This window comes from Ovis canadensis, chromosome 9 (genome assembly GCF_042477335.2).
Source record: "Ovis canadensis isolate MfBH-ARS-UI-01 breed Bighorn chromosome 9, ARS-UI_OviCan_v2, whole genome shotgun sequence".
Lineage (NCBI taxonomy): Eukaryota > Metazoa > Chordata > Mammalia > Artiodactyla > Bovidae > Ovis > Ovis canadensis.
Genome location: NC_091253.1, coordinates 98,149,972 through 99,141,365, shown reverse-complemented (window position 1 = coordinate 99,141,365; position 991,394 = coordinate 98,149,972). Strand labels below are relative to the sequence as shown.

The following is a 991,394-nucleotide window of genomic DNA, read 5'->3' as shown; positions in this document are numbered from 1 at the left end:
AGATGGTAAAGCCACTGCCTGCAGTGTGGGAGACCCGGGTTTGATCCCTGGGTTGGGAAGATCTCCTGGAGAAGGAAATGGCAACCCACTCCAGTACTCTTGCCTGGAGAATCCCATGGACAGAGGAGCCTGGTAGTCTACAGTCCGTGGGGTCGCAAAGAGTCGGGACACGACTGAGCAGCTTCACTTTCATTTCATTTGATCTTCCCAACTACCTTGTGAAGTGGTATCCAAAATTAATAAACAGGTGAACTATAGCTTAAAGATTTTTATTATTCAAGGATACATAGCTGGTAAATATTGGTTGGTCGTTGCTCATTCCTGTCCAACTCTTTGCAACCCCATGGACTGTAAGTCACCAGGCTCCCCTGTCCATGAGATTTTTCAGGCAAGAATACTGGAGTGGGTTGCCATTTCCCCCTTCTAGGGGATTTTCCCAACCCAGGGATCTAACTCCCATCTCCTGTGTCTCCTGCATTGTCAGGCAGATTGTTTATCATGGAGCCATCAGGAAAGACTAGCAAATATTGCTAGAAGAGTTGAATTCATGTCTTCTAACAACAAGTTCAAAGCTTCTTCTATGTAATTTCTCCTTCCACCATTTGATCAACCACATTTCTTCAGGATTATATCAGTGACATCCCTATTGTGTTTATTTTTAAAGTATTTTGTAAAAGATATACAGGTCCTCTTCACAATTTACTTTCTTTAAAAAAAAAAAGTTTTCTACTGGTAGCTTTCTCAATATTGCTGAACAATAGGCTTTTACCACTGAATGCCATCATAATCCTGAGATTGACTTTCTGATATTTAAACCAGAGTTAAAATTTTAACTAGATTTTTTATTTTGAAAAAAAAAAAACAAACAGAACTCTAGATCATTAGAAAAGTTGCAAGAAATCTCATATTTTCTTCACCTAAATTCATCCATTATTAACATTTTGTTACATTATCTTTGTTTAAATCTTACATATAACATGCATATTATATTCCTGTTATTATTTTCTATTATTGAACTTGTTAAGAGTAGATTACACATATCATGACTCTTCAAACCCAGAAATAAGGACATTCTCTTATTTAGTCCTAGTGAAGTGAAGTGAAGGTCGCTCGGTTGTTTCCAACTCTTTACAACCCCATGGACTATACAGTCCATGGAATTTCCCAGGCCAGAATACTTGAGTGGGTAGCCTTTCCCTTCTCCAGGGGAGCTTCTCAACCCAGGGATCAAACCCAGGTCTCCCACATTGCAGGCAGATTCTTTACCATCTGAGCTACCAGGGAAGCTCAATAATACTGGAGTGGGTAACCTATCCCTTCTCCAGCAGATCTTCCCCACCCAGGAATCAAACCAGTGTCTCCTGCATTGCAGTTTAGTCCCAGTACAATGATCAAATTCAGGAAATCAAAGTAGACAGAATATTATTGTTTACTATACAAGATCTGCTTACTGTCCCAATGCTGTCCTTCATAGTAACAATTTTTCCCCAACTCAGATCAAATCCTGATTACTTGTATTTAATTTGTTTCTTTAGTCTCCTCAAGTCTGGGATATTTCCCTCTTGGCTCCAGGGACAGTATCTTTGCTTACCTCCCTTGAGCCTCAGATTTCCCTCTGTGATATTTTTTTCTGTCAGGATTCCTTCCCAGTCCACTTACTTCCTTGTAACCCTCCCCCGTCCCCTGATCACACTCCACTATTCCTTACCTAGGTAATTCTTATTCATCTTTCAATTCTCAGTCCAAATGTTACTTCCTCAGAGAAAATTTTCTTGATTCCCCTTAGTATATTTTCATTTTCTTTATGACTCTAAACACATTTCATAATTTCTTTTATATATTTGTGATTATTTGTCAATCTGGAGTAAATTTTAAAGATAGCAATGATAAGATTCAATAATATGTGCCTTCATTATACTGTAAACTCAATGATGTGTTAGATTTTTGCATATAACTGGGCCTGGAACAATTTCTTCACTCATTAAACAAATATATTTTGCTCTTCTATAATATGCCTGATATTCTTCTAGCCTGAATGAATAATTCTTAGTGGAGTATATATTTCAGCTGGGAAGAGATAGTAAGCAAGATAAACAATATGATAGATAATAAATGATATATAATGTGTGTGTTAGTCGCTCAGTCGTGTCTGACTCTTTGCAACCCCATGGATTATAGCCCACCTGGCTCCTCTGACCATGGGATTCTCCAGGCAAGAATACTGGAGTGGGTGGCCATTGCCTTCTCCAAATATATGAGACAGTGCTAAATGCTGAAAAGGAAGATAAGCAGGAAGGGGTATAGAGTATACTTCTTTGTAGGCATTACAGTTTTAAATAGGGTGGTGGCCACAGAAGAAATCACTGAGTGAGAAGTGGGAATGAGTCACTGAAGATATTTGGGGGCAAAGCATATCATGTGAGGGGGAATGAAAGTGCAAAGGCCTGAATTTGGAAGTCAAGTGACATTTTCTCTGAACACAAGGGCTTCCCTGGTGGCTCAGATGGTAAAGAGTGTGCCTGCAATTCAGGAGACCCAGGTTTGATCCCTGGGTCAGGAAGATCCCCTGGAGTAGGAAATGGCAACCTGCTCCAGTATTATTGCCTGGAAAACGCCATGGACAGAGGACCCCTTGTGGGCTACAGTTCATTGGGTTGCAAAGAGTTGGACATGACTGAGGACACACACACACATGACACAGTCTAATTTACATTTTAATTAGATTCTTATGACAGTTTTGAAAACAGACTCGGGGAGCTGGTAAGGAAGCAGTTACTAGGATGATACTGTAATCTAGAAAGAAATTGTGGTGACTTGGACTAGGGTGGAAAATAGAATCCAGCCGTAATTTGAAGGCAGGGTTGATGAAATTAGCCAACACCCTGGACCAGATGAGGCAGGATCTGAGAAAGGCAAAGATTTCTCCAAATGTTTTGGCCCAAACAGCTGGAAGGAAGCTTTGCCATTGCTTGAGACAGAGAAGACTCTGGGAGATACAGATTTGGGAAGGAAGATCGAGGGTATATTTGTACATTAAGATTTGAAATGATTATTAGACATATGTGTTAGCCAGTCTTCAAGATGGCCCTCAATGGTTCTTACCTCCTGAATACACTCCTTTGTGGTATTCCCTCTCAAATTAGATATAGTTAGTTAGATATAGTTAGTTCAGTTCTCTCAGTCATGTCCAACTCTTTCCGACCCCATGAATCACAGCACGCCAGGCCTCCTTGTCCACCAATTCCCAGAGTTCACTCAAACTCATCTCCATGGAGTTGGTGATGCCATCCAGCCATCTCATCCTCTATTATCCCCTTCTCCTCCTGCCCCTAATCCCTCCCAGCATCAGGGTCTTTTCCAATGAGTCGTTTCTTTGCATCAGGTGGCCAAAGGATTGGAGCTTCAGCTTCAACATCAGTCCTTTCAATGAACACCCAGGACTGATCTCCTTTAGCATGGATTGGTTGGATCTCCTTGCAGTCCAAGGGACTCTCAAGAGTCTTCTCCAACACCACAGTTCAAAAGCATCAATTCTTCAGCACTCAGCTTTCTTCACAGTCCAGATATCACATCCATACATGACCACTGGAAACACCATAGCCTTGACTAAACGGACCTTTGTTGACCAAGTAATAGCTCTGTTTTTCACTATGCTGTCTAGGTTGGTCATAACTTTCCTTCCAAGGAGTAAGCATCTTTTAATTTCATGGCTGCAATCACCATTTGAAGTGATTTGGGGGCCCCCAAAAAATAAAGTCTGACACTGTTTCCATTGTTTCCCCATCCGTTTCCCATGAAGTGATAGGACCGGATGCCATGATCTTCGTTTTCTGAATGTTGAGCTTTAAGCCAACTTTTTCACTCTCCTCTTTCACTTTCATCAAGAGGCTTTTTAATGTTAAGTTCCTCTTCACATTTTTCCATAAAGGTGGTGTCATCTGCATATCTGAGGTTATTGATATTTCTCCTGGCAATCTTGATTCCAGCTTGTGCTTCTTCCAGCCCAGTATTTCTCATGATGTACTCTGCATAGAAGTTAAATAAGCAGGGTGACAATATACAGCTTTGACGTACTCCTCCTGCTATTTGGAACCAGTCTATTGTTCCATGTCCAGTTCTAACTGTTGCTTCCTGACCTGCATACAGGTTTTTCAAGAGGCAGGTCAGGTGGTCTGGTATTTCCATCTCTTTCAGAATTTTCCACAGTTTATTGTGATCCGTACAGCCAAAGGCTTTGGAATAGTCAATAAAGCAGAAATAGATGTTTTTTTTTCTGGAACTCTCTTCCTTTTTCCATGATCTAGCGGATGTTGGCAATTTGATCTCTGGTTCCTCTGCCTTTTCTAAAACCAGCTTGAACATCTGGAAGTTCACAGTTCACGTATTGCTGAAGCCTGGCTTGGAGAATCTTGAGCATTACTTTACTGGCATGTGAGATTAGTGCAATTGTGTGGTAGTTTGAGCATTCTTTGGCATTGCCTTTCTGTGGGATTGGAATGAAAACTGACTTTTTCCAATCCTGTGGCCACTGCTGAGTTTTCCAAATTTGCTGGCATATTCAGGGCAGCATAGCACTTTCATAGCATCATCTTTCAGGATTTGAAATAGCTCAACTGGAATTCCATCACCTCCACTAGCTTTGTTCATAGTGATGCTTTCCAAGGCCCACTTGACTTCACATTCAAAGATGTCTGGCTCTAGGTGAGTGATCACAGCATCGTGATTATCTGTGTTGTGAAGATCTTTTTTGTACAGTTCTTCTGTGTATTCTTGCCACCTCTTCTTAATATCTTCTGCTTCTGTTAGGTCCATACCATTTCTGTCCTTTATTGAGCCCATCTTTGCATGAAATGTTCCCTTCGTTATCTTTAATTTTCCTGAAGAGATCTCTAGTCTTTCCCATTCTGTTCTTTTCCTCTATTTCTTTGCACTGATCACTGAAGAAGGCTTTCTTATCTCTCCTTGCTATTCTTTGGAACTCTGCATTCAAATGCTTATATCTTTCCTTTTCTCCATCTTTGGCTGCAGAATATAATCAATCTGATTTCGGTGTTGACCATCTGGTGATGTCCATGTGTAGAGTCTTCTCTTGTGTTGTTGGAAGAGGGTGTTTGCTATGACCAGTGCGTTCTCTTGGCAAAACTCTATTAGCCTTTGCCCTGCTTCATTACGTACTCCAATGCCAAATTTGCCTGTTACTCCAGGTGTTTCTTGACTTCCTACTCTTGCATTCCAGTCCCCTATAATAAAAAGGACATCCTTTTTGGGTGTTAGTTCTAAAAGGTCTTGTAGGTCTTCATAGAACCATTCAACTTCAGCTTCTTCAGCATTACTGGTTGGGGTGTGGGCTTGGATTACTGTGATATTGAATGATTGCCTTGGAAATGAACAGAGATCATTTTTTGATATTGTATCCAAGTACTGCATTTCGGACTCTTTTGTTGACCATGATGGCTACTCCATTTCTTCTAAGGGATTCCTGCCCACAGTAGTAGATATAATGGTCATCTGAGTTAAATTTTCAAATTAGATATAGACTGGTTTATTTGACCACTGGAATATGGCAAAAGTGATTGTATATGACTTCTGAGGCTAAATTGTAAGTCTCATTAAGCTTCTGCTGTGGTCTTTTAGATTGTTTGCCCCGGGGCAACCCAGGAGCCTTAGGATACTCAAGCAGCCCTGTTGAGAGGTGCCCGTTGGAAAGGAACTGAGGTCTCCTACCAGCAAAGTGCACCACTGTTACATGTAAGCAAGCCGTCTTGGAAGTGGATCCTCCAGCCCCAGAAGATGGCTGCAACCATGAAGAATACCTGCCTGCAATTCTCATGAGAGATGATGAGCCAGAACCACAAAGCCAAGCCACTCTGAAATTCCTGAGACTCAGAATCTATACAGTAAATGACTACTTTATTTTAGTTGTCAGTCAGTTCAGTCTCTCAGTAGTGTCCGACTCTTTGCAACCCCATGGACTGCAGCATGCCAGGCCTTCCTGTCCATCACCAACTCCCGGAGTTCACTCAAACTCATGTCCATCAAGTCGGTGATGCCATCCAACCATCTCATCCTCTGTCGTCCCCTTCTCCTCCTGCCTTCAATCTTTCCCAGCATCAGGGTCTTTTCCAGTGAGTCAGTTCTTCATATCAGGTGGCCAAAGTATTGAAGTTTCAGCTTCAACATCAGTCCACCCAATAAACACCCAGGACTGATCTCCTTTAGGATGGACTGGGTGGATCTCCTTGCAGTCCAAGGGACTCTCAAGAGTCACACACCACAGTTCAAAAGCATCAGTTCTTTGGCACTCAGCTTTCTTTATAGTCCAACTCTCATATCCACACATGACCACTGGAAAAACCATAGCTTTGATGAGATGGACCTTTGTTGGCAAAGTAATGTCTCTGTCTATGCTGTCTAGGTGGGTTATCACTTTTTCCTTTCCTTAGTTGTATCTCACTGAATTTAATTTTTTATTGGAGTATAATTGCTTTACAATGTTGTGTTAGTTTGTGCTGTACAACAAGGGGAATCAGCTATACGGATACATATATCCTCTCCCGCTCAGACCTTCCTCGCTCCTTCCTGCCCATCCCACCCCCCCTGGCGTCACAAAGCACCACGCTGAGCTCCCTGTGCTGCTCAACAATCCGTTTTACACACGATTGGGTATGTATGTCAATGCTACTCTCTCGATTCATTTTACCCTCCCTTTCCCTGTTGTGTCCACAAGCCCTTGTTCTAGGTCTGCATCTCTATTCCTGCCCTGCAAATAGCGTCATCAACACTATTTTTCTAGATTCCATGTATATTGTTTTTCCTTTTCTGACTTACTTCATTTTGTATGACAGAGTCTGGGTTCATCCACATCATGGCAAATGACCCAGTTTCATTCCTTTTTATGGCTGAGTAATATTCTGCTCTCAAAGAGTCGGACACGACTGAGCAACTGAACTGAACTGAACTGAGCTGAATATTCCATTGTATGTATATACCACATCTTCTTTGTGCATTCATCTATTGATGTACATTTAGGTTGCTTCCATGTCCTGACTATTATAAATAGTGCTGCAGTGAACACTGGAGTACATGTATCTTTTTCAGTTATGATTTTCTCAGGGTATATGCCCAGTAGCAGGATAATAAATGATTACTTAATTGTAAGCCCCTAAACTTGGTGTAATCTGTTATGGAGTAGTAGATAACTAATACACCCCCAAAGCAGAAAGCTGGAATCTAGAGTTTGGAAGTTTGGTAACCTTCACAATATAGATGAGGGGCCTCCCTGGTGGCCCAGTGGTTAAGAATCTGCCTGCCAAGGCAGTGGACTTGGGTTCAATCCCACAAGCCTTGGAGCAACTAAGCTCATGTGCCACAACTACTAAACACTCATTCTAGATCCTGCAAGTCTCAACTACTGAGCCAAGTGCTGCAACTACTGAAGTTCCTGTGCCCTAGAGCCTGTGTTCTGAAACAAGAGAAGTCACCATAATGAGAAGCCCGCGTTCTACAACGAAGAGTTGCACCCACTCACGGCAACTAAAGAAAGCCCATGCACACAAAATACATAATAAATAAATAATTTTTAAAAAGAATATAGATGAATTTCAAAGCTGTAAGGCTAGATGGGATAGCTAAAGGTATGGATGAAGATAGAAAAAAGAAAAGTCAAGATCTAAACCCTGGGGCACTCCAGTGTAAGAACTGGGAATGGGAGGATCAAAAATCAAAGGCTATAAGAAGGAATAACCAGTGAAGCAGAAGAACACCAAAAGAATATATATATATATATATATATATATATATATATATATTTGTATTTCTCATTCATTTTAGCATCCCTTTCATCCCTTTAATTCTCCGGCAGGTGTTTAGTCCCATGGCTATTTGTTCTTTGTTTTTAGAACCTTGTTATGCCCGATACATAATAATCATTCAATACATGTTGAATAAGTGAGCACATAAATAAGTACAAAAGTAGAATGGAATTAAGACTATAGTTTGAGAAGAATAAATAAGTTAATCAGCAATGGCACTGTCCATTTAAATGAGAGAATGCTTATTGGATACTAAAAGTACAAAACCATTTCATTGTCTCTGCTCCCAATGGTAGTGGAGACAGAGGTCATCAAAGTTAGGTATTGATATTACGTATTCTGGAAATTTTGAAACTTGCAACAAAATTAAGGTACCCAAGGACCTTCACTTTACTGTTAAAACAGAATAAAAACCAAAACAGAAAGGTTGTTTTTACCAATCTTTTAGTAAAAACAAAATAAGATACTTCTCTTTCATTTCTGCTATGTTCCAACCACAAAGATATTGCTTCTGTTCCTGCAGTTTGCCAAGTCTAGACTTGCCTGTGTCCCTGCTGTCTTTCCTCTGCCTTCAGATCTTCTTTACATGACTGGCTCTTTAAATAAAATATCATAACCTTACCGAGGACTTCCCTGTCTGAATAGGCTCTCATTATCCTCAAGTCCCTTTCTATCACATTGTGTTGTTGTTCATTCACCCAGTCGTGTCTGAATCTTTGTGACCCCATGGACTGCAGCACGCCAGGGCTCCTTGTCTCTCACCATCTCCTGGAGTTTGCGCAAGTTCATGTCCATTGCATCAGTGATACCATCCAGCCATCTCATCCTCTGAAGCCCTCTTTACCTCCTGCCCTCAATTTCTTCCCAGCATCAGGGACTTTTCCAATGAGATGGCTCTTCACATCAGGTGACCAAAATACTAGTGCTTCATCTTCAGGATCTGTCCTTCCAGTGACTATTCAGGGTTGATCTCCCTTAAGAATGACTTGTTTGATCACCTTGCTGTCCAAGGGACTCGCATGAGTCTTCTCCAGCATCACAGTTCAAAGGCATCCATTATTTGGCCTTCTGTCTTCTTTATGGTCCAGCTCTCACAACTGTACATGACCACTGGGAAGACCAGAGCCTTGACTGTATAGAACTTTGTCAGCCGAGTAATGTCTCTGCTTTTCAACACACTGTCTAGGTTTGCCATAGCTTCTACCACATTACTCTGTATTATTTTCCTCATAGTACAATAATGTGAACAATAATCCATGTCAAGGTTGCAACAATGAGCTTTACTGAAGGGCCTTGGGAATTGCAATTTGGGAGACAGGGACTTGGGTAAAAACCAGAAGAGTGCTTCTGGAAAGAGTCAGGGGGTTATAAAGGCAGATACTACGAGGCTGTTAAAGCCGTCTGGTGAGAATTATGGCTGTTTCTGATGCAGAAAAGAAGATATTCGTTCTTAATGGGGAGCTGTTACTAGGGTCAGATAAATATCTTGAGTCTCATGGCCTTTGGGCAGATGGCCTGGATGCTCCTCCTAAGAGTCCACCTGAGCTAAGATGTGCCTGTCTCACTCCCTCCAGGGTTCCTGGCTCCATTTTAGGACGCTCTTTTAGCAATACTGACTCCATTTCGATTTTTCTTTCACAGCACTTATGGTTATCTGAAATCATTTTGGTTCTTTTTAATAACTTATTATTTGTTCTCCCTCTAGAATCGAAGCTTCTGGTTTATCACATCTCTACAGAACAATGGTTGGCACGAAACAAGGATCCAGGAGGTGTTAAATAAATGAAGGAATCTTCACTTGCTTTGGTATGATTATACTTTGCATATTTTTGGATTAAAAGAAAAGCTTGGTTTAGAAGTCTGTATTTCTTCATTTACTTTCCCATATCTTCTGTAATTAAAAAAAATCATCCTTTGCCCATTTTTCTATTTTTTTGAAAGCAATTTATACTTAAGATACTAGCCCTTTCTTTGAAAGTCAGGTTTGTAGCAAATATTTTTTTCTCATGTTTGCCTATTGATCTTTGCCCCGTTTTTTGGGGTGGAAGTTCAAATTTCAAGTAGTCAAATGTAGCAATGTTTTCCATAATACTGATAATTTGTTTTATCTCAGGCAGCAAGTCACAGTTAGGTGGGATGCTTAGAGAGTACTTTGAATCTGTGAATTCCGGCAGTAGGCCAACTACTTAGCTATCAAATCTCAAGTTAGTCGTATTTTTCTCATTTTCAAAATGGGGATAATGGCACTAAATACGTCACAAAATTGTGAGGACTGAATGAAATTAAGAATATCAAATAATTCCGACAGTGCGCACACTGAAAGCACTCTAACAGTGGTTCAGTTCAGTTCAGTCGCTCAGTCGTGCCCAACTCTTTGCAACCCCATGGACTGCAGCATGCCAGGCCTGCCTGTCCATCACCAACTCCTGGAGTTCACCCAACTCATGTCCACTGAGTCAGTGATGCTATCCAATCATCTTATCCCCTATCGTCCCCTTCTCCTCCTGCCTTCAATCTTTCCCAGCATCAGGGTCTTTTCCAATGAGTCAGTTCTTCATATCAGATGGCCAAAGTATTGGAGTTTCAGCTTCAGTATCAGTCCTTCCAATGAATATTCAGGACTGATTTCCTTTAGGATTGACTGGCTTGATCTTGCAGTCCAAGGGACTCTCAAGAGTCTTCTCAACGTAACAGAGGGTAGGAGATAGCACTTGTCTACTTTCATGCTGAACCTGATTCTTTCCTGGTTCACAATGCAGTCTAAATTTTCTCAAATGTAAATTCTTATATTTTCAGGAATTTATTTTGGTGTACCGGATAACTTACTTAAAAAGCCTGAAGTCTACTAGGGGTTTTCAGTAAGAAACCAATCAGAGTTTCCGGCAGCAGTGGCCGAGGTGGGCGGAGCCGGGCTCAGCCCCGCCCGCTCCGCCCCTCAACCGGGCCTCGCCCTCCCCCTCGTCCGGTCCCTCCCTCATCCCCTCCTAGTCCCTCGGCCGGCCCCAGCCTCTCCTCGCCCCTCAGCCCCGCCCCGCCAACCAGCCCCGCCCCTCTCCCCGCCCCGCCACCCCTTCCCTCTACTGGGCCCCGCCCACCAGCCCTGGCCTGGCCCGCCGCTCGGCCCCGCCCCGCCCCTCGGCCCCGCCCCGCCCTTCGGCCGATCCCCGGGGTTTGCTTGGACTCGAGGCTACTGGGAGACTGTGCGGTGTCCGCCTGCCGGGTCCTTACGGAGTGATTCCCATCCCTGTGGCCGAGTCGTGAGTGAGGACTCTCCTCTGCTTCGGGCCCGGCGTGGCGGGGCACCCGAACCCAGCGGTCCCCTGGGGAGGAGAAGGGGCCAGGTCGGGAGAGCCGAGCCCGCGGGATCCGCGCGACTGGGCCGGGCCGCCCTCGCGCTGCGGGCGCATCCTGGGCTCCGCGCGGCCCGGACTCGGCTGGGCGCATCGGGCCTCTGCAGCCGCTGGACGCGCGATCGGCGACCAGCCCAGGCCCAGAGTTGCCCAACGTCTCCCGGGGGAGCCCGAGCTCCGGGCTCAGCTCCGGGCTACGAGGCGCCGCCTGCGCGTGGCGTCTGGTGCCCGGGACCCCCCAGCCTCCTCCGGCGGGGTGGCGGGCTTGCGGCCCGGGGAGAGACGCGGACTCGTGGTCCGCTCTGTGTTTCGCTAGTACCGGGGGGAGCGGGGCGCGCCTCGGTAGCGGGGGACCCCAGGGGAGCTGTCAGATCGTGGGGTGGACAAAAGTGACTCCGTCTGGGGGTAACGCAGGAGGCTGCGGGAAGGCGTATCCTAGAGGCTTCAGTTCCGGCTCCAGCTTCGAATAAGGTTTAGTGTTTTGGGCTCACTACCACCGAGGGCGTGGAGGAAGTGCGGTAAGGTTTGTTTTGCATTACCAGAACCTCTAGGAGACCGAGCAAACCTATCACTGGCGTTGCCTGTGATGGTGATCCACACTTTCTGTTTGTCTTCGGTATTATCTTTTCGTGGCTGCCTCTATAACTGCTAATCAGGTAGGAGGAAGAGTGGCACTGAGTGTACCGAGTACTGGTTACAGGATGGCACAAACCCTGCTAGACAACTTTCCTATATGTTAGCTCATTTAGTGCTCACAATCATCAGCTTAAGTGGTATTGCTATTTCATTTCATACTCGAGGAAACTCAGATTGCATAAATTTCCAAATTGCACAAGGGTTAAGTCGTAGTAGCATTAGAGCTGAAATTCAGATCTGTATGATTTCTGCACCCATGCTTTATGGCCTTATGTTAAAAAACATTATTGGGGCTTTCCTGATGACTCAGTGGTAGAGAATCCAGCTGCTAATGCAGGAGAGAAGGGTTTGATCCCTGGGTTGGGAAGATCCCCTGGAAAAGGAAATGGCAACCCACTCCAGTATTCTTGCCAGGAAAAATCCTATGGACGGAGGAGTCTGGCTGGCTACAGTCCGTGGGGTCGCAAAGAGTTAGACATGACTTTGCGACTAAACAACAACGAAGAATATTATTACTCTTTGGGATAAGATAGATACCGAGGTTTGAGATCTAGTCTTTGAGATTTGTTAGCTGTATGACCTTGGGCGGGTTGCTTAGCCTTTTAGGGCCTGTTTCTGCACTTGTAAAATAGAGATAAAATACCTCCTATGTCATAGGGTTGTTATGAAGATTGAATAAGATCATTTTTGGACCACACTTAGCCAAGTGTCTGGCACATAGTGGTGAACTATATATAGCAACATATATCCTGCTGTTGTCATTAATTGGGAACAGCAAACTGCACCTCTGACCGCTGCCAGCCAGAGCCAGACACAGCTTGTGCAGACCTAGAGCACAGGTAGAAGGAGATAGGAGAGAGTCAGAGCAGAAAACTGAGGACAGATGACACGGGCGGTGGCAACTATAGGCATGCCAATGGAGCAATCTGTGGTGCCGAGGGCCACTCTTTTGCTTTCACGAGAATTTTTTAAAAGGCAATTCGTTATAGCTGATGAACTGGAAAAACACATCCCACTCTGGGCTGAAAACATTCTGAGAGGTGTCTGGGACAGGACTGTGCTGAGGCTCCCCGCCTGTGAGGGGGAACGCCTTTCCACAGGGCCTGGCACAACCTTTCAGGATTTCTTCTCCCAGATCAAGCCACCTGAAGGAAGGAGAAAGATAGGAGATTTCAGGTTGGGGAAAATAAAGCACCTCTTTGCCTTTTCAGTTCAGTTCAGCTCAGTTCAGTCGCTCAGTCGTGTCCGACTCTGCGACCCCATGAATGCAGCATGCCAGGCCTCCCTGTCTATCACCAACTCCCAGAGTTCACCCAGACTCACGTCCATCGAGTCGGTGATGCCATCCAGCCATCTCATCCTCTGTCGTCCCTTTCTCCTCCTGCCCCCAATCCCTCCCAGCATCAAAGTCTTTTCCAATGAGTCAGCTCTTCATATCAGGTGGCCAAAGTATTGGAGTTTCAGCTTTAGCATCATTCCTTCCAAAGAACACCCAGGACTGATCTCCTTTAGGATGGACTGGCTTGATCTCCTTGCAGTCCAAGGGACTCTCAAGAGTCTTCTCCAATATCACAGTTCAAAAGCGTCAATTCTTTGGTGCTCAGCTTTGCCTTTTAAGGGTTGCTAAATGGCTGGACACCTTTTCTAATTTTACCTATAGCTGTGGACACTTTATAGACAATGATCTTCATTTTCACTCAAAGTGAAGGCAGCCAAGTGTTGTGAATTTGTATAGCCTCTTTACAGGGCTCTCACTATTGCCCTGAGCATTCCCTTTGTACCATGGGTTCAGACACCCTGTTCATACCGCATCCTAGCTCCTGTTGGTTCTCATGTGGCTTCAGACACAGTTGACTTGCCCTCTTTTGTTTCCGGTGATTCCTGTGATTTCTTTTTTCTCCTACTATTATTATAATTTACTTTTCTGTTTCTTTTTTCAAAACTTTATTTAGCCAGTGATTTACTATACTGGAAAATATGCCTGTCAGCAAAACTTAGAGAGTTAATGTAGGATGTGAAATTCGATTCAATAACACTTGACCTTCAAGGATTTGTGATTGGCTACTCTTGTGCATCAAAAGCATGATCTTTCAGGTAGCTCTCTCAGCAAGGATTAATACGACTTCCATTGGTGGCATTCAACAAGTTGAAGAGTCCTACTCTGGCCATTCCTTTAATTTACCCATTATTACCTTCACCATATAGGCCAGCTTCCTTCTCACCAATATTTTCCCTTCCTGTTCTTTCTTACGTTATAAGGATTGCTAATTGGTTAAAGTCCAGACAATTAAATAGAATATTTGGTAGAAGATTTAGTAAAAGATCGGCTGAGAAGAAGGTTTAATTTAACTCCTAAAAGTAAAGTATCATAGATTTAATTTGACTACATTATTTGAGTTTCTAATATGATGATCAAAGGCAGACATATATACATTTTATTTATTTAGTTGAAGTATAACTGATCTACAGTACTACGTTAATTTCAGGTGCACCAGTGATTCAATATTTTTATACATTACATTACAAAATGATCACCACTATATATATTTAGGTAAGATTATACCTACAATTCAGCCAGTTATTCTAGTTTAAATCTATTTAGAAGTTGAAACGGGGAGAAAACGGGATTCTTTTGGAGAGACCGTTTACTCTTTTAATATATAACAGCTCATGAGTATGCAGTCATAATTTTTAAAAAGACCTTAAAATTAGTCTATGTGATAGTCAAATTTACCAATATAAATTAGATGGCTAGCATACTAACACAGTTTCCCCATGGAAATAGCAGGAAATTACTACATATTCATTTTAGCAAACAATTTTGAAACGGATGTATTTCAGTTTTGAAATGGACGGTACACTGGGATGTACCAAGTCGCTGTATTATGTCTGGTTCCCGTGAAAATTACCAAAGCAAGAGTGTGGTTGCAACATGTGTTGTCACCAGGCTACCGCAACATGCTGAGCATGTAGTTTACCGTGTCTCTAGATCCTCAGGTGATAGATGGGACATGTTAAGATAGATATCTGAGACTGTAAGGAGAAACTTGTCTTCCCTCCCTCCCCCCCTTTCATGGTATTTGACTTATTTTATATTAAAAAAAAATAAGCGGGCTTCCCTGGTGGCTCAGTAGTAAAAAAAAAAATCCACCTGGCAATGCAGGAGATGCGGCTTTGATCCCTGAATTGGGAAGATCCCCTGGTAAAGGAATGGCAACCCGCTCCAGTATTCTCACCTGAGAAATCCCCTGGACAGAGGAGCCTGGCGGGCTACAGTCCATGAGGTCACCAAAGAGTCGGACAGGACTTAGCAACTAAACAACAACAGCAGTAAAAATACACAACCTAAATATATGTGACACTATATATAAGACAAAAACAACTGTCAGATTTAACATTTTCAGTTATTTCAACAGAAAGCAAATATGTAAATGACCTTATAAGAACTAAGTGTTTTCTTTAGAGACTCTGCATTCCAGGTCTAAGGGAAGAACACCCGTTGAGTGAGCCGTGTTGGAAGTAATCCACGTCTCCAACTCTCCAGCATGTTATTGCACCAGCAGGACCTTTATCACAGGCTTTCATAACGCACTGCTTGTTAGATATAACCTAACATCCACACTCCAAGTTTAAGGTTTCATCTTCCCTAAAAACCTTTAACAAAAAATACAGTGTACAATCTGCTTAGCGGTCAGGATTTTTTTAAAAAGAAGGGAAAATTAAAAAAGTTTTTTTCAATGATGTTATCAAAATAAGTTGATAAAAATATATGAATATTACTCCCATCTGCAATACTTCTTGCTCCCCTTCTGTGCTTTATTTCTCTCTTTGGCACTTACTGTCACCTAGCATACTGTATATCTCCCTACAGTGTAATCACATGAAGGTAGGGATATTTGCCTGCTCTGTTCATCGCCTAATCCCTTAGAATAGTGTCTGACACACAGGCATTCTGTATTTGTTGAATGAGTATGGAGTGAATGAACTATTAAACTGTTCATCATTGGGAAATAGAAAGTGGTTGGCCAGAAAGTTAAAATCGATGAAATGTGTGCACTCAGCATGCAGAAAACGGATATTCTTGAAATCAGGAAATGTATAACATTCCAGGCCCTTTCTCAGCATTACAGACTTTTAAACCTTGAGGACCAAGGAAAGTTTTACACTCTGTAGTTGTTGCAGCTCTAAAAGGAAAGAATTTTCATTATCGAAAGTGTCAAAATGTGAAAACGCCTGTCTTGCCCAGTTAAATAGTACATGTGCCCACCTAAATAAGAGAAATAAGGGAGCCAGGTTTTAGAAAGCACGCTTTCAGAATTGGGCATCGTTGGGTAATACAGAGGGTGAATGAGACCTTCTGATGGCTGGTCCAGCCTCTGGTAGATTGGAGAAGGTAGGCAGTTCTTAAAACGCTCGGAAGGAAGTGAGAACCCCAAAGAACACCAGTAGGTTGCTGTGCCTTAATATAACATCCAACCAGTGCTGAATATCTGGCCAGCAGCTTTACTGTGTCTTTGTTGCTTTTTAGTCGCTAAGTCATGTCTGACTCTTTTGCAACCCCTTGGACTGTAGCCTACCAGGTTCCTCTGTCCATGGATTCTCCAGGTAAGAATATTGGAATGGGTTGTCATTTTCTTCTCCGGGGGATCTTCCCGACCCAGGGATCAAACCCACGTCTCCTGCATTGGCAGGCGAACTCTTTACAATGGAGTCACCAGGGAACCTTAAATTTTCGGTTGAGCACCCTGGAATTTTCTGCTAGGTGATGCAGCTCTAATTTTTATCAAAGCAGGTTTGGTAACAGATGATTCACTTAGTAGGTCAGGTATGTATAAGTGAAAGTGAAAGTCGCTCAGTTGTGTTTGACTCTTTGCGACCCCATGGACTATACAGTCCATGGAATTCTTCAGGCCAGAATACTGGAGTGAGTAGCCTTTCCCATCTCCAGGGGATCTTCCCAACCCAGGGATCGAACCCAGGTCTCCTGCATTGCAGGCGGATTCTTTACCAGCTGAGCCGCAAGGGAAGCCGAAGAATACTGGAGTGGGTAGCCTATCCCTTCTCCAAGGGATCTCCCCAACCCAGGAATCAAACCGGGGTCTCCTGCATTGCAGGCGGATTCTTTACCAACTGAACTATCAGAAAGATCCACTGGAGATAGGGAAAGGTATGTATACTCTGTAGCTAACTTTGCCAAGATGCATATTTCATAAGGTGAGGCAATATGATGTTATCATTACTTCTTTTATTAACACTTCACTCACTACTTATGGTGAACTGTTCATTTGATATGCTTGAAAGTATAATAATCAGTGACATTTCTAAAGTGTATGTACAGCAACCAGGGGCTTAGTAACTCAGGACAACCTGAAGCACATGGTAAGTAAACTGAATGATAGACCAGGCCAGTGTATCTCAGAAATTTCCTAGAGAAATCAAGGAAGGGGCCTTGATTGATTCCGCACTTTGTGGTGGGTAGGATAGGGTAAACTGCACTAACTCCTTGAGTTTAAAGAAAGAGGGGTCAAGTGACAACTCTTTCATATTAACCTCTGCTGACCCCAGTTCTGCATGGCCAAGTATCAGCAATAGTGTTGGTTTAGATTTTATTCAGGATAATTGAAGAATCTGGAAGTTCAATGAAAAAACAAACAGTGGCCAAAAGCTGATTCCTTCACTCCTGCCATGATATGAACTGAGAGTTAATAATGTGAGATTCTGTGGACGGTTGTAAAATTCTCTTCCTTGCTATGCTGCCTGTGCCTAATAGACTGAGCCCTCTGTTTTGTTTGTTGATGTGGATTATTTTTCAAGTCATCTTGGGATGGAGAATTGAATAACAATTTTAAGTGAAGGTGCCTCCTTCAGTGGGAAAGTATCTGAATATATATATTTTTTCAGATATACCTTTTTCAGTGGAGGGAAACACAGTTTGGAAACCTGTATCTTTTTTCTTTTATTTCTCTTCTTGGTTCTTAAAATTTTCTGTTCCCCTTAAAAAAAATTAAGAAAAAATATTTTTAAAGGAGTAGGAACTCCTTTAGTTCAGTTCAGTCTCTCAGTCGTGTCCAACTCTTTGCGACGCCATGTTCTGCAAGCGCGCCAGGCCTCCCTGTCCATCACCAACTCCCGGAGTTTACCCAAACTCATGTCCATTGAGTCGGTGATGCCATCCAACCATTTCATCCTCTGTCGTCCCCTTCTCTTCCGCGCCTTCAATCTTTCCCAGCATCAGGGTCTTTTCCAGTGACTCAGTTCTTTGAATCAGGTGGCGAAAGAATTGGAGTTCAGCTTCAACATCAGTCCTTCTAACGAATATTCAGGACTGATTTCCTTTAGGATGGACTGGTTGGATCTCCTTGCAGTCCAAGGGACTCTCAAGAGTCTTCTCCAACACCACAGTTCAAAAGCGTCAATTCATTGGCGCTTAGCTTTCTTCACAATCCAACTCTCACATCCATACATGACCACTGGAGAAACCATAGCCTTGACTAGACGGACCTTTGGTGGCAAAGTAATGTCTCTGCTTTTGAATATGCCATCTAGGTTGGTCATAACTTACCTTCCTACCAGCAAGCTGGTACCCCTTCAGTACTAGTTCCTAAACAAGTGCTTTATTCACTGTCATTAAACTGGGATCACAGAACATTAACGGGAAGAAGCCTTAGGAGTTAAGGCAATTGACTCCACTCTTGGCTTTCCCGACTGAAAGAACCCCGAGGCCTACAGAAACTGCAGCGCTTGCCCTCCTGTGGTGTGACTGACACTGAACTGCTTCCTGTCTGTCCCGGTGAGCTCCTGCCGGTTCCTTTTGCACACTGAAAAGAACACGTGCCCTTCTCTCTGTTTTTATGCATCTGTACTTCATTCCCTATCCCCATGTGTAGTATCCCACGGCCAGGATAAAAAAAAAAAAAAAATTGTGGGCATCCCTATCTTCTGAATACTGGGCAAACTCAGTGGACTTTTGTTACTGTGAGGTTTTTGATCTCAGAGTCTCAGCTGTTAAATGCAGTGTGTTCTGAGGATAGTTTTGCCACCTTAAGCTGGTCCAGCAGTGCCCTCTGAGAACACTGAGATCCCGTGACCCTGTGTAGATCTGTGTGTGTGGGGACTTCACAGAGAAAATACTTTCTTAGCCCGAAGTAGTTTACAATCTCATGGGCTGTCTTGAAGAGAAACTGCTGCGATGTAAATATAAACCTTTCAGCTCTTCCCAGTCTTTGGCAAGTTACTGTTATCCTGCTTACATTTGTTTCAGAATATAGTAATAGTTATAGTATAAATATTAATCTTTAATTTTGTACAATCCTATTCATTAAGTTGTGCTGGGCTGAATATTAATTTGACGCACTAACTGAAAGGTCATAAGGAAATTAATTAGAAAATATTGCTGCAGTATTAAATAATGATTAATTAGAAGCTTTAGTGCCCTCAGGGCATTCTGGCAAGAGGGGGGAATAATCTAAGTGCTTTCTTTGGCCTTGCTACTTATTTATCTAGGGTAATTAACCTTTTTGGATAAATTCATTTTTTAAAATGGATACTATGCATTGTTTTGAAAACGTAACAATGTGCTAAAAATTATCAATATATTCAGAGGCAATCTAGTTATTTGCAGGCTTACTATTATAGTTATAGCTATGATGTATTGACCTCTCACCATATAGTAGTGCTCCTTGTCCTGGCCAATTCACTAGGATTTTTTTTGGAGAGCACAGAATAAAATATATTATTTGGAAGCGCTTTGAAAACTGCAGAAGGCAAACCCGCAGATTATCCAGATGAATGGAATTGTTAACTTTTTCCTTTCCCTCTGTCCTTCCGTTCTCCGCTCCCCCAGTCTCTACTTAAAGGGGCAAAATAATCCAGTAGCAAGTGACAGTAGGAATGCGAATGCTTTTATAGTGGAGTATAGTTTTAATCCTCAGTTTTGAGGATTAAAAACCTCCGAGGTGTCCTGTTGCTCTGTCTGAGCCACGGTTTGGATATCTCTGTACACAGAGAGAGCCAGGGGTTTATGCTGCCTTCTGTTTGCGTCCCTCCTTCCTCGGCATTCACAGCACATGGAAGATACTGTGTTGAGTGACTGGGTGGCCCAGTGTGCTCATCATGAGCTCCAAGATCTTCTATTGTTGCAGCACCCCTCCCCCCAGCCCCCTGTCCTTAGCGCAGTGATTGGTATATAGTTGGAGAAGGCAATGGCACCCCACTCCAGCGTTCTTGCCTGGAGAATCCCATGGACGGGGGAGCCTGGTGGGCTGCAGTCCATGGGGTCACAAAGAGTCGAACACGACTGAGCGACTTCACTTTCACTTTTCACTTTCCTGCATTGGAGAAGGAAATGGCACCCCACTCCAGTGTTCTTGCCTGGAGAATCCCAGGGACGGGAGAGCCTCATGGGCTGCCGTCTATGGGGTTGCACAGAGTTGGACACGACTGAAGCGACTTAGCAGCAGCAACAGCAGGTATATAGTACCCTCTTAGAATATACATCTGTTGGTTTGACCTGGGGCTTCCAGGTAGGGTGGCGGCTCCTGGATTTACTGCCATCTGACCCTTTTCCCACTTTGTTTGGAGGGGGATCCTTGTTGCCTTTGGGAGTCATGCAGTCTGAGAGCCCTTGTCTAGGCATGCACTGCTGATGCTGCTGGGCCGCCTTCCAGCCGCCCCAGGGCGGCCCCGGTTCCCTTTCAGAGGAGGTCGTGCAGGACACGCTGTGGCTATCAGTTAGTGAGTCATGATGCTGGAACCAGGAGAAACCTTTGTGGGCATTTTAATATTGCCAGACTCCTCATTTTGTTGGAGAAGGGAATGGAAACCTACTCCAGGATTCTTGCCTGGAGAATGCCATGGACAGAGGAGCCTGGCGGGCTACAGTCCATGGGGTCACAAAGAGTCGGACCCGACTCAGCTACTTTCACTCACTCATCATTTTGTAGCCAAAGACTGAAGTGTACTAAAGGCACTGGAGGATGGGCACCGACTTTTCCCTCCCGATTGCTTTAGGGCAAATAATGTTAGTGTCGCTGGGCCCCATGCAACTGTTGTAGTTGCTCAGATGAATAAACTCTACCGAGAGGATCTGGGAAAATTAGCACTACTTACCCCACTCCAGTACTCTTGCCTGGAAAATCCCATGGACGGAGGAGCCTGGTGGGCTGCAGTCCATGGGGTTGCTGAGAGTTGGACATGACTCAGTGACTTCACTTTCACTTTTCACTTTCATGCATTGGAGAAGGAAATGGCAACCCACTCCAGTGCTCTTGCCTGGAGAATCCCAGGGACAGCGGAGCCTGGTGGGCTGCCGTCTATGGAGTCGCACAGAGTCGGACACGACTGAAGCAACTTAGCAGCAGCAGCAGCACTTGCCTGTAGTCAAGGCTGACTCCTTTGGCAAATTCATTTTGTGTAAATTCCAGAGGTTATTGTGCCATCATTCCAAGATGTTCTTTATAAGCAAGGATGAAAAAGGTGCTTTATGTCTTACTATTTAATAATAAGCCACCAATGCTGAGATAACCAACTGAAATACTTGAGTACTTAATAAAATAATAATCACTACACTTTGTAGTGTGTCTAATATATGCTGAGCATGCTGCAAACCCACTACCATCAGAAACAGCTGTTTGGATAGGATGCAACAGCTGTAAAAAGAGCCGTGAATTCCAGGCAGAGCTGAGTGGACTAGGGTACGCCCTGGACAGCCAGTAATGGTTATTATTATTATTTTTTTTCATCAGAATTGATAAAATCGTGATGTGAGTTGAGGGAAGATGGGTGGGAAGACTTTTAGGAGACTATTACAGTAGGCAAAGGAGTGCTATGGAATACCTGAAGTTGTGACTGTGGGTGAAGGAAGATTCTTGCCTCCACCTTGGAGAGGTTTGGGGCTATCGCAGGCGGCCTCTGCTGCTGAGGGATGATGGAAACGCGGGAGCAGACGAGACTGAAGGATTTTCAGCGAGGGCGTGGGGAAAACCATATGCCTTAAATTTCACACCTCGGGTCCTACTTAAGATATTAGGCCTTAATTTTCAATTCCTTTGATGGATCTGTGTTATATAGTGTTGATTCAGGAAAGTTCGGGTGACTCGGAGAATGACCGAGATGCTTTCTAGGAGTTATTTGCATTTAGAAACCAGATGACTCCCCATTAAGCGGTCTGTACCATCAGAGAAGCCATTGTCTGATCCTGGGGACCCTTCCTATCTTCCCTGTCACCCTGCTCTTTTGAGGAGTGAAAGACGTAAGCCTGCTCTTTAGTTGTACATGGCTTCCTCTGCCCAACTGCTTGTCCCAGCCACGTCTCCTATTTTCCATACTAAAGGATACAAAACAGTTGCTTCATTTTCTTCCATCATGAACGAAGGCCTATTGCTCTTTAAAAAGCTGAACATTTTAATATAATTGAATAAAAATTATTCTGTGCTCGATAATTACTTAGAAAGGAAATGAAAATAACATCTTCATGTTAAATATTCAGAATGTTTCAGACCAGTGTGTTTATGTAATTTCTTCCATTTGCCATTCAGTCATAATGGCTTTCTAGATAAAAATGGTGCTGCATTTAGAGTCATTTTCAGGCGGGGCGAGGAGCGCTGCTAATGGGGGAAACTCGGGTCCTGGCTACCATGCAGTAGTGTAGCTGTCAGCAGTTTAATACTACTAAATAATCAGGTGTGCCTGCCACATTGTTTTTGTACCTCTTGGGTGAGCACTGTTGGGGAAAAATAACGCTCTTCTGATATGTGATGTCTCTTTCCTATGAGACTGACTTTACATGGAAGGATTATCTTCACTGGGCTCCGCCAGCGGCTCAGCGGTAAAAGAATCCACCCACCATGCAGGAGATGCGGGTTTGGTCCCCGGGTCAAGAAAATCCCCTGGAGGAGGGCAAGGCGACCGACTCCAGGATTCTTGCCTGGAGAATCCCATGGACAAAAGAGGCCTATGGGCTACGGTCCATAGGGTCACAAAGAGCTGGATACGACTGAGGCAGCTGGATACGACGCGTGCCACTTCCTGTTCCAGGGGAGCTTCCTGACCCAGGGGTCCAACCCACATCTCTTGTGTCTCCTGCACTGGCAGGAGGATTCTTGACCATTAGGGCCACCTAGGAAGCCCCTTCTAATAGTAGTCCTAATTATTTCAGACCTGACCACACGTTTTGTAGAGCCCAGAAATTGTTTGACTGTAACAAGATGATGAGTAGATTTATTCTACTGTATTTTCAGAATTTCAGCTCAAAGTGGAGATCAGAGGGCACTAACCACTCCACATTCTAAGGATGTTGCCAGCAGCTCTAAGGGATGGGGTACCTTTCTACCGCCAGGACCCGAAAGCTTCACTTTCCTTTAGACTGCCAGCTAGGTGGACTTCCAGCTGGGGAGTGCAATGCCCGCTTCCTCTTCTGATACCTGCAGGCCCTTTCTTTCCCCTGGTTCAGGGAAGAAAGGGCTCACCCTCAACCCCGTCTGCGTCTCAGGGCCAGTGCCCACCTCTCCACCCGCTCCCGGGTCCTCTCCGTATCCTGACAGGGAGTTGGGGCAAGCAGGGTGAGTGAACGTGAGGCCAGCTCCAGCGTTTATCAGCAAGTCTCGAGGAAAGGGAAGCCATGCTCGCTTGCTGGACACACTGTAGGTTGAGCTTCCCCTGTGGCTCAGCAGTAAAGAAATCACCTGTCAGGCAGGCTGTAATGACCCAGCCTTCCCTGGTGGCTCAAACTGTAAAGAGTCTGCCCGCAATGCGGGAGACCCAGGTTCAATGGCTGGCTGGGGAAGATCTCCCAGAGAAGGAAATGGCAAGCCACCCCTAGTATCCTTGCCTGGAGAATCCTACGGGTGGAGAAGCTTGGCGGGCTACAGTGCACGGGTTGCCAAGAGTCAGACACATGACTGAGCGACGGACACACACTGTCATGCAGGAGACACTGGAGACTGGTTCGATCCCTAGGTCGGAAAGATCCCCTGGAGGAGGAGGGACAACCCTCTCCAGTATCCTTGCCTGAAAAATCCCATGGACAGGGAAGCCTGGTGGGCTACAGTCCATCGTGCCGTGAAGAGCTAGACACGACTGAAGCAGCTGAGCATGTTGTGTAGATGGTAGCTTGTCAGCCTTGTCTGCACATGGAAATTATCCAAGGAGCAACACCCAGGCTGCACCCTAAACCAGTTAGGTCACATCTCATTGTGCGGGCCACCAGCCTCAGGGGCTTTGAAAGCGCCCCGGGTGATTCTAAGAGCAGTCAGGCTTGAGGACCACTGCTGGAAAACGTGCAGGGAGGGGCAGAGGGGTGTATGTGAGGGTCTTTTATTCCCCAGGTCTGGGTCTTAGCCAAAATTCCTTGAAAACAGCAAGTATCTCACTCAGTATTTTGTCAAATAAATAAAGATAAAATTAAGGTTGAGGTTTAATCTGTCTCATTTTGTAGCAGAAGGCTATGTTTGCCTTTAAGTGAAAGGTCACGATTATACTTGGACTTTTTCTGAAGGGTAAAACGTACAGGGAAATGATAAGATTAATATATCTTATTTGCCATCTTGAAAGCTGCATTTTATTGTCACACTGTAAAATGAGTTTTATCCCAGCAAGATAATCTGGCGGAAGCAGTATGATTGGCATGGGGTAATGAGACATCTGAGTCCCCTGGAGACACATACAACAAAGTCTTTTCCAGCAAGCTCACTCTGCTCTCCTGTTCTGACTGTGTGTCCTAAGAATTTAGGTGTTTCATTAAGAACGCGTGTGCCTTTTTCTTTGTCCTTTTTTTGGCTGCTTCACGTAGCTTTCAGGGTCTGAGTTCCCTGACCAGGATCAAACCCGGGCTTGAAGTGAACACGGAGTTGTAGCTGCTGAACCTTGAGGGAAATCCCAAGGAAGGCGTGTGCTTGTTAAAGGCACCGCTTCACTGGCTTACTCATTTCTTTCTTTTTCTCACAGCTCAAGAGATGGCTGCCCAGTGCGTCACAAAGGTGGAGCTGAATATTTCCTGTGACAATCTTTTGGATAAAGACATAGGGTCAAAGTCAGACCCTCTATGTGTGTTATTTTTGAATACGAGCGGTCAACAGTGGTATGAGGTAATATTAAATACTTGCAGCTGAAAAGCCGCCTGAGTTGCTTTTTTCACAATATGAAGAGTTTGTTTAAAAAGTTAAAAAATAAAAGCATCTCATCTGTTAGTGCAGTTTTTCAGGCAAATTAGTCCTTGATTGTGAAATATTTCATATACATATAGATGCTTCCTTTAGCTATCATACCAATATTTAGACACATGTAGTATATAAAGATAATAAACAAATACACCTTTGATCTGAAGAAACTTTTTTTGTTTTGGTGGGTTGAATTTAGGTTGAGCGCACAGAAAGGATTAAGAATTGCCTGAACCCCAAATTCTCCAAGACATTTATTATTGATTACTACTTTGAAGTGGTTCAGAAATTGAAATTTGGGATCTATGACATCGATAACAAAACTATCGAGCTGAGCGATGATGACTTCTTAGGAGAATGTGAATGTACCCTTGGACAAGTGAGTACGAATGGTACAGGTGTTTTCTACAGTTGAGCCAAAGCATCAGGTGTTTTTGATAAATTCTCTTTAGTTTAATTGTTGGGCTTTCCAGGTGGCACTAGTGGTAAAGAATCTGCCTGGCAATGCAGAGACTTGGGTTTGATCCCTGGCTTGGGAAGATCCCCTGGAGTAGGAAGTGGCAAGCCACTCCGGTATTGTTGCCTGGAAAATCCCATGGACAGAGGAGCTTGGAGGGATACAGTCCATGGGGCCACAAAGAGTCGGACATGACTGAGCAACTGAGCTTATGTTTGCCTTAAACATTATGGAATTTATCTTACTTTTTATGAGGTAGGGACCATGGTTCTTTTGCAAAGTGTGTATTAGTTCTCATGAGTTAAAGATGTTCCGTTTGCCATTTCAATGAATAGTACCATTACTCTAGCTGCTTGTCTGCTCTTTACAGATTTCAGTACAGTGTTGTTCTTACGTTGAGGTCGTAAATGCTGTCAAGGCGATGGCAACTTCTCTGACTTTCTAACTTGCATGACCGATGCCTCTTGACCCCTTGATAGCCCAGCACAGTCCCTTTTCCTGGCTTGCTCCTCCTTTTGCCTTGGGCATGAACCCAACTCCCCCTCGCAAGCCTTCTCTGACACCCTAGAGTCGTTTGGGTCACCGTGCTGTGCTCACTTGGTGGTCTTCTCCACTCCTTCTACCTAAATGTTTACCATATTTTATTGTAGTCGCTTAATTTTCTGTCTTTCTAGGATATCACAGGTTGGGTCGGAGCACGGGTGTATCTGTGGGCTCACCATTGTGCTCCCAGCTCGGTTTGACTTCTAAGGAGAGACAGTGGCCGTGTTTATGGGATTTTCGGAGGGAGGAGTTATTTTTTTTCAGTGGGTGATATCTAAGATTTGTCTTTTATGAGTTTAATCTTTAAGTCTTGAATTTTTTGGAGATCATTGTATTTCCTATGTCTCAAGGACAACATGGAGCTGGTCAGATTTCTAAAACTTTGATACTTGTATCAAAAAGAAAATTAAAGAAGTACTTATTTTTTGGGAAAAAAATCACAGTATATCTAAAGTTATAGCAAATTTGAGAAACATACCTGTGAAAGTATGTGTGCTTACTGTATTATTTTAATCAAAATGATATCTTATGAGGATTATACATTGAAGTTATGTGTCAGTTGAAAAATTGACAGGAAACCCTTGTTACCTATAGGGGTTTTGTTTCAGCTTAGTGATTTGTATATGTCATGAGGATCTTGCCCTCTTTTTTCTTTACAAGGAAGAATTTGAAGTGGTTGATAAAGAAACTAGTGGTTTGGGGAGATTTTATCCGCCAGGATTGGCTCCTTGGAAGTTTTTTCCATTTGGGTGCAGATGCATTTTGTAATCTCCAAATCTTTAAGGAATGAACTTAATGTTTCCATTTCTAATAACTTTGTATACTTTATTCTCAACCGTCTTTTGAAAACTGTTTAGTTTAAGCATTCACATGTTGAAGTGAAATAGCTCTTTGTATCACTTTCCGGTTTTAACAGATTGTTTCCAGTAAGAAGCTAACCCGACCACTGGTGCTTAAAAATGGCAGACCTGCAGGAAAAGGGAGCATTACGGTAAAATAAGATCCTTTAAAATACAAGTCTTTTGCCTCCTGAGATTTAGCACAAGTGGACAAGCTGAGACTGTGTATATCAGACAGAGATTCTACAGTAGGCGTTATCGTTTGATCCTGAATGTCGCCCTCCACCCTCCCTTGACTTGCCTTAGAGTGATCGCAAATGGAAACTGTGCTGTGCCTAAAAGAAAGTCACACACACCGTGGTAATGCTTGCTTCTTCCTGATGGAAGCATCAATTCCCAGAGTAGGAAGAAATTACTTAATAATGTGAATGGATCAATTTGGCTCTCAGCAAATCAAACATAGGCCCCTCGGCATGACAGAAACTTTCCATAGTGGTTTTGATTCCTGAATGATCTTGTAGTATGACGTGGCCATTGAACCGCTCAGTTCTTAACTGTGTTTTTGTGTGTGTGCGTGTGCACTTTGCTATCCGTCCTCTTAGCTAAATTTTTCCTTGCTGATTGCTGGACCTGGGCAAGTGAATATATGCATTATCTTATTTTAGATTTCAAATTATATAGTGCCATGCTTTTAAATGTTCTAAATGTTCTAGAGTTGCTGTCCAGGTAGTCACAGCTGTCTGAAGAGACAGCTGTCTTGCTTTAGCTCTGCCTGGGAATGGGAGGCTGAGAGAGTCGTGTTTCAGGATTATTGCAGTTATCAAACACATTTCTCTGAGTAGTTGTTTGCTCTAGTTTAGATGCCAAAGAATGTCCAGTCTGTTGGGGGTGTTGACTTCTATGTGGGGAACAGAGATCATTGCAAGTAGGTAGCGTTATGGCTTTTGAGGCCATCACAGCCTAGAATTTGTTTTTGAGTAGAGTGAGTCTTTCAGTTACCTTGGATGAAAAATATGGAGCTGATATTTGAATGTGTAATGTTCTCTAGGTGTAACTTACCCATGCTTCTCCATCTCTGGAGAACTCTCACCAGTGCTGTGCAGGGCTTTGATTTTTTCCATCAGAAGAAGGAAGATCCAGTTTCGGCAACAACATTAAAAAGACAGTTGCATAATGTAAATTAGGCATATTTTGGAAATATATTTATTTCACATGCATAAAGGAAATAATGACAATTCTTTCTTAATAGTACCATTTTGTTACTTATTTTAGACTATACAATGTTAGTGTAGACTTTGTATACTATTAGATAACAGACTAAATCAGTACTTCGTGACTGTATCAGAATCCCCAAAACATTTTCTTTTACTTACCTTGTCTACTCATAGATTTCAGCTGAAGAAATAAAGGATAACAGAATTGTCTTGTTTGAAATGGAAGCAAGAAAACTGGATAATAAGGTAGGTGGGTGATGCAGATTTCAACAAGGATATCATCTTTTTTCCCCCCTCACATTGGTTACTTTTTGAGAAAATAATAATGCAATTAATATTATGAACTCTATCATCTAAACATCAGTTGGAGTATTAGTTCCAAACTCTATTTTCTATATGGATGCATATTTAAGAAGAAGATATTTCTCTTTACCTCTTTCCCCTGGATGTAACCAAAGAGTTTGTATAGCTTAAAAGAAGAGTTAATACAAACATTAACGTTATTGTAAGAGATATTTTAGAGTGTATTTGAATTACTTAAAGAAAAAAGCTAAAATTCCATGCTTTATTGATTAGATTTTCCTCTTTGGGGCTTCTCAGGTGGCGCTAGTGGTAAAGAACCTGCCTGCCAGTGCAGGAGACATAAGAGTCATGGGTTCGATCCTTGGGTCTGGAAGATTCCCTTGGAAGAGGGCTTGGCAATCCACTCCAGTATTCTTGCCTGGAGAATTCCCATGGACAGAGGAGCCTGGCAGGCTTCAGTCCATAGAGTCTCAAAGAATTGGACTGACTGAAGCACAGATATTGAATCAAAATTCAGCAAAGCCTTTTCTTTTGGAGAAGAGAAAGGCTACTCAATCCGGGTATTCTGGCCTGGAGAATTCCATGGACTGCATGGTCCACGGGGTCGCAAAGAGTTGGACACGACTGAGCAACTTTCACTTTCACTTTCCTCTCTGCATTCAAAATTTAGGATGAATACTAATAAGAACACTTAAGTGTAGTGTATACCTTGGATTGGAATAATTCTTTGAGTGACTTTTGTTTGTAATTCTATAATGCAATCAATATTCTTTATCATTTTCATCTACCTTACAATGCAGTTTGCAAATATCTTAGACCAGCCAGATATCCTTAGACCTAGCTAGTTATCTTTAAAAAAATATTTTGGAAAAATGTAAACATACACAAAAATAGATATAGAAATATCTATCTAAAATATCTAAAAAATCTATCAAAAATAGATAGTATTTCTAAAAAATTCCGTGTTCCCACCACCTATCTTTAAAAATGTTACAACTCATGACCAATTTTATCTCATCCCTACCCTGTCTACTTTCTCTCCTCCCAGACAGCATATCATTGCATCCGTAAATGTAGATGTATCTCTAAAGACTTTTAAAATAATACAGTTGCTTAATGTGTCTCTTACATTTTTTTAACCTTTACGTTCTCCCCTTCCCTTTCTGTCTCTATTGCTCTCTTGTTTCCTCTCTCTCCCTCTGTCCTATCCATCCATCCATGGATTTATTCAATAAATTGACTCCTTTGTCCTATAGAAGTTTTCACACACAGTATACGCTAGTTAAATCCCTGTGATGTCATGTAATATGTTTGTTTCTCCATATTTTATTTCCTGATTTCTATCAGCTGAAATTGAATCTAGAGGTATGATCTCGTGGCATTTTGAATTGGTATGAGTTTCATAGGTGGTGACACTAATTCCATCAAGAGGCTCACATTGTCAAGTTCTGTTTTTTGGGGTATTAGTGACCATTGATGATAACTACCTAAACATACTATTTTATTAAGAGCCTTCCTGCTGCTGCTGCTAAGTCACTTCAGTCATGTCCGACTCTGTGCGACCCCATAGACGGCAGCCCACCAGGCTCCCCCGTCCCTGGGATTCTCCAGGCAAGAACACTGGAGTGGGTTGCCGTTTCCTTCTCCAATGCATGAAAGTGAAAAGTGAAAGTGAAGTCGCTCAGTCGTATCCGACTCTTAGCGATCCCCATGGACTGCAGCCTACCAGGCTCCTCCGTCCATGGGATTTTCCAGGCAAGGGTACTGGAGTGGGCTGCCATTGCCTTCTCTGATTAAGGGCCTTAAAATATTGTTATTCTCATGCTGTCATTGCTGCTTCTTTTATTACCGAGAATACTTCTCTAGAGAGAAGTATCTTTCTTCACATTAGGCATTTATTTATTCCAAGATAGTTTGTCCAGAAAAGGCAAGCTGAAGTGTTTGATTTTTTTTTTATATTTACTATTTTTTAGAAGAATAAATTTCTGTAAACTTGACTTTTACAGAAGAGCTTAAATTTTTTTTTTTTTTAGTATTTCTAGGAACTCTATTAATCTTATTGATGCTTAAAGTGTCCCAAGTTTGACCTATGGGAGGGAACCTATTTAAGTTTGTTCCTGAGCCATTTGGCACAGTCTCAGAAGTCTTTGGCTAGCTTCTTGCTTTGTGGCATGACAGATGTTCCATGCTTATTTTATCTAATTTCTGCCCCAGATTGGCAGGTTAAAGGGAGCCTTTCTATGGTGAGTCCACGATGTGGTACTAGGGGTGTTTAATGTTTATTGATTGCTGTTGCTCATTCTTTCTAGGACTTTTCAGTAGATAGCTATAGGAAAGTCTTTTCTTTTTTAAGGAAAACTAAATCGTAAACTTGTATAACAAATTCCAATTCAAATGTAAAATTACAAGGCTGTTATTTCTTTAATTCTGTAGTTGCACCTCTTTTTACATATGTCAAATGTTGATTCATAAGGAAACTAACATAACTGCTTATGTTTTGCCCTATATAATATCTAACAGTTTAAAAATACAAATATACATGTTACAGCAAAAATATTTTTACTGACAATAGCTTGAACTTTCTTTGAAGTGTTTTTTTTGCCTTTAGGGTTATATATTCCACTTGAATTATACGAATTTAATTCCTGGGTTTTAAAGGAATAATTGTTCTCTGAGTGGTTATGCTGTAACATTAACACATAATCAGATTTTGCTTTTGATATTTAGAGATTGCTTTAAATTTTTTTTGGTTTAATTTTGCTTTATAGTCATGTATAAGATGGTTCCAAAGCTAACAGAAAACAAGGTATATTCAAGAAATTTAGCTTCTTTCCCTGTCCACGCTGCAGTATTTTCTCTTGCTGTATTTTATTCATTTGTAAAACTTACATTTAATGGCTTAATCCTTCATTTTCCAAAAAACTAAGGGGTTTTTTTGGTGTGTATGTACACGTGTGTCTCTCTGTGTCTCTCTGTGTATATATAAATGTACAAATAGATAGATATGGATGTATATGTCATATAGGTAGATATGAGTGTGCACGCCTATGTGTATGTATATATTTACATTTCCATACCCTAGCCCAGCCCCAGTCTTTGATTAAGTGAAGCATGATATATTAACATCACGCATGCATTTCTCTGCCTTGCTCTTTTGACTTAACTCATCCTGGAGGTCAGAGTCAGGGACTTCTACTTCTTATTTTAGCTCTTCTGTTGACAGCTTCATGAACTGTCAAGCAGGGTCTGTTTTTTGACCTTCAATATGGTAGTAATGATATTCTCCCTTTCTCAAAAGATTATCTCCAAGATAAAAAAGACAGAGGATGTTCATGTGCTTTTGGGAAAGTTAGCTTCTCTGGGTATAATATTGTTCCTAGTTTTATAAAATGGAGCATAGAGAGGCTTATTACATTGCTTAAATTCTTCTTAGAGAGAAGGTTAAATTTTAAAAGTTCTGTGTAGTCTTTGTGTTTTTATTTTTGACTATGAGGGATGTGTTCCTTTCCTAACATTAAAGTATGCCGAGGAGGGAAATAATATCTTAGTTCTTAATTTAATATTGAAGTAAATTCAGTACTGAAACAAATCTTCAGTTTAGGAACATATGTGCATGCATTCCTGTGGGCTTAACAGATGTCCTTTCACTTTCACAAATAATAAGTAATATATGCTAAGGCAGATAGAAGTTTCAAAATGAAGATAAATAAAAATGAGAAGGTAAAGTCATCTGCAATCTTACTATCTGAGTTTTACCTTTGTACATCTTTCCAGAATTTTATGTCCCTGTGGAAGAGCATCTGTGTGTGTATGTGGGTAAGATGGCGCTAAGGAGACGTTTGGACACTCACTGTGCTCGCGTGTTGCACAGGAGAGCTGTGCCTGGTGAATCACAGAGGAAATAGAGCACATCTTGTGCCCTCCCAGCACTTCTGTTGTGCGCTTCATGTGTCTCCTTGTCTGTGCTCCCTTGCGTTTGTGCAAAGAAACGTGTGGGATTGCCAAACGGGTATTGGACATAGCAGGGTAAGATGTGAAATCAAGGCTCAGATCCATCAGTTCATTAGCTGTGTGATTTTGGCAAAGTCTTTAACTCCTCTGAATCCAGTTTGTCCTGCCTCTCGTGGAGCTAGTACGACTACTGTACGGGATCATTTAGATAAAATTACTTAGTGCTGTGTGAATGAGTGAATGATACTAATAATGAAAATAAGCTAAAAGCGTCCTGGGTTGATAATGGGTTCTGTTGATCATTGTATTCTAAAGCCATCATGTGTTTTGAGATGTAAGGGTGTAAGGATAATGAGCATTTATCAGGAATGCCTTAAAAGTTCTCCTCGTAGACTTCAGCAGGTTTATGTTTGTGAGGAATGTATTGGGATTTGTATTTATTGCTGTATTGTACTATCTCTCTCTATATATGTTTATCTGTTTATATGTCTATCTGTTTATATGTTTATAGAATTAAACTTCAGGTACTAAAGACATGTAACATGTATAAAGTGTGGTTTTGCATGTTTTAGGAGGAGAATAATTGCTTTGCTTTTTATTTTAATGTAGGATCTATTTGGAAAGTCAGATCCTTACCTAGAATTCCACAAGCAGACATCTGATGGAAACTGGCTAATGGTTCATCGAACGGAGGTGAATATCTGAGTTTGAAAAGTAGGGTTGAAGTTTCCTTTGGAATTGTGATAATCTGAATTTTAAAAGTTTATGTACTTATAAAACTATTCATCTAAATTCAGACGTATATAACTGCCAGAGACACAAGGCCAGCATGCTCGTTTCTTTTTTTTTAATGAGAAAGTGCTGCTATGCTTAGTTGTTTTTTTCAATTACTTACTTTTGGCTCAGCTGGCTCTTTGCTGCTGCCCCCGGGCTTTCCGCGGTTGCAGTGAGTGGGCTCTGCTCTCTAGTGTGGTGCCCGGGCTTCTCATACTGCTGGCTTCTCCTGTGGGCTGAGGGCTCCAGGCGTGCGGGTTCAGCGGTCACGGCACTCACGGGCTTAGTTGCCCCAAGGCCTGTGGGGTGCTGCAGGAACTGAACCTGTGTCTCCTGCTCTGGCGGATGGGTTCTTCACCTCTGGGCCCCAGGGAAGTCCCTCCGCCTTATTTCCAAAATCCTGTAAAGGACACTGAAATGTATGCCAGTGTGTCCTTCCTTAGATCTACCAAATGGCCACACCAGCGCACGGGAGTGTGTTCTCTCTTGTTCACGCCCACGTCCATGACCTTTTGCCAAACTATCCTAATGTAGGCAACAGACATCGTGGCTCTTCACCTTTAACTGCTACAGGTATTTCTCAAGAACGAAGGCATTTCTCTACACCTCCATAACTGAGAGAGTTAGCGCTGATTTAGTAACGTGATTTACTATCCCGTTCATCTTCAGATCCTCCCAATTTCCCCAAACACGTTTTTTGTGTGTTTTGTATTGTTTAATGCAGGGTCCGTTCCAGGTTCACATTTTGCATTTGGCTATTATGTTCCCTAGGTGACTCAGTGGTAAAGAACCCTCCTGCCAGCGCAGGAGACACGGCTTCGATCTCTGGGTTGGGAAGATCCCCTGGAGAAGGAAATGGCAACCCGCTTCTGTATTGCCTGGGAAATCGCATAGACAGAGGTGGACTGGCTATGGTCCATGGGGTCCCAAAAGAGTTGGACACAGCTTAGTGACTAAACAACAACAAATTAGTCTTTAAGCACTAACTTATTTTATGTGAAATTGTGTTGTCAGTTGACCTTGTACTTACCCTATCCCATCTGGAATGAGCTATTTGTCTTAGGAAGCCTGATTTTTCCTTTAAGAGGGTAGGATTTGCACAGCAGGGTATGAGTGCTCATTACTGCTGAGCACTTCTAGACCTTTTCAGTGGAAATGAGAAATACGTTTGTGTGTATATGTTTATATATTACACATTAAAAAAACCTAAAATCATAAATGTATACCATTTTTCTCGTTATCAAATATAGCAAGATCCTTTCCCAACCTTTCTTATTCCATATTTGAATCTTGTGTCCTGCAGTGAAAACTCTGGTTTCCAACAAAACCAATAATCTTCTGAAATTTTTAAGTGCGTCTTGTAATGGTTGGATGTATTTCCCAGTTTTTTTTCTTTCTCAGAATGTACCTTGACTAGACAGTCCCTCACATTCTGCATATAACAGGTGTATAATATGGTCCTAGCTAGATTTTCACTGATGAAGTTGGGTGGGTGAAGAGGTGAAGAATGAACGGTGCAGTTGGTAGGAACCTGGGAAAGGCAAGAGCAGAACATTAACGATGAATGGAATGTTTTTCTAACTGGTTTTTGTTATTATTATTATTTAATAGGTTGTTAAAAACAACTTGAATCCTGTTTGGAAGCCTTTTAAGATCTCTCTTAACTCTTTGTGCTATGGAGATATGGATAAAACTATTAAGGTAATTTGAAATTTTATATATATATATCATGTACACACATACACACTCACTGCTTTTATAAATTAATTCATTGGCTAGTACTTAAAGAAAGTAAATGATGTAAGTTTGAATTTTATTTATATTTAGGAATGCTAAAATAGAAATGTTTCTGATAAGCAGTCAGTCTAAAGGAGAAGAGCCATTTTAGTGATCTGTTGACCTGTTGAATGCTTAATCAAACATTGTGGGTTTTATTTTATTCTTCATTTTTTAAAATAAAATATTTAAGTCTTCCCTACTTTTTAATAAGATTCTTTTGCTCTGTGAATAGAAATAGTTAACTGCACTCTTTGGCTTTGGTGTGTCCCTTGCAATAAAAATAGGTATTATTTTAACTGAGAACCCAGAGCTTCCTTCTGCCTTCAGCGCAGAGCGCAATAGTGGTGACATTTCCCGTCACTGATTTTCAGTTCAGTTCAGTCGCTCAGTCATGTCTGACTCTTTGCGACCCATGGACTGCAGCATGCCAGGCCTCCCTGTCCATCACCAGCTCCCGGAGCTCAGAGGAAGGTATAATTTATTATTTATATTATATTATATTATATTTATATTATATTATTTGTATTTATTTGGATGGCTTTAGTTGTAGAGTTTTTAAAGGAAAGCAAAGTAGATGCAGGGAGCTGCAGCAGATAGCTAAGAATTTTTTTAATGTTTTCACGTATAGCCAATATAGATGTATTATTTTAAAGACACTTTTATATTAGTCACTTCTTTACGTAAGATTCCCTATAAGAGCCTTTTCATGTATTGCAGAGGTCAGCAAACTGGGGTGAGTTTTTTGTTTATTTTTTTTTTCTTTTGATAATTAGCATAGTGAAAGCAGGCACGGTGATGAAGGGATCTGAGTCAAACCACAGTCCAAGGCTTGACTTAGACCTTTAACCAGCTAAGGGATCTTGAACAGGTTTTCCAACTTCCTTACTTAACTTCCTTACTTATATAATGGAGAACATAATGTCTACATAGCAAAATAAAATCAGGAATAAATTAATGTATGTGAAAAGTTTCATAAACTGTTAAACACAGTAGAAATGCTATTATTATTGAAAAACATTTCATTTCTTAGATCCATAAATTTTTTCCTCATTTTTCAGAGAATTTTAAAGATCAATATGATTTGTGTGATATTTCAAACAGCAGTGAAAATTTTGGTACAAAATAAATAGAAAAGTAGCCTTGCACATTACTTTGGTCAACTAGAAAAAATGCACAGCGTGAGAGTTTTGAGTCAAGTTTTATTGGGGACAATCTGAGGGCTGCAGAGACAGCACCTCGGAGAGCTCTGAGAAACTGTTCCAGAGAGGCAGGGGAAAGGTCAGTGTTTATGTGATTTTGGTAAAGGGGGGAATACATGCAACCAAGCACAGGTTCTCCCTAAAGGTTTCTACGAGTCTTGTGAAGCTTCTGCTGGTCATGAGAAACCATCGTGACCGTGAAGGATTTTAGTGCTTTTCTAGATATGCGGAAATGCAAGAATTGGCTTCATAAAATCAGCTCCTGAGAATATTTAACTGTCTGAAGACCTGTCCTGCCAGTTTTTCCCTGAACGTAGAGTGCCTCACTTCTGCTCTCCACCATGAACTCCTTCAGGGGCCACTGAAGGTCTGCAGCTGCAGCGTCACTTGATTTAATCCCTGTAGAGGTGATGGCAAGCCCCCACAGAGCGGGCCAATCTGTAGTTGACACTTTTTACTGTTATATTAAATCTAGACCTTTTGCTTTTCACATTAAAAGTAATAAGGCTTCATTAGATCTAAGAAGTAAGAAAGGCTAGGAAAAAAATGCTTAAACTCTGTTTGATTGTTTGTAATAATATATTAACAATGAAACAATATTTCTTAAACTTCTTTTTTTTGTGCACAGTGTCATGCTCACAGGGCTATTTTGTTATAGTAAGTAAACCGATTTTTTGAGCTTTCTGTGATGAATGTCTTCATTCTTGAAAGATTCTCCACTTGTTTTCACTATACGCCAGTTGGTTCGCCACCCCATCTCTGTCTTTCTTTCTTGAGTTCTGTATTTCTTTGCAGTCATCAGAGAGTCATCCATCACTGATTCTCTTGGTGTTTGGAAATTGCTTAGAGGTGTAGTAAAGAGTTATAGAGCAGAGAGTAGAGTCGGAATCATTGGTAATTTCTTTGCTGCAGTGTGAATGTCCCAGTGTTGCCATTCTAGCATGGATTATTATTTTCATAAAATTGTGCAAATAAGAAAAATAACCATGCATGTCTAAACTGAGAATGCATTAGTGAATGTAGTATTGTGTGATGTGTGCAGTCTTTTGCATATATACATATGCAATATGTATATATGTGTACATTTCAGGTTCACAGACTATTGAAGCTGTTGTTTAAAACAGCTAATAGTATTGGTTTTCGAATTTTTGAGAAGGGAAATTAAATGACATAAATCGTTACACCTTTTGCCTCAAACTGTATCCGAACACATGTCAGCATAATAAATGTCACATTTTCCTTTAACATCTAACATTTGTCTTTAATGGGACAACAGTGAAATTTTCTTACAAGTTTATTATAGTGAGTTATCAGGAATTACATTTTAAAAATGTTTTTGCATTCCCAGAAGTTTTGGACAGTCTAAACATGAACTGTTTTAGCTCTTCCGTAAGTTTTGTTTGAATAAAATCTTGGTCTTATCAAAGCCTGATCTTGTTGTCTTTAGGTATAAATTGGAGTTGCCTGAATGCAAATCTAAAATGCAATGTTCTGTTTTCTGTAATTTTAAAAAAAACCTCTTAAAAATGAAATTATTAAAATATTATTTTAACTTTAATTTTAATTCCTCTAGAAAATTATTGATGTCATTCATTTTCTGTCAGATAAAGGGCTTTCGGTTTAAAAATTGAGTATGAAAAAATAAAAATGAGTATCAGATATATAGATCAAGAGTTACTGACTGAAGTGCTGGAAACAAATAAAAGCACTTACTGTTACTCAGAATTGCCATTCTAGATCTAGCTTGTTTTCATTTATTGACTGTTTGATTTTTAGTCTTGAAAAATAATGAAAATATATGGAGTGAAAGACTTCCTGTTTTGATAAGCACTCAACTCACTTTTCATAGAACTGAGGAAAAAAAATCACTTTGCTTGGTGAATATATATAAATCCTGAGTGTTTTAGCTTGATGATTAATATAACTTGGTAAAGGATTATAGCATAGGGCAAATGCAAATTGCTTTTCAATTATAGGCCTTTTATCTTAAATCATAGGCTCTAGAAGTATTCAAAAGTTTCCTTGGCACAGATTTACTTTGTCGGTTACCACGCAAGATAGGTCCTTTTCTAAGACCATTAAATTCTTCTGTCTGCCTGGCATCCTCAGCAGATGCTGTGTGTAGCGCATGTAATGGATGTTTGCAGGAAGAAATGTTTGTAATTATAAAGCAGTGTAAAAGCTTAAGTTCTTTATGATCACAGTGAACACTTCCGCTTGCTAAGAGTTCACACCATGTTAATTTTCTCACTGCAATGATTATTCTGATATTCTTGTGAATATTTACACTTTGACAGCATCTGCCAACATGGAAATCAGATACTCTCAGCTCTATTCCATGTGTTTTAAGAAATAGTGAACATTTAATGGAAGGCATAGCTCAGACTGGACTTGGCCTTGTCTTATATGGAAACAGCATTGTGATGACCCAGTGTAGACACTTCCTCAGTGGGCTAAATACTGTTTTCCTGGAATTTTCCTTTTCATTGTGGGAGTTGTGATCCTCAGACTGATGCAAATCCAACTTCATTGAATCTAATTCCTAAAAGAAGCCAAGCCTCACCAGATTTCAGCTAGTGAAATACATTTTCCATAGTTATAAATCATCTAGAATTTAATTATATGATTTTTAGCTGCTTAGAATACTGACTTCCTTTCTTCCTTCAGATAGATAATGGCTTTTAGCCACTGTAAAATAGCAAAGTGAAAAGTGGATGAGAGAGAAGGTCTAATTCCGTTTCGATTTTATTAGAACTTGTAAAGGGCATATACGAGAACTGGAAACTGCTCAACATGGAATTTCAACAGTATGTGTGTTTTTCATGTGCCTGCAATCTGTCTTAGAATCTTATCCCAAGAATAGCCAGGGCTTGAAAGGGTTTCAGTATTATTCCTCTAGAAACTTGGTTCCTACTTCTCCAAGTAGGACTGTGTATTAAACATTTTCACTTATTTTAATTAAAAGTGCACTTCTTGGCAAGTCCCATTTATTGCAACCAATTCTTTTAAACAAAGTGATTTTTATATATTTTTATTATGCTTCCTTATAGGTAGAGTGTTATGATTATGACAATGATGGGTCACATGATCTCATTGGAACATTTCAAACCACAATGACAAAACTGAAAGAAGCCTCCAGAAACTCACCTGTAAGTTGCACCTTTGTTATTTTCGTATACCTTATATTTGGCCCTGTATTTGTTGCTTCATTTTTTCCTCTTGAAATAGCAAATAGCTTTCCTTGCTTTTACTCTATAATATGTAATATTCTGAAATCTGTGAATTTTGTTTAAGTAGTCAGATGATTCAAAATTCTTACTTAGGGTGAATTTACATTTATGTTTAGAAGTTTGGTTTCCTTTCACTATGGACAAATATATGTGGTTTGATTGAAAAGCCTTCGTTTTAAAGATCTTGGCATTTCATTGGCCACAATAATTAATATCTACATGAGACAAATACCAAGGCTTAAATTGTGGACATTTATTCTCCTTTTGGATCCTTTAGAAATTTGGCTTTTACCTTCTGTCCCTCTTTGACGTGTCCTTGCCCAAAGGAAGGATAAAAGCATAGTTATACTACTTCAAATTATGTAGTATTAAGTTGCCAGCTAATGGACTGATTTTGTTAGGATCGTTTGTTTGCCTTAATTACATTCAGTTTGTTAGTATCCCACATATTTCTAAGATTGCTTCTGAAACTTTCCTGTCTCTATGGCAAAGTGCCTAAAAACTATTCCAGAGTGTTTTTTATATAAAACTTATAAACTGCTTCCCTCTTACTTAACTTTCTAGTTTGAATGAAATAAGTTAATTCTCTTTTTAGCTTACCTAGAATATGCTCTTATATAGCATTTGCTTTTGAAAATCCAAACATGAAGTTTAAAAGGTAAGAGATTATGGTCAGAATGGAAGGTCTTTTTTTTTACCAAGTTATGTAAGTGAAGTGACCCAAAAGAAGATACTGATAGTTTTAGATCAAAACTTAAATACTAAATGAATAAATAAAACTTAATAGCTTTTTGATTGACATAATTGGGAGAAATGAGCTTTGAGCTAACAGAGTGGGACTAGAATTCTCAGTAGGTCATACAGAGATCTCTAGTCCTATCTCTACGGGCTTGCCAAGTGGCTCAGTGGTAAGGAATCCGTCTGCCAGTGCAGAAGATGTGGATTTGATCCCAGGGTCAGGAAGATCCCCCGGAGTAAGAAATGGCAACCCACTCCAGTGTTCTTGTCTGGAGAATTCCATGGACAGAGGGGCCTGGTGGGCTACAGTCCATGGGGCTGTAACGAGTCAGACACGACTGAGTGACTGAGCACAGAGTCCTGTCCTTACCTCCTGGTCACAAAGCCCAGGTCCTTGCGTAGCAGAAGTGCTTGTGTGAAGTAAAAAGGGCTTTTCCAATCACACCTAATGGTTCAAATGCAAAGGTTGAATTAACAATTTAAATTAAAACAACAGTAAAATTCAGCTGTAAATATTCTGCTGAAAGATATATATATATATATTTTTTAAGGGCAGAAATAATGGAAAACTGTGACAATCTGAACATTTCTATACAGCAAGCTTCCTAAAAGAACTAAATATGAGGAGCGATGTGTATCGTCGTTTCTCTGGTTTCAGTTTGTTGTTATTTTGCAGAACCAGTAAATGACCTGCTTTTAGAAGAGAATGAACCAGAAACTAACCGCGTAATACTTTACAGAGCACGTAGGTGGTGGTGGTTTAGTCGCCAAGTTGTGTCTGACTCTTGCGACCCCATGAATCGTAACTCGCCAGGCTCCTCTGTCCAGGGAATGTTCCAGGCAAGAATCCTGGAGCAAGTTGCCCTTCCCTTCTCCAGGGGATCTTCCTGACCCAGGAATCAAACCCGGGTCTCCTGCACTGCAGGCAGGTGATTTACCAACCGAGCTATGAGGGAAGCCTCTTCAGTTCCGAAAAGGGGACATTAATCCTATCTCGCAAGGTTGTTGGCAGAATTACATGAGATAATTGATGGAATAATAAAGTGTTTGGGGTCTAGGAATTCACTCCTTTGATGCAGTTGGGGAGAGGATACCAGTCTTAGCATGTGGAACTCTCCTAAATCCAGCTAACTTGGTCCTTCCCTCCCCCATGATAGAATGTGGCTTTTAATACTCATTAAAAGTTGCAGTGATAAGGTTTATCCACTCAGTCATCAAAGGCAGGACTCTATCTTATCAACTCTGTGTTCAGTACCTGGAAGGTGCTTGTGGCTTGGGTGGATACTGTGAAAATGTGGATAAATGAAGTGAAGTAATGTAGCCTTTCGGTTTAGGGCATTTCTGCATCTCTAATATTCAATAATTAGTGTGTATGATAATGACTGAAACTCTGAACCATCAAGAGATTTTTTTATTTTAACATCATTTTATTTGGTATCATTGTTTCAAAGGTATTTTTAAATGTTTGATTCTTAGAAAATTAGTAATGCCTCTGGCTAAAGTATGTAAGTTGCTTTCTATTGACCAGAAGAGGTGACTTATCCAGTATTCACTGAGTGTTTCTTATTACTAGGCAAGACAGTGAGAATTTCAGGGTATAACTTGGAAGTGACTGTACCCTAGCTATGAAAAAAATTAATGAAATGAAACAGTTGAGATTAATGCCAAGTATGTAAGTTTTATGTAGCTGTGGAAGCTTAATGAGAGAGACGGTGATCAGAGGAGACTAGAACAGGAGCTGATGCTACGGAGCAGGATGACTTGAGCCAAGCCTCCAGAGGCATAGTGGGTAGGAGTTGGAAGGGAAGATGGTCTGTTTGTGGGAAGAAGACATTAGATCTGTTTCTGTGCATATTCCCAGTGGAAAGGGATGATCTTTGCTGCGTATTTTACCATGGAATTGGGCTTCATATATTTCTCTTTTCTGATGGTTGTTTTTTTTTTCTTTTCTAAGCAATGTGTTTTTGTGCTTTGTGTGGGTGACAGCTAAAAATAATATTTTGTTTCTTTTGTTATAAAGAAGAAAGATGATTACTTGGAGCATTTAGAAGGAAATGATCTACAAAGGAAACATTTATACTTAGAAACTATTTTAAAAGGTACAAAGTTTTAGAAGTGCTTTTAGTAAATGTGACTGATAAATATTTCATATATATATAATATAGTGTGCAATCATTTCACAGTTGTATTTTGTAACAGACTTATATCAGTAGATGGTTTGATTCTAAGAGAAAAAAGTCATTCACTTAAATTTACATGAGCACTTTCTAATATCACTAATAATATTGAACATTTTGTCTTTTCTTCCTGTAGGTTGAATTTGAATGCATAAATGAAAAAAAGAGGCAAAAGAAGAAAAGCTACAAGAATTCAGGGGTTATCAGCGTGAAGCAGTGTGAGGTCAGTTGCTCTTGACAGCTTATAGTGTAATGAGATCACATTTTAAGTTCTTCTATGAATATAGTATATATCACACAAGCACTTTGAACAGTTGAAAATTACATGAGCATCTGGGCCCCTTTAGAGAAGAAAATAGGAAATAGTAGAGAAATCTTTCAAGTAACTTTGCTTCCAAGGTTTGACAGCTCTCTAACAAAGGACAAATTAAAGTTTTTCATTATCTTAGGAAGTACCGGGCTCCATTGGTGTTTTTCTGGTGCATCAGTGGAAATGACTTAACTCAGTGCATCAGTCCTGGTTATAATTTCAAGATGAGATGTTATGAGTGAAGGGGAAAAATCCAAGAGATTTCTTGGGTGGGAGTTTTTGCTTTTGTTTTTGAATGTATTAAAGTCTCAACATATTAAACTCATTACTAGTTTCTGAAAACCAGTGCATTTCATCTTTGGCTATTGATATTCTAATCTTAACATGCTATAATTATCTTGAATCTTACAGATTCATGACATGTAGGGGTAGGTTGCTTTAAATTCAAATGTAGGGGTGGGTTCTATGTATTTATATCTTGTGCTTTTATATCAGTTTATAAATGATTAAAAATGAATGCCAGGGAGCTCTTTGCTTCTCTTAAAAAAGTAGGAAAGTTTTAATTTTGTTTACTATTTATTTCTAGATTACAGTGGAATGTACATTCCTCGACTATATCATGGGAGGCTGCCAGCTGAATTTTACTGTGAGTAACACGCTGGATTTTTCACAGTAGACTGTAGTGTGTGGCTTTTTCCTTCTATTTTACAGTGTTCTTTCTTTTACTGCCAAACTGACTTTGTGATGAAATGTACACAGTCTGTTGAATATGGTCTCTGCAGAGAGTTTGTCTAGGTTCATCCAGAAGCTTTTGGCCTTGTCGATAATACCTTTTCCACCTGCAAAAAAAGCATGTGTGTATAAATCAGTGATTATCCTGCAGTAATTTAATTAACAAAAAACATTAATCAAACGTACCAAAAAGTCCGCTATGTCTAAAGTCATAGATATAATAATCTATGATTTAAGACATCTAGAAAATTAGGAATAGCAGGTTGCTTCAGGCTGAGGCTGTAATTGTTTAATTGTCGTGAAAATACCTGTTGGCTCACAGCCTTGTTGGCAAATCCGAGCAGCGGGCTCAGGGATGAGTGTTTCTGTGTCAGCAGTCAGTGCATGTTTCCTGGACATCAAGCGAGGATGCCCCTGCCTTCCCCTTAGTAAGGACCGCAATTGTCATTTGGCAGGTGGGAGTGGACTTCACTGGCTCCAATGGTGATCCGCGTTCTCCCAACTCCCTTCACTACATCAGCCCCAACGGTGTGAATGAGTATCTGACTGCAATCTGGTCTGTGGGGCTGGTCATTCAAGACTACGATGCGTGAGTATGACTCCAGTGCACATCTCCCCGCAAACGGCAGTGTCTGTGCCTTCTGCTGGTCCTCTGAAGTAGTTGATGGGATAACGGTGCTGGGGAGAAGTAACTTTCTCCTTAAAATTTCTCTTGTCTTATCTTTCCTATTTTTCCCTTTGTGAACAGTCAGTGTTTACCTTTGACCTTTAATCTCTGGCTGTGATTAGTTATAATGTATTATGTGTAGAGTCCTTCTCTAACAGCTGATTGTTGGCAAGGCTTTTGTTTCTTTGATCTAGTTTTCTTGGGGCTTACTCATTAGGGATAAGTTATTTCTGTGGTTGAAGTCCAGAAGACACATTTTGGAAACACTCATAGACACTAATTTTTAATATGTCTATTTTCTAGGCAGTTGTTGTCAAATTAGTTTCTTAATGGTGATTTTCAACAAGCGCTACAGGATAACTTGATATAATTGCTATGAAATATTTTGAATTGATTCTCAATGGATAGATTTTGAATAGATTGAAGTAGGTCCTTCTGAAGGTGTCCTAAACAATAGAAAAAAAAATCCACATTATCAATTTTTTGTTTTGTATCTGTTAGGGTACAGTATACATTTTCACTTGGTTTTGTCTATCATTTTATGATAAAAGTCCAACATATTGATGGAGTTTTTCATTACTCTATTATGCCATTTAGATGAAATTCTTAGACAAACAAATTTAAGGCAAGGGTAGCAGTTCCAATACCAGCCTAGTAGAATTTAAGACAAAACTCATTAAATGCAATTAAAAAATTACTTTATAGATACTTTGTTATATAATCCAAAATGAAAGTATAAGTATGGATATGGTTAGTAACAGAGTATCAATGTATTTCAATCAAAAATGGCTAGAAATATGATAAAAGTTTCAAAGAAACACAGTTGTAATGGGACTTAGATTAAAAAAGTAGTAAATTTACAGGGTTACTTTTTCAGAGTGCTTCCTGGAAGTTAAAAGAAAAAGTTAACTAAGAAAAGCTTACCACATGAAAATTAAAAAAACTCTTACATAGTTCTTAGATCAAAGAGGAAATCAAAGTGTAAAAGCAGACTGTCTAGAAATAAAGGGTGTTGAGAAGACTATACATGGTCTCCAGCAACTTAGTTCCCCAGCCCACAGCAGTGGAAGCATCAAGTCCTAAATGCTGGACCACCAGGGAACTCCTTTTCTTTCATTTTTTTCAAGCATCTCCAGGGACTTGAACCTAGGCCCTCCAGTTAAAAGTCTGATTACTCTACCAACTGAGGTACCCAGGCAGTACCCAGGCATCTTTATAAAGGAAGATTTCTGACACTTTTATTTTTAAAAAAGAATTGAATATAAATGGACTAGCTTTTCAACAAAGTAAAATTCAAGGATAGAAAGAAAAATATACATACAGTAATAGTAGGGGATTCCATATACATGTTAGCTGTTATATGTCAAGGAAAATTTTAAATCCTTTCTATATGATATTCATCTAATCCTCATGCTTGGTTCTGAGATAGGTGGTATCATCATCTTCATTTTATGGATGAGAAGCCTGAGGCAGGAAGGCTAAAGTCACGTGTCCAGGGTCCCTCAGCGGGTAACGGCAGACACAGAACCGCACCTGGGCTGTCTGGCTCCGGAGACTTGTCCTCACCACTCTGCTGTGCTCTGCTTTCTCCAGACACACAAAGTGATGACTTACACACACCAAGTTAATAAATTAAATGACAAGATGATTCTTCGCAAGTTCAACAAAATTTAAGAGAATCTTTGGTGATACTGATCCCCAAGAAAAAGAGAAAACGTGTAGAATATTAGTAATGAGACAGAGATCATAAGCATAAATTCAGAAGAAAAATCATTAAACATTGTATGTTAATGTTTGGTAAAATGTTATACTATTTCAGTGAAAAAATCTAGGTTGAAGGATGATTCTTTTAGAAAGCTACAAATTACCAAACTTGGCTCAAAGAGGCAGAGAACCTCGTCAGACCAGGAACTGGTCAAAGAGCTCTTCTCACAAAGGCACCAGCCAAGACAGCTTCATGCATAAATGAGAAATGAATTCAAACCTGAGAGAATCAAGGGAAAAATGTTAGAAAGTAGTGAAAATTCAAAAGGTGGTGACATACAACATAAAATAAAAAATCAGCAATTTTTCATGAACCAGCAAAAACCAATTGAAGAAACTATAGTGAATAAAAGATCACAGTTCATAACGCAATAAAAAAATGACAATAAATTTAGGCAAAGGTCTAGGATATTTAGTGAGAGAAAACTACAGAATTATACCCAGGGGCAAAGAAGGAAAGATATGTCACGATTCTAGATAGGCAGATGTCACAATGATGAAAATATAATGTTTCTCTCTGGATTAGTCAGTTTTAATCAAAATTCCAATGGAACCTTGAAAAAATGATTCTTATAATTTTCTAGAGGGTAAAATGAATCAGAATAGCCAAGTTTTTCAGGGAAAAAAAAGGGGAAATTTGTGCTTGCAGATATTAAAACTTGATACGTATATATATATATATATATACATATATATATATGACTTATTTCCCTAGTGGTTCAAATGGTAAAGAATCTGCCCACAATGTGGGAGACCCAGGTTCGATCCCTGAGTCAGGAAGATCCCCTGGAGAAGGGAATGGCACCCCACTCTAGTACTCTTGCCTGGAGAATTCCATGGACAGCGGAGCCTGGCACTACAGTCCATGGGGTCACAGAGTCAGATGTGAATGAGTGACTAACACTTTCACTTTGGGCTTCTCTGGTGGCTCAGCTGTAAAGAATCCGCCTGCAATGCGGGAGACGTGGGTTCCATCCGTGGGTGGGGAGATCCCTTGGAGGAGGGCGTGGCAACCTGCCGGGGTCCAGCCCCGGTGGATCCAGGGTGATTCGAAGGTGGGGACGGAGTCGGCGTCTTTGGAAAAATACATATTTAATCACAGATATAGAGAGATTGGAAATGGATAGTGCAGTAGGAAGATGAGTGGAGAAAAAGAGGCTGAATAACTTGGATTATGTGGAATAGCATCCATGCTCCAGATGGGAATTCAGCCAGAAAAACGGGAGCAAGAAAGAAGCGACATGGGGGAATCAGTCTTTCCGAAAACTGATCCGATTTCTTTATTTTTGGGTTTGCTTATATACTTTTTGTTACACATAGGGATGAATACAGAGTCACGTGGGGGTCAGCAGTCCTGACCTTTATCAAAATCAGGTGCTTCACATAAATGTATAAAAAAAAGGTCTTAGGGATATTACATCATCTTCTGGCCATGAGTGAGACCTGCTGACATTTTATGATCCTTTCTTTCTGATAACCAAAACAGTTATTTCTTCCAAGGGTGTTTTTTCTTAAACCAGGCACCACCCTCCAAATAAAGTTGCATTCCTATAGGGTGAGGGTGTAGTGAGTTACAATCAAGAAAGGAATTTATTTAACCCAAGGTTAACATGATTAATCTTAAAGTTAATACTTATTTCTCCTATATGCTTAAAGGTTAATACTTATTTCTCCTATATGTTAGTTATATTCATTATAAGGGCAGGGAACATGGAGATTTAGCAGCAAACATCAGCCCAACAAGTGAAAATCCTTTCACCAATGCTCCCCTTAAGATCTATTTAGTCTTAAGATATGATAAAGTTACATTCTTACATAGCAAGGACACAGTGATTTATAACAAAGTACAGTGATCTATTACAAAAGAGAAAATCCATTAACTCAAAAAGTCTAGTATTGCTAACATCAAAAACTACTGTATTTCCTTTTCTATATTCCAGATACATTGATTAATATATTCCCAGGTGCCTAAGGATATGGAGGCCTGGTGGCAATCATTGACTCAACAAGAAGAAAAAGCCCTATGCTAATTAAGACTCAAAATACTCCAAAACTCTCTGTGCTGTTTATGGTTGAGAGGTAGTAAACAATCATGTGGCAGGAGTATGGATAATCCTGTCACACAAGCTAGTCTGTCAGCAGAGAGGTTTGACCTGAAACATCCTTGTCCCACCCAGAGCAGGGAATTAGCAGCAATTATTGACACAACAAATGAAGAACCCTTCACCAATATAATCCCTAACCAACACACTATATTAATAATTTCTAACTCCCCAAAATAATTTGCCTTTAGTAAGTCTAAAACATCTCATGCCTCTCAGATTGGGAGGCTGTAAACAATCACATGTGGCCGGACAAACCTATACAGGTGGGCTAGATAACTTTCAGAGGAGTCCACAAGCTGAAACACTCTTGTCACGCCCAGGAATTTTTATGCCTTGGAGCTGCGCGTTTACTCCTTCTCCGAGAGAAACGGTTATGGGGGAGAGCCCCCCGTAAAGTCAGAGGTGTAGGTGAGAGCATAAAACAGACTCTGGTTTTGGGGTTAGATGCTCGGGAACAGGGGGTTTCCTGAGGCTTGATCACGCCTTTGCGTATGCCAAGCCTCCTTCCTCATGACCTTTGCCATGGGTGGAGTTCCTCACGCTGGCCCCCGGCAGCAACCCAATCCAGTATTCCGGCCTGGAGAATCCCATGGACAGAGGAGCCTGGCAGACTACAGTCCATGGGGTTGCAAAGAGTCAGGCACAACTGAGCGACTAAGCACAGCACAGCAACACTATAAATGTTTCGTGTGTACAATATGAAGTATACATTAAGAGTATGGGACTACGACATGACCAGTAGAAACACACAGTCTTGAAACAGACCCAAGAATGTCTGTGAATTTAAGTATATGATAGAGATGGCATTTTGAGGGAAAGGGGTTGTAACAACTGTCAAACTTAACATGAACTGGATTTGAATCCCTGACTTGTGCTTGTATATGTTAGGATACTTGTACAGACTATGGACAGAACTGCTGAAATAGATACCCCAACACACCGTGATTTTGACAAAATAGAGATTTGTATCTCGTTCCTCTTGCACGTCTAGAGATAAGCAGTTCAGGGCCGAGAGGGCCGTGATGCCCCAGAGCGTCCGCCCTGGGTCCGAGTTCTCGTCCTCTCCAGCCAGTGGGAGGAGGACAAAGGGACTGAGGAGGTGTGTGCTTTCCCCGAGGGTGTGATTCAGAAGTGGCTGCAAACCCCTCCTCTCACACATCCGGCCAGAACCTCGCCCCTGACCACTGCCAGCCCAGAGAGGTTGGGGTCGGGCGAATGTCACCAGGGGCCCAGGGGATCCAGGGCTAAAGGGGGAGAGGTGGAACCTGGTGGATCCTCATGAGCAGTTTCTGCTTCACGTGCCACTCCTGATGAATTACACATTTAATATCAAGATCAAGGCTTGGAAGTTCTGAGAGAACATATACGTGAATTGTCTATAATATTGCAGTGAGGACAGCCTTTAAGCAAGACCGAGAAGGCAACACTCATGGAAGAAGTTTTGGGTGTTCACAGTCGTTAACGTTAATAACTAGGAAGGGGAAGCTCTTTTAAAGTTAAAGGCAGACTGTCAACTGGGAAGAACATTGTGCCATCGGTGACACAGGCTCTATCCTCAGCACAAACAGAACCATGGAGAATTAATATAAAAAGGAATCCTGCGAGAAGAAATGGTAGTATCATCACTACAGGGTTCTGCTGGGGCAAGCCGCTGGTGTCTGTCCGTTGGGGGAGAATCTCCATACAGTGGAACGCCTGGCGGCCACTCTCATGATGCTGTATATTCTGTCCAAATTATCTCTAAACCCTTGGGCCAAATATTCATACATTTTGCTGCAGAAATGGAGAGTTTTATGATGTATAGCATTTGTACCATATTTCTGTGGCCAAACGTACGATATCTTATTCATATTAAGTGGTATAAATACAGGCTAAAAATAACCTCTTGTCAGTTGAGGTCACGCTTTGCTGCCAAATGACAAATGAAACACTTGTGCTTTCTAAAGCTTTATTAATTTATTTACATATTTATTTAGTGAAATGATAAACGATACATAAGTAGAGGTGTGTTAAGTGTTAGTTGCTCAGTTGTGTCCGACTCTTTGCCACCCCGTGGACAGTAGCCTGCCAGGCTCCTCTGTCCATGGCATTTTCCAGGCAAGAGTACTGGAGTGGATCGCCATTTCCTCCTCTAGAGGATCTTCCCCACCCAGTGATGGAACCCAGGTCTCCTGCATTGCAGGCAGATTCTTTACTGTCTGAGTCATAAGGTCCATATTAATAAATACATATAGAAAGACTTTAAATTCCTTCAGTGCGCAGAAAAATATTTAGGATGGGAGTTTCCAAATATTAACGTTAGTTCTAGTCTTTGTTTTATTTTTATATTTTTCTAAGATTTTGAATGTTTTAAAAGTAAGCTCATATTGTCTTATTATGACTAAAGATACAAATAACCTTTTGCTTTTTTCAAATTTTCATTTTAGTGATAAGATGTTTCCAGCTTTTGGCTTTGGAGCGCAGGTCCCACCTCAGTGGCAGGTAGGAAGAACTCTTATTGCGAAGGTTTGCCTCCTAGCAAAGCGAAACAAGCCTCATCAGTCCTTTCATCTTTTGACAGGTTTCTCATGAATTTCCAATAAACTTTAATCCATCCAATCCCTACTGTAATGGTAAGTTAAAAATCAACATGAATTTTTAAACTGAAAGCCTTGCTCAGTCTTTGTCAGTTGTTTTTTCTCTATGATTGAAAGCTACTCAGATTTCCTTTCTAGGTTTCTTTTTGTGACATATTGAATTTCCTATCATGTAAAGTAGAATTTTACACCAAGTTGCTGGTTAATGTGGTAAGAAGGCAAATCACTATGATAATGATGAAGACTGCAGGCTAAATTCTTCTACCTTAAGAGGTCTAATAGAATAAAAGATTTCTCAGTCTTGATGGGAGATCAATAAGAGTAATCATTTTATATTCAGATATAAGTTGATTTAAAAGTGAATCTTCAGTAAAATGAAGCATTTAATGTGCAGGTGTTTTCCTCAGATTAACAGTTAACTTTCTATGAAGAAAGTGTCCAGCATCTAATTACTTGTTACATAGGTTCTGTAAGGAGGTGGAGGCAGGCTAAAGAAACACAGAATTAAGCTCCAGGAGTAGCTTTCCTTTGTGTAGAAAACAGGCACAAATATTGCTGTCATTCCACTTTTCTGTTTATCCCTCAAATATCCCAATGCCTCTTCCTTTTCAGTATATTGCTGCTGCTGCTGCTAAGTCGCTTCAGTCATGTCTGACTCTGTGCGACCCCATAGATGGCAGCCAACCAGGCTCCTCCGTCCCTGGGATTTTCCAGGCAAGACTACTGGAGTCGGTTGTCATTTCTTTCTCCATTTTACCATATTGAGCAATGCCAAATCTCCCACAAAATTAAGATAAAACTGAACAGTTTGGAGGAGGGAAAGAGGTAGGGGCAGAGGCATAAAAGTGTAGACCCTATGCTAATTTTCTGCAAAGGGTCCTTTAACCGTTGCAAGATACATAGATTTCTAATAGAAGAGGATGTCCTTCCCTCCTCTTCTTAAATGATATTCATACAGTAGAAGAGCATGAATATTTTGTTGGGAGTGGTTTGTATTAGGATTTTCTCCTTTTTTGCAAAACTCTTTTCTCATACTAATTCAGTGTCCCTTTATGCACGTTCAGCGGCTGTGGTTGTGACCTTTCATATCCCTAGCCATATGAAACTGGGGATATTTTTCTTTTTTTTTTTTGGATTTGGCAATGATTTATTGGATATGATACCAAAAGCACAGGCAACAAAAGAAAAAATAGATACATTAGACTAATTAAAATTTAAAACTTCTGTAAATCAAAGGACACCGTCAAAAGAGTGCAAAGTCAGCCCATAGAATGGGCATGGGCACCTCATACCCACAATAAATAGCCATTATTTCTTTTTTTTTTAGTCATTTTTTCTTTTTAAAAAATGTGCTTCATGCTTATGATGAAATTGGAACAGTTTTTAGAATTTGTTGTAATTAGATTTTATGTTTTGCAAGTAAATATGGATGACAGATCATGGGATGATTCGTTTTAGAAGTTCATCCGCTCTGAGTAATAAGAGCCCGTCTGTGGCCTGTCACGAAGTGCAGCTTTTCTGCTTTCGGTTTAGTCTGGACAAAGGAAAGAATCATTTTGGTTTCAGACAAAGGAAATGTCACAGAGAAAACAATACAACTTTATTTTAAGACAAGGAAGTTTAATCCCCTTCTCTTAATTAGTCACTGAATTTAGTTGCCCATAAAAAAAAATGTCTCAGTTGTTCCTGTAATGCAATGGAAAGATACTAGCATAATTCAGTTTTAGTTGAGGAACTGAAGGCTGTTGATATTTACGAAAACATTTAATAGCTTCGTATACCTTATTGAAAAGCAAGCTAGATGATAGAAATGGAAGAAAATATTACTGATGCTTTGGTTATGGGTTCAATTTTTCTATAGCATATATCATTACAGAAAGATCCTGCTGCTGGCTTATGTTAATATTATTTTTGTTACTACTGGACTGACTGACCACTAGTTACAGCCTCACCTTATGCATATAAAATCATCTCTATGTATGAATTAGTTACATTTTCAAAGGTAGTTCATAAGACCACTTATTCTCAAATTCAAAGTGCCTAAGGAGTTTATTGGCTCTCAAATTCTAAGTGGAGAGAGTTGATCTTGTTAAGCTTTTAAACCAAATATACGCTGCTCCTCTTTATTAATCTATGTTCTATGGGAAATTTTAAAAGCAGGGCACTTGTTTTGGTTGACGTTAAAAAGTCTTTTAAGATTTTCTTGATACTCTCAGCAAAGGACTGTGGGGGAGTTTCTATAGGCTTTCTAGGCCCTTACCTACATCCCAGACACTCTGTTGTGTATTAAGGGCAGACTCCTCAGCAGTGCCTTAATCAGGGATGCTGTTCAGCTCTTGATAAGCTGTGCTGCAGGAATCAACAGTCTCCAAGTCTCAGTAATTTGTAATGACAGTGATCTGTCTCGCTCACTTGACAAATCACTCGACTCTTGGCTAGACCGCTGCCCTCCCCTGTTCCTTCTCCTTCTGGGCCTCAGGCAGTCTGGAATACGCTGTTCCCATAGCAGGGGGGGAAAGCAAGAGAGCTGGCAAAAACCAGCAGCGATTCTTGAAACATCTGCTTAGACTTGGCTGTCGTGTCTGTTCACTTGCATTGGGTGAAGCTACGCCTCAGGCCTAAGCTGCAGCCCACAAACACGCTCGAGTGTTTCTGCAGCAAAATGTGATAAACAACCCGGAAGTGAATACTTGCAATTAGTACAGTCTACTATACCATGCTTAATCTTTAAGTTATCGAATAAACCCTTGGCTAGAATTGGCATTAAGTTTATAGCTATCTGACATTTTTTTAGAACCTCTGGTCATATATGCAGAGGTTTCCATTTTTATCAGTTACTATTTCTTAACTTGGCATCAGTGGTAATTTGCAGCATCTTTTGCATAGTTCTTTTTTCATCAGAGTCTCATTCTCAAAACATATCAAAATTAAACAGTGTAACAGCCCTACTGAAGACTAATGAATAATTTGGCTGAGGTGAAAGCAAATGCCTTCTACTGGGGGAGAGTAAAGTTTATAGGTTTTTTCTGTGTGTGTGCTGGAGCATCGCTATGGAGCTTTGTAATATATACGTTAGAGAACTCCTAAATGTGGAACTTTTGACTCTTTAAAGCACTGTATGTTAGTATATAAATTAAACCAGCCACTATGGTGAATAGTAGACAAATAAATTGTGCTTGAGAATTTTTAATCCTGCTTTTTTTTTAAATCTAGGAGTCCAAGGCATTATAGAGGCATATCGGGCCTGCCTTCCTCAGATAAAACTCTATGGACCGACTAATTTTTCTCCAATCATAAATCACGTGGCCAGGTTTGCTGCTGCAGCCACACAGCAACGGACAGCTTCTGTGAGTGTGCTGTTGCCAGGGGGCAGGGAGGACGTGGGCTGGTAGTTGCTCCCAGTGCCATTTTCCTGTTTATTTGGTCTGTCGAGAGGCAAACACAGGGCATGAAGCAATGATGTGTCCTCCTTGGGTTGGGAGTAACATCTGTTAAATTGGTGAGCATTAAAAACAAGAGAACAGCAAAACAACCTTTATACTTAATGAGTTTGTTCTCTATCTTTTGAAATAATTTTCCTGGGTAGGTTCTGAAAAAAAATTTTTTTTTGAGGAGATTTAGCAAGTTAAGGCTTGAGGAAACTTACCACTTCAGTTGCTGTTGCAAAATACCTGTTTGACCCTGGAGAACGAACCTCATTCAGCTTCAGTATCTTCAGAAATAAGGCAGGGATAACTGCCTCATACAGTTATTGAAAGAGTGTGAGGAGATAAACCATAAACACTCAGCACATAATTGCTACTATTATAATTCTTCTTTCCATTCTAGACGTAAATGACCCAAAAGATGGAGTCACAACTTCATGTCACATTTTATCACTCTCTAAAATGATTTAGCAGAGATGGCAGGATTGAGAGAAAGATTCCCCTCTGCCCCTCCCTGAACCATATCCATTTATTCAAAAGTGTATTTTAGCTTGATAAACAATTCTACTTCCATATTTGATCTTTTAAGAATGTAGTTGTTGCCAGTTGCTCCCTTGACAGGTACTTTGACATATCCAATCCTCCAGTTCAATCAAAATGTTTCTGTGCTAACTTTCATCTTGCTTCTGTGCATTTTTGCCAGCCTTCTTCTGTGGTCTGTTGCACTTTTAATTAACCTACGTTTTTGTATCAGTTAATTTCCTTGTCATCAGAGAATCTTAGAAGATTTCATATAGATGGTATCCTGGGTAGAGACTGACAAGGAAAATGAGCGACGAAATGACTCATCAGGAGGGAGATGCCATTAACGGTTGCTTTTATTCTTGGGGAGCTCAGCTTGCTCAGCGGACATTACTGTCATTTTTTGGCAGCAATATTTTGTGCTCTTGATCATTACCGATGGCGTGATCACAGACCTCGATGAGACCAGACAGGCGATTGTTAACGCTGCCAAGCTGCCTATGTCCATCATCATTGTCGGGGTTGGAGGCGCGGACTTTGGCGCCATGGAGTTCCTAGATGGTGACGGCGGAAGCCTCCGCTCCCCAACCGGCGAAGTAGCCGTCAGGGATATTGTCCAGTTTGTGCCTTTCAGGCAGTTCCAGAACGTGAGTACCACGCCTCCCTGCCCCTCACGTGCTCTAAGGCTTTTGAACAGAGACTCTGCCTGTTCATAGCCAGGCAGTTAAGAGTAGATGTCTGGAGTCGCCATGCATATATGCTGAGTTGTGTCTCGCTCTTGGCAGCCCCGTGGTCTGCAGCTCACCAAGCTTTTCTGTCCATGAGATTCTTCAGGCAAGAAGACTGGAGTGGGTTGCCTTTTCCTCCTCCAGGGGATCTTCCTGACCCAGGGATCAAACCCAGGTCTCCTGCAGATTCTTTAACACTGACCTAGTAGAGTGTGTGAATTTTCCATCTGAAGAACCTTGATTAGATTTGGCTTTTTTTTTTTTCAGGTTGTATTCTTGTGTGCCTCTTATAGTCCTTATGATAAAGTATTAAAAATGATGTTGCTGTGACTGCTGTTTTAAAATATATTTTATCTTTACAAATGTAACAAGAGAAAAACTATGTAAGTATATGATGAATTTACCAAACTAGAAGTTGATTCGATGAAAAACCTCTGAGGAGATTGTTTTATCCAGATTACTCTAGTGTAGCATCTTGTAAAACTATGGTCCAGAATCATAGCCAGGATATTGACGTTGATACAATCAAGGTCCATCACAGCAGGCTTCCTCATGTAGCCCTTTTACAATCACACCACTTCCCAGCCACCTTCACTCCCTCCTTAACCCCTGGCAACCACCAGTCTGGCTTTATTTCTATGTTTTTGCCATTTCAAGAATGTTATATAAATGAAATCGCATAGTATATAACCTCAACATTGGCATTGTTTCACTCAGCTTAATTCTCTTAAGAGTCTTCGCACTTGTTGAATATATTCCTTTTTTATTGCTGAGTAGTACTCTGTGGTATGGGTATACCAGTTTAACCATTCACCCATTAAAGGACATCTTGAGTTGTTTCCAGTTGTCATCTGTCAAACACAAAGCTGCTGTAAACATTCATGTACAGGTTGTTGTGTGCACGTAAGTTTTTATTTTTCTGGGATAAATACCCATAAGTTCAGTTGCTGAGTTGTATGATTGTTGCATTTTAGTCATTAAAGAAACTTCTAAACTTTTCTGGCATAATTATGTCCTGTCACACGCCCACCAGCCGCGGTGTGCATGGGAATGGATGGAGGGGAATGAGGCGGGTGTGTATGCAGAAGGTGGCAATGTTAGGGATCTTTGTGATGATGAAGCTGTTCTCTATCTTGATTGTGATGGTGGTTATACTGATAGACCCTGATGATAAAATGACATATAACTGTGCACACACAGACTGGTGAAATCTGAATATGACAAAAATGTCCTGTAATATAAATCATGTCATTTACATAATTATGTAAAATTGTGTCATAGCTTTACATTCCCACCAGCCAGTGTATGAGTGGGAGTGGGTGGAGGGGAATGAGGTGGGTGTATATTAAAAAAGGTGGCAGTGTTAGGGATCTTTGTGATGGTGAAACTGTTCTGTATCTTGATTGTGTTGGTGGTTATACAGATATGCTGCTGCTGCTGCTAAGTCGCTTCAGTCGTGTCCGACTCTGTGCGACCCCATAGACGGCAGCCCACCAGGCTCCCCCGTCCCTGGGATTCTCCAGGCAAGAACACTGGAGTGGTTTTCCATTTCTTTCTCCAGTGCAGGAAAGTGAAAAGTGAAAGTGAAGTCGTGTCCGACTCTTAGCGACCCCATGGACTGCAGCCTACCAGGCTCCTCTGTCCGTGGGATTTTCCAGGCAAGAGTACTGGAGTGGGGTCCCTTGCCTTCTCCCTATACAGATATACCCCCATGATAAAATCACATGTGACTGTATACACACAGGCACATACACACACACACAAATGAGCGCATGTGAAACTGGTGAAATCTGAATAAGTTCTGGGAGCCGTTCCTAGTTTTTTTATTGTACTATAGTTATATAAGATGCTACCTTTGGAGGAAACTGGGTAATGGGTACATGGGACCTCTCTGCACTGTTTGTAATTATTTCAAAATAAAAAGTTAAAAAAAATTAATACCCAGAGAATGAAAGATCCACATTTAAAAGTTGAAAAGCAAAAGAACCAACGTCATTAAATGCCAAAATGCAGGCACCAAAAAAGGACTTGTTAAATGTGAGCATACTAAAGCATTCCTGAGTAACGGTTTGTTGTGTTTTTGTGGCCTATTCTCGAGACAAGATACAAGTCTAGAAATTGGAAACTAACTGCTTTTTCCTGGTGGGTGAGGAATTCTTAGTCTTTTATCAAAATCCCAGTTAAAAACTTGGTTGCTAATAAAATTGCTTTGATTTTATCTGTTCACAGGCTCCAAAAGAAGCACTTGCTCAGAGCGTCTTGGCGGAGGTCCCCCAGCAGGTGGTGGGCTACTTCAACACATACAAACTCCTTCCTCCCAAGAACCCGGCTACGAAATGAGAGGAGCTCTGGTCGTCCGAGCAGAATTCTTTGTGTGTGTGGAGCAACAGATTTCTCTTCATCCCAAATCGTGAATCTGTCATTTTACACCCTTCTCACAAACCCTACGATTTACGATGCAAACCTAGCTCTATGGAGTATGTCTATTTAAAGCATTCTTTTTATACTTGTTTTGGAGGAAAGTGCTAACTTAGTCTTTGCCCAATCAACTCAGTGATTGCCAGTGATTTACAGTAATTGTGGTGAGGCCATTTGGATTAGAAACCGGTGTGAGAAGAGGACACGTTCTTGTGGTTGCTTACTTTCATATGATGAAAATGCTATTTTTGAATGTTTGTCAATAGAAAGAATGGGAAATTGTTGGAATGATGCGATTTGCAGGTTGCTGTGCTTTGCTCTAGGCGATGTATGTCTTAGAAGCCGATGTCCACACGAGATGGCCAGAGTTTCTTAAATTAGATGATACTGCATTTGTATCTAGAACTATAGTTTGTGCTTTTCTGTGGGATAAAACTACCTTCACTTGCGCTTGAGTTTGGCTGCAACTTAGACATGCACAGTTCAAAACAGAATGCATCCTCATAAGACTTCATGAAAGGTCCCAAATTAGAAAGGAAGACACATACATATTCAGTTCTTAAAGCTGTAAAATCAACAAGTAAAAGGAGCTTCCTGTAAGCCATTTTATTTGCCTTCCTAGATCTTTCATTTTCACTATTTAATACTGTAAACATGGTCAGATTTGACCTTTTCATTGATTGTACGTGACACTCGGGATTCTGTACGTGCATTAATGATAGCTTGTCCTAGACTCAGCATTATTAGATGATTTCAACTGGAGTTTGTTAAAATGGGTAGGACTGGGTTTGTCCAGGAAAGCTATAAGGACCAAACATATAAGGGGAAATTTGGAATTCCACTTTCTGTTAGTTAATGAAAGACTTTACTTATTAAAAAAGGCAAGCTTTATATTTTCCTTGCAAAGGTCGCATATATTGATTTCTACATTTATATAGATTCATTTAGATATTTTCTCCTTTTTTTGTTAAAGTGATTTTTTACTCTGATTTTTTAAAACTCATGATAATGGTTATTAGTCAAAATCCTATTTTACATTTTAGTAACATGCTGCTTCCTAAGCCCAGAATGTATGGTATTAAGTAAAAACGTATTATAACTTAAAAAAAAAAATCCAACTGCTGCATAGGATAGAGTGGACTTTCCACGCTTTTTTTTTTTTTTAGTATGTTTTTTTCCTGATGTTTACACTTTGGAATATAATCCTTAGCAAACATTACCTTTTCAGAATAGATTAAGGTTTTACTGAGGATCTGTGTGCCAGGTACTATGCATGTCTGTGTGCTGGCGGTCATGAAGTAACATCTGGTTACTGAGGATTGCATGTCGGTCACGGATCCCTAAGTGGATGCATGCTGTGCTGTGCTGAGGTGCCTTCCAGGCTTACTGAAAATACGCCGCTGCGTGGGTTCTTTGTCCCCTGAAATATTTGAAGGAAGCAAACCCTCAGCCATGAACAGCTTTTGGCTTCTCGGAAGCCGCTCATTGCCGAGGTCAGGCTGAGAGGGCGTCTGCTGACCATCTTGGGTGCCTGCCCCCGGCGAGTGGTTAACACTTTCCCGCTCAGCCAGCTGGCCTCTGGATGTGCGTTGTTAACCTGAAGGTACTTATTAACTAGTCGTCTGTTACCCTATAGTATGACTCATGAGATAACAAGTCATCTCGACGGCAGTCAGGAGAGGAATAAACTGCTGATTCTTCCAGGAGTTTGCAGCCTTTGTGTCTAAGATGTCCTGCTTTTAGTTCTCTTTGTGTGTTGGGGAACAGCATATCTATTTTGCTTTGGTTTTCAGAATTTTCTTTTTTAAACATACATGGCCTTTAAAAGAAATGATTTACATGTGATCTTGGTATACTGCAAGACAGAAGTAGAGGTTCTTGTGTGACGCTGGGGCGGGGTCCAGGGCTCACCTGAACCCCATCCTGGTGGCACTGGGACCGCCTGCGCAGGGTACCTAGGGACCGCTGGTCAGAAGCATTCATTGTTTCATCGGCCAAATCAGTGTCCAGTCACCACTGTCATTGATTTGGTCTTCATAATTTTATACTGTGATTTTAACCAGAATTGTTCCCTGTTGAAGATTAATTTTATATTATGCATTTTTTATTTGATTCATCAGTAAGTGCTATTATTCATAAGACCTGTGATTCCAGTAGATTAGGGGAACTGATACCTTTTTGCAGTTTTGAATAAAAGGATATATAATTTCTAAATTAACATTTATAAAATTCTTATAGCTTCAACATTTTGCGTCATCACAGGCTGGTTTAGTATTGTTTTATATTAAAATAGCTCTTTTCCCTTTAGTGCCACCATTCATTCAAGTGCCATTAGTCCTTAAAATGCATTTAAAGAAAAAATAGCCAGATTGACTTTCACACCTCATACAAACAGATACATCACATACATATACGAGGGTGACAGTGCCTTGGATGGATGTGATATTTCTCACGTCTGCCTGTACTGAGAGAATAGCAATTAGCATGGTCATGTCACCTTGTGCTTGAAATTGAAAATTTTGAGATCAGAAAAATTTAAAGTCAGATCAGGGATTTACAGCTGTCTACTTCGGTAGTGCCTTAGGCAGCCTTTCCAGAGTAAATTCAGGGCCCCCTTGTTGCCCATGCCTTATTTAACATACTTTGCCTTATTGTGTAAATTTTCTGGAAAATCATCTCCAATAAGATTTCTCCTAGTCTCTTTATATGTGTGGTTGGTAGTCATGGAAGTAACACGTATGGTAAACCAGAAGCTTGGTTGAGATTTCGAGAGACTATTTCATGGTTTTATGTCATATTTGATAATAAGTGTGTAAGTTACTAATATATGAATTGATGTTAAGTATATCTTCCATTTGGATAAAGTCATTTCTTGATGTGTTACAATAGTACCTTGTTTTTATTTTTGTTCTTTCTTCAAATGATATTGGTCGAAAAGTTAGAAATAAAGTTAGTGCTTTAATCAGCCTGTATTCTGTGTTTTTCTGAATTAAACAGTTTGTGGGGTTTATGCTTTTATGGGATGTAATCACTTAAAGATATTAGATGTATTCAAGGTATTTTTCAGGGTACAGTAAGGGAAAGGTTCTCAGCTTAACTAGAGTGCTCACATGAGAATTATGGCACTCATATTTTATTGGTTGTGTTAGGCAGGACAGTATATTCATCTAACTTTTTTTTTTAAGTTGCTTCTATCAAGTTGCAGTCATGGGGCAAGGTCTTGGGGGAACAGTGGTGACCTTGGTAGCCAAAGATGCCACCTTCGTGGAAATAATGGACTGGAAGAGAGAGAAAAGATTGAGTGAGTAATTGTAGAGACATGAGATCAGTGTGGCCGAACCCTGTCGGGGGAGACCTGACCCATCTAGCTGTCGAGGAGCACCTTTCCCAGGATGTGCACCCTGTTCAGGTTGAGACCTGGCCTTCACTGGATGCCGAACGTTCAAAGCGTTTATGAAGGTGTCGTATCAACAGCAACTATGGGGTTGGATGTTTGGGGAATGGGACGAATTTAAGTTTGGTGGAATACAAAGTGTGAGAGGGAGAGTGTGAGAGAAGAGGGGAGAGAGGAGACAGGGTGGCAGGTGGCTTTGCATCCTGTCCAGGCCCCGGGGGCATTCAAGGGCATCCCTGCTTAGGCTAAATGGACTTAGCAGCTCTGATGTGATCCTAGTCGGGTTTTTGAAAAACAGAAGGGCTTACATTAGGGCAGATAGGAGGGACCCCATTGCCAAAGTTGCTGTGGCCACAGTGGTCTTGGTGAAGGCCTGATGAGGGAGTAGGTGGTGGTCGCCTTATGGCAAAGACTGCTGTTTGGTTACCCACTTGCCAAGTTCTGATTCTAGGTCAGTTTCTGATTTCTACACTTTTCCTGCCACAGCCCTGCCTCCACACTGGATCGTCTATTGATTAGCCCCGTGTCAGTTCCTTCATGGCTGCAGTGCTGACTCATGCCTGATAATGCACAGAGTCCCAGCACTGCCAAAGCCTTCTCATCTGTCACCCTTGTAGCAAGACCAGCACCCTCGTCATTTGTCATTGAGTGTTCCCAGGTGGCTCAGTGGTGAAAGAATCTGCCTGCCAATGCAGGAGATGCAGGTTCAGTCCCGAGGTCCAGCAGACCCCTTGGGGGAGGAAATGGCAACCTGTTTCAGGATTCTTGCTTGGAGAATCCCATGGACAGAGGAGCCTGGTGGGCCACAGTCTATGGGGCCGCAAAGAGCAGGACAGGACTGAGTGACTGAGCACACAGCTGTTTGGCCAACTTCTCCAGAATACTCTCAAGAGGTTGCAGTGTCCTTGAAGAATTATACTTTGTCTTGGCTATTGATCTTCTTCTCTCTAAAAGGAAATGATCGGGAAGCAAATATTATAAGCAGAATTGTAACCTCTTACAATAGGTAAATGAGAGCCCTAGTATCTGATTTTTTCATAAACTCACAGCATGCCAGGTTTCACAATAGCACTTGATCATCTAGGACTGGATGCAAGAATCTCGGGTTGGGGAGATCCAGAGAGTTCTCAGAGAGAAGACCGAGCGTGATAGGATTAGTCTTCAGCCACGTCTTCCAGCCAGTGTTTTTGAATAAATATTGAATAGTTTAGTGAAACTTGCTCAGTCATGTCCGACTCTTTGGGATCCCATGGACTATACTGTCCATAGAATTCTCCAGTCTAGAAAGTCTAGAATATTGGAGTGGGTAGCCTTTCTCTTCTCCAGGGGATTTTCTCAACCCAGGGATTGAAGCCAGGTCTCCCGCAGGGCAGGCAGATTCTTTACCAGCTAAACCACCAGGGAAGCCCAAGAATACTGGGGTGGGTAGCCTTTCCCTTCTCCAGGGGATCTTCCCAACCCAGGAATCAAACTGGGGACTCCTGCATTGCAGGCGGATTTTACCAACTGAGCTGTCAGTTCAGTCGCTCAGTCGTGTCCAACTCTTTGCGACCCCATGAATCGCAGCACACCAGGCCTCCCTGTCCATCACCATCTCCCGGAGTTCACTCAGACTCCCGTCCATCGAGTCAGTGATGCCATCCAGCCATCTCATCCTCTGTCGTCCCCTTCTCCTCCTGCCCTCAATCCCTCCCAGCATCAGAGTCTTTTCCAATGAGTCAACTCTTCACATGAGGTGGCCAAAGTACTGGAGTTTGAGCTTTAGCATCATTCCTTCCAAAGAAATCCCAGGGCTGATCTCCTTCAGAATGGACTGGTTGGATCTCCTTGCAGTCCAAAGGACTCTCAAGAGTCTTCTCCAACACCACAGTTCAAAACCATCAATTCTTTGGTGCTCAGCCTTCTTCACAATCCAACTCTCATATCCATACATGACCACTGGAAAAACCATAGCCTTGTCAGGGAAGCCCAGATCATTTAGTACTAGCAATCAACAGGTGAAGTCAAGTGAATAAAATTTCTTGGTAACCTCAAAGAGTTTATGATCTAATATGAGAAAGGAGACAGTACATGATGCTGAAACAAGAAAGGAGTAAGGTGAGGCAGGCTTTTTGTGAGACTTTACCTATTCCCCCCACCGCCCCCCCACTCAGTTTCCACACTGTTTCTCGGTCTCAGGCGGTGGGGTCGCTGGGGGCGGGGCAACAGGACCTTGCTCCCGGGCCACGGAGTCCGGGCTCTTTCAAGTCCTAGCAGCTGATGAAGGGCCTGTCCCAGCGGGTTCATGGGTACAGCGGTTGACCAGGTGGCTGCCCAGCAGCTCACTGTAGGAGTGGGTCCTCCTGCGGACCTTATGGATACGGTGCAGCCGGCAGAGCACAGGACCCTGTGCACCGCGGTGTGCTATGCCTGCTTGCCCGCAACCTGCGACAGCTGCTGCCTGGGCTCAGAGAGGAGCCCTCCAGCTCGGAGGCACAGGGCCCTTTGATGGTCTCTACAAACATCCTCTGTATGATGCACAGGGACCTCGGTGACCTGCAGAGACACGGACAGACTCTTGCCGATACCGTTCCTTACTTGCCGGGGTCCAGCCCCGGTGGATCCAGGGAATTTGAAGCGGGGACAGAGTTGGCGAGAAGAGCCTTATTTATTGAGAAATATAAAGAGAGATTAGGAAAGAATAGTGTAATAGGAAAATTAGTGGGGAAAAGAGGCTGAATAACTTAGTTTACGTGGAGAACCAATAAAACTCCGAAACAAGGAGTTTGCACCGTCTACGTAGGCCACCGGCGCCCGCTTGAATAGCAGACAGTGCCCTGCCTTGGGCTCTCTCTCACGTGGGTCTTAGAAGCCAGGGCAAATAAGTAGACACGGAGAGCCTCCATGCTCCAGATGGGAATTCAGCCAGAAAAGGGAGAAAAGAACGACATAGGGGAGCCAAGCATTGGTACCAGACCCACAACTTTCTTTTCAAAAGCAGCTTATATACCCCAAGTTGTACGTAAAGAAATAATGGAATATGCAGAGTTATGCAGGGGCAGCAGTCCTGACCCTTATTGAGACCAGACTTTCTTTTTGCATACCTTCCCGTATACAAAAGGTCTTAGGTGGTTTTACATCATCTTCTGGCCAGGGGGCCTGTTAACATTTTTATGGCTCTTTTCCTAGATAAATGTCTATCAACCAGAAAACTCTTTTTCTCTTGAAGTGTTTTTTCTTTAATCTGCATCATCCTCAAAGTACTAAATAAAGTTACATCCCTGTAGAACAAAGGTGCAGTGGGTTATAACAAAGAAAGTACTTAACTCAAAGATCTAATGTTGCTAATGCCAGGGCTACTACCTGTTTTTTTCTATATACCAACTATACCTACAAATAAAAGATATGAAAATTTGGCAGCAAGTATTGGCTCAACAAAAGAAACCCTTAATCAGTCCTATTCTAAATAGCTTTGACTCCTCGGAAGCCCCTACATTCCTAGGATGTTTTAAGCCTCCTGTGCCTCTCACGGTCAGCTGTAAGAGTCTGGCAGGCAGGCTAGAAAGCCATCAGAGGGGTTTTTGGATTGAAACACTCTTATTATGCCCAGGAGACTTATTATCTAAAAGCTCTAAGTTAACTTATCCCAGAAAAAGGTGGTGGGGGGACAGCCCCCTGTTAATGTCAGAAGAGTAGGTGGAAAGCATAACACAGTAAAGCAGGCAGACTCTGGTTTTGGGGGTAGATGCATGAGCAGATACAGCGAGGCTCCCTTATGGCCCGACTTGCCTTTGCCTGTTGGGCCCCTTAACCTCATGACCTTTGCCACAGGCGGGACTCCTCGGGCTGGCTCCCGGCAGTTCCTTATCCCTTCAGTCATCTTGGTCAACAGTACAGTTGTTCAGTCGCTCAGTAGTGTCTGATTCTATGACCCCATGGACCACAGCATGCCAGGCCTCCCTGTCCATCACCAACTCCCGGGGTTTACTCAAACTCTTGTCCATTGAGTCGGTGATGCCATCCAGCCATCTCATCCTCTGTCATCTGCTTTTCCTTTTGCCTTCAACCTTTCCCAGCATCAGGGTCTTTTCCAATGAGTCAGTTCTTTGCATCAGGTCGCCCAAGTATTGGAGGTTCAGCAACAGACCTTTCAATGAATATTCAGGGTTGATTTCCTTCAGATTGACTGGTTTGAGCTCCTTGCAGTCCAAGGGACTCTCAAGAGTCTTCTCCAGCACCACAGTTCAAAACCATCAATTCTTTGGTGCTCAGCCTTCTTTATGGTCCAACTCTCGCATCTGTACATGACTACTGGAAAAACCATAGCCTTGACTATTTGGACTTTTGCTGGCAAAATGATGTCTCTGCTTTTTAATACACTATGTTTGCCATAGCTTTCCTTCCAAGGAGGAAATGTCCCATCACTTCGTGGGAAACAGAAGGGGGAAAGGGGGCAGCAGTGACGGATATTATTTTCTTGGGTTCCAAAATTGCTGGGGACAGTGACTGCAGCCATGCAAGGAAAAGGTGCTTGCTCCTCGGGAGGCAAGCTATGACAAGAGTCCAGAAGAGACCCTGCACACTGCTTCTGGCAAGATGCCCCTCTCTCCTGGCCTCCAGCGCCCATTGTGCCAACCACGACCTTAAGAGCAGGGTGGGTCCTGCTCTTCCTCACCAGCTTGGTCTTGATGCCTCTCACTCTAGTCTCCACATGGCTTCTCTGTGAACCCATATTCTGATCACACCCATCTTCTCTCAGATGCCTCTGTCCTTGGGAACTGAGTCATTCATTTGCATCTTCTGAACAATTCCTTCATGTTTCTATTCTAATGAAACCTTGCTGTCTTTAAGAATCTTACCTCCTCTGCAGCCCTCTCAAATGGTTCTTTTCTCTTCCTGATCCACCACTGGGCTTGGAAGCAGGTGAAATGTACCCCCAAGTCCTCCTTTCTGCTTTCAGATGACATTTTCCTACACTTTAATACAACCAGCTCTGAATATCAGATACTTAGACCAGACCACACTGTCCCTCATCCTAGTAATTGTTTTCTCCCCCTTACCTCAGCCCTTACTCCTAAGTTCATACCTTGTCATTATCAATTACAACACCCTCCCTAATCTCAATTTCAGGTACCCCATTTTCTAGCAACAACCCACTTTCCAACTTACTCCCTCTAGTAGTAAAACTCCAACAAATCATTCTCCATCAGTACCTTCAATACACTAAACCTTCCAAGTGTTCAATGACTTTCATGGCGTGAACCCCTCCTCCTTCTTTTGTAGACGTCTTTCCTACTGGTCTTTGCCTTGGCCATCCTGCCCCACCATGTGAGCGTTCTTGCTCTTACTTAAGTATGCCTGGCATCCTCCTTCCTCAGGGCTTTCACACGTGCTGTTCCCCTTCCTGTAGAACCCTTCCTGGTCACTTGTGAGCCTTGCTCCCTCACCTCTTTCAAATCTTCATTCCAGCATCAGTCAGTGAGACTTTTGCTGACCATCCTATTTAAAATTGTACCTCTTTCCCGAGGATATTCTGTCTCCTTTCCGTGCTTAGGTTTTTTTTTTTCCATAAATTTAATTTTTATTTTATATTGGGCTGCAGTTGATTTACAATATTGTGTTAGTTTTGGGTGTACAGAAAGTGACACAGTTATACATATGCATACATTCATTCTTTTACAAATTCTTTTCCCATATAGGTCATTAGAGAATACTGAATAGAGTTCCCTGTGCTATACAGAAGGTCCTTGTTGATGATCTGTTTTATATATAGTAGTGTGTATATACGAATCCCAAACTCCTCCTATCCAGGTTTCCTTCCTCCCTGCAACTTTCATCTTTGGGAACCATAAATTTGTTTTCAAAGCCTGTAAGTCTGTTTTGTAAATAAATTCATTTTGTATCATTTTCTTTAGATTCCGTGTGTAAGTGATATCATATGATATTTGTCTTTCTCTGTCTGATTTATTTCACTTCGTATGATAATCTCTAGTTGCAACTATGTTGGTACAAATGGCATTGTTTTATTCTTTTTTCATGCCTGAGTAATATTCCATCATATATATATATATATATATATATATATATATCACATCTTCTTTATCCATTCCTCTGTGGAAAGACATTTAGGTTGCTTCCATTTCCTGGTTATTATAAACCATGCTGCAATGAACACTGGGGTGCATGTATCTTTTTGAATTGTGGTTTTCCCTGTATGGATGCCCAGGAGAGGGATTGCAGGATCATATGGTAGTTCTTTTTCAGTTTCTTAAGGAACCTCCTTACTGTTCTCCATAGTGGCTGTACCGATCTACATTCCCACTGACAGTTTGGGGAGTTTCTTTTCTCCACACCCTCTCCGTGATCATCATTTTGACTGGTGTGAGGTGTTACCTCTTTGAAGTTTTGATTTGCGTTTCTCTAGTAATTTGTGATTTGAGAATCTTTTCATGTGCCTCTTGGCCATCTGTATGTCTTCTTTGGATAAATGTCTGCTTAGATCTTCTGCCCATTTCTTGATTGGTTTGCTTGTTTTTTAAATACTGAACTGCAAGAGCTGTTTGTATATTTTGGAGATTAGTTCCTTGTCAGTCACATCATTTGCAAATAATTTCTTCCATTCTGTGGCTTGTCTTTCTGTTTTGTTTAATGATTTTCTTTGCTTTGCAGAAGCTTTTAAGTTTAATTAAGTCCCACTTGTTTATATTTGTTTTTATTTTGCCTATGTTTTTCTCTAAGAGTTTTATAGTATTTGTCTTACATTTAGATCTTTAATTCATTTTGAGTTTACTTTTGTGTATGATGTTAGAGAATATTCTAATTTTATTCTCTTATATGTAGCTGTCCAGTTTTCACGGCACCACTTATTGAAGAGACTTTTTTTCTATTGTATATTTTTCCTTCTTTTGTTATTGTTTAATATGCCATAGGTTCATGGGTTTATTTCTGGGCTTTCTGACCTGTTCCATGGATCTACATTGTTGTTTTTGTACCAGAACCATACTATATTGATGACTGTAGCTTTATAGTATAGTCTGAAGTCAGAGAACCTGATTCCTCCAGCTCTGTTCCCACCCCACCCCCAACCCCTCAGGATTGCTTTGAACCTGTAGATTGCCTTGGGTAGTATAGTAATTTTGGTAGTATTGATTCTTCCAATCCAAGAACATCTATTGGCATTATCTTTGATTTCTTTCATCAACATCTTATAGTTTTCAGAATACAAGTCTTTTGATTCCTTAGGAATGTATATTCCTAGGCCTTTTATTTTCCCTGTTTGGGTTTTATTTATTTTCTTTCTTGTTATTTCCACCCACTGACATGTTAGTTTCAGGAAATCAGGGATTTTTGTTTATTTTGTTCACTGTCTGGAAAAGAACTTGGCATTAACTAGGCCCTCCCTACTAATCACCAAAAGAATGAATGAATCTGGTATGTATTAGAGCACATAGAGGGGTAGAAGTTAATGCATATGAGAAAATATTGAAGTTTAGAGTGGGGAGATTTTCTTCTAAATCTGGGTAGCAGTTAGAACAATGGAGAGGTCTGGAAGAACTTCATGGGTGGGTTGGCATTCCATCTGTGATTTGATGGTTACATAGAGTTTTGTCATGTAAAGAAGAGACGCCAGACCAAAAAATAGACATTGTCCATGGGTTGAAGTCAGAAAGTAGGGTCAGATGGGACCATTATTGGTACAGGGAAATGAACATGTGCTTGTAATAATCCTTTTATTTCATAATTGAATCTTTTTACTCACTTTTACAAATGGCATATCAAAATTGCAACAGTATTCATCTTTCACATTCCTAGTTTAGTGAAATCTGTGGTTAATCCATTTCTGAAGGACAAGATAAATTCAAAAGTTTCCTGTCAAATTTGGACTATAAATATGGTCCTAAAATGGCAGACTTAACCACCGTTTTGCTCTATGAAATCTTAGGAAATGCACTTGTTTATTTCAAAAAGTCCTTCTTTGGGTGGATGCTACTTTTATCAAGCTTGTCCATCATCTTCCTGTTTGAAAAACAATGTATCATCTTTTTTCTTGGATTTTGCCATCACACACACATCTGATGTGATCCTGGATTTTGTTTTGTGTTTTGTATTTCCTCATCTGAGAGAGTTATTGTCTAGAAATGTCAGCTTGTATTTCTTAATGATTTATGTTTATTTGACCTTTGCAATGTCACCATTCTAGTCACAAAAGTTATAGTAGGAAAAATACTGCCAGTTGTAAAAACTCATAGAGGAAAGCATCAAATTTTACTATAGTGTATATGGGTAAAGTGCTTAAAACATGAGCTTCAAGTATCTTTTGTCTGATTAGATATAATCAATTTCAGGACAGCATAATGATTAATATCTTCTGAAGATTTTTAAAAATTCCTCCTAGGTAGGTAAAATAATTATTTTTAGTATAGAATAGGTCCAAATTACAGAAAGTATAGATGCTTCTCTTGTTAGCATCCTATGTGGCATTTTTCATGTAATGCATAACTGAAATGAAACATAGTATGTTATATTTTATTTTAGGGTTAATTAATACCAGTTAAGCCAAGATGTTCCCTAGACTATGGAGAGGGACCAAGTTACTCCTCTCCTGTGGGTGTACTTGGAGATTTTAGCTCATTTTAATACAACATGTGGTATAGTTGTACATTTTAAAAATGATTTCAAGTTCAAAGTTCTCGTCCTATTTTAAATAAAGGTTTTATTTATCTTTGACATGGTCTGTGTGTAGGGTTTCCAGATTTGGAAAACACAAGTTTAATTTGACATCAAGTTTAATTTGAATTTCAGATAAACAAAGCATAATTTTTTTAGTATAGACATTTCCTAAATATGTCATGGGACACACCTATACTAAAAAATTAGTCATTAACTGGGTGTTCTGTATTTTTTTTGGCAATCTACCTGGATGATAAATTGCAAAAATGGCCCAAATCCTTCCCTCCTCTGTATCTACCCCCTTTTACAGTAACAGTTGTTATTTTAAGACCTTAAGTTTTAATTAGCAAAGGAAACTGATCTAGTCTGACAATGCAAAGGGGAGCTAGGCATTTTTTTAAAACTAGAGGAAAGCTCATAGGTTGTGCTGAGTTTTAAAGGCCACAGATGAAAGTAAGGTAAGAGGTATTTTTTGTAATTAATTTTGAGCAAATAACTCTTGAGGATGACTTCAAGAAATCAGAGGAAATTGCTTGTTGAATACACTTGGGCCCACAGGGAAAAAATTCACTTTTGTAGAAAGACATTGCGTGTTTGGCCATGTAATGTTCATAAAGGGTAGAATGCCTGCTGAGGGCTTTCCACTTCCTAGTTCCTTCTCTGAAGACCTTTTCAGGATACCTTCCTTTTAACCAGCGTTTTGCGTACACCTTTGGTGACTGATTACTGAGGTTAAGATTCTGGTGGGGGTGGGGAAAGAACTTTCATATATCTCTGCATCACCAATTAGCCAGTTAGTCAACCACTGCTTGTCAACTAGTCAAATGATTAATGATCATGGGCTCTCAAGGCTCCAGAGAAGAGAGATGGATGGCTTAGCAGTAGTAGAAGAGAGAATAAACAGGGGAAAGCTCAGTTTTTATCTCTGGGGACCACCGGATGTCTGGGTTTTGACTCTTGATCAAGAAAAGGGTGGTGGGATTTATAAGCTGGTGTTTAAAGTGCCAAACTCCATGGGTGACCGCCAGAATCAGTTTTCACTGAAAGTTTTCTAGTGATCTCACTGGTTAGTCAGCCTGCCTCGTACACGTGGCTCCAGGAATATACGATCCCCATTGGGAACCTCAACTTTGAACTCTCCTGAAGCTTAGATTCCTTACATAGTTGTGGGTAGTTCAGTCCTAAAACAGATGTGATCAGGTCCTTGTGGGACTAAGGACACTGGGAGTGTGTTCATGGGAGGTTAGGCAGACCTTCTTGTGCTTGCCTAGGCAACTTTTCTCTTTCTCCATGGTATCCATTACCTTTCAATAAAATCCCTGTGAAGTGTGTGCATGCTCTGTGGAGTGTGGTGAGCCCTTTCCAATATCCTAACACAGGAAATCTTTGTGCTCATAACGATCAAGGGCAAGTGAGTGAGGAGGGCATGGCATCCCACTCTGGTATTCTTGCCTGGAGAATCCCATGGACAGAGGAGCCTGGAGGGCTACAGTCCATAGGGCTGCAAAGAGTGGGACACAACTGAAGTGACTTAGCATGCACTCATGCAATGCTAGATTTAGTTTGCATTGCCTGGAGAGCACACTGTGAAGGCAAGGAGACGGTGGAAGAAGAAAGTCCTGCAGGGAGACGTGTCAGTGCTGACTTGTAGTACTGAGCAAGTGGAACCAGGGCTGCAGCATGAGTCTGGAGAATTGGCAGGAGACAGCATGTCTGTGGGGAGTTTGGGGACCAGGTTGGGGGCTCTTCTATGCCTGTAGCACTTGGAAACCTTTGTCAGCAGCAGTGAGACTTAATGTTACTTGAAATCGAGTATAGAATATTAGAAGATACATCCTACTTCTTGAGGGGATCTGTGTAAGAAAGAGAAAGCCTGAATGAGCACTTCCTGGGTATTGATGAATTCTCAGCTGAGAGAAATGAAAAGAGTATAGAAGAATGAGACCTGGAGGGCTCCATGCCTTGAAAAGCCAGATATTTTTCAGCAGAAACTCCAAGGCTTGGCAGAGTGATAATGGTAGACTTGAAGAGTCTGGTCCTGGTCTCAGCACTGGGTGGAGGAACACCACACTTCATTTGGGGATTTCATTTACTTTCAGCTCAGTCACTGAGTTGTGTCTGACTCTTTGTGACCCCATGGACTGCAGCATGCCAGGCCTCCCTGTCCATCACCAACTCCCGGAGTTTACTCAAACTCACGTCCATTGAATTGGTGATGCCATCCAACCATCTCATCCTCTGTCGTCCCCTTCTCCTCCTGCCCTCAATCTTTCCCAGCATCAAGGTCTTTTCCAATGAGTCAGTTCTTCATCAGGTGGTCAAAGGACTGGAGTTTCAGCTTCAGCATCAGTCCTTCCAACGAACATTCAGGACTGATTTCCTTTAGGATGGACTGGTTGGATCTCCTTGCTGTCCATGGGACTCTCAACAGTCTTCTCACAGTTCCAAAGCATCAGTTCTTTGGCACTCAGCTTTCTTTATGGTCCAACTCTCACATCCACACATGACGACTGGAAAAACCATAGCTTTGACTAGATGGGCCTTTGTTGGCAAAGTCATGTCTCCTGCTTTTTAATATGCTGTCTAGGTTGGTCATAACTTTTCTTCCATTCACTTAGCTACCTTTTAATGAACACACGCTATTAGTTATGCTATCCTGGGGTGGGGGCAACCCCACCTTATACAAATTTTTTGTTTTTAATCGGAAATTTTTTTTTGAAATTCATAAGGGAAAATGTCTCCCTCATCTATGTTTTTTTAACCAATTTCTCACTGTCCTCTTCACATTTTTCACATGTTTAAGCAAAGTATGGAATTGTTATCAACATTGGGTTGTGGGCTTGGTGTCTGCTAGGAACTAGGAGATGATAAGACCCTGTGGTTTTATATAGAATGAATGAATGTATCAGAGTTTGTTGAGAGAAGTGTGGTCAACATCTGTGGAGGTTGTGTGTGTGTGTGTGTGTGTGTGTGCGCACGCGCTCAGTTGCTAAGACATGTCCGACTCTTTGTGATCACATGGACGGTAGCCCGCCAGGGTCCTCTATCCATGGGATTCTCAGACAAGAATACTGGAGTGGGTTGCCATTTCCTCTTCCAAGGCATCTTCTGGATCCAGGGATCAAACCTGCATCTCTTGCATCTCCTGCATTGGCAAGCAGATTCTTTACCACTGAGCCACCTGGGAAGCCCCGTGGAAGTTACAAATCCAGTTTTCAACTACTATTCTTCTCTGTAACTAAGATGCTGGGAACTCTGTTTGCCATGTACCCAAAAAATGAGCTGATATAATTTAAGGTGGGCATTCCACACATTCACTCGCAGCTGTGGCTCCCCTAGTATGGTTATTTCACACCTCCACAGACCTGTCTTAATCAGGTCTGCTTCTTGAATCGCCATGAGATACTTCTCATTCTTGTTTCCTGCTTCTCCAACCAACAGCTATCTCCTGCCATAGTTCATGAAACTAAGTATGCTAGTCTCCTGGTGCTGCCATATAGAATAGTATAGTATAGAATAGGGATTTAACAACAGACGGTTATCTTCTCACAGTCTGGAGGCTGGAAGTCCAAACTCAGGATGCCTGAAATTTTGGTTTCTCCTAAGGCTACTCAGTGATCAATGCAAAGAAATAGAGGAAAACAACAGAATGGGAAAGACTAGAGATCTCTATAGGAAAATTAGAGATACCAAGGGAACATTTCATTCAAAGATGAGCACAATAAAGGACAAAAATGGACTTCACTGAACAGAAGCAGAAGATATTAGGAAGACGTGACAAGAATACACAAAAGAACTATACAAAAAAGATCCTTAAGACCCAGATAATCACGATGGTATGATCACTCACTTAGAGCCAGACACCCTGGAATGCTAAGTCAAGTGGGCCTTAGGAAGAATTACTACGAACAAAGCTAGTGGATGTGATGGAATTTCAGTTGAGTTATTTCAAATACTAAAAGATGATGCTGTGAAAGTGCTGCACTCAATATGTCAGCAAATTTGGAAAAGGCAGCAGTGGCTACAAGATCACAACAAACTGTGGAAAATTCTTCAAGAGATGGCAATACCAGACCACCTGCCTTTTGAGAAATCTGTATGCATGTCAGGAAGCAACAGTTAGAACTGGACATGGAACAATAGACTGGTTCCAAATCAGGAAAAGAGTAAGTCAAGGCTGTAAATTGTCACCCTGCTTATTTAACTTATATGCAGAGTATGTTATGAGCAATGCTGGGCTGGATGAAGCACAAGCTGGAATCAAGTTTGCCGGGAGAAATATCAATAACCTCAGATATGCAGATGACACCACCCTTATGGCAGAAAGTGAGGAGGAGCTAAAAAGCTTCTTGATGAAAGTAAAAGAGGAGAGTGAAAAAGTTGGCTTAAAGCTCAACATTCAGAAAACTAAAACTAATATCATGGCATCTGGTCTCATCACGTCATGGAAATAGATGGGGAAACAATGGAAACAGTGACAGACTGTTTTTTTGGGGGGCTCCAAAATCACTGCAGATGGTGACTGCAGCCATGAAATTAAAAGATGCTTACTCCTTGGAAGGAAAGTTATGACCAACTTAGATAGCATATTAAAAAGCAGAGACATTACCAACATTAAAAAGCAGAGACTTTGCCAACAAAGGCCCATCTAGTCAAAGCTATTTTTTTCTAGTAGTCATGTATGGATGTGAGAGTTGGACCAGAAAGAAAGCTGAGTGCTTTGACTCTACTGACCTTTGTTGGCAGAGTAATACCTCTGCTTTTTAATACACTGCCTAGATTTTTCATAGCTTTTCTGCCAAGGAGCAAGCATCTTTTAATTTCAGGGCTGCAGTCACCATCTGCAGTGATTTTAGAGCCCCCAAAAGAAAGTCTGTCGTTGTTTCCCCATCTATTTGCCAAGAAGTGATGGGACCAGATGCCACGATCTTAGTTTTTTGAATGTTGAGTATTAAGGCAACTTTTTCACTTTCCTCTTTCACTTTCATCAAGAGGCTCTTTAGTTCCTCTTCACTTTCTGCCATATGGATGGTGTCATCTGCATATCTGAGATTATTGATATTTCTCCTGGGAATCTTGATTCCAGCTTGTGATTCATCCAGCCAGGCATTTTGCATGATGTACTCTGCATATAATTTAAATAAGCAGGGTGACAGTACACAGCTTTGACGTACTCCTTTCCCAATTTTTAACCAGCTTGCTGTTCCACGTTCAGTTCTAACTGTTGCTTCTTGACCTGCATACAGGTTTCCACCAGGTAAGGTGGTCTGATATTCCCATCTCTTTAACAGCTTCCCACAGTTTGTTGTGATCCACACAGCCAAAGGCTTTACCATAATTAATGAAGCAGAAGTAGATGTTTTTCTGGAATTCTCTTGTTTTTTCTATGATCCAATGGATATTGGCAATTTGATCTCTGGTTCCTCTGCCTTTTCTCAATCCCGTTTGAACATCTGGAAGTTCTCAGTTTATGAACTGTTGAAGCCTAGCTTGGAGGATTTTGAGCATTACCTTGTTAGCATGTGAAATGAGTGTAATTGTGTGGTAGTTTGAACATTCTTTGGCATTGCCCTTCTTTGGGACTGGAATGAAAACAGACTTTTCCAGTCCTATGGCCACTGCTGAGTTTTCCAAATTTGCTGGCATAATGAGTGCAGCACTTTCACAGCATCAACTTTTAGGATCTGAAATAGCTCAGCTGGAATTCCATCACTTCCACTAGCTTTGTTCGTAGTGATACTTCCTAAAGCCCATTTGACTTGGCACTCCAGGATGTCTGGCTCTAGGTGAGTGATCACACCGTCATGGTTATCTGGGTCATGAAGATCTTTTTTGTGTAATTCTTCTGTGTATTCTTGCCACCTCTTCTTAATATCTTCTGCTTCTGATAAGTCCATACCATTTCTGTCCTTTATTGTGCCCATCTTTGCATGAAATGTTCCCTTGGTATCTCTAATTTCTTTGAAAAGATATCCAGTCTTTCCCATTCTATTGTTTTCCTCCGTTTCTTTGCATTGATCACTGAGGAAGGCTTTTTTATCTCTCCTTGCTATTCTTTGGAATTCTGCATTCAAATGGGTATATCTTTCCTTTTCTCCTTTGCCTTTTGCTTCTCTTCTCTTCTCAACTGTTTGTAAGGCCTCCTGAGACAACCATTTTGCCTTTTTGCAATTCTTTTTCTTGGGGATGGTTTTGATCACTGTCTCCTGTACAATGTTATGAACCTCCATCCATAATTCTTCGGATCTAATGTGTTGAAAGTATTTGTCACGTCCACTAATCCTATGAGTAGGATTAGTGCCTTCATAAAAGAGAGTCTGGAGGGATCCCTTGCCCATTCAACCCTGTGAAGACACAGTGAGAATGAGCCTTCTAAGAACCATGTTGGGCTTTGATCCTGCACTTCCCAGCCTCCAGACCTGTGAGAAATACACTGTGTTGTTCATAAGCTACCCTGTAAGTGGTGCTTTTATTACAGCAGCCCAAATGGTCTGAGATAGTTGTATTTGAGACAGGCCTGACTTTAGCCATGGCAGAAGGACTGAGAAAATGTGATTAAAGTGGATAGTGGGTAAAAAGTGATTATTTATTTGGATTGAACAGAAAATATGAACTGGATGGTTAGCATTGAAGTTGAAAAGGAAAGGGAAATTAGCAAGATTTAAGAAGGAGACAGGATTTGGTGCACTATATAAGCAATGTAAGAACTGCTAATTATTCTTAGATTTGAGTCCGAGAGTCTGGTAGAATGAAGATATTATCTAAAAAAGGATAGTTTGGGAGAGAAAATAAATGACAGAGGAAGAGCATAATGGAGGTTAATTTTACTTTCTTTATAGACTTTAAGTGGAGAACATATTATTCATAAGCTCAGGATTTTTCTCATTTATTTTTTTCCCTATTATTAGACTTTTTAGAGGTCCTATTTTTACCTTTTCTTTCTGGTGCTTGTAATCACTCTCCACAACAAACTCCCGTTTATCAAATAAGCACTATTTAACAATTTCTCTCTGTTTGCTTAACTCTGGAAAAACACCACCCAACCTTTTGTAAAATTTGTCATGTCTCTGTGATACTCTTAATATTTTTTTATATAAAAATGATGAGAAACAAATGATACATTTTATTCTAGTGATTAATTTATACATGGTTTGCTGAATGTGTCTGTGTTGTAGGCTTTTTGGCTAATATAATTTGTTAAAACACTCTCAGCAAAGTGCTGTTACAGTGACCACCTTCTGAGACTTGGAAATAGCCTTATTATACCGAACTGAATGTTATACAGTAATGGCATTTATTAGAATGGAATTCTATATGTATTATTACTTCCGACAGCAGCCTGGCTTTTTTAGCCTCCTCACAGCATGAGACTTTGGTAATTATGCTAATGCTAGCTGATTCATGAGGACAACTTCCTAAAGTGCACTTAATTAACTCGGAGATTTTGTAAACAGCTGTACATGTAGTTTCCGGAAATTGTGGGGATATGTCAATCTGACATGTGTACAGTCTGCCTTCCTAACCTCATCAGTTTTTACTAAAGCTGAAAACAAGAAGCTCAAATTTGGCACCTTCTGAAGCAAATGCCTACAATTTTCTGAGAAACGTCGCTTTAGCCTCCTGGAAGATGGGGACAATCTAATTTCTCCTGTTTAAGTCTGTTGAGCTAGATGAGACTTTTAAGTTGATATGAATGAAAATATTAAAGCTTGTGTCTTTAGTAAAGGGTATAGCTTTTCCAACATGTTGCTGCAATGTGATTTTGCTTGTGGGTTTGGGCTGCCCTCTTGGCTCAGACAGTAAAGAATCTGCTTGCAATGCAGGAGACCTGGGTTCGATTCCTGGGTCAGGAAGATACCCTGGAGAAGGGAATGGCAGCCCACTTCAGTATTCTTTCCTGGAGACTCCCACAGACAGAGCAACCTGGGGGGCTACAGTCCATGGGGTTGGAAAGAGTCTACTCAACTAACACTTTCACTTTCACTATTGTTCCTATTGCTGACCAGCAGTGCTCTTCAGAGGACTTCTCTGCAAGGTGGGTTTTATATCCACTGAGTTCATAACGATTGCTTCCTTTAATCCCACCTGGTGGGTTGATCTGATACTTGACCGACTTATAAACCTGGCTTGGACAAAAATCACTTGATGTTTGACATTTTATTAAAATCTCATACTCCCCAAGTAAGAGGTAATAGTCATATACATAGAACATTTAACCAAGACTAACCGTGCAATGCAAGACTTTAACACGCACACACAATTAAGAGAAAAACTTAGTGAATCATTTCAGAGCCAAGACCAACCTAATCAAAACGGAGGGAAGAAACATCATCAAGAAAGTACAGAAGAAAAATAACCTTCTAGGTACCATTAGGAGAATACCAATTGCACAAAGCTGATGACAACGGAGAATAGGGATTTTTTCCTTAATAATCTTATTGCCACTGCAGAAGATCAGACTCTAAGCTATGCCCTAGAAACTAAGCTAGAGATTTGCCTGTGGTTTCTCAAGGGTGCCGTCAAGGTCTTTTCCTGTCATTAGTTAAACTCTCATCCTGGCTATAATCTCTCGGGGAACTAGCTAGAGACTATCTTAAGATCATCACGTATTTATTGCTTAGCCTTTTCCTTGACTTCGATCGTCAGAACCTCTTCCCCGGCCTCGGCAGAAGGAGCCATGCTGATGATGAGTGATTGACGGGTAGTTCCTCTGGGTAAAACTGCCTTTCTAATTGCCTGGGGCGCTTCCTCCGCTGTAATGGGACTCGTTTGACATTTGGATGCTTCAAGTGGTTTCTCTGCTGTTGCTCTTCCTTTATCTTCAGATTCTTTTCCTTTATCCTCTTCTTCCTGGTTTTCATCTTTTCTCTAGAAGAAAGTTATTGAAAAGAGTTGATTGGTACTGAAATCATAATCAAGGATGTTGGAGTCTTTTGATTAATACGCAATACCTAAGGATCACGGTCAAAAGATTGACGTAATATGGGAATTGTGTCTGCCTTTGACTATCCTTTAACTAAGTTTCCTGATGTACTAGAGAATGGGGTTGAGCTGTCGTCACCTTTGAATTCAGGGTTAGTGTGCGTTACATTTCTGTTCCTGCCAGGGAATTTGCTCCCAATTGGCCCCCATGGTCTCTGAATTATTAGACTTAGTGCTCAAGATGCTTTGCTTTTCAAATATTTACTTATTTATTTTATAAAGATAAAATTTTAAATATTTATCGTTTAATAAAAAGGTATTAGCCCAATACCAGATAATGCTCTAAAAACACTCTAGAAGTATAGTTGCCCTCCTGCATAAGCTCATGGGAGCGTCTCAGGAGAAATTCCTGTCTCCTTCCTGGTACAGTCTCTCCATTTGCCCCATAGGTATTTGATATACTTTAAGAACCTTTGGCTTTTAGTGTCATCTGTAGAAATTTCACATTAAGACACATACCATGCTCTTTGCTGGTGACGCTTGAGATCAGTTTGACAGAGGCTTGTACAGGGTATGAAGGTGCATATACAGAGTTGAGAACCTTACTTAACACACTGACTTACAGAGCTGTTTTCCCCATAAGTCTTCTACACAAATTATTATTTGCCTGCCAATTAAATGAGGCATCTGGTGTACCCTGACCTGCATCACAGTGTTGTGTGTGTGGAAAAGGAAGAGGCAAGTTTGAATCTCTTGAGTGTGATTGACTTTATAATATTTGCTTTGCCAATTTTCGGAAAAAGTCACAGATACTCATTTCTTACTGTTTTAGAGACAACATAATAACTAGATTCAGAAAACTTGAATCTCTGCTCTGTTTTTCAGGATCTGCCCTCATAAACTTATCATGAGAATCAAAGAAATATGAAAAAAAAGAGAAAAACTAAAACATTTCAGTTTCATGACATTTCTAGGAATTAGGAGACAGTTTGGTGTAGGTGTTGAAGTCTGAATTTTCGACTAATAACTTTTGCTCTGTCATTGATGGTGATCTTATCTAAACAATTGATCTGGATCTCAGTTTATTCAGCTGTAACATGAAAGCTGTGATGTCCTCTGTGAGGTTACTTCTGACATAGTGATAGTAATTGAATGAATACTGGTGAAAATGTTTAATGGCTGGTAAAATGTCTTACACATTTTGTGTAAACATATATATATGTTGATGTATATACAGCTGATCCTCATTATTCATGGCAGTTTTGTTCTACAAACCTGCCATGAGCACTGAACTAGCAAACCCTGCTCTTTGGGGTAATGCAGGTTTAGGATCCTACAAGCCTCTGGTTTTAACATTTTTGTCAACTGCTCAATACATAACCTTGTTTTACATGCATTTCTATTTAGAAACACCTTATTTAATATGTATGGTTTATTCATTTCATTGAACTCACAGCCAGTAGCACTCTGACTCATGCCCGGATGAAGCTTGTCTAATACACGTGTTTCTCTGTAGGGCACATCACTGCATTTTTGCCCTTTGGAACACAGTACTTTGGCACTATGTTTGAGGGCCATTTTTAATAGTGGGAGGGGGGAAATGCACAAAAATACAAAAAACACGACAATAAATAGACCTTGAAAAGTTCATTCATTCACAGTGTGAGAGCTGAAACAAGAAGGCAAAGTGTCTCCTTGTTCAAATTCAGCTGAAAATATGTGCCCCCAGCAACTTAAATTTTTGCTACTCTGTACATGTATGCCTGAGAATGACCCCTAAACCCCTTAAATATTGGTTTTGAGGTTACAGACACACTTTAGTGAGTAAGCAGTTTCACAAACACAGAAAACACAAATTGAGCCATCAGTGATGCCATATATACTGGTGCTGGCTTTAGTCGCTCAGTCATGTCCAACTTTTTGTGACCCCATGGACTGTAGCCCGCCAGACTCCTCTGTCCATGGGGGTTCTCCAGGCAAGAATACGGGAGTAGATTGCCATTCCTTTCTCCAGGGTATCTTCCTGACCCAGGGATCGAACCTGGGTCTCCTGCATTGCAGGCAGATTCTTTACCTTCTGAGGAATATAGAATCACACAGAAATCAGTCCAGATTAAAATGGCTACCCACTCCAGTATTCTTGCCTGGAGAATTCCTTGGACGGAGGAGCCTGGCGGGCTATAGTCCATGGGGTCACAAAGACTCAGACACTGCTGAGCGACTAACCCTTTCACCTTTCCTCATATATATATCTATATATATCATCACAAAACGCTAAAACTGTCATAATAAACCCAGGGGGGTTAACTGTGATGATACATGGGTATATAGTAAATAATAATAAGTGCTGTGTATAATGTAGCAACTATATGCATTAGATGAATCCAGATTATCCCAGTGTCTGGCACGGGATTAAAGTAGGAGCTTGTCTGAGTGTATTTCATCTGGAGGTCTCTGTTATAGCCCTCCTTTCCCTCTGTCCTATTACCTGACCAGTTTGTTCTCTCTTCAACGTGAGTAGTCTTGCAAGACCTGCTTTTCCAGAGCTTCCCAGAAGAGCTTTAAACATTTTGGGTGTTTCTTGTTTCGGTGGGAAGAGAAAGGCAAGTCCTTTGTTTGGGGGGGTTGCCCCTGTGCCTGGAGCCTTGTTCTTTAGAAGCACTCTGTGGGCAGGAGAGAAAGGCCATTTTAGATAGCATTGTGAGGATTCTGGAAAAACTTCCCAGAAATACTATCTTTTCGCCTAGTCTGTGAAGTTTTCAGTGCATGACCACATAAACAATAGTATGTTAGGTGGCTCTCCTGGAAACTGTTGACTGCAGCCATGAGCACAGGGTCACGTGAAGCCAACTCCTCTCTAATGGTTTTTTTTTTTTCTCTAATGAGATGTCAAAGGTGGTACCTGGCTTTCTTCATGAGCAGCTTTTCAGAATCTGGATAATGCACTAGAATTTCTTGGAGGGTCTTTTTGTCCAGAGTTAAAAGGTTGGCAAAGCCATGGGCCACCACGTTGGCTGTTCTCCGGTTCCCTCCTCTTGCTGCTAGAAGGCTGTAAGAGAGAAAAGCAAATCTTTGCCACCATTTTCTATCTCCCTCCACCAAAATCTTTTAAAAAATAAATATCACATGTTAGAGCCATTTATACTGCTTCAGGGTCATTCCCTGGAGGTGAGAGTTCAGGTGATTCTGTGGAGAGAGTCAGGATGTGGCGGCAATAGAAGTGGCAATAGCTTTTAACATGTTTGGCATCTAACTCCCGCCTCAAATCAAGGCTTTGTAGCCATCAGAGCCTGGGAGGCTCTTCCTCCCAGATTCCAGAAGTGCCACCTCTCTTTGGTGAGAATCCTCTATTTGCTCTTCCAGACTCACCTTTTATCCCTCCTGACATCTTTGCCTTCCAGGAAGCTGAACTGTGGGTTTGCTTTCTGATTTGGGGTGAGCCAATGGGAAATTAAATTAAAAGACGCTTCTCCTTGGAAGAAAAGTTATGACCAACCAAGATAGCATATTCAAAAGCAGAGATATTACTTTGCCGACTAAGGTCTGTCTAGTCAAGGCTATGGTTTTTCCTGTGGTCATGTATGGATGTGAGAGTTGGACAGTGAAGAAGGCTGAGCGCCAAAGAATTGATGGTTTTGAACTGTGGTATTGGAAAAGACTCCTGAGAGTCCCTTGGACTGCAAGGAAATCCAACCTGTCCATTCTGAAGGAGATCAGTCCTGGGATTTCTTTGGAAGGAATGATGCTAAAGCTGAAACTCCAGTACTTTGGCCACCTCATGCGAAGAGTTGCCTCATTGGAAAAGACTTTGATGCTGGGAGGGATTGGGGGCAGGAGGAGAAGGGGATGACGGAGGATGAGATGGCTGGATGGCATCACTGACTCGATGGATGTGAGTCTGAGTGAACTCTGGGAGTTGGTGATGGACAGGGAGGCCTGGTGTGCTGCGATTCATGGGGTCGCAAAGAGTCGGACACAACTGAGTGACTAAACTGAACTGAACTGAATGGGAAATATGAGGAGGAAGTCAGAAAGCAGGTAGAGAGTGGTTTTGGAGCATTTATTCCCCCATTCTTGCCCTGCCAGGACTTAGGTTAGCAAAGGCTGCAGTTGCTACCAAAAATCCACAGCCCCTGACATGTGGCCATCTCCTAGAAGAACAACTCCTGCAGATTTCTTTCTGGGCCCTGATAACATGCCCTGCCCTTGTCCCCTTTAGGCTTGGCTGTGAAAACAGCTCCCTTGTAGCTAGCTTTGAGATGTATCAGCATCTCTTGTTGGGTACTCTTAGATTTGTCTTTTAATTTTCTTTGACTGACTTCTGTCAATAATCCCTTTATTAAAGTCTTCTTAGTTAATTTCCTTAAGTGTACATTCTGTTTCGCCTGTACTCTGAATAATAAAGCTCTGACAGCAAATCTTAATGATACTTTGGTAACACTAGGTGGATTCAGTCTCTTCCTATAAGTAATTTCCAGATCAAATTATTTCTCAGAATCATAAATTGCTCTGTAGTACGGTCATTAGGGCTTCCCAGGTGGCTCAGTAGTAAAGAATCTGCCTGCCAAGCAGGAGACATAGGTTTGATACCTGGGTTGGGAAGATCCCCTGGAGAAGGAAATGGCAACCCTTTCTAGTATTCTTGTCTGGAAAACTCCATGGGCAGAGGAACCTTGGCAGGCTACAGTCCATAGGGTTGCAAAGAGTTGAACATGGCTTAGTGAAACAATGGCAATAGTCATTCACTTCCCACTTCCCACTTGGAATGTTTGAGAATTGTGGGTTTTATATCTCTCAGGGTATAGCTGGGGCATTTTGCCTTTTGGAAGTAGCCAATAGATAGTTACCAAATAAATGAACAATTGAGTGAATGAAACAAATGAATATAACTTCTATCATTCAGCAGTAATCTAGAAAATAAGGGTTGGTCTTTAAAAACAAGACAATAAAAAGCACATTTCAAATGTCAAAAAAACCAAAAAACAAAAAACAAAAAAACCCACTACAGGCTCTGCAGTGAGATGGTAACACTCACTGAGATTCAGCCTCTTGGAGTCAACCATTTAGAAATGGAGAAAGAAGTCTCACATTAATGAAAACAATCTCCAGGGGTGGGAAGGACTGAGCAAGCAGTCTGGCAATAGAAATGCTCATGCTTTCACAGCCCTGCCTTTGGGGGCAATGAGATGTGAGAAGCTGCCTGGATCTTGGGCCTGAAGATTGATATCAGACCATGTGTATTTCTCCAGCTGTTGTTGCAGAAAATGGAACATTCTGACTGGCCGTAAATCATTAGAAAACTAACACAGAGTTTCAGCTGTGACATGTAAAGAGCGTGGAAGTTGTCATTCCTGTCTTTACCACTTGAAAAAGTTGAACACACTGAAAAACCAATGACTTTTCTCAGACCTGTCAGAAAACTGAGGTTGCAAGGTCAACTCCTGCCCCAGTCTGGAGAATCAGATGATTTCAGAGGTCATGGCCAGACCTGCTTATCTGGGCAGAAGCCCTTGGAGCTGTAACTGGTAGGGAACACTTAAATGGTAATTTTGACAAATTGCTATAGGTTGAGAGTAAATTATCAAGAGAATGAGAAACTCAGAGGGCCACAATTAGGGGGAAACTGATACTTTTATGGGTTTGACGTTGAGAAATTCCAGCAAATTCTCATGGTTAGAGCCAAGAAAGATCTGCTTGTTGCTCCGGCAGTAAAAGGGGATAATTAATCATTGTTGAAAAACAAAACAAAACAAAACTCCCAAGGTGTATTTTTTTCTCCATCACAAAGGCCTACATCCAGGGAAAAAGATTACCAGAGTCTTATCCACCCTTAGGAAGGGCATTTCTCTCACTCTAGGCACTTCTAGCCTTCCTGTCTTATGTAATAGGATAAGAAGGACCTGTGAAGATCGCACCCCAGGGACATAAGTGCCCTAAAAGGCTGAGATTTAATCCTAAAGTCTGAGCTCTCCCCCATACCTTAGCACCATGTCAAAGGGGCTTCTGTATATAAAGAGTGGATAATAGTTGCAAAATGCAGACTTGCTCTGAGGAGGAGTATTTAAGGAAGGCCAAAGGCAACAGAGGAGATGGAAACAAGGGAGCTAGAGACATTTAGAAGCTCTAGCACCCACAGCTGCAGCAAATGGTAAACACAGCTCAGCTCCTAATGAGAGGAATACATCTCATTCTAAAACTTTTGCCTCAGTTCCCATTACATCATATAAAACTTTTAACAAAAATTACAAAGCACACTAAAAAACAAGTGAAATACAGCTGGAAGAGCCAAAGAAAGCATCAGAACCAGACTGAGATATAAAACAGATGTTGGAATTATCAGATAGAGAATTTAAAATAACCATGATTAATATGTTAAAGGATCTATTGGAAAAAGTAGGCGTCATTCAAGAACAGATGGGTAATGTAAGCAGAGAGACAAAAATTCTAAGACAGGTTCTAAAGGAAATTTTAGAAATCAAAAATACTGTAGCAGAAATGAATAGTGACTTTGACGGGCTCATCAGGAGACTGAGTATGGCCAAGAAAAGATTACATGAGATGTGTAGAAAGTTCCTGAACTGAAATGCAAAGAGAGAAAAAGAAAATAAAAACAGAACACCGAGAACTGTGAGACATTCTAAAAAAGTATTACACACACACACCCACACACACACACCCACACACACACAGAAGCACCTACCAATCTCTAATACTAAAAAAAGAACTTGAAGTAATTATGGCAAGAACTTTCACAAATTAATGACGGACAACACACCACAGTTCCAGGAAGCTCAGAGAATACCAAACAGAATAAATTCCTACCCCCATTCCTTAGCATATCATATTTGAATTGCAGTAAACCAAAGACAATCTTGAAAAGAGATAAGAGGGGAAAACATTACTTATAAAGGAATGATAATAAAAATTATGGTGAATTTTTCATCAGAAACTATGCAGGTAAGAAGAGAATGGAGTGAAATATTGTGCCTGAGAGGAACAAAATCATCAACCTAGAATTCTATGCATAGTAAAATTATTCTTCAAAAGTGAAGGAGAGACAAAGATTTTCTCAGAAAACCAAAAACTGAGGGACTTTGACATTAGCAGAACTACTTTTTAAAAATGTTGAAAGAATTTCTTTGGGAAGAAGTAAAATCATACAGATTAAAAAAAAACAAAAACAAAACAAAAACAAAAAAACCATATATACAATACTTAACTAAGGATTACTTTTGAAAGAAAAAAACACAAAAAACAAACAAAACTTAGGTCTATAAAGAGAATGAAAGACATGGGAGAAGGAATAAGCAGAGGTAAATAAAAGTTTTATTTTTCTTAGTTTTAATTGATCTAAAGTACAACTTTAAATAAAGTAGCTGTGTATTGGGTGACTGAGCATAGGGATAAGTGAAATGACTGACATTAATGTCTTCAGGGCTGGTACGGAAGGCCGTTATAAGACTTCCGGATTACCTGTTAAGTCAGTCAGTTCAGTCCCTCAGTTGTGTCTGACTCTTTGTGGCTTCATGGACCACAGCACGCCAGGCCTGCCTGTCCATCACCAACTCCCGGAGTTTACCCAAACTCATGTCCATTGAGTCGGTGATGCCATCCAACCATCTCATCCTCTGTTGACCCCTTCTCTTCCTGCTTCCAATCTTTCCCAACATCAGGGTCTTTTCAAATAAGTCAGTTCTCCCCATCAGGTGGCCAAAGTATTGGAACTTCAGCTTCAGTATCAGTCCTTCCAATGAATATTCAAGACTGATTTCCTTTAGGATGGACTGGTTGGATCTCCTTGCAGTTCAAGGGACTCGCAAGAGTCTTCTCCAACACCACAGTTCAAAAGCATCAGTGCTTCGGTGCTCAGCTTTCTTTATGATCCAACTCTCACATCCATACATGACTACTGAAAAAATCATAGCTTTGACTATACAGAACTTTGTTGGCAAAGTAATGTCTCTGCTTTTTAATATGCTGTCTAGGTTGGTCATAGCTTTTCTTCCAAGGAGCAAACATCTTTTAATTTCATGGCTGCAGTCACCATCTGCAGTGATTTTGGAGCCCTAGAAAATAAAGTCTGTCACTCTTTCCATTGTTTCCCCATATATTTGCCATGAAGTGATCTGCCATGAAGTAATGTGTGATAGTGGTGTAGTGTAAATGTGAAGGTAAACTTTTTTTAAAATGTGTATTTAAAACACTGAAATTTTTTGCAATGAATCATAATAGATATGTTAAGAGAAAAACAGAATTATATAAAATGCTCAATTAAAACCAGAGAAGGCAATAAATAAATAAATAAAATAGAAGGAAGAAAAGCTTACTATTAGGCCACTGTAAGGCATGAGACTTCTACCTGAACTTCATGTTAAATTTGAGTCCAAGACTATTCAGGTCACTTAAGACTGGATTTACTCCTCCTAGATGGAAACTATTTCTTTGGAATCCACACATGCTGACCATGTTAATGCCCACTTATTTTGTTCAAGATTTCACATTAAAAACTTAAAAGTTTGTTCCTCCATGGCCAAAAAAACCCTATTTACTTTTTAGTCCTTTCCTGAAGTTCTCCCCAAGACAAGCTCTGCCTTCAATTTTTTTTCTTTTTTGAGGAAGAAAAAGAAATTTTACTGTACCATTCATCTATTTATCGTCTATCTTCTTGCCTGTCTAGAAATGGATGTTAACATTTGAAGGACAGTGATTGGATGAGTCTATTTCATTCACAGTTCCATCTCCTTGGAATAGAGTAATCCACTGGCTAGGCAGGGCTAGATGGCATTGAGGGGCTTAATTTGGACCTGAGATTGTCTGTGTGTGTGTCAGACTATGAGAGCAGAAGAGAAAATAACATATTTAAATGTCAAGTTATTTTGAGATTTCTTAAGCTTTAATTAAAGTTGCCTACAGGTTACACATTTGGAGCGCTTGATGAGTTTTTGAATGGAAGAGATTGTCTGCCAGATGGATTTTGCCCAAACTCTCTCAGCAATGTTTAAAATAGCATCTTTCTTTCCTTCTGTCCACAAAATGCTTCTCCAGCATTCCACCAATGGAAAGTTTCAATCACTAAATAGCTTAGTAAGAAGATCTCTAAATATTTCCAAGCTCACAGAGTTTCAGAAATAGCACGTGCTGGAGGGTGAACAGCTGAGGTTAATGATAAGTGTCCCCAGGTCAAAAATAGTGAATAGAGCAACAGCTCGGAAAACGATGGAATGGATTCTAATTCCAGGTCTGCCTCTGTTTGCTGGGACCTTAAACAAGAACTTAAGGACCTTTTAGATGTTTACTCCAATCACATAAGTAATTATTGAGTACCTATCATGTTTTCAGCAGGCCTAAAGGAAAAACATTAAAGCCTGATATGGTTTTATGCAAAGAGTACAGATTTTGAAACCAGATAACTCTACCGTTTATTTATTTATAATGATTAATTAAAATTTTAAAAATAGAACTATAGTTGAACTTTGCTATTTATTAAGTGTATTTCTGGGCAAGATACTTAATCTCTCTTTTGGGAAGCAAGACCATTTTTTAGCACCTACTATAGGTATTATTATCTTTAGGGAGAAATAGGTGTTTGTAGACTCTTGACATTCAATTATGAAGGTGTAATTAGGTAAAACTCCTGGCTGAGTAGTTTTAAACCCTAATTTGGGGTATGTAATTGTAACAAGTATCAATAAATATAATAAAGTTTATTACTCAAGGTTTTCCAGAGAAACAGAAAAAACTAGGGTGTGTGTGCGTGTGCACGTGCGTGTGCGCGTGCGCGCACACACACACACGCTTACGTATGTATATATAAAAGGAGATTTATTGTGGGTATTGGCTCACGTGGTTATGGAGACTGAGAAATCCCACCGTCTGCCATATACAAGCTGGAGACCAGCAAGCTGGTGGTACAATTCAGTCTGGGTCCAAAAGCCTGAGAAAGCAGAAAGAGGAGCCTCTGGTGCAAGTCCAAATCTGGGTCTGAATGTTCAGAACCAGAAGCTCTGATGCCTGAGGGCAGAATGCGGATACGCTAGCTCAAGCTGAGAGGGTGAATTTGCCCCTTTTTTGCCTTGTTGTTCTATTCAGGCCCTCAGTGGATTGGGTGATTCCTCCTACATTGCTGAGGGTGATCTTCCTTACTCCATCTCTAATTCAAATGCTAATTTCTTCCTCAAACACCCTCGCAAACACACCCAGAAACAATGCTTTATCAACTATCTGGACATCGTTTAGCTTCATCAAGTTGACATACAAAATTAACCATCATATTACCAGCATGAGAAAGGTGAATAAGTGAATGAAATTGGTGATGGGAATGTCAGAGGGAAAAGGTATAAATATATTTAGTGTGAGATGACCTGCATGTGCACAACTTGATAAATGTCAGGAATCAGTAGCAATATGGAGGTTATATATGTACATATATAGCATATTTACACATATATCTATTATACATGTATAATATACACATATATTATACATGTATGTAATACACATACATCATGTACATATAATATGTAATATGCACATATACAATAAACAATTATGTCTATATATGTGTCTATGTATACATTGATGCATGTTGGGTGCATACACCAGAAAGAGCTAGAATATTCAGATGGTCCCTTGTCAGTCATTCATTCCCAGTTGTTTTCCAAGTGTGCCACGTATGGCATCATAAATTGTGCACAGCACACACCAACTATAATATGAATGGAACACACCCTCACAGCCCTTTTTAGCAGAGCTGGTTTATGCAGAAAGCATTCACAAGGAAAAGTAGAATACAAAAGAGCCTAAGAACAAAAGAAAAACAAGAATGGAAACATAAAATGAGGTTTACACAAGATTGCAAACTCTGCCACCAGAAGGCTTCTTACATCATAGAAAGCGATCAATTCTTAGTTTTAAGACAAAAATACCTCTGGAAGGGCTTTAGTAGAGAGGCCACTACGTAAACTGGTGGACAACATGTTCATATTCTTATTACAGATGCAAAACTAAGTTAGCCGGCACTGTTTGTGATGTGGTCCTCAGTAAATGCCGTGTGTCATTCCAAAGTCTAGTTCCATCAGAGCAATTCTGTGGGCGGGAAAGGCAGTCAGTATAGTGCATATCAGATACTCCTCTCTCTTTGTTTTCAGTGGTACCCAGACTATCTAGAAAAAAATAATCCTCCTAAACAATGCCTTTCTCAACTGTTCTCTTGATTAGTAGTTTTTTTGAAGAGTTTGAGATTGTACGGACCATTACACTTTGGAGGCCAATCATGCAGAAGCATATAAGAAATCCACTGTATGAACTGAAAAGGAAAGGAAAAAAAGAAATTAGAGATGAATTAGGAGTGTGTAGAAATAGCATACTCTGTAATGACCTAGATACTGTGCTAAGTTCTGGGGTTATAAAGATGATTAATATCTGCCCTCAAACCAATAGGGTACCCACCTACACTGTTGGTGGGAATGTAAATTTGTGTAGCCACTGTGGAGAACAGTGTGGAGGTTCCTTAAAAAAACTACCATATGATTCCTCAATTACAGGAGAAAAACTATTAAAAATTCCAACATATGGAGGATGAACAACACTTTGCTGAATAACCAACAAATCACAGAAGAAATCAAAAAATAAATCAAAATGGGCATAGAAATGAATCAAAATGAAAACACAAGAACCCCAAACCTGTGGGACACTGTAAAAGCAGTGCTAAGGGGAAAGTTCATAGCACTACAGGCATACCTCAAGAAATAAGAAAAAAGTCAAATAAATAACCTAACTCTACACCTAAAGCAACTAGAAAAGGAAGAAATGAAGAACCCCAGGGTTAGTAGAAGGAAAGAAATCTTAAAAATTAGGGCAGAAATAAATGCAAAATAAACAAAAGGGACCAGAGCAAAAATCAACAAAGCCAAAAGCTGGTTCTTTGAAAGGATAAATAAAATTGACAAACCATTAGCCAGACTCATCAAGAAACAAAGGGAGAAAAATCAAATCAATAAAATTAGAAATGAAAATGGAGAGAGCACAACAGACAACACAGAAATACAAAGGATCATAAGAGACTACTACCAGCAATTATAAGCCAATAAAATGGATAACGAGGAAGAAATGGACAAATTCTTAGAAAAGTACAGCTTTCTAAAACTGAACCAGGAAGAAAATGGACAATCTTAACAGACCCATCACAAGCACAGAAATTGAAACTGTAATCAGAAATCTTTCAGCAAACAAAAGTCCAGGTCCAGACGGCTTCACAGCTGAATTCTACCAAAAATTTAGAGAAGAGTTAACACCTATCCTACTCAAACTCTTCCAGAAAATTGCAGAGGGAGGTAAACTTCCAAACTCATTCTATGAGTCCACCATCACCCTAACACCAAAACCTGAAAAAGATGTCACAAAAAAAGAAAACTACAGGCCAATATCACTGATGAACATAGATGCAAAAATCCTTAACAAAATTCTAGCAATCAGAATCCAACAACACATTAAAAAGATCATACACCATGACCAAGTGGGCTTTATCCCAGGGATGCAAGGATTCTTCAATATCCACAAATCAATCAATGTAATTCACCACATTAACAAATTGAAAAATAAAAGCCATATGATTATCTCAACAGATGCAGAGAAAGCCTTTGACAAAATTCAACATCATTTATGATTCAAAACTCTCCAGAAAGCAAGAGTAGAAAGAACATACCTCAACATAATAAAAGCTATATATAACAAACCCACAGTAAACATTATCTGTAATGGTGAAAAATTGAAAGAATTTCCCCTAAAGTCAAGAACAAGACAAGGGTGCCCAGTCTCACCACTACTATTCAACATAGTTTTGGAAGTTTTGGGCACAGCAATGAGAGCAGAAAAAGAAATAAAGGGAATCCAAATTGGAAAAGAAGAAATAAAACTCTCACTGTTTGCACATGACATGATCCTCTACATAGAAAACCGCAAAGACTCCACCAGAAAATTACTAGAGCCAATCAATGAATATAGTAAAGTTGTAGGATATAAAATCAACACACAGAAATCCCTTGCATTCCTATATAATAATAATGAGAAAATAGAGAAATTAAGGAAACAATTCCATTCACCATTGCAATGAAAAGGATAAAATACTTAGGAATATATCTACCTAAAGAAACTAAAGACCTATATATAAAAAATTATAAAACACTGGTTAAAGAAATCAAAGAGGACACTAATAGATGGAGAAATATACCATGTTCATGGATCGGAAGAATCAATATAGTGAAAATGAGTATACTACCCAAAGCAATCTATAGATTCAGTGCAATTCCTATCAAGCTACCAGTGGTATTTTTCACAGAGCTAGAACAAATAATTTCACAATTTGTATGGAAATACAAACAACCTCGAATAGCCAAAAGCAATCGTGAGAAAGAAGAATGGAACTGGAGGAATCAACCTGCCTGACTTCAGGCTCTACTACAAAGCCACAGTCATCAAGACAGTATGGTACTGGCACAAAGACAGAAATATAGATCAATGGAACAAGATAGAAAGCCCAGAGATAAATCCAAGCACCTATGGACACCTTATCTTTGACAAAGGAGGCAAGAACATACAATGGAGAAAAGACAATCTCTTTAACAAGTGGTGCTGGGAAAACTGGTCAACCACTTGTAAAAGAATGAAACTTCTTGCCTGGAAAATCCCATGGATGGAGGAGCCTGGTGGGCTGCAGTCCATGGTGTCACTAAGAGTCGGACACAACTGAGCGACTTCACTTTCATTTTCACTTTCATGCATTGGAGAAGGAAATGGCAACCCACTCCAGTGTTCTTGCCTGGAGAATCCCAGGGATGGGGGAGCCTGGTGGGCTGTCATCTATGGGGTTACACAGAGTCGGACACAACTGAAGTGACTTAGCAGCAGAAGCAGAACACTTTCTAACACCATACACAAAAATAAACTCAAAATGGATTAAAGATCTAAACGTAAGACCAGAAACTATAAAACTCCTAGAGGAGAACATAGGCAAAACACTCTCCGACATAATTCACAGCAGGATCCTCTATGGCCCACCTCCTAGAATACTGGAAATAAAAGCAAAAATAAACAAATGGAACCTAATTCAAATTAAAAGCTTCTGCACAACAAATGAAACTATAAGCAAGGTGAAAAGACAGCCTTCAGAACGGGAGAAAATAATAGCAAATGAAGCAACTGACAAACAGCTAATATCAAAAATATACAAGCAACTCCCACAGCTCAATTCCAGAAAAATAAATGAGCCAATCAAAAAATGGGCCAAAGAACTAAACAGACATTTCTCCAGAGAAGACATACGGATGGCTAACAAACACAGGAAAAGATGCTCAACATCACTCATTATCAAAGAAATGTAAATCTAAACCACAATGAGGTACCATTTCACGCCAGTCAGAATGGCTGTGATCCAAAAGTCTACAAGCAAAAATGCTGGAGAGGGTGTGGAGAAAAGGGAACCCTCCTACACTGTTGGTGGGAATGCAAACTAGTACAGCCACTATGGAGAACAGTGTGGAGATTCCTTAAAAAACTGGAAGTAGAACTGCCTTATGACCCAGCAATCCCACTGCTGGGCATACACACCGAGGAAACCAGAATTGAAAGAGACACGTGTACCCCAATGTTCATCGCAGCACTGTTTATAATAGCCAGGACATGGAAACAACCTAGATGTCCATCAGCAGATGAATGGATAAGAAAGCCGTGGTACATATACACAATGTAGTATTACTCAGCCATTAAAAAGAATACATTTGAATCAGTTCTAATGAGGTGGATGAAACCAGAGTCTATTATACAGAGTGAAGTAAGCCAGAAAGCAAAACACCAATACAGTATACTAACGCATATATATGGAATTTAGAAAGATGGTAATGATAACCCTGTATGCGAGGGAGCAAAAGAGACATAGATGTATAGAACAGTCTTTTGAACTCTGTGGGAGAGGGAGAGTGTGGGATGGTTTGGGAGAATGGCATTGAAACATGTATAATATTATATAAGAAACGAATTGCCAGTCTATGTCAGACACAGGATACAGCATGCTTGGGGCTGGTGCACTGGGATGACCCAGAGGGATGGTACAGGAGGGAGGTGGGAGGGGGGTCCAGGATGGGGAACACCTGTACACCCATGGTGGATTCATGTTGATGTATGGCAAAACCAATACAATATTGTAAAATTTAAAAAATAATAATAATAAAAAAAAGGTATTAAAAGCTAAAAAAACCCAACCTACCATATGATTCAATAATTCCACTCTTGGGTATGTACCCAGAAAAGACAGAAGCTCTAAAAGAGATACACGCACCCCAGTGTTATAGCATCACTATTTACAATAGCCAAGACGTGAAAGCAAGTATCCATTAACAGATGAATGGATGAAGATGTGTTATACACATCTTTGTGTATGTGTTACACACACATATACACAATGAAATACTAGTCATAAAAAAGAATGAAATAATGTCATTTGCAGCACCATAGATGGACGTAGACATTATCGTATAAAATGAAGTAAGTCAGATAAAGACAAATATTATATTATGTATATGTGGAATCTAAAAATTAGTGCAAATAAACTTATTTGTAAAACAGAAACGGACTCACAGACATAGAACACAAACTTACGGTTTCCAAACAAGAAGGGACAAGAGGTAAATCAGGAGTATGGGATTAACAGATGCACACTACCATATATAAAATAGATAAAATTATTTACTGTAGAGCATGGGGAATTATATTTAATATCTTATATAAACTATAATGGAAAAGGATAAAGACAGAATATAGATAGATGTGTATATACGTATAACTGAGTCTCTCTGCTGTGTATCTGAAACTAACACAATATGGTAAATCAGCCATATTTCAATTAAAAAAAAAACTGACCTCAAGTTTCTTGCGATTCAGGAGTGGGAAAAGCATGAGTGAGGTTATCTGACTTTTTCTAGTTGTCTAGTCAACCAGAAAATATTGATAATGATATTAGTAATAGTGACAGTTTTATAGTAATAGTAATAGCTAATATTTTGGGGTATTTTTCTAAGTTCATTTTGTATATTAATACATATAATGCTTTTCAATCCTATGAGGTAATTATGTATTATTATTACTCCATTTAACTTTCATTTCATGAAGAAATGAAACCTCAGTTTGGAACCTTGCCCAGAGTCATACAGTTCATTGTTGATGAGTTGGATGCAAACCCAGACAGATTTCTTAAACAGAGACGCACAGTTCAGAATGATTAATGCGTTGATAACTGTAAGAAATGAGAATGCTTTCTAAAATGTAGAAGTTTCTTGACTAAAAGCATTTTCTCACATAGAATTATTCCCTATAGTAGAAATAAATCCAACTCTAAATACTGTCTATGGAAAGAATAGCAATCATATCCCATGCCGAGTGAGAGATCACAACTTCAAATATCTACTCTCATTAAGCAAATTTCCAACTGGTTATATTTGGAAGGTAGGAGGTTAGGTCACCTAAGTAGGCTTTTTTTGAGATATTCTTTAAATATTTTCAGTGTTATTGGAAAATACTTCATTGCTTGAATATTTTTACCATTTCACTAGAAATAAATTCTAATGAAACTTTAGTGGGTTAGCAAATATCAGAGGATGTTCTTATGTCACCTCTGCCCAGGCTGCTTGCTCTTTGCCATGACTTTGATATTCATAAAATTACTGCAAGGCAAACACATGTTAACCTAGATGTTTGAGAAAAATCTCTGGGTATGGAGTTTCATCAGGGTTAGAGGATTCAGATTTCACAGATACAAAACATGTATCCCTCTTTCCCCCAAGAGGTCTTGATTTCAGAGTTGAATTGGCCTTAGAAGTGGATGATCAATGAAGAATCCAGGTAAAAATTCTAAGAAAGGAAAACGGAAAAAAAAGAATATCATACACTTTTTACTCCATGCTTCGTTTATATCCCTTCAACTACCCAGGAAGATATATGATACTCTGCTAGAAAATAGCTAATGATGTCATACATTAATGACCACATCAACCTGGTGAGGTAGGTTCTCAGCCTACACTTATTGACATGGAAATTGAGGTTCAGAGTCCAGTGAAGTGACTTATTCCAGAATGGACACTTATGCTTTCCACTGTTGAAATCCAAGACCAGAGCTGACCTCAAGTCATGAGGTCTTTTCTTTGTACCCTAACTCTAGCATTGCTAATGACGCCACTGTTATTGTTCTAATGATACAGATTTGCCTATGGATGCCAAAAAAAAAAAAAAAAAAAAGTCAGGGAGGAAGCCTGCTAGGCTGGCCAGGATAAGCTCTGCCAAATTCTGAGCATTAGATTTTTTACTCCCTCTCTGCTCTTCCAAACAATGGTAAATATCCTTGGTTTTCATAGAATTAGAGTTAGCAGATGGTCACTTTATGAGGAGTTCTGAGAACATCTGAATACAGGTTTAAACTGGTACCAAGTATCAGTGTTCTCCAAGCCAGGCTTCAACAGTATGTAAACCTTGAACTTTCAGATGTTCAAGCTGGATTTAGAAAGGCAGAGGAACCAGAGATCAAATGGCCAACATCCATTGGATCATTAAAAAACCAACAGAGTTCCAGAAAGATATCTACTTCTGCTTTATTGACTATGCCAAAGCCTTTGACTGTGTGGATTACAACAAACTGTGGAAAATTCTTCAAGAGATGGGAATACTAGACCAACTGACCTGCCTCTTGAGAAATCTGTATGCAGGTCAGGAAGCAACAGTTAGAACTGGACATGGAACAACAGACTGGTTCCAAATAGAGAAAAGAGTATGTCATGGCTGTGCATTGTCACCCTGCTTATTTAACTTCTATGCAGATTACATCATGAGAAATGCTGGGGTGGAAGAAGCACAAGCTGGAATCAAGATTGCTGGGAGAAATACCAATAACCTCAGATATGTAGATGACACCACTCTTATGGCAGAAAGTGAAGAGGAACTAAAAAGCCTCTTGATGAAAGTGAAAGAGGAGAGTGAAAAAGTTGGCTTAAAACTCAACATTCAGATAACTAAGATCATGGAATCTGATCCCATCACTTCATGGCAAACAGATGGGGAAACAATGGAAACAGTGACAGACTTTATTTTGAGGGACTCCAAAATCACTGCAGATGGTGACTGCAGCCATGAAATTAAAAGACGCTTACTCCTTGGAAGAAAAGTTATGGCCAACCTAGACAGCATATTAAAAAGTAGAGACTTGGCCAACAAAGTTCAGTCTAGTCAAAGCTATGGTTTTGCAGTATTCATGTATGGATGTGAGAGTTGGACTATAAAGAAAGCTGAGTGCCAAATAATTGATGGTTTTGAACTGTGGTGTTGGAGAGGACTCTTGAGAGTTCCTAGGACTGCAAGGAGATCCAATCAGTCCATCCTAAAGGAAATCAGTCCTGAATATTCATTCACTGGAAGGGTTGATGCTGAAGCTGAAACTCTAATTTTTTGGCCACCTGATGTGAAGAACTGACTCATAGGAAAAGACCCTGATTCTGGAAAAATTTGAAGGTGGGAGAAGGGGACGACAGAGGATGAGATGGTTGGATGGCATCACCGACTCAATGGACATGAGTTTGAGTAAACTCTGGGAGTTGGTGATGGATGGGGAGTCCTGGCGTGTTGCAGTCCATGGGGTCACAAGGAGTCAGACACAACTGAGCGACTGAACTGAACTGAACTGATAACAAAGTTGTTCATAGGAATATTGTGAAACTTAGGTGAGGGTTGCTCTTTGCTCTGAGGAAAAAGATGTTACACAGTCAAAGACACTGCCTCTTGAAAAATGTGGTGAAAATACAAACACATCTTTAAAAACATGGTAGTATTCACAGTATTGAGCTAGAAAAAGATGGAAGTAAAATTTTTCTCCTTCAATATTAATCAATCCTCTTACCGCTTTCAACCCTGGGATTTCTTTGGAAGGAATGATGCTGAAGCTGAAACTCTAGTACTTTGGCCACCTCATGAGAAGAGTTGACTCATTGGAAAAGACTCTGATGCTGGGGGGGATTGGGGGCAGGAGGAGAAGGGGATGACAGAGGATGAGATGGCTAGATGGCATCACGGACTCGATGGACGTGAGTCTGAGTGAACTCCGGGAGATGGTGATGAACAGGGAGGCCTGGAGTGCTGTGATTCATGGGGTCGCAAAGAGTCCGACACGACTGAGCAACTGGACTGAACTGAACTGAAGTGAACCCCTTTCATACTTCCAATGTATCTATTATTTCTGTATTTTAGGAAAAGCAGTGTGATGGAGGAAAGGATAACAGAGTTATTCCAATGAAGAATAAAAGTATGGAATTAAAATAGTTCAAAATAACTAAAACTCTACCTTATGTGCTTCTGTGTGCTAAGTCGCTTCGGTCATGTCTGGTTTTGAGACAGTATGGACTGTAGCTCGCCAGGCTCCTCTGTCCATGGGGATTCTCCAGGCAAGAATACTGAAGCCGGTGCCATGTCCTCTTCCAGGGAATATTCCTGACCCAAGGATCGAACTTGCATCTCTTTTGTCTCCTGCATTGGCAGGTGAGTTCTTTACCACTAGCGCCACCTGGGAAGCCCAGAACTCTATCTTGGTACTCGCACTTTGAAAACTGAGTGTTTAGGAGAAACGGGCACACATTGTTTGAAGGGAACAAAGTTTAAAATTATTTTGCAAAATATTTGCCCTTTTCACAATGGCTTAGAGTAAATATTTGTTAAATATTCTGCTAAATATGCAGAATATGTGATTTGACCAATATAGCTGGTGGAAATCAGAACTTAAATACTTTAAATGAAATCCAGAGTACATAAAATATCAGTTCAGTTCAGCCACTCAGTCGTGTCTGACTCTTCGTGACCCTATGGACTGCAGCACACCAGGCTTCCCTGTCCATCACCAACTCCTGGAGCTCACTCAAATTCATGTCCATTGAGCTGGTGATGCCATCCAGCCATCTCATCCTCTGTCGTCCCCTTCTCCTACCATCTTCAATCATTCCCAACATCAGAGTCTTTTCAAATGAGTCAGTTCCTAAAACATATCGCTGCCTAAATTCTACTCAATATCTTGTTCTGTGTGATGAGAAAAGAATGTTGTACAATGAAAGAAATGTGGAAAGTAAATGATTGCATTTATGAAAATAAATAGGCCCAGAGGAAATTAATTCATTTAGAAAATATTTATTAAGGACCTATTACTTTCCAGGCACTATTTAGAGAAATGGAAATTAAAACAACCTATTAAAATGCAAAACCAGTGAGAGTAATGAGGTAATATCACTGACGCTAGGGAAAAATAGCTTTATATTGCATGTTGTATCATAAATTGGTTCAATTTTTCTAGAAAATCATCTGCCCATATATTCCAAAATTTATAGAAATGTTTCTACTTTTCGACCTAGTTATTTCACTTTGGGGAATAAACTTCAAAGAAATAAAAGAAAAGCAAAATGACTTTATAAGGACAAACATAGCAGTCTTATTCTTAATAAAAGCTGACAAAAAGGGCACAAGGCTGAATATGCATGTTCGTGACAAAATGAATGTGTATTAGTACATTTACAAAGATAGAAAGATAATGATGTTAGCTTATTTATTCATTAGCTATTTATTAGACGTTTATGTGGGCCAGGCATAGCCCTAAGGGCTGGGGATCAAGAGCAGATTGAGTGTGGTGTCTGCTAGGGCCTGTGTCTTTGTGCACAGTGGAAAAATAGAGCCTCTCTGGGCAAATGCAGTCCTGTAGGTCAAGCTTGGCCAGAAAAATGCCCCCTTTTGCAAAGTAAAGGGCACCTGTGCTTGAGGGAAGTGCAACAGCAGGGCTCACACTCAGGAGCGGAGTACAGGCTGCATTGCAGACCTCCCAGGCCTGCCCTGGACATCCTGACGCAGAGGGTGACTGGCACAACCATACAGAGTAGTCCTGGTGCTTACAGTTTAGTGAGGAAGGAAGAAAGATGCTGAGGAAATAAATGCACCAGTGAGTGTGTGATTACAAAGGTAAGTGCCCTGAAAGAAAGGAATGTAGCCTAACCAGAGCATATAGCAAGGAGACCAGGGAGGTCCCTACAGTGGAGAATAAAAGAAGTCCCGAAAGAACCTGAGGTTAGGTTAACGGGGTGGGCAATGCATTTGGGCAGAGGTTAAAAACTCCCCATGGTTGCTATGGAAAAATAGCATGGATATTTATCCAAAAAATTAAGACTAGAATCGCCATATGATCCAGTTGTTCCGCTTCTGTATGTTCATCCAAAGAAAACAAAGACTAATTTGAAAAGATATATGCACCCCTATTTGCAGCCATGAAATTAAAAGATGCTTACTCCTTGGAAGAAAAGTTATGACCAACCTAGATAGTATATTCAAAAGCAGAGACATTATTTTGTTGACTAAGGTCCGTCTAGTCAAGGCTATGGTTTTTCCAGTGGTCATGTATGGATGTGAGAGTTAGACTGTGAAGAAGGCTGAGCACTGAAGAATTGATGCTTTTGAACTGTGGTGTTGGAGAAGACTCTTGAGAGTCCCTTGGACTGCAAGGAGATCCAACCAGTCCATTCTGAAGGAGATCAGCCCTGGGATTTCTTTGGAAGGAATGATGCTGAAGCTGAAACTCCAGTACTTTGGCTACCTCATGCGCAGAGTTGACTCATTGGGAAAGACTCTGATGCTGGGAGGGATTGGGGGCAGGAGGAGAAGGGGACGACAGAGGATGAGATGGTTGGATGGCATCATGGACTCGATGGACGTGAGTCTGAGTGAACTCTGGGAATTGGTGATGGACAGGAAGGCTTGGCATGCTGCGATTCATGGGGTCGCAAAGAGTCGGACACAACTGAGCGACTGAACTGAACTGAACTGATGCTTGTTCATTGCACCTCTATTTACAATAGCCGTGATATGGAAACAGCCTAAGTGTCCATCAGTGAAAGAATGAAGATGTGGTATACATATGCAAAATACATAACCAGTGGGAATTTGCTGTAAGATTCTGGGAGCTTACCCTGGTGCTCTGTTACAACCTAGAGACGTGGGATGGGGTGGAAGGTGAGAGAGAGATTCAAGAGGGGGGACCTATGTATACCTATGGCTGATTCATGTTAATGTATGGCGGAAACCAACAAACCAACACAGTGTTGTAAACAACTATTCTCCAATTAAAAATATATAAATTAAAAAGAAAAGACGTGGTAGATACATCCAAAGGAACTCTACTCGGCCATAGAAAGATGAAATCTTGCCATTTGCAACAAAGATGGACCTTGAGGGTATTGTACTGGGTGAAATAGACAGAGGAAGACAAATACTATATGTTTTTACTCATATGTGGAATATAAAAAACAAAAACAGCGCAAAATAAATGAATAAACCAAACCAAAACAAAAACATAGATACAGAGAACAGAATAGTAGTTACCATAAGGGGTTTGGAGAACAGTGAAATGGATAAAAGGGGTCAACTATATAGACAGATGAAAACCCCACTTTCAGTGGTAAGCTCTCAGCAGTATAAGTCAAAATGTAATTCAGAAAACGAAGATCATGGCATCTGGTCCTATCACTTCATGGGAAATAGATGAGGAAATAGTGTTAGACTTTATTTTTTTGGGCTCCAAAATCACTGCAGATGGTAGTTGCAGCCATGAAATTAAAAGATGCTTACTTCTTGGAAGGAAAGTTCTGACAGACCTAGAGAGCATATTTGAAAGCAGAGACATTACTTTGCCAACAAAGGTCTGTCTGGTCAAGGCTATGGTTTTTCCAGTGGTCATGTATGGTTATGAGAGTTGGACTGTGAGGAAAGCTGAGCACCGAAGAATTGATACTTTTGAACTGTGGTGTTGAAGAAGACTCTTGAGAGTCCCTTGGACTGCAAGGAGATCCAACCAGTCCATCCTAAAGGAGATCAGTCCTGGGTGTTCATTGGAAGGACTAATGTTGAAGCTGAAACTCCAATCCTTTGGCCACCTCATGCAGAGTTGACTCATTGGAAGAGACCCTGATGCTAGGAGGGATTGGAGGCAGGAGGAGAAGGGGATGACAGAGGATGAGATGGCTGGATGGCATCCCTGACTTGATGGACATGAGTTTGAGTAAACTCCGGGAGTTGGCGATCGACAGGGAGGCCTGGCGTGCTGTGATTCACGGGGTCTCGAAGAGTCAGACTCGACTGAGCGTCTGAACTGAACTGAATGTATAGATGAACCATATCTAATGTTATAAACCAATATTACGTCATTTTTAAAATTGAAAATTAAGAAAAAATAAACCAGCCCTCCACGATTGGCTGGCATGAGGCACATTCAAGGAATTGAAGTACGGATTAAAGCAGGCAAGGGGAGTGTGGTGCACCCTGCAATGGAGAGGTAGGCAGGAGCTGGACTCTGCAGGGTCTTGGAGGTCAGGCAAGAGCTGTGATCTTATTGTCTAATCTTATTTCTAAGAAAGCACTGACAGCATTGAGTGTTTGAGTGGTTTTAAGCAGGAGGGCAATGGCACGATCATCCCTGTTTCTGAAAGACCCCCCCACAGCCTATGAGTGGGGCCTGGGTTACAGAGGGTGTGGTGGTTGGGGTGGGAGACTTGAAGCAGCCACTGCAGTTGTCCAGTGAGAGAGGGAGGTGGTGTGGACGAAGCATGGGTGGCGGAGAAGGAAAGGTACAAATGATAGAGACAAACTTTGGAGGTGAAACTGATAGGTGTCAGGAGTGGACCGGCCACGTGGGGTGAGTTGAAGGGGTGCCATGCAAACCCTTTTTGTTCCCTAGTAAATTTCAAAAGTTAACAGTGTAAAGAGCTTAGTTTTATATTAGTTTCCTGGGGCTGCTGTAACAAATTCCTGCAAAACCAGTGACTACCAACAACAGATATTTACTCTCTCACAGTTCTGGAGGCCAGAAGTCCAAAATCAAGATGCTGGCAGGGCTGGCTCTCTCCAATTTCTGCCTCCGTCTTCACATGGCCTTCCCCTCTCCTTCCTGTGTTTGTGTGTCTTCTCTTCTGTCTCATGTGAGGACACTTGTCATTGGATTTAGGGCCCATCCGAGAAAATCCAGAATGATTTCACCCTGAGATCCTTAGCTTAACTACATCTGCAAACTCTTCTCCCCACCTCCCCCCACTGCCAACTCACAGGTTCTGGGGATTAGGGCACGGTTATATCTTTGTGGGGGCCAATGTTCAACCCACTACAAGCATTATGTGAACAATCTTTTATTTACTGCTTGACTTCCCTGGTGGCTCAGATGGTAAAGCATCTGCCTACAAGGTGGGAGACCCGGGTTCCATCCCTGGGCTGGGAAGATCCCCTGGAGATGGAAATGGTGACCCACTCCAGTATTCTTGCCTGGAAAATCCTATGGATGGAGGAGCCTGGCAGGCTACAGTCCATGGGGTCGCAAAGAGTTGGACATGACTAAGCGACTTCACTTTCTTTCTTTCTTTTTTCGCTTTGTATGGGCTACCAGGACTGACCTTTATGCATACATATTGTCTTCACAAGTCATTTGAGAAGCTCTGAGAGGTCTGCCCTCACCTCCCAAAACAACTGCTAAATCTAGAGGATTGATCCTTGTGAAACCTTTGTAGTCTGTAACCTCCTGTGTATGCGCCATCATTGAGTACAATTCAAGCATTTTATCACCTGCTATTGGAATCTTGCTGTTTCCTTGTCTCTTATTTGTAAGGCCCTTGGAGGAGGTGATGGTTTACCATTCTTGTTCACCAGGCCAGGTGTGGCCCTTCCATGAGGTACTTCACATTATGCTCTAAGGTGCCTCAAATATAATTTTTTAAGTCAAATCACAATTAACTACTTAATTAATTAGAGATTTCTGAATAGCACCTGCAAACTATTTTGGATGGCAGAGTATCAGTGAAAATCAACACATTGTATAGTCTCTCTATAGCTGCTGGTGACTTAAAGATGGAAAGTTTTAGTTCTTATATTTTAATTGTTTAGTCTATTAAGATCTATTTGAGCAAATTAATTATAAATTAGTGGGAATTCCTGTTGTAAAGTCATGCATGAAATGCTAAGGAACAACAGGGAGCAAGCAGCTGGTTATTTTGGTGGAGGTTAGAGGTGGCTTCCCCTGGAGAAGGGCATGGCAACCCACTTCAGTATTCTTGCCTGGAGATCCCACAGACAGAGGAGCCTGGCAGGCTAAAGTCCATGGGGTCGCAAAGAGCTGGACCCAACTGAGCGATTAAACAGCAGCTGTAGAGATGGCTTCAGAGAGGTGACATGTGAATTGAAGTCTTGAGAGGAGAACAGATATTTTCTAGGGGGAGGTTATCCAAAGAAAGATGAAACCAGTAGGGATTCCTATTGAAATAATAAGAGCACTAGCAAGAGAAAAATTTCAGATGCATTTTCAGGAAAAGTGAGATTTTTAACAGATGCAGAAGAAGGAGAGGAAGCAGTTAAATATATTCAAGGAATAAGACTCGGCAATAAATGTATTTGTGAAAAAAAAATAACGACAGTGGAGTCAGAAGAACTACAAGGCCATCGCCCAGCAGACCCCGGGTCTCTCTATTAAAAATGGGGTGTGTGAACTCTTCAGATGTTAATTGGAAATGTGGTCTGGGTTTTCTCCATGACAGGCTGTAAATCTATATTTTAGTCAGGGCTTTGCTCTTTTGGATTAGTATGTAATGTCCTTGAAAGCCCTCAGTTCTTTCCTTTCTTTCTTTCTTTTTTTTTCTTTCAAAGAAAAAAGAACCTTCTTCAAAAAGTTACATGATGGTGTTGGACTTAGCTCGTTTTTACAAAGGTCACAGCATTTTTGAGTAGAAAACACGATTGCTAGATCTTTCCAGTATCTAGATATTTGGCAGGCAAGCCTCCATTGCTGGAATAAATAACTAGAGTGCCAGGGGCATATGACAGCTGTGGGCCTGCGAAGCCTGGGAGTATCTGGGAAAAAGCAGACACATCCTATCTCTCCTCAACCACAGCCAAGAAGACAATCGAGGCAGAAATCTCCCTGTTGCTTGAATTAACCAGATTATTGAGCAAAGTTAGAGCTTGTCTGGTCTACTGGTTTCAATTTGGGTTTACAAGCCCAGTGAGTAACAGGAGATTTATTTGAGAAATTGCTGTCAAAAATCTAACAGTCCTTTCAATAGCAACTCAGCAGCACCTGGATTGTATTTTTAGAGTATTTCCTCCCGTGATGATAATATCAGCAATTAATGTTCTTGTATTTATAAAGCCTTATTCTTCAGGGAGTACTCGACCCTTGAGAGAGGTCACCTAATTAATTTCTGCAATGTTTTAGATTAGACTGTTGCTTGTTTTGTGACCTTGAAGATTGCAGTGATTATTAAGTCACTAAAATATTAAATCACTTTTGCAAGGACTCCCAGTAAGGAAGCAATAGGAAACAGGCAAAGAACACACAAAGACCTGGGCATTCTGGGAAGCATTTTCACTCCTGCCACAGAGCAGGACCCCCACAGGCGTGCCCACCCTGTTTTAAGCAAGGAGGAAAAGTTAAAAAAGAGAATCCACATTTTCATCGGAGAAATAACATGCTTCAATATTCTAAGGAAACCTTAGTCATGCTCATATAAACTCATCTGAAATTAGTCATATCTCTGGAACCTTGAAGATAACTTTTTAGCAGCTCTGAAATAAAAGGCTGAATGAGCACCTTTCTTCCTGGTATGGTAGAAAGATCACTTGACCGTGATCCATGAAACTTATGTTTGAATATTGTCGCTTTCACTTATTAGCTATATTATCCTGGGCAAGATAATTGATGCCTTGGAATTTTCCCAATTGTGAAATGGATATGTTAATAACTGCTTGACAGTGCACTCTACCTTAAGGGCCAAAATCCTAGTTCAAGACTCCATCATCTTTCACTTGAACCACTGCAACTGACTTCTAACTGATCTGCATTTCATTCTTGTTCCGCTGCTGCCTTTTCTCCGCATAGCTGTTAGAGTGATCTTTTAACATTACAATTCAAATTGTATCATTCTTTTGCTTAAAATTCTTCACTGGCATCCATTGGTATTTCGAATAAAATGCAAGTCCCTTACCATGGCCTAAAAGATCTGTACAGTCTGGTCCTTGCCTACCTCTTTGTCCCTGTCACCCCACAGGGCCCCGCATTCACTGAGCTCCAGTCATGCTGACCTCTGTGACATTCAACCAGACATGGCCGCCTTCCCTTTAGCCTTCCACACTTGCAGTTGCATCATCCAGGAGGCTCTTCTGCCACGTCTGGATGCTTGCTCCATTTACTCTCTCAAGGCCCAGTTGGAATACTATCCGTCCAGAGAGGTGTCCCTGGACACTGTATGTGAAGTGGCATCCCTAGTCACTTTCCAACAATTTTTACCTCTATAGCAGTTATCACAATGGGAGTTTATCTTATCTAGTTAGTTGTTTATTTATTGTGAGCTTTATCCCATAAGACTGTAAGCTCTTGTTCACTGTTTACACAGTACATTCCCAGAGTTTAGAGCAATATCTGACAGTCTAGCATGTACTAGGCACTCAAAATAAGGGTTTATCAGATGAATCCATGAGTATAATAATATATATGAAAAGTTTAGCCCATAAAATGCTTAAATTTGCTGTCTGTAGTGTCAGACCTTTGTATCCACAGGCTGTGCATTTGCACACAAGGTTGTGCAGGCTGGTCTGTTGAATCCTGGGGTGTGGAACCCTCACACAAGGGACCCACAGACACAAATGGCTGATTCTACTATGCTATTTTACGTAAGGAACTTGAGCACTGGTGAAATTTGATATCGGTGGGGGTCCCGGAACCAATATCCTGGTAGATATTAAGGGTCAACTATTCTTACTCTTGGGGACTCACTTTTAGGACAAACTATTCCTGGCCAATAGCAAATAATAATAACAATAGCTAATATCTATTGAGCTCCTAATAGATGCTGAACATTGCTCTAAGTGCCTTTAATGAATTAACTCACTTATCGACCCTCTGAGATATGTGTTATTATTATCCAAATTATAAAGATGAGGGACAGGTGGTTCAAGTAACAAAGAAACAAAGATTTTTGTTCCTAAGTAGAGGGATGGGGATTTGGACTCAGGTAATTTGGTCCCACAGCGATAATCATTATCACTCACCTACTCAAACTGTCTTATCCTGGCATTCAAGCTTTCCAACAATCTGATGTCTGGCTCTCCCAATCTCTTCTTTCATCATCCATTCATTCATGCACACATCCATTGTTCAACATATATTGAGTAAATACCTTATGCCAGGCCCTGACCTAAGTCTTGGGTTTAAATGGTCTTTGGAGGAAGGGAAGGATAAATAGAAATGTGAAAATCTTTATTTTATCCATGTTGTCAGCACAATAAAGCCATTGATGAATTTGAGCAGGAACTTTACTTATTTTACGACTTAAGACTTCTCTTTTATGAAAAATGACAGTCTTCAACATTTACAGGGTGTCTTTCGGATACCTGATTTCTCCAAACACTGCCCCCGCTTTCAGCGTAACCAGAACTTGAGTGCCATCAGCACCTCCAAGAACTTGGACTTCTCCTTGCTTAATGATATACATTTCCTTGCCAATTTCTCCCTGTATGCCAAATAAAAAGAGGAAATGATCGTCACTTTATTCTTGACAATTATGCCCCAAATTAAAGAAATATAAACTCCTCTAGATGAATAAACATAAACGAAGGAAGTGTAAAAGTAATTATTTGAAGACTTGAGAGAGGTATGGACATTAGTTTGACACATCATGTGAAAAGAAATGGTAGGAAAAGTGGTACTCTTCAAAATGAGAGCACTGTGCGCCATCACTGGATAGGCAAAGATATTTTAGCTGGCACGTTGTTTCAGGAATGGGATTGGAGAGAGGAAATTAGAGATTGTAAGAATAGCAACCTTTTCTTTTTTATTTTTTAGCGACCACTGCTTTGCTTTGAAGAAGTTGCTTAATTTATCCAGAGAGTATGGGTTACAGTCATTCAAAGATGAACTCTACTCTTCTGCCTATAGCACTGAGATCTCATTTTAGTAACTGGGGCATAGGAGACCTTTAAGCTATTATTCTTGTTCCACATTGAAAGTGTTAATGCAGCCAGTTGTTTTTATTCAGTTCTTGTTTATCTCTGGGGACCCTGGAACCAGGGCAATGACCCTTGTTCAAAGCCCCGAGAACTAAACTCTTGGAGTGTTCACATAGCCACTGGTTAATGATGCTATTCTGTATGCCTCAGGCAGCGTGGCGGGATGTACCAGGCTGTCAACACTGTTTAATGTAAACACAAAGATTTATGATGTGTACTTGGTGTCTAGTTTGTAGTCTGAACCATGGCTGGTCATGGAGCTATGTGACCAGACCCTTTTAAAAACTCTAGACTCCAAGACTTTGTTGAGTTTTCCTAGGCAGAGATATTTTGTTCTTGTCCACAGCGAGTGATAAAGATGAATTTCACGTGACCCTCATGGAAGGAGGACCTAGTAAATCTGCACCTTATTTTTCTAGTCTTTGCCTGTGAGTGTCTTTTTCTTGCTTTTCCTGCACTGTGTGCTTTACTCTAATAAATCTCAAGTGATAAATACCACTTTATATTGAGTCATGCAAATCACCAAACTAGCGGGTGATAGTGGGACCCTTGGAATACATCTCACTCCAGGATCCAAAAAGAATAAACATGCTTTACAAGAGACCTGAATGGCACTTGGGTCAAGAAAAGCTGTTCAGCTTTAAATAAGACAGTTGTCATAATACTAGGCAAACTGGATAATAGTACCTATATGTCTTAATGAGTTGAGTCTTGATCAATCTGAGCGATTAAAAATAGCATAAATACAATTAATTCTATTATACTTGGCTTAGGAGGGGACTAGATTATTTGAGTTCATCAAATATTCTTGTTAATCATATTTTCAGAAGATTAGAACACACTGAAATTAATTTAGGATTAAACAATGTTGATTATAGTTTCTGCTCTGCAAAGACTGAGACAGTATCTACCTTGTTCCAGGGCTGAGCACAGGAATTAAGACAAAGACAACTCATTTATGAATAATTTATAATGTCACCATTCTCTGGGAAGTTCTTTAATACCAAGCATTATTTTCCTGATCATTACTTACTGTCACATTCTAACTGTTAGGTTAAGTTTAAAGTTTTTAGGTTCTACCTCTTAGCTGACATCTGTGACATTCTCGTTTTATCTCCCTATGACTTTTATGAGGAAGTTAGTGTAGGTATTATTATTTTCATTTTGCAGAAAGAAAATAAAGGCACAGATTGACTTACTGGCAAATATTTGGCTGAGTAACCAACGCTCCATGACAGTAATTAGAAGCAAAAGGAAGCCTAGAATGCATATCTCTGGATGAAGCAATGCAAAAAAGTATATTTAAATTCTGCATTGTGGAGAATATTAAGCATATATTTATTCCCAAGTGTAGATCTAAGTAGAAATTCCAATACAGATGGATTTAATTATAGTTATTTTCATAATATCAATACTAATAATACAGCTTGCATTTTGCAAAGTATTTTTAAACTCACAATGTCAGATTTTACATTGTTCATTATTTTATGCCTGTGTTTGTCGATCAGAACATGCTACTTTATAGCTGCAAAATATTTTCATAGATATTAACTTATTTAATTCTTGCAAAAATCTCAGTGAGGTCATGTAGGAAAGATATCATTAGTTTTATTTAAATTTGGTAGTGTGTAAGTCACTCAGTCATGTCTGACTCTTTGCAACCCCATGGACTATATAGCCTGCCAGGTTCCTCTGTCTATGGAAGTCTCCTGGCAAGAATATTGGAGTGGTAGCCATTCCTTTTGCCAGGAGATCTTCCTGACCCAGAGATCGAACTCAGGTCTCCTGCTTTGCAGATCAGATTCATTACCATCTGAGCCACCAGTAGAGACTTGAAAATTTAAGTGCCTTGGGCAAATTTGTGAGGCTGGCAGATGGCAGCATTAGAGCTGGCAACACCTATGTCACCTGACCATATAATATGCATATTAAATATGATACAATATATCTGTACAGATAGACCACATTTAATGATGAATCCAATATCAAGACTGATCTCTTTAAAACCAACAAAATAGCTATGAATTATTTTTAAAATGAAGGCAAGTGTCTGCAAATTAGTTTTTCAAGAGATACTCCAAGAAGTAATGATTAGAACATGGCCATATTCCTTCATTTTTTGCATGAAGTCATTCTCAAGGAACTGGAATGATTTTTCAAAGGCAGTTTTTACAGCTGACTGGAGGTAGAAGTACATAATGGGTACTGAAATATAGTTCAGCACTTTTAATTATTTTTTAATGATCATTTCAATAATCTTCCAAGGAGATCTGGCATAATCACCGAACCAAAACTTCCACTATTTCCTGCATATTTCTAGGCTAATTTAAGACTTTTCTGCAAGTTAATTAGCATTCAAATGAAGTAGACATTCCTTAGAGAAGAAGATTCTAACAGCAAGTGCAAAATAAGACCAAACTAAGCTTTTGTGGTTGGTTTACGTGCTAATCTGGAGAAAGTATAGAAATGCAAGCGCTTCATATACAATAGGGTAACCCTTCCCGAGAGAGCATTTAAAATTGTCTATGTCTGACGCAGGATGCAGCATGCTTGGGGCTGGTGCATGGGGATGACCCAGAGAGATGTTATGGGGAGGGAGGTGGGAGGGGGTTCATGTTTGGGAACGCATGTAAGAATTAAAGATTTTAAAATTTAAAAAATAAAAAACTAAAAAAAAAAATAAATAAAATTTTCAGAGTTCCCCTGTGAAAGGCTATTCCAAGGCTGGCAGGGGTATTATGACACTCAAATTAATTCTTGCAAATTAATCCTGGGAAAACTCCCAAACACTCTTTGAAGCAGTCCAAGCTAGCCACTCAGTAAGCTTAGGAGCCATCCAGAGGATTAGGGCTTCTCTGGTGGTTCAGACAGTAAAGAACCTGCTTGCAATGCAGGAGACTCAGGTTCAATCCTTGGGTTGGGAAGAGGGGAATGGCTACCAGCTCCAGTATTCTTGCCTGGAAAATTCCATTGACAGAGGAGCCCGGCTGGCTACAGTCTATGGGGTCACAAAGAGTCAGACACGATGGAGTGACTAACACTTTCACACATTCAAGCATATGTATCTAACTCCTTTGGGGAAACTTGGGAATGCCAACCCAGTGTTAGGAGCTGCTTAGAGGATTAGGGAGGTCAGCAGACTCAGTCCTGAGCCCTGCATTTCTTCAATTATTTAAACGACCTCTAATGAGCATGTTTGTTGTTTGTGTTTCTTCCCTTTCCTACAGTGATTTGTGGAAATGATAAAGCAGAAGCAAAGCTGAATTCAGCTGTCTAAAATCTGGTCAAGTAACAACTTTTCATCTCTGTCTATGTCTCAGTTCAGTTCCGTCACTCAGTCGTGTCTGACTCTTTGCGACCCCATGAATCGCAGCATGCCAGGCCTCCCTGTCCATCACCAACTCCCGGAGTTCACTCAGACTCACGTCCATCGAGTCACTGATGCCATCCAGCCATCTCATCCTCTGTCGTCCCCTTCTCCTGCCCCCAATCCTTCCCAGCATCAGAGTTTTTCCCAATGAGTCAACTCTTCGCATGAGGTGGCCAAAGTACTGGAATTTCAGCTTTAGCATCATTCCCTCCAAAGAAATCCCAAGGCTGATTTCCTTCAGAATGGACTGGTTGGATCTCCTTGGCAGTCCAAGGGACTCTCAAGAGTCTTCTCCAACACCACAGTTCAAAAGCAGCAATTCTTCAGTGCTCAGCTTTCTTCACAGTCCAACTCTCACATCCATACATGACCAGTGGAAAAACCAAATCCTTGACTAGATGGACCTTTGCTGGCAAAGTAATGTCTCTGCTTTTGAATATGCTATCTAGGTTGGTCATCACTTTTCTTCCAAGGAGTAAGCGTCTTTTAATTTCATGGCTGCAGTCACCATCTGAAGTGATTTTGAAGCCCCCCAAAATAAAGTCTGACACTGTTTCCACTTTTCCCCATCTATTTCCCATGAAGTGATGGGACCAGATGCCATGATCTACTATTAATTAAACCCCTTCTTTAAAACAGAAACGGAAGCAGAGAAATGTGGCTTGGGTCTCATGTCTTTTCATTTCTGCTCTTCTCCCTGCTTACTTTTTTCGCTTCCTTCGTTTGTGTTCAGCTGATCTGTTTTTATTACTTAGTGATGGATGTGATGTAAGGAAGAAATTAGAAATGAGAAGGCTGCCTCTACTCTGCATTTCACACTTTGTTAAGCAAGTTTTCACTGCTTAGGGGCATGAGTGCTAAAGTTTCTATGAGCTGTCTCAATATTCAGTCCCTGCTGCTATTGGCACAAATTGAAAGGCTATTTGGGTGCATTAAGGCCATGCCATCCTAAACGCATCATTGATCGAAAGGAGTCCTTTAATCGAGCTGTGGTTTGCATTTCCCATTTTAATGAAAATGATTTCATATCATCAGTATGCCCACTTTTAATCTGGGCTTATTTGTGTGGGCTTATATACTCTTACCTGGAAAATCCCATGAATGGAAGAGCCTGGTGGGCTGCAGTCCATGGGGTCGCTAAGAGTCGGACACGACTGAGTGACTTCACTTTCACTTTTCACTTTCATGCACTGGAGAAGGAAATGGCAACCCACTCTGGTGTTCTTGCCTGGAGAATCCCAGGGACGGGGGAGCCTGGTGGGCTGCCGTCTATGGGGTCGCACAGAGTTGGACACGACTGAAGTGACTTAGCAGCAGCATATATTCCTCAGATGGTAAAGAATCTGCCTGCAATGTAGGAGACCCAGATTTGATCCCTGGGTCAGGAAGACTTCCTTGGAGAAGGGAATGGCAACCCACTCCAGTATTCTTGCCTGGAGAAATCCTGACAAGAGAAGCCTGGCGGGCTACAGTCCCTGGGGTCGCAAAGAGTCGGACATGACTGAGCGACTAACGCTTTCACACTGTATTCCTGGTTTCATTAATATCACAATGTCTCATCCACATTTTCCTCTTTTACTACTAGAAGAGAGCTCCTTCTCAGTCGCCCTCTGTTATTCTTCTCCAGTGACTTCTTCCATAAATACTGTTTTTCTTCAAAGTTACAACCTTGGTCTTTTTCACGTCCCTTATGTTGAGCTTCTTATGATAGCAATTCTGTTATATGCTGGTCCCTAAAGATTTACCTCCAGTTGTATCCTCTCTCGCAGACTACATTATTTTCACCTCTGCACCTGGGGGCCTTAAAGTACCTTCCCTCCATTTGACTTTGTCTTTAGCCATAATCCTAGTTGATTATGTGCTTTAATTCCTTAAGTTTGTCAAGTTCTGTCTTGCCTCATGTCCCCAAGTCTTCATCTAAAAAACTGTCCTCTCTAGTTTGTTTTTCTTTTTTTTTAAACTAGAAAACTATTTCTGCTTAGATTTTCACAAAGATCATGTCTGATAATCTGACAATCTCCCCACCTCTGAGTCCTCCAATCTAAATTAAGTACCTTTGCCACCACACAAATTCTGTGTTCCCTTCATAGAAGTTAGCACGTTTTGGAGTTACACATTTACTTAATTTGTTTATTGTTTGTCTCTTCCATCAGGCTGGTGATATTCAACTTTGGCTGCACGTGAGAATCACCTGGGAGGCCTAAAAAGTATTGATATGTGGGCTCTACCAGACCAGTTGAATTGCTGGGGATGGAGCCCAGACTTCTAAATTCTGGTGATTCTGATGCAGACTGTGAACTGAATACCCCAGCATCAGACAGCAGGCCTCTGAAGGACAAGAACCACCCTTTTCTGACATATACTGAATATATCCAGTTAGCACAGTGCCTGGCCCATAGCATTTCAGAATTATTTATTGAGTTTCACTGAATAGATGACACTAAAATTTCCCAGCTTTTGACGTGTAGTTCCATACATTCTCTCCATAGACAGTTCCTTCCTTCTGCCTGAGCTCACGTGAACTTTTTTTCCTTCATCTGGAATGCCTGCTTCTTCTTTCTCCTAGTTCATGCCGATTCACTTTTCAGGACTTTGCTTGACCAATATCTTCTCCAGGAGCTCTTACCAGTGCCCCAGGGAGAAACATTCTCGATCTCTGTCCAACCACAGCTTGTGCTTCCTTCTCCCACCACATTTAACGTGTTATTCGGGGATATAAGTGCCTCCTACCCCCACTTGTCTGTAAACTCCCTGGGGTTTTGGATCCTCTTGCATTCCTTTGAATCACTCATCATTCTCTATGTTTAATTTTGATTGTTGCCTTCACAACTGATTTAATGTCTCAAGATAAAAAACCCAAGGTCATCATTCCTTCTCTCTCCCTTAAGTTAGTAATCAGAGATGTGCAAAAATACTCATTTTGGAGTTATTTGTAATAGCAAACACTTGGAAATTGATTATGATACATTCATAGACTGGAATACTATGCAGCTTTAAAAAGGAGGTTGTAGATTACTTCCTATGGTATATTGTGACGTGACAGAGCAAGTTTCACCCATAAGGGAGGTATGATGCTAATTTTATGAAACAAGCTGTAACTGTCCATCAATCGATTTATAAAAGAGATAGGTTGAAATATATTAATAGCGGTTATTTATGGATGGTGGAGCTTTTGGCTTTGTGCTTTTATGTGTTTCCCATGTTAAAAATAATGACCATGTATTGCTTTGTAATTACAGCAAAATTTAAAAAATATGGCATTGATTATCCATTAACTGTGTGAGCTAAATGGAGGTAACTGATAGTTTGCTGAAGACATAAAAGGGGCAGAATCACCTTTCACTTCTTAAGGGAAAAGGTAGAATTAAGGGAAGGTATTTGGAATTAATGGGGTATGACAGTTGATGACTTCTGTATACACAAACCAACTTTTCAGACCACCCACACTCATATGCTACAAGTAATGAAATCCATATTGTCTTATTCTGTTTTGAACTCTGAAAGCACATTATTGTTTTACAGAATTGCATCTCATAATTATTTTCATACTTTGGAACTCACCCTAGGCAGATTTTGTTTAAACTGTTCTCCTGACTTATATCTGAACTCCTCAAATATATTTATTTATGAGCCATGCATTTGAAAAATTGCAGGCACTCACCTTTTTGCAGACAAAGTCGCCAGGTAAATAGACAATGGACTTCAATCTTAGCAGCATGTCATAAATCATCTGTGTGTCACAGCCCTAAAGAAAAAAATAATAAAGAGAAAAATGATCCTTATGGATACAGCTAAGAGGCAAATATTCCAAGAGATTTTAAAAGGCAGTGAAAATAAACAGTGATAGATTTTTGTCTGTGTTGATGCTAAAATATTAGTTGCCAGTAGATATGGACTTGTATTAGAAAAAAATATAGAAAAAAAACCCCTACAGTATAATAGAATTTAGATGCTGGTCAGATATATTGGATCCCCCTGGAGAAGGGACTAGCTACCCACTCCAGTATTCTTGCCTGGAAAATCTCATGGAGAGAGGAGCCTGGCAGGCTTAAGTCCATAGGGTCACAAAGAGTTAGATACAGCTGAGTAACTAAGCATGTACTCCTGCAGATATATTTGGGTTTTAATCCTGTTTCCACTACTTATTGCTATGTATCTACATATCTCATGGCCTCATTTTCCTAGTCTGTTAAATGGGAGTTAAATGGTACTAATTTTGTAATAGTAAAATTTTACTCATGTAAAACTTAACATTAGCTGAATAAATGATAAGTATTAAAGACTACGGTAATGTAATGGTAATAGCAATTGATTATTAATATATTAACACTGACAAATAAAATATTTCCACATCTTTTTCTTTTTAATAACATCTTTCATACTATTTGAGATATTACATTTGCAAACTTGTATGTTTTTCTTCCCCAACTTGTCATCTTCTTTAACTGTACTTAAGAAATACAAAAACAATATCTGTTAAATAAGTGACTGTTCATATTCACTTCAGTAGTGTAAGAAATAAATTTGATTTGTTTGAAAATCTGTCTATATTTGTTCTTTGTCTAAATAATTATAATTTATCTATGTGTGTGTGTGTGCTTAGTCACTGAGTCGAGTCCAACTCTTGGCGACCCCATGAAATGTAACCTGCAGGCTCCTCTGTCCCTGCGGATTCTTCAGGCTGGAATACTGGAGTGAGTGGCCATTTCCTTCTCCAGGGGATCTTCCAGACCCAGGGAACTAACCCAGGTCTCCCACATTGCAGGCAGATGCTTTACCATCTGAGCCACCAGGGAAACCAATAATTTATCTACAAATTAGGTTAAAGAAAAATCTGTAGATGTTCCAAAAATCTCACCTCACATAGTGATTTTGAATTTTCTACTTTCATTAGACTTTCCACTCCCCATAGTCAACAAAAGAGTCCAAAGTGCAGTACTTGGGTGCAATCTCAAAAATGACAAAATGATCTCTGTTCATTTCCAAGGCAAACCATTCGATATCATAGTAATCCAAGTCTATGCCCCAACCAGTAATGCTGAAGAAGCTGAAGTCGAACCATTCTATGAAGACCTACAAGACCTTATAGAACTAAGACTCAAAAAAGAAGTCCTCTTCATTAGAAGGGACTGGAATGCAAAAGTAGGAAGTCAAGAGGTACCTGGAAGAACAGGCAAATTTGCGCTTGGAGTACAAATGAAGCAGGGCAAGACTAACAGTTTTGCCAAGAGAACACACTGATCATAGGAAACACCTTCTTCCAACAACACAAGAGAAGACTCTACACATGGACATCACCAGATGGTCAACACTGAAATCAGATTGATTATATTGTTTGCAGCCAAAGATGGAGAAGTTCTATGCAGTCAACAAAAACAAGACCAGGAGCTGACTGTGGCTCAGATCATGAACTCCTTATTACCAAATTCAGACTCAAATTGAAGAGAGTAGGGAAAACCACTAGACCATTCAGGTACGACTTAAATCAAATCCCTTACATTGCATTACAGTGGAAGTGACAAATAGATTCAAGGGATTTGATCTGATAGGCAGAGTGCCTGAAGAACTATGGATGGAGGTTTGTGACATTGTGCAGTAGGCAGTGATCAAGATGGTCCCCAAGAAAAATAAATGAAAAATGATTGTTTGATGAGGCCTTACAAATAGCTGAGAAAAGAAGAGAAGCTAAAGGCAAAGGTGAAAAGGAAAGATATACCCATTTGAATGCAGAGTTCCAAAGAATAGCAAGGAGAGATAGAAAGCCTTCCTCAGTGATCAATGCAAAGAGATAGAGGAAAACAATAGAATGGGAAAGAATAGAGATCTCTTCAAGAAAATTAGAGATACCAAGAGAACATTTCATGCAAAGATGGGCTTAATAAAGGACAGAAATGGTATGGACCTAACAGAAGCTATTAAGATATTAAGAAGAGGTGGCAAGAATACACAGAAGAACTGTACAAAAAAGATCTTCACGACCCAGATAACAACGATGGTGTGATCATTCAGCTACAGCCAGACATCCTGGAATGCGAAGTCAAGTGGCCCTTAGGAAGCATCATACGAATAAAGCTAGTAGAGGTAATGGAATTCCAGTTGAGCTATTTCAAATCCTGAAAGATGATGCTGTGAAAGTGCTGCACTCAATATGCCAACAAACAGGGAAAACTCAGCCGTGGCCACTGGACTGGAAAAGTTCAGTTTTCATTCCAATCCAAAAGAAAGGCAATGCCAAAGAATGCTCAAACTACCACACAATTGCACTCATCTCACACACTAGCAAAGTAATGCTCAAAATTCTCCAAGCTAGGCTTCAACAGTTTGTGAACCATGAACTTCCAGATGTTCAAGCTGGATTTAGAAAAGGCAGAAGAACCAGAGATCAAATTGCCAACATCCACTGGATCATCGAAAAAGCAAGAGAGTTCCAGAAAAACATCTATTTCTGCTTTATTGACTATGCCAAAGCCTTTTACTATGTGGATCACAATAAACTGTGGAAAATTCTTGCAAAGATGGCAATACAAGACCACCTGACCTGCTTCCTGAGAAATCTGTGTGCAGGTCAGGAAGCAACAGTTAGAACTGGACATGGAACAACAGACTGATTCTAAATAGGAAAAGGAGTATGTCAAGGCTATATATTGTTACCCTGCTTATTTAACTTATATGCAGAGTACATCATGAGAAACACTGGGCTGGATGAAGCACAAGCTGGAATCAAGATTGCCGGGAAAAATATCAATAACCTCAGATATGTAGATGACACCATCCTTATGGCAGAAAGTGAAGAACTAAAGAGCCTCTTGATGAAAGTGAAAAAGGAGAGTGAAAAAGTTGGTTTAAAGCTCAACATTCAGAAAACGAAGATCATGGCATCAGGTTCCATCACTGCATGGCAAATAGATGGGCAAACAGTGGAAATAGTGAGAGAGTTTATTTTTTGGGGCTCCAAAATCACTGCAGATGGTGACTGCAGCCATGAAAAGACGCTTGCTCCTTGAAAGAAAATCTATGACCAACCTAGACAGCATATTATAAAGCAGAGACATTACTTTGCCAACAAATGTCTGTCTAGTCAAAGCTACATACATGACTTTTCCAACAGTCATGTATGAATGTGAGAGTTGGACTACAAAGAAAGCTGAGCACCAAAGAATTGATGCTTTTGAACTGTGGTGTTGGAGAGGACTCTTGAGAGTCCCTTGGACTGCAAGGAGATTCAACCAGTCCATTCTAAAGGAGATCAGTCCTGGGTGTTCATTGGAAGGACTGATGCTGAAGCTGAAGCTCCAATACTTTGGCCACCTCATGCGAAGAACTGACTCATTTGAAAAGATCCAGATGCTGGGAAAGATTGAAGGCAGGAGGAGAAGAGGATGAAAGAGGATGAGATGGTTGGATGGCATCACCGACTCGATGGACATGAGTTTGAGCAAGCTCCGGGAGTTGGTGATGGGCATCGAAGCCTGGCGTGCTGCAGTCAGTGGCATCACAAAGAGTCGGACAAGACTGAGTGACTGAACTGAACTGCCTTTCATCAAATATTTTTAGTTTTCCCTCCCAGAACTGTTAGCATGTAGCTGTTTTCTAGCTGTTTTCTTTTTGTGCTTGTCCCTGTCCATTTTTTAGGAACATTATTATTTTCAGATAATTAATCCCATGTAGAAAAGCAAAGTATCTACCCCCAATTCATGGATTGGATAAAAATTTCTTTAGCAATCATGCTGCTGCTGCTAAGTCGCTTTAACCATGTCTGACTCTGTGCGACTCCATAGACAGCAGCCCACCTGGGTCCCCCATCCCTGGGATTCTCCAGGCAAGAACACTGGAGTGGGTTGCCGTTTCCTTCTCCAATGCATGAAAGTGAAAAGTGAAAGTGAAGTCAGTCAGTTGTGTCTGACTCTTGACCCCATGGACTGTAGCCTACCAGGCTCCTCCATCCATGGGATTTCCCAGGCAAGAGTACTGGAGTAGGGTGCCATTGCCTTCTCCAATAGCAATCATAGGTTTCCATAATAATTTCAGTAGGAAACACTTGACCTAGATCCATATAAAATTTACACCTCAGGCTTGCTTGACTGATAAGGAAAGTTAATGATTTATGATTGAAGTATTTTCAAATAGCCATGGGTGAGAAGCATTCAGATGAACTTGAAGCTAGGATTTAACAATTTATTTGAGAAGCTATAGCTTTTGGTTCTCTTGAACAGAGAGAAAGGCTTCTTAACACAGTCCAACACGTAATGACGAGAAGCTGCTATGAGCCATGCCCTTGGTCCAATCAGAGGTGAAAGAGAGTGAGTCTAGTTGGGAATAATGTTTTAAGTAAACAGAAAAACAGTAATTTGTGGTAAAAGTTAATCATGCTGTAAGTTATGTCATATAAATACCCACAAAACTTTTCAGAGGCGGGGGCGCTTACTTCTGCCTGGGAGTGCAGACAGGAGACGGGAGATGGGAAGAAGGTGCTCATGTGGGCCACAAAGCCAAGTCATTTGATGAGTGTGATTTATATCTGCATTTATTTTGATGTGCAAAGGTCCTTTGAGGAAGAGAGAAGTGTGCTGCTTCTTTCTTTGTTATATACTTGCTTAGTGCAAAATGTATAATTTTTACTTATACTGACTTTATCTCTACCATGTCTCATAGGTTATCGTATTTGTTAAGGCAAATTACAAACATTAACTTCTTCCTAAAATTTATCATTCTGCTTTTAGTAAAGCTTCTCTAACTCTATGGCTCAAGTGTTCTATTCCTTTCAATGCTTTCACTGATTCAGAGAAATTTCATTTCAGAAATTGGTGTTCTGATCACTCAGAACTCTGTTAGGGAAAAAACACTTTATTTTAAGATCTCCCCCGCTAAAAGAAGTTCGTGTTTTCAATATTTCAGAGGAAATTCATTAGAAATATATTTGGAAGTTCTTAAAGCTTAAGCGTGACTAGAATATCACTGCAATGAAGGTGACTCTCAATTTTTTGTGATTATGGAGAATAATGGGTCTCCCTAGTGGCTCAGATGGTAAAGAACCTGCCTGTAATGCAGGAGACCTGAGTTTGATCCCTGGATTGGGAAGATTCCCTGGAGGAGGGCATGGCAACACACTTCAGTGTCCTTGCCTGGAGAATCCCCTGGACAGAGGAGCCTGGACAGGAAGAGTCAGACATGAATGACACAACTTACCATGCACGGAGAATAATAGCATTGCAAACGATCAGAAAGAAAAGATTAAAAAAAAATCTACTTACATTTATTTTGATGTGCATAATTTGAAATTTGATGTTTTTGGCTTTAACTTTTACACTTCTTGCAGTCCCTTGGACTGCAAAGAGATCCAATGGGTCCATCCTAAAGGAAATCAGTCCTGAATATTCACTGGAAGGACTGATGCTGAAGCTGAAACTCCAATACTTTGGCCACCTGATGCGAAGAACCGACTCATTGGAAAAGACCCTGATGCTGGTGAAGATTGAAGGCGGGAGGAGAAGGGGATGACAGAGGATGAGATGGTTGGATGGCATTACCGACTTGATGGACATGAGTTTGAGTAGGCTCTGGGAGTTGGTGATGGACAGGGAGGTCTGGAGTGCTGCAGTCCATGGGGTCGCAAAGAGTCGGACACGACTGAGCGACTGAAGTGAACTGAACTGAACTGAGGCCAAAATAAAGTTTTTATTCCTGAAACAATTCCTGCTGGAATGAACTTTGATGAAAATTCCCAACTGTGTTACGTTAATAGGAATGATTAATTATTTGAAGTGTTGTTTTCCTATGGCAACAATCCCATAAATGTAAAGATGTATGCGGCAGTATCATTTTCAGTACTGAACAGACTGGAAACAAGAAAAGCACGATCTGAGGGCAGAGAAAAGTGTTGACGATGTATGTGTGGGTTGCAATAGCATACAGCGGTTAAAATCAATACCCCGGTTCTCTCTCTCTCTACGTATGGTTGAATTCAACAACTCGTGTGTTCTGCATAAAAACAAGCCACAGAATATGTTCACTATGACTCCAACTGTGAAAAAAACTGAACAAAATAATACTGCCGGTCACTGATGTTTATAGATAAAAGGTAAGATAAAAACGAGGATTGGAAGGCTATTCTTAAAATTATCTTAGTGGCCACCTCTGGGGAGGGAGAAAGGAGAATGGAACTGGATTGAAGAACTGATTAGACCTCAACTGTAACTTTTATTAATAATAGTAAAAATAAAGTAAAACACACATCCTAGGATTTCTTGTAGGAACAAAATCCTCTTCGAGAAGGACCACATTTCATGTTGTCTTTTCTACCTTTCAGGTTAACTCACTGGCAGAAAGCACTATAAAGAAACCTAATTAACGGAAAGTATTGGACCAAACTAGGAGATAAACCTTAAAGTAACTTAGCAAACAATTAGTGCTTTCTTCAGTAGAAATGCCCAAATACTTAAAAGGAGAGCTTTTAGCTTATGTCTTGGATTTCCTCAGAGAAAAATATATGAACTATTACAAATATATATTTTTATCAACATACTTGCATAAAATAAGTATTAATTCATGTAAATAAGCCATAGCGATTGTATGTTAGAAAAAAAAATCTACAACTTAAACCTCATCAATTGATTCTGGACCCTAATGATTGCTTTGTGGACAGGTTGCCACTGGCCTTGAAGGCAATTGTGATTTAGGACTAGGTCTTTCCTTTCTCTCTTAGTGAAATAAAATTTGTGTTAGGAAGCCGTTATATCTTATGATGTATTTGAGAATACTTATCTCCTCCCCCTCCCCTGCCAAATGATTATTTTCTTGAGATACAGTTTGCTCCATTATTATATGATTTAAAAGAATCACATCCCAGGGTCGGCATTTTTTTCTTTATAATGCAGCTCCATTTCCTTTATAGAAGTAATTAGGAAAAATTTCTGATTCTCAGAAAGTCAGCACACAGCCATTGTTTCATAAATGTTCCTTTTTCTATAAAGCGAGCGTACCTGTGAGAGTGTCAATATTCACTTTTGTATGTATTCATCACACATTTGCATTACATTTTATCTTCTTATATTTCTTGTTTAATTTTTTTTTTTTGTATCTGTTTAATTCTCTCAACCTCCCTTGTGAGGCCTGACATTCATTAACACATTGTCAACACTCTTGGATTTTAGATGAGGGAACAGAGGCTCAGGACGTCTATTGACTCTTCAGCTGAGGTCACGTGTGGAAGATATGTCGGAGGAAGACTCACCAGGGCCTGTGCAGGGGGAGCACGCTGTTTAATCTGCACTCTGAGCAACAGGGCAAGACAGTGGCTTCCATCTCCCCAGTGTCTTGCCAGGGCAGGGGGCATGCCAGGTACTAAATAAATAAGGCCTGACATCCGTCATGAAGTTGTTAGAAAGCATTCTCTTTTTAACAATGGGAAGTTTAGTGCCGTATAAAGTTGGATTTATATTTGAATAAGGCTACTGGAGATTTGAATGAAGTTGGGAGAAATTCTATTTTTATTCAACACATGAGCTATATGTTAGATGAATGTTCCCATAGGCAGGAAGTCCTTTTAATACCGGCTAACTCTGAACACAATTGTCAAGTTGGTAAAATTTATCTCTGGGTGCTAACCTTCTCAGTCTTGAAGGATTTCTCCATTTCTAAGCTCATTCTCCCTAAGTTATTTGAAAAGAACTCAAGATATTATCAGTACTATATAACTCACTGGGACTTTCAGTCACCCTCAAGTATAAGCAAGAATCTTCAAGGCTTTTCTCAACTCAGCCCTGTTTGTTATAAGAGGCCTTGCTCTGTCCCATCTGAAACTGCGCTCACACTACACCAGGGATGGGTGATACGTCTAGACAGGAATTCTGAACCCAGTTGCCCATACTATCGACTATGCCAGTCATGTTATTGATTGGTAGCTTTGGGAGCAGCAAAGTCAAATGTGATAAATAATTTGCAAGGTATTATGACGGCATAACTTATTGAGTTCTAAGTGATCTTACATAGAACCCTATACTTCATATTTGCAAACACGAAGAGAGTCATTTCCATCAGGCTTTCCCTGAGAACTAACAATAATTCTCTTTTTCTAGGAGCCTCAGTATCACAGTCAAAATGAGAAGTCACAAGCTGGATGCAACCCCGAGGATGAATCTAACCAATCTTCCTAGGATCAAGCATGGCCACACACTGGTTTTACCTGCGTGAAAGCTCCTCTGTGGCTGAATCAGTTTTATTCCTAAGGGACAGTAATAATAATCACAATATATGAATAATGTACTTATACCTGATGTATTGATATAAGCGCTTTGTATGTTTTGAGTTACTGAATTATCACACAACAGCCAACGATGTCATCTTGTTTATGTAAAGTTTGCCTACCTTCTGGGAGGCACTGGGGAGAAGTGACCACGGGGCACAGGGTCTGAGGCACCGCACTGGTGCTTTAGAGAGAGTGACTGCTCAGCAGGTTTCGCTGAGTGGAGTTCATCTGGGTTAAAAGCTCAATGTCAGAATACTTTCAACAGGTCTAGCAACAGTATCTGGAGAAGGCAATGGCACCCCACTCCAGTACTCTTACCTGGAAAATCCCATGGACGGAGGAGCCTGCAGGCTGCAGTCCATGGGGTCGATGAGAGTCGGACACGACTGAGCGACTTCCCTTTCACTTTTCACTTTCATGCATTGGAAAAGGAAACGGCAACCTACTCCAGTGTTCTTGCCTGGAGAATCCCAGGGACAGCGGAGCCTGGTGGGCTGCCTTCTATGGGGTCGCAGACTCGGACACAACTAGAGCGACTTCGCAGCAGCAGCAGCTGCAGCAGCCGCCGCCGCAACAGTATTACTAATACCACCGTGGTTAAACATAAAGTTAAAAATGAAAAGTAGTAAGCCTCCTGCAATGCTCTGATTTCAGGCCCCTGGGAAGAAATATGTGAACAGGTGGACCCTTGGGTGAAGGGAAGAAATAACAGTGACTTTCCCACCCCACCCCTGGCGCAGTCTTTCACTCAAGGACCAAACCCGTCTCCGCGTGCTTCCTGCCTCTGACGTCACAGCCTTTCCAGGCTCTGCTTGCCGCACCAGGACGAGTCCCAGCCGCCCCTGAGGGGTCCTGTTTGGGAAGCGGTCCGCATTGTTGCCGGAGCAGCAGACGGTGAGACGCTTCGCGCTTCCCTTGACAGGCCCGTGGCACCTCCGTTTCCAGTTTGGTGTCTTTCCTTTCCTACCTTGGAGCTGGGGCTCTGTGTGCTCAGCCGTGTCCAGCTCTTTGCGAACCCCTGGACGCCCATGGAATTTTCCAGGCGAGAATTCTGGAGTGGGTTGCCATTTCCTACTCCCGGGTCTTCCCACCCCAGGGATGGAGCTCACGTGTCTGTGTCTCTTGCATTGACAGATGGACGCCACCGCTCCATCTGGGAAAGCGAAAGTCTCTCAATCGTGTCCGACTCTCTGCGACCCCATGGGCTATACAGTCCATGGAATTCTCCAGGCCAGAACACTGGAGTGGGCAGCCTTTCCCTTCTCCAGGGGATCTTCCCGACCCAAGAATCCAACAGGGGTCTCTTGCATTGCAGGTGGATTCTTTACCAGCTGAGCTATCAGGGAAGCCGATCCAGTAAGTCCTACCAATAAGCTGCTGCTGCTGCTAAGTCGCTTCAGTCGTGTCCGGCTCTGTGCGACCCCATAGACAGCAGCCCACCAGGGTCCCCCGTCCCTGAAATTCTCCAGGCAAGAACACTGGAGTGGGTTGCCGTTTCCTTCTCCAATGCATGAAAGTGAAAAGTGAAAGGAAAGTCGCTCAGTTGTGTTCGACTCTTAGCGACCCCATGGACTGTAGCCCACCCGGCTCCGCCGTCCATGGGATTTTCCAGGCAAGAGTCCTGGAGTGGGGCGCCATTGCCTTCTCCGTACCAATAAGCAGGGGGCTCTTTTTCAGTTTCTAAAGAATGCAATCTTAATTCTACACACTAGGTGGCGCAACAGAACTTTCACTAAATTTTCTCCCATTTTTGGTAATTTAGTGGTGGACACGAAATGTGATTTCCTTAGCATTTAATTTGATAAAACATATTTTAAAATCAATACAAAAGTAATAAATCAACAGATAGGAAGGGAAATTGTCCAACCTCATAGGAATGAATCATTCCTTATTAGCTTAATACTTGAGTTTGGGCTGGAAAAAGAGACCCATTTTTGTGGGAAAAAAAAAAGTCAAAAAATGACTATTCATCTCCAAGCTCTTTGGAAACTCTGATCATCCCATGTAGAAGGAGCAAATCTTACTAATTCACCACAATTGACTGAAGCAACGTTTTAGTGAAAGTCTGTGACTTTAGGTCTACCTGCTTTGAACAAGAGGGGGAAAACCATATGAGCTACAAGGTCTTAGTAGGAGAGTAGCAAAGAGTGTGTAAATTTAGGTGTCTGGTGTGAAACTAATCGACGTGCTGAGTCTAAGTCTATGACGTTCACCGCAGGGTGCTATGTTGCTGTTTTTTGACTCTGGGGACAATTCTCAGCATCTTACCACTTATTTAGACAGGGCTGGTGGGGAGCTGAAAGGTCTCATCACCGAGCTGCTAAGACTGTAGCCTGTGCAGTAAAAATTTGCTTCCCGCTCTTTGGCCTCAGTCAGGTAAATAGTTTCTGCTTTCTGTAAAATGAGGGGTCATAAAACTTTTCTCAGAGACTTGCTGTGAGAATTAACTGGGAGAAGATAGCAAGGAAGATGATATAGTACAATCAGAACCCAATAAACAGCAGCTATGATTTTTGAGAAGTAAAGAACCCATCTGACAATGCAGGAGACATAAGAGATAAGAGTTTGATCCCTGGGTGGGGAAGATCCCCTGGAGGAGGGCATGGCAACCCACTCCAGGACTCTTGCCTGGAGAATCCCATGAGCAGAGGAGCCTGGTGGGCCACAGTTCATGGGGTCACAAAGAGTTGGACACGACTGAGCAACGTAGCACGCATACACACAAAGCAAGGTCCACTCCATTATGTGCGTTGGCCTCATCCAATAAACTGAAGGCCTTCAGAGAAAAAAGTCTTAAGTTCCCCGAGGAGCAGGGCAATCTGCCTCCAGATTGCCTTTGGATTTGAGCTGCAACAGTAACACTTTCCAGGGTTTCCAACAAGCTGACCTGTCCTGAAGGTTTTGGATCTGTCGGTCCTCATGATTACATGAGCCCTTCTTTAAAATAAATCCCCCATCCAGTCGTGCCCAACTCTGAGACACCCTGGACTGCAGCCTGCCATGGGATTCTCCAGGCAAGAGTGCTGGAGTGTGCTGTCATTTCCTTCTCCAGGGGATCTTCCCATCCCAGGGACCACCTGAATCTCCTGCATCTCCACCGTTGGCAGGCTGATTCTCGGGAGTACCCTAATACAGGGGCCATAAGACAGTCGGGTCCAGCAAGGTATGCGGTGACAGCCCCGGGAATGAAAGATCCGGGGCAGCATGGACCACTCTCATGGAACATTGTCCGTATTATAATTTGTGATGCTCCAGCATGACTTACATTACTTTCATTAAAGCATTAGGACACTCACTGTTTCCCTAGTAAATAAACAAGTTTCACAAGGTTAAAAGGAAAGAAATACAAGCACGTTGTTCTTTGGAATGGAAAAGGTCAGTTTTCATTTGAATCCCAAAGAAAGGCAATGCCAAAGAATGTTCAAACTACCGCACAGGTGCACTCATCTCACATGCTAGCAAAGTAATGCTCAAAATTCTCCTAGTCAGACTTCAATAATATGTGAACTGTGAACTTCCAGATGTTCAAGCTGGATTTAGACAAGGCAGAGGAACCAGAGATCAAATTGCTGACATTGGTTGGATCATCGAAAAAGCAAGAGAGTTCCAGAAAAACATCTACTTCTGCTTTATTGACTATGCCAAAGCCTTTGACTGTGTGGGTCACCACAAACTGTGGAAAATTCTTCAGTGGGCATACCAGACCACCTGACCTGCCTCTTGAGAAACCTGTATGCAGGTCAGGAAGCAAAAGTTAGAAGTGGACTTGGAACAACAGACTGGTTCCAAATGGGGAAAGGAGTACGTTAAGGCTGTATAACATCACCCTGCTTATTTAACTTACATGCAGAGTACATCATGGGAAATGCCTGGCTGGATGAAGCACAAGCTGGAATCAAGATTGCCGGGAGAAATATCAATAACCTCAGATATGCAGATGACACCACCCTTATGGTAGAAAGTGAAGAAGAGCTAAAGAGCCTCTTGATGAAAGTGCAAGAGGAGAGTGAAAAAGTTGGCTTAAAACTCAACATTCAGAAAACTAAGATTATGACATCCGGTCCCATCACTTCATGGGAAATAGATGCAGAAACAATGGAAACAGTGACACACTTTATTTTTGGGGGCTCCCAAATCACTGCAGATGGTGGCTGCAGCCATGAAATTAAAAGACGCTTACTCCTTGGAAGGAAAGTTATGATCAATCTAGACAGCATATTAAAAAGCAGAGACGTGACTGCCAACAAAGGTCGGTCTAGTCAAGGCTATGGGTTTCCCAGGAGTCATGTATGGATATGAGCATTGGAATATAAAGAAAACTGAGTGCTGATGAATTGATGCTTTTGAACTATGGGGTTGGAGAAGACTCTTGAGAGTCCCTTGGACTGTAAGAAGATCCAACCAGTCCATCCTAAAGGAAATCAGTCCTGAATATTCATTGGAAGGACTGATGTTGAAGCTGAAACTCCAATCCTTTGGCCACCTGATGCAAAGAAATGACTCATTTGAAGAGACTCTGATGCTGGGAAAGATTGAAGGTGGGAGGAGAAGGGGACGACAGAGGATGAGATGATTGGATGGCATCACCAACTCGATGGACATGAGTTTCAGTAAACTCCGGGAGTTGGTAATGGACAGCGAGGCCTGGCGTGCTGCAGTCCATGGGGCTGCAGAGTTGGACACGACTGAGTGGCTGAACTGAACTGAACTGTCCTTTTAAAAATTGAATACAATGCACAATTAGAGCAACAGACACATATCTTTGGAAAAGCTGAAATGAGTTTATTCTAATTTGTTAGTTTATTCTAATTTATTTAGCATAGACTCATTTTCTGGTGCTGCATTGCAAACAAATTCTCCCACATCTGCATCCCTTCACACATTTACAAAGTGGAGAAAAGTCCTTGTGAAATTTCTGATTGAAGATTCAAGATACAAACTTAAAAGTATTCTTTCAGTTCAGTCGCTCAGTCATGTCCAGCTCTTGGCATAAAGTATTCTTTAGGGCATCTTACACTAGGTATTTGTGAATTAAGTGATTTTCAAGTACTTTTAATTTACCCTAATCCTGAAGATTGGAAAGACACAAAGCATGCCCGCCAGCTCCCAGTCCTGGTGTCCTTCTGTGTGTGTGTACGTGTGTGTGCGTGCGTGTGTGTGTGTGTGTGTGCACGAACTCTCTCTCTTTTTCTCTCTGTTCCTGCCTGCTGGCCTTTAAAAGATATGGAAAATCCATTTTCAGGGAGAATTCAAGATATGGAGGTTGTTAACAGTTGCCAGTCACTATTTTTTTGTTATCCCTGGATGTTCTGTTCTATTCCAAGTATCCCCATTTCTTGTCTTTGTAAAACTGAAATCTGTGATGTTGGTTTCCTCCTTTCCAGCTTCCTTGGCCTGCAGGATCGGGCCCACATGCCTTGGCCTGGCTTCAGCTGACCTTTCTAGACTGCCTAGCTGTTGCCACATGCTCTGGTCCTAACGAGTGACAACAAGGCTGCTGCCTGGGAGCCACCCTCTTTTCACTCCGAAGCTGCCCCCTTTTCACTCCGAAGCCGCCTGGTGGACACAATGGTTTTCTCTTGTGCCTCTGACCCTCGAGGGCAGAGGTGACTCTCTGTGAACTCTGACTGAATGAGAAGCGACGCGTCAACTGGGTATAATTCATGAGCTAAGGGTGTAGGATTCCCTAGTCAGTCTATTTCCTCCCTAGGAAAATAACAAATTTGTGTCAACTACAAAGATTGTCTTTGTAAGATTTAGAAAAGAAAAAAATTTAGGAATTTTTCCATACCTGCTTATTTTCTACTTCACTGGCTTTAGGGAAAAAGATAACTTTTTTCATTTAACAGAAATATAAATGGAAATGGGTTCTTTCTGGAAGGAACTACATCTTTAATGGAAATGTCAGGGAAGAATGAATCTATGTTTATGAATAATGGTGGCAACATGTGATGATCTAACCTTTTTTTCTCAATCAGATATTGTTGATTTTATGGATTTCCAAAAATATATGCAAAAACAAAAGAAAAATAACTTCGAGGCTGGAAAACTGATAACTTCCCAAGTCAGAGATAATTCTGTAAAAGTCATTGGTGTATCAGTTAAAGGTTTTGTTTTCTTAAACATAGCTCTGGTTGTTCTCACTTAGTCTCAATTAAGCCAGTCATTGATGTGCAAGTCACTCATTGGTGTCTGACTCTTTGCGACCCCATGGACCATAGCCGCCAGGCTCCTCTGTCCATGGGATTCTCTAGGCAGGAATACGGAGTGGGTTGCCTTGCCCTCCTCCATGGGATCTTCCCGACCCAGGGATCGAACGTGCGTCTCTAACATCTCCTGCTTTGGCAGGCAGATTCTTTACCACTAGCGCTATCTGGAAAGCCCATAGATATGCACATGTATATTTAAAAGAATAAATAACTTCCCTGGTGGCTCAGAGGTTAAAGCGTCTGCCTGCAATGCGGGAGACCTGAGTTCAATCCCTGGATCAGGAAGATCCCTGGAGAAGGAAATAGCAACCCACTCCAGTACAGCAACAAAAATTTTGTAGTATAATGCTTACCCTTATTTATGTGTGCAGTGCTCTGATATTTTCTTGTCTATTTTATATGTTGGTTATGACCCATTTAATTGAATTCATGATCCCCGAATGAATTGCAAGCTGCAGCTTGAAAACGATTTATTTACAGGCACCTGTTAACCAAGGTAGAAATCCCTTTCCTAGTCTCCCTGATAGAAAATCAGAAAACTGAACGCATTCCATGATGCTTCTACTTCACCAGAGCTTCCACTGTGGCGCTTGTACTAGAAATTGGAAACTGCTTTCCAATTAGGAAACTACATTCTAAAATCTCCGGGAATTGACTCCAGGGCACCTTCCCTCCTGTCCTCTCTCTTTCCTCCTAAAACCCCTCCTGTGGGGATCAAGACCATTAGGACCAAGCCTTTTTCTCCAAGAATGTTTATTCCAGTAGATGTATCTGCAGCTTAGAAATGGGGTTTACAGTTGAGTGTTATTTTGCCAAAATAGGGAGAGTAAACGTTATTCCTTGTTCATTTAACAAACATTACTCTATGTAACCACTGCTGCTCTTGAATTAATTTTCCCAATAACTAAATATACTCAGCATCTATACATTTTCTTTCGAAGCCATTCTTTTTTAACTGAAGAATAATTTATATGCTGCGAAATATATAAATTTTAAAGGACAGATAAATTTTGACAAATGACATTGTGGCACTTCCCTCGTAAGACAAAAAATTTCTATCACTCCATAAAATTCCCTCATGTCTTCTCATAGTTAATATCGTCTTACCCACTCCCAATTTTAAGCAGTCATTGGTCTGATTTGTACCATTATAGAACAATTTTGTTTCTAAAATCATTCTTTTGCTATCTTCTTGGTTCTCTTCTACTCAATCCATACTTCTTATCCCCTGAAAGATACTCTAATTTGTCAGAGTCCTTCTTAAAACTGAGCTTCCCTTTTGGCTCAGCTGGTAAAGAATCTGCCTGCATTACAGGAGACGTGGGTTTGATCCCTGGGTTGGGAAGATCCCCTGGAGAAGGGAAAGGCTACCCACTCTAGTGTTCTGGCCTGAAGAATTCCATGGACTGTGTAGTCCATGGGGTCGCAAAAAGTCAGACAAAACTGAGTGACTTTCACTTCACTTCTTAAAACTGGTTATTTACCATATATGTTAAAAGAAATGTAGTTGCAATAAACAAGAAAACTCTTATTAGGTTAAATTTTAGGGCAATATTGTATATAACTCTATTGACTCACATGTAGCTTGAGGTCAACTAAAACTCCCAAGGTATTAAAAAAATTGTTATAAAACTACTGCTCTTTTATAATTTTAGGACTAAATTCAGGATTTTTCTTTTATGCCTATGGAAGTTAATCTTGGTTTTGCTCATTGTTTCAAAGTATTCAGTTCATTTTAAGTTTAGTCATCTAACACATTTATAACTATTCCTCTTGCTTTGTTTCATCTGCCAATTTGAAAATCACATGGTTTATATCTTCATTCAAATCCTTATGGAAATTTAGAACAGGACATATCACCCAAGAGAAGGGTCTAGGATACCGATCTATCTCTAGTTTCATGCAGCCCTGGGTTAAGCTAATATCGAGAGTGACCCTGCCTAACCATTTCAGGATAGTGTCTGATTCTTCATCTTTTATGCAAAAGTGTCTTTCACCTATTTTCAAGTCATATCTTTCTGTGTGGATTACATAATAGGGGATCATATCTAGTCCTGAGCTTAAAATCCATCAGTATATTGATTTGCCCAAATTTATGGCTCCAGCTTGGACCTCTCCTCTGAACTCAGATTTATTTATCAAACTGCCTAGATGACATTCCATCTGAATTCTGGTTCTCACCTCACATTAACACATCTCCAAACAGTCTATTTCCATCTTTCTCCCTCTATGCTTGCTTTAAAATCTCCTATTTTGCAAATGGCATCTTTGTTCTTACTGTTCCTCAGCTTAAATCCTAAATTATCTTTGATTTTTTTTTCTCTCTTCACACAATCAAACAGCAAAAAACTATAGGCTCTTTCTTTGAATGCATCCAATATTGGGCCACTTCTTAACTCTGCTGCATGGGATCACAAAGAGTTGGACGACTGAGCGACTGATCACACACACACACACACACACACACACACACACACACACACACACAAACTGCTCCAACTACTCTGGGTCTGAGCACCATTATCCCTATAGATGGTGATCCTTCCTTGGCTTCCCTGACGTCCGTATTTGCTTCTGTGGTCTATTCTCCAGACAGCAGGAAAAAAATCCCTTTCAAAAAGATCTCAAGTAGGTCACCTTCTGCTCAAGATCTTCAGTGGTTTCTGCATCTCAGAGGACAACTCGAAGTTTACGCCGCAGCCTCCAAAGCCCTCCATTAACTCGCCCTGGCTGATCATTCTGGGTTTTCCTCTCCTCTGCCTCCTCCTGCTGCACATCACTCTGCCTTTAGCCTCGCAGACCAGAGCTTCATCTCATCCTCCTGCCGGGCACCCTCTCCGTCTGTCCCTCCTTCCCTGCTCGCAGTGCCTGCTCTCTCATGCCCTTGCTTCCTGCAGTCCTCTGCCCCAGTACTCAGTTGCACTTCCCTAGAGCAAACCTTTCACGGCCAGTACCATCCTCACTCTCCTTAACCTGCTTAATTCTGTCCCTGGCATTATCACCTCCACACATGCTCTATATTGCTTTTTCACCCCTCTCTTTCGAAATTTAAGCTCCATTTGTGCAAGTATTTTTTTTTTTTTAACCACCGAATTCCTAGTAGCTAAAATGGTGCCGGGAACATTTAAGCAAGAATTGACTAAATGTTTGTTGAATGAGTTAATTAAACAGATGAATCAGTGAGTGCCCGACACAGAATAAGTGTCAGGTGAAAGACACTTACATGTAATATAATGCATTAAGAAAAGGAAAATTAGAAACATTCAAAACATTAACATTTCTTTGCTGTACACTTTTTTCTTTACAAAAAAGACCTCTAAATTTGAATTTGGCCATGTAAAACGTTTGAATCCAAATCATTTGTATTAGAGACATAATTAGGCGCTGATTCTCTGATTGTCAGGCCAATCCAGAGCTAATCTGGGGCCTGATTGTCGTGCATTGCCAAGGCATATTCGTAAATGGGAAATGACGTGCTTAGTAGCAAAGACATAGAGCTGTAGAATTTAATTATATTTAAATTAATGCCAGAAGAGCCCTTCTTCTTTGACACCAATTAGGAGAGAGGCTGCTAAAGAATAAGTCATCTGCTGAAGAGAGACTCAGTTTATTTGACTCTAATTTCACATAAAGTCTCCAGATAACTTTCATTTTATTAAAAATAGGGCAAAAAATCATAAATGCTGTATTCAGGGAGAGCTTTGATATTTATCGGGAGATTGATGTGTTGCCTTCCTACGCACTGGAGAAGCACTTGCCTTGAACAAGTCGACTTTGCTGATGACGCCGAAGTTGGCGTCAACAGTGAGGGCGAGCTGCATGGTGGTCGGCAGCGTCTCAAGGAGATCGGACTCATCTTCATAGAGATAAACACATCGACCCACAAAGAAGAGTCATTAATAAACAACACCAAAGTTCAGGAAACATTAAAACAATAACAGAAGCAAAATGCCAACTCCTGTTTTGTAAATAAACAGCTGCACCACTGTCTATATTTTTGCATACCCATCACAATGGAAAAGAAACGTATTTTCACTATTGGCGATAGGACTGTTCTGACTAATTCTGGAACTTTGCGCTCTCTGAAACTTTAGATATAAAGTTTAGAGAAGATGGGGCCAAGGCAAGTGAACAAACGGGGTGGGAAAAGGATCTGGTTCCCATCTTCTGATCCCACAGCCCTAACATCCTAGGGATGGCAAAGAAAAATGAGTATAACGAGTACCACGTGGCTTACAGAGGTCTGTCATGATCTTATTGGACACTTGGGACAACCCTAAGTATGTTCATTCCTGCCTTCTGGAAAGAAGAAAGGGCAAGTGAAACTCAGAGCAAAAGAGTGTTAAGTGACTTGTTTCTGCGTAAGTGGTGAGTGGCTGAGCTGGGAGCGGAATCTAAAGAAGAAATGCATTAAGCGAGCAAATTCAAACGATTGTTATTTCCTTGCTTATTTACTCAATGAACTGTGTGAATACATTAAAGATTTCTCTACCTGTGAATTAAATGATGGGCCTTTAGGCTGATAAAATGGTCCATGAACAAGACTACCCATTCTTAGTCGATAGTATAGTACTGGTTTCTGAGAGTTCATTATGTGTGATGTTTTCTTACATCCATTTAGAGAAAAAAAAAACCATGCTGTCTAATTTTGATTCAAATATTGAAATTTGAATATTTTTAAATATTCAAATCAATATTCAGATATTGATTCATATTCTAAATATGAAAATCCTTCCTATAAAAACACAGCTCTTTGTTTCCAAGGGCTGCTTATCTCTAGGTCCTTCCTAAGCCGAAGGTTTGGAGCAGGGTCCACAGGAAAAGAAGGGGTCTGCTACCCTTTCTCTCCCTGTTCCTCCCCCTGCATGAGACGCCCTCTGGAATATTTGTGGGTGCTTAGGCAAAGACTTAGCAGCAGCAGGAAAAGGTTTGATTTTTGTCGTTTAGATTCAGGAAGATGTGGTTGGCATCTTTTAAGACCAGCAGAGAGGAGAAGAAAACCATCAACAACCAGTGGTTCTTACCTGCTTTTTGGGAACTTTCGTGATTTGGGAATCACACTGCAATTTGCATTCTGAAGGCAGTAGCCTTTTTGACTTCTCAGGAGCACCAGTTCTTATTTTTATAGGGTGAGGTGCAAACTAAAAGTTGAATCTGGTTATTGTTAAGTAGCACATTATCTTTAACTTACTTTATATCTTTTAGTAAATGTTATTTTTACCTCCAGTGCTGTGGTACTAACAGTAGACACCATGAATGATTAAGGGGCTCCTGGTAGAGACCTGTAGCTGAGTGTGGCCTAAAAGATCACTGATGTGAGCGCTGAGCTCTGGGAAGAGGATGATATTGCAGAGAGAGCAAGGGTTTGGAGAGCAGGTGCACGTCTGAGCTCAGTTTAGGCCATTTGCTGGCTCTGTGCCCTTGGCCATTTTTTTTTTTTTTTCAGTTAGGAGCCTCCATTTCCTTGTCTCCTAAAAGGGGGTTGGTAACACCTAATTTTCCCCATTTTTCTGGGTGAAGATTAGATGAGGTAATGTGTGTAATATCTAGCATCTGTTGGACACTAAAGAAAATTTAGCAAACCTTCCAGGATTTGCATAATCAGTAAGTTATGTCTGATTTGAGAAAAAAATCCCATGGAATTAAGTGAGTGCTTTAAAGATTATTTAGTTGTTTCCCAATCTTTTGTTCAGATCCAATTAGTCTCTGCTGCTGCCTTATAGGATTTTCATTATGGGACACGGTTTACAGGGACTTAATCAGTAATTTGCAATGCTTACCTAGCATTCTTTGAGAGGCCCACGTATATTCATACCAAGTCCGGACCCGATTCTGCACAATCTTAGGAATGGAATAAGTATTCATATAGGCAATGGTATGATCCATGCAGATGCGGAAGTTGTTCTGATTGGCTGTAGCTGCTCCAATTACATCTTGCATCTAAAACCACAAATACGGTTACTCCACATCCAGCAGAGGAGGTGGAAGAGTTACTATAAGCCTAGTTGAATTGAGAGTTCTCACATGACACAGTCCATTCTAATGCTGACTACCTGATCTTTTAACACACCGATACTGGGTCCTGCTGATAAGACATTGGACAAATCATATCCTTTCTGACCCAGTTAGGACAACAGAACCTGTTTTACCTACCATGTGAGACTCTTGTGAGGATTCAGTCTCACAATGCATGCGATGGCACATGTTCTTCTTTGCAAGCTTGTATACTCCTGCAGAGATGTTAGTTGATATTTTAAAAATATATAGCTTGTGCTTATGCAAGAAATGTGTGAAGAAAGTTAAGCAATTAATTGCATGGCAGAATGGCTAGTCCATTTCGGCGAATCTCGTTTTGTAAGCATCCTTCACAGATTTTGCAGTGTGGCTGGCTATATGGACTCAATTCATCATGAAACTGCAACCTCCGTACCTCCCTTTGTGTTGTTTAGACAGATGAAATCAAATCTCATCATGCTTCAGGCAGAGTATTCAGCAGAAGCTGAAATGCGCTGAAATGACTGAAGCATCATCTACAGACGTGACAATACTTAAGGAACTGTCAGGTTTTAGTTCTTGGATGTTTATAACTCAGCCATAAAAACCCACTCTAGGTTAAAAGCTGATCTTTAAGGTCTCAGCACAAAAAAGATATATAGCCCGACTCTTCCTCTCACATAGAGAGAAGCGAGTGGTTGTAAATTTGCTTTGACTGTGGGTTTATAATAGGGAGGAAAACCTGGGCCTCACTTTCACACTCTTAAGACTTCGCTCATTCATTCTAGTAGCTGAGCCTTTTCTGCTTATGGAAAAAAACACTCATTCTTTGAGGTCTAGATAAAAAATGGCTCTTTTGTTGCGATGCCCTCCTCAGTTTCCATTTTTAGAGTTAACAGGTTCTTCTACTTGTTGTGAGCATCTATTGAGGAGCTATGCAGAGAGTCAACTGGACACACCTTTTCCAGTTCCTAACTTACCCCTTGAGGGCTATTCAGCAACCTCAATTCCTAGACCCCCTTTTCCCAAGCCATTTTAGACAAATGATGGACATTACCCACTCACCTAAGGCCTTGAGAATTGGGATATTAGAGGCTGGGTTGGGAGATTTAATAGAGTTTTAAATTGGGACCCAAGGACAATTAAAAGCTGTATTGATTGGTGTTGGGGGCAGAGGATCTGTAGTGACAGGAATCTGAATGCTTTATGTGCAAGGCTGGATCTTGGTGGTGCAGGTGAAGAAGACATATATTCTATGATGTGTGTTCCAGATTGGAGGAGGAAAATGTCAGTCTCTATGAGCTGTATGCGAGAATAGAATATTGTAGTTAAAATGTGATGTGATTATTGGGGTGTAGTTCTTGGTATGGTTATATGTGGGAATTCTGAATCAGAGGAGATTTTGTTCAGGACTTCCTGACTTTTGTTTCTGTTCTTCTCAGCATCTTTTATTCACTGTGAGAGTCAAGGCGCGAATCTCCATCTCCTTTCTCAAGCTTTCTTTTCGGCTCTACTCCTACATTTCTTTGTGGCTTGGTGGTTCTCATTGATCCTGTTGGAACCTCACAGTCAATATACAGGCAGGTGTGGTGTGGGGTAAAAAGCAGCTCTTTCAAACTTTCATGTGCATATGAATCTTCTGAAGATACTATTAAAATGCAAATTCTGACCCAGTAGGTTTGGGGTTACGCCTGAATTCCGAATTTCTCAGTTGAGGCTTCTACTCTTAGTCCAAAGACCACTTTGAATGGAATTTTAACTGGAGCTGGACATAGTCTTTTAATCTTGTAAGAATTGCCTTGAACATAGTAACTGCTAAATAGGCCAGATTTTACTATTTTTATTGATATTATATGGTCTTACCTTAGGATTTCTGAATTACATGTATGAATTTGGGGTACTTTTTAATCTCCTCAAACTAGAGTTGTCTCAACTGCAAAACTGAGAAAATACTGAAGGAGATCTGTCTACTTCACATAGATTTTAGAAGTTATAAAATAATATGATCTTTGCCATTTATATTCAAATTAGTTGCATTTATATTCAAATTAATTGCCTTTCTCTATAAACAAACTTCCTATTTTCAATCACTGTTAATGTGTCTCCCCAAGCATTAAGATTCTGATAATTTATACTCATAGTTTTTAACTGCATAGTGTTCATCTTCCAAACTGAAATATTTTCTAAATAGAGTTTCCTTTACAATCTCTCTGTCTACTCAATTACCACGTTCATGTTGAAGTGGCATATATTCACTGTATTTTTTTATTTTTTGTATTTTGATGCTTTGATTTCTTGGACTATCCCTCCCAGAGTTAGCTAAGCCAGGTGGCACAGTGGTAAAGAACCTGCCTGCCAATGCAGGAGACACAAGAGATGTGGGTTCCATCCCTGGATTGGGAAGATCCCCTGGAGCTGGAAATGGCAACTCACTCGAGCATTTCCTGCCTGGAAAATTCCATGGACAGAGGAGCCTGGTGGGCTACAGTCCATGGGGTTGAAAAGAGTAGGACACACTGAGCACACAAAGATTGCAAACAACTCTCCTGGGAGAGCTCCTTTCACATGCAGAATAGCCAACCCTGAGCCCTGACTTCAGAGCCTTCTTCACTGGCTCTCATATTCCAGGCTACTCTCCACCTGCCCCAGTTGCCTCAGGGTCAAGCGCCAGGCCACTGAGAGAGTCGCTATACTCCAGAGGCTGTTGAAACGACACAAACATGCCGATCTCAAGAGCCGTTACCTGCTTGACCAGTTCCTTTCCTGGTTCCCTCCTAAGTAGCCCTCTAGGCAAGGAGTGGCCATCCACTCCTGGGTCTACTTGTATAACAGGCTATCTTTTCAGTGTCGACAGTCTCCTGATCTGCTGCCCTCACCATCTGTAAATGATAATAAAACCTATATTTTAAAACAGTATGCATGCCTGCATGCTAAGCGGCTTCAGTTGTGCCTGACTCTTTGCAACACTGTTGATTCTAGCCCACCAGGCTCCTCTTGGAGGATTCTCCAGGCAAGAATACTGGAGTGGCTTGCCATGCCCTCCTCCAGGGGATCTTCCTGACCCAGGGATCAAACCTGTGTCTCTTTCTCCTACATTGGCAGGCAGATTTTTTTTTTTTAAACCACTAGAGCCACCTGGTAAGCCCTTAAAACAGTATAACCTTTCCAACTTACATTTTGATTGATCTTCAATAAATCTCTTTGTTCCAAATTCTTCGCTGGCTGACTGCCCATTGCCCTTAAGATGAAGTTCAACATCTGCAACATTCAGAGTCCTTAAACTATCTGGTCCTTCAGTTCAGTTCATTTCAGTCGCTCAGTCATGTCCGACTCTTTGCGACCCCATGAATCACACCACACCAGGCCTCCTTGTCCATCACCAACTCCCGGAGTTCACTCAGATTCACGTCCATTGAGTCAGTGATGCCATCCAGCCATCTCATCCTCTGTCGTCCCCTTCTCCTCCTGCCCCCAGTCTCTCCCAGCATCAAAGTCTTTTCCAATGAGTCAACTCTGCGCATGAGGTAGCCAAAGTATTGGAGTTTCAGCTTTAGCATCATTCCTTCCAAAGAACACCCAGGGCTGATCTCCTTCAGAATGGACTGGTTGGATCTCCTTGCAGTCCAAGGGACTCTCAAGAATCTTCTCCAACACCACAGTTCAAAAGCATCAATTCTTCAGCACTCAGCCTTCTTCACAGTCCAACTCTCACATCCATACATGACTACTGGAAAAACAATAGCCTTGACTGGAGGGACCTTAGTTGGCAAAGTAATGTCTCTGCTTTTCAATATGCTATCTAGGTTGGTCATAACTTTTCTTCCAAGGAGTAAGCGTCTTTTAATTTCATGGCTGCAGTCACCATCTGCAGTGATTTTGGAGCCCCCCAAAATAAAGCCTGACACTGTTTCCACTGTTTCCCCATCTATTTCGCATGAAGTGATGATCTTCGTTTTCTGAATGTTGAGCTTTAAGCCAACTTTTTCCCTCTCCACTTTCACTTTCATCAGGAGGCTTTTTAGCTCCTCTTCACTTTCTGCCATAATGGTGGTGTCATCTGCATATCTGAGGTTATTGATATATCTCCCGGTGATCTTGATTCCAGCTTGTGTTTCTTCCAGTCCAGCGTTTCTCATGATGTACTCTGCATGTCCTTACTACGTTTCTAACCTTATTTACAGGTGTCTTTTACTCTAGCTGTTCTGGTACTCTTCCATTTCGTCAAACGTATATGGTGCTTTATTATTGCTATCTTTCACACATAGTTTCTGATTGGTTGAACTATCTCTCTGTAACTACAGAATCCTATTTGTTTTTTTAAGATGTTGCAAAGACATTTTCTCCTCCATGAAACCTCCTGGGAAGCTTCCTTTTTCTGATCTAATACAGAGCTTTCAAACTCCCCTCTGGAACTTATCATGGTTAGCAGCCCCTTCACATTCATGGAAGTAGGATTTGAGTTTTGACTATTTGTGATCAGCTTTTTGTTGTTGTTTAGTCACTTCAGTCGTGTCTGATTCTTTGCGACCCCATGGACTATAGCCTGCTGGGCTCCTCTGTCCATGAGATTTCCCAGGCAAGAATACTGGAGTGGGTTGCCATTTCTTTAAATGTTATAAAAAATAATTTTCATTGCTAAATTTTGTTGAAGCATGGGTTATATTCATAACACTGTTAGTGTAGTGAATGGGAATCAATCGCTTATCTGGTGGTAATAATCATTTTCTGATTTTTGTCTAACTATTTACCTAGTGTACAAATCTCAAGATGGCTTTTTGCTTTCAGACATATGGTATGTAAAGTGCCTTACAAGGAATATAATTCTAAAGACACTGTGCTGTTGAGCTTTTTATTTCTTGTGATCTGAGAAATCACAAAGGTGCTGGGCTCTAAACTTTGCAAATGCCAATTATCTTGCAATAAAGTTATTTGGGTATTTGATTTACTTTCTCACAAGACTGATTCCTTGAGAATAAGGACAAATAGATACCATAATAAACATTTATGAACCAATGGTTTTTTAATTAATTTAGATGACATTTGGTAATCTCTGATTTAAATGACCTCTGAAGTTGACTTTAACCCATATTTGAAGTTTAAGTAAAAAAAAAAAAAAGAGAGCTTCTAAAGGTTTTCAGAAAAACTTAGAAATGTGACTCTCTGAGAGTCTAACAGATACTCATTGTGTAAAGTTTTCTTATAGAAGCCCCCTTCAATTCATTAAAAGAGATGGAAGTTAGTAAAATTAAAAAAACACCATGTAGATTTTGATTTTTCCTATGTAAATTTTATAAAAAATTGTTAGGCTTTCAAAAATGACAGCCTCATGTATCTAGGGATTTACATCTCAATTTACCTGGCCAATTAAGCTGGAGAACACAAAAACTCCAGAAAAGAAGTTCAGCAGCTGGAAAACAATTTCAAATAAAGTTTGTGGTTCTGGAAGGCCCCCGATGGTAATCAAAGTTCGAACTGCCCAATAATAACATCTCAGATACCTGTGAAAAGAGAAGATATACACTTTGCTTTTTACCATAGCAGTAAAATGCCATTATGCTTGGGAATATATTGCTATAATACTAGATTTTAACACATTCCCTCGTAATTAAGATTTTCTGTCTTTAAGCAGCATTAGTGACTACCGTGTGTACTAATGTAAACTTCCCTTTCAAGGTAAAGTGAAAGTGAAAGTGAAGTCTCTCAGTCATGTCCGACTCTTTGCGACCCTGTGGACTGTAGCCCTCCAGGCTCCTCCATCCATGGGATTCTCCAGGCAAGAATACTGGAGTGGGTTGCCATTTCTTTCTCCAGGGTAAGGTAAACTTCTTGATAAACATTGTGAAATGACTAAACAAAGCCAAAGAAGGTGTTTATTAGTCACTCCACTTATTTCTCCCTGCAAAACAAATCACCCTAGAGTTGAGTGGTATGAAGCAGAGACTGTTTTACTGGGCTTGTCATGCTGAGGGTCAGGTGTTTGTGGAAGACCCCCAAGACGGCTCCTCTATACTCTGTGAGGAGTGAACCCTCAGGAGACTTGAATGCCAGGAGACAGCTAGGAGGACGTGATTGAGGCCAGAGTCCTGAGGCCTTGGTTCTAACCGCTGGCTGAGTCTTCTGTCGTGCATGTCTGTTTGGAACACCTAGGCTGTCTGCTGTCACCGTCTGAGCCGGGATGGTTGCATCCGCTGGGGCTGGCTGTGTATTTTCATTCAGCCTGTTGTATGGATAGCTGGGACTTCCTTACAGCATGGAAGTCTTGGTGTAGATGGACTTCTTGCCTGGCTGGCTTCCCCCCGAGTGGTAGAAGCTCAGGCAGTAGCTTGTAAGGCTTCTTGCAACTCAGAAGCCCTATAATCTCTTAATCTCTTGCCATATATATTTGCCAAGCAAGTCTCTTAGACCAGCCAGATTCAAGGGAAGGGATATTTGAATCTACCTTTCAATGAGAGGAGCAGCGAGAAGTGTGAGGCTACCTTTAAACTACCTTGTAGTGACTAGTGAGGGATATCATAGATATCAAGGGGGTTTATGGAGATTGAAAAGAACTTTATAGTTTAGAATCAGCTGTTTTTTACTGATGGAAGATAGAGCAGGTGGGTATATACCTCCTCTCTCTTTTCTACTCATATCTTACTATATGATTGAATTTATAAACCATGACAGAGACAGAGAACTGAGTTCTATCTTAAAAGGGAAATTACTCTTAAGTGTAATAGCTAATTTATCTAGAAATTTAGTATTGAAGAAAATCAAGTACGCTCAGAAATAGACTTTATAAAGATTCTGTACTAAACTCTAGCAATTACAAATGGAGAGACAGATCATGATAGCCCAGATGGGAAGAAAATCTGGGACCAGGGCAACAACAAAGAATATGATAAAGATGAGGACAGAACATGTGAGGTTCACTTGGCTATATGTGGCTAAGGGTTTCATGGAGTCCCGATTGACGTGGGAATAGAAATTAGTATAACAACCCATTGTATATATATTATCATTTTGGTCCATAATTAGATACTGTTGTTGTTTATCGTTAAGTTGTGTCTGATTCTCTGTAACTCCGTGGACTGTAGCCAGCCAGGTGCCTCTGTCTATGGGATTTCCCTGGCAGGAATATTAGAATGGGTTGCCATTTTCTTCTCCAGGGGATCTTCCTGACCCAGGGATTAAACCCATGTCTCTCGCTGGCCTGTGGATTCATTACCACTGACCCCCCTGGGAAGCTCACATAATTAGGTGCCTACTTGGTATATTCCATATAGCTCTGATAACATGGTCTGGATCAGCTATTTCTACTGAATCCTTAAAGAAAAATGTCCTATATATAGAGGCCATTTTCAGATATTGTTGCAGACAGGCATTCAGATTTAGTGGGTTCCAGCTCGCTATCTTAGTTTCCAGAGTAAACAGAAAAGCAGCAGTTATAGAATCCTGCCCTAGTCAGTCTTTTATTTCTTACCTGGGTGTGCCACATAAACGTTTGCACTTTAAGTAAACGTGCATTTGTCTTTGAACAAGGATGGCCTTTTGTGTGTGTGTGTGTGTGTGTGTGTGTGTGTGAGAATAGGTTATAATTTTCAGATCTTCAAACAGTAAGAAGTTGAGGTTTACAAAGAAAGAATCAAACTACAGTTAAAGTCAGTATTCAAATAAAAATAGATCTAGAGAGAAATCACTTGTTTTGAAATTCAATACCTTTAGAAGGACATGAGTCTTTTTGTTTGTTTTGTCTGGTAGATACAGGAACGGACAAATAGTTAACTCTTTGGTAGGATCTGAAACCACTGCCAAGAGAATGAAAGTATCACTGGTCTGCAACATATTCCCTAACAAGCTTCCTTGGACTTACAGATACTACAGTGAACTGGATGTCAAAGAGAACTACCTTGAAGAAGCATGGAATTAATTTTATGGATTGCGTTTAATTTTCAACTCCAGTTTATAATTTCTCATTACCTGACTTAGTGTGATCACAAGTCCTGGACCTGTGGGTCTCTGAATTAAGGAAATTTATTGACCCCAGTGCAACCCACGAGTGGGGCACAGACCAGATTCTCTCCCTGCATAGCCAACTCCAACTGTTGGGATTACTATGTCCTACAAAGTCCCTCTAGTATTGAGAGGAACAAACACAGGAATTGCTTTGTCTTATTTTCTTATTTACAGATGTTAGAAAATAGCAAGTGTAAAATTTAGGCATTGATTTTCCAAATCTGAAGGGTCAGCTTTGAACCATTTTTTTCATGATGAAAAAGTCTGCTATGTTAATTGGAAGTTTTCTGCCCTGATGCTTTGTGGTTTACCTTGGAATTCTTTTCTCAGTCATGTCTTATATCCAGGCATGCACAACCAGAGGTAAGATTTGTAATTTAATTAGATGGCATCACATTGATCTTCCAGGATTAGCTTAATTAGTCAAGTGTGTCCACCTTTAATATTTACACCCTGGGCAGATAGATCTTTTCAAGGAGATTCTGTCTGGCTGATTTAATACATGAGCTATCTTATAGGCTATATATATATATATATACACACATATATAGCCTCAAGTTAAAGCACTAAGGCAGAATTTGACATAAAACCATAAAAGATCATTTTGTATGAAAATAGAACTTCTTCCTCTGTGAAACAAATGCAACATGAAACTTCCCCCCAACATTTTGTTTTGAAATATTTTAAACAAGCAGAAAAAACTGAATTTCACCCATGTATTCACAGCATAGATTCTATTAATATTATGAACATTTTACTTTACCTTCTTTGTCAGATGTTTCTCCACTTTCCATCCATCAACCCATCTTATTTTGGGGTGCATTTCAAAGTAATTTGCAGACAGACACTTCCTCCTAAATACAGCACTTCAGAATATATATGTGTGTATATATATGTATTACTACAGTTCTATACTGATATAGTTATTTAAAAAAACTTGTACATCGAAAGCACAAATCTTAAGTGTACCATTTGACACTATTTGATGGATTCTGAGAAATCCATACATCTGTGTAACTCAGAAACCTATCAAGACAGAGGACATTTCCGTCGCTCCAAAAATTTCTCTCATTCGTTTTCCCCAGTCCATTCTTGCCCCCGCCCAGGGGCAGCTGTTGTTTCAGATGAGCTTTGCCTGCTTTAGAATTTCACACAAATGAAATCACACACGTGTACACGGTTGTGTAAGATGTCTTACACTCAGAATAATGTTTCTGAGATTTAGCTAGATTTTTGTGTGTTTATTCATTTTTATTGCTAAGCAATATCCCTTGCATGACTATGGCATAGTATGTTTATCCATCTTCCTGTGGATGAAAACCTAGACTGTTTCAAGCTTTTGGTTCTCATGAATAGACATCCTATGAATATACTTATACACGTTCTTTCATAGACATATATTTTTAAGTTCTCTTGGGCAAATATTTAGGGTTGGAATTTTTGTTTTTAAGATAGGTGCTATATATAGTTGTAAAACAAACTGTCAGATTTTATCCCTCCAACAGTGTATGAGATTTCCAGTTGCTTTATATGTTTAACCCAAGAATATGAAGTTTTAAAAAATTTTAGCCAATGTGGTGGATGTGTAGTGGGACATGCAACTTTTAAAAGTACCCAATTCAATACTTTATGAGTGGACGTTTTAACTACCTCCACCTATCTTAGTTCCAGTTCCAGGTTTCTGTAAATTTATCACTGAAGACACTGAATCTGGAGGAGAACGTTAGGAGTCTAGTCTCATTAGAAGATAAACTCCTCAAAAACAGGTATGACAAATAGGAGCTTAATAATATTTGTTAAAGGCTGTGAAAGAATAAGTGAAAGATCATGCAAACCCAAGACTGAAGAACATGGGAAGGCTGTATCTGTGATTATGTCCATGTAATCCCCATGCAGACTCCTCCCTGTCATGCCACCAGCTGCCTTTCATCTCCCTTCTGGTCTGCCCATCTGCTGTTCTGGAGCGGCTCTGATGCATTTAAGGGAGTCTAAATTTCTGGTGTAAAGACCACGCTTTCTTTTCCTGCTAGTGTCTGAACTGAAGTATCTAGGGGACCCTGTCTTAATAACTTCATTTACCCTCGTCTCATCTTCCTCGTGTACAAAGGGAAGGGAGTAAGTAATCCTAAATTTCCCGAGCACTAAAGTATGGGCATTCCGACTCCTTCTTCACTCCATCTAGAGTTATGATTCCCATGACAAGCTTGCTTGCTCATTTACTCATTCATTTGATGACTTATGTGTCCAGGATTGAGGTTAGGGATTTGTTAAGACATTTTTGTACATTGGGAAATTTGTATCAGAAAATAAATAAATTGAGGTATATATGGATAAGAGAGACTGGGAACATTTCTGTATATCAAATAACTGGGGGAAGGAATGGCAATCCACTCTATTATTCTTGCCTAGAGAACCCCATGGACAGTATGAAAAGGCAAAAGATATGACATCAGAAGATGAGCCCCCCCCCCCAGATTGGAAGGTGTCCAGTATGCTGCAGAGGAAGAGTGGGGGGCAACTGCTAACAGCTCCAGAAAAAATGAAACAGCTGAGCCAAGGTTGAAACGATGTTCAGTGGTGGATGTGTCTTGTGGTGAAAGTAAAGTCCGATGCTATAAAGAGCATTGCATAACAACCCGAGATGTTAAGTCCATGAAGCAAGGTAATTGGACATGGTCAAGCAAGAGATGACAAGAGTGAACACTGACATCTTAAGAATCAGTGAACTAAAATGGACAGGAGTGGGCAAATTTAATTCAGATGACCAAGATATCTACTACTGTGGGCAAGAATCCCTTAGAAGAAATGGAGTAGCTATCATAGTCAACAAAAGAGTCCAAAATGCAGTACTTGGGTGCATCCTCAAAAATGACAGAAAGATGTTGGCTCATTTCCAAGGCAAACAATTCAACATCACTGTAATCCAAATCTATGCCCCAACCATAAATGCCAAAAAGCTGAAGTTGACTGATTTATGCAGACCAACAAGACCTAACACTAAAAAAGATGTCCTTTTCATCATAGAGGATTGGAATGCAAAACTAGGAAGTTAAGAAATACCTGGAGTAATAAGCAAATTTGGCCTTGGAATACAAAATGAAGCAGGGCAAAGGCTTTAACAGTTTTGCCAAGAGAACACATTGGTTATAACAAATACCCTCTTCCAACAACACAAGAGATGACTCTACACAGAGACATCACCAAGTGGTCAATACCCAAATCAGACTGATTATATTCCTTGCAGCCAAAGATGGAGAAGCTCTATACCGGCAGCAAAAATAAGATCTGGAGCTGACTGTGGCTCAGATCATGAACTCCTTATTGCAAAATTCAAGCTTAAATTGAAGAAAGTAAGGCCATTTAGGTATGACCTAAATCAAATATCTTATGATTATACAGTGGAGGTGATGAATAAACTTAAGGGATTAGATCTGGTAGACAGCATGTCTGAAGAACTACAGAGGTTAATAACACAGTATAGGAGGCATTGATCAAAACCATCCCCAAGGAAAAGAAATGCAAGAAGGCAGAGTGGTTGTCTGAGGAGGCTTTACAAACAGATGAGAAAAGAAGAGAAGCAAAAGGCAAGGGAGAAAGGCAAGATATATCCAACTGAATGCAGGGTTCCAGAGAATGGCAAAGAGAGATAAGAAAGCCTTCTCAAGTTAACAGTGCAAAGAAATAGAGGAAAACAGTAGAATGGGAAGGACTAGAGATTTCTTCAAGAAAACTGGAGATATCTAGGGAACATTCTATTTAAGAGTGGGCATGATAAAAGTTAGTAAGGCCCTAACAGAAGCAGAAGAGATTAAGAAGAGGTGGCAAGAAATACACAGAACTATACAAAAAAGGTCTTAATGACCTGGATAACCATGATGGTGTGATCATTTACCTAGAGCGAGACATCCTGGAGTGTGAAGTCAAGTGGGCCTTAGGAAGCATTACTACAAACAAAGCTAGTGGAGGTGACGGAATTCCAGCTGAGCTATTTAAAATTCTAAAAGATCATGCTGTTAAAGTGCTGCATTCAAATATGCAAGCAAATTGGGAAAACTCAGCAGGGGTCATAGGACTGGAAAAGGTCAGTTTTCATTTTAATCCCAAAGAAGGGCAATGCCAAAGAATGTTCAAACTACTGGGTAATTGTGCTCATTCCACACGCTAGCAAGATAATGCTCAAAATCCTTCAAACTAGGCTTCAACTGTACATGAACTGAGAACTTCCAGGTGTACAAACTGAGTTTAGAAAAAGCAGAGGAACCAGAGGTCAAATTGCCAACATTCACTGGATCATAGAGAAAGCAAGGAAATTTCAGAAAAACATCTACTTCTGCTTTATTGATGATATTAAAGCCTTTGACTGTGTGGATCACAAATAATTGTGGAAAATTCTTAAAGAGACGGGAGTATCAGATCACCTTACGGGTTTGCTGAGGAACGTGCATGCCGATAAGAACAGTTAGACCTGGACATGGAGCAACAGAGTAGTTCAAAATTGAGAAAGGAGTAAGTCAAGGCTGTATTTTGCCCTTCTGCTTGTTTAACTTCTATGCAGAGTACATCATGTGAAATACCAGGTTGGAGGAATCACAAGCTGGAATCAAGATTGCCAGCAGAGATATCAACAACCTCAGATATGCAGATGACACTGCTCTAATGGCAGAAAATGAAGAGGAACTAAAGAATCTCTAGATGAGGATGAAGGAGAGTGAAAAAACTGGCTTAAAGATCATGGTGTCTGGTGCCATCACTTCATGGTAAATAAAAGGGAAAAAAGTGGAAATGGTGACAAATTTTATTTTCTTGGGCACCAAAATCACTGTGGATGTTGACTGCAGCGTGAAATTAAAACATACGTGCTCCTTGGAAGGAAAGCTATGACAAATCTTGACAGCATGTTAAAAAGCAGGGACATCATTTTGCTGACAAAGATCCTTACAATTAAAGGTGTGGTTTTTCCAGTAGTTATGTACAGATGTGAGAGTTGGACCACAAAGAAGGCTGAACACCGAAGAATTAATGCTTCTGAACTGTGGTGCTGGAGAAGACTCTTGAGAGTCCCTTGGACTGCAAGGAGATCCAACCAGTCAATCCTAAAGGAAATCAACCCTGAATATTTTGCTTAAGCTCCAATACTTTGACCACCTGAGGTGAAGTGCCACGTCATTGGAAAAGACCCCGATGCTGGGAAAGATTGAAGGCAGGAGAAGAAGGGGAAGACAGAGGATGAGGTGCTTGGATAACATCACTCCAATCAAACTCCAGGAGACAGTGAAGGATAGGGAAGCCTGGCGTGCTGCAGTCTATGTGGTCAGAGTCGGGCATGATTTAGGAACAGCAACAACTTATGCTCTGGTTTTGAGCTAAGTAAGCCCATTCCTGCTTTGTCATATTTCACAGTCAGATGAAGGCTGCCATGTACTTAGTATAAATGAAAATAACCTCTTGTCTTCTACTGAAATGAACAGACATTGTTATTTTGATGAAGATTAATAGAATAGTAATAAATGCCTCTTATTTTAAATGTTCACAGTGCTTCACTTGCACCCTACAGTTGGTGCATTATTCTAACTAGGACAAGGTTCACATGTCCAGTGATCTCATAAGCAACCTCCAAATTATATGTCATCAGGAGCCATCACAAGGGTTAACTAAAAAAAGACTTTACACTTTTGAGGTCAAAGAGTCATATGAAGTAAGAGAAGAGGCAGGTGTTGCTTTAAAACTGTGGGAAATGTAAGTGTATTAACAACTGCCATTTACAAATTATTTATTATTGTTTTATTTGCCTGTGCCGAGTCTCAGTTGGGGCATGTGGGATTTAGTTTCCCTACTAGGGGTCTAATCCAGGCCCCCTGCATTCGAGTGCAGAGTCTTAGCCACTGGGTAATCTCTGGGAGATGGCGAGGGACAGGGAGGCCTGGCATGCTGCAGACCATGGGGTCATAAAGAGTCGGACACGACTGGGCGGCTAAACAATAACAAGAACAATTATTTATATGTTTTATATATATATATATAAAACAGCACACACACATCTGCTGCTTTTAAAGGCATTTTCTTGGTAAGGATGTGTCCCTGACACTTGGTAAGAGGATTATTGGACTTCCTTGGTGGCTCAGCTGGTAAAGAATCCGCCTGCGATGCTAGAGACCTGGGTTTGATCCCTGGGTTGGGAAGATCCCCTGGAGAAGGGAAAGGCTACCCACTCCAGTATTCTGGCCTGGAGAATTCCATGGACGTCCATGGGGTTGCAAAGAGTTGGACACGACTGAGCAACTTTCACTTTCACTTTCAAGAGGATTATTAGAGCTCTGGTTTTGGGTGAGAACCCTCCTGTCTAAAGGACTAGAGAATGCGAGCTGTTTGACAGCAATGCTGAAAAATGCATCAAAACTTGCTCCTTGGGCTAGAAAATGACCACTTTTTTGTAATCTATCATGAATGATTAAGAAGAATGAATGGCTTCTTTTTCCAAAGAGAAAATACAGATGGCCTATAGACATATGAAAAGATGCTCAACATTGCTAACCATCAGGGAAATGTAAATCAAAATCACAATGAGATATCACCTCAACCTCTTAGAATTTCTATCATCAAAAAGAACAAAAATAACAAATGTTGGCAAGGATGTGGAGAAAAGGGAGCCTTTGTACACTATTGGTAGTAATGTAAATTGGCATAGCTGCGCTGGAAAATAGTATAGAGGTTTCTCAAAAAAACTAAAAATAGAATTATCACATGACCCAGCAATTCCATTCCTGGGCATATATCCAAAAACCCACTAATCTGAGATGCACCCCAATGTTCGTGGCAGTGTTGTTTACAATTGTCAAGATATGGAAGAAGCCTAAGTGCCGCACACAGATTATTGGTTAAAGAAGACGGACACATCTTTTCCATACAGACACAATGGAATACCACCCAGCTACGACAAAGAACGAAATCCTGCCGTTTGCAGCAACATGGATGGACTTGGAGGGTATTATACTGAGTGAAATGGATCAAAGACAAATATTGCCTGATATCACTTCTATGAGGAATTGAAAAAAATACAATAAACTAGTGAATATAACAAAAAAGAAGCAGACTCACAGACATAGAGAACAAACTAAGGGCTACCAGTGGAGTGAGGGAGGGAAGGAGGGGCAGGGTGGGGACAGGGAATTTTGAGAAGTACAAACTATTACGTATAAAATAAGCTAGAAGCATATATTGGTACAATGTGGGGAATATAGTCAATATTTTACAAAGTATAAATGGAACACAACATTTAAAAATTATGACTCACTGTACTGTACATCTATAACTTACATAATATTGTACAGCAACTATAACAATAAAAATTTTTGTAAAATGATGAGTAGCTTCTAATTCTTTGGTACAAGGCTCCATTTGCATCTGCTAAGTCAAGCTTATTAGAGAGGTTCTCAAATCTTTTATCTTTACTGTCTTTGGCGCTTGACTGGTTAATAGTTGTGTGTTGATGTCTCAGACTTTGACGGTGTGTTTGCCAGTTTCTCTTCCTTCTAGTAATTTTTGCTCTGCAAGTTTCTTTGACTCATCGTAACTATTTTGCATTAGGTGCATTACACATTTAGAACCGGAAAATACTGATGGTGAATCGAAACCATTCCCATTATACAGTGACTTAATTTTTCCCTAAAATAATTTTTGTTTTGAAGTCTATTTTGACTGATATAATTTGACAATCTCTTTCAGCTGGTGAATTTAGTCCATACTAATGTATTCTGCTTACTGATATATTTTAAATTGTTTTAGCAGCTCACCATTTTTTTTCTTCTAATGATTAAGAATTTATCCTCTCTCTTTCTGTTCTTTACTGATAATCTTACCACTCAACTCCAGTTTCAGGACACATAATTTTTTTTTAGATTTCAAAGATTCCTTTTACTTTCTAAAAGAATTTAGCAATCATTGGGAACTGTTGTAATATAATTTATATAGAAATGTGTCTTATAACAAGTAATTACAATAACTAATACAACAAACCTTTCAAGTAGGTTATCTTCTTCTATTTTGGTGAGAGGGCACTTTGAATATCTGGTCTACACTCTAGCTAGAATTAGATGTCTAAAATATTAGCACACTTTAGCTTTAGCTTCTTATGGGTCAAAGCTGAGGTTTCTTTCTTCTTCTTATAATAATACAAATTTAATCACTCCTTCGTTTTTCCTTTCCTTTCTCTCTCTTTCATACACTCAGTATGTGTTAGGGATTTAAAGAAGGCGAAAGAATCGAATCGCCAGTCTATGTCCGACGCAGGATACAGCATGCTTGGGGCTGGTACATGGTGATGACCCAGAGAGATGTTATGGGGAGGGAGGTGGGAGGGGGGTTCATGTTTGGGAACGCATATACACCCGTGCTGGATTCATGTCAATGTATGGCAAAACCTATACAGTATTGTAAAGTAAAATAAAGTAAAAATTAAAAAAAAAAAGTTAAACTCTATTTGAGACATGCAGGCCTAGTTGCTCACTGGCATGTGGGATCTTAGTTCTCTGGCAAAGGAACAAAACTTTTCCATTTGCAAATGCTTTGCATTGCAAAGCAGATCTGTAACCACTGGACCACCAAGGAAATCCCTGTATTTACATTTTAATACATATTACATGTTTATCATTTTGGGTACTGTTCATTCCCCCTGTAGATCCAGATTTTCATTTTGTTTTAAAATCCTTCTGACTTGGGACCTTTTAAAAGAACATTTATTACATTGGTCTGGTGGTGGTGATGTAATCTTGTAGTTGTTGGAAAAAAAACAAAAAAAAAAAATAAAGAAGGCGAGAAGGAAGAGAGAGAAAGAGTGAAGAAACTCCCTTCTTGTCTTCTCTAAGACCTAACATGTACTGAGTGTGTGTTGTACACTTAATATTCTAAGCACTGGGAACAAGACATTCTCTAAAATATGCGGCAGGGAGGCAACCAGGTATGAAGAGAGAAATAGCTCTCCTCTTTCTAGATGGCAGAAATTTTTCTAATTTGAGTAAAACAATAATCAGACTCATGCATCTGATGATATTGAATTATATACTTCTAGACAATATTTAATATAGTTGGTATCTTACTCTGTTTTCTATATAGTTATATTAAGCTGAATACATAAATAGTTTCTAAAGGAAATTACTTATAGATTTGGTTATAAACTTTCTTCTGTGGCTGTGTGTGGGTGTGTGTGTGTATGTGTGTGTGTGTGTGTGTGTGTGTGTAGTTTCCCAGTCAGTGGACCCTATGACTTTAAATTTTTAAAATTAGTTCTGGCTAAAAGTTCAAAAAATGTTGTTACAATCCCTCATTCAGATCCTGCTCACTCTACCTAGTGTGTAATTCCATGAGGTATCTTTCCTCCCTCCTGTAATTGCTTTCCTTCCCAAGGCTGCTGTGAGTTGCCCTTCAAAGTCATGCTGGGACCCACTATTTTCCAGTAAGGACATTGCCTTACAATATGCTCAAACTCATTTCACTGGAGCAGAAAGTCAGTGGCGGTGTACTTTATGCCAGGCCTTTATATCTACCAAAATTTCACTATTAAATAACTCAGCTGCCATTATTGAGTCGTGATTCTACTGCACTAAACTTCTCAGATAATCTTTTTTAATCTTGGAGTACTTGCACGTCTAATTATCAAGTTTAGTTTATGATCCTTGTTTAAACTTTATCCTAAGTTTAGTTTATGATCTGTGAGTGTTTAATTGAGTTAATGGTTATAGCTGACTCATAACTCATAAAACCTTTCAGTGGTAAACTAATTAGTCATTGCACCTGCCCTCCAAATAATTAACATTGTTCATTACCAACATTGGCATTGGGGTTATTAAAAGTTACCTTACCGCTCCGTTATCTATAGCAGAGGCTTTCCAACTTTTCTGATCTTGATCCAGAGTAATAAGTGAATTTTACAGGTCAACTCAGGACACACACACACACACACACACACACGTGCACACACCCACACGCACGTGCACACACAACACACCGCTACTAGGAATGACAGGCTGATATTTTCTACTCTGTCATCTACTATCCTACCCTCTCTCACTCAAAAGCATACTGACTGACTAAAGAGTTTTTACTGTCTACTAATGGACCGTGCTTTACAGTTTCAAAAACACTGGCTTACGAAAACTCCCACTGGAACAGAAGTTAAGAAGAGTCAGGAAGTTTCCTTCAAAAGGAACACTTACCCTGCACCAGACGTAGAGCACAGACTTGTGGACGAGGGAGGGAAGAGGAGGGCGGGGTGAGTTGAGCGCAGGAGTGAAATCTACACGCCACCATGTGCGCAATAGATGCTACCAAATCCTGGAAAGTGGCTGTGTCACAAAGGCGCTCAGCCTGGTGCTCTGTGATGACCCGGGGGTGGGATGAGGCTGAATGGGAGGTTCAAGAGGGAGGGGTTAGAGGTACACTTGTGGCTGATTCACACTGCTGTACAGCAGAACCGACCCAACATTGTAAAGCAATCATCCTCCAATCAAAAATAAATTAAAAAATTAAAACTCACTTGTTTCCCTCACCATCATACACCCATCTGGTGCTTCCAATCCCTTCATAGCTTGAAGCCCAATAATACATACAAGCATTAATGTGCAGCGTGAACAACAAGTATCCAGTCGTTCGAATTACTCTGTCAACGAGAAGAAGTGTGAAGTGAGGCTCGAGCTGTTTCTGGAATACAGCCTATTTTAACATTTTCTTTTTCTTAAGGTCTCTGCTGAATCTCCTTGCTTTAAATGTGTGAACTGTTAGCTCTCATTAGTACAGTATGAAATGATGCTGCCACCACAGGTCTCCAGACTTCAGTCTCCTGACTGGGACTGACAGAGGGGGAAAAAAGCTCTTCTCTTCTCACAGATGGCACGAGTCAGTTCCCTGAAAGACATGTCTCCAGGGTCACCTCTCCAGTTTGAGTTCCATAAAATACACCATGCTGATTTCACTGGATATCTCCGGAGAGCTCATGGGACTTCATGCTACAGTTGACTGACTAGAGGTCTCTGGGCAAGTTAAGTTCAGAACAGCGAATGAATGAAAATTCAGATTGGAATGAATTGTCGTGAGAGAGATGCAAAGTCAGCTTGCAAAAGGACACATTTCTCTGTCCTTGTTCTGATGGAAGCAAGTAATACGCCCTCTTTTTTTTTGTCAGGTATTCTTCTAAATCTAATATAATTTTCATACTTTCATCTCACTTTGAAATGTTCAGATCTGTTTTAGAACGTAGCTCAATATTCTCCATAGCCCCAAATCTGAGATTATTCCTTACTCTCTTGCAGGGAGGCCATATTCTTCCCCAGTTTTGTCTACAATGTCATAGCATTGCGCTCTCTCCCACCCCAAAGTACCCTGAGTTATAATTTACCTGTAGATGTATGCCTTGTTCATTATAGACTCTAGGTGATGGTTAAACTCGAAAAATGAAGTGTACTGTGTAGGAAACAAGCAAAAGAATCCCAAAGTGTGTTAGTCTTAAATACATCTCTCATATTTAAATAAAACAGTATTAAATAGACTTTATTTGCTACTGAAAATAATTATATTCATGTCTTAAACAAAAACTGAGATCTGTTTAGTGGCATTTTCCTCTGGGCAGTGCATTTTAGCAAGGTGCCAAACTTATAGAGCTTCTCACTTTTTTTCCATTTCTACTCCAGTTATGTCTTATTTGTAATGCTTTTAGAAAATCAAGCTTAAAAACATTTCTTTCCTTTTTTCTTTTTAAAGCATATAGTGGAACTTTGTTTCACAATCATTAAAAATCACACCTCCCCTCAAAACATAAGTAAAATAGGAGAAGAATAATAAAATACATTGAAGTCAAAAACAGGTGTTATGTCCTGTTGCTCAACACTAGCATTACATAAAAGCAAGTTGCATTAAATGTGTATTTATTTCAACAAAATTTAAAGTCCAGTAAATGTTAGCATTGGTTATCTATTCTTGACATTGTTCAAAGATACAGTGAGATTAGATGCATCTGCTAAGTCGCTTCAGGCATGTCCGACTCTGTGCGACCCCATAGACGGCAGCCCACCAGGCTCCCCCGTCCCTGGGATGCTCCAGGCAAGAACACTGGAGAACAGTTGCTATTTGCCTCAGGTTTTCTTCTGCTTATACCCACTTCTCTCTCAGCAGATACTCCCTACATGCACCTACTTCCTCTTTCTTTTCTCCCTACTTTCTCTTTTTAATTTATAGGCTGTAAAATGCAAGAGCGTAAAATCCAGAGCTGAGCACCAATCTCCTCTCTTCCATTTATTAACTGTGTGACCTTGGAAAAGTCACTTAATATTTCTGTATTTCAGCTTCCTCATCTGTAAAATGAGGACATCAGAGAACATGACTTCAAAAGAGGTTGCATGCTTACATGAGTTCATGCATTTAATCATATAATACGCTTAGACTCATAGGACCTTACAGATTGGAAGGGCTATGAGGGATTACTAAATTCAAAGAGTATCTGGTTCAAAATTTCATCCAGTGCAGGTATGACTATAATAGAACATTTGGGAATTAAAAAACAGGTGTAATAGCAATGACTACTAGTCTAGGAATATGCACAAATGATTTGTTTTTCTAGAATTCCTGAGTCGGAAACATCCATTCAGTACTCAGATTAAGATAATTTCCGTTTGTGGTTATTTTTTTATTGTACTCTTGATAGAAGCTTGCACAAAGACACATTTTGAAAGTTTGCTTAAGTGTTCACTGTAGAAAAAATGTATATTCTTAATTTGTTTTTTCATATATACTTTGGAGGTAGATAAACGATATTTTCCCTAGAGAACTGCACATTAAAATGATACACTTCTGTGGAAATGGCTGGCCTGTGGGGCTATGATAAGAAGATTCATGTTGACTTTCAGGACTGCCTAGATTTTAAAAATCTAAAGATAGTGAGCTTTTGGACACCATAGGGACACAAAGATGGCGTGTGAAGAGCTAGCATTTTATAAGATTTTATTACGATACCCAACTCCCCAAACCATAGGAACCCAAGACTCTCTGAAAGTTGGTCATCTGAGAAGTGGGCTCCTGAAATGTCCATTCGACACTAGAAATTTGACGATGGATGGCCAGCCCACCAAGCTGCTAGGGATGTTAAATTCTACTCAGTCTAGACCCACACCCCGTGGTCAAAACCGAAGTCCCTAGAGTAGTCTTGAGTGTGTGAGAGAATATAGAGTAACGTCCCTCTTAATGCGGAAAAATCATGGACATGGAAAGAGAGCCTTTCAGCCTGAAGTTCACTTGCTCATCTGATGATAGTAAAGAATTTGGAGTCAAAAAATATGCGATAGGCTCCAGATATTGCCACTCACCAGCTGCGTGTCTGGACAGATTTTTTTTTTAACTTTGCTTATTCTCATTTTCATCTCCAGAAAGAGCTTGTTTGGAGGAATAAATGAGACAATGAATAAAAGTTGAACAGAGTAAGTAGGACCGAGTATGGATCCAGCAAACAGCAGCTGCTGCTGTGTCAGGATGCACTTGAGTCTCCAGGTCACACCATCTTGTCTTCCCAAAGTGTCAAAGAGATAACTGCCTAAAATGGAAAGAATCTGCGGTATTCCTTTTAAGAGGGCTGTCTTTGGGAATGCAAGCTGCTATTGCTAACATTAAAGATTTCTACAAAATTCCACATGCTGACTCCCCTCAGACTCATTTTAGGTACCTGATAAAGCTTTGAGTTATAAAATATTTATAGTTTAGAATCTTTATCAATAGGTAATTTATTAATACAGTTCAAGAACAGTAAGAAATGTATACCTTCAAAGTCTTTTTTCCTATTCTGGCCCTGTGCCTGCCTGCTAAGTCATTTCAGTATTGCTGGACTCTTTGTGGCCCCATGGACTATGGCCCGCCTGGCTCCTCTGTCCGCGGGATTCTCCAGGCAGGAACACTGGAGCGGGCTTCTGTGGCCTGTTCCAGGGGATCTTCCTGACCCAGGGATCGAACCCGAGTCTCTTACGTCTCCTGCACTGGGAGGTGGGTTCTTCACCGCTAGGAAAGGAAGCCCCATTCCTGCCCCTATACATCCTGATTTCCTCTCCAGCCTCAGTTAACCATTTTTATTATTATTATTATTTTTTCAGTAGCCATCCACTGTTTACATAATACAGAAACATAGAATATATTCTCTTTCTGTTGCAAGACTTAACATTGTTCTATAAACTGTTTTGTAACTAACTTCCCCCCTCATTTTGTTGTTTTATCTTGGAGGTTGTCCTCTGCCAGTTCACAGAAAACTCTTTTTATTTTTGCATTACAAAGTTTTCTACTGTATAGATGTACTGCGATTTAACTAGTTCCCTCTCGATGAACATTTGAGCTATAAGTACATAAATACTTTTGTTATGCAAGGGTGTTTGCATTTTTCTATTATTATAGAATTTTAGATGAGTAAGATAGCTTAGCGGTCATCTCATCTGGCACTCTCATTTTAAACCTGGTGTTCCAAGCATTCAGTGACGATGTAATGGAAAGTGACAAGTGGAAAAGCATAGATTTATAAAATATTCATTCGTAATTATAGCTGTATTTAGAAGCACAAAAGCATTCCTATTTTAAAAATACCTGTTATGAGACACAGACTCAAAACAACCAAGAACAAGCAACTTCTATCAGTAGAAATAATGATGTTTTCCCTTCATTGAGATTTTAAAATTCATAGCATTGATGAGGGCAGAAAAAGGGAGGACAGGTTTTTGGGAAACAACTGGGATATTTTAAATTACTTGAAGATTTCCATTATTATACGAAGCAGACAATTAAATATAGTTATCTTACCTTTAGCATCCTATTTGTCCTAAATATTGGATTAAACCCAAAGAAGAGGTAGAAAACATCAAAGGGCATTATTGATGCCATATCCAGCTGTTGGAAGAACATACTCATAATTATGATGTGATTACATAAGTTTTTGGACGTACATTAACACATCAATGTATGTAAAAGTTAACTAGTCACTGTGGATCATTTTTTGTTTAATACAAAATTGTTTTCAGTTAGATATGCATGGTGTCCCTGAAAGGTAGATCAACACCATGAAAACATGAACACTATTTCATAGCTTATGTCCAGTGAATTTCATTTCCAGCTTCATGCATCTGATCTTGCTAAGCTTAGGCACTGCATTTTTCTGGAATTTTGTTGTGCTGTCACATGTATTTCAGAGATGGCATGGTTGCTACTTTTAGAACATATTTTATTTTCAGCTTGGGGTTTTTGGACTGAAGCTCAAGCTCATTCTTGATTTTATTTGAAACTATTGGACATTCATTGTAGTGATTGATTTTTATGTTTCAGCCAGTTCTCCAGCGGTCAGGCTGATTATATTGTTGGTGGTTCATCCAGACACTTCGGTTCTTTCTACTGCTCTCTACTTTGGATCATATTGTTGACAACAAATAGCAGTGAGCATATCTGTCAGAGACTGTACAGGTTAACAGAGATGAGAGGAAAGAAATCGGTCCCATTTACAATTAATTATCAGTTCTGACGGGAGAAGGTATTGAAAGTACCATTATAGCTAAAAACATTTTACATATGTGATGTATTTAAATTATACTGGCTTTATATTACCTTGGTAATTGTGAAATGACACCATCATACTTGCATACTTTCTTGATTTCAATGATAACAATAAAAATTTTTATGTAAGATAATGATTAATTTTCATTCATCTTTATGTTATCTTGAAAAATAGGGTACATTAAAGAAACATTTAATTTATTTACGATAATTAAGAGCAGTTAAGAATTTTCTGTAAGGCCATACATACGAAATGAAAAGTTGAAGTAATTAATTGTGTACTAGAATTTCAAAGCCTAGTGATATTGAAAAGAAATGGGACTCTCAGTTTGACTCAACCAGATTGGTTACCATAAACAAATGATTTACTAGAAGTATTGGCTTAAAAATGCATAATATCACCAAGCCTTACTGATTTTATCCTACGGATACTGGGTCTCATGACAAGTTGAGAGGTGTTCAAAGAGTTACTATAATAATGTCTTATAAATGAGGAAGCGGGAGCGTGGAATCACTGATTCTGTCTAGTGCTATTTCAATGTCCAATCGCTTGAAGGCCCATTCGACTTTTCCATGCAGCCAGTCAATAAGTTGTGCTTGATATTAACATGTTAGCATGGATTTGGTAGATATGATTTACTTCTTACTGAATTGTAGAAAAGTGAATTAATGACCAACACTGTACTCTGTACAAGGAACTTTGCAAAGCACGTTGGAGATAAGATACTGTTTCTGTCCACAAGAAATTAACAGTCCAATGATAGGATAGCCAAGCACAAAAATAGGTATAACACAGTGGCATAAGACATGTCCACCTGCAATGCAGGAGACCCTGGGTTGATTCCTAGGTCAGGGAGATCCGCTGGAGAAGGGATAGGCTACCCACTCCAGTATTCTTGGGCTTCCCTGGTAGCTCAGCTGGTAAAGAATCTGGCTGCAATGTCGGAGATCTGGGTTCGATCCCTGGGTTGGGAAGATCCCCTGGAGAAGGGAAAGGCTACCCACTCCAGGATTCTGGCCTGGAGAATTCTGTGGACTGTATGGTCCCTGGGGTCGCAAAGAGTTGGATTGGCTTTCACTTCACACATGACCTGTGGGATGTGCTAAGGAAATTCAAAAGAAGTGACCTCAATTAAATGTGAAAGTTTACATTTAGAAACCCAAATTAAATATGTGAGTTAATTTGCATTTATTCAAATTCAAGAAAGTGATTAAGAGTTTGAAATAAGCTTTGTAGCACTCACAAAGAATATTAGTTCTGTTTGTAGAGTTCATCAGAGTAGTTTAGACCTTTTATGACTATGTCTAAGTGTGTGGGAAAGTTTTACAAAGAAAATTAGTTGGAGATGAAAACAGATTGAAAGAAATTGCAATCACCATAGATTGCCAACAGGGACAATCTGGCACCTAAACCTAGATCTGAATATTTTACAAAATTTGAGGCCACTATAGTGTCCTTGAAATGGGAAGCTGGAGTTCAATCATACAGATTGGGTAAACTTGGATCACCCTCAACTCTCTGCCTATTTCTCAGAGTTAGGATAAACAATAAAAGATAATAAACTACCTGGTAAATAATTAGTCGAAGAGGCAGAGGAATCAGAGGTCATATTGCCAGCATTGGTTGGATCATGGAGAAAGCAAGGGAGTTTCAGAAAAACATCTATTTCTGCCTCGTTGACTATGCTAAAGCCTTTGGCTGTGTGGGTCACAGCAAACTGTGGAAAATTCTGAAAGAGATGGGAGTGCCAGGCCACCTTACAGCCTGCTGAAAAATGTGTACATGGGTCAAGAAACAACGGTTAGAACTGGGCATGGAACAAATGACTAGTTCAAATTGGGAAAGGAGTACAGCAAGGCTGTATATTGCCACCCTGCTTATTTAACTTAGCAGTGTTTCTGTTTAGTTGCTAAGTCGTGACTGACTCTTTTGTGACCCCATGGACTGTAGCCTGCTCCTCTGCCCATGGGATTTCCCAGGCAAGAATATTTGAGTGGGTTGCCATTTCCTTCTCCACGGGATTTTCTGACCCAGTGATCAAACCCGTGTCTCCTGCATCGGCTGGCAGACTCTTTACTGCTGAGTCACCAGGGAAACGCTGGTGTTGGAAACGCTGGTATTGTATCTTGAAAAGCAAAGACGTTACTCTGCTGACAAAGGTCATATGGTCAAAGCTATGGTCTTCCCAGTGGTCACAAACGGTTGTGAGAGCTGGACTGCAGAGAAGGTTGCGCACCAAAGCATTGATGCCTTTGAACTGCGGTGCTGGAGAAGACTCCTGAGAGTCCCTTGGACTGCAAGGAGATCAAACCACTCAATCTTAAGGGAAATTAACCCTGAATATTCACTGGAAGGACTGACGCTGAAACTGAAGCTCCAGTGTTTTGGCCACCTGATGCAAACAGCTGACTCATTGGAAAAGTCCCTGATGTTGGGAAAGATTGAGGGCAGAGGAGAAGAGGGCATCAGCGGATGAGAGGCTGGATGGCACGACTGATGCAATGGACATGAACTTGGGCAAACTTCGCGAGATGCAGCCTGGCATGCTGCAATCCATGGGGTCACAAAGAGTTGGACATGACTGTGCGTCTGAACAGCAGCAGCAGTGTATATATTTGTGTATGTATACTTGTTAGTTGTTTAGTCGTGTCTGACTCTCTGAGACCCCAGGACCGTAGCCTCTGTCTATGGAATTCTCCAGGCAAGAATACTGGAGTGGGTAGCCACTTCCCTGTCCAGGGGACCTTCCCAACCCCGGGACTGAACTTGGGTCTCCAGCACTGCAGACAGATTCCTTCCTTCCTTCAGAGGACCTTCCTGAGCCAGGGATCGAAGCCGGGTCTCCTGCATTGCAGGCAGATTCTTTGCCATCTGAGCCCCCAGGGAAGCCTATGGATACGTATATTCTTTTTCAAATTCTTTTTCCCATTTAAGTTATTGCAGAATATTGAGTGGAGTTCCTTATGTTATTTCATACCGTATTTTATGTTATATCAACAAGAATTAAATAGGAGTAGAGACAATTTTGTTGACTTTTACATCATCTTGCTACATGAATTGGAGGCTAAAACTCTGTATGGACAAGACAAAATACACTCCTTATTCCTTTACTGGCATTTATTAGAATTTAAATATGGCCACTCTGTTTCATTTTGCTTAATAAAGACCCATATTTTGAAATACACACTTGCACATACATGGAAGTATACTGTATAATTATTGAGAAGAAGAAACTCAGCCTAATACAACTGTATGAACTTTGTTAAACAGGCTGCAGTTTTGAAAGGAAGCAGTTATTTTTGGTAGAAATTTGTGGATGGGTTTAAACTCAAAATGATATTGGATTTTGGAATTGTAAGTCACCTACCTGAAATTTTGTAGAATTCCTGTAGTGTCTCTTTAGTTCATTTGAATCCACCTGAAATATATTATAATTAATATTAATTTTATGCAATTTCATTAAATATGTTCTCACTTAAAAATATTTATAGCTATTTCTTTCCATTAGGCCCTTCCAATTTCAGCCTATAAATGTGCTTCCTCTTCACACATCTTATATCTATAAACTCTCCCTGGCTTTGTCTTCTTTTTGTATGGTTTCCAATTATTTGTCACACTCAAGCTTTTTAGAGAGTTGCCTACCTTGTTTTGTTCTACGCCCTTCCCTCATATTTATTCCTCAACACACAGTAATTTGATGGTGATTTGACTTTTGCTTACTTCTTCAATTCCACCAAGGCTACAGTTTTGAAAGCCACCAATGATTCCCTAATGAGTACACCCAGGGAGTCCTTTATAATACTATCCTTCTTCTATGGTGGGGCTTCCCTGATAGCTCAGCTGGTAAAGAACCTGCCTGCAATGCAGGAGACCTCGGTTCGATTCCTGAGCTGGGAAGATCTGCTGGAGAAGGGAAAGGCTACCCACTCCAGTATTCTGGCCTGGAGAATTCCATGGACACAGTCCCTGGGGTTGCAAAGAGTTGGACAGGACTGAGCGACTTTCACTTTCACTTTTCTTTTATGGCACTCACTGTGTTTTGAAATCACACATACCTTTAGTTCCCATTTGTTTAAAATCGGTCTACTCTGTGAATGATAATGTACTTCTGGACAGGGTTGATTTTGTTTAGCAACTGTGTATAACTAGTGACTATAAATATTAAAAGCTGAATAAATATTTGAGTGGATGAACAGGTAAAGGAACAAAGAGATGAATAAAACCTTTGAAGCAGTTGACTTTTTGGGGACAATTTTATCTTTGAAGCTTTCTTTTTCCCAAGAATCTGTAATGCCATTCTTAATTTACTTCTTCAGTTTCAACTCTTCAATGTCTGCTTGCATTCTTTGACTAACCATTTAAAAGCCAATATTTCCCAGGATTCAGCCTTCTTCTCTTTTCTCTTCATATTAATTATACTTCCTGCGAAATTTCATCCACTTGCAGAGTTTCAAAGTCACTAGGTATATTGATGCTACCAAATCTCTACCTCCATTTAATATCACTTTCTGGAGCTGTTAACCTGTCCAGCAATTGCCTCCTCACTTACCAGTTTTGCTAATCGAAAAGTTAGCCTACAAAAACATGAATGCATCATCATCTCCATTTTCCCGGAAGCCTGACCACACTCCTTCTCCTGCTGAGTAGCCTACGTGCCTTTTCATCTCCCTAGGCAATGAGCCCACACCACGCACTCTCGCTCAGCTCTCATCCAACCGGCAACCACGTTCTACTGGTTCTCCTACCTAAAATTTTCTCATGCCCAGGGATCAAACCCACATCTCGTAGGTCTCCAGCAATGGCAGGTGGGTTCCATCATGCCACCTGGGCAGCCCTGTGCTCAAGCCTGTTTTCTCCTCTGGCTTTGGTTTCCTTGCCTTGAGTCATGCTCTCTTTGATCAGTTCTACAGTGGCAGTGAGATGATCTCTCTAGATCACTAACAATTCTGTTGGTTCATGACGTCACATGACCTAAAGGAAGAAAATATCTGCTCCCTTTCATGTACACAAAGCTCTACTCTCTCTGTCCACTCGCCGCCTGCAGCATGTCAGACTCTGTTTAGCAGTGCCTCACCAAATTTCCTACCTTGATGCCTTGACTTATGCTGTTCCCAGAGCTTGGGACATAGTTTTTCCTTTTTCTTAGTGGAACAAAGGTGTGCAGATAATTTCAACTTATTCCTTAAAATTTGGACCAAGCGTTCCCTCCTTTGTATGGTTTTCTCTGTATCAAATAGCACCCAGGGCTCAGCTATGTCATGACTCACATCACAAAACGCCACTGTTTTTCTTCTGTTTATTTCTCCGTCATCCTCTGAGCTACTTAAAAAGGTAAGGACCATATCTTTGTCCTCCACTTCTCAGTTCCCAGCACAATGTCTAACACAGAATGGGTGTGCAATAAATGTGTGATAAGAGGTAGAGGAATAGAAAGACATTCATTAATATTCAGACCTAAAGGAATTAATGCTAATATTGGACTGATGGGGTTCCCAGGTGGACTTAGTGGTAAAGAATCTGCCTGTCACTGCAAGAGACTCAAGAAACTTGGGTTTGATCCCTGGGTTGAGAAGATCCCCTGGAGAAGGGCATGGCAACCCACTCCAGTATTCTTGCCTGGTAAATCCCACAGACAGAGGAGCCTGGCGGGCTACAGTCCATGGGTTGCAAAGAGCAGACACAGCTGAGTGACTACTATTACTACTACTACTATTGACTTTATATTTTTTGATTTTAGCTATAGGTAGGAAGAAACTATAGGTAGGTATTATTAATTATTCAACCAAAGTATTATAACTTGGACACATGGAAGCAGCATCCTCTAACATTATTATCCAGGCTGTCCATGTTCAGAAGTTTTAAGCTGCTCTTGAACAGTGTTGAAAATTGGTTAGCTAACTTTCCAATTCCTGTTCCACCACCTCATTTTTTTAAAGTAATAATTTCTATCCACATGCACTTACCAAATTTTACAGAAGTGTATTAGAAAATAAATGACCAACTTATTTAACAATTGTTTTCTCTGAAACAAAATGGCATCCTAGCTACAGGTAGACATAGACATGTATATATAAGTTTATGTTGAATCATGTACCAAGCTTGAGTAAGATGAGTCAGTGGCTTCAAAGCGTATATGGAACAAGCAGACATTTCAAGTGCTAAGAAGTTAAGTTAAAGTGTGACCATATCCTTCAACTCTGGAAGAATTTTCTTAGCATATTCATACCTTTGCTTTCAGGGTTGTCTCTGATCCTATGATGGAATAAATGGAAGTGTGCTAAAACTTGCTAGATTATATGAAAATGCTGTCTGGGGTTTCTAAAACCTCTCTTCTTGTCACACTAAATGTATTTGGCATCGTTAGCCTTCTGAAGATCAGTATGCTAACTGAGGACTATTAAGCACTTATTTTTTAAAACGTGAAAAGTGAAAGTGCTAGTCACTTAGTCGTGTCTGACTCTTTGCAACCCCATGGACTGTAACTCACCAGGCTCCTCTGTCCATGGGATTCATCAGGCAAGAGTATTGGAGTGGGTTGCCATGCCCTTTATTGTTTACCTCTTCCTTTAAATAATTTAGAGAAACTCCATAATTTCACATAAAACATGTATAAATGTTTCAAAAATAATACTCTCATATAAAATAACTCTTTTTATGAGTTTTTTGAGTCATGTCTGATTCTTTGCGACCCCATAAGCTGTAGCCCACCAGGCTCCTCTATCCATGGGATTCTCAAGGCAAGAACACTGGGGTGAGTTGCCATGCCCTCCTCCAGGGAATCTTACCGACCCAGGAATCAAACCCAGTTCTCCTGTGTTGTAGATGGATTCTTTACCATCTGAGCTATCAGGGAAGCCCATAAAATAACTACGATGTAGATTAAATAGTTATTCAAGGGGAAAAAAAAGATCCTTGAGCCAAGACTGCCATTCACGCACTCCTTCAAATGTATCTGGAATACATCCTCTGATTTCCTAAGGTAAATAGGGAAATGAACTGAATGCTGTCCCTACTCTCAGGAAACTTATCAGGTGAGAAAGGAGACCACATATACGAATAGGAGACGAAAGGAAGTTACTGTGTGGACATTGATTCATTTGATTCAGTCAGCACTTTACTGCACGTCTTCTAGAAGCCAGACCGTGGGCTAGGTGTTCACGCTGTCTTATCTCATCTTCACAATAAGTTTATGATGTGGGTGTAATAGTTCTATTTTATGGATGACAAAGATAGTATACAATGAAAGGGTGAATTAATTTTCTTCAAGTATTACTCTAAGTTAATTTCAGAGGTGAAACTTGATCTTAGCCTATTACTATTTATTTCTACTACATCATAGTGAGCTTAATGGTTATATACCAATTAAATAACAGAAGTATGAGCAAAATCTGCAGAGCAAGGAGAAGAGAGTGGTTAATTTTCTTCAGATCAGTTTATAAATAACAACCAAATTACCAAAGGCAGTTGACTCTAAGGGCAGGCCCGATAGACAGGGTCACTAGAAGGTGTTCCCTGGTGGCTCAGAAGTAAAGAATTTGTCTGCAATGCAGGACACCTGGGTTCAATCCCTGGGTTGGGAAGATGCCCTGGAGAAGGAAATGGCTATTCTTGCCTGGAGAATTCCACGGACAGAGGAGCCTGGTGGGCGATGGTCCACGGGTCACAGAGTCAGGCAGGACTGAGCGACTAAGGCTTTCACCTCTTTCACAAAGGTGCTGAGGGTTTCCATGGATCTTTGTGATTGGCAGGCTCAGTAAAGTGTTGTGAGCACAAATCTCATATCTAAATAACCCCCACGGTCATTCCCAGCTCTACTCCTGCTGTCTATGAAGGACATTTTAAATGAGGGTTTTTTTTTTTGTCCTTGAATTAAAATTCTGCTCTCTATGCAGCACCATTTTCAGAAGAAAGATATTGCACACAAATACTGTGGAAAATTTGTAAACACTCACCATTCCCTCTATTGCGGCCTCCAGGACTCAATCTGGTATCGATTTTTCCTTAAGCCTTTCAGGAATTAATATTTCCGTACTCTGCCCTAAAATATCTGGTAACTGTAGGTACTTAGTAAATGTTTGTTGAATGAATGAATAATTTGGTGGTGTAAAATAAAGGTCACATAGATAGCTCAACTGCAGTGAGACTTTCAGGTTGGGTACTCAACTTGGATTGTCCTCTTAGCCACATGTAATCAAAGTTTCAAAGTCTAAAACTACCTACTCTGAGTTAAAGAAACCATTAAACTTCATTTGAACAAACAAAGCAATTAGTTCCCACTCTATATTTGTGGCTTGTGATAATGAGTTTTAAATGGAGCCCATTAAGTGTATTTTTATTGGTTATTTTTCTTGGTTTTAACACTCCATTATGTGGAAAGATGTCTTCGAAAATTGAAAATAAAGTTTATCCTTGCTGATTTTGTCATTTTCCATTTGTCAAACATTGATTTTTCTCCCCTTCTTGTGCATCTAATGGAGGTTGAAATTAGTGCTCACTTTCTCGCGTGGTGTTTCTTTCTTATTTGTGTGCGGTCATCACCGTTCATCAACCTGCCAGTGCGCTTAGAGGAGTGCCGACTTAACTGATGCTCTGAAGTCCGCACAAGGAATGGTTTGAATAGATTTTTGCGATAACTTTAGCTCTGGCCTTTAGAATTCTTCCTAGGAAAGATTTCAATTGCAGAAGGCATTCCCCATCAAATGGTGCTTTTAGAGGAAAAAAAAAAAAGGCAAAACTACTCCTTTCAGCTTTTTGATAACTTGAAATCATCTAAGGATTCAAAAGAGAATATTCAGGAGATCAAGGAACCAACCTCTTTTCTTCAAAAACATGTACGAACCCAGGGCGCCCTGCACTCGGTTGCTGTGCTCACCCCAGCGTGGACCTGGAAGGTCTGTTTCTGTGCAGCCCTCGGCAGGACTGTGACGAAGACATCACAGGGCACGTGGGTTGGGAAGGAAGCATCCTTTCAGTGAACTGGGGAGGGGCCCTGGGGGGCAGCGGAGTATAAGAGATTTGGGTGTGTCCTTGTGAAAACTTATTCTTCTCTTTCTGTCTTAGATTGATTGGACTGACTGAAATTCCCTCAACAGTGAGAATGAATCCAGGAGAAGATGAGGGTGAGAATGCTCTTTCCGAGGTGGATCAAAGAGGGCACTTGATGCTGAGGAATGAGGTGTGATGAATCTGGAAAGTGGAGTGCGGAAAGAAGACACAGTTGCAGGCACCCTACGGGCGTCAGTTCGCCCAGTCTCCCCATCAATATTATGAAGGCACTACTGTTGCTATTTTTAAAATGAGGAAACTGGGGCGCAGGGACGTGCACGGTCCCCAGCACTCAGGGGAGGGCTCAGCGCTTGTTTGGTTATCGTCGTTACTATTCTGATGGTTCCAGTGGTTAAAGAGCCATGCGTGCAGTCCCTCAGACATGAACTGGTTTTTTGTAGTTCAGTCTTTGATATTCCTTGTCAGTCTCTGCTGCTCCCGAGCCCCTACTTACTATTATATCTCCTCCCCTCATGAACTGGAGCCTGGGCTGGATTAACAGCAGATCGAAGAGGTAGATGGTATCGCATACGAGGTCGGTAATAAGCCAGTAGTGCGTGTTGTGTGGTGTCTGGTACGGGAAGACCATTCGCAGGGGTATAAACCAGCAGTTCCAGTTAAAGGCGATGGTGACAAGCAAGAGCCACAGGAGATAGAATCGATCTGGAATAAAAGCGACAGGAGCAATCCACATGGCATGTACAGAACATTAAAATAATTCTGTTGCTTAGTTTGGTAAAGTTGGGGCACTCCCCTCCGGAGATAAGGAATTTGTGTAGGAGGCTCTATTTACAACAATCAGGAGGTTCTGCCCCTAGAGCAGAGGCACCAGGCTTTAGGAGGGGTGTTAGATGATCTTAGCAGCTTTCCTAACTTTGGAGGGTGTCCTTCCTGTTTCCTAGAGAAGTAACCAGTGTGTCTCTCTTCTGGAGTAACTGCACAATTAGCATCAGGGGAGGGAACCCGAGGAAAAGTGCAGGCCTCACGGTGTCTGGAACTGCAGCTGGAGGCCTCCAGCGGGTCCTTAAGGACGCTGCAGGGTCACGCAGGGCTTGTGAACCAAGACCCACATCTTGCTCACCGGCGGTGACCGAGGTGGAGATGGGATGAGTCAGCGGTGCCCGCAGTCCACGACTGCACCCAGGGATCTCCTCGGCCCCAGGGAGGCCGGGGACGGGACTTGTCCAATTAAATGAACAATGTGAACCCATGGAAGAAGACAGATTTTATAAGGATTTTTTTGTTTTTTGGTGGGGAGAGTGTTCAATGAACATATTGCTGAATGCTTCTTTTCAAAGATTATTAGGAACTGGGTCCGCTTTGGACTGTTTAAAAACAGACAGGAATATTTTCATATCTTCTTTTCACTAGAAAGGGACAAATGATCCATCTCCGACCATACAGTTTAAATACTGGTTTCTAGACAGGCTCAGAATACTGGCTAGAGAACATGGAAGCCATCTGTGAGCTTGGGTTTCAGGGGTTCTTGGGAACAGCCAGCCCTCCCACTGAGACAGTCCACTCCTTGACGGTACCTGTGTAGGAATCTATGCTTTTTGGAAGTCTGAGTCGCTTTAGGTACTCGATCAGGGGCACCTTCTGGGAATGCTCTTCTTTTAGCTTAGCACTACTTTCTTGTGTTGATGACACAGCTGTGGGCTTTGCTTTATAGGAGAAAAAAGATGAAAAGATTTTTCAGAGGTTAAGTTAGCTTGGGGAGGAAAAAGTTTAGATTGTTTGGAATGAAAACATTTTATAATCTTCCTTCATGCAGGCAGATGAGGCGTTTTATGACGTTTACAACATTGTTGCTTGTGAAAATACCTAAGTAACAAAAACATTGAAATTTGGAGAAGTAGCAGGTTTAAAGTTTAACTTAAATGTCCTAAAGGTGTTGCAAATAGGATATTTTAAATACAAGCCTCATTCCCACGTATTTTGGAGCATAAGTAGTTAGTACTTTAGACTGACGTTGAACAGAAACTTTACAAATATGCACCATTCCGCAGGTTTTAGTTTTGTGGTTCTTTAGCTTTATTCATGTCCTTCCAGTATGGGCAAGTAAAGCTCAAAACACTCTTTTTGGTATATCTTTATAAAGCTATAATGACTGTATTCTAGACCCTTCCCTTTAAAAAGAAACTATTATATAATAGTTCATCTCCCTGCCAGGGCATTGTCTCCCAGCTGGCTTGCTTAAAGTGCTGGAGTATTAGGAAATGGCAACCCTCTCCAGTGTTCTTGCCTGGAAATCCCACGGACAGAGGAGCCTGGTGGGCTAGAGTCCAGAGGGTCACAAAGAGCCGGGCACATCTGAGTGACTAGGCACAGCATAACGCTTTAGCAGCTTGCCCCAGCAGCAGACCTCAGCTGACGAAGGACAGGAGTGGGTGGACTGATCTCCCAGCTTCCTCCTCCTCCAGGATGATTCTTCTGTGTCGTCCACACAGATGTTTAGCTGACTCAAGCCCCAGTGGCCCTGCCATTAGCACACCTTTATTGTGTTAACTCCCTACCCTGTCTCTCTTGCTGTCTCACCTCCTGCACCACCCTCAATATAAAATATTCCTAGCTAAGCCATTGTCTTGGGGAAACTGCTTTTGGGGAATCCCAAGCTAAACCATTTGCAAAATATTGATACATACCACTCATCACCTTCGTCCCAGAACTTTGAGGTAACACCACTCACCAGTTTGGGGACTGCTCTCAGGGGAGGACATGTCAGCCTCCACTAACTTTCTTTTGTAGAAATCTGTTCTTTGACGCAGTCTTCTCACCAGGCTGTGTAGCTGGGCATCCGCGTACTCATTAATAACAGGTGATTTGCTTTTTGGATGAAATGGAAAAAATAAAAGGTGAGAGTCAGATCTATAAAGGAGATACACACAGGGGAGGGATTAAGTTTCTTCCTCTTCCCCATACACCCAAGATAATGTATTAACTTCTCCTTTCTACAATTGAATAGAACAACCCAAGAATAAAATTTAATGGATTTTGGATATGGTGCTCATGCAATACAAATTTCCCACTGAAAAACTAGCAAATGACTATTCTGTGATGCAGTCCATAGGGTCGCCAAGAGTAAGACACGACTGAGTGACTGAACTGAACTGATTCTGTGATTCTGTCATCAGACTGGATCATGAGAAGAAAAAATGCTATAGTTGACATGGTAGGCAGAGTTCTAAGATGTCTCCTTGGCTTGCATGTCCTAGGTAATCCCAGGGACAATGAATACGGTGGAGTTTACTTCCATAATTGGTTACGTCATGTGGCTCAGCTGACTTTAAGATAAGGAAATTATATCGATGTGTCTGATGTAATCAAATGAGTCCTTTAAAAGCAGACAGTTTCTCCAACTAGTGACAGACAGAAAGTCAGAGGTTTGAAGCACACGGGGAGTTTCACTGGAGGGAAATTCTCCATTGTTGGCTTTGAAGGAGAAAGCAGTCCCCTGATAAGAATTGCATGAAGCCTCTAGGAGCTGAGAATGATCCCTGGCTTGTAGATAAAAAGGAAGCAAGGACTTCAGTCCCACAGCTGTAAGAAACTGCATTCTGCCAATAATTGAATAAGCTTAGAAGTGGATTCTTCTTTGGTGCCTCCAGATAAGAGCCCAGCCAGGCCTGGCTGGTACCTTAATTTCAACTGTGTGATGTCTAAAGCAGAGAACCCAGCCAAGCCCACCCAAACTTCTGAGCTATGCAAATGTGAGCTAGTAACTGGTTGCTGTTTCAAGTCTCTTGAATTGCCATAATGTGTCAAGCTATAGTAGAAAACTAATAGATCAGCATGCTTTAATAAACTTGCCTTCTAAGAAAACATACAAAATAAAGCATACAGTAAGTCCCCTGCCTAAAAACGAGTTCCACTCTTGTTTCTTTTTGTTCTTTCTCTGAGCCTCCAGTTCCATCAGGCCTCCATTAGTAAGCTTCTTGTGTTGCACAGCAAGGAGTTCAGTGAAGCCGCCCTCTTGCAGACCTAGCTCCAGCTTCTCAGTGAAGGTCATTAAGTTGCTGAAGACCTCTTTGGACTCCTCACCCGCCTTCTTAAATCCACGAAAGTTGTGAACAAACTGCAGACAAAGGTTCTCCCAAATACCATTCTTGGTGACAGCTGTAACCTCGTGCCAAGCATAATCAGTGTTTTCATGGTCTTGTAAATCAGAATACTGGAGTGGGTTGCCATGCCCTCCTCTAGGGAGTCTTCCCAACCTGGGGATCAAGCCCAGGTCTCCTGCGTTGCATGTGGAGTCTTTACTGTCTGAGCCACCAGAGAAACCCTGTAGTTGTTATAGTCCTTCCAATGTTGTCACAAGGTTGTTCCTGATTCATTCCTTGTCTTTGCTGCCTGACCAAGTGTGATGTAAATAATATTTCTTGAAAGTCACTATAATTCCCTGGTCCATAGGTTGGATGAATGAGCTAGGTACTACTTTGATCCTAGGATGAAAGTTGTCCATGAATTGGGGGTTGGTGGTGGTGACCCAAGCATTGTCAAGCAGCAAAAGAATATTGAATGGGATGTCCTTCTCTGAGCAATATTTCTCCACCTCCAGGACAAAGTGGTGGAAAAAACCAGTTCTGGAAAATCGCCTCTGTAACTCAAGCTTTGGGGTTACAGTACCCTTCCACACAATAGGAAGAGAGTCCCTGGCATGTTTATAAAGGCTCTTGTGTCAGGGAGTGTTTAACAGGAGGAATCCTACGTGCTGTTTCTCTCAAGTCCTGTGTTTCTTTTTAAGCAGAACAGCAGGCTGCTCCCAGGAACTGAGGTCATTGTGTGAGACAGGCTGGAATCTCCTTTAGTAAACATTCTCTTTATGACAAACTCAATTCATCAAGACCCTTTGTACAAGTATAATAAATAAGGGGGAATTGTCAGGGAACATTTAACAGGAGGATTCCTGCATGCTGTTTTCTATTTCTCAAGGATTCTCTGCTCTTTATCAGTTCCTATGCCAAGAATGAGTAAAGCTTCATGCAGTTCTCAGGACTGAGGTCATGGGATGAGGCAGGCAGTGACTCTTCAGCATCAGTGACCTTGTATGTATTAGACTATCCATATTGTGGCTATTGATAACATTTCATCCTGTGTAATAGCTGAGCAATCATCTTACTAAAGATTTATAAGCCTGCATTTCTGCTAATAAAGCACCTTTGCTCCATCAGAGCTTGGGTCCCCGTGTCTGTCTGTCTGTCTGTCTGTCTTTCTGTCTCTTTCTCTCCTCGGCTAATTCTCTGGAATGCAGAAACCCGTCTAGCCCACTCCTCTGCCCAGGCTTCTAAGACTCTCTCGAGAAGGCATCCCGTGCCTTCACCCCCGCCTCGAGAGCGTGCCCTGTGCTTTCCTGAGAGACGCAAGTCCTGTGTCAAGGACTTTATTGGTTCTCTGCGTAAACCAGGGAGTATCATCCTCTTTCTCTCTTTCACTTTACTTATCGTCACCTCCGGACTGCCAGGTCCCGGTCCATTAAAGGACCCCAACACTCTTGAATTCTCAGAATGATTAAGAGATTTCAGCTTCATATCACCAGAAGCATTGCCACCAAACAAGAGTTAGCCTGTCCGTTGCTGCTTCATAGCCCGGCATCACTTTTCCTCCTTACTGATGCAACTTCAGTCTGGCACCCTCTGTAGTACAGTCCGGTCTCATCCACATTAAAATCCTGATGGGACAAAAATGTGATTTCATCAATAATTTCTCAAAAAATATTTCTCAAAGTATTTCAGGAAATTTCCAGCCACCATATCTGCATTTGTTGCCTTGCCACTTACTTTTACATTGTAAAGGTCGGCTCTAGCCTTGGACTGATGAAATCAGACACAGCTGGCATTAAAAGGTGTGCTGCCTGATTCTTCACTATGGTTCTTCTTCAGGTCTTCACAAAGGCTTTCAGCTCTCTCTTGAGGCAGCATTAAGCTGAGTGGGACTCAACACTGATCCTGATCCTGCATCTACACTCTGAGAAGTTTCTCCACCTCCTCCATCACTCTTCCTTGCTTCTTCGGTTTTATCGTTGACGTCATTGGCACAGCAGACTTCACATGTCCCATGAGTTCGTCCTTCTTCAGAACCATGTTGATGGTTGAACAATTCATGTTGTAAGAACAAGTGGTGTCTACCATCTTTTTGCCTCACTCTACTCTCTCAGGTATTTTCTTCCTGTTTCCGTTGTTATTGCTTGGCACTTCCTAGCAGTGCCAGCTATATCACTGCTGCTTTTACACTTGCTTCTGGACATCTCGGGCTTGAAATAAAGATGCTGTACTACTGTATGCTATACAGTACTGTACAATAAATTGCACAAAAGTACAACCACTTGTAGAGGATGCCTGCATGTGACAGTGTATGTCAGATGTCTGAGTAACTTACACTACTGGACATGTGAACACGTTTGCATCCTTGAAACTGTGCAGCTTGAAGGCTTGTATGGAGTGGACTTACTTTATAAACTAGTATATTTTATAAAGATCTGAGTTTCCTCATAGTTTATCCTCAAAGCTCTAACTTACTCTTGACCCTCCTTCTGAGTCTAACACTGGGTCTGCTGCCGGGGGCCAGCGTGAGGAACTCCGCCCATGGCAAAGGTCATGAGGAAGGAGGCTTGGCATACGCAAAGGCATGATCAAGCCTCAGGAAACCCCCTGTTCCCGAGCATCTAACCCCAAAACCAGAGTCTGTTTTATGCTCTCACCTACACCTCTGACTTTACGGGGGGCTCTCCCCCATAGCCGTTTCTCTCGGAGAAGGAGTTAACTTGCAGCTCCAAGGCAATAAAAATTCCTGGGCGTGACAAGAGTGTTTCAGCTTACGGACTGCTCTGAAGGTTATCTAGCCTGCCCGTTTAGGTTCGTCCGGCCACATGTGATTGTTTACAGCCTCCCAACCTGAGAGGCACGAGATGTTTTAGACTTATTAAAGGCAAATTCTTTTGGGGAGTTAGAAATTATTAGTATAGTGGGTTGGTTAGGAATTATATTGGTGAAGGGTTTTTCATTTGTTGTGCCAATAATTGCTGCTAATTCCCTCCCCTGGGTGGGACAAGGATGTCTCAGGTCAAACCTCTCTGCTGACAGACTAGCTTGTGTGACAGGATTATCCATACTCCTGCCACATGATTGTTTACTACCTCAACCATAAACAGCACAGAGAGTTTTGGAGTATTTTGAAAGTCTTAATTAGCATAGGGCTTTTTCTTCTTGTTGAGTCAGTGATTGCCGCCAGGCCTCCGTATCCTTAGGCACCTCGGAATATATTAATCAATGTATTGGGAATATAGAAAAGGAAATATAGTAGTTTTTAAGGTTAGCAATACTAAACTTTTTGAGTTAATGAATTTTCTTTTTTGTAATAGATCACTGTACTTTGTTATAAATCACTGTGTCCTTGCTATGTAAAAACGTAACTTTATCACTATCTTAAGACTAAATAGATCTTAAGGGGAGCATTGGTGAAAGGATTTTCATTTGTTGGGCTGATGTTTGCTGCTAAATCTCCATGTTCCCTACCCTTATAATGAATATAACTAGCATATAGGAGAAATAAGTATTAACCTTTAAGATTAATCATGTTAACCTTGGGTTAAATAAATTCCTTTCTTGATTGTAACTCACTACACCCTCACCCTATAGGAATGTAACTTTATTTGGAGGGTGGTGCCTGGTTTAAGAAAAAAAACCCTTGGAAAAAATAAGTTTTTTGGTTATCAGAAAGAAAGGATCATAAAATGTCAGCAGGTCTCACTCATGGCCAGAAGATGATGTAATATCCCTAAGACCTTTTTTTTTATACATTTATGTGAAGCACCTGATTTTGATAAAGGTCAGGACTGCTGACCCCCACGTGACTCTGTATTCATCCCTATGTGTAACAAAAGGTATATAAGCAAACCCCAAAATAAAGAAATCGGATCAGTTTCCAGAAAGACTGATTCCCCCATGTCGCTTCTTTCTTGCTCCCGTTTTTCTGGCTGAATTCCCATCTGGAGCATGGATGCTATTCCACGTAATCCAAGTTATTCAGCCTCTTTTTCTACACTATCTCCTACTACACTATCCGTTTCTAATCTCTCTCTATATCTGTGATTAAATATGTATTTTTCCAAAGACGCCGACGCTGTCCCCACCTTCGAATTCCCTGGATCCACCGGGGCTGGACCCCGGCAGTCTACATGGACCCACATAAGTTCCAGCCATTCTCACCTTTTCACATCCATATCTGCCTTTTCCATCTCCTTTCCAAATGGGAACCCATGGGGTTCACAGTGGAACTGGGTAAACTGTGCATTCTATTTAAAGAGGACTCTAATATGAGCCCCTCTCCACTAATATCCATTTTCCACCAGGTCCATAAATATATCATGTCTACCTGTTTACAAATTCCCTGACCATTGGTGTCTTTCTTTCTCCCCTTATAATTATCATAGGATAATTTGCACCTCTTTCAAATGTCTAAAGCCCTGCTTGAGCAACAGGATTTTTCAGGAGTGTCTGTGTCCCACTAAGACCTTTATAAACCATTCAAGGATTGAGCAGCAGTGGAAGAACATCTGATACACAAAACAGACACAGGAGGGCATTCAGTCCACAAAACCAAGAAGCATTTTTATTTTCTGATGAGAACTTGCTGCCATTTATATCATGTCATAAATTTCTGCTTAGAATCTTAGTATGCCTAGAAGCTTATTCATTCATCAAACAGTTATTGAGTTTCTACTTTTCACACTGGGAGTAAAAAGATATGTTGAACAGACACTAGCCCTTTGGATGTTCACAGCTTAATGGGGGAAGCAAGGATGTAAATAAGTAGCTAATTAGAAGTAATAAAAATACACAGAGAATGCTGTGCTCACACTGAACTTGGCCTGGGGATCAGAGTGGCCTCATAGGGAGAGCATCACAAGTCTGGAAGGGTTAGAATGTCTTTGACAGAAAAATGAAATGAGGCCCCTCCTAGCCTTGAGAAGAACATGTTAAAAATATGAAATAAATATGATATGTTAAACAGGTGTTTTGGCGTGACTGGAAGGCATTGTGTACATGTAGGGGGCCAGGTGTCGGTGGGGTGGCAGAAGTAGTGGTTAGGTCTGGAAAGGTGAGTGGGGTCAGGTTATGACAGTTCCTGTTTAATCTGCTTACAGTTTAAACACTGACCTATAGGCCAATGGGAACCAATGGAGAATATTAAGCAAATGAGGTGTATGAGCTGATAACATTTTGGAAAGGTAGCAATAACGGGAGAATTGAAGAGGAGCAGTGTAAATGCATATAGGCAAGGAAGGAAGCTAATAGGTTAGGTGAGAATTGATGGAGGAAAAATGGACTAAAGGAGTATTGTAGAGGCAGAAATCAAAGAATTTGAACTTTCTGGATCTTTTGGATAAATCCAAATAAAGAATCAAGAATAATTTCTAAGTTTTTATTGCGAGAGAATAAATTTACAAAGATTACTATTACAGGAGACTAGATTTATGAAAACATTAATAAAAATTTGAATTCAGAAAGAGATGCTTGTATGTAGTGGGTATATGAAATGATTAATTGTGTCTATAAGTATATGTGTGTGTGTTCAATTCATGCTGTTTGTAGGACTTTGTGCGATAGGACCTTGCTTGTGACACTCAGGAAGCATTTGGGAATATAATTCTTACAACAAGATCTTGATGACCTAGTGTATCTGGGATTTTTGAAGCTATGTTTGTTTTTGATATTATCATAAACTGACAGTTTCAAGATCAGGAACTGTATGTTTTCTTTATATTTTGCAAGATCTAAGACAAGGTATATTTTAAATAAACATTTGTTGAATAAATAAACCCACTAATTTCAACCTTTTTCTTTGACCTTATTTGATATTCTTCAGTGCACTAAAAAAAAATCCATAAAAAGTAAGGTTGAGGCTTGGTGGATTACTGACTGTAAAGTCAGGTGTTCACACTGTCAAAATGTCTAATTCAAGCACTAAGACTTAAAGAGAATACTTTTCTTTCCCTGAATTATCTATGTCTTACTTGATCATATAATTGGCCCTTAAAGGCTATGGTTTTTCCTGTGGTCATGTATGGATATGAGAGTTGGACTGTGAAGAAATCTGAGTGCCGAAGAATTGATGCTTTTGAACTGTGGTGTTGGAGAAGACTCTTGAGAGTCCCTTGGACTGCAAGGAGATCCAACCAGTCCATTTTGAAGGAGATCAGCCCTGGGTGTTCTTTGGAAGGAATGATGCTGAAGCTGAAACTCCAGTACTTTGGCCACCTCATGTGAAGAGTTGACTCATTGGAAAAGACTCTGATGCTGGGAGGGATTGGGGGCAAGAGGAGAAGGGGACGACTGAGGCTGAGATGGCTGGATGGCATCACTGACTCGATGGCCGTGAGTCTGAGTGAACTCCGGGAGTTGGTGATGGACAGGGAGGCCTGGCGTGCTGCGATTCATGGGGTCGCAAAGTGTCGGACACAACTGAGTGACTGATCTGATCTGAACTGAAGTTTGTACTGTGTAAACATATCTCTCAGTTACATGTTTACAATTGTATTATAAAGCATGTCACTATTTCTAATCCATAGCTATATTTCACATACTCTGTATTTTTCTTTTTGTGTTAGCTGAACATCAATATGCTGATCTATTCCACCTTTTCTGTTTTTTCCAGCTGTTTTCCACAGTAATCCTTGCCTATCTTCTTCTCCACCAATGTACATATAGAAGTTATAAATGTATTTCTCCTTAGGTAATTTTGTGAATGAATGAAAAAATGGAGGTGAAGAAACAATATTCCATAAAATAAACAAAAAATTGTATGGTAGCATGACGGAACCAATGAAATAAGCTTTATATAACAAAGGTTCTTTTGACTTATACTTGATAATTCTAGTTCATATTGTAGATTTTTAAAAGAATTACTCCTCATAACGCCTTGGTGAAGAATTTAGGAAATGGTAAATATATTTTATAAACTTTGATAAACAAACATGAGAGTAAAGCTTTATTGAGAGTCATCTCTGACTGACATGGATAAGCCTTTTAGATTTTGTGTGAGAGGCGGACTATAAAAAAAGCTGAATCACAAAGAATTGATGCTTTTAAACTGTGGTTTTGGAGAAGACTCTTGAGAGTCCCTTGGACTGCAAAGAGATAAAACCAGTCAATCCTAAAGGAACTCAGTCCTGAATATTCATTGGAAGGACTGATGCTGAAGCTGAAACTCCAGTCCACTGGCCACCTGATACGAAGAACCGATGCATTGGGAAAGATCCTGATGGTGGGACAGATTGAAGGTAGGAGGAGAAGGGGATGACAGAGGATGAGATGGTTGGATGGCATCACCGCAAGCTCTGGGAATTGGTGATGAACAGGGAAGCCTGGAGTGGTGCAGTCTATGTGGTTGCAAAGAGTCGGACATGACTGAGCAACTGAACTGAACTGAAGTGCACTGAATATGTACTTATGGAGGAATAAAGAATTAGTTATGTCAAAATACAATTTATTTCTCTTTTTGATAAGGATTCAGAGGAAACTCATTTCTAAAATCAATTGATAGCAAATAAGAGAATTATAACAGTATTCCTTACTTCCTAAATTCAATCAGATAGAGGCAAAAAATTTACACAATTAACAATTGTCCCTGTGTTTGGGATTGCAAAAATTTTTGCACTCGAGGACAATGTATCACAGTAGTATTGGGATGGGTTAGAAGTAGGCTTTTTTTTTGTCCACTGAGAGAAAAGTCAATGCGAGAGGAAAGGAAGGAAAGAAAAGCTCATCTGCAGGTGACTTAGGAATACCAGTGTCACGAAAGAGTAGGTATGTAAATTATAGAGTTTGAACTTGATTCTTTAAAAACTATTGGTGTTTATAGGGCTCTAGGAAAGTTTTCATGTGCACCCTGTGATACATATACTCTAGTTTAAGACTGAAGCTTTAACGTAACACAAACGGATGGCAAATTTTGATGGGGCAAAATAAACAGATAGTAATCAGGGATGAGTCTACAGAGAAGGAGGAATGGTACTTTAATGATGTAAAGGGAAGATACTCAAAACCCTGAGGAAAGAAGTGTTAGTTGCTGCCTTGTTGAGGACAATAAAGCCTGAAACATTTCAATATAGGATCTCCAATCACCTGTAATTTAGCTTGAAAGGTCCATTGAGACCACTGAAGAACCATAACAGAATTCTAAACCGAAGAGGGACATTATTAGCTATGTTGTAGAATGTTATTGTGAAAAGAAAGATGGTAATTACTTGTGATGAGGAAAAAGTATGATTTGAAGAGGGAAGAGAGTTGAGGTAAAATCTGTGGACTAGTGTAACGGTAGGAAATGTCAAATTTGGTCAACATAAGACACTGATAGTGTTCTGCCAAAATTATGTCCGTCCAGAGCCTCAGAATGTGGCTGTGCTTGCAAACAGTCTTTACAGATATAACTGTTTATGATGCGGTCACATCGGGGAACAGTGGGCTCTTAATCTAATGACTGGAGTCCTCCCTATAAGAAGGCCAAGTGAGAGCATGGAAGAAATGCATGGAGAAAGACATGTGACCACAGAGCAGAGGCTGATGTGTCCATAGTCCAAGAAACACCAAGGATTGCTGGCAATGACCAGAGGCTAGGAGAAAACCTGGAGCAGATTCTCCCTCAGAATCTCCCGAAGGGCCGACCTTGCCAATAGCTTGATTTCAGACTTTTGGTCCTCAGAACGGAGAGAGTAAATTCCTGTTTCTTGAACCCACTCAGTTTGTGGAAATTTGTTATGGCAGCCTTAGGAAACTAATAGAATTAGCAAAGTAGGTAATTGTGATACCACATGGACAACTCAGATGGAGATACAAAAAGCTGCAAGACAAATTGAAATATATTAAATTTAGCATATGCTAAACTTGAGGTGTGAATGGATAATCAAGATCTTTTAACATACACTCAATATTTCAGGCAGTTGAAAATTTGGATCTGGAAGTCAGTTGGAGGCTGAACAGAGAATCACCTGTCTAGAGGAAATGGTACAAATTATACAGAACAACATAAGACTGGGAGGTCACAATCTTGGAATTTGCTGACATTTAAAGAGCAGCAAAAGTGAAGGAGCGGAGAAGCAACAATTAGAGAGGGGGAACTGGAAGAAAAATGTCACAAAAGTTGGGGAAGCTGAGAGTTTGAAAAAAGAAATCAGTGCTATACCCAAAGCAAGAAGGGGACTAGACTAAGGAGGACTCTATGTATTTAGCAAGTAAGATTTCATTGGTAATTTTTAAGAAAATTGATTGGGGAAAAATGTAATGTGATCAAATTTTGTCATTTTTCTCCTCAATTGTCTCAAGTATTTTGTAAAATCAATACTTAGAATCGACTTTTGTTCTCTAAATAATACTTTAGATTTCCATTCATTAGTTCTTAAATTCATTTAAATGTAGTATTTATTTCCTATGATAAAATCTTCTTGAATGATTTTTGGCATTTGCAAACTTTGCTAGATTCTTCTTAATGCTTAATTAAATGACAACTCACTTAAAAAAATTCCAGTTGGTTAAAGTCTTTAAAACCCAACGATTTCTGTCTTGAAAAACAGATAGGAATTAGGTAATAAATTCCAGGGAAGGTGTGGTCAAAATGGAGGAGTAATAGTCCCTGAATTCACCTAAATTACAACTATTAATGAGCAACTATCTAACAGAGAAACGCTCTATGAGAAAGACAGGAAGACCAGCAGAAAATAATTTTACAGCTAAAGATATAAGGAAGGAACCACAAGAAGATGCACAGGTGAAATGGAGACACGATGCAGTCAGGACCCACATCCCTCCATCTGTGACCCACAGTCACAGAGGTCCTCCCCGAGAATTGAGGGATCTCAGCTCCAAATTGGGCTCCTTAGACTGGGGGTCTTGCACTGGGGAGATGAGCCCCTAGAGTGTCCAGCTTTGAAAATCAGTGGGGCTTCTGCGTGGGAGAGCCAGAAGACTATGGAAACAAAGTCTCTGTTCCAAAAGGGTGGATGTAAAATCTCACACTCTGTAAGTCTCAGCACAAAGGCAATAGTTTTAGAGAAGCCTGGATCAGATCCCCTTGCTCATCTTGAAAAGCCTCCTGAAGAGGCAGGGGCGACTGGGACTCCCTCTAGGGTTGGAGATGCTGGCTGCAGCCAGTTTGGGGAGCTTGTTTCACTGTGTGGACCCTGGTGCTGGAAAGTGCCTTTTAGGAGCCCTCTCTTTAGCCTATTAGAACTGCAGGCTTACCTGCCTATCTACCAGTGGACTGACACCAGGTCCACTGCCCTCTATCCTGTACAGCCAGCCATGAAGGGATCTTTCTGTGACCACTGGCAGACTGGTATCAGTGTTGTGGCTCCTTGGACCTCAGTCTTGGGGGCCAGGCATTTGGGACTCAGCTTCCCCCACCACTGGGCCACAGTCACTGCATGAGGCAGGCCCTTGCAGTCAAGTGGGCTGGGAAAAGCCTTGCTTACCAGCATGCCCACGGAAGTCAGGCCTACCGCAACAGAGGAGGGCTCCCAGATTATATGGGGGCACCCCTAGGGCATATATCTGATGGCTGCAACAGTATGAGACTAGAAATCAACCATATATTTGTTTCAACTACAGTTGTTAAAAAATACAAAACACACAAACGTGTAGCCAAAACAATATGCTACTAAACAACCAGTGGGTCACTAAGAATATCAAAGGGAAAATTAAAAAAAAAAATCCGAAGACAAATGGAAATACAACATTTCAAAATCAGTGAGAGACAGCAGAAACAATTCTAAGAAAGAAGTGGATAATGATACAGACCTACCTCAAAAAGCAAGAAAAGTCTCAAGCACTCTATCCTCAAACCTAAAAACTAAGAAACAAACAAGCAAACACATCTCAAAGTTAGAAGAAAGGAAATAATCAAGATCAGAGCAGAAATGAATGAAATAGGGGAGTCTCTCTCCCCACCCACCAGGAAGAACCAATACAAGAGATCAATGAAACTAAGAGCTATTTCTTTGAAAAGATACACAAAATTGACAAACCTTTAACCAAACTAATCAAGACATAAAGAGAAAGAACCCAAATAAATAAAATCAGAAATGAAAGAAGTTGTCTCTGACACTACAGAAATACAAAGAATTATGAGTCTACCATGAAAAATTATACACCAATAAAATGGACAATATGGATGAAATGGATAAATTCCTAGAAATGTACAATTTTCCAATACTGAATCAAGGAGAAATAGACACTATGAACAGACCAATTATCAATAATGAAAGTGAATCAATACTACTACTAATAATAATTTTAAAAAACAAGTCCAGGACAAGATGGCTTCACAGGTGAATTTTACCAACTGTTTAAAAAAACTACTACTTACCCTTTCCAACTATTCAAAAAAACTTGAACAAGAAGGAATGCTTCTAAACTCATTCAATGAGATCAATATTATTCTGTTACGAAGACCAGACAAAAACATCAAAAAACGATTACAGGCTTATATCCTTAATAAACATAAATGCAAAGATTCTCAACAAAGTCTCAGCAAACTGAATTCAATAATACATTAAAAGGATCATGCACCATGATCACAAGGAATTTATTCCAGGGATGAAAGAATGAGTCAATATCTGCAAATTGACCATGTTAACAAACTGAAGAGCAAATAGCATGATCGTTTGGATATATGCAGAAAAAGCTTTTGACAAAGTTCAATATTCATTTATGGCAAAACTCACAACAAAGTGGGTAAAGAAGGAACGTCTCAGCATGATAACGGCTGTATGTGACAAGTCCGCTGTCAGCATCATACTCGATTGTGAAAGCTGAAAGCCTCTGCTATGATTTCAGGAACAAGATAAGTGGACTCATGCTAGTCTTATTCAGCATAGTTTTGGAAGTCCTAGCCACAGCAGCCAGACAAGAAAAAAATTAAAATCTTCAAATTTGAAAGGAAGAAGTAAACCTGTCACTGTTTGAAAATGATGTGTTAGTATATGTAGAGAATCTTTGACACTAGCAAAAAAATGTTAGAACTAATAAATTCAGTAAAGGTGAAGGATACCTAATTAATATAAAAATATGTTGCATTTCTATATGCTAATAATGAACTATCAGAAATAAAAATTAAAAAATTCATTTACAAGTGCATCCAGAAAAAAGGTACGAAAAAAACCTAATGGAGGCAAACATTTTGTTCTCAAAATATCAATGTCATTTTTCATAGAACTAGAAGAAATAATTTTAAAGTTTGTATGGAAACACAAATGATGTTAAAAAGTTAAAATAATCCTGGAAAAGAAAAATGTGAGTTTATTGTGTTCCCTGATTTCAAACTTTATTGCAATGCTAATGTAATAAAAACAGTATGGTACTGGCCAAAAACAGACACATAGGTCAATGGAACAAAATAAAGACCACAGAAATAAATCCACATTTATATGGTCAATTAAGAATGATGACAGAAACAAGAATATACAATGGAGGGAGACAGACTTTTCAATAAATGCTGTTGGGAAAACTGGATAGCTACATGCAAAAGTATCAACCTGGATTATTTTCTAACACCATATACACAAATAAACTCATAATGTATTAAAGAATTAAATGTAAGGCCTGAAACCACAAAACTCCATACATGTCATGTCCTTTATTTTTTGGATCTGTCTCCTCAGGCAAGGAAAACAAAAGCAAAAGTAAACAGTTTCAACTACATTAAACTATAAAGCTTTTGCATAGTAAAGGAAACTAGCAATGAAATAAAAATTCGGCTCACTGAATGAGAGAATATATTTGCAAACAATATATTCAATAAGAGATTAATATCCAAATTGTAAAATGAATTTAGAGAACTCAACATTAAAAAAAAAACAGTTTAAAATTAGGTACAGGATCTGAATAGAGATTTTTCCAAAGAAGACATCAGTCAATTCAGTTCAGTCGCTCACTTGTACTCGACTATTTGCAACCCCATACAAATAGTCTGCAGCAAGCTAGGCTTCCCTGTCCATCACCAACTCTCAGAGCTTGTGATGGCAGAATAGAAGGATGTGTTCATCTTCTTCTGAGAGAACTTCAAAATTGCAACTTGATATTGAACAACCATTGACAGGAGAACATTGGATGCCACCAAAAAAAGATACCCCACATCCAAGAGCAAAGGAGAAGCCTCAACAAGACGGTAGGAGGGGTGAAATTGTATTTAGAATCAAACCCCATACCCACCAGAGACACACAGATAGCTCAGACAAAACTTTGTGCACACCAGGACCCAGAGGCTCCACATAGACTGAGCGAGACCTGCCTTTGAATGTTTGAGTGTCTCCTGCAGAGGCACAGGTCAGCAGTGGCCTGCCGTGGGGACAGGGGCTCTGGCTGCAGCAGACCTGGGACACGCCAGCATGTGGCACAAACCCTCTTGGAGGAGGTTGCCATCAGCTCCACCATAGATTTGCTGAGCAGATGCCCACAAACTGCAGAACAATTATACTACCAAAGAAATTCTCACGCTGTTAAGAAAGTTCTAGGACCCACAACAGATTTCCCAACCTGGGGATCTGGCAAACGGACTGAGAACCTCCAGGGAATCTGACTTTGGAGACCAGTGAGATTTGTTATAGAACTTCTGCAGGACTGGGGAAACAGACTCTTGGAGGGCACAAACAAAATCTTGTGTGCACCAGGAGCCAGGAGAAAGGAGCAGTGGCCCCACAAGACTTGCCTGTGAGTGTCTGGGAGTCTCTGGCAGAGGTGTGGATTGACAGTGGCCTGCCACTGGGGTCAGGGGCACTGAATCCAACAGTGTGGGCATAAGTCCTTTTGAAGGAGGTCTCCATTATCGACATTATCCCTACAATAATTTGGCCTCAAGCCAAACACCAGGGAGGGAAAGCAACTCCCCCCATCAATAGAAAATTGGGTTAAAGGTTTACTGAGCATGGCCCCACCCGTCAGAAGAAGACCCATATTCCCCCACAGTCAGTCTCTCCCATCAGGAAGCTTCCACAAGGCTCTTATCCTCATCCATCAGAGGGCAGAAAGACTGAAAACCACAAACACAGAAAACTAACCAAACTGATCTCATGGACCACAGCCTTGTCTAACTCAATGAAACTATGAGCCAAGCTGTAGGGCCACCCAAGACAGACGGATCATGGTGAAGAGTTCTGACAAAATGTGGTTCATTGGAGAAGGGAATGGCAAACCATTTCAGTATTCTTTCTGTGAGAACCCCATGAACTGTATGAAAAGGCAAAAAGAAGACCTGGAGATGGCCAAAAGACTTGAAAATATGCCCAAGGTTAGTAATCATCAGTGAACTCCCATCAAAATCACAGCGAGATCTCACCTCACACACATCAGAATGGCTATTAAAAAGTTGCAAGTGTTGGTGAGGATGTGGAGAAAGGGAACCCTCGAGACTGTCAGTGAAAGTGTAGGTTGGTGCAGTCACTATGGGAAACAGTATGGAGGTTTCTCAAAAAATTAAAAATAGAACTAAGGTATGATCCAGACATTCCACTTCTGGGTATTTGTCCCCAAATATAAAACACTAATTGGAAAATGTATATGCACCCCAATGTATATTGTAGCACTATTTACAGTAGCCAAGATGTTGAAGCAACCTAAGCGTACACGACGGACAAATGGATAAAGGAGATATTGTGTGTGTGTGTGTGTGTGTGGTATAATATTATTCAGCCATAAGAATAAGTGATATATTAACATTTTTACAACATTGATGGATCTAGAAAGCTAAGCTTTAGTGAGATAAATCAGCTAGTAAAAGACAAATAATGTATGATCTCAATTATATGTGGAGTCTGAAAACAAACAAATAAAACAAAAGTGTAACTGGCCCATAGAGATAACAAATGGGTGGTTGCCAGAGGAGAGAAAGTGGGGGTGAGTAACACTGATAAAAGGGATTAAGAGGTATAAAATTCTAGTTATAAAATAAATAACACACAAGGAAAACATACATTGAATAAAAATCAGTAATATTTAATAACTTTATTCAGGAAAAGATGGTTATCAGACTTCCAGTGGTTATCATTTCATATCTTTTGAAAATGTCAAATCTCTGTGTAGTATACTTGAAAATAACATAATATCATATATCAACTATATTTCAATACAAGGAATATTATATTCTAATTTGGGAGGTTTGGGAGGAAGAGAGTAGCAGGTCATTTTTCTAGTCTTGAGAGCAAAAAAAAAAACAGGCTTAAAATTCAACATTCAAGAAAGCTAACATCAAGGCATCCAGCCCCATCACTTCATGGCAAACAGAAGGGGAAAATGTGAAAACAGTGACAGATTTTACATTCTTGGTCTCCAAAAGCACCGTGGACCATGACATGCAGCCACACAATTAAAAGATGCTTGCTCCTTGGAAGGAAAGCTATCGTAAACCTAGAAAGTGTGCTAAAAAGAAAAGACATCATTTTGCTGACAAAGTTTCATATAGTCAGAACTATAGCTTTTCCAGTAGTCACGTGCAGATGTGAGGATTGGACAGTAAAAAGGCTGAATGCCAAGAATTGATGCTTCTGTATTGCGGTGCTGGAGAAGACTCTGGAGAGCGCTTGCCCTACATCATACATCAAACCAGCCAGTCCTAAAAGAAATCAAACCTGAAAATTGATTGGTAGGATTGATGCTGAAGCTGAAGCTCCAACACTCTGGCCAGCTGATATGAAGAGCCGACTCAATGGAAAAGACCCTGATGCTGGGAAAGAGTGAAAGAAAAAGGAGAAGTGGGTGACAGAGGATGAGATGGTTGGATGGCATCACCGACTCAATGGACATGAATTTGAGCAAACTTTTGGGCATAGTGAAAGATAGGGAAGCCTAAAGGGTTGGACATGACTTAGCAACTGAAAGATATTAATTAATGATAAATTCATAGAGCTGTCCTCTAACTTTACATCTGAAGAAAAGAAATCTCATTTGAATAAGTGAAAATTTTTGTAGGATTAAATATCTAAGTACCAATATTTGAAATTTATGCACAATTCTGATTTTAAGCAATGTATCTTTTGTTCTATCATAAAAACAAGTTGTAAGCAAACTTGGGTCATTAAGAAAAAGCTTAACCAATTCTTACTTTGCTGTCTTCTCACATTTACCTCTAAATACTGAGAAAAGTTTGAGTTGCTTGTCACATTTCACTTCTACATATGGTATTGTTTGTACACATTAATTTGTACATATGGTAGTATACATATGGATATTATGATCCACAACTTCCTAACCTAAATTATTTTTGATCTGTGTAGAAGAGCTTATGATGTATTTGTGGCTCCAAATCTTGTTTGCAAACCTATTCCAACAGTCTGCTCTCTAGACCTATTCTTCTGCTAACCTGTAAGTGCTAGAGATGGTGTACATAGCACTTATCTTTATTTTTAGTGAATCACATTCTAATAGTCTATAAATATGGTGGTGCCTAACTTTGTTAGAACTTGTGACTAGTTAAGACTAAAGTCACAAAAGCGTTACAGAAATATTGCCACACAGATTTAAAATTTATAAGCCCCATATGTACACTTATATGCACAGATATCTGCAAACACATCATCAGACATAAGAACAACAACCCTTTCCAAATTTTAGCCCAGTTGGAAAGAGAATTTTTTAATAGCATATCAATATCAAAATTTATTAGTCTTTAACACTAATATATTTCATTTAATAAACATCTCAAATTCCCTAACGAATTTCAGGTTTGAAAGTAAAGTAAGGAACAGTTGTGTTTTTATTATTCTTTTTATACAAATCCAACCTAAATGAATCAAAGAATATATTCACAAATGTTCCTGAAAATTGGTGTCTTGGAGAAGCTGAGGTGCATTTTGAATGTCTCATTCATTTATCCTACAGATATTTTTGCACACTACTTTTCACCAGGAAAGACAGCGTGTTCTATATTCACTTTGAAGATTCTTCAGTTAATATCCCTGTCTCACTTTACATGTGCCCTTAGGTTTGTTCTTGCTTATCAGCTTCTTCTGCGTAAATTGCTGTTTTCTTTAAGAATCAATCCATTAAAATTGCTATTGACTGCATGCTATTCCTCGAAATTCATATGTTGACTATTGAATGTGACTATTAATGTGACTATTTGGGAGATAAGATTTTAGAAAGGTAGCTGAAGTTAAATAAAGTCATAAGAGTGAGATCCTAATCCAACAGGATTTGTGTTCTAAGAAGTGGAAGAGACCCCGGAGAACTCTCTCTCTGTCTGTTTACAGAAGAAAGACCATCGGAGGAGATTGTGAGAAGGCAGCTCCCTACATGCCAGGAAAACGGGTCTTAACAAATCAGCCATGACAGCCCTCTGATCTGGACTCCTGTCTTCCAGAACCGTGAGAAAATTAAGTTTCAGTTGTTTAAGCTGCCCAGTCTGTGGTATGTTGCTATGGCACTCTGAGCAGACTACTCCAGAATGAATGTACGTCTAGAAAAAGAAAAGGGCAAAGCTATTTTAAGAAGCAGATAAAAAAATTAGATCAAGATAATAAGCCGAATGCCATAAATCTCTAGAAATGACAAAAAAGATGGTTAAGAAAATCTTCAGTGCTGGAAAACAGGAAATTGCTAGCTGGGAAATAGAAAGCTTGAGAAGTTTCTTAATGAGAAGTCACATGGGTTCATTTCATTTAATTTGCACAAATTGTGAAGTGCTTAGAATAGGCTACTGTTGTTACTATTAATGAAGAATACCAATACCCAAAACACTCATAGGAAACATTTCTTGCAAAGTGAAAAGGATTCTGGAAATACTCTACCCTTGAAGAGGGCAGATTCAAGTGCCATGGTTAACCACTAAGCTGATTACATGGGGTTAGTAAGTGAAGTAGGTTGACTTCTTTCTCACCAAATCTGCATGGAATGGATGAAAGCAGAAGCAATTGTCTCCAGGGTGGGGAATAAGATTGGGTAAGACTGGGAATTTGATCTGGAGAAGCAAAGTTGTATCCCAGGTGGATGGCAAAAATCAGAGGGTGTTGGGGACTCTATGCCCAGACAATGAGTTAGTGTTATACCCTTCTTAGGAGTTTTTCAAATTAATGTAGATCCCCTGGAGTAGGATATGGCAACCCACCCCAATATTCTTGGCTGGGAAATCTCATGGACCGAGGAGCCTGGTGGATTACAGTCCTTGGGATCACAAAGAGTCAGATATGACTTAGTGACTCAACAACAACACAGTATAGCTTATTTACAATATTGTGTTAATTTCAGGTATACAGAACAGTGATTCAGCTTTTTGGCTGATAAAATTTCAGATATTCCATTATAGGTCATTATAATATATTAGGTATAATTAGCTGTGCTTTACCATAAAGCCTTGTTGCGTACTTATTTTTTCTTAGCAATGTTTCCCCCACAATCACTGTAGGAAGAAGACATTAAATGCAACAGAATCTATAGCACTAGCTTATCATGTGGTGGGATGAATTGAGAAGGTGAAGTAAGAAGGGGTGTAGTGGGACTGATCTTCCCCAGGTGATGGCAATTAACAGGGGTAATGTCTGCAGGGAAATAATAAAAAAAACTATACATAATTCAAAGCCAGTCCTTATATTGTCACTGTGTGCTGATATCAAATGATGCTGATGATAAAACACCCCTAAGGAGTTGGTGATGGACAGGGAGGCCTGGCATGCTGCGATTCATGGGGTCGCAAAGAGTCGGACATGACTGAGCGACTGAACTGAACTGAAGGTAGACCATGCCTATTATCACTCTTTGTATACTACTAATCTACCTAAATTACAAAGAATTTCAGTACAAAGATAATCACACAAGACAAAGACTGTCAAACAATGCGCAAAATGAGCACTATGAGAAGCATTAAGACAAACACCTGAGGAATTAAAATGAACAAAACAGACAACAATTTTTGTAAAAGATTAATGTCCTCGTGGAGATAAGAGAGAGTATCTATTTCATGTTAATTAGAATGTTTATTGTGAAAGGATCAGAGACTTGGAGATAAAAAATTTTAATCATCCAGAAAGCAAAAAAAGCAATAACAATAAAAACAGAAAAGATATGAGATTGATTAAATTTCAGAATGGACACAACTGAAGAGAGATTTAATAAGCTGAATAATTCTCCCCGAATATAACACAGAAAGACAGGAGGTGTACAAACATGCAAGAAAGGTAAGAGAGAACTGATGGTAAGAGAGGAAAAATAGACATGAAAGATAGAACTAGAAGTTCTAACATAAGTTAGGTAAGTCCCCGAAGGAGAGAGTATAAAGAAAAATTAATAAACTATAGAGAAACATTTTTATATAGAGCTGAAGAAATGCACAAATCTTTAGATTTAAAAAGGTCACCAAATGTGAGTGAGGAGTAAAACTCAAACATAGCAAACTGTTTTAAATCTCAAAACATTAAGATAAAAGTCCTAAAAGTTTCCAGAGATGGAAAAAATGTCTATAAATAAACATAAGATCGGCATGAGATTTCTCATTGGTACTGCTGGATGCTGGAAATTTCTAGAAATTACAAGAAGACTTAGACATTTCTGCTGCTGCTGCTGTTTGAAAAGTGAAAGTGAAGTCACTCAGTCGTGTCCGACTCTTCACAACCCCATGGACTGTAGCCTGCCAGGTTCCTCTGTCCATGGGATTCTCCAGGTGAAAATACCAGAGTGGACAGACATTGCCTTCTCCACGGAATCTTCTCAACCTAGAAATTGAACTTGGCTCTCCTGCATTACATGTGGATTCTTTACCATCTGAGCCACCGGGGAAGCCCTTAGACATTTCTAAGGGAAAATACATTTTTCTTGAACTCCCTGGTGTCAAAACTTTTGTAAGACCACCTCTTGGCTTTGCTCAGGAAGACAACTTTCTAAGCAATCTCTGACTTGATTCAGTTCAGTTCAGTTCAGTCGCTCAGTCGTGTCCGACTCTTTGTGACCCCATGAATCGCAGCACACCAGGCCTCCCTGTCCATCACCAACTCCCGGAGTTCACTCAGACTCACGTCCATCGAGTTGGTGATGCCATCCAGCCATCTCATCCTCTGTCGTCCCCTTCTCCTCCTGCCCCCAATCCCTCCCAGCATCAGAGTCTTTTCCAATGAGTCAACTCTGCGCATGAGGTGGCCAAGTACTGGAGCTTCAGCTTTAGCATCATTACTTCCAAAGAAATCCCAGGGCTGATCGCCTTCAGAATGGACTGTTTGGATCTCCTTGCAGTCCAAGGGACTCTCAAGATTCTTCTCCAACACCACAGTTCAAACGCATCAATTCTTCAGCGCTCACCCTTCTTCACAGTCCAACTCTTACATCCATACATGATCACAGGAAAAACCATAGCCTTGACTAGATGGACATTAGTCGGCAAAGCAATGTCTCTGCTTTTGAATATGCTATCTAGGTTGGTCATAACTTTCCTTCCAAGGAGTAAGCGTCTTTTAATTTCATGGCTGCAGTCACCATCTGCAGTGATTTTGGAGCCCCCCCAAATAAAGTCTGACACTGTTTCCACTGTTTCCCCATCTATTTCCCATGACGTGATGGGACCAGATGCCATGATCTTCGTTTTCTGAATGTTGAGCTTTAAGCCAACCTATTCACTCTCCTCTTTCACTTTCAAGAGGGTTTTTAGTTCCTCTTCACTTTCTGCCATAAGGGTGGTGTCATCTGCATATCTGAGGTTATTGATATTTCTCCCGGTGATCTTGATTCCAGCTTGTGTTTCTTCTAGTGCAGCGTTTCTCATGATGTACCCTGCATAGAAGTTAAATAAGCAGGGTGACAAGATACAGCCTTGACATACTCCTTTTCCTATTTGGAGGCAGTCTGTTGTTCCATGTCCAGATCTCAATGTTGCTTCCTCACCTGCATACAGGTTTCTCAGGAGGCAGGCCAGGTGGTCTGGTATTCCCATCTCTTTCAGAATTTTCCACAGTTTATTGTGATCCACACAGTCAAAGGCTTTGGCATAGCTGTGTCTACTCACCCACCTACTAACTTTAAAGGAAAATCTTCTGTAAGTAGAAGTCTGTACCCAGGTAGTTTACTGCATCATAAAGGAAAAAGTCAAGAAAAAGGACCAAAATTGATTTCCTTTCTTTAAGGCACAGTCATCCCAATCATTACTAAACCATGGAAGAAGATTGTTTTGGGTTCCAACTTCTCCTACCAGGAGCAAATTGGGAATGAGACGGTGGAGAGCAAAAGGTTGATGTGACCTAGGCAGAGTAGAAATATTTCAACTCCGCTCCCTCCACGACCAAATGTCAATTACCTTGAGGCAGACTTGTAATTGTCTGAGCAGCAGTATTTGTTGCTGGGGCCTGAGGATGGAGCAGAAGCTCATAAAGCAGAGATCAGCTTCCCTCATAAGAATGACAATGGAGAGCTCCTGCCAGGAAGGGATTCCTCTTGAAACAAATCAGTAATTTAAATGCGAAGAAAGGCAATTTGTAGAAAACCACAAACCGATACTGTCTGAAGCAATGAAGCAAAATCATAAGAGAGCCTCAGAGAAACTGGAAAGAGCACAGAAATAAATCAGACTAGGGAATGGAGGAGGATTCAGGGTGCTTGTCATCAGACGAGCGAATTTATATCATGATTCTGCACAGTGTACAAGACTGCTGAACAGAAGTCTAAACTCAGGTGGTTTGTGTGTAGTTGTGATCAGCTTTTTAAAAATTGAAGTGCAACTGACATACAGTGTTATGTTAGTTTCATACAGCATAGCGATTCAACATTTATATATATATTTTAGATGATCATCATGATAAGTCTAGTAACCAGATGTGACCATTTAAAATTAATACCATATTATTGTATATTATAACTAAGGATGGTGGCTCAGATGGTAAAGCATCTGCCTACAATGCAGGAGACCTGGGTTCAATCCCTGGGACAGGAAGATCCTCTGGAGAAGGTAATGGTAACCCATTCTAGTATTCTTGCCTGGAGAATCCCATGGATGGAGGAGCCTGGTAGGCTACAGTCCATGGGATCGCAAAGAGTTAGACACGACTGAGTGACTTCACTTTCACTTTATTGTATATTATTAATACAATATGTTCCTTGCTCTGTGTATTGCATCTCCACGACTTATTTTATAACTGAAAGTTTCTATCTCTTAATCTCCTTCACTTATTTTGCCATCTGCTTGCCTGCCTCTTCCCTGGAAACCATCTCTTTATTCTCAGTTTTAAATTTCATATATAGTTGAGATCATAAGATAGTTGTCTTTCTCTATCTGACTTACTTCACTTAAGCATATTACCCTCTAGGTTCACCTAGTTTGCCCCAAATGCCAGGACTTCTTTCTTTCTTATGGTTGAACAATATTCCACTATATATCTAGTCATCTATTAATATCAACAGACACTGAGGTTTCTGCTACATCTTAGCTACTGTAAATACTGCTTCTATACACACTGGGGTGCATCTTTCTTTTTCAATTAGAGGCTTTGTTTTCTTTGGGTAAATATCCAGAAGTGGAGTTGCTGGGTCATATTTTTTAAAATGTATTTGAGAAACCTCTATATTGTTTTACATAGCAACTGAACCAACTTACACTCCCACCAAGAGTGAATCAGGGTTTCTCTTTCTCCACATCCTCATCAACACTTGTTATCGTTTGTCTGTTTGATGAAAGCCTTTCTGAACCATCATTGTTTCCCTGGAGTAAATCTCACCTGATTATAGTGTATGATTGTTTTAACGTATTGACTTTGGTTTGCTAATATTTCACTGAGGACTTTTGCATCTATCTTCATCAAGAATATTAGCTGTAGTTTTCTCTTTTTGTGTGATATTTTTATCTAGTTTTGTTATCAGGATGATGCTGATCTTGTTGAAAGGGTTTGGAAGTATTCCTTCTTCTTCAGTTTTTTTTTGGTAATATTTTGAGAAGTTCAGGTGTTAACTTTTCTTTGAATAATTGATAAAATTCATTTGTGCAGCTGTCTTGTTCTGGATTATTGTTTGTTGAGCTTTTTATTTCTTTTAGTACTGATTCACTTGGCTATTGATAATTAGTTTTTCTTATCTACTTCTTCTTGATTCAGTCCTGGCGGATTGCAGGAATTAATAGAAATAAGTTAATAGAATAAATTAAATAATATAATAAATTTTTAGAAATTTATTCATCTAGATTGTCCATTTTGGTAGTTTCTTATGATTGTTTGTATTTCCTTGGTGACAGAGGCAACTTCTCCTGTGTCATTTCTGATTCTGTTTATTTGGGTTCTTTAATCAATTTTATTTATGTTTTCAAAGAACTAGCTCTTAGATTCATTGATTTTTTTTTTCTTTTTTGGTCTCTGTTTCATTTATTTCTGTTTTTATTTCCTTTCATCTAACTTTGAGCTTTGTTTGCTTTTCTTTATAATTCCTTCAGGTTTAATTGGGGCTTCCCTGATGGCTCAGTTGGTAAAGAATCCATCTGCAATGCCGGAGACCCTGGTTTGATTCCTGGGTAGGGAAGATCTGCTGGAGAAGGGATAGGCTACCCTCTCCAGTATTCTGGCTTAGAGAATTCCATGGACTGTATAGTTCATGGGGTCCCAATGAGTTTGACATGACTGACTTTCACACTAGGTTTAAGAACAGAATGAGATTTTTCTTGCCTCTTAAAGTAGGTTTGTACCACAATTAACTTACCTCTTAGAACTGCTTTTGCTGCCTCCCATTGATTTTGGAATGTGGTGTTTCAATTTTCATTTGTCCCCAGGTAATTTTTTATTTCCTTTTTGATATTTTAGTAGCTCATTGGTCATTTTAGAGCACAGTGTTTAGACTGCATGTGGGTTTTTTTTTTTTAACAGCTTTTAAAATTTGTAGTTGATTTCTCTGTTCAGTTCAGTTCAGTTCAGTCGCTCAGTCGTGTCCGACTCTTTGCGACCCCATGAATCGCAGCACACCAGGCCTCCCTGTCCATCACCAACTCCCAGAGTTCACTTAAACTCATGTTCATTGAGTTGGTGATGCCATCCAGCCATCTCATCCTCTGTCGTCCCCTTCTCCTCCTGCCCCCAATTCCTCCCAGCATCAGAGTCTTATTTCTAGTCTCACACTATTGTCAGAAATTATGTTTCACATGAATCCAATCTTCTTCAAACTATTGAGACTTGTTCTGCAGCCTAACATGTGTTCTGTTCTGGAGAATGTTCTATATGCACTTCAAAAGAATGCATACTTTATTATTTTGGATGGAGTGTTCTATATATATCTATTAAATCTATTTGTCTAATATATCTTTTAAGACCAGTGTTTCTTTGTTGATTTTCTGTCCGAATGATCTATTCTTTGCTATAAGTGGTGTATTAGAGTCCCTTACTATATAGTATTACTGTCAATTTCTCTTTTTATGTCTGTTAATATTGTTTTATGTATTTAGGTGCTTCTATTATGAATTCACTAGTATTTCCTCTTGTTGTATTGAGCCCTGTATCATTACACAAGGTATTTAAAGTATTAAAAAATACTTTAAAAAGATCTCTTTTAAAACCTTTGTTTTCATGTCTATTTGCAGATATAAATACTGCTACCCTAGCTTTCTTTTCGTTTCTGTTTCTGTATAATACTTCTTTTCTATGCCTTCAATTTCAGTCTTTGTGTATCTTTAGATCTGAAGTATGTCTCCTGTAGACATTATATAGATGGTCTTGTTTTGTATTCATTCAGCCACTCTGTGTCTTTTGATTGCAGCAGTTAGTTCATTCACACTTATAGCAATGACGGGTATATACTTACTGTCATTTTGTTGATCATTTTCGTAATTCTCGGTTCCTTTCTTCTTATCTTGTTCTCTCCTTTTGTGATTTGATGACTATCTTTAGTGTTATGCTTGGATGAGTCTTTCTTCAATCTTGTGATCTCATAAGTTTTTGAGATTTCATGGCATAGTTTGTGTCTTTTTAATTTGCGCATCCCTTTGCTAATTACTGTAGCTATAGTTTATTTTACTACCTTTGATTTTTAACCTTCATACTAGATTTGTAAGTATTGATCCAGTACCTTTTCTTTATTTTCATGTTTGTAAGTGAGATTATTTCATGTATTTTCTTATTTGTAGCTATGGCCTTTTTTTTTTTTTTCACTTAAATAAGTTCTTTAAACCTTTTGTCTACATGCAAGTTAGGAGTGATGAACTTCTTTAGCTTTTGTCTCAGTGGAAAACTCTTTATATCTCCAAATCTGAATAATAACTTTGCTGTCAGCGTATTCTTGCTTTTTTCTTTTAGTACTTTAAATATATTGTTCCAGTTCTTAGTGGCCTGCAATGCTTCTGGAGAAAATTTCCTTATACATTACTAGTTGTTTCTCTCTTTCTGCCTTTAATATTCTGTCTTTAACTTCTGACATTGTCATTATAATGTGTCTTGGAGTGTATCTCTTTGGTTCATCTTATTTGGGACTCTCTGTGCTTCCTGTACCTGGACATCTGTTTCTTTCTTCGGATTAGGAAAGTTTTCAGCCGTTATTTCTTCATATGTTTTTCGGCCCTTTCTGTCTCTTTTCTCCTTATGGGGCCCATATGATGTGGGTGATAGTATGCTTTAAGGTGTCCCAGATTTGTCTTAAACTATACTTTCTAAATTAATTACTTATTTTTCACTTCTGATTAGGGGATATCCACTACTCGGTCTTCCGGTTCATTGATCTGGAAGTTCACCTGCTGCTGATCCCATCTGGTGTATTTTTCATTCCAGTTATTGTATTCTTCAGCTCTGAGTGGTTTTTGTATTTTCTGTCTCAGTGTCAAAGTTCTCACTGTATTCATCTAGTTTCTCCTGATTTCTGTGAGCATCTTTATGACCATAACTTTTAACTCTTTAGTAGATAACTTATGCATACTTGGTCTCATCCTTTTTCTGAAGTTCTGTCCTGTCCTTTCATTTTGATCGTATTCCCCTATCTTCTTGTTTATCCTAAGGTTATGTGTTTGATTCTAGGTGTCGGGTAGACCAGCTGTGTCTCCTGGTCTTAAAGGAGTTGCCTTATGTAAAAAGTTGGGGCCTGGAAAAGCAGGCCCTCCTGGTTACTAGCTCCTGGTGCTCCACATGTGTCCCCCATGTGGGCTGCGTGCCCTTTATTTTGTGGTGCTGCAGGTGGATGCACTGGTGGGTGGAGTATGCTCCTGGTGTGGGAGCCACTTTGGAGAGGTGCCTGTCTGGTCCAAGGCTGCCAACTGGGTGTGGTAAGTAGGGAGCCACTCTGCAGGGTGGGGGACACCTGTCCTGGTGGAGCCCACCCACTCAGTGTGGAGGGGCAGTAGCTAATTTGTGGGGTGCTAGTCTGGTCCTAGGAGAAGTGTTAGTTGCCCAATCATATCAAACTCTTTGTGATCCCATGGACTGTATCCTGCCAAGCTCCTCCTTCTGTCCATGGCATTCTCCAGGCAAGGAGTGTGTTGCCATTCCCTTCTCCAGGGGATCTTCCCAATCCAGGGGCTGAACCCTGGTCTCCTGCATTGCAGGCAGGTTCTTTACTCTCTGAGCTACAGGGAAGTCTTGTCCTAGGCCACCAGAAAGATGCGGCAATGTGGGAGCTGCGTTGAGGGGTGCTTACTAGGGCAGGTTGATTGTGTGGGGAAGTGCGGGAGAGGATTGCCACATGGACAGGGGGTGTTAGCGATACAGACGGTGAGTGTCACAGACGGAGCACGCCGGTGTCAGGCCAACCAGGAGAAAGAAAATGGCATCCACCCGCACTTTGAACCCCAGAGAAAGTTCCAGCGCCTTTTTGCTACTTGTCTTAAAGTTAGTCAACACATCTCCTTCACTTAGGGTTCAGGTGCTTCTCAAACTGCTGCCTCTCTGCTTGGACTTGGAGTGAGTTTGCATGTGAGCCCTTTTAGAGTTAAAGTTTTCATTTTCCATCACCCTCTGGCTCTTCTAGATGAAAGGCCTGCTGGTTTTCAAAGCCAGATATTATGGAAGCTTGTCTCCCTGGTGAAGGTCCCCAGAACTGGCCTGCCCACGGTGGGGCTCAAACGCCTTCTCCTGAAGGAGAGCCTTTGCATTTGTGATTCCTCTCCTTCTTGTAGGCCATCTCCCTGGAGATGTGAGTCCTGCTCCTGCCTATCTCAGTGAGTTTTTTTCTTTATATCCATAGCTGTAGAAGAGCTGTTCTGCTAGTGTTCAGGTCCTTCTCATAGGGTAGTTATTCTATATCTAATTGGAGTTTTGGTGTGTCCACTTGTGGAGGGAGTGCAGGATCTCTTTACTCCCGTATCTTGATCCTTGTCTGGTAGTCAGCTTTTAAAGCCCAGGAGCACCAGGATGCCCCTCCCTGCCCATTTAGAAATTTGGCAGTTCAGTGTCTGATTGGGCAAAGTGCTCAGGTAGAGTTTGCTTTAAGAGTGAGTGAACAGTAAATGGTTATTAGAGATACATATCTTTGACTTGAAAATATTTGCCCAACTTCTTTCTTCTGAAAGTACAGATATATCAATCATATCCCAGGTATATAACTAATAGTATAAAAAATAATGTTCAGCTTAATGTTGAAATAAATGAGAAAACAGGGGATATATTTAAGAGATCCTCTGAATGCCTAATTCATGGTTTTCTCCCCGGCTTCTTCTAAATGCTGAACAGACATCAAGTTGAACTGAAGCACGAAGGAGCCAAACTAAACATGGTCAAGCAGGCATCTGGGCATGTGGATAAAGTCTGAATGATTTCTGACCGTTAAACCACTCAATGAAAAGAACAACGAACAGAGCTAGATAAATAAAGAGCAAGATGAAACGCAACACGTTTCTGATAACTGCTGAAATTCAGTGAATGAACTCTGCTGGCAGGCTGCCTCTATGTTGGAGCTTTCCTTAGGATGGAGCAGCCTGTAATAATTTTCTTTCTCTTCTAGAAATTATATTTTCATGAGGAAGTTTGTACTGACTCTTTCACCAACATAGTCCCTCTCTCTTTCTTCGCCTGCACTGCATGGCTTGTGGCAACTTAGTTTCCCGACCAGAGATGGAATCTGATCTCATGGCAGTGAAAGCTTTGAGTCCTAACCACTGGACCACCAGGGAATTCTCACTGCTGTAGTCTTGACTGCTGCCAGTTATTGCAAGGGACAGACCTTCGTGTCTGAAGACAAAACATGAACACCACCATTAAAAAGGCACCAACTGACTTTTGACAAAGGTGCGAAAGCAATTTAGAGGAGGAAGAAGCCCTTTTAACAAATCACGCTGGCACGACTGGACATCCCAGGCAAAAATATGAACTCAATCCTAAGCCTCATGCTTCGTATAAAACTAACTCAAAATGGATCATAAACTTATGTGTTGAGTATAAAACTTTAAAACTCTTAGAAAAAAAGGGAAAACTCCTCTATGCCTAGGACTAGGCAAAGAATTCTTAACTTTGACACCAAAAGCATAGTCCATAAAAGAAACAAATTGATAAATTGTGCCAGGTTAAAACCAAAAACTTTTGTTCTGTGAAAGATTCTGTTAGAAGGATGAAAACAGGCAACAGAATGGGAGAAAATATTTTCAAGCAACATATCTGACCAAAGTCTAACATCTAGAATATATAGAAAACTCTCAAAACTTATTACTAAACATTAAGACTCCAAGTATAAATTGAACAAAAGACTTGAACAGACATTTCAAAAAATAAGATATAAAAGTGGCAAATAAGCACATGAAAAGGCTTAGAATATCATTGGCCATTACAAATGAAAGCTGCAGTGATGTATCACTACACGTCTATCAGAATGGCTAAAATAATAAAAAAAAATGACATTATCAAATGCTGGCAAGAATGTGGAGAAACTGCATCATTTCTTATAAATCTAAACCTGATTACTGTATGACCCAACCATTTCACACTTGGACATTTATCCCCAAGAACTAAAAACTTGTGTTTACACAAAAGCCTGTACACAGATGCGCAAAAGCAGATTTTTTTTTTTTCATAAACCCAAACAGGAAACAACTTAGATGCTCTTCAGGGACTGAACGGTTAGATTATGGTACAGCCACATCATGGGGCTTTGTATGAATCTCCAGGGAATTATAATGATTAAAAACCAATCTCCAAAGGTTAGAAGCAGATGATTCCATTTGTATAACCTTTTTAAAGGACTTCCCTGGTGGCTTAGACGGTAAAGTGTCTGTCTACAATGCGGGAGACCTGGGTTTGATCCCTGGGTTGGGAAGATCCGCTGGAGAAGGAAATGGCAACCCACTCCAGTGTTATTGCCTGGAAAATCCCATGGACAGAAGAGCTTGATAGGTTACAGTCCATGGGGTAGCAAAGAGTCGGACACGACTGAGCGACTTTACTTTCACTCCACTAACCTTTTTAAACATGGGAAAATTATAGAGTTGGAAAACAGATTAGTGATTGTCAGGGCCAGGGAAGGGACAGGGTGCTGGGTAGGGAGAAAAATGCGTGTGGCTATAAAAAGCAACAGGAGAGATCCCGGATGGAACTGTTTTGTGTTTTGACTGGTGATGGATTCATGAACTTACATGTGATAAAATTTCATAAAACACAAACACACACACGAGCACAAGGAAAATCTGAGTGAGATCAGTGGATTATCTATCTTACTATACCAGTTGTGCTATTGTTCCATAGCTTGCAAGGTGTTATCATTGGATCAAAGGCATATGGGAAATTTCTATATTATTTCTTATATAAATTTACCGTTATCCCAAATTGAAAGTTTCATTAAACAAAAAAACAGTGAGCTACCTGCTTAGTTACCTTTTGCATACTCAGGTAGAAGCATGGGTCTGTAACCTTGCCACTCAAAGAGTGGTCTGTGGACCCGTATTGGCATCGCCTGAGAACTTTTCAGAAACCCAGAATATCAGGCCCCACCCCAGACCTATGGAAACAGAATCTGCATTTCGACTAGCTCCTCAGATAATTTGCACAGTAACGTTTGAGAAATATTGTTCTGTAAGAGTGGTTTTACAAGCTTAAATCTGTAAATGTTGGCAGAATTCATACTTTTTCATTTACTTAAGCACCCATTAAGTAAGGGGAACAGGGACACACTATAACTTTTATTGGATGCTAGCTGCGTCAATAGCACGCATTTCCCACGAAGCTCAATGAGACGGGCTTGACTGTATCCCTTTTCTGATGGGCTGAGACTCAGCCTGTATGATGAAAAACCATGTAGGGATGAAAATAGGTGATAGAAGGTTATTAACAGATTACGACAGAACTATAGAAGGGAAAATGGAAATACTTAGAACTCAATATTTTGAGATCTGTGAAAGGTGAGTATTTTGATTTTAAGAGGCCAAGCTAGGTTTATAGCGAATTACTTCTCTTAAAAAATGGAGAATATTCTGAGTACATGAAACAGAACCGAGCAAGAGTCTAGTCATTTAGTCCCATTTTAGCAATATGAACTGGAAGGTGAACTTGTTAAAATTGAATGACACTAACTTAAACTTAGTTTGCTCATATGTAAGGTAAAGCGAATATTTTACAGGGTAGAATAACATGATGAACTATGGGAATACGCTTGAATCTTTAAGAGGAAAATGTGGAAAGCAAAGAACAGCATATGGGTTGATAACATAAATCGCCAAGGTTTCTGGAGCTGCAGGCCACCCTCCTGATGAACACTGTCATCAAGCTTTACAGTCAAAATTGCTTACCATGTCGTGTGCAAATAATTTGCATTGTCTGTCACATACTGGATTACACTGAACATTCAGTTCAAATAACCCAGTTTCTGAAGGGCATAACGGCACATAGAGTAAAGCTTAGCCATAAATCATATAAGCATGGTTGAGAGAGCTTGCCATCTGATCTATTTGTAGGCAGTACAGATCTTGGATGTGCACCACAGATTTTTATGTAAATCAGGGACATCAATAGTCATATAAATTTGCATCTGCAACTCGATTCCTCTCAGTGAATGTGACAGAATCATCTTATAGGCTACAAGCAAAATGCAGAAATAATGTAAAAGAGATTACAGCTTTAAAATATTGCAGACACCCTATGGCTCTGTTCTTTTTAATCTGATATTTGAGAAGAAGAGGTAATTGTCAGCAGAACTGTGTATGTATCCTTTTGAAAACAAAAATTTATGCTTGGCTTTCTAACCATAAGCTGGATTCAGGTTGTCCTGCAATTGATAAGTGGCAGGGATTATTACGATTCCTGTCATGCCATCTGTAATACTAGGTTCTTAAACATCTTACTCAGGAGGTAAGATCATTTGTCATAAAGGCTTTAAGTCAAATATGGTGACTCTGCAAGCAAAAGAATGCACCACCACAGCTGGAGATAGGGATATTATTGTTGTATTTTTGAACACTAGATATTTTTATTTGGTTGTGTGCAGGGAAACTTCAAGTTTTGGGGAACTGGAAACTATATAATTTATAGGGCCCTTTTAATGAAAAAGAATAGAAAATTGAGTCCTAATTTCAATGCCAAATCTTTAGTGAGGGGCTCTAAAACATAAGACTTATTAGCTTTACAGTAAATTCACCCCTACTGATGTTAAAGATGTATTCAAAACAGTGTACTGTTTTAAAGTTATCATCCAGGAGGATCACCTCAAACCCAATAAAATGAAAAATGAAAAATTAGTGTTGACAAGGTTTTAGAGAAATTGGAACCCTTGTACCTCATATATTATTGGGAAAATAAATGGTTCAGCTGCTGTGGAAAATAATTTGACAGTTCCTCAGAAAGTTAACCACATAATTATTACATGAGCTCACACATCCACCCTTAAGTTTATGCTCCAAATAGTGGAAAACAGGTAGTTAAACAGGCACGTGCACAAGCACGTGTAACAGGCTTATTCATAACAGCCAAGAGATGGGAACAGCCCGAATGTCCATCAGTGAGTGAGTGGATAAACAAATTCTAGTATCCACATGTAACGGAATGTTATTTGGCCACGAGAAAGAATGAATTAGAGATGCATACCACGACGAGGATGAACCTTGAGGACATTATGCCAAGTGAGAGAAGCCAGGAACACGATGTCACGAGTTATCAGACCGCATTTAGACAAAATACCCAGAACTGATAGATACATGGAGGCAGAACACAGATTGGTGGATGTTGGAAGCTGGAGGGGGAAAAAATGGAGAGAAACTGTTTGACGGATACAAGATTTACTTTAACGTGATGGAAATGTTTTGAAACTAGACAGAGGTCGTGGTCGAACCACACTGTGAATGTACTAACTACTACTCAATAGCTCATTTTAAGATGGTTAATTTTATGTTGTATGAATCTCACCACAGTCATTTTTTTAAATCCACAATCCATTCATTCACTCGGAAGCTAATTGCTACTAGTGTTGTAACATTATAATGTCACCTTATATTATAGTATGCTAAGCTTCAAGGAGAAGTGATCAAGTGTTTACAGAGGACTTATAGGTATCTCAGCATGCTAAAAAGGTAGGTCACATGATTTGTTCTTAAATAATTTAGTATAAAAATGAAAAAAAAAAAAACTCTGTAATTGTCAATGCATTTTCAGAGTTATGTGATTTCCACAGTTCTTAATAAAGGGAAAGAATCCGCCGGCAATGAGGGAGACCTGGGTTCAATCCCTGGGTCAGGAAGATCCCCTGGAGGAGGGATGGCAACCCACTCCAACATTCTTGCCTGGAGAATCCCCACGGTGAGGAGCTTGGCAGGCTATAGTCCATGGGGTCACAGAGTTGGACACGACTGTGTGTCTAAGCACAACAAGGGCTTATCAGACAAATCTTCAAAAAGTAGACAGCTTTGAGACGATTGTGTAAATCATCTCACTTGATATGTGAGTTCAAGTAATGGAGGAAGCTGACGGGGTAAGAGAGTGAGCAGAAGCGTGGAGATATTAACAAGCGCAGAACTCCTGGGAGCTAGAGAGAACCAGCAGAGAAATGTTTTGGGTAAAGCAGGTTAGTTATTGTGGGGCTAGATAATAGAATTAGTGACCTAGCAGGAGGCGGGTGGGAGGGCATGTTAGTGGAAGAAATAACATGAGCAAAATATACGCGTGGGAATTACCAAGTACTCGGTATGCTGTTGCGGGAGTTCTTAACTTAGGCTTCATTGATTATTTAAAGGTTCTTTTGGTTTCAAAAATTCTTTGAAATCCTGAAATTGCATACCCTTTAAAACTGTACACGAATATTTTTTCTCTGGGGAAAAAAATCTATATATTTTCAGTAGTTTTTGAAAGGGTAGCACCTCAACTGTTAGGATTTAGCAAAGCTCACATATTTCTAAAAGTTGCTAGCAAACACTATTCTTCTTTTCACGTTTTAGGAACTCTTGTTCTTCACAGAGCCAGAATCTTAACCTTGGGTCTGAAATAGCAAAGAAATGTCTAATTTAGGAGTCAACATTTAAAGTTATCTTTCCCTGCAGTAAAGAGGCGTGGCATCCTAATGAAACTAATCAATCTCCGTGGAATATGACGGGTCTCACGCTTGCGGCAGCAGACAATGGCAGTTTGCAATATGCCTGGAAGGGAGCTTAGTTTTGTCCTTATAGACACACTGCCGCACCTCCCTCCCACTACGGATTGTGGTGGAAATACAGGCATTCCTGGTGGCCTCAGAAGCAGCAAGAAGCAAAGGGAGCAATTTGATGAGAGCTGCACTTTGATCATTTCTTTTCTAATGGATTAAAGGGGGAGTGATAGGGCTCTTCGGGATCAAGCAGTTTAACCTTCCTTTCAAAGAGAGAATTCTCTCTCCCCTACTCGGGACAGATGGCCATTTGATCTCTCTGTGAACTTTCTTGATGATAGCAACTGCCTGTCACTGTAAGTTGTACATTCCATGTGTAACTAGCCATCATTACTGGCAAGATTTTTTTAAATTAATAGACTTTAAAAAGTCTATCATTATCATTACTTTAGTTATCGTTACTTTTTAAACAAAGACTTTATATTTTAGAACAGTTGTAGGCTTACATTTGAGTAGGAAGCACAGAGAGCTCCTGCCTTATAGGCCTCTTCTCACCCTCCATTTCCCGTATTATTAACCTCTTGCATTCATGTGATATATGGGACTTCTCTGGTGGCTCAGACAGTCAAAAAATCTGCCTGCAATGCAGGAGACCCGGTTTAGAGCCCTGGGTTGGGAAGAGTCTCTGAAGAAGGGCATGGAAACCCACTCCAGTGTTCTTGCCTGGAGAATCCCATGGACAGAGGAGCCTGGTGGGCTACAGTCTATGGGACAGCAAAGAGTGGAACGTGACTGAGCGACTAACACTACTACTTTGTTGCAATCATGAAAAAATATGATTATGAACTCAAGCCTATAGTTTGCATTGGGATTTGCTCTTTGTGCTATACAGTTATGTGGATTTTGGCAAGTGTATAATGATATGAATCCATTACAGTATCATACAGGATAGCCTCATTGTCCTAAAACTTACCTATATTCCACCTATTTATCCATATAAAATCCCTCCCTCCCCCAAATCCTTGGAAATCACTGATCTTGTGTCTCTACAGCTTGCCTTGCAGAATGTTTGGCATTACATAGTGTGTAGCTTTTCAGACTGGCTTCTTTTACTTAGCATTATGCATTAAAGAGTCCTCTATAAATTTTAGTGACTTGATACTTATTTGTTTTTATCACTGAGTGATATTCTACTGTGTAGAATAAACAGTTTTTTTTTAATCCATTAACCTACTGAAAGGCATCTTTTGTTTGCTTCTCAATTTGGCAATTATGAATAAAATTGCCATTAGCCTCATATGCAGGTTTTGTGTGGACAAAAGCTGGGTAGACTTGGGTAAGAAGTGTGCTTGTTGGATTGTGTATTCAGACTAAGATTATCTTCGTAAGAGACTACTGAGCTGTATTCCACAGTGACCTCACTGCTTCTCTTTCCCACTAGCAGTGAATGAGAGTTCCAGTTGCTCCACGACATTATCAGCATTTGATGTTTCGATTTTTTGAATTCTAGACAGTCCCACAGGGGTATTGTGATACCTCTTTGTTTTAATTTGCATTTTCTTAAAGACAAATGATGTTGAGCATATTTTCATATATCATTTTCCATTTGTCTATCTTTGATGAGGCGTCTGTTCAGACCTTTTGCTCATTTTTTTTTCTTTTTTGATAATTGGGTTGTTTGTTCTGTTATTTTCTTTTTCAATTAAAGCATATTTGATTTACAATATAATATTAGCTTCAAGTGTACTTAATAGTGATATAATATTTTTATAGATTATACTCCATATAAAATTATTATAAACTGTTGACTATATTTTCTGTGCTAAGCATTATATCCTTGTATCTTATTTCTTTTCTGCCTAATAGTTTTCAGATTCTTAATCTTTACCTATCTTGCCTCTTCTCTCACCCTAAGTGGCTTTCCCTCAGTCAGTATTCAAATAGTTGAATATTTAAAACTTCTACTAGGATTTCTACATTTGTTTCTTACACATAAAAAAATTTTTTTTTAAATGGCACTCATGATTTTAGAAGGGTTTTTACCATTCTTGCCTTATTTGAATCTCTCAACAGTCCCATGAATAAAACCACTTGAGATTAGTCTCCTTTTTAAATGAGGAAATGAGGTTCTACCAAATTAAAAGGTTTGTCCCAGTCTGTAAGAACAGTAAGTGGAAGCTTAAAGAGAAGAATCAAGTTTTTTAGTTTCATTTATTTTAATCTATTATTCCAATCTGTTATTTCTTTTTTATCCACCACAAATATATTTGCTGTCTTATCTTATTTTTTTTTAAGTTTAGACTTGGCACTTGGATCATCTGTGGCTTTCTCCTAGTCACTGAAAAAGATGTTGAGCTGCACAATATAGCATACGGAGTCTGGAGTTCCGACATTGCAGATGATCAGGTTTACACTGGTTCATTTATTAAAATTCAGTAGGTCTATGTTTTCAGAGAACTGTGAATTTACTGAACACATTTCCCCATCTTGTTTGAGAATATACAACAAAAAACTATGAAATTCTTTCCTAAAATGACGTTATTGGGACAATTTTTAGCAACTCCCATTTGCTATTTAAGGAGTACCATTTTGTTTTCTAAGTGCTCAAAAGTCATATTTAACAATCCATTTTAGAGTTCTGCATGGGATCAAGCATAGAACTGTGTGGTCTATAGTTTCTAGATGTTATATCATACTCTTCTTTGAAAATTAATACATGGGCATATTTTTATATAGTAGATTCAAATCAGTTGTAGTTGAAGATTCTTCTAAATGTTATTTGTTATTTAGATGTTCCTTGGAAATTAAATATAATTTTCATCAGGACAAAATGATGCTTCTGAATCTACCTGTGTGTGAGCACTATTATGACCTTACAGTCAAGGAGAAGTAATTCTCTTTAATGAATGGAATAGAAATGATATTTCAAGCTTGTACTGTGTGGAGGCTTTGACTGAGTCAAGGACACCTTTATAGAAAGAGAGAAAAAAATTGCCTAGTGTTTGATTCCTTTGCTCTGCTCCCTTCCTAGAACTGTCCCACATTTTTGATGATATTCAAGATTTCTTCATAGGGGAAAAGCTTTCCATTCCATAATTAGAATTAGGCTCAACTTGCTTTTGAGAGAGGCATAATTTATGTTAAGATATAAATTACCAAGATTCTTGTATTTCCTGAAGTAGCCTTAGGAGTGGGGTGTAGATGGTGAAGTGAGTGGTAGTGGTGCTGCTGAGGATCGGGTGTGAGATGGAGAGAGTTCTGTGAAGAGTCCGGGATCTTCGCTGTGGTGTAGAGAGCGAACATAAGTTGAAAAGTGTTACTAGGATGAAGTCAGGGCTCTCTGGGTCGCAGTAAGGCATTGTAGCTGCTTCACGGTTTATCGCTGGATCACTCTGGACCACAGCAAGTTTACAAGCAACATGATGAGGGGAGTCTGTCTTTGAAAGTATTTCTCTCTTCTGTCAACCTTTCTCATTCTGGACTCTTCTCTGTTCTCTGACCCCTGCCCCACAGTTCTTATTTATTGTCCCCTCTTCTGAGATGGCTGGATGGCATCACGGACTCGATGGACGCGAGTCTGAGTGAACTCCGGGAGTTGGTGATGGACAGGGAGGCCTGGCGTGCTGCGGTTCATGGGGTCGCAAAGAGACAGGACTGAGCGACTGAACTGAACTGAACTTCTACTTCAGCATGCAATTTACTGTCCTGGGTGCTGGATTTATTTTCTCAGTTTTCTCAGCTAATATTATCTTCTTAAAATTAGTGATCAATGACAAGGCAAGTAATCATCTGGTTACAGCTTTACATTTTGAAAGCTAGTGAAGTAGAATACTCCCATAATTTATTTTTCAACTGAAAACATATATTTAAAATTCCTCTCAAGTTGAACCTCTTTTCCTATTCCAAATATTGCACACCAGTGTCATGTTAAAAATCCTCTTCATTAAGATTTCATTGTGTTAATAGCCCAATTATAAATTAATTGGCTCTTATTAAAAAAATAACAGAATTAAGACTATTGCATGTCAAAATGTTGCATACGCGTACCATTTCCAATAGACCACTTTTTAGCACTTGTGGTTTCTTGTTAAATACTGTATATGATTCTGGCCTAAGAAAAATAATGTCCTGACATCTACAATAACTAATAAAAAGAAAAAAAAAAAACAAACTCCTGAAACTTTCAAGTCTTTTATTGCTTGAAAAATTGAGGTTAGTTTGGATAGTTAAATTTCCCCTATATCAATCGCATTGTGTTAGATTGTTTTTGCTAAATTTATAGGGTTGTCAGAATATTTTTTTTTTGCACAATGCTCATAATCTTCCCACCTTAGCAGGTGGTAAATCCTTTAATCTTTCCTCTCAGGCTCTCTGAGAGGAGGCTCAATTAGAATCGAGATACAGTTTCTCCTTTTTCCCCCCCTTCTTCCTCACCACCCCATCTTTCCCCCACTTACTCTCCCCCTTTTCCCTGCCTCCTTCCCTCCCTCCCTCCTCTCTTTGTTCCTACCCTCTTTCCTTCCTTCCTTCTCTGTTTCTCTTTTAATCCAAATCAAGTCAAATAAAATAGCAAGACCCCCACAAAATTTTAACATGCTCAATTTCTTTTTTGTGTTTACAAAAGCACTTTATTGCTGTAGATTTTTATTTCAAAAAAAAGGAGGCTTAAGGATTTCCAAACTAATTACTATAGAGTAAGAGCCGCACACTATGAGAAGCAATATTTTAATAGGGATATTTCACTTTAACATAAATATCTGAAACTTCTTGTGATATTAAAAAACAAAACAAAACAAAACAAACCTAGTCAGTGATTAACTCAGCTCTGACAAGGGCTTTTGTATACATCTTAGAGATTATTACAGTGTTTTGCCTGCCATTTTCAAGCACTTGCATACTCAGCATAATTTAGTTGACCACATGGAAATTTACCTCCAGGAAATTTCCATGAATGGATATTTTCAACTAGTTGTATTTAAAACGTAGCTAAAGAGACTTCTCTAATGGTCCAATGGTTAAGAATCCATCTTGCAATGAAGGGATACAGGTTCAACTCCTGACTGGGAAACTAGGATCCTACAGGCCACAAGGCAGCCAAGTCCAAACCCAAACTACTGAGCCTGTGTGCCACAGCCAGAGTCTGCACGCCTCAGTGAAAGATCCCACGTGGTGCAGGGAAGTCCTGAGGCAGCCAGATAAACAAAGAAATGATTAAAAATGGGAGCTATAGTAAAAATTCCGGAAAATTTTCTTAATAAAGAATATACATCTCTTTCATGTTATTTTCTATTTGCAAAATGTCTTCCAGTTACAGTGAATAAGATTAAACTGTTTAAATTCTAACCCCTTACCTCCAGTGCCTTCTGGTTATGATATGAATCAAAACCAGAACAGCCCCAAAGCAGATAAATTGGTAGAGCAAAGGGAAAGAATGTTTTGGATGTTTCTAAATCATGTTTTCTAGCTTCTCGGTAATTACCATTTCAATATAATTTAAAATATAAACAATATTATAACTATTGAATCCTAACTCTACTAAAACCTTTACCTTCTTAGCCTGGAAAGAATGCCTTATGCTTTTACACTTTAATAGTCTATGAAAATAAATTATTTTTATATTTTAATAGCTATGAGCGCATAGACTTCCCTGGTGGCTCAGATAGCAAAGAATTTGCCTGCAATGTGGGAGACCTAGGTTAGACCCCTGGGTTCGACCCCTGGAGAAGGCCTGGAGAATCCCATGGACAGAGGAGCCTGGTGAGTTACAGTCTATGGGGTCACAAAGAGCTGGACATGATTAAGTGATTAACACTGTCAACACTTTCATAATTTTCCAAATCACAATTTATGCATATAGTATTTATTGCTCTTTTCTTTAAGATTCAGATGTTTCTTAGTTGTAAAAAAATCTCTTTGGCAAGCAAAAGAAAACATATTATGAGCTGGAACTTCAAATTTTCAAGTCTAAGATGGTAAAATATGTCAACATTAGTAATATTACAGATTTCATGGGATTTAGTTTCTTTCAGTGTTGAAAGAGGCCCACATTCCCCGAAATGCGGCCTCTAGCACCCACTAATGATCCATACTATTGGTGGATTGGGGTGCAGAAGGCAAGCTTTGAAGGACATCTCAGAAGACCTTTAATCTGATTCTTCTGAAGCAAGAATCCTTTCCACATTATATCTAGAGAGGTAATTACTCACTCTTTCTAGGTGTGTCCATAGCTAACTTGAGGAAGTAATTTAAAAGATTAGAAAAACAGGCAAGATTACTAAAACAGCTTTCTTATTGGACAAACACTACCATGCTATCTCATGATATATCAAAAAAAAAAAAATTCAATAGCTAACCCTTGGAAATGGCTACTTTCCCTGGAGTATATTTGTACTCTTTTGTTATGGATTTTACAATTAAAGACTTAAACATTTTTTTTAATGCTTAAAAATGGGTAATCATTTTTGAGAACTTGGAAAATACAAAAAAGTGAAGGAAAAAAAATAATATGAATTTTAGGTTTACTAGCCAAAGAAAATCATTATTAATATTTTGGTCTATATTGTGAATAGATTTGAAAAATGTATTTGAGATTATATGATACGTACGACTTTGTGCTCTCTTTTTTGTTATTAATAATCTGATTTTTTACATTAGAATTTGTAAACATTTTAATGGTTAGTAATAACCACATTTAATGTTTATACTATAAAATGCTTCCTAATCTTTTTCATATCATGGCACACCTAGAAAATGACTATTTTTAAGGCCCTCTAAGGTGAATAGATGAAGATGGCTTGAGGATCAGAGACAGACCCTGTGATCATCTTTGGGAACAGGGAGGATAAGTCACTGTATGATCCATTTTGCAGTGTGACAGGAGCCGCCAGTGGGCAATTCTTAAGGCTCTTCTCTATCGTTCTATCGTTGAACATTTAAAATATGCCTGTAAGTTTGAATCTTTATAGATAATGTTGCAATATCATCTTTGACCATAAAGCTTCTTACACATTTAAGAATTCTTAAATATTTCCTTAAAATAAATTATCTGAAATAGTATTTTTTGAGCATGAATATCTCTGATACATGCCAATTATTTTTCTAAAGGTATGCAACCAGTATTTGAGAATGTCTCTTTTACCTCCTCTTCTTCAGCACTGGATATTCTTATAAAAGCATTTCTGTTAATGTGTAGGCTGAAAAATGGCTTATAATTTTAATTAGCATTTTTTGGTTACTCTCAAGGTAAATGCTTTCACATTTTCTTGTAAGCCATATTTTACTTGTAATTGCTGGTTTAGAAATCGTATTGTTTCATATATATATATATATATATATATATTTGTATGAGCTTTTCATAGGCTATGTAAGTGTAGACATTTTCTCAGCCTATTGTGTTCCTGCTCAGTTTTTTAAATAATGAAGTTTTTATTTTGATATAAATTATCCACATTTTCCTTTGTCATTTCTTCCAGCTTAGAAAGTTCTCCATATATGTAACAAATGTTCACTTCGATATTCTTATTTTTTTTTTGCAAATCTCTTTTTGGTCTAAATTTTAAGCATCTGAAATGTACTTGGCTCTTTGGACTTATGTGAAGACCTAACTACACTCCCCTTTCTTCAAACTAGCTCACCACCTAACATTATTCTTTGAATAGTCTTTTCATTTTTCTTGTGATTTATGATGTCATCTTCATTCTCCATTAATATACTATTGTTTTTCTATCAATCAGATTTCTGTTTTAACAAGGCTACTTAATCCTTCAGATACACCCCAATGTTTATAAATAATATTTAAGTTTTAATTCACAGCTTTATTGCAGGATCCTTTTCATTCCACCCACAGACATGGCCAGAATGAAAAACAGCACGTGTATTGTACTGGTAAAGAGAGAGGGGGGTGGGGCTGGGGTGGGGAAGAGGAGAAAAGGAGAGCTTTTTGATAATTTATTTTTCCATAATAGAAGTTCGCTGAGTGCACGCGATCTAATTTCTTTTCTAATCATTTCCTCTACCCCGTAGTCACTGCTTTCCTTTGATCTGCTTGCAGCTTTGTGGTTAGTCCGATAACGCAGGTCGCTGCATTGCATCCGATGAGTGGGCACTAGGGGGCAGTGTATATGCACTTATGTATATGCAGTTATGGGCGCAAGCCCTGACGCTGCTCCAAGGCAGTTCTGAGCAAAGTTCAAGCTTTGTTGTGACTGATTGCCGCTGGGCCTCTTTTTCTTAACTTAATCCATGATTTGGTTCAGCAGTCCACAGCACAGCAGGAGCCAGGGCTAGGCAGACTATTGCAGACTGCCACAGAGCTTGTACGAGCGAGTCAAACCTCCTTTTGGTCTTACGCTGTGAACTTGCTCATTCAATCATTCTTTCGTTTGTACTTTTCAACAAGGAATATTATAACGCGTATTATATTCAGCTATTGAGATCATGAATGGTTTTTACTTTCAATATGTGCTATTTATCAAGTTTCCTAGTGGCAACGTGTTAAATTATTACATAAAAGAATACATGCCGTACAAATTAATACTCCTTATTGTCCCCAGGGACTTCCTGGTGGCTTAGAGGGTAAAGAATCTGCCTGCAATGCCAGAGACCCAGTTTTGATCCCTGGGTCAGGACGATCCTCTGGAGGAGGGCATGGTGACCCACTCCAGTACTCTTGCCCGGAAAAGCCCATGGACGGAAGAGCCTGGTGGGTTATAGTCCATGGGGTCGCCCAGAGTCACACACCCACTGTTCCTAGCAGTCAAAACTGACCATAAATCTACTAAAGGACTGTGCTTTAATGATGGAGATAGAGGGGAAGAGAGATCCGTGGAGTCACATTTTCCTATTTTGTACACCAGGGATACTGAAAACGTCGCCATCAAGCACTGATGGGACAAGCAACGTGTGAGTCACAGAAATTAGACATTTGAGGCTGCCTGGGTGGGAAGTTCTGTCTCACTTCTGAAAGCCAAAACCCTTGTTGCTTTTGCCACTTTCTTGCAGACGGTGCTCTGAAGGACTTTCTGCCTGGGCTTTGGAACCACATCAGAGGCTACTCTCTAGGTCAGAGGTCCCCAGTCTTTCTGGCGCCAGGGATCGGTTTCGTGGAAGACAGTTTTTCCATGGACCAGGGGAGAGGATGGTTTGGGGGTGATTCAAGTGGATTATATTTATTGCGCACTTTATTTTGTGGCCATCTCAGATATTCCGTCTTGACTTTAGAGTCAGGGTTCTTGCTCCTGTAAGAATCTAATGCAACCGCTGCTCTGATAAGAGGCAGAGAGCTCAGGCCATGATGCGAGTGACAGGGAGTGGCTGTCAACACAGATGAAGGAAGCTTTGCTCACCTCCTGCTGTGCAGCCCCTTGCCTAATGGACCATGGAGCGGTTCCAGTCTGAGGCCTAGGGGTTGGGGACCTCTGCTCTCAGGGGTTTGATCCACCTCAGGAGCTGAGATAGGAGCTGTGTGTGAAGGGCAGTGATGGGTTCCAAGCTGAAACTTGGAATACAGTTTCTCACAATTAGCTCTTATAGTCCTTTCAAATAGCACTGGCCTTAAGGAAATTATAATCTAAACTGAATTTTATAGATCTACCTTGGCATCTGTTGCTTTTAACATTGTTACAATGAAAAAATGCATTAGGACTTCCAAAGCACCATCTTTTTTTTTAATCTGGGGGATTATCTGTATGAGCAAATGACAGAGGGTCGTTGATCTCCTTCAATCAGGGGTCACTAGCATCCTAGGAACTGGAAATGTGGTATCAGCAGCTACATTTAAGGACAGATTAGAGTTAAAATTAGATCTGTAATTTAAATTAGCCCATGTCTAAGTATTTAAAGCTATCCAGAGATGATAAACCCCTCCCCACACCTCTCAAAAAGCATCTTGGAAGAAGGAAATTGCCTAGGAATTCTAATTATCTTCTGAAGCTGTTTGCCAGTATTTCACTTTGAGTGGAATTCTCATATGTATTTCTGTCAGCGAGTAGGCAGCTTTTTTCTTTGGCCAATTAAAACTCAAGTCTTGGAAACTTTTCATTGTCATTGTTTAATTTTTGCTCAGTCTTCTACTGTATTTACCTGTCAAAATTATGCTTGGGCCTGTAAATCTGAATAAAAGAAAAGGTGACCCTTCCAAAGATGTCCATGCTCTCATCTCTGGAACCTGGGAAGTTGTTTTGTTAGCAGCAAAAGGAACTTTGCAGTTTGTAGACTTTAAAACGGGAGATTACTTGGGTGGGCCCAGTCTAATCACATGAGCCCCTGAACGTGGAAAACTCCCTCTGGTTGCAAGCAGAAGAGAGCATCAGATCCAAATACAAGGACATACCTGACATGGCCATATGTGGATCCAGAGAAGACATAGAGCCTGAGCTTCTGGGATGCTGCTGCTGCTGGTTCATAAATGGCACCAGAGGCTTCGCCTGCAGTGGGTGGTGAGATGCTTCAGTACGAGGCCTGCTAAATTTATGTTTGCCCCAGTGCAGGGTGCTGATCCCAAGGAACTAAAGAGCCTCTTGATGAAGGTGAAAGAGGAGAGGGGAAAAGCTGGCTTAAAACTCAACATTCAAAAAACCAAGATCTTGACATCCAGTCCCATCACTTCATGGCAAATAGATGGGGAAACATTGGAAACAGTGAGAGACTTTCTTTTCTTGGGCTCCAAAATCACTGCAGGTGGTGACTGTAGCCATGAAATTAAAAGATGCTTGCTCCTTGGAAGAAAAGCTATGACAAACCTAGAAAGCAGATTCAAAAGCAGAGACATTACTTTGTCAACAAAGGTCTGTCCAGTTAAGGCTATGGTTTTTCCAGTGGTCATGTACGGATGTGAGAGTTGGACTATAAAGAAAGCTGAGCGCTGAAGAATTGATGCTTTTGAACTGTGGTGTTGGAGAAGACTCTTGAGAGTCCCTTGGACTGCAAGGAGATCCACCCAGTCCATCCTAAATGAAATCAGTCCTGAATATTCATTGGAAGGACTGATGCTGAAACTGAAACTCCAATACTTTGACCACCTGATGTGAAGAACTAACTCATTGAAAAAGACCCTGATGTTGGAAAGGATTGAAGGCGAGAGGAGAAGGGGATGACAGAGGATGAGATGGCTGGATGGCATCACCAACTGGATGGACATGAGTTTGAGCAAGCTCTAGGAACTGGTGAAGGACAGGGAGGCCTGGCGTGCTGTGATTCATGGGGTCACAAAGTTGCACACGACTGAGCAACTGAACAGCAACAATGGTGTTGGCCCAAACGCTGTAGACGTAGTGAGGTGTAGAATAGGAACAGCGATGAGGCAGGACCAGATGCGGATCTGAAGAGACCAAGGCAGAAGCTTATTACACCTGACTAAATGTTTCACAGAGCTACTGATGGGCAAGGGTTGTTGATTTCAGAACTTTCTTTATTGAGGTCCTCTAGCAGGAGTGAGCTAAGTATGGTAATTTAATGGTAGTTGCTTATATAAACTGCCTGTTAATCAGAACATAGTTTCTTCCATATTGTAGTTTACATTCCTCAGTAAGTCTTTTCAAAATTGTCTTTAAAAGTTGAGGGTGAAGTACTTTGTCAGGTCCCATTAAAACCAAATATCTGATCTAAGGAAAATCGCTGATGATTGAGTAGAGATTGCTGTGCCCAAGGGGGACGGCTAGGCAAACAGCCCCTCTTCCCCTCAGATTAATGTCTCAACAAGGCCTATTTCCATCTACGTGAGCCATATGTTACATTTCCAGTTCCTTTCAAAACACATGTTGCTACGGTTTAAGCAAAACATTCATTACTTTAAAAAAAAAAACCCTCTGATTCTAATTTTAAAAACATGTGAGTAAATGCATTGCTCATTAGTGCGGGGAAAACACCATGTTGAGCTCCAAGTGGGGAAAAGTGCAACAGGCTTGAGAGCTCTTCTATGTGGCCACTATGCTTCTCTCCGGTTCGCTTTGCCTTTCTCTAATTGGCTTTGCCCTGAGCAGGAAACCTCCTCTGTCTGAGAGCTTGGTGCTTTTGCTATGTGGACAGATGCCTACTGAAGTCCAGACTGTAACCACTGTTTTCCTTTCACTGGAGTCTTAACTCATGTCCTAGACTCTGGAGGTGAATATCGAAAGCAGTCACCTCCTGATTACAGTGCTTTCTCCAAATCTGAGTCACATGAGTCATTATAATGATTGTAGTTGAAACCAACAATTGTAGAGAGGAAATCAAATGCATAGCTCCTGCTTATACTTGTGGAAGCAGTTAAAGCATGAGTCCAATTTTGTTTTTGACCCCAAATAGCTTAAAAGCACATTAAACTGTGAATTTGCTCTGAGCCATTGGAAAAGACTCGGTGGTATTTTGTATAAAAATGTTGTGAAGTCAAACATGGAGCTTGATCAAATGTGTTAATGGAGGAAAATGTTCAGTTGTTTAAGAGAAATTAACTTGGCAATAGTTTAAATTTCAAATGAAGTAAATATTGATGGGGAAAACATCATTATCCCTCCAGAATTATATAATTTGGGGATCTCATTCAATCATTCAGTTAGTCATCCATTGGTTTATTGTAGGCTTACTATGTGCCAGGAGTCTTCTGGACATTGAGAATACAGGAATATAGAAATAAGCTTAATGAAATCCTTCCCTCAGGGATCTTACTTTCTAGTAGGGAGAGACTGACAATATAGACATTTAAAAAATACAGACTATGTGAGGTGATGATAAATGCTACAAAGCAAAATAAGTCAGGGTAAGGGCATGGGAGGAGTGAAAGGGACTGCTATTTCCTATCAGGTGGCCAGGGAAGGTCCCTTCAATGAATGAGGTGACATTTGAGCCAAGACTTGGAAAACAGTGAGGGAGGAATTACAGAGACGTGAGGGAAGCCTCTTCCAGCATGGCTGGGTCAGAGTGAGGCAGTGAACGTGCTGGGGGCTAAGGGCAGAGAAGCGGGGGTGAGGTTGGGGGACAGGGAATCTAGGGCCCTCTGGACCATCGTGAGGATGCAGCTTTCATTCGGAATGAAATGAGAAGCCGCTGGAGAATCGGGAGGAGAAAGGGGTGATTTGCATTTCAACTTGATCGGTCCGGTTTTCTGTTGAACATAGATTACAGGGATGAACAGTGAAAGCCAGGTAATGGTTAGGATGATATTGCAACAGCTACATGTGGGATGCTGAGATGTGGCAAGATTCTGACGAGGTCCCAAAGGACTAGCCAACAGAAGTTGTTATTGCCTCGGCTGGACTTTATGAGAGAAAAAATAGGGTGATTTTTTGACTTGAGGAAAGGGAAGGACAAAGGTGCCTTGTACCAAGAAGGGGAAGACTGTAAGAGGAAAAGATTTGCAGGAAGACAGGGAAATTAAAAGTTGGTTTTGGACATGTCTAATAGACACCATAGTGGAGATATTAAGTAGGAAATTGGTATGTGAAACTGAGGTCTCATGGAGAGAGACAGATTGGAGATACAAATTTTGGACTCATCAGGTATCAATGTTGGTTAAAACAATAGAACCAGATAAAATAATGCACTCAAAGAATTTAGTAAGGGCAGAGGAGGGGTCTGCAGATTATGCCTGGGGCCTTCCAAGTTTAGGGAGACCCTAATCACCAATGAACAGTGGTGAGAATGTCCAAGGAGGTCAGGCATCAGTCAGAGCGAGGCATCTGGGATGAAGAGAGTGTTTCAAGGACAAGAGAGAGCTCAACCCTGGGCTGCTGCTGATGAGCGGAAAGGAACAAAAGTGAGCCTGCCCATTGGCTCCGGGAGTGTAGGGGGGCATTCTTGACTTTGATAAAAGTGGACAAAACCAGTAAAAACATCCCTAAAAGTAGAAAAAAAAAAAAGCCTGGTGGAATGAAGGAATAAAATCCTGGTTGAAACAGATTTAGGAAGACAGGAGAGGTTGGGAAGTAGAAAAAGTGAACACAGAAAATTGGTTTGAGGAGACTTACTTTAAGGAGGAGCAGACAAATAGGACCAGAGCTGATGCTCATTTGGAATTAAAGGAGGCATTCCGTTGCTGTTGTTTAAATGTGAGAAATGCTGCAACATGATTATATGCTTACAGAAATGTACAAAAGTGATCCAACAGGGAAAGGAGAGATTAGATGTTGCAGGAGAGAAAGGGAACACTGCCTGCATGATGTCCTGAGTGGGGGGGCGGGGGGGGGGAAGCACTCCTGAAGGAGTCACCTTGAGACATGGTATGCTCAGCCCATTCACTGTAATAGGAGCAAAGACTGATTAAAAGGGTGCAGACCTAGACGTGTGTTACATTGGATGATGGATGCATGTGGAACGTCTCTCCTGATTGCTCCTGTGTTGTTCACTTGTCCCGTTGCTGCCTTTCCCTTTTTGTGTAGCTGTTTCTGTACGGTCTGTCAATGTCTTCATAGCCAGGGCTTGGCTGGGCTATGACACGCCTCTTGTGAGCTGGATGCCCAGATAAGACCTCTGGTGAACAATTGCATGGGGACACTTAGGATGAAATGAACCAGCAGGCTAGGTGGAAGTGAATTACCTAGCTGGTGGTTGGCGCATAAACTGGTTGAGAGACTCTCTCTTATCTCAACAGAAATAGGGTAAACGTTATTGATATGGGCTTCTCTGGTAGCTCAGATGGTAAAGAATCTGCCTGCAGTGCAGGAGACTCAGGTTCGATCCCTGGGTTGGGAAGATCCCTGGAGAAGGGAATGGCTACCCACTCCAGTATTCTTGCCTGGAGAACTCCATGGACAGAGGAGCCTGGCAGGCTACAGTCCATGGGGTTGCAAAGAGTTAGACATGACTGAACTACTAACCCTAGCACACTTTTATTGGTGTAAGATTGTGAGAGATTTAAGCTTTCAGATTTGTCTCACCAGATTTGTCTCACCATATTATATAACAAATTGACCAGGTACAATGGGATGCTGGAAGACAGTAACGATAAATGGAAACATTACCTGCTGCATAAAAGAAAAACTGTTGAGACATATCATGACTGGTGAAAATAGCCATAGTTGAAAAGATTCCTGTACTTAAAATGACAACAGTATTTAAGCCTTAAGTTATATGTATTCATAAAATTTCCATCAGAATCTTTAAAAATACATGTTTTATGGTTCATTTTGGGCTTCCCAGGTGGCACTAGTGGTAAAGAACCTGCCTGCCAATGCAGATGGGTAAGAGACACAGGTTCAGTCCCTGGGCTGGGAAGATCCCCTGGAGGAGAGCATGGCAACCCACTCCAGTATTCTTGCCTGGAGAATCCCATGGACAGAGGAGCCTGGTGGGTTATGGTCCATGGGGTCGCCAAGAGTAGGACACGACTGAAACAACTTAGGACACCATGCACATGGTTCACTTTGTGATTTCTGGGCTTCCCTGGTGGCTCAGATGGTAAGGAATCTGCCTGTATTGCAGGGGACCCAGGTTTGATCCCTAGACCGGGAAGATCCCCTGGAGAATGGAATGGCTACCCACTCCAGGCCTGGAGAATTCAACGGACAAAGGTATAGTTCATGGGGTCACAAAGAGTCAGATACCACTGAGCAACGAACACTTTCATGTTCTTTCTTTCTTTTTTTTTTTTTTTAAGATTTAGATTTCTGGAAATCTACTTGGAGTAGAATAAATACATGATGTCTTATTCACAAAGCAATTATCTCTAAGTGCCTATGAAAGTGTTAGTCGCTCAGTCATGTCTGACTCTTTGTGATCCCCTGGACTATAGCCTGCCAAGCTCCTCTGCATATAGGTAGGTGCCAGACCCTGGGCTAAACATCTGAGATAAAATCGTCAACCCCTCTGATAACTGCCTCACTCAAACAGCTAAGTAATTCCGCTTACCTTTGCTGACTTGCTGAAACATTCAAGTTCCTTCCTTGCTCAAAAAGGTAGGAAAAAGTATAGGAGCCTCTGATAGCCTCCATTTCCCATCCTGACGCCCACAGGCTAACTTACTTATCTTTTAGGTTGCTTATGGGGTTGCTCCCTCAGCTTATCTGTATAGCGTTTTTGCTGCTGTTTGAGACTCTGCATGCTGCAAGTCACTGTGCCCGTTTTTCTGCTCCCCGTGACGGTGGAAATCTCTTTTTTTCTTTCTCGGGTCATTCCTCTCTTTCGTCTGCCACTGTGACAGGTGGGGAGGCACTCCCTTCCCCATCTCTAGCCCTTGGTCTCAGCATTTTCTTGTCTCCTGCTAATGCCAGTCCTTGGCAGATCCATCATTTTCTTCTTCCCAAGGAGATAAAGATTTTAAAAAAACTCGATGAGTCATCTAGTTACTCTCTCACATTAGGGAGCTTCCATTTTACCTGTTTTTTACCAGGTCTTCCAACTTCCATCCATCAGTGAACTTTCAAATAAATCAACAAAACCTTTTTTCTAGACTCTTGCCATTAGTGCACATTTGGACTGTTACAAATGCATTAAAGAGAATGTGTTTGGCTACAAAAACATGCTATTCACATGGAAGACTGCTTATTAAATAATATCAGACAAAAGCTATCCCAAATATCTAAAATACAATATCTAAAAATACTACAATATAAATCCAAATCCTAAAAATAGCAAAAGAACACTGAAAGGAAACACACACATTTATTAATTATAATCCACAAAATGTTCTTACCATTTTGACTCTTTCTTCTATATGGGCTTCACATTGGGAAGAGCATTAATGAATGTTTTCCCTGTGGACCACATCTCTATCTTTATAGTGGAATTATATTTTTTAACAGTGAACTTGTTTAGAACTTGCCTACCCTTTTAAAGCAGAGATGGTAGCTGTGTTCTGTTTGGACTGGAGCTGAAAAGAATTTCAATTTATTTTGGTAGTGTTCATTTTGGGCTCTTTTTGAAAAAGTCAGATGATATTCACAACCCTGGCCTCACTTTTCCATATGGCAGCGCGCAGCTTGATTGTCTCTTGGTGGGAAGGAGGAGCACGTGGGTACACTCGAGTTCACTTCCGTGTCCCCTCCTCTCGTCTCTTACCACCCTGCCCCCTCCTTTGTTTCCACACTCTCTGCTTTATTCATGGGTATTGTTCTCCTGCCTCATAGTAATCTGAATTTGTCCACTTGCATAATTTTTGAAAAACTTTCAATCAATCCACTAATTATCCTATGTTTTCCTTCACTGTACCAGGTAAGTAAGAAGACTCATTTTTTTTTAAAAATCATAATTTTGGTGAAAAAATTATTATAAAATTTGTCTAATTTCCTTAGTTCTAAGGCAAATAAAAAAAGAAGGTAGACAAGTTCTGTCTGCTCTGGTATTCTATGGCAACAGGCAGCGGATTTGCCTGATAATGAGTGATATTAATCCATGATAAAGACTGAAGTGATTTAAATAGGACCACAAACCATGTCTGTAGGCTTGTACCACTCTCAAGACAACTATGTATGTTCTTAAATTTGTCTCTTGTGTGCTGACTCATGTCTGACTGCCTACCAGTATGTCGCTCTTGCTGTTTCTGATACTGGTCTGTTCCATCTTCAAATGCCGCATCTAATTTCTGGCAGCAGTATTTTTGACTTTTAAGAGTAGAGAGCACAGATGTAGACTCTAGCAGGTAATATGTCACCAAATAAACATATTTATTTGGAGAAGGAAATGGCAACCCATGTCAGTATTCTTGCCTGGAGAATCCCATGGACAGAGAAGTTTGGACACGACTGAAGCAACCTAGTACACACATACACATTTATTATATGAATATGAATCAGTTCAGTTCAGTTGCTCAGTCGTGTCTGACTCTCTGTGACCCCATGGACTGCAGCATGCCAGGCCTCCCGTCCATCACCAACTCCTGGAGTTTACTCACACTCATGTCCATCAAGGCAATGATGCCATCCAACTATCTCATTCTCTGTCGTCCCCTTCTCTTCCTGCCTTCAATCTTTCACAGCATCAGGGTCTTTTCAAGTGAGTCAGTTCTTCCCATCAGGTGGCCAAAGTATTGGAGTTTCAGCTTTAGCATCAGTTCTTCCAAGGAACACCCAGGACTGATCTCCTTTAGAATGGGCTGGTTGGATCTACTTGCAGTCCAAGGGACTCTCAAGAGTCCTCTCCAACGCCACAGTTCAAAAGCATCAATTCTTCAGCGCTCAGCTTTCTTTATAGTCCAACTCTCACATCCATACGTGACCACTGGAAAAACCATAGCCTTGATTAGATGGACCTTTGTTGGCAAAGTAATGTCTCTGCTTTTTAATATATTGTCTAGGTTGGTCATAACTTTTCTTCCAAGGAGTAAGCGTCTTTCAATTTCATGGCTGCAATCACCATCTGCAGTGATTTTGGAGCCCCCCCTCCCCCCCCCAAAAAAAGTCTGACACTGTTTCCACTGTTTCCCCATCTATTTCCCATGAAGGGATGGGACCAGATCCCATGATCTTAGTTTTCTGAATGTTGATTTGAATAATGTATACATAATAAATGGATATTATATTACATATGTATATATCAGTTCAGTTCAGTCGCTCAGTTGTGTCTGACTCTCTGCGACCCCATGAATCTCAGCACGCCAGGCCTCCCTGTCCATCACCAACTCCCGGAGTTCACTCAGATCCATGTCCATTGAGTCAGTGATGCCATCCAGCCATCTCATCCCCTGTTATCCCCTTCTCCTCCTGCCCCCAATCCCTCCCAGCATCAGAGTCTTTTCCAATGAGTCAACTCTTCGCATGAGGTGGCCAAAGTACTGGAGTTTCAGCTTTAGCATCATTCCTTCCAAAGAAATCCCAGGGCTGATCTCCTTCAGAATGGACTGGTTGGATCTCCTTGCAGTCCAAGGGACTCTCAAGAGCTTTCTCCAACACCACAGTTCAAAAGCATCAATTCTTCAGTGCTCAGCTTTCTTCACAGTCCAACTCTCACATCCATACATGACTACTGGAAAAACCATAGCCTTGACTGGACGGACCTTAGTCGGCAAAGTAATGTCTCTGCTTTTGAATATGCTATCTAGGTTGGTCATCACTTTTCTTCCAAGGAGTAAGCGTCTCTTAATTTCATGGCTGCAGTCACCATCTGCAGTGATTTTGGAGCCAAAAAAAAAAAAAAAGTTTGATACTGTTTCCACTGTTTTCCCATCTGTTTCCCATGAAGTGATGGGACCAGATGCTATGATCTTCATTTTCTGAGTGTTGAGCTTTAAGCCAACTTTTTCACTCTCCTCTTGCCCTTTCATCAAGAGGCTTTTTAGCTCCTCTTCACTTTCTGCCATAAGGGTGGTGTCATCTGCATATCTGAGGTTATTGATATTTCTCCTAGCAATCTTGATTCCAGCTTGTGCTTCTTCCAGCCCAGCATTTCTCATGATGTACTCTGCATAGAAGTTAAATAAGTAGGGTGACAATATACCGCCTTGACGTACTCCTTTTCCTATTTGGAACCAGTCTGTTGTTCCATGTCCAGTTCTAACTGTTGCTTCCTGACCTGCATACAGATTTCTCAATATATATTACTACTAATAATTATTTGAGGTCAAGATGGAGTTTTAAATTGAACCATATTGAGGGTCAGAATTATTGTTTTACTTCTGGGATTACATGATATAATGGTTTTACTCTATGCTAGTTAATTACCTGATGGCTTTGTGGTAACAAATTCACCTGCCAAGCAGATGTTGGTTGGATCCCTGAGTCAGGAAGATCCACTGGAGAAGGAAATGGCAACCCACTTCACTAGTCTTGCCAGGATAATCTCATAGACAGGGAAGCCTGGTGGTCATAAAATAGTTGGATATGATTTAGCAACTAAATAACAACTTCTGGAGTGTGTGTCTGTGTGTGTTTGTTGCTCAGTTGTATTCAACTCTTTGTGATCTTTTGGACTATTGTCCTCTGGGCTCCTCTGTCCATGGGATATTTCAGGCAAGAATACTGGATTGGCTTTCCATTTCCTTCTCCAGGAGATCTTCCTGACCCAGGGATGAAACTTGTGTCTCCTGTGTCTCCTGCATTGAAGGTTGATTCTCTATCATCTGATCCACTGGGGACAGTGTCTTTATTATTCTGTAAGTTTGGTGTGCCATATTTTCATTGTTCCTCTCTACATATTTTCTAGTTTCACTCATGATTTATTTGTTGACCCAAGGGTCACTTAAAAGTGTGTTTTAAATTTCTTTTATTATGTGACACTTTTTCAAAATTTTAGTTTCTTACCCTTGGTGGATTCATGTCAATGTATGGCAAAACCAATACAGTATTGTAAAGTAAAATAAAGTAAAAATAAAAATTTAATGAAAAAAAAATTAACATCTAACTTTACTGCATAGTCGTTAGAAATATATTCAATGTGAAATCGTTAACATTAATTAAGACTCACCTTAAGTCTCAACTTGAGAAATGGTCACTCCTAGTGAAATGGTTCTTTGCCCTGGATGGATGGTGGAATTACCCGAGGAGGTTTTTAGACATGTTAAAGACCCACTCCAGACCAGTAAAATCAGTATCATTGGGAGTAGTAGCACACAGATATTTGTATTTTTAAGGAGCTCCTGGGAGATTTTATGGTGTACCTCGGCAATATATTGTGAATTTTTGTAATGTTCTATTTCAGCTTGAATTAAGTATTTATCCTTCAGTTACTGGATATAAGGGTTCTCTAAATTTCTTTTATGTTTAATTTGTCAGTTGTGTCGTTCAAATATACTATATACTTAATGAATTACAAAAAACTATTAATAAACAAAAAGTCATATTTTAAACTCAGCCATCAAGGAGCTGGAATCATCAGTTTCATTTGTAATTGACGTAATTACTCAGTGTTCTCTCTGTCTCTTGTCTATCATCTCACAATATAAAAATCATATAGATTTAGTGTAGGTTTTAATTAAATTAGTGTTTTTCAAATATATTTTAACATGTGTGTTTCATTAGGAAGTTCTAAAATTGATTGAATTCTTAATTCTTTGTATGTAATCACCTTACTCTAGAGGGAATAGTTCAGTTCTACCTCATTTTTTACCTTCAGCCTACCAGGCTCCTCTGTCCATGGGATTTTCAGGCAAGAGTACTGGAGTGGGTTGCCATTGCCTTCTCCTTCAGTTTAGACATTATTGTAATTATTTCGCTGGTGGCTCAGATGGTCAAGAATCCGCCTGCAGTGCAGGAGACCCAGGTTCAGTTCTTGGGTTGGGAAGATCCCCTGAGAAGGGCATGGCGACCGACTCCGGTATTCTTGCCTGGAGAATCCCATGGATGGAGGAGCCTGGCGGGCTACAGTCCATGTGGTCGCAAAGCGTTGAACATGGCTGAGCGACTAACATTTCACTTTCATGATTATTTCACGGTGTCAGTGTTTGCTTCTGTTTGTCTACATGTTTTCCTTCATTCATTTTTTATTGAATCTCTGTGCTGAATTGTCTATTTGCAATCAGTAGCATTTCTGCTCCTTATACACTCTTCCATGTTATTGCAGTGTCTGAAGGCCTGGGAACCTTATTTTTAAGACTCCTCTGCCTGAAGGGTTCTGATTTAAATTCCACCAATGAGAGACTTTTGTAGGCAATTTGAAAGTTAAAAGGAAGTTGTCGTCTGGCAGAAGACCAGAGCATGTTTCCTCAGAATCAGCAGATCTTCTTAAGCCTCCTTCAGAATCTATATTCTACTGCCAGTCTGCACCTTTGAAATTAAGGGGCAGCTGTGGCATTGGGAGCTAATTTCTGCACCTTTCTAATTTCTGGATTGCAATTTCCACCCTTGAACTTACAGGCAGCTCTCCTACCTCTTACAACAATTCTTAAACTGCAGAATTCTTTGTATAATATTTAGAATAATAATGTAGAATTAAGTATAATAAATTAATGTTAAATTAACTATTTATTAGTTAAATGAATAGTTGGTATTTTTATTGAAATATTTGCAATAAATTCTTTTTCTTGTCTGATCTCTGACTACCCCAGTGTGAGTATTTCTTCCTCAGATAGTTTTTTTTTTCCCTAAAGTATACATTAAAACATTTCTAAGCTCTCTTCTTTTTGCTTGACTGAAAGTATCTCAGTTTAATGATCATTTTTGATCATTTTGAATTTCACCAGGTAGACAACTCTAGACTATTACTTTTTGAAACATGATAATGTTATTCTCCTGTCTACTAGTTTCCACTGTTACAGTTAAGTCAGATATTAGTTTATTTTTCCTATTTTATGTGGCCTGTATTTTTTTAATTAAAATCTTTTTTGTTTTGTCTTTTGTACTTTTAAGTTTTACTAGAATATATTTAGGATTTGTTGCTGTTCAGTATCTAAGTTATGTCTGACTCTTTGTGACTCCATGAACTGCAGCATGCCAGGCATCCTTGTCCTTCACTATACCTTGAGTTTGCTCAGTCTCATGTTCTTTGAGTCAGTGATGCCATCCAACCATCTCATCCTCTGTTGTCTCCTTCTCCTCCTGCCCTCAATCTTTCCCAGCATCAGGGTCTTTTCCAATGAGTTGGCTGTTGGCATCAGGTGGCCAGAGTATTGGAGCTTCAGATTCAGCATCAGTTTTTCCAGTGAATATTCAGGACTGATTTCCTTTAGGATGGACTGGTTTGATCTCCTTGCTGTCCAAGGGACTCTCAACAGTCTTCTCCAGAACCACAGCTCAAAAGCGTCAATTCTTCAGTGCTCAGCCTTCTTTATAGTCCAACTCTCACAACTGTACCTGACCACTGGAAAAATGATAGCTTATATGGATCTTTGTTGGCCAAGTGATGTCTCTGCTTTTTAATATGTTGTCTAGGTTTGTTATAGCTTTTCTTCCAAGGGAGCAAGTGTCTTTTAATTTCATAACTGCAGTCACCATCCACAATGACTTTGGAAGCCAAAAAGATAAAATCTGTAACAGCTTCCACTTTTTCTGCATCTATTTGCCATAATCTTTGCGTTTTGAATGTTGACTTCTAAGCCAGCTTTTCTACTTTTCTCTTTCACCTTCATCAAGAGGCTCTTTAGTTCCTCCTCACTTTCTACCATTAAAGCAGTATCATCTGCATATCTGAGGTTGTCGATATTACTTCCGGGAATCTTGATTCTAGCTCGTGAGTCATCAAGCACGGCATTTCACATAATGTACTCTGCATGTACATTCTGACTTCCCTGGTGGTGCAGACAGTAAAGAATCTGCCTGCAATGCAGGTGACTGGGATTTGATCTCTGGGTCTGGAAGATCCCCTGGAGAAGGGAATGGCAACCCATTCCAGTACTCTTAACTTGGAGAATCCTATGGACAAAGGAGGGTGACAATATACATCCTTGTTGTACTCCATTACCAAATGGGAACTAGTCACTTCCATATCCAGTTCTACGGATAGAACTTAACCCACATATAGGTTTCTCAGAAGACAGGTAAGGTGGTCTGGTATTTCCATATCTTTAAGAATTTTCCACATTTGTTGTGATTCATAGTCAAAGGCTAGCATAGTCAGAGAAGCAGAGGTAGAATTTTTTTTGGAATTCCCTTGTTTTTTTCTGTGATCCAGTGGATGTTAGCAATTTGATCTCTGGTTCCTCCGCCTTTTCTAAATCCAGCTTGTACGTCTGAAAGTTGTTCATGTATACTGAAGCCTAGCTTGAAGGATTTTGAGCATCATATTGTTAGAATGTGAAATGAGTGCAATTGTACGGTAATTTGAACATTCTTAGGCATTGCCTTTCTTTGGGATTGGAATAAAAACTCTTTGAATATCTCTTTGAATGTTTATTCTCCACCATTCTAGTTATTATCTTTTTTTTCTGGAATTCTGATTATATGCATTTTCTATCTTTTCATGCTTGCCTCCACACTTCTTAATTTTAATCTATTGCTCATAGCTTTTATCCTTTTTCTTTCTGGTGGAAGTTTGGGTGATTTCTTCCAATTTGTCATCCACTTTGCTAGCTCTTCAACTCTCTAATCTGTGGTCTAGCTCACTAACTTGCTAATTTTAGAGGTTATATTTTTTGTTTCTAGATGTTTTTCTCAGTTAATTTGCAAAAATACCTTGTCAGTTCTGACAAATTCTTGTTTGATGTTTCTTGTCTTATTTTCAATCTTTTCTAGCTCCCTGTCCTAGGGATTCTCCAGGCAAGAACACTGGAGTGGGTTGCCATTTCCTTCTCCAATGCATGAAAGTGAAAAGTGAAAGTGAAGTCACTCAGTCGTGTCCGACCCTCAGCGACCCCATGGACTGCAGCCTACCAGGCTCCTCCATCCATGGGATTTTCCAGGCAAGAGTACTGGAGTGGGTTGCCATTTCCTTCTCCATTTAATATATATAGCATACTTATTTTATGCAATATACTATTTTGGATAATTTCATCCTCTGTAGGTTTTTAAGGGTCTGATTCTGCAGTTTGTTGCTTCTGCAATGTTGTTCATAGTTATTTATTTCCTCATATGTTTAGTAATTTTTGAATAAATTGGACTAATATTGGACTTTTATCAATAGGGATATTTTGAGATGTGGTTTTAAGGTTTACTATCTTCCAAATTTTGTTGGATTTTTGAAGATATCTGGGCTTTCAAACTTAATTATTTAAAATGTTTTTTAGCTTCAATTTTTTTTTTAGGATACAGATAGTATAAGAATCTTGGTTCCAGGCTTATATGAATACTGACTTGTGGCTAATAATTTTTTTTCTCCCTTTTCCTTTTCTTCCTTTCCCTTTCATCTCCTCCCTTTTCTTTCCTCTTTGCTTCCCCATCCCCTGCCTCCCTCCCCAGTTTTAAATTTCTTCCATTTTTCCCACTCAAAATCAGGACAAGGGCCAAGTATTACTCAAGCTTTTTCTCTCTGAGAAATAGTTTACTCTTCAGTGGGTTACCTGGTGGAATTCTAGTTTTATGAAAGAATTTCCAATCTGTATTTACATCCAGTTTAATCCCAGGTTTTATTTCACTAGTGATATATTTCAACTCAGATCTAGGTTGTAGAGTTTTGAAAAATCCTCAAGGCAAACACCCAGTTTCTAACACTTTCTACGAGAAGAATTTATTTTTCACTAGCTGGGGAATGCTTTCAAATGTAGGTTTTGCATTTTACCTAGTAGATTTAATTACATTCTCCTCAAAGAGTTTTCTATTAATATAAATATTTAGTCTGCCATATTGCTAGAAATATAGTCAGCAATCATTATTAATATGAGTTGCCAATCTGTTGTTAAAAGTGTCTGCAATGCCTAATTATAAAAGTATTGCTTACCGTAGAGGCAAATTTTAATAGGGGTTAAAATGGCAACCCACTCCAGTGTTCTTGCCTGGAGAATCCCAGGGATGGTGGAACCTGGTGGGCTGCCGGCTATGGGGTCGCACAGAGTTGGACACAACTGAAGCGACTTAGCAGTAGCAGCAAGTGTAATGGTGCATCATTCTTTATTATTCATCTCATAAAATCAGCAAATGGGTAGCTGATTTTATGGTTTCTACGATCTCATACATTTTTACAGTATCAATTGTATTTTATTTTGTAAACTTGATAGCTGCCATTCTTTTTCTACTTCAATAATAAAGTCACATATGGATTTTTAAGTGTCTTTCTGGCAGTGATTCTTGCCTTTTCTAGCTACAAGACAATGAATATCAGTGTTTATGAGTGCTGATAAGACTCTGGATTCTGTTCTGTTCTCATTGTCCCTGCTGTGAAGTACTGCCTATTTGAAAACCACCCAAATAGAGACTGATTGCTGTTACGAACAAAGAAGACTATTCAAAGAAATAACCTTCCTTCTTGGCATGATGGGTAGTGGCAGTGATGAAAAGCCATATACTAGATGGTAAAAGCCAGTCTTGCAGTGCACCCCGCCACGGGCACTGAACTTTTCACTCACTTGCTTGTTCGTCATTCAACCACTTAACCTATCAGGCATTCAACGTTGTCTCCTTTTCAGACATAGCTATTTGACATATCCAGGCAAAACACATCTTCTTTTGCTTGCTATTCATTAGCGTCCATCAAAATACACTTTTTTATATTAAAAAATAAGACTGTGCTGAGATGGAATGCCAGAAACAGGCTGTTTTTCTTAGTAATGGACAAACGGCATCACTGGGACTTTCCAGGGGTGAACCCCATGTCTTTTAGAAGCTAAATGATTCATCTGACAAGTTAATCAGTTTGTTGCTTTTTTTTTTCTGGGAATATTTGCAAAGAACATTTTCCCCTTGGCTAAACAGTTCACAAAAATTCTGAAATGATATAAAAAATAATAAATATAAAAAGAAATAAACTAGTTTACCACAAATGGATTCAGAATGGAGTCAGAAAGTAGACATGTAATACTTGGATATCTTGAAAAGAAATCTCCTGCTGGGCTGACATGTATCTGAGATAAGTATTATTACTATGGCTAGAAAATTAATTTTAGGCTGTATTTAGAAACTTCTTGGGAGTTGGATAAAAAAATCATAGGATCACAATAGTGATTTTATTTTATGAATTCACATCTTTATAATAATAATATAAACTTTACTCACCTTTTTGTGTTTGTATAAAGAGCTAATAGACATAAATAATATGTCAGTTTGGCTTCAGCATATATTCATACTCCTCTGTCCTCACAAAACTATATTTGAGAAAAGAGAATATTTTTTAAACATTTAGCCTAACTTTGTAAATAGTTAACATTAGGATTTCTCTTCTGTGGCATAATGAGGAAGGTCATTGTTGTGTATGTCTAAGCATACTGAGGCTGTAAGTTAAAGAGTTGGGTGATGTCTTTCTCAGTTTAGATTGCTGTAACAAATACAGTGGACTGGTAGCATGTAAACAACTGAAATTCATTTCTCACAGTTCTGGAGGTTGGGAGTCTGAGATCACTGTGCCAGCATAGTTGGGTCCTGGTGAGAGCTCTCTTCTGTTTTATAGGATTCTTGTATTCTCTCACGGTGGAAAGAGGACAAGAGGGCTCTCAAGGGCCTCTTTATAAGGGCAAGAATTTCATTTATGATGGAGTCCACCTCCTAAAGACCCAATCTTCTAACACTATCACATTGGGGGTTAGAGTTTGAGCACGTGAATTTTGAAGGAGCACAAACATTCAGTCTATTGCAGGTAAGAGAGGGCTTTGAAATGGTGAGAAAAGACCATATTTTAGCATCAGAAAAACAAGGACTTTTATAGTTTCAACTACTTTATGTGAGTAATGGAGATGGTGTGATAATTAATAGTATGTGTCACCTACCCTGGGCCACAGGGTCCCAGGTATTTGCACATGCGAGCCAGGTCACGACAGTTAAGGCCAACTCTTTGCAATCCTATGGACCATGTCCTGCCAGGCTCCTCTGTCCATGAGATTCTCCAGGCAAGAATATTGGAGTGGATTGCCAAGCCCTCCTCCAGAGGATCTTCTCAGGGATCGAATCTGCACCTCTTACGTCTCCTGCTTTGGGAGGTGGGTTCTTTACCACTAGGACCACCTAGAGACCCAGGAGAGCCAATGACATAGTTCAGGTCTAAATCTGAAAGTCTCAGGATTGATGGCATAATTCCAGTTTGAAAGCTGGCAAGCTCAAGACCCCAGGAGGCACAGTGTCTGAAGGCAGGAAGAGCTCCTGTCCCTGCCAGGAGGAGTCTCTCATTCACAGGAGGGTCAGCCGTTTTGTTCTACTTATGCAGGCCCTCAACTGATCTGATGAGGGCCACTTACGTTAGAGAGGGCACTCTGCTTTACTTAGTCTACATATTCAAATGTTAAAGTCATTCAAAGCACCCTCACAGCCATAGCCAGAGCACACAGCTGTGTGTCCAATCAGCTGAGGGCCTGCATGACCAGAACAAACAGGCGGACCCTCCTGTGAGTGAGAGGGGCTCCTCCTGGCAGGGACAGGAGCTCTTCCTGCCTTCAGACTCTTTGTGCCTTCTGGAGTCTTGAGCTTGCCTGCTTTCGAACTGGAATTGTACCATCAATCCTGAGACTTTCAGATTTAGACCCGAACTATGTCATTGGCTCTCCTGGGTCTCTAGCTCACTGATTGGTGATGTTGGGACTTCCCAGCCTCCATTATTATGGGAGACAATTCCTTAAAATAAATCTCTTTATATACATAAAGTCTTGTTTATACACAAGACTGGAAAAGGTATGTTAACTACCACACTATTGCACTCATTTCACATGCTAGCAAAGTAATGCTCAAAATTCTCCATGCCAGGCTTCAACAGTATGTGAACATGAACTTTCAGATGTACAAGCTGAATTTAGAAAGGGCAGAGGAACCAGAGATCAAATTGCCAGCATCCATTGGATCATAGACAAAGCAAGAGAATTCCAGAAATCATCTACTTCTGCTTCATTGACTACACTAAAGCCTTTGATGGTGTGGATCACAACAAACTGGACGATTCTTAGAGACGGTAATACCAGACCACCTTAACTGCTTCCTGTGAAAGCTGTATGCAGGTTAAGAAGCAACAGTTAGAACTAGACATGGAACAACAGACTAGTTCCAAATTGGGAAAGGAGTATGTCAAGGCTGTATATTGTCACCCTGCTTATTTAACTTTTATGCCGAGTACATCATGCAAAATGCTGGGCTGGATGAAGCACAAGCTGGAATCAAGATTGCTGGGAGAAATATCAATAACCTCAGATGTGCAGATGACACCAGCCTTATGGCAGAGAGCAAAGAGGAACTAAAGAGCTTTTTGATGAAGGTAAGAGAGTGAAAAATTTGGCTTAAAACTCAATATTCAGAAAACGAAGATCATGGCATCCGGTCCCATCACTTCATGACAAATAGATGGGGAAACAGTCACTCACTTTCTTTTCTTTGACTCCAAAATCACTGCAGATGGTGACTGCAGTCATGAGATTAAAAGACACTTGCTCCTTGGAAGAAAGCTATGACAAAACTGGACAGCATATTCAAAAGCAGAGACATTATTTTGCCAACAAAGATGCATCTAGTCAAAGCTATGGTTTTTCCAGCAGTCATGTATGGATGTGAGAGTTGGGCTCTAAAGAAGGCGGAGCATTGAAGAACTGATTCTTTTTAACTGTGGTGTTGGAAAAAATTCTTCAGTGTCCCTTGGACTGCAAGGAGATCAAACCTATCAATGCTAAAGGAAATCAAACCTGAATATACCTTGGAAGGACTGATACTGAAGCTGAAGCTCCAATACTTTGGCCTCCTGATGTGAAGAACTAACTGGCTCACTGGAAAAGACCCCGATGCTGGGAAAGATTGAAGGCAGGAGGAGAAGGGGATGACAGAGAATGAGATGGTTGGATGGCATCACCGACTTGATGGACATGAGTTTGTTCAAGCTCCAGGAGATGGTGAAGGACAGGGAAGCCTGGCATGCTGCAGTCCATGGGGTCACAAATAGATGGGCATGATTGATTGACTGAACAACAACAATCTTGTTGTTAAAAATATATTTATATCTATATCCTGTTGGTTCTTTTGTTATCTACCTCTGGCATATCTTTTGCTAAGTGTGACAGAAACTAAAGGCATAATCAATACTATCACAGTGCACTTTACACACAAAGTCAGAAAAATTTACAACAAGCATTCTCCCCAATACTAATCAATCAGCTTAGACACATAATTCCTATTCAACCCATGGCTTAGGTCAGAGGATAAAATAGATGCACTTAGAGTAAAAAACCTGGCTTTAAGTTTTATTTATTAATAATCTAACTTTTTTAAGTTCAGAAAGTTAAGGTGAGAGTGTCATTCACACAGCTTCTATATTTAGCACCTGCAATCAATCAAATCCTTGATGTTTTTCAAGGAGAGGAAGCTTTTTAAAACCTGACCTTGCCCAGGTTTAAAGTTGTTGAATTTTTTAAATATAAATTTATTTATTTTAATTGGAGGTTAATTACTTTACACTATTGTATTGGTTTTGCCATACATCAACATGAATCCGCCACGGGTGTATATGTGTTCCCCATCCTGAACTCTCCTCCCTCCTCCCTCCCCATACCATCTCTCTGGGTCGTCCCAGTGTACCAGCCCCAAGCATCCAGTATCAGCATCAAACCTGGACTGGCGATTCGTTTCATATATGATATTATACATGTTTCAATGCCATTCTCCCAAATCATCCCACCCTTTCCCTCTCCCACAGAGTCCAAAAGCCTGTTCTATACACCTGTGTCTCTTTAGCTGTCTCGCATACAGGGTTATTGTTACCATCTTTCTAAATTTTATATATATGCGTTAGTATACCTAATTAAACTTAAAAGCTTCTGCACAACAAAGGAAACTATAAGCAAGGTGAAAAGACAGCCTTCAGAATGGAAGAAAATAATAGCAAATGAAGCAACTGACAAACAACTAATCTCAAAAATATACAAGCAACTCTTGCAGATCAATTCCAGAAAAATAAACGACCCAATCAAAAAATGGGCCAAAGAACTAAACAGACATGTCTCCAAAGAAGACATACAGATGGCTAACAAACACATGAAAAGATGCTCAACATCACTCATTATCAGAGAAATGCAAATCAAGACCACAATGAGGTACCATTTCACATCAGTCAGAATGGCTGCGATCCAAAAGTCTACAAGCAATAAATGCTGGAGAGGGTGTGGAGAAAAGGGCACCCTCTTACACTGTTGGTGGGAATGCAAACTAGTACAGCCACTATGGAGAACAGTGTGGAGAGTCCTTAAAAAACTGGAAATAGAACTGCCTTATGACCCAGCAATCTCACTACTGGGCATACACACCGAGGAAACCAAAATTGAAAGAGACACGTGTACCCCAATGTTCATCACAGCACTGTTTATAATAGCCAGGACATGGAAACAACCTAGATGTCCATCAGCAGATGAATGGATAAGAAAGCTGTGGTACATATACACAATGGAGTATTACTCAGCCATTAAAAAGAATTCATTTGAATCAGGTCTAACGAGGTGGATGAAACTGGAGCCTATTATACAGAGTGAAGTGAAGTTGTTGATTTTTAATAACTGAAGATATCAAAATCATTTTTACTCATTGAGAGTGTTGTGAAATAATACTTTTAATAGAAATTTATTTTACCATTGATATTTTCTAGTTATGTACAAAACCTCTGCTCTCTAGGACTCAAGATGTGGTACCATTGAAGCCTGTGAAATCAAAAGAGGAAGGCTTTGGTAAGTCCTCCACGGGATTTAAAATTAAGATTTCTAGTCATATTAGTCAAAAGTGACACTGGAATTTCCAGGTACCCTTTTAAGCTGCTCCTTCAATGTAACTGGTTCTCCCGCCATCCTGAGGAAAAGTGTGTTTGGCTATAAAGCCAGAGCTTTAAACTAACATGGGTCTACTCAGTTTGTCAGTAATTCTCAAGAGATTATGCTGCTTATATTGCAAAGTGAAAGTGTTAGTCACTCAGTTGTGTCTGACTCCTTGTGACCCCGTGGGATGTCGCCTGCCAGGGTCCTCTGCCCATGGGATTCTTCAGGCAAGAAAACTGGAGTGGATTGCCCTTCCCTTCTCTGGGGCCTCTTCCTGACCCAGGGATTGAACCCAGGTTTTCAGCATTGCAGGTAAATTGTTTACTGTCTGAGTCACCTGGGAAGCCCATATTACCAAATGAATAATCGAACATTCCAGAGAGTAATCAGTTCATGAGAACAAGAGTCTGAAATGGGACTGGTGCAGAGAGATAGGAAGAAGGGGAGGAAACTATGCACTGGGGTAACAGACAAGGCCATGTCCAGGAGTTTTGTGTGTTTAAGATATGACCCATTTTCTGAGTAACTGAAATGTCTGCATTTTCATACTTCAGAAAAGTGAAAGTACTCTGTTAGGTGAAGAAGAATGCATCCCTAAAAATGTTGGTTACGGCTTTCACTTCAGTCCTTTGAAAAACTACCTATCATCCTGGTTGTTACAAAAAATAAAATATACTAAAATAAATGCTCGAAAGAGAGATCAGTTCAAAAAGTTAAGCTGTTGATTAACAGCGTGTGTACTGGTGGGAGGCAGGGACAGTTCCACTCCGGGATCTGACTCTTCCGCTGTCTGGTCTTGGCGGAGCTGACCCTACGACTAGAGGCGAACTAATTAACCTCTTTGTGCCTTGGCGGCTTGTCTTTGCAGTAAAGACAACAGTGGCTCACCAAAAGGACTGTAAACCGTCTATAAACGCCAACTGTTACAGGTATAATATAAATACTTATCCCAGTTTTGAGAGTCTAATATTTACTTCAGAGTTTAAGTATCTTCTCTCTGCCTAAATAAAATGTCATGTTTAATTTTTGTCAAGCTATTTTTTGTATGTGTGGTAGAGTAAGCTTGAATTTATTTTCTTATACCGTCAAATCTACACTTATTGAAAATGCACTCTTTCTGATGCCTGTTGTTCAACCCAATACACTGGGTCCCAGATTATCATTGTAACACCTCTTGGCAGCTCACAGTTTAATACAGTAGGGCTGCTGGGAGAGAAGTGGGAATAGGGGGTGGAGGAGAAGCAAAGGTACTTTTCACTTTTTTATAAATGACAGCTCTTCTTGCCTCTTAAATAAGAAGGGTACGCTTATTTCAATTACATTGACTATAGTCAAGCAATTCAAATTGGATCAGCAGACACATAATAACATGTCAAGTGGTGGCCAAGTGAAGGAGCTTCAGATTGGGTTTTATTGTGGATTCGCTGATTCACATGGAAATTGCCATTTCCTTTGTGATATTTCCAGTAATTTTGTGGGAAGTATTTATATAACTGTATTCCTTCAGTGGCATAAAGATTATCTCTTTCTGTAATTATTCTTGGTTATCATATCACACTTTATCTAGCAGATGAAAGGAAATAATAATCTTCTGGAACAATAAAATGTTTGCAGTATTGAAGTAGCTATTTCTTTGTGAATTCAGAGAAGAATCATACATTCTCTTCAAGTCCTTTAAAAAGACTCAAGTCTCGTAAATATGTAGGCTGTTGGCAAGATGATATTAATGACTCAGACACGTGACTACAATGTTTTTGTTGGTGTGCTATGGACTATGGCCAACTGGCTGCCTAAAGATCCTGGTTCGCGGCCTTGGCGGGCTGCTAAGGAACAGTGAGCTGGACAGACAGAAACCATGCTGTAGCTCCGGCCCGGGTCCCCTGCGCCCTGTGACTGCTGTAGTTCTCCCGGCCTGTGCTCAGCTAGAGTGAGGACCGGGCAAGTGTGAAAGTCGCTCAGTCATTTCCGTGAGGACTAGCTGTTTGAACTTCAGAGTGCAGAATTAGGTGTTTTATTGAGTTCTTACCTGACCGGGTCTTCTTTCCCTGTCCCCATTTCCTTCTGCTCTGGTTTTGCTCCAGTTGATGCTGTTGGATTTTGAGAGTCAGGGTTTGTGGTCTTATCTTCATGTGTATTTTTCTCAGAGACTTTATCTGTGGAAAAGAAACAACATATAAATAGAAGAATATATGCCACTCTTAATACAGCTGTGTTGGACAGCAGATGATGCTTGTTTTTTTTTTTCAGGATAGTCTTCTCCAGAACACCTCCTCTCAGATTCCTCTGAACAAAGTAGGATCTTATTCAGGAGATGTTAATAACATGCAGAACCTTCAGAATGATTAAAAAGTACACTTAAATGTGGTGCATTATGCAACAAAAATTTCACATGGTATAATTTCTTTTTGATATTAGCAAAGCTGAGATTAATAAGGATTAATATTCAATATAATTAACATTCAAAAGGCATTTTCAGTTTGCTAAAGTATTCATAATTTATGGCTGAAATTGATTCATCAGAAATTCAGAAAAATAAAATAGGCAGAAAGGATGGCATTGGTATTTAGAATTTTGCATTCTAATTTTGCTTTTTGATAAAAATGATTTTTGATTTGATCATTTTAGCTATGACCTCTTTTTTGAAGAAGCAATGCAAGCTAATCATGTGTTTGATTCATTTTTTATTTTTTCATTCAAACCTACAAATACAATTTCCAATTAATATAGTTTAAATTGTAATTTACCCAGAGAATAATCAATTCATGGGTAAATATTTGAATTTTAGAGAAGATTTTAATGAAGTAAATTGTTTAATATAAAAAGAAAATATAGAGGAAGCAAAGAATTACAGTGAATACAATTTAATTCATTATTCAGTTTCTAATTTATTTTTAATTGGATGTACTATGTTTAGGAAATGAAATCAAAGCACAAATAATGATTCTTATTTTATTATAGTACATTTTAATTTTAAAGACTTAAGCCAACACAGTATTGAAAATTTGGGTTTGCAAAACTGATAAATGAGGAGATGATCACTTACTTTACAAAAGTTTTCAGCATACAACTCCTTTAATATCAAAATTGCTATGATCCATCTAAAAGTTTTCAATATACTAAGCTTTTCAAGAACGTTTCAAGAATAAAGTCATTACTTGCAATTAAAAAAAATTATCTGCTGACTCAGTAAAAAATCTGCCTGCAATGCGGCCAGATCAGGGTTTGATTCCTGGGTTGGGAAGATCCCCTGGAGAAGAGAATAGCAACCCACCGCAGTATTCTTGCCTGGAGAATTCCATGGACAGAGGATCCTAGCGAGTCATAGTCCATGGGATTGCAAAGAGTCAGACATGGCTGAGTGACTAACACAATATAAAACAAACTCCTGGATTTTCCAAGATGATTTTTTTTTTCATTTTGCATCTATTTACCTTTGTTTTGAAATTAAAGTAATTTTGGCTGGAAGATAGGAAACACACACTTTCCACATGTCGTTTTGTACTAAAAAACTTGAATAGAAATAAAGAGAAGAATTTTCCTTATGTATTTGGATCAAGTCATATCTATTTTTTATCCACCTCCCACAATCATTTTCCAGATCTTTGACACTGTGCCATGTATTGCTGCCTAAGAAAGTGGATGGCCAACTCTTTTTCCTATGTCTACAGATATTGGGGGCAATCACTGTATGGTATTTTAAAGCAGAGTTCTTAACCTCTGGCTGTGGATGTCCAGTACATTCCTGGACTGGAACTCTTGAGACTATATGTTGTGTATACATTTTTTTCCATGGGGAGGATCTAGCGTTAATGTGAGCTCATCAAAGGAGTCTGGATCGAAAAAGGGCTATGAGCTATTTTGTGCACATATGAATTTCTAGGAACACCTGTCCCCCAAAGAATATTAGGATTGAAGTAGAACATGAAAAATGATAAAAGAATTCAGATAAAGACCTCCTGAATATAAAAGAGGCAGAATCTGTAAAACAGAATATTCCTTAGGAGATTTTTAGTGACGACTTCTTATAGAGGCACATGGGTATAAGTTATATTATCCTTTTCCTCCTCTTCCATTGCTAAGTCAATCCACAGCATATGTATTTCTGCTGTGTTACTTTTCTGCTAGTACCAGTTACATGACCAATCATTTTGTAGCAGTTATTTTCTTCCATTCTAATAAAGAATATTTCTTTATTCCACAACATTTGGATTAAACTAAGTCAGCAGATCTTCACATCTTACCAGGTCTCCTCTAGACATTACCAAGCCTTTCTAAAACGATGCTCCATTATGACGAATCTGGGCTATTTAGAAATTAATTATAGCCTAATTTGCTTTGTGGATAAGCATTTCAATTATAAAATAAATCCTCAATCATAGCTTATTGATGAAGATGAGAAACCAGTTATTTTCCATTCTTGGATTCAAAGCAGAACAACTGAAAAAAAATACCTCTGAGAACTGAAAACAAAAGGATCTCCATCAACCACAGTCAGTGTGGGTGTCGTTTCATCTCTGCAGCATGTTATTTGTTTGTGGGAACAGATGGTCACATTGTTTGCATCATCTTCGTCATGAAAGAGAAATCCAAAATACATGGCAAACCGTGCACTGGCATCTGGGTAAAGTTTTGTGAGCTGGGCATTGTACTTGTTCCCAGCTTCACACAGGGACAGCAGGATTCCCTCTTTTGTAGCTGCACAAATGAACGGAATGAGCCTTCCTGCCAACTGTGCTCTTTGCACATTGTCTAACCATTGCCAGATCTCATCAGGATACTTGGTCAAATTTGGCCCTGGAATGTGTACCCATGGAAGATATCAGAGTGTTCTGATATGGCTGCTTTTACTGAATATGCAAGGGTGAGAACTGAGCGCTTTCCAAAAACCTGGAGGATTCTGTCTCCAGCCGGGCCTCAGTAATACACCTCGAGACTGTCTGACCCCCTTGTAGCAGGGCTTGGTGATGACCTGTGTAGGTGTGAAACACCTGCTTTCCTCTTCAAGAGAGGAAACGATTGATGACATTTATCAACCTTCTGTATTTTATCAGTGGCACTAAATAACTGGTGCAAAAGGAAGGATTTAAATAAAGAAACTAATTTGGGAATAAGGTTCTTAATTAGGCATTGGTTCAAGTGGCTTTTTTTGGATGAATGTAAAAAGAAGACTTGAAAATGCTTTCATTGGTTGGAATATTTGATGCAGCTGACCTTATTACTTAGTTAAATTTCTAACTCTTAAAACACCAAATACATTATGGATTCTGTTCCAAAAACAAACCTCTTTTTATTCAGTTCAGTTCAGTTCAGTCCTTCAGTCATGTCTGATGCTTTGCGACCCCATGGACTACAGCGAGCCAGGCTTCCCTGTCCATCACCAACTCTGGGAGCTTGCTCAAACTCCATCGAGTCTGTGATGCCATCCAACCATCTCATCTTCTGTCATCCCCTACTCCTCTTGCCTTCAATCTTCCCCAGCATCAGGGTCTTTTGCAATGAGTCAGTTCTTCCCATCAGGTGGCCCAAGTATTGGAGTTTCAGCTTCAACATCAGTCCTTCCAATGTATATTCAGGACTGATTTCCTTTAGGATGGACTGGTTGGATCTCCTTGAAGTCCAGGGGACTCTCAGCAATCTTCTCCAACACCACAGTTCAAAAGCATCAATTCTTCAGCACTCAGCTTTCTTTATAGTCCAACTCTCACACCCACACCTGACTACTGGAAAAACCATAGCTATGAGTAGATGAACCTTTGTCAGCAAAGTAATATCTCTGCCTTTTAATATTCTGTCTAGGTTGATTATAGCTTTTCTTCCAAGGAGCAAGCATCTTTTAATTTCATGGCTGCAGTCACCATCTGCAGTGATTTGGGAGTCCAAGAAAATAAAGTCAGTCACTGTTTCCATTGTTTCCCCATCTATTTGCCATGAAGTGATGGGACCAGATGCCATGATCTTTGTTTTTTGAATGTTGAGTTTTTTTTTTTTTTGAGAAGAAGAGTTTATTTTTTTTTAAATTTATTTATTTTTAAAATTTTAAAATCTTTAATTCTTACATGCGTTCCCAAACATGACCCCCCCCCCCCACCTCCCTCCCCACAACATCTCTCTGGGTCATCCCCATGCACCAGCCCCAAGCATGCTGCATCCTGCGTCAGACATGGACTGGCGATTCAATTCTTACATGATAGTATACATGTTAGAATTCCCATTCTCCCAAATCATCCCACCCTCTCCCTCTCCCTCTGAGTCCAAAAGTCCGTTATACACATCTGTGACTTTTTTCCTGACTTGCATACAGGGTCGTCATTGCCATCTTCCTAAATTCCATATATATGTGTTAGTATACTGTATTGGTGTTTTTCTTTCTGGCTTACTTCACTCTGTATAATTGGCTCCAGTTTCATCCACCTCATTAGAACTGATTCAAATGAATTCTTTTTAATGGCTGAGTAATACTCCATTGTGTATATGTACCACAGCTTTCTTATCCATTCATCTGCTGATGGACATCTAGGTTGTTTCCATGTCCTGGCTATTATAAACAGTGCTGCGATGAACATTGGGGTACATGTGTCTCTTTCAATTCTGGTTTCCTCGGTGTGTATGCCCAGCAGTGGGATTGCTGAATGTTGAGTTTTAAGCCAATTTTTTCACTCTCCTCTTTCACTTTCATCAAGAAGCTCTTCAGTTCCTCCTCACTTTCTGCCATAAGGGTGGTGTCATCTCCATATCTGAGGTTATTGATGTTTCTCCCGGCAATCTTGATTCCAGCTTGTGCTTCATCCAGCCTGACATTTTGCATGATGTACTCTGCATACAAGTTAAATAAGCAGGGTGACAACATACAGCCTTGACATACTCCTTTCCAAATTTGGAACCAGTCTGTTGTTTCATGTCTGGTTCTACTGTTGCTTCTTGATCTGCATACAGATTTCTCAGGGGGCAGGTCATGTGGTCTGGTATTCCCATCTCTTTGAGAATTTTCCAGAGTTTGTGGTGATCCACATAGTCAAAGGCTTTGGTGTAATCAATAAAGCAGAAGTAGATGTCTTTCTGGAATTCTCTTGCTTTTTTGATGATCTAACAGACATTGGCAATTTGATCTCTGGCTCCTCTGGCTTTTCTAAATCCAGCTTAAACATCTGGAAGTTCTTGTTTCATGTACTGTTGAGGCCTGGCTTGGAGAATTTTGAACATTACTCTGCTAGAATGTGAGATGAGTACAATTGTGCAGTATTTTGAACATTCTTTGGCATTGCCCTTCTTTGGGACTGGAATGAAAACTGACTTTTTCCAGTCCTGTGACCACTGCTGAGTTTTCCAAATTTGCTGGCATATTGAGTGCAGCACTTTCACAGCATCTCTTTTAGGATTTGAAATAGCTCAATTGGAATTCCATCACCTCCATTAACTTTGTTCATAGTGATGCTTCCTAAGACCCACTTGATTTCACATTCCAGGGTGTCTGGTTCTAGGTGAGTGATCACATCTTCAATGGGTTTCTGGGTCATGAAGATATTTTTTGTAAAATTCTTCTGTGTATTGTTGCCACCTCTTAATATCTTCTGCTTCTGTTCTTTTTATTAGACACCAACAATACCTGAGTGCTAGTTGCTGGATGAATTAATAAAGGCTAAATCTGAGTACTCTGATTAGATGCATGAATGATACTGTTATTTTCCTCTTAATGAACGAACATTTGGCATTAAAAAGTGAATAACACAATTTATGAAGCATATGATTAATGGGCACCCAAGATTATTTTATGACTCAGCTTGTGATTAAATTTATAGTTGCTAGACTATAAGTGTCCTTAGAATAATTTTAATTATAACATAGCACTTTGATCACACTTGAAATTTCATTACATCTTTGCAGATTGTCAAATGACATGGAGGAAGTGGACAAACATTATAGCAAGGCATATACAATGGAATCTGATGGAGTGCCCTAAAATGTCACAGAATAGAAAAAGGGAGTACTTTATATTAAGTGCTCATGCAATTTTTCAAAATATAAGGGAGAAGGAATCAGAGTAGGTGAGAGTTCTGGAAACCTTCTTATTAGAGGTATGGTTGAGGAACTTAAGTTCTTTGGCTAAGGTACTGAAGATTAACTAGCAACCTAGCCATTATTTCCAATTCTTTGAAGGGCAATTAAATAGACAAGAAAATAAAATTATTTCACACAGTCCAGAAGGCACAGGAGGAATCTATCCATGGAATTTATAAAACACACAAACAAACCTCAAGCATTCTTAAACTTGTCTAACAGTGAAACACACACATTTTTGTGAGGCGGTGACAGCCCCATTGCTGGAGGTGCACAGGCAGAAGCCTGTGCCAAGAATGTCGATGAGGTCCTTGACTCTGGTCAGAGGTTGGAGTTCCTCCAGGCAGCCATAACATGCTAAAAAGTCCTGAAGGGATTTTTACATTTAGGCAGATTTTGCTTTAACATGCAGCTTCATAAGTAAAAAAAGGAATAATACCAAACAAAAAAGAATACAGATTCATATAAGGTAGCTTTGGTACTGTGTCAGAATCAGCTCTGGTACTTTCTCAACATCATGCTTGATTTCCAGAACATTTTGTTGGGAATAATTCATCTAGAAAATACATTTTATGTGTAGGTATTAAGGAAAGTGGTGATTTACTGGTGCTAGGTACCAAATAGAGAGCTCTAATCCTTACATCACTAATTCTCTGGGTGACTCTAGATAAGTCACTTTTCTATAATAGTTTCCTCATCCATAAAATGAGAAATACTTTTGTCATGGGGATTTCTGTGAGGATTAGATAAAAACTGCATTTGAGAAAAATGCAATATAAATACAAAGTGTTCCACCAGTCAGACTACAATAAATTAAAATTATCTTTAAAAAAACTATATTAACTCCTTCGTGCCTGCACAGCATTAATGTGTGTGGGGTATACAGGAGCTTTCTTTTACTAGAAAGGATTCCAGGGATTTGGAAAGCAGAATGCGATTTCCTATATTTTTTTAGTAGAAAGAAGCCTAAAAACAGTTCGCTGTAACTGAATTATGCAAATATATTTAAATCATTCAAGCTACAAAAAATGGCATTTTGTCCAAAAAATAATAAAGGAGGAAAAACACCCATCTAACTCACATTGGTTACAGTCTCAGGTTTTTAGTTAAAAAAAAAAAAAAAAAAGATGGAAACTGAGGTATTTGATCCCAGTCTGCTCTTCTGTTTGATATTTGAAACAGAGTATGATTTTTCTGCCTAACTTCTCCTTTTAGGCAACACAGCCCCCCACTTCCGCTACGTCACATGCGGGAACGGTTCCTGAGGGCGCCCAGAGCTCTGCGCGCGAGAGAAGGTGGCGGTCCGCAGCTGCCGGGTGACCGCCATGCTGTAATGGAGGCTGCGCGCTGAGAACAATGGCTGTTATCTGAGTCAGGCAGGCCACTCTCTCTGGACTACGGACCAGGAAATGAATAGATGGTGGGAGAGCAGTCCAGAGGAGCTACGCAGACAGGAACACAGCCATCTCGAGAACTGAAGCCATGTTGACAGTGAACAAGAGGCAGAGAAGGCAATTAGCCCCTGAGACAGCTTCTGTCCCCAGAGCGCTTTTTCAGTTCCAGTTATCCACACGTTTTCTTACAGTGAGCCCCTGCCACCCAGGGTGCCCTGATTACGCCTCTGTCCCTTGCCAACCCAGCATGGTTGGGACTTTTCTTCCTCGTTTCAAACCATAAAAGACACCGTTTTGTTTTGTTTTTCTAGACTACATTTTCAGAAATTTCACATGCCAAGTTTATTCATTTCTCGTTTCTTTTGTCCATCGCTACCTTAGGTATCATTTTTGAAAGAATATTCCTTAGTGAGCTCTATAATTCTAGTTATATACTATGTAAGACTATTTCTTTTCAGATGAAGCAGAGAAACATGCTTGGAGCAATTTTGATAAAAATTTCATTCATTTGTTGTTGTTGTAGCTTCTATATTCCCACCTTGCCTTTAGCTGGTGAATAGGACTGACAGTCACAGAGAATGGGCTATAATGCTAAAATTAACCATAGTGGTTCCTCTTCTGGATGCCAGTCAAGCCGTTTGCTCTTACATGGGGAATTTACTGATATTTATAAATTAGATTTCAGTAGATAGTCTGTCTATTTTTCTATCCCTATAAGGCAAGTTAAATTGTACAAGTTAATTGTTACTGCCAACGACTAAAGAGTGGTGTAGTTGCTCAGTGGTGTCTGACTCTTTGCAACCCCGCGGCAGGCTCCTCTGTCCATGGAATTCTCCAGGCAAGAATATTGGCGAGGATAACGATTCTTTTCTCCAGCGGATCTTCTGGATCCAGGTATCGAACCCAGGGCTCCTGCATTGCAGGTAGATTCTTTTCTGTCTGAGCCACCCAGGAAGCCCAAAGAAGGGTCTCTTGTTTAAATAAGCTAGGATTGTCCCTCTTTATTTGGTTTATATTTTTAAAAATTAACGTTTTATTTTTTAGAGTAGTTTAAGCTCTAGAGCTGTTTTTGTCTCTCTGGATCTCTGTTTAAACTGTTAAGAATCAGCTGAGATGCAGGCTACGTCAGTTTGGATAGATGGAGGGAGCTGGCGAGGCCTGGGATGCTCTGCAGACCTGCACTGTGCTGGACCTGGAGCACGGGGATCTTGCTTGTGGAGAGCTGTTTGGCCCAGAGGGTTTGGGGGGATCCCACAGCTGTAGTCTGTTCACAGCACAAAGTCTGGGCTGAAAGGCACGAGTGGAGAGGAAGGGAAGGCTAAGAGGAGAACTAAAAGCATCTTGTTGAGGGCTGTCAATGGCCACAGGTTTGAGCAACATGGAGAATCTACACGTGGTGGGTTAGAGGCCACGGGATGGTAATATGGTTACATTTGACAAGAATTCAGTTTTTCCTTCAGTGACTTAAAAAAGGGGAATCCATGAACCTTTACAAAGTCAACGTTTGAAAACTGGGACACTTCAAGCTAAGATTTGTCTTTGCAGTCTCTCTAGACTGGAGATGGAATGTCTGGAAGCATGTGACCCATATCCCCAAGTGGCAGCAGCTGGTAGGAGCCGCGTGGCCTCGGGGCTCTTTGGATCAGGCATGTGCAATCCTCACATGCCCTAACTTCTGTCAACACTGGAATTTACAAACCTCAATGCTCAATGCTTTACCTATACTACTTAAATTCATACCCACAACCTAGTCGTGACAGTATTATCCTTATTTCATATATGAGCAAGCTCTGAGTCAGATATTTAATATCTTGACTAAGGTCACAGAAAAACTAGTAAGTAGTGGAATTATAATTTGAATTCAGGAGTGTCAAACTCTAAAATCAATGCCCTTTTTAGAAAACACTGCCTTTAGTACTGATTGCATGATTGTCTGGACAGAAAAAAATCTTTTTAATTGTGACCTTTAAAAGTATGGAGTGTTTTGAAGCCATATTCGTCAGTTTTCTATTGCTATAGCAAATGATCACAAATATAGTGGCTTAAAACAACAGAAATTTTGTAAGTCAGAAATTTTAGGACAGACTGTGTTCTTTCTGGAGGTTTTAGGAGAGAATCTGCTTCCTCATCTTTCCCAGCTTGTAGAGGCTGCCTGTATACCTTGGCTCAGGGTCCCTTCCCCCATGTTCAGAATACATCAATGCAACCTCTGCTTTCCTCATCCCAGCCCCTTCTTCAGCCTTTGGCCCTCTTGCTTTCTACTTGTAAAGACCCTTTGACCATACTGACGTCCCCTGGATAACCCAGACTAATATTCTGATTCTCAAGATCCTTAATGTAATCACATTAGCAATTTTTTTCCATGTAAGGTAAGAAATTCATAGGTTTTGGGGGTTGGGGTGTGGACATCTTTGAGGGGGGTGTTATTCAACCTACCACATCATGCTGGCAATGGGCACCTAATTTTGATCCACTTCCACACAACAGAGTCACTCTACAGCATCAGGAATCACTAGGTAAGTTATTTACATATTCCCTCCTGGTACCAAAACATTTATTTAAAGAAGCATTTAATGTAACATAAATGAAGTGCAATCCGAAGAAAGATGATTGTAATCAAAAGAGGACTTTAGTAAGTTATCTTTATTTGAATCCAAAATATATTGCATTCTTCATTTCCATGGCAGATATAAATTAAACCATGCTCGGCAGAAGATAAGAGTTCTATAATCAGAAATCAACATCTGCAGATATTATGACATTGCACCTGCATGTTTCGAAGTGAAGAACACAAAAATACCAACCATGTGTAAGATGCTATCTTTAAGCAGTAATAATTTTGCTTTTACTTTTTCAAAACAAAGTATCTGTTATTCCTATTAAAAATGTTGAAGACATGCTTAGTTTACAAATTTAAATGATGCTGCTTTTCTCCTTCCTACTCAAATAGCTCCTCTGTTAAATGAAGCTTCCACAAAGAGTTTTTATTACCAATCATGAAAATTAAGCTTACAAATACACTTTGAATAAAATATAAAAAGAGTAAACTTATAATCCTGAAGATGTGATCCTTGGTTTCATGCCATTAAGTTTATATTTTTATGTGAGAACCACAGATTTGAGACCATTACTATTATAAAATAACTCATACTATTAAGATCTCATCAAAAAACAAAGTACTTAGAAATGCACCTGACCAAGGAGGTGAAAAACTTATATGCTGAAAACTATAAAACATTGATAAAGGAAACAGAGTGATTTAAAGAAATGGAAAGATATCTCATACTGTTTGATTTGAAGAATTAACGTTATTAAAGTGGTCATGCTACCCAAAGCAATCTATAAATTTAATGTGATTCCTATCAAATTACTCATGAATTTTTCACAGAACTGGAATGAATAATCCTAAAATTTATACGGAATCATATAAATATAAGAGAGGCAGAATTACCAAAGCAATCAGGAGGAAAAAAACAAACCAAGAGGCATAACTCTCCCAGGTTTTAGACAATGTTACAAAACTACAGCAATCAAAATAGCATGATATTGGCAGAAAAACAGTCATGCAGATCAACAGGACAGGAGAGAGCCCAGAAATAAACCCACATACCTATGGTCAATTAATCCTTCCACAAAGGAGGCAAGAATGTACAGTGAAAAAAGACAGTCTCTTTAGCAAGTGGTGCTGGGAAAGTTGGACAGCTGTGTGTAAATCAATGAAGTCAGAATACCTCTTCACATCATACTCAAAACTAAACTCAAAGTGGCTTAAAGACTCAAACATAACAGCATGACAATATAAAACTCCTAGAAGAGAACCTAGGCAAAACATTCTCTGACATAAATCATGCTAGTGTTTTCTTAGGGCTCCCAAGGAAATAGAAATAAAAGCAAAAAGAAACAAATGAGACTAAATCAAATTTATAAACCTTTCCATAGCAAAGGAAACCATAAAAGATGAAAAGATAACCCACAGACCAGGAGAAAATACTTGCAAACGATGTGACTGACAAGGACTTAATTTCTGAAATATACAAATAACTCATAGAACTCATAAGAAAAAACGAGCAACCCAGACAAAAAATAGACAGAAGGCCTAAATAAACATCTTCAAAGATGACATACAGATAGCCAGTGAAAGTGAAAATCTCTCAGTCATGTCTGACTCTTTGCGATCCCATAGACTATATAGTTCATGCAATTCTCCAGGCAAGAATACTGAAGTGGTAGCCTTTCCCTTCTCCAGGTCCAAACAGAAATAGACATGGAAAACAAACTCAAGTTTATGAGAGGGGTAAGGAGGTGGAGGAGGGATAAATCAGGAGTTTGGGATTAGTAGATACAAGGTACAATACATAAAGTAGGTAACAAACAAAGTCCTACAGTATAGAATAGGGAACTATCTTCAATATTCTGTGATAAATCATAATGGAAAAGAATATGAAAAAGAATGTGTATGTATATATGTGTATATATATGTGTATATATATATATATGTATGTATGTATGCTGCTGCTAAGTCACGTCAGTCATGTCCGACTCTGTGCGACCCCATAGACGGCAGCCCACCAGGCCCTCCCGTCCCTGGGATTCTCCAGGCAAGAACGCTGGAGTGGGTTGCCATTTCCTTCTCCAATGCATGAAAGTGAGAAGTGAAAGTGAAGTCGCTCAGTTGTGTCCGACTCAGCGACCCCATGGACTGCAGCCTACCAGGCTCCTCCGTCCCTGGGATTTTCCAGGCAAGAGTACTGGAGTGGGGTGCCATTACCTTCTCCGATATATATGTATGTATGTATATATATATATGTATGTATATATATGTGTGTGTATATATATGTATATATATGTGTGTGTATATATGTATATATATACAATCTATGTATAACTGAATCACTGTTCTGCAAACCAGAGACTAACACAACATTGTATATCAAGTATACTTCAATGAAAACTAAAAAAGGTGATAATAAAACAGGATTATAGTTGAATCATCTTGAATTAATTGAGTCATGCTGACAGTTTTGTGGGTTTTTTCTTCCTTTGGCTTATGTAGATTTGATTTCTCCTGTAGGGTGTTTCTTCCTCAATATCTCCCTTTGTTAACCACAGTTCATTGTATGCAGTGAAAATTCTTATATGATCTACAGAAAAACCTTCTATTCCTTTTGAAAAAAATGGAAGATTAAATAATGTTCTTAAATCGTTGCTAAGAAGATGTCAAGAGATGGAGTGGGTGTGGAGAAAGGGGAGCCCTCCTACATTGTGGGTGGGGATGTAAGTTGATGTAGCCACTGTGGAAAAGAGAATGGAGGTTACTCAGAAAGCTAAAAATAGAATTAACAAATGATTCAGCAATCCCTCTCCTGGGCATATATCCAGACGTAACTATAATTCAAAAAGATACACGCACCTCCATTTTCATAGCAGCATTATTCACAATAGCCAAGATATGGAAAAATCCTAAATGTCTACTGGCAGATGAATGTGTAAAGCAGATGTGATACATATATGCAATGAAATACTATGCAGCCATGAAAATGAAAGACACCATTGGAAGTGACATGGATGCAGCTCTGGGAGTTGGTGATGGACAGGGAGGCCTGGCGTGCTACAGTCCATGGGGTTGCAGAGTCGGACAGGACTGAGCGACTGAACTGAACTGAACTAGATGCAACTACAGATTATCATACTAAGTGAGATAAGTGAGAAAGAGAAAGACAAACCCCATATGGTATCGCTTACAACCAGTCCATTCTGAAGGAGATCAACCCTGAGATTTCTTTGGAAGGAATGATGCTAAAGCTGAAACTCCAGTATTTGGCCACCTCATGCGAAGAGTTGACTAATTGGAGAAGACTTTGGTGCTGGGAGGGATTGGGGGCAGGAGGAGAAGGGGACGACAGAGGATGAGATGGCTGAATGGTATCACTGACTCGATGGACGTGAGTCTGAGTGAACTCCGGGAGTTGGTGATGGACAGGGAAGCCTGGCGTGCTGCAGTCCATGGGGTCACAAAGAGTCGGACATGACTGAGCGACTGAACTGAACTGAACTGAACTGAGCTGATATGTGGAATCTAAATTACAGCACAAATAAACCTATCTATGAAACAAACTGAATCAGGGACACAGAGAATAGGCTGGTGCTTGCCAAGGGGGAGAGAGTGGGAGAGGGCTGGTGAGAGCCTGGGATCAGCAGATGCAGACTAGTCCATGTGGAATGGACAAGCAGTAAGGCCCAGCCGTAGGGTGGCTTTGTAGAAAGGATGTGCAGGGACTTCCCTGGCTGTCCAGTGGCTAAGACTCCGTGTTCCCAAAGCAGGGGGCCTCGGTTTGATCTCTGGTCAGGGAAGTAGTTCCCACGTGCTGCAGATAGACCAGGTGCAGTCAAATTAAAAAAAAAAAAAATTAAAAAGAAAGAGAAAGGTCCAGCTGTATAGTGCAGGGAATGATATTCAATATCCTATAATAAACCATAATGGAAAATAATATGGAAAAGAATGTATGTATAACTGAGTATGTGTAACTGGGTCACTGTTGTACAGCAGTAATTAAGAGAACATTAAAGCAACTATATTTCAATAAAAAAGAAAGGGACCACAGGAATCCGAGACTACAAGTATATATAACTATTTCAAGCAGTTTTACTCTAAAGGAGGACGTGGGAATGAGGCAAGATTGAGAGAGGTGTCTTTCGGTTGAAGTTTTGTTTTCATTAAGGTGTTAGGGAAATTAAATAAATAGTCTTGTTTAGGCTTCAGAGACAAAGCCGAGTGGGCCTCTGACCTTGCTTCTAACCTGCCTGGACACTGCCCAGACTGGGAGTGACTGTTTGCTGGGAGTGCAAGACCTGCAGTGCCTTAGATAAGATGGGGGCGGGGGGTGGTGGAGTCTTGAGATTGTTGAGACCCGGAGGGGGCCAGGGCAACCAGGTCCCAGCCTTAGCAACAGTCCAAGTGTTACACGCTAAAACTAACGTGAATCCAGAGATTCAAACTGGTCACAGATGGATGCTGAAATCAGTGTCCGTCCTGGGATCATAAGCGGGGACCCCGAACTGCAGTCTTTGAAGTCCCACCCAGGGTGCAGCCTCGCTGCCTGGGACCCTTTCCCAGCTGGGAGTCCAGATGCTGGGATTCGGGACTTCCCAGTGCTGACTGTTGGTCAAAACCCAGTTTGGTGATGTATCTTCTGCTTTCTGTTTCTCCTTTTAAAATAAGCTAGATAATTCTCTAACAAATGTTTGCATTATTTATTTGTAGATGAGTGGCTTATTTTGTTAACTCTGAACCTGAGATGAAAGTGAAAACTTTCAGCAAAACAAAAAATGGGAGGGAAAAAAATGTCAAGGACACATTTTTTTTTTTTAATTATATCCTCTTGGTATAGGAGTCTTACTATCTGTGGAAATTTATATATGTGAACTTTTATCAGAAATAGAGTCTTATGCTTATTAAATGTTTTCCTTTCAATGACACATCATAGTAAATATTTTAAATCAAATAATCTAACAATTGAAGAGCCTAGCTTTAGCAATGAGTTAGGAGGTGATATTAAACTACATTCATGTTGAAAAACATTGCCGAACATTCACTTTTTTTTTTTTTTCCTTTCTTCTTAGGTAAGTTAATGGTAAATGCTGGCTGTTTGAGAAACACTGCTTTGTTTTGTTTTTTTTTTTTTTGTTATCTTGGAGGAGATGAAAATGCAAAAGAATGATAGCAGACAAAATAGCTGATTTCTATAGAGAAAAGTAAATATTCTCTTCATTCTAATAAGAACAATAAAAATCTAGAACTATATTTCAAAATAAATAAATAAAGAAAATCAATAAAACTAGAACAATAATAAAAATAGAAATGACTTAATTATAAAAATAGATTTTTATTTCCACAGTGTTATCTTTCAAACTGGGAACATATTATTTTCCTCCAGTCATTCAAGATTATTCTACATTTTTCTGTTACATTGTTATTTTCTTCACATAGACCCTTTGTCTTTCTCTTAAGTAAAAGCAGTCAGATATAATGGCAATGGGACCATTTCTTCAGCTTTTGAGTGTGTTGATATTACTTTGGAGTAATTTGTTTACTTACAACCTTTCTTGTGATTGTTTATTTACAATCTTGTTTGTAATTTTCATATTCTTCTTATTTTTCCTCTTTATAGACAGGAATTTTGGCTAGTGAAAACTCAATTGTGCCTCAGCCCCAAGATTTATTCTAGTAAAACTAGAGAACCATTAAAAATGATCATAGATAGACCTTTGTCTAATATATGAAAAGCTAAGACATTTACCCTAGTTTTATAACAATAATTATGTTATTTTTTAACAATAGCATATTTTGTTCTAGTGATTCCTCTATCATTTTTGTGTTTTCCTGGTGATTGTGTTCCTACTCAGGAGAAATAGGAGAGAAGGGCTAGAAAGAGGGACTGGGAATAGATTTCATTAGATCCTACAAAGTCAGGTGAAGTAATTTAGATTTTGTCCTGCAGGCAATATTGAGGCACTCAAAGTTCTTTAGAAGAGACGAGCAGGGATGGGAGATGAAAATAGTGATTAATTTTGAAAAAGTAACCTGCTAATGCTGTTGAGGCTGGACAAAAAGGAGAAAGATTGGGTGAAATAGAGCTCTAATCAGAAGAGATCACTTAGGGCCTGGGAGTCATGCAGGCATGAGTTACTAACAAGGATGGTACTGGTGTTGGGATTGGAAAGGGATGCAGTGTGTTTGAGAGCCCTTATGAAAGAAGATTTGGTGGCTAATTTTCTCTGTAGGGCAGCCTAGACAGAGGAATAAAACATCGATTAGGTTTTGAGCCCAGGAGACTGAAAAAGAAAAAAAAAGATAGAAACAGGAATAGAAATAAATCAGGAGAGGGAGCTTATTTGAAGGAGAAGATAAGGAATTCAATTTTAGTCATGTTTTCTTTGAGATGGCAGTAGAACATTCGGGTATATTTGTCAAGTGGTTACTTGGAAAATATTGAACAGGGTCTTAAAAAAGAAATTGGTCTGATATGAAATTAGAATCATCAATATAGTAATGAATGTGTTAGCCTTAGGAATAGATAAGACTTCTGGAGGAGAGTTGGCAGAGGAACACAGAACTTTAACACATACACAAGCCATGTCTATTTTATTGTTTCCATAACACTTATCTGAAAAGTATATGCTATATTAACATAAACTTGACCCAAATTATTCATCATTGTATCTCTAATTCACAGGCCAGTGCCTGGCATGTGATAAGTGAAAAAGAAGACATCTATTGAATAAATGACTGAATGAAGAAATAATTTTTATAAATACCCATATCTTCACATTGTCTCAAACATCACCCTAGGTAATATCTAGTCAAGGAATATTGTGCTTCATCAGACAATACATTTCAGGGAAATATATTTTTTACTTTTTTTCCTACAAATTTGAGTCTTACCTTGGATTTTGGTCTGTGACTCTTCTGCTGAGACTGGTGGCATCTGGGTTTTGAGAGATTTCTTTTCATTTTTGTTTTCTCCCTTTGAGAAAAAAAAAATAGAGACTGTATATATGATTTTGAACTGTGATGTTGGAGGACTCTTGAGAGTCCCTTGGACTGCAAGAAGATCCAACCAGTTCATCCTAAAGGAAATCAGTCCTGAATATTCATTGGAAGGACTGATGCTAAATCTGAAACTCCAATACTCTGGCACCTGATGCAAAGAACTGACTCATTTGAAAAGACCCTGATGCTGGGAAAGATTGAAGGTGGGAGAAGGGGACCACAGAGGATGAGATGGTAGGATGGCATCACCAACTTGATGGACATGAGTTTGAGTAAACTCCAGGAACTGATGGACAGGGAGGCCTGGCGTGCTGCAGTCCATGGGGTCGCAAAGAGTTGGACACGACTGAGCGACTGAACTAAACTGAACATGTGATTTTGCATAAGAATGAAGTTGAATGTAAATATAAGAGTTTTTCATTTCATTATCAAGCCAGTCATCAAAACTTATCATTTGTTTATGATATACTAAAAATGATGGTTCTTGCACTCAGATGAATATTCCTGGCTCTCCTATTGGATAATCAGCTTCAACGTCAGCAGCTTGTTGGCCACAGTCTGTTTTTGCCAGTGTGATTGCTGCTTCTCTCTGACACTTGTTTCTCATGATTCTGGTTCTCACTTCCCGTAGCCTGAACATTGGTTCTGAGCTAAGTCTTTAGTGACAGAAGGCAAAATGATGGAGAGAAGAAAGCACTTTGGTGTCTTTACTCATAGCTCTCTTTTTTATTCCCTCCATGATTTCATTTGCCTCTACCTCATCATTTATCTGAACACTTAAGCTTTCCTCAAAATGTAAGTATATCTTGCTGGATGTGGCCAGTGTGTACCTGAAGATTTTTCTATGGGGACAGAGTGAATCAAGAGATAAGGTTAAAGCACAGAAAAACTGGCTCCGAGGCTGCTCCCAGTCTTGCGCGGGGAATAAACACACACAAATGTAACTGACTCGAAATGTTATAGGTGATGAGAAAATGTTTGTGGATCCTAGAGTAGGGCTAAAGGTGGAGTGGTCAGTTCTATTGTAGTGGAAGGGAAAGGATGGACACTGTTAGAGAGAAAGTGACTCTTGAATTTACAAATCCAGATGAGATTTTAGTTTTCCAGATGGACAAGGCATGGAAAATACTCCAGAGGATGGATGTTTAGCAAAAGCCTAAGGTGTGTATAGGAGAAGGGAGACCACAGAAGTGCTCAGAAGGGGAAAAATGTGAGGATATGAGGCCAATGAAGAAGGAAGGGGTCTTGAGAGTCTTATAAGCCTTGATATGAATCTTGACATTACTTTTAGACACTGTATGTCAGACACATTTTAAACTGGAAAGCAAATGAATTAGATGATTTAATTTCAGCCTTGTAACATCATATGTGTTAGGCAAGGCAGCTATTATTATTCTTATATTATTGAATAAGGAATTGATTAACTGCCTAGAAAGTAGATCTCTGGATAGATTATGAAATAGTGACAAAGCCTTCTGACTTCAACCAAGTACTTTTACGTCATATTATTCATTAACATTTTCATCATAGTTTTATGTGTACATAAATATAAATTTATGTGAATAATGCCTTACTCTGGAGTATGAGAGAGAGTTTGGACAAGTGTGAATTTTCAATTTTTGATTTAGTGGCTATTTACAAATCTGAATTACCTATGATATTTTGGTTTGAGAATTACCTGTTTAAATGACAGTTAAAATACAATGCAAATTGATTTATTCATTCCTAGATCTTTCCTTATAGGACTCAAATAATCTATTTGTATTTCAGAAACGTGTTGTTTAAATGTCATTTTAAAAGGTTATATTCTGTAGAGGAAAATAGAGGTTTAACTTTGTGTCAATTTTAACATTTAGCACCGTTGAAACTGGAGAAAAAACTATTTTCCTTTTACTGACATATTATTGGAAAGAGTAGACACAAATAATTCCCTAATATGACTTTTAAGATATGTGATGCTGGCAGACTTCCTGATGAGTGAGCATCCATAAATTATGGCCGTCAGACTGGCACAGAATGTGTAAGAACGCTTCTGCCGGGTTCTACTCTGACTAGCTCTCCAGTATTAATGATACTGAAGGAAAGACAACTCCTGAATTTTTGTTTTTGTTTTTTTGCCTTGTCTCTAGCATCCCCGCCCCCCCACTTTTTTTTCTCTGTAGGTTAAGCATTTCGAAAAGTTGATTCAACTACTATTTCTCCTGTTCTGTAGCAACATAACCTAAATGATTTAGCTCTCAGGCACTAAAATCAGACAGAACAGGGTTCCAATTCAGTCTGCAATTTGTCAGTTGTGGGTAAATAGCAAATTACAACAGGGCCTGTGGGTATTGTGAGTGTTCAATACAATAGTGCTTGAAAAGGCATAACACTTTGTTTGGCACATAGTAATTCCTGTTAGCTATTATGTTCTCCATGAGAATAATGTATTAGCTATTTTTTGTGTGCTCTGTGGGAAAATAATCATGATAGTTGGCAAGCTGGCAAACATCGCTGTAGTGACTTTCCCAGAGAGAAACACAACAAGGCTAGCAGAAGGGAAGTACCCAGCTCAACATTTGTGACAGTCTATAAGTTTTTAAACATATAAATAACTCTTAAAGTGTGAGATTTAAGAGTTAGTTATTATTATATATTTAAGAGTTATTTATTTTGACACAAGAATTAGAAAGAAGTCAAGGACACTCTCGTAAAGCCATGCTAAGCACATTCTCTCCAATTCTCTCCACTGCAAAAACGGTCAGTGTTAATCAGAAAAGGAAGGCAAATTTTCCAGGGCAAACATTAGGTAATCTTGATATTTTATGTACTGTAGAAATGGCAACCCACTTCAGTGTTCTTGCCTGGAGAATCCCAGGGATGGGGGAGCCTGGTGGGCTGCTGTCTCTGGGTTGCACAGAGTTGGACACGACTGAAGCAATTTAGCAGCAGCAGCAGCACCAGGCTCATTTAAACCTGAATCATTAGACCATGCTATGCCAGTCCCTGAGGTACCTTCTTGTTTGTACTTGACATCCGTCATCCAGTTCTCTTAGATGAGAAAATAATTCTTGTTTTAAAAATCTTATGTTGTGATTTTTAGGTAAATCTAGTGAGTAATTCATGAAAATTGTTTTATAGATAGCTGTAAGTGAATGTTGATCATATGATTATCATTTGGACTTAAATCTGTCATAAAGATACAAATGATTAATAATGGTAATAAGAATTGCCCTACTATATGCTTTATCTGTACCGTCTCTAGTTTGTATACCAAGGCTACAAAGCAGGTATTATCTTTATTTTAAAGGTGAACAGACTTAAAACTTAAGAAAATATATTTTCCAGAGCATGGTTTCTCCACTTTAGTAATATTAAAGTGTTAACCTGGATAATTCTATGTTGTAAAGGGCTCTCCTGCACATTCTAGGATTTATAGCAGCATCTCTGGCCTTTCCCCTTTAGATCCCAGTAACTTCCTACCCTTGAACCGTGACAACAAAAAATATCTTCAAATACTGATAGTTGTCCTCAGTGCAAACTCCTCCTCATTGAGCTTCTGGTCTAGAGAAACCACCGTTAAAATATAGCTTACTAAGACCAGGATGTTTGACCTTCTCTGTTGGAACTAGATCATATAACATGCTTAATACTTGAGAAATGATTTCATTTTGGATGATGGCAGAAGTGAAAATCAACAAGTCTTACTTGGTTTTTCCAAACTGTAACAGAGTCTTCTACGCATTAGTCCATTTTAAAGCCAATATATGCAGTATATATAAAATGATGGGGATAAACCCCAAAGACGAACAGTCCATGACTTAGTTGGGAGCAGGTAAAACTTCAGAGAAATCACATATCCCAGTGTTTATGAAAATCCCTCTCCCGCCCAGGAAATGATGTGAATCAGGAGTGATTTAGGGCCATGGGGCACATACCTGTCCTGTGGCTTGCCGCGACTCACTGCTTGGATCAGGATCTTGTATATTCTCATTGCTTCCTTCGCTAGGCTTCACCTTGTTAAATTTTATTGTCAGTGATTTAAGCATCTCTGAGGTGGTTCTGAAAACTTCTGTTTTACGACTCTGTATCTTGAGGTAGAGAAATGTGCTTCGATTTTCTTTTCATTAGCAGACAAGCCAATTAGTTGTTTAATCAGGATTTTGTTCTGGTTAATTCCTAGAGGCAACTCTCTAGCTAGTCAGGGCTTTGGCTTAAAAGCAGCAAATTACTTCTGCTTGGGTGATTTAAATTCTGTTTATGAACTTCAGAGAGTCAAAATACCCTTGTGAATACTTTAGAAGTGAGAATTAAAACTTCATTGTTGATTTAAATTGTTTAAATGGTTATTTAAATGTGGGCACATTGCCCATTGGTTTATTTTTTCTTTCTTTCTTTGTAATTACCCACCTACCTATCTCCATCTATTGAATTTTCATTAAAATAATACATGCAAATGATTAAAGACTCTTGAGAGTCCCTTGGACTGCAAGGAGATCAAACCAGTGAATCCTAAAGGAAACAAACCCTGAATATTTATTGGAAGGGCTGATGCTGAAGCTCCAATACTTTGGCCACCTGATGTAAAGAGCTGATTCACCGGAAAACATCCTGATGCTGGGAAACATTGAAGGCAGGAGGAGAAGGGGATGACAGAGGACGAGATGATTGGATGGCATCACTGACACAGTGGAGATGAGTTTGAGCAAGCTCTGGGTGATGGCGAAGGACAGGGAAGCCTGGGGTGCTGCAGTCCATGGGGTCACACAGTCGGACATGACTGAGTGACTGAACAAAAACGAAGTGCTTATGATATAAAGCGACTTCCCCAAAGCCCTCATTTCTAGTTCCACAATGTGAAAGTGAAAGAAAGTGAAAGTGGAGTCGCTCAGTCGTGTCTGACTCTTTGCGACCCCGTGGACTGTAGCCTATCAGACTCCTCTGTCCGTAGGATTCTCCAGGCAAGAGTACTGGAGTGGGTTGTCATTTCCTTCTCCAGGGGATCTTCCCAACCCAGGGGTCGAACCCAGGTCTCCTGTATTGCAGGCGGATGCTTTATCCTCTGAGCCGCCAGGAAAGCCAAGCTGCACTGTGAGGTAGCTACTTTTTCTCTTTTTTTCTTCCTGTGATTATTTTAATTGGTATTTTATTATTTGATTAATGATTTTTTTTAGAAAATATAATGGAAAGTGAGATAGTATTCCCCATTCCCAGGAGCCTAAACATCCATCCCAGATGCACGATAATGGTTATATTAGAATAAAGCAGAGAGACTGTATCAGCTTGCTGGGGCTGCCATAACAAAGTGCCACAGGCTGGGTTGACTTAAACAACATAAATATATTTTCTCACAGTTCTGGAGGCTAGATGCTTGAGATCAAGATAACAAGGTGGTTCCTTTGAAGGCTGTTGCCAGTCTCTCTCCTTGGCCTGTAGACAGTCATCTTCTCCCTGCGTCTTTCCTTTCTTCCTGTTCGTGTCCAAATTCTGTCTTCTCATAAGGACATCAGTTACATTAGATTAAGGCCTACTTCAATGACCTTATTTTAATTGACCTCTTTAAAGACTCTTATCTCCAAATAAAGTCACGTTTTGAGGTATGGGAGATTAGAACTTCATCACCAATTTTTGAGGGGATACTACTGAGCCCATAACACAGAGGCAGTATTTTTGATGAATATCACTTTAGAAGAAATATAATTTATTGCTAAGAAGCAATCTACTCCAAAATTTCTTACAAGTTTACTATTTTCTTACAAATTGCTGAAATATTATGAATACTATATATGTGATTCTTAGTTTTAGAAGTCTAGATAATTCTGTTGGATTATTAGTTTCTTAAATTATTAAAAATATATCTTTCACTAGTTATTAATTTTTTAATTGAATCAATAAACCTAAACTCCTTGGAGGAGGACACTATGCCCCCAGAGTGCCTCCATTTAAGGTAGAAACTCAACCCCTGCTGAATAGAATTTAACTGAAAGCCCTTGACATGATCTGACAGCTCTAGGCTTCCCCTATATCTCTGCTTTAATTCAAAACTAATTAAACATATTACACTCACAGAATTTAAATTTATGCATTTCTTAACAACACTTGGCACCACAATATGCCATTTCTTTCACTAATGTTTTCCTGCATCTCTCCGTCTCCCTAAATAGCTGGAACGATGATTACTATCAGAACCTTTGCTGCATCACTTCTAGTATCCCCTTGTCATCAAAAATAGTGTTCTTTCATTGTATATGTTCTAGTTTAAACATCTATATAAAATATCTGGATATTTCTTTCACAGTTTGACAGATTAACATTTAGCTGTTAAACAAATTATGAAAGAAATATTACAGTTTTTTAAAAATACTATGTTTTAACCATTTAGCTTTTTAAAAAATATCAAACATTTTTGTAGAAAAAAAAAGATGAAATGAATATTTCAATTGCGAAACTTTGTTCTGCTCTTGTAAAAAAAGAATTGAAGTAATTTAAATAATAGAAAATGTTCTTTTCATAACATGAAAATCCTTTTGAAGTGAGATCTTGCTTACTACATCAAGTTCCAAGGACACCAGAAACATTAAAATACTGATGGATTAATTACATCTTACTTGGTTTTCTGGAGAATAAATATTTTACATAAATGCAAAAAAAAGCTATTTTTATAAAATAAAATCTGGGCCTGTAGTTTGTGAAGCAAAATACTTGCATATTAATAGGTGGACTCTTATTCCTTAACATGCCTTATTTTATTTTATTTTAATTTTAACTTTTACTTAAATTTACTTTACAATACTGTATTGGTTTTGCCACATAAATCCACCACGGGTGTACATGAGTTCCCAAACATGAACCCCCCTCCCATCTCCCACCCCATATCATCTCTTTGGATCATCCCCATGCACCAGCCCCGAGCATCCTGTATCCTGCATCGAACATAGACTGGCGATTCGTTTCTTACATGCCTTATTTTAAAAAGTAAAATTTCCTAGCTTTATTGAACTATGATTGACATATGCCATTATGTAAGTTTCAGGTGTACAATATGATGTTTTGATACACGTACATATTGCAATATGACTTCCACAGTAAAGTTAGACAACACAGCCTTTCCCTGACATATTTACCGTTTCATTGTGTTGTATACTGAGAAACATTTAAGCTTGATTCTTCTCGAGACTTACCGTCTTGTTAGTTAGGGTTACTTCTGGTGGTTATTTCTGCATTACTAAAAAATCTGCCTATTCTGCTCTTTTTGTGTGTTAATTTGAATCCCAAATCAGTGTGAGGGAGATTCAACACTAAGAATTGTTAAGGAGAACTTTATTTTCTTACCCAGAGCCCAAACAAACTTCCTTGATGGTCTATGCTGTTGGACAGATTTTTTTTTTCAGTCCAGCAAGAATGTACTTTTTTAAAGGGTGCTTTGACTTTGTTTTCAATAGAGTTTTTAGTGAATTTCTCTTGTGCACTGCCAATTAAAACCAGAGCTTTTCAGCTCCAAGACCACCCTCCACATTATCTACACCCAGGGCAGCCTGAATTAACACATCTAATACTTCTTCCTTTTGTATTTCTGGAACCTGGGGATTTCCTTGAGATAACAGTTATGTATTTTAAGAAAACAATATGAAAAAAAAATATGCATAACTGAATCACTTTAGTATATAGCAGAAATTAACACAACATTTTAAATCAATTCTACTTCAATAAAACTAAAAAAATAGTTATGCATTTTAAAGTGTATTTGTAAGAGGAAAAATATGCAGGAAAGGTTTTTAAGGAAGAATTTTAATTTAGTTTTTCATATTATCAACATCATGTCTTTTATTGATTTTTGAAAAAGAAACTATAAGTTTTCATTTTAGATTCAGTCATTTCATCAAAAAGAAACATATAAAAACCACCTTTATTGATTATATAATTTGATTTGTATGTCTTGAAAATACAAAATTATCAATATTTATTTTTGTTCAAAAAATGGATGTTCATTGTTTTAAAAGGCAAGATTTTCATTTTTATTACATTTTTGCTTCAGAAACAATTATGAATAAATTGTCAGATATGTATGGGGTCATTTTAGGAGCTTCTCAGTTAATCCTCTATGCCTGTGGTCAGTTAGATTTTTGAACTTAGGATATAAACATGCAAGGAAATGTTAACAACAGATTTGTGACTGATTCTCCCCCTTCCCAGGACCCTCAGAGGAATAAACAGCTTCATCAGACCTCCTTGTAAATCTGACCATGTTATTTACTGGTGGAAAGATACCAGGAAGACCCTACGTATAGGAAATGTACTTAGTAGGACATTTTTGGTCTGTCTAGGTTGCCTAGGAGATCAGTCTTGGGTGTTCATTGGAAGGACTGATGCTGAAGCTGAAACTCCAATACTTTGGACACCTCATGTGAAGAGTTGACTCATTTGAAAAGACCCTGATGCTGGGAGGGATTGGGGGCACGAGGAGAAGGGGATGACAGAGAATGAGATGGCTGGATGGCATCACCGACTCAATGGACATGAGTTTGGGTAAATACCAAATTCCGGGAGTTGGTGATGGACAGGGGGGCCTGGTGTGCTGTGATTCATGGGGTTGCAAAGAGTTGGACACAACTGAGCAACTGAACTGAACTGAACTGAACTGAGGTTGCTTATTACAGAAAAGCCTGTAATTTATGGATTTATGTGGCATGGCTGGCTAGAGATGGGGTAACTTTGTAAGGAAGCTTAAAATGGAGATATCCTCAAATCACCTTGCTTTCTCTTTTTTATTGGCCACATCAATGGGGTTTCCCAAGTGTCTCAGTGGTAATCTGTCTGCCAGTGCAGGGGCTACGGGTTTGATCCCTGATCCTGGAAGATTCCCTGAAGAAGAACATGGCAGCCACTCCAGTATTTTTGTCTGGAAAATCCCATGGACAGAGGAGACTGGTGGGCTACATACAGTCCGTGGTGTCACTAAACAGCCAGACAAGATTGAGTGACTAAAACTAAAAACTGCAGCAAGTGTAATCTTAGTGTCCCGACCAGGAATTGAACCCATGCTCTCTGCAGTGAAAATGCTGAGTCTTAACCACTGGATTTCCAGGAAAGCCCCAAATATTTTATTTCTTTGCTGAGTTGGGTTTTAGGTGCATCATGCGACATCTTTTGTTGTGACGCACACACTAGTTGTGGCCCACGGGCTCCCGGGTGCCTGGGCTCAGTAGTTGTACCTCGTGGGCTGAGCTGCTCAGTGGCATGTGGGATCTTCCCAGACCAGGGATGGAATCCATGTTCCCTGCATTGCAAGGCAGATTCTTAACCACCAGACCACCAGGGAAGTCCCTCCCACTGCCTTCCTCTTGTGAGAAATACTTTTGCACACAGCACTCAAAACCTCCTTGTACATCTGAAATCAAAATGTGTCAAAATGCAGGAGAGAGTGGACAGTTTTAAATGCTGGGTCTGATGGTTATAGCTTTTCCCAAAAAGGATGTTTTATATATGTTTGACAGTGGCCTGTATCCATTGAACCATTAGTGCAGTTTGCTGTGATTTGGGGAAGTCTGATTAGACAATTCACACCTTAGGATTTATCACAGATCATAAGAAAATGATACAGATATTAATTCAAGCATCTTTATCAATAACTTAAAATACTTTCAGTATCTTGATCTTTGTCAGTAGCATGGTGTTCACACAGGCATTACAATTACAGATGAATACTTTCACTCTGTTTAGATCAGTTCAGCCAGTCAGTTCACTCCCTCAGTCGTGTCCAACTCTTTGCTACCCCATGGACTGCAGCATGCCAGGCCTCCCTGTCCATCGCCAACTCCTGGAGTTTACTCAAACTCATGTCTGTTGAGTTGGTGATGCCATCCAACCATCCCATTCTCAGTCTTCCCCTTCTCCTCCTGCCTTCAATCTTTCCCACCATCAGAGTCTTTTCTAATGAGTCAGCTCTTTGCATCAGGAGGCCAAAGTATTGGAGTTTCAACTTCAGCATCAGTCCTTCCAAAGAATATTCAGGACTGATTCCCGGGGATGGACTGGAACTCCTTGCAGTCCAAGGGATTCTCAAGAGTCTTCTCCAACACCACACTTCAAAAGCGTCAATTCTTCAGCGCTCAGCTTTCTTAACAGTCCAACTCTCACATCCAAACATAAATAGCCTTGACTAGACAGACCCTTTTGGGAAAGGAAATGTCTCTGTTTTTTAATATGCTGTTGGTCATAACTGTTCTTCCAAGGAGCAAGCATCTTTTAATTTTATGGCTACAGTCACCATCTGCAGTGATTTTGGAGCCCCCCAAAATAAAGTCTCTCACTGTTTCCACTGTTCCCCAGTCTATTTGCCATGAAGTGATGGGACCGGACACCGTGATCTTAGTTTTCTGAATGTTGAGCTTTAAGCCAACTTTTTCATTCTCCTCTTTCACTTTCAAGAGGCTCTTTAGTTCTTCACTTTCTGCCATAAGTGTGGTGTCATCTGCTTATCTGAGGTTATTGATATTTCTCCCAGCAATCTTGATTCCAGCTTGTGCTTCATCCAGCCCAATGTTTCTTATAATGTACTCTGCATATAAGTTAAATAAGCAGGGTGACAATATACAGCCCTAACGTATGCCTTTTCCAGTCTGTTGTTCCATGTTCAGTTCTAACTGTTGCTTCCTGACCTGCATACAGATTTCCCAAGAGGCAGGTCAGGTGGTCTGGTATTTCCATCTCTTTCAGAATTTTCCACAGTTTGTTTTGGTCCACACAGTCAGAGATTTTGGCATAGTCAATAAAGCAGAAGTAGATGTTTTTCTGGAACTCTCTTGCTTTTCCGATGATCCAATGGATGTTAGCAATTTGATCTCTGCTTCCTCTGCCTTTTCTAAAACCAGCTTGAATGTCTGGAAGTTCATGGTTCAAGTACTGCTGAAGCCTGACTTGGAGAATTTTGAGTACTACTTTGCTAAGCATGTGAGATGAGTGCAATTGTGTGATAGTTTGAGCATTCTTTGGCATTGCCTTTCTTTGGGATTGGAATGAAAAATGACCTTTTCCAGTCCTGTGGCCACAGCTGAGTTTTCCAAATTTGCTGGCATATTGAGTGCAGTGCTTTCACAGCATGATCTTTTAGGATTTGAAATAGCTCAACTGGAATTCTATCATCTCCACTAGCTTTGTTGCTAGTGGTGCTTCTTAAGGCCCACTTGACTTTCCAGGATGTCTGGCTCTAGGTTGGTGATCATGCCATTGTGACTATTTGGGTCATAAAGATCTTTTTTGTATAGTTCTTCTGTGTATTCTTGCCACATCTTCTTAATATCTTCTGCTTCTATTTTGTTGATACCGTTTCTGTCCTTTATTGTGCTCATCTTTGCATGAAATGTCCGCTTGGTATCTCTAATTTTCTTGAAGAGATCTCTAGTCTTTCCCATTGTATTGTTTTCTTCTATTCCTTTGCACTGATCACCGAGGAAGGCTTCCTTATCTCTCCTTGTTATTCTTCGGAACTCTGCATTCAGATGGGTATATCTTTCCTTTTCTCCCTTGCCTTTTGCTTTTCTTCTGTTCACAGCTATTTGTAAGGCTTCCTCAGACAACCATTTTGCCTTTTTACATTTCTTTTCCTTGTAGATGGTCTTGATTCCTGTCTCCTGTACAATGTTCCGAACCTCTGTCCATAGTTCTTCAGGCAGCGCTCTGAAAGTTCAGCAAATGGGAAACTGGAAAGAATTTTAGAATTAGAAATAGGAATTTTGGCTCATTCTTTTTCAGTGGGTAGATGTGTGAGCTGGCTTCCCTGTTGGGTCAGTGGTAAGGAATCCACCTTCCGATGCAGAAGATGTGAGTTTGATCCCTGGGTTAGGAAGATCCTCTGGAGAATGAAATAGCAACCCACCCCAGTATTCTTGCCTGGGAAATCGCAAGGACAGAGAAGCCTCGTGGGCTATGGTCCATGGGGTTGCAAAAGAGTCAGCAAAACTTAGTGACTAAACAACAACAACAAAGATGTGTGAGTTAAATTGAATCTCTTGCCTTAATCTGGAAATGGCACGATGGGGCAAAAGGATATTTACGTTTCCTTCTGACTCTAAATTCTGTGATTTTGTGTCCCACAGAAGAAGACAAGAGAAAGAAGAGGGTTGCTTTTCTGGGTGAATTGGCTATTGGGATTTCACCAAGAGCACTCCGGATTTTTTGCGCAAGGTTGATTGCTGCGGTAGTGACTGCCAGCCCGAGTAAAGACAATCATGCTCCAATATGAATCTGATCAATATGTCTGGATGAAAGCCCTCAGTGGCTCCTGCTGCTTTTGCCGTCAGGTCCAGGCTACCATTCTGACCTTTCTGGCCTTTAAAATCGATCTTTCCCTAACTCTCTGATCTCATGTAGACCCCACTCTTAGCCCTCGCTGAATTATTCGTGGTAACTTGAATCGCACTGCTTTCTCTCACCTCTATCCATGTCTTTGCTCACAGGTCCTCCTCCTGCCTAAAATCCTGCTCCACTTCTTATCTATCTACCTCGCTGGGTATTGTCTTCTCCCAGCTTTTCTCCCAGAAAGTGTCCGTATAATCCTTTCTTTGTTGTTCCGACTGTACCTTGTGCCACAAGTACACCTTCACTTTATCAGTTTTCACTTTACAACCATTTCCAGATCTCTTTTTCCTGTGAGAGAGTAAGCTTGTTCAGGTTGAGGCTGAACATTTGCGTCACCTTCAAATCCCTTTTGTCTGGCTCAATGCTAGTATATTCTAAATACAACATGAGTGTTTGTTGAATTAATGATGAGAAAATGATGGTTTAGACCATCTCTTAGCTAGGAATTAATTATAAAGAGGTTCTCTGCAACAGAAACAGCTTGTAAGAAGTGGAGAAGATGTCTCTGGAGGACAGAGATATTGTTCAGTCGCTAAGTGGTGTCCAGCTCTTTTCAACCCTGTGAACTGCAGTGCGCCCAGCTTCCCTGTCCTTCACTACTTCCTTGAGTTTACCCAAACTCCTGTCCATTGAGTCGGTGATGCCATCCGACCATTTCATCCTCTGTTGGCCCCTTCTCCTCTTGCCTTCAATCTTTCCCAGCATCAGAGTCTTTTCCAATGAGGCAACTCTTCACAGCAGGTGGTCAAAATACTGGAACTTCAGCTTTATATATTATGGTCTTATTAACTTTTATGAGTTGTTATTCATTGTATGCAAGACTTGATTTTAGGCTGGGCATGGTGTAGGTTAAGAGAAGTATACATAAAATAATGACGGGTTTTACAGTGAATCATGTTTTAGATTTGATGAATATGGTTTATAAATGACATGTAGTAATATTTTATATATAATTCTAACTCTAAATTCTATAATTTTTGTATTTTTCTGAACGTGTATATATCTATGCAAATATATGTAATTACACATGTGTACACAGAGATGGTAACAGAGCCATAGTAAAAGAAAAAGAATCATCAGTGGCAAATAGTACCTATTCTTCCTGTTTAGCTTCAGTAGAGCTTTATCCATCATAGCAATGTTGCTTGCATTAATTTGATTTTTGAGTGTTCTGTTAAGTTTACAAATGGATTTTTGCTTTATAGTGATATAAAAGATACAAGCAAATGGAATTTATATCTAGCTCCAGGTTTGAACATATTTATATCTTATTCCTACAAAATTATTCAAATCAATGTTGGAGGATCAACAATAGAGTTTCCACTTTATAGAAATTCAAACTTTCTTTGAGCAAACCTTTATTGACAGAATTTCAACATTCCCACTGAAGTGTGATTAAGAGGAATTCCTAATAGTTTAAAAATCACAGCTTCTGCTTCTGAGAGGGGGATGGGTTGGAATGAACTTTCTTTTTTTCCTTTTGGAAGACTGTTGGACACAACCCTTTCACAGACCACAACCTTGTCATGGCAAAAGGGGCGTGAAGCTATGAGCCATGGCATATGGTCCCATCACTTCACAGCAAATAGAAGGGAAAAATTGGAAATGGTGACAAATTTTATTTTCTTGGGCTCCGAAATCATTGCGGATGGTGACTGTAGTCATGAAATTAAAAGATGCTTGCTCTTTGGAAGAAAAGCTATAACAAACCTAGATAGCATATTAAAAAGCAAAGACATCACTTTGCTGACAAAGGTTTGTATTGTCAAAGCTATAGTTTTCCCAGTAATCATGTATAAATGTGAGAACTGAATGATAAAGAGGCTGAGTGTCAAAGAATTGATGCTTTTGAGAGAAGATTCTTGAGAGTCCTTTCGATTGCAAGGAGATCCAGCCAGTCAGTCCTAAAGGATTTCAACCCTGAATACTCACTGAAAGGACTGATGCTGAAGCTGAAGCTCCAGTACTTTGCCCACTTGATGTGAAGAGCTGACTCTTTGGGGAAGACCCTGATGCTGGGAAAGATTGAGGGCAGAAGAAGAAGGAAGCCACAGAAGATGAGATTGGTGAATGGCATCACTGACTCAATGGACCTGAGTTTGTGCAAACTCTGGGAGACAGTGAAGGACAGGGAAGCCATATGTGCTGTAACCCATGGGGTCACAAAGAGTCAGACATGACTTAGTAACTGAACCACAAATTGGAGACGAACTACAAAATCAGCTAAGATTAAATTTTCCCCTATGTCTACTAAAGATAGCAATATTTAGATAATTTTATGAGATCATTCTGAATTAAATTTAAATAATTTGAATATTATTTCAGTAAAAGAATAGTAGCCACTAAGTTATAAAGGGAATAACTGGTTTATAGTAGATAACCTAAAGCAACAGCTTGAATGGAAACAACCACGAGTTTTCCTTTCTAGGTTTTGAGAGCAGTTTTCATTTTAGGAGAAGATCATTAACTGATAACAAGACTGAAGTGTGACCACATCCTGAAAAATTCACTGCACTGAATACATTATATTTAGTAAGAAGGAAAGCAGATAAAGTATGCATTTTTTTAGTTATAAAAATTCAGAAAAAAACTACTGGATACTCAGGACACCTGAGAAATTGATTTTGGCACTTATCTACAAAATAGAAGGATAAAACAACAATCTCTTAAGGATTTGGGGAAGATTTCTAAAGGTAATGAATAGCATGACTTTAAAAAGTATCTGAATCAAATTCATTCCTTTTTTGTGGTTGAATAATATTCAAAAGCAGAGACATTACTATGCCAACAAAGGTCTGTCTTGTCAAGGCTATGGTTTTTGCGGTAGTCATGTATGGATGTGAGAGTTGGACTGTGAAGAAAGCTGAGCACCGAAGAATTGATGCGTTTGAACTGTGGTGTTGGAGAAGACTCTTGAGAGTCCCTTGGACTGCAAGGAGATCCAGCCAGTCCATTCTAAAGGAGATGAGTCCTGAGTGTTCCATGGAAGGAATGATGCTAAAGCTGAAACTCCAGTACTTTGGCCACCTCATGCAAATAGTTTACTCGTTGGAAAAGACTTTGATTATGGGAGGGATTGAGGGCAGGAGAAGAAGGGGATGACAAAGGATGAGATGGCTTGATGGCATCTCCAATTCAATGGACATGAGTTTGAGTGAACTCCGGGAGTTGGTGATGGACAGGGAGATCTGGCGTACTGAAATTCATGGGGTTGCAAAGAGTCGGACATGACTGAGCAACTGAACTGAATATTCCATTACATACATGTACCACAACTTCTTTATCCATTCCTCTGTTGATGGGCATTTAGGTTGCTTCAACATCGTAGCCATTGTAAATGGTACTGCCATGAACATGTGTCTTTTTGCGTTATGGTTTTCTCAGGGTATATGTCCAGTAGTGGGATTTCTGGGTCATCAGTTCAGTTGAGTTGCTCAGTTGTGCCTGACTTTTTGTGATTCCATGGACTGCAGCACGCCATGCTTCCCTGTCCATCCCCAACTCCTGGAACTTACTTAAACCCGTGTCCATCAAGTCAGTGATGCAATCCGATCATCTCATCCTCTGTCGTCCCTTCTCTTGCACTCAGTCTTTCCCAGCATCAGGGTTTTTTTTCCCAGTGAGTCAGTTCTTCACATCAGATGGCCAAAGTATTGGAATTTCAGCTTCAGCATCAGTCCTTCCAATGAATATTCAGGACTGATTTCCTTTAGGATTGACTGGCTGGATCTCTTTACAGTCCAAGGGACTCTCAAAAGTCTTCTCCAACATCACAGCTTAAAAGCATCAATTCTTTGACACTCAGCTTTCTTTATAGTCCAACTCTCACATACATATATGACTGCTGGAAAAACTGTTGCCTTGACTAGATGGACCTTTATAGGCTAAGTACTAAGATAATTGCATCTGGTCCCATCACTTCATGGCAAATAGATGAGGATAAAGTGGAAACGGTGGGTGACTTTGTTTTTCAGGGCTCCAAAATCACTGCAGATGGTGATTGCAGCCATGAAATTAAAAGACTCTTACCCCTTGGAAGGAAAGTTATGACCAACCTAGACAGCATATTAAAAAGCAGAGACATTACTTTACCAACAAAGGTCTGTCTTGTCAAGGCTATGGTTTTTCCAGTGGTCATGTATGGATGTGAGAGTTGGACTGTGAAGAAAGCTGAGTGCCGAAGAATTGATGGTTTTGAACTGTGGTGTTGGAGAAGACTCTTGAGTCCCTTGGACTGCAAGGAGATCCAGCCAGTCCATTCTAAAGGAGATCAGTCCTGGGTGTTCTTTGGAAGGAATGATGCTGAAGCTGAGACTCCAATACTTTGGCTACCTCATGCGAAGAGTTGATTCATTGGAAAAGGCTCTGATGCTGGGAGGGATTGGGGGCAGGAGGAGAAGGGGACGACCGAGGATGAGATGGCTGGATGGCATCAAGGACTCGATGGACGTGAGTCTGAATGAACTCCGGGAGTTGGTGATGGACAGGGAGATCTGGCGTACTGGAATTCATGGGGTTGCAAAGAGTCGGACATGACTGAGCAACTGAACTGAACTGAAGGTTGGTCGTAAGTTTTATTCCAAGGAGTAAGTGTCTTTTAATTTCATGGTTGCAGTGATTTTGGAGTGATTTGGAGTCCCCCAAAATAAAGTGTCACTGTTTCAATTTTTTCCCCATCTATTTGCCATGAAATGATGGGACTGGAAACCATGATCTTAGTTTTCTTAATGTTGATTTTTAAGCTAACTTTTTGACTCTCCTCTTTCAGCTTTATCAAGAGGCTCTTTGGTTCTTCTTCACTTTCTGTCATAAGGGTAATGTCATCTGCATATCTGAGGTTATTGATATTTCTTCCAGCAATCTTAATTCCAGCTTGTGCTTCATCCAGCCCAGCGTTTCTCATGATGTACTCTGCATAGAAGTTAAATATGCAAGGTGACAATATACAGCCTTGACGTACTCCTTTTTCTATTTGGAACCAGTCTGTTGTTCCACGTCTAGTTCTAACTGTTGCTTCCTGGCCTGCATAGAGATTTCTCAGGAGGCAGGTAAATTGGTCAGGTATTCCAATCTTTTTAAGAATTTTCCACAGTTTATTGTGATCCACACAGTCAAAGGTTTTGGCATAGTCAATAAAGCAGAAGTAGATGTTTTTCTGGAACTCTCTTTCTTTTTTGATTATCCAATGGATATTGACAATTTGATTTCTGGTTTCTCTGCCTTTTCTAAATCCAGCTTGAACATCTTGAAGTTCAGGGTTCACATACTGCTGAAGCCTGGCTTGGAGACTTTTGAGCATTACTTTGTTAGCGTGTAAAATGAGTGCAATTGTGTGGTAGTTTGAACATTCTTAGGCATTGCCTATATTTGGGATTGGAATGAAAACTGACCTTTTCCAGTCCCATGGGCACTGTTGAGTTTTCCAAATTTGCTGGCATACTGAGTGCAGCACTTTCATGGCATCATCTTTAAGGATTTGAAATAGCTCAACTGGAATTCCATCACCTCCACTAGCTTTGTTTGTAGTGATGCTTCCTAAAGCCCTCTTGACTTGGCATTCCAGGATGTCTGCCTCTAGGTGACTGATCACACCATCGTGGTTATCTGGGTCATGAAGATCTTTTTTGTACAGTTCTTCTCTGTTTTCTTGCCACCTCTTCTTAATATCTTCCTCTTCTGTAGGTCCATACCATTTCTGTCCTTTATTGAGCCAATCTTTGCATGAAATGTTCCCTTCCTATCTCTAATTTCCTTGAAGAGATCTCTAGTCTTTCTCATTCTATTGTTTCCTGTATTTCTTTGCACTGATCACTGAGGCAGGCTTTCTTATCTCTCCTTGCTATTCTTTGGAACTCTACATTCAAATTGGCATAGCTTTCCTTTTCTCCTTTGCCTTTAGCTTCTTCTTTTCTCAGCTATTTGTAAGGCCTCCTCAGAGAGCCACTTTGCCTTTTAGCTTTTCTTTTTCTTGGGAGTGATCTCGATCACTGCCTCCTGTACAATGTCATGAACCTCCATCCATAGTTCTTCAGGCACTCTGTCTATCAGATCTAATCCATTGAATCTATTTGTCACTTCCACTGTATAATTGTAAGGGATTTGATTTAGGTCATACCTGAATGATATAGTGGTTTTCCCTACTTTCTTCAATTTAAGCCTGAATTTTGCCATAAGAAGTTCATCATCTGAGCCACAGTGAGCTTCTGGTCCTGTTTTTGCTGACTGTATAGAGCTTCTCCATCTTTGGCTGAAAAGAATATAATAATCTGATTTCTGTATTGACCATCTGGTGATGTCCATGTGTAGAATCTTCTCTTGTGTTGATGGAAGAGGGCGTTTGCTATGACCAGTGTGTTCTCTTGGCAAAACTCTATGAGCCTTTGCCCTGCTTCATTCTGTACTCCAAGGCAACATTTGCCTGTTACTCCAGGTAGCTCTTGATTTCCTACTTTTGCATCCCAGTCTCCTGTCATGAAAAAGACATCTTTTTTGAGCGTTAGTTCTAGAAGGTGTTATAGGTCTTCATAGAACCGTTCAACTTCAGCTTCTTCAGCATTACTGGTCAGGGCATAGACTTGGATTACCGTGATGTTGAATGGGTTGCCTTGGAAACAAATAGAGATCATTCTGTCGTTTTTGAGATTGCATCCAAGTACTGCATTCCGGACTCTTTTGTTGACTATTAAGGCTACTCATTGGAAAAGACTCTGATGCTGGGAGGGATTGGGGGCAGGAGGAGAAGGGGACGACTGAGGATGAGATGGCTGGATGGCATCACTGACTCGATGGACGTGAGTCTGAGTGAACTCCGGGTGATGGTGATGGACAGGGAGGCCTGGTGTGCTGCGATTCAGGGGGTCACAAAGAGTCGGACAAGACTGAGCGACTGAACTGAACTGAACTGAACTGAAGGCTACTCCCTTTCTTCTAAGGGATTCTTGCCCACAGTACTTGATATAATGGTCATCTGAGTTAAATTCACCCATTCCAGTACATTTTAGTTCTCTGATTCCTAAAATGTCAATGTTCACTCTTGCTATCTGTTTGACCACTTCCAATTTACCTTGATTCATGGACCTAACATTCCAGGTTCTTATGCAATATTGTTCTTTACAGCATCGGACTTTACTTCCATCACCAGTCACATTCACAACTGGGTGTTGTTTTTTCTTTGGCTCCATCCCTTCATTCTTTCTGGAGATATTTCTCCACTGATCTCCAGTAGCATATTGGGCACCTACCAACCTGCGGAGTTCATCTTTCAGTGTCCAATCTTTTTGCCTTTTCATACTGTTCATGGGGTTCTCAAGGCAAGAAGTGGTTTGCCATTCCCTTCTCCTGTGGACCACATTCTGTCAGAACTCTTTACCATGATCCATTCATCCTAGGTGGGACTACAGGGCATGGCTCATAGTTTCATTGAGTTAGACAAGGCTGTGGTCCATGGTAGCTTTATTCCTCGTTTCTTAAGCCATCTCCACACTGTTCTCCATAGTGGCTGTATTAATTTGCATTCCCACCAACAGTGCAAGAGGGTTCTCTTTTCTCTGCATCCTATCCATTATTTATTTTTTGTAGATTTTTGGATGATGGCCATTCTGACCAGCGTGAGGTGATACCTTGTTGTAGTTACAAATTTGAATCAGTTGAACTGAGGTAGAAGAACCTAGAACCTGTTATATAGAATGAAGTAAGTCAGAAAGAGAAAAACGAGTATCATGTATTAACACATATCTATGGAATCTAGAAAATGGTACTGATGAACCTACTTGCAGAGCAGGAATAGAGACACAGACATGGAGAATGACTTGTAGACACGCTGGGGAAGAACAGGGCGGGACCGATTGAGAAGAGCGCTGAAATATATACATCACCACGTGTACTATAGATAGTTATTGGAAAGTTGCTGTACAAAACAGGAAGCCCAGCCTGGTGCTCTGTGATGCCCTAGAGGGGTGGGTGAGGGTGTGGGAGAGAGACTCCAGAGGGAGAGGATATGTGTATACCATGGCTGATTCCCTCGTAGCTCAGATGGTGAAGAACTCGCCTGCAGTGCAGGAGATCTAGGTTCGATCTCTGGGTTGGGAAGATCCCCTGGAAAAGGGAACAGCTCTGCACTCCAGTACTCTTGCCTGGAGAATTCCATGGACAGAGGAGCCTGGCGGGCCACACTCCATGTGGTCACAAAGAGTCAGTCATGACTGAGCGACTAACACCCATTGTTGTACAGCAAAAGCCAACACAATATAGTAAAGTAATTATCCTCCAATTAAAAACTTAAACATTTTAAAAAGATGCGAAATAGTCATATAAAAAAGGTATCTGGTAAAAATGAAAGTGCTCAAGAAATACTTGTTAATTAATTGAGTAAAATGAATTGTATTTCCAGAGAGCAATAAGATTTAAAACACTCTGTTTACTAAAGTATGTAACCTTACTGAGCAATAAATATTTGCATTCTTACTGCTAGCTGTTGTAGGGTATGTAGAGATAACCCACATATACCCTGTGACACACTCAGATTCTTCAGAGATGGATAAACAGTCACAATTCACCTTCTCTAATGGACAGCTAGCACAGAAGAGCAGGGGACGGAGTCTGCCTAGGTGTGAGTGAAAGTGAAAATGCTGGTCGCTCAGTTGTGCCTGACTCTTTGCGACCCCATGGACTGTAGCCCACCAGGCTCCTCTGTCCATGGGATTCTCCAGGTAAGAGTACCGAGGTGGATTGCCATGCCCTTCTCCAGGGGATCTTCCAAACGTGGGTCTTCTGCATTGCCAGCAGACTCTCTGCCTTCTGAGCCTCCAGAGTGGGCCGTAAAATGGAGAGTAAATCTTTGCGGAGGAGTTAATGCTCACAGTGGGTTTAAAGGAGGAGGAATTCACTGAGTAGATGTGGAAAAATAGGACATTCCAGACACAGAGACATCATGCAATTAATTAAGGTATTACAGGTAAGTGGCAGTTAATGTGGCCAGCACATTGCCCATAGTAGGCATATAACAAATCTTTATTAAACTAGTGGTGAATATTAACAATAAATATGAATATATACATAATTTTCTTTACATTAAATATTAGTCATAGTCCATATTATTTCCAAAGAGGAACAAAGACACTGATTTTGCATTCTTTTCATTTTATAGGGTTAGCAAAATCATCAAAATCAAAAACCAAATATTCAAATAAAATTCCCAAATATGTTTTTCTTGAGTTGATGACATTGACTATTTACTGATATTACAAAGTAGATTTATAGCAACTTGGAGAAAATGTTCCATCATAAAATATGTAATACACTATTAAAAATATTTGATAGTATGATTTCATGTGATGATAAATTTAGAGTAGATTTTTTTTAAAAAATCACCTGCAGGTGTAATGGCACTGGATGTAAATCAGCTGATATGAAGAATTTCTGAAACTTAAGTGATTTGAAGTATAGTATTTCAGCAACTAGAAATGCTCTCTGTTTCTCTGATTATAATATTTGCATTGCTTTTAATTTATAATTAAAATGCATGAGCAGCAAATGTACCAAATATTAAGGGTAAAAATGCCTTCAGGAAATTGTTAATAACTAGTGGCATCTGTGACTAATGAATTCTATATTGGTTTAGACTGTGACTAATAGAATAAATGTTTTGAAAAAATCCTTATGTTAGTATTTTATAAACAGTAATCAGGTCGTGATGGATTTGTTATGTAGAATATGGATAGGGTAACTCTGTGAAGTTCCCTTAGTCTTTTACAAAGTTGATTAGCCTGTTTCAGCATTTGATTCCAATTATGGACTAGCATTGCTTATTTATTTATTTTTTATCATCAAGTGAGCTAACTGAAAGCACTTCAGTTAATTGAACATCATGATCTACTGTTATGTAAGAAGATTAATAGTGCATTTCGTAAAGAAGATTGTCTATATACAATTAGCTCCCTAACTAAGCTGCTTTCCACTGGATTTTTTGGTTTTCTATATTCTAAATTTGTCGGTGATCTAAACCTAATGTTTTAGACATTTTTGAGTTATGTTAGGATGTTCTTAATCCTAATAATATATCCAGCGCTAGTGAAACTTGGAGCTGGTTTATGACTAATACTGCTGGTTATCTCAATAATAAAAGCAGATGTATCCTTGACCCAACATGAGAATGGTACTAGTTTTCAACATTCAAATTTACCAATAGTGAAAACCTTATTGATTGCCTAGATTTGAAGGATAAATATAATATATAGCAATTTGAAAAAATTTTGAGGAAGATGATCAGTTCTTTATTTAGAAGCCAGAATCGATTTCATGTTTGAGTTTTAGTCTCCTGGTTCTTACAGTCTGCCGGATGTTTAATTTGAAATGTCTTGTGTACTTTATGATCAACCCACTTAAAAAGAAAATTTATCTTCCTTACCATCAAACCAGTAGCGTCTTCTGATTTCTTGTTTAGTTAAAGGTGTTATCATTCCTTTAATTTCCTCCCTTACCCTAGTGATATGAATTATTTACCTGTTTCTTTGATTCTTCTTTACAGTTTCTTCTCTTATCCATCCCATTTTCAGCATTGTCTCTAAGCACATGGAGATGCTTTACTGCTGCTATAGGGTCTGGCTGGCTAGCAGAAGCCATGAATAATGCTCTGAGGCCAGCTGGTTAGCTTGCGTATATGAAGGCTGGAGACGCCCAGCCCTGAAATGTAATGAGAGGAGTCCCACACAGCAGTTGTTGGAGCAGTGTTGCTCATATTCTTCTGTAATTTCAAAGAAATCACTGGTTTCATTAAGTATGAGTTCTAACATTGGTCTATAAATATCTCTCATGTTGACTCTTGCGATGCACTCATTAGAAATTTAAAAATATACTTCTTCTGAAATAATTTAAAATTTAGAGGAAAGTTACAAGGACATGGCAAATAAATCAGTATCTGCTTCATTAAGATTCCCCAACCGGAATACATTTTACTATATTTGTTCCTTCTCTGTCTCACTGTTTCTCTGTATACATGCTAATTACCATAGTATTTTCTTGAATCATTTGAGTGCAAGCTGCAAACATGATACCTCATCACTCTTAAGCATTCAATGTGTGTTTCCCAAAACAAGATTCTCTCCTACATGACCACAGTTCAAACCTCCAAATCAGGGACTCCATACCAGTCCGACATTGTCCAATCCACAGACTGTTTAAATTTTGTAAAACTGTCTCAACCATTTCTCCTTTTCTTCCTGGTCCAGAGTCCACTCAGGATCATGTGTTGCAATTAATTGCTATAACTCCTCAGTCTCCTTAAATCTGGAATGATTCCTCTGTCTTTTCCTGACTTTCCTGACTTTGACAGTTTTAAAACACACTAGCCTATCTTTTTATAGGCTGGCACCATCTATTTCATACAATTTTGTCCAATTAATATTTCTAAAAATTTTAATCAAACCTCTCAGATAGTACCAGTCCAAATCCCACGTTGGTTCTCTTATGTTTACAGTTGAGTTAGGAGGTTAAGGAGTTTTCAAATGTTGCTTTTGTAGCTCATGTCATTTATTAAATTTCTCCACAAGTTATACTCATATTCATCCATTTGCTGATTTGTGGACTCATTTACTCAGTCATTGAAGGCCAGTGGCATTTCGTGTGTTATTTCACTTAAGGCTTGTAATACCTTATCAGATTAAGTTTTTATTATTGGCCCCAATAATCAGATGAAAAATGAAGCTTACAAGAATCAAGCAATTTGTCAAAAGTCAAAATAATAAACAGTATAGCTGGGACTCTAATGCCAAAGCTATAATGCTTTCAAGGGCTTATTTACTGAGCATTGGCGATGCTGAAATTGAGACCCTTGTTCTTAAAAAACTTGCAGCTTAGTGGAGATACAGGCATGCAGATGGAGAGTGTAAATATTTAGATGCAGGGAATATAATTCATTCATTTTGAGTCCTGGCACTGCCTTATAATATGCAATCATCCAATATGCCCTGCCAAATAAATATATGTATTAAGTGGAAGGGGTTAAAAACACCCTGCTTAATTAGTTACTTAATTATACCTAAGATTTGCAAATCCGTTTTAACCTGAAGAATATTTTAATTTGAATAGTCAAAATAGCTTATATTTAAAACTATGTAATTTTAAATCAATTAGTACTTAAATGAGTGGTTACAAGCTATCTGTACACAGACAAATGTATCAGGCTATCAGGCAGACAAATGTAGAGAATTTTTATTGCTACTAGTAAAGTTATATAATAAATTATTAAATGAATCTTGTGGGAATCTATATTGAGCTAAATTATTGCATTTAATTCAAAAGATGCTTTCCAAATTCTATACCTCACTTTATTTTTGTAGGGTATTATCAGTTATGTAATTCCAGATGTAAATTTATGTGAAGTTTCTGTTATGGCCATTTCTGATTTCACAGAATAGTTGTAACTAAAGGGTTTATGAATGTCAACTAGTCTATTTATTTGTTCCTAGGATGTGTCCCCAAAAGAAACTTGTTTGCATTCTAGTGGAAATCTATACCAATGAACTCACTTTCTCTTAACATTTTGATATTTAGTACATTTATTTTTTGCATAAAGTTGAAATGTCATCATGAATCATTAGAAATGGGCAACTTGACCTAGCAGGAAACATAAGAGTATTTGAAACTAGGGAGTGTGGCTTGAAGAGCCAATTCCAACACTTACTGACTTTGGCAACTCACAACTTTTATGAACTGTAATTTTCTTTTCTGTATAAACAAGATAAGCATACTTCTTTTATAATATTTCCATCCATAATTATTTTTATGTTTAATTAAATGGTGTTTGTGACAGTAATCTGTAACACTGAAAATGCTTGATAATAGAAGTTTTAATGGTAATTATAAGTAATAGATTAAAAATAAAAATGAGCACAATATTGAGCACATTATATCAGAGCACTAAAAATAGGTTATCCTGGTTCATTGATATATATATAGATATAGACATATAGTTGGTTAATGGATAACTTTGTTAAACCTTGTTATTGTAATACATCAAGATAACTACTTTAACATCATTTTCTCTAAGATTTCCTCAGTATTTATTGTAGAGGATCAGTAGCTTATTCTACAAGCACATACTGAGACCACAATGAGTTAACACTATCTAGTCACCAAAATTTGTACGGAGTCCTGAAAGTGAAAGTGAAGTCGCTCAGTCATGTCCGGACTCTTTGCGACCCCATGGACTGTAGCCTAACAGGCCCTTCCATCCATGGGATTTTCTAGGCAAGAGTACTGAAGTGGGGTGCCATTTCTTTCTCCAGGAGATCTTCCCGACCCAGGGATTGAACCTGGGTCTCCTGCATTGTAGGCAGACCATCTGAGCCACCAGGGAAGTCCTCATATATTACTGCTGCTGCTGCTGCTAAGTCACTTCAGCCGTGTCCTACTCTATGCGACCCCATAGATGGCAGCCCACCAGGCTCCCCTGTCCCTGGGATTCTCCAGGCAAGAACACTGGAGTGGGTTGCCATTTCCTTCTCCAATGCATGAAAGGGAAAAGTGAAAGTGAAGTCGCTCAGTCGTGTCTGACTCCTAGCGACCCCATGGACCGCAGCCTACCAATGGGTGTATAAATGCTATAACCACTTTAGAAAATTGCCAGTTTCTTTTATTTTTCAATTCAGAAATTGTATTACATTATATTTGTCTTACTGACTCTGTTTTATCACAGCATATCTTGTTATACTAATTACAACCCAACATCCACAATTGTCCTGGGCCATTGGAATCCGCATCTCTCCCTTCAGTGCCTGGGAAATGAACAAAAGATCTCTTTCTCTACGTCTATATTGTACTCCCAAAGCTTAATGAAACTAGAGTGTGTTAGTTCTGAAAACATTTCTTTTGCATTCTTTGACTAATACATTCGCACACACCAGTTTTGGGTTACTGGCCTTTATAGAGACCCCACTGAGATATGTAAAGACTTTTTAAAATATACATTTATTTATTTTAATTGGAGGTTAATTACTTTACAATATTGTATTGGTTTTGCCACACATCAACATGAATCCGCCACAGGTATACACGTGTTCCCCATCCTGAACCCCCTTCCCTCCTCCCTCCCCGTACCATCCTTCTGGGTCATCCCAGGGCACCAGCCCCAAGCATCCAGTATCCTGCATCGAACCTGGACTGGCGATTCGTTTCATATATGATATTATACATGTTTCAATGCCATTCTCCCAAATCATCCCACCTTCTCCCTCTCCCACAGAGTCCAAAAGACTGTTCTATACATCTGTGTCTCACATTTTAGGCAGTGGAAATGGTAGTTTTCACAGCTGAACAAAAAGCATCACTGTTTATTTGCCAATACAGAGAAACATGAATAGCATTATTCTGCAAAGAGTCTAGTGACAACTGGCCCACAAAGTGTCATATAGTTGCTGAGTCCTGAGTTTCCTTAGCATGTGACCTGTTTCTTTTTCATTACTGCAGTTTGAAGCATGTGCTGCGTTGTGTTTCTCAGTTTCTAATGTGGTTAAACTGCGTATTTACTCTATGACTCCTCAATCCTCCTCCTAGAAACTCACCCAACAGAAGTGAGTGCTTCTGTCCACATAAAGACTGGTATGGCAACATTCATTGTTAGCTCGAAACTGGAAATAACTCAAATGTCCAGTTTTGAGAGAATACTTAAAACTGGGGCCTATTCATGCAGAGAAATATTTCAAAGCAGTCCAAAGGAGCAGACAAGTGATGTATACAATAACACTAGCGTATCTTAAAACCACTGTGTTGAAAGAAACCAGACACAAAATAATGCATAATTAAGGATGTAATTTATATGAAGTGAAAGAACAGATTAAGCTCATCTGGACTAACACAAATTCGAATAGCAGTTGCCTCTCGGTGGTGGGTGGGACTGTGGGTGTGGGGGGAAGCTGACTGGAAAGGAGCAGGAGGGAACTTTCTGGGGTGATGGAAATATGCTAAACCTTGATCTGGACGATGCTTACCTGGAATCACTATATGTGTTAAAATTTAGTGGTCTATATTTCATATTTACACATTTTATTGTATATTAATTATAGATCAATAAAGTGCTTATGAGCGACATTACCACATTTATGAGCTCTAGTGTGTGCTTTTTACTTTGAGGGAACATTTGATGTCTGGATTAATCGGGTAAAGTCCTGGAATCAGCTCACATCGTCGTGGAGGTGGAGAGTGAGGGCGCGGCTCTAGATACGCAGTGGCAGTAATCCTTCAGTGGAGGGATATACACAGGCACAGCACAATGGATGGGACAATTTACTTGGCTGCATGATATTTTCAGAAAGCTTCTCAGAAGCTAATTCTAGACTGCTGAATGCAAACTTGTGAAGTCAAGCAGGGGCAAGGAAGAGATATAAAGGTCTCTGGGCTTTTTCATACATCTGTGGTCAGCAGGCAGGTCAGCTGGCCCTGGCAGCTGGTGAATTTAGTCTGATCGTTTGTACGACGTTGATCTGGCTTCCTTGATGCTCTTTCATGTGGCTTGTCATTCTTCATTCCACTTGGGCCCTTTTACATGGTAGGGTCAGAGTACCAAGAGAATCAAGAGATACAACCTTTATATGTAAGTTCTTTTCATGTCTTTTACAGCACTTTGGGTAATAATCTGTTGTCCCAAAGCCCGTCGTATGTTCAACTCAGTTTGAATAGTTAGCAAAGTTAAATTCCATCTTTCAGTGGGAAGGAAAGAATTTAATAACATTTTTGGGTAATCTATATAAAAATCCCCACTCAAGATTTGTTTTATATATTTACTTTCCTTTTTTTTTTTAAGAAAACACCTTTTCTTAGAAGTTTCTAGGCAAGGTAATTTGTAATAGGTAGTTAAATAAGCATCAAGTCATATTACAGAATTTAATCACAGTTTCAACTTTAAAAGCCTAGGGGCAAAAGAGAAGACTGGCTGCAATAAGACTTGTGAAAACTTTTGCAAACTAGAAATAAATTTGTTATGGCTGTATTATGAATGTTATGGGCCTCCTAGGTGGTGTTAGTGGTGAAAAACCTGTCTGCCAATGTAGGGGACGTAAGAGATGCGGAGAGGATCCCTGGGTTGGGAAGATCTCCTGGAGGAGTGGAGGAGGGCATGGCAACCCACTCTAGTGTTCTTGTCTTGAGAATCCCACGGACAGAGGAGCCTGCTGGGCTACAGTCCATGCGGTCACAAACAGTCGGATATAACTGAAGCAATTTAGCATGAATGAATGGGTATTATGGGTATGGGTATATTTTATCATTTTTACTATTTCTTTTGGTTTTATATAAGAAAATGTCAACTTAAACTAGTTTAAGCACAAAAGAAAATTTATTAAGGGGATATGGAAATGACTCATGGATCCCACGGAGAATGCTATCTTGCCCTCAGGGTACTGAAAAACCTCTATCTTCTCTGATTATCATCTCTTCACATCTCATAATTTTTTTCTTTGGCTCATCACTCTGACAGAAAATGACTTTTAACAACACCTGGCAACCAATATGCTACAATTTAGAATCTTAGAGAATGAACTCTGACACAGGTCCAAAATCTGGGGTACTGATGGGCCTACTTGTCCTTGATTAACGCTCATTCCTTGAGTTCAGGTGAAGTCGCTCAGTCATGTCCAACTCTTTGCAACTCCATGGAATGTAAGCTACCACGCTCCTCTGTCCATGGGATTTTCCAGGCAAGAATACTGGAGTGGGTTGCCATTTCCTTCTCCAGAGGATCTTCCTGACCCAGGGATCGAACCCAGGTCTCCCGCATTGTAAGGAGATGCTTTACCGTCTGAGCCACCAGGGAAGTGAAAAGTGACTGTTGCCATGGCTATGACGTATATGGAAAAGCAACGATTTCAAGAAATTTTGGGAGAATATACTAGGAGGAAATGTGTTGAAAATATTCTATGTAGCCTTTATGCTTTACACACAAATAGTTTTTCTTTTTTATATGTGCCTCTGCACCAAAGCATCACTACGAACAAAGCTAGAGGAGGTGATGAAATTCCAGTTGAGCTCTTTCAAATCCTGAAAGATGATGCTGTGAAAGTGCTGCACTCAATATGCCAGCAAATTTGGAAAACTCAGCAGTGGCCACAGAACTGGAAAAGGTCAGTTTTCATTCCAATCCCAAAGAAAGGCAACGCCAAAGAATGCTCAAGCTACTGCACAATTGCACTCATCTCACATGCTAGTAAAGTCATGTTCAAAATTCTCCAAGCCAGATTTCAGCAATACATGAACCGTGAACTTCCTGATGTTCAAGCTGGTTTTAGAAATGGCAGAGGAACCAGAGATCAAATTGCCAACATCCGCTGGATCATAGAGAAAGCAAGAGAGTGCCAGAAAAACATCTATTTCTGCTTTATTGACTATGCCAAAGCCTTTGACTGTGTGGATCACAAGAAACTGTGGAAAATTCTGAAAGAGATGGGAATACCAGACCACCTAACCTGCCTCTTGAGAAATCTGTATGCAGGTCAGGAAGCAACAGTTAGAACTGGACATGGGACAACAGACTGGTTCCAAATAGGAAAAGGTGTATGTCAAGGCTGTATATTGTCACTCTGCTTATTTAACTTCTATGCAGAGTACATCATGAGAAACCCTGGACTGGAAGAAACACAAGCTGGAATCAAGATTGCCGGGAGAAATATCAATCACCTCAGATATGCAGATGACACCACCCTTATGGCAGAAAGTGAAGAGGAGCTAAAAAGCCTCTTGATGAAAGTGAAAGAGGAGAGTGAAAAAGTTGGCTTAAAGCTCAACATTCAGAAAACGAAGATCATGGCATCCGGTCCCACCACTTCATGGGAAATAAATGGGGAAACAGTGGAAACAGTGTCAGACTTTATTTTGGGGGGGGCTCCAAAATCACCACAGATGGTGACTGCAGCCATGAAATTAAAAGACACTTACTCCTTGGAAGGAAAGTTATGACCAACTTAGATAGCATATTCAAAAGCAGGGACATTACTTTGCCGACTAAGGTCCGTCCAGTCAAGGCTATGGTTTTTCCAGTAGTCATGTATGGATGTGAGAGTTGGACTGTGAAGAAGGCTGAGCGCTGAAGAATTGATGCTTTTGAACTGTGGTGTTGGAGAAGACTCTTGAGAGTCCCTTGGACTGCAAGGAGATCCAACCAGTCCATTCTAAAGAAGATCAACCCTGGGATTTCTTTGGAAGGAATGATGCTGAAGTTGAAACTCCAGTGCTTTGGCCACCTCATGCGAAGAGTTGACTCATTGGAAAAGACCCTGATGCTGGGAGGGATTGGGGGCAGGAGGAGAAGGGGATGACCGAGGATGGGATGGCTGGATGGCATCACGGACTTGATGGACTTGAGTCTGAGTGAACTCCGGGAGTTGGTGATGGACAGGGAGGCCTGGCGTGCTGTGATTCATGGGGTCGCAAAGAGTCGGACATGACTGAGCGACTGAACTGAACTGAACCGCACCAAAGTTGTTGAGCTATTTTTTTAAATCACCACTTCAGTTCAGTTCAGTCTCTCAGTCGTGTCCGACTCTTTGTGACCCCATGAATCGCATGCCAGGCCTTCCTGTCCATCACCAATTCCTGGAATTCACTCAAATTCATGTCCATCAAGTCAGGGCCATCCAACCTTCTCATCCTCTGTCATCCCCTTCTCCTCCTGCCCTCAATCCCTCCCAGCATCAGGGTCTTTTCCAATGAGTCAGCTGTTCGCATGAGGTGGCCAAAGTACTGGAGTTTCAGCCTCAGCATCAGTCCTTCCAATGAACACCCAGGACTGATCTCCTTTAGGATGGACTGGTTGGATCTCCTTGCAGTCCAAGGGACTCTTAGGAATCTTCTCCAACACCACAGTTCAAAAGAATCAATTCTTCATCACTCAGCTTTCTTTATAATCCAACTTTCACATCCATACATGACTACTGGAAAAACCGTAGCTATGCTTAGACGGACCTTTTTTTGGCAAAGTAATGTCTGCTTTTTCTATGCTGTCTAGGTTGGTCATAGCTTTTCTTCCAAGGAGTAAGCGTCTTTTAATTTCATGGCTGCAATTACATCTGCAGTGATTTTGGAGCCCAAGAAAATAAAGTCTGTCACTGTTTTCCCATCTATTTGCCATGAATTGATGGGCTGAAGAATTGATGCTTCTGAACTGTGGTGTTGGAGAAGACTCTTGAGAGTCCCTTGGACTGCAAGGAGATCCAACCAGTCCATTCTGAAGGAGATCAGCCCTGGGATTTCTTTGGAAGGAATGATGCTAAAGCTGAAACTCCAGTACTTTGGCCACCTCATGTGAAGAAGTGACTCATTGGAAAAGACTCTGATGCTGGGAGGGATTCGGGGCAGGAAGAGAAGGGAACGACAGAGGATGAGGTGGCTGGATGGCATCACTGACTCGATGGACATGAGTCTGAGTGAACTCTGGGAGCTGGTGATGGACAAGGAGGCCTTCATGGGGTCACAAAGAGTCAGACACAACTAAGCGACTGAACTGACTAACTGACTGATGGGACTGGATGCTATGAGCTTCGTTTTCTGAATGTTGAGCTTTAAGCCAACTTTTTTACTCTCCTCTTTCACTTTCATCAAGAGGCTCTTTAGTTCTTCTTTGTTTTCTGCCATAAGAGTGGTGTCATCTGCATATCTGAGGTTGTTGATATTTCTCCCAGCAATCTTGATTCCAGCTTGTGCTTCATCCAGCCCGGCAGTTTCCTATGCTATACATAAATCTTTATTTCTTGTTGCATATCTATGTTTTAATTAGATATTTAGCATTCTAATTCATAATAAGTCAAACAAGTGGAAGCAAAGTGTCATAATATTTTTAGTTAGGCAAAAATTCGTAAGTTTTCTAAAATACATATTGTACATATTTGTATATCTGTAACAAAAGCTTTTCTACTCCACTTGAAAAAGACTTGGGAAAGAACATCAAAAAAAAAAAAAGGAAGAGATGGAGAAACTGGAGAACATAAACTAAATGAAATGGAAGCTCAGAATATGAAATAGAAAAATTGACACGAAATAGATAAAAGATCATCATAGCTCGACTATAAAGAAAGCTGAGCACCAAAGAATTGATGCTTTTGAACTGTGGTGTTGGAGAAGATTCTTGAGAGCCCCTTGGACTGCAAGGAGATCCAAGTAGTCAATTCTAAAGAAAATCAGTCCTGAATATTCACTGGAAGGACTGATGTTGAAGCTGAAACTCCAATACTTTGGCCACTTGATGAGAAGAAATGACTCATTGGAAAATACCCTGATGCTGGGAAAGATTGAAGGCAGGAGGAGAAGGGGATGACAGAGGATGAGATGGTTGGATGGCATTACTGACTCAATGGACATGAGTTTGAGTAAGCTCCTGGAGTTGGTGATGGACAGGGAAGCCTGGCGTGTTGAAGTCCATGGAGTCACAAAGAGTCAGACACTATTGAGTGACTGAACTGAACTGAAAATAACATCATATAGTCCAGTTGTTTTTAAACATTACTGCCCATTAGAAACACACCTGGAACTCTGGAGAAGAAAAAGAAATATTGAGCATTTGTATTTTTCAAAAAATTTTAAGTTAATTCTGATATGCGTTTGGATTTGCCATGTGATTACAGACTTTTCTATTAGATCTTAGTTTTGGTGATACAGAGTTCTATTATTTTTCTGTTGACCAATCATGATACAGTGGTGTTCAGTGAGTAATAGTTACATAATTACAATAGTAAAAAATGTTTATCAGGTTTCACAATCAATAGGGCTGCCGTCTATGGAGTCGCACAGAATCGTACATGACTGAAGCGACTTAGCAGCAGCAGCAGCGGCAGCCAGACAAAAAATAAAAGGTAGTCACAATTGTAAGCCATAATGGGAACATGATTAACCTAACAATATAAAGTAATAAGTACAATTTAGGGGGGAGGTCGAGCAGAGTGATGTGGTAAGTGAAAGTGCATGAATGCACGCATTTTCATCTACGCAGCCAGTCTGTGTCTTTTAGTCAGTGCATTTTATCCATTTACATTTAAGGTAATGATCGATATGTGTGAACCTATTACCATTTTCTTAATTGTTTAGGGTTTATTTTCTATAGGTGTTTTCCTTCTCTTGTGTTCCCTGCCTAGATAAGTAGTGGCAGCAGTCTGCTCTAGGGATGATGGATTTTTTTATTGTGGATTATTACTTAGTATTGTCAGTATATGATAACAGTAAAATTATTATTTTTTAATTATCTAAGGGTAATACAGCCCTCTTATTATCTATAAGGGACTGTCAACTTGCATTACCCCTTCTTCCTTGATAAAGCCATTTACCTTCTAATATTTTTTAGTAGTATTTTTAAATTAATGTTTTTGCCTCTTTATTTTTTCCACTAATGGCTTGGATAATATCTGTTCAGTTTCTATTTGTTTTATGGTTACCCTGATAATGCCTACATTTATCCTCAACCTATCAAACTCTGTTTTACAATGCCTTCACTCCTATCTAGGACAATACAATGACTTTAGAATATTTAACTACAATTACTCTCTTCATGACATAAACATTATGTATGCTTTATCTCTCATAATCTTACTAAAAATCACATAAAACATTATTCATATTATTATTTTTTATAGTCAAAGGTCTTTCTGATTTACATGCATTATTTATCATGTTTAGCCCTTTAAGTCTTCCTGCATCTTAGACTTTTCATCTGACATAATTTTCTCTTTTCCTGAAGTATATTTATTGACGTTTCTCTCATGAGAGTTTGCTAAAGACAGATTCCTTCATTTCTTTATTTGAAAATGTCTTTTTTTCATCTTCATTTTTGAGAAAATTTCTTTCAAGATATATTCTTTTAGCACATCGACAGATTACTATTTCCTGGCTTCCAGCATTGCATTGGAGAAGTCAACTTTAAAACTTGACCTTTGAAGATAATCTGTAAAGATCTTCTATCTCATGCCGTTATTCTGCAGATTCACCATGCGTTTCTTAGGTGTACCATTTTATTTATTTCTGTAAGATCTTTAATCTATGGATGCGTGTCTGTGACTGAAAGCCTCTAAAATGTCTCCCAGTGGCCCCTGCCCCCTTGCATCCATGCCCTTATTTAGTCCTCTACGCATTTATCTGGTTGGCTTGGGTTGGCTGGTAGAATGTTGCAAGAGCGATGGCATGTTACATCTGAGATTATTCCTCAGATCTCTCTCCCACCCTTTCTCTCTCTCTCGGATAATTTTCCCTCGGGAAGTCAGCTGCCATGTTGTTGCATATTGTTAGCCGCACTTCTGATAGACCCCTGTGATGAGGAGTTGAAGCCTTCCACCAACAGCCACGCTGGTGATTTTGCAATCAGTGCCCTCACCCCAGTCAAGCTTTCAGACGACTGATTAGAACCTCATGTCACGCTTTAAGCCAGACCCATCTAAGTCACTTCTGAATTCCTGATCTTGTCTTTGTAAAATAATACATGTTTGTGGTCTAAGCCACTAAGATTTGGGGTAATTTGTTACATAGCGATAAATAACTAGTAAATTGGTTTTCATCATTTCTGGAAAATCCCCAGCCATCTCTCTTCTCCTGTTGTTCCTGCTTTGCTCTGTTCTCTCTGCTTCTTTTGATCCTCGCATGTAAGAATCTGTTTCATTCCCACTTTATTTTCCGTTTTGTTTCATCACATTGCGTTGCATTCTATGTAATTTATCCTGACTTACTCTGCCTCATGAAATCTGATATAATTGAGAAATGAAGTCTGTCAAACATTTTCTTATCACATTGGTGAAAAGTATATATAATTTTAACTTTGAAGGGGAAAGCATTTGTTTTAAAATCAATTAGCCTGCAGTTCTCTTTTTTTATGAATATAGATGCAAAATTATCAGCAAAATATTAGCAAACCAGATCCAACAACAATAAAAAAATCATATATCATCATCAAATAGGATCCATTCCAAGTTCACATGATGTTTCAACATATGCAAATAAATCAATGTGATACATGACATCAAAAAAGATAAAACCCACTTGATCATCCCAATAAATGCAAAAAAAGCATTTGAGAAAATTCAACATCCATTCATGATAAAAGCTTTTACCAAAATGAGTATAAAGGGAATATATCACAATATAATAAAAGCTATAAAAAAACCCTGCAGTCAATATTATACTAAATGGTGAAAAGCTGGAAATATTCCTGCTACAATCTAAAGCAAGACAAAGATGCCCACTCTTACCACTTCTACTCAACATAGTACTGGAAGTCTGAGTCACAGCAATCAGACAAGAAAGAGAAATAAAAGATATGTAGACTGGAAGAGAAATGGTAAAATTGTCATTATATTCAGATGATATGATACTGTATATAAAAAACCCTAAAGATTCCACCTGAAAACTACTAGAACTGATAAATGAATTCAGCAAGGTAACAGGATATAGTATTAACATATGGAAATTGGTTGCATTTCTTTACATTAACTATGAAATATTAGGAAGGGAATGTAAAAAGAAAATCTTTTAAAATCACACTAAAAAGACCCCCAAAAACCAAAACAAACCAACACTTTAGAAATACATGTGACCAAGGAGGTGAAAGAATCTAGTTTTAGCAAGAATCTTTCTAAGTTTAACCAGAATTCTCCACCATCAATATCTGATTATCTTTCATATTTGATCTTCCTTCTCACCTCTCACTGTCCTCCAGGTAGTATCTCATCACACTGGCCTTCCTTCAGCAAGAATCTTGTTAGATCAGTGAGCAAGAATCATTCTACCTTTTAGTAATTTTCCACCACTGACTCCCCAGCTTGTTCCTTAGCTATAAAATTCTGACTTTCCTTTGTTATACCTGGAACTGAGCCCAATCTTTCCCCTACTGCAAAACAGCCTATCATGAGCGTTCCTTTGAGTAAAGTCTGTTTTAAAATTTTAACAGTTTCATGAGTAATTTTTTCTCTAACAGTTTCATGAGTAATTTTTTCTCTAACAGTTTCATGAGTAATTTTTTCTCTAACTGTTCACACACCAAGGCATGGTCTCTGTCCCAGTTAACTGTGGCTTCTGCTTCACCAGATCCTATATGGTTCCTGGGTTCTGACCTTGACCCCCAGATAAGCCATCCAAGTGAAATTTCAAAATTTCTTGCATAGACAAATGCCTTCAAAGTAAACATATCTTCTGAGTTTGTTTTCCTTTCTAGATTCCCATTTTCTCCTCAGCCTTGGCCGAGAAACTTCCTACCATTTGTCAGCTATTTTTCAGTATTTCCAAGAGAGTACTTTTCACATTCCTGGTCAAATTCATTTGGTAGAGTTTGTTTGCATACCTTCAACTTTCTCTCATATAGAATGAGAACTATAACATCACTTTTACAATCTGGTAACAGTTATTAGATGAGGATGAGATGGTTGGATGGCATCACCAGCTCAATGGACTTGAGTCTGAGTGAAATCTGGGAGTTGATGATGGACAGGGAGGCCTGGTGTGCTGCAGTCCATGGGGTCGCAAAGAGTTGGTCATGACGGAGTGAATGAACAGAAATGAACTCAACAGAGCAGTTATTAGATAACATGTTAACACAAGAGAATAGTTTTCAAGCTCTTGGACTAATTCTTCCTAGCGGTGGTGGTGGTGGTTTTGTCACTAAGTTATATCTGACTTGTGACTTCATGCACTGCAGCCTGCTAGGCTCCTTCTCTGTGGGATTTCCCAGGCAAGAATACTGGAGTGGGTTGCCATTTTCTTTTCCAACTGTAACCCCTGCCATTTGTTAAATTAGCTTCTGCTCAGCTGCATAAGAAGGGGCCTGACAGGCTTTATATCTTAGCTGAAAAGGAGAGGAGAGATTCTTGTTGAGAGAAAGCTCTCCCCCTACCTCCACTCCCCAATTAGAAAAAGGAAAGAAAAAGTACGAGAATATGGAAGGTGTGAAAATGCCTCTTGGTCTGGCCATTTGAAGCAGAGATGATCGTCCGCAGTTGACTGTGCAGGACGGAATCTGCTCTGGGCAGGAGTCTGTGTGAGACCAACACAAGGAGGGCTGTGCTGGGGCCCAGGAACGAGGTCTGTGTGACTCCACATACGCATTCCCTCACTTTGAAAATCCAGAACCCCTCCACATCTGAGGCATGGACAGTGCAGCTGTCATGAACTACAAGGGCAGAGCGAGGAAAAAGAAGAAATAGGCAGTTTTTATTATATATGTAAAATGGGTAAATGACAAGCTTCTACTGTGTAACACAGGGAATTATATTCAATATCCTGAGAAAAACCATAAAAGAACATGAAAAATGTATATATAACTGAATCACTTTGCTGTATAGCTGAAATAAACACAACATTGTAAATCAACTATACCTCAATTAAAAAACAAAAAAGTAAGAGAAATAGGCAGTTTTTGTGGGCAGTGTACATGGATAAGGTAGAGCCAGACCAGGGGATAAGTTATAAGGAATAGGCTGAATTTTCCTGCTGCTGACAGTCTTGATTATGATGTACTGCTCTGGGGACAATCAGGGATCAAGGGAAGGCTTCCGAGAAGAGCTGAGAGACCGCGGTGACCCTAGAGGGGGCGCTTGAGTGTTATGCCATTGAGATGATACTAATAGCAAATGTCTACGTGATACTTACCACATGCAGGGGACTGTCCTAGATGCTGCACATGAACATGAAGAAAAAGTGAAAGTGAAGTTGCTCAGTTGTGTCCAACTCTTTGCGACCCCTTGGACTGTAGCCAACCAGGCTCCTCGATCTATGGGATTTTCCAGGCAAGAATATTGGAGTGGGGTGCCATTTCCTTCTGCAGAGGATCTTCCCAACCCAAAGATCGAACCCAGTTCTCCCACATTGCAGGCAGACGCTTTAACCTCTGAGCCACTAGGGAAGACCCTTTACGTGTAGATGAATCCATTTAATCTCCACACCGCTTTGTGAGGTGGGTGTTATTATTTTACAGACAAAGCGCCCATGAAGCCAAGAGAAGTTGAAGCGGGGTCTGAATCCAGGCAGTGTGGCTCCAGCGTCTGTGCTGTTAATCACCTTGCTGCAGCGAGATTCACAAGTCCACGTGAAGAACTCAGAAACCTCAAGTTCATTTATCAATGCAGCATCCAATGAGGGACTACGTGCAGATATTGAGTAGGGCCCATCACTTTTGGCCAAACTCTGCAAACTGAGCTTTTATTGAAAAAAAAAAAAAATTTAAGAAGTATGAAAGATGGGACGCCACCTCTCAGAAATCATGCTTTAATTAGTTTCAGATACTTCCTAGGAAATCTAGTTTTCAAAATTTCCCCAGATGATTTCATCATGTAGTCCAGTGTTAACAAATATTGTCTTAACAAGACTTTTTCCATTAAGTTAAGCATCCCTTGAATGATTAAGCCACCTGTTCTCAAAGTATGGACCACTCTCTTCCCCTGACTTCATCAACAGTACCTGGAAACTTGCTGTGCTTAGTTGCTCAGTCATGTCCTACTCTTTGCGACCCCACGGGGTATAGCCCACCAGGCTCCTCTGTCCATGGGGATTCTCCAGGCAAGAATACTGGAGTGGGTTGCCATGCTCTCCTCCGGGGGATCTTCCCAACCCAGGGATCAAACCCAGGTCTCCCTCATTGCAGGCAGATTCTTTACCATCTGAGCCACCAGGGAAACTTGCTAGAAATGGAAATTATTTGGTCCCACCCAGACCTATCAAATAAGAAACACTTTTATGGGGCCTAGGAATGTATGTTTTAACTGGTAATTTTCTTGGTAATCTGATGCATGTTAAAGTTTGAGAACCACTGATCTTAAGTAATTACCACAGCTCACTTGTATATATACGTTTTACTTTGAAGTCATCAGTGTTAAATGTTAGGCTGCTTAAATGTTTTTCCTCTGTTTTGAATACTAGATTGTTATGTTACAGTTTGTATTTATTCTGTATTTTACCCATCTAATTTTCGACTTTATTAGATAAGCTCTCAATCTGTCCCTTGTAAATCCACGTTAAGAGATCTGGTTTGGATAAGGCTGCATTGTCTTAAGCTTTATGCTGCATTTTTCCTCGATGAGACACACATGGGAATTATGAATAATTCATTATCTACCAATAGCCTGATAGTGTTTTGGTTAATTAACCTAAAATGTAGAAAAACAGAATAGCTTTTAGTAAGAAAATATCTCTGGGGAATAAGTCGGGAGATAAAAAGCAGTGTACAAAACCTAGTCTCCTGACACTTTTCTAACTTCTTTTGTTATGTGAATTATAGTAATTGTTGCAGTAGGGAAGTAAACACTTGGGAAATCAGCTGGTGGCTTAGACAAGGTTGAAATCATTATTTGATATGGTCACCATGTTACCGCGTCTGGTTCTCGGCTCTGCAGGCTGAGAAATTAATTTCTCAAGCTTGCCCTTAGGTGATATCCTCAGGGCATTCTTACCACACCAAACCCCTAAGAGACTAGTGTGTTGCCCAGAGTTCTAACTTATTAACGTGTTATTTTAAATATTTAACTTTCAGGTAGGGTAGAGGGAATTCTCTTCCCTTTTAGCAAATCTATAAGAAAAGACAAATTGTAATTAAAAGGGTGCTTGGTGAGCATAGAGCCAGTCCAGAGGGAATGAACTGAAGGACAGAAGTCAATTGCGTCTGTCTTTCACTTGAGGTTGTTTATGAGGGGAGAGGGGCTTACTGCTAAAATCAGAATGTGCTGTTCTCTGGGTCCTCCTGGATGCTTTCTTTTTAGAGAATCCTTCCTATTCTTCCTGTTTGATCATTCGCTTTTTCTTGATATACATTCTCTCTTCATTATGGAAACAATGCAATTTATTTGATTATATGTTCTAATTATCCTTCATGACGATGACTTTTAAAGAGAACTATTCTAATTTATTGAATGTTGATTTTTCTATACTTTCATTTTATGTTCGAAGTATGCTTTGAATATGCATGTGCGTGCGTCTACTTGCTTGTGGAAGTGGAGGTGAATAAGTTGACTGCAATTATATTGTGTTTTATTAAATCTAGGACACTATTATTGAGAAAAAATAATTTGTAGTACTAAGGAATAAAACTGCTAATCAATGGCACCTCACTCCAGGACTCTTGCCTGGAGAGTCCCAGGGATGGGGGAGCCTGGTGGGCTGCCGTCTCTGGGGTCGCACAGAGTAGGACACGACTGAAGCAACTTAGCAGCAGCAGCAGCAGCAGCAATCATGACACAATGCTTTAGCAATTAGATGCTTTATTTTGTATTTATAGAAGGAACACTTTTAAGGACATGCACCCATCTCCTCCAGGGAGAGCACCAAAATCACAACTGAGAGTTGAGCAACCATTGAATGGAGGACACTGGAACCTACAAAAAAAAAAGATACCCCATGTCCAAAGACAAAGAAGGAGCCGCAGTGAGATGGTAGGAGGAGCACAATCTGATAAAGTCAAATCCCATGCCTGCTGGGTGGGTGACCCCCAAACTGGAGAACAATAGTACCAAAGCAGTTCTTGCACTGTTGTGAAGGTTCAGAACCCGAAGTCAGGCTATCCAGCCTGGGGACCCGACAAAGGGCCTGGGAATCCCAGGGAATCTGACCTTGAAGGCCAGAGGGATTTGACTACAAGACTTCCACTGGGGGAAACAGGGACTCCAGTCTTGGAGGGCACACACAAAACCTTGCACGCACCAAGACTCAGAGGAAAGGGGCAGAGACCCCACAGGAGACTGAGATAAAACTATCTGCATGTGTTAGAGGGCCTCCTGTGGAGGCATGGGTCAGCAGGGGCTCACCGCAGGGACGGGGGCATGGCAGCAGCTGTCTGGGAAGGTCCCCTTTGGAGTAAACCCTCTTGGAGATCACTGGACCATAGAGCCTGTGGACCAGAGGGCTGGGTCACCTCAGGCCAAAAAGCTACCAGGGAGGGAGCGCAACCCCGCCCATCAGCAGGTAATTGGATGAAAGCTTTACTGAGCAGGCCCTGCCCACAGAGCAAGACTCAGTTTTTCACACCAGCAGTCCCTACACAAGTCTCTTAGCCTCTTCCATCAGAGGGCAGACAAATGAAGCAAGAAGAACAACAATCCCACAGTGACTAAAATAGGAAATACTTGAAGAGATAATAGCTGAAAACTTCCCTAACACAGGAAAAGAAATAATCAACCGAGTCCAGGAAGCACAAAGAGTCCCAGGCAGAATAAACCCCAGGAGGAGCACACTGAGACACACAGTAATCAAATGGACAAAAATTAAAGACAGATAAAATATTAAAAGCAACAAGGGAAAAATGACAACATACAAGTGAACTCCCATCAGGCCATCAGCTGATTTCTCAACAGAAACTCTACAAGCCAGAAGAAAACAGCACGATATCTTTAAAATGACGAAAGGGGAGAACTTGCAACCAAGAGTACTCTACCCAGCCAGACTCTTATTTGATGGAGAACTCAGAAGCTTTCTGGACAAGCAAAAGGTAAGAGAATTTGGCACCACCAAACCAACTCTACAAGAACTACTAAGGGAACTTCTCTAGGCAGAAATCAAGAGACGGAAAAGCCCTAACTGCAGAAAATAAACCACCCCCCCCCCAAAAAAAAAACAAACAAACAATATTAGGATCATGCATATTGATTAAAAGCACCAAAAGACAAAGGCTGGCTGAGCAGATGAAAACGCATGCATGTAGGCGCTTGCACTTAACCCATCACTCTGCTTGATGACCCCCCCCCCCCCACTGCAATTGAATGTAATGATTTTATATTGTTAGGTTAATCATGTTCCCATTATGGCTTGCAATAGTAATTATCTTTTACTTTTGTCTGGCTATTGATTGTGAAAACTGATAAATATCTTTAACTATTGTGATTATATAACTATTACTCACTTAATACCATTGTATCATGATTAGTCAACAGAAAACTAATAGAATTCTATTCTCACCAAACTACCACTTAATAGAAAAACATGTAATAACTTCTAAAAATCCAGATGCAATCAGAATTATCTTGAAATTTCTTGAAAAATACAAATGCCCAGTTTTTTTTCTTTTTTTTGCCAGAGCTTCAGATATGTTTCTAATGAGCAACCATGTTTAAAAACAACTGGACTATATGAGGATCTTTAACTTTTATCTAGTTTATTTCACTTTTTATATCTCATATTCAGTGCTTTCATTTCATTAAGTTTGTCTTTTCCAACTTTTCCATTTCTTCTTCTTCTTTTTTTTTTTCCTTTGATGTTCCTAAGGACCACTTGACTTCACATTCCAGGATGTCTGGCTCTATGTGAGTGATCACACCATCGTGACTCTGTGTCATGAAGATCTTGTTTGCATAGATCTTCTGTGCATTCTTGCCACCTCTTCTTAATATCTTCTGCTTCTGTTAGGTCCATACCATTTCTTCTTTATTGAGCCCATCTTTGCATGAAATGTTCCCTTCCTATCTCTAATTATCTTGAAGAGATCTCTAGTCTTTCCCATCTATTGTTTTCCTCTATTTCTTTGCATTGATCGCTGAGGAAGGGTTTCTTTTCTCTCCTTGCTGTTCTTTGGAACTCTGCATTCAGATGCTTATATCTTTACTTTTCTCCTTCGCTTTTCACTTCTCTTCTTTTCACAACTATTTGTAAGGCCTCCTCAGACAGCCTTACAAAAAAAAAATGCTTTCTTTTCCATTTCTTTTTCTTGGGGATGGTCTTGATTCCTGTTTCCTGTACGATGTCACAAACTTCCATCCATAGTTCATCAAGCACTCTATCAGATCTAGTCCCTTAAATTCATTTCTCACTTCCACTGTAAAATCATAAGGGATTTGATTTAGGTCATACTTGAATGGTCTAGTGGTTTTCCATTCTTTCTTCAATTTAAGTCTGAATTTTGCAATAAGGAGCTCATGATATGAGCCACAGTCAGCTCCTGGTCTTGTTTTTGCTGACTGTATAGAGCTTCTCCATCTTTGGCTGCAAAGAATATAATCAATCTGATTTCGGTGTTGACCATTTGGTGATGTCCATGTGTAAAGTCCTCTCTTGCATTGTTGTAAGAGGGTGTTTGCTATGACCAGTGCATTCTCTTGGCAAAACTCTTATTAGCCTTTGCCCTGCTTCATTCTGTACTCCAAGGCCAAATTTGCCTGTTGCTCCAGGTGTTTCTTGACTTCCTACTTTTGCATCCCAGTCCCCTATAATGAAAAGGACATCTTTTTGGGGTGTTAGTTCTAAAAGTTCTTGTAGACCTTCATAGAACCGTTGAGCTTCTTCAGTGTTATTGGTTGTGGCATAGACTTGGATTACCGTGATATTGAATGGTTTGCCTTGGGAACAAATAGAGATCATTCTGTCATTTTTGAGATTGCACCCAAGTACTGCATTTCAGAATCTTTTGTTGACTATGATGGCTACTCGATTACTTCTAAGGAATTCCTGCCCACAGTAGTAGATATAATGGTCATCTGAGTGAAATTCACCTATTTCGGTACATCTTAGTTCACTGATTCCTAGAATTTTGACTTTCACTCTTGCCATCTCCTATTTGACCACTTCCAATTTGCCTTGATTCATGGACCTAACATTCCAGGTTCCTATGCAATACTGCTCTTTACAGCATTGGACCTTGCTTCTATCACCAGTCACATCCACAACTGAGTGTTGTTTTTGCTCTGGTTTTATCCTATGGTTTGGTTTGGTTCCAACACTATGGGATTTCCAGGCAAGAATATTGGAGTGGGTTTCAATTTCCTTCTCCGGGAGATCTTCCCAACCCAGGGATTGAACCCAGGTCTCCTACATGGTAAGCTTTGTAGGCAGACGCTTTACCCTCTGAGCCACCAGGGAAGATAACACTATGTTAGTTTCTGTTAAATAACATAGTGATTTAATGTTTCTATATATTTCAAAGTGATCATCATGATAAGTCAAGTTATGAGGTGTCACCATACAAAGATATTACATAGTTAAAAACTGTGTTCCCCACACTACATTTTATACCCGCGACAGTTATCTTGAAACTGAAAGTTTATACTTCTTAATCTTTCTCACTTATTTCTTTCCTCCCCCAACCTCCTTCCCTCTGGCAACCATCTATTTGTTCTCAGTATCTAAAACTCTGCTTTATTATGTTCATTTGTTTTGTTTTTTATGATACATATAAGTGAAATCATACAGTTATTTGTCTTTGTCTTAGCAGATTTTTGATTAATGATAGTCCTTATGCAACGTATAAATTGATCACACCACCTTTCTTTAATGACTTTGATTTTTTTCTATTTACTTGGAGGGAATTGGCAGTTTTCTCCATCTTCAGTTGCATTGCATGGTGTGGGGAGGTAATATAGCACCTTGCAACATCAGCAACACCTGAACATTCATTAGCAATGTCGAGTCTCTGGCCCACCCAGACTCACTGAATCAGAATCTGCCTGTTTAACAAAATCCCTAGGTGATTCAAAGCTGTTGACTCTGTGACTCACAACAAACTGGAAAATTTTTAAAGAAATGGGAATACCAGACAATGTGACCTGCCTCCTGAGATTCTATATTCAGGTCAAGAAGCAACAGTTAGAACTGGACATGGAACAACAGACTGGTTCTAAATCTGGAAAAGAGTACGTCAGGCTGTATATTGTCACCCTGCTTATTTAACTTATATGCAGAGTGGTAGTGGTGGTGGTTTAGTTGCTAAATCATGTCCGAGTCTTGCAATCCCATGGACTGTAGCCCATCAGGCTCTTCTGTCCGTGGGATCCTCTAGGCAAGAATATTGGAGTATATGCAAAGTACATCATGAGAAATGCTGGGCTGGAAGAAGCACAAGCCAGAATCTAGACTGCTGGGAGAAATATCAATAACCTCAGATGTGCAGATAACAACACCCTTATGGCAAAAAGTGAAGAAGAACTAAAGAGCCTCTTGATGAAAGTGAAAGAGGAGAGTGAAAAAGTTGGCTTAAAACTCAACTAAGTTGGAAATCTTAGATCTTTGGAAAACTAAGATCATGGCATCTGGTCCCATCACTTCATGGGAAATAGATCGAGAAACAGTGGAAACAGTGAGAGACTTTATTTTGGGTGGCTCCAAAATCACTGCAGGTGGTGATTGCAGCCATGAAATTAAAACACACTTGCTCCTTGGAAGAAAAGTTATTACCAACCTAGACAGCATATTAAAAAGTAGAGATTTACTTTATCAACAAAGATCCTACTAGTCAAGGCTATGGTTTTTCCAGTAGTCATGTATAGATGTGAGAGTTGGACTATAAAGAAAGCTGAGCTCAGAAGAGTTGATGCTTTTGAACTGTGGTGTTGGAGAAGACTCTTGAGAGTCCCTTGGACTGCAAGGAGATCCAACCAGTCCATCCTAAAGGAAATCAGTCCTGAATATTCATTGGAAGGACTGATGCTGAAGATGAAACTCTAACACTTTGGCCACCTGATGCAAAGAGTTGACTCATTTGAAAAGACCCTGATGCTGGGAAAGATTGAAGGAGGGAGGAGAAGGGGACAGAGGATGAGATGGTTGGATGGCATTACTGACTTGATGGACATGAGTTTGAGTAAATTCCAGGAGTTGGTGATGGACAGGGAGGCCTGGCATGCTGCAGTCCATAGGGTTGCAATGAGTCGAACATGACTGAGTGACTGAACTGAGACAGGTGATTCAACTTAGCCAGGCGTCCCAATGCATCACAATTTTATCCATTTGTAGGATTCTTCCTTTCTTAATTACTGTAATGTTTTTGACTGCTCCTTTGCAAGAAAATAAGGATTTGAGGTAATTTCTCCAGCAATGATTATGATTTACTTAATTATTTCTCCACTCCTCTATTTCTATGTCTTTCTGTACACTTACTAAGTTAGTTTTAGTAATAAGTCATGGTCTGGTTTTTTGAAGGCATTTAAAATAATAATTCCACTCCTAATAGCAAGAGTGCATATAATCCAATTGAAACAAAAAGAGTATAGAATGTCAAAATATAAACAAAATATGTGTGCTTTAGGGCTAATGACATGGTAATTATTGAGTTTAATATTAGGCTTTTCTTACCCTTTGCTTCTTCACTCTTTTATCCTGAAAGAAAGGAGATGGCAACGGAGTTGAGATTTTAACTTTAGTCATATGTTTAAAGAATGAGAGCTCCTGGATTTTCTAGACATAGGAATAGGGAATAAAACTGGGCCATTCAGTGGTTCCCTTGTGGCTGCTGCTGCTGATGCTAAGTTGCTTCAGTCATGTCCGACTCTCTGTGACTCCATAGACGGCAGCCCACCAGGCTCCCCTGTCCCTGGGATTCTCCAGGCAAGAACACTGGAGTGGGTTGCCATTTCCTTCTCCAATGCATGAAAGTGAAAAGCGAAAGTGAAGTCGCCCAGTCATGTCCGACTCTTAGCAACCCCATGGACTGCAGCCCACCAGTCTCCTCCATCCATGGGATTTTCCAGGCAGAAGTACTAGAGTGGGGTGCCTCCCTTGTGGCTCAGATGGTAAAGAATCTGTCTGCAATGCCAGAGACCTGGGTTCCATCCCTGGGTCGGGAAGATCCCCTGAAAAAGAATGGCAATCCACTCTAGTATTCTTGCCTGGAGATTTCTATGAATAGAGGAGCCTGGAGGACTACAGTCCATGGGTGGTAAAAAGTGAGTCACGACTGAACACTGACACTTAAAGAGTTGGACACGACTGACGAGACTAAGCGTGCAGGCACACTGGGAGAAGACTTTAGGATGGGAGATCAGGTCTGTGTCTTCGGAGCCAGTTTGTGAAATGACTTTCCTCTTAATATTCACCTTCAACAAGCAATAACAATTTCTCCTCCTATGTTGTGGTCACAGGCCTTACTTCTCCAGGATTTCCAAGGCTCTTTGGATGAGGGTCTTACATTTGATATTTGCACAGCCATGAGTTCCACCAGGTAAGGTCAGTTGCTAGTCCAACAGAGTGACTTAGGGTCTAAGGCCAGAGGTTAAAAACCTGGTTGGATTAATTTGGCTGGGACTTGCGTGCTGGTCCAGCAGTTGAGAATGCAGGGGACACGGTTCCTTCCCCAGCCAGGGAAGATTCCATAATCCGCAGGGAAACCTGTGTGCTGCAGCTCCCGAAGTCAGGCACCCCAGAGCCTGTGCTTTGCAACAAGAGAAGCCACTGCACCGAGAAGCCCGCACACTGCAACTAAAGAGAGCCTTCATGCAGCCATGAGACCAACAGGCAGAATAAGTAAATAGAAATTTAAAAAATTAGTTTGGTTGGAGTAATGCAGCGATATGGATTCAGTTCAGTATAGAACTCTTGGATTGCTCACTTCTGATCTTTTTCTTGGCAGATTCTCAAGTGGCTAGGGCCTAGGGGATATTCAAAACATGAAAGAGTTGGAATATTGAGCGTAGACAATCCAAGTTCATCCACCTGAAAGTTTCTAGGTCTTAAATGTCTCTTTAATTTTTAGGTACTCAGTTTTTTCCTCCTCTGTGTTACCAAATGCCTTGCTCATTGAAATTCTATAACATTTCTGGGCAAATTTGACCTGTAGGTCATGCATTGATGAAAAATATATCTTTCTGAACTTTAGTATGTCTTTCAAAATCTTTAGAGAAAATATATGCTGAAAGGTAGCCCATATAAATATCTACTAGATTTAATTTTCTTAAATTGATTGTATAAACCTTGTTAATTTATTTTTCACTTCAGATATTTTTATATTAAGAATAAGTGATTATTGGGGGGAAAATACACTCCATTTTGTGGACAAGGTCCTGTAAGCCTCAGGGCTCTTACACATCAAAGAAAGTTTTTTTGTTTTTTTGTTTTTTTTTCAGTAGAGGATGAAAATAGGAGACCCATTGCTTGCATTGACCTTTAGTAACCTGAAGCTCCTTGGGAAGCTAAAATGTGCCATGATATCAAAGAGATGTATTCCTTAAAGTTCTCTTGTTCTTCACTGCACCAATACTTCTTTATTCTGCATTGACACTGAGATTCCTGCTCTTTTATCATGAATATTTAAAGCTTGTCACTATAAACATCATACTAGCTAGTTACAGCAGGAACTTGGATATCAAAGGGTGGAACTGAGATAGTCATAAGTGAAAAAACAAAACAAAACCATCAGTTGGTCATTTACACATGAAATTCAAAATTTGAAAGCCATGTGGATTTATTGTACTTACATTATTAAAGTGTTAGGCAGCTTTGCTTTAGCCCAAATCATTATCCTTTTGAAACATTTGGATGGAAACACCAGTGCATCAACTGGGACCCTAACTGGATGTTATTTGCTTACCTTAATGTGTAATGTTACACTACTACAGTCATTTGGTTCTCTTGAAGCTTGTTTATGGCATAATTACAAGGTAACAGGACACTAGGTCTTTTGAGATTTTGGCACAAAGCCAATAATACTTTTATTTCTAACTTTACTACTAACTTTTACTTCTCTTTTCTTGCTGTATTTTGGAACTAAATTCACACAAAAATTGATAGCTACTTACAAGATATGAAGCAAGCAGCTTTGCAATATGGCTTATGAAGTAAACAGCATTTAAAGTGAATTCAAAGGCATGTTTAGTGCATTATTACATGTGAATATTAGAAATACAGGCAATTAGAAAGGGCTATAGTCAAAGCTATGGTTTTTCCAGTAGTCATGTGTACATGTGAGAGCTGGACCATAAAGAAGGCTGAGTGCTGAAAAACTGATGCTTTTGAACTATGATGTTGGAGAAGACTAGAGAGTTCCTTGGACTGCAAGGCGATCCAACCAGTCCATCCTAAAGGAAATCAGTCCTGAATATTCATTGGAAGGACTGATGTTAAAGCTGAAACTACAATATTTTGGCCACCTGATGCAAAGAACTGACTCATTTGAAAAGACCCTGATGCTGGGAAAGATTGAAGGCAAGAGGAGTAGGGGACAGAGGATGAGATGGTTGGATGGCATCACTGACTTGATGGACATGAGTTTGAGTGAACTCTGGGAGTTGGTGATGGACAGGGAGGCCTGGCGTGCTGCGGTTCATGGGGTCACAAAGAGCTGGACATGACTGAGCAACTGAACTGAACTCAACTGAGAAAGGGCTATAACTAACTCAGGCTTCTACTCTTCAGAGATTACTCCTGTTAAAAACCTTACTTTTAATTTCTTTCTCTCCATATGGGTGGGTATGTATATAGATAGTGATTAATAAAAATAGATATAATATTTAAGATTATGTATACCTGCTATATACTTTTTTATTTAGTAATAATACATTATGAATCAAGGAGATCAAACCAGTTAATCCTAAAGGAAATTAACTCTTGATATTCATTGGAAGGATTGTTGCTGAAGCTGAAGCTCCAATACATTGGCCACCTGCCCTAGAGAGCTGACTCATTGGAAAAGACCCTGATGCTGGGAAAGATTGAGGGCAGGAGGAGAAGGCGGTGACAGAGGATGAGATGGTTGGATGGCATCTTCGACTCAATGGACATGAGTTTGAGCAAGCTCCAGGAGATGGTGATGGACAGGGAAGCCTGGCGTGCTGCAGTCCATGGGGTCTCAAAGAGTCGGACACGACTGAGCGACGGAACAACAACATCATGAATAGCATTGTGTCAGTAAATGTTGTGCTACAACCTTGTTTCTCTTGCTGTGTTAATTGCGTGAATTTAACAAATTAATTCCTTAGTGTTGAATACTTTCTGAGGTGAGGTGAGGTGAAGTCGCTCAGTCGTGTCTGACTCTTTGCGACCCGTAGACTGTAGCCCACCAGGGATTCTCCAGGCAAGAATACTGGAGTGGATTGCCATTTCCTTCTCCAGGGGATCTTCCCAACCCAGGGATTGAACCCGGGTCTCCTGCATTGGAGGCAGACTCTTTAACCTCTAAGCCACCAGGGAAAATTTACTAAAGGGGGTCCTACTTACTTTGAACTTTGGTTAATAGACTACATTTACACAAACAGAGTATTAAACATGTGGAAAAGGAAAAGGGTTTCAGGGGTTAACTGTATGTTGCCTGCATGAAAGATATGCTAGAAAATAAAATGTCCTCAACTTTCAGTTTAAGGAATGAGGATGGTAATAGTACAAAATGGAATACAGTTTTCTTCAGCTCTCCTGCAGCTTTAAGGAAAAGAACCCAGACTTGCATTTAGGCAAGACTCTGAAGCACACGCACTATATTTTCCTGTCTTTTGGGAATCTGGAGCTATTAGTCATTCTAGAGAAATTTAGACTTGAGAAGATTGTGTAAGAACAAAAGAATAAAGACCAAATTTCAAAAGTTGTTTAATCTTGAGACTATGTAATCAGATGGAATTGCTGACAAGTGGCTATTTCATAACGTTCCTGAGTTAGAACTAGTTCATACAACCATGGTATGGTATAAGTAGATGATAGAAGGCTTTTTTTCTTTTTCTTTTTAAAAATTGATTCTGGACTTCTACAGTCATTGAAGGAAATAATTTTTCTCCAAATGATAGTTTCTACTTTTAATAAATACTAATTTTTAATCTTAATGCTATGTTTTGAAATGACTATATTTAAATATTCTATGAAAAATTCCTTATTTACAGGTGTATGCCTGCTTCTTTCAAGCTCTTCATGATGATTTTATATATAATTATATATATAATATATTGATATACACGCTTTCTCATGTAGCATCTTGTAAGAACAAAGCTTTCAGGAAGCTGTTCTTTTCAACTGAACATACCCTCCTACCTATTTATTCCCTACTATCTACACATTCTTCATCTTGTTGCTTTAATATAAACATGAGCAGAATATAGTTATTTCCCTGCTGGGCCTTATAATTTTTGCATTAAGTTATGCTTATGTAGATGTAACAAGTGCTAGTTAAAAAGCAGCTTATGATAGGGAAAAAGTTTAAGAAAGTATTCTGGGAGCATTGAGAAGATAAAATAAGTTTAGTTTTAATAAAGAGAGGTTTTGGGGGTAAGTCAAGATTTGAGTTAGATCTTAAAGGAGGAGCAAAGTCCAGTAGGCAGATAAGCGGAGTATCAGAAGAAGAGGTCTTATAGCATAAGGTTAAGTGTGAGGATGTTAACTTTAGACAGACTAGGTTCAAATTTGGGTTTTCTCTGTTCTAACCACGGTTTAAGTTCATAAACTCTGTAAATCTCAATTTCCTTTTCTAAGGGATAGAAAAATACTGTGAATACTATTTAGGCTTTTGAGGAGAGTTAGTGGGATAATATTTGTGCCAAATAGACATTTAATAAATTTCCATGATAATTATTACTACAATGTAAGCCCCAGCATTTGGGATTAAGATTTGGCATATAATGAAGGGCTAAATAAATATTTCTTAAGTGAAAAATTTTTCAACTTGAGTAAAGATATTGAGAAATGTGTGTATGGCAAGGTAGGGGAATGGTGACAAAATTTGGATGATTGTCCATAGGATAAGCATTGATAGTATTGATCTAATGAGTTTGTATGACTGGGTGGCTTTGAGAGAGGTAATGAGGGCATAAACTACGGCTGTCAGTGAAGTCAGACGAGGGAGGTAGACTGAGGCTGTAGAATGTTTAAAGAATCTTATGATGTTTGATGTAATGTGCGTTAGGGAAAGTATGAAAACGACTTTGATATTCATAAGAGAAATATTCCAAAGATAGGCTTGATGCATTCTACTTAGAATAATAGCACAAACACTGGTTTTGAACAGAGAACACTTATGCTTATTATTTTGTTCTTTTACTTAACATATTTTTACTTTCGGGAAGTTACTATACCTGTGAAGACTTCAGTTTCTTAATTTTTAAAATAAGAATGAGAATATCCATATATATACATACTGCTGCTGCTGCTGCTAAGTTGCTTCAGTTGCATCCGACTCTGTGTGACCCCAGAGACAGCAGCCCCCGAGGCTCCCCCGTCCCTGGGATTCTCCAGGCAGGAACACTGGAGTGGGTTGCCAGTTCCTTCTCCACGGCACGAAAGTGAAAAGTGACAGTAAAGTCACTCAGTCATGTCCAACTCCTAGCGACCCCATGGACTGCAGCCTACCAGGCTCCTCCGTCCATGGGATTTTCCAGGCAAGAGTACTGGAGTGGGGTGCCATTGCCCTATACATATGTGTATATGTATATATAGTAAACAGTGAATTGCTTCACAGTATTAATTGATTTTGCTTGATTTTGGTCCACAGATTTTGAAAAAGGTAAAGACTAGAGGCATATTTGGGAATGGTTTTGCAATGGATGTTATTAGAAGAAAAAAGGATGAAAGATCCATGTAGTACATTTACATGTAGATGAAGAAGCAAATCCGGAGACAAAATGGAGAAGAGACCAGATAATTGGAAGAATGTAAAGTCCACCAGGCAAGCCAATATCTGTTTCCTTTGCTGCTATATTTCTAATATCTAGATTAGTCTAGGCATATAGTAGGCCCTCAGTAAACGTTCACTTAGGGTAAATAAACAATAGCCAGGAGATTGTAGATTTGAAATAGCAAAACCAGAATACTTACTTTGTATTCTTAAAAAAGTTGATATAATTGGAGGTAAATAGAAGATAGGTGATCTTCCAATACAACAATGTTGTTTGGCCTAAGGAGGAAGGAAGCACAGAAAATGAGGCAAAATAAACAAGCACTGACTAGTCATCAATTAGGTTTGTAGGAAATAGAAGGCAAGCAGCAAGACTGATGACTCTGGGGGAAGGAGTTAGTGATGGCCCTGTGTGCTTCTCATGTGCACACTCTTCCTGGGAGAAGATATCCACTCACAGGCTTTTAATGAATGTCTACTGGGATGTGACTCTAGAGTCTTTTTCTTCAGCTGAAATCTTTTCCCTGAGGCTAGAGCTATGTATCTAATGACCTACTCTTACATATTTCCATTTGGATTTCAAAAGAAAACACAGACTTTATTATAAGAACCTGAACTAATTTTCTTTCCCTAAATTACTCTTTGTATCTATTTTCTTTTTTAATTAAACTTTTAATTTTGAGATAATTATAGGTTCAAATGCAGTTGTGAGAAATAATGCAGAGAGATTCCATGTACCCTTTACCCAATTTTCCCAAAGGTAACATTTTGCAAATTATAGTACAACCAAGATGTTGAATTGATATATTCCTCCTATATATTTCTTTTATTTTATTAAGAATTATTGTCAAATTAGATGGAAATACTATATACATAGAGCAGTTAAAAGTTCAAAAGACATGCATAAATTATGTAGTAATAACAATTATCATTCAAAATTAAGAGTCATCTCTTAATTTTTCTGATTCACAATTTTTTTTCTTCAGAGAGTAAAAGATGTCCCAGTAAAAGGGAGTGGTTTGCCCATGATTATTCAGTCGTTTAGTAACCTTTCTTAGACCACTTTATCATGTCAAAATTGACTTGACTAAGCACCTTATATATATTTCCTTTTGAAGGGACCAGCACTCTCCTCTACCTACTGCCCAAATCAGAAAATTACCGTTCCTCACTCCAATAAAACATCTATTCATTCACTGTGGTTATGAGAGACAAAATCAATGTAGCTTCAAAACATTATGGGGCTTATCATATGAACAGAAAGCATACTTTTTGAATACAGGAAATTTAAAAGTATTCAAATGTTTTCTTAGAAGTTAAGATAGTTAATGAAAGACGGCCGGCGCTCTTGATGAGATGTTATAGATTTAATGCTAGAGAGCAAGGACTCTGCTTACCTTTTACGCTCTTATGTCCCCAGTTCTGAGCACATGCCTGTTGTATAGTAGTATGTGTTAGTCGCTCAGTCATGTCTGACTCTTCATGACCACATGGACTGTAGCCTTCCAGGCTTCTCCATCCACAGTATTCTCCAGGCAAGATTACTGGAGTGGGTTGTCATTTCTTTGTCCAGGGGATCTTCCCCACCCAGGGATTAAACCCAGGTCTCCCATTGCAGGCAGATTCTTTATGGTTTAAATAGTGTCTCTACTTCATGCTTCCCTGTGCTTAACTGATATTTGGTTGTTGATGATGAAGAGTGTGGAAGCATCCTAACTTTCAGATCCTAACAGCCACATTCTCTGCCCAGAGGCGAGCTCCTCATTGGGCCACATTATACCATTCCCCCCGCCCCCTATATGAAATGGTTAAAGCAACACTAGGGAATGGGTGATTTACCGTCTTACAAATTTTATCAGAAAATGAGAAACATTAAAAGCAAACCAGCTGAGCATTCAACTTATGAAGTTAGAAACAGAGTAAGAGAGCAAACCCAAATAAGTAGGAGGGAAAGACATAATAAAGGGCAGAAAGCTGTGAAATGCAGTACAAAGATAACACCAGAAAAAAACAGAGAAGGTTTCAGAATGGATCTTTGAAATGATTAATAAAATATGGAGACTTCTGGCAAGACTGATTAAAAAAGAAAAGAAATGGCATGCAAATAGACAAAATACAGAGTGAAAAAGGAGAAAGTTATAATAACACAGAGATTAAAACTAAAATAAATCAAGACAACTATACCCTAACCAATTTAAAATTCATCATGAAATTATGTATACATACTTGAAAAAACATAAAATGGCACAAAATTGGAAGAAATGGAAAATTGAATAGACTAATAAACATATAAATAAATCAAAATGGTAGTTAAAGACTCCTCTTTATGAAACTTAGGCCAAAATATTACCAATCTTTCAAGGAGCTGTTAACTCCAAACTTATAAAAAATTTTCCAGAATATAAAAAGTGGCAAAATATGCCAAGCCTATTTTATATAGTTAGCTTAAGTCTTATTCTAAAACTGTGTGATGATAGCACAAGAAAAGATGCCCACTTTACTTACTAACATAGATGTGAAATTCCTTAATAAAAAAATCATTAGCCAACTCAACTCAAAAGTGTATAAAAATAATACATTATGAAATGGGTTTTATCTAGGAATGCACGGATGTCTGAATATATTAAAACATCTAAGAACTTAATTTATCCATTAATTGACCAAAGTAAAAATGTCATAGTTCTCTTAAAATTGCAGAAAGATATATTTGATAAATTCTATGTACTATAAAACCCTTAGGAGACAAGGAATAGAGGTCTTTAATTTGGAGAGGCTATATGTAAATTCTTATTGTAAGCAAACTTGATGGAAAAAATAAACATATTATTTTAAAGATCAGGAACAAGACAAGAATTTCTACTGTCACTGTCACCGATCTGCACAACATTGGACGTTCCGACCAAGCCCATAAACAAGACAAACAGAAACGAATTGTGAGAACTGGTGAGAGAGAAATGCATGCCAGCATTTCCATGTATATGATTGTCTACCGTATCATTTTCCTGGAGCTGGCATAAAAAATTTAACACAAGTTAGTTGACTCAAAGCCACAGAAGCCTATTCCATCACAGATCATCAGGCCAGAAGTTCAAAATCAAGTTCCAAAATGAGCAGAGCTGATTCTATCTGGACATTTTGAGGCAAATCTGTTCCGTGCCTCTCTGCTAGCTTCTTGTGGTTGCCTTGACATCCCGGGGCTTATAGCTGCATTAATCCAAAACCTGCCTCCATCACCACATTTCCTTTTCTTTATCTATGTGTCTTTACATGGCATTTATAGAAGGACACCAGTCACTGGATTTTGGGCACATGACCTCGTCTTAACTGATTACATGTGCACAGATCTTATTTCTAAATGAGGTCGACTTCTGACATTCTAGGTGAATATGAATTTTTTGAGAACACTATTTAATCCAGTCCATTTGAATAGAACAAATAAGCCAAGAGAAACAAAAGATGAATTTAGAATGAATATGAAATTTTAGCACAATCATCAGATACAAAATCAATGTTTAATAACCAATGACACTTTTCTACACCATATCTAGAGACTATCATCACAGATAAGATATTCACAATAACAACAAAATCCATAAAGCTTATAGAAATAAATATATCAAAGAATATGCAAGACATCTATGAAGGAAATTTAAAGTATATTGAAAGATATACTCTTTTTAAAATTATACAAAAAACATCAGAATAAAAAGAAAGACTTCCATATTTTATTTGGATGGATTAATAGTAAAAAGATTTATTTTTTATTAAAGTTTAAATTCAATACAATCATAATCAAAATTCATCCAGTTTTTTTGAGGAACATGATAAGCATAGTCTAAAATGTATGTGGAAGAACAGAGATCTAGGGGTAGAAAAATCAATTATCAAAGAAAAAAAATGGGACATTTTATATTTTACACATACAAATAAAAAGGTATGTATTATTTGAGCATATTAGATTGGATACCTATGTGAAGTTAGGGAAACAGAAATGAATGAAGAGGCACCTTGCTCAGATCAACGTGTAAGTGAACTGAAGCTTAAAATAAGTTACTTTGTGAGCATGGAGTCAGAATAATGGCATTTTAAAAGGGATTTCAGTCTCTAGAGAAGGGATAATACTTTTGCCATCATTTCCATGTATTAGGTAGCTGTACCAAGTCTGTAGGAGTCAGTGAACTAAAATGGATGGGAATGGGCGAATTTAATTCAGATTACCATTATATCTACTACCATGGGTAAGAATCCTGTAGAAGAAATGGAGTAACCCTCATAACCAACAAAAGAGACCGAAATTCAGTACTTGGGTGCAAGGGAGAAAGGGAAAGGCATATCTAACTAAATGCAGAGTTCCAAAGAATAGCAAGGAGAGATAAGAAGGCCTTCTTCAGTGAACAGTGAATAAAAATCGAGGAAAACAACAGAAGAGGAAAGATTAGAGATGGCTTCAGGAAAATTGGAGATATCAACGGAACATTTCACCCAGAGATGGACACAAGAAAGGGCAGAAATAGAAGAGTCCCAGTAAATGCAGAAGAGATCAAGAAGAGATGGAAAGAATACACCGAACTGCACAAAAAAGGTCTTAATGAACCCGATAGCTACGACGGTGTGGTCAGTCACCCAGAGCGAGACATTCTGGAGTGTGAAGTCAAGTGCACCTTAGGAAGCAATACTGCCAGTAAAGCTAATGGATGCGGTGGAGAGAAATAGGGCGGATCAGGGGATCGCAGTGAGGGCAGGGCAGAAGGCTGCTGGCTCAGATGGTAAAGTGGCTGCCTGCAATGTCGGAGACCCAGGTTCGAACCCTCGGTTGGGAAGATCGCCTGGAGAAGGCAATGGCAACCCACTCCAGTACTCTTGCTTGGAGAATCCCATGGACGGAGGAGCCTGGTGGGCTACAGTTCACGGGGTTGCAAAGAGTCGGACACGACTGAGCGACTTCACTATCTATCTAGATGGCAGTAGACTCCTCTGAAGGTAACATCTGAACTGAGACCTGAGTGAAGTGCACTCTGAGGCTCTCAACACAAAGGAGGAATAACCAGTGTGGTAGCAGTGTGCTCGGTGTGTCTGCAGATGGAGAAAGAGGCCAGGGTTACCGGTGGAGAGTGGCTGGAGGACAGTGGTAGAAGATACGTTTGGAGGACTAGCCAGACCAAGCAGTCAATTGCAGGCCTGGTAAGGGCTTTGAACTTAAGCTTCACAGGGAGGGAAAGGCAAGGAGGCACTCACTGTCAGGTGCCTGCACCCTGATGCCTCGCAGCCTCATCCCAGATCTGGCCCTCCTGGATAGACTGTGTCTCTGGACTCATCTGCTGTGCCTTTCCCTTCTGTTCACTCGACCTCAGCCGCTCTGGCCCATCTGTGGCTTCTGCAGCAGGCCAGGCACACTCCAGGAAGACTCGATAGTCCCCTTCATTTCAATCTCTGGTCAAATGTCACCTTCTCGGAACAGCCTTCCTGGAGATTCTATTTGAAATATCAGCCTCCATCACTTTTTATCCTCTTCCCACCCTTATACTGTGTTTTATTTTTTCCTCCTAATGTGTTACACTCTTGACGTCACATTATTGTGCATTTGAGTTCTGGTGTTTTTTTTTTTTTTCCTGCTAAATTTGTAGGGTCTTTGTCTCTGATATGATTCATTACCAGGTATAGAAGGGTCTGGCATATTGAAGATGTTCAATAAGTGTTTGTTAGATGAAAGCGTCCAAGGAAAGATTTAGCAAATTTACTTCTATGAATCCCATGGGAAACATTGATCAAGTACTTCCTATGAGACAGTTATTATTCTAAAGACTCTAGGTGTGGGAGTGCTAAGTTGCTTCCGTCTTGTCCGACTCTTTGTGAGTCTATGGACTGTAGCCCACCAGGCTCCTCTGACCATGGGATTCTTCAGGCAAGGATACTGGAGTGGGTTTCCACGCCTTTCTCCAGGGGATCTTCCCGACCCAGGGATGGAATCTGCCTCTCTTACATCTCCTGCATTGGCAGGCAGGTTCTTTACCACAAGTGCCACCTGGGAAGCTCCAAAGACTCTCAGTATATTAATTTATTTTATCCCCTCTGTACTTCAAGTGAGAAAACTGAGGCAGGGAGAGGCCATGGAACTTGCCAAACTCACACAACTAAGCGGCATTAGACCTGGGACTGAATCTAGATGACAGGGCTCCAGAAGTCGGCACTCATCCATGTTTAATCCCATGTTCTATTTTTATTTTCTTAAGCTTACTGTTGGATGTTAAAAATTAATATATACTCTAGCATGCCATTAACTTTCAAAATTTACTACTGCTCTAAACATGGTAACAAATTGTTTACTTGAACGAACTTTAATATTATTGACAGCTTTATTAGGAGTTTCTGGATAAAATTATGGGAGAGGGAAAAGCGACTGAGCATTTACTAATTTGTTTAGGTCAGGTTGTTAAAGAAGGTAAACGTTCCCATTCAGGTGCATTCATTGGAAATGTATTTTTAACCTGACTACTCTTTTTCCCAATTAATTCTGGAATGAGAGAAAAGAAGGAAGTGACTCGTGGATAAGCTTCATAAGGTGGCACAGGATGAGAAATAGGACAAGGGTCAGTTTTGTAAATTACTAAAAATATGAACTTGGGAAAATTATTCTTAATAAGCAAAAGTGTTGAAATTTAAGGGATGTGTGCTGGATGGTCTGATGGGAACTCAACACCATTTTCCCCTTCCTAGGCTTTCTCCTAAATTCTCGGTAATAACATTTTTCCGAATCTCGGCCAGCAGGGCTCTGGATTAGTCTCCACCCTGTGGATCACCCATTCTGAGGCTTCAGGCAGTTGAGTTCATTGGTGGTAATAAGCCTGCATTTCTTGATTTCCTAAAAACCAGCAGAGGCTTTCCCTGACCTGTGCTGCCCCAACTCTCTTAGCTGTGTTTTATAAGCTCTAACTCATTTCTATTAAATTTATTTCCAGATAAACTACTTTAGGCTGGCTTCTGCTTTTCTGACCTGATTTCTAATTGCTGTACACACATTTTCTCAGGAAGAGTACTTTATCTGATATGTGTTTGTTTCCTTCCACAAGGTACTAACATATATATATATATATATTTTTTTTTTAAGAAAGTGAATGAAGATATTAGTGTCGATTACTGCCTTAAAATATTTCATTTGTGTCATTAAAATGGGTATTTTAATGACAGTTATTCCATAATTTATATTTATATAATATTTATAACTTGTTTAGTACTCCTACAGTTTTTGGAATAAAGTCAGTGGAGATTTCCTTGATAGGTAAGAACTGCCAGATTTTCAGGACAAAGAAGTGGAAGAACCTTTCAAATATTGTTAAAAAATATTTGGATGCAACCAATTTCTTCTTCAAAGGAAGATACTTGCACTATCTCTTGATTCTTCTGACCACTCCTACTATTTTACCACATTCTATGTCATTAAACTAAGGACAGAACAAAATGACTCGTCTTTGTACAGAGCTTTTAGTTTACAAAGCACATTCCATGTATTATATCATTGGGTCCATACACATTTAAGCTCAGTTCCTATGTTTCCTGCATTTTCTCTTATTGAAGCACTTATGAATCACATTTACATTTTCATGTCTCTTTCACTACCTTTGTATTTCAGTTTTTTTGAGAACAGGAATCATGTCTCAATGATCATTGCCTGCCTGACGATTAGCTGGGGATCAAGCTCTGAGTAGATGCTCAGAAGTGGCATATTTAACGGATGGATGAAAGAGGCTGAAGTTGAGTTGATGCCAGGTATTTTAGATTCTGAAATCCATGACCTCTATAGGATGTCACTTTACTTCTCATTCAGAGTCTATTTATGATACCAATTAAGTTGGTAAAATAATTGAAAAGAAAAAAAACCGCTAAACCCCACACCATATTTTAAGGAAAGTACTATAAAGGAAAAGGTGATATTTGGCTTTATTGATCTTTAACTTGTATTAACCCCAATTTACCTTTACAGACACATCTCCCTGATCTCACCAACGTAAATATTCCAGTCTATCCAATAGCTGTGACAAGGAAATGGTTAACAAAAGTAATTCACTTTAGGTGCCTAGAAATCTTGACAAATGCTTCAATGTCTGAGAAATTCAGGAAAGTAGAGAAAAAGCAGTGACAGATGGGGTGGTTTATTTTGAGCCAAGTTTCAGGCAATCTCTGTGTTGATGAAGAAGAGTTATTCATTCTGGAACACTACTATATGCAAAAAATTACATAAGTGCTGAAGACAGCAACATGTGTTAGGCATGGTGTCTATCCTCAAGAAGTGCAATGCCTTGTGGAAGAGTCAGATATTCAACAGGTACCATAAGATGTGATAAGTGCTGGATAAATGACAAAGTAAATGGTGGGGTTTCATATTAAAGGATGCTCTTTATTCTCGAATTATGCTGGAAGAAGTACCCCCTTGATGCTAAGCCATTAGACATAGATCAAGTAGAAAGGACTGATATTACCTGTGCAAATTACCTATTTCCAAGTATAAAGTACAGTCTACCTTAGAGGCGTTTGCCCTGGCTTACAACAATTGATTGGAAACTAAGTGTTTAGAGCACAGAGGGGGAAAAATAAAAAGCTCTTACTAATGCACACACCCAACTACTTTTTAAGGAAAAAAGAAATTAATCTAAGACTTTCTGTCCTTCCTGTTACATGTTAGAGTGAATGAAGTAAAAATTGCTTAGTTGTGTCTGACTCTTTGCAACCCCATGGATGATACAGTCCATGGAATTCTCCAGTCCACAATACTGGAATGGGTTGCCTTTCCCTTCTCCAGGGGATCTTCCCAACCCAGGGATCAAACCTAGGTCTCCTGCATTGCAGGGGGATTCTTGACCAGCTGAGCCACAAGGGAAGCCCATGCATGTCAGAGTAAATGAATATAAAAACTGTGCATTTTTATTTAAATGTTTAATTTGCAGGAACAGTGCCCAAGAACAGGCATTGGAGGGAGTGGGAAATGTAGTTAAAGTGGAAGTGGTCTTGGATTGAGTAACGGGGTTCCTTCATGAACACAAGACAATTAATTTCATGCCTCTATTTTCCCCTGAATGGAATTCTTGCAGAATTCTTACTAATGTTACAGAGTTTTGCCTGTATATCAATACTAGGAAATTTAAAAAAATTATATGTCATTTTAATTATAGTCAAAAGATTCTGCATGATTTAATCCACTATTTTTTTCCCCCCAAAGCAGAGTGACTTTTTATTTTGGTAGACATTTCTTACCAGATAAAGCACATATTCATCAAGAATTGCTGTGATTGCCTAACAGAGAGGAAAAAAAAAAAACCCTACCCTAAATTAAAAATAAAACCCATCTACTTTAATTATAAAATCAGAATGATTACTACTATTACTGATTATTTAAATATTCATGAGAAAAAGGCTCTAAATTTAGACGGCTGTATTTGAAGATAAGGTATGTTCACATTTCTTATAAAGAGATACAGTTAATCCCTTTCCCCATGGTGGAGCTCTGGGAGAACTGTGGAACGTGTCTTTCTTGCTTTCTGTACATACAAAATGTAGTGAGTGGCACTAAGGGAGTTTTTCTACCAAGTCAAATGGAGTGGATCAGGATGCTTTTGCCTTAAATGCACAAAAATAATTTATTTCCTTATTCCTTTTGATTTCACATAATGCTTCAAATATTGACTATCTGAATTTTGAAAATTAACATGTCTATTTTAAAAATATCCACATGAGTGAATGAAATATTGCCTGGTACCCAGGGAAATTCTGTGACTACCTGGAAAATATTGGAAAATCCCATATACCCTGGATAAACTGTTGTTCCAATGCCTAAATGTTAGAACTAAAATTGACTCTAAGGAATAATCCAGTTCAAGTCGTGATTTTAGTGACAATGAGTTGAAGGTTCAGAGAGTTGAAGTGATAAAAAGTCAGATTTAGTAGCAGAAATGAGATGGAAATGTAGGCTTCCAGAGTTCCTGGTTAATACCCTTTCTGATGTTTCGCCATCCTTGGACATTTTTAGATCTCAGAGATAAGCATTTCAGTCCCCACATCTGGTTTTTCCTTCAAGCAAAATTATTTATTAGGAACTGTGTTTCTGCCACGTATCTCTTCCTGTGACTTTTTCCCCCCCCATTCCACTTTCTCACTCTGTCCCTTGTGCTTTCTCTTGTTTCTCTTTGCCTTCAGAAAGTCTGCTACACTATTAAAGGCTTCTCTAAGAGACTGCCATCTAGTAAATTTGCTGGTAAGGTGGGAGGCGGTGAAATGAGATGGATGAATAAAGACATTCCATTTTTTCATTCATTTTTAATGAATATTACTACCTCTTTCCCTACTAGATTTTGTGCATCTGGAGGGCAAAAGCCAAGACATTTTCTCACTCTGTTATTTGGCAGGAAAAGAAGTGTGCAACAGATATAGCAAGTGTCAGCACGTTTGTATTTAAGTGGTACTTCAATCAAAGCAGCAGGAGAACACACACCACCCACAAGCTCAGCATCATTTTGCGATGTAACCAAATGTGATGTGAATGACATAAAGCTAAGGACACATTTCCATTAATGTTTTCTGAACTTACAAAATCTGCTAACAAGCTATATGCCATCTCAGAAAAGAATAGCATGTGTTGTCCAAAATTTGGTCAAGAACAAAAAACATCCCTCAAGATATCTCAAGCAGAAAAGGTTTCAATAAATCGGATGACATGAATTAAACTAGACACATTTAATTCAATAAACTATATAGTGAAGGTAATTAGATGCTTACAAAGCCATTAGCAGAGCTGGGAGTGTGAAGGCCAGAATAGGGCCTTTTACTCTCAGGTGTTGTAGTTTTCAGAAAATCTCTGGAATTACAGGAAACTATTGATTTTGTTCACAGTGGAGGGAAGGGCAACCACTTCACCATTCTTGCCTGAAGACTCCCATGGACAGAGGAACCTGGTGGGCTACAGCCCATGGGGTTGCAAAGAGCTGGATATGACTAAAGTGACTTGGCACACGTACCCTGATTGCATCCATAGCTGCTTCCAAAGCTGAGCTTGGTGATTCCCAGGAAAGTACCTAAAGTGTTTGCCTGCCTCCAGTGCAGAAACAATACCCTGGTTTCTGCTTTTCTTTTGCCTCTCAAATTTTATGCAAGTGCTCCTGGCTGGTGCATTCTAACCTATAATCCCACTCACAGGAATTGTGAAGAAGGTAGCTTCCAGGCTTTAGCTTTGCAACACAAAAGGGAGCCTGGGGCAGGTGGGGAGGAACGGCATCAGGAGTCTAACGACAACCAAACACATAACAGTTTCCACAGCTTTTAATTCTTCTGCTTTTACCAATTATTTTAGATTGTATTAACTAAAAAATCCTCCTGGGTGTTTTGTTCATTTGGTCATTTGACGATTTGAGTATGTAACTCATTTACGCATAATACAGTTCTGATTTTGCCAAGAAGAGTAGCTTGATTAATTATTCATTAGAATATCCTGTAAGAGAGAACATGATATTTGGGCCATTGAAATAATTCTTCAAATGAAAAAATCGTGTGGCTATACTCTGACAAAAGCTTACCTCAGGGAAATATTTTGCCTTGAAAGAGTTCTATTTTTGAAAGGAGAAGTATAGTGAATGCAAATCATAAATATTTTGGCTTGAAAAAGTTTTATTTTTGAAAGGAAAGTAAGATGAAAGCAAATCATTTATGAAATTATTCCTTTTGCTTTGGGGAGAGACTACAACTTTGGGATTGGAATTTTGAAATAGCTTCCTAGTATAACTTAGGGATGAATGATTCTTTGCTTTTACCACATGTACCTCAAAAACTTTCATGTTAACAAGTACACAACTGCTGATACTTGAGGGATAATAAAAGCTCTTTTTATAGAAATGGTACTATTTTCCTGCCACTGATCATCACCTTTCTTTGTGAATATTTAATAATTCATATATTTCAAATCTATCAATATATAGAGGTTAAATATGCTTTATTTCCCAGAGAAAATATTATTTCCTAATGGATTCAGAAAGAGAGTCACACAAAAGAATAAAAACATGCCTGTACAAATAATAGCTATCTACAAATAAGGAAGGGCTTCCCTGGTGGCTCAGTGGTAAAAAATCCATCTGCCAAGCAGGAGACATGGGTTGGATCCCTAGGTCGGGAAGACCCTCTGGAAAAGGAAATGGCAACCCACTCTAGAATTCTTGCCTGGAAAATCCCATAGACAGAGGAGCCTGATGGGCTACAGTCCATGGGATCACAAAAGAGTTGGACATGAGTTAGCAACTAAACAGCAACATATAAACAGGAAGAGAAATTTAAAAATAGTATCTTTCCACTATTGTTCTTAGAGGGAAAATGGTCCTTTCGTGGGTGTGATAGGTTAAAATTTATTAATGTTGTACTGATCGCACTTTATTACCTTTGCTGACCCTGAAATTGTCAGCAATAGGATAGGGAGAAGATATTTGTATACACTACACAGGTGGTCTAACTAGAAGACAGTAAGGAAGTTTTCGGGAAAGAGAGGAATTGACAAATAGGAGAGTGTGTGGGGAGGGTGAAAAATGTTGGAAGAACAAGGATCAGCGAGGGTAATGACCTGTATAACAGAGGATGAGGATGAGACGGTTGGATGGCATCACCAACTCGATGGACATGAGTTTGAGCAAGCTCTAAGAGCTGGTGATGGACAGGGAGGCCTGCCGTGCTGCAGCCCATGGCGTCACAGAGTTGGACACGACTGAGTGACTGAACTGAACTGAATGACCTGTATCCCTTCGCTGCCTTTGGAGAGACATATGGGAGGCTGAAATTCTGCTTTATTAATTGATATGAGTAATATTATTTGCATCTTTGGACTGCATTCTTTAAATGTAATACCGATCCTGAATTGAGCTACATGGGTTATGGCTCAAACAAGTTTTCTGAGCACATGAGGCTTATAATTGGATGACCACAGTAGGGAGTCTAAGGCAGAAGAGAATTTCTGCTCCTTACCCACTGAGCTGGTCAACCACTATGCTCCCTGACTTGGGGAACAGGTTTTGCAATGAACACATCTTCCTTCTGGTATGAGACTTTAGAGGCTGTTCATCTTATATGTCATGGTTGATAGTCCCACAGAGAGGAGACTGACTTTCATAAATATTAGGGTGGTCAGTCAGGTAGCTCAAGAAAGCCCAGCTTTTTGTGCAGCCATCCTCTTTACTTTGTGTGTTTGAGCTTGTGTTTGAATAACCCATGAGTCTGACGTGCTGGATAGGGGCACTCACTGCCTTGTCCTAAAGGGCCAGCCACACTCTTTCCTGACACCTTTCTGTCAGGATTCAGTCATGCACTTTATAAACATGTGAAAGTGAAAGTCGCTCAGTCTTCTCCAACTTTTTGCAAAAGTCCATGGAATTCTCCAGGCCAGAATACTGGAATGGGTAGCCTTTCCCTTCTCCAGGGGATCTTCCCAACCCAGGGATTGAACCCAGGTCTCCCACATGGCAGGTGGATTCTTTACCAGCTGAGCCACAAGGGAAGCCCCATAAACATTTACTGAACATTTAATATGTATCAAGAAGTATGCTCAGTTCTGGAAATACAGTAGAGAAAAAGAAAGGCGAGGTCTCAGCTTTCCTGGAGCTGTCATTCAAGAGAGAGAAATGGACATTTGACAAGTGATAAACCTTAAGATAATCACAGACACTGATAAGAGCACTGTGGATAATGAGTAAGGTGATGAGATACAATAGAATAGGACGCCAGGGGCCGAGAAAGAACTCCTCCTGGAAAGACATTTCTCAACAATGAGAAAGACTCATCTGTGGGGAAAAAAAAACTTGTTGAAGAACGTTATAGACCAAGAGAGGAGCCAGTGAAAAATTCCAGCCGCTAGAGAGAGGGGACCAGAGAGTGCCGATACGGTTCCCAATTTGCAAAGGTTTTCTTTGGTGACTCTCTGCCTCCTAATTCTTCCATTTCATAACTTTGGGAAATTTTGCTTAATTTTTCTAAGCCTCAGTGTGTCTCTATCTTTATTGCAGGATGATAATTTTTTACTGTTTTATTGATTCAATGAGACAATGAAACACCTAGCATGATCTTCCGCACCTAAGAGAAAGTGAAAGTCGCTCAGTCGCGTCCGACTCTTTGCGAACCCAGGGACTATACAGTCAGTCCATGGGATTCTCTAGGCCAGAATACTGGAGTGGGTAGCCTTTCCCTTCTTCAGGGGTCTTCCCAACCCAGGAACTGAACCCAGGTCTCCCACATTGTGGGCGGATTCTTTACCAGCTGAGCCACCAGGGAAGCCCAGCACCGGATAGGTATTATGTAAATGATCACTCATCTTCATCACCATTATTGTTAGAATAGTAAAACTGTAAGCTAAAGGTGATGATGAGCCTTCCAGCATTCTATCTATATCTTTCAGTTTTATGTAGCTTAGAATAGCTTAGGATGCCATTGACGTTAGATCGGAATTGATGTTAGAGCTGTATAATTGGGAAAACATCTGGGCAGAAACAGTGCAGAGATTTCTGCAGACCTCTCAATCATTTTACTCTATCCATTGAAGACGCTTTAGAAATCACTGCATGAGAGGGAAGCACTTTTATCCCAATCCCCTGGCCCCAATCCATATGCCATAAAAAATCAAATTGCCTCTTTACCAATGGTTTGGGAACTTGAGCTCAAGATTTCTAATCAGCTATAGAAAAGTTAATATATCCTATAAATAAGTAATTAACTACCAATATTTTTAGCTTGATTGTCTAGACTGTAATGATTAAACTGAGGACAGGTTTTATATTTGGCATGCTGCCCTGAATATTTCCATGAACTTCAAAACAACTCCCCACTCAAATCAGCTTCATTGGAGTGCGCAGTTCGATAAGCTGATTTCCTCAACTGTGAAGTCTGGATTTCTTCTAGTTCATATCACTCATGAGACACACTTGTGGAACTCTCACTTAATATTTAAGAAGTACTTTGTGAGGAAAGTAACATGTACCAAGTTTATATTTAAAACTACATATGCATTGAAACACATATACTGTCACGTAAGAAACGAATCGCCAGTCTATGTTCGATGCAGGATACAGGATGCTTGGGCCTGGTGCACGGGGATGATCCAGAGAGATGATATGGGGTGGGAGGTGGCAGGGGGGTTCAGGATTGGAAACTCATGTACACCCGTGGCAGATTCATGTCAATGTATGGCATTGACAGTATTGTAATACAGTATTGTAAAGTAAAATAAAGTAAAAATAAAAATTAAAAAAATAAATAAAACTACATATGCAAGCCCTGCCTTACCTGTCTATTCTTCTTGGAATATATCTATTCTTTGCTTTGAAGGAAATAAGCCATGATCCTTCTAAAGATACCGATTGGAGATCCAACCAGTCCATCCTAAAGGAAATCAGTCCTGAATATTCATTGGAAGGACTGATGCTGAAGCTGAAACTCCAATACTTTGGCCACCTGATAGGAAGAACTGACTCCTTTGAAAAGGCCCTAATGCTGGGAAAGACTGAAAATGGGAGAAGGGGACAGAGGATGAGAAGGTTGGATGGCATCACCAACTCTATGGACATGAGTTTGAGTAAACTCTGGGAGTTGGTGATGGACAGGGAGGCCTGGCGTGCTGTAGTCCATGGGGTCACAAAGAGTTGGACATGACTGAGCAACTGAACTGAACTGAAATGTTATTTAAAGGAGAATTTTCCTGAAAAAATACAAGAGTTTCTATATGTTTAATGGAAGTGGTTGCTACAAATACCATTGACTTCTGCATCAGGCAAAAGCTTCAGTCAGTTTTCCTTTGCAAAGGCAAAGGCATTCAGATATAAGCTTGAAATAATAATAGTTTACCTAAATTGCAGGGAGCAATTTAAATGCATGTGAAGGGCTAGCACATAGCAAATCAAACCTTCATGACAGATCTAGAGAGAAGCTATGGAAGAAAAGAAAATACTTTTAATGATACTTTCCCCCCACTTTTCTGGACAAGTGGCCTCACATTTTCCATCTAGCACTGGGACCTCCAGCCCTCCTCATTTCCATGCTTCTTCTTCCATTGCTATTTCCAGTATCTCTCCTCCCCAGGCCTTTACAGTGCCATTCCAGCTGATCTCTCTACCATCATATTAGTTTCCTCTCTCCATCACAGATATCATTTGTCATTAGTATCTTATAACTATCACTAGGACTTCTAATAGTAAGATAAAAGAAGTAACAGTAATAATGTGAACTGATTTCTATAAATTATTGCTTTAATAAAAATAAGTTAAATGTTGTTATGTTAATATACTAATGAGGGGTTTAGAACGAGTGACTTTCCATGCACATTGCATAGTATTTTTTTCTTATTTGGATATAAATTGGTTTGCGTGTGTAAAATCTTTTCTAAACCTCTATTCATTACTTGTTTTGCTTTTAGAAATGTTTGTCTTCACAATTTCAGACACATTAAGACTGCTGACCAAACTATATGAGCGTTTTCTAAAATTTGCAATATTTACAAAAGCTGGATCTTGAAGATATTGCAAAGCAACTTTATAGGCAGAGGCACTTTTAAAATGAGTTGTTTTTATCACATCCTTTAAGGGAGAAAGTTTTAGCTTTTAAATAATTGTTTGAGAGCTTTTCAAACATCTGAAGATTTTCAGTTTATCCCAATTATATTATTTTGACTTTATTTCACATGAAATTAAAATTGTAAAATTAATTTAACATCTAGCTATATTTGGTATCTATTTTAATTCTTATTAGATCGGTCACATAGCATTAATCTTACTTATAACTTTTTTCATTAAAGTAATCCACTTTCATTGTAGAAAGCTTGGAGATAAAGGATACTGAAAAAATAGAAAATGAAAAATTAATAGCAATTAAGGATATTTTAATTGGCTGTTTTAAAGGAAAATGTTTATGCTGGAATTAGGTTTCAGCTTTTGGAGATGAATGAGCATTACCCGGCATAAGAGCACGGGTGGCCTTTCAAACTGTCTTTTGTTTCTCACATGTTCTATTATAATGGAAATTACAAAAATCAAATCACATGCTTCTGCCTTGGTTTAATGCAACTATAATTAAACAGACTTAGTTTGAAAAAAGTTATGTCATGAAAGAAAAGGACTTTTGAAAACCTTTTATTATATTGGCAAAAAAATCATGAATTTTACTTGTTCAAGACATTTGACGTTCTGAAATTAAAGAAACATTTTAATTCTATTATTCACAGAGCATTATGTAAAAGAAAGTAAATCTTGTGAATTAAGTTTTTAGAGAGCAGATTAGGACAAATATTAACAAGAGAAATTCTTTTCTTAAAAATGTTGTTTATAGAATGATAAATGTCACAAGCTTCCTAAGTCCATTAAAGAAAGAATAAGCCATCTCGTGGGTTGTAGATTTTGGAGGATTTGTGCTCAAGATTTAAAATTTCATACAAAAGGCTAATAAACACATGAAAAGATTCTCAACATCGCTTATTATTTGTTTGTGAAGTCGCTCAGTCGTGTCTGACTCTTTGCAACCCCATGGACTGTAGCCAATCAGGCTCCTCTGTCTATGGGATTTTCCAGGCAAGAGTGGTGGAGTGGATTGCCATTTCCTTCTCCAGGGGATCTTCCCGACCCAGGAATTGAACTCAGGTCTCCTGCATTACAGGCAGACGCTTTACCATCTGAGCCACCAGGGAGAAATGCAAATCAAAACTACAACGAGGTATCACCTCACATCAGTTAGAATGGCCATCAAGAAGAAGTCTGCTGCTGCTGCTGCTGCTAAGTCACTTCAGTCGTGTCCGACTCCGTGCGACCCCATAGATGGCAGCCCACAAGGCTCCCCCATCCCTGGGATTCTCTAGGCAAGAACACTGGAGTGGGTTGCCATTTCCTTCTCCAATGCATGAAAGTGAAAAGTGAAAGGTGAAGTCGCTTAGTCATGTCCGACACTCAGCGACCCCATGGGCTGCAGCCTTCCAGGCTCCTCTGTCCATGGGATTTTCCAGGCAGGAGTACTGGGGTGGGCTGTCATTGCCTTCTCTGAAGAAGTCTACAAGCAATAAATGCTGGAGAAGATGTAGAGAAAAGGGCACCCTCTTGCACTGTTGGTGGGATATAGCTGTTCTGGAAAACGTTAGGGAGATTCCTTAAAAAACTAGGAATAAATCTACCATATGACTCAGCAATCCCGCTACTATTCATATACCCTGAGAAAAATCACAATTCTAAAAGACACATATACCTCGTTGTTCACTGTAGCACTATTTAAAGTCCCAGGACATGGAAGCAACCTAGATGTACATCCACAGATGAAAGGATGAAGAAGATGCAGTCCCTATAAACAATGGACTATTACTCAGCCATAAGAAGGAATGAGTTTGAGTCAGTTGTAGTGAGGTGGATGCACTCAGAGCCTCTTATGAAGAGTGAAGTACGGCAGAAAGAGAAAAATGAGTATCATATATTAATACATATATATGGAATCTAGGAAGATGGTAATGATGAACCTATCTGTAGAGCAGAAGTAGACACACAGGCCTAGAAAATAGACTTGTGGACACAGCCGGGGAAGGAGAGTGGGGGGTGAATTGAGAGACTAGCACTGAAACATATATATCCCCATATGTAAAACAGAGATAGGCATGGGGATTTGCTGTATGATGCAGGGAGCTCTAGAGTGGGGTGGGGTGAGAGGTGGGAGGGAGGCTCATTGATTCATGCTGATGAATGGCAGAAACGAATGCAACACTGCAAAGCAATTATCCTCCAACTAAAAATAAACAAATTTTTAAAAATTGCATAATAAATTCTAAGCATTCCTATACACTAATAATGAGAAAGTAGAAAAAGAAATTAAGGAAACAATTCCATTCACCATTGCAACAAAAAGAATAAAATACTTGGGAATATATCTACCTAAAGAAACTGAAGACCTATATATAGGAAACTATAAAACACTGATGAAATAAATCAAAGAGGACACTAATAGATGGAGAAATATACCATGTTCATGGATCAGAAGAATCAATATAGTGAAAATGAGTATACTACCCAAAGCAATCTATAGATTCAATGCAACCCCTATCAAGTTACCAGCGGTATTTTTCACAGAGCTAGAACAAATAATTTCACAATTTGTATGGAAATACAAACAACCTCGAATAGCCAAAGCAATCTTGAGAAAGAAGAATGGAACTGGAGGAATCAACTTGCCTGACTTCAGGCTCTACTACAAAGCCACAGTCATCAAGACAGTACGGAACTGGCACAAAGACGGAAATATAGATCAATGGAACAAAATAGAAAGCCCAGAGATAAATCCACACACCTATGGACACCTTATCTTTGACAAAGGAGGCAAGAATATACAATGGATTAAAGACGAGCTCTTTAACAGGTGGTGCTGGGAAAACTGGTCAACCACTTGTAAAAGAATGAAACTAGAACACTTTCTAACACCATTCACAAAAATAAAGATCTAAATGTAAGACCAGAAACTGTAAAACTCCTAGAGGAGAGCATAGGCAAAACACTCTCCGACATAAATCACAGCAGGATCCTCTACAATCCACCTCCCAGAATACTGGAAATAAAAGCAAAAATAAACAAATGGGATCTAATTAAAATTAAAAGCTTCTGCACAACAAAGGAAACTATAAGCAAGGTGAAAAGAGAGCCTTCAGAATGGGAGAAAATAGCAAATGAAGCAACTGACAAACAACTAATCTCAAAAACATACAAGCAACTTATGCAGCTCAATTCCAGAAAAATAAATGACCCAATCAAAGTATGGGCCAAAGAACTAAATAGACATTTCTCCAAAGAAGACATACGGATGGCTAACAAACACATGAAAAGATGCTCAACATCACTCATTATCAGAGAAATGCAAATCAAGACCACAATGAGGTACCATTTGACACCAGTCAGAATGGCTGCGATCCAAAAGTCTACAAGCAATAAATGCTGGAGAGGGTGTGGAGGAAAGGGAACCCTCTTACACTGTTGGTGGGAATGCTAACTAGTACAGCCACTATGGAGAACAGTATGGAGATTCCTTAAAAAACTGGAACTAGAACTGCCTTATGACCCAGCAATCCCACTGCTGGGCATACACATTGAGGAAACCAGAACTGAAAGAGGCACGTGTACCCCAATGTTCATTGCAGCACTGTTTATAATAGCCAGGACATGGAAGCAACCTGGATGTCCATCAGCAGATGAATGGATAAGAAAGCTGTGGTACATATACACAATTTTGAAAAGGTACATAAGAAAGAAGTTAATTCAAAACCAAATTTAATATTAATAATTAAATATTGTTATCTAAACTCCATCTATTAATATTTTTCAGAATAAAATATTTCTACAAACAAAATGTATATATAGCTAGCAAGATATTTACTAAGTTTTTTAAAGTTGCTTATGAAGATAAGCTATAAAGATTAAACTGATAAGCTCAACAAGTTTTTCCCTGGTAGTAATCGAAGATAATGAATGAAAGACTAAATAATGGTCAGTAACCTATTAGCTAAAGTGTGTTGTAAATGTCCAACATGATGCTAAAGATAATATATTCTATTAAAAACTCAAGAAAAACTGTATAGGCAGAATATGGTTATGCTGTTACCGATGTATACATCTTTCTTGAATTATCTTCAGCATGGAGAGGCAGAAAAAGAATATTTCATTAAGAGGGAAATAAAGAGGAAGTTAAAGAGGATTGACCCCAGGGCAGCAAGCCACAGTGGTGAGGCTGGTTGGGTGGAGGGTGCCCTCTGCTCCTGGGTGTCTTCCAACATCAGCTCCAGCCTCCCCTAAACCCCCTTCCCAGCCACTCCAGCAGGGCCTTTGCTTGACCCCCGGCTGCTCATTGACTGACATCCGACAGCCAGTGAAGATTTATACACTCGATGGGGATCTCAGTGGGACAGCCAGGTCACCAGGTAAGTAATCCCGCTCTGCAGAGTGTCCGAAGAGCACGTCCCTGCTGGATAGGGCCTGACAAAGCGTGGTCCACTGGAGAAGAGAATGGCAAGACACTTCAGTATTCTTGCCTTGAGAACCCCGTAAACAGTGAAGGAAAAACATGGTCATCAATCTACAAAGGGATTAAAGTTGAATTTTTATAAAATTTAAAGAAAATTTCAATAACTTCCAAATATATTTTATTACAGTGGTTGCAGTGGGATATTTCTTGAATTCCCTATACTAGACTTACAAAGGCACTGCATAGGAAATGTCAAGCCAAAGAATTATATAGTAAATGTAAGAATTTTAAATAATATCCCATCTAGGGTCTGAAGTCTTTTATTTCTTTTCCTTTCCCTCTGATTAATGTAGAGTACAGGAGAAATCTGTTGTTTCCCATTATGAATTTTAAAAAAGCAAAGGCTTTATTTTGTAAATAGAGAACATTGACTGTCTATTTTTTTCACATTGTGGTTGTGATATTTTTCTTTGTTTTGATCTATCACTTTACCTTTAAAGATTAGGTTTGGTCTTTTTTTATTGTGTAAATTTCAGATATAAAACATTATAATTTGATATCTGCATACGTTACAAATTGATAATCCCCAAATGTCTAGTTATCATCCATCATAGTTTGGTCTTTTGTTTCTTCAGATTCATCAGAGGAAAATAATTCTATAGTAATCTTCATAGTAAATCACAGATGCATAAATTTTTAGAACTGGATACAGAGGTACTACTAAACTAGCCATCAAATATATACATCCTTTTTAAATGTTCCCATTAAGTCATATAGTTATAACAAAAATATTTACCAAGTACCTCTTCTGACTCAGGGACTGACAAGCCATTAAGATATGATGTGGTCTTCAATGAGCTTACAGTCTAATGAGAGCACAGATATACTTGCATATACAGTAAAATGTGCAGTGTGCAAGGATACTATTAATTTTAGGGTATTATGATAGACTCATCCTCTGTCGTCCCCTTCTCCTCCTGCCTTCAATCTTTCCAAGCATCAGGGTCTTTTCCAATGAGTCAGTTCTTCACTTTGGCCACCTGATGCAAAGAACTGACTCACTGGAAAAAACCCTGATGCTAAGAAAGATTGAAGGCAGGAGGAGAAGGGGACGACAGAGGATGAGATGGTTGGATGGCATCACCGACTCAATGGACATCAGTTGTAAGCTCTGGGAGCTGGTGATGGACAGGGAGGCCTGGCGTGCTGTAGTTCATGGGTTTGCAAAGAGTCGAACATGACTGAGTGACTGAACTGAACTGAACTGATGATAGCACTTAGAAAATTATTTAATTCCCATTCTTCTGGTGATGGAGAGGCCACTTTATTGTATAAAGTTTAATCTTCAGGCAATTCTTGTAACTAGAAATGTCTTCTTAATTTAATTTAATTTTACTAATTTGCTTTTGGTACCTACGTGTTTGTCTTAACTTTTTCCTTTCCTGTCATTCTTGAATTATATGGTCCAATTTCATCAATAGAAGTTACCTCTTTAGTACTCAATGGGAAGAGATAGGAGCATATATTAAATAGATAGTGGGCAGCTTGTGTACTTTGTATCAGGCTACTTTCTCCACTTAACATGAAACCCATAATGTCAGAAAACTTAGGTCTCCTCAATACCAGGAAGAGAAAGAGATCCAGTTTTCAGCCATGACTTGAGACCGTTCAATTGAAGAATGCTAACTGGTGTTCTTACTTTCTACCAGAGAAGATTACAGAGCTCATTATGGGCTGAAGACAACCTATTGCCCGAGTTATAGGTATATGACTTCTCACTCCCATGACAGTATTTCTGATATGCCTTCTAAAAAGTGAGGCTCACTGGCTTACCTATATATGTACCTATGTTAGGTGATACAGAAAAAAAAAAATAAGAATATAAAAATGAAAAAGAGTGAAAAAGCTGGCTTAAAACTCAACATTCAAAAATGAAGATCATGGCATCAGTCCCTTACTTCATGGCAAATATGTGTGGAAAAAGTGGGAACAGTGACAGATTTGATTTTCTCAGGCTCCAAAAGTACCGTGGATGGTGATTGCAGCCACGAAATTAAAAGACACTTGCTCCTTGGAAGAAAAGTCATGAAAAACCTAGACAGCATATTAAAAAGCAGAGACATCACTTGGCCGACAAATGTCCGTATAGTCAAAGCTACGGTTTTTCCAGTAGTCATGTATGGATGTGACAGTTGGGCCATAAAGAAGGATGAGCACTGAAGAACTGATGCTTTTAAACTGTGGAGTTGAAGAAGACTCTTGAGAGTTCCTTGAACTGCAAGGAGATCAAACCAGTTCATCCTAAAGGAAATCAACCCTGAATTTTCATTGGAAGGACTGATGCTGAAGCTCCAATACTTGGGCCACCTGATGCAAAGAGCTAACTCACTAGAAAAGACCCTGATGCTGGGAAACATTGAGGGCAGGAGGAGAAGGGGACGGGAGAGGATGAGGTGGCATCACTGACTCAATAGACATGAGTTTGAGTAAGCTCAGGGAGAAGGTGAAAAACAGGGAGGGCTGGAGTGCTGCAGTTGATGGGATCACAAAGAGTTGGATATGACTTAGTGATTCAACCAAAACAACATAAAAATACCTTTTAAATATTGTAAAGAATATTGAATGCTGTCAATTGTGAGATAACTTGCCGGTGGTTATCGATTGATATTATATAAGTAACGGAATCTCAAATTACTTAAAATATCAGGATAAATTCAACTTCATCCCTGTCATCTCTGCCCTCTCCCTCCCAAATCTTAATCTGTTTTCCTGAGTGGGCGAGAAAGAAATGGAGTGACCAAGCCCGATGATATAGTATTGCACATGTGAACATCACTTGTTTAATTTATTAAGGAATAAAATGATGACAGCCACTGTGAACTGAACTGAACTGTGACAATGAGACAAGACAAAACTGCAGATGAGTATAATTCAAGGCCATGTTTTCCAAGAGACAAGAGTGAAGTAAGAACAGAGGGAAATGAGATTCTTTTTAAGTAGCAGTCACATTGTGTTGAGGAATAAAGGAGTAGAGAGAATCCAGAAGAACTTTAGGAAAGGAAATGAAGGGAAAATATTGAGATTCATCATAAATATTGATGGGACACAGACAGTTGAGGTAGTGCGAGCAAGGTGTAGGAGGGTGAGCCAGTTTGTTGCAGGCACAGACAACATAATACATTGCATGATAAATCTGAAAATGGAAGTTGAAGTCTGATCAGGGTGGAAGAAAGAGTTTAGATTTTATTGTCTTCAGTTCAGTTCAGTTCAGTCCAGTCACTCAGTCTTGTCTGACTCTTTGCGATCCCATGAATCACAGCATGCCAGGCCTCCCTGTCCATCACCAACTCCCGAAGTTCACTCAGACTCGCATCCATCGAGTCAGTGATGCCATCCAGCCATCTCATCCTCTGTTGTCCCCTTCTTCTCCTGCCCCCAATCCCTCCCAGCATCAAAGTCTTTTCCAATGAGTCAACTCTTTGCATGAGGTGGCCAAAGTACTAGAGTTTCAGCTTTAGCATCATTCCTTCCAAAGAAATCCCAGGGTTGATCTCCTTCAGAATGGACTGGTTGGATCTGCTTGCAGTCCAAGGGACTCTCAAGAGTCTTCTCCAACACCACAGTTAACAGTGGATAATCACTGAGGATTTTGGATTTAGGGAGCAGCTTAATTACAACTGGAAACTCCTTAAGTTCAGTCTTATTTCTGCCATCTACTCCTTTCTCATGTTCCAATCTTTATTCTTAAATTCAGTAAATATTTACCAAGGTCCTGCTATACACTGGGTATGTTCTAGGCCTTCTGACGACTCAGCACACAGAACAGACAATTTCTACCTTTCTGAAGCTTGCATTCTTTCCTTTCACGGAGGATCCCTTCTTTCCATTGTTAGCTTTGTTCCCTGACATACCTCACAATTAAAAGCCTCTTTAGGAATTTAGGAATACAAAAGATTTGGGAAGAAAAGAGAAAAGAAATGGCAAGGAAATTGGTTGGATGCTGGAAATTGAGTAGGCGGATGTGTCTGAATGGCACTGTTTTCTTTCTTTTTTAAGAACAGAGGTGTTTCTACTCTTCAGTGGTTCAGGCTGCCATAGCACAAGCCTCTTCCATTTCTGCTGATGTTCAGAAAGGCACATGTGGCAAAGGAGAAGGAAAGAAACAGCTCAACTGCACACCTATGCAGCAGCTGAATTTTCCAGACCCCACCAAAGCTCTAGTGACTGAGGTGGTAGGTTTTAGTTGTCCGAGCCTGACAATTCTATTACCAGGAGCAGTAGAACTGATAAAGTTTTGGATGTACTGGATGTGAAAGAAAGGAACTTCAAATAAGGTTAGGTGACTGAATCTGCTATCACCGTAAATAGAACGCTGTGAGACATCAATATTTCCAATACGACTCTTTGAGAGAAATGGCATTATGGCTAGTAAACATAGCATGGTGAATCTTTATAGTCTAAATTAAACTTCTGCTAAGAGGTTTGCCAGTTGAATTTGAGCTCACGGTCCTTAGATTCTGAACCACTGAGTTAAACTGACTGCAAGCTGCTGTGTCGGTTATGGTCTTCGGCGAAATTCAGCCTGTATCTTGCGCATGTTCAGCATGCGGTAACTGTCTAGGGGTCAGGAATAGGTTAATAGGATGGAAGGTTTCTGTGACATGTACCATAGTAAGTTGTTGAATTTTATAAAAAGTTAGGCATGTTAGTGACTTGATGTTGAGTGGGTTCGACTGCCAATATCCTAAGGGTAACACCCTGAGATGAGTTTCCTTAATTTATATTCTCCTAGAACATCACCTATTTTGTACAGGCGTTTGAATACAGATGAGGCAAGTAGCCTCTAATCTTGTTTTTGAGTCTTTTCCTATTAATGATTTCTCATTTTATTCTTTTCTGTGCTCCTTTTCTTGTTTCTTTTCTCCTTTCTCCTTGATTAGTTCATCTAGTGGTCTATCTGTGGAAAGGGGCTTCCCAGATGACGCTGGTAAAAAAATCTTCCTGCCAGCTCAGGACACATGATGGTCGCAAGTCTGGTCCCTGAATTGGGAAGATCCCCGGAGGAGGGCATGGTGACCCACTCCAATATGATTGCCTGGAGAATCCCATGGACGGTGGAGCTTGGAGGGCTACAGTCCTCAGGGTTGCAAAGAGTCAGACACTAGACTGAAGCAACTTAGCACAGGACAATCATTTATAGGTTTTGACAAAGTGAGAAAATGTTTCTCACTTTGTGAGAGTGAGAAACAAAAATGTTTCTCAGCAAACGTGCGAGTGACAAAATGTTTCTTTCACTTAAACATTTAAAGGCTATTGTATGGCTATTAATTGCCTTGATTTCAGTATTGCTGCATTTCAGGGATTAGAGAGGTTGGAGGAGAGCGAAAGAAATGAACAGCTGGTCAGTGGAGCAGACAGGACGTACATAACCTTTATCGATGAAGCTCAGTGTCTTATTTGAGCACAGTTCAGAGCACACCGAAACAATGACAACAGTAGTATCAAAGATCATTGATCACGGATCACTGATATGTTAATAATAATGATGAAAAGTTTGAAATCTTGTGAGAGTTGACAAAATGTGGCACAGAGACAGGAAGTGACCAAGTGCTCTTGGAAAAGCGGCTCTGATAAACTTCTATGCAGTTACCACAGACCTTCAGCTTGTAAGAAGCGTAGCACAATGAAATGTAGCAAAGCACAGTAAAAGAGTGCAATAAAATACGGTCTGTTGGAGAAGACTCTTGAGAGCCCCTTGGACTGCAAGGAGATCCAACCAGTCCATTCTAAAGGAGATCAGCCCTGGGATTTCTTTGGAAGGAATGATGCTAAAGCTGAAACTCCAGTACTTTGGCCACCTCATGCGAAGAGTTGACTCATCGGAAAAGACTCTGATGCTGGGAGGGATTGGGGGCAGGAGGAGAAGGGGACGACCGAGGATGAGATGGCTGGATGGCATCACTTACTCGATGGACGTGAGTTTGAGTAAACTCCGGGAGTTGGTGGTGGACAGGGAGGCCTGGCATGCTGTGATTCATGGGGTCGCAAAGAGTCAGACACGACTGAACGACTGAACTGAACTGAACTGAACTGATACTTTTAATTTTGTGAGTATTGCTGCTATGTTTTTTGATCATAATTATAATTCTGCATTTTGGATTCTACACTTTGTCTTAGAGAGCATGCTTTTTTGTATAGTTCATCCTCTTTGATATGTGTACTTTGCATCCCTTATGTGTGGAATAGAGAAGAAATGATACAAACAAACTTACAAAACAGAAAAGAGCAAACTTATGGCTGCTCGCTGTGGGGAGGGAGAGTTAGAGAGTTTGGGGTGAACACGTAGACACTACTATATTTAGAATGGATAACAGCAAGAACCTACTGTACAGCACTTGGCCCTCTGCTCAGTGTTATGCGGCAGCTGCACGGGAGAGGGTCTCAGCGAGAATGGGAGCATATATACGCGTGGCTGAGTCCCTTCACTGTTCACCCGAAACTATCACAACAGTGTTAAGAGGCTACACACCAATGCAAAATAGAAGGTTAAGAAGTAATAATAGAGGTAAAATAAAGATATTTCATACAAAGAAAGTGGTCATGGCATCTGTGTTCTTTTCATCTTCATGTGCCTGGTATGTATATGTTCATCTTTTTATTTTTACCTTTCTGCTTTGTTTTAGAAGTCTCTATTGTCAAGCTAATATGTGAATTCAGCCCACTAGTATAAAAGATTTGTTTAGTGTTTTTGTATTTTAGTATGTTACTATGATTTTTTTTACATTTTTATATGTTTGTTTTTGAAACTCGCAATAAAGTTTGAATTTGTTTTGCTAATTCTTGTCTTGAATATAGTTAATTTGTAATATTTATATGCAATTATTCTGATTTTTCCTAATAATTACACTTCTAACTGTAAATTTTTATAATGAATTATTTTTAATAGAAAGTCTATTGACTAGTTACTGTCATTCATAATAAAGTAATGATATTTCAATGCTTTCTCACCTTATATCTTTCCTTTCTATAACTGATTTCAATTAATAGAGACACTTCTCTTAGTTTTTACATTTATTCTTTTTATTATTTTATACCTTCAAGTATCAGCTTTAAATGACTTCTCTTTTCCCTATCCTGCCATAAAAGAAATGAAAATGGGAGCTTAACTTAGAAATACCTTGGACTGGGAGTTTTGGTGCATTTTTTCCTGTGTCCTGTGAACCCATAGACTTATTATTTTTGAATGTATGGATTAAAAAATGTGGACTTTTGAATCATGGATTGATTTCTTCAACCAAATATTTTTTTTAACTTTTATCTACCATTATTTTGCATTTCTTTTTTATCAACATCAATTCTGCATATAATGAATCTCATGTCTCCATATGCATGATTTTCTCTAATCAACTTGCTCATTTTTATCTTATTTTCTTCCTTTTCCCAACCACCTCTTCCATCTTTTACTGTGTTTGCAGCATTATTTACTTTCTGTCTGTTTTCCAAATGGAGCTTATGATAGCGCCCCACCATTTTTTCCCCACCATTTCTTTTCTAAGTTCAACGATGTGATATTTTCCCTTATTCTGTTTTACTACTATTTCTCTCCAGAGCTCACATCCTTTTCTTTTGAGATTTTATTTAATTTTTTGGAGAAATGTATTGATTACATTTTAAAAAATTCATGATAACATTGATGGTCACAGTTTTCATTTGTTTCTTTTTATACTGAAGTGTACTTGATTTACACTGTTATATTAGTTTCAGGTGCACAACATAGTGATTCAATAATTTTATAGATTATATGCCATTTAAAATTATTTGCTCCTTTATCAATATTTTTGTGGTGAGTTACTAACTTTTTTTGATTTTGTTTTTTCTACTCCTCTTATTTTCTTTTGGTGTGTTAGTAAAGACTTGTACGATGTCCTTGCATACTATTATTCATTTGTTTGACGAGATGGGTTCTAGCTGGACCATGCGTTTTCCTTGAGAGAAAGGTCAAGGCAATCTTTTCCGCTGGTAGAAGTTCTCATTATAAGGTAGCATGTATGTGAGTGAGATGTTTATAGTCTACTTCCTCCCAGTCCTCCAAGATTGGCAGTTCTAGGGCTATCAATGATTCAGTCTCTTTCCTCCAACCTGTCTCACCAACAGACTGCTTCCTGACGATGCCGTCTGCCTGCGTGATTCCTCCATCCACCTCTGCTGCCAGCTTCTGTTTAATGACATGCTCCCATGTCTAGCCTGTGCACTCTCTTCTTCTTAGCTTCTGGTTATCTCTGACATTGCGACATAAGTGGGGTTTGTGTTTCAGGGTTTTACCCTCGTATAAAAGGGGTCAGCACTGTTTTAAAATCAGAAGTCTCATTTTCACTGTGGATCTTTGCTTACCTAAATCTCTTGCTTTATTTTCTGTAAATATGGTACCATGATTAGTTGTCTGGCTGGATGGCATCACCGACTCGATGGACGTGAGTCTGAGTGAACTCCAGGAGTTGGTGACGGACAGGGAGGCCTGGCGTGCTGCGATTCATGGGGTCGCAAAGAGTCGGACACGACTGAGCGACTGAACTGAACTGAACTGAATGTATGCACACTGTTGTGTTTTAAAGCAGTTAGTCCTTTTTGTTCAAGGTTGGAGAAATAGTGTGAGAGATTATCTGTTTCCAAGGCAGAAGCAGAAATCAATAATATCATTATTAACATAATGCCCTTAATACATGTTTTGAGACCTCATTACTGGGATGAGAAACTGGGCCCTATTTGTCACTGGCTATGAAATGCAGAAATACATAGGTAACTCAGTGTCCTCATATATAAAATGGTTTAAAAAAACAGCAATATTTTTCATATAATACATTACCTAATATATATAATGTGCTTATAATTGTGTCTGAACATAATAGGTATTTGATAAATGTAGCTCTTATCACATCATTATTTTCACTATTGTTATGCATGCTTTTTTTTTTTTCATTAAAAGTGAAAGTATTAGTAGCTCAGCCAAATCTGACTCTCTGCGACCCCATGGACTGCAGCTCACCAGGCTCCTCTGTCCTGGGGATTCTCCAGGCAAGAATAGTGGAGTGGGTTTCCATGTCTTTCTCCAGGGGATCTTCCTGACCCAGGGATTGAGCCACAAGGGAAGTCCTTTTTCATTCAAAATGAGTTTAAATAATTATAGTAACCTCTGTTCACTAGGAAAACTTTTGAAGCCAGTTAAGATGGCGGTGACCAAATTTTTAATTCATAACATTCTAAATGGTTAATTTTTATGAGTCTTTTTGGGACTATTTCAATCTTCACAAGTCTGCATAAGCAATAATGCAGAGGTCCTGCACTTCATACTTTGCCTAGTTCTAGTGCTTATATCTGAAACCCAGGGCTTCCTTATTATATTCTGTGCAATGTTTTTGCAAAAGGTATAGATACATGTGGACATTTGAGGCAATGAGAAGTATATAATTTAAAAAGTTATATGAAAGCATCTTGTTTTGGAAAATCATTTCATAGCTGCAACAGAAGCTAAGTCTAAACTCACCATATTGCATTTTAAAATCTAACTTTTTTTCAGCAGCTTTCCCTCTTTTCAAAATGCTAACTCACAGGAGCGCTGCAAGATGTAATTGAGAGGTAATTAAAATCAAGTCTTAATGTAAGGTTTTGAAGAAATGATGTGAATACTAATTTGGTATAGACTATGCTGAACATTTAGAAGATGTTTAAGAAAGCCAAATATTTCAAATTTCCCCTTGATATGATAACGTTGAAGTGGAATAATCGACAAAGGAGTTTTCACGTAAGAACTGATAGGGAGAATTTAGGTGTAATATGATCATTGAAAAGACCAACAGCATTAGATGAAAATCCAATTATTTTAGAGTAGAGGTCATATTATTTGTTATCTTTTGGAGTTATTTTATTGCACATATTTTTGTGCAGGGATCTTTTATATTTATTGTTAGTTCAAATATCATAAAACATACAGAGGAAAGTCAAGATTTAATTGCCCAGAAAGTTAAAAGAAATTTAGAGGTTGTCCACCACAACAATGCTCTTCACAATGCTCGATAAAGGCAGTAATTCAGCTTTTGATTAAATTCCACCTGAAGAGCAGGCCAGTCTAATTCGGGACATTTGTAATTGTTATAGAAACTATTGGATCAAAACTTGTGTCTCTGTTACTTAAATCCTTGGAATCACTCTTTCCTCCTCCGTCACATTAAGTACAGTCACTTTTCCACTGTGAACACGAGCTTTGGGTTAACTGGTACTGAATTAATATGCCCTCTGTTCTGTCCACTAGTGGCATGACAGGCTATTAAATTTTCTCTGTCATATGAACTGGAGGGTATCTTTGACTAAATCTGTTACCATCAATTGCAGAGGTGGAAACACAACTATTTTTCTCACAGTTAAATCCTGAGTGATGAAGACAGCACTTGGAAAAAATAGAAGCCTTTATGATGTCTACCTACAATAGATTATCAATTATGACTCATTATTAGTTCATGAGAGTCATTTAAAACTACCTGATGTACAGTTATGTACAGTCCATACAGAAATGGTATGGACCTAACAGAAGCAGAAGATATTAAGAAGAGGTGGCAAGAATACACAGAAGAACTGTACAAAAAAGATCTTCATGACCCAGACAATCACGATGGTGTGATCACTCACCTAGAGCCAGACATTCTGGAATGTGAAGTCAAGTGGGCCTTAGAAAGCATCATTATGAACAAAGCTAGTGGAGATGATGGAATTCCAGTGGAGCTATTTCAAATCCTAAAAGATGATGCTGTAAAAGTGCTGCACTCAATATGCCAGCAAATTTGTAAAACTCAGCAGTGGCCACAGGATTGGAAAAGGTCCGTTTTTATTCTAATCTCTAAGAAAGGCAATGCCAAAGAATGTTCAAACTACCACACAATTGCACTCGTCTCACATGCTAGTAAAGTAATGCTCAAATTCTCCAAGCCAGGCTTCAGCGATACATGAACCGTGAACTTTCAGATGTTCAAGTTGGTTTTAGAAAAGGCAGAGGAACTGGAGATGAAATGGCCAACATCTGCTGGATCATCGAAAAAGCAAGAGAGTTCCAGAAAAACATCTATTTCTGCTTTGCTGACTATGCCAAAGCCTTTGACTGTGTGGATCACAATAAACTGTGGAAAATTCTGAGAGAGGTGGGAATATCAGAGCACCTGACCTGCCTCTTGAGAAATCTGTATACAGGTCAGGAAACAACAGTTAGAACTGGACATGGAACAACAGACTGGTTCCAAACAGGAAAGGAGTACGTCAAGGCTATGTACTGTCACTCTGATTATCTAACTTATATGCAGAATACATCATGAGAAACGCTGGGCTGTAAGAAGCACAAGCTGGAATCAAGATTGCTGGGAGAAATATCAATAACCTCAGATATGCAGATGACACCACCCTTATGGCAGAAAGTGAAGAGGAGCTAAAAAGCCTCTTGATGAAAGTGAAAGTGGAGAGTGAAAAAGTTGGGTTAAAGCTCAACATTCAGAAAACTAAGATCATGGCATCCTGCCCCAATACTTCATGGCAAATAGATGGGAAAATAGTGCAAACAATGGCTGACTTTATTTTTTGGGCTCCAAAATCACTGCAGATGGTGACATGAAATTAAATGATGCCTACTCCTTGGAAGGAAAGTTATGACCAACCTAGACAGCATATTAAAAAACAGAGACATTACTTTGCCAACAAAGGTCCATCTAGTCAAGGCTATAGTTTTTCCATAGTCATGTATGGATGTGAGAGTTGGACTATAAAGAAAGCTGAGCACTGAAGAATTGATGCTTTTGAACTGTGGTGTTGGAGAAGACTCTTGAGAGTCCCTTGGACTGCAAGGAGATCCAACCAGTCCAACCTAAAGCATATCAATTCTGAGTGTTCATTGGAAGGACTGATGTTGAAGGTGAAAATACAATACTTTGGCCACCTGATGGAAAGGGGTGACTTATTTGAAAAGACCCTGATTCTGCGAAAGTTTGAAGGTGGGAGGAGAAGGGGATGACAGAGGATGAGATGGTTGGATGGCATCACCGACTCAATGGATGAGTTTGCATAAACTCCAGGAGTTGGTGATGGATAGGGAGGCCTGGCGTGCTGTTGTCTATGGGGTTGCAAAGAGTCGGACACAACTGAGCGACTGAACTGAAATGATGTACAGTTTGACTTGCAGTCGAAGTCTTTATTGAGAGACGTTTTCGAATATATGCAGTCCACATTCATGATGATCCAACCTTATGCTTACCCTTTCCTAATCATACTAGCCTTTCCTTCCCTCTACCTTCTTCAGATACTATCTATTCTTCAAGACCCAATTTAAATTCCATCATTTTCTTAAGGACATTTTGGCATGCACAGGGTTGGTAAAAACTGAGTAATTGAAATATGGTGACTATTTCTTGGTATATGAGACTCTTCTTGGCAGTGGGTCTTCTTCCTTTTAAGGCAGTTTCTTTGGAATGAGTTCTGTGATTTGTGGTGCCCCACTGACAAAGCCCCCAAACTTACTCCTCTTCTTTTCAGACTCTTTTCCTTACATCTTCTTGATCACTTTATTTCTTCACCCAGTTCCTTGTCACTCCGATCCTTCTATTTCCTTTTTATTTTTTCTTAGTAGGTACTGAAGATCCATTAGTATGGACTATTAGCAAATGAAAACAAGAGGTCAAGAAGGGCGAAAACTTCCAACTGTCAGAAAGCGAGGGGAAATAATTGTATTCTATGAAGTTTCCATTAAAGACAAGATGAATGTTTATATCCCACCATATGGTTTTTGATATGTTTATATATTAAAAAGTTTAAATTCATGAGTGATATATACCTACCTGTTTTTCTATTAAATGATGATTTAATCTTTTACAAATCTAATACAGTTTGTCATCTTTTAGTAGTTATCCTTTGCTTAGGCAACGTAAAATAATTTATTATATACATTTTTGGAATGGAAAATTTAGATGATTTTGAGTAGCATTTTTAGTTTCTGTTTATCAGGAAACCTGGGGATTTTGGAATAGGAAAATATCTTAGGAAGCCCATTATAACATTTTTACATGCATAATCCATGTTGGTAACAACTGTTCCCAACTGCCATCCGGGGTAATTTGGGTCATTTCTGTAAAACTATAATGAATCAGGCCTTGTTTTTAAAGAATGCAGTCTGTTCATATCTTCTTGATTCCATAACACTATGTGATCCAAAGAGGTTTTTTTTTTGTTTCAGTTATGAATCTTGAGCATATATTCAACTCCTAAATAGCAATTCCTGCAAACAACATAAATGCCAAGTTTGAAATTTTGAGTTTGTTGATGGTGGTCTGCTGAAAGCGAGTGACGCTCTTTCATGCTGAAGTCCCTTTCCCCTCCGTATGTGTCTAAGCAAGGAAGACTAGCCCTTATGTAGTCATCAGCTCCACTGACACATTTTAAGAAATTGAAAAGACAGGTTTTCTGTGGTTAGGCCACAGTTTTCAGACTTCTTCTGACTTTAAAATATTCCGTCAAGAACTTCTTCTGAACATGGAAGAAAACACAATAATTATACTCTTTTTCTCACTTTGGCATTTAGCCATGGTTGATTAGAATTCTGTTTGGGATGTAGACCTTCTGATTTCTTTTGTCTTGTATTTTCCTGAGTCTTTAATTAGTGAAGTTTAAAAATAAAGTTTGTATTCAAGCTTAAGCAAAAACTCTGATATACATTTTAAAAAAAAATTTAAATGTCACATTGGAATGAACCAATCTAATTTTTTTTTGGAAAGAGTTTTTTTTAAGAATATCCTTTTGCTTTCTACAAATGAGAGCAGTTTTATTATGTAAGTTTGGTGAATTTGGGGGCATAGACTTCACAATGTACTTCTTTTGGGTAAAGATAAAAAAGCAAGTCTGTTTCTGAAGACATCAAAACTCTGGGAGAAGATTGATAATGTATTGCCAGAAAGCTTTTCTTCTTAAATGTGCTCTATGTGCTCTGCTGGGCAGCAAATCTCTGAGAGTGTCTCCTAATGCTTACTGACACGTTGGTTCTCAACAGTGCACACTGATCTATCAGGTTTTCTGAGTAAAAACTTTCTATTATAATTACCTAAATCTCTGTGTATGTTCGCATGACAGCATGCAGTGGCTTATGAAAAATTATTATAAATTTTTGGTAAAATATATTCTTTTAAAACTTTTACAGAAGGATTTCATTTGCTCATAGATGTTCTTCTTTAGAGATGAAGAAAGTGAGTCTTTGAAGGTTAAGTAACTTGCACAGCGTCCTGCTGTAGAAAGCACAGGAGTCACTGAGCCTTTTTATTCTAGTGACAGGCTCTTTCCACCAAGCCATTGCTAGTGCTTTGGGAAACTGAACCCAGAGGATATTCTAAATCCACCCTCCCTGTGATTGAAAACACTCTTTTCCCTTTTGACTTCTTTTCCCTCTTTTCCAAAGTGAATGTTCTGTTGTGAAGGACTTCTAGCTCCCATGATGATCTCTAAATGCACTGTCTGCAGCATTGATGTGGATGGATGCACACAGTCTAGAGAATGTTATCAAGAGCTCATAAAACCCTTTCTAGGAATAGAGATAAATATATAAGCCTCTGGTAACATCACCAAAATATTCTGCCAGAGCAGGGAATTAAGTCATTGGTGAAGAATAGATTTTTCTAAGACACAGTTTATTCAAAGGGGTACTTATGACAATATTCTAAAAGATTATAAACTCTTTTCCCTAGAAGAGATTTGTATATTTTAACAGATTGGTGGAGCAGATGGAGATTTGACATTCACTCCCATAATTTACATTAACATGCTACAAGACAGACTTGCCTTGATAAGAAAGCCCAAACCACTTCAAAGATTCAGAAACAGCTTTTCATCAGTTCATTTCATCTCATTGAAACCTGATTTGATTTAGTCAACTTTGAAAAGAGGGACATCATAAATTTACACCAGGTATGATGATATATTGTAGCAAAATCCTTTAAAACGTCCCACCTTCAGAAAATGCAATTCATAAAAGTGATGATCTCTTATTGCCAAATGTGTCTATTTCATTATGATATTCCCTGCTCACTGAAATAGAACAGTGAGTGATGCATCTGCTCAAGGAAGCAGAGGAACATTTAAACATCTGTCCAGTATCATAACATATGTTTAAACCTGTACTGAAAATTCCTTTCTGTAATCTTGAAGCCTTATAACTTTAATGGAGTTAAAGTTCTTTGTTTTAGATTTTTCTCTATTTAATCCTTGACACAGATAATGTACTCCTCACTTTGGAGAACTCAGTATAATTCAAGATACTTTGTTATTAACAATATTTCAATTATTGAGAGGATTGTAGGAATAGAAATAGGATAGTCAAACAGATGGGATCTAATCATAACCAAAGTGAGAAATAATGGCTGATCATGAGAGGAAAATTATGTGTGCAAGTCTTAATAGTTTGTTCGGATCATAATTAGATGTTCTATATCAGTGACTTTCTTAAAGTGCATGATCAGTATATGCCAGGGGACTTTGGGTTGCTTCATATTGATTGGACATATTACCTAAGTCTCAGGTAAATTAAAATTTTCTGGGTTTCAAAGTTCAGTTCAAGTTCAGTTGCTCAGTCATGTCCTACTCTTTGTGACCCCATGAATCACAGCACGCCAGGCCTCTCTGTCCATCACCAACTCCCAGAGTTCACTCAGACTCATGTCCATCAAGTCCGTGATGCCATCCAGACATCTCATCCTTGGTCGTCCCCTTCTCCTCCTGCCCCCAATCCCTCCCAGCATCAGAGACTTTTCCAATGAGTCAACTCTTCGCATGAGGTGGCCAAAGTACTGGAGTTTCAGCTTCAGCATCATTCCTTCCAAAGAAATCCCAGGGCTGATCTCCTTTAGAATGGATTGGTTGGATCTCCTTGCAGTCCAAGGGACTCTCAAGAGTCTTCTCCAACACCACAGTTCAAAAGCATCAATTCTTCAGCACTCAGCCTTCTTCACAGTCCAACTCTCACATCCATACATGGACTACTGGAAAAACCATAGCCTTGAATAGATGGACCTTAGTCGACAAAGTAATGTCTCTGCTTTTGAATATGCTATCTAGGTTGGTCATAACTTTTCTTCCAAGGAGTAAGCGTCTTTTAATTTCATGGCTGCAGTCACCATCTGCAGTGATTTTGGAGCCCCCCCAAAATAAAGTCTGACACTGTTTCCACTGTTTCCCCATCTATTTCCCATGAAGTGATGGGACCGGATGCCATGATCTTCGTTTTCTGAATGTTGAGCTTTAAGCCAACCTTTTCACTCTCCTCTTTCACTTTCATCAAGAGGCTTTTTAGTTCCTCTTCACTTTCTGCCATAAGGGTGGTGTTATCTGCATGTCTGAGGTTATTGATATTTCTCCCAGCAATCTTGATTCCAGCTTATGTTTCTTCCAGTCCAGCGTTTCTCATGATATACTCTGCAGGCTGACAATATACAGCCTTGATGTACTTCTTTTCCTGTTTGGAACCAGTCTGTTGTTCCATGTCCAGTTTTAACTGTTGCTTCCTGACCTGCATACAGATTTCTCAAGAGGCAGGTCAGGTGGTCTGGTATTCCCATCTCTCTCAGAATTTTCCACAGTTTATTGTGATCCACACAGTTAAAGGCTTTGGCATAGTCTATAAAGCGGAAATAGATGTTTTTCTGGAACTCTCTTGCTTTTTCCATGATCCAGCGGATGTTGGCCATTTGATCTCTGGTTTTTCTGCCTTTTCTAAAACCAGCTTGAACATCAGGAAATTCACGGGTCACGTATTGCTGAAGCCTAGCTAGGAGAATTTTGAGCATTACTTTACTAGCCTGTGAGATGAGTGCAATTTTGCGGTAGTTTGAACATTCTTTGGCATTGCCTTTTTTGGGGATTGGAATGAAAACTGACCTTTTCCAATCCTGTGGCCACTGCTGAGTATTCCAAATTAGCTGGCACATTGAGTGCAGCACTTTCACAGCATCATCTTTCAGGATTTGAAATAGCTCAACTGGAACTCCATCACCTCCACTAGCTTTGTTCGTAGTGATGCTTTCTAAGGCCCACTTGACTTCACATTCCAGGATGTCTGGCTCTAGATGAGTGATCACACCATCGTGATTATCCGGGTCATGAAGATCTTTTTTGTACAGTTCTTCTGTGTATTCTTGCCACCTCTTCTTAATATCTTCTGCTTCTGTTAGGGTTTCAAAGTTAGAGATAGGCAAATATTACTCTCCTGAATTTAAACTTAATACAAACAATGTTTGGGAGTCTTAAAAATATGGGGTTGTTTCATAGCATAGCCCTAAATTGCTACTTCAGAGTGGCCTTGTTTTAATTCACACAATAATGAGCTACTGGAATTTATTAAGCTGAAACATGAAAATCCATTTGTAGTAGTTTATTGCCATCAAAAAAAAATGTGTATCCCCGAATCATATGCATTTTCATTTTTTCACTCTATTGTATACAAACTAATTTTTCATCCAGTCAGTTGAGACTTTTCTATGAATCATCTTTGCCAAAGTGAAGCAAGATTTATGAATTTTGATGCAAACAACAACATGTGGTGAATCAGAATAAGATCAAGTAAGTTAGTATGTTCAAGTCAGTTTCACATATGGCCTGGGCTTTTATGAAACTGTGCATAACTCTTGGATAATATGCAAGGGCTTTAGCACTCTCTATAAGGAAGCTATTAATTATCACCAACTACAGGAAAAATGTTTTCATGAAACAAAGAATTGTTTGTGAGATGACAAACTCACAACTCTTTCAAGGACTTTGGTAGGAAATAAGGTATACTGTGGATCATCTTTTAGGAAATAAAGAACAGAGAGACTGAATATGGCTTTATGCTGTTGTCTCTTTATTGGCATCTGTGCAGTTTCCCCAGATATCATTTTTACATAGATTCTGACGATGGGTATGATAAAACTTTCCTGTGATATGCTCTCCCTAGAGCTGAAACGCATAATTCTAAACCCGGCATATGTCACTTAGCCAGGAATTGTTTCCAACTCACAACTAAATACAGGCTGATTTAGATACACTGCTACTTTGAAATGTCTGTCACAGCTCTTAAAAGATCTCAATTGTTATTTGTGTTCTATCACATTGATAAGGATTCTGAATTATTAGTCTCTGGCCTGAAATATTCAGCTTAGTCCTCTATAGTGGGATTCTTACCCAAAGCTACTAATATATTCATCAGTTATCAAAGTGATAATCTATTTGTTTGTCTATCTATCACCTGAATGTGAATAAATACATATAAAGATCACTGTAAGGAACTGTGTGATCTGTGTCTGATGAGGAATATTGATGTTGAGTTGCAGAAAAGTGGTAATGAGATATCCTATAGCCAACTAATAGGGAACTTTGTGTCTTTGGGGAAAATCACCTATTTTTTTCAGTCAAGTGGGCCTTAGGGAGCATTACTCTGAACAAAGCTAGTGGAAGTGATGGAATTCCAGTTGAACTATTTCAGATCCTAAAAGATGATGGCATTAAAGTGCTGCACTCAATATGCCAGCAAATTTGGAAAACTCAGCAGTGGCCACAGGACTGGAAAAGATCAGTTTTCATTCCAATCCCAAAGAAGGGCAATGCCAAAGAATGCTCAAACTGCCGCACAATTGCACTCATTTCTCATGCTGGCAAGGTAATGCTCAAAATCCTTCAAGCTAGGCTTCAGTGGAAGAACCTCCATATGTACAGCCTGGATTTAGAAAAGTCACAGAAACCAGAAATCAAATTGCCAACATCCATTGGATCATAAAAAAGCAAAGGAATTCCAGAGAAACATCTACTTCTGCTTCATTGACTACACTAAAGCTTTTGACCTTGTGGATCACAACAAAGTGTGGAAAATTCTTAAAGAGATGGGAATACCAGACCATCTTACTTACCTCCTGAGAAACCTGTATGCTGGTTGAGAAGCAACAGTTAGAGCTGGACATGGAACAACAGACTGGTTCAAAATTGGGAAAGGAGTCTGTATATTGTCATCCTGCTTATTTAAATTATATTCAGAGTACATCATGTGAAATGTGGGCTGGATGAAACACAAGCTGGAATCAAGATTGCCAGGAGAAATATAAATAACCTCAGATATGCAGATGACACCACCCTAATGGCAGAAAGCGAAGAGGAGCTAAATAGCCTCTTGTTGAAGATAAAAGAGGAGAGTGAAAATCCTGGCTTAAAACTCTACATTCATGTTGATGTATGGCAAAACCAATACAATATTGTAAAGTAAAAAACAAAAACAAAAACTCTACATTCAAAAAATGAAGATCATGGCATCTGGTCCCATTACTTCATGGCAAATAAATGGGGAAAAAATGGAAACAGTGACAGACTTTACTTTCTTGGGCTCTAAAATTTCTGGGTATGGTGACTGCAGCCATGAATTTAAAAGACACTTGCTCCTTGGAAGAAAAGGAATGATAAACTTGGACAGCATATTAAAAATCGGAGACATTACTTTGCCAACAAAGGTCTGTATTATCAAAGCTATAGTTTTTCTAGGGCTTGCCCACTAGCTCAGTGGTAAAGAATCTGCCTGCAATTCAGGAGACCCAGGTTCAATCCCTGGGTCAGGAAGATCCCCCAGAGAAAGGCATGGCAACCCACTCTAGTATTTTTGCCTGGAGAATCCCAAGGACAGAGGACCTTGACAAGCTACTGTCCATGGAGTCACAAAGAGTCGGATATGACTGAAGTGATTGGACATGCATTGATGGTTTTTCCAGTAGTCATGTGTGGATGTGAGTGTTGGACCATAGAGAAGGCTGAACACTGAAGAATTGATACTTCAGACTTTGTTGTTGGAGAAGTCTCTTGAGAGTCCCTTGGACTGCAAGGAAATCAAACCAGTCAATCCTAAAGGAGATCAACCCTGAATATTCATTGAAAGGACTGATGTTGAAGCTGAAGCTCCAATACTTTGGCCACCTGACTGAAGAACCGACTCAATGGAAAAGACCCTGATGCTGGGAAAGATTGAGGGTAGGAAGAGAAGGGGGCAACAGAGGACAAAATGTTTGGATAGCATCACTGACTCCATGATCATGAGTTTGAGCTGGGACTCTGGGAGACAGTGATGGACAGGGAAGCCTAGCATGCTGAAGTTCATGGGGTCACAATGATCCAGATGTGACTGACCAGTAGGAACAACAACAAACGGAGAAAAGACGGTCTTTTCAATCAGTGGTGCTGGGCAAATTGGACAGGTATACATAAGAGAAAGAAATTAGAATATTTTCTCACATCATCTGCAAACACAAACTCAAAATGGATTAAAGAGCTAAATGTAGGACCAGAAACTATAAAACTCCTAAAGAAAAAATGTACTTAACACTTTTTAAAATAAATCGTAGCAATATTTTTTGGAATCTGTTTTCTAAGGTATCTTTTAAAGCAAATAAAACAACAGGAAGAAGAAACAAATAGAATCTAATTAAACTTAAAATCTTATGCACATCAAAAGAAACCACTGAAGAAATGAAAAGACAACCTATTGAATGGGAGAAAGTATTTGTAATGATATGATTGACACCTTTATCCAAAGTACATAAACAGCTTATATAACTCAATATTAGAAAAATAACAACTCAATTAAAAAATGGACAGAAGACCTAAAAAATCATTTTCCAAGAAGATATACAGGCAAAAGGAAAGATGCTCAACATCACCAATTATCAGAGAAATGCAATTTAAAACCACCATGAGATATCACCTCATACCTGTCAGAATGATTATGATCAAAATGCTATCAAAATAACAAATGTTGGCAAGGATATGGAGAAAAGCAAAGCCTAGTATACCGTTAGTAGGAACGTAAATTGGTGCAGTTCTTATGGAAACAGTATGGAGAGTCCTCAAATTGAAAAATAAACTACTGTGTGATCCAGCAATTCCCCTCCTTGGTATATGTCCAGAGAAAATCAAAACACTAGTTAAGAAAGACATATGGACCCCAATATTTATTGCTACATTGTTGACAATGAGAACCTAAATATGGAAACAACCTAAGTGTTCATCAACAAATGAATGGATAAAAGCATATATTTACAATGGGATAATCTGTTATTGCAATGGGATAATCTGTTGCTGTTCAGTTGCTAAGTCATGTCTGACTCTTTAAGGCCCCATGGACTGCAGTACTCCAGGCTCCTCTGTTCTCCACTGTCTCCTGGGGTTTGTTCAGATTCATGTCCATTGAGTCAGTGATGCTTATCTAACCTCCTCATCCTCTGCTGCTCCTTTCTCCTTTTGCCTGAAATCTTTCCCAGCATCAGAGTCTTTTCGAATGAGTCAGCTCTTCACTTCAGGTGGCCAAAGTTTTGGGACTTCAGCTTCAGCATCAGTCCTTCCAATGAATATGCAGAGTTGATTTCCTTTAGGATGGACTGGTAGGATCTCCTTGCAGTCCAAGGGACTCTCAAGAGTCTTCTCCAGCACCACAGTTCAAAAACGTCAATTCTTTGGCGCTCAGCTTTCTTTATGGTCCAACTCTCACGTCCACACATGACTACTGGAAAACCACAGCTTTGACTATATGGACCTTTGTCAGCAAAATGATGCCTCTGCTTTGTAATACACTGCCTAGAAATACTCAGCCATAAAAAGGAATAAATTTTTCTCATCTGTAACAACATGGATGGACCTCAAGGGTATTGAAATAGTCAGATAAAGACATAATGTGTGTTATCACTTAAACGTGAAATCTAAAAAAAATAATAATAAAAGAAAGCAATTTATATAACAAAACAAAAACAGATACAGAGAATAAGCTAGAGATTACCAGTGGGGAGAGAAGTGAGGAGGAACAACATAGGAAAAGAGGATTCAGAGGCACAAACTACTTTGTATAAAACACATAAGCTGCAAGGACATATTATACTGAACAAAGAATATAGTCAATATTTTACGACAACTTTAAATGCAGTATAACCTATAAAATATTGAATCTCTACATTGTATGCTTGAAACTAATAAAGTATTGTAAATCATTTCTACTTTAATAAGAAAATTGACCCCTGATTGCCTGGCTTCTGCTCTGTTGATGTCCTGTTAACTTGGCAACCGTCTGCTCCTCAGTCAAGGGAGTTAGGGTTGAGTACACAAGGCTGAGAGGTGCTGTGGGAAATCCAAGATGGCCGCTCAGTGGTTCCTGGCTTCGTGGCAAACCTCATTTTTCACAGCATTCCTTCATGCACCACAGTGCTTTTCCTATACTTCAAGTGGTATATAGACATTATGGGAAGATTTCTATAAAACTGTGAAAATGTTCTACCAGGATGTCTGACATTTCAGCACCACAACCCTGAAGAAAATTGTTTTCTCCTCAGAGGTCTCACTTCTCTCCCTCTGGAGCCTCTGAACACCTGCAAATGACACATGGTAGGGTTACTGAAATAGTCTTTTTATTGTATGTATGTTTTCTGGATGCCTTCCCTTGCTGCAAGACTCGTGCCCTCACAAAGAAAAAGAAACTGTTCAAAATGTGTTTTCTGCTTCAGGGGTATCCTCCACAAAACCTCCAGGGATCAGGGCGGCCATTACACTGGGAAAACTAAAAACTTTTCAAGCTTCTTGAAATTATCACTGTCACAGTCGCTCTCAATCATTAGGCAAGACTGTCAGAGCTACTGGAAAACCTGGACTTAAGCAGATTGAGAATTAATTATAGGGGATTGAATGAACTGATAAATACTAGAATAAGTTTTGTCATTTGTCTAAAACGTTACTGGTTTTTGATCTTTTGTTTTCCAAATATAGGGAACTTTTTTTCCAAAACTTACAGTCATTTGGTAATATCTTTGTAAGCAGAATTGAGACATTCATCTTTTTCTCCCTACATAATCCCTCCAGAATTCAGAAACTCTCAGACTAAAACTGCCCTTTTCCTGAAGCCCTGCGAACTGAAATTAGATGACTTGATATAAACTATGAAGAAGATGCCACAGTTAGGTCATATTTAAACCTCATATTTAATCATGCCTGATTCTGTAGAAGCCATACAGAAAATTTACCTGAACTCCTGAGGACATCATCAGAGACATTTCAAACTGCAAAAGATGCTTCAATGACTGACTGCTGCCTGCGCTAAGAATCTGTTTTATAACCTGGTCCAATCATTAACATGTTTGATTACTTTGTTTGTTTCCACAGAAGTGCCTCTTACTAAACACTGAATTGTTTATATCATAGGCCTAACTTGGGGAACCTACCTGCGTCACCGCGTTCTGCACTGAGACACAGTCTGTTTAACTGAAATGACCAGTTTGTTCTTAGAACTGAGAAAATGGTTCAATGAAATGAAGGACTCTAGTAACCCATTCTCTCTCTCCACAGTTACCAAGTCAGCTTTTAACACACGAAACTTCCAGGTAAGTTTCAGAGGAGGTAACTGTTGAGGTTTAGAGTGGGCCAGTCAAAAATGTGCCTCAATGAGGGGTGTTAATTATTTTGAATTAAAGTTACTTAAAAAGCAATCAATGTGAGAGGAACACGCAGACCCTCCTTTTTGTTTTCCTGAAAACAGGAAGTGAAACTCCCTTGTGAAAGGTACATTCCCTGCAATTTGGGGTAGAAGAACACCTTCATCGCCAATGGTAGAGATTTGGGCCAAGAAGCCTATATAAACAAATCTTGTTACTTTTTTTTTACTATCCTATTCAAGGTTTGTTTCAAGTCTTCATTAATTGAATAACCAAAAACCTAAGTTTCTCTGTCCTCTCAATCCTCATAAATTTATTGTTTCTTCATCTTTAACCACCTAATAAGCAGAAATTTGTGAGTTCTCCTTAGAGAAAAATGTTGTTTTTTAATAAATAAATCATAAAAGTAGTCTAATAATTAGAAATATTAAAGGTAATATTGATATCTTAAAAAAAAAGTCCATGAAATCTCTGGATATTGGATGGACCTATTTAGTTTGTTGCCTTCCAGATTAAGCTACCTTTTAAGACATGGACTATAATTTGAATCACTAATTGTTATCTTAGCCCTATCTGTTAGTTTGATTGTTATGCAAACTAATAGCATTATTATTCCCAAAATATTTGAAATCTTCTGAATCTGCTAGAATGATAGTGAACCAGAGATTGGAGACTATTCATTGAGTCTTTGCCTCATCACTTGCCATTGCATTCCAAAGAGGTCAACTAGGTTCAGAATCTTGATTGAGATGTGTCTGCCTGAGACCTTAACCCTAAGACCCCTTGTTACTCAAACACAACCCAAGCATGAAATGCTCTTCTCTTGCTCCTTTAACCCTAAGGTAAACTTCCCATGACAAGCCCATTTCAGCTCTGTGGGACAAAACATCTAACTGATACAAAGGCTTGTTCATCAATGCTTTCAGGAAGAAAGGTTTTAACCAGAAGGGGAAATGACGAGAATTTGAAATCATAATGGAATGAATAATGCTTATTTAGGCATACGAAATGGAATTGGGCTGCTACCGGGGATCAGGCCACAGGCATGTCCTTGCACCACTGAGAACTTGAACTCTGTGAACTGTACCAAACCCAAGGACCCCAGCCACTTTTAAAACAACATCTGCTACATACAACTTTGTGGCCTTAAGGCAGTTCTCCTTTGTAGTTATTCAGCCATTTTGGACCCCAACCAAGTTCTGCTCAACAAACACCGTTACTCTTTGCCAGCTCCAGTTATAACTCTTGATAAACAGTTCATATAACTAACTCTGACCTTGTGGTTTCTGCCTTTATAAGTTTTCTCCATATTTTTGGAGAAAATTTCCATTGTAGTCTGGTGGAAAACAATTTAAAGGTTTCTTGAATTTGTATCTCCTGGGCTGCAGTCCTAACAACCCTGAAATAAATGCCTCTTTACTTTAATCAGGTTTCTTTTTCTGAAGTTTTGGTTAACAAAGGTATTGTCTAAAATATTAAATACAATCTGCCATCAGAGGCAACCAACTAGTGAATATTGCATTCATATGTCATCCTTTAAAAAGCTTATCAAAGGGACAATGCTACGCACTGTGCATCTTTTCCTTTAATATTTAATCTTGGAAATCTCTCCCATGTTAATTATAGATCAAATTCACTTTTTCTAATGATTTCAGGGAAGTCAATTGCATTCAGATGTTCCATGTATCTACTTTTATTCTTAAAACTACTTTAATACTCAAGAAAATTTAGATTATTCTAATACTTTTGCTACCAGAAAATGACTAGTCTTTTAGATATGTTCATGGAATTTTGTAATATTATCCTTGAGGTAGATCCTTTGAAATGGAATTGGCAAGTCAAATATATGTGCTTTTAAGGTTGTGATATATATTACCTAATTGCCTCTCCAAAGGCTGTGCTAATTTACATTCTTAATAGTGAATGAAAGCGCCTTGGTTCCCACATCTTGGTCTGTAATTGGTATCATAAAACTTTAACAATTTTACCAGTCTAACTGATGAAAAATAGCATCTCATTATTGTTTCAATTTATTTATATATGAGTGAGGCTGAACATTTTTCTCTAAGTGTATTGACCTTTTAAAATTCCTTTTTACTTGAGGGTAGGGAGTGTTATATTCATATTACCTTTTGTTCTTATTAATATGGACCTTTTAAATATTAAAAATTATTTTGTCTATCATATATATTATACATTTTCATCTACTTTTCTTTGGCTAAGGTATTTATTGGCTATAATATTAAAAAACCTGTAATTTAAGTGATTAATTGTATAATTTTAATGCATGGATTATGTCTTATCCTTAGAAAATTCTTCTCATCAAAGTTGTAAATACATGCACTTAAATTTTTTTTCTAAAATTTTAGTGACTTCATTGTTTAAAAAGGTTTCAATCTTTGAAACATCTAAAATGTGTTTCTCATTGCTAATTCAGTTGACTTTCTTTAGTCACACAGCTAGTGAGTGTCAAAGCCTAAACAAAAACTACAGCTTTTTGATACATAGAGTCTGGCACTTCCACTAAAGACTACAAGAGATGGAATCCATTCTGGTCAGTTTTAAGCAGGGAAGGAATTTATTAATAGAGCTTACATAGCTCATGGACTTTCCTGGTGGCTCGGTGGTAAAGAATCTGCCTGCCCAGGCAGAAGACGTGGGTTTCATCCCTAGGTCAGGAAGATTCCCTGGGGAAGGAAATGGCAACCCATTCCAGAATTCTTGCCTGCCTGGGAAATCCTACGGACAGAGGAGCCTGGCGCGCTACAGTTCATGAGGTCACTAAGAGTCGGACATGACTTAGAAACACTTAACAACAACACAGCTCATAGCATCTCTGTGGCTTTCACAGAGGAAAAGGGGTGGCCTGGCAGTCATGAGTGCCCAACCTGCAGATGTCTGTACTGAAGATGCTGCTGCTGCTGCTTGTTACATTTGACGATTGGGACTGCACCCCAGGAGCTCTACTACTGATGCTGTGTTACAGCCTGCCTCCAGGGAAAACCAGCTAGTGAACACTATGCACACACGTCATCCTTTAAGAAGCTTTCCACCTCATTTACCTTTGCCGGCTCACTTGCCAGATCAATTTCCTGGAGTATAGTCTCCATCTTATATTACTAAATTGCAGACTCAACTCCATATGGTGTATTTGATTGGCAAAATTTAGGCTCTGGGTGCATGGGATCCCTGGGAAGGCAGTAACTGGCTTCAAAAAACGTTGATAGCTATGGAGGTCCACTTTCGTTTCCATCCATTCTCTTCAGATTTGTTACTAAGTTCTGTGTGTTGTTGCTTGGGAACAGAGATATCTGTTGCCTACATCATACCTGAGAAAAGTAGAATTTTATGGCACACCATTGAAGTTGGAAAGCTCTCTCGTTTTTATCAAGAGACAAAAAAGAACTTTAATGTATCTTCTGATTTTGCCTCTAGTATTCAGATGAGGCACATATACTCACAGTAGAGAATTTTCCAGCTGAATAATTTGTTTGAAGCTGTGTTTTAGAATTCTGCATAAACAGAGCTAATTCATTTATAATTCAGTTATTTTCACTCAAAACTAAATATTTGAAAACTTAGATCCAACTTAATGCACCCATGTTGAACATCTATTATGAACTAAGGTTTGTACTGCTCTTTACATTCACTGAAGTTGGGAGAATTCTTTTATATCCTGTAATAACATTTTCAAATTGTATAGTTTAGTATTCAGGAAGAGGATGAAAATACACAATTGTTCATATTAAAACCATCTACTTTTGGCAACTTTTTCATAGTTTTTGGAACCAAAGTATATTTACTTGCTACTATGATATAACTGAACAGAGTCATAAAGAAAAAAAAAATACATCAATAAAATTAAATAAAAATGATAAATCTCTTAAAATACCGTACTTGCATATTGAATTATTGAGTGGAAAAATGTATTGACAGTAGATTTGTCAGTTTTAAACTATACTTCTTTTTGTAGAGCTACTAAACATGAAATATTTTGAAGAAGTTTGAGCCTTACTATGTCATAATTTAGATATTCAGTTGGTGCATAAGATTTCTACCTTTATATTTACTACTTTGACTACTCTCATTTATTACTTTGACTACTTTACTATAAAAATGAACAGGTCTTAAAGAGCATCACATTCAAGTACGTGAAGATAGAAATAGTCTGTAACAGAAATGCAGTAAGAAACTCTAATTTTCTTAGAGTTATCCCTTTGGTTTTCCTTACGTTCCATGGGAAATCTATTTTGAAATTGAATATATTTTAATTAAAAAATAATTATCATCAAATCTATTATCAGCTAAAATATAAGGGTTATTTAGGAGTGGGTAAAATAAAAAGCAAATTGAGTCTGTGCATCCATCTAGTCATTTCCCCTATACTTCAGAGAAGTATTGTGGAATGTACTGTATCACAGTGGTAACTAAGATTCCCAGATTACTGATGATTTTCTTGAGCAAGATTGCTGAAATGGCTTTGGATCTTGTCTACAGAACAATGGTTGTGGCTGTGTAGTATTCTGGATAGAGAACATGTATTGGACTTCCCTGGTGGCTCAGATGGCAAAGCGTCTGGCTACAATGAGGGAGACCTGGGTTCAATCTCTGGGTCAGGAAGATCCCCTGGAGAAGGAAACAGCAACCCACTCCAGTATTCTTGCCTGGAAAATCCCATGGGTGGAAGAGCCTGGTAGGCTACAGTCCAAGGGGTCGCAAAGAGTCGGACACGACTGAACGGCTTTCTGTCTTTTCTTTCAAGATTGAAGAAAAGGAAGAAGTCTGCATGTTCATAAAACAATCAATCAGAAGTATAGGCTAGAACCAGATAGTTCAAACTGGGTTCCATTACCTGGCTCTAGTAGCAGCAATAGTATGTAATTATAGTTAAAACTGACTAGTACTTTCTTCATATAATCTTCTATGGCCAGCCTTCATACGAATTACCTTATTCAACCCTCACAGCAACCTTGTGAAAGTGGTGCTTTTATTACTTTTATTTAAGAGATGGAAACAGTATCTTCAAGAGTTTAAAAATATACCCAATGTTATATAAGCAGAAAATGAGCTGGGATTCGCATCCAGTTTTATAAGACTGCAGAGCTCCAGTTCTAAATCACTGAATTTTATGGTTTTTTTTTTCAATAGTATCCTTTTATGCAATAAATATATCATTGCTCTAGATCTTTTAAAGTATGGGGGGAAATCAAAGCAAAATTTGTTCTATTTTCAAAGCTAAAAAGTTAGTTCTTAGAAAAAATAGACTGGTCTAACTAAGATAAATCTAGTACTGGTTATATATTCATTCATTTAATATTTATTAGACATCTACAATAAGTCAAGTCTTCTGCATGTATTAATATTGTTCCTTTTTCCAATAAGATTATTGTCTAATAAGCAGATGTAAAGACAAACATGTATGATTAAATATCAGAGTTTTTATGACACAGATCTAATCAGAAAAAAAGAAGGGTAAAGGTAAAATGTGGCGGCATGTGTCAGAATACATGTGGTGATGGCTGAGGTTGGGGTTAGAGTTTACTGAGAAGAAAGTCTTCTTGAGACAGATGCTTGAAATAGATCTCTGCCAAGCCAACAGAAGGCAGGGCATAGGGTAGGATGGGGACGTTAGGTAGGCTAGTCAGGGCCACACCAGGGTTAGGAGAGTCCTGGGGAGACGAGATTGGGTTAGCAAAGGGGTGGGGGCAAGGAGGAGCACTGACCACGCCAGGCACTGTGAAGTCAGGAAATTGGGTATTTTAAAAGGTGAAAAAAGGAAAAGAGTGAAAGAAAAACCTGAGTTTGGCTTTAATCTGTATGGTGAAAAGAGTCACTGAGGAGTTTTAAACTATGAAAAACATATAATTTAAGTTCTGAAAATATCACTTCATACAAGCATGAATTTGAATTTTGGGGGAAACCATATGGAAATTTAGCCTATAGAGTACAAGACAGGTAAAAGAAGTATTTATGAGGTATGAAAATAAGTTGATAAGTCCCTCTCCCAAATCACGTGACCATTGTAATCCCTTACCTACAGGACTATATTTAATTAATGCAGCACAATGTCTGGCAAGTAAATAATACTCCATACATATCTGGCACAAATTACGGTAATTTGAAGGAAAGAGATAATTTTTCAGTGAAGTGAGTCACTCAGTCCTTTCCAACTCTTGCTGACCCCATGGACTTTACAGTCCATGGAATTTTCCAGGCCACAATACTGGGAGTGGGTAGCCTTTCCCTTCTCCAGGAGATCTTCCAGAGATGGAACCTAGGTCTCCTGTATTACAGGCAGAGTCTTTGTCAACTGAGCCGCTGGGGAAGCCCCAGGAATTTGCAACAGGGGACAAAGAAAGAAACGAAACTTCCAAGGTCCTGTTTTTTTCTTAAAGTACTTTAAAAAGAAAAAAATTGTTTGTAGTTTTAATTTACATGTTATAGTTTTGTACGTATTCTCAGGGGTCAGACATTTTAGTGATCTTGGATGAGCAAACCTTCCTTCCCAGCGTTCTCTGCCTGACTTTACTTGTGGTGTGACCACACTCATTATAGTCTCAAAGAAGGAAGACAACTTTGTGATAAAAGCAGATGACAACCAACCCTATTCCGGGCGTCCCAGTAACTTTTCTGGGTATGTACCTAGCCGTGCTGTTAAGCAGTTGGTTTGTATGAGGTGATTAAAAAGGCCAAAGATAAACATTTTCTTTTTTTTTTGTCTATGAAGTTGTTGTTTCTTTATTTTTTGGCCTGTTTGATGTATGTGTGGAACAATGTTGTCCAATAATAAACCAGAATTTCATTTTGTTGAGTTGTTCTAACAACAGCAATAACAAAACAATCCATGTTTTAAGAATTGTCTTTCTAGCACCTAGAATTAATACCTTTTCTATCTCTCTTTTTCCCTTTATTATAACAATATCTCTTCAAATTGTTGTTCCCCTTACTTATTGTTTCTGGGAGAAACATGGTTTTCTATCATTCAAACATCAAAACAGGGTCATTTGAACGCTTTTACCTTCAAGGTTCTTTTCCAATTAGTCACATAGCCTATATATTTTTATCCATTTTTTTCCCCATATCTGTGTTCTTTGGATTAATCTTGCTCCCAAGAGGAACCTTTCATATCTCTTATCTGAATTATTATAATTGCCTTCAACTGGTTCCTTTACTTTATAACCCCTTCCTTTTAATTCACATTAAACAGAGTAATGCGATTGATCCTCCAAAACTGCAGCCTTGAATGTACACTATTTAGGCTAATAATGATAGCAGTAACAATAGCTACAACAACAAAATTCAGTTGTGTCTCACTTTCTTCTAAATTTCTTTACTTAGCCCCCACCGCCCTTCCAGTTCTTACCCAGCTCTTTACATAGTTGCCTTCCTCACATTTCTCTTTCATGCATCTTACGTCTTTTCTCATTTTATTTCCCCTTCTCATTATCTCAGGCTTTTCCATCCTCGTGCTTTGCTTATTTTTCTTTGTCAGAAATTGTCTTCCCCAATCTATGCCAGTTGAGATCTTGTTTATCTTTTCAGGCTCTTCCAACATCCCATCTTTTTTGTATTTCCTGCTCATATTCCTTAATAAGCCATCTCCCTCCTATGAGCTGAATTTTGAAAACAATTTTTTTTCTTTGTAGAAACAAAGCAAGTTATCAAGAGTTTGGTTCTGATGCAGTTATTTTCTTCTGCATAAGTTTATTAACATACAAAAAAAATTGTAGCAACAGCCTAACTATATTTGGCTAGACTCAGAGACGGTTTGGTTGTAAATGGAATATTTTGGACCTCATAATCTTTGATCCACTCAAGACTCCCTCTTGTTTATCTGCTTCCCTTCTTCCCCATTCCATTTTGTCATTCTCTTACAAAATGTTTGCAGTTTTTTTGTGTGCAAATGTATTTAATTTAAATGATATATCCCATTTTATTTGTTATTTTCTTGATATATATTTCTACGTGGACGTGTAGCACACTTATGCTAACTCATACTTAGTATTCCACATAGGGCTGTTTTTCAATCAGTATGCAAATGTATGGTCACACAAGTTGTTAAAATATGTGCTTAGTCACTCAGTCGTGTCTGACTCTTTGCAGCCCCATGGACTGTAGCTCTCCAGGCTCCTCTTTTTCAGGCAAGAATACTGGAGTGGGTTGCCATTTCCTTCTGCAGGGGATCTTCCTGATCCAGGGATCCAACCCGTGTCTCCTGTTCCTGCTGCTGCTGAGTCACTTCAGTCCTGCCCAACTCTGTGTGACCCCATAGACGGCAGCCCACCAGGCTGCCCCGTCCCTGGGGTTCTCCAGGCAAGAACACTGGAGTGGGTTGCCATTTCCTTCTCCAGTTCCTCCTGCACTGCAGGCAGATTCTTTACTCACTGAGCCATTGGGGAAATCCCTTTTAAAGCACTGAAATGCCTGAACATGGACTGATGAACAGTCTCTACTTAGAGTCTCCTGCGGGCTCCTCTGCTATATCTCTTGATCTCTCCACAGTCCAGCATCTACAGGGATAATACCAAGTGCTTTTTTGGGGGGTAGGGAGATGGGGTCTCTAGGACCCTGTTTCAGTGCCAAGGCTGGTATTCATTTTGACTGACTGGGACTGATGCCACCACCTTTGTTACATATTTTGAGCATTAACCTGATTGGTATGAATTCACCACATTTTGCTTATCTGTTCTTCCATTGATAGACAACTTGATTGCTTCCAAAATGCTGTTGCTACAAGTAATGCTTGATAAACATCTTTGTAAATGTCCCCTTATGACATGTGTGAGAATTTCTTGGGATATGTAGATGCAGAATTTCTGGGTCATAGGTTGAAGCTGAGTTGCATAACCACCATCTTTCCCACAGAATGAGCCAACAAAGGAAGTCCAGGAAAAGCAATTTCCTTTTAAGCAGTGTGCTGTGATTTTCACAGAATCTGTTAGATAGAAGAATTTGGTTACATAGTCATGATTAGCTGAAAGAAAATATGGGAAATGCTGTTTGTCTTGCCATGTGCTTAGATAAGTTATTACAGTATAAGAATAGGAAATAGATTTTATATAATGAGCAATCTGCCATGCATGGAAGGGTTAACATAGAAGGACAGAGTTGCTCGCATCCTGCATACTCCCGAGAAAAGATTATCTTCAGGACTGACCCTTGGCCAGCTCTTGGGAGATGAGCTCTGAGTCCTTGGAATGCCTGCCTGGTAAGAGTGTTTTTGTGTGCCTGAGGCTGTAATCCGTGAGGTACCAGTTTGATCAGATAAATTATGCTCGCAAAAGGATTTATGGTGAACATTTGTTTTTGCTCTGTGAGGGCTAGAGTAGCTGAAGTCAGTTTTGCAAGCAAGCACCGCATACCTGTGTTACTGAGCCCCCACTACAAACCCTGGACTCTGAGGATCTGTGGACATCCCTGGTTGGCAATATTTGGCACATGCTGTCATATATTGTTGCTCAGCGGTTAAATGTGTCCATGCAACTCCACTGATAAGGACATCTAAAAATTTGTATCTTGTTTCTCCTGGAGTTTGCCTCATAAAAACCTTTCCTCTTTGCTGAATTTAATTGGTATCTTTTGTAATAATAAATCATAAATGTGAGTTTAACAGTTTTTGAGTCTGGTGATCTTTCTAGCGGATCATTGAGTCTGGATGTAGTCTTGGGGATTCCTGACATGGACTCAAATTTCACCCTTAAAATATTGAAAAAAAATCAGCACTTTAGTATACTTGCAACCCAATGAATAAATATGTTAAATTTTAATAAACAAGTTATCCTTTCCCTGTTCTCAAAATTTCTGAGAATAAATTGAGTATGTGAGAAGTTGTATTAACTCTTCCAAGTCACAAGGGTACTCTGTAGCTCAGTGACTCTGGCATTGAATCACACTAGAGTTTCACAGAATAGAATATATCCATCCAACTAAATTAGAATCAGACTGATCAGGTCTCAGCAACTGAGGTTGGAGGGGGAGGACAGGCTTTGTCAAGCACCACTTTACCATACTTGATAGGGTTCACTGCATGTGAGAGCTATCTCAAGGAGAGAATTGGAAAAATAACACCCTTTTACTACTCATCATTTGAGTTGTCATGGAAACATTGTTTCAACTGGTCGGCATGGTTACCATGTTATCCATGATCCCAAAGAACCAGAGGGTAGGGCTTAAAATTTTGGTACATAATTCAGAAGGTTGCTGATCTTTGATATAATGCAGTATTTTTCTGATTCGGATTCTCAGATTTTGTCCTATTTATGTACTTTCTTGAAAATAAAATTACCTGCTTACTATTCTGGATATATTAATCCAACTTGAGTACCTAGCACAATCATTTTGTATAATTGCCTTTGAAAACCATTCCGTTTGCTATATAGTAATCATAGAAAATGTTTCCCTTGGGGTAATTCCCATTGCCCAAATAGTCTACTTTCTCTTCTCCATGTTTATTTGCACCCATTAAAAAGTACTCATTTTAATAACATCATATATAAAACATGCAACAAAATTATTTTGTTCTGAGTCTGTAGATGTCACTGAAAAAGGTAAAAGAAATAAAGGTGAATACTTGAAATAAATAGAGGCCAGTGCACCTGCTAGCAAGGTATTGCACAAAATCCTTCAAGCTAGGCTTCAGCAGTATATGAACAAAGAAATTCCAGAGGTACAAACTGGGTTTCAAAGACACAGAGGGGTCAGAGATCAAATTGCCAAGCAAAGGAGTTCCAGAAAAACATTTATTTCTGCTTCATTGACTACACTAAAGCCTTTGACTGTGTGGATCACAACCAACTGAGGAAAATTCTTCAAGAGATGGGGATACCAGACCATCTTACCTGTTTCCTGAGACATGTGTATGTGGGGTCAAGAAGCAACAGTCGAACTGGACATGGATCAGCTGACTGGCTCAAAATTGGGAAAGGAGTGCAATCAAGGCTGTATATTATCACCCTGCTTATTTAACTGCTCTGCAGAATATATGTGAACTTTGCATGTGAAATGCTGGGTTGGATGAATCACAAGCTAGAATCAAGATTGCCAGAAGGAATATCAACAACCTCCAATATGCAGATGACACCACTATAAGGACAGACAGTGAAGAGGAACTAAACCTCTTGATGAGGGTGAAAGAGGAGAGCGAAATGGCTGGCTTGAAACTCAACACGGAACAAACTAAGATCATGGCATCTGGTCCCATCACTTCATGGCAAATAGAAGGGGATAAAAATGGAAGCAGTGACAGAATTTATTTATTTGGGCTCCAAAATCACTGTGGACAGTGGCTGCAGCCATGAAATTAAAAGGCACTTGCTCCTTGGAAGGAAAGTTATAGCACACCGAGACATCATATTGATGTTTGACAGAAAACAACAAAGTTCTGTAAAGCAATTATCCTTCAATTAAAAAATAAATAAGAAGCAGAGATACCACTTTGCTGACAAAGGTCCATAGAATCAAAACTATGGTTTATTCTAGCAGTCATGCACAGATGTGAGAGTTGGATCATAAAGAGAAGTTGTTACCATTTAGTAACTAAGTCATGTCCATCTCTTGTGACCTCATGGACCATAGCCTGTCAGGATCCTCCATTTATGGGATTTCGCAGGCAAGAATACCTGTTTCCATTTCCTTCTCTAGGGGATATTCCTGACCCAGGGGTCAAACCTGTGTCTCCTGCATTGCAGGCAGAGTCTTACTGCTGAGCTACCAGGGAAGCCCCAATAAATGATCAACAAAGAACTGATGCTTTCAAACTGTGGTGCTGGAGAAAACTCTTGAAATTTCCTCGGACTGCAAGGAGATCAAACTGGTCAATTCTAAAGGAAATCAACTCTGAATATTCACTAGAAAGACTGCTGCTGAAGCTGAAGCTCCAATCCTTTGGCCACCTGATGCAAAGAGCTGACTCATTGGAAATGACCCTGATGCTGTGAAAGATTGAAAACGAAAGAAGGGGCTGGTAGAGGATGAGATGCTTAGATAGCATCACTGACTCAATGGATATGAACTTGAGAAAATTCTGGGAGATAGTGAAGAATAGAGGAGTCAGGTGTCCTACAGTTCAAGAGATCAGAGAGTCAGACACTGCTTGGCAACTGAACAACAACAGAGAGCCTAAATTTGAGGTTGAACCATGCGAAGCTGTATTTAGTTCAGTTTCTTCAGGCTATAGTGATACAGCATGATTCCAAAGCAACTAGTTCCTCTGAGACGGTTAGTTTCTTAATGGCAGGATTCACATCTGGCTCATCTTCCACATCCTGACTTTTGTTCGAAGATGGCTTTGCATGTAATATAAAACATATCCATGAGGAATATTTCTAACTTTTCTGGCTGGCTGACACTAATCCTTTCCTAATGGCACCCTGCCATTTTGTGGAGTTGCCTCTCTTCCATCATGCACAGTTTTGGGGGGTGGTGTCAGTGGTAACAACCTCCTCCTGGGAAAGCAGAAGTATTGAAGACCTCCTTTTCCCTGCTAGGTGAGGGGCTCGTGAACTTAAGCCTGGTCCGCTGATCACCGGGCGAACTTGAATGTACTCTTAGCAGTAAGTGAAGCTGGGATGGGAGGCGTGGTTGAATAGTAACAAAGCCATCACCAGAATGTTTACAGTCAAGGTTGGTTGGCTCCTTTGGCTTCTGCAGCCTGTTCTCTGCAGCCCGTTGGCTTCGCCCCTTCTCCCACTGTGAGCCTCCAGACTGTGTAGCAAGTTCTGCGAGCCTCCTAATATTCTCTCCATCAACCCTTTTCATTTTAGATTAAAATTTATTTATATTGCCGATAATGAAGAATCCTGCTGACAGTATATTTGTGGTTTTACTAACTGACATATTAAGAAGTCATGAATGAATAAATATGAGTAAATAAATACCTACATCAGGTTCTATGAAAAGTGAAGAAGATAATGATTATCTAATAAAACTCCAAAAAATACTTAATTTACCTGTAAATTAATCCTTAGAGAAAAAGATTTAGCAGTCTTTACAGGAAAAAATTTAGGGGGATAATGTATTACTCCGATATGGAGAAGAATGATATTTTTCTACAGAATTTCTACAGCTGCTGCCATTCTGCTATTTATTTCTGTCAGCTCAAAATAGACAAGAGAAAGATTAAATTTAATCCAAAGCAGCCAAATGATTAACTTAGACTCCTGCTTCCTAACATTCAATCAATTAATCCATCAGTTGATCATTCAGTAGACATTTATGGAGTTCTTAATATGTCTCAGTCATTACACTTCGCCCTGTAGGTACAAGGTTGAATAAACACTCAATGATGACACCCTCCCAGTTCTGAGGAGGAATAAGTCCAGTAGTGAAAGGATAATATATAAGACGAAATAGCATAAGCTCTGTGTTGGATTTTTGTGCAGATGTCATGAAGGCCTAATGCGGGAGCACCTCTCTGGGAAGGAGGAGAATGAGTATGTCAAAGCAGAGAAGATGATGCTTGGCTCCATATTTAAAGGGAGAAGAGAGTCTTACAGGTGGAAGGAATAAGGGGTAAGGGGACAGTGTTGATTAGCCATAAGAAATGTATCATGGAGGCTTAATACAGGTATTTTGAAATAAATGAGTGGATTGGTGAATAATAGTGGGCATGTTACACCATAATTTTGAATTAAAGTATTTTTAAAAGATTCTTATGGTCTCTTTCATTGATCCACATAAGCAAATTGTGAATTCTAATTCAGGAATTTCCCTGATCACGCTACACAAGAGCAATGTAAATACATCAACCATTTATGGCATAAATCTGCTAATTTTCTGTAACAACTCAGAACTTTATCTGAAAATGGAGTTATCTGCTATGAAGAAAACTGATTTTGAACAATAACCATGTTACATTCTTATTCATTTGTATCCAGCAAAGCACATTCCTTCCCACAATTTTAGTCAATTGGCCAACTAGCACATCAGTTTTATATGGCTTCCATGTCCACTCCCAACTTAAGCCATGCAGATGAAGTTTAAAATGAAATGTGGTAAGTTCTGCGGACTCAGCCTTAAGCACATGTGATTATGGAGTGTGAGGGAGAGACCTGGGAAGCGCTGACCGAGAAACGTTTCTGTGCTGTCATCATAACGCTCCCTGCTAATGATCTTATGTTCACGGTCCATTGGAAAACATTTCTCTCCTCATATGTTTACATTTCCCCTTATTCATTTGTATTAAACTTGTGCAAGGACTCTAATGATATTCTTTGTTATGTACATCACACACTCACTTTCTTTTTCCATGTTCTTTTCTGTCCTGTATCTATGACATGGGAGTTTTCATTTAGCCAAAATCACTTACTATTTTATCAGTCCTACTTAACAAGTGTGTAAAATGTATGCAAATTAAAGTTAACCCTTGAAAAACATTTAGCTTGAAGTGGGTGCCTCAGCTTATACATGTGTTTTTTTTTTTCTTTTTTTTTCAGCAAATACTACGGTACTATACAATTTACAGTTGGTTGAATAAGCAGATATAGAATTTTGGATTTTGAAGACAATTGGCAAAATTTTGCTTCCCTGGTGGCTCAGGCAGGTGTCTGCCTGCAATGTGGGAGATTCGGGTTTGATCCCTGGGTCAGGGAGATCCCCTGGAGAAGGAAATGGCAACCCACTCCAGTACTCTTGCCTGGAAAATCCCATGGACAGAGGAGCCTGGTGGGCTACAATCCTTGGGGTCACAAAGAGTCGAATACATCTGAGCAAGTTCACTTTCTGTAAAATTTTATGGGGACTTTTGATCTCGTAAAAAGTATGCACCCCTGACGCCTTCCTGTTCAAAAGTCAACTGTATATGAAAAGACGGTAAGACTATTAATAGTCACTAGGAGTTGAAGGCTTAGTTACTGTAACTATAATTAAGTATGGCTGCTCACCTTAGAATAGAATAAATTAAATGGGGGTAGTGGTCAAAGGGACAGCTCATGCCGCAATTGCTCAGATTATTTGCACTTATATTCTAGGAATACAGAACAGCTACTCTCTTGATGAATAACACTGAAATAAAGCCACTGACTTGAGTGCTATGAATTTTGCTGATACGACTGGTTGTTATCCCTACCCTTAAGAAGAGTATTGTGGGTCCTGCCTAGAATATGGTAACTGAACTACAAATGTCCAGCCATGGAAAACAGAATGGGATGATTTACACCAACAGTTGGGAGTTGAGGCAATGAAAATACTTAAAAATGAAAGGTCCCTTGCAATTTATTAAGTCCCCAAAAATGTACAGTAACAGCCAGACACACCAGCTTTACTTGGTTGAGTCTGACACCCTGGAATTAGGCTATTCTTCTACCCAAAGGATATGAGTACTAATGACCCTCGCAAAAGGAGGAGCTGCTTATTGTAGACAGGAGCAATGAGAAGAGAACTTCTGTGGGAAGGAAGTAGTCATGGTCTTTTGGGGACAAATCATCTGCGGGATATCTCTCAGCTTCCATATTTGCCTCCAGGGTGGAACTTCATGTCTGTAATAGTACCCAAAGTAGGTGTTTGGTGAACATGTCCTAGTGAAAGTCAGCTGGAGTTTCAGTTGCCCAGAGGACTAAGTCTGAGGCAAAGTCAAGCTGGATCTGTGTTTAAATAGATGCTACTACCCCAGGCAATAACAAAGGCACAGGAGATGTCAAAAGGACTATGTGCTCTGAACTTGACTGTGTTTGGGCAATGGGAGAGAGACTAGAAATTCCTCATTTGGAAGCAGATTTTCTCTGTTTTCCCCTGGAGTCATGGCACACATTTTCACCAAACATCTTCACAGAGGAAAACAGCTTTAAAAAGATCCCTCCCTTATCTGTGAAAAGTTTCGACATGTTTTGAAATTTGCACAACTTGTCTCAGTTTGTTCTGAAATTTAGACAGCCAACTTCTTTTTGAACTCAAAATCAGAAAGAAAGAATCTTATTATAAAAAGTTGTTTTTTAAAACTTCTGGTCAAAACACTCTAACATTCTACTAACAACTGAGTTCTTTAAAAAAGTGATTTTGAGTGCTCTTTTGCTTTTTTCATGTTGTAATGAAGAGTATAACAGCAAGAAATTGAATAGTTTTTGATACGTAGGACTTCCGCACCTTGCTGCTGCTGCTAAGTCACTTCAGTCGTGTCCGACTCTGTGCGACCCCATAGACGGCAGCCCACCAGGCTCCCCCATCCCTGGGATTCTCCAGGCAAGAACACTGGAGTGGGTTGCCATTTCCTTCTCCAATGCATGAAAGTGAAGTTGCTAAGTCATGTCCGACCCTCAGCGACCCCATGGACTGCAGCCTACCTTGCATTAGCAAATAAATGGCCTCTTGTTTGCTTCTCTCTCACTCAGCTTTCTAGAAAACATGTTATATATTTATATCTTAGTTTTTTTTCTGAGACTAAATTCAGGTCTTTTATTTTCCTCTTTGATTCTCTTTAGCAAATGCCTATATCCATTTAACATTTTGCCTCTTTTTTCAATTGAAATATATGTGACATACAATAGTACGGTGTAATTTTCAGGTACACTATGTCTTTCAGAGATGATTTTGCGTACATTATGGGATGATCACTATGATGAGTCTAGCAACCATCTGTCCCTATGCAAAGTTATTGTAAAATTGTTGAGCATGTTTCTTATGCTATATATTATATCCATGTGACTTATTTATTATATAACTGGAAGTTTGTGCCTCTTAATCCCCTTCACATATTTCATGCACCTCCCACCCACTTTCCCTCTGAACTACTCCTATTGTTCTCTCTATAGTCTGCTTTTGTTTTGATTAGTTTGTTTAGATTTCACATGTAAGTGAGACCATACAGTACTTGACTTTCTCTGTCTCACTTATTTCACTTCTCTTTAGATTCATCCATGCTGTCGCAAATGCAAGATTTCATTTTTTATGGCCAAGTAATATTTCATTGAACATTATTTATATATATATGAATAAAGAACATATATGCATATATATACATACACACATCTTCTTTATCCATTCATCTATTAATAGATAGCTAAGTTGCTTTTATATCTCAAAACTATAAATAATACTGAAATAAACATAAGGTTGCATATATCTTGTTAAATTAGTATTGATATTTCCTTTGGGTAAATACCCAGACATGAAATTGCTGGGTTATATGGAAGTTGTATTATTAATTTTTTGAGGAAACTTCATACTATTTTCCTTAATGGTTGAACCAATTTGCATTCATACCAACAGTATATGAGGGTTCTCTTTCCTCTACAGCCTCACCAACACTTTTTATTGGTTGTCATTTTGATGATAACCACTCTCACAGATGTGACATGATATCTCACTGTAGCTTTGATTTGGAGTTCCCTGATGTTTGCTTGATATCAAGCATCTTTTCATGTGCCTGTTGGCCATTTATATCTATTCTTTGGAAAAACAATCATTCATCTCTTCAGGCCATTTTTAAATCAGTCTTCTTTTTGATATTGAGTTGTAAGAGTCCTTTGTATAATTTGGATATTAGCTTATTGTTCCATATATTGTTTGCAAATATCTTCTTCCATTCATTAAGTCTTTTGTTTTTCTGATCATTTCCTTTACTCTGAAAAGCATTTTTACTTTGGTGTAATTCCTTTTGCTTATTTTTGCTTTTGTTTCTCCTGCCTGAAGAAATATCCCTCAAAATATTGCTAAGATCAATGTCAAAGAGTGTATTGCCTATGTTTTTGTATATGAATTTTATGTTTCAGGTCTTTAACACTTTATATTTTTAAGTCTTTAACCCATTTTGAGTTTATTTTTATATATGGTGTGAGAAAGGAGTCGAGTTTTATTCTTTTGAAGGACTAGACAGTTTTCCCAGAATCATCTACTGAAGAAACTCTTTTCCCCATTGCATCCTATGTTGTAGATTAGTTAACTATATACATGTGGGTTTATTTCTTAGCTCTCTATTCTGTTCCAATGATCTGTGTGTTTGCTTGTGCCAGAGATATTCTGTTTTGATTACTGTAGCTTTATAGTATAGTTTGGAATCTGGGAGTGTGACACCTACAGCTTTGTTCGTTTTTCTCAAGATTGTTTTGGTTATTTGGGGTCTTTAGTGTTTCTATACTGGAGAAGGCCATGGCACCCTACTCCAGTACTCTTGCCTGGAAAATCCCATGGATGGAGGAGCCTGATGGGCTGCAGTCCATGGGGTCACTAAGAGTCGGACATGACTGAGCGACTTCACTTTCACTTTTCACTTTCATGCACTGGAGAAGGAAATGGCAACCCACTGCATTGTTCTTGCCTGGAGAATCCCAGGGATGGGAGAGCCTGGTGGGCTACCATCTATGGGGTCACACAGAGTCGGACACAACTGAAGCGACTTAGCAACAGCAGTGTTTCTGTACAAATTTTAGAACCATTTGTAGTACTTCTGTGAAAACATGACTTTGGTATTTTGACAAGGACTGCATTGAATCTGAAGATTGCCTTGGGTGGTGTGATCATTTTAACAATACTAACTCTTCCAACCCATAAGCGCAGTGTATTCTGCTGTCTGTTGTGTCATCTTCCTTTCATCACTATCTTATAATTTTCAAAGTATAAGTCTTTCATCTATTTATTTAGTGTGTTTATGACTTTCTCTGTATAATATAGTATTATGTTATCTGCAGACAATTCAAATGATTATAGTTTAACTTTTTTCTTTACGATTTAGATTCCTTTCATTTATTTTTCTTGTCTAAATGCGGTGGCCACTGCTTCCAATACCATGTGAAATGAAAGTGGTAAGAGTGGGCATCTTTATCTTTTTCCTGTTTTTGGAAGAAATGTTTTCAACTTTCTGCCTCTTTTTGTTAAATATCTTATTTGTGTTCTGCATTATATTTGATACTGGACTGAAGACAGTCCTATATTTGAGAAGAATTTGTAGGAGATTAAATATATATTTTCCCTTCTCAGCCATCAGAAGGGGAAAAAACAAAAATCAATGGGAATTTTTTTTCCTAACTTTGAACATTAGAAGTCTACTGAAAGAGAAAGTGACTGAAGTTCAAGAAATCCAATTTCTAATCCAAATTCCTCTATTTACTGTATAACTCTATTCCTGTATTTATTCTATAATTATCCTTAAAGGATTGGAGATGATTCTCTTGTCCTATAGGAATTCTTCAGCAAAAGAGTGGATTTGTCCAATTAGGCTTAGTCCTCTGAACATAAAGGTCCTTGTCTGTTCTCATTGCTTCACACTGGCTCTTCTCCTGGAAAACAAATCAGCATTTTACATTTTTCCTTTGGCTCTTTTTATACCTGACTTGGAGAAGGAAGGGCTACCAACTCCAGTATTCTGGCCTGGAGAATTCCATGGACTACATAGGCCTTGGAGTTGCAAAGAGTTGGACATGACTGAACAACGTTCATTTTCACTTGCTTTTTTTTGGGGGGGTGGTGTTGCAGTGAAATTTGTTCTCTTGACTTCAATACTAGCTTTTTACCCATTGCTTATCTGCTTTTGACTTTTTTCTGATGTCATTTGTATACTTTTATATCTACCAATTGTCTGATTTCCGTTAATAATTAGGTAAATCATTTGGTCTAATTTATACCACAACTCAATTTCACAGCCATGCCCTACTCTGATAATATCAAGGACTTAGCCTATTTTCAATTTCGAATTAATGCTGTCAAAATACCAAAGTCATGTTTTCACAGAAGTACTACAAATGGTTCTAAAATTTGTACAGAAACACTGCTGTTGCTAAGTCGCTTCAGTCGTGTCCGACTCTGTGTGACCCCATAGACGGCAGCCCACCAGGCTCTCCCATCCCTGGGATTCTCCAGGCAAGAACAATGCAGTGGGTTGCCATTTCCTTCTCCAATGCATGAAAGTGAAAAGTGAAAGTGAAGTCACTCATTCTTGTCTGACTCTTAGCAACCCCATGGACTGCAGCCCATCAGGCTCCTCCATCCATGGGGTTTTCCAGGCAAGAGTACTGGAGTGGGGTTTCATGGCCTTCTCCAGTATAGAAACACTAAAGACCCCAAATAACCAAATTCAAATTTCAACTTTGAATTAATGTAAATTCACTATCACTTCTTCCTTAAGGGTGTTTACTTCAGTAGTTCCATTTTTGACATAAAGAACCAGATCACCTAAACAACTATTGTAATTGTGGGGTTAACATACACTCATGCATTTAAGAAGAAGTAGTTAATGGAGAAGGCAATGGCACCCCACTCCAGTACTCTTGCCTGGAAAATCCCATGGATGGAAGAGCCTGGTGGGCTGCAGTCCATGGGGTTCACTAAGAGTCAGACACAACTGAGCAACTTCACTTTCCTGCATTGGAGAAGGAAATGGCAACCCACTCCAGTGTTCTTGCCTGGAGAATCCCAGGGATGGGGGAGCCTGGTAGGCTGCTGCCTATGGGGTCGCACAGAGTTGGACATGACTGAAGTGACTTAGCAGCAGCAGTTAATGGTTACTTGAATACTCAATCACAGTTTGAATCCCCCCCCCTTTTTTTTTTTGTACAAAAGTTATATCATTATGATTTTTAAAGGCACAAATATTAACAGAGGCCAGGATTATTTGTGGTAAAGAGTAATGTTATATCTTCTATCAAACTGCATTATTCTGAAAACTCAGATACTTATTTATGTATCTTTAAGTTTATATTCACCTGTAAGGAAAATAAATAGAGTATTTGGCTTAAGATTCTTTGGTGACAGGCCTAACCACCCATGAATAATAGCATCTTTATCTTAACAAATTTATTCCTAACCCTTTCTTCCTATGTGAATAATATCATATGGAATTAGAGGACAGCTTTTCTGTCTTCCAGGATCAGAACTATGTGTTGCAAACACTGTCAAAGACACAAAAGGGGAGAGTACACGTAGTTAAAGTGATGGATGTAACTGATACTCAGAGGTAATTAGAACTATCACTCTCATGGAATTTTTCATTTATTCCAGCAGTAGCCATAGATTGTATCATCAAATCAAATATTTTTCAGTATTGCATTTACACAGAGGGTCAGGAATCCTGTCAGTGTGTAGGCCTGCCCTAGCTGGGCTGGCATTAAGTACATACAGACCAGTGCAGACCTGGTTATAAATAAGTTCTTTAAGAAGTTTTGAGTTTAACCTTGGCTTCTGGTGAGCCGTCAGTCAGTCCAGTTGCTCAGTCGTGTCCGACTCTTTGCGACCCCATGAATCGCAGCACGCCAGGCCTCCCTGTCCATCACCAACTCCTGGAGTTCACTCAGATTCACGTCCATCAAGTCAGCAATGCCATCCAGCCATCTCATCCTCGGTCATCCCCTTCTCCTCCTGCCCCCAATCCCTCCCAGCATCAGGGTCTTTTCCAATGAGTCAACTCTTCACATGATGTGGCCAAAGTACTGGAGCTTCAGCTTTAGCATCATTCCTTCCAAAGAAATCCCAGGGCTGATCTCCTTCAGAATGGACTGGTTGGATCTCCTTGCAGTCCAAGGGACTCTCAAGCTGTACTGATTAACAAGTTTCTCTGGCCTGCTTGAATCCTTGTGGTGTAGATTCTTGTCTGGGCCCTCATTCCCTTGTGGCCTGCCTATTTTGCAAGTTTCAGAGTTCCTCTACGTTGCTTAAGAGGTAAGACTTCCAATGACTATTCTCCTTACTTTGGAACTCTTACACTGTACTGCTCCTTGAATTGAACTGAAAAAAGAAAATTATTTGTCAGAGTTGGTATTTTACCCTCTCTGTATAGTTTATATTCAAATTTCATTGCTTCATAGTTACATCTTTATTCTCAAGATATTCTAGGGCTGAAAAGTTTTGCAGTGATTCTTAAATCAATTGATCTGCAAGTAGTAATTCTAAAACTAGAAGTCTGAGGATTTTTTAACTTAAAATAGTTTTTTTTTTTTTGACTTCTTAGTTGTTTCAGATATCCATTCTAATGGTTTGAACTCATTCTGAAATTTGCTTTTATTGTAGAGCATGTAATTCAGGCAATTCCCTAAAAGGTAAATGCTCTTAGAAAAGAAAAAAAAAAAAAGAATAAGAAAAAACACAACAACTTCTCTTTGATGGTAACTCAAATTCAAAGGCCAAAGTTTATTGGTAGTGTTTTGTTTTTTAGCTTTTCATGAATAGGCAGATATGGCTAACAGCAATTCCAGGCAGATTTGACAATTTATCAGGAGACTAAGGAATGACTTTGATGCTTTTGAAAATATAGCTAAGAACGGGCATCTCAACTAGGGTCATCATCAGTCAACTGTTCAGCTTGACAGTCTTTTTCAATGTTTAGTCAAGACTGTACTGGGGTATTTTTTTTCTTTGAAGAATCTTTATGATATTTTCCCTGGAGCATCTGCTTTTAAAACTTAAAAATAGATATGACATTCTAAATTTGGATCTCAAAGCATGTCTTAATTAAACTTGGTATCAGTCCAATAAGTATAATTTAATGTGAAGTTAGTGACTAAAGCACTGAGAATCTTTTTAAGCTTTTTAAATAATCCATGAATTGCTAATATATCCTTAGCAATGACTGATGCAGATATGGCCCTACTTATTTTCTCTTTACTGTGTAGCTCTCTCAAAATAGTTTGGCCATCATTATCATCATCATCATGATCAAGAAACTTTAAGGCCAAATTACAAACATTGTGTGCAGACCTTTTAAAGGAAGTGATCTTTTTCCAGCAGGTGACAACTTAAGAAAAATATTAGCAGCGTAGGTTATTTCAAAATATCTGCATTACAATATGATAATAGTGATGGGTGCCAAGATCCTTCCTTCATTCCATTGTGAAGCCACAATACAGCTAAGTAGAGGTAGCAAGTTCAGTTAACAATGCATTTTAATTGCCCAAGAAGGGATACACTCAGATTTAAAGGTGAACCCATAACCTGAATTACCAGCAGTAAAGATATAATAGAAAATTATCTAAATAAGTTGTGTTTGCTAAGAAACACCTAATACAAAACTCCAATTGTGATGAAATTTCTTTTAATTAAATTACCAGTTAAGTCAACAGTAATTTTAATTATTATTTAATCAAAACCCAATGCATTTATATAATTATAGTAATAATAATTAATAACTAAAAACTTAAGAATAAAATCTGTTAATCAATGTGGTATGTTCAGAACACAAATAGTAATACTTTGAAAAGATAAGGTTCATCATATATAATGAAATACAGCAAGAATTGTGGTGAGATTAGGATATTTAGGCAAATTTTGCTCAAATAACCAATTAATCATCTGAAATGATGATATACCATATATCATCTCTCTCTCACACACACATATAAGTATATATATGAAAAACAAAAGAGTCACTCAGATGTCCAAGTTTTTGCAACCCCAGGGACTGTTGCCTGCCAGGCTCCTTTATCCATGGAATTATCCAGGCAAGAACACTGGAATGAGTAGCCATTCCCTTCTCCAGGAGATCTTCTGGACCCCAGGATTGAACTCTGGTCTCCTGCAGGGTAGGCGGATTCTTTAGCAACTGAATCACCAAGGAAGCCCATATATGTATGGTTTGGTTATTGGGCACAAGCTCCCCTGGGAAGGAGGTGCCTTCTGAATGCAGATTTTTCTTTAGCTGAGACTAACCTGTTGCTGGGGCAAGACATCCTCCCTTGAAGGAAGATTCTGGCAGATCATCTCCATGTTCATAAATACGATTCTATGAACCAATTTAACTGATATCCTTGGACAGTGCTGGTTAGAAGGAACAAATTAGAAGGAGAGACATTGCCACATTAACAGAAGTAACTTGAACCATGTTAAAACTGGGAAGAATTCTCCAAAATTAAAAAAAAACAACCCACAAATATTTAATAGTCTGCCAAACTTAACAACTTAACAAATTCCAAAGGCACTTTTATAGTACTCTAGTATAAAAGTTGACGTTCTTGTTGATAATCCTGAATCACCAAGCCAGAAAATCTATTTATCAGCTTCTGTTACTTTTGTAGAATGTTTTGGTGCTTTAAAGTTTAAGTTCAGTTATCTAGAAATATTTGCACTGGTCTTTCTATCACCTTATGCGAGTATTTTCAAAGTTGGCTGTGAAGCAGGTGAGGGGCAATAAGAAGAGGTGGCGGTGCAGGTGCTGTGGTGCTTACCCGGGACTGTGGACCAGACTCTGTGGCCGGCTCTCGAGAAGGGCAGTGCAAGACAAAGTCCAGACCTGAGCCACCTGTGGGAGGGGCCAAGGAAAGCGAGGGAGGGTGGGAACCAGTTCAGGAATGAAAGAAATAGTGGATAAAATGGATGAACAAGAATTATTAGAGCATATACATACAAGGCAGAGAGGGCAGTGGCGCCCCACTCCAGTACTCCTGCCTGGAAAATCCCATGGACAGAGGAGCCTGGAGGGCTATAGTCCACAGGGTCACAAAGAGTCGGACACGACTGAGCGACTTCGCTTTCCCTTTCCCGTCTGTGAATGTCCAAATTGCCCCCTTTTCATAAAGGCACCCGCCACACTAGAGTAAGGCCCTCTCTAATGACCTCATTTTAACCGGATTATCTCTGTAAAGACATTAACAAATACATCTATATTTTGAGGTACTGGGAATTAAGACTTCTTGAAACAAATTTCTAGGCCCAAGATGGAGCCACTCCTGGTGGGATGCCGCGTCAGCAAGCTGAAACGTAGACTTCATGTTCCTGTAAATACTTCCCTCAACCAGAAACACAGTGTGTCCAGCCAGGCAAACCCCAACTGCCAAGAACCTGTAATGATTTCTTTGTTCTAAATAAGGTCTGATATGCAATTCCAGCCAATCAATTTAAGCCAAATGCCCTTCCCTGATTCCCTGATTGCCTTCCTTTGTAAAAGCTCACAGCCCTATTCCTTGTTTTGTAGTTCTCTGGACTCTGGAGAGGGGAGACTACCTGCTTCAGGAAGCCAAAAAAAAAAAAAAAAAAAAAAGAAAGAAAGAAAGAAAGAAACCTGCTTTGCTCAGTTAAACTGTACTCTTTGAATATTTTAACAGACTTAAACATATCATTTTAGGGAACACATTTCAGCCCATAACAGGAAAAGCCTCATCAATCTTACTCCACGTGCTTTAAATTTTCACAGAGTTTATTCAGGTTGTGTCATCATGCCGTCTGTCCCTTTTAGTTTTTCACTTTATAGATTTTGTCTTTTCTGGAATCTTTATGATGATTTAAATGAAAGCTGGGAAGAGGTTTCCTGGAGTTGGTATCCAGATGCCATTTTTAACCATGTTGCTGTTCTGTTCTTTTGAATGTACTAATGTATTTCATGGCTATTTGGCAGTTTCTCCTAATATTTTTAGGAAAATGTTTAGAGGATAAATGGAAGTCAGATAAGTAAAAGTTGAGAAATGAGTTGGATTTTCATTGTGTCACTGTAGAATCTCAAATCTCTTGATAAATCCCTTACACCATATATTTCCTAGTTGTTCTCCTTCTCATATCAAACCCTGACCGAAGCAGTTTGACAGAGGAAACACCAGTTCAGGCTCTGAAAATCAGCTAGATTTTTTATTTTTATATCCAACCCATCAAAAAAGTGAATCATGTATGATTTTGAAGGACAATTTGATGTATCACAGAAAATGATAAACCATCAAAATTGTTGTATTCCAAAGCTGTGTTTTGGCTGGCTTTTTCTGGGTAGTTATTTCTCTTCTGTATTTGACCTAATAAAGTCAGGGATTTACTTCAACTAATCCATTTGTCATGGCCTATAAATCTGTTCTGTTTTTGTTGCAGATACCATGTAACTAAGTAATGATTAATAAAGATATTCAAATGGACATCAGCTCTCTTAGTGACCTACAGTTTATTAATACGTGAACACATATACATGCTTTTTATTCAAAGACATTGCCTCTATTAAGGACTAAAGTGTAATTTTAAACAATAGCAGCTACCAAACAACAACCAAAAAAACCCAGAAAAATATGACTCCTGCCAGACTTTCTCTGAACAATACAATGTGACTAATAGTTCTCCAGAGAAAAAATGCACAGCAATGGCTATTTACCTAAGTAACATTTTATGCCAAAATATCACAATGATTTATAATATTATAGGCCATTTCAGAAGTTGCTACAGGATACCTCATGCAGATAGTGTAAATTACAGTGATTTGTGGAAGTGTAGAGTGGAAGACTGGAGCAATAAAGAAAGAAGAATAATATTCTTCCTTGAATCACTGGGGAAAAGCACAGCTCAGCACATGTCTCCAGGCAATTTTGAGTAGTACAGTGCATTGAAGTTCAAGTTTCTGAAATGTCAAACCTAAATGACGATGAGATTACATTAGAAAAAAATCAAGATGACAAGTGGCTCATTTGATGCTGTGAATAGTATCTTCATAAAATTCACTTATGGTGTTGTGCACTGGGAAACACTTCAAGCTCTTAGGTGAAGAGGGAAATAATATTGTGAAATGTCTGAGGGGAGGGAAGCAAACCAGGAGAAAGAACTGGGCTGGGCAAAGAATGTTTAATTTAGGCCTCAATCATGAGCCCCTTCCTGATTCATTAGTGACCTTCCAAAAGTTGAAGGTAGGTAGGATGAAGAGGCCAATTTTGTCTGCTGCACAAATGAAAAGCAGAGTCATCTATTCAGGAAGTAGAGAGCACTCAGTAGGCTCACCCCAAGAAAGAGGAAACGCCTCACGCCCTTCACAGGCTCTGTGAGTGCTGGCATGTCTGGGCTTCACTCCTTTAGCCACATAATCCTGCAAATTAGAAAGTAAGGATGTGTAAGGAATGGGCAGGAATCATGGGCCATGCACACATCTATGACCTTTCTAGGTGCTTCTCTAGGCAGTCATGAATATACGCAAGAGAATCTTTAAAATGTCTAAATCATATGAAAGAAAATGCAAGAGAGGAAGAAAAAGAAAGGGACTTTTTTTTCCCCCTTTTAGATTAGGGGGACACGGTTCACATCCTCCTGGGTTTAAAGGGAATGATGCACTTTTAAATTTAAATAAATTTTGAGCACTTGCAGAGCAAAATCTTGGGAATTCAGAGTAATGTATCTGGAGAAAAGTCAGGAGAAAAAATAGATTGTGTGTCTAAGGAGCTCCTGAAAGACAGTATTCAGAGTGTTCAGGAATGATCACTACTCTGTGTCTTGGGGTCTTCCTTCTAACAAGAGGCACTGAGATTTAAAATAAGTTTGGGAAAGTGCTGCTGAAATGTATTTTCCTTTGCTTGAATGGATGATGAACCAACAGGCTGAAGAATCCAGTGGAATTTGAATCCTGGAGGTGAATTTCAATGGCTGGAAGAGGAGAAACTATTTATCATCATCAAGACTGTTTTCAAGTTGTAGAATGGGAACAGTACTAGTTTCTGCCTGGTAGACTTTTGCAAAGATTGAACAAAATAGGGGATAATGCAATAAGAAGTCACTTAGCTTGATAATTAGAATATTGTCCACAGATGTTATCTATCATTCAATTATTCTCATGAGAATAGAAATTCAAACAGAAACGTCATGAATTAGCCTTTTCTCATAAGGTTATGGAAGTAACCTTTGATCAAATAAACTCAAAGAGCTTGGTAGTAAGTGGAGCACAAATGGGTTTGTGACTTTCAGAGTGAATTTTGAACAGGCATTAAAACACTAGGGCACTTCCTAAGCTGGTAAAGTAAATGGCTTAACGTACCACCCTGGTTAAAATTCTTGGTAATGTAAACATTCTGTAGTCTTTCTCTATTTTATTTAGGAAAAATCTATTTTCAACAAGGAGACTCCATCTGTTTGTGAGTGCTTATAAAGGGAAAGAACTTTAAAGTTGGCAAGAGAAGATATTTTTAAAGTTCTGTGATATAAGGAATGTGCTTCAAATAATTTTACCTGAAAGCCATCATGGGAATTGTTAATGCCATCAAGTCTGACAAGGATTTCTGATCTCAGTAGTTTTCAAACTGCATGATTGTTATAATGTTTAATTATTTCCTTGAAGAGTTGATTTCATTTAAGATGTTTTTCATTTATAATCAACAGCTGGTAACATCTTGATTATTTTAAAAAGCCATCTTTCAATGCTCATATGCTCTGCCCTTCCGGCTGAATATTTATATTTCTTATAAGAAGGACTGGCACAAAATCTTACTTTGATCTTTTTGGTTAATATTATTAAGAGTTTGAGTTTTCTAGGTTGCTCAGTGCTAAAGAATCTACCTTCAATGCAGGAGATGTAGGTTCCATCCTGGGGTTAGGAGGATCCCCTGGAGAAGAAAAAGGGAACCAACTCTAGTATTCTTGCCTGTGGACAGAGGAACCTGGCAGGCTACAGTCCATGGGGTCACAAAGAGTCAGACACGATTAAGCAACTAAGCACAGCGCAGCACAGAGTTGATTTACAATGTGGCCTCAGTGTTGCAGAAAAGAATCAAATCTGTGTTGAAGAGAAGCCAATTCTAACTCCGTGTTGGACCCTTGTTTCTTTGACTTCCTTTTTGTTTCTTTTGTTATACATAAAGAGCCTGCCTCAGAGGACCCTGCCCCTCTGCCTCACAGTAAACTGACGTGCCTTTGTTCAGCTCATAGATAGAAAATCTGATGCCTGCCCACCTGTGAATAGCTACAACAAAAAAGAGATTAACACACTGCTTCCAACAGCTGGCCGTTAGGAGAGACGTTTGCAAGACTGAAGACTATTTCACTTCACTTCCCCACTGCCTCTCCATCTCTGTTTTACTTTTAGACCTCAGTCACTGATTGCTGCTCTCTCTGGTTCTGTAAAAGAACCTGGCTTCCAAACCCCCGACAATATGGTTACTCTGAGACATTAGTCTGCCATCTTCTCGGTCAGCTGGCTTTCCAAATACAGTCTTATTCCTTGCCTTACCTCATCTCTCAGATTCACTGACCTGTTGTGGGGCAAACAGAGTAAGCTTGGACTCAGTAACATTAATTTTATGTGCAGAGCAAAGTGATTCAGTTATACATGTACATATATCTACTCTTTTTCAAATTGATTTTCCCATTAGGTTTTTACAGAGTATTGAGCAGAGTTCCCTGTGCTATACAGTAGTCCCTTGTTGGTTATCCATTCTAAAACTCCCAATTTTTCTCCCCACCCCCACCTTGTCCTTTCAGTAACCATAAGTTTGTTTTTTAAGACTGTTTCTGGTTTGTACATCTGTCCACTTGCATCATTTTTTTATGATTCTGCATATAAGTGAGATCATATATTTGTCCTGCTCTATCTGACTTACTTCACTCAGTGCGATGATCTCTGGGTACATTTATGTTCCTGCAAATGACAATGATTTATTGTTGTTTAGTCGCTAAGTTGTGTCCAATTCTTTTGTGACCCCGGGGATGGTATAGCCCACCAGGCTTCTCTGTCCATGGGATTTCCCAAGCAAGAATATTGAAGTGAGTTGCCATTTCCTTCTCCAGGAGATTTTCCTGATGCAGGGATCAAATCTGTGTCTCCTGCTTGGTAGGTGGATTCTTTATCACTAAGCCACCTGGGAAGCTTTATTTATTTCATTCTATATAATGGCTTAACTGAATAATATTCCATTATGTGTGTGTGTATAGAAATGCAACGGATTTCTGTGTATTTATTTTGTTCATTGGTGAACTCTAGTAGTTCTCTGGTAGCATTTAAGAATTTTCTATGTATAGTAGCAGGTCATCAGCAAATATTGACAGTGTTACTTCTTTTTCTTCTCTGTTTGCCATGGTTAGGACTTCCAAACCATGTTGACTAGAAGTGGCAAGAGTGGGCATCCTTGTCTTATTCCTGACCTTAGAGGAAATGCTTTCAGTTTTTCACTGTTGACTTTGATGTTGGCTGTAGGTTTCCCATAAATGGATTTTATTATACTGAACTATGTTCCTTCTATGCTCACGTTTCTGGAGCGTTTTCATCATAAAAGGGTGCTGAACTTTGTCAAAAGCTTTTCTGCATATATTAAGATAATCATATGACTTCTACTCTTAAGTCTGTTAATGTGGTCTATCACACTGATGTAAGATTGGGCTTCCCTGGTGACTCAGACAGTAAAGAATCTTATATTTCTCTAAGCTTCCCTCTTAGAACTTATTTTGCCACAGCCCACTGGTTTAAGATCATTATGCTATCATTTTCACTTGTCTCTATGTATTTTTTGATTTCCTCTTTGATTTCTTCAGTTACCCATTGGTTGTTTAGTAGCATATAGTTCAGCTTCCATGTGTTTGTGTTTTTATGCTTGTAGTTTATTTCTAATCTCATAGTGTTGAGGGTGGAAAAAAAATTGATATGATTTAAATTTTCTTAAATTTACTGAGGTCCATTGTGTGGCCCAGCATGTGGCCAATCCTGAAGAATATTCCATTTGTGCATGAGAAGAAAGTGTATTATGCTGCTTTTGGATGGAGTGTTCCATAAATACCGCCCCCCCACCTCAAAAAAAAATCAATTAAGGCCTGTGTTTTCTCACTGATTTTCTGTCTCGGTGATATGCCCAATGATGAAGGTGTGTGGGGTTAAGGTCCCCCACTGTTATTGTGCTGTGGTTGTTTTTTCCCTTTTATGGCTGTTAGTATTTGCTCTATGGGCTTTCCTGGTGGCTTATGGGTAAAGAATCTGTTTGCTAATGCTGGAGATGCAGGTTTGATTCCTAGGTTGGGAAGATCCCCTGGAGAAGGAAATAACCCACTTCAGTATTCTGGCCTGGGACATCCAAAGGACAGGGAAGCCTGGCAGGCTACATTCTATGGGATCACAATGGAGTCAGACATGACTTAGCAACTAAACAATAGCAACAATATTTGCCTTATATATTGAGCTGCTCCTATATTGGGGATATATACATGTATCATTATTATAACTTCTTGGATTGATCCATTGATCATTGTGTAATTTTTGTTTCTTGTAATAGTCTTTATTTTAAAGTCTGCTTTGTCTGATAGGAGTTTTGGTACTTTTGATTTTCATTTGTATGGAGTGCATTTTTAAAAGATGATTATTGATATCTGTGTTCTTAGTGCCATTTTGTTAATTGGTCTGATTTGTTTCTGTAGGTCTTTTTCCCTTTCCTTCCTCTTTTGTCCTCTTCTCTTGTGCTTTGATGGCTAACTTTACTGCTGTGCTTATTATATTCCTTAATCTTTTGTATATGTATCTATTGTGTTTACCATGAGGTTTAGATATAGCAATCTATATAGAAACAAAATCGTTTGAAGTTTCCAGTCTTTTAATTTCAGAAGCATTTCCAAATCCTGTATTTTTACTCTCGTCTTCTCACAAGTACTGGTTTTAATATATTTTTGTGTGAATGATTTCCTACTGTATGTTTGCCTCTCCTGGTGAGCTTTTCCATTCATAATTTTCTTGTTTCTAGTGGTGGCCTTTTCTTTTCCACCTAGGGAAGCTTGTTTAGTATTTGTTGCAAAGCTGATCTGATGGTGGTGATTTCTCTTAACTTTTGCTTATCTGTAAAGCTCTTGATTTCTCTGCTGAATCTGAATAAGAGCCTTTCTGGTTGTGGGTTCTTCCCTTTCATCACTTTAAATGTGTTTGTGCCACTGCCTTCTGACCTGTAGAGTTTCTGCTGAAAAATCAGTTAATAACCTTATGAGTGTTCCCTTGTATATTATTTGTTGTCAAAGTAAAGTCACTCAGTCATGTCCGACTCTTGGCGACCCCATGAACTGTAGCCTATCAGGCTCTTTCATCCATGGGATTTTCCAGGCAAGAGTGCTGGAGTGGATTGCCATTTCCTTCTCCAGGGGATCTTCCCAACCCAGGAGTCGAACCCAGGTCTCCTGCATTGCAGGCAGACGCTTTACCATCTGAGCCACCGGGGAAGTCCATGATTATTTGTTGTTGTTGCATTTCCCTTATTCCTTTTAATATTTTACCTTTAATTTTTGTCCATTTGATTACTATGTGTCTCTGTGGGTTTCTCCACGTGTTTATTCTACCTGGTATTCTCTGAACTTTCTGGAGTTGGGTGACTATTTTCTTTCCCGTGTTAATAAAATTTTCAGCTGGTAGCTCTTTAAATATTTTCTCTGGTACTTTCTCTCTTCTCCTCTGGAGTCCCTATAAGGTGAATGTTGGTGCATTTAATATTGTCTCAGCAATCTCTTAGACTGTCCTCATTTCTTTTGATTCTTTTTTTCCTCTATTCTATTCTGCAGTAGTGATTTCCACAATTCTCTCTTCCAGCTCACGTATCCATTCTTCGGCCTCATTTGTTCTCCTGCTGATTCCTTCTAATGTGCTTTTCGCTTCAGTTACTGTATTGCTCATCTCTGTTTGCTGTTTGGGCAGCTCTGGTGGCTCAGATGGTAAAGAATCTGCCTGCAATGCAAGAGAGCTGGGTTCAATCCCTGGGCCAGAAAGGTGTCCTAGAGAAGGGGATAGGTGCCCATTCAGTATTCTTGCCTGGAGAATCAGATCTGGGATCTTGGATCATCTTTACTATCGTTTTCTGAATCCCCCCCCGTCCCTGCATGTATATTGCCTACCTCTGTTTCACTCAGCTTTTTCCTGGCATTTTTATTTTGTTCCTTTCTCTGTGATGTATTCTTCTGCTGTCACATTTCATTTAACGATCTGTAATCGTGGTTTCTACTCTACACGGGTGTAGTTCTTGCTTCTGTGGTCTGCATCTTGGTGGACGAGACTGGTCTAATGGGCTTGTGCCAGCTTTCTCGTGGGAGGGACTGGTTTCTGCCCACTGGTGGGGCGAGTTGAGTCTTGTCCCTCTGGCGAGTAGTGCTGTGTCAAGGTCCGTGTTTATTGTGCAGGTGTGGGCTCAGGATGAGTAGGCAGCCTGTCTGCTGATGACTTGGGCTGTGTTCCCATCCTGCTGGGTGTTCGGTCTGAGGCATCTTGGACCAAACAGCACAGAAGCCTACAGGCTGTGGGGTGGGGCCAGGTCTTGGTGAGAAAATGGGGCTCTCTTGGAAAGCTCATGCCAACAAGTACCCCCCGCCAGAACTGCTGCCTCCAGGGTCTTTGTCTCTGCAGTCAGCCACGGCCACAGCTACCTCCACTGGAGTTGCTTCAAAACCAGCAACAAGGTCTGACCCAGGGTCTTATAAGGTCATTGCTTTTTCTCCTGGGTCCTGGAGTATACAAAACCTTGTGTACCCTCCAAGAGTGGAGTTTCTGTTTCCCCCACTCCTATGGAATTCTTGTTATCAAATCCTGCTGACTTTCAAAACCTGATGCTCTGGGACCTCCAGCTCCCAATGTCAGACACCAGGCTAGGGAACCTGACATGGGGCACAGAACTTTCACTCCTTTGGAGAACTTCTGTGGTATAATTATTTTCCAGTTTGTGGGTTGCCTACCTAGTATGGGTATGGGATTTGATTTTATCATGTCTTCACCCTTCTAACCATCTTGCTGTAGATTCTTTTTTTCGTAGGTTCCAGTATCTTTTTTGTTGTTGTTGTTATTGATGGTTATCAGCAGTTAGTTGTAATTTTCATGTTTTTATGGGAAGAGATGAGCTCACTTCACTTAATTATTATAATTATTCTGTAAATCCTATTAATTATTTTGTAAATCCTATAGTTACTTTATAAGTCCTGTAAGACTGAGCTATTATGATCCCTAAACAGGAACATAAATATATGAACATATCAGTTCAGTCCAGTTCAGTCGCTCGGCCGTGTCCAACTCTTTGCGACCCCATGAATTGTAGCAGGCCAGGCCTCCCTGTCCATCACCAACTCCCAGAGTTCACTCAGACTCACATCCATCGAGTCAGTGATGCCATCCAGCCATCTCATCCTTTGTCGTGCCTTTCTTCTCCTGTCCCCAATCCCTCCCAGCATCAGGGTCTTTTCCAATGAGTCAGCTCTTCACATGAAGTGGCCAAAGTACTGGAGTTTCAGCTTTAGCATCAGTCCTTCCAATGAACACCCATATAGAGAAGACTGAAAAGAATGAACTAATATTAACTGGACAACTGTGTTAAGCAAGCTGCATTAAATGATCTCTATTTTTTTTTTCATTCTTCAAAATAATCTTATGGATAGATATCTTTCCATTTTGCCTACAAAGAAACTGAGGCCTGTAAATAACTCAACATATAGGGCCGTGCTTGTTAATGGCTGAGGTGGCATCTGAAACTCTGTCCACCTGGCCTTTCATATGATAATAATATACGTGTAAGAGTACTGTGGTTTACTATAACTGATTCATTTCTTTCCATTGGTTTTTGGTGAAGCCCTTAGCTAGGAGTGGTTTATCATTCTTTGTTCTTATTATCTAGTTTTTGAGTCAAATGCTTCTCCACTTTGTCAGTACCTAGGGTTATTTTCTATGAATGTTAAGCCTTTTGCTTATTGCCTCTCTAGACCTTGTTGTATTTAAGATTGCATGCCTGATCTAAGGGTTACTAAAGGGTTACATTGGGAATGTGACTAGTTAATTTTATTAATCTAATAAAGCTATTTGGATATAATACTTGCAAATCTTTAAACTGACAGGGAAATTGCTTTGGTAAATTTTTTGAAATTCTCTATTAAATCATGCAAGTTTATTTTAAGTTGACATATCTTTCTAATAAATAAAGCTTACAGATATACCAAAATGAAATACTCAAAATAGGTCTTAATTCAAGCAGGAAGTGATTAGTGCAGCTCTAGAGAAACTACTTTAGCTGTGGCACAACAAATTATACAAATGTGTGTAGCCACATCTGTGGAGAAATTTGATCCTCTTTTTCAGGTAAATACATAACCCATTCAAACAGAAGATTATATTTTTCTTATTAAAAATTTCTATTCACTTAAAGAATATATGTGGCAAGGGCTGTGACTATATGTCTGTGAATGTACTATTACTTGGGTCCATATATGGTAAAAGACTGAATCAAAACCAAGATTTTTTTGAACATAGGTAGTATTTTATTTATACATTATAGATAAGTAATAGTCATATGTATATATACCAAAATATCATTGTCAATAGGTCCTGGAAAATGAGTTTATTTCTTTAATAGCATATTTATCAACACATTATCCAACTTATCAGTTGGAGTTTAAATTGCTTATAAATTAATCTTACAGTAAAAATTACTATTTGGAAGGATGTAAAAATTATACCTCAGAGGAATTTGTAATAAATGAAACAATAGAATTTAAGTCAGAAGTTAGTGACAATATTTTTGTACTCTGTACTCATTTTATATTAGCAAATTTGACATAAATTGATGTAGGTGTGCAGAGTACCATATAAGTTTCATTTCTATCCATTTCCATATATGTCTGAATATATAAATAAATATATAAGTACTGTAATTCATTAGTCAGGGTAAGACTATATGTGGATTGTGTATATTTCAGCTAATTTTAATATTACTTTTAATCATTCACATTAAAAATATGTACATGTGTAAATATATTTGTGTATTAATGATTTGCTTTGTTTTGCTATTATTATAAGCAACAGTTCAGTTCAGTTCAGTTCATTTGCTCAGTTGTGTCTGACTCTTTGTGACCCCATAGACTGCAGCACTCCAGGCCTGCCTGTCCATCACCATCTCCCAGACCTTCCTCAAACTCATGTCTATCGAGTTGGTGATGCCATCCAACTATCTCATCCTCTGTCATCCCTTCTCCTCCCACCTTCAATCTTTCCCAGCATCAAAGTTTTTTCCAGTGAGTCAGTTCTTTGCATCAGGTGGCCAAAGAATTGGAGTTTCAGCTTCAGCATCAGTCCTTCCAATGAATATTCAGGACTGATCTCCTTCAGGATGGACTGGTTGGATCTCCTTGCAGTCCAAAGGACTCTCAAGAGTCTTCTCCAACACCACAGCTCAAAAGCATCAATTCTTTGGCACTCAGCTTTCTTTATGGTCCAACTCTCACATCCATACATGACTACTGGAAAAACCATAGCTTTGACTAGATACACCTCTGTTGGTAAAGTAATGTCTCTGCTTTTTAATATGCTGTCTAAGTTGGTCATAACTTTTCTTCCAAGGAGCAAGCATCTTTTCATTTCATGGCTGAAGTCACCATCTGCAATGATTTTGGAATCCCTCAGAATAAAGTCTGTCACTGTTTTCCCCTGTTTCCCCATCTATTTGCCACGAAGTGATTGAATTGGATACCATTGAAAGGTTGTTGCTGAACCATGGAAGATGCCAGGATTCTTGGCCTCCGGAGGGGACGAACTCCATCCAGAGCCAGAGATGAGGCTTGATTGCTCAGAGCTTTTGTGTAATAGAGTTTTATTAAAGTATAAAAGAAATAGAGAAAATTTCTGACACAGACATCAGAAGGGGGCAGAAAGAGTGCCTCACTGGTGTTAACAATGGAGTTATATACTTTTAATTAATTATGACAGTGAATCAAAAGAATGTCTAGAGGTTGTAAAGACCTTACTAGATTCACTCCCATAATTTACATTTTAAGATAACAGGATTAGCCAGAAGGTTTTTTCCAGAAACTCTCCTCAAGCAGGATACTTTATTGTTATATAATCCTAAGGAATGGAGAGGAAAAAAAGTTTGTCTTTTTCTCCTCCTTGAGAATTCCAGACCCCTCTCTCCTTGGGAACCCCTGGACTTCTTATCAAAACTGCCTTGGAATTGACTTTCTCACCATGATCTTAGTTTTCTGAATGTTGAGTTTTAAGCCAACTTTTTCACTCACTTCTTTCACTTTCATCAAGAGGCTCTTTAGTTCTTCTTCACTTTCTGCCATAAAGGTGGTGTCATCTGCATATCTGAGGATATTGATATTTCTCCTGGCAATCTTGATTCCAGTTTGTGCTTTATCCAGCCTGGCATTTCGCATGATATAATCTGCATATAAGCTAAATAAGCAGGTGACAATATACAGCCTTGACGTACTCCTTTCCCAATTTGGAACCAGTCTGTGGTTCCATGTCCAGTTTAAATGTAGCTTCTTTACCTGCATACAGATTCCTCAGGAGGCAGGTCAGGTGGTCTGGTATTCCCATCTCTTTCAGAATTTTCCACAGTTTGTTGTGATCCACACAGTCAAAGGCTTTGATGTTGTCAATAAACCAGTAGTAGATGTTTTTCTGGAACTCTCGCTTTTTCCATGATCCAGCGGATGTTGGCAATTTGATCTCTGGTTCCTCTGCCTTTTCTAAAACCAGCTTGAACATCAGGAAGTTACCAGCTTGAACATCAGGAAGTTCACGGTTCACGTACTGCTGAAGCCTGGCTTGGAGAATTTTGAGCATTACTTAACTAGCATGTGAGATGAGTGCAATTGTGCAGTAGTTTGAACATTTTTTGGCATTGCCTTTCTTTGGGTTTGGAATGAAAACTGACCTTTTCCAGCATGAACAAACGTAATTTATAGACTATCCTTTCCAGGAACAGATTGGCCAATGAGAGGACATGTAACACTTTATTTTATATAAATGTTTTGTATCTCTCCAGTTTTAATTTTTATAAATGTCTTGATAATTATACTTTAAAATATATGTATTGAATTAATTTAATTTTAATTGAAGCATTCTTCTCTCTGGAATTATTTGAAATATTAATAGTCTATAGAAAATTATCATGGTTAATTTCATCATTATTATTATTGGTCTTTGTAATATGGAATGGATACCTAAGGTGTATCTAGAAACACCAACCTATAATATGCTATTGCTGACTATGTAATGGGAAGGGTAGGATGCATATGAAATGTATACTTGAGAAAAAGCTATTATTTAAAACATTTTCAATTCATGTGAATTTCTGAAGGCTTACCTCAGCAATAATAACAAAACTACTAGTAAAAATGACAATTGAGTGATTATTATTCTGTGCTAGGATCTTAATATTTATTTTTAAATTTAATATTCATAATATTTGTATGAGGTATTATTACTTTTATGGTGTAGACTAGGATTATGAAATTAATATTAAGTGACTTGAACAGGATAATTTTACAAGTTAAGTGTTTGAGAAGTGAGTAGACTTCTGAAGAATATCTAGAAACTGAGATAAAGCTCCAAATGTCTGTCCATCAAAGACAAATTAATGATTATGCTATTGTTCTTGGAATGAATTTTAAGATTATTCAGAATATACTGCAAAGACTAATCAAAAACATTTCATGGAAGCTGAATTTGTGATTTCCTGGATTCTCTCTGGACACATACCAGCAGATACTAGCAGATGGTCATGCAAAATCTTGAAGATTACAGAAATATTCCATGGACAGAAGAGCCTGGAAGGCTACAGTCTGTGGGTCTGTGAAGAGTTGGATATGACTGAGTGACTATCACATTCATTTTGTTTTTCAGAGAAAATGAAGTAAGTTTTTAAAATTGCTTATTTTGCTGTTTTTTTCCTTAACATTCTTGTTTACTTGCGTTAGTTGTTTTCAAGCAAGGTCCAATTTGATGTGAAATTATTATAATATTAATTTGCTTTAAGCGCATGGTTTTTTGCAAACAAAATATAGAAAAGATAAAGGAGACAATTTAGAAAAGGGGGAGAAAGAACTAGAAAATAAATAAAAGTTCAGTTCAGTTGCTCAGTCATGTCTGACTCTTTGCGACCCCATGAATCGTAGCACACCAGGCCTCCCTGTCCATCAACATCTCCCAGAGTTCACTCAAACTCACATCCATCGAGTTGGTGATGCCATCCAGCCATCTCACCCTCTGTCGTCCCCTTTTCCGCCTGCCCCCTATCCCTCCCAGCATCAGAGTCTTTTCCAATGAGTCAGCTCTTTGCATGAGGTGGCCAAAGTACTAGAATTTCAGCTTTAGCATCATTCCTTCCAAAGAACACCCAGGCCTGATCTCCTTTAGAATGGGCTGGTTGGATCTCCTTGCAATCCAAGGGACTCTCAAGAGTCTTCTCCAACACCACAGTTCAAAAGCATCAATTATTCAGTGCTCAATTTTCTGCACAGTCCAACTCTCGCATCCATACATGACCACTGGAAAAACCATAGCCTGACTAAACGGACTTTTGTTGGCAAAGTAATGTCTCTGCTTTTCAATATACTATCTAGGTTGGTCATAACTTTTCTTCCAAATGGTATGGACCTAACAGAAGCAGAAGATATTAAGAAGAGGTGGCAAGAATACACAGAAGAACTGTACAAAAAAGATCTTCATGATCAAGATAATCACGATGGTGTGATCACTCACCTAGAGCAAGACATCCTGGAATGTGAAGTCAAGTGGGCCTTAGAAAGCATCACTATGAATGAAGCTAGTGGAGATGATGGAATTCCAGTTGAACTCTTTCAAATCCTGAAAGATGATGCTGCGAAAATGCTGTACTCAATATGCCAGCTAATTTGGAAACCTCAGCAGTGGCCACAGGACTGGAAAAGGTCAGTTTTCATTCCAATCCCAAAGAAAGGCAATGCCAAGGAATGCTCAGACTACCACACAATTGCACTCATCTCACATGCCAGTAAAATAATGCTCAAAATTCTCCAAGCCAGGCTTCAGCAATACGTGAACAGTGAACTCCCAGATGTTCAAGCTGGTTTTAGAAAAGGCAGAGGAACCAGAGATCAAATTGCCAACATCCGCTGGATCATGGAGAAAGCAAGAGAGTTCCAGAAAAACATCTATTGACTATGCCAAAGCCTTTGACTCTGTGGATCACAAATAAAAGTAAGAACTTGACAAAATTGGAATTAGAAAGGAAATTGATCAGTATGAACTTAGGGCCTTAAAAAATTTTTCTTTGATCAAAACTACTTGTGAAAGGAAAAAAAATATTGAATACAGCCCCATCTATTTAAAATCCATGAAAACTTCAGTAGTTTACAATTAACTTTTATAAAGATGTCCTTGGTCTTTGAGTTTTAAATGTAAGATTAGGAAGAGAATGGATCTGGAGAGTCTGTCAAATGAAGGCATATGAATTCCCAAGGGGTTACAGTTGGGATGGCGACGTGGGAGTCATGCAGATGAAGGTAGCTGGCTAGTGTAGAAAAAATACAAGATTAAATGTAATGATAAACCTCAGGAAATTTGAGTCTACAGAGTCTAGAGTTTATAAAACTGGAGACAAGAAAATAGATGCAGTTGAAAAGTTATAGTGCAGTAAAGTTTTTGTAGAGTGGCAATTTGATAAGCACTATTATAAGATAAACATGTTACTTTTGTAATGCACTACAATTTTCAATTCTGGCTAATATTTTCCAGATGAAGTTGATCTATGAATAATTATAACTATATCATGTTCAGGAATCAGTCACAGCCCTTTTGCTTTATGACCCATTATAGTTACGACACTAGAAAATATTTTTAAATGCCTTCAGAGATGATATGCAGAAGTAGAAGATGCATTAAGACTCTAAATCCTAGCTGTTGTTGTGAGCCTTAATTATTGTGAAGCAGAAGAAAACAAGAAAAAACATATATCATACCTTAGCAGAATATGGTGTGTACTGGGGTCTGATCATTACAAGGTATGTAGCCTTGGAGAGCGGTATAAATAATCCTGTTGCTACTGTTACATAAAAGGTTTCCAGTACTAATGCAGACATTTAGTAAGCTGAAAAAAGGGCTCAGGACAGTGAAAGACCAATGACATGCATTTCTCCTTTACCCAACCGAGACTCCTGAGTGCTATGGATTCTGCTGTACCTGCCTGTACGTTATTACTTCCCTCTTCAGTCCTTACTGCTCAGTATAGCTCACAAAGCCTCCTTCATAAGTTCTACTGGACTAAACTATCTCTCCTCCTGGTCTAGGTTTCACTCTTAGAATACGTATACACACATAGAACTGTGAACTTGAAGATTCCATGTTACTTTGCCTATCAGGGCATTCCTTAAGCGTTCCGCTTTGTGATGCCTCAAGGAGAGGAGAAGTCATTTGCCTCTTAAGAAGCCTCTGGTCAGCTGCCTTTGAGCCATCACGATGCCTATGTCTTCTCTTCCGGCAGCCATTTTATCCCATATGATAGCCGTAAGCAATGTGCCGCCTCCTCCACTTCGCAGTATTCCAAGTGAGTGGGGAAAACCTGTAGGGTCTACCATTTTTTTCAGTGGTACTGACCCCAGAGAAAACAAATGGGGCTTTTCAGGGTTGGTAGGCACCCTGGGAGCCTTACTGAGAGCATAGTGGACTGGAAAGAACACAGGTGTGCCGATTCTGCTGTGTCCTTCTGATAACATTCTCCTTCTCTAGGCTTCCAGTGCTTTACTTAGTAAAATGAGCATTTTTATGAGCTCTCAGAGCTTCAAATAACAAATAGTTTAAAAATGAAAACAACGAAGGCTTAGAGAGGTCGCTTGTCTCACCTGTGAACAAGTCCCTTGCTTCTGACAGGTCTCCAGGTGCCTACCGAGAGTTAGGCTTATAGCCTGACCTTTGTGAGTTAATTCATGCATAATTTTTACTAGGAGAATTCCTATTTAAAATTTTCAAGGGGGGAAAAAAGACATAATTCCCATTTTTCTTGCTCTGAAATGTATTCCCATTTTATTTTAATTTTGTAGTCTTTGGTTTACAATATTAAAGGAACTATACGTCTTGAGTTAAACATTTTGAAGTTTATATAATTTACAGTGTTTTCTTATTTTATAGAGTCAGAATAAACCAGAATATTTTTCTCAAGACCTCTCTTCATAGTCATCAAATTCATAGATATATTATTTGATCACTAATACACTGACTAATAATATGTAATAGTCCCAGTGATAGCTGAGATTTAAAAAAATTTTTAGATACCAGCAGTAATTGTGACCTTTTCAAGTTCAATAATGCATTTACCTTATTATTTTAATATTGACTGGGCAAATTTCTAGCGTTGATTTGAAAAAGCTAACCCATCTGTTTTTTTACCTTCCTCTGAGAATTAACTTTTATGTATATATATTTTTTAAATTAATGAACATAGTCACCAGCAAAAAGTTGCCACAGACAGCACTTGATACCATTTGAAAGGCTCTACTTAAGCCTTGAACAGTATTAAATGAAGTCCTTATGTTAAATCAAATTTACTCTTATGTAAGTTACTTCTATATGTTTTTATTATTATTGTGCAAAAATTCTTGTATGTAGTCAAAATCATATTTCAATGTCAGTGAAAATAAATGTCAAATGTAATTTTGTCAAAAAGCGGCAGTCTCTACTGTACAGAAAAAAGTTACTCTAAGATGGTTTCTTTTTTAGCAGCCTAGGAACTACAGTAGCTGGGAGTTAAAAGATCAAATTAATTTAGAATCAATGGGATGAGATATGTGCTACCTTCTGTAGTGTCTCCCAAGGACACTTAACTTGTGTGAAGTGATTAAAAGATGAAAAATCAGCAGCAATTTAGATCTCAGAACTGGATAGAACATAATGGAAAGGCTCGGAGCTCCCGATTGTCCCTTTAGAGTTTCCTGCTTCATGTTCTGTCTGTGACTTCTCTTTAGATACGTGTCTGGCTTGCTTAGTAGCTGTGTCTTTGTGCTAACTCTAACAAGTCAGCAATTTCCCCTATTAAACTCTGCTGAAACAATGATCTCATGAAAGTGTGTGTGAGGATGCTTTCAACCCAAATATGACTGAACCTGAATTATAAAGGAGATATAAAAAGGAGTTACTCAAAATGTGACATAAATAGGAAGGTGCAGATAGGGACCTTAAAGAAGGTCTAGGCATTATCTATATTCTATTTACTTAGGATCAGGTTAGCTATGTTATGTTTAGTGAGTCACGTCTACCTTCCCTATAAATTTCAGATGTGGATAACATTTATTGAGGGCTTTCTATAGGCAGTGTGTAAATATTTTGTTATGCTGTTATTTCATTTATTTTCTACAAGAACCCATGAGCTCTGTGGTAAGCAGAATAATGGCTTGCTTACCACAAAGATGTCCGTGTCCTAATCCCTTGAACTATGAATATGCTGGGTTACTTGGCATGTGGACTTAAGGTTACAGATGAAATTGAGGCTGTTAATCCGCTGACTTTGAGACTAGACAGTGTTCTGGAATATCCGGTGGGCCCATCATAATCTGAAGGGTCCTTATAAGTGGAAGAGGGAAGCCTGTGTGGCAGATGAAAGTGAAGTCGCTCAGTCGTGTCCGACTCTTTGTGACCCCATGGACTGTAGCCCACCAGGCTCCTCCGTCCATGGGATTCTCCAGGCAAGAATACTGGTGTGGGTTGCCATTTCCTTCTCCAGGGGATCTTCCCTGACCCAAGGATCGAACCCAGGTCTCCTGCAGAGAAAGGCTGGCTTGGCTGTTGCTGCCTTTGAAGATAGAAGGAGTAGGTAACGCAAGGAATTCAGGTGGCCCCTATAAGCTGGAAAAGCAATGGATTCTTCTCTAGAGTTTGTGGAAGGAATGCAGCCCTGCTGACAATGATTTTAGCTTCGTGAGACCTGTTTCAGACTTCTGACTTAGAGAACTGTAAGATAACAAAGTTGTGTTGCTTTAAGCCAGGAGATTGGTGGTAATTTGTTACAATGGTAACACAAAACCAACACATGCTATATTTTACAGTTAGGGACAGGGAGGCTTAGGTGTCATGCTAATGTTCATGTAGGTGTCAAGTGGTAGAGATTATTCACAGTATCATCCTTGTTATGAATTTCCTCTACTCATAAACCAGCAACAAAGTCAGCCACACTTCGGCTTCCTCCTTGCCCACTACCCTGAAATCCCTTACACAGTTTACCACTTAAATGATGGTGATGCATTTGTTTGAATTTTGCTATCTACCTCGACACTGCTGATTTAAGGAAGAGAATATATCACACATCTTTAAACACCCCCTACCCTGCCCCACTGCTATCTCCTTGGCTCTGAAATTCAGCCCCACAAACACTCCAGTAGTTAAGCTTCTTGAGTCACTTACAAATATTTTCTTTGAAACTTTCAAGCCTTCTACACTCTCTTTGACTTGTATCTCTGGATTCTTCATAACCCAGGAAAGAGATGATTGTTTTCGAAAACAAAAATATCATACCACTTTTTCCTTTTTATTAAAAAAATCTTACAAGTTAGCTAAACTTGCAGTAGTTTACCACCTATGTGAAACAGCATCCAATCCAGGGACACATTAGATCCGTTATTATTAACAGTTGATTTTCTGAAGAGACGAAGAAAAATGTTTTAATTTTTTTTTTTTTTAAGGAGACAGTGAGCTCTTCTTTAGCATTTGGCTGGAGGAAACCATTTCACACCTATAATTAGTAAGGTCCAGTTAGCTACCTTTGTTTGGGTTAATAAGTTATACCTTTATTTTATTTATACTTATTAGGTTTATCCTTCTGAGAAAGGACAAGTTCAAAAGTGTGCTTTGCATTTTGTATCGGTTAATCTGATAATTTCTGTGCTTTAACAAAAGGGTTTGTTTGTTTGCTTTCCCGGTAACAAATGGCTTTCAGGTTCACAAGATATCAGTGGGTACATTTTGCTTGTTCCAACATATGGGGATGCAGAAGGGAAAAAAGCACTCAAGATAAGATCAGAGACACTTGAAGGAATTTAGGAACAAGATACTACTCCTAAATAAATGCTTTCCTTTGCTCTTTTTCATTTTAAGGGCATATGAAAAAAAATGGTGTCATCGTTACTAACTCTTCAACGGCATTTCCTGTATTTTGAGAGTTGTTATTTCTCTCATAGCAAAAGATGAAAAGACCCTCAGAATGTATATTTATCTGTGAGGGGGGATATTACTTCATTTTAAAGTTCTACACTATTCAAATCCTAGGAGTCCAAATAAGAAAAGAGGGGTTGGGACTCATTTGCAGAGAAGCAGACTTTGTAATGTGTAAAGAAAGCAAAGCTGAAAAACAGAGCTGAGACAGATGAGAATGGGTATTCCAAGAAGGGAGAAAAGATGGAAAAAGAGGGGTTGAGTTATTGTGTGTGTCTCTGTGAGTGTAATCAATCATCGTCCTAATGGAACATAACATCAGATAGTTTAGGAAAAGAAATTTTGGAAAGTTGTTTTCTCTACTTTGTTTCAGTTTAAAAGTCACTGAAATTTTTCTTTAAGTCCCAAAGGAGAAAGGATGAATATTTTAATGAAAAGGTAGAGTTTTTACTTTGGTCCTCAACGTGCTTGTACTTTCTGTTAGAAAATCTTGAATGGCCTTTGGAAATGAAGTTACCTCAATTTAAGTGAAAAAAAGTGAACGTGTTAGTCGCTCAGTCGTGTCTGATTCTTTGCGACCCCGTGGACTGTAGCCCACCAGGTTCCTGGGTCCATGGAATTCTCCAGGCAGGAACACAAGAGTGAGTGGCCTTTCCCTTCTCCATGGGATCCTCCGGACCAGGGATTGAACCCAGGTCTCCTGCATGGCAACTTAAACTTGAGCTTAATCGTGACTGCGGTGTTCAGGCAGGAGACCTTGAAGTAAATTGCAGCTCATCACAGGTCAGGTCTCTGTAGAGGTCACTCTGGGTCACCCCCAGTCTCAGGATATTTTCTGCTCTGCTCCCGGCCGTCGTCTCTGCAATAGCTCCTGCTTTAGTCCTCTGGTGTCGCCCCTCCAGCCATCGGCATCCTCTGTCACCTTCCTCCCAACATACATTGTGGACCACATCTTCTTGGTGATATGGTGATTTAAAATTAGATCATAGTAACTCTCTGCCCAAAAATTATCAGGGCCCTACTCTCCTCCAAAAATTAGACCACAATTCATTTCCCTCAATCTGGCATTTAAACTTTTCATGATTGGGCTTAAGTCTGTCTCTCATGTCGTAAACTTTACACTTGATAAAGGGTAAAATGCAGCTAAAATGATTTGATTGACGTTCTTTAAACCTACCTGCGACACTTCTCAGGAGGATGAGAGAGGTTTCTAGGAGCAAACATTCGTGACCCTATTTGGCAGTTGTGCTCAGAAGGCTGTTAGGGCAAAATCACAGCCTTCCAGAAGGGCAGAATCAGGCGCTTCCCTTTAGCGGAAGCAGTTCTCACAGCTGCCAAGGCAGCAGCCCACAGAGTCCTCTTTGGCCCCCAGGATCAAGGGCCAAAGTCACAAAGGGCAGGTACAAAATAGTACTGACTTAAAAGCCTCATGTGAAGAGGAGCGAAAGAGCCTCTTGAAAGTGAAAGAGGAGAGTGAAAAAGCTGGCTTAAAACTCAACATTCGAAAAACAAGGATCATGGTATCTTGTTCCATTGCTTCATGGCAAATAAATGCCATGTTTCCCCAAATAAATGGGGAAACAATGGAAACAGAGACAGACTTTATTTTTTTGGGCTCCAAAATCACTGCAGATGGTGACTGCAGCCATGAAATTAAAAGACGCCTGCTGCTTGGAAGAAAAGCTATGACCAACTTAGGCAGCATATTAAAAAGCAGAGACATTACTTTGCCAAAAATTTCCGTCTAGTCAAAGCTATGTTTTTTCCAGTAGTCATGTATGGATGTGAGAGTTGGACCTAAAGAAAGCTGAGCGCTGATGAATTGATGCTTTTGAGCTGTGGTGTTGGAGAAGACTCTTGAGAGTCCCTTAGACTGCAAGGAGATCCAACAAGTCCATCCTAAAGGAAATCAGTCCTGAATATTCATTGGAAGAACTGATGTTGAAGCTGAAACTCCAATGCTTTGGCCACCTGATGTGAAGAACTGACTCATTTGAAAAGACCCTGATACTGAGAAAAATTTGTTTGTCTAATGCTTAACATTCAAGTGTTTAGTAAATTGACAGAAGAATGAATAAATCTCAATTTGTGGGAATTTTGGTGAATTTTCTTTTACAAATCATTACATAAATGGTACGTGCATCAGACACAAGGCCAGGTCATACTAGTGGTACCTGCCTACTAATGCAGGAGACCTAAGAGGCCTAAGATTCTATCCCTGAGGGAGGAAGATCCCCTGGAGTAGGAAATAGCAACCCATGCCAGTATTCTGGCCTGGAAAATCCTACGGGCAGAGGAGCCTGGCAGGCTACATACAGTCCATGGGGTTGCAGAGCATCAGACATAACTGAGCACACACACAGAATCACGGGAATATCAAAAGTTGAGTGAGTCTTCCTCCCAACCCATACTCCTGATCTTATCCTCAGAAGTATCATATAAATATTTTTTCTCAGAGTTTTCCAAGCATATTCATGTTTATATGTGTTTGAATACAAGAAAATGCTACTAAAGGATGTTTAAGTTAGTGTGTCTCATCTTCTAATCCACCCTTCTATATTCTGCTTTATGAAACTGGGGCTGGAACTCTGCAAACCAGTTTTTCCCAAGAAGAAATGTGGCCTCCTATCAGGCTCTGTCAAGAGCAGTGTTAGAGGGGGATTGGAAGGCAGGAAGAAAGTTAAGGAAAGTGTTTATTCTTCTGATTTCTGTTTTTGGTTTGTTTCTCCTTGTTAATATCTCACCAGTAATGTGTTTTTCACCGAGGCAGTGGCTGGCTGTTCCAGCAGCAGCAATTAATTCCGTTTGCAGTTTTCCCGACATTCTCAGGAATAGCCCCATCACCTCCCTTCAAAAATCCAGTGCCAGCTGCTTAGGCCCTGTCCCCAGAGGGCCATGTTTCAGCTTTGTAGGGCCATTGATCCAGTTTCTAAGTTTTAGTAATTAAACCTTCATCAGCAGAAATATTGGTGGTAGATGCTTTCTGCGTGGTATGTGATGTTCCTTTTTTTGTCTTTTCATCTCTTTAATCCCTAACAGTCCTTTGTATTATTTTTTTCCATTTAAATACTGATATGGCTTCTGTTCCTTGGTACTGGATCCTAACTAATAGGGTGGGAATTTGTTTCTAGCAAGTTTTGCTGTTAAAATAAAACAAACACCTTGCATGTACCTTTTACAGTTGGTAAGCAAGTGCTTCAATAGAACTGCAAGGACAAAGGATGTGTGCATTGCATGGGGATGAACCAGAGAGATGTTATGGGGAGGGAAGTGGGAGAGGGGTTCATGTTTGGAAATGCATGTAAGAATTAAAGATTTTAAAATTTAAAAAATAAAAAACTTTAAAAAAAATAAATAAATTTTGATCACTGATACTGTCTTCTAAAGAGGCTCTACTAATTTCTAGTCCTACCATCAATGAATGTAAACTTCTGTTTTACAGCATTTCTACTGATGTTATGTATTATAAAACAAATGTTTGTCAATAAATTAATTGGAAACAATTTTAACTGCTCTTTAAGTTTATTTTTCTTAAATAGCGAGGCTTAGAATCTTTTCATATATTTTTGGCACTTTGTATTTATGTGAATAGCTGTTTATGTCCCTTGAGGTTTCTTTTCCCTTTTACTTAAAACAACTCTTTGTTTATAAAAGAAACGAGCCTTTCAGCTTGAGCTTTACAAGTATTTTTCTCAGTTTGTATTTTTCTTTTGTCTTTATGATTTTTGTGTCTGACAAAGATTTTAGGATGTTTGTGTAGCTTTGTCCTCTGTTATTGATTCTTGCTTAGAAGTCATTTTTCATATCAAGATTTAAACACATTTCCTCCATGCGTTCTCTTAGTGTTTGTATAGTTTTATTTTTCAGTGTTAAACTTGTTAAATAAATATTTGGTGCATCTAAAAATCACTTTGAATACATTTACTTTAGAATAGTGATGTAAGGCTACAATACAATATTTTTCCAAGTGACCAACCAACTGTTCTAACACCATTTGTTGAGTAATTCTTACTACTAATCTAAAATGTCAGCTTTTATTAAATACTAAATTTTTACATTTATTCTGGATCTATATTTGTAGTATATTATTACTGTTGACACTAATCTCTTGTTTTCTCTCATCTACTTTGCATTCATGTTGAACTGTTATAATTTTGAAACCTTATATTTCAATACCTGGTAAGATTAATCTTTACTGATTACTCTTTTTTAAAAGACATTTTTCTGGCTATTCTTCCATTTTTATTTTCCTTTGTGAACTTTAGAACTATCTGGGCTTCTTCAACAAATAAACATTTTGGTATTTTATCTGGAAAAAATGTGCTAAATTTAAAATTAACTTAAGGAAAACAGACATCTTTATGGTATTGAGTTTTTCTACTTTGGAACTGATATCTTTATTCAACCTTTCTACTTCCAAGTTATGCAGGTGTCCATTTATGACACTCAATAAAGCTTATTCCTGGGCATTTAATTTTTTCCTTTTTATTATAAAAATCTTTTCCTCATTATGTTTTCTAACTATAAAAGTCATACAAAGAAGCTATTGAATTAAAAGATAAAATAAAAAATTGAAGCCACAATTGTACGGAAATGCTGTAAATTCAACATAAAGAAATATACTTTTCCAGAGCCATTTGACACTCCATCATCCTTAAATATTTTATTATGTATTTCTGAAAAACAAGGACATTCTCTTATTATGTAATCACAGTACATTCATCACAACCAGGAACTTAACACAGATAAATTACTGTAATCTAATCTTTGGACCACATTCAAATTTAGCCAATTGTTCTTATAATCTTCTGTAAGTAAAAGATTCAGTTTAAAATCTCACATTGCATTTCATTGTCTCGTCTCTTTGATCTCCTTTAGTCGGGAATGGTTTCTAAATTTTCCCTGCATTTCATGACCTTGATGCTGGGAGATTACAAACCATTATTAGTAGGTTATGATTCAGTTTGATTTGTCTGATATTTCCTTATGATTAGATTCAAGTCAGATATCTTTGGCAGGAATGTCACAGAAGTGATTCTGTGTTCTCCTTCCGTCTTACCAGGTGGTGCATAATTTTACTTTAATCAGTTGATTTCAGTATGCACAGGGAAATTCGCTGTAAATTTACTCTTTCCTTTTCTGTAATTAATAAGTATTTTGCCAAAAAGTATTTTGAAAGTATATAAATATTCTATTGCTTCTCAAATATTTAATCAATTAATCATTGTAAAATTATGATTTCCTCATTTATTCAAAAGGGCTTCCCTGGTGGCCTGGAGAATCCCATGGATGGAGGAGCCTGGCGGGCTATAGTCTGTGGTGTCACAAAAGAGTGGGACATGATTTAGTGACTAAACAATAACAGCAAGAGTCAACTCAAAGTGTTTTGATGAATTACTATCATTATATGTTTTGATGCCTAAATTGTTTAATTATTCAGTCTGGTCACTGGGAATGCTCTCAAGGTTGTTAAGCATTTCTTTAATTCCTAGAGCAATATGATTTTTTTCAGGTTCATCTTGTACTTTTTCCTACTTGAGCCCATAGACCAGCCATTTTCCCAAAGAACTCTAGTTCATTTTAATGCAGACTTGGATTTAAAAATCAAGATCAAAGTACTCTGGGTGTTTGTTGATGTTAGAGGGTTACTGCTCCCAGCCCCTCTCAGTGGACAGATTTAAGGAATTAGATTTTACAGTTATTTTTGCTTGCATATCAATTTACTTCTAATGAAAAGCCAATATTTCTGTTTCTATTTTGCTTGCATACCAATTTATTTCTATTGCAACTTAGTGTTGCAACTCTGTAAGTCATTTTGGTCTTCTATATTTATAAGTCTCTTCTCTCAAGTGTGAAACCGTGCTCCTATAATCCAAACGCCTTTGACCAGTTCCCCTCTATGTGGCCCGTTTTTCATACCACTGCCCCTCTCCTCATCCCCACTGAGGGTCTTACACTCAACCCTGGCACGTCCTGACCCTTCCCATTTCCGACTTTTGTGGTCCTTACCCCTCTCGGCCTCTAATACTCTTCCCGGGTCCACCCCACGTGTGGGTGCCCACCACCCTGGTATTGTGCCTTGGGACACCCTATTATCACCCCACACCTACAGCTGGAATTGACGCTTACCTTTTCTACTCTCTTAGCAGTTTTGGGACTCATTGGTTCAGGGGAAGGTAAAAGCTATTGAATATCTAGTTAGTCTCATAATTAGCCACTTAAATTGATACCCTAAGGGAATTTCCTTCTATGAAGTTCTGTTTTCTATTTAGATAATTACAATATTATTAAATAATTTTGTCCTCTTTTTTCATTCTTTTTTTAACAGGCATGCCTTGTTTTATTATGTGTTGTAGATATTGCATTTTTTGCAAAATGAAAGTTTGTGGCAGCCTTGCATTGACTAAGTCTATTGGCACCATTTTTCTCTTTTTAAACAATTTATGTATTTTAATTGGAAGATAATTACAATATTGTGTTGGTTTTGCCATACATCAACATGAATCGGCCACAGATGTACATGTGTTCCCTGCAACCTGACCCCTCCGCCACCTCCCTCCCCATCCTATACAGGGTTGTCCCAGGACACCGGCTTTGGGTGACCCAGTTCATGCATCGAACTTGCATCTGGCCATTGATTTTACATATGGTAACATACATATTTCAATGCTATTCTCTCAGATCACCCCACCCTCAAATTGGCATCATTTTGCTAACATTTGTTTACTTCTTGTCTCTGTGTTATATTTTAGTATGTCTTACAGTTTTTCAAACCTTTCCATTATTAGTGTTATATTTGTTATGGTGATCTCTGTTAAGTGATCTGTCTTTGTCTCTTTTTCCCGAATTTTTATAACTTGCGTATTTCTTTGATCAAAGCATGTTTCTTGGCACTTGCACACACGTGTTGCACTAGGGTATGTTTGTATTCTGTTCCCCAATTTTTGCTGTTGCTTTTGGCGTTTCAACATTAAATATGATGCTGTCTTTTGGTTTGATATATTCATCAAGTTAAGAACCTTTTTTCAACTTAAATTATTAAAAAACAGTGTTGAATTTTATTGACGACTTCTGCATCTGTTGAAATTATAATTTTTAAAATGTTCACTTGTGGCAAATTATATCGTTGTAACTTGAAATTTCTTCAAATTACTATGGTAATCTTACATTTTTGTGGGTATGATTATGTTAATATGCTTCTGGACTTAATAAACGTATTCATCTTTATCTATATACGAGATCAGCCTCTGTTTTTCATTTTCACACCATCATTGCTTTACTTGCTTCATCAAAGAAATTTGGAAGGGTTTTTTTTCGGTGGTTTGAAACATTTAACTAACATTAGAGTTACTTCTATAAAAATTTGATAGAATTCACCACGATAACACCTTGCTTTGATACATTTGTCTGTGTGTGTGTGTGTGTGTGTGTGTGTGTGTGTGTGTGTGTGTAAGAGAGAGAGAAATTGAACTGTGAGATTACTTTCTACTTCTTTCAAGGCAAATTATTTATTTGGGTTTTCTCTCCCTTCTAGGGTCAATTTAGGAAATACACATTTTCCTGAAAACTCACTCATTTTTAAATCAGAATTTTAATTATTTTGCATGTAGTTGTAAAAAGTACATTATCTTTATGATATTTCAAGTTAATTACACCCCAGTTATCTTTCCGACATTGAGGACTTATGACTTTTTTTTCCTTGTTTAGATAAGTCAGTTATTTATTTTTTCCCTTCAGGGAACAACCTCTTGAATTTGCTTACTTTTCAACAATTTTTCCTGTTTTATAAGTTCATTAATTTCTACTTTCCCATTTTCTCTCTTCCATTTCTCTTATTATTTTAATTTTCTTTTTCTAACTTCTTGAGTAGAATGCTTAATTCTTTTTCCTTTATTGTAATATATATATTTAGGGGAGTGTATTGTCCCCAAAGAAAGACTAATTACATCCCATTGGTTCATGAAAGCATTCACGGTTTTTACTTTCTTGATATTTTATAATTTCAGTTTTGATATGCTCTTTGATTTAAGGAATATATTTGACATATGATTATATATCTCATTAACTATGTAAAATAATTATATCCTCAGTGATTCAATTTCCACTTAATTTTTGGGTTAAAAGGAAAAGAACTTACTGTGGAAGTTATTTTGTCTCCTGAGTTTTTCTTTCCAATTTGCTTTTTTTAAACAATTTTTAAAATTGAGTTATAGCTAATTTGTTAATACAAAAGCTGTGATTTTTTATTTATATATTTTAATGCCATTTAATCCGGAAAACATTTACTAGTAAGGCCCCATATCTAAACCTATATTGCTTGACTCATTAACTTTAGACAATGGATATTGACAGTCTAGTACAAAATGAGAAAACTTTCTCCATATCCTAATTTGATTATTAATGTCTAATAAATATTAATGTCTAAGTCTTTGGCTAAATTCATACCTTCAAATATTATTAGTACACATCCATTAGTTTTAAATGTTCTTTAGTCTGAACTACTATCTGTTGTGTGAGGAAACTTATACAAATATATTTTATACTTTTGCTTCTCTGAAGAAACTTCCAATTTGCTACTCATTATTATTTACACTGTCTCCACTAGAATCTATGGAGAATCTAAAATTTGCATGAAGGTTTAAGGATTTTACTTAACCTTTGTTAGAATGTGTGCTAAGTTGGTTCAGTTGTGACTCTTTGCAACCCTATGGATGGTAGCCCACCAGGCTCCTCTGTCCATGGGATTCCCCAGGCAAGAATGCTGGAGTGGGTTGCTGTGCCCTCCTCCAGGGGATCTTCCTGACCCAGGAGTCGAACTCACAACTCTTACTACTCCTGTACTGGCAGGCAGGTTCTTTACCACCTGTGCCACCTGGGGAGCCCTTTATTAGCACAGTCCATGCCATTTAAGGCTTAGTCGTATGTCTATCAAATTGTATTTTTCAGAGAGCTCATGGTACATTATATTCTTTGAAGTTTTTGTTAATTTATTTTTATTTACTTATATATACCTTATATATTTATTATATATATTTATAAAATACCTTTATATTTATGTTTAAGAAAAAATTGTCTTACTGTTTGTCAGGGAAAAATTTGTCTTACTGTTTGCCAGGACTTTGCTGCAGAGAAGACTAAGGTCAAATTGAGGTTTGCTTCTTATAGGAGACGCTTCCTCTTTTGGCTGGGTGCTAAAATAATCGTTTACCTTTGAAACAGCAACGTTTAGCTGGTAACCTAGTGCATCTAAAATGTCTAGTCTCTTTATGGATCGTGAACTATGCTTTCTCTTTCCCGTTCTGGGTCATGGTATTTAGTTCTTCAGATTCAAGTCTTTGTATGAGAAAAATGTTCTTGTATTATATATTCGAGCATTCCCCCCTCCCCACCACCCCTAACCTACCAATGTTACTATTTCCTTCTTCAGGAGTAGTTTTCACATGTAGTGTCTCCTGTCTTCATTTATCACTTTCATCTTTTTTTTTTTCTCTATTGATATTAACCTCTATCTTCTGGGACCATATTTTCTTAATACTCTATTGACATTTTTGCTATTTCTAATGTGGATTTTGTTACAATTATTTTTCTTTCCTTTCCTGAATTTAACCTGTTCATTTGTAATTTATTTCTATTGTTTTATTTATATTTAATGCCTTATAGGTCATTTTTCTTCCATCAAGGGTTTGTGTGTGTGTGTGTGTGTGTGTGTGTGTGTGTGTGTGTTGGGACTTTCTTCCCATTTCCTGCTTATTACATCTTCTAATGCATATTATTTTTCATTTGATAAGTTAAGTGTTTTTCACAATTTCTCTTAGAGTATGTTATGCCTAGGTATCAGTATTATTGAATGATGGTTATTTTTTTGAAGGTGGATTACTTGCAAGAAAAATGAATGGACGAGGGTAGCAGACTGGTGGAATTTTCTTGTATGTTAACTGTGGCAACTTTCTCATCACCTCTGTTCTGTACTCTTCCCTAAATTGTATGTCTCTAATTAGTGCTGTCATAATTCAACAGTTATAATTCTGCCAAGCTTTCATGGTAGAGATTTCTCTATTTCTCTTTAATGACTGAGATCAGCTGCTTCTGTGATTGTCATCTAACATTTGCCCTCTATTTTACCATTACAACAACCTGACTCTTAAAAAGAGTATAAGTACAGGTGGAATCCTTGTTCGGCCCTGCATTTCATATATATCATGGGCTTAGGGTTCTTGAGAGTGTCCAGTCTCGAGAACCTGCCATTCCAGGTAAGAGTTCATCGGTTGTATCCTCCAGGACCGTACAGTCTTCCCCTGGAGAATGCTGCTTGTTTCCTCAAACAAGAGAAGTATGCATATGCTTGCTTCTTTTAAGGTTCATTGACATCACATCATTTGGCTGATATTCTTCAAATTTTGTAGTAAGGAAATGTGCTTAATCCTCAGTTTAATGAAGTTCAAAATATTTCCTCCTTTGTACACTTTTTTACTTAGTGAGCTGTTTGTCATGGTGAATAGCTTTTTAATGCCAAAAATGACATTTCCATGATCTTTGATCTCATGTAGAAAAGAAAGTAAAATGATTCATGTACAATACCCTACAAGGGGCAGAGTTGTTTCATTTGTTCATCTATTAGCTTTTGGTGGGTATTCTTTGCCGTATTCTTTTAAAACTTTATATTCATCAGCTATTCCTGCCTTCATTGGTTTTCTTTATTTCCCTTGCATACAACTGACCTTTGTCTGACATATAGAACAATGTTCTAATTTTCCATTATAATTTAACAAACAATATTTATTTAAATTCAAGCATTGTGATAAGTTCTAGAGTTTCATATATGAGTGAAGAACGGATCCTACCTTTAGGGGACAGTGATAAATTGAAATAAACATTAAATACAATTGAAAAAGTCATAACAAAGGATGATGCCTGCTCCACTAGAATTATTTTCAGGTTTAGTAAAACTGCTTTTTTTTTAGTGATGAGAAGTTTAAATGTCACAGACAAGTTAACTTTTGGGGTGGATCTAAAGTTTTTTTTTTTTTTTTAAGTTGAGAAAGAACCAAAGAGAATATCATAATGAAAGGACTAAATATGTTCATGGAGTACATAGAAAATGTGTAGAAAATGTGTTATTGAAACATGGGGAGCAAAGGAGATGAACATGGAGGTGGTGTTTAATGAAGTTCAATGAGGTTAATTTATGATTTAAAAAGGCATTGTATTCCATGCAAAGTTATGTGACTACCACTGGGATTTTCTTTTCTTCTCTTTTTTGTGGTCGCACTGTGTGGCATATGGGATCTTAGTTCCCCCACCAGGGATCAAACCCGTACCTAGTGGAAATGGGGAGTCTTAACCACTGACCGCCAGGGAAGTCCCTACCATCGGAATTTTAGAAAGTACTGTGATACTAGCATGAAGGATGGGTTGGAACAGAAGAGACTGGAGTCAGGGAGACCAGAGAGATTATTGCAATAAGACAGATGTGACGCTAAGAGGGTCTCAAACACGATCCTGACGTGTGGCCTGCATGGGAGTGGCGCTTCTTCACAGCGGCCCTACTTGGCGGCTACACCATTAGGATTGGAGAAGATGTGTTTGAAAGATACTTTAGAGTACATTTCAGAAGAGGCAGAATTGATGGGTTTCATAACACACTGGGCCTGAAAGGGAAACAAAAGAATAGGATACCAAGGTTGGCGATAGAGTTAAGGAGAATAACAGGATTTTCTTAACCCAGGTGGAGGATTCAGGAAGAGGATCAGGCTTTTGAGGGAAAGAAGTATGAGAGGAATTATCACTGAAGTTTTTGCTATCTTGAGTTTGATTTTCCTGGATGACATTCACGTGAATATCAGCAGAGTGAAGGTTAGAATTCTGGGCTAGAGAGTTTGGTGTGAGGATCTGAAGCGTATGTGTGACAGTGGGGATGTGAGTGCTGAGAAGGTCATGCAAGGAGAGGGTCTAAACTGAGAAGAGAAGACAGGGACCCTGAGAATGAATTGGTGGACAGAATGCTCAGAGGAGGAAGATGCGAGTTAGTTCAGTTCAGTTCAGTCGCTCAGTCGTGTCCGACTCTTTGCGACCCCATGAATTGCAGCACGCCAGGTCTCCCTGTCCATCACCAACTCCCAGAGTTCACTCAGACTCAGGTCTATCGAGCCCGTGATGCCATCCAGCCATCTCATCCTCGGTCATCCCCTTCTCCTCCTGCCCCCAATCCCTCCCAGCATCAAAGTCTTCTCCAATGAGTTAACTCTTTCTGTGAGGTGGCCAAAGTACTGGAGTTTCAGCTTTAGCATCATTCCTTCCAAAGAAATCCCAGGGCTGATCTCCTTCAGAATGGACTGGTTGGATCTCCTTGCAGTCCAAGGGACTCTCAAGAGTCTTCTCCAACACCATAGTTCAAAAGCATCAGTTCTTCGGTGCTCAGCCTTCTTCACAGTCCAACTCTCACATCCATACATGACCGCAGGAAAAACCATAGCCTTGACTAGACGGACCTTAGTCAGCAAAGTAATGTCTCTGCTTTTCAATATGCTGTCTAGGTTGGTCATAACTTTTCTTCCAAGGAGTAAGCGTCTTTTAATTTCATGGCTGCAGTCACCATCTGCAATGATTTTGGAGCCCCCCAAAATAAAGTCTGACACTGTTTCCACTGTTTCCCCATCTATTTCTGAACATGAAGTGATGGGACCAGATGCCATGATCTTCGTTTTCTGAATGTTGAGCTTTAAGCCAACTTTTTCACTCTCCTCTTTCACTTTCATCAAGAGGCTTTTTAGTTCCTCTTCACTTTCTGCCATAAGGGTGGTGTCATCTGCATATCTGAGGTTACTGATATTTCTCCCTGCAATCTCGATTCCAGCTTGTAGGGCAGCAAGGAAGAGGCAAGCTAGGAAGGCATGTTGTCACAGAGGTCTCACAGGCAGAAACTTCACCAGACTTCAAATGTCAAATGGGTTAGTAAGATGAAGACTGGAAAGAAGTTACTGGGCTAGAAACTACAGGATTTCCTATAATTTTTAATAAATACAATTTTTAACAAATAATGAAGGTGAAAGATAAATTTTAGTGAGTGGAAAAGCGAATGTGAGTTGAGGCCATAAAGATGTAGATGATTGCATTCATCAAGATATAAACAGAAGCTGTGTAAATAATTTGTTGTATAACATTCTCCTCATTTTCCCCTCTTCAGTTAATACGTGTTTATTTTAAGGTCTTAACTGTTCAGACAAGGGGTAGGAACAACAAGGCCTGCTTGTTTAATTGTCCATGTTGGTATGTCAACTTTTATTTTTAGAAGCCCTTCATTGGGCACTATTTCTTTGCCTTTTGATGGTTTATTTAATTGAAAATTTTCAAGTGCCTATGTTTATTGAATGTTATTGGAAGAAGAATTAACTTTGGGATTTTAGAAAACAGCAAAGTTGAAGAGAGAAGAATAAACACAATATTAACCATTGACATAGTGAAAGGTTGCTGCTATGAGCCACGAACAATGCCCAGATTCATGGCCTCCAGAGGAAACGAATTCAATCTGAGCCTTGATCACTTAGAGCTTTTCATGTAGCAAAGTTTTATTAAAGTATAAAAGAGATAGTGAAAACTTCTGACATACACATCAGAAGGAGACAGAAAGAGTGCTCCTTTGCTAGTTTTTAGCAAGGAGTTGTATACCTATTAGCAAGCTGCTAGTTAGAGAAAGGAAACATCTCAAAACGGAGAGAGTTGCACCAGGCCCCTCTCGCACAACAGGCATTTTGAGACAGCAGTGGCATAGGGTGAGTCATCCCGGGCCATAAAACAATGGACATGAACCTTGAAGAAAGGCAGATTTCCAAGCAAATGCATAGTCCATCAACATACCCTAAGAAAGACGTTTCCATGAGAAAAACTGCATTGGTTAGCTCAAGGTTTGGGATAAAGTTAAGTTCAGGTGGAACCAGGTGTCACCGTGACAACACAGAAAAAAGAAACCTCCTTTAATTTTGCGTAGAGAAGGAAAAAAAAAATCCGCCACTTGCAGTTTATTCCCTCCTGTCACTTGGGGGCCTCTGGCCTGCCTACCCAGGCTGTTAACACTCTCAATAGGTATGTTTCAGTTCAGTTCAGTCCAGTTCAGCCGCTCAGTCCTGTCTGATTCTTTGAGACCCCATGCACCGCAGCACGTCAAGCCTCCCTGTCCATCACCAACTTCTGGAGTTCACCCAAACTCATGTCCGTTGAGTCGGTGATGCCATCCAACCATCTCATCCTCTGTTGTCCCCTTCTCCTCCTGCATTTATTATCTATTATTACAGAAATTTAGGCTTATTTATTAATAGAAACATAGAACTAGATCAACTATCCAAGCACATACAGAGAATTAGTTACACTTGTAGCCTCTGATGGAAATTTTCCTTTCTCCTACCCTACTCCTTGTTCTGTACGTTGCTATGCTAGAGTTCACTCCTACGTATTAGTATGAGACTTGCTATTCTTACTAAAACTTTATTGATAATGTTTCTGTTACTACTGGTGCTTAACCATTTGTACTCTGAATACTGTATCAAGCAAATTTCTGCTTATCACTGGATTCATCATTAGAGTATGGTACAGGTAATTACTTTGAAGCAGTCTGTTTCGTAGGCTTCCCAGGTGTTGCTACTGGTAAAGAACACGCTTGCCAAGGCAGAAGATATGTGCAACACAGGTTTGATCTGTGGGTTGGGAAGATCCCCCGGAGAAGCCGATGGCAACCCATTCCAGTATTCTTGCCTGGAGAATCTGACTGACAGAGGAGCCTGGCAGGCTATGGCCCACAGAGTTGCAGAGTCAGATGCGACTGAAGTGACTTGGCATGCACGCGTACTCTGACATTTTCGCATCGTATTCTCACACTTTCTCTTTGGCTCCACTGTCCATCTCCTTTATCTTGCCGTATAAGCCACTCAGATGAGTCTAGTCTCATAGTAAATAGTGGTTATGCATTTATAATATTGTTAAGGCTTCACTTATTCCACCACTTCCTCTTTGCTTTATGCAAAGGATACTTATCTGTTATATTTTTAAGGGAAAGCTTGTTGGAGAAAAATAATTTAGTCTTCAGTTCAGTTCTATTCAGTTGCTTAGTCGTGATTCTTTGCGAGCCCATGGACTGCAGCATGCCAGGCCTCCCTGTCCATCACCAACTCCTGAAGTTTACCCAAACTCATGTCCATTGAGTCAGTGGTGCCATCCAACCATCTCATCTTCTATCGTCCCCTTCTTCTCCCACCTTCAATCTTTCCTATCATCAAGGTCTTTTCAAATGAGTCAGTTCTTTGCATCAGATGGTCAAAGTATTGGAGTTTCAGCTTCAACATCAGTCCTTCCAAAGAATATTCAGGACTGATTTCCTTTAGGATGAACTGGTTGGATCTCCTTGCAGTCCAAGGGACTCTCAAGAGTCTTCTCCAACACCACAGTTCAAAAGTAGCAACTCTTGGCACTCAGCCTTCTCGAGGGTCCAACTCTCACATCCATACATGACTACTGGAAAAACCATAGCCTTGACTAGATAGACCTTTGTTGGCAAAGTAATATGTTTGCTTTTTAATATGCTGTCTAGGTTGGTCACAACTTTTCTTCTAAGGAATAAGCGTCTTTTAATTTCATGGTTGCAATCACCATCTGCAGTGATTTTGGAACCCAGAAAAATAAAGTTTGCCACTGTTTCTTTCCCCGTCTATTTCCCATGAAGTGATGGGACCAGATGCCATGATATTTGTTTTCTGAATGTTGAGCTCTAAACCAACTTTTTCACTCTCCTCTTTCACTTTCTTCAAGAGGCTTTTTAATTTTTCACTTTCTGCCATAAGGGTGGTGTCATCTTCATATCTGAAGTTATTGATATTTCTCCCAGCATGTGCTTCATCCAGCCCAGCGTTTCTCATGATGTACTCTGCATGTAAGTTAAATAAGCAAGGTGACAATATACAGCCTTGACCTACTTCTTTCGCTATTTGGAACCAGTCTGTTGTTCCATGTCCAGTTCTAACTGTTGCTTCCTGACCTGCATACAGATTTCTCAAGAGGCAGGTCAGGTGGTCTGGTATTCCCCTCTCCTTAAGAATTTTCCACAGTATTTATTGTGATCCACACAGTCAAAGGCTTTGGCATAGTCAATAAACCAGAAGTAGATGTTTTCTGGAACTCTCTTGCTTTTTTGATGATACAGCAGATGTTGCCAATTTGATCTCTGGTTCCTCTGCCTTCTAAAACCGGTTTGAACATCTGGAAGTTCACAGTTAACATAATGTTGAATTTAGTCTTATTACTCACAAAATGTATCTTTATGTTTTAACATATCTTTATAACACCCATCACAAACAAACAATTCACCGTACTGCACAAATATGAAAATATATATCTACCCCTGAAGTAATATTAAGACATGTAAGAGATCATCAATGTGTCACTCAGATAAAACACTGGATTTTTCTTTTATTTCAATAACATATAATGGGACACACACACACACACACACACACACACACACATATATATAATGTTTGGGAATGCATGTAAGAATTAAAGATTTTAAAATTAAAAAAATAAAAAACTAAAAAATTAAAAAATATATAATGTATATATATATATATATATGTATATATATGGGCCATATGTATGGGCCGTATTAAAGATGATATTGGCTTCCCTGGTGGCTCAGATGGTAAAGAATCTGCCGGCAATGCAGGAGACATGGGTTCAATCCCTGGGTCAGGAAGATGCCCTGGAGAAGGGAATGGCTACCCACTCTAGTATTGTTGCCTGGAGAATTCCATGGACAGAGGAGGCTGGTGGGCTACAGTCCATGGGATAGCAAAGAGTTGGACAAGATGGAGGAAGTTTAGTTTTTCAATTTAATAATATACAGTGAACTTTTTATATAATTAAAGACATGCTCAGTTGCTAAGTTGTATCTGACTCTGCAACCCCAGAGACTGTAGCCCAGCCCACCAGGCTCCTCTGTACATGGAATTTTCCAGGCAAGAATACTGGAGTGGGTTGCCATTTCCTTCGCCACAGTAAAGATATAGATAAAGATGATTGTTTTTAATTTCACCATGAATTTCAAGTTTAAAATTCTTTATAACCATTCATTTATATCAGCCACTAATCTCTTTTCAAACTTACTCTTCTCAAAATCCTTTATTTTTATCCCCAATATAGGGTTAAGCCTCTTCTACTTTTGCTTAAAGCTCAGATAAGACATATTTATGAAGAGAAAAAAGACTGGAAAATAATATAAGCTTAGTCCTCTTTATACTGTTTAAGCCTTATCCTTCTATTAAATTTCATCACCAGAAATGCTCACCTTTATAATTTTATGGTAAAGTCTTTTGCTTTTTTCCTTTTTAATGAAACTGCAGGAAAGACAAGATCTAAAATATTGTTTAGTGGCCTTTATGTAAAACCTCTGTGACAAATAAATACCTCTTGGGAATGAGGGTTCCCTCATAGTTTAGTCAGTAAAGAATCTGCCTGCAATGCAGGAGACAGGGGTTGGATTCCTGGGCTGGGAAGACTCCCTGGAGAAGGAAATAGCAATCCACTCCAGTACTCTTGCCTGGAGAATCTCATAGACAGAGGAGCCTGGCAGGCTATGGTCCCTGGTGTCACAACAGGCGGACACGACTTAGTGACTAAAACACCAGTATATTGCTCAGTGGTTTTTATGTGAAACCTTTGTGACCAAAACCTCTTGGAAATGAGGATCAGTGGAGACGTTTTTGGTGAATTGTAAAGTATCCTTCTAGGCTGCGAGTACTATCTAGCCTAGTCTAAGTTTGTTAGTTCACTTGGCTGTGCCAAGCCCTGTGCAAAATTGGACCTTCAGATGCTACAGCTTTCCTCAGGCAAGGTGAACTTTCAATTTTTCTGTTCTTTACTGGCAATTCATAGTCTGATAATACCTGTCCTATGGATTTTATATTTTTGCTTTACCTGAAAGATGAATATATTTACTTTTTCAAAGCCCCTTTCAAAGTCAGAATTTCTCAAACCTTGTCCTTTTCCCAAATCTCTATGGCACCATCCACTTTTTATGTCCACACCAGTCCCCAGGGCTATTTCTGACCCTGTTCTTAAACTCAGTTAGGAAGATGGACTAAATCAATACTTAGTGTTAAGTCTTTTTTTAAACTCATGTATATAAATCTACTATAAAATTTTATAGAATATCCTATAATAGAAATATCACTATACTGAAAGTATTTTCATATAATTTAATTGTTATTTGATTCATTTAAAATAGTCATTCCATATAATGCTAAAATGCAATTAATTAATTTTTCCTTAAGCTTTAACTGAATAATTTAAGTAAGAAGATACCTAAAATGTACAATTAGAATTTTCAGGGTTATTAAATGGTGATGATTTATGTGGTAGGTAGCAGCCAGTTTTTTGTTTAAATTTTGCTAATCTCAGTTTTGCATTTAGAAAGTGTTTGTTGTTGATTCATTTTTAGGTCACAAAAGGCTTAAAACATTTTTGAAATTTATGATTCTGTAATCTGGCATTAGAGCAGATACGTTTATTGAAATGCAATCAATGAATACACTTTGACAAAGGGTTAGAAATGCATTAGGCCACTGATTTTCTCAGTACCTGTTCACTAAGGGAAGGAGTAATGTGCACCTCAGTATTTACTACTGCTTTCCTTCTACAGCATTTCCAGCAGTATGCATTCTCCTGGGATACGGAGAGGACCTGTTATGAGAGTGCCCATCTTTGTAATGACGGTTGTCATCAATATTCTATCTTCCTTTTCATCTCCTCTGAAAGATGTCAGTTCTTCCTGGCACTGAAGGGGAATGACAATTAGTTTGCTTCTTGGCTATGATTACCATCTTTCTGCTTGTAAGGGAGTGTGTGGGATTTGCTTACACTTGAACTTTAGAAGGAATATGCAAACTGAATGCAGACCCTGGAAGATGATCTGTAGAGCCCTGATGAGGAGCTCTCCAACGGTGAGGCCCTGCATAGGAATGAACAAAAATGACTAATATTTCAGAGATAGACAGGGTGAAAAAGAGGGAGAGGGAGACTTCAAGAAAGCTCTTCTTTGAAGTTTCAGGTCTGGAGTTCTGGAACCACTTCACGTTTGAAAGGCATAGGATAAAGATTCTGAAAGGCTTGCTTCCAGAGAAGTGATACGATATAAACATTCCATTTACTGGAATTAAACACATAAAATATGCCAGACTAAATCTGACATACATGAAAAACATGAAATTCTTTCCTTTTTTTAATCACCCTATGCAATTCTGCTTGTGTATCAAATAAAGTCTGGTAGTACCTCATTTTCATAGTCACTGAATAACTTTACTATGATGAATGGTTGCAATTAAACTCTGTTTGCAAATTTGGTTAATATGGTTGCAGAAACTAACATTTTTAATTGATTTTTTTTTTACTTTTGCAGACTTGCAAAAATCTAAGAACATTGATTATGGTGAGTTGAATGCATTATGCCACATGAGAGGAAAACAACACAGGTAGGTTATCATGCCTTTCTTTTCCTGTCGCTCAAATGAATATGAATATGTTTGTTCCATGGATAAAATAGAGTAATAAACCATTGCTGACTCTCAGAGGTACCTGATTTACCACACAGATAAAAATATCTGAAAACCTGGAGGTTATTTCTCCAGACTGAAGGGGCAGACTATATATGTCATATTTTAAGGAAACAATTTAGTGTGAAGCACACATAACTCATCCCTAGCTGGACTCTTTCTAGTACTCAAAAAGTAGTCATAAGAGAAAAAAGCTTCAAATGGTCGAAAACACAAATCCTGAGTGAAATAGGCACTTTAGCAGTGCCTAGGAGATGCCTAGTTGAAATATATTCAACAGAAAGAACTAAAAAAATATTGGTTTAAAGCTCAGGATACCTAAGATATGTGATACTTGAAGATACAATTTTTAAAAAATCTATTTTCTTGTCAACTCCTTGTCCCAAGTTGGATTTTTGAAATTATAAAACTAGCTAGTTTCTTTCCTATCCATCAGCGTCTATCTATCCTCCTACTTTTCTTTACTGGGAGAGGCCCTTGCCTCATCTTAAGTCATATCTGCTTAATCACTTCAGATTATTTACATCTCCTCTTAACCACTTCAAATTATTTACATCTTCATTGATGTAAATTATTTACATAATTATCTACAAATTATTACATAATTATTTACAAGTTATTTACAAATTATTTACCTCTTCACTGATGTAAAGTATTTACATAATTATTTACAAATTATCACATAATTTTTTATAAATTATTTGCATCTTACATCTCTCTACTCCTCCTTTCTTGGAGAAAGAGAGGAGGCTATGCTTTTTTTTTTTTTTTAATTTTTCCAAAGCTTACATTTTTTACTATGCCTTCCTGTCCCTTTTGTACACATGGCATGTTTTGCCATAGGGTAAAGAATTAAATAAACTTACTCTGGAGTCAGGCAAATCGCCTGGTTTTAATCCTGGCTCAGCCACTTCCCAGCTGTATGGCTTTGGATTGGTTACATATAATTTCTTTTTACCTCAGTTTTCTCATTAGTAAAATGGGGTAACAGTCATATCCATTTCAAAGAATTATTAGGATGATTAAATGAGCTAATGCATATGTAAAGAGTATCTGGTACATGGCAAGAGCTATATAAGTATTTTTATTATTGTTTAAAAAAGCTCACCCAGGCTTTTGACTGTTGAATTTATATGCGGCTCCCCTTAGCCCTTTTATTTTTTCCACATGAAAGATTTTATGTGAGGCTTTTGGAGCAGAACACTTCCTTTACCCTTATTTTCCTTTTGCTTTCTAGGCCAGATATTTTATTTTAAAATTTATTTCTAGATTCTACCTCCTTACCCTTGAGGAACCATAATAAGAGAGATTAAATCATGTAGATCTGGGTCTGCCAAAGAATCCATTCTACAAAAACTTTGCCAGCCTTCATCTTCCTGGCTTGAGAACCCTCGCAGGCAGTGTTGCCTCATCAGACAGTCACCGGGTCCGGGTGCAGTCTGGCGGTCCTGCCTTCCTCCCCTCTATGTAGTCCCCTGTTTTCTGTGCCTTCTATTAGACACTGTCTGTGTGTGCTCACTTGGTCATATCTCTTTGTAGCCTTTTGTACTGTAGCCCACGAGGCTCCTCTGACCATAGGATGTTCCAGCCAACGATACTGGAGCGGGTTGTCATTCCCTCCTCCAGGCCATCTTGCCGACCTAGGGACTGAACTTGCCTCTCCTGCAGATTCTTGACCTCTGAGCCATCAGGGAAGCCCCTCTCTTTCACACTAGCTCCCCTGAATTTCTTGGATGTTTTCCTTTTGTAAACACCAAGGGCCTGGAAAGGGGCACATTTTAGGGGGACTATGTCTAGGTTTTGGCTCATTCTTTTAGAAAACATTTTGCTGCTGCTGTTCACTCACTAAGTTGTGTCTGACTCTCTGTGACCCCATGGACTACAGCACGTGGGCTCCTCTGTCCTCCAGTATCTGCTGGTCTTTGCTCAAATTCATGTCCACTGATTCGGTGATGCTGTCCAAGCATTTCATACTCTGCCACCCTCTTCTCCTTTTGCCTCAGTCCTTCCCAGCATCAGGGTCTTTCCAGTGAGGTGGCTCTTCCCATCAGGTGGCCGAAGTATTGGAGCTTCAGTTTTCGCAGCAGCCCTTCCAATGAATATTCAGGGTTGAGTTCCTTTAAGATTGACTGTTTTGATCTCCTTGCAATCCAAGGGAGGGACTCTCAAGGGTCTTCTCCAACATCACAGTTTGAAAGGATCAATTCTTTGGTGTTCAGCTTTCTTTATGGCTTAACTCTCACATCTGCTTGTGACTACTGGGAAAATCATAGCTTTGACTGTACAGACCTTTGTCAGCAACGTGATGTCTGCTTCTTAATACACTATCTAGTTTTGTCATAGCTTTCCTTCCAAGGAATAAGTGTCTTTTAATTTCATGGCTGCAGTCACCTTCACAAAATTAGATATGGAAATGGGTATTTAAAATGAGAAAATAAACTACAGCAAATTAATGAAGACTTGGCATTCAGGTTTCTTTTCCCTCATGAGACTTCTTAAGGCGATTTATCCAAAATGCATACATAGAAATTACTTAAGTCTTTCAGAGAGATTTAAAGAAAACTTGCTCTTTCATATTTATTTTATATGCATTATATGTTTAAAATGACCAATGAAATATACTTTTTCCTTGTAATATAAACAGAAAGGCTGAGAATTAACTGACTCCAAGGATTAAATATTTTTATACATGTAAACTATGAAAGATCGTAGTTTTTGGAGTCTACTGTTTTCTGGTTGCGGTGGAAGGGTATAGAGGCTTCTCATTGCGGTGGCTTCTCTTGTTTCAGACACGCACTCTAGGTTGCATGGGCTTCATTCAGTAGCTGTGACTCCCAGGCTTCAGAACGCAAGCTCAAAAGTCATGGTGCATGGCTTAGTTGCTCTGCAGCATGTGGGATCCTCCTGGATCAGGGTTCAAACTTTTCTCTCCTGCATTGGCAGGCAGATTCTTTACCAGTGAGCCACTAGGGAAGCTCAGCTCTTTGTTTGATATTATAACATATATATAATGTTATACCATACATATGCATATATATCTTAGGTTGGCCAAAGGGTAGATTTGTTTTTTTCTGTAAAATGACTCTAGTAGTGCTTGTTCTTTTTCACTTCATTTGAAATAATGTTGTGAGACTGCAATGTGACAGCTGTCATGTTCAGTTCAGTTCAGTTCAGTTGCTCAGTTGTGTCCGACTCTTTGTGATCCCATGAATCTCAGCAGGCCAGGCCTCCCTGTGCATCATCAACTCCCAGAGTTCACTCACACTCATGTCCATCGAGTCAGTGATGCCATCCAGCCATCTCATCCTCTGTCGTCCCCTTCTCCTCCTGCCCCCAATACCTCCCAGCAACAGAGTCTTTTCCAATGAGTCAACTCTTTGCATGAGATGGCCAAAGTATTGGAGTTTCAGCTTTAGCATCATTTCTTCCAAAGAACACCCAGGACTGATCTCCTTTAGAATGGACTGGTTGGATCTCCTTGCAGTCCAAGGGACTCTCAAGAGTCTTCTCCAACACCACAGATCAAAACCATCAATTCTTCGGCACTCAGCCTTCTTCGCAGTCCAACTCTCACATCCATACATGGACTACTGGAAAAACCATAGCCTTGATTAGACAGATCTTTGTTGGCAAAGTAATGTCTCTGCTTTTCAATATGTCATTTAGGTTGGCCACAACTTTCCTTCCAAGGAGTAAGTGTCTTTTAATTTCATGGCTGCAATCACCATCTGCAGAGATTTTGGAGCCCCACCCCCCCAAATAAAGTCAGCCGCTGTTTCCACTGTTTCCCCATCTATTTCCCATGAAGTGATGGGACCAGATGCCATGATCTTCGTTTTCTGAATGTTGAGCTTTAAGCCAACTTTTTCACTCTCCTATTTCACTTTCATCAAGAGGCTTTTTAGTTCCTCTTCACTTTCTGCCATAAGAGTGGTATCATCAGCATATCTGAGGTTATTTATATTTCTCCCAGCAATCTTGATTCCAGCTTGTGCTTCCTCCAGCCCAGTGTTTCTCAAGATGTACTCAGCATGTAAGTTAAATAAGCAGGGTGACAATATACAGCCTTGACGTACTCCTTTTGCTATTTGGAACCAGTCTGTTGTTCCATGTCCAGTTCTAACTGTTGCTTCCTGACCCGCACATAGGTTTCTCAAGAGGCAGGTCAGGTGATCTGGCATTCCCATCTCTTTCAGAATTTTCCACAGTTTATTATGATCCACACAGTCAAAGGCTTTGGCATAGTCAATTAAGCAGAAATAGATGTTTTTCTGGAACTCTCTTGCTTTTTCCATGATCCAGCAGATGTTTACAATTTGATCTCTGGTTCCTCTGCCTTTTCTAAAACCAGCTTGAACATCTGGAAGTTCATGGTTCACATATTGCTGAAACTTGGCTCGGAGAATTTTGAGCATTACTTGACTAGCGTGTGAGATGAGTGCAACTGTGCAGTAGTTTGAGCATTCTTTGGCATTGCCTTTCTTCAGGATTGGAATGAAAAATGACTTTTTCCAGTCCTGTGGGCACTGTTGAGTTTTCAAAATTTGCTGTCATATTGAGTGCAGCACTTTCACAGCATCATCTTTCAGGGTTTGAAACAGCTCAGCTGGGATTCCAACACCTCCACTAGCTTTGTTTGTAGTGATTCTTTCTAAGGCCCATTTGACTTCACATTCCAGGATGTCTGGCTCTAGGTGAATGAGCACACCATTGTGATTATCTGGGTCCTGAAGATCTTTTTTGTACAGTTTTTCTGTGTATTCTTGCCACCTCTTCTTAATATCTTCTGCTTCTGTTAGGTCCCTGCCATTTCTGTCCTTTATCGAGCCCATCTTTGCATGAAATGTTCCCTTGGTATCTCTAATTTTCTTGAAGAGATCTCTAGTCTTTCCCATCCTGTTGTTTTTCTCTATTTCTTTGCATTGATCACTGAGGAAGGCTTTCTTATTTCTCCTTGCTATTCTTTGGAACTCTGCATTCAAATGCTTATATCTTTTCTTTTCTCCTTTGCTTTTCATGTCTTTTCTTTTCACAGCTATTTGTAAGGCCTCCTCAGACAGCCATTTTGCTCTTTTGCACTTCTTTTCCATGGGGATGGTTTTGATCCTTGTCTCTTGTACAATGTCATGAACCTCAGTCCATAGTTCATCAGCACTCTATCAGATCTAGTCCCTTAAATCTGTTTCTCACTTCCACTGTATAATCATAGGGATTTGATTTAGGTCTTACCTGAATGGTCTAGTGGTTTTTGCTTCTTTCTTCAATTTAAATCTGAATTTGGCAATAAGGACTTCATGATCTGAGCCACAGTCAGCTCCTGGTCTTGTTTTTGCTGACTGTATAGAGCTTGTCCATCTTTGGCTGCAAAGAACATAATCAACCTGATTTCAGTGTTGACCATCTGGTGATGTCCATATGAAGAGTCTTCTCTTGTGTTGTTGGAAGAGGGTGTTTGCTATGACCAGTGCGTTCTCTTGGCAAAACTCTATTAGCCTTTGCCCTGCTTTATTCCGTAATCCAAGGCCAAATTTGCCTATTATTCCAGGTGTTTCTTGACTTCCTACTTTTGCATTCCAGTCCCCTATAATGAAAAGGACATCTTTTTTTGGTGTTAGTTCTATTAGCGTGCATTTAAAAAAAGAAACATCCAAATTGGTGAATTTTTGTGTTCAGTTCAGTTCAGTTTAGTCTCTCAGTCTTGTCTGACTCTTTGGAATCCCATGAATCTCAGCACACCAGGCCTCCCTGTCCATCACCACTCCTGGAGTTTACCCAAACTCATGTCCATCAAGTTGGTGATGCCATTCAGCCATCTCATCCTCTGTCGTCCCTTTCTTCTTCTGCCCCCAGCATCAGGGTCTTTTCCAATGAGTCAACTGTTCACATCAGGTGGCCAAAATAATTTTTGTGTAGCCATTTTAATATTGAAGGTGGAAGAAAAAATGTAACATTTTCAGCATATTATGCTTTATTATTTCAAGAAAAGTAAAAACACAACTGAAACACACACACGCAAATTTGTACAGTGTATATAGACTCTGTTGTGACTGATCAAATGTATCAAAAGTGGTTTGCAAAGTTTCACATTGAAGATTTCTTGATGGACGATGATCCGTGATTGAGTAGACAAGTTGAAGTTGATAGAGATCAAATCAAGACATTAATTGAGAATCAAGCATTGAAAGTCTGCACCAGCTTGGTTATGTTAATCGCTTTGATGTCTGAATTCCACATAAGTTAAATGAAAAAACCTTCTTGGCCATATTTCCACATGAGATTCCTTACTTAAACACAGCAAAAATGTTCTGTTTTAAAGACAGATTGTGGTAGGCAATGAAAAGTGGATAATAGACAATAACGTTGAATGGAAGAGGTCATGGGATAAGTGAAATGAACCACCACCAACTACACCAAAGTCTGGTCTGCATCCAAAGCAGGTGATGCGTATATTGTCGGACTAGAAAGGAGTTCTCTATTTATGAGCTCCTTCTGGAAAACCAAAAGTTTAATTCCCATAAGTACTGCTCCCAATTAGACCAACTGAAAGCTGCATCTGATGAAAATCATCCAGAATTAGTTAACAGAAAATGCACAATCTTCCATCAGGAGAACACAAGACTGCATGTTTCTTTAATGACCAGGCAAAAACTGTTACAGTTTGGTTGGGAAGTTCTGATTCATTGCCTATATTCATTAGACATTTCAACTTTGTATTCCATTCATTTTGGTCTTTACAACATTCCCATAATGGAAAAAAATATCAATTTCCTGGAAGACTGTAAAAAGCACCTGCAACCGTTCTTTGTTCAAAGAGGTAAAAAGTTTGGGGAAGATGGAATCATGAAGTTTCTTGGAAAATAGCAGATGGTATTGGAATGAAACACTGATCACAGGATTCAATAAAGTTCTTGGTGAAAATGAAAAATGTATGTTTTACTTAAATATCAAAGGAATATTTTTGCCAACCCAATACACACACACATATGTACATATGTGTATTCACTGTCTTTGGATAGCTGTCTTTCCTCCCAGTCCTTCCTGTGGCCCAGGGTGTGATGGGGAAAAAGGGAGGCTGCTACTCCTTACCATTTACCATGTACCTCAACCATGGGCTCAATTCCTGCTGTTAAAGCTGCTCCTGTCTACTATTTAAGTGCATGTGAGTTCTTCTCTGTCCTTCTCACTGAGAATCACACACACACACACACATACACGCAGCATGCACATGTGCTCAGTAGCTCCAGTTGTGGCTGACTCTGCGACCCCATGGACTGTAGCCCCCCAGGCTCCTCTGTCCATGGGATTCTCCAGGCAAGGATACCCAAGTAGGTTGCCATGCCCTCCTCCAGGGGATCTTCCCAACCCAGGGATCAAACCTCATCTCCTGCATATCCTGCATTGCAGAAGACACGGAGACACTAGTTCAATCTTGCCTGAGAAATCTCATGGACAGAGGAGTCTGGCAGGCTACAGTGCATGGAGTCACAAAAGTTGGACATGACGGAGCAATGAAACAATATACATATATCCAGAAGACAACCATTTCTCACCACTTCTACTAAAACCATCTTGGTCCAGAGCACCAATGCTCTTGCCTGGATGACTGCAATAGCCTATTGATTGGATTTCTTACTCCACCCCTTGCCCATTTACAGTCTGTAAGTTGGCACAGTAGCCAGGGTAATATTGTTAAAATGTACATCAGAACATTGTTTGCTCAAAATATTCTAATGCCTTCCATATCACTCAAGGTAGAAGCTAGGATGTTCACGGTGGCCTGCAGGGTCCTACATGATCTCATCCCCCTGCGTCTCTAACCACTTCTTCTGGACAAGGCCCGTCTGTTTCTTTTGCTCTAGCCGCAGTCACCTCCGTGAGCCATTCCTGCCACATCACGTACGCTCCTGCCCCAGGGCCTCTGCATCATGCTTTCTATCCGGGATGCTCTTTCTTCAGATGTTTACTCTGCTTTATCCCTCACTCCCCTCAGTGTCACAGGGAAGGACAAAATCTGACTCCATGCTGGATTGGTTTCTTTACCCTCTGCTTTCCATTTCTTCTTTACCCTCTGCTTTCCATTTCTTTCGTTAATATAATCACTAAAAGGACTCTGTCTATAGCTGTAAGCATACACAATGGTCTGCCTTGGGGAACCCTGCCCATCTACCTGAATGTGAAATAAAAGTGCCTTTGTTCAGCTCACAGGGAGTCGCCTTGCCCCTGTGAATGGCTTCAGGAGAATTAACACATCCACTCCCTGAGGCTGGCTAAACCAGAATATATTTTGCCAGACTTATGGCCTTTTTACTTTATTTCCTCACGTCATTCCCCTCGCTATTCTATAAAATAAACTAGCATTCAGACCCCAATAAAGTGGTACTCTAGGACTCTAGTTAGCCATCTTCTTGGATGCCTGACTTTCTGAATAAAGTTGCTCTTCCTTGTCACAGCACCTAGTCTCTTGATTATTGGACTGTTGTGCAGTGAGCAGACCAAGCTTGCACTTGGTTACATCAGGCTTTCTGTGACCAGCCTATATGAAATAGATACTCTTAGCACATATTATCCTCTGAGTGTTGTTTTCATTTCTTAATAGCATATCTGGCATATAGTTATACAGTTATATTTGTTTCCTCTCTCTACATTGAAAACTTCATAAGGAAAAAATTCATTTTATTTCTGATGTATTCTCAGTGATTAGAATAGTATCTGACATATTATTGGTAAACTTTAAATATTTGTTGAATAATCTCCTTTACCTGGCATGATTGGTTTTCTATAATCTGAATAAATCAATATATTCTTGTTACTACCTGTTGATGTTATTACTCCTGAGTGAGTATCCCCTAAAGTCCCAAACCTTTTTATGAACTCCTTTCCCTTGATACTCTTATTAATCTCCCCTAAAGAATCTACCTGCAATGCAGGAGACCTGGGTTTGATTCCTGGGTCGGGAAGATCCCCTGGAGAAGGCAAAGGCAACCCACTCCAGTATTCTTGCCTGGAGAATCCCATGGACAGAGGAGCCTGGTGGGCCACGATCCACGGTGTCACAACAGTCGGACATGACTTAGTGACTAAAACACACACGCACACCATACTAACTTTAATTTTATTTATCCGTCAAAGTCCAGATTGTCTCTCATCAAATGTCATTGTTTTTATTTTCCTATACATTTGTTTCAGAAAGGCTGTAACCTGGGAGTCTGAATGATTGCTTTCTAGCTCTTGTTCTGCCACTAAGTGTGATGGAGGTATTTGTACTATCAGTTGCATTCTCAGGGTTCAGCGTTCTCATTTGCAAAAGGAATGACATAAATTTGATCTGACAGAAAAAATTTTAGCCATATTACTGTATAAAGGTGAAGCTATATTTCTATCCACACTTTTATCTTAGTGAATGATAAAATTATCTACACACTGTCCAAGCCAGAAACTGTTATATCATAGATTCATATCTCCTCTGCATTTGATAAATAAATTGTAATCACATTACTTATGAGAGCTTTTATAATGGGATGCTTTTGACATCTCCAGTTTTGTCTCCCAGTGACTCTTCCTTTCCTCCCAGTGATGACATGACTGGTGGCTTCTTCACTACACCTGCACAATATTGTTGAGGGTCTTGTACTTTTTACTCATATTGATGTCTCGGTCTGAATTACCATCTTCCCATTCATCCCCAACTTCCAATAAATAGGTGAACTAATCTTCATAGCCAACCTAAAATCTTTTCCAAAAGAGTATTATTCTCCATTTCCACTTGGCTCTGTAATACTTTCTATCAGAGCACTCCTGATAATTATTATGCATTTGTTCAATTCATTGTTTAATTGTTAATAATTAATTGTTTAATTAATTATGCATTGTTTAATTCTCTTTTTCTCTATTATAATAGAGACAGCTCCTTGAAGCCTATATTTATTAGATTAGGGTAACTGCCAGTATAGGTTTATAAGGGAAATAGATTTAAGGGACTAGATCTGATAGACAGAGTGCCTGATGAGCTATGGATGGAGGTTCGTGACATTGTACAGGAGACAGGGAGCAAGACCATTGCCAAGAAAATGAAATGCAAAAAAGAAAAATGGCTGGCTGAGGAGGCCTTACAAATACCTGTGAAAAGAAGAGAAATGAAAAGCAAAGGAGGAAAGGAAAGATATACCCATTTCAATGCAGAATTCCAAAAATTGCAAGGAGAGATAAGAAAGCCTTCCTCAGTGATCAATGTGAAAAATAGAGGGAAACAATGGAATGGGAAAGACTAGAATCTCCTCAATAAAATTAGAGATACCAAGGGAATATTCCATGCAAAGATGGGCTCGATAAAAGACAGAAATGGTAGGGTCCTAACAGAAGCAGAAGATATTAAGAAGAGGTGGTAAGAATACCAGAAGAACTGTACAAAAAAGATATTCATGACCCAGATAAACATGATGGTGTGATCATTCACCTAGAGACAGACATCCTGGAATATAAAGTCAAGTGGGTGTTAGGAAGCATCACTACGAACAAAGCTAGTGGAGTTGATGGAATTCCAGTTGAACTATTCCCAATCCTGAAAGATGATGCTGTGAAAGTGCTGCACTCAATATGCCAGCTAATTTGGAAAACTCAGCAGTGGCCACAGGACTGGAAAAGGTCAGTTTTCATTCCAATCCCAAAGAAAGGCAAAGCCAAACAATGCTCAAACTACCACACAATTGCACTCATCTCACATGCTAGAAAAGTAATGCTCAAAATTCTCCAAGCCAGGCTTCAACAGTATGTGAATTGTGAACTTCCAGGTGTTTAAACTGGAATTAGAAAAGGCAGAGGAACCAGAGATCAAATAGCCAACATCCGTTGGATCATAAAAAAAGAGAGAGTTCCAGAAAAACATCTACTTCTGCTTTATTGACTGTGCAAAGCCTTTGAGTGTGTGGATCACAATAAACTGTGGCAAATTCTGAAAGAGATGGGAATACCAGACCACCTGACCTGCCTTTTCTTACATCAGAAAGCGAAGAAAAACTAAAGAGCCTCTTGATGCAAGTGAAAGAGGAGAGCGAAAATGTTGGCTTAAAGCTCAACATTCAGAAAACTAAGATCATGGCATCTGGTCCCATCACCTTACGGCAAATAGATGGGAAACAATGGAAACAGTGACAGACTTTATTTTTTGGGGGGCAGGGAATCCGAAATCACTGCAGATGGTGACTATAGTCATGAAATTAAAAGATGCTTGCTCCTTGGAAGAAAAGCTATACCCAACCTAGACAGCATATTAAAAAGCAGAGACATTACTTTGCCAACAAGGTCTGTCTAGTAAAAGTTATGGCTTTTCCAGTGGTCATGTATGGATGTGAGAGTTGGACTATAAAGAAAGCTGAGCACTGAAGAATTGATGGTTTTGAACTGTGGTGTTGAAGAAGACTCTTGAGAGTCCCTTGGACTGCAAGGAGATCCAACAAGTCCATCGTAAAGGAAATTAGTCCTGAATTTTCACTTGAAGGACTGATGCTGAAGCTGCAACTCCAGTACTTTGGCCACCTGATGCAAAGAGCTGACTCATTTGAAAAGACCCTGGTGCTGGGAAGATTGAAGGTGGGAGGAGAAGGGGATGACAGAGTGTGAGATGGTTGGATGGCATCACCGACACAATGGACATGGGTTTGGGTAGACTCCAGGAGTTTGTGATAGACAGGGAGGCCTGGTGTGCTGCAGTCTATGGGGTCACAATGAGTTGGACACAACTGAGCAACTGAACTGAACTGAACTGAACATGTGTGATCTGATATCTCCTTGTGGTTTTGATTTGCATTTCCCTGATAATTAGTGGTGTTAAAGATATTTTAGTCTGTTGATGGAAATCTGTATTTCTCTTTGGAAAATGCCTGTTCAGATCCTCTGCTCATTCTTAAATCAGATTTTTTTTTTTTTGTTATTGAGTTGTATGAGTTCTCTATATGGTTTTATATATATATATATACACACACACACATATACATGTCCTTTATATATGGCACAGTGGTAAAGATTCCACCTGCCAGTGCAGGAGACATGGGTTCGATTTCTGAGTTAAGAAGATTCCCCTGGAGGAGGAAATGGCAACCTGCTTCAGCATTCTTGATCCCATGGACAGAGGAGCCTGGTAGACTCCTGGTGGACTACATCCATAGTGTTGCAAATAATCTGACATGTCAGAACCAGACATACATCTTTATAACTGCAACTATACATCTAGCTGATCCCCTGTGAAAGGGATTTGAAAACTGGATGAACAAATTCTCCACAACAAAGAGGAAGATATCAAGATGGGTGGAAGAAACAAAGATACACCTTTGCCAATCAAAAGGCACATCCCTCACCCTTAGATTCTGCACAGAAGAGACAAGTCCCCCCAAACATCTGGTCTTGAGGATCAACAGGGAATAGTAAGTGAAGTGAAGTCGCTCAGTCGTGTCCGACTCTCTGCGACCCCATGGACTGTAGCCTACCAGGCTCCTCCGTCCGTAGGATTTTCCAGGCAAGAGTACTGGAGTGGGGTGCCATTTCCTTCTCCAGGAGATCTGCCCAACCCAGGGATCGAACCCAGGTCTCCCTCATTGTAGGCAGATGCTTAACCATCTGAGCCAGCAGGGGTTCTGATAGTAAAATAGAGAATAGTAAAACTACTCTTAAAAGCCACACACACAGCCTCACTCAAACCCACTTGACCCAAAACTAATTCAAGACATCAGATTGAACAATGCGGGGGCCACAGGTGAAGTGGTCCTTCACCACTTACTAGTCTTTGTTTCTCTCTGATGCACAAGGCTGAGTGAGAGTAATTCTGTCTGCTGATGATTGTATTTCCGTTTTGTTTGTTGTTTGGATGAGGTGTCCTGCACAGGGTGCTATTGGTGGTTGGGTGATGCTGGGCCTTGTGTTCAAGTGGTTTTGCTTGTGTGAGTTCTCACTGTTTGATACCCCCTAGGGTTACTTCTCTGGTCGTCTAGGGTCTTGAAGTCAGTGCCCCCAATCCAGGGGCTCTGGGCTTGATCTCCAGTCAGGAACGAAGATTCCACAAGTGGTTTGTTATGGCATTAAGTGAGATGAAAACAAATACCCCAAAATGAGAAACCAGAGATGAACCCCAGACCAACGGCAGTTACAAAATCAGGCAAATAATAATTAAAATAATGGAATATACACATATACATATACACCCATAAACAAAATCAAAACAGTCCAACAAAAATAAAGTACATTAGATTGACCTGGCAAACAAAGGATACCAAAAATTATGTTTACTAGTTAAGAACAAAACTCACTAAAGCACAAACTGGAAAACAAAACTAAAGCATGGTGCCAACTGTGAAATAAACCAATGAAAACAAAACCAATATTTTGAGAGGAAAGGAAAGAAAGAATAGATAGGCAAAGTTAAATAGAGGTAGATAAAGAAGATTTATATACATTAAAGATTAACTGCAAGGGAAAAAAGAAGAGTTGGAAAAGCAAACAAAGGAATAAATGTAGAAATAATAATAATAGGTTTAAAAATTAAAATTAAAAAAAGGGAAAAGAAAAAAAAATTCCACAGAACTTCTAAAGCCCAATGTAGAGGCTGAGGTTTATAACAACAATAAAAGATGTGATTAAAAAAAAATCCTCAAAAGCTTAATTAGATTTCACAGTGCCAGTAAAATCAACAACTATGACAGAGGGGGGGAAAGGAAAAAAAAATCAAAAGAAACTACAGAACAAGTCAAAACAGAAGAATAATAAATGTTTTTCTTGAGTCACTGCTGTCAGCCCTTTCTCTCACTGGGAGTCACAGTCCACCTCACCTGCCTGGGATGCCCTCCAACGCTGTGCTGGTCTCTGGACCTGCTGTGGGGGCAGCCCAGATTCTAATCTGGTCCTACTCCTGTGTGTTCTTGCCTCCAATGTCCACCGCTCTCAGAACTAGTGCGTTTTCTTCTGTGGGGGCTCTCAATTTCCTTTTATATATTTCATAGACAGAGTCTGCCTAGTTGATCATGTAGATTTAATCTGCAGCTTGTACAGCTGGTGGGGAGGTTTTGGGTCTTCTTCCTTACCTATACTACCCCTGGGTTTCAACTGTGGTTTTTTTTTTTTTTTTTTTCCGCCTTTTCTTTCTTTATGTGGGTTGTCTACCGGGGTTTGCTCCTGCGGTGCCCTGGAGGACTTGGATCTGCCCCAGTGAGGGCCAGGTGTGGAGGTGGTGCAGCTGCTTGGGTCACAGGGGTTCTGGCAGCACCAGGGGAGTTGGCGGCCAGGGCAGCAGGAAATATAGCATTCTAGAAAGATACGGCAACCAGTATTGGCCAATGCACTCCAGTGTTCTTGCCTGGAGAACCCCCTCTGACAGAGAAGCCTAGCAGGCCAGGGTCCACAGGATCATGAAGAATTGGACACAACCGAGCGACTCCGCGTGCACAGATGCAAGACATTTTCACCCGTGGCAGCTCTGCCCCAGTGAGGGCTGAGCGTGAAGGTGGAGCAGCTGCTGGGATCGCGGGGACCCTGGTGGCGTCAAGTGTGCAGGGACACGGACTGTCTCCGTCACAGGAATTATGGCCCTGCTGCTGCTGCTGCTAAGTCGCTTCAGTCGTGTCTGACTCTGTGTGACCACATACACGGCAGCCCACCGGGCTCCCCCGTCCCTGGGATTCTCCAGGCAAGAACACTGGAGTGGGTTACCATTTCCTTCTCCAATGCATGAAACTGAAAAGTGAAAGTGAAGTCACTCAGTTCTGTCCGACTCTTCGCGACCCCATGGACTTGCGGCCCACCAGCCTCCTCCATCCATGGGATTTTCCAGGCAACAGTACTGGAGTGCGGTGCCATCCCCTTCTCCGAGTTATGGCCCTACCAGAGCCTCTTTTGGAACCTCTTGTAGCTGGCGATCAGAAGGCCTTTTTGGGCGGTCTTTTTCCATAGCTCTGCCTGTTCAGGCACTTAGAGGGCTCCCTCTCCTGGGGTCCTTCTCTGTTCAGTGCATTAGGCACATAGAGGGGCCCCCCCAGGCTGGCATCCTACTCTGTAGATCGGTGCGTCAGGCACTTAAAGGGACACCCTGTGTGGGGTCCTACTCTGTAGTGAATCAGGCGTTTGATGGGACAGCCTCTTTATCGTCAGCTGCCAATGCTGGCGTGTGGGAAGAGACAGGCTAGGGTGATGGCTCCACCCCGTATGCATGACTCAGAAGCATCGCCTTGCTTCTTTGGCTGCCTGGCGTTCCTCCGCAGGCATTTCCCATCACAATCTCCTTCCTTAGATACCCTCAACCCGTCTCTCCAAAGTCAACAGCAGCCCTCACCGTGGGGTTGCTCCACAATGCCTAAACTCCGGCTTGCAGCCGCTGCACCTTCTAGGGGACCTGCGTCTCTGTCTGGGGTATGTTTGGCTGCGGTAAGGACTGTCTGATTCTCATTCCATTTAGGCGGCCACAGATCAGCTGTTTCACTCTCAGCTTCAGGTGTTTCTCTGACAATTGCCCTGATGTGAAGATCGGACCCCTGCTTCAGTTCCCCCACCCACTGAGGGCAGGCCCAGTCCTGCTAACACTCCTGTTTTTTCCCCTAATTCCTTCATCCAACCCGGTTTTGCATGGTTCTATATATTCTTTTCCGCTGGTCAGGTACTCCTGTTGGCTCTCAGCTCCTGTTCTGCATGCACTTCTGTGTCTGAAGGTGTATTCCTGATGTATCTGTGGAGAGAGATGTACTCCCCGTCCACCTGCTCCTCCATTATTTTCTCCCCTCCCACTTACTAAGCTTGAATCAGCTGTTAAAGAGGTAGGGGCCAAATTAGAATACCTCCGGGAGCTGAGAGACGTGCACCAGCGCGTGCCAAGTGTCACTAATATCTTAGATGGAGATTTCCAAAATCGTTTCTACTAGTATTGGTATTAGCAAGGCAGCCTGTGATCACAAAAATGGCTCCCACTAGATTTTCATTACTAGTAATGAGAAAATGACTGTACCTTGTAATCCCTCCTGATTGTGGATCGGTGTGAATGGGATGTGATTTTCTGTGTCCATGGGAGGAAGTGAATTAAGGGTTTTTAAACCACCATCTTAAATCTTCCACAAAACTTCAGTTTTATATACAATTTAGATATTTTTTTCTTAAACTAGGGAGATTTTCAGTTATTTTATGGGAAGTATAATTTTATGACAGATTAACATCTCTCTAAAGGCAATGGCAGCCCATTCCAGTACTCTTGCCTGGAGAATCCCATGGACAGAGGAGGCTGATAGGCTGCAGTCCATGGGGTTGCAAAAAGTCGGACATGACTGAGTGACTTCACTTTCATGCACTGGAGAAGAAAATGGCAACCCACTCCAGTGTTCTTGCCTGGAGAATCCCAGGGATGGTGGAGCCTGGTGGGCTGCCATCTATGTGGTTGCACAGAGTCAGACATGACTGAAGTGACTTAGCAGCAGCAACATCTCTCTAAAAAGTTTAGATTCAGTCTTCATATTTTTGCAGTTTAACTTTGTCAAAATAGATCTTTTAAGTTTTCTCCAGGAATTTTATAAAATAAAAACCTTGGACTTATCCTTTTATGATTAACTGCAATAGCATGTGGAACTCCTTTGAAAAAAATATAGTTTTAAAGCCATGATGTCATTGGCTAATGCACTTTATCAAAGAATGATTATTAAATTAATCCATAAAGGGAAGTTAATAATTTCCAAAATTCAAATAATAAGTATAGAGGAAATAATAAAATAACACTTTGTAGTGGTATTCTCTGAAGACTGATGATTAATCTAACTTTTCATTTAAGTCTAGGGTGTGTTAAATACATTGAGCTTACAACAGAGCATTTTTTCCTTCAACTTAATATTGTAAGAAAAGAATCTATATAGTATAATATAAATTAATGGAATATAATATAATACAACATATCTGTTATACCTAGTAAATTATGATATATAAATATACACATATGTCATAAACATTTTATAAATATTGTATCTCCTAATGTGCAAAGATAACATTCATATTTCTTTCAATTTTCATCAAATAAGTGTATAGATGCTACAACATTTATAAGACACATTCAACAAAAAAATCCAAAAGTGGTTGAATAGATTCGGATTTTATGACTTTTTAAATTAATTTGTAATGAAACTGTAAATTGCTTTAGGGCAATCACATAAATATAATTGATAAGTAAACATATTATGGAAAAGCTTATTATCTCCTGAGACTTGTGAGCAGAACTAAATGGGATGCAGAAGACATAGTCTACTATTTAGGATATTCCTAGCTGCTATTTGTTGTTGTTCAGTTGCTCAGTTGTGTCCAGCTCTTTGTGACCCCATGGACTGCAGCTTGCCAGGCCTCCCTGTCCACCACCAACTCCTGGAGCTTGCTCAAACTCATGTCCATTGAGTCGGTGATGCCATCCAACCATCTTGTTCTCTATTGTCCCCTTCTCCTCCTGCCCTCAACCTTTCCCAGCATCGGGGTCTTTTCCAATGAGTTAGTTTTTTGCATCAGGTGGCCAAAGTATTGGAGCTTCAGTTTCAGCATCAGTCCTTCCAATGAATATTCAGGACTGATTTCCTTTGGGATGGACTTTTTTTTTTTTTTTTAAATCTCCTTGCAGGGTGCTGGCTGGGACAGCCTCAGAAAGTGTCATGCCTGCAGCCGCTGAGCTTAGTCGCCCGACGATCGGTGACAGGAGCCTGGAGCGGAGCTGCAGCCCCAGCCTCTCCTGAGAGATAGTCTGTGAAGTCTTCCGCTCCTTGCATAACCTGGCTGGACAACTTAACCTCAGAGATGATGTGGTGAAAATTACAATCGATTGGAACAAGCTCCAGAGCCTCTCGGCATTCCAGCCCGCTTTTCTCTTTAGTGCACTTGAGCAACACGTTTTATATTTACAGCCTTTTTTAGCAAAACTTCAGCCTCTGATTAAAGAGGAGAATACAACTGTTGTTGAAGAAATAGGCAAAACAGAAACAGGGAACAAGAATGGAGTAAATGCCAACTTTCCCACTGGAGACCTGGAAGAGGAAGAAAAGCACAAAGACTGTGATTTAGGAGATGTGAAAAAGACACAGATCCATTTTGATCCAGAAGTAGTTCAGATAAAGGCTGGAAAAGCAGAAATTGACAGACGAATATCTGCATTTATTGAAAGAAAGCAAGCTGAAATCAATGAAAACAACGTCAGGGAATTTTGCAATGTTATTGACTGTAATCAAGTTTCTAGAGTTGTGAATACATACGGACCACAGACTAGATCTGAAGGAATTCAAGGGTCGGGTCATAACCCTAACAGCATGCTCCGAGACTGTGGTGATCAGGCTGTAGAAGAACGGCTACAGAATATCGAGGCTCACTTGCGACTGCAGACGGGTGGTCCAGTGCCAAGAGACATTTATCAGAGAATTAAAAAACTTGAGGACAAAATCCTTGAATTGGAAGGCATCTCTCCTGAATATTTTCAATCTGTGAACTTTTCTGGAAAAAGAAGAAAAGTTCAACCACCTCAACAGAACTATTCACTGGCTGAACTTGATGAGAAAATTAGCGCCCTCAAACAAGCTCTGCTCAGAAAATCAAGAGAAACAGAATCCATGGGGACACGTCACCTTCCATGAAAAACTCCTCTCCTCATTGTCATTTTATTTTTTTAGATATGTGTGTAACTTACATATCTATTTAATTAATTGCAGTGTTTTTATTAATAGTAGACTTACCTCTGAAATCAAGGTTCATTTTCACGTGAGTCCATTTTGTTGCAAGCAGTCTTCAAATATTCCAGTATACTTTAAGATAGTTAATGCGTTGAAAGTAGCATTGTTGGAATTTATTCCCTTCTGTTTTAAAGGAGGTATTTTGAAAATTGAAAACCTTAATTAGAAAGTACATCTTTGTGTGTATGTGTGTTTATCACAGAAAGGAAGATTTATTTTGAATAGTGATGTTTAAGACGACTTTGTATTTTTAACATTGATGTTAACCAGTTTTAGTTTAAAACAGTACTTTGTACATAATAGGCATTCAATAAAAGTTTGAAATGAAAAAAAAAATCTCCTTGCAGTTCAAGGGACTTTCAAGAATCTTCAACACTGTGGTTCAAAACCATCCATTCTTCAGCACTCAGCCTTCTTTAGGGTCCAACTCACATCCGTACATGACTACTGGAAAAAATCACAGCTTTGACTAGACAGACCTTTGTCAGCAAAGTAATGTCCCTACTTTTTAATATGATATCTAGGTTGGTCATAGGTTTTCTTCCAAGGAGCAAGCGTCTTTTAATTTCATGGCTGCAGTCACCATCTGCAGTGACTTTGGAGCCCAAGAAAACGATGTGTGTCGTTGTTTCCCATCTATTTGCTATGAAGTGATGGGACCAAATGCAATGATCTTAGTTTTTTGAATGTTGAGTTTCAAGCCAGCTTTTTCACTCTCCTCTTTCACCTTCATCAAGAGGCTTTTCAGTTCTTCTTTGCTTTCTGCCATAAGGGTGGAGTCATCTGCATATCTGAGGTTATTGATATTTCTCCAGGCAATCTTGATTCCAGCTTGTGCTTCATCCAGCCGAGAATTTTGCATGATGTACTCTGCATTTAAGTTAAATAAGCAGGGTGACAATATACACCCCTAATATACTCCTTTCCCATTTTTGAACCAGCCCATTGTCCCACGTCTGGTTTTAACTGTTGCTTCTTGACCCACGTACAGGTTTCATAGGAGTCAGATAAAGTGGTCTGATATTCCCATCTCTTTAAGAATTTCCCACAGTTTGTTGTGATCCACACAGTTGAAGACTTTAGCATAGTCAATAAAGCAGAAGTAGATGTTTTTCTGGAATTCTCTTGCCTTTTCTATGATCCAGTGGATATTGTCAATTTGATCTCTGGTTCCTCTGCCTTTTCGAAATCCAAATTGTACAGCTGGAAGTTCTTGGTTTATGCGCTGCTGAAGCCTAGCTTGGAGAATTCTGAGCATTACTTGCTAGCATGTGAGATGAGTGCAATTGTGCAATGGTTTGTGCATTCTTTGACATCGCCTTTCAGGACTCAACATAATGGAATCTATTTCTTTTTCACATCAAACCCTATAACGCTGTTTTGATTGGCAGGCTGTTTTTCTGGTTTAGGAACTCAGGCTTTTTCCAATCTTTTGCTCTCTGATCTTTTTCTGTGTGTCTTCCAAGTTCTCCCTAATAATTTGCTTCATGCTGAAAGGAAAAAAGGTAGAGGATCTCACATGGAAAGGATTTTTTTTGAAGTTGGGGAAGGATTTTGATGATCCCAGTCTGAAGTGGTACACATCCTTCACACCTCATCTTCCATATTCCATTGGCTAGAACTCAGCCAGATACTACAAGAGAGGTTAGGAAATGTCTCCTTCTGTGCCCAAGAAGAAGGTATGGTTTAGTGTAGTGTAGAGAAGTCTTTGAGATAAATATATGATATTAAATATTATACCTAGAGATGCTGATATTACTAATTTCTTGCTCTAAGGATAAAGAAATGAGGCATATAAAGTTCAAATGACTGGCAATTTTATATAAAGTATAAAAATTAGTACACAAGTAGGTTATCTTAACCACAAGACTAGGATTCTTCATGGACTTCCCTGATAGCTCAGGCAATAAAGAATCTGCCCTGAGTCAGATTCAATTCCTGAGTCAAGAAGTTCCCCAGGAGAAGGGAATGGCAACCCACTCCAGTATTCTTGCCTGGAGAATTCCATGGACAGACAGGGTGTTGCAGAGTCGGGCACAACTGAGCAGATTCTTAATGTTACACAGTCAAGGAACCCTCCCAAAGCTGTTACTCAGTTGCTGTTCTTCTCTCTGACCTCAGATATATACCACACCCAAAATTACTTTGATTGATCCACACACAGAAATTTAGACAAATTTTAAAGTAAGTTACCATCTTAGTCTGCTTGGGCTGCCTTAACATAGTACTTCTTTTTATTGTTGTTCAGTTGAGATGTCATGTCCAGCTCTTTGCAACCCCATGGATGAAGCACGCCAGGCTCCTCTGTCCTCCACTATCATGTTTCCTAAAATTCATGTCCATCCAGTTGATGATGCTGTCTAACCACCCCATCCTCTGCTTCCATCTTCTTTTCTTGCCTGCAATCCTTTCCAGAACCAGGATCTTTTCCAGTGAGTTGGTTATTCCCATCAGGTGGCTGAAGTAATGGAGCATCAGCTTTAGCATCAGTCCTTCCAATGAATATTCAGTGTTGATTTCCTTTAGGATTGACTGACTTGATCTTCTTTCAGTCCAAGGGACTCTCTTGGGTCTTGTCCAGCACCATAATTCTAAAGCATCGCTTCTTTGGTGCTCAGCTTTCCTTATGATCCAACTCTGACATCTGTACATGACTACTGGAAAAACCATACCTCTGCTTATATGGACGTTTTGGCTAACTGATGTCTCTGTTTTTTTGACACACTGTCTAGGTTTGTCACAGCTTTCCTTCCAAGGAGCAAGCGTCTTTCAGTTTCAAGGCTGCAGTCACTGTCTGCAGTGACTTTGGAGCCCAAGAAAATAGAATTTGACTCTGCTTCCACTGTTTCCCCTTCTTTCTGCCATGAAGTGATGGGACCAGATGCCACAACCTTATTATTGTTATTTTTGAATGTTGATTTTCAAGCCAGCTTTTTCAGTCTCCTCTTTCACCGTCATCAAGAGGCTTTTTAGTTTGTCACATTCTGCCATTAAAATAGTATCATCTACATATCTGAGGTTGTTGATCTTTCTCCCAGTAATCCTGATTCATCCAGCCCAGCGTTTCACATGATGTACTCTGCATAGACGTTAAACAAGCAGGGTGACAACATACAGTGTTGTGGCATTTCTTGCCCAATTTTGAATTAGCCAGCTGTTTCATGCCTGGTTCTAAATGTTGCTTTTTGACCCACATACAGATTTCTCAGGGGGCAGGTAAGGTGCTCTGGTACTCCCAACTCTTTAAGGATTTCCCACAGTTTGTTGTGATCCGCCGAGTCAAAGGCTTTAGTGTTGTCAATGAAGCAAAAGCAGTTATTTTTCTGCAATTCTATTGCCTTCTCCATGATCCAGTGAATGTTGGCAATTTGATCTCTGGTTCATCTTCCTCTTCGGAACCCAGTCTGTGTATCTGGAAATTCTCAGTTCACATAATGCTGAAGCCTCGCTTGAACAATTTTGAGCATAAACTTGCTAGGATGTGAAAGGAGCACAGTTGTATGGTAGTTTGAGCATTCTTTGGCATTGCCCTTCTTTGGGATTGGAATGAAAACTGAACTTTTCCAGTTCTGTGGCCACTGCCGAGTTTTCCAAATTTACTAACATACTGAGTCCAGCACTTTCACAGCATCATCTTTCAGGATTTTAAATAGCTCAGCTGGAATTTCATTTCCTCCTATAGCTTTGTTCATAGCAATTCTTCCTAAGGCCCACGTAACCTGACACTCCAGAATGTCTGACGCTAGTGAGTGACCACACCATCATGCTTATCTGGGTGGTTGAAACCTTTTTTGTATAGTTCTTCTGTTTATTCTTGCTACCTGTTCTTAATCTCTTCTGTGTCTGTATGTGTTTTATCTTGCTCATCCTCGCACGAAATTTCCCTTTGATATCTCTAATTTTCTTGAAGCAATCTCTAGTTTTCCCTATTCTGTTGTTTTCCTCTATTTCTTTGCATTGTTCAACTGAGAAAGCTTTCTTATCTCTCCTTGCTCTTCTCTGGAACTTTTCATTCAATTCGGTATGTCTTTTCCTTTCTCCCTTGCCTTTTGCTTGTTTAATTCCTCTATTAATATTTGTAAAAGTCTTCTCAGACAACCACTCTGCAGTCTTGAATCTCTTTTTCTTTGGAATGCTTTTGGTCACTGCCTCCTGTACAATGTTACAAACCTCCATCCATAGTTCTTTAGGCATTCTGTCTAGCACGTATAATTCCTAGAATCTATTGGTCACCTCCACTGTATAGTATAAGGGATTTGATTTAGGTCATACCTGAATGACTTAGTGGTTTTTCCTTCTTTCTTCAGCATAATACTATTAACTGTTTTAAACATCAGAAACTCTCACAGTTCTGGAGGCCAGGCAGTCTGAGTCCAAGATGCCAGTTGGTTCAGTTTCTGGTGGAGGTGCTCTTCCTTGCTTGCACAGAGGTCCTTCTCTCCGTGTCCTCTCTTGGCCTTTCTTTGGTGTCTGCATGTGGGGAGAGAGAGATCCTTCTTACTCCTCTGCTTTTATGGCCACCAATCTTTTCGAATTGATTAGATATTGATTTGTACAATATAGTTTAGCCTTAGTATCTCCTAAAATTTCTATCTCCAAATACAGATGAAATGGGGAACCAGGGCTTCAAAGTAAATTTTGAAGGGGTCATAATTCAGTCTATAGCAGTTGCTAATATTCAAACATCACAATTTTTCACGTATGTGTTCAGATTTCTGGCTTCCTAAGAAAAAGCCCACAATATCTAAGCACTTTGAACTTCCCTTATTACAAGACAAAAGTGGATTTAAGAGAGGGGCCATGGCTCCCATTTTACGGGCATAATCTCTCCCGTTCACCACAGTCCGCACCCTTTGAAACCTGCTTGGGCCGGGCCAGCATTTAATTTTATGATCGTTGAATATGTAGCATCTTGGACATGGTTTATATTTCTTATGTGTAAAGCTATTGGTTTATTTTTACTGAAGTATAATTGATTTATAATAATTTTATATTGTGTGTATGTGTGTGTGTGTGTGTGTGTGAGCTCAGTCATGCCTGACCCTTTGTGACCCCATGAACTGAAGCCCATCAGGCTCCTCTCTCCATGGAATTTTCCAGGCAAGAATTACTTTCAGGTATACTGCATAGTGATTCAGTATTTTTGCAGACTATATTCCATTAAAAGTTATTAAAAAACAATGGCTATAACTGCCTTGCTATATATATTTGTGGCTAATCTATTTTATGTAAGAGTTTGTATCTATTAATTCCATACCACTATCTTGTCACTGCTTGCTTCTTTCTTCTTGCTGATAACGAAGATATTTACATATATATCTGAATCTGTTGTGCTGAATACATTCTTTTTATGTTTTAGATTCCACAAATACTGTCCAAAATACACAGTATTTGTCTTTGTCTGACATTTCACTAAGCGTAGTATTTTCTAGGTCCATCTACATTGCTGCAAAAAGCAGAATTTTGTTTTCATATTTTTGTTGTTCAGTCATGTTGGATTCTTTCCCCACCGCCCCCCCCCCCCCCACTCCCGCCCCATGGACAGCGACACGCCAGGCTTCCCTGTCCTTCAGTATCTCCTGGAGTTTGCTCAAACTCATATCCATTGAGTCAGTTATGCCATCCAACCATCTCATTCTCTGTCGCCCGCCTTTTCCTCTTGCCCTCATTTTTTCCCAGCATCAGAGGCTTTTTCAATGAATATGCACTTTGCATCAGGTGGTCAAGGTATTGGATTTCCAGCTTCAGCTTCAGTCTTTCCATTGAGTATTCAGGATTGATTTCCTCTAGGATTCACTGGTCTAATACCTTGCTGTTCAAGGGACTCTTAAGAGGCTTCTGATGAGTAATATTCATATATATATATATATATATACCATATCTTTTTAATCCATCCATTTATTGATGGACACTTGGGTTGCTTCCATATATTATTTATTGTAAATAGTGCTATTAACTTTGGGAGGCATGTATCTTTCCAAATTAGTGCTTACATTTTTTTTCCAGATATATTCCCAGCAGTGGAATTGCTGGATAATATGGCAGTTATAGTTCTAACTTTTGGAGGAAATTCTATAGTTTTTTACATAGTTGCCTTATCAATTTATATTCCCACCAACAGTGTACAAGTGTTCCCTTTTCTCGATATCCTCAGTAATATTTATTTTAAAAATTTTTGTGATAACAGCTATTTCAACAGGTATAAGGTGATACTTCATTGTGGTTTGAATTTACATTTCTCTAGAAATTAGATTTTGATCACATTTTCATATGTCTGTTACCCATCTGAATGTCTTCTGTGGAAAAATAACTATTCAGGACTATTGCCCAATATAATTTGGGTTGCTTGTTTGTTTCTTGATACTGAATCTTACAAGCTGTTTACATATTTTGGATTTTATACCTGGGTTGCTCGTGGCATTTGTAAATAGATTCTTCAATTCTGTTTGCTGTCTTCTTGTATTGACAGTATCTTTTGCTCTGCTGAGGATTTTAAGCTTAATTAGGTCCCATTTGTTTATTTTTGCTTTTATTTCTGTTGGCTTAGGAGTTCAGTTCAGTTCAGTTGCTCAGTCATATCTGACTCTTTGTAACCCCATGGACTGCAACATGCCAGGCCTCCCTGTCCATCACTAACTCCTGAAGATCAAACTCATATCCATTGAGTCAGTGACGCCATCCAACTATCTTATCCTCTGTTGTCCCCTTTTCCTCCCACCTGCAAACTTTCCCAGCATTAGGGTCTTTTCAAATGAGTCAGTTCTTCACAGTTTGGTTCAGTTCAGTCACTCAGTCGTGTCTGGCTTTGCGACCCATGAATTGCAGCACACCAGGCCTCCCTGTCTATCACCAACTCCCGGAGCTCACTCAAACTCATGTCAATCAAATTGGTGATGCCATCCAGCCATCTTATCCTCTGTTGTTCCCTTCTCCTCCTGACCCTAATCCCTTCCAGCATCAGGGTCTTTTCCAAAGAGTCAACTCTTCACATGAGGTGGCCAAAGTACTGGAGTTTCAGCTTTAGCATCATTCCTTCAAAAGAACACCCAGGACTGATCTCTTTTAGAATGGACTGGTTGGATCTCCTTGCAGTCCAAGGGACTCTCAAGAGTCTTCTCCAACACCACAGTTCAAAAGCATCAACTCTTTGGCGCTCAGCTTTCTTGACAGTCCAACTCTCACATCCATACATGCACCACTGGAAAAACCATAGACTTGACTAGATGGACCTTAGTAGGCAAAGTAATGTCTTTGCTTTTGAATATGCTATCTAGGTTGGTCATAACTTTCCTTCCAAGGAGTAAGCATCTTTTAATTTCATGGCTGCAATCACCATCTGCAGTGATTTTGGAGCCCAAAAAATAAAGTCTGATACTGTTTCCACTGTTTCCCCATCTATTTCCCATGAAATGATGGGACCAGATGCCATGATCTTCGTTTTCTGAATGTTGAGCTTTAAGCCAACTTTTTCACTCTCCTCTTTCACTTTCATCAAGAGGCTTTTTAGTTCCTCTTCACTTTCTGCCATAAGGGTGGTGTCTGCATATCTGAGATTATTGATATTTCCCTCGGCAATGTTGATTCCAGCTTGCGTTTCTTCCAGCCCAGCGTCTCTCATGATGTACTCTGCATAGAAGTTAAATAAGCAGGGTGACAATATACAGCCATGGTGTACTCCTTTTGCTATTTGGAACCAGTCTGTTGTTCCATGTCCAGTTCCAACTGTTGCTTGCTGACCTGCATATAGGTTTCTCAATGGGGTCGCAAAAAGTTGGACACGACTAAGCGACTGAACTGAACTGAATCTTTTCAGGTTATATACATATAGAACTAGAGAAAAATAATGTAAAGACCTTAGCAAAATTTTTGTCATATAGGAAATAACGATCCATACAAACAGATGATTGCAAAATGTGTGTTCCAGTTAGAAAAAAAGAGAAAGATCTTAGGAAATTTCCCAATGGTTTCAGTGATTCGCATTTAAAAACCAGTAGATTCTTGGTCAGTGCGTCTCTACAGTGTCTGAGTAGGAGTGAAAATTTCTAATGTCATATAAATCACACATTGCATTATTCGAATCAGTTAAATAAGATTCTTAAAGTATATACTCTCTGTTTTGTGTAAAAAATTAACATGGTATTTTATGAACTCAGGGCAAGAGAAAAAAGATGCTATAAATATTTTAAAGTGTGGTGCTGTTGACATTGACATTGACAATGAAACAAGAAAATCTTGAAGATTTTAATATTCAACGTCATGAGGCAAATATTGACTAAGACGTTTGTCAATGTTCAATTTTAAGTATGATTATTTTTGATAATTATTGACACAAGCTGTTGAGATGAGCACTCAACATTCTAAAAACTGACCAAATTTTCATGATGTTGTCGGTTAAAAATTGAATGAAGCAGACTTTTCAGAAACAAGTGTCATTACCTAACACTGACAATTTGCTATATTTCATTAGATCTTGTTATTCACATATTAAAATATTTTCACTGGATTGAAACCTGATTACAAGTAGGAATCACCTGGAGGTTGATATTCAAAATAGAGAAGACTACCCAGACTCTACTTTGCAGATCTTGCTTCATCAGGAAAAGGATCAGAAATCTATATTTAAAAAACACCTGAGGCGAGTCCAGTGATCTGGATTTCAGAAATGCTGAAATATTGCTCGAAAATATCTTTATTCTGATCCTGAAACAATAGCATATGAGATTTTCATAAATAATTGCAAAGATTCAGATAACTACACTTTGAATAATGTGTATGTAAACTATATATGTGGAGAAGGGAACGGCAACCCATTGCAGTTTTCTTGCCTGGAGAATTCTATGGACAGAGGAGCCTTGTGGGCTACAGTCCATGGGGTTACAAAGAGTCAGACATGACTGAGGTGACTAATACTAATACAATACTAAACTATAGATGAATCATCTTGGGGGAATTTTAATTATGTGGTATATTTTATAAGCAGTTTAATAAATTACAGAAATAAAATTTTAAGAAGACTCAGCTAAAATAATTTTTTGACAATTAGCATTACCCTAAATTTGATATTCTTAAAATATTTCTCAGTGAAACACACTACAGACAGTTTTTATAGTGGATATTTTTTAAGCATAAAATGTTTATGCTTCATATTTTTGTCATTTGTTTTTTTTAGACTAAATAGTATAGAATTAGGTTGTATATATTGAGTTTAAAATCTTTCTTTCAGAAGTCTCATGGCACTTATAATAATTTCTCTCTCTTTTAAGCCGAACCAATATTCTATCAGCGCACAATGTGTTTATGAAGCAATATCCTAAAATATTCTTGCAGAAAAAAGTCAGACTGCCTAAACTTTTCAAAGAGGAAGAGAAAAGGTAATGATATCTTCTTTTGAAAGCAAGCCTTTGTGTGTGTGGATGTGTGTGTGTTTGTGCAGATGCGTGTGAATACATGGAAAAACAAGTGGAACTCAAGCACTGAGTGTTTGTTCAGTTCCCAGTGCTACATGTTAGGGATCAGCCAAGGAAACGGATATTGGTAAGGAAGGTTGAATTCCTACCATAATTCTGCAGGCTTTTAATTAGGTTGTAAGATAACTAGGACTAATAAATATGTGTAGCTCCTTGAATTTTTTCATTAAACAACTATCCCTATACAACAAACTTAATAAGATAAAATGCTATTAGGAATGAGAATATAGTAAATGATACAGAGAAAACTAAATAAATTATAATTTGTGAGAGAATATTTCATATAATTGGAGAATAATCTAGATGTTTTTGGTTCATTTTGTAAAAAATTCATACTACTAAAATTATTCAAGATGATATAAATAAAAATAATTATGGTATGAATAAAAACAGTTGTAAAAATAGCTCTTCAAAAGTTTTTTTGAAGCCTAAATAGAACAAAAGCAAAAATTAAAACTCATAGTCTCAGTGATATGACTAGATGTTCTTTTTAAGAAAAGGTGCTTTCTATGCAATTTAATATTTTTGGAGTATAGAAAATGAATATAGGTTGTGTATTTGCCATGCAGGTATAACAAGATTTCACAAGAGTAGTATAAACAAGAAATATCAGTTTTTAGTTATGACTGTAAGACTCTACACATGGACATCACCAGATGCTCAACACCGAAATCAGATTGATTATATTCTTTGCAGTCAAGATGGAGAAACTCTATACAGTCAGCAAAAATAAGACTGGGAGCTAACTGTGGCTTAGATCATAAACTCCTTATTGCCAAATTCAGACTTAAGAAAGTAGGGAAAACCACTAGACCATTCAGGCATGACCTAAATCAAATCCCTTATGATTATACAGTGGAAGTGAGAAATAGATTTCAGGGACTAGATCTGATAGATAGAGTGCCTGATGAACTATGGACTGAGGTTTGTGACATTGTACAGGAGACAGGGATCAAGACCATCCCCATGGAAAAGAAATGCAAAAAAGCAAAATGGCTGTCTGGGGAGGACATACAAATAGCTGTGAAAAGAAGAGAGGTGAAAAGCAAAGGAGAAAAGGAAAGATATAAGCATCTGAATGCAGAGTTCCAAAGAATAACAAGGAGAGATAAGAAAGCCTTCCTCAGGGATCAATGCAAAGAAACAGAGGAAAAAGCAGAATGGGTAAGACTAGAGATCTCTTAAAAAAATTAGAGATACCAAGGGAAACTTTCATGCAAAGATAGGCTTGATAAAGGACAGAAATGGTATGGACCTAACAGAAGCAGAAGATATTAAGAAGAGATGGCAAGAAAACACAGAAGGATTGTACAAAAATGATCTTCACAACCAAGATAATCACGATGGTGTGATCACTCACCTAGAGCTAGACATCCTAGACTGTGAAGTCAAGTGGGCCTTAAAAAGCATCACTATGAACAAAGCTAGTGGAGGTGATGGAATTCCAGTTGAGCTATTTCAAATCCTGAAAGATGATGCTGGGAAAGTGCTGCACTCTATATGCCAGCAAATTTGGAAAACTCAGCAGTGGCCACAGGTCTGGAAGAGGTCAATTTTCATTCCAATCCCAAAGAAAGGCAATGCCAAAGAATGCTCAAACTACCGCACAATGCACTCATCTCACATGCTAGTAATGCTCAAAATTCTCAAGACAGGCTTCAGCAATACGTGAACCGTGACCTTCCAGATGTTCAAGCTGGTTTTATAAACCGTAGAGGAACCAGAGATCAAATTACCAACATCCGCTGGATCATTGAAAAGGCAAGAGAGTTCCAGAAAAAAACATCTGTTTCTGCTTTATTGACTATGCCAAAGCCTTTCACTGTGTGGATCACAAGAAACTGTGGAAAATTCTGAAAGAGATGGGAATACCAGACCACCTGACCTGCCTCTTGAGAAATCTGTATGCAGGTCAGGAAGCAACAGTTAGAACTGGACATGGAACAACAGACTGGTTCCAAATAGCAAAAGGAGCACATCATGGATGTATATTGTCACCCTGTTTATTTAACTTACCTGCAGAGTACATCATGAGAAACCCTGGGCTGTAAGAAGCACAAGCTGGAATCAAGACTGCTGGGAGAAATATCAATAACCTCAGATATGCAGATGACACCACCTTTATGGCAGAAAGTGAAGAGGAACTAAAAAGCCTCTTGATGAAAGTGAAAGAGAAGAGCGAAAAAGTTGGCTTAAAGCTCAACACTCAGAAAATGAAGATCATGGTGTCTGGTCCCATCACTTCATGGGAAATAGATGGGGAAACAGTGTCAGACTTTAATTTTTGGGGCTCCCAAATCACTGCAGATGGTAACTTCAGCCATGAAATTAAAAGACACTTACGCCTTGGAAGAAAAGTTATGACCAACCTTGGTAGCATATTCAAAAGCAGAGACATTACTTTGCCAACAAAAATCCATCTAGTCAAGGCTATGGTTTTTCCTGTGGTCATGTATGGATGTGAGAGTTGGATTGTGAAGAAAGCTGAGAGCCTAAGAATTGATGCTTTTGAACTGTGGTGTTGGAGAAGACTCTTGAGAGTCCCTTGGATTGCAAGGAGATCCAACCAGTCCATGCTAAAGGAGATCAGTCCTGGGTGTTCATTGGAAGGACTGATGCTAAAGCTGAAACTCCAGTCCTTTGGCCACCTCATGGGAAGAGTTGACTCATTGGAAAATACCCTGATTCTGGGAGGGATTGGGGGCAGGAAGAGAAGGAGACAACAGAGGATGAAATGGCTGGATGACGTCACTGACCTGACGGACATGAGTTTGAATAGACTCTGGGAGTTGGTCATGGACAAGTAGGCCTGGCGTGCTGCTGTCCATGGGGTCACAAAGAGTTGGACACGTCTGAGCAACTGAACTGAACTGAACTGATAAGGCATATATGGGCTTCCCTGGTAGCTCAGCTGGTAAAGAATCTGCCTGCAATGCGTGAGACCCTAGGTAGATTCCTCGGTCGGGAGGATACCCTGGAGAAAGGATAGGCTACCCACTTCAGTATTCTTGGGCTTGACTCAGACGGTGAAGAATTCACATGCAACACAGGCAAGCTGGGTTCTAAGCACAGTGGATTCAGGCAGAGTAATAGTGCTAGTTGCTCAGTGGTGTCTGACTCTTCACAACTCCTGGAACTGTAGACTGCTGGGCTCTCTTCTCTCTGGGGATTCTCTAGGCAGGAATACTGGAGTGGGTTGCCATTCTGTTCTGCAGGGGATCTTCCACACCCAGGCATTGAATCCAGATCGCCTGCATTACAGGCTGATTCTTTACTACCTGAGCCACCAGAGAAGTCCACATACAGGCATACATAAAAAATAAAGTGTTAGCCATAGTGAATTAGCATATTAGTACACTATAGTTAAGTTGACTTCATCTCATGAGTACAAAGAAGCTTTGTTATAAAAGCTGTTGTTAAAATTTTATATTAGTAGCTCAAAGAGAAACTATATGATAATATCTACAGATGATGAAAAGGCATTTGATTTAATTCAGTATCCTGTCTCATAGTAAAAGGAAAATCAGGCAAGTAAAAATGTGTAATGAATACAATCATGTGACTGTTAAGAAATACAAAATGTTTCTCTCTCTTTTGGTCATGAAAAATCATCTGCTATAAAGTAACAATAAAATATCTTAAAATGGAATTAAAATAAATTACAGAAAATATATTAAGAAATTATAAATCTCATCTACACTTAGCTTACATTGGTCCCTCATGTAATGTGATAAACTCATATATGCCCAGTTGATGGGAAGAAAGCTGCAGTTAATTCAGAGAACATTTGGCAGGATAAAATCATTCAGGAAACAAGAATCTTAGTAGACACTAAATTCCTGCACTATTAAATTATTAATCAATAACCTTTACCTATTATCATTGTCATATTCAACACTTTATAATTCATTTAATTCAAATGTCCTGTGACAGATACAATAGCCAGACTGAAGTATGACACCTCCTTTGCGGTGGCAGCTCGTGAGAATACTGATGCCAGGGCATTTGCTAAGCAGTGAAGTAAGACAGTCATGTGCAAGGAGAACAGAAGAAATGCTTTATATAACCATGAAAATGACTTGGAGCAAAGCTGCACTAATGAAAATAAATGGAACACATGGCAGAGACATAGGGAAACATTTCTACATGAGCAAAAAATGTGAGCACAGGACGAGAATGAGACAAAGGGCTGTTTGGAACTGTGACCATTACCTAAACTCTTTTTTTTTTTTTTGGTGGATCATCTAGACAGAAGGTGAACTTTTGGTATATTCACAGACATGGGAAATCAAATAGACACATTAAAAAAAAAGCACACTAAATTTTGATCCAGAAGACTTGGATTTGCATTGTTGTTCTACCCAATAGCAAAAATGTGTCTTTGGAATTGTCTTTGAACATTGACTGCACTCCAGATTTTTTTACTCAGAAAAAGAGGATAATGTTATCCTACACAAAGTTATGCATTGAAAGAGTGTTTTAATTTAATAGCTCATTACTGAGCTTCCCTAGTGACTCATATGATAAAGAATCTGCCTACAGTATGGGAGACTTGGGCTTGACCCCTGGGTTGAGAAGATCCTTTGGAGAAGGAAATGGCTACCCAGTACAGTATTCTTTGTTGGGAGAATTCCATGGACAGAGGATTCTGACAGGCTACAACCCATGGGATCACATATTATTACTGTGGACTACAGATTTAAACAATAATGACCTCCACAACAAATCAATAAAAATGCACAACATTGCTTGCTTCAAAAATTTTTAAATAACAAGAAATATATAGACTTTAATCAATGAATTTTTACATTAGCTTATATCCAAGGAAAAAGAAGTTTAAGATAATAATAGTAACAGAAGAAACAAAATACATCCACAGAACTGTAGAAATCTATATTAAAGATACATTTATAAAAAACATAATTTTTTAGGAGAATGGGAATTTAAATATTTGCGAGGATTCCTGGATCCCTGTTAATGTCTTGTCTTTATAAAAATTCCTATTTGACGTTACAGATACTTTAGGGGGACATATGTAATAAAGATAATATTTTATATTATATTTTAATATTAATATATTCTCTTAATAATATAACTTCTGCACTCCATGTATCATCATGGTTTCAGAGAAAAGAGAAGGGTAAATAGTGCATTGAGAAGGAGAAACTTATAAAATGGAGGCATATGAGGAAAAGTAGTGATATAGAAACAGAGGAGGTTAGCTAAGCTTGAAAAGTGTTGATCTTCATTCACTCCCATTGGAGTACAAAATGAAGCTGGGCAAAGGCTAACAGCTTTGCAAGAGAATGCACTGGTCAGAGCAAACACACTCTTCCAACAACACAAGAGAAGACTCTACACATGGACATCACCAGATGGTCCATACCGAATCAGATTGATTATATTCTTTGCAGCTGAAAATGGAGAAGCTCTATACAGTTAGCAAAAACAAGACCAGGAGCTGACTGTGGCTCAGACCATGAACTCCTCATTGCCAAATTCAGACTTAAATTGAAGAAAGTAGGGAAAACCACTAGACCATTCAGGTATAGCTAAATCAAATCCCTTATGATTATACAGTAGAAGTGAGACATAAATTTAAGGGACTAGATCTGATAGAGTGCCTGATCAACTATGGATGGAGGTTCATGACATTGTACAGGAGGTGGTGATCAAACAATCCCCAAGGGAAAAAAAAAATGCAACAAGGCAAAATGGTTGTCTGAGGACGCCTTACAAATAATTGAGAAAAGAGAGGCAAAAGGCAAAGGAGAAAAGGAAAGATATACCATCTGAATGCAGAGTTTCAAAGAATAGCAAGGAAAGGTAAGAAGACTTTCCTAGGTGATCAATGAAAGAAATAAAGGAAAAAAAGAATAGAATGGGAAAGACTAGAGATCTCTTCAAGAAAATTGGAGATACCAAGGGAACATTTCATGCGAAGATGGACACAATAAAGGACAGAAGTGGTATGGACCTAACAGAAGCAGAAGATGTTCAAAGAGGTGGGAAGAATACAGAGAAGAACTATACAAAAAAGATCTTCATGACCCAGGTAACCATGATGGTGTGATCACCCACCTAGAGCCAGACATCCTGGAGTTCAAAGTCAAGTGGGCCTTAGAGGGAATCACTACAAACAAAACTAGTGGAGGTGATGGAATTTCAGTTGAGCTATTTCAAATCCTAAAAGATGATGCTGTGAAAGTGCTGCACTCAGTGCCCCAGCAAATTTGGAATACTCAGCCATGGCCACAGGACTGGAAAAGGTCAGTTTTCATTCCAGTCCCTAAGAAAGGCCATGCCAAAGAATGCTCAGACTACTGCACAGTTGCACTCATCTCACACGCTAGCAAAGTAATGCTCAAATTTCTCCAAGTTAAGCTTCAACAGTGCATGAACCAAGAACTTCCAGATGTTCGAGCTGAATTTAGAAAAGGCAGAGGAATTAGAGATCAGGTTGCTAACATCCGTTGGATCATAAAAAAAGAAGAGAATTCCAGAAAAACTTCTATTTCTGTTTCACTGACTATACTAAAGCTGTCTGTGGAAAATTCTTCAAGAGATGGGAATACCAAACCACTGTCTCCTGAGAAACTTTTATGCAGGTCAAGAAGTAACAGTTAGAACCAGACATGAAACAACAGACTGGTTCCAAATTGGGAAAAGAGTAGGTCAAGGCTGTATATTGTTACCTGCTTATTAAACTTATATGCAGAGTACATCATGTGAAAAGCTAGGTAGATGAATCATAAGCTGGAATCAAGTTTACCGGAAGAAATATCAACAACCTCAGATATACAGGTGTACTGCTTTAATGGCAGAAAGTGAAGAGGAACTAAAGAGCCTCTTGATGAAGGTAAAAGAGAAGAGTAAAAAATCTGGCTTAAGACTCAACATTCAAAAAACTAAGATCATGTCATCCAATCTCACTCAGTTCAGTTCAGTTGCTCAGTCGTGTCCAACTCTTTGCGACCCCATGAACCACAGCACACCAGGCCTCCCTGTCCATCACCAACTCCCGGAGCTCACTCAAACTCACATCCATTGAGTCTGTGATGCCCTCCAGCCATCTCATCCTCTGTCATCCCCTTCTCCTTCTGCCCCCAATCCCTCCCAGCATCAGAGACTTTTCCAATGAGTCAACTCTTCGCATGATGTGGCCAAAGTATTGGAGTTTCAGCTTTATCATCATTCCCTCCAAAGAACACCCAGAGCTGATCTCCTTCAGAATGGACTGGTTGGATCTTCTTGCAGTCCAAGGGACTCTCAGGAGTCTTCTCCAGTCTCATTCAGTTCAGTTCAGTTCATTTCAGTTCAGTTCAGTTCAGTCGCTCAGTCGTGTCCGACTCTTTGCGACCCCATGAATCGCAGCACTTCATGGCAAATAGATGGGGAAACAAGGGAAACCTTGGCAGACTTTACTGGGCTCCACAATCACTGCTGATGGTGATTGCATGCATGAAATTAAAAGATGTTTGCTCCTTGGAAGAAAGGCTATGACAAACCTAGACCGCATATTAAAAAACAGACACTACCTCTCCAACAAAGGTCCTATAGTAAAAGTGATGGTTTTACCAGTAGTTATGTATGGATGTGAGATTTGGAACATAAAGAAGGCTGAGTGCTGAAGAAATTTTGCATGAAACTGTGGTGTTGGAGAAGACTCTTGAGAGTCCCTTGGACTGCAAGGAGATCCAAACAGTCCATCCTAAAGGAAATCAGTCCTGACTATTCATTGGAAGGACTGATGCTGAAGCTGAAACTCTAGTAGTTTGGCCACCTCATGCAAAAAACTGACTGATTCGAAAAGACCCTGATGTTGGGAAAGATTGAATGTGGGAGGAGAAGGGGACAGCAGAGGATGAGATGGTTGGATAGCATCACCGACACATGAGTTTGAGTAAGCTTTGGGAGTTGGTGATGGACAGGTAGGCCTGGTGTACTGTGGTTCATGGGGTCACAAAGAGTCGGACATGACTGAGTGACTGAACTGACTCAACTGAACTTGGGAGCAAAGCCTAAGTATTTAAACAAATATTCCTAGATGACTTTTGATTATAGTAAGACCTAACTTGAGCTTCATTCAACATGAAGTGAGAATAATACTGTAATATTTCTGTGAATTAAGATGCCAAGTGATACACAAAAGCTAAGGCTTTTGGTTCCACTTGGCTTGTGTCTAGCATATACAAGGTCCAGAAATGACTACAAACAGTGTTGAGGAGACAATGAGATACTAACAGCACTGAAGGGCTGTCGGGCAGAGGGGGAGCACAGGTTGCTGAGACAGAAATCTGGATGAACCAGGCGAGAGCTAGCCAGCAGGAATGAATGACATTCCAGAAGTTGCAATCTTTCCTCAATAGATGCCGGGCTAGGGGCTTGCATAGACCTGCAGTCACCATGCAACAGGAACGTGATGATGATCAGCTCACAGTTCACAGGGAAGAGAAGCTTCTTCCTCAAACCATGCTCATATTGGCAACCGGCTGGAAGAAGCACAAGCTGGAATCAAGATTTCCGGGAGAAATATTAATAACCTCAGATATGCAGATGACACCACCCTTATAGCAGAAAGTGAAGAGGAACTAAAAAGCCTCTTGATGAAAGTGAAAGAGAAGAGTGAAAAAGTTGGCTTAAAGCTCAACATTCAGAAAACGAAGATCATGGCGTCTGGTCCCATCACTTCATGGGAAATAGATGGGGAAATAATGGAGACAGTGGCAGACTTTATTTTGGGGGGCTCCAAAATCACTGCAGATGGTGACTGCAGCCATAAAATTAAAAGATGCTTACTCCTTGGAAGGAAAGTTATGACCAACCTAGATAGCATATTCAAAAGCAGAGACATTACTTTGCCAAAAAAGGTCCGTCTAGTCAAGGCTATGATTTTTCCAGTGGTCATGTATGGATGTGAGAGTTGGACTGTGAAGAAATCTGAGTGCCGAAGAATTGATGCTTTTGAACTGTGGTGTTGGAGAAGACTCTTGAGAGTCCCTTGGACTGCAAGGAGATCCAACCAGTCCTTCATAACGGAGATCAGTCCTGGGTGTTCTTTGGAAGTAATGATGCTAAAGCTGAAACTCCACTACTTTGCCTACCTCATGTGAAGAGTTGACTCATTGGAAAAGACTCTGAGGCTGGGAGGGATTGGGGGCAGGAGGAGAAGGGGACGACAGAGGATGAGATGGCTGGATGGCATCACCGACTCGATGGACATGAGTCTGAGTGAACTCCCGGAGTTGGTTGTGGACAGGGAGGCCTGGCGTGCTGCAATTCATGGGGTCGCAAAGAGCCTGACACGACTGAGCGACTGAACTGAACTGAACTGAACTGAACCTCTCCCAACGTATACTCAAACCAAGTTCTGAAAGGAAATGAAATAGAAAATCGACATGACTGAGTCTTCATTTACTTAGCAAGAACAAGATTATCTTACCCTAACTGTTTCAAATTAATGGGACAGACACCATGTGATGGTTCAAGTTAGCTCAGTCACTCAGTCTTGTACAACTCTTTGCGACCCCATGGTCTGCAGCACACCAGGCCTCTCTGTCAATAACCAACTCCCGGAGTTTTTTGAGTCATGTCCATTGAGTCAGTGATGCCATCCAACCATCTTATCCTCTGTTGTCCCCTTCTCCTCCTGCCCTCAGTCTTTCCCAGCATCAGGGTCTTTTCAAATGAGTCAGTTCTTCGCATCAGGTGGCCAAAGGATTGGAGTTTCAGCCTCAGCATCAGTCCGTCCAGTGAATATTTGGGACTGATTTCCTTTAGGATGGACTGGTTGGATCTCCTTGCTGTCCAGGGGACTCTCAAGAGTCTTCTCCAACACCGAAGTTCAAAAGCATCAATATATATACATATATGTATATATATATATAAATAGTCTTCTTTGTATATTGTAGAGTTTAGATAAAATTCAATCCCACTAATCTACTTAGGTATTAAAATACAAAAACTGCATCCATAGAAAAGAGCCAGAGGAAAATGTCCTTTAACAATGTGAAGGGGTTCCTGTCCGTATGAAATATGTTATTCTAAACGTTCACATCTCAGGATGCCTGTTAAGGCACAATTAACATGGATACTGACATAACTTTTCTTTAGTAGAAGAGCAATTGGAAATCTAATTAGGACATTGTAAGAAGGAAATTTCAGAGTAATGATAGCAAAAAGTAACCTCATGTGAATAGATGTCTACATCATGTATCATCAGGAATGCAAATTGAAGCAATAGTAAGACACCACTATAAACTTATTAGAAGATCCAAAATCCAGAACGCTGACAATGCCAAATATCAGCAAGATTGTGGAGCAACAAGGACTCTCATTTATTACTGGTGAAAATGCAAACTGGTACTGGCAGTTTGGTGGTTTCTTACAAAACTCAGCCCACTCTTACCACAAAATTCAACAATAACACTTCTTGTCATTTACCCAAAGAAGTTGAAATACATGACACACAAAAGGTGGCACACAAATACTTATAGCAACTTTATTCATGATTGCCAAAACCTGGATGCAATCAAGATGTCCTTCAGTAGGTGAATGGCTAAATGAAGTGTGCTACATCAGATAATGAAACATTATCTAGTGTTAAAAGAGAGCCACAGAGCCATGAAAAGACATGAAAGAAACTTAATTACATGTTACTAAGTGAAAGAAATTAAAAGCCATGAAATTAAAAGACGCTTACTCCTTGGAAGGAAAGTTATGATCAACCTAGATAGCATATTCAAAAGCAGAGACATTACTTTGCCGACTAAGGTCCGTCTAGTCAAGGCTATGGTTTTTCCAGTGGTCATGTATGGATGTGAGAGTTGGACTGTGAAGAAGGCTGAGCGCCGAAGAATTGATGCTTCTGTACTGTGGTGTTGGGGAAGACTCTTGAGAGTCCCTTGGACTGCAAGGAGATCCAACCAGTCCATCCTAAAGGAGATCAGCCCTGGGATTTCTTTGGAAGGAATGATGCTAAAGTTGAGACTCCAGTACTTTGGCCACCTCATGTGAAGAGCTGACTCATTTGAAAAGACTCTGATGCTGGGAGGGATTGGGGGCAGGAGGAGAAGGGGACGACCGAGGATGAGATGGCTGGATGGCATCACGGACTCGATGGATGCGAGTCTGAGTGAACTCCAGGAGTTGGTGATGGACAGGGAGGCCTGGCATGCTGCGATTCATGGGGTCGCAAAGAGTCGGACACGACTGAGTGACTGAACTGAACTGAAGTGAAAGAAGGCAATATGAAAAGGAAATGTTGTATAATCCCCACTGTATGATATTCTAGAAAATAAAAAACTAGGGAGATGGTAAAAAGAGTAGCAGTTGCCAGGGTTAGGGGGAAGGGAGGGATGAATAGATGGAATCAGACGATTTCAATGAAAATACTCTATATGATACTATAATGGTGGTTATATATAATTATATGTTTATCCACCCCATAGAGTTGCGGGTCAACACCAAGAGTGAGCCCTAATGTAAGCTATAGGTTTTGGCTAATGGTGATTCAATGTAGGTTCAGCAATTGTAAGAAATGTACTAGACTTGCAGAGGATGTTGATAATATGGAAAGCTGTGCATGTGTGTCAGGTGGGGTATATATGGGAAATCTCTGTACTTTCTGCTCATTTTGTATAAACAAATAAATACAAATACATACAGGAGTTATTTATTTTGTGATCCAAAAAGATGTATGGTGGAGGGTTGCAGAATAAACTCTCCTTCACGGTCATTTATTATTAAGCATTTACAGAGGTAGCATTACTTGAGAGTCAAAGACAGAAAGTTGGCATTGCTTTCAAAGCAACTTTCAATAAACTCCAAATCAGTGCTTCTCAGCTTTTCATATGTGCATTAATCTCCAGGGTATTGGGAGTAGTTGTTTTTTAAAATGCAGATTTTGATTCAGAAAGTCTAAGGTGGGGTAGAAAGAGTGTTTCTAATAAGCTGGCAGCTGCTGCCGCTCCCGGTCCATGGGCCACAATTGAACTATTCAATTTTTTTCTTTAAGAAAAGGAAAAAAAAATTCAGAATTGCAACTTTTTAATGGAAAAATTTAATCTCGCTTTTAAACAATTCATTCATTCATTTATGGGCTTATTTCAGTTCGTTAAACGGCATTGCTGTGCATGCTCTTTGGCCATAATGCAGTTGTTTTATTAAATTTATAGCAAATATCATGTTGCAGTTAATATGCAGAGTGTGACATTTTGGAGTTTCTTTGGTAGATTTTTACTCAGTACATTTTAGTGAAATGCAGCAAGTATCTGTTATCTTTAAAATTTCAATTCTAATTGAGTATAGGATCAGATAAGGAAGAAACATAAGTAAATTGCTATGTTCAGAAGGAGATTCCAAGTTTATAATGTATAACAGATTATGACGGATTTGTAATCATAAATTGCAATATTTTGCAGTATCATTTTCTCTCAGCTTGTGTTATGTAACAAACAATTGAATGACTTAAGTTGGGAAGAGTGAAAAGATTTTAGGAGTCTGCAAATGGTGTTCTCCCATCCCACCAGGCCCAGGACTCCACCAAGAGTCCTCTCCAAGTTCCAAAGGCAGCCTGGCCAGAAGCTTCTGCTGGGATCCTCCTCATGGGCTCAGAAGTCTGTATGCTCACTCAGTTGGTCAAATTACCAATCACTCCAAAAGCTTTCAACATGTGTTTTGTGTAAAAACCAATGTTTTAATTTGGACTTTAGATTCTGAAGAGATTAGGTTATCCCAGCTGCTTGAATTAAAGCTCAGAATTTCACTTCTAGATCTAAAAGCAGTAGTAACAAGTGGCTATGATCTGATTAAAATGATGTAGAACTTTGTAATTTGTATATTTTCTCAAACATTTTAAAACAATAATTTGGTATAGTACATAAGCTACCTAGATGGATTATAAATTCTTTCTAAAAGTGTTAAGTTCAGAAAGTGTTGGAAAATGGGAATATTTGGAGATAAAGCAACTGAAAACCTAGGCAAATGAATTCTAATAGATTGATTTTAAAAAAATCTCAGCAAAATTGATTTTTTTGCTTGTGATTTTCTTCTGAAAATCACAGATCTATTTTGAGAAAATCTGTTTTGTTCTCTAGCATTGTCAAAATTACCCTTGGATAACAGCTACATCTAAGTAGTGTTTATTTCATGCTAGCTTGGATCTAGCCTCAAGACATTTAACTATTTGGAAAATATGTATTTAACATTAGAACTAATAAAACTACTCTTGTTATGGTTGTAAAACCCATATTCTCATTGAAGTTTTGAGATCTATTGAATGAGATGCTCCTTGTATTTTTAAAAGTCAGAATTGGAACACTTCTGCTTTACTGAATGTGCATGCTAAGTCGCTTCAGTCATGTCCGACCCTGCCACCCCATGGACCATAGCCTGCCAAGCTTTTCTATCCATGGGATTCTCCAGGCAGGAATACTGGAGCGGATTGCCATGCCCTCCTCCAGGGGATCTTCCTGACCCAGGGATCAAACCCAAGTCTCTTACGTCTCCTGCAATGGCAGGCATGTTCTTCACCGCTAGCATGGTGCTATTGGTAAAGAACCCACCTGTTTCACACTCTTCAGAAAGAAACCTTATGATACCTCAGGAGGCTTGTTTATTTAGTCTTATTCACTTAATACATACCAAGCAGTGACCATGTGCTGAATCAGTCGGGCAGGGTCTCTGTACTTAGAAGGTGCATGTTGGCGTCACCAAGAGGCCCTGAGTAAGAAGGATGAAAGAAATGAAATGAGTGTCAGAGATGATTACAAGTTTGGGAGCTGGTTGCACTGAAAGAGCTTATGCTAGCCACAGATGGTGTCCTGGCAATCAAGGCAAGCATCCCTGAGGGAAGGCAAGTTTAAATTCAAAGATGACTTAACGGTTGGCTAAAAGAAAGGAGAGACTCTCTGAGGCAGAGAGGCCTGAGTGTGATGTTCTTCACACTGCTGATTATCCAAGGACTCATGAAGCTCTCCCTACTGATACTCTGCTTGCCCTGTTTAGCAGCTGTGAACAGAAACGTAAAAATGGTATTTCTTCAAAACTGCCCATGTTCTTTCTCCACCACAGATTCCAAGAGGAAAATGGTGGGTGGGAGGGATGTGAGAGGAAAAAGAAAGAAAAAAGGAAGAAAATAAAAGGGGAAGGAAGAAATACAGGGGAGAAACGAAGGACCATCTTGCCAGCTCAGGAGCAGTAGTGTGACCTTTCAGAGAATTCTATGAAGGAAAGAGAGGGAACTTTATAGAAACCTAACTGGTCGCTTCAGCCATGCTCTGGGGTCATCCTTTGTGTCATCCTGATGTCATCCAGATTAAAGCCTTTAATATGACATAAGCGAAATTCTGTATGGGTTGGGGCGTTATTGTAGCAAAGTGATGGTGATTTGTAAAAATCGTTTGTGTGTGCAGGATTTTCCTGTGTTAAAGTGGACTGATACAGGAAAGTTTCAAGTCTGAGTCTACAAACAAGCATCATTTATGTTTACGACCCCCACTGAGAAGTGATAGATTTTGCTGGAAGGGAGGACCTTCGGTTATGCTTCTTTCTTGATGATTTTGGTTAGAAGTATCTGAGAATAGGTGCTAAGAACGGAATTGCTTGGCCTCATAAAGGTATTCTAATTTGGAGTTGTGGAGCAAGTCTGGAGTGGGGAAAGGCAGACAAAAATGGGGTGAAAAAGAAGCAGGAGTAGCCAGGAAATAACTGAGGGGAGATGTGCACTGAGTGAGGAAAACCCCCTGATCCTGGGCAGGGAGGTGAGGGCATTTAGGAAAAGAGAGGTCGGTTAGTGGATTTCAAGTACCCTGTTTCATAAGTGGTCAGGATCAGTTCAGTCACTCAGCCGTGTCTGATTCTTGGCAACCCCATGGACTGCAGCACGCCAGGCCTCCCTGTCCATCACCAACTCCCAGAATTTATTCAAACTCATGTCCATTGAGTTGGTGATGCCAACCAACTATCTCATCCTCTGTCGTCCCCTTCTCCTCTTGCCTTCAATCTTTCCCAGCATCAGGGTCTTTTCCAATGAGTCAGTTCCTCACATCAGGTGGCCAAAGTCATATGTGATACAAACATCTAAGATAACCCCAGCATTTGATGAAGTCTGCCGTACTTATAAATGCTCTGAATACTTGGTTTAGTTTAGTTTAGTTAAGTTATGTTGAGGAAATACAGAAAAAGTTGGTTTTACCTCTGGATAAACAAGGCGTGGAATAAGGAGAATATTTAAGGAAGAAGCGCAGTGGCAAAGGAGACGTTAGGATGTAAGTATAATCTCCTGGGAAATTGCTGGAAATTTAGGAAGAGCTTTCTACATGCATGAATTTCCACGGGAACTTATTTTAAAAAGATAGCATATGATATTCCTTAGATGCAAAATTTAAAATAAAATGATGCAGACAGGGTCATCGTTGCCATCTTTGTAAAGTAATTAACCTCCAATTAAAATAAATACATTTATATTAAAAAAAGAAAATGATGCAAATGAAATTATTTACAAAACAGAAATGTATTCACAGACTTAGACAACATACTTATGGTTAGGGGAAAAGGGTGGAAGGAAGGGATAGTTAATTTCAGGTTGACATATACACACTGCTATATTTAAAACGGATAACCAACAAGGACCTGTATATAGCACAGCAACTCTGCTCAATGGTGTGTGACAGGCAGCCTGAATGGAAGGGGTGTTTTGGGGGAGAATGGATATATGTAAATATAAATCTGATCTCTCTGCTGTGCACCTGAGACTATTGCAACCTTGATAATTGCTTATCGCCAATATAAAACAAAAAGTTTTTTAAAAAAGAAGTAGTGAACAATGTGAAATTATGAGTTCAGCTGAAGAAGTAATGTGAGTGGTGATGTCTTATTATTCCTGTTCATCAAAGATCATATGTAACTAAGAAAAAAAGTCACCTTTGAGTTATAGGGAGTCAGTCCTAAGGTTCAAAAAGATATGGTTGAAATTTTGGACTTTCTTCCCTATTGTATAATATTGGTGGCAGGAAATTTTGCTCCCTGTCTCCAAATTGATCCTTCCATTTCCGTAAATTAGGGGTTCCACTCATTACTTAGATTAGCCCTATGGGGTTAAGATTTACTCGAAGAGATTAGTATAAAATAAAAAGAGAAATTCTGAAAATTCACAAGCCACATTTTCTTTGCATTTGATTCTTCAAAAATTTAAAATTAGGTTCAGCTTTTGTGACACTGTACCTGAATAACTGGAATGGTGTTTATCATTATTTCTTAAGAGCAAGTAATAATCGTTAGTTCCTATACAGATGTCAAGTAGAGAGCATTAAGTACTGACATAAGACTGTCCATAAAATGTGGAAATGAGAATGGAAAAAGAAACTAAATGGAAGCCACTGAGGGGAATGTGTGAGAGCTTGACAAATAGCTGATTTTAGAATGCTGAGTGAAAGCAAAGATCAGTTAAAATTAGATAATGCAGATTTGTAATCACCCAAGTGTGTGACCAATTCAGCAATGTTCTTTGGGCGGAAAAAGTAGGGTGATTAAATTGGAAATATGGAAATGATTCATACCTGGGAGCTAAGATAATGAACACAAAGAACTCTACTTGGGCTAGAGAGTCAAGAAATGTTTGCTGAATTGAATCATGACTGGAGGGAATTTAGGTTGCAAGTAAAGATAGCACACAGTATTTGATTAGTATTTTCTAAATATATGTTAATATATTGCTATATTAAAAATTATCTTAGATATCCCAACTTTTTAATTTGTTGCCTATTAATATTTGCAATTAACCCTTCGGAGATAAATCTGTTATAATCTTCTCTAAATAACTTTCTTGTATGTCTGTATAGTTTGTCATATAATCTGGAAAATGTATTGCTGCCTTATTCTGTAGAATACATGTAAGTCCAATGTTCATTTTTAAATGTGGATTTTCTATTGCTCCTTGGAAATGAAAGAGAAGACATTGAGTCTGTCAAGGACATTAATTTAATAGAAACCAGGGAAATATTGCTTACCTCTGTCTAATCTTAAAATATTCTTTCTTATATTATAAGAGGTGACAGGATTCCAATGTTGACTGTCAAGAGTTTATAATGGAACTTGTCTTCAACTCTCCTCAAGTTTAACTTTGGATATATTGGCAGCGTGTGGGACAAAGTCAGCACTCTTGCTCAGCACAAAACAAAGTCTGCAACTCACCAACTTTCATCCTGGGGCTGGAGACTTACCCTCTGCTATTTCCCTGTTTTGGCATTAATGATAATTAAGCTAACATCAACAGATAGAGTAAACTTAGTTTCTTGAAATGACTGAACTTAATTTTTATTGTTATAAGTCAGGATTTCAGTTTCCTTAAAAAATGACTGAAGAATCCCAGCAAATATAGAAAAAGGACATATATTTTTCTGGCTTTAACTACTACTTAGTAAAATTTCGGAGAAGGCAATGGCAACCCACTCCAGTACTTTTGCCTGGAAAATCCCGTGGACGGAGGAGCCTGGTGGGCTGCAGTCCATGGGGTCCTAAGAGTCGGACAGGACTGAACGACTTCACTTTCACTTTTTACTCTCATGCATTGGAGAAGGAAATGGTCACCCACTCCAGTGTTTTTGCCTGGAGAATCCCAGGGACAGGGCAGCCTGGTGGGCTGCCATCTGTGGGGTCACACAGAGTTGGACACGACTGAAGCAAATTAGCAGCAGCAGCAGCAGCAGTAAAATTTGTATGGATTTACAAAAAAGTGATGGAGAAGGTTAAAGAAGGATTTTGAGGAATGAGAAAATGTTTATAAGAGGGCTAATGTAAGAACATATGGAAAATAAAGTTCTGTGATGGCCTCTAGACTAGTTAGATCTGGGTTTGAACTTCAGTTTGGTGATTATGGTGCCTTAAGAAGATTACCTTAAACTCTGAATCTTAGGCTCTTTATCTAAAAATGGAGACAAGAATGTACACGCAAGAGTGATATTGGAGGATCAGATGAGATAATGTATGCTAATTTGACTTTATTTTGCTTAGTGGTGCTAATAAATGCTAATCTTAGTGCTAATCTCTACACCTGAGTTTACTGAGGAAAAGAGAAAAATAATTTTTCTATGCAACCACAATGACCAGCAAATAGAACAAAATTTTATTTTAAAAAATCCTAAACACTTTAGATACAGAACTATTATTACATATATACAAGGAACATAATAAACATATACATAATTTGTAACAACATATTACATATCTTGGAACAATCTTATCAGGCAACAAGTAGGACTTATATGAAAGAAAAAAGAATATTTGGAGGCCTTAGACTAACACAGGGCTTCCCTGATAGCTCAGTTGGTAAAGAATCTGCCTGCAGTGCAGGAGATCCTGGTTCAATTCCTGGGTCAGGAAGATCTGCTGGAGAAGGGATAGGCTATCCATTCCAGTATTCTTGGGCTTCCCTGGTGGTTCAGCTGGTAAAGAATCTGTCTGAAAATAAAGAGACCTGGGTTCCATCCCTGGGTCAGGAAGATCCCCTGGAGAAGGGAAAGGCTACCCACTCCAGTATTCTGGCCTGGAGAATCCCATGGGCTGTATAGTCAATGGGGTCACACAGAGTTTGACAAGACTGAGTGGCTTTCATGAACACTTTCAGTCTACCACAAAGGGCTCAGTTATCAAATCAGACTCAAAAGAATCAGAGATTGACCCAGTGTAAAAACTTCACTAAAAATTTAAAGATACATGTATTTGTGAAACACAGAAGCATAAAGTGTGAGATTATAACACAGCTCCCCAGAAAAGTTGTGATTCATGTCTACAACTCATGCATTAGCTTGTCTTGGCAATTTGCACAAGTTAACCACTCATAAACAGATTTTGAATTTTGTATGACTGAACATTTTAGGCTATATATAATATTGAATTGTTGCTAGTTTTGCTACATAAATATAATGATGAGGATTATTTTCTACTGTTGACTAAAAAGACGCACAGTGTGAGAGTTGCAAGTTAATTTTATTTGGGGCAAAATGAGGACTTCAGTCTGGGAGACAGCACCTCTGCTAGCTCTGAGAGACTGCTCCAAAAAGGTTGTAGGGGGAGGTTGATATATAAGATTTTGGTGAAAGGGGAGTTCAGTGCAATCAAAAGATTTTCTGCTAGTCACGAGGAGCTGATGACACCATGAAGGGACTTAATATTTTTCTAGATATGAAGAGACACAAGGATAGGGGTCGTTAAATCAGTTCCTGAAAATATCCAACTACCTGAAGACCCATCCCAGCAGTTTCCCTGGATCACAGAGCTCCTCACTGTCCACCCTGAATTCCCCTCAGAGGGTGATGAAGGTTGAAGTTTGCGGCAGCACAGGGTTTAATCACCACAGAGGCAGATGGCAAATGCCCCTGTTGTCATTCAGCCGCTGGCAAATGTTCTTGGCAAGTGCTCGTTTGTAGTTGACACTACCATTTCCCAGAGAGCACAAGACATAACTTAGTCACTCAGTCAGTCATTGTATATGACCATCTATTTGTTCCTGTTGCTTTTGGTGGTTTGCTATCTGCTGGTTTTCTTCTGGGCTTCCATCATGGCTCAGCTGGTAATGAACTTGCCTGAAACTTCAGGAGACAGAAGAGACTCTGGTTCAATCCCTGGGTCAGGATGATCCCCTGGAGAAGGAAATGGCAACCCACTCCAGTATCCTTTCCTGGAAAATCCCATAGAGAGAGGAGCCCTAGGGGGCTACCGTCCATCAGATTGCAGAGTCAGACATGGCTAAGTGCAAACACAAGCACGCAAGCTGGTAGCAGGTATGACTTCCAGGTTGGCTTCAAATGGCTTAAATATCATTGAGGACTATTCTGAATCCTTTGGCTGCCACTTCCCTGGTGGCGTAGGCGTTAAGGAGTCTGCCTACAATGCAGGAGACCCAGGTTCGATCCCTGGATTGGGAAGATCCCCCTGGAGAAGGAAATGGCAACACATTCCAGTATTCTTGCCTGAAAATTCCCATGGATGGAAGAGCCTGGCAGACTGTGGTCCTTGGGGCCACAAAGAAATGGACAGGACGGAGAGACTTCACTTTCTTTGGCCGGCTTGAGATTTTCAATGTAAAGGCAGGAATTCCAGGAAACCCTTGCCTTGGGCAAATATGATGAACTTGAGCCAGAATAATACTGGGTCAATGGGGACTCACTTTCTAAATTTCCCCGGCAGACTTCAGTCCACAGACCACTCTTCTTTAGAACATAAGAACTTTATTCCATTGGCATTTGAAAATCATAGCTGGGGGAAGGAAAGCTGTCAGTTGTTTTATGTATGAATCTCAAACATTGCTGAGCTTTACTGTACTTACTATTTATAGACGTAACTAGGGATAGAGTATTAAATAGAGTTCTAGGTTTCTGTGGATAGGATGAATGAGGTTCTGTGAAAATGGTAGAAGGGGAAATAAATTTTGACTCTCAGTCTTATCAACCCTAAATTATGGTGCAGTATCTTTCTGTATCTGTCAGACAAGTAAGTTTTGCTATTAAGCATTAATGTTCTGTGAACTTTGGATCACAAAAAGCTCTTTCCAGCTCTACTGGAAAGTGGATATGAGTGATTAGACAAATTATGCAAACTCTTTAAGCTGAAATTTCCTTGTCCCATAAGTGGGGGATAATATTTATTTAACTTAGTTAATGTTAATGATAACTATGTATATCATGTTTAATAGAGTAGCCAGTACCTTTAAAAAGACTCAAATATAAGTTAGATGTTAATGTGATGATTGTTATTCTACATGATGCTTATTTTATATTTAACTTTAAAAAAGTCTCATGTTTATAAGTAGAGGTGACTAATCTGTGATCATTTGGATCTTCATCTTCTCCTGCTCTATTTTTTTTTTCTTAAGGATGACAATATTTGTTAGATTGGTTTTCCTTAGGTTTTTTAGTTACCTCTTAATTGGAAGGCTACAGTCCATGGAGTTGCAAAGAGTCAGACACGACTGAGCGACTTCACCTTCATCTTAATTGGAAAGCTTGGAGCTGGAAGGATAAATGGGAAAATGGTCATTCATTCACACATCTCTTGGGGACTTAAAAGTATATCATCCAGTAACACACGAATAAGTTAGGGTGGCTGCTTCCAAGATGTGCATAATTTACAAGTTGGAAACAGAAGTTTTTTAAAAAGTACTTTTATCATTGGTGAAAAAAAAGTTGCTGGAAAACAACCATGCGAAAATAAAGAAAGTGTGGTAACCATTGTGTTAAAATATTTTTCTAAGTATATGTACCTAATTTATTATGGAAGATGTTTTAATCACTTGGGACAGTCATAACATCTATAATCAACTTCTAGAAAATACTTTATATATGGTGATTTTGAGTGATAATTTTGAGACTTAGAGTGATGTGTTTAATTGCGTTACTAATGACCAGAGAAAACCAGTCACTGAGAAGGAATATATTATTAAAATGCAATGTTATCTTGGAACAGTGCATTTCTACTCTTGACAATAAAGAGTTCACATCAGTAATGTTTTATACAACAAAAATATTATGCTTCCCTGTTTAGAATACGTGCTGAAGACACAGAAGAAAGCAAACCTCCACAACCCGATGATTCTCACAACATAGCTGTCCATGTTAAGAAAGCACGCGGTGGGCGCACGTTATACGGACCAAAAAAGTATGAAGAGACGGTAGTGCAATTCATGGCTATTTTAAAGAAACTGTAAGTATTTTAAATATGTTGCTTATGGTAGTTGAATAATTCTTTTGAATAGCTTTTTAAAAATCATTATTTATTCCTATTCAACATGGATAGTCTATTGGATAGGAACAAATCACTACTCTTGCCTCCATCTCCTAAAACCCAGGGAGAGGTGATTGAGGGTCCCCTTGGGGTGTATTAGTCATATTTGCTAACATCATAAATCTTATCATGACTCCATTAATCACATTGCAGTGGGTCTAAATGCTTTATGTAATTCAAACAAAAATAATGCAACTGAAACCTGTTTAATTGATGGATATGTTGTGGTATCTATAGCCCTCTATTTATCTTTAGCTGAACCACGAGCAGATCCATGGACTACTTGAGTAATGCCATTTAATACATTTTTAAAAATAACTACGTTATACTCTAAAATTTTTTACTTTGTCATACTTGAAATTTTAACAAATTGATTTTGAGTAAGAGTAGCCTCTTTTTAAAGAAATGCAAACATGCCTGACAAGATTAAGAATACTAGGTATTGATAACAGAGCACTTTGGCTTAATCATATTATGATGTCTTAACTTATACTTAAATTCAGCAGCTCTGAGTAAACAATGTTAGATGGGAGGAAGGAAAAAAGAGGTTGAGACATTAAAATGGTTGGAAAGGTCATATATGGGGGATGTCACCAGAAAGGAAGGGTTTAAACAAGTAGAGGACATTGTAATTGTGAAGTGTGTACAGAGAATAGACAATGGGAGGGAGCGGTGAGAGAGAAAAGAGAATTACAAATCTTTCTGTTAAGTTTTGTATTTTGAGGCATATCAGGTTAAATACAACCTTACACGTGTTAGTTAGATTTTGGGTTGTAAGCAACGGAAACTGGCTGGTTAATTAAAACAAACAAACTAGAAGGAATGGGGAAAGGGGAAACTTGTGGAGAAATATTGGATAGCTCCCAAAATAGAGAAAGAAGTATTTGACTCTTCTGGGTGTATAACATTGGACTCAGTCAGCTACAACTATTTTTGATTGGGGGTTATTAGGCTCACACTTTAGTTTCAGAGAAGAGGAGTCAGATTGTTGATTGTTGCAGTTTGCCTTCATATTCATATCTTGGATAAAGGCCGATGGGGATCACAAACGTTAATTTACAGTTGTACTGAATTTACATTCAATTGGTAAGAGATAGGATTTCAAAAGAGAAAATATCAATGTCTCAGAAAGAGAGGGAAATGGATCATGAATAAACAATATTAAAAGCAATGAATTAAACATGATGAAATTTTTATAAGTAATTTTGACTGACTGTATTTTTCACTTATTGATGAATTCAGTATATACTTTTGAATCCCTATAGTTTCTGCAAATATTCTTAATTTTGGGACAGCAGTGGTGAATACAATATTTTTGCCCTTATGGGGAGCTTATATTCTAATGTAAGAGGGATAATACACACACACACACACACACACACACACACACACACACTATATGTATGTATATGTATATATTATGTTAGTGATAGATACTAGAAACTAATGCTGAATAGGTGTATAGGGGATGATGGGAATGATTAGAGAAGTCATATAATTTAATGAAATGAGAGTGCTAGTGAATCAGATATCTTGGAGAAGTTCATTTCAAGGAGAGGAAACACAAGTGCTGGAGCCAGGGATGACACGTGTTTTGTAAATTGGGAAAAAAAAAAAAATCAGCAAGCAGGCCAGTGTTGTGGAAGTACATCGGTAAGGGAAAGAATGGGTAGCAGTGAGTCTTCAGAGTTGGCTGAAGCAGATCATTGCTTTGGATCTTGCAGGCTATGGTAGGTTTTCAATCTTGGTGTGACAGGCAAAATGGGAGTGACATTGTTTTTATTTACATGGTAATGTGTCATGTATGGAGAGTCCACTGTGGGTACCAGGAGGAGATTTGGGATGACCTGTCAGAAGGCTATATGGAACTGGTCTAGGTGTGAGATAACTGTGGTCTGAATTCTGTTTTTAGGGAGTTCAGTTTGACATGTATCAATAGAACTTAGCGTTTAAAAATACATGAGCTGAACAGTTTTCAATTGATATTCCTGGAAGCACATTAGGTTATTAGCTCAACCTGACCCCCAACAAAGATAATGCCGGGCAATTCATCTCCTGCTCTCACATGTTTCTATTTGATGACATTGCCTATAACACCACCGGCTTTAAAAACAGAACTATGGATTTCTTTGGTAAACATAATTGATTTCTTTATAAATGACTAATTTCTGGAAAACAAGTGATGTATATATGTAACTGTGGGGGTTGTAGAAAGGATAGGAGAGGAGACAAACTGATAAATGAGCTGTGAAAAGCAGTTCAAGATCCTCTGAGAAAACTTGGCCCAAATGATTTTTCTCCTACTTTCTCCAATTAAAGATGTTTCCTTTGAGGGAAGGAGGCATCTGAAGATCATTATGTTTCAGTGGAGCAGTGATGCAAAGCCGCTTCTCAGGAATGACTCAGAGAAATTGGTCCCTGAAAAGACATGAGGGTTTGTGTTTTTTAGATTCAGGCTGCTTAAAATCCAAATGCAATATGGTTCTTACAGTACTGTTTGCTAGTGAAATGGGGTATAAGAGGAGGAAATGTAATCTCAAAGTATATTTTAGGGTTACATGCTGATGAGAGAAATAAACTTTGTGGGTTATTAATTCTGTTAAAAATGCAAAGTTGGGTTAAAATCTAAGTGGAATTGGAAAGGCCCTCTTCTTTACATTAAAAAAAAAGTCTTTATTGCGAAGAGTTGACTCATTGGAAAAGACCCTGATGCTGGGAGGGATTGAAGGCAGGAGGAGAAGGGGACAACAGAGGATGAGATGGATGGGTGGCATCACCGACTCGATGGACATAAGTTTGGGTAAACTCTGGGAGTTGGTGATGGACAGGGAGGCTGGCATGCTGCGATTCATGGGGTCACAAAGAGTTGGACACGACTGAGCGACTGAACTGAACAAAACTGACTGGAAGCTAAAAGGAAACATAAGTTAACAAAGAATGATGCAAATGCTAAATGGAATTTAGATTTCTGACAGAAACAGTTTATAAGAATTGTTTATAAGAATGGAAATTGTAAAAGAGAGCTGTTTTTGTTAAAAGAGATGAGTTAGCCAAGGACAGAAACTAAAACTTCCTTGACAGTAGATTGATAGCATAGAAGAGTAAGGCACTTTCTTGGCCCACCAATGACAATGGGAGTTGAATTTACATTTGGGGTGCAGGAATCACAAATGCCTGACTTCAGAGTGAAAAGAAATATGTCCTGACTTGCACTCCACTAGTAATTAGTTGCTTAGTTCCTGCTGCTGCTGCTGCTAAGTCACTTCAGTCGTGTCTGACTCTGTGCGACCCCATAGATGGCAGCCCACAAGGCTCCCCCATCCCTGGGATTCTCTAGGCAAGAATACTGGAGTGGGTTGCCATTTCCTTCTCCAATGCATGAAAGTGAAAAGTGAAAGTGAAGTCGCTCAGTCGTGTCTGACTAAGTAGTGTCCAATTACTTTGTGCCCCTTGGACTGCAGCCTGTCAGTCTCCTGTCCATGGGATTGCCAAGGCAAGTAATGAGTTATATGATCTCGGCCAACTTTCTACCTCTTAATATATAATTCACTAATCTCTAAAATGGGTACAACTGTTAATGTCATAGGATCATTGTTGTCAAAAAGCCTAAATGAAGTTAAAAAATGTAAAGCCCTATGAATATTATTAGTCCATCACAGGTCTTTGCACAAGTCAATCTCCCCTTTCCAAAGGAATCTTCCATGTTATGATAAGAAATTTTTATAGAAGACTTTGCTATATACTTCCTATAGCTGAAGTACAAAGAGGTTTCTAGTATTGCAGAATAACAGTGATCACATATATATTTTTTAATTTAAGAAGGAATATGCAGATTTCTCTTAGTTTGTGAATAAATCTACTGTGCTGTGCTTAATCATTCACTCATGTCCAACTCTTTGTGACCCCATGTAGCCCACCAGGCTCCTCTGTCCATGGGGATTCTCTGGGCAAAAATACTGGAGTGGGTAGCTCTCTTCCAGGGGATCTCCCCAACCCAGGGATCAAACCCAGGTCTCCTGCATTGCAAGAGGATTCTTTACTATCTGAGCCACCAAGGAAGCCCAAGAATATGGAGTGGATAGCCTATCCCTTCTCCAGGGGATCTTCCTGACCCAGGTATTAAACTGGGTCTCCTGCATTGCAGGGGAATTCTCTACCAGCTGAAGTACCAGGGAAACCCTTGTGAATAAGTAATTGCCATTAATTATTTATTATGTATTTATATTAATTTACAAAGGTGCCAGTGATACTTTTATACTAGAGTTTCAGAAGCCACTAGTTGGTCACAAATTAACTAATGTTTAAGAAAATGATATCTTTGTATCATTCTCTTATTGTTTGGAAATGAGTAAACGCTCTCCTTACTTATTTCTAGTCAGATTTTTTTTTTTCACTGTATAGCCTTTTGTGTTGCTATAACAAAAAACCCATAGACTGGATGGCTTAAATAACAGAAGTTTATTTGTCGCAGTCAGTTTGGGAGGCTGGGAGGTCTGAGATCAAGGAGCCTGCACATTCCTTGGGTGGGGCGGGGCCCCTTCCCGCGTCATCGGTGGCCATCTTCTGGCTCTGTGCTGACGTGGCCAAAGTGGAGAGAGGTCCCAGAGTGTCTTCTGAGATACAGTGCCCAGTGTGTGGAGCGGGGTGGGGAGGGGTTCCCTGAACCAATACGCAATTCAACTCAGAGACAGCACCAGGTTTCATAGGTTTGGGGTTCAGATCTGCAAAACTACTGTCTTTTCTCCAACTCATTCTCCCCTTCCAGACAGCAGTTGAAAGCTTGTGCTTCTGACTGACCTACCACAGATTAGAGGTTGCCAAAACCCTTCCATGGACTTCAGATGCCGCTCACAAGTCTAGATTGTTGCCTGTACTTCTGACCAACTGACTGTAAATCACAGGCCCCATGGCCCCTTCCTTAGGTTCAATTAATTTGCTAGAGCAGATCAAAGAACTCAGAGGAACATTTTTCTTACTAGATCACTAGTTTATTATAAAAAGATATAACTCACGAACAGTCAGAAGGAAGAGATGCATAGGACAAGGTGTGTGGGAAGGGATGTGGAGCTTACATGCATTCTTGGAGCGGGAGTGAGTGAAAGTTGCTCAGTTGTGTCTGACTTTGCCACCCCACTGACTGTAGCCCACCAGGCTCCTCTGTCCATGAACTCTCCAGGACAGAATACTGGAGTGGGTAGCCATTTCCTTATCCAGGTGATCTTTCCAACCCAGGGATTGAACCCACATTTCCTGCATTGGCATGAGGATTCTTTATACTGTGCTACATAGGAAGCTCAAAGAAAGACATTATGCATATTATTAATATTATCATTTAATAATACACATACTGCTGCTAAGTCGCTTCGGTCATGTCTGCCTCTGTGCGACCCCATAGATGGCAGCCCACTAGGCTCCTCTGTCCCTGGGATTCTCCAGGCAAGAATACTGGAGTGGGTTGCCATTTCCTTCTCCAATGCATGAAAGTGAAAAGTGAAAGTAAAGTCGCTGAGTGGTGTCTGACTCTTAGCGACCCCATGAACTACAGCCTACCAGGCTCCTCCGTCCATGGGATTTTCCAGGCAAGAGTACTGGAATAGGTTGTCATTTGCCTTCTCCAATACACATACTATTATTATATAATACAGTTAATTAATATATATTAAATATTTTTATTGAAGTATAAGTTAGTTACAATAAAATGCATATTTTAACACATTCAATTTGATGCATCTTGACACAGGTATACATCTATGAAGCCATCATGACTGTATAAATTTGGTATGTCTTGACATGTATATATGTATAAAACCATCACCACAATCAAGATAAAGAACATATTCATCATTCATAAGAGTTTCCCTGTGCACCTTTGTAATCCTTTTCTTTTACTCAAACTTATACCCCATTCCCTTTCCCTAAGCAGCCACTCATTAGCTTTCTGCCACTATAGCTTGTTTTCCAGAATTATGTATACATGGAATCATACAACATATTTCATATTTTAGTCTGGTTGTCTCACTGAACACAGGGATTCTGGAGAGTCATTCATGTTGTTTTGCATACCAGTAGCTCATTTCTTTTTTTCTTGTGTGGTAATACATGATAATATGCAACCATTTCTATCTATTCATCTGTTTATAGACATTTGCTTTGTTTTTAGTTTTTGTCTATTGTATTTATAAAGCTGCTATGAACATTCAAGTACAAGTCTGGACATTTGCCTTCATTTCTGTTATGTAAAAACCTAGAAATGGAGAAACTTCAAATCAGTTTATTTCAGTTCAGTCACTCAGTCGTGTCCAACTCTTTGTGACCCCATGAACCTCAGCATGCCAGGCCTCCCTGTTCATCACCAACTCCCGGAGTTCACCCAAACCCATGTCCATGGAGTTGGTGATGCCATCCAAGCATCTCATCCTCTGTCGTTCCCTTCTCCTCCCAGTCTAAATCTTTCCCAGCATCAGAAGCTTTTCCAATGAGTCAGTTCTTCGCGTCAGGTGGCCAAAGTATTGGAGTTTCAGCTCCAGCATCAGTCCTTCCAATGAACACCCAGGACTGATCTCCTTTAGGATGGACTGGTTGGTCCTCCTTGCAGTCCAAGGGACTCTCAAGAGTCTTCTCCAACACCACAGTTCAAAAGCATCAATTCTTCTGTGCTCAGCTTTCTTTATAGTCCAACTCTCACATCCATACATGGCCATTGGAAAAACCATAGCCTTGACTAGACGAACCATTGTTGACAAACTAGTGTCTCTGCTTTTGAATATGCTCTCTAGGTTGGTCATAACTTTCCTTCCAAGGAGTAAGCATCTTTTAATTTCATAGCTGCAACCATCTGCAGTGATTTTGGAGCCCCTCAAAATAAAGTCAGCCACTGTTTCCACTGTTTCCCCATCTATTTCCCATGAAGTGATGGGACCAGATGCCGTGATTGTAGTTTTCTTAATGTTGAGCTTTTAGCTAACATTTTTACTCTCCTCCTTCACTTTCAAGAGGCTCTTTAGTTCTCCTTCACTTTCTGCCATAAGGGTGGTGTCATCTGCATATCTGAGGTTATTTATATTTCTCCCGGCAATCTTGATTCCAGCTTGTGCTTCCTCCAGCCCACCGTTTCTCATGATGTACTCTGCATAGAAGTTAAATAAGCAAGGCTGACAATATACAGCCTTGACGTACTCCTTTTGCTCTTTGGAACCAGTCTGTTGTTCCATGTCCAGTTCTAACTGTTGCTTCCTGACCTGCATACAGGTTTTTCAAGAGGCAGGTCAGGAGGTCTGGTATTCCCTTCTGTTTCAGAATTTCCACAGTTTCTTGTGATCCACACAGTCGGAGGCTTTGGCATAGTCAATAAAGCAGAAATAGATGTTTTTTTCTGGAACTCTCTTGCTTTTTTGATGATCCAGTGGATGTTGGCCATTTGATCTCTGGTTCCTCTGCCTTTTCGGAAACCAGCTTGAACATCTGGAAGTTCACGGTTCACATATTGCTGAAGCCTGGCTTGGAGAATTTTGAGCATTACTTTACTAGCATGTGAGATGAGTGCAACTGTGCGGTTGTTTGAGCATTCCTTGGCATTGGCTTTCTTTGGGATTGTGGAGAAGGAAATGGCAACACACTCCGGTATTCTTGCCTGGAGAATCCCATGGTCGGAGGAGCCTGGTAGGCTACAGTCCACGGGGTCGCAGAGTCAGACACGATTGAGCGATTTCACTTTCACTTTCTTTTGGATTGGAATGAAAACTGGCCTTTTCCAGTCCTGTGGCCACTGCTGAGTTTTCCAAATTTGCTGGCATATTGAGTGCAGCCCTTTCACACTGTCATCTTTCAGGATTTGAAATAGCTCAACTGGAATTCCATCACCTCCACTAGCTTTGTTCGTAGTGATGCTTTCTAATGCCCACTTGACTTCATATTCCAGGATGTCTGGCTCTAGGTGAGTGATCACACCATCATAATTATCTAGGTCATGAAGATCTTTTTTGTACAGTTCTTTTGGTATTCTTGCCACCTCTTCTTAATATCTTCTGCTTCTGTTAGGTCCCTACCATTTTGGTCCTTTATTGTGCCCATCTTTGCATGAAATGTTACCTTGGTATCTTTGATTTTCTTGAAGAGATTTCTAGTCTTTCCCATTCTGTTGTTTTCCTCTATTTTTTTTTCATTGATCACTGAGGAAAGCTTTCTTACCTTTCCTTGCTATTCTTTGGAACTCTGCATTCAAATGAGTATATCTTTCCTTTTCTCTTTTGCTTTTCACTTCCCTTCTTTTCACAGCTATTTGTAAGGCCTCCTAGGTAAGTATATGTTGAACTTTTAAGAAATTGCCAAACTCTTCCAAAAGTCTTGTACTGCAAACATTGCACTATTAGTTTATGAGTGTTCTATTTCTTTTGCATTCTTGTCAAATCTTGATTTTATCATTTTAAAATATTTAGTTATTCTAATAGGTTTATAGTACCATATCATGATTTTAAATTTATCCTCTCTACTAACTAATGATGTTTAATGTATTTGTCATTCATATATGTTCTTTGATGAAATACTTGTGCATATATTTTGCACAATTTAAAAGTGAAAACTCAATTTTAAAAGAGGGAAATATTTACTCAAATATTGAAGGTAATTTTTATATTCTAAACATATTAAAACATATATCAGATATACACCTAGTAAATATTTTCTTAGTCTTTAGCTTATCTTTTTCACTTGCTAAAGTTTCAAAAAGTAGAAGTGCTTAATTTTTATTAAATCCAATTTAATCATTTTTCTTTTATGAATCACGCTTTCGATATTGTATATGGGAAATTTTGCCCCATTAAAAATCTTGAAGGATTGATTGTATGTTTTCTTTCACCAGTTTTATAGTTTTAGGTTTTGCATTTAAGTCTGTTATTCATTTTGCGTTAATTTTTGCAAATGGTATAAAGTGTTATTAGAAGTTTGGTTGCTTTTTATTTATTTATTTGTTTGTTTTGCTCATTGATATCCATTTATTGAAAATGAAACTCTTTCTGGATTGCGACTCCTTTGTAGTTTTGGTGGAAATTGTCTATTCATGCACAAGTGGTTTTACTTATGGAATTTCTATTTTGTCGATGTATGTCTATCTTAATTTACTTAATTTACATGTGATGATTACTGTAGTTTTTTGATATGTCCTAAAATCAGATGGGTTTCCCAATTGGCAATGGTGGTAAGGAGCCCACTTGTCAATGCAGGAGATATAAGACATGTGGGTTTGATCCCTGGGTGCGAAAGATCCCCTGGAGGAGGGCATGGCAACCCACTCCTATGTTCTTGTGTGAAGAATCCCATGTACAGAGGAGCCTGGCGGGCTCCAGTCCATGGGGTCACTCAGAGTTGGACACGACTGAAGGAACTTAGCATGCATGCCTGTAAAACCAGGTAGTGTGATTTCTTCCGCCTTGTTGCTCTTTTGGATAACCTTCAGTCTTTTGTGTATTCAGATGAATGTTCAGAATCAGTTTGTAAGTTGCTAAAAAAGAAAAGACTACTTGGAATTTTACATATTTATTGCAATATTCATTTGCTTTTTAATTTTATGTTTGTTTTAGGTAACAGAACTTATTGAATCTTCCTAGGTTTTAAAAAGAATCTAGCTGTAGAACTCATTTCAAAATAAACTTTGTACAGATAAATAATGTGTTAAAATCATAACAATATTGACCGAGAGATGGTTGGATCTGGAAAACTTTCTGCTCTGTGTATAAATCCTATAAATCAATATTATTAAGACTTTGAAAGAAACTTTTTCTTTTTTTTAAGTTAGATTTACCCAGTTTTAACCTTTCATCTCTTCATTTTTTTTTTCTGCCTGAAGTATACTGTTTAATATTTTCCTAGTGTGTCTTCTGATGGAAAATTCTTTCAAGTTTCATTTCTTAGAAAAATGACTTTATTTATTCTTCATTTATGGAGATTTTTCGCTGAAAATAGAATGTGAAATTGGCAGTTATTTTATGACTTTTTGGCTTTGTTTCAACCGCAAAGTCAGCTATCTGTCTTGTTGTTACTCCTTTGTTCCTCCTTTGAAAGTAATAAGACTTTTTTTTTTCTGGTTATTTCTAAGATTTTTCTGTTTGTATTTGGTTTTTAAAACTTAAAAGTTTTAAAATCTTGCTTTTATTTTCCTAGTCACCAATTCTCTTTTGCTCATTCATGGAGCTCTTAATTTCAGTTACTTCATTTGTCATTTCTAAAAACTTCAGTGGACTATTTTTTATAGTTTGCAGTTCTTTGCCAAAATCTTCATATTATCATTTGAGTTCTTGGACATTTCAATCATAACATTGATTATGATGCAAATTGGTCACATTTTAAGTTTACTATACACTTGGGCTAGCTATTGTTTTATTGATGTCTAGTCTTGTGCCAAATTCATCTGAATTAAAATTAACTTTAGCTTTATGATGTGTGCTGATATCTAGTAAGACAATTTCTTACTAATTTGTTAATTAATTACATATACAAAGTAGTATCTTTCTCATTCAGGAACATGGTGTATATTTTGCACTTTTTTACATCGTCTTTTGTGACTCTTAGTAGAGTTTCATAGAGATTCTATATTTTTTAAGGGAGTCATTTCCTAGTTCTTATAACTTTTTTGTGAATATTGTAAGTGCATTACTTTCTTATTGCATTTTTTTCAAGACCAGTCTCAAAAAAATTAATGGGCACAGTTGAAGAAGTACTTTTTCCTTTCAGATCTATTGAAGTATAATTGATACATAGCATTCTGTAAGTTTAAATGTATACCATAATAACTTAAATGTATTATGAAGTGGTTACCACAAGTTTAATTAATATCCATAAGCCTATATAGATACAAAAATGCTTTTTTTTCCTTTGAGATGGAAACTTTTAGGATTATTCTCTTATAAACTTTCAAATCACTGTATTTTTTAAATATTGAAAGTATATGGGAAAGCTAGTGATTAAACTAGATCTATATATGTCAGTTTCATTTATTTTTTCAAAACATCAGTTCTAAGTTTTACTGGGCTTCCCTGGTGGCTCAGATGGTAAAGAATCTGCCTGCAATGTGGGAAACCCGGGTTTGATCCCTGGGTGGGGAAGATCTCCTGGAGAAGGAAATGGCAACCCACTCCAGTATTCTTGCCTGGAGAATCCCATAGACAGATGAGCCTGGCGGGCTACAGTCCGCAGGGTCACAGAGTCGAACGTGACTGAGCGAGTAACACGCACGTATATATTGGTAGTTAAACAGCTAGCTTCCCAATATGCTTGCAATACTTAAACAATACGATGATTTGCAAGTTTTCAGGAGAATAGGTCCTAAAAGTTCCCATCTCAAGGGAGAAAAAATTATATATCTTAGTAGGATTCCCCTGGTGGCTCAGACGGTAAAGCGTCTGTCTACAATGTGGGAGACCCGGGTTTGATCCCTAGGTTGGGAAGTTCCCTGGAGAAGAAAAAGGCAACCCATTCCAGTACTCTTGCCTAGAAAATCCCATGGGCAGAGGAGCCTGGTGTCCATGGGGTCGCAAAGAGTCAGACACGACTGAGCCACTTCACTCACTCACTCCCTGGTGACTCAGACAGTAAAGCATCTGCCTCTAATGCCGGGGACCTGGGTTAGAGCTCTGTGTTGGGAACATGCCCTGGAGGAGGGTATGGCAACCCACTCTAGTATTCTTGCCTGCAGAATCCCCATGAACAGAGGAGACCAGTGGGCTACAGTCTATGGGGTTGCAAAGAGTCGGACAGGACTGAGTGACTAACATTCACTTTCACTTTATTTTAAAATGCAAAAACTAAAAATCCATTCAATATAAGTCTAAACATTTTCAGTTCAGTTCAGTCACTCAGTCGTGTCCGACTCTTTGCGACCCCATGAATCGCAGCACGCCAGGCCTCCCTGTCCATCACCAACACCCGGAGTTCGCTCAGAGTCACATTCATCTAGTCCGTGATGCCATCCAGCCATCTCATCCTTGGTCATCCCCTTCTCCTCCTGCCCCCAATCCCTCCCAGCATCAGAGTCTTTTCCAATGGGTCAACTCTTTGCATGATGTGGCCAAAGTACTGGAGCTTCAGCTTTAGCATCATTCCTTCCAAAGAAATCCCAGGGTTAATCTCCTTCAGAATGGTGTGGTTGGATCTCCTTGAAGTCCAAGGGACTCTCAAGAGTCTTCTCCAACACCACACTTCAAAAGCATCAATTCTTTGGCGCTCAGCCTTCTTCACAGTCCAACTCTCACATCCATACATGACCACAGGAAAAACCATAGCCTTGACTAGACGGACCTTAGTTGGCAAAGTAATGTCTCTGCTTTTGAATATGCTATCTAGGTTGGTCATAACTTTTCTTCCAAGGAGTAAGCGTCTTTTAATTTCATGGCTGCAGTCACCATCTGCAGTGATTTTGGAGCCCAAAAAAATAAAGTCTGACACTGTTTCCACTGTTTCCCCATCTATTTCCCATGAAATGATGGGACCGGATGCCATGATCTTCATTTTCTGAATGTTGAGCTTTAAGCCAACTTTTTCGCTCTCCTCTTTCACTTTCATCAAGAGGCTTTTTAGCTCCTCTTCACTTTTTGTCATAACGGTGGTGTAATCTTCATATCTGAAGTTATTGATATTTCTCCTGGCAATCTTGATTCCAACTTGTGTTTCTTCCAGTCCAGCGTTTCTCATGATGTACTCTGCGTATAAGTTAAATAAGCAGGGTAACAATATACAGCCTTGACGTACTCCTTTTCCTATTTGGAACCAGTCTGTTGTTCCATTTCCAGTTCTAACTATTTCTTCCTGACCTGTTTCTCCTAAACATTTTAGGAGAAAACTATTGGGAACACTCTATGATGAGCAAATAAAATGAAAATATTCTCCATGTTTGGAGGCTTCTCTGTCCATGGAATTTTCCAGGCAAGAATATTGGAGTGGGTTACCATTTCCTTCTCCAGGAGATCTTCCTGACCCAGGGATCGAACCTGGGTCTTCCACATTAAAGGCAGACTCTTTAACCTCTGAGCCACCAGGGAAGCCATGTATTACATTAGTGTACATGAATTCTTTATTGAACTAGTCCATTGTTGTTTAGTCACTAATTCTTGTCCAATTCTTTGCAACCCCATTGACTGCAGCCTGCCAGGCTCCTCTGCCCATGGGATTTCCCAGTCAAGAATACGAGAGTAGGTTGTCATTTCCTTCTCCCAGGAATCTTCCTGACCCAGGGATTGAACTCATGTCTCCTGCATTGGCAGGTGGATTCTTTACCACTGAGCCACTAGGGAAGCCCTAAAGTAATCTATACTGCTTGTGAATTGCCTTCTAATGTCTGGTTTTACATCTTGAGATTATACTACTTCATTCTCCCTATTTTCTTGTCATTTGAGCTTATTTTTGTCATTTGCAGTCCCTTTAGTTGTTTAGTAGAAAATTTAGAGAAGAAACTAGCCATCTTTTACTAAAATTTACCTCAAGCCATTTATCTTATTTACAGAAAGCCAATATCCTTATTGACTTTCATTTCTTTAAGTGTCAATGTAGGTAGATGAACTTCCTCTTGAGGAAACATCAATAATATTAATAGCAATAAGAATCAGTTTTAATTGCTATCTTCTAAAAGCATAAATGAGACAGGAAATAATCTAGGCATTGGGTTTGAAAAAATTGTGTCACTGATTCAAAGTTAAATTGACTAGTGTTTTTTACTTGAAATTAGATTTATAGAACATTTTGAATGTAGTGTTATTAATAAATAAGCATCTCTCTTTTTTGTATTTTATAGTATATACACAAAATCCTGGTAACCCATCCTAATTTCATATTTGTAAATGATATGCTTTTTGTTTTAGGAACATATATTCTAAGTATAGCTCTCTATGTAGCAAATACATATTCTTTTATAGAAAAAAGTGCAATCTATACAACAGCCTAGGAATATTTGGAATATGAGTATATACACTGAATATTCCAAATAACATCACACAAACAATGTAACTTTTCATTGTCTTTTTTTTCAGTTATGGAAAGGTTAAGATTACCTCTTTGAATCAGTTCAAGTTTTGAATCTGTCACTGAGTTATTAATTCAGAATAAAGTATCAAGTTACATTTTCCCTCTGTAGTCAACCTTGTCCTTATTAATCACTAAATAACAACAGCATTTGTTTTCTTGTGTATTTGTAATATGGATGATATATTTTTCCTTAGTTTAAAAGAAGAGAATTGTCAGAATGAAAACTATTATAAGAACACTAAATATCCAATTCCAAATGATTGTTCTCCTAAAAATATTTATTAATACACAAACACTTTGGATAAATCAGCTCTTCAGTATAGAAACAGATTTTTATTTAGAAGTAACTGTCTCCTGTAGGAGGTCCCATAGGGCTGTATTTCTAAGGCTACTGCCTGTGCCAGAGGCCGCTCAGCTGACTCACCATCACTTATGAGGTTAACTGCTTATTGTTTACAGAGTTAAAAGGCGATATAAAAGCAAAGTGAGACATGCTAGATTCTTCCAATGTTGTTGAAAAATGTAACAATTAAAGGTCCTTGACAGAAAAATCTTTTTGATTGAATTATTCTACTTATATTAAATAATAGTACTTCCACAAACACATGTAACTCAATTTTTTCTGTTTTCAGTGATTTTGATATTTATAAAACACATATAACTCAATTTTTTCTGTTTTCAGTGATTTTGATACTTAAAAGTTCTAAAAGTCAAATTTATCACCACCTTTCAAGTATTTGCCTTTATTTTTGTCTTCTGACTTCCTTTTTTGATTTTCATACTTGAGACTAGAATTTTTATAACAGTTGAAAATATATTACTTTAAAGAATGAGGCAAATTAAACAATGTTCTAAAGATTGCTTCAGTTATGGTATAGTAAGCGCTGATCCTTAAGGGGCTTATTCCCCTGGTTGTGGGCAATCTTGCCAGCTGCTGGCTCACAGATGCCGGCTCTGAGTGAGGGAGCTATCCAGCCCAAGTTTGTGCCCTTTTGCTGACATTCAGTAACTGAGGTGGATGTTGGAGACTGTTTCATGCCATATTCACATTATGCATTTCTTGACTTTAGCAAATGTCTAGCTCATTGCCCAACTTGTATCTCGATGTGGATTTATGTTCATATTTTAAACACAGTTTGAGAAAGTATAAAAGTTTTGCCAATTTAGATACAAAACCAAAGACATGATCCATGAAAGAAAGAATTAATAAGGAAGAGTTTATTAAAATTAGAAATTTCTGTTTTGAGAAAGACAAATTCAAGAAAATGAGAATGAGTTAAGATACGTCAAAAGACTGGGAGAAAATGCCTGCAAAAAATACATCTGATAAAGAACTGGTATCCAAAATATACAGAGAAATTATAAAACTAAACAATAAGAAAACAAGTTGATTTCAAAAAATAGACAAAAGACTTTAACAGACACTTCACCAAAGTAAATATACTGATAACAAATAAGTGTCTGAAAAGATACATTGCATCACATGTCATCAGGGAAATGCAAGATAAACAAGAAGGTGATACCACTACACACCCATCAGAATGGCTGAAGTGCAGGGCACTGACAGTATCAAATGTTGGCGAGGATGTGGAAAACAGGAACTCTCATTCATTTCTGGTGGGAATGCAAAATGGCAAAGCCGCTTTGGAAGATAATTTGGTTTCTTATAGAACTCAACATCCTCTTTGTACATGTGTGTTAGTTGCTCAGTTGCGTCTGACTCTTTAGGAGCCCATGGACTGTAGCCCACCAGGGATCCGCTATCCATGGAATGCTCCAGGCAAGAATACCAGAGTGAGTAAGCACTCCCTTCTCCAGGGAATCTTCCTGACCCAAGGATTGAATCCAGGTCTCCTGCATTGCTGGTGAATTCTTTACTGTCTGAGCCACCAGGGAAGTTGGCAAGTGATTGTTCTCATTAGCATTTACCCAAAGAAGTTAAAAACTTCTGTCCCCACAGAAATCTGCACATGGATGTTTATAACAACTGTATTCATAACTGCCAAAGCTTGGAAGCAACCAAGGCATCCTTCAATAGGTGAGCAGATAAGTAGACCGTAGTAATGGAGACATCGGGGTATAACCCAGAGTTAAAAGGAAATTAGCCATCACACCATGAAAGATGTGGAGAGAACTTGATTGCATATTAGTAAGTAAAAGAAGCCAATATGAAAAGACAACATATGATGTGATTTCAACTCTATATGGCATTCTAGAAAATGCAAAATGATGGAGGCGGTAAAACATTCATTCATTGCCAGGACTTGGGCAGTGGGAAGGGATGAATCGGTGGAGCACAGACAATTTTTAGGGCAGTAAAAGCACTCTGTAGGATATTGTAATGATGAATACATGTCACTATACATTTGCTCAAGCACATAGTCTGTATACCAAGAGTGAACTCCAATGCAAATCATGGAGTTGGATAATTATGATGTGTCAATGTAGATTTATTAATTTTAATAAATGTCCTTCTCTGGTGGACGATGTTGATAATGGGGGAGGTTGTGCATGTGTAGATTCAGGGAGTACTTGAAAAATCTCTATCTTCTCTTGTTAGTTTTGCTCTGAATCTAAAACTTCTCTAAAAGATAAAGATTATATAAAAAAGTTTACTGACTCAGGCAAATGCACAGTTAATATGCTATATTATATTAAAATTAATGTGGTAGAGTTTATTATAGAGATAAAGTTTATTTTAAACTTTTGAAAATGACTTCAGTCATATGTATTATAGACTCTTAGTCATATGTTCTAAGAGCCTAAAGGGACTACATAAATTTTTTGGTTACACTTTACTGTGTTTTATGGGGCAAATTATTTGCTATTGTATTATTAAGGGATTTGCAAAGATATAGGATAAGAATAATAGTTGATACTTATTGAACTTTATATTTGTTGTTGCTTTTAATGTTCACAGCAATCTAATTAGGTGGGAGATATTATTTCCCATTCCACTCCCTACCATTTTAACAGATGAGGAAACTAGGGTTCATTAGTACTTTCTGGGACTCGAATCTGGGACTGAAACTCAGAATGATATGAAGGTAAAATGTCTGTTTTCAGCCACTGCAGTATACAAATTTGACTATTAATATTCTGCAGAACTTTTGTATGCCTAAACTCACACCCTCTGATACACCCGCACATGGTACTTTCAGAGTATGTTTTTGAGAGGGAGACTAGACGCAGCAGTTTGTTTGGAAAATAAGGTGAGACCTTGAAGCTTTACATAAAATTAAGAAACACGAACAGTCTACATAATAGAACACATTTGGGATGACGCAGGCTGTGGGAAGACTGTGGTATTGCTCTGTGTGTGCACGTGTGTATATGTGTATCTGCTGTACGTTTACACATACTCAAGCCTTCCCAAAGAACGTGAGAGAGATATCTGATTACAAGGGTTTTAGATGCCCTTGCTGGCCTAAGTCTCTTAATTCTGTTAATTTAATCTAAGATTTGTTGATATATATATATATACACACACACACGCACACATGCATATGTGTGTGCTCAGGTGCTTCAGACTCCAAGGACCATAGCATGCCAGGCTCCTCTGTCCATGGGATTTCCCAGGCAAGAATACTGGAATGGCTTCCCACTTCCTCCTCCAGGAGACCTTCCTGACCTAGGGCTTAAACTCATGTTTCCTGTGCCTCCTGCATTACAGGCAGATTCTTTACTGCTGAACCATCAGGGAAGCCTATATATTAATACATAATTAAATTCCCCCTTTAAAATGTTGAGCTTGATGGATTTTGACAATTGTGTACAGTTGTGTAACTGTCATCAAAATCCATCCTTTATGCTGTCCATATTTTCTCATCCCTGAACCAAGATACCCTCTGATCTACCTTCTGAGAGTTTGGCATTTACTAGAATTTCATATAAAAGGAACCTTGGATGGGAGGCAAGTTTGGGGGTGAATCAGTCAGTTCAGTCATTCAGTCATGTCCGACTCCCTGCAACCCCATGAATCCAGCACACCAGGCCTCCCTGTCCATCACCATCTCCCAGAGTTCACTCAAACTCACGTCCATCGAGTCGGTGATGCTATCCAGTCATCTCATCCTCTGTTGTCCCCTTTTCCTCCTGCCCCCAATCCCTCCCAGCATCAGAGTCTTTTCCAATGAGTCAACTCTTCGCATGAGGTGGCCAAAGGACTGGAGTTTCAGCTTCAGCATCATTCCCTTCAAAGAAATCCCAGCGTTGATCTCCTTCAGAATGGCCTGGTTGGATCTCCTTGCAGTCCAAGGGAGGTGAATGGATACATGTATATGTATGGCTGAGTCTCTTTGCTGTTCACCTAAAACTATCACAATATCATCAATTTGCTATTAGTTCAGTTCAGTCACTCAGTCATGTCTGACTCTGCAGTCCCATGGATTGCAGCATGCCAGGCCTCCCAGTCCATCATGAACTCCCAGTGCTTGCTCAAACTCATGTCCATCAAGTCGGTGATGCCATCCAACCATCTCATCCTCTGTCACCCCCTTCTCCTCTTGCCTTCAATCTTTCCCAGCATCAGGGTCTTTTCAAATGAGTCAGTTCTTCACATCAGGTGGCCAAAGTATTGGAGTTTCAGCTTCGACATCAGTCCTTCCAATGAATATACAGAATTGATTTCCTTTAGGATGGACTGATTGGATCTCCTTGCATCCAAGGGACTCTCAAGAGTCTTCTCCAACACCACAGTTCAAAAGCATCAATTCTTCAGCACTCAGCTTTCTTTATAGTCCAACTCTCACATCCATACATGACCACTGGAAAAACCATAGCCTTGATTAGATGGACCTTTGTTGGCAAAGTAATGTCTCTGTGTTTTAATATGTTGTCCAGGTTGGTCATAACTTTCCTTCCAAGGAGCAAGCATCTTTTCATTTCATGGCTGCAGTCACCATCTGCAGTGATTTTGGAGCCCCCCAAAATAAAGTCTGACACTGTTTCCCCATCTATTTACCATGAAGTGATGGGACTGGGAGCCATGATATTAATTTTCTGAATGTTGAGCTTTAAGCCAACTTTTTCACTCTTCTCTTTCACTTTCATCAAGAGGCTCTTTAGTTCTTCTTCTGCTGCTGCTGCTAAGTCACTTCAGTCATGTCTGACTCTGTGCAACCCCATAGACAGCAGCCTACCAGCTCCTCTGTCCCTGGGATTCTCCAGGCAAGAACACTGGAGTGGGTTACCATTTCCTCCTCCAATGCATGAAAGTGAGAGGTGAAATTGAAGTTGCTCAGTTGTGTTTGACTCTTTGTGACTGCATGGACTGCAGCCTACCAGGCTCCTCCATTCATGGGATTTTCCAGGCAAGAGTACTGGAGTGGGGTGCAATCGCCTTCTCTGTAGTTCTTCCTCACTTTCTGTCAAAAGGATATCTGCATATCTGAGGTTATTGATGGTTCTCCCGGCAATCTTGATCCCAGCTTGTGCTTCATCCAGCCCTGCCTTTCTCATGATGTTCTCTGCGTATAAGTGAAATAAGCAGGGTGACAATGTACAGCCTTGATGTACTCCTTCCCCTATTTGGAATCAGTCTGTTGTTCCATGTCTAGTTCTAACTGCTGCTTCCTGACCCGCATACAGGTTTTTCAAGAGGCAGGTAGATTAGATCTTAATTGATTTAACTTTGCAATGCTTTATAATTTTCAGTGTATAAGTTGTTCACAACTTTTGTTGAAGTAATTTCTAAAAATTTTATTTCTAATAGATGTTTTTATAATTGAAAATTTTTAATTTTGGTTTTGAATTTTTAATTTTTTTGATTATTAAAATACCAGTTATTGCTTTTTAAATTGACCTATACTATGACCTTGATAATTTGCTTTTTAATTCTGCTTGTTATTTTGTAGCTTCCTTAGAATTTTTACATATACCATCAAATTATATGAAATAATAGTTTTACTTATTCCTTTCCAATCTTGATGCCCTCAAATATAATTTTAAATAAAATGGAGAGATAAGATATTTCGTGCCTTTTTTCTTGATTTTAGACATAAAGTAATGAGTAATTTACTGCTGAGTATATTGGTTTAATGTTTTTTGTAGATTGTTTAATCAGGTTGAGGCAGTTTTTTCTATTCCTAGATTACTAATATTTTTAAAAGATTGTAAATGGAAGTTGTTTTATAAAATGGCTTTTTCTATATCTACTGAAATTATCTTAAGTTTTCCTACTTTATTTTACCATATTGATTTGAGATATTAAACTTGCTATCCCAGGTAAATTCCAACAGGTCATAGTGTATTATATTTTTAACACATTGCAACAATTTGCTCATATTTTCTTAAGAATTTTTCCTGTTTCTTCATGAGAAGTATGAATCTCCAATTTTATTTTGTGATTACACTCTTCTTTATTTTCTGAAAGGCTTATACAGGATTGGTTTTATTTATTTCTTAAGTGTTTGATAGAATTCACTGTTGAAGGCATCTGTGTATGAAATTTTATTTAGGGATGATTTTAAATTATAATTTCAGTGACTTTAATAAAAACTTATTGAAAATTTGTTTCTTTTTTCAGGTTTGCTAATTTATGATTTTCTAACCTTTGAAACCTATGTTATCAAAGGTGTAGGTATAACTCTATGTGTGTGTTAGTTACTCAGTCTTGTCCAACTCTTTGCAAGATCATGGGCTATAGCTCAACAGGCTACTCTGCTCATGGAATTCTCCAGGCAAGAATACTGGAGTAGGTTGTCACTCCTTTCTCGAGGGGGTCTTCCCAACCCAGGAAGTGAACCCGAGACTCTTGCATTGCAGAGAGTAGCTTCATCTAGTCGTATTCTTTTCATGTCTTTGGGATTTGAAGTGGTATCTTCTCTTAATTTCTGAATTGTTATTTTGTGTCTTTTTTACTTGATCAGTCTACTTAGAGGTCTATCAATTTCAGAACCAGAAACTGTTGTAGTGTTTGAGGTGGAATTATTAGGTAATTTGAGAATATAGTGATGAAAAAGCAGATGTGTTGCTCACTTTCATGGAAATTACAGTGTCACAAAGTAGTTTGAGAAAAAGCAGGTAAAAATGTAGATAGTACCACTTATGTTAAGTGTTATGAATTAAACAAATCAGGTATTTTGATAGAGAATAATAACAGGAGTGAAAGATGGGGGTTGGGGCTACAAATTACAGTCAGGAAGGAGGTCTTTCAGTGGTTGTAATGGTTAAGCTGAAATATGAAACATGACAAAGAGCTTGCTGTGTGAATGACAGTGAACCTTGTTCTGGACAGAGGGGCAACCTGTGTGCGCATCTCCAGGAAAGAATGCTTTTAGAGTGTTGCAGTAGCTGAATAGAGAGGTCAGTAGGACTTGAAGGGGATGCAAGTAAGTCAATAAATTTGAAGAATCAGGGTGGATTCAGCTTAAGCAACAATCTCTGGATCACTGTAGAAACAGATCTTGACTTTATATATGACAAGCATACATAAATAAATATTTATGGAACACCATGGTAAGTTCTGCAGCAGAGGCATAAACCATAAACCAAGGCTGACACGTTTTTACTTTAAATGTCCACATGGTAAATATTTTAGATTTTGGACCATGCAGTCTCTGTTACATGTACTCAACTCTGTATCATGGAACAGAGACAGGCTATAGTTTTACATGAATAAATGAGCAAGACTTTATTCTTTAAAAGAAACCCTGTTTTAGAAAAATAAACAAGCAGACTAACTGAAAAACAGAAAGTGAGCTAGATTAGTCCATAGGCTATAGGTTTCTGGCCTTTGACATAAACATCTTTTCTTTTAACGAAATGAAAATTCATTAGAATGAAAATCATACAATTGGGAATTTAAGTGGAGTGTTTGAGAATGAGCACTGGTTTTTGAAATAAAAACCGATGGGAGTTACTACATCAGGGCAAGAAAAATACAGGTTATTGCTGGAACGGCCTGAAATACGTATTTGAAAGGCAGTCTGTGTATGAGGAGGGGTGTGTGTGTGTGTGATGTGGAGACAGTGGAATGAACAGAAGGGGACTGGGAAGACAGGAAGTCTTAAAAATGTTCTAAGGTGCTTAGAATTGACAGAGATACATTCTTAAAGTATTTTACAGCCATATTTATGTTTAGATAACATTCTTGTGAAAGATGAACTGGAGATGGACAAAGTAGAAATATTTTTGTCAAAAATCCTTGATGGATTTCCTTTTGCTTGTCAAATACGTTCAAACTCCCGTTGTTATTGAGAGCCTCCATGATCTCCATCCATGAGTTCAGTTCAGTTCAGTTGCTCAGTCATGTTCGACTCTTTGTGACCCCATGAACTGCAGCACGCCAGGCCTTCTGGTCCAAGACCAGCTCCCAAAGCTTGCTCAAACTCATGTCCATCTAGTGAGTGATGCCATCCAACCATCTCATCCTCTGTCATCCCCTTCTTCTCCTGCCTTCGATCTTTCCCAGCATCAGGGTCCTTTCCAGTGAGTCGGTTCTTCTCATCAGGTGGCCAAAGTATTGGAGTTTCAGCTTCAGCATCAGTCCTTCCAATGAATATTCAGGACTGATTTCCAAACCAGTCAATCCTCATCCATAATTGCATTCTTATTTAATTTTCCTTAGTCCCTCAAAAAAGTAGCCTCTCTCTCAGGCTTATTTCCTACCTGGTAATTTGGTTTCTATTATCTAAAGGATCATGGGGCTTCCCAGGTGGCCCTGGTGGTAAAGAATCTGCCTGCTAATGCAGGAGGTGCAAGAGACATGGGTTAATCCCTGGGTTGGGAAGATCCCCTGATGAACAGAGTGGCAACTCACTCCAGTATTCTGGCCAATAAAATCCCAGCGACAGAGGAGCCTGGCAGGTTACAGTCCATGGGGCGGCAAAGAGTTGGACATGACCGAGTCATGGAGCATACCTATTTAAAAGACCAACTGTCCTTGTTTTTACTATTATTATTGCTCTTCCAAAATTTTTTATTTGGGAAGAATTTCTAGAGGTTTCCAAAGCCTCTTTTCCTCCCACTCCAACTCTCCTTTGGTGACTGCTGCTCACAATTAGACAAAATCTTACATGCACATTTGTTGCCTTTTTTTAAAATTTATGGTCTCACCAGAAATTATGAACTTTTTGAGCATAGAAACCATGACTTCCTACCAAGCACTGGTCTTAATGCTGAGAATGCTCAAAAGCACAATAAACACATCGATTAATTGATGCACATATCAATAACACTGACAATTTTACCTGAGCACAAGCTAATGCAAAAAACCTGTAAACCGCAAAAATGTTTTCATTGGGGTTTCTAAAAGTTTTTTCATAATGTTGTTATATATATATATACATGAACTATCTGTACTTTAAAATACTGTAGTAGTAGATTGAATATAAAGTTTTACAGCTTCTGTTTTCAGTTTTAGACACCAACATATTTTCTACTTTTGGGCAGAAAGACATGTTCTATCTTAAATAATTAGTTATGAAATTAGACTGGGAGTGGAGAGTAAGCAGAATAGTTGAGTGTCACAAAGTTGACACAGTGAAAGCATAGTGAGGTTAGAGCTTAGACAGTTAGGTATCCTCTGTCTTAAAGACCCAATGTTTTACGGTAATACAGAGTCACAGCTGAAATCTTCATCCTAGGACCATGAGATACTTGCTACCTTTGCTATGGATACACAGTGTATTTAAGAGCCAAGACTCTCACCCCTTTTTGATGATCAACGTGACGTATTTAGAGGAGACTTTGCTTTAAAAATATAATCATGAAAGCTCTTTACAGAAGACACTTTGTATACCTTAGAGGAATTCGGATAATATAGAGCAAGCCTCTCTGCCTGTGGCTGATTCACTTCACTCTTCAGTGTCCTGGAGGAGGCCATTCTCCTCTGCCACTGCCTTGGAAATGTGATTAGATCACATTCAGTTTGTCAACATTCCCAACCCTTTGGTTGGTTTTCCCAAATGTTTAGGCCGCCTTGAAAAGAATCAAGCCAGTTGTTGCTGGTGGGGCTTCGTTATTCTGTGAAAAAGTGGTTAGAGAGACATTAGCTCTGAGGCAGTTTTCCTAGTAGACATGAAACGGGGTCTGTGAAAGCGGTGGGTAGTATGTGACTCCTGACTGGTTCTTCTTAGGTCCGGTGTGACAGGGCTCGTGCGTGCTAGTATGACCTTTATTGCACTCTAGCTCTGAGGTCTCTCAGGAGTCACAGTGAGGAGAGGTTATAGCCGTTCTCCAAGCTTATTTAGCTTCCTGAGTCATAAGTCTTCCTCCAGACCCCAGGGTGTCTCCTCCCTTAGTGAATCCTAATCTTTCTTGTTGGCAAGGTCGTGCCCACCTTATGATATGGCCTCCTCACCACTAGCAGCTCATGGAGCGAAACAGAGAGTAGAGTTCAAGGTTCCTTGGTAAGCCTGTTTCTTTTTCTCAAAGGCTGAGTAAGCCCAGAGTGCACTCAAGATTCCGTGTCTCCACACCCACATTACAACACAAAGGCAAATCTATACCATAAATACTAAGTAGATAGAATTGATTTTCATTTCCTGTGGTTATCGTGGTCTATCAAGTTGCTGACAATTCTGACCATTGTTTTCAGAGGAAATACGGGGTCAGGTCCCTTGTGAGTCTCTAGGTTCTCATATCTTGATTAATATCATATGGTAGTTTCACGTACATTGAGCTCATGGCCAGCAGTTTTTACTCATGCCTAAATGAAGCTTATCTAACATTTTCTCCAGAAGGCACATCGCAGCCCTCTTACAATTTAGGAATACTAGACAGCAAGTGTAATAGGGAAGAACCTTTTACATGTTCATGACTACAGCGATGCTGCCAATAAGCTTAATTATACGTAATGGCCCATTTCTGGGAACCCTGCCTTCCAGGCAATGAGCATTATGCTAAAATATTCTTGTTTAGCTCACAGGAAACATCGTGACCAGGCCCACCTGTGAATGATTGTACTTATATATCAGTATAGGTAGAGATAGGGATACAGATAGAAATCCTCCCTACAGTCATTCACAGGTTTCACTTTAGTGACTATCAGTTAAACTTTTAATTCCTTAAAAAGTCAGGTTCTCTTTTTGTTTTCTCCATTTTAATTCTTATTCCCAGTAGTCACTTATTTTTTAAAAAATAAATTAATTTATTTTAATTGGAGGTTAATTACTTTACAATATTGTATTGGTTTTGCCATTTAGAAAGATGGTAACGATAACCCAGTAGTCACTTATAAGTGTTCTTTGTAAGAAGAGGGAAAAGAAGAAGACATATCTTCAGTTTATTTATCTCAGTATTGAGGGGATGATAGAATTCTCCAGATATTGTCATTTGCTAGCATACCCTTTGGAGAAGGAAACGGCAACCCACTCCAGTATTCTTGCCTAGAGAATCCCACGGACAGAGGAGCGTGGCGGGCTACAGTCCACGAGGTCGCAAAGAGTCGGACAGTTTGCGACTATGAAGGGTGGACTCAGAGGTAAGAGCCTCCAGTGTGTGCCGCTGTGCTTCATTCTGCTATAGAAACTTTACTTGATTTTATGAAAATTCACATATAAATTGTTTAGTTCTCCTTTCACCTTTCATACATTACATCTAATTCAAAACCAAATCTTTCTGAGATAACCCTAGAAATAGAGGATGTCCAGAATTCGATCCACGTTTTTCCTCCAGATCCACTGGAGCAGACCTGGTCAGAGCCACTGTTGTGTCTCTCTAGGTTCATTTCCATGGACTCCTTAACTAGTCTTGGCTTCTATTCGTCATCTGCCACAGCTTGTTCATAACATAGTAGCAAGAGTGGTCCTTCAGAAATTAGATCATGTCTTTCCTCTACTCCAAATCCTGGATGGTTAAAAACTGGAGTTTCATAAACATTCCACAAGGCAGTATATGAGTTTAACTCCCTGCATTTCTTCAAACCCATCATCTTTTAGTAGTAGGTCCAACATTCATTCTATTGCAGCTGCATGGTCTTTTTGCTGTTTTTCAAAAATACCAAATATATTCTCCCATTTGCACTGATGTTTACCTATCCTGAAACCCCTTCCCTCACATATTCTCAGGCTAACTCTTCCCTAAAGTCTTTGCTCAAATGTTAGCTTTTCAATAAAACCTGCCCTGGTCACCCAGTTTAAATCGACAACATATTTCCTTTGCCCTGCTTTCCTCACCCTCCTTACTCTAATGTATTATTCTATATCACTTATTGCCACCTAGCATATTATGTAATTTATTTAATTATGCTTACTATTTGTCTATCTTGTTTCATCTCTAGAATGTAAGTTTCACAGACACAAGCATCTATGTCTGTCACAAGTATCTAGTAAGTGTCTAGTAAGTATCTAGATATGTGCCTGGCATGTATTATGTGTGTAGGAAAATATTTATTGTCTGTTTTAAATAGTCAATCTTCTCTTTCTTAGGACAGATGATAAGAAAGTGAAATCCAATCACCTTTTTCCCTTGAAGAAATTACCAGTTCATGCCCATAAAACTTGGCTGAAACGTTCATTGCTTTATCTTTTTCTGACCTTCATTTTGGAAGGAGTCCAGATTTATTTCAATGTTTGCAAAGAAACGAGGGAGTTAAACATCAAAGGTCAGAAAAACAGTGTAAAAATATTTTGATATTTAATATTGTCTTGTACATAAATGAAAATCTTTTTTGATTGTTCCGTGTTCTGTGGTTCTTGGTGTTTTAGAATATTTGTGTCGGACTTTAAAAAAATAAACAATTAAAAAGAAGGGAGAAATTCCTAATTTTATGATATTCCAAAATACCTAGACCATCAGAATATAAGACTACTTGTTATTGTAACTGGATAATGATAAAAGGAGACCGGTTAGGATGAAAGGAGCAGTTTAGGAGTTGGGTAGATCTTGCTTCATACAAATCATAATTCTGCTGCCACTTAAACTCTATGTGAGTCTGACCTTTCGTAAAGTACTTAAACAGTAAATTGGTGGGGGGAAGTTATTTATCAAGTAGGAGACATCAAAACCTTATCAAAGAGAAAAACACTTTATTAGGGGAAAAGTAATCTCTTTATTAAAAAAGAGAAGGAATTTAACCTATGGAATTGGTAACTAGATGAGATGAAAAGCCCAGCAAGGAAAAGTTAAGCAACTCAGAAATTACTACAACAGGAGGGACAAAGGGAGAAAGAGGAAACAGCAGAGTCCGTGGATTAGGGTATGACACGGCAAAATGATAGGACACTGAAAGAGGAAGTCCCCAGGTGGGTAGGTGCCCAATATGCTACTGGAGATCAGTGGAGAAATAACTCCAGAAAGAGTGAAGGGATTGAGCCAAAGCAAAAACAACACCCAGTGTGGATGGGACTGGTGATAGAAGCAAGGTCCGATGCTGTAAAGAGCAATATTGCATAGGAACCTGGAATGTTAGGTCCATGAATCAAGGCAAATTGGAAGTGGTCAAACAGGAGATGGCAAGGGTAAACGTCAACATTCTAGGAATCAGCAAACTAAAATGGACGGGAACGAGTGAATTTAACACAGATGACCATTATATCTACTACTGCGGGAAGGAATCCCTCAGAAGAAATGCAGTAGCCATCATGGTCACCAAAAGAGTCTGAAATGCAGTATGTGGATGCAGTCTCAAAAACGACAGAATGATCTCTGTTCATTTCCAAGGCAAACCATTCAATATCACGGTAATCCAAGCCTATGCCCCAACCAGTAACGCTGAAGAAGCTGAAGTTGAACGGTTCTATGAAGACCTACAAGACCTCTTAGAACTAACACCCAAAAAAGATGTCCTTTTCATTATAGGGGACTGGAATGCAAAAGTAGGAAGTCAAGAAACACCTGGGGTAACAGGCAAATTTGGCCTTGGAATACGGAATGAAGCATGGCAAAATCTGATAAAGTTTTGCCTAGAAAACACACTTGTCATAGCAAACACCCTCTTCCAACAATACAAGCGAAGACTCTACACATGGACATCAAGATGGTCAACACCCAAATCAGACTGATTATATTCTTTGCAGTCAAAGATGGAGACGCTCTATACAGTCAGCAAAAACAAGACTAGGAGCTGACTGTGGCTCAGATCATGAAGTCCTTATTGCCAAATTCAGACTAAAACTGAAGAAAGAAGGGAAAACCACTAGACCATTCAGGTATGACCTAAATCAAATCCCTTATGATTATACAGTGGAAGTGAGAAATACATTTAAGGGCCTAGATCTGATACATAGAGTGCCTGATGAACTATGGATAGAGGTTCATGACATTGTACAGGAGACAGGGATCAAGACCATCCCCATGGAAAAGAAATGCAAAAAAGCAAAATGGCTGTCTGAGGAGGCCTTACAAATAGCTGTGAAAAGAAGAGAAGCAAAAAGTAAAGGAGAAAATGAAAGATATAAGCATCTGAATGCAGAGTTCCAAAGAATAGTAAGGAGAGATAAGAAAGGCTTCCTCAGTGATCAATGCAATGAAATAGAGGAAAACAACAGAATGGGAATGACTAGAGATCTCTTCAAGAAAATTAGAGATACCAAGGGAATATTTCATGTAAAGATGGGCTCGATAAAGGAAAGAAATGGGATGGACCTAACAGAAGCAGAAGATATTAAGAAGAGGTGGCAAGAATACACAGAAGAACTGTACAAAAAAGATCTTCACGACCCAGATAATCATGATGGTGTGATCACTCACCTAGAGCCAGACATCCTGTAATGCGAAGTCAAGTGGTCCTTAGAAAGCATCACTACGAACAAAGCTAGTGGAGGTGATGGAATTCCAGTTGAGCTATTTCAAATCCTAAAAGATGACACTGTGAAAAGGCTGCACTCAATATGCCAGCAAATTTGGAAAACTTAGCAGTGGCCACAGGACTGGAAAAGGTCAGTTTTCATTCCAATCCCAAAGAAAGGCAATGTCAAAGAATGCTCAAGCTACCGCACAATTGCACTCATCTCACATGCTAATAAAGTAATGCTCAAAATTCTCCAAGCCAGGCTTCAGCAATACATGAACCGTGAACCTTCCTGATGTTCAAGCTGGTTTTAGAAAAGACAGAGGAACCAGAGATCAAATCGCCAACATCTGCTGGATCATGGAAAAAGTAAGAGAGTTCCAGAAAAACATCTACTTCTTCTTTATTGACTATGCCAAAGCCTTTGACTGTGTGGACCACAATAAACTGTGGAAAATTCTGAAAGAGATGGGAATACCAGACCACATGACCTGCCTCTTGAGAAACCTGTATGCAGGTCAGGAAGCAACTGTTAGGACTGGACATGGAACAAGAGACTGGTTCCAAATAGGAAAAGGAGTACATCAAGGCTGTATATTGTCACCCTGCTTATTTAACTGGTATGCAGAGTACATCATGAGAAACGCTGGACTGGAAGAAACACAAGCTGGAATCAAGATTGCCAGGAGAAATATCAATAACCTCAGATATGCAGATGACACCATCCTTGTGGCAGAAAGCGAAGTGGAACTAAAAAGCCTTTTGATGAAAGTGAAAGAGGAGACTGAAAAAGTTGGCTTAAAGCTCAACATTCAAAAAACTAAGATCATGGCATCTGTTCCCATCACTTCACGGCAAATAGATGGGGAAACAGTGTCAGACTTTATTTTTTTGGACTCCAAAATCCCTGCAGATGGTGATTATAGCCATGAAATAAAAGACACTTACTCCTTGGAAGAAAAGTTATGACCAACCTAGATAGCATATTCAAAAACAGAGACATTTCTTTGCCAACAAAGGTCCGTGTAGTCAAGGTTATGGTTTTTCCAGTGTTTATGTATGGATGTGAGAGTTGGACTGTGAATAAAGCTGAGCACCAAAGAATTGATGCTTTTGAACTGTGGTGTTGGAGAAGACTCTTGAGAGTCCCTTGGACTGCAAGGAGATCCAACCAGTCCATCCTAAAGGAGATTAGTCCTGGCTGTTCATTGGAAGGACTGATGCTAAAGCTGAATCTCCAATACTCTGGCCACCTCATGTGAAGAGGTGACTCATTGGAAAAGACTCTGATGCTGGGTGGGATTGGGGGCAGGAGGAGAAGGGGACGACAGAGGATCAGATGGCTGGATAGCATCACCGACTCGATGGACATGAGTTTGAGTGAACTCCAGGAGTTGGTGATGGACAGGGAGGCCTGGTGTGCTGGGATTCATGGGGTTGCAAAGAGTCGGACACAACTGAACGACTGAACTGAACTGATCTGAACTGATTAGAAGTGATAATGATGGATTGGATCATAGGTGCTTGAAGTCAGTTAGGAGGCTAATAGTTGCACAAGATGGTGCCCAAGAAAGAACATGGGGTTTCTATCCATGTTTCTGGTTTCTCCCTCATGCTTGTACTTGAATTCCTCCCCAGTACTTCTTAAAGGCCACACCTTTGGAGACAGAATCAAAACACATGGGAGATCAAAGAATAAATCTAACACCAAATATACTAAGAATTGACACCAAATATTTGTAAATTAAGCACTATACTTAAAGTACTATTTTGTGTTTTGCATAGTAAATCATAATTTTGTATTATTTTTTATCACTGCAACTCCTAGACTTATGTTGTCTTAGTAAATTCAGAAAATTTACCTTGAAAATTATGTTTTTTTTCTCAAAAGATGGATATAGTTTTATTTCTAACACACAGAGCCCCCAAATCTAATCTATATACCACATTCCTTTCCTGTTGAAGAAGCTCTTGTTATTGCTGACTTCTTCAGTGTAAAGTTCAAATTCTTTAGCTGGAAATCAATGTTCTTCTCAACGTAACTACAGCTTACCTCACCTGCCGTTTTCAGCCTACGCCAGAGTTCCCTCTTTCCTCTGAACACAATTTCTCTTTTCGTACTTTTGTGCCTCTTCTCACATGACTCCCCATTCTTCTCCCTGTGGCCGGTTCACCTTCTGTCCATGCCCAGCTCAAACTTCAGCCCCTCTGGGAGAAGAAACTTTCTTCCTCTTCCAAGTTAGACATCAAACAGGGCAAGAGGCATGGTATTTAAATTATGGGTGAGCAACTGTGGAGAACCAAGCTCAAAGGGGCGCCCAGCATTCAGAAATCAGGAAGGGCCCAAGAGGAGAAGCTGAGAAGCCACAAACTAGGCGGTAGCAGGCTCTCCAGTGTGATGTGACCGGAATCAAACAGAGCAGCGTTTCAGCAAGAGGGGAGAGATCCTCGGTGTTGAATGGGTGAAGTGCTCAATGAATAAAGAAGTCGCGTCTGAGGGGGAGTTCCACAATTGGTCAGAAACTAAAATAGATGTGTTGTTTGGAACGCTTAGCCTCTAAAAATGTCCAAGGATACAAAAAAGGATGCAGTTTCATGGCGCAAAGCTTGTCTCAAGTGGCAAAGAAATTCAGGGTAGGATTACTGAGGCAGGAGGGTAGTCTAGGAGAAATTCTATATGAGTTCTGTATTACACTATATGCATTTGAAGACTCAGCATTGAGGCCTCATTTATACAGTCCAACAACGCATGCATAGAATAGATATGCTACCTAATAGACGTTTGGCAATACAAAAGGTATTGTTACAATGCAACATGTAACAGGGGCTCATAGTTAGGAAAATTTCTGTTCAGAGTTCAGATTCACTGAAGGTAAAAGGAGGGTTCTTGTGGGCACGGGATCCTACAGGTCCATTTTGGAGCTGAGATGCTAGGTAAAGTCAAGACTGTGGAACCTGCTCCAGGCAGCTCTTCCCCTAAATTCGGCCTCAGTTCTGACTGACCATTACTCTGAACTGAGGAATAAGGGTGAGCGATCTTCTTCAGTAAGTCTCCCTGTTGTCCAAGTCCTCAATCCCTAACCTTAGTTCTAAGTGAGGTTTCTGGAAGGAAATAATATTTTCCAGACAGAAGACACTACTAGTCCTATTTTCTTTGTATTAATAATTATAGCAAGTGTGAAATGAATGAGCCAAGAAGACAATTAACCTCCTTATTTATTTGCTTTAAATGTTTTACTTCCTAATGTAAGCTGATGAAAGCTAAAAATATGTAACTATTATAACTTTCTTGTTAGCATTTAATTGAACATTGTGAAATAAAAATTCATATTATTACTAATTTTCCTAAATATATTCATCATTTATTATCACGTTTTTATACTATAGAGAATGCAGAAATATTAAACTCTTGGAGACTCAATTCTCAGCAAACTAGAAAATATTTTCTTAAACAATCTTTAAGCTCTTATTATATTTTTCAACTAACTTATGCTTTTAGATTATGTGACAATTTTCCCTTAGTTTATATTTCATATCTTTTGGATATAAAAGTATCTTTTGAGCTTCCAGTCCTAGGTTTCAACAATTGACAGTGACTTTACTCTATCTGAGATTGTAACTTTCCATGTTTGTCCGTTGAGTTATCTTTGTCATTTCCCCATGTTACTTAAGATACTTAGTTACATGAATAAATAGTTTCCATCTTTATGTTAGTTTTCTCTTAGCTTGTGAAATTTAGTTGCCCCTTGTTGTACTTCAGGGGAAATAAAAAGGTTTTTTATTATTGAAAAATACATTTTAGATGACATCTTAATATTTTCCTTAAAAATTTGGAAAAAATGTTTAAATATTCCTATTTTTATGTTTATAGTAAATTGCATTTTTCTACTTATTTTATCTTATTTTGCTTAATTTTTATTTGATGTTGACTAAAAGAGTTTGACTCAGGGTTTGAGTTGCTTTTATTTATTTTATTAATTAAAATTTTTATATAGCTTTTAAAGTTTGTGTTCCATTTACAACTATTATAAAAGATTGGCTGTATTTCTCATCTTTTACAATATACTTCTGAGCATATCTTACAGCCAGAAGTTTATACATCTCATCCCCCAATTGATATATTGTCCCTCCCCATCTCTCCACTGGTAGTCAGTTCAGTTCAGTCCCTCAGTCGTGTCCAACTCCTTGCGACCCCGTGGACTGCAGCATGCCAGGCCTCCCTGTCCATCACCAACTCCCGGAGTTTACTCAAACTCATGTCCACTGAGTTGGTGATGCCATCCAGCCATCTCATCCTCTGTCGTCCCCTTCTCCTCCCGCCTTCAGTCTTTCCCCGTGTCAGGGTCTTTTCCAATGAATCAGTTCTTTGCATCAGGTGGCCAAAGTATTGGAGCTTCAACTTCAACATCAGTCCTTACAATGATAATTCAGGACTGATTTCCTTTAGGATGGACTGGTTGGATCTCCTTGCAGTCCAAGGGACTCTCAAGAGTCTTCTCCAGTACCATAGTTCAAAAGCATCAGTTCTTCAGTGCTCAGCTTTCTTTATAGTCCAAATCTCACATCCATACATGACCACTGGAAAAACCATAGCCTTGACTAGACAGACCTTTGTTGGCAAAGTAATGTCTCTGCTTTTTAATATGCTGTCTAGCTTGGTCATAATTTTCCGTCCAAGGAATAAGTGTCTTTTAATTTCATGGCTTCAGTCACCATCTGCGGTGACTTTGGAGCCCAAAAAAATAAAGTCTCACTGTTTCCACTGTTTTCCCATCTATTTCCCATGAAGCGATGGGACCAGATGCCATGCTTGGTTACTCCACTGGTAACCACTAGTTTAGTCTCCACATCTGTGAGATTGCTTCTCTTTGGGCTATATTAATGAGTTTGTTGTATTTTTCAGATTTCCACATCTAAGTAATACTATCCAGTGCTTGTCTTTCTCTGTCTGACCTATTTCACTTAGCCGCATGTTTACCCTTTCATCTGCTGACGGACACTTAGGTTGCTTCCATATCTTGGTAATTGTAAATAATGCCTATAAATATTGGAGTTCGTGTACCTTTTTGAGTTAGTTTTTTTTTTTTCTTTCTTTTTTGGATATATACCCAAGAGTGAAATTGCTGGGTAATATGGTGTTCTGGAGTATGGCAGTGCTGAAGAAGACTCTTGAAAGTCCCTTGGACTGAAAGGAAATCAAAGCAGTCTGTCATAAAGAAAATCAACTCCAAATATTCAATGGAAAGACTGATGCTGACTCTGAAACTCCAATACTTTGACTACCTGATGCAAAGAGCCAACTCATTGGAAAAGACCCTGATATTGGAAAAGACGGAAGGCAAGGGAGAAGGCAGTGGCAGAGGATGAGATGGTTAGACAGCATCACCGACTCAGTGCACATGGATATGACAAACTCCAGGGGATGGGGAAGGACAGGGAAACCTGGCATGCTGTGGTCCATGGTGTCATCAAAAGTCAGACACGACAGTGACTGAATAAAAATGGTAGTTTTGTTTTTAGTTTTTTAAGGAACCTTCATCCTGTTCTCCATAATGGTTTACCAATTTACATCCCCACAAGCAGTGTATCAAGTTTCCCTTTTCTCCATATCTTGGCCAACATTTGTTATTTGTAGATCTTTTTGATGATGGTCATTCTGACAGGTATGAGGTGATAGCACATTGTGGTTTTGATTTACATTTCCCTATGATTACTGATGTTGAGCATCTTTTCATGTGCTTGTTGGTTATCTGCATTTCCTCTTTGGAAAAATGTCTATTCAGTTCTTCTCCTCACTTTTTAATCAGATCTCTCTCTCTCTCTCTTTTGATGTTCAGTTATATGAGCTGTTGGATAGTAATCCTTTCTTGGCCATATTTGCAAATATTTTCTCTCATTCATTTTTATTTTATCAGCAATTTCCTTAGCTGTGCAAAAGCTTTTAAGTTTAGTGAGGTCCCATTTGTTTACTTTTTATTTTATTTCCTTTTTTGGAGATTAACCCAAAAAAAGTTTACTACAATTTTTACTAAAAAAATTTTTTGACTAATTTTACATTTTGTTCATTAAATTTTCAAATATCTAGATAAGATATTAAGTAAGTCAACATACTACCCTTTTCTCTTAATAACATAGTACTCATATAATAACTGAATAACTTTAAACCACTACTGGTACATGAATATGTTTAAATGATATTTGAGGTGAAGGATAAGAGAAGAACTAATCTAATAAGTTAATATTTTGGTCTACATATTTATTTTCATATAGACTTTAAAAAACACTCAAACCAACCCACTGATGCATTACACTAAGCTTCTGAAATTTTATCTACATAAACTACTTCTGTGAGATGTAGATACTTCTCTTAATGCCTACTAATTTGAAATGCACAATTATTTTCTTTGTGTTTTAAAATATCAGTTTAGGACTAATGTAATGGGTTGGTTCTCCAATCAGTTTTCCCTGTTGTTTTTTGTTCTAAATGTCATCTTTATTTTAATCTATTTACATTTGTTTCTAAGCACATTGCTTGATGTTCTCATAGTTTAATGTATTTTCTATTACATGCTTAATTTTAGAAACCATGAGTGTAGAAATATGGTAATGAAAGTGACTGTACTGGTGTTTCTCACTCACTTTACACAGTAGTTACTTTCCTTGCCACCCCTTTGTACTTTTTCTTTAGTCTTAAAAGTGCTTCCTGAAGAATTTACCCAGTAAGAGTTAATTTTAGATGTGCTGGGGTTTATTTTTAATGTATATCTGAATCCCCAGTGTTGACAACTCAAATGTATCCCTGTCATGTAAGGCCCTGCTGAGTGAAATGTTTTGCCACAGCTAAACGTCTGGAAAGAAAAGCAGAAATCATCAGGGAGTTAGCTTGATGTATGAAAGACCCACAGGAAGCAAAATCGAATTGATGTTAGCCAATAGGAGCAATTAAGGAAGAATGGGCCTGTGCCAAAATGTTCCTTGTAAGCTTATTTGGGGAAATTTTATTTCTTAGCCTTACCAAACCACCTTTATTCATCCTTTTATAAACAAAATGTCCTGTTCATAATTGCAAAAACGTTTCCCTTCAATGCAAAAAAAATTGTGTTCACATTTTCAGTGAATTTATATGGATGATTTTTTGCTGTCTGACAGTCTTGTCTTAATTATGACATCTGTTCTATTTATCAGCTTCCCAGGTGACTCAGTGGTAAAGAGTCTGTCTGGTAAAGCAGGAGACATAAGAGATTTGTGTTCAATCCCTGGGTCAGTAAGATGCCCTGGAGAAGGACATGGCAGCTCACTCCAAATTCTTACCTGGAGAACCCCATGGACAGAGGAGCCTGCAGACTGCAATCCACAGGGTCGCAAAGAGTCAGGCATGACTTAGCAACTGAGCAGACACGTTCTATTTATAATTAAAAGTAATTACATGTTTAAGTTGAAATGTGTCGTTGGTTTTCTATTTTAACTATCCATTATCTTTTCCTATTTTATGCTTTCTTTCTGGTTAGCCATGTATTCTTTCATTTACTTTAATTTACAGTAGTAATGGTTATATATAACCTTGATTTGCTAGTGAAAGTGAAAGTGTTAGTAGCTCAGTCCAGTCTGACTCTTTGACCCCTATGGACTGTAGCCCACTAGGCTCCTCTGCCTGTGGAATTCTCCAGGCAAAAGTACTGGAGAGGGCAAGTTCAGTCAGATCAGTTCAGTCACTCTGTCGTGTCTGACTCTTTGTGACCCCGTGAATTGCAGCATGCCAAGCCTCTCTGTCCATCACCAAGTCCCGGAGTTAACTCAGACTCACATCCATCAAGTCCATGATGCCATCCAGCCATCTCATCCTCTGGTGTCCCCTTCTCCTCCTGCCTCCAATCCCTCCCAGCATCAAAGTCTTTTCCAGTGAGTCAACACTTTGCATGAGATGGCCAAAGTACTGGAGTTTCAGCTTTAGCATCATTCCTTCCAAAGAAATCCCAGGGCTGATCTCCTTCAGAATGGACTGGTTGGATCTCCTTGCAGTCCAAGGGACTCTCAAGAGTCTTCTCCAACACCACAGTTCAAAAGCATCAATTCTTCGGCACTCAGCCTTCTTCACAGTCCAGCTCTCACATCCATACATGACCACAGGAAAAACCATAGCCTTGACTAGATGGACCTTAGTTGGTAAAGTAATGTCTCTGCTTTTGAATATGCTATCTAGGTTGGTCATAACTTTTCTTCCAAGGAGTAAGCGTCTTTTATTTCATGGCTGCAGTCACCATCTCCAGTGATTCTGGAGCCCCCCAAAATAAAGTCTGACACCGTTTCCACTGTTTCCCCATCTATTTCCGAACATGAAGTGATGGGACCAGATGCCATGATCTTCATTTTCTTAATGTTGAGCTTTAGGCCAACTTTTTCCCTCTCCACTTTCACTTTCATCAAGAGGCTTTTTAGCTCCTCTTCACTTTCTGCCATAAGGGTGGTGTCATCTGCATATCTGAGGTTATTGATATTTCTCCCAGCAATCTTGATTCCAGCTTGTGTTTCTTCCAGTCCAGCATTTCTCATGATGTACTCTGCATATAAGTTAAATAAGCAGGGTGACAATATACAGCCTTGACATACTCCTTTTGCTATTTGGAACCAGTCTCATGTTCCATGTCCAATTCTAACAGTTGCTTCCTGACCTGCATACAGATTTCGCAAGAGGCAGGTCATATGGTCTGGTATTCCCATCTCTTTCAGTATTTTCCACAGTTTATTGTGATCTACACAGTCAAAGGCTTTGGCATAGTCAATAAAGCAGAAACAGATGTTTTTCTGGAACTCTCTTGCTTTTTCCATGATCCAGTGAATGTTGGCCATTTGATCTCTGGTTCCACTGCCTTTTCTAAAACCAACTTGAACATCAGAAAGTTCACGGTTCACGTATTGCTGAAGCCTGGCTTGGAGAATTTTGAGCATTACTTTACTAGCATGTGAGATGAGTGCAATTGTGCGGTAGCTTGAGCATTCTTTGGCATTGCCTTTCTTTGGAATTGGAATGAAAACTGACCTTTTCCAGTCCGTGGCCACTGCTGAGTTTTCCAAATTTGCTGGCATATTAAGTGTAGCACTTTCACAGCATCAACTTTCAGGATTTGAAACAGCTCAGCTGGAATCCCATCACGTCCACTAGCTTTGTTCATAGCAATGCTTTCCAAGGCCCACTTGACTTCACATTCCAGGATGTCTGGCTCTAGACTAGTGATAACACCATCATGATTATCTGGGTCATGAAGATCTTTTTCCTACAGTTCTTCTGTGTATTCTTGCCACCTCTTCTTAATATCTTCTGTTTCTGTTAGGTCCATACCATTTCTGTCCTTTATTGAGCCCATCTTTGCATGAAATGTTCCCTTGGTATCTCTAATTTTCTTGAAGAGATCTCTAGTTTTTCCCATTCTTTTCTTTTCATCTATTTCTTTGCACTGATCACTGAGGAAGTCTTTCTTATCTCTTCTTGCTATTCTCTGGAACTCTGCATTCAGATGCTTATATCTTTCCTTTTCTCCTTTGCTTTTCACCTCTCTTCTTTTCAGAGCTATTTGTAAGGCCTCCCCAGACAGCCATTTTGCTTTTTTGCATTTCTTTTCCATGGGGATGGTCTTGATCCCTCTCTCCTGTACAATGTCATGAACCTCAGTCCATAGTTCATCAGGCACTCTATCTATCAGATCTAGGCCCTTAAATCTATTTCTCACTTCCACTGTATAATCATAAGGGCTTTTACTGGAGAGGGTAGTCATTCCCTTCTCCAAGGCATCTTCCTGACCCAAGGGTTGAACTTGAGTTTCCTTCATTGGCAGATTCTTTACCATCTGAGCAACCATGATTTACGAATCTGTGGTAAATTAATGCTCTTCCACTTTCAGAAAATTCAAAATGGTATTAGAACAGTTTAACACCATTTAACTTTCTTTGCCTTTGTTCTTTTTTCATCACTTAATTCTACATATGTTTCCATCTGTCAAACATTATTGGTATCATTTATTATTTAGGCCAATATTCATTCCAACTCATCCACCTATTTATCCTGCTTTGACTCTTCTGTTCTTCCTCTTTCCCATGCTTGATAGCTTATGACGAGCGATGTCAGATTCTAGATCTCTGAAGAAGATTTAGCTTTGGGACCAGGGAGCAGACTTGATCACTCAAGAGCTTCTGTGCAGCAGAGTTTTATTAAACTGAAGAAAGGTCAGGGAAAGTTCCTGACATGGACATCAGAAGGGGGTGGAGAGTGCCCCCCTCGTTAGTCTAAGCAAGGGAGCTATATACTTTTTTAATTGGTTATTACAATAAATCAAAAGAATGTCTCAAGGTTTCAAAGATCTTAGTAGACCCACTCCCACACTTTACATTTTAAAATGATAGGATTAGAACTAGCTATAGAAAGATCTTACCAGACTCACTCCCATAATATACATTTGAAATTAACAGGATTAGTCAGAAGGTTTCCAACAAGAAGAAACTGTCCTCAAGCAGGATACATTGTTGTTACATAATCCCTAGTACAGAGTTTAAACTGAGTTATTTGTTATGTAATCATCCATTCTGGGCTTAAAGAAAACCTCAGTTTTATGTGACTAAGACTCAGGAATATAGAGGAGAAAAGACTTTTGTCCTTTCTTCCTCCTTGGGAATTCCAGACCCCTGTCTCCTCTTCAAGAGCCCCAGACCCCACTCTCCTCCTCGGGGACCCTGGACTTCTTATCAACCTGCCTACAAACTGACTCTCTCAGTCTGATCACTTTTCTTTGTAAGGAAGAATTCCTTTCTAACTTAGGTCCGCTGGTGACAAATACTTTTATTTATTTGAAACACGCTTCTTTTATCTTTGCTTTTAGAGGATATTTTTACAAGTTGGAAAATTTTAGTGTTCACTTAGGTGCATTAAAGTTGCCACAACAGGGTTTTGTCCTCCGCGGCTTCTGTGTCCCCTCTCCTCCCCTCTCCTCATCTCCGTCCTCCTCATCTTCCTTTCTCTCTTCCTTCTTTTTGTTCTTTGACATAAAGTCAACTGAGGGTCTTATTTCTCTGTTTGAAGGGGATATCCTCTCATGACTTGCTGCTTTTAAGTTTTCTTCCTTATCTTTGGATTTTGGAAATTTTTTTCCTTTAACATATTAATTTGTTGTTAGTCGATACAGATCTTCCAGTCACTCAGTTGTGTCCGACTCTTTGTGACCCCATGGACTGCAGCACCCAGGCCTCCCTGTCCATCACCAACTCCCAGAATCTACGCAAACTCATGTCCATTGAGTTGGTGATGCCATCCAACCATCTCATCCTCTGTCATCCCCGTCTCCTCCTGCCTTCCATCTTTCCCAATATCAGGGGCTTTTCCAAAGAGTTGGCTCTTCACACCAGTCCTTCCAATGAATATTCAGGACTGATTTCCCTTAGGATGGGCCAGTTGGATCTCCTTGCAATCCAAGGGACTCTCAAGAGTCTTCTCAAACACCACAGTTTGAAAGCATTAATTCTTTGACTCTCAGCCTTCTTTATGGTCAACCCTCACATCCACAGTATTCATAGGTTTGACTATACAGAACTTTGCCTTTCTCTTCTTTTCTCAGCTATTTGTAAGGCCTCCTTAGATAATCATTTTGACTTTTTGCATTTCTTTTCCTTGGGGATGGTTTTGATCACCACCTCCCATACGGTGTTGTGAACCTTTGCCATAGTTCTTCAGGTACTCTGTCTATCAGATCTAATCTCTTGAAACTATTTATCACTTCCACTGTACTATGGTCTTTATTTTTGGAAAAACTGCACACGGAGTTTTCTCAAATATTACTTCCTCCCTTACCTCCATTTTTCATTCTCTAGCACTTTAAATACATGTTTTAGACCTGTAATCAGTGGCCTATATACTTCTGAAACTATTTTGATTTCTATCTTTTTATTTCTACAAGCCTCACTCTGGCTATTTTCTACTGATCTAACTTCCCGTTTACTAATGCTCTATTTTTTGTCTAAGCTGCTGTTAAATGTACCTACTAGCTTTTATTTCTGCTACAGTATTTTCATTTTTTTGAATTACATTTTTCTTCTTTATAAATTCCAGTTCTGTGGTAATCTTTATACTGTCATGTCTTCTTGAATATATTGAAAACATTTATTTGAAGTCCATGTCTGAAAACTATAATATCTGGATTACTTATAGGTGTGTTTCTGCCTTTTCCCCTCTTTTTCTCTTCTTTGATTTATAAGCATTTGATTTACTCTCATGGCATGTCTAATAATGTTGTTTGTAAGCCAGTCATTGAGTGGAAAACCCTATAGAGACTGAATAATGATATCTTTGATGCGAGAAGATGAATTTTTTTTTTTTTTTTCTGGCAGAGATGATAGGAACAGATCCCCATGTTGCAGTCATAGCTGGAAAGTTTAGGACTGGATTCAGTCTTTCCTAGAGCTGGTTTTGTTTGTTTTGTCTTATTTTCCTAAATAATGGCTCTTCAGGTTTTTCAATCAAAAACATGGGATGTTTACTAGGGTTTTCTCCTTCTTGGCAGTCTCTGAATTTCAGTATTATTTCTCTTCAGCATTGTGAGATTGTAGAAAACTTTGTTTAGATATCCTGTTAAATTTTATATTTTGTTTGGCTTCTTAGCCTCTTGGCTTATGTAGCTTATGAATCATCAAATGCCTTGAGGAAAAAGCAGCAAAAACCATTTTGCTCAACTCTGAGAATTTCCATCTCTGCAGCATTTTGACTTGTTGTCTACTTTAGTTTTCTTTAATACACTAAAAATTATATGTTTCTTTGCTTGCTTTTGCTAAATACTCATAAAAATTTACCCAACTTTTATCATTTTTCCTTTTTTCCTTGTTGGGCAGAAGTTATCTGAGAAGACCTACTTTATCATAGTCAGAGCAGAATAATTTAATTTTCATCTAATATCTTCAAGATAAATCTAAAAAAATAACTTTATTAAATGGGTGAAGTCTTTATTCTCTTTCACTTGAATGGTCATTTTTAGTTAAGAAAAATATTTCATTAAAAATTATGTTTTATCTTCTGCTTTTAGAGTTAATGTTAGGTATAGTCAATTTGTTCCAGGACAAAAACTTAAAGAATAAACATGAAGATCATACTCTTTTCAGAGAAAATTAATAGAAACTCTGGAGAAAATAAACAATATTAGAAGAACAGCTGAGATAGTTGACACTAAGAATAACTGCACATGGAATAATTTATGCTCGAAGGAGAGCAGATTTATTGGAGTGTTAAAGCTAGGGAACATTTGGGATCTTTGGTTTCGTACTTTTTTCCTATGAATTGAAATTAGTATAAATAAAACCATGTAGGTGAAGTTCTCTAGAGGACATCTAAATCTCTTCTGGGACAAGTTCATTGTGGTTTTTAAATTTACAAGCTATAAGGAATTAGAAAGTCACTAAGTGAGCAATGAAAACATGCCATCTCAAACAGCAGATGAATGAGCAGGAAGTTTGTTATCCAACCTTATGGAGAAATTTCTGGTTTCAGAAATGTTAGTGATTTTGTTGGTTCTTATTTTTGCTGATTTTTGTGAAGGCAAGGCTATACACAATAGGTATAGTTTAGCAGACATCCTTTATTCTTTCAAAGTAATTTTATGCAAGTTAGTTTGAGAAGTTTACCTGCAGTTAGGAAATGCTCTTGTAGTAAATGTATTCTTATTCCTATTATATTTCAATGATTTACTCATACTGCATAGACACAAGAAGTACGTGAAGATAATTAAATGTGATTTTGGAGCTGTATTTCTTACATATTTGAGATATTTTCGATTACAGACTTCCTAAACCTTTAGCAATCTACTAGCTACATTTTCTTATCAAAAGTTGAAATTTAGATTCATTGATGTAAACCAGTGGGTCTGAACTGGAGATGTTTCTGCCTCCTATGTGACATTTGGTAGTATCTGGAGATATTCTTGCTTGTCACTCATGTCATGAAGTTCCCATTGGCATCTGTAGGCTAGAGGCCAGGAAAGAGCCTTAATACACCCTTGTGCTGTGCTGTGCTTAGTCGCTGAGTTGTGTCTGACTCTTTGCAACCCCATGGACTGCAGTCCACCAGGTTCCTCAGTCCATGGGATTCTCCAGGCAAGAACGCTGGAGTAGGTTCCCATGCCCTCCTCCAGGGGATCTTCCCGGCCCAGGGAGCAAACCCAGGTCTCCTGCATTGCAGGCAGATTCTCTCCCTTGTTATTGCCAGTATCTTAAAGGCATCTCTAGTCTTTCCTATTCTATTTTTCTCTATTGCTTTGCATTATTCATATAAGAAGGCCTTCTTATCTCTCCTCGCTATTCTCTGGAACTCTGCCTTCAGTTGGCTGTATCTTTTCCTTTCTCTCTTGCCTTTTGCTTCTCTTTATTCAGCTTTTTTGTGAAGCCTCCTCAGACAACCACTTTGCCTTCTCGCATTTCTTTTTCTTTGGTATAGATTTGGTCCCTGACTCCTGACTAATGTTATGAACCTCCATCCGTAGTTCTGGCACTCTGTCAATCAGATCTAATCCCTTGAATCTATTTGTCACCCCTACTGTATTATCATAAGGGATTTGGTTTAGGTCATACCTGAATGGCCTAGTGGTTTTCTGTGCTTTCTTCAATTTAAATCTGAATTTTACAATAAGGAGCCCAGTTCTTTACAATTTAAATCTGAATTTTACAAGAACTGGGCCCAGTTCTTGTTTTTGGTGACTTGTAATTGGAGCAGCACTATTTACAATAGCCGACACATGGAAACAACTCAAGCACCCATCAAAAGACAATTGGTTTAAGAAAATGTAATATATATATGTATCCACACACACGTAAAATGTAATGTTTCTCAGCTACATACAGGAATGAAATTTTGCCATTTGCAGCAAAATGGGTAGACCTGGATAATATCAAACTAACTGAAGTAAGTCAGACTGAGAAAGGCAAATATTATATGATATCATTTTTGTGTGGAATCTAAAAAATAATACAGATGAATTTGTATACAACGCAGTAACAGACTCGCAGACATAGAAAGCAAACTTATGGTAACCAAAGGAGAAAGGGAGAGTGGGAAAGATAAAGAGCGTGGGATTAACAGATACAAACCACCATACGTACATAGAAAACAACAAAGATTTATTGTATTGCACAGGGAGCTATAGTCAGTATCTTGTAATAGCTTATAATGAAAAATTACCTGAAAAAATATGTGTATATAACTGAACCATTTTGCGGTATACCTGAAACTAACACAACCTTGTAATTCAATTATACTTCAATGAAAATAAATTATTTTGGAGAGTTACATCTTTCTCTTGGTGAGAAGAGAAATAATAGGTTCCATCGGATGAGTCACAGTGATGCAAATAAAGTGAAAAATAGAAGTTTATCTTAGATGATTCCAAGTGGGGTAATCTACCATAAGGAAGAAAAAATACTCGGTGCTCTGAGCTTTAATGTTTCAGATGAATTTGATTACATTTTGTTTATTCTGGTCCTTCAGTGTATTAAATTCACAAATCTCCAGTTGAATAAACATTTATGCTACAGGCTTTTGTAGCTGCTATTACTGAGATCATAGTTTTGAAATTATCCTGCCTGTTTTTATACTATACATTGTCAAATATACTGCTTAACCCCCAGAAAAGTGAATATAATTCAAAATTGATTCTCAGTAAATATCTAATAATTGCTAGAAATGTTTTAACAGTCTATATAATGGAGACAATTTGAAATTTAAAGACAACTTACATTTGTTTGCTGGAAGTCAAACAAAATTTGTCTTCTGGATTTGAAAATAGGGAGAGAAGAAAGAAGGCAACTTAAAAACCAAAACTGTGAGCCCAGCCACCTTCAAATATTATAGTATTTAAATCTTGAAGTAAGGCTTCTAAGTGGATATTATTATCACTCTTACACAAAAGGAATCTGAAACTTATGCTGTTAGTATCCCTCATAGTGTCATGGGTAACTTGGCATGTCATATCTCCGAAACAGAGAGATGAGACCTGAATTCAGATCCTTTGACGCAAAGGTCAGGGGTTGTTATAGATGATGGTTTGTGATTCCCCCTTAAGCATATGTTAAAGCTAAATCCCTGAAATAGTGCTAATTGGAGATGGGGCCTTTGGGAGATGACTTGAATATAAGGATGCCACCTTCATGAATGGGATTCAGTTCAGTTCAGTTCAGTCACACAGTCGTGTCCAGCTCTTTGTGACCCAATGGACAGCAGCACGCCAGGCCTCCTTGGAGTCAACTCCTGGAATTTACTCAAACTCAAGTCCATTGAGTCAGTAATACCATCTAACCATCTCATTCTCTGTCTTCCCCTTCTCCCACCTTCAATCTTTCCCAGCATCAGGGTCTTTTACAACGAGTCAGCTCTTCGCATCAGGTGGCCAAAGTATTGGAGTTTCAGCTTCAACATCAGTCCTTCCAATGAATACCCAGGACTCATCTCCTTTCATGGATTTCCCTGGTGGCTCAGACAGTAAAGCGTCTGTTTACAATGTGGGAGACCTGGGTTTGAGCCCTGGGTTGGGAATATCCCCTGGAGAGGGAAATGGCAATCCACTCCGGTACTATTGCCTGGAAAATCCCATGGAGAGAGGAGCCTGGTAGGCTACAGTATATGGGGTTGCAAAGAGTTGGACATGACTGAGTGACTTCACTTTCACTTTCATCTCCTTTAGGATAGACTGATTGGATCTCCTTGCAGTCCGAGGGATTCTCAAGAGTCTTCTCCAACACCATAGTTCAAAAGCATCACTTCTCTGGCGCTCAGCTTTCTTTATGGTCCAACTCTCACAGCCACACATGACTACTGGAAAAACTATAACTCTGACTAGGTAGACCTTTGTTGGCAAAGTAATGTCTCTGCTTTTTAATAGGCTGTTGAGGTTGGTCATAACTTTCCTTCCAAGGAGTAAGCACCTTTTAATTTCATGGCTGCAATCACAATCTGCAGTGACTTTGTAGCCCCTCAAAATAAAGCCTATCACTGTTTCCACTGTTTCCCCATCTATTTGCCATGAAGTAATGGGACTAGATGCCGTGATCTTAGCTTTCTGAATGTTGAGTTTTAAGCCAACTTTTTCACTCTCTTTAACTTTCATCAAGAGGCTCTTTAGTTCTCCTTTGCTTTCTGCCATAAGGGTGGTGTCATCTGCATGTCTGAGGTTATTGATATTTCTCCCAGAAATCTTGATTCCAGCTTCTGCTTCCTCTAGCCTAGTATTTCTCATGATGTATTCTGCATATAAGTTAAATAAGCAAGGTGGCAATATACAGCCTTGACATTCTCCTTTACTGATTTGGAATCAGTCTGTTGTTCCCAGTTCAGTTCTAACTGTTGCTTCCTGACCTGCATATAGGTTTCTCAAGAGGCAGGTCAAGTGGTCTGGTATTCCCATCTCTTTCAGAATTTTCCACAGTTTATGTGGTCCACACAGTCAAAGGCTTTGGCATAGTCAATAAAGCAGAAATAGATGTTTTTCTGGAACTCTCTTGCTTTTCCATGATCCAGCGGATGTTGACAACTTGATCTCTGGTTCCTCTGCCTTTTCTAAAACCAGCTTGAACATCAGGGAGTTCACGGTTCACATATTGCTGAAGCTCGCCTTGGAGAATTTTGAGCATTACTTTACAAGCATGTGAGATGAGTACAATTGTGCGGTAGCTTGAGCATTCTTTGGCATTGCCTTTCTTTGGGATTGGAATGAAAACTGACCTTTTCCATTCCTGTGGCCACTGCTGAGTTTTCCAAATTTGTTGGCATATTGAGTGCAGCACTTTCACAGCATCATCTTTCAGGATTTGAAATAGCTCAACTGGAACTCCATCACCTCCACTAGCTTTGTTTGTAGTGATGCTTCCTAAGGTGCACTTGACTTTGCATTCCAGGGTGTCTGGCTCTAGGTGAGTGATCACACCATCGTGATTATCTGAGTCATGAAGATCTTTTTTGCGTAGTTCTTCTGGGTATTCTTCCCACCTCTTCTTAATATCTTCTGCTTCTGTTAGGTCCAGACCATTTCTGTCCTTTATCAAGCCCATCTTTACATGAAATGTTCCCTTGGTATCTATAATTTTCTTGAAGAGATCTCTAGTCTTTCCCATTCTGTTGTTTTCCTCTATTTCTTTGCATTGATCGCTGAGGAAGGCTTTCTTATCTCTCCTTGCTATTCTTTGGAACTCTGCATTCAAATGGGTATATCTTTCCTTTTCTCCTTTGCCTTTCACTTCTCTTCTTTTCACAGCTATTTGTAAGCCCTCATCAGACAAACATTTTGCCTTTTTGCATTTCTTTTCTTGGAGATTGTCTTGATTCCTACCTCCTGTACAATGTTAGGAACCTCCATCCATACTTCTTCAGGCACTCTGTCTATGCTATCTAATCCCTTGAATCTATTTCTTACATCCACTGTATAATGTAAGGGACTTGATTTAGGTCATACCTGAATGGTCTAGTGGTTTTCCCTAGACCCAGTCAGATCCTGGTCTTGTTTTTGCTGACTCTATAGAGCTTCTCCATCTTTGGCTGAAAAGAATATAATCAACCTGATGTTAGAATTGACCATCTGGTGATGTCCATGTGTAGAGTCTTCTCTTGTGTTGTTGGAAGAGGGTGTTTGCTATAACCAACGCATTCTCTTGGCAAACCTCTATTAGTGTTTGCCCTGTGCTCTTATAGAAGATACCCCTGAGAGCTCTCTAGTCTCTTCCCGCCCAAGTGAGAGCATAGCGGGACAGCTGTGTGTGAAGAAGGAAGTGGGCTCTCTCCAGACCCTGTACGTTCCATTCCAGTTCCTTGTTCTTGGACTTTTCAGTCTCTAGAACTGTAAGAAATAAATGTCTATTGTTTATAAACTACCCAGTTTATGGCTTTTTTTTTTTAAATAGCAGCCCACAAAAACTAAGATGGCGGTCTTTCATCAGTGCATGCTTCCTTCATTTGACAGGATCCTCTGTTTATGTTTAGGTACGGCTTCAGTGACTCTCTTGCATGAGAGATTTTCTGAGGATAAAAAGTGAAAAGATACACAAACATCGTTGATAAGGGGTTCACAATGCAAAGTTTATGGACCTTGTAGATTGAATACTGTGACATGTTAAAAATATAAAAAAGATTACAGTAAAATATACCTTCAAGATGATGTAAAATAATAATCTCTTAAATATAATTATAGAATTTGCAATCTACTGTATTATATATATTTTTTCTTAGTGTGATTTTTTAATCTGAAAATGAATGTCCTAGGCCCAAACACAATTTTTACACTTTGAACTTTTGTACTATTTCCTCACCCTTAGAAAACTGTAATAGTACTTATATATGCAATGCAATTATCAGATCATATATTTCCTTAGAAAAATTTTAATTCAAGTGTTCAATTGCCATTAACCATCTCTTCCTTGTAGTCCTGCATATCAAACAGGCCATATCATACTGAATTAGAATTCCAAACCACTCTCTTGAAAGGAGAAAATGCTTTGTTAGCATGGTTCAGTGTCTTTCTTTCCTGGAAAGCTTAGACTTTATCATTTTAAATATTTATTATGACATTTAAAAGCTTTCTTAGAGTTACTTATTTTGATCATTAATTAGCTAAAAGACATAATCAGATATTTTTTGTCTGAATTGCATATTTTCTTTATGTTGAAAGATAGATTAACCCTGAATAATATTTCACAAAGAAAACTGTTAATGAATTATTACAATACATAAAATATAGAAATATCTTTTTAGAATCAAGTATTTCATAATGATTTCTTAGTGTTGATGTTGTTGTTCAGTCACCAAGTCATGTCTGACTCTTTGAGACCCCATGGACTGCAGCACACCATGCTTCCCTGTTCCTCACCATCTCCTGGAGTTTGCCCAAGTTCATGTCCATTGAATTGGTGATGCCATCCAACCGTCTCATCCTTTGTGCCCTCTTCTCCTTCTGCCTTCAATCTTTCCTAGCATCAGGGTATTTTCCAATGAGTTGACTGTTCTCATGTGTCAATGTATTGGAGCTTCAGTTTCAGCATCAGTCCTTCCAAGGAATATTCAAGGTTTATTTCCTTTAAGACTGTTTTGATCTTTTGGTGTTGAAGGGACTGTCTAGCGTTTTCTCCAGCCCCACAGTTAGAAAGCGTCAATTCTTAGGCTGTCTGCCTTCCTTGAGTACCATCACATCATTACAGGACTACTGGAAAGACCATCCCATTGACTATACAGACAGAGGTTGGCAAAGTGATGTCTTTGCTTTTTAAAATACTGTCTAGGTTTGTCATAGCTTTCCTGCCAAGAAGCAATCGTCTTCTAATTTCATGGCCGCAGTAATCATTCGCAGTGATTTTAGACCCCAAGAAGAGGAAGTCTGCCACAGCTTCCACATTTTCCCTTTCTATTTGCCATGAAGTGATGGGACCAGATGCCATGATCTTAGTTTTTTGAATGTTGAATTTTAAACCAGCTTTTTCATACTCCTCTTCCACTCTCATCAGGAGGTTCTTTAGTTCCTTTTCATTTTCTGCCATTAAAGTGGTATCATCTGCAAGTCTGAGATTGTTGATATTTTTCCCTGCAATCTTGATTCCAGCTTGTAACTCATCCAGCCCAGCTTTTCGCATGATGTGCTCTGTGTATAAGTTGAATAAATGGGCTGACAGTAAGCAGCGTTGCTGTATGTCTTTCTCAATTTTGAACCAGTAAGTTGTTCCATACAGGGTTCTGACTGTTGCTTCTTGACCTGCATACAGGTTTCTCAGAAGACAGGTAAGATGATCTGGTACTCTCATTTCTTTAAGAATTTTCTATGGTTTATTATGATCCACACAGTCAAAGGCTTTAGTGTAGTCAGTGAAACAGGTGGATGGTTTTCTGGAATTCCCTTGCTTTCTCTATGATCCAGCAAATGTTTGCAATTTGATCTCTGGCTCTTCTGCCTTTACTAAATCCAGGTTGAACAACTGGGTGCTCTTGGTTCACATAATGCTGAAGCCCAGCTTGAAGGATTTTGAGCATAACCTTGCTAGCATAGGAAATGAGTGCAATTGCCTGATGGTCTGAACATTCTTTAGTACTGCCATTCTTGGAAATGGGGATGAGGATTGACCTTTTCCAGTCCTGTGTCCACTGCTGGGCTTTCCAAATTTGCTGATACATTGAGTGCAGCGCTTTAATAGCATCATCTTTTAGGATTTTAAATAGATTTACTGGAATTTCATCACCTCTGCTAGCTTTATGAGCAGCAATGCTTCCAAAGGCCCACTTGACTTCACACTTCAGAATGTCTGTCTCTGGATGAGTGACCACACCATCGTGGTTATCCAGGTCTTTGAGGTCTTTTTGTATTTTTGAGGTCTTTTCTGTGTATTTTTGCCATCTCTTCTTGATCTCCTCTGCTTCTGTTAGCGCTTAACAGTTTCTTTCCTTTATTGTGCCCATCTTTGCATGAAATTTTCCTTTGTTATTTCTAGCTTCTTGAAGAGATCTCTACTCTTCCCCCTTCTGTTGTTTCCCTCTGTTTCTTTGCATTGTTCATTGAAGAAGGCTTCTTGTCGCCCCTTGCTGTTCTTTGGAATTCTTCCTTTAATCAGGTCCATTTAGTACCCTTCCCTTTCTCCCTTGCTTTTCACTTCTTTTCTTTCCTCAGCTATTTGTGAAGACTCCCCACACAACCGCTTAGCTAACCTTCTTGCATCTTTTTCTTTGGGATGCTTTTGTTTGCTGCCTCGTGTGCAACATTACAGAACTCTGTAGTTTTTCAAGTCCGCTTTTACTAGATCTTATCCCTTGAATCCCCTCCACTGTATATTCATAGGGGATTTGGTTTAAGTTGTACCTGACTGGCCTAGTGTTTTCTCCCATTTTCTTTAGTTTAAGCCTGAATTTAGCTATGAGGATCTGATGATCTGTGCCACAGTCAGCTCCAGGTCTTGTTTTTTGCTGGCTATGTACAACTTCTTCATTTTCGGCTGCAAAGAATGTAATCAGCCTGATTTTGTTATTGACCATTTGGTGATGTCCATGTGTCAAGTCATCTCTCGTGTTACTATGACCTCTGCAGTCTCTTGGAGAATTGTGTTAACCTTTGCCCTGCTTCATTTTGTATTCCCAGGCCAAACTTGCCTTACTCCAGGTATCTCTTGACTTCTTTCTTTTGCATTCCTGTCCCTTATGATGAATAGGACATCTTTTTTTGGTGTTACTTCTAGAAAGTCCTGTGGGTCTTCATAGAACCTTTCAACTTCAGCTTCTTTGGCATTGCTGGTTGGGTCATAGACTTGGATTGTTGTGATATTGAATGGTATGCCTTGGAAATGAATCAAGATCATTTCGTCATTTTTGAGGTTGCACCCAAGTACTGCATTTCAGACTCTTCAATTGATTATGAGGACTACTCCATTTCTTCTATGGGATTCTTGCCCAGAGCAGTAGATAAAATGGTTATCTGAGTTAAATTCCCCCATTCCAGTCCACTTTAGTTCACTGATTCCTAAAATGTCGATGTTCACTCTTGGCATCTCCTGTTTGACCACTTCCAACTTATCTTCATTCATGTACCTAACATTTCAGGTTCCTATGCAATACTGCTCTTTACGGCATCATATTTTACTTTCATCACCAGACACATTCACAACTGAGCATCATTTCCGAGGCTGAAAGAAAGAAAGGTTTATAAAATCAAATTAAATCATTTTAAATGATTGAATATTAAATTAAATCATTATGTTCAATCATCATCATATTAAATCATTAAATATGAAAAATTTTCTTGAATGCATAGAAAGTGACTAAGAAATTTAAAAAATATGAATTAACATCCTTTTGTGTTTTGAGGGTAACTTTTGGGTGGGATGAATGAAGAGCAAGGTAGGGAAAATGGCAGATGAAAAAAGTGGGAAAGGAGTTAAAGTCTATGATCCCAAATTATACGACTGATATCTTTTCTTTTACAAGAGGCATTTTCTAAGCTTTCTGAGAGGAACATTATTACATTTTAAATAGATTTATGAAGTGTTCATTTTTTCTATAAATCAACTTTTATTTAATTTCAAATGTTTTGCTTTTGTTTTAAATTAAAATAAACTGACGTTATCAAAGCATTCTTTTTGAGACATGTCTTTTCAATGCTCACAAATCAGTAAGACCTACAAACACTGGGAGAATCAAATTTTGTCTTTACGATGATGATTTTCTTGCATTTAATAGAGCTACAGAGTTATATCTGAGAGTTTTCTTTACTTTTCTCTTTTTATTTTTCTTTCTCTCTTCTTTTCCCTTCTCCTCCTTGTCATCTTTTCCTTTCCTTTCCCTTTCTTGCTAAGATTATAAAGTACATATACCTGCAGGGAAAATGTGATCTTTTCCTTAAAATATATGTACATAAAAAATTCTATTCTAAAATGTGGCTAATCTTCAGATAATAAATTTATGTTTAAAATATTTCCTGATTTAGAGAAAAAAAAATCAGGGAGCAGAAGAGTAATACTGGAATATTAAAATAAATCTCATCAAAATGACTATTCTATATATAAATGAGAAGATGCTTACAAAAGAATTCTTTTGTAATATTTCTTTATTCTAATTTGAAATATAAGCAAAATATTTTATTTTAAATAGAAGGTGAAAAAAAAAGGATATATTTGTCCTGCAAAAGTTTTCATGAAGAAGAGAAGAATTGTTCTTATCTGTCTTTCTCAATCTCTTTCTCTTTTTCCCTTTCATTTGAAATCTGCATATGTTTCATTTAAAAATACTCTTTCAGGGGGCTTCCCTTGTGGCCCAGTGGTTAACAATCTGCCTGACAATACAGGAGACACGGTTTCGATCCCTGGTCGGGAAAGATCCCACATGCCACAGGGCAGCTAAGCCTTGCTAACCACAGCTATTCAGGCCACGTGCTGCAGCTGCTAACTCCTGTGTGTCCCGGAGCCCGGGCTCTGCAGTAAGAGACGCCATCGCAATGAGGAGCCTGCACCGCTGCAGCTGGAGAGTAGCCCCCGCTCACTGTGGCTAGGGAAAGCCCACGCACAGCAGCGAAGACTCCGTGCAGTCAAAAACTAATTTCATTCAGATGTACTTGCTTGAAGAGTGAAAATGCAGGAGAGACCAACAAACAAATACACGGCAAAGGGCTCTGAGCATGTATTCTTCAAAGGCACATTAATTCAAACACGAAATACAGGCTCAACCAAAATTATTGCAATTTTTGTATAGTTATATAATTATTAGAAAGTGTGGCAGGTAAATCAGTGTAATTAAGAAAGGTAAAAATAATCAAAAGCGATTGACCTATGTGAGAGAGACAAAGGGAGGGATGAGGAACTGTCTCAAGTACTTTTTTTAGAAGTTTTTAAAAATATTATTTGAAAAAGAAAATTGTGTCATTAGGAATAAAGATTTATGGAAAATAACTTACATATTATTATTTTGCATCGTAATTTGTTTGGCAGTTAATATAGCAAGTATATTTAAATTGTAAGGATATGAGATATGTTTTTAAGATGTATTTTCACTTCAAGGGATTAATTTCCTGAAATATCAAGTCTGAATGTATGTAAAAAATAATTGTAATCTGCCATTAAATTGAAGACCTTGAAAATGTATGTAGATCTGATTTGTAATATACTGTGTCAGGCACTTATATGTGTGTTCAGCATTCCATATACAAATTGAAGTCATGAATATAATAAATTGCAATAAAAGTGAAATAAATTTAGATATTCATTTTCTTATTGAATTCTGTACATTGTTCTTTGAATTTCACACATCTGCTGAGTTTTCAGAATTATTATCAGCATGCAACAGAGATGATTACTAGTCAAGATAAACACTTCCAAAAGTTTTTTGTTTTTTTAAGTGCGTGATGACACTAATTCTTTTAAGCAGCCTGCTAAGTGTTTTATGGCTGCTGGAATTAATAGCAGTAACCATGGAAACTGTCTTACAATGTTTTGTGGTTGAATGGGATTTAAAATATCCATTTAGAAACATAAACACTTTGACAGCTGTGAGAATATTTACATTTCCTCAAATTTTGATTTGATAGCACTGCTTGGAAATGGGAAGAATAAGGATTGAAGCAGAAGCTATTCTAGATATTTTTGGAAATCTTATGAAGTGCTCCAGTACTTTGGTTTATCTGTAAAGATTGGCCCACATTTGGGGAGGTAGTAAAGGAGGAGCAAATCATAAAATTCCAGACATCCTGTTCTGGGGCATGGGAATCGTATTTTCCTTTTTGTTCTCTTGTCTCCATATAGTCTGTTCCTTTTGCTTATTCTTCCCATGTCGGCTCTTTCTAATCTAACTGACTAAACGCATTTTAAATAATGAAAAAAATTTTAAAATAAAATTGTCAGTTCATTTTGATGCTGTAGAATTTATCCATGAATGCAATATATCATTAGAATTCTTAGTGAAAATGCACACCTTTTCATGCTATTTGATGTGGGATGTTCAGTGATTCAGCTAGGACTCAGGATATGATGGAAGGAAACCCAACTCCAGCCATAATCCTAGTGTTCAAGGCAAGAAGAGGGAAAGATGGTGATGAGCATGTCTTCCTCTTCTTATCTGTAAGAAAATGCAACTTTCCCAGAAGCCTCCTTCACTAAACATATTTTTGGTTATATGTGATAGTGGGGTCTTATGGATGCTCCCAACTTTTAAAAAGTTTTGAAAAATATAAATAAGCCTTTCTTTTTAGATTTAAATTTATGTATTTTTAATTAGAGGAAAATTGTTTAACATTGCTGTGTTGATTTCTGTCATAGGTACACATATGTGCCCTCCCTCTTGAACCTCCCTCCCACCTCCCATCCCATCCTACCTCTCTAGGTGGTCACAGAGGGCTAGATTTGAGCTCGCCTTGTCATTCAACAAATTTCCTTGTCTGTCCAGTTAGTTCCACTGTGTATATGTACCACAACTTCTTTATCCATTCATCCATTGATGGACATCTAGATTGCTTACATGACCTCTGTGCTAAGTCACTTCAGTCATGTCTGACTCTGCTACTCTGTGGATTGTAGCCCGCCAGGCTCCTCTGTCCATGGGCTTATCCAGGCAATATCCTTGGAAGGAATGTTATGACCAACCTAGACAGCATATTAAAAGGCAGAGACATTACTTGGCAAAAAAAGGTCCATCTAGTCAAGCCTATGATGTTTCCAGTAGTCATATATGGATGTAAAAGTTGGACTATAAAAGAAAGCTGAGCATCAAAGAATTGATGCTTTTGAACTGTGGTGTTGGAGAAGACTCTTGAGAGTCCCTTGGACTGCAAGGAGATCTAACCAGTCCATTCTAAAGGAGATCAGTCCTGAGTGTTCATTGGAAGGACTGAGGCTGAAGCTGAAACTCCAATACTTTGGCTACCTGATGTGAAGAGTTGACTCATTTGAAAAGACCCTGATGCTGGGAAAGATTGAAGGGAGGAGGAGAAGGGGACGACAGAGGATGAGATAGTTGGATGGCATCACTGACTCAATGGACATGAGTTGGGTGAACTCCAGGAGTTGGTGATGGACAGGGAGGCCTGGCATTCTGTGGTCCATGAGGTTGCAAAGAGTTGGACATGACTGAGCAGCTGAACTGAACTGAACCGAACCATCCAGGCAAGAATACTGGAGTGGGTTGCCATGCCCTCCTTCAGGGGATCTTCCTGACCCAAGGAACGAACCTGGGTCTTCTTCATTGTGGGCAAATTCTTTAGCATCTGAGCCACCAGGGAAGCCCCTTGGCTTCCATGTCCTAGCTATGGTAAATAGTGCTGTGATGAACATTGGGGTACATGTATTTTTTTTCAATTATGTTTTCCTCAGAGTATACGCCCAGTAGTGGGATTGTTTAATGTTTTAGTTTTTTAAGGAATCTCAATATCTGTTTCCATAGTGGCTGCATCAGGTTGCATTCCCACCAGCATTGCAAGAAGGTTCCCTTTTCTCCACACCCTCTCCAGCATTTCCTGTTTGTAGATTTTTTGATGACTGCCATTCTGACCTGTGTGAGGTGATACCTCACTGCAGTTTTGATTTGCACTTCTCATAGTCTGTGATATTGAGTATCTTTTCACATGTTTATTAGCCATCTGTATGTCTTTAGAGAAATGTCTGTTGAGGTCTTCTGCCCATTTTTGATTGGGTTGTTGGTTTTTCTGGTATTGAGCTGAATGAACTACGTTTGCATATTTTGGAGATTAATTCTTTGTTGGTTGTTTGATTTGCTAAATATGCCTTTCTATCATGAATCTGTAATGAAATATGGCAAGGGACCAGGGATTGGAAATAGCAATTTTATTATCAGTTGACAGTGTCTCTCCCTGGGACTTAGTCATGGGAAAAAAATGGAGAAGAAAGATGTTTTAAGTACATATTGACGTTTTAGTAGAAAACTGCCAGTTTATTACCTTGGGATACACTGTGTCATGGAAATATGTTCAAAGATCCCAAGCTAAGGAGACATTTGTGGGTTAGGTAGTCCAGTATCAGGTAACAAGGAATAAAGTTCTAAAATCCACAGTTGCTTCAACATGAAGTATAAGGAAATTTCTTTTATAACCAAAAGGGACAGAGCCAGTCTGTGTTTTCAAAGAAGATACTGGAAAACTGACACTTGACGTATCTACTGGCCAGACCTCAGTCCTGTGACTGTAGCTGGGTGCAAAAGAAGCAGGGAAGTAACCTCTTTTCTGTGCATCTATGTGCCTGAACAACCTTCTGTTATTGCTATGGAGAAGTGTGTGTGTGTGTGTGTGTGTGTTGGGAGGGACAAGTAGTGTCTGGAACACGTCTAACTTTTTGATTTTTCAGTTTTAGACATTCCCTAGTCACTTCTTACTGTAGAAATTAAGGATACCCCATGCATCACTCCCTATCCATACCATTCATGCTTCTTTTTCTTAATTTTTGATTAAATCTCTTTGGTGTTTTCCACTATTTTTACTGTTGGCTCAGTGGTAAAGAATTCAGTGGTAAAGGTACTGCCAGTGCAAGTATGTGGTTTCAACCCCTGGGTTAGGACAATCTCCTGGAGAAGGAAATGGCAACTCACTTCAGTACTCTTGCCCCTACCCATGGACAGAGGAACCTGGTGGGCTACAGTCCATGGAGTTGCAAAAGAGCTGGACATGACTTAAGCATGTCTAATCAGCAACAATTATTTTTGCAGACTAAATATTAGTCACAGTTGTTCCATATAGCATGCCATTTCCTTTCTCATACAACTTTTTGTTTTTCCTGGAGTTAATAAAGTCTTTAATTTTTTATTTACCTACTTGTTTTTATATCTATCATTAATTTACTTCCAAACTGCTCAAAAGGGTAAGGTTCTCTTACTAAGGTCAAATATGTCAAGTCTATATATCTATCTCTCTACAATGTTTTTGAGGCAAGATGCCTGGATACTTTGTTTTCCTGCTTCATTTATGATAAATATCATCCAAGCTTGGTGCACATCTGGCATCCTGGGGCTTACTTCCCCTTCATCCTATGAAGTCCCTTTAACTTCCACTTGTAATAGGTCAACCTGGAAATTACTATTTCTTCCCAGTTCATTTACTTCCTCCTTTGAGGGCAGCCTTTCCTTTGTGAACTTCTAAGAATGTTAACATTTTTTGAGACCTTGGATATAAAAATATGCTTTTTATTAGTATCTTCTCTCACATTTAATTACCAGCTTAGCTTGATTAGAATTGTATAGTTCAAAATAAGTTTACCTCAAAATTTTCTTGCCTTGTCTTTCAAATTCCCAGTTGCTTTTGTGAGGCATTTGATGCTACTGTGATCAACAATTCTTTGAAAATGCCTTAAAAAAAAAAAAACAAAAAACAAATATTTTTTTCTTCCTGGAAGCTTTTAGTATCTTTATTTCTACAGTTCTGAAACTTCACAATAATTTAATTATTATGGACAGTTTTTCATTCATCTTGTTGGTCGTTTGATTGGCATTTTCAGACTCCAAGTTATAACTTTACAAATACAAAAATTGTGCATATTATTTCTATGATAACTACCTCACCTTTTACATTTTATCATTTTTTTGAAAAATATAAATCTTTCAACATTATCCCCCACCCTTTATTGAACTTATAAATCTGATGTTTTTCTGCAAGTTTAGTGTTTTTCAAATATTTCTATTAAAGGCATCCTTTTATTTTAAGAGTTTAGCATTCTCTTGTCTTTCCTGGGTTACTAGTTTTTTTAAAAATATGTTTTCAAATCCTTCAGAGAATACTTCTTGTTGAAAAAGTTTTTTTTTCTTTTGTTATGTATTTGTGACTACATTTCCTGTTGGAAACTTTTCTCATTTGTCTAGTTGCCCATGTTTAAGAGCGAAGCACTGAAGTGATGACTTAAAATTTTGTTTGTAGGCCTTATATAGGATGAAATAGCTTGTTGCTGGGGATTTCAGTCTTTCTACGTGATTTTCTAGACTGTGTTGTTTTGAAGACTAACCCTGTACAGAAAGACAAGGAGAGATTGAAGAAAGATTCAGACCCCTGCAGATTAATGGGTATCAGGCTAAACAAGCCAGAATTTACATACAAGGCTTGTTTGGGGCAGCCTCAAGATAAGTAGGGAGAAGGCAATGGCACCCCATTTCAGTACTCTTGCCTGGAAAATCCCATGGACGGAGGAGCCTGGTAGGCTGCAGTCCATGGGGTCGCTACTAGTTGGACATGACTGAGGGACTTCCCTTTCACTTTTCACTTTCATGCATTGGAGAAGGAAATGGCAACCCACTCCAGTGTTCTTGCCTGGAGAATCCCAGGGACGGGGGAGCCTGGTGGGCTGCCATCTATGGGGTCGCACAGAGTCGGACACGACTGAAGCTACTTAGCAGCAGCAGCACCACCAGCAGCAAGATAAGTAGATCTCTGCATGTGCCTGCTAGAGTCCTATGTGTTTTTAAGAGGCCTTAACTCTTAAGCCACATACACTGTCTGGATGGTCTCAGCAACACATTGTCTTCTGAAGGCTGTGTCCTTTGAAACTAGCTCCCACTGTGGGGCATTCCAAGGACAAGGGAAAGGAGTAAGGAGCCTCCAGTTTCCCTGGTCCAACTTGAGGGTCAGCTGTCGGTCATGCCCTCTAGATGAACTCCTCCTGTAGTCTGGTTAGTTTCACTTGAGCATCATCTTTTAATCTCTGACCTGTTTGTACCATGGATCAGAGTCTTGCTTCCAGTCTTCCTGGGACTTGACGATGGGGAAGCTGCTGAGCTGAGGGGGTCTCATAGTCTGGTGTTTGGACTTAACACTTACATATCCCTCTTCTCAATAACGTGACTCTCTGTCTTCTGTTTCCCAGAGCCTGCACAAATGGTAAACCTCCTGGTGTCACCTGTATGGTGTGAGGGAGGGAATCTAGAGATGTAATACCGAGTATAAGTGCATGTTCAGTCAGGACTCCTTTTTGTAGCAGTCCTGCCTCTACTTCCCATGAATGCCTTTAGTGAAACCAGTTGCCTCTGATTCCTGAGATTTTCCTGGAGTTTGTATAGTAAATCTTTCACCTTTGTGGGCTTCTTCCCAAGTATAAGCCTTTATCAGATCAGAGAAAGTTGAAAATTAACTCAGTTACTGTGGTCTTTTCTTTTTCTAAAATTTTATGACATCTTTTGTCTGCTGTTAACTTTTTTCATTGTTTGTGTATGCCTGAATTTATATATCTTTTTTGGTTCTTCCACTTATATTTTAGTGATAGTTCAGGAAGAGTGAAGATATCTTCAACCTGCCATGTTCAACTGGAAGCTAATTATCTATTGCACATGTGTACATTAATACTCTCTGGTGATTTTTCTGGGTGTATGTCTTTGGAATTAAAAAATGATTTTCCTATTCACATTTCTACCTCTTCCCAAATTTACTTACTAATTTAGTTAGGGGATCACAAATTACTTAAGTATGTTTGTACTTACTAATTTCAACCTTTTCCTTAGCTTTTTTTCTCTTTATTATTTCTGTATACTTATATTGTTGCTGCTGTTCAGTCACTAAGTCGTGTCCGACTCTTTGTGATTCCCGTGGACTGCAGCACACCAGGCTTCCCTGTCCATCTCTATCTCCCAGAATTTTCTCAAACTCATGTCCATTGAGTCAGTGATACTATCTAATCATCTCATTCTCTTTTGCCCACTTTCTTCCTGGCCTCAATCTTTCCCCACATCAGGGTCTTCCAGTGAGTTGGCTATTCACATCAGGTGTTCAAAGTATTGGAGCTTCAGCATCAGTCCTTCCAATGAATATTCAGGGCTTATTTTCATTAGGATTGACTGGTTTGATCTCCTTGCTGTCCAAGGGAGTCTCAACAGTCTTCACCAGCACCTCAGTTTGAAAGCATCAGTTCTTTGGCCCTCAGCCTTCTTTATAGTCCAACTCTCATATCTGTATATGACTACTGGAAAAATCATACTTTTGACTATATCAATCTTTGTTGGAAAAGTATGTCTCTGCTTTCTAATATGCTATTTAGGTTGGTCATAGTTTTTCTTCCAAGGAGCAAGCAACTTTTAATTTCATGGCTGCAGTCACCATCTGCAGTGATTTTGAAGCCAAAGAAAATAAAATCTGCCACTGTTTCCACCTTTCCCCCATCTATTTGCCATGAAGTGATGGGACTGGATACCATGATCTTTGTTTTTTGAATGTTGAATTTTAAAGCAAATTTTTCACTCTCCTCTTTCACATTCATCAAGAGACTCTTTACTTCCTCTTTGCTTTCTGCCATTAGAGTGGTATTATCTGCATATCTGAGGTGGTTGATATTTCTCCTAGCAATCTTTGTTCCAGCTTGTGAGTCATCCAGCCAGGCATTTCACATGATGTACACTGCATAGAAATTCAACAAGCAGGGTGACAATATACAGCTTTGACATACTCCTTACCCAGTTTGGAAGCATTCTATTGTTCCATGTCTGGTTTTAACTGTTGCTTCTTTACCTGCATACAGGAGGCAGGTAAGGTGGTTTAGTATTTCCATCTCTTTAAGAATTTTCCACATTTTGTGCTTTAGCATAGTCAGTGAAGCAGAAGTAGATGTTTTTCTGGAATGCCCTTCCTTTTTCTATGATGGAAAAGATGATGGCAATTCGATCCCTGGTTCTTCTGTCTTTTCTAAATCCAGCTTGTACATCTAGAAGTTCTCATTTCATGTACTGTTGAAACCTAGTTTGATGGTTTTTGTGTATTACCTTGTTAGCATGTGAAATGAGCACAATTATTTGGTAGATTGCACATTCTTTATCATTGCCCTTCTTTTGGTTTGGCATGGAAACTGACATTTTCCAGTCCTGTGGCCACTGCTGACTTATTTGCTGGTATATTGAGTGCAGTACTTTAATGGCATCATTTTAAGAGTTTGAAATAGTTCAACTGGAATTCCATCACCTCCACTAGTTTTACTCATAGGATTCTTCCTAAGGCTCACTAAACTTCACGCTCTAAGATGTCTGGCTCTAGGTGAGCAATGACAACTTTGTGGTTATCCGGGTCATTAAAACCTTGATTTGTAGAGTTCTTCTGTGTATTTTTGCCACTTGTCTTAATCCTTCTGTTAGGTCCTTGTCACTCTGTCCTTTATTGTTTCCATTTTTGCATGAAATCTTCCCTTGGTATCTCCAATTTTCTTGCCGGGATCTCTAGTCTTTACCATTCTGCTGTTTTCCTCTATTTCTTTGCTTTGTTCACTTAAGAAGGCTTTCTTATCTCTTCTTGCTATCCTCTGGAGCTCTGCACTAGGATGGGTATATCTTTTATTTTCTTCATTGCCTTTCATTTCTTTTCACAGTAATTTGTAAGGCCCCTTCAGACAACCATTTTGCCTTTTTGCATTTCTTTTTCTTTGGGATGATTTTGGTCACCACCTCATACACAGTGTTATGAACCTGCCTCCACAGTTTTTCAGGTATTGTCTTCCAGATCTAACCCCTTGAATCTATTTGCCACTTCCACAGTATAAGCATAAAAGATTTAGGTCATGCCTGGATTGCCTAGTGGTTTTCCCTACTTTCTTCAGTTTAAGCATGTATTTTATAAAAAGGAAATCCTGACAATCTCATCCATAGTCAGTTCCAGGTCTTATTTTTGCTGACTGTATAGAGCTTCCCTATCATCAGTTGCACAGAATGTAATCAGTCTGATTTCAGCATTGACCATCTGGTGATGCCCATGTATAGAGTGGTTTCATGTTGTTGGAAAAGGATGTTTGTTATGACCAGTATATTCTTATGACAAAACTCTGTTAGCCTTTGCCCTGCTTCAAATTGTACTCTAAGGCAAACCTGGAGAAGAAATGGAAAACCACTTCAATATCCCTGCCTCAAGAAACTCATGAACAGTATCAGTTCAGTTCAGTTCATTTCAGTCGCTCAGTCGTGTCCGACTCTTTGCGACCCCATGAATCGCAGCACGCCAGGCCTCCCTGTCCATCACCATCTCCCGAAGTTCACTCAGACTCACATCCATTGAGTCCATGATGCCATCCAGCCATCTCATCCTCGGTCGTCCCCTTCTCCTTCTGCCCCCAATCCCTCCCAGCATCAGAGTCTTTTCCAATGAGTCATCTCTTTGCATGAGGTGGCCAAAGTACTGGAGCTTCAGCTTTAGCATCATTCCTTCCAAAGAGATTCCCAGGGTTGATCTCCTTCAGAACGGACTGGCTGGATCTCCTTGCAGTCCAAGGGACTCTCAAGAGTCTTCTCCAGCACCACAGTTCAAAAGCATCAATTCTTCGGTGCTCAGCCTTCTTCACAGTCCAACTCTCACATCCATACATGACCACAGGAAAAACGATAGCCTTGACTAGACGGACCTTAGTAGGCAAAGTAATGTCTCTGCTTTTGAATATACTATCTTGGTTGGTCATAACTTTTCTTCCAAGGAGTAAGCGTCTTTTAATTTCATGGCTGCAATCACCATCTGCATTTTGGAGTGATTTTGGAGCCCCCCAAAATAAAGTCTGACACTGTTTCCACTGTTTCCCCATCTATTTCCCATGAAGTGATGGGACCGGATGCCATGATCTTCGTTTTCTGAATGTTGAGCTTTAAGCCAACTTGTTTACTCTCCTCTTTCACTTTCATCAAGAGGCTCTTTAGCTCCTCTTCACTTTCTGCCATAAGGGTGGTGTCATCTGCATATCTGAGGTTATTGATATTTCTCCCGGCAATCTTGATTCCAGCTTGTGTTTCTTCCAGTCCAGCGTTTCTCATGATGTACTCTGCATAGAAGTTAAGTAAGCAGGGTGACAGTATGAAAAGGCAAAAAACATATGACACCAGAAGATGAATTACCCAGGTTGGAAGGTATCCAGTATGTCACTGGGGAAGAGTGGAGATATAGCTCCAGAAAGAATGAAGAGGCTGGGCTGAAATGGAAATGACACTTAGTTGTAGATGTGTCTGGTGGTGAAAGTAAAGTATAATGTTGTAAAGAACAACATTGCATAGGAATCTGGAATGTTAGGTCGGTGAATCAAGGAAAACTGGAAATGGTCAAGCAAGAGATGGCAAGAGTGAACATTGATGTTATAGGAATGAGTGAACTAAAATGGATGGGGATGGGTGCATTTAATTCAGATGACCATTATATCTACTACTGTGGCAAGAATCCCTTAGTAGAAATGAAGTAGCCCTCATAGTCAACAAAAGTCTGAAATATAGTCATTGGGTATAGTCTCAAAAATGAGAAAATTATCTCTGTTCATTTCCAAGGCAAACCATTCCATATCATAGTAATCCAAGTTTATACCCCAATCCTTAATGCCAACGAAGTTGAAGTTGAGTGGTTCTATGAGGACTTATAAGACCTTTTATTAACACCAAAAAATGATGCCCTTTTTATTGTAGTGGATTGGAATGCAAAGGTAGGACTATTCATGAGTCCTCCCAGTTTGGACATCAGATTTATCAGAGATTTATCTATTTTATTTTCCTTTTCTAAAACAATACTCTTGGTTGTAATTTTCATTTTTACTATTTCTTTTTTAAAAAAAGGATTATAATGGATTAACTTTTTTCTTAATCCACTATATCCATTAATACTTAACATGTAATTTTCTTTCTTCTATTTTATGGCTCCTATTCTCAATTTTTGAGTTGAATGCTTAAATAAGTTATTTTTAATATTTTTCATTTAACAATGAAAAACAAAGCTTTTAAATCTTCTAGTGTGATATGATGAAATATATGTTTTATTTGGAAGTATTCTCCCTATTATTAATTTTCATGTGATACATTATTATGGCTTCTAATTAAAGTAATTTATTGTTTCAGATTGAAAAAGCAACGTACATATTTTAGAATACTCAGACACAGGAAAGAGATTATATTGTTTAGAGAGGTTACAGGCGATAAATGTACAAATGAAAAAGTTACATTTATTACAATTTCAGTGTAGTCTGAAGTTGTAAAAAATGCAGTGAAGAAAAATAGAAAAGGAAAAGGTGCCAGCGGAAGGAGTGGGAAAAACTAGTTTAAATATGGTGTTAAGGAAAGTCTTCTCTAGGAAGATGACATTTGAAAAGATAACTAAATGATGTATAAGAGTGAGCAATGTGCTTTTTTTTTGGGGGGGTGTGCAGAGTAAGGAGTTGCGAGAGTATATCTGAGAGAGGAAACAGCACATATAAAAGTTCGAGTCAGGAATTAAGTTATTTGCAGAAAAGCAAAAATATCAGTATAGGTGAAATGGAATGAGGGAAGAGGAAACTGCCATTATGAGAGATAAAGAGCATATTAGGGTTCTCAAGATAAGCTATCTATCTATCAAGGAGATTTATAGTGAGGAATTGGCTCACACAGGTGGAAGCTGAGAAATTGTATGAATGCCATACACAAGCTGGAGCTCCAGGAACACCTGTGATGCAATCGAGTCAGAGTTCAAAGGCTCATCAGAGAGGTCAGTGACGTGTATATATCCCCGTGTGAGGGAAGAAGAAACTAAGACGAGATGTCCCGCTTTAAGTAGGAATAAAAGAACAAACCAGTCCTTCCATAGCCTCTGATTTATTCAGGCCTTCAGTGGATGGTGTGACGGCACCTGCAATGAGAGGGCCATCTACTGAGTCCATGGGCTCAAACGCTAATCTCACCTGGAAACACTCTCACAGACACCTCTAGAAATAATGTTTCGTACGGTCGCTTGGTGGCCAGAAAACGTAACACATAAGATTGGCCATCACAAAGATGAGAAAGCTCTAGATTATATGATAGTGTACGGAAAAGTGGATTTGAAAGATGTTGAAAGGTGCTAAAGAAGCATGGGAAATGTTCTGATGTAAGCATTACAAGTAATATGACTATTTCTCCAGGGATCACTCTGGAGGAATAAAGAAAGAAAGGATGCCAGGTATAAAGGTATTCCTGGAATCTAGGAGTGCAATGATGACAGTTACTTTATCAAGGTTGAACTAGCAGAAGAGATGATGAGAAAGTGGTCAAATTTATCATATAATTGTAAGCTAAGTTTTTTAGCTCAAATATTTATTTCATTGAAGTATAGTTGATTTGCAAATTTGGAAAACTCAGCAGTGGCCACAGGACTGGAAAAGGTCAGTTTTCATTCCAATCCCAAAGAAAGGCAATGCCAAAGAATGCTCAAACTACCGAACAATTGCACTCATTTCACACGCTAGTAAAGTAATGCTCAAAATTCTCCAAGCCAGGCTTCAACAATATGTGAACTGTGAACTTCCTGATGTTCAAGATGGTTTTAGAAAAGGCAGAGGAACCAGAGATCAAATTGCCAACATCCGCTGGATCATCGAAAAAGCAAGAGTTCCAGAAAAACATCTATTTCTGCTTTATTGACTATGCCAAAGCCTTTGACTGTGTGGATCACAATAAACTGTGGGAAATTCTGAGAGAGATGGGAATACCAGACCACCTGACTTGCCTCTTGAGAAATTTGTATGCAGGTCAGGAAGCAACAGTTAAAACTGGACATGGAACAACAGACTGGTTCCAAATAGGAAAAGGAGTGCATCAAGGCTGTATATTGTCACCCTGCTTATTTAACTTATATGCAGAGTCCATCATGAGAAACTCTGGACTGGAAGAAACACAAGCTGGAATCAAGATTGCTGGGAGAAATATCAATAACCTCAGATATGCAGATGACACCACCCTTATGGCAGAAAGTGAAAAGGAACTAAAAAGCCTCTTGATGAAAATGAAAGAGGAGAGTGAAAAAGTTGGCTTAACGCTCAACATTCAGAAAATGAAGATCATGGCATCTGGTCCCATCACTTCATGGCAAATAGATGGGGAAACAGTGGAAACAGTATCAGACTTTATTTTTGGGGGCTCCAAAATCACTGCAGATGGTGACTGCAGCCATGAAATTAAAAGATGCTTACTTCTTGGAAGAAAAGTTATGAAAACCTAGATAGCATATTCAAAAGCAGAGACATTACTTTGCCGGCTAAGGTCCATCTAGTCAAGGCTATGGTTTTCCCAGTGGTCATGTATGGATGTGAGAGTAGGACTGTGAAGAAGGCTGAGCACTGAAGAATTGATGCTTTTGAACTGTGATGTTGGAGAAGACTCTTGAGAGTCCCTTGGACTGCAAGGAGATCCAACAAGTCCATTCTGAAGGAGATCAACCCTGGGATTTCTTTGGAAGGAATGATGCTAAAGCTGAAGCTCCAGTACTTTGGCCACCTTGTGCAAAGAGTTGACTCATTGGAAAAGACTCTGACACTGGGAGGGATTGGGGGCAGAAGGAGAAGGGGACGACCAAGGGTGAGATGGCTGGATGGCATCACGGACTCAATGGATGTGAGTCTGAGTGAACTTCGGGAGATGGTGATGGACAGGGAGGCCTGGCATGCTGCGATTCATGGGGTCGCAGAGAGTCGGACACGACTGAGCGACTGAACTGAACTGAAGCTAATTTTTTTAGCTCAAATATTTATTTCACTGAAGTACAGTTGATTTGCAATTTTGTACTAGTAATAGTTGGTGCAGTAGTAAAAGAATCTGCCTGCCCATATAGGAGATGTAGGAGAGGCGAGTTTGATCCCTGGGTAGAGAAGATCTTGTGAAGTAGGAAACAGCAACTCACTCCAGTAATCTTGCCTGGAAATTTACATGAACAGAGGAGCCTGGGGGGCTACAGTCTGTGGGATTGCGAAGAGCTGGACATGACTGATCATGCACACATGGACACATTAGTGTTAGTTACACAGAATAGTGATTCAGTATTTTTAAAGGCTAAACTACATTAAAAAGTGTTTCAAATTAATGGCCCTAATTCTGAATGCTATACAATATGTCCCTGTTGCTTATTGCTTTTTTCACACAGTAGTTTATGTATCTTTATCTCCCTTTCCGGTCCCACCTTTCCCTCTCTTTCTTCTCCCCAGTGGCAATCATTTGTTTCCTCAAACTATCTGTGAGTCTGTTTCTGCTTTGTTCTGGATATGTCTGTTTATTTTTTAGATTCCACTTTTAAGTGATATTATATAGTATTTATCTTTATGTGGTCTGATTTATGGTGCCTGAGGGAAAAAAATGAATTAAAGTTATTTCTTAGCCTTTGGCCTGAACTGTGGTTTTTTTTTTTTTTTTTTAAACTGAGGAGAAAGCTCTGGGAAGAGCAAAGTTTTGGGGGGATAGACGAATCAAACGATCCGTCTTCAATATGTTTATTTAGATTACCTATTATTATTATTTATTCAACATATTTCAGTTGAGAAATTGATTTAACAATGGGATATAAGTACCTGGAGCTCAGATAAGGGCCTAGGGCAAGACATGACTCATGAATAGGATTTAAAACCATGGACCTGAATAGAATCTGCTAGAGTGATTCTTTTAGAGTATAAGTAGAGAAAAATATTTCCAGGCAAGAATTTTACATGTCTCCTGAGAAACCTGTATGCGGGTCAAGAATCAACAATCAGAATTCTGTATGGAACAACTGACTGGTTCAGGACTGAGAAAGGAGTATGACAAGGTTGTTTGTTGTCACCGTGCTTATTTAACTTATATACTGAGCACATCATGAGAAATGCTGGGCTGGATGAGTTACAACCTGGAATCAAGATTGGTGGCAGAAACATCAACAACCTCAGATATTTGGATGATACCACTCTAACTGCATAAATGAAGAGGAACTGAAGAACCTCTTGATGAGGGTGAAGGAAGAGAGTGGAAAAGCCACCTTAAAACTAAATATTAAAAAAAAAAAAAACAACTAAGATCATGGCATCCAGCCCGATCACTTCATGACAAATAGAAGGGGAAAAAATGCAAGCAGTAACAGATTTGCTCTTCTTGGGCTCTAAAATCCCTGTGCATGGTGACTGCAGCCATGAAATCAGAAGACAACTGCTTCTTGGCAGGAAAGCCATGACAAGCCTCGACAGTCTGCTGAAAAGCAACGACATCACCTCTCCAACTAAGGTGCATTAGTCAAGGTCATGGTCTTTTCTCATCACATACAGTTGTGAGAGTTGGACTGTAAAAAAGGCAGAGCACCAAGAATTGATGCCTTCAGTCTGTGGTGCTGGGGAAGACTCTTGAGAATCCCTTTGATAGCAAGGAGATCAAACCAGTCAATCTCCAAGGAAATCAACCCTGAAAAATCATGGAAGGACTGATGCTGAAACTGAAGCTCCAATATTTTGGTCAGCTGATGCAAACAGCTAAGTCACTGGAAAAGACCCTGATGCTGGGAAAAATTGAGGACAGAAGGAGAAGAGGGCATCAGAGGATGAGATGGCTGGATGGCATCACCGATGCAATGGGCTTGAACTTGGGCAAACTCAGGGAGATGGTGGGGGACAGGGCATGCTGCAGTCAATGGGGTTGTGAAGAGTCGGACACAACTGGGTAACTGAACAGCAGAGAGAAAAATGCTAAGTAATAAGCTATGTCTAGCAATGCTGTGGAGAATATGAGGTTGTCAGGGGACGTTTAACTTTGAGGAATCCAATATGCTACATTTTTCTTCCTTTGTGTGCCCTTTCTCAAGGATTCTCTGTTCCTTATCAGTTCCTATTTCGGGAACGATCATGAGAAAGGGTATCTCCTTGGATTCCTTTCAGTGACTCCCTTCAGTGACTCTTTCCAGCGTCAGCAATCTTGTATGTATTAGACTATCCATATTGTGGCTATTGATAAAATTTCATCCTGTGTAATAGCTGAGTAATCATCTTACTAAAGATATATAACCCTGCATTTCTGCCAATAAAATACCTTTGCTCCATCAGAGCTTGGGTCCCCATGTCTTTCTTTCTTTCTCTCTCTCTCTTTCACTTTCTTATTGTCGACTCTAGACAGCCAGGTTCCAGTTCATTAAAGGACCGCAACAGTTGGTAATTTCAACAAGACTAAATGATGGAAAAGAAATTTTGATTAAAGTAAATTAAACAGAGATTGGGCAACTAGGAACCAGCAAAACTTGTTTTGGAGAGTTTTATGTGAAATAATGCTTATAAATATTTTATGGCCAACAGAATGTTTTAAGTTAATCTGTTTTTCAGAGAAAAATTTGAATATATGTAGATATGTATACATATACTATGACTAACAATTAAGTTTTATAAATACTAATTATACAGTGACTATTATATAAATTAAACATATATACCCTATAAGATATAATAAAATAGAATTATAAATATACTTGTTATACTTTTATATCTTCATATCCTCAGAAATTATAGATAATCTGACATTTATTAAAATCATTTATTGTAAATTTAGGTTTGCCAGGTTCTTATATTTTTCTATATATAGAATTCAATGCAATATATTTTACCTATAAATTTTATATCTTCATATCCTCAGAAATTATAGATAATCTGACATTTATTAAAATCATTTATTGTAAATTTAGGGTTGCCAGGTTCTTATATTTTTCTATATATAGAATTCAATGCAATATATTTTACCTATAAATTTTATAAATGTGATTCAAAGGTTTCCAATTTTTGACATTTTAGTTTTGTTATCTAAGTCAGCTCATGTTGTATACACAGTGGCCTTTGGGCTCTGATATTAGAATCCAGGTCAGGGCCCTGGAACTCTGAGCCCTTTGGGTTTTTTTGGTAGGTTGGGAATGAACCTTTGGATCTCATGTTCATCACCTGTGGCCATAGGTAAGCAGAACTGTTGCTCAGAAAGCTTACCACCACCTGTGCCCCAACTCAGCTGGAACCAGTGCGTATCCTAGAGGCCTGCAGCCCCCGCTACCACTGCCTGCTGGGGAATAAGTTGCTATTTCTCACATGCTCAGTTTCTCTTCTGTCTCTCCTGATGGTTCTAAAAGCCCCTTCTCTCTTCTCTGCGGGTAACAGTGAGAAACCTCGTGTTTCACTTCACTGATATGACCTCTGCCATCCCTCTGCCAGAAAGGATTTCTCCTCCCTCTTGAAGAGCAAAGTCCCTGTGTTGACGTCTTCTACAAAGAGTTGCACAGTAAGGAAGAGCTCATGAATGAGGCACTCTTGTTCTTAATGTTAACACAAGGTAGATGGTTTTAAAAGGATTTTCATTTTACTTTCAAGATGGCTATTTTTCTTCAAACTCCAATTTTGGTTGTCTATGGAAGCATATTTAGCTCGGACCTAATGAAATTTGAGTCTCAGTGTCCTTCCCTTACACAGTCCTTCTAAGGCCCTGGGAGGGATCCTAACAATGGGCTCACATGGTAGTATATTTTTTTTGGCATTTTGCAAATTAATTTTTTTGTATTATGTTTATTAAAGAGGGACTCAGTATAAGTTTTAGGCTCCATAAAATCTGGATGTGCCCTTTGACATTTTTTTCTTCTAGTTGCATTGATATGGAATTGATGTACAGCATGGAATAAGGTGTATGACATGATCACCATGATCATGAATGATCACAAGAAGTTGAATGAACATCTATGGTCTCATAGATAGAAAAAGAAAGAAAAATTTTTTTTGATGAGATACCTCAGGATTTGCTCTCTTAACAGCTTTCATATATAGTGTGCAGTAGTGGTAATATTTATCATATTGCACAATACATTCTTAATATGTATCTTATAACTAGAAGTCTCTACCTTTTAACTGCCTTCATCCAATTCCTTCTCCTTGCTCCTCTCCCACCTTAAATATTTTAAGTCAAATAGTTTTTCTTCTTTCTTTCCCTCTCTTACACTTTCCCTTTCTCTCTTCCTCTTTTTTCTGATTGCTTTGTTCCTTCTTTTCTTTTTTCTTAAACTCCTGTGCTGACAATTCTAAAACTCCTGAGAAAAAAATGGAAAACTCAGGGAGAATAAAACAATAATAACAATATTGAACAACTAACTAAAATGCTTACTGAGCATTTACTAAGAACCAGGAACTATTAGTTTGCACACATTAATAACCTATGTAGTGCCTGTGTTTGTGCTGCTGTTTCAATCATGTCCGACTCTTTGCGACCCCATGGACTGCAGCACACCAGACCTCCCTGTCCATCACCAACTCCCAGAGCTTCTTCAAACTCATGTCCATTGAGTTGATGATGCCATCCAACCATCTCATTCTCTGTCGTCCCCTTCTCCTCTCACCTTCAATCTTTCCCAGCAACAGAGTCTTTTCCAATGACTCAGTTCTTCGCATCAGGTGGCCAAAGTATTGGAGTTTGAGCTTCAGCATCAGTCCTTTCTATGAATACTCAGGACTGATTTCCTTCAGGATTGACTGGTTTGATCTTGTTGTCCAAGGCACTCTCAAGAGTCTTTTCCAACACCACAGTTCAAAAGCATTAATTCTTCGGTGCTCACCTTTCTTTATAACATAGAAATATGTTCTTTATATTCATAATGATATTAAACAAAATTTTTGAATTAAAAAATGTCTCCAACAAATATTAAAAAGGGTAACATATTTATTGTATGATGAGCTAACAGAATCTGAAAGAGAAAATCGGTAAAAAATATAATTCATAAGAGATAAATACAGTTTGTATACTTAAGATAAAAAAAAATTTTTACACATGAAGGAAGAAGCTTGTCAGCAATAAGTATTTCTCCTTTTGGTTAAAGACTGAAGAGAGCCAGCAGGGGCTATAAAACAGGGCTGTCTGAGAAAGTTTTACATTCTGCCTCTTTTGCCCCTGGATTGCAAGAATTCTTGGCAGAAACAAGATTTCATAAGAGTGAAACTCAAATTCATCTTTCAATGTAAATTTGATTTTGAAAAGCCAATTTCAGGATTTTTAAACTGGTCTTGAGACTCTGTGAATGTTTGCAATGAGTAAATAGCATATTCACATCTCTTGTACTATCGGAAAAAATTGTTCTGCTCAACACCCACCACTCAGTGATGGCTTGCCTGGACTTTGTACCAAACAAGAGGCAAGCAAGACACCGGGAGTTAGGAAGTCACTAAATAGGATCAGTGTCCTTAAACAAGGTTAATCAATCCCTTCAAGTGGAAAATTCATTTGGATTTGGCTGACTCGGGCTGTATTGACAGCAGGTTACAGAATAATGCTGCAAACAGTTTTATTTTTCAGATGCTCTATGAGCCCCACAAATGGCTAATTTACTTCATTTCCTCTTTTCTAATCACAAAGATTTAATCCTCAATCTCCATTCTCATTGGCCTCCAGGAATAGCCTTCATAATTATTTACACTCATGTTGAATGTACTAACTGTTTAAAAACTAGAGCTTCGTTTGCAATTTGAAAAAACTAGTATGAATTCACCAGGTCTGAATATATTTTGTGTGTCCTATTCTGAGATGGGTTTAGGAGTGTGGGAGTGAGCTGATGACATTTCTAGTCGCTTAACATTTGTCTTTGTTTTGTGTGTTCCAAGCAAGTGTATTTCAGAGACTATGAAATTGTGTAAGAAAATATGCCTTTAAAGTGAAATGGACGAGAACATTTCCCCGATAGTTACACAAAAGAAGAAGCGGTAGCTCTGACAGAGGCCACGTGACTCTCCTAATGGCTTCCCTGCAGGCGCCGCCATAATTATCCTACGCTGTGGTCTGTCCTGTCAGCACAGCTAAGCTTGACAGGGAAAATGAAATGATCAATGTTATTCAGAATCTATCTTCAGCTGAGCAGTGATTGCTGAGCAGAGATAGTCAATTATCTATTGGTGAGGGTAGGCCATTAGTGACATTAAGGTATGACACCAGCCGAATGAAAAGTGAACTGAGCTTGTTGCTAGCCAGGGGCTCAACTTCCAGACAAGCGGAAACAATCGTTCAGAAACAATAGCCTACTTCAGAGGTCTGCAGTGACAACCTGGGTTATTTCCAGTTTCCAAGTAGGTGCGTACTATTTTGTTATTCCAGGCAAAGTTAATTTCAATGAATAATCTTTATAACAGCAGCATCTTTCAACACTAATTTTAGGCTTGAGAAAAAATGCCTGTGTGTATCTTTGTGTTGTGTGTTTACGAGTATTAATAAGTGAGATTTTACTGTCATCTTCCTAGAAGGTGCCTAAATTATTAAGGAAGTGCTCACTTTGGCAGCACATACTCTAAGCTATTAAGGAAAATCTGACATTTTCAACAGCTAATATTTTGATTACTTACTATAAATCAGGTACCTCATTAAAGTACTCTACATATTATACATCATTTCCCCTTAAATGTAATAGGATTTAAGGTAAATCTTGGGCCTTAGGTTAAAAGTCTTATGCAACTCCACAATTCAAAAAGGAGAAGATGGGTCTTAATACATGTTAAAAAAAAAGGATTTTGGCTGATTATGATTTTAGTACATGGCATCTACTGATGGGGTTGCCAAGAAAATGAACCAATAGCTGTATTAATAGTATAGCAACTGAAACACAAGAAATCATGGCACAGATCAGATCCACTCAAAGAATGTGTTCACTTTATGTGTTCTGAAGGAGACTGGCAAATTGTGACCTTATGGAGATGAAGGTAAGAGTTACAGAGGGTGGCTTAGAAGTCCTATCACGCATATCAAGCTCCTCTGGCATTCAGCTAGAGCCCAAAGCACATGAGACTGGGAGAACAGTGATAATTGTCTTCAAATTCACTCAGATCTCCTTAACACAGGCGCCATGTTTCTGGAAAAAGAAGTGATTGGACCAGTGTTGTAAGAGTTGTAATGGCAAGTCTATATGGGCCTCATATGGCTATCCAGTTGTCCAAGGACCACTTATTGAAAAGACCATGAATTTTCCAATGCTCTGCAGAACCATCTTTGCTTTAGATGAGGTGTCCACATAGTCAAGTGGTTGGTTCTGGCCTCTGTTCTCTTACAGTCTATTGGTAATCTTAATGCTGAGACTGTATCACCTTAATTACTTAGTTTTATAGTTAGATTTAATGTCTGAAAAGTTCTCAAATCTTGTTCTATAAGAATCACAGCTATTTTTATTCCTGGAATCTCCATTAAAAGTTTAGAATCAAGCCTTTAATTTCCAGAAAAGAGGATTTGGAATACTAACTGAGATTCCATTATCAATATATTGATTTAAGAAAATTCTCTTCCTAGGTAAGGAAAGCCCCTTAAAACACTGCAAATCCACTGTCCTCCACCCTGAAAAACGTGCTATTTTTCATGTCTTTTAATTTCTCTATATTTTAAACTCCAAAATACCCTAGTATTTTCAAAAGCCAGTATATTTTTTGTTGTGTTTTATATCTGCTTTTATCTTTATTTCTACTTTTTTATCTTGAAAAAAAACACCCTTTTAGTATTTTTTTTTAAGCTCAGGTCTTCCAGTGACAGAATTAGTCAATATTCTTTGCATGTCTGAAAGCGTTATTCCTTACCTTCTCTTCCCCCCAGCCTCACCACACTCCCAACCCTTGGCCAGTCACCTGGAGCAGCCCCGCCAGCCTACACGGTCTCCACTTGGCCCAATGCCCTGCGCAAAAGTGACTGCAGGAGGGTTTGTTGGGTGCCTCTTAGCCCCAGGCCCCTTCCTTAGCTTCACTTTTAAAAGACATTTTCTCTAGGAATCTAATCTGAACGCTAGGTTTTTATGACTGAGTTTGTTTTGTCTTCCATGGGGCTTTTAAAATCTGCGGCTTGTTGCCTTTTATTGCTCAGGTGCTATTAAAAATTTGATTCTGTTCCACTTACTCCTCTTCTGCAAACAACTGCACGTGCGCTGCGCCTTCTCAGGGCGTCTTGATAACTCACTCTCTGTGTATTTTTCATTCCGCATACTTCAGTCTGGCTGTTTTCCTCGATCAGTGTTGGTTCATAAATTCTGTATGTCTTTTCTTCTGTTCCCAACATCTATTCAGTTCTTAATTTGACTGTTGTGCTTTTTCAGTTTCATACTTCCATTTGCTTTTTATAGATTTACCAGTTCTCTGCAGAAGTTCTAACATCTCTTTAAAGCATAGTAAGCAAAGTTCATTTTACAGCTGATGCCTGATAACTCCAGCATCTAGAGTTTTGTGTTTATTTCTGTCGGTTTTTCTGCTGTTTTGTTTTGTTTTGTCAATGGTGTCTTTCTACTCCTGGGCCCAATTATTATTATTATTATTTTATGAGCCAGACACTTTTTTTGAAAAATAGTGGAAACACTGTGAGCATTAGTGATGCTACCACTCCCCAGACAGGATTTACAATGCTTCTGGTAGGATTCTAGGAGAAGTATTAATATGGACTTCTTATTCCCATATAAGGAATTGGGATGATTTGAGATTAGGCCATATGTAGTCCCTCTGTGATCCTAATTCTAATTCATTCTTACTCTGAAACTTAACCTTTTCAGCTACCAAAAAATTGGTAGGGTGTTTACTTGGCATACTTTTAGCTGGTCTAGATTCCAATTTTTTTCCTCTATTTTCCACCTCAAAATGTTATTAAGAGGTTTCTAAGGGAAAGGAAACTAAAAATATTGAATGTACTTTTCCTCATGGCAATATCAACCCTCTGAAGTCTTTGTGTAAATATTTTTATGTGTTGTCCAAGCATTAAAGTTGTCCTCCAAAATTTCCACCAAACTTAGGAGTAAATTTGGCCTTGTCAAAAGGCACATGAATGTGTATGCTGAACTCAAACCTGGCTCTCTCAAATTCTAAAGCACATATTCCTAACCAATATGTGACTTTCTCCTACTAACTCTATATTTAAGTTACAAAGAAGAAAAACACAGTGATTCCTAGAGGTCATGAAGGAAGCACAGATTACTGGAGGTTAGGAACTTCAATACGATCCTACAACAAGTTTCGGGAATTCGCCACATCTAGGGTTAGACTTCATCCTTTTATTTTTAGTGACCCAGGGTTGTCAGCATGATGGTGGCAAATCCTTGGACTTAGAGTCACAATACCAAGCTCATAGATGGTCATGTGTAAATCCAAATGCCAACTCAAAATGATCATGAAATATAGGTTTATGCCAGTCAGTTAGTGATCTCTGTTACTCTTGGTAAGGAACTGGAAAAATGATGAACTATAATTAGAAGCTTGTATGTAATTAGAACAAGAGTTATTTGGGTATTATATAGATTACCGTACTCCTAAAACCAGGAGTGCTTAAATCCATGGTTCAGAACATTCTCTTCCCTGAAAGAGTGTTCCTGCCTTATAAACCGGGGGGCTTCCAATTTTTATTCACTAATAGGGTGTCTCCTCTTTCCTCTATTCCAATTCTTTCTCCCTAAAGAAATATCTCAGATACTTTGATCAGAGCTTTAGGTATTCCCAAACTTTTCAACTGAATAATTAGACATTCTTGTTTTATTTCTAGAGTATTCAATTACTTTGATTGAGTAGGTAGGTTTATTGTTTTAACTTAATGTACAGCTTTATGTATCTTAATTTCAGATAGAAATTATACACATTCTATTGCTTGATTTATTGATAAGCCCCTTTTAAAAAGAATTTTACAAATTCTAGAAACTGCTCCTATTAGGTTATAATTTAATATTCTGAAAAATAACAATTCTTTCAAAAAGTATGATTAAATCATGCATCTATATGTTTGTATATGTCCATATAATTGGTAAAATATATTTTATTTTTGCTTCCTATAATCTACTAATTGTGTTATACTTTATAATATAATTACTTCATTTCTTCAAGCTAGGCAGTTTGTCTTTCTGGGTTTTGCTTGTGAAATAAAAGTTTGGGATTAGATAATACTGATGGTTCCTTCCAGATCTAAAATGTCATGACTCTGTGATTCATGTGGGCTTGGAAAAAATCATTCTACTGGCAGCATTTTTCACTTGGGCATAATCCTCTTGTGCGCTGCTGTCATTAGTCAGGGGTATCATCTCTTCTGCATGATCAAGCACGTGAGAGTTGAGCTCATTTCTCTAGAGATGGAATATTAAGCATGTCTACCTCTGGTGCTCATATGTGAACAAAATGCTTAAAAATTGATCCTTTGACTGTATTATGCCAGTGAATAAGCTTGGGGAAAAATGGATAAAGCGTCAAAGAGGAAACATAAACATTTCTCAATGTGTGGCTATTGCATGCCTTAAAAATAAGTCCACTCTAATAACTGCACAGTTTTCATGGAATTACTAATTCTCCTGGTGATATTTTGACTTTGATCTTAAACCCCATGATGTTACCAGAAAACATATGTTGTGTACAATACAACACATCTACTTTGATTTTAGAAAATGCTACTTATGGCAGTTTTAAATGAGGTACAGCTTTCCTTTACACAGTTTAATATTTTTGTAAAACTTTTAAAAAGACCAATAAGGGAAAGCTTAAAGTGAAAACAAGTTGCATTCAGTCACAAATATTTAAATCATTTTTCCACCTTCCTCCAGGGTAACTCTTCAGAGATTTCAGAACATTCCTTTCATTTTTCAGTCATCACAAATTAGAATTATTAAACAGAGGCCATTTGTTTTCACTCAGTATTTAACTACTCATAACCTTGTGTTGTTTAAAATTTGCCTTTTTAAAATGTGACCGATCTCCACCCGTGTATTACTTCTTTTTGTAATTTCTCATGCCTCTTAATACATGTTGGTTTTCACCTGAGGAAAGCTAACCTTTTCATGTATCTCTCCAATAAAGAATTAAAATAATCACTCACAAATAGGAGAGACTAGTTTGGCCTGAGAATAGTTATCAAGTGAGTTTGTCTTGGAAATAATTACCTTCAAAATACTAAATAACAGTTATACTCTAAAAAGATGTATAGCTTTGGCCAATTCGACTTTGATGATACATTAAACATATTTGAGGTATGGACAAGGAATCATCTGTTCTTTCAGTATTTAATTGCTTTTCAAATTGCATCCATGATTTTGACCTCTAGCATAGAGCAAACATGACTTACTGGGTTACTTATGGAGCAGCAGAAGCGTTTATAGATGTGTGTATCTTACTCATCGGTTCAGTTGCTCTGTCGTGTCCGACTCTGCGACCCCATCTTACTCATCACATCCTGACAAAATTTTAAGTTAATTGAAAAATGACTTCCACTTTAAATGTGTTTTCAGTAAATGAATGTGATAATGTTTTAAGTAATATGTTCTGAAGGTGGGAAGAAAAAAATTTTAGTTTTTTTTTTTTCATTTTGAGTAGGTTAAGTGGTCTGAGAAAAAATAATTGCTTTTCCACTTTCACTTAATTTAGTCTTCACAACAAACCTTTGTGCTTATAATTTTGAAAAAATAAGAAAACCAAGGTTACAGGTGATCAGATTATTTATTTATGTGCCAGTGTTTATAAGTGTTCAGTTTTTGTGTGTTTAGACAACATCGTAAGACTGAGCTTGTGTGTTCACTCATGTTTGTGTTTGGATGAGCTAATTTAGAATATTTTATAGAGCAAAGGGGTGTATCAATCAGTAAGTCCATCTGTAAGTTTAATACCTCAGAGGAGAAAGATAATTTGCCAGAATCTCTTCTAGGTTTGATGTTCAATATACGTTGTTCAGTTGCCAAGCTGTGTCTGCCTCTTTGCGACCCCCATGGAGTGCAGCACACCAAGCTTCCCTGTCCCTCACCATCTCCCAGAATTTGCCCCCAGTTCATGTTCATTTAACCGGTGATCTGTCCAACCATCTCATCTGTCACTCTCTTCTTGTGCCTTCAATCTATCCGATCATCAGGGTCTTTTCCAAAGAGTTGGATCTTCCACATCAGTTGGCCTGAGTATTGGAGATTCAGCTTCAGCATCACTCCTTCCAATGAATATTCAGGGCTGACTTCCTTTAGGATGGACTGGTTGAATCTCCTTGTAGTCCAAGGGACTCTCAAGAGTCTTCTCCAACACCATAGTTCAAAAGCATCAATTCTTCAGCACTCTGCTTTGCTTATGGTCCAGTTCTCACATCCATACATGACTACGGGAAAGACCATAGCCTTGACTATACAGAACTTTGTCAGCAAAGTGATGTCTTTGCTTTTTATACAATGTTTAGGTTTGTCATAGCTTTCCTGCTCAGAAGCAATCATCTTCTGAGTTCATGGCTGCAGTCACCATCCGCAGTGATTTTAGAGATTGCAGATTTAGGGGAAATCTGTCATTGCGTCCACATTTTCCCCGTCTATTTGCCATGAAGTGATGGGACTGGGTGCCATCATCTTAGTTTCTTAATATTGAGTTTTAAACTGGCTTTTTCACTTTCTTCTTTCACCCTCAACAAGAGGCTCTTTAGTTCCTCTTTGCTTTCTGCCGTTAGAGTAGTATCATCTGCATATCTGAGGTTGTTGATATTTCTCCTGGCAATCTTGATTCCAGTTTGTAACTAATGCAGCCCAGCATTTCTCATGATCGGCTCTGCGTATAAGTTAAATAAGAGTGACAGTAAACAGCCTTGTCATACTCCTTTCTCAACTTTGAACCAGTCAGTTGTTCCATATAAGGTTCTAATTGTTGCTTCTTGTCCCATATACAGGTTTCTCAGGAGACAGGTAACAGTCTGATATCCCCAGCTCTTTAAGTGTTTCCACAGTTTGTTATTATCCATGTTGTCAAAGGCTTTAGCACAGTCAATGAAACAGTAGATGCTTTTATGGAACTCCCTTATTTTCCTTTATGATCCAGCAAATGTTGGCAATTTGATCTCTGCTTCCTCTGCCTTTTCTAAACCCAGCTTGAACATCTGGAAGTTCAATAATACAGAAGCCTAGCTTGAAGGGTTTTGAGCATAACCTTTCGAGCATTGGGGTGAGCAATTGTTTGGTAGTTTGTACATTCTTCAGTACTGCCCTTCTTGGGAATTTGAATGAAGATTAAACTTTTCCAGTTCTGTGGCCACTGCTGGGTTTTCCAAATTTGCTGACATATTGAGTGCAGCACTTTAAGAGCATTATCTTTTAGGATTTTAAATAGCTCTGCTGGAATTAAAAATGTACTTAAAGCACCTATGAATAAAGTTATTTTCTCTTCCCTTCTCAGCCAGGCTACTTCCTCTCACTTAATTTTTCCCTCCTCTCAAAGTACTTCTCCACAAGGAAGGCAGAGCTCTAAAAGGGCCTAGATATTACACCCATCACGCAGGTAAAGCTATGGATCTCCTAGACTAATGTAAGGCTCTCACAAAGACGGAAAAATAGCAAGCTCCTTTTGGGATTGCCCAGGAATATTGCAGGTGTAGAAACTGTCTTCAACAAAACTGTGTGTTACTTGAGAAATGTGAACCAAAAAAAAAGACCTAGTTGGAAGTGAGGAAAGCAGCCGTGTCTTGTTCTTACAAGTTACACATGCTAATTTGGTGCAAAGATGAAGAATTTTTAAAATGAATAACAAATTTCTGTTTTGTAAACTTACCTGTTTATGTCTTTTGTATCATCTAAATGATTTGGGTGTTATTTCATCATCTATTTGTTGCTATGGCTACTCCTGCTATTGTTGTTGTTTTGAAAAATAATTTTGAATAATTACAACTACAAGGAAGAAATTTTGTGTATGCTTATGTCAGGCAGTAAGAATAGTGAGCAGTGGGAATTGGAATAAACTAGGGCTCTCTTGCCTGGCTAATCCCATGGACGGAGGAGCCTGGTGGGCTGCAGTCCATGGGGTCGCAAAGAGTCAGACGCCACTGAGCGACTTCACTTTCACTTTTCACTTTCATGCACTGGAGAAGGAAATGGCAACCCACTCCAGTGTTCTTGCCTGGAGAATCCCAGGGACGGGGGAGCCTGGTGGGCTGTCATCTATGGGGTCGTACAGAGTCGGATATTACTGAAGCGACTTAGCAGCAGCAGCAGCAGCAGCAGCAGCAGCATACAGTGTATATATAAATACAGGCCAAGAGAGATCAGCCTTTAGTTTTAACCATATTGCTGGCTGTAGTTGCACCTCACTGTTTAGTTAGCATGACTTTATCTGATAACTGGTGAGCTTGAGTGACTTTTCATTTGTTTATTGACAAATGAAATGCAATTTTTCAGGAGATCTGTTCAAATATTTTGCCCTTTTTAAAAATTAGATTGTCACCATCTTATTGAGGATATAAACTCATTGTAGGCTGTATGTGTTACAAATATCTTCTCCCACTGTGAGGCTTTATGTTTCAGTCTCTTAATGCTATCATTTAATAAATGTTATTTTAAATTTTAACATGGTCTAATATATCAATCTTTTCTTTTTTTGTTAATAGTTTTTGTATCTTGTTTGGAAAATTGAAGCTCTACCAGAGCTTTAGAAGATATTCTTTGTTACCTTCCAAAGTTTATGGTTTGTCTTTCACACTTAGATTTATAATTCACTTGAAAATATTTGGCATTTCATTCAATCTGGAGATAAATCAGCAGTGAACTCACAGCTTTATAGGAGTCTTCCCATGTGTGAAAAGAGTTGGTTTCTCCATTTATGAGACCTTTTCTATTTTTTCTCAATAATGTTTTATTTTTCAATTTGAATTTGTTAGATTTATTCTAGATTTATTTATTATTTCAGATACTACTGTGCACAGTAGCTTTTAAAATTTTGTTTGAAATATTAAATATATACAACTGACTCTTACATTGATCTTGTGTTCACCAATGTTAGTACATTATTATATTAAATTTTCTTTAGAGTATTCTGTAATTTCTACATGTGTAACCATGCCATTTGCCAGTGAAAACATTTTTCTCTATTTCCTCTTCATATAACTTTTATTTTCTTATCTTACTACATTGGACCTAAAATCCACTATTATTAAAAGTGATGACAACTGTCAAAAGTCATTATGTCTGTTAGAGGAAAGCTTTCAGCTTTATGTGTGATGATTGTTGTAAAATTGTTTTCCTTATCATACTAAAGATGCTCTCTTATAGTCTTGGTTTCCTAATTTTTTTTTTTGGTTAATATTATTGAATTTAAATGAATTATTTTTTATACATCTATTAAGATGATCACATGGATGTTTTTCTTTATTCAGTGGTGAATAATTGTGTTGGAAAGTTTTTGAAAATTAAAGCATCCTTGATTCTTATTATAAACCCAACTTAGTTTTATGTATTCAGTTCAGTTCAGTTCAGTTCAGTTCCATCACTCAGTCGTGTCAACTCTTTGTGACCCCATGAATCGCAGCACGCCAGGCCTCCCTGTCCATCACCAGCTCCTGGAGTTCACTCAGACTCACGTCCATCAAATCAGTGATGCCATCCAGCCATCTCATCCTCTGTTGTCCCCTTCTCCTCCTGCCTCCAATCCCTCTGAGCATCAGAGTCTTTTCCAATGAGTCAACTCTTTGCATGAGGTGGCCAAGGTACTGGAGTTTCAGCTTAACATCATTTCTTTATCTTTCAGATTATTGCTTGGTTAAGCTTGTTAATATTTCACTTAAGGTTATTTTGACTCATTTTTGTGAGTGAGCTTTGTATTTAATTTTCCTTTCTATGTAGTTTTCTTGTAAGGTTTTATTTTTAAGTTTATGCTTATAAAGTGAACTATGAAAGGTTTCCCCATTTTCTTCTTTCTGGAAGCATCTGCTGAAGTTTTCTTTTTCTTTTTAGCTCTATCTAGGGATGGAGTGGCAGTATAAGTTTAGAGTTAGGAGCATAAGTCTTGGCTCTTCCATTTACTTTATCCCTTTGGAAAAAGTATATAACTTCTGTATGTCTCAGTTGCTCATCTGTACATGAGCAACTGAGATTTTATGAGGATTAAACATATTAAGTTTTTGTAAAACTCTTAGAATACTTAATGATACATAAAAGTACATAATATAAAATTGCTTTCAGCTGTACTTCTCAATTATTCATGAGGTAAAACATATAATATGCCCATATGCCATTTGCATATAATCCTTTGAACTGTGTACACGGGGGTTTTGGAATACTTTCCTGTGTACCTTGTTGTTTTTAGCTTCAATGGCTCTCTGAGGGAGACACCCTTAGCCCATGAGTCTAGCCTCTGTCTTCCAAATTTCCACTGATATAGTGAAGAAGCATAGAGATATGTTTGTAAATGTGGTAAATCAGTATACATTAAACATGCAGATACTTCAAGACATTTCTGAAAGAGTGCAGATGTTTTGAGAAAGAGTAATGCAAAGATTTGCTTCTTGTGTAGAAAAAGCTGTAACATTCCTAGCATGAAGTGAATGGGAACTGCTGAGGAGGCTGAGTGACAGGGCAGGGAGTAGTTTTTAATAAACCTCTGAGAAATGCTCTGATTTCTAGAGTCCACACGGAGTGGTGATTCTATAACAATAATTATACCCTACACTGGGATGGTATGTTAATAGGGCCTGAAACAATTTGTCCCAAAGATATAATTACCTTCCAAAGAGGACTTTTGACTGATATTATTGGGGGTTTGTATTCTCAGCTTAAATTATTAGGCATCCTAATTGTAATAAAATATTAGATAGTGTAGTGTCCGACTCTTTGTGACCCTGTGGACTGTAGTCTACCAGGCTCCTCCGTCCATGGGATTCTCCAGGCAAGAATACTGGAGTGGGTTGCCATTTCCTTCTCCAGAGGATCTTCCCAACCCAGGGATCGAACCCAGGTCTCCTGCATTGCAGGCAGATGCTTTAACCTCTGAGCCAGGTGATGCTTAACCTTAGATAGTGTAAGGAAATATTAATTAGAATTGTAATTGTAATTATTGCTACTCATCCAGTTGAGTACAGTAAAGCTCTGACAGGCTTATATCAGGAAAATCTAACTGAGAGATTTATTTGAGAAATTTATGAACAAATATTCATGGTGAAAACTACAGAGATTTATGAATTAATTTTCTTTGAGACTGTCTTGAATCAGTGTTCATGATTTGAATGAAGAATTGAGCATTCTGAAGTTTCTTAACTTTGCTGATGTCAAAAGTTGTTATTGTTTGTTTCTTGAAAGCATCACCAAAATAGCATGTTGAAACAAATGGCTTACCACATAAAGGGAGGTATCGATCTTAATAGTGTTTAGTGGTGTCTCAGAATGGAGAGAGCAAAGGCAAGGTATTTATGAGGCTTAAGTGACCTGGATTAACAAGGTTTTTTTCAATGTTTGGGCTTGGTTAGGATTGGTCAAGTTTGGGGATATAATATTTTATAAGTGATAGACCCAGAAAGATAAGAATATTAAGGCAAGAATTTCTAAGTAAGTCTGAAGATGGAGAAGCTCTGTATAGTCAGCAAAAATAAGACCTGGAACTGATTGTGGCTCATACTGTGAGATCCTTAATGCAAAATTCAGGCTTAAATTGAAGAAGCTATGGAAAACCACTAGACTATTCAGATATGACCTAAATCAAATCACTCATGTTCATGCAGTAGAGATAACAAATAAATACAAGGCATTATATCTGGTAGACAGAATGCCTGAAGGGAAGTTCAGACCTAAACAAGAAGCAATTACTAAAACCATCCTCAATAAAAAGAAAGGCAATAGGGCAAAGTGGTTGTCTGAGGAGCTTTTACAAATAGCTGAGTAAAGAAGAAAAGTGAAAGGAAAGGGAGAAGTGAAAGATATGTCCAAGCGAATGAAGACTTCCAGAATATAGCAAGGAGAGATAAGAAGGCCTTCTTAAATGAATAATAATCAAAAGAAATAGAGGAAAATAATAGAATGGGAAAGACTAGAGAACTTTCAAGAAAATTGGAGATATCAAGGTAACATTTTATGCACAAGTGGGCGTGAATAAGGACAGAAATGTTAAAAAACAGAACAGACTAAAAAGAGGTGGCAAGAATACACAGAACTATTCAGAAAATGTCTTAATGACCCAGATAACCATGATGTAGTGGCCACTCACCTAGAGCCAGACATCTTGGATTCTGAAGTCAAATGGGCCTTAGGAAGAATTACTTTGAGCAAAGCTAGTGGAGTGGATGAAAGTCCAGCTGACCAATTCAAAGTCCTCGAAGACAGTGCTGTTAAAGTGCTGCAGTCAATGTGTCAGCAAAGTTGTAAAACCTGATGTTAGCCACAGGTCAGTTTTAGTTCCAATCCCAAACAAGGGCAATACGAAAGAATGTTCCAAATACTATACAATTTCACTCATTTTACATGCTAGATTTAGGTAATGCTCAAAATCTTTCAAGCTAGGCTTCAGCAGTACATGAACTGGGAACTTCCAGATACACAGGCTGGGTTTCGGAGAGGCAGAGGAACCAGAAATCAACTTGCCAGTATTTGATGGATCATGGAGAAAGCAAAGGAGTTCCAGAAATATATATACTTCTGATTCACTGACTAGGCTAAAACCTTTGACTGTGTGGATCACATTTGTGAAAATTCTTTAAAGAGATGGGAGGAACAGACCACCTGATTTGTTTCCTGAGAAACCTGTATTCTGGTCAAGAGAGAACAGTAGAACTGGACATGAAACAATGGACTGGTTCCAAGCTGGGAAAGGAGTATATCAAGGCTGTATATTGTCACCTTGCTTATTTAACTTATGTGAAGCGCACATCATGAGAAGTGTTGGGCTGGATGCATCATAAGCTGGATTCAAGATTGCTGGGAGAAATATCAGCAACCCTAGACATGCAGATGATAGCACTCTAATTGCAGAAAGCATAGAAAAACTAAAGAGCCTCTTGAAGATGAAAGAGGAGAGTGATAAAGCTGGCTTAAAACTCAACTTTCAAAAAGCTAAGATCATGGCATCCAGTCCCGTCAGTTCAGTTCAGTTCAGTCACTCAGTCATGTCTGACTCTTTGCGACCCCATGAATTGCAGCACGCCAGGCCTCCCTGTTCATCACCAACTCCTGGAGATCTCCCAAACTCATGTCCATGGGTTGGTGATGCCATCCAGCCATCTCATCCTCTGTCGTCCCCTTCTCCTCCTGCCCCCAATACCTTCCAGCATCAGGGTCTTTTCCAATGAGTCAGCCCTTCACATCAAGTGGCCAAAGTATTGGAGTTTCAGCTTTAGCATCAGTCCTGCCAATGAACACCCAGGACTGATCTCCTTCAGAATGGATTGGTTGGATCTCCTTGTAGTCCAAGGGACTCTCAAGAGTCTTCTCCAACACCGCAGTTCAAAAGCATCAATTCTTTGGCGCTCAGCTTCCTTTACAGTCCAACTCTCACATCCATACATGACCACTGGAAAAACCATAGCCTCTACTAGACGGACCTTTGTTGGCAAAGTAATGTCTCTGCTTTTGAATATGCTATCTAGGTTGGTCATAACTTTCCTTCCAAGGAGTGTCTTTTAATTTCATGGCTGCAATCACCATCTGCAGTGATTTTGGAGCCCAAAAAATAAAGTTTGATACTGTTTCCATCGCTTCATGGCAAATACATGGGGAAAAATTGGAAGCAGTGACAGGTTTGATTTTCTTGGTTTCCAAATCACTGCAGATGGTGATGGTAGCCATGAAGTTAAAAGATACTTGCTCCTAGGAAGAAAAGCTATGACAAACCTAGTTTATTAAAAAGCAGAGACATCACTTTTTCAGCAAAGGTCCATGTAGTCAAAGCTATGGTTTTTCCAGCAGCCATGTATGGATGGGAGGTCGGGCTATAAAGAAAGCTGAGCACTAAGGAACTGATGCTTTTGAACTGTGGTGTTGGAGAAGACTCTTGAGAGTCCCTTGGACTGCAAGGAGATTGAATCAGTCAATCTAAAGGAAATCAACCCTGAATATTCATTGGAAAGACTAATGCTGAAGCTGAAGCTCCAATACTTTGGCCACCTGATGCGAAGAACTGACTCATTTGAAAACACCCTGATGCTGGGAAAGATTGAAAACAAATGCAGAAGGGAGCAGCAGAGAATGAGATGGTTAGATAGCATCACTGACTTGATGGACATGAATCTGAGCAAACTCTGCGAGGTACTGGAGGACAGAGGAGCATGGGGTTGCAGAGAGTTGGACATGACTTAGTGACTGGACAACAACAAGTGATTTCTTATATATTACCATTTGTATTTAATTAAGATGTTTCTCATTTTTCTTATGGATTCTTCTTGACCCATTGGCTATAGAGTGTGTTGCTTAATTTCCAAATATTTGGGATTTTCCAAATATCTTTCTATTTAATTCTGATCTAATTTCCTTGCATGTTTTCTGTTTGATTTTTAAATTGGTTTGTTTTATCACCTAAAATATAGTTTATCCTAATTAACATGCCTTATGGTTTCTGTTGTTATTGCATGGATTATCCTATAAATGTAAACTGGCTCAAGCAGGTTGATAATCTTATTCAGACACACAATCTCTCCTCTAATTCTTTCCATATATTACTCTGAGTATTGATAGAATATTTTTGAGGTTCCTAACAATAATTGTAGGTTTATTTATACCTCCTTTCAGTTGTATCAGTTTTTGCTTCATGCATTTTAAAATTTTGTCATTGGAGGAATGTCCATTTAACATACAAATATGCTCTGGATCCCTTTATAATCCTGCAATGTCCCTCCTGACCCTGGTAATATTTCCTATTTTGTTATTTACTTTGTCTGCTTTATTGTAACCTCTGTAGCTTGCTTTTGTTTAATGTTTAAATGGTATATTTTACCCTTTTATTTTCTATTAAATTCTTTACATCTTTATATTTGAAGTGGGATTCTTATATACTGCATATACCTGAATCATATGTTTGTGTATGTGTATTTAATTCAATCTCTATATTTTAATTAAAACTCAACATTCAAAAATTAAAGATCATGGCATGCGATCCTATCACTTCATGGCAGACGGATGGGGAAACAATGGAAACAGTGACAGATTTTATTTTCTTGGGCTCCAAAATCATTGCTGATGGTGACTGCAGCCATGAAATTAAAAGATGCTTGCTCCTTGGAACAAAGGCTATGACAAACCTAGACAATGTATTAAAAAGCAGAGACATTACCTTACTGACAAAGGTCTGTGTAGTCAAAGCTATGGTTTTTCCAGTAGTCACGTATGGCTGTGAGACTTGGACCATAAAGAAAGCTGAGCGCCGAAGAAATGATGCTTTTGAACTGTGGTGTTGGAGAATACTCTTGAAAGTCCCTTGAACTACAAGCAGATCCAACCAGTCCATCCTAAAGGAAATTAGTCCTGAATATTCATTGGAAGGACTGATGATGAAGTTGAAGTTCCAATACTTTGGCCACCTGATATGAACAGACTCATTGGAAAAGACCCTGATGCTGGGAAAGATTGAAGTCTGGAGTAGAAGGGGACGACAGAGAATGAGATGGTTGGATGGCGTCACCGACTGAATGGACATGAGTTTGAGTAAACTCCAGGGGCTGGTGGAGGACAGGGAAGCCTGGTGTGTTGCAGTCCATGGGGTTGCAGAGAGTCGGACAAGACTGAACTATTGAACAATAGGCCATTACATTTGAGTATGATTGTAATTAGAATAAACCTACCACTTTTCTGGTTTTTCTCTATATGTTCCATCTGTTCTTTTTTTTTTTTCTCATTCATTTAGAATTTTCTTTAGAATTGAGTTTTATAAATGATTCCATTTTATTTCGCCTATTGGTTTATCAATTGTAGATCTTTTTAAAACATTTTAGTGGTTACTTGAGGTTAACAATGTACAATTTTAATTTTTCACAGTCTTTAAATATTATTTATTCCATGTCACATATGGTATTTTAATATTATAACAATATATTTCCATTTTCTTATAATTCTTTATTCTGTTTCATATACTCTATCTTATATGTTTCAAAATTCACAATACACTGACGTTTTAGCCTTAGATAATAAAAGTATCTGTTAAAGCAATTAATAAAAATGTTTATATTTAGCTTTATTTTTGTTATTTCTAGAGCTCCTCATTTGTTTCTATAGATGCCAATTTCCATTTGGTAGTATTATCCTACTGGAAGAAATTGAATTAATATTTCTGGTAGCACAGAACTACTGACTATAAATTATTTCAGCCTTTGTTTGCCCTCAAATATGTTTATTTTACTTTTGCTTTTCATTTGTTTTGAGAGATGTTCTCATTGATATAAAATTCTGAATTAATCACTTATTATGTTATCCTTCTGTCTTCTGGTGTGCATAATTTCAGGTGAAACTCTCACTATTCTTATATGAGATGTACTATTTTCCTCTGGCCAATTTTTAGATTTTTTACTGTTCAAAATTTTTCCCTCTGTTTAGCTAAAATGTGTTAGTTATCGTTAAAAAACTATATTGCCTCATATTTTCTGAGCCTCTTAAATCTGTATTTTGATGCCTTTCATTATTTTTGCAGACTTGCCAATAATTACCTCTTCAGCCAATACTTACTTTATCTGCCTCATTTTCTTATCTTCGTCTTTTGGAATCCTTCCACGGCTCCTGGATGCTCTATTCTGAATTATTTTAAGCCTCTTTTTTTCTCTCTTTGGGTTTTAGTTTGAGCAATTTCATTGACCTGCCATCAAGTTCACTAATTCTTTCCTTAGCTATGGTTAAGTCTCCAGTGACTCAGTTCAAGGTGTTCTCATATGTAGCATGCTTTTTATTTCAGTTGTCGCTTTAGTAACCCGATGGATCATATATGGGTCTGGTTCATTTGATCTCTTTGTCTTCTACCAGTGTTTTGCTTTTCCTTGCTGCCTTCATTTTTCTCAAAACTTGTACTTGGTAAGCAGACATGTATGTAACATAGGAGAGTAACAGTGATTCATGCTGGAAGTAGGGCTCACTTTTTCCTTTGTTCAGTTTTTGGAAAGGAAGATTGAGCAGCATTTGGAGCTTTTATTGCTATGGTTACCCTCAATACGTGGGTTACCCTCAGTTTCTTTATTTGTGCTGCCACTAGAATCTTTTCCAAGGTCCGGGTGAGATCATTGAAAAATCTGTAAATGAATGTGAACTGTCTTTGAGTCTGAAGCTCCTAATGGTTTTATAATCTCACCATAGCCCTCACTCACATCCTTTTAGAAATTTTAAAGTGATTTTTTTTTTCTTAAGAGTATAGAACCCACTTCCTCTTCTCATTCTCTGCCTCATTTATACCCCTCTCTCCTTGGACATAGCTGGTTTTCCTTAGATTTTAGGTGCATTTTTTTGTCCTGCAAAAAATGTCCTCAGCTCTCTAATTTATCTGAAACATATATACCTTTTCTGATTGTTAGAGCATGGGGGAGACATCCAGGCTTTATACTTTCTAAGTAGAATGCAAATTTTGAAAAGTAGAAAAATAGGGTATATCAGCAGGGAAGAGAATATTTTTTGACAAGTATATAAAGATATTTCTGAAGCAATAATTATTATATTCAGTTTTTCAGATGTTACTATACTGAAATATTGTCTCTTGAGCAATACAAATATTATGAATCTGCTTTTAAGGCCAAAGCATCATTTATTTTTAAAATGATGGTTTTATGAAAAATGAAATAATTCACTTTATGGGAGTAGATTTGTTGAAAATACAAATTACAGGATTGATGTTAAACCATAAAACAAAACAAAATAATTTAATAATATATGTCATATAGTCAGTATTTAGCTTTGGGAGTCCTGTGAGGTGTTACTAACAAGATCCTGTAAAAGTTTATTAACTGCTTGTATTTTAATACTTCTGTTGTAAGTAAAAGAAAATCTGACTTAAACCACCTCAAACTGAAAAGTAAATGAGCTTTCTGTAAAACCCCAAATTCAAAGGCAGTAAGAATTCTACACACCAGTTGAGCAAGAAGTTCATAATTATTAACAGTGCCCAGTGACATTGTTTGCAACTGTTCCTCTTGGCCTTCCTTGAGGGTCAGTTTTATCCTTTGTCCAGCTTAGCTATTCAGACCTTACACTTAGAAATGATTCTGTGAAAGGAAGGAAGAGGGCCCAGCATTCAAATAATAACTCAAGAGTCGTTCTGTTCAAATCAGGTTTGGTTCTATGCCTACTCCTGAACCAATCACTGTCCCCAAGGAAATGTAATATGCTTCCTGGATTGGGCTAAATCACGGAATTCTTTCCTGGAAATGTCAGTGAATTAAACATCTTTAATAAAATTAAAGACAAATGAACATCAAGAATACCTGGGAGGCAGAGCACCGGTTGTTAGTAAATTTCTTAGTATCCATTCTATACATATATATATTTATATTTATATATATATTTATATATAAGTTCTTACTAGGTATAAAGAAGTAAAGTAGACACTGTGGAATGCATGGAGAAAATTCACAATCTACTTTCAAAAATGGAGCAAAATATGACAATATGTGGCAAAATATCAGGAAACATATTGTTGGGAGATATTACAAGAGAGAACTTTTGGAAATTCTTCCATCAAAATATATTCCTGAGAGTTATAGATTTTTAGAGCTTAGAGTTACCTGAGAGATCACTGAGTTCACCTTTCTCATTTTACAGATGAGGTAACAGAGACCAGAAATGCTCAATGATTTGACAAAGGTCGTATAGGCAGCAAGCAGTGGAGCCTGAGAGAGGACACAAGTGCTTTGGCTCTGAGTCTGTAGCTCTTTCCATTACGTTGTGTTTATTCTGGAAGAGGAAAAAAAAAAATTTTGATCACATTATGTGCACATAAAGTCATTTGTCACTATATAATAGTCTTTTTCAAGTGATAAATTGATTGCAAAAGTTCTATCCTCCTTTCCAAAGGCTGAGTTGTATATATGCCTGCTTATGAATGTAACTTTCAGGTTGAAAGGCATATTAGCTTTCCCCCTCTGTTTCGAAGACATTTTTAAAATGTTTCACCTTTGACACTGTTACCTACTAACATTTGTGAATATTAAGTAATGTTAGAGGTTAATGCACTGCTAATGATAGGTTGTTGTAACTCAGTTGACCCCTTGGGCATGAAATGTCCAGTTAAAGTATCTTTTTGCAGCAAAACTAAGTAGTCTTAGTCATATTGTAAAGGACAATGGGATGTTTTGTATATCCATATGGCCTAGCTGTCTTTCAAGGTAATCTGAAAAGAGCATTTATGACTTTTATAAATCATTTTTTAAATTTATTGATGAATTTACCTCATTTTCTGTACTATGCCATTCATAGTTATGATTCTTTTTAGGAGTGCTTGTCTTTTAAATGTCACAGTAAATTAACCTTTAATAATATTTAAGTGAAAAAAATTAAAATCATATCTGAAGGAAATTAATTTATTTTATTAAAAGTAGTAGTATTATTTAGTGTGATTAAATTTACTAAGGAGGAGTAAGTTTGACACTGGTTTCACTATCATTTTGTTGACATGCATGCTCAGTTGCCTCAGCCATGTTCAACTGTTTGTGACACTATAGACTGTAGCCTGCCAGGTTCCTCTGTCCTTGGGATTCCCAGGCAAGAATGCTGGAGTGGGGGGCCATTTCCTCCTCCAGGGGGTCTTCCTGACCCAGGGATCGAACCCTTGTCTCTTATGTCTCCTGCATTGGCAGGCAGGTTCCTACCACTAGTGCCACCTTCTTCAACCCCACATCTCTCTATTAAACAGAAAGAGTATTTTTTTAAAAAAATAATAAATTGAGAGAGTAGTACCGCCCTATATATACTACCATGTGGAAAATAGCAGGAAGCTGCTGTATAGCACAAGCAGCTCAGCTCAAAGCTCTGTGGTGACCTAGGGGGTGGGATAGTGGGGTGGGAGTGAGATTTAAAAGGGAGGAGATATATTTATACATATGGCTGATTCACGATGTTATACAGGAGAAACTAACACAACATTGTAAAGCAATTATATTCTAGTAAAAAGTCTATGAACCAAGTGTTCTTGAAAATAAGTTGAAATGTTTAATGCAATATAACAAAAAATGAACACTTATAACTGTCCTAGGTATTTTTGTGGACAGAAGTATAACAGGAGAAGAAATTACTTTCATGGAGGAGATTTAGGAAAGACTCCATAAAGAAGAAAGTAGTTGAGCAAGGTTTTTAAAAGGCTTAGTAGAAACTGGAAAAAAAATAAATATTGAATCATGTAAGCAGGGAGCATCACAGAATCTACAGGGAATGGCGGGGTGTCTTGTCTATGGGAAAGATGGATCAATGAAGTGAAGTCGATGGGATCACAGGTGAAAAAGCAGGTAGAACATAGTGGAACCAGATCCAACAGTGTTGTGAATAGTATTGGACGAACTATAGACTTGATTCCTTAGTCAGTGATAGTCATTAAAAATACAATCTCGAGAGTCACATGGTCAAAGTATCTGAGTATAATAAAAGATATTATATTTCAGCTGTATTAAATAGTCTCAAATGTGTGTGTATACGCACATTTGTGTATGTGTGAATGTGTGTGTGTATGTAGAGATGGGGGGAGAGAACATGGAAAATAATTAAATGATATTATTGCATATTCTTATCCAGAGACATTGGAGAAGGAAATGTTAACCCACTCCAGTATTCTTGCCTGGAGAATCCCAGGGACGGAGCAGCCTGGTGGGCTGCAGTCCACGGGCTCGCTAAGAGTCAGACACGACTGAGCGACTTCACTTTCCCTTTTCACTTTCATGCATTGGAGAAGGAAATGGCAACCCACTCCAGTGTTCTTGCCTGGAGAATCCCAGGGACAGGGGAGCCGGGTGGGCTGCCATCTATGGGGTTGCACAGAGTCGGACACAACTAAAGCGACTTAGCAGCAGCAACAGCAAGAATAAATTTGAGAAAAAAATAAAAGTGTCAGATAATTTATGAAAAGTTGGAAGAATGAAGACTGAAAGTAGTTACTGAATTTGATATTTGCAGACCCTTCATTCTATAAAGATCTGTTTATGAAACAGTCATGAGAGAATATTGCAAAATTTGAAAACAAATGAAGGGTTAAAAAATGGATTTGGAGTTGTAATTTACTCTTGCTTTTTCCCAAAGAATCATTTCTTTCCTTCTATATAAAAACATTTTTATAATATTAGACTTTGACAGTATTGAAAATGTCACTTTTTCATACAAATGTCTTTTATTAATAATGTATAGATATTTGATAACATAGCTAATAAATTCCTCAGACTGGTTATTCAGATATAGTCTGAATAAACCTTTTTAATTTTTAGTCACACAGTTCTTCTGGTATACCCTTTCAAAGAATGTAAATGGATTGAGAATGTACAAGACAGAGCATGTTTTAAAAGATAGCTTCAAAAAGAGTATTTCCTTTCCCTCATTCTCTAATACATCCTCTGGAGAATGTTAATTTGTTGTGAATGACTGCCCTGTGTTGGAGTTAATAACCTTCTAAGATGGTTGACTGATGGCAATGCAGTGTTTACCAACATCTGCTGAAGATCAGGGAGTGATTAAAACTATATTAATTCAACAGAATATATCAGTTTTCAGTATTCTACTGAATTAACAGCTGAGGTGCCATCAAAGTAACAATTATAGTTATATGCAATTGATATAAAATGTCTATAACAGGATTCTTAATTTTTTTATCTTAAAAATCAATTTTTTATTTAAAACATTTTTCAATTTTGTTGAGGAATCATTGAAAAAATATATATATTTAAAATATCCCATGTAATGATTTGATATACATATACACTATGACCAACCTAGACAGCATATTCAAAAGCAGAGACATTACTTTGCTGACTAAGGTCCATCTAGTCAAGACTATGGTTTTTCCTGTGGTCATGTATGGATGTGAGAGTTGGACTGTGAAGAAGGCTGAGTGCCGAAGAATTGATGCTTTTGAACTGTGGTGTTGGAGAAGACTCTTGAGAGTCCCTTGGACTGCAAGGAGATCCAACCAGTCCATCCTAAAGGAGATCAGTCCTGGGATTTCTTTGGAAAGAATGATGCTGAAGCTGAAACTCCAGTACTTTGGGCACCTCATGTGAAGAGTTGACTCATTGGAAAAGACTCTGATGCTGGTAGGGATTGGGGGCAGGAGGAGAAGGGGATGACTGCTGGAGTCCAGCCCCAGCGGATCCAGGGTAATTTGAAGTGGGGATGGCGTGGTGAGGAAATATTTATTTAGAAATATAAGGAGAGATTAGGAAGAAATAGTGTAGTAGGAAAATTTAGTGGAGAAAAGATGTTGAATAACTTGGTTTACGCAGAGAACTAATAAAACCTCAGGACAAGAGGTTTACACCATCTACGTTAGGCCACCAGCGCCCTCTTGAATAGCAGAGGGTGCCCCACCTTAGGCTCCCTCTCACATGGGTCTTAGAAGCCAGGGCAAGTAAGTAGACTTGGCGAGCCTCCATGCCCCAGATGGGAATTCAGCCAGAAAACAGAGTAAGAAAAGACATGGGGGAACCAGTCTTTCCAATGACTAGCCCATCCTCTATTGTCCGGAAAAGCCTTTTATACTTTTGATTGTACATAGAGATCAATGGATAATACAAAATTATGCAGTGTCAGCAGGCCTGACTCTTATCAAGACCAGGCTTTCTCTCTGCATACCTAGTTGTATACACAAGTCTTAGGTGATTTACATAATCTTCTGGCCAGAAGGCCAATTAACATTTTACGGCCCTTTTCTGATAAGGGTCTGTTAACCAGAGAACTTATTTGTGGTGTTCTTCCCAATGCCACTCTCAGAAAGCACTAAATAAGTTACATTCTTACATAGCAAGGACACAACAATTTGTAACAATGAAATAAGTACAGTGATTTATAACAAAGAGAAAAGTAATTAACTCAAAAGTCTAGTGTTGCTAACATCAAAACTACTATATTCCTTTTTCTATATCCCAATTACATTGACTAATATCCTTCAGGTGCCTAAAAGATAAAGAATATGGAGGCCTGGCAGCAGTCATTGACTCAACAGTGAAACCTGTCACCAATATAATTTTTAGCTCTTTAGAAAAGGCTCTGTATCTTTAAGATGATTTAAGCTTTGTGCCTCTCACGGTTGGGGGGTTGTAAACAATTTACAAGTTGTAAAAGTCCGGGCAGACCAGTCAGGTATTTTAGAAAGCCATCAAAGGGGTTTAAACCGAGACATTCTTTTTATGTGCAGGAGACTTTTTATGTGCAGGAGAAAGTTAATTCCTTTTAGAGGAAGGTGATTGAGGATGGCCCCCTGTTATGTCAGAAGAGTGGAAAGCACAGTACAATAAGGCAGGCAGACTCTGGTTTTGGGGGGTAGATGTTCAGGAAAACTCAGGGGGAACCCCTGAAGCCAGATTACGCCTTTGCATATGTCTGGCTTCCTTCCTCATGACCTTTGCCATGGGCGGGATTCCTCATGCTGGCTCCCAGCAGATGACAGAGGATGAGATGGCCGGATGGCATCACCGACTCAATGGACGTGAGTCTGAGTGAACTCCAGGAGTTGGTGATGGACAGGGCAGCCTGGCGTGCTGCGATTCATGGGGTCGCAAAGAGTCGGACACGACTGAGCGACTGAACTGACTGACTGACTGGCACTGTGGAATGTTACCACATTTCAATATGCTATGTTGATACTATATACAGTATTGATTTAATTCTTCCATCTAACAATTGCAGGGAGATATAGTAATTTAACTTTCCTAAAGAGAAAACTAAGACACAGAGAAGTTTTATGCAGGAGCAAAGACATAACAAGATAAATAGTCAGGGTAGGGGTTTAGGTCTATTGATGCTGCCTCTAACTCCACTCAGTCTCCTATCCTATCCAAGAGAAATAATTTGGTTTTTATCTATTCCCAATAATCAGGAAGTTCTTGCATGTACATTTTAAATCTAGAGAAATTTCACAAGTTTTAGGATTAGTGTGTGACCAATATATAACTGCAAATTGGATTCTTATATATATATGTGTGTATGTATATATATATGCTTCCCAGGAGGCAGTAGTGGTAAAGAACCTGCCTGCCAATGCAGGAAACATAAAAGACTTAGATTTGATCTCTGGGTTGGGAAGACCCCCTGGAGGAGGGCATGGCAACCCACTGCAGTATTCTTGCCTGGAGAATCCCCACGGACAGAGGAATCTGGCGGGCTACAGTCCATGGGGCTGCACAGAGTTGGATATGACTGAAGCAACCTAGCACACACACACGTGTATATTATATATATGTATATATATGTATATAATAAAATTCCCTTCCCTCCCACCCACTTTGTTGGCCACCTCCTTTGCTGTGAGAGGCATTTTTATTCACTAACATAGTTATCTAAGACAGAAACCTTGGACTCACCTCTGTTCCTCTTATCCTCATTCATGCCTGCCATTTTGAGTTTATCATGGATCTTTTAACTTTTACCTCCTAAATATCTGCGACAGGGCCTAAGGATTATTAATATATGAATAAAAACAGTATTTTCACCTCTGACTTCTAGGATAAATATATATTATTTCCTTTGTGAACTCTTGGCAATTCTTTTTCTGTAAATAATTCGTTAAAAGGGGTGATTCGTATAAGAAACGCATTAAAGGGGGCTTCCCATTTGTGAGGAACTTGACTTGTTGTTGGGATGAATTCAGTTCAGTTCAGTTCAGTCACTCAGTCGTGTCTGATTCTTTGTGACTCCATGGACTGCAGCATGCCAGGCCTCCCTGTCCATCACCAACTCCTGGAGTTCACCCAAACTCATGGCCATTGAGTCAGTGATGCCATCCAACCATCTCATCCTCTGTCATCCCCTTCTCCTCCCGCCTTCAATCTTTCCCAGCATCAGGGTCTTTTCCAGTGAGTCAGTTCTTCGCATCAGGTGGCCAAAGTACTGGAGCTCCAGCTTCAGCCTCAGTCCTTCCAATGAATATTCAGGACTGATCTCCTTTAGGATGGACTGGTTGGATCTCCTTGCAGTCCAAGGGACTCTCAAGAGTCTTCGCCAACACCACAGTTCAAAAGCATCAATTCTTCGGTGCTCAGTTTTCTTTATAGTCCAACTTTTCATTTTTCTGACCACTTGTGAGCAGTAAAAGGCAGATGAGAACAGAAAGCTGATGACTTCTTCTGGCTGGGAGAAAGGGAGTGAGCAGCCTGGCATTGTGCAGTGCTTAGGAAGTTGGCAGAAAGAAGTGAATGGAACTGTTCTATGGCTGGGAGAGAGCAGCATGCTGACAGGAAAAACTGATTGCAGTGAGCAGAAAAGAGTGCATTCATTTCTCCAGAGAAACTGAAGCAATAGGATGTATGTATATGAGGATAAAGATTTATTTTAAGAGACTCGCTCATGTGATTGTGGTGCTGCCAAGGCAATCACCTGCTGGGAAGACTAGAAACCTGGGGAGACTTGATATTGCAGTTTGAGTCCTAAGGCAGCTGGAGGTAGAATTCCTTCTGAAAGGAGGTATCTCAGGCTTTTTCCTTCATGCTGTCAACTGACTGGATGAGGCCTAATCACATTATGAAGGGTAATCTGTTTTATTCAAAGTCTACTGATATGTAGGGCTTCCCAGGTAGCTCAGTTGGTAAAGAATCTGCCTTCAAGATGCAGGAGACCCTGGTTGGATTCCTGGGTCAGGAAGATCTGCTTGAGAAGGGATAGGCTACTCACTGTGGTATTCTTGGGCTTCCTGTGATGGCTCAGCTGGTAAAGAATCCACCTGCAATGCGGAGACCTGGGTTTGATTCCTGGTTTGGGAAGATCCCCTGGAGAAGGGAACAGCTACCCACTCCAGTATCTGGCCTGGAGAATTCCATGGACTGTATACTCCATGGAGACACATAGAGTCGGACACAACTGAGTGACTTTGGACTTCCGTAGTAGCTTAGATGGTAAAGCAACTGCTTGCAATGCAGGAGACCCAGGTTCAATCCTTGGGTTGGGAGATCCCCTGGAGAAGGAAATGGCAACCCACTCCAGTATTCTTGCCTGGAGAATTTCATGGACAGAGAAGCCTGGCAGGCTACAGTCCATGGGGTTGCAAAGAGTTGAACATGATTGAGCGACTAACGCACTGATTTAAAAGTTAATCTTCTGAAGATAAATAAAGCATGTCTTCACAGCAACATCTAAATTGCTGTTTGCCCAAACACCTGGGTACCATAGCTTAGCCAATGGATACATAAAATGAATTATCACAGAGGATTTTCAAGGATATCTCAGTGAGAAGTAGTGTGCAAAGTCCTCAAAGTGAAGTTGCTCAGTTGTGTCTGACTCTTTGCGACCCCATGAACACCAGGCTCCTCCGTCCATGGGATTTTCTAGGCAAGAGTACTGGAGTGGGTTGCCACTTCCTTCTCCAGGGAACTTTCTGACCCAGGGATCGAACCCAGGTCTCCCACATTGTAGACAGATGCTTTACTGTCTGAGCCACCAGGGAAGTCTGTTACAAAGTCTACAAAGTCCTCAAACCAGTCCTCAAATCCTGAAATGCTGTGAAAAGCACCTTGATTTTCAAAGTGTTGATTGCTATTTAATGCCATCCTAGCTGGGGGGCATCAGCTTCATTTAAACAGCATGTTGAATGCATTCACCTCTTTTCACCATATTGCTGCCATGCTTCTATGTGGAGGGCTGCTTCTTGTCTGAAGGATTGTAACGCGGTTACCCAGTTAGTCTCCCTACAATAACTCTGGTCCTCCTCCCCAATCTTTGTTTCCACTTTCCTCTATGAAGTTGATGTGACTTCTACAAAAAATGAGATTCAAGTGTTTCCCCTTAGTCTGAAGAGCTCAGTACTTAGCACTGACTATAAACTTCTTGAGTACATTTCCATCTTCAGCTTATACCGTTTCCTCCTCCAATCTGTGCTTTAAGTGTTCTAGGCCTGTTCCATTCTGGCCTTCTTCACTGTAACACTTTTACAGTAATTCCCTTTTTAAAAAATTATGCCCAGTGAACTCTGACTCTCCTCCCAGCCACACATATTCTTCTACTGCATTTATGATAAGAAACTATTTCCATTTCTTCAGTTCTCAATTTGAATGTCATTTTTTCAGAGGAATCTATCCTAACTCCAAGAACACGGCCGATTCCTCTTTAAATGCTTCCGTAAAGCCCTATAATAATTTGTTTAAAAATCTCTATCCCTTTCTAGTCATATTAGCACATACTAGGGACGGAATAACTAGTGAATTCGTGGCTGGAGCCACTTCAGAACACACTTCTACACAGCATCTTTCATAATGTTTGTTTTTCTGAAAGTGGCATCTATGACAAGCTCTCTTTCTCACCTCCCCCTTCAACAACAGTGGGAAAATACAACTTGTGGATCATGCAGGTCCACTGATGACTGTGCAAGGAATTTGGATAAGCAGGATGTTAAAGGCTCTGGCTTCCCAGAATAAGATGCTATGGATTCATTTTTTAGCTTTTCTTCTTTCTTCTTTACAAGGCACAGCTTTAATTAGAAGATATGGGGGTTATTGCAGGTAGAAAGGGCCCAAGCTTTGGGAATATTAAGCATAAGCTCTTAGGTGAACCTCTTTTCAGATCTGAGAGCAAATGCTTCCTTTTCCTGTTACTTTCCCTGATGTTTCTTTCTTCTCCAGTGCTTTTAAAACATTTAAATTAATTTTTAATTAAATTTTGCTAGTTAGGCTTACTTTCTTAGAGTGGTTAGAAAAACCATCAAAGAGAAAGAAATGTCATATTTATGCATTCACTTCATAATGAGAATACTAATTTCTTAAATGTTCAAGTTACGTCTCGCCCCCTGAGATGTTAGATGACCTAGTCTCATTGTTATGACTATTCATTGTTTGAGCCTATAAAAGAGCCTGCAGAACCTTAAGACTTTAATCCAGAAGTCAGCTTATCAGGAAATTTTGCCCAGGGCTGTTCTGTTAAACCCACAAAAATAATTTGTGCATTGTGGATAAATATCTAGAACCTACTCAAACATCACATTCACAGAAGCAGAGCCTCTTCACCTAACCTGTGAAATATTCAGATTAAATGAAGGTTAATTACATTTCCTACTGTTTTGTTTTTACAAAGTGAAAAATGCAAAACAAAAAAACCTAGAAGCTGCAAATTAGAATTAACATTTCACTTTCTTTTGGAGGCTAAGAGATTGCTTATGTTGGCTTTGGATTCCTGGAAAACCTAGTTCTTGCTTAAGATCCTACACCTGATGACCTATATTGAACATACTAACTCATTTAGAAGATAAGCCTGTACTATTTTGGATAGCTTCCTATTTGAATATCATCTTTCTTTCTTATTTTCCTTTATTAGATGGCTTTCCTCTCTGCTATATATAACAGTCAATAAATAGGTTTTATTTTTAATCTGTGATTTTGCATCATAAATACTAGATATGTTTATATCCTCTAACTAAATTGCCTATTGATAAGTGCTAATCTTATTGTCTTTTTAACTTGGCCTATGGCAACCACCCCAATTATTATGTTCTGAGCAAATGAGTGAATGAACGGTTATGTATTTGCTTAGTCTTTGAAACAACCCTTCTTTTTTCGTGTTATTGAAGGCACCTTTAGAGGATGTTACGTCAGTCAGTCAGATCACAATTCTTTTTCCGCTCTTAGACTCACCCTTCGGAGAAGGCAATAGCAAGCCACTCCAGTACTCTTGCCTAGAAAATCTCATGGACAGGGGAGCCTGGTAGGCTGTAGTCCATGGGGTCACTACGACTGAGTGACTTCACTTTCATTTTTCACTTTCATGCATTGGAGAAGGACATGGCAACCCACTCCAGCGTTCTTGCCTGGAGAATCCCAGGGACGGGGGAGCCTGGTGGGCTGCTGTTTATGGGGTCGCACAGAATCAGACATGACTGAAGCGACTTAGCAGCAGCAGCAGACTCACCCTTATGCTCTGAAACAATAAGTCCTTTCAGGTGTTTTTAAATACGACAAAAAGGAACTGATTTGTGGGGAATCAAACAGGGGCTGTGTTAGTCACCCAAGCTGTCACAGCAAAGACTGTATAGACCGGATGGCTTAAACAGCAGAAACAATTTCTGACAGTTGTGGAGGCTGAAAAGTCCAAAATCAAAGTGCTGGCGAATTGGATTGGTAATGAGAGGCCTCTTCCTTAATTGCAGATGGCCATCTTCTTCCTGTGTTCTCAGGGGGGTGGGGGGACCCTGGTGTCTCTTCTTATAAGGATGCTCATCCATCAAATCAGAGCCCCACTCTATGACCTCATTTAACCCTAATCACTAACTCCAAATACAAGTCACGTGGGAGTTAGGGTTTCACGTATGGATTTTTGGAGCACACAGTTCTGTCCATTGCAGGGGCATTGGGTAATTTTTAATGTAAAAGTCTACTTTTAATGCTGAAAATTATGATTAAATCAGAAGAATCTGAGAGAGAACTCAGCAGAGCTACAAACATGCAGCAGGTCCCTTTCCTTCCACAAGTTTCCTGCTCTCTAGAATGGAAAAAGAATGGGAAAACCATGCGTCTTACTTCCAGCACAATCAATTAGACTCTGAGTTACAGATCACAGGCCAGAAAGTGGAGTCAAGGAGGTAGAAAAGTTCACAGAGCAGGCTAAGATGAGGGGGCTTTGCTTCTTCTGATTCTATTTATTTCCCCCTTACTCTTCCCTTTATAAACCTTTACTTTACAAAGCTGTGTGCATAGTGGTGAAAATATATTACAAGGAAATTCGAGTGAAAGCAAATGTATGTGTCAAAGAACAGTGTGTGAAGCAGTGGCTGAAGTAGAAATTAAGGTAAGAAGAAGGGGAAGATCCAGGTACACCAGGAAGTAGGCAGAGCTCCCTCAATCGCATGCCTTTCATTTGACATTATTCTTTCCAGAGCACTTCCTGAGCACCAACAGTTCACTTTTAGTGAGGGGAAAAGTTTATAGGTTATGTTGAACTTTTCAGGGATAAAGGAAAGTGTTGTGTTTTCTTTTACTTTCTTATGCAATGAAACTTGTGTATATGAGCTTCATTTTGCTTTTCCATTGTAATTCTGATTTTGATATCATGTAATTTTTTCTCTTAACTCTATACTTCTATTGTTTAAACTAACGTGTGACTTTTGAGTTGGACCTTAAAATCAGTGAGGAGAAAATATTTTTTATAATTTGCAAGAGAAGAAACTGAGGTTCACAGTTTATGTAACACATGAAATCACAGACCTCCCACATGAGGAAGTTGATTCAAACCCAAGAGTGTCTGATTCCAAAGACTGCTGTCTTTTCATGTAAAACACTTCAATGTGTACCAAGAAAAGCATTTATATTTCTTCACTTGACAAGCATGGGCTCTGTCTCTAGAGGCCATTAAAAATAATTACAGTCTTCATAGTGGGGCAGGAAGCAGTGTTCTGCTTTGATGTATGAGAAGAATAACATTTTAACTATGATTTTTGACTTTATTCTTCATTAGTTTACATCATGTTGAGCTTTTTAGGAAGCATTTTAGTACAATACGTGTGACAACGAATTTGATAAGATTAACTGGCGGTTAATTATGCTTTGCCACAAACGTTCCTCCCTGTTGCCTCAGGTGCTTTTTAGCTTAGTGCAATGATCAGCAACTAGAGAGATTTGCACTCTTGACACCTTAGCAGGTAAATTAACTTCACGGTCTGTCAAATTCCACTAGAGTCATCATAATTTTGACCGTGTTGTGACACACAACGCTTGTAAAGTATTTTAAGTGGCTTGAATATTGATGATACATAAATATGTATGTCTAAAGATGAATATAACATAGTTATGTCACCCTTTGCCTATTACTATAGGGAGAAAACTCATTTCATCAATGAAAAATTACCAGGGATGATCAATAACTTATACTGGAAACAAAGGTGTAACACATGATGATAAATTGTTATTTTAACACTCATAGGAAAATTATGAAACTCATGAATATGTCATGTAGAAAGAGTATGGTGTTAGAGAGACTTGGGTTCAGATACTGGTTCGTTCACATCATGGTTTTATAGCCATAAGCAAGCCTTAGTTTGCTGTTCTGTGCTAAGTTGCTTTAGTTGTGTTTGACTCTTTGTGACTCTACGAACCATAGGCTGCTATACTCCTTTGCCCATGGGATTCTCCAGGCGAGAATATTGGAGTGGACTGCCTGGGCCCTCCTCCAGGGGATCCCCTCTACCAAGGGATTGAACCCATGAACCCAAGTCTTTTATGTCTAACCTGCATTGACAGATGGGTTCTTTACCACTAACTTCACCTGGGAAGCTCTAAGCCTTGGTTTACTCACTTCTAAAAACTTCAGGTTAACAATTGTGATATCTTTCAAGCTTTATTTTTGACAAGTATTATATTTGACCATGGGCTCCTCTGGTGGCTCAGATGGTAAAGAATCTTCCTGCAATGCTGAGACCTGGGTTCAGTCCCTGGGTTGGGATGATCCCCTGGAGGAGGGCATGGCAACCCACTCCACTATTCTTGCCTGGAGAATCCCCAAGACAGAAGATCCTGGTGGGCTACAGTCCACGGGGTTGCAAAGAGTCTGACACGACTGAGCAACTAAGCCCAGCCCGTATTTCACCAACTATTTGGAATAAAATAGCCCACAGAAGAGAGGTGATGGTGATCTTGCTATGAACAATGTAATAGTTTTAAGCTTCAGTTGAATAGACAAATACTACAGTGAATAATAGGTATTCTGAGGACAAGAGAAAACTAACCCAGACCGGAGTAAGATGTTTCTAAAAGAGTAAGAGAAAACTTTTTGAAAAATGAAACTTAAAACATGACTGTACATTATCCAGTGGGAAGAAAGACCACATGGAGCTTTTGGGAGGCATATAGCAATAATATTATGCCTAAGAGTATAAAACATATTAGGATTTTGGACTGTTTTCAAAAGTCAGAGAAATCATGTAGGATTTGCTTCATTCATTTAGTTATTCATTGAACAACTATTCATTACCAAACTTGTGTTAGGCACGATTCTGGGTTCTAAGCACATAAAAGTAAAGAAACAGTAAAAATTATTAACCTCATGCTTACATTACAGTGGGAGAAAACAACCTAAATATAATAAGTAAATGGACTATATATGAAGCAAGACTATCAATGCTGTTGGGGAAAAGCAAATTTAAAATATAAGGCAAAGTTAAGGGACTCCATTTTTAGAAAAAATAATCCAGAATGGCAGCCACGTACTGAGCAGATAGGAAGGAAGCTGAAGCACTCAGAGACGGCCCAGACCATAAAGGACTCTGGGTATTGTGACAACTTGGGCTTTTACTAGAAATGAAGCACAAATTCTTGAACAGAGAAATACTATTTCCGTTTTATACTTAAAAAATAAACTTTGGCAAAGACATAATAGTATTTGTTTTATATTTTAAAGGAATAACTTAGCTACTGACTTGAGACAAATAGTGGGATAGCAAGGGTAGAAGCTGAAAATGAATCAGGAGGCAGTTGCAATGTCAGACCAAGCCACAGACCAAGGTAGATTTAACCAATTTCAGAGGTGATTAGTAGACACACTCTTGACTATGTTCTGATGGTTGACCGTTTAATGTTCTCTGCTATTTTGAATGTGAAAGTGAGAAAATAGAATATCTAAGGAAGATCTTTCACATGGAGATAGTAAGCAAGTAGTTAAATATGGATGTCTGGAATTCAGGGAGAAGAGCTATACATTTGGTCACTTTGTGAATCCACTAGATTGGATGACATCACCAAGGAAATTTTTGTAGACATAAAATGGAAGTTGCAAATTGACTCATAGCATACTTTTAAAGTTAAGAAGCCTGGAAGAAGATGAAGAATCAGGAAAACAATTTAAGAAGAAAATGTCAATTAGTTAGGAGGAAAATAGAAAAAAAATATGTATTCCTGGAAGGCAAGTAATGAAAGTGGTTCCAGGAGGAGGACATGTAAAATTCTGCTGAAAGTTTGGGTCAAGTTGAAGACAGAGTTAACCATTAGACCTAATAGTGTGGGGCTATTGGTGATGCTAACAAAAGCAGTTTCTTTAGAGCTGAAGCTATGGCTTTTGGTACTGGAGAAGCTTTGTTATTATTACCAATATGCAGATAACAATATCTTGATAAATTATTTTAAGATGTTTTAAAAGAAAACATCTGTTTGAAAAAACTGGAAAAAAAACAGGCAGAAACTGGAGGGAATTTGACCTTTGAAAATGAAACCAGTATCAGATGATATTTGTGTATTTGCAACTTTTTTTTTCCTGATGGAATTCTTGATCTGAGGGCAGGATAGCAGAAATCCGTCTTAAAGGCTTACTTTGTCAGAGACTAGAGTGCAGAGCTGGCAAAGTAGCTGGAAAATTTAAGTGGAAAACTAGAGTTGGTGAGTCTTAAAGTCTATGTCGTAACTCTACCAAAGGCTTTGTTTTCCCACTGAACTACGCATGTAAGGAAGGTTCCAGTTCTTCTAAAACTAGTAGCTATAAGAAAGAAATGAACAGAAATGTCAGCTTCTGCCTATTGCTGGAGATACATTTTTGCAATCTGAATCTGACTGCCTATTAGAGCAAAACCTCAATACCTTTTAGAGAAAAGTAGATCCCAGAGCATATACAATGTACACAGCACAATGCCAAGCACACAGTAGAATATTGCTAGGCATAAAGCAGCAGGAAAAAGTTACTCAATAAAAGTATCAATGAATAGAAACTCTAAGATGATACAGATGTTGGAAACAATAGACAACAACTTTCAAGCACTTATTATTATGTTCAAAAACAAAAAGCAAAACAGAATCATAATGAATTAACAGATGGAGAATCCAAACAGAGAAAGTGTAAAAAGGAACGAAATTAAAAGACTAGAATTAAAAACAAGTAGTATTGTGACATCAGCCTCGTGGCAGGGTGAAAAGCTCCTTTACTCTCTCCTCTGTAATCTACAACAAGTAAAAATAGCCATAACTCAATACAGGTTCCTCTGCACCAAGCGCTAGGATGCTGGGTAGACCTGCACGTCTGTATGTCTGAAGGTGGTGGAACTAGAACCCAGAGAGGAGGAGGAACAGAGGACGCCAGTGGTGGTACCCATGAGCTCAGACCCGTGGTTGAGACAGCTGAGTTCACAGCCCCAGAGGACACAGTAGCAGCAGCAGATGTGGAATAAATGACTCCAGCCTCCCGGTTGCAGTGGTGTCTGCAGGCACAGGGAACTGGGGAACAATGGCAGCGGGAACTGTGACCCAGGCCCTTCCAGTTTTGGCAGGCCCTTGACACTCAGGGGCCCCAGCCCCCTGCCCTCAACAGTAGCATCTATAAATCTGACAACTCCAGAACGGCAGAGGTGCCCAACAATCCTAACTTCCTCCCCCAAGCTCTTGCTCTCTAAAACGCAATGGCAGTGCCAGGGACACAGACTGCTCTGGGTGCTGCAGAGATGCCCACCATCCTGGTGCCCACATCAGCAACACCATTGACTACAGGGATACCGACAGCAGGGACGTCAGTGATCCCGGAGGCACAACCACCAAGAAGGTGCCTGGCAGAGGTGGTGGAGAGACAGTGCAGGCTCTCAAATATAGACAGAGGCAATATTTGTGCTATAGTGCCACCTACTGAAGAAGAAAAGAAAGGCCTCTAACAGCACCTGTTGACCAGTGAGAATGAAACTTAAAAAAAAAAGTTGTACCCAAATAAGAAAGTTGTTCACTACTACAAATGTGCCAGCAGTAGAAACTCATCAAGCACAGTGATGAAAATGTGGTAACATGGTATCTTTCTCTCTCTCTCACACACACACATCAAAGACTATTCGTCAAGAGCCAAACTTTGAGTTATGGAAGTTTGCAATCTAATAAAGAAATCAGCATAGCTAACAGGAAGAAACTCAATGAGCTACAAGAAAACTCAAGATGGTACATAAACTGTACTTCAATTAAAAAACAAACTATTAAAAAAAGAGAAAATTTTAAAAGGCAATTCAATGAACTAAAAACAGAAGGCAGACTTTACCAAAGATACTGAAACTCTAAACAAATAGAAATACTTGAGCTGAAAAACTCAATAAATAAGATGAAAACTGAAATAGAAATCATCAAATTACAGCAGACTATATGAAAGAGAGAATTAGCAAGCTTGAAGCTATAAATCTAGAAATTATTCAAGTAAGAAAGAACGAGAAGTAAGATTTTAAGAAATGAAGAAATTATGTAAGAAATATTCTGTTCCATCAGGTAAGGAAATATAATGAGTATCCTGGAAGAAGAGAAGTGAGAAGGGAGCTGAGAGTTTATTTAAAGAAATAAAAGCCAGAACTTCCCAAACGTGGGAAAGTAACTGGATATTGAAGTTTATGAAGCTAAAAGAACTCCTAATTATCTCAAAGCAAAAAGACCTTCTCTAAGAAACACTATATTAAAACGGTCAAAAGTCAATGATATAAAATTTAAAAGTAGCAGGGAAAAAGGACAGTGACCTACAAAGGAATCTCTGTGAGGCAGTCAGATTTCTCTGCAGAAATTCTAAGGACCAGGAAAAAGCTGAATGCCATCCAAAAAGTACTGAAAGATAAAAGCTGTCGTCCAAGAAAACTCTACCCAGCAGTGTTATCATTCAGATACGAAGGAGAAACACTTTCCCAGACAAACGTATGAAGATGTTTACAGGAGTTTTTCTGCCTAAAACAAAAAGACAGAGGTACACAAAAGTTTGAATAACACTATGAACAGATGAGCATAATCAGAAATGACAACTTTTTATACCAGAAGAGGTTGCTAAGCATTTAATTAGAGCATACATGTTAAAGAGAAAAATGAGAGAAAAATGACACCTTCAATCTGGCAATGAAAAAAACACAAACAACAAAAAAACACAAAATGAAGAGGACAGTATGGAACCCATAGAGGCAAATGAAAAAAAAAAAAAAAAACTATTATCAGTCAGAGCCCTGATGCACTTTCTTCAGTATCTTGGAAGTCAGACTCAGTGGGACCGTCACATAACGTTCAGTCCTTTAAGGGCCAAGCCCTTCTTCCATCTGCAGTCTTCCCCCCAGGACGAAAGCATGACTGCCTCCCCAGTGATGAGTGTGGATGCGAGGTCTTCATCCTTAAAGACTCTGCATTTAAACTGACCTTTTTAAGGTTGGGTCTTGGACATGGACAATAAAACTTCTGGTCCCATGTATTGGGTGCCAGCGCTAAACCTCACCAAGCTGAGCCCCCTCAAATGAGGTCCTCGTATCTTCACAGCAGGACTCACTGTCAGGGAGCATGCTGTTGTTTGGCCAGCTGGGCACTTTCTTCATTTTGTCCCGTAGGGCTCATCCGCCTGTAACGTCAGCAACAGCGGGAGCAGCTCTCCCTCTGACGTTCCCTTGTCACGCTCTCCGTGAGAGTCAAATGTAAACGCTTTTCTGCTGTTCAAATGTGAGACAAACGGTAGATGTTCCTAGAGAAAAACATATCTAGGTTATAATCAAATAGCAGCTGTTGTTTTTTTCTGATGTGTAAGGGCCATCTTGAACTTTGTAATGTTTTCATTCTGATTCCACGGGTGGTTCTCTGCCCTCTTTCCGTTCCTTCCTTCCTGTCTTCCAGCTCCCAGGACAAGAACGCAAAACCACACTGAACTGTTTCCTTCCCCAGCTTCACTGGATGTGTTGCTTTTTGTTATCTGACACCATGCTCTGAAGATAGATGTTCTGTATCCTGAGAGGTTCCTATTTGTATGCATTTATTGTATATTTTGCTGATATTGTACAAGCGGTGTGTACAAAAGGACGCTCTTGGTTTCATCCCCCAAATCTGAGTTCTGCTGTACTTAGAGGACATCTCCCAACCGTGGCTCACGAGGTCTGTTACCTCTCTGCTGCCACCTTCCCTTCATTTCCTGCCAACCTTCCTTGTGCTCTAGTGTCTAGCAATATTCATTTCTGTTTCTTGTGTATAGAAGGCACATTCACACTGGAGGATGCTGTCCATCCCCGATCTCTTTGCCTGTCATGCTCCTAGCTAAAGTAGTGAATCTTCAGAGAGCCCATTTGCAACTACTCTTCTAAAATTATCATCAACCATGTCCATTATTCTCTATCTCAGCATCTGGGTTGCTTGTTTTTTTTTTTTTTTTTTTAATTTTCAATAGCACTAATATCCTAGTTTTAAATTGTTTTATTTGTAAAAATACAAGCTTCAGGAAGGTAGAAATCATATCAATATGTATTATATATCCTAGTAGCACTATTGGAGAAGGCAATGGCACCCCACTCCAGTACTCTTGCCTGGAAAATCCCATGGATGGAGAAGCCTGGTAGGTTGCAGTCCATGGGGTCACTGAGGGTCGGACACAACTGGGTGACTTCACTTTCACTTTTCACTTTCATGTATTGGAGAAGGAAATGGCAACCCACTCCAGTGTTCTTGCCTGGAGACTCCCAGGGATGGGGGAGCCTGGTGGGCTGCCATCTATGGAGTCGCACAGAGTCGGATGCGACTGAAGCGACTTAGCAGCAGCAGTAGCCCTATTACCTAATTTAGTATCTGGTGAATCAGTTCAGTTCAGTAGCTCAGTATGTCTGACTCTTTACAACCCCATGGACTACAGCATGCCGGGCCTCCCTGTCCATCACCAACTCCCGGAGTTCACTCAAACTCATGTTCATCAAGTTGGTGATGCCATCCTACCATTTCATTCTCTGTCATCCCCTTCTCCTCCCGCCTTCAATCTTTCCCAGCATCAGGCTCTTTTGCAGTGAGTCAGCTCTTTGCATCAGGTGGCTAAAGTATTGGAGTTTCAGCTTCAGCATTAGTCCTTCCAATGAATATTCAAGACTGATTTCTTTTAGGATGGACTGGCGAATATGCAATTAATATTTGAATAATGACTATATCTCAAGAATTTATCTTGCTGGGGCATTCCTTTTAGCCACCTTTTAGCACTGCAGCGTTGGCATCACTGGACTTGGAGCTGGCCTCCTGGGAAGACCCAAACTTCTAAGAAGAGCTTGCTCCAGCCTGTGTTCTGCAACACACCCGCAAGTGCTGAGCAACTGACATGCCCTTCATATCCCTGCTATCTGTTCATTTCTTTGCTATCTGTGTATCTCTTTAAATAGAATACTTGCTGATGCCTCTAGTTACTTGTTTCCTTTAGAAGTGAAATCACATCATCATGTTCATGTAACCAAATAAGAATAATACATACTTTTAAATACTTTTAAATTGATAAAGGAACCCTCTTTCTATTAGTGACATAATAATCTTGTGTATAGGCAGTTCACAGCTGTATTCTAAGAGGCTTGGGGTGAACTGACATCTCAATCATATGTTCTCACAAATGTTATATCCTATATGTGGTTTTTAAACTCCTTGCTTAGTCTTCAAGCTACTTTTAAAAGCATATTGAATATACCTAAAGTAAACTTTTAAGCTATGCTTTCAAACAAAATGTTTCTTAAAATGTCTTGTATTCTATGAAAACTAGGGCTTTGAGGTCAAGGTTGGGTGAACAACTTTACAGTTGTCCAAATGGTAATTATCAGGTAGGGGTATACAGCAGAATCACGTGGGGTGTTCCCCCCCCAACTTTATCAAGGTACAATTAACAAAAATTGTAGTGTATTTAAAATATACAGTGTGATAATTTGGGATTTCCCTGGTGGCTCAGATGGTAAAGAGTCTGCCTGCGATGCAGGAGACCCAGGTTCCATCCCTGGGTTAAGAAAATCTCCTGGAGAAGAGAATGGCAACCCATTCCAGTATTCTTGTCTGCAGAATTCCATGGACAGAGGAGCCTGCTGGGCTGCAGTCCATGGGGTCCCAAAAAGGTGGACATGACTGAGTGACTAACACTTTCACTTTTTATACATTGTGAATGGACTCTTGTAAGGCTTTTAAATTACTCAAATGACTAGGTCCAATATGAGATATTATGAATTAGTGAGTCTGGCTATTGGTGTTTGTGTACTTTTTAAAAGCTTGCAGATGATTCTGACACATACTTCTTAAGAATCAATACTCTAGGTAATTTACTATCCAAATTTTCCATGAATTAAAGGGACATTGGAGAGTGTAGGAGAGGAAAAGTTAGGAGCTTTTGCTGTGTGAACATTAAGACAGTCCTCAATCGAGTTCCGGGATCATTTTTATTTTGTTAATCTGCTTGATATATTTGCAATGTTGGTAACCTCTTCATGTATATGAGACTACTTGCCTTTGGCTTACTTGTAATCTATTACTGTATTTATAATAGTGACTTTCTTCGTTTGTATTAGGATGTTTTATAACTTGTTTTGGTTTCAATGAAATAACTACTTTTCTTGTGTTTCATTGCCTTTAATCTCTTGGTCTGAATGCTAGCCAAACTTTTATGGTTTCTACAGGGACAAATGTATGTCTTTATCTATAACAACAACAAAAAGAAGCATTTGATACAAGTTTTCTATACAGCTGGCAAAAGGTTGCTTTACTTTATCCTCCACCTTGTTCCACTTACATATTTTTGTTTTTAACTGACTGAAAGAGTTCAGGTATTCAGCTTATCTAAGTATATAATCAAAGCTAGACCTAATTGCTGCAAAATCTGGAATTTATGAAGATGGTATTTGATATTGTTTTCTGTTGAGGGGAAAATAAACAAAAGCTGAGATAAGATCCTAAGTATATTGAGCAGTAGGGAGTGATACTTCCAGCCCCTAGGATTACTTCTAATAGACCCCAAAGGACAGTTCACATAGGCACACAGTGACAGAGAATCACTTTGGCTGATCTTTAACTTCAGTATATTTATGCACAGGGTTTGAGAGGTAACACTGGTGTGTGAAGTGTATCTGGCACACTGTGGTTAGGAAATGAGTATTATAATTCGTTAGTATCTACATAGTAAAATATTTGCATAATTCAACTCACATAAATCTTATTATAATATAGAGCTGTGTTAGTGTACCTGAACTGGGCAGAAAACATGTCAGAGTTTACTCTGTACAGAAGACTGAGCTAGATAAGCTTGAAGACAAACGTTAATAGAAAAGAACAAAAGCTGTCCTGGAGATTGTTTACAATATGCCTCGTCCACAGACCTCCTTGTCCATAATATTCCAGTTTTGCTTCTTCCAGCCTTTTGACCAAACAGCTAAATCATTCGTCACTGCTCATGAATCTGTTTATATTTTTATCCACTTTTCTCTTCACACTAAAAGAGTGGATGACCTAACGCCATCTGAAGCTCTGCCCTTTGGGAGAATTTCTTTGCACCGCCGTCTTTAGGGCCCCCCAGGAGTGGGGCTACGGTACAGTAACCAGTGCTCTGAAAACGTGCCTAGTTCTCTGTGGCAGGCACACACTTGCTTTACAACATTAGGTATAGCCCTTTGAGTCCTGTGGGCTTACCAGAGATTCTACACGGATTTTTTCCTAGAAGAATACAAATATTGTTTATTGGTTGAAATACTACCCTTTCATGCTATCTGACATTCTTCTCTCCACCTATCATTTTTTAGAATTTAATTTTTAATTTATGCCAGGAATCTAGTTGATTTAAAATGTCTGTTAGTTCCATGTGTACTGCAAAGTGATTCGTTATACAGATACATTCATCCATTCTTTTACAGCGTCTTTTCCTGTATAGGTTATTGCAGAACATTGAGTAGACTTCCTTGTGCTATACAGTGGGTCCTTATTGATTATCTATTTTACACGTAAGTGTTAAGTGTTAGTTTCCCAGTCGTGCCCGACTCTTTGCGACCCCATGCCCTGCAGCTTACCAGGCTCCTCTGTCCATGAGATTTTCCAGTCAATGATACTGGAGTGGGTTGCCATTTCCTTCTTCAGGACATGTAGTAGTATATATATGTTAATCCCAAATGTCTAATTTACCCCTTCTTCCCTACCCTACTTCCCTTTGGTACCATAGTTTGCTTTGAAGTCTGTGATCTGTTTTTGTTTTGTAAATAAGCTAATTTGTATCATTTAAAAATATTTAAAAATTATTTCCCTTATTTGTTCATTTATTTTTGACCCTGTCATGTGGTTTGCAGAATCCTAGTTCCTTGACCAGAGATTGAACCTGGGCCCTGGCGGTGAAAGCACAGAGTCCTAACGACTGGACCACCAGGGGATTACTGATTGTTTCATTTTTTAAGATTGCACATGTGAGTGATATCATATAGCATTTGTATTTCTCTGACTTATTTCAATTAAAATGATAATATCTAGGTCCATCCTTGTTGCTGCAAATGGCATTATTTCATTCTTTTTCTATGACCGAGTACTTTCCCTTTGTATGTATGTATCACATTTTCCTTATCCAGTCCTCTGTTGATTGGCATATGAGTTGTTTCCATGTCATGGATATTGTGAATAGTACTGAAATGAACACTGGGGTGCATGTACCTTTTCCAATGACTATTTTCTCCAAATACATGCCTAGGAGATGGACTGGTGGGTCATATGGCAGTTCTAGTTTTATTTTTTAAGGAACTTCTGTGTGCATGCGCGTGTGCTGCCTCTGTGTCTGACTCTTTGTGACCCTCTGGACTGTGGTCTGCCAGGTTCCAGAATACTGGAGTAGGCTGCCATGCCCTTCTCCAGGGGATTTTCCTGACCTAGGGATCAAACCTGCATCTCTTACGTCTTCTGTGTTGGCAGGCAGGTTCTTTACTACTAAGGCCACCTGGGAAGCCCAAGGAATTTTTATATTGTTCTCCTTAGTGGCTGCACCAATTTAAATTCCCACCAACAGTGTAGGAGGGTTCACTTTTCTCCACACCTTCTCTAGCATTTATTGTGTGTAGATTTTTTGATGATGTGTGAGGTGATACCTCCCATAGTTGTGATTTGCAGTTCTCTAATAATTTGTGATATTGAGTGTCATTTTTATGTACTTTTTGGTCATCTTTATGTCTTCTTTGGAGAAAAGTCTATTTAGATCTTCTGCCTATTTTTCAATTATGTTGTTTGCTTTTTTTGATATTCAGCTGCATAAATTATTTACAGATTTTGGAGATTGAGCCCCTGTTGGTTGCCTCATTTGCAAATATTTTTTTTCATTCTATAGGTTGTCTTTCCATTTTTCTATGGTTTCTTTTGCTGTGAAAAGTTTTAAGATTAATTAGGTTCCATTTTAAAAATTTTGTTTTTGTTTTCATTACTCTAGATCTTGCTTTGATTTATATTCAGTGTTGTGTCTATATTTTCCTTTGGAAGTTTTACAGTACCCAGTCTTACATTTTGATCTTTAATCTATTTTGAATTGATTTTTTTGTGTGTGTTTGGTCTTGGAAAATGTTCTAATTTTATTCTTTTACATTAAGCTGTCCAATTTTCCCAGTAGCACTTATTAAAGAGACTATCTTTCCTCCATTGTATATCCTTGGTTCCTTTGTCATATAATAACAGAGCAGGTGTGTGGGTTTATCTCTGGACCTTATACTCTGTTTCATTGATCAATATTTCTATTTTTGTGCCATTATATGATATTGTTTTGATGACCATGGCTTTGTAGTACAGTCTGAAGACAAGGTGCTTGATTCCTCCAGCTCCATTTTTCTTTCTCAGGATTTCTTTGGCTATTTGGGGTCTTTTGTGTTTCCATGCACATTGAAAAATTTTGTTCTAGGTCTATGAAAATGCCACTGGTAATTTGATAGGGTTGGCATTGAATGTGTACATTGCCTTGGGTAGTGTATTTATTTTTACAATATTGATTCTTCCAGTCTGAGAACATGTTGTAGCTTTCCATCTGTTTATGTCATTTGATTCCTTTCATCAGCATCTTATAGTTTTCAGAGTATAGGTCTTTTGTCTCCTTAGGTAAGTTTATTTCTATGTATTTAATTCCTTTGATGTGGTGATAAATAAGATTGTTTGATTTCTCTTTCTGATATTTTGTTAGTGAACAGGAAGCAAGAGATTTTTGTGCATCCATTTGCATTCTGCAACTCCACCAAATTGATTGATGAGCTCAGGCAGTCTTCTGGTAGCATCTTTAGGATATTTTATGTATATTATCATGTCATCTGCAGACAGTACCAGTTACTTCTTTCCCAATTTGGATTTCTTTTATTTCTATTTCTTCTCTGATTGCTGTAGCTGGCACTTCCAAAACTACGTTAAATAAAAGTGGTGAGAGTGGTATACTTCTCCTACTCCTAATCTTAGAGGGAATGCTCTCAGTTTTTCACTATTTAGAATGATCTTTGCAGTGCGTTTGTCATATATGGACTTTATTATGATGAATTCACTCATGGTTCAGAAGGTAAAGAATTCACCTGCAATGTGGGAGACCTGGGTTTTATCCCTTGATTGGGAAGACTCCCCTGGAGGAGGGCATGGCAACCCACTCCAGTATTCTTGCCTGGAGAATCCCCATGGACAGAGGAGCCGGTCAGGCTACAGTTCATGGAGTCACAGAGTTGGACATGACTGAGCAACTAAGCTCAACACGCACCTATTTGCTCTATGTCCACTTTCTGGAGAGTTTCTATCAGTAATGAAGGTTGAATTTTTCTCAAAAGCTTTTTCTTCACATATTGAGATAATGATATGATTTTTATTATTCAATTTGTTAATATGGTGTATCACACTGATTGATTGAAAAATTATTGCAGTCCTGGAGCAAATCCCACGTGAACATATTATAAGACCCTTTTAATGTATTGTATTCCGGTTGCTAGTATACTATTGAATAAGTTTGTTTCTATGTCTATTAGTGATATTGGTCTGTAGTTTTCTTTTTTGTGTGGTATCTTTGTCTGGTTTTGGTACCAGAGTGACAATGGCTTCATAGAATGAGCTTGGGAGTGTTGCTTCCTTTGCAATTTTTTGGAAGAGTTTCAGAAAAATCAGTATTAACTCTTCTCTAAAAGGTTGACAAAATTTGTCTGTGAAGCCCTCTGGTTCTGGACTTTTGTTTGCTAAAAGTTTTAAAATCACAGTTTTAATTTTAGTACTTGTGATTCATCTGTTAATATTTTCTATTTCTTTCTTGTTCAATCTTGGAAGATTCAGTCTTTCTAAGAATATGTTCATTTCTTCTAGATTGCTTCCTACTTAGAAATGTTTTTGCTGTATCTCATAGGCTTTGGATCATCTTATATTCATTTTTGTATTTTTTCTTTTTTCTTTCATTTCTTCAGTGATTCATTGGTTGTTTAGTAACAAATTTAGCTTACATGTGTGTTTTTTTATAATGTCTTCACATGTTCCTCTTTATATTTATTCTATATTGGACCCTGCACTTCCTGGACTTGAAAGAATGTTTCCTTTCCTGTATTAAGGGATTTTTTGGTTATTATTGCCTCAATATTTTCTTGGGCTCTATCTCTCTTCATCTTGCTGTTTTTCTAAAATGAGATTTTATCTAGTCTCTTCATATAGAACATATTTCTCTCCTTTTTTGTTTGGTCTAAGTTTCTGTGTTTGTAGTCTCTGTTGTGCAAGGTTAAAGTTCTTCTTTTTTCTGGTGTCTGGCCCTTGTTCCTGGAGATCTTGGGTTGTGCGGTCTTATAGATTGGAGGGACTGTTCTCTGCTTATTGGTGCATGGAGCAGGATCTTGTTCCTCTTGTGAGCAAGGTCATGTCAAGGGGCATATCTGGATGCGACCATGGGCCCTAGTGGCTCAGATAGTAAAGCGTCTGCCTACAATGCAGAAGACCCGGGTTCAATCCCTGGGTTGGGAAGATCTCCTGGAGAAAGAAATGGCAACCCACTCCAGTACTCTTGCCTGGAAAATCCCATGGATGGAAGAACCTGGTAGGCTACAGTCCATGGGGTTGTAAAGAGTCGGACACAACTGAGCAACTTCATTCTTTTTTTTTTTATGGGCTCAGGATGACTTTAGGCTGCTTGTCTGTTGATGGGTGGGGCTGTGTTCCCATCCTCTTGGTTGTTTGACTTGAGGGGTCCTAGCGTTAGAGCCTGCAGGCTAGAGGGTGGGGCCAGGTCTTGGTGCCAAAAGGGCAATCTCCAGGAGAGCTCATGCTTGGGGCTCCTGGTTTTTTTAGAAGAGGTATTTTAGCATGCCCTAGACCAGGAAACTCCTGAAATCTTTACTGATTTAGCAGCTATTTCCTGTCTTCTGGAGAATTTATCTGATCAGGCATCCAGAGTGCATGCCTCTTCTTGCTCATCAAGTACAATTCACATGATGCCATTGACATGATGGGCCAATCTGATGGTCCGTGCAGCATCCAGATACTTCATGTCCTTTGGCACTATTGTGTGACAGAAAGTTAAATTAGCCCTTTCATACAGCAGCCATAGAATGTATATGTTATACATCACATGTGAAAGTAACATTTTCTTCTCTTCCTAATGGATATGGAAAAGGATGCATTTGCTGGATGAATATCTCCACACCTCATAGCAGGGCAATATGAATGCATTCTAGTAAAGATATCACATCTACCATGTCAGCTGCTTTAAGGCTGTCATGAAGCCGAGCTTTTAGCCATCTATTTTTATTCAACGTTATCTATCTCTTCAATTTTTTATTTTTATATCTGTGTGGGACAGACTGATGAAATGAGATATGAAGAGAACCGCTACCCCTTCATCTCAGAGGGTAAAATTAAACTTTTTAACTAATTTCAGGATTTATTGTGTATTTCTTTTTTATTTACTGACTTGGTCTGTTTCAGGAGCTTCCACTTGTCTTTTCCTAAAACAATAATCCTTATACCACTAGACAAGGAGTCAGTGTGAAAGTTCTGAGAGCTGCTAAGTGTGTTCATTTAAAAAACGCATTCGGGGTTTGAGAAATAACCACTAAGTGGACCCATGGGCACAGTAAAAACTGAAATAAACCTCGGTTAGGCCTCCCTTTATTTTCTGAACCTATAATATCACTCTCAGCTCAAATCCTATGTCCACCTGCCCTTGAAAAATATGAGTATTCTCCTTAATCCAAGGTATATTTCCTTGGTTATGGGACCTCTTTGGTCCCATTCTTCAAAGACATCTGGCCTCCCTTTCAGTCAATGTGGTTGTGGTCTGAGAACTAGTTCAGGTTTGAGGACTGGACAGTGGACTGCTTTTCTATCGGGGAAGCTGATCAACCTTCTGTTGATTCATTCTTGATCTCTGTTGATTATATATTAAGCAATATTCTTGGTGACCGCTCATCCATCCTTCCTCTAGGGTCATGCTGTATGAGTCATCTCCATGGAGGCTTAGATGGTCAAGAACCCATCTACAATGCAGGAGACCCAAGTTCGATCCCTGGATAGGGAAGATCCCCTGGAGAAGGAGATGGCAGTCCACTCCTGTATTCCTGCCTGAGAAATCCCATGGACAGAGGAGCCTGGCAGGGTACAGTCCATGGGGTCACAAAGAGTCAGACACGACTGAGTGACTAACACTTTGAGCCGCCTCCATAGTTCTGTGAGTCAGGTCCAGCCTTGGTTCTCATTAAGATCAGATTGTCTATAATGGCAGCTACTCTCACATTATCTCTGACAGTTAAGTGATGTCATATGCTCTCTGATATTCTGGAAAGTTATTGCCTCCATTAATAGCAGAGAGACCAGTTACAACTATCTCTACAATACAGAATTCCCCAAAGCACTGGCACCTCTCTTATGCAGGCATTCCTTGCTGTCCTGATAAACAGAATGTCTTCTGGATGCTCCTGAGAACAGCGTCAGATGTGGGGTCTTTCATTCTTACATGGCAGATTCACTCTTGCACCCCCACTTTTCTGAGACATTTCATTCTTGGTTCCACAATTCTGAAATCATTTCTGCACGTAATATAGGCCATCGGCATCTCTGATCTTTGAGTGGAGATTCTAGTTGTTAAAAAGCCTCTAAGGGCCATGTCAGGCAATTAAATCCAGAGTCACAGGAGAGTGACCTATTTCTGACAGAATTTCTTCTAACTAGTTTAACGTTCTATTCAGCGCTGTAAGATACATTTCTGGGCCAAGCTCCTGGAGAACTAGTTACATCCTATAATCCTTTATCAGAAAATCACTCCCTCCCTTAGTGGCTCAGCAGTTTATCGACAGTCAGTCTATTTGACCCTCAGGAGGTTTGATCCCTACTGCTGGTCTGGCAGACAGAAGAAGAGGCGTAACATTGAAGATGGCAAGTGCTGTCCTGTGAGACAGCTGCTCTGAGGCCCTCTCACAGTTTGGAGGCTCGGGAGATGCTCTTACTTCTGTCAAGTGGAGGCAGGGTATGCTATCATAAAACTCAGGGTAGTCTAAAGTTGCGTGCTTCTTCATTGCTACTGCACAGATATCCATACCTCCAATCTTAAGGCGCCAGTCATTTCCCAGTAAGTCCTAACTTTGGCATGTAAGCATTGCCAAGGTGAAAATTCAGCTTTCTCTGATGTTCTGTTTCTTTTGCAGTTAATTCCTATAATTAATTAGGCCTCAAACAGCACTGGGTGAGAGTCTCTCTGAACCCTGCCAAGGGGGCACTCTGACTCTCAGACTTTGCTTTAAACTGTTGATTGACTGATTGGAGCCTGTCATTTCTCCCTAATAAATTAGTAGCTCTCAGCCATACCCACTCAATTCTCCACTAATTTTAGAGTTACTTTTCCCCTGTATCTATCAAATGCCAAAGACACTAAAGAAGCTAGTACATCTGCAACTAGTCCTGTCCTAGAACACCACGGTGCAATTCTCAGCAATTGTCCTGCTTCATCACACTGCATACACCACTGATGACCAGGGCTGGGGTCTTCACTGGGACTGGCTGATAAGAAAGTCAATTTTAAAATCCTGTCTTCACAGTCTACTCTAGAGACACCCCTGCCTCCTGAGCCAACTGTCTCAGGTCAGGTTTCCTACCGGTGAAACTTCAAAAGGGGGTTCCTGTGTGAGACAAGGTTCTCAGGAAAAGCCTGTAAGTGAAGGAGGGGAGGAAGCCAGGATAGAGGAAGAAGCTAGTTATCAGTTCAGTTCAGTTCAGTTCAGTCACTCAGTCATGTCCGACTCTTTGTGACCTCATGAATTGCAGCACACCAGGCCTCCCTGTCCATCATCAACTCCCGGAGTTCAGCCAAACCCATGTTCATTGGGTCGGTGATGCCATCCAGCCATCTCATCCTCTGTCGTCCCCTTCTCCTCCTGCCCCCAATCCCTCCCAGAATCAGGGTCTTTTCCAGTGAGTCAACTCTTTGTATGAGGTGGCCAAAGTATTGGAGTTTCAGCTTCAGCATCAGTCCTTCCAATGAACACTCAGGACTGATCTCCTTTAGGATGGACTGGTTGGATCTCCTTGCGGTCCAAGGGACTCTCAAGAGTCTTCTCCAACACCACAGTTTGTGGGGAGGGAGGTGGGAAGGGGGTTCATGTTTGGGAACGCATGTACACCCGTGGTGGATTCATGTCAATGTATGGCAAAACCAATACAGTATTGTAAAGTAAAATAAAGTAAAAATAAAAGTTAAAAAAAGAAAAAAGCATCAATTTTTCAGCGCTCAGCTTTCTTCACAGTCCAACTCTCACATCCATACATGACCACAGGAAAAACCATAGCCTTGACTGGATAGACCTTTGTTGGCAAAGTAATGTCTCTGCTTTTCAATATGCTATCTAGGTTGGTCATAACTTTCCTTCCAAGGAGTAAACGTCTTTTAATTTCATGGCTGCAGTCACCATCTGCAGTGATTTTGGAGCCCCCCAAAATAAAATCTGATACTGTTTCCACTGTTTCCCCATCTATTTCCCATGAAGTGATGGGACCGGATGCCATGATCTTCGTTTTCTGAATGTTGAGCTTTAAGGCAACTTTTTCACTCTCCTCTTTCACTTTCAACAATAGGCTTTTTAGTTCCTCTTCACTTTCTGCCATAAGGGTGGTGTAATCTGCATATCTGAGGTTATTGATATTTCTCCCGGCAATCTTGACTCCAGCTTGTGTTTCTTCCAGTCCAGCGTTTCTCATGATGTACTCTACATATAAATTAAATAAGTCAACATTGGTTCAAATTCAATTTGATTTCACAGGGGATTTTTGAAGCAGGGTGGCTCTGATGGAAAAGAATCCACATGCAATGTGGAACACCCAGATTCAATCCTTGGGTCATGAAGATCCTCTGGAGAAGGGTATGGCTGTCCACCTCAGTATTTTTGCCTGGAGAATTCCATGGACAGAGGAGCCTGCTGGTCTACAGTCCATGGGGTGCAAAGACATGGATATGACTGAGCAACTAACATTTCAGAAGCATGATTTGTACTAATGAGATTGCTCTCTCCAGGAGCAAAGGGGATAGGAATTAGCTGAAGGTTACCCCAGGCAGAAGGTAGAGGCGGGATCACCAGGACATCTTCGGGCAAGTTGACTCATGCCTGTCAAGGACAGTTCTTCTGAGAAGAGTTCCAGTGTCAGCCATTGGCAGTAATCAGGGATGGGTGGAGGAGCCAGATAAGAGGAATCCAGTGGGAATATCCACGACATCTGTAACACTTATGATAGAATATTTGAGAGACAATGTAATGTTAATAGGTTGACCTTTGAAGTTTTGTAGATCTGCATTCCTTTGGGCAATAAAATTAACATTTCAGATTTTGTTTCCTCTACTGTAAAATAAGGTAATAACTCGTCTTATATTTGAAAGGATTAAGTGAAGATGAATCTGTAAAGGAGCCAATAGGTGCTAAATTTGTGTTATGTTGACTAAGCAAGTAAAACTTGTCTATTTTACAAGGAAAAATATGTATGTTTATTCATTCTACTTAACATAGAAAGCTAATCTATAACTCTTAATTACCTCGAAAAGAAAATGTGATACTGTACTTGTTAGATCAGTGCAAAATAAATGAATATATCAGAAAAATAAAACATTGACATCACTGGTAAGAATAAAAAAAGTGTATTATTTAGCCAAGATACAGAAGTAGATCTTACCTATGAATTAAACAGTGTGATTAATGTTTAAAGAAAGTGAGCTACTATTAGCATTTCTTTTCAGCATACTACTCAGTACAATTTTTGAAAAGGTTATTGGTGAAAAGGTATGCATGGCGTAAGATTCCTAATGTGCATATAAATTTCTCTTTAAAGTTCAGGATGTCACTTTGTTTCACTAGTGGTTCTTCGAATGTCTTAGTCTGAGTGCCTTAGTTTAGGATCAGGTTTTCAGCCAAGTGATGAGATCTTTTTTCATGGAACACCCAAGCATTATCAACTACCACTATTAGCCCTAGAATTCACTGTACACAAGTGATTCATTACCTTGCAAGACAATCGACAAGTACAAGGACTATGTCCTGGCTCTTTTCTCCTCACCTCTTTTCCTTAATTCAATTTCATCTTTGATTTTTATCTGCAAATTCGCATTTTTTAGTTCCCTTTCGTAGCAGGACCCTTGCAAGTACCCTCTGTACTTGAATTTCTTCATCTGATTATAAAAGTGTTTGCATATCACGAATGAAACAATTTACCCAAGAGCTTTTGGATATCCTTGGTAACTGACACATGTGCTCTTCCAGTACAACAGCAAACATGTTCACATTCACTGTGAATATAACTCTTATTATTAACCACTTCACTTCAGGAGGCTGTCCTCTAGGTAAGTATATTTCTTTCATATCTAAAATAAATATGAAATAACTGTGCAACCAGAATCATATATAAAATGAATATGAAATAAATATGCAACCAATCTCTAATATAAGTTGTAGCATAATATGATGCAACAAAGCAATCATAAAGATAAGCTGCAACATGCAATTATTTTTTAAAAGGGATTGGTCCTTAATTATCATTTAATCTGTATAGCCTACCACAGGTGACATGTAATGACTAATTTATTGAATCCATCAGCAAATGTGGTTAGGAACTATATATATAAACACTAGCTTTTTAAAAATACATTCCTGTCAGGCATATAAATTTTTTTTTTCACTTAAAAGCGCTTTTGATGATATTCTTTAGAAAAATTTCTCAACATAAAAAATATGAGACATACACAGTACACAATATCATGAATTTACCATTATTTATATCAGTTTCTAGAACATTTAAAACTGTAATGTGTTGTATATGTATATATATTACATATATATGTGTGTATATCACATATATGTTGTGTGTGCCTAACCTTGTCTCTGTTAATTGCATACATTAGGATACCCACTGAATTTAATGTAAATATCAACCACTTTGAAATTACTTGCAATCTATTTGATGGTAATGAATGAACATGAAAATATGGAAGGAAATGGGAATATTTTAAATTGCTCCTAGTTCCTGAGGCTTTCTTTCAAAAAGAATCTGAATTTTCCCATACTAGAAAATATTTTCCACTAGATGCAGAAAATAGCTGTGCATGTTTATAGAGTGATATTAAGTGGAAATGCACAAATACATGGTATTTGGACAGGTGAAATAGGTCTTAAGATGGGAGTTCCCACTAGACAGCTTATACATAGGTACCCAGAACTTGAGGTCCAATAAATTTAAGATGATCAGAGTTGTCTTACCTGCTAATTATCTTTTCTCATCTCTCTCAAAGGCCAAAGATATTGTTGAGTCTTTTGGAGACTGTTTCTCTGCAAGTGTCCATAATTCATATTTATTGTTGTTCAGTCGCTCAGTCATGTCCTACTCTTTGCAGCCCCATGGACCGCAGAACACCAGGCTTCCTGTCTTTTACTGTCTCCAAGAGATTGCTCAAACCCATGTCCATTGATTCGATGATGATATTCAACCATCTCATCCTCTGTTGCCCCTTTTTCCTCTTGCCTTCAATCTTTCCCAGCATCAGGGTCTTTTCCAAAGAGTCAGCTCTTTGCATCCGGTGGCCAAAGTATTGGAGTTTCAGCTTCAGCATCAGTCTTTCCAATGAATATTCAGGACTGAATTCCATTAGGATGGACTGGGTGGATCTCCTTGTATTCCAAGGGACTCTCAAGAGTCTTCTTCAACACTACAGTTCAAAAGCATCAGTTCTTCACTGCTCAGCTTTCTTCACAATCCAACTCTCACATCCATACATGATTACTGGAAGAGCAATAGGTTTGACTGACAGATCTTCATTGGCAAAGCAATGTCTCTGCTTTTTAATATGCTGTCTAGCTTGGTCATAGCTTTTCTTTTAAGGTTCAAGCATCTTTTAATTTTGTGGCTATAGTCACCATCTGCAGTGATTTTGGAGCCCAAAAGATAAAGTCTCTCACTGTTTCCATTGTTTCTACATTTCTTTGACATGAAGTGATGGGTCCAGATGCCATGATCTTCATTTTCTGAATGTTGGGTTTTATGCCAACTTTTTCACTCCTCTTTCACTTTCATCAAGAGGCTCTTTAGCTCTTCTTTGCTTTCTGCCATAAGGGTGGTGTCATCTGCATGTCTGAGGTTATTGATATTTCTCCTGGCAATCTTGATTCCAACTTGTGCTTCATTCAACCCGACATTTTGCATGATGTACTCTGCATATAAACTAAATAAGCAGTGTGACAATATACAGGTTTGACGTACTCCTTTTCCTATTTGGAACCAGTCTGTTGTTCCATGTCCAGTTCTAACTGTTGCTTCCTGACCTACATACAGATTTCTTAAGAGGCAGGTCAGGTGGTCTGGTATTCCCATCTCTTGAAGAATTTTTCACATCTTTTTGTGATCCACACAGTCAGAGGCTTTGGCTCATCAATAAAGCAGAAGTAGATGTATTTTCTGGAACTCTCTTGCTTTTTCTATGATCCAACAGATGTTGGCAATTTGATCTCTGGTTCCTCTGGCTTTTCTAAATCCACCTTGAACATCTGGAATTTCATCGTTCATGTACTCGTTAAGCCTGGCTTGGAGAATTTTGAGTATTACTTTGAGGAGGTGTAATATATATTTTACAGGATGATCAGGGTGAGCTTCACTGAGAAAATATTTGAGAATAGCTTTGAAGGAGGTGTAGGAGGGAGCTCTGCCAGTGTATCCGAGAGGTTAGTCCTCCAGGCAGAGGGCACAGTCTGGGTGCAGAGGCACAGAAGCCCTAAGGCAGGAGAGGGCTTAGCATTCCTAGCAGGAGCTAGGAGGCCAGTTGTTGCTGGAATGGAGTGAGACATTAAAGGTGTGATGGCTTTTGCGTTCATGCAATGGGAGGGATTCACGATTCTATATTTAGTGCCCATCTATTGTATGTTCTCATTTCTGTGCTTCTGCTGCCCAGCATCAGGCTTCTTAACTTCAGAAATAGCCATTGCCACTTTTGCCTTCACTTTAATTTTTTTTTCCTTATTTTTAAGCACGCCTGGTAAGAGCATAGTTGTATGCATAACTACTTTTCCTTCCTACACCTTCAGTTTGGCAAAGGCCCTGAATTTTTCTTTGTACTTGCCTTTTTCACAGAAATATTTTTGAACCTTTACTCATAGAAGTGAGTAAAGCCTGATGCACATGTAGCCAGTCTCAGTTTTGTCACTTATACTTAGACAGTTGTCCACAGCTCTATTGCTTATGCACTTTTCATTCAATAGACATAGCCAGCAACTTCTGTGTACCTAGCACTGTTCTGTGTCTATGTAAGGACATAGAACACCTTGAAGGTGTAATAAATCTCCACTGTTCTTGGTTGAGTCCAAAGGCTAGCAATGGTGTTTACACAAGAGGAGAAATATTAAAACATAGATCCAGGAGTTGCAGTTTTAATAGAAAAAAATGGCTTTTAAAATAGAATTTATTTAATTTCTGTCATAACAATTTAAGTTAATGGAGAGTCAGAAGCTATTTTAATGAGTGAAAAATAGTTGTAAAGCTTTTAAAAAAGACATATTAGTAATTGGTGTATATATATATGTGTATACATACATATACAAAAATCTGTTTATATAAAAATCTATATATACACATAGCAATCTTTCAGAATTTCTTAGAGAAAACAAAACTCTCTTTGCTTTGGAAGTCTATTTAATCCACACGTGGCTCTGATTTGTTCTGCTGTTCACAACTTACGAGGTTTTTCTAGTGCTGTCAAAATATTTCTCACATCACACGGACATAATAATGTAGAAACTCCAGTGACTTTTGACAGCTGTGTAATGGTCTCTAATGTTAGTATGGATTATGTTGGAGGTTTAAACTATTATTCAGATCAATAGTACTAATGTTGAGCTGGTATTACTATGTTGAGCACATACGATTTGTATCTTCATAACAACGAAAATTAAAAACAGGCAAAGGAGAGGAAAGAGAACACTGATATTTAACATAAAAATATAGATTTAATTTTCTACACTAAAGATGATAACAGCTATTCATTATGTAACTGTATTTAGGCAGAGTGATTTTCCTATATGGCTTTAACAAAGTTCCATAATTTGTTACTCTTTTTATCATTCAATTTAAAATATTTTAAAGTTTCTTTCTTGAGTTTTCCTTTGACTTGTGGATTTTTTTTAGCAGTGTGATTTTCTTCACTGATACATAATTGATCTTTATTCTAGATACATTATGTTTATTGATTTTTAAATTATTTCATATCACTAAAGAACAGTCTTGCAGGATCTCAGTATTTTGAAATTTATTGAGCCTTGTTTTATGGCTCAGTATATGGTCTATCTTGGTGAATTTTCTTTGTATTCTTAAAAAGAATATATTCTGCAGCCTTTGGGCATCTGTATTATAATTGTCAACTAGTTCAAAGAAGATGATAGTGCTGTTCAGATCTTCCATGTCTTTTCTCAGTTTTTCTCCTTTTTAAAATCTTGAGAAAGGAATGTTAAACTGTGCAACTATAATTGTGAATTTGTCTTTTATTTTAATTTTGTCAAAGTTTTCTCAGATGTTTTGAGGCTCTGTTGAATGCATGAATATTTATGATTTTTACTCCTTTTTAGAATTTACTATTTTCTCATTTTAAAATATTTCATTTATTGTTGCCTCAAAGTATAACGTAAGTAGTACTAATATTAATATGAGAGTCTAGCTTTCTTACATGATACACATGGTTTACTTATCCATTCTTTTACTTTCAGCCTACCTTCATTTTTTATATTTAAAGTATGCCTCTTGTAGAAAGGATGCTATGTCTTGTTTCTGTATACCTTCTGAAAATGTCTATGTTTAAAATTTTGAATCCCCAGTTCTGTGCACTTAATGTGCTTATTCATTATGTAGATTTTTCCTACCATTTAGTTACATCTTTTCCATTTTCCCCACATTTTTGTTTCTGTTGTCATCTTTGTTTCCTCATTTTTTCAAAAAAAGTTAACTCATTTTTGAAAATAAATTTCTTATATAATAGTTTTGTGATTCTGTTTCTTTGCAATCTTAAATGGTTTCTCCAAGGGATACAATGTATGTTTTTATCCTTTTTTATTAGACTACAATAGCTTTGCAATATTGTGTTAGTTTCTGCTGTACAGCATCATGAATCAGCTATATGTATATGCATGTCCTCTTCCTCTTGATTCTCCCTCCCATCCTCCATTCCACCCTGTGAGGTCTTCACAGAGCAGGCGGCTCTGTTTGCATACAGTAGCTTCCCACTGGCTGTCTATTTGACACAGTAGTGTCTGTAAGTCAGTTCTGCTCTCTCAGTTTGTCCGTCCCTCACCTTCCCCCGCCACGTGTCTACAACTCTGTTCTCTACAGACATGCTTTTCTCTTTTCACGGTCTGTTTAGAGTTAAGTATTATATGATTCCATGCAAAAAAATATAAAAGCTTTGCAATCAATATTAGACTCCCTTTCACTTCACTTTGGCTATTGTTGTCACATATACTATATCCGTAAGAGATATAACTATATATGTTGCACTTATACTCTTTTACTTTTATAATTAAACATTTAAAACTGTTACCTATAAGTGTTGCTTTTGTGATCTCTCATAATTTATTTTTTATAATTCAATTTAAAATATTTTAAAATTTCTCGAGCTTTTCTTTGATGCATAGATGAATTATTTTTGTTCTTATGTTAAATATTAGAACACACACACACATGCGTGTATGTTCAAGCCCCATAGTACAATGCTATGTTTTGCTTTAGCTAATCATAAGTTTTATTATTAGTACAGAGAAAAACATTTGTGCTTAATGACTTAAACTCCATTTCCGATAGTCTTCATTCCCTCTATAGGATTTGAGTTTTATTTTATTATTATTTTTTTTCTGTTTTTTTTTTTTTTAGTTTTTTATTTTTTTAATTTTAAAATCTTTAATTCTTACATGTGTTCCCAAACATGAACCCCCCTCCCACCTCCCTCCCCATAACATCTCTGTGGGTCATCCCCATGCACCAGCCCCAAGCATGCTGTATCCTGCATCAGACATAGACTGGCGATTCAATTCTTACATGATAGTATACATGTTAGAATTCCCATTCTCCCAAATCATCCCACCCTCTCCCTCTCCCTCTGAGTCCCAAAGTCCGCTATACACATCTGTGTCTTTTTTCCTGTCTTGCATACAGGGTTGTCATTGCCATCTTTCTAAATTCCATATATATGTCTTAGTATACTGTATTGGTGTTTTTCTTTTTGGCTTACTTCACTCTGTATAATTGGCTCCAGTTTCATCCATCTCATCAGAACTGATTCAAATGAATTCTTTTTAACGGCTGAGTAATACTCCATTGTGTATATGTACCACAGCTTTCTTATCCATTCATCTGCTGATGGACATCTAGGTTGCTTCCATGTCCTGGCTATTATAAACAGTGCTGCGATGAACATTGGGGTACATGTGTATCTTTCAGTTCTGGTTTCCTCGGTGTGTATGCCCAGCAGTGGGATTGCTGGGTCATACGGTAGTTCTATTTGCAATTTTTTTAAGGAATCTCCACACTGTTCTCCATAGTGGCTGTACTAGTTTGCATTCCCACCAACAGTGTAGGAGGGTTCCCTTTTCTCCACACCCTCTCCAGCATTTATTGCTTGCAGATTTTTGGATCGCAGCCATTCTGACTGGTGTGAAGTGGTACCTCATTGTGGTTTTGATTTGCATTTCTCTAATAATGAGTGAGTAACGTTGCAGGATATAAAATCAACACACAGAAATCCCTTGCATTCCTATACACTAATAATGAGAAAGTAGAAAAAGAAATTAAGGAAACAATTCCATTCACCATTGCAATGAAAAGAATAAAATACTTAGGAATATATCTACCTAAAGAAACTAAAGACCTATATATAGAAAACTATAAAACACTGATGAAAGAAATCAAAGAGGACACTAATAGATGGAGAAATATACCATGTTCATGGATCGGAAGAATCAATATAGTGAAAATGAGTATACTACCCAAAGCAATTTACAAATTCAATACAATCCCTATCAAGCTACCAGCCATATTTTTCACAGAACTAGAACAAATAATTTCAAAATTTGTATGGAAATACAAAAAACCTCGAATTGCCAAAGCAATCTTGAGAAAGAAGAATGGAACTGGAGGAATCAACTTGCCTGACTTCAGGCTCTACTACAAAGCCACAGTCATCAAAACAGTATGGTACTGGCACAAAGACAGACATATAGATCAATGGAACAAAATAGAAAGCCCAGAGATAAATCCACACACATACGGACACCTTATCTTTGACAAAGGAGGCAAGAATATACAATGGAGTAAAGACAATCTCTTTAACAAGTGGTGCTGGGAAAACTGGTCAACCACTTGTAAAAGAATGAAACTAGATCACTTTCTAACACTGCACACAAAAATAAACTCAAAATGGATTAAAGATCTAAATGTAAGACCAGAAACTATAAAACTCCTAGAGGAGAACATAGGCAAAACACTCTCCGACATAAATCACAGCAGGATCCTCTATGATCCACCTCCCAGAATTCTGGAAATAAAAGCAAAAATAAACAAATGGGATCTAATTAAAATTAAAAGCTTCTGCACAACAAAGGAAAACATAAGCAAGGTGAAAAGACAGCCTTCTGAATGGGAGAAAATAATAGCAAATGAAGCAACTGACAAACAACTAATCTCAAAAATATACAAGCAACTTATGCAGCTCAATTCCAGAAAAATAAACGACCCAATCAAAAAATGGGCCAAAGAACTAAATAGACATTTCTCCAAAGAAGACATACGGATGGCTAACAAACACATGAAAAGATGCTCAACATCACTCATTATTAGAGAAATGCAAATCAAAACCACAATGAGGATTTGAGTTTTAATTTGATACCATCTTCCTTCATCTAGAGCTTCCTTTATTATTTCTTATAATATTTTAAGCTAAGGATGAATGCTCAAGTTTTATTTATTCATTTTGTTTTCCTATATTTGATTAGGATATTTTCACTGGATTTATAAACCTAGGTTCTCAGTTTTTCTTTTAGCACCTTAAATATTTGTTCCAGTTTCTTATTTTGATTTTTTATAATGAGAAATAGATGTTTGTATTGTTTTTATCTGTAGATAGTGTCTTTGGGGAGAATTGCTTTTAAGATTTTCTTGGCACATTGGAGTTGTGACTGTTTGACTTTAGTGTGCATCATATATATAGATTTGTATATACAGTTTAGGGCTTCTTGAGATTACTGAAAGTATAACTTTTATATCTTCACTATTTCTTCAAGTATTTTTTTCTGCTTATTTTCTCTCTTCTCTCTCTATAGGACTCCAATGCATGAATGTTATGACTTGATGATATTCTGCAAATCACTGAAGTTCTGTTCAATGGTTCTTAATCTATTTTCTCTGCTTTCTTCAAATTAAAAAACTTTATTAATTTATCTTCAAGTTTGATGATTTTATTTTTTTTTCAAATTTCCCAACTGACCACTCCTTAATGGGGATATATTTTTTTTAAAGTGTAGATATTTTTTATTTTCATAATTTTAATATCATTTTTTATATTTTATATTTTTAATTATATTTTATTATTTTTAATTTTTATATTTTCTATTTCTCCACTGAAATTTCTTTTTTATTTATTCACTACAATCATGGTTTCACATACTTTTTGGCAATGATTATACTTGCAAATTTAAAACACTTCTCTGCTAATTTCAACTTGTGATATTTTGTGTCAGACTATATTGTTTTTTAATCTGTGTACTAGTCATCTTTTTCTGTTTTTCATATGTCTAATAATTTTGACTTTTACCTTAAACATTGTGAAGACCCTGGGTTAAGCTGTGTTCCTCTCAAAACTTGATTATTTGCTCTGGCAAGCTGGATCAAAACTCCAAATTCAGCCTTTTCTGCAGTGAGCAGAAGCTGAGAGCTCTGTTTATATTTTTAGCCTTATCTGGGCTGTTTGTATGTGCTTTTGGCCTGGTTAGTTTAGAGTTTAGCTAGACAGGGTGTCAGGTTTATAAAAGAATGAATCAGACAATAATTTGAAGTTATTGAACTCTAAATCTGATACTAAGAACGGGAAGAGAAGGGAGAAGCTATTTGTCATGTGTGATTTAATCTAGATGCAGGTTAACCCAAACTATTCTGATAATAGAGTATTCAGAAGCATTTGTTTAGTGCCTATCTGAAAATTGTTACTTAATAAAGCACTTCACTTTTTGCTTTATACCTCTACTATTTGATGTTAAAAATAGACTAGAAGTTATCAAATATTAGAGTATTTGCCAGACATTAAAAGTATTGATGTTTCCTTTATTTTAAATATAAGTTTGTATTATTGGGAAAGTATATGTGCTTTTAAATTTGTTCATAAAGTACATTAAAAAAGGGCTACTAATAGTGTAAGTCTGTGTTATGATGAATTCATTTAAAATGTGAGTTATTTGGACTGAGACTCAGGTTCTCAGGGAGCCAGCACATTCCTTGACTTTCCAGTTTCCCTGTACCATGTAAACAACGTTTGGTAGCAGGTGAACATACTGATCATTCTGCAAATGATGGCATCGGGAGACAAAGTGCAATGCTGAGACTCCTGCAGCCAAGATGGGTGTGGGAGGGTAGCTATAGTTTCCAATTCTGAGACTAAGTGGAATCAGTTGACAAGCTTCGAGATCACTCCTGACGAAGATGGAAGAAGCAGCCACAGATTCCAGCACAACCAAGCCTGAGGACCAAGAGGAGATGGCTGATGCCAACAAAGGCTAGAAGTTCCTGTTCAGCTCCACCTCTTGATGTTGCATTAATATAAAAATAACAGCCTTCCCTCTCGAGTTGTTGTCATTGTTCAGTCGCTCAGTTGTGTCTGACTCTGTGACCCCATGGGCTGAAGCACACCAGACATCCCTGCCCTTTACCATCTCTGGCAGCTTGCTCAAACTCAAGTCCATTGAGTTGGTGATGCCATCCAATCATCTCATCCTTTGTCATTCCCTTCTCTTCCTGCCTTCAATCTTTCCCAGCATCATGGTCTTTTCCAATGAGTCAGTTCTTCACATCAGGTGGCCAACAAGTATTGGAGCTTCAGCATCCATTCTTCCAGTGAATAATCAGGACTGATTTCCTTTAGGATTGATTGGTTTGATCTCCTTGCAGTCCAAGGACTCTCAAGAGTCTTCACCAACACCACAGTTCAAAAGCATCAATTCCTTGGTGCTCAGCTTTCTTTATAGTCCAACTCTTATATCCATACATGACTACTGGAAAAACCATAGCCTTAACTAGATGAACCTTTGTTGACAAAGTAATGTCTCTCCTTTTTAATATGCTGTCTAGGTTGGTCATAACTTTTCTTCCAAGGAGAAAGTGTCTTTAATTTCATGACTGTACTCATCATCTGCAGTGATTTTGGAGCCCAAAAGATAACATCTGCCACTGTCTCCACTGTTTGCCTATCTCTTTGCCATGAAGTGATGGGACTGGATAACATGATCTTAGTTTTCTGAATGTTGAGATTTAAGCCAACTTTTTCACTATCCCCTTTCTCTTTCATCAAGAGGCTCTTTAATTATTCGCTTTCTGCCATAAGTATGGTGTCATCTGCATATCTGAAGTTATTGATATTTCTCCCGGCAGTCTTGATTACAGCTTGTGCTTCATCCAGCCCACCATTTCTCATGATGTACTCTGAATATAGGTTAAATAAGCAGGGTGACAACATACAGCCTTGACACAGTCCTTTTCCTATTTGGAACCAGTCTCTTGTTTCATGTCCAGTTCTAACTGTTGCTCAAGAGGCAGGTCAGGTGGTCTAGTATTCCCATCTGTTTCAGAATTTTCCACAGTTTAATGTGATTCTATGAAGACCTACAAGACCTTTTAGAACTACTACCCCTCCCCCCAATTTCCTTTTCATTATAGGGGACTAGAATGCAAAAGTAGGAAGTCGGGAAACTCCTGGAGTAACTGGCAAATATGGCCTTGGTGTACACAGTGAAACATGGCAAAAGCTAATAGATTTTTGCCAAGAGAATGCACTGGTCCATAGAAGACACCCTCTTCCAAAAACACAAGAGAAGACTATACATATGGACATCACCAGATGGCAAACACTGAAATCAGATTGATTATATTCTTTGCAGCCAAAGATGGAGAAGCTCTATACACTCAGCAAAATCAAGACCAGGAGCTGACTGTGTCTCAAATCATGAACTCCTTATTGCCAAATTCAGACTTAAATTGAAGAAAGAAGGGAAAACCACTAGACCATTCAGGTATGACCTTAATCAAATCCCTTATGATTATACAGTGGAAGTGAGAAATAGATTTAAGGGACTAGATCTGATAGACGGAGTGCCTGATGAACTATGGACAGAGGTTCGTGACATTGTACAGGAGACAGGGATCGAGACCATCCCCAAGAAAAAGAAATGCAAAAAATCAAAATGGCTGTCTGAGGAGGCCTTACAAATAGTTGTGAAAAGAAGAGAAGTGAAAAGCAAAGGAGAAAAGGAAAGATATACCCATTTGAATGCAGAGTTCCAAAGAATAGCAAAGAGAGATAAGAAAACCTTCCTCAGTGATCAGTGCAAAGAAATAGAGGAAAACAATAGAATGGGAAAGACTAGAGATCTCTTCAAGAAAATGAGAGATACCAAGAGAACATTTCATGCAAAGATGGAACAATAAAGGACAGATGGTATAGACCTAACAGAAGCAGAAGATATTAAGAGGAGGTGGCAAGAATACACAGAAGAACTGTACAAGAAAGATATTCATGACCCAGATAATCACGATGGTATGATCTCTCACCTAGAGCCAGGCATCCTGGAATGTGAAGTCAAGTGGGCCTTAGGAAGCATCACTATGAACAAAGCTAGTGAAGGTGATGGAAATCCAGTTGAGCTATTTCAAATCCTAATGGACGATGCTGTGAAAGTGCTGTACTCAATATGCCAGCAAATGTGGAAATCTCAACAGTGGCCACAGGACTGGAAAAGGTCAGTTTTCATTCCAGTCCCAAAGAAGGGCAATGCCAAAGAATGCTCAAACTACTGCGCATTTGCACTCATCTCACATGCTAGTGAAGTAATGCTAAAAATTCTCCAAGCCAGGCTTTAGCAATACGTGAACCGTGAACTTCCTGATGTTGAAACTGGTTTTAGAAAAGGCAGAGGAACCAGAGATCAAATTGCCAACATCTGCTGTATCATAGAAAAAGCAAGAGAGTTCCAGAAAAACATCTATTTCTGCTGTATTTACTATCCAAAGCCTTTTTAACTGTGTGGATCACAATAAACTGTGGACAATTCTTCAAGAGATGGGAATATATGGTAACTACTCCTTATGTCAACATTTCACACACTTTGTTTTAAATTTCTCTCCCTCTTTCTCTTTCTCAAACATCAACACACATCCTTTACATTTCTATTTAATTAAGAAACAATGATTAAAAAACTGAAAATGTTATGTGACTTAATCTAAAGCACATTATAAATGGTAGAAATAAGATGCAAACTGTAAATTAAAGTCTCTCTCCCTTCAAAGTAATTTGCTTTTTCCATTTATTCTTGTGACTTGAAAATACTGATTATTCCTCACTGTATTTTTCCTCACTTAACTGATGGCAAATGATTATAAAACTTTGAGCTTGAAGAAGACTATCCTATAAAATATTAAATGTAAAAAAGTCTTGATGATTTAGACAATCTGTGAATATTAAACATAATGATTGACTAAAATATTGATATTTATTGAAATCACAGTATGGAATGACAGATTATGAGAGGATTTTTGTCTAGAAGAATAAAGCATTTCCTTGTAAATTTTTTATATTCAATTTTTAAAATTATAGCAATATATCAAAATTCATGCTAGATGTATTAAAAATTCAAAAATTCAGCATTTCAGTTGTCAAGATACCACATTATGCAGAATCAGAAACTTTAATAAGAAAAAAATTACCATGAGATAAAATGAGAAGAAGCCCCAGAGTAGGTGTAACTTGTGGCAATATGTTGGTGGCTATTATCATATTTCATCTGTAGGATCTAAATAATTTCTGGACCTTGTCTTCCTATCATAAATAATACAAAGTTACTGTTTAGGTCTGCTAAACCTTTAGCCATTTTTAGGATATATTAAGTTTTTGAAGAGACTATGGAAGGAACATATCTCCTAAAGTGTTCACTCTAAACATTAAAAAAAATATATTCTGTTAACATTGTTGATTACCTTTAAACATCTACGGGTTGTACAGTTCATAATAGTGTTCACTCTTGGTCTTTTCAAAATCAATGTACTGGAAATGGCTTTAGTTTTTTCAAGCTGCCTAAGTTTCATTTAACAATATGACTACCAAATAAAAATGGATTTTCTGATTACAGATCTTAATGAGACTTATTTCAGCATCAAACTATATTTCCAGTGATAGAAATCTAGAGTGTATTCACTAACATAATGGAAGTGTATGCACTGTATTTTGTGTTGATTTCTTTGTTTCTTGAAAAAGAAGGAACTGCATAAATGCGTATGCTCCTATACTCTTCTTTCTACTAATCATATTATAAAAAATTGGTTCAGTATCTTTCTGTACCTGTGTTCTAAATTTTCAGAAAATCAAAGCACATCACCAATCCTACTTATAGTCAAGCTAATGTATATTTCATTTAGGACAGATGATTTTCCACCCATTTTTAGTATTCAGTTTTAAATATTTTCAAAGTCCTCATAAGTATAACTTATTTCAGTAACTGAACTTGTATTGGTCTTCATGTATAATATTTTCAAATAATGGTGATTTTAAAACATGAAAATATACATAATAGTATTAGATAAATGAAGAGCAGCAGTTGAACTATTAGCCTAATGTGAAAAGGAAGGGCAAGATGAGTTAGTATAAGTCCTATAGGAACAGTCACGAAAGTTTGATTTGACCTTATGTCTAATTACATATTATATTCTAAAAAAAAAAATAGAAACAACTTCTTTTTAAATTTTATAGCACTCAGGGTAGCTCACACTAAATATTTCATATGTTTTTAATACTGATCATGTTCATAAATTGCATTTATAATGTAATTATTTCTTTGAAGTTGAGTAGATTTATCTGGTGGCAAAGATTTTAAAAAAAATTCCTTTAACCATGAAGCATATTTATGTACATAAAGCAAACTAGAACATCTGCATTTTGCCATTGCATCAGTTATCTTTATTTTCCCTTCAATGTCCCTATTTTTTAATATATTTGTCAACATTTATTGAAATCCAACTATTTGGCAAGAGAGAGCAAAAAGAAGAAATGGGGTTACAAATCAGTGAAGTAAGGCCATTGTATCACCTTTAGAAATGACTGTTTTTTTTTTTTCTGAGTTTATTTGTTTTTGAAATATGCTTGACCTACAAAGCTATGTTAGTTCCTGTTACACAACACAGTGATTTGATATTTCTATATATTTCAAGATAATCACCACTAGTCTAGTTACCATCTGTTACTATTAAAAATACCACATAGTCATTGACTACCTTACTCACACTGTACATGAAATGAGTGGTATTGTTGTCTTGAGGAGTAGCTGTTAATGGGCCTACCCAGTATTCTGACCTAGAGAATTCCGTGGACAGTCCGTGGGATCTCAAAGAGTTGGACACAGCTGAGCAACTTTCACTTTCAACATTTCCACCTGGTTTTGTAACTGTGATATAGCCAACTATTAATTCCTAACTTTGTCTTCATACGCCTTTGTCCATTATATGCCCGGTGATGTTGGTATGTCAACTATTCCAAGGATTGGTTCTAGGTTTGTGCTAATTAACCAGCATAGTATTAGGCCAACAGAATATCTATTAATGGCACCCATATCAACACATTTAACTTAAAGACTCTCAAAATTAAATTCACAGATATGTTCTACTGCTTACTATTAAACATGCATATATTTCTATTATTTTCAGAGAAATCAAAATAATTTTCTTTCATTTGTGGCTTTTAAAATACTATTTTAAGGCAATATTGCAGGGCCACAGAATAGATCCTCCCAATAAAATAACTGCTAAAGGGCTCTTCTAATAAAAGTAAAATATGTCATGGGTAAATTACACCAAATATAAATGCTAATGAATTTTAAGAATTGTTGAAATAAGTTAATTCTCATAAAATAAAATAATAAAACAGTAAAACGAGGCAATATCAGAAGAGAGAGATCTAAATATTAAGCTAAGATCTAAATAATAAAGTTGTGAGAAATAAGAAGACACAGTGACTATTCAATGGTGTGATGGAAAGAAAGTCCAAAGACTTCAGAAATGTGGAGAAACTGAACTGAGTTTTCTCCACCAAGCTTAGGATACTTGAAAAGACCAAAGTGTTCCTAGGTTGCTGGTATTCCTTGGAAATCAAGAAAAGAAAATTCACCTTTAAAAGAAAATGTCCTCAATTTATGCCCAAAGCGATCTATCTCACAGATGACATTTGAAAATTTGACTTTCATTAAAACACAAAATCACTCAACATTTAAGGAAACAAGTCACCACTATTAAAATAGATTAAAATAACAAGTAGCAGACTTATTCCTCCAATGAATGAATATTCATTGGAAGGACTGATGCCGAAGCTGAAACTCCAATACTTTGGCCACCTGATGTAAAGAGCTGAGTCATTGAAAAGACCCTGATGCTGGGAAAGGTAGAGAGCAGGAGGAGAAGGGGGAGACAGAGGATGAGATGGTTGGATGGCATCACTGATTCAATGGGCATGAGTCTGAGCAAACTCTGGGAGATAGTGAAGGACAGCAATTCCCAGTGTGCTTCAGTCCATGGGTTGCAAAAAGCCAGACAGGAGTTAGCAACTGAACAACAGCAAATTCTTCCAATGACTTCAAAGACTATAACGTCAGATTCAAGATATAAATTAAAAGAAGGAATAGACATTAGTAAAATATAGGAACCAATAGAAAATGTCTTGCTGAATCTGGAAAAGAAATCCCAGGAGATATTTTAGAAATTAAAACATAATTATAGAAATAAAAACTCACTTTGTTGTTGTTCAGTCACTAAGTCATGTCTGGCTGTTTGCGACCCCAAAAACTGCAGTACACCAGGCTTCCCTGTCCTTCACTATCTCCCACAGTTTGCTCACATTCATATCCATTGAGTTGATGATGCCATCCAACCATCTCATCCTTTGTCATCCCCTTCTTCTCCTGCCTTCAATCTTTCCCAACACCAGGGTCTTTTCCTGAGTCAGCTCTTCACTTCAGGTGGCCAAAATTTTGGAGCTTCAGCTTCAGCATTAATCCTCCCAATATTCAGGACTGATTTCCTTTAGGTTTAAGTGATTTGAACTCCTTGCTGTCCAATGGACTCCCAAGAGTCTTCTCTAAATCTCACTGCTGCTGCTAAGTTGCTTCAGTCGTGTCCAGCTCTGTGCGACCCCATAGACGGCAGCCCACCAGGCTCCCCTGTCCCTGGGATTCTCCAGGCAAGAACACTAGAGTGGGTTGCCATTTCCTTCTCCAATGCATGAAAGTGAAAAGTGGAAGTGAAGTCACTCAGTCGTGTCCGACTCCCAGCAACCCCAAGGACTGCAGCCCACCAGGCTCCTCCATCCATGGGATCCTCCAGGCAAGAGTACTGGAGTGGGGTGCCATTGCCCTAGGTGTAAGAAAAAGAAGACAAATAAATTTTAATAGAAAATAAATTTTATGGTAGAGTTTTAGGAGGTAGTAATTTTAACATGTGTATAAAAACATAAAAGACCCAGTTAGCCAAAACAATTTTGAGAAAGGATAGAGCTGGAAGAACTGTACTCCCTGGCTTCAGACCATACTATTAATGCAAAGCTATAGTAATCAAAGCAGTATGATATTGACACAGAAACAGACACACAAATCAATGGAACAGAATAAACAATCCAGAAATAAACAGGTGGTGCTAGAAAAATTGGACAGTTACATGTAGCACCATATATGAAAATAAACTTGAAATGGCTTAAAGATCTAAATGTAAGACCAGAATTTATAAAACTCCTAAAGGAAAGCATAGACAGAACATTCTGTAACATAAATCATAGCTATATATTTTTTGGATCTATCTTTTAGAACAAAGGAAATAGCAGTAAAAATAAACAAATGGAAACTAATTAAACTTATAAGCTTTTGCACAGCAAAGGAAACCATTGATAAAACCAAAACGCCAGCCTAGTTAATCAGAGAACACATTTGTGAATAATAAGGCCAGTAAGGGGTTAATATCCAAAATATATAAACAGCGCTACAATTCCATGATGGTAAAAAAGCAACCTGATTAAAAACAAGCAGAAGACTTTAAACATTTTTTTTTCAAAGAAGACAACAGATGGCTAATAGGCACATGAAATAACGCTCAACATTGCTGATCATCAGGGAAATACAAATCAAAACCACAGTGAGACATCACTTCATATCTGTCAGAATGGCTATTATGAGAAAGAACACATATAACAAATGCTGACAAGGATGTGGAGAAAAGGACGTGTGCACTTTTGGTGACAATGTAAATTAGGGAAGCCTTTGAGGAAAATGGTATAAAGATTTCTCAGAAAACTAAAAATAGAGCTACCATATGACCCAACAGTTCCATTCTTGGGTATATATCTGAAAAACAGAACAATAGTAATTTGAAAAGATACATGCACCTCAATGTTCATAGCAGCATCATTAACAATTGCCAAGATATGGAAGCAACCTAAGTGTCCATTAACAGATGAGTGGGTAAAGATATGATATATAATATAAATACAATGCAAGACTGCCCTGTCATAGAAAAGAATGGAAAAAAAAAAGCCATCTGCAGCCACATGGATGGATTTGGAGGGCACTATGCTTACTGAAATGTCAGACAGAGAAATGCAAATACTGCATGATATCACCCATAGGTAGAATCTAAAAGTTGTAACAAAGTAATTAATATAACAAAAAAGAAGCAGATTCACAGATATAGAGAGCAAACTAGTGTCATTTGCCGGGAGAAGGAAGTTGTGAGGGAGGCAACATAAGGGGAAGGGATTAAGAAGTACAAACTATTATCTATAAAATAAGATGTAAGGGTATATTTTACAACATAGGGAAAATAGCCAATATATTATAATAACTGTAAATGGACAATAACCTTCAACAATTATGAATCACCTGTACTGTATGCCTGTAACTGACATAATATTGTACATCAACTATACTTTAATTAAAAAGAAAGAGCTGAGGATAGATATAATCATAATGGATACTAAAGGAGAGTAGACTACAAAAACCTCTAAATTCTCCAGAAAACTTAATGTCAATTTTAGAAATTGTGCTTATCAAAAGTATCTTTTATAGATCAGGGCCAAAGACAGACGTTTTCAGATGCACAAAATTCAACACGTGGTCACCAAAGAAAATTTTAAGGATGCATTTTAGGAAGAAGTGAAATAATTCCATAATCCAGGCTTATAATGAAAAAAAAACTCGTAAGCAAATAAACTACATGCAATTCATGTAAACAAAACATCTGTATAAAGTTATAATAATCAGTTGGAATAATAATATGTAATGATACATTTAATTTTGGTCATTTCCTATTGCAGCCCTGTAAAATAGATTTATCAATATTGTTTATTTTACAGAATAGAGATTCAGATAGGTTTATGACCTGTCTAAGATTAATTTAGAAGGGGCAGAATTAGATTTGAACTCAGAATGTCATGTGGCAGCCAAGGAAGAATACTAATCTGGAAGCATGAATAGACAGACTAACATGCTGCAATCTTTAATTTATAGACCGCAGAATCTCAGAGAAGAATGTTGACATATAGCCCAGCATGCTTTTGTGAGTCATATACTGCTGAAATTCTCCAGTCATAATCAAGGGGGATCTGAATCTGACTCAGAATAATAACTGGCGTGTGTCCTTGGTCATACAGTTTCCAGATCTGAGTATAAAGGATAAAAAGAAACAAATTTGAGCCCATATTTTTAGGTATCACCCTGCAGTAGAGTGCTGTGATAGAACAGTTGTTAATTATAAGGGGTCAGTTTCCCTGGGAAACTTAAGACAATCTGACTAAAAATTATTTTCATTGCAAAAGGAATGAGGCCCCAATCTGTTCCTTTCAGTCAGTTCAGTCACTCAGTCATGTCCAACTCTTTGTGACCCCCATGGACTGCAGCACGCCAGGCCTCCCTGTCCTTCACCAACTCCCAGAGTCCACCCAAATTCATGTCCATTGAGTCGGTGATGCCATCCAACCATCTCATTCTCTGTCATCCCCTTCTCCTCCTGCCTTCAATCTTTCCCAGCATCAGGGTCTTTTCCAAGGAGTCAGTTCTTCACATCAGGTGGCCAAAGTATTGGAGCTTCAGCTTTAGCACCAATCCTTCTAATGAATATTCAGGACTGATTTCCTCTAGGATGGACTGGTTGGATCTCTTTTCAGTCCAAGGGACTCTCAAGAGTCTTCTCAAAAGTCACAGTTCAAAGGCATCAATCCTTTGGCACTCAGAGCTTTCTTTCTAATCCAACTCTCACATCATACATGACTACTGGAAAAACCATAGCTCTGAGCAGATGGACTTTTATCGGCAAAGTAATATCTCTGCTTTTTAATATGCTGGCTAGGTTGATCATAGCTTTGCTTCCAAGAAGCAAGCGTCTTTTAATTTCATAGCTGCAGTCACCATCTGCAGTGATTTTAGAGCCCCCCAAAAATAAACTCTGTTACTGTTTTCATTGTTTCCTCATCTATTTGCCATGAAGCAATTGGACCAGATTCCATGATCTTAGTTTTCTGAATGTTGAGTTTTAAAGCCAGCTTTTTCACTCTCCTCTTTCACCTTCATCAAGAGGCTCTTTAGTTCTTCTTCGCTTTCTGCCATAAGGGTGGTGTCATCTGCATATCTGAGGTTATTGGTATTTCTCCCGGCAATCTTGATTCCAGCTTGTGCTTCATCCAGCCTGGCATTTCACACAATATACACTGCCTATAAGTTAAATAGGCAGGGTGACAATATACAGTCTTGATATACTCCTTTCCTGATTTGGAACCAGTCTGTTGTTCCATGTCCAGTTCTAGCTGTTGCTTCTTGACCTGCATACAGATTTCTCAGGAGGCAGGTAAGGTGATCTGGTAGTCCCATCTCTTGGAGAATTTTCCACAGTCTGTTGTGATCTACACAGTCAAAGGCTTTGGCATAATCAATAAAGCAGAAGTAGATGTTTTTCTGGAATTCTCTTGATTTTTCAATGATTCAACAGCTGTTGGCAATTTGATCTCTGGTTCCTCTGGCTTTTCTAAGTATAGCTTGAACATCTGGAAGTTCACAGTTCACATACTGTTGAAGCCTGGCTTGGAGAATTTAATTCAAAAAACCATTATATCTAGTACTGTGGGCAAGAATCCCTTAGAAGAAATGGAGTAACCCTCCTAGTCAAAAAAAGAGTCGGAAATGTAGTGCTTGGATGCAAGTTTAAAAATGACAGAATGATCTGTTCCCTTAACTATTCCCAGTCTCCAGAGTCATGAGACTCCATGTCTCACGTATGTGATACTGTTCTACCAATGTCTTACATGCTTTGAACTAACAGTCTTCCTATTGTACGCACTGTCCACGGCCTGAACTTCTATACTTAGAAATCTAGGGGTAGTTTCTTTTCCTTTCTATACCTAGGTAGAACAGATTATTCATTTGTTGTTGTTGCTACCGAATGTATGGTATGTTTTGTTGGTGATTACATGTAACACTGGGCTCACTGATTCCGTAAAAAATAACATACCATTGTTATTTGGACTGTACTAGAGGAGAAATGCGGAGAAGGCAATAGCAACCCACTCTAGTACTCTAGCCTGGAATCTCAGGGACAGAGGAGCCTGGTAGGCTGCAGTTCATGGGGTCGCTAAGAGTTGGACACGACTGAGTGACTTCACTTTCACTTTTCACTTTCACGCACTGGAGAAGGAAATGGCAACCCGCTCCAGTGTTCTTGCCTGGAGAATCCCAGGGACGGCAGAGCCTGGTGGGCTGCCATCCATGGGGTCGCACAGAGTCGGACACGACTGAAGCAACTTAGCAGCAGCAGCTGCAGAGGAGAAATGGGAGTCCCTTGGATTAGGATCACAAGATTACTGGCATGAACCTTTTTAAGTAGCTTTATGACATTTTCTCTATCTCAAGAAAGCTTGTATGATTTTGCATTATTGCTTGACTGAGAGTGGTAGGGATGTATTTATAGTTGAGCTGTGATAAGAGACCATGTTAGGTAGAGAGTATCTTTGACACTGTATTTGTCTAAAGGAAGTGTATGTACAGCTGGAAATTAGAGGGTGAGGTGAAGTGTACGTGGCCATCACCGTCTCTGCTGTTATCACATGCCACGCACTATCCTGACTGAATAGCTACAGCAAAACAGGTCTTATTTTCATGTGCCTTGACTCCCCTGAGCATAGACCTTGGATTTCCGGGGTAGAACTCAGTCCAAGAGCAGACAATCCCTAGATGAACAGGACATGAGGTGGATTTTTGTGAAGGAATAAAATGGGTCTTTCTCTTGACAGTTCAAACGAGAAAAACAGTGGTGTGAATCAGATAGTAATGGGGATAGAAACTGAAATGATGCAGCAAATTAAGAGTAAATGCACTAAGGGTCACTGATAAGCGAAGATCATGAGGGAACATAATAGACTTAATAAGGAAAAGTAGCAAAATAGAGGTCAGCTATCCAGAATAGAGGGATTCCCTGGTGGCTCAGATGGTAAAGCGTCTGCCTGCAATGCGGGAGACCTGAGTTCAATCTCCGGGTTGGGAAGATCCCCTGGAGAAGGAAATGGCAACCCACTCCAGTACCCTTGCCTAAAAAATTCCATGGATGGAGGAGTCTGGTGGGCTACAGTCCATGGGGTCGCAAAGAGTCAGACACGACTGAGCGACTTCACTATACAGAATAGAACAGTAAATGTATTTTGTTTACAAAGCCCATAGCAATAAGAGTAGAGATGCACTGAGTCAAAAGTGCATAGAATGTGCTATAGAGTGAAGATCTACATGACTTTCTGCTTTTGCTATAGTTCCTAGAGTTCCTTGAATTCTAAATGGGATTTCAGTTCTAGTTCCTTTGAGGCCCAACAATATTCGATTAAGATTCTTGTCTTTTTGTGTGTGAATTGATGTTTCTTTTCTCTCAAGCAAATGAAAGTCTGAATGGCTTAAGCAAAATCCACAGTTCATTTCAAGACTATGCCAAAGCAAAATCTCACTGGACAGAATCAAATAACAAAGGAATACTTTATTCAGCTGTGATAGGGGTCAAGACCACTGAGATAGAAAAGAGATTAAACTTAACATCTCTGAAAAAAGAGGTGGGAGAGTTTTTAAGTGCTGGAGTGAGCTAGTGAAAAAGTGTTGGAGGGCTCCAGTGAGAGGTTGTTAGTTTCATTAGACCATTTGCCTTCGCTAAATGGCACTTACTGAAGTTCAGTTCAGTGCAGTGGCTCAGTCATGTCTGACTCTTTGCGACCCCATGGACTGCGGCATGCCAGGCCTCCATCACCAACTCCTGGAGTTTACCCAAACTCATGTTCACTGAGTCAGTGATGCCATCCAAACATTTACCCTCAGTCGTCCCTTTCTTCTCCTGCCTTCAGTCTTTCCCAGCATGGGGGTCTTTCAAATGACTCAGCTCTACACATCAGGTGGCCATAGGATTGGAGTTTCATCTTCAACATCAGTCCTTCCGATGAACACTCAGGACTGATTTCATTTAGAATGGACTGGTTGGATCTCCTTGCAGTCCAAGGGACTCTCAAGAGTCTTCTCCAACACCACAGTTCAAAAGCATCAATTCTTCGGCGCTCAGCCTTCTTCACAGTCCAACTCTCACATCCATACATGACCACTGGAAAAACCATAGCCTTGACTAGATGGACCTTTGTTGGCAGTTGTCTCTGCTTTTTAATATGCTGTCTAGGTTGGTCATAACTTTCCTGCCAAGGAGTAAGCATCTTTTAATATCATGGCTGCAGTCACCATCTGCAGTGACTTTGGAGCCCCCCAAAATAAAGTCTGCCACAGTTTCCACTGCTTCCCCATCTATTTGCCATGAAGGGATGGCACCAGATGCCATGATCTTCGTTTTCTGAATGTTAAACTTTAAGCCAACTTTTTCATTCTCCTCTTTCACTTTCATCAAGAGGCTCTTTAGTTCTCTTCACTTTCTGTAATAAGGATGGTGTCATCTGCATTTCTGAGGTTATTGATATTTCTCCCGGAAATCTTGATTCCAGCTTGTGCTTCATCCTGCCCAGTGTTTCTCATGATGTACTCTGCATATAAGTTAAATAAGTAGGGTGAAAATATAGAGCCTCAATGTAGCCTTTTTCTCATTTGGAACACGACTAAGTGACTGAACTGAACTGAACTGTTGTTCCATGTCCAGTTCTAACTGTTGCTTCCTGACCTGCATACAGATTTCTCAAGAGGCAGGTCAGGTGGTCTGGTATTCCCATCTCTTTCAGAATTTTCCTCAGTTCATTGTGATCCACACAGTCACAGGCTTTGGCATAGTCAATAAAGCAGAAATAGATGTTTTTCTGGAACTCTCTTGCTTTTTCCATGATCCAGTGGATGTTGGCAATTTGATCTCTGGTTGCTCTGCCTTTTCTAAAACCAGCTTGAACATCTGGAAGTTCACGTTTCACGTATTGCTGAAGCCTGGCTTGGAGAATTTTGAGCATTACTTTACTAGCTTGTGAGATGAGTGCAATTGTGTGGTAGTTTGAGCATTCTTTTGCATTGCCTTTCTTTGGGATTGGAATGAAAACTGACCTTTTCCAGTCCTGTGGCCACTGCTGAGTTTTCCAGAGTTGCTGGCATATTGAGTGCAGCACTTTCACAGCATCATCTTTGAGGATTTAAAACAGCTCAACTGGAATTCTATCACCTCCACTAGCTTTGTTCATAGTGATGCTTTCTAAGGCCCACTTGACTTCACATTCCAGGATGTCTGGCTCTAGATGAGTGATCCCATCATCATGATTATCTGGGTCATGAAGATCTTTTTTGTACAGTTCTTCTGTGTATTCTTGCCACCTCTTCTTAATATCTTCTGCTTCTGTTAGATCCATACCATTTCTGTCCTTTATCGAACCCATCTTTGCATGAAATTTTCCCTTGGTGTCTCTAATTTTCTTGAAGAGATCTCTAGTCTTTCCCATTCTGTTCTTTTCCTCTATTTCTTTGTATTGGTTGCTGAAGAAGGCTTTCTTATCTCTTCTTGCTATTCTTTGGAACTCTGCATTCAGATGTTTATATCTTTCCTTTTCTCCTTTGCTTTTCACTTCTCTTCTTTTCACAGCTATTTGTAAGGCCTCCCCAGACAGCCATTTTGCTTTTTTGCATTTCTTTTCCATGGAGATGGTCTTGATCCCTGTCTCCTGTACAATGTCACGAATCTCTTTCCATAGTTCATCAGGCACTCTATCTATCAGATCTAGTCCCTTAAATCTATTTCTCACTTCCACTGTATAATCATAAGGGGTTTGATTTAGGTCATACCTGAATGGTCTAGCGGTTTTCCCTACTTTCTTCAATTTGAGTCTGAATTTGGCAATAAGGAGTTCATGATCTGAGCCACAGTCAGTTCCTGGTCTTGTTTTTGTTGACTGTATAGAGCTTCTCCATCTTTGGCTGCAAAGAATATAATCAATCTGATTTCGGTGTTGACCATCTGCTGATGTCCATATGCAGAGTCTTCTCTTGTGTTGTTGGAAGAGGGTGTTTGCTATGACCAGTGCATTTTCTTGGCAAAACTCTATTAGCCTTTGTCCTGCTTCATTCCGTATTCCAAGGCCAAATTTGCCTGTTACTCCAGATGTTTCTTGACTTCCTACTTTTGCATTTCAGTCCCCTATAATGAAAAGGACATCTTTTTTGAGTGTTAGTTCTAAAAGGTCTTGTAGGTCTTTATAAAACCGTTCGACTTCAGTCTCTTCAGCGTTACTGGGTGGGGCATAGTCTGGATAACTGTGATACTGAATGGTTTGCCTTGGAGATGAACAGAGATCATTCTGTCATTTTTGAGATTGCATCCAAGTACTGTATCCCATTCTTTTGTTGACTATGATGAAGTTTCTGAAGTTAGACTTCCAATTTCCACAGAGACTGGGAGATAGGTTCTCTGTCTTGATTACACATCAAAGAGATGGCTTTAAGGTCCTTGAGAAAGACATTCCTGGGTTGTAAAACACTGCAAGAGGTTAGGAGATTTACATCTCAAAGGAGCAGTGAATTTACAGTTACAATTTTCTAAAGTGAATGCTCTAAAAAACGGTCAGGGGCTTATCATCAGGAATAAACCTGTCTAAAGTTTAGTCAGATTGAGGGAAATGTTAAGACCTTCTTGGTCAATCACCTGAGAATTCAAAGAGCTGCAATCTTGACAATCAAGCTTTAGGGAGGCAAGGAGCCGAAAAGTTGTAGTGACGTTGGCAGCAAGAGGTCTGTGTTCTCCCAAAACCCCGTTGTAAAGGCAACATAGTTGGGCTTCCCTGGTAGCTCAGAGGTAAAGCGTCTGCCTACAAAGCAGGAGACCTGGGTTTGATCACTGGATTGGGACAATCCCCTGGAGAAGGAAATGGCAGTCCACTCCAGAACTCTTGCCTGGAAAATCCCACGGATGGAGGAGCCTAGTAGGCTACTGCCCATGGGGTTGCAAAGAGTCAGACACAACCCAGCGACTTCACTTTCACTTTCTTTCCAACTATGACTTGGCTGTATCTTTGCAGTTACTTAAAAACTGTCAAAAACATCGTTTTGACCCAGTTTAGATGGGGTGCATATATATTCATTTTTTCATTCATTTAGCAAGTGTTTACTGACTGTTTACAATGTACCAGACACTTTCTAAACATAGAGACTTATTTATTAGTGAAGAAAATATTCAAATTTCTCTGTATTTAAATACATATAAAGTCAACAGATGGGACTAAAATAAGTGAACAAAATATTTAGCAGTGACATCAACCAGATGATGGAGTAGGAATCTTCTTTTACCTTTCTTTAGGATGTTTCTACCACTTTCTTTAGGATGTTTCTACCATCATTTCCCCACAGAAACTTTATTTTGTCAACAGTCTGCGGGTGAGAATACCTTTTTGGGAGTTCATGTTTCTAGCAGCGAAGTTCTAGCATACCATTAGAGCAATATCTATCTCTATATACAATATATCTGAGAATGGGTGTGCTGAAGAGGGGAGGAAGAATGGTTGCCCACCCTCTGCATCATCCCTTTTCCAAGGCAGCAGAGCTCACGACCATGCAGTTTCTCCCATGGAGGAATGCAAGAGCTTAGTGAATGAGTGCCCTCCTGCCAGCTCTTCTGGATGCTGCTAAAGAGGCTCACTTCTTCCTTGCTGTACCTAGAGTACTGAAATTATAAAACTGAGAGGGAGGGGGAAGGGAATGTTTCTCAGAATTCATCACAGGGCAGCAGAAGCTTTATGAACTCCATCAAAAAGTCTACCCATGAGCCACTTGGGGTGCCTCAACTGTGATTATTCCAACTGGCACGTGAGCATCCTTAATATTAATCCTCTGTGTTCCTCACCCGCTACCCCTGTTTTAGATTCTCCATGTAGTCTCATGCACAATGGTAAGACGCTTTTGCAGATGGCTAACATACATGCACAGAAAGCTTGCTGCCTCTGTGGGATTGGAAGAAGCTTGTATTTCAGAATTCCAGGTCCTGCCCTAAGGGAAACAAATGGGAGGCTCTCAATCCCAAGTCTGGCGTTGCAGAATTGAGAGATGGCATGTCAATTTAAATATCCCCTCTCCAGTGTGGAGAAAAGGGAACCCTCTTACACTGTTGGTGGGAATGCAAACTAGTATAGCCACTATGGAGAACAGTGTGGAGATTCCTTAAAAAACTGGAAATAGAACTGCCTTATGACCCAGCAATCCCACTGCTGGGCATACACACCAAGGAAACCAGAATTGAAAGAAACATGTGTACCCCAGTGTTCATTGCAGCACTGTTTATAATAGCCAGGACATGGAAGCAACCTAGATGTCCATCAGCAGATGAATGGATAAGAAAGCTGTGGTACATATACACAATGGAGTATTACTCAGCCATTAAAAAGAATACATTTGAATCAGTTCTAATGAGGTGCATGAAACTGGAGCTGATTATACAAAGTGAAGTAATCTAGAAAGAAAAACACTAATACAGTATACTAATGCATATATATGGAATTTAAAAAGATGGTAATGATAACCCTGTATGCGAGACAGCAAAAAAGACACAGATGTAAAGAATAGTCTTTTGGACTCTGTGGGAGAGGGAGAGGGTGGGATGATTTGGGAGAATGGCATTGAAACATATATAATATCATACAAGAAACAAATCGCCAGTCTAAGTTCAATGCAGGATACAGGAGGCTTGGGGCTGGTACACTGGGATGACCCAGAGAGATGGTATGGGGAGGGAGGTGGGAGGCGGGTTCAGGATTGAGAACACATGTACACCCATGGCAGATTCATGTTGATGTATGGCAAAACCAATACAATATTGTAAAGTAAAATAAATAAATAGTAAAATAAAATATATATATATGTGTGTGTATATATATATATATATATATATATATATATATATATATATATCCCCTCTCCAGAAGGAGCAGGTAGTGTGGAGCAGGTGCATTCAAAGAAAAGTTTTGCGAAAGCCTCAGAATCTCTAGTCAGGCTCACTTGTGAAGGCATTTCTCTATGAAAACTAAAGGTCAGTAAAGACTGGAGGAGGTGAGTGCTGCTTCAGATGTAGACAGTGGTGCAAGACCTTGAGGACCATGGATGACCAAGGACACCTGACCCCACCAAAGGTACACAGGCACACAGTAATTTTTCTGTAACTGGCCCCCTGAAAAGGAAATCTAAAGGTACCTGGCAAAGAATTCAAAAACTATTTTAGGAAGCTCAATGAGTTACAAAAAACAAACAGACCACTCAGTGATATTAGGAATAAATATGTATGTAAAATGAAAAGTTCAACACAGAGGGAGAAATCATTTAAAAACACAAAAATTCAAGACCTGAACAATAAATGGAATGAAAGTGTCAACATCATATTTAAACAAACAGAATAAAAAAATATCTGAGCAAGTCCATGACATGTATGATATACCATCAAATGAACTGATATTTTCACTATGGGAGTTTCAGATATAGAAGAGAGGGAGAAAGAGGCAGAACATTTATTGAAAGAGATAGTGACTGAAAATTTTCCAAATCTGGAGACAAATATGGACAACCAAGTGCATACAGATGAAAGGTCCAAAATGATATTTAGCCCAAAGAGGATTTCACTGACAAATCAAACCTTAAAAAAAGAGAGAGAGAGACAGTTTTGAAAGCAGCAAGAGAAAAAAGAGGGAGATCATAGAAAAGGAAGCGTTAATAAGATTACTAGCTGATTTCTTAGCAGAAAACTTGCAGGGCAGGAGATGTGGCATGGGCCTTCCCAGACAAAAAAGAGCTGATGGAATTCATCCTGACTGGAACTGTTTTAAACGAAATTTGAAAGGGAGTTCTTCATACTGAAATGAAGCTAATTTAGTAACAATAAAACAGACGAAAGTACAAAGTAAAGGCAAATATATAGTCAAATTCAACATACTCTTTTGATGTAATAGCAGTTTGTGAATTACTTTGAATACAAGTATAAACTTTAAAAGACAAAAGTACTAAAAAAAAGGTATAGTTACAATAACTTGATAATGGGTATACACTTTAAAAAGACATAAACTGTCAATCTTGAAAAAAATAGAGCAGAAGTAAAACAGTTTCTTATGCAATTGAAGTTGTCATTGTCAGCTTAAAATAGGCTGTTACAACTATAAGAAATTTATGGAAGCCTCATGTTAAAGTGAAAGTTGCTCAGTCACGTCCGACTCTTTGCGACCCTACGGACTATACAGTCCATGGGATTCTCCAGGCCAGAATACTGGCGTGGGTAGCCTTTCCCTTCTCCAGGGGATCTTCTCAACCCAGGGATTGAACCTAGGTCTCCTGTATTGAAAGGAGATTCTTTACCAGCTGAACCCTAAAGGAAGCCCAAGAATACTGGAGTGGATAGCCTATTCCTTCTCCAGAGGATCTTCCCAATCCAGGAATTGAACGAAGGTCTCCTGCATTGCAGGTGGATTCTTTACCAACTGAGCTATCAGGGAAGTCCAAGCCACATGTCAACCATAAGTCAAAAACCTATAGCAGACATACAAAAGATTGTTGTCATTGTCCTTTTGCTCAGTTGTGTCAGACTCTGTGATCCCACGGACTACAGCACACCAGGCTTCCCTGTCTTTCACCATCTCCCAGAATTTGTTCAAACTCATGTCCATTGATAGTCGGTGATGCCATCCAATCATCTCATCCTCTGTTGTCCCCTTCCCCTCCTGCCTTCCATCTTTCCCAGCATCAGGGTCTTTTCTAATGAATCGGCTCTTTGCATCAGTTGGCCAAAGTATTGGAGCTTCAGCTTCAGCATCAGTCCTTCCAATGAATATTCAGGACTGATTTCCTTCAGGATGGACTGGTTTGAACTCCTTGCTGTTCAAGGGACTCTCAAGAGTCTTCTCCAACACCACAGTTTAAAAGCATCAATTCTTTGGTGCTCGGGTTCTTTATAGTCCAACTCTCACATTCATACGTGACTACTAGAAAAACCATAGCTCTGACTAGATGGACCTTTCTTGACAAAGTAATGTCTCTGCTGTTTAATATGCTGTCTATATTGGTCATAGCTTTTCTTCCACGGAGCAATAAAGAAATCAAGGTATGTCATTAGAGAAAATCATCAAATCACAAGCAAAACAGCAAGCAAGAAATAAACAAGTGAATTAAAAAGAAATAAAAAAGCAATTAGTGAAATGACAACAGAAAGCCCTTACCTAGCAATAATTCTTTATTTTAAATAGATTAACTTCTCCAATTAGAAAATATAGAATGAATAGATTATAAAACACACACACACACACTGTATACTCTTTACAAGAGATTCATTTCAGTTTCAAGAACACATTGGCTTAAAGTGAATGGATGGAAGAATTACTCCAAATATTCCAAGCAAATGGAAACCAAAAAAATAGATAAAAATGATGTGATATACATATGTATATGTACATGTATATACATATATAGAGAATATAATAATTCTATTCTATTATTTAATATAATTCTATTATCTAATATAATTATATTATTCTGTATAATATATATACAGAATAGAGTAATACTCAGGCATTTGCAGCAACATGGATGGGCTTAGAGGGTACTGAAACTGTTAGTCACTCAGTCATGGCTGACTCTTTGTGACCCCAGGGACTGTAGTCTGCCAGGCTCCTCTGTCCATGGAATTCTCCAGGCAAGAATATTGGAATGGGCTACCATTTCCTTCTTTAGGGGATCTTCCCCACCCAGGAATTGAATCCTAATCTCCTGGATTGCAGACAGATTCTTTACCATCTGAGCCACCAGCGAAACTTAGAGGGTACTAGGTTAATTGAAATAAATCAGACCAAGAAAAATGAATCCCATATGGTTTCACTTATTTGTGGAATCTAAAAACCCGAATCAAAAAACCTAACCAAACAAAACAGAGACAGGCCCATCTGTTCAGTTCAGTCGCTTAGTCGTGTCCGACTCATTGCGACCCCATGAACTGCAGCATGCCAGGCCTACCTGTCCATCACCATCTCCCGGAATTCACTCAGACTCATGTCCATCGAGTCCATGATGCCATCCAGCCATCTCATCCTCGGTCGTCCCCTTCTCCTCCTGCCCCCAATCCCTCCCAGCATCAGAGTCTTTTCCAATGAGTCAACTCTTCACATGAGGTGGCCAAAGTACTGAAGTTTCAGCTTTAGCATCATTCCTTCCAAAGAAATCTCAGGGTTGATCTCCTTCAGAATGGAGTGGTTGGATCTCCTTGCAGTCCAAGGGACTCTCAAGAGTCTTCTCCAACACCACAGTTCAAAAGCATCAATTCTTCAGTGCTCAGCCTTCTTCACAGTCCAACTCTCACATCCATACATGACTACCGGAAAAACCATAGCCTTGACTAGACGGACCTTAGTCGGCAAAGTAATGTTTCTGCTTTTGAATATACTATCTAGGTTAGTCATAACTTTTCTTCCAAGGAGTAAGCGTCTTTTAATTTCATGGCTGCAATCACCATCTGCAGTGATTTTGGAGCCCAAAAAACATAAAGTCTGACACTGTTTCTACTGTTTCCCCATCTATTTCCCATGACGTGATGGGACCGGATGCCATGATCTTCATTTTCTGAATGTTGAGCTTTAAGCCAACTTTTTCGCTCTCCTCTTTCACTTTCATCAAGAGGCTTTTTAGCTCCTCTGCACTTTCTGCCATAAGGGTGGTGTCATCTGCATATCTGAGGTTATTGATATTTCTCCCGGAAATCTTGATTCCAGCTTGTGTTTCTTCCAGTCCAGCGTTTCTCATGATGTACTTTGCATAGAAGTTAAATAAGCAGGGTGACAATATACAGCCTTGATGTACTCCTTTTCCTATTTGGAACCAGTCTGTTGTTCCATGTCCAGTTCTAATTGTTGCTTCCTGACTTGCATACAGATTTCTCAAGAGGCAGGTCAGGTGGTCTGGTATTCCCATCTCTTTCAGAATTTTCCACAGTTTATTGTGATCCACACAGTCAGGGGCTTTGGCATAGTCAATAAAGCAGAAATAGATGTTTTTCTGGAACTCTCTTGCTTTTTCCATGATCCAGCGGATGTTGGCAATTTGATCTCTGGTTCCTCTGCCTTTTCTAAAACCAGCTTGAACATCAGGGAGTTCACGGTTCATGTATTGCTGAAGCCTGGCTTGGAGAATTTTGAGCATTACTTTACTAGCATGTGAGATGAGTGCAATTGTGTGGTAGTTTGAGCATTCTTTTGCATTGCCTTTCTTTGTATACAGAATAAACTGGTGGTTGCCAAGGAGAAGGGTTGTTTTTTTTCAGATGCTCTTTGTGACCCCATTGACTCCAACAGATCAGACCTTCCTGACCTTCACTATCTCCTGGAGTTTGTGCAAACTCTTGTCCATTGAGTAGATGATGCCATTCAACCATCTCATTCCTGTCACCAGCTTCTGCTCTCAATCTTTCCCCACATTAGTGTCTTTTCCAATGAGTCAGCTCTTTGCATCAGATGGCTAAAGTATTGGAGCTTCAGCTTTAGCATCAGTCCTTCCAATAAATATTCAGGGTAGATTTCCTTTAGGATTGACTGGGATGTGTCCTGCTGCTGCTAAGTCACTTCAGTCGTGTCTGACTCTGTGCGACCCCATAGAAGGCAGCCCACCAGGCTCCCCTGTCCCTGGGATTCTCCAGGCAAGAATACTGGAGTGGGTTGCCATTGCCTTCTCCAATGCATGAAAGTGAAAAGTGAAAGGGAAGTCTCTCAGTGGTGTCTGACTCTTAGCGACCCCATGGACTGCAGCCTACCAGGCTCCTCCATCCATGGGATTTTCCAGGCAAGAGTACTGGAGTGGGGTGCCATTGCCTTCTCCCAGGATGTGTCCTAGTTGGCCCATATTAGGGCAGGTGGGTTCTTAGCATATGGAGCCTTAGTTCCCTGACCAGGGATTGAACCTGGGCTCCCTGTATTGAAAGTGTGGAGTGTTAACCACTGGACTGCCAGGGAAGTCCCAAGAAGGGTGGTGGGGGGACAGAGAAAATAGGTGAATGGATTAAGAGGTATAAACCTTCAAATCTAAAATAAATGAATTGTTTATTACATTATGTGACATAATGTATACATCAGGAATGGAATTGATGATATTGTAATACTTTATATGTTACAGGATAATAACTGGTCATAGTGTACTGATCATTTCATAATATATAAGTATATTCAATTACTAAGTTGTCCACTTGAAATTAATGTAATAATGTGTGTTAATTATAACTAATGGAAAGAATTAGTTCTAATTCTAATTAAATAAAACACATCACTAAAGACAAATGGATCATAGAAGAAATAAAAAGGGAAATTAAAAAATATCTTGAGACAAACAGAAATGAAAACACAGCATACCAAATCTCATGGGATGCCCCAAAGCAGTTCTGAGATGTGTTTATAAGAAATAATTTCAGCAAGAAAAAGGAAAGATCTCAAATAACCTATTTTTCTTCTCAAGGAACTAGAAAAATAACAAATTAGGCCCAAAGTAAGTAGAAGGGAGGAACTATTAACAAAAGCCAGAGCAGAAATAAGTGAAATAGAGACCAGACAAAAACATGATATATGAAACTAGAGTTTAGCTTTTTTTTTTTTTTTTGAAAAGATGAACAAATAAGAAACCTTTTGGTAGACTAAGACAAAAAGATGTCTCAAATTCAGAAATGTAACAACAGATATTGCAACAGATACCACAAATACTATGGGTCATAAGTGACTATTATGAATAATTATACACCAAAAAATCAGATAACCTAATAGAAATGGATACAATTCTAGAAGCATGCAACCTAACAAGCCTGAATCAGGATGAAATCAAAAATCTGTATAGAGCAATAGTGAGTAAGGAGATTGAGTCAATAATGAGAAACCTCCCAGCAAGAAAAGTCGAGGGCAGGTGATTTCTCTGGAGAATTCTGATAGATTAACACCAATACTTCTCAAACCCTTTTAAAAAATGGAAGAGGAGGGTACATTCCCAAATTCATTTTACACATCCAGCATTACTTTGTAGCAAGACTATATGGATGTCAAATGAAAAGAAAATTACAAGCCAGTGTCTCCGACAAAAAACAGACCACAGAAATCCTCAGCAAAGTACTACTAACTGAATTTGACAGCACACTAAAAGGATCATGCAATGCAATCAAGTGAGATTTATCCCTGGGATGCAGGGATGGCTAATACATGTGAATCAATCAATACATGTACCACAGTAACAAAAACCGTGATAGTGTTAATTACTCAAGTCATGTCTGATTCTTTGCGACCCCATGGACTGTAGTCCACCAGGCTCTTCTATCCATGAAATTCTCCAGGCAACAATGCTGGAGTGGGTAACCATTTGCTTCTCCAGGGGATCTTCCTGAACCAGGAATGGAACCTGGGTCTCCTGTACTGCAGGAAGATTCTTTACTCTCTATGCCACCAGGGGCAACCACCATATTAACAAAATGAAGGATACCACTCATATGATTATCTCAATAGATTGTGGAAAAAACATTTGACAAAATTCAATATAAAAACTTTCTACAAGGTGGGTATAGAAGGGATACATCTTCTATAATCGAGCAAAATTTTAATTTTTTTATTGCTGTGATAAATGTCATGGGAATCCAAATAGGAATTGCATTAAATCTATAGATTGCTTTGACAGTATGGATATTTCAACAATGTTTAATTCTTCCAATCTGTGAACATGGGATGTCTTTCCTTTTATTTGAATCTTCTTTAGTTTCTTTCTTCAAAATATTTTTCAGCATATGGATTTTTCACCTCCTTGATTAAATTCATCCCCAAATATTTTATTATTTTTGATGTAATTTTAAATGATAGAGTTGTATTTCTTTTTCAGATTGTTCTTTGTTAGCGTAGAGAAACACAATCAATTTTGAGGGGTTAAGTTTGTATCTTATAACTGCTGAATTTGCTTATTAGTTCTATCATTTGTGTATGTGTGTGTATGTGTGTGTGTCTATGTATGTGAAATCTTAAGACTTTTTTTTTTTTTTTTTTTGCATAAGATTTACATCCAGCAGAGACTGCTTTACTTCTTTTCTGGCTTGGATCTATTTTATTTCTCTTTTGCCCAATTGTGCTGGTTAAAACATCCAGTATTGTTAATAGGAGTGATGAGAGTGGACATCTTTGTCCTGTTTCTGATCTTAGATGAAAAGCTTCTATTTACTATTAAGCTCAGAGGTTAAAGCATCTGCCTGGAATGCGGGAGACTCAGGTTTGATCCCTGGGTTGGGAAGATCCCCTGGAGAAGGAAATGGCAACCCACTCCAGTACTCTTGCCTGGAGAATCCCATGGAGGGAAAGCCTGGTAGGCTACAGTCCATGGGGTCGCAAAGAGTCAGACACGACTGAGCGACTTTACTTTTCTTTACTTACTATTGCATATGATAGCAGCAATGGGCTTTTCTTATATAATCTCTATTATAGACGGTACCTTCCTTCTATGCCCACCTTGTAGAAAGTTTTTATGTTGAAAAAGAAAAAGTTATGTACAGGGTGGACCAGTGTGGGGAGAATCTGGAGTTGGCTGTAGCATGAGTGGGTGAAGATATAAGTGTAATTATGGAAGGAAAGAATTACTAAACCTCAGCTAAAGAAGAAGACAAGGAGACATTTGGAAAATCGGGGTAACCACAATTTTACTTAATTCACAATTTTGTATAGCTCTGAAATAGATGGGGAAACAGTGGAAACAGTGTCAGACTTTATTTTTTGGTGCTCCAAAATCACTGCAGATGGTGACTGCAGCCATGAAATTAAAAGACGCTTACTCCTTGGAAGAAAAGTTATGACCAACCTAGATAGCATGTTGAAAAGCAGAGACATTACTTTGCCAACAAAGGTCCATCTAGTCAAGGCTATGGTTTTTCCAGTAGTCATGTATGGATGTGAGAGTTGGATTGAGACAAAAGCTGAGCACCAAAGAATTGATGCTTTTGAACTGTGGTGTTGGAGAAGACTCTTGAGAGTCCCTGGGACTGCAAGGAGATTCAACCAGTCCATTCTGAAGGAGATCAGCCCTGGGATTTCTTTGGAGGGAATGATGCTGAAGCTGAAGCTCCAGTACTTTGGGCACCTCATGCGAAGAGTTGACTCATTGGAAAAGACTCTGATGCTGGGAGGGGTTGAGAGCAGGAGGAGAAGGGGACAACCGAGGATGAGAGGTCTGGATGGCATCACTGACACGATGGACGTGAGCCTGAATGAACTCCAGGAGTTGGTGATCGACAGGGAGGCCTGGCGTGCTGCAGTTCATGGGGTCGCAAAGAGTCGGACATGACTGAGTGACTGAACTGAACTGAACTGAATCCTATATTCCTTGTCAAGAGGGCTGTAGATTGATAACTCTCAGCAGCCTCTCCATGCAAAGCTGTTTCGTTGTTGTTTAGTTGCTAACTCATGTCCTACTGTTTTAAGACCCTACGACTGTAGCCCACCAGGCTCTTGTGTCCATGGGATTTCCCAGGCAAGAATACTGGAGTGGGTTGCTATGTCTTCCTCTGGGGGATCGTCCCGACCCACGGACTGAACCTGGGTCTCCTGTATTGCAGGCAGACTGTTTACTGCTGAATCACCAGGGAAGCTCATAAAGCCGCCTATTCTCTACATATTCCAAATATCTACACATAATCCTACTCTTACATGGTTCTAGCATTTCTATAGTGAGTTTTCAGATTATTTCTAGTTTTCCAAATTTTCACTAATGAACATATGCTAGATTTTAGTCCCTTCAGTCATGTCCAACTCTTTGCGACCCTATGGACTACAGCCTACCAAGCTCCTCTGTCCATGGGGATTCTCCAGGCAAGAATACTACAGTGGGTGGCCATGCCCTCCTCCAGGGGATCTTCCTGACCCAGGGATCGAATCCAGGTAACCTGCACTGCAGGCAGATTGTTTACTGCTGAGCCACCATGGAAGTCCTTTTAAAACCAAAGAAAAAACAATAAAAACATAAGTTCTTAAGGTTAAATAAAGCAGTATATTTCTGCTTTGTGGGAGCCATTGTGGTTTCAGGAAATTGTGTCCTATTAATTTTACCTCTTTTAAGTTTTCTAGCCTAACCATGTTCCTCATTTAAAATAATATCAAAACAATTTCCAATAAACACTACATGCAAGGAGAATAGATATAGAAATAGGATTTCCTTTACCTTTGTTAAGAAGGATATTCTATAGCTTTCCTGTTTGTGGTCAGTTTGTTTAAAAGGTGGTTGAGGGTGATATGCTCACACATGTTTCTAACTTGACTGGTTAGCTATTTACTCTTCAGCTTGTTGCAGGTCTCTCTAATTGGATAGAAAATGTTAGTTACTCACCACAACATAAAATAGTGGAAGGTGACATGGGGAAAGCGCTTTACTAGTCTCTTGGGAAAGAAAATTGCTTATCCGTAATTGTTTTGTTAGATGAAGAAGTATATCAGACTGCCATTTCCACATGAGTTTTCTGGATATGATGGGACCTACTACTTTAATGTCAATGGAAAGAAGCCCTTGTAGGTTTTCTCAGCCTTTTGTATGCTCTAGTTAACCTGAGGGACCTTTCAGCTATAATTTGTAGAGAAAGACTGCAGGATGACGTGGAGGAGGTAAGCACTGAATTGTAAGTCATGTGCCAGCAGGCAGGTAACAAATTATGGACAGAAGCATTGGCAATAAGAAAAAAGAAAAGTAAAATATTCACCTATCACCTTTTACCTAAAAGCAGACAGTGTCGCGGGACATTGATGAAGTAAATGTCATAAAATTCCAGAATGTTGTCTGGAGCTTGAGTGAGAAACATAATTAACTGCTCATTCATTTAATGACTGCTTGTGGCTCACCTACATTGTATCAAGTACCGTGTCAGGCAATGGAGACACATCAGTAAGCAAGGTAGACACGGTCCCTGTATTTAGATAGAATATGCAATTAAACAAGCAATAACACGTTGGAGAGAGATAAACTGTATTTCGAGACTTGTACAAAAATCGACATCTTATCTCATTTTGGGAGAACTTAGAAGGACGAAAAGGCATGAATAGTAAATGAGGAGTTCAGTAGACAGAAGCTTTATGGCACTCCAGAAAGAAGAAACAGTCTATGAAAAGACCAGAGAGACAAGAATCCGGGCTGAAGAGAATGAAATTCAGGATGGCTGGTGCAGAGCATCATGTTAAAGCGGAATTGACACCCAAATAAGTCCAAGTGCATTCTTCTTTCTACAATGATTTATCAGATGCCTAACAGTTTTTGATCTCAGATACAAAGATAAAATATTTTCTAAACTTTAGTATCTTCAATTATGGAAAATAAAACCAACAGTAACACAGAGTGAAAAGTGATATAATTGTGAGAGCCTGAAGCTCTAAAGAAACACATAAGTAGGAAAATAAGGAGGAAAGTCTAAGAACTGGGAAAGTTTTAAGAGGTGATTCTTGAATCGAATCTTAAAGGGCCATGAGGAGTTGGTTAAGGAGGGGAAGGGAGTGCATTTAAGCAGTAGGACAGCGTGTCCAGTGGTTTAGAGACAAGAGAGAACAAGATACATTTCGAACTGTGAGTGGGATGTTTTTACTACAGTAGCATTTTCCAAAGCCTCAGGAAACATCCTGTAGGAAGATCTGGAAACAGGTGTATTGTCTGTCCCCTTCTTGGAAAGTCACAATGCCCATTAGCACAGTAAAAGATCTGAAAATATCTACAGTGAATAACATAACACTGTTTGATTCAGCATTTTTTCAAAATTGCTTTATCATAAAACTTCCTCTATTACCTTCTTGTTTTGGTGGTAGAGGGATCAGGGGTTGAAACCAATTAAGAATCTATGAAACACAGTTTGGAATTGAGAGCAGGACCTACCTAAACTGGGTGGCAGGGAGTGTCAGAGGATGAGGCCACAGAAGGAACTGCTACAGGTTAGATCAAAAAGGCCTTGGTCTGCCCGTCTTGTTAGGGAAGAGCATAACAGATCTTTCTTCCAGTTGAAAGGAGCCCCACTTAGTGATATATCAAGTCTTAGCACTCGCTCCACTCTAAGGGTGTTGGGAACCACCTCTCTGAGAGGTAAATTGGGAAATATTTACATGGAAGTTTGGGCATATCGTCATTTTTCCTCTTTTCAACTTAGCTTTTATTCGCTATAGTAAGAACACTTGAAGTGGGATCTATTTTCTTTAGTTTTTGAGCACAGAATACAACATTGTCGATCATAGTATCAGTGCTGTATAGCAGATATATAAAGTCACTTGTCTTCCGTAACTGAAACTTTGTACCTACTGAAAAGCAGCTCCCCATCTCTTCCTCCCCCAGCCCCAGAAATCACCATTCTACTCTCTTTTTTTATATGTCTGACTACTTTAGACTCCTCGTATAAGTAGTATCATGCAGCATGCCCTTCATTGAGTGTTTTGCCTCATTTAGCATAATATCCTCAAAGCTAATCCAAACCGCCACATATGACTGGATTTTCTTCCTTTTCTTCAGAGCTAGTACACATGCTACATATTTTTATTTAATGTATGTACTGCATTTTCTTTATAGACTGCTTCACATCCTGGCCACTGTCATTAGTATTGTAATAAACATAGGAATGCAGATACATCTTTGAGTTAGTGGTTTCGTTAGTTTTGGATAAATGCTCATAATTGACTTTGCTGGATCATATGGAGTCACTATTTTTAATCTTTTGGGGACTCTCCATACTGTTTTCTAATGATACCCCTGTATGCGAGACAGCAAAAGAGACACAGATGTATAAGAACAGTCTTTTGGACTCTGTGGGAGAGGGAGAGGGTGGGATGATTTGGGAGAATGGCATTGAAACATGTATAATATCATATATGACATGAATCACCAGTCCAGGTTCGATGCATGATACTGGATGCTTGGGGCTGGTACACTGAGACGACCCAGAGGGATAGGACAGGGAGGGAGGTGGGATGGGGGTTCAGGGTTAGGAACACGTGTACACCTGTGGAGGATTCATGTTGATGTATGGCAAAACCAATACAATATTGTAAAGTAATTAACCTCCAATTAAAATAAATAAATTTATATTAAAAAAATTGACTGCACCATTTTACATTTCACCAACAGTGTACAATTTCTCTACATCCTCATCAAAGATTGTCATTTATTTTTTGTTGTTTTGTTTCCATAGCAGTCATCTTAACAAGTGTGAGGTGATATCTCATTATGATTTTGATTTGCATTTCTCTGATGATTAGTGATGTTGAATATCTTTACATGCATTGCCCATTTGTATGAGAAATGTCTATTTGAGTCCTTTACCCATTTGGTTTTTTTAATTGGCTCCTTTGGTTTTTTTGCTGTTAAGTTGGAGGAGTTGTTCATATGTTTTGGATATTAATCTTTTATCAGATATATTGTTTGCAAATATTTGATCTCATTCCATAGTTTGCCTTTTCATTGTGTTCACCATTCTTTGCTATGCAAAAGTTTTTTGGTTTGGTGTTATTCCACTAATCCACTTTTGCTTTTGTTGTCTATGCTTTTGGAGCATATTTCATATTCAAGGAGTCATTGTCATAAGGACAGACATATAGACCAATGTAACAGAATAGAGAGCCCCAACATCAACTTAGGTATACATCACAAGTCTTCAAGAGTACACAAAGGGTAATCTCTTCAACATATGCTCTTAGCAAAACTGGATATCCACATCCAAAAGAATGAAATTGCATACTTATCTTAAAACACACACACAAATCAACTCAAAATGGATTAAAGATTTAAATATAAGACCCAAAACTGTAAAACTCCTAGGAGAAACCATTCTTCCACTTGAAATATGCTTTTACAAGGGCACACTCTCTCCAGGTGGAGAAATATACTCTTGTTCAACAATACGTAGGGCTGGGATAGTTTTTCTGATTATAGAAAATGCTTCATTAGTAATAAAGTAATAAAAAATAATAAAAAGTAATAAAATAAATTAAGAACATTTAAAAAGTAATAAAAATAAGCATAGCTTCGTTAGTAATAGAGTGCTTTAGTTATCTATTTCTTATTATCTTCACAATTTGGCAGGTAAGAACGTGCTATTTATTATCTTCCAAGAGATCCAGATATTAAATGATTTGATCTCTATTGTGTAGGTAATTGGGAGCCACTGAAGTATCTTATCAGTGAGCAGCATGGTCAGTCTTGCCTTTGAAGGGTTGATGGCAGTGTAGAAGATATGCTGAAGGGGGCACACGCGGAAGCTGAGAAACCAATTAGAGAGGCGGAATCCAGGCAAGAAATGATCAGAGCTCGAACTACACCAATGGCAGTGGCAATATGAATAAGGACATATGGGTATGCGGTTTAGTTAGAAAGTGAATCAACAGAACTAGGAGCCAAGGGGTGCGATGTAAAATAGAGAAAATCTAGGACAACTCACAGATTTTTGAATGGAGGTGAATTATATTTGGTTTGATGAAAGTGTACAACTTTATTTCCAGCACACTGAGCTGACATGCTTTAGAAATATCCAGGTGGAGGTGTACAGTTGTTACATTATATATATATATATATATATATTTTTTTTTTTTTTTAAAGTTGAGAGACATTTATAGTGCAGAAATGCACACATAGCGGTTTTTCACATTTAGTGATATTTGAAGTGCTGGTCTCAGTCACTCTTGAGAGTGTGTGGGTAGCGGTCCCACTCAGTATCAACACGTAACCCCATTATGTGCCTAATCTGTGCCAGCACTATAGTAAGGACTTTGCACACATGGTCTCATTTACTTCTCTTGATAGTTCTTTAAGGTGAGCACAATCACCATCATTTTACAAATGAAACTGAAGTTTCCACTTGTTTTGGCAACTAATAATTCATTTGGTTCATAATTATTTCCAGGATGGCTTAAATGTATCTGATAAAATATACTTGTAATCAGACACATACATATATATGTCTTTGTGGTTTGTTATTGCAAATAGTTTTTGTAGGGGGTGTATATTCAAAGAATGTTGCTCAGTGATGCCTTTTGACAAATTTAATTTTAATCTTAATTGGGATTTCAGTTTGTTATGGAAATAAAGAACAGAAAATCATGGTGCTGTCATTACCTTTTCATTTCTCTATCAAAGATCAAATTCAGAAGCATTCTTTCTACAGCATTTATGAGTCAGAAACATAGTTCCCTACTAGAATTCTAGTAAAAAAGAAAAAAAAAAAAGGAAGAATACACTTATTTTCCACATGCATTTGGGGTAGGAAGTGGTCCAAGATCTAGAATTTGGTGAAAATCACCTACTTTGAAGTTTAAGGCACAGAGCTAAATGAGTTTGTGACCCCTTGTATGGCGGAGGTATTTGGATAGTCAAGTTTAGAGGAAGCCTCTGCACCCATGAGCTTTAATGGCAGACTGACCAGCAGATGAACATTATCTTAAAAAACAGCCTACTCCAAAAAGCAAGTTAATGTAGATTTATCAGCAATTGTTTATGCACCATCTAATTTCTGAGATTTAAACTTGATTATCAATACTATTTCTTTTCTAATCAGATGTGTTTTTTTTCTTAATCGTTGGTCTGTCTGGCTAACTTTGAATATTCAATAAGATTTGTGTGTGTGTGTGTACATACATATTAGATGGTAAAGAAGCCTCCTGCAATGCACGAGACCTGAGTTCGATCCCTAGGTTGGCAAGATCCCCCAGAGGAAGGCATGGCAACTCACTCCAGTATTCTTGCCTGGAGAATCCCGTGGACAGAGGAGCCTGGCGGGCTACAGTCCATGGGGTCGCGAAGAGTTGGACACGACTGAGTGACTAAGCATAACACATATATATATACATTTCCATAAATCTGAAAATAGAAAATAAATACCGAGGGTGCCTAGTGGGAAAAAACAGGAAAGAAAACCCTTCACTCCAGTGGGAGAGTTGGTGTCCACTGGAATTGCAGAATGCAGGCCGAAGGTAACGGTGATAAGGTGGCCGTCTTGGACAAAGTTAACAGACACATTGGTATCCCACATTATGACCACTCCGCTACCTGGAATAATTGACAACTGACTACATATAGAGATACATTTGATTTCTTTGTACATTCTGCAGAGTGCTGCAGACGGTGCTTTGGCTGACATAAAAGACACTTATTGATGTTCTTCCTTTGCCCTTCCGCATCTACTTTCTCAAGTGCCTACATGCCGGGGGCTTTGCCTGGAGACTTGACTGGATTCCCAGGGCCACTCTTCCTGTTAAACAAGCTCAGGCTGGTCAGAGGGATCTCAGGATCCTTAAGAGTAGAGTTTGGAATTCTGAAGTCTGTATAATTGACATAATTTCATTCCTAGCACATTTGTCTATTTTTCCTTTCACTGTGCAAAACAGTTTGATTTTTTTAAGTTAAAAAAAAATGTTTGGCATGGATAAAGAGCTGTGATTTCTCTCTTTAATACATTCATAAAGTCAGAGTAAATTGAAGTTGGCCATTCATTCTCCTTGTCAATCACATAAGCTTTGAATCACATAGATGAATTTCAGATTCACTGGTTACTGCATTATATTATGATGAACATGTAATTAAACTTATACTTTTGTTTTTTGGATTTTACAATTTGGTTAGCAAGGTGTAATAGGTTTTTATACAAAATGTAATGAGTTATTGTGTATCAAGTGCTTAGGATAGTGTCTGATCCTCAGAAGGTACATAGAGTATATCAAGAGTGTTATTCATTTGGCCCTAGGTTTGATCTCTCTTGGGTCAAACTATGTGGCGTAAAATACGGACTCCACACTTTAGCAGTCTGGACTTTGGATAAGTTATGTAACATCTCTCTGGTTCAATTTCCTGTTTTGCTATGAGGGGTTCATAATAAGATCTAGGCTTTAGGTTCATGAGAAGATTAAGTAAGTAAAGCTCTTAGAATGGCTCTAGATAACACTGAACCTTCAGTAAGTATTTTTGATGAAATGGATTATATAGTATATCAAAATTACTGTCACTATGTGGTGTTGTCAAAGGTATCGTGGGAAACTGTATAAAGCTTATGCTCAATAGCAAGTTATAGCAATTACTAAGATAAATTGGGGAGCTGGAGAATCTGTCCAAAGACAGATGCCTGTTGTTACACAGTAAAGTAATAAATACTCTGGTACTATATGTAAAGACTTTTTGCTCTGAGACTAGTACATAGTCTAATCAGTTCATAGCACTACATAACAATTGTCAGCATAATATCAATTTAAGAGTTTACATTAAATAAACTTTCTGGAGTTAAAGAGAGTGAGCAAGAACTAAAACAGAAGCATTCCTTAGCAAACACCTTCATTGTTATGCAAGTTACATTATGCAGAAAATGACATATCTCATTTCCCACACAATTTAATAGCCTGCCAGTTATCATTTAGCAGGATCAAGCTTTAAATCTTTTATACAATTTAAAGAGGGCTTATGGCACTCATTACTTCTTTCACTTTTAAAAAAGTTTCTAATAATCTTTTTTCCTTTGTAGTTAACAAGATGCTAAACTCTAAGTTTTCTAGTACAAACTGAGTGTATCATATTGCCTGGTTTCATTGGCTGTTTATTTGCATAGATTATGAGAGGTTAGTATTGAATTCCAAGTAAGCATAGAATCAGTTCTAACAGTACTTGCCATAATCCTTTCCAGTGCATGATCCTTCAAACAATATCTTAGAATTCCAAGTGGCCTTTATTAATTTAAATGAAGTAGAAGACTAGTTTTTTTTTTTTCTTAGATTAGTCTAAAAGCTATACTTAAAAAAAACCCCACATATATGTTTTTGGAATTTTCCTAAGATATAAAAAAATGGACCGATTCAGAAATTCTTCCTCTAGCCCCTGTATAAAGCAGAAGTGAAGCATTAAGTGTTGACTGATGAAACGCGGCTTGGTGCAGTGGGAGACAGGGCTCTTGGCTGTAAGCGTTCTGTCCTTGTGGCTCTGTGAGGCAGGAGTGGGATGGTAGCTGAAGGAATGCAAACTTCCATGTTTGCCTTCTACTTGGAGATGGGACAAATTTCTGTCATGCCTTTTAAGGTTGTGTTGCTGGATGACTATCCATTCCATCTGCCATAGGATGAAAATTGCTCTTCTAGACAGCTTCTGATGACCTCTGAAGAGCACCTTCTGCAGTTAACCCATGGCAGTTGGTCCATTTCTTCCAAGAATCATGGCTGTGCCAGAGCCACCACTAACCTGTTTTCTAAACTACTTATGCATTTCTGGCTGTTGGAGCCTTCTGTGCTCAAGCAAGTGAGCTGGACCACTCTTATTACCACCAGTGATATAATAGGACTTACAAATCAACGTGAGTGCTCATACTTTTAATATGTCAGAAAAACTCTATATACATCCCAACACAAGCAACAATAAGATAATTCTTCTCCACGCCTTGGGTTCAATAGAGTAGTGTGCTAAGCAAAATATGTCAGATAGAGAAAGACAAATACTACCCAATCCATCTTATATGTGGAATACAAAGATAACACAACAAATGAAAAGTCAAAAAACAAGCTCATAGATAACAGACAACACATTAGTGGCTGCTGGAGGCAAGAGGTGGGGTTGGAAGAAATGAGTGAAGGGGAATCACAAGGTTAAAAAAAAGAAAAATCAAGACTTATTCACAAGTACATTCACAATTTAAAAAGTGTGCATGTTAAAAAATACATTATAAAAAAGGTCAACCTAACCAGTAATTTAAAAAGGCGAATTTAAAAGTGAGATAGTAGGGGGTCTGGATCAAAATGGCAGAGTAGGACGATCCTGAGCTCATATCGTCCCAAGGACACACTGAAACTGCAACCGCATATAAAACAACCATCTCTGAGACCAACCTGAAGACTAGCAGAACAGATTTCCTACAACTGAGGATATAAAGACAAGGCCACATCTGGAGGGGCAGGAGGGTCAGCGATGTGGTCGAGTCAGAATCCATACCCTAGGTGCAGAGACCCCAAAGCAGGAGGGTTTTGAAAGCTGCAGAGGTCCCCCAAGGAGCGAGACCTCTAACTGACCCCTTGCTGGGATCCTTACCTGGGGAAACTGGCACTGGAAGATGAGTCCCCATCATTCTGCCTTTGAAAATCACAGGGTGTATATCTGGGAGAGCCTGAAAGCTGTAGGAAGCCCAGACTCTGCTCCTGATTAATACATAAACTCTCTTCAAGGCCCAGCACAGGGGCGATAGCTTGGAAAGCATTCAAATGAAGGGGAGATCCATTTGCTAATTTCAGGAAGTGAGCCAGAAAGGCAGAGATGTGGTGGGACTTTCTCCAGGGACAAAAATGCAAGCAGGCTTTTGTTGTTTTGTTTTGATCAGTCCACCCACTTAGCTGGCTTGGTGCTGGTGGGGGCACCTTTTTCTCACTCTCCATCAAGCTAACTAACACCATGTGCTTGGCCCCAGCCCAGAATTCCTCTGAGGACCACCCCACCATACCACTCACACTGGCCTCGAAAGTGACTCCCACACCCCCTCCACCGGGCAGGCCACACTGACCAGGACCAGTGCCCCTTCCAAGTGGCTCCTGCTCCAGGAAGCCAACCTTCCTCCGCTTAGTGGGAGCCTCTGCCAGCATGAATCTCGCCTCAGAGTAGCTCCTGGCTTCTGTGAAGCCAGCCCCCGCACCAGAGTTCCGGTACAGGTGTTATTGGATCTTGCAGCCAGTCCAGGGGCCAGTTCTGTGTTGTCAGCACACCTGTGGCAGCAGAAGCCAGGCCTGACAAACAACCATGTTGGGGGGGGGGGGCAGTCCCCACAGCTGCACAATAGTAGTAGTTCAGGTTAAGCTTTGGAGCCAACCCCACCCATCAGCCTGCCTGAGGCAACCATAGCTAAACCACAACACCCTCAGATTCAGGAAAGCCGCCACCAATAAACAGCAAATACATTGAAATCAGCCAACTACCATGTCAAAGACACAGCAGGCACCAGAGATGGCCTGGATGAAGGTCTCAGGGTCAGTACAGACATTTTCCATGTGGAAGCTGACATCAATGACATCAATCCTTAGCTCTTTTGCACATTCCTAAAGAAGCCTGCTAGTTTTGACTCTGGGGCCAAATTTCACACTGAGGCGGCAGACTGCTTTGGAATCATCGGTGGCAACCCACAAAACCGACTTTTCCTTGGGTATGCCCTGGCAACTGTTATCAACTCAACTTCACTATCAAAAGTCATCATCTGGATTCCATTATTGGCAGCATACTTAATCTGAGATACTTGCTTGTAAGAATTCACATGGATAATCCTTTCTGGAGGCTCTGTGAGACTCTGCACCAATTGTATCCCAGTCATGCTGGCACAGTCATATCTTATTCCAGTGGAAGCTCAGGTCTTCACTGCGGTTCTGCTCTCATTGTACTTGACTGCATTAAAGGGGATGACCAGTGGAAGAGCTTTTAACCATCTCAATTATTTCTTTAGAATGTCTTCCCGGTCTGCCACATGGAAAGCATCCTTATCATCAAACGAAGAAATTTCTTTAATTTTTTTTGGTCCAGAATGTCTTTGCAGTAAAGCCTTTGTTCAGGAAATGGCAGTCAAACTGTTCAGTATCAAAGTTGTTCACAGTTGCTTGATGTCATTCTGAAACACAGCAAGAAGGAAAACTAAGAGATTTTAAAGAAATTATTGCCAGCTTTTCACAAAAGCATTTCTCCAGGAATTTCGAGTCCCACTGAAGATGCATTGCCCTCAGTGCAATGGAGGGAGTGTTCTGACAAACACAGAATTTGGGGTTCATCTTAGAAGGCATGGGTACACCATGCCGGCCCCACAGAGATGCAGGACCACAGGCTGCCCACTGCTCCATCTCTGCTCCCATCAGCTCCCCGTCCAGCCACTGGCCGCCTTGCTCCCGCCTGCAGAGGGCTGCCAGCCAAAGCTGGGGCTGCAGTGCTGGAAGAGAGGTGTTGCTGGTGGACGCTGAGGAGACTGAACATAAAGGGACTTTAGATGGACAAGAAAAAGCCATAACTGGAAATAAGAAAACAAGGAAAGAAGACTATCTCACTGATAAAAGCATATACACAGTACAGGTAGTGGATCAACCATCTATAAATTGAGCATGACATTTAAAAGACAAGTAAAATCATTATACCTAAAATAGTTATGAGATACACAAAACAAAAATGCAAAATAAGACACCAAAAGCATTAATTGATGGGGGAGGGCAGTAGAAAGCTGCTGCTTTGACAGTGCACACAGATTAAATGACTATCAACTTGAAAACAGATTGCTATACACATAGGTTGTTATAAATGACCTTCATGGCAATCAGAAACCAAATCCTATAACAGATGTGCAAAAAGTAAAGGAGAATAAGTGTAACACTAAAGAAAGTCATCAATCACAACAGAAGAGAAAAAGAAACAGAAAGGGAGAGAGGAGAGCTACAAAACCCATCAGACCACAAAGGGCAAGCTGTAAATAATTACATTTGCTGTGCTTGGTCATGTCTGACTCTGGGACCCCATGGACTGAAACCCACCAGGCTCCTCTGTCCATGGGATTCTCCAGGCAAGAACACTGGAGTGGGTTGCTATGCCTTCCTCTAAGCGATCTTCCCGCCAGGGATCGAATCCAGGTCTTTGTATTGCAGGCAGATTCTTTACCATCTTAGCTACCCAGGGAAGCCTGAGAATACAGGAGTGGGTAGCCTCTCTCTTCTCCAGGGAAACTTCCCAACCCAGGAATCGAACTGGTGTCTCTTGCATTGCAGGCAGACTCTTTACCAGCTGAGCCCAAATAATTACATACCTATCAACAATTACTTTAGATGTAAATGGAATAAATATTCCAATCAAAAGACGTAGGGTAGATGAATGGATAAAAAAAAAAAAAAGTAGCTTTTGTTATTTTGAAGTGTTTTTATACTCTGTTGTTTTCATACAAATAGTGTTATAAAACTCATTTCCAAAATTGATTTTATATTTTTCTAAAATATGATACCTAAATACATAAATACATTGTTTATCATAGGTATAAACAACAGAACGATGGAACAAGCACAGAGAACTTTATATAGTACATTTTCTTCAGCTCTAGTTTTATCAAGAAACAGTGCCCATCAACACCATCTGAAAATGAAATACATTATAAAAGGTATATGGATATTCTCCATTACTTCATTTGTAGCAGAGTGACTTTTGTCATGAGGGTCAAAATTGACTATGCTCTTGAATTATCAATATATTCTTCTAGAAAAATGTTGTTAACAACTTAAAGCAGTAGTCATGATGTTTTTAAATTATTAACAAATGTATACTTTATCCAATAGTCAATTTTTACTTAAATCACTTTAAGTCAGAATATAAATCTGTAAAGGTATCTCTGCAGAGTAGAATTAGTAAGACGTTGAGTCAAACAACTAAGTTATGGGAAGACTCCTAAACTAGATGAGGCTTCATTTAAAGTTTTCTCCAAGCAGAAATTTTTAACCAGAGACAAGGTCTTATGACAATGACAAAATCCAGAACGTATTATAATGGAGATCAATATTTGATGATTGAACTACGCGGTGTATTTCCTTAATTCAAGCATCTTGTTTCTAGGAACTGGTTTAGCTGCTCTAACAAAGAGATCCTAAAATACAGTGAATTACATAATCTAAGCTTTATTTTATTTGCTTGTGTAACAGACTAGAGAAGTTTAGGCTGGCAGGAGCCTCAGCTTCAGCAAGATATTCAGGAGCTAAATTTGCTTTCATCATGTTACTTGCCATCTCACATATATATAACCCTCCATATATATCTGCAAGGAGAAATGTAAGAGTGGAAGGGGAGGGAGAACAGTTTCCCCTTTGTATATGTAATCAGGAATTATCCACATCACCTTCTTTCACTATACTTTGGCAAGAGTTTACGCTTGTAGACAGTCAGTTGCAAGGGAGGCAGCTGTCGCACAGCTAAAACTTGCAAGGATTTCTATTACAAAAGGTAGAAGGGCAGGCTGATAGTGACAATCTGCAATCACCCCTGTGCTTTTTCATGACAATATACGGTAGAAGGGCATCAAAAAGGACTCGTTACACGACAAAATACACATGAGCTACTTAAAGGAAAACTTGGAGAATATTGAGCAAACTAATAATTGAATGCACATAAAAGCAGTCTAGAATTCCAAAAACAATAAAAATAGAGAATTTAAAAATTTTTTAGAAACACTATTGAAGAACTGGAAATCCTAAATCAGTTTCTACAGCCCTGAATGTGACTTATTCAGACAATGTATTGTATTTAGCTATGCCTTACCAAGTAACTTGGCAAATCTAACTACATATCCACTTTCAAGTACAGAAAAAAATTTAAAAAATCATATTATTGACACAATAACACTTTCATTAGTTTATCCAGAACATTGTAAAGCTCTGGAATACAAAATTTAAAGGCCAAAATATGATGAAAGCATTTTGTGTATGTGTGTGTGCCCAGTCACTCAGTCATGTCTGACTCTTTGCAACTCATTGACTATAGCCTGCCAGGCTCCACTGTCCATGGAAATTTCCACTCAAAAATACTGCAGTTGGTTGCCATATTTTTCTCCAGGGAATCCTTCTGACCCAGGGACCAAACATGCATCTTTTGTGTCTCCTACATTGGCAGGAGGGTTCTTTAGAACTAGCACTACCTGGGGAGCCGCAGAGCAGCATTTTATTAGATTACAAAACAGTTTCATACTTAGGTCTTGGTGTCGAAGTGTTGCTCTGTAAAAGGTTTCTTTATGGAGTTAATTCAGATATGCTGAGTGTTCAAACATATTGCAGGGTCTTTCTACAACAAAATATTAGACATCCCCCCTCTTTTATTTTTTTGACCTACAACATTATGTTAGTTTGTGTACAAAACATAGTGGTTTTATATCCACATGCATCCAAAAATGGGAATTCCCAGGAGGCACTAGTTCTAAAGAAGACACTTGCCTGTGCAGGAGACATAAGAGCCACAGGTTCAATCGCTGGGTCGGGAAGATCCTCTGGAGAAGGAAATGACAACCTTTCCAGTATTCTTGCCTAGGGAATCCCATGGACAGAGGAGCCTAGAGGGCTACAGTCCACAGGGTCACAAAGAGACACAACTGAAGTGACTTTAGCACACAAAATGATCATCGTGATGAGCCTAGTCGTCTGTCACTACACAAAGATGTTACATAATTATTGACTATATTCTCCGCACTGTACATTTTATACCCGTGGCTTATTTATGTTGTGACAAAGATTGTACCTCTTAATCTCCCTCGCAGATGGATTTCTCTCCTTCCCATACTGATCTCTCTTGACAACCACCTGTTTCTTCCGCGTATCTATGACTTTGTTTCTGTTTGGTTAGGTTTATTCACTTGCTTTGTCTTTTAGGTTCCACATAAAAGTGAAATCACACAAGATTTGCATTTCTTTGACATTTCACTTAGGTCAGTATCTTCTAGGTGCATTCATATTGTCACAAATGGCAGGATTTCATTTTATATGGGTAAGTAATGTGCCATTGCTTGTTTACGTGGACTGTATAGCCCATGGGATCACAGAGTTGGACATGACTGAGTGATTTTCACTCCACTTCATATAAATATTTACACACACACACGTATAGAAATGGGATTTCAAAAAATTTTCAAAAAATTTACTTCTGCTTCACTGACTACACTGAAATCTTTGACTGTGTGGATCACAACAAACTATGGAAAATTCTTAAAGAGATGGGAATACCAGACCACCTTACATGTCTCCTTAGAAACCTGTATACAGGTCTAGAAGCAACAGTTAGAACTGGACATGGAATAATGGACTAGTTCAAAATTGGGAAAGGAGTACATCAAAGCTATATGTTGTCATCCTGATTATTTAAATGCAAAGTACATCATGCAAAATGTCGGACTGGATGAGTCACAAGCCAAAATCAGGGTTGCCAGGGGAAGTACCAACAACCTCAGATATGCAGATGACAACACTTTAATGGCAGAAAGTGAAGAGGAGCTGAAGAGCTTCTTGATGAAAGTGAAAAAGGAGAGTTTTAACTGGCTTAAAACTCAGTATTCAGAAAACTAAGATCATGGCATCTGGTCTACCAATGTCCACATAGTCAAAGCTATCGTTCTTTCAGCAGTCATGTATGGATGTGAGATTTAGACCATAAAGAAGGCTGAAAGCCAAAGAACTGATGCTCTCACACAGTGGTGCTGGAGAAGATTCTTGAGATTCCCTTAGGCAGCAAGGAGATCCAACCAGTCCCTCCTAAAGGAAATCAAAGCTAAATATTCATTGTTGAAAGAACTGTTGCTGAAGCTGAAGATCCAAACTTTGGCCATCTGCTGTGAAGAGCTGACTCACTGGAGAAGACTGTGATGCTGGGAAAGATTGAAGGCGGGAGGAGAAGGGGACGACAGAGGATGAGACGATTGGATGGCATCACCAACTGAATGGACATGGGTTTGAGCAAGCTCCAGAGATAGTGAAGGACAGGGAACCCTGGTGTGATGTAGTCCATGGGGTGGCAGAGAGTCAGACATGACTTTGCAACTGAAGGACAACAACAACAATATAAATATCCCACATCTTCTTTATCTATTCATTTATTGATGGACTAGGTTGTTTACATGTCTTGCAAAAAGTGCTGCAGTGAACACAGAGATGGATATATCTTTTTAATTAGTGTTTTCATTTTCTTCAGATAAATACCCAGAAGTGGAATTTTTGGATTAGATTGTAACTTATTTTTAAAATTTTGAGGATACTTCATACTGCTTTCCATAGTGGCTATACCAGTTTACATCCCCACTAAGAGGGATATGAACATATTTATTCAGGAATAGGATTTTTTTTTTTCTGACTCTAAGCTAAAGTAGATATTCCATAATAGGAAATAAGCCAAGAAAAAACATATACTTACCACGGGAATATTAAAAAAATCCTTAAACATTGACCCACACTGTAGAAACTCAATGAATATTTTAAATTAATTTTTAATGCTTAATATTGTTCAGTATGCTAAAGTTGCAAGGAAATTTAAAAATTATTTAGAAGAATTTGAGTAATCAAATTGATATAGTTAAGTTGCAGGTTTGGAAATTAAAACTTTCTGATTTTTCATAATTTTAAATTTCTCAAATTTTAATCTTGACTCATAGAAGTCCCACAGTTTTAAGACTCTGTGGACAATCTTCACTGGGACTTCAATATTAATGTTTAATAAAAGCAACCCACATTTCTATCAAATTTCTTGTTATTTTTCTGCATAAGTTATTACTCACCCCAGACAGGTTGCAAACCTAAGAATCATTCTGAAATCCTGTTTCCTAGCATGCAAAACTAAAAATTTATCTAAATCCTGTCTGACTTTTCTTTGCAGTATTGTTTCTTATTTATGCACATTCAGCTAGTTTCTTTGCTATTATGTATGATATAATTATTGTAAACAAATTCATAACCACACTTTTATTTCCTAACTATAACTTTCTGCAAGTGAAATTTCTAAGTCAAAGGTTATAAACTTGTAAAATGAAATAAATTTTTAGCCATTGAGAGATTACATAAAGAAATTAACTGTGACCTTTCTTCATGTTCTGCATCCAGGTATTGAACTCTCTTTTTTGACATCTCCTACTTAGCATATTCAAAATAGAACTCTCTGTTTTTACTGCCCACCTGCCTTACTGTCAATGTCTCTAAAGCTATTTTCCATTTCCTTCTCTCACTATACGTCAGATCAAGATTCACTAAAGTGACAAATGTAAGCATATTTAATAATTTCTGTCCATTTTACACCACATGTTGATAAGTCTCTTTAGGTTTGTCTCCAAAATACATCTTGATTTTGTCTGCTTCTTTCCATTCACACTGACATCAGTCTCTGATCAGCGTGCCACCTGGATATTGTGATAGCCTCCTTTGTAGATTCTTGGACTCTGCTACTTCTGTTATACACACAGCTGCTAGAATGCTGTTTCAAAACACAAACTGAACTGCAGTGGCTCTTCAGTTAAATCTGTTTAGTGATGTACCATTTCTCTTCTAATAAAATCTAAACTAAAAACCAGACAAAACGATACAAAGAAAACTAAACAAGTCCACAAGTGACTTGGGGGACCTGGTCCTGCCCATTCTTCTGAAAGTCAGCTCTTCTCATTCTTCTTTGGTGCTCCAATCTCTGGTCAGCTTCTCTTCTCTTCCTCAGGATTTCTGATCTTTGCACGTGTGGTTCTTTCTTCTCTCTCTCTCTCTTTTTTTAAATTAGTGTGTGGTTGCTTTACAAAGTTGTGTTAGTTTCTGCTGGACAAGAGAAGCAGCTATATGTATACATGTATTCCCACCCTCTTGGGTCTCCCTCCCCAAAATCCTTCTTAGTAAGAAAAAATAAAGATTTAATGCATTATTATATACTCTGTTGAAAAAGGAAAAATGCATTTTGTTGGGGGGTGGTGTATGCAGGGCTCCCGACATTGGTTGTTCACTGAAAACTTCTCTCAGAGTCGAATATTTAAGAGTAGACAGAAATATAAGGAAGAGCCAGCCATAAGTTTTTGTGACAAAAATGGTTGGAAAATAAGCTTATTTCCATTTGGGCAGTTCTTTCCCAACTATTCTTGTTGCAAAAATTTATGGGTGGCTCCTCCTCATACTTCTGTTTACCCTTAAATATTCTTCTCTGAGAGAAGTTTCCCATGGACAGCCAGTGTCAGGATCTCTGCATCTCCATCACACACACACACACACACACACACACACACACACACATGCACACACACACTATTTTTCCCTTTTCAACAGAGTATATAATTATGTATTTAATGTTTATGTTTTATTACTAAGAGAATCACAGCCCATGCTCAATCTATCATTTTAAACAAAATCTGTAAAGTCATTTTCTGAAGCTTAAATTCAGTAGCTCTTATGTGATCTTATAAAATATTTTAAATTTTTGGTAGCAGAAATAATGCATGCTCTTTGTGAAAAAATTCAGTATTATTTGGAAACATTATCATAAAACATACTTACCTTAAATCCCACAAATTTGATATTATCACCATTAACATTTCTGTGACCATTCATTGAAGTATGTCTTTAATATCATATTCAAACATATTTATGCTTTTATAAAGTGAAATCAAAACATACATGCTTTGTATGGACATTTATTGTAAACTGTCATTTAGAAATTTGGCTTCTTTCTACCTTTTCTCCTTAAATATGATTTTTTAAAAATATCAACACATTGCTGTATAGATATGTATATGATCAGCAAGATTTATTATTATTTTATAATATTGGGATATTATTGATGCACTTTGGATTGCTTTTCTCAATTACCTTCTACATCATGAGAATGTTCCAAATTTATGGTTATAGAGTTAATGTGTAATGTATCTCTAGTACTTCTAACAGCAATCTCCCAGTTGAGAGGCATATTCTATGAACTAGGCTACAGTAATCATTCTTGTGATGTTGCTTAAGGGTGAAGTTAGAATTTAGATTTGGAAGTCTGAATTAAGAACTCATTAGCCTAATATGTCTGGTGTACTATAACATGCAGTTTTCGTTTTTGAGGAAGATTATTTCAATTTATAGTTACAGCTTTTCGGTCTTTTTTTTTTTTTTTTTTTGGTGATACTCATCAATGTACCTGGAGACAGGGCTGGGATTCAGAGGAAGTGCCAGAGTATGTGCCAAAAATCTCAGTAGTCAAGATAAAATATTTTTAATGCAAACATTTTAAAAAATAAAAACAAATGCAAAAATCTATGATGAACAAAATATTAGAATTTTAAACAGATGTGTTTTCTTGATTTGTTTTATGATTCTGCATTTTTATTCAATGACAAGTACTGTTATTTTCCATCTGCTCGCTGGTGGTCGGGTCCCTACTAGGTGGATTTATGATTGTTGACAATGGTGTGTGAACAGATTAGGCAATGCAGGGTTTTATATTCACTCATGGGTTTTATTATATACCTTTTTTATTAACATTTTCCACTTGGTTCAAAATATGGGAAGTATTTTGGTAAGTCTACATACAGGGGCATTTTTTTTTTTTTTTTTTGCTTCTGTTTCCAAGCTAGCTCCACATGACAGTGCTAGATGAAAATATTGTGATTTACTCACCTAGAAAATATGATTATATTTCTTTATTATGTTCCCTTAGTCGTCAATTATTTGAATATCTAGTTCAGTAATAAGCTTAATTAAATCATGCTTGCACTGAATTCAGTCTGTCAAGGATTAAGTCAGTTTGTTAACTTAGGTTAAAATTTACTTTTTTATAATTCTTGCATTAATATTTACTGACTTTTCAGTTTTAAATGAATATTTGCAGTACAAAATACAGCAGATACTACTGGTTTCTTCTAATTGTTGCATTCCTAAATTATGAAAAATAAAGATAACCATAAGCAATAATCAATTTTAAAAAGTGTTATTTCTCTATTCCCATGTAGAATGGCAGGGCAGAGGAAAATGATATCTGGCTTAAGCTGTATCTGATACTGACACTATCAGTGTTACCTTGAAATCTGAGGCTACTCATGTTCATTCAATAATCAGAAAACCGACTATTTGAATTTACAGTGCTGTTACTATATTACACGAAGCAGTATAAGTGAAACTGCTTTGAAACTGTAAAAATGTTATTCAAATTATTCTTGAATGCTATTAATTATGCTATTCTTGAATGCTAATAATTATTCAAATACTATTATAATTATTCTTCTTATATGCATTCATTTTTTTCCATAGAGGGAGAAGGAAACATTATAGGGATAAAAATGGGAGTAAAAGTGTAAAAGGGCGTATGTAAGAAGTAATTGTCATGACCCAAATTGTAATAGCACAGCTAGTTCTGCTACTTCCTCAGAATATACTCTTGCTATGAAAAAGGTTTGCTCCTAAAAACCTCACAATGTTGAAAATCATTTTATGAAATAATTGTTCCAGTGGAGAGAAAGATTGAGATTTAGAGAATTTTATCCTCAAAATAATGGAGTTTTTTTTTTCCTACAGTAACTTCAATATGGAATGATTTTAAATAGCAAAATTTCATAATTCTAAATCTTACCATGTCACTGAACAAAGCCAGTGCATATAATGAAGAATTTGGCCTTTCTTTTCCTAAAACCATGGTCAAAATATTAACACAGTGTGGCTTATCATTCTTATTATACATTTTGTATAAACACAAGGCACAAAATTTTACTACCCATAAGTCCTAACATCCTTTTTTAATCACATAGTAACCAGTATTAATGAGATAATGCAATTCATATTCCTTAATTAGTTGATGTTATAGTAAATAATATTATAAAGCCTCACACTGTAGTAGAATTACATGTATTATAAAAATTGCTTTCTAGTATATTAGAAAGAAGACAGCTCTGAGAATAATTATAACAAAAAAATGGTTTGGATTTATATTGCATGACTTTGGGTAATTGTTGAAGCAGAGACATTACTTTGCAGACAAAGGTCCATACAGCCAAAGCTATGGTTTTTCCAGCAGTCATGTGCAGATGTGAGAGTTGGACCATAAAGAAACTGAGCTCTTAAGATTTGATGCTTTCAAACTGTGGTTTGGAGAAGACTCGTGAGGGTCCCTTGGACTGCAAGGAGATCCAACCAGTCCATTCTAAAGGAAATCAGTCCTGAATATTCATTGTAAGGACTGATGCTGAAGCTGAAGCTCCAATACTTTGGCCACCTGATGCAAAGAGCTGACTCATTAGAAAAGAACCCTGATGCTGGGAAAGATTGAAGGTGGGAGGAGAAGGGGACAACAGAGGATGAGTTGGTTAGACGGCATCACTGACTCAATGGACATGAGTTTGAGCAAACTTAGGGAGATAGCGAAAGACAGGAAAGCCTGGTGTGCTGCGGTTCGTGGCGTCACAAAGAGTCGGAAATTACTTAGTGACTGAACAACAAATAATACAGAATGTAATAAAACCTCACTTTTATTTGCTTATAGTCTAGTAGGAGATAACTGTGAAGAACAAGAAAAGAAAATACATATATACACACATAAGCATACAATAAGGTCTCTTGCATTGAAGGCAGATTCTTTATTGTTTGAGCCACCAAGGCGTGTGGGCTGCCATTTCCTACTCCAGGGGATCTTCCTTACCTAGGGAAGGAAGATCTTACCAGTGTCTCTTGTGTTTCCTGCCTTGGTAGGCATGTTCTTTATGAGTAGTGCCACCTGGGAAGACAAAATCATGCAGTGCAGTATTATTTTTTCCTCAAAGCCTGACCAAACAGATATGGAGAAATAAAAATATGTCATTTTTATTACCAGCCTTCAAAAAATAACATGTTTTAAAATTGAAATGGTTATATAGTTATATTTCAATAGCTATCTATAGATATGTTTATATAGTCTACAAACAAATATATAGATTTTGATCAAATAAATAGATATAAATTTCAGTATATATTTCAATACTTATATATGTCTTGTCGTGGTGAAGAAGCTTGTGTAACTAATGAAACTATGAGCCATGCCTTTCAGGGCCACTCTAGATGGTTGGGTCATAGAGAAGGGTTCTGACAAAATGTGGTCTGCTGGAGGAGGAAATGGCAAGCCACTTCAGTATTTGTGCTTGGAAAATCCCACTGGTGGTATGAAAAGGGAAAAGATATGACATTAGAAGATGACCACCCCCAGGTCAAGAGATCTCCAAAATGCTACTGAGGAAGAGCAGAGGGCAATTACTAATGGCTTCAGAAAGAATAAAACTGCTGGGTCAAAGTGAAAACGATGCTCAGCTGTGGATGTGTCTAGCGGTGAAAGTAAAGTCTGATGAAGTAAAGAACAATCTTGCATAGGAATCTGCAAGGAAAGTCAGGTCTATGAATCAGGCATTTTGGATGTGCTCACACAGGAGACAGCAAAAGTGAACATCTGAGGAATCAGTGAACTAAACTGCAAGGGAATGGGTGAATTTAATACAGACAACCATTATATCTACTGTGGTGTAAGGCAAGAATCCCTTAGAAGAAACAGAGTAGCCCTCATTGTCAGCAAATGAGTCTGAAATGCAGTACTTGGGTGCAATCTTAATAATCTCAATTCGTTTCCAAGGCAAATCATTCAACATCACAGTAATTCAAGTCTATTCCCCAACCACCAGTGCCGAAGAAGCTGATGTTGGCCAGATCTAGGAAGACCTACAAGACCTTTTAGAACTAGCACCAAGAAAAGATGTCTTTCATAAGAGGAGAATAGAATGCAAAAGGAGGAAGTGAAGAGATACCTGGAGTAACAGGCAACTTCGGCCTTGGAATATAAAATGAAGTAGGGCAAAGGCTAAAAAAGTTTGGTCAAGATAACATACTGATCATAGAAAACACCCTTTTCCAACAACATGAAAGATGATTGTACACATGGACATCACCAAACAATCAACACTGAAATCAGGTTGATAATATTCTTTGCAGCTGAAAATGGAGAAGCTATATACACTCAGCAAAAAAAAAAAAAAGATCTGGAGCTGACTGTGGCTCAGATCATGAGCTCTTTATTGCAAAATTCAGATTATTTTGGGGGTCAAAATCCATTATGATTATAAGGGATCTTATAATCAAGATCCCTTTTGACCTAAATCAAATCCCTTATGATTATACAGTGAAGGTGACAAATAGATTCAAGGGATTAGATCTGGTAGACAGGGTGCCTGAAGACCTATGAACTGAGGTTCATAACATTATACAGCAGTCAGTGACCAAAACCATGCCCAAGAAAAACAAATGCAGGAAAGCAAAATGACAGTGGTCTGAGGAAGCTTTATAAATAGCTGAGGAAAGAAGAGAAGTTAAAGGGAATGGAGAAAGGGATGGATATACCCAACTGAAAGCAGAGTTCCAGAGAACAGCAAGGAAAACAATGGGATGGGAAAGACTAGAAATCTCTTCAAGTAAATTGGAGATATCAAGGGAAAATTTCATGCAAGTTTGGGCATGATAAAGTACAGAAATAATAAGGACAGAAGCAGAAGAGATTGAAAAGAGGTCTCAAGAATAAACAAGAGAATTATACAAAAAAGATCTTAATGACCCAGATAACCACAATGGTGTGGTCACTCACCTAGAGCCAGACATCTTGGAATGTGAAGTTAAGTGGGTCTTAGAAATCATTATCATGGGCTTTCCTTGTGGCTCAGCTGGTAAAGAATCTGCCTGCAATGTGGGAGACCTGGGTTCCGTCCCTAGGTTGAGAAGATCTCCTGGAGAAAGGAAAGGCTCCCCACTCCAGTAGTCTGGCCTGGAGAATTCCATGGACTCAGTCCATGGGGTCACAAAGAGACTGAGCGACTTTCACTTCACTTCACTTCAAGCTAATAGAGCTGATGTAATTCCAGTTGAGCTATTTAAAATCCTAAAAGATGTGGGTTGGAGAGCTGCACTCAATATGTTGGCAAATTTTCCACAGGACTGGAAAAAGTTAGTTTTCATTCTAATCCTGAAGAAGAGTAGTTCCAAAGAATATACAAACTACTATACAACTGTGCTCATTTTGTGTGCTATAAGCTTATGCTCAAAACCGAACAGGCTTCAGCAGTGCATGAGCCAAGAACTTCCAGATGTACAAGCTGGGTTTAGAAAAGGCAGAGGAAGTAGAGATCAAATTGCCAACATCCACTGGATCATAGAAAAAGCAAAGGATTCCAGGAAAACATCTACTTCTGCTACATTGACTATGCTAGTCTTTGTGTGGCTCACAACAAACTGTGGAAAATTCTTAAAGAGGTGCAAATACCAGACCACCTGACCTGTCATCTGGTCCCATCACTTCGTGGCAAGTAAAAGGGGAAAAAGTAGAAACAGTGACAGATTTTATTTCCCTGGGCTCCAAAGACACTGAGGAAGGTGACTGAAATTAAAAGGAAATTGATCCTTGAAAGGAAAGCTATGACAAACCGACAGTGTATTAAAAAGCAGAGACATCACTTTGCCAACAAAGGTACATATAGTCACAGCTATGATTATTTTAGTAGTCATATACAGATGAGACAGCTGGATGATAAAGAAGGCTGAGCACTGAAGAATTGATGCTTTTGAATTGTGGTGTTGGAGAAGACTCTTGAGAGTCCTTTGGGCTGTAAGGAAATCAAATCAATCTTAAAGGTAATGAACCCTGGATATACATTGGAAGGATTGATCCTAAATCTGAAGCTCCCATTCTTTGGCCTCCTGATGCAAAGAGCTGACTCATTGGAAAAGACCCTCATGCTGGGAGAAATTGAAGGAAAAAGGAGAAAGGGGCAGCAGAGGATGAGATGGTTAGATAACATCACTGACTCAATGACTATCAATTGGAGCAAACTCTGGGAAATGGTGGAGAATAGAGGAGCTTGGTGTGCTGGAGTCCTTGAGGTTGCAGTGTTGGACATGACTTAGGGACCAAACAACAAGAGTTTTCATCAGTTTAAAGAAATCAATTCAAAAGAGAAAGCAAAACAAACAAACAAACAAAAAAATTGCAGTGTCAAAGCTTTTTCTTCCATAAAACAAATAAAGAAGTGTATAATTGACAACATCATGCATTTTATTATTTCTTTTATTCAATGCCTAACCTAAAGGATTTTCTCCATATTGTCATTTTTATTACCAGTTTTCAAAAAAATAATGTTTTTAAAAATTAAAATATTTAAAATAGTATATTTCAGTAGCTAACTGCCAGGGGCCAGCGTGAGGAATCCCGCCCGCCCGTGACAAGGTCATGAGGAAGGAAGCCTGACAAAACGCAAGGACGTGATCAGGCTTCAGGAGTTCCCCCTGGAATTTCCTGAGCATCCACCCCCTCCTCCCAAAATAAGAATCCGCCTGCTTTTCCACTTTTCTGATATTCTCTGGAAAAAGTCAAATCAGGGCTTTAGTCTTCTGCATTTGAAAGGGATGTTTCAGTTAAACCCCCTCTGATAACTCTCTAACTTGCCTAACAGGTTCTCCCAGACCTCTTACAGCTTGTGAATTGCTTACAGCCCCCCAACCATGAGAGGCACAAAGCTTAAAGTATCTTAAAGATACGGAGCCTTTTCTAAAGAGCTAAAAATCATATTGGTGATGGGTTTTCACTGTTGACTCAATAATTGCTGCCAGACCTCCATATTCTTTATCTTTTAGGCACCTGGGAGGATGTTAATGTAAACGGGATATGGAAAAGGATATATAATAGTTTTGATGTTAACAACACTAGACTTTTGAGTTAATTACTTTTCTTTTGTTATAAATCACTGTACTCCTTTTACTTGTTATAAATTGCTGTATATTTGCTATGTAAGAATGTAACTTTATTTAGTGCTTTCTTAGAGTGGCGCCAGACTTTGGGAAGAACAACACAAATAAGTCTTCTGGTTGACAAACCCTTATCAGAAAAAGGGCTGTAAAATGTTAATTGGCCCTTTTGGCCGGAAGATGATGTATATCACCTAAGACTTGTGTATACAACTAGGTATGCAGAGAGAAAAGCCTGGTTTTGATAAGAGTCTGGGCTGCTAACGCTGCATAATTTTGTATTACCCATTGATCTCAATGTACAATCAAAAAGGTATAAAAGGCCTTCCTACACAATAGAGGCTGGGCCAGTCCCTGGACTGGTTTCCCCCGTGTCTCCTCTTTACTCTAATTTCAGGCTGAATTCCCATCTGGAGTGGGGCGGCTCACCTAGTCTACTTACTTGTCCTGGCTTCTAAGACCCACGAGGAAGGGAGGCTAAGGCGGGGCACCCTTTGATATTCAAGTGGGCGCCAGTGGCCCAATGCAGATGGTGCAAATCTCTTGTCCTGAGATTTTATTGGTCTTCTCTGTAAGCCAAGTTATTCAGCCTCCTTTCTCCACTTAATTTTCCTACTACACTCTTTCTTCATAATCTAATCTTATATTATAAATAAATAAGTTTTTTTCCCTCGCCAACACCGTCCCCACTTCAAATTCCCTGGATCCACCAGGGCTGGACCCCGGCAGCTAACTACAGATATGTCTGTATTTTTCAAATATATAGATTTCAATTAGACATAGATATAAATTTTGTTATCTATTTCAATATCTATATATACATCTACTTCAGATAAGTAGATATATAAGCTACAGATAGATACTGAAATACAGCTATATAAATATATATATGTCTCAGTTCAGTTCAGTTCAGTTCAGTCACTCAGTCATGTCCGACTCTTTGCAACCCCATGAATTGCAGCATGCCAGGCCTCCCTGTCCATCACCAACTCCCGGAATTCACTCAGACTCACGTCCATCGAGTCAGTGATACCATCCAGCCATCTCATCCTCTGTCATCCCCTTCTCCTCCTGCCCCCAATCCCTCCCAGCATCAGAGTCTTTTCCAGTGAATCAACTCTTCGCATGAGGTGGCCAAAGTACTGGAGTTTCAGCTTCAGCATCATTCCCTCCAAAGAAATCCCAGGGCTGATCTTCAGAATGGACTGGTTGGATCTCCTTGCAGTCCAAGGGACTCTCAAGAGTCTTCTCCAACACCACAGTTCAAAAGCATCAATTTTTTGGCACTCAGCTTCCTTTACAGTCCAACTCTCACATCCATACATGACCACTGGAAAAACCATAGCCTTGACTAGATGGACCTTTGTTGGCAAAGTAATGTCTCTGCTTTTCAACATGCTATCTAGGTTGGTCATAACTTTCCTTCCAAGGAATAAGCGTCTTTTAATTTCACGGCTGCCATCACCATCTGCAGTGATTTTGGAGCCCTATAAAAGAAAGTCTGACACTGTTTCCACTGTTTCCCTCATCTATTTCCCATGAAGTGATGGGACCACCTATGTAAATACCTACTCCTCTATCCACCTGACACATGTAACTGTTTGTGACTTTGCTAAGGATTTATTTCCCCTCAGACCACGGAAATGTTAGAGCTAACCTAATGAAATTTAAGTTTGTCTATTTCCTTGATCCTAACATTAGATAAGGAAAGAGTACACTCTAAAATATATGTTAAAGAGGATAATAGTAGGGCATTTCTTATATCTTATTTTTTTCTGGCTAGCATTTTGACAGTAACTGAAATATAGTCACAATTAGTTTAGACTGGAAAACTTTTAAAGTGGTCTTACTAGTCAGCAATCCTGACAAAAGAAGTCTCTCCTGTTAGGATAGTGATAATACTGGTGGATACCAGTGTTATTCCAAAGGAGGAGTCTTCTTGAGATTGAATTATACTGCTTTTTTCTTGACCTGTAAAACTCAACAAATATATTCCAAACTGATTTTAAAAACCCAACCTGCTAGATGAAATTGTACAATCTCTGTTGTAATAGCCTTCTAACTGATCTCAGTGCATTAGTTTTAATCCATCCTCCTTTGTATGGCCAGAGCGAAAAAAAGGCAAATCCCTGTAGTTATTACTCATAATGAAAGTCTTTGGATGACTTTAACTTTTATTATGGCAAAGTCTAAAATTCTTAAGAGTTTACCGTGCCCCTGGGATTTTACTTTTCTGTCACTTTGGCCTCATTTCATGTCCTATTTCCTCCTTGCTTTCTCTGCTCTGATTTGTCTGGACTCTCTTTACCAGTCTTTCTTGAATACTTGACTCTGGACCTTTGGGCATGAAATTCCTTATACCTTCAACAGTGGTATCCTCCCTTTCCCCATTGCTCAGTTTATTCTTCTGGAATATTTTTGACCAAACTAGACTAGGTAAGCCTCTCTATTACTTTCCATGGAACAGTGCTTTACCCTTCATAGTAGTTTTATAGAAGTTCCACAGCCACGTGTTCCTGCCTGCTAAGTCGCTTCAATCATGTCCGACTCTGTGTGGTGCAATGGACTGTAGTCTGCTAGTCTCCTCTGTCCATGGGATTCTCCAGGCAAGAATATTGGAGTGGGTTGCTGTGCCCTCCTTCAGAGGATCTTCCTGACTCAGGCATCGAACCTGCTTCTCTTATGTCTCCTGCTTGGCAGGCAGGTTCTCTACCATTAGTGTCCCCTGGGAAGCCCCTCCATAGCCGTGTGTTAATCGCTCAGTAATGTCTGAATTTTTTGCAACCCCATGGAGTGTAGACTGCCAGGCTCCTCTGTCCATAAAATTCTCCAGGCAAGAATACTGGAGTGAGTTGCCATTTCCTTCTCCAGGGGATCTTCCCAATCCAGGGATCAAACCAGGGTCTCCCACATTGTGAGTGGATTCTTTACCGTCTGAGCCACTAGGGAAGCCTACAGTCCACAGTCGTGTTTCCTTTAATATCTGACTTCTTCACTGTGTTTTATGTTGTGGAAGATAAGGAACATATTTGTCTTTTTCTTTGTTGTATGATGCCAATATTTGGGCTTCCCAGGCGGCTTAGTGGTGAAGAATATGCCTGCCAATGCAGGAACCATGAGTTCGATCTCTGAATCAAGAAAATCCCCTGAAGAAGGAAATGGCAACCCACTCCAATATTCTTGCCTGGGAAATCCCAAAGACAGAGGAGCCTGTGGGATACAGCCCAGGGAGTCACAAGAGAGTCTGACGTGACGTAGCGACTAATGAACAAAAACGCCAATATTTAGAATAATATCTAAAAATCAACCATTACACAAAACTATTTGGTGAATAGAAAGTGAATGAATGATCAGATAATATAGGCTCTTTTTTAGCTGACCAAAAAAAAAAAAAAAAATTCAAATACGGGTAGAAGCTACTGTTTGCCTTCTGATTTTAACATGTAGTCATTACATTCCTCTGAGCGTAAGAAGAGAAGTAAGGTGATTAAGTTGAGAATGATTAAGATTCCTGACAAAATTGCTTGTCAGTTTCTCTTACAGAGAAATCCATCACATCAATTTTGTTTCTCGGAAGCAGCTCTTTCAAACGTGTAAAGACAAAAGATGTGTGCTAAGTCGATTCAGTCGTGTCTGACTCTGTGTAACCTTATGGGCTATAGTCCCCCAGGCTCCTCTGTCCATGGCATTCTCCAGGCAAGAATACTTGAGTGGGTTTCCATTTCCTTCTCCAGGGAAATGTTCTAAACCTCTGTGCACTTTGGTACTCCATGGTTATCTTATTTATTGAACCTGAGCATGTTTAGGAAGTGAGATTATAGGTGACTTTTGAAATATTTTGAGATCTTACTTATGCCCTTTTTGTGTGGCTATTGTTAACCACTAAGGTCTTAGGAACCAAGTCTGTGAAAGATGTTGAAGAAATGTTCTTTGATGAGGTACCTTTCCTGAAGGGTCTCAAAATTCCCTAATTTGGTGTTGGATTCCTAAAGAAATATAAATTAAGTTCTTTGAAACTTGATTTATGACCTGCTCCTCCTAAAATTTTTCAATCAGCAGGTTAGTTTAGTATGTTCTTTAATCACATCCCTGAGAAATGATAGGAAATCTGTTTTTTTATCTTGGAGGTATGTATCTTTTGATTTTTTTCACACCACAAGGAAAAGCCCTACTCGTCCTCTCCAGACAAAAAGAAGAGACATTTAAAAAAATTGTCAATTTTCTACAATATATACATTCGAAGCTTGAAAAGAAGAGTTAAAGTTGTTGTCACTGATCTTTTCATTTTCAACAGTGTTTAAGAATAGCAAAGAAAGCCCAAACCATCCTGTGACTCTGGTGTCTGCCTTTCATGACTGACCAAACCCAGTTTCTGGAAAAACTGATAATGATCAACACTTGTCACCTGAATTTGGATGATCAAATAAAATAAATTGTTATTCTGTTCATTCATCCTTAACTGATTAGGCAATTCAAATGAGAAGTCAGACAGAAGGTGATGTGCATATTAATAATCAGTGATTCAAGAAAAATTCCGGTACACACTAGATTCCATGAAAATAATTTTATACTGGATTAGTTGAAAGCATAAAGGGGAAATGGAGAAAAATAAATGACATTTGGGGAAAATCACATTTTTAACTGTTTTAAATAATTTTGTTCCTTTGACAAATGATGCCTTTAAAATTAGTAAGGAGGCCCAAGGGTATGAGTGTATGCATCCTTTAATTAAAGTGACCTTTTCAGCTGGAGTTTTTTTTATCCCAATAATCTGTGGTTCACAGAACATTGGATCAAATGTTATATTCTCGCTAAAACCCAGGAATTAGCTGAAAATGTTTTTGTATTTCCAACATAACCGCCATCAAGTTGCAGCACGTTTTGGGGTTCCTTGGTGCACCAGGTGTGGACTCTAGGGACAGATATAACCAAATGGAATAGACTCACTGGTATTCTACTCCCAGATGGTAATCCACACTGTAATGTTGACCTTTGTTTTTCTTTTCCCAAATTGTAAACCTGAGCAAGTTTCACCTTGGTCTTTAATTCAGGCTGATACCTTTATTTTGCTCTGTGTTCCTCCTTCATGCCTTAAGAAAATTTCTACCTCTTTTCACTCCAGATTCAAAGCCTTCAGTTTTTAATCCAGTCTGATTACTGATGCTATTTTCTTCTTATTTTTTCTTTTGCTTAGTAACTAGACCTTAATTCACAGGTAGATTTAGCCTGAAGGTAATGAAGCTTAGGCTTTAGGCCTGTCATTTGATCAGCATGGGTTCCTTCCACAGGCCTGGGAGAGGCCTTAGAAATTTATTCACATGGTCATAAATTTTTGTAAAATTCGCAAAACTAAGATATTTTAACTTTAATCACTTGTTTTCATTTAGCCTGCCAGCTTTTTTTCTTTGCTTGACATTCATGACAGCTGGCATTGGGGTGGCTTCTGGCGCTTTGTGGGTCCAGTTTAGGGAGAACTGAGTTAAAGATACATATCATTTTGGTCTAGTGGGATATAATTTTTGATTCTTAGTCATTGTTGTACATGCACGTTATTACTGCTCACTGTTCTAGTGTATGAATGACTGTCAGAATTAACCCGATCACTCACTGAGAGGACCCAAAACATCTTGACTGGATCAGAATTACCATCACCATATGGCAGCCTGGTAACAGAAGCACGTGAGCAGCCAAATGGTACATACTTTGAAATGTATCAGGAGAGAATAGAATCCATGGAAAAGCTTTTCACATTTTAAGGCTCATGCATGAAACAAATGTGGATTTAGATATTCCCAAATTTGACAGGAATTCTAATGTTTAAAAAAAAATTTAAGTTATTGAGAACAAATTTAAAAATTTTTCTCACCAAGCTCATTTTTGTTCTTTCAATAAAAATGACTTAAAATTGGTGTCATACAAAGAGGTAAAAAAAATGTAAGAAATGCAGTAAAAATTTTAGAATAGCAAATATAGTAGTTGTTACTATTCAGTTGCTAAGTCATGTCTGACTCTTTGTGATCCCATGGACTGCAGCATACCAGGCTCCTCTGTCCTCCACTTATACAACTAGTTGTACTTATACAACTAGTTGTACTTATACAACTAATTTAAAAATTCTGTACTATTTTTCTGGTTTTGATGATGTTTGAAATTGTCTAGCTTTTAAAACTTTTAATTTATTGTCCTTGCTTCCCTTCCTCAGTTCAGTTCAGTTGCTCAGTCATGTGCGACTCTTTGCGACCCCATGGACTGCAGCACACCAGGCTTCCTTGTCCATCATCAACTCTCAGAGTTTATTCAAACTCATGTCCGTTGAGTCAGTGATGGCATCCAGCCATCTCATCCTCTGTCCCCTTCTCCTCCCGCCTTCAATCTTCCCCAGCATCAGGGTCTTTTCTAATGAGTCAGTCATTCGCATCAGGTGGCCAAAGTATTGAAGTTTCAGCTTCAGCATCAGTCCTTCCAATGAACACTCAGGACTGATCTCCTTTAGGAGGGACTGGTTGGATCTCCTTGCAGTACAAGGGACTCTCAAGAGACTTCTCCAACACCATAGTTCAAAAGCATCAATTGTTCCGTGCTCAGCTTTCTTTATGGTCCAACGCTCACATCCATACATGACTACTGGAAAAACCATAGCCTTGACTAGATGGACCTTTGTTAGCAAAATAATGTTTCTGCTTTTTAATATGCTGTCTAGGTTGGTCATAACTTTCCTGCCAAGGAGTATCTTTTAATTTCATGGCTGCAGTCACCATGTACGGTAATTTTAGAGCCCCCCAAAAGATAAAGTCAGCCACTGTTTCCATTGCTTTCCCATCTATTTTCCATGAAGTGGTGGGACCGGATGCCATGATCTTAGTTTAGCCCTTAGTTTATGTCATTTGTTTAAGTCCTTATGGACTAAGGAATCAGCTTCCCTTCCTAAATAAAGACATTTGTTCCAATTTTGTAATTTATAAATTTATGCTTTATAATTTGTCATGCTCACTAAAACCTGGAATAGTCCCTGCCCTAACTCAATTACCCAATAACTCAAAAAAAAAAAAAAAAGAAAACAACTATAGTGAAGGTTTAGCTAAGTGGATGGGAGCCAAGGATCCAGAATGAGGCTACAGGAATAAAATTCTGACCCTACAGTTTCTTATCTATGTGTTCCTGCACAAATTACCTAACATATGTAAGCCTCATTTTTCTTATTTTCAAAAGGAGGAGATTGGGTTTAGGAAATATAATTCCTAGTAATTTATGATAATATAAAGAATTTTAAAATGATGGGCAATCAACTAAATAAAATAATAGAATATTCATGTTGAAAGGAACCTTGGATTCTGTGTAATTTTACACTGGCTCTGTGACTCTCTCACTCCTCCTTCAGATGTGAAGGAGGAGACCTGGGTCTGGTTTGGAAACTCACCTAGCCTCCCACTCACTAAACTAGTGAAGTCTGCTTTCATTTATGCACAAGTCTGTGTAAGATTCAGTTTGAACAAAGTGTTCTGTGATTGTGTGTGTTTGGACACCATCGCTCCTGTCCAGTCCTTGTGTGCACGCTGAGTCGCCTCAGTCGTGTCCGCCTCTGCAGCCCTCTGGACTGCAGCCTGCCAGACTCTCCTGTCCATGGGATCCTCCAGGCAAGGACACTGGAGTGGATTGCTACTTCCTACTCCAGGGGATCTTCCCAACCCACAGATTGCACCAGTGTCTCTACGTCTCCTGCATTGGCAGGAAGGCTCTTTATCACTGGGTCACCACTGGGAAGCCCCATCCCATCCATATATATACATAGATATATAACCACTTGAGAGCATTAGTGAAAATATTAAACACTGCAAACAAGTAGTAATCTGTTCTCCATATGATCTCAATCTCATATGTGGTAATAAGATGTTATTTAGAAGTAAACAAAGAAATACTGACCACAGCAAATTTTGCTGTCCAGACCAGAGTTTAGTATTCAATGAAAATGGGATAATGATAATAAGCCACTTGAGGAAACATAAGCTTCCCCCCAGCTCTCAGGGATGTTGAAGGAATACCGTTTCCCACAGTACAGAAGACTGAACTCTCTGGTGCATTTTGTTTGGTTGGATATTTTTAACCATTATTGAAAGAAAATATGCACTCAAACAGCAGGAGGACTTGATAAGGAGCTAAATATTTGAATTTTTATATACAATCCCAAGGATCTGTTCCATTGTTTTTAATTTTTAATTGTACTTTTAATTAGAAAACATGATTTCTTTATAGCTTTTACTCAAATTGCCTGACAGAATAATCTCAATTCCTCTTTAATTTGACAGGTCTTTAACTATATGAATCAGCTTTATCCAACAAATATCTTCATTTCCAATTAAAAATTAATTTTTTTATGACAGGACCTAAAGATATTTTCTTTGATGTTTATAAGTCACTGAGAAGAAGAAGTTAATCAGCCTCTCTGAAGTTTGCTTTCAATTTTAGAGAACTTCATGGGCCTTCTGGCAACTCTTCCTTAATACATTTTTCTTGCAATTAGCATTCCTCCTGAATTCTGATTCCAAGAAATATTTTGCAAGTTTTGTTGTTGTTATGTGTGTGTGTGTGTGTATGTGTAATTGAGTGTTAGAATGATTTGTTCTTCACTTAGAATATTTGAGTATTTCAATTTATTTCTAATCATCCTTAACTATGTGTCCTTAAGGAAGTAAACCTCTTTTTTAGTTTAAATATTGCTTCTTATAGCATTTTCCACCGCTGCTCTCTCCATTTACTTGCACCTGCATGTTCTGATTTACTACAGTTTTATTGGCAAGCATCCTACTCAAGTTAAATGGCTCTATTTATGTGTCTTTTAATTTAACTTATAATATTTCTTCAACAAAATTTTCTGCACATGGAGTCTAACTGCTTTTTTAGCCACTGCTACAAGGACCCAGTCAATTCTCTTATATGCTTGAATCCCCTCTTGGGGAGAAGAGTTGTGAGTGGATTAGCAATGGAAGACAAGTACTTTCATGAAAGAGTCTAAATCTTTTTTAAAAGCCGTGTGAGTCTGCCAGTGTTGGAAGTTAAGCTTTGTGTAGTCTCAATATTTAAATTGACTAGAAGATGTCGTATTGATAAGAAACAAGTGCAAGAAATTTTGTTTATTTTACTCTTTAACCTAGTAAATTAGGGATTATTAGGAAAGCTAGCTTAATTGAAAAAATTGCAGAAGCTCCATTTCATCTACACATCTAAGTAAATTAGTGTTAGGAGTATAGAGACCATAAGAGAACACTAACCACTTTCCCACAGCCACAGATAGGTTTTCTAAAATGATCAAACTCTCTTCTCACTAAGTATGATGAATTAGTGGAGAGTGAAAAAGTCAACAGGTTAACAGGAGGTTTACACAGTATAGATCATGTGTCCCTATAACTTGAAACAAATAGAGGTTCAGGGAATGATAGTATGAATGCCAATGGCTACACATAACAGAATTCAGCAGATGCCAATGCATGCAGGTGCTAGTGATCAGAAGCCACAGGCCTACTTATCATGGCTCTTTATAAGCTCCTAAGTTTGAGATGATCACCAGGAGAGCAAGGCATGGAAGAGAAATCACATCATTATTTTGCTTGCAACTGTAATGCCTGAAATACTTGGAATATATTAAGATGTTGCTTTTTGTCACCAGCTGGAATCGGGGCTAGAAATAGAAATAAAGATGAGTAAATGAACATGAAAAGGGAATAACCTTTTTTTAACACCACTGCAAGTGGCCTGGTAATTCATAACTATGATAATGATAAGAATGGCAGTATTAAACAACTCCTTATTTAGTGGTACTGTTGAAGCATCTCTCAATATATGAACGTCTTCTTTTTGCTCATCTGGTTTCTTTCACTCAAATTTTTCTACATTCAGAGTAGGTCAGGAAGATGTGGTAAGAAGGAGTGGGTATGATGTGTATAAAAGTTCCTGCCAGATGAGAAACGTAGAGGTTGAAAGAGAAGAGAAGTCCAGTTTAGAGAGAGGAAGTGAAGGTCAGGTTTTCAGAACCAAATCTCTTATTCCAACATTTTGAGGATAGTAAACACAAGGGTGTGTGTTAGACCGCACTGAAAAATGTTGGGGGGATTTCATTGTTTGTCAGGGTGTAGCCTCAGACACCCTAAAGACAAGTGCCCACGGGGGCAGCGCAAGTGAGGCAGGCACGGTGGCAATGGGAGCCTGGGGGCGACTCACAGCCCCTCTCTTGTTGCTCATTTTCCAAGCATGACATTCCAAATATTTGAAAATTCTTGAGTGCTTGAGTATGAAAGACAGAATTAAGCTGAAAAGTAGGAATATATAAATCCTATTTATCAGGAATAGGATTTCCAGAGTAAGATTATGTTAGTTGAAGAAAAGAAATGGTTTTCATTTTCAGGCAGAATGTGGAAATTATAAGCCCATTCTTTTTTTTTTTTTTTAATCAAGAGAATAGCTATAATTTGGGGATGAATTCCAGACTTTTAAACTTTATTTCTTTTAATGCCTTCTGGTAGTAATATTATTTTACAAATGTTTTTGATTGTCCCACACACAAGGGCCACATGTGCTTCCTACTGCTTGTCATTAAGTGAGTTAAATCTATGCTGCCTTTGTGCTGTGGGAGGGAATTAGGGGTGTTGCTATCAATCAGAGAATTTAAGGTTGAGCATGGAGTACAGGTCTCCTAGAAAGGCAAAATGAGGACCTCTGTATATCTGCTCCTCTATACAAGCAATGAAATACTGGCAAAGACTGTCAAAATACATTTTTTTTTCCAGAATTCTGAAATTAATCAAATGCATGCAACAAAATGAGGAGCATTTATTCAAGACAAACAGCAGAGTTTGTAGCTTTTTATCTTGACCTCTTTTAATCCTTCTGTCTCCAATTCTGTGATGGTCTTGAAAACTAGCAGCCTTGCAACTTCAGAAGCACCTTAAAAACCAAGTCCCAGATCACTGCTACACTGGGATTTGTCTAACAGTATCCTGGAAAAGCCACATTCATAGAGTTTTGTTGTTATTTGGCCCTGGGAAGGAGGGGAAAAGTTATTTCCAGATTTGCTACATTATTCAAACTGTTTAATTTTAAACAAAAATTATGAGACATGCAAAGAGATAACAAGTGTCTCCCATTTGTAGGGAAAAAAAGCAGCCAAGAACAAACAATGCCCTTAGATTCAAATGTTAGAATTGGTAGACAAAAATTTTAAATCTACCATTATGAAGAGGTTCAAAGAAATAAAGGAAACTGTATCTAATGAATTAAAGTAGAACATGAAAACAGCCTGCCCACTGGCAAAAGTTGGGTGACTTAATAGTTCAGGCATATAAGAAAATCTCCAAACAAGTATTAGATGAATAAGTGAAATGAACAGAGGGTTAGCTGCACACTATGGCTCTGATGGTAAGGAATTCACCTGCAGTACAGGAGACCTGGGCTCAGTTCCTGGGTTGGGAAGATGCCCTGGAGGAGGGCATGGCAACCCACTCCAGTATTGTTGCCTGGAGAGTCCCATGGACAGAGGAGCCTGGCGGGTTGCAGTCCATGGGGTTGCAGGGATTCAGAAACGACTGAGCAACTAAGCATGCACACACCCTGGTGGCTTAGACATCAAAGGATCCCCCTGCAGTTCAGGAGACCCGGATTCATCCTCTGGGTTGGGAATACTCCCTGGAGGAGGAGATCGCAACTCACTTCAGTATTTTTCCCTGGAGGATTCCATGGACAGAGGAGCAGGCAGGCTACAGTCCAAGGATTGCAAAGAGTTGGACATGACTGAGTGACTAACACTTTCACCCACTTATGAGAATAATAATGTCTCACCACATAGATAATATCACTAAAAGAAATTACAAAAAAGATACAAATAGAGATTATAGAGTTTAAAAGTACAGTAACAAATAAAAACCTCACTATAAGAGTTCAACAATAGATTAGCTCTGGCAGAAGGAAAGTTTGATAAACTTCAAGAAGACGTATATATTAAGATAATCCAGTCAGAAGAACAGAAAAAATAAGAATGCAAAGGATGAACAGAGCCTCAGAGACCCTTGGGACATCACCAAGTATACCAGAATCAACACAGTGAGAATCCCAGAGGGAGAGAACAAATAAAAGAGAGAGAGATTTGAAGAGGGAATAGCCAAATCTTTCCAATTTGATGAAAAACATAAGGCTACTCATCCATATTGGTAGATGTGGCTATTACATATATCTAACAACATGGTTCATTTCCAAATCTTCTCCAATCCTTTTCATTTAGCTTGATAGCTGGTCAATTTTACCCAGGTAATAATTCATGGCTGCATGAATTATTATAATATAAAACTAACTCTGAGCAAACAAAACCCAGTAACTTTCTGGGTTTGCCCAACTATTATCAGAGAAACTACAGGTTTTCTAGGCACTTGGTCTATCTTTCAAATTATTGCAGGCAATTACCATATCAAATGTTTTAACACTAAAAACGTATGTCTGTTTTTAAAATCTGTGACATTATTTCCTTGTCATCCTCTGTTTCATTGCTAATCAATGAAATTTATTTCAGGATTTTGTTATAGTATCACACCATTTCTAAATACTATTTCCTTTTTATTGCATCTGAACTACACAGTTTTAAACGATGTTAAATGGGGTGCTAGTTTACTCAAAACTATTTCTTAAGAATATTTCTTAAAGAGATGGTAATACCAGACCACCTTACTTGCCTCCTGAGAAATCTGTATATAGATCAAGAAGCAACAGTTAGAACTGGACATGGAACAACAGACTGGTTCACAATAGGAAAAGGAGTATGTCAAAGCTGCATATGGTCACCCTGCTTATTTAACTTCTATGCAGAGTACATCATGCGAAACACTGGGCTGGAGGAAGCACAAGCTGGAATCAAGATTGCCGGGAGAAATATCAATAAGCTCAGATATGCAGATGATACCACCCTTATGGCAGAAAGTGAAGAAGAACTAAAGAGCCTTTTGATGAAAGTGAAAGAGGAGAGTGAAAAAGTTGGTTTAAAACTCAACATTCAGAAAGCTAAGATCATGGCATCTGGTCCCATCACTTCATGGCAAATAGATGGGGAAACAATGGAAACAGTGACAGACTTTACTTTCTTTGGCTCCAAAATCACTGCAGATGGTGACTGCAGCCATGAAATTAAAAGATACCTGCTCCTTGGAAGAAAAGCTATCACGAATCTAGACAACATATTAAAAAGCAGAGACATTACTTTACTGACAAAGGTCCATATAGTCAAAGCTGTGGTTTTTCCAGTGGTCATGTATGGATGTGAGAGCTGGACTATAAAGAAAGCTGAGTGCTGAAGAATTGATGCTTTTAAACTGTTGTATTGGAGAAGACTCTTGAGAGCCCCTCAGACAGCAAGGAGAGCAAACCAGTCAATCCTAAAGGAAATCAGTCCTGAGTGTTCATTGGAAGGACTGATGCTGAAGCTGAAGCTCCAATACTTTGACCACCTGATGCAAAGAACTGACTCATTTGAAAAGCCCCTGATGCTGGGAAAGATTGAAGGCAAGAGGAGAAGGGGGTGACAGAGGATGAAATGGTTGGTTGGTATCACTGACTCAAGGGATGTGAATTTGAGCAAACTCAGGGAGACAAAGGACAGGGAGCCTGGAGTACAGCAGTCCATGGGGTTGGAAAGAGTTGGACATGACTGATCAACTGAACTGAATGAAAAGTAAATAAATATCCTCTATCATAGGATAACTGTGTTTTATTTAAAATTACACATGCATCTTTCAACTTAACATTTATATTCTCAAATGTTAAATTACAGATTCATTTGCTCTGACTGTAATAGTATTTTAAAAATATGGAACAAATAATAGCTAAAACATCAATCATTTTACTGTCTAAAAAGTATTATTATTATAATGACTAATAATGAGAGATATAATCTTAAAACTGAAGCATTGAGTTTTCTATTAAATAGGTAAACCCACTATTTAATACCCCTATAGTTTAAAGTTTCATGGAGGTGCATCTTTATCTTGAAAGGAGAACACATTTTAAAGATGTTTAAGATGAAAAAGAACACTGTCACTTATTCTTGAGCAACCATTTTAAAAACAAGAATAAACAAATTTGGAAACTCAAAAGTGAAGGATTTTTTGGCCTGTTTCTTTGTATTTATGCTATAGTCTGTTAATATGCAATCTTTTTTACTTTAAGGCCCATTCACAGGACTCCATTTGAACACAACATTGTGTGGAAGATGCTGAAAACGATTCCAGATTTAACCTCTCAACTACTTGATGAGCATCTGAAAATACTTAGTAAGAATGTCATTTCTGAAACCTGGATAAAAGGCAGCACAGGTAAACTGACTAATCTGGAGGGAAATTTGGCAAAAGACAAAATGTGTATCATTATTTTGAGTTTTCTGTCATAATAATCTGAATTTCACTTGACATGCTAGAGTGTAGTGTTTGGCTGTATATAATTTGTAAAGTTATAACTAGTGAAACAAATAACACTTCACATTTTGGTAATTAGATTTTAAAGGTTAGGGTTAGGGTTAAGGTTTTGAACATGCATCAGAATCCCTCAGAACTCACTGAGATGTGTTGCTGTGCTTAGCACCTAAGGTTTCTGATTCAGTAGATTTAGGATGAAGCTTAATTTGCATTTCCAATAACATTCCAGGGGTTTCTGCTAGTCTGGGAACCACACTTTGAAAACCATTTATTGACACACACATTCAATACCAATCTAGCATTGATTTTCATAGTGAACACAGTAAGTGGTCAGAGTACTTATCTGACTGACCCAGATATTGAGAAAACAAAAACAAAATCTTCAGACAAATTTTAGTTAGGTTTCCCATTTTAATTTCTAGTGCCTTGACCAGGGATATAAAGGGTGCATTAACAGAAGCATTTTATATGTTAATATTTTGGGGTGGTGGCATATAAATAAACACACACACAGAGCCACACACACACACACACCTAAACCAACAGACTTAAACACTATTCTTTTGCATTTGTTTAATACCTATTAGAAAATTATGAAAAGGCAAAAACAGATGACACTGAAAGATGAGCCTCCCAGGTCAGTAGGTATCCAATATGCTACTGGGGACTAGCAAAGAAATAGCTCCAGAAAAAAAAAAAAATGAAGAGGCAGATTCAAAGCAGAAATGACACCCACTTGTGGATGTATCAGGTGGTGAAAGTAAATTCCAAGGCTAAAAGTACAATATTGAATAAATCAAGGTAAACTGGATGTGGTCAAACAGGAGATGGCAAGAGTGAACATCGACATTTTAGGAATCGGTGAACCTAAATGGATGGCAATGGGCGAATTTAACTCACATGACCATCATATCTACTAGGGGAAAACATCCCTTAGAAGGAATGGAGTCAACCTCATAGTCAACAAGAGAGTCCAAAATGCAGTACATGGGTGTAATCTCAAAAGCGACAGAATGGTCTCGGTTTGATTCCAAGGTAACCATTCTATATCACAGTCATCCAAATCTATGCCCCAACGACTCATGCAGACGTCTATGAAGACCTATAAGAACTTTTAGAACCAACACACACACACACACACACACAATGTTCTTTTCCGCCTAGGGGATTAGAATGCAAAAGTAGGAAGTCAAGAGATACCTGGAATAACAGGCGAGTTTGACCTTGGTGTACAAGATGAAGCAGGGCAAAGGCTAACAATTTTTGTCAAGAGAACACACTGGTCATAGCAAACACCCTCTTCCAACAACACAGAGACAATTCTACATATGGGCATCACCAGATGGTCAATCCTGAAATCAGATTGATTATATCCTTTACAGACAGAGATGGAGAAACTGTATACATTCAGCCAAAACAAGACTTGGAGCTGACTGTGACTCAGATCATGAGCTCCTTAGTGCAACTTTCAGACTTAAATTGAAGAAAGTATAACCACTGGGCCATTCAGGTAGGATCTAAATCAAACCCCTTATGATTATACAATAGAAGTGACACATAGATTTAAGTGATTAGATCTGATAGACAGAGTACCTGAAGAACAATGGGCGGAGGTTTGCCACATTGTAAAGGAGGCAGTGATCAAAACCATTCAAGAGAAAAAGAAATCCAAGAAGGCAAAATGGCTGTCTGAGGAGGCCATACAAATAGCTGAGAAAAGAAGCGAAGTGAAAGGCAAAGGAAAAAGGAAAAGAAATGCCCAACTGGTGCAGAGTTCTGGAGAGCAGCGAGAAGAGAAAAGAAAGCCTTCCTAGATGAACTATGAAAAGAAATAGAAGAAAATGATAGAATGGGAAAGACTAGAGATCTCTTCAAGAAAATTAGAGATGCCAAGGGAAAACTTCATATACAGATGGGCACAATAAAGGGTAGAAATGGCAAGGACCTAACAGAAACAGAAGTAATTAAGAAGAGGTGGCAAAGATACACAGAAGAATTGTAGAAAAAGGTTGTAATGGCGTGGATATCCATGATGATGTGATCAGTCACCTAGAGCCAGACACCCTGGAGTATGAAGTCAAGTGGACCTTAGGAAGCACTATTATGAACAAAGCTAGTAGAGATGATGGAATTCCAGCTGAGCTATTTCAAATCCTAAAAGATGATGCTATAAAAGAAGGTGTTGCTGCCCTCAATATGCCAGAAAATTTGGAAATCATCAATAGCCACATGTCTGGAAAAGGTCAGTTTTCATTCCAGTCCCAAGGGAAGGCAATGCCAAAGAGCCTTCAAACTACTGTACAATTGTGCTCATTTCAAGCACTAGTAAAGTAATGCTCAAAATCCTTCAAGCTAGGCTTCAACAGTACATGAACCAAAAACTTCCCAATGTTCAAGCTGGATTTAGAATAGGCAAAGTAATCAGAGTCCAAATTGCCAATATTAAAAAAAAACCCAAAAAACCACATATATTTTGTGTTGAATTTTCCACAATGAATGTATATTTATGTGCTAGTGTTTGTAAGTAGCTATTAGTTTTTTATAAAAGGTTTTAAAACCAAAATTAGAAGCAAATACTGCATTCTCCAGGTATTGTAATGACTTGTGTGATAAACTGATAAAATATGAACTTTCATTACTTAACAAAGACCAACTTTAAAATGTGAAGATTTATGTTAAATAAGACTTTGCAATTCATTTCAATAGTGCATATTTTTAAACACGTCAAACATTTTTATTATCTGTGTTTACACCTACATGTGCTACAACCCTTCTCTTGAGTTTTTAAGACATCTAATTCTGGCAACTCATTTGTGTTTCACTATCAAAGCAGTCAACTCATTAAATATCTGACCTTTGTAAATCTCTTTGTTCATCCAACTCTAAAAAAACAAAACAAAACAGGTCCAACCAGGTGTCTTTCTTTTTCCCCTTTCTTTATTTATGGGTGCATTTCCCTCCCTCTGATGTTATTTAAAGTATTCCCCCTAGTAACCTCTCATCACAGGCTGCTGACTTTCAGTCTGCTGCTAAGGCTTTGGCTTCGTTCTCGAGATTCTGCACAGCTGTTTGCACCTTCTGGTCTCTTCTGGTCATGGGATTTTTTGGAGTTTCGTCATTTAAGGCAGCTTCCTACTCAGCCTCTTATGAACTGTTTTCTTAGACAATAAAACATTAACAGGAGCAGCAATTTTTTTATTTCAAACACTGAATAATACACATACATATTTCTAGCTTAGGTGAAAATGGTACTGAAAACATGAGTACTATATGACGATCATTATATATAAAGATTGTTTATGCTGCTATAATAAAACACTATATATATATACCTATATATATATAGTATGTATGGCAAACTCTATATGTGATATAGATATAGTTTACTTAATTTAATTGATCCCAAGAGTTTCCCACTGGATCTCATTTTATGGCCTGGGCAGAAGGCATTTTTAAGACTGGCAAACTAAAGTTCAGAAAGCTAAGAAAATTAGCTTAGAAGAGAATCCAATTTAATGGCTAATATGGAATTGGATCATAGATAAAAACTTTATTAATATCTACCTTTAAATTAACATTGCAACATTGCTATGAAATTATTGATATAGGGATTTTTGTCTCTTAATATATATATGTCAATTTTGCCCTTTTCTTTACTTGAAGTCCACTAAGTCTTAATGTTATTTCTCTACTATTTGTTTCAGTTTATTCCCTTTTAGTCTTATTTTCTATGAGGTTAGATCTGAAAAACTCCATAGCTCCTCATTTTTAAATATTGTATTTATTTTTAATGCTGAAAAATATGTTTAGATCACTAAACCTTAAACAAATCTTAGCGTGCATAGACTTTATTTTCTGTGGTGGCTTAAATTTCATATAGCATATAAAAACATAGTAGTTACATCTCATGAAAAATCTAATGGGCCCCTTCCCCATATATAAATTAACCATAATTTGAACAATATGCTCTTACAATAGAAGTAATAAAATATTTCACCTTACCGTAAAGACTGTGTCTCTCTTAAAGGCGAATGTGGCCTTGAAGAATATATATTGATTCTAAAGTGTACATGTGTCTTCACTGCAACTAAGGTGTTCTCCATGGGTCATAAAGATTCATCCTTGAAAGTTACATTAATTTTCTCAAAACCTCACAAATGTCTCTTGGATAGGGTATGCATGTGTGCTTAGTTATATCCAACTCTTTGAGATCCCATGGACTATATAGCCCGTGAGGTTCCTCTGTCCATGGAATTTTCCAGGCAAGAATTCTGCAGTGGGTTGCCATTTCCTTCTCCAGGGGATCTGCCCAACCCAGGGATCAAACCTGCATCTCTCCTATCTCCTGCATTGGCAGGTGGATCTCTACCACAATACTGCCTGGGAATCCTCTTGGGTGAGAGGAAGGTAGAAATGAAACTGGAACCCTGAAATGCAGATAAACATTGAAAACAGTTTCTGGAGATTTAATGTGGGATTTTAAGTATGGTTGACTAATTTAAATATTGTAATTAGATAAGTCTTTTCCATCTGTATTTCTAAATGTTTATTAAAGCTATCCAAAATTTTTTAAGTAATCTTTTTATTGGTAAAATTTGGTTATTTATATAGTTTTGAAGTTCTAATTTATTTAAACTTGAATAGTAAGTTCAGCAACATATAAATATATTTCAGTGAATATTGGAAAAATAAGAAAATATAATATGTGTAGATAATTTGACTTAGCATGATGATTTCTGAATTGGAAATTGAACTTAGAAATACATGATTATCCCAAGAATACGTAATGGATGCAAAAATGGGACTAAATACAAATCTCCTAAACCAGTACTTGATCCATCTATAGTATCTTATTTTGAAAAGAAAAAATTATCAGTGTGTAGTAAATCATTTAAAATGATATCTACCGAAAGACCTAAAGGTAAGACTGGATATCATAAAACTCCTAGAAGAGCACATAAGTCAAACAGTCTTTGATATTAATTGTAGCAATATTTTTGAGTGTATTTCCTAAAGCAGAGGAAATAAAAGTAAATATAAGCAAATGGAACTAAAATGTAAAAACACAGAAGAGGAAACCATTGACAAAAAGACAACTTACTTAATGGGAAAAATTTTTTGTAAGTAATGCGATTTTTATATAAATGGAGTTAATATCCAAAATATTTAAAAAACTCATACAGCTCAACATCAAAAATATAATTAACTCAGTTAAAAATGAGCTGAATAGATATTTTTCAAAGAATACATGCAAATGGTCAACAAGCACAGGAAAAGATGCTCAGTCTCAGTGTCAGGGGAATGCAAATTAAAACCAAAGTGGAATACTATGTTTCACCTGTTAGAATGGCTATCATCGAAAAGACCAGAAATGACAAGTGTTGGCAAGGATATGGAGAAAAGGAAACATTTATAAGCTGTTAGTAAGAAGGCAAAATGGTGCAGCCACTGTGGAAAGCAGTATGGAGGTTTCTCAAAATACTAGTATAACACCCTGCAGTCCCATTTCTGGGTATTCATCCAAAGAAACCAAAACCACTAATTTGAAAACACTAATTTGAACACGCACCCAGTATTCATAGCAGCGTTATTTACAACTGCCAAGATATGGAAGGAACACAAGTGTCCATCTACAGATGACTGAATAAAGAACATTCAATACTATTCAGCCATAAAAATAATATTTTGTCATTTGAGGCAACATGGATAGACTTAGAAGTTATTATGTTGAGTGAAATAAGTCAGAGTTGGAAAGACAATTATATGATATCACCTATATATAAATTCTAAAAAATAAACTAGGGATTATAACAAAAAGAAACAGGCTCACATATATAGAGAACAAACTGGTGGTTACCAGTGGGGATAAAAAAGAAGAGAGGGGTAAGATAAGATGGGGTAGGGGATTAAGAAGTACAAACTACCTTGTATAAAATAAATAAGCTGCCGGGATTTATATAGTACAATACATGGAATATAAGCGTGCATGCTTAGTCACTTCAGTCGTGTCCAACTCTCTGCGACCCCATGGACTATGGCCTGTCAGGCTCCTCTGTCCATGGGATTCTCCAGGCAAGAATTTGGAGTGGGTTGCCATTTCCTTCTCCAGTGATAAAGTGTGAAGTGAGTGAAATGAAGTCACTCAGTCGTGTTCGACCCCCTGCAACCCCATGGACTGTAGCCCACCACGTTCCTCCATCCATGGGATTTTCCAGGCAAGAGGACTAGAGTGGGTTGCCATTTTCTTCTCCTGGAATATAACCATATTTTATAGTAAATAGAAATGGAATATAACCTTTAAAGAATGAGTCACTATGTTGTATATCTGAAATTTACATAATGTTGAACATCAGCTATATCTCAACAAAAAGAGAAAGTTATATCTACCTAATATTAATAAAATATTTTCTTTTAAAATAGAGCCCCTCTTTGCCATTTCAAATACAGCTATCATCTTTTATATAAATGGAGTTAGCAGATTCCAGAATGGCTTTGTTTGACTACTTTTTGAATAAGCATAATTTGGGTACTGATGAGATATTTTCTGACCAAAAATATTTTCCATGGATCTCAAAGTCCCTATATTACTTAAACTCCTTAGTTGGGCTTCCCTGGTGGCTCAGATGGTAAAGAATTTGCCTGTAATGTGGGAGACCTGAGTGATCCTTGAGTCAGGAAGATTCCCTGGAGAAGGAAATGGCAACCGACTACAGTATTTTTGCCTGGAGAATCCCATGGACAGAGGAGCCTGGTGGACTACAGCCTATGGGGTCACAAAGAGTAAGGCACAACCAAATTCCTTAGATTGCTTACACTCTTAAGGCCTCCTTAATATCATAGATATTTTTTAAATTTAAATATAAAAATTGATACATTGCAAGCAGAATTTATTTAGTTAGAGTCACTGTCACTGGGCCAAGGCTGAAGGAAAAGGAAAATTTCCTCCAGAGGCCTGAAGAATGACATTCATCAGTACGGTGAACATGTTTTATGAATAGAATTCAGTGAAATTCCAACAATATTCACACAGAAAGTATGTTCAGCTGTGAGTAACAAAGAACTAGAGGACATTAATTTATAACATTTTTCAGCTTTATTTTTATTTATGTTACATAATGAGAAGTCACAGGACAGTAGTTTAAAGACGTGAGGTGAGGCCTCCGAGATTCTCCTTGCATTTTCCTCAGCTCAAATATCCTATACCCATTCTAGTGTGGAAAAAGGGGTGATGTGCATATTTGGAAAGCAAAAATCCTCTCAATGTTGTATTAATCAGAATGATCATGTGACCACACAAGTAAGCATCTCTGGGAAATGCAAGGTGTTTTTTTCTTAAACAGCCCACATGAAAACTATTAAAAAAACAATGTTTCAGACTTCCCTGGTGGTTCACTGGTTAAGAGTCTGCCTACCAATGCAGGGGGCATATGTTTGAACCCTGCTTCAGGAAGATCCCACATGGCACAAGACAACAAAGCTTCCTTAAGGCAGCCACTGAAACCCTCATGCTGCAACCACTGAAGCCCACACACCATAGCACCCAGGTTCTACAGCAAGAGCATTCACTGCAACAAAGAGCCTGTTCAGTGCAGTTCAGTCATTCAGTCGTGTTTGACACTTTGTGACCCCATGGACTGCAGCATGCCAGGCCTCGCTGTCCATCACCAACTCCCAGAGTTTACTCAAACTCATGTCCATTGAGTTGGTGATGCCTTCCAACCATCTCATCCTCTGTCATCCCCTTCTCCTACCACCTTCAATGTTTCTAACCATCAGGGTCTTTTCAAATGAGTCAGTTCTTCGCATCAGGTGGCCAAAGTATTGGAGTTTCAGCTTCAACATCAGTCTTTCCAATGAACACTCAGGACTGATCTCATTTAGTATGGGCTGCTTGGTTCTCCTTGCAGTCCAAGGGACTCTCAAGAGTCTTCTCCAACACCACAGTTCAAAAGCATCAAGTCTTTGGCGCTCAGCCTTCTTCACAGTCCAATTCTCACATCCACACATGACTACTGGATAAACCATGGCCTTGACTAGATGGACCTTTGTTGGCAAAGTAATGTCTCTGCTTTTTAATATGCTGTTTAGGTTGGTCATAATTTTCTTCCAAGGAGTAAGTGTCTTTTATTTTCTTGGCTGCAGTCACCATCTGCAGTGATTTTGGAGCCCCACAAAATAAAGTCTGCCACTGTTTCCACTGTTTCTATTTGCCATGAAGTGATGGGACCGGACGCCATGATCTTAGTTTTCTGAATGTTGAACCTGTGGGCCACAATAAAGATTCAGCTGAGCCAAAAATGAAACATAAGCATTTTTTTTAAAAAAAAGCAATATTTCTACAGTACCTTTGTCACTCAGATTAGATGATTAATAAGAAATGATATTGAGCTCTCTAGGAAGTATTTATTTTAAGCTCAGGCATCCAAAGAAACACAATGTTTGCTTTAGTGAAGATTTAAAAAAATCACTATTTTATAGTCACCGTGTATAGATGGCTTAAAGCTCAACATTCAGAAAACTAAGATTATGGCATCTGGTCCCATCATTTAATGACAAATAGATGAGGAAACAGTGGAAATAGTGGCTGACTTTATTTTTCTGGGCTCCAAAATCACTGAAGATGGGGACTGCAGCCATGAAATTAAAAGATGTGTATTCCTTGGAAGGAAAGTTATGACCAACCTAGACAGCATATTAAAAAGCAGAGACATTTCTCTGATAATGAGTGATGCTGAACATCTTTTCATGTGTTTGTTAGCCATCTGTATGTTTTCTTTGGAGAAATGTCTATTTAGTTCTTTGGCCCATTTTTTGATTGGGTCATTTATTTTTCTGGAATTGAGCTTTAGGAGTTGCTTGTATATTTTTGAGATTAGTTGTTTGTCAGCTGCTTCAATTGCTAATATTTGTTGGGAAAATGGCATTGAAACATGTATAATATCATATAAGAAACAAATCACCAGTCTAGTTTTGATGCAGGCTACAGGATGCTTGGGGCTGGTGCACTGGGATGACCCAGAGAGATGGTATGGGGAAGGAGGTGGGAGGGGAGTTCAGGACTGGGACCGCGTGTACACCTGTGGCGGATTCATGTTGATGTATGACAAAACCAATACAGTATTGTAAAATAAACTAAAGTAAAATTTAAAAAAAAGAAAAAAAGAAAGAAATGCAGGTATCCATTAAAGTCAACTTGTAAAGTTTTTATTTACAAGTTAATAAGCAAATGGTAAGAAAAGCACCCCACTTGATTAATTTCCTCCTTTGGAGCCATTAGTAAGTGATAGAGAAAAGGAGCAACATCATCCAGTTCCCAAGATGTGCTTCTCCAAAATGACGGGCTTCAGACAAACTAAAACTGATTTGTGTTTCGTTCAAACCTTCACTAGTGAATGAGCCTTCCAGACCTTCAGCATATATTTGAACTTTAGGTAGTGGGGTTGGATGACAGATTGTGGAGAGTTGGAAAATGGAATAGAAGAAATGTTGAAAAAATACCCAAAACTTTTTCCTAGTAATGATCCATTTCTCTTTTCATAATATATTCTTTACTCAGTTCTATGAGTGATTCATCCTGCCTAGAGCAAACATAAATGAAAATTATTGGTGATAAACTGCTACTTATATAAAACAAAAAGAATGGCACTTTTGAAGGGGACAGAAACATTTTAAAAAGTTCAAGGGCTTTTCTGGCACTTTTCTCCTCATTTTGCCTGAAATCTATTAATCTTGATTTGTCACCACGATTTTTTCCTAGAATTTATCAGTTCCATAAGGGGATTGATTAAATAGCTGTCAGCAAATAGTACTCTAAGTGTAGATATCTTTGTTATTTTTGTTATTTGTCTAAATTTTTGTGAGGCCTAACTGCTACATTAAAGTCGCTGTCAATGAATAAATAAAAAGAAATCTGCTAAAAGGGAAGCAATTGTAATATGTATTGAAGACACATATACATCAAAGCACCTTTGAAATAAGGTCTATAGTATATCTTGTTTGGTTTTATTTTCTTTCAGTGATTGGAAATGATGGATTTTATATAATACTGAAAGGCCTAGCCCGACCTCAAACACAAATATATAAAAATCTGATTGAAGAACATGACTCTACAACCTCTTTCATACCTCAGAGTTTTCACAGCTTTGTTTTCAGTGAAGACATCAGAAACCCTCTATTGACTGGAGTTGGTCACACAGTAAGAAATGAATATTTGCTCCTTCAATAAGCAATGACGTATCATTGTTATAAACTTTATCTCTTCCAGATATTTAAATTTACATATATCCAGTGTTACCTGAAATATTAAAGCTAATATAGCTTTTAAAAATTAAAAATTATACTGTCATCACAACTGGAGATGTGTTTTAAAAAAATTAATGTGGGATGCCTTCCACAACATACTGCCCACTGACTGGTGTTTTGTGGGGCATTTGATTACTGAGACAAAACCATTGTAATTGGATCACTAAATGAAGAAAGAGGGCTGTTTTGAGATAAGAGAGAGGGAGGGAGTGACTTAAGAAAGGGAACCCAGAGGACAGAGCGTGAAGGGCCTTTTAAGTAAAATTAAGAGTGTGTGCTTGTGCTCTCTGTCTCAAGAGCAATGATAGGTAATCAAAGGGTTGATTCTATTAAATCAGAAAGTCTCAACTGAAGAAAACACTTTGTTCATATGCAATGTTTGAAGACTATCAACTGGCTCAAATAAAGATTCAGATCTTTCTGGATACCTGGATACCCCACATGAGGGTCAGCACTGGTTCAACTAGAACTGCAGCTCTAAAAGCCAGTTTTGGATGTAGGGTGATCAAGATGCCCAGAGGAGTAAATAACTGAAGAAACTAATTAAAATCAAATGATTTAGCACTAAGGATTGAAGTCAGGAAGACCTAGAATATTCTTAGATTCAAGAAGGATAAGCATAGATAAAGACAATAAAGATAGGCATGGATAAAATATTAATTTTTTTTCAGTCATTAAGTCATGTCCAACTTGTTGCAACATTATAGACTGCAGCACAACAGGCTTCCCCATCCCTCACTATCTCCCAGAGTTTGCCCAAGTTAACATCCATTCAATTGGTGATGTTATCCAATCATTTCATTTTCAGCTGCCCTCTTCTCCTTTTGCCTTCAGTCTTTCCCAGCATCAAGGTCTTTCCCAATGAGTCGACTCTTCACATCAGGTGGTGAAGAATATTGGAGCTTAAGCTTCAGAATCAGTTCTTCCAATGAATATTCAGGTTTGTTTTCCTTGGGGATTAACTGGTTTGATCTCCTTTGCTGTCCAAGGGACTTTCATGAGTCTTCCCCAACACCACAATTCGAAAGAATCAATTCTTTGGCACTCAGCCTTCTTTAGGGTCCAGCCTTCACATCCGTTCATGACTGTTGTAAAACCATAGCTTTGACCTTGTGGAACTTTGTCAGTAAAGCAATGTTTCTGCTGTAATATGCTGTCTAGGTTTGCCATAGCTTTCCTTCCAAGAGGCAAGTGTCTTCTAATTTCAAGGCTGCAGTCACCAACTGCAATGACTTTGGAACCCGAAAGAAAAAATGAGACAAAAACATAGAAGTATAAATTGTTGATCACACATGAATGAGTAAGGCTTCTAAACTTCTATCTTGATTGGAATGGAAAAGAATGAACTCACTACTCAATGGCCAACTACCATGTTGTTTTTCAGTCATTCAGTCATGTCCAACTATTGCGACCCCATAGACTGTAGCACGACAGGCTTCTCTATCCTTCATTATTTCCAAGAGTTTGCTCAAAGTCATGTCCATTGAGTTGATGGTACCATCCAGCCATCTCATTCTCTGTCACCCCCTTATCCCCTTGCCTTCAATCTTTCCCAGCATCAGGGTATTTTCAAATGAGTCAGCTCTCTGCACCAGGCCCCAAAGTATTGGAGCTTCAGCTGCAGCATCAGTCCTTTCAATGAGCATTCAGGGTTGATTTTCTCTAGAATTGACTTGTTTGCTCTCCTTGATTTCCAAGGAACTCTAAAGAGTCTTCTCCAGCACCACAGTTCAAAAGCATCAGTTCTTCAGTGTTCAGCCTTCTTTATGGTCCAACTCTCACATCCATACATGACTACTGGACAAACCATAGCTTTGACTATATGGAACTTTGTTAGCAGTGATGTTTCTGCTTTTTAATATGCTGTCTAGGTTTGTCATAGCTTTCCTTCCAAGGAACAAGCGTGTTTTAATTTCATGGCTGCAGTCACCAACTGCAAAGACTTTGGGACCCTCCAAAATAAAATCTGTCATTGTTTCCATTTTTTCCTCATCTATTTGCCATGAAGTGATGGGACCAGATGCCATGATCTTCATTTTTTAAATGTTGAGTTTAAGCCAGCCTTTTCACTCTTCTCTTTCATCTCTATCAAGAGGCTCTTTCATTTCTCTTCACTTTCAGCTGTTAGAGTGGCATTCTTTGCTTATCTGAGGTTATTGACATTTCTCCCAGCAATCTTCATTCTCAGTTCAGTTCAATTCAGTCACTCAGTAGTGTCTGACTCTTTGTGACCCCCATGGACTGCAGCACTCCAGGATTCCCTGTCCATCACCAACTCCTGTAGCTTCCTCAAGCTCATGTCCATTGAGTCAGTGAGGCCATCCAACCATCTCATCCTTTATCGAACACTTCACCCCCTGCCTTCCATCTTTCCCAGCATCAGGGTCTTTTCCAATGAGTCAACTCTTTGCATCAGATAAACAATGTATTGGAGTTTCAGCCTCAGCATCAATCCTTCCAATGAGTATTCAGGACTGATCTCCTTTGAGATGGACTGGTTGGATCTCCTTGGTGTCCAAGGGACTCTCAAGAGTCTTCTCCAACACCACAGTTCAAAGGCATCAGTTCTTCGGCACTCAGCTTTCCTTATGGTCCAACTCTCGTATCCAGACATGACTACAGGAAAAATCATAGCTTTTTCTAGATGGATCTTTGTTGGCAGAATAATGTCTCTTCTTTTTAATATGCTTTCTAGGTTGGTCATAGCTTTTCTTCCAAGGAGTAAGCGTCTTTTAATTTCATGGCTGCAGTCACCATCTGCAGTGATTTTGGATTAGAGTCTTAATTTTAACTTGTGATTTAGCATTTCACATGATATACTCTAGAAAGTTAAATAAGTAGAATGATAATATACAGCCCTGGCATACTCCTTCCCAATTTTGATCCATTCCATTTTTCCATATCCAGTTCTAACTGTTGCTTCTTGACCTGCATACAGGTTTCTCAGGAGACAGGTAAGGTGGTCTGGTATTACCATCTCTCTAAGAATTTCCTGGAGTTTCTTGTGATCCACAGTCAATGCCTTTAGTGTAGTCAACAAAGCAGAGGTAAATATTTTCCTGGAATTCCCCTGCTTTTTCTATGATCTAGTGGATATTGGCAATTTGATTTCTGGTTCCTCTTCCTTTTCTAAATCCAGCTTGTACATCTGGATGTTCTCTGTTCATGCACCGCTGAAGCCTAACTTAAAGGATTTTGAGCATTACCTTGGTAGTTTGTGAAAGGAGCATAATTGTGTGGTAATTTGAACATTCTTTGGCATTGCCCTTCTTTGGGATGTACATGAAAGCTGACCTCTTCCAGTTATGTGGTCACTGCTGAGTTTTCCAAATTTCCTGGTGTATTAAGTGAAGCATTTTAACAGCATTTTCTTTTACAATTAGAAATAGCTTAGCTGGAATTCCATCACCTCCACTGTCTTTTTTAGTAGGAATGCTTCCTAAGGTCGACTAGACTTCACACTCTAAGATGTCTGGCTCTTGGTGAGTGCTTACACCATTGTGGTTACCCAGATCATTAAGACCTTTTGTGTACAGTTCTTCTGTGCAGACCTAATACTTTTTCAATCTGCTTTAGAAAAAAAGAATACCACATTTTTCAGAGCAGCTATAATTAGGGCCATTTCTTTGTAAACTTTATAGTAATCCACTCCAATCTTCTAGGATCAAGTTGTTTGCTTGTTGAGGGAAAAACTCAAGAATTTAATGAAATAAGATGGGACTACCAACTCTGAATCCTGAATTAGGTCTTTGAGGGCAGCAGTAATAGGTGTCATTCTTACATAAATGTGGTAGTGTTTTTGTTCCAGCTTTGTATAATTTTTTTGTTCCAGCTGATGTATAATTTGACAAGAAAATTTGTGTATGTTTAGGGTGTGTATCTTGATATTTTGATATATGTATTGTGATCAGCACAATCAAGCTAATTAACATATCCATCATCTTATATAGTTAAATATTTGTGTGTTTGTAATGAGAACACACTATCTATCCTCCTAGTAAAGTTCAAGCATACACTATTGTGTGTGTGTGTGTGTGTGTGTGTGTGTGCATATGTGCTCATTTGCTCAGTTATCTCTTACTCGTTGTGACTCCATTGATTTCAGCCCAACCAGCTCCTCTGGCCATGGAGTTTTCCCAGCAAGAATACTGGAGTGGGTTGCCATTTCCTATTCCAGGGATGTTCCTGACAGGAATCTAACCTGCATATCCTGCGTCTCCTGCACTGGCAGGCAGATTCGTATTGTTGATTATATTCAGTTCAGATCAGTTCAGTTCAGTTGCTCAGTCATGTCTGACTCTTTGCGACCCCATGAATTGCAGCATGCCAGGCCCCCCGTCCACCACCATCTCCTGGAGTTCACTCAAACTCATGTCCATCGAGTCAGTGATGCCATCCAGCTATCTCATCCTCTGGCATCCCATTCTCCTCATGCCCCCAATCCCTCCCAGCACCAGGGTATTTTCCAGTGAGTCAACTCTTCGCATCAGGTGGCCAAAGTATTGGAGTTTCAGCTTTAGCATCAGTCCTTCCAGTGAACACCCAGGACTGATCTCCTTTAGAATGGACTGGTTGGACCTCCTTATAGTCCAAAGGACTCTCAAGAGTCTTTTCCAACACCACAGTTCAAAAGCATCAATTCTTCGGTGCTCAGCTTTCTTCACAGTCCAACTCTCACATCCACACATAATTATATTACTGTGTTGTATACTAGATCTTTTAAGAGTTACTCATCTTGCATACAGCAAACTTTGTACCCTTTGATCAATATCTGTCCATTTTCCCTAGCCCTTATACCTTGTGGCTTCCCTTGTAGCTCAGCTAGTAAAGAATCTGCCTGCAATGCAGGAGACTTGGGTTTGATCCCTGGGTTGGGAAGATCTCCTGGAGAAGGAAAAGGCTACTCACTCCAGTGTTCTGGCCTGAAGAATTCCATGGACTGTATACTCCATGGGATAGCAAAGAGTCGGACATGATTAAGCAACTTTTACTTTCACTTTATACCTTGTCACCAACATTCTACTGTCTTCTATGAGTTTGATTATTTTAGATAAAATATATATGTGAGATCCTATCTGTCTTTGTTTGGCTTATTTTACTTCAGTTCAGTTCAGTTCAGTTCAGTTCAGTCCCTCAGTCATGTCCGACTCTTTGCGACCCCATGAATTGCAGCACGCCAGGCCTCCATGCCTATCACCAACTCCTGGAGTTCACCCAAACTCATGTGCATCAAGTTGGTGATGCCATCCAGCCATCTCATCCTCTGTTGTCCCCTTCTACTCTCCTCCTGCCCCCAATCCCTCCCAGCATCAGGGTCTTTTCCAGTTAGTCAACTCTTCACATCAGGTGGCCAAAGTATTGGAGTTTCAGTCTCAGCGTCAGTCCTTCCAATGAACACCCAGGACTGATCTCCTCTAGGATGGACTGGTTGGATCTCCTTGGTGTCCAAGGGACTCTCAAGAGTCTTCTCCAACACCACAGTTCAAAAGCATCAGTCCTTCAGTGCTCAGCTTTCTTCACAGTCCAACTTTCACATCCATACATGACCACTGGAAAAGCCATAGCCTTGACTAGATAGACCTTTCTTGGAAAATTAATATCTCTGTTTTTTAATATGCTATCTAGTTTGGTCATACTTTCCTTCCAAGGAGTAAGTGTTTTTTAATTTCATGGCTGCAGTCACCATCTGCAGTGATTTTGGAGCCCCCCAAAATAAAGTCTAACACTATTTCCACCATTTCCCCATCTATTTCCCATGAAGTGATGGGACCAGATGCCATGATCTTCGTTTTCTGAATGTTGAGCTTTAGGCCAACTTTTTCACTCTCCTCTTTCACTTTCATCAAGAGGCTTTTTAGTTCGTTTTCACTTTCTGCCATAAGGGTGGTGTCATCTGCATATCTGAGGTTATTGGTATTTCTCTCGGCTATCTTGATTCCAGCTTGTGCTTCTTCCAGCATGCTGTTTTTCATGATGTACTCTGCATAGAAGTTAAATAAGCAGGGTGACAATATACAGCCTCGATGTACTCCTTTTCCTATTTGGAACCAGTCTGTTGTTCCATGTCCAGTTCTAACTGTTGCTTCCTCACCTGCATACAGGTTTCTTAAGAGGCAGGTCAAGTGGTCTGGTATTCCCATCTCTTTCAGAATTTTCCACAGTTTATTGTGATCCACACAGTCAAAGGCTTTGGCATAGTCAATAAAGCAGAAATAAATGTTTTTCTGAAACTCTCTTGTCTTTTTGATGATCCAGCGGATGTTGGCAATTTGATCTCTTCCGCTTAGCATAATGTCTTTCAGGTTCATTTGTGTTGTCGCAAATGTCAGAATTTCCTTCCCTTTCAAACTTAATAAAATCCCATTGTTTGTGTATACATGGTATTTTCCACCTCCGTTCATCCATGGATAAACAGATTGTTTCCATATTTTAGCTATTGTGAATAATAATTCAATAAACAAGGAAATGCAGCTGTCTCTTCAATATCCTGTTTTCCTGTTTTTTTAGAAGACAGCACAGAAATGAGATTCCTGGATTGTATGGTAGTTCTGTTTCAATTTTTTGAGGGATGATCCATGCATGCGTGCGTGTTTAGTCACTTCAGTCTTGTCCTACTCTTTGCAACCCTGTGGACCATGGCCTGCCAGGCTCCTCTGTCGTGGGATTCTCCAGGCAAGAATACTGGAGCGGGTTGCCATTTCCTTTTCCAGGGAAGCTCCCATACTGTTTCTTAAAGGCTCTACCAATTTACATGTCCACCAACAGTATACAAGGATTCAATTTTCACCACATCTTTTCTTTTTGATAACAGCCATTCTAACAGATGTGAGGTGATATCTCATTATGGTTTTAGTTTCATTTCCTTGATGGTTAGTGATGTTGAACATCTTTTCAAGCACTTGGTCATTTTAATGTATTATTTTAAGAAATATCTATTTAGGTTGTTTTCAGATTTAAAACATTGTGTTATTTGTTTCTTTGCTATTGAATTGTGTGAGTTCCTTATATATTTTGGATAGTAACCCCTTATCTGATATATGGTTGAAAATTTTTCTCCTGTTATATAGGCTACATTTTCATTTGTTTATTTTTATTTTGCTGTGCTGCTGCTGCTGCTAAGTTGCTTCAGTCGTGTCCGACTCTGTGCGACCCCATAGATGGAAGCCCACCAGGCTCCCCCATCCCTGGGATTCTTCAGGCAAGAACACTGGAGTGGGTTGCCATTTCCTTCTCCAATGCATGAAAGTGAAAGGGAAGTCACTCAGTCATGTCCGATCCTTAGTGACCCCATGAACTGCAGCCTACCAGGCTCCTCCATCCATGGGATTTTCCAGGCAAGAGTACTGGAGTGGGGTGCCATTGCCTTCTCTGAAGCTTTTAAGCTTAACATAATTCTGATGGTTGATTTTTACCTTTATTTGTACTTTTGGTATTGTGTCCAAAAAATCATTACCAAGACCAGTTTCAAGGAGCTTCTTTCCTGCCTATTTTTCTAGGAGTTTTGCAATAGAAGATCTTGTGTTTAAGTCTTTAATCCATTTCAAGGTAATTTTTGTAGTGTGCTCTAAGATATGAGTTCGGTTTCAGTATGTGGTTATCTGGTTTTTCAAGCACTATTTATAGAAGAGACTATTCTTTCCCTGTTGAATTTTCCTGAAGTCCTTGTGAAATATATGTTGACTATATGTGACGGCATTTATTTCTGAGCTCTCTTTTCTGCTCCATTGGTATGTCTCTCTTTTTATGCTGATGCCATAGTGTTTAAATTACTATATCCTTGTAGTAAAGCTTAAAATTAGATCCTGTAAGGCCTCTACCTTTGTTCTTTTGTCTCAGAATTGTTTTGGTAATTCAGTCTTTCGTGGTCCCATACAAAGTTTCTGTTCAGTTCAAATTTTAGAATTTCTTTATTTCTGTGAACAATACCACTGGAGTTTTGATAAGGGTCACATCGATTCTATATATGACTTTGTATAGTATAGATATATTTATAATATTAACTGCTCCAGTCCATGAACATGGGATATCTTTCCCTTTGTATCTTCTTCAATTTTCATCATAAAAGTTCTGAAGTTTTCATTGTACAGATCTTTCAGTTCCTTGGCTATATAAATTTTTAATTATTTTATGTTTTTGATATTATTGTGAGTGGGATAGTTTATTTGTTTTTCAGGTGTTCTATTAGTATATAGAAATGCCACTGATTTCTGTACATTGATTTTATATCCTGAAGCTTTATTGAATTTTTAAATTAGTTCCAACAGCTTTTTAAAAACTTTTTCTGCATATAAGATAATTTCACCTAAAAATAATAAAACAATTTACTGTGTCCTTTATGATTTGGATGCCTTTTACTTCTTTGTTTTAACTAATTGGTCTAACTAGGATTTCAGTATCATATGGAATAATAGTGATGAGAGAAGTATCCTTGTCTTTTTCCTGATCTCAGAAAAAAAGCTTTCAATCTTTCACCATTGAGTAGGATGGTAGCGATGGCTTTGTCATAACAGCCTTTATTATGATGAGGCATGTTCCTTCTATACTCAATTTGTTGAAAAGAAAGACTGGTATATTTTGTCAGATTTTTTTCTGTATATATTGAGGTGATCATATGATCTTTATCTTTCATTCTGAGAATGCGGTGCATCACATTTATTGATTGCATATATTGAACTATCCTTGCTTCCCAGGGATAAATTCCACTTGGTCATAGTGTATAATTCTTTTAATATGCTGTTGAATTGGAGTTGATAATATGTACATTTTAACTATGTTAATTTTTCCTATTTGTGAACAAAAAAAGTCTCCATTTATTTGTGCTTTCTTTAATGTCATTACTGTTTTATAATTTTTAGTACATATCTTTAAGTTTATTCCTAAGTATTTTATTATTTTTCTTCTTGTAAATGCTTTCTCAATTTTTTGTATAATTTGTTATTATGTATAGAAAAGACACTGATTTTGTATGTTACTTTTGTATTCTGCAACTTTACTGGATTTATTTATTATTTATAACAAATTTTGGTGGAGTTTTTCAGGCTTTGTACATATAACATCATGTCATGTACAAGCAAGTTATTTTATTTCTTCCTTCCTGATTTTGATATCTTTTCTTTCTTTCTCTCCTTTTGTTTTTTCTTTTCTTCTTCTCTTTCTCTTTGCACCATTTCTCTGCCTAGAATGCTAGTACTATGTTGAAGAGAAGTGGAAAAAGTGGGCATCCTTGCCTTCTACTAAATATTTTTAGGTTTTTATTGGTGGGTTGCTGTTAAATTGCTACTTCTGTGGGGGAATGAGGGCTGGGTGGGAATTCCCAGGCTTCCTTCTTGCTGATGTCTATGATATTGTTTTGGTTTACTGTCTTGGCTAAGGTGGAAGATAGTAGGGAGAGGGAATTTCAGATTTCTACTTGATCTTCCTTACTGATAGCTCTTAGCACAAAGACCAAGAAATCAATATGGGGTCAATATCAAGTATCCATTCAAATTACATATTTAAAGTCCATGGAAGCTGTTGTGTGCTGGTTCTATGAATCCAGTGGCACCACTGTGAACCAGACCTGGGCCAAGCTCAGTTTCTTTATTTTTTATTTTATTTTTTTTCCCATTCTGAGTCTTTGTTGCTACATACATGGACTTTGCCTCTAGTTGCAGAGAGCAGAGGCCACTCTCCAGTAGCAGAGTATGGGCTTCTCATTGCAGTGGTTTTTCTTGTTGAGAAGCAAAGGGCTCTAGGGCATGTGGGCTTCAGTAGTTGCAGCATGTGGACTCAGTAGTTGCGGACCGCAGGCTCTAGAGCACAGGCTCCATAGTTGTGGGGCACAGGCTTCGTTGCTCCACAGCATGGGGGATGCCCCTGGATCAGGGATTGAACCGGTGTTCCCTGCATTGGCAGGGGGACTCTTTGCCACTGAGCCATGAGGGAAGCCCCCAAACTCAATTTTTTCATTGCATTCTCTATATTTTCTCACTGTAAAGATGGCAATTATGCTACTTAATGTACCAGGTTTTAAAGTCTCTACCCTGAGTTTCAGAGTTCAACAGAGTACTTGCTGGGGTTGTATATGCAAGGTTATTTGGAGCTATCGTATCCTTATAATAAAATATTAAGTCAAATTCTTACCTTTTTCTGTTTTCCAACTATAGAAGAATAAGTTTTCCTTATATGCTACCATGGAGTTCTTTGGTTATATCAATTTAAGCTGATGATGAATTTTCCTAAAATATTATTTCCTTTATTCATTGTATTTATTTCCCCCAAAACAGTTACTCTTTTTGAAAATTTATTTTTAATTAAAGTATAGTTGAATTTCAACATTGTGTTAATTACTGCTGTACAGAAACATGACTCAGTTATTCTTTTCTATGGTTCTTAATACTCATCCCCAACATCTCAAAAGTCTAAGATACTGTAGCTTCCTGAGCATTGTCTTCTGACAATACCCTTGCCCTGTTCAACACCATTAAAAGTTTTATCAATTGTACTGCCACAGCAGGCCAGGAACTACCACTACTAAAGTAATGGCTTTTTATTGCAAGCTGGCTGGCAACCAGTTAATAACTCTAAATCATTCTTTTTTCTAGTACTTATAGAATATTTTGAAAAAATAATATAGATAAAACCAGACAATTCTATTGCATGTCAGTAACTCTATCGATTTTGTTCTTAAGTCTGCTGAAGAAAAAGTATGTGACTATTGCCTATAATTTAATTTGGATTGCTAAAAATATAAAGTATCCTTATTGACCCTGTTTCCTATAGAAAATGTGAGTTACATTTTAAAACATGCTATTCTTTGTCTAATATTATTGACTTGCTTTTCTGTGTATTTATTTAAAAATAAGCATTAAATATTATTTATGTTTGTGAGTTTTGTTGTTTTGCACAAAGCGTTATGTTTTATTTTTCCTCCATCTATTTGGCTTCTTTACCACTATTTGCTTTTTTTATTGTGTTGTATCAGAGAAAAGCCTTTCAAAGAAAGTGAAAGTGGAGAGTGAAAAAGTTGGCTTAAAGGTCAACATTCAGAAAACGAAGATCATGGCATCCGGTCCCATCACCTCATGGGAAATAGATGGGGAAACAGTGGAAACAGTGTCAGACTTTATTTTTGGGGGCTCAAAAATCACTGCAGATGGTGACTGCAGCCATGAAATTAAAAGACGTTTACTCCTTGGAAGGAAAGTTATGACCAACCTAGATAGCATATTGAAAAGCAGAGACATTACTTTGCCAACAAAGGTCTGTCTAGTCAAGGCTATGGTTTTTCCAGTGGTTGTGTGTGGATGTGAGAGTTGGACTGTGAAGAAAGCTGAGCGCCAAAGAATTGATGCTTTTGAAATGTGGTGTTGGAGAAGACTCTTGAGAGTCCCTTGGACTGCAAGGAGATCTAACCAGTCCATTCTGAAGGAGATCAAGCCTGGGATTTCTTTGGAAGGAATGATGCTGAAGCTGAAGCTCCAGTACTTTGGCCACCTCATGCGAAGAGTTGACTCATTGGAAAAGACTCTGATGCTGGGAGGGATTGGGGGCAGGAGGAGAAGGGGACGACCGAGGATGAGATGGCTGGATGGCATCGCTGACTTGATGGACATGAGTCTGAGTGAACTCCGGGAGTTGGTGATGGACAGGGAGGCCTGGTGTGCTGCAGTTCATGGGGTCACAAAGAGTTGGATACGACTGAGCGACTGAGCTGAACTGAACTGATCAGAGAATCACATAAAAAAAGAGAAGTAATACTATCTTAACTCTTTAACTTAAAATTTTGTAAACAAGTGGGCATTATCTGAATATAATGAGCATAAAGTGAAAAGCATTCAGTCAAAGAATCAAATACATTTTTTATGAGATGAAAACATATTACACTTATTCCCTGTTACAGATCTAAATTTGACTAAAAGAAATGGTAAAGTACAAATAACAATTTTTGGTTTTGTTTTTCTTGATATTGATTTATATAGTAAGGCAAATTTGTTTTGTGGTGGCTCAGACAGTAAAGAATCTGCCTGCAGCATGGGAGACCTGGGGTCCAATCCCTGGGTTTGGATAATCCCCTGGAGAAGGGAAAGACTACCCATCCAGTATTCTTGCCTGGAGAATTCCCATAGACAGAAGATCCTGGAGAGGGCTACAGTCCACAGGGTTGCAAAGAGTCGGACATGACTGAGCGAGTAAGCACATCACATGTAAGGAAAAGAGAGAAAAAAAACATTCATTTACAAGATCATCAGTAAGGATCCTAAGTAATTTTAAAATCTTTAGTTTGTTTTTAATTAGTTTCACAATTTTTCAAAGAACAATCATAAAGAAAATCAAGTTTCCTTAGAGTCAACTCAGGTATGATATGGTGTATTTTAACACAAACATACACATACACACTTTGCATTTTATACCTTATTTTGTATTTTATACTTTATATGCCCCTAAAATTGATATATATTTGATTACACTGGTATTTTTATTAAGATGTATTTTTAACACGATAACATTTAGCGACATTATACAAGAAAATTTTAAATGGAAGCTCTTTATTACTAAAAATAACTTTATAGTTTATTAGTAGAGCTTTTCTTTGAACAATAAACATTTGAAGACATGTGGAATGAAAATCCTTTGATAAATGTATATTGAACAATTTGGACTGAGTAGGCGGCGCCTGGTGGGCAGCCGTCTATGGGGTTGCACAGAGTCGGATCCGACTGAAGCGACTTAGCAGTAGTAGTAGTAGTAGGGTGAAATTACAAAAGAGCTTTAATATTTTTAATAACAAAGCTTTAAAACAATCTGTGTAGTAGTATTTTTCCATGCTCTCTGGAGGAAATCTCAGTCGGATTCCTAGTTATTAACAAGTAGCCTCATTTTTAGATATGAAAATTTGCAGTCTTGTCTTCATATCGAAATTTCAAACTCTCACGCTTGACAACACAACTTGCATCTTATCAAGCTATACTTCTGCAGTGGGGGAAGGAGTTCACGATAGTTTATTCCCCCTTTCTTACTCTGCATCCTCTTCTATTCACTAACTGCTTTTTCTGCTCCTCTCAGAGGATCGGGAAGGAAGGGAGAATGAGTATCAGAGGTGGATTTATGGTCACCGTCAGTGATTTGGTGTCTAAACACAATCTTTTGCATGTCCTTCCTTCTGTAACTGCCTTGAAAGGTAACGTCTTGTGAACGCATGCTCAGTTTTGTCTGATTCTTTGTGACCCAATGAACTGTAACTTGCCAGGCTCCTCTGTCCCATGGTATTTTTGAGGCAAGAATACTGGAGTGGGTTTTTATTTGGTTGACCCGTGTCTCTGTGTTTCCTGCATTGACAGGCAGATTCTTTACCACTTGAGCCATCTGGGAAGCCCACTGTCTTGTACGGTGAGTTATTTAATACAACTTTTGTCCCTGGCTTCATGCAGTGGAGATCACAGAAGTCTTTTGAATCAACTCGCCACTTCAGGCAGATCCCCAGGTTTGCTCCCTTTGCAGAGAGTTCCACACTCTTTAACTCTGGTGAGTCCACCTAGCTGATGGGAGAGGGAGAGCCACACACTTAGCCCATCAGCCTCCTGTCTTCTTGTGACTGAACTCAAGTTTGGCTGCCCACTGATCAACCAGTCAATACGCACAAGGTAGGTGAACGGTTGCTTTCTCAGAGAAAGGAGAAATTGCTTTCTCAGAGTTCTAGCAACCTGGGGAGAAGGTGGATTTGTGCTCCAGATCAACTCGGAAGAGTCTGCTTGGCTATGACTGCTTTTGGAGTCTCAGTGAATCATCCAGGCAGGAGGTTGGGTTCCATGTCATTTCCCCTTGCATGCAGACTGGCTGACTCCTGCTGATCTTTCTTCAGATGCTATCTTGCCCACGTGATCTGCCTGCAGGATTGCTAATGAGGCTACTGGGAGTAGAGAGCTAGTCATTTTCTTACTACTTAATCCTTCATTCTTATTTCTTTCAATCTGGGAAAAGAATCAACAGGTTAGCAAGGCACTGTGTGTATTCAATGGAGAATAAGTTAGGAGTTAGGTTAAATTATCTAGTGATCTCATTCCTATAATGAAGTTCTTTTAAGGCCAGAGAGGAACAGAAGCAGGCAGACAGGAAAGGGGCAGAAAGAGCTTCTTTCAGTCCTCACTTTGAGCTTTGGGCAAAGGGAAGGAGGAGGATCGGAGATGACTGCAGGACTCTGACAGCTCTCACTACACAGACCTCTCTGTCTTTTCCATCAGTACTGTGATCTCAGTTTACAGTCTCTCAAGGCAGAAAATGAGCTAAAGTTCACAAAATCAATTTTACGATTGATAAATCTCTATGCAAGTTCTACACATTTTGATTTCTAATATTCTGAAGCAACAGGAAGTCACTTTCACTGTAGGGAAACTACCCAGAGCACTCTGTTACATAAATATCCATTCAATCTTTATTATGTGTGCATATATAATCTACTTTATATCACTTAAATTTCTATAAATACAAGTTTAACATCTTAGAATAATTGAAAATATTGCACTTAATATTATATGTGTTTTAGGTATAACACATCTTATGTAATGATATATCCTGTGAGATATTATAGCTTAATATATAATAGAATATATCTATATGAATATAATAGGATGTGTGTACACATAAAAATACATATAACACATAGAATGAAATAGATTATATATATTTCCACATGAAATCTTACATATAAAATTATTTATTAATTTTCTTGAAGCTCCCCAATTTGACAAAAACTGGGATATTAAAATATATCTATATTACTTGTGGATTTTGCCACACAGAAAATTAGTTTCAACAAGATAGTTTCTCAGAGTAAAAAAGTTTTTTCATTGTATGTGTGTTTATGCATGCTAAAAATTCAGTTAAATCAACTAGTTTTATTAAGCAGTTATTATGTAAATATTTTTAAGTGCTGTGTTGAGTATACAATATAATCTTGAAATGGTTAGAGATAAAAAAGTTTTGAAAATGTCTACATAGAAATGTGATATTAAATCCATAAGATAGATAAAATCTTTAGGAAAATAGTATTGAAAAGAAAGAGCTGAACTCAAGGAGCAAATCTTAAGTAAATTTCTCACTTGAGAAAAAGGAAAGTAGTCACTATATAGCCCAGCAACGGAGCTGACTAGAAATATGACAGGGAGAAGAAAATTCCCCTGAAAGTGAGATGATTAAGTAATTATTGGTATTTGGAGACCTTTCCTTTTACAATGAGAACTTTGCATGAACCCCTCATGTTTTCTTGCCTGGTTGTAGGTGGTGACGCTTAGTGAGTATTTTGTTATGTGACTTGGTAACATCCTAAAATGGAGAAAATAGGTTTCCTTTGAGCAATATAATTTAACTAAAAGTTAAAACCTTTATTTTTGTTTAAATTTATTTTTTAATTGGAGGAAGATTGCCTTACAGTGTTGTGTGGGTTTCTGCTGTAGAACAATTGGAATCAGCCATAGTTTTCCATGTATCTCTTCCCTCTTAAGCCTCCTTCCTCTCCCCTCACCCACCCCTCTAGGTCATCACAGAGGGCCAGGCTGGGCTCCCTGTGTTATGTAGCAACTTCCCACCAGCTCTCTACTGTACCCTTGATAGTGTTTATATGTCTACACTACTTTTTCCATTTGTCTCACCCTCTCCTCCCCCCACTGAATCCACGAGCCCATTCTCTCCATATGCATCTCTACCCTCTCCTTGCAAATAGGTTCATTGATACCATTTTTCTAGATTCTGTGTTTATGTATTAATGCACAATATTTGTTTTTCTGTTTCTGACTTACTTAACTGGGTTTAACAGGCTCTAGGTTCATGCAACTCACTATAACAGACTCAGATTTGTTCCTTTTCATGCTTGAGCAATATATATATTACCATACATCTTTATCCATTCATCTGTCAGTAGTCATCGAGTTTGCTTCTATGTCCTAGCTATTGTAAATAGTGCTGCATGAACATTGGGGTACATGTGTCTTTTAGAATTGTGTTTTTTTTTTTTTTAGAGTATATGCCTAGTAGTGGGATTGCTGATCATATGGTATCTATTCCTAGTTTTTTAAGGAATCTGCATACTCTTCTCCATGATAGCTATATCAATTTACATTTCCACCAATAGTGTAGCAGAGTTTCTTTTTCTTCACACTCTCTCCAGCATTTATTGTTTGTAGATTTTTTGATGATGGCCATTCTGACTGGTGCGAGTTGATACATCATTGTAGTTTTCACTTTCTAACAATTAGTAATATTCAATATCTTTTCATGTGTTTGTTGACCACCTGTACGTGTTCTTTGGGGAAAAGTCTGTTTAGGTCTTCTGCCCATTTTTTGACTGGGCTGTTTGTTTTTCTAATTAATATTGAACCATATAAGCTGCTATATCCTTTGTCTCACTTGCAATTATGTTCTCCTATTCTGTTATGGAACTTCCCTGGTGGCTCAGACGGCAAAGCGTCTGACTACAGTGTGGGAGACCTGGGTTCAATCCCTGGGTCAGGAAGATCCCCTGGAGAAGGAAATGTCAACCCACTCCAGTATTCTTGCCTGGAAAATCCCATGGACAGAGGAGCCTGGTGGGCTACAGTCCATGGGGTCACAAAGAGTCATTCTGTTATCTTTTAATCTTGTTTATTATTTCATTTGCTGTGCAAAGACATTTAAGTTTAATTGGGTCTCATTTGTTTATTTCTGTTTTTATTTCCACTACTCCAGTAGATGAGTCAGAGAGGATCTTGCTGTGATTTATTTCAAAGTATGCACTGGCCTATGTTTTGCTCTAAGAGCTTTATTGTTTCTGGCTTTACATTTAAGTCTATAATCCATTTTGAGTTTATTTTTGTGTATGATGTTAGGAAATGTTCTAGCTTCATTCTTTTAAATGTTCAGTTCAGTTCAGTTGCTCAGTCATGTCCAGCTCTTTGTGACCCTATGAACCACAGCATGCCAGGCCTTCTGTCCATCACCAACTCCTGGAGTTTACTCAAACTTATGCCCATGAGTCAGTGATGCCATCTAACCATCTCATCCTCTGTTGTACCCTTCTTCTCCCACCTTCATTCTTTCCCAGCATCAGGGTCTTTTCAAATGAGTCAATTCTTCGTATCAGGTGGCCAAAGCATTTGAGTTTCAGCTTCAGCATTAGTCCTTCCAATGAATATTCAGGACTGATTTCCTTTAGGATGGACTGATTAGATCTCTTTGCTGTCCAAGACTCTCAAGAGTCTTCTCCAACATGGCAGTTCAAAAGCATCAATTCTTTGGCATTCAGCTTTCTTTATGGTCCAACTCTCACATCCATACATGCCTAATGAAAAAACCAGAGCTTTGACTGGATGGACCTTTGTTGGCAAAGTAATGTCTCTGGTTTTTAATAAGTTGTCTAGGTTGGTCCAAACTTTTCTTCCAAGGAACAATCGTCTTTTAATTTCATGGCTTCACTCACCATCTGCAGTGATTTTGGAGCCCAAGAAAATAAACTCTGTCACTGTTTCCATTGTTTCCCCATCTATTTGCCATGAAGTGATGGGATCAGATGCCATGATCTTAGTCTTCTGAATGTAGCTGTAGTTTTCCCAGTACCACTTATTGAAGAGACTGTCTTTTCACCATTGTATATTTTTGCCTCCTTTGTCAAAGGTAAGGTGCCCATAGTGAATGGATGTAGCTCTACTTTGTTGCATTGGTCTATATTTCTGTTTTTATGCCAGTACCATACTGTCTTGACGACTGTCTCTTTGTAGTATGGCCTGAGGTCGGGAAGGTTGATTCTTCCAGCTCCACTCTTCTTTCTCAAGATCGGTTTGGCTATTCAGGGTCTTTTGTGTTTCCATTTGTTCTAGTGCTTTTTGAATGGTGGAAAATACCATTGGTATTTTGATACAGATTGCATTGACTCTGTAGATTGTTTTGAGTAGTATAGTCATTTTCACAATAGTGATTCTTCCAATCCAAGAGTATGATATACCTCTTTATCTGTTTGTGTCATCTTTGATTTCTTTCATCAGTCTCAAATAGATTTCTGCATACAGGTCTTTTCTCTCTTTAGGTGGGTTTATTCCTAGGTATTTTATTCTTTTGCTCCAATGGTGAATGGGATTGTTTCACTAATTTCTCTTTCTGAGTTTTCATTGTTCATGAATAGGAATGCAAGGGATTTCTGTCTATTAATTTTATATCCTGCAGATTTACTATATTTATTGATTTGGGCTAGTAATTTCTTGGTGGCATCTTTAGGGTTTCCTGTGCATAGAATCATGTCATTAGCAAATGAGGGTTTTATTTCTTCTTTTCAGTCTGGATTCCTTTTATTTCTTTTTCTCCTGTGATTTCTGTGGCTAGGACTTCCAAAACTATATTAAATGATAGTGGCATGAGTGGGTACCCTTGTCTTGCTCCTGATCTTGGAGGAAATGCTTCCAGGTTTTCACCACTGAGAATGTTTGCTGTGGGTTTTATTATGTTGAGGTAGGTTCCTTCTGTGCCTGCTTTCTGAAGAAATAGGTGTTGAATTTTGTCAAAAGCTTTTTCTGCATCTATTGAGATGATCGTATATTTATCTTTTATTTTATTAATATAGTTTAACACAATGATTGATTTGTATATATTAAAGAACCCTTATATCCTAGGGATAAACTCCACTTGCTCGATTCCTTTGTGTTGCTGGGTTCTGTTTGCTAGAATTTAGTTAAGGATTTTTGCATCTTTTTTTCATCAGTGATATGGTCTGTGATTTTCTTTTTTTGTGTATAGTTTCTTTGTCTGGTTTTGGTATCAGGAGGATGGTGGCCTCCTAGAATGAGTTTGGGAGTTTTCTTTCCTCTGCAATTTTCTGGAAGAGTTTGAGCAGTATAGGTGTTACCTCTTCTCTAAACATTTAAAATTCACCTGTGAAGCCATCTGGTCTCAAGCTTTTATTTTTTGGAAGGTTTTTGATCACAGATTTGATTTCATTGCCTGTGATTGATATGCTCATATTTTCCATTTCTTCCTGTTTCAGTCTTGGAAGGTTGTACTTTTCTAAGAATTTACCCATTTCTTATAGATTGTCCATTTTATTGGCATATAGTTGCTTGTAATAGTCTTTTATGATCCTTTATATTTCTGTATTGTCTATTGTAACATCTCCTTTTTCATTTCTAATTTTATTGATGAAACTCTTCTCTCCCTTTTCTTCTTGATGGGTCTGGCTAATGGTTTGTCAATTTTATCGTCTCAAAGAACCAGCTTTAAGTTTTATTGATCTTTGCTATTGTCTCCATTTATTTTTTTATTTATAACCAGTCTGATCTTTATGATTTATTTCCTTCTACTAACTTTGTTTTGTTGTTCTTTTTCTAGTTGCTTTAGGTGTAAGGTTAGCTTGTTTGTTTGATGTTTTTCTTGTTTCTCTAGGTAGGCTTGTATTGCTATAAACTTGCGTCTGAGCATTGCTTTTACTGTATCCAATATGTTTTGAATTGTGTTCATCATCCTATTTCTGGCATAGACTATGGTTTAATAAATAATAGTGTATTATTATTATTGGGCTTCCCTTGTGACTCAGCTGATAAAGAATCTTCCTGCAATGAAGGAGACTTGGGTTTGATCCCTGGGTTGAGAAGATCCCTGGAGAAGGGAAAATCTACCCACTCCAGTATTCTGGCCTGGAGAATTCCATGGACTGTATAGTCCATGGGGTCACAAAGAGTTGGCTATGACTGAGCGACTTTCATTTTCATCATTACTCTTAATGTAATTGAATCAGATTAAGAAAAAAATATTAAGAATATTGATTCATACTGCAGGATAAGTAACTCTCTTCCAACTTTTATCATGGCTGTTAGGCTGGAGTCAATCCATATCCTAAACACTTCCTAAAAGTTTTCCACCAAATTAAATCCTACTGAAAGCATCATTTCTCAACTGATGCATTCAGCTGGTCTTCAGCGGCAGTGAGTTTACTGATTGTGTCAGGAACTAAGTATTTTCATTTCCATTCCCACTGGAGAATCTCTGCTTCTTGAGGAACATTTTCAGAAGCTATAATCTTGGGAGGAGAAGCTTATATACATTACGGAGACATTCTGTTTTTCCCTATCCTCTCCTTCCTTGCCTCCAAATCATGTCACAGATCTTCCTTCCTGTGTTCCCATTTGTATTGAGACAGGTTCCTAGCATGTACTACCTCTGTTTAGTAGTCAACTTATTAGGAATTTGCTTCTTATTCATTGGTTAGACCATATGGAAGCTTAATCAGTTTTCTAACAGGGATATCTGGCTAACCCATGATCTTGAAACTCACATTTGTCCTTGTTTGCTATGGTTATTCTGTATTGCTATCATTGCTAGTTAATGTGTGCTTTCTGTCTGCAATTTAGTATTGCTATTTCTAGTTATCTATATATCTAGTTGGAGAAGGCAATGGCAACCCACTCCAGTACTCTTACCTGGAAAATCCCATGGACGGAGGAGCCTGGTAGGCTGTAGGCCCTGGTGTCATGAAGAGTCGGACACTTACTGAGCGACTTCACTTTCACTTTTCACTTTCATGCATTGGAGAAGGAAATGGCAACCCACTCCAGTGTTCTTGCCTGAAGAATCCCAGGGATGGTGGAGCCTGGTGGGCTGCCGTCTCTGGGGTCGCACAGAGTTGGACACGACTGAAGCGACTTAGCAGCATATATCTAGTTACAGCTATCACAATCTCCAAAATTCCATTTCACTACTTACAAAACATAATTATATATCTCAATGCTATAGACTCTTGTATGCCTGCCAGCATGCATCAGCCCTGTCGCTCAGTCACGTCCAGCTCTTTGCAACCCCATGGACTACAGCACACCAAGCCTCCTGTCCATCACCAACTCCTGGAGCTTGCTCAAACTCATGTCCATTGAGTCAGTGATGCATCCAACCATCTTATCCTCTGTCAATCCCTTCTCCTGTCTTCAAACTTTCCAAGCATCAGGATCTTTTCCAATGAGTCAGTTTTTTGCATCAGGTGACCAGAGTGTTGGAAATTCAGCCTCAGCATCAGTCCTTCCAATGAGTATTCAAGACTGGTTTCCTTTAGGATGGACTGGTTTAATAGCCAGATGGATAGGATAGTCTTACACATCCATATTAAGAAGAAAGTGCACAGTTGGAGAAAGAAGATAAAGAATAAGGGGAATTGTAAGTGCAGTTTGAAATAATGAAAATTATGATACAAAAGCACAGAGTTTGATATGAGACAATCGTAGGCTTGAATCCTGACCCTGCTGTTTACTAGTCATTTGACCTTGGACATGTTCCATAATTTTTCTAAAGCTCTATTTCTGCATTTGTAAAATAGATTTAGAGGTAGTCATAGTATTATTAATATCCTCCTCTGACTACTCTTCTGAAGATTAAGTAAGATGATTGATGAAACTGATTTCCACAAAAAAAGGGCTCAGTGCCTTTCTGTTATAACTATTACACAATAGTAAGTGAAGTCGCTCAGTTATGTCTGACCCTTTGCAACCCCATGGACTGTAGCCTACCAGGCTCCTCTGTCCATGGGATTTTCCAGGCAATAGTACTAGAGTGGATTGCCGCTTCCTTCTCCAGGGGTTCTTCCCAACACAGGGATCAGATGGTAAAGCCTCTGTCTACAATGCAGGAGACCTGGGTTCGATCCCTGGGTTGGGAAGATCCCCTGGAGAAGGAAATGGCAATCCATTCCAGTACAATTGCCTGGAAAATTTCATGGACATAGGAGCCTGGTCGGCTACAGTCCATGGGGTCGCAAAGGATCAGAGACGACTGAGCGACCTCACTTAGTAGTATTTGCAGTCAACATATAAAGAAAGTAGATTGAAATGCTTAGATTATAAATGGGTAGAATAAATTAGGGAAGGCATTCTCTGTGTTTATAAGGAGCTGCTAAGAAAATAGAGTCAAAATTCACAAAGTATTTGTGTGTGTGTGTGTGTGAATGAATAAACCTCATGACTAAATAAATTCATCTAAGGGCAAACCATTCAATATCAAAGTAATCCAAGTTGATGCCCTAACTAGTAACACTGAAGAAGCTGAAGTTGAATGGTTCTATGAAGACCAACAAGACCTTTTAGAACTAACACCCAAAAAAGATGTCCTTTTCATTATAGGTGACTGGAATACAAAAGTAGGAAGTCAAGAAACATCTGGAGTAACAGGCAAATTTGGCCTTGGAATATGGAATGAAGCAGGACAAAGACTAATAGAGTTTTGCCAAGAAAATGCACTGGTCATAGCAAACACCCTCCTCCAACAACACAAGAGAAGACTCTACACATGGACATCACCAGACAGTCAACACTGAAATCAGATTGATTATATTCTTTGCAGCCAAAGATGGAGAAGCTCTATACACTCAGCAAAAACAAGACTGGGAGCTGACTGGGGCTCGGATCATGAACTCCTTATTGCCAAATTCAGACTTAAATTGAAGAAAGTAGGGAAAACCACTAGACCATTCAGGTATGACCTAAATCAAATCCCTTATGATTAAACAGTGGAAGTGAGAAATAGATTTAAGGGACTAGATCTGATAGATAGAGTGCCTGATGAATTATGGACTGAGGTTCATGATATTGTACAGGAGACAGGGATCAAGACCATCACCATGAAAAAGAAAGGCAAAAAAGCAAAATGGCTGTCTGAGGAGGCCTTACAAATAGCTGTGAAAAGAAGAGAAGCAAAAAGCAAAGGAAAAAGGAAAGATAAATGCAGAGTTCCAAAGAATAGCAAGAAGAGATAAGAAAGACTTCCTCAGTGATCAATGCAAAGAAAAAGAGGAAAAGAACAGAATGGGAAAGACTAGAGATCTCTTCAAAAAATTAGAGATACCAAGGGAACATTTCATGCAAAAATGGGCTCGATAAAGGACAGAAATGGTATGGACCTAACAGAAGCAGAAGATATTAAGAAGAAGTGGAAAGAATACACAGAAGAACTGTACAAAAAAGATCTTTACAACCAAGATAATCATGATGGTGTGATCACTCACCTAGAGCCAGACATCCTGGAATGTGAATTCAAGTGGACCTTAGAAAGCATCACTACCAAGAAACCTAGTAGAGGTGATGGAATTCCAGTTGAGCTATTTCAAATCCTGAAAGATGATGTGTGAAAGTGCTGCACTCAGTATGCCAGCAAATTTGGAAAACTCAGCAGTGGCCACAGGACTGGAAAAGTTCAGTTTTCATTCCAATCCTAAAGAAAGGCAATGCTAAAGAATGCTCAAACTACCACACAATTGCACTCATCTCACATGTTAGTAAAGTAATACTCAAAATTCTCCAAGCCAGGCTTCAGCAATATGTGAACCGTGAACTCCCTGATGTTCAAGCTGGTTTTAGAAAAGGCAAAGGACCCAGAGATAAAATTGCCAACATCTGCTGGATCTTGGAAAAAGCAAGAGAGTTCGAGAAAAACATCTATTTCTGCTTTATTGACTATGCCAAAGCCTTTGATTGTGTGGATCACAATTAACTGTGGAAAATTCTGGAAGAGATGGGAATACTAGACCATCTGACATGCTTCTTGATAAACCTATATGCAGGTCAGGAAGCAACAGTTAGGACTGGACATGGAACAACAGACTGGTTCCAAATAGGAAAAGGAGTACGTTAAGGCTGTATATTGTCTCCCTTCTTATTTAACTTATATGCAGAGAACATCATGAGAAACGCTGGACTGGAAGAAGCACAAGCTGGAATCAAGATTGCCGGGAGAAATATCAATAGCCTCAGATATGCAGATAACACCACCCTTATGGTAGAAAGTGAAGAAGAACTAAAAAGCCTCTTGATGAAAGTGAAAAGGAGAGTGAAAAAGTTGGCTTAAAGCTCAACATTCAGAAAATGAAGATCATGGCATCCGGTCCCATCACTTCATGGGAAATAGATGGGGAAACAGTGGAAACAGTGTCAGACTTTCTTTTTGGGGGCTCCAAAATCACTGCAGATGGTGATTGCAGCCCTGAAATTAAAAGACGCTTATTCCTTGGAAGGAAAGTTATGACCAAAATAGAGAGCATACTAAGAAGCAGAGACATTACTTTGCCAACAAAGGTCCATCTAATCAAGGCTATGGTTTTCCCAGTAGTTATGTAAGGATGTGAGAGTTGGACTGTGAAGAAAGCTGAGCATTGAAGAACTGACGCTTTTGAACTGTGGTGTTGGAAAAGACTCTTGAGAGTCCCTTGGACTGCCAGGAGATCCAACCAGTCCATTCTGAAGGAGATCAGCCCTGGGTGTTCTTTGGAAGGAATGATGCTAAAGCTGAAACTCCAGTACTTTGGCCATCTAATGCAAAGAGTTGACTCATTGGAAAAGACCCTGATTCTGGGAGGGATTGGGGGCAGGAGGAGAAGGGGACGACCGAGGATGAGATGGCTGGATGGCATCACAGACTTGATGGACATGAGTCTGAATGAACTCCAGGAGTTGGTGATGGACAGGGAGGCCTGGCGTGCTGCAATTCATGGGGTCACAAAGAGTCGGACACAACTGAGCGACTGAACTGAGTTGAACTGAAGTGCATACTTTGGAAATAGTGCTAAAGTTAGTTAGGAGAGCAGAAGATCTTGAATTTTGGCTTTAAGGAGTTTGTATTTACTTGAACACTGCATGAAATTATATACATTTGTTTATACCCACAACAGCATTCAACACAACAATTTAGATATGGTATATGTTTGAAAAAATAACAATAGAAATATTCTTCATGGTGTCTGGTAGATGAAGAAAGAAGGATAATTAAATGATCACTACAATGGTATTAGTATAATATATAATATAGTGATATTATGACAGCTGAAGTACACTGTGATTAAAATTGTATACCTTTGTAATTCAAATACTTTAAATAATGTAATACCAGTACCAGTGCTTGCACACAGGAAACAAAATGATATTTATTTGCAATTATTTCGGGAGCTATAATTATATCATTTATATTCTTGCTAAAATTAGAAAAAGCAATTGATCTGCCTTTTTTTTATTGAATACATTGGGTAACCAGAGGTAATAAGCACATGTATGTAATTTAATTGCTCACTGCATGAATTTAACTATTGATATTTATGTTAAATATTGGATTTCCCTGTAGCTCAGGGTAAAGATTCTGCCTGCAATGGAGGCCACCCAGGTTTGATCCCTGGGTTGGGAAGATCCTCTGAAGAAGGGAATGGCAACCCACTCCAGTATTCTTGTATGGAGAATCCCATGGACAGAGGAGCCTGGCAGGCTACAGTTCATGAGGTTGCAAAGAGTCGGACACAACTGAGTGACTAACACTTCACTTCATTTTAAATATCAATTAAATCCTATGTTTTCTAGGAATATATCCACTCTCAGAGAGCTACTTTCTTGGCCTTTATCAGTTGCTAGCTAGTTAGTCAATAACAAATTGTGCGAGTGAGGATTAAGAGGTAGGGATGGGGACAGAGGTTGGAAATGGTAAAACAAATTTGTTGCTAAAATGTATGCTCAAAATTCTCCAAGCCAGACTTCAGCAGTACATGAACTGTGAACTCCCTGATGTTCAAGCTGGTTTTAGAAAAGGCAGAGGAACCAGAGATCAAATTGCCAACATCTGCTGGATCATGGAAAAAGCAAGAAAGTTGCAGAAAAACATCTATTTCTGCTTTACTGACTATGCCAAAGCCTTTGACTGTGTGGATCACAATAAACTGTGGAAAATTCTGAAAGAGATGGGAATACCAGACCACCTAACCTGCCTCTTGAGAAATCTGTATGCAGGTCAGGAAGCAACAGTTGGAACTGGACATGGAACAACAGACTGGTTCCAAATAAGAAAAGGAGTACGTCAAGGCTGTATATTGTCACCCTGCTTATTTAACTTCTATGCAGAGTACATCATGAGAAACACTGGACTGGAAGAAATACAAGCTGAAATCAAGATTGCCAGGAGAAATATCAATAAGCTCAGATATGCAAATGACACCACCCTTATGGCAGAAAGTGAAGAGGAACTAAAAAGCCTCTTGATGAAAGTGAAAGAGGAGAGTGAAAAAGTTGGCTTAAACCTCAACATCCAGAAAACGAATATCATGGCATCTGGTCCCATCAGTTCATGGGAAATAAATGGGGAAACAGTGGAAACAGTGTCACAATATTTTTTGGGGCTCCAAAATCACTGCAGATGGTGACTGCAGCCATGAAATTAAAAGACGCTTACTCCTTGGAAGAAAAGTTATGACCAACCTAGATAGTATATTCAAAAGCAGAGACATTACTTTGCCGACTAAGGTCCGTCTAGTCAAGGCTATGGTTTTTCCTGTGGTCATGTATGGATATGAGAGTTGGACTGTGAAGAAGGCTGAGCACCGAAGAATTGATGCGTTTGAGGTGTGGTGTTGGAGAAGACTCTTGAGGGTCCCTTGGACTGCCAGGAGATCCAACCAGTCCATTCTGAAGGAGATCAGCCCTGAGATTTCTTTGGAAGGAATGATGCTAAAGCTGAAGCTCCAGTACTTTGGCCACCTCATGCGAAGAGTTGACTCATTGGAAAAGACTCTGATGCTGGAAGAGATTGGGGGCAGGAGGAGAAGGGGACGACCCAGGATGAGATGGCTGGATGGCATCATTGACTCGATGGACGTGAGTCTTTGTGAACTCCGGGAGATGGTGATGGACAGGGAGGCCTGGCGTCCTGCGATTCATGGGTTCGCAAAGAGTCAGACATGACTGAGCGACTGAACTGAACTGAATTGAACTGAAACATATTTTGAGCAAGTTAATCACTTGATGATCATTGAATCCTGAGTTTTCAGTCTCCCAACTACTAAATAGTTCTAATCTGTGTTATCAGCAAAGATTGTGTCTTTCTCATACCTGGGGGTAATTGAGCCATGAGGATCTTACTCATAGTCTCCAAAACATTTCAAGTTTCATCAGATATTTGGATGAATTTGGGGGGACTTCGGAAGCAGTGATAAATGGTTGCTCCCACTGGAGAAATAATACATCATTTTAATATGATAGTTGAATAGCAATTTCATCTCTAGATCCAAAATAAAGCTCAACCAGTATTTACAAATGGTAATTTATTCCAAATAATTTTAAGCTATAGGGCAAGCAGAATATTGGGATATCCTGAAGACTAAAACAAAGTCATGTTTGATAAGCATAAAGAATTTGTCTTTCAGGATATTTAATTTCCAGATCTCCAGATTTCTGAAAGTGCAAGTTGCTTAATCTTCTAGGTATGCTGTTCTCTAAGCTGGTTGTCTTCCTTTTTATTGCCTCTCCATATCAAAATACTTGTCAGGGATGCATTCTTCATCCAGACTTCTGATCCCCTCTGACTCTTATTTCATTCATTTAGGGATTATCTTGGATGATTTTCTGCTATCTTAGACGTTGGTCTTTCTGAACCCCTATCTCAACTCTCCAGGTTAAGGTGACTTCCTTGAGGTTGGGGAGTTTATATTTCTCTGATGCCTAGTATTCCATAAACTTTTAAGGTGTTCAATAAAAATGAATCAAATTTAACTTGTATGTACTGCTGCTGTTTTTATGGACTGCATTTATTTTATCTAAATTTAAAATATGTGCCGTATTTTGTTCTTGAAATGTAAATATTAGATTATTTAAAAGTTAAAAACCAAAAATTCAGTCAAAAAAGATGGGAACTTAACATACAATTGTTTCTCCAGTCGTTTAAAAATTCAAGATAAATAGCTTGTGATGGATTTAAAACATGAAGGTATTTCTTATCATGTAGTGACCGTCTATTTTCACAGTTAAAATATGTGGTATAACTAAAAACTAACCTTAAATCACAGAAAACAAACTATGGTTTGAAAATAAATTAGAAAAAGTAAAAATTATGCAGCCTATATGGTATTTTTAATTATGATAGTATGATGACACATTTATAGGTGATTCACTTGGGAAATACAGAACAAAGTAACATACATTTTTGCTATATATTATAATTACTTTTAGTAGATAGATTAATATTTTTAGAGTTTCAATATCAGACTCTCAAATGTTAGTAATACTGTGTCATGTCCTATTTTGTTTTTAACAGCACAGTATTTCTTTATATCCTCAGAACTGGATTAGAAGTTTCAGACTTCTTTCAAATAGTTTTTTAAATGACTAGGATAATAAGCTTTCTAGATTTTAGCGGTAATACTAGATGCCATAATGAATGGAAATATATCAAAATTTTGAGTAAATATAAGTTAGAAATCTAGCATTCTATTCATACTTGCTCAGACCAGTGGAACCACATGTGGTACATTTTTGTTATGCAAAAATATATGCTAACTAAAAAGTATGTTATTTTAAATATATTAAAAGTTTTTCTACTACACTTGAGAAAAAAACAACAAAAATGAGAAAGAGAACTTGGAAAACATTAACGAAATTAAATGAGAGCGTGGAAAATGAAATTTAAAAGAGTGAGACAATCTAGATAACCAAGATAATTCTTATATGCATCTGGATTTTGAAAAATGATTACCGATTTTTCTATTAAATGTTAGCTTTAGTGATATCTACTGACAAATCATGATACAATGGTATTAAAATGAGTAATAGTTACTTAGTCACAGTAGAAAAATACATTTTATCAGTTTTCACAATCAATAAACAAAAAATAAAAGACAATTACATTTGCAAGTCATATTGGAAACATGATTAACCTAACAATGTAAAATAATTACATAGAATTTGTGAGGTTATGTAGAGTGATGTGTTAGGGAAAGGTGCATACATGCACATGTTTTTGTGCATCCAACCAGTCTTTGTCTTTTGGTTGGTGCATTTAATCAATTTTCATTTAGGTGATTATTGATATGAATGATCCTATTTCCATTTCTTAAAAGTTTTGAGTTTATTTTTCATTGTTTTTTTCCTTCTTTTGTGCTTCCTATCTAGAGAAGTTCCTTTAGCAATTGTTGCAAAGCTGGTTTGATGACACTGAATTCTATTAACTTTTGCTTGCCTGCAAAGCTTTTGGTTTTCTCTATCAAATCGGAATAAAAGTCCTTCTTGGTAAAGTATTCCTGGTTGTAATTTCTTCCTTCTCATCACTTTAAATATATCGTGCCATTTCCTTTTGGCTTGTAGACTTTCCATTGAGAAATCAACTAATACCTTTATGAGAGTTCCCTTGTATATTATTTGTCTATTTTCTCTTGTTGCTTTTAATATTTTAACTGCATTTTGTTATTGTTGTTGAGTCACTAAGTCATGTCCAACTCTTTGTGACCCTATGGACTGTAGTGTCCCAGGCTTCCCTGTCCTTCACTATCTCCTGGAGTTTCCTCAAACTCATGTCCATTGACTAGGTGATGCTATCAAACCATCTCATCCTCTGTCACCCCCTTCTCCTCTTGCCTTCAACCTTTCCCAGCAGCAGGGTCTTTTCTAGTGAGGCAGGTCTTTGCATCAGGTTGCCAAAGGATTGGACCTTCAGCTTTAGCATCAGTCCTTCCAGTGAACATTCAGGGTTGATTTCCTTTAGGATGGACGAGTTTGATCTCCTTGCAGTCCAAGGGACTCTCAAGAGTTCTCCTACAGAGCTTTGTCAACAAAGTGATGACTCTGGACTTTAATACACTGTCTAGGTTTGTCATAGTTTTTCTATCAAGGAGCAAGTGTCTTTTAATTTCATGGCTGCAGTCATCATCCCTAGTGATTTTGGAGCCCTAGGAAATAAAACCTGTCACGGTTTCCACTTTTCTCCCTTTTATTTGCCATAAAATAATGGGACCAGATGCTGTGATCTTAGTTTTTTGATGAATTTCAAGCCAGCTTTTTCACTCTCCTCTTTCACCCTCATGAAAAGGTTCTTAGTTCCTCTTTTCTTTTTGCCATTAGAGTGGTATCATCTGCATATCCATGGTTGTAGCTATTTCTCCCAGCAATCTTGATTCCAGCCTGTGATCCAGTCTGACATTTTGCATGATGTGGCTTCCCTTGTAGCTCAGTCAGTAAAGAATCTGCCTGCAATGCAGGAGACCTGGGTTTGATTCCTGGATTGGGAAGATTCCTTGGAGAAGGAAATGGCAACCCACTCCAGTATTCTTGCCTGGAGAACCCCATAGATAGAGGATCCTGGGAGGCTACAGTCCATGGCGTTGCAAGAGTTGGACATAACTTAGTGACTAAACCACAACCACCACCTCCACTCTGCATATAAGTTAGCTAAGCAGGGTGAAGATATCCAGCCTTAAGGTGCTCCTTTCTCAGCCAAACCAGTCCATTGTTCCATGCCCAGTTCTAACTGCTGTTTCTTGACCTGCATACGGGTTTCTCAGGAGACAGATGAGGTGGGCTTGTATTCCCATCTCTTAAAGAATTTTCCAGTTTGCTGTGATCCATAGTCAGAGGCTTTAGCATAGTCAATGAAATAGAAGTAGATGTTTTCTGGAATTCTCTTGCTTTTTCCATGATCTAATGGATGTTGACAATTTGACCTCTGGTTCTTCGGCCTTTTCTAAATCATCTGGAAGTTTTTAGTTCAAATACTGTTGAAACCTCATTAGAAGGATGTTGAGCATAGCTTTGCTGACATGAAATGAACACAATTGTATGGTAGTTTGAACATTCTTTGGTATTGCCCTTTTTTGCAGTTGAAATAAAAACTGACCTTTTCCAGTCCTGTGGCCACTGCTAGATTTTCCAAATTTTCTGGCATATTGAGTGAAGCATTTTAACAGCATCTTTTTTCTTCTTCTTTTTTTTTAATTTTTATTTTTACTTTATTTTACTTTTAAGATTTGAAATAGCTCAGATGGAACTCTACTGCCTCCACTGTCTTTGTTAATAGTAATGCTTCCTCAGGCTCACTTGGCTTCACAGGATGTGTGGCTCTAGGTGGGTGACCACACCATCATGGCTAGCCAGATCATTGACTTTTTGTACAGGTCTGTGTATTCTTGCCACCTCTTCTTAATCTGCTTCTGTTGGGTCCTTGCCATTTTTGTCCTGCCATTCTTAGAATGCTGCCTTTCTCCCTCAATTGTGTTCACTCTTCCAGACATGGGGTGGCATAGCATGTGTCCTTTCATTGGTGAAGAAAACATTTCCACAAAAAGCCCGGATGGCACAAACCTCCACTCTTATCTCACTGGCAAGACAGGGTCATAAGTCCATGGTCTGAATGTTTGTATTCTCTCAAAATGCATATGCTGAAATATTAACTACCAAGGTGATGATATTAAGAAGTAGGGTCTTTAGGTTATAAGAGTAGAGCACTTTGAATGATACTGAGCCTGCAAAAGTGGCTTGGAGAGACCTCTCAACTGTCTTCTATCATATAAGAATACAAGAATTCTACAACTTAGAAGAAAGCTTTCACTCCCATGCTTGCACCTTGATCTCAGACTTTCAGCTTCCAGAATTATGGGCAATAAATATCTCTTTTTTAAAAGCCACACAATCTATGGCAGTTTGTTACAGCAGCCTGTATGGACTAAGACAGTCCACCTTTCAACTCAGAATTGATAAGGGTGAGTTTATCACCCTATTAGCCTAGAACAATCAGCTTTCAGCACCATGGGCTTCATTCATAATCCCCAGGCACTTTGAAACCTCATGCCTTAAAGAAACCAGGTTTCTGTCAGCAAGCAAGGCAGGAGTGGGGAAGTGCTGTTGAGCAGATGTATATATTTCTGACATGAAATTCTCAGAAATTAGTTTGGCATTATGCAAAACCTTTTAATAATTCTGTTGTTGTTTAGTCACTAAGTTGTGTCCGACTCTTTTGCAACTCGATGTACTGCAGCCCACCAGCCTCCTCTGTCCATGCGATTTCCCAGGCAAGGATGCTAAACAGACATAGATACCATATATAGACAAAGTTCTCCATGAAAACAAGACCCTTGAGACCATCAGTGTAATTTCAGTACCTTCATTTTTGTGGTATTGTCTTCCTAATATTTTGAGCATTGAACATGACTGGTGCCTTTGTAATATGAGATTGTTTTTCTTAGGAGCTGAAATGACCACTTCTGTCTAGGCGCAATTTAGCGTTTATTCTTTCCAAATGCTATGGTGCATCTCTACAGCAGATGGCTGTAAATGTGTTCAATCATGCAATTTTTCTAACTGTACTCTGGTCATTTGAAGACCACCATATACAATCAGAAGTTTGGGATATAACCCTTCATGCTCCGCGTGTGGACTGGTTCCCATCTCTTACATCAAGAACTTCTGTACTTGTCTTTCTAATATTGTACCTCTGAATAAGTTTTCTTTTCAGAAACTATTTTTCAATTGGTGATTTGAAAATGATCCTTGTGGAATCCATTTTGATTAAAACATTTGATGAGCAGATTCATGTATTTTCACATAAATTGATAATAATGTGAGTATATTTTATGGAAGAACAAATACATAAAGGCATTTAAATTAGATTAAATCCCTGGTGTTCCTCCTGACATTCATTTCTAGTTTTTCTATGCTCTTATAACCAGAGTTATTCACTTTTATGACAGCTATGGTGATGGACAGGGAGGCCTGGCATGCTGCAATTCATGGGGTCACAAAGAGTCAAACATGACTGAGCGACTGAACTGAACTGAACTGATGGCTCAACTGTGATTCAAGATATACCAGATTTTACAAAGGAAAAAGCTTTTTTGTGTGTGTTTTTACTTAAACATGAAACAAAGTATACTTTTTCATTTTATCCAATTCTATAAAATTGACTCACTATTTAATATCAAACAATGATAGTTGACTTTCAATATTTTGTTATTATAATGAGTTTTAACATTATTCAAAATCAATTATGTTTTTATTTCAACTATTATATTTACACAAAGAAAGACAATTTCAGAGCTACACTCTGTAAACATCTTATAATCAGAAAAGCAATTAGCTCTTTTACCTAGAGAATAAGTTAATAGAAGCACGTAATTTATTCTTTCATTGGTTATTTTAATACTGCTAATTCAACAAACCTTAATTAAGCCTCCATGTTGTGTGTGTACCGACTGCTGAGTACTGAGAAAATAATGAGTTCAATATTGTTATTGTTCTCAAATTTGAAGTCTAATATGCAATATTTATCAAACTTTTTAGGTGTTATGGAGAAACTTAGAGGAACATGTCTTGCCTCTAAAGGGTTTATAATTTGACTGGGGGCTCAATATATGTACACATACAAATTATATGACAACATGAGATAATCTTTATGAAGTGCTAAATAACTGGGACAAAGAAGTTCTACAGAATTTCAGAGGCAGGTGAGACACTATGGGTTCAGTGTCAAATAATGCTTGTTGAAAAAGGGGAATTTGTGATAACTTTTAAAAGACAAGATTTGATTATAAAGAAAGGGAGAGGACACATATTGTGTGTGTGTGTGTGAAGAATCCTATTTTGAGCACTGATTTAGATATGAAAATACACATATACCTGGCAGCTGTGAAGTTTAGAAAATTCGATGGTAAATGGATAAAGGGCAGCGCTAAAGAAGGAGTAAAGACAAAGTGAAAAGGTAAGACAAAACCAGATGTCCAAGGGCATCTAAACAATAAGCTGAAAAGCTAAGGCAACAAAGTTTGGATAGTCTTCCTTTTCCCTTGCTCCCCAGAGTCACCTTCTATTCTTCTATTCTTTACGCTCCACCCCAAGGCTAGCTCGTAGGGATTAAATCCAAGGGCTCTTTTGCCCACAGGCCTGCAATTGGATTCAATCCATGGAGACCAGAAAGAGCAGGAGAGCAGAGGTCAGAGTGTTTGTTCCCTGATTCCCTCTCTGCAGTGTCACTAGCCGAAGCTCCCACCTGAAGGTCACAGCGCATGTTCAGTGGACCTCTCCACACACCCATTTCAGCTAGTCTTCAAGGGTTCCCTCTTTAGGCCTAGGGAAGATGCCTGTGCACTTCTTTCTTAGCCCCTGGATAATACATGCTCACATTTGATCTCCCTATATCTTAATTAGCTTCTTCATTAAATTCTTTTAATATTACTGTGGTATTTCTCCCCTGACTGATAACAAGGTAAATATGGAAGCAATTGTTTCTGAAATATTAATATTATGGCAGGGAATCAGAAAGAGATCGGCAGACTAGAACTATGGAGAGAATTAATGAACAGAATTAAGTACCCAGGGGGCAAATTCAGGTAATGAAAATACATGAATACTATTAAAGTAGTAATGATGAAAGTTATGGACAATGAGATAATAACAGCATATTAAACATGAATTGAGCAGTCATGAGAATTGCAAGCATATGGAAATTAAAAGGGAATAAGAATTTGCTTAAATAAGGATGTTAACAACTGAAAGATTCTGTGTCATCAGTAAAAACATTTTATCATACATAAAACAAAATAGAGAAAAGATGTCTAAATTAGGGTAGACATTTACTTTATGAATTTTACATGTATTTTATTTATGGAGACATGAGCAGTAGGCACTTTGAGATGTGATTAGTACTACAAATGTAGTCAGAAATGGAGAGTGGTGTAGGAATATTACAAATAGTGATGATATCATGTCATTAGTGTTGAGTTCTAAGATATCAGTTCAGTTTAGTTCAGTTGCTCAATTGTGTCCAACTCTTTGCGACCCCATGAATTGCAGCACGCCAGGCCTCCTTGTCCATCACCAACTCCCGGAGTTCACTCAGACTCACATCCATCGAGTCCGTGATGCCATCCAGCCATCTCATCCTCTGTTGTCCCTGTCTCCTCCTGCCCCCAATCCCTCCCAGCATCAGTCTTTTCCAATGAGTCAACTCTTTGCATGAGGTGGCCAAAGTACTGGAGTTTCAGCTTTAGCATCATTCCTTCCAAAGAACACCAAGGACAGATCTCCTTTAGAATGGACTGGTTGGATCTCCTTGAGTGTTGTCTAATATGCAGAGCAGAGACCTGAGAACTAATCTTGGAAATGCTTCCACTCACCCAGTATGAGCAGAAAGAGGAGGCAGTCAAAAAAACAGAGAAAAAAATTCCTGAGATAGATGGAAAATGACCCAGAGACTAAAATTAAAAATAAATAAATAAGTAAACTCCAATTTCTGTATTCTCTACCTTATCCAGATTATTTAACTAAATTAATTTGTTATAATCAATGGTCAATAACTTATACTATAATAAACTTATTACATGATGTTTTCCTTTAGAGGAAATAAAAATAATTATTTTTCTTCCTGGTTATATTCCAATGACCAGTTTTTAAAAAAATCTCTGCTGCATTGAATAAGCAGATAATTTACTATCTGATCCTATATGTATTAATTATGGCTTAATCAACTACAGTCCAAGCAGGGATTGTAGATTGTATTATAGGTTATAGTGATGCAATAATATTCTGCAGAAGAAAAGGCTCTACTATTTTTTTTTTTCCACCCAGTCCTGTTCGACTCTGACTCCACAGACTGTGGTCTCTGTCCATGGAATTCTCCAGGCACGAGTACTGGAATATGTTGCCATTTCTTTCTTTAAGTTGCTATATAGGTTAACACTGATTTTACCTTTTAATTTCATTCAACCAAGGATTAATAGTCACAAATGTATTTTAAAATCTACAGAGGAGGAGAAATATGTTAAATGTGGAAAGAATTAGTGTCTAAAGACCTGGGGTATAATCCTTGTGTTATTACTTTTGAGCTACAGGAATCTAGGGAAAAGTCACTTAAAACTCTTGAACAGTAGCTAGATAATGTCATCTATTTCACAGAGAGCTAGAAAGCAAGCAAGGGCAGTTCTACATGTGAGCAGCTGGGAAGTCACCACTCTCTCCTGGAAAGTAAAAAAGTGTACAGACTGTAACATCTACACCTCTTCTTGTATCCGTAAAAAAGGGAGGGCCTAGGACAGACGACAGCCTGCAAGACTGAAGACAGATAAATACAGTGAGCCAGGGTTCACCAGAAATGAGGCTCAGGAGTCAAAACTTCTTTGGGAACCAGTGCTAGGGTACAAAAATTTGAACTCTGACGAATTGTTGGAAGCCTCGTACAGACAGCTCAGTTAAAATCTTCAGAGGAACTCAGTCTTAGGGGGGCCTTTATAACATTGTAAGATTTAGCTCCAGGATCTTGCCTAGGTTTTTCACAGTAAATATCAGAGAAACATCTTGGGCTTCTGGGCAGGGGAGAAGCCATTTTTAAATACACCACAGCACTCTGCTCTTCTCAACAAAGCCTGACCTTAGGGAAAACTGGTTAACCAGAGCCTAACGTGATGGAGTTTCATCGGAGTATAACTGAACTGGGAAAAGGGAAATATCCAATCTAGCCCAGTCTAGCCATCCTGTTCCATATAAGTGGGAAGGAAGAAAAACCCTAAGAAACACTTGTGAAATTCACAACCCAAGGGCAGTCTTTTACTAAAAGACTGACATATTCGCAGCCTACAGACTGTAGAATGTCTCCTCTCTCCCAAACCTTGTCTTTTTACATCATTTCCTTTTACCCATTTCATCATGTCCAGGCATCAAGAGAAAAAAAAAATTACAAGGCATACATAAGGGTAAAAATAAAACATAAAGAGACAAAATATAATATAAAAAGCATCAGAACCAGACATGAGAAGAATGGTGAAATTATCAGACCAATAATTTAAAACAGTGTTAAGGGCTCTAATGGATAAAGTAGACAGCATGTAAGAACATATGGACAATGTAAGCAGAGAGATGGAAATCACCAGAAAGAAACAGAAATGTTAGAGGTCAAAACATTGTCATAGAAATCAAGAATGTTCTTTATAAGCTTAACAGACTGGACATGGCTGAGGAAAGAATCTCTGAGTTTGGTGTCTTATTAGAAGGCTACAAAATCGAAAAGCAAAGAGAACAAAGACTCAAAACAAAACAAACAAAAGAACAAAATATTCAAGGACTATGGGACAGCTACAAAGTATGCAAAACATATAGATTGGAAATAATAGGAGAAGAAAAAGAGAAAGGAACAGAAGGAATATTGAAGCAATGAGTGAAACTCACAGATCCGGAATCTCAGAGAACACCAAACAAGATAAATACCCTCCCACACACAAAAAAGACAAGCAAAAGCAAAAAAGCTTACACACTGGCATTCTATTTTCATGCTACAGAAAATGAAAGATAAAAAAATTCTGAAAAGTACCCTGATGTGTGAGGAACCTTATGTATACAGAGGAATAAATAATTTCATCTGACTTTTTGGAAGCCACAGAAGCAAGAGGGGCGTGAAGTGAAATGTTGAAAATGTTGAGAGAAAAAAAACTTACTGATCTATAATTCTGTACCCTGGAAAATTATCCTTTACAAATAAAAGAGAAATAAAGACTTTAGAAGACAAATGAAAACTGAAGGAATTTGTTGCTGGTATACCTACTTTGTAATAAATCTTGAGAAACTTTTCAGAGAGAAAAAAAATAATATGGGTCATAAACCTGAATCAACATAGAAGCAAGGAATATTATTGGGGAAGAAATGAGTGAAAGTTTTCCCACTAAACAGATACAAGGCATGAATTTCTCCTTTCACAATTCCTTTTTAACATTGTATTGATAGCCCTTGCTAATTCAATAAGGCAAGAATAAATAATAAAAATTATACAAGTTGGGATAAAGAAAGTAAAAATGTGCTTATTACAGATGACATGATTATATAAAAAAATCTGAAAGAATAGACAAAAATATCTCCAAGAATTTATAATTCATATAATATAATAATATAACAAGGTCACAGAATACAAGGTTAATTTTAAAAGTCAATCGGTTTCCTATATACCAACAGTGAACAAATGGAAATTGAAATTAAAAACACAAAACCATTTATGTTAGCATTTTCAAAATGAAATATTTAGGTATAAATTTAACAAAATATATACAAGATCTATGGGGAAGGAAATGGCAATCCACTCCAATATTCTTGCCTGAGAAATCCCATAGACAGAAGAGCCTGGAGGGCTACAGTCAACAGGGTTGCAATGAGTTGGGCATGACTTAGCACGTAAACTACCATCATGTACAAAATGTATATGAGCAAATTATAAACTCTGATTAAAATTAAAAGATGATTACTCCTTGGAAGGAAAGTTATGACCAACCTAGACAGCATATTCAAAAGCAGAGACCTTACTTTGCCAACAAAGGTCCGGCTAGTCAAGGCTTTGGTTTTTCCAGTAGTCATGTATGGATGTGAGAGTTGGACTATAGAGAAAGCTGAGCTCCAAAGAATTTATGTTTTGCACTGTGGTGTTGGAGAAGACTCTTGAGAGTCCCTTGGACTGCAAGGAGATCCAACCAGTCCATCCTAAAGGAGATCAGTCCTGGGTGTTCATGGGAAGGACTGCTGTTAAAGCTGAAGCTCCAATCCTTTGGCCACCTGATGTGAAGAGTTGACTCATTTGAAAAGACCCTGATGCTGGGAAAGATTGAGGGCAGGAGGAGAAGGGGATGACAGATGATGAGATGGTTGGATGGCATCACTGACTCAATGGACATGGATTTGGGTGGGCTCCGGGAGTTGGTGATGGACAGGGAGGCCTGGAGTGCTGCAGTCCATGAGGTCACAAAGAGTCAGACACGACTGAATGACTGAACTGAACTGAACTCTGATGAATTAATTCAAAGAACTAAATAAATGGAGAGATAATATGTTCACAATATGAGGTCTCAGTACTATTGAGACATTACTTCTTCTCACTTGATCTGTATATTCAATGCAATCCCGACCAGATTGCTGGGGAGTTATTCTATAGATATAAACAAAATGGGGCTTCCTTTGTGGCTCAGATGGCAAAAAAACCACCTGCCTTGTGGATTCCTGGGTTCAACCCTGGGTTCAGAAGATCCCCCAGAGGAGAGCATGGCAACCACTCAGCATCCTTGCTTGGAGACTCCCCATGGACAGAGGAGCGTGGTGGGCTACAGTCTATGGGACTGCAAAGAGTTGGACACGACCGAAGCAACTAAGCACACATAAAGAAAATGATTCTAAAGTTTATAAAGAGAGGTCAAAACCGAGAGTAGCCAACACAATATTGAAGGAGAAGAAGAAAGCTGGAGAACTGATGTAACCCAACTTCAAGAGTTACTGTAAAGCCATAGTAATAAAGACAGTGTGATGTTGGTGAAAGAAAAGACAAATAGATCAGTGGGAGAAACTAGAGAGGTCAGAAATAGAGCCCCATAAATATGGTCATCTAATCTTTGACAGTGGAGCAAAATCAGTATAAAGCAACAAAGATATCCTCTTCAACAAATGGTGCTGAAACTACAGGATATCCTCTATCAAAACCAGGAATGCAGACACAGACATTGCTGTTGTTCAGTCATTCAGTTCAGCTTAGTCACTCAGTCGTCACTCTATGCAACCCCATGGACTGCTGTCTAGGTAGAGCATAGCTTTTCTTCCAAGGAGGAAGCTTCTTGTAATTTCATTAAAGTCCCCCACTACTGTTGTGTTACTGTTACTTTTTCCATTTATCTTTTTTAGTATTTGCCTTGCATATTGAAGTGCTCCTATGTTGGGTGCATATATATTTATAATTGTTATATCTTCTTTGATAATGCCTTCTTACATACAACAGCAAAGACAAGCTATGAAAGAAATAATTGATACGCTATATTTCAGTAAAATGAAAAACTTCTGCTCTGCAAAAGATAGTATCAAGAGAATGAAAAGACAAACCACATGCAAGAGCTGCATCTGATAATGGTATGGTTCAAAATACAGAAAGAACTCTTCAAACTCAATAACAAGAAAATAACCTGATTAAAAAATATACCAAAGACCTTAACACCTCACTAAAGAAGACAAACAGATAACAAATAAGCATACAGAAAGATATTCCACATCATATGTGAAGAAGGAAAATGCAAATTAAAACAACAATAAGATAGCACTACACACTTATTCAAAGAGCCAAAATCTGGAATGCTGACACTACCAAATATTGGTGAGTGTGTGAATTAACAGGAATTTTCATTCATTGCTGATGGGACTACAAAGTTGTCTAACCACTTTGGAAAGCTCTTTGGTGATTTCTTACAAAACTAAGTATATTCTTACCATATGATTCAGCAATTGTGTCCCTTGGTATTTACCCAAAGGAAATTAAAACATGTAAACACAAAACCCTGGATGCATGTTTATAGTAGTTTTATTGATAATTGCACAAAATTAAAAGGAATAAAATGTGCTTTATAGGTAAATGGTTAAACAAACAGTGGTATATGCAGACAATGGAATATTGTTCAGTGATACAAAGAAATGAGCTATTAAGCCATGATCACACATGGAAGAAGCTTAAATGCAGATTGCTAAGTGAAAGAAGTCAATGTGAGGATTACAACTGTATGCGTTCTGGGAAAGACAAAATTATGGAGACATTTAAAAAAGTCAGTGGTTGCCAGGGATGGTGGTGAGAGGGGAAAAGGTGAATAGGAAGAGCAAAGAGGACTTTTAGGGCAGTAAACATATTCTACGATCTAACGATAGATTTATGGCATTATACGTTTGACCAAACCCTTAGAATGAACAGCCATACTGTACATTTTGGACTTTAGGTGATTATGTGTCAATTCAGGTTCACCTTTGCTGAGCAATATATCCCTTTGGTGAGTGATGTTGATAATGGGGGAGGGTATGCATATATTGGGGCAGAGGTTATATGGTACATATATACCTTCTCAATTGTGCTATAACCTAAAGTGGCTTTAAGAAATAAAGCCTTAGAAAAGATATTTGGGACACAGCAATTGTGACCCACGGAGCCAAGGGACCATCTGAAGTTGGTGAGGAGGATGGGGGAATAGGGATGAGGCATGGAAGGTTTTAAGAGAAGAGTCTATAGGAAATAAGAGTTAGAAGGGATATGGAATAAACTTTGTGCGGGTTCACAGTTTATTGAGTAGCTATAACTTTATTTACTGTTAATGACTTGATCTAATTACACCTTTGCAAGAAAGTCAAGCTGTGCAGTAAAGAGAGAATTAATGATTATATTTATTGAGTGAAAGGATCAGAGAAATAAGTCACTTAGGATGGAATTGGGGATTTTAAATTTTTGAAAAGTCTATAAGTACAATTAGTTATTTAAAAAGTATTAAAATGAATATCTATAGTTACAATTTTTCAGCAATCATTCTCCTAGCCTACTCTGTGCCTGGTCTGTGCATTCACAGGGAGCATAAAGGAGTAATTGGACCAACTCAGGCTCTGGAGCCAACCTGCCTGAGTCCCAGGACTGCCTCTGCCACTTAATAGCTCTGTGATCTTGGGAGGCTTACTCAGCCTTCTTAATCTCACTTTTGTCACTTTGAAAATGAGTATAGTAATAAACTCACATCATGGGGCTATTATGAGGATTCAAAGAGCTAATATTTGTCAGGTCTTGAGTCCACTGTCTTGTATCAGGAAGCAGTTTATGTCCTTATTAAATAGAAAAATCAAAACGGACTGCTATTACAAGATTAATGTACTTAATAACTATCTATTCTCTTATAATATAATCAGTAACTATAAAAATATAGTATAACATTTGAATCCGAGTGATTGAGTAGCCACACTTAGTCCCAGACTGCTGTGCAAGCTGCTAATGGTAAAGTTCCTCACCATTATAGGTGCTGTACATCTGCTGATATTTATTTTCTTTTCAACAAATCCATCCTTCTTGCCCTCTTTGAGCCAAGAGTTTTGACTACTAATATTTTTCCTTTCCATGTCTAAAGATCAGTAATTTTGAAACAAATGAACAAACCAAAACCAACAAAAATGATTTTTATTTGGTTCAGTGCAGCAGACTTTTTTGACACTGGCATCATAAATCTTTAAAGTGTTAGAGATTCTTGACAGCTTGGGAAAGCACACAGTAATACATTTTCTGAAGTTGGCCTTGTGTTTTGCTAAAAGTTCCTCTAGCAGATTGCCTTCTATAGCATGCTGTTTTCCCCAAGATTTGTTTAGTTTTTCCCCTTTTTCCCAGGGCTTCCCTGGTGGCTCACACAATAAAGAATCTGCCTGCAATGCAGGAGACCTGGGTTTGACCCCTCAGTTGGGAAGATCCCCTGGAGAAGGGAATAGCTACCCACTCCAACATTCTTGCCTGGAGAATTCTTTGGACAGTGGAGCCTGGCAGGCTACAGTCCATGCTGGTCACAAAAGACTCAGACATGACTGAGTGACTAACATTTTCACCTTTCCCCTTTGTTCAAGCAAAAACTACCCCAATGTTTTATTCAAATGTACTTTGATATTTCAATTCACCCTTCTTTGTAATATTGTTTTCTTACTATAGTACTTCCTACTATATCACTTGAAAGTATTTGAAATTCAACAACCAACTATTTGAGATTGTTTTGCCAAAAGTTTTAGTTTCACTTTAGGTTTGAAGGTTCATTAACAAAAGAAGCCACAGGTTACACACAAATAAACAATTTATTTTTTTTATAGAAGAGTTATTTGATATAGTTTCAATATATAGTCATTAAAATAAAAGAAATAGAAGCAATAGAGAAAAGTAACAGCATATACATCACCAAATTGAGCCAGCACCTACATCCAGACTTGAACAGTGCTAGGATGTCCCACATTAACAGTAATCTGGAGTCTCAGTTGGAAAAGGGTTCCAGTGCATCCACCCCACGGGCAAGACTTTAAATTCCAGTTTTGGGAGCTCCTTTTATATTCCCAGACCACAAACTGATGGCTACAAGTTGAATGTTGAAAATTACAACTACAGATATTCATTTTCATGCTTATTCTTTTAAAATAACTAATTGCACTTACAGATTTTTCAAACCACCATCAGTCTGCATGCCACAATGCAGCTCTGGTTTTAACTTTATCTTTTACAATGCTGTTTCATCTTGTGAGTCACGAGACTTCTTAGACCCTGGGGGATTGGCCAGACCTCCAGGGGCTCAGAAATTACAAGACTCACTCCCTCTCTTATCTAAAGTGCTGTCTGACTTGCTGGTGACAATTGGTGTGTTCACAAGCAGGCAAGTAGTCCAGGTAATGTCCAGGCAGGTCAGAAGCAGGTCAGAAGCCTGCTCTCCTGCTTCTGAAGCCTGAGCAAGACTACCTCCATTTTAAGTTCCCTATCAGATATGTATCTAAGTACAGATATACTGTGAAGACCAAGAACCCCCACCCTTTTTTTTCCCCCTGTAGGAATAGGTTTGAGCATGAAAAGTATTCCCGTGGTGACTGGTGCATCCCTCATAGATTCATCACTGCCACACGTGTGAGTGCATCACAGGCCTGTAGTTTGTTCTGTCTGTTTTCAGTGCCAAAGACTCAAGTACATTTAGGCACAGTCCAAGAACTATGCTTTATCCCTAATCAATTATTTATTAAGCACAGTAATGAAGATGGCTGAATATTATGTTTTAACTATATTATTAAAAGATAAAAAATTAGAATCAGAAAGTCAAAAGCTTTCTAATTGAGTTCGAGGATAGGCCCCCTCCCCTTTAATAAAATTACTTTTCAATTACGGATTTAATAATTTTACTTTCGTTCCCTGCTTTTAAGAACCACATTAACAGGGTCTTTTCTAGTGAGTCAGTTCTTTGCATCAGGTGGCCAAAGTATTGAAGTTTTAGCTTCAGCATCAGTCCTTCCAATGAATATTCAGGACTGATTTGCTTTAGGATGGACTGGTTGGATCTGCTCGCAGTCTAAGGGACTCTCAAGAGTCTTCTCCAACATCACAGTTCAAAAACATCAATTCTTCAGTGCTCAGCCTTCTTTATGGTCCACCTCTCACATCCACATGTGACTACTGGAAAAATCATAGCTTTGACTATACAGACCTTTGTCAGCAAAGTAATGTCTCTGCTTTTTAATATACTGTCTAGGTTGGTCATAGCTTTTCTTCCAAGGAGAAAGTGTCTTTTCATTTTGGGGTTGCAGTCACCATCTGCAGTGACAGCCACTAAATGACCTGCAAAACTAAAAATATTTATTTTCTAGCACACTATAGAAAAGGTTTGCCCGTCCCTTCTCTAAATCGAAAATGCTAAAGAACTGACTAAACTGCAATAGAACATTATTGTAAATACCTTGTTGATTTGAAAATAAAGAATTCACAGAATTATAGGAAAGAATTAAAAAATACCATTAATTAAAAAAAAAACCAAGAGAAATATAACACAATTTTTGTTGCAGTACATTTTAGAGAATGGTTTACATACTCATTAAAAGATACTAGAGAAATGTTCACAGACAGGACAATTTACTATTTTAAGATGACAAGTCTCCCAAATGATCTATAAATTTCAAGGAATTCCAGTGGGGGAGTAAATCAAGTATCTCTGTGGATAGCGACAAATTGGTTTTAAAAATTATACTAAAGAGCAAAAGGCTAAGAATAGTGTAAAAATGTCCAAAGAAGATACTTTGAAAAGGGGGACTTTTCTTACCAGATAGCAAGATAGCAAGACTTAAAATAAGCTACATAATCAATATAGTGTTTTTATAGCAAAATAGGGGGTCATAGAGGAATACATTGGCAGCCAGACAATTCAAAATTAGGTGCAGATATAGGAGCTCTCATGTGAAACAATGTCACAAAGAGCAGTGGGGATACTTCAAGAATATGACCTAAGATGATTGGTTATCTACGTGGATAGAAAATATAAAACTGCATGTTTGCTTCCCATTATATGTAAAAATAACTTCAGATCACAGGCTTAACTGTGAAAGGGATAATCTCAAATATTTTAGAAGATGGTGTGACAGAATTTTTTTCATGATGCCGTGTTAGCAAATGCTTAAGTATTTTTTAAATGAGCTATTTATAGACTAAACAATAAGAATATATGGTTAAAGTCAAGAACTTTTTATTTATCTCTTGATACCCTAAGTAAATGAAGAGGCAAATATACCTTGAAAGAAGATAATTTCAATATACAGAAAAGGCAAAGAACTAATGTCTGAAATATATAATGATCCACAAATCTAAAAGGAAAATATAATAAAAATACAAAACTTATAAATCAATCTTTTACAGAAGAGAAACTATGAATTAAATGTAAAGCAAAGGACAAGTTGCTTCACCATCTTATCAACCTAGGAAATACACAGTAGATAAATTTTACATTTAAAAATTAATACATCTAAATAACAAAAAATATTACAATCAGTAGTGCGTGCTGAGTCACTTCAGTCATGCCTGCGTCTTTGCGACTCTATGGACAATCACCCACCAGGCTCCTCTGTCCATGGGATTCTTCAGGCAAAAACACCAGAGTGAGTTGTGGTTCCCTTCTCCAGGGGATCCTCCTGACCCAGGGATCAACCCAAGAATCCCTTACGTCTCCTGCATTGTCAGAACGGTTCTTTACCACCAGTGCCACCTGGGTAGCTCGCAGTATTACTACCAAACTGGAAAACATTTTTAAAAACAGGTAATACAAAATGGTTGAGCAGTTTCAGAGAAACAGAATGCATTTACATGGCAGATGGGGTATAAATTAGAACCTGTACTTCAGAAGAGTTTAATATTAGATGTTAAAGTGCCCACGCATATTATTGCATGGAAATTGAATCCTTAGGCATTTATATTAGAGAAATAGTTACATATGATATGAAGTGTCATGCACAATAATGTTTATATCAACATTGCTTATAAATGCAGACTTATAACAACACAAATATTCATTAACATTATTTTGAATTATTTTGAAGAAATAATTTGAGTATTATCATGCAGCAGTGAAAAGTGAAATGTACTAGGTACTAGGTAAACATGGTTGAATTTCAAAACCTTTATGTTTGTCAAAAAAAATAGAATGCCATTTACTCTTATATTTTAAGTAATGTGAAGAAATAGATAAAACCATACTATTCATACTCTGTTTTTAGGGTTATTTTAAAGTTTAAAAAATTAATATCCTGATAATTAGTATAATGACTTTCTACCTAAATAGGAAAACTTGTTTTCTTTAGCCAGATAATCAGCTAACAGAAGTTAATTTTATTACTAATTTAATTTCTATTGAAGTATAATTGACTTACAATCTTATATTAGTTTCAGGTGTAAAACATAATGATTCGATATGTCACCTGAAATTTAGTTTATGGCTGTCCACTGAGCTGTGCGCATGTGCTCGTAGGATCTAGTCTGGGCTGTTCAGGAGAGTTTACATTGTGAGAGTTATAACACATGTCAAGAACACATTTCCTGAATTCTACAGGTACTTCTTTTCTTCGCTGATCCACTTCCTTCCTGAAATCTTAAATGTATCTGTTATGTGAACTAGAAAATATGTAGCTTGTTAAAAGACTTTGAAAAGAAATTCAACTCAAAGAGAGAAATAAAGACATACCCACATATAAAACATACAATCTGCAAAGTGCAATCAATATCAAGTACTCACACACTCATCAGCATATGATGTGAATGGAGAGATGACTAGTTCAGACCTTGTGTATTCTCTATTATTGTTGTTACTGTTCAGTCACTAAGTCACATTCAACTCTTTGTGACCCCATGAACTGCAGCACTCCAGACCTCCCTTTCTTCACTGGCTTCCAGAGTTTGCTCAGGTTCATGTCCATTGAGTCAGTGATGCCATTCAACCATCTCACCCTCTGATGCCCACTTTTCCACCCACAATTACTCTTTCCCAGCATCAGAATCTTTTGTAATGAGTTGACTCTTCACCTTAGGTTATGGAAATTATCAGTTAAGAATATCTGTGATTGTATTTTGAAGAATATAGATGAGGGGAGAATCTCACTATAAAACAAAAATTGTAATACGAAACAAAATTTAAACTTTGTGACTTCAACAATATAAAAAATTAAAACTCAATACATGTGTTTATCAGCAGATTAAATACAAAAGGAGAGAACTACTGAATTAAAACATAGATTAGTAGAAAAAATGACCGATTACAGAAAAGAGTGTAAGATGGATAGTCTGTTCAGTGGTGCAGTCGTGTCTGACTTTTTGTGACCCCATGGACTGAAGCACGCCAGGCCTCCCCTGTCCATCACCAACTCCTGGAACTTACTCAAACTCATGTCCATCGAGTCAGTGATGCCATCCAACCATCTCATCCTCTCTCATCCCCTTCTCCTCCTGCCTTCAATCTTTCCCAGCATCAGGGTCTTTTAAAATGAGTCAGCACTTCGCAGCACGTGGCCAAAGTATTGGAATGTTAGCTTCAGCATCAGTCTTTCCAATGAATATTCAGGACTGATTTCTTTAAAATTGACTGCTTGGTTCTCCTTGCCATCCAAGGGACTCTCAGGAGTCTTCTCTAACACCACAGTTCAAAAGCATGAATTCTTCGGCATTCAACCTTCTTCGCAGTCCAACTGTCACATCCATACATGACCACTGGAAAAACCATAGCTTTGACTAGATGGACCTTTGTTGGCAATCTAATGTCTCTGCTTCTTAATAAGCTGTCTAGTTTGGTCATAGCTTTTCCTCCAAGGAGCAAGCATCTTTTAATTTCATGGCTGCAGTCACCATCTGCAGTGATTTTGGAGCCCAAGAAAAGAAATTCTGTCACTGTTTCCATTGTTTCCCCATATATTTGCCATGAAGTGATGGGACTGCATGCCATGATCTTAGTTTTCTGAATGTTGAATTTTAAGCCATCTTTTCACTCTCCTCTTTCACGTTCATCAAGAGGCTCTTTAGTTTTTCTTCACTTTCTTCCATAAGGATGGTGTCATCTGCATATCGGAGGTTATTGACATTTCTCTTGGCAATCTTGATTCCAGCTTGTGCTTCATCCAGTCTGGCATTTCTCATGATGTACTCTGCATATAAGTTAAATAAGCAGGGTGACAATATGCAGCCTTGATGTACTTCTTTCCCGATTTGGAACCAGTCTGTTATTCCATGTCCAGTTCTGACTGTTACTTCTAGACCTGCATACAGATTTCTCAGGAGGCAGGTCGGGTGATGGATAGAGGTGATGACAAATTCTGACAAGTTAGTAATAAAGTTTAATGAAAAAGAAGAAGAATGGGACAGAAGCAATATTTGGCACTGCCTAAAGTAGTACAAAGAGTCGGACACAACTGAGCGACTGAACTGAACTGAATTGAAAGTAGTACAGGTTGAAAACATGTTCCCGACTGTGAAAAGACATCAGGCAACAGGTTCAAGTTGTATATGAATTACAAGCTAGGCGATGACATCTAGACACATTAGAAACTAATAAAACCAGTCAGAGGAAATCTTGATGTTGAAGCTGATAGGATGGGCACAACCCATTCAAAGGTAAATGTTAATACTCTCTCAATAGATCATTATGTCACAAAACATGGAATGACAGTTATTTAAGTAGTGAGATAAAAGCAGTTGACAATCCATACATCTATAGCCAGAAAAATATCTTTTAAGGCAAAATAAATATGTGTTCACACAAATAGTAAAGAGAGATCTCTGCCAGAAGAACTGTTCAGAAAGGAATCCCAAGGCAAAGAAGTTCTGGAAGAAAAAATATATAAATTTCTCCAAATAAACTACAAGAATTTAGTAAGGATTGAAGAGCAAAAGAAATAACAGGTGAGCAAAAGAAATAACAGGTGAAATAAACTTCAATTAATAAACAAAAGTTATCAGACTAGATAAAATAACACCCTATATGCTAACACATTTTATTACAAATATATAGAATTTGAAAAGAAAAATAATAGAATATAATAAATCAGAACCCACTAAAAAGAAGTCTGGGATAGCTATTCTGATAGTAGGCAACATATGCTTTATTGCATAGCACCATTAAAGATAAAGAAATATTTCATGAATGTGAAATTATATGCCCTAAAGTTATAATCTAAAATATATAAAGTGAAAGCTGATGGAGCACAAAGAAGAAATAAATTCACAACTAGGGTGGGGATTTGAATAGAATCTGATAAAGGCCTAGACCTAAAAAAAGACATCAATAAAGACATAGAAATTCTGAACAACACAGCAAACTTGACCTAGTCGATTTGTATTCAACATTACAAACAGTTACAGAATACACACTCCTTTTAAGAGCACATGAAACATTTTAAAAAGTTGACTTGGTGCTGTCATAAAATGAGTCTCTACAAATTTCAAATGATTGATTCAAGGAATTCAAATTTGAAATCTTCAGTAACCACAATGGAATTAAGCAAGGAAGGCATCAGATAAACTTGATACCGAGTTCAAAATTAACCTATATATATATTTTTTTACAGCAGGACTTTTAAAAATAAAAAATATTTGATTAGAATATTACTGATCTTAAAGAGGCTGCATGTGATGATTATGTAACTCAGGCTCACTTGCTGCTGAAAGTGAAGTCGCTCAGTTGTGTCCGACTCTTTGCGACCCCACAGAGTTTAGCCCGCCAGGCTCCCCTGTCTATGGGATACTCCAGGCAAGAATACTGTAGTGGGTTACCATTTCCTTCTTCCTTGCTGCTGAAACTATCCCTATACTGGAGGGAAGGAAACAAATTTCTTTATCCTCACAATCTAAAGTTAGTAATATAATATTATCATTGAGTTTTTAGAGTGCCCATACTTAAAAGAGCATTGCATGTTATTTAACAGAACAATAAGAATGCATGCTTTATTAGAAATCCAAGGGGTGACGGATGAACCAGGTGATTTTGTGAAAGAGATGAGATTTAAACTGGGCCTTAAAGCTGGGTAAAATCCAGACAAGCATCCAGTGTGCTGCCTGTTTCAGACTAGTGTTTCTTTTGAACAGTTGAAGAGGTGGAAATACCATGAGGGTGTTTGAAAAAAAAAAAACAACAACACTCTTGTTTTAGAGGAAATAAAAAGAACTTCTTCTCTTATTCATTATGATGTCTAGACTCTTCTTGCTAAAATATGTGAGGGAAATAAAAGGACATCCTTTATAGCCAACTTTTAAAAAGGAATTTATTGACCATATCTAAAAGCCAAGTTGATTTGTAAGTTTCACTTGTTGCTGTTCAGTGGCTAAGTTGTGTCTGACTCTTTGCGATCCCATGGACTGCAGTACACTGGGCTTCCTGGTCCTTCAGTATCTCCCGCAGTTTGCTCAAACTCGTATCCATTGTGCCGATGATGCGATTCAACCATATCGTCCTCTGTCGCCCCCTTCTCCTCCTGCCCTCAGTCTTTCCCAGCATCGGGATCTTTTCCAGTGAATTGGCTCTTTGCATTGGTGGCCAAAGTATTGGCATTTCCGCTTCAGTGTCAGTCCTTCCAATGAACAGGCAGGGTTGATTTCCTTCAGGATGGACTGATTTGATCTCCTTGCTGTTCGAGAGACTCTCAAAAGTATTCTCCAGACCACATTTTGAAAGCATCTTTGGTGCTCAGCTTTTTTAATGATGCACCTCTCACATCCATATATGACTACTGGTAAAACTATGCCTTTGACTATATGGACCTTTGTTGGCAAAGTAATATCTCTGCTTTTTAATATTCTGTCTAGGTTTGCCATAGTTTTTCTTCCAAGGAGAAAGCATCTTTTAATATCATGGATGCAGTTTTCACTTAGAGACTGCATAGTTATTAATATAATCTTAAATGATCAATTCTTTTTCTATAGTAAAGAAACATCTTCTTTGACTCAGCATACAAGTTTGGAGCAAATGTACTCAGAGAATTCTTTTAAGTCTCAGGCTATGGGATGACATAGGTCCCAGGCAGATTATCCTTACAAACTTTGTTCCTTCTAGATGTCACAATACAGTCTCAATAAGACCAAAATCCTCCAAAAGATTATAAAAGGCAACACCTTTCCCTGCCTCTTTTATTTATAACATTGTTTAGTTAAGAAGGTATCTTCTATATAAACCTTTTAAATCATAGGGAAAAATAATATTTTTCTGTCTATAGCAATGCTTTTGAACCTTTTTGGAAAAAGAGAGACAACCTTGCAAATCTAATGAAAGCTGCAGAAACTCAAGAAAAATGGAAATTTACAAACAACCGCATATTGGGGTGCAAAATATTAGGAGTTTGAGTTTTAAAAGTCATCCTTAGAGGTCAGTCTTGAACCCCTCCTCTTTCAAGGCTTTGCATTTTCTCTGTCTCTTCAGTCCCTTAAAACAAAGAAAACATGTTTCATAGTGTTAAGAACAATACCTTTCCTTGGTTTAACAATAGCAGCTGTAATTTTAGTTATTGATCTTGTTTAATGTGCTTGGAAGCTAGAATAAATGGAAAAATAGTACAAGGACAAAAATTGTACCTAAGAAATTCTTTTGTTTCTTCAGAAAAGTTTATTCCTGAAAAATGTAGTTTAAAACAAATCTCAACATGAAGCTTTTATTTAAAAAAAATATTGTAATGGATGTGTGTGCACGTGAGCTCAGTTGCTCAGCCATGTCTGACTCTTTGCAACACTATGGACTGTAGCCCACCAGACTCTTCCATCCATGGGATTCTCTAGGCAGGAATACTAGAGTGGGATGTCATTTCCTCCTCCAGGGGCTCTTCCTGATCCAGGGATTGAACGCACATCTCCTGCATCTTCAGCCCTGGCAGGTGGATTCTTTATCACTGAGCCACTTGGGAAGCCCCATAAAGGATATACCAACTCCTAATGTTCAGAGGCAAGTTATTTGGATTATTCATTTTTGGAAAAGTTAATTCTTAAATCATGGGAATACATTGCTTCACAATAAATTTATCTATCAACTTATTTTTCAGTAAAATGACATGAGATTTTGGAAGTGACAGAAAATTTCCTTTTGTGTGCCTCTACTAAGTATCCCCCTAAACAAGATTATATACAAAATCTTAAACATATTTTCCAAAAAATTGATAAAGACTGAGTTTTAAATCATTAAAGTAGCTTCATAATATTATCTAATTTTAAATTATATTTATTGAAAAAATTAGAAAGTGCAGAAAAGGGCTTCCATTCTGGCTCAAATGGTAAAGAATCCGCCTGCAATGAAGGACACCTGGGTTCGATCCCTAAGTTGAGAAGAGCCCTTGGAGGGGGGCCTGTCATCTCACGCCAGTATTCTTGCCTGGAGAATCCTCATGGATAGAGGAGCCTGGCAGGTTACAGTCCATGGGTTCACAAAGAGTTGGACATTACTGAGCAACTAAACATACACACATAATAATAAAGAGAATTCTCTGCAATTTCATCATGTAGAGGTAACCAGACCACCTGACCTGCCTCTTGAGACTCCTATATGCAGGTCAGAAAGCAACAGTTTGGAACAACAGACTGATTCCAAATAGGAAAAGGAGTACGTCAAGGCTGTATATTGTCCCCCTGCTTATTTAACTTCTATGCAGAGTACATCATGAGAAATGCTGGACTGGAAGAAGCACAAGCTGGAATCAAGATTGCTGGGAGAAATATCAATAACCTCAGATATGCAGATGACACCACCCTTATGGCAGAAAGTGAAGAGGAGCTAAAAAGCCTCTTGATGAAAGCAAAAGAGGAGAGTGAAAAAGCTGGCTTAAAGCTCAACATTTAGAAAACAAAGATCATGGCATCTGGTCCCATCACTTCATGGAAAATAGATGGGGAAACATGGAAACAGTATCAGACTTTATTTTGGGGGGGCTCCAAAATCACTGCAGATGATGATTGCAGCCATGAAATTAAAAGACATTTACTCCTTGGAAGAGAAGTTATGACCAACCTAGATAGCATATTGAAAAGCAGAGACATTACTTTGCCAACAAAGGTCCATCTAGTGAAGGCTATGGTTTTTCCAGTGGTCATACATGGATGTGAGAGTTGGACTGTGAGGAAAGCTGAGCGCCCAAGAATTGATGCATTTGAACTGCAGTGTTGGAGAAGACTCTTGAGAGTAACTTGGACTGCAAGGAGATCCATCCAGTCCATTCTGAAGGAGTTCAGCCCTGGGTGTTCTTTGGAAGGAAAACTGAAACTCCAGTATTTTGGCCACCTCATGCGAAGAGTTGACTCATTGGAAAAGACTCTGATGCTGGGAGGGATTGAGGGCAGGAGGAAGAGGGGACGACAGAAGATAAGATGGCTGGATGGCATCACCGACTCAATGACGTGAGTTTGAGTGAACTCTGTGATGGACAGGGAGGCCTGGCATGCTGCAATTCATGGGGTCGCAAAGAGTCGGATACGACTGAGTGACTGAACTGAACTGAAGAGGTAACAGCTATAAATATTTCATGTATATAGTTTAGCATATTTTGTATATCAACATAAAGATATTAACAGATAATAAATACAAGCATGAAAAATATGAGAATCTTTAAAATTTAAATATAGTTGATTTATAATATTGTGTTAGTTTCAGGTATATAGCAAAGTGACTCAACTGTACATTTAGATTTTTTCCATTATAGTTTACTACAAGATATGAAATGTAGTTCCCTGTGCTATATAGTAAATCCTTGTTATTTATCTATTTTTATATGATTCTGAGCATCTGTTAATCCATATTCCCAACTTATCCCTATCTGTACCTTCCTCCCCTTTTGGTAACCTTAAGTGCAATTTATATGTCTGTTAGTCTTTGTAAATAAGTTAATTTATACGATTTTTAAATATTCCGCATATTTCTCTGATTTGCCTCACTTAGTAGGATAATCTCTAAGTCCATCCATCTTGGTGCAAAATGGCATTTTCAATTTTTGAAGGCTGAGTAATATTCCCTGTATATATACACCATGTCTTCCTTATCCATCAATCCTAAGAGTTGATGGACACTTAAGTTGCTTTCATGTCTTGGCTATAGTGAATAGTTCTGCTATAAATGTTGGGTTACTTGTGTCTTTTCAAATTAAAACTTTTGTCTTTTCTGGGTATATGCCCAAGTGTGGGATTTCTGCATCCTGTAACAACTCTCCTTTTTTAGTGCTTTGAGGAATCTCTGTACTCTTCTCTATAGGGGCTGTATAGTGCCAATTTATATTCCCATCAACAGTGTAGGAGGGTTCCCTTTTCTCCACACTTTCTCCAGCATTATTATTTATAGACTTTGAATAATGGCCAATCTGACTGTTGTGAGGTATACCTCATTGGAGTTTTGATTTGCATTTCTCTAGTAATTAGCTACATTGAACATTATGTTATGTGCTTCTTGACCATTTGCATGTTTTCTTTCGAGAAATGTCTATTTAGGTCTTCTGCCTATTCTTTGACTATATCATTTTTGCTTTTTTTGTTGGGTTGTATAGCTCTTTGTATAGTCTGGAATTTAAGCCCTTATTGATCATAAACTTTGCAAATATTTTCTCCCATTGGGTAGGTTGCTTTTTCTTTTTCTATGGTTTCCTTAGTTGTTCAAAAGCTAAAAGTTTGATTAAGTCCCACTTATTTATTTTTTATTTTATATCTGTTGTCTTAGAAGACAGAGAATGTTGTTTTGAACTTGCCAATGTCTAAAATTAAACACAAGCTTCCTATTATCATTGAAAAAATAGAAGGAAGTTTGAAAATAAATACAATAAATCTTCTGTCATTTTCACTTCACCTCTTCTCTGAATAGCCTTGTAATTACATTTGCACAGCTTTTCTTGAACTGACACAAGGATAAACAAATGTATACATTTATACAGAGTACTGTTTTGTAATTGTTCCTTTTAAAAAATATTTTAAAAATAGATTTGCATCTGTTATTTTTTCATCATAAGCAATGTTGAAATGTTTAGATGTAGCTGATTTTTATCCGTTTGTTAGAACTTAAAGTTATATGAATGTATATATATATATAATTTATGTACATATGTATGTGTGTATACATATATACATAGACACACAAGCTACACATAACACACACCCACATGTTGACCTAAGCTGATGACTTACAGGGATACTGCAGTCAGGAGTTGCTATAAAGTGCTGCATTAACTTCTTTAAATATATCTCTAAGAAAGTAGTGAATTCAATTTAGATTCTTAGGAAAGGAGTTTCTGGATAAAGTATTTCATATGTTCTTCAATTATTTTAGTAAATATTGCCAGATTATTTATTTTCCATTTTTAAAGTTTTGGGGGTTTTTTGTCCACGTTTTCACCTTATGTATTAAAGAATCTCCCCAGTCTCATAGGTTATAGTAATTTAATATTTTCAATCTGATAGATGAATAAATATAAAACTGTTTTCTAATGAGGTTGAGCATATTTCTTCCCTTTGAAGTTCATTTGGCTATTTTCTTCTGGAAATTTCTGAAAATATTTTCATCATGTTTTGTAGTTATTTGCTTTATTGTTTTTATTTTTAGGTCAAATTATTAGTGTTGTCAGACATTTTAGGTATATAAAGTTTTATCATTTTTTAATTTTTATTTCATTGCATTTATTTCTCTTTTCCATTTACAAAGTTCTAATTCCTATAATATTAAATTTGTAATTTGAGCTAAGAAAAGCTACATAAATCGTTTTTCTTTCCTAGTTTCAGAGCATAGATATTTTCAAGTATTTTAATTTTATCTTCCTGCACCTCTCCTTGGCATTTCTGCTGTAAATTATTTTAAGTTTATCTTGTTTTAAATGCATTCCATATTAGTTATTTAAAAATTTTTGTATATGAAAAAATGAAATTTACATTTACCAATTTTGTTAACTTTTTGCATTCCTTCTTTTTGAAATTAATGTTTTCCTAGCTAAAATTCAATTTTTAGCAATTTGTTTCACATGCTGTCTGAAATTATCATCTTTTTTTAACTCATTCTGTATTGCTATTTTAAGCAAATACACAATTCTAGTTCTTTGAAAGTTCTTTTTCTTGAGCACTTTGAAGATGGCCAAAGTTATAGAACAGAATGGAAATGTTATAAGCATTAATCACTTAAATTAATTCAATTAAAATAAGTGAGTATATAAAGAGTGTTAGAAGTTGAATACTTGCCTGATATAGAGTGTCTGATATTAAAAACTGAATCAAGAAAGAAAACCTTAAGAATTTTATTCAAGGTCATGGATGATTTATGCTTTTATAAGAATTTATTGGGTAACTCAAAGTGAGTCTTATTAAAAAACAATTAGAATATCAAGAAAAATATGTATAAATCATCTGCTGGAAATTATTGATAGTTAATAAAATTAGGTGGCAAGAAGACACAAAAGAACTACATAAGAATGGTCATAATGACCAAGATAATCATGATAATGTGGGTAATCACCTGGAACTGGACATCCTGGAGCGTGAAGTCAAGTGGTCCTTAGGAAGCATTACTACAAACAAAGCTAGTGAAGGTGACAGAATTCTAGCCGAGCCATTTAAAACCCTACAAGATACTGGCTTTAGAAAGGCAGAGGAACCAGAAATCAAATTGCCAACATCCGCTAGATCATCAAAAAGCAAGAAAATTCCAGAAAAACATCTATTTCTGCTTTACTGACTATGCCAAAGCCTTTGACTGTGTGGATCACAATAAACTGTGGAAAATTCTGAAAGAGATGGGAATACCAGACCACCTGACCTGCCTCTTGAGAAACGTGTATACGGGAAGCAACAGTTAGAACTGGACATGGAACAACAGACTGGTTCCAGATAGAAAAGAAGTACGTCAAGCCTGTATATTGTCACCCTGATTATTTAACTTATATGCAGAGTACATCATGAGAAACGCTGGGCTGGAGGAAGCACAAGTTGGAATCAAGATGGCTGGGAGAAATATCAATAACCTCAGATATGCAGATGACACCACCCTTATGGCAGAAAGCGAAGAGGAACTAAAAAGCCCCTTGATGAAAGTGAAAGGGGAGAGTGAAAAAGTTGGCTTAAAGCTCAACATTCAGAAAACGAAGATCATGGCATCCGGTCCCATCACTTCATGGGAAATAGATAGGAAAACAGTGGAAACAGTGTCAGACTTTATTTTTTGGGGCTCCAAAATCACTGGAGATGGTGACTGCAGCCATGAAATTAAAAGATGCCTACTCCTTGAAAGGAAAGTTATGACCAACCTAGATAGCATATTCAAAAGCAGAGACATTACCTTGCCAACAAAGGTCCGTCTAGTCAAGGCTATGGCTTTTCCAGTAGTCATGTATGGATGTGAGAGTTGGAGCTTAAAGAAAGCTGAGCACTAAAGAATTGATGCTTTTGAACTGTGGTGTTGGAGAAGACCCCTGAGAGTCCCTTGGACTGCAAGGAGTTCCAACGAGTCCACCCTAAAAGAGATCAGTCCTAGGTGTTCATTGGAGGGACTGATGTTGAAGCTGAAACTCCAATACATTTGCCACCTGATGCAGAGAGCTGACTCATTTGAAAAGACCCTGATGCTGGGAAGGATTGAGGGCAGGAGGAGAACAGGATGACAGAGGATGATATGGTTGGATGGCATCACTGAGACCATGGACATGGCTTTGGGTGGACCCCGGGCATTGATGATGGACAAGGAGGCCTGGCATGCTCCAGTTCATGGGGTTACAAAGGGTCAGATACAACCAAGTGACTGATCTTAACTGAACTGAACTGAAAGCCCAGTTTTATTAAAAAATAAAAGCATCCTAAGAACAAACAGTGATATATAAATCCTGTAACACATGTTGAATGAGCTGCTTTCATCCCAAGAATAAATGTCCACTGTGCACTTTAACCACATTAAAAGCTTAATGAAGAGGATCATCTCAGATGCAGAAAATTCAGTATTCATTCATGACAAAATAAAAATTATCACTTAAATATGATAAAAGGCTCACATTCATTTATAATAAAGGAAAATTAACAGTAATTATTGACAAAACAGAAATATTATATATAGCATTACTATAACATGATTTTCTCAGCTATGCAGATGATACCACTCTAATGGCAGAAAGTGAAGAGAAACTAAAGAACCTTTGATGAGGGTGAAAGAAGAGAGTGAAAAAGTTAGTTTGAAACTCAACATTAAAAGCACTAAGATCAAGGCGTCTTGTCACACCATTTCATTGCAAATAGAAGGATAAAACATGGCAAGAATGACAGATTGTATTTTCTTGGGCTCCAAAATCACTGTGAAGTTTGACTCCAGGCATGAAAATAAAAGCTGCTTCTCCTTGTAAGGAAAACTATGACAAAACGAGACAGTGTATTAAAAAGCAGAGACATCAACTTGCTGACAATTGTCCAAATACTCAAAACTATGGTTTTCCAGTAGTCATATACATATGTGAGAGTTGGACCATAAAGAAAGCAAATACCAAAAGATGCTTTTGACCTGTGGTATTGTAGAAGACTCAAGAGTCCCTTGGACCACAGGAGATCAAATTAGTCAATCCTACAAGAAATCAACCCTGAAGAGTCATTGGAGGGACTGATGCTGAAGCTCCAATACTTTGGTCACCTGATGCGAAGAGCTGATCATTGGAAAAGACCTTGGTCCTGGGATAGATTGAAGGCAGGTGGTGAAGGGTGTAGCAGAGGGCAAGATGGTTAAATAGCATCACTGACTCAAGACATGAGTTAGAGAAAACTCCAGGAGATAGTGGAGGACAGAGGAACTTGGCATACTACAGTCCAGGGGGTCACAGAGAATCAGACAGGGCTGAACAACAACCAACCAACAACTTGCTTTTCCCATTTAACATGTCATACAATCCTTTAAGGTCTTAAGCTTTATATAAAATCATTCAGTTCTGGTTCCTCACCTTGTATGGTCTTGAGCTTCTTATTCTAGTATGCGTGACAATTCCTAGACCTCAGACCCTGAGACTCTCATCTAAGTTTGATATTACTCTGGATCACTTTGGTTCCAGCAGTTACTTTAAATTCCTTCTCTATTTTCAAACTGGCAGATTCAATTTCAGCTACTCATTCAACTAAGGACAACATTCAACCTTTCTGTGAATTTGAAGTGGAAGAGTAGAGATTCTCCCACATCAGTGGTAGCCAGCCGTATTGATCTGATGTCTTCTCTGAGGAGTTATCCCTGTTTTCCTAGATGCCCTTCAGTTTTTCACAGGCAAACATGAGCACAAACCTTCTATGTAGCTATACACGTTCTCACTACATCCTAATAACTTACAGTATGTATTCTAAGTGGTAATATTTTTGGTATGCTTAATATCTATTTGTAGCATAGTAAGTTAGGAGACCCTACATGGATACATACCTATGCCAGTGATTTATACCCGCTTAATACTATATTCCCGAAGAAGGAAAATGGCACCCCACTCCAGTACTCTTGCCTGGAGAATCCTATGGAGGGAGGAGCCTGGTAGGCTACAGTCCATGAGGTCGCAAACAGTTGGACATGACTGAGCGACTTCACTTTCACTTAACACTATATTTGTTTTCATTATTACCACCGACAAGAGTATAATAAAATATATAGAAGACCCATGGATATAGGTGCACTATTTTCTCATCCCTTCAACATACATTTATTGAATGGCTGTTATGTACAAAGCACTATTTCAGGCATTTTAAATGAATTAGCAAATAAAACAGAAGATCTATTCTTATGATTTATTTTCCTTATGCTAGTGAAAAAATAAAGTTTTCTTGTTTTGGGCAAGTAATATTGGCCAGAAGAAAAGACATCCATGCCAGACTTCAGACCCTCTTCTTTCACACACCTGGAGCTTGGCCTATGATACTCCCTTTTTTAGACTCTCCTAGACTGATCTTACCATTGATGTTTTTATGTTGATGAATAATGATGAGGTTTAAGTGGTTGGTGTTTTTACAGCTTGGACAATGGAGTACCTTTGGAACCTTGGAAGTTGCAGCTCATATTGAACCAGAAACAAAGGAGTACTCAGTGGTGACAGAAGAAGACTGTGAAATTCTTAAAATTCCAGCAAATAATTATGCAAAGTTAAAAACGGTATGTGTTTCTTGTTGTTGATGGTGGTGGTGTTCAGTCATTAAGTTGTGTCCGACTCTGTGACTCCATGGACTGCAGCACACTGGGCATCCCTGCCCTTCACCATCTCCCAGAGTTTGCTCAAACTCATATCAACAGAGTCAGTGATGCCATGCAACCCTCTCATCCTCTATCACCCCTTTTTATCCTGCCTTCACTCTTTCCCAGCATCAGGGTCTTTTCCAATGAGTTGACTCTTCACGTCAGGTGGCCAAAGTGTTAGAGCTTCAGCTTGAGAATCAGTCCTTTCAATGAATATTCAGAGTTGATTTCTTGTAGGATTGACTGGTTTGATCTCCTTGACTCTCAAGAGTCTTTCCAGCACCACAGTTAAAAAGCATCAATTCTCTGCTGCTCAGTTTTCTTTGTGATCCAACTCTCACATCCACGCATGACTTCTGGAAAATCCATTGCTTTGATTATATAGCCCTTTGTCAGCAAGGTGATATCTCTGCTTTTTAATACACTCTCTAGGCTTGCCATTGCTTTTCTTCCAAGGAGCAACCATCTTTTAATTTCATGGCTGCAGTCACCAGTGTGACCATATCTAATCTATATGTTATTACATTATGAGTGTTTGACTCTCTAGATAGAAGTTATCCATATCTCTTTTAATATTTTAATTTGTTTTGAATTGGAGACCATAAAAAGAAGATTTGATATACATCACTTAAGCTTTTGATGAGTAGTTGAAGTGGAAGGGACTGTCTCCATGGATATAACTTATTACACATGTGCATTGGATGCATTTGGTTCTCCATAAATTTAAGATACATTCATTCACTCTTTTTTAATTCATTCATTCAATGACTGTCAACAATGGCATGTCATCAACTAGGGATACCAGAAAAATCAGACAGAGATCTATAAACCTGTATAATCTGCCTCAGGAATAAGAAAAAAAAATTAAAAAAAACAACTAGGGATTATTGGCACACTATATCATTGGTATAGCGCATGTCAAAATCCAAAACTGCGTGAATAGGTGATCACAACTTAACTCTGACCCCCTAATTCTGCTGCATTAGGAAAACTTATTTTCCTCAATTTTGACAATTTATTCTATTTCATTCAAGTTTCAAAATATACCCATCTTCTATTTCTCCTCCCCTGAAGGGTAGAGGAAGTCTGTATAAATGGTGGATTGAGAGACTACTATGGTTATCCTCTGTCAGAAATTCTTCATAGCATTTAACCCTGGTGTGTGTGCCACAGGCACTTCATAGGATACAGTGAGATCCTCTTTGGGAAGGAGATCAAGAGACATCCATCTTCAGATTAGGTCTTTAATAGTTGGGATTCCTTTTGATGCAGTGGTCTCAGTGTTAGTGATACAGAAGACATTCCCAGGATTCAGTGAAGTGTGAAAGTGCTAGTCGCTCAGTCATGGTCAACTCTTTGCAACCCCATGGACTGACTGTAGTTCACCAAGCTCCTCTGTCCATGGAATTCTCCAGGCAAAATTACTGGCTGCTGCTGCTGCTAAGTTGCTTCAGTCATGTCCGACTCTGCACGACCCCATAGACGGCAGCCCGCCAGGCTCTCCCATCCCTGGGATTCTCTAGGCAAGAACACTGGAGTGAGTTGCCATTTCCTTCTCCAATGCATGAAAGTGAAAAGTCAAAGTGAAATCGTTCAGTCATGTCTGACTCTTACCGACCCCATGGACTGCAGCCCACCAGGCTCCTCTGTCCATGGGATTTTCCAGGCAAGAGTACTGGAGTGGGCTGCCATCACAATTCCCATCTCCAAGGAACCTTCCTGACCAAGAGAATGAAACTGGGTCTTCTGGTAAAGAATTGCAGGCAGATTCTTTACTGTCTAAACCACAAGAGAAGCCCGAGATTCAGCTTCCTTTCAAATCTCTGGTTTCAGAGTGGCTGGCCTAAACAAAGTTTCACACATTTGGTTTTATTTTCAAAATGTCAGTAAGTATCATTTATTTCAAATAAATGTTGCATCAAATACAACATTTGAGTGCAGTCAACTATGATAGAGTTCTTTCAAAAATGCTAAAATATTTATAAGAACTTAAAAATAAATGAAAGGTGGGAAAATATTTTAGTAGCCAATATGAAGATTAAAATTTCAATTATATGGTCTTGCTTTTATAAAAATTCAAATATATTCTATTATAGTTTGCGTTTACATAAACTTTATTTTTCTTTTCACTGCCATTTGCCTATCTTCTATCTTTTCTCTCTCTTTTTTAAAATTGCTTAATACATAAATTTTGATGGTGACTTTTTGTTTCAGGAAAAGACAAAACTGGAAAATCAACATAAGGTTAAATTAATCCATAAGTGCCCGTATTATGTGGAGTGGCCTACTTTATCCATATATGAACTAGTTACATTCACTAAATGGAAAAAATTTCCCCCAGGTCATGGTGAGCTTAATGCAATTTTGGATTACTTTCTTTACATTATATTATTGAAATTTGTAATTTCTCATAATTTTAATATTTTTATAAATATTATATTAAATATATAGAATGTTTTATAATTTAATATTTTATATACTATTTTGTCACATGTGTTTCTCTAATATATTTAATGTTAACTTTCAGTTGGACATTTAGATTGTTGCTTTTTTAATTAAAAATCATTCTGTATTGATTCAAAGGGTGATCTCAGAAGTAGAGTTACTTCCACATCCTCTATTTCTCCCCGTAATCCCTACCCTTCTTGACTTACCCTTGCTGTCAATGTAAGGACCAAAGTATATGCAGTAAGAAATTATAGTCATCTTTTTGTGTGTGTTATCTTGCAAGAACACATATTAAGTTGCACATTTGGTTGTCTGAACCCATGCTGCACATTATCAGGGAAAATATCATCACACAGATTAGTTAAGATTAAAAGCAGGAGCCACAGTAGTGATGTGGACTATATTTCCAATATTTAGACCTGCAATGATGCATGAACATGTCGGATTACATATACGCAAAAAATGTAGGTGCACTGAGTTATTTTTACAATATTTTCATCTATGAGAAGTGTACTAAATAAAAGATGCCAACTGGAATGGGTTGATTTTGGATCCCACAAAACTCATATGTTGAAGCCCTAATCTCTTGTTGTTATTCAGGCGCTAAGTCATGTCCAACTCCTGCCACTCCTTGGACTGTAGCACACCAGGGTCCTGTGTCCTCTGCTATCTCCTGGACTTTGCTGTAATTCATGTCCATAGATTCGGTGATACTATCTAACCATCTCATTCTCTGCTGCTCCCTTCTCCTTTTGCTTTCAGTCTTTCCCAGCATCAGGGTCTTTTCCAATGAGTCGGCTCTTCACATCAGATGACCAAAGTATTGGAGCTTCAATAATAATAGTGAATATTCAGGGTTGATTTCCTTTAGGATTGAAAACTTTGATCTTGCAGTCCAAGGGACTCTCCTAAATCTTCCCCAGTACTGGTTTGAAAGCATCAATTCTTTGGCACTCAGCTTCTTTATGGTCCAACTCTCACATTTATATACATCAGTTCAGCTCAGCTCAGTTTGGTTGCTCAGTCATGTCCAACTCTGCAACCCTTTGGAGCCAGGCTTCCCTGTCCATCACCAACTCCCAGAGTTTACCCAAACTCATGTCCATTGAGTACGTGATGCCATCCAACCATCTCATCCTCTGTCATCTATACATAGCTACTGAAAAAAAGTATAAGGACTATAAGGACTTTTGTCAGCTAAATGATGTCTGTGCCTTTTAGCACATTGTCTAGGTTTGTCATAGCTTTCTTTCAGGGAGCAAGTGTCTTTTGATTTAATAGCTACAATCACCATCCACAGTGATTTTGGAGCCTAAGAAAATAAAATCTGTCACTCTTTCCACTTTTCCCCCTTCTATTTGCCATGTAATGATGGGACCAGATGCTATGATTTTTAACATTGAGTTTCCAGCTAGCTTTTTCACCCTTCTCTTTCACCCTCATTAAGAGGCTCTTTAGTTTCTCTTCATTTTCTGCCATTATAGTGGTATCGTCTGCATATCTGAGGTTGTTGATACTTCTTCTGGCAATCTTGATTCCAGCTTGTGATTCATCCACCTCTATGTATAAGCTAAATAAGCAGGTTGACAATGTACAGTGGCCTTATCATACTCTTTTCCCAGTTTTTGGAAATTTCCCCAAAAGCCAGTCATTTTTCCATGTCTAATTCTAATTGTTGCTTCTTGACCTATAGATAGGTTTCTAAGGAGACAAGTAAAGTGGTCTGGTACTCCCTTCTCTTTAAGAATTTTACACAGTTCATAGTGATCCACAAAGTCAAATGCTTTAGCATAGTCAGTGAAGTGGATGTTTTTCCGGAATGTCTTTGCTTCACCCATGATCCAGTAACTGATAGCAATTTGGTCTCTGGTTCCTCTGCCTCTTCAAAACCCAGCTTGTACATCTGGAATTTCTCAGTTCATGTACTGCTAAATCCTAGCTTGGGGATTTTAATGATGACCTTGATAGCACATGAAATTAGCTCAATTGTATGATAGTTAGAACATTCTTTGGCATTGGCTTTCTTTGGGAATGAAATGCAAACTGACCTTTGCCAGTCTTGTGGCCAATACTGAGTTTTACCCAATTTGCTGATATATTGAGTGAAGCACTTTAACAGCATCATCTTTTAGGATTTTTAAACAGCTCAGCTAGAATTCCATCACCTCCACTAGTTTTGTTCATAGTAATGTTTCCTAAGGCCCACTCGACTTCATATTCTAGAATGTCCGACTCTAGGCGAGTGACTGCACCTTCCTTGTACAGTTATTCAGCGTATTCTTGCCACCTCTTCTTTATCTCTTCTGCTTTTGTTAAGGGCCTTATTGTTTCTGTCCTTTATGGTGCCCATTCTTGCATGTAATGTTCTCATGATACCTCTAATTTTTTTTTTTTGAAGAGACTTTAGTCTTTCCCATTATATTGTTTTCATCCATTTCTTTGTATTGTTCATTTAAAAGGCCTTCTTATCTTTCCTGTGAAACTCGGCATGCAGTTGGATATATCTTTCCCTTTCTCCCTTGCCTTTCACTTCTCTTCTCTTCTCAGCTATTTATAAAGCCTCCTCAAACAGCCCCTTTGCCTTCTTGCAGTTCTTTTTCTTTGGGATGATTTTGGCCACTGTCTCCTGTACATTGCTATCCCCCATCCATAGTTTTTCAGGCACTCTGTCTACTGCATCTAATTCCTTACATCTGTTCGTCACTTCTGCTGTATCATTGAGGGACTTGGATTTAGGTTATCCTGAATTGCCTACTGGTTTTTCCTACTTTCTTCAGTTTAAGCTTGAATTCAAATATGATGCTACTTAGATGCCTTTGGGATACAACTAAGTCATGAGGCTGGAGTCCTTCTGAATGATATTAGTCCCCTGAAAATTAGGAAGTGAAAGAGTTGATCTCTTTTTCTCAGCTATGTGAATATACTTTAAGAAGACAGATATCTGCAAACCAGAAAGAAGGCTGTCATCAGATATTGAATCTGTTGGCACCTCGTTGTCCCAGCCTCCTAAGTTCTAAAGCAAATGTTTACTGTTTAAGCCACTCAGCCAGTACTAATTGTTATCACAGGCAAAACTAAGTCACTAATATAAGAGGAACTATGGTAGGTGGGTCAGAGTCTTGGATCTCATTCAGTCAGGAATCACTGTGGTGCCCGAACTCAAACCTATAGATCCTAATTGCAATGAAGGATGTGATCAGAAGAAGGAGAACACTTCTGAATTAAGTTTAATACTAAAGTTCTAAAAAGAATGAGTCTAATTTATTAATTGCAAAATGTGACTATTCTAATAATAAAAGTATGTTGAAAACGTGGTGGAATCTGGCTACGACATTATTTGAGGAAGTCACTACATAATAGGAAAGTGAGGTTTAGCATAGACCATATAGATGTTTCAATTCTTGAAAAAAAAAAAAAAGTACATTATGCTTCAAACACTGACTCCCTAATAAACCTGTTCAATTTAGTCTGACTCTGCACACTTTGCTGAATTTGTTCCAAGTTTTTTTCTGTGCTTTTTTGTATATTATTTATCAGTTTTTGAAATGCAGCTTTTCACCCACATTTAGCCAAATATTTATTTTTGTCTTGCTTATAAAAGTTGAATACGATATGTTGCATTTTCTTTCATGAAATATTTTTTTCCTAATGATGTATTCATTTTTTGGCCAAAAGTATGTTTAGAAGACAAGTAGTAAACTGATCTGTAAAAAATTGGAATTTAGCATTTGTAGAGTCAGTACATGTATTGTATAGAATTATTTTTAAGTTGAGTGTTTGGATTTACCATAGGGTCTTCCTTTTGTATTAGAAATATCAACTCTTGGCCCATACTTCAGTTCCAGGGCCATCTTATATAAGAATTTCATAGCCTTGACTATTTATCAGGATCTTAATAGTTCTGAGATGATTTGAAAGGTCAGAAGAAACTGTAATCAAAGAGATTTTTCAGCTACATGAACCAAAAGGATACAGGGTTTGGAAAAAGGGGAGCAGTCATGTGTGTTTTTTTTTAATTTACTTGATTACTAATGATGAATAATTTGTGTTTCAACATAAAATATTTAACTTTAAGATCAAAAAATTAAGAAGATCCTGACTTGACACATAGTTTCTTAGACATGCTGGGTTCAAGTTTGTTTTTGGTGAATGTATTTTGCACTAATGGTGGAAACTATTATATTGAAAAATCCATGATTATATTTTGCAAGTCAAAAGTTACACTATTCTTCTTCTGTTCCCAATTGTTTAAATATTTCATCCTTATTCTTTAACAGTTAAAAAAAAAAACATTTTTCCTCCTTAAGGAAGAATGGCAATTTCACTAGATGATTCTCAAAACTTCTTTCAGCTCTGAAATACTATGGTTCTCATAAATAAACATACTGAAGTGAAGAATAAGTTCTTTTAATCTAATTTTCTTTTATGGTGCTAGCAAACATGATGTATCAAAGAGAAAGCATTAGATATAATCCATCTCAACTTTACTCAAGATTTATTTTGAACTTTTATCAGAAAATGTGAAGCATAGCTCAAATTATACTTTCATTATCTAGATTCGAAATTAGCAGTTGCATGAATTCCAAAGCATGATTATGTGTGTTTTGATCTTATTTTAGGAAAATATATTGGTGAAGTTTCAGAGAGATTTTGTTATTGAAAATCTTGATAGAACTTAACATTAATCCCTGGAAATCTATGATATAAGTAAAGCTTACTTCTGGCTCTATTCCTGTGTTAACTTGTCTTTTTTTCCTTCTGCTTCATTTGCAAAAGGAGACTGAGTATAATGTATGTGTACAAAATCTTCCCTGGTGATGTTTTTTGAGGTGTGATTGACTGGAAAATGGCAACCAGCTGATCTCACTAATCAGCCTATGTCTATGTGTATCATGTGTATAAGAACAAAATGGTAAATTCGTTAGACATCAATGAACCATTTGTGCAAATTTTATTGTTATCCTGCTTATGTCAATACGCTCCATGTTTTCCAGGTTGGGTATGATGCAGCAAGCATAATAATTAGAGATACTAAAAATGTATTATTCAATTTAGTTTTAAAAGATAAAATATGCACATATAACAATTGTGAAAAAAATCTAGACTTCACAAACCAAAAATGGAGAGTTTTAGCCACAACGTTTCTACCTAATGTTTCTTTGTGTGTGTGTGTATATACATGTTTTTATTTTTATTTTATTTTTTTTTACTTTACAATATTGTATTGGTTTTGCCATACATCAACATGAATCCACCATGGGTGTACCCCCCAAATTTTTGACATCTGTCTTTGCAGATGAATTAACTATGGAGGGTATCAAAACTCTTAGCCCCAAGGACACTCTTGAGCATCCCAGAATCAGGTTTATGTCTTGGAGTGCCAGTGATTATGCTGTGTTTTCCTTTCTCTCTTTTTTTCTTTTTTGCATTAAGTGAATATTTTGTAATGTAGCATATTACTGCATTTAATTATTTTAATAGACTTTACTGCTTAAAGAAATTTTAAATTCATGCAAAAACTGAACAGGCGGTACAGAGAATTCCCATATATCACCTGCCCCTGATCTTGAATGCTACCCCTGATTATTAGAATATTCCACCCAAGTGGTTCCTTTCTTACAGTAAATGCATCTACATTGAAACATCATCAACAAAGCCCATAGTTTATCTTAGCGCTCATTTTTGGTTTTAGACATTCTGTAACTTGGACAAATAGACGTATGTCCACCATTTTGGTATTGTGCATAGTACTTAATGCCTTAAAAATTCTCTGTGCTGTACACATTCATCTCTTCAAACCTCTGGCAATCAGTGATCTTTTTACTGTTATCTTTTGACTTTGCCACTTCCATATTGTCACTGAATTGAAATCATACCATAAATATGTAGCTTTTCAGATTGGTTTCTTTCCCTTTAGCATTTAAGTTTCTTCCAAATCTTTTCATGGTTTGTTAGTTAATTTCCTCTTAACACTGGATATATTCCATTGTCTGGATGTAACCCAGTGTGTTTAACTGTTCATCTACTGAAAGACATCTTAGTTGCTTTCAGGTTTTGGCATTCTGAATAAAGCTGCTAATAACATTTGCATGCAGGGTTTTCTGTGAACATAAGTTTTCAACTCCTTTGGGTAAACATTAAGGAGTGAAATCACTGGATAATATGATAAAAGTATGTTTTATTTCATGAGAAAGTAAAAAACTGACTTCCAGTGTGGTTGTACTATTTTGTATTTCCACCAGCAATGCGACTTCCTGTTGCTCCTTGCTGGCATCAGCTGCTGTCAGTGTTCTAGATTTTAGCCAAATAGATTTGCCTTAATTTTAATTTCTCTGATGATATAAGAGTGGAGTACATTTTCATGTGCTTTTTGATTGATATATCTTCTTTGGTGAAGAGTCAAATTCTTTGTCCCATTTTTTTAAATTAGATTTTTTTGCTTTCATATTGTTGAGGTTTAAGAATTCTTTATATATTTTGGATAACAGTGTTTTTCAGATATGTCCCTTGCAAATATTTCCTCCCAAAGTGTTCCTTGTCTTCTCATACTCATAATACAATGTATTTTTGGAGAACAGAAGTCTTTAATTTTAATGAAGACATCACTAGACCCAAGAGACATGGGTGTGATCTCTAGGGTCGGGAAGATCCCCTGGAGTAGGAAATGGCAACCCACTTCAATATTCTTGCCTGGAAAATTCCATGGGCAGAGAAGCCTGGAGAGCTGTAGTTCATGGAGTTGCAAAGAGTCAGACAAGACTGAGCACATACCCAAGTGAGCAAGTCAAGTTGTTTCAGGACCATTTGTTGAAGAGACTGCTTTTCCTTCATAATATTATTTTACTCCTTTGTTAAAGATCTGTTCATTGTGTATGTGGAGTACATTTCTGGGTGCTCTATCCTGTTTCACTGATGTATTTTTCTGTCCTTCAGTCAATATCACAGTCTTATTTACTGTTGCTTTATAGTGTTTTGAACTCCAAGCCAAACTTCAGCAATATATGAACTGTGAACTTCCAGATGTTCAAGCTGGCTTTAGATAAGGCAGAGGAACCAGAGATCAAATTGCCAACATCTGCTGGATCATTGAAAAAGCAAGAGAGTTCCAGAAAAATTCTATTTCTGCTTTAATGACTATGCTAAAGCCTTCGACTGTGTGGATCACAATAAATGATGGAAAATTCTGAAAGAGATGGGAATACCAGACCACCTGACCTGCCTCTTGAGAAACCTGTATGCAGGTCAGGAAACAACAGTTAGAACTGGACATAGAATAACAGACTGGTTCCAAATAGGAAAAAGAGTATGTCAAGGCTGTATATTGTCACCCTGCTTATTTAACTTCTATGCAGAGTACATCATCAGAAACACTGGGCTGGAAGAAGCACAAGCTGGAATCAAGACTGCCAGGAGAAATATCAATAACCTCAGATATGCAGATGACACCACCCTTATGGCAGAAAGTGAAGAGGAACTAAAGAGCCTCTTGATGAAAGTGAAAGAGGAGAGTGAAACAGTTGGCTTAAAGCTCAACATTCAGAAAACAAAGATCATGGCATGTGGTCCCATCACTTCATGGGAAATAGATGGGGAAACAGTGGAAACAGTGTTAGATTTTATTTTGGGGGGCTCCCAAATCACTGCAGATGGTGATTGCAGCCATAAAATTAAAAGACACTTACTCCTTGGAAGGAAAGTTATGAACAACCTAGATAGTATATTAAAAACAGAGACATTACTTTGCCAACAAAGGTCCATCTAGTCAAGGCTATGGTTTTTCCAGTGGTCATGTAGGGATGTGAGAGTTGGACTGTGAAGAAAGTTGAATGCCAAAGAATTCATGCTTTTGAACTGTGATGCTGGAAAAGACTCTTGAGAGTTCCTTGGACTGCAAGGAGATCCAACCAGTCCATCCTAAAGGAGACCAGTCCTGGGTTTTCTTTGGAAGGAATGATACTAAAGCTGAAACTCCAGCACTTTGGCCACCTCGTGCCAAGAGTTGACTCATTAGAAAAGACCCTGATGCTGGGAGGGATTGGGGGCAGGAGGAGAAGGGGATGACAAAGGATGAGATGGCTGGATGGCATCACCGACTCAATGCACATGAGTTTGGGTGAACTCCGGGAGTTGGTGATGGACAGGGAGGCCTGGCGTGCTGAGATTCATAGGGTCTCAAAGAGCCGGACACGACTGAGCTGAACTGAACTGAACTGAACTCAGATGAACTGAATCCAACTAAGTCCTGCTGGATCTTTCTCTTTCTGAGAGAGAGGAGTTGAATTCTCTAAACTTAATAGTGGATTTGTCCACTTATCCTTGAGGTTCTATCACTTTTGCTTCACATATTTTGATGCTCCGTTGTTAGCACATACATGTTAAGTATCATTATGTTTTCTTGGACAACTGACTTCTTTATCATCATGTGATGCCCCTGTTCATCTCATAAAATTCCTTACTTTGAAGTTTGTTCTGTCTGAAAATAACATAGCTATTTGTGCTTTCATTTGGTGAGTACTAGTATGGTATATTTATCTCCATAAAGTTATTTCTAATTTATATGTGTCTTTATATTTAAAGTGGGTTTCTTGTAGACAACCTATCATTGGGTCTTTTTTTTCCTTTTTATCCACTCTGATCATCTTTGTCTTTTAATTGGTACATTTAAACCATTGGCATACAGAGTTATTATTGATACAATTTTATAATATTCGCCATATTTGTTACTGTTGTCTATTTGCTACCATGGTTCTTTGTTTCTGTTTTGGCTTCTACTCACTTTCTGCCTTTTTTGATTTTAATTATTTCATATGATTCATTTTCTCACCTTTCTTAACATGTCAGTTTTACTGTTTTCAGTATAAACATTTTTACTGTTTCTTATGGTTGTCCTGGAGTTTACAATATACACTTATTACTAATCCAGGCCCACTTTCAAATAACTCATTGGTCCACAGTTAGTGTGAATACATTGTATTGGGTTGGCTAAAAGGTTTTTTTTTTTTTTCTCCTTAAGATGAATCTAAGTGGTGCTCAGTTGTCTTAACTTCATTTGAAACTGTTTTGTTAGATGGTATTGTGGCAGCTGTCACATCAGCATCATTTTTAAAAAAATTACCAAAATTGGTGAATTTTTGTGTAGCCACTTTAATATCAAAGATGTAAGGGAAAAAGCAACATCTTTCAGCACTTATGCTTTATTGTCTTAATAAATATAAAAATGAAGCTGAAATGCAAAAAGAAAAGATTTATGCAGTGTATTGAGAAGGTGCTGTGACTGATCAAACATGTCAAAAGTGGTCTGCAAAGCTATGTGCTGGAGATTTCTCACTGAATGATGTTCCATGATTAGGCAGGCCAGTTGAAGTTGACAGCAATCAAACTGAGACATTAATTGAGAACAATCAACATTATCCCATTACCCTAATGCAGGAGATAGCTGACATAATCAAAATATCCAAATCAAGCATTGAAATTCATTTGCACCAGTTTAGTTACATTCATTCCTTTGATGTTTGGGTTCCATATAAGTTAAGCAAAAAACCAGATATATAAAGAAAAACCTTCATGACCGTATTTCTGCATGCAGGTCTCTATACCTAAGCATAATGAAAATGCTTTATTTTTAAAATAACTGGTGACAGGTGATGAAAGTGGATGCAGTACAATCATGTGGAATGGAAGAGATCATGGAGCAAGGGAAATGAACCAGCACCAGCCATACCAAAGGCCAGTTTTCATCCAAAGAGGGTGATGTGGTGTATATGGCAGGATTGGAAGGGAATTCTCTGTTATGAGAACTACCAAGTTTCCCTGGCAGCTCAATTGGTAAAGAATCTATCCACAATGCAGGAGGCCCTGTTTTGCCTCCTGGGTCGAGAAGATCCCCTGGAGAACGGATAGGCTACCCCCCACAGTATTCTTGGGCTTCCCTCATGGCTCAGCTGGTAAAGAATCCTCCTGCAATGAGGGAGACCTGGGTTCAATCCCTGGTCTTGAGAAGATCCCCTGGAGAAGGGAAAGGCTGCTCACTCCAGTGTTCTGGCCTAGAGAGTCCCATGGACTGTATAGTCCTTGGGGTCGCAAAGGGTCAGACATGGCTGAGCGACTTTCACTTTCACTTTCTCTATTATGAGCTCCTTCTGGAAAACTAATTAGTTCCAACAAGTAGTGTTCCTTATTAGAACAACTGAAAGCAACACTTGATGAAAAGTGTCCAAAATTAGTCAACAGAAATGCATAATCTTTCAATAGGAGAATGCAAGACTGAATGTTTTTTGATGATTAGGCAAACTGTTACAACTTGACTGGGAAGTTCTGATTTATTCTCTGTATTCACCAGAAATTGCACCTTCGGATTTATGTATATTTCATTCTTTATAAAATTCTCTTAATGGAAAAATTTTAAATTTTCTGGAAGACTGTTAAAGGCACCTGGGTCATTTCCCTTCTCCAAAAGATAAAAAGTTTGGGGAAGATGAAATTATGAAGTTTCTTCAAAAATGGCAGAAGATAGTGGAACAGAATGGTGAATACATTGTTCAGTAATGTTCTTGGTGAAAATGAAAAATATGTATCTTTATTTAGAAACCAAAGGAACTCTTTGACCAATCCAATAGTAATAAAATAATCCTTCCTCTCACCTCTTCTATCATTGCCATCATTAATTTTACTCATATACAACATAGTTAAGCAGATGCATATTTATAAGCATACATATTCAAATATAGTATTTCATTTTTGTTTTGAACAAAGTGTTATCTGTTAAATAAACTAAAAACAAAAAGTTTTTATTTTACTTTAATTTTTATCCTTCCCTGATAATTTCCCTTTCTTTATATAGAGTAGAGTTTCTGGCCTATATCATTATCTTTCCCTCTAAAGAATTTATTTTAATATTTGTTACAAGACATTTCTAGGTCTTCAATTTTTATTTGTCTGAGAAAGTCTTTATTTCTCCAGCTACTTTTGAAGGATAATTTTGCAGAGTCCAGAATTTTCCACTGGTAGATTTTTTTTTTCCTCTTAATATTGTCAATATTTTACTCCTTTCTCTTCTTGTTTTCAAGGTTTCTGAGAAGGAGCTGGTTGTAATTTTTATCTTTGATCTTCCATATGTAAGATATATTTCCCCCCCTTTGGCTTCTTTCAGGACTTTTCTTATCTCTGATTTTCTATATATTGGAAATAAAATGCTGAGATGTGGTTGTTTGGGTTTCTGTTCATATATATATATATATATATATATACATATACATATATATATATATATATATACTTTTTTTTTTAATAGAAGAGGACACTTATGCTATATATATCCTGCTTGATAATCTCTGAGCTACTGAATGAGCATATGGTTTGGTGTCTGTTACTATTTTGAGAAATTCTCAGTCATTATTAGTTCAAATATGTCTCCCTTCCTTTCTTTCTTCTTCTTCTAACAGTCTCATTAGGTATGTTATACCTTTTATAGTTGTCCCACAATTCTTGACTATGCTTTCTTTTTATCTTCTCTTTGCCTCTCACTTTTTGATATTTCTAATTGGATATCCTCAAGTTCAGAGAGTATTCCTCAGCTGTGTGCAGTCTGCTGATAACCCTTTCATAGACATTGTTGTTTTTTTTTTCTGTTATGTTGCTTTGTATTTCCAATATTTATTTTTGATCTTTCATAGAACTTCCGTCTCTCTGCTTCCTTTGTCCATTTGTTCTTGCTTGTTGTCTACTTTATTCATTAGAACCCTTAGCATAAAAATTCCTTGTTTGATAATTCCAGCATCTCTGACATGTCTTGCTTACTCTGTCTTTTCTATCTGTGATTTTTGTTTTGTAGTATTTAATTTTTTCTATTGATATCTAGGTATCAATTTGCTATAATAGGTTTTAGTTATGAGGTTGTAAGGTGTAGAGGGAGGAGGTCTCCACCTTATCATGAGCCTATGACTCTCAAAGGTGAACTTCACACATAATCCAGTCTTCTCCCATTCCTATTAGAGAGGAAAAGTGAGTCAGAGTTGACTGGAATTAGATATTTCCCTTCAATTCAGTTAACCATTGATAAAAACCCTGTTAGGTTAGACTTGATCCACACAGGCCTCAATAAGAACAGAGTATGTGGTCTTATCTCATGTCTGAGTATAAGAGTGCTGGCAGAGATCCAGCAGGTAAAACCCATAAAAGCATGTGATTCTCTGTTGCTTGGATCCCCTGGGGTTTTAAAATCTCACATTTATCTACAGTGAGCCTTCTGCAATTCATTAATTACAGTGCTATTCTTTCTACCTCAATCCTGGTTCTTATGGAGATTTCTACTCTAGTAAGTTATGATTCTCTGTATTTATTTGTTAATATCTTCAATTCTGTGAGTGGCATTTTGACCTATCATCTCATTTCTCTTATGATTTAAGAATTCTTGAATTTTTTCAGTTTTCCACTTGTTAGGATGCAGTGGTATCTCCCAAACTCCTTATATGCTGGACTGGAAAAATCCTTATATTTTTCTTTTGCTATACTTGTTACTTCTTTAATGTTTGTTTTAGGGCAACTGTACACATTTCAATTTATCAAAACCTGCTTCAAATTTACTAACTTATTTCCAGTTAAATATAAAAATACTATAATATATAGCTCTTTTTCCTCTTTCCCTTTTGTGCACTATTGTTGCATACATATTTCTTTTCTTTTTGCATACATATTTTATTCAAATATATTACAAACTGAGCTAAAATTATCATTATTATTTTATGTAGTCATGTTTTTTTAAAGAAACTGAGATAAAGAGATGGAAAGTATATTTACAGTGTTTGCTGTTTGATAACCCCTATCTTAATACCAATCGTGCTATGTCACAATTAATGGCTTAAGAATGAGTTTTCTTAATAGACTCTGGAATGTATCCATCTTATTTTCCAGTATCCAAAAAAGTGCTTACAATTTGTAGGCCCTTGAAATATATGTTGAAAGAAAAAAATGAACTAATGTTTTGATGGCAATGTGTGCCTTTAGGCCCTAGTTAGCACATATTTCTTCCAGAAGTAATTAATTTAACCCTTGACTGGTCAGTATGGATGGATTGTTGGTGGTGGTAGTTTAGTTGCTAAGCTGTGTCCAACTTTTTGGGACCCCATGGACTGTAGCCCACCAAACTCCTCTGTCCATGGGATTTCCCAGGCACAAATACCAACGTGTCCTCCATTTTCTTCTCCTGGGATAGACGTGTTGCATCAACACTAAGCATAAATTTTCTTTGAGAAAAATGCTATTTGTTGGTTTAATCTTAATATACTTATATATAGTATGGACCATAAAGAAAGCAGAGTGCCGAAGAATTGATGCTTTCGAACTTTGGTGTTGGAGAAGACTTTTGAGAGTTCCTTGGGCTGTAAGGAGATCCAACCAGTCAATCTTCAAGGAAATCAACCCTGAATACTCATTGGAAGGACTGATGCAGAAGCTGAGGCTCCAATACTCTGGCCACTTGATGTGAACAGCTGACTCACTGGAAAAGATCCTGATGCAGGGAAAGATTAAAGGCAGGAGGAGAAGAGGGTGACAGAAGATGAGATGGTTGGATGGCATCACTGATTCATTGGACATGAACTTAGGCAAATTCTGGGAGATGGTGAGGACAGGGAAACCTGGCATGCTGCAGTCCAGGGGGTCTTAAGAGTCAAGACTGAACAATAGCAACATATTTAAACATATTTTGTTGTCAAATTTTGATTCAAACAAACTTTTTGTTTTAATATTGCTGAGTAAAAATGTAATATATATATAATATAATGTAATATATGTAATACATAATATGCGTAATATATGTAATATATATATCATTGCATTCAGTCAACCACCAAGAATTCTGGCAGGCTACAACATTTTCAATTCATATCCAGTTAAAATAGAAGCCAGTTAAAATTTGATATACTGTTAATGAGACAGACATTAGCATGATATTAAGAACGCCACCAGGCAAAGGCAGTTTGAAATTCTGTTCTCTTAAAGAAATCACCTGGGGCAAAACATTTTGAATCTATCAAACTGATCATTTTTATTGCGAGCCATTATGTGCATATCTCACTATATATGCAGTCAACTTCTATAATGTAAGGGAACGGAAGTGGAACAATGTCTGATAAATATACATATCATCTCCTTCCTACTTTTAACTTTGTCATCATACACATTGTTATATTCTCATGAGAAATAACTTTTGCTTATGGTGGACTCTGCACATTGTATTCGCCTTTGTCTCTTCCATACACTTCTAACCTGTCTTAGTCTACTGTGAAGGCTAGAAAAGCTAAAGATTGCATCTCCTATATCCACTGTAACTGCTTTAATTTTGATTATGGCCTGAGTGCTGCCTTGCAGATATGTTTACACAAAGTTTGGAAGAAGTCAGGGAGCAGCTCTTCTTATGAGCCTATGGTGTTTCTGATCTGATTCCCAGCATTACTACAGATCATTGGAAAGATAGAGGTCTCCTCTAAGCGCTTCATACTGTGGGGGAACATTTTCACTGTCTAATTTTTTTCCCCTGACTCTCTAATTGTGTGTTTTTTATTTTAATATGTTCTTTATTTAGCTGCACTGGGTTTTACTTGTGGCATGTGGCATCTAGTTCCCTGACCAAGAATTGAACCTGAGCCCCTGCACTGAGAGCCCACGATCTTAGCCACTGGACTAGCAGGGAAGTTCCCGACTCAAGAGTTTTGAAACAAGGTTCCATGGCCCTCTGACAGTTGTTTTTTTTTTTTTTTTTTAACATCTTCTAATAAACTGGTTTCTATTTAAATTTAGATAAAAAGAGCCTATTGTTTGTATTCAGAAACCAAGATTAGTACCCTGGCTGCTTGTTGTATCAAAGATAATTTCTTTTGTAAACAAGTACTTTTTCATAATTTCTTCATTTGACTTTTAGTCAAGTAACATTTTTACTAAACATTTATTATGTGAAAAACATGCTAGCTGCTTTGGGGAGATTAAAAGAAGTGCCTTTAAAGTCAGATGAAATCAAGTATTTGAGTAGCTATCATGTAAAGTTTGGGCTTCAAAAGTGGTTCAGTGGGTAGAGAATCTGCTTGCAATGCAGGAGACATGGGAAATGCAGATTTGACTCTTTCTGGGTCAGGAAGATCCCAAACCTCTTCCCGTATTCTGGAGAAGCCCTTGGAGAGATGAGCCTGGTGGGCTACAGTCCATAGGGTTGCAAAGAGCAGGACACCACTGAAGTGACTGAACATGCACACGCGTAAGGTCTGGTTCTGATCTCAAAGAATTAATGATTACAAAAATATATAAGATTGAGAGGGAGAATGTTTTGGACATGATTGGACAGTGCCTGAGAGTGATAGTTGTAGGTAGGAAAAATATGAGTCAATACAGGGCTGCAGATGTTAAATCAAAACAATGCACCTTTCAAGTGCATCTTTATAGAGTGCCTCATTCAGGTCAGCGATTATTCACCAGCAATGCGAGTTCAGTCAATACCATAGAGATCTGAAGCATTTTAACTGCCAGATTTATATGCATGTGCCTTATTTTACAGCAAATGTGGCATCATTAAATATTTTCAATAGTAGAAGAGGCTTGAAGAAGGAAAAGTTTGAGAGGAATGAATTAGAGATATATGAGTGATGAGAGACACTAGAAAACCAGGAAAACAGATAGCCATCTATTTTGGTAGTTGTTTAGTCGCTAAGTTGTGTCTGACTCTTTGCGACCCCATGGACTGTAGCCCGCCAGGCTCCTCTATCCATGGATTTCCCAGGCAAGAATACTGGAGTGAGTTACCACTTCCTTCTCCACGGGATCTTCCCAACCCAGGGGTTGAACCCTCATCTCCTCCGCTGCAGGCACACTCTTAACCACTGAGTCAGCAGGGAAGCCCATTTTGATAGTGCAGAGGCGGGGGGAAAAAAGGCGCTGGTGATGCTAATAACGGAAGGAGATTTATGTGAGACCTATTTTAATTGTTCAAGGTATTGCATGAAATAGACCCTTTCAAGTACATTTTCAGTACGCCCTTGCACTGTTAGCAGCCTACACTACGTTTTGTTTTTGTCTTGCTTTTTAAAAATATCAACCAGAATACATTTTTGCTGCATAGATATGTGTAGATCTTGGATTTCAGCCTAAACTCTTACTCTAGTCACCAACCAGGATTCTCAAGCATGGTTTTAAATGAATCTGTGCTCTCCCTCAATACCTCAGAGTTAAAACAGTTTCTCTAGTATTTCCCAAAGGTAATTAAATACAGACTACCCCATCCCCATTCTCAAAACATTTGTGAATGTAAACAAGTATTTTATGTTCATGGAACAGATGCTATTTTTCCTACTAAGAACCCAAAGCAAGCAGAAGTTTCTCAACGACTTGCTACATCTATGGACAGATAATTGTAACATGCCTTCATTGAGAAACTTGGTATTATGTAATGTTGTTTTATTTATTTTTTTTTACTTCTTACCTTGTACAAGCACACGTATTTCCTCTTTTCTCAGTTTGGTCATTAAAGCCCAAGCTCTTTGGTTGCTACATTCTGCCAATGTTCCCAAAGCTGCTGAAAGACCTGTCTACCACTTGATTTTTAACCTTATTATTATTACTAATTTATATTTTGACTAAAGGATTTATAATGCTATAGATCATCTAAAGATACAATTTCAGAATATGTACATTTTTATTATTCTAGCTTATACATTTATTTCTTAAATCCACTTAAGTATAATCCAAAATTTCTACATGGAAATTTTTTTTGTTATAATTAATTTCACATTTCAAGAAACCTTTTTTTTTTTTTCCATGAAGTGGCTCTCTTTTTTTAAAATTTTTCCTTATAATTTGATAATAGACTTATTTGCTAGAGTAATAATTAATAATGGAAATGTGTAATGACTATATAAAATTTAACAATTTTATCGACATCCTATGAAAAAGCTTTAGTTTATCATATTAGGTTGGTGCAAAAGTAACTGCAGTTTTGAGTTGTCAAAATTTGCCATTTGATATTGGAATGCCATTCTTAAATGTGTTTTATATCAATTTAATGTGCATTTTTTGCTTTATATATTTTTACCAATGACTTAGTGTGTGTGTGTTTGTCACTCAGTCATGTCCCACTCTTTGCAACCCCATGGACTGTAGGCCGCCAGGTTCCTCTGTCCATGGAATTCTTCAAGCAAGAATACTGGAGTGGGTTGCCATTCTCTTCCCCAGGGGATCTTCCCAACCCAGAGATCATACTCTGGTCTCCTGCATTGAAGGCAAATTCATTATCATCTGAGCTGTGAGGGAAGCCTTATTACTTGCTGTTTATTTTACATGCATTTTAGACTGCGGAAATTATATTAGATAAAAAGCAAATTCGAGCAATTTTTTAATTTGAGTTCAAAGTTGGTCATAAAGCACCAGAGACAGCTCACGACATCAACAACACGATGCCTTTGGCCCAGGAACTGCTAATGAATGTACAGCAGCGGTGGTTCAAGAAGCTTTGCAAAGGAGACAAGAGCCTGGAAGATGATGAGCGCAGGTGCCAACCACTGGAAGTGGACAATGACCTGCTGAGAAGACCATCGAGGCTGGTCCTCCTACAACTACAGAAGCAGTCCAGGAACTCACCGCTGGCCATTCTATAGTCAACTGGCGTCTGGAGCAGACTGAAAAGGTGAAAAAGCTTAGTGAGTAGGTGCCTTGAGAGATGACTGAAAAAAAAAAAAAACCATTTTGAAATATCATCTTCTGTTATTCTATGGAACAAGGAACCATTGCTTAATCAGATTGTGACGTGTGACAGAAAGTGGATTTTATACAACAACCAGAGGTGACCAGCTCAGTGGATAGACTGAGAAAATGTTCCAAAGCACTTTCCCAAAACCAAACGCGCACCATACAAAGGATCACGGTCACTGTTTCGTGGTCTGCTGCTGGGCTGATCCACTACCACTTTTTAGATCCCAGCAACACCGTTACATCTGAGAAGTATGCTCAGCGAATCCATGAGATGCACTGAAAATTGCAGTGTCTGCAGCCAGCGTTGGTCAACAGAAAGGGCCTCATTCTTTTCCACTGCGACAATGCCAAACCACACATAGCACAACCAACGCTTCAAACGCTAAACAAATTGGGCTATGAAATTTTGCCTCATTTGCTATATTAACCTGAACTCTCATCAACCAACCACCATTTCCTCAAGCATCTCAAAAACTTTTCATAGGGAAAATGCTTCCACAACCAGCAGGAAGCAGAAAATGCTTTCTAAGAGTTCAATGAATCCTGAAGCAGGGATTTTTTTTTTTTTTTTTTTTGCTACAGGAATAATCAAACACTTCTCATGGGCAAAATTGTGTTGATTGAAATGGTTCCCATTTTGATTAATAAAGATGTATTTGATTAAATAATCAACAACTGAATCATTTAAATAATGATTTAAAATTCAGAGTCCAAAATTATGGTTACTTTTGCACCAACCTAATAGATGCTGTAATAATTTACCCTAGAAATAGTATAGATTGCATGTCATTAAATATAATTTTTATTAATATTTTCATTGTGACTTTATTTCATAGTTAATGATTTGCCCACGTGGAAAATATATGAATTTAAATGCATGTAGATAATATCTTTAAAAATAAACTTTATTAGAATCTGAATACAGTATTTTGAACATTTTGTCAATAGAAAATAAGACACACTGCTATGAAAATCCAGAGATATTTGTTGCTTGAAAAAAAGTCATGTTGGAGAAGTACTTATTTAGGTGACATAACACATTCTTAAAAATTGCGCACATATTGAACAACTTGGTAAATATAAATTTAACAACACAATTAGATTATTTATTTTATTATGACAGGCATAACAATGACTCTCTAAAGATATATTTATTTCCTAATCCTGAAACTTGTGAGTATTACACATACCTACAACCACCAGCTAAGTAAAGAAAGGAATGCATTTTCCTTAGAGGGAACCTCCAGAGGGAGCTCAGTCATGTCCACACCTTGATCTCAGACATCTGACCTCCAGAACGGCCAGTGGATACATTTCTACTGGCTCAGGCCACCTAGTTTGTGACCATTTGTTATAGCAGTCGCAGGAAACTAGTACAACTCTATACTACAAGACCACTGATTTTGTTCTGAACTGATTTTGCAATTTGACAAAGGTTTATTAATATCCGTGGGATACATGCAAACAAAAGCTGTAGGAATTATGTAGCTTACTCAGAATTAATTAAGTTTTAGTAAGACAAAGGTGAATAATAAGTTAGACACTTATGTAAAGTAAAAAAGAAAATTACTGTTGATTTAAATAATTATCCAACTACTAGATAGTAATAATCAACCATTTATTTAATTAATCAAATCCTTAGAAATATATAGGACACTACTGAATTATTTTAATAATAAAATGTTCACCTATTCCAATTTCCTATGAGTAAATAGAAGTCTTCATGAACAACCAAGGCAATGTTGCAGATCTTTAAGAAATACCTTTGTTGTTGGTGGCAATTAGTCAATAAGTCGAGTTTGACTCTTGTGACCCCATGGACTGAATACCATTAGACTCCTCTGTCCCTAGGATTTTCCAGGCAAGAATACTGAAGTCAGTTCAGTCAGTCAGTTCAGTCGCTCAGTCGTGTCCAACTCTTTGTGACCCCATGAATTGCAGCACGCCAGGCCTCCCTGTCCATCACCAACTCCCGGAGTTCTCTCAGACTCATGTCCATTGAGTCAGTGATGCCATCCAGCCATCTCATACTCTATTGTCCCCTTCTCCTCCTGCCCTCAATCACTCCCAGCATCACAGTCTTTTCCTATGAGGCAATTCTTCTCATGAGGTGGCCAGAGTACTGGAGTTTCAGCTTTAGCATCATTCCTTCCAAAGAAATCCCAGGGTTGATCTCCTTCAGAATGGAGTGGTTGGATCTCCTTGCAGTCCAAGGGACTCTCAAGAGTCTTCTCCAACACCACAGTTCAAAAACATCAATTCTTTGGCGCTCAGCCTTCTTCATAGTCCAACTCTCACATCCATACATGACCACAGGAAAAACCATAGCCTTGACTAGACAGACCTGAGTCGGCAAAGTAATGTCTCTGCTTTTGAATATACTATCTAGGTTGGTCATAACTTTTCCTCCAAGGAGTAAGCGTCTTTAAATTTCATGGCTGCAGTCACCATCTGCAGTGATTTTGGAGCCCAAGAAAATAAAGTCTGGCACTGTTTCCACTGTTTCCCCATCTATTTCCCATGAAGTGATGGGACCGGATGCCATGATCTTCATTTTCTAAATGTTGAGCTTTAAGCCAACTTTTTCACTCTCCACTTTCACTTTCATCAAGAGGCTTTTTAGTTCCTCTTCACTTTCTGCCATAAGGGTGGTGTCATCTGCATATGTGAGCTTATTGATATTTCTCCCGGCAATTTTGATTCCAGTACTGGAGTGGGGAGCCATTTTCTTCTCTAGAAGATCTTCCCAACCCAGGGATTAAATTCACATCTCCTGCACTGGACACGACTGAAGCGACTTAGCAGCAGCAGCAGCAGCACTGGCAGATGAATTACAGGGAAGCCCTCATGGAGTACTTTACTTTTTTCTACTTTCCATATATGACTTTTTACCTTGTCATTGCAAAAGTTATAGTCTTTCCTATGAATGAAAATTAACATTTAGCATTCTATCTTTTGACATCCAGAAGCAAAGCTGCATTTTGCTCCACACACACACACACACACACAAATCCAACTCCATTTACTCACATTTTAAGAAAATCAAATATATGAAAATAAATTTTTTTCTCTAAACAAACCAAATATGTGGATACTTCAGTCTATAAAAATGCTCAATGATGAATACTTTTTGTTTTAATCCATATGACTTCTAAATTTTCAAAACAGAATTTCTTTCAATGCTAACTCTTATACTGCATAACAGTATCAATTGCTCATTTCTATTTTTCAGCATATCAAAAATGTTCTATAATAACTATTATTTTATAAATAAATAAATAGGCATAATTATAATTTGGTGTTTAGACCCTCAAAGAAATCTAATGATTAAAGAACAATCTCTATTGAATGCTGTAATATACCGTTCAATCTCCCACCTGTGGAACTGCATTAATATAAGTCCTTGCCAGTTTTCATCATGTTTGAAATTATAAACTTTTTGCAATGGCTTCTTTTTGGAAGATGCTTTTATATTTGGAAAGCTGTTATGAACAAAGATAAGACACCAGGGTTATGGAAGTAGGCAATTAGATATATAGTGTATGGTGTGTTATAAATTTTAAGGGGCAAGGGAAGTGATAATGAAAATAAATTTGCTTTATTTACCTTGAATTCTAAGGCCTAACCCATTACTGTATGAAATCAAACCAGAATTATACTATAGATCTGTCCAGGAAAACAACATGGATTAGACCAAAGGACTTCTTTTCTGTATGATGAGATCTTGAGTATGTCTAAAAAGATGAAATAAAGAAGTAAGAATGATTCTATTGAAGCAGAAATTAGAGGAAGAGTCTGTATCGTTTGGTAAGACTGTAATTACCTATGATGAGTTTTTCCACTGTACCCCTGATGGCTATATAAAGGAAAATAAGTTTTTTAAAAAAACATGAAACTGAACATATAATTCACAAAGTATTATAATGTAATAATATATGATTTTGCAGAAGTATGCATCTTAGAACAAAGCTGTCCTACTGTAATAGAAGGCACATAAACATTTTTAAATCTTTAGCAGTGACATTTAAAAAAGTAAAAAGAAGCAAATTAAATTAAATTTAATATAGTGTAGTCCCTCCTTATCTGTAGGGGATACAATCCAAGACCTAGAGTGAATGTCTGAAATGTATATAGCACAAACCGTATATATATACTGTCTTTTTTCTTATTCATATGTATATATGATAAAGTTTAACTAAACAAACAGGCAGAGTGAAGAGATTAACAACCATAACTAACAATAAAATAGAACAATTATAACAATATATATAATAAAAGTCGTGACTATAACCTTTCTCTCTCAAAATATCTTACTGTACAAATTTAATGTCTTTTCCATCTTAACTAACAACTTACCAAACACTTTGGCTGTGACTTCTGCAGTTGAAGTGTGACCACAAAATTAGCATAAATGTCTTTTCCTTTCTTCACAATTTCACAGATAGGAGATTCGCTCTTATTGTATATCTTAGTAACCTCAGCATACTATTTTTTTCCCATTACGTATTAATTCAGGAGCTTTTACCTGTTCACTTAAAGGAAGCACTTATACTTTCTCTTTGGCATATATGAATTGCTGGCATCACTACTCTTGCACCTTTGTGTCATAATTAAGTACCATAAGACTCGCTGGGACACAGACCCTGTGATATTACAACAGCTGACCTGATGACCAAGATGGCGGCTAAGCGACTAATGGGCAGGACGCGGGAGACAACGGGATGATTCACAGGCTGGGTGCGACCCGGCTGGGCGGCGTGAGAGTTCATCACGTCACTCAAGCAAGCTACAATTTAGAGTTTATTAAATATTTCTTGAATTTTCCACTTAATATATTCAGACCACTGCTGATTATGGAAAGCAAAACTTAGATAAGTATGTACAATTTCAATAGGCAACCAACACAAAATCACTAATTAGATACATTGAAAGTGAAGTCGCTCAGTCCTGTCTGGTTCTTTGTGACCCCATGGACTGCAGTACCAGGCTCCTCCGTCCATGGGACTTTCCAGGCAAGAGTACTGGAGTGGGGTGCCATTTCTTTCTCTAGGGGATCTTCCCAACCCAGGGATCAAATCCAGGTGTCTGGCATTGCAGGCAGATGCTTTACAGTCTAAGCCACCAGGGAAGCTTAATTAGATAGTTTGCATCATTTTATTAAGGATAAGTGTTCAAATTCAATCTTCAAAATCCAATGTGTTTTTTACACTCCCAGTGCATCTCTGATTGGCTTCACTGCTTTCCAGTTCTCAACAGGTGCATATGGCTAGTGATTCCATAATGGACAGCAGAGATTTAGATATTCTTCCTGCTATTGGAAAACATAAAAAGAAGCAAAAATATTGATGTAAAAGATTTACAGAACTGGATTTTTAGAATTACTGATAGTAAAGATGAACTATATGTCTGCTTTCGTTAAAATATATTTTTTAAAATAATTATAATGGCTACTTCCTAAAAGGCGACTCTAGTTAAGAAGGTAAATCATGGGATTATAAGTTTGTTTTCCTATCTCTTACATTTCAATGTCCTAAATTTCTCTGGAATTACACATTTACAGATGAGTGAAAATGTATGTGTATGCATATGTGTGTTGGGGGGGGGCAAGATTACTTCAGGAATGTGAAAAACAGTACATTTAATATTTTTATTTTCATTTTTAAACAGTATCATACTAATAAACAGGTCTATTGAGATACCACACAACTTTATCTTCATAGATATTAATAGCCTTGATAAAGTGATATTCATATTTCTATAATTATTAATGTAGAATTTATTTAAATGAAATTATATTCTATACGCATCAGGGAAAGTGAAAGAAAGTGAAGTCGCTCAGTCGTGTCCGACTCTTTGTGGGTTGCATGGACTGTAGCCTACCAGGTTCCTCCATCCATAGGATTTTCCAGGCAAGAATACTAGAGTGGATTGCCATTTCCTTCTCCAGGAGATCTTTCCGATCCAGGAATTGAACCCGGGTCTCTTGCATTGTAGGCAGACGCTTTACTGTCTGAGGCATCAGGGAACTTGGTATTAAAAGGCATTCTTAACAAATTATTTGCAAAAAATTTTCAAGTGATTTGATAAATCTGATTTCTAATATTGAGATTATAACTATGTTACTATACTTTTTTGTAATAAAGCTAATTGGAAATTCCACAAAGCTAATATATATAAATATATCATAAGTATACTCATTTTATATTCATAAAGGGAAACTATATTAAGGGAAACTGATATCAAGGAAAACTGACACTCAAAATGTACTTTTCCAAAATTAGACTTTTATAAATATAATATTTGAAATCCAGAATGGACTAATGAGAAAATGGATCCTTTTTCCATTATACTGCCTTATTTCTTCAGGAAGTGTTCTGGTGTTTGGAAAAGTCAAGAAAACTGCCCCTGTGTTAGCAGACGGTGTGTCAGACTCCAGGCAGTACACAAGCTGGAGTTTGTTTGTTTGTTTGCTTTTAAGTCAAGTCAAGCGTATTATTCCACTTATTTGCCATTGTGAACTCTGAGGAATAACTTTCCTTCATCAATTTGCGTGTCTACTACACTGCTTGTGCTGCTGGCCAAACTTTTCTAGTCCCTATGCTCTTATTAAATCACATTTATAGAATGTTCCCTGCTTTCTCTTTTAGAAGAAACACCAAATTGTCTAATGTTTTAAGAAACTTTTATTGCTATAATAAATAATGAGGAATAGACATGTGATTAAAGCCCTCTGTGCCCTGTTCTCTTTTTTTGTTTGTTTTCACTTAGGCATTATAGTTCATTTCAGTTCAGTTCAGTCACTCAGTCATATCCAACGCTTTGCGACCCCATGGACTGCAGCACACCAGGCCTCCCTGTCCATCACCAACTCTTGAAGTTTACTCAAACTCATGTCTATTGAGTCAGTGATGCCATCCAACCACTTCATCCTCTGTCGTCCCTTTCTCCTCCTTCCTTCAATATCTCCCAGCATCAAGATCTTTCCAAATGAGTCTGTTCTTTGCATCAGGTGGCCAAAGTATTGGAGTTTCAGCTTCAGTATCTGTCCTTCCGATGAATATTCAGGACTGATTTCCTTTAGAATTGACAGCTTAGATCTTGGAGTCCAAGGGACTCTTGAGTCTTCTCCAATACCACACAGTTCAAAAGCACCAATTCTTTGGTGCTCAACTTTCTTTATAGTCCAGCTCTCACATCCATACATGACCACTGGAAAAAACATAGCCTTAATTAGATGGACCTTTGTTGGCAAAGTAATGTCTCTGCTTTTTTAATAAGGTCAGTCATAACCTTTCTTTCAAGAAGCAAGCATCTTTTAATTTCATGGCTGCAATCACCATCTGCAATGATTTTGAAGCCCCTAAAAATAAAGTTTGTCATTGTTTCCATTGTTTCACCATCTATTTGCCATGAAGTGATGGGACCGGATGCCATGATCTTTGTTTTCTGAATGTTGAGCTTTAAGCCAACTTTTCAAGTCTCCTCTTTTACTTTCTTCAAGACGCTCTTTAGTTCTTCTTCACTTTCTGCCATAAGGGTGGTGTCATCTGCATATCTGAGGTTGTTGATATTTCTCCCAGCGATCTTGATTCCAGCTTGTGCTTCATCCAGTCCAGCATTTCTCATGATGTACTCTGCATATAAGTTAAATAAGCAGGGTGACAATATACAACCTTGACATACTCCTTCTCATATTTGAAACCAGTCTGTTGTTCCTTGTCCAATTCTAACTGTTGCTTCTTGACCTGCATAAGATTTCTCAGAAGCAGATAAGGAGGTCTGGTATTCCCATCTTTTGAAGAATCTTGAAGTTCAAGCTGGAATCAAGATTGCCAGGAGAAATATCAATGAGCTCACATACACAGATGACACCACCCTTATGGGAGATAGTGAAAAGGAACTGAAGAGCCTCTTGATGAAAGTGAAAGAGGAGAGTGAAAAAGTTGGCTTAAAACTCAACTTTAGGGAAACTAACGTCTTGACATCCGGTCCAATCACTTCATGGCAAATAGATGGGGAAACAGTAGAAACAGTGGCTGACTTTATTGGGGGACTCGAACTTCACTGCAGATGGTGACTGCAGCCATGAAATTAAAAGATGCTTGCTCCTTGGAAGGAAACTTATGACCAACCTAGACAGCATATTAAAAAGTAGAGACATTACTTTTCCAAAATACGTCCAACTAGTCAAAGCTATGGTTTTTCTAGTAGTCATGTATGGATGTGAGATTTGAAAAACAGAGAAAACTGAGTGCTGAAGAATTGGTGCTTTTGAACTGTGTAGTGTTGGAGAAGACTCTTGAGAGTCCCTTGGACTGCAAGGAAACCCAACTAGTCAATCCTAGAGGAAATCAATCTTGAGTATTCATTGGAAGGACTGACGCTGAAGCTGAAACTCCAATACTTTGGCCACCTGATGTGAAGAGCTGACTCACTGGAAAAGACCCTGATGCTAGGAAAGATCAAAGGTGGGAGGAGAAGGGGACGACAGAGGATGAGATGGTTGGATGGCATCACTGACTCAATGGGCATGGGTTTGAGCAAGCTCTGGGAGTTGATGTTGAACAGGGCATCTGGGGTGCTGCAGTCCCTGGGGTCCTCAAGAGTCAGACACGATTGAGTGACTGAATTGAACTGACTTCTTTAAAAAGAGAATGAGTACAGATGCTTCAGTCTAAATATGAGACAGCATGAGGACTAGCTACAGAAATTACCCCAGACCATATGTCACCTCTGCGTAGATTTAAAAATGGTTCAGCTGTCTCTTGGCAGATGCAGCCTTCTACCAGCGTACACAGTATGGTGATGGGGACAGGAGGTGAATTTGAGCCACACTAATCCCTGCAGGGAGGTGGCCGTGTCTTCCAGTCCTCCCTCCTTTTCTCTGGTTCTTGTGACATAGATCTGATCTTGGATTGGCATTGTTAACTAAGGGGGAAAAGGGCTAAAAATAAGGAGAAAATAATGAGAAATTAAGAAAACAATAGTTGAAGAAATAGGTGAGGGATATTAAGAGGTATAAAATTTCAGTGGGAAAGTAAATGAGTCATGGGTATCAAATGTACAGGGCGAAGATAGTAACTAATATCTTATTGTAATGATTTATAGCGGTGATCATTTTTAAATGAATAGAAATATCAAATCACACTTTGTGGTATGTGTGCTGCGCTTAGTTGCTCAGTCATATTTGATTCTTTGTGACCCCATGGACTGTAGCCCACTAAGCTGTTCTGTCCATGGGGATTTTCCAGGCAAAAATGCTAACAGTGGGTTGCCATGCCCTCCTATGTTATATAGTAGGAAGTAACTTAGTGTTGCAAGTCATTTATACTTCGAAAGCAAACAAATCATAGAAAAGGAGATCAGATTTATGGTTACCAGAGGTGGAGTCTGGAGGAGAGGTAACTGGATAAAAGTGGTCAAAATGTATAAGCTTTCAGTTACAAGATAAATAATCGTGCTCGGGTTATAATGCGGCCTCCCCTGTGACTCAATGGTAAAGGATTCATCTGCCCTTGCCGATGCAGGTGATGAGGGTTCGATCCATTGGTCAGGAAGATCCCCTGTAGGAGGAAATGGCAACCCACTCCAGTATTCTTGCCTGGAAAATCCCACGGACAGAGGAGCCTGGCTGGCTACAGTCCATGGGGTTGCAAAGAGCTGGACACGACTGAACGGCTGAGTAATGAAACACACACAAGGACAGTGTATGATATGTAAATGTAATTAACACCAAATGTGTTAAGAGTAAATCCCAAAAGTTCTTATCACAAGAAAATTACTTTTGTTTCTATTTCTTCAATATTGTGTCTATATCAGAGGAATGATTTTTACTAAGCTTGTGATCATCATTTCATGGTGTACACAAGTCAAATCATTCTGATGTGACCTGCGATTTACACAGTGCTATGTTCCAACTCTATTTCAGTAAAACTAAGAGAAAAAAATAGTGGAAGTAAGGCAAAACATTGTTTTCACCCCTTAGATTCTTGATTTAACTAACAATTTAACTAACAACATGGAGAGCATATGTAAATCAGTCACCCACAATTAGCACTACTTGCAGTTGAAATAAATAGATATTCACCAAAAGTTAATATAATTATATTTTTTATAAAATATTTTTAGATGTTTATGGATTAATTTTATTAATATTATTCTCAAGACTGGAAACTTTAAAAAAATTTATTTCTGAGTGAGGGAATGTATACAGAGTGACTAGATGTAAAGAATGTGATAATAAAAATAATTCATATCTGAATCTGCAAGTACTTACAGTATGTAATACCCAGAACTCTACAGAATCATTAATACCCATTAATACCCAGTCATATAATACCCAGAACTCTCTGTCCTCATTGCATTTAGAATCCATACCGAAGAACTGAAAAAAATATCTTTAAAATTATATACTGCTAAATTGAAAGCTAGACATGTTAACTTCTAAGAGGTTAAAAATTTACGGATGTACTGGTATGTTAGGATCAGTAAGTGGCAACTTAACTGAAATAAAATTAGAGTCATATAAATGACTTGCTGGTACATTAAGCCTTTATTTTATTTGAAATGGTTGCCATGTATGACTCATGTTTTGATGGAGGAAGAAGGCCTCTTTGAAAATGGATCCACATTAGAGATGAGTATGGTTTATTTATTTATTTTTACTCCCATGAATTCTGCTAGTAAGTCATTTAAAGAGGAACAAAAAATAAAATCTTATAGCTAGATTATTTTATTTTGCAACTCACAATTATTAGGCCTTTCTGGTAGATTCATCTTTAGATTTCCTAGAAATATGAACTCTTTCACACGTAAAATATTTGTTAGTTTAATATTTTATTAAATTTTAATTACAATGACAAATAGAAACAATATGAACAGTAGTTCTTAACAAACTCAATTGACTGTTGTCAAGAATACAACTTACATGATGGTAATTGAAGGACATGAGGCTATTGAAGCGCCAGTGATTAGCTGCAGATATTCAGTGAGACAAGGGCACGTGTTATGTTTACAAAGACATTTAACTTGTCATATATTAAATGGAGTCTGGTTAAGAGAACTTTTGCTAAAAATTTAAGTGATCAGAGCCTAACAAGGAAGACTTTATGGATTCTAAGTTTACTATATTTTATTAGGTATTTTTGCATTTTCATTACAAAAGTCAAACTCAATGAATCAAGAATGAGAAACAACAAAACATAACATATAACTAGGAAGCTTAGGAACTTATCTTTCAGAAACAACTGGATCCAAGATCTGAACTAAATTCACTGTGATTATTTGTTTTAGTCCTTTATTCTCTTTTGCTTTCTCTTCATTTTCTTCTCTAGCATGGTTCCCATATTACAGCAAAAAATACCTACAGAATGCATTTTCATCACAGCCAACAACCCCTGTGAAAAAGTCCTTTTTCTGATTGTTCCAGGAAAAATCGGGTATGACTCATGGCTGAGCTGGAGTCTCGTGTGCACTCTGAACAATTCCCCTGGCTAGGGTTGGAATTTATTGTTCAGCTGGATCTGGATCACAGTCTTGCCTCTGGAAAATGGTAAAGTCCTCCTAGGATTACATGGACTGCCAAAGGGGATAAGTGTGTTTCTACGGTGCTGTTGAGACAACAAAAGTACATGCTTTATCCAAGTGGAAGTGTGGCATTACATAACATTCTTTAAAGCATTTGTGCAGCACTCGGGCAGAAGTAGTCACAGCACTGCCTCCAGTGGGGCCCAGCTACGCTTTGTCTTCTCTGTCTTCCAAACCATTTCTGCTTCTGCATCCTCCGATAACCTACCATCCTACTATAAGACCGGCCATTTCCTGGTACCTAAGAAGAGGTGTTGTGCTATCAGGTTTGGTTCTTAAAATTACAAATTTTCCTCTAAATTTCTCAGAGGCCATGTTTCTGGTGATACCGCTTCATGTATTTATATTTGCAACTGCCTTCATATTGCTTTACAAAATGTAATCCCCTGCATGAATTTTCTGAAATCACTAAAATGATTCTTGCTCATTCTTTTTAAAAGAAGAACTTTATAAGCTTCCATAGTTTCAACAAAGCAAAAATCTGTATCTATCATCTAGACTATCTCTTGGACTAAGTGATACTGGAAGACTTTCCTCATTTTTCTTTAAAGCAAGTTACTCTCTTGTATTGGGTTAGCCAAAAAGTTTGTTCAGATTTTTCTGTAACAGCTTATAGGAAAACTTGAACAGATATTCTTGCAAACCCCAAACTCAATCTTCTTGAAGAACCGTAGCAGTGCTTTGAGATAATAATCTAATTTTAACAAATTCATACTTGGTTTTTTGGTAAATCTATTTTTCATGACTATGTGTGAGTTACATATGTACAACCTCCTATATTCTTTTGGGACAATAACCACATGATTAGTTTTGATTCTTTAAATATTAGCACTACTGAATTTATATCAGTGGTATTGTTACACATTTTGGATCCCAAACAAGTGTTTATTCAAGATTTCCCAAACTACTAGTTAATCACAAATGATCAGGTCTTCAACTTCTGTGAAATATAGTGGATACTTACATTGCTTGTAAAAAGAAAGAAAAGTAAGACTGCTAGGGGCTTAATTTACCTGTGACTATAGTATTCTTATTTCATATTTTAATGTGGTTTTTTTTTTTTTTGCATGTCTATAGCCAATGACAACCACATGAGCAATTACTCATAAGTCCATATGTTGTTTTTCAAACTTTAATAAAAATGTTATTTATATATTTTTATTCGGTCTAGGACTTTACAAGACTTAGAAATTCCAGATAATAATACTCCATAAAAGTCCTTTGTTGAAACAAGACAAATCTTGGATCAGTAGAGCACAGACATGTCGAACCTGTGTTTCTCTCCTGATCTCTTTAGGCTCCCACATTTTACAAAAGCATTTAGGAGAATGTTACAGTTTGTCTGGAAAATTCCATGGAAAAAGAAGCATGGTGGGCTACAACCCACGAGGTCATAAAGAGCAGGACACTATTGAGCAACTGAGCACACACACACACACATAGAGCAATGAGATTAATAATTGCCCTGAGAAAAAAAATGCACATTCACATGCATTTATGCTTAAAGGCTATAGCAATTCTGCCTGAAGTTCTCAAATGGCATACTTTCAATTTTTGAATTATGCATTATTTAAATTTTCACCATGTTTATGAGGAAAATGCCATTTTCCAATGTTTATTTTAACAAAAAGCAAATTCTTTTTTGCTTGGATAGCAAAGAAAGTTTGGATAGGTTTTATACTAAAATATCGTGTACCTAAATTCTGTTTTAGACAAGACCATTATTGAACTTGAGAGATTTCCTTCTTTATACACATACTATATTAATATTAATCCCTTTATGTTTGCTTAACAAATATTATTTTAGAAAATGTTGCTGAACATTATCTGGAAATAATATTTGCCATAAAATATAAAACATAAATCAAATTTGGGTTGCTATTCAAGAATGAATGACATGTTTGAATAAGGTGACAATAATTATTCCAGCTTTTTACACAGAACAATTTTATATACTTAAGCAGTTATTCTCAAGAAGTACTTTAGCCCTTAATTTATCCATGCATTTATGAATATATAAGACATAATATTGAAAAGTAGAAATATAATATGTAATACTTGGACAAATCATTCTATCATGAAAGTGATATAAATAATTTTTAATGTGTGTGAACTACAAGAATATCACTTAACAAACTACCTCAATCACTGATTCAGTGTCATGCATTACCTGGGATATCTTTGAGAAGAAAGTGACATTTTTATCATAGGGACCACTTATACCTTATATTTGGTAGAAGTCTCCTCTTCAGTTCAGTTCAGTCGCTCAGTCGTGTCCGACTCTGTGACCCCATGAATCGCAGCACGCCAGGCTTCCCTGTCCATCATAAACTCCCGGAGTTTACTCAGACTAATGTCCATTGAGTCAGTGATGCCATCCAGCTATCTCATCCTTGGTTGTCCCCTTCTCCTCCTGCCCCAAATCCCTCCCAGCATCAAAGTCTTCTCCAATGAGTCAACTCTTCGCATGAGGTGGCCTAAGTCCTGGAGTTTCAGCTTCAGCATCATTCCTTCCAAAGAAATCCCAGGGCTGATCTCCTTTAGAATGGACTGGTTGGATCTCCTTGCAGTCCAAGGGACCCTCAAGAGTCTTCTCCAACACCACAGTTCAAAAGCATCAATACTTCAGCGATCAGCCTTCTTCACAGTCCAACTCTCACATCCATACATGACCACAGGAAAAACCATAGCCGTGAATAGTCGGACCTTAGTCAGCAAAGTAATGTCTCTGCATTTGAATACGCTATCTAAGTTGGTCATAACCTTTCTTCCAAGGAGTAAGCATCTCTTAATTTCACGGCTGCAATCACCATCTCCAGTGATTTTGGAGCCCAAAAAAATAAAGTCTGACACTGTTTCCACTGTTTCCCCATCTATTTGCCATGGAGTGATGGGACCAGAGGCCATGATCTTCGTTTTCTGAATGTTGAGCTTTAAGCCAACTTTTTCACTCTCCTCTTTCACTTTCATCAAGAGGCTTTTTAGTTCCTCTTCACTTTCTGCCATAAGGGTGGTGTCATCTGCATATCTGAGGTTATTGATATTTCTCCCAGCAATCTTGATTCCAGCTTGTGTTTCTTCCACTCCAGCGTTTCTCATGATGTACTCTGCATAGAAGTTAAATAAGCAAGGTGACAATATACAGCCTTGATGTACTCCTTTTCCTATTTGGAACCAGTCTGTTGTTCCATGTCCAGTTCTAACAGTTGCTTCCTGGCCTGCATACAGATTTCTCAAGAGGCAGGTCAGGTGGTCTGGTATTCCCATTTCTTTCAGAATTTTCCACAGTTGATTGTGATCCACATAGTCAAAGGCTTTGGCATAGTCAATAAAGCAAAAATAGATGTTTTTCTGGAACTCTGTTGCTTTTTCCATGATCCAGAGGATGTTGGCAATTTGATCTCTGGTTCCTCTGCCTTTTCTAAAACCAGCTTGAACATCAGGGAGTTCACGGTTCACGTATTGCTGAAGCCTGGCTTGGAGAATTTTGAGCATTACTTTACTAGCGTGTGAGATGAGTGCAATTGTGTGGTAGTTTGAGCATTCCTTGGCATTGCCTTTCTTTGGGATTGGAATGAAAACTGACCTTTTCCAGTCCTGTGGCCACTGCTGAGTTTTCCAAATTTGCTGGCATATTGACTGCAGCACTTTCACAGCATCATCTTTCAGCATTTGAAATAGCTCTACTGAAATTCCATCACCTCCACTAGCTTTGTTCATAGTGATGCTTTCTAAGGCCCACTTGACTTCACATTCCAGGATGTCTGGCTCTAGATGAGTGATCACACCATTGTGATTATCCAGGTCGTGAAGATCCTTTTTGTACAGTTCTTCTGTGTATTCTTGCCATCTCTTCTTAATATCTTCTGCTTCTATTAGGTCCCTACCATTTCTGTCCTTTATCGAACCCATCTTTGCATGAAATGTTTCCTTGGTGTCTCTAATTTTCTTGAAGAGATCTCTAGTCTTTCCCATTCTGTTCTTTTCCTCTATTTCTTTGCATTGATCGCTGAAGAAGGCTTTCTTATCTCTTCTTGTTATTCTTTGGAACTCTGCATTCAGATGCTTATAGCTTTCCTTTTCTCTTTGGCTTTTTGCTTCTCTTCTTTTCACAGCTATTTGTAAGGCCTCTCCAGATAGCCATTTTGCTTTTTTGCATTTCTTTTCCATTGGGATGGTCTTGATCCCCGTCTCCTGTACAATGTCACGAACCTCATTCCATAGTTCATCAGGCACTCTATCAGATCTAGGCCCTTAAATCTATTTCTCACTTCCACTGTATAATCATAAGGGATTTGATTTAGGTCATACCTGAATGATCTAGCAGTTTTCCCTACTTTCTTCAATTTAAGTCTGAATTTGGCAATAAGGAGTTCATAATCTGAGCCACAGTCAGCTCCTGGTCTTGTTTTTGTTGACTGTATAGAGTGTCTCCATCTTTGGCTGCAGAGAATATAATCAATCTGATTTCAGTGTTGACCATCTGGTGATGTCCATGTGTAGAGCCTTCTCTTGTGTTGTTGGAAGAGGGTGTTTGCTATGACCAGTGCATTTTCTTGGCAAAACTCTATTAGTCTGCCTTGCTTCATTCCGTATTCCAAGGCCAAATTTGCCTGTTACTCCAGGTGTTTCTTGACTTCCTACTTTTGCATTCCAATCCCCTATAATGAAAAGGACATCTTTTTTGAGTGTTAGTTCTAAAAGGTCTTGTAGGTCTTCATAAAGCCGTTCAACTTCAGCTTCTTCAGCGTTACTGGTTGGAGCATAGACTTGGATTACTGTGATATTGAATGGTTTGCCTTGGAGACGAACAGAGATCATTCTGTCATTTTTGAGATTGCATCCAAGTACTGCATTTCGAACTCTTTTGTTGACCATGATGGCTACTCCATTTCTTCTAAGGGATTCTTGCCTGCAGTAGTAGATATAATGGTCATCTGAATTAAATTCACCCATTCCAGTCCATTTTAGTTTGCTGATTCCTAGAATGTCAACGTTCACCCTTGCCATCTCCTGTTTGACCACTTCCAATTTGCCTTGATTCATGGACCTGACATTCCAGGTTCCTATGCAATATTGCTCTTACAGCATCGGACTTTGCTTCTATCACCAGTCACATCCACAGCTGGGTATTGTTTTTGCTTGTCTCCAACCCTTCATTCTTTCTGGAGTTATTTCTGCACTGACTTCCAGTAGCATATTGGGCACTTACTGACCTGGGGAGTACTTCTTTCAGTATCCTATCATTTTGCCTTTTCATACTGTTCATGGGGTTCTCAAGGCAAGAATACTGAAGTGGCTTGCCATTCCCTTCTCCAGTGCACCACGTTTTGTCAGACCTCTCCACCATGACCCACCCGTCTTGGGTTGCCCCACGGGCATGGCTTGGTTTCATTGAGTTAGACAAGGCTGTGGTCCTAGTGTGATAAGACTGACTAGATTTCTGTGAGTATGGTTTCAGTGTGTCTGCCCTCTGATGCCCTCTTGCAACGCCTACCATCTTACTTGGGTTTCTCTTACCTTGGCCGTGGGGTATCTCTTCACAGCTGCTCCAGCAAAGCACAGCCGCTACTCCTTACCTTGGATGAGGGGTATCTCCTCCCACCTCCCTTCCTGACCTTCAACGTGGGATGGCTCCTCTAGACCCTCCTCGCCTGCACAGTCACCATTCCTTGGATGTGGGGTTGCCCCTCCCAGCTGCTGCCCCTAGCCTTGGGCGTGGGGTGCTGCTCCCGGTCACTGCCCTGTCCTCAGGTGTGGGGTTGCTCATTTCTGCTGCTGCCTTTGGCCTCGGGAAAGCCCCTGGCCTCGGACGCGGGGTGATTCCTCCCGGTCTTTGCCCCTGACCTCAGATGCGGGGTAGCTCCTCTCGGCTGCCGCCCCTGACCTCGCATGCGGGGTAGCTCCTCTTGGCCGTTCCTGCACCATCGCAGCCTGGCACTCTAGGCCGATGCCCCTGACCTTGGATGTGGGATAGCTCTAGACTGCAATTAGTGTGCCGGCCCGCTGCTGCCGCCACCGCCTGCCCTTAGTGTTCTGTTAACTAGAATAATTCAGGTTTAAAAATTATTTATTGTTAAATAAGTGGTAAAAGAGATTAAAAAATGTTAGTTAAAAATATAACATTTTTAACAGTTTTTTACTCTTACTATATCTGTTCAGTTCAGTTCAGTCACTCAGTCGTGTCTGACTCTGCGACCCCATGAATCGCAGCACGCCAGGCCTCCCTGTCCATCACCATCTCCCAGAGATCACCCAGACTCACGTTCATCGAGTCCATGATGCCATCCAGCCATCTCATCCTCGGTCGTCCCCTTCTGCTCCTGCCCCCAATCCCTCCCAGCATCAGAGTCTTTTCCAATGAGTCAACTCTTTGCATGAGGTGGCCAAAGTACTGGAGTTTCAGCTTTAGCATCATTCCCTCCAAAGAAATCCCAGGGCTGATCTCCTTCAGAATGGACTGGTTGGATCTCCTTGCAGTCCAAGGGACTCTCAAGAGTCTTCTCCAACACAGTTCAAAAGCATCAATTCTTCAGCACTCAGCCTTCTTCACAGTCCAACTCTCACATCCATACATGACCACAGGAAAAACCATAGCCTTGACTAGAGGGACCTTAGTCGGCAAAGTAATGTCTCTGCTTTTGAATATGCTATCTAGGTTGGTCATAACTTTTCTTCCAAGGAGTAAGCATCTCTTAATTTCATGGCTACAATCACCATCTCCAGTGATTCTGGAGCCCAAAAAAATAAAGTCTGACACTGTTTCCACTGTTTCCCCATCTATTTCCCATGGATGATGGGACCAGATGCCATGATCTTAGTTCTCTGAATGTTGAGCTGTAGGCCAGCTTTTTAGCTCTCCTCTTTCACTTTCATCAAGAGGCTTTTTAGTTCCTCTTCACTTTCTGCCATAAGGGTGGTGTCATCTGCATATCTGAGGTTATTGATATTTCTGCCAGCAATCTTGATTCCAGCTTGTGTTTCTTCCACTCCAGCGTTTCTCATGATGTACTCTGCATAGAAGTTAAATAAGCAAGATGACAATATACAGCCTTGACGTACTCCTTTTCCTATTTGGAACCAGTCTGTTGTTCCATGTCCAGTTCTAACAGTTGCTTCCTGGCCTGCATACAGATTTCTCAAGAGGCAGGTCAGGTGGTCTGGTATTCCCATCTCTTTCAGAAATTCTGCAGTTGATTGTGATCCACACAGTCAAAGGCTTTGGCATAGTCAATAAAGCAGAAATAGATGTTTTTCTGGAACTCTGTTGCTTTTTCCATGATCCAGAGGATGTTGGCAATTTGATCTCTGGTTCCTCTGCCTTTTCTAAAACCAGCTTGAACATCAGGGAGTTCACGGTTCACGTATTGCTGAAGCCTGGCTTGGAGAATTTCGAGCATTACTTTACTAGCGTGTGAGATGAGTGCAATTGTGTGGTAGTTTGAGCATTCCTTGGCATTGCCTTTCTTTGGGATTGGAATGAAAACTGACCTTTTCCAGTCCTGTGGCCACTGCTGAGTTTTCCACATTTGCTGGCGTATTGAGTGCAGCACTTTCATAGCATCATCTTTCAGGATTTGAAACATCTCAATTGGAATTCCATCACCTCCACTAGCTTTGTTGGTAGTGATGCTTTCTAAGGCCCACTTGACTTCACATTCCAAGATATCTGGTTCTAGATTAGTGATCACATCATCATGACTTCTGGGTCGTCAAGATCTTTTTTGTACAGTTCTTCTGTGTATTCTTGCCACCTTTTCTTAATATCTTCTGCTTCTGTTAGTTCTAGACCGTTTTTGTCCTTTATCAAGCCCATCTTTGCATAAAATGTTCCCTTGGTATCTCTAATTTTCTTGAAGAGATCTCTAGTCTTTCCCAATCTGTTGTTTTCCTCTATTTCTTTGCATTGATCACTGAAGAAGGCTTTCTTATCTCTTCTTGCTATTCTTTGGAACTCTGCATTTAGATGCCTATATCTTTCCTTTTCTCCTTTGCTTTTTGCCTCTCTCCTCTTCACAGCTATTTGTAAGGCCTCCCCAGACAGCCATTTTGGGTTTTTGCATTTCTTTTCCATTGGGATCCCCAAGTAAGATGGTAGGTGTTGCAAGAGGGCATCAGAGGGCAGACACACTGAAACCATACTGAGAAAACTAGTCAGTCTTATCACACTAGGACCACAGCCTTGTCTAACTCAATGATTCCAAGCCATGCCTGCGGGGCAACCCAAGACGGGTGGGTCATGGTGGAGAGGTCTGACAAAACGTGGTGCACTGGAGAAGGGAATGGCAAGCCACTTCAGTATTCTTGCCTTGAGAACCACATGAACAGTATGAAAAGGCAATATGATAGTATACCAAAAGAGGAACTCCCCAGGTCATTAGGTGCCCAATATGCTACTGGAGATCAGAGGAGAAATAACTACAGAAAGAATGAAGGGATGGAGCCAAAGCAAAAACAATACCCAGTTGCGGATTGACTGGTGATAGAAGCAAGGTCCAATGCTGTAAAGATCAGATATTGCATAGGAACCTGGAATGTCAGGTCCATGAATTAAGGCAAATTGGAAGTGGTCAAACAAGAGATGGCAAGGGTGAACGTCGACATTCTAGCAATCAGCGAACTAAAATGGACTGGAATGGGTGAATTTAATTCAGATGACCATTATATCTACTACTGCTGGCAGGAATCCCTTAGAAGAAATGGAGTAGCCATCATAGTCAACAAAAGAGTTCGAAATGCAGTACTTGGATGCAGTCTCAAAAATGACAGAATGATCTCTGTTCGTCTCCAAGGCAAACCATTCAATATCACAGTAATCCAAGTCTATGCTCCAACCAGTAACGCTGAAGAAGCTGAAGTTGAACGGCTTTATGAAGACCTACAAGACCTTTTAGAACTAACACTCAAAAAAGATGTCCTTTTCATTATAGGGGATTGGAATGCAAAAGTAGGAAGTCAAGAAACACCTGGAGTAACAGGCAAATTTGGCCTTGGAATATGGAATGAAGCAAGGCAAAGACTAATAGAGTTTTGCCAAGAAAATGCACTGGTCATAGCAAACACCCTCTTCCAACAACACAAGAGAAGGCTCTACACATGGACATCACCAGATGGTCAACACTGAAATCAGATTGATTATATTCTCTGCAGCCAAAGATGGAGACGCTCTATACAGTCAACAAAAACAAGACCAGGAGCTGACTGTGGCTCAGATTATGAACTCCTTATTGCCAAATTCAGACTTAAATTGAAGAAAGTAGGGAAAATTGCTAGACCATTCAGGTATGACCTAAATCAAATCCCTTATGATTATACAGTGGAAGTGAGAAATAGATTTAAGGGCCTAGATCTGATAGATAGAGTGCCTGATGAACTCTTACTATATAATGATGTTAGAAAAGATATGTCAGCAATAGAAATAATTTGATTAATACTCACCAAGACAAAAATCTCCCCTTCCTTCTTGTATCTTGCATTTTCCTGTTTGTTTGTTTGTTTTAGAGGACCGATCATATTTACTGACAACCTCTTCTAGAATATTAGTGAGATCCTTGCTGATACCAGAAGTACATGTAATAAAAATATAAATATTTTAATGTGCATAAAAATAGTTAATTTGATTAAATTTTCATGGAGTAGATTAGACCAATGTTGATGCTGCTGTTCAGTTGCTCAGTCATGTCTGATTTTTTGCAGCCCCAAGGAATGCAGCACGTCAGGCCTCCCTGTCCATCACCATCTCCCAGATCTTGCTCAAACTCATGTCCATTGAGTCAGTGATGCCATCCAACCATCTCATCCTTTGTTGACCCCTTTTCCTCCTGCCTTCAGTCTTTCCCAGCATCAGAATCTTTTCCAATGAGGCAGTTCTTCGCATCAGGTGGCCAAAGTATTGGAGCTCCAGCTTCAGCATCAGTCCTTCTGATGAATATTCAGGACTGATCTCCTTTAGGATGGACCGGTTGGATCTCCTGGCAGTCCAAAGGACTCTCAGGAGTCTTCTCCAACACCACATTTCAAAAGCATCAATTTTTTGGCACTCAGCTTTCTTTATGCCCCAACTCTCACATCCATGCATGACCACTGGAAAAACCATAGCTTTGACTAGATGGACCTTTGTTGGCAAAGTAATGCCTCTGCTTTTAATATGCTGTCTGGGTTTGTCATGGCTTTTCTTCCAAGCAGCAAGCGTCTTTTAATTTCATGGCTGCAGTCACCATCTGCAGTGATTTTTGAGCCCCCCGTAATAAACTCTGTCACTGTTTCCATTGTTTCCCCAACTATTTGCCATGAAGTGATGGGACCCAATGCCATTATCTTCATTTTTTGAAAGTTGAGTTTTCATTATAGAGATTGAATTAAACACATAGACACACTCATAAGATTCACCTATATGCAGTATGCAAGAAGATCATTCTGTCGTTTTTGAGAAAGTAATGTAAATCAAATATTTTATTTGGTAAGCAGAGTGTTTGAAAAACTAAGAAATAGAAAAAATATTGCAACTTAATATAATGCAGAGGTGCTATTTCAAAAGATTAGGGAAAAGATAGTTTATTAAATGCCTGATTGTTGGACAAGTATTAAAAAGAGACAAATGCATTCAGGTGGATTAAAAGCCTCTGTGTAAACTAAGATGTTATAGCACCATTATAAGGGAACACTGGCAAATTTACTTCCTAACTTTTCGTGGGAGATGCTCTTTTAAGCATGGCTAAAGAAACATGTAAAATATCTTTTTGAAACTAAAATTTCAAAATTAAAATGGAAATATTATTCCTAGAATAATAAAAATTCAATATTCTGAGTTGCAGTGTGATTCATATCAGCAAGCTGATAAAATTGTTGTACACCTGAGGAAAATGATTTCTCATATAAAATGGCTCTTAAGCAATCAATTGTAAAATCTCAGGTGGGAGAAAGAGAGAGAGTGAGAGGAAAGGAAGAAAGGAGAATTAAAAGACAATTCTTATCATTCACCTTTGCTCATCACTTTGAAAATTCAGTTTTATTTAATTGACATTTTCTATTTGTCTGATTGACAATCATTCAAAATTTCATTAACAAAGATTTTCTAGGATTGGAAAACAAGAATCTTATGTGCTCTTAGTTAGGCAGATCACTTGGTTTGACATGCTTCAAGATTAATTAGCAAAATCTATAAAAGCATAACAATCTTCCTATTAATAAGTTTTATTTCTAAAAATTTATACTACCAGTAAATGTGCACTTGTTTATTCAAAGATATATGAGCAACAATTTTTTTTTGCTCTAGAAAGCAAATATCCATCAATAATGGGCTGGTAAATAAATTAGGGAAAATGTGTATAATGGGGATCTTCCCAATATAAAGAATGAAGCATATACGGATGCATAATGTACCTTCATAAAGTACACTATGCATCTGTATATGTACCAATAAATGTACAAATGCATAAAGATATACAAGATACACTAAAAAGTGAAAAAGTGCCAGACAGTGGGTAATTATTATTTTCTATATAATATTTACATTTGATACAGCTCTTTAAATATTGATATGAATTTTTAAATATATGCATTATAAAATGTAATATTAATATATATTTAACAGAAGGGCTGGAGAAGAAAGATAATTTGGGTTTGAATCCTGCCTGTACTACTTTCTAATTGTGAGGCCTTGGGTAAATCATGTAACTTCTCCATGCCTTATTTTCTCCTTTGTAAAATGGGGTAATAATCGCACTTTTAGCAGAAGGTATTTTTTGTGTGTTTGTGAATGCCAGGATAGAGATATCTCAATTTTATTAATCTTCTCAAAGAAACAGCTTTGATTTTCATCTATTTTCCCTGTCATTTTTCTGATTTCTTTTTCATTGATTTGTACTCCATCTTTATTAGTTCCTTTTTCCTGTGTATTTTGACTTTAATTCACTCTTTTAGTATCTTAAGCCAGAAGCTGAGGTTACTGATTTGAGATTTTTCTTCATTTTTAATGTTGCCATTTAATGTTATTCTAAGTCCTACTTTGGATGTATGTGCAAATTTTGGTATGTAACTCTTTTTGTTTTCATCTTTCAAAATGCTTTCTAATTTTATTTTTCCTCTTTCACTCATTCCTTGGAAATATGTTATTAAACTTAAAAATATTTCAGATTTTGCAGGTTAATAATTTTAAATTTAATTTTGTTTTGGTTAAAGCACATATTTTGTATGATTTAAATATCTTTAAGATTATTGAGACTTTTTATATGGCCCAGAATAGGGTCTATGTAGTATGTGTTCCATGCATGCGTGTAAGCAATGTATACTTTGCTATTATTGGGTGGAATATTAGTTTCAATTAAGTGTGGGATAGTTTGGATGTCATTTCTTAAAGTGCTCACTCACTGTTTTTTGGGTATGCAAATAACACGTACTAGATGGGTTAAACCTGTCCCATGGCTCACTGTGCTCTCTTCTCTGTGTGTCTGTGTGTACATGTTTGATCTTCCTTTTTTTTTCCTTCTCCACTTCATTTTGAATAATGTCCATTATCATATCTTCTAAGTGACTAATTATTTTGTTTGCAGTGTCTGGCATGTAGGTTGTTTACTTTTCATGTCAGATACTTTAGTTCTCATCTCTAGAAATGTGATTTGCATTATTTTTGTATTTTCCATGTTCCTGCTTCACATGTTCTGTTTCCACTAGTTTATGGGGTGCATATGTCGCACAGGTCTCTGACGCTTTCTTCTCTCTTCTGGGACTCACATCATGCGTATGCTCTGCTATGCGATGATGTCCTGCAGTCTGCTACGTTCTCTTCACTTTTCGTACTCTTGTTCTATTTTTTGTTTTTCTTTAATCCTTTTTCTTCTCCTTAATTTCTTGCTCTTAAGCCTCAATAATTTTCAAAGTCCTGTCTTCAAGTGTGCCGATTCTTTCTTCTGGCTAGTCAAAAGCTAAGTCCTTGCAGTGAATTTTTCAATTCAGTTATTTTAATTCTTCAGTTCTAGAATTTTTATTGAGTTCCTCTACATCATTTTTTTATGTCAATTATTTACATGTCTGTTCTCTCTTTTAATTTACTGACCATCTTTATGATGGCTATTTTAAATTCTCTGTTAATTCATATTTCTTCATTTCTTTAGGATCATTTTCTTGTGATTTGTTTCTTTGAATATCCCATATTTCCCTGCTTTTTGTGTGTCTAGATATCTTCTGTCAGAACTTCGGGATGTGAAAAACCAACTACTTCTCCCAGTCTCTGTGACATAGTTCTGCACAGGGAGGAACCTCTTCAGTCAGCCTAGCTAGAGAGTCTAGCGATCTTTGAAGCCTTTTCCGGGAATGCGTTTTCTCTGGTCTTGTGTGTCTAATCTCCTTGTTGAAGAGGTTTGCCAAGTCCCAGTCAGGAGTGCCACACACTGTCTGCATGCCGTCCTGTAGATTCTGGAACACGCTGGGAGGCTTTTGCTCTCAGTGGCCCTCACCTGGCACCCTGATCCCGTCAGTGCTCAGGTTCAGACAGTCCGGCAGCACACTGAAAGACAGCGGTGGGTGCCTACCTCCCTCTTCTCCCTCCCCTGAGGGAGAGGCCACAAGCTGTTCTGGACTTTGCTGTGCCATGCGTCTTCTGGAGAACATGCCCCTCAGCTCTTATTTGTTCTCAGAGGTCCCCAGGCATCTGAAGTGTGCTGAGTTCTATCTGTGCTCTCAGAGAAGCAAGCTGGAATCCAATGGCTCAGGAAGTTCCCCTGAAAGTTCAAAGCTTTGGACATATAATCCAGCCTTCTCTCTCCCTCCCTGGACAGAAATCAGAGGCAGTCATTTCCCCCTGATCCTGTGGAGTTGTGCTGGGGGAGGGAAGGGTGGGGAGACGATCACAAGCATGCGCCATGGGTGTTTTTTAACCAGCTTTGATATGGCTGGGTTTGTACTTATCTGGGTGACGAAAGACTCTTATTTAGTTTCTGGACTTCTGACAAATAGACCCGGTCTATGGATTGCTGTGGAATCAGTGTCTCTGGGAGAGGAAGGAGGGTCTTGGGTTTGTTATTATACCATATTGCTCAAAACCAACTTATTTTTACTCTGTAATTATGGTATACCTCTACCAGAGACCACATTATAAATCAGTTGCTAAAAACATGTATTTTAGAAAATGTTTTATCTAATGTAATTATGAAATAATATATAAGCAATGCCTACATTTATTATATACTTGTATACTGAATATTACAAAGCATAGCTTTACTCTTACAAACATTGACTGTTACAGTCATCAGCCTTTTCCTATATCTTGCCAGATTTTTAATTCAGAAGCAAACAGCTTTTGCATATTTTCAACTGAAGTTGAATATTATAGAGTTAATGGACTTATTTCCACTGGCTTTTATAAAATTAGCATATTCCATGTCAGAAACAGCTTCTAAAGTTATGAATTTTAGTGAAAAAGTGAAATGAAGTGAAAATCGCTCAGTTGGACTATATAGTCCATGGAATTCTCCAGGCCAGAACGTTCCCTTCTCCAGGGGATATTCCCTTCTCCACGGGATCTTCCCAACACAGGGACTGAACCCAGGTCTCTGGCATTGCAGGCAAATTCTTCACCAGCAGAGCCACTGGGAAGCCTGAGAATACTGGAGTGGGTAGCCTATCCCTTCTCCAGCTGATTTTCTCAACCCAAGAATCAAACTGGGGTCTCCTGCAATTCGGATAGCAGGCAGAGTCTTTACCAGCTAAGCAATCAGGAAGCCCCTTGAATTTTAATTGGAGCATAATATAATATATTCAATGGATTATCACATTTTGTTTAAGCATTTCCTTATTGATTTTCAAGTTGCATAACATATATTACACATACAATTTTGTCTACTTATATATTTAAATACCTGATTATTTCCTTAAGAAAAAATCTTACAATTAGATCCATTTCATCAATGTGTCTAAAATGTTAAAGAATTTTGACACATGTTATAAATTTATTTCTTATAAAACCTCAAACAACTTTTTCATTTCATTTAGACCATTAGTATGTTTAAAAACCCCGTGTGCAAGAGAATAACATATCGTTTATAATGGAGGATGTATCATGTATCAGAGGGGAAAAGCAAGTCATTTTTAAAATAAAAATGTTATTAGAAAAACAAATTCGCTAACTTATCATGTTCAGTTCAGTTCAGTCGCTCAGTCGTGTCTGACTCTTTGTGACCCCATGAATCGCAGCACGCCAGGCCTCTCTGTCCATTACCAACTCCTGGAGTTCACTCAGAGTCGCGTCCATCGAGTCAGTGATGCCATCCAGCCATCTCATCCTTGGTCGTTCCCTTCTCCTCCTGCCCCCAATCCCTCCCAGCATCAAAGTCTTTTCCAATGAGTTATCATGTTAGAATGTATTAATCAGGCTCTACCAGTTCTAAAATTCAAACATGGCATAGGGTAAGAATTAGGTTTTGGGTATATTGAATACATTTGATCAAATAAAAAAGGAAACTTTGACAAAAGTTTAGAAAATAATCTAAAAAAGTTAGAAAATAATCTTCAAAAAGTTAGAAAATAATCTGCACACATGGGAGGAAGTTCAATAAGCTATTTAACCTGATAGTATGCTACAGAAGTTATTTAAGATGGAAATGGACTATAGCCTGCCAGCTCCTCTGTCCATGGAATTCCCCAGGTAAGAATACTGGCGTAGGTAGCCATTCCCTATTCAGGGATCTTCCCAAATCAGAGATGGAACCCGGATCTCCTGCACTGTAGGTGGATTCTTTACCTTTTGAGACACCAGGGAAACCCAATTATTAACTTGAAACTAGAAATAGCAATAATGGGTATGGGTATGCAATTTATACTGAGTATTCAATTTATATTGAGTTGTTTAACATGTGAAAATAATGTGATTAACAGGAAAAAATAGTTTCAGAGAAACAAACAAATGATATTGTAAAAGAAGATTAATAAAAAAGTTTATAAAATCTAATTTTAAAAAATTCCACTTAAAAATGAAAATAGGATTTATCATATTTTTTAAAGTTGTTTGAAAAATGTTAAAAATAACTTCACACTTTTTTCTCATCATAATAATGTATACAAATATGAAACTGGATCATCAGTAGTTGTAATGAAATGTACTTTTGCATAAATACCTTATAAAGTGATTGAACTAACTTGAGTATAAATGACCAATGTTCTGAAGAAATGTAATAAAATAAATTTTCTTTATTTGGTTTGCCTACACTGGTCCAGACTACATTAAGATATACAAAGTGGAATATATCTTGAAATAAATTAATTATTGTGAAATTAATGAGGTAAATCATTATTTCAAGCATATTATAAATGCATCACACTACTCATGTTCTTTCTTGACCAGTCCATTTAGTACATGATTATTCATCTCTAATATAATATTGCTTAAGTAATTTAACTGAAATCAATGTAGATGATTATGTAGTGTCAGAATGAAGTTGCTAATCAGTGTATCCTTATTAAATGGACAATTACAATGATTATAATTTATGGTTGAAATATTTTAATATGATTGTCAGGTGAAAATGAAGAAACTGTTTAATATGAAAATAATTTTCTTCTATTAATTTAGTGATATTTATAAAGTACTCTTTCTTGCAGATTAATTTAGATTAACTCTTCAGTCCTCTAAAAAACTCTATGAAATAAGGTCATTTTGCCATTTCAATTGAAAACAGAATTTGATTCCAAATGTCAGGCTAAACACGGACACGTATGCATGTGCCCACACACTCACACACACACACAGATATGCAACAAGATTCATCACAGTGCTAGGGAAAAGAAAGAATAATGATATCCATGAATTGGAAATATTTTTGGAAGATGACAAATTACATTTTTTATGTTATTTGAAATGTTTTTTAAAAAATATTTGTTTGCTTAGCATATAGTCAATCATTGCTAATGTCACCTAAATTATTTGATGATCGACCCCTGCTGCGTAGAAAGAAATATTCTGGCACTTGACCCATATTTGCTTACTTATGACTACTTTTGTGGAATAAAAATTCTAAGTTTGGTAATCATGAAGCTTGATTTATTCTGACTGTGGAACTGTAAATGTAACTGACCTTCAGTTAAATATTAGTCCTTTCTTCAAAACTTTCTCTTTTATTACATTAAGAAATGGAAGCATTGCTGTTAATGTAATAAAAGAGAAAGTTTCGAAGAAAGGACTAATATTTAACTGAAAATCAGTTACATTTCTTAAGTCAACAGTTCATAGTTCATATAAGAAACAAAAACTATGTAAGATGATGGGAACCATGACTCAAATATGTGTATATTTATGTTTATAATATATATCTAGTTATTTCATAATAGAATTGTGGCTATAACTAATGATGCTGGTTGGCTAATGTATCTAGAAATACACATTTTATTAAGGGCTCAATTTCCCTAAAATAGTACCTTCCTATCTGAGGGACTCTTTGAAACCTGGAAAGAAATTTTTCCCTGGGGATTTAGAGATGCAAAACAACTTTATAATTTAAAAATCAATGTTTGGTACCTTATAGATTGCCAGGAGAAATATAAATAACCTCAGATATGCAGATGACACCACCCGTATGGCAGAAAGTGAAGAGGAACTAAAAAGCCTCTTGATGAAAGTGGAAGTGGAGAGTGAAAAAGTTGGCTTAAAGCTCAACATTCAGAAAACGAAGATCATGGCATCTGGTCCCATCACTTCATGGCAAATAGATGGGGAAACAGTGGAAACAGTGTCAGACTGTATTTTGGGGGGCTCCAAAATCACTGCAGACAGTGACTGCAGCCATGAATTTAAAAGACGCTTACTCTTTGGAAGGGAAGTTATGACCAACCTAGATAGCATATTCAAAAGCAGAGACATTATTTTGCCAACAAAGGTCCGCCTAGTCAAGGCTACGGTTTTTCCAGTGGTCATGTATGGATGCAAGAGTTGGACTGTGAAGAAAGCTGAGTGCCGAAGAATTGATGCTTTTGAACTGTGGTGTTGGAGAAGAAACTTGAGAGTCCCTTGGACTGCAAGGAAATCCAACCAGTCCATTCTGAAGGAGATCAGCCCTGGGATTTCTTTGGAAAGAATGATGCTAAAGCTGAAACTCCAGTACTTTGGCCACCTCATGCGAAGGGTTGACTCATTGGAAAAGACTGTGATGCTGGGAGGAATTGGGGGCAGGAGGAGAAGGGGACGACCAAGGATGAGATGGCTGGATGGCATCACGGACTCGATGGACGTGAGTCTCAGTGAACTCTGGGAGTTGGTGATGGACAGGGAGGCTTGGCCATGCTGTGACTCATGGGGTTGCAGAGTCAGACATGACTGAGTGACTGAACTGAACTGAACTAAACTGAGATGGTGTAGACATTACTCCCAATACCATGAGCTATGGTTAAGAATTTTTAGAGAGATTTTCTCTTTTCTTTTTCCAGTCAAATAGTGCCACAACTTGAAGAGGAAAATATCTTCAGAAACTCTCTCTGTAAGGTGGGATTTTTCCAGTTCACCCCACAAGAATGTTGCTCTTGGGGGTTTTATGGAGGTTGTGCATCTCTGATCTCTCAGACAGACTTTGCCACTGGCTCTAGGGCTTTCTTAATCCTGTGACTGCACTCTCTTTTTATTTCTGGCTTTTGAGGTTAGTGTTTTTGTCTGTTTGTTTTTGCCTAATACCACCTCATATACTTAAAAGCATTTCATCCAGAATTTTTAGTCATGCCGCTTGGTTTCATAAAAACCTGAGGCACCATGCTATGAATTTCCTCTTGTGCTCAGTTGACTTTTTGAGAAAATTGAAATTCAGTATTGAGATGTTGCATTTGTCCATCAAATATTTATTGAATGGCTACTTTGCAAGTAGTTGCATGAATGAAAGATAAAAATAAAGATCCTTGTCTTGATGGTTCTTGCATCCTAGTGGTTAAAGGACAGAACACACAATAAGCACAAGAAATAAATGAGGGAATTAGCATGATAGGTAATGATAAAACCATGGGGAAAAAGAGAATAGGGTAAGAGAGCTGGGAAAGAGAAGGCTAAACTGTAGGACGATCTATCATGGTAGACTTCATTGAGGGGGGAGATCTGAACAAAGACGTGGTGAGTGTAGGTGAGTGTGTCTTCATCCCTGACTTGTAAAAGGCTCTCAGTTCAGTTGAGTTGCTCAGTAGTGTCCAACTCTTTGTGACCCCATGGACTGCAGCACACCAGGCCTCCCTGTCCATCACCAGCTCCCAGAGTTTGCCCAAACTCATGTTTATCAAATCAGTGATGCCATCCAACCATCTCATCCTCTGTCATCACCTTTTCCTCCTGCCCTCAATCTTTCCCAGTATCAGGGTCTTTTCAAATGAGTCAGTTCTTAGCATCAGGTGGCCTAAGTATTGGAGTTTCAGCTTCAGCATCAGTAAAAAGCTCTAAGCACCAATATTTGTCCTATCTTGGAGCATGGAATGGGAGGAAAAGGGAGAAAAGACCAAGAATGTGGAGAAGAGAGGGTTCAGGGAATCTAACATCAAGTCTGGACCTTCTTCATCTATCTTAATTTTTAATGAGCAACCAATCATATGCTGTTACTTTCTGTGAAATGATTCTATAAATGTATTGTATTAGTAAATTCTTTTCTTGGAGAAGCTTCCCTAGTAGCTCAGATGGTAAAGAATCTGCCTGCAATGCAGGAGACCTGGGTTTGATCCCTGGGTTGGGAAAGATCCCCTGGAGGAGGTCGTGGCAACCCACTCCGGTTTTCTTGCCTGGAGAATCCCCATGGACAGAGGAGCCTGGCAGGCCACAGTCCACAGAGTCACAGAGTAAAGCACAACTAAGCAACTAAGCACACAAATTCTTTTCTTGGAGTAGTTTCTGAGGCATGTTCAAAATTTAAATTTCTTCCACCCATATTTCTTTGGATTTTCTCTATCAATAATTAATATAACCTTTTTTCCCCCCGAATCTCATACTTGTGAGGTTAGAGAAATGCTCACTTATTTTTATTTCTGTGTAATGTGGCAAGTACTTAACATGCATGAGAGAGTTTTACATATAGTGCTCATACTTTAGAATAATGACCTATTTTAACCTGTCATGAATTCAGAAGGTGTAGGATACTAGGAAATTAGTCAGCAATCAATTTTTCTGACACCTATTTCTATTCAGTATTTACTTCCACTTAGCCCTAAATATTCTTAAATAAATATAAATGTAGATTTTCAAATAATAAAGAGGTAATGTTTAATATCGGTTAAAGTTTCATTAGTACGGACCCTTACAGAAATACTCAGCATTTGTAAATACAAAGTTGTTTCTAATCAAGATTTTTCTTAGCAACATTGCAACAGCAAAAATATATATATTTATAAGGAAAACTGCCGGGGTCCAGCCCCGGTGGATCCAGGGTGATTTGAAGGTGGGGGGACGGTGTCGGAGTCTTTGGAAAAATACATATTTAACTACAGATATAGAGAGAGATTAGAAACGGATAGTGTAGTAAGAGATAGTGTAGTGGAGAAAAGGAGGCTGAATCCAGATGGGAATTCAGCCAGAGAAGCAGGAGCAAGAAGGAAGCGACATGGGGGAATCAGTCTTTCCGGAAACTGATCTGATTTCTTTATTTTTGGGTTTGCTTATATACCTTTTGTTACATATAGGGATGAATACAGAGTCACGTGGGGGTCAGCAGTCCTGACCTTTATCAAAATCAGGTACTTCACATAAAAAGGTCTTAGGGATTTTATGATCCTTTCTTTCTGATAACCAAAAAACTTATTTTTTCCAAGGGTGCTTTTTCTTAAACCAGGCACCACGCTCCAAATAAAGTTACATTCCTATAGGATGAGGGTGTAGTGAGTTACAATCAAGAAAGGAATTTATTTAACCCAAAGTTAACATGATTAATCTTAAAGGTTAATACTTATTTCTCCTATATGCTTAAAAGTTAATGCTTATTTCTCCTATATGCTAGTTATATTCATTATAAAGGCAGGGAACATGGAGATTTAGCAGCAAACATCAGCCCAACAAATAAAAAATCCTTTCACCAATGCTCCCCTTAAGATCTATTTAATCTTAAGACAGTGATAAAGTTACATTTTTACATAGCAAGGACACAGTGATTTATAACAAAGTACAGTGATCTATTACAAAAGAGAAAATCCATTAACTCAAAAAGTCTAGTATTGCTAACCTTAAAACTACTATATTTCCTTTTCTATATTCCAAATACATTGATTAATATATTCCCAGGTGCCTAAGGATATGGAGGCCTGGCGGCAATCATTGACTCAACAAGAAGAAAAAGCCCTATGCTAATTAAGACTCTCAAAATACTCAAAAGCTCTCTGTGCTGTTTATGGTTAACAGGTAGTACACAATCATGTGCGTAGCGGCAGGAGTATGGATAATCCTGTCACACAAGCTAGTCTGTCAGCAGAGAGGTTTGACCTGAGACATCCTTGTCCCACCCAGAGCAGGGAATTAGCAGCAATTATTGACACAACAAATGAAAAATGCTTCACCAATACAATTCCCAACCAACCCACTACACTAATAATTTCCAACTCCCCAAAAGAATTTGCCTTTAGCAAGTCCAAAACATCTCGTGCCTCTCAGATTGGGAGGCTGTAAACAATCACATGTGGCCAGACAAACCTATACAGGTGGGCTAGATAACCTTCAGAGGAGTCCGTAAGCTGAAACACTCTTGTTACACCCAGGAATTGTTATTGCCTTGGAGCTACACATTTACTCCTTCTCCGAGAGAAACGGTTATGGGGGAGAGTCCCCCGTAAAGTCAGAGGTGTAGGTGAGAGCATAAAACAGACTCTGGTTTTGGGGCTAGATGCTCGGGAACAGGGGGTTTGCTGAGGCTTGATCACGCTTTTGCGTATGCCAAGCCTCCTTCCTCGTGACCTTTGCCATGGGCGGAGTTCCTCACGCTGGCCCCCGGCAGAAAACATATTCAAAAATATTCCCCCAAATTGAAAGTAAAGTTCAGAAGTAGCACTTGCTAGCATTTGTTTCTTTAATATTGTTCTTTTCCTAGTAATCAAGTTTTATAAGAACTGGTATCCATTCAGCTAATGTGTGTCCTGCTAGAGGTGCATCAGTCTTACTGATACTCTGATACAAAACTGTGTTTTGGTCTGTTAGGCTAATGGACTCGAGCTTATCTTAATTAAGAAGGTGTCCTTTAACAATCCTTCTAATCACTAGTTCTCATTTAAACTGAGACCTTAACTGTTCCAGTGCTGATTCTAATAGCCAGCTGGGAATTATCTTTCTTATCATGACTTCTTCTAACTGACCTGAAAATTGGAATAAAATTACTTTATTAGATTTTTTTTTTTACTATTTCCTGGTATATAATAAACAACAGGAAGGAAGAGAATAATACCTGATGTTCACTTTCTATGAACCTTTCTGATTTTCTTCCCTTTCTTATTTACCTTTAAGATAAAATCAGGTTTCCTCTTTTCATAATGATCTAATAATTTCGTGTTTTAGAATATGAGTGTGAGTTTTGATGAGGCTCTTTAAAGCTTAAGTTTGAAATACAAATAAACGTTATTTCCTGAATATTACTTTCAAATAATAATGAATAATATTTCTCCTATGTAGTCCATGACTAAATCTTTCCACTTAAAACTGTATTATAATCCTTTGGATATTTCTATGTTGTTCATCATTTTCTGTGTATGGAAGAGGAAAAGGTATGGAGATGACAACATTTATCTTGACATCACTGGCATAAGTTCTTTGCAATGGGAAGCAGGATCAAAGGCTGAATGATTAAAATTAAGAAACACAAGAGAGAGGTGTTAAATCTTTACAGGCAGTAGGTGCAATTCCTTTCCTAGTCAAAAAGTATCTAAAATTTCTTATTTAAGTGTAATGAGACACATTTTTGTAATGTCATTAAATTCAGCCTGCTTACTTAGATGAAAAGTGTTTTGCTGTGTGGTCTTCATTAAGATAAACATTTTCTATGATTAGTATAGAGACTATAGACAATTACTCAGGCAGCAACTGCTCCCTCTAAGGAGGGAGCTTACTTCATAGGTTTTACTGCAATGGTTCAGCTTTTCCGTTGTTGCCTTGCCTGTAATACAAAGATATCCCACTGCTGGGCATACACACCGAGGAAACCAGAATAGAAAGAGACATATGTACCCCAATGTTCATTGCAGCACTGTTTATAATAGCCAGGACATGGAAACAACCTAGATGTCCATCAGCAGATGAATGGATAAGAAAGCTGTGGTACATATACACAATGGAGTATTACTCACCCATTAAAAAGAATACATTTGAATCAGTTCTAATGAGGTGGATGAAACTGGAGCCTATTATACAGAGTGAAGTAAGCCAGAAAGAAAAACACCAATACAGTATACTAACACATATATATGGAATTTAGAAAGATGGTAATGATGACCCTGTATGCAAGACAGCAGAAGAGACAGGATGTGTAGAGTGGACTTTTGGACTCTGAGGGAGAGGGTGGGATGATTTGGGAGAATGGCATTGAAACATGTATACTATCATGTAAGAATCGAATCGCCAGTCTATGTTTGATGCAGGATACAGGATGCTTGGGGCTGGTGCACGGGGATGATCCAGAGAGATGATATGGGGTGGGACGTGGGAAGGGGGTTCATGTTTGGGACCTCATGTACACCCGTGGTGGATTCATGTCAATGTATGGTAAAACCAATACAGTATTGTAAAGTAAAATAAAGTAAAAATAAAAATAAAAAAAGATAAATTGATCTCTATTCACTTTGATACTATACATGCTTCTTTATATTCTATATAAGGCTTGACTTTCAAGAAAAGATTTACGATAGTGCTGCTCGAAAAGTTAAGAATAGTGGGCTTTTTAAATATCTGCTTAAATTTATCCTTCTCTTACCTATAACATTGCCAGAAGACTCTATGCGTTTCTTTATGTCCTATTGATTGATTACAAGAAGTAAAACAATGTCTGCTATCATATCACATTTTGGCAAAAGGCTACTTTTTACTTTTTTAAATTGTTGTGTCTATAAAAAGATTCCCATGTCTATACAATTTACACATAAGCCCATAGCTATAATATGCTCTGATGTTTGAAGATAACTTTATAATGTTATTATTTAATAAACAATGTATAAAACAGTAGAAGAGTTACATAAGTCTTTATTCAAGCAAAATAAATGATGTGACAAATAACCTTTTACTTCCTTTTTTATTATACACTTTGAGCTCTGAAGCTCTAAATGTTCAAGATTCACAGATTTTTCTCTGTTTTTTTTTTTTTTTTGAGACAGTTGTTAAATCACTGGCAGTTTGAAACAAGCCATGGCATAAATATCTGCACCATGAAAATCATCAAATGCTACAATTTGGGGCTTGCTCCAAACTCCTCTTCCTCTCCTCCACCACACAGTTTACTAGCACACCATACCAAATTCTTGTCAATGTTTATTTCTATTTTAGGTGCTGGTATAAATATCTGACATAAATTTTTCATATAACAAGCATTGCCTGTATACTGTCATTCATTAAGAAGTTTATTGTTAATAGTTGTTGAATTAAACATGTCAACTTTTATTGTCCTAGTAACTAAAATAATATCTTCTAGAAAATTATGTGAAATAGTGAATTATCTCTTTTGTTTACAGTGATCGTGGAAAGTGGAAATATAATCTCTTTTGTGGCTTATATTAATTCTGGATATTGTAAGATTTATAGAAATATCATAGGATTTTCAAAACTACAATCAAGAAAAGTGGTAAGTTTTAAATGTATGTATTCTTTTTAACTGATTAATCTACTTTAATCAATAGGAGATATTAAACATGGTTTTCTTGTGTTTATTGATCATTTTTATTTACCTTGTGTTGTGAAACAGCTGTTAAATTTTTTTAACTAACTTTCATTGCATTTATTTTATTCTTGTTACTGAGCTCTAATATGTAAAATAAATTGTAAGACATGTTGAGTTGTAAGACTTAGAAATGACCTAGAAGCACATTAAAAGATGCTTGACATTATTTATCAAAGAAAGGCAAATTAAAACCACAACAAAATACTTTTACAAGCATATCAGATTGGTTAAACTATACTTAACATATCACTCAGAAATTCCACTCTAAATATTTACTCAAGAGAAATAAAATACACATTTACCAAAAGTCTTATGTGAATCTTCACATGTCAAAACATAAGTAATAATCTAAACGTCCATTGACAGTGAGATGAAGAAAAACATTGTGGTTTATTCCTGGAGTATCATGCCTCAACTAAAAGAACCTCATGCACACAAGAATATGGATGGGTCTGGAAGCACTAGGTTGGGCAAAAAAGTGAAACTCAGAAGAATGCATTCTGTATGATGTCAGTTTTATGAAGTTCTAGAATAGGCAAGTTCTAGTTCAAACTGGATTTAGAAAAGGCAGAGGAATCAGAGGTCAAATTGCCAACATTCGTTGGATAATAGAAAAAAGAAGGGGATTCCAGAAAAATCATCTTCTGCTTCACTGACTATGCTGAAGCTTTTGACTGTGTCGATCACAACAAACTGTGTAAAATTCGTAAAGAGATGGGAATACCAGACCACCTTACTGGCCTCCTGAGAAACCTGTTTGTAAATCAGCAAGCAATAGTTATAACTGGACATGGAACAATGGACTGGTTCAAATTTGGGAAAGGAGTATATCAAGCACATCAAGGTGTATATTGTCACCCTGCTTATTTAACTTATATGCAGAGTACATCATGTGAAATGCTTGGATGAAGCAAGGCTGGAATCAAGATTGCCAGGAGAAATATCAATAACTTCAGATATGCAGATGGCACCACCCTTATGGCAGAAAGCAAAAAAGGAATTAACGAATCTCTTAATGAAGGTGAAAGAGGAGAGTGAAAATCCTGGCTTAAAACAACATTCAAAAAAGAAGACCATGGCATCCGGTCCCATTACTTCATGGCAAATAGATGGGCAAACAATAGAAAAACAATGACAGAATTTATTGTCTTGGGCTCCAAAATCACTGCAGACGGTGACTGAAGCCATGAAATTAAAAAAACACTTGCTCCTTGAAAGAAAACCTATGAACAACCTAGACAACATATTAAAAAGCAGACACATTACTTTGCCGACAAAAGTCCGTCTAGCCAAGGCTATGGTTTTCCCAGTAGGCGTGTATGGATGTGAGAGTTGGACTGTGAAGAAGGCTGAGCACCGAAGAATTGATGCTTTTGAACTGTGATGTTGGAGAAGACTCTTGAGAGCCCTTTGAACAGCAAGGAGATCCAACTAGTCCATCCTAAAGGAAATCAGTCCTGAATATTCGTTGAAAGGACAGATGCTGAAGCTGAAGCTCCAATAATTTGGCCACTTGATTTGAAGAATTGACTGATTGGAAAAGACCCTGATTCCAGGAAAAATTGAAGGTGGGAGGAAAAGGGGGTGAGAGAGGATGAGATGGTTGGATGGCATTACCGACTCAATGGACACGAGTTTGAGCAAACTCCAGGAGTTGGTGATGGACAGGGAAGCCTGGCGTGCTGCAATTCACAGGGTTGCAAAGAGTTGGACACGACTGAGTGATTGAACTGAACTGAACTGATAATCAGCAGATAGGATGAATTGTAATAATCTTATTTTATATTTTGTTTTTTTAAATTAGAGGATAATTACTTTACAATATTGTAATTGGTTTTTGACATACATTACCTCATGCGAAGAGTTGACTCATTGGAAAAGACTCTGATGCTGGGAGGGACTGGGGTTAGGAGGAGAAGGGGATGACAGAGGATGAGATGTCTGGATGGCATCACTGACTCGATGGACGTGAGTCTGAGTGAACTCCAGGAGTTGGTGATGGACAGGGAGGCCTGGCGTGCTGCGATCCATGGGGTCACAAAGAGTCGGACATGACTGAACGGCTGAACTGAACTGAACTGAAGCCTGGCATACTGCAGTCCATGGGGTCTCAAAGAGTTATCTCATACAAAGTATACTAAATTATGATTGCTAAATGGTATCCTATGATGTTGAAAAATGGAATTAGTTCAAGGTTTCATAAACATCTTGGTGGATTAAAACATTTAATTTGTAGATCACTAAACTATGGTGCTTTAATTTATTTTATATATGCTGAAATTCTCTTATCAATCTGCTATTTTTCTAACAAAATTGAAGTGTATGTATAAATAAGTGTCCTCTTGATTTGCATGAAAATACTAACTTATTTTAAATACCATGTACCAAAATGATTTATGAAGAGTACGTTTCTGGTAGTAATAATATTTATCCATTACGGGAAAGTGATTTCATTAAACATTATTTGTATCTATTACAGAAAAAAATTCAGAAACATGTTTATATGGGTAGACTTAATGAGAAGGAGTCTTTTGGTGAGATAAGTGTTCTTCTTCATATTCCTTTCACCTGCACAATAGTTACTGGAGAAGACGTTGAGATGGCAATTATTGAAGATAAGGACCTACATGGTACATACATAAATGCCTTTTATTTCAACTATTCTGCCACTTTATTTGATAAGTTTTTGATAAGAGTAGTTATATTTCACAGACAAATTAGGATACTCAGGTAAGTATGGGTGTATGTGTGTTATTTGCAGAGAAAACATATTTATATATAATCCCACTTGTAACTTCATAGTTTATCTGCATTAATTGTGCTACTTTTGGAATATATTAGCAATATTTTAAAAGACTTGGATTGTAAATTACAATCCAAAAATCTCCTTGTTAATTCCCGCTATCATCAATAGCAACATTTCCTCCCTTTCTAGATTTTTTTTAAAATCACTGCTTCCTTGTTTCTTGTTCATGTCAGTTTTGTACCCTCGTCCAATATATAATCCAGATCAAGTGTATGTAAAAATCCATGGCTTGCAGTATCTAAACTTTTATCTTAAAATTAATTTTTAATTTTTTGTTGAAATATAGCTGACTCACAATGTGGCGCTAGTTCCAGGTGTACAACAAAGCAAAGTGCGTCAGTTACACACATGCACACATCCACTCTTAGGGGTTTTTTTGAGATTAAAAAAATGACTTTATTGGCAAACTGAAATTTAAGAAATCAAATCTTTTTACAGATATTGCCAAAGAAGTCCATTAAATTAATTTTAATAGTCATTTCCTAAAGTTGAGATTTATTTATTTTTTCCATTTTTTAAAATATAAATTTATGTATTTTAATTGGAGGTTAATTACTTTACAATATTATATTGGTTTTGCCATACATCAACATGAATCCGCCACAGGTATACTCGTGTTCCCCATCCTGAACCCCCCTCCCTCCTCGCTCCCCGTACCATCCCTCTGGGTCATCCCAGTGCACCGGCCCAAGCACTCTTTTTTTTTTTTCCCTTTTAGATTCTTTTCCCGTATAGGCCATTACAGAGAATTGAATAGAGCTCCTTGTGCTCATTATTTGTCTATTTTATTACTATATACTGAAGTGTGTATGCCAATTCTAATCTCCCAGTTTTCCTTCTTTATCCCTTAAAGAAGTTATAAACAAGTTATCCTTCTTTATTCCCTGGTAACCAAAAGTTTTTACATTTGTGACCATACTTCTGGTTTGTAAATAAGTTTATTTATATCACTTTTACTTAGATTCCACATTTAAGTAATATCAAGGATATTTATCTTTCTTTGTCTGATTTACTTCAATCATATGACAATATCTTAAGTCCATCCGTGTTGCTGTAAATGGCAGAACTTTGTTCTTTTTTATGACTAACATTCCATTGTATATATGTACTACATCTTCTTTATCCATTCCTCTTTCGATGGACATTTAGGTTGATTCCATGATCTGGCTCTTGTAAATAGTGCTGCAGTGATCATTGTGGTGTATATATCTTTCTGAATTATGGTTTTCTCTGGCTGTATCCTTAGGAGTGGGATTTCTGGGTCATATAGTTATTTTAGTTTTAGTTTTTTAGAAGACGTTCTATATTGTTCTACTTAATGGCTATACATTCCCAACAGTGTGGCAAGTTTCACTTTTCTCTATACACTCTTCATATTTTATTGTTGATACATTTTTTTGATGATGGCCATTCTGACCATGTGAGGTGATATGTTACTGTAGTTTATATTTCTCTAATAACTAGTGATGCTAAAATTTTAGAGCTCAAGAGGTATTGGAAGAATAATCACCCAGTCATGTGTGATTGACCCTCCAAATACTATAACTATTCAAATAGGATATGCACTTGAATTTGAAATGGAAATGATAACATTGATTAAAAGATCTAGAAACTTATAGAAATTAACATAGGTGAGAGATTTGCTTTCAGATCAGTTCAGTTCAGTTGCTCAGTTGTATCCGACTGTTTGTGACCCCATGAATCACAGCACGCCAGGCCTCTCTGTCCATCACCAGTTCCTGGAGTTCACCCAAACTCATGTGCATCGAGTCAGTGATGCCATCCAGCCCTCTCATCCTCTGTCGTCCCCTTCTCCTGCCCCTAATCCCTCCCAGCATCAGAGTCTTTTCCAATGAGTCAACTCTTTGCATGAGAGATTTATTTTAAATAAGCTCAATTAGAAAATTTTCATATTACTTATATATGATTTGGCTGAATTCTCTTTTCTGAATTTCAAGTTTTTTTTTTTTTTAATGTTTCTTAGAGAATATGTATCCTCTACCTTTTTAACTCTGATTTTGTTTAGCTTCAAATTCATGTGTCCACTTTCAGTAGGTATCCATTTGAAATTGCATTGACTAATTCTTTCCTTCTATGACATTCAACTACCAAACCTCTCAAGATACATGTCACTCAAGAATATGTACTAACTACTAATTATATTTACAATAGTCTCGCTTGACATAGGCTAGATTTTTCTTTTCATGTACCAATGATGTTAACTGATGCAAGGTAAATACACTTTGGACTCTTTGGCGTAAAGCAACATGTCACACAGGAAAGGCCTTCTTTCAAGCATGTATCAGAATCATCTTTGTCATCTGGCAAACTAAAATTCAAATAGATGTCATAGTTTCAGTTTTATTTGTGTTTTGTGAGTAGTGTTCATATTTTTAAATTCCATGTATTTGTTCATTTGGAACTGATGTTATAAACCTACTGACATGTTGGGTGACTAATTAAACATTTAGTTTTCCAGTAATGCATTTTACAATTCCTCTCCAAATTTACTGTATTTAACAATCTTTAATAGATTGCAACATAATCCACATATGAGAAGAAAACATTGTCTCAGGGATATAGTTCACACTTTTATTTGCTCCCATATAAATTATGTTAAAGAACCAATATCACCTAAATGATCCAGGTTATTAACGATATTTAGTAAATACCTAAAGGAAGCAGTGTAGTCACTATATTTTTACCTGGGATAAGTCGAACAGAATTCAAGAAACATAAAAGAGTGCATAAATGCTAAATATTATATATGGAGAATTATATATATAACTGTATATGATCATAGAGGAAACATTCAGTAATTAATTGGACATTATTTAAAAGGACTTAAAGTATGGTGTTTTTTTTTTTTTTCATTTAGATTGTCAACTTTTGGAAAATAGCAAATAACTTGTTTCATAATCTATGTAAATTCTCCTCAGATGTTACCTTGAGTATCTAAAAAAAACTGAGAACAAGATTATTAAGTTTAAGCAATATAAGTATATATTTTCTTAATATGACGACACTGGGAATTTAGCTTATCTGATTACTATTTTTATTAAGGTAATGTATCTTTGCCCCAATGCAGAATTTATACCTCAAGTCATTTAGATTAAAATTATACATACCAACTACCTTAATTTTATTGATATCTGAAATTCTCATCATACCATTAAAGCAAGTGTACCACTTTTGTAATGAGAAATAATTGCTTTCATGTAAAAAATGGATTGCCACTGTTATTAATTATATCTCATTCAACCATGAATAACTGAAAAACTAAGAGACAGCTATGAATTTAATTGGGCTTTTCTAAAAGGAAAATTCCAATTTCAAGATGTCATCAGGACACACTGTCTGAATGATTTTGTTTGTTTTATTATTAGGAGGAATATCAAAAGGCATTTATCTCTGATAATAATTATTTTAATCAAACCCTAGGAAACCAGATTTTTTTCTTTTTACCACAGATAGGTCTTTTAGATGTTTTAGAAGCAATGAGTGTATTCTTATTGAAAAGATCTCCATCCCAGCATTCCTCGGTATTTCTTCTCTTTGCTGAGACGCGTTATAACCAGGTGTCTCCTTGGTAACAAAGTTAACCAGAAAAGCTTAGACTCTTGAATGATTTGCTACCATAACTATGCTTTCCTTTCCTCTTTGTTTTTTGTTTCTGTTTGATGATAAAATTGTTGTGTAAATATATATTTCCCAGTTAAAAATAAGGTATGACACAATAATTTTTGTCTAGAAATCCTTTTTACTCATTACTAATAATGTCAATGAAGAAACGCAAATCCATTTGAGGTTAATTTTTATTTTATTTTGGACAAAGTTTTGTGTGAAAACAATGTATTTCATGTAACTTTCTCAGAAACTAATGGAGTAAAACATCATTCAGTTCATTAGGAATTTCATAAACATATTGAAGAAAAATTTATTGTTAATGATAAAACCATTCAAATATTTTAAACATTTTGCAGACATGTAGACGTAGTTCATAGTTGGGAAATTAAGTTTATTTTATGAAATATCACATATCATATATTATACATATGAATAAATGATAACATTAATCGGAAAACACTGATAAATTTTGTAAAGTTTATGTTGCTTATTTTACATAAAGAAGTCAATGTTTTGCTTGGGTATTTTCAATAACTTGTTTCATAAACAAAATATTAAACCATTTCAGTTCATGGTTTGGGGGATGACAGAGTTGACTTAAGTCTATTTTAAGAAAAGAAGCAGAAAGATCTATAATACTCTATTCTCAGTTTTAGACTTGCTGATGCTCTGCTTTATACTACACAGTAAGCTACTTGTTCTACTAAATGCTGTTCTATCATAAATGTAGTCCTTGATGAATTATGTAGTCAGTGATTCAAAGGGTCTGTGTTTGGATTGTTCTTCCATGTCTCTCAACAAGAGGGTATACTTGTAAGTAGGATTATTTGCTGTTGGTGAAAATGATCTTACACAATTTGGGCACATTTAGTTTTAAAAATTTAACTATAACCATTTTGCATTCTCCTTGCATAAAAAGTTAAAATGTTACTCCGGGTTTTTGGGTGCTTCTATTAAAATATAACCACAAACTACTGTATACACAAAAGCAATAACTGGTTTATTGAAAAGTTCAACTTTGCATTCACAAAGCAACTGTGCAATGTCTTCCACATGCTTTGATATTTTTTCGGTGAGAGGAGTTTTCCCCCTGCCCTTTAAAAACAAGTCTAGTGATTTTATGAATACTGTAAGTCATAAAATACGCTATAATTTATTTTTAGTTTCCAAATATTCTCAACTGAGTTATTAATGCATCTAACTTGATAAGAAGCACATATCCAAATTCGATGCAATGTTGGTTGGCTTGCTACATTCTTGTTCCTTGTTTTCTTGCTGCTTGTCAGCTGGGGAATCCTTCTCAGCCACTAGAGGATGCCCCATTCACAAGCCCCTCTCCATCTCAGCAATGAAAAACTCCCATCCGATCTCTCACACTGAATCATTCAAATTTCTTTTCTCTACCAACTGCTTTTGAACAGCTCATTCTGTGGGTGATCTTGCTAGGTTCATCCAGATAAGCTCTCTAGAAGAAGATCAATGTGTTAGTAGTCTTACTTTATTCTGTGAAATCTCTCTGATTTATAATATAACATAACAATGGAAGTCATACCGTAATCATGAAGGGCACATTAGAATACTGCTGCCACATTGCTGGGGGCATAATCACCCATATAAAAACGACTTCATTAATTTTCTCCTTTGATGAAGACAGTCTGCTATGGTGAGAATATCATGAGTGTTTCAGATAAAACTTCAGTGTGCTAATTTATAGCCTCTCATCTTCTGTGGGGATTCTCTGGTGGCTCAAATGGTAAAGAATCTGCCTTAATGAGAGAGACCTGGGTTTGACCCCTGGGTTGGGAAGATCCCCTGGAGGAGGGCATGGTAACCCAGTCCAGTATTCTTGCTGGAGAATTCCATGGATAGAGGAGCCTGGTGGTCTACCGTCCATGGGGTCCATGGGGTCATAAAGAGCTGGTCATGACTGAAGAACTAAACACATCATCTTCTGTGAACTGTGGCTGTAAGAGATTAGCCTAACCCCTAGATTCCAATGTTTTAATGGTAAAACTTGGTATAACAATAATTACTTTCTAGAAATATCCTGACCCAGGTGAAAGCCTTAGAAAAGCGTCAGATACACATTCAGACTTGCATAGTCATATTTGGAAATTTTACTAGAAATCTGCATATTGGGTAATCAAAATAGCTAACATTAGTGATTCTTTACTGAATTAAATTGCTTTATTTGCATTATTGCATTAAATCTAATGACAATCCTTTGAGTTAAGCTTATTAAACAAATTTTACAAAAGAGGAAACTAATGCTTATAAAGCAGAAGACACTTGCACAAATAAAAAGGAATTTGTAATCATGGAGCCAGAATTCAGGCCCAATTCTGTACAAAGTCCATACTCTTAACTATGCTTCTCATTTTATAGAGGAGAAATTGGAAACTTAGAAAAAGGGAAATATTTAACTGAGGACGTTTGTCTAATGTGTCAGAGCACATCTTGGAAACCAGCTTTCAAGGCTCATAATGATATAATACTAAGCATTGGTATTTATTAATTTATGTGTGAATAGTCCTGGGAAGTAGAACCATTCTACTTAGAATGTAATACAAAATATCTGTTATACCAAAATACTATTTATGGAAGTAAAGTTTTTTAAAATATATGTAAATAAGTAAAACAGTTTATAGTAATGTAACTTTTATTTCTTTAGAGAAATTGTTTTAATATATAGATATTAAAATGGTGTGGAGCTCTAAAAGGGAAAATCAATGAAACATTGATATATAAATTACATATAACTTTTAGGGAAATACTCATTGTTGTCTCTTTAGGAATAATTTTTTCAAAATAAAATAATAGTTAAAATATATTTTATAATTCTTGAGATGTTTTAGGCAAAGAAAAAAAAAATGTTCCAGAAGAAAAATCTTCTGATTCTTCATATATATATATAAATAGGAATAATTAGATGCAGTGACCTTTCAGACAAGGGAAAATGGTGGTGCTATAATAAAATAATTATGTCAACAGAGATAACAGTATCTAAAAATATGCCATTCCTTAATTCACCTGAAACAGTTGCTAGGAGTTACTGTTGTCATGTTAGAGGTAATTACAACCAAATTCATGTAACAAGCACTAAATTGAATGGGAATTTCTATCTCTTGACCTGAAATGTCATTGTATTTATCCACTCAAGACTAAATTATATCAAGACAGTGGTATTTCTAAAAAACACTAAACAGACTTAATAGTTTTCTGGGGCTCTGGGGAGGAAAGAGGTAAAACAATTGCCCTGTAATTTATGTATCTTTATTGGAGAGATGATTTGAGGGAAAGAAAGAACACAGTTGATTCAGTCTACTCTCCTTGGAGGTCTCAGGAAATAAACTATTGATATTTGATAGGAAATGCATGCATGCTCAGTCATGTCCAATTCTTTGCAAGCCGAGGGACTGCAGACTGCCAGACCCCTCTGTCCATGGGATTTTCCAGGTAAGAATACTGGAATAGGTTGCCATTTCCTTCCTCGAGGGATCTTTCTGAGCCAGGAGTTGAACCTGTATCTCCTATGTCTCCTGCATTGTGGGTGATTTAGTAGAAAGAATCCTTATCAATGGAACACTCTTAAAAAGATATCTTTGGCTAGGATTGTTTATAGCAAACAAATCTAGGATATGTAAGGTTTAATTTCATAGAAAATATTACATAAGATCACTTATCTAGATATTAACTAAAAATTCTTCATAAGCTTAATGTTTCCTGCTCTGTGGAGTAACTCACATATCTTACTTGGAAACCTCATCTGGTATTCCAGGTTAGAAATTCATGCCTAAAGAATGATATAATGGTCCTGGGAGTCATCATTGGTGTTCCAAATTTCTCTCTGCTATGCTTGTTTTTGCTACTAGCTTGTATCATCAAATTATTAGTAAATATGTAACTCTGATCTGATACATATGATTCTTTGGTTAGCTCAGGGAAGAGGAGAAGAAAGAAAATGAAATAAAATAGAATAACTTAAAATAAATAAGTTGAAAATAGAATAACTAGAGAAAGAAACGAAGTTGCCAGAATAGCTGCTTTTGTCTGGAAGAAAATAAAAGCATACCATCTCTATCTTATTGCAAACATAAAAATTAAAATTCTTGATGATATGTAGAGTTAGAGGTTAAAAAAATCTTCTAAATTGTACTCCTTTTTCTCTCTTCCCATTTCTTAGGTCTTTAATGTAGCAATGCCTCATGTCCAGGTACCAAAATCCTACTGTTTTGGGAACAAATTGCTGCAAACTTAGTGTCTTCACAAGAAAAAATTGTTATCTTACAGTTCCAGATATTGGAATTCTGATATAGGTGACACTAGGCTAAAATCATGGTGCAAGCAGGCCTGTAGGCCATCTAAATGTCCCAGGAGGAAATGTTTTCCTGCCTTCTGCAGATTTTAGAGATCGCTTGCATTCCTGGTTTTTTCAGTCTCCTCCTCCATCTTCAAAGCCAGCAGTGGCCTACCTTTAAATCTTTCTCTGACTCTTACACTTTGCCTCATTCATCCACATATTTTTTAATTATAGAAGGAATTTATTTTTTTTTTAATGTACACTGTTTAAAGATTGCACTCTTATTTATAGCTGCTATAAAATACTGGCTATATCCCCTCTGTTGTGCAGTGCACCCTTGTAATCTATTTTATACCAAATAAGTTACCCCTCCCATCCCCAATCCCTGTACTGCCCCTCCCCCACACTGGTAACCACAGTCTGTTTTGTGTACCTGTGAGTTTTCTTCTTTTTTGTTATATTCACTAGAATGCTGTATTTTTCAGGTTTCATATATAAGTGATTTTTTCCTTTTTTTTTTCCCCTCATCAAGTTTTGCATAGTCTAGCAAGCTAGTAGTTAACAAAATTGCTTCCTAACTCAAATTCCACATTCCTCAAAGGTTTGTTATAGTGTCACTCGTAGGTCAGCCTGGTGAAATAGTCATTATCTACAATATTTAGATATCATTTTAGAGAGGAAAACAGAAACATGTTGGAACATACATTGATACTTAAAATTTCAGTTAATAAATATCATTGCATTTACTTTCATGGCCAAAGTAATGCACATGGAATGCTCAGCGAGCATCAGGAGTGAGACATATGATCCTCACATGGGTATGAGCAGAAACATTGGTGGCAAAAAATGCCATCTATCCACTGTAAGAATTCGTTTGAATATAGAAATTAATATATATATATGCAAATATTTTCTACACCAAATTCTCTGACTGTGTGGATCACAGCAAACTGTGGAAAATTCTTAAAGAATGGGAATACCAGACCAACTGACTTGCCTCCTGAGAAATCTGTATGCAGGTCAGGAAGCAACAGTTAGAACTGGACATGGAAGAGACTGGTTGCAAATCGGGAAAGGAGTATGTCAAGGCTGTATATTGTCACCCTGCTTATTTAGCTTATATGCAGAGTACATCATGAGAAATGCTGGATTGGATGAAGCATAAACTGGAATCAAGATTGCCGGGAGAAATATCAATAACCTCAGATATGCAGATAACACCACCCTTATGGCAGAAAGCGAAGAAGAACTAAAGAGCTTCTTGAAGAAAGTGAAAGAAGAGAGTGAAAAAGTTGGCTTAAAGCTCAACATTCAGAAAATGAAGATCATAGCATCAGGCCCCATCACTTCATGGGAAGTAGATGGGGAAATAATGGAAACAGTGACAGATGTTGTCTTTGGGGCTCCAAAATCACTGCAGATGGTGACTGCAACTATGAAATTAAAAAATGCTTGATCCTTGGAAGAAAAGTTATGACTAACCTAAATATCATATTAAAAAGCAGAGACCTCACTTTGCCATCAAAGGTCTGTCTAGTCAAGGCTATGGTTTTACCAGTAGTCATGTATGGATGTGAGAGCTGGACTATAAAGAAAGTTGAGAGCTGAAGATTTGATGCTTTTTGTGTTGGAGAAGACTCTTGAGAGTCCCTTCGACTGCAAGGAGATCCAACCAGTCCATCCTAAAGGAAATCAGTCCTGGGTGTTCATCAGAAGGACTGATGCTGAAACTGAAACAACAATACTTTGGCCACCTGATGCAAAGAACTGACTCATTTGAAAAGACCCTGATGCTGGGAAAGATTGAGGGCAGGAGGAGAAGGGAATGACAGAGAATGAGATGGTTGGAAGGCATCACCGACTTAATGGACATGAGTTTAAGTAAACTCCAGGAGTTAGTGATAGACAGGGAGGCCTGGAGTGCTGCAGTTCATGGGGTCACAAATGACTGAGCTACTCAACTAAACTGAACTGTACGAACGTGTTTTAAATGCATAGCCTTTCTTCATTTGGATGATGAATTATAGTTATAACATTTATTGACACTAAGAATTTTCCAAAATAAACTTCAGGAGACATGTATATATCAATTCAGTTCAGTCACTCAGTTGTGTCCGACTCTTTGCAACCCCATGAATTGCAGCACGCCAGGCCTCCCTGTCCATCACCAACTCCCAGAGTTCACTCAGACTCACGTCCATTGAGTCAGTGATGCCATCCAGCCATGTCATCTTCGGTCGTCCCCTTCTCCTCCTGCCCCCAATCCCTCCCAGCATCACACTCTTTTCCAGTGAGTCAACTCTTCGCATGAGGTGGCCAAAGTACGGGAGTTTCAGCTTTAGCATCATTCTTTCCAAAGAAATCCCAGGGTTGATCTCCTTCAGAATGGAGTGGTTGGATCTCCTTGCAGTCCAAGGGACTCTCAAGAGTCTTCTCCAATACCACAGTTCAAAAGCATCAATTCTTCAGCGCTCAGCCTTCTTCATAGTCCAACTCTCACATTCACAGATGACCACAGGAAAAACCGTAGCCTTGACTAGATGGACCTTATTTGGCAAAGTAATGTCTCTGCTTTTGAATATGCTATCTAGGTTGGTCATAACTTTTCTTCCAAGGAGTAAGCGTCTTTAAATTTCATGGCTTCAATCACCATCTGCAGTGATTTTGGAGCCCCCAAAAATAAAGTCTGACACTGTTTCCACTATTTCCCATGAAGTGATGGGACCAGATGCCATCATCTTAGTTTTCTGAATGTGAGCTTTATGCCAACTTTTTTACTCTCCTCTTTCACTTTCATCAAGAGGCTTTTTAGTTCCTTTTCACTTTCTGCCATAAAGGTGGTGTCATCTGCATATCTGAGGTTATTGATATTTCTCCTGGCAATCTTGATTCCAGCTTGTGCTTCTTCCAGCCCAGCATTTCTCATGATGTACTCTGCATAGAAGGTAAATAAGCAAGGTGACAATATACAGCCTTGACTTACTCCTTTTCCTATTTGGAACCTGTCTGTTGTTCCATGTCCAGTTCTAAGTGTTGCTTCTTGACCTGCATATATATATAGCATTATATATTATATGTGTTACATATATATATATAAAATATACATTATATATATTACATATTTATATATTATATTTATATAATATATATTAAGATATATGTGTTATATTATATATATAACAAATTCAAGCAAATCATAAAAATCCTATGTAAATAGTTCCAGGGCTTCCCAGGCACTAATGGTAAAGAGCCCGCCTGCCAATTCAGGAGACTTAAGAGACACAGTTCCCTCCATCTCTGGGTCAGGAAGATCCTCAGGATGAGGGCTCGGCAACCTACTGCATTAATCTTGCTTGGAGAACCCCACGGACAAAGGAGCCTGGTGGGCTACAGTCCACAGAGTCACAGAGTCAAACACTATTGAAGTGACTTCACATGCACACAGACAGTTATATGATTATATACAAAAGAGTGGAAATATATCCCTAGGTTTTCAACTACTGATGTCAGGATGTAGACTGAGTAGCATATTTGACTTTTGAAGTTAAGAAAAAAATCTATTAAGAATATTTAAAGGCAAAAAGATAAATAGTGAATAGATTATTTGATTCCCAATTTATGAACTCTTCAAAATTCTCACACTTTTTCAATTTAATTTAGTATTCAATTTTGTAAAATGTATTCATTTTTTAATGTGATTATATTATGAAGATACCAGTTCTTTTAAAAACGATAATGGAATTCTCAACAGTTCATTTCAGTGGTTATCCCACCTGCCTCATAAAGATAGCTGTTTCAGTCTATCTGTTCATTAAATCCTTGACTTTATACCTAGTCTCATGCCCATTTGAGAATCTGTCAAAGGAGTTGAACCACACATTTTAAAAGTACTACCATATCCCTGGCACTTTTTTAGGTGCTCTAAAGTTGTTTGCCATTTCCCTTTTAGAGAAAAAGAAGTAAGTACCTTTATGTGTAACTTTTCATCATTATTACTATACTTATGAAAGCAAAGAGTCGGCATTTAAAATAAGGTCTTTCTGACTCCCAATTCCTATACCTCTTCTCATGCATTTATAATTTTGTTATTTTTCATACTATAATATTAATGTATCCTCCTTTATGCACATGGAAACTTTTATACTGCAGGAGTTCTTTTTTTTTTTTGAGTGGCAATTCACAAGTACAAAACTGACCGGCACTTAGAATTATGTCACCTTTCTCAACATCACCAAATGCATTCAAGAGAATCAATAGTAGCAAATCATATTATGCTGGTTTTAAAGAGACACTATCCAACGTTAGAGAAGTGAGTGAAAGTGAAAGTCGCTCAGTCGTGTCCAACTCTTTGCGACCCCAAGGACTGTACAGTCCATGGAATTCTCCAGGCCAGAATCCTGGAGCGGGTAGCCTTTCCCTTCTCCAGGGGATCTTTCCAATGCAGAGATCGAAGCCAGGTCTCCCGCATTGCAGGCAGATTCTTTACCAGTGAGCCACAAGGGAAGCCCAATGTTAGAGAAGAAACGGGTAAAATAGCCAATTGTAAGCAAGGTTCTGTTAGACAGTGAATCTTCCTAGTGGTACAATCCAAGTCATGTGAAGTGAAAACATAGAATTGTGAAGAAGTTGAATGCTCTTTGGCTTCTTAACAGTCTTAATATTCTTCTAGAATACTGTTTATGAGGTACCAATGATTCTTTGATTTTAAAACATAGTGATATAAATTTAACTGCCTGCTAAAACTGATAGTGATTATGAGACCTCAGTATTTTTGACTTGCTGAAAATTAGATTCAAGGAAGGCTCATTCACATAGTTTTCAAATTCATTTGACATGTGTTTTAAAGTAGATGTACTGCTTGAATAATAGTATTGAAAGTAAGAGAGAGAAGTTTAATTATGTATTATCTGCATATAACATTGTATAACAGAATCCTAATAGAATTGGCTATTTCATCTGTAGCCATTAGATAGTCTTAAAATATTTTGTTCATCTTTCAACAGATATTTATGAGTGCCTGCTTTGTAGAAGACACCATTCTAAGCACTGGGGATAAAACAGTGAACAAAACAAAATCCTTGTTTACATGAAACTTACTTATTGGGGAAGATAAATACTATAAAGATGTATGCATATATTACATGTCAGGCAGTAATGAGTGCTCTGAAGAAACACAAAGCATATCAGAAGACAGATGGAGAGATGCTATTTTAGACAAAAGGATCAAGAAGGACCCCCTATAATATGATATTGTACCTGAGACCTGACAAAAGTGCAGAATGTCTGGAGGAGGAAGGACAGGGGCAGAATTAATGAATAATGTAAAAAAGTCTGAAGCAGAGACTGCTGAGAATGATTCATGATCAGTTCAGGGTAGTTCGAATGAGTGACTAAGCTGGAACATTGTAAGAGATGAAATCAGAGTAGCAGCAGGAGAAAGGCGGATATAGGGTCATTAAACTTAAGGATCTTTGATTTTACTCTGGGTGAGGCTTTGGGGATTTATAAAATGAAGAGGAATATAATCTAGGTTTGTTTTTCTTTAATCACTTTAGTTCCATATGGAGAACATATTTGAATGGCAAGGATTGAAGTGAAAAGGTCAGTTGTGAGGGCATTAGAATGTCCATGTAGAAAATGATGATGGAGTACTCTAAATCAACTTACAAATTCAGCAAAATCCCTATCAAAATCCCAGCCTGCCCCTTTGTTTTTCTATTGGCAGAAAATGACAGACTGTTACTAAAATTCATATAGAAACACAAGAGATGCAGAATAGCCAAAATAATCATGATAAGAAATATGGAAGACTCCCAAACTTTAAAACTTACTGCAAACTTGTGTAGGAGTTGCATAAAGAAAGACACATATCAATGGACTACGATTGAGAGTCTAGACATAAACTTTTTATAGTTATGGTCAATTTTTGACAAGATGACAAAATAATTCAAAGAGAAAGAACAGCAGTTTCAAAAGTGATCCAGAGACAATTGGGTATGCTCACTCACAAAAATGAAGTTGGACTCCTACTTCACACTACAGGCAAAAATTAAATTTAAATAGTTGCAAAGACTGATAGAATTGAATGTAATAACAAAACTAATAAAACTCTTAGGATAAAATTTGGGAGTAAGTCTTTGTGACCTTAAGTTAGGTATACTCTTTTCAACTGTGATACCAAAGTACAAGCAAGAAAGGGAAAAGAAGTGGCGTATTGAAGTTCATTAAAATTAAAAACTTTTGCATTGCAAATGATACTAACAAGAAGTGGGAAAGGCAATCCACAGAATGGAAAAAAGATTAGAAATAATTTTTATAATAAGGTATTGAATATCGAAAGAGTGCTAACATCCCCCCATTAAAATCAGTAAATTGTCTGAACAGACATTTTTCCAAAATATAAAATAAGGTACTGTGCACATAAAAAGATGCTAAGCATAATGATTAAGAAAGTGCAAATCAAAACTGCAGTGAGATAACATTTCTTTTCCACTATTGTAGCAAAAATTTTCAAAGACAGACAATAATTTTTTCAAGGATGTGAAGTAATGGGAATTCTCATACACAACTGATGGAAATATAAAATGGTGCAACCACTTTGAAAAATAACTCAATAGTTATAAAACCAAACATACCTCATAAAACCAAACATACCTTTACAGCATAACTAAGCAATTGCACTCATAGGTGTTGTGACAGTATTACTCATAACAGCCAAAACATGGAAACAATTCAAATGTTCATCAACGGATAACACATGACATATCCATACAATGGAATACTCAGCAATAAAAAGGAGTGAAGTACTGATACATAGTGCAACATGGATGGGGCTTCCCTGGTGGCTCAGATGGTAAAGAATCTGCGTGCAATGCAGGAGACCCAGGTTCAGTCTCTGGGTTGTAAAAATCCCCTGGAGAAGGAAATGGCAACCCTTCCCAGTATTCTCTCCTGGAGAATTCTATGGATGAACCTTGGAAACATTGTGCTAACTAAAAGAAGCCAGTCACAAAAGATCATATATTATATAATCCTGTTTCTATGAGATATCCAGAATAAAATCTATAGAGATAGAAAGTAGATTAGTGGTTGTTAGGCCTGAGAGAGAAAATGGAGAGGGATGAAGAGTGATTGTTTGTTAAAAGATGTGAATTCTTTTGAATGGTAATAAATATTTTAAATTAAATTGTGGTATGTTTCACTTCAGTTCAGTTCAGTCGCTCAGTCATATCTGACTCTTTGCAACCGCATGAATTGCAGCACTCCAGGCCTCCCTGTCCATCACCAACTCCCGGAGTTCACTCAAGCTCATGTCCATTGAGTCAGTGATGCCATCCAGCCATCTCATCCTCTGCCTTCCCCTTCTCCTCCTCCCCCCAATCCCTCCCAGCATCACAGTCTTTTCCAATGAGTCAACTCTTCACATCAGGTGGGCAAAGTATTGGAGTTTCAGCTTTAGCGTCATTCCTTCCAAAGAACACCGAGGACTGATCTCCTTTAGAATGGACTGGTTGGATCTCCTTGCACTCCAAGGGACTCTCGGAGTCTTCTCCAACACCACAGTTCAAAAGCATCAATTCTTCGGCGCTCAGCCTTCTTCACAGTCCAACTCTCACATCCATACATGACCACTGAAAAAACCATAGCCTTGACTAGACGGACCTTTGTTAGCAATGTCTCTGCTTTTGAATATGCTATCTAGGTTGGTCATAACTTCTCTTCCAAGGAGTAAGCATCTTTTAATTTCATGGCTGCAATCACCATCTGAAGTGACTTTAGTAAAGTCACTCAGTCGTGGCCGACTCTTTGCGACCCCACAGATTGTAGCCTACCAGGCTCCATCTGTCCATGGGATTTTCCAGGCAAGAGTAGTAGAGTGGGTTGCCATTTCCTTCTCCAGAGGACCTTCCCAACCCAGGGATCGAACCTGGGTCTACCTGCACTGTAGGCAGACGCTTTACTTTCTGAGCCACCAGGGAAGCCTGAAGTGACTTTGGAGCCCCCCAAAATAAAGTCTGACACTGTTTCCACTGTTTGCCCATCTATTTCGCATGAAGTGATGGGACCAGATGCCATGATCTTCGTTTTCTGAATGTTGAGCTTGAAGCCAACTTTTTCATTCTCCTCTTTCACTTTCATCAAGAGGCTCTTTAGTTCCTCTTCACTTTCTGCCATAGGGTGGTGTCATCTGCATATCTGAGGTTATTGATATTTCTCCCAGCAATCTTGATTCCATCCAGCTTGTGCTTCCTCCAGCCCAGCGTTTCTCATGATGTACTCTGCATAGAAGTTAAATAAGCAGGGTGACAATATACAGCCTTGACGTACCCCTTTTCCTCTTTGGAACCAGTCTGTTGTTCCATGTCCAGTTCTAACTTGCTTCCTGCCCTGCATACAGGCTTCTCAAGAGTCAGGCCAGGTGCTCTGGGATTCCTCTCTGTAAACATGGGCTGCTTTTCTGCATGGGCTTTTCTCTAGCTGTGGTCAACAGGGGCTACTCTCTAGTTGCAGTGCATGGGTTTCTCATTGCAGTGGCTTCTCTTGTTGAGAATCATGGTCTTTCGGGCACGTGGGTTCAGTATTTGCAGCTCCCAGGCTTTAGAGCACAGGCCAACAGTTGTGGTAAATGGGCTTAGTTGCTCTGTGACTTAAGGGACCTTCCGGGATCAGAGATTGAATTCCTGCCTACTGCATTGGCAGGCTAATTCTCCACCACTGAACCATCAGGGAAGCCCTTTGTGCTGCTGATGCTGTTCATGATGTCAATTGTCTTGGTGCTCCGACTGTTCACTGATCCCAGGGTAGGTGAGACTCAAGCCAAGAGGCTGGAAGAAGATGCAAGGAGCTGTAGAAACTACAGACACGTTTTCTCTCTCCTGGGTGGCACAACAGCTGTAGAGCCGCCATAACACAGCCATAATGTAGCCATAACATACCCTCATATAACAACCATGATGTCGCACCACTGTAGCCCCAACGCAGCAGCAGCAAGTGCTTTCACGGTGAAGCTCATACAGGCGGACCTCGCAAAGTAGCCCGTGAGCAAGTGAGTACCCTGGGATGTGCATGCGCAGTGCTGTACGTGATCTCAGCTGTGACATAATCATTATTTACAAAAAGTGGGGCAAGAGAGCCTGACCATTCCATCTTGGCTAGTTTGTACTCCCCACACGCCTATAATCTGAGCCACCAGGGAAACCATATGGCTCAGCTGGTAAAGAATCTGCCTTCATTGCGGGAGACCTGGGTTTGATCCCTGGTTTGGGAAGATTTCCTGGAGAAGGGAAAGGCTACTCACTCCAGTATTCTGGCCTGGAGAATCCCATGGACTAGTCCATGGGTGGCAAAGAGTCGGACAAGGCTGAGTGACTTTCGCTTTCACTTTGGGCTTCCCAGGTGGCGCTAATGGTAAAGAACTCGCCTGCCAATGCAGGAGACATAAGAGATGCAGGTTCGATCCCTGAGTCAGGAAGATCGCCTGGAGAAGGAAATGGCAACCCGCTCCAGTATTCTTGCCTGGAGCATCCCATGAGGAGCCTGACAGGCTACAGTCCATGCAGTCACAAAGAGTCAGACACGACTGAGGCGGCTTAGCACGCATGTATGTGCACACATATTGCTGGATTTTAATCATTTTAATTTTTTTAGTCTAAAAAATGATCATTTAAAAATGGTTTAGCATCAAAGTTTGAAGGTCTTTCTATACCTTTTCGTTTGTCTGTTTTGTTTTAATGTCCTAACTATGAAATGACTAAGTTCTTGGACAGAGGAATTGAAAAGATAGGGGTGACATTAACTAGAACCTAGGAGTTTGGGAGTAGAGTAAAATCGGGGATGGAATCAAGAATGTATTTTTAACATGTTAACTCTACAAACACCAAATGTTATCAGGAGGAGAGTTCAATAAGCAGACTGGCAGCTGTTCATTGTTCAGGGAAAAACGGGAAACAATTTCTACAGACAAGACTCAAGTACAGTTCATACTATGACTTAGACAACTATTCTTGGTCTTCCAGTAATATTCTATCTCCAGAAACACTGCATTTGAGCTGTTAATTAGATATAATATGATCCAAGTAGCTTTAATTCTTTTTTTAAATAACAAAAATGAGAGTTTGTAAGTAGACCTACACACTAAATTATTGTTTATTATTGTGTTTTGTCTAACATGAATTCAAGTTTTTAGACGACACATAGTATATAATTAAAACTAGGCTTGAGAATTTCAAAGAAATATAAACCACACTTTCTTTCCCAGAAGAGATTGTGAGGTTCATCGAAAGTATGGATTGCGAGAGAAAGTCAATTGCACTTAAATAGTGGGAAGTTTGGGAGTAATAAGGGGTCAATATATTAAGCTGTAACAGACTAAATGATAACTGCCAGTAAGTGTAGGACATATAAGTACTATACTTTGGAAAACAGAAAGAAAACACCTGTGGACGGGGTGGTCATATAATTATTATAAAATAATAATATGATATCAAATTACAAACTATATTTTTTGTGGGCATGATCAAAGGGTATATTTTTTAATCTGTTGATTAGATATAATAATCATCCATGCTGAGTATGTTATGAATATGCTAGTACCATGGGGAATATTTAAAATCAGAACTGCCTTAAATAATTATATTTTAGCTTCTCCAGACCAGAATACTGGAGTGGATAGCTATTCTTTTCTCCAGGGTATCTTCCCAACCCAGGGATTCTAACCCAGTTCTCCCACATTGCAGGCAGATTCTTTGCCAGCTGAGCCACCAGGGACGTCTATATTTTAGCTTATTGATATAAAATAAGAAGATTCTTGGTAATATAAAGCCCTGATAAAAATCAAGTAGTTATCCCCAACTCTAAACCTAGTAGCTATTTAAATGAAGAGATCACCTATGAGCTGGGGAGTAAGGCGGTGTGGTAGGATGGTTCAACTTTGTATAAATGTATTCAGTTCAGTCAGTTCAGTTGGGTCACTCAGTCAAGTCCAACTCCTTGTGACCCCATGGACACACCAGGCACACCAGGCTTCCCTGTCGATCACCAACTCCCAGAGCTTGCTCACTCCTGCCCATTGAGTTGATGATGCCATCCAACCTTCTCATCTTCTGTAGTCCCCTTCTCCTCTCACCTTCAATATTTCCCAGCATCAGAAACTTTTCCAGTGAGTCAGTTCTTCATATCAGATGGCCAAAGTTGCTGCCATCAACTCCAACATCAGTTGGAGTTTCAGCTTCAGCATCAGTCCTTCCACTGACTATTCAGGACTGATTTCCTTTAGGATTGACTGGTTGGATCTCCTTGCAGTCCAAGGCATTTCAAAAGTCTTCTCCAACACCACAGTTCAAAAGCATCAATTCTTCAGCACTCAGCTTGCTTTATCGTCCAACTCTCACATCCATACATGACTACTGGAAAAAACATAGCTTTGACTAGATGGACCTTTGTTGGTAAAGTAATGTCTCTGTTTTTTAATATGCTGTCTAAGTTGGTCATAGCTTTTCTTCCAAGGAGCAAGTGTCTTTAATTTCATGGCTGCAGTCAGCATCTGCTGTGATTTCAGAGGGCTCCCCCCCACAAAAAAAAAAAAAAAAAAGAAAAAAGAAAAGTCTCTCACTGTTTCCATTCTTTCCCCATCTATTTGCCATGAAGTGATGGGACCAGTTGCCAAGATCTTTGTTTTCTGAATGTTGAGCTTGAAGCCATCTTTTTCATTCTCCTCTTTCACTTTCATCAAAAGTCTCTTTAGTTCTTTGCTTTCTGCCATAAGGGTGGTATCATCTTCATATTTGAGGTTATTGATATTTCTCCCAGCAATCTTGATTCCAGCTTCCTCCGGCCCAGCGTTTCTCATGATGTACTCTGTATATAAGTTAAATAAGCAGAGTGACAATATGCAGCCTCCACATACTCCTTTTCCTATTTGAAACCAGTCTGTTGTTCCATGTCCAGTTTTAACTGTTGCTTCTTTACCTGCGTACAGATTTCTCAGGAGGCAGGTCAGGTAGTCTGGTATTCCCTTCTTTTTAAGAATTTTCCACAGTTTGTCATGATCCCCACAGTCAAAGGCTTTGGCTTAGTCAATAAAGCAGAAATAGATATTTTTCTGGAAGTCTCTTGCTTTTTCGATGATTCAGTGTATGTTGGCGGTATGATCTCTGGTTCCTCTGCCTTTTCTAAATCCATCTTGAACATCTGGAGGTTCACGGCTCACATATTGCTGAAACCTGGCTTGGAGAATTTTGAGCATTACTTAACTAGCATGTGAGATGAGTGCAATTTTGCAGTAGTTTGAACATTATTTGGCATTGTCTTCCTTAGGGATTGGACTGAAAACTGACCTTTTCCAGTCCTGTGACCACTGCTGAGTTTTCCAAATTTGCTGGCATAATGAGTGCAACATTTAAATAGCATCCTCTTTTAGAATTTGAAATAGCTCAATTGGAATTCCATCACTTCCACTAGCTTTCTTCATAGTGACGCTTCCTAAGGCCCACTTGACTTCGCATTCCAGCATGTCTGGCTCTAGGTGAGTGATCACACCATCATGGTTATCTGGGTCATGACGATCTTTTTTGTACAGTTCTTCTATGTATTCTTGCCACCTCTTCTTAATGTCTTCTGCTTCTGTTAGGTTCATATCATTTCTGTCTTTTATTGTGCCCATCTTTGCATGAAATGTTCCCGTGGTATCTCTAATATTCTTGAAGAGATCTCTAGTCTTTCCCATTCTACTGTTTTCCTCTATTTCTTTGAACTGTTCCCCAGGGAAGGCTTTCTTATCTCTCCTTGCTATTCTTTGGAATAGAATGTTGAATGGAACTGATGTTGAAGCTGAAACTCCAAAACTTTGGCCACCTGATTTGAAGAGCTAACTCATTTGAAAAGACCCTGATGCTGGGAAAGACTGAAAGCAGGAGGAGAAGGGGACGACAGAGAATGAGATGGTTGGATGGCATCACCGACTCAATGGACATGAGTCTGAGCAAACTGCTGGTGTTGCTGATGGACAGGGAGGCCTGGTGTGCTCTAGTCCATGGGGTTGCAGAGTCGAACACAACTGAGTGACCGAACTGAACTGATTCTTTGGAACGCTACATTTAAATTGGTATATCTTTCCTTTTCTCCTTTGCCTTTTGTTTCTCTTCTTTTCTCAGCTTTTTGTAAGGCCTTCTCAGACAATCAGTTTGCCTTTTTGCATTTCTTTCTCTTGGGGATGATCTTGATCACTGTCTCATGTATAATGTCACAAACCTCTGTCCACAGTTCTTCAGGCACTCTGTCTATGAGATCTAATAGCTGGAATCTATTTTCACTTCCACTGTATAATCCCAAGGGATTTGATTTAGGTCATACCTGAATGGTCCAGTGGTTTTCCCTACTTTCTTCAATTTAAGTCTGAATTTTGCAATAAATCTTGTTTTCAGTTACAATTTGCATTCTCACTTTTTTCCCTCCTTCTCTCTGTGGCTAATGGAAAAGTCTAGAATAGTAATTTCTATTCTTTTGTCAGAACTTATCTGTATAGTGATGATTTAAAAAGGCAATCAAACTAAATGTATTTTAAGATTTAAGAATCTCTGTGTTTTACTTTTCTGGTGTGAGACTATCTGTATATCAAAGGGTGACATAAATTCTAAGACAGTTTATTTTTTAACATTTAGTTTAGGTTTCAGACAATTGTTAGGGAAATTAAATAAATAGTTCTGTTTAGGCTTCAGAGACAAAGCAGAGAAGGCCTCTGACCTTGCTTCTAACCTGCATGGACACTGCCCAGACTGGGAGTAACTGAAGTGACTGTTTGCTGGGAGTGCAAGAGGTGCAGCACTTTAGATAAGATGGGGGAGGAGTCTTGAGATTGTTGAGACCTGGAGGGGGCCAGGGCAATCAAGCTCCAGGCTTAGCAACATTCCTAGTTTTACATGACAAAACCAAATCTTATCCTGAAACCAAGCTTGCAATTTGCTCACAGATTGATGATGATATCAGTCTGGGTCCATCCTCCGATTATAAGTGGGGACCCCAAACTGCAGTCTTTGAAGTTTCACCAACAGACCTTTTCCCAATTGGAACTCCAGATGCACTGTGGCAGGGGAATTCCCAACACTGTTTAAGTCTGGATGTTGGTCGGAATCCTATTTGGTGATGTATCTTCTGCTCTTCAATTTTTCTTTTCTTTTAATGTTAGTAGTTTGAAAGTAAGCTAGATAATTCTCTAGTAAATATTTGTATTATTTTTTTGTATATAATGAGTGGCTTATTTTGTTAACAAATCCTTTGAACCTGAGATGAAAGTGAAAACTTTCGGCAAACAATTAAATTCACTGTTTATTTGATTAAATCATTTTGATTTTAAATTTTTTATGACTCTGTTTCTACTAACTCAATAAAAAATAAAATACCATTTTTACGTGGGCTAAAGAAATATCTCTATTGTTTATATGACTGCCATGATGAAGTAAATCAAACTGAAGTATTGTTTCCTTTTCAGTAAAGACACTAATAGAGTCCATAGAGTCACAAAGAATCAGAGAGGACTGAAGCAGTTTAGCACACAAGGCAAGCACACCAAATCACCAAGTCAATTATTTGAATTAAAGTAAAATGATACTGTTTTACTACCTTGCTCACACTTTGCTCACTAAACATAGGTCAATAGTTCAGAGTACTTTGGCCAAATGACTTCTCTCTTGAGAATTTGACAATATAAAGTTAAATATGTCCTTTGAATTTGGCCTATATGAGTATAGACTCCTTCTAGATAAAGTTTAACATGAAAATAAATAGTAATATTTGAATTGAATTTAAAGATCCTGCAGATAGAGTACATGCTTGGTTGCATTGGCAAGGATTTTTTTGGTCAATAATAATTTTTTTTTTTTTTTTTTTTGCTGAAGTTCTATGGCTTTTAGAATCATTCTAGGAAAAATTTTCTTTCTTTTTTTTTTTTTTTTTTAAATTTTTAGTTTTTTATTTTTTAAATTTTAAAATCTTTAATTCTTACATGCATTCCCAAACATGAACCCCCCTCCCACCTCCCTCCCCAGAACATCTTTCTGGGTCATCCCCATGCACCAGCCCCAAGCATGCTGCATCCTGCGTCAGACATAGACTGGCGATTCAATTCACATGATAGTATACATGTTAGAATGTCATTCTCCCAAATCATCCCACCCTCTCCCTCTCCCTCTGAGTCCAAAAGTCCATTATACACATCTGTGTCTCTTTCCCTGTCTTGCATACAGTGTCATCATTGCCATCTTCCTAAATTCCATATATATGTGTTAGTATACTGTATTGGTGTTTTTCTTTCTGGCTTACTTCACTCTGTATAATCGGCTCCAGTTTCATCCATCTCATCAGAACTGATTCAAATGAATTCTTTTTAACGGCTGAGTAATACTCCATTGTGTATATGTACCACAGCTTTCTTATCCATTCATCTGCTGATGGACATCTAGGTTGTTTCCATGTCCTGGCTATTATAAACAGTGCTGCGATGAACATTGGGGTACATGTGTCTCTTTCAATTCTGGTTTCCTCGGTGTGTATGCCCAGAAGTGGGATTGCTGGGTCATAAGGTAGTTCTATTTGCAATTTTTTAAGGAATCTCCACACTGTTCTCCATAGTGGCTGTACTAGTTTGCATTCCCACCAACAGTGTAGGAGGGTTCCCTTTTCTCCACACCCTCTCCAGCATTTATTGCTTGCAGATTTTTGGATCGCAGCCATTCTGACTGGTGTGAAGTGGTACCTCATTGTGGTTTTGATTTGCATTTCTCTAATAATGAGTGATGTTGAGCATCTTTTCATGTGTTTGTTAGCCATCCGTATGTCTTCTTTGGAGAAATGTCTATTTAGTTCTTTGGCCCATTTTTTGATTGGGTCGTTTATTTTTCTGGAGTTAAGCTGCAGAAGTTGCTTGTATATTTTTGAGATTAGTTGTTTGTCAGTTGCTTCATTTGCTATTATTTTCTCCCATTCAGATGGCTGTCTTTTCACCTTGCTTATATTTTCCTTTGTTGTGCAGAAGCTTTTAATTTTAATTAGATCCCATTTGTTTATTTTTGCTTTTATTTCCAGAATTCTGGGAGGTGGATCATAGAGGATCCTGCTGTGATTTATGTCTGAGAGTGTTTTGCCTATGTTCTCCTCTAGGAGTTTTATAGTTTCTGATCTTACATTTAGATCTTTAATCCATTTTGAGTTTATTTTTGTGTGCGGTGTTAGAAAGTGATCTAGTTTCATTCTTTTACAAGTGGTTGACCAGTTTTCCCAGCACCACTTGTTAAAAAGATTGTCTTTACTCCATTGTATATTCTTGCCTCCTTTGTCAAAGATAAGGTGTCCATATGTGTGTGGATTTATCTCTGGGCTTTCTATTTTGTTCCATTGATCTATATGTCTGTCTTTGTGCCAGTACCATACTGTCTTGATGACTGTGGCTTTGTAGTAGAGCCTGAAGTCAGGCAAGTTGATTCCTCCAGCTCCATTCTTCTTTCTCAAGATTGCTTTGGCTATTCGAGGTTTTTTGTATTTCCATACAAAGCTTGAAATTATTTGTTCTAGTTCTGTGAAAAATGTGGCTGGTAGCTTGATAGGGATTGCATTGAATTTGTAAATTGCTTTGGGTAGTATACTCATTTTCACTATATTGATTCTTCCAATCCATGAACATGGTATATTTCTCCATCTATTAGTGTCCTCTTTGATTTCTTTCATCAGTGTTTTATAGTTTTCTATATATAGGTCTTTAGTTTCTTTAGGTAGATATATTCCTAAGTATTTTATTCTTTTCGTTGCAATGGTGAATGGAATTGTTTCCTTAATTTCTTTTTCTACTTTCTCATTATTCGTGTATAGGAATGCAAGGGATTTCTGTGTGTTGATTTTATATCCTGCAACTTTACTATATTCATTGATGAGCTCTAGTAATTTTCTGGTGGAGTCTTTAGGGTTTTCCATGTAGGGAAAAATTTTCTTAAAAGTCTTTTATATGTTATACAACCTACTGAATTGTTCACTCTTTTAAGAAATATTTATTGATGTCCTAATAGCGCCAAACACTTTCTTAAAACACTGTAATCAAGATTTACAAAGTCATTTTGAGCATAGCGAAGGAAGAGAATTGTTTTGTGTAAAGTAGTGTTGTGAAACCTTGGTGTGCCTGCGTCATTTTAAACTTTTGAGACTCTCATGAGAGCTGGTGATCATTCCCTTCAGAGGCAAGGCAGGGATGTTACATAGGCTTGCCCACAGAGCCTTTTCCATACATTTCAGGAGCACGTAGAGGTTAATGGAAAACATAAAAAACGTCGCAGAGAAGGCTTATGGAAGACATATTGAGGTGAGTTTAGGTGTATTTCCCCCCAGCTCATTCGTTCCTTAGAGCTCAGAAATTATGGCACGCAACCTTCTTCTATCTGTTGTGAGTGTTTATCTATAATGTGGCATGATTATGCAGTCATATAAATTAATTTTTTCCAAACACCACATTATTAGTTTTATAGGACTATAGACATTTCCTTTAAATCATTTAGCAAACTTCTGTTAGAATTGAGATGTTGCCTCCTTTCACTGAAATGTCAGATGGTTTAAAATCAGATGGTTTTTTCATGTCATCTTAGATATTTGTCTTTTATAATACTCTGTAATCTAAAATTTTATGGCAAAAGTCTTCGAGGGAAAAATATTATTTTATTCCTTGTATATCTTCCCTTTTAAAATGCATTTTTAATAAAAAATAACATTTAATATTGCTTCTATGGGGAAAAAAATTCAACAACATACTACCTAAATAGTCAAAATAAATAACACACCTAAAAGCAGTAAAATTTCTCTTATAAATCTCCCCAGTTGCCTCCTTTGAGACAGCCATTTCTTTTTCTTTATTTTCTTCAAGCCTATAAACATATATTTATATGAGTTTATATAGAGAGTTAACCCTTGAACAATATGAGTTTGAACTGTGTAGGTTACCTATATGCAGATTTTTTTGCAATAAGTATATTGGAAAATTCTTCAGAGATTTGCAATAAGTTGAAAAAACGTGCAGACAAGTTACAAAGCCTAGAAATACTGAAAAAAAAAATTAGTTATGTCATGAAGGTACAAAATATATGTTGATACTAGTCTATTTTATCATTTATTACCATAAAATATTCACAAATCTATTGTGAAAATTAAGATTTATCAAAACTCCCGCACACAAACACTCACAGATCATACATGGTGCCATTTGCAGCCAAGAGAAATGCAAGTGAATGTACCGACGCAGTGTTAAAGCAAACCCGTGTCACGCTGACTCCAGTACGTACTGGACTACTGTCACGAGGTCATAGAAACCCCCTGTTGCTGTCACAATGAGCTCAAGAGTTGTGAGTATCTGCTTAAAATTCTGTGTGATACTAATCATCTCCACATGAGCAGTTGATCTTGCCAGTAAATTGGTGTCACAGAAAAAGTGATGGCTCATGGTACTTGCACATTTTTCATTATATTTAGCACAATACCCTAAACCTTGTGTCACACCAAGAGACCCACATGAAGTGTCACTAGTGATGCTGGAAGCACTCCCAAGAAGCAGGAAAAGATATGACATTACAGGAAAAAAATTGAATTGTTTGATATGTACCAGTGATTGAGGTCTGCAGTTGAGGTTGCCTGCCACTTCAAGCGGAGAAGGCAATGGCACCCCATTCCAGTACTCTTGCCTGGAAAATCCCATGGACAGATGAGCCTGGTGGGCAGCAGTCCATGGGGTTGCTAAGACTTGGACACGACTGAGCGACTTCACTTTCCCTTTTCACTTTCATGCATTGGAGAAGGAAATGGCAACCCACTCCAGTGTTCTTGCCTGGAGAATCCCAGAGATAGGAGAGCCTGGTGGGCTGCCATCTATGGGGTCGCACAGAGTCGGACACGACTGAAGTGACTTAGCAGCAACAGCAGCAGCCACTTCAAGAGAAATGAATACAGCGTAAGAACCATTACATAAAAAAGGAAATAAGGAATGCCATTGCTGTGGTCATTCCATCAGATTCGAAAATCTTGTACTTCTTGCAAACTACTTTTTAAAAAATCTCATATTAAAAATGCAGTTTTGATGTGGGTACACGATTGCTCTAGGAAAGACATATCTATGGATTTCTAAGATGATTTGAGAAAAGTGAAGTCATCGTATGACAACTTAAAACAAAAGAAAGGTAAAGGATCTAAAGCTGGAGAATTTAATGCCAGTAAAGGACGGTTTGATAATTTTAGAAAGAAATTTGGCTTAAAAATATCAAGATAACAGGTAACTGAGAGGCAACAGATGAGTTCCCAGGTGCTGTTAAGAAAATCATTGAGGAGAAAGGATATCTGCCTGAGTAGGTTTTTAATGCAATCATTCTTGGGGGAAAAAAATGTCACAAGGGGTATTTATTAATAAGGAAGAGAAGTGAGCACCAGGCTTTAAGTCAAGAAGGAATAGGACAATTTCACCATTTGGTGCAAATGCTCTTTTCTCAAATGCTTCTAACTTCTGAACCTTGAAAAGATAAACAGCAGCTGCCGTTTTTTTTTGTTTTGTTTTTTTTTGTTGTTGTTGTTGTTGTTGTTTTTTAATTGTACAACAAAAAGACCTGGATAATGAAACACTTTTTCTGAATTTGTTCCATTTATGTTTTTTTCCCTGAAGTCAGGAAATACCTTGCCAGTAAGGAATTGCCTTTTAAAGTGGTTTTATTTTTTTTAGGGGGGGAGGGGGGTTAATTCCCATAGTCACCCAGAACCCCATGAGTTCAGGACCGAAGGCACCAATGTGGTCTACTTGCCCCTAAATACAATGTCTCTAATTCAACCTTTAGACCAGAGGGTCATAAGGACCTTTACAATGGACTGTGAACTCTATGGAAGAGAATCCTGATGAAACATCATAAAAGTCTGGAAGGATTACACTCTTGGAGATGCCATCACTGTTATAGAAAAAAACTGTGAAATCCATCAAACTTGAAACAATAAACTCCTTCTGGAGAAAACTGTGTCCAGATGTGGCACATGACTCCATAGGCTTTACAATTGAGCCAATCAAGGAAATTACCTGGATGTAGAGGAAAAAAGAAAAAAAAAAAAGAGTGGTGTATAAAGAGTTTCAAGATATGGATCTTAGAGAAACTCAAGAGCTAATAGACATCACATCAAAGGGATAAACAGAAGATAACCTGATGGAGATGAGTGCTTCCGAACTAATGTTGCAGAAAATGAAGAAGCAGTGTCAGAAACAAACAAAAGAAATTGACAACGGATAGCCTGACAGAAGAGTTCTGATTGTGGAAAACTGCTTTTGACTTTTTTTAAAACATGGATCCTTTTATGATATGAGCATTGAAACTAAAACAGCCAGTGGACAAGGGATTGGTACCATATAGAAGCATTTTTGGAGAAATGAAAAAGCAAGGGAATCAGACATAAACCCTGATGCATTTTTATAAGGTTACATGGAGTGTGCCTGCCTCTTTTGCCTGCCCTTCTATCTCCTCCACGGCTTCGGTATCTGCTATCCATGAAAAACAAGACCAACCCTCCTTTTTCTCCTCCTCTTCAGTAGTAGAGTAGGATACAACTGAGTGACTTTCACTTTCACTTTCAGCCTACTCAGCGTGAAGACAAGGAAGATGAAGACTTTCATGATGATCCATTTCCACATAATGAATAGAAAATAATTATCATACCATATAGTTAATACACTTCAGTTCAGTTCAGTTCAGTCACTCAGTGTGTCCAGCTCTTTGTGACCCCATGGACTGCAACACACCAGGCCTCCTTGTGAATCACCAACTCCTGGAGTTTACTCAAATTCATATCCATTGAGTCAGTGATGCCATCCAACCATCTCATCCTTTGTAGTCCCCTTCTCCTTCTGCCTTCAATCTTTCCCAGCATCATGGTCTTTTCAAATGAGTCAGTTCTTCACATCAGGTGGCCAAAATATCAGAGCTTCAGCTTCAGCATCAGACCTTGCAATGAATATTCAGGACTGATTTCCTTTAGGATTGACTGGTTGGATCTCCTTGCAATCCAAGGGACTCTCAAGAGTCGTCTCCAACACCACAGTTCAAAAACATCAGTTCTTCGGTGCTCAGCTTTCTTTATAGTCCAACTGTCACATCCATACATGACTACTGAAAAACCATAGCTTTGACCAAACAGATCTTTGTTGGCAAAGTAATGTCTCTGCTTTTGAATATGCTATCTAGATTGGTCATAGCTTTTCTTTCAAGGAGGAAGCGTCTTTTAATTTCATGGCTGTAGTCACCATCTGCAGTGATTTTGGAGCCCCCAAAAATAAAGTCTGACACTGTTTGCACTGTTCCCCATCTATTTGCCATGAAGTAATGGGACCAGATACCATCATCTTAGTTTTCTGAATGTTGAGTTTTAAGCCAACTTTCCCCTCTCCTCTTACACTTTCAGCAAGAGGCTCTTTAGTTCTTCTTCACTTTCTTAAAACATAAGTGTGGTATCATCTGCATATTTGAAGTTATTGATACTTTTCCCAGCAATCTTGATTCCAGTTTGTGTTTCATGCAACCCAGCATTTCTCATGATGTACTCTCCATATAAGTTAAATAAGCAGGGTGACAATACACAGCCTTGACATACTCCTTTTCCTATTTGGAACCAGTCTGTTGTTCCATGTTCAGTTCTAACTGTTGCTTCCTTACCTGGATGCAGATTTCTCAAGAGGCAGGTCAGGTGGTCTGGTATTCCCATCTCTTGAGAATTTTCCACATTTTGGGGTGATCCACACAGTCAAAGGCTTTGGCATAGTCAATAAAGCAATAGATATTTTTCTGGCACTCTCTTGCTGTTTTGATGATCCAACGGATGTTGGCAATTTGATCTCTGCCTTTTCTAAATCCAGCTTGAACATCTGGAAGTTCACAGTTCATGTATTGTTGAAGCCTGGCTTGGAGAATTTTGAACATTACCTTGCTAGCATGTGAGATGAGTGCAATTGTGCTGTAGTTTGAACATTCTTTGGCATTTTCTTTTCTTTGGAATGGACTTCCCTTGTGGCTCAGCTGATAAAGAATCTGCCTACAATGCGGGAAACCTGTATTCGACCTGGTTTGGGAAGATCCCCTGGAGAAGCGAAAAGCTACCCACTCCGGTATTCTGGTCTGGAGAATTCCATAGACTCCATAATCCATGGAATTGCAAAGAGCTGGACATGACTGAGTTACTTTCAGTTCTCTTCTTTGGGATTGGAATGAAAACTGACCTTTTCCAGTCCTGTGGTCACTGCTGAGTTTTCCAAATTTGCTGGCATTTTGAGTGCAACACTTTCACAGCATCCTGTTTAGGATTTGTGAAATAAGTGAAGTGGAATGGAATTCCATCACCTCCACTAGCTGTGTTCGTAGTGATGCTTCCTAAGGCCCACTTGACTTCACATTACAGGATGTCTGGCTCTATGTGAGTGATCACACTATTATGATTATCTGGGTCGTGAAGATCTTTTTTGTATAGTCCACCAGGGCTTTCCTGGCAGCTCAGAGGTTAAAGCATCTGCCTGGAATGCGGGAGACTCAGGTTCAATCCCTGGGTCAGGAAGATCCCCTGGAGAAGGAAATGGCAACCCACTCCAGTACTCTTGCTTGGAGAATCCCATGGAGGGAGGAGCCTGGTGGGCTACAGTCCATGGGGTCTCAAAAGGTCGGACATGACTGAGTAACTTCTATGTATTCTTGCCACCTCTTCTTAATGTCTTCTGCTTCTTTTAGGTCCACATCATTTCGGTCCTTTATTGTGTCCATGTTTGCATGAAATGTTCCCTTGCTATCTGTACTTTTCTTGAAGAGATCTCTAGCCTTTCCCATTCTACTGTTTTCCTCTGTTTCTTTGCATTGATCACTGAGGAAGTCTTTCTTATCTCTCCTTGCTATTCTTTGAAACTCTGCATTCAAATGCCTTTTGCTTTTCTTCTTTTCACAGCTATTTGTAAGGCCTCCTCAGACAATCATTCTTCCTTCTTGTATTTCTTTTTCTTGGGGATGATCTTGATTTCTGCCTCCTGTGCAATGTCAGGAACCTCCATCCATTGTTCTTTAGGCACTCTGTCTATCAGATCTAATTCCTTGAATCTTTGTCACTTCCACTGTATAATTGTAAGGGATTTGATTTAGGTCATACCTGAATGGTCTAGTGGTTTTCCCTCCTTTCTTCAATTTAAGTCTGAATTTGGCAATAAGGAGTTCATGATCTGAGCCACAGTCAGCTCCCAGTCTTGTTTTTGCTGACTATATAGAGTTTGTCTATCTTTGGCTGCAAAGAATATAATCAATCTGATTTCCGTATTGACTATCTGGTGATGTCCATGGTTAAAGTCTTCTCTTTTGTTGTTGGAAGAGGGTGTTTGCTATGACCAGTGTGTTCTCTTGGCAAAACTCTATTAGTCTTTACCCTGCTTCAGTTTGTATTCCAAAGCCAAATTTGCCTGTTACTCCAGGTGTTTCTTGACTTCCTATTTTTGCATTTCAATCCCCTATAATGAAAAGGATATCTTTTGGGGGTGTTAGTACTAGAAGGTCTTGTAGGTCTTCATAGAACTGTTCAACTTCAGCTTCTTCAGTATTACTGGTAGGGACATAGACTTCGATTACTGTTATATTGAACGGTTTGCCTTGAAAACAAAAAAGGATCATTCTGTCATTTTTGAGATTGCATCCAAATACTGCATTTTGGACTCTTTTGTTGACTATGATGGCTAAACTCCATTTCTTCTAAGGGATTCCTGCCCACAGAAGTAGATATAATGGTCATCTGAGTTAAATTCATCCATTCGAGTCCATTTTAGTCTACTGATTCCTAGAATGTCGACATTCACTCTTGCCATCTCCTGTTTGATCACTTCCAATTTGCCTTGATTCATGGACCTGACATTCCAGGATCCTATGCAATACTGCTTTCTGCAGCATCAGACTTTACTTCCATCACCAGTCACATCTACAACTGGGTGTTGCTTTGCTTTGGCTCCATCTCTTCATTCTTTCTGGAGTTATTTCTCCACTGATCTCCAGTAGCATATTGGACACCTACTGACCTGGGGAGTTCATCTTTCAGTGTCCTATCTTTTTGCCTTTTCATACTGTTCATGGGGTTCTCAAGGCAGGAATGCTGAAGTGGTTTGCCATTCCATTCTCCAGTGGCCACATTCTGTCAGACCTCTCCACCAGGACCCGTCTGTTTTGCATGGCCCTACATGGCATGGCTCATAGTTTCACTGGTTAGACAAGGGTATGGTCAATGTCATCAGATTGGTTAGTTTTTTGTGATTGTGATTTTCAGTCTGTCTGCCCTCTGATGGAGAAGGATAAGAGGCTTATAGAAGTTTCCTGATGGGAGAGACTGACTGAGAGGGGAACTGGGTCTTGTTATGATGGGAGGGGCCTTGCTCAATAAATCTTTAATCCAATTTTCTGTTGATGGATGGATCTGTGTTCCCTACCTGTTATTTGAGTGAGTGACATCGCTCAGTCGTGTCTGACTCTGCAACCCCATGGGCTGTAGCCTACCAGGCTCCTCCATCCATGGGATTTTCCAGGCAAGAATACTGGAGTGGGTTGCCATTTCCTTCTCCAGGAGGTCTTCCCAACCCAGGGATTGAACCCAGGTCTCCAACATTGTAGGCAGATGCTTTACCATCTGAGTCACCAGGAAAATCATCTGGGGCCAAACTATCCTGGGGGCTTCCCTTGTAGCTCAGTTGGTAAAGAATCTGCCTGCAGTGAAGAAGACCTGGGTTTGATCCCTGAGTTGGGAAGATCCCCTGGAGAAGGAAATGGCTACCCACTCCAGTATCCTTGCCTGGAAAATCTCATGGACAGAGGAGCCTGGTGGGCTGCAACCCATTCATTCACAGAGTCAGGCATGATTGATCAACTAACATTTACTTACTTATACTATCGTGGAGGTAATGAAGATAATGGTGACCTCCTTCAAATGTTCCTCTGTACACACTGTTACACTCGGTGCAGTCAAGTGCCCCCAACTCTGCAGCAGGCCACCACCAACCCACGCCTCTGCTGGAGACTCCTGGACACTCACGGGCAAGTCTGGGTCAGTCTCATGTGGGGTCACTGCTCCTTTCTCCTGGGTCCTGGTGTGCACAAGGCTCTGTTTGTGCCCTTCAATCTGTTGCTTATATGTGTGCCTTCATATGAGAATATAATAATTATGTGGCAAGAATTGTGTGACAGTTTTCATTAACATCTAAGTAGTGGTTGTGTAGAACATCAGTGCACCACTTATATTAAAGTGGACAGCCTATCCTTACTTGGGCATAAGATGAGTGATATTTAATGTAATATTAATAATATGTTCGATTTCTTAGTGTCATAACTTTGCTTTCAAATAATTCATTGATTACAGTATGCCTGTCTCATAATTGGAGACACTGTGTAGCAGATTATCATCACAGGTGTTTTCTTAAAAAAATGTAACAAAGCTTCCAATAGTGTATTATGAATATGAATATAATACACTGTATGCCGTAAAAGTTTACAAGGATTCATTCATTAGTGTTAGGCAAGTCTACCGTGAATCAATCACACAGATTACACTAGGCTACCATAAAGCAATCATATTGTTGCTTCTTTGTTATTGATGCATGAATCATCATACCTATAAATAAATATGAATTTTTTCACATTATCTTTTCATTTTTGATTTTGAGTGTTACAATATGTATAACACCTATACTATTTTATATCATATAAGACAATACTGATGCAAAGCCTGACACAATTCCTCCTGTAAACAGACACTGGAAACTTACAGAATCAATCAATGCAGTATTGTACTGTGAATGTACTTTCTCTTGCTTATGATTTTCTTGATAGAATTTTCTTTTCTCTATCTTGCCTTATTGTAAGAATATGTTATATAATCCGTATGACATGCATAATATGTGTTACCAGTTCTTTATGTTATCAGTAAGGCTTCTTGTAGTGGTACACTTTTAGCAGTTAGTTTTGGGGAGGTCAAATTTTACTTGCTGTAAGGAATTTTCCTGATATAAGTGGTCATATTTATGTTTTATATATACTTATATTTCCCTAGTCAAGATCTAGAAGTGGTGTTACTTAGCCATACTGCAGGTACACTATAAACTGTAATTCCACCAGCACAGTATTCAAATCCTTGTTTCCCCATAGCAACATTGACTATATAGTCATTTCAGGCTATGGTCATCTGATGATTTTAAATGATTCTCATTATCCCTGGATTCCCTATTTGTGAACTTACCTGCTCACTAAAATTAATTTTAAGCCCCTACATCTTTATTCACGATGCTTTCTGGATCAGTCATAGACTTGCTCAGGGCAATGAAACTTTTGAATCACCTGATACACACCTTCCCAGCTGAGGAAATGGTGGTCAGTTCTCATATTGCAAATAAGTGTAATTTTTGCAGTGTATTACTGTTGCATTTTCCATAGTTTGTGCTTCTTGGTGATTCTGCCATTTAAAACGGCCCCCGAGTGTAGTGCTGCTGTGCTTTTTGGTGCTTCCACGTGCAAGAAGGTGGTGGCATACCTTAGGAAGACAAGTGTGTTAGATAAACCTAAGTCGGGCATGAGTTATAGTGTTTGCTGACTGTAAGTTCAATGTCAATGAATCAATCAACAATATTTACTAGATGATGTGCCTTTAAAGGGCTTCCCTGGTGGCTCAGACAATAAAGACTCTGCCTTGAAATGCGGGAGACCTGGCTTCAATCCCTGGGTTGGGAAGATCCCCTGGAGGAGGGCATGGCAACCGGCTCCAGTATCCTTGCCTGGAGAATCCCCTGGACAGAGGAGGCTGGCGGGCTAAAGTCCATTGGGTCGCAGAGTCAGACACATGCCTTTAAATAGAAATATCCATAAAACAATGTTATGTATTGATTAGCTGATGAAAATCTTGTGACTAAAAGTTCATGGAAATCTAACGTATTTCCCCATGGAGTAATTGTTCAGTTTTTGTGGCAATTTTATACAACACAAATATGAGTAATAAGAATCAAATGTCTACCACTTTGATTTTCATTCCATTAATTATTAATGTTGCAAAACATCTTTTATACAAGTATTTAATATTTACACTTCTCTTTTTGCTATTATCTATTTATAGCTTTTGTCTGTTTTCATTAGATTTTCTCTTTTCCATGAGTTCATATGTTTTTCTTATCTTAGTAGTACTGAAAGTTTTGCAGTTTAATATATTGAAAATATTTTCTCTAGTTAATCCACTGTTGGTTTTTTGATATTTCAATCACTTCTTTTTATTAATATAATGAAAGTTATACATGCCACTTACTTTATGGATTCTCAGTTTTTTGTCTAATATACTACAGTTTCATTTGTTTATCAAGTTCTTTGAATTACCTAGAATTTCTTCTCATGTAATGCAGGGATCATTTTTATCCCCAATAATCAAGTATAGCTAATTGCCCTAATATTGTGTATTTAATAGCCCATAATTTTATCACTGATTTTAGGTGAAACTGTTTAAAAATGTATATTTTTCTGTTTCTGGACTCTTGATTATTTCATTTGTTGCTTTATTATTTGAAAGTTTTCACACTGTCTTAGCCACTCATTTTATAATACAACTTTATATTTGTCAGGGACACTTCTTCCTAATTTTTTTAAAAATTTTCTATATATTTTATTTATTCTTGTGCATTATTTCTTCCAGACTGTAATTTTTAATTTTTTTTTTACCCTAGAAATGAGTAGTTCTGTTAGTAATATTTGTATAAGAGGAGTAGACTGCTTCCCTTGAATAACCCCTTTAGTGTGCCCGCTTTCTGAGTTGTGTGCATTATTTCATCAGTCACCTGCATCCAATGCCCTTGCCATAGCCTAGTGAGGCCGTGCTATTACAAATCAAGACTATTTGTTTTGTGAGAGTGAAATCAGAGCGAAATGGCCTGTTTTGCTATGTGCTGGGAAATACATATGAAGCATAAGTCCGCCACAAAACGGATTCCCTCTACACTTCATATAGTTTGCCAGACAGTTCATGGCAGCAAACAGATCTTATCTCTTTCTCGGTTAGTGTTGGAGGTATAATGAGATTACTTTTTACGCTCATTGTCTGCAGAATTCTACGTAGATTTCCTTCCTTTTATGAAACATAGCATGGATGCAAACATCATAGACGCAAATGTAGTCATGCCTTCAATTATGCTATGATTAAATTATAATCATCCATATCCTCTGAAATTTTAGATGCCAATGTCTTTATATTATGACCTGGATTATACCTGTGTTAGAGGCAAAGCACATTTCTGCCAGTATTTCCTTGTTATATTAATAAATTTGAAATATCACATCTTCTTAAGTATCTATTTCCTAGTGACATCTAAATGTATATGTCCGGATTTTGCTAAACTTTTGAAAAGTTAAACTGTTTTTCTATTTCTGGAGCTACCTTATTTTATCCTTATGTGTTGACATATTTTGGACACTCTTTGTTTTGAGAAAATAGATCTCCAGAGAAAATAGAAATTGCCTAGTTACAGGTGAGTCTGTTTGTAAACCAGATTGTTGATCTGTATTAAAAATGTAATAAATACTTTCTGTACTCACTTGAGTTGAATAAAATTTAAAATGTATTTAATACAGATTACTTATGAGCCTCTCACTTTTTAAAAATGTTGTTCAGGCTACCTTTGTTTTCAGTTGCATACATTTCCTAAAACTATAGATTTCCTTACCTAATCCATCTTTATTTAAACCTACTTCATCCTCTTTTTTATTATATTTCAAATAAGCCTTTCATCATTCTAAGTCCCAGAGAGGGTTATAGGGTTTATACAATTCCTCTGTCTTAGAAGTTTATATTCACCCTGTCACCCGTGTTCGATACTTTAAGCAGGAAAAGTGTTTGGCTCAAAGGTTTCTTCTTGCCTTTCTTAGTTTTCCCTATAACTTATTGGGCTTTAACTCTATTATTAATATTCTTTTAGACCAAGAATGGCAGTAAATCTAAAACAAACACAGGTTTTACTGCTGTAACTTTCAAACCCATCTAGTCACCTATGAGGAGAAAATTATTCTCTTAGTTGGACACTTTTCCTACTTGCTAGCTTGCTATTCTTCAATGATTAATTTTTTAATTAAATCGAGGACAGTTTCCACCCCCCGAAGTTAAGCATCCTAAAATAAAACTATTTATTTCCATTTATTTTTTATTATAATGGAACAAATATATTTTTGTTTTCTTTTCATGCTTCATTTTATTTACTTCACTGCTTTGACCTGTGACGATTCAATTAACAAGTTATTTTTGTTATTACTGGTGTTCCTTTTATGGATGCATATAAATTATGAAGATTAAATAAGTGAGGATTTTAAAGATGCTACCAAATATGCACTAGTCCTAAGGATCCCTGTGTCCTAAGGTGTTGTTAGCTTTGGGCACCTTGCATACACATGGTTTTAAGGTCTCAAACACTCCTCCTGATACCCTTTCCAGTTTTCCCCAGTGTTTCTTTCCCACTTCTTCAATCTGTAATTTTTCTGAGGGAAATTCACTTGATGAGATACAAACATATCTAGAAGAAAGGAGTATGGGGTTGGTGTAAATAGGTCTGACTCTGGAACAAGCCTGCCAAGTTCCAACTCTGGATTCACACTTATATTCTGGGCTTTCTTGAATAATTTATGAAGTCACTCTTCAGCTCTGGATGCCAAAAATTCAGTCATCTGGGAGAGGAGGAGGATTACTCAAATATTTGACACTTGGAAGGTCCCAGTCCTGATCCATTCAGAAGAAAGGGCTCAGAACAGGGTCCTGAAGGATCCTTAACATGCCAGTCATATATTTAATCATGGGACTATCTGGGGTCTGGACCAGCTGAGTGCTCATGGGATCCTTAAGGTTCTTTAACAGTGGTTATTTAACTGGTTCAGTTGAACGGGAGTAACCCAGAACTATGACTGATATGCAATTATTTACATCAGGTCCTTTCCAGAAAGATTTTTCTAAGCACCAGAGCAATGATGTCAGGAAAGAATAAAAGAAAGGTAACCATACCAATTCGAAGGTGAAAAAGAGTTGGAAGCCTTACTCACTCCCCACTTCACAGATTAACAATTGGCGGTCCATACACCGGCAATGGCACCTTGTGTGGGTTGCTCCTGTTGCAAGATATTCATTACACCTTACCTTCTGTGTCCCCACCCGGAATTATTCTCCAGGACTCAGCAGAGAGTCTATGAGCTACTGATCACTCTTCAACTGTAATTATTTTTTCTGTTTATGATAACCAGATTTAATTTCTCTAGTTTACAACTGAGAACACTGTTAAATAATCTGGTACCAGTACTGGATTACTGGCAGCGACATAACCCCCGACATGTAAATCAATTTGCTGAAGGACTCTATTATTCTTGGTAGAAAATTGAAATTTTGTTGAAATGCTTGGTTAGATTATGGTTTGTTGTACATTTGGAGTAAGAACAATATCTTTAAGAATTTGTTAGGAAAATATCAGGATGTTGCAACATGCTGATTAATTATTATGGCCATCATATATACTTTCCAAGAAAGAGACAAGTTTAGGCCTCTCTGGACACAAGGAATAAAGAAAAGACAGTTTTTTAAATAAACATTTTCCCTCTGTTGAGGTAAAGTTGATATCCAAATTGATATTAGGATTTGAATTGCTGATAACTGGATTCTTTGCATTGCTGGAAAATACACTGTAATCCAAATTTAAGGTCTGATAACTGACAGAAAGATAGAATTCTTAGAAGATAAGATTACTTAAAATATAAGTCTGAACTCTTAACCCTCTTTTAAATACCTCTGGTTAACCCTGTGGTTTCAACTTTGGCTGCACATGGCTTTTTAAAAAATAATGATGCTTTGTTTCCAGCCCTGAAATTCTTATTTAATTAATTTTTCTTAAAAAGTATTACGAGCATTGGTTTTTTTAAAACGTTCCCTAGGTAATTCTTGAACAATTCTTTCTTATTGAAGAAGTCTCCGGAATGTAACCTGGAGGACAGAATCATATAGATTTTGGTTTATCTTGGTTTGAAACTATTAATTTGTGAACTAGAGGGTACTTAATATATAAAGGCTTGTGATGAGGAAATAGGAAGCCCTCCATAACAAAAACTGCCTAAGTATCATCTTTGGGCACAGTTCCTAGCCAACTGGATAAAACTGAAGTAAGTATATTAGGGGCCTATTGAGGTTTTAAAGATAATCATATTAACATAAACAAGGCTTTAAAGTCCCATATTCTTATTCTTCTCACAGTTAAATGAAATAGATTGTTCATTACCTAGAACAATGCCTCACACAAGGCAGGCACTCCCTGAAGGGCAGCATTGTTTTTTATTATTATTATCACTATTATTATTATCTTCACTCCTCCTCCTCCTACTATTGAGAGTAAAAGAGTTGAGTGTTTTCTAAGTAAATCCAGGGACTATGGCAACCACAGTTTTAAAGCGCGTTTTTTTATTGCTGCAGCACACAAGCTTTGTGTTTTCACAGTTCCTTTAGATCCCTGGCCTTCGTGGCTTCGGTCGTGTCTGACTCTTTGTGACCCCACAGACTGTAGCCCACCAGGCTCCTCAGCACATGGGATTCTCCAGGCAAGGATACTGGAGTGGATTGTCCTTTCCTCCTCCAGGGGAACTGCCCGACTCGGGGACCGAACCAAGTCTCCTGCATCTCCTGCATTGTAGGTGGATTCTTTACCGCTGAGCCGCTGGAGAAGCACAGATGTTTTATTATTGCCTCAGACCAGATTACCTATGTTCTTCATCTTTGATTTTGTGAGAGACCTGAATGAGTCAGTAACTGCATGGTTCGTGTTCTGAAACAGTAAGACATGGAAGGAATAAAGCAAGGGAGACATCATGAGAATTACTCATGCTATGCATCTCTTGAACACTCCATCCTTGAGCTATGACAGCTCATTTGGCATGAAATGTGACTAACAGTATCAATGGCAGAAGGAAAGCCTGCATTCAATATTCTGGCCAATATGCCAGGGTCACTATTTCAGAGATTTTCAAACTATCTCCGTTTTTATTGTGATTCACATTAGAAATATTACGATTACAGATATCTATTTTACCACTGAAAATTTAAGCTCTGGTAAACATCAAATATCTGACAACAAGTGTAATTGGGGAAATTAATCATCCAGTGACAATGTGAAATCTCTACACATTTGCATCTTTCAGTATATTTCTCTGAGGACCTTGAAGTGGAGCTTTATTTTGGGATTCACCAAAATGACAAGATTATTTTGATACTTTGCATCATTTGGAAATATATCTTCTTTTAATTAAATAATTATATAATCAAGAGAGATTGTAGACGAACATTCATTTAATACCTGTATTACAGTATATAATCTAAGTTGTTGATGCCAACCTTTATTCATGAATGGGGAATATTTTAAATGTCAAATATCTTATAAACATCTATAATTTGATATTATATTGGTAACTATAGATTGATAAGATATCCAATGGCAAAATCTGCTATGAATTTAATAACAATTTAAGTGACTTTTGTATCAGAATAAATTCTAAATACATTAAAAAATATTTAAAAAACATACTCATTCACTAATATGTGGCTTATATGTGGGTTTACATGCCACTGGTAGCATCTTCATGGTTGCCCATGGCTGCAGACACAGATTGAGAAACAAGGTACAAATCAGACATTTAAAAAACCACAGAAGCCCTTTCTTGACCTTTCCCAGTTATGTAAAAAACCTATCTATATCCTCAAAGTAAATTACATTCTTGCTGGCAATTCTGTGAAGTTATGCGCATTTTTAAGTTTTGTATAAGGAAAGATCGTGTATAGTTTAAGTTTATGGCCTCTTTTTGCTCATTATTATATTTGCAAGATTCATCTATGTTGTTGTTTACATTAGTATTTTATTTCTATTGCTGAATGATATCCTCTTATCTGATTATACTATACTTTTTAACCAATTCTTTTGTTGATTGATATTATTTAGTAAATTGGTATTGTTTCTAATTTGAATTTGTTATGAAAAAATACTGCCATGAACATTTTGACATTCTAGTAAATGTCTTTTACTGAGTGTATTTCAGGTAGTCCTTTTTCTCAGAATTGAATTTCTAGGTCATAGTTTATGCATATATTCAATTTTAGTAAGTACTGAAAAATGATATGTACAAATTTCACTCTTCCTATCAGTCTATAAAAATTTCTCATTACTTCCAATCTTTGCAAACTCCCTGTATTTTCTGTCTTTTGAGCAAGACCAACCTAGATAGCATATTGAAAAACAGAGACATTACTTTGCCTACAAATGTCTGTCTAGTCAAGGCTATGGTTTTCCCAGTGGTCATGTATGGATATGAGATTTGGACTGTGAAAAAAGCTGAGCAGCGAAGAATTGATGCTTTTGAACTGTGGTGTTGGAGAAGACTCTTGAGAGTCCCTTGGACTGCAGGGAGATCCAACCAGTCCATTCTGAAGGAGATCAGCCCTGGGATTTCTTTGGAGGGAATGATGCTAAAGCTGAAACTCCAGTACTTTGGCCACCTCATGCGAAGAGTTGACTCATTGGAAAAGACTCTGATGCTGGGAGGGATTGGGGGCAGGAGGAGAAGGGGACAATAGAGGATGAGATGGCTGGATGGCATCACCAGCTCGATGGATGTGAGTTTGGGTGAACTCCGGGAGTTGGTGATGGACAGGGAGACCTGGCGTGCTGCGATTCATGGGGTTGCAGAGTTGGACATGACTGAGCCACTGAACTGAACTGAATCTCTTTATAGTTTCAACTTGCATTACCTTGAAGAATAATAAGGTTAAATAATGGTTAAAATATATTCATTTTTGCTTTGGATATCCTTTTTGATATCCATTTGTTCATTTGAATGTTGAGTGGCCTATATTTTTATTCATTTGTAGATTTTTCAGTAAATTATATACATGAGTCAGATGTATATATTGCATGTATTTTCTCTCGATTCTTGGTTTGAATTTTCTCCTAGTGAATTTCTCTTAATGCTTTCATTAGATGAGAAGTTTTTCACTTTAGTGCAGTCCAGCTCACCATTTTCCCCCATATAGTGATTTTTATATTCTTTCACTGAAGCTCATGTCTACCTCATATTCTTAAAGATAGTTGTCTACACTGTCTTGTAGATAAGTGCCTTGATTGTTTCACCTTTCCCCTTTAGTTTTCTTCAATACGATATGTTTTACATTTTTTTGTTTGTATTTTATGGTTTGAATTCTTGGTAATTATCTTTTCAAATATTGCTTCTACTGCTGTGTCCATTTTCTTCATGGGATTATGACTCTTGGTATATCAGACATTTTCTGAAATTTTTTCTCTGAATTTTCTTTCCATGCGTCAAGCTAAGCATTTTCTTCTGAGCTATATCAACTCATTAATCCTCTGTGAATAAATCCATATTCATTAATCTTTTAATCTTCTTAATCCTACCTATCAAGTCTTTAATTTTTATTATCTTATTGTTCTGTAACCACCTTTTTCTTTTTTATTCACAAAAACTAGCTATCTACTAAAATTCTCTATCCTAAAATGCATTTTCCATAAACCTATAAATCAAAATTGTTGTAGAGTCCTTATAATTTTAACACGTAGCTCACCTTCCTAAATCTCTATTTTTTATTTTATTTTTGCTCTTTTTCTTTTTTGTATGTATATTTACCTTGTATGGTGATAGCCTGGTAATATATGATTGAATCCTAATTATTGTGTAAAAATATAGTAGGGATAATTTTTATTTCTGAATGATCTTATCTTTCCCGTAGATATTTACTTTTGCATATTTCTGACTTCTCTCCTGAATCTAGTATTGAAACTGAGCTGATTTAAAGCTGGGTTTCAGTTCTTTTTCAGGCTGGGCTATTTCAGATTTGCCCTTGTACACTGAGTGTAGCCTTCCAGAATCTGGCATATTAATCAGGTTTCTTAATTGGCCCTGAGCTTCATTTCTCCCTTCCCTGCACTTGCAAGACTGCCAAAAGATTTACATAGCTTCTTAGCCTCATACACCAACTTCTAGTTATTTCTGAATCTCTAGGTTTTCTCCTGCTTAAGAATCAGCAAACATCAGGAAAGAAAAAAATGGCACTGAGCTACAGTTTCATTTTCCATTCTCTCTGAGGTTTTCTTCCCTCAAATTTTGGTTGTCTTGGTAATTTTCTGATGCCTCCAAAGAGATTTAATGTGTTTTACCCAGCTTTTCTAGTTGTTCCTGTCAGTAGAGTTGGTCTGACACAAACTAGTCCATCATAAGCAGAAGCAAAGTCCCAAATATAATGTATTTTTGAAAGGCCTGTTGTGGTTTTTTTTCTACAAGAATCTGAAGAAAGAGCAGCTTTCCATTTACACGATATCACAACTTTCTAACTCAATAATATCAATTATTTTTACTTTTCTTCAAAGGCCTTATTTCTAGTTAGCATTGTGCTTGCCAGGTGCCTTCCTGATTTACTCCCATTTTGAAATGTAGGAGCCCATAGTGACCATGAATTTTAGTGTATGCTTTATTAATTTAGAAAATAACAGAATTTTAACTCCTATTACTATACTTGAGATTCCATTTAATTGAAACACTTTTCTGAATCCTTTCCAAGGCCTTTGGATACTTTTTCTATTCTGCTCCCACAGCTTTTATATGATTTTTCATATTTTATTTTAATTATTTGTCTCTCCCTATCACTAGAGTAAAGATCTCTGGAGAAGGTCATGGCACCTCATTCCAGTATTCTTGCCTGGAGAATCTTATGGACAGGCTAAAGAATCTTATGGACAGGCGGGCTAAAGTCCATAGGGTTACATAGAGACAGACATGCCTGAAGGGACTTAGCAGGCACCACTATAGTATCTGGCTATCAAAGTCATAGCTATGCTTTATTTATCTTTATTTCTGGTACACAATTGAAGCTAAATATTTTTAATGAATGAATGAATAACACAATTCCCTACATAATCATGTTCAACTTGCAATTCACTAAGAGTATCAACTCCTCTATCTATAGTTAAGCTTAGACATTACATAGGCAGGATTAGCTGAGTTACATATATATTCATCTCATTCACAAACGTGTTTTAAAAAAGTCATTCTACAAAATTCTTGCAAACAGTGTGCTCTTGCCAAAAGATGATTATCTATAACCAGCCAGATAAGTTGTTCTTAAAAATATATTAATGAACACAGGATAAATAATAGGCCCCCACCAGAAACTGAATTACTTAAATTTTATTGGGAATTTATTGACAATTTTTTATCCTTCTCCTGAGATGTCGTTATTTTTTACTTTAGGTTTTTTACATGTATTTCTATAAGAATTATAATACGTTCATTACTGCTTTCTAAACTGCCACCAAGTTACATGCACTGAAACATTTCTGGTAAATTAGCTGAATTTTCCTCTTAAGAAATCATAGCAGTAAAGTGACAAATGCACTGTAATGACTTTAGCTACTATTTTCTCATAAACACTAAGATGAGTGGCCTTGAAGTGAATAGCTATAAACAATGCTTCTGAAACAGAATGGGATTTTCTGACACAGATGGCTTTTACTGTATAGAGAAATACTTGACATAAGTTTTTTTTTTTCCTCTCTCATTATTGCAACTGATTAAAATTTTATGAGGATTACCTCGACATTCATTAGTGCTTTTGGGGCACAAGTCCACCAAACTGCCCTTCCCCACTATTAATGATCAAGGGTAACTTCAATACCTTAGATTTATAATATAATAAAGGACAGGAAAAAAATTTAAATAACTTAATATTTTTTTTCAGATTAAATTGAGATATTTACCTCCTTCATTTTGTCCATTTTGACAAATTGGGGAATGACATTCATTTTTTAAATATACTGACTATTTTCTTATAACATTCCAATTCCTCTGATATATTGTTATTTTATGTGTTCCTTTTAAATATTTAAACTTGAGTGAAGTGACATCTGCAAAGTATAAAAATAACAAAAGCAAAGTAGTTAATACTGGATCAACATATCACATCTGGCCAATGTCTATGGCTAGCATTCTATTCTCAAACGTTAGACAAAAGAGTAATATGTGCCTAAAATGCACAAGTAATTTTTATTAAGACGGCTCTGTGCTCTGATGCTTAAACAATCATCTGCATGTTCTCCCTTCATATATTGTTTTCCAAGTTCATGAGAACCTAGATCTTTATGGTACAATTACCAAGAAAAATATGCATTTTCATAATATACTGCTGCTGCTGCTGCTAAGTCGCTTCAGTCGTGTGTGACTCTGTGCGACCCCATAGACGGCAGCCCACCAGTCTCTCCCATTCCTGGGATTCTCCAGGCAAGAACACTGGAGTGGGTTGCCATTTCCTTCTCCGTCATAATATACTAAGAGACATTATATTTTCTTATTTGTGTTTTTTGGTAGTTTAAATTTATTTACCTGTTTTTTGAAATAATTCAAGTTTTAATTCACCTGAAGGTTTATTTTTAACAACTAGTGTCATTTTAAGTATTTACTTTGGTAGATTTTACTCTCTTATTTAATTATAACCCTTGAATTTGAATTGGTGTGCCTAAACAGCAACCCACTCTAGTGTTCTTGCCTGGAGAATCCCGGGGCCGGGGGAGCCTGATGGGCTGCCATCTATGGGGTCGCACAGAGTCAGACATGACTGAAGCGACTTAGCAGCAGCAGCAAACAGCTTAGCTACCCTTGAACAAATGTTTATGTTATTATTTTGTTTGTCAAGTTGTCTTATTTCTCCTTTTATTTTGCTATTCTATTTTAGTATGCCTACAACATACACACCTGGAAATACTATGTACTGGATGGTTGTGGGTAGAAGGTTAGCAAAGGAGGAGTTCATAAATATATACTAATAATATTATACTTCAAGGTGCTAATACAAGAACTGTTAATTAGACATCACTGGATACATTGTTATGTACTTTTCTTTATACCTTTAGATTTTTTTTCAAAATGTATTGCTATTTTTTATAACCACCATAAAAAAGCATTTTCTTATTTAAAAAGTAATTTCTATAATGAGAAAATACGTGCAAGTACTTAGTGATTTGATCTCAGTTTGCAAGCTGCAGAGAATATATTGCTTGAATTGGATAATCCATTTTTGATGATGAAATTGAGCTTCACAAGCAACATTGCCCCAAATGAGTTATAGGTGTGTCAAGAAACTGTTATTTTCTCAGCCCTCTGGGGCCCAGGTGCCTGATGATATATGTCTGTTTCCTCTAGCAGCAAGCCACTTGTTGGATTGTCAGGCAAAGTGGAGAGGGGTCTTCTGAGTCCCCAGTAAGCCCTGAAGATGTCAAGCAATGTGAGCAACAGCTGGCATTTATTACCATACCACAAAGAGGGGCGCCGCCCAGGAGGTGCCCTCTCATGTGGACGCTGCCCGTGCTCTCTTTGGAGATGTAGCGTTAGTTTTTGCTTTGGTGGTGGTTATCTCCAGGAGCACTAATGGGACTCCAAGATCATGCCAAATACTGGCCCTCAAGTTCACTTTCTAATTTGGTAAGTCCAGGTGGTGGCCCAAGAAGTAGGTAGTTTTAGCAAGTAGGTAGTTTTAACAGCCAGCACTGCTGGTCTGAGGGGCACACTTTAAGAACCACTGCCTCAAAGGGTCTTTTAGGGCCTCTGGCTATCCTGAAGATTTCCCTAAAATGTCCTGCTTCAGGCTGTTAAAATTCTATAAAGTGGGAAAATATCAGGTGTCACTATCAGAGAAGCAGTCTCAGAACACAGGCAGGCATCTCTGTAGCCCCTAGAGCGCCCTGTATCACTTGCTCCTCCCTGTGCTGAGCAACAGATTGCTGATGACTAGTTGTTCCAATCATTGAAACTTTTCCTAGAGTTTAACTACAGCTGATGATTTCTTATATTTCTCCCTATTTCATTTCAATGCAATCATTAATTGACATTCTATATTCCTGTCTAAATATCAAGAAATGAGAACTCACTTCTGTTTTTTTTCATGAAGGACTAGGTTATTCAAATAAACCTTCTGCTTAAGAGCTATAAGAAGCTACAAAAAATATGTTTTAAAAATGAGTATTTGAGTATAAAATATTTTAAAAATTTTGTATTGTCTAGGATGTGGTTAAAAGCATTAGAATAATGTCAAGAATAACATGTGTTTTCATCTCTAGGGTACACTTTTACAAAATAGTAGGATATGTATAAATATGAAATTGATAATAATAATCAGTAGAAAATGAAATAACACAAAAAATTTAAAATAAGACAAGTGGATAAAATTTTAAAACATGACCTGAGGGGGATAAATAAAAAATAAATAGCAAAATAAAAGCAAAATCCAAGTATATAATGCTTATAAGAGGAAAGAATAACCTAGAAATATTGAAAGAAAAAAAAAGGCTACAAAATACTTATCATGTAAAGAATAACAAAAAAGTGTATGCAGAAAACAAAGAAAATATAAGTTTCAAAAGGAAATTTTATTAGAGTTAAGTTAAAAAATGTATAACTGTTATCAGAAAGCTAAAACAATTAAAATTTGTGTATTGGGAATAATACAGATTCACATTAAATTTAATATTTTGACATAAATCTTTAAAGGAAATACATAAATTTATAATATTGAGATATGATATACTTCTGAAATATATAATAAAATAAGAAGATAAAAATCAGCAAAAATGATATAGTAAGGACCTACATAAATTCTTACAATTATGCAGTGGAAATGACAAAGAGATTTAAGGGATTAGATCTGCTGTAGTGCCTAAAGAATAATGGATGGAGGTATATAACATTGTATAGGAGGTGGTGATCAAAATCATCCCCAAGAAAAAGAAAGGCAAAATGGTTGTCTGAGGAGGCCTTACAAATAGCTGAGAAAAGAAGAGAAGAGAACGCAAAGGAGAAAAAGATATATATTCAGACGTCTGAATGCGGAGTTCCAAAGAATTGCAAAGAGAGATAAGAAAGCTTTCCTAAGTGACCAGTGTGAAGAAATAAAGGAAAACAATAGAATTGGAAAGACTAGAGATCTCTTCAAGAAAATTAGAGACACCAAGGGAACATTTCATGCAAAGGTGGGCACAATAAAGGACAGAAATGGTATGAATCTAACAGAAGCAGAAGATATTAAGATGAGGTGGCAGAATACAGAGTATGATACAAAAAATATCTTAATGACCCAGATAACCAGAATGGTATGATCACTCACCTAGAGCCAGACATCCTGGAGTGTGAAGTCAAGTAGGTCTTAGGAAATATTACTATGAGCAAAGTTAGTGGAGGTGATGGAATTCCAGTTGAGCTATTTCAAATTCTAAGAGATAATGCTGTGAAAATCCTGCACTCAATATGCTAGCAAATTTGGAAAACTCAGCGTAGTCACAGGACTGGAAAAGGTCAGTTTTCATTTCAATACCAAAGAATGTTCAAATTACACACAATTGCATTCATCTCACACACTAACAAAGTAATGCTTAAAATTCTCCAATTTAGGCTTCAACAATATGTGAACCAAGAACTTCCAGGTGTTCAAGCTGGATTTAGAAAAGGCAGAAGAACCAGGGATCAAATTGCTAACATCCATTGGGTCATAGAAAAGCAAGAGAATTACAGAAAGGCATCTACTTCTGCTTCATTGACTACACTAAAGCCTTTGTGTGAATCACAACAAACTGGAAAATTCTTGAAGAGATAGGAATGCCAGATCACCTTACCTGCATCCTGAGAAATCTGTATGCAGGTCAGGAAGCAACAGTTAGAACCTGACGTGGAACAATAGACGGGTTGAAAATTGAGAAAATAGTATGTCAAGGCTGTGTATTGTCATCCTGCTTATTTAACTTGTAACAGTACATATGAGAAATGCTGGGCTGGATGAAGCACAAGCTGGAATCAAGATTGCCAGGAGAAATATCAATAACCTCAGATATGCAGATGACACCACCTTTATGGCAGAAAATGAAGATGAACTAAAGAGCCTCTTGATGAAAGTGAAAGAGGAAAATGAAAAAGTTAGCTCAAAACTCAACATTCAAAGAACTAGGATAATGGCATCTGATCCTATCACTTCATGGCAAATAGATGGGGAAACAATGGAAACAGTGACAGACTTTATTGTCTTGGGTTCCAAAATCACTGCAGAGGGTGACTACAGCCATGAAATTAAAACGTACTTGCTTCTTAGAAGAAAAGCTATGATCAACATAGACAGCATATTAAAAAGTAGAGACATTGCTTTGCCGACAAAGGTCTGTGTAGTCAAAGCTATGGTTTTTCCAGCAGTCATGTATAGATGTGAGAGTTGGACTATAAAGAAAGCTGAGCACTGATGAATTGATGCTTTTGAACTGTGGTGTTGGAGAAGACTCTTGAGAGTCCCTTGGACTGCAAGGAGATCCACCCAGTCCATCCTAAAGGAAATCAGTCCTGAATATTCATTGGAAGGACTGATGTTGAAGCTGAAACTCCAATACTTTGGCCACCTAATGCAAAGAGCTGACTCATTAGAAAAGACCCTGATGCTGGGAAAGATTGAAGGTAGAAAGAGAAGGGGATGACAGAGGATGAGTTGGCTGGATGGCATCACCAACTCAATGGACATGAGTTTGAGTAAGCCCTGGGAGTTGGTGATGGACAGGGAGGCCTGGCGTGCTGCACTCTATGGGGTCTCAAAGAGTCAAACATGACTGAGTGACTGAACTTGATGTCTGAAAGACCTATGAAAATTATCCTCCTTAAAAGTAATGGGAACAATATTGGCAAATTTATGAAGATAAAACTTTTTTCAGTTTGCTGAAAATTGACCAAATGCTTATAGCAATCTGGAGAACATTTATTTAAGTATTAATACAGCTGAATCTCAATAAGACCAGTGAGCATTGTGGCCTTTTCCTTATAACCACGCCCCCTTTTCAACTCTACAATAGCCTTAAAAACCAACAGCCTACCATCACGGTGAAACTGTAATCTCCAGAAAGGCAGAGCAGGTTGTTACCCCTTCAAAACTTCCTCCCCAGAGACCTGTCATTCTTTGTCCTGTCCCGTGGTTCTCTGAAAGATTGTCTTTATGTGACATACTCAGCTCAGCAGTGAAACTGAAAGTTGCTCAACCCTGTTGACTCTTTGTGACCCCATGGACCATAGAGTTCATGAAATTCTCCAGGCCAGAATACTAGAGAAAGTTGCCATTCCCTTCTCCAGGGGATCTTTCCAACCCAGGGATCAAACCCAGGTCTCCTGCATTACAGGCAGATTCTTTACCAGCTGAGCCACCAGGGAAGGCCAAGAATGGAGTGGGTAGCCTATCTCTTCTCCAGGGGATCCTCCCCACCCAGGAATTGAACAGGTCTCCCGTATTGTGGGCAGATTCTTTGCCAGCTGAGCTACCAGAGAAGCCCAGAAAACCTATTTTCCCAGGTGTTTTTTGAAAACAGTAAGAGTTATTTAAACTGTTGTTTAACCTAGCAGCTGCTGAGGGCAGTGGATAACATTTGGAGAAAACAGTAGGCTAAATCACAACTTCCATTCATTTTATGAAGCAAAAACATGAGGTATTATACCTTTTATGAGACATGATGCCAAAAGCAGACAAAGATATCACAAGATAAGACAATTATAGGCCAAAACCTTTAGGAATATAGATGCAAACTTCCTTAACAACATACTGTCAAATTGAATCCTGCCCATATAAAAAGAATTATACACTATGATGAAGTAGAACTGCCCCCGGCAATGCTTGTTTATTCAGCATACAAATATCACTCAATGCAACAACTAACAATGTAATGTTTGATTAATACACCATAGTGACATGAATAAACAACAAATATTACATTATTTATTTGACAAAAAGAATGCTTAATAAAGTAGAGGTTGAAAGGAATTTTTATATCCTGAAAAAGGATATCATACATTGGATAATTAGGTAGGAAAAAAAAAAGAAGTTATCTATTTGGAATGGAGGAATTAACATCTTCCTTAGGAATTAAAAAAAAAAAACACACACAACACAACTATCAGCCAATAAATCAGGTCAGCAGGATACAAGATTAATATACTAAAATTAACTACTTCTGTGTCCAAGCAATAAACAATCCATGGGGTCACAAAGAGCTGGACACAACTGAGTGACTGAACTGAAAATACCTGAAACAACCTGAAAATAAAATTAAGAAAATAAGTCCATGTATAACAGTATCAAAAAGAATAAAACTCTTAGGGATATACTTAAGGAAAAGAGATGTTTGACTTGTGCACTGAAAACTACAAAGCAAATTAAAAGATGGCATGTGTTCATTCATTGGCAGACCTGATGCTGTTAAGATGGCAATACTCACCGAATTGATACAGGTTTGATATCAGTTCAGTTCAATTCAGTTCAGTTCAGTTGCTCAGTCATGTCTGACTCTTTGCGACCCTATGAATTACAGCACGCCAGGCCTCCCTGTCCATCACCATCTCCCGGAGTTCACCCAAACCCACATCCATTGAGTCCATGATGCCATCCAGCCATCACATCCTCTGTCGTCCCCTTCTCCTCCTGCCCCCAATCCCTCCCAGCATCAGAGTCTTTTCCAATGAGTCAACTCTTCACATGAGGTGGCCAAAGTACTGGAGTTTCAGCTTTAGCATCAGTCCTTCCAAAGAAAACCCAGGGCTGATCTCCTTCAGAATGGAGTGGTTGGATCTCCTTGCAGTCCAAGGTTCTCTCAAGAGTCTTCTCCAACACCACAGTTCAAAAGCATCAATTCTTCAGTGCTCAGCCTTCTTCACAGTCCAACTCTCACATCCATACATGACCACTGGAAAAACCATAGCCTTGTCTAGACAGACCTTTGTTGGCAAAGTAATGTCTCTGCTTATGAATATGCTGTCTAGGTTGGTCATAACTTTTCTTCCAAGGAGTAAGCGTCTTTTAATTTCCTGGCTGCAATCACCATCTGCAGTGATTTTGGAGCCCAAAAAAATAAAGTCTGACACTGTTTCCACTGTTTCCCCATCTATTTCCCATGAAGTGATGGGACCAGATGCCATGATCTTCGTTTTCTGAATGTTGAGCTTTAAGCCAACTTTTTCACTCTCCATAATCCCTATCAAATATCAATTTTTTTTCTTGCAGAAATTAACAAACTGATTCTAAAATTAGTATGGAAATTATGAAGAACCTAGAATAGTCTAAAGCATCTTGAAAAAGAACAGCTAAGTAGGCTAACTCACACTTTTGGATTTTAAAACTTACTACAAAAGCTACAAACAGTCATGATTGCATAGTACTACATACATTAAATATTAGACTAATGGAATATAATTAAATATCCAGAATAAACCCACATAGATTGCACAGTGGCAAAGAATCTGCCTGCCAAGCAGGAGACATGAGTTCGATCCCTTGGTCAGGGAGATCCCCTGGAGTAGTAAAGAGCAATCCATTCTGGTGTTCTTGCTAAGATAATTCCATGGACAGAGGAGCCTGGCAGGCTACAGTTAATGGGATTCACAGAGTCAAATATGACTGAGCACACACACTAGGCTAGGCTATTTATGATTAATTGGTTTTCAACAATAGTGCTAAGACAATGTCAATGAATGGTGCTGGGAAAATGTACATCTACAGGCAAAAGAATAAATTTTGACCCCCTACCACCAACCATATGCAAAAACTAAGTTAAAAATGCATCAAATACTGAAATATACCAGCTGAATTTATAGAATTCTTAAGAGAGCTGAATCTTCATGACCTTGCATTAGGGAATGGTTCCTACATATAATATTTAAAGAACAAGAACAAGTTAACTTAATGGCATTTTTTTTAAAAAATGAAATTTTGTGTGCACTATATATTAATAATTCAGAAACTAAAAAGACCATGCATGCATAAAATGGAAAATATTTGACTGGCAAATTGTATATCTGATTACAGTCTAGTGATATATATATATATATATACAGTATATATATACAGTAAGATATGCAGAACTATTGAAATTCTACCAAAATAATCATAAGCATTTAAAAAGTGAGCAAATTATTTTGAACTCATGATTCCAAATTAGGAAAAATGTTAATTAGAAAAATGTGATGTCACTTCCATTCACTAGAATGACAACATAAAAATCACAGACAATAATAACTGTTAATGAGAATGTGAAAAAATTAGAACCCTCATACATAGTTTGTGGGAATGTAAAATGGTGCATTAGTAAACAATTAGCAGTTCTCCAAAAGTGAATCACTGAGCTTTCATGTGGCCCAGTAATATCACTTGTAGGCATATACTCAGAGGAGTTGAAAACATATGTCCGCACAAAAACTTTTACATGAGTGTTCGTAGCACCAAAGTAGAAACAGCCTAACCGTATTTATGAATGACTAAAGAAGCATGGTATATCCATACAATGGACTTTGTTGCTGTTCAGTAGTTAAGTCGTGTCTGAATTTCTGCAGCCCCATGAACTGCAGAACACCAAGCTTCCTTGTCCTTCACCATCTTCCTGAGTTTGCTCAAATTCCTGTCCATTGAATCAATGGTGACGTCCAACCATTTCATCCCCTTTTCTTTCTGCCTTAATCTTTCCCAGCATCAGGGTCTTTTCCAATGAGTTGGCTCTTGGCATCTGGTGGCCAAAGTATTGGAGATTCAGCTTCAACATTAATCTTTCCAATGAATATTCAGGGTTGATTTTCCTTAGAAATGACTGGTTTGATCTCCTTGCAGTCCAGGGGACTCTCAGAGTCTTTCCCAGCCCCACAGTTTAAAAGCATCAATTCTTTATGGTCAAACTCTCATATCGATACATGACTACTGGAAAAGCCATAGCTTTGACTCTACAGAACCTTTGTCATCAAAGTGGTGTCTCTGCTTTCTAATAAACTGTCTAGATTATTAGTTGCCTAGATTTAATAAGCTGTCTAGCTATCAAGAACAAGTGTCTTTTAATTTCATAGCTGCAGTCACCATCCATAATGATTTTGCAACCCAAGAAAATAAAGCTTGTCACTGTTTCCACTTTTCACCATCTACTTGCCATGAAGTGATGGGACTGGATGCCATGATCTTAGTTTTCTGAATGTTGAGTTTTAAGCCAGCTTTTTCACTCTACTCTTTCACCCCCATTAAGAAGCTCTTTAGTTTCTCTTCACTTTCTGTCATTAGAGTGATATCATCTGCATGTCTGAGACTTCTGATGTTTCTGCCAGCAATCTTGATTCCAGCTTGTGATTCATCCAGCCTGGCACTTTGCATGATGTAATCTGTATATTAATTAAACAAGCAGGGTGATAATACACAGCATGTCATATTCCTTTCTCAATATTGAACCAGTCAGTACTTCCATGACTGATTCTAACTGTTACTTCTTGAGTAGCATACAAATTTCTCAGGAGATGGTAAGGTGGTCTGGTACTCCCCTCTCATTAAGGATTTCCCATAGTTTTCTGTGATCCACACAATCAAAGGCTTTAGCATAGTCAATGAAGCAGATGTTTTTTCTGGAACTCCCTTGCTTTCTCCATGATCCAACAAATGTTGGCAATTTAATCTCTGGTTCCTCTGCTTTTCTGAAATCCATCTGGTACATCTGGAAGCTCTCAGTTCACATACTGCTGAAGACTAGCTCAAAGAATTTTGAGCATAACCATACTAGCATATGAAATGAGCCTAATTGTATAGTAGCTTGAACATTGTTTGGAATTTCCCTTCTTTGACATTGGAGTGAAAGCTGATCTTTATCCAGTCCTGTGATCACAGCTTAGTTTTCCAAATTTGCTGACATATTGAGTGCAGCACTTTAACAATTTCATCTTTAAGTGGCTCAGCTGGAATTGTGTCTCCTCCACTGGCTTTGTTCATAGTAAGTCTTCCTAAGGCCCCCTCATCCTTACTCTCCAGGATGTCCAGCTGTAAGTGAGTGACCGCAACATCCTGGTTATCTGGCTAATTAATTAATACTTTTCTTGTATGGTTCTGTGTATTCTTGCCACCTCTTCTTAATCTGCTCTGCTTGTGTTAGGTCCTTACATTTCTGTTATCATGCCTATCCTTGCATGAAACATTCTCTTGATATCTCCAGTTTTCTTGAAGAGATCTCTAGTCTTTCCCATTCTATTGTTTTCCTCTATTTCTTTTCATTGTTCATTCAAGAATCTCTACTTATCTCTCCTTGCTATTCTCTGGAACTCTGCATTCAGTTGGGATTACCTTTCCCTTTCTCCTTTGCCTTTCATTTCTCTTCTTTCTTTAGCTATTTGTAAGGCCTCCCATGACAACCACTTTGCCTTCCTGCATTTCTTTTTCTTTGGGGTGACTTTGATCACTGTCTGTTGTACAAGGTTATGAATCTCCATCCATAGTTGTTTGGGCACTCTGTCTACCTGATCTAATCACTTGAATCTATTCATCACCTCTACTCTGTTATCATAAGGAATTTGATTTAGGTCACTCCTGAATGGCCTAGTGGTCTTCCCTACCTTCTTCAGTTTAAATCCAGATTTTGCAATAAGGAGCTCATGATCTGAGCCACAATCAGTTCCCAGTCTTGTTTTTGCTGACTGTATAGGGCCTCTCCATCTTTGGCTGCATAGAACATAATCAATCTAATTTTGGTATTGATCATATAGTGATGTCCATGTGTAGAGTTGACTATTGGATTGTTGAAAAAAGGAATTTGCTATGACCAGTGTATTCTCTTGACAAAACTCTATTAGCCTTTGCCCTGTTTCATTTTGTATTCTAAGGCCAAACTTGCCTGTTATTCTGGGTATCTCTTGATTTCCTAGTTTTACATTCCAATCCCTTATGATGAAAAGGACATCTTTTCCTGTGTGTTTTAATTCTAGGTCATGAAGGTCTTCATAGAACTCGTCACCTTCAACTTCTTTGGCATTGGTGGTTGGAAAACTTGAAATACTGTGATGTTGAATGATTTGCCTTGAGCTTGTATACAAGTGCTGCCTTTTAGACAGTTTGCTTTGGCTGTGAGGGCTACTCCATTTCTTCTAAGGGATTCTTGCCCACAGTAGTAGATGTGATTGTGTATACTTCCCTTTTATTTTCAAATATGCCCCAGTTTGGTTGATAAATTAGTTTGTATCACAAGACTTAAGAGCATAGTATCTTATATTAATAAGCATATGTGGTATTTTTAGCATCTGTCATGGAAAATAATTCTGGCAAGGAATAAGGTAATAGCTTTGGTGTAGGCAATCAATAATATCTGCCACTAATTAAGTACTACATAATTTTGAATTTTGAAATTAGACATTGTATAAATTGAATAATTCATGCTAAAATTCTCTGTGATTATCTGGTTGTCTGTGAATGTGAATTTAAGAAGAATCCTCAGTGAGCCAATTTTATTATCAGGGAAAAATCCAATTTTGTCTTTTTACTTCAAAATATTGATAAAGATAATTTTAGCTGCTTCTCCATTTTTGCTTTTCTATTTCTCTTCATGATATTCTAATATATTTTGTTTGGTTTTCCTCCAGCATTAGACCCAGTGACCAAGCAACTTATGCTTCAGACGGCTAAGCCAACTTTTGGTCATCTGTCAGATGTAAGTAAAATATTCTAATAACACAAATCTCTTTTCATGATAGTTAAATGTAAGCATTTATTATGTATAAATATGCTTGGTTTTCTTGCTAATAAAAATGAGTTCATATTATCCACCCCAGAAAATAATGGAATAGTATATTTGCAAAAGTTCTTACAATGATCCCTCTACCTCCTTATATGTTTCAGTGTTACAGTAATACCTATATAATGTGCAGACTTATAACACACTACAAAGACATTTATGGCTTATCACAACAAAGTTTACCATGTGATTATTCTTACATAAAAAAGCTTCCTTATTTTTGTTCTAGGAGCTTTATAGTTTCAGATCTTATGTTTAATTCTTTAATCCATTTTGAATTGATTTTTGTATATAGTGTTTAAGATAAAAATCCAGTTTCATTCTTTTTCATGCCTGCAGTATAGGCACATAGATGAACTTTCTTGCTAAATGATATAAACCAGTCACAGAAAGCTAAATACTGCACAATTCCAGTTACATAAAGTAACAAATTAGACTCAAGGGAGCAAAAATTAGAATTGTGGTTTCCATGGATTGGGGGAGTTGCTGACTCCCCTTTCCAGGGTATCTTCCTGACCCAGGGATTGAACCCAAGTCTCCTGGGTCTCTTGCATTGAAGGCAGATTCTTTACCATCTGCTGCTGCTGCTGCTAAGTCGCTTCAGTCGTGTCCGACTCTGTGCGACCCCATGGACGGCAGCCCACCAGGCTCCCGCGTCCCTGGGATTCTCCAGGCAAGAACACTGGAGTGGGTTGCCATTTCCTTCTCCAATGCATGAAAGTGAAAAGTGAAAGTGAAGTCACTCAGTCATGTCCGACTCTTAGCGACCCCATGGACTGCAGCCCACCATGCTCCTCCATCCATGGGATTTTCCAGGCAATCTGAGTACCAGGAAAGTCCCTAATTAATTGATATAAAATCTCAGAATTGCAAAATGAATTTTCTAGAGGTCACCTGTACAACATTCTGCCTATAAACAATACTACAGTATTATATACTTAAAAATCTGTTAACTATATAACACTTTTTCAGTGTGAGTGTATCCTTTTTATGTAAATAAGATATAATTGCAATAAATGCAGCTTATGCCAATCTCTATAAAACTTACATTTATAATGTATTATAGAATGCGTGTATGTGCAAGCTCAGTCGTATCTCACTTTTTCAGACTCCCATGGATGGTAGCATTCCAGGTTCCTCTGTCCATGGGGTTTTCCAGGCAAGAATACTGGGGCAGGTTATTTCCTCCTCCAAGGGATATTCCTGACCCAGGGATGGAACCCACATTTCCTGCAGCTCCTGCATTGGTAGGCCGATTCTTTAGCAGCGAAACACCTAGGAAGCCCTTGTAGAATGCATAGAGAATCATTATAAATTATACCATTTAGAATATTTTTTCTCTTTTTTAAATTTATTTTAATTGGAGGATAATTTCTTTACAATATTTTGTTGGTTATACAAGAAAAGAAAAAGCTTGAACAAGTTTATGATATAATGAGAATATGGGGAAAAGAATGTTAAGTCAATAACATTCTGGAGAGGACTGAAGAAGGCTAGAATCCTGATGGCATTGTTCTACATAAAAGGAAGGGATAAACCAAGGCCACGTGTCTGTAGTGGATATTTGTGAAAGTGGAAGATATAATGTTTGATATGAGAAAATAGTAGGAAAGTCAAGGAAGCAGACTGGCAATTTAACCAAATAAGATGATTGAGGCCCAGAAATCACTGAAGGGAGTTTTTAAAGACTAACCTGTTTATGGCTCCCCAGACAGCACTGGTAAAGAATCTACCTGAGAAAGCAGGAGATGCAAGAGACAAGGGTCGCTCCCTGGGTTGTGTAGATACCTGCCAGGGTCCAGCCCCCATGGATCCAGGGTAATTCAAAGGGGAGACGGAATCGGCATCCTAGGAAAAAACTATTTAATTACAGATATAAAGAGATTAGAAAAGAATAGTGTAGTAAGAAAATCAGTGGAGAAAAAAGGCTGAATAACTTGGTTTACGTGGGATACCAATAAAGCTTTGAGACAAGAAGTTTGCACCACCTACGTAGGCCACAGGGGTCTTTCTATTCTCCCAAAGGAGAGGAGGCACTGAGGCCTCCTGGTCCGAGCTTAGAAGCTCAGGCAAAATTAGCAGGTTTGGTGAGTACCCACGTTCCAGATGGGAATTCAGCCAGAAGGGGAAAGAAAGAACGACACGGGGGAATCAGTCTTTCCAGAAACTGATCCTTTTTCTTTATTTTCAGGTTTGCTTATATACTTTTTGTTATACATATGGATGAATACAGAGTCACGAGGGGTCAGCAGACCTGACCCTTGTCAAAATCAGGTGCTTCATATAAAATTATACAAAGGTCTTAGGGGTTTTACATCATCTTCTGGCTATGAGGCCTGCTGAATTTTATGGCCCTTTCTGATAACGGTCAGTCATCCAGAAGACTTATTTTTTCCAGGGGTGATTTTTTCTTAAACTAGGCATCACCCTCTGAAGGTACCAGATAAAGTTGCATTCCTATAGGGTGAGGGTGCAGGGGGTTATAACCAAGAAAAGGAATTTACTTAGCCTAAGGTTTAACATGATTAATCTTAAATGTTAATACTTATTTTTCCTATATGTTAGTTATATTCATTATAAGGGCAGGGAATATGGAGATTTAGCAGCAAATATTGGCTCAACAAATGAAAAACTCTTCACCAGTATAATTTCTAATCAACCCACTATACTATACTAATAATTTTCTAACTTCTCAAAAGAGTCTGTATATAGAAAGTTTTAAAGCATCTCGTGCCTCTCATGGTTGGGAGGCTGTAAATAATCACATGTGGCTGGACGAACCTGCTCAGGCAGGATAGAGAACCTTCAGAGGAGTTTGTGAGTTGAAACACTCTTGTCACACACAGGAATTTTTATTAACTTGGAGCTGTAAGTTAACTCCTTCTCCGAAAAAGGTGGTGGGGGTCAGCCCCCTGTAAAGTCACAGGTGTAGGTGAGAGCATAAAACAGTAGAGTAGGCAGACTCTGGTTTTGGGGGTAGATGCTTGGGAACAGGGGGTCTCCTGAGGCTGGATCCCACCTTTGCGTAATGTCGAGCATCCTTCCTCACAACCTTTGCCACGGGCGGAGTTCCTCACGCTGGCTCCCGGCAGATACCCTTGAGTAGGAAATGATCACCTGCTCCAGGATGCTTGCTTAGAAAATTCCATGAACAGAGGAGCCCGTGTGGGCTACAGTCCATGGGGTTGCAGAGAGTCAGACACGACTGAGCACAGCACTCACGCACAAACATGTTTACAGCACGGAGCTCAAAGCCAGTCATCCCTTCCATCTCCCCACAAAACTCGTAGCAAATCCCTTTAACTCACTCATGATTTTGCTGTTTCCTTGTGGTTGAACTGGAACACACGTTGAGTACTCCTTTAGTACTAAAGAGTGGTGAGAACAGAAGCTCTTCAGAGAGAGCAACTTGTGGGTTATACTTTGAATACTCATCTGGGATTTCCGAATTAAGATGCTCCTCTCATCTATGTTTTAGATTAAATCATTGTGATAAAACTGACACGGTGTTTCTTCACTATGGTTGCTAAATGATACACGCCGTGATGGTAGCTGGCTTGTGACTGAGTGGAAGAGAGACCTTACGAGATGAACATTGTGCAGTTTAATATGGAAAGATTCAAAGTGAAAGAAAGTGAAAGTGTTAGTCGCTCAGTCTTATCCGACTCTTTGTGACCCCATGGACTGTAGCCTCAGATTCCTTTGTACGTGAAATTCTCCAGGCAAAATTACTGGAGTGAGTTGCCATTCACTTCTCCAGGGAAGCTTCCCAACCCAGGGATCGAACCCTGGTCTCCACATTGCAGGCAGATAAAGTGTTAAATACATGAACCATTCCATATATGTGAATGAGAGAATTAAGAAATGTCATTCTGAAGTTTTAAGCTAGCAATGGATATATAACTGAGCTACAACAGTTAAACAAATCTTAAGATATTAAAACATTTCCAGGATTATTATAAAATGTCCATGACAGATGTCACCTGTAGAGGTGAAATTCCCTAGAGAAAGTACACTATTGGGTGATTTGGTCATCCATCAAGTATTAGAATGATTTAGTGAGGCTGAAAGCTGCCAGAAAATAGAGAAATGTATTGGGAGTATAATGCCAGTGACATGAGAAAAATATTTTGATTTGTAGCTAGAATATGCCACTGAAATGCTCAGAAGGAGCAGGTTTAAAGTAGAGAAATGAAAGAGATTACAAAATCATTTGTAAGATCAGTGCTAGGACTTACATAACGTGGACATGTCTCTGTTTTTGGTGGCATTATATGATAAAGTGGAAAGTAGCTGGGGCTAAGATCAGAGGATTTTGATTCTAAATCAAAAAGACAAGAAATAAAATACCTTTACACATATTTTAAAAACTAAAGAGATTTTGTAATAAGCCTTCTGAAATATGATGTGGAGAAAATACTGGAACTACTCAGAAATAGTACTTTAAGAGCAATTTATAAATTAGCCTTCCTGGAAAGACCTTGAATTCATTAGAAAAACAAACTTGCCCCTTTATAACTGTCTCTTAACTGTTTCAAAAGAAAGGAGACTAAAGAATAGGAATTCCTGCCCTCAGTAAATAGAAATAGCCGACTTGAAACTTCAATAGTCATTTTAAATTGGCCCATCTTCAGATTGCTAATATGAGTCTCATCTGCCTGAGATCATATGAGATGGAAAAGAGGAAGAAGTTGGCCTCCTGAACTTGCCCTTGGCACTGGAATTGCCCATTTGATTCTGGTCTGGTGGTTGTCCTACATAGAACTGGAAGGACCACCTGAGGCAGGAAAAACAGATTTTGGAAATAAAAGCAAAGAGCCTTCCAAGAGGCGAAGAAATAGAAACAACCATTCATTTTGGTTATTTTAAGGGTAGAAACCATAATCTTCTAGAGAAATTAAGCTCTTGAAATGAGAGGTTTTGAAAGGAATGCTGAGATATTGGTGTGAGCAGCTTAGTCACTCATTCGTGCCCAACCCTTTGTGGACACACCCGCCAGGCAGGCTCCTCTGTCCATGGGATTTTCCAGGCAAGAACACTGGAGTGAGTTGCCATTTCTTCTTCCAGGGGATCTTTCCGATTCATGGATCAAACCTGCATCTCCAGTGTCTCCTGCATTTTCAGGTGGATTCTTTACCACTGAGCCACCTGGGAAGCACAGAGATACCAGTATTAGGGGCTAAAGGTGTTTTTGGAAAGTGGGCTATAGCTCAGAGGATAAAAGGTGCTAAATAGATAAGAATTTTACTTTTAAGTTCACCTCTAAACCTCCCCTTTTGTAGCAATAATTGCATACTTCCTGAATTAGCTTCCCTGGTGGCTCAGACAGTAAAGCGTCTGTCTGCAATGTAGGAGACCCGGGTTCGATCCCTAGGTTGGGAATATCCCCTGGAGAAAAAAATGGCAGCCCACTCCAGTATTCTTGCCTGGAAAATCCCGTGGACGGCGGAGCCTGGTAGGCTACTGTCCATGGGGTCACAAAGTGTCGGACACGACTGAGCGACTTCGCTTTACTTCTTCACTGACCTATGCTGTGTGCTTAGTTGCTCAGCTGTGTCTGACGCTTTGCGACCCCAGGGACTGCCCCAGACTCCTCTGTCCATGGGATTCTCCAGGCAAGAATGCTGGAGTGGGTTGCCGTTTCCTTCTCTAGGGGATCTTTTGAACCCAGGTCTCCAGCATTGCAGGCGGAGTCTTTCCCTCTGAGCTCCCAGGGAAGCCTGACCTCTGCTGACACAAGTATAATTTTGCTTGACTGAGGGAGGGCTTCCCTGTGGCTCATATGGTAAAGAATCTGCCCCCAATGCAAAAGACCCAGGTTTGATCCCTGAGTTGGGAAGATCCCCTGGAGAAGGGAATGGCTACCTACTCCAGTATTCTTGCCTGGAGGATTCCATGGACAGAGAAACCTGGCTGGCTACAGTCCATGGAATCACAAAGAGCTGGACATGAGTGAGCAACGAACACTTTCACTTCACTTTTTTTTCGCTGACCTCTGTTGACACAAGTGTAATTTTGCCTGACTAGACTGAGAGAGGGGTAAATCCAGACTCAAAAGAAGAGACTTTCTCGACAGTTAAGTCATCAGACTGGAATAGGAAACACCACCCCAAAAGAAGACGTTGAGAAAGCTCTGTTACCTCTGGATTAGGAGAGGAATTTAAGCAAGTAATCAATGGAGCCCTCATAATACTAAGGAAATCCTGGTGTTGTCTTCTCCTTGAGAAGATTTTGGGTGGGGGGATGCCCAGATATTTTTCTATAGGGAATAATAGAAATGAGAAAGAAAAGTGTTTGTTATTCACCAGGGTTAGTGGATGTAGGAACTGCTGGATAGGAATGGTGAACCGGCAGGAAAGGTCGACCCTGTGAGCAGAGGTCAAGACCATGCAACCTGGGGTCTAAGTATAAAGGGGAAAGTGATGTGTCAGAGGAAAAAAAGCAGAAAAAGCAAAATGGATCAAGGAGAAGACCCTAAGTTGGAAGTACAGCCAAAGAAAGACTTAGAAGAAAATACACATTTATAAACAAACAAAGTTGGCTGCAGTTGCAGGTTTAAAGTAAAAGTTCTGTTTCCCCTCAAAAATCTTCAACTGCTTACTAACGATTTTTTTTTTTTCTTTTTTAACACTCGGTGGAAAAAGATGCCAGCTCTGACTTACAGTTTAGTGGGGACAAGAACAGATGCTGCCTGCAAAGCCAGCCACATGTGTTAAACCATATAACACAGAAAAATCAAACACCCTTTATTTTCCAAGTGTGCTAATAGTCACACAAGTGTTCATTTTTAATTCTGTATAGGCCCCTGTCTTGTTTTATGATGATTCTAAAGCTGTTTCAAATTTTGCCTCCTTCAGGGGCATCTATTCTGGTCCTTTGCACAAGCTAGAATTCTTTTGTTAACCGATTCTTGCAGAATCATATGAGCAGAATACATATCTGAGTAAAACACCTGTATCCTTTAAACATTTTTTCATGCTGATCAGCATTTTTCCACCGTCACAGAATTTTATTGCCTCATTTTTAATATGAAGCATTTCAGGCACAGCTCAGTAGTATTTTTATAATTATTGAATTTTTCAACAAAGCCAAATTCTTATGCATATTGCCACAAAGAGCCACCTTCAATATTCATTTTCGACCTTTCTCCCTGTTTATCTATTCAGACTATGTTTAATTCTCTTATGTTTACTTCTAAAAGCTCTATTGTTCTAATTTTCACAATTTACCTGAAGCTGACTTTTGCGAATGGTATGGATTTAAGGCCAAGTTTCTTGCTTACATTTTTTCTATGTGGATATTCAATTTTCTCAGTTCCATGTAATGAAAAGGCCATCCTTTATCCACTGAACTACACTGCCACCATTGATATGAATCAGGTGACTACGTATGCATGAGTTTACTCATGCATTCTCTTTTTTTTAAATAGGCACATTGGCTATTCCTATACCAGTGCCACAGTGGCTTAATTTTTGAGAATTACATATAAATTTGGGACTTTTTGCAGATGAAATCCTTCCACTTTGTTCTTCTTCATGATTGTCTTGTCAATTCTCTTCATCTTTGAATTTCCTTTTAATTTTATAATAAAATCGACTTATTGAAATACACAAAATAACTTGCAGAGATATTGAGGTTTTCTATTTGCCCTCATTTTCCAGCAATTTTATTTTGATGTATCTATCTTATTTCTATGTATTCTCTTTCAGTGTTAGAGCTTTTTCAGTCTATAAGTTTATATCTTTCATCCGTTTTGGAAAATGCTCACCCAGGATAGTTTCAAATAATGATTCCACTTCATTCTTCTTCCTTTCCGTCTCAGACTCTGTTTAAATGTGTGGGAGAAAATTTTACTCTATATGTACTTTTTCTACATATTTTCTACATTTTTATTTCTCTTTGTCTCTGCTTCACCTTACTTACTTTCAGCTGCTCTTCTTTCCAGTTCACTAATCCTGTTTTCTACTCTTTACTGTGTGGTTTATTTGTTGCCATCTTAAATTCCAATGATGTAGATTCTAATTATCAGATGATAGCATAGTTTTTCTTCCTTTTAGTTCATCTTTTTCTACTATTTTCTTGAATACACTAGTCAAAGTTATTTTCTTTGACTATGATAAGAACATTTAACATAGATATACCCTGTAAATAAATTTCTAAGTGCCTATATTGTACTGTTATCTATAAACGCATCATATAATAGATCTGAAAGTAAAAAAGGAGAGTGAAAAAGTTGGCCTAAAGCTCAACATTCAGAAAACGAAGATCATGGCATCCAGTCCCATCACTTCATGGGAAATAGATGGGGAAACAGCAGAAACAGTGTCAGACTTTATTTTGGGGGGCCCCAAAATCACTGCAGATGGTGACTGCAGCCATGAAATTAAAAGACGCTTACTCCTTGGAAGAAAAGTTATGACCAACCTAGATAGCATATTCAAAAGCAGAGACATTACTTTGCTGACTAAGGTCCATCTAGTCAAGGCTATGGTTTTTCCTGTGGTCATGTATAGATGTGAGAGTTGGACTGTGAAGAAGGCTGAGCACCGAACTGTGGTGTTGGAGAAGACTCTTGAGAGTCTCTTGGACTGCAAGGAGATCCAACCAGTCCATTCTGAAGGAGATCAGCCCTAGGATTTCTTCAGAAGGAATGATGCTAAAGCCAGTACTTTGGCCACCTCATGTGAAGAGTTGGCTCATTGGAAAAGACTTTGATGCTGGGAGGGATTGGGGGCAGGAGGAGAAGGGGATGACAAAGGATGAGATGGCTGGATGGCATCACTGACTCGATGGACGTGAGTCTGAGTGAACTCCGGGAGTTGGTGATGGACAGGGAGGCCTGGTATGCTGCGATTCATGGGGTCGCAAAGAGTCGGACACGACTGAGCGACTGAACTGAACTGAACTGAACAGCTTATTTATCCTGTATAACTGGCACTTTACACCTATTGAATAGGAACTCCACATTCTACTCTCTATTATATGAGTCTGGCTGTTTTAGATACTTCTTATAAGGGGAATCGTATATTTTTCCTTCGGTAAACTGGGTTATTTCACTTAGCATAAGTTACTTCAGTTCATCCATGTTGTTGCATGTGACAGAACTTTCTCTTTTAAACTAGAATAACTTCCATACACACACGCACACACACACACACACACACATACACATACCATATTTCTTTATCTAAATGTTGATGGACGTTTAGGTTGTATCTGTATCTTGACTATTTTGAATAGTTCAAAAGCATGGGACTAAAGATATTAATCTGATGTCTTGATTTTAACTTTTTTTGATTGCCTGTCCATAAGAGGCACTGCTGGATCATATGGTATTTCAGGTTTAATTATCAAGGAACCTCCGTATTATTTTCCATAGTGGCTATACCAATTTCCATTTCTACCTACTGTGTACAAGAGTTCTAATTTCTCCACATGTCCACCAACAGCTATCCTTCGTTTTTTTTTTATAATAGCCATGCTAATATGTGTGAAGTGAAATCTCAGTGTGGCTTGAATTTGCATTTCTCTGATGGTTCATGATATTCAGCTCCTTTTCATGTACCTATTGGCCATGTATATGTCTTCTTTGGAAATATTTAAGTTGCTTTCTCATTTTACGTTTTGTTTTGTTTTGTTTTTTGAACCAGAATACTTACTAAATGACTAATTGTTCCATCCTTAAAATATTCTGGATGCTTCAATAGCAGGTTTCTCAGATTTGGGCATGGTTCCTGCAGGGACCTCATGTCTAAATCTGTGGTATACCATGCCAATGACAATTTGTCATTTATCCTTGGCTCTGGAGCTATACTATTTGCCACAGGTCCACTTCTCAAGGTGGTCAGATCACAGGGACATCATATTATGCATATCTCATTGAAACACTTCATTCCATCTGTCATCTTATTTCTGTAGCCTAGTCCAAAAAACTATCTTTTTTTAACCTTTAAAAGAGCTACAGATCTCTTCGTTATAAGCAAGGGCATTTATTTCTCTGTCATTGTTGTCTTCAGAAACAAATAGTAGTGATGCAACAGATTTCAAACAATATGCTAACAAATTTTCTTTTTGAAAAATTATGAACTTAATTATAGAGGATCTATATTTCAGAATATTAAAATTTCACTTTTTCTGAGTGTAAGTTGCCCTTAAAATGTTGCATAGAAAACATTTATCTTATTAACTAAGAATTTACATATATGTGTGTCTAGTGTACTAACAAAATATTTCAATAAGATTGTGCTGTATGTTTAACCATTTTAAAATCAGTTTATCTAGGGTTTTTTTTTTTTTTTTGCTATTGAATTAAGAATGATTTCCTAATATGTTTTGGATATTAATCCCATATCAGATATATGAGCTAACCAGTATTTTCTCCCATTCTGTAGGACATTTTTTAAATTTTGTTGATTATTTCATCTGTTGCAAAGAAATTTTTGAGTGTCATGCTATCTCACTTGTCTGTTTTTGCTTTTATTGTTTGTGCTTTTGTTGTCATTTCAAAGAAACCATTGCCCAGACCAATGTCACATAACGTTTCTTATATTTTCTTCTAGAAATTATACAATTTCAAGTCTTATATTTAATACATTTTGAATTGAATTTTTTATGTATAGTGTAAAATAAGATTCAAATTTCAGTATTTTGTATGAGTATATTCTGTTTTCCCAATACCATTTGGTGAGAAGGTGATCCTTTCCTTATTGATCATTCTTGGCCTCTCCTTGAATGTCAGTAGTTGACCATATATGTGAGGTTTATTTCTAGGATTTCTGCTTCCACTGGTCTTTATATCTGCTTTTAGTCTAGAACCATACTGTCTTAATTGCTATAGCTTTGTAATTTGAAATCTGAAAATGTGATAAGCACAGTTTTGCTCCTCTTTCTCAAGATTGCTTTGGCTATTTGGGGCCTTTGTGATTCCATATGAATTTTAAGATTGCTTTTCCTTTTTCTTTAAAAACTACCATTGGGATTTTGATAGAAATTGCACTCAGTCTGTAGATTACTTATGGACATTTTAACATTGATTTTTCCAATCCATGAACACATAGATACAATTTATTTTTGTATCAGTGTTTTATAGTTTTCAGTGTACAAGCATTTTAGCACCTTGGTTAAGTTATTCCTTAGTTTTCTTTTTTTCAGAACTGTGGTAAATGAGATTATTTTCTTAATTTCTTTTTCAGGTATCTTGTTATTATTATTCAGAAATATAACTTATGTTCACTTTGTATCCCACAACTTTAAAACTTGAAAAAGCACTACAAAAAAATGATAGCCCAATATTCTTTGAGAGCATAGAATCAAAGCCTCACAAAATACTAGCAAACCAAGTTTAGCAGCACATTAAAAGGATCATACATCTTGATCAAGTGGTGCTTATTCCTAAACCAAAAGATAGTTCAACATAAATCATTTAATGTGATACACCAAGTGCACAGAATGATAGATAAAAATCACATGTTCATATCAAAATATGGAGAAAAATCATTCGTTTAAATTTGCTAGTCTTTCATTATTAAAGCTCTCAACAAACTTAGCAGGAAAGCACATCAACATAATAAGAGACATATATGACAAGCTCAGGGAACTTCCCTGGTGTCTCAGTGGTGAAGAATCTGCCTGCGATGCAGAAGACGCAGGGGACCTGGGTTTGATCCCTGGGTCAGGAAGATCTCCCGGAGGAGGGCATGATAACCCACTCCAGCACTCTTGCCTGGAGAATTCCAAGCCTGGCAGGCTGCAGTCCATAGGGTCCACAGAGTTGGACATCACTGAAGCAACTTAGCATGCATGCATGACAAGCTCACAGATAATCTCATACTCAACGTTGAAAAGCCAAAAGCATTTGCTCTAAGATAAGGACCAAGGCAAGGATGCCCACTGTCACACCACTTTTGGCTGGATGGCATCACTGACTCGATGGACATGAGTTTGAGTGAACTCCGGGAGATGGTGCCAGACACGGAGGCCTAGCGTGCTGGGATTCACGGGGTCGCAAAGAGTCGGACATGACTGAGAGACTGAACTGAACTGAACTGAACTGGAAAATGCAGCTGAGACAATTAGTTAAGAAAAAGAAATAGAGAGCATCCAAGTTGGAAAAGGAGAAGTAAAATTATCTGTTTATAGGTGACATGAGCTCATATGTAGAAAATTCTAAAGAATTCATGAACACACTCACACACAGACAAAATGGTCAAAGTTATTTTAAAGTACTGATCTCCTTATGCTCTGCAAGAACAATAGCCAACCACAAAGTAATCCATTCTACCCAGAAACAGAAGTTCTTCACATTTTTTTGCTAAAATCATGAATCAAAACACTTTCCCTGGGTTAATTATTTTTCCATTAGCTTCTTTGGCGTGACCACTTTTCAGGGCTTCCCTGGTGGCTCAGTGGTAAAAAGAATCAGCCTGCCAATGCAGGAGACATAAGTTTGATCCCTGAAGGAAATGGCAATCCTCTCCAGTATTCTTATCTGGGAAACCCCACCTGATACGAAGAACTGACTCATTGGAAAAGATCCTGATGCTGCGAAATATTGAAGGCAAAGGAGATGGAGACAGCAGAGGATGAGATGGTTAGATAGCATTACCAACTCAATGGACATGAATTTAAGCAAACTCTGGGAGATAGTGGAGGACAGAGGAGCCTGGAGTGCTACAGTCCATGGGTCACAAAGAGTCGGACACATCTTAGCAACTGAAAACCAATAACACTTTCCTGTGGTTTTCAGTTTCCCAATGAATGATTCAGATGCCTTTCAGCCCCTAACATCTGGAGTCATTCAAGGTGAATCTCCCTCGCACCCAAGCATCTTCCCCAGCAGGAATACCTTTGTCGTTGTTGTTTAGTCACTAAGTCATGTCTGGCTCTTTTGTGACCCCATGGTCTAGAGCCCGCCAGGTTCCTCTGTCCATGGGATTTCCCAGGCAAGAATACTAGACTGAGTTGCTGTTTTCTACTACAGGGGACCTTCTAGACCCAGGGATTGAACATACCTCCCCTACTTTGGCAGGTGGATTCTTTACCACTGCCCCACTAGGGAAGCAAGAATACCTTTACTTATGATAATTAACTTACTTATCCATTTTAAACATTTATATATTAAGATTATGACATTGTGGACTTCCCTGGTGGCTCAGACGGTAAAGCGTCTATCTACAATGCAGGAGACCTGGGTTCAATCCCTGGGTCGGGAAGATCTGCTGGAGAAGGAAATGGCAATCCACTCCAGTGCTATTGCTTGGAAAATCCCATGGATAGAGGAGCCTTGATAGGTTACAGTCCATGGGGCCGCATGAAATAGAAATTCCTTTTCTCTAACTTTATTCTTTGTGAGAAGGGTAGACTTCAAGCAAGGCACTTAATGACCATGATTTGATAAATTAATAAATCCTATGGAGAACAAAGGAAGTCTGGTAGTTACATGAGAAAAACTGACAGAATGCGCGAAAAGATATTTAAATATGCAAAGACTAGAGAGACATTACTTTGAACTATAGCTGACTCACACTGGTTGAAAAAGAAGCAAAAGAGAAAAAAAAAAAAGAAAAAGAAGCAAAAGGAGCAGAGAGAATAAATAATAGCACTTAAAATATTGTTAGACCAATCCAATAACAGACCAAACTAATGAAGAATTTAACTGTCAACATAGAATATTACATTCAATGAAACATATTGGGAAAAATAAAACTAGACATTTTGCAAAATGGAAAAATATAGTCTGAGACCCTTTGTAGCTGGTGAAAAGCCTTTCAGTTATCACTCTCATGCTAAATCCAGGAGTTGGTGAGGGACAGGGAGGCCTGACGTGCTGCAGTCCATGGGGTCACAAAGAGTTGGACCCGACTGAGTGACTGAACTGAACTGAAATACAGTTTTTAGTAGAGCCAAGCAATGATATTTAATTTTTAAAGCTAAAAAATCAAAAATTTCATTCCAGAAATGTATAAAATACAGTAAATGGAAACTTAGAAGGAAAATTAAGACGTTTTTCTTTATTCAGCTCTTCTCTACTTCTTAGGTTCACTTGTCAGTAAATATACTTTCTGAAATATTCTGGAAATCTATAGAAACCTATATTTCTGTTGTACAAGAAAGGATTAATTAAATACTCTCTGGAAAAGGCAATCTTTAATGCTTGTTCCAATGTTCCCCTTTTAACCTGACTGAAAGTCCTTACTGAGTGTGTAGCATTCTGTCCAGTGGTCCTGATCTCAGGGGGCCTTGGCCTGTGGTTGCGGGAAACAGGGCCTCAGTTCCTGGCCAGAGTGAAGCTGAGTTGCAGCAGTGAGAGCTGAATCCTAGCCACTAGACAAGTGCTTAGTGCCAAGGCTCTGGCCTCTCAGCTTTTCATATTTTCCAGCTTCTTTTTGTTATTTGACTAAGTGATCAGCTACAAATGGGCTGAACTTTAAAACTGAAGAAAGGAATTATTTTAGTGTCATTCCTCCTATTTAATCTACTTCATTTAATCTACTGAGGACAAGTTGATGGTTCTCCACCTGGAATACAGAATAGGATTACCTATGGAAGTGTTTTGAGTAGTTATATTTACTCTCCTCTTATTCTGCAATTTCTAATTCAGGATTTTTGAAATGGAGGTCAGACAACCTGCATTTGTAAAAATTTCATGAATGACTATATTACAACTCTCCTCAAGCTTGGAGACATTTACCTGGCACTAATCCACAAACATGTGTTTTTTATATTTTGCTGTTTAGTCCTGAAATTAAAAAGAACAAAAACAAAACAAAACCAAAAAACCCTACTTTTAAAAGACCGTTAGGTCAATCCAGGTTGTCTGTTCAAGTATATGTGTTCATCATATGCATAATTACCTTTGAAACAGATGATGGCATTGATCATCTTTTAGTTGCAGTAACTCTTAAAAGATTTGGTTTTGTACTGAATAATAAAAAAATAAAATAATAACATTAGAAAAAGGTGACAGGAAACAGAACTTGGAAGTAATTGTCACTTATTCTCATTCACTTGAGAATCGGTGATTAAGAATTTCCTAAACAATATTCAGTCTAGCTCTTTGCTTAGATCTGGAAACTTTTCAAACTGTCCTTTAGAAACAAACCAACAAACCAACTTCAAAACTCTTCTACATATTAAGCCACGAAGTATATAAACCTGGAGCAAACATAACACATTGTTAAGTTTTAGTTGAAAGTGATATTGGAGCTCCTTTTATCTGTGTGCCCGTATGTACGGATGAGCACTCACGTGCACATAGGATAGCTCCTGAAGTAGTGTGGAAATGCAAAGCCTCCTGCTTTAGAAACACTGCAGTGGATTGCTGGGTTAAGCCACATCGTCTGATAGTTGTGTCCACCCAAACTTGATTGCTTTGGCTTTGCTGAATTGGCTTCTGTGTCATAGCGCAGCTGAAGTTGAGAATGTTATTACTAGAAATGTCACGGCACTTCTGACATTACTGTACTGTAAGGATGTAAGTGTGGGTGTAATTTCTAATATTCTTTTTAAGACACATGGGAAATGTTTTTCTGGTTACAGTGTCAGTAATAGGTCTTTTCCTGAATGAGTATATTGTTTTCATTTCAAGGATACTGTGACCCATTAAATGAAATATTGATCCTTCTTTGTGTTGACTACTAGAAAGCTTCAAGCTAAATTTGTGTCCCATCTCTAGCAGATGCACGGAAACATTTGGTATGTCTTCAGTGTACTCATCTTGCTTCTGACATCATCCTCCTTTCCTATCCTCATTTTCCCTCTGTCCCAATTTTCTCACTCTTGATTTATTTTATTTGCAGCGTTGAATATATTTTTACAAGAAGACTGTTTTAAGATATCTCTTTTAACAGGAAAAGAAAGTGAATTCAAGCTAATCATTATCACATGGTACCGACCACCTAATTTAAATAACTTTACCTTTAATCAATATATATATATACATCTGTGTACATGTGTGTGTGTATATATATATATATATATATATATATATATATATATCTGGAGGAGGAAATGGCAATCTATTCCAGTATTCTTGCCTGAAAAATCCATGGAGAGAAGCCTGGCAGGTTTCTTTGTCCATAAAATCCATGGTGAGTCTGTCCATAGGGTCAGAAAGATGTGGACATGACAGCAACTGAGCATACAAGTATATATATGTATGCACATATAAATATGTGTGTATAGTGCTTTAGCATTAGTTGCTCAGTTGTGTTCGACTCTTTGCGACCACATGGACTGTAGCCACCCAAGTGTCTCTGTCCATGGAATTCTCCAGGCAAGAATACTGCAGTGGGTTGCTATGCCCTTCTCCAAGGGATCTTCCTGAGCTAGGGATCAAACCCAGATCTCCTGCAGTGTAGGCTGATTCTTTACCATCTGAGTCACCAGGTAAGCCCAAACATATACATATATAAATATATATGAATATAAATGATATGCTTTTGCAATGATCAAAATACAATTTTGCAATGATATTCTTTGGATTGTTATCATTCAATCACTAATTTAGCATGTTATTTAATTCATGGTTTAAATAAGAATGTACAGCAATATATTAAAATGACCAAGATTATTACCAGAGAAGTTTAGAGAGAGCTTTTTATTTTATTTGCTAGCCTGAATTAATGTGTGATAAAAGAAAAGGTACAAAGAGAGTAATTACAGTTCAATAAGTCCCCTGCGTAGGAACATTCAAGATGAGAACTTTAAAAGGTGAGAACGTGTCTCTCGTTAATGTCAGGTGGGAGTGAAACTGTAGCTTGTCTTCCATCCCCTATTGCTGCTGATCCTTCAGCTCTACCATCCTGAACCTCTTCTTTCTGCTCCAGTTAGTAAATCGTCTCGCCTGTTAACTTGATGCCAGGCCCTGTATGCCAGCTGTTGTACTGCACTACTGTACTTTGCAAGGTACTATACTGTATGATTAAAATGTTACCTTTATTCTTTGTGCTTGTTTTATTTTTGTATTGTTTATGAGAAGAGTATTATAAACTCATTATAGTACTATACAGCAGATTGTGATTGTTGGGTACCTAGGCTAACTTTATTCAACTTAACAAAAAAATTGGAATGGTCTCTTAGAACAGAATGTTTTAGTATGTAAGGAACTTATTTTTGGAATGTAATTCAGAAAACACTTTAATTAAATGGATAAAACGATCCCTGCCTTTAGATACTTCCTGAATAGACTCAATAGGCAAGCATTTAATTTAATTAATCATTTAATATAATCAATTTATTCTATTACATTTCCAGCCCTAAGCATTGCTGTGGATCATCTGTACTAAGTGCTTTTATGATTTTTAAATTCAGTTTAAATTGAAATGTTTTCTAAAAGAAATATAGATAATAACTATAAACTCAGAGGAATTTTAAAAGATTTATATGGTTTTTCCTGTGGTCATGTATGGATGTGAGAGTTGGACTGTGAAGAAGGCTGAGCGCCGAAGAATTGATGCTTATGAACTGTGGTGTTGGAGAAGACTCTTGAGAGTCCCTTGGACTGCAAGGAGATCCAACCAGTCCATTCTGAAGGAGATCAGCCCTGGGATTTCTTCAGAAGGAATGATGCTAAAGCTGAAGCTCCAGTTCTTTGGCCACCTCATGCGAAGAGTTGACTCATTGGAAAAGACTCTAATGCTGGGAGGGGTTGGGGGCAGGAGGAGAAGGGGACGACCAAGGATGAGATGGCTGGATGGCATCACTGACTCGATGGACGTGCGTCTGAGTGAACTCCGGGAGTTGGTGATGGACAGGGAGGCCTGGCGTGCTGCAATTCATGGGGTCACAAAGAGTCGGACACGACTGAGCAACTGAACTGAACTGAACTGAACTGAACCATATTTAATATTCCCACCAAAATAATTATGAAAATAAAGCTTAGGAAGTAAAAACAAATGTTATGTTGCAATAAGAAAATTGCTCTGCTCCTCATTAGAACAAATGTTATAGTTTCTTAAAACTACTCTTAATTTAACATGCTTTTCTTTTCATGCATAATAATTGTAAGAAATCCTTCTGTTTGTAATCACAGTTTTCCAGAAGTAATAAAACCGTAAAGCAAACTTTTAAAACTTGGCAATGATTTCTTCCTTTGAAAGTAGATTTTCAAGTTTTCTGAACATTTTTCTCATTGGAACAACTTTTTTTCTTGCATAAATAATTTTAAAAATAATAAAGAATGTTTGAGGTTCTCTGCTATTTCAATCATTTTATTTTTGAAACAGGAGAATCATGTTATTACATTTACAGTGAAATGTTCACTGTTGCCATTTACCTAGGTGTATAGGATGCAATATACTTTTTGCTTGTAAAATACAAAAAGTACAGATAACTATTCCTTAATGAATAATTAATATTGCTAGGCTTTTCCTATTGTACTCTTAAGTAAGTCATATATAAATAATTCTATCTGTATTTAACAGACAAGTTTGCCAAAGCTGTACTACTTACATGTACTGACAACCACCAGGGAGTTAAGGACCCCAAAATTTATACCGCAATTTTCTTCATCTAGTAGGAAATTAGACTCACCATAGGATCTATTATTTTTCACTCTGTAGGCACAAATTGTTGTTGCTATTCAGTTACCCAGTCGTGTCTGACTCTTCACGACCCCATGGACTGCAGCATGCCAGGCTTTCCTGTCCTTCACCAACTCCCAGAGTTTGCCCAAGTAATGTCCATTGAATCAGTGATGCCATCCAAACATTTCATCCCTCTCACCCTCTTCTCCTTCTGCCTTCAATTTTTCTGTGCATTGGAGTCTTTTCCAATGAGTCAGCTGTTCACATCAGGTGGCCAAAGTATTAGAGTTTCAAGATTCAGTCCTTCCAAAGAATAGTCAGGGTTGCTTTCTTTTGAGATTGACTGGTTTGATCTCCTTGTTGTCCAATGGACTTTCAAGAGTCTTCTCCAGCACCACAGTTTGAAAGTATCAGTATTTCTGCACTCTGCCTTCTTTATTGTCCAGCTCTGACATCTGTACATGACTACTGAAAAGACGTATATTGACACCCTAATATGTGACAAATTCTACTGTTAGTCACACTCACATAACTTGATGCTTTACTTTGCTGATATGTGATACTCTTTTAATTTCTATACATTTATTTTTGGGACAAAAGTTTTCCAGCCTAAGGAAAATTAAGATGTACTACCTAAGACTAGAATTTCTTTTTACTATGGATTTTTTTCCTTATCCCATAAAAGGTTACTGTTTTTCACTTGAAAAGTGAAAGTCGCTCAGTTGTATCTGACTCTTTGTGACCCCATGGACTATATACAGTCTGTGGAATTCTCCAGGCCAGAATACTGGAGTGGGTATCCTTTCCCTTCTCCGGGGGATTTTCCCAACACAGGGATCAAACCCCGGTCTCCGGCATTGCAGGCGGATTCTTTACCAGCCGAGTCATTCTCTCTATATATCTATATATATACATACACATATATTTTGTGGTATAAGTATATACCAGAACTCATATATTTTTGGTGGGAATGATACAATTGCTTTGAAAAACACATTGGCAAAATTATAGATGCTTTGAATGATGTTAGTTTCCTCCAGAAGAGTTAAGTTTTCTCAGATGAGAAAGGTCATGAGAATATTACCTTTATTTCATTGTTGTTGAGTCTTTCAGTAATGTCTGACTCTTTATAACCCCATGGACTGCAGCACGCCAGGCTTCCCTGTCCTTCACCATCTCCTGGAGCTTGCTCAAAACTCATGTCCATTGAGTTGGTGATGCCATCCAACCATCTCATCCTCCCTCATCCCCTTTTCCTCCTGCCTTCAATCTTTCCCAGCATCAGGGTCTTTTCAAATGAGTCAGTTCTTCACATCAGATGGTCAATGCATTGGAGCTTAAGCTTCAGCATCAGTCTTTCAAATGAATACCCAGGACTGACTTCCTTCAGGACTGACTGATTTGATCTCCTTACTGTCCAGAGGACTCTCAAGAGTCTTCTCCAGCACCACAGTTTAAAGGCATCAGTTCTTTGGTGCTCAGCCTTTTTTATTGTCCAGTTCTCACATCCATACCTGACTACTGGGAAAACCATGGCTTTGACTATACAGACCTTTGTCGACAAAGTAATGTCTCTGCTTTTTAATATGCTGCCTAGCATTTGCCATAGCGTTTCTCCCAAGGAGCAAGAGTCTTTTAATTTCATGGCTGCAGTCACCATCTGCAGTGATTTTGGAGTCCAAGAAAGTAATATCTGTCACTTTAAATAATACTGATTTATTTTCAACTCCTCAGGTTTCTTATAACAGAATCTTGTCTTTCTTGAAGCTATCCATTCTACAAATATCATCTAAAATTGTTCCCAACCTGAAGATAGGAATATTGAAGGCACAATCATTTTCTTCAAGTGACTCAGGATTATAGACAGACTTGAACATATCCACAGTAATAAGTGTAATATAAACACAAAATGTGTTAGTTTTATGGCAGTTGAGGAAGCATAGGGGAAGTATTAGCATTATACACTTATACTTCCATTCTTCTTGACTCTAGATTTGGAAAATAAAAAATCTTCTCAAACTCTATTTCAGCTGAGTGGTCATGTGATCTGGTTCTAGCCAATGAAATGCTTTAGAATTTTTCTGTAGATAACTTGACTTCTAAAGAAACAGACAGTATCTCACTAGCAAAATATTTTTGGCCTTCCTCATTATTCTGGCTTGGAACACAAGTTGGAGAAAAGATGTTGTAGCAAGAAGATATCAAGAACATGTTTCCTTGAATACATCTGTTAATTGGGTAGTCTACCCCCAGATTTCGTATATAATTAATCTAATCAATCCCTGACCTCTTTAGCCATTGCAGTAGGGCGACATGTATTCTTAGGACAAACAATGAGATGAGAAAACAACAGCTAATTTTGCAGGCAGAATACAGAGAAATATAGATGGAGTGAGTCTACATGAAAAATATATCATTTTATCTAAACCTTGAAAAATGAATAGGCTTTTTTGGATGTGAATACTAAGAAGTGGTGAGATTATCTGTATTTTAATTACCACATGAGGTGTAAGAAAAATACAAAGTTGAAATGGAGAGGATATGTTGAACATTTATGGGAGAGAAGTCTGAGAAGTAATTTGATGTTGTTTTGTGAGTGACTTGAGTTTTATATACTCAGATCTTCCCCTGCGGTCTCAATCATTCCTTAGGTAGGAAGTTCTTTAGGGGTTCCTGGATCTAATTTCAAAGCATAGGCATGTGTATATGTGTGTGCACACATGCCTGTGAAGGCTTCCCCTCAACAACAAATAAAGTTCAGATATCAGTGGTGTCCAAAAATTCAAATAAATGTCACTCAGTTCTGATGCCATCCACTCCTAGATGGCATCAGAGTTTGCCAATAAAGGTTTCAGTCCCACAAGATGGCCCTTCACTTCAGAGAATAACAGCAAGCCCTGTGCAGACTGGCTGGCCTTATAGCAGAAGTTCCCAGGACCCCCTCCTGGAGTTCAGTTAATTGGCTAGAACAGCTCTTCAGGAAATCCATTTACTCAATAGACTACTGATTTATTATCAGTCAGTCAGTCGTGTTTGACTCTTTGTGACCCCATGGACTATAGCCTGCCAGGCTCCTCTGTCCATGAAATTCTCTAGGCAAGAATACTGGAGTGGGTTGCCTTTTCCTTCTCCAGAGATCTTTCCAACCCAGGGATCAAACTCGAATCTCCTGAATTGCAGGTTCTTTACTGTCTGAGCTGCCAGGGAAGTGATTTGTTATAAAGGATATTAAACGATAAAAATAGCCAGATAGAAAGATACATAGATTGAGGTTCTGAACAAAAGAATTTCTATCCTTGTCAAGTTTGGCCCAGCACCTAGAAGGTCTGGTTCTCCAAGCTGGAAGCTCTCCAAACCCTCTACTTTGGGGCGTTTATGGAGGTTTCATTACATAGCATTAATTGTATAACTTATTGGCCATTGGGGATTAATTCATCCTCTACCCTTCTCCCCTCCCAGGAAATCAGAGGGTGGAAATGAAAGTTTCAGTATTTCTATTCTTGGCTCCCTTGGCAAACAGTCCCTCCTACGTGCTTTCTCTAGGTGCTTCCAAAAGCCCTCTTCATTACCATAAACCTGGTAGTGGTGGAAAGACATTTGTGATAAAATAAGAAGACACCCATTTCACCCATTTCATGGCCCTGCAGAACTTTCAGGAAGTGAAGACAAGATATCAAATGTCTTAGCAAAAGATGATCTCATTGCTCTTATTGCTCAGGAAATTCCAAGGGTTTTGTGAGTTGCATTGAAGGACCAATTAAAAGCTGTGGATGAATACCAAATATGTATTAGAAACATATTTTGATCACCTGAATGACCAAATATGTATATATTTCTTATAAATAATGATAATGCAGAACATATGCAGCCAACGTTTCATAAAAATTACTTGTGCAGAAAACAGATTGGGGGTATGAGTACAGCAAAGTCTTGATGTAAGTAACATACCCCAGGTATACTTAGTTCTGTGACTTCCATACAAATGTACTGAAATGATGTAATATAATGTAATTCCTCAGTGATGTAATTCAAATATGATCTGTAAATCTCCATTATGAGGATGGCCTTTGATATTTTTGGAGGGATATCAGTATCCACATAAAGTTACAAAGGGTAAAATCAGCAAGAGTGCTGCTATTAAGATCCTAAAGCGAACTGTTGTGTTTTTTTTTTTCTCCTGACAGAACTTGTAGTTCATCATGAACTTCTGGGCGCAAAGCAAGGGACATCAGTTCAGTTGCACTTTTCATTACTGATACACTAATTAAAAATGACTTTTAGCTTTTATCATTTTGTTTATTTTTCATTATACATATGCCCTTTGGGATTTCACAATGGGTGTTGTCTTAAAATTCTCAGAGACAAATAAACAAAGCAAGCTATTCATTATTGCTTCTGGACTTAACATTGTATATGATGTAACTCTAAGTGCTTACTTTCACCTTTCTCCAGCCAGAATATTCTGGGATTTCCTCCAGGATAAAGATCAGCTCAGTGGGATCCGTGCATCTGTAACATCTGGACTGTCTCAGTGTAGCCTTGTCACTGCACACAGAGGCGGGTGAAGGTTGAAGTTTTCATAAAGTACAGCAGCCTGCTTATATTTTGCAGCCAAAAGCACAAGCATATTGTCAGCCTGCCTACTTTCTAATGCAGGGTTCTGATACAGTATTTTCATTACTCACACAGCACCAGTTACAAAATATCAAGACAAATTTACACCAAGCTAGAAACCATTCAGCGTCTCTGTGGAATGCAGGGGAAAGAAGACCGCCCCCAACCCCAGCCCTTACTTTGGAACCAGGGCTTTTAAACAGATATGATATATAGCACATGAGAAGAGTTAGTAAAGCTATAAATAATAACAACATAATTGCCGAGGAACAACAACAAAAATCTGTCATGAACCTGTTTGAATATGTATGTAGCCTGTTGGGATTTTCTTGTTTTCCTCTCCTATCCAGCCTCTAACAGAGGGGTCGCTGTTGCTGCTGCTGCTGCTAAGTCGCTTAAGTCGTGTCCGACTCTGTGCGACCCCATAGACGGCAGCCCACCAGGCTCTCCGGTCCCTGGGATTCTCCAGGCAAGAACACCACTGGAGTGGGTTGCCATTTCCTTCTCCAATGCATGAAAGTGAAAAGTGAAAGTGAAGTCACTCAGTCGTTTCCGAATCTTCGCGACCCCATGGACTACAGCCTACCAGGCTCCTCTGTCCATGGGATTTTCCAGGCAAGAGTACTGGAGTGGGGTGCCATCGCCTTCTCTGAACAGAGGGGTTACCCATTTGGAAAAGTGCTGAAAAGTTAGGTCTCCACTGTAGCTCAAACAGTAAAGAATCTGCCTGCAACACAGGAGACTCGGGTTCGATCCTTGAGTTGGGAAGGTCCTCTAGAGAAGGGAGTGGCAATCCACCCCAGTATTCTTGCCTGGAGAATCCCATGGACAGAGGACCCTGGTGGGCTACAGTCCATGGGATCGCAAAGAGTCAGACACGACTGAGCGACTAAGTGGGAGGAAGAACTGAGTTAAAATAGTAGATTAGACAATAGGTATTTAAAAACGAATATCAGTAACATTTCATAAACACACATAGATAGATACAGTTGTAGATACATAAAAGGTGTTTTTGAATAGGGTTACACTTCTACACTTTAAGGTTGAACATAATGCTTAATATTTCAGAATGGACACAGTTATACAAGGCCACTTGATAATATATGTTTATAGGTAATAGTATATAACAAGATGAGAAGTCATGAATTTATTAATATCAAGAAGATCAAATTAATTTTTAGCATATAATTATAATTTTAATGATCAAAATAAAGCAAATATGAATCTGCTAGTATATTTAATTCTCATCACAGTATCAAAAATACTTTATTGATTTACAAAAATAACATTATAAAAATAAAACAAGTGATGGCATATGAGACTTCAATATGCCAAATAATTTTAAATTGTTATAAAACATGAACATGATGAAAGTCTTTTTAAAAATAAAGTTTAGAAAAGATGCATATCGAGTAGAATCAGGATCTTACTTTTCCACAGGGCTTCCCTAATGGCTCAGACAGGAAAGGATTGGCCTGATGCAGGGGACCCAGGTTGCCAGTCTTGCTTCATGCCTTCTGTCATCTTTGCCCACTAACTTCTAGATGTTGCATGCATGTAGTCCATGATACATGCTTGAGATACAGACTGTTAGCACAAATACATTCAATTTTAAAATCACCTTGCTTATGGATCGCTAGAATTATAAGGTCAAAGATTTAAGAGATGGATAGTTTGATTTGCAGTATTCTTGGAAGTTTCTTGCAGAAAATAAAATTTGAGGATAAGAACAATAGATCAGAATTGGAAAGAAAGCAGATACTGCTGAAAGCTGCAAGAAATATAAATAACAAGGAAATAAAGAAGAAAGGCAGCATATTCATCCACATGTATAAGGAACTGAATTGCTATAGGTTGTGCAAATTTTTCAAAAATTTTGTCGTGAGACAAAGAAAATTTCCAAGCCCTCTTTTGTCATAACCAGGCATCATAAAAAAGAGACAGTAAAATATAGAGTGAATTCTAACAATTTTCGTACAGGTCTAAGAATGATAAGAAAACTAGATAATCTGTGATCATCACAGATATTCCTTGCATTTCCATGAACTGTCCATGGACTTCTCCAGGCCAGAATACTAGCGAGGATGGCCTTTCCCTTCTCCAGGGTATCTTCCCAACCCAGGGATTGAACCCAAGTCTCCCTGCATTGCAGGCAGATTCTTAACCAGCTGAACCACAAGGGAAGCCCAAAATATAGAGTGAATTATACCAATTTCTGTACAGGTTTAAGAATGATAAGAAAACTAAATGACCTGTGATTATCACAGATATTACTTTTCTTTTTCCTAAATCACGCATTCTTCATTTTAATAATAGAAATAAATGCTACCAAATACTTCTGCAAGAAATTGATGGATTCATATTAAAAATGAAAACTACAACATTCAGCAGCGCTTTGTTTTTCAAAAGATACTAGAAGTAGCTTTTTAATTTTCAATTCTCTTTGATTTTATATTGCCATATTTGAGTAGTAATAATATTTGATAGATTAGATATAGTTGGATGGCATCATTGACTCAGTGTTCATAAATCTCTGCAAACTCTGGGTGACAGTGAAGGACAGGGAAGCCTGTCATGTCGCACTTCATGGGGTCGCAGAGTCGGACATGACTTAGTGACTGAACAGCAATTTACTATATGCTTTGTATTTAATAGTCAAACCCTCACAAGAATTCTATAAAGTAATGCTATCAGTATCTGTTTTTAAGAGAATAATTTGAGGTACTGGGAAGTTGGATAATCCCCGAATCATCTGCCTAATAAAGCTTATGGCTGGAGTTTGAAACCAGGCTACATTGTTTCAGAGCCCAGGTTCTTAAGACATCTTGAGTAATCCATTCTAGGAATGCTAAATTTTATATTAACACTTCATTTGGGAAGTTGTAGGTAAAATTTAATTGACCCACAATTTTATTTAAATATGACAGAATTCTGTTTTATTTAATCTAGGTATTGGGTACATATATAGGATATATATGTATATATAACTCATGAATTATATATATGTAATTCATGAATTATTTTTTAAAAATATTTAGTGTACAACTGACAAACTTGTTTTCTTTTTACCTTCTTTCTTTACTGCTTATATGAAATTATAATTCAGTCAGTTAGTCAGTTCAGTTGCTCAGTCATGTCCAACTGTTTGCAACCCCATGAAGTGCAGCACACCAGGCCTCCCTGTCCATCACCAACTCCCGGAGTCCACTGAAACCCATGTCCATTGAGTCAGTGATGCCATCCAACCATCTCATCCTCTGTTATCCCCTTCTCCTCCTGCCCTCTATCTTTCCCAGCATCAGAGTCTTTTCCAATGAGTCAGCTCTTCGCATCAGGTGGCCAAAGTATTGGAGTAATTAAATATATGTAAATACTTACTTTTATCTAATTTTATTGTCATGGTTTTAGGATAGTCTTAAAATTTCTACTACTATCTTTGAAATTCTTTTGCTTATAAACTATCATTCATAGAAATTTTATGGATAACTGAAATAAGTCTGGAGATTAATTCCTATGCCATTTTAAAAAGAAAACATCCGTAAGAAGAAAATATCCACATTAATTCAAGTGTGAAATAGTGTGCATGCTCTTAGCCCATCATTGCTCTAATGACTGTTGACTGCACAGACATTCAACATCTCATCTTTTAATAAAGTTTGACAACACACTCCTGATAATGTAGGCCTCGTTGATTTTTCTACTTACTTCTGAATTTATTACATTTGAAATTTACAGATCCTTGGCCGACCTTTGGTATCAAATGGTACCATAGAGCATCATGCATTGAAGACAGTCCTTAAAATAGTCAAATATTGCATTACTCTGCTTTCACACCATTTAAAGACTAGAAGAGCTCTGGGACTGCCTTGGAAACTCACTGAATATTTAGTTTCAACTTCGATTTTCTGTTGATAGGCTTTGACTCAAACAAGCTAATACTTTACCTATTTATACTTTATTCCATGCAGTCTTATACTTGTGATGACTTCTGCTACATGAATTAAGGTACTCAATCTTTTCCATTGTTAAGGATCCTATTCTCTTTTGATCATCAGCTTCTTTTGGCATTCATTTCTGCAATATGGCTTATGATGACTAACCCTAGATCTAATGCTATAATTCCCAAACTATTTTTGATGATTGACTAACTACTCTGTCTAGACTAGACACATTTGGTAGGATTGGTAATAAATCTTCGAACTGAAGATAACAGGAATATTGAAGGAAGCCACAAGTGAATAGTGCTTATTTCTTTAGCAATAAAGAGATTCAGCAATAAAGCTGTTACCTTGGGACAGTTTCTTTTATTTAAATTTTTCATTATTTAGTATTTAAAATGTTTAAGCCCTATATCCTCAACAAGAGTATACATTATAAGGACAATACTTTTCAAATTTCAGAAACCTCACAATAGCACTCAGCTCAGGGCCTTGTATAAAGTGTATAAAACTATCTTTAACTGATTGAAAATAAAAAATGTGGTGAATTAATATTTCAAAAGTTTCCATAACAATTGAAACAAGTGAAATGTAATATGGAATCTAGGCCAAATCACATTTTGATAACAATCTCCTATGTGATCCAACAAGCCTGATTCATTTGTCAAGTTAATGACCTTTCCTCTAAGCCTGCAGTTTTCCCCGTTTGATTGTATATATTCCAGACTCTTCCGTGAAGTTTAATCTCTGGACTTTTTTAAACAAACGGACATAGAGTCTAAGGTGCTTTGTGTGATGCTGCTTACAGATCACAATTATTAAATGATTGTAGATGACTTTAAATTTTTAAATTTAGGTAATATAACCTCCATACTCTCTTCTAGTTCTAAAACCCATTCATTCATATTCCATGGCTTATAAGTTAGAGTTCAAGTAACTCAGCTAATACCAGCTCATGCATGACTCAGCCCCTACAGACTTTTCCCAGGCTTTCTCCTGCCATTTACTCTTTGTGATGATCGACTAAAGCAAAATTGCTTGCAAGTATTTTTAGTGTGCTGTCCTATTTCATGCCTCCGTGCCTTCGCCTATATGTTCCATTCTTTTATCAGCCTGGCAAGTTCATCTTTCTAATCCCGTCCACAGGAAATTTTCTCTCTGAAGTCTTTCCCAAAGCTGCAACGCTGCTGGGAAAATTCCTCTCTGTCTCTCTCCGGTTCTACACTGCTTTTGTACCTTGCGCATCATTTAACTTTACTGGTAAGACATTTGAAGTCACCTCTCTACCCTACTAAGATGTAAGCTGTTTAAATGTGGAAGCAGTCTTTCTCTATCTTTAACCACTAAGATGTTAAGATGAGGTGAACATAAAAATACACCTAGTCCACTTGCCATGTTTTATAAATGAAGACTGTTGTAAATGTTAGATGCTGTTTATATTTAAAATTTAACTTGTATTTTATTTAAAATTGTCAAAGTATACATCAGAAATTACTTGCTAATCAAGTGAATTTTCTTAATCAACTAATGCATTTATATGTCAGTTCTGTGTTGTAAAAAATAAAAATTCCCATGTTCTGATAATGCATGTTCTCATGAGGATTAGAGAATTGGACTGATTTCCTGTCATGAAACAAGGAAATCCCATTCTTCTTTCTCAAAATCCTTTTGGTGCCCTTCTGAATACAGTAATATATTTGACAGCATATCTTTATAGGTCTATGTCCCTGTTATCATAAGTCTAACTTTCACGTTCTAGAAGAACTTGCCATTGTCATCTGTCGATGATTCGCTATAAGATAGGAATTGTCATTGGAGGGAATAATAAGACAGATTTTTAAAAATGTTTATTTCATATACCTTTATACTTTTAAAAACTTTACACTTATATTTTTATTTTTAGCAAATAAAATAAATAGTGTATCTGACTGAGCTTGGTTCAATAACTCTTTGAGTCCCTCAAAAACAATTTATTTCAAAAATAATTGCATTTTGAAATAATTTGATCAATGTCTTCTTTATATGTTGTCTTTGACACTGTTAACCAGAGATATCAGTTTCTCTTTTAAAATTTTGACTCATCTGATTCAAGAATGAAATATACAGAAGATAATAGAAATAAAAACTAAGATCTACTTTGTCTTTTAATATTTCATCCTAACACAAAATAAAACATAATAGCAATATTTCTATTGGAAATTTATATAGAGCAATCATGGTAATCATTGATCAAGATACATGCTTCCATTTTCCGGTAGAAATGAGTTTGCATGATATGACCCAAATAAAATATGCAGATTTATGTTTTATATCCCACTGTATCTAATGTTCTTTAATTCATCTATAAAGTTAGTGCAGAATTGTTAGCAATTTCTGAAATACTGCCTCTATTTTATTTATTTTTTCTGTTTCTTATGTCTTCCAATGTGCCTTTTCTCAATAGGATTTTTTTAAATGTGCTCATTTCTCTATGTTTTATATACCAAAATGTTTTACTTTCAACTCACATTTGAATGCTGGGTTAGTTGAGTAAATAACTATAGCTTCAATATTATTTTGCTGCTTCATTGTTCATTTTACAAATACATAATCTGGAGGTGAACCTCATTTTTTTCACTGTGTTTTATTTTTTTAAGTTTCTCTTTTGACTCCTTGTCAATGAACGTTGGGATCTTTTGTTCTGAACACATAACTCTTTCCAAAGTGTGGGAAATTTTCTTTGATTCCTACCATTCAATATTCTTTAATTGGGTTATTCATCAAGTGTTTATTATGTACCAGCTATGTTCCAGTCAGTATCTGAGTATAGAGGGCAGAGTAGGTGGCATACAGCAAGTGCCAGAAGTCTAGGGAAGGAGATCAACAGTAAATAAATAAATGATTTTGATTGCAATCCAGCTTATGAGGATAAAAATAACAAAAAATGGAGTACTTCACATGAAGTGTGTTATTCTGTAAAGCTCAAATAAGGAAGGCCCTGTGGATAGGTTGATATGTGAGCAGAGATCTGAAAAAAGTTGAGGTAACAAATCTAACATTTCCAGGAGCTGACTGTGGCTCAGATCATGAACTCTTTATTACCAGATTCAGACTAAATTGAAGAAAACAGGGAAAACCGTTAGACCATTCAGGTATGACCTAAATCAAATCCCTTATGATTATACAGTGGAAGTGAGAAATAGATTTAAGGGCCTAGATCTGATAGATAGAGTGCCTGACGAACTATGGAATGAGGTTTGTGACATTGTACAGCAGACAGGGATCAAAACAATCCCCATGGGAAAGAAATGCAAAAAAGCAAAATGGCTGTCTGGGGAGGCCATACAAATAGCTGTGAAGAGAAGAGAAGTGAAAAGCAAAGGAGAAAAGGAAAGATATAAGCATCTGAATGCAGAGTTCCAAAGAATAGCAAGAAGAGATAAGAAAGCCTTCTTCAGTGATCAATGCAAAGAAATAGAGGAAAACAACAGATTGGGAAAGACTAGAGATCTCTTCAAGAAAATTAGAGATAGCAAGGGAACATTTCATGCAAAGATGGGCTCGATGAAGGACAGAAGTGGTATGGACCTGACAGAAGCAGAAGACATTAAGAAGAGGTGGCAAGAATACACAGAAGAACTGTACAAAACAGATCGTCATGACTAAGATAATCACGATGGTGTGATCACTCACCTAGAGCCAGACATCCTGGAATGTGAAGTGAAGTGGGCCTTAGAAAGCATCACTATGAACAAAGCTAGTGGAGGTGATGGCATTCCAGTTGAGCTGTTTCAAATCCTGAAAGATGATGCTGTGAAAGTGCTCCACTCAATATGCCAGCAAATTTGGAAAACTCAGCAGTGGCCACAGGACTGGAAAAGGTCAGTTTTCATTCCAATCCTAAACAAAGGCAACGCCAAAGAATGCTCAAACTACCGAACAATTGCACTCATCTCACACGCTAGTAAAGTAATACTCAAAATTCTCCAAGTCAGGCTTCAGCAATACATGAACCGTGAATTTCCTGATGTTCAAGCTGGTTTTAGAAAAGGCATAGGTACCAGAGATCAAATTGCCAACATCTGCTGGATCATGGAAAAAGCAAGAGAGTTCCAGAAAAACATCTATTTCTGCATTATTGACTATGCCAAAGCCTTTGACTGTGTGGATCACAAGAAACTGGAAAATTCTGAAAGAGATAGGAATACCAGACCACCTGACCTGCCTCTTGAGAAACCTATATGCAGGTCAGGAAGCAACAGTTAGAACTGGACATGGAACAATAGACTGGTTCCAAATAGGAAAAAGAGTACGTCAAGGCTGTATATTGTCACCCTACTTATTTAACTTATATGCAGAGTACATCATGAGATACAATGGGCTGGAAGAAGCACAAGCTGGAATCAAGACTGCTGGGAGAAATATCAATAACCTCAGATATACAGATGACACCACCCTTATGGCGGAAGGGAAAAGCTTCTTGATGAAAGTGAAAGAGGAGAGTGAAAAAGTTGGCTTGAAGCTCAACATTCAGAAAAGGAAGATCATGGCATCCGGTCCCATCACTTCATGGGAAATAGATGGGGAAACAGTGTCAGACTTTATTTTTGGGGGCTCCAAAATCACTGCAGATGGTGATGGCAGCCATGGAATTTAAAATACGCTTACTCCTTGGAAGATAAGTTATGACCAACCTAGATAGCATATTCATAAGCAGAGACATTACTTTGCCAGCAAAAGTCCGTCTAGTCAAGGCTATGGTTTTTCCTGTGGTTATGCATGGATGTGAGAGTTGGACTGTGAAGAAGGCTGAGTGCTGAAGAACTGATGCTTTTGAATTGTGGTGTTGGAGAAGACTCTGGAGAGTCCCTTGGACTGCAAGGAGATCCAACCAGTCCATTCTAAAGGAGATAAGTCATGGGATTTCTTTGGAAGGAATGATGCTAAAGCTGAAGCTCCAGTACTTTGGCCACCTCATGAGAAGAGTTGACTGATTGGAAAAGACTCTGATGCTGGGAGGGATTGGTGGCAGGAGAAGAAGGGGATGACAGAGGATGAGATGACTGGAAGGCATCACCGACTCAATGGACATGAGTTTGAGCGAACTCTGGGAGTTGGTGATGGGCAGGGAGGCATGATGTGCTGCAATTCATTGTGTCGCAAAGAGTTGGACACGACTGAGCGACTGAACTGAACTGAACATTGATTTAGATGAGATTATAATTTTCTTTGTTTAGTACATCATTTTGCCTTCTTTCTTATATCTTACTGCTTTGTTCTGCTCTCCTCTCTAATACTGCTATCCATTTGATTTTATTTTGGTATTTTTCTTTCACTTCATTGGAATGTGAATGTGAAGAAATGCTCAGTTAACACTTGTATTATTTCAGCCATATTGAATTAGATATCCCACTGGATATTTACCTAAAAATGACACAGTCTCTCCAGCTTGGTGCTCATAAACAGTAAATAATAGGAACAAACTAAGTCAGGGCTATGGTTTTTCCAGTAGTCATGTACGGATGTGAGAGCCGGACTGTGAAGAAAGCTGAATTTTGAAGAACTGATGCTTTTGAACTGTGGTGTTGGAGAAGACTCTTGAGAGTCCCTTGGACTGCAAGGAGATCCAACCAGTCCATTCTAAAGGAGATCAGTCCTGGGTATTCTTTGGAAGGAATGATTCTAAAGCTGAAACTCCAGTACTTTGGCCACCTCATGCGAAGAGCTGACTCATTGGAAAAGACTGATGCTGGGAGGGATTGAAGGCAGGAGGAAAAGGGGATGAGACAGGATGAGATGACTGGATGGCATCACTGACTTGATGGACATGAGTTTGAGTGAACTCCAGGAGGTGGTGATGGACAGGGAGGCCTGGCGTGCTTCGATTCATGGGGTCACAAAGAGTCGGACATGACTGAGCGACTGAATTGAACTGCACTGAACTGAAGCAGGAATATTTCTATATTAATAATTGAGAAAATTTTCTTCTGGAAATAGTTCTCAATGGGAATGGATACTTGGCATTTCTTTAATAATAGGCATATACAGAGCATCCCTGGCAGCTCAGCTGGTATAGAATCCACCTGGAATGCAGGAGATCCCAGTTTGATTCCTGGGTTGGGACAATCCCCTGGAGAAAGATAGGCTGCCCACTCCAGTATTCTTCACCTTCCCTGGTGGCTCAGACAGTAAAAGATCTCCCCACAATGTGGGAGACCTGGGTTTGATGCAGGTGGATTTTTTACCAGTTGAGGTACCAAGGAAACCCATATATTTGGATAAACAAGTATAAAATGTTTTACTTTATAAAACAACTTCAAATACTTCAAATCCTATTGAATATTTTGCCTAATAAAATTATTTTTCCTTAAGAAATTACGGTTAAATGCCAAATTTTGTGAGCTAACAAGATCATCATTATTTCAAAATAATAAATATAAGTAACAGAATATGAGCATAATAAGACTTCTATTTGAAACTGCATGAAAGAAGTTCAAGTGAATTTCATTAATGGGGTATTATCACACATTTTTAAGTGAAAATTGACATTGCAAATGTCAAGTACGTTGTTTCTCATATATGTTTTTCTGGTTAGGAATGGCACAGACATTCTGAAAAAAGAGCTGACAATTTAGTTAGAAGTATTAAAGAATTGATATTAAGAAAGGCACACAAAATAAAGGAAATGAATTACATTATACAATCATTATTAAAAATATTTCATGTCGAAGGTGTAAATGTATTCACTGTCCAGGTTATAGAATAAGAATTAGGTTAAAAGTCATAAGATACTTTGTTTCAAACCAGTGTAAGACATTTTATTGTAAGTGTGAGACAGTGTAAACATTTCATTAGATCCTTTTATCCACCAGTGGCCCTTGCTCTCCTGGGAATGGCTGAAACTCCATCCCATGGGAGTGCTCCAGTTAAGACTGGGATTCCATGTGTTAAGAAACTTACAGAGAAACCTTACAGTGCTATGTCTTGTTGTTTAGTTGCTACCACGTGTCCAACTCTTTCCTGATCCCATGGACTGTAGCCTCCCATGCACCTTTGTCTTTAGGATTTCCCAAGCAAGAATACCAGAGTGAGTTGCCATTTCCTTCTCCAGGGGATCTTCCCCACCCAGGAATGAAACCCACATCTCCTGCATTGGGTAGTATTGCAGGCAGATTCTTCACCACGGAGCCAGTGAAGAAGCCTAGTACTATGGGGCTAATAAAATGATGTCTAAGGTTCCATCTAAAAGATTCTATACTCTTTTTCTAAATGTTGTTTCTATACAAATACAAGGATCAAAAGTCATGTGTCTTTGCTTAAGGTTGGATTAGGTCCTTTAGAAAGTTTGTTGGCGTTTTGCTTTTGCTAAACAATGGATTTTTGTTATATTTGTTAAATAATCACTTTCTCTTATTTATTAGCAATACTCTAAATGAATGGTTTCCTAAAATTATGAAAATAGGACAATATAATTTGATTATTATTTATGTTTCTTTAATCTGTCAGACAATGTTGCTACTTTATTGGAAAATGGATGTTAGATTTAAATGACAAGAATCTAATTTTTTAATCTTATCATCTAAAATTGCAAGATTAAATTTCACTGTAAATAATTAGAGATGAATTTTAAAGTATATATGCTGTTATCATTTTCTTTTCTTTACTCCAGGTGCTCTGTTTCTTCAGAGGCAACATTTTGTGATAGGTTTGAGAGCTTAAGTGGGTAAGATTAGGACACTTTAAACAGAGAAGGAAAAAGAGTTAATATTTGCTACCTAAGTATAGCATCTTCAATATTTTAAGCTATAGCTGATTTCATAGGTCTGTTTCTCACAGCACTAAAATTGGATGATTTCTTAAGGGTTATTTTAAAAGGAATCAGAGAAAACTCATGTTATATCTTATACAGAGTTGCCTCATGTAATCTCTTTCTAATAAAATCTGAAAAAAAATTACAATATATCACCCACCAAAAAATAACAGTTTAAAAACCTCAATATTTATTAGAATATCTTTATTATTGTTCAATGACATTTCCATTTTGTTGAAACAACTTATTATTTAGTTGGCATACACTTTACAAATATTTTATTTATATCTCTTTTTCTTCTATATGATCAGCCATGAACTATCCTTGCAGTTCACAAAGGCCTAAACATAATGTTGTGATGAAATTAGCTGTTTGTACAACAAAACCTTTTCACTTTTCTCCTGAACACACAGCTAGATTACGTTTTTTCAGATTTTCCTGTAGTTTTCAGATTCTCCACGCATGATCCTTCATTCTCCATCTTCTCTTGTTTGGTTCTGAATTCAGAGAATCTGGAGGACTCTGAGGCCTCTGGAATGAAGGAGCCACGTGATGGAAAGAGTCTGGGTCTCTGAATGACTGTGCACAGCAGGACCACCAGCCATCCCTACCAACCTGCACTGGAAATAAACCTTGAAGTTTCTTAGTGCTAATGGAAGTCAAGAGAAGACATATTTTTTGTTTGTTTGTTTGTTTACTATGTTCATGGGAAAGCATCATCAGTATTTATCAAGACAAAAGATATCTATTTTTAGTGTAAATTCACTCTGAGTTTAAAGAAAACTTACTTATCTTCAGGTTGGGAGGGCCCCCCAGCAGAAGGACAGCAGAGAGCGTCAGCGCACGTGCAGCCTAAAGGTGGCGTGCCGAGCTGGTGCTGAGTCCCGAGCTTTTGAAGCTGGAGAAGGTTGCCCACTTAGGAGGGCTGCCCCTTTTAAAGAGTGTCAGCCCTGGAATAGAGGGCAGACCCCTTCCAGAGGGTCTAGAAATGGCATGCAAGATCTTGGAGCTTGAGGAGGGAAGCAGGTTCCTTGCATAGCGTGCTGCCAAGCCCTAGTGTTGGAGTCTGCATGGGGTGAGCATTTCCGAAGGGAGGGGACAAGGTGCGGACTATCACGTAGGAGGCACTGAAGAGGCTGTTGTCTGTCCATTGGCAGGGATCCACCAGCGGGCAGTGGCAATATCCAGGATTACTGAGGAGGGCACTGGGATAGCAGGAGCAGACCCAGTGTGGGATGTCTAAGATGGAGCTTCCTTGGGGGGAATTCCCTAAGGAGGAAGTGAACAGAGCTAGAGATAGGAAATTGGTCATCTGCAGGAAGAATAACCAGTGAACAGTGCTAGAGATAGGAAATTGATCACCTACAGGAAGATTAACCAAGTACGTAAATATGTTGAGGACGACTTAAGCCAGTTTACTCACTATTAGAGAAGTTAGTTACAATTTGTAAAAGAGAAAAAGAAAACTAGAAAGAAACCTGTAGTAGAACACTGAAATTGAAAGTATTGAATGTTGGTTTAACTGGATGTATAGACTTGTTTTATCCACTGAGAGACCTTGGGAGAGGGACACTCCATAGCAATGAGCATATGTAGCAGCTGCTGCTTGGAGTCTGAATATATATAATATTATTTATCTATGTATATTATCTATACAATATATATTAGTTACACTATAAATTATATTTCAATATATAATATTGATTATAACTTTTGAATACAATTGAAAACCATGTTTCCAAACACAAATAAATAATTAGGGCTGAAGATGCAAAGAGGAATGGAGCATTTCTAAAGTAACCACCCCCCCCCCCCATAAAATATGTCCTAATTACAAAAGGAAGAAAGGAAAATTTAAGAAAAAGTAGAAAAGTTAGGCAGACAGCTTCTTAATCATGTTATGAGTTTTTTAATTTTGACAGTTATAAGCAAGTAGGAAAAGTTCTTGTTGATAGGAAATATTAAGGTATTTGAGAATGATGGGTGGGGTTGCTTAAAGAAAAAAATCTAGACGTTTCAGTAATTATTTATATATTATAAATTTAAAAAACTAACCAATAGAATTAATACTAATAATGCTGTTCAGTTGCTAAGTCACGTTCGACTCTTTGCTATCCCATGGACTGTACTGTGTCCGGCTCCCTGTCCTTTACTATCTCACAGAGTTTGCTCAAATTCATGTCCATTGAGTCAGTGATGCTATATAATCATCTCATCCTATGCCTCCTCCTTCTCCTTTGCCTTCAATCTTTCCCAGCATCAGGGTTTTTTCCAAACAGTCAGCCCTTCACATCAGGTGGACAAAGTATTGGAACTTCAGCTTCAGCATCAGTCCTTCCAATGAATATTCAGGACTGCTTTCCTTTAGGATTGACTGGTTGGATCTCCTTGCAGTCCAGGGGACTCTCAAGAGTCTTCTCTGACACCACAGTTTGGAAGCACTAATTCTTCAGTGCTCAACCTTCTTTATGGTCCAACTCTCATATCCGAACATGACTACTGGAAAAACCGTAGCTTTGTCTCTATGGACTTTGTCGGCAAAGTGATGTCTCTGCTTTTTAATATGCTGTCTAGGTTTGTCATGACTTTTCTCCCAAGGGACAAGTGCCTTTTAATTTTGTGACTGCAGTCACAATCCGCTGTGATTTTCGAGCCCAAGAAAATAAAATCTGTCATTGGTTTCACTTTTTCCCCTATTTGCCATGAAGTGATAAGACCGGATGCCATGATCCTAGCTTTTTGAATGTTGAGTTTCAAGCCAGATTTTTCATTCTCCTCTTTTATTGTCATCAAAAGGTTCTTTAGCTCTTCACTTTCTGCCATTATAGCGGCATCATCTGCATATCTCAGGTTGTTACTTCTCCCAGCAATCTTGAGTGCAGTTTGTGCTTCATCCAGTCCAACATTTCAGGCGAGGTACTCTGCATAGGAGGTAAATAAGCAGGGTGGCAATACAGAACTCTGTCATACTCCTTTCCCAGTTTTGAACAGTCAGTCGTTCCGTGTCCAATTCTAACTGCTGCTTCTTGACTCACATACACATTTTCCCAGGAGACACAGCAATAAAATGGAAGACTAAATTGAAAATAGCAAAGGATTTGAACAAACATATCACAGAATAAAATATGGGAGTGATCAATAAACATGAAAAGTGTTCAGTATCGTTAATCAATAGAAAAATCCAATGTGAAACCACAATTGGATACTTTTTTATATGTAGCAGAATGGCTAAAGTTTAAAAATGAAAAAAGGAATATATAACTGAATATTTATATGGAAAAATGAATAATAACCCTATCTTCATTCTATAAAAATAAAATCACATCATCATTGTTTAAGACAGATAAAGTAACTATAAAACCTAGAGCCATAAATCTTCTGGAAGAAAACATAGAAAAATGTGTTTAATGACCTTGATGTCATAGATTAGCACATAGCGAGACGAAAGGCAATTAGATTTTACAACCAGCTTCGAGAAATCTTTGCCATTCCCAACAAAGAATACATCTACCCTATGACTCAGTATTTTTACTCCTAAGTATTTAACACAAAGGTCAATGAATATAAAAATATTTTTACAAAAATGTTCATAGTATTTAAGTCTTTTTTTTTTAATTTTTGTTTTTACTTTATTTTACTTTACAATACTGTATTGGTTTTGCCATATATTGACATGAATTCACCACGGGTGTACATGCGATCCCAAACATGAACCCCCCTCCCACCTCCCTCCTCACAACATCCCTCTGGGTCATCCCCGTGCACCAGCCCCAAGCATGCTGTATTTTAAGTCTTAATAACAAGAAATGAAAAACCCAAATATCCATCAACAGAAAAGTTAGTTAGCTATCTGTGATTCAGTAAAACAGCAGAATACTGCTTGTTATAAAATGTAATAAACTGATACACATAAAGATCTTATAGATATTATGCAAAGTGAATAAAACTAGAAGCAAAAAAGATGACATATTGTATGATTTCATTTAGTAAAATAGCCAAAAATAACCTACAGTGGTAGAAGTCAGATAGCAATTGCCTCTGTGAAAAGGGGTTTGACTGCAAAAAAGATTGTTATAAGGGAAATCTCCAGGGCGATTAATTTGTTTTGGGTGGTGAAAGCTCATCAAATAGATAATATAAGAAAAGTACATTTTATAGTGTGTAATTTATTCTTTAATTTAAAAATAATTTGCTGAAGTTTCACTTATAAAGGGATTGGTTAGGGTGCAGCTTTAACTCACTTGAATAGAGTTTATTGTTTATTAAATTCAGGGCATGGTTACGCTGGCTTGGGGAGGATGACACCTCACCCACCAAACTAAGAAAGGGAGGGAGGCAGGAAGGACGGCAGGCAAGCAAACAAACAAAAGCACTTGATTTTTTGTTTCTCTTTTGTACAACTAACAAATATTTATTGAGCACCTGCTCTGTCCTCTATGTAGGCTTTGCAAATAGAGTGATAAATTAGTCAAATGACTCACTGCCTTTGCAAAGCTCCTAGTGGGGAGAAATGAATTAAGTGTACAATGTCAGCTATTCCACTTGAATTGAACCCAGGAAGTCCACACTGAGAAGATACTTGAGTAAGCTAAAAATGAACAATGAAGGAAGCCACTTAGAAATTTTTGACGAAAGATATTAATTTGAGAATTTATTTTGATAGTGCAGATAAATCATCTTTTACATGTTATAGTTTTTATTTTGTTATTTTATGTAGAAATGGTATCAAAATAATGAAGATAAATATGATTTTTGAAATGTAATGTATCATTACTTTTATTTTTGAAAAAAAATATAGTTTTGGCATCAATGTAAGGACTGGAACTTGGGAGGATATTATTATCTAATACATAAACAAAATTATACTCTTTAAAAACCAAATGATGCTATTAGGAAATTTTACAGTCACTTGTCAGAATTTCTTACACATCAGAGAAGATCTAGGGTTTCCATTCCTTGCGTATGTTTAGAGAGTCATCCTGGACTTCTGCTAATGCTGAACATCTGTGTTTTGTTTTCACTGAAAGATGTCTCACTTGGACTGCCAAAAGAGAAGGAGGTCATTAGTTATTCAATAATATGAAGTTATCCAGAAGACTATCCCTGTATGAGGAATATTAATGTCAGTAGATTCATAACCATTACCATTAATCCTAAGGATTGCTTCACACTGAGAGTCATTATAGGCATAATTTCAAAAGAGAATGTCAAACTGTCACAAATCTCCCAATAAAAACAGAATCAGTTTTATATAGCATTTACTGCTTGGGAAACATTTTTAAGCTGATATTTTCTGAAAACTAAAGTGAAAACATAAGGAATGAACAAGCTAGGTACTTATGCGTCTGCTGAATTCCCAAGATTCGAGTTATATTTGTATAGCTTGTGTTCATGTATTTTAGTGAAAGATGAATATTTCATGTGACTTCTCTCTATTAATTTGTTTATTTATTTTATAAATTACAACAAATTGTTATCCATCATGCTGAACAACTGGAAACTTACAATTTTACATGGAAGACCATATTCCAGAAGAGAAACAAGCAGCTGTACATTACATATCTTTAATATCCTTATTACACATAAGAATGTATAAAACCAATTCATTATAATTTGAATTATTTTGATCACACATAAGGCAAAGGTACTATTACAGGTTTTGATATGAATAGTTGGAATAAGTGGTTCATTCTTTTTGCTGCTTATTGAATCTTTTAATATTCATGTTTGTGCTCTTCTAAAATGTATAAATATAGTAGACATGCAAATATGCCTTTCTAAAATGCAAAAGTGACCTTTTATATTTGATAATTAAAGACTCTCTGGGAGACTATTAGTAAGATAGTTGGTGATTTTTGATATTTAGGTACATATTATACAAGCACTTTTTCAATATATGTGTGTGCTGTAGGCTAAGCTGCTTCAGCTGTCTGTCCTTTTGTGGCCCCATGGACTGTAGCTGGCCAGACTCCTCTGTCCATGGGATTTTCCAGGCAAGAATATTGGAGTGGCTTGCCATGCTCTCCACCAGGGCTCTTCCTGATCTAGGGACAGAACTTGCAACTCTTACATCCCCTGCATTGGCAGGTGGGATCTTTAACACTAGCACTGCCTTGGAAACCCTATGTAGACCTATATTCACTCACTACAGTCACACTTTGAATTTAAAAGTAATACAAACAAATAGCTGATATTTACAGAACAAATGGAATAATAACTTAGTGACACATAGCAGCAGAGAGATCATGTTGACCAAATCTTCATTTTAAAAATGGAAGCAATTCTAATTTCATCTTCCTGTTCCTTAGTTTTGTATATTATAAAATGGAAGTTTTATTAAAATAAAAGAGTACATGGAAAGACTACATACATGCTCGTGTGTGTGTTCAGTCCCTTTATATAAATATAATTAAACTGCTTATATATTTGGTAATTATTCATTATAAGCTACCAGTAAAACTTTGTTTCAAGACCCCGTGTGTCTTTGAAGTTGTGACTCTGCAATACATGAGGTACTGCTCAAATAGGTTATCCCATATCTTTTACCATGTGTCTATTTGACCTCTGCTATTATTTCCCAGCCCTCCAGTTATACATGTGCAAGGTCTGAATCACAAGTTCTTGTTCAGTCACTCAGTCATGCCTGACTCTTTGCAGCATGGACTGCAGCATTCCAGGCTTCCCTGTCCTTCACTATCTCTCAGAATTTGCTCAAACTCATGTCCATTGAGGCAATGATGCCATTCAACTATTTCATCTTCTGTCACCCCCCTCTCCTTCTGCCCTCAGTCTTGCCCAGCATCAGTCTTTTCCAACGAGCTGGCCTTCGTATTAGGTGGCTGAAGTATTGGAGCTTCAGGTTCAGCATCAGTCCTCCCAGCGAATATTCTAGTTAGTCACTGTTTCCACGGTTTCCCCATCTATTTGCCATGAAGTGATGGAACTGGAGCCACGATCTTAGTTTTTTGAATGCAGAGTTTTAAGTCAGCTTTTTCACTCTTCTTTTTCATCTTCATTAAGATAGACGCTCCTTAGTTCCTCTTCACTTTCAGATATTAGGATTGTTTCACTTGCATATCTGTGATTATTGATACTGCTTGATTCCAGTTTGTGATTCATCCAGCCCGGCATTTCACATGATGTACTCTACATAGAAGTTAAATAAGCAGGGTGACGACATATAGGCTTGAAGTACTCCTCTCCCAATATTGAACCAGTCCATTGTTCCTGGTCTTTCTAACTGTTGGTTCTTGACCTGCATACAGATTTCTCAGGAGGCAGGTAAGTGAGTGAAGTCGCTCAGTTGTGTCCAACTCTTCGCGACCCCATGGACTGTAGCCTACCAGGCTCCTCCCTCCATGGGATTCTCCAGGCAAGTGTACTGGAGTGGGTTGCCATTTCCTTCTCCAGGGGATCTTCCTGACCCAGGAATCAAACCCGGGTCTCTGGCATTCCAGGCAGACGCTTTAACCTCTGAGCCACCAGGGTCATCTTTTAAGGAACTTTCCACAGTTTCTTGTGATCCACACAATCAAAAACTTTAGTGTCGTCAATGAAGCAGAAGTAGATATTTTTCTGGAATTCTCATGCTTTTTCTATGACCCAATGGATGTTGGTAGTTTAATCTGTGCTTTCTCTGCCTTTTCTAAACTCAGTTTGTACATCTGGAAGTTGTCAGTTCACATACTGTTGAAGACTAGATTGAAGAATTTTGAGCATTACCTTTCTAGCACGTGAAATGAGTGCAGTTGTGTGGTAGTTTGAACATTCTTTGGCACTGTCCTTCTTTGGGATTGAAATGAAAATTGACCTTTGCAGTTCCATGGCCACTCCTGAGTTTTCCAAATTTGCTGACACATTGAGTGCAACATTTTAACAGCATCATCTTTCAGGATTTCAAATAGCTCAGCTGAAATTCTATCACCTCCACTACTCTGTTCATCAAGGCCAAATTGACTTCACACAACAGGATGTCTGGCTCTAGGTGAGTGATCACACCATAACGGTTATCTGGGTCATGAAGACCTTTTATGTACTCTGTGTGTTCCTGCCACCTCTTACTATCTCCTGCTTCTGTTAGGCACACACAGTCTGTGTCCTTCATCGTGTCCATCTTTGCATAGCCTGTCCCCTTGCTATCTCAAATTTTCTAAGAGATTTCTAGTCTTTCCCATTCTGTGGTTTGCCTCTACTTCTTTGCATTGTTCACTTAAGAATGCTTTCTTTTCTCTCCTTGCTATTCTCTGAAACTCTGCATTCAGATGGTTACTACATCTTTACTTTGATCCTTTGCCTTTCACTTCTCTTCTTTTCTCAGCTATTTGTAAGGCTTCCTCAGACAACTAATTTGTCTTGTTACATTTCTTTTACTTGGGGATGGTTTTGGTTACTTCCTCCTTTACAATGTTATAAACCTCTGTTATAAAAAACCTCTAGTTTTTTAGGCACTCTGTCTGTCAGATGTAATCCCTTGAATCTATTTCTGCCTTCCATCCTATAATCATAATGGATTTGATTTAGGTCATACCTGAATGGCCTAGTGGTTTTCCCTACTTCCTTCAATTTAAGTCTGAATTTTGCAATAAGGAGTTCATGATCTGAGCCACAGTCAGATCCTGGTCTTGTTTTTGCTGACTGTATAGAGATTCTCCATCTTAGGTTGCAAAGAATATAACCAATTTGATTTTGGTTTTGACCATCTGTCCACGTGTAGAACTGTTTCTTGTGTCATTGAAAGAGGGTGTTGCTATGAGCATTACATTGAATCACCATACAGAGATTAAATAATTAAAAGAAATATTGGCTCATTTAATTAATCTAACCTTATGTTTTTCTATAGGAGGACGTCAAAAAGGAATATTTGCAAAAGGAACAAAAGAGGGAATGGAAAAGTTTCAAGGTACAATAGCATATATTGGAATAAATATTTAGGATAGCTATTTATTCTTCAAACTGCATTAAATTAGTAATAGCTTTTCCAGAGAGTATGAATATTAAAGAAAGTGAAATTTTTATTATAATAAATGGATGTTTAAGGCAATATTTCTACTAAAATATTAATTATTCTTTATATATTAATACTGTTGTATAAGAAACATATCAAATAAATTTGTAGTAACTTTTTTTCTCTTAGAAGGAAGATCATGCAGTTAGTACCTGCTGTGTGTTTAGATTATGTATGCTGCATCATTTAACCCCAATAACTCCTGTGATTACTTTTCTTATTTTATGGAGGAGGAAACCAAATACTGGAGGTTAAGGAAATTGTTCAGGAAACTTCCAGTGAAACAGCTTGTGTGAAACAACAAAAGAGGGAATGGAAAATTCAAGATAAAATGAGTTTCTTGAAATTTTATGTCTCTTTCTAGGAGAGACATAGAGAGTAGCTTGCAAGTGAGATTAAAATTATATTTTGTAATATATGCATCAAAAGAAAAGCTGTTGACTCTGGTGATCTCCATTTTGCTATGAGATCAATCCAAATTTTTTCACTTTGAAAAATTTACTGCCAGAATCATTATCACCATCATGTATCCAGTACCATTTGTAAGATACGCACAGTGGGTGAAGCAGCTGCAAATATTTCATTCATGTATATCACTAAATATTTGTATGTGTAAAAGCAAAAATGAAGACTATGTCACAACTGAGACACATAAGCTCTGATATGTGCAAAAAAATCAAAAGGAACTCAAAATAAGGTTCTAAGACAATGCGCCACCTTTTAGAGTAGCAAACTCTTTTTCTGGCTGACGCAGTAGAGTATTGTGTGAGACACCACATCATCACTATGCAGTAAGAATGTCATACCTTTAAATGGGAAAGGTATTTTCCATTTTATTGGAGCATTTTATTTTTCAAAAATGCTCCAATAGACACCTCCAATAAAAAGAAGGAAGGATAAATGTTTTTCAAACAGTTCAATCCACCATAGGCAAGTGCTGTACAACCACTCTATGACTTTAAGCCTAGCAAATGTCTCTTCTTTGTGTTGTAGTCATCCGGGGTGGGGGGATCTACCTAATACTTAGAAAAGACAAGTGCATCAGAAAGATTTGTTAAATATTTATTTCTGTTGAAGGAATAGTGAAACAAAGGATAGAATGAATGCCTACACCAAAATACTACCTTCTATAACCACGTACAACAATGCAATATTTGAGCTGAATGACAGCTTGCTCTCGCCATGGGTAAATTTCTAATTCAGTGTTCTAGATAAGCTATTTTTTCTATGTTTGCTCATATTCTTGTCAATGAGCTTTGATGTTTCTCCCATTAGGAATTTTCATTGCTCCAAATATTATAATTTACCAAAAATATAAGGTTAAATCTATTACTGAAATACATAGTATTTTTTCTTTTAAATTCTAGTTCTTTCTAAAATAAAGTTAGATCATGTCTATGCTCACACACAAAATAAAAATAAATAAATAAAGCTATTTTAATGCTTTCCAATTTTCCTTAAAGAAATCTAAATCTTAAAAAGTAATAATTTGCATGTGATTTTGTAAGAATTTTGCCCCTACCAAAATCCTGTCTGCTGAAATTTCAATTCTCTAAAAGACCGTTCTCTCTCTTTTTAAAAACACATTTACCTGAATTAATTTACAACTGCTAATTTTCAGTTTAACTACTACACTGTAATTTCAATAAGGGAAAGAGATTGACAGACACAGTGCCTGTCACATAATGGGAACTCGATAATTATGAAAAATGAATGAATTATATATACACTACCAGCAGATGCCTTTGCTATTGAAATGATCTTGAATAAAGGTGTCATAACTTTGTCAATGTCACTCCAAATCTCTGATGAGGGAATCCTTGGAAAATCTGGGAGTTCAAAGTCCTTCATCCAAGCTATTTTTTTCTTTAATAATTTTCTTCTGTAGAAATATCGTTATTGTGAAACAAAACTCCATCTCAGATGGGACTTATACTCGGTCAAAGCTCAGATCAGGAGTTGAACCCCAAATCCCCACCTTCAGAGGGGACTCAAATCCACTGTCTTCTAATTAGAACTGCTCACCTGGTGTCAAGACTTACTGAAGCCCAGGTTCTTTTGCCTCATCACAGAAACAATTCAGGATGAAGCAAAAGGATAGGTGGATAGGCAAATAGTGAGTTTATTAGTTTGTAAAAAATGCAAATGGGCAGGTAAGGGAACACAGTCCAAGAACTAAGAAGGCTGCATTTTTTTTTTTTTCATCAAAGGAAACATGGGGAGGGAAGACCACCTTCTTCCCCATTCTCTGCTAGGCATCAAGGTTTACATCATTTGTTTTTCCCTTGACCCCGTATGGTCTAACCAAAACTGTCATGGCACTCTTAAATTATATGCATATTAGCAAAAAGGTGGTAACATGGTACTAAAATACAGTAATTCATCTCAGATTCCTGTATAATGTTCCCTATCACCTAGATTCTTTCCCCTACATTTCTGACTTGGCTACATGCAAAAATTCTACCCTTCAAGGACCGTTAACCCTTTGGCTCCATGTAATAAGATTCACATCTCATATCTATTGTTTTTAACTATGAAGATTTTTAAATTTTATTTTATTATGTTTTAAATATTAGGATTTGCTCTTTAAGTTTTTTAAAGAATTTTTTAAGTATTAAGGTTTTTATTTTATTTTGTTGTATTTTAACTATTAGGATTTGTGTCTTGAGTATGCCTGGCACTTGAATGTGCCTAGTCTTCCTTCAAGGTAGAGTAGATTGTAGATTGGATTCTTTCCTTGAGTGTTTATTAACCTACAACAGTCTCCCAAACTTGCTTAAAATTCATTTTCTGTCTTTAGCCCTCTAGTAAGATTTGTAACTAACTATAATATTCAATTTTCCCCTATCAACTGTATATTTAGAAAATGATTCATAGAACTTCTAGCTGGATATGTAAGACTATCAAATTTATTAAATTTATTTATTCACAGAGTTGTCCCTGAAGTTGTTGCTGTTTTCCCCCAAGTCCTTAAATATAGATTGCTTGCAAGTTCATCTGTCACAGGAATTCTTATTAAACATGTTCTGTGACTTAACATTTGATGGTGGGTCCTGGTAAGATTCCTGCTACAGAGCCAAGGAGTAGCCATGTTCAACATTGATTTCCTTTCTATATTGGAACACCTATGTTTGGGGACTGTGTAATTTCCTTGGTTCTGAATCGCCACAGCAAAGATTTGAAACAGAGGATCAGTGTTATATATAGCTCTATTACAACTGAGTTTTATTCAGCAAGCAAAGGATAAGACACCCTTGAGGGGTGAGGGCAAGCCAGCCTCAAAGCAGAGGCCTCAATCTGTCTTGGCTTCCTCCTTTTATATGTTTGTCTCCTTCCTCCCTTGAGCCTGATGCAAATTGGCCTGGCCAAGAAGGGGGCGTCTTTGTTTCACAAAAGGTTATCACTCCGGTCTATGGATCTTTGTTCCATTTTCACGAGTTTTTTACTTCCTTTGTCTTTTACCCACTGCCGTTTTTGACTCCTTTCTCCTATTTTAACTACCTAACACCTAGACCTTAAAAAAAAAAAAAATTCTGTGACAATGGGAACATCAGATTTCCTATTAATAGTCTAAACCTTATACTTACTAACAAGAAGAGACTGTGAACTTACATATTTATGCCTTCTAGCCCTATAGCTAGAAATGTATGTATTCTATATATTTTGTTGTTGCTGTTGAGTTATAAAACTGGAGCTAAAAACCAATTGGAAATTGTATGGACCAATGCATAGGTGTACACAATGGTGTGATTCATATATTTTTGCCTTTTCATACTGAAAAAAGATGAATCACAAACTGGAATCAAGATTGCTAGGCAATATCAACAACCTCAGAAATGCAGATGATATCACTTTAATGGCAGAAAGTGAAGAGGAACTAAAGAGCCTCTTCATAAGGGTAAAAGAGAAGAGTGAAAAAGCTGGCTTGAAGCTCAACATTCAAAAAATTAAGATCATGGCATCCAGTCCCATCGCTTCATGGCAAATAGAAGGGGGAAAAGTGGAAGCGATGACAGATTTGATTTTGGGGGGCTTCAGAATCACTGCAGATGGTGACCATAGTCATGAAATTAAAAGACTCTTGCTTCTTGGAAGGAAAGTTATGACAAAGCTAAGATCATGAACTCCTTATTACCAGATTCAGACTCAAATTGAAGAAAATAGGGAAAACCGTTAGACCATTCAGGTATGACCTAAATCAAATCCCTTATGATTATACAGTGGAAGTGAGAAATAGATTTAAGGGCCTAGATCTGATAGATAGAGTGCCTGATGAACTATGGAATGAGGTTCGTGACATTGTACAGGAGACAGGAATCAAGACCATCCCCATGGAAAAGAAATGCAAAAAAGCAAAATGGCTGTCTGGGGAGGCCATACAAATAGCTGTGAAAAGAAGAGAGGCGAAAAGCAAAGGAGAAAAGGAAAGATATAAGCATCTGAATGCAGAGTTCCAAAGAATAGCAAGAAGAGATAAGAAAGCCTTCTTCAGGGATCAATGCAAAGAAATAGAGGAAAACCACAGAATGGGAAAGCCTAGAGATCTTTTCAAGAAAATTAGAGATACCAAGGGAATATTTCATGCAAAGATGGGCTCGATAAAGGACAGAAATGGTCTGGACCTAACAGAAGCAGAAGATATTAAGAAGAGGTGGCAAGAATACACGGACAAACTGTACAAAAAAGATCTTCACGACCCAGATAATCATGATGATGTGATCACCAATCTAGAGCCAGACATCTTGGAATGTGAAGTCAAGTGGGCCTTAGAAAGCATCACTATGAACAAAGCTAGTGGAGGTGATGGAATTCCAGTTGAGCTGTTTCAAATCCGGAAAGATGATGCTGTGAAAGTGCTGCACTCAATATGCCAGCAAATTTGGAAAACTCAGCAGTGGCTACAGGACTGGAAAAGGTCAGTTTTCATTCCAATCCCAAAGAAAGGCAATGCTAAGGAATGCTCAAACTACCGCACAGTTGAACTCATCTCACATGCTAGTAAAATAATGCTCAAAATTCTCCAAGCCAGGCTTTAGCAATATGTGAACCATGAACTCCCTGATGTTCAAGCTGGTTTTAGAAAAGGCAGAGGAACCAGAGGTCAAATTGCCAACATCTGGTGGATCATGGAAAAAGCAAGAGAGTTCCAGAAAAACATCTATTTCTGTTTTATTGACTATGCCAAAGCCTTTGACTGTGTGGATCACAATAAACTGTGGAAAACTCTGAAAGAGATGGGAATACCAGACCACCTGACCTGCCTCTTGAGAAACCTATATGCAGGTCACGAAGCAACAATTAGAACTGGACATGGAACAACAGTCTGGTTCCAATAGGAAAAGGAGTATGTCAAGGCTGTGTATTGTCACCCTGCTTCTTTAACTAATATGCAGAGTACATCATGAGAAACACTAGAGTGGAAGAAACACAAGCTGGAATCAAGATTGCCGGGAGAAATATCAATCACCTCAGATATGCAGATGACACCACTCTTATGGCAAAGTGAAGAGGAACTAAAAAGCCTCTTGATGAAAGTGAAAGAGGAGAGCGAAAAATTTGACTTAAAGCTCAACATTCAGAAAACGAAGATGATGGCATCCGGTCCCATCACTTCATGGGAAATAGATGCGGAAACAGTGGAAACAGTGTCAGACTTTATTTTTTGGGGCTTCAAAATCACTGCAGATGGTGACTGCAGCCATGAAATTAAAAGATGCTTACTCCTTGGAAGAAAAGTGATGACTAACCTAGATAGTATATTCAAAAGCAGAGACATTACTTTGCTGACTAAGGTCTGTCTAGTCAAGGCTATGGTTTTTCCTGTGGTCATGTGTGGATGTGAGAGTTGGACTGTGAAGAAGGCTGAGCGCTGAAGAATTGATGCTTTTGAACTGTGGTGTTGGAGAAGACTCTTGTGAGTCCCTTGAACTGCAAGGAGATCCAACCAGTCCATTCTGAAGGAGATCAACCCTGGGATTTCTTTGGAAGGAATGGTGCTAAAGCTGAAACTCCAGTACTTTGGGCACCTCATGCGAAGAGTTGACTCACTGCAAAAGACTCTGATGCTGGGAGGGATTGGGGGCAGGAGGAGAAGGGGACGACCGAGGATGAGATGGCTGGATGGCATCACGGACTCGATGGACATGAGTCTGAGTGAACTCCGGGAGATGGTGATGGACAGGGAGGCCTGGCGTGCTGCGATTCATGGGGTCGCAAAGAGTCGGACACGACTGTGCGACTGAACTGAACTGAACTGAGACAGCATATTAAAAAGCAGAGATGCCACTTTGTCAACAAAGATCTGTCCAATCAAAGCTATCGTTTTCTTGTAGTCATGTATGAATGTGAGAGATGGATCATAAAGAAGCCTGAGGACCAAAGAAATGATGCTTTTGAACTGTGGTGTTGGAAAAGACTCTTGAGAGTCCCTTGGCCTGCAAGGATATCTAACCAGGCAATCCTAAAGGAAATCAGTCCTGAATATTCATTGGAAAGACTGTTGCTGAGCTGAAGCTGAAGCTCCAAAACTTTAGCCATCTGATATGAAAAACCAAGGCTTTGGAAAAGACCTTGATTCTGGGAAAGACTGAAGGTAAAGGAGGAGTAGGTGGCTGAGAATGAGAAGGTTAGCATCACTGACACAACAAACATGAATTTGAGTAAACTCTGGGACATACGGAGGGCAGAGGTGTGGTACAGTCCACAGTGTCCCAAAGAGATGGACACAACTTAGTGACGGAATAACAACACAATGATGTGTTAATCAATGTGCTAAGTAAACTATTCCTCTCCCTCTCAAAACACAGCAAAACAAAGAGACAAAAACTATGTTTTCATGGTGCAAATAATCTCTTCATAGCCAATTTCAAGCTCCAAACATGATGTCACTGTTCACGCAGTTGGAAAGAAATGTACCCATTTGACTCTCATGGGACATGAAATGGCCCTAACACACAAGAAATTCCTGATGTCTGTGAGATTAGGTGCTTATGAAGTAGAAATTACTAGGCAGTCAATATAGGGCTCTGAGACCTCTGTCTTGTTTTCAATGAATATCTCACTCCATTAACCTAAAGCTATATACCTTTTGTCCAGAATTCCTGGAATTTGGGCCTGATAAATTATCAGCACTCAGATCTAGGGAAGAGCAGCAATTAATTTCTGTTCCATATGTCTGAGGGAAAAACAACTGATGATCATTAATCTTTAACCCACATACCTGGTCGATTGTAAAACTGCCAAGGGGCATGAACAAGGGTGGAGGTTAATCTGAAGATCAAGAGAAGACATAAGGATGCTAAGTTAAACATTATGACCTTCAAGCACTGCAGCCCGCCAGGCTCCTGTCCACAGGATTCTCCAGGGAAGAATACTGGAGTGGGTTGCCATTTCTTTCTCCTAACTGTCTGATTAGACATGGCATATTTTAAGAACAGGAGCCAACCAAAAATGTACAGATTAAAACTGGTAAGGATATAAACTGCTCTAAGTCCCGCCTTTGGGGGGCTCTTTACCCCCACTCAGTGTCTATGCTAAGCTTTGTACTTTCCTTCTCTTTAATACATTCTATTTGCTTGCTACTGTGTTTGTGAAGCTCCCATTTAACTTACACAAATCTGACTTAAACCCTAGGCCCAGGAAGGTGGCTTTAAGAATTTCCAGAGAGTAAAGAAAGTGATCATGAGGAAAGGAGCCATTCTACCTAGACTGGTTGAGTCATTCTGTTAGGGGAAGCACACAGATTGAAACCGCTCACCCTGGCCAGGAACTATAGTAACAATTTGCATGAGTTGTTTTATGACAGGAGATCCTGATAAGGAATTTGGAACTAATAAGCCACTATCAGGCTTCCCTCTTAGCTCAGCTGGTAAAGAATCTGCCTGCAGTACAGGAGACCCCCGTTCAATTCCTGGGTTGGGAAGACACCCTGGAGAAGGAAATGGCAATCCACTCCAGTATTCTTGCCTGGAGAATCCCATGGACAGAAGAGCCTGGCGGGCAACAGTCCCTGGGGTCGCAAGAGTTGGACATGACTTAGTAACTAAACTACAACTACTACTAAGCAACCACCAACTGGAAGAGTTCGGGAAAGGTCGAAAGGAGACACCGCGTGTCTGTCTACTTCCCAGAATCCCTCTCACTAGCATCCATCTTGGCTGAGCGATGTGTGCGCCACCAGGAAAGACTCTGAATTAGAATGATTGGTCAAAGACCACCTGGAAACTAATCCCATCACCATAAAACCTGAGACTGTGAGCCACGTGGCAGAGCAGTTCTCCTGGGTTCCCTTACCCTACTGCTCTCCACCCGGGTGCCCTTTCCCAATAAAACCTCTTGCTTTGTCAGCACATGTGTCTCCTTGGACAATTCATTTCTGAGTGCTAGACAAGAGCCCAGTTTTGGGCCCTGGAAGGGGTCCGCCTTCCTGCAACAATTCTGCCGCACTTCCTGAGACATGAGGTAGCCACTAAACACTCTTATGGAAGATCAAGTTAAATGTAGACATTTGGGGGATATTTGTTTATATACTGAAATATTATTTTCTGAGTGTTTTATACATGTGTCTCCCTCTTTTTTTTTTAATTTAAAGGGGCTCATGAATAGAAACCACAAAATACAGAATAGTATTAAATACATATGAAAATAATAAATACTTGAAGCAAACTTGAATATAGAAGTGAGAAAAGGATAATTTGACAGATTACTTTCTAATGCCTTTTCAGTTTTCAATTTTAGATTTAAAATACTGAATCCTTCAGTAGTTTGAAATAAAAATGATATAATAACAATTCCAACTTATATACTTCATTCCAATTTATTCTCAGGATAGAGATTTGCGTTTTTTTTTGTTTGTTTGTTTGTTTGGGGTAATTTTGAAATTATTTTATTCTATTTGGAATAAATAGTAAAATATTAATAATTATGAATTGAAATAGAATTGTGAGTCAGAGCAGAAATCTAAAGTAAATGAAACACTACAAAAATTAGAATAAAATTGCATTTGAAAATATCTGGAATAATGGCTCCTTATTAATTTTTAAGCTATGTTTAAATTTTTAATGTAAATATTCAATAGGTTGCAGAAATAGTAGTCTAAGTCGTGGTCTTTGGTCTACAAGTATAATTTACATGGGTTAAGTGGTTTTATAAATTTTGGAAAAGGGGTGCAGTGGACAGGAGCTGGTAGCGTCATTTCAGTGGACATATTAAATTAGTAATGGTATTGGTTACAGTTGTTTAGATTTTTTTAAATCAATTTTATACTTCACAAGCATTTAAGATTAATCAAAGAATATTAATGCTTATTGCTCTCAATAAGGACACAATGGACACAATTTAGTATATTCCAAATTGTACCAAAAAAAAAAAAAAAATTCAAAGCAACCCAAAAAGTTACTCCCCAAAATACAAAGGAAGTGCAAAAGTTTCTCACTCATTTATGTTATAACTAATGTAAGTTTTTTCCTGTCTGTAAGTCCAGAGCCAAAAAATGTATAATTCTGTGGGGAGAAAATTTCATGTAAACGTCAGTGTTCAAATGCCCTACTTGCATATATATTTTTGATTGTTGACACATATTTAAATCAACATTTGCCCTAGTTCTTTGACCCATAACATTGTATCTCTACTGTATCTCTTCAAGCAAAATTAAATATCACTTATTCTTCTCTTCTTTAGGCTATATTTCATTAGTTCCTTCAATTCCCTTCATAAATGCTGTTTCTTTTAATTATTGTGTTGCTCTCTTCTGGACCCTAAATGATTACCATGAGATTATGAAATTAAATTTCACTTGTTATGCCTAAGTCTTTAAGTATCAAATTATCATATTAATTGACCTGTTGCCTCAGACTACTCTTCATAACTAAAATGGAATATATTATTAAGAAGTGAAAATGATTTTCTTTTCCTATTATACCAAAGTTTATCTTTTTATTGTAAAATTGATATTTTCTTATTCTTCCCATTGAAATTATTATTAAAGGAAATATTAATCATTAATTCTCTGAACTGTGTTTAAAGCTTTTAAAAGGAGAATTGAAGCTTTTTTTTTTAACATCTCTTTCTCAACTCTTTTTGAGAACATTGTCTCATTACCTGACATTTTACTTCTGTTCATTTCCTGCTGTAGATTTTAGATTTCTTGAAGATCTCTTGTTTATATATGTATGTCCAGAACTTATCACAGAATGACATAGGGAAGACTTCAGTAAGCATTAGTTAAATGATGAAAATTGATATCTAGATGATCAAAATGACTCTATCTTCTGAAATGTAAAAAAAAGAAAGAAAGAAAGAAAGAAAATAGTAAAGTGTAAGCAGTCACTTCTTTTATGGAGCTTCTTGATCTCTTTTATGGGAGATACATAATTACAGAAATATGGATGCAAGTGTATGCATAATGTGTGAGAAGTTCTCTAAAAGATGCTGCAAAGAAAAGAAATAGGTCTACGAGATAGGAAAAGAGGTACATCTATCAGTGTTTTCTTTGACTTAATGGAATGTGTTTTATTATCTTGTTGAAGACTAAACCTAAAATTCTAGTTATATTAAGCTAATTTGTTATTTTTGATGCAATTCCATGTAGCACTTTTTATATCTAATTTCTATTGAGCTGAAAATCGCAGAACATAAAATTAACTATTTTAAAGAGAGCAATTCAGTGGAATTTAGTACATTCATCATATAGATATTATGCAGCCACAATTTCTAAATTATTTTCAACATCTCAAAAGGAATCCTCATTATCTACCAAGCAGTCACATCCCCAATCTCCTCTTTCTCCTACCCTCCAGCAGTCACGCATTTCCTTTCTTTCTCTATGAACTAACTTATTGTTTTCAGGAAGTAGCATCATACAGTATGCAGCCTTTTCTCCGGCTTCCTTCATTAGCACAGTGTTTTTGAGGTTCATCCAAATTGTAGCATGCTCTCCATTATTACGCCTGAACCACTTACAGGTACATATTACAGCATTTGTGTTCATTCATCTGTTTTTTTTCTTCCAATTTTAACTTACATGTAATTGACATACACTGCTGTATGAGTTTAAGGTGTACAAATAATGATTTGACTTCATACATCATGAAATGATTTCAGTATGTTTAGTGAACATCATCTCACTATAGATGAGCTGAATGGTATTAAGATTAGTGTATTTTTTGAGACTTTTCTTGTTTACTGAGGTAGATACCTGTCACTCTAAATTTCCCTTTTAGGACTATTTTTGTTGCATCCCATATACGTTGGTACGCTGTGTATCCATTTTCACTTATATCCAGGGTTTTTTGTTTTTTTTTTTAATCTCCTGATTTCTTCAATGGCTCATTCTTTGTTTACCCTCTATGTGCTTGTGCTTCTTGTAGTTTTCTTATTGTACCTAATTTCTAGTTTCATAGCATTGTGACTGGAAAAGATTGTTGATAACTATTTCAATTTTTTAAAATTTACTGAACCATTTTTGTGATCGAGATCATATGAGTATATGATCTGTGCTTGCTAGCATGTGAGCCTGGAGAATATTTCACACGCACTTAAAAAGAATACGCATTCTGCTACTTTGGACTGGAATGTTATATATATATATATACTTATATGAAAAAGGAATGTATTAGTCACTCAGTCATGTCCAAATCTTTGTGACGCCAAGAACTGTAGCCCTCCAGGTTTGCTGTCCATAGAATTCTCTAAGTAAGGATGCTGGAGAGGGTAGCCATTCCCCTCTCTAGGGGATCTTTCTGAACCAAGCATCGAACCCAGGTTCCCCACATTGCAGGCAGATTCTTTACCATCTGAGCCACCAAGGAAGTCCATATATACATAGATATGAGAGCTGGGCCATTAAGAAGGCTTAACACCAAATGCTTTTGAACTGTGATGCTGGAGTATACTCTTAAGAGTCTCATGGACAGCAAGGAGATCAAACCAGTCTATCCTAAAGGAAATCAAACCTGAATATTCATTGGAAGGTTTGATGCTGAAACTGAAGCTCCAATACTTTGACCACCTGATGCAAAGAGCCAATTCATTGAATAAGACCCTGATGCTGGGAAAGATTGAAAGTAGGAGGAGAAAGGGGCAACAGAGGATAAGATGGTTGGATGGCATCATTGACTCAGTGGACACGAATTTGAGTAAACTCTGGGAGATAATGAAGGACAGGGAAGCTGGCATGCTGCAGCAGTCCATGGGATTTCAAGGAGTTGGATTTGACTGAGCAACTGAACTATATATATATATATATATATATATATATATATATATATATATATATATTCCAGCTGGATGATATATTAATTAAATGGCATGCTAAAATTACCTAAAATTGTGTTACTATCAATTTAAATCTCAATATTTGCTTTATGTACTTAAATTCTATGCTGAGTGCATATATGTCTAAAGTATTATATCTTCCTGGTTGATCAATACCTTGATCATTAGGTTCAGACAGTAAAGAATTCACCTGCAATGTAAGAGATCTGGATTCAGTCTCTGGGTTGGGAACATTCCCTCGGGAAGGAAATGACAACCTATTCCAGCAGTCTTGCCTGGAGAATTCCTAGAACAGAAAATTATAGTCTACGTCTAGTGGGGCATGGGCTGCTTTGGAGAGTCTTGGCTGACCACCAGTAGATTCAATAGGTAGAATCAGAAATGGCATCCCCTTCCAGCACAAAGCCAGTTAGGTAAAAGTTGCATGCACGCATGCTATGCATACTAAGTTGCTTCAGTCATGTCCAACTCTGCAACCCATGTACTGTAGCCTTCCAGGCTCCTCTGTCCATGGGATTCTTCAGGCAAGAATACTGGACTGGGTTGCTATGTCCTTCTCAAGAGGATATTCCTGACCCAGGGATTGAACCAGCATCTCTTGTGTCTCCTGCATTGGCAGACAGGTACTTACCACTACTATCACCTGAGAAGATAAAAGGTGAACCACAAACAAACAAAGATAAATGAAAACTGGCACTTACCAGCTTCTCTGTACCCAAAGTGAATTCCAAAAGATCCCTACTCCTTGGACACATACTCTATAATTATTCAATGAATCTCCTTATGTATGCATGTTGCTCTGTGCTTTAGTCATTAGTCATGTCCGACTCTGCGCAACACTGTGGACTGTAGCCCACCAGGCTCCTCTGTCCATGGGATTCTCCAGGCAAGAATACTGGAGTAGGTTGCCATTTTCTTCTCCAAGGGATCTTCCCAACCCAGGAATCAAATCCGGGTCTCCTGCATTGCAAGCAAATTCTTTACCGACTGAGCTATGAGGGAAGCCCTCTATGCATGCTAAGTTGCTTCAGTCATATCCAGCTCTGTGTGACCCTAAGGACTGTAGCCCTCTGGCTCCTCTGTCCACGGGCTTCTCCCAGGAAGCATACTCGAGTAGGTTGCCATGCCGTCCTCCAGGGGATCTTTCTGATCCTGGGATCGAACCCTCACTTCTTACATCTCCTGCATTGACAGGTGGGTTCTTTACCACTGATGCCACCTAGTAAGCCCTTCGTTATGAATGCTGCTAAGTCACCTCAGTCTTATCTGACTCTGTGTGACCCTATAGATGGCAGCCCACCAGGCTCCCCCGTCCCTGGGATTCTCCAGGCAAGAACACTGGAGTGGGTTGCCACTGCCTTCTCCACATTATGAATGACCCAGGAACTTTTCAGAACTTTGCCTCTGCACTGGAATTCAGAGAGAGTTAGTTTTTGCAGATGCCCTGTAAGAGTGGAGTCTCAGTTTTCTATGGAGAAGGCAAATGCATCCCACTCCAGTACTCTTGCCAGGAAAATCCCATGGACGGAGGAGCCTGGTGGGCTTTAGTCCATGAGGTCGCTAAGAGTCGGACACGACTGAGTGATCTATATTTTAGGTCCCTAGAATATGTACCTGGTGTTTCTTTGGCATTCCAGTCCCTTATAATGAAAAGGACATCTTTTTTGGGTGTTAGTTCTAAAAGGTCTTGTAGGTCTTCATAGAACCATTCAACTTCAGCTTCTTCAGCATTACTGGCTGGGGCATAGACTTGGATTACCGTGATATTGAATGGTTTGCCTTGGAGATGAACAGAGATCATTCTGTCGTTTTTGAGATTGCATCCAAGTACTGCATTTTGGACTCTTTTGTTCAACATGATGGCTACTCCATTTCTTCTGAGGGATTCCTGCCAGCAGTAGTAGATATAATGGTCATCTGAGTTAAACTCACCCTTTCCAGTCCATTTTAGTTTGCTGATTCCTAGAATGTCAACGTTCACTCTTGCATCTCTTTTTTAACCACTTCCAATTTGCCTTGATTCATGGACCTGACATTCCAGGTTCCTATGCAATATTGCTCTTTACAGCATCAGACCTTGCTTCTATCACCAGTCACATCCACCACTGGGTATTATTTCTGCTTTGGCTCCATCCCTTGATTCTTTCTGTAGTTATTTCTCCACTGATCTCCAGTAGCATATTGGGCACCTACTGACCTGGGGAGTTCCTCTTTCAGTATCCTATCATTTTGCCTTTTCATACTGTTCATGGAGTTCTCAAGGCAAGAATACTGAAGTGGTTTGCCATTCCCTTCTCCAGTGGACCACATTCTGTCAGACCTCTCCACCATGACCTGCCCATCTTGGGTTGCCCCGCAGGCATGGCTTAGTTTCGTTGAGTTAGACAACGCTGTGGTCCTAGTGTGATTAGATTGACTAGTTTTCTGCGATCATGTTTTCAGTGTGTCTACCCTCTGATGCCCTCTTGCAACACCTACCATCTTACTTGGGTTTCTCTTACCTTGGGCATGGGTTATCTCTTCATGGCTGCTCCAGCAAAGCGCAGCTGCTACTCCTTACCTTGGATGAAGGGTATCTCCTCACCGCTGCCCTTCCTGACATTCTACGTGGGATAGCTCCTCTAGGCCCTCCTGCGCCTGTGCAGCCACCGCTCCTTGGACGTGGGGTTGCTCCTCCTGGCTGCCGCCCCTGGCCTCCGGCGTGGGGTGGCTCCTCCGGGCCACCGCCCCTGACCTCGGAAGTGGGTAACTCCTCTTGGCCGCCACCCTTCGGGCATGAGGTCCTCCCGGCTTCTGCCCCTGACCTCGGTCATGGGGTAGCTCCTCTCGGCTGCACTTAGTGCGCCGGTCATAAGTTGGTGTGTTCATGGGAGGAGGTGAGTCCGGGGTCTTCCTACACCACCATCTTCTCCTACCCCTCTTAGTAGCACTTCATAAATGTGAAAGATGCTCACTATCATGAAACTTTGCCTTTCAGAGCTTAACATTTATCTGATCTCAATATATAAGGTGGAACTTGTAGCATAGTAGCATAATATAACTCAGAGCATCCTAAGGGAAGTAGTTGTAGTTCACTTGTTTTTCTCTTTTGTATGGAAAGAAGCGGAAGGAGCTTTAATGTTAATTTTGTGCAGTGTGCATTGTAATGTCTTATCTCGAATATATATAGCTCTGTGAGTTTTGCTTAATTCTCAATTTCCATGACTCTAAACATAATGATAAATACTCAGATTACTGTAATTCAACAGTTGTTTTAAACAGTGGCTAATAATATAGCATCTGTCTCAATTTTACATAGACCAATTGCATACGTTATATGCAAGGCTAGTGTCCATTTATCAGTGATAGGAAGATAAAAAGTTCAAGAATTGAGCAGTGGGGCTGAAGAGCTAAATCAGTTACGGGTAGAAGGCCACTTTATGTGCAGTGGAGCACATGTCATTGTCATGAGTCCTGAAGTGTCAAGACAGCACATCATACGGTCTGTGTAGGGATCGCAGGTCCGTGTAAGGATTCAATGTGTCGGCATTTCTTGTTTGTTTGGTTGCTTGCTTTGAATTTAAAAATCCAGACCGACATAGATTATGAAGCAACAACTTGATAAATGATTACATATAAAGTAAGAGTCAGCATGCAGAAGGCTAAGCCAGGCCACAAACTGAATCTATTGATAGGTACACCTTGCAGTTTAGAAGACAAGCTTCCTACCCAAGCAAAGGACAGGAAAGTATGTTACTGGCATAAAAACTGATAAATAAATGGAACAGCATAGAAAACCTGGACTTAAGCCCACATAGATAGGGTAAAATAATTTATAGCAAAGGAGCCACAAATATACAATGGAGACAGGACATTCTCTTTTAATAAGTGGTATTGAGAAAACTAGACAGCCATATTCAAAAAGAAATTAATTTCTATCTTACACCATACACAAAAATCATCTCAGAATAAAGACTTTACTGTAAGACCTGAACCCTTAGGACTTCTAGAAGAAAACATAGGATAAGCTCCTTGACACTACTTGTGGCAATATTTTTTTTGGTTTGATACCAAAAGCCAAGACAACAAAAGCAAAAAATAAACCAGAAATAGATATTAGAAACCAATTAGAAAACTTCTTCACAGAGAAGAAACTATCAACAAAATGAAAAATCAACCTCTGCAATAGGAAAAATGTTTGCAAATCCAATAATTTTTATAATAGTAAGTTTGTACATGTAAGAAAGATGTGTAAAGAATTTACAAACATCTTTTGAAGAACATGTTTATTTTTATTGACACAAATAGATATATAGGTATATCTAGATGTCTCTGGGTATAATATGCATGCATACTGCGTATTCTTGTCTGGAATGTGATACATTTATTGATTCATTTGACCCTTGTATTTCAAAGATAACAACACAAGCCAAGTTTTTAAGTAAACTATTCAGTTTCTTGAAGAAACAACTTGCCATCTGGTGATCACTGATTTTTTTTCCCCATCTTTTGTGACATGAACTTTGTTATTCTTGAGAATCTAATCCCAACAACTGCCTTGCTCTCCTTGCCTTTCCCATATCATTTGTAAGTGAAACTGGTTGTCAAAGTGTCAAAGCTGGACTATGTTTCTGATGTTGAGCTTGCCCACTTCTCAACTGCTGCTTTTGATAAAAGATGTGATCATCTGGGAAATATAAATGCAGTTTGTAGAGAAAGCTGAGTCTTTCTCAGAATGAGTGTTTAATGGGTCAAGTTCTGTCATCAGAAACTCACAGACAATTCACACTGGAATACATGTGTAAGAGTGTGGGGATATGCAAATGGACTACCCTTTGTGTTTAACTTGGCAGTCTTTGTCCTTACTGCTTGTTGCATCATTTTATAACAATAACATCTTCTTCCAAGATTCCCATGACTATATTTTTAATAGAAAAACCTGGTTTTTATAATATTTGAGAAAAGGAGTTTAGCTAGGGAGGCTGTGTTACAAACCTTTGCCCATTTTCAAACCAAGCAATAAATTTAAAAAGCTTTGTGTCTAATGTAAGCCTGAAATGAAGAGGTGCTGAAAAGTGTTGAAATTAATTTTCCAGTGCAATGGGAAAACTCAAGTTCTGTAATGTCAGCTTCTGCATTTTATCTTTTAGCTCTCCCAAATTTCTTTCTTTCTTTTTTCTTTCTCTTTCTCTCTCTCTTTCTCTTTTTCTCTCTCATGACAAAAGATATGCTTTAACTTACTGTCCACTAAGCTCATTATTTCCAGTTCCTTTCTGAGCTTTGTTGCTAAACATGCTCATGGTATCCAGACAAAGAAAAGTCCTGTAAGAGAGAATGAGGATCTGTTATATGCTACATGGGTGAAACTTGAAGACATTATTGTAAGTGAAATGAGCTGGACATAAAATGGCAAACATAATTCCACGTACAGGAGACACCTAGAATAGCCAAATTCCATCTTACATTTACAGAGGCAGAAGGTAGGGTAGCCGTTACCTGGAGCTCAGAGGTGAGTAGAGTGGGGAGTTTTTGTTTTGTGGATGCAGAATTTCAGTTTGGGATGATGAAAACCTTTTGGAGATGAATAGTGGTATTAGTTACAAAACAATGTGAATGTCGTTGAAGCCACTGAACTGTATGTCTCTAAAGGGTTAAAATGGTGTTATGCATATTATATTACATTGATGAGACAGAGAGATAGAATAAAAGCATAAGACAAATGAATACGTTTTAGACCATATTTGAATTCTCTAATTTTGGAGAAAGAAAATTTTAGTTTTCCAATTTATCTGTTTTTGACAATTAAAACTTCATAGCTTAAATCGAACACACAGTTAATACAGTATATTATGAAATCTAATATCACAACAATAAAACTCAACAAAGCCTAACTCTGACTTTTCTTAAGAGCTGGCTTTCTAAAAAATGTACTGCTAACAAGGTAAATTAGTAAGAATAAAAGTTACTAGCCTCTATTTTTTTTTTCAACTTTCAACTATTGTGTTTATAGTGGAGTTTTATTTTTTATTTATTTTTTTTTACCTCTTTTAGTTTTTTATTTTTAAAATTTTAAAATCTTTAATTCTTACATGCGTTCCCAAACATGAACCCCCCTCCCACCTCCCTCCCCATAACATCTCTCTGGGTCATCCCCATGCCCCAGCCCCAAGCATGCTGTATCCTGCGTCAGACATAGACCGGCGATTCAATTCTTACATGATAGTATACATGTTAGAATGCCATTCTCCGTTTTAAATGGGAAAATATTCATCATGAATCCAGAGAATATACAGAGAATAGTTTCCACGCGGCTGGTGGAAACTGAAAGCTCAGAGGGGTGTTTGAAGGGCTTCTCTAGAGCACCACGAGTGAAATCATTTTACATGCTCTGTTAGAAGGAAGACGTGTGCTGTCTCCGCCACCAGTGCCGAGCAAGGTGACCTGCTTCAGAGAGAGTACCTGCGGGGTAGACCCCGGGAGAGTGGGCCCAGGCACTGGTGGCTCGCAAGTGATGGGGTCAGCCCAGGTCAAGGAGGCATCTGCGTGTGCTTGAATTGCTCAGCCGTGTCTGACTCTTTTTGACCCCGTGGACTGTAGCCCACCAGGCTCCACTGTCAAAGGCATTTTCCAGGCAAGAGTACGAGAGTGGGTTGCCATTTCCCACACCACGAGATCTTCTCAGTCCATGGGCTGAACCCAGGTCGCCCGTGTCTCCTGCCTTGTCAAGCATGGATTCTTGACCACTGTGCCATCCGGGGTGGGCTCAAAGCAGAGCATGTCATTAGGGACCATGAGCACAGACCAGTTTCCCCTTCGAAGGCTTAAACTACGGTAGACTCATGACATTTGCACTGTTCTGAAAAGAATGGAAAGGATATCAAGAGTGACTACATTCAATTTCCTGTATGCCCTGGGTAAATTTTTCAAAGTAGATTAAATTTAACTTAGAAAAATCAAAGATTTGCTACTTTTTTGTGCTTCATGATAGGGTAAATTTTAGGACCATTGAATGAGTTTACTTTTTCCTGAAAAAAAAAAATCTGTTACTAAATTTATGCTATATCTTAATACCAATGGGGATGTAACTATACTTTGAGGAATAGGTTTGCTTTATTCAGAAAGGAAGCCATGAAACTTAACAAAATATCATTTTAACTTAGTTGCCTATGAAGTCGAATGCGTTGGTGCCAAGGTGCAGCAACTTCTATTAAGAGTTCTCATTTTGTTATTATTTTCATGTTCTATGAACTGTGTCCTTACCTGGCTTTATTGCTCTTCTTTGCTGTTATTTCATCTTCTATTTACCTCTATTTATTTTTACAAAAATATAAATAAAAGATAAATAAGCAATCATAAAACAGTTTGATGCTAATTTCAAGAAAATATTTCTATTGATATAAGCTTCTGACAAGAAAGAATTCTTGAACATATTTCTCTGATATTCTACTATCTTCTTTTGTCAACAATTTTATTCTTTTTTACTTTTCAGTCATTAATATCATATCATAAGTTTTTTGGAGGTTTTGAACTGTTTACCTTAAGGAGGATTATGCTCTATCTAAAAATTTAGTGATAATAAAAGAAAAGATTGACTCAGATTCAAATCTGGGCTTTACCATTTTTGAGCTACATGACTCACAGGTTGCTTAATATTTCCAAGTCCTAATTTGGAATTTTTCAACTTATGTAACACTTGTCCCCTAGGTTCCGTAAGTTCAGATCATAGTGGAACAACTAATGTCTTTGTGATATCAAGTATCTCTTATTTTTATTGTAATTCTATATATTATTGCTTCTTATTACTATCAATGTTAACAGAAAAATAATATAAATGCATCCTGAACTGTCTGGATTACCACTTTGAAGTATTGGTTTACTGCCCAGATTCATTTTCTCTGTGTTTAATTAGTATTATTTTAATTATCAGTACTTATGTAGATTTACCTTTTTGAAAAATTTTTCTTTGTAATAATTGAATGGTAACTAGTAAAATGATATTACATGAAAAAAGTTTTTCAGCCCTGCAAATGAAGAAATGAAGTATGAGAGTTAAATTAATAGGCTGCACAAAATAGTCAAAGCATACTGAACTAAAAACAAAAAGTTATGCTGTAAGAACAATAACATATTTATTTCCTGAAGCTTGATATAACAAGGTTAATTATAGTATCTTTAAATTAAATTAATGCTAACATGAATATCATTGCTTTCAGAGTTGTTTTACAGACATTTTCTATGTTTTAATAGGTGCAAAGTATTTATATTCTAAGAATTAAACATCATTTGATTATTATATATTTAAGCAACATGTAATTACTCACATCAACTCTGAGTCAACTAGAATTTTTATTAAAAACTGCCTTAATGTTTTCTACTGAAAAGTAACCAAATACTGCCCATCTTTCATGTTTATTGTGAGCATTAAATGAGACAGTAGGCATTCAACACAAACTCATTCCCTTTTACTTACTTATAAATATCACCTATTTTCCATGGCTTTTATTTTATTCTCTGTTTTCAAACTAAAGTCAATATAAACAAAATTAAATATAGAATTATATGTATTTTAAATATTAATGTGGTCTTCCAGATTAGGCTAAATTTTGCCATGGTACAAATGATTCCGAGGCCTCTGTTACTCTCAACAACAAAGGTTCACTTCTCATTCACTTGTCTAGTAGAGACTGACACTTGTCTACATTTGGCTGAGACTCAGAATGATGCTCTCACATGGCTAAATTGCCAACGGCTCATGAAGCTTCTTTTTGGAAATGCACACCCCATGTCTCAATCTATTAGCCAAAGCAAGTTACATAGCGATAGCTGGCATCAATGGAAGAGAGAAATCTAAGCCTCTTCTAAGGACGGGCACCATAGACAGTTACCCTCTTAGTTTGGAGGATCCAAAAAGAGACTTTACACAATTTATTATCATACAAGCTCTTCCACTGACTATAATAGTTTATAATATTGACAAGTAATAAAAATTGGGCAGATAACTCCTTGTTTAATCTGCTTTAATATAAGTATCAAGATGATAAGCTAAATGACATGTATAAAATGTTTCAGTGGGAAAAAATGCTTTATAACTTCAAATATAATTTCTCCTCATATTCTCGTTTTAAAACTTAAAAAAGCTCCATTCAGAAATAACGTCTAGATGTAAATATTGAAAGGGTTTTATTTAATAGAAAATTGAATATAAGTTGTATTTTTTATAGATTTTGCTTAGGTGAAAATTCTACAACATATATCTTAAGAGAGATTCATATTGTTTATTTCTATTTGTTTTTATATGAAATTTATGCTTTATAACCTTAGGATTGATAGAATTAATTATTTTTAATAATCTATTTTTTTCTAGGATACAACAGTGAAAAACTCCTTGTATCATAATGGAATTATTCCAGGCTTTGGAAAATGGGACCACTCCTATAGCAGCATTCGTAGGCATCTCAAGGATACTTTAGTCAGTTATTAATCGAACCAACTCATAAGAAGCTGGGGATTTCAGCAAGAATTATTCATTCTTTTTTTCTTCACTTGAAATCACTATAATGGTCTTCATTTGAAATCTCTATAAGGGTCTCTGTTTATTCCTACTGCCTAGCTTCCTACTAGCTTAGTCACATAAATAAATTTCTGCTGATATATTGGACAACTGAATTTTCTTTCATGATGTTAGGGTCTTGTAGCATAAAAACCACACACACAAAAAATTTGTACCTAGATTTTAGAACTACATATATTTAAAAATAAGATTTCTTATAATCTAACTCCCAATTGCTATAATTAAATTAAATATCATGATTTGCCTCATTATATTAAGTATAAAATTGAAACAAAAATAGGAATTTTTGGTTTGCTTTTTAAAACCTGTTAATAATGCGTTTTAATTTAGCATCTTAAATTTGTTTGCAAAGCATAGCTTCTTTTTAGTGGATTCTATAGTATGTGTAAGAAAGATGAGAAAACCTTTCTCAGTGATCAATGCAAAGAAATAAAGGAAAATAATAGAATGAGAAAAACTAGAGATCTCTTCAAGAAAATGAGAGATACCAAGGGAACATTTCATGCAAAGATGGCCTCAATAAAGGACAGAAATGGTCTGGACCTAACAGAAGCAGAGGATATTAAGAAGAGGTGGCAAGAATACACAGAACTGTACAAAAAAAATCTTAATAACTCAGATAACCATGATGGTGTGATCACTCGCCTAGAGCCAGACATCCTGCAGTGGGGTGTCAAGTGAGTCTTAGGAAGCATCACTACAAACAAAGCTAGTGGAAGTGATGGAATTTCAGTTGAGCTATTTCAAATCCTAAAAGATGATGTTATGAAAGTGCTGCACTCAATACGCCAACGAATTTGGAAAACTCAACAGTGGCCATAGGACTGGAAAAGGTCAGTTTTCATTCCAATCCCAATGAAAGGCAATGCCAAAGAAAGTTCAAAGTACCGCACAATTTGCACCAATCTCACAAGCTAGCAAAGTAAGGCTCAAAATTCTCCAAGCCAGGCTTCAAGAGTATGTGAACCGTGAACTTCCAAATGTCCAAGCTGAATTTAGAAAAGGCAGAGGACTCAGAGATCAAATTGCCAACATCTATTGGATCATTGAAAAAGCCAAAGAATACCAGCAAAACATCTGCTTTATTGATTATGCCAAAGCCTTTGACTATGTAGTTCACAACCTGTGGAAAATTCTTCAAGAGATGGGAATACCAGACCACCTTAACTGCCTCCTGAGAAATCTGTATGCAGGTCAAGAAGCAACAGTGAGAACTGGACATGGAACAGACTGGTTCCAAATTGGGAAAGGAGTACATTAAGGCTGCATACTGTCACTCTGCTTATTTAACTTATATGCAGAGTACATCATGAAAAATTCTGGGCTGGATGAAACACAAGCTGGGGTCAAGATTGCCGGGAGAAATATCAATAACCTCAGATACACAGATGATGCCAACATTATGGCAAAAAGCGAAGAAGAATTAAAGAGCTTCTTGATGAAAGTGAAAGAAGAGAGTGAAAAAGTTGGTTCAAAACTCAGCATTCAAAAAACAAAGATCATGACAACCACTCCCATCACTTCATGGCAAATAGATGGGGAAACAATGGAAATAGTGAGAGACTTTATTTTCTTGGGCTCCAAAATCACTGCAGATGGTGACTGTAGCCATGAAATTAAAAGATGCTTGCTCCTTGTAGGAAAAGTTATGACCAACCTAGACAGCATATTAAAAAGTAGAGATGTTACTTTGCCAACAAAGGTCCATCTGGTCAAAGCTATGGTTTTTCCAGTAGTCATGTATGGATGTGTGAGTTGGAGTATGCTTTTGAACTGTGGTGTTGGAGAAGACTCTTGAGAGTCCCTTGGACAGCAAGGAGATCTAACCAGTCCATCCTAAAGGAAATCAGTCCTGATTATTCATTTGGAAGGACTGATGCTGAAGCTGAATTTCCAATACTTTGGCCACCTGATGTGAAGAACTGACTCAGAAAAGACCCTGATACTGGGAAAGATTGAAGGCAGGAGAAGGGGACAAGAGAGGATGAGATGTTTGGATGGCAGCACTCACTCGATGGACATAAGTTTGAGTAAGCTCTAGGAGTTGATGACGGACAGGGAGGCCTGGCGTGCTACAGTCCATGGGGTTGCAAAGAGTCAGACACAACTGACTGGCTGAACTGACTGAAGATGAGTTAGCCCATTTGGACTGCTATCAGAAAGTGCTCTAGACTGGTTTCCGTATAAACAATAAAAATGTATTCCTCACAGTTCTGGAGGCTGGAAAGTCCAAGATTAACCCAGCAGTAATTGTCATATCTGGTGAGGCCTGGCTTCCTGATTCACAGTCTGTAGCTTCCTGTGTCCTCACAAGAAAGAAGGGACAGGAAGCTCTGTAGAAGTAAAGAACACCAATCCCATTTATGAGGGCTCCACGTTTGTAATTGAAGCACCTCCCAAAGGGCACACCTTATGTATTAAGATTTCAGCATATGAATTTTGGAGGATACAGACATTTAAACCATTGTATAAGCAAATACAAAGTTTACCCACTATAATTTAAAAATATATTTCATTAAATCAAACTTGCACATGATTCTAAAATATCTTATTTAAAAAATTATGCCTCTTCTTTATTTATCATTACCATTTTGACAGATGCATTTTCTTTGATGCTATGTGTCCTTCTGATTCCTATAACATCTAGAAAAGTGCCTACAAGATAATCATGTGACATGTCTCATTGCTTTATTCCCTGGTATCTCAGCTGGTAAGGAATCTGCCCTCAAAATGGGAGACGTGGGTTTGATCCCTGGGCACGGAAGATCCCCTGGAGAAGGGAACAGCAACCCACTCCAGTATTCTTGCCTAGAGAGTTCCATTAACATAGTAGCAGTCTGCAGTCTACGATGTTGCAGAGTTGGAAACTACTGAGTGACTAACAGTTTCACTTTTTCTTTTTCATGTTCAACACTATTTCTGATAATATGTGCTTTATCCTAGGAATTTATCTATACAATATCAGAGAAATGAATTTAAGCAGAAATAATAAAGATGAAACGGTTTATTCAAATATCAGTTGAAACATAAAAATCTCAGTTGCTGTCTCTTCCCTAATTGGAGTAAGAGAATTGGTAAATTCAGAGTGGGTTTTGAAAATGACTATGCAGAACTTGCCTAATAGATCACGTTAAAATTCCATTTTGATGATTCCAAATGTCTTCAAATATAAAATAGTTTCAACTTCTCTCAAAATCTACAACCTAAGCAAACTTTTAATTTGACCTAAAATTGTATAGTAAGTTTTGACACTTAGAACATTCATAAGCAGTGAAAATATTTATGGCTCACTACTTTAAAATACTTAGCATTTTTTTAATGTATGAATTCTCCAAAAAAGGTTTACAAAGTGTTTAATGCATGCCAGTCATTGAACCAAGTATGAGACACTAAAATATAATTAAAGTATAGACAGTTTCTATTGGGGCTAATCTAGGCTTGGATAAAAAGGTATAAGTAAATTCTGCAATTATGTAATAAGTACAGACATGAGGACATTCTAAGTATGATGGTGTTATCCAGAAAAGAGTCATCAAAATCTTAAATTTTATAGAGAAGTTTTCAGATATTAAGAGAGAAGATTTCAGTCCATAAAAAGAAAATGGACATTTTTCTGAGCAGATCCAAGAAAGAAAGTCTTTTCAGAAAAAGATGATGAAGGGCATTGCAGACACATGGAAAGGGCAAAGCACAATAGTTCAGAATGTATACAAGTTCAGAATGTATAATTACTGAGGCATTCCTAGACTCGAGGATACTTGTGAAGAAACATTAGAAAATGATGTGGCAAATGATGAGATCAAGGCTAGCATTATGTGGGCACTATTTGTTCAATGGTGACAGGCCTCATGCTTAGAAAATCCTGAGTTACGTTAAATGCTTGTCTCATTATCTTGAAATTCATAATCATTTATGAACAAGTGACCCAGTATTTTAATTTTTAACTAGACTCACAAAAGTATGTAGCTGGTTCTGAATGATTTCTTTACTATAATTAAGTGTATATACACCACGCTAAAGGCTTGAGTTTTATCTTATGAGGCCTATCGGTCATTATATAAATATCACGTTCATATTTTAGGGGAAATCACACTAGTGGAGAAATTAGAAGCAAAAACACAATAAGAGAACAACAGCAATATGTAGAGAGCTGGATGATAGGTAGGTAGGTAGAACAGATATGTTTCTGGGCATTTTGTTTTTAAAGTGAAAAATGTTCTTCTATCAAAGTCAAATAAATACATCCACTTGTTTTGCAACCCATTCCTTATAACTTCTGCAATTACTGCCTTAACTTGGTTATTCTCTCTTCTTCATTATCAGAGTCTTCTATCATGCGAGGTAATCTTCAGCATATAAACTTGCAGTATTCCCAATGACAGCCATAATAACATTCTTCAAATCACTTATTGGCAATTATTAGCTGTCAGTTAACTTCATTGTTAAAGACAGACTTTCTGTTTTAACACTGTCTCCATTCTCCTAACTCACATTTCCTCGTTTATATTATGAAATATTGAAGTTCATGAACACAGGTAAAACAATGATACAGGGGACAGTCATGTGATCTCTATTCCTATTTAACAAGTAATAAAATAGAAGCCCCTTTTCCAATAGAATCAGAGTCAGTAATTAATCGACTAATGGGAAAATTTGATCATACTGAAGAATGGTGGAAAATTATGTATACTGAACCCTTTCCATAGCCTTGAAGGACTTTCCTGGTGGTTCAGACGGTAAAGCATCTGCCTATAGTGCGGGAGACCCGGGTTCAATCCATGGGTCAGGAATATCTCCTGGAGAAGGGAATGGCAACCCACTCCAGTATTCTTGGACTTCCCTGGTGGCTCAGACGATAAAGTGTCTGCCTACAATGCGGGAAACCCGGGTTTGATCCCTGGGTCTGGAAGATCTCCTGGAGAAGGAAATGGCAACCCACTCCAGTACTCTTGCCTGGAAAATTCCATAGACGGAGGAGCCTGGTAGGCTACAGTCCATGGGGTAGCAAAAAGTTGGACACGACTGAGCAACTTCAATGTCATGTCATGTATATATATAATTTGTATATGTACATCAAACACTACAATATTAAAACATGAAATTAATTCATTTATTAAACAGTTATCAGTTAAAGTTCTTGCAGTAATAAGTGAGAACTTACTATGAGTCCTTAAACAGATAAACTCAATTCTCTCAAAAACCACATGAAGCAGGTTCTATTATTATTCCCTACTGTACAGATAAGGAAATGAACACACATGGAGGTTAGTATTCTAGTAAATGTTAATAAATGTTCTTTTGTGTTTGTCAATTTGTTTTTGATGAGTATCATAAGGAAAAATCCAAATCATTAGCAAACTAACAAGCCTATAGCAAACTAACAATAGATACTTTGTTAAGCCCCTAAATGAAATTAGAACAAATTTCCTGGCTGTGTCAAATGATCTCATTATTGTTAATGATTTCATTATTGCAGAAAAGAAATGTCTTTAGTGGCTCCTAGAAGAATTCCATAGTCCTCTGCCACTCTCCTCAAAGTGTGGCCTTCTGTTTGATCCGACAATACCATAAGCTGTAGAGGATTTGACTAGCATTCTATAGCTTTCCTTTTAATTTCTTTTATGATGTGCTGCTTCATACCTTCCCTTTATGAATAATGTAGCCTTGGATATAGTTCTTTTAAATCTTTCATGCTTAAAAAACCTTGAAAATATATCAGATCATGTACAAATTGCTATCTGAAAGGGCTTTTCAAGCTCTTCTCTTATGAATAAAATGAAATACAGGAGTTGATTCATGTTGACATAAATGGAGAATATTGACAGTATAAAGTGGTTTGAATCACCATGAAATTATAGAATTACAAGATAATAAAACTATAAAGGCCTTGAGAAATCTTCTGTTCAATCTGCCTGTCTTTAGACAGGTAAATGTCTAAAATACTTTTTGATAATATTTTTTTTAGACTCTTTCTGAATATCACCAAGCAGAAAACTCCAAAACCCACCAGAGAACCTCATTAACCTCATTAACCGAAAAACAAAAAACAGAACTTTTGTATATAGCAAAAATGTCTCCTAATTTCTGCTACATGACTATTTATTTTTTCCCCTTTGACTAAAGGAACACAAATGTTTTCATACTTCTTAAGACCTCACTATTTTTTTTTATTATTTTATTACTTGTCACTATCTCTTTCTAGTTTTCTCAAATAGAATAGCCAAAATTGAAATTTTTACTTTTCGATTCTTATAGAGTGATGTCACACAGTAATATTGCTCAGTCAGTGTGCATTATGGTGATTCTGAATAAAAATTAAGCAAGTTTTGCTACTTTATATATTCCTTCCAATTTTTGTCTAACCTTAGTGTTCCCACTAGATTAACCATTAGAGCTGAAATGCTCTCAGGATCACTAGACTTCAGTGGTGATAAAAAGTTATTTTGATCAAAACCAAAGGTTATTTGTCTAGTTACCTTCACATCCTATGTGTTTTTTACTGTCTTTAAGATGCTCACCTATGGCTTTATCAGAGTATAACATCGAAATGGTTAGAATCTGCACTTGGAGAATGCCATAAAAACTGTGTTACTCACAGTGACACCCTCAATTAACATTCTAAGTCTTGTCACTTAAGTTTAATAACATTCTTGCTTCTGCTTTATGTTTTTTTCTTTTTTTTGTTTGTTTTTTTTTCCTTCACTCACAAATTGACTTTAGCAAGTTCTTGCTGAATATTTCCAAAAAGTTATTACACAGCTACCTCAAAGTCAATAAATTCAAAACTAAGCTCACAATTTTCTTCTAAAATTATCTCTTCATGATGTGTTTTGCTGCTCAGCTGATGGCATCATCAATCTTAGAAGTTATGCTTATTTTCCTTTTGGTGCCCAAGTTAAAAATCCTGGGAAAAAAACACCATGTCAAATTTCATAAAGTGTACCTAGGGTCAATTAGTACAGTCAAGACATGGGCTATAAAAATATGACAGCTGTCATAAATTTGAAATAGGCAGTGGGGTAGTAAATGATATTCCCAGAAGTTGGGAGTGGAATCAGGATGATAAATTAATTAATGTCATCTGCTGCTGAAGTCCCGATTGATTAATTTCACCGAGGTAGGAAAAAGAGTGAGTTTAAAGGAAAGATGCTAAATGTAGTTTGGGATAAGTTGAACTTTCAGTTTCTGTGAAAACACAGATGGCATGTCTAAGAAGACACTAGATATTTAGAATTCAAACATTAAGGATTAGGATTTGGGTGTTGAAAAGAGTGAAAACCTTTTAAGTTATGTAAATTAGATTGTGCCAGAAGTTTATAAAAACCCAGTAGGAGAATCGCAGGGATACAGTCAGGACTCAGAAACATCTAGAATCCAAACACAAATGCCATAAGCATTCTTATCATCCATATTCCATCTCTTATTTGTATGAAAGTCATTCTGTGGAAGTTTTCTTTCAGTTCAGTTCAGTTCTGTCACTCAGTCATGTCTGACTCTTTGCAACCCCATGGACTGCAGCAGGCCAGGCCTCCTGTCCATCACCAACTCCCTGAGTTTACTTAAGCTCATGTCCATTGATTGGGTCGGTGATGCCATCCAACCATCTCATCCTCTGTCATCCCCTTCTCCTCCTGCACTCAATCTTTCCCAGCATTGGTCTTTTCAAATGAATCAGTTTGTCTTGCCAACAAAAGTCTGCCTAGTCAAAGCTATGGTTTTTCCAGTAGTCAAGTATAGATATGAGAATTGGACTATAAAGAAAGCTGAGAGCTGAAGAACTGATGTTTTTGAACTGTGGTGTTGGAGAAGACTCTTGAGAGTCCTTTGGACTGCAAGGAGATTCAACCAGTCCATCCTAAAGGAAATCAGTCCTGAATATTCATTGGAAGGACTGATGCTGAAGCTGAAACTCCAATACTCTGGCCACGTGATGTGAAGAACTGACTCACTTGAAAAGTTTTCTTTGGCAGATTGTATTTTTCAAAGATCTACTTCCATATTGAAGTAGATCCCAACTTACAAGGTGTTTCTTTTTTTTTTAATATAAAGGTGATGCCTGCTCATCAAAAAGTATATATTCCCTCATTTTGAACATCGCTGACCTTTGCAACTGTTTTGAGTAGTAGAATGGAATAAAAACGAGACTGTATTATTATATATAGAGGGTAGGTCACAGAGCTCCATGTGAAACATTCCTGCCCTCTTTCAAAACACACACCTAGGGAATTTGGAGCCACATGAGCATGGTTTCTGTACTGCTGATCCTGTTAATGATGCCAACTGTCTTGCTGTCCACTGAACCCAGGGTAGGAAATGCTGGAGATAAGAGGCTGAAAGAAGACAGGAGGAGCAGTAGGAACTGCAGACACGTCTACTTTCTCCTGGCTGACACAGCAGCCGTAACAGCAGCCACAACACAACCGCAACAGAGGCATAACGTACCCTCGTATAACATAACCGTGATGCTGCTGCAGTGTTGCTCCGGGGCAGCAGCAGCTAGGGCTTTCATAGTGACGCTCATCCAGGCGAACCTCCCAAAGCAGCCGGTGAGCCAGTGAGTACCTCGTGATGAGCATGCGCAGTGCTGTACGCGCTCTCAGCGGTGACATAACATTATCACAGAATGTGAAGCATGGGATGAGAGCGTCTGACGATGCCATCTTGGCTAATCTGCTCCTTCTCTACAGCTACCCTGATTCCATAGTACTTGAGACATCTGCATTTTGGAGAGAAATACAGGGAAACTCAGCTGTTCCAATATTCTCAGACCAAGTTCCAGACGCAGGACAAATCTTTACGATGAGCCCAGGAATGGCCGCCATCTTCCTTCAACTCATGAGAGACCCTGAGACATTCTTATTTATTTACTCTCTTGCAGGTAGAGTGTGTTTCTGACACCACAAAAATTTCTGCTTCCTCTGGTTTCCCACCGCCGTCTAGTTTCATATCTATTGAGCACTGGGTGGTCTTCATTCTTTTCTGACTGGGGCAAGTATAGTGGTTGGTGAGAATGCCTTAAAAGCTGAACAATACCAAGTTCCCCTCTGACAGGTATGGGGATTTTTTGGAAATGCAGTTTGAAAACTGACTTGCCCATTGAATTCATTTTGTTTGGGGGAATTCCACTGGATAATATGTAAAGTCAGAAATCTTGTGCTGATATATAAATTTGGATTTTGTTTCTCTTCTGATTTTAAGTAAACAAGAAGGTATGATATTATAGATATGAGTTCTATCTATAATTTTCCAGTTTAAATGTGACTTGTTTTATTTTATCTTTGAGTATTAGAAAATAAGATATGTAGATGTGAAATAAAGCTTTTTTTTTTTTTTATAGAAAGCTACTCCTGAGTAATAGGAATAAGGTGCAAACTGGAGATGCTAGATCGGCGTATGTAGAACAGAAGAAACTCTCAATTTCTCTGACTCTTCCAAGGTAATGAACACATTTAAAGTTCTAATGCATTTCTTGCTGGGCAAATCACCCTTCCCAGCAAAAAAACAAAACAAATAAGCAAACAAGAAAAACATGATGTGTTTTCTTTTAACCTTCAACAGTCATTGATCCTCAGTTATAGACATGAACTAGCTTCACAAAAATGGTATATGCTCTCTTAGCCTGGTATTTTCCATCTATTTCAGATGAATTAACCATATTCTTTGATATTGTATTATAGCAATTCTATTAAAAGCCACATAAAATAGTTCCTGTTAGAGTTTCAACTTCCATGAGTGTGATAAATATCAAAGGATGTCCCTTTTACCAACTGCTTACATAACTTTAAATACTGTACTTTCTAGTACATAGGCATAATAATAAGTATTTACAACAATAAATCAGCTGACTGCCAGATTTAGTGCTATTTAATATAAATATATAAAATGACTGAATTTAGTCTATCTTACATCATAAGGCATGGGAATTATTACTATGCTAATTAACAAAGGAACTTGGGTTTGTCCAAAGTAAAATGGCCAACAATCCTGACTTACCCAGTACTGAATAGTTTCTCAGGACAAAAGATATTCAGTGATAAAATTGAGACTTTCAAGGGCACCCTGATATGGTTTATTGGTATATCAGTAGTTTATGCAGAGTGAAAAACAGCTTTACTGAATCCAAAGGCCAAGAATACAATTACTAGGCAATTTTATTTCCTAAGAGATGTAAAGATAGTCACTATTCCCCTTTCATTTTGAATTTAATCATTTACAAAATTTTTATCATCTCAAGTGAAATTTTCTAATTCCAGAAGCCAGTTTCTCTCTCAGGTAGGATTTGCTGTTGCCAGTAATCAAAACCCAACAAAAGCTAGTTTAGTTCAAGGAGGCTTTAGCATTTCATCACTATTGTTAAATACTAAAAAGAAACTAAATGCTATAATATCCAAGATTCATTGAAATCTTTAATTAAGCATTTAAAAGAGTGATTTTTAAACTTTTACTTTTGAGTCAACACTTTAACAGTCAAATAAAAATCCGTTGAGCCTCCAAATTAATAATTATTAAACTTGCAATGATTTTGCTCAATAAATATTTTTAAAAGTTCCCAGTCAGTGGTTATAATCTCCCAGTTATTTTTTTTTTACCCTCAGTTCAGATTCCTGTTCTGATATTTTCTATTTTGCCTGGAAACTCTTAAGCTTCCCCAGTGCTGGTTTTACAGAGAAAATACAACTGGGAGGAAACAACCCTCCCTGACCCAATCCAGACATTGACAGAAGTTTAACTACTGAAGCTGGGAAAGGGGAATGACAGCACCTGGGGATTAGATCTCAGTTATTACTTCTCACAAAATCTACTGGGCATGTCCAAGTCAAAAATGTTCCCCACTATCCTTCTAACTTTGCCCTCAGCTATGACATGCTAGAGTCCTGCTGCCGTTCAGTTCACAGTCTTTCTCACATTCCCTGCCCTTGAGGCCCAAACACCTGAGTAACCTACAAGTCAGTTATCCCTTCTACAGTGAGACACCCAAGGGAAACACCTCTTTATCATTATATTGTTACTTGCCTCACCAACTATCTTTCAAACTAGATTATCCTTTAAATATACAAAAAGTTCAATAATGTATTTTCAAAATTAGGGTTAGACATCCCTCAAATTCTGCTTTTCACAAGAAGAATTTTGAAATAAATTTTAAAATTTCTTATAACAGGAGGAAGATAAATTGCTTTGATTTTGGTGAAAGCAGCCAGGGAAAGTAAAAAGAAATTGGACTACACTTGCCAGAAGCTTGGCTTGGATAAAAAGCATATAGATTTGGCATTGTCTAACAGGGGATACATTTTTATTCAAAGTTGTTTTTTTTTTTTTTTCCTTTTCTTGCTTCTTTTCTTCACTTTGAAATATATGGGAGACTTGTATGTTTAAGTTAAAGACAGAGAAGTACAGAATGTGAAAAGTGGAGTAAAAGTGAAAGTGTTGGTTACTCAGTCATGTCCAACTCTTTGGGACCCCATGGACTGAAGCCCACTAGGCTCCCCTGTCCATGGGGATTCTCCAGGCAAGAATACTGGAGTGGGTTGCCATGCATTCCTCCAGGGGATCTGTCCAAGCCAGGGACTGAATCCAGGTCTCCTGCATAGCAGGAAGATTCTTTACCATCTGAGCCACCAGGGAAAGTCAAGAATATTGGAGTGGGTAGCCTATCCCTTCTCCAGGATATCTTCCCAACCCAGGAATTGGATGGAGGTCTTCTGCATTTCAGGCAGATTCTTTACTGGTTGAGCTACCAAGGAAGCCCAAGAAACCCTATGTAAATACATATATGCCGCCTCCATATAGAACCTGCATGTCATACAATTATAGAGCTTGTTTCCATGAATGAACTCTAAAGTTTTTAATCAAATTTTGGGATCATATTTTAAAAATCACTGTTCTGACAGAAAATATCCTCCACTGAAATTATTACCTATTAATGTGATATAATCATTTAGAAAGTCAAATGTAATCAACATTTTGTTAGCATACTTTGAGTTTCAAGTAACCAAATCTCCTGCTACTAAAATGTTTAGCATGATGATATTATTTGCTCACAGCATTGTATCCTTAGGTAGAAGGGCTCCAAGATTGAAGAATTCAGCGCTCTTTCCATTCAGTCATTCTCAGCATGTCAGTTCAGTCCTCAGAGACCAACTTCCTTCAGCAGATTTATTCTTCTCTCAGATTTTACTCTCTGAATTTTGAGATGTGATGAGACTCTCATGAAATGTAAGTCTCTATGAAAAAGGTGTTTATTTCTGGAAACCTGCTGTTATGCTGGAGAGATGAAAGGAGGGAATGTAATTTGGATGAGAAGACATCTTTTCTGCCAGCATCCAGTCTGTAGAATTGAGAATTTGAGTAGCAGCTGATCCAAGAAATAAGACAACTGAACAAATAGAATGTAGGAAGACTGGAGATAGAATATTTTGTATGGGACCAGAAGCAAGAAGCATCCAGGAATTCCCTAGAAGTCTTTAGTTAATGGAATGCTTTATAAAAAATTAAAATGGAAAGTATGAAAACAAAAAACAGGAAAAAGCAACAAAAACTTCAGAAATAGAGATTTGACCCACCATCATCTGAGATAAAGTATGTTGAATATTGGTTGATTGGTTCATATAAGAATAGTGGGAATGGTACAGGAGCAAGTAGCAACATAATTTAAGAAGCTGGAAGACAGATGGAAGAATTTTAAGTGGCATTTTAAGTGGCATTTAAATTTAATTTAATTTAAATTTAATTCTTTTAAATTTTAAAAGAATTTTAATTTTAGAAGACCTAGAAATATAAACTATAAGAGTGAGGAAAGCCAAAAGTTAATTTTTCTTTAAAAGAGAAACCTCAACAGGTTTGGTAGCTGACACTTCTAGATGATTCCTGAGAGGGTATAGGCAGAGTGCTAAAATTAGGATGGTTGTTTAACAGCTACTACTTAAGAACTTAAAGTCTTAGATTCCCTTCTACACTTTGGTGAGTAGAAGTCTAAATATTTTTCCCTAGTAGAGGATAATGAAGGAGGTCACTGGGCCCAGGACACCATCAGGGACCTTGTGAAGTGAAAATCGCTCAGTCCTATCGGATTCTACGTGACCGCATGGACTGCAGAGTCCATGACATTCTCCAGGCCAGAATACTGGAATGGATAGCTGCTCCCTTTTCCAGGGGATCTTCCCAACTCAGGGATCGAACCCAGGTCCCCCGCATTGCCGGTGGATTCTTTACCAGCTGCGTCACCAGGGAAGCCCCAAAATACTGAAGTGGGAGCCTATTCTTTCTCCAGCGGATCTTCCTGACCCAAGAATCCAACTGGGGTCTCCTGCATTGCAGGTGGATTATTTACCAACTGAGCTATCAGAGACTTTATATCATATCAAAAGTTTTTTTAAAAATCCTACAATAAAGGACATACATTTCCAGGTATTGGTCGTGGTGGTGGTTTAATCGCTAAGTCATGTCCGATTCTGTCCATGGGGATTCTCTAAGCAAGAATACTGGAGTGGGTTGCCAGTTCCTTCTCCAGGGGATCTTCTTGGCCCATAAATCTAACCCAGGTCTCCTTTATTGCAGGGAGATTCTTTACCAACTGATCTACAAGGGAAGCCCTTCCAGGAATTAGGATGTCCAACATAGGAAGGGCTTTCCCTGTGGCTCAGTGGTAAAGAATGTTCCTGCAATGCAGGAGATGAGAGTAGACCCTGATTCAATCCCTGGGTTGAAGATCCCCAGGAGGAAGAAATGGCAAAGTACTCCAACATTCTTGGTGAGAAAATTCCATGGACAGATGAGCCTGGTGGGCTACAGTCCATAGTGTTGCAAAGAGTCGGACATGAGTGAGCAACTGAACACAGCGCAGCACACATGGGAAAGAAAAGAGGGCTCTCTAGGATGGTAACTGAAGGGCACTTTAGTATAATTTGGTCTTCATTACTCTGTAATAAGAAAAGAGGTCAGCCTGTTCTGTTTAGATAACATTTGTTATAAAACAGATTTGCTGAAGGCTATCTTCACATTGCCTTCATCATTATATGTCAAATTTGTAACATAATGAAGTTAGGAGTTTGCATTCACCAAAACAGGGAGTAAATAAAGACAAAGGCGAGGATAAGGTCCAGAAAAAACAAAAACAAAAACAAAGAAAAAAACCTCTCATTTAGGGAAGAGAGAAAGGAAACTGTTCCAGAATGACAGAGAAGGAAACATTGTGATACCATATTTATAGCAGGCCTAGAGAACAGACGTGCCTAGAAGTAGAAAGCAGTTTACAGGCTGATGTCTCAAAGAAAAGAAACAAACTGTAAAATGCCTGATGGTATTTCCCTTAAGGAGGAAACTGCTGAGAAACAAACAAGGGAGGGAGTTACAAAGAAGGATAGTGAAGGAGAACAAAAGAATTACTGACTTTAGGAAAAGAATATTTCTACTAGGATGGATATTATGAGTGTAACAGCAAGAAGTGTTAGTGAGAATGCAGAGACATTGCAAACCCCACAGGATACTGGTAGTGATGCAGAAGAGTGTAGTGGCTGTGAAAAATGGTTTATTATTTCCTCACGGGTTAAACATAGAATTATCATATGACCAATAGTAATTCCATGCTGCTGCTGCTGCCGCTGCTAAGTTGCTTCAGTCCTGCCCGACTGTGCGACTAAAATGAATTATAAACAGGTGCTAAAGCACACAGTTGTACATGAGTCTTCATAGAAGAAGTATTCAAAGAGTCAATTTGTAGGAAAATAATGTACATAAACAGCTAAGTAAATAAAATGTGATACAGACACATAGAACATTACTGTTTACTAAAAAGATCAAAGTACTGATATATGGCACATCATGAATAAACTGCAAAAGCATTATGCTAAGTGAAATAATCCAGACAAAAAAGATCACATATTTTATGATTCTATTTATATGAAATAGAATAAGTAAATCTATAGAGACAAAAACCAGACTTGTGGTTTCTAGGGATTTCAGTAAGGGAGTGGGAATAGTCATTAATTGCTTAAGGGGTATAGGATTTTCTTTGGCGGTGATAAAAATATTTTGGAAATAGATAGTGGTGGTGGTTTCACAATCTTGTGAATATACTAAAACCGCTTTTTAAAATCATCCATTTTGTGTAATATGAATTTCAACTCAATTTTTAAAAATGGGGAAAAAAACAGAAAACAAGAAATAAATGAAATCATGATGTGCTACAATCTAAGTATGAATCACAATGTTTGTACAAATATAAGTAATAAGAGGCCAATAGAAAATTTCTAAAAATAATGATTAAAGTGGTAACAGAATCATGTTACCAGAAATTTAGAGATGCATAAATGCACTAAAAAGTGAAAACGATCCATCTTTTGGGGGAACTTAGGGGAATGTGAAGGAATGGAGCAGAAGCTGCTAGATTTTCTATAAGCTTTTGGTAATATATGATTTTCTATGTAATGCACATTTTTTATAACAGTAGTAACAATTAATATTGTGTTAATCACTAAATTATTAACTGTTTATGTGAGAGTCATAATGTTGACATCATAGTGTTTTTAAGCTAAAGCAAAAGAAAAGCACCATAAAATTATAACTATTATGAAAAAGACTAATATCCTTTGGGAAAAATTCAAAGCATTGAACTTGCAATTCATGGACACATTTCAAGTCATTAAGCTGTGAAAATCTTCTCAACTTCTCTGACAATTAAATGAGTTTATTTTGTTCAGTGATGTGGAGCTATAACTGTTTGGAATACTACAAAATGAAAAAACTATTTTGAGACAAACTGGGTAATATCTACTAAGTCTTTGTGTGTGTACATGCTAAGTTGCTTCAGTCATGTCCAACTCTTTGCAACCCTATGGACAGTGTAGCCTGCCAGGTTCCTCTGTCCATGGCTATTCTCTAGGCAAGAATACTGGAGTGGGTTTCCATGCCCTCCTCCAGGGGATCTTCCCAAGCCAGGGACAGAATCCACATCTCTTGTCTCCTGCATTTGTAGGTGGGTTCTTTACCACTAGTGCCACCAGGGAAGCCCATTAAAATCCTTAACATCGTCAAATTTCAAACCACTTTCTAAACTGAATCTCAGTTATACATGCAGTCCCTTATAAACAAATTCTACACCTTCCTTCAAAGTCTGTGAATACTGTCTTACAAGTAGATAAACCCTTAAAGATAAGTATTTTTTTCAATACTGTTTTGTAACAGGGTACTGATTAAAGTCAATCACTCGGTAGATTACCATGCAGTCATTTCAAGGATGCTCCTTAAATGGATGTACTGACAACAGAAAGTGTGAAAAGCGAGTTACTCAACAATACCTATTGTATGAGTCCATTCATCGTGTCCAACCCTTTGTGACCCCATGGACAGTAGCCTGCACCAGGCTCCTCCGTCCATGGGATTTTCTAGGCAAGAGTACTGGAGTGGGTTGCCATTTCCTTCTCTGGGGGATCTTCCCGACCCAGGGATCAAACCCAGGTTTCCTGCATTGTAGACAGACGCTTTACCGTCTGAGCCACCAGGGAGTATTCATGTATATAATGCAATTTAAATATTTTTAGATAACAGTGTAAAGAAAAATGCAATTAACAAAGGCTACTTAAAAGGGACAGGCGATGAAGAGATTAGCAAATTTTCCATACAAATTTGCAAGGTTTTCCCTATGACGATGTGTTGGTTTTCTCAGTGAAAACAAAATAGCTATGGAAAATAAATTATTCATATGTTTCTTAAGTCAGTCTTGGAGAGCTCACAAGACTACATCACATAGATATGCGTAATTAGTCTGTATTAATGTACATTTAGTTCATATCGATTACTTAATAAACGTGATCACATAGAAGTAAAGGTACAAGGAAGTTAATTGACTGTTCCAAGAAAGCAGAAAACCATAGTCATGCAGTGAATTTTCAATTACCAGGTTAAACAGAAGCAGCACAGATCACATCCTCACATACTCCTGTCACAGTTTTTGGATCTATCTATCTATATATCTTTTTATTTTTAACTTAGATTCCTCTGATATAATTAAATCATTGACCTAATTTTGACTTATTTTCCTTAAGTCTCCCCACCAGAAAAGCAGTTATTTAGTTCTTAAATAAATACCAGAAACAAATATTGCATGCGGTGTCTCATTTTCAGATTATTTAAAATTTTCAAAGAATCTGAAGGATCTGAGGATGTTAGTGTTTAAACATCACCTAAGACAACTATTCCCTGTTACCTAAAATCAGAGAAATAATATTTCTTGAAACGCATCTTGGCTGGTTTATCTCATCACAAATATTCATTCACTCAGCCTTTATTTGTCTTCCATTTCTCACACCATGTGTCTCCAGTGCTTGTGGAGAAATTGATCAAATGATCTCAATTTTACATCAGAAATTTGGGCTACTGGTCTTCTATAATCTCAAAAATACCAAGAGCTTTGTAGCTGCTGCTGCTGCCAAGTCGCTTCAGTTGTATCCGACTCTGTGCCACCCCATAGACGGCAGCCCACCAGGCTCCCCCATCCCTGGGATTCTCCAGGCAAGAACACTGGAGTGGGTTGCTATTTCCTTCTCCAGTGCGTGAAAGTGAAAAGTGAAAGTGCAGTCACTGAGTCGTGTCCAACTCTCAGTAACCCCATGGACTGCAGCCTACCAGGCTCTTCTGTCCATGGGATTTTCCAAGCAAGAGTACTGGAATGGGGTGCCATTACCTTCTCCGAAGAGCTTTGTTAGGGAACCTAAAATAATTGACTGGGAAATTAAAAGTTTCTAAACTTACATAACTGGTTATAATAGTTACCAGACAAAGAACTAACAATTTGAAGCAAACTTTTTTTTATTAAACTTAAAACATATGCTCAAACCACCGTGATTTGCTTTCTAGTGCTTTGTAAAAACAAATCTGCTTTCTCATGGATATATAAGCCAGCAGAATAAAATGCTTTTCTTGGTCAGAAGCCTTATGTAATACTTCAAACTTATTCTCTGTTGTACACCCAGCCCTGTTACAACACAACTGTCCTCTTTTGTTCATACTCAAGAACTCCTAGTTCTTATTCAGGAAACCAGCCTTGAAATAACCTATGACAGTTCTAAGGGTTTTGACTATAGGTGGAGTTAGGCTGTTTTGACGTTTAAAGGCTAACGTTGATGTCGTTTTGGAGAAATGCTTTGAATTTCAGCTTGTTTGCTCTAAGCCTTCTGTCTTTAATTATGCACAAAATGAAATAACTAAACACACTCTCTTATCTGTGCTTCTCCTGAAACAACCCAGGTTTATATGTGTGCATGTGTGTGTATACATATCTGGCTTCAGTCTAATCCCCATCCCTCAGTATTTCTTTATAATTAGAACAGAAAATAGAGATAAACTGATATAAGGTGAGACTGAATCAACAACATTGTCAGTCTACCCTTTGGCATATATATTCCATTCATTCCAGTTCATTTCCGTTCTTCTGGCAATCAACAATATTCAGTAAGGTTGTGCCTACCACTTTCTAGCTTTTAAAGAGAGATATACATTTTACAATTTCTATGCTTCAGACCTTTCTTATTTAGTATCTTTTCAGATTAGGTGCCTTACTAATTGAACATAATTATTTCTTGTTCATTTTAAAGTTCCAAAACTCTTCTAAAAAATTAGATACGATGTGTGTACAATATATAGATAGTTTTAGAAGACAATTGGTGTACTTTCCTGTAAAATGCAATTTTCTAGCTTTCTTAATTTAATTTTGATTCCATTAGAATATATATTTGAATATATTGAATTTAATCACTAAATTGAAGTTAAAAACTTTCTTTTTATTTTCTTCTAGAGGAAAGTCATTAAAACCTAGTCATAGAATCATTTGGAAAGGCATATTAAAAAGCAGAGACATTACTTTTCCAACAAATGTCCGTCTAGTCAAGGCTATGGTTTTTTCAGTGGTCATGTATGGATGTGAGAGTTGGACTATAAAGAAAGCTGAGAACTGAAGAATTGATGTTTTTGAACCGTGGTGTTGGAGAAGACTCTTGAGAGTCCTTTGGAGTGCTCCAACCAGTCTATCCTAAAGGAGATCAGTCGTTCATTGGAAGGACTGATGTTGAAGCTGAAACTCCAATACTTTGGCCACCTGATGCAAAGAATTGACTCTTTGGAAAAGACCCTGATGCTGGGAGGGATTGGGGACAGGAGGAGAAGGAGATGACAGAGAATGAGATGGTTGGATGGCATCACTGACTCCATGGACATGGGTTTGGGTGGACTCTGGGAGTTGCTGATGGATAGGGAGGCCTGGCATGCTGCAGTTCATGGGGTTGCAGAGTCGGACATGACTGAGTGACTGAACTGAACTGAACTGAATTGCATACAAATTTAAAGGAATCCATGAAATTATAAGAACATTTGAGCAGTTTCCATAAGCAATCTGGATACCTCAGAGTTCTCAAAATGTGTTAGCATTTTAAAAATTTGAGAGTAGATAGCTGGAAAATCTAAATGTATCATGTTTCCCACTACCCTATTTTACATGGGCTTAGTATGATTTAAATATACTTTTGGCCTGAATCCTTGAAGAATCTGCCAAGTTCTGTTTTTAAAACAAATTATTTGTTACAAAACACTTCATCACTTCCTCCCCTTTAACATCATTTTTTATTGATGATCTATATAACTTGAATCTCCGAAAATGATCTTAATAATCACATCTGTGATTTGTTTTACATCACCTTTTTTTTTTCCTAAAAAGGCTTTAGAAGATTTGTTTGATCCTATATATGTAATAGTCCTTTTTTTTACAGTATCATCCACTTATGAGCTACAAAGAAAATGAATGTGAAAGGCATGTATTTCTGCTGGCCAGATGTCAGAGTGTGGTGGAGATAAGCTTATTGGTATGATAAGGATTTCCATTATTTTTTATTCACATATTTCACACATCCTTAGATACTTATATAGGCAACAGTTCAAATGAACCATATTTGAAACAAGTACCTTAGGCAATCAAAAATTTTGACATTGGTTATAAAATAGATATCATTGATTCCACTTTCAGACATTAAAGAGTTTCCAATGAAGTAAAAATCAGTTTGGACTTGTGGCTTATCTAACTACTGGCAGTGCTAAACAAAACAAAACTCCCTATTCTTGATTTTTCTTATGTGCGAATGTTGTTTGTCTAACACAATGTTTCTCAAAAGATGGCACTGTTTTCAGAAACATCAACATCATCTGAATCTTACTAAAATACAAATTCTGGGACCCCACCACAGCCTGACTGTATCAGAAATTCTAGGAGTGGGACCCAGAAACATGCATTTTAAAAGCTCTTCATGTGATTCTAATGTACACTTCAGATTAAAAAACACTATTATGATAGAATTCTTAAGATTTTAGTTTTCCTAAATATTTATTAGGAAGCTTCCTGGAAAAGACGTACTAAAAGGAGATGATGTCACACACCTAAAACCATAGGTAGCATTGTTAAAGAAACTTTTTTTCACCACAAATATATCTCCCCAAAAGACGGAAGTTTAGATACTCCAGATACTCTATTTACAGTTTGTGAACTGATTCACTGAACCAGAAATTTGGAACCATTATATTTTAAGTGAACAACTATGGTAGTGAATGATTAACTTGTAGTTTATAGATATTTCAAACTGCAGATTGCATTTTACATGCATGTTTTTCATTAAGCTGTAGGGCTAAAAATTTATAACTATTTTCAGACATCTTGATAAATTATCATACTGAAATTTATTAAGTACAAAATGCTATGATCCAAAAATATGTTTCATGTCATAAATAAATATGAGAACAAAATTTCTAAATCATCATTTTTCAAAAGCTTAATCCTTCCCTTTATATTCCATCATAATCCATATAATCAAGTACTTTATTGCTCTGAAATAGTTTGTGTCCATTTTGGCAAAATAAGCTATGGAAAAGAAAATAGTTTTTCCATATATTAAAATAGTTCCATATGAATCTTTAATCTTATCAGTATGTGAGCTGCCAATTTAATTGAATTTGTCTCTAGCTATCTCATTTACTTCTTCAGTAAGAGATACAAGAAATCATTTGTGTGAATCTGCATGCTAAAAATGTATATCACCGTATAGTACTATTTCTACTAACATATATTTGAGCTATTAGGTTTTGTGATAGCAAAAGTTCCATTTTCAAATACATAATACAATTTTGAAATTTCATTTACTTTAAAATTGGCTTTATACTTTGAACATAGTGAAGGTTTAGATGAATATATATTCATTTATTTATTATTTTTATTGGAATACAGTTGATTTACATAGAACTGTTGTTTTTTAGTGGATCAGTGATTAATGTGAATTAGTTTAACAAATAATCTTTGCACCAAATAGTAAAATATTATTTAAATGTTTCATGGTTTTATTAGGTAAAAAGACCTATAATTCCAATGTATGTTTATTAATGTCCCTAAATCTTGCCTTTAGAATAGACATACTATACACTGCCAGGATTATTATAAAACTTGATCAACAGACTCGATATCCAATGAATATGAGTTACATCAGTTCTATTCAGTTCAGTTGCTCAGTTGTGTCCGACTCTTTGCGACCCCACAAATCGCAGCACGCCAGGCCTCCCTGTCCATATAGTATGTTAAAAATGGTTGAGCACATCATATAATGCTGCAAAATAGTGATGAGTGGAAGCTTGCAAATGTTTAAAATAACAGGGCCGATAATCTATTCAACAATGCCAAAAAATATTGAGAAATAAATAATGTGTCTCTGAAAACAAAGGTGTGTGTATATAGTAGAGCTAAGCATATAACATTAAAGAGCAAGGCCAGGGAGTTTGGAGGGAAAAACACAAAAATAAACACGGGAAACAGAAATGAAAAAATGGTAGAAGAATGCAGGTGTGAATAATTAGTAGATGATTAATCGATGTTACTTTATATTAGCAGATGATTTTATAATTCACTAAGTGACCGAATGGTGACCAACATGTGAGATTTGTTGATGTTATGTCTCAGTGGGAAAGGAGATAGTCAGAAGGGAGCCAACTGTTTATTATGTAAGGATGAAAGGATTTCCAACTCTCAGCCATTTGTGAGGTCTCTATTTTTAAGCCTTTCTCTTCTGTTTTTAAAGTCTTTGGGTTGATGTTATTCTTCCATTTGGGTTTCTTAAATAAAACAACCACAAAGAATAAATCTTAAAAATAAGAGACTTATTTTAGGGCAATGAGAAAAAAATATTGTCTCAGCAAGTATACAATGTATTCGTGTAAATCAAGGTGTTATTCTTATCCCTAAATATCTATTTTTCTAGTTTTGAATGATAACTAAGGTCTATATTTGTCTCACATTTCATGTGATGGAGAGTCATTGAGGATGGGAGGCTGTGTCTTTGTTTGCTAAAGAACTGGATCTCAATTCTCATCATGGTTGGTTCAGAAACTACTTTTAAGAAGTCTGTGCTTCAGCAACACTTTTTTTAGCAGAACTGGGCTTGCCATTATTTCATGAAATGATTTGATTATGTCATCTGGTCATTCTGCTAATCACTAACCAGCAAGGAGCGGGAAGTGGAGTCATCTTTTGGCTGGATGGCAGATATCAGAGAATACCAAAAATTTTTGGCTGTCTGGTTTTAAATCGGTCACCCTAGGAATCTTCTAGTGAATAGAGGCATGTATGAAAACAACTGCTTGTATTGTATCTCTGCTTTTATCTTTGATAGGTAACATAAAATAAACCTTTGGTTTGAGACGTCAGGAGACTTGCTACTAAAATTGTCTACATATTAGGGAAGGGGTAAGAACCTAGTGCTGGCTTCCCAGTGGTGGCAGTGGTAGAGAACCTGCCTGCCAATGCAAGTTAAATATAAGAGACACAGATTCAATACCTGGGTTAGGAAGATCCCCTGAAGGAAGGCACTGCAGCCCACTCCAGGGTTCTCGCCTGGAGAATCCCATGGATAGAAGGACCTGACAGGCTGCAGTCACACAGAGTTAGACATGACTGAAGTGCTTTTGCACACATGCACGCAAGTACCTAGTACAGCGAATGGATCCCTAGGAGAAAGTCTAGGGGAGAAGCAGGGTGGCAGACGGAGGCGGAAGTGAGGAAGCAAGTAAGACAAATAGAAATCAGTTTCGGAAAAAACACTTTCTCACCATCATGGAAGTCTTGGGCTAATGAACAGCAAGTTATTATTTAATTTTTCCAATTTAATTTTATAAAAGAAAAGAATGGAAAAAAGTTGAAAAAAGCAGACTTCAAATTTCTTGTACCTGTTATGAACGGTGTGAAGAAGGCAGTGCTGAACTGAGAAAAAACTCTTCTGTAACTTACGTACACCACTAAAAAGTTAGTAGATCCTCTAATCCTCGATTTCTTCCATTGTACTGTATAAATAATAATGTATCTGAGTTCATATACTTGTTGTGGGAGAACATGAATAGATAATGTGAAGAACTTAGATCAGTGCCTGACACTTATTACTTAATAAATGTTTATTACTATTTTTCTCTTCTCATATATTTAATTTATCATATATTTACTACATATAATGGCATGCTGTATGAACACAACAAATATTAATACCTTTGTCTCAAGATAGGTTTCCCAGAAAATAGATGTGGTTGAAATTTTATATACAAGAAGACTATTGGAGAGTATATTAAATATTAAATTATAAATAAAGAAGTAGTACTGTTCACAAGGAACCAAATATACTATTGCTTGCCTCAAGTGTACAGTAGGATCATGCAAGTGATCCAGATTATCATGACCCTTATCAGATGTGATTTCATTTCTTCCCTTTTGGTCTCTTGAAACAGAAGGCTAAAGTGACCACTAACAACCATAGCTTACTTAAAGTTTAGAAAAAGTCTTGCTGCAGTCCCTGGTGGGAAGAATAAGGAACTCTAAACCGATAGAGCCCAGAGTTTCAGGAAGCCTAAGTTCCTCAATTAGATCATCATTAATAATTAAGTGGAGCCATTCCTATTTCCAATCCTTGGTTACAAGATATGAGCGTTGTACCCAAGGGGACACAGACAAAATAATATCATCAATTTAGAGTGTATTGTTTCATAGAAGATGGTACCCCCTCTATACACTGATATTCACAAGCTGAAGCCCCAGCTGTGCCTTCAAATAGCTATTCTGTCTAACTGTCAGGCTGGCAATTTCTGAGTGGTGAGGTTTGCAATGGATCTAAAGTAGGGGTTCCCAGCTTCCAGATCATGGCCCGTGAGGAATCCAGTCGCACAGCAGAAGTGAGCAGCGGTGAGTGAGCTAAGCTTCACTTAGCTTTAAGTGTATTTAAGCTGCTCCGATCTCTAATGTTACCTCCTGAGCTCCGCCCCCTGTCAATCAGCTTTGACATCAGATTCTCCTAGGAGTATTAACTCTGCTATGAATTGCGCACGCAGGGATCTAGGTTACTTGTTCCTATGAGACTCAAATGCGTTGATGATCTGAGGTGGAACTAGGGCAGTGATGCTAGTGCTGGGGAGCGGCTGCAAATATTAATTATCATTAGCAGAGAGGTTTGACGGCAAAGAGACCATAATAAATCAATTCCTTGCAGACGCATATCAAAGCCCAATCAGGGAAAGGCAAGTGGCAATTAAACTACATCTGGTGGCAGGTTTTATAGCAGCAAGCAAGTTGATGGACTCAGTTGTACAGCTGCATCTGGTGGCAGGTTTTAATTTGGAATGCAACACTTAGTCCGTGCAGAGTCCATCCACTCTTTATTTACTGGTTCCATCTGTGCCTCTTTGCTGCACCATGCACTTATCTCAGTAACCATATTCGTAAGCCTGTAAGCTAACCATGGCCAAAATGATTAAAAAACAAACATCACTGGAGAGCTTCTTTGAAAGGGGGGAAGATCCAATGATGAGACAGCACAAGACTCTGAAACTGCCAACAAAAAGAAAGCTGCATTTAAAAGAAAATACAGAATCCTACTTAAGAGTTCATTCCAACAGGTGATTCCCATTCCCCAAGCCAGCTTGTATCATCTGTGGTGACCAGCTCTCCAACAAAGTCATGAAACCTTCAAAACTGCTCTGCCACATGGAGACCAAGCACCCTGTGTTAAAACATAAGCCTTTGGGGTTTTTTCAAAAGAAAAAAATGTGAACATCAAGAACAGAATCACTTATTGAAGGCCACTATTTCAACAAATGTGTCTGCGCTGAGAGCATCATACTTACTGGCTTAAAGACGCTTGCCCCTTGAAAGGAAAGCTATGACAAACCTAGACAATGTATTAAAAAGCAGAGACATCACTTTGCCAACAAAAGTCCGTATAGTCAAAGCTATGGTTTTTCTAGTAATCATGTACTGATGTGACAGGGGGTGAGGGGTACAGTCACTACGTTGTGTCCAATTTTTGCAACCCCATGGACTGTAGCCTGCCAGGCTCATCTGTTCATGGGATTTCCCAGGCAAGAATACTGGAGTGGTTTTCCATTTCATTCTCCAGGGGATTGGATCATAAAGAAGGCTGAGCACTGAAGAACTGATGCTTTTGAATTGTGGTGCTGAAGAAGACTCTGGAGCATCCCTGGGACTGCAAAGAGATAAAATGAGTTGATCCTAAAAGGAAATCAACCCTGAATATTCATTGGAAGGACTGATGCTGAAATTGAAGCTCCAATACATTGGCCACCTGATGCAAAGTGCAGACTCATTGGAAATGACCCTGATGCTGGGAAAGATTGAAGGCAGGAGGAGAAGGGACAAAAGAGGATGAGGTGATTGGATGGCATCACTGGCTCAATGAACATGAGTTTCAGCAAACTCCAGGAGATAATGAAGGAAAGGGAAGCCTGGTGTGCTGCAGTCCCTGGGGTTGCAATGAGTCAGACAGGATTTGGTGACTGAACAACAGCAATGGACCACATTGCTAAAGCTAAGAAGTCTTTTCCTACTGGCTTAGAGTTGAATCTGCCTGATTCTAGGGACGTTTGTTGAAAACTTTTAGAAGAGGCTGCAGTTCCAATGGTGGCATGTGTTCCCCTTTTGGTCGGCACCATTTTTAGATGAGGGCTTCCCAGATGGCAATGGGTAAAGAATCCACCAGCAATGCAGGAGGAGACTCGGGTTTGATCCCTGGGTTGGGAAGATTCCCTAGAGGAGGAAACGCCACACCACTCCATTTTGCTTGAAAACTCCCATAGACAGGGAGGCAGAGAGTTGGGCATGACTGAGTGACTAAACAGAACAGAATAATTAGATGATTTAATGAAATAGGAGAGAATATTGGGGCACAATTGTCAGGATTAGTGAGTCGCAGTGACATGCAATCCAGGCTGCTGGGTCTACGGATGTCAACAACAAGGCAACAAAGCTGGGGTTTGTGAGCTCTATTTTCAGGAGGATGTGCAGGAGGAAATATGTGCACTTTCGTTGCCAACTAATACCACTGCTGGAGAGCTGTTCAAATCTCTAGATGATTGCATATCAGGAAAACTGAATTGGTCATTTTGTGTTGGTATACGCATGGACACAGTGGCTGTCATGACTGGACGGCTTTCTGGTATAATTCTTTGAATCAAAGAGGTCACTTCTGAATGTGAGTCTATGTATTGTATCATCTATAGAGAAATGTTGGCGAACTACAAAATACCACCTGAACTTAACAATATCTTGCAGGATGTGATTAAAATTTTCAACCGCATTAAAGTCCATGCCTTTAATTCAGTCTGTTTGTGCAGCTCTGTGAAGAAATGAACACGGGGCACACTTCTTGTCTTGTGTATAGAAGTGAGATTGCTTTCTAAACGCGTATCACTGGCCAGAGGTTTTAAGTTAATGAGAGCCACTCCAGAGATTTCTTTTAGAAAAACAATCACCACTGACGGCAGATTTCAGTGGCATAGATTGGGTTGCAAAACTTGCTTACTTGTGTGACATATTCAACCTGTTCAATGAACTCAGTCATTTCGGGGGGAACAGCTGTGTTCAAGTGGGTGGATAAAGTGGCGGCACTCAAAGCCAAACTGGAATTATGGGGACAATGAGTGAATATTGGGATTTCCAGCATTAGCAGAGATTTTGAAAGAGGTTGATCCAGTGCATTCTTTCTCCCAGAGAGCGCATGGTCACCCATCTCAGCTTTCAAAAGAGTTTGAGCATTACTTCCGAACGGTAAAGCATCTGTCTACAATGCGGGAGACCTGGGTTCGATCCCTGGGTCGGGAAGATCTGCTGGAGAAGGAAATGGCAATCCACTCCAGTGCTATTGCCTGGAAAATCCCATGGACAGAGGAGCCTGATAGATTACAGTCCATGGGGTCGCAAAGAGTCAGACACGACTGAGCAACTTCGATTTACTTTCACTTTCCAAACCACAAAGACCTTCGAGTTGGGAAGAAATGAATCCAGGTGAATCAACTCTGTCTGTGTTAGAAGGGGATCAACTGCTTGAGATCACAAATGATAGTTTCCTGAAACGTATGCTTGAGACAATTTTAAATCTCCATATGTTCTGGATTAAACTCAAGGCAGAATATCCTGAGACTGCCACAACAGGCCTGAAAAGCCTGGTTCCATTTCCAACATCATGTATTTATTTGTAAAGCTGCGTTTTCTCTAGGGGCAGCAACCAAATGAGATTACGGCGTGGATTGGACTGAAGAGGCACACTTTGCGTGTCACTGTCTCTCCTCGCCCCCAGAGGGGACCGTCTAGTTGCAGAAAAACAAGCTCAGGGCTTCCACTGGTCCTGCGCTGTGATGAGTTGTATAATCGTGTTTTATGTCACAAAGTAATAATCATAGAAATTAAGTGAATAATAAATGCAATGTGCTTGAATCATCTTGAAACCTTCCCCCAAGCCTGGTCTGTGGGAAACTGCCCTCTACAAAACTGGCCCCTGGTGCCAAAAATGTTGGGGCCACTGAGCTAGAGGACCTCTTGAGTGTATACTCATTGAAGTCCTCTGCTGCCAAAAAGTAGGACCCATGGTTTGATCTAATACTGAATTGGATACTACATTGGCAAATCTGATGCTCTAGAAAGTAGTTCAAATATTATTCATCCTATTATTCTGAAGCAAGCTAAGAACTTGCAGGCAAGAAAGGTAAATTTATATGTAAATATATGTGGCTTTCCAGTAAAAAATAAATCTTCACCTCTTCTAGGAATAAGAAAGGTTCAGTTTGGGGAAGAATGGATACATGTATATGTAGGAATGAGTTCCTTTGCTGTTCTGAAACTACCACAACATTGATAATCCGCTACACTCCAATACAAAATTAAAAAAAAAAAATTGAAGTTAAAAAAAGACTTGATGTAATTACTCAAGCGCTTAGTATCTTCCAGAGGTGGTGCCATATTTAGGACTCAGCATAGGTTTCTTCTGGGGCTTCCCTGGTGGCTCAGAATCTGCCTGCAATGTGGGAGACCTGAGTTTTATCCCTAGGTTGGGAAGATCCTCCGGAGGAGGGCATGACAACCTACCCCAGTATTCTTGGGCTTCCCTTGTGGCTCAGCTGGTGAAGAATCCACCCACAATGCAGGAGACCCCGGTTCGATTCCTGGCTCAGGAAGATCCCCTGGAGAAGGGATAGGCTACCCACTCCAGTATTTTTGGGCTTCCCTGGTGACCTGTGATGGTAAAGAATCTGCCTGCAATGTGGGAGATCTGAGTTTAATCCCTGGGTTGGGAAGATCCCCTGGAGGAGGGCACGGCAACTCAGTCCAGTATTCTTGCCTGGAGAATCCCATGGACAGAGAAGCCTACAGTCCATGGAGTCGCAGAGTCAGACATGACTGAGCACCTAAGCACAGCATATAGATTTTTTCTGCAAGTAGTTGGACTTTCAGCTGTGGAAGCCTTGCAATAACCTCTATCATTTCCACTGCAGCTGCTCTATTAGTCTGACCATTTACCACACTGGAGTTGGCTCATGTTAAACAGCAAAGTCATTCTGCCTGCCCGACTGTTCAATGTATCAGCACAGAATACGCTCTTTGGTGAGTGCTAACATGTGAAGCTTAGATTTTCTCACTTCATGACCAAACCCATATGTTCATCTACATATTTCTTCTCTGAAACTCTTCATCCCTAGCCTTCCAATATTTTTCCTTCGAGGACTCTGAACAACCAGCCAAGGCATTAGTCACTGCTTATGAAACTGTATATATTTTTATTTAAAGCCAATTCTCTTTCCACACCAAGTAGACGATGAAATATACTTCCTGAAGTTTGCCGATTAAGAAGATGTTCCTTCTTGCTGATCTTTGAGCTCCTTTTGTGGGGGGTCTAGTAGAGCAGAAGCCTATTATTAGTCTGGACATATACCCCTAGTTAATGAAGCCTTTGTGAACCCAAATCTGAATTTTCCTTTTCTGCTGACAGACCATAAGAAATGGTCCCTTTAGCAATAAGCATAGAATGAGGGCTACTTGTCAGTGCCATAGCAGTAGATGGCAAGAGAATTCATGCCAGCTTAACTTATCTGTGCCTTCCGATCCTGTTCAGGCTTAATCTATATATGCACCAATTTCATCTTCACTATGTTGCTACTGGGCCTGCATGACCTTTTAACTTGGTGGTTCAGACAGAGGGTAGTGCTTCATTGGTACTTGATATCTTGTAGTTAGCTGCTCCATTTCTTTGCAAGAAGTAGAATGTCAAAATCAGTTTCACATGACCCTCCTAATATAAACTCAAATTAGGTTTATTTGCCATTTTGTATATCACTGAACTTTGCATTTAGAATTGTGAAAATTGGCCTACAATTTTCCTCTCTTGTAATACTTTGTCAACTTAAGACTGAAGTTATGCTTGCTTATGTACTCTTAGGAGTTTATATAATTTCTTTCTTATTCTTTGGCAGAGTTCACTGCTAATGCTATCTGGACCCAGATTTTCTTCTGGGGAAGAGTTTTTATGATAGCTTTGATGTATTTAATTGCATAAGAGTAATCAGGTTTTCCATTTATATTTTAGCCACTTTAAGAAGTTGTGTTTTCCACAATGAATTACGACACTATAGCAGTCAGAATGGCAATCATTAAGAAAATCTACAAATAGCAAATGCTGGACAGGATGTGGAGAAAAGGGAAACATCCTCCAGTGTTGGTGTGAATGTAAGGTGGTGTAGCCACTATGGAAAACCGTGTGGAGGGTCGTCAGAAATCTAAAAGTTGAGTTGCCATACGATCCAGAAAAAGCATCAGCTTCCCTGGAGGCTCAGATGGTAAAGAGTCTGTCTGCCATGCAGGAGACATGGCTTCAGTCCCTGGATCTGGAAGACCCCGTAGCTGTAGAATTTCTCTTCCTCTTCTCACTCCGTCTATCCTTGCATTAGCTCATTGCTCACCGGAGCTTCTCTAGGAAATGACTCATGTGATTCTTATCTTCACTTCCTGTTTCCTTCAATCCAGTCTCGAGTTTCGTTTTTATTTTGTTCTTTTGGGACATAAATTGGATCAGTTTGTGATGTGAATGAAATTATCAATTATCACCAAGTACTCTGAAGTCTGTTGCTGTCAGTCCCTAAGTCGTATCTGACTCTTTGTGACCCCAAGGACTACAACATGCCAGGCTCCTCTGTCCTACACTATCTCCCAGAGTTTGCTCACATTCAAGTCCATTGAGTCGGTGATGCTATCCAACCATCTCATCCTTTGCTCCCCACCTTTCTCTTTTTGCTTTCAGTCTTTCCCAGAATCAGGATCTTTTCCAATCGGTTCTTTGCATCAGGTGGCAAAAATATCAGAGCTTCAGCTTCAGTCAATAACTCTAGTAATTGCTTTCTTTGACTTTTCTTACTCATGGAATCAGGTCTCTCATTCACCTTAAATATTTTGGATAGTGTGGACACCTCATGCGAAGAGTTGAGTCATTGGAAAAGACTCTGATGCTGGGAGGGATTGGGGGCAGGAGGAGAAGGGGATGACCCAGGATGAGATGACTGGATGGCATCATGGACTCGATGGACGTGAGTCTGAGTGAACTCCGGGAGATGGTGAGGGACAGGGAGGCCTGACGTGCTACGATTCATGGGGTCGCAAAGAGTTGGACACGACTGAGCGACTGAACTGAACTGAACTGAACTGAATAGCATTTAAAAAATATTTTTCACATCACTGTGAAATATATTCTTTCAAGAACACCAACTTCTTGCCTCTCTATCCCCATTCCATTGTGCTTCTCACACTTTGTATTACTGTGAAAATGAAACTTTAAATGATTGTCTGCCTAATATTTTTTGCTAAGAAAAATTTTGATGAATATTATAACTTCAAACTCCTTTCACTTGAATCTATAGATCCTTTATAGAATGTTTACTACTAAACTTTGTCATAAAACCTTTTAATTATGTCAAAATCAGCACAAATTTTCCTGAGAAATTAGACTGATAAAATGGGTGTGAGTGGAAGATATTCTTCATACAATTTTCCCTCAAAATGGAAATATCTTTTCTTTGCTGCTTTTCCTTGCTATGGAAACTGCATCCTCAGTCCAATTACTTGGTGGCGGACACTTACATTACACTTGAATAAACCATGTAAATTCAGATCATTAATCTAGCCAGCTTATCATAATTTTTGGTTATTATAATACTCAATTATAGTTTGAGAAGCATGCATGACTTCAGTAACAGAATGTTTAGAAAAGTCCTAGTGTTTTTAGACTTTTGAAACTTTCTAGAAAATCTTCCAGACTCCAGGAAGATTGAAATCGCAGTTAGTTTTCCTTCACTGGTTCACTCAACACATATGTGTAACAGCTATGTATTAGGAACTGAATATGTGGGGGTAAGCAAAACTTCAATGATACTTGACATAAAATAAGAGGGATCATAGACATTTCATGAGAAAATAAATAATTATAAATCTTAATTTAAAGCCAAAAGTCCATTGTGGACCATCTTAGCAAAGATGCTTTCCATATATTAAATTAATTTTATATTAATGCTAAACTCAGAAAAAAAATCTTCCATGTAAAGTCTTTGTTTTAAAATTACATCAGATCAAGAATATAGGTAACAGTTCCATATATGCTATTTGATATCAAACTGACATTTGAAACAAATATTTAAAAAATATTTTTTTAAGTCCATTTAAATTTTCAGAAAGTTTCCAGATAATTTTGTGAATTAAAAAAAATTTTTTTTAATTTCTTTATTTTAACCTACGTTAGGGAATGGCCTTAAAGCTGTTCCTTCAAAAGAACTGCTAAACATAATCTTGGTGCGAGCATGCTCAGTTGTTTCAGACTCTGCGACCCCATGGACTGTAGCCCACCAGTCTCCTCTGCCCGTGGGATTTTCCAGGCAAGAATATTGGAGTGGGTTGCCATTTTCTTCTCCAGGGGAAAATGCTACACTAGACCAACTCAGTTTCATTCAATTTATGCCCATTAGTAAGTGGTTACTCAATGTGTTAGCCACTATACAAAGCTATGGAAGTCATTGCTGATATTACTTAAGCTCTTCTAGTGTTTTATAACTGCATAGACCTGAGAACACTTTAAGAGGAATGTATGCTTATCTGCAGGAAACTTCATAAAGGCTCTCAGAATTGAATTTAGAATTGTACAAGAAAGACTGTATGAACTGAACTGATACCAGATAGCTATCTCAAGGAAAGAATTTTTATTGTTTAGTCAGTCATATCCAACTCTATTTCAACCCATGGACCGTAGCCTGCCAGACTCCTCACACTGTGAGATGTTCCAGGCAAGATTACCAGAGTGTTTTGCCATTTTCTCCTCCAGGGTACCTTCCTGACCCAGGGATCGAACCCACATCTCAGAGTCTTCTGCACTGCAGGGGGATTCTTTGCCTCTGAGTCACCCACCAGGGAAGACCAATAAAAGATTAATTTTATATATATACACACACACTTGTGGGAAGCTGGTCTGGAATCAATATTTATAGAAATAAAAGGCAAGAATAGAATGAGAAAGACACTTTCATAGAAAAACAAATATTAGAAATCATTAAGCTTGACTATGGGAATAGGGGAATATATATATATTATGCTGTTGTAAACTCAAGGAATGAAAAACACAATGTCCCCACATTTCTATCACATTTAATATTTTTATTCAATCAGCTTGAAGACAGAGTTTGGATTTAATTTGCTTTATGGGAATTTGTGAGTCTTAATTATAAAAGACAAAAAGAAAGGGGCAATTCCTTTGTATATATTTGATTATGTAGGAATGATCTTTCAGAAATGATGCATTTCCAGGGAAGGCTCAGGGCCAAGAAAAGAAAAGAGTTGGTGGTTTGAGACAGCTGGTTATATTTATCAAGCCTGGGGTTCCTCTTGGGTGGTGGCCTTGCCCGAGTTTTTAGTTGTGTGGTTAGCTAATAATATGAAAACACAATATAATGGGAGGGCTAAAAATGTTCATTATATAGCCAACAAATGCCATACTTGTGCCAAAAGATATAGCTTTTTTTACATCATACATTAGAAAAATATGATATCATTTCAAATAAATAGTGTGGAAATAAAAGAAAATGCCTCATACATATCTTGATGATACATACAAGGAATATTTCTTTATTAATGAAAGCCTGTGCTTAGAAAAAAAAAAGAAAAGAATAAACCATCCATTATTTTTAATCACTGAAAATTAGTCACAGAGAAAAACAAATTGCTTTTCTGTCTACGTATACATTTTTCATTATAATCATGGAACATATATTTTTTTTCACTAACAGTTTAATTTCATTCAGGGCCTGCAAAATGCCTTAAGACAATTTTTATGAGTTTTTTCCTACAAGACTTGTGTGTATGTGAGGGTGGATGTATGTGATAAATAGTCACATTGGGAGCTGCAGCCAGGGGAGAAACGATGAGGAGCATTCTGAAATCTTGGTCTTTAATGAACAGGTTTGATTTCATAAGAGAAAAGTTGCACTGTAGTAATTCAACCTTGTCATGCAGGGTTTATAACTCATGTCCACTTTTTATCTCCCAACACTTACTTTTGTGGAGAAGTGCCCTGGATATTCTCTGTTGGTTCTAAGAACATTTACAACCCATCTGTGATTTCCTGAGTATTAGGAGCTGAATGTCTGTAATACTTCCAAAAATCTTTGCCTCCAGTGTTACATGTATAGTTTAGGTCACACCAATAAGATGCATTCGCAGGAAGTGTGGTGGGCTGAAAAGAAGCAGACCCCACTTTCTTCCTTCTAAGGCCATAGGCTGACAGTGGGGAAGCTGTGGTGCATCAAATCTCTGACCCCTCTGCAATAAATTTGAATTGGTGGTAGATCTAATTTTTACCACTTGGAATTCTCCAGTCTGCAACAATTTTCTAAATATCTAAATGCTTGAATAACATGCCTTCCTTTGTTAAAATCAGAGATCATTTCTCTATTACAAATTGAGCCAAGAGTGATAGATTTGCCTATCAGTTCAGTTCAGTCACTCAGTCGTGCGTGTCCAACTCTTTGACCCCATGGACTGCAGCATGCCAGCCTTACCTGTCCATCACCAACTCCCAGAGCTTGCTCAAATTCATGTCCATCCAATTAGATTTGACTATAATTTTACATAAAATTAAAGAAAGTCAATGTAGTATAGCCAGTCTTTAACCTCGAATATAAAAGCCATTTATGAATTAAGGCTAGTTGAAAGTTGAAAACCACAAATAATTTCTACCATATTAAAGATGTGTCAATAATCATGTCATAATATATTATCAGCTTTTTTAAAAATCAATTCCTGGTTATATGCTGTATGGAAAACTTTTCATTACTAAAATGCATTTGAGTTGTCATTGTGGGAGACACATGGTAAGTTATTTACTATAAGCTATTTTTTATTTTTTAAAATAAAGTAAAACTAATATATTATTAAAACATTTTATGCTTTCTTAGTATTATCTGTGTTTTGGTTTTTATTTAAGTGAAAGCAATTATATTTAATTATAGTAAATACAAAAAGTTTGGTTCTAATATCTTTGTACTCTCTCTGGCATTTAACTAATATAAAAGCTGACTACACTATGCCAGAATACATTATTTGCATCACTAATATAAATACAATAGCTCTGAAAAGAGATAGAATATCTTTACCTGGAACGGATGTGGACCATGTGAAAAGAACAAAGTCAGAAACAGAATACATTTAAAGTACAAAAAATGTTTCTGTACAAGAAGACAACAATCTAAGAAATATAACTGCGCTTACTATCTCATGTCAGAGGAATAATTACAAATAAGAACTTCTAAATATGCTGTTGTATATACAAAAATATGTGTAAATTGTAGTTCTCCCAGAAAAGAGAAGTTATTATTCAGAATCAGTGGGAAGCTTGATCTCCTAGAGACTAAAGGAAAAATTTTAAATTTGGGAGCAATTTTTAAATGAAAACTGTCTTAACTCAGGCTTCAATAACAAAACCCCAGACTAAGTGTCTTAACACGCATTATTTTTGAGCAGTTCTGGAGGTTGGGAAGTCCCAGGTCAAGGTGCCAGCAGGCTGGAGTTTTGGTGAGGGTTCTCCTGGCGGGCAGACTGCCATCTTCTCAGCATATTCCTCAAATGATGGCGAGAAGGCAAGCTCCAGGCGCTTCCTCTTCTTATAAAGGCCAGAAGCCCATCATGGCAACCCACCTCCTCTAAATCTAATGATTTCTCAAAGGCCCCACCTCTAAACACCATCATATTGGGAGTTAAAGCTTCAACATATAAACTTTGGGGAGACAAAAATATTAGTTCACAGCCACATGTCTACTTACAAAGTGGTTACTAAATGCAGCTATATTTTTAGTGTCGTCATATGAACTTCAGAATGCATATTTAGAAATAAATTATGCCATATCAAATTATTTGCCAAGGATGACGCAGGATGAAAACACTGTTAAAGAATACAAATGGGCTTCCCTGGTGGCTCACTGGTAAAGAATCTGCCTGCCAATTCAGGAGACCTGGGTCTGATCCCTGTCCGGGAAGACCCCACCTGCTGTGGAGCAACCAGGCCCAGGTGCCGCAACAAGTGGGCCAGCAAGCGCTCTAAGGCCTGGGACCAGAGCCGCAAGTCTGAGCCCAGGAGCTCCAGCGTCTAAGAGTCACCCTAGAGTCAGGGCTCCACGAGAAGCTGGTCCATCGCAACTAGAGAACAGCCCCCACTCTGCGCAACAAGAGAAAGGCCCGAGCAGCAGTGAAGACGCAGCGCAGACACAAATGCATAAACAGATTTTTAAAAGCAACAAACAAAAAATCTTTTAAAACAGAATGCACTTACCGATAGATCTCTTACGTTTACATTGGTGAGTACTGTTTTTTTAAAGCCTTTTTTGTTTGCTTTTTTTTTTTTTCATTCTATGTATTTGTTTATGTATTTGTTATGTATTATGTCTTCACTCTCTAGTTGCGGTACGCAGCCTTCTTTCCTGGACACTGGCTGTAGGGCCTGTGGGCTTCCGTAGTTGTGGCACACGCGCTCGGCAGCTCTGACTCAGCAGTTGTGACTCACTGGCTTGGTTGTTCTGAGGTGTAGGGGATCTTCTCGGATAAGGGATCAAACCTTTATCTCCTGGGTTGGTAGTGTTGTGTGAAAATTATATAAGGTTTCAGTTCAGTTCAGTTCAGTTGCTCAGTCGTGTCCGACTCTTTGCGTGTCCGACTCTTTGCGACCCCATGAACCGCAGCACGCCAGGCCTCCCTGTCGTGTTGTGTGAAAATTGGATAAGGTTTAATTATGTTCATAGTGCTTTTCAGATCTACTATATCCTCCTACTTTTAAGTCTAGTCATTCTACTAATTTTTGAGAGCTTAATATTGAAATTCCAACTAAAAGTCTTATCTATTAAAAATACTGGTTACATATAGTAGAACTGTATATAACTTTGTTCTGTATTTTCCAAGTCTCTTGTAAATATGTTATCATACTTTCGTAATTTTAAAAAAATTTAATCAAATAGAAAAGACTACGAACATGTATTTAATATGTAAACAAACACCTGTTTGTTATGTAGAATCTTATAAAGTATAAAATCTTATAAAGTATAAAATAGAATTTATACTCTATGTTACATAAAATCTTATAAAGTATAAAAAGGTAGTCCATTTGAAAAGAAACCGCTGATAAGAAAGTTACTTCAAAAGGAATGTAGGAGATGGGGCCAGTTATAATATCACCACATTTCTCTAATCACATTTCATCTCTTTGGCATGAGATTGTAGGAATTTTTTACACCACAACGTCAATAAATTGCTCAATTAAAAAAAAAAAGCAAGTTGGTAGTCTTCTGGATGAGCTTTTATTTCTAGTGCTTTTGCAAGGGAAATAGAGTAGTCCTTATTTTCCTTAACTTTCATTTCTCTTTATTTCATTGTCCTGTCCTTTTTTGAATATATGTAAAAATAATTAAACACATATGTTTAAATGGTTATTTGTTTTCAGAATATCTATTTCAGTCTGTTCTGGTATTTTGTCATTTTCCCTTTGGGTGTTATTCCTTTATTTGAATACTTTTTTTTTGGTAAAATGTGTTATCAATATATTCTTCCACTGTGTGACTCGTTTTACTCTTTATGAAAACTTACAAAGAAATGTTAATGTATCATTACTTTTTTGTTTAGTGCTTCTTATACCATGTTTATGAAATCTCTACTCTGTAATCATACAAATATTCTTTATGATACATTCTAAAGTTTTATCATTTTACTCTTTATATACATCAATCTATAGTATTTATGTATGTATATGTATATAATATCTATCTCTTGATATTTTAATTTCCTAATCTTTATACGCTTTGAATTCCTGAGACGTAAGCAATTTTATCATAATGCCCCTTATCACGTGGCCTTATGGCGGGCCACTAATCTAATGGTGTCCGTGGAAAAGGAGAAATTTAGAGACAGAAGCACACGAACAGGGAGAATGCCAGGTACAGTGAAGGCAGAATCAGGTGATGCATCAACAAGCAAGGGCCAGCAAAGATTGCCAGCAACTACCAGAAGCTAGGAGAGAGACAGCGAATAAATTCTTCCTCCCAACCCTCAGAAGAAGCCTTCCCCTCCCTGCAGGTGGAAAATCAGCTGTCACTCCAGCTACAACTCATTTGAAGAGAATTTATATTTTTCCTCAGAGTGCTTTAGAAATTTTTCTTTTTTACTTTTCCTGTATGAATTTTCACGATGAAATGGGTTAGGCTTGTATTTCTCCTTACATATCTGATTTGGGTTTCGCTGGACTTCTTAACTTTGTGACATAAGGCCTGTCATCAGTTATGGAACATTTTCAACTTCTATCTCTTCAAATATTTTTTTCGGAACCATTAATCTCCTTCTTCTTCTGAAATTTCAATTGACTAATCCTTTTTCCTATGCTTGTTTTGCCTAAAATATATCCTGCATTGTCCACTTTTCCCTCATGCTGAATTCTGGATTATTTATTTTATTTTCTAATTCAGTAATTCATTCATTTAACTAGTTTTAACCTGACTTTAAATCCACCAACTGAGTTTTTAATGTTTATTTTTACTTTTTTACTTTTAGAAGTTATATCTTATTCCTTACCACTTTTCCTGTGCTGCTTGTTTTAGTTGCTATTTCCTATTTTTATTTTAAAATGTATTCTCTATTTCTTAAAACATATAAAATGAAGTTATTTTGTAGTCTATGCCTGATTCCAATATATGAAGTCTTTGCAGGTCTATTTATGTTGTTTTCTACTGAAAAGTGAAATTCACTCAGCCATGTCTGACTCTTTGCGATGCCATGAACTATATAGTCCATGGAATTCTCCAGACCAGAATACTGGAGTGGGTAGCCTTTCCCTTCTCCAGGGGACCTTCCCAACCCAGTGATGGAACTCAGGTCTCCTGCATTGCAGGGAGATTCTTTACCAGATGAGCCACAAGGGAAGCTTAGCTTCTGCTAGTTATGTTATTATACTAGGTATGTTATTATACTAGTTATGTCATTATATGTTTGCTGTGTTTGTGAATATTTTTACTAGATATCTACAGTTACGAATAGTTTTAGAATTAATTGATAGCTAGAGTGAAGATACCTACCTCAAGAAACAATTTGTGTTACATTCTCCCAGAAGAGCTTTAAGACATGCACCCTGAAAGATGCCCGAGTTTCAGATCATGTGAAAACTTCTCCATTTCTTATCTACTCTCAACCTCAGGGTATTTTTGGAGACACAACTTATTGTGGGAGCACTTCCTCTTTCACTCTTTACCTTTCATGAATAAATGGCTTTGATATTTTGACCCATTCACTGTTTTAAGGTTGTAAAAATAAAAGTTCAGAACTTTCAGTTCAGCCAATATGTCATGGGAAGAGTACTTTTTTTTTTTTTTTCCCCTCATTTGTATCTATCTTTGAATTCTCACTTCTACCTCAGGATAAGTTTGGTGATTTCTTACAAATATCTGACCATTTAGAGGCTCTTAAGAATTTTTTCCTAAATGTCCTTTAAAACAAAAAACTTTGGTAACTAATTTAATCTCTTCTCACAAGAAATGAAAATCTCCCCATTAATCTTTTTAATGATGCAATTTAAGTTTTTGAAGGAGCAGCTAGGCACATTTTTACAACTGGGATAACATTTTTTGCACAGGTATTAAAGATTAATATGTTTTGTAGTAGACATTAGAATAAGTAGATTTCCCCATTTAATGACTAATTTTATAGTGAAAAAGCCCTTTGTCTTATGTATTTTGTACTTACCTCTCTGAATAATACTTCTTCTCTAATGTGATTATTTGCTTGCATGTTGTACAAGGCATGTAGCCTTCTAGGGAGACCTGTGTTTTATTCTTGTACAAACTATAGCAAAGTGGCTATGTGCACTACTCTGGAGGTAGAATACTTGAAATCTAACGCTTTCACTGACCCGTCTGTGACCACTTTACCTCTCTAGGACTCAGTTTATTGTTTATGAAATGAGAATGCAATTTATCATGTAAATAGTTGAGGATTAAGTTAATATAAGTAGAGCAATGACATCTCCCAATCATGTAATAAATATCAATCATCATTATTTTAAGTGTGTCCTTTTATAGAACACTGTACTTTTGGCAAAATGTTCCATAAGTACTTGATTAATGATAGATCAGCTATAATTATTCTAATACTGCCAGGCAATTGCATGGTGGAATGCCGCATGCACTTTTTGAAGAGCAGAAATTTATTCCTGCAAATTGAGACAGTGCTCAAGGAATGGTATTGAAAGCAATTAATCTATTTTTAAAGTTGGTAACCTAAAAAGTTACTTTCAATGAATGCTAAAGAACATATTAAAAACCTGTGACACTGATAGAAGTTTTCTTAAATTGCTTATGCATGTAATTAATGATATTCATTTTTGGATTGTAAAAAGAGCTCATTGAAATATATTGCAGCTCTCTTCCATGTATTACAAGATTCACAGGATGCCAGGAAGTCTGTTATATTTAGGACTACATAGAAAGGTCTGATTTCATGTAGCTAAAGTTCACATCTGATAAGTGGAATTAATTTTAGGCAATATCATACAAAACTTTTAAATGGCCATTTTATAATTTCCTTACCCTAGTACAGATATGTCTCAGGGAAAACAAAGAGAAAACCTTTCTCAGCACAAGTCACTCCTAGCTATTGTCCCATATTAAGCACAAGCCATTCTCTTATCTAGTCAAACTATTTTTGGCCAAATATGGAAGTTTAATTAAAAATATATAAAGAAAAATGACTATCATTTTTGAACAAAGCACCAGCCAGAGGGAAATTTTTATCATTTTGGCAGAGAGGTAAAGTAAAAGAAGATGAAGAAACAGATTTTGACCATATCCTTTCTCTTTTATAAAATAATCCAAATTGATATCATGTCATAACTGTGCTCCAATTTAATTTTATTTCAGCTTTTATCTAACTTAACATCAAATACCCAAGAAGAGAATATCTAGCCTGCATTTCCAAGTCATACATTTTAACATGGAATTCTTTTGTTCCAATTGAATCTTGCTTAAACATGTATTAAGAAACTCAAATGTAGGAATTCACTATTATTTGTTTGAAATAGATGTTCACTTTGGTGGTGAGGTAAGTTCCTCATTCTTATTTTTCTAAAGGTTTTGTCATGTATTATGATCATTATAAGTTTACTTTATTTAACCTGTTGCCATGATATATCCTCTTATTAGACTGATTAATTCAAATCCCCATTGAGTTGAATTTTTTATTCTGGTCATGTTAGATTATTATCTTAATATTCAGTTTAACTGAATTTAATATATTTTCATTTGTAATACTCTTTGGATCTTGTAGTTGAGGGCTGTTTTACATATTTTGGTATCAAGATGCTACCAATATTGGAAAATGCATATGAATATTTGAGCATTTTTTTCTGTCTTTTAGCTCTTATCTTGGACTTTTAGAAGTTTCTTACAAAAGTAGTTGTCAAACTACTGGGTCTGTTATATGAGTGAGACAATTTTTTTTTTCTTTTCCAGTAACAGTTGAAAAATTCTGAAAACAACTTCTTGGTAAACATTGAGGAAGTTTTAACTAATTACAGTATTTTAAGTAAAATAGGTATTTGTTAAGAACTGTGAAATATCTTTTGAGATTTTACCATGCTTGTAAGCTAATTTAGTCTTTTAGAATTTCATGGATGCTGAAGGAAAACACAAGAGCCCAGGATCAAAGACATAGGACTTATTACTCAAGGCATGGCAGGCAGAAGGAACTCCATTTGTATTGCTTCCCTCTGCCTGTAAAATCCGATAGGAACAATGTGGAGCAGCCTAGATCAGTGAGTACACTCAGTGGGCCATGCCACAGCTAAGCTTAGGAAAATTCTAATTTATGAGTTGCTGACAAACGTGCCCCAACTTTGCCTCAGAGGGAGACATCTTTATTATTTTGGAAAGCAAACACGTCTGCCTTTTGCCCCACTGGGAAATACTATCTCTGTCCCTCATGTGCTGTGCTTAGCCACTCAGTCGTGTCCCTTTTTATGACCCCATGGACTGTAGCCCGCCAGTATCTCTGTCCGTGGTGGTTCTCCAGGCAAGAATACTGCACCAGATTGCCATGCCCTCCTCCAGGGGATCTTACCAACCCAGGGATGGAACCCAAGTCTTCCGCATTGCAGGTGGATTCTTTACCAGCTGAGCTACCAGGGAAGCCCCATCTCTATCTCTCATACCCATTCACTATAAAACACATTCTCTAAAAAACTGCCTGTTCAGTGACTTAGAAGCAACTCAAAAGCTCAGAAGATGGGAAGAAATGCCTATGGATAACTATCTTAGAATAGTTGCTTTATCACTATGTTTCCAAATATATCTTAAGTTTTGTCTCCAGTACATAAACTACCCTTTGCTTATGTCTTTTATCATTCTTGCATTTAATTTGTTGCTTTATGACTATTTCATGATTAAATTCAACCTTATTTCTCTTGTTTATGCAGAGAACTTAATGCTCAGTGAAAATTTTGCTCACCATTCTGCTGAGTGTCACCTTTGTGTATATCTTGTCTGTGCATTATCTATTTCTTTGTATTTCAGAAAGTACATTTTTACTCCTGAAACACTGTTTCTCTTTTTATCTTATGGTATTTTAAATTAGACAGCTTATTAATTTCCTCTACACTAATAACCAATAGAAATCATAAAATTAGTTTTCTGGCCCACCTACAGAAAGATGAGTGTCTTTGTGTAATGATTTTAAATATTTACAAATAACTTCAATTTGCTCTTAACCTTTGATTTTCTTTCCCCTTTTCCCCCTGTGTGGTGAGATATAAGTAAGCTAATAAGTATTGATATCTGACTTTAGTGCAGTGTAACAAAATAGTGTAGCATGCAAAATATCCTCTAAGCACTGGTAGGAACAAGATAACAGAAAATAAGGTCTTTTCCCTTGTAAAGTTTGCAAAATGGTGTATATCCACCATAGAAGTTTTTAAAATTGCAATTTTGCAATATTTTCTGAGGTTAGTATTATTTTCATTGAAATGTTGATTTTCAATACTGTGTTACTTTCAGGTGTAGAGCAAAGTGTGTCATTTATATATGTGAATATGTATAGGAATATATATATTCAGATTATTTTCCATTATAGGCTATTATAAGACATTGACTATAACTTTGTTATACAGTAAATTCTTATTGCTTATCTATTTTCTGTATAGGCATTTGTATCTATTTATTTTATTCCATATTCCTAATTTATGCCTGCCCCCTCTTTCCCTTTTGGTAATCATAAGTTTGTTTTCTATGTCTCAGAGTCTATTTCTATTTTCTATATAGATTCATTTGTATGACTTTTTAGAGTCTGCATATAAGTGTTATTATTTTTACTATTTATTTTTTAATATATTCTTCACTGAACTGTAAGCTCCATAAGAACATTGACTATACTTCTACCCACACATTGCCAACATGTAATTCTATAACCTTATAGCACATAAAATTAAAACTTCTTCTTATTTTAAAATATTTAAGTTTTAGTTCTTCAAACAAAATGGCCTTGTTGCCTCAGTTTCTTACAGCTTAGCTAATATATTTGGCAAGCTATTCCCAGTTTTCTTAAAAGAGGGTAAGAACTTCTCTGAGGTGGAAACATGCCAGAACAATTATCACACACATAAAAATATTACCCCTCAACAGTCATTTAGTGTTGCAAGATTAATTTGAGTCTCTCGCTCTTAATTCATTATGACTACTCAACTCACTTGGATTATTTCTTGGGGATATTATTTATTATTTATGGCTTGGTAACCATAATTCTGTGTTTTTTAAATAAATAATGTCCTGTGATCATTTTAAAGACTTTGGTATTTCTTGCCCATTACTATATTTAATTCCAAGGACAAAGTTCAAGATTGTCTACGTTAAACTCCATTCAACTTTCTTGAATCAAAGCACACCTCCTGCAGCTGTTCTACGTGTACCTTGCACTCCAGTCACTGACGGTAATTTTTGCTTTTTAAAATTTATATATTTTTTTTGTTTTTGTCCAGAAGAGATGACAGGGAAAGCAAGTTAACCAAAATAGTGTAATTAACAACTGTTATAGTGTTCAAGCTTTTATTGCTCGTCACAGAATAAGCCAGTAAATCAAGAGATGAGGTGTTGGGCCAGGAATAGCACCTTTATTTGGAAAGCCAGCAGACCAAGAAGATGGGGGACTAGTGTCCCAAAAAACCATCTTAGCCAAACTAGAGTCCAGGCTTCGTTTTTACTAAAAGTGGAGAGGCTATGGCTGGTTGTCACAAATTTCTTGGTGTCAGAGTCTTTTGTTCTTGCCACTGTTCACAGGGGTCTGGTCATATATTGTCCTCTGCTCTGAATGGAAAAGGTCAACCCTGGAAAGCAGAGCATTAATAAAGTGCTATTATGTATGAAAGTGAAAGTGAAGTTGCTCAGTCGTGCCCAACTCTTTTCGACCTTAGGGACTATACAGTCCATGGAATTCTCCAGGCCAGAATACTGAAGGCCAGTTCCTTCTCCAGGGGATCTTTCCATCCCAGTGATCCAATCGAGATCTCCAGCTTGGCTGGCAAATTCTATACCACTGAGGCCCCGGGGAAGACCCACTATTCAGTATATTTTGGGCTGTAAGCCACATTCTTTTATAAAGGGGTGGAGTGAGCATGACTAAGCAAGGAAACAGAGCACAAAAGAGCTAAAGGAATAGGTCTAAGGTGGAGTCCTTTGCTCTTCTCTGTTACAGAACTGTAGTAAACAGGCAAATTGAGTGATATAAAGTGAAAAAGTGAAGAGTGAACGTGCAGTCACTCAGTCATGCCCAGCTCTTTGCGACCCCATGACTGTAGCCCTCCAGGCTCCTCTGTCCATGAAACGCTCTGGGCAAGAATAAAGGGTTGCCATTTCTTCAATTAATGGAATACACATAGATAGCCTTTGTAAATAGGTTAAAGGAAGATAAATAATCGCTTACATTCACAGAAATAGGAGGACTCAAAGAATATTGAATTCCTTGAACTGTCTGGAAACCAAAGAGCTAAAGCAATAACCAGAAAGAAGAGTTGAAACAATGTAAGTAACAATTATTAAAATGTTTAAAAAAGTTATTCCCAAGAGCTATTATGAAAGCTGTAATTTGAAATTGGGCACATAGCCATGAGCGTGGAAGCAAGATTCCCTAGGTAATTACAGGAATTCACCATCAAGTTCACAGGATTCCTGCTGTATAAAATATAAGTTGGAGAAAAATGCAGAAGGTTATTTTGTCTTAAAAAGAAAAAGAATTGTCAACTATGGCTGCCTTTATATATTACTTTCAAGCAACTTAGTGCATCAAATGCTAAAGCAAATCAAAAGAACAGAGGTATATTGTGATCATCATTTATTCCTTAGGAACACTTTCAGCCACAGTATATTCTTTGAAAAAGTAAAGCATTAAAAAGAGTTTAAGAATGGAGAATTAAACACTACTTTTATTGATTTAATAAATACAGGATTACATTATTTTCAGTCAATTTATCTTGAAAAAATAGCCCAAATATGTTGTCACTATCAATAGTAGTGAAAATCTAAGTTATCTTTTCTAAAGATAAGGCATGTTGAATGGGATGCAAAATAGCAGAACAGAGAAGAATAAATCTGACTCCATATTTGATCTCTTTTACTTTACCTTTATGCCTTCTCGCCTTAGTCATGCTAGCTCTGTGCTTTTTCTAAAAGAATATGGTCTGTCAGTTCAGTTGTTCAGTCATGTCTGACTCTTTGTGACTCCATGGACTACAGCATGCAGGCCTCCCTCCATCACCAACTCCTGGAGCTTACTCTAAGTCATGTCCATTGAGTCGGTGATGCCATCCAACCATCTCATCTTCTGTCATCCCCTTCTCCTCTCACCTTCCATCTTTCCCAGAATCAGGGTCTTTTCAACTGAGTCAGTTCTTCGCATCAGGTGGCCAAAGTATTGGAGTTTCAGCTTCAGCATCAGTCCTTCCAATGAATATTCAGGACTGATTTCCTTTAGGATGGACTATTTGGATCTCCCTGTAGTCCAAGGGATGCTTGAGAGTCTTCTCCAACACCACAGTTCAAAAACATCAATTCTTTCATGCTCAGCTTTCTTTATGGTCCAACTCTCACATCCATTCATGACTACTGGTAAAACTATAACTTTGAATAGATGGGCATTTGTTGGTAAAGTAATGTCTCTCCTTTTTAATGTGCTGTCTAGATTATAACGTTATAGGAAATGAAGATCTTTTCTGTAGAGTTCTTCTGTATATTCTTGCCATCTCTTTTTAATATCTTCTGCTTCTGTTAGGCCCAAACCATTTCTGTCCTTGACTGAGCCCATCTTTGCATGAAATGTTCCCTTGGTACCTCTAATATTCTTGAAGACGTCTCTAGTTTTTCCCATTCTATTATTTTCCTCTATTTCTTTGCACTGATCACTGAGGAAGGCTTTCTTGTCTCTCCTTGTTATTCTTTGGAACTCTGCATTCAAATGGGAGTATCTTTCCTTTTCTCCTTCACCTTTCACTTCCCTTCTTTTCTCATCCATTTGTAAGGCCTCCTCAGACAACCATTATGCCTTTTTATGTTTCTTTTTCTTGGGGATGGTCTTGATCCCTGTCTCTTGTACAATAGCATGAACCTCCATCCATAGTTCTTCAGGTACTCTGCCTATGAGATCTAATCCCTTGAATCTAGTTCTCACTTCCATTGTATAATTGTAAGGGATTTGATTTAGCTTATATCTGAATGATCTGTTGGTTTTCCCTACTTTCTTCAATTTAAGTCTGAATTTGGCAATAAAGTGTTCATGATCTGAGCCACAGTCAGCTCCCGGTCTTGTTTTTGCTGACTGTATAGAGCTTCTCCATCTTTGGCTGCAAAGAATATAATCAATCTGATTTTGGTGTTGACCATCTGGTGATGTCCATGTGTAGAGTCTTCTCTTGTGTTGTTGGAAGAGGGTGTTTGCTACGACCAGTCCATTTTCTGGACAAAACTCTTTTAGCATTTGCCCTGCTTTGTTTTGTATTCCAGGACCACATTTGCCTGTTACATTCCATGTCCTTCTGAAATATTGCTCTTTACAGCATCAGACTTTACTTCCATCACCAGTCACATCCACAACAGGGTGTTGTTTTTGCATTGGCTCCGTCTCTTCCTTCTTTCTGGAGTTATGTGGTCTATAGCCTAAAGTACATAAGATAGCTCATTTCTCAAGACTTTGACCTTTAAGAGTCCATTCGCATAGAGATAAGCTGCCAAACAGAGAATAGCATTTGTTGTGTTGTAGGTAAGCGTTCTTGAACCAAGACGTTTACCACAACTAATCATGTCCTGCATTCACCATGCCTTTAAAAATGCTTTGCTGGAACTCCTCTGGGAGTTCAGGGCTTTAGGTTTTGGAGCATGGAACCCACGCTTTTTTTTTTTTGCACGACCGTATGACAGAACTTTCTCTGCTCCAAACTCTGACTATAGGTTTCTTTGGCCTCACTAAATATCAAACACATGAACTTGTGTTTGGTAACAATAGTGCATTCTAAACAAGACAATAGGCTACCTAATTGACTCAAGTGTTCATTTTGATCATAATCTTCGTGGGATATCTAGAGAAGAAAATAATAACTGATTGAAAGATGCATGTGACGCAAATATGGAGCCTGTTTCAAGAAGGAGTCAAAGTAAATATTCAAGTAGAATCTCATTTCATTAATTTTTTTGTTCTTAGTCTCTAGAGCCTTAACACATACCTGTTGATGAATAAATATTCAATAATACCTGCATAAATGTTGGTTGAAATAAAACTCAGATCCATACTCTTAGGGGTTATAATATATTTATTTGTGGTTTGCACATTGAGTGTGTTATTTTTGTGGAGTAAATGAGTTCATGACTAATAATAAGCACTATTAAATGTCTGGACATCCATTTCTTTTCTTTCTTCTCTGTCTCTCCCTTTGCTTTTACTAGAAAAAGGATTTACAGCAATTTTCAGAGAAAGGAGAGAGTTTTGCAGACTTGGATAACAAGTGTCTGTTTCACAGACACTTCCAGTGTAAGCCTGATTTGCTCTATGCCTTAATATGATATCTTCATCCTATAATGTTATAATATATACAACTACATCAAGGCTGTATATGACTAGCAAACCAGGAACAAAATTAGCATTCATAGTTCTAGCACCCTTTACTTTACTCAATTCACTACTACATATATATATATATATATATATATATATATATATATATAAATAATTTTATTATTCAGTTTGTAAAAGGTAATCTAATTTTGATTTATTTTAAAAGCAGAAAAAATGGAGCAATGTCATGTTTTCAAAATAAATTCTTCATCACAGGAACGTTAAATTAGGGGTTTTAAACAAAGTGGATATGACAGAGCATACAACTATGAAAGAAATTTACATTTTACCAAAGTCTTATTCTTTGCATCCTCTCCTATAGTTCTGTTTAAACAGGTGTATCACAGATGTGGAAACATCTGGCAGGTCAACACAATTCTGCCATGATCATATACAAGTTAGGATTGTGCATTTTTTGGTATCTGATTGTTAGTAAGGACCTTTCTCTGGACAAATTTTGGTACATTGCATGAAGTGATATATTTCCACTTGGTTTTCCTTTCTTTCCAGTAAGTATTTTCACATGTGTTCACTGGAAATGTTTTGGTGGCTATGGTTACTTATTATTTGTTTTAGTAATATATGTATAATTCTCATTGACCTTTAAGTAATCACCTACTCAATTGTTAGGAATAGGCTGAATTATGATCGATAGATTTTAATTTTATTTTTTCTTCTCCAAAGACTTTTGTGGACCTTTTCAAATTATAAGAAAATCGCTTCAATTGTGCATGATTAATTATACCAGTCCATCAAGTTCTTGAGTATTCCTTCTTCACTTAGACTGCATATGTTAAGGAAATGAATGAGACTTCTTTTAACCTTATACATATCCAAATAAAAGCCTTCACTTTCTTTCATTAACATAATATAGAGTATTGAGTATACATATAATGTATGCGGTTAGTGTTTATACTATATGTTTGCAACTTTAGGAATTTTTTTTGGTAGAGAAGGGGATAAAAATTAAAAGATTATAGATTTTGAAATTTTATTTTTGTAGTACGCATGTGTAAGTCCCACAATAAAAAGTTGCAATGCTTGCTTTAAATTACCTGCTTGCTTTTATGAGCCAAGAAATATTTATGAGACTAAACAAAATATTTTACAAATTTCAGAGCCTGAATATCTATAGCATTTACCCAAATCAGAGCAAATTAATAAGACTGACAGCACTTTACAGAGAGTGTCTGTAAATCCTGAGGGGAAAAGCAGGTTGTACCATTTGGTCCAGTGCTGGCCATTTGGGGGATATATGGTGGTAATAAGAGACTTTTCTTTCCTGAAAGGACTGAGGCTGTGTGACCAGAGGGAGAAGCAAGTACCGCGGGATGCTCTAAACCCCATCTACTATTTATCAAGATGTGAAACATATTGCAAACAGCCCAAAATCATACGCCACAGAAACAACTTTAGCCTGGGACTAGAAAAGAAAAGCAAGGAAAATATGATAAACTAGGTTCTATGCTATAATTCTCAGCTCCATTTCTATCGGTTTATCAACTGTTTCTTTATTTTTCTAGTTACTTTAGAATTTCTTGTTGAAGAAGATTTATTTTCAAATGCACCATGAAGTATCAAAATTGCCAGGTCTTTATTTGTTTGTTTGATTGTTGTCCTTCAAAACATGCATTTTTCCTAAAAAGACGATTTTGTTTGTGTGTAAAATCAACCACTCATCTACATTTTAATCAGGTTATTGTCATCTTAAATATGAACTCTGAATATTAGCTCAGAAATTCATGACCACCCCACATCTGCTTGGAAGACCAACAAACCTAACGAAGTGTCTCCATAGGACAAGAGCAGCATGAGGGAAGGTGTGAAGTTCTGAATATTCTAGTCTCCTAAAATGGTCCATTATACATACTCATTGAAAACCGTTTTTGTTTTTGGTTTTGTTTTTTTCCATGCAACCAGAAGATTGTTACAGAGTTGCACTAAAGGGGTCCAGAATTCTCACAAACTATCTGCACGGCAACCAGCCTACAATGGGCTTCTGATTCCTTCACCAGCGAGGCCAAGCCTACTCCCAAGTTTCCAACCATGGTGTCTGCAACGTGCCTCCTACTTTGACAGCTGTCGAATGCCACAAGGATTACAATAGCGTATGCTGGGAGGACTCCAGATGTCTTCCCACAGTGGTGGGTCCATTTCTCATAAAAGACAATGAGAGAGAAAGACTAACATAATATTTATAGAAACTTCTTAATCTCTGGTGCATTGTAAATGTTTACAGCTCAAGGTGGTGAATCTGGCTGCTTACCAAATGTATTTTTTCACCCCGGAGTTTAACGTCAGATTAGATTTAAATATTTCTAGTCCCTATCACTATCCATATTTAAGTCTCTGTCTCAATTCTGAATCAGTCTCTTTCTCTTTCTCCCTCTCTTTCTCTTATTCTATAAATATTTACTGTGCCATTTTTTCCAAGCTTTATTTAAACTCATTTCTGCCTATCTCGGGCAAATAAGAGAGTTTCCATTCTTTGCACCTGTCTCTGTACCAAAAATACTCGACTGACTCAATCCAACATTGGCAAGGTTTCTAAATTATTAAACCACATGGAAAGAAGCTTTATTGAAACGCTGAAGCAATTTACTTCCTAAAGAGTACTTTCCATTGGACCTATTTGATTTTGAACCAACCCATCTGTGTAGAGATGTTTCTTTGGTCTTGCCCTCCTCATACATTCTAAGAGGTGAATGAAGAGAGAACTGTTTTAGTCCAATTGTTTAATTAAAAAAAAAAGAGGAAAGATAAGAAATTAGTCAAAGATGCTGAAGAAAATATCACAAAATGTGATATTGGGCTAGTTGCAAGTTTATTTTGAGAGACTTGGGAGTGGAATTCTGTCTCTTTTGTAAAAGGAGAGAATTCAATGATTCTTTTTCTTTCTTTTTTTTTTTTTTTTACAGTTTCTTCCAGTTCTAATATTTACTAATCTGTGGTCCAAATTTTTCCAAGCCCTCCTGCTTTCTACAGCTCTCATGTTACTACCCCAGCTTAACATCTGATGTCATCTTTCATTATTTCTTTAAAAATAATCTTGTTCTCATGAACTCACTTTCCTCCAACCACATCAGAAAATGAAAGTAGAGAGAAAAAAAAACAAAACTGGTAATAAAAATTGAATAAATTTTGGCCCATCATGCTATTTTCTAGACTGAAGATACTAAACAAAGAGTATCCTTTGACAACTTTCTTTTGCAGTTTCAACATTTTCTTAATTACTCAGGACAGAAAAAGCTACTACATGAAAAATAAGCAAATTGTGCTTTGATTTTAGCAGCAAAGTCTATTAAAACAGCTAAAGAGAAGTTTAAGTAGACCAAAATTGAGATTTATTGCACATGCTACTAATTTGTATTTATTTTGATTAATGTTAACATAAACATTATGGCTTTCCTAGTGGCTCAGATGGTAAAGAAAGTTCCTGCAATGCAGGAGACCTGGGTTTGATCCCTAAAATGGGATGATCCCCTGCAGAAGGGAATGACTACCTAATCCAGTATTCTTTCCTGGAGATTCCATGGACAGAGGAGCCTGACGGGCTATAGTCCATAAGGTCTCAAACAGCTGGACACGACTGAAGCACTAACACACACAACATATAAATTAGTGAATGGTTAGAAAACCATTAACTAAGTGGTTTTCTTTTGCTTAATGAAAGCTATTTTGTTTTAAATTTAAGTATAGTTGGAAGTACACATTCTTCTCTTGTTTTGCTCCTTCATAAGATTTTTCAACTCAGAACTGCTCCATAAGAATGATGACTCAGCCACCACTTACACATTAAGAATGCTTTGTGATTTGTATTTTAAGTAAATAGGCAAGGTACTTTCTAAAAATCTCTCTCTACCACTTCTTTTGTTAAATGCTTTGGTTATGAACAGTAGATCTGCCCATTGGTAAATTAAGTATCTAAATTTGAAAACTCATGCTATGACATTTTAAGACAAATATACAATTAGAAGGAAATCTAGCATTATTAAATTTTTGAATGGGGAACAACTAAAGTCTAGTCTCTTAGCAACTTTGTAACTGGTAATAGAGTTGTCCATTATTGGAGGGTGATTGCTTGCCAAACTCCCTTGGATAGCAAAATTTAAGAACTCTCAAGACCCTTTTTTAAAAAATGGTATAGTATTTGCTAGTAAAAGCCGAATTTAGAAAAGGCAGAGGAACCAGAGATCAAATTACCAACACTCCTTGGATCATAGAGAAAGCAAGGGAATTTTGGAAAAATCGGCTTCATTGACTATGCCAAAGATTTTGTGTGGATCACAACAAACTGTGGAACATTCTTAAAGAGATGAGAATACCAGACTACCTTTCCTGTCTCCTGAGAAACCTGTATGCAGGTCAAGAAACAAGAATTAGAACCAGCCATGGGACAATGGACTTGTTCAAAATTGGAAAGGAGTACAATAAGGTTGTATATTGTCCCTCGGTCTATTTAACTTATATGCAGAGTACATCCTGTGAAATATGGGGCTGGATGAATCACAAGCTAGAATTAAGACTGCTGAGAGTAATATCAAAAGCCTTGGCAGAAAGTGAAGAGGAATTAAAGAGCCTCTTGATGATGGTGAAAGAGGAAAGTGAAAAGCTGGCTTAAAACTCAATATTAAAACAAACAAACAAACAAACAAACAAAAAAACTAAGATCATGGCATCCAGTCCCATCACTTCATGGCAAATAGATGGGAAAAAGTAGAAACAGTGACTGGTTTTATTTTCTTTGGCTCCAAAATCACTGCAGATGGTGATTGCAGCCATGAAATTAAAAGACGCTTGCTCCTTGGAAAGAGAGCTATGGCAAACCCAGATAGCTTATTTAAAAGCAGAGATATCACTTTCTGACAAAGGTCTGAAAGGTTGCTGCTATGAGCCATGTGCTACGCCAGGATTTGTGACCTCTGGAGAAGAGGATTTTGACCTGGAGCCAGAGATGAGGCTTGATGACCAGAGCTTTTTGTGTAACAGAATTTTATTAACGAATGAGAGAGAGAGACAAAGCTTCTGACATAGACATCAGAAAGGGGCAGAAAGAATGTCAGTCTGCTAGTTTTTAGCAAGGTGTTTTATGTCTGTTAGTGAGCTGCTAATAAGATAACAGAGACACTTCAAGGCTGAGGGAGTTTCACCAGGCCCCTCTCCCACAAGATACATTTTTGAGAGAGAATGGCCCTCTCTGGCATGCCATCCCTGGCCATAAAACAATGGACATGAATAGTGGTTTGTTGAGCCGTTATCAACCCAAGGCTTGAGAAAAGAAAATAAGGTTAATCTTAGGCAGAACCTATTTGAAGAAAGGCAGATTCCAAAGCAAATCCATAGTTTCATTAACATAGCTTAAGAAAAACATTTCCATAAGGAAAATCATATTGATTAGCTCAAGGCAGAACCAGGTGCCATCAACACAGAATTAAAAGAAGCCTCTTTTAATTTTGTGTTGGGAAGAGGAAAAAAAAAAAAATGCCTGCCCCTTGCAGTTTATTTCCTCCAAAGTTATGGTTCTTCTAGTAGTCATGTATGGATGTGAGAGTTCATCAAGAGGACTTAGCCCCAAAGAATTGATGCTTTTGCACTGTGGTGCTGGACACGACTCTTGAGAGTCCCTTGGACTCCAAGTAAGTCAACCAGTCAATCCTAAAGAAAAAATAAAAATAAAAATAAAACCCTGAATACTCATTGGAAGGACTGATGCTGAAGCTGAAGTTCTAACATTTTGGCCACATGTGTGAAGAGCTGACTCACTAGAAAAGACCCTGATGCTGGGAAAGATTAAAGGCAGGAGAAGAGGGCTACAGAGGATGAGATGTTTAGACAGTCTCAAGTAGTCAATGAATAAGAATTTGAGCAAATTCTGACAATGGAGGATGGAGGAGCCTGAATTCTGAAGTCCATGGGGTCACAAAGAGTTGGACATGACCTAGTGACTGAACAGCAACAAACAAAATAGTATTTGCTTATAAGCTACTCACATTCTCCCATATACTTTAAGTTTCCTCTTAATTTTCTTATAGTACTGAATCCAGTGTAAACACCATGAAAATAGCTGTAAATACAATATAAATGCTATGCAAATAGTTGTCAGCTTGCAGGAAATTCAATTTTTTTTTGTTTTGAATCTTTCTAGATAATCATTTTCAATTAATGTTTACAATCTGCAGTTGGTCAAATCCTTGGATATGAAGCCTGCTAACATGAAGTTTCAAGGGTACAGTATTGTGGACTGTGGTCACTATACTCTGCCTAACTCTCCAGGATGCATTTATTAAGTAGCTCTAAGTTTGTCACCTTAAACAGTATATCCCCAATAGCATTGTAATTTGAAGAAATTTAAGACATGAGATGAATTAGTTTATCCAACATTGGAAGTGTAAGAATAAACATGATTCTAGACATCTGTATCTCTTTTGCTGTCTTGCATGCTTGGGGCTGGTGCACTGGGATGACCCAGAGAGATGGTGTGGGGAGGGAGGTGGGAGGGGGGTTCAGGATTGGGAACACATTTATACCCGTGGCGGATTCAGGTTGATGTATGGCAAAACCAATACAGTATTGTAGAGTAAAATAAAAATAATAATAAAATAAAGATTAAAAAAAAAAGAAGAATAAACTTGATTACTGTTTAAAAAAAAAAAAACCCGGTAGGGCTTCCCTGTGGCTCAGTGGTAGAGAATCCGCCTGCCAATGCAGGAGACGCAGGTTCAATTCCTGGTCCAGGAGGATCCTATATAATGGAGGAGCAACTGAGTCCACATGCCACAAGTATTGAGCCTGTGCCCTAGAGCCCAGGAACTGCAACTGCTGAGCCCAGAACTCCAATTACTGAAGCCCGTGTGCCCAGGAGACCATAATCCCCAAGAGAAACCTGTGCAGGGCCAAGAATAGGAGCACTCGCCCCTCCCATTCATCACAACCAGAGAAAGCCTGAGTGCGATGACAAAGATCTCACACAACCAAAAATAAATAAATATTTTAAATGAAATTTTCTGAAGAGTATCTTTTAAAAAATAAAGGTATCTGAGCTGACCTTTAGGGCTCCTGTTTAGAACTTAATTTAAACAAGGAACTGAATTTAAGGCAGCTTCCCAACGGAAAATCACTTCACCATAGCCAATAGCCAGGAATCTAACATAATAAGGAGCTTAATATTTTGCTTGGACTTCCCTGGTGGCTCAGATGGTAAAGTGTCTGCCTACAATGTGGGAGACCCGGGTTTAATCCCTAGGTTGGGAAGATCTCCTGGAGAAGGAAACGGCAACCCACTCCAGTATTCTTGCTAGGAAAATCCCATGGATGAAGGAGCCTGGTAGGCTACTGTCCACGGGGTCGCCAAGAGTCTGACACGACTGAGTGACTTCACTTTAATATTTTGCTTGTCTTCTGCCCACACTCTCCTCCACTTTCCAGGAGTGGGAATTCTACCCTGAGGTAAGGTCAGGATGAAGTACTGATGTCTAGAGGTAGATTATAGTACAAAGGTACAGAATTAGTGGGAAGAAAAAGTTTTTTGTTTTTTTTTACACAACCCATTTGAAATGGGGTTTATTCCCTAGACTCATTAATTTTTAATAATTTGTATTTAATAATCCAAAGCAAATTGCTTTATTGTTGTTTTGCATTGATTATTTATGCCATCTTCAATAAAACAAGATTAGAGTTCAATAAAAGCTGGTCTTTAGTGTAGGAGGCAGCAGTAGGAATAACAGTTGGAAATTTCTCACTATTAAAATCACTGTTCAGACTGAAAGAACAGATATCTAACATGGATGCATAAGCTGAAAAGTGGAAATTGCTAGATCTTTAGACTACAAGTTTGAGAAGCTGAAGACTAAGAGCTGAATTAGAAGTTATCTAGTTCAACATACTTACATTATTGTAAAAGTATTGTCAGGAAATGGGAGGTGATTTTCCTTAAACCTATATCAGATAATTACCTTCTGCAAACACTTTTATTTGGTAGACTGCTGGAATTCATTTAGCAGAATGACTGGCTTTGTCATCATCATTTCATCTGTGATCTCAACAACTTCATTACCCTAAGTAATTCAGTTTCCTTATCTCTAAATAAGGATAATGATAGCTCCTACTTTGTAGAACTGACATTAAGCTTAAACGTGTAAAGAATTTAAAGAGTTCGGGGCAGTTCAGTTCATTCACTAAGTCATGTCTGACTCTTTGTGATCCCTTGGACTGCAGCACGCCCAGCCTCCCTGTCCATCACCAACTCCTGGAGTTTACTCAAACTCATGTCCATTGAGTCAGTGACGACATCCAACCATCTCATCCTCTGCTGTCCCCTTCTCCTCCTGTCTTCAATCTTTCCCAGCATCAGGGTCTTTTCAAATAAGTCAGCTCTTCACATCAAGTGGCCAAAGTATTGGAGTTTCAGCCTTAGCATCAGTCCTTCCAATGAACACCCAGGACCGATTTCCCTTAGGATGGACTGGTTTGATCTCCTTGCAGTACAAGAGATTCTCAAGAGTCTTCTCCAGCACCACAATTCAAAAGCATCAATTCTTCTGGCACTCAGCTTTCTTAATAGTCCAACTCACATCCATACATTACTACTGGAAAAACCATAGCCTTGACTAGACAGAATTTTGTTGGCAAAGTAATGTCTCTGCTTTTCAATATGCTATCTAGGTTGGTCACAACTTTTCTTCCAAGGAGTAACCATCTTTTAATTTCATGGCTGCAATCACCATCTGCAGTGATTTTGGAGCCCCTCAGAATAAAGTCTGACACTGTTTCCACTGTTTCCCCATCTATTTCCCATGAAGTGATGGGACCAGATGCCATGATCTTCATTTTCTGAACGTTGAGCTGTAAGCCAACTTTTTCACTCTCCTCTGTCTAGGTTGGTCATAAAAGAGTAAAGCATAATAATTTATTGAGTAAAACAATAAGTGTTGGTTGTAATTAATCCTATTAGAATGTATATTCAAATTTTTGAAATTTAAAATAACTTGTTTTAATTTAAATTTAGTTAATTATGAATGGGAAATTATATAAAGTTCATAAATGCCAATGTTCTTATAGTTTAGGCAACAGAAGCCTAGAGCTGTTTACACTCCCAGAAAATCCGAGATATACATATAAAGCAGTGATGATATGGGCAGTTATTTTCATTCTGCCTACTTAATATTTCAAGGGAAAAAAAAAGCCCTTTACTTGTTTAGTGCCATATTTAAATATATTTACTTTAATTTGGAATTCTTCTTCCTATTCATCAAACTACATTGGTCATTTTAAAATACCATTATCTTTACATTCATTTTTTTAAACTTTATTGAAAATTTTGCAGCATCTTCAGTATATTTCCAAATTTTCATGTTTTTTTAAACAACTGGTAATACACTGATAATTATATTCAACCCCTTTATTAAATTCAAAGCAAACCCAAAACTCACTGTTTTCTAAATGCATGCTTTTGTTTCATTTTTATACTAAGTAAGAATAATAATAGCATTCTGAATTTAGTACTTCTTTTTAGTAACCTGTTTGTTTATGATGATCTAAAATTTTCTTTATTTTTAAAAAGTACATTTACATTTTTAAGTCATTCTTTGTGCAGAAACAGATGAGTTGTTTTGCTTTCTACCCTCTTAAAATGGTTCTTGTAGTACAGTTCTTGAAATATCAAACCTATCATCATACTTTGGATTGATCTCTGTTTGCTTTGGCCTAACAGATTAAAACAGGAATTCAGGTCCCCACCAGAGACTTAAGTTAGGCCAACGCAATGAGAATGTTGAATCCTAACCATTAGACCTCTAGGGACCAGTGTCCAGTGATGAGGCCCTGGCCTGTCAGCTCTGTAGAAATGAATTTTTACATAGAGACAGGAAGTAGTGAAACGGTAAAGTATTTATCAAGAGGAAAAGGACACATGTGGATAGACATATGGGTGGGCTCAGAGAGAGGGGTACGCCCCTGTGGTAGTTTGAGTCACTCATATGGGGCATTTCTTCCTGGTTTCCTTTAGCTGGTCATCTTGCTTTGCCTGGTTCTGAGCCCATATTTAGTTTATCTAAGGCGGCTTCCCTGGTGGCTCAGAGGTTAAAGCGTCTTCCTCCAATGCGGGAGACCCGGGTTCAATCCCTGGGTCGGGAAGATCCCCTGGAGAAGGAAATGGTAACCCACTCCAGTATTCTTGCCTGGAGAATCCCATGGCCAGAGGAGCCTGGCAGGCTACAGTCTACGGGGTCGCAAAGAGTCAGACACGACTGAGCAACTTCACTTCAAGCGTCTTCCATGTGTGTATGTACCTCACTTGGTCAAGATGGGTTCTAGTGAAGAATGGGTAGGGTAGGTTGGCATCACTTACTTTAGGTAAGCTGCACTTCAGTAGGCAAGTTGGCGCCCCCTCCCTTTTTGACCTCCAAGGAGCCTTTTCGGGAAGTTCTCCTTGAAGTCAAGAATGAGGAAAATGTGGCCTCTATATCTTATCTTGAGCAACTTCACTTTCACTTTTCACTTTCATGCATTGGAGAAGGAAATGGCAACCCACTCCAGTGTTCTTGCCTGGAGAAACCCAGGGACGGGGGAGCCTGGTGGGAGGCCATCTATGGGGTCGCACAGAGTTGGACACGACTGAAGCCACGTAGCAGCAGCAGCAGCAGCATATCTTATCTGGGCAGGGCTCCCCTCTTGCTTCTACTATCTTCATCTCAGATTGTTGGTCTACAGGGAATGAACTCCTGATACTCACCCCAGGGGCCCATCCATCTTATGCCTCAGAATAATTTCAGTGTTGACAATTTGGGGGGAGCATTCATACTACGTCAATGAATTATTCAGAGACAAGATGTCGAATATCTGTTGTAATTTAAGATCCACTTTTTTGTCACATGTTTTTCTATAAAGCTGCAATAGAAGAATGAAAAATCCTGGCCAAAACAAGTCTTCAAACACATGCTTCTGGTAATACAGAAATATTTTTTGTTCTACTAAATGATTCGTCAATAGCAAAGTAGATTAAAATTAAGCTACAGTTTAGATTGTAATCAAACTTTAAAGAATTTTAAAGTCAAAGCATATTTTGCAAGGATAGGTTAAAGGATTCATCAACTAAAGCTTGAAGATTAGAGGGTATTCTCAATAGCTCAGTCTGGTTCAAGTCACTCTTTCAAAAACAACTTTCTATGGCCAAAGAGACTTCCCTGATGGCTCACACAGTAAAGCGTCTGCCTACAATGTGAGAGACCCGGGTTCAATCCCTGGGTCAGGAAGATCTCTTGGAGAAGGGAATGGCAACCCACTCCAGTATTCTTGCCCCCCGCCAAAAAAAAAAAAAAAGAGAGAGAGAGAAGCAAAAAGCAAAGGAGAAAAGGAAAGATATAAGCATCTGAATGCAGAGTTTCAAAGAATAGCAAGGAGAAAACATCAGTGCAAAGAAATAGAGGAAAACAACAGAATGGAAAAGACTAGAGATCTCTTCAAGAAAATTAGAGATACCAAGGGAACATTTCATGCAAAGATGGGCTCAAAAGGACAGAAATGCAAAGGACAGAAATGGTATGGACTTAACAAAAGCAGAAGATATTAAGAAGAGGTAGCAAGAATACACAGAAGAACTGTACAAAAAAATCTTCACAACCCAGATAATAATGATGGTGTGATCACTCATCTAGAGCCAGACATCCTGGAATATGAAGTCAAGTGGGCCTTATAAAGCATCACTACCAACAAAGCTAGTGGAGGTGATGGAATTCCAGTTGAGCTCTTTCAAATCTCAAAAGATGATGCTGTGAAAGTGCTGCACTCAATATGCCAGCAAAGTTGGAAAACTCAGCGGTGGCCACAGGACTGGAAAATGTCAGTTTTCATTCCAATTCTAAAGAAAGGCAATGCCAAAGAATGCTCAAACTACCACACAATTGCAGTCATCTCACACGCTAGTAAAGTAATGCTCACAATTCTCTAAGCAGGCTTCCACAATACGTGAACTGTGAACTTCCAGGTGTTCAAGCTGGTTTTAGAAAAGGCAGAGGAACCAGAGATCAAATTCCCAACATCCACTGAATCATGGAAAAAGCAAAAGAGTTCCAGAAAAACATCTATTTCAGCTTTATTGGCTATGTCAAAGGCTTTGACCATGTGGATCACAATAAACTGTGGAAAATTCTGAAAGAGATGGGAATACCAGACCACCTGACCTGCCTCTTGAGAAACCTATATGCAGGTCAGGAAGCAACAGTTAGAACTGGACATGGAACAAGAGACTGGTTCCAAATAGGAAAAGGGGTCCCGTCAAGGCTGTCTATTGTCACCCTGCTTATTTAACTTCTATGCAAAGTACATCATGAGAAACACTGGGCTGGAAGAAGCACAAGCTGGAATCAAGATTGCCGGGAGAAATATCAATAACCTCAGATATGCTCTGAAGAGAAGCTAAAGAGCCTCTTGATGAAAGTGAAAGAGGAGAATGAAAAGGTTGGCTTAAAGCTCAACATTCAGAAAACGAAAATCATGGCATCTGGTCCCATCACTTCATGGGAAATAGATGGGGAAACAGGGTAAACAGTGTCAGACTTTATATTTTTGCGCTCCAAAATCAGTGCAGATGGTGATTGCAGCCATGAAATTAAAAGTTGCTTACTCTTTGGAAGGAAAGTCATGAGCAACCTAGATAGCATATTGAAAAGCAGAGACATTACTTTACCAACAAAGGTCCGTCTAGTCAAGGCTATGCTTTTTCCAGTGGTCATGTATGGATGTGAGAGTTGGACTGTGAAGAAAGCTGAGCACCAAGGAATTGCTGCTTTTGAACTATGCTGTCGGAGAAGACTCTTAGGCGTCCCTTTGACTGCAAGGAGATCCAACCAATCCGTTCTAAAGGAGATCAGTACTGGGTGTTCATTGGAAGGACTTATGCTGAGGCTGAAATGCCAATATTTTGGCCACCTCATGTGAAGATTTAACTCATTGGAAAAGACTCTGATGCTGGGAGAGATTGGGGGCAGGAGGAGAAGGGGACGACAGAGGATGAGATGGCTGGATGGCATCACTGACTCGATGGACGTGAGTCTGAGTGAACTCTGGGAGTTGGTGATGGACAGGGAGGCCTGGCGTGCTGCAATTCATGGGATCGCAAAGAGTCGGACACGACTGAGCGACTGAACTGAACTGAACTGATGGCCAAAGAGGCAACAGAATCCTAAGAACACAGTGAGGGAAGGCACAATTTACTGAAGAGGGGGGGTTTTGTTGTTTTGGAAGATGAGATTGATAGAAAACAAAAATAAAAAGGACTAGTCTACTCTAGTCCAATGTTTGACTTCCCAGCAAACACACATTTACATACAAACTTGTAGAAACTTTCTACAATATTTCCCAAAATACTCTCACCCAGCATGATGCAGTGTGCATCACTTTTCCAAAGTGAGATATCTCAAACTCATTCCAAGCTTAAACCCTTGTGAATCAGTGATTTGATATCCCAGATGTTCTGACATTGATTTAAGTTTATTTTATACTATTCAGTAGTATGGGTTAGGGACAGAGAAGCCTGGTGTTCTGCAGTCCATGGGGTTGCAAAGAGTGGGACATGACTTGGCAACTGAACAACAAAGTGCTATTAATCTTGGGCAATTCCAGATCTTACTTCTAATAAATTCTGCAACTAGTGAGCAACCATGCAACTAGATAAATCCTGAACACACTTGACAATATAAAATAAAATGAAATATATGCATTAAATATTTATATGCCACTTCATATCCTCTCAAGTAAGTCGTACCAGAAAGCACTTTGCAATAGAAATTGATTCCTCTGATTCATGAAGGAGTTTCTCTATGTCTCCTATCCTTATCTCTATGTCTCCCTATCCTTATCCTTACTGTTTCCTATTTTACTCATTAACTTTAGGATCTGATAAATAATCTATCTTCTGCAGTTAAGTAAGATGTACAGTCCTTAACAGCTGTACCTTCCTTGTTTCAGGCAAACATGTCCCTTAAAAATTTACATGCTTATTTTCCTCTTGTCTCTCTGCTTTTAAATAGACCGGCTGAGACATGAGTTTGTTCCTTTCTTGTAATATCTCAAGAAAGTTCCTAGAAATTTGTTGAGCACTCCTCCCCAGTTTTCATGATGTATGGTGTTCCTTGCACACTTCTGCACCAGCTCCCAAAGAAGAGATGGAATAAGGAACCACCAATGGTGCATTTTTTCATTTGGGTGAAATAATCTCCTAATGACTTCATGGCTTAAGCATTAGGAGACTGCTTTCCCTCATTTCCTGTCCACATCAACTGATGGAAAATACAGACTAGGTTAAGCTGCTACAAATTCAAATTCCTTTTCTGGTAGGTAGTTCCAGCATCAACAGTGGGACACAAAGCGTTAGTAAATGTCGTCTAGTCATCACACTTAGCTGTGTTCTGTCATCCAGGCTTAAGAAGAAGTAAAGAAAACATTTGTCGTTTTTATCTAATGACTATTTCGTATTGTCTCATATTTGATTCAGAACTTACGCAAGAAAGAGAAGTGGTATTTATGGGACTCTCAAATACTAAAATTTGAAGGAAATTTATGGAAATATTTAAGCAACTTTACTGAGGGTTTGGGATATCAATTCCACTAGTTTACCTAACTAATAGGGGCTTTCCAGGTGGCATCAGTGATAGAGAAACTGCCTGCCAATGCAGGAGACACAAGAGACACAGGTTCAATCCCTGGATTGGGAAGATTTCTTGGAGGGGGACATGGCCACCCAGTCCACTATTCTTGCCTGGAGAATCCCATGGACAGAGGAGCCTGGCAAGCTTTAGTCCATAGGGTCACAGAGAGCAGACATGACTGAAGCAACTGAGCATAAGCTTAACTAATAGGTACCGATCATTGTCTCTACACAGCAGTATATAGAGAAAACTTATTCAAATTGTGGATATGACTGAAAATTAGGGAAATATTTTCTTTATTCTCAAATAGAACTCATATTTTCTGTTTGGGGGTGAAGCAAGAGAAAAAGTTTTGCAATGCTGGAGACATTTTTTATTCCATCTCATTCTAAATAGTTTGGTTGTAAGCATTTTGCTTCTATTTCCACCCAAAGGTCATTTCATTTATCCATTACATTTGGAGGTAGAAGTGTCGACGGAAAAAACTAGAAGGTGGAAGACCAGATATAGAAGAAACATAACACTATTACAGTTCCCTTTTTCATGTAAAATTTGCTATTTCACTCTTTCTTTGTCCCTTTGAGTTCTATTTTCGTAATGTAAGACAATTTTATGCATGAGTATAGTTATTTTCCTTTCATTAAAATCGATCTAACACTTGATCCATGCATCAGTTTCATCTATAATCATGACTTCAAAGAATATTAGAGAACAAAGTCAATTATTCAAATAATCTAGAATCACATTTTTATACTCAGTGTCAAGATAATTGACAAAAGCATCACAGACTTCAACTACCTCAAAAAATGTACATTGATTCTCTTCGTCATTTGGAATGTTTTGATGTGGCTTTGCATTTAATCCATTTTATTTTTATTCTTTTATTGTTATTTTAAAAACATATTTTATCATTGCTTTTTATCCTTTTGTGAATATGTAAGCATCTTTGTGAATGTTTTGCCTGCTGTGCTTCTAAAATCCAAAATGAGTATAGAAACGATAGGTCTGTTATAAGAAACTAGATTTTTTAGTGCACTTATTTTTTCTTTCTTAAGATTTTCTGCAATTACCATGAGTCACTATTCTCCTACTATTCCCCAAGTGTCTATTTTTCTAGTGTTACATCTACCAAGATGAGGCAGAAGAGTAAAAAGGCAAAAGAAAATTATCCATAGAGGAGCTTTCAGGAAAGGAGCAAAGAGGAAACAGTGCTTCCATCAAGGTTCAGTCTCTATGAATCAGTCAGCAGGAGTGAGAAATCTGAAAGAAAATATATATTGGTTTTGTTGCCATATTTAAAAATCTTATTTCAAGTACTCGTTATTATCAAGTGAATGAAAAGGAAATGACTGTGAAATATCCGCCTTCCAACAGAAAAGAAGGATAGAGAAGATATCATTCTTTGAGGGCAAAAGTACACAATTTTGCAGGGAAGTAATTACTTTCACTTCAGCCTCAGGGTCTGACACCAGCTCTCCTCCAAAGGCACTAAATAGCAATAGTGATTTCATCATGCAATGCTGAAAATAGCTCTGCCCCAAAATGCTCCTTCCGTTGAATGCATGACACAGAGCAGTAACCAAAATTCTGGCGGGGGTCTGTATCTCCCGCGTATCTTGCACATCACTGCTGTGTTAGTACCAGTCACAGGACTACGGCAAATGCAACTGAAGTACCCAAGGAGTCAGTTTCTGCATGGGCTGAACATGACGCATCCTGAGGCCAGTTGCTGAGACACAGTCATATGTTTGCATACAGGGCATCATTTTCCCTCTAGCTCTTCACTTAGTATAAACAGTCAAGGCAATTGTTTGAGCAATAATGAACTGAATCTCGCCTTAGCAACACTCTAGATTTTTTTTTTAATAAATATCTACTTTTAATAAATATTCTACTTTGAATAATAATGTGAGTTTTTTCTTCTGTTTTCCTTTTAGCCTGCCTATTCTGAAAAATCATGTTTCATTACTATAAATCATAAGAAACTGCTTTACATCTCTCCTGCATTAACATTTCAAGAGTAACAATATGACTGTGTATAGAATTTCAAATGTTGCTACCTGAGTAAACTGGACATTGCTTTAAGGAAACATTACAGTTTGTATAATACAAATCCCAGGACCCAAGCTAAATAAGAATATGCCACTACTCATACTAGTGGTGTCGAATAAGTTACATTTTATGCTTTTTATTTATCCCTTTTTTTGATTTGTTTGTGTTCTGAGGTCTTTTGAGGGAGCAGAACTCCCTCAGTACAGCCCTGACTACCTTTATTTTAGCTGTGTGAGTTCTCTAAAGGGCTCAGTTATCCATTTATTGCCTTTGGTGGAAAACAGTGAAAGTGGATAAATTGCAATGATGCAATCTTGAAATAAACATGTATCACATGACATTATAAGATATACTTGATCATGAAGAAAGTAAGCTATCAAAAAAGCGAGCTATCAAACAAAGGACAAGCTATTATTTTGGAGATGTTCAATTATTTTGTTTTATAACAGATACAATCTTTTTAAAATAAAACATTATTCAAATTAATAACTCTTTACCCACTTTCCTGACATTTAAAAAAACAATCTTATGTTTAGTTTTAATAATGAAACATCTTTGTTCAGTTAATATAATATTATCAGTCTTCTAGAGGAATATAGATTGAGGTGTTAGATAACACTGAGTAACTGAAGGGAGATGGAATTTAAGATTTAGATGGGGTCAAAGCAAATTCTTAAGACAAATGCAAAATTTTAACCAAGTGCTTGAAAGAAGAGAAAATTTGACAATAACTATAACTGTAGTCTTTTCAAATAGAGGTTACTATTACTTACAGTTAAATTTTTCAAAGACTTAACCTTATATATCACAGGATATAGAAGTAGAAATGACCTCAAAATAAGTCTAAGCAAATGAGTAAATCGAAGAAACTTTCTATTAAAAAGAATTAAAAGTGTCTATACCTTTTTATCAGCATCACATTTTGTCTACAAATATATATATTTTTTAATTTCAGCATCCTAACACCATCCATTCTTCATGGAGCTGTGGTTTCATGGGCACTGGCAGTTCCCAAAGCCAGAGAAGAGATCCTAATCCATGCAGACACTCATTCCAGCTCCACTTCCCTTTACCTGTGGATGGCTTAGAACTGGGAGTGGACTCTCATTGTGGCCAGCGGTGTGAGAGGAGAATTTTTCTCGGGGTCTTTGAAAGTATATTTCTTTATCTTCCAAAAAAGCTAAAAGAAAAGCTCTCTTCTTCTTTGGAGATTGCTGTCCTGGGAAATGTTATCTAGAAGTGTTGTAGCTATTTTGTAACTCTTAGAAGAAGGAATATGAAGGGCAAATACTTAACACAGTGACAGAGTAGAGCCAGGAGGAAAAACAGGATTCTCAGTGTTATTAATAAACTTCAGATTAGACCAGGGCAAAAGCCTGCCTTAACTCTGGTCTTTTTCTTTAGTGAGATGAATAATGATGATGATGATATTGTTCTAGACAATTTGAAGTGATATTTCTATCTCTTCTTGTCAAAATACTCCTAAAATATACAATTTCTTACACATACCCACACATACACACTGTCTGGTGACTTGCAGGAAAGTCACCAGGCAGGTGACTTTTAATTATAAACAGAAAAGGACTGAGAATTCACAAAGTGAAAGAAAAGAAACAATACTGAGACATTAATTCATGATTGTTTGGTTACACCACGAATAACCTAGTGCTCATATTCTCACCCACTCGTATGCACAGCCTGGAAAGGGAAAAGATCTAATTTCAGAATCTTTCCCCAAAGCATCTGATAATGCCAAAATAATTAGTTACTTTGCTGGCATTTATATAGGAGCATTTATATAAATTTGTATCATGCACACCAATCAGTATATTGTTTTCATTCCAAGTGTTTTGGCATAATGGGGAATAATCTAGGAAAATTTTGAAAGTTTGAGACAAGAATTTCATTTCTAGTTATCCAATGAAAGATGTTGATTGTGTATATCATATCTCATATTCTCTGAGAAGTACTAAAATTAGAGAAGTGAATAAAACACAGACCCAACTGTAAAATCCCAACACATAATTCGAGGTGTTATCACCAATAATATCTCAGGTCTCTCTCCAAGGTATGGATAAAAGAAGGTGAAGTAATTCTCATATACTTATTTCAGATATAATCTGTGTTTCCAAAGCAACAATCAAAATGGAAGATTTTTAACTAAATATGTTTACCATGTAGATTATTGGAGAAAATAATTTGTACAGAAATCAGTTAATAGGGCTATTGCAGGTGAGCTAATTCATGGCATAATTGTTTAATTTCACTTTCTAAGTCTTTTTAAATGTCAAATAGAATAGACATAAAAATCTAATTCAATCATTTGTTTTTATTAAAAACCAACTGCCGAAAAAGCTTCTGTCTTCATGTTATCCCATAGCATCTGAAGATCCATTTTGGCTCACATAATTTTAGCACAAAGAGCTTGAAATGCATTTCAAATAAAGTGTCCATGGTATGTCAGCATTAAAAATGTTAGACTATTTATTGTTGTGAGGAGCTCAAATTTGAAAGGGACAGCTGATAAAGATGTAATTAAAATCTTGCCTGTTAAGGAATCTTATGAATTATTAAAATCCAGATCCTATTCTTCCTTCTTAAATTATTCTTTTCAACTTCTTGTTGCCACATGAACCACCCTCCCTCCAGTCTTAAGCAATTACCCTTTCTAAGGTCAAAGAAGCACCTATAGGGCCCGTCTGGAAAGCTGAGATAAGGGCCTGTGGTTCAGCTGAAATAGCTGTTGGACTGAAACATTACAATCAGGCTGGGGAGGAAGCCATTACCTTGGGGCTCTCAGAACAGCTAAAAGAGATTTATTCAAGCACACTTTACATCAATTCTTGAATGTCTGTCTTTATATTTATACAGCTTCATTTTCATCTAGCTACAAAGTGTTGGCTTTGTATTGATTTATGTGCAATGCTAGACTGAAAATTGGAGACAAACTTTTAGACTTAAAAATATATTTTATGAAAGATGGATTAACTGTCTGTTAATTTCATTAAAAATGTTCAATAGAAATGATCCTTATTCAAACTGTTCATACTCGAGGTTTATTTTAAAGCAAAATTTCTTTCATGTATTTATTTTTTCTTCTGAAGAAATTTTCTGTGCATTTCCAGAGGAAAGTTTTATTTAATCAATGCTTGAGTTTAAAAATACTCATAAACATTCCATCAAAGGAATTTGCTGGGTTAATGTTATGATTGGGTCTTTATGGAATCAGGGACACAAATATTTATATCATAAATCTGTTCTGTTCTTTTATCTATAACATTGAATGTTTCCAGGGACAAGTTAAACCTTGGTTTCTGGCCTGTTTAGACAGAGAGAGTCATGTCAGCACCTTCACCAAAGCTGGATACTTAGATGCTGATGATAGATCGTTAGCCAGGGTGGAGTGGGGACAAGCAGCGCCACTGCACGACCACAGCAGAAGTGTATGAAGGTAAACATTTTGCTCTGGACTCAACCCTCCATCAAAGTAATTATAAATACATCACTAACAAGCAGTTTTGATTTTCATCATACATGGGTAGCAGCAGAAACATTTCTAAGTATTCCAGAGCTAAAGCAGATGGGGCTATAACACTTCATTATGCGTTCAGCTGGATCAAAGCAAGAAGAGAGGTGGTATATAAAATCACTGGTGAAAATATGCAATACGTTTACATAGTCATCTGAGCATAGACCTTACAGACAAATGCTAATATGATAGTGTGGGTTATTAGTTTTTTTAGCCAAAGCCCCAAATCTGCTATGGCTGCTTAAACCATTGGGCTCCCCTGGTTCAAGCGGTAAAGAATCGACCTGAAATGCGGGAGACCTGGTTTTGATCCCTGGGTCTGGACGAGCCCCTGGAGAAAGGAATGGCGACCCACTCCAGTATTCTTGCCTGGAGAATCCCATGAACAGGGGAGCCTGGAGGGCTACAGCCTATGAGGTCACAAAGAGGTAGGCACAACTGAGCAACTAAGCACATTTAAACCATTATGCAAGAATTCTTTCGACGTGCACTACTAAATTTTCATCCGTGTGTATACTGTTTATTCTGTTATGAAAATATATGGCACTTAGAACAAGTCTTAGTGAGTTACGCAATGCAACAGGGAGCAAGATTAAATTTATATATACATAATTCTATATATATATAATTTCATATATTATTTTGATATATAATTTGTGGGTTATGTATATATACATTTATTAATAATTTTCTGTATCATGCCAGGCACTGGAACTAAGCATTTTCATGTATCATCCTATTTAATATTTTTTAAAATGTCTAGAAAATAAGTAATGTTATCATTACTATTTTTCAGAGTGGAGTCTGCGTAGTTTTAAGTAATGTTACATTACGTGGCTAGTAAGCAGAGGGATTATGATCCTTACTCTTGCAACAGAGAAAGTTGTATATTTTCTGGAATAAGTGAGTTTTGTCTTCTAGTTACATGTGAGGTCAGTAATAAAAGAGGAACCATGTAATCGTGTGATATTTATTAATAAATTTAAATACATTCTAAAGCAAAATAGTCATGATTATATCATAATGATTGTTTCCTGCCTTCTTTTTTGTTTTTAATTTTTTAAAGGGTATTGTCATAATTTCAAAATCTAGTGTGGCCTCTTCTAGTTTCTCTAGCCCAAATTAGACACTAAAAGATCTGCATTTACTTATTTTAAATTATTCTATGTATGAGCATAGAAAACTTGAGGAGTGGATTTCTTCTTTAATTTGGGGGATAAGGGAGGGCTGTTGAAAGTTCTTGTAAAACATAAATTCAGATCAATTCATTTATCAATTTCAACTCTTCATTTGTCATTCAAGGAGAAAGATAAGGAATCTTATTTAGGAAAAGAAAAACCGGCTGAATTAGTTCAATTGTCTTTACAGAGTTGAAAACATGCCATAATCAAAATCTGAAATGAACATTCTCAGTGTCTTACTGATGATAAAAAGGCCATTGCCATTCTGCTCAGAATCCATGTTGTTTGAGAGAAAAGTAGGAAAGCTTTCTAAAAGTAAATAACAGTAATGTTTACTGAAATAATTACTTCATGAAAGGACAGAGCCATATTTTGGGGGGCCTGAAAGTTATAAAATATGGAAGCCTTTTTAAAGAAAACACATACAGTGTTCCGCAAATAATATAATCATGGTCAATTCAACACCACCGGATGTGAGAAGTCATATACAGAATGCCCTTCTTTCAGGGGATTGGGCACTTCTAAGTAAAACGCCTAGATGCTTAAACTCCAAAGGCTTCAGGTATATCTCTCTTTGACTGAAGGTTTAGACTCAGCATTGAGCTTATTTAACCTCCATATCAAAAAAATGAGAGTGGAAACTGAGGCCTGGAAAGACTGAATAAGCTCCCCAAGAACCAAAGATGCCCACTCGTTGTTCAGATGCCAAAACACACGCATCTGACTCCTCTAGGTTCTTTTGTAGATCTTATCAGTATCTGCAAATAAATTTTATAGACAGCATGGAGAGAAAAGGGACAGTTGGTTAACACTGGTACTTTCATGAAGGCTCTGAAAATTGTGTATTTTTATGTTATTTTTTCTACTGAGATTTATTTACAGTGTTCCCCAAAGTAAACAGTTTGTTGGCATCAGATCCTGCATTATGGTAGTAATGTGTTAGTAACAACAGCAAAAAGAAAAATCAAATGGAACCAAGAAATGTTTTATAGAACAATATGATAATTATCTGAGGAATGGAGACATTTTCACATTGAGAAGAAACTAAATCTTCAATGTTTATTATTATGTTTATTATTCAGTATGAAGAGATATGGAAGGTCATAAAAACCTGATACTTTTTACATGGAATATTTAATAAATAATTATCCCACTGTGTAGACAAATAGGACAAAAGGGAAAATAGTAATGCTATAAAGAGATGAAGGCAAAACAAGGAAAATAAAATACCTCTTATTCTTTGAAGTAGTGGGAGGTAAAATAATACAATATGTTATCCTTGGAAAGGGATTTTCAAAATGTTTTCATTGGAGTTCTAGGAATTTCAAGACATTCTTGGACACTGCCTCTCTACCTCAGACACATCTCCACCAATATCATGTATTTTAGACACACATTTCTTAAAGAAAGTAAAGAAATGGAAGCAGACTGTGTTTATGGAGGAGACCCAGGAATCATGTCCTACAGGTACAAATAAGGGAGAAGAATAACTTGCTGGTTTTAGAGGTTTATTGATACACGTGGAACCAACTAAAACCAAATCCACACAAGTTTTGCTTATACAAATAAACCCCTACTGGGTATGTGTGTAATGGACCAATGGTGCTCTTAGGAAATCTATATTCAGGTCAACCAGAATGAATAATCGTTCATGAGGAAGAAATCCTATGATGGTGATACATCTTTTGAGCTTAGAATTGAAACAACTGGAAAATTCTCAGACATTAAAATTTATTTTCTAATACCTTATCAAGTTTGAAAGTTTGTTCTTAAGTCTTGGTTTAAATGTGAAGAAAGAATACTAAATCACTGCCCCTTACAATAAGAGTGGAAATGCTAGTCCAAAGCATGGGGAATGGGAAAGCACAATAATGTTAACTGAATTAATAAATTAATGATTAATTAAATCAACTTACCTATAGGGAAGTGTTATTCTTTCCTTGAAATTCACTGAGAAAGCCTAGTAACTGTGGCAAGCATAGATCACTTCATAAACACTGACTTTTGAACTATGAACCTTCCAAGATGTCACAGAAGTGATTTTTACATTACTTTGAAGAAGCCGGGGGTCTAGGAGTTGTGGTTGGTTGGTTGTTTTTTAATGCTGATTAAAGATTTAAACTTGATTTAAACTTTTCAAAGAATCCATTTTTTTTTAATATTTCATGAATTTGCAACTCTATGTAAAATTTCAACATAGAAATATTTATGTCTTAAAAGATGACAGTTACCATCCTAAGATCTTTGAGTTCATGTGTGATAACTGCAGCATCTCATTAATGGGGTAAAGAAGGAGTTTGCAAGGGGAATGAGGGTACTATAATCGCAAGTGAAACCTTAACCAGCTTAACCAGCACACACGCTCTTTTATACAGAAAGCAGGTAAGGCCTGGGAATTTTAGATTGTGAGAAAGAGGCAGTTCACTCACTCTTCCAGGTTTATGGATGTTGAATGCCACATACGTGCGGTGGCACGTATCACATATCTGAAGCCTGTGGCAGTAATTAGCCCTTGGGCTTGAGTACAAGGTATTCCGTGAAACTAGAAGAATTACTTCTGAAACTAATTATAGCCACGACATGCTATTATTATTAAATTTTTAGCCATTTATCTGTAAACTCTCGTGAAGCTTGGTCCCAGTCAACTGCATGAGTGAACAAGAACAAGGAGTATCAGGATACCATACTCTACCTACTATGGCCTTACTAGAACAACTGTGTGTCCAAATGAATTGCCTTTTGAATTGTGGTGGGCCTGCTGAGAATTAGGTTGGGGAGTGAGAGGCGTTTTGCCTCCTTACACACCAAGGTTCTCACAATATTTAGCTTTTAATAAAGCAAGGAAAATTAAACCACAACATGAGTAAAACTTCTGTAGAATTTTTATTTAAAAAGTGATCATATTTTCATTTTTATGGAAAAGGAAGCTATTTAATGCCTTATGGGTCCCACACAATAATAGGCAGAATCCTGCAGAGAACATTGTAACAACTTGCAATTTGATGTTTACTGAGCACAGAAACATGTTGGACACTGCCTACCGGCTGAATTAGATGAACCTTTTGCTTAGAGAGGTTATAAAATAAGTTAACATACATTTTAAGAGAAAAGACCTAAATGTGCCTGACTTAGTATATCCATTGTCCAAGCAGAAAACGGCTCTTATTTTTCCTATTAAGTTCTGTGTTTTATAACAAAATATCAAATTCTATTTTGAATAGTATATTAAGTATATTGAGATTAATGGCACATGTTAGGTAACCATGAAATAAGATTTAGTCATGTTTTGTCAAGGTATCCCAGATGAGTAGTTATGTATTCAGAAAATACTGGGTGAGTGCATGTTTAAATTAAGGAATAAAAATTTTTGACTCCTTCTTTTCGTTTAGCATTATCCTCAAAAAGATCTTACAGGAACTTCGTAATTTAAAAGGTGCCAAAACACATTATTGTGCAAATATAGTCATATACATACGTCCCTCTTGTGTCTGAAAGACAAAATTTAATTATTTATTAACATCTCCACGACTCAACTATTTAACTGAATTGATTATAAAACACATTATACTGAAAGATGCAAAAGTTTCCTAACCAATGTTTCCATATTCAGAATATACAGTGTACTATGGGAATGTGCATAGACTGTGAACTTTGGAAAGGTGCAGGAAATTAATAACAGAAAATGATTCTGTTTTAATTCCATTTCAAACATAAAAGTTACTAAAGAGATACCATATACTGAACATCATGTAATAACTAAGAATGTGATGAAATTGTGAAGTGATGATATCAGTAAAGTTATGACTGCCAAGCAATGAACAACTCAGTCACTCTGCAAAGAGAATACTAAGGATCTCTAAGGATTGTGTTCCCGAGGTTAAATTCTTAAAAAGAGGTAGAGGCACTTGCCTCCTTAAATGCTGATAGAAAGTTTGATTTTTAAAACTCTATTTACTTAAAAACTGTGTATTCATCAAACAAAAATGAAAATTGAAAAACTTTTATAGAGACCTACACTCACTACCTTGGTTCTGTTCCACTTGCTCTGCTTTTAAACTATCAAACCATTCTTTTTAATATTCACGTATTATATCAGTTTTTGAGTCCATTTAAATTAAAAACAATAGAACAATCTTCCATAAGTACTTAAGCACTGTGTCACTAAATAGATCTATATTTGCTCATGGTATTTTTTGATACAAAATCAAAATAGAGTAAAATGCTTGAGTATATATTCCCAGTAAAAAGTTTTGAAGATACCCAACACTAATATAACCTCCAAAAATGCTCCCTTTTACCACAGTTTCTTCCCTAATGCCCACAAATGGCTGTTCTGATAATTTCCCAAGATAAATTTTGCCCATTCCAGGATATCATAAACATGGAATTATAGAGTGCAGCTTATTTTGTGTGAAGCATAATTTACTTAGAATAGCATCTTCTAGATTCATCCATGTTTTTGCTTTTATCAATGTTATTTCTTTTTTTTGTTGTTGTTAAGAGAGAGTATGGATATTAAAAAGCTAGTTTTTGCACTGTTTTTCTGATGAATATCTGGGTTGATTTTTATTATAGCTAT

The 991,394-nt window shown here is 38.5% G+C and overlaps 3 protein-coding genes and 2 pseudogenes across 8 annotated transcripts; 3 read left to right on the top strand and 2 right to left on the bottom strand.

Moving 5' to 3' along the window:
• The first annotated feature begins 10,707 nt into the window (after positions 1–10,707).
• CPNE3 (copine 3) lies at positions 10,708–60,367 on the top strand. Of its 6 annotated transcripts, none has more exons than XM_069600667.1 (17): positions 10,955–11,068; positions 16,793–16,964; positions 24,740–24,879; positions 25,151–25,330; positions 26,868–26,942; positions 28,179–28,250; positions 32,868–32,951; positions 34,644–34,733; positions 39,061–39,159; positions 42,292–42,378; positions 43,052–43,111; positions 43,653–43,786; positions 50,160–50,214; positions 50,294–50,345; positions 53,523–53,656; positions 54,667–54,903; positions 57,214–60,367. In XM_069600667.1, the coding sequence occupies exons 3-17, from the start codon at positions 24,748–24,750 to the stop codon at positions 57,322–57,324; spliced, it is 1,602 nt and encodes a 533-aa protein (XP_069456768.1). In that variant the 5' UTR covers positions 10,955–11,068; positions 16,793–16,964; positions 24,740–24,747; the 3' UTR covers positions 57,325–60,367. The 6 variants fall into 6 exon arrangements, with proteins under 6 accessions (XP_069456767.1, XP_069456766.1, XP_069456769.1 ...); XM_069600670.1 differs by lacking the exon at positions 57,214–60,367 and adding an exon at positions 55,252–56,912; XM_069600666.1 differs by lacking the exon at positions 16,793–16,964 and having other exon boundaries at positions 10,708–11,072.
• Positions 60,368–77,588: 17,221 nt separating this feature from the next.
• Positions 77,589–173,978, bottom strand: CNGB3 (cyclic nucleotide gated channel subunit beta 3). Its single transcript, XM_069600351.1, has 18 exons — positions 173,859–173,978; positions 173,486–173,545; positions 171,741–172,000; positions 170,567–170,703; positions 169,413–169,541; positions 168,332–168,540; positions 162,200–162,250; positions 158,088–158,174; positions 154,660–154,724; positions 153,802–153,924; positions 140,635–140,776; positions 135,065–135,224; positions 133,043–133,140; positions 114,493–114,576; positions 106,847–106,965; positions 81,270–81,416; positions 80,856–81,030; positions 77,589–78,313 (listed from the first exon to the last, which is right to left on the bottom strand). The coding sequence occupies exons 1-18, from the start codon at positions 173,976–173,978 to the stop codon at positions 78,056–78,058; spliced, it is 2,424 nt and encodes an 807-aa protein (XP_069456452.1). The 3' UTR covers positions 77,589–78,055.
• A 219,230-nt stretch (positions 173,979–393,208) lies between these two features.
• Positions 393,209–887,400, top strand: CNBD1 (cyclic nucleotide binding domain containing 1). The gene is made up of 13 exons (XM_069600350.1): positions 393,209–393,296; positions 416,325–416,397; positions 444,452–444,559; positions 466,196–466,354; positions 665,405–665,550; positions 675,666–675,836; positions 696,047–696,058; positions 714,315–714,325; positions 735,443–735,580; positions 737,876–738,008; positions 792,065–792,174; positions 794,750–795,000; positions 887,343–887,400. Exons 1-13 carry the CDS (start codon positions 393,209–393,211, stop codon positions 887,398–887,400), a joined length of 1,458 nt encoding a protein of 485 aa, XP_069456451.1.
• LOC138446114 (MAP3K12-binding inhibitory protein 1 pseudogene) lies at positions 434,099–435,518 on the top strand (annotated as a pseudogene).
• LOC138446258 (ornithine decarboxylase pseudogene) lies at positions 633,407–636,751 on the bottom strand (annotated as a pseudogene).
• Positions 887,401–991,394: the final 103,994 nt, after the last annotated feature.

Excerpts from the sequence above, each read along its gene's own strand:
- CNGB3 (XM_069600351.1), bottom strand. The coding sequence starts at position 173,978 with ATGAATTGTTCAACCATCAACATGGTTCTGAAGAAGGACGAACTCATG. Across the intron at positions 170,704-171,740 it reads AAGAAACAAGAGTGGAACTC|CAAATCACCTGTTATTAATG; the intron begins GTTTTTAGGCAG and ends TCATCCAAAAAG. Across the intron at positions 114,577-133,042 it reads GCAAAGTCGACTTGTTCAAG|GGCTGTGACACACAGATGAT; the intron begins GCAAGTGCTTCT and ends TTTTTTCTTTAG.
- CPNE3 (XM_069600666.1), top strand. The coding sequence starts at position 24,748 with ATGGCTGCCCAGTGCGTCACAAAGGTGGAGCTGAATATTTCCTGTGAC. Across the intron at positions 24,880-25,150 it reads GCGGTCAACAGTGGTATGAG|GTTGAGCGCACAGAAAGGAT; the intron begins GTAATATTAAAT and ends GGTTGAATTTAG. Across the intron at positions 50,215-50,293 it reads AGGTCCCACCTCAGTGGCAG|GTTTCTCATGAATTTCCAAT; the intron begins GTAGGAAGAACT and ends ATCTTTTGACAG.
- CNBD1 (XM_069600350.1), top strand. The coding sequence starts at position 393,209 with ATGCCTATGTCTTCTCTTCCGGCAGCCATTTTATCCCATATGATAGCC. Across the intron at positions 416,398-444,451 it reads ATGAGAGGAAAACAACACAG|CCGAACCAATATTCTATCAG; the intron begins GTAGGTTATCAT and ends CTCTCTTTTAAG. Across the intron at positions 444,560-466,195 it reads TTCAAAGAGGAAGAGAAAAG|AATACGTGCTGAAGACACAG; the intron begins GTAATGATATCT and ends TTCCCTGTTTAG.